Source organism: Homalodisca vitripennis, chromosome 3, assembly GCF_021130785.1.
Source record: "Homalodisca vitripennis isolate AUS2020 chromosome 3, UT_GWSS_2.1, whole genome shotgun sequence".
Classification (NCBI taxonomy): domain Eukaryota; kingdom Metazoa; phylum Arthropoda; class Insecta; order Hemiptera; family Cicadellidae; genus Homalodisca; species Homalodisca vitripennis.
Genome location: NC_060209.1, coordinates 50,144,596 through 51,298,028, shown reverse-complemented (window position 1 = coordinate 51,298,028; position 1,153,433 = coordinate 50,144,596). Strand labels below are relative to the sequence as shown.

At 30.8% G+C, this 1,153,433-nt stretch overlaps 3 protein-coding genes across 3 annotated transcripts; 2 read left to right on the top strand and 1 right to left on the bottom strand.

The window, feature by feature from the left end:
* Nucleotides 1–278,351: 278,351 nt before the first annotated feature.
* LOC124358195 (extensin-like) lies at nt 278,352–282,684 on the top strand. The gene is made up of 2 exons (XM_046810487.1): nt 278,352–278,611; nt 282,468–282,684. Exons 1-2 carry the CDS (start codon nt 278,352–278,354, stop codon nt 282,682–282,684), a joined length of 477 nt encoding a protein of 158 aa, XP_046666443.1.
* Nucleotides 282,685–365,116: 82,432 nt separating this feature from the next.
* On the top strand, nt 365,117–366,680 carry LOC124358194 (jerky protein homolog). Its single transcript, XM_046810486.1, has 3 exons — nt 365,117–365,514; nt 365,758–366,241; nt 366,357–366,680. Exons 1-3 carry the CDS (start codon nt 365,117–365,119, stop codon nt 366,678–366,680), a joined length of 1,206 nt encoding a protein of 401 aa, XP_046666442.1.
* A 53,124-nt stretch (nt 366,681–419,804) lies between these two features.
* Nucleotides 419,805–420,590, bottom strand: LOC124358193 (protein GVQW3-like). Its single transcript, XM_046810484.1, has one exon. The coding sequence runs from the start codon at nt 420,588–420,590 to the stop codon at nt 419,805–419,807; it is 786 nt and encodes a 261-aa protein (XP_046666440.1).
* Between the last annotated feature and the right edge of the window lie 732,843 nt (nt 420,591–1,153,433).

Genomic DNA, 1,153,433 nt, shown 5'->3' with positions numbered 1-1,153,433 from the left:
AATTAGGCTGAGGGGTATTGAAATCAATTACTCAGCTGACTGACCTAATAATTCTTTTGTCAGCCTGGGATGCAAATTTATTTCCTGTATGAGTTGTTTGTCTGCTTATCTGTCCCCATAATATATCGATAATGAAATGAGCTACAAAGTTCAATATTTGAACGCCATGTGTTAGGCATTTTAGCGAAGCATGTTACGCAACTTATCTTGTATTAAAACTTTAATACTGAAAATGTTACTTTTTTATTGATTTACTTTTTAGAATACAATTTTGATTCAAATTTAACTCTATCTTGTACATGAACATAATTTATTTATTGAAATATTAACTTTAGTATATAATATAAATATAAAATTAGTTATAAATTATTATTATTTCTTAAATTGGTTACTAAATCTTGAGCTTGTTCTAATTACTCAATAATACTTAATAAATACTCAATAATCTTAATCAAAGCCTCAGGACCAATTCGCTTATTACTACAATGTAAGTTGAATGGTGTAAAATACTGTGGAGAATTACCTAGATACTAAGTATTCACAATGAAATTTTACCTCGTCTAGAGCAAGTCAGAAGAATTAGAGAGTTTCCGCTAGGAAGCAGGAGGCAGGTGATATATCAGAACGTTGCAAAGCTCTTTGCAGCAGTTTATGAAGTGGCTGACTTCCTTGACAGCCGCAATAAACTGTGTCTACAGAGGTTAGCTGACAGATTACAGTGAAAGACGTCAATTGATTCCAGTCATAATATCACAAAACTGTTAATGATCATACATTTAATTTAATACCGTCTTAAGTCAATATACAATTCAATAACAACACTGAAATATAGGCTACTTATCAAGTGAATAATAGCGGAAAATAGGGTTTGGTAGTTATCATTCCACCATAATCTATTGCAATTGATATGTCGCTGTCGACAAATAGTTCGAATCTTAACAGAGATAAGACCGCTGTCCTGATTAGCTATCAGCATTCTAGCGCCACCGCAATGCGCCGTTCTATTCCAAGCTTTTATCTCTCCAATTAATTATCACTATACTTACTTGTAAATTACGTTTAGTAGGAGTTATATTGTATCCTTTCAATTTAACACAGCGTTGTTGGACTGGCATAATTAATATTATTGTTGTAGTCTTGTAAAATAATTTTTGATGAAGTTGTGCAATTGTTTTAATATAATTATTTACTAAACAAGTTGGTTTAATTTTACAATGTCACATCTGATAAACTCCTACATTAAAAATTAAAGTAGTTAAAATTATTTCCTGATTTAACCAATATAACAACTTGTACACGTGATGTTTGGAAATTATTGAAATAATATATAATGTTGGAGTACCTCTACTATCCAGCTTCAATCTGTCATACATTATCTCCATATTAACGTATGTTGTATTTCTCAGGCATCAAAGAAATCTATTAAAATAGTGCAATAAATACCTAAACCAAATTTTTATATCCAAGAACAATACATTATTCGAAATGCATCCTTTAAATTGGTATAAATGTATTTTGACACCTAAGTTATGAATTCAAAACACATTTACTTGTCGGCATGTCAAGCTGCTGAAATCTCATACACAACGGAAATTATATAAATTACTAGCTGTTACTCGTGACTTCGCACTGAGTTCTGATTGTTTTCTTGCTGTATGTTCAACCAGCAGTTGCAGAACAGATTCAGATAACAAGTGTTGTTCCAATCATGCTAAATCTATGCGTTCACACTCAAAATGTTAACAAATTGAGAATAGAGGTTAATATAAAATAGGGGTTTACTGTCATACAACAGTGTTTAAACTGAGTTTGATTAAATTTAGCAGCCTCTTTTAATTAACAATATCTGTTCTTGTTCTAATGCACTTTAGAAACTAAAATGGCGTTTTTCTCAGACTATGGGGGCGTATCCCGGAAGGATTTTTGAAATAAGAATAACCCTATACTTATAAAAGGAATCGCATTACAATCGGTTGAATAGTTTACGCTTGAAAGCGTCAAATTGTCAATAAAGTTTAAAGAAAATTTAGCCAGTTCTAAATCTACATTGAGCATCAAGTTAAATTTAATTAATATCCTTGAGCAATGACCACAAATTAACGATCTTTTCTTTGGGATTTTTTACCTGAGAATCATTATATTTAAATAATAATACAAAGGAAGTACCACTATAATTATATACCTCTGACACTTTGTATAAAGTTTTAGTGCACTTCCTTTAAACCTTAATACACCATTGAAATAGAATAAAATGGCAATTAAATAACTCAATTTAGTTAATTAATTAAAAATAATTTTAGGCAATCGCACCCCGGCAATATGACCGAGTTATCCTTACCTCCAGATTTACACGCATTTATTCGCAGTTTAAAAAATGTAGCCTATCATACGAAATCCCATCTCATTGGGACAAAAGAAATTTATAAAACGGAATAGATTTTATTTTTTATTGTTTGTATAACGAATAGTCGAAATTCATTCTTTGCATTGATTTATTTAGTGCTAATCATTTTAAGGGTTGAAAGATAAAAGATGGGAGGATCCTTTAATTCCCCTCTCGATGTAGAATATGCAGTGTAATAGTATGGCACACGCTATGAAACCTTTCCTCATAATAACATTTCAAACGTCCTCCTACAAGGGAGAGGAGACTTGTAAGGAGAGGCTGGAGTTTAAATCGTTACCTTATCTTCCTCATATCGTGGGTTTACACGCACCACTTATCGTAATGATATGATCGTATCGATTTATCCTGACAAAAGACGGGGTGAATAGGCTACTTACGTGTTTTTATCGCTTATTCCGCTCAGTTTACAGATTATAATTTACAAATTTTCTGTCCACTAAGTACTGTTGCAGACGATTTTTCCGGACATTTGCCATCGTTCAGTGAAATTAAAATAAAATGAAAAGTCTTAAGTGGTACTGCTGTATGTATTCCTTAAATATATTTTAGAATTTTTCTTTCAGGACACAAACTTGTAAAATAAGAATATCATGTTGTTAATCATGGAATATCTTATTTTTTCAAATTACTTTAAACGAACAATTCATCGAAATAAAAGTAGTTTAGTTTCACGTACAATGAAATGGTCACCTACAGGTTTTCTGCAGTATTCAACAATGAATCTATGAATCTTCTGATGTTAAGAACAGGTTTATTTTTTCATTATTTGTAATATAAACATATCGTAAGTAGAATAACTATGAATATAAATGAAACATACTTTAATTTATCATTTGGAAAAAGATGCTTCAAGTTACGTTGATTCGGCTTTTGATATTAGCAGATTAACGTTTAAGAATTATAGTTTGCTGTAATGATGCTCAATATGCATAATATATTCTTTCTGTTACTGTAGTTACACTCTTAGTATCCTTTAGAACGTTTGAATAACATATATATATGTAATGCTATTATAGAATGATTTTTACGTTAACAGGGTTGTACCAACAAGCTGCTGCTGTCGCTCAGAACCAAGAGAAATGGACTGTCGATTGCTTAGAGTGCCACTCAGTTTGAAAGGCTATGAGTGAAACATGGATATGGCAGGAAAGCTCTGTGGTGCAATATGTTTCTTGGCCCATTTCACTGTATATTATCATAAAAGAGTTAACTAATACAATAGTTTAAACAAATCTTTTGGTAACACGTTTTAAATTACAAATATTTCCATTTATATATTTCAGATAATTATTTTATTATTTGACTTGTACTTTGTAATTGAATCGGGATTTGGAATAAGACAACAAATATTTAATGAGAGATTAAGTGCACATTACAAACCATCATCATACTATATCATATGTTATATCAAGGCTGAAGACCACTCTTCAGAAAGGCGGGAACATCCTCCGCTAACTTAATAGCAATAGATGTTTATAACTGAATAATGTTAATTTTTTATTATACATTGTTTTGCATACAAAAGCGAACTGAATTTATATCTACTTGTGTACATAAGATACGGAATCTTACAATAAATTTAGCATTTTAAAATTTACATGGTCTATCTCACCAGATTCAGTAACATTCTTGGATACTGATGTATTTATTGAAAATCATAATTTGAAAACAAAAATTCATGTCAAAGACAGTAACAAAATGCAATATTTGCATTTCACCAGCTGCCATCCAGTTCACATTAAAAAATCTATCCCCAAGAGTTTTTCAATAAGAGCAAAAAATCTTTGTAGCAATCAATCTGACTTCCATAACTACAAAAACAGACTGTCCCATGTACTTTTTGAAAGGGGGTATCCAAAAAATCTTGTTGATAGACAAATCAGAGCACGTAAAAATATTTCCAGTGCTATTAATCCTAATGATCCTAAATGTATCACCCAATATTTTCCTGGCCTTCATAAAATCAACAAAATTCTAAAGGTTTCTTTTCCTATTTTGGAATCTTCCCCTGAAACTAGAAATTTATTTTCTAAGCCCCCAAAAGTAATTTTTAAAAAACCTCCAAATTTACAAAACATTCTCTCTAGATCGAAATTAAAGTATGAGGGAAATCCAAAAAGTAATAACATCAAATCTAACGTGTGCAATCCTTGCAACAAGAAAAGATGCGGCAATTGTAAGATGTTAATACATTCTAAATCGTTCAAAAGTAGCACAACTGAAAAAGAGTATCCTATTAAAGGTACCATTGATTGCACTACAAAAAACATAATTTATCAACTAACCTGTAAATTCTGTCCCAAAGACTATATTGGAAAAACCATCACTCCATTAAGAGTGAGAATGACCAATCATCGATTTGATGTTGTTCATCAAAATTATGATAGACCATTATCTGCTCATGCGATTCAACACAATCAAAATAAATTAGAAAATTGCTTCAGCCTAAAAGGAATTTACCATTTAGAGCCAAACCCCAATCAAAATACCAATCTGATAAATTTAAGAAATGTTGAAATCGCATATCAATTAATTTTAAAATCAAGGCAACCAGATGGGTTGAACCTAAGATGATTCTCTTTTCCTTTTTATAACAAATTTTTTTTTTAGTTCTATGTAAACATTTACAGATATTCTACACACAGCTGATTGGAATCTTGTTGTTTATGGTATTTATTAGTTAAAATTTTTTGGTTATGTCTTTTGTTCTTGGTTTGCGTTCTGTTTATATGTTTTAATTCAGTGTGGTTCTGATGAAGGGTTCTGTGAACCCAAAAACTAACATCAGCACTGAATTTTTTTTCTGTTTTTGTGTACACTTTAAAGTACTTAGAAGAGTATATATATACTAATGAGCTTCATTAAAGGTTTGAATAAATATAAATCCTCATATAGTAAGGGTTGTCAAAAGGATATATATATATAAAAAATATATATATATATATATATATATATATATATATATTGTGTACACATGTGTGTGTACTTTTGACAACCCTTACTATATGAGGATTTATGTTTATTCAAACCTTTAACCCTCCAACTGTTTTTCATCAAAATTTTGATGGACACAACCCATTGTGTATTGTTGTTCGTCAAAAATTTGATGAACAAACATTCCCTTGCATAATCACTCATTACAGTATATTCCGGCAACGTATCGATTCGAGTCATGCACCATTGGATTCGGGAAAAAAAGCCTAAGGAATACTATAGTTTTATTCCTCTTTGTATTGTAGTTGCAACGTAGGTACCAAGTTCGTAGTTTGGAACGTAAAAGAAGATGATGCAATTCATTGTGACCGCCATGTTGTCGATGCCGTCTGAGTTGTTGATGTGACGAGTCGTGTTTATTAGTAAGTTTTAGTAGGTTTATTTGTGTTTTAGTGTTGTGTTTAGTGTGTGGTGAATTGTTAAATATTGCAGTAGTGCAAATAAATATATTTTAGAATAAATAAATTTCTCGAACATTTTTCGCAAAAGTTTTGAGTAATGACAAAATGAAACTTTTTTCGACTCTTCAAAAAAAAGTTATGGAATTTATTTTACTACTGCTGTATAGTTTACTTCATTCTGAGTAATAAAATATGCAATATAACATGTATTGAAGTAAAACTGTATTAGTAAAACTTTTATTAGCAAACTCTTACATATACAACCTATTTTCACAATTTATGCGCATCGCTGCTTTTTGTTATATAGTGTTATTATAGTTTCATAAATTTGTATAATGCTTATGTGTTTCTGAAACTAGAATAAATTTGACACAAAATGGCAATTTCACTTTTATAGTTTTCTTACTATCACTTGGTTTGCTAGGTATGGTCCCCCCCAAATTAAAAAAAAAATGTAAATTTTGAATTTCATGGAAAAGAATGTTTAGTAAACATTTTTTAAGGCCAAATTTAAATACTAATATTATTATATGTTTAACTCTGAACACAAAAATATATACTTTTATATATATATATTACTTTTAATTTATATTTTTAATAAATTTTTTTTAAAACCCTTGCACGAGGCTCGAAAACATGCTGCTACTACAGGAAAAAATGACCGCCAGTTGGAGGGTTAATGAAGTGCATTAGTTGTGTATACTGAGGAATGATATTATTTAAAAGCTACTCTTTTTGATTCCAATTACTTCATAGCTACTTACTTTTATTAAAACTAAGATATATTGCCTGTTTGAAATATCCATAATAATAATTTTTAACAGTTATCGTTTTAATTTACAGCTTTCGTAATATTTATCGGTTTAATGATAGAAGGTAGAAGTCATGAATAAATCTTTAACATGCATACGTGAATAGTTTGATGTCTATAGAATAGTATCATTTAGTTCAGTTCGTTTTCAAGGTATCGTGTGGACAGATATAAGGATGGACAAAATGACATCTTTTCAGCTCCACGAGTGATACTCTTTGCTAAAACTCAGCAAAATGGTGTAGTAAACATAAATCTTTATTGGTAAACTGTATGTATATTACAATATTTAATTAATTAATATTACGTATAACGCTATACAAGAGATGTATCACATGCGAGACAAAGACAGCTTCATTCATGACAAAAGCGAGTTGAACGTATGCTGAGCACTTTTCCATGGAGACAGATTACACACGATGCCTTTAACCCTTCAATACATCACAGCACTCTACAGCAGTTTTCTGACGGTCCTTGAATACTTCAACGTCACAGACCATGGAGTTTTACAGCTTTATGTTAATACTTTTAACGTTATAAAATAAGTAGCAACGTATGATACAAACAGCATATTGTGGTAGTTTAAAATATTTTATTGGATTGATTGTTGTACGTGGGTCTAGAGTACTTAAGTTTTCATTTTCAATTGTTGACAAGTTAAAATTAATCTATCTATAGATTAATAAGTGAGATAACTATACTCTGGCATCGCTGAGAGGACATATTTTAAATATTGTATTAAATGATAGAATATAAGTATCATACATAAACCTTATAAACTGTGGTGACCAGAATACCAACAAGCAAATCATAAAAACAGTGTAAGTATGGCTCTTTCTGAGCATAATTTACGCTTAAACCAGGGGTCACCTTTCATTAGGGGTCCTTTTTTAAAACATGACTGTCGCCGTCCGGAAGGAAAATACCCCATATGGGCTTAACAACTGAAATAATAAACAATACTATTTGAATATGTGTAGATAAAACATCAAAGAATTAATAAAAATGGGTTATTAACATTATTTTATTAAATATGAAACAAACATGATAAACCAAATGAAGTACTGTGTCTTTTTTTAAATTGATTATAGAAATTACATTTTTACCCTTTAACTATCCGACCGAAGTTTGGATTACGTTTGTACAGTCTATTGTAATTATATGTTGAAAATGTTCGTCGTTACCGATACCCCATAAATCTGCTCAAGAATTTAGTTCTAATGAAGATCACCTTAGAAAATGCTGATTCACAAACGTATGTTGACCCAAACAAGTTGAGGAGTTTCAAGAAAATGTATTTTTAATTCTTGATATTCATTAACAAAAACACATTTTATACAGAAATCTTGTCAAGAAACTTTCTCTCTACGCTGTTTAAAATATATATTTTCTCGGAAATCTATCATTTTGATCTGAATAGCAGCTTTATTACTCTTACAAATATTTGCAACTTCATTTCTCCATTCATCAGCAGATCCGGAGAGTAAATGTTGCTGAATGTCAATGACATTCTAAATTTTTTACGTCCGTAAATTTGTTTTCAAATTCCGATTTAATCCCCATAATGGACGTTTTGTATTGGCTGATGTCAAGCCGTTGTTACTGCTGTTTTATTTTAATTAGGGAAGTCCACGCGTTCTCTTTCAAGATCGTTGAAAAGATCTAATTTGTGCAAAAAAAATATGTTTCACTCCTCTCATGAGCTCCCGTACAAACTTTTATTTGCATTGAAGTTTAAGGTTCAGATCATTGATATGTTTACAAATATCTGATAAGACGTCATTGGAAGTTATATTTTCTTTATCGCTAAGAAAAATTAAGCAGGCATTGGTCGATGTCTGATCAATGTTGAAAACATATGTCTTCAAGTCTTCTAAAATGGTGAAGAATCTTTGTAAAACGCAGCCTTTGTTTAACCACCTTAGATTAATATGCAACAACAGGTCGTCATATTGATCGTCCACTTCGTCAAGAAATATTTTCAATTCACGATGCTTAAGTGTTAATTTTGCAAGGAGAAAGTTCATTATTTTCATCACTTCTTTCATTATTCCTTTAAGATTAGGATTGAGGTTGCAGCATAACACAGTTTGATGAATGATATAGTGGTAGGAAGTCAATTTTTAATTACATTTTGCATTACTTCTTAATAGTTAAAATAGTCCTTCTGCCAAAACGTGTTTCTTGAGTGAATACTCATAGATAACGTAATCCGTTGAATAGTTTCAACATCTTTTATGTTATCAAACAAAATATTGCCTGCCTTGAGCATGCATAACTTAACCATGTCTGCATGTGAATGTTTTCATACGCTATGCTAGAGTCCAAGAAATACGTTAAGATGCCTCACCGCATTACTCCTGCTCAGCCATTAACGACTCATGATTTGAGTCAAAGGTACGAAGCTAGACAATAAACTTGTAATTTCAGATTTACGTAGATTTATGCCAATTTGAAATTGGTCGGGAAATGATTTGTGTTTGGTCTCGTAATGTTGTTTTATATTCGAGGTATTAACTAACGCAACTGTTATATAAAAAAAAGCTCAGCTGCTTGAACACGATTTGCCTGCGTGAATACGAATTGGTTCATTCTGACAAAAACTGCCTATTTTTAACTTCCATCTTTCTTTCTCGGTTCCATTGTAAAAAAAATAGGTACCTAAATTCATGTCGTAGCCAGGTCAATGTATTAAGCGCAGGCGGCGTTGCCGTACGTCACTCAACATAAAAGTAATACAATGACAGACTGATGACACGGGTGGGAGGCGTCGTGGGCGCGTATCGCCCCCGCCATCATACCATTATTGTGAGTTCAAATGCTTTTCTAATTAATGTTTTGCATGTATGACAATTTGGTTTAATGATATAAAATAAACTTTTTTTAACCACTATACTGTAAATGTCTAGCTAACCCAAAGGATTCATTTCTGGTTGTTTTATACCTTCTCCTTGAACCCACACTGGGTGGGTACAGCAAAAACCGATTGTCACTTAAATCTGGATATCCTCAAGAATATACAGAAGCGGCACACCACTAACCGCAAATGTCGAAATTCTGGGAAGCACGGGTAATTCGAGAGGCCTAGTCTACTGCGGGAGAAGACTGTTGGGTTTGATAGGGTTCGTTCGCTAAGAGTCAAAAGTTCTTGCTGGCCTAGGCATAAGGGTGCGCCACCCCCTGCCTGCTTTGATTGGAGATGCTAGTTCAAAGCTGGCTTTACCTTCTTCCGAGGGGACATGACTTGAGATTAGTGCTCTACATTTTTCTCATGAATCTCGACAGAAGGCGGCCCCTACTCCTAACATTACCCATCCAAAACATTCTGTCACTATGTAAGCAGCATAAATGTTATTCAGTCTATATGGATACTAATTTATTTAAACATTATTAGTACACACAAAAACATACACACACACACACACACACACACACACACACACACACTTTAGCATAATTACAGTTTTCTTTTTACATTGTATATTTTCCAAGACAAATCAATAATGTTATAATGTCATGGTGTGAGCGGTAGTACATCACTTTGTTGTCTAAGTTACAACTAAGTAAACTCAAATTTGATAGAGAAACATTAGCATTCAATTAGTAGGACACAATTAGCTTATCACGTATTGAGCAGAGCGGCATTTATCACATCACTAGAAATGTAAGTTGAGTGTATCCTGTACAGACTACCGTATACGTAATTCAATAATTGATATGCATCCTAACGATAAATTTATTTCTGTGATTGATCTGTTGCTATAAAGGAACTGCAATACAGTATTTAAAAATATTAACCAAGATATATTTATTCACTATTTTACTTAAGGAGAAATTAAGTTTGAATTGGAAATTTTAGCTTCTTGTATTTAGCTACATTATATTTCATAACAAATTACATTGTTACTAGAAAAAGACAATATTTAAACTCCTACGTTTAATATAAACAATTAAGTAAAAAAAAATATGGTTTGCACCATTAAAAATGGATAAGTAGTATCTATATGTGTAGAGAGACTGTTATTTCAACAAACAATACATTCGCCGCTCAGGTTATCCTTATCCCTGGACTTTTGACTCTTTTTAATTCAGGAGAAGAGAGAAGATATATGGATTACCTAAGTTAAGAAGGCGGATGAAAACAAAATTTCTAATAAAAAAATATTGGGAAATGTTTTGAGAAACCAAACAATTGCTTTATCACTGTAGTAAATGGCGTCAACAGCTTCCAAGTATTGGTAAGAAAGTATCTACTAATGGCTCTCATACTTATGTTCTCATGTAAAAAACGACGTTTATAAGCAAAAGAGCAATGTTCTCAGTGTTATGTCACGTACAGTTTGTTACATACGGGTCGTTATGTTGGAAGCAAAAGGAATAATGTCAAAACTTTAAGTTTATCCTACAAAATGTACTCAAAGAATCCCTAAGATACTTATTTCTTGAAATGTATAACTTTTTGTAAATCATACGTACTCATAAATATAAAAATTAATGTACAAAGTAGTTCCATATTTAGGGCCTACTATAAAAATTAGGTTACTGACTTAATTATTATCTGAAAATTTTACTATCATCAGAAAGCCACAGATAAATTAAATCATCTAGAAATTGTATTGGTGTCAAAAGTCGTGCAGATAGAAGTTTGGTTAATGTCACGTTAAGCTCAGTCGGTTGCACCGCAGTCACCGCAGTTCTGGCGTCAGCTGCGACTTTAATTATTCCTTTGTCATATAGCATCTACAGTTCCCAGACGATAATGAATATACCAGTCAAGTTAAGCGATAGTCGAGCAGTACAATTTAATAGTCCATTGTGATAAATGAGAGACAACTTTACTTCTTTTGTTCTCTTAGTACAAGAAGCTTATAAATTAACCCTGGTCCTAAAATGACCTTTCGCTACTTCAGGAGTGACAGGATATTCTAAAAGAGTAAGGTTGATGGTAGAGACCGTCTCCTGTCAAGAACTACGAGAAAGAATTTAGGGCATTTATCTCAATCATTTTCCTTCTGAGGAAGGGAAAGCCAGCCTTAACCTGCCTAGTTATTCAAAGAAAGTAGGTGATGGCTCGCCATTGTGCCTAGTCTAGCAAGAAACTTTGACTCTTAGGACCCCACTAATTCCAACACTCATTTCCCGCAGTAGGCTAGATATATCGGGTACCTTTACACCCCAGAATCTTAACATTTAAGATTATTAATGTGGTGCACCTACACATCCATAAGGTAGCCTTTATTTAAGTGGCATATAGGTTTCTTAAGTACCCATTGTCTATTCGATTGGAAGGTATAATCCAGCCAGAAGTTAACCCTACTGGGTGAACTTTACTGTTAGTGAGGTTTTTTAGTAGAATAAAAATACCATTTCTTTACTTCAGGAACTTTGTTCCTTAAAACGATCAGAGTATATATGAAATAATTGTTCACCTAAAAATGCGTTATTATTATTTTTACATTTGGGATATAGTTAACCACATGTCGGGTTATACACTTTTTGACCATCTTTATGGTGTAAACCGTTTAATAAAGGAAAATAACTCAATATACGACATTAACACACAAGTTTTAGGCTCTTTTGAAAATCATACCGGCATTATAACGTCCCTCATCAGTTCGAATGCAGGTCATGTGTCTCAGTCAGTCAACTGCGAGTTGTGTACGTCATTATGAATCCTAAAGCGACTATTATGCGTTTTGTGACTACTTTGCTTTGTAAGAGCAGTTTCATTTCAATACAGAAGCCGGAACGATGCTTTACATGAAGCATTGAATTCTTTTCGATATGCGTATTTTTGTAGAGAATCAGATTACTCCAGCGTAGCGTGATTTAACACAAGTTCATCTTGAGATTTAAAGAAATCCGAGTTCTAAGTATTCTAGTATTTTGCTAAGACGGTGAAATTTTTACTCAGAGTGAATATATACAAGAAAGTAGCTTGTTGAAGTGGAGCCAGATGGACCCTTATATAAGGTCCCCTAGGAAATACATTGTAAAGGTGAGTGGACCCTATTATAGTTCGTTGAGCTTTAAGAAAAAGTTTAGACGTAACCCATCCTGTGAGCATTTCTCATTCAAAATTGGACATTTACACTTTCTAGGACGTAAATATAATAATTTATATAAGTTTTGAATTGTGTGCTGTAGCCTGAATAAACAGATTTATATTTAAATAGGGAGTAGCGCCAAATTGAAGAACTGCTTCAATAGCTAAACTCCGTTTGCTGTTTTATTGCTTCAATGTTTATCTAGCGTAGGAATGATATAAGTATGTAGAAGGAGAAATAAACCTACATTTTGAAGTGTTTTTAATTGTCAAATGATTTAAAACATATAGTGGAATAGAAGCAATTCTAACCAGCCATTTTAGCACCTCAATATTACAAGAAACTAATTTAATGTCCATTACTTGAGTTTTCCGAACGGTTCTTGTCACTCAAAGTACGTTGATAGGTCTAATGTTGGTTGCCTCATAATAATTTTGATTTTTGCAGTAAACTCGTACTGCAAACCCATTGGTTAAAAAAGTAACCAAAACGTGCCAAGAAGTTTGCTTAGTACATTTTTAGCATAAGCAATCCCTGGACCCATTTGAATTCTTAACGCAGTCAAGCCTAAATGAACATGAAAGATTTTAACATTCCCTCTATGGAAGGAAAAACCATGCTTACAAAGCAGTAAATCTTTTAAAAGAGTGTGTGATGGTTGCCCCTGGGTTTTAAATATCACTTCTTATGTAGGCTACACTATATTTGAGCATGTTACGTCATTAAGAAATTTTATAACTGATCTCCTTGTATCTTTCGCTTTTTAATTGTGCATGTGTTGCTCCCATTTCATAAAATATTTTTAAGGCTTTCCCTAAGGGAGTAAAATACCTATCAGCTAATATGATCCACTCTCGTAAAAAAAAGACGAAAACAATTTATAAATACAGTACAAACCACAACAAGTACAAGTACAAGTGCTCAAACTTCCAGTAGTGTGCAGTAAAAACCAGACATCATTTACATTACAAAACTGAATGAAGTCATTAGAGGCTAAAATATTGTACGGCACTAAACCGTTATATCAATGTAGTAACACTTTGGTTACCGTAGACGAGGGAGCCTTTAGAAATGTTCTTCTGTGAAGTAGCGACTAGCCTACTTATTTGAGTCCTAACTCTGTATGGAAATCCCACATACAAATCTACTTTGAATCTTTGATTTGAACTTAAAACACTAATAGGATCAGGAAAGGATTAAAAATAGAGAGAGCTTTCAGATGATTGATGATGCATTCCTTCAGATTTTTGTATCATGCTACATTCTACTGATAGCCAAAAATAGCCATGTTCAACTTGATGGAGATGTCTTGGTATCACTAATAGTAGATAATATAACTCGTTCAAATAATTATTTTCTGTAACAGGCAACATTTACATGTATATCAAAATTTGTGTAATAGATTTTATAAAAATAAGTAAAATAAATTCGCGTTATCAGGTAAAGTTGTCGTAAATCAAATTGTCAAAGTATTTGAGTCAGTTTTCACCTATTCCGAAATTATTGCGAAGATATTTTTACCCTCAAGTCTTTTTTTGCTGTTTATCTATGATTATCTGATATATCCGAGCTGCTGTTGTTGATTTAAATGTGAAAACCTAAATACCTACTGCCTTACTTACTCGTACTTATTGTCATTACTCGTATAAATTGTAGTGTTAAATTATTGTAGTTTTCTCCATTATTGTTCTCTTACAGACGTTCACAATATGAACGTCACATTCATTTATAAGCAGCATATTCCGTACATCTCCAAATCCCAGAACTGTTTGAATGTAAACTATATTTGTAAAACTAATGTTTTTCCAATATCTAGTGATTGTAATTGTTTCCTACGACATCGCTTCATGTTTTATATTCTGTGGCTATAAATCGATAATTTTATGGAAAGACAGAAATTCATTCTAATAAAAACTGCTGATATATATAAGTCTCTAGGCTGGTTTGCTAAACTACTTCACTTAAGCTATAAATTCACATTTTCCTTTATCCAACAAATGCATTTAAAGTTATTGAAGTAGTAAATCTTACGTCAGAAATGTATTTGAATGTCAAAGTTTACAACCTGTAAAACCTTTCAAAAGACCTTCAGAGAAAGTTTATTTTAATCCTTTTGACCAAATACTAAATTTTCTGCGTTTCAAAAGAAAACAATCTTTCAAGTTTTCTGTTGACACATATCAGGTAGGTTGTCGTTCAAAATTACTTTGATTTGCAATCTAAATTTTGAGATTCCTTTATTCATACATTACATTCTAGTTAATTAAAATTCCTCTTAAGGATTTATGGAAAGACCAGGCTACTAATAAGATACCAAACAATGTAACTACGATTACTTGACCTTACCGGTTGAATGTGTAAACAAAAGAAATGTTCTAACGAATATTTTATATAGGGTTCGTCCCCAGGTGTATTAATAAATTTCAGCGAATATAAAATGATGAAGGTTTATACTATTATTTGCATTGGGGTTGTAGAAATTAATGGGGAGTGAATAAAATAATATTTTGTCTTTCCCGTACACAGAAAAATACCTTCTTAATTTTAAAGGACTATTTTATATTGGTATTTATTAAACCCTAAATATTTTACTAACGGTTTGACTCATTACCTTTTGGAACTGTGGACGTCATGTAATAGTATTACAAAAGAATAACTAGTATCGCAGCTGACGCCTGAACTGTAGTGAAAACCGACTGAGCTTAACGGGACATTAATCAAACTTTTATCGGAATGACATTTGACACCATTGTAACATTTAGGTGTTTAAATTTAACTGTAGGAATATTAAAATACAATTTTCAATTTTATAATTATGTAATCAGCCATTAGTACTTTGAAATGTAAATATTTTAATACAATATTGTATCTACACCTAAACCAAATATCATTACGATTCTTTTCTGTATATGAATATACTTATGTTCTTTTTAAATATTTACAATATTGTTGTTGAACAATAGCTTGAGGTGCGGAGGATCATTCATTTTATATTTAGATTCTTCTCGTAGTATGCTCTAAAATAGCAAAACTGAAAGCCTCTGTCGTGCAAAGGCTTTTAAAACTGGACGAGGCTGAAAAGCGATTGGGATTCCATTGACTTAATGTAGACACAGAGTGGCATACTTGAAAGCAGATAAAAGCATTGTTGACGTATAAGTACATCGTTTGTTAATATCGCTTTTTGATGCCATGTATATCTAATATTCAAATATAAATGTTTAGGTGTGATATGGTGGCACACCATTTCATACATTTTCGTGGTGGAAAAAATGTTAAAACTTAAAATGGTTGTTCATATTTTTCTAAAGCTGACATTCATAAATGTATAAGATTGGTTGATTTTTTCTCGCCCTTGATGTTACCTAAATATAATGATTCCACAAAGTAATATTAAAGTCAGATGAGTGAATATAATTTAAATTACTGATAGTCTGGAAAACATATTTAGACAAAAGAATTGTTGCTTGTATTCAAAACTACTCAACATACTTAGAGAAATACATAAATATGACAAAACGTGTATTTTTTCCCGCGTAAATAGTATTTCACGAAGGCTAAGCAAACAAGTTTAATTTTTACATAGTGCCTTTCTATATCCTGCAATATTTTAAATTGAAGTTGCTACTCAAGAAATATGTGTTTCTTTTAAAATTCATTATTGTAGGCTAAAATAAATTAACTTTAAAATGAGTTATTATAGACCATTGTATGTCGTATAATTTTTTTTAAATTACATAACGAAAACTCCGGAAATAAGTGATGCTCACTAGAACTTAGAATACCAAATAACGAAATCTCATACTTTGTAAAACATATTTAACTTCAAGTTCATATTTTTAATCGCCGATCTTTGCGCAATAACCGCAGTTTTAACCGATCAGCGGCGGTGAACACACAAAATCACTAGTTTCATGGCTTAGAATTTGTGTAGTTGTATACATAGTAAATATATCCTGTATAAAAATACATGACAATTTATAGCCAAATATTTTTTTCAGAGATGACGTGATCTGAAATTATAAAACATTTAAGTATAAAATAAATATTAGTTCAATAAAAATACACGAAAATATTCTAAAGTAAAAATATTTATTCTAAAACCTCATTTTAGAAGTCATAAGTAAAAGGTGCAGGATGTGTCTTGTAGTTTTTAAGGTAATAGGTATTTTCCCCGTAGTAAACTACTATTACATTTTTAACAAAATCCCCGGAAGGGGGTGCTGTCGTACTGCAGCTTCACTGGAAGGTAGGGAAAAGTTTTAGTGGAAAATCCCCATTTGGCCATGCTATATACGCTTATACGCCAAGCAACCATGATAACTAAATTACAAGATTTCGTTGCAAGGCATAAAATAATCAGAGCTAGCAATCACGTACATCTATCGACACAGCTTTAATAATTTTTCGTTTTCACTAGGAAATAAATATGACGAAACAGTCTACTTCAGTTAAATCTGTACCGTCATTACCTTTTCGAATGAAAATATATACAGAAAGTGTAAGGGTTTGGAGTTTGGGCTTTAACCTGCCCAGAGGCCTTTGTACAGCCACATGCGATGATTAATAAACATTATCTTAAATATAACACCTTCCAATGTGAGGATCCTTTTTTATTTGGTCTCTAATATATACATTTAACAGACAAATTTCTCCCTCATTTTTAGTTTGTAAAAGCCATTTGTTTCTATTGGAGTCTCCCGTACACAAACAAATGGTACACCTCAGTACAGTAGACGTACTAAACTCTTTACCTAATTGTCCGGTCGTTTTGAAGTAGTAATATGACTCTTCTGTACCTACTGTCTATACATGCCTTAGGTGAAAAATTTTAATGTTGTCATACCCAGTATTGGTAACACTGGCAGGTATAAACCTGCTAGAAGTGATCGCCCCTAGGGATGATATAACCTACTAGATACAACTTCAACTCGACTACGATACATTGCGCCATATATTGGATTATTGTAAATCTTAACAAATATAAAAATATAACACTCATTACTTACATTCAGGTCTCTTTGGAGGGATTTAACATGTTACGACCAACAACAAATTGAATTTTGCAAGATAATGTTACGTTGCAACTATTTATTGAACGTTGCAATATTCTATTATTTATGTCACTGTGGTGAGCTTTAATATGTTACAAAGTATTTTATCTCCATAAGAATTAAGTTGGTTACCTATTGTTTTCATGTCTCCTCACTGCATAATCTTCGGTTGTATTCATAACGGCCAGGTTAGTCATTGGATAACTGTGTTAATAACTCCTTGCTAAGAACTAAACTGTTTAAAAACAACTAAATTATAGTGTCAAGTAATTTTGCGAGTTTGTTACACTGTCACTCTTTTCTAAACGTAATAATCGTTCATACCTCCTTGGAGAGAGGCACTAATACTAACGAACATTAACTATATTATTGTCTATTTGCTGACCTGGCATCCAAACAATACTCTTTCTTATAACTACTTTTAACCTAATATAAGTGTTCATAAAGTTATAAAACATGTTTTAGTGTAAGTTTCTTGTTAGCGATAAAGATTTAGATTGTAAATGTTTCAGTAATTAATTACAATAATATCTATATTCAAGCCGTCACGTGACAAGGGATTGCCCGGTAACTGTACATGTAAATATCCGAACGGAGTGGGACATAGCTTAATTAGTTAATGCTACAACCTTTTTTAGGCTAAATATAAATAAGCCTAGCTTCAACAAAACAATCTCTAATTAAATACTTAAACGGTTGTCACACGAATTAGATTTTCATGGTAATATATATATTCAAACGGCTCTAAACTATTTTCTTTGTTGAAAAAGAGAAAGTTTTCACAGACAAGGTCCTGCTGTATAAATGCAGTGGTGTAACAAATTTGATCCGACTAACGAGAAATTTTAACAAACCTGTCTGTCAAAGAGTCAATGTTTGAATCCTGCTGCCATTCGTCACCTTGTTACGCAGGAATTTCGCTTTAATTCGCGAGTAATTGACTTGTGTTGTCCGTCAAAGAGTTTTTTTCGATTCATTTCCTTCAACAGCAGTCTATTTGAATGGTTTACGGCAGATATTTGATACCAAGGGATCTAGTAACTGATTAATAAATGATGAAAAAGTTTTGATAATGGAAAAAAAACCATTTACAGCCGAGAGTTCTATTTAATTGCACACGGGATCATGTGTCAAATTATTTTGTATTTTTTGGTGTGTATTATTATTATTATTTTTGTATTATATTATTATTATTGTTGTTCGTTGAGTATTGGAAATTTATTTGCAAACACAAGGAAACATTAACTTATCTTGAATCTCCATAATATGCCATTTATTATTTTTCGTAGGCTTTGCACTTCCATGAGGAGTTCTGGTTGGGGTGAAATATATTTCCGACGCCAATGTCGCCAAGTTTGTCTTGTTGCCACAATAGAAAATATTTTAAAATTTTTATATGTATGGACATTTAAATTTACTCCAGTCTGAGAACAACTAATATGGGTTTTATGCTGTATAAACAAATTATTTTTATTTTCTTGACAATTTCAACACATCATGCATAGGACGACTAGATGCCACTGGAATGGATTTCTGTAGTAATTTTTTAACACAGTTATGTAAAACGCATAAATGAAATACTTCATTAAAATATATCCTAATCAATCGTTTAGGGTTGGGAGATTAAAGGTCTCACATATCCCAAAAATCAAGAATTCTTTCAACATTTTGGGATATTGTATATGGTTTATTAATAATGATAGATATTCCAAATAATTAAGTAATAACAATGCGATACATCAAAATATGAGAAATATGCCATAAATTATATCACTTACGTGGACTTATTCTAATAATTGCTCAGGAATAAATACGTCATAGCAACTAAAATCAGTAACATTATATTTTACAGCCTATAATTAAAATAAATATAACATTCTTTATTTTGCCAGGAGTCGACTCAAGAACATAAAATAAACAAAAGGAACTCACGCGTAAAACAGTCCAGAGATCCGCTTCCGATACAGAAATTATGCATAACTCCGTCCCGAGTTCTTTTACGTAATATTTTCTACCACAGTTTAAGTTGTAAAGGTAAAAATATTAATTGAAATGAGAGTACTGGCTGGTAAATAATATAACTTAAAATGAAACTGCTAATTCTAAATGAATTTTATTTATTATTGTGAAAAACCTATTATTGATTACATCATATTTTATGACGTAAATATCTAGGTACGCACAAAGAAGAATATTGCTTCGCAATGCTCTTTGTTTTAACAATAGACAATGATGCAAAACTTTAGTGGAGTGCATAGCACAGTTAATGCTGTTATAAAACTTTTTTGGACAGCGAAAAATCTATGTTAAATCTTTGATTTAAGTGCCATACATTAATGTACAAAAATCGAACAGGAAATTTCTAGTTATTCTCTTGCTCAAATAAAAAATAAAAGGCTATTGATAACGTCTGTATATTTAATGTTAATGAAAAAATACTGTTAAAATAACAATATTCTACTATTGAAATGTAAAATCTGAATTGAACGGAGTTTTTTCTCCGTTAAAAATGAAAAACTCTAAAAATTGAATGAAAATTCTGTAAAAAATCAGTATAACATTTTATCAAAAGAAATGAACATTTGTCTATGGTACGAAATTAAACTTACACAATCTTCTTATTTCATTATCTTTTTTTCAAGAACATTTAAAAGTAAATTATATTTTTGGTTGATTTCTTGACATTTTCATCGTCTAATATTTCAAACTCTATAGTATTTATTACACTATATTCAGTTTTATTTTAATACATACACAATTATGTATATCTTATTTTCTTCTAATTTATGTAATTTTATATTTATTAAATCCTAATTAGCTAAACATGTAAATTATTCTAACTCCGTTAAAAAAGTTTAACAAACAAATATTATTTCAAAAAGGAGTAAATATAAATTTGCATACTTTATTTCAAGTTTTCGAATGGAAGTTTGAAAATACAGAAGTTTTTAGCATAACGTTCTTTTATTTTCTGTAGATATACTAGGAAGTCATAAATTATTTTAGGTTTCAAATTATAATAAAATGTAATATTCAAGTAATGATAAATAACAAATTACACTCTTTCTCACAATAAATATGCTTATTTACACTATCAAAATTTATTTATTCTTTTAATTAAATAGTAATAATTTCAGAGTTGTCGTAAGACATACTAAAAACGTTATTTAATCTGAATTCTGTAAGAAAATTTGTAATTTTAGGGTCCTTGTACATTTCTAATAAGATTTACTTAAATAGTTCATTTATTTAGAATTTCGTCGATTCCCCTTTTTTAATACATCATCAAATTAGAATTCATACAAACCAAATATCTTCTATTAATAATTTATATTTTGTTAGATCATTTATAACAAGGATTAATAATTAATTATGTATCCATTTGTCACATAATGAAGGCTATTTTCATAATTATGAATTTAATTTCTTTATGTCCTATTATTTTAATGATTGAATTAGTTATATTTCAATTTATTATTTTCTAAGCTTTTTATTTATATTTTCATGCATGTGTCCTAAGAATTTATATTTTCCAGAAAGAATAAGATATTTTCCTATTCTGTTTAGTAATGAATGTTTTAATAGTAGTAGTATAAGGGAATTTTATGGCAAATCGTATATATCTAAGGGTTTCACTGTTAAAAATAACTAAATTTCATGAAATTTTTTTGAAATTAAAGGCGAAGGAAATCAACCATCCCATTACCCTTTTTATTTTCCACAATTCAATTTTGTAGAGAGCATTAATTTGAATGTTTCATATAATTTGAATAATAATTTTTAATATGGTTTTTGTTTTTCCCAGTAGGATTTTCATTCAATTTGGAGACATTTCCATTGTTTGAAACATAATTATTTATATTTTAGTCAGATTTTATATTATTTTTTTCAAATTAGGTTATTTTATCAATATATGCTTCATTATCTTTCATTAGATATGCAGAAGTTTACAATAATTTTATTTTCTTATCGGGAAGAGTTTACTATTAATTTTCTTAAATTTACTCGTACTAAGACCACTATTTTGTGATTCATTTGGTATTTCCCTGATAAGATTTTCTCTTTTGTTTCTATAGATACGTTTAGGGTACTTTGTGCAAAGATTATACATTAAATTTCTGTTGTCCGTAAAACTGCATCAGGGGCACAATTTTATTATCTACTGATGCATATTATATATAACACTATTAGATCACAGAGGATCCATACAGCCGTAGTCCTTATGAACGACTGATGAGCGTCAGTGATAGAGAACAGTGTGATTTGTGTTTACCAATAACTGGAAGAGCAGTTAATCAAGCAAATGAAGCACAACTCACATAATTCATGCGCACTCATTGTTGCTGCGTTACCTTACATCATTGACATCATCGAACTTAAATAATTTATTTGCAATGTGTTTCCTTATCTACGACACGATAACGTGTATTAAATTTACTAGGATTTTTCATAAAAATCAGAATAAGTTAAAAAAATCCATATCTAATGTAGAAGTATACCATTAGGTATATTTGCCATACATAAATAAACAAAAGAACTTATATGTAAATTGTTGGACGAGTAAGTTACCTGTTCAAATTAAATATAGGTAAACGTATCTATATATTTATATTTATTCAGTGATTTAATTATATTTACACAGGTAATTTAATAGTGCATCCATTTGTGTATGGAAATTGTATGTAAGTTGTTAGATAAATTATAATGAATTAACTGTTTATAACAGTTCCAATGATATATTTATACGTTGTATTCTTATTAAAATTATGTTTTAGTTCATACATTACTAAACCAGATACACTTTTGGTATATGTGACACTTGGGCCCTGAATTGGCGAATACTTCGGCCAGAAATGATCTACTAAATTTTAACAAAAATTCAAAGCCTATAGGAATGGAACTTCCGAGGACAGCGTGGTGTAGACAGACTATTTGGTCTATGTAATCTTGGAAGAGGAGGAAACTAGCTATGTTCCAGCTACATTCCCGATTCAGATTGTGTAGTGAAACTCATGTTAGACTGCGTCTACCGCTAACAATCATCCTTTGCAGTAAACTGACCAATCATTTATTATTTTACCCCAATATCGTAACGAAGGTGATGTGCAGCTCTGGACGTTCATGTTGTTGCTCACATGCAGGTGATAAATCGACTGAAGCCGAATCCAGTTTAGATTCAACTTGAAGGTATAAGCCAGCCAGAAGTGATCACTCCTATAAACGAATGTTATCGTGGCAGCAACCTAGTTCAGTCGATTTATAAATAAATAAATAAATAAATAAAAATGCCTTTATTTCAAGCGTCTCTCAGTGTACAACTGTTTTACAGAGTAACTCAAGTCAAACTTAAAATTAAAAACTACACATTATTTTCATGGTGCACATAAATGGTAACAAAAAATATAATTAAGACGTATTCATAAAATGAGATTTTACTCTAGACTTAAATGCTAGGATGCCCATTTGTTTGAGGTCCCAAGGGAGGTCATTATAAAGAGTAGGGCCAAAATAAGAAAACCCTTTTCTACCCACCTCTAGTCTGACCTTTGGAAAATGGAGTAGCGCATCCTGCCGGGTGCTTCGCAGAGCCACCCCCCCACGAGCAACGAGTCTTTCCACCAGGTACTGAGGCTCCTGCTGTACCAAGACCCGGTGGATGAGGTTGCAAGTCTGCATCCTACACACGGCATCAGTTGGCAAAAGACCGGCAGCCTCACGATAGGCAGATATACGCTCCCGTCTACGAATGTTGTAAACGAAGCGCACTGCGGTGTTCTGCAGCCTCTGCAATCGGGACATTTCCTCCCTGGTAATGCTGTTGCCGTATGCAGGAAAACAGTAATAGAGCACTGACAAAACTAATGACTGGACCAGCTGCAGCTTAGCAGATTCTGGCAGTATTGATCGGTACCTGTACAGACCTCGCAGCCTTCCTAAAGCCAACTGGGAAACATGAGTGATGTGATCTGAGAATGTGAGGCCCCTGTCAAGCACCACTCCCAAAGTCTTGACAGTATCACTCACCATCAACATTTTGTCACCAAGTTTAACGTGCATATCTCCAAGCAGGATTTTTTGACAGACAGTTGGCGGGGCAATATGAAGAATCATGCATTTTTCAGCGTTCAACTTGAGACCATGCTTCCGTGACCAATCATCTATTCTCTCCAGATCAGAGTTTACCCCTGCGAAAACTTGGTTAATGGAATCTGACTCATAAGAAAAATGCAATTGACAGTCATCAGCATAGGCATGCACCTTGCAGTGACAAGGTGTACCTGATTTCAAGCTGTATCAGTGGTCACTGTGTGGTCATTCAGTTTTATTCGTGCCCCGTTTAGATCTCAAACTAATACTAATTAAACGATAGTAAAATATTTATAATAATTATTATACTGGTTCATCTTTAAACCAGTCGCTCGTTAAGTACGCAACCACAGACACAACGGTTATGATAATAAAATCACGGAAAACCTATATAAATGTACATCAGTTATTATATAAGAACAAAATCAAATATAAAATTTTATTATAAGGATGCCACTTATTGTCAAAAACATGTTAATGACGTTATTTCCTAACTATTTTGGTTTCCATTATTCATACTTCAAAATATATTATTATGTAAATATATAAATGTAACAATTAAATAACAGCTTTAAAACGTAAACACCCAACTGGTAAAACAAGTTTAGTATGTGGCTTTCAACAAGTTGTCAAACAAAACTAGACTATCTTATTTTTCGTAGGTTTTTTCTTTCTTCATCATTGATTTTGTACCCTGTTTACATACTAGTTTTTATAGAATTTACCTACTAATGCCAGCACGTGTAAAATATAATATATTACAAATGAGAGCCCTTAAAGTTTAGTTTTATCTATTGAACTAATTTAGAAAAAAACCTAAGACAACGGAATATATTAGCTATGTATTACAGCATTACTTCCTAGCATGTGCGATTGTACTTCAAAAGCGATCTTCTAGAATGTACAGTTTAAACTTATCTTAATTAAAAAATCAGATTGTATTTAAATAATATCTACACACATCATTTAGAAAACATAAAGTTGCAGTTGTTTAGCAAGATGAAGAATACGTTAATACTGTACCTTTACATAATACTGATTATTGCAACGGAAATATTAAAAACAGAATTAAATATAAGATGAATAATATAACATATTACATAGTTGGCAGAAACAGTAAGGAGTATTTTACTAGGAGGGGAGCCAGAGTTACCGACGTTGAAAACTGAGTGACGTCATACCAGCAGCCGACATGATTCGTCCCGCGTGTAAGCACAGCCTTGTCTCCTTATATTATGAAGTTAGCCATTGAGGACGGGCATCACAGGTTCAGCCAATGATAAAATATGCGTATCCCCTCTCTTTCCATCTTCATAAGCACGCGTGTTTACATCAGATATCTCCTAGATGATAAATATTAGATATCTATGGGGTTTGGAATAGAAGAAACCTCTGGAAGAATTTAAACATTTTTTAACTTCACGATAACCTAGTACAATTATATTTTAAGAAAATGTGTCTCATGCTCTCAACGGATAAATAAAATATTTTTCTAGAACATCGATTAACCCATAGAGGAATAAATAGAATTCAAATCCGCACATGAAGAGATTTGAATTGACTACTCGAGAGATTTGAACTCGTGTTGTGCGTCATGGAAAGCAACGTCATGCTTGTTCGCTCTGTAGCTGGTAGGAGCATGACTATCACGGCCATTTGTGTGTCAGATAGGCAATATCTCCGTTAAGAGGCTGTCTAGGCGTGATAGTAAAAGGTCACAGTTGCTCCTTGTTGAAGTGGCTACTTGTTTTGGCGGACTACGGATGTTCGTTTCGCGTCACGCAAGTTAATGTTTTCCACATGCTTTCAAAGTATAATGGCAGCTTTACAGAAACGTAAAGAAACCGTATACAAACATCTGATCTGAACTAACAAAAGTTGACGTTAATGAATATTTTTATCTCAAAGTAAAAAAAAGTAAAAGTAAAGAATGTCTTATTTTACCAGGCGAAGTTAGTGCTAAGAAGCCCTCTCTAACACTTAACCTGGGGACTAACGGCTTAAAGGAGACTTCCAAACCACCAGCAATGGCCGGGCAGGCGGGCTCGCTCAGGGGTCACCTATCCAAGCAGCGGCCACGCTCGACGTTGCTTGATCTGGTTATCTTGCGATAACCGCCGTACACGCTACACTGCGCCATTGACAAAAGTCCATTTCTTCTGAAATGTTTCAGGTTGCAATGTTGAAATATCTTCCAGTAAGAAATCACTTTTTAGAAGGGTTTCTTATGCCACTTTTAATTCCTTTTATTTCCTTATAACACCAAACATTAAGTTTAATAGTAACACTGTATTTCGTTAAACTACTCAGCAAAAGTTATTAAGTTAAAAAAGTAACTATTAATTTATAGTTATCAAGCTATCCAGTCATAGTATTAATATATAAACAACAAGCAATATGGAAGTGTTTATGTGTGTTTTATCACTTAGTATTGTTACGGGTTTTCTTTAAAAAAAATTAAATTTAATATGTAGATCTCTGTGCATGCAACTAACAATGATTATATTATGTAAACTGCAGTTTCAGAATTGCATTGTTTTAAAAGTCTTTAAATTGTTTTCAATATATTATTGAATAATACACGATAAAATATTTAAATAAATAAATGTTTTGATTGTGCAAGCTTAGTCATGTAACAAATTTGATCCGAGTAATGAGAAATTTTAACAAACACATCTGTCAAAGAGCAAGGTTGAAATCCTGCTGTTATTCGTCACACTGTTACATGGGTATTTGTGTTTTAATTCGTAAATAATTGGTTTGTGCCCCTCCTCAAAGAGATTTGTCAGCTGTACTTCCTTTGAGGGAATTTTAATGGTTTAGATTAATCCTTTGATATTATGCGACCTAACAACCTGACCATGACATGCCTGATGAAAGCGTAAATAATTTTATTTTATAATGACATGTGTACTTTGTTTTATGAAATTTATACAGATCGTTTTATATTTTCTTGAAGAATGAGTGACGTCTCCATGATTCTATACGTGCAACAGTAGTTAAAATAAATTTATATTGATATCATTTCAAATATTCTATTGAAACTGCTCGATTACAATGGAAATGATAAGGAGGAACATTACAATAACGCATATCTTAAATATACAATACAATATCACGATATCTGAACTACTCATACAATAATTGCCTCACGGTGCGCTATCATAGGGCGTCACTTCCAGTCTACAGAAACTGCTTGTGATTATAATAACGTTCCCTCTGAGACTGTTCTACAAACGACTTTCTTGATTACCCGAAGATAGAGAAGTGCTTTAGACCCCCAAGTATAACTTAACTAATCTATCCCTTAACAAAACAAGGGCACTGGAATACCTACAACAATATCTCCTAATTCACATTTGTCTGTTTATCTTATAAATATTTGCAGAAGGATTATCTGGTATACTGCTGATATAACATAAAGTATAATTTATTTACTAGTTACCAGTCTTTTCTAGATTTGTAATAAGTATTCAGTAAATCTGTTGTCGGGAATTCAGTGTCAGCCTCACTCTTATATGGTTTTGACATAACCCAGAACAAAATCGTGCCGAACTTATTTGCAGTAAAGTACAATACAGTAACAGTCGAACCCTATCTTTCTACCAGAAATAACTTAACTATTAGAAGTCATAATTTTGCTACTATAAAATTAAATCTAGGTTATTCATATGATACCTTCTACAACTTTTGAATTTTAAAGTACGGGAAAGGTCAGTGCGTGATGTTCTGGTATGTGGGTGAAGTCCTAAAATCCAATACTCCAAAGAAAGACTATAATTGCTTAAAGTTGATCTTTCTTTAGACAAAGTCGTTCCTATCTGTGAAACGGCTCAGCTTTAATAAATGGTAAATTAAGGAGTTTGAAGGTAATTGTATAGCACAAGTAAGAACAAACAAATTCGCCAAACGGAAAACATCGCCAAGAGCTCAAGCAAAGAAATTTACCAAAAGAATCAATATATACTCAGTGTTCTTATTTGTAAGCCTAGATACTCATAGCAAGATAGATCCTAGTCATTATGTATCTAAATTTTATCACACTTGAAAACGATGTCATTGTAGTCAAATATTATTAATTTAGTTTGATAGTAAAATGCCTGGTGAAATTAAGTTAGAATTATACCTTACATATAAGAATCCCATTAACTTTAGTAGAGCCTTTTAAAAATATTAGTAAGGTTAGAATTAATTAGTAAGGTAAATGAAACAAAAGAATGGATTTATAGTATTTATGACAATTAAAAAAAGGCTCAGTCTCAGGATTTAGATTTATTTTTATCTAATAGTTTAAATAAAGTGCTCACATTGTCAAAATATTAAAGAAGAAGAGTTTAGCAGCAAATTAATTAATTTTTGGTTATACTCAATACTTGATGCGAATAGGGAAGGTACCTTCCCTACTCCAACGTATCTGTTGCGACTCATCGAGGACTACCTCCGTTCTAGGCGTCTGATATACGACATTCGAGACGGAGCGCGGACGGTGGAAGTCACCTCTTGTGCCGCGCAGGGTTCAATACTCGGCCCGTATCTCTGGAATATCGCTTATGACAGCCTCCTGAGATCCGAGATGCCAGAGGAAACCGTCTTAGTTGGGTGCGCCGATGACGTTGCGGCTCTCATCGCCGCACGCAACGTTGAGCTGGCCCAGCTAAAGTTGAACCAGGTCATGCGAGTGGTCAACGCCTGGATGTCCGATCACGGTCTTTCGCTTGCTCTGAGCAAGACGGAGATCGTGATTCTCACAAAGAAGAGAATTGACACCGTCGTCCCGCTGCGAGTGGGGAAGGGAAGTGGTCCAGTCAACGCGTGCCACCAAGTACCTCGGAGTCATGGTGGACAACAAGTTAAGCTGGAGAGACCAGATCTTCCGTTCGGCGGACAAGGCTGGTAAGGTGGTCTCTTATCTTTGTAAGCTGATGGCCAATGTCGTTGGTCCTCGGTCCAGCAAAAGACGGTTATTGGTGTCCGCAGTCCAGTCCGTGCTCCTTTATGGGGCAGAGGTGTGGGCAGACGCTCTTACCAAGGAATTTTATAGGTTACGACTCGCCCGGGTTCAGCGTCAAGCTGCACTCCGGGTGTGTTCCGCCTATCGGACAGTATCCGAGCCTGCCGTCCTGGTGGTTGCCGGAGTCATCCCTGTCAAGCTCTTGGCAGGGGAGGGGAGAGGAAGGCGATTTATCAGAGACAAGGCGAGATCGGCAAGGACGCAGCAAGATCCGAAGAGCGTGTCCGAACCTTCCAGCAGTGGCAACACAGCTGGGAGCACGAAACCCGAGGACGATGGACTGCGCGACTCATCGAGCAGGTTCAACCATGGGTCGAAAGGCGGCATGGCGAAGTGGACTACTTCCTCACGCAGTTCCTTATAGGTCACGGCTATTTCAAGTCGTACCTGAACCGGATGGGCAAGACCGGTTCACCGGATTGCATCTACTGCCCGGGCGTTCCCGACGACGCGGAACACACCTTCTTCCGCTGTCCGCGTTGGGAAAGGCCCCGCCTGGAGGCCACAAGAAAACTCGGGGTTTTTTTCGGTGGATACGGTCTGCGAAAGATTATGGAGGATGAGGGGAACTGGGATTGTTTGTCACAGTTCGTCCAGGGCAACCTCCTGGAAAAGAAATCCTATCTGGACCGCGAAGTGGCCCACATCCCTTGACCGAGCGGCTGGATAAGGAGCGAGCCCCACGGGCTTAAGCCAAATTTAGGCCTAGCCTGAAGTAATGTGATAAAAAATCCCAGGTTAGAATCCTAAAGAGTAGAGGAGGTTTTTTAGTGGGTAAACCCGTTTTTAGGGGAGTCCCACACTACAGGCTGGCCACCTGCTTGCGTAATTGCATTTTTCCTGCCTCTCCCTTAAAAAAAAGTACTTAATGCGAGTTCTGTGTTGTAAGGGTGTTCAATCCAGATGAAAATTCAAGTAGACTATTTATTTTGAATACACTCTTCTAAGATACAGGTTCTTGGGTATACCCTATGATATAAGTTCTGGCACCAATTATTGTAGAATTAAAATTCCAGAGTTGTTAATTAATATTGAAATTAATTCTTTAGTTATTTATTTGACTTAATAGAACCTTACAGTTTTCTGTAAATGTCATACAGACTTGACATTTGATCAAATTACATTATCAATTTTAACCAAATACATAATTTTAGTAACAATATATTAAAATATTGAGATGGCCAAGCAAAGATCCCTGAGACACTTAGTTTTATAATTGAAATTTGACTGATTATTATATTCATTTTTTTAAATTCATCCTTCTGAATTCACCTTGCAGGTATGACATAACCATTGAAGAATGATAGCTCGAAAACCGTAACTTTTTAATGATATAAGGAGAACTTCATGATCGACTACATCAAATGCTTCACTAAGGTCACAAAAGCATAAGGTATGCTTATCAGAATCAATGACAGCTAATGGAAAAGTTATATTCGTCAAACCTAGACCCAAACTGTCGAGGTGACAAAATCGTTTTTTCCAAATATCTATGGATACTCTTTAAAATTGTTTTCTTGAAATGGTTGAAGATTAATGGTGTGATTAATTTATTTCCTTTATATTTACATAATTCTTTTGAGAAAGTAGATGTTGAAACATCATAATGTACCATTTATTCATGGGCTGGAAATGTATTAAAAATATTCACTCTATGTTGTGCTGTTCCGATCTGCCCAATCACTACTTTTGTAATTGTAATAATTAATTTAAAAGTTTTTCTTGCTCATTCTTCCTGATTTATACTATTAAAAAAAAAAAACAAAAAAAACAATATGTTCCAATAATATTGAAGAGTTAATAGTGTGATCGTGATTTCCAGTGAAAAAACAATGTTATTGCCATTCAAGACAGGTTTTGCGTCTTAAGACAGAAATTGTTGGTTAAGTTTGTGTCATAAAATTACAACTGCATGCCAACTGTAACAACTCCATAAGGCAAAGTACTATTATTACCTCAACCAGAGTTGCAGTGAAATTAATTAGTCGATTATTATCAACGAGATACAACTGTTATTGTAGGTTTTAATGGAAAAGAAATGCCATTATTATACATGAATAGCTTCACAAAGTGAATGTGCAAGTTGAAAATGTGATGATATTGGTGTTATCTTTGGGATATAGTTAGTCAAAATTGCGGGTTATACTAATTTTCCCGCCTTTATGTCGTGCCCGTTAAATACAGAAAAATCACTCATTACATGATGCACTTAACTCACAGGTGGTAGGATCTTTTCAAAAGCATGCTGGCATTATGACGTCTCTCATCAGTTTGAATGCAGGTCATATGTGCCAGTTTGTCAACTCAGCAGTGGAAAACGTTGTTGCATACGTCATTATGAATCCTAGTGTGGCTATTAAGCGTTACGTCACAGCTTCGTTTTTAAAAGCATTGTACTTTCAATACAAGAACCGGAACGTCACTCTAAATAAATTGCTGTATTTGTTCGTTGTGCGTATTATCGTAGAGAGGCATATTGTTCGAACGTAACAGGATTTAACATAATTCCATCTTGATGTCTCAATGAAAGCAAGGTCAAGGTCTTCAAGTAACATCTTGAGGAGGTGATATTTAGGGTCAGGTTGAGTGCATTCCAGGATATAGTCTGTTGAGAGGGTGCCAACTTAACCCATAGACATGGTCTACTATGAATTAGACCATAAATGAGTTCACCTTTGGTCTCTCTTGTGTTAAAAAAAGTTCGATAAACTTTGAAACAAATATTATCCGTCACTCATTCTGTCGGCATTTCAAATTAAAATATAATAGTTGCTATGCACTTCCTTAAAATATTTCTAATGATTTACACTTTTCATTGTGTACTGTAACCTGCAAATACAGAAATGTTTTTGATCCGTGATCAGCGATAAAACGCAGGACTGTTTCAATATCAAAACTCTGCTCTTTTGTAATTACGTTGTTTATATAGCGTAAAAATGTCATAATATTGATAAAAAACATATAATAATATGGATATGATTGTAATATGGATACAATCAACATACAGTGTAACGTATATTACACCTTTAAAATGTAGGGTAGCTAAGTCAACGAAAAACGACTACTTAGACACTCGATATGATAACAACAGACATCATTAAGAAACAAATTAAAAACCCCTTACCTCTGTTTTCAAATAATTTGTGCCCAATTCTCACGAACGTGAATGAATATCTTTTAAAAGGTGTTGATCCATCTAAAGCTGGCGGCCTCATCAAAATTAGGCATTTCCGTGAAAATAGTTCTGCTAACTCTTTGGTTGAAAAACGTAATGAAAAACTGCTAAGAATTTAGTTTTATACAATAATGCTTCTAAAATGTTCTGGGACTCCTTAAAATTTTTAACACCCTCATATTTAAGTGACCATGACATATGTTAACAATCCCCTATGTAGGAGCCATGAAGCATTCTAAAATAGAACGTAATAGTTGGTAAAATAAACCCCTATCCTTCAATTTCTGATTTTAAGTGGAAGGTCTCTTCATATCTTTGTTTTGTGGGTTATTGTGTAACCCCATGTCGTAACATTTTATTTACGAGTTTATTGATATTGTTACGAATTCCTGTTAAACGATGTGATCTATTACTATTCACTCTAAAACAATAACCACAAATACACAATTATACGTATTGACCGAGAATATCCCCAGACCTCTAGTATCATACAACCAAAATAAGATAATGTTTTACGTTCAAATTTAATCAATAAGTGCAGTGGAGTCAAATTTTTAAATCAAAGTCAAAAGAACAGTTTTGCACAAGGTAAAAAGAAATTTTGACACCATACACGAGGTAATTTAGATATCTCCAGCTTCTTCTAGGTACCGACATGTCAAGGACTCTATAAAAACACATACATCCATAGCTCCTGAATACATCAAGAGAGTAGTCTGGAAATGTCAAGGCATATGATGTTTTACTTTATATTTTGAATGCCTTTCTGCGCAATAACATCCACTTCGTAATTTGTATAAATATTTTTACAGACAAATCTCCTTTGTCTTTAGAATTTTTATCATAAGACATTGATGGGGTCAGGTAAGGATGAATAAGAGGAGAAGCAGAATTGGGCTTGTACAAAACCCTTCAATGGGCTTTCCTTCCATGAATTACGTGGTTGTCTGGTATAAAATAGAGCTTTTTCAAATGATTTAGGAGAGCATCTTTCAAAATTTTGTATAAACCTGAGTTACTTTGATTGCTAAAATAAGACGTATACAATATTATGGAGCTGTCTGGCCATTACTAATGTTTTATCATATAATACATGAAATAAATTGTTTATTTATTATACAATCTATTTTTCCTATATGTTATGAGTTATGTAATGCATTGTATAGAAATAACAAAAATTACATCCGGTTACCTATCATAAATCAAATTCTCAATTTATTAGAGTCTGTTTTCACATAATCCGAAATTAATACATGTTTTGCTTCAAGTTTTATGTAACTTTTTACGAATAATATACCAAATATCTGTGATAGTATCGAATTACTGTTTTACATTTGAAAAAGGAGGCTCAAACTATCTACACTTTTACCTGTATAAATAGGGTTGTAGAATTATAGTTGTTTTATACGGTATCATATTGTTACAGACATTTGATATATATGTGATATTCATGTATAATTAGGATAAACCAAACCCTTCCCTATTTTAGAACTGTTTAAATGTGCTCTCTATTAGTAAAACTATTTATGTCAGCTATTTATGTATTCAAATGCATAAAATTATAGCTTTCCAGCTCCATTCTTTGAAACTAACATTTTCTGTGGCTATACATTTATAACTTTACTAAAACTTAGTAAAATACATTGTATGTAGCAAATGTTTAAAAGATTATAGACTGGTTTGGAAAATTACTTAAGGAATAAAAAAGGGATTTCCCTTTAATTTAATAAAAATATTTGAATTTATTTAGGTAATAAATCAAGACATTTATGAAAGATGTCAAACTTTGGAATAAAGTTTTCATCAGCTAGTTTTGTAAGAAATAAGGCAACTTATGCTCCCTTTAGCATTTATATGTCCTTTTAAAACTGTTACCGTTTATGAACATTTCAAATAAAAATTTTTAGAGAACTTATATTTTTCTTTGAGTTTAATTATTCTTTGGTTTTAGCCTAAGTTGTAAATCACATTTAAATACAATTTTTTGCTACATTGCAAACAGTCTTTCTCTTATATAATAACTTCATTATTCGAAAAAGGAATATGATTTTTATACATATTTCTTAGTCGATCAACTAACACTAACAATGCGTATATTACAATATATAAAACCTGTAAAAGAACTTATGAGAAAGTTTCTCTGAATCCTTTTAATTTTATTTACCTTCTTGCCTCAATTAATGCATATTACAATTACTTCAAAAACCTAGTGGATTGTCACAAAATTAATTTCGTCTACAATCTGAATTAAAGGCTAAATTTACTAAGCTATTATTATTAATTCGTTTGAAACATCTAGAAAGCCTCCATGCAAATACTATGCCACAAATAATATAGCCAACTATACCACTGAGTTTACATGTTTATCTCGGTTTAAATTGTAAAAAATGTTTTGGTTGATTATTGCCAAGAGGGTTCGGCCCCAGGTGCATACATAAAGATTAGTGTATACTTTGTTAAGACTGGGGTTTTTCGAATCTTATTGAAAGTTAAAAGAAGAATTTGTTTTGTCGTTCAAAATTAACAGTACATATAACTTCAAAATTATAGGGCTATTATACTGCTATTAGCTTAAAACAAAATAATTTACGTAGCAGAATGATTCATTATAGCTGGAAACTGTGGACGTCATGTAAAAGAAAGGAATAACTAAAGTAGCAGCTGACGTCTGAACTGCGGTAACTGCGGTGCATGAGACTGATGTTAACTTGACATTAATCAAACTTCTCTCGACAAAACATTTGACAACATACGACTTCTAGATCGTTATAAGTTTCAATTTATTTATTGATTCGTGTTTTTGACATTACAGTATAGTAGTTCAGGTTGAATTAATCTAATCAGGCCATAAGTACTTGTTAATGAGTCCAAATTATACATACACATTTCAAGACAAAATATCTTTTGGACTTAGTGAGTGTGTGAATACTTAAAAAATATATATTTTAATTCAACCTCCACCTAAAAAAAAAAAAACACTCTCAGGTAGGGAAAAATTTTAGTACTGTCTCACTGTCAACCGTCTACAGGGTTTTCAGAAAAGTAAAGAAACTAGAGACCTAAATTTTGCATAAAATTTCATTTCTAAATAATCAATATATATTTAAATTATCATAGAAGTCCTCCATAATATGTCCCCCACTCTCTTTATAATGAATATATTACCTCTTACCTTATATAAATTATAAATTGATTTATTTAGGATAATATCTAAAAATCTTATTAAACCACTTACTTGGGGATAATAGCTATTGTGCTATCACAAAAATAATTTTTTTTATTATAAAACATTTAAATCCGTCCTATCGCGAACGTTCCATAGATATTACGTTCTATGAAGTTATTAAAGTTTTCGCCGTTAAACATATGCATATTAAACTATGATTTGTCGGAAAAGCCTTACAACATTTTCAACCCAGTGGTAAATGTATATATTAAAATAATCAATATTTAAATTCAACGTTCAATCATTCAAAGCTTTTTAAAATAAATATAATATTCATTTTATATATTAATAAGTATATTTCTGAAAGCTTAGATAGATCTTATTTTCTTAAGTATATCCATGCTGTTGTTTCCTCTAAATTAATGGTACAGAAAGCGCTCTGCCACGCAAACGCTTTCAAAACTGAATGACTATAAATACGATCGGGATTCCATTCACTTAATGTACACAGGGAATGGCATACTTGAAAGCAGATGAAAACACCATGATACTTATACCTGCGTTTAGAAACGTACATTGTTTTTTTTATTATCCCTGGTCACGTGTGAAACGTTAGTAAGCTATTGTATACATTTTTCTTTTTCAATACTATATAATAAATTACAATTGTTGTTAATTTTTTCTCATAAGTAATTTTCATAATTTAAAAAAAAAATGGTAGTTTTGTCACTCTCTTGATTTTATGCAAACATAAGGATTTAAAAAACCGTATTTTTTTATCTTCAAGAGTTGTTGATTTCGGTACGCATTCGTGTTTAACGAACGTTAGGTGAGTCAAAACCGAGTTCAAATATACCATTAAGCTCATAAATGCAGTTTTTATCCTTACAATAAATAATGTTTTATAATACGTGAAACAAAATCAAAACGCTTTGTATATATATTGTTACATATTAACTCAACACAGTATTAATGTCAAGTTCGACTGAAAAACACACTGTTAACCAACATATTTTTCTGATCTGTGTTAACCTTGGAAGCGTTGATTAACCATTTTGTGTATATTGTATAACCGCGAAAGAGTGGTCGACACTTAACGTGTTGATTCGTACTTTATCTATAAAACCATTGTTACCAGTCATTAGTTTTTAATTTATAAATTAATCTAAACATATGAGTTGTTTTAAATGTTTAGTTCTATTTTAGCTTCATAGATCCTGTGATAGTTGCTATCCGTATGATTTTTCAAGATTTAATATTGTTGTTAACTTATGTGCAGCAAAAATTATTATTTGTATAAAATTGTGTTATTTCTTTGTTCAGAAGAGTTTTAAAATTAATTGTGCTGCGTTTATCACACACTGTTCATTTTAAAATTTCGGAAGGGCGTGGTCCTTGTAAACCAAGTGATATTCATGACATTCTAATGTCGTCTGACGTTATTGACTTTTTTAAATGCAGTTTAGGCAACTTTGGATTCTAGAACGTTTCCAAGGCTAAAAGATGACGAAAAATCATTCACTGTATGGACAAACTTAAGTATCAAAACAACTCCTATTTGTGCATGATGACAACGTTATCTTAGGCATTTTACTTAGAGCGAGAGTACATATAGACATCAACGCGTATGTTGTACCCCTTTAATACTATTGATGTCCCAAGGCTAGGCAAACCACCTTATAGTGCAAGGTTTTAAATTGAAGTATCCAGTCTGTAATAATGGGTTGCTCTGTAATTATCGTATGATCAGTATAAGATTATAGGTTTTAAAATTTATTTTCTGGATCCCCACCGTCTTATAGACCACACATATTCCGAATCTCCGCTGGTGATTGGTGAGTACCAAAAAATTATGATTTCAGCATGTTTGGTGGGAACTGTTAAAATGATAATCACATCCTGTTGTCTAGCGGCTGAATAGGAGCGGAAGTCGGTATCCTCTCACTGGATACCACTGTGTGACCAGACAGTCGGTATGCTTCGTAGTGTTTTTGTATTATTGTAATACTTCCTTTCCTACAGTGGGAAGGTGGTTTTCTCTTTCGTCATAAATTTAGATTTTTTAATAATGAAATATCCCTTACAAAACCAATAAGTAAAACATCATATGTTTGTGTGTTCGTGATTTTTGAATTCTTTTATTCATAGAGTAAAAACAGTTATAGAGTAGAAAGTCAGTGTTGTAGCAATGTATGTCGACCACAATGTTTGATATCAGCGCACACCTGCATTGTACAGTACTACCTTCACACTACTATGAAAGCTACTTAATAAAAAACATTGAAATGCATTGTGTTACTAGTTTCTCATTAAATATTTCCCCTGTAGACTTTAATTTTTACTGTCAGTCTATCTATTTATCCGAAGGAAATCTCGAAAATGAAATGAGGTATAGACTTAAATGGCGCCTGCAACCTCAGCGAATCCTATTACGCGATAAGTGATGTGTTGTACTCCTACCGTGGTTTTGTAAATGCCACTGGCACTAAAGTAAATAAATAACTGTGTTATACAACGCTATTAAGGTTTTTATCGTTTTAAATACAATCATATTAAGCATCATTTATGAATACAGCCAACAAATAAATAATATAAATTTTTCTACAACTATGGTTTTTATCTTCAATTGAATGAAGTATATCATTACAAAATGTTAATATAGAGGTTTTTAAAAGTTAGAATTTGAACGAAAAACAGATTACGCAACTTCTGTTTTAGTATGTAACCCTGAATGTATTGTGAAACAAAAATATGAAAAATTAAAAGAGCTTTTAAAATTTTATCCAACAGGATTTAAAATACCAATTTTAAAGAATAAAGGGATAATTTCTATATCACTAAGGGACCTGGCTTAGAAAAAGTTCTTATTTTTCCCTTGCATGTAAATATTTTTACTTCTAATGCACAATAAGTCACAAGTAGGAATTTGAAAGTTTGCCGGAAATAGCTGTTGATGTAAACAATTCCAGAAATATTTGTTATTGGTGTTGTTTCCAAGAAAGGTTTCCTTTCCAAGTGTTGTTGAAGCCCAAATATAGCCGAAGCAATAAAGACATATACATTTACCAATTACACTGTCTACGTACCTCTGCTATTATTTTCAACTCTAATATTCCTTCCAGCATAACTCTTCATACCTTAAAAGAAGTTGTTTTTAACGTACTAGTGAACTTATATACTTATAAATGTTTGTAAAGGAAACGGGATTTTTCCAGATATGCGTATCACAACGCTCTGGTATTATTTGATCATTTTAATATAATTATGATTGTAGTATGTGTTAGGCTAGTTATTCACATGGTGAAGTGGTAAGATGTCAGAACTTAAAAGGGTTTTATTGATTTTTTATATCACTGAACGATGGGAAAGGTCCTAAAAACCCTACTTCCTTCACATTTTAATTGTATGTGGGCACATTTCCCAACTTTTAGGTCGTTACCCTGAAACATACCGATTTATCTGTATCGTCAAATAAATGTAAAACATTATAATACATCTTGGTATCTGATGTCTAAAAACTTTTAAATTTAAACATTGTATACGTAAAATCAAATTTAATAAATCATTATCCTTGTATTACTGTTTAGTTACAACTAGTAAAACGTATCATAGGGACAATTAGAAATGTTATAATATACTATGAAGAATAATCTGTCAAATAACATAATAAATGTGTTTTTCTAAGTTTTGATAAGAAAACTTTAATTAGGTTAGTTAGTCAGGAACATTGGTTAGTTTGTCAGTACATATCAAACAGGATTTTGACCGACATTTAAAAAAGCGATCATTAAATATCTATGTAACCAAAGTTACTAGCTTAAAGATATCTTAACTAACTATTGAATTTGGGCAATTGTGGTTAAAAAATGTATTACAATATTTTGAAACTGTTCTCAAGGTGAACTTTGTGGTTAAAACCTAAACTTAACTAATATATGATAAAATCAGTTCTCTACTATTCCAACTGATGCACAATGCGTTGATGCGTATATCAATAAGCTAAACCATATATGATAGGAAATCCCATAGCATTTCGTTTTTAGATCCTTTGATATTAACTAACTATCGAAACCACCTACAGCCGAAAGGTCAGTAATTGAAAATTGTATTGTTACTGTAAACGATCTAACAACCAAGGAACAAATGAAAACCAACGTAGAAGTCGTGTCAGTTATTGTTGAGGAGTGTATTGTTCCAAATACCTAGAACCTTAATGATGAAAAAAGTGTAGAAAGGATTTGCCATATATTAACTTTTTGTAAATTGAATTGTGTAAGCTTCCCAGAATAAGTGCTGATGATTTCAGAGACACTGGAGACCAGGTAAGAAAAGACTGTAATACGATGGCCATGAAGACGATCTACTCTATATTACAGTGTTATTAGGTAATGTGCTATTTTTAACTATAACTATGATAGAGACAGTAAATGTTAGTAACAACGCTTTCCATCAAGGAATAAAGGTGGGATCTTAATATAAGTAATGTCACCTGTGTATTGATACTTACGACGTCTACGAATGGCTGCCAACTGCAGTTTCGAAGTTAAGTCTTCATTCTTGATAAATAAAACAACAATAAACATATTTTGTACTAATAGTTGTTGGGTCGGGAAAAATTATAGTAGATTTTCCTTCCTGCAATGAAGTTTGAAAATGTTATTTAATACATAATGTTAAAAGTGAGGGTAAAAGTTTCTTACAGAAACTAGCGCCAGCTATAATTTCTACATCATGTAGAGCACAACCAAGCTTAGTTGTTTAGTAGTGTGGTGTTTACGCATAAATGAATAAAGTAGAATGCCTGATGTACGGTACTTAATGACTACCCAAAGTAAAATATTTATTTCAGATGTGTGTATTGGAATAAGCATTTTGTGCACTCGAACACAGATTTTTTGAAATTATGCTTTAATACCACTGTTAATACAGTATGCTTAATGCATTTGATTCTATCGCTAGTATCACCAATCTCTGTATACAATACATAGCCTAAAAATATTTCTCTACAAGGAGAAGAATGCAATTTTTGAGTACAATTTGATTCAAACGTCAATCTACATTACAAGTGCACTTATATTTGTGTACATATAATACTTATGAACTCATAACTACTCTGTGTTATTCTGCTAGCATTACAAATTATAGTATTTACTTGCACATTGTACAGTATTTTGTTTTATTTATGGAATATTAGATTTAAGTCATCTGAAAATCTACATATCCATCAATACCTATTTGAATAAAAATAAAGATTCGAAAGCCAGTGCGGTGGAGCCCTAATTCTACAAATGATGAAACATAACAATAGATACCCTCCAAGGTGATCTTTCAATAACAGTGCATCAAGCAATTTAAAATCCGTTAAGGAATTAGGGACTATACCCGTACACAATAAATCATTAGCGTATTGTTATATACTCGATGATTTATATATGGAACGATCTATTGTTACCTGTCTTGTATGAACAAGCTGTTAATCTCACTTTGAAGCAAGAAAAATGAATTGTCGATAGCTTTGAGTGCCATTCAGTTTGAAGAGAAGGGCTGCGAAAAGTGAAAAATGGATTTTAACAGGAAAGCTTTGTAGTGAAAAGTGTTTCGTGGACTTTTTCTTACCATTATTACAGACAATGATGGATCAAATTCTAAGCAAACCCCTATAAATAAGACCCACTCTTCAGTCACATTAATACAGTTATTCGGTTACAATATTAGGGACGTTTCTCTTTAGAGTCTGATCTTTGTGTAAATCACTAGAATACCTGTTAAGTATTACTCTATCTAGGAATAATGAAACTAAAACAATAATAATTAGACACTGCAAGATTTATTGAATATAAAAACTCTCGCCTTAATGTGTTTGGTTAAGCTTGTTCTAAGAATATTATAATATAATTTTCCTGTACGTGATCGTGTTTCCCGTTCGATGTAACAAATGATTTAAGCACGCAACCTGGTTATTTATTAAAACAGGTAGAGGTACTTAAATATATATATATATATAACAAATATAAAATTATATTATTTTTCTCAAATCATATTTTAATACTATTACCAAATAAAACCAACATGTAAGATATGTACATAACCATAAGATTGTTGTATTAGAACCAGCTGTAGTCAACACATACAGATGCTGAACGTGGTGACTTTCAGTGTCTTTATCAAGTTAGCTGGTGATGTTAATAACTATTATTTATGTGTTAAATGTGTGTTTATGTGTTAAATTTTCAAGATTTTCATACTAGTAAAAAAGATCTGAAAAAATATCGTTTTATATTTTTAAGCTTTTAATCTCCCCATAAAACAAGCGTAACTTACGATTGGTTTCTATGCTATTCAAATTGCTCTTAGAATAAAGAAAATGTAAATTCGTGTTCGGCTTTAGCCATATTATATTTTTTAGCACTTTACTGTGACACTAGCCATGTACCGCCTATAAAATAACCGGGATAAGAGTATTGCCCGTCCACCAAAATCAACATGTTAAACTGATACAGCTATATTAAATGATGTTAAACTGTAGTTTTAGAACTATTTAAACAAAATAGCACAACATTTAAAAAATATGCTAACTACAACAGTATGGGAAAATCTGGTTGAGTTTCTTGAACTAGACCGTGGAAAATACATCTTTTGCCACTCACATGTTAGTAGCGGAAAATGCGATGAAATTATTTAGTCAATGTATAAGAAACAAAGTCATTAGCGACTTTCCGGTAACTTATAAGATCTAAGTTTGCTGGGTCTAATGATAATTACAGATGCATAACATTCTATCACTATGTCACAAAAAGCTAGCAGCAAAGTTGTTTTATGTTTATAATACGAATATACAGTATAGTATTATCTGAATTTATATGCTATTTACGTACTAGAGTAAAACTTTTTATGTTTATAATCCGAATATACAGTATAGTATTATCTGAGTTTATATGCTATTTACGTACTAGAGTAAAACTTTTTATGTTTATAATCCGAATATACAGTATAGTATTATCTGAGTTTATATGCTATTTACGTACTAGAGTAAAACGGTTTTGTAAAGTTCTCAGGTCACTTGTAATACGTGTAATGTTTATTTAAATTTGTATTTTGAAAATCTAATAATTTTTATACTAATTATACAGTTATTACTGTTTAACACAAGCAAATTAGGTACCCATTTTGGAAAATATTAGGAAAATTATTATCATATTTTATTTAAATATTTGATTAGTCTTAAAAAAGGCACGTTCCGTAATTGAAACAAATTTATAGTGTTGTATTAAGTTTGCTTCGATTTTTTCTTATAGCACCGTAAAATAAAATATTATAATAAAATATATATTATTATTATTATGTTTCTACAAATTGATTTAGTTTTTAAGAAAAAGTCAAACGCATACAAGCATTTACGAAAGTGAGAATTATTGCAACGGAGGTGTGAATGCAAATAAAACAAATCAAGCTATTTGATTGTTTTGTGAAATTCAAGGGGGATAAACCCTAAGTCCTGCGAGTAATTAATGCAAAATCTAAAATATGCAGTGTTATACTTGTACCTGTTTTATTGTTTCATTGTCAGTTTCAGGGAATAAAACTTATTCTTTATGTTTGGGGCATTAGTTTTTGTTAATTATTTATCGAACAATGTGGTTTGATTTTGCAGTGTCCATGTTACAGTTGATGATACTCTTGCTTATACAAAGAAGATAGAAATGCACCTGATCGCTTGTCACGTAACAGGCGTCACTTAAGTTGTATATAGCATAACAAGTATATAGCTCATATTATTTTAAATGTATATCTATGAATTATAGGCTTTAATAATGCTCAGCCAACTATGTAGCATTAATTCTAATAAGTTGTTACTATCTTCCATCAGTATTTTGAAAAATACACGTCGAACTATTGAAGAATCTTTATTTTGACATATCAAGATGATAGCTAAATTTGAAATCAACCTTTCTTCTACTTAGCCGAAAACATGGCGCCACAAAAATTTTTAATCAACCTATTTGAACAAATATTATATTTTTCATATAAACAAAATATTTTAACGACCACTTATCTTATGCTAAGTCTAAGTGTAACTTTTATAAAGAAAATATATCTTTAAGGGGAGTCTGATATCTCATTTAACCTAATGTTAAATTTGTCATATTTCGGTACAATTTTCTTAAAAGCTACTACAGTAAGGTAAACCAAATTCCTTTACTTGTGGTTATGACTCTTCAACTGACTAATAAACCTAAAATAAATTTATATATGATCAGAATTTTGTAAAAAGATATTATATATATTTTGTAAAAAAATAAAACTAAAAAACTTCTAAGATTTTAAATATTTATTTGTTTGTTTGTTATTATACAGTAACGTTAGGTTTGACATTGAAAAATATTTAAGTAAATTACAATATCAAAATACTTTTATAGATGTTTTAAATTAAACAATTGCATTAAAATATATTATACATTAAAATAAATAATAACATTGTGTCATAATGTTACATGATGACGAAGTTTATAAACATTTGAAATGTTTACGAGCATATTATTATGCCAAACTTGAGAGTTATTCTTCCATCAGTCTTTTGCAAAATACACTTCGAAACTAACGAAGAATCTTTACTTTGACATATCAAGATGATAGCTAAATGTGAAATCAACCTTTCTTCTAACTTAGCCGAAAACATGGCGCCACAAAACTCTCTTGGTCAAATCCATTTTTCACTTGTAGGCTTTCAAACTGAGTGGCACTCAATGCTTTCAACAGTTCATTTCTCTTGGTTCTGAGTGAAATCAATTCCTTGCTGGTACAAGGCAGGTAATGTTTAGATATTTAATTTCATATTGTAGTATATCAGGGACACTGTGATAATACAATTTAACCATAAAAATATAAAATATATAACGTAAAATTATGGGGTACACTATAATATTATAACAACTGTAATAGTAATCCCCCTTTTGACCACTATTAACATGTGTAGACACCTCTCTCCATCGATCTAAAAAAATTGCAATAATATGTTAAAATTGATTTGATACAATTTATACCTACCTGTTCTATTAATGTACATATTGCCTGGTTATATTGAGAACATGAAACTGACAAATATCATACTTAAAGTACTAAACTCAACGTTAATCTATATAATAGTTTTTAAATTTCATTTTATGGATTACAAATTTAGATATATCATAATAATACTATAAACGCGATAGTGCCCTTGCTTGTTTGTTGCACTTGTTACAGCCGCAGTTAACTGATATAAAAGCAGAAGTTACTATCAAACTTTTACTATAAATTTAAACTATGTTGTAAAACAGGATTTACTAATTATAACAAGGGGATTGGTTAAGTTCGCATTCTGTGAGATAGCGAAAACCGGATTGTAACGTTACAGAGATTAGTCAAAGCTCCCTTGCATTACTGCTACTCTTCCCTCGAATTCTCAATTATTCAGAATTTCGGTACAATCAGGCACAAAAAAGTATTCAATCATTATTTGACGTTCTGAAAACTAATCTTATTAACTAGTTCCAAATCATTGCTCTGTCTCCACTGAACTGTTCCATCCGTGAACCGATTTCGGTACAAAGCCTGAGAACCGTTCCTGATCGTTCCAATAAAACAACGTTACAATACATGCTGATCGCAAATATTCTTTCTTATTCCAGAAGTAATCTTTTGGGCATTTACGTGATAAAAACTAAGTTGAGACTTTAAAGACTTTTTCATAGTAAAACATTCAACTTGCAGTGAAATAAGTAAAGTGGTTACCATCTATATCGAAGTATGTTAGTTCAACTGCCTCTATCGATATATTATAAAATAAAAGTAATTAGCTCAATCAAAATGCCATTGGCGTAGAAAAAACCTCTTAAAACACAATATCAGTAACGTAATAATTTAAAAAGTAAACTATAACATTATTGTATAGTGTTACTTTCAAACATAGGATATAGAAAGTAATATATTACTTTCTTCAGCGATGCAGTTTAAACAATAGCGCCAGTCAGGAGAGAGGCGAATTAAAAATATACTTTACGAAACATAAGCTCTAATGGAGAAAGGGTAAAAGACCGAACATGTAAACACAGCCCTTACACTCTCTCTTTTGTCGGATAAGAAAATTCGGTCGTGTCATTACTGTAAGATGGTGCATGTAAATTCACCTTAAGAGGGAGATAAGATAACTCCCACCTTTCCTTATAAAATTCTCACTTCCATGAAGTAAGTATTTTGAGAGTATTGGTATGAAGTATTGCTTCATCACAGTTCGCCTTTGAAATTTGACGTATCCTTGTATAATCTATATACTGGGAATTACATTAACGTTTTATGTTATAAAAATAAAATAATATATGCATAGACTACTTGAACAAATCCACAGCATATTGATAGAAAGTGTATGCAAGCCCAACGGTAACGTACAGTGCAATTGCATTTAAGACTGTTATCACCGTAAAACTTATTTATGGCAAGTAGTATTCTTTTCTAATAAATAATGCTCATTTAATAATTTTTGTTCTGTTTCAATACACAAAAATTATTTGATTTAAATGTTTGTAAAGTGAGCGCACAAATACTTTATATTAAGTGTTAGGTATGCAGAATGTGATTTGTATCACTATTTGTTGCCTCATACCTGAATATAATTAATCACTATAGGCTTTGCTTGTCTTAGGAAAGCCCATCACTCGAGGCACTGGGAAAATGTAATTTCTTTCGTATTTCGTAAACGAACTGACGTTTATACTTGTAACTTCGCGTTATGTGTCACTGAGTGACATTGATTTGACTGATTATTGGTGAAAATTAAGTGAGCAATTAATAGCCTCAAAATGTTGCATACACAGCGAAGCTTGCTACGCAACGGTTATTGTATATTATTATAGAATAATATAGGCAAGTGAAAGAAATTCTCAACAACCCGACCTTATTTTATAGCTACAAATAAGCTCATTTAATTCATGTTATATTTTTAATATAGATTACAATAAAATTGCATTTGTATTTAAGCATGATGATTTATTATATGTAATGTTAATTTTTATTTCTTACAAATTAATGGGTAATACATTATTCTAATATTTATTTGAGTCTACTACAAATAAAACGCTGTCCTATTATATAGCTGTCATCTGTAAATACGATATCACCGTCATATATTCTTATAGGCATACGGTTCTATTTAAAAATGAGCCCTTTAAAGGCCAAAAGAAATCTATGTTGTTGATTTTGAACAATTATTTGTAAGGGTGTACAATATATTTTCTGATACGAGTTGTACGGTGTTTAAATATATTTTATCAAAATAATAATTCGGTTATTCTTTACAATTGAAATCAATGGTAAACATAGTGGGCTGCAAGAATAAATACATGCTTAATAAAGTAAACGCAATAACATCCGTATGTATGAGGCTTGTCTGCATCTCAAATATTTACATTCCTCCCGACACGTTTCTACTGAGAAAGTGAGCTAGTTTAATATGTAAATAAATCTTGTATATGCTGCATACCAATGTCTTATCATTTGAGCTTTTTACTTAATTGAAGTTTTAAGTAAATAAGTTTTAAAATTATTACCGGAAAGTTTGAGAATAAAGATTTTATTTTATTAAGCACTCATCGTTAGCAGAATATCTCACACATATGTGTTTTTAGTGCTATTGTATATGTATTCACAGTGTTCAGGGTATCTGTGCATGGCTAGTCTTTGATGTTCATTCGCAGAGTCACGGAAAGTATAATTGCCTAATTTGTAACATATAATTGATAAACCTTATTTTAGAAATGCGTATTATTGAAACATGTTCGGGGTAGTAGCGGTTTTTCAATCAAATATTGAATTTCATAGCTCATAAAATTGGTAAAAAAATATATAATATATAGTTCATCTTTGTGGTGGTTATATTTATAATGTAAAATAAATTTGCTAAGAAACAAAAATTGACCGGATCAACTTTATATGACCCATAAATCCAAGGGAATAATAGGGATGATTACAATTTAAACAACTTTGTGATTGATGTGCTGATGGAAATAGTGAATCACTGTAGTTTGCAGGTTGGTAGTGCCACTCGCAACGTAATGATTGTCAGAATGCAAGTTTGTATTGTTTTGTTTTGGTACTAAATCTCTATAACAATGAGCAATATGCATGAAAAGCTTTTTTCGTATTGGAAATTATAGAGTATTACTCTAAATCTAACATATAAACGGTTCAAATATTTGTGATATTATAACAATATCTTTAAATAAACCCACTAACTGATGAATGTAAATAAATTATTTCTCTTGATGTTTTCCAACTTTTTTGGGAACAACCTGAAAACTACAAGGACAGCTTTACCTCCTGAAAATTATGTAAAATTTATTTTATTAAGTTTTTCTCATGAACCCTTCATTTACGTAGTTGGTTCTGGACATAAGAAATTTAAAAGCTGTAAAACCAGGTTTGAAGAGGTCTTTATTACGCAAAATTACGCGCTCGACTAAATATAAATAATTTCTATAAATAATGAATGTTGATCAATGTGTATCTGATGAATATAGTTTTAAAGTAAGTTTTATTTATCAGTTGTTCATTTTTTCATAGTTTTGGAATAATATTGATGAAAAACAAGTGAGCTTTATTATTCAGTCAGGGCTTTAATAATAAAAACCTTTGTCTATTTAAAAATGCATTGTGATTTTACATACAAACTATATTAGGTAATCTTTTAAAGTTTTAAGCAAATAATTATGACGAGGAGGACATAAAGAACGGTATACATTTTAAGATATATATTTATCTTAATACTTCGACTCGTTTTAAAGAAATCCGAATATTTTGCAAGTATAAATATTTTTTATTTTAATAATATCCAAATGTATATTTTGGTGTAAAGAGACAGATTTATGTTGATGTCCGTCATTCAAATTCCGTTTGAAACGGAAAAGGAATTAACCACCTGCTTTTACGTTTAGGAGTAAAAGTCTTCGTACTACACACTACAAAACTTTTGGAATCAACAGATAATACTTCTAGATGCTCACAACCCGAAGTAAATAAAATGAATTATTACAGTCAAATAAGTATAACTCTATTTAAATTTTAGACACATCATGTCTTTGTTACCTTTTGCATTAATCCTTCATCTATCCTTTGAGAAAACAAGCAATTAATGTCTGTATAATTAGGTTCCATCAGACCTTTTGATGGTGTATTGTTACTTTTGGTCTATGATCAAACTTGGAAATTACAAGCTTCAGGAATTTGAAGGTCTTGTTCTCTGAATGATACCTGAGTCTGGAAGATTCTTATCTCTAGTAACCTGAAACATCTGGGTGCTATTTAAGGGATTTAAACGCACCAAAACTGTAATCTTGTAGTTTCTATTCATTTTCGGTACGTCATAGCTCCTCATTTCTTTGAACCTACAATCTCTTAAATGTCTTTAGAAACAACTTGTTTCTTATTTAACGATTATATTACTTCTTTAAATTTTCGGCCACTGAAGTTAGTCTGCGCAAGTATTCTGTTTTTGAGGTTCGCTGCATTTGGTAATTATGCTTTTCTAATCTTGTCGATGACGGAGTTCAAATACTTACATTTTCTGCGAACCTCTCACTGTTCGTGAATATAGGCTGTGGATTCTCAGCAAATAATATTGCTGTATATTTTTAGCTACTAAAAGCTTTTGACCTATAAAATATTTCTTGAAAAGGAAAACATTTTTTTGCTAGTTTTTCAATGAGCACGGTTTCTAAATTACTAAAGTTTTGTTATTACTATACTTATATTTAGAAATTTTACAATTATATTGTACTTTTCTGAAGTTCACTCAGTTGATCAATAGTGGGCTCCAGAGTGTTCTATACTTGCAGGTTCCAATTTTGGTGCATTACTTCCATGCTCAGACCAAGAAACTATAAAAAGGAGACGAGGATCATAAAGGATATGAATAAAAATCTAAACACGTACCAGCTTCAATAAATAAAATCTAATTATACAAGTATCTTTTATATGACATCTGATTTACAAGAACCTATGATAAAAAACAAATCACAAAGCTGAGAGTGCCATTCTAAGCTACGTTAAATGTTATCAATATGAAAGTTATATACGTGTTATTCAAGAAAATAAACCTACTTAATGGTATGTTTCGCTTGAAAATTTGCACCAACTAAATTTAAAATGTGAAATAATATTCACACTAAATTTGCCAAATTAGTTTGCAAAATCTTCAGTTTCCATTATACCACATATTTTTTCCCATTAAAAACCTATAGATTCTGCCCCCCTACAACTTCAAGATATATGTGCTAGCATGGAATTCAGCAGATTTTAAAGATATTGTATTGGTTTTCATAAACACTGTTTACCTCGTCGACACCAGGGATCTAAAATACTGCCCATTATGCTAGATATATAATAATTTTAAAGTGAGACGAAAGATTTATTTTATTAGCCAGTAGTTATCTAAAGATCGATAAGATACACTGGAAAAATTTTGTGTACTAAAAGTATACCAATAAATGGATGCAATGGATCCTACAGCATATTATGTACGTTCCACTCGGTAAAAGATTTTTTCTATATAGTTTTTTTAATTTCCCAATTAATGAAATCTTAGATATTACAAAACTATTATACATAGCATTTAAGTAGATCAAATAGATCATTATAAATAGATATTTTCTCCGACTTCGTTCTTTTAATTTCTTAAATGATGTCCCTGTTGCTTAACATAAGTTTGAAGCAACTTATAAGAGCTCTACGTCTTGTATGTTGAGGGAGATACATAAATCACTGTATTAATTAGTAATAATGTGATATAAATATTAATTGCAGAATCCATCCATTATTGTATTACTGAAACAATTTCGACGAACTCAAAGTTGCAATAAATTATTTAACCTTATTCGTATAAGGTTGAATATTTAATAAAAAAGACCATAGCATGGTTTCTTGTATACTTCAACACGTGAACGCTTGAAATCTACGATTTAAAATTTTTAAATATTAAAAACTCCTTAATCAGATTTAAGGCAAGGCAGGTTGTTTGAAATGGTTGTGAGATTGCAAATACTGTGTTTATTTTAAAACAGATTAAATTTAAGAAATGGAATTCTCGTTTACAGACGCTGTTGTCAGCAAAGGGCAAGCTTTGAAGTGAATTGGACTAAAAGCTTCAGGATAGTGTAGATGGTTTTATTCAGCTTTGCATAGCCTTACTTCGTATATTTTACTCTGCATGTAATGTTATAATGCGACAGTTATTCGCATTATCATACACTCGGTTTTTTTAAATAAACGTTTGATGCTTACTGAAATGTGCTATAGTAACAACGTAATATTTTATTAAATCCTTTATAAATTAATTTATAAACGAAAGCTTACTAGTGAACAAACTCTGTAGATAGCAATTGGCATTGATATATAAAACAACTTACTCATTTATTAATAAAATGGGTGAATCAAGTTACACTATATTTGTATTTTTATAGAATGGAATGATTGTTTTATATAAATCATTATTTGGAAGACAACTGTATCTTGTATATAAACTAATGAATAATATTTATAAGTTAGCATTAGAGAACTAGAACTCGTATTTCAGAGACAATGATATAATACCCGATCAACAATTCTGTCATTGATCTCCATTTTTGTTACGTTGTGATTGAATGCACGCTTTAATTATTAAAACAAGGCAGAATGTTTTATGGCTTTTATTTGACAGAGCAATGGTCTATCGGAAAGGATAAATACGTAAACAAAAAAAACTTGGAATTTTAGGAATTGGATAGTCTAATTAGTTATTTATTCACCACCAAAATATTATTCGTTTTGTTCATTATATACACACCCATTGAAAATATGAATGTGGTAAGGAAGAAATTTAGCAGGTACCCACCATGGTCGAGCCTTGTCATTTTCTTTGTCTCTAATGGAACTCGATAACCAAATAGCATTGTGCAACCATACAACCTTATTATTTTAAAAATATATAGTGAAAAGTTCTGTAAGAAATAAATCAAACGTTAGTTATGCTAATTTTGGTGAAGGTCGAAATGTAAGTATATGAAAAATGTTGCAAATATAAGTGATACGTTTTTCACAGATCATATTTCGCTCGGATTATCACGCTTAAAACAACCTTCAGACACGTAAATAGATGTTAAAACACTGTAAACTTACTATATAAAGGTTTATTTACCTATATGTACTATATACCGTGGAGACTTTCAATCTCTTTATCTAGTTGTATAACAATTGTTTAAAAACTAATTATCTCCCATATGGTCAATGTTAGACGTACCAAGCTTGGAAAAATACAATCTGAGGAAGAAAGTATTTCTATACAATTTTCCCCTTTCGATATCCTCCATTTTGACCTGTACCAAAATTAGTGTGGTCTGGCAAATTTTATTACTTAGGAAAATTGGCATCATCGTTTCAATAAAAAGTATTCTGGGTAAATATACAGTGCAAATTAACTGTAGGCTTGTGGATTATAACAAGCGAGCTGCATAATGACGAAAGAACGCTTACCGTATTTTTTACAGGATATTAGACGTTATATTACAGAACCTTTTATCACTTAAAGTAATTCTAGAGCTATATGGTTAAATGTAAGTGTATGAAGAATTCCGTACGGTAAACCAGGATACGTGGGAGTGTCTCAGGCCTAGGTAGGTGAGGCGATAGCAATTTAGATAGAAGGAGCGACAAAAGTAGTTTCGACACATAAACAGGTTGCAAGGGGTCCGCAAGTAAAAATAATTTTTATAGGAGGAAACATAAAGAAATTCCTACAAAATAATAAAAAGTTGTAGAAATCAAGCACTTGTAAAACTATATGGACTATAACCATCGCACAACTATATATTATAACCATATACAGGGAAGAAATACCAAAGTTCACACGTACTTACTGGTGATAGTAACGCACACATCTGCCCAATTACCGACCGGATAATCCCTTTGGGGGACGGTCCACAAGGAGTCAAACAAAATTCTTAAATAGCAGCATAGGTCAAGTTTGGTATCAAATTAAAGGTCTTACTTAGCAGAGAACAATGTTGCAAACCGGACTTAAAAAGGTGGATTCATTCAGTAGTAATAGCTATTTGAATTTTAAAGCAGTTGAACAATGTAAATTATTAAGTATTACAAGTAAACACCAATTTTTAAGTACCTGTGATCAAAGTAAGTGTTCAAAATGTTCCCCTACCATCATCTGACAATGTAGTAATCGAAGCCAGGAATCAATAATTATTACCAATAACACAACTACTGTTAGAATGTGAAAGTGGCAGATTGAGTCATACACAGCATCCACAGAAACTTTACGTTTGGGCAGGTATTATAGGAAATCAAATTATGGGCCCATTATTTATCAATGATAATTTAAATGGTGACTCGTATCTAGCAATGCTCCAAAATGAAATAATTCCTACACTACATTCCTGGTGCTCTTGGTCGACAATTTCAAATAATTTATTTCCAACTAGATGGTGCGCCACCATACTTTGCTCTCCTTGTTAGAGAATACTCGGATACAATATTCCTTCACAGATGGATTGGAAGACGTGGTGCAGTAGAGTGGCCTGCTCATCCCCTGATTATCTCCGCTGGATTTTTTTTTTTTTTGGGGATACCTCAAAGATAAAGTTTATCGTACTAAGCCTCGAGATTTAGCGCACCTAAGAAATCTCATAGTCCAAGAAGCTCAAGATATTCCTCGTGTCTACCTTCAAAATGCAGTGGATGGCTTTTACAACCGCCTAGGACATTGCCAGACGATGGTAGGGGAACATTTTGAACACTTACTTTGATCACAGGTACTTAAAAATTGGTGTTTACTTGTAATACTTAATAATTTACATTGTTCAACTGCTTTAAAATTCAAATAGCTATTACTACTGAATGAATCCACCTTTTTAAGTCCGGTTTGCAACATTGTACTCTGCTAAGTAAGACCTTTAATTTGATACCAAACTTGACCTATGCTGCTATTTAAGAATTTTGTCTGATTCCTTGTGGACCGTCCCCCAAAGGGATTATCGGGTCGGTAATTGGGCAGATATGTGCGGTACTATCACCAGTAAGCACGTGTGAACTTTGGTATTTTTTTATATTGTGGTTTAAAAATTAAAAAAGAGGTTCCAGACTTAATTGACACCCTGTATATTAGACACACATTAATTTAACATAAGTTTTATGTAAATCCTACTTAAATTTTAATGGTTGGTGAAATTTAATTATTATTGGTAATGTATAAATAGTATTGAATACAAACTTGTATATATATGTGTATATACATAAAATGTATGTATAATATATATGGGTGTTAATGATCACACCCATGATGACATTGTAAAACCGGACATGTGGCTTGAAGACGTATACAGAAATGCAGAGAATGTGAATGAGGCTATATTTCAATACCTAACTTGAGTTGGGACTCGGACAATAATTCTGAGCTCCAAATCACCTACAAACTAAAACATTTCGATAAGACATTTCTTGATAGTCTTAAACAAATATTTAACTCGAATACTTTTAATACCCAACAGTACATTTTATTTGCATCTTTTAAAATATGTTATAACATAATGAATGAGGTGTGTATAGGCTGTGAAATATCTGATTTATTGTTTGACTTTATACATTGAAAGTTCAGTTAAATTGTTCCACAGTAGTCCCCGATAGTGTTGAAATTACAGCTAAAAATTAGGTGTAAATCTAATTAAATAATTGAAATATCGGGGCATAGATTAATTAAATTTAACTCAAACATAAGTATTTTAATCGTGCAACTTTCGTAAGTCCTATTTTTGAAATTTGTTTTTGACGATGGAAAGATTATGAACGAAACAGGATTTTTCGGACATTTGATATCGTTCAGTGATGCAATACAATCAGTAATACTACGTTATGAGAACGGCAATATGATTCCTTCATCAGGTGAATGCCTAAATTAATGCATGGATACAACATAGGTTAAAGTAAAAAGAATATCAGAACGTTGTGACACGCATAAGTCAGAAACAACAACCATGTTGTGTGTCTATTTCATGCACAATAACTCTAAAACACGCACGTAATAAACACTAACACTAATTATTAAATCTGAACTACAGAATACAGGTTACAATAGGTCTGCACTCACTGACCAACCAAATATAATTGTTTTCATCAGTGCCTATTTTGTAATATGTCGAAACGTATTAAATTCTGTAAAAACTGATATTTCGTTGATAAAATTTATTGAACCTCCTGTGTAGAATTGAATGTGCTGATTTGTATTTCAATCACAAGCTTGATAAACTTATCGGCGCTTCATTACCAAGATTTGCTTTATTCATCACTTATACAAGCTTCTCAAAGCGGAGCACGGATTTCAAAATTCATATTTATTTAACAAAGGTGTTGATTGCTGTTTGCATTCGTAATGAATTTGTCATTCAAATCTTTTAGAATGAGTTAAAAATAGTATAGGACAGAGATCGGGAGTGAAAACTCCCAGTCCTTACGATGTCTTAATTTATATTCACATTTAAAGACTGTACAAGCATATAAATATTATCAGTAATTGGCGTAGTTTTAATTATCTTTTTCACTAAATGATTTCCTCGTAAATTAAATTAAACAGTTTTAATTCTCATATGTTGTATATAAGTTAAAATAATATTTTATATATTAAATTTTGGCATTATTACTCTGCGCTTTACATTTTTTGCAATGTGTATATGTTAAATTTTATATGCAAAAATTATTTATCTCATTCTGGCGAATTCCATAATTTTTACACATACTATAGTTTGTTGCAAAACACATTGACTATATTATTAAATATCATATCCTCAACTACGGATTTCATCCTTAGTCCTTATCTGGACGCCAAGAATCACAGTGAATGTTGCGGTACATTGACCATAGCAAATCAGCGAAATAGCAGACATAATTCAATTGCGGTATTCCACGCCTTTAATTTTAAAATCATTGATAGGGATGTTCGAGTATTTAGCTCTCAATTGAAGGCAAAATATCCTAAAGGACTCTTGTAACGTTTAGCGGTTTTGAAGTCTTATATTTATTAATCTCTCAAATAATTTTTAGACTGCATCATGAATTCATATTTATGATGATATTTCCTATATTTTATTTTAACCTTAAAAGCTTTATATTTTAAAGATCTTATCCATTAAAATTTTGGAAACTTCCTTTATCAGATGGGTTGTTTATATTTTAATTTAAATCTAATTTACGTACTGTAAATTAAAATATTACAATATAAATGAAGTATTTTTTAAGAATTGTAAAAAACCACTACGTCTTTAATAGTTCTTGATATCACCTTTTCATTACAATATAATTACCAATTACATAAGCAGTCATCTAGAAGAATTGTTTTACTACTGAATTTAGTTATGTTTCTTATAACTACCAAGAATGTTTCTTCTTGGTAACACTTGTATCACCTATCTCTCTCAATGCGTGTTACCACCCATTGTAACATTATATAATATATAAACGCGTTGCCAGTATACATAATCCTTTTCATGTGTATATGGTGTCGAAATCATCGAGGAGATCATTACGATGTCTATAAATAAATAATTATGATATTTTCTATTATTATACACTTATGACCAATATTACGTCATTTGTAACTTATGTGTGATAAAATTATATTTTAAAAATTTTGCGAAACTGTCATACTTTTAATGTTCTTTCTTGCAGTTTTATACTGCTTCACAAATATTAATTGTTGGTTGAATAATATTACAGCTTAAATGTACGCAAAAAAACGCATTTAATATTTGAGTTTAATTTTATAATAAAATTGGGTTTTGGTTGTGGAATTGTGCTACAAATTTTTTTTAAAGGTAATAATCTATGTATATATCTCTTGTGCCCATTTGTAAACTTGTTTCATGGACGTTTTAAACTCTCCAGTATTATTATTCACAACATAAATATCGTCTTGGTATACATATTATCACAAAAAATACGGCCATACTTAAATAAATTATTACTAGTTTAAATGTAATAACTTTTAATATTTTGAGTAAGATTTGTTTAATATTCTACAGTTCAACGTATATAGTAATAAATCATTTTTAAACACAGTTAGGAATAGGACAAAATAAAATAAAAAAATATCATACTAAGAGCTTATCATGAAAGAAAACTATTTCCAGCTACAAGAACAGAAGCAACTGATAATTCCAAAACTTGACCAGTCAAACGTCCTCCCGTTAGTCACTTACTCGCTCGTCAAGTGCTGTACCCAGTCGGGACTCCTGCATTAGTCTTAACAAGCACTGTAGTCAACATTGGAGTGTTTTTCCTCTTATACAGATTGACACATCACAGTATCGAGTGAACTACGATTAACAATATCTACAATGGAAATCGCTCTATATATTACTTTTCCAGTTAACTGCAAAATTTATTTCTAAGTGTAATAATGACTGAGTAAAAAACCTCATAAAACTAACAATAAAACCTAATGTTGTCTATTTGTGTGTATAATCAGTGTTTGAGAGTGGATAACTCAATCACGTAAAAACTACCGGACTGATTGTACTGAAATTTTACAAAGACATTCTTAAGGATCTCGTTTACATACAGCCCTATTCCTATTTCGAAGATACCTTCGGGATACGTCATTCTTATCTTTAAAACTCCCTTTTGTCTTATTCAGCAGATATAAAATTTGTTTGAATCAGCTGTAAACATCAAGAATAATAAGTTTAATAATTTATAGACATGTAAACTAATGATTTGTGTTGTTATTTATCTTTCAATGTAAGTTGCACAGCACAAATGTCATGTTACAAAAAGTATTTATTCATTTTCTGAATTTTTAAAATGAGATTTCAATTAGCTACAGTGAAGTACCATACTTTATTACAGAGGTTATTTGTTAAATAAAAAGGAAAGGAGTTTGCTTCATTCTCGGTTTAGATGTAGGTTTTTTTCTCCACTTTCATACTTATGAATTTCACAATTTCTCTCTCTGACCTCAGGGCCCCATATTGAAACTTAAATCTACAATGAGTGAAGAGATTGGAATATTTTTAATTTCTATCAGGTATCTCAAAACTGTTAGGAATGCCATTTAAAACATTTTGCTAATTGTGTCCTTGTTTTTCAAAGTCAATTCTGTGTTCGATGGCGCAGGTAACTGATATTTAACTGTACAATTGCGTGTTAAATATTGAAGTAAAAATTTATTTCATGTATTGTTCGTATATAAGAACATCAAAATATCTTAAACCTTGTACATAGGACGTTGGAATTAATATCCAAAGATATAACAGTAATGGCTTGAAGTATCGCAGAGTTTGGTTTATTCATGACAAGTTCGAGATGAACGTATGCTGAGCACTTTGCCATGGAGACAGATTACCCACAATGCCTTTAACCCTCCAACATATCAACCTCTCCTTCAGCCTTTTCCACCCTCACTTTCGCACTACCTCTTAAACACTTGTGTTCAACAACCTAAATGAAACAACATTTTTGTAATTAACTAGACCTTGATTGTTTTTTTTGTTGTAATTTTATCGGCAAAACTAAATATACTGATGGAATTTTAGTTTATCAGGTAAATAGGATATTCAAATTTAATGTATAAAAATATTAATTTATAGAATATTTAAAGTAACAGAATATTGAACGAATGCTATGGTAAGTAAGCGACGATTTTATAAACTGAAATAAGATAGTATTGTGGAAAGGCAGAACCGATTGAGTTCAACAAAAACTAAATTCTGAAGCTCTACTATAAAGTAATATTGACCCAGAAATCAATTCTATATACGTACTATCGTATATACAGTAATATACAGAGGTCTATCAAATTATTCTACTAAACCTTACCATATAAAACTTCAGGTCACAAAATGCAATAAATGTCTGCAAAATACTTTATGTTAGTTTATCTAATATGGAATTGTTTACATTTTTCAAAAAGAATACTTAAAAGTAATAAATATGTAGAGTTGAACATTTTTAGAAAAGTACCATTTTAGGTTTAAAATGACGGCTATACTAGTTTTCGGATAGTAATGACTCAATAAGGAGATTTTTTTAGGTTTAAAATGACGGCTATACTAGTTTTCGGATAGTAATGACACAATAAGGAGATTTTAAGAAACATTTGTAATAATTTTTAATTAGAGTTACTTTTAAATGAACATGCGAGTATTTACATTAATAATTACAATAGCAAATAATATGATTGTTTTAATATGGCTAATATAATTTCTTATGAGTTTCTGACAGCAGGCAGCCCCTACCATTAACCTTAGTCATCGCGAATATCCCGTTACTCCGAAAATAAGCACAAAGGTCTTTTTATGTCTAAGTACAAGGAAAGGTTTGTGAGGAACCTGCGATTTAGGCAACTACTAAATGAAAACAGTTTATTTGAGAATATATTCGAAGAATAGTGTAATTATTTTCACTTAAATCCTTTGAAGGGATAGAAAGAGCAATACGAATCTTGCATTTAATTTTTAAGTGTGATTTCGTGCTCCGTGGATTTAAAAATAACTCTAGGTATACCATTAGTTTGCACATAATGTTAGGAGGGGGTGGTAATCATACTCAGAGTACTAAAAGCAATTCTCAGTCTTGGGATAATCCGTAACGGAGTCTACAGAACAGTCTCAGAGGGAACGTTAGTATAATCAGAAAACTTTACTTTAAACGTAAAGAGGTGCTCTTTGATCAGGCACCATTAAATTAATTACCAAACAAATTTTTTAATAACCGTAAACTATGTTCTAATTTTAAGATAAATAGAGCATTGTTGTTACGTTTCCCCCTATAATTTCCAAGTGCAATTTATTACATCGTAAAGCAAATTGAAACTATTAATATAAACCAAAAACATTCATTACTTTAACTTATGATATTCATAATAGGGACTAATCCTTGTACATTATTTTTTTCTGAACACTTTTTTAGTATCGTAGATTTTTATTGTGGTCTGCTCAGAAAATAAATATGAAATATTGTATTTTGTTTTCCAATATTTTTGCGTATTATAAGGCTTTTCATGGTTGGTTTATTACAAACCAAAGACTAAACATATGACCAGAAGCATTGAAATCCTGTCAAAGAAAGTAGCCTACAAGACAAATTATTAATTTTTTAAACAATAGTTATTAAATTATATCAGTTATCTGTATGACCCTTTAATGGCCCAAAATCCATAACATATCATGAAATGGGGAGCATGGGCGTCAGTAATCGCCATAAAACTCATTTAGTTAATACAAATGTAAAATCATGAATCAAAATAAATATTTAAACGATAATAAAATTCTTGCATTAAATTATAAAGTTTAAACCATACAGTTTTTACCTTTACCTTACTAGCTGTAGACGCTACGGCTTTGTAAATATCATACATTATAGGCACCATCAAAATAAAGTGTTGAAAATTCGACGACTTAAAGGCCGGTAGTATATATATTCAAAATACCAGAAAAATAATATAAAATCTATTGTTTGAAAACAAATAATACCAAGCCCTTTATGTTTGTTTAATTAAAAGATATTAGTGCGATTGCTATTATACAAAATAAACGTCCCTTAAGTAAATGGGTAATATAATGTATCAAGGTAGAAATTGTTGATACACAATATGAGAAAAAGTACTGGCGACACAGTTGAGCCAAGCTATCACGGCTAAGCTACGTTGGACACAAATCCAATATTTTCATTACGTTTCCAATATCCAATACAGCTTCCATTTCTGTACCGTACAATCTACCATTGTCTGGTTGTTTAATTTAAAGTTAAAAACATACTTTTGTTTGGTATATTTTTATACAGTACCAGTGGCTTATTATTGTCATTGCTTATGTATTTAAGTAACGTATGGTTTATAAATACTTTTATAAGATACTAACTTGACAAACTAATTTTTTTTTTAAATTTACTAATACTATGAAATATGTTAATTAAAACCAGATATATGTATCAATTAAAAACCTTATACGTTTCTAAATAATCAAATTATGTTAATCACTACATACAAATTTAATTAGCTAAGCTTTCTCGAGGGGCTGGAGTGTTTAATTTCTGTGTGTCGTCTGTCAACCCACACGATATCTCAAAAACGAATTGACCTACATAAGTGAAGTTGCATGAAACCTCATTTCTATGAGAGGAATAATGAGTTAGATGATGATGCATATTACTCTACGAGAATTGGGTGAGCGTTAGCGTCATATGTATCAAAAACAGTAAAACGTGTTTAATAAACCATTGCATGTTAAAAAAAATAATTTTCAGTAATTTTTAATCAACATTGCCGGCTACAAGATTCCTGTAGGCTTCAGGTTGGAGTTTATAGGACTGGTAATTTGGAACTTCCATCACTGAATTATCTAGTGCCTTGAAAACCACAAGAATTTACAATAAAACAAATCGGTAATGATTACTGAGAGATACGCTCTAAATTTCCTAGTCTCTACAAGATCCTGATTTCAGGCCGATATCCCTGGGACACTAGTTCCCTGGGAACAAGTGGAACTATAAGAGACACAAACGTTGCGAGCTCCAACTAACATTTCCTAGCCTCTTGCTGGTGCCGCTTTCTAATAGTTCTGGACTCAGGAAGCTCCCGTGCTCTATGATTTCCAGACCTCTGGCAATCTCGACATCTGATATCTTCAGCCAGTCCCTGTGAATTCAAGATAAATACATAATTTCACTGGAATGATTCTAGGAACATACTCAAAATTCAAGATGAAGAAACGTCAATTTAGTACTTAGAGGTTTTGAATTTATGCGTAATTTATAAAAATATTACAGTAACTAATATTATTTGGCTTCTATTGTTTTAAAAACGTTTAATATCTCTTGTACCACAGTTAAAACAAATAATGATCTTAATTGGTGCATCCCATTTAAAGTTGGATAAGGAAGATTGAACTATATATAAATATATTTCACAATTTTTTGTTGGTGCAATGTTATAATATTTGTATTTAAATTTTATTTTTTCTACAAGTATTTCAAATGATCGTGTCAGTATTAAATGAGCGTGGTATATAACGGTATTAAGAGTGAGTGCGGCAAGTAAACTCTTTATTTATAAATTCGACGTCAATAAAAAAAATCCCTACAAAAAGTAAATCCATACATAAGTATAAGTGAAAGTTCAGTTTAATTTTTACATAATAAAATCTTGTATATATATATATATATATATATATATATATATATATATATATATATATACATACAAATATAAAATTCACTTAAACTATGCATCAGACTTTACTTTACTGTTTAAAAACGATAGATAACGATAGAAATGAAGATGAAACAAAAAAAGGGTTCTGAATGTCATAAAAAGTGTGATCAGACTTAGATTTTAATAAATCCGTCTGTCAAAGAGTACTGATTGAAATCACTCTGTTACCTGAGGATTTGTGTTTTTATCCGTAAATAATTGCCTAGTGTACCCCATTAAAGAGTTTTGACAGCTTGTTTTGATAAATTTAAAATTTTCTGGTCAAATTTTAGATCTTTAGGTTGTAATAACCGAACCATAAATTGCCTAATAATACTAAAAAATAAGTATACTAAACACAAAATATAGCATCTCATATTTCTTTGGTAAGCAGAACACAATACATATCTAGATATTTAAAAGATGTATTTATAAGAAAAAAATATTGAAAATTAAAATATTTAAAAGTTTTAGTCCCTATAACAGATAATTAAAATATATATGAAAAATATTGTGGATTTAAGTTAAAATTTCACATCTTGATTTCAGAAATTATACGGATAAACATAAAAACAATGCTCTATTTATCACTAAATTAAAAAATCATTTTCGATTATTATGAAATGAGTATAATAATTAATTTAATAGAACCTGACCACAGAGAACCTCTTTATATTTTAAAGTAAAGTTTTCTGATTTTACTTACGTTCCCTTTGAGACTGTTCTGCAGACTCCGTTACGGATTATCCCAAGACTGAGAATTGCTTTTAGTACTCTGAGTATGATTACCACCCCCTCCTAACATTATATGCAAGCTAATGTTATACCTGAATGTAATTTTAAATCAATGGAGTTTAAAATCTCTTTAAATGTATGAATGCAAGATTCTCTTTGCTCTTGCTAACCCTTCAATGCATTTGAGCAACAAGAATGGTACTCATCCTCTAATATTCTTAAATAAAATTTTTTTTATTTAGACAAGCTCAGATATCTCTCCTTATATTTAGACCTAAAATATATTTGTGTTTGCTTTCGGATTGACGGGTTATGTCGAGGTGGAGCTACGTTCTGTCAAGAACCCATACGTATCATATCACCGTGGAAGCAGAGAACCAGCTCTGTTTCATGCCCTTCTGTCAAAGTAGGCAGGTCTAGACTAGCTACAGCCGATGCACCAACTCCAACAGTCTTCTTCCGCAGTAGACCTGTGCTTGACCGTTCCAAACCAGTAATTGACATTTGCATTTAGGATGTGTACTGGATTGGATTTGCTCAGATGAGACACATTGATTTTACTGTATCCAGTGTAGATTCAACAGGAAGAAGTAAATCATCCAAAAGTACACTCTTATGGAGTAGTGCACAATCTTAAAAACAATTATGCTTGTTAGGTGTATGTATCAAATGAACTATAAGTAAACCGAAACAGCTCCATAAGAAGTAGCTTTATGGATTACACCCACTAGATTTACCACATCATTAAACAATCGATTGCGTTAAATCAGGGTTAAACAGTAGAAGTGAATATATTATTTGAAACAGTTTTATTCTTATATATAGAGAGATTTGTGCATTTAGGCAACTGGAGTAAATAATAAACTGGGGTGAAATACGATGGCTGTTCTTGTCAATACGACACGTTTGGGATACAGCCAACAACGCTGACTTTTTATCCCGAATTTTGACCACCTTCATTGCGTGGAAACGTTCAATGCAGGGACACTACTCAATAAATGCCAATAACACAAAGATCATCGACTCTTGTGATAGCCAAAAAATACTATAGGACGCCTCTCACCAGTAAAATCAAAATTAATCACATACCAGAGTTAACCGAACATTGGCATATATATGGTACATACCTCATGATGATCCTCACTGGAACTCATATGCCTTCTAAGGCAACTGTCTACTTCATGTACAGGGCTGAGTATTACTTATCAAATATGGACTTCCTTTCTCAGTACTTGTTCTTGTAATGAAGCAGCTGGTTCCAAGGTATTGCATTGCATAATCTCTAACTAGGATTGCGAGAGAAGCGAGTTCTACCAGCAAGTAAGCTGTTGAGGGTAAGTAATATTGACGCTTCTTGTATTAAGAAACGCCGGTTTAACTGGAAAAAGTTTGAATTTTCGATTGGTTATCTGTTATATATAATTTTTCATCATCCTATTACGAAATTAATAGTTCAAAATTTAATTTGTAATTCGTAAGAAGGGACACTGTTAGGAAAAGTTTTGCATCGTTTACATTATTTGTGTAATTCCATACAGCACTTTTTCAAGCCAAGTTATACAAACTTTTAACTCTAATTTGATCTATTATGGAATTGAAATAAGATAGAAAAAGAAGTGATCAGACACTTCTAGCACTTAATGCTTTTCGTTATAAGAAGGTAAAGAGAACGAAAAAATGATTCTGTCCAACTTTTTGACACTAAAGATATCATTATGCATAAAATGCAAAATTAAATTCTTATTTTGCGATGAGTAAAGTATTGGAATTTCAGATTTATACTTTTATCTTTAGTTTTCCAGTTCCTAAAATACTCTTAAAGTAGGTTTGTCGCATCTGACCTCTTAACATGTTTTATTATTTCTAATATAAAGTTTATTACTTTGGAAGTGCCTTAACTTAACAGTAATACATGCAAATGTTTTTCATGATGTGTATACTTTCATACCAAATGTATAATAATAATGGAATTAGGTTGTGAACTTAACGGCACTTTATTTATTTCAATGATTGTTTATTGTTACATTTTTATAGAATTATTTCTAAAATTTCATTATATACTACTGTACATGGATAATTGTTTTTTATATTCAATCTAGTAAAGCTTCAAATGTTGTTGAAGTTCAAAAATTGCTTTGGAAATTTATCTACATTTAAAAGTTTTTCTGCCAATTCTTTTTTGTAGACTATGAGAGTCTGGACACTTATGAAACATGTCAAACTTTGAAATAAACTTTTCATCTTAAAGTTTCCCTAAGAAATGAAACATCTTCCGCTAACTTTGGTATGTCTCCGTCCTTTCTAGACTGTCGTCGTTCATGAAGTTCAAATAACTAGAGAAAATTGTCTAGAGATCTTATCTTTTACTTTCAGTTCGTGTTCTTCGTTGTGTCTCAGCTGTAAATTACATGTTTAAAACAAGTTACATTTGAATTTTCTAATTTTTATAAATGTTTACAGTATACTCTAAACATTTTTTTTCTTTTCTAAATGCTATTTGATACATTTAAAACACACACACACACACACACACACACACACACACACACACACACACACACAAACCGCAATAATTTATATATTTTACCTAGCTTTATTTTCGTCACCAAATAAAAAAATGTAAACTTGTTTTATTGATATTAATGGTAAGGCGATCAAACTTAAAACATATTTTTGAAAGGCCTTTTATCCTTAAAGTTATTTAGATGCATATCAAAATTATCTCGTAATTAGTATAACAATAAAGAAAAATGGCTTAAAACCTTTAAACTATAAATATTATTATAATTATAATTAGTTCCAATAATAGTAATACACCCTAAAGTTCGCTGTAATATGTTATATAAATAGGTGTATCCAAGTAAGATCCTCTTCCTTCTTTATACAAGAAAGATTTATCTAATATTTAATGAGCTAGATGTTAGTTGAATATTATGTAGAGCTATGTTAATAACTAAAAGTATTCTAAAACTCAAAAATGAATACAAGCTTTTACCTCACAATCAGATAAACAATGCTTTGCTTAATTCAACATTACTAGTTATTGCACTATCAGACATTTATTATCTTAATGGGTGGCATAGAATCTCTCACGTTTCTTCATTTATATATGACAATAAATAATAACCATAACTTTTCTATAGAAGTGTGAATTTCTTAATGCTAAGATTATTACTAGAGCATTCATAAAAATATAACTTAGTTATCAATGCAGTATATTTTGTATTTTATGCTTAGATCTCATAGCCACGTTCAATATATTCTTTCTCAGCTACTGGCAAAAACCTTGTCGGTGTTTTTATCTTCTTACGAAGCTTATAAAGATAGCATTTTACTCCCCATTGGTTTTGATATTATATCTCCATACAAAGCAGGTTTCCAAAATGATTAATTTTGGTGCATTCGGTCAAATATGAGTAATTGAATTTATAGTTGTTCATTTTCCATTTTAATTTTTGAAAAATATTCTTAGCTAGCACTTACCTGCGGCTAAACCCACATTTTATACGAAATATTAAAATACAAGAAGATCTACAAGCCTGTAAATGCCTGTTTTACAAAACAAGACGCCCAGTGGAAGGTTGTTTATCACTTTCGATACAGACACACAAGAACAGAAATCTAACCTCGTCAACTAGTGAAAGAGACGCAGCTAAATGCTCAGCCAATTGAACTTCGTCCTGGATATTTTATAAATACGTTTTAAGGGCACACTAGATTTAACAATAAAAACAGATGTTACAACCTTATGCATGTTATATTCACAAGCAGATACAATCAGAGTTCACATTTCAATACAAAACCAAATAATCTAGTTACAAAACATCTAATGATTTTCAAGTGTCATAGGGTATTTCTGCTGCTTCAAATGCTGGTACACACCAGAAAATATAAATTTAACCTTTGTAACACGATCAAGTAATGAGCAGTTAAGATACATCTGAGAGTTTATTGTGTCTATCTCGTCTAAATTCGTCCTGAACCGAGAAAATCTGAAACACTTAACTGAAAATCATATTTTTAATTTACTGTCGTGGTACGAAATATCCAATGCAAAATAATACGTAACGAGTAGAATTCCCAAATCCTTCCTCGTTATTAAAGACCTGATAGGACCTTCTTAAAATCCTGCTCTTTCCTGATCGTAGGATAACTTAGGATAGAAATGTTCAAAAATATATTAATATTGAATAATTCACACATAATATATGTTTTATGGTCTAGTATCTAAATTAAAGGTAAAAATAGATAAACATGGTGATAGAAATAAATCACAAAATGAATAGGATAACAAAGTTAATACTAATATGACACTTTTTCGTGTGACACGTAACGATATTGGTAAAATTGTTGGATTAGATAAGACTTTAGTTTTGTTGTTTTGGGTAATTTGCTACTCTGTTTTATTATTTTTTTAATGAGAGTAATTAAAATGAACTATTTCAACTTTTATGATATTAAATAATTATTAATAAAATGTATAGCTAAAATTATAATAACCACAACCTTATGTTACTGCTTTGTATAAATGAATACTTCTAACATAAAAAATAGCATACCTCATAAGATACTAAAATACTCTTCACCAAAACCAAAAGAACAGTAAAAATCTGGTCTGGTTGACTGACAAAAGATACAAAAATATGGAGAATGAACCCGTTGGAATCCATCCATTAATAACATCAGCTTGTCAAAACCCACTGCTAACTTGCACAAGTCTCTGCTTAAGTACTCAGTCTTGGTCCTTACTGAGTTGATAACTGCCATTTGTTACATTGTTAAACGTGACTCCATCTTTGTCAATGAACAGCTGCTGAATTTATCTGCAGTTGGTACACATATGAGTGCGTTTCGTTAGGATTTATTTCATTGGACCAATTCTAATGAAATTGAAAGTAATAATGCCTTTTTGTAAGTTAAGATACGTTAATAATATAAACCACCATGACTTTATTATTCCTTCATAAATTCCTTCAGATAATCTTTTCTCGATTTCGAAACTTTTTTATCGAAAAGTTAAGAAGTTCTCCCAGTAAAAAATATTACGAATAATGTAAACAACAACGTATTGAGTAGTTTGGTTTGAATAATTTACAGTCGCCGAAGAGTTAAATAACACATAATAACACAGGTTATAAACAAATATGTACAAAGTATTTCTAGACAAAAAAATGGCTTTTTGTCTTCTGTATTTATTTATTTATTTATTCATCAACGGTATCCACCATTTTTACAATAATAATTAATAATATTTGAATAACACAATACAATATAGACCTACTAATACTATATGAATACACAATAATATATGCATTAAATATGTGGACAACAACTAAGACAAAAAAAGTCAGGAGCTGGTGAGCAAAACAGCAAGTGTAACAAGACCAGTGTCCAGACAAGAAAAGAGGGCAACAATCAAAAATAAAATTTGAACGACTATAACAGTAAAATTTTTAAAGCAATAGCAAGAGATAAACTTGAAACAAACTATAACAATATGATAAAACTTTTAAAAATAACAAAATTAAATTTCCTAAAGAAATAACAAAAGATAAACCTAGAAAAACTTCAACAACCAAGACAATAACAAAGAAACAATGAGTTAGGCATACATAAAATAACAAAAGAGTGTAAAAACTTTACCATGAACAGAAATTGCCATAACTATGATACCGCCACAACAAAGCCCAACTAGGGTTTCTTATATGTATTAAGATTCTTCTTAAAAAATTTAATAAGGTAGTCGAGTTTATCTGTCTAAGTTATCGAATCAGACCATACTTTAGCGTAGAAAATTATTGTAACGTTTCCTAACCGCATCAGTTACGGTTTCCATTATTGAATGAAACTTTTAAATTTTTTCAAATACTACGCATAAACGAAGGATTCATTTAAAATTTAAAGATTAAATATAAAATAATTACTCCACATGTATTCAAAAATATACCAACAGTATTGAAATATTTACAACACAATTACACCTCTACAGTTTACACACTCTATGTTGTTGCATTGATTTTTTTGCACAAACTTTAATCTTTTTTGTCCATTAAATTAACATTTTTTGGAATCATTAAACTATGTTTACAGCTACTGGATTATTTAATAAAATATTTATACATATCCATAATCCTGATTTTTAATTTTTGATTTAACGTTAGATATTTTTTCTTTTGCCTTTAGTTCTATTATGTTGTAAAACTAATACTTTTTTAATATGATATGGAACGGTATATTGTTACCTGTATTGTACTAACAAGCTTTTAATTTCACTTTGACGCAAGATAAATGGACTATCGATAGATTAGAGTGCCACTCAGTATGAAGTGAGGGCCTATGAGTGAAAAATGGATGTCAAAAGGAAGTTTGTAGTGGAAATTATTTCTCTCACCCATTACTTATTATTAAGAAATGTGTTAAACAAATGAAAAACCTTTTATAAAAACAGATCAAGAGTATATTACATTGTTATATCGTTATGTTTAAACAGTTCTTTTAAGATCGTGATTAATTTTTCTATACATAAGAATAGTATGCTGCAGATTATCTAGATAATTAGTATTTATATGTAGATTCCAAATTAAATCAATATAAACTAGCTATTACAGGGTTTACGAAGCACAGTAAATACTTATCTTAATAGGTCTGGGGGGACTAGATTTTACGTTATGAAATTGAAACATATTTTACTCAAACTTTTCTAACAATCTAACTTATTTAGATCCTAATAGTGTTTCCAGACTAAAAGTTTTAATCATCACAATAGTTATTAATAGATAGCATTGATATCGTCCCTAAAACGTCGATTACCATTTAGACGCAACGCTGTTTTTGTGGATGAACTACAGCCCTAGACAGGAAATGTTTTTCGTATTCCTTGAGGTCAAGCTTAAATGTTTATATGATAACGTGACTATGCCTAAACCGTGAATCAAACTCAGGTTTGGTCAGGTTTTTGGGGTGGAAAGTTGGGACGTTTATCATTAATTACTGACCATAAACAGTAATGTTCTGTATATTAATCCACCCAGCCGCTGGGAATGGTAAGTAGATACTCCAAAACAAAGATGTTTGGAGACATATCACCTTCCTCAAAGAGTGACACCCTTCTCGAAGAATGAAGAATAATGCCTCCGAGTCTCATCCAACGAAACGGCATCGTATTTAGATTATTCGTAATGACGAATAACGTAATCATTGTGTGCCTTAGAAACCAATAGGCGAACTAAAGATCTCTGCCATAGCTATTGAAATATTTATCAAAAGAACACTTGAAAGCGGACGTATACTATTTTTTTCAATATCCACCATTTATATGACTGACGCTGTTTGTCAAGTCTACAAAGGGACATCTGAAATACTGGTCCTCCAATCATGTAACGTTTGGTTAGCATTCAAAGTTATAAAAGATGGCGCTTTATTTCAAAACTAGGTACGTAATATAATAGTTAAATTAAAAGTTAGCACTTCATATTTTACGGCTTTAAGATAAAATTTAAAAATGATTAAATAGTTGGTACTGGTAAAAAAAATCAAAACCTCTTTAAAAAATCCTTGTGGAACTAAATATTAGGTTATTATAAGCAATTATTCGTGCTTAAAGTTTAATATTCTACCTTTAATTATTTTATTGCTATATCTATGTTTTATTTTAATAAGATTATTAAAAAAAAATAATTTTATACTATTTTATTTCATTTATTTATATTATATCACCTTATAATACTATGGAAATATTAATTGTACCTCCTGTTAAACACTTTAAAAAGGAAAAGCAAAATAAAATTTAAAACAGAACATAATAGACTTACAACATTTTATTTAAATTATTTTAAAAATCATGCAGATTCTGGCATGTAGGCTACATTCAAGTCTACTCCAGTTGTAACAGGCGTTAAATCTGAGGAAATTAAGATAAATTTTAAGTACTATTTGTCCAAAATAGAATGCCAAGTCAACTTTAAACCACCATATTGTTGCACATATACAATTTTTATTTTCAATGTTACAATTAATTGTTGGAATCTTAAATGTTCGTTGTAATTAAGAATTCTATGTTTAAGTTGATTATTTGAAAGCAGTTTTGGGAAAGCAGTCCAATCTTTATAAATATCTGTTGTGTGTTTCTTCTTACTTTCGTAAAAAACCATAAAAATAAAAAGCTATGTTTTTTAAAGTACTCAATAAATTATAGCACATTAAATTACTCAAATACTTTTGAAGGAAACCAATATGCTATGTGCAGAAACAGTTAGACTGACCATAGAATAAAATACATTTTGTTTTAGACGAACAAAATCTGGTCGACCTACACTGCATACTTCTCAATACTTCACTATCCTGATTATATTTTTTCTGGTTTTTGCTTTAGGTAAGATAATAAGTACAGTTACCAAATATAGAACTACCAAATTATCTATCAGTACTGTATAGTTATAAAATTTAAAGTTAACCTTTTAATTTTTTAAAAGTGCTGTTAATGAAATATATGATATATTATGAGTATTTTAAACAGTTTAATAATACAACTTTTTTCAGACATGCGTTCAAACAGGTTATCTGTATTAGTGAATTTCCTTGTAAAAATATGCAGAGGAATTTACTGAGAAACACATTGCGTTACAAAGCTCTCCTGGCAAAATCCATTTTTCACTCATAGCCTTTCAAACTGAGTGGCACTCAGAGCAATCGACAGTCCATTTCTCTTGGTTGTGAGCGACAGCAGCAGCTTGTTGGTACAAGCAAGGTAACGCAGAAATCATTCAATCTGGCATTATATATTTAACCTTTGTTAAATATTCATACTACAGTAACAACAAATATAGCATTATGTAATAAGCATTATTATTTCTAGCAAACTATAATTCTTAACCTTCAGTAGGCTGCTATCTAAAATGTATTATCAATGTATTTTCCTTAATACTGCATCTATTGTCCAACAATAATGTATAGTATGTTTACATTCACAAGGATGATTATTACAGCTGTGATATTTTATATAAAAACAAATACCTAAAAATCCTTAAAATCATAATTCTGGTTTCAATATTGTGTATAAAGCCTCTCAAGCTTACTATTGTATTGTGTACATACATCTAGAAGCCTCTTGTTTCCTTAGTATAAAACGTTACTCCAAATTCAAAATGTAGATATTCAAAGCTTTATTTTTTTATTTTACAAGATAAATTTTATGAGGGATAATTGACATATTATTTAAGGATTACATACATTACTGTAATATCAAACTTCTAGTGAAAACTTTCAAATTGGTCCAATAATGCTTTTCCGTTCAACACTGCTAGTCAGTGTACAAAGGATAGTAAATATATAAACAAATACTGAGCTTTAGCTGAGACTGGATAAACATTAAGCATTTGGGCAACTTATCTTCTCCGTTTCAAGATAAACAGATACAATCATTTTCGAATCATTGCGATATAAGTGGTACGCGTAAACTTACCGAAAGAGGAAGAGAATATAACGGTTTAATCTCCCACCTCTTCTCAAAGTAATTTTTTTGCTGAGTAGTCTCGTGTTTATAAGTATTATTATGAAATGTATGTACACTGAATAGTCTACATCGTGAGAAAAATCAAAGTAAACTCTCATCAACCATCTCTCAATCTTTTAAATTCGGAATATAACTGTGAATATTTATTATACAACAACTAAAATACAAGCAACAAATCTATTCCAATTTATAAATATCTTTTGGCCTTAAGAACTAGGTTTTCCTACAATACTTCTGTTTAATGAGGATTATGAGTGATTTATCTTGCGGTTGATCTTTTGTGAAGAGTACTGTATTGAATTACATGGAATCCACGATTATAGCTCGGGTCCACTTTACAATTGAAAGATATAATAATTATCGTGGGCTATAAGAATTAATACATACATAATAATGTAAACGCAAGATCATCCGTATGTATGAGGCTTATTTGCGTCTCAAATATTTACATTTCCCCAACACGTTTTTACTGAGAAAGTGGACTTGTTAAATATGTAAATTGATACTGTATATATTACATACTGATAGTATGTTTAAGTTTTAAATAAAAATATTTTTCTGAATACTAACTGAAATACTAATTTCTGAATACTTCCATTATTGTATTAATCAAATAAAAGTTTGAAATTTCAAAGCTGCAAGATATTTCAATCTTATCATAATTTTTCAAAATAATAAACTATTACCTAGTCCATTTGTAAGCGCAATACGCACAATTTACGGTTAATAATATAAACCTTTAAAAAGATCTTGCTCATTTTCGAAGATAAGGTTTGGCTGTTTAATGTACTTGTATGAATGAAAAAATAGTAGTATTTTAAAGAAGTTTAAATTAAATAAATGGATGTCTCGTTTACATGTGCTGTTGCCAGCAAAGGCCATACATTAAGGTGGATAAAGGTTCAGGATAGAGTAGATGGAGTTACTGTAATGGAATTAACTAAGTATAAATCTATATAATCGTAACCAACAAACCCATTTTCATTCTACATGTCATTTTATAATGACGAAGATATTCGATAAATTCATTCGTTTTGTAAATACAAATTTTAGATGTCATTAACTCCACATTACAGGGTTATCTTTATATAAGTATAAAAAATAGTCAACTAAAACCATTTTTATTCAAATTATTTTATTGCCTTACCACACGTGTATGGCAAAAAAACTAATTTAAAAAAGGCGTTTATTTGACTGTTCATTATACTAAAATTCTAGAGCTTACTCAACGACACTATTATAAGATATCATAATTTATTACAGCCGGTATAAATAAATTGATATACTATAAGCCCTCTGGATTGTAAATACTGTGCATAACAAGTACAATTGACACAACAAACAACGCACTCACTTAAATATTTTTTAATATTTGTATTTTTTATTGTGTGGAATGAATATTAGGATATAGGTCAAAGTAATAGAAGACAACTGTATGTTATGTGTATATAAAAGCAATGAATACTATTTAATAGTCAGTGTTAACGGAATAGACCTTTTATTTCAGAGAGAATGATGTAATACCTGATCTATAATTAAATCATTGACATTACGATGTTATTGAATGCACTCATCAATGATTCTAATTAGGCATAATGTTTATGGCTGTTATTCGACAGAGCGACTGATCACAAATTATTGAACGGAATAAAGACGTAAACAATAAGATTTGGAATTTTAAAAGTTGAAGAGTCGTTCAAGAGTCTAAATAAATAAATTAAATTTAAATTTACAACTGTTACCGTACATTAATAATTACGATACTAATATCGGTCTAGCGAATTAAGCTTTGAACATTAATAAACCCCTAACACTTTGATTACATTCATTGCCAGAGGGGTCGATGAGAAAAAGAATATTAAATTCGGTAAAGGATATTTAGAATGTTTTATATTGCCTGAGTTACATACATTTTGCAGCTCATTGTCAGCGTTGTATCCAGCAGGCATCCATGTTCGCTAAATACATTTGTGTACTATTATATCCGGAGATAAGTTTATAGGAAGGATTAACGCAACAAAATTAAATTTTGAATTTCATTAAAACAATGTGTTGAATTTCATTTGTCTTTTTAATGAACATTTCGTAGACCAGGAGTATAAGTTTTCTATAAACGTTATTGATAGTAAATTATTAAATAAATTAGTTTTTTTAATTTTTTGTATATAACTCATGAAAGGGTATTATAAGATATTTTTTCCTTGGATCTCATAAACTTCCTAACTTCTGCATATTCAGCAATAGTTATTTTGAAGTCACAAAGTTCAGGTTCCGAAAGTTAATTTTGATAATATAAAAACTGTATTGCATGAAATAAATTGAACGAAAATTAATCAAACCAAAAAAAATCATTGTTGAAGGTGCAAATGGGAAGGACATAAAATGTATATTAAATTACATTCTTTCAGAGCTTCTTCTTTTTAGCTTTACACTCTTACAACCATCAGACATCAAAACAATCAGATAAGAAAATGTATGTTAAATCGGTGCCGGATAAACGATATACAAGGTTATAATAGTGGCGATAAAAGTTTATTTATCTATTTTTCTGAAAGTTATACAATGTAAGGCATAATGGTACTTTTTCATAAATAATATATTATGAGTACCGAACCTTTTGTGTTATATGTTTTTATGGCTAAATATAGCAATGTTAGAGTTAATGATTGTGAATTAATGTATCATTTTGTAACTGGGCGCACCATATTCCGTTTTAACGTATAGTCATTTTTCAGGAAAATAGTTATTTTACTATTATCATACCTACAGCTATAGTCTACAACTAAAATCTTTCCCGTTATATCTTGCCACAAAATACATAAAAATGTTATTCGTTGACATAGGTTTCATAGCAGCATCCCAGTCATAAAAGTTGCCGTGACTTTTGGAGGTTACTACAAAACAAGAGTGAATAAAATCTTGTCACCGATTTTCAACATTACATTTCCTAACGTTATTTATAGTTTTTTGTCTGGTTTTTGTAATCATGGTTGTTTAGGCTCAGCTAAATCCAATGTATAGACAAGCAACATGATCGAACTCAGCGCAGTATACATATAAATGAGCATTCATACAAACTTTAAATCTATATGTCCGTTCATTATCGGAATACTGTGCGAAGAGACATACAGTTAGAAACCCTCAAGTGATAGGCTTCGTTACCCCTCAGCTAATATGTATTGAACAACATTATTCTACATTGGCTTTACGGCTATCTCATCAAAATAGACTATATGGAAACTAAATAGTCTGGATGTATAAATAAAAACTAAAAATTATGCCTACACTTACAGTTCTACCACTGATGTTGGTACAAATTCGCTAAATAATACGTTAGAGTTAATGATTGTGAATTAATGTATCATTTTGTAACTGGGCGCACCATATTCCGTTTTAACGTATAGCCTAACATTGTCATTTCAGGAAAATAGTTATTTTACTATTATCATACCTACAGGTATAGTCTACAACTAAAATCTTTCCCGTTATATCTTGCCACAAAATACATAAAAATGTTATTCGTTGTCATAGGTTTCATAGCAGTATCCCAGTCATAAAAGTTGCCGTGACTTTTGGAGGTTACTACAAAACAAGAGTGCGATGAGTAAAATCTTATCACCGACTTTCAACATTACATTTCCTAAAGTTATTTATTGTTTTTTGTCTGCTTTTTGTAAACATGGTTGTTTAGGCTCAGCTAAATCCAATGTATAGACAAGCAACATCATCGAACTCAGCGTAGTATACATATACATGAGCATTCATACAAACTTTAAATCTATATGTCCGTTCATTATCGGAATACTGTGCGAAGAGACATACAGTTAGACATACAGAAAATTAAAATTATCCAACCCCTCAAGTGATAGGCTTCGTTACCCCTCAGCTAATATGTATTGAACAACTTTATTCTACATTGGCTTTACGGCTATCTCATCAAAATATATGGAAACTAAATAGTCTCGATGTATAAATAAAAACTAAAAATTATGAATCTAAAATAACTAAGTGATAGTACAGCCTACACTTACACTTCTACCACTGATTTTGGTACAAAATTCGCTAAATATTACTTTATTGCCTAAATATTTAGGTATTCCCAGGGAGGTCATTATTACAGTATAGGGTTATAGGTCATCAAAATGTAATTACCTAAAATAATTATTTTCGACTTTTAGTATTTGTATTTACTCTCTGAATATGTGCAAAGATACTTTTCTTTTCACTATGTGTTCACAATCTCTGAATCCTCGTCCATAAAGTTTTCACAAACGCGATGGCAGGATTAGTATCGGGATGACAAGGGTTTTAAAATGCTGCAAAGGACTACAACGCTTAATTCATATTCTATACACTGTAACTGGCCTTTGCTCTCAGGAGGTGGGTAGAATAACTAACACTTAAATGAATGAGGTTTGGCCCCAGTTAAGTGATGAGACGGATGCGCGTGAGTATAACCAACCAGAGTCTAACTTGTTCCTTTAGTCTTTGACGGTTAGTTAGTTAGTTAGTTAGCCCGTAGTTTGCTGTAGATTAAACTTAACTTAGTCAAAGTTAAAGGTTTAATACTGTCCTAAGTAGTCTGGTGCTTTCCTTTTAAAACTATCTTAGCCCACGTGATAAATATAATCATAACTGGTATTACCTAATATTTGAGTAAAAGTTATAAAGCAAACTCTATTAGTGCTTCTTTTGTAACTAACCATCTTCCCATACGTGAGACAGTCCTATAAATTTTAGTGCTACTGGAAATCTATCTAAACGAACTTATTTTACTCTTTATAAGTAATCACTTTGATATTAATTATTGCATATTAAACTAGAAAATGTGTGTCTCTCCAATGTGGTTCATAACAGTTCAATGTTACCAAAACATTGTAAAATCAAAAACGTGGTGGAGAGACGTCTACAGATATGCAGGAAATGTGAATGAGGCGATATATAAGCAGAACCAACTCTTGAGTTGGGACTCTGACAATAAATCTGAGGTCCAAATCACCTAAACACTGTCTAAACAATTCGTATTGGATCCCGTCCCAGACATTGGCCCTATAAAATTCTTTATAATACTATTTCATAACCAACAGTTAAACGTAAATAAAATATTGTATTCAAATGTATGATAAATTAATTTGGCGAGTAGAGGAATGACCTCTTTCATTCCTTGTTTGACTATACAACATTACACAAATTAGAAGAAGTACTTCCCGTAATTCCTCGAACATCCTGGAAACGAGTGTTTCATCAAGGCAAAATAACTACAGCTTTGCACCTAATTTTACATACATAACATAAAACACATACGTAAAATATCTGTTTATTGACCATGTCATACAAAATAAAATATTTTAAAGCGTTCAGCATCCATGAGAACTTAACACAGACTTGTTTATTCTTCCTCAAAGTAATTTTATACCATTAAAAATTGTAATAACTTGAATATCTAACAAAAGAATCTTTACCACTAATGAAAAAATTATCAGGCTTTCATATCACGCAAAAATATTGCACGTACTCTGAAACGATTGATTGTTATCCGATCGGGTAGTTACTCGCAGTATAAAACATTTAATTTGTTGACAATGTTTAAATTAATCGTTTCACAAACTAGTCATGCATGGAATGAACTTTTATGGTAAAATTAATTAGCTAAAAATTTCATTTAGTATGATGTATGTATTAGTTTATTCTCTAATATTTAATAATATTACTATCTGTAGAAATTTAAGCTGCTACTTAGCGGATAAAATATATTTCACCTGCTGCAGGATCCAATGTGCTGATTTGTATTTCAATCACGAGCTTGATAAACTTATTGGCGCTTCATTACCAAGATTTGCTTTATTCATCACTTATACAAGCTTCTCAAAGTGGGGCACGTATTTCAGAATTCATATTTCTTTAACAACACTGTTGATTGCTGTTTACATTCGTAATGCATTTGTAATTCAAATCTTATCAAGTAAGGTAGAAATAGTATTCACAGTTTGGGATTGGAAATTCGTAGTCGCTACGTTGTATTAATTATATTAACAATTATGGACTGGTTAGTTATACAACTTTTTTAAACTGCTACAGTTCTATTAAACTTTTTAGTTACAGATTTTAACATAAAGCATTTCTAAAAAAATTTTCTCATCTCGTAAAAGCACAAAATCTAAATATTGTGTTTCAACTTTATTATATTTATATAATATAAATGTAATGTTAAATTCTTCTTAGAACTATTAAAAACGAGATTTCGAGACGTTTGTCATTGATAAACGTAAAAAATGAATAACCAAAATATAAACAAATGTATATACAATGAAAAGTGAACTGTTAAATTAAAAATAATATAAATAGAGTAATAAAAAAGCGAAATTAGTTGTTAAACTATCCATGTATTCTTTCATTTTACCGAATACAGATCATCGCATAACTCAAATGCGTATAGTCTGTTTTACTATTAAAGACCACTGATAATAATCAACATTAAGCCCCCATCATGGACTTTACACAGGGGGTTTGTAAAATTACACTTAAGTTCGTTACTTACAAGGTCTGTATAGTTCTAATCGAACACTTTGGGTGGTATTTGTAAATAACGAAAATTTTTATTACCATGAAATGTTTTTTTGTCTGTTAGAACAAGAAGCTGAGAAACCTGAAGTTACACTTTGTCATAAAAAGACATTTGTGCTTGCTTCCGAAGTGATAGGATATTTAGTATGGGGATAGGGGCGACCTCATGTCGAGAGCAATGATCAGGGAAACAGGCACTATATCTCATTCATGTCAACTTCGAGAAAGAGGAGGCTAATCGTATACCAGCCTCTCCAGTAAAAGCTGTTAGGGGTCCTTAGCTTCCTGTAGCTTCCTTATGTCCAAGGTTAACTAACAACGCTTTAACATTTAGGGACGCCACCGACACCTAACGTCATCCTGCGCAGTTGACTAGACCTTTCAATCTACCCTTGAAACCCTAATATTTCAAATTTTCTGTTATTAATGCGCCTTGACATATATTTTGTTTTACCCAGTGTAGGCTAATTTGCATATAAAAACTAGCCAGAAGTAAGCCTTCTTAGGGTTGCTATCTAACAACCAACATGGTAAGTTGCTCTTACTATATTTATTTATTTATTTATTTATTTATTTATACACGGTTGTCACCATTTTTACAAGTAATATAATAATAGATCATGTTCCACAAGATGGCAATATATACAATGAAAACAAAACAAAACTTCATCTTAAGTGAATCATACTCATGCAACAGGAGAGAAGCCAAGAAAATTATGTAGGCTACATGCAAACAATACAATATGCCAAATACAATATGCTAAACACAATAAGCTACTAGGCATAAATAAACAACTGACAGACATGCAATACATTTGATTCATTATGACTAGTTCATACACGAGCAGTCTGTATAGATTCATATGCCATAAAACAAATTAATACAACAACCAACAACATGCAACCAGTACATGCCATTAATATCTAAAATATACAGTTTATATACAAAAATAAATATATTAAGTAATAAATAACAATAATATCTACATAGAAAAACACATTGAAAATAACTGCAATATCGGCAAGGTGCAATAACTATTTACGAAATATAGTAGGGCAATAATCAACAAATACAGTAACTAGTACAATTCAACAATAAAATACAAAAGAGCATATTACTTATATATTACTTTATTGTTGCATTCGAATCACGTTAATTAATTTTATAGCATTTAATTTTTCAGAAAAACTTGTAAAACCTGATCGGCTACCTCTCTCAATTCGTTTTATCAACCTTAATGAAGACGAAACCATTATAAGCCCTAACAGTTCCCTCATTTACACGTTATCAGTATATTTAACAGTTTTATAGTGTATATGGTGTTTGTAGTTATTTTTTGATAAGCCAATTACCATTTACTACTAAGTGATTTTTACAGTAAACGACTTAACTACCTAGTAACTTATGTTATAAGAATTTTATATCCTACTAAAACAAAAAGAATTTAACTAACTTTTACTAATATGTTATACTTTTAATTTGCTATTCTGCTACATTATAAGACTACGAGAAAGAAAAACGTGCTTTATATCAGAATTAATTTTGCTATTCAAATTAATATTTCACTATTAAGTTATTGTGCTATTAAAAGTATTCATAAATTAACTAATATGTTGTGGGAACTCTTTTGTTCGTGGCTTAATAGGTAGGTGATATTAAATTTCACGATGTCAGTATTCACAGTTTATTTATCTTCCTTGTATAAATTCCAATAAATTGTAATTATTTATAAGAGGGTGCTCAAATAATCATTATATTAAATGTAATTGTTTTAAATACATTTTATGAGGTTTTTGTTAGTTGCTCACAATGCAAAATTTATAATAATAAATTTTGTTAATTATCAATGATTACGAATAAGACAAAACAACCAAACATAAAATTAATTAATTTAACTTAATAGACTCTCGTGCCGTGTAATTACATATTTATACTGAGTAATCAACATGAAACAAGATGAAGGTATGTAGCTATACAAACAGAATATAATATGATGACAACACTTGTTCGACCAACCTCTCGTTAGTCATCAATACACTCGTCAAGCACTGGACCCAATCAAGACTCCTGCATGAAGTATGTAGTTACTAGCAATGAAGTCAACATCACAGAATCGATGATTATCCGGTCAAAATACGAGTGTACTTCAATGAAATACCTGTACTTTAGGGACATTGCAGTTAAAATTCACCACTATTAGGTCATTTTCATCAAATTAGTGAGATAATGAATTATAAAACTGGGTTTTAAAATGTAAAAACATGATTATTTTGAGTATTTTTTAAACTATAATAGCACTAAATGGTGTACAAGCGACATTGAGAATTATAACCGAAGATGACAGAGTAATGGCTTGAAGTTTCGCAGAGTTATTCATGACAAGGCTGAGATGAACGTATGCTGAGCACTTTGCCATGGAGACAGATTACCTACAATGCCTTTAACCCTCCAATATATCAACCCCTCCTTCAGCCTTCTCCACTACCACCACTTTCACACTGCCTCTTGAATACTTGAATCTTGAATCTTCGGCAATTTAATAGAAATTCATAACGTAAATATTTTTTTTAAATAATTTCACTAAAGTAGTTTAGTTATCGGTTTCGTTTAGAAAATGAGTTTCATTTATTTTCATGGCCCATGAGTCGAAGGAAAAAAACGTCACTGTAAGAATGTTTTGTTTTTCGGGTAAATCTAAAAAGGATTTTTGTATATTCAAGGTTTCAATTGTTTTTTACGGAAAATTTAGAAGACTGAAATAATATTTAGTAAGCGACAGTTGCCTTTATTGAATCCCTCACAATATAATGCCCTTGAGGAAAGACATAACTGGTAGGCTTTGCAATTAAATAAAATTTTAGGCACTATCTTATTCATTGATTAATATTAACGAAGAGATTAGTGGCATAATATATTGTATAAATTGCAATATACAGGTTGTTTATTAATCACTCAATAAAATTTTACTATTCAATTTTTCAAATAAAAGTAAACGAAAATATTTGGTTTCAGAAACAGCTTGAGAAGTATAACATCTTCTTTTGTAAAATGACGTGAAAACCAATTTCTCAAATTGAAATTACAAAAAAATTAGAGAGATATATATTACTAAACATTTTTAGCAATATTATTTTGAAATAGGATAACTTTTTGGTGAAAATGTGAACAGCAAGTTTATTTCACTGCGACATATATTAAAAGAGTAGTTAAAGCTTTAATGGGCACTACATCGCACTTAAAACACACTAAACGAGTTGTTTATGTAGTTTAATATTCAAATATTCTTGCTTTTAACAGCAAATATGACTTTATTGCACATTATTGATATTTTAATTTGTATGGGATGCGTTATAGGTCCTTTTACCAAATCGCCCTTTAAGTTTGTATTTGGTTGTTTATGTATCGTGGCAAAATATTACACAATTATTACAAATAGAACTGATTAATTTACACAATTTAATTATTTTCTTATTTTAAATGAAGTGATTAGTAAAACTGAACAAAATTTATTTAGTAATTATCACTATGAAGTGCAGTAATTATATGAAACTTTAATTATCGACAATTTAACTTATTTAATATTATTATATATCTCATGCTATTTAAAGTAAGGAAAAATAATATAATATTGTAATCTAATGACTTAGTTTAAATAAGGGGATTTATCTGTAATTCGTATAAATAGTTTTTGTTATAAATTGTCATAATAATTTTTTAAAATTAATCCTTAAATGATTTTTTAATTGCAATATCATGCATAAAATTAATAATATTTTAATTGTAGATTTACTTTAAAAACATCTCAAAATTTTTCTGCACACGTTAATTCTTTCATTTATTTATTTGTAACAATGGGTTTTTTAATCCGTGCCAGCTACAATCAGGTCAAACAATTATCATATAAATTTTTTTGTTTGGAAAATATATTTAAAAATGAAATAAGTTCCCATTATTTTTCTCCTAAAACATGACAATTATAGAGAATTATATATTAATATTATTATTAAATTATTATTTTATTTCTTTTTGAAACTAGATTTTATTTTTAAAATTAACGAGTGTAGGAGCATCAAAAAGATATTCTATAAATTTGTATGATAGTAAAAAATATGCTATTGCTTGAACATTAGGGAAGCTTTTCATTTGAGGAACTGGAAATGTTTCATTCTGGCTGCGTATTTACACAATATCTTAAGAACGAAGTGACCAATTGGCTTGAAATGTAATACAAAGTTTATATTTTGTAGAGAAAACATCGATTAAAATAATGGTGTATATCATTCTACAGATTTAGTTAGGCATGAGCAAAACATTTTTACATTCATATTAAATGTAACCATGACAGCAATGAAAAGATTGCAGAATAAATTAATTGGTATGCATGTCATATAATATTTTTATCTGACACAGAAAGATATTTAGCTTAACTAACCGATAGATTCCTCTAGAAATATGTCATCTCCAGATTGAAAATTTTGCATCAAACATCGTTTATATGTACACAGGATTGAAGTTTGTACTGATTCAAGTCCTTTCATGGCATTTGGCTTATAATATCAGTTGGCTATCTACTTCTAAAACTGCAGTTATGGTAGTTTCTTCAAACCTGTTATCGTGTCAAATCATCAAAATTCAATAATAAACTTTAAGCAACGAGTAAAATATTGCTTGAACAATTGACAAACTGTTACATTTTACATGATCTCTTCAGTCAACTATTAATCGTTTGGAGTGTTCTTGAGAGCCCTCTGTGTATCCTATTTATAATGGTAGTACACGTACATACCTCTCTCTCTCTCACAGTATAATCTTAATAAGCAGAAGATAAGAGCTATTCACAATATTAAAGTGATATATCATACTGGCTACACTATTTTTATTGTATAGGCTGTGTATATTTGTCAACAGTTTTTTATCGTTATCATTGTTACGTTATAATATTGTCTCTACTTTATGATTTTTGCGAAAGTGAAGGTAAACAAAGATATTTCAGGAAGCCATAGACAGCTGATCTTTGTGTCGGTACTAACGTTATGGAACTTTTTTGCATCTTTAAGTTCTATTTTGTTAAACTTATTGGGTTTACATAGGTTAGTTACATACATTATTCTTCAAAACATTTCCAACAACCAAAACCCGGCATATAAATATTGTGATCGTTTTAACAATACACATTCATATATTGTGAATGTATCACGGTTTTACTTGTAACTAATAAAATATAACGTTATAATATTACAGTAAAAGACATTGTACGTAACAAATTGTGACATATTAAACATAACTGATAGCATTTGTAGAAAATATCTTTAATTTATTTTAATTGTAGTGATCTATATAATTAATTGCTGAAGATCAAAAGTTTGAGGAACTACATAGCTACATAAACATAGTATTATGTAAAATAAAGGATTTGAATAGTACTAAATATGTAAATATCACAGATTATAAGCACTCGGTATAATTTCGATAAAATGACACAACGCATTGTATTTTTACTTGTTAAAAACAATTAAATTGACAATAATTATTCAGTATTTATATATAAAAGTATATAATGAAATTTTTAGAGTATGTATTAACGTAAACGTATACATTAGTATAGGTTTAACTATTTAAGAAAGACTAGGGACTATCCTTCGCCTGTTTCATTCCTTCACATAAGTTGCATTAAAGTATAATTAATAATGATATTTAATCCAGAGGCCAATACAAATACATGTATGGGACACGTGGCAGAGCAAACCATTAAACTGGTAGGCACAGAAAGGTGGTTTATGAACGCCTGCCCTCACACGTGGGTGCTCAATTTCTCAACAGACAGCCCAACTCAATCAAAGATGCTCCAACGCCAAAGGCGTTTAAGACTCGCCTAAAACGCTTCTTGGTGTCTCAAGCATTTTATAATGCAGGTGAGTGTTTGACCTTCAACTGGGAGGCCGCTCAATTAGAAGACTGATCCCGCTGTTCTAAGTGGGTTGCATTGGCGATGAATGAAACAGATGTGATTGTAAAGATTGTATGTATGTTTGTGTGATATAGTATGAATGACAGAAATTTTAGAATACCATTATTAATTGTTGTTTGCCATACGGTGTAATTATTGTCTCAGCAATAAAACAGATTTGGTTTGATTGCATTTGATTCGTGATATTCATAAGTAAAATCCAGATCTGCAATTTACCAAACGAATATCTGTAACTTAGACTTCATTTAGGATTATTTTTTTATACATAATAATCATGTAGCTGGGACGTTAGCCGGCGACTAAACTGAGTTGAATAAAACTCCACAAACTTTATATCCTGAAGCTTTTTGTTCAATCCACTTCAAAGCCTGGCCTTTGCTGACAAAGCATCTGCCAAAGAGAATTCCATTTCTTAAATTTAATCTCTTTTAAAATAACAGATTCTGTTTTAACAGTGTCTGTACTTGGAGAAAATAAATGTTTCTTAATGCTTAGGTTTGAAGGTAATTGGAATATTGATATGTGAGCGTGTTCAACTCCAAATAGTGTTTTAACAGTTTTAAATCCTTTTTAAAACCAGCTTGAGGTGGACATGTGTTTATAATAATAATAAACAACATGCATAATGATAAATAACATGCAAGTCTAAAATATAAAATTCTAGATTGTGTTTAATATCGGTATACTTCTTTATAACTCCATTTCTAACATTGAATTATTTAATGATTATAATAATTCAGAGAGAAGCTTTATATTTCTATTTAAAATAAAACAATTAAAACAATATTGAATGCCAAAAAATACACAACTGATTTCAAAATTTACCGCTGTACTGATGTAACTAATGGATAAAGAATCAATACCAGGAAAACTGGCTAGCGCAGCCAAGATATTACTGAACACCGCTTCGTTGACAACCATTTAAAAATATAACAACTAAACAACTGAACTATGCTGCTTGGAGAAACCGTGATGGATGAACTCTGATACATAATTTATTACATGTTAAACTAGGAACTAGGCCAGTGAGAATATACGTGCAAGTATAATAACTTATACTCGTATAAGTTTGCATTATCTATCTCTCTATCTTGATGGTTACATATCTCAAGGGGAAGTAATAATTCTTTTGACCTGAGAAATATTGACGACCTTCCAAAGTTTCATGTTATAATACTAGTAGTTTGAACTAACCTTGTTTTATTTCTGGTTTGATTTTTGTGTTGTAATGAAGTACATCACCCTAATAAATTAGGGGTATAAATGCATTCCGTATAATTATTTGATTACAAATATACAATTTTAGAGAGCATATACATTGTGCGTGACATGCGCTTCTAAAGACACATCTAAATCATTATGTAAAAATAACTGGCAAATTGAAGGTTTCTGAATAGTTTTTTTTTTTTTAATTTGGTTAGTTCAGAATATTTGAAGGCAATCGATATTTTGTTGTGATTTTCTTACTTTAAAATCATCTTACGATCGTGCCCACTGTAAATCACCGAATAGTAAAAGAAAATAGTGTTATTTCCTATACAATAAATTCCAAACATTTTATTTTTTTCAGGAAGTACTTTCAGGTGGTTTAGTAGCCAGTCCTAGATGAAAAAGGCTGAAGATAAAGGAGTTTTTTAAATGAGTTATAGTTCGAGAAAATGTTGCGTATGTTAAACATTTATAGATGATTTGGAAATTACCGTATTCGTAAAACAATAATTTAAGGCTATTACATAAATAATATAACAATTGAAAGGTTACTTACATAAATGATATTTTTTAGTGAATATAATCCTTTCCAATCCTTAAGCTTGAATAAAAAGCTCGTGGATTAGAACATTATGTAGCTGTTAACTTATCTTGTTATATTAGTATTTTATGGTAAAAAAACACAATTTCTTTCTGTGAGTACAAATGGCAAGCAGGCGGCAGGGATATGCAGAGAATTTGAATTAGACGATATTTCACTGCGGAAAGTGAAATTGGTATTATTTCCTTGGTGAGAATGTAGACTTGGTTTACTATTAAATTTTAAAGTTAAAAACGTATGCTTTTTAAGTTTTCAAATCTATCCTTTAATCCTCAAAACCAGAAATAGGAATTGTTGGAAACTATAGTGGGTATTAACATCATTGTAGAACAGTTTCTGTAAATAGCCTGAATTCTAATGTCCTATACAGTTTTATTCTACGAAACTTTATGGCTGCTACATCAGTTAAAATGTGGATTGAAAAACTGCTACTATTTTTTTTAAATTGAAAAACCACAATATTCAAACCTGAAATGATAATAAATGTCAAGTAAGGGTTTTTAAATCAAAACCTGTTACACTAACGGTTGCAAGTTAATTATTTACATCTAGTAAAATGTTATAATATTATTTTAAAGTAATGGAGGTGATTATAAATTTTAATACAATGTCATAATATTCAATTAAGTGATTAGTGTATACTAACAGGTCATGGAAGTTGTAGAATGAACCTACTACTACACTGAAATATGAAAATGTTCATTTTTTATAATACATGTGTAAATATTTACATGACGATTCGCTTGCGTAGAAGCATATTACTCTTCGAATACAATGCGCAGTACTCAAATTTGTTTACTAAAAAGTGGATACAATTTATATTTATAAAAAATGGACGAGTGTTTTTCAAAGATTCGAGATAAACATTGTTTTAACTACAAAGGTTGAACCAAAGAAGAGTAGCCTGCAATTTATGCTTACATATAGTGGTGTTTATTCATCTTAATATCCTATATGCTTTGTGTCTGTTGTTAGTACTGTCGCACTTTACAATTAGCCTGTCAACCCATATAAAATCACTCCCTCAGTCTCTTATACAATACTATCTATCTTTAGGTTGTATAATTTTGTAATGGATTAATAATCGTTGATTGTTACATATGTTGTGTTTGTACTGATTATTATATAGATATCTATAAACCCGTGATATATAGGGTCTAATTATTTAATAAAACTGGGTGTGAACAATTTGTAATGGTCAAGCTTATTTTGTGGTGTTAAATCAGAAACTCTTACACTACCATGTCTTGAGTTATTATAGGAATTTCAGATATCTACATTTTATCTATAATGTTTCCATCTTTCGAGTAAGGTTTAGGCTATCTAAGCTTTTTAATTTCTTTAAAATGTATTCCAGTAATTACATCCATGCTATTTTTATAAAGTAGTAATGTAATTTTTTTGTATATAATAATAAATAATAAATTTATTTCTCAAAACAACAAATATGTTACAAATCATGCTGAAACATTGTACACTGGCACAATACAATACATAACATACATAACAATAAAATTAAAACAATGCCAAGCAGATCATATAAAATTAATATATTTTAAGTACAATGCATAATATAATATAATTATGAGAAATAGACTCCTCCAAGGCACAGCCTGATTGGAGGTCTTACTGAATTTATTTTACAAATGGCTGATCTAATTTTCAAATTACATATAGAATGAAAAAATAATTTCTCCAAAACCAACAAAGTCTACTCATAAAAAAATACACTTTCAATTAATAATTTGTCTTTCTTTAAAGCCCATACAAATATTATAAACCATTAAACAAAAATATCTAGTTTTCATGAATAAACAAAACTGTTCTATGTTTTACCCTACAACAAAACAAAAAATCAACCTTAAAACTTGATTTTATGTACATAAAATATTAATATGCAACATTTATATTTTATAAGTTTAAATAATATATAAACAAAAATAACGTATATCCATATCAGAAGATTTTTCATTTTTATCTGCCATAATCTTTAAAAAACAAAAAACTTTTACTGTATTATCTCAAATAATATTTCGTCTATATTTTCAATTTCCAACAACCACTGTCTTAATTAAGAGCTGAATTTAGTTAAAGAATTGACGTAGCGAATGCGATTAGGTAATTTATTAAATATTCTTGGCGCCAAAAAATTATAGCTTTTAGTAAACAATGTGTTTGATGGCCTAGGTACACATACATCTGACGCATTTCTTAATTTTGATCTGCAATCATTTAAATCTGTACTATTCCTGCTACGACGATAAAATATTTTCAAGACTTTATAAATATACGCATGTCTTACTGGTAGTATTTTTAATTGATAAAATAAAGGAAAACTTGCTTCAGTTATAATTTCTTCGTAAAATTAGCCTAACGAAATGTTTTTGAATAATAAACAAGGATTTTAGTGTTAGTTTTATAAGTCCCTCCCCAACAAGAAATTCCATATTCCAGTCTACTATGCACCAGTGAAAAATATATCATTCTTAGTGTATCATTATCGCACATGTTTCGTAAAAAAATAAATAGTCTCAAAACATTATTTAATTTTTTCTTTAAATCTAATATGTTTTTTCCATGACAAGTCCTTATCTAAAATTATTCCTAAATATTTAATACTGTCAGTAATTTTTACTTCAATACATTTATTATTACAATATACACTCCTACTACAAATGCAATCAATACAGTGTAGAATAATCCTATTTGTTAAATGAATTACCTTCCCTTAAATTAAAATTTAAATAATTTGTTTTAGCGGTACTTAAGATCATATTATTTTTAGTGAACCACCACTGTATAGCTTGTGAAGATCTAGGTTCATATTCAACTCTACATCAGCCCATGTTTCTCCAACGTAAGAGAAAAGCAGTATCATCAGCGAAAGAAGTTACTTTTCCAACAAATCTTGCGCTACATAAATCATTAATATATATTAAAAAAAGAACTGCACCCAAAACAGAACCCTGTGGAACTCCAAACTTAACTTCACGTAAATCGCTAAGCACTCCATTCAACTTTACACGCTGTGTTCTTCTTAAAATATAACTTTTGAACCAGTTAAAAACAACTCCCCTAATTCCACACCTATATAGTTTTTTGCAGTAATATATCATGATTCACCATATCAAATGCTTTAGTTATATCTAGGAACAGGCCCGCTTATCTTTTTTCCATTATTTATCCCCTCTGAGACCTCTCCCATAAATTTTAAAAGAGCCGACTCTGTATTTAAAACCCTGCCTGAAACCAAATTGATTAGAACTAAAAAAGTTATGTTTTTCTAAAAATGTAATTAACTGTTTTCTTTATAATCTTTTCAATTATCTTAGAGAATGATGATAGAAGGGATATTGGTCTATAATTACCGCTGTTTAGTTTTGATTCTTTTTTATGAATTGGAAATTACCACAGCCTCCTTCAATTTTTCTGGGAACACACCTGAGTGAAAACCTAAATTTATAATATACGTTAGTACTTTACCTAAATTCTTTGAATGTTTCTTAATAATTTGAGAACTAATGCCATCAATCCCAGGTGCAGTTATGGTTTTTTTAAAGAGTTTATCACAGTGAGTACTTCCTGCTCTAGAACCGGACTTAAGAACATCGACTGCGTAATGTGTTGTTCACTAAAAACATTTTTTAGATGCACGTCATTTATATATATTAAATGTAGATGCTATATATTTTTAGAGTAAAGCTAAAGTGATAATTAAGTATTAAGTTCGTTACAACTATCGGTAGTGTTTAACTTTTATCTGCTAAATAAAGTATTAATACCAATCATTGCATAAAATGTAAAAATTTTTCCACGAATCAAAAAAAAATATTTCAAGCGGTTTAGGTATTTAAAATGACTTAAATCTACATAAATGACAAAGTTTTGCTCCAAATTCTTAGTCCAGTACGCTGAGAGAGTCTGGACATTTATAAAAGATGTCAAACTTGAGAATAAAGTTTTCATCTGCAAGTTTTCTACAGAAACGAAACATCTTCCGCTAACTTTGGTTCGTCTCCGCCCTTTCCAGACTGTCGACGTTCATGAAGTTCAAATAACCCTTGTCTAGAGATCTTATCCTTTACTTCAAGTTTAAGAGTTCTTCGTTGTATTTATTGTAAGTATCTGTTACAAAAAATACTTATTTGATATGGTAGATAATCGTTTTCTTTGAACAAATAAAACAAATTTAAAATCAAATAGAAGTAAAAATTTAGTTTAGCTGTACTTTATCTTCCACATACAATATTTTCAAACATTTTTATATTGATCTTATTGGTAATTATGATGGTAAAGAGAAGATTTCATTATAAATAAGTTTATACGTAAACAGAGTGCAACCTTGTGAGATTTTAACATGAGAAATGATAACACAATTAGCTTATCAACTCCAACAAATACAACACCACCCGGTGACTTGGCGTATTAACTAAATGCTATGAACAAAAACGTAAATGTATGATGTTATGAGTTATCTCAAAAATATTAACTTGTAGAATTTAAACGTTGCGTGGAACGTAGTTTCTACATACTGAGGAATGGTTTAGCTGCAACATTGGAGTTTAGCTGTATGAAATTGAATTCTGTCAATTGGACTCGATATCTATGCCTGCTACGAAAATAAAAATTTCGTCCACCTTTAGAACGTAGCCTACGTAATTCAAATATCTTCTTCTCCTCCTTTTGTAATGGAAAATAATCAAAAGTCCAGATATAAAGCCCACTTAAGCAGCGAATGTATTGTTACATTGCATAGGATTTCTATATGTATAAGCCACTTAACCACTGTTAATGGATAGGTGGCATCCATTAAAAGAGGATCCACAATAGTGGATTCCTTTGTAGTAACAACTTGATTGGTTATTATTGAATGTATAGTCACTAAAAACAAGAATCTAAAGTTTTCAATTAAAACTTACATTACTCCTTAAATAAATAAGAGAATAAATATATTTTTTTCATATTTATAAAATTTATAAATATTAGTAAATATACGTTTCCTTTGGTTATGGAAACGTTTTAAAGTTTTCTTTATTGACGTTTCGCAATAGAAGTAGACCGATTCAAAAATATGTGTCTGTATAAAACATCTCAATTATTCAATTATTACATACATAATACTAAACTTACACTTAAGTGAAACGTTGTGCCACTATGTGATTACCGAATTGTGTTCCACTAATGGAATACTAATGTTTCTCAATCAACTTTGAGTTCACTTACTTGTTACTTAGACACCTAAGTGAAATACTACAGTTCGCACCATTACGTTATAACAACATCACCGAGTTGTCTTGGGAGATTTATAATGTAAATACAAGACTGTAAGTATGCTAAAGTGTGTGTGTGTGTGTGTGTGTGTGTGTGTGTGTGTGTGTGTGTGTGTGTGTGTGTGTGTGTGTGTGTGTGTGTGTGTGTGTGTGTGTGTGTGTGTGTGTGTGTGTGTGTGTGTGTGTGTGTGTGTGTGTGTGTGTGTGTGTGTGCGCGCGCGTGTGTGTAGCAATAATGTTTCAATTAATTAGTATCTATAGAAACTGAATAATATTTAAACATAAACAATAGGTTATTTTTAGTTGGCTGAGCTTTAGTGAAGAGAGCTCGAAATGCTGTAAGATATTGATTTATCTGTCTATCCGCACGATATCTCGTAGACAAAAATTATTTACATACGACATTGTGAATAAAACTTCATTTATATATCTAATAGGATTTGGTTGAGCGTTAGTTTAAAATATTTACATTGGTCTTATGGGTAACCACAATGGAAACAAAAACGTAGCAGTACAAATAAAGGCTTAAAGGAACTGCTTACAATTCAATTTTAAATTTTACATGTGATATTTTATTCATAGAGTAAAACGAAAACACAATGGAGTGGAACATCAATGTTTATAATCGTTGAAAAATTCTGATTTCAGTTGTATTTTTTTAATATTGATAGGAACTTAAAAATTAAAAATATGTTTATTCAATGAACAAAAATTATAATGTATCATGCAGCATTAAGATGATTAAGATTAAGATACCTCGAGAAAATTTAATATTTTAACTTAAAAATTTGCATGAAGCCTACTGCATAGACAAGAAGATGATCTATGAATGTACATGTCCGGAGTACTCATATATGAAACAAAAATAATTTCAAAATTTGTATTTGTAATTTGGAATCCCGTATAATCAGATTGGACCGCAGTAATCAGATGGGTTTCACTTTTACATATGGCACATCTAATGTTGATTGGTACTAAGTATACAACATAATGATTTATATCTAAAGTAAAAAAAAAAAAAAAAAAAAAAAAACATATACATGTATTAACACCATACACGCCTCAGGGTGCAGTAGTCCCATGTACTAGTCACTATAACTCAGTATAAAGCTATAGTGAAGGTGTTAACTACTTGTATTATAGCAAGACAGTTACTGTGCAATAGTTTAAATAAAAAAGTTTATATTATATTATGGTGAAACAAATAAAGTCGAGCATACCTATTTAAAAATTACATAAAACCCCCCATTATTAGTTACATCATGAGGGTGTTAATGGATAAGCTAAGTTCGACATTTGAATTCCTCCACGCAGGCCTAATAAAATGGTTAAATTGTTGCTGAAATCTATAATTCGAGCATATACAACCATGGAATTTAGCTATGCGTTAGTAAACCATGTGTTAGTAGATTGTCACAATTTCTATTTTGTTTGCCAGTGAGGTGTACAAATATATATATATATATATATATATATATATATATATATATATATATATATATATGTACCGCAGGAAATCTTGAGATTGAAACAAGATATAGTCACGAGGTGTAGAGTACTTCTAATTTGGTTTTATTAAAATTACTTCACGATTGTCATTACCACTGATATTTAAAAATTGAATTTTAGCCGATTTAAACTTTTTTGTAGGCTGAGGTGTCTTCCGAACCACGAAAAATTTATAAAAAAGCATGCTACACGTATATGTACTTGATTAAAAGTGGACACTTAAGCTTACACTGAACACTGAAGCTTAAGTTCAACCAGAAATTTATTTTGACAATATCATAACTTAGTTCCTTCAAATAATGATTGGCTATTTTTTAAACACATCTGTCTCGTCATTAAAATTTATGATGTGCAGGCGCTATGAAAACCGTTATCTTCTATAGCGGTGCCTGGTGGCGAGTTACATTAAGGATACATCATATTATAAGCCTTCTCCGTTGAAAAATACATGCATACATCTTAATGAACGGTCGATTAGTTCCTGAGTCTATCATTGTCATATATACTAAAATCTTTTATTTTTGTATAGATCTTCCATTAAAATGGAATAATTTTAATATTAATTAATTATCAATTATTCCAATTAAATTGAAAATGATTTATTATAAATATAGCCTGAGACGCACTGAAATGTGTAACAACGGTAGATGAATACGACATCTCCCCATTAAATAAGATGGAGTCACGTTTAACAATGTAACAAATGGCAGTTATCAACTCAGTAAGGCCCAAGATTGAGTAACTTAGCAGAGACTTGTGCAAGTTAGCAGTGGGTTTTGACAAGCTGATGTTATTAATGGATGGATTCCCATGTGTTTATGCTCCACATTACCAGATCTTTTGTCAGTCCACCATGACAGATTTATAATGTCGATTAAAGAAATTTTCGCTTACGATTAGGGCTGTTTTTTTATATAACTATTCTTTATATAACGTTAGATATTGTTTCTTTTATCTTCAGTACGTTCTAAAATGTTGCATAACTAATACATTTATTGTATCAGGTGGAACAATATATTTTTACCTGGTTTTGTATCAACAAGCTGTTACTTTCACTTTGAAGCAAGAAAAATGGACCGTCAATAGCATCGAGTGCCACTCAGTTTGAAGTGAAGGCCCAATGTGAAAGTGTGTACTGAAAAGGCTATGAGTGAAAAATGGATGTCAACAGGATGCTTTGTAGTGTAAAGTATTTTTGCACCCATTTATTGACATTAAGAAGTGTATTAAAAGGAAACATTCATAAAACAGAGCAAAAATGTTACATCGTTTTATCAATATATGAAAAAAGTTTTTTCACAACTTTATTTTTTTCTCTAAATCTTCAGAATGTTTTTTCTTATGATCAGTATGTCCAAAATATGTTAAATTTTTATGGATTTTCGAATTAAAAGTTATATTAACTACAGAGGTTATCAGTTATAGTATCATATACTCATATTTGTGCGTCTTGGGACAAGACTTTATGATACAATATTGAATTTTAATTGAGTTGAAAGATATTTTATACCGTTTTTTAAGTTACCTATATTATTGAGATCCTACCGGTACTATCTAACTATTTATTTTATATATCACATCATTTAATAGCATACATGATCGTGATGTCTAATGCGACGGTTGACAATATAGCTGCAATGTACTTTTGGAGATGAATTATTATTATTAGTATTTTGGTGCCCTGGAAAGGAACTGTACTTATATTTATTGAGGTTAAACTTAGATGATTATTTTTAATGTGATTACACCAAAACCGCGACTCGAATCTAGGTCCTTGGGGGTGATAAGCTGAGACGCTCATTATTTAGTGACCAGAGACACAAACAGTTTTACGTATAAAACCACTCAGACACGAGTGACAGTATAGTTACAGATATAAAATGATTATTATTACAGAGAAAACAAACTGTTCGTTGTCTTTGGAACTACTAACCTCAAATTTATTTTAAAACATATCACCCTTGAAGTAAGCTTTTCCGATGACGATCTGTTTGGAGAACGGAAAATATCCCAGTCTCCCGCAGTGAAAAGGAATCATATTTCGACTATCGTTAATTGACACAATAATTACTTGCCTAGGAACTATTTGGTGATCTAAAAAGTTGTCTTTCATATATGAGCTGTTTCTTGGGAAACAGAACAATATTTGCTTTCATGGAAATTATGCAAATTTATAAACAATGAATTATTCATTCTCAAGATGTAATCTTCCACGTTTTTTAAAACCTTTTTTAAAATAAATATTTGTAGTAAAATCGATTTAAAACCTAATTTTTTAAATCTGAAGTGCTCGTTATTAAAGAAAATTAGATATGTAATAAAATTATTGATATTAGTTAAAAAGACCTACGTAATTCTTTGTTCTGTCTTTCTTATTACTTTCTCGTATAAGAAAATGTCAAAATATAAAAACTTCGTTTCATTAAATTATTCAGTAATGCACAGTACATTCAATTACAGTAAAGACTAAAATGATTTTGCCCATTGTCTCATCTATAACGGATCATAAAATAATAAGAAATATATAAGAATATAAGTTGACCGACCCAATTCTGCATTTTTCCTACATAATTATAATTCCTACATTAGAGCCTGATTATTGTTTGGCTGATTCTTACAACTAAATACCAAAGACAGGGTGCCGTATGCAGATCTTCAAAATAACCTATGAACACAATTCTAAACATTTAAAACTAATTTTACTAGGTTTTTAGTAGTGCTCTTTCTTAATTGAATTTAAGACTGCGCCATTATTAACGTAAACCGTATATTTATTCATCTTATATTGCTCTATAATGTGGATCATCATGTAAATTAAGTATTAACATTAAGTACAAGTTCACGTTCAATAATAAAACATGTTAATTAAGTCAAATTAAACATAATCTCTACTTTTTATTTACGAAAAATATGGAATCAAAATGTAAGATTTATATAAAAGTTTAAACAAATAATTAAAATACTACAAAGAGTTAGGTGCAGTATGTATTAAAGCAGAAGAATAAAGTTTTTAGCACTTTCTAAATTCTCTTCAGGTCAGATATGTAGCGTCATTAAAGATACGTTGAATTTGCAAACCGTGTCTTCCGAGATAACACTGAATACTTCCAATAGTACAAAATTTATAATCCGATAATGTAAACAAATCATTTGTTTACTTTGTAGCTATTCCTTCTGGTTTTAAAAATCGACTTCGTATAAATTTTTTCTTGACATAATATATGATGAGATATTTTGAGACTAAATTGTTCATTAAATTGTTGTAGTTTTATTCAAATATCGATTTTATTACAAACTAAATGTCAAGTACCATTACATAATTGCCTTAAATGTGGTAATATTTATAATTTAAAACATATTACTAAAAGAATTTGGTTAGATCGAAACACATAGGGTTGGATACCGCTGAGGTCGTATTAATGCATACACGATTTACAAAGTTTACTTATATATTTAACTGTGGGAAATAAGCATAAAAGCACCACTTCTAGATGTTAAAAATAAAATAATATATTGCCACGTTGCTACCAAATAGAGTGGTAATTAATTAAAAGATACCACGGGGACGGGCCCCGTGATTCCAATGTTCTATGGGAATCTTGCATACGAACTTAATAATTATTAAAATTTTAAAATCGACTTACTTTCACATTGATATCGAATCAAAAACGCGGGCGTCAGCATCTTGGCTCGACGTTGCAGTTTTAATAAGGAAAAGGGAAGATTAGTAGATTAGATGTTTAAAACATGAATGCTGGAAGCACTCGAAGTGGAAATAAGAGACTCTAAGTTGAACTCACCTACAATAAAACCACGACGGCATGAGCTATTTATCGAGACAACCTAAGATTCATGACAACGTGGTCTAGTTAGAAGGACACACTATTATCATTATTAATCTGACAAATAAAAAAAGTTACTTTAATATTTACAACTTGACATTATTTTATATTCAAAATTAGATGTGTCGCATGAAAGGGATAATTTATAATAATAAAATTAAAATATTACTCACGGACAAGGCGCACGAGGTGTTTCTCGGCAGCAAGATGGTTAACTACAAAGTCAGAAAAAAATAATATGCGTGCCAATTAGGTTATTAATCCGCCATGAATTTAGTTACAAGAACATCGGATGTAACTTATATTAACCAGTACCGAGTAACAGGTTTGCGAAATATGTATTATATAAAATACAACTAAAGAACGGTTCAAGCACGCGTTGAAACTTTATGAAAACATGCAGTGAAATGGGCTGAGAAACATATTACGCTACAAAGCTCTCCTGGCCAAATCCATTTTTCACTCATAGCCTTTCAAACTGAGTGGCACTCAGAGCAATCGACAGTCCTTTTCTCTTGGTTCGTAGCGAGAGCAGAAGCTGGTTGGTGTAAACCAGGTAACGTACAAGTAATTTGTATTGCATTATATTGTTTTTAGTCAAAAATTCCGATTGAAAATATGAGTGTAGCTATAGTAAAATTAAGAATATATTATTATAATCTATTAACCATCATTACAGCAAACTTTGGTTCTTAAACTTCAATGGGCTGACATCAAAAGCTGCAGGATCGATGTAATTCTATGCATCTATTCGCGTAACATTTATACAATTTACACATTCATTCTAGATTACGGCATAAAACATGAAGGTAACTTGTCCATTGAACGTAAAAGTTTACTCCTTTTACGTCGTTAATGTTTTTGTTAAAGTATTCTAAATTCGAACAATAATTAATCCACACGTGATATTTTTATATTAAAAGTCCGTTTCCAAAATAAAAAGTTACCTATATGTATTTAACGAATACATAGGATAGTATAACTTTAAATGTGAAGTGTAAAACTTTTGGGATTTTATAACAATGCAGTCGTCTGTAACACTACTGTAGTCAGTAGACAGAAGATGTGCAAATTATAATTAGTAAACTGAGTTTAAGCTGATAAGGGATAAAAAAGTATGTAAGGAGCCTGTTCACCTCATCTTTTGTCAGGATAAATCGACACTATTGTAGTATCATTACGATAAGAGGTGCGTGTAAACCCACCGAATAAGAAATTTTATGATTTAAACTCCCGCCTCTTCTTATAAATAGTAGTCTCCTCTAACATGTAGCTGGGAGTTTAAAAATATTATTAGGAAGTACGGTTTTATGACGTATACCATGTACCGTTTACACTATATCTAGGGAGAGGTTAAAGGATCATCCCTCTGTTATCTCTCAACCCTTGAAATTAAAATTAAAAAATTATTTAATGTAAAGGATATATTTGGCGTAGTCGTTATACAAACAATATGGAATTGCCAACGATCTTCCTTTTCAACTGCAGGGGAAGTGCAAAAAAATCTGCCTGTAAGGATAGCTCGGCTATATTCTATACGTTTCCTAAAATGATTTTATGATGAACTATTTTGGATAGTGGAGTTATTTCCTAGATATTTAATCTCGAATTAATATTTTATTCTGTTTCAACGGGTTTTTAAGATTTTAATAGTGGGTACTTTAAACTAAGTAACCTTATAAGGGCCTTAAAATTTGATCAAATATAAAGATTCCTAAGAAAGTATCATTAATTTACAGCTCCTTGATCAATAGAATCAATGAAACCTAATTTTATTTTGATTCAGAACTACCAAAACGTTCGTATAACTCGATCGATAAGCCCAAAAAGCTGACCCTAGCTATAATGTAATTTGAGGTCCTGACCAAAATGATCAAACAATAATTATTTAATCACTCAAGATTGACATTCATTATTACACCAGTAGTTTGGTACAGTATTAAAAAAATCACTGAATGATCTATAAATGAATTTTATTTTTTGATATCGCTATATATAAACGGCAATACCCTTACTTCATCACTTACTCATCACTAATTTCCCAACCTTCCGATATTCTAGAAAGTTTGGAAATTTTTTCAAAATATGCCTCACGATGTGAATAGAACAGCTAAAGCGTTTGCTTAAAGATAAATCATCCTTAGAGGGTTGAGATTGATTGCAACCTTTAGAAAAACTATATTTTGTTTTTTAAAATTCTCCATATTCTAAAAGATTAGATTTGACACACACGTGCCTCATTACTCATAATGTGCGACATATAATATAAGAGAATTCTCATGAATAACAATCACCCATGGGGGTTGAAATAGAAGAAACAATTTATCCAACGCTGGAACTATATTTTTTCAACTCAATTTTCCAATTTGCGTACCGAATTTATCTTTCTGAGATATAGGTAAGTTGGAAAATCAGTGACTATCCATTGACTGACCACAGTAACTATCCTTTATATCCCATTTCACTCTGTCAGTTTAGTAAATTTACTTTAATAAAAAACATGGGGAAAGTTTATATGTTTGTTTAATAGATTGACTGGGTTTTATAATAATATTAATTTTTATGTTCATGTTAAGGTTGTATTAAGTTATCAAATGTACTAAATACTTACTTTCTAATTATTAACATATTACGACTATGAAGTTTGCTACTTTTTTCATCTTCGTATTAGTAGCTTGGATACTGTTATTAGGTCCTTACTACTATATCCTTATAAAATATGTAAGGAATCTGTATTTTTGTTTGTGGAAGAAACTAAAAATGAGTTTTGCTTAGTGGTACTAACCTATTTACGATATTAATTGAATTGTTAATATTTCACTTATCTGAGAAATTACGGTTCTGGAAACAACGAAGTCTCCAGTTTCTAATAGTATAAAAAACGTCGAGATTTCTAGCTTTCAAGAGTCCATTATCATAAGAGATCTATCTTCATAATATCAGAACCATTGTCACTCAAGCCTCTAGTACCTTCTACACTCTAGATAAAGCGCCCTGATTTTAGTTCTTTTTGATGTAACTTTCGACTATTGGAACTATTATCTTATTCGAATTCCCTGTGCATATTAGTAGTATACGGTCATTACCGTCTTTTAAAAGCTTCTCAGCCACAAATATGCTTTATAATTCGCTTTATAATTCCGCCTCACACGACTCCTCTAGTTATTAGACTATGCAAATCCGCGGCCAATTAAAAGTTCCTTCCTCTATAAACGTCTTATATATGGAACTATTTTAGTATTTATAGATTTTTACAGGCTTCTAGGATGTAAATACCAGTTGTAGCTCTGACTACTTTAAGTATCCAACTTCTGAAGACTGTCAACTCCTGAAAGGTTTCTACGTCTATACAGTCTCAGTATGTCAAAATATTTGACACTACGAGAAACCTGCATCTAAAAGTACATATACTTAAATATGTAGAGGGCGTAGATTAATAATGAAATCTTAGCCTTTCCGTTACTATAATAATAATTTATTATAACAAAATGGTATATATAGATTTTTTGCCTAGGATACATTGTTGATTCACTTGTATAGCCTTATATAGAAATACATAAACCTAACCCGAACACTCCTTGCAACCGTAGTATATTGCAAACTTAAACAATAATTTATCGAATAAGTTAACCTTAAAATTACCATTAAAGTCCTTCATATCGACAGATTGGAGTACTCTACAATTTGAAATGTTTCTTTATGATGAAATTATGACCACGGAACTTGGTTCCACAGAGCGTGTTACCCATGAATTCTTGGCCACTAAATGTGTTAACTACAAATCTGCATGTGATGATCCCAAACTAAATCCCAATTTACGGGAAATGCGCATTTGCTGCATTATACTTCATTCCATTCAATACAGTGTCCATTCAAGTGCTAACTAGGATACTGATTAAAAAATACAATATTTTAAGACGATAATCCAGGAAATGACCATAATCCTGAATAATGTGTCATGAGCTTTAAGCCAACATATTAATTATTAAAATAAAAACTGAGTTTACAGAAGTATTAAGCACGTGTAGACATGAATCCAGACTTAATCATCAAGAAAAGGTAAGAACTGGATGGACTTTATGATTGACCATATAAAAGAAACAAATAATAAGCCATGATTTATTGATTTAATTAGGTATTAAAATACGCAAAAATAAATACTCACGGACACAGATCCAGGCATTTTGTCTTCGTGACTGAGAAAATCTCATTCGTCTAACGGAAATCATCACAAACACACCAAAAGTAGTTCGGTCTGATTGTTTTATCATAACTTCTATACTATAATAGGTGTAACTGAGGACTTAACATGGTCTAATTATTTGGAGATTCTGACTTACGGAATGTCGTGCCTAGGAAAGTCCTGAATAGACCTTTTTTCATATTCTTATGTATTGAAGTTTCCTATTCAATCTTCCTGCCTCAAAAAACTCATAACCTCTGGAAATGTTCTACTTTTTTAAGTTATTTCGTTCTGTAAACTACTTCCTGGCATTCAGTATGATATTTCTACGGTATTATTGGGACATAGAATTAACTATTCAGTTTTTTAAAGGTTACGTTGCAACTATAGCAAAATGCTTATAGTTAACCGGCTTGATTCCCCTCAACATTACTGGGAATTCCCCGGCTCGTTAATTCGTGACTATAGGATCGTTACTCCGCGAATGCTTCAATGGGTTCAAGAAGGCACATATGACGACAAATCTGCATAGGCCTCTCAACTAATTTACTACGTACGTCAATTGAACACTTTTTATTTTATTATTATTATTTGTTCTGCTAATAATTGTATCTTATAGGATGTTTTACTGTACGTAGAATGCTCTACTGACAATTAAGGACCTTGCTTTAATGTTACTATTATTTTTACAATGAAAATTTTGATACTATTGAGTGCAAATTGCTCCATATAATTACATAAAAACTTTTGGTTTAGTAATTACTAAATGTCTCCTAAACTTATATGTTATACGCTAATGTGTAATATTTCAAATATAATCTTAAATATGATGTTAAGATAATATTAATCAGTTAATTATTAACGATTGATATTATTCTTTATTTTTAATTAGATGTTTAAATCTAATTAACAAGAACGAAGCAGTCATATTGGCTATAGCAAAATCATTAAATTATAAAAAGTTTTAGAGTAATTGTAAGAATAAAAAATATAAAAAGACAAATTTATGAGGCTGAAAATTGATCTGTACGTACTCTTATCGATTGCCAACACGACCTCCTACAGTACCACGTTATTGGAGAACGATCATTATAATGCATTCTGTCTTGGCTTGGTGCCATTATATCAGAAGGTTTTTACTTCATTCAACTTGATTTTTCCTGGTACATTACTCCTATTACAACATAACTCACTTCGATTCGAGATCTGTTGTGTTACTAAATTTAGTCAATGATTTTCGTTACGGTTAGAAGCTGTTTTCTGTTTACCAATTTCAAGAGTAATCCCTCTCACGCAAAATAAAATTGAACTGGAAATCAGACCTGTAGTTAGGGAAACACCCGCACTCACTTATACATCTAACCTTAGTACCTTAAGAGTGTATACAGCCTTTGAAAAATGTGTAAAATCTGTCTGGAGAGGCAAACATGTAAAAATATTGACCGTAGCATCCGTTTTTTAGATTGGAAATCAAATGAAATTTTTTAATCTTTAGTCAAATCCTGCACAAAAAAACGTATCAAACAGTGTAGAAGTATCTTTGATAGCGTAGTAGCTATATAATAGTTTAGGTTTTTTACAAGAAACATTGATTGTTCCATTTGTATACAAATCTTTAATAACTCTTTGATTAAAATTAGTTATGGACGATGATTGATTTGAAAGCAAGATAGAAATTCTGACCTTTGCTATCATATGGGGATAGGAATAGGTCTAATAGTCTCTTATTAATGTTTATAAACGTATAATTCATAAGGTCAAGTATGCAACTGTAACAACATTTTAAATTTAAACAATGTAAACATTCTGGATAATGATCAGCCAAGTTCCATTGAAGAACATACACCATCATAGAACTCACTCTTGCTTACATATAAATGATGCTTTGAGCAAAATTGTAAGACTATAGGTATCCACTCAGAGAACGCACATCAATCAAAACTACACCAAACTGTATACAATACTTGTAAAGCTACCCAAAGACAGGTTCATTCATGACGAAAGTGAGCTGAACGTATGCTGAGCACTTTACCATGGAGACAGATTACACACAATGCCTTTAACCCTTCAATACATCACCGCACTCTACACACACTTCATAAATTCTCTCTCTCTCTCTTCCTTTGAATACTTCAACATCTTGGAGTATTATAGCTTTATGTTAATAATCGTTGAGGTTTACAATGAGATGGATCGCATCAAGTTAAAAATTTAATGCAGTAGTTTTAAATATTAAACGGACAGGAATAAGATATAAGAAAGTAAAGTACGTTATACAATTAATTATGTTTAGTTATTTGCCTACAATTATAGATTTGCTCGATACACGAGATTGAGAAACTAATTACATTTTAGTGTTATGTGATTGAGATCTCCTATTAAATTATTCTTGCCATCAATTTTCCTAGCCAATAACTCTTGTTCCCAACTAATAAGAAAATTAAATTGTTCCTTACACATATTGCAAAGGAAAATCATGAACAGTGTTTACTGTTATTTGATAGTCCACTCTGAAATGTCTATAAACTATTTTCTGTTTTTTACTATTTTAAACTCTGGTAGTTGTATCTAAGCAATAAAACAACGCTTAATACAGTTAATAACGGATAAGCAGTTAATATCCGTACTTGTCGACAGTGTTTAAATTAAAGTAGTTTTAAAACCAAATACCCTCTCGTGTTTTATACTCTTGGAGATTGTTCAAACTGTATTTGATGATACAGAGTATGTTTTAGGGTATCTAGCATAAACATGGTTAATATGCCTACAAGCGCACTAACGTTCGGAGAGTTTTGTAAAATACTCGTATATGTAATTTTTACTCTTATGAGTCGAAGTTAACGGTTATATTATACTGCACAATTAGTAGCTGTATTTATACTTAATTTTGCCTAAAATTTGATAGTTTTTCGTCACTTTTTAACCTTGGGGCGTCTATAAAATATTTTAAAATGTGAGCTGATTTTGCTCCCCACCCCCTTTACAGGGTCCCTTTATACCTAACTGTTATACCTAATTTATGTATTAGAACTTTAATATAATTTTCTTGTAAGGAATTAGATGTTAAAACTAACTCCTTAAGATTCAAGTAAAAATAAATTATTTTTCAGCATATATACTGCATATAGTATTTGACATGTGAAAATAAAAACAAAAGTATCCTCATCATAAATATCTTCATAATATTTAAACTGTTCCCGAATCAGAAAAAGCTAAACTATAAGAAATGTAGTTGTGAACTTATTATATAGTATCATGTATTTAAGAAAAAAGTGTTTTTGTGATATCTTGTTTTACGTTTACAGAGAGGCGTAAAGGGGAAATTGTTTTCCCATTAAGGTTGCTAAATAAAAAAAAAAAAAAATGAAATATGCTTTGACTTTCCTGCAAACTAATAAGTCTTTTTACATTTTGATGAAGTTAGCTATTGTAGAAGACGACTTATTCATCTGACTTGACAAAGTATATCACGCTCCATTGCAAGGTCACTATTATCACTTGATCAGCCATTTTTTAATTTTAAAATGAACAGTGTTTTGTAACACTATGTATAATTAGATTTAAAACTTCTGAATAAAAAATGTGTATAAATAGCAATTTCCAATAGCTAATAGTATATAATTACATCTTGGAAAATCACGGAAATTACTAAATAGACACAGGATTTATGAACCTAAAAGACAACGAAATATTAAAAAGTAAAAATTGATATACAGCCTAAAATTCTGTAACTCATAAAATGGGTTTATCATTAAACTACATATCAATAATTTCGGTATTTATCGCACTTTCGCATTACCTGATCGACTCAAAATGGGTCAATAACGCTTCCAGGGTTACCAAAGATCGGGAAAACCTGCTGGCGAGCAATTTAAGTTCTTTGCATCAGTTATGTAGTAAACTTGTCAGTATTAACGTGTTGTGTTAATGTGTAATAACACCTAAACAAAGCGTGTAAGTTTGAAGTTTGTTTCTAGTGTGATAGAATATTATTTACCATACGTTTCAAAAGTTTATTTTGTTGCTTAAACCGTCTTTTGTGACCTTACCTTCGCCACGTTGACAAAACTGTATTATTTATTTAAAATTTTGACTATCTTTTATGAGGAACAATAAATACTAGTTTTAAGGTTTTACAAAATCTCGAAAAAGAAATATTTATCTAACTGTTACCAAACATTTCACAGTCGAAACAATGAAAAGGGATAATACAAATGATGTACGTTTGTGAACGCAGGTATAAATATCAACGATCCTCTCATCTGCTTTCAAGTATGCCACTTCGTGTCTACATTAAGCAAATGGATTCCCAATCGCGTTTCAGACTCGTCCAGTTTTGAAAGCCTTTGCATGGCAGAGTGCTTTCAGTTCCGTTACTTCAGAGAACACAATAACATGGATAAGCATTAGAAAGTATGATATACCTAAGTTTAAAAAAATCATATTTATTAAATGAGTTGATAAAGGACTAGAATTTTAATTCAAAACATGTTTAAAACGACTGAAAGTTGATCCTATTAATATACAGATTATGCCGTTTAGTTGAAACTGTTGCAAAGTTTATTTAGTAAACCAAATCCGGAGGAGTAAATATGTAATAGCGGTTTAATAGTGAACAATGAAAAGATTTTTTAATGTCACATGAAATACATCAACTCTAATTTTTATAGAAGAGGGTGTAGTAGACTTCATTAACGATACAATAAGTAAATTCTTACAGAGGCCCTGCACTTGATAACCAAGATGACAACGAGAAAATAGTAGATTACATACATTTGTAAGCTAATCGAATTCAATAGTAAAACACTGTAAACTGTATTAGGCTGTATTAACACATGTAACCAAACTCCAACAATAAATAAAACATTGTCGTCATTTTGTGACTTTTTTCAAGACTTTTCAATGTTTAATGTTGGTGACAATATCTGATATCAGCGCACTTTTGAGTTGCATTACCTTTATGAGCTCACCGAATTTCTTTAATAAAAACATTACTATTCAACATAACTTAGTAAAAAAAATTCAAATGTATCACCTGGCAGGTTTCTAAAGGAAGATTTAACTTCTTGTCTATGTTGATAAGAATATTTATGAAAACATTTGATTTCTAGCTTGATTAATTTTTGGGATACTCTGTTGAGATTTAGACAGTGGGAGAGTAAAGATATTTTTCCAACTACCTGAATGATATATATATATATATATATATATATATATATATATATATATATATATATATATATATCTTTTATGAGGATATCTTTTATCCTCAGTTAGTAAGTAGTAAATACAGTTTTTAATTCAGTTTATTTTAATGAAAGGTTGAAGTGTTGTATTTTTAGTTAGTGGTTAAATGAAAAGCAATGTTTTAAGTATATACACACGCACAGAATCAAAAAGATATTTGTTATCGATGTGTGGATGTATAATATATTTTTGAAAAGTAACCATTTATAAGTACTTACGGCCTGATTCCATCAACGCAACTATTGTACTGTAATGCTAAAAACTATATAATTAGGAATCAACAGATAAATTGAAACGTCTAGAAGCTGCAATGGTGTCAAATGTCGCACCAAGAGAAGTTTGATTAATGTCACGTTAAGCTCAGTCGGTTGCACCGCAGTTACCACAGTTCAGGCGTCAGCTGCGACTTTAGTTATTCCTTTATATTATGGTTACGTAACGTCTACACTTTCCACCGATAAGGAGTCATTTTGCCAAATAAATTATTTCCTTAAGGAAATAGCAGTATAACACTCCTAATAATTAAAAAAGTGTTAATGCCTGTGTATTTTGAGCTACGAATTATATTCTTTTTATTAATTAAATACGGTTCTAAAACCAACAATCTAACAATTTATTCTCTGATATTTATGCATTCATCTGAGGACGTAACCTCTAAGAATACTTGCTCAGAACATAATCACATTCACACCAGGAAAACCGCGAAATTGCAATTATATTATTTGGTATCTTATTTATGGCAAAGTGTTTTCATAGAGTCTTTATAAAATTTCAAACGAACTAACAGCAATAGCTTAGTAAAGGAAGATTCAAGATTGTATACGAAATTAGTTGGTGAAAATTCACCTGGTTTGTATCAAATTGAAACATTGTAAGATTAATTGAGATATGTATATAAATGAGATAAGAAGGATTGAGAGAAACTTTCTTAGAAGTTCTTTTTATAGGTTTATATATTCTATCATAAGTCTTGTTGGTATTAATTGACCTAAAAGCACTTAATTTAGGTATTTCGTAGAAATTTATTGAATTCAGCTAGGAATTGTTATATAGCCTGTAGAACCATGTTTCATGAGAGAAAAATGTCTATAACGAATCAAACTGGTTTGTAGCTATGATTTACAACGTAGATAACAACAAAGAATAATTAAATTGAAAGAAAAATATAAGATCTATAGACAAGTTTTGTTTGAATTTTAGAAAAGCCGACAATCTTAAAAGGACGTAGACATGCCAAAGCTTGCAGAAGTTATTTATTTCTTTAGAAAACTTGCTGATGAAAACTTTATTCCTCAGTTTGACATCTCTCAAACATGTCCAGTCTCTCTTGACTACGAATTGTACCCAAAAATTTCTATTAATATAATTTTTGACTAAGTAGCAGTGTCTAAATAATTTTAAATGTTTTTTTCCGCCTTACAAGAAAATCTTAATAAGTTTTACATTTGCTTATGAAACTTGTCTATAGACTTCTAAGCATTATTAGTTTTAACTATATAGAATTTTTATTACGCTTTAATACAGTGATAAAACTATATCTAGAGTATATAAACCAATAACTTTCTAATTATATAACTGAAATCACAATAACGTAAAGAATTTAAAAACATATTAAATAGCCAATAGAAATAAAGGTTAAATTTAGCCTATAAATTTCCTCAATTGGAAGAGGTGTGGGTGATCTTACTTATACATTGACATGAATATTATTTTGTAAATAACTACGAAAGCAGGAAACCGTAGAAAATAACAAGAATTTTAGAAAACATTTTATATAACTACGAGAATGGTTGGAAGATCTTCCTTACTCAAACCTACCACACAAATTCTATTAGATTTGTTGTATATATGTTGTCTCTGTAGTTACTAGCAGTGAAGTCAACATCACAGAATCGATTATTATCCGGTCACAATACGAGTATACTTCAATAAAATACCTATATTGTAGTTCAAATTCACTACTATTAGGTCATTTCCATCAAATTAGTGAGATAATGAATTATAAAACTGGGTTTTAAAATGTAAAAACATGATTATTTTGAGTATTTTTTAAACTATAATAGCACTAAAAGGTGTACAAGCGACATTGAAAATTATAACCGAAGATGACAGAGTAATGGCTTGAAGTTCCCAGAGTTATTCATGACAAGGCTGAGATGAACGTATACTGAGCACTTTGCCATGGAGACAGATTACCCACAATGCCTTTAACCCTCTAACATACCAACCCCTCCTTCAGCCTTCTCCACTACCACCACTTTCACACTGCCTCTTGAATACTTGAATCTTTAATCTTTGGAGATTTAATATAAATTCATAACGTAAATATATTTTTTAATAATTTCACTAAAGTATTTTAGTTATCGGTTTCGTTTAGAAAATTAGTTTCATTTATTTTCATGGCCCATGAGTCGAAGGAAAAAAAAACGTCACTGTAAGAATGTTTTGTTTTTCGGGTAAATCCAAAAAGGGTGTTTGTATATTCAAGGTTTCAATTGTTTTTTACGGAAAATTTAGAAGACTGATATAAATGTTTTGTAAGCGACAGTTGCCTTTGTTGAATCCCTCACAATATAATGCCCTTGGGGAAAGACATAACTGGCAGAAACAGCTTGAGAAGTATAACATCTTTTTTTGTAAAATGACGTGAAAACCAATTTCTCAAATTGAAATTACAAAAAAAATTAGAGAGATATATATTTCTAAACATTTTTAGCAATATTATTTTGAAATAGGATAACTTTTTTGTGAAAATGTGAACAGCAAGTTTATTTCACTGCGACATATATTAAAAAGAGTAGTTAAAGCTTTAATGGGCACTACATCGCACTTAAAACACACTAAACGAGTTGTTTATGTAGTTTAATATTCAAATATTCTTGCTTTTAACAGCAAATATGACTTTATTGCACATTATTGATATTTTAATTTGTATAGGATGCGTTATAGGTCCTTTTAAACAAATCGCCCTTTAAGTTTGTATTTAATTGTTTATGTATTGTGGCAAAATATTACACAATTATTACAAATAGAACTGATTACTTTACACAATTTAATTATTTTCTTATTTTAAATAAATTGATTAGTAAAACTGAACAAAATTTATTTAGTAATTATCACTATGAAGTGCAGTAATTATATGAAACTTAAATTATCGACAATTTAACTTATTTAATATTATTATATATCTCATGCTATTTAAAGTAAGGAAAAATAATATAATATTGTAATCTAATGACTTGTTTAAATAAGGGGATTTATCTGTAATTCATATAAATAGTTTTTGTTATAAATTGTCATAATAATTTTTTTTAATTAATCCTTAAATGATTTTTTAATTGCAATATCATGCATAAAATTAATAATATTTTAATTGTAGATTTACTTTAAAAAACGTCTCAATATTTTTCTGCACACGTTAATTCTTTCATTTATTTATTTGTAACAATGGGTTTTTTAATCCGTGCCAGCTACAATCAGGTCAAACAATTATCATATTAATTTTTTTGTTTGGAAAATACATTTACAAATGAAATAAGTTCCCATTATTTTTCTCCTAAAACATGACAATTATAGAGAATTATATATTAATATTATTATTAAATTATTATTTTATTTCTTTTTGAAACTAGATTTTATTTTTAAAATTAACGAGTGTAGGAGCATCAAAAAGATATTCTGTAAATTTGTATGATAGTAAAAAATATGCTATTGCTTGAACATTAGGGAAGCTTTTCATTTGAGGAACTGGAAATGTTTCATTCTGGCTGCGTATTTACACAATATCTTAAGAACGAAGTGACCAATTGGCTTGAAATGTAATACAAAGTTTATATTTTGTAGAGAAAACATCGATTAAAATATTGGTGTATATCATTCTACAGATTTAGTTAGGCATGAGCAAAACATTTTTACATTCATATTTAATGTAACCATGACAGCAATGAAAAAATTGCAGAATAAATTAATTGGTATGCATGTCATATAATATTTTTATCTGACACAGAAAGATTTATCTTAACTAACCGATATATTCCTCTAAAAAGATGTCATCTCCAGATTGAAAATTTGTCATCAAACATCGTTTATATGTACACAGGATTGAAGTTTGTACTGATTCAAGTACTTTCATGGCATTTGGCTTAAAATATCAGTTGGATATCTGCTTCTAAAAACTGCAGTTATGGTAGTTTCTTCAAACCTGTTATCGTGTCAAATCATCAAAATTCAATAATAAACTTTAAGCAACGAGTAAAATATTGCTTGAACAATTGACAAACTGTTACATTTTACATGATCTCTTCAGTCAACTATTAATCGTTTGGAGTGTTCTTGAGAGCCCTCTGTGTATCCTATTTATAATGGTAGTACACGTTCATACCTCTCTCTCTCTCACAGTATAATCTTAATAAGCAGAAGATAAGAGCTATTCACAATAATTGATATATCATACTGGCTACACTATTTTTATTGTATAGGCTGTGTATATTTGTCAACAGTTTTTTATCGTTATCATTGTTACGTTATAATATTGTCTCTACTTTATGATTTTTTGCGAAAGTGAAGGTAAACAAAGATATTTCAGAAAGCCATAGACAGCTGATGTTTGTGTTGGTATTGACGTTATGGAACTTCTTTTGCATCTTTAAGTTCTATTTTGTTAAACTAGTAGGGTTTACATAGGTTAGCAACTTTATTCTTCAAAACATTTCCAACAACCAAAACCCGGCATATAAATATTGTGATCGTTTTAACAATACACATTCATATATTGTGAATGTATCACGATTTTAATTGTAACTAATAAAATATAACGTTATAATATTACAGTAAAAGACATTGTACGTAACAAATTGTGACATATTAAACATGACTGATAGTTAAACATAACTAATAGCATTTGTAGAAAATATATTTAATTTATTTTAATTGTAGTAATCTATATAATTAATTGCTTAAGATCAAAAGTTTGAGGAGCTACATAGCTACATAAACATAGTATTATGTAAAATAAAGGATTTGAATAGTACTAAATATGTAAATATCACATAATTATAAGCACTCGGTATAATTTCGATAAAATGATACAACGCATTGTATTTTTACTTGTTAAAAACAATTAAATTGACAATAATTATTCAGTATTTATATATAAAAGTATACAATGACATTTTTAGAGTATGTATTAACGTAAACGTATACATTAGTATAGGTTTAACTATTTAAGAAAGACTAGGGACTATCCTTCGCCTGTTTCATTCCTTCACATAAGTTGCATTAAAGTATAATATTAATAATGATATTTAATCCAGAGGCCAAGACAAATACATGTATGGGACACGTGGCAGAGCAAACCATTAAACTGGTAGGCACAGAAAGGTGGTTTGTGAACGCCTGCCCTCACACGTGGGTGCTCAATTTCTCAACAGACAGCCCAACTCAATCAAAGATGCTCCAACGCCAAAGGCGTTTAAGACTCGCCTAAAACGCTTCTTGGTGTCTCAAGCATTTTATAATGCAGGTGAGTGTTTGACCTTCAACTGGGAGGCCGCTCAATTAGAAGACTGATCCCGCTGTTCTAAGTGGGTTGCATTGGCGATGAATGAAACAGATGTGATTGTAAAGATTGTATGTCTGTATGTGTATTATAGTATGAATGACAGAAATTTTAGAATACCATTATTAATTGATGTTTGCCATACGGTGTAATTATTGTCTTAGCAATAAAAAATGATTTGATTTGATTGCATTTGATTCGTAATATTCATAAGTAAAATCCAGATCTGCAATTTACCAAACGAATATCTGTAACTTAGACTTTATTTAGGATTAATTTTTATACATAATAATCATGTAGCTGGGACGTTAGCCGGCAACTAAACTGAGTTGAATAAAAACTCCACAAACTTTATATCCTGAAGCTTTTTGTGCAATCCACTTCAAAGCCTGGCCTTTGCTGACAAAGCATCTGCCAAAGAGAATTCCATTTCTTAAATTTAATTTCTTTTAAAATAACAGATTCTGTTTTAACAGTGTCTGTACTTGGAGAAAATAAATGTTTCTTAATGCTTAGGTTTGAAGGTAATTGGAATATTGATATGTGAGCGTGTTCAACTCCAAATAGTGTTTTAAACAGTTTTAAATCCTTTTTTAAAACCAGCTAGAGGTGGACATGTGTTTATAATAATAATAAACAACATGCATAATGATAAATAACATGCCAGTCTAAAATATAAAATTCTAGATTGTGTTTAATATCGGTATACTTCTTTATAACTCCATTTCTAACATTGTATTATTTAATGATTATAATAATTCAGAGAGAAGCTTTATATTTCTATTTTAAAATAAAACAATAAAAAGAATATTTAATGCCAAAAAATACACAACTGATTTAAAAATTTACCGCTGTACTGATGTAACTAATGGATAAAGAATCAATACCAGGAAAACTGGCTAGCGCAGCCAAACTGAACACCGCTTCGTTGAGAACCATTTAAAAATATAACAACTAAACAAATGAACTATGCTGCTTGGAGAAACCGTGATGGATGAACTCTGATATATAATTTATTACATGTTAAACTAGGAACTAGGCCAGTGAGAATATACGTGCAAGTATAATAACTTATACTCGTATAAGTTTGCATTATCTATCTCTCTATCTTGATGGTTACATAGCTCAAGGGGAAGTAATAATTCTTTTGACCTGAGAAATATTGACGACCTTCCAAAGTTTCATGTTATAATACTAGTAGTTTGAACTAACCTTGTTTTATTTCTGGTTTGATTTTTGTGTTGTAATGAAGTACATCACCCTAATAAATTAGGGGTATAAATGCAGTCCGTATAATTATTTGATTACAAATATACAATTTTAGAGAGCATATACATTGTGCGTGCCATGCGCTTCTAAAGACACATCTAAATCATCATGTAAAAATAACTGGCAAATTGAAGGTTCTGAACCGGTCTTTTTAAATTTGGTTAGTTCAGAATTTTTGAAGGCAATCGATATTTGGTTGTGATTTTCTTACTTTAAAATCATCTTACGATCGTGCCCACTGTAAATCACAGAATAGTAAAAGAAAATAGTGTTATTTCCTATACAATAAATTCCAAACATTTTATTTTTTTCAGGAAGTACTTTCAGGTGGTTTAGTAGCCAGTCCTAGATGAAAAAGGCTGAAGATAAAGGAGTTTTTTAAATGAGTTATAGTTTCTAGAAAATGTTGCGTATGTTAAACATTTAGAGTTGATTTGGAAATTACCGTATTCGTAAAACAATAATTTAAGGCTATTACATAAATAATATAACAATTGAAAGGTTACTTACATAAATGATATTTTTTAGTGAATATAATCCTTTCCAATCCTTAAGCTTGAATAAAAAGCTCGTGGATTAGAACATTATGTAGCTGTTAACTTATCTTGTTATATTAGTATTTTATGGTAAAAAAACACAATTTCTTTCTGTGAGTACAAATGGCAAGCAGGCGGGAGGAATATGTAGAGAATTTGAATTAGACGATATTTCACTATGGAAAGTGAAATTGGTATTATTTCCTTGGTGAGAATGTAGACTTGGTTTACTATTAAATTTTAAAGTTAAAAACGTATGCTTTTTAAGTTTTCAAATCTATCCTTTAATCCTCAAAACCAGAAATAGGAATTGTTGGAAACTATAGTGGGTATTAACATCATTGTAGAACAGTTTCTGTAAATAGCCTGAATTATAATGTCCTATACAGTTTTTATTCTACGAAACTTTATGGCTGCTACATCAGTAAAAATGTGGCTGCTACTATTTTTTTTTAAATTGAAAAACCACAATATTCAAGCCTGAAATGATAATAAATGTCAAGTAAGGGTTTTTAAATCAAAACCTGTTACACTAACGGTTGCAAGTTAATTATTTACATCTAGTAAAATGTTATAATATTATTTTAAAGTAATGGAGGTGATTATAAATTTTAATACAATGTCATAATATTTAATTAAGTGATTAGTGTATACTAACAGGTCATGGAAGTTGTAGAATGAACCTACTACTACACTGAAATATGAAAATGTTCATTTTTTATAATACATGTGTAAATATTTACATGAAGATTCGCTTGCGTAGAAGCATATTACTCTTCGAATACAATGCGCAGTACTCAAATTTGTTTACTAAAAAGTGGATACAATTTATATTTATAAAAAATGGACGAGTGTTTTTCAAAGATTCGAGATAAACATTGTTTCAAATACAAAGGTTGAACCAAAGAAGAGTAGCCTGCAATTTATGCTTACATATAGTGGTGTTTATTCATCTTAATGTCCTATATGCTTTGTGTCTGTTGTTAGTACTGTCGCACTTTACAATTAGCCTGTCAACCCATATAAAATCACTCCCTCAGTCTCTTATACAATACTATCTATCTTTAGGTTGCATAATTTTGTAATGGATTAATAATCGTTGATTGTTACATATGTTGTGTTTGTACTGATTATTATATAGATATCTATAAACCCGTGATATATAGGGTCTAATTATTTAATAAAACTGGGTGTGAACAATTTGTAATGGTCAAGCTTATTTTGTTGTGTTAAATCAGAAACTCTTACACTACCATGTCTTTAGTTATTATAGGAATTTCAGATATCTACATTTTACCTATAATGTTTCCATCTTTCGAGTAAGGTTTAGGCTATCTAAGCTTTTTAATTTCTTTAAAATGTATTCCAGTAATTACATCCATGCTATTTTTATAAAGTAGTAATGTAATTTTTTTGTATATATATTAAATGTAGATGCTATATATTTTTAGAGTAAAGCTAAAGTGATAATTAAGTATTAAGTTCGTTACAACTATCGGTAGTGTTTAACTTTTATCTGCTAAATAAAGTATTAATACCAATCATTGCATAAAATGTAAAAATTTTTCCACGAATCCAAAAACAATATTTCAAGCGGTTTAGGTATTTACAATGACTTAAATCTACATAAATGACAAAGTTTTGCTCCAAATTCTTAGTCCAGTACGCTGAGAGAGTCTGGACATTTATAAAAGATGTCAAACTTGAGAATAAAGTTTTCATCTGCAAGTTTTCTACAGAAACGAAACATCTTCCGCTAACTTTGGTTCGTCTCCGCCCTTTCCAGACTGTCGACGTTCATGAAGTTCAAATAACCCTTGTCTAGAGATCTTATCCTTTACTTCAAGTTTAAGAGTTCTTCGTTGTATTTATTGTAAGTATCTGTTACAAAAATACTTATTTGATATGGTAGATAATCCTTTTCTTTGAACAAATAAAACAAATTTAAAATCAAATAGAAGTAAAAATTTAGTTTAGCTGTACTTTATCTTCCACATACAATATTTTCAAACATTTTTATATTGATCTTATTGGTAATTATGATGGTAAAGAGAATATTTCATTATAAATAAGTTTATACGTACACAGAGTGCAACCGTATGAGATTTTAACATGAGAAATGATAACACAATTAGCTTATCAACTCCAACAAATACAACACCACCCGGTGACTTGGCGTATTAACTAAATGCTATGAACAAAAACGTAAATGTATGATGTTATGAGTTATCTCAAAAATATTAACTTGTAGAATTTAAACTTTGCGTGGAACGTAGTTTCTACATACTGAGGAATGGTTTAGCTGCAACATTTGGATTTAGCTGTATGAAATTGAATTCTGTCAATTGGACTCGATATCTATGCCTGCTACGAAAATAAAAAACTTCGTCCACCTTTAGAACGTATACGTAATTCAAATATCTTCTTCTCCTCCTTTTGTAATGGAAAATAATCAAAAGTCCAGATATAAAGCCCACTTAAGCAGCGAATGTATTGTTACATTGCATAGGATTTCTATATGTATAAGCCACTTAACCACTGTTAATGGATAGGTGGCATCCATTAAAAGAGGATCCACAATAGTGGATTCCTTTGTAGTAACAACTTGATTGGTTATTATTGAATGTATAGTCACTAAAAACAAGAATCTAAAGTTTTCAATTGAAACTTACATTACTCCTTAAATAAATAAGAGAATAAATTTATTTTTTTCATATGTATAAAATTTATAAATATTAGTAAATATACGTTTCCTTTGGTTATGGAAACGTTTTAAAGTTTTCTTTATTGACGTTTCGCAATAGAAGTAGACCGATTCAAAAATATGTGTCTGTATAAAACATCTCAATTATTCAATTATTACATACATAATACTAAACTAACACTTAAGTGAAACGTTGTGCCACTATGTGATTACCGACTTGTGTTCCACTAATGGAATACTAATGTTTCTCAATCAACTTTGAGTTCACTTACTTGTTACTTAGACACCTAAGTGAAATACTACAGTTCGCACCATTACATTATAACAACATCACTGAGTTGTCTTGGGAGATTTATAATGTAAATACAAGACTGTAAGTATGCTAAAGTGTGTGTGTGTGTGTGTGTGTGTGTGTGTGTGTGTGTGTGTGTGTGTGTGTGTGTGTGTGTGTGTGTAGACAGTAGACAGTAGACAGTAGACAAATGCTTTATTTCAAGAAAGTTCACAATACTTTTAAACATTCCAAGAGCTCACAGAGCTCGTGCGGAAAATACTATTAACATTAACATACGAAACAAAATTAATTACAGCATACTTTAGTTAGTTGTCAGCCAGTCTTGTAACAATTATTAGTTCATCATTATATCAACACTATTAACTTCAAGTAACAACATGCATTTTCTATATTTAACAGAACACGCATCTGAACAGTAAATTCCGTGCCAAATTATTTAACTACCAATTTTCACACAAAAAATATCAACAATAAATAAATAAACTACTATTAAAAAATCAAAAATCAATTTTTTAAAGCTACATCTAACAAAAACATCTGCAATAAATAAACAAATACAAACCAACAATAATATACAGAAAACAACTAACAGATCAACAACAATATACAATAAATTCTAACAGAAATATCAACAATAAACCATATATAAATTAACAATTCAATAAATATATTTTTAATACGAACAAAGTTTTAAAACGATTTACTAATTATGATATTTTGTCAATACACAAAATATATAAGCTATGCTTCTGAGATGCAGACTAATACCATTACTATATAGTAATTTCGTTTTTGAGAATTGCGCTCTTAACTTTCATTTTAAAAACGAGGTTTCCCCTCATTTAAAATGTCGTTACCAAAGTGTACAATAATCTTATTGAAAATTTTCTTTTCCAAACAAAACAAAACTGTCTTCTACAAAATTCTTTTTCTGAAATTCGGCGTTGAAATAGTAATAAATTGCGAAGTTTCGTTGTAGGAGCATTAAATTGTTTCAAGCTATATTTGCCAAAAACTTATATGCAACAAACCAGTCAACAAATACAACTGATCAATTGTAAGATAATCATTTTTTCGAAAATAAATAAGACATACTCTCTGATTTTTTAATAAAATGTATAGTTCTTATTGCAAACCTTTGTACCATTACAATTGATTTTAATACTGTAGGGTAAGTCCCCCCATAATGAATATGCCATAACGAGCTGTACTTTTCGAACCAAGATCTGTAAAGGGAATTTAAATTCTCCTTCCTTAAAAAGTTCCTTATATAATATAAAGCATAATTGATTTTTTTGAGTTTTGATTCTAAGCACTCCACATGTTTATTCCACTTTAACTTACTATCAATAAAAACGCCTAAATACTTAACTGAGTCAACAAAACCAATATTTTCACATGTACATTCATATAAGCATTGATGATTGTGACAGACCAATTGAAATTCCTAACGTGAGATTATCTACATCGCATGAAGAACCAGTGAACCAAAATACATTTAGACTTTGAATTATTTATCAAAAGCCTGTTTAATATTAACCAATTTGAAATAACCTCTAGATCTCTATTTATTTTTAGCTTTAAGGGCATATCGGTTCACAGCTGAACACACAATAGCAGTGTCGTCTGCATAGGCAAATATGGACGAATTCAATGGAATAGTCAATAAATCATTGATATAGATCAAAAACATTAACGGACCTGCCACCCCACCTTGAGCAACACCGTACCTAATGTGTAATAACTCACTATATGTATTGTTTATTTTGACTGTTTGTCTTCTGTTTTTTGCAAAAAGGATTCTAGTAATTTATATGCAAGGCCACCTATTCCATACCCTTAATTTTGTCTAATAATATATCAATATCTACAACGTCAAAACGCTTTTCTTAAAATCCAAATATACAGCTAAAGTACACCTACTGCGATCAACTAGTGATGCTATTTTCACATATATGTTCTTCAATTGCCAAATCAGTACCACGATTTGGCAAAAAACCCATATTGCTGTGGTGAAAAAATGCTTTTGTTTAAAAAATATTTTAAAAGCTCCTCCTTAATAAATACCTCAAATATTTTAGCAATAGTGTTTATAAGGGAGATTGGCCGATATGAGGAGACGAGCATATCATCACCCGACTTAAAAAACAGGCACCACAACTGCGTCCTTGAAGCTTGTGGGAAAGAAAGACACCCTGTTTCAATGATTTTTCATAAATGGTTGTAAGGACTGGTGCTAATGTATCAATATTTATTCTTTATTGATAAAATATTTATACCATCGAGACCAGAAACTTTTTGTATTTTTCATACTGGAGACTATCCTAAGGCACATCGTTAATACCTATGGTGAACTTATCAAAGTAAAACAACACTATCTAAATGACTCTCAATAAACATGTCACACCCAAAAGACTCATATCTTAAATCATTCACTATATTTACAAAATAATTGTTAAAATAATTGCTAATAAGAATCTCCATTTTCATGAACAGGCAAAATTACATTGTTAACATTGACTTTTTTCATTTCATGCTTTCTTTTTTTCATTATGTCCCTTACAACAGACCAGTACTTTTTACTATAACTTTTTACTGTGTGTGTGTGTGTGTGTGTGTGTGCGTGCGTGCGTGCGTGTGTGTGTGTGTGTGTGTGTGTGTGTGTGTGTGTGTGTGTGTGTGTGTGTGTGTGTGTGTGTGTGTGTGTGTGTGTGTGTGTAGCAATAATGTTTCAATTAATTAGTATCTATAGAAACTGAATAATATTTAAACATAAACAATGGTTTATTTTTAGTTGGCTGAGCTTTAGTGAAGAGAGCTCGAAATGCTGTAAGATATTGATTTATCTGTCTATCCGCACGATATCTCGTATACAAAAATTATTTACATACGACATTGTGAATAAAACTTCATTTATATATCTAATAGGATTTGGTTGAGCGTTAGTTAAAATATTTACATTGGTCTTATGGGTAACCACAATGGAAACAAAAACGTAGCAGTACAAATAAAGGCTTAAAGGAACTGCTTACAATTCAATTTTAAATTTTACATGTGATATTTTATTCATAGAGTAAAACGAAAACACAATGGAGTGGAACATCAATGTTTATAATCGTTGCCAAAATTTGATTTCAGTTGTATATTTTTAATATTGATAGGAACTTAAAAATTAAAAATATGTTTATTCAATGAACAAAAATTATAATGTATCATGCAGACATTAAGATTAAGATTAAGATTAAGATACCTCGAGAAAATTTAATATTTTAACTTAAAATTTTGCATGAAGCCTACTGCATAGACAAGAAGATGATCTATGAATGTACATGTCCGGAGTACTCATATATGAAACAAAAATAATTTCAAAATTTGTATTTGTAATTTGGAATCCCGTATAATCAGATTGGACCGCAGTAATCAGATGGGTTTCACTTTTACATATGGCACATCTAATGTTGATTGGTACTAAGTATACAACATAATGATTTATATCTAAAGTAAAAAAAAAAAAAAAAAAAAAAAAAAAAAAAACATATACATGTATTAACACCATACACGCCTCAGGGCGCAGTAGTCCCATGTACTAGTCACTATAACTCAGTACAAAGCTATAGTGAAGGTGTTAACTACTTGTATTATAGCAAGACAGTTACTGTGCAATAATTTAAATAAAAAAGTTTATATTATATTATGGTGAAACAAATAAAGTCGAGCATACCTATTTAAAAATTACATAAAACCCCCCATTATTAGTTACATCATGAGGGTGTTAATGGATAAGCTAAGTTCGACATTTGAATTCCTCCACGCAGGCCTAATAAAATGGTTAAATTGTTGCTGAAATCTATAATCGAGCATATACAACCATGGAATTTAGCTATGCGTTATTAAACCATGTGTTAGTAGATTGTTACAATTTCTATTTTGTTTGCCAGTGAGGTGTACAAATGTATATATGTACCGCAGGAAATCTTGAGATTGAAACAATATATAGTCACGAGGTGTAGAGTACTTCTAATTTGGTTTTATTAAAATTACTTCACGATTGTCATTACCACTGATATTTAAAAATTGAATTTTAGCCGATTTAAACTTTTTTGTAGGCTGAGGTGTCTTCCGAACCACGAAAAATTTATAAAAAAGCATGCTACACGTATATGTACTTGATTAAAAGTGGACTAACACTGAAGCTTAAGTTCAACCAGAAATTTATTTTGACAATATCATAACTTAGGTCCTTCAAATAATGATTGGCTATTTGTTATACACATCTGTCTCGTCATTAAAATTTATGATGTGCAGGCGCTATGAAAACCGTTATCTTCTATAGCGGTGCCTGGTGGCGAGTTACATTAAGGATACATCATATTATAAGCCTTCTCCGTTGAAAAATACATGCATACATCTTAATGAACGGTCGATTAGTTCCTGAGTCTATCATTGTCATATATACTAAAATCTTTTATTTGTGTATAGATCTTCCATTAAAATGGAATAATTTTAATATTAATTAATTATCAATTATTCCAATTAAATTGAAAATGATTTATTATAAATATAGCCTGAGACGCACTGAAATGTGTAACAACGGTAGATGAATACGACATCTCCCCATTAAATAAGATGGAGTCACGTTTAACAATGTAACAAATGGCAGTTATCAACTCCGTAAGGCCCAAGATTGAGTACTTAGCAGAGACTTGTGCAAGTTAGCAGTGGGTTTTGACAAGCTGATGTTATTAATGGATGGATTCCCATGTGTTTATGCTCCACATTACCAGATTTTTGTCAGTCCACCATGACAGATTTTTAATGTCGATTAAAGAAATTTTCGCTTACGATTAGGGCTGTTTTTTTATATAACTATTCTTTATATAACGTTAGATATTGGTTTCTTTTATCTTCAGTACGTTTTAAAATGTTGCATAACTAATACATTTATTGTATCAGGTGGAACAATATATTTTTATCTTTTTTGTATCAACAAGCTGTTACTTTCACTTTGAAGCAAGAAAAATGGACCGTCAATAGCATCGAGTGCCACTCAGTTTGAAGTGAAGGCCCAATGTGAAAGTGTGTACTGAAAAGGCTATGAGTGAAAAATGGATGTCAACAGGATGCTTTGTAGTGTAAAGTATTTTTGCACCCATTTATTGACATTAAGAAGTGTATTAAAAGGAAACATTCATAAAACAGAGCAAAAATGTTACATCGTTTTAACAATATATGAAAAAAAATTTTCACAACTTATTTTTTTTCTCTAAATCTTCAGAATGTTTTTTCTTATGATCAGTATGTCCAAAATATTATGTTAATTTTGATGGATTTTCGAATTAAAAGTTATATAAACTACAGAGGTTATCAGTTATAGTATCAGATTTTATAAAATTTGAGATCCTACCGGTACTATCTAACTATTTATTTTATATATCACATCATTTAATAGCATACATGATCGTGATGTCTAATGCGACGGTTGACAATATAGCTGCAATGTACTTTTGGCGATGAATTATTATTATTAGTATTTCGGTGCCCTGGAAAGGAACTGTACTTATATTTATTGAGGTTAAACTTAGATGATTATTTTTAATGTGACTACACCAAAACCGCGACTCGAATCTAGGTCCTTGGGGGTGATAAGCTGAGACGCTCATTATTTAGTGACCAGAGACACAAACAGTTTTACGTATAAAACCACTCAGACACGAGTGACAGTATAGTTACAGATATAAAATGATTATTATTACAGAGAAAACAAACTGTTCGTTGTCTTTGGAACTACTAAACCTCAAATTTATTTTAAAACATATCACCCTTGAAGTAAGCTTTTCCGATGACGATCTGTTTGGAGAACGGAAAATATCCCAGCAGTGAAAAGGAATCATATTTCGACTATCGTTAATTGACACAATAATTACTTGCCTAGGAACTATTTGGTGATCTAAAAGTTGTCTTTCATATATGAGCTGTTTCTTGGGAAACAGAACAATATTTGCTTTTATGGAAATTATGCAAATTTATAAACAATGAATTATTCATTCTCAAAATGTAATCTTCCACGTTAAAACCTTTTTTAAAATAAATATTTGTAGTAAAATCGATTTAAAACCTAATTTTTTAAATCTGAAGTGTTCGTTATTAAAGAAAATTAGATATGTAATAAAATTATTGATATTAGTTAAAAAGACCTACGTAATTCTTTGTTCTGTCTTTCTTATTACTTTCTCGTATAAGAAAATGTCAAAATATAAAAACTTCGTTTCTTTAAATTATTCAGTAATGCACAGTACATTCAATTACAGTAAAGACTAAAATGAGTTTGCCCATTGTCTCATCTATAACGGATCATAAAATAATAAGAAATATATAAGAATATAAGTTGACCGACCCAATTCTGCATTTTTCCTACATAATTATAATTCCTACATTAGAGCCTGATTATTGTTTGGCTGATTCTTACAACTAAATACCAAAAAAGGTGCCGTATGCAGATCTTCAAAATAACCTATGAACGCAATTGTAAACATTTAAAACTAATTTTACTAGGTTTTTAGTAGTGCTCTTTCTTAATTGAATTTAAGACTGCGCCATTATTAACGTAAACCGTATAGTTATTCATCTTATATTGCTCTATTTTGTGGATCATCATGTAAATTAAGTATTATTTACATTAAGTTCAGTATTAAGTTCACATTCAATAATAAAACATGTTAACTAAGTCAAATTAAACATAATGTGTACTTTTTATTTACGAAAAATATGGAATCAAAATGTAAGATTTATATATAAGTTCAAACAAATAATTAAAATACTACAAAGAGTTAGGTGCAGTATGTATTAAAGCAGAAGAATAAAGTTTTTAGCACTTTCTAAATTCTCTTCAGGTCAGATATGTAGCGTCATTAAAGATACGTTGTATTTGCAAACCATGTCTTCCGAGATAACACTAAATAATTCCAATAGTACAGCATTTATAATCCGATAATGTAAACAAATCATTTGTTTACTTTGTAGCTATTTCTACAGGTCTAAAAATGGACTCCGTATAAATTTTTTCTTGACATAAAAAACTAGTATCGAATTTATTAAAACTTTAAATGTGAGGTACCATTAGATAATTATCTCAAATATGGTAATATTTAAAATATAAAACATATTACTAAAACTGTTTGGTTCGATCGAAACACATAGGGTTAGGATACCGCTGAGGTCGTATTAATGCATACACGATTTACAAAGTTTACTTATATATTTAACTGTGGGAAATAAGCATAAAAGTACCACTTCTAGATGTTAAAAATAAAATAATATATTGCCACGTTGCTACCAAATAGAGTGGTAATTAATTAAAAGATACCACGGGGATGGGCCCAGTGGTTCCAATGTTCTATGGGAATCTTGCATACGAACTTAATAATTATTAAATCTTTAAAATCGACTTACTTTCACATTGATATCGAATAAAAAACGCGGGCGTCAGCATCTTGGCTCGGCGTTGCAGTTGTAATAAGGAAAAGGGAAGATTAGTAGATTAGATGTCTAAAACATGAATGCTGGAAGCACTCGAAGTGGAAATAAGAGACTCTAAGTTAAAATAATAAAAATAATACAATAAAATCACGACGGCATGAGCTATTTATCGAGACAACCTAAGATTCATGAAAACGTGGTCTAGTTAGAAGGACATCACCACACTATTATCATTATTAATCTGACAAATAAAAAAACCTAGATAAGTTACTTTAATATTTACAACTTGACTTTATTTTACATTCAAAATTAGATGTGTCGCATGAAAGGGATAATTTATAATAATAAAATATAAATATTACTCACGGAAAAGGCGGACGAGGTGTTTCTCGGCAGCAAGATGGTTAACTACAAAGTCAGAAAAAATAATATGCGTGCCAATTAGGTTATTAATCCGCCATGAATTTAGTTACAAGAACATTGGATGTAACTTATATTAACGAGTACCGATTAACAGGTTTGCGAAATATGTATTATATAAAATACAACTAAATAACGGTTCAAGCATGCGTTGAAACTTTATGAAAATATGCAGTGAAATGGGCTGAGAAACATATTACGCTACAAAGCTCTCCTTGCCAAATCCATTTTTCACTCATAGCCTTTCAAACTGAGTGGCACTCAGAGCAATCGACAGTCCATTTCTCTTGGTTCGTAGCGAGAGCAGAAGCTGGTTGGTGTAAACCAGGTAACGTAATCTTTATTGCATTATATTGTTTTTAGTCAAAAATTCCGATAGAATAATACGAGTGTAGCTATAGTAAAATTAAGAATATATTATTATAATCTATTAAGCATCATTACAGCAAACTTTGGTTCTTACACTTCAATGGGCTGACATCAAAAGCTGCAGAATCGATGTAATTCTATGCATCTATTCACGTAACATTTATACAATTTACACATTCATTCTAGAGTACAGCATAAAACATGAAGGTAACTTGTCCATTGAACGTAAAAGTTTACTCCTTTTACGTCGTTAATGTTTTTGTTCAAGTATTCTAAATTCGAATAATAATTAATCCACACGTGATATTTTTATATTAAACCTTCGTTTCCAAAATAAAAAGTTACCTATATGTATTTAACGAATACATAGGATAGTATCACTTTAAATGTCAAGTGTATTTTTTTTGGGATTTTATAACAATGCAGTCGTCTGTAACACTACTGTAGTCAGTAGACAAAAGATGTGCAAATTTTAATTTGTAAACTGAGTTTAAGCTGATAAGGGATAAAAAAGTATGTAAGGAGCCTGTTCACCTCATCTTTTGCCAGGATAAATCGACACTATTGTAGTATCATTACGATAAGAGGTGCGTGTAAACCCACTGAATAAGAAATTGCATGATTTAAACTCCCGCCTCTTCTTATAAATAATAGTCTCCTCTCACATGTAGCTGGGGGTTTAAAAATATTATTAGGAAGTACGGTTTTATAACGTGTACCATGTACCGTTTACACTACATCTAGGGAGAGGTTAAAGGATCATCCCTCTGTTATCTCTTAAACCTTGAAATTAAAATTAAAAATTATTTAATGTAAAGGATATATTTGGCGTAGTCGTTATACAAACAATATGGAATTGTCAACGATCTTCCTTTTCAACTGCAGGGGAAGTGCAAAAAAATCTGCCTGTAAGGATAGCTCGGCTATATTCTAGACGTTTCCTAAAATAATTTTATGATGAAGTATTTATATTTAAATGGAGTTATTTTCTAGATATTTAATCTCGAATTAATATTTTATTCTGTTTCAACGGGTTTTTAAGATTTTAATAGTGGGTACTTTATAAGTAACCTTATAAGGGCCTTAAAATTTGATCAAATATAAAGATTCCTAAGAAAGGATAATTAATTTACAGCTCCTTGATCAATAGCTGTTACTTGATATGTACGAAATGGTTTACCGTTGACTCAATAAATGAAATGAAATGAAATAGAATCAATGAAACCTAATTTTATTTTTATTCAGAACTACCAAAACGTTCGTATAACTTGATCGATAAGCCCAAAAAGCTGACCCTAGCTATAATGTAATTTGAGGTCCTGACCAAAATGATCAAACAATAATTATTTAATCACTAAAGATTGACATTCATCATTACACCAGTAGTTTGGTACAGTATTAAAAATTCACTGAACGATCTATAAATGAAGTTTATTTTTTGATATCGCTATACATAAACGGCAATACCCTTACTTCATCACTTACTCATCACTAATTTCCAAACCTTCCGATATTCTAGAAAGTTGAAATTTGCTCCAAATATGCCTCACGACGTGAATAGAACAGCTCAAGCGTTTGCTAAAGATAAAACATCCTTTTGGGGGTTGAAGTTGATTGCAACATTTAGAAGAACTATATTTTGTTTTTTTAATTCTCCCAATTCTAAAAGATTAGATTTGACACACACGTGCCTCATTACTCATATTGTGCAACATATAATATAAGAGAATTCTCATGAATAACAATCACCCATGGGGGTTGAAATAGAAGAAACAATTTATCCAACGCTGGAACTATATTTATCCAACTCAATTTTTCAATTTGCGTACTGAATTTATCTTTCTGAGATATCGGTAAGTTGGAAAATCAGTGACTATCCATTGACTGACCACAGTAACTATCCTTTATATCCCATTTCACTCTGTCAGCTTAGTAAATTTACTTTCATAAAAAACATGGGGAAAGTTTATATGTTTGTTTAATAGATTTACTGGGTTAATAATAATATTAATTGTTATGTTCATGTTAAGGTTGTATTAAGTTATCAAATGTACTAAGTACTTACTTTCTAATTATTAACATATTATGACTATGAAGTTTGCTACTTTTTTCATCTTCGTATTAGTAGCTTGGATACTGTTATTAGGTCCTTACTATTATATCCTTATAAAATATGTAAGGAATCTGTATTTTTGTTTGTGTAAGAAACTAAAAATGAGTTTTGCTTAGTGGTACTAACCTATTTACGATATTAATTGAATTGTTAATACTCACTTATCTGAGAAATTACGGTTCTGGAAGCAACGAAGTCTCCAGTTTCTAATAGTATAAAAGCGTAGAGATTCCTAGCTTTTAAGAGTCCGTTATCATAAGAGATGTATCTTCATAATATCAGAACTATTGCCACTCAAAGCCTCTAGTACCTTCTACACTCTAGATAAAGCGCCCTGGTTTTAGTTCTTTTTGATGTAACTTTCGACTATTGGAACTATTATCTTATTCGAATTCCCTGTGCAAATTAGTAGTATACGGTCATTACCGTCTTTTAAAAGCTTCTCAGCCACAAATATGCAGCGCTTTATAATTCCGCCTCACACGACTCCTCTAGTTATTAGACTATGCAAATCCGCGGCCAATTAAAAGTTCCTTCCTCTATAAACGTCTTATATATGGAACTATTTTAGTATTTATAGATTTTTACAGGCTTCTAGGAGGTAAATACCAGTTGTAGCTCTGACTACTTTAAGTATCCAACTTCTGAAGACTGTCAACTCCTGAAAGGTTTCTACGTCTATACAGTCTCAGTATGTCAAAATATTTGACACTACGAGAAACCTGCATCTAAAGAACATATATATACTTAAATATGTAGAGGGCGTAGATTAATAATGAAATCTTAGCCTTTCAGTTACTATAATAATAATTTATTATAACAAAATGGTATGTCATATAGATTATTTGCCTAGGATACATTGTTGATTCACTTGTATAGCCTTATATAGAAATACATAAACCTAACCCGAACACTTATTGCAACCGTAGTATATTGCAAACTTAAACAATAATTTATCGAATAAGTTAACCTTAAAATTACCATTAAAGTCCTTCATATCGACAGATTGGAGTACTCTACAATTTGAAATGTTTCTTTATGATGAAATTATGACCACGGAACTTGGTTCCACAGAGCGTGTTACCCATGAATTCTTGGCCACTAAATGTGTTAACTACAAATCTGCATGTGATAATCCCATGCATGTGATAATCCCAATTTACGGGAAATGCGCATTTGCTGCATTATACTTCATTCCATTCAATACAGTGTCCATTCATGTGCTAACTAGGATACTGATTAAAAATACAATATTTTAAGACGATAATCCAGGAAATGACCATAATCCTGAATTACGTGTCATGCATGAGCTTTAAGCCAACATATTAATTAGTAAAATAAAAACTGAGTTTACAGAAGTATTAAGCACGTGTAGACATGAATCCAGACTTAATCATCAAGAAAAGGTAAGAACTGGATGGATTTTATGATTGACCATATAAAAGAAACAAATAATAAGCCATGATTTATTGATTTAATTAGGTATTAAAATACGCAAAAATAAATACTCACGGACACAGATCCAGGCATTTTGTCTTCGTGGCTGAGACAAGCTCATTCGTCTAACGGAAATCATCACAAATACACCAAAAGTAGTTCGGTCAGATTGTTTTATCATACCTTCTATACTATAATAGGTGTAACTGAGGACTTAACATGGTCTAATTATTTGGAGATTCTGACTTGAGGAATGTCGTGCCTAGGAAAGTCCTGAATAGACATTTTTTCATATTCTTATGTATTGAAGTTTCCTATTCAATCTTCCTGCCTCAAAAAAACTCATAACCTCTGGAAATGTCCTACTTTTTAAAGTTATTTCGTTCTGTAAACTACTTCCTGGCATTCAGTATGATATTTCTACGGTATTATTGGGACATAGAATTAACTATTCAGTTTTTTAAAGGTTACGTTGCAACTATAGCAAAATGCTTATAGTTAACCGGCTTGATTCCCCTCAACATTACTGGGAATTCCCCGGCTCGTTAATTCGTGACTATAGGATCGTTACTCCGCGAATGCTTCAATGGGTTCAAGAAGGCACATGTGACGACAAATCTGCATGGGCCTCTCAACTAATTTACTATGTACGTCAATTGAACACTTTTTATTTTATTATTATTATTTGTTCTGCTAATAATTGTATCTTATAGGATGTTTTACTGTACGTAGAATGCTCTACTGACAATTAAGGACCTTGCTTTAATGTTACTATTATTTTTACAATGAAAATTTTGATACTCTTGAGTACAAATTGCTCCATAAATTATTACATAAAAACTTTTGGTTTAGTAATTACTAAATGTCTCCTAAACTTATATGTTATACGCTAATGTGTAATATTTCAAATATAATCTTAAATATGATGTTAAGATAATATTAATCAGTTAATTATTAACGATTGATATTATTCTTTATTTTTAATTAGATGTTTAAATCTAATTAACAAGAACGAAGCAGTCATATTGGCTATAGCAAAATCATTAAATTATAAAAAGTTTTAGAGTAATTGTAAGAAATAAAAATATAAAAAGACAAATTTATGAGGCTGAAAATTGTTCTGTACGTACTCTTATCGATTGCCAACACGACCTCCTACAGTACCACGTTATTGGAGAACGATCATTATAATGCATTCTGTCTTGGCCTGGTGCCATTATATCAGAAGGTTTTTACTTCATTCAACTTGATTATTCCTGGTACATTACTCCTATTACAACATAACTCACTTCGATTCGAGATCTGTTGTGTTACTAAATTTAGTCAATGATTTTCGTTACGGTTAGAAGCTGTTTTCTGTTTACCAATTTCAAGAGTAATTCCTCTCACTCAAAATAAAATTGAACTGGAAATCAGACCTGTAGTTAGGGAACACCCGCACTCACTTATACATCTAACCTTAGTACCTTAAGAGTGTATACAGCCTTTGAAAAATGTGTAAAATCTGTCTGGAGAGGCAAACATGTAAAAATATTGACCGTAGCATCCGTTTTTTAGATTGGAAATCAAATGAAATTTTTTAATCTTTAGCCAAATCCTGCACAAAAAACGTATCAAACAGTGTAGAAGTATCTTTGATACCGTAGTAGCTATATAATAGTTTAGGTTTTTTACAAGAAACATGGGTTGTTCCATTTGTATACAAATCTTTAATAACTCTTTGATTAAAATTAGTTATGGACGATGATTGATTTGAAAGCAAGATAGAAATTCTGACCTTTGCTATCATATGGGGATAGGAATAGGTCTAATAGTCTCTTATTAATGTTTATAAATGTATAATTCATTAGGTTAAGTATGCAACTGTAACAAAATTTTAAATGTAAACAATGTAAATATTCTGGATAATGATCAGCCAAGTTCCATTGAAGAACATACATCATCATAGAACTCACTCTTGCTTACATATAAATGATGCTTTGAGCAAAATTGTAAGACTATAGGTATCCACTCAGAGAACGCACATCAATCAAAACTACACCAAACTGTATACAATAGTTGTAAAGCGACACAAAGACAGGTTCATTCATTACGAAAGTGAGCTGAACGTATGCTGAGCACTTTACCATGGAGACAGATTACACACAATGCCTTTAACTCTTCAATACATCACCGCACTCTACACACCCTTCATAAAATTCTCTCTCTGCCTTTGAATACTTCAAAATCATACATCTTGTATTGTTACAGTTTTATGTTAATACTTGTGGGTTTTACGATAACTTGGATCACGTCACATTTATCAAAATTATAATTCAGTAGTTTTAAATATTAAAAGGAAGGGGAATACGATACACAAAAGCGATGTATACATAGTTTACCATTAAGAACAATGTAAACACTCTATATAACGCTCAAACAATATCCATTGAAGAACGTACACCATCATAGAACACATTCTCAGCCTGGACCAGCACCTGACGGCCGTAAGAGGAGTCGTGCCATTATTGTTCAATTCTGCAGCAACAGGGACCGGCGGAAGGTTTTTGATTCCAAGAAACGACTTAAGGGATCTGGCGTCACAATCAGAGAAGATCTGACGGCCCGGCGGACGGAGGTGTTGCGACAGGCGACGGCGCGTTTCGGGGCCAGGAGCACTTGGACCCATGATGGACGCGTGATGTGGGTCGACCATCAGGGCGCTCGGGGTGTGGCGACGAGACTGGCGGACCTTCCTGTGGCGAAGATTGACTGGCTGCACCTACGCCTACACCTATAATACCTATCAGCTAAGAACCTCCTTTTACTTCTAAGATTCACAATTATTTGAAATTGTTTTATTTTGCTAAAATATGTTTTACTATTATTTAAAATACTTTTGTCTTACGTATAGAATAGAAGTAAACCTTTTTATTTATTTTTATTCGCCTAAGTTGTGTATATGTGTTTGGGTGTGTGTGTATGCGTGCATTGTATGTATGTATGTGAATATGTAATGTATACCCTTCAGCGAACTACATATTTTAGTTCAGAGTCTCTTACCTCAAAGTTGGAATACAGCCATACTATTAGATTACTAGCCTAATGATATTTATACTTGATTTGAAATTAACTACATTCGTAATACCTATTATTTTGTCTTAATAAGCATATGCGTGTCGTATATATGTATGTATACTATATATAGCATACTTTAATTCAAATATTTATAATTTATGAACCTACTGTATTAGAGATTATTACTATATGAAACAAAAATATTTGCTCGGACATATTAATTCATTACTAAATTAAATATTATTTATTACATATTTGTTTTATGAGCTAATCGCCTTAATTTTTAGTCCAAGTCGTTAGAACAGTTTTAAGATCCCCCCCAAATTTACTATTTATATTATTTACATTATTGGAGCTGACCAAGTGAGTAAATGAAAACTATGTCAGTACCCCACGTTTTCATTGCGTGAATGTTTAAATAATAAAAATATTATCGATTTTTACTGTCAGAATATGTCTTTTTTTTATTAAACCGTAATGAGTGTGTGTGGTTTGAGTGTGTAGCCGAGTCTTGTGCCTGTGTCGCGTGTCGCTCCGCCTCGTCGTGGTCTTGTCACGGCTAGCCGTGCGGAAGTCCTGACGCACCCGCCCGTGCTCGACGCGCTGTCGGTGCCTCTGCCTCACCTCCTCTCCACCATGCTCTTCGCCAATCACTGTCATCTTTCCGTTCTTTTCTTAAATTGGCTCACGTCAACGCTCAGTCCCTCTTCTGCCACATAGATGAATTCCGCACTATTTTCGATTCCAATTATTTGATATCATTTTAGTCTCTGAAACTTGGCTTAAATCCCATATAACTGACAATAGCGTTGAGCTTCACGGGTACAATATTTATAGAAACGATCGCACTTCGAAGGGAGGCGGTGGAGTGGCCGCTTATGTAAAATCTCATCTTCCTGTATCTGTCCTTTACTCTTCCGATAACTCCAGGTTAGGGTGTCCTGAGTACATGATTATCGATATTAGTTGTAATGGGATACACGTTCTAGTGGCTGTGTTGCTACAGGGCACCTGGCCTGGATTTTCATGTGGAATTCGAACACTCACTTATCAATTTTATGGCTCCTTGTCGACATGTCATTGTGATGGGGGACTTTAACTGCAATTTACTGGGACCCCTGATAACTACGACAAGACCAACTTGACTAACCTCTTCCTTTCTTGTAATTTAATTATTCTTCCACTAAACGCCACTCACCCACACAGCTACTGCCGACACATTGCTGGACGTTATGGCAGTTGCTGACCCCCCGGATCGCGTTGTGCATCATGGACAATACCCTGCCCCTGGCCTTTCTCGACATGACCTCATCTTCTGTGTTTACAGACTATCCATTCCTAAGGCGTGCCCCAAGTTCGTATCCTTCAGAAATTACAAATATATTGATTCAGATGCTCTTCTCAATGATGCGTGGGCTTTACCTTGGAATGAGGTAATTTCTAGCCCCTACTGTTGATCTTATGGTCAATAAATTTAGCTCTTTTGTTTCTTCACTTTGTGACCAGCACGCTCCACTGGTGACAAGGAGGGTTACTAGGCGGCCAGCTCCCTGGATCACAGATGATATACGTAATTTGCAGGCTCAAAGAGATTCTGCATTTCGTAAAGCAAAACGTACTAAGTCACCTTCTGATTGGCTAATATATAAAAGACTAAGGAACAGAGTCAAGCAACAATTTCGCAATGCCAAAATAAGATTTTACTATCTACAATTTTCTGTTCAACAATCAACAAAATCCGTTATGGAAAAAAAGTGAAAGAGCTTGGCATAGGTAAAGTTAACTCTGATAAGCCTATCTCAATTGATCTAAATATAATCAATAACTACTTTGTGGATATCCCTATTGATCTATCCGGTGCCCCATGATTATACCAATGAGTTGAGTGTTGTTCCACTTAATCGTGCTCGGCATCAGTTCTCTTTTGCTAGTGTGACTGAGACTGACGTTATGAGTGCGATCTTGAGAATTTCTAGTAACGCAGTTGGAGCCGATAAAATACCTATGAAATTGTTGAGATGTATTTCTTCCCGTAGTAGTTCCTATTATTACAAATATTTTTAACAGATCTCTTTCTTCTTCCAATATTTCCGTCTGTTTGGAAACTCGCTATTGTTCGCCCACTTCAAAAATGTTTCATGCCCTGCTGACCCCTCAGACTTCAGACCTATTAGCATTCTATCAGCTTTATCTAAATGCCTTGAGAGAGTGGTGCATCAACAAGTATGTTTCTTTCTCAAATCCAATAAACTTTTGTCCAACTTTCAATCAGGATTTCGTACTAATCACAGTACAACGAGTGCTCTTTTAAAAATCACTGAAGATATACGTTCGGCAATGGACAAAAGGCTTGTTACTATTTTAACGCTTTTTGATTTTTCTAAGGCTTTTGACTGCGTTTACCACCCATTGCTTCTTTTGAAATTGTCTAAAATCGGATTCTCTGATGGCTGTGTGGAGTGGTTTTAGGTCGTATCTGTCGGATCGTCAGCAGTGTGTTAGGGTCTAACGACAAAGACTCCTACTGGAAACCTGTGAATCGAGGGGTGCCACAGGGCTCTGTCCCTTGGCCCTCTTCTTTTTTTCAATTTACATCGACGATTTGACTGCTATGATCAAACACTCATTTTTTCACCTGTATGCCGACGATTTACAAAGTTACAACCACTTTTTCCATTTCGAACTATCTAAACATTGTTGCTGACATGAACACTGACATTGACGCTATTGCAACGTGGGGCCTTCAAACACGGACTGAAACTTAACGAAAGCAAGACTCAAACTATTCTTATTGGAACTTCCAGACTTCTGAGCGGTATCGACTTGAACAACACTCCTACACTCATTTTGAACGGTCATCCTCTTTCATACAGTGACAAGGTCAAAAATCTTGGACTGACTATTACAAAAACTCTTAGTTGGGCCAATAATGTTACTGAGACTTGTGGCAGGGTGTTTGCTGGTATTCATAGTCTTAAGCAATTTGCTATTTATTTACCTTTGAATTTGAAAGTAATGCTAGTGAAGGACCCTGATTTTCTGCCATTTCAATTACTGTAGCGAAGTTATAAATGACATGACGGTTGAGCTTTCGGACAGATTACAACGTGCTCAAAATTATTGTGTTCGCTTTATCTTCAACCTCAGACGATATGACCATATAACACCCTTCATCAATCAGTTACATCTGTTAAAGTTGAATCTACTCCGTCAGTTCCACATTCTCAGCATGTTACATTCTATTTTGTATAACGATCATTCCCCTTCCTATCTGTCTGAACGCTTTTCTTTCATTTCTGAAACAAGCAATTGGAATACTCGACGTGGAGCCTCTCTGTTATCTATTCCTGTTCATAGATCCTCTATTTACAGTAAATCATTCACAGGTCTCTGCTTGTCGACTTTGGAATAATCTCCCGGATCATATTAGAGGTATTCGTAGTCGGGAACGGTTTTCGGGGGGGTGGCTTAGGGACCATCTGTTTTTGGGGCCTCTTCGGGTTGACGATATCGTGGCATAGGGTATGGGGACGATGGCTTTGTATGAATGGTGATGGATGAATGTCTGTTTAAATTCCTTGTAAGTTTTATTCTATGTATTTATTTTTTAGTTTCATAGAAAACCTTTGTTTCATTTATTATTACCTTATATAAATAGATATTATAACTTTCGATTGTAAAATAGTAATGTAAACTGTATTGTGGCTCTTATTTTACAGTAATAGTAGAGTTTATTAATTTATGGTTAGGTGTAAAGAGAGGACTTAATAGTCCTAACCTCGCCAATTGAATATGTTTTACGTTGTATTCAATAAAGTCATTTTTCATTTCATTTCATTCTTGCTTAGATATAAATGAAGCTTTGAGTAAAATTTTAACAATATATGTATCCACTCAGAGAATGCACATCAATCAAAACTACACCAAACTGTATACAATACTTGTAAAGCTACCCAAAGACAGGTTCATTCATGACGAAAGTGAGCTGAACGTATGCTGAGCACTTTACCATGGAGACAGATTACACACAATGCCTTTAACCCTTCAATACATCACCGCACTCTACACACCCTTCATAAATTCTCTCTCTCTCTCTTCCTTTGAATACTTCAACAACATCTTGGAGTATTATAGCTTTATGTTAATAATCGTTGAGGTTTACAATGAGATGGATCGCATCAAGTTAAAAATTTAATGCTGTAGTTTTAAGTATTAAACGGAAGGGAATACGATATACGAAAGTAAAGTCCGTTATACAATTATTTTTAATTATTTGCCTACAATTATAGATTTGCTCGATACACGAGATTGAGAAATTAATTACATTTTAGTGTTATGTGATTGAGATCTCCCATTAAATTATTCTTGCCATCAATTTTCTTAGCCAATAACTCTTGTTCCCAACTAATAAGAAAATTAAATTGTTCCTTACACATATTGCAAAGGAAAATCATGAACCGTGTTTACTGTTATTTGATAGTCCACTCTGAAATGTCTATAAACTATTTTCTGTTTTTTTGCTATTTTAAACTCTGGTAGTTGTATCAAAGCAATAAAACAACGCTTAATACAGTTAATAACGGATAAGCGGTTAATATCAGTACTTGTCGACAGTGTTTAAATTAAAGTAGTTTTAAAACAAAATACCCTCTCGTGTTTTATACTCTTGGAGATTGTTCAAACTGTATTTGATGATACAGAGTATGTTTTAGGGTATCTAGCATAAACATGGTTACTATGCCTACAAGCGCACTAACGTTCGGAGAGTTTTGTAAAATACTCGTATATGTAATTTTTACTCTTATGAGTCGAAGTTAACGGTTATATTATACTGCACGAATAGTAGCTGTATTTATACTTAATTTTGCCTAAAATTTGATAGTTTTTCGTCACTTTTTAACCTTGGGGCGTCTATAAAATATTTTAAAATGTGAGCTGATTTTGCGTCCCCACCCCCTTTACAGGGTCCCTTTATAAATTTCTAACTGTTATACCTAATTTATGTATTAGATCTTTAATATAATTTTCTTGTAAGGAATTAGATGTTAAAACTAACTCCTTAAGATTCAAGTAAAAATAAATTATTTTTCAGCATATATACTGCATATAGTATTTGACACGTGAAAATAAAAACAAAGTATCCTCATCATAAATATCTTAATAATATTTAAACTGTTCCCGAATCAAAAAAAGCTAAACTATAAGAAATGTAGTTGTGAACTTATTATATAGTATCATGTATTTAAGAAAAAAGTGTTTTTGTGATATCTTGTTTTACGTTTACAGAGAGGCGTAAAGGGGCAATTGTTTTCCCATTAAGGTTGCTAAATAAAAAAATGAAATATGCTTTGACTTTCCTGCAAACTAATAAGTCTTTTTACATTTTGATGAAGTTAGCTATTGTAGAAGACGACTTATTCATCTGACTTGACAAAGTATATCACGCTCCATTACAACGTCACTATTATCACTTGATCAGCCTTTTTTTAATTTTAAAATGAACAGTGTTTTGTAACACTTTGTATAATTAGATTTAAAACTTCTGAATAAAAAATGTGTATAAATAGCAATTTCCAATAGCAAATAGTATATAATTACATCTTGGAAAATCACGGAAATTACTAAATAGACACAGGATTTATGAACCTAAAAGACAACGAAATATTACAAGTAAAAATTGATATACAGCCTAAAATTCTGTAACTCATAAAATGGGTTTATCATTAAACTAAAAATCAATAATTTCGGTATTTATCGCACTTTCGCATTACCTGATCGACACCAAATGGGTCAATAACGCTTCCAGGGTTACCAAAGATCGGGAAAACCTGCTGGCGAGCAATTTAAGTTCTTTGCATCAGTTATGTAGTAAACTTGTCAGTATTAACGTGTTGTGTTAATGTGTAATAACACCTAAACAAAGCGTGTAAGTTTGAAGTTTGTTTCTAGTGTGATACAATATTATTTACCATACGTTTCAAAAGTTTCTTTTGTTGCTTAACCGTCTTTTGTGACCTTACCTTGACCCTACGTTGACAAAACTGTATTATTTATTTAAAATTTTGACTATCTTTTATGAGGAACAATAAATACTAGTTTTAAGGTTTTACAAAATCTCGAAAAAGAAATATTTATCTAACTGTTATCAAACATTTCACAGTCGAAACAATGAAAAGGGATAATACAAATGATGTACGTTTGTGAACGCAGGTATAAGTATCAACGATCCTCTCATCTGCTTTCAAGTATGCCACTTCGTGTCTACATTAAGCAAATGGATTCCCAATCGCGTTTCAGACTCGTCCAGTTTTGAAAGCCTTTGCATGGCAGAGTGCTTTCAGTTCCGTTACTTCAGAGAACACAATAACATGGATAAGCATTAGAAAGTATGATATACCTAAGTTTAAAAAAAATCATATTTATTAAATGAGTTGATAAAGGACTAGAATTTTAATTCAAAACATGTTTAAATGACTGAAAGTTGATTCTATTAATATACAGATTATGCCGTTTAGTTGAAACTGTTGCAAAGTTTATTTAGTAAACCAAATCTGGAGGAGTAAATATGTAATAGCGGTTTAATAGTGAACAATGAAAAGATTTTTTAATGTCACATGAAATAAATCAACTCTAATTTTTATAGAAGAGGGTGTAGTAGACTTCATTAACGATACAATAAGTAAATTCTTACAGAGGCCCTGCACTTGATAACCAAGATGACAACGAGAAAATAGTAGAATACATACATTTGTAAGCTAATCGAATTCAATAGTAAAACACTGTAAACTGTATTAGGCTGTATTAACACATGTAACCAAACTCCAACAATAAATAAAACATTGTCGTCATTTTGTGACTTTTTTCAAGACTTTTCAATGTTTAATGTTGGTGAAAATATCTGATTTCAGCGCACTTTTGAGTTGCATTACCTTTATGAGCTCACCGAATTTCTTTTATAAAAACATTACTATTCAACATAACTTAGTAAAAAAAATTCAAATGTATTACCTGGCAGGTTTCTAAAGGAAGATTTAACTTCTTTTCTACCGTGTTGAAAAGAAAATTTATGAAAAAAATTTGATTTCTAGCTTGATTAATTTTTGGGATACTCTGTTGAGATTTAGACAGTGGGACAGTAAAGATATTTTTCCAACTACCTAAATGATATATATATATATATCTTTTATGAGGATATATATATATATATATATATATATATATATATATATATATATATATATAATATCTTATATATATACAGTTAGTAAGTAGTAAATACAGTTTTTAATTCAGTTTATTTTAATGAAAGGTTGAAGTGTTGTATTTTTATTTAGTGGTTAAATGAAAAGCAATGTTTTAAGTATATACACATGCACAGAATCAAAAAGATATTTGTTATCGATGTGTGTATGTATAATATATATTTGAAAAGTAACCATTTATAAGTACTTACGGCCTGATTTCATCAACGCAACTATTGTACTGTAATGCTAAAAACTATATAATTAGGAATCAACAGATAAATTGAAACGTCTAGAAGCTGCAATGGTGTCAAATGTCGCACCAAGAGAAGTTTGATTACTGTCACGTTAAGCTCAGTCGGTTGCACCGCAGTTACCGCAGTTCAGGCGTCAGCTGCGACTTTAGTTATTCCTTTATATTATTGTTACGTAACTTACACAACATAACTTAGTAAAACAAATTCAAATGTATTACCGGGCAGGTTTCTAAAGGAAGATTTAACTTCTTTTCTACCGTGTTGAAAAGAAAATTTATGAAAACATTTGATTTCTAGCTTGATTAATTTTTGGGATACTCTGTTGAGATTTAGACAGTGGGACAGTAAAGATATTTTTCCAACTACCTAAATGATATATATATATATATCTTTTATGAGGATATATATATATAATATCTTATATATATACAGTTAGTAAGTAGTAAATACAGTTTTTAATTCAGTTTATTTTAATGAAAGGTTGAAGTGTTGTATTTTTAGTTAGTGGTTAAATGAAAAGCAATGTTTTAAGTATATACACACGCACAGAATCAAAAAGATATTTGTTATCGATGTGTGTATGTATAATATATATTTGAAAAGTAACCATTTATAAGTACTTACGGCCTGATTCCATCAACGCAACTATTGTACTGTAATGCTAAAAACTATATAATTAGGAATCAACAGATAAATTGAAACGTCTAGAAGCTGCAATGGTGTCAAATGTCGCACCAAGAGAAGTTTGATTAATGTCACGTTAAGCTCAGTCGGTTGCACCGCAGTTACCGCAGTTCAGGCGTCAGCTGCGACTTTAGTTATTCCTTTATATTATTGTTACGTAACGTCTACACTTTCCACCGATAAGGAGTCATTTTGCCAAATAAATTATTTCCTTAAGGAAATAGCAGTATAACACTCCTAATAATTAAAAAAGTGTTAATGCCTGTGTATTTTGAGCTACGAATTATATTCTTTTTATTAATTAAATACGGTTCTAAAACCAACAATCTAACAATTTCTTCTCTGATATTTATGCATTCATCTGAGGACGTAACCTCTAAAAATACTTGCTCAGAACATAATCAAATTCACACCAGGAAAACCGCGAAATTGCAATTATATTATTTGGTATCTTATTTATGGCAAAGTGTTTTCATAGAGTCTTTATAACATTTCAAACGAACTAACAGCAATAGCTTAGTAAAGGAAGATTCAAGATTGTATACGAAATTAGTTGGTGAAAATTCACCTGGTTTGTATCAAATTGAAACATTGTAAGATTAATTGAGATATGTATATAAATGAGATAAAAAGGATTGAGAGAAACTTTCTTAGAAGTTATTTTTAAAGGTTTATATATTCTATCATAAGTCTTGTTGGTATTAATTGACCTAAAAGCACTTAATTTAGGTATTTCGTAGAAATTTATTGAATTCAGCTAGGAATTGTTATATAGCCTGTAGAACCATGTTTCATGAGAAAAAAATGTCTATAACGAATCAAACTGGTTTGTATCTATGATTTACAACGTAGATAACAACAAAGAATAATTAAATTCAAAGAAAAATATAAGATCTATAGACAAGTTTTGTTTGAATTTTAGGAAAGCCGACAATCTTAAAAGGACGTAGACATGCCAAAGCTTGCAGAAGTTATTTATTTCTTTAGAAAACTTGCTGATGAAAACTTTATTCCTCAGTTTGACATCTCTCAAACATGTCCAGACTCTCTTGACTACGATTTGTACCCAAAACTTGCCATTAATATAATTTTTGACTAAGTAGCAGTGTCTAAATAATTTTAAATGTTTTTCCGCCTTACAAGAAAATCTTAATAAGTTTTACATTTGCTTATGAAACTTGTCTATAGACTTCTAAGCATTATTAGTTTTAATTATATAGAATTTTTATTACGCTTTAATACAGTGATAAAACTATATCTAGAGTATATAAACCATTAAATTTCTAATTATATAACTGAAATCACAAAAAAAACGTAAAGAATTTAAAAACATATTAAATAGCCAATAGAAATAAAGGTTAAATTTAGCCTATACATTTCCTCAATTGGAAGAGGTGTGGGTGATCTTACTTATACATTGACATGAATATTATTTTGTAAATAACTACGAAAGCAGGAAACCGTAGAAAATAACAAGAATTTTAGAAAACATTTTATATAACTACGAGAATGGTTGGAAGATCTTCCTTACTCAAACCTACCACACAAATTCTATTAGATTTTTTGTATATATGTTGAATAATAACATAAAACTTAAAGCCAAAAATGTCTTTAAAAATGTGAAATGAGAATAAGTGAGGCCTCACTGAAAAAGTTTTGAGAATTTAATTAAATAGAAAGTAACCAGAAACACGTAAATTTAGTTTACTTTTATCTAGTAATCAATTATGTTACTTATGATATACCAGGTACAGGTTTTTTGTAACAGAAAGCATTAATTTCATTGTATTGTATAGTCCACTAATAATGATTGCCAGACATCTCCATAATATTATATACCTAAACACATAAATCAAGATTATTCGGTAATACAAAAGACTAAAGCAAGTTTTCCTCTGCCATGCAAACTGTCCTCTTAATATACGAAAGAAATGCTAGCTATTATATCTTTTTGAAGGATTTAGAAAAATCCCAATTCTATTTGTCATCTTATTCATCCGATCAATGTCTTGACGTATTAAAGAAGAAAAGGAGATTTGCTAGTAGATATTGTCATAAATAGTACGTATTTTGGTAATATAAGTTGTAGCTACTGCGTAGAAAGTCATTGCATGTATAAAGTAAAACGTCATATAGACATTTCTCGACTGCCCTGTTGATGTATTCAGGAACTATCGATGTATGATTTGCTATAGAGCCTATCACAGAGAGAGATTTTCTATATAGAGATACTCATCATTCAGGATGTGGAAGAAGCTGGTTATAACTCAATTACTGGGTATAACGGTTCCCTTGACCCAGCTGTGAAAAATTGGCTTCTACTGCGATTCTTGATTAAGTTAGCATATAAAATATGATCTGCTGTTTGTTGTAAGCTACTAGCGATCTGGCTATTCGTTGTAAATAAGTATAACTTTGGGTTTGTACATATTTTTTGGAAGAGTGAAAGGATCGCCTCGGTAGAGATGTATTCGTATCCCTATCGTTAGATTGTTAAATAACATTTTTCATAGTGCAACTCACACATAATCTCCAAAATTGAAATACATGAAAAGAGCTGCAATAAATGTCTTTATGGTGTTACATGGTCAAAGAATTTCCTCTTCAAATATGATATTAAAGCATTTACGTCTGTTTGTTGACCAAGCATTACGTTGTTTTTGTTTTTTATTAATATTTACTACATTGTAACTATGGTTTTTCTTTCAATAGGATACTTTAACCTTTACCTCATTTATAGCAGTAGGATAAGTGACGGTTTACTTTTTTTAAAGTTCATCGAACTTTTGTAATATAATAGAGTCCAAAGATTAACATCTTTACGGTATTTTTCCTAGTAGATCTGACTATGGGTTTAACTGGTACCGCAGCATCAATTGGTACTTTAATGTATAAATTCTCCCTGAGTCCAAGTGTCACATCCTCAAGATATTACTTGAAGGCATTCGCCTCGCTATCACTTTTTCAAATATGTTATTAGGATTGTCTATTCCAAAAAGACAAGTAGACTTAAAGTAAAATAATGGCGAGCTAATACTTCACTGGCGAGGTGTTGTGTAACAGCAGACACACAGCTGAGTGTAACAACGTTAGCGCATAAACAGATACGCTGTAGTAGCGACAAATAAACACAACTCGATGTGGATAAATAAATATTGCAGCTCATCTATCGCGCGATGAAGCAATGTTTATCTCGAAACTTCCAAAACAACTGGCCTGTTATTGTAGGAAAGTTTACAAATTCAAATTGTTTTCGTTTGTACTTTTATAGCCAAACTTCTCAGGTAACATTCTCAAATACCTGTAGTTTCATATTGTTCTACAAATGAAATAATCCCCACATCAACCCACTTTTTAAACCTATACCAGACTCAATGGTGTAATCCACACTAAAGTATTCCGATGAAATACGAAGCGTTTTTTCCATATCGCTGTAGATTACCAGAATGAAACTTTCTGCTATGATAGGCTTCGGTCACGTACTGTCTGTTAGATCCGCACGTTTTCGCAAGGACAGATAAGTGATATCTAACGAACCTGCATTTTTTTATGGAAACAACTAATAATGTTTATTTATTACAACCGAAGTAGTATTGTTCGTAAGTGAAACAGTGCAGAACCTTTAGTAGTTCGGCTGTCAAAAATTGTGTATTCAAGCAAAGTTAACAATTATTGAGTTTTGTACACAAGTGACAACAAAGTGATTTGAAAATGAAGACTTGTACAGTTTATTTTCGCAACTCTTAAGAACATAGGAGAACAATACTTGATAGAACTTTTTCATTTAATTGTAGAGTGTCAAAAAAATCTGCCTGTTAAATACCTATAGTAAACACGTCTGCTTATGGAGGTGGAAGAGGAAGGGATATGACTAAATATATGCATATATAATCTCTCTCTCTCTCTTTCTCTCATTCTCTCTCTCTCTCTCTCTCTCTCTCTCTCTCTCTCTCTCTCTCGATTCTCCGTGCTGTTTACGGCTGCTTTATAATATTTGATAGCTTTTTTATCCTGTTTTTAATATTACTGTTCTTATGAGCCGTATGCGGTGAAGTAACTTTCATAAATTATGTACTGAATCTTGCTAAGAAATTAGCTTCATGTTTCCTGAATGATGGGTGTAGAGTCTTGATCATGAAATACAATATTTATCTTATTAAATTAAATTTAAACTGTTCACCTTAGAAGAGTGCTTTTGATTGTAATCGCACATGCAGTGCAGTAATGCTATGTATTATTATTGCATGGTTATTGAATACTGATATTATAGTATTTTGTTTTCTAATTATTTCAATACATAAAATGAACTTTGAAGGGTTGTTATTTGTAAGATATATCTATACATTTTACTCAGGCTGACAGTAATATACATATTCTATAACATCTAGTTACTAACTATGTTCCTTAGCGACAGTCAAAAGGGATAAATTGAATTTTTTTTCTAACATGTTCCAATTTTAAAGTTAACTGAAAAATGTGTACTTATTTAAGTAATACTATTATTTATCACAATTATTTATTAGTAATTCATAAAAAATAAACGTATAACACGTTGTATATTGCCCGTTACCATGTCAACAAAGGTGCTGAATTTAATATTTTAAATGTAGTAAGTTAAACGTAAATAGAGGATGAAAGCAACGATGACAATACAAAATAGCCGAACAACAAACAGGGACAAGTAATATCATAGCCTAGCTATGTTTGCCAACTTGTTGAAAGCGCACACTAGTGATTGTGTTTTAAAACTGCTATTTAACTATTAGGATTATACTTTTGTTACGTAATATTTTGGATTACGAGTACTGAAAGAAAAAATAGTTACTAATAAATATCAAAAACATGTTGTTGGTACTTAGTGGTATCCTGTTATAAATATTTGAAGTTTCAATAGATGTAACTATACAGAGTTTTTATAATTATTCTCAATCATATCCGTTTTATTTGTGGTTGCGTATAAATAAATTACTTGTTTAGACGAAAAGTTTATCACAGTTATTTTGCTATCTATTACATTGTGTAATTTGAAATATAATATTTTCCTTGCAAAATCGAAACATGAGGTAAACTGGGTGGCCACACAGTGACAGCTGATACAGTTTCAAACCAACAGTTGGAGCTAAGTTGTCTCCATAGCAACATCCGTCCACAGGAGTGTTCACATCTGGTCTAGCTTATACATTCCAGTTTAAACTAAATTGGGTATAGCTAAAACCGATTTGTCGTTTGCATCTGGACAAATGGCATATATCTTGTGTGCGTATGTATGTCACTGACTCCTCCTAAACGGCTGGAACGATCTTAATGAAATTTGTTGTGTGACTTCAGGTGGATTCAGAATAGTTTAGATTTAAAATTCGGTCCAATTTAAATTATATATTTATTGAATTTTATTTATAAAAAGTTATTGATTTCACAATGCTGTGAATATACATAAGGTAATTGAATATGGTTAGCTCCTTTGACATTATGAATGGCATTTTTACTGCAGTTGAAGAAAAGGAAATAGGGATAACCCACTCTTTATAAATATTTATTAATCAGTGAAAATATCAATTACGATTAAATCAGTTAGTGATAAATATCACAAAAAGTACACCAACTACTGATGGTATTTCTGTGCTTATACAGTCTTAAAAAGTAAATATAAATGAAGACATCGTAACGACTGGAAATTTTCACTCCCGATCTCTCTATACTATTTTTACCTTACTCTACAAGATTTGAATACCAAATTTATTACAAATGCAAACAGCAATCAACAGCTTTGTTAAAGAATTATGAATTTTGAAATCCGTGCTCCGCTTTGAGAAGCTTGATTAAGTGATGAATAAAGCAAATCTTGGTAAAGAACGCCGATAAGTTTATCAAGCTCGTGATTGAAATACAAATTAGCACATTTAATTCTACATAGAAGGTTAAATGTATTTTATCAACGCAATGGCAGCTCGGATTTTTACAGAATTGAATACCTTTTAACAACAAAATAGGCACTGATAAAAACAGTTATATTTGGTTGGATGGTGAGTGCAGACCTATTGTGACCTGTATTAATAATTAGTGTTTAGTGTTTATTAAGAGCATGTTTTAGAGTTATTGTGCATAAAATTGACAAACATCATGGCTTTTGTAGTTCTTGACTTGCGAATGTGCGTGTCACAAAGCTCTGGTATGTGTTGTTTACATTTAACTAGGTTTTAGTCATGCATTACTTTAGTCATTTACCTGAAGAAGAGATCAGATTACAGATCTCGAAACGTAGTTTAGTACAATATTAGTAGTGGTACCGATTGTATTGCATCACAGAACAGTGGCAAATGACCGAAAAATCCTGTGTCCTTCACAATCCTTCCGTCGTCAAAAACAAACTCCAAACAAAGGATTTAGGACAGTTGCACGCTTTTAATATTTATTTTTTTATGTAATTTGAAACTAACCGAGGCCCAGATATTGCAATTATTTAAGTACTTTACGACTGTAATTAATATTTGTCTCACAGATTATTGTGTCCTCAACACTTTCAGGGACTTCTGTGGAACAATTTAACTAAATTGTCAATTTAATACAGTCAAACAATTATTTAGATATTTGATACTCCCACACGCCTAATTATATTATAATATATTTGAAAACAATATTTTAATACAATATACTATTGGGTATTAAATGTATTTGGGTTGAATATTCGTTAAAGACTACCAAGAAATGTCTTATCGAAATGCTTAATGTGTAGGTGATTTGGACCTCAGATTTATTGTCCGAGTCCCAACTCAAGAGTTAGTTCTGCTTTCAGCAGTGAAATATAGCCCCATTCACATTCTCTGCATATCTGTATACGTCTTCTAGCCACATTTCCGGTTTTGGAACATTAAACTGTATGAGAATACTTATATCATATTTATTATTTATATAAAATAAAACAAGTCTGTATCCAAAATAAAATATACATTCCCAATAGTATTTAAATTACACCAACTATTAAAATCTAACTAAGATTTGCTTGAAACTATAGTTAATATAAAAGGTGTGCTGTTTACGATTGCTCGTACATGTTGCTATAACAAATTTGGGCAATGATTATAATACACATAGTGTTACAAGTGCTTAATTTCTAAAAATTTTTATTGTTTTGTAGGAATTTCTTTATGCTTCCTCCAATAAAAATTAAATATCTACGCGGACAATATGCAAGCTGTTTGTATGTCGCAATAACTTACGTCATACCTTGTTCCTGAGTAGTTAGCGCCTCACCTAACGAGGACTGAGACACTCGCTCTTATCCTGAATGAGTACGTACTCTTTACAGCCTGCTTTTTTGCTCCAACGTATTCAGGTTTTTTGTACGGTATTTTTCACACACTTACATTTACCCATTTAGACCTAGAATTACTTCTAGGCCTAAATATTATATAAACATTACAGTAAGTTGTCTTTCGTCATAATACAGCTCGTTTGTTAGCATCCAGGAGTCCACAGCCAAGTTGCACTGTATAAGTACACATATTGGTTGTTATTGAAACGATAGAGCCTATTTTACTTGAAACTAAATTAATCAGCCACATTTATTTTGGTACAGATCGAAATGGGAGGATATCGAAAGAGGAAAAATATCAAGTAATATTTTCTTCCTCAGTTATACTTTTTCTAGCTTGGTAAGTCAAACAATGACCATATGAGAGATAAGTAACTGTTATACAATAGTCATACAAATAGATAAAGAGATTGAAAGTCTCCACTTTATATAGTACATATAGGTAAATAAATCTGTATATAGTAAGTTTACAGTGTTTTAACATATATTTAAGTGGCTGAAGGTTGTTTTAGCGTGATAAGCCGATTGAAATATGACGTGTGAAAATCGTATCTCTTATATTTTAAACTTTGTTCATATCCTTAAATTTCGAACTTTACCAAAATTAGGATGGTTAACGTTTGATTTATTTCTCACAGAACTTTTCACTGTATAATTAGAAAATAACAAGGTTGTATGGTTGAACAATGCTATTTGGTTATTGAGTTCCATTAGGGATAAATAATATAACACAGAATGCTTGACCATGGTGGGTACCTGCTATGTTCTTCCTTACCACATTCATATTTTCAATAGGTGGGTATATAATGAACGAAACGAATATAATTTGGTATTGACCAAATAACTAATTAGACTATTCTATTTCTAAAATTCCAAGTTTTATTGTTTACGTATTTATCCTTTCCGATAGACCATTGCTCTGTCAAATAAAGCCATAAAACATTCTGCCTTGTTTGAATAATTAAAGCATGCATTCAATCACAACGTGACAACAATGGAGATCAATGACAGAATTGTTGATCTGGCATTATATCATTCTCTCTGAAATACAAGTTCTAGTTCTCTAGTACTAACTTATAAATACTATCATTAGTTTATAAACACGATGCAGTTGTCTTCCAAACATCGACTTATATAACAACATTCATTCCTTCTAAAAAATCCAAATATAGTGTAACTTAAATTGATTCACCTATTTTATAACAAAATGAGTACGTTGCTCTTTTTCAATACTACTTGTTATCTACAGTGTCTGTTCACTAATAAGCTTTCGTTTATAAATTAATTTATAAAGGCTTTAATAAAATATTAAAATGTTACTATAGTAATTTTCAGTAAACTTCGAACCTTTACTTTAGAAACCTTGTATGTGATAATGCGAATTTCTGTTGCACTATAAAATTACATGCAAAGTAAAACTGGGATGGTGTAGGAAGTAAGGCTATGCCAAACTGAATAAAAACATCTACTCTATCCTGGAGCTTTTAGTCCAATCCACTTCAAACCTTGCCCTTTGCTGACAACAGCGTCTGTAAACGAGAATTCCATTCCTTAAATTTAAGCTGTTTTAAAATAAAACACAGTATTTGCAATCTCACAACCATTTCAAACAACCTGCCTCCCTTCCTAAAAACTGAATATTGTGCTTTTAATATTTTAAAGTTAATAAGTATAGATTGTCAGCGTACACGTGGTGAGGTCAACAAGAAACCAGGCAGAGGTATTTTATTATGTAAAATATGTATAGTATTGAATATCGTACCGCAACTTTGAGTTTATACCACTTCATTTGAGTAATGCAATAATGGATGGATTCTGGAATTAGTATTTATATCACATTATATATTGATTAATAATATAACCGATATACATCCCTCAACATGCAAGATTTAAAGCTCTCTTCAATCGCTTCAAACCTATGCTAAGCAACAGGGACATCATTTAAAAATTAGAACGAATTTGGGAAAAAATCTACTTGAATGCTATTTATAATAGCTATTTGTAATATTTCAGATTTTATTATATTATAGTGAAGTTTTAAAGACTATATAGAACATTTATAATGAATGGATGGAACAAATATCATATGCTTTAGGACCCATTGCATCCATTCGTTTATACGACATAAATACTTTTAGTATACAAAATATTGGCAGTGTATCTAACGATCCTTACATAACTAGTCTCTAATGAAAAAAATCTTCCGGCCCACTTTGAAATAACTAGACATCTAGTATAGGCAGTAGTATGGGCAGTAGAGTCATGGTGTCGGCGAGCAAAACGGTGTTTATAAAAAGAAATTAATTATCTTGAAATCCTCCTGAATTCTATGCTAGCACATAAAATAGCTTTTCATTTCTTATTTTTTATGCTACTAGAAATTTATTAAGGTTGGGGAGCGGAATCTATAGGTTTTATATAGCATCTGGGATTTGCACAATACCTGAAAAATTTTGCAAAATAATTTGGCCCATTTAGTGTGAATATTTTTTCACATTTTAAATTTAGTTGGTGGAAATATAAAACCATAAATATCATTACGTAGGTTTATTGTTTTGAATAATACGTATATAAAGTTCACATTGATAATATTTCACATAGCTTTGAATGGAACTCTTGGCTTTCTAATTTGTTTTGTGCCATAGCCATTCATTCTTGTAAATCGGATTTCATACAAAATATACTTATATAATTATGTTTTATTTATTGTAGCTGGTATGTTTTTCGATATCCATATATTCTCTGATCCCCGTCTCCTGTGTTTTTATAACTTCAGTAACCAAAAATTAAAGGGACTCATAACATATTTGAATAAGAAAGAGAATTTTCTAAGGAAGACATTTAAGAAATTCTAGGTTTCCAGAAATGAGGAGCCGTGACGTACCAAAAATGATATAAGCTACAAGATTATAGGTTGGATACGTTTAAATCCCTTAAAGAGCACTACATGCTGAATTTTTCTAGAGATAGGAATCTTCCAGACACAGGGATCGAGATTTCAGAGATCAAGACCTTCCAATTCCAGAAGCTTTTAATGTCCAGCCGTTACCATAGACCAAAAGCAACAATATAACATCAAAAGTCCTAATTGAACCAGATTATACATATATTTATTGCTCGTTTTCTCAGAAGACAGATGCAGGATTAATGCAAGAAGTCACAAAGAAATGATGTGTTTAAAATTTAAATTAAGGAATACTTGTTTCACTTTTATAATGAATTTTATTATATCCGGACTGTGACCATCTATAAGTATTGTCTGTTGATTCCAAAAGTTATGTAGTCTAGTATGATTACTTTTACTTATAAACGTAAGAGCAGGTGGTTAATTCCTTTTCCATTTGAAACGGAATTTGAATGACGGGCACAAACATAAATCCTGTTTCTTTACACCAAAATTATACATTTTGCTATGGATAGTAAAAAAAATATATATTTATATTTTCAATATATTTGATTTTCATTAAAACGATTCGCAGTTTTAAGATAAATTTATACCTTTTAATGTATACCGTTCTTTATGTCCTTCTCGTCATAATTATTTGCTTATAATTTTAAAAGTTTGCCTAATATGGTTTGTATGTAAGATGACAAAGCATTTGTAAATGGACAAGGGTTTTTATTATTAAAGCCCTGACTGGCTCTACTCACTTGTTTTTCATCGTCATTCCAAAGCTATTAAACAACGGCCAACTGGTAAATAAAACTTAATTTACAAATATATACATCTGGTACACACTGATCACCATTCGATGTGTTAATGATATTCTTATACTGTAATAATAAATAACATATAACATTTGTTGGAGTGATAATTATGTGGGTTTGGAATTGTAGATATCAATGAAAAATATGATATATTTAATCAAGCGCGTAATAGTGCGCAATAAGGACCATTTCAAACTGATTTTATAACTTTTAAATTTCTTATGTCAATAACGAAATATGTATATGAATGGCTTATGAGAAAAACTTAATAACATAAATTTGAAATAATTTTCAGAAGGTTAAAAACTAATTTTTTATCGTTGTCCTCAATTATTTTTATTGTTGTTCGGTCTGTCCGTCACTATAATTACCATAGTTAGTACTTGAATATTGTGCAGCCAAACTAGATTTATACTCGGTTTTGTTCATTATCAGTGTGACTCATCAATTCCCTGTTTGATCAACGTTATCATTTCCATCCAGTCGGATTAAAAATAGATTCTACAAACTTTAATATTCTAAAAATTTACAAAACTACGATTTTTTTACTTATAATTGAAAAATTTGTAATAATATTGATGTTGAGCTCCTGTATTCACAACCAGAGCCTACGCACAGGCACTAGGCCCATGTAGGCTCTTGCTAATTATATTACTATTATTTTATGGAATTAAATTTAATTGCTACAAGGTTTATATAATAAGAAGTAATTAACTATTTATAAGATCCGTATTGTTGCGCTCTAATTCATGGTTTCAATAATTGTATGTATGTGTATACGCGTGTTTCAATACTTGTATATGTATATGTGTTTCATTGTACTATTATTTGGGGGGAAACCATTTTAATTTACGACGATTTTGATTCATTCATTCAGTTGTCAGGTTGTTCTCAAGAGAAATAGCAAACATGAAGAAAAATAATTTATTAAAATTCACTAATTAGTGGATTTATTTCAAGATATTTTTATAACAACACAAATATATGAACTATTTAAGTGTTAGATTTAGAGTAGTGCTCTATAATTAACGATCCAAATAAGCCTTTTGTACATTTTGATAAGTTTTCTAGAGATTTGATATCATAACAAAACAATTTGCAATTCTGACAATCATTACACTGTACCAACATGAAAACTACAGTGATTCACTATTCCTATAAGTAAATTAATCACAAAGTCAATTAAACTGAAATCATCAAATTATTCCCCTAGATTTATGGCACCAATAATGTTGATACGGACAGTTGTTTTCTTAACAAATGTCCCTCATCTTGTGAATCTAATTAACATATGAATGAACTATAATTTATCTTTTCTAACAATTTTATGAGCTATCAAATTAAATATTTGGTTGAATAACTGCAATTAGCCCGAACATGTTTCAATATTACTCATTTCTAAAATATAAGCAGTTATAAGTTTAGCAATTATATGTCACAAATTAGAGGATTAAATTTTACGTGACATTCTATGAATGAACATCAAGGACTAGTCATGTACAGATACTCTAACCACTATGAATACCGACCTCTAAAAACATTCGCATGTGAGATATTTATAACCATAAGAGCTTCATGAAATAAACATATTTTTATCTAATATTCCCCTACAATAATTTTAAAACTTAAATTTTACTTAAAATTTAAATTAGGTAAGTACAAAAAGTACAAATGATAAGACATTGGTATGCAGCATATACTGATTTATTTACATATTAAACTAGCTCACTTTCTCAGTAGAAACGTGTCGGGAGAAATGTAAATATTTGAGATGCAGACAAGCCTCATACATACGGATGTTATTGCGTTTACTTTATTATGCATGTATTTATTCTTGGAACCCACGATGTTTGCTATTGATTTCAATTGTAAAGAGTAACCGAATTATTATTGGAATATAATATAATTCAAACCCGTACAATTCGTATAAGAAAATATATTTACAAGCTTAAAAAATACTTGTTTTAAAGCAACAACGTACATTCACGATATTTTTGTCCACTTGAAGGGCTCATTTTTAAAATAAGGCCTGTATGCTCATAAGAATATATGACGATGATATCGTATTTACAGATGAAAGATGCATAATAGGACAGCGTTTTCTTTGTAGTAGACTCAAAGAAATATTAGGATAACGCCTTATCTATTAGTTGATAAGAAATAAAAATTAACATATCAAATAATTTATCACCATCCTTAAATCTAACTCCAATTTTATTCTAATATATATTAAAAATATAACTTGATTTAAATGAGCTTATTTGTACCGGGAGCGTAAATATACATTTATCAAACGTGCGAATTGAGAATCTACTTCCTCAATCAACAATTAAAGTTATTCATAAGCTTTGATAGTTCGGATTCCAAATTTATCTATAAACCGGATATATTGCTGTTTATATTACTGTTTCCTGATCACGGAGCTATAAATTAATGTTGCTTTCTTGAGAATTTCTTCCACTTGTTTGTAACATTCGATAATAATACAAATTACGTGTTTTTTAACAAGCTAGGCTGAAGTTGCAAAATTTTGAGACTATTAATTGCTTACTTAATTTTCACCAATGCTCAGTCAAATCGATGTATCTCAGTGCAACATCAGTTTAAAGTATAAGGGCCAGTTCGTTTACGAAGTATGGTGTGGACGGACTGACAAAAATAAATGACATGTTCCCAGTGCCTAGAGTGATTGGCTTTCCTAAGACAAACAAAGCCCTATATTGAATAATTTATAGCCTATCTTAAACTCTTTTTTAATAATGGTTAGAAAAATTATACAACTTAGATAAGTCTATTTTGCGGCGGTAGCAGTTTTTAAATACGATTGCGCTGTACGTTACCGTTGGGCTTGCATGGATTTTCTGTCAATGTGCTGAGGATTTGTTCAAGTAGTCTATGCATACATTATTTTATTTTTATAACATAAAAACTTTGAGAGATGAGAGGTTAATATAATTCCCAGTATACAGATTATACAAGTATACGTGAAATGTCAAAGGCGAAATGTGATGAAGCAATACTTCATACCAATACTTACAAAATACTTACTTCATGGAAGTGAGAATTTTGTAAGGAAAGGTGGGAGTTATCTTATCTCCCTCATAAAGTGGATTTACATGCACCATCTTACAGTAACGACACGATCGAATCTTCTTATCCGACAAAAGAGAGAGTGTAAGGTCTGTGTTTACATGTTCGGTCTTTTACCCTTTCTCCATTAGAGCTTTATATTTTTGTTTAAGTATATTTTTTACTCCTTCTCTTCTCATTGGCGCTATTGTTAAACTGTATTGCTGAAGAAAAGAATTTATTACTTTCTATACCTGACGTTTGGGTTACTTTTAAAATTATTTCGTTATCGATATTGTGTTTTTAAGAGGGTCTTTCTACGCCAATGGCATCTTATAGAGCTAAACGTTTTTACGAGAAAATGGGCCAAACCCACTCCTTTTTTATCTCCCCGGGGATCGAACCCTTGACCTCTCAGTTTGAGAGCCGCAGCCTTGCCCCTAAGCTACGGTGAAAGTCAGAAACCTTGCCTTTAGATTTGTGTGGCAAAATCAAAGATATTGTACTCTTTATGCGGAAAACATTCTTGTTACAATTGTTTTTATACTTTCGTTTAAAGACGTTTATGATTGTAACAATAATTATGCATTTATCCTGACAGGATAAATCTGACTTTCATTTCATCACCTTTAAATCATTTTCATTTAAATCAATACATTTTTAAAATATAGTTTTTTACAACTAACTGAATTATATTGCCATGAAAGCTCTAATACATTATAACCAACATTAATTTTATTCAATGTTGAATATCGATACAACGTTTAACTGTATTGAACATCATAATGGCCAATGCATGCATTCAAATTTTCTCTCTATATGCACTCCAAACACACAATACACATTTTTGTTTTAATAACAATATAATAATAAAACTAATGCGCAAGTACGAAGTTTCCTATTAAATCACCAGGTAGCAGTACAAGATAAGTAAAAATATGAATATACAATACTCAATTAAAAATTCGAACCGGTCAAAAAACTAGTTTCACGTTGAATGCCGTGTGGTCGACCACAATAATTAGTCTAATCGATAAATGGAAGTTATTTAACGCATTAAGATCCGTAATACTGTGATCAATCTGTATAATTTTCGTTAAAGCCTCTGACCGAAAATCCCTATTATTTTATAATAAATTGACAGAGGCAATTGAACTAACATACCTTGATATAGATGGTCGGTCATCACTCCTACCTATTTCACTTTAAATTTAATGTTTTTAAGGAAACAGGATTTTCCGGACATTTGCCATCGTTCAGTGAAGCAAAAAATCAGTAACACTACATTTCGAGATCTTCAATCTGACCTTTTCTTCAGGTAAATAACTAACCTATAACATAATTACAAACTAGGCTAAAATAAACAAATCATACCAGAGGGTAGTGATACGCCTAAGTCAGGAATCACAACCACCATATCGTGTGTCACCTTCAATAGCTCTAAAACATGCACTTAATAAAATACTAAACACAACAGTTCCTGATTTAAGATTCCTGACTTAGGCATGTCACAACGCTCTGGTATGATTTGTTTATTTTAGCCTAGTTTGTAATTATATGTTAGGTTAGTTATTTACCTGAATAAGAGATCAGATTGCAGATTTCGAAAGGTAGTGTTACTGATTTTTTGTTCCAGTAAACGATGGCTAATGTCCGGAAAAAATCCTGTTTCCTCTACAATCCATCCCTTTGTCAAAAATAAACTTCAAACTAAGAATTCAATGTTTACTAAGCAAATAATAATTATTAAGATGTCAACTTATTTTTTAACACGCAAATGCCTTCAAGATTTATCTGTGGAATTAGAACGAATATATAAGGTCAGGATGTATTGTGACGATTAGGAACGGTTCTTGCTACAGAAAGTAGTTCACGCATGGAACAGTCCAGTGGAGAAAGAGCAACGACTTGGGAACACGTTACTAAGATTAGTTCTTTGAACGTCAAATAATGAGTACATACTCTTGTGTGCCTGTTAGTGCCGAGATTCGGAATAATGGAGATTCCGAGAGAAGAGTAGCAGTAATGCAAGGGAGCTTTGAATAATCCTTGTGACGTTACAATCCGGTTTCTGTTATCTCACGAACTAAACCAATCTTCTTGCTATAGTTAGTAAATCCTGTTTAATATTAACATTATATTTTAGCCATTAATAGACTTCAATATAATAATATTTAATGTACTGTAGGTAGTGATTCATATTTCCTATTATATTATTTGGTAAGAATTGTAAACAATTATTTTCACTAAAGGAGTAGGTTTTCTTATTGGAATAGACCTATTGCCATAAAAGAGATGCAAAATCCACTAGTATTTTTTAACTGGACGATTATGTCTTTAAAGCATCTTGGATGTTAAAACATCTTAAGTAATACATTAAATATTATTTAAGAATTTTTTATTTCTTTTACACTAATAGTTAAACTGTAATGTTTATAATTATTTTACATACATTAATTTGATGTTAATTTTACCATACTATTTTATTACAATTACTTTAAATTAAATATGAGAAAAATGTCTGTGTTGAAGGCATAGGTCAAAGGTCCATCCGTCGTATGTCTGTTCGTTGTTCTTACAATACTTAATACATATGTTCTACAGACTATACCCCTGTAGCATAGGTTTTCTTTGTCAAAGAAAGAACTTTGTTGATTTTAGAGTTAAAAGGTGAAATGGATGATCAAGAGTCTGCCTATTGATGTGCCTGTCTTTCCGTGAGATAATGCTTTATATCAACAGCTTTCTCGTGGCCCAATAAGGTAGTCCGCTCGTATGTCCCACAGCCTGAACGATATCTCTTTCATTAGGTTCCATCAGAACCTTTTATACTCCATTGAATTGGTTTATTTAGTGTTATTCAAATGAATCAAATTTCTTTATTCTAATTTAATACTACTTATGGTTAACGGTATTTGAGTGGAAGCAAGTTTCTTATAATGGAACTGTAACTGGAATCAATTAGTGAATATAAAGTATAAATGTAATAATGTTAAACCGATTAAATTCCACTCTGTCAGCTTAAATACCAATTAAGATTCAGCAATTAGCTTTGGTACAAGCGTTGGCACGTTAAAATCCTCTAAGCAACCAAATCCAGAATGATATGGTGTTCAGCCATCAGCATCTTATAATCAGCAAACCCGTAGTAATTGCTGAAGGTAGCAAATTAATTGCAAATTTACAAATTCTGTTTTGATCAAACAAATATTCCTTATTCCTAGTACTCAAATCTCCCTTACTGATCTGTTTATCTTTCAATGTTGTTTATTTCAAAAGATTAAGATAATGTTTTAGTAAGTTTAAAAAGTAATGAAACTATTGATTTTTGATTATTTCCACTATATTAGGAACTCGTTTTATTTATGACGATATTATTTCTAATAAATACTTGAATCATAGACATGAAAGCAAATTAAATTGTAATACAAAGCCGATTGCCCATTAAATTATGTTACGCCTTTCAAAACAACACTAAAACTTGTTAATTTGTCATAAGTTTACCACAATGTATAAGTATAAGTGTTATAGAGAAATGTAAAATGTTTAAAAAGTAATCTATGAAACATATTTTAGTAATTATGCGTATAATGTATGTCGTATAATAGCGTAATAAATATGTAAAAATTCAGTGCCAGTTGGGACTATATACATTTTTTGAATATAAGATCCTTCGGATAAGCTTCATTTCCACTCCATCTACCTCCTTAATAATAATACCTCCAATAACCTCCTTATTGTAGGAACTAGTTTAAAGCACTGGTTCACGGAACTGACGTCATACCATTTGGTCGTTTGAAAAGTAAAGAAACTATTGATTTTATCCTACTTTCTGCACTAGGATGGCAATTTAAGTCCTGTAATAATTTCTCTGAATACTATACAACTATAAAAAAGCAGAGTGAACAACGGTAAATTGGTATGACATCATCTCAAACACCTTGGGTACAGGCTGGTGTACGATAGATTTGCTTACGACCTGGAGAATTCTTTTTCATTTCAAAATCAATTTAATTGAAATTACACAACCATACATTGTTACTGCATGGGCTTGTGCTAATGAAACACGACCGTGTCGTCCCACACTGAAATAATGCAATTCTTTGATTGCCGTCTGCATATTGCCATTGTTCTTATAAAAAGATTTACTCACGAATGCGATTTGAACATCACTCAAAGTAAACATGATCACTAAATGGCAAGCTTAAAGTGCTACCATTCATATAAATCTATCGACACAACCTTCATAATTTCCGTTTCTTTCAATCATCCTTTACATGCATCTGCGTATTTCCTGCTAATGTAAGTTAAGCGATAGCGCAGGACCTCTGTTTTTATATAATTTTTACTATATTAATTACGAAATGGCAGTAAAAACTTACCTCAGAGCGTTTAAGTTACGGTTGGTCTCCGGACTTGAAGCCAGACTGTTTTAATAAAAAGTAAGACAGAAGACAGCCAATAAAATGCAAATTATCCTACTTATTCGTTTTACCCTGATTTATTGTGCATCTTCAACCTTTCGTAATGTTCCAAAAGAGCTTTCAAATACTAACAGGTTTTTATATTATGGTAATGTCTCTTAGAATGTAATTCGTTAAAGTAACTTAAAATCTTTATGACGTGAAAGTGAACCTAAAACATTAGGTAATATTTTATTTCTTTAAGAAAGGCTTTACAAATTAAATTTATATTACGTATTTATTATTTAAAATCTCAAATACGAATAATAGTAATAAACTAAATTAAATCTGAAATCTCCTAGAAATTTACCAGAAAGCAATATAATAATAATGTTGTCCCTAATGCAGAATAAAATGATATCAGTAAAAGTATAACATATTTTTCAAAGTTAATAATGTTTTTTTTGTTTTTCCAAGAAATATAACTTTACAGCAAGCAATCGATAAATCGTTTACAATTTTTATCCTTTATATTGCGATCATTTTAGTTAGTTTGTGAGATTTTTAAGGTTTTTTGGAGTAGATACATTCTGGAGCATAAAAAATCTGTAATAATAAATAATATTATTTAAACTAAAAACGTAAACTCGAGTAAATAATATGCTGTGATGCTTTAAATTTAGAATGAATTGGTCGTCTTCATTTGCATATCAACGCAATTGCGAGCTGCTGTTGCATTTTAGCTATTCATATAATAATGATACAGGAGTATAACAATTTATTTATAGTAAACATTCATAGAAAACGGCAAATTCATTACAGTTAACCTACTAAGCTTTTGTTGTATTATAAATCCATACTCATAGTAGCGATGTGATTATATTAATGCCTTCTTGGTGAACCTGAAGTAGCTTTTTAACACTTAAATACGAGGATACAATTACTTTAGGTAAATCTGTTAGGTCATTAACGTACCTTTCCGAATAAAAATATATACAGAAAGGCTCAGGGTTTAAGGTTTGGGCTGTAAACCTTTCCAGAGCCTTTCATACGGCCACTTTGATAAATAAACATTAACATTATCTTAAACATGACATTTTGTAAGATGGAGATTCCTTCTATATCTCAGCCTCTACTATTCAAATTGGATAGACGAAGTTCCCCCTAATTTTTAGCTTACAACAGCCATTTATTTTTATGGGATAGTACCGTACACAAACAAATGATTCTCATCAGTACAATGGGCATATGGATTAAATTTATCTCTTTACCTAGTGTATAGATATTACCAGATGTACTTCACTTTTCTGGACCTACTACCTGTACATGCTATAGGTAAAAACGCTAATATTGGTAGCCCAGGCAGATATAAATCAGCCTGAAATGAACGCTAGGGATAATATAGCCTGCTAAAAACACATTCTTTTGCACAACGCTTACGTTCGCCACCTTCTGATGCATTGTAGGTCTTTACATATAGTAACAATAATTTGATATATTCAGGCTTCCCTAAAGGGTGTTAATTTAAACTTTTATTAACAACACTAACTGCAAGTAGTGAATTTTGCTAAATAAATGTACGATGAAGCTATTTATTGGACCTAAAATTACTTTACTATCCATGTCTCTCTGGTATGGCATCCATGACTTATCTATTACGAAATACTTTTTCTCCTTACGGGTTTATTTGCTTACTAGTGGTTCTATTATGTCTAATATCGCAAACGTACCATCATTGAATATACTCATAACGATCAGTTTAGTCATTGGATTGTAATCTTTAACTGTATTAATAACTCCTTGGTAAGGACTAACATGTTTATCAACAACTACATAAAATGGCAATTGAGTTTACGAGTTTTTGGTAAATCGTCCTCGTTTCTGAACATAACAACACTCATGTCTCTTTGGAAATAGGCACTGATACTAAAGATCGATACTTATGTTATTGCATATTTTCTGACCTGGTATAAACATACAAATAATACACTATTCTAACCTTTTAAGTACTTTTAACCTAATATAAATGTTAATGAAATTTAAAAACTATATAATAATGTAATTTGTTGTCGACGATGAAATGTTTATGATTGTAAATGGGTCAGCAATTAATTACACTAATAACTACGTTGAAGTTGTCACGTGACATAGAATTGGCCGATAACTTGATATGTAAATAACTTTAGCTTTATAGCTTTTATTTAAGCTTTAAACATCAGCAAATGCTCCACCGTTGTTTGTTTTAATTATGAAATTGCTTTTCTATAACCTCAAAAATCTCTATTGACTATCTCAACGGTTATTATATAAAAATAAAAGTTTCATTGTTATATCATTTCAACCATCTTTAAATTATTTTCCTATTTTATCTATCAGTAAAACAAGAAACTATTGTACAGAAAAGGATCTGTTGCATAAATGCAGTGTAACAAATTTGATCCGACTAACGAGACATTTTAACAAACCTGTCTGTCAAAGAGTCAACGTTGGAATCCTGCTGTCATTCGTCACCTTGTTACGCGGGAATTTGCGTTTTAATTCTTAAATAATTGACTTGTGTTCCGTCAAAGTGTTTTGGTCCATTCATTTCATTTGACAGCAATGGTTTAAATGGCTTTTGACAAATATTTGGTACTAATGGACTAATGACCATAACAGTGTGATGCCTAATCATAAAAAAGTCTTTTATAGTAGAGAAAAAACACTATTCTTAGCCTAGTGCTTCCTTTCTTGATGTTGGAACATTTTATCAAATTGTTTTATTTGTTGTTGTATTACCCATTTAGTAACATTTATTCCATGTTCAAGCAGCACCCTATGAAGTTCAACCATTTTACGAGCAGCTGTCTATGATATTTAAAAACAATTAAGACGGGAATAAGTCGTTACAATACAGAGTAATATTAATTCAGATTGGATCCCTTTATGCTATTTAATATTTTTATGCAATAAAATTTTGCACTTTTTTTGTGTCGCCAATGTCACAATGATTTTCTTGCTGTTCAAACGTTTATTAAAGTCCAGCAGATACCCGAGGCTTCGCACGAAGCTTATAAGGATTTGTACATATATGTTCACTTATAGTTCAAGTAAATTATATTTCCTACGCTACTTTAAAGTTTACCTCGTTGTCACAATAGAAAATATTACAAAATGTGTATTTTTATGGTCATTTTAATTTAGTAAAACCTTAGCTTTTGTGCTGTAGTTGGTTTTGCCTTGTTTTCTTGATCAATAAAATATTGTTGTATACATACACAGGTTTAGAGAGCCTACTTTTGTCCAAATACAACTAAGATGAGATTTTTTACAGTCTGTAAATTTATATTAATTTAGATAGTAACTCCATGTTTTATACCTGCATTACTGCAGTTACCAAGCACTGCATACCTAATATTTCTATTTCTACCTAACTATTCTCTATAATGGTACATTAGGCAATAACGTATAATTGACACCGCATTCTTATAAAAATAATTAAAGAAAGTAACATAAGCACGATATGACCATAATCAACAAACAAACAAAATACTTTCGCTTTTGATACAGAAATTATTTATATTTCCGTCCCGAGTTCTTTACGTAATCCTTTCTTCGGCAATTCAGGTTTTAAAGATACACATTTTAATTCAAATCATGATATCGACTGGTATACAAAAAATCTTTGCATAGCTACACATAATAACACTGTTGATTGTAAATGGATTTACCTTATTACTATCGAAAAAACTATTTGATTATACCTGTATTTTACTAAAGAAATGTAATGTATCTCATTAAACACACATATATAAAAACTGTTTCGCAATGCCCTTTGTTATAACAATGGACAAAGACGAATCACTTTTAAAAATAATTTAGATTATCGATGAACCTCATTTACAAACTGAGTAGATATAGCTATGAGATTTCTATTCTAAAGACAAACATTATTATGAGTATAAAAAAATACAAATATAGGGTGGAGCGCGGTAATTTGCTTTTTTGCACTGCAGGCTGTGGCAGCACTGTCGGTCGTAGAGAGGGGAGAGTGGATGTGGCTTATAGTGGCTAACGGGAGATTTGTATTCCTCCGCCTTCCAGGTGCCATCATGCAGTGGACACGAGAGGAGAGGTCGTTTTGTGTTGAAGCGTATTTTTCAAATGCCTACTCTATCATTGCAGTGCAGCGTGCTTTTCGTTTACGATTTGCTGTTCCCCCACGCGGACGTGTTCCTGGTCGGCAATCAATTGTAAATTGTGTAACTGCATTCAGAACAGCAGGAAATGTGTCATGTGTACGACGGGGACCTCAGAGAAGGATTACAAAACCGGAAAACATCGATAGAGTTAGAGCAGCAGTACTGCAATCTCCAAAACGCTCTGCTCGGAAGCAATCACTTACTCTTGGCATTTCAAGACGTTCTCTCCATCGGATTCTTCATGATGAACTGAGATTTCACCCGTATAAAATGTGCGTGGTCCATCAATTGTCAGCACGGGACTATTTGACACGGCGTACTTCTTGTGAAGACATGCTTGCAACTATACAGCGTGACGCAATTGTGTTCTTTTATGATGAGGCACATTTTCACCTCAGTGGGTGTGTCAACAAGCAAAACATGCGCTACTGGAGTGATACAAACCCCAGAGAAGTCCAACAGAGACCTCCGCATTCGGACCGCGTCACTGTGTGGTGCGCCATATCACGAGTAGGCATCATTGGCCCTTACTTTTTTCAGGATAACCGTCGTGCCATAACTGTGAACTCCGAACGGTACTTGACTATGATACGGGATTTTTTCAGCCGGCTCTTGAGGCAATGCAATTAGAGGATACATGGTTCCAAGAGGATGGTGCCACTGCACACACAGCGAGGGTTACTATGAATTGTTTGAGACAAATGTTTCCTGGACGGCTTATCTCTTTGAGGGGTGAAGTGAACTGGCCGACACGCTCACCAGACTTAGCCGCATGCGATTTTTTCCTTTGGGATTACCTGAAGTCGAAGGTGTATATCAACCGTCCCAACACCTTGGAAGACCTAAGGAACAATATTGAGGCTGAAATTGGCAGAATTACCAGTCGACATGCTTGTTAGAGTTAATGAAAACTTCAGAAAACGTATGAAGCAGTGTGTGGATGCCGAAGGTAGACATTTGCCAGATACATTTACAACCATGTACTTTAAAAATTCCCTTACTTTTAAATATAATTAAAATAAAAAATAACTTTTTCTAAGGTTCATAATTTTTTTTATTTCATTTCCAAATCAGCAAATTACCGCGCTCCACCATGTATAATAATATTGCGATTATTTTGAATCTCTATATAAACTAACATAAGCTAATCTACAAAACTCGAACAGTTTATCTCACTCTTTCGTCTAAAACACAAAAACAATGTTGTAAACTTCTGTATATCTCATAAAAATACTTAAAAAAGGATACTGTCAAAATAACACCATTATAAAAATTTAACGTTAAATATGACCTGAATTAATAAAAAACTCTGTTTGATATGAAACTCTAGAAAATAAATGAAAATTCTCTAAAAATATATATGTAATATCTATAAAATTCCAACAAAATATTAAAGAATCTTTACTTTTAAAAATTGTTCTTTACGTATTTTTAATGGTTAATTGCAATTATCCCAATAACAATGATGTGTAAACTATATATTTTATTTACTTCATAATTAATTTTTTCGTCTAATATTAGAATTAAAAGTAATTATTACAAAAAATTGATATTTTATTTTCTAAAATAAAAATGTAATATTTCTTATTTTGTTCTAAATTACGTAATTATATAGTTTTTAAACCATAATACACCAATTATTGTAATCCTTCTTATTACAATTTAGTACGAAAAAGTAAAAAAAGAAATCTTATTTACAAAATGAATAATTCCCAATAAATAATTATTTTCCATATCACTACCAAATGTAAACTGATCTTACAAATTGATTACTTGTTTTTTGATAGTTGTTAGATGTTAAAATTCAATAGTCAGTTTCAGTGTTGCATTTTAATTACAGTAACAGCTGATTTAAATAACAGCTGTTCAAAAAGCCTTCTAAACACACACACACACACTATATATATATATATATATATATATATATATATATATATATATATATATATATATATATATATATATATATATATATATAGAATATTTAAATTATATGCCAGTTGTTGGAAACAGCAGTTCCGGAAGTGATATATGTTTATAATAATATAGTCTCGTCTATGACGTTTATACCGAGCGAGAGATTACACAGGCAGCAGTTGGCGGAAGTGGTTAAATTGTGTAATATAATAATATAGTCTCGTCTATGACGTTTATACCGAGCGAGAGATTACACAGGCAGCAGTTGGCGGAAGTGGTTAAATTGTGTAATATAATAATATAGTCTCGTCTATGACGTTTATACCGAGCGAGAGATTACACAGGCAGCAGTTGGCGGAAGTGGTTAAATTGTGTAATATAATAATATAGTCTCGTCTATGACGTTTATACCGAGCGAGAGATTACACAGGCAGCAGTTGGCGGAAGTAGTTAAATTGTGTAATATAATTTACAAGCTAATGAAGTCGTCTTATCTATTCTAATAATTTTTTTACACGAATCTGTTATTCTTATATTATAACAATTTTTTATAAAATACTTAAGTGTTGCTGTACTCTGCACCCAATTCTGCAATATTCTCTGACTAAATAATGGATTAAAATTTATTTAGTTTACTATGAATGTCTATCTCTTTCACTCTATTGACTTTTCCACTATTTTTTATTACAAAATTCAATTGGGATTACAATAGTATTAGCTATTCTTAAGCCTAGTATAGTATGATGACAGTATAGCTTGTTTTCTACTACTAACATGATGAGTGTTTAGGGCATTAGTTAAGTAGGGCATGAAGCTGAGAAACTGCCTTACAGCAAATAGTGTTAATAGGCCTTTTTCACTTGTTTCCTGAGTGAGAGAATTCATGAGGATTGGTACGAGTGAAGATACGGGCCTTCTATCGAGATCCCATGAGGAGGTATAGTGGCCTCTTATGTCTCGGTCTTACTCACTTGTTTCCTGAGTGAGAGAAATCATGAGGATTGGTACGAGTGAAGATACGGGCATTCTATCGAGATCCCATGAGGAGGTATAAGTGGCCTCTTATATCTCGGTCGTCTCGTATTAGTAGAGGAGGAAACTAGCTATGTTCCAGCCAGATCTACCGATACCGGGTAGATGCTAGTACTGGATATTTGATAGGTTTTAACACTACTGAAGCTGCACCAACTCAAATGGACATCCTCTGCATTAAACTGACCAATCGATTACACTCTACACGCACAATATCTTGACATGGGCGGTGAGAGATGTGCTACTCTGGATATCTATGGTTATGTCCAGATGCAAACGACAAATCGCGTTTAGCTGTACCCAATTTAATTTCGACTGGAATGTATAAGCTGACCAGATGTGAACACTCCTGTGGACGGATGTCGCTATGGCAACAACTTAGCTCCAACTGTTGGTTTGAAACTGTATCAGCTGTCACTGTGTGGCCACCCAGTTTGCCTCATGTTTCGTTTTTGTAAGGGGAAAAATTATATCTCCAATTACTACAGTTTAGACGATAACAAAATAACTGTTATAAACTTTTCGTTTAAACCATTTTACTTTTTGCGTAATTTGTTTCATACGCAACCACGAATAAAACTGTTATGATAAAGAATAAGAACTAAAACTCTGTATCAAGTTACATCAGTTGAAACATAAAATATTTATATAGGGATACCAATAATTGCTACCAACATGTTTCTGACATTAATTAGTAACTATTTTAACTTTCAGTACTAATCTAAAATGTATTGTTAAGTATAAAAAAATAATCCTAACAGTAAATAGCAGTTTCAAAACATAAACACTTAGAGACCAACACAACACTAGTATGCGCTTTCAACAAGTTGGCAAACATAGCTAGGCTATGATATTACCCGTCCCTGTTTGTTGTTCGGTTGTTTTGTATTGTCATTGTTGCTTTTATACTCTATTTACTTTTAACTTACTTCATTTAAAATGTTCTTTTCCGCACCTATGTTGAAATGGTAACAGCCAATATAGAACACGTCATACATTTATATTTTATAAATTATTACTAAGTAACTGTACTACCGAGTATAAATAATAGTATTACTTAAATAAATAAACATTTTTTCAGTTAACTTCAAAAGTGGAACATTTTAAAACAAATTTAATTTATGAGTTATAATTTCGCTTAACAACGTAGTTAGTATCTAGATGTTATAGAATCCGCCTACTACTGCCAGCCAGAGTGAAATATATAGATATAATCTTAAAAATAACAGCCCTTTTATTTTATCAATAAAACACAATGCAATAGTATCTGAAAACATTACCCATTCGTAGCATTACTTCGTCGCATGTGCAATAACAATTAAAAAGCTCTTTTCTAGGGTTTACAGTTCAAATTTAATATAATAAATTAATCTGATTTTATATAATGCTCAAGATTCTCTACACACATCATTCAGGAAACGTGAAGCTGCATTTCTTAGCAAGATTCAGTACATAAGCAACACATTATTAAAGTTGCTTCTCTGTGTACGGCTTATAGGAACAGTAATATTAAAAACAGGAAACAATAAAAAAGTTTAAAATATTATAAGCAGATATAAACAGCATTGAGCATTGCATTACGAAAGGAGCAAGGATATTCCTCGAGGGTATTAGCACCCTGTTGTCTACTTTCATTATGAGGTCAGATATTAAGGACGGGCATCACTGGTTTATCCAATAATAACACAGACGTATCCTTTTCTTTGTTTAAAGTTCGTTATTGACGATAGAAAGTTCGACAGGATAACAGGATTTCGGACATTTGCCATCGATATATGTTACAAAAGGTATAACACAACGTTTCGAGAATTGAAATCTATCCTCTTCGTCAGATGGGGGAGGAGAACAGAAAGAAGAAGGAAAAGAGGTTCAAAAGGGTTCAAACATATAGATTCCAAAAGCTGCTTGGAGTCTAGTCCAGACTTTGTCACTGCAGAGAATGCAAGTCCCGTGCACAAGTCACGAGTATGAGAGACACAATCATACATCACACCAGTAAGGATAATATATAGGCCCCTCCCCTTCCATCTTCATCAGCAAACGTGTTTACTATAGATATTATCAGGCAGACGTGCATCAATAACTGAGCATAGTCATGAGAAGCATCCCTGTCTTCTTGTCTTCACAAACGGACGTGTATCATTGACTCGGCCATATTCAGCTAAAATTTTATTCACTTAGGTGACACTCTAAACGTAGGCGAAAATGTTCTATCAATAATTGTTTTCCAATATTCTTAAGAGTTGCGAAAATAAACTGTGCAAGGTTTCATTTTAAAATATGTTTTTTTCACTTGTGAACAAAATTAAATTTTCATTTTTTAAGTTTCCATGAGTATACAATTGTCCAGCCTAACTACTACATGTACTGCACTTTTTCACTTATTAATAATACAACAGTGGTTGTAATAAATAAACATGATTAGTTGTTTCCATAAACAAATACAGGTACGTTAGTTATCACTTATCTGTCCTTCAGAAACATGTAGATCAAACAGGCAGTACGTCACCGAAGCCATCCATATCATAGCATAAAGTTTCATTCTGGTAATCTACAGCGATAAGACAACACCGCTTCATATTTAATCGGAATACTTTAGAGTGGATTACACCATTGAGTCTGTTATAGGATTACAATTTTAGTTTCAATGCTTGGGACGTAAATTATTTCATTTCTAAAACAATATGAAACTACAGGTATTTGAGAATCTTACCTTAGTATTGCATTTGTATAATTTAATGTTCGGCTATAAAAGTACACACGAAAACAATTTGAATTTGTAAACTTTCCTACAATAACAGGGCAGTTGTTTTGGAAGTTTCGAGATAAACATTGCTTCATCGCGCGATAGATGAGCTGCAATATTTATTTATCCACATCGAGTTGTGTTTATTTGTCGCTCCTACAGCGTATCTGTTTGTGCCCGAACGTTGTTACAATCAGCTGTGTGTCTGCTGTTACACAATACCTCGCCAGTGAATTATTAGCTCACCATTATTTTACTATCACTCTACTTGTCTCTTTTGAAAGATTCCTAAATATAAATATTAAAGTATTTGAAAAAGTGACAGCGATATTTTATTGGATTAAGAACAATATAGTTATAGATAGAGTTGTCGTACCGTCTTGGACTAGTTAAGAGATAGTCGTAAAATATAACTAATATAAAATATTCTAAACTGAGGCATGAACATCACTAATGTTCATATATTTCCATATCCACTCTTTTCTCTTGTAATAAACTGTATAAATAAATCCGTGAGAGAATATGAGCACTTTAGTTACAAATTGTAAATTAACATGGTTGAAACCCGTTACCAAAGAGTTTGTACAGATAGTGTTAGTTTTATCATAATTTGATACATGTGGTATGCTAATTAAATAACAATGATTTATCTCTTCAACCTGTCTGATTCCTTTAACAGTAATTCTAAATTACTGTTCGCCATTGTCATATACGTAACAGCTTTCCTTGTCTTCTATGAAAATACATTAGTCTGGGAAATGCAGGAAACTGTATATGGATTTGTTATTTATTATATAATGTTAGTATTACAAGACTCCATATTATAGGACAGCTCCACTCATACGAAATCACGGGTTTGATAAAGTCATACATTGGAAGTTTGCAATTTTTTTACGAACACCATAAAAACTATTTGGCATTTTTCTTACAATAACTCAACATGCCATTACAGCTTTCATTACAATTCTTTAGCAAAGAGAAGAGTCCCAGTAGTAGATTTTGTGACATATAAATGAAAACCGATAAAATATTCAAGAAACGCAGTTCAAGTTCAGTATATTTTCAATGATTCATTGCATTAAAAATATTACATTATAAGATTGATTTTTTATATTATATTTTTTTAAATATGTAATATCATCCTCTTGACATATATAATTTTTTATTGTATATGTCAAGACGCCCGTACAACTTAAAGAATTACGTAACAATTTATTTGATATTTAAATCAACAAATATAAAGAAATATAATCTGAATTCGATGTAGTTATTCATAATATATAACTACTTTCTCTACCATAGACGGATTGCAATGAACTGGTTATTAATATTCTTATTTAGTCTTCCTTTGCTTTGTCCTAAAATATTTAAGGTGTTACTAAAATTGCTTACCATTAAAATATTATGAACTACTGGAGAACGGTTTGTGTTTTACAATGTTGCTTATTGTTAACTCCACATTATATCATGTTACCCAGTGACATTATTTATAAAGCATATGAATTATGGAAGTGTGTGTGGAGTGTACGTGTGCTTGTTTTACCAATTTATGTTAGTTAAGAATGTTCAAGATTTGTTCTATTCACAAAATTAATTTGAATGGATAAGTATGTATGCATCACGCTAACGATGGTTATATCATTTGAACTGCAGTTGCAGTGCTACATAATTTAAAAGGCTTTATTTCTTTATTTTTTCCTATCAAACAATATACTTCAAATTATTTTAATAACCAAAAGTTATGTTGTGCAAACTCAGTGATGTAACAAGTTTTATAAACTAATGAGAAATGATAACAAAACACGTCTCTCAAAGAGGAAGGTTAAAATCCTGCTGTTATTCCTCATACTGTTACATGGGTATTTGTGTTTTAATTTGTAAATAATTGGTTTGTACCCCTCCTCAGAGAAATGTGTCAGCTGTACTTCCTTTCAGAGAACTTGATTGGTTTGGATTAACCCTTTTTATATTATGTGACATAACCTAAATATACATAACAATACACCTAAGTCGAATTTGGTAGCTTGTTTCATAAAATTTATACAACTCGTTTTGAAATATTTCTTTAAGAATAAGTGGAGAGGCTTCTAAACTCGGATCAGTAGTTGAAATAAAAGTGATGTTAATATAAGTTAAATCAACACACATTTTATTATACAGTATACCATCACAATTGTAGTGATAAGGAGGAAGATAACAATAAATGCATATCTTAAATCTAAAACATAATTTCAGGATATCTTAACAATTCTTCAACAATCGCCAATGTACAGTATGCTGTCAAACGGCGCCACTTCCAGTATACAGTAACTACTTGTAATTATAATAACGTTCCCTCTAAGACTGTTCTCCAAACGACATTCTTGATTATCTGAAGATGGAGAAGTACTTTAGTTCTCCAAGTATAACTTATCTAATCTATCCCATAACAAATTAGGATACTAGTTTATCTGCAACAATAACAAGTAAATACAAGAGATTGCCGTATATTTTATAAATATTTTCAGACGGATAACCTAGTATACTGTTGATTTTACATAAAGCATAATTAATTTTCTGGTTGTCAATTTATCGAAATGTTAAAAAAATATTTATTCATTGTTGAATTACCTTTAGCATCATCCTCACAATTTCACGATTTTAGCCTAGCTCAGAACTGTACGTCCTGTTATCAGTTCTGCATTACTAATGGAGTAAAGTAACATACAGTAGTAATAAAATTTGACTCTACGTATTTTCTCCAAATGCTGAAAGGCCTTATTTCGTTAAAATCCAGGTGACTAATTTTATACTTTTTACAAGTTGAGAATTTTTTAAATTAATGAAAGAATTGGTTGCGTGATAATCTGATGTGTCAGGTAGGTCCTACAACCAATTGACCAAAGGAAGACTATTGCTTGGAGTTGATCTTTCCTTGGCTAACGCGTTCCTGTCTGCAATACGGCCGAGTCTGCAAAACCTATGCCAATTAAGTTGAAGGGTACCTGAATAGCACAAGTAAGCACAAACAAATTTTTGAAACCGAAAGTGTTGCTAAAGCGGTAAATAAATATCCATTATGAGCGTCCGCCCAGTTTTAAGCAAGTTATAAATCATTGCAGGAATTGTGTTAGTAATAGTTCAGTAATTTAGTGTGCCGCCTACGGTATTATTTGTATCATACCTCTAAAAACTATTCTACGTCACATTTTCAATTAAATAATTAAAAATAAAATGTGGAAAACTTTATCAATCATTCTAGGATTAACATACATAACAATATGAGCAAAAATGTAAATGAGGTTTACCTTTTCACTCTATGTGTAAATAGTAATAGGTATAGTGATAACCTAGTTGAATATAATTGTGTGTCGATAAATTCACAATTAAATTTGTAACATTCACAAAGTAGCAGTGACTGTTAAAATTAAAGTATATTTTAAAGTAGAAATTGCAGTTCAAAATTATCTAGTTCTGCACTTCTTGTCCAATGAAATAAGATTATATCAGTCCTTAAATTCACATATAAAAAATATATGTACTTATATATTTTTTGCAGGAGAAAAAATTTCAAAAGTAAAGTTTAACGAAAGCTTTAAGTTTTATCAGAAATAAAAATCACTCAGTGTCTCTAGTTATGCTATATTCTCAGTGTCCTCCATTGTTAATCGTAGATACTTCTACGTTACGTCTCAACAGTAGGTCACTGTAGGAATTCCATCACAGTTAAAGCAATGAAATTAAAGTCAACTATTATCAATATATGTATTATGGTACAATTCCTGGTTGGATAAATTTGCAATTATATGTCAATTTATGTAGAAGAGTCCAATTTGCTTTGTTAAATCCTTTTAAAAATTATTTTGATAGAATGGAAAAGTTAAACATAATTGCTATGGATCAGGAATTAAAATTTGTATTCATCTTAGAAATTTAAACAAATATCTAGAACGCCCACAGTATCAGATGCCCACAGCAGATGGATTTAAGAGTAAATTAACAAATTTTAACTTTTACTCATTATTTGATGCAAATGTGCCTTTTTCATGCTCAAGCTAGATTATAATTCAAGTAGTAGATTATAATTTTATCCATATTATACGTTATTGTGCATACCCTATGGTATTAAAAATGTACATGAGTATTTTAATATTAAATTTACTGACTGTCTTTGTAATATTGAAGGAGTAGTATGTTACTTTGATGGTATTTGTATAAGTGGAAATAGTTATTGCTCATGAAAAGAATAATGATGAAGGACTATGAAAAATGTTATAAATTGCAAAAGAAAACGATATCAAGTTCAATACAGCCAAATATAAATACTTGTTTCTACTGTAAAATGTTCTTTAATAGATTATTCCGAATTCAAAGTTCTCCCAGATTCCTCAAATGTTGTTCCGATACACTTAAACTCCAATCTGATCGTAAACACCTGGAAAGGTTCTTGTCGTAACTAATAATTTAGATAAATGCATTCCTAACTACTCGTCTTAAACAACAGTTTCAAGACACATTTCTCGCAAGGATGTTGTCTATCGTTGGTTTCATTCTCAAGAATTCACTCTCCGAAAAATTAAATTAGTTCTACATAATTATTTAGTTTCTGTGTTATTATGTAGTATGTCATTAACTCCAAGTAAAGTAAAATTACATCCAACTTAAGAAAGAAATTCTAGCTATATAATTTGGATACACTATATCAGCTTATATCAGTTAATTTTTTGGTAATGTATTAAATATTATAATTATAATTATTTTATTTAGTAACACATGATTATGTTTACTGGCTCTGTAATGATTTAACAAAGATCGTGGGATACATCTATATTTGGGATCGTATGATGCTGTGACGTCATATGGAGTGATTTGAGTTCAATAAACCGCATTGGCTGCTTCCGTCACGCCACTGTCCTTATTCCACCACCACTGTCCACCCCTGGCCTCGGACACTTACCTCCTTACTCCCTAACTGTACACCATGCACAGTCAATGATGTGACTGAAAATAGTCTTTCATTTCAATTACCGATCCTCCGTGTCCCGTACGCAACAATTTAAAAAAAGAACATTAACTGTAAAAAAAACTACAAACTCTTTATAAGTTTGTTCCAAAAGTTTTTGTCTCAAGTCACACTAAGATCACAAACTATGTTACTAAAAAATCATTTTAATTTTGATGTAATTCACAAACAAAGTAAAGTTTTATTCTTAGCGATACATTTTCAAGGTCATCATTAGCTTTTTAAACTATTGAGAAAACTAAGCACATAAATGATGTAATATGTCAAGTAAATTTGTTCCAAAAGAAGTTTAAAAAGAAAATTGCGCCTGTTATTGTTAAGATCAAATATAAATAGTAACCAAATTAAAGTAATATTCTTTGTGAAATCTAAATCTAAATAATTTCCTAGTAATAAATATAATTTTGAAAATTGGATAAAATCTTCTTGGAAGTTAAGAGAAATCGCCAAGTAATTGAAAACTAGTAAAATGATAATTGGATAACATTTCCTTCAAGCTTTTTAAAAGGAATGAAAGCTAAACTTCATGATGGCCATGTTGGTGTATAAATGTATTTTTATAAGATACATTATATATATATATATATATATATATATATATATATATAATTCTGTATCATTTTGGATATTTATATTTTATATTTCGTTATTAAGTTAAATACATTTTATCGTTTACTGATGACATCTTATTTAGTTTCCGTTGCTACTAATATTTTTTAGGTTTTATATATTTGCTAAGTAACTTTTATTGTAATCCCTTATTATATAATTATGTAATCATATATACCCCTCTATATTTTGATGCTACCTAATTAGTTATGTAACATCAGTTCTTAAACAAAATATAAATAGAAATAGAGGTGATGTTAAGTTGTGTTTTTTATCTCCAATTCTGATAAATTTTACTAATTGTTTATTTGATGAAGGAGATGGTATTATAGCATAACGTACCATTTTTTAATTGCTCTCTATAGAAATGTGTTAATAGTTTTCTCTATATCGTGTGATTATTGCGTTCAACATAATCCCACTATTGCTGTTCTAATGGCTTCTCTCTCAAAATTTACCATGTATATTCCCACTGATTAATATTGAATTTTCACCATAAATAATCAATTGTGTCAATAAATCTAGGTGCACTATTGAAAACACCTTTTGGTATATACGCAATGAAAAATGCTCTTTGTTGTGCTTATTTCTTAGCCTTGCTTACTCCAGTGCACGAACCGGATTATGGACAGAAATGTTTGGTTAAGTTTTTTATCCAAATTACAATTAAAAGCAAATCATATCAACTTAGTAAGAATTAAAACTTATATTATCTAAACTAGAGCTAAACAATAAATTAATAGCCAATTACGTTTATTTCAACAAAAATGCCTTATTTTACACATAAGTTTAGTCGTTTGTAACCACAAGAGTATGTTTCAAGTAATTATGCGCGTCTAAAATTTACTGCTTTTAGGATTAATTAAATTTGTAATATATAAAGGATTTTAATTTCTTGCCAACTTAATGGCGTGCAAACAGTTCAGTACAGTTCTCATACAAAACATTATGAGGCGGTAGGCTCTTTTGAAAAGCATACCGGCATTATGACGTCTCTCATCAGTTTGAATGCAGACCATGTGTGTCAGTCAGTCTACTCAGGAGTGGATAACGTGTGTGCGTACGTCATTATGAATCCTAATGCGGCCATTATCTGTTATGTCACAACTTTGTTTTGTACCAGCAGTCACTTTACATATAATGTCGTTTTATTTTCATCTTACGCTTTCTTGTATAGAAGCATAATATTTGAACGTAGCAGAATTTAACATAATTATTTCTGTGGATTATGATGAAAGCAAGGCGAATATCTTGAAGTAATATCTCGAGGATGTGACATTTGGACTCAGGGAGAATTTATACTAGAAAGTACCTGTTAAGGCGGTGCCATTTGAACCCATAGTCCCATCTACTAGGAAAAATACCGTAAATACATTGACCTTTAGACTCTATTATGTTAAAATAATTCGATGATCTTTAAAAAACAAATTTAAAACATCACTAACCCTACAAGTATAAACAATATAAATATTAAATTTTCGTATAGAAAGTCAAACCATGGTTACAATGTAGTAAATATTAAGAACAACGTAACAACGTGATTGGTCATGTTAGGTTTTCATATTTAGTTATAATAATTAATCAAATTTTACGCATTAATATAGTTTTTTTACTAATAACCAGAATTGTATGTTATTTAGAACTGCTCTTTTTCAACCTTTGTTCGATACCATTTTAATTATAAGCCATCTATTTTCACTTATCTTTGCACACACACACACACACACACACACACACACACACACACACACACACACACACACACACACACACACACACACACACACACACAACACATACATACACCTGCATTCCAAATCTATAGTGGTCCGATTGTCACGTGGTATGAGGTGACTTCTGTTTACCAATCAGGCGTTCAGGACACAGACAAGAAAAGCTCCCCGAGGCATCTCTCCAGTTCTTCTAAAGACTCCGTCTCGCTAGGTTGTACGTCAACACCAGCTTTAACTAAGTTTGGGCCGTGCCCCCTTGTCTTGTCCTTTGTGAACCGTAAGCCGTTCTATGGCTATTAGCAGTCCCCTTGCCGGACATTATTTTGTTAACGAATCAACCAGTTCTTATAAAGACTCCGTCTCGCTAGGTTGTACGTCAACACTAGCTTTAAATAAGTTCGGGCCGTGCCCCCTTGTCTTGTCTTTTGTGAATCGTAAGCCGTTCTATGGCAATTAGCAGTACCCTTGCCGGACATTATTTTGTTAACGAGCCAAAAGTAACTTTGTCTCTGTGGAACATCAGCGTTCGTGAGTGAACCGAAAACCGTGTCAAGTGAATGTGGAATCTTCATCCATCAACAAGGACTCCACCAGTGCGAACGTTCCTTGGAAGCAGCCCAGGTCGAACTGCAATCAACCCAACTTCATTTGTGTCGAGGTATCAGACAATGGACGGTGCAAGGTAACAGTGTTTCATCATTCTTATCATGGTCCTTCGCACCTAAAGACAATTTTCTTCTCAACCAAGATTTAAAAATCCTCAACTAATTCGTACATTTTGGACATTTTTAATAGAAAACGAAAATCATTTTAACACCTGTATTCTTGATTTAATTGTATGCCTTTTTTCTAATACTATGTTTTGTGAGCTCATTTCGTATTTTTATTTTTCCCATTCGACTAATAGTTATTCTTAGAAAATCAACGTATGGGCTCCATCTGCTCAGCTATCGAAGTATGAGTTTAATATTAGACATTTTATTGGTCCTTCGAACATAATTGCGGTCCGCCAAGCCGGATCTTTAACATAATTTTGGTTCTTGTGAAACCGGATATTCTCCAGGTCAACAAACAGACCTACTTAGCGCTTCAATATCACATTTGAAGAAAAACATCTTTGACCACGTAACACAATGAAAGAACTTTATTACAACTCTTTTCATGTATTTCAATTTTGGGGGTTCATGTCTGAGTTGAACTATGTAAAATATTATTTAAGAATCTAATGATAGGGATACGAATATCTCTCTACCGAGGCGATCCTTTCACTCTTCAAAAAGATTTTAAGAACCCAAAGTTATACTTATTTCCACGAATAGCCAGACCGCTAGTAGCACACAACAAACAGCAGATCATCTTTTACGCGGCACATTATTCAGTAAGCGTAGTAGATGCCAATATTTCTCAGCAGGGTCAAGGGAACCGTTACTCAAGGTAGAAATAAATGTAATTACCATAGACGAGGTAATGAGATATCTCCAGCTTCTTTCAGATCCTGCATGATGAACATCTCTCCAATGAATCTCTCTCTCTCTCTCTATCTCTCTCTCTCTATGATAGGCTCTTTAGCAAATCGTACATGGATAGTTCCTGAATATCTCTATAATGTTTTAGTTTACAAATGAAATGCCTTTCTGTGCAGTAGCTACCATTTATTTGATCAAAATACGTACTATTTATGACAATATCTTCAATACAGTTAAATATATATATTGTTTCAATAACATATAACCTGTACCTTGCATTTCGTAATACGTTATCTTTAATCAAATTTTTAAAACTATGTGAGTAGGATCTCACCTATTCTCCGGAATGTTTTTAAGACATGTTTGGCGTTAAGTATTATGTTAATGTTCACAAATTATATAACTGATCACAGTAATTGTAGAGAATTCCTGTGGTAGGTTTGCATAAGGAAGAGCAACCACCCATCCTCGAAATTATATAACATGTTTTCTAGAATTATTATTCTTTTGTACGGTCTCGTACTCTCATAACTATTCATAAAATATTTTTCATGTCAATGTATAAGTAAGATCACCAACACTTCTTAGAATTTAAGAAATTAATAAACTATAACTGTATATTTACGTAGAACTGTGGTATTTAATAGTTTTTATACGTTTTAATGCATTAAATTCTCTTGATTTCAGTTATATACTTGAAAGTTAAAAGGTTTATATACTCTAGATATAATTTGATGAGTAAATTAAAACTTACTAAAATTTCAATATAATCAAAACTGATAATGCTTAGAAGTCTAGAGAAAGTTTTGAAAAACAATTTATAAATGAATTAAGATTTTCTTGTAAAGTTGAAAAAATATTTAAAGTTTTTTAGGCACTGTATTTTACGTCAAAAACTATATGAATAGCAATGTTGGGCTACAATTCGTAGTCAAGAGAGTCTGGACATGAGTGAGAGATGTTAAACTGAGGAATAAAGTTTTCATCAGTAAGTTTTCTAAAGAAATAAAATAACTTCTGCAAGCTTTGGCATCTCTCCGTCCTTTTCAGATTGTCGGCGTTCGTAAAAAGCAAACAAAATTTGTCTAGAGACCTTACATTTGTCTTTGAATTTAACTATTCTTTTTTTATCTACTTCTCAAATCATAGATAGCAACCGGTGTTTTGAAACGTTGCAAAACTTTTTTCTCATTAAATATAGTTCCACAGGTTGTATAACAACTCTGAGCCGAATTCATTAAATTTCTATGAAATACCTAAATTAAGTGCTAGTTGGTTAGCTAACACCAAAATATGATAGAATCTGTAAACGTTTAAAAATAACTTCTGAGAAATTTTCTCTCAATCCTTTTTATCTTATTTATTTAAATATCGCTATGAATCTTACAATGTGTCCGTTTGACACAAACCAGAAGGCTTGTCACTAACTTATTTCGTCTACAATCTGAATTAAGCAGCTTCCTTTACTAAGCTATTGCTGTTAGTTCGTTTGAAATTTTACAAATCCTCTATGAAAACACTATTCCATTAATAAGATACAAATAATATCGTTGCGATTACGCGGTTTTCCTGGTGTGAATTTTTTTATGTTCTGAGCAAGTACGAGGTATTTTTAGAGGTTTTTTTCCTCAGATGCATGCATAAATTTCAGCGAGTAAATTGTTATGATTTTTGTTTTTAGAACCTTATTAAATTTATTAAAAGAATTTAATTCGTAGCTCAAAATTCACAGATATTGACACTTTTTAAATTAGTAGGACTCTTATACTGATATTTCTTTATCGCAAAACAATTTATTTGGCAAAATGATTCGTTATCGCTGGAAACTGTAACAATAATATATTATGTAACAATATATTATGTAACGTTATATTATGTTACAATAATATAAAGAAATAACTAAAAGTCGCAGCTGACGTCTGAACTGCGGTAACTGCGGTGCAACCGACTGAACTTGACGTGACATTAATCAAACTTCTCTTGGTGCAACATTTGACACCATTGCAACTTCTAGACGTTTCAATTTATCTTTGATTCCTGATGATATAGTTTTAAGCCATGTAGTACAATAGTTGCGTTGATGGATTCAGGCCATAAGTAATTATAAATGGTTACTTTTAAAACCTATATTATGCATACAATTTTCAATATAAAATATCTTTTTGATTCTTATTTACTACTTACTAACTGTGTGTATCACTCAGGGACATGGCAAAATGTCTTTACTGTCCCATTAACTCTATACAGGGTATCCTGAAAATTAATCAAACAAGAGACTTAAAATTTTGCATGAAACTTCTTTTCAACATAGGCAAAGATTAGTTCATTTATGTTGCAAGTCCTCTATAAGATGTCCCTCATTGTATCCTTTATGAAGTCTACTAAACATTGTCTTATAAATATTAGGAGTTGATTTATTGCATATGACATTTAAAAACCTTTTTATTGTTCATTATTAAACCGCTATTCCATATCTACTCCTCCAGATTCGGTTTACTGGATTTTTAAGTAGTTTCTATTAGAATTGAGTAGGTCATGACCATGGTTGTAGATATTTTCGCCTTTAAAAATGTACATACTATGTACCTAAGATAAACTTTACAACAATTTAAACTAAACGGCAAAATATGTGTATTAATAGAATCAACATTTAATCAACGTTCAAACATTTACAACTTGTTTAAATAAAAATACTACTGCTTTATGATCTTATTTAATAAATATTATTTTCGAAAGCTTAAATAGATCATACTACCTAATGTTTATCGTTTTTAATGTGTTCTTTAAAGTAACGGAACTAAAAGCACTCTGCCATGTAAAGGTTTTCAAAACTCGGCGAGTCCGAACGCGATTGGAAATCCATTTGCTTAATGTAGACACGAAGTGGCATACTTGAAAGCAGATGAGAGGATCGGATCGTTGATACTTATACATGCGTTCACAAACGTACATCGTTTGTTATTACCCCTTCAATGTTTTAACTGTGAAAAACTGTGTAAACCATTGGATAATTTTTTTTGAGATTATGTAAAACTTAAAGTTAACTTTGTTAACGTTACGTTTATACTTATGTTGGCCATTGTAACAAAGCATTGTAGAAGTCTTCATACCCTGTGGTATAGTTGGTCAACTTTGTGATATCATTGAGCTTTGCCTTTTGGATAGGTACGTGTAACCAAAGAAATCAACTTGTTGGTTCTGCAAAAATAAGTCGTGACTGGCTAGCATATTTTTTAACAAATTGTATACGCTGTTGAAATTATTAGTATTAACTAATAACATTATGTTCATTATTATTGTAAAACAAAAATAACTTTATTGTTTTCTTTTCATTGTTACGAAAAAAATTGTAGGAATTTAAAAAAAATGTCTTACATGTTCTTGGGGGTAGGCAACTGCAGTTGGTAGCTCCGGTGGTTGGTCACATTTTAGGAGGGTGAATGTAGACTAACGTAAGCCATCAAAAAAACGCCCTTACTACTTCTTTACCTTGCGAATGTGAGGAGAAATTGAACTTGTCTGTAAGTGGATATTTCAAATGGTTCTTGTTCTTCTTCGGAATGGCTCTTCCTGGTGTTTCATCGGAGGCTGAAACTGTCTTTTTGTAGTATGCAGGCCACCAGCTCTTGAAGTTTAATATTTCATGGGGTTTCACTTCATGGACTGTGAATCGACCAGAATTACTAGCCCTCAGTATCAGTTCAGAGTACGTATAAATCCCGCCAGCTTTCCGTATTAGGCGCTTTATACAGCCAAAGTCCCTGTTACAGGGGCAAAAAGAATGCGCTCGCACTGGGAAGTAGTATGCAATAGTCTTAAAATGTGAATTGTCACACAGACTCATTAAGAATCTTATCATAGTGTGATTCTTATTTTGTCAGAAAGGACCACCACTAAACAGTACCAATTTCTTTATTGTATCAAGGACTTTAGTCTTCATGTAGTCAAAAAATAAAGAACACGCCTGATCTGGTGATTTATTACCTACACCCTCATGGTATACATAAAGTTTCGCCTTATTTTTCTTTAGGTTGTGGATAGAAAAGCAGTTCACCCAAAATTGCCGCATATAGAAGACTTCTTGGACAGGATTGTGCGGGAAAGGTAGATTGTGCATGAAGTCGAAACATATTGCCAGAGTTTCGTGTCACAACTGTAATCTTGTAATTTCTTGGAATACTTCTTTGCAGATTTTGTACGTATACCTACTGCTCTTGCTTCAATTAGCGATTGTAAATATGTATCTTGGCAATTTTTGGTTTCAAGGCTATAAAAATAGTCCCATATATCTGTTACTACTTCTTGATTAATGTTAGAATGACATTTAATCGGGCATTTACAAGTAACATTTTAAGGACAAACTTTGCTTCCTATTCCCTTACCTTTGTAAGTAACATAACCTTTTCCTTTGGTCCTGGATTCACGAATAACATTCCTGTTGTAAGTGTCTGGATTGGTGATACCTCTTTTCCTCTTTGGTTGAGAAGGCTCCTCACTATCTGAACTTTCACTCATGTCTTTATAACCAGTACAACAACTTATACTTAAAAACGCATTAACAACCAAGACATCAACCCAGTATAAACGGTATGTAAACAAACAGTACACCACTGACCTACCGACAGGAAGTGAAGAGCACATGGTATCAAGGAAAGACACGGCTGCCAACATCGCTCAACACAAAACATAAATTTACCCCAAGTTAGTTGCAGAAACCCCACAACTGCAGTTACTTGAGGGGTTTCTGCACTGAACGAATGATTTTATACTCAGTTTAAAGCCTTTAGGATAGTTGCAGTTGTGTGATTTCTGAACCAAACGATCTATTTCAATTTGTACACTATTAATTTACTAAAAAGTCAAACTCGAAAATAATGTTGGCTATGGGGTTTCTGCAATAAACTATTCATTTGTAATTTTCCAATAAAAACATTTTTACTAGTTACAGACTTTTAAGTTATATATTAGTTGAAAGCTTATGAGTTACTTGTACCATTTATTTGTATTCTACGTTCGTAAATCTTTTGTCTACTTGCATGTTTCCGTTATTTTCCAAGATGTGATATTGATGTTAACTTGTGCAGCGAAAATTGCTTTTTTACACAATTTTTATTCAAAAGTTTTTAATCTTATAAACATTATTGCCAAACACTGTTGATTTTAAATTTCAAATTGGCTAATCAAGTGATAATCGTGACGTTCTAAAGGAAACTGGCGTGATATACTTTGTCACGTCAGATGAATAATAGTCGTCTTAAGTTGTTTACTTTTTTATTAACTTTATAGTACCAAACGCACTTATACACCTTTATACGATAGCTGACTTTATATAAAATTTACTTATAAAATACTCATTAATTTTCATAAAATGTAATGCTTATTTCATTGTTTTCAACCCTAATGGGAAAACAATTGCTACTTTACGTTTATCTCCGTAAACATTAAACGTGTTACTATAAAATCATTTTTTCTAAAATCCATGATACTATATAATATTTTTTTACAACTCAATTTCCTATAGTTTAGCTATTTTTTATTCTGGAACAGTTTAAATATTATTATGATGAGGATAATTTTTTTCACAAGTAAAATGTTATATGCAGTATATGCTTTATTTCTAATTGAATCTTAATTAGTTGGTTTTATCCACTGAATGCTTAAAAAAATTATATTAAATACCTAATACTTAAACTAAGTATACATGTATGTTTTATAAAGGAATCCTGTAAAATTTCGCAAAATCAGTGCACATGTTATAATATCCGATAGACACTTCGTTACGTGATAACGAAAAATTATCAGATTGTAGACAAACTTAAATATAGCAGCTGCTATTTGTGTAGTAGGAGATATCCGTTATCTTAGACTTAAAAAAGTGAATATAATTTATAAATTTTACAAAATTCTCCAATCGTTATGCGCTTGTAGGCAAATTACACATCTTTTGCGATAGATACCTTAAAACATGCCTCCGGTTTGAACAATTTCCGAGAGTATATTATTAAACCCACGAGAGGATATTTTGTTTCAAAACTATTTTAATTTAAAGATTGTTGACAATTAGTACTGATATTTAATCAAAGCAAGCCTTGTGTTATTGTTTTGGTACAACTAACAGAGTTTAAAATAGAAAAAAAGGAAAATAAATCATAGACATATGAGAGTGATTTACCAAATAACAGTTAACACGATTAATGACTTTCCTTTGCGATATGTGAGAGGAACAATTTTATTTGTTAATTATTCAGGAACAGTAGTTAAGTTATTGGCTAAGGAAATTGATGGCAAACATAATTGCAAGGGAGCTTTCAATGACCCAACACTGAAATGTAATTAACTTCTCAATCTTTTGTATCTAGCAAATCTATGTTTGTAAGCAAATAACTAAGAAACTATGTATACATAACTTTTGTGTAACGTATTCCCTTCCTTTTAATATTTAAAACTACTGAATTATAATTTTGATAAATTTAACGTGATCCAAGTTATTGTAAAACCCAAAGAGTATTAACATAAAGCTGTAACAATACAAGATGTATGATGTTGAAGTATTCAAAGGCAGAGAGAGAATTTATGAAGGGTGTGTAGAGTGCGGTGATGTATTGAAGGGTTAAAGGTATTGTGTGTAATCTGTCTCCATGGTAAAGTGCTCAGCATACGTTCAGCTCACTTTCGTCATGAATGAACCTGTCTTTGTGTTGCTTTGCAACTATTGTATACAGTTTGGTGTAGTTTTGATTAATGTGCATTCTCTGAGTGGATGGATACCTATAGTCTTAAAATCTTGCTCAAAGCTTCATTTATATCTAAGCAAGAATGTGTTCTATGATGGTGTACTTTCTTCAATGGAAATTGGTTGAGCGTTATCTAGAATGTTTACATTTTTCTTAATGGTAACCGAGATGGCAACGAGAAAATAGTAGAATAAAAACATTCTTAAGCTAAGCGAATACAATCGTAGAAAACTTTAAACTGTATATTAACATATGTAACCTAACTTCACCAACACGTAAAACATCGTCTTTTTGTGACTTTGTGTGAAGACTTTTATTTTTGATTTATAGAGTGGAACGTCAATGTTTAATGTCGGTGATAACATATGATTTCAGCGCATTCTTGAGTTGCATTACCTTCTCGGGCTCACCGAATTTCTTTTATTTAAACAATACTATTCAACAGACATAGTGAAACAAATTTAAATTTATGATATGGCAAGTTTCTCAAGAGGATTTCACCTATGGACTTAAAATTTTATATGAAATTTCAATTCTAAATATAAAAAATGAGATTGAAAACCATGCAAATCCAACAATGAAATTTTGCTAAGCACAATTTGATACAATTTCTCCTTTGTCTGCTGGGCTGTATATAAATTGTTTTTCTTAATTATTGTAGAACTGTGTATTTATCCGCAGGACACCTCGAAAATAAAATATAGATTTGAACTGTTGCATGCAACCTCAGCGAAGCCTGTTACGCCATTAGTGATGTGGCGTACTCCTACCTATATTTCTTACCATTGTGGCTAAGGTAAACAAATTGTGTTCTTAATGGTTATGGAGATTTAAAGCATAAACAAAATATATTGAGCGTCATTGGCAAATACAACAAGTTAAAGAATTATTAGAAATTTTCATCTTCAAGTAAATGAAATATATAATTGAAAAATAATAGTGTGGAGTTGTTGAAAAGTTAGAATGCAAAAGGAAAAAAAATAACGGAACGTGTATTTTAGTAATTAACCTTGATTTTATTATAAGAGGAAATAAAAAGTCACAAATAACACTGCGTTAAGTTTTTAATCTAACAGGATTTCGAGCAAAGAAAACAGAACGAGTTGGTTCTATTGTGCAAAGGTTTCTGGTTGGTAAGAAAATTCTAGTTTTTACCTTGAGTGTAAAGGGTTTTTTCTTATACTCAAAAACTCTCAAAACATTACTTTTCATTGCCGAAATAAATCGATAAAAAAAATAACGGCTGACATAAAGCATTCCAGCAATATTTGTTATTGGGCTGGAGTTTCTAACAAAGATCCTGAGCCCAAACATGTACGAAAGTTACTTAAGCCTAAACAACAAAGAAATAAACATTTACAAAATTCACCGTCTCACGTCCTACTAATGTTCTCGTAAAGTCTTTATTTCCATCCAGCTTTATTTCCATTCAGAAGCTATCTGTTTTCAATACTTTGTTTGAAGTTTCTTTTTAAAATTTTCCAATAAATCAGATTTTTTCCGGACACGCGTGTAATGCAGTTCTGGTTTCATTTTTTTATTTTACCCTAGATTATACTTATGTGTTAGGTTAGTTATTCACATGAGGAAAAGAACAGATTGCAGATCTCGAATCGTAGCGTTACTTATTCTTTGTAGCAATGAATGACGGAAACAGTTGAACAAATCCTGGTTCCTTCACATTTTTAAAAATCAATTTGCATGTGGGTATATTATCAAAATTTTCGCCGAAACTCCTAATCATTCTTTTATCATCAGATATAGATCAAACTCCGAGTTTGAATAATATTAAAGATTATAATACGAAGTATTCGTATCTGGTGTTTAAAAAACTACTTGGGTTTAATAATTGTCTACGTGAAACAATTTATATTAAGTCCTTACCTTTGTATTCTGTTACAACTAGTAGAACTTAAATTAGAAATAAAAAGGAAAATTATGTATAGACATGGGAGATTGATATGTCAAATAACTATTAACACGGTTAATTAATTTCCTTTGCGAAATTTTGCTGAGATATTGAATTATTTTGGATAGTTAGTTAACCTTAGTTAGTTATCGGATTATATTCAACAGGTTTTCTACCAACATTATATCTCAAAAAGAGATAGTTGAGTTTCCATATCATGAATTTTTCAGGCCTAGAAACACCTTAAAATATATTTCACGTGGGACTTTCACATTCTGTCCTTAGCAATTTTCAAAATATTTTATAACCGTTCTCATGGTGAATTTCGTACGTAAACCCCTTGGATATTACATGATAATCAGTTCTCTCCTATTCCATTTTGAAGCACTGCGTATAGCAAAAAGGTAAAGCATGTGTGGCAAGGAATTACATAGGATTTAGTTTTTATAGCCTTTGCTAATAAACTCAAAACCACCTTCAGCGGAAATGTTAGTCGTTGTTGACAGTAGTATTTTTACTGTAAATGGGAAACATAACTACACACAACTACATAATAATCTCGTAGCTTATTAATATACAGTAGATGTTTTAGTTATATATTTTTATACCGAGTGGTGCGATCTATTGTTAGAGTGGTAATATTTTTGTCAGATCTTTTGTCACCTGTCTCGTATCAACAAGCTGTTAATCTCACTTTGAAGCAAGAAAATGGACTGTCGATAGCTTTGAGTGGCACTCAGTTTGAAGAGGAGGGCTGCGGCGAGTAAAAATGGATTTTCACAGAAAATCTTTGTAGTAAATGGTGTTTCTTGGACCTTTTCTTACCATTTTAGACAATCGGGATAGAAGTAGTGTTAACCGCAGTGAACGTTTTAAACTATGATACATCTCCAGCTATATTATTTGTTCCTTAACTATAATATTCTAACTATTTTAGCAATATTGCTCAACAGATTTAAACAGTTTTGGAAACAATAATATTTTGATGTTGTCTGGTTCTGATATTTTTTCATTTATTAATAAAAAAAATATCACTCATTCTTAGGTGTTAGAATGCGTAACTCTATAAGTACGGGAATCATCTGGCTGGTTTTCATGAACTAGACTCAAGGAAATGCTACTTTCGCTACTCACATCTATTAAAAATGTTTTGAAAACATTTACACAAAGTTTACTAACCATACTCATTAATGACCTACCGGTAACTTACAAGGTTTTTCATTTGCAGATTAATTTTTATTAGAAACATATAACAACACTTCACTTTACTCACTTACTCAATCATACCAAGCTGTGATTATGTTTATGTGTCTGATCCAAATATAACTTTTCTTATTTACTCTAAACCAGAAACCGTTGGTCACATTACTACTCTTGAGGATGATTTGTAAACATCTTACCATCGACTGAGAGTTTTCCAAGATATTCTTATCAAATAAAAAAAAACAGGACGAGCTTTCGAGTATGGATTAATTTATTAATTATTTTATTTATTATTCTGTAACCTCTTATCTGAAAAGCATTTTAATTGAAGCTCCTTGTCAGAGGTCATCATGATGAGATAACATGTCCTACAGCGTAATTTCTAATTCATAGAACGTTCAAAGCAGACGTTTCTCATTATATTCAATGTACACATCTGTCGGAAATCGTATATCAAATGCAAGTGGGGCGTTTCTTGCATACTAGACGTTTGCTATGCATGTTAACATGGTTTCGAAATAAACAATTTGACTTTGACTAAGGTTGGCTCTATAAGTGGTTGCGGGTGTTCTCAAACTACAAGCCTGATTTCTAGTTCAATTATATTGTAAGTGAAAGGAATTACTCTTGGAATATTGTTAAACAGGAAACAGCTTCTAACTGTAATGAAAATCATGGAATAAATTTAGTAACAGAAAAGATCACGAATCTAAAGAAGTTATGTTGTAGTAGAAGTAATGTACAGGGAATAACCAAGTTGAATGAAGCAAAAGCCCTTATAGATAGAATGGCACTAGGCCAAGACAGAATGCATTATAATGATCGTTCTCCAATAACGCGGATGTGTAAGAGGTCGTGTTGATAACCAATAAGTATACGCACCGAAACATTTTCAGCCTCATAAATGTAATGTCTTCATAATTTAAATGTCGTTTTAGATTTTTATTTCTTACAATTACTCTTATAATTCAGAAAATCTATAAAACACACTCAGAAACTTTTTATAGGTATGTTATTGAATAACACCGCAAAACGACAGGTGAAAAAGTATAAAAATAATAAATAAAATTAAGTACCGTAATGTTTTATAAACATTCTGAAAGTTAAAAACATTTTAAATGTATTTTAATTAATGTCGGATGTACCTGACTGCAAAGTTACAAAAATTTTTTGCTCAAACATACCTGCGCAGTAAGGAGTAATTTTGACGTGAATAACGCCGATCCAGCGAACGTACTGTGTTTTTATCATCTGACGATTATAAAATTTATACAAAATCGTGTAAATTATTTTAATATTGTATTGTAATTCAATGTATGTTTTAATGCTCAATATAATATAATTCTTCTGCATAAACTATCTTAAAGCTATTTAATCGGCTGTAATTATTAGTCATATTTCTAGTGTTATTCAGAACTAGCATAATTACTCGAGGAGCAAAATACCTTTTTGTACATAGCTATACTTATCACTTTACAAAATATACACATTCGCTACAGAATATAACAGTAAGGACCTAAGATCAGTATACAAGCAATTAATATGAAGATTCAAAACAAGTAGCAAACTTCATATTCATAGGTTAATAATGAAAAAGTAAGTAATTTATACTTCAATAACTTAATAAAACTTCCATAACATTTTATAAGGTGATGAACTAGCCAATCTATAAAACATACATATAAACGTTCTGTACATGTGTTGTGAAAGGGAATTAAATAAACTGACCGAAAAAAAGTTTAAAAATAATTAATTAATATAAAGCAATGTTTTAAAACATTATGAAAAACTAAAAGATTTTAAAATTTATTCTGTTTTATTCTCAAACACACCTAGGCTATAACGATTCAGTTTGACGAGGATAACGCCGATCCAATGTTCGTATGTTTTTATCCTGTGATGACTATAACAATTTACCGAACTACTTTCTCATTTTATTGTATGTCAAGGTAACTTTTAGCCCATAATGTTATACAATTAAAATATAATTATCCTTCGTAAACTATTTTTAAGCTATTTAAATGGCTGAAATTATGATTCCTATTTCTAATGTTATTCAAAATTAGCTTGAATACTCCAGGAGCAAAAGATCTGTTTGGACATAGCTAAACTAGACCTTGGATAAAGGAAATATTCTCGTTTCGTAATGTATAAACTATTCTTGTTTAGTACTATATTTTAAAATTTTGACAGTACATTATTTTTAAATACACTGATTTTAAAGGAAATGTTTTTTGCTTCCATAACGAAGCGCAGGAATATGCTTTAGTATCAGAACTAAAATGTACTTTTTCAAAGTACATGATTAACGATGTTAAGGTGCGTGATAAATCGCGAAAATCCACAATAAAAATATTTCATTGGTTCTCTTGGTCAAGGTGTTATCAATTAATTATCCTTTCTTAGACATCTTTACACCTGACCACATTATAAGTCCCCACTCTAACTCTATACCTCAGGAACTTAGTGTAAAGTGTTGGTGGTCTCCCATTAAAAGCTTAAACACCCGTTGGAACAGAAGAAAATAACTCCATTTAGATAGGCCATTTTAAAACAATTTTAGGCAATCGCCTAGAATATATGTTAGCTATCCTTACCGGCAAATTATCTTGCATTTCTCCAGCAGTTTAAAAGAAATCATTGGCAATTCTATCTCATAGGGAAAAAATAAATGTATAAACTAAATTTTGTTTGTATAAAGACTATGCCAAATACATTATTTACATTTATTTATTTTGTTATTTTAATTTTAAGGATCGTTTCACTCTTCCCTAGATTTAGAGTTATCATTATATTGGCATGGTAAACGTGATGAAACCATACTTCATAATAATATTTTAAAACGTACTGCTGCATGTAAGACGAGACTATTATTAGTAAGAAGAGGCGGGAGCGTAAATCGTTATCTTATCTTTCCCATACGGTTGGTTTACACGCACCACTTATCGTAATGATACGATTACATCGATTTATCGTAAGAAAAAACGGGGTGAGTAGGCTACAGGAATACTACATACTTGTTTTATCCATTATCAGCTAAATCTCAGTTTACAAATTATAATTTACAAATTTTATATCAACTAACTATAACAGTGCTGCAGACGACTTTAATTGTTAGAAAGTTTCAAAAATTGACACTTGAAGTTTAAAGAGATACTATTGTATGTATTTCTAAAAGACATTTTTGAAACTTTTTATTTTGGAAACGAGCTTATAATATAAACATATCACATGTAGAATACTTATCGTTTTAAATAAGTATAATTTAAAAAAAACATTAAATACATAAATTGAGTCTAATTTTAATTATAATGGACCAGTTACCATCATGTTTTATGCTGTATTCTAGAATGAATTTGTAAATTGTATAATGTTACGTGAAGCCTTGTTTTTTTCATTATCTGTGTTATAAAACAACCATAGGTACAATAAATATACGTAGTAATGAAACTTACTTTAATTTCTTATGTGGCAATATATTCATATAATTACATCGATCCGGCAGCTTTTGATATCAGCCCATTGTAGTGTAAATAGCAAAGTTTGCTGTAATGATGCTTAATATATACTAACATATTCTTACCGTTACTATGGTTACAGTCGTATTATTCTATCGGAATTTTTGACTAAAAACGATATAGTGCAATAAAGAATGACTTGTACGTTACCTGGTTTACACTAAATTCTGCTCTCGCTACGAACCAAGAGAAATGGACTGTCGATTGCTCTGAGTGCCACTCAGTATTGAAAGGCTATGAGTGAAAAATGGATTTAGCCAGGAGAGATTTGTAGCGTAACATGTTTCTCAGCCCATTCATTGCATATTTTCATAAAGTTTCAACGCATGCTTGAACCGTTATTTAGTTGTATTTTATATAATACATATTTCGCAAACCTGTTACTTGTTACTAGTTATTGTAAGTCACATCCGATGTTCTTGGAATTCAGCCCATTTCACTGGATATTTTTATAAAGTTTCAACGCTTGTTTGAAATTATAGATATTTCCACTTTTAAGATGATTATCTCATAATAGTTGACATGTAATTTTTATTAAAATCGAGCGACTTGAATACAACTACAAACTTTTTATGAGAAATTGTATTATGATATAAACCCTCATCATATATTATGTAAAGAAAAATATATACCAAGTCCATTTTTAGGCCAGCAGAAATAGTTAAAAAGTAAATAAAAGATTCGTTTAAATTATCGGATTATAAAGTTATAGTATTGGAATTATTCAATGTTTTCTCGGAAGATACGGTTTGTAAATGCTACATATCTATATTGACTATATCTTACCTGAAGAGAATGTAGAAACTGATAAACTTTATTCTTCTGTTTCAATGCATACTACACCACATTCTGTATAATAGTATTTTAATTATTTGTTTGAATTTTTATAGCAATCTTCTATTTTTGATTCTGTGGTCTCCAAGTTCCGTAAATAAAATATTCAGGTAATGTTTATTTTAAATTAATTAAAAACTTTTATTATTAAATATGAAATTGTAAATTATTATTTAGTTTACATGATAATCTATAAAACTGAGCACCATAATCTAAATGTAGCTATCCAGTTTACATCAATATACTGATGCAGTCTTATATTCAACTAAGAAAGAGCACCATTAAACACCTTTTAACTTTTAAACTATTAACTTTAAATTTTTATAATTGTGTTCATAGGTAATTATGGAGATGTGAATGCGGCACCTATCATAGGTATTTAGTTTTTAAATTCAGCCAAACAATAATCAGGCTCTAATAAACGAATTAAAAATATGTAGAGTTAAGTTGGTCAACTTATACTCGTTCCTATTCCTTATTGTTTTATATCCGTTTTAGATAGAGTATTGGTTAAATGCAAATTCATGTTGGTCTTAACTGTAAATTAATGTAACGCAAGTCACTGAATAATTTAAAGAAAACACTTTTTTATTTTTATGTTTTCGTATACTATAAGCTAAAAAGAACGACACACCCAAAGATTTAAACAGATATCTTTTTAATTCATTTATTTATTTTGTTTAGATATTAATTTAATTTATAAACTAAAATTTCAGATTCCAAAATTCAATTATTTTTTGATTAATTTTACTACAAATATTGATTCAAAATAGGTTTTAACATTACACCTTGAAAATTAATAATTAATTGTTTATAACGTTACTTAACTTCCATAAAAGCTAAATCTTATTTTCCCTCGGAATATTGATGGTATATGAAAGAAACTTTTTATATCAACAAATGGTTCCTGAGGCAAATAATGTTTGTGTCCGTTAAGGATAGCTGAAATATAATCCCGTTTCACTGCGTGAGACCCAGAAGATATTTTCCGTTCTCCAAGAGGATCGTCATCGGAACTTACTTCAAGGGCGAAATGTTATTAAATACCTTTGAGATTAGTGATAGCAAAGACAAGGAACAATTTATTTATTTCGGACACTAAACATTGCATATCTACAACTATGCTGTCGTTAATGTCTGAGTGATTTTATACGTAAATTGTGTCTCTGGCAACTAAATAATGAGCGTATCAGCTTGTCACGCCAAGGACCTGTGTTCGAGTCGCGGTTTTTGTACAGCCAAATTAACAAATAATAATATATATGTTTGACCTCAATAAATATAAAAAAGCCTATCTAGGGCTTTACCTCATATCCAAAAACTTCGCAGCTTCAATGTCAACCGTCGCTTTAGAGACGACATCACGATGTTGTATATAAGTAAATAACCGAAGTAAATAATCACAGGTAGGATCCCAATAATAAAAGTAACTTAAAAACATTGTATAAAATATTTTTCAAACTACTTAAAATTTAATACCATATCATAAAGTCTTGTCCAAAGACTCACAATAATGAGTATCTGATACTATAACTAATAACAATTGTAGTAGAATATAACTTTTAATTAGAAAAGTCCTATAAAATTAACATATTTTGGACATACTCGCAATAAGAAAAAAACATTCTAATGACGTAGAAAAAAATGAAATTGTGAAAATAACTTTTTAAATGTATTAATAAAACAATGCAACATATTAATTTTTGGTCCGTTTTCTAACGTTTCTTGTAATACAATTCTTAACTTCAATAAATGGGTGCGAGAAATAATTAATTTACACTACAAAGCATCCTGTTGACCATTTTTCACTTGTAGGCCTTCACTTCAAACTGAGTGGCACTCGATGCTATCGACAGTCTATTTGTCTTGCTTCAAAGTGAAAGTAACAGCTTGTTGATACAAGACAGGTAACAACATATTGTTCCATCTGATACATTAAATGTATTAGTTATACAACATATTACTACGTACCGAAGATAAAAGAAATAACATCTAACGTTACGTAAAGAATAGTATATAAAAAATAGTCCTGATCGTAAGCGAAAATGTCTGTAATCGACATTATAAATCTGTCATGGTAGACTGACAAAAGATCTGGTAATGTGGAGCATGAACACATGGGAATCCATCCATTAATAACATCAACTTGTCAAAACCCACTGCTAACTTGCACAAGTCTCTGCTAAGTACTCAGTCTTGGGCCTTACTGAGTTGATAACTGCCATTTGTTACATTGTTAAATGTGACTCCATCTTAGTCAATGGCGAGATGTTGAATTAATCTACTGTTTTTACACAAACCAGTGCGTTTCAGGCTATATTTCTAATAAATCATTTTCAGTTTAATTGGAATGAATTATAATTAATTAGTATTAAAAGTATTCCACTTTAGTGTAAGATTAATGTAAAAATAAAACATTTTTGTATATATGACAATGGTATACTCAGGTACTATTCGACCGACTATTAAGAAAATATTTATGTATTTTTTCACGGAGAATGCTTATGTGATGTGTCCTTAATGTATCTCGCCACCAGTCGCCACTGTAAAAGATAACAATTTTGAAAGCGTCTGCATATTATACATTGTAATTACGAGACAGTTGTTCTATATGTTAATTAGTCAAACATTATTTGAAGGCGCTAAGTTATGATTTATATTGGTCTTAAAATGAATTTTTAGTTGAACTTTAAAGCTTGAGTGCTAAACAATTTTTAATAAAGTACATGCACTTGTAACATGCGTTTTTTATAATTTTGTCGTGGTTTGCAAGACACCTGAGCCTACAAAATATTTTTAATCGGATGTAATTAAATTTATAAATATAAGCAGTAATGACCATCATGAAGTAATTTTAATAACACCAAAATTAGGAGTACTCTACACCTCGTGACTATATCTCATTTAAATCTCAAGATTTCCTGCGATACATATATACATTTGCAAACAAAATAGAAATTGTTACAATCTACTGACACATGCTTCAATAACGCTCAGCTAAACTCCATAGTTGAATATGCACGATCATAGAACATATTCTTGTCTAAGTAGATAAGAAGGTTTAAACGAAATGAAAACATCTACACATTAAAGATTTATCAACATATTATGCCACACTTTTATGTATCCAAAAATATTTTTCAGCTGCAGTTTTTAAATAATAATAAACGATCCGGTGTGTTAGGGATGGTAGTACCTCTTAATAGAGTGGTAAAACCAAATCTTAAAGAGAGAATTATCGTGGGAAAGTTTATTTAGTAGTTGACACTCTAAATACTCATGAGCAAGGTGAAAACCAGTGAAAATATTCAAATATTCTGATGCAGTTTAGATTTCAGTTTAAAGAGAAGTATTTTGGGGCCTTCAATTCAAAGAGTAAACGTTTTTATGAATTTCAAAAAGAATTTCAGTAAAAATTAAACAATTTTAGGCCTGAGTGGAGGAATTCAAAAGTGGACCTTAGCTTTTCCATTAACACCCGTATGATGTAACTAATAATGGGGATTCTATGTCCTTTTTAAATTGGATATGCACGACTTAGTTTTTTTTTGTTCACCGTATAACATAAACTTTGTTATTTAAAGTACTGCACGGTAACTGTCTAGTTATAATACGTGTAGTTAACACCTTCACTATGGCTTTATTCTGAGTGAGTTTGACTAGTAGTACACGAAACTACTGCGCTCTGAGGCGTCAACGCGTAGGTTTTAGTACATGTATTTGCTTTTTCTAACTTTAGATATGAAAGATTATTTTATGTACTTATTACCAATCAACATTAGACTTGCCATTGGTAGATGTGAAACCCATATTATTACAGGGTCAACAATACGGGATTCCAAATCATAAATACAAATTAGGTAATTATATTTGTTTGGTTCAGCAGAACTCCAAATCACGTATCGCGTAAAATGTTTCACTTTGGTTGTATGTAAAATTTCTAAAGATAACTCATTTCTAGAGATGCCCTGCAGACAAATGCTCAGACGGACAATCAATCGTACGAGTACAGAAGATAAATTAATTAACACAAAAATACGCTCAGCCATATTCCATAGTAAGAAATGTACAATCATAGATACGTCCTTGTCTATGGAGTATGCTTCATGCAAGATTTAAAGTTTTCTCGATATGATTAAATTTTCTTGAGGTATCTTGCTGTATGATACATTATAATTTGGTTCATTAAATAAACATATATATTTATAATGTTTACGTTCCTATCAATATTAAAAAAATATATCTGAAATAAAATTTTGTCAACGATTATAAGCATCGATTTCCACTCCTTGTTTTCGTTTTACTCTATGAATAAAATAACACATGTAAAATTTAAAATATATTTGTAAGCAGTTTCTTCAAGCCTATAATATTTATGCTACCGTGTCATTGATATGTAAATGAAGCTTTATTCAAAATATCGTCTGTAGATAACTTTCGTCTGTAGATCATTTTCGTCTGCAAGATATGGTGCGGTCAGACAGAGACATGAATATCTTACAGCATCTCGAGTTCTCTTCGCTAAATTTCAGGCAACTCAAATAAAATATTGTTTATGTTTAAATGTTATTCAGTTTCTATAGATACTAATTTATTGATTCATTATTGCTACACACAAACTTTAGCATATTAATATCTTGTATTTACACTATACATTTTCCCAAGACAACTCAGTGATGTTGTTATAACGTAATGGTGCGAACGGTAGTATTTCACTTAGGTGTCTAAGTAACAAGTAAGTGAACTCAAAGTTGATTGAGAAACATTAGTATTCCATTAGTGTAGGACACAAGTCGGTGATCACATAGTGGTAGAACGTTTCACTTAAGTGTAAGTTTAGTATTCTGTATAAACTTCCGTACACAATACTTTAATAATTGAGGTGTTTTATACCGACACGTTTTTGTAATCGGTCTACTACCGTTGAGAAACGGCAATAAAGGACAATTTCCACAATCCGAGGAAACGTTTTCATTAATAATAATAGTATTTAAAAATATTTACAAAAATACATGTATTACCTAACTTACTAAATGAGTATTTACATTTTCGATTGCCAATTTTAGATCTTGTAATTAATTACTTTACATACAGTAAAAATTTAAGTTGTTACTACTCAAGGACAATAATGACACTTCTACATTTAAAATAAACAGTTAAGACATGAAAACAAAAAATGGTTCTACTATTATGGATCCTCTTTTAATGGATTTCACCTATCCATTAAAAGTGGATAATTGGCAATTATATGTATGTATAGAGATATTACGTTAAATTTAAACAATAAATTCGCAGCGTATCTCGTCTTTATCTCTAGACATTTGATTATTTTTCGTTAAAGAGAAGCAGAAGATATTTTGACTACCTACGTTCTAAAGGTGTCGCTGTAACATATAGAATCAACAGCATCAAAGTAGTAGTATCTTTAAAGGCTTTCATATAGTATTTATTCGTATACGAGTGACTTTTATGAACGAAAAGAGCGAAAAAAACACATCTTATGTATTTTATGTCGTGTATAGCACGTTAAATACGTTTATGTTAGAGTTAAAAGAAATAATTTAAAACTTTTACTTTATCTGACAAAATAGACCTAAAGAATCCCTAAGATACTAATTTCTTGCATTTTATTGCCATCATACGTACTAATGTTTATGTACGAAATAGTTCCATAACTACGTCCCAATATTTTAATTGGAACACTGTTATTGATTATTTGAAAATTTTACTGTTATCAGAACACACACAGATAAATTAAAATGTGTAGAAGTTGCATTTGTATCAAATGTCGTGCAGAGAGAAGTTTGATTAATGTCACGTTCAGCTCAGTCAGTTGCACCGCAGTTACCACAGTTCAGACGTAAACTACAACTTTATTTTTTACTTTTCAATACTGTTAGAAAACTATACTTTTTAAACGAAAATAAATCTATGTGTCAAGTAAAGTATTTTGCATTAAAAAATTGAAGTTTAATATTACTTTTAAGCTAAGACAAATGTATGTATTAAATAATGCTCCAGAATAAAATATTTTAAAATATTATGAATCTAACACCTCCCCATCTCAATAAAATAATTATAAAGCTTCATAATGTTTCGTAGTTATTCTTTAGGTTTGCAAGAAATAAAAAAATCGAATCAACATCAACAGTAGAAGAACGTAAGAAAGTTTAGTTGAAGTATTAAATGAAGGAATAAAGATAATTATTTTTAATAGTCGAACTTATACTATAAATGTAATATCTCTTGAACTTCTTTTTGAAAGTATAAATTATGTTTGTATCTGGTAAAGGATTCTATGAATAGCCAAAAGAAGACTGAGTTTGGCATTAAATTAAATAAGCAGCACTGTAATTTATAATAGACCATTTATGTATATTAATAATTTAAAGTATTAATTGTTAAATCTGAGATTTTTAAGTTCAAATACGTGTTGAAAAATCGCATAAAATTTATTTTTCCATAGATTGCACCTTAAATTTAATGAAATGTTTGTTAAGATGCCATGTCTAATTTGAAGCTAAAGGTAATAAATGTTAATCAATCAAACGAAAAACATGAGAGTCAATATTAAATAAAGTTTAAAATTTCCAGTAAATTAGGATTCCACCACATTTAACTCCCTTCTTCATTCTTTCCATTATTTGAGTATATGGCAATAATACAGAAATATACATTTTAATTTTCCTTGGCAGACATAAATAATTTGACTCCGATTGATAGACTTAACTTTAACACAGACAAATCCCAATGTTGCACTTAACTCATCCCAGTGTATGTTGGAATTACGTTCCACACAACATTTAAAGTCTAAAGGTTAATCTTTATGTTTTTGATATAATTTACAACATGATATATTCACGATTTTTTTCATGGCAGTGAGTTAAGACGTCAAGTCATATTGTATTGTATTGAGTAGTTTGGCTAATTGTGTTATCACATCACATGTTTAAGTCTCATACGATTCCACTCAGTTTGTGTATAATTTATTTATATTTAAATGATCTCTTTGGTACCACGATTACCCAAAAGAGCAATATAAAGATGTTCTCAAATATCTTATGTGGAAGATGAATTGGAGCTGAACTCAAGATTCACATTGTTTGTTCCATTTAAAATTATTGACATTTATTTAAAATAAAATCATGTGCCATACAAATACGTAGTGTTGTCACAATAAATGCAACAAAGAACACTTAAACTCTATGTAAAAGATAAAATCTCAAGACAAGGGTTATTTGAACTTCATGAACATTGACAGTCCTCAAAGGACTGAGAGTTGCTAAAGTTAGCAGAAGATGTTTCATTTCTAAAGAAAACTTGCAGATTAAAACTTTATTTTAAATTTTTACATCTTTTATAAATTTCAGACTCTCTGGACGTTTACTAAGAATTTGAAGCATATCTTTGCCATTCATATAGATTTGTAAGTATTTCTTAATACTTATACAACGTTAAATATATTTTTTGGATTGGAGAAAAAAACATTTATTTAAAACATGATATAAAACTTTAAACAAAAACGATAATTGTAACTAATAACGATTTATTAGTTATTAGTCGCCAACTTAATACCATTATCACTATAGCTTTACTTCGAAAATATATAACATCTACGTTGTATATATATATATATATATATATATATATATATATATATATATATATATATACAAAACATTACTACTCGCACTTAAATCAGCATAGATGTGATTAATGAAATACATTTTAGAGAAAAATTAAAAAGTTTATATAGGCTAAAGGTAAAATATAGGTATCTAAAATTCCTATCATAACTCAAGGCATGGTTTTGTGAGAGATTCTGATTTAACATCACAAAATAATCTTGATCATTAGAAATTGTTCACACCTGGTTTTAGTTTGTCAAATTAAATTACAAAAGACAAAGCCATGACTCAATCATTTACTCATCACTTATTCTCAAACTTTCCTATATTCCTCAAATATAGAATTTGGCACACGGGTGCTTCATGATTTGAATAAAATAACTAAAGGATTTTTGAAATATCTGCAAGGCTTGGAATAGGGTTGCAATCCAACCTGCAAATGTACTAAAGATATGACATTTGTCACACACTGGATTATGAATGACATATAAAAACAAAATAAATTGAATAAAAATGAAACATGCATAGAATTTGAAATGGAGTTGCAACCTCTTCAAAAACATTGTTTTTCAAATCCCGGATTTCATTAAACGATGGAAGGTTTGGTACACGTGTCTTAACAAATACAAGGTGCTCTTAATATATAATTAGGTAATAGATGTTCTTAACTAACAAAAACAGATTTTCCAAGAATATAAATTTCCCATAGGAGTTAAAATGGAAAAAGAAATTTATTTAAATTTACAATTTTCTCAATGCTTTAGAAGGATGTAATTTTAAACACACGTTGCTCATCACCTTGATAGAAAAACTAACTATTCATGAAGATCAACGACCCATACGGGTTGAAGTGGGTCTTCAACCCAAGAAGACCTATATTTGTGTTCCTAGAACTCCCAATGTACTAGGAAGATGAAATTCTATAAGCATGCTCTTGCTCATCTACATACATAAATAAAAAAATTGCATGAAAATCAAACACTCAAAGATAAATGCTGTAGAAATCTGTAGAATCACAATTGTTTTGTTCTTAAACATCCAGCTGTCCCATAAAGATGATATTTAAAGCACTTGTGTATTATGCCCTCGATAGTCTACCAGTGCCGAAATACCTTTAAAAGGGAGTAGATTTTAATGACTGGCAGTAGCTGTTTTGTGATAAAATTAGGTGTTTTGGCCAAACTTATATATATTTATATATAGGCAAAACACAACTTTGGTACCGGAAATTATTCTAATGACCGAAAGTGGTAACTTTTGTATGTAGTAGTATTTTTAGACTGACATACCTTACAGTAAACGTTACTATACCAACGGAAATAGCTTTACCGTAGGATTATTATGTAATATGTAGTATTAAGTATTAATTTTTGACCTAACAAGAACATTTATAACTATGTTTATATTTTCTTGATAGGGACCACAATGCTCACGCAATTATAACACCTTACGTCAAACACCTTGACTGAAAGTAAATTAGAATGCCCACTTAGTCTTATAACACAATCTTCTTATATATTATTTTCTAAAACGGAGCAGCCAATGCAAACGCTAATTCGGCTCCGAAAACACCTTAGACTGAAAGTAGACACAACGGCTGGAAATTACCTTGTATATATATACATATATATATATATATATATATATATATATATATATATATATATATATATATATATATAAGTAGATATGAATGTGAGGGTTCTAGCTCACTTTTGGGACAGTCAGAAAATCAACGTAAAATACTGTTTAAAGGACAATAAACTAATCTGTAACTCACGAATGAAAAATTAACCGAATCTATAGCTGTTTTACTGTTCATTGTAGGCTTCTAATTTCTAAGCTGTTTTAATGAAAAAATCCAGAAATCTTCGAAATCTTTATTCCACGAAGTTAATTGTAACACAGTCTTTATCTTTAATAGTCTTCTTTCCAGTAACAACCAAGTGTAATTTTTCATTTTTGTTCAATTCTTTAATCTTTTTTTCATCCAAAACAGTCAAAAATCTGTTTGGCAAGTGTACTTTACAATCTTCCAACTCGGCAATTATTGTAAACCCGAATTTATCTTTCATTTTCTCCAAATTCACAATTTTGTATTTCTTATTTTCTTCTAATTCTATTAATTTCTTGTATTCTTTGAATGTTAAATCACCAACCTTATTCAACTCTTGTAACAGTGCCATTTACATAGAAAAAAATTAATACTTCTACACTTTTAAGGTGAAAAATCAACACTGTACTTCCAAAATACACAAAAAAACCGGGGTTTTGACCCTAAAAACGTGTTTTTAGGGTCAAAACCACAGCTCTTAAGGTGCATACTAGAGTTTTTTTGAAAAATCCTGAAAATCTACTGAATTTCTCTAATTATTGCGAATTTTTAGCTTTAAAGTTGATAATGTGAACGATATTTCTCGAAAAATCACTACAAAATTGAAATTTAAAAAATCTCTAAATAAAATTTTTTCTATATAAATAGAAGAATCAAAGGCTGTTTAACCATAAATTGTGCTGATTTTTATCAAATTTTGATAAAAATCCTTAGAAATCTACTGAATTATTGCTTTTTTTCAGCTTAATAAAAAGATATTTTACTAAAAAGTAAAACTTGGCAGATTCAAATTTTCCCTATTTAAATGGAGAGGAAAAAGATATCCTGCCCGTACTGCAAAAAAGATGTTTTCGAACATCATTTTACCCGACATTATAAGTCGAAAAATCATTTGAAGAACAAAGAAATTTATAATAAAGAACTAAATTATTTGAGGACTTGGGCTAAAGAGAATCAAATCGATGGTCACGAGAAGATGTACAATATAGAAAAATTGCGTGAACTAAAGAAAAATTTTAAGGAAAGTAAAAAAGATCTCAATCTATTTAAAGATGAAAAAATTCAATCAATCGCTGAAAAATTGTCCATTGAAACAAACGATAAAACTAAGTCTGAAATGATCGAAGAAATTGACAAAACTCTTAATGAGAAACCTGAAAATATCATTGATGTAGAAGTTTTATCCTCAATACATGGTCTATTTAAGCAATACATTTTAACAAATTTGAACGACAATTTCATGTCAATTTACAAATATCTTTCTATTTTGCGCCCAGAAATTAAAAGTTTAATCGAAAAATTTCAAGAAACTGTGAAAAATAGTAAAGGATATCTCTCTTTAGAATGCGAATACGAACGAACTTTAGTGAACGGTGAAACACAAACTTGTCCAATGTACTTTACTATAAAAGCAGACGAGATCTTTGATGTAAACGACTTTATTACTAAGCAATTTAATAAATTAACACATCGAGAACAGACAAATCATCCAAATAAGGGTTCTGGATGGACATTTAAAAGCTGCAAACAACTAGTTTTGAGCCTTAATAAACACGAAATAATGAACGCAGGATCATATATCGATTTGCCAAAGAAAATCAAAGATAAGAAAGCTTGTGTAAATATCAAAAATAAAGATGATTTCTGTTTTGTTTATTCTATCCGATGCGCTATTGAAAAACCTGAAAAGAATGCTGACAGAGCAAAGCAATACGAGAAATTTGTAAATGACGAGATATTTTCAGGTTTCGAGTATCCAATGTCCTTAAAAGATATACAATTATTTGAAAAACGAAGCAGTAATGCAAAGTATAATTATCCGAAAATGTCTGTAAATGTCTATAGTTTTGATGAAAAACTCAATATTGTTCCGTTACAAATTTCAGAAATTTATGATGCCGAGTTAGAAATCGATTTATTGTATGTTAAACAAGATGACAAATCTCATTATGTTTTGATAACAGATTTAAATAAGCTCGTTTTCTCTCAGTTATCTAAGTGTAAAAATAAAAAATTTCTATGCAGAAGATGTTTAAGCCATTTCTACAAATCTGGAGATTTAACAGACCATTTAGAAATTTGTAAAAATCACGAAGTTTGTAAGCCAATTATGCCGTTTCCAGGTCAAACAACAACATTTATTAATTATCAAAAGAAATTTTCTCATCCTTACGTTATTTATATGGATTTTGAAAGCATATTAGAGAAGATTCTCACATGCAAAAACAATCCGCAAAAGTCGACTACAACCAAGATTCAGAAGCACATTCCTTATGGTTTTACTCTATATTTAGTGTCAAATGTGACAAATCGCATGTACAAACCTATATGTTATAGAGCAAAAAATGAAGAAGATTTGCCAAATGTTCCTGCAAAATTGTTTGAAGAGCTCAATAAAATATCAAAATACATAGCTAAAAAGTATAATTCTAAGAACAACAAACCTATGAAATTGACCGAAGAAGAAGAATTAGCGTACCAAAATTCTAGTCTTTGTCATATTTGTGAATGTGAGGGTTTTGATAATCAAACAAGAAAAAAAGTACGAGATCATTGTCATTTAACAGGTAAATTTAGAGGTTCAGCTCATTTATCTTGTAACTTGAATCTCAAGTTTCCTCAAAATATTCCAGTTTTCTGCCACAATATGTCAAATTACGATACTCATTTGTACATAAAAGAATTGGCTAAACAATATGGAAATGTTGATTTGATTGCAAACACCGATGAAAAATATATAAATTATTCTGTAAATTCTGGATATGGCTATGAATTCGAAGATGATAAGCCAAGAAAATTCATCAAGTTTTCGTTTGTAGACACGTTCAGATTCATGGCATCGTCTATAGAAAAGTTAGCTAAAAACCTCAAAAAAGATGATTTCAAACATACAAATCATTTTATACAAGATGGTCTGAACGCAATTCTAGATAGACAACCAAATGACGAAGAAGAAATCTTTAAAATTCTATCTGGAAAAGGAATATTTCCCTATGAATTTATCGACAGTATTGAAAAACTTGATTACACAGAAGAATTGAGAATTCAAGATTTCTATTCACTTTTGACAGATGAGAGCATATCTGAGAAAGATTTTCAACACTACTTAAATGTTTGGAACAAATTAAAAGAGAAAAATCTAGGAAATTACTCTGATCTCTATAACATTCAAGATGTTCTATTGCTCGCTGATATCTTTGAAAATTTTAGGAATATTTGTTTGAATTGCTATAAGCTTGATCCAGCACACTATCTAACAGCTCCCAGTCTCGCATGGGACGCAATGTTAAAATTAACGAAGATAGAATTACAATTAATTAGTGATTATAATATGTATTTGATGATCGAAAAAGGTATTCGCGGAGGCATTTCTCAGTGTATTAAACGATATGTGAAAGCAAATAACAAATATTTAAAAGATTTTGATAAGACAAAGCCCGAAAACTATTTACTCTATCTCGATGCAAACAACCTTTATGGGTATGGTCTTATGCAAAAACTGCCGTTTAGTGATATCAAGTGGATGGATCCTAAAACGTATACAAAAGAAGAGTGGCAAGAAACAATTTTAGAACTCACTGGCGACGAAGATTATGGCTATATTCTCGAAGTTGATCTTGGATATCCAACGAATTTACACGAACATCACAAGGATTTACCTCTTGCTCCAGAACATTTTAAAAACAAACTTTGCACAACTCTACTGGATAAAACTGAATACGTTGTTCATTCGAGAAATTTTAAGTTCTATTTGGAACAAGGTATGATTTTGAAACATGTGAATAGAGTTATTGCATTCGATCAGAAGCCTTTTATGAAAGAATACATTGATTTTAACACAAACATGAGAACCAAAGCTACAAGCGACTTTGAAAAGGACTTTTATAAGCTGATGAACAACTCAGTTTTTGGAAAATCTATGGAAAATGTGAGAAACAGATGTGATATTAAGCTTGGAAATGAAGAATTTTCAATGAAACAAGCTAAGAAAACAAATTTCAAATGCTTTAACATCTTTGACGACAACTGTATAGCAAGTCACATGTACAAACAAAAGGTTAAATTTAACAAACCGATTTACATAGGATTTTCAGTTCTCGACCTCTCAAAATTGCTAATGTACGAGTTTTATTACAACAAATTAAAGAAGTTTGATCCAGATTTGAATCTTTGTTACATGGATACAGACAGTTATTTTCTAGAATTGAAACGAGATCCTTTTAAAATTATTAAAGAAAATATAGAGGACTTTGATACGAGCGATTATCCAAAAGATCACGAATGTTTCACTACTAAAAATAAGAAGGTAATAGGGAAATTCAAAGATGAGTTAAATAGCGAAGTTTTAGAAGAATTTTGTGGATTAAGATCGAAAATGTACTCGTACAAATATCTAGACAAAAATCCAGTAAGATGCAAAGGGATTAAGAGAAGCGTTGTAAATAAAACAATAAGTATCGAAAACTTGAAGAGATGTTTGTTCGAAGATAAAGAAGAATTTAGGGAGATGACAGTCATCAAAAGTTATAAACATGAGTTGTACACTGTTACCATAAACAAGCTGGCACTGAACGCTAAAGATGATAAGAGAATTGTCCTAGAAAATAAGATCGATACAGTACCGTATGGCTATAAAAATGAAGCAAAATCTGATATATTAGACGAATTAAATAAACTTGGAAACTTTGATATGTAAATGGAAGATGATTTAATTCACTGTCACAAGTGTAAAAAGAAAACGAAAAATATAGATTCAAAAATCGTTCAAACTCAAAATGGATTGTATAGAATTGCTGCAAAATGTTCAAAATGTAAGACAAACAAGAGTAAGTTTATAAAGAATCCAAATCCAAAACCTGTTAAGCAAGAATTGAAGACTAAAGATGAGATAGAGATTGAAGCTCGAGAAATTCATGCACCAGTACGAAAAAAGTTTAAAAAGAGAAAAATTATAACATTAGGAATTGACGATTTATGGGCAGCAGATTTAGTTATAATGTCTAACTATTCAGATCAAAATGATGGATTTAAGTATATGTTAAATGTTATTGATACTTTCTCAAAATATGCTTGGTCAAGAGCTATCAAAAGAAAAAACGGTAAAGATGTTTCAAAAGCCTTCGAAGATATAGTAAAAGACGCGATAAAGATCAATCACAAACCACCAAATCTACTTCATACAGATAAGGGTTTAGAGTTTAAAAATAAAGAATTTAACGATGTTTTGAGGAAATACAACATTAAGATTTATCATACTGAAAACGAAGAGAAATCAAGTATTGTAGAGAGATATAACAGAACTCAAAACGAAAGGATGAAAGTAATTTTTGAGATTAATAAAAACTTTAAATGGATCGATATTCTTCAAAAAATCGTAAACAATTATAACGATACAGTTCACAGCACAATCAAAATGAAGCCCAAAGTCGTAGATAAGGATGCCGAAAAGGAGTTATTAGAGACAGTTTTCGAGTATGTTCCACCTGAAATTCACACGAAAACTAAATTTAAAGTCGATGATCATGTAAGAATTGTTAGTAAAAAACAAACATTTTCGAACAAATATAAGAACAATTGGTCAAGAGAAATCTTTGTGATTTATCAAATTAATAACACAGATCCTGTAACTTATAGTATAAAAGATTTAAATAATGAAGAAATAACCGGAAAGTTTTATGAATATGAATTGAGAAAGTCAAAGATTTTTTTCTATATAAATGGAGGCTCAAAAGAAATGTTCAAGGTGCAAAGAATTTAAAGATTTTGAAGCTTTTCATAAAAATAAGAATACCAAAGATGGATTATACTATTATTGTAAGGATTGTCATAAAAAATATGCAAGAGAATTATACGATAAATTAGAAAAATTAACGTTAGAAGAGAAAAAATGTTGCGTTTGTAAAGAAATTAAGGATATTTCCAAATTTTACGATTGGCATTATAGTAAAGATAACAAGAAGGCTTTTTGTAGAGATTGTGCTAGAAGAATTAAACGAGAAAGTCAAAAGAAACCGACTCTTTGCGAGTGTGGACGAATCATTCAATGGTTACCTTATCTTCAAAAACATTTACAAACAAAATATCATAATTCGAGAGTTTAATAAAATTTATTAACATTTTCATCGTGTAATTTAGATATTCTATAAATCAGTCGAGATTCTGTCATATTTGTGGTAAAATGATTTCCGTTGTATAAGATATTCAAAGATTCTTTCATTTGGTTATACAGATTGATAGAATTTGGTTCGTCATCAATGAACAAAATCTCTAATTCAGGATAATTTATTTTTAGATGTTTTAATCGGTTTGGTATTTCTCGTTTCTGAGCTCTGATAACATAATAACGCCATTCCCACATGTGATTCTTCTTAATTAATACAAAAACATGGTGCTTTTTCTTATCAAAATTTTTACATATCATATCTCTCTTCATTAATTCCATTCGCAATTCTTGATTCTCTATTTTCAAGGATTTCATTTGACCTGAAATTTGTAACTGTTTTATTTCATCTTTTAACTGCTTATTTTCGTTTTTGAGTTTGTACTCACCATATTTTCTAATGGAAGGTAATACTTCTTTCGTAACCCAATTTTTAAACAATTTCGCTTCTGGTTTATGCGATCTCAAAATTAAAGAATAAAGTCCAGATTCATTAACGAAAACAGTGTTATTTTGGAAGTTTGAAGGTAAGCTATTTATAGCCCCCCTTATATTTAGATTAAAATAGAAGTTTTTATCATCTTCGTCAACGTTTATTCTGATCGTTTGCATAGTATTTTCATATTCTAGAATTTTTGCTACGTCTTTAGCCTTAAACCAGATCACATTGTTTTCGTCAACAATCGTAAAGATATGTTTGTTATTGAATTTTAGTTGATTATTGAGTAGGTCTACAAACTGACTCCATTTAGATAGAAATAAAATTTAACTAGTAATTTTTATTTCAGTATAAAGTCCAGATTCATTGATAAAAAACAGGGTCAGGATGAAGATTGTTAAGGGGTCTATGGCATAGACTCTTGTAATTTATACATTCAAAAGTTGTTTTCTTGAAAATTTGAAGGTAAGAACGATTCGTTCCCCCCTTGATTCATCATTCTTTCGACAATCTTAAATATATTGTTGTTTTACTCTCATTATTTAATAAATTTCCCTCAGAGTCTTGTATAGTTAGAACGATTTTTTGAATTCTTTTAATATTTTTTCTAATTGGAATATAATCGATTTCATTCGGTTTTTCACTGATTTTTGATCCATAAGCAACATTTGGGAAAAAAGTGTACAAAATTTCAGATTCTTTGTGTAAATGTTCGGTATGATTTTCAAAACTAGGTTCAACGAGATTGCAGTGCACTTCAATTACATCGAACGGTCTAAATTTTGGCGTTTTATTTCCTAAATATACCTGATTTGGCTCAATAGTTTCTTGAACAAACCCTAACAAATCTACAATAATTGCTGAAAACATTATTCTTACTGGTGATTTTATTTGAATTTTATTAGAGAGATAATTTTTTTGCATTTCAAACTTGTTTTCGTCAAAGTTTAAAGATTTATCTGATTGTTTGAATGTTTTCAGATAATTTTTAAGGGAATTTTTAATTTGATCGAAAGTATAATATCCTTTGTTTAAACCATAGTATTTTGTTATGTTCTTCTCACTAAATCCTATGCAATAAGGAGAACTTTCACTAATATTTATTACAAAATTGTCAGAATAAAAACCGCTTAAACCGATAAAATAATTTGATTCTTCCTCTAAGTGTATAGGATGTTCCAAGTTTAAAACTAATTTAGAGCTTTCTGAAGTCAACTTGAACAGCTTCATTTTCGCAAGCGTTGCTTCAAGATGAAAATCTTCTATTTAAATGGAGAAATTTTTAAAGCAAAAAGATCAGATAAAACTTCAAACGTTTGAAGAAAATAAGAAAGATCAACCAATCAGATTGTTAATTGTTGGTTCAAGTGGATGTGGAAAAACAACTTTATTATTGAATTTTATCTACAATAGGTTGATTCCTTATTCCCATTTGTATGTTTTTAGTAAATCTTTAGAACAGGACGCCTATAAAAAATTACAAGAAAGATTTGAAAACATTGAGAAGAACTTAAGTAAGAAAATATCACATTTTTATAATGCTTCTGAGGACATAGTTCCGTTAAGCGAATGTAAACCCAATTCGTTAATCGTTTTTGATGATTGTATTTTGGAAAATCAGGACGTTATTAAGGAATATTTCGTAATGTCTCGTCACAAAAACATATCTTGTATCTATCTTTCCCAATGCTTTTCAAAGGTTGATAAACAAGTTATAAGAAATAACCTGAATATGTTGTGTATTTTTAAGCAAGATGATCTCTATTCGAGAAAAATTTACAACAATTATGTGGGATCTGATATGAGTTTTAACCACTTTATTGAGTTATGTGATAAAATTTGGAAGGAAGACTACGGATTTTTAACTATTAATCTAACTTTGAAGCCTAAAAATGGTAAATATCTGAATAAATTTTCCAATATAAACGTGTGATAATATAGTTGTTTTCATGTTTTTACGTTCACGTTCCACGTTCACGTTTTACGTTTCACGTTCCACGTTTCCAAGTTTCGTGTTCACGTTTCACGTTTCGTGTTCATGTTTCACGTTCGTGTTTACGTTTCACGTTCATGTTTTACGTTCGTGTTTACGTTTCACGTTCGTGTTTCACGTTCGTGTTTCACGTTCCACGTTCACGTTTTACGTTCCACGTTCACGTTTTTACGTTCCACGTTCACGTTTTACGTTCCACGTTCGTGTTTCACGTTCGTGTTTCACGTTCGTGTTTCACGTTCCACGTTCACGTTTTACGTTCCACGTTCACGTTTTTACGTTCCACGTTTCAAAATTTTCCTAAATAAATGGCGAACGTAACTTCAGAAGAAGCAAAAAAACTTGATCAAATCGAAAAGAAATTAATCAAAGAATTTAAAGAACAGATTCGAATGGATGAAGAAGAACAAGAACTTATTCAAAAAATTAATCAACCTGTAACTTCTGCAATAAAAAATTTTGAGGGCAAAATTGAAAATGTTTTAAGCGATAATCAAAATTTGATGAATTTGGTTCCAGTTGTACGACAATTTGCTGATATTTCGATACCAGAATCTGAGTTTGAATTGCCAAAATTACCATCTTCAAACACCATTTAGACCTCGAATCATTGAAGACTCTACCATAGTTGAACCAATAAGTCCTGGAAACAACGGATATAATAATTGGTGAAATTGGTAAAAAATTTCTTCCTAGAGCAAAGGATGATAAATTTGGTTTGTATTGGGACAGAAAAAAGAAAAGTTTTATGATTGGAAATTTGCCCGTGAATTTTGAGCATAATGATATCATTATTAATGAAAAAAACATATGAAGGAACTCAGGGTTTATGGAGATTATTAACAGGCACTGATGTTCCAAAAGACGGTTTATATTCTGAAGAAGACTTGAAAAAGTATACTGAAATTTTATGGAAATCTGATTCAATTTACAAAAATAATGATCCATCAACTAAGAAACCAAAGTCAAGTAAAGGTAAAAAATATCTCAATTTGATTAAACCAATTTGGGAAAAAAGAATCGAAGGATCTGGTATAAGAAAATACAGTGATAATAAGATTGAGTACAGATATATCGACGATTTGACAAAACTCGATGGAATTATTAATTATATTTATGCTCAAGAAAAGGCTGGAAACAACAATTTTTTGAACGAAAAGAAAGCGATTAAAGATTTTATTTCGAACAAACTTGATGAAATGATTGAAAAACCTGATGGAATTAAATATTTAAAACGAGTTTTGCCGGCAATAAGTTCATCTATGATTGAGGGTAGTGGACTTTTGAATGATTTTATCAACAATTTACCTTTTGAATTACACGTACCAACTTATCAGTATCTGGGGCCTGGCACAAAACTCGAAAAAAGACTAAAAAGAGGAGATCCTGGTATAAATAAATTAGATCAAGCTGCTATGGAACACGATATTTTTTATGCAAAACATAGAGACACAAATTCCAGACATATCGCAGATAAAGTTTTGCAAGATAAGGCAATGGATAGATTTTTATCAAAAGATGCTAGTTTAGGTGAAAGATTTGTTGCGCTTCCAACAGCTGGAGCAATGTTTTTGAAGAGAAAACTAGGAATGGGAATCGAAGAGAACTTGAAATTTTAACTATATAAATGGAGGTGAACGTAAATTTCAGCAAAAATCAGAAAGAAAAAATAAAATCCGCTTTTAAGAAAAAAATACCCGTTAGTATTCAATTTAAAATAGATCAACTAAAAAATGGCGAAGATAAGATATTTTTAACAAATAGACAATACAATAAACTCGAAAAACATAAGAAAAACAATAAAGGAACCAGAATAGAATTTTCTTATAATCAGTTGAAAGAACTTAAAAATGGTGGACTTTTGAAAGATTTATTAGATTTTGGAGAAAATATTCCAGTTGTTAAAAATGTTGTTCCTTATGTTCGTAAAGCTGCTCCAATCGTTAAAAAGGATGTGATTCCTATTGTTCGAAACATTTTAAATTGGTTAGATAAAGAGTTGGAAGATGTTACAGGATCTGGATTAGATGAGAAAACTTTGAATTACGTGAAATCAAACATTGAAAAAAAATTTAAACCTTTAACATTCGGGGAATTGGAAGAAATCTGTAAAAACATTAAACATTTTAGAGGAATCTTCATGAGAGATACATTACCTGAAAAAGTTAAGAAATTTGAATGTGGAATTGTGAATTTAGACTCGATTATGGGAAGTGGAACGCATTGGATTTGTTATTATAAAAATGATAAGAATGCATGTTATTTTGATTCGTATGGAAGAATTGAGGACAAACCACCTATAGAATTGATTAAATATTTGAAAAAATCAAGCGTCTACTACAATGATTCTCAGATTCAAGACTATAAAGATCCCCCAATTTGTGGTCATTTATGTGTTTTTGTTTTGAATGAACTGAGTAATGGTAAAGATTTTAAAGAAGTTGTTAACAAATTATTGCTTAATAAATATGGATTCACAAAATATTTTTGACGTATTTGGTACACAAATTATTCAAAATGTAGATAATAGTTTGAGTTTTATCTTTTCTTATCCACTTATACATGACTAAAATTTTCGTAAAAGAATTTTGAAATTTTCTCTTATTAAATGGTGGACTACAAAAAGTATTCAGGCGATATTGAAAGGGCGGAGTTTAAAAATTTCTATCCAATTAGTAAACAACATTTGAATGAACCGAATAAAAGAACTGAGTTTAATATTGATTTTGGAGATAACTTTTGCTCGTCTAACTTCCAGTTTTATATTTCTGGAACTTTAACAAAACAAGATGGTCAAGCATATCTTGGAACTGATAATGTTAGATTAATCGATAATTTTATACCGTTTTTATTTTCTAAGATTGAAGTAAGAAAACACAATAAATTGATAGAAGAAGTCGAAAACTGTGGCCAATTAAGCACAATTAAAGGAACTATTTGTTATTCCAAAAGTGATGTATTTTCAAACAGTTTTGAATCAACTTTTAAATTTGGACAATTTGAAGCGGTCGGTGATTTAGCACATTTCGGCTTAGGATTCTTTGAAAATGTAAATTTTCCAATCTATAAAGGTGGATTTTACATTAGTTTCATAAGAGCTGAAGACGATGATGTGATTCTGAAGACTGCAACTGGAAATGTTATGCCTGTTGATGGCAAAATTACAATTAACGAGTTTTTCATTAGAGTTCCGATGATTGATTACAAAACCACGAGTAAAATTCAGTTGATTGATGAAATTATAAAATCTCAAAACATCACGTTTAATTTTCTAGATTGGCAATGTATTGAGCAAAAAGGTATTTCCGGAACAACTTATTCGTTCGATATCACAAATATTTATAGAAATATCTTCAATCCCAAGTTCGTTATCATTGGTTTTCAAACAGATAGACAGAATAATCAAGAAAAAAATCCTTCAAAGTTCGATAGTTTGAATGTGAAAAATATCAGAGTAAAATTGAATGGTTCTTATTATCCAGATGAATTACAAAATTTAAACATTTCCGGTGGTCTTTTCAGAATCATGTATCAGATGTATCAAGATTTTAAGAAAGTTTACTACAAAAATATGGAAATGTATTACAACCCCAAAGAATTTATAGCAAATAGACCCATTTATGTCATTGATACAACAAAGAGTTTGACAAATATTTCTAGTTCAAAGAACGATATAATTATCAATATGGATTTTCAAAATGCTGTTACAAACGCGATTTGTTATGTTGTTGTGGTTTCTGAGAAATTTTTAGCCTATGATGTGATTAAGAACGATATTAAAGAAATTCAGTAAAAATCGTCTTATTTTCTGTTGAGCGAATGTTAGCAAATTTCATTATTTCCGTTTATAGATTTTTCATTGAGATTTCTGGATTTTTTCATTAAAACAGCTTAGAAATTAGAAGCCTACAATGAACAGTAAAACAGCTATAGATTCGGTTAATTTTTCATTCGTGAGTTACAGATTAGTTTATTGTCCTTTAAACAGTATTTTACGTTGATTTTCTGACTGTCCCAAAAGTGAGCTAGAACCCTCACATTCATATCTACTTATATTAATATATATATAATACAAATATTTATATGTAAACTGTTTACTGGTCAAAAATGAAAACATTATTAGTGCACCGGGATTAACTTTAACCGGTTTAGACGTAAACACTTTTTGGTAGTGTATGTCATCTTTTTATCTTTTAAACTAGGAGATTTTTCTTAAGGAGTGTTGGAAATAAAATTTATCTGAGCCAGAAATATTTCTTCACACACTAAACCTAAGATAAGCCTGTGGATGTTTTTTCTTTTGAACATTGAAATAATGCGTACCATTAATATATGTATTCTGATTCAAAATTTTTAAAGTAATCCATCATATTACAACAAAATTAAATATTACATAACATTATTATTACAAAAATCCAATACTACACAAAAACCTAAATGTATCATTTGACAAGATATCCCAAGAATGCTAAACTTTAATGAATATGTTTAATTGGTCTTGGTAAAAAAACAAAATTTATTTCCGTGAGTACAAATGGCAAGCAGGCGGCAGGGATATGCAGATAATTTGAATTAGACGATATTTCACTGCGGAAGGTGAAACACATATCTCTCTGTAACAACATATCTTCAACCAAAATCATGAAATTATTATTTCTTTGGTAAAAAATGTAGACTTTGTTTGCTACATACGGTTACGTTTAACGTTAAGAACGTATGCGTTTTAAGTTTTCAAATTTATCTTTTAATCCTCAAAACCATAAATATGAACTTTTGGAAACTAAAAAGGGTATTAACATTATTGCTGACAAAATTAAAATGTTTAGAAATAATTGTATAGGGAATAACACTATATTTTTACTATTCGGTGATTTTAAGTAGACACTCTCATTAGATGATTTCAAAGTAAGAAAATCACAACCAAATATCAATTGTTTCGACGTAATCCTATTTGAACCAACCAAATTTAAAAGAGATGGTTCAGAAAATTCAATTTGCTAAATATTTTTACGTGATAATTTAGATGTGTCATTAGAAGCGCATTATAATAATAGCAATCTTCTCTCTGAATTATTATAATCTTTAAATAATTAATTATATTGTACCGTAGTCGTAATTATTTATGCTGAATCGCGGTAGGAAGTAGGCTCTTTGTTAACTAGACGCGGTGCGTGGACATTGTTTGTTGGTTCGAGACCGGTCAATCAGCTGATCGTGTTATCTACGGTGATACGTTCCGAACCTGTTGGGTGGAGAGAGGGAGCGCAGTATTGGAGTTTCCACGAGAAGTGCACACGTCCTGGTGAGAAGCGGCAGCTCTTCCTCTAACCTTATAGTTTGGGATTTAGAGTAATTCTTTGTCGGGTGTAAATTTAATTCAAGTATTTAATTTATCTTCAGTGCGTATTAAATTCCTATCAACCTCCGTAATCTTCAAAGTAGTAAGTCCCGTACCAGCGTTTAGTTAATATCTTTATTTTTATACTGTTGTAATGAAAATTTCTAAATTTTCCCATCTTACAGAGTCTGAGAATTAATTTAAATTTTTTGAAGTATTGTGAATTAAATTTTGGTCGTAAACTTAATATCAAGTTTTGTGTTATATTGATTTTTTGAATATTTTGAGAAGAGAACCTTTTATTTTATTTTGTTAATTTAAACCATTTTTGGAGAAGTATATATTTTTAGTTTCATTTTAATTTTAATTCTTTTTTGATCAGACTCTTAATTAGATTTGTTTGATTGTGTGAAGTTTTGAAGAAAATCGAATCTAAAGTTTGTAAACTTTGTCAAATTTTGAGTGAACTTTAATTTCGGAATAAATCAAGTATTTCCGAAAAGTTGTTTTGATTTACGAAGTATTAACTCCATATAAATTTAATATATGTACTATAATAACGGTACAATATTTTAGAAATGGAGTTATAAATAACTATTTAGATATTTAACACAATCTAGAATTTTATATTTTAGTGTTGCATGTTATTTATTAAACACATGTACACCTCAGGCTAGTTTAAAAAAGTACTTTGACAACGACTAATACACTATTTTGAGTTTAACACACTCACATATCAATTTTCAAATCGCCTTCAAACCTAAGCATCTAGATTTTTTTATTTTCTCCAAGTACAGACACTGTTAAAACAGAATCTGTTATTTTGAATGATATTAAATTTAAGAAATGGAATTTCCTTTGGCAGATGCTTTGTCAGAAAAGGCCAGGCTTTGAAGTGGATTGAACAAAAAGCTTCATGATATAACGTTTGTGGAGTTTTATTCAACCCAGTTTAGTCGACGTCTAACGTCCCAGCTACATGAATATTATGTATACAAAATAATATTCCTACACGAAGTACACCTGTTCATTTGGTAAATTTCAGGTCCGAATTTTACTTATAAATTTAATACTACAAACAATTATATTGTTTTAAAGTATGATCGACAACTAATATTCAATTTACAGCTCCTTAGTATGGTCTTACTTAAGATAACTAGCAGGAATAGGGAACAAAACCTTACTAGTACACATATACAATAGATCCCTTAATATCAGTTGTATGACTCTTGTATTTGTCACTTTATGGAAAATATACAAGTATGGGTCAATGTACCTATAAAAGAATGACTTATCTTATAATGGTCATATACAGGGTTGGGCAAAAGTGTGGAAACGGTTGTGTATCCCTGACACGGCATTCTCTAGAAACACCAAATTGCTTTAATGATCTCTTGGACGCCCCTTTTTTCCAAACGGGTAATGTGGGGGGAGGGGGTAACCGCAAAACTTCATATGGCACACTCCATAACCGATACCTCATTAGAAAAGTCTTGTTAAAAGAAGACAAATGGTGAAAACTAGAGTTGTCTATTTTCTCCGGTGACAAAAAGACGCTTATTTTAGTATTAAAAAAATCGAACCATATTTTTATCAGTACAAAACGAGGACAAAGTAATAAACCATACAGGGATTACCTGTTAATTAAAGTAGATGCTCAAACAGCTCTCCTTGGACTGTCTGGCAGTGTCATAGCCAGGCGTAGAAATGTGAAACAGCGAGTGCAATAGTTTCCTGGGACAACACTTTGGATCACTTGTAAAATTTTCTATCTAATTTTCTCGATATTCTGAGGTTTGGTTTTGTAGACATTTTCTTTAATGTGACCTGAAGCGAAAAAATCAAGAGGTTACAAGTTAGGGGATCCTGCGGGCTACTCGATTGGGAAACACTTTAACAATCCCTTCTAACAATCCATCGATTTTTAAATATTTAATTCAAATAAGCACGGAAATTTAATTCATAATGTGGAGGTGCTCCATCTTGCTAAAACCAAACTTGATCGAGATTGTAAAAACTTGGTGAATTTTTGTAATGGAATAACTGTAAGTGTGTCGTATTCCAATAAACATATTGAGATCATATTAATATATATAATTATATATATATTCAGTTATTTCAGTAGGCTAAGTAGGCGTTATATCTGTAAATATTACTATTTTTTATACTTTTGGGACTTTTAAAAATATATTTTGTGAGAAAAAATGGAAAAAACCTTAAACCTTAAAAAGAAAAGATAATGTATTGAACATTTGAAACATATTCTCTGTATACGTGACATTAGTAGGATTATAATTAACTCATTTGAAATTTAAAAAATAGTTATAATTGTCTCCCAGCATTATAAACTTAAGCTTAGACTTTTACTATGGACGGTTATTTTACGGTATGAAATATAACGGTATGTCGTTTGAAATTGGCAGTATAAAAGAAAACAGTGAAACCTTGAAATGTAGAGAAAGAGAACGTAGCTATGGAAGCTCTATCTACTACAATAAATCCACAGCTATGGAGCTTGTCTTTAAGAATAAGCCATTCATATTTAGTTACGTTACTGTTTTGCATAGTTAGACCAAAGGGATTTTATTAACCTAAAATAGGGTTTTCAGGGACTAAGGAAGATGAATTTTAATATTGCCTGGTATACGAATTGAGATATGACTTCAAATAATGACACATTTTTTCACGTTTTCTAACTTAATAACATGAAGAAAAGATATTTTCAACAAACTATAACATAATGGTAAGAAAATATTGTTTTACCAATATTACATTAGAAAATGACTTTTCCATCATTCATAAATCCCTTCACGTATAAGATGCATACATTTTTCAGAACTTACCTAATCAATATATGTATGTAAGCTATCACTTATAAACATATGCTTAATAGATTTTACCATCCCTATTATCATGTGGGATTTATATAATTAAAACAAAAAATTAATTTATATGAGTATAAATAACTTTTTTTTCGTTAACCGAATAAACCACATTTAGTACAATAACTTATAGCTTTTAAAATTATTGGAAATAACGCAATTAATATAGTTACACAAGAGGTCTCGAAATCTAAATGAGTTACATCGTAATAGGGTTAATGTACTGGGAATAACTAAGTTGAATGAAGCAAAAACTTCCTGATAGAATGGCACCAGGCCAAGACAGAATTCATCATGATGATCGTTCTCCAATAATGTGGTAGTGTATAAGGTCGTGTTGAGAATCGAAATGTGCAGAGTAGTTTCTACCTTAATGTTTAGTTTACTTAAGTAAATATATTTTAATTTGAATATTTCTCTTATATAAATCATTCATATGATGTGAGAATATTGATTGTTTGGTGTTTTATTCTTTTAGATTCCATGTTAATATCAACTGTATATTTATCCAACTTATATGAAGGTATCAAAAAGGCCAGGGATGTAGTCTTGCTTAAATAGTTAAACTTTTACTAATATATACTTTTACTTTAAGAGATATCCTAAGAATATCATTATATAATTGAATTTAAATTAAGTAATGAATAAATATTGACATTTTAATTATATTTAAACAAGTAAAAATCATTGTGTTGTGTCCTTTTATTAAAGTTATGTAGTGTGCTTATAATATGAGATATGTATACAGGGTGTCCAAAAAGTCCCGGGTCGGTTAAATATTTTTCCAAATATTTAAAATACAGCTACAAAACCTTACACAAAGTTACTGGACATAAAAATCTACTATATCACATATTCAGTGATCCGCTACTTCCTCAGGGGGGCGGCCCGCTAGGAGTCAGAAGAAAATCTTAAATGTAAGCATAGGTCGATATGCATATCAAATAAAAGGTCTTTATTAGTATAGTACAGAGCCGCAAACCCGACCTCAAACGGATAACCGAGTTAAAAATGACGGCCGTTCAAAGATGGCTAGAGTTTGGGTCCAAAAAGTCCCGGGTCGGTTAAATATTTTTCCAGATATTTAAAATAGAGCTCCAAAACCTTACACAAAGTTACTGGACATAAAAATCTATTTTTATCACATATTCAGTGATCCGCTACTTCCTCAGGGGGGCGGCCCGCTAGGAGTCAGAAGAAAATCTTAAATGTAAGCATAGGTCGATATGCATATCAAATACAAGTTATTTATTAGTAGAGTACAGAGCCGCAAACCCGACCTCAAACGGATAACCGAGTCAAAAATGACAGCCGTTCAAAGATGGCTAGAGTTTGGGTCCAAAAAGTCCCGGGTCGGTTAAATATTTTTCCAAATATTTAAAATAGAGCTACAAAAGCTTACACAAAGTTAATGGACATAAAAATCTATTTTTATCACATATTCAGTGATCCGCTACTTCCTCAGGGGGGCGGCCCGCTAGGAGTCAGAAGAAAATCCTAAATGTAAGCATAGGTTGATATGCATATCAAATAAAAGGTCTTTATTAGTAGAGTACAGAGCCGCAAACCCGAGCTCAAACGGATAACCGAGTCAAAAATGACAGCCGTTCAAAGATGCCTAGAGTTTGCAACTTAGTTTAGTATAAAAAATACACTGATTTGCTTTTTGATTTTAATTTTACTAACCCAAAACTGTTTACAATTGAATCAGTCATTTGAGAAACACCTCATGTCCATTTTTTACCAATAATGAGTTAGACTTGAAATTTGTAGCTGTTGGCAGCACTGTTCTTGCTAATATTATTCTAGCCTAGATCAGCTGTTAAATGTTTAATAATTAATTGTTGTTGTAGAATACTGTAATAAGTTTCATTATTTCTGAGGGGTATTCCCGCAGGCAGTAACCATTCTTGCTATAGTTAGACGTTGTTAGTGGCATTCTACTTGTTAGTAAAGACAGACCATAACAGTTTTTTACTCTTAATTTGTTTCAACTTAGTTTTATCTTGTCTTTGTTATGGCACTTAGTGAACGTGAGAGAGTTACCATATTAATGATGCGTGGTTGGGGGGAACACACGGTCTCACAGTGAAGTTCAACACCTATTCAATGACTCATTTCCAAACCGAAACCCAAAATCAACAGTTACGAGAACAATAGACCGTTTTGTAACTCATGGAACTGTCTCTGATCTTCCTAGAAGTGGTCGTCCACCAAGTGCAACCGATCAGGATTCGAGTGTGGAAGTTCTTCAGTCATTCATTGAGAATCCTCATGAAACGCTCAGATCGGCTGCAGGCAATCATGATATGTCCAAAAGCTGTATTCAAAACATTTTGCATAAAAATGGTTTCAAGCCATACAAATTGTCATTGCATCAAGAACTAAACGAAGACGATTTTGACAGGCGTTTTGAGTTTTGTGAAATTATGATGACCAAGTTAGATACAAATCGAATCCTTCTAAATGACATTGTATTTTCAGACGAGGCTACATTCATGTTAAATGGCAATGTAAACAAACACAACTGCCGTTACTGGACTGATAGTAATAAGCACTGGATGATAGAAGGTCACACGCAACACCCAAAAAAGTTGAATGTCTGGGCCGGCATATTACGTGGAACTATTGTGGGGCCGTTTTTTTATCAACGGAACTGTAGACGGAGTTTCCTACCTTGACATGCTCAGAAACCGTATAATACCAGCTCTTCGAAATATTGTTGGTGAAAACTTGGCTCAAATCTGGTTTCAACACGACGGAGCACCCGCGCGCTACAGGAATATTGTAATGGGATTACCTAAATGATATGTTCCCGCAAAGATGGATCGGAAGGAGAGGTGCCATTGAATGGCCCGCTCGTTCCCCCGACTTAACTCCTTTGAATTTCTTTTTCTGCGGTTATCTTAAAGACAGGGTGTATAAAAGAAAACCACGGGATTTGGAAGAATTGAGGAACAGGATCTTAGAAGAAAGTGGTTGTTTCGAACGTGAGGAAACAGGACTACAACACGCTGTGAAGGCCTTTTATCACCGATTAGCTCACTGTCAAACAACAGAAGGCGGCCACTTCGAGCATCTGTTGTGAAAAATCTCTCTGTAAGTAGTAATCTTCTAATGACTAAATCATTGCAAATAATGAAACTTATTATTCTACAACAACAATTATTAATAATTGTAAACAGGTTTGGGTTAGTAAAGTTAAAATCAAAAAGCTCATAAGTGTATTTTTTACATTAAACTAAGTTGGAAACTGTAGCCATCTTTGAACAGCTGTCATTTTTGACTCGGTTATCCGTTTGAGGTCGGGTTTGCGGCTCTGTACTCTACTAATAAATAACTTTTATTTGATATGCATATCGACCTATGCTTACATTTAAGATTTTCTTCTGACTCCTAGCGGGCCGCCCCCCTGAGGAAGTAGCGGATCACTGAATATGTGATAAAAATAGATTTTTATGTCCAGTAACTTAGTGTAAGGTTTTGTAGCTCTATTTTAAATATTTGGAAAAATATTTAACCGACCCGGGACTTTTTGGATACCCTGTATATTTAGTAGTATACAAACGCTTTATTTAGTATAATGCTATTTTTATGTAGCTATTTATCTACTCAAACTTTAAATATTTAGCAATTAATTTAATATTAATAGTTCACTATAGTTATAATAAATCAAAGAGATTTTCTACAAATAATAGGCTATACGTTATGTTTAATATGTCACAATTACTTTTGCAGTATTATTTTATTATTAACATGTAAAACCGTGATACATTCAAACTACATGAAAGTGAATTGTCAACACGATCACAAGCTATATACAGAGATTTGGTAGTTAGAAAAGTTTGGTATATGGTACAAGTTGGTAAACCATAGAAACTATAATAGTTTAACAAAATAGAACTTAAAGATGCAGAAAAACAGCTCCGTAACGAGTTATAAAATCTATCAAGTGATCGTATCTATGACCGTAATGTAAGCCCACAAGGTCAACCATAAATCAGGAGCAACGATGAGTTGTCTATAGTTAACCTGAAATATCTTTATTTTACCTTCACTTTGGCCAAAAATCATATGGAAGTAACAGTTATAACTATAATAAATCTGTTTAGAACATGTGAATAAAAGAATTATACCTTTTGAGAGACATACAAAGAGGGCCTATATACACTAAAAAGGTGTAACCGGTGTGATATATCGATATATTATTGTGAATAACTCTTATCTTCGGATTATTAAAAATATTTTGTTAGAAAGACATATGTACCATTACTACTATTGAGAATAGGATACACAAAGGGCCCGCAATAATATTCCAGATTATTAATAGTTCACTGAGAAGAACATGCAAAATGTAACAATTTGTCAATTATGAAAGCAATATTTTACTCTTTGCTTAAAATGTATTATTGAAATGTGATGATGATTTGACATGACAACGGGTTTAATAAATTACCATAACTGCAAATAGCCAACTTAGACCATAAGCCACATCCCACGTGAAAGTACGTAAACCAGCACAAATCTCAATTTTGAGTATATATAAATGAATTTTGATGCAAAATGTTTAATCTGGAGATGACATCTTTCTAGAGGAATATGTCGGGTATTTAAGCTAAATATTTTTTGGTGTCACATATTAAAATATCATATGACGTAGAGACAAATTAAGTTATTCTCCAATTTGTTCATTTCTATCATTGTTATAATTAATATAAATGTTAAAAATTTTTCCTTACGCTTAGCCAAATCTATAGAGTGATATTCACCATTATTGTAATCAATGTTTTCTATATAGAAATAACACTTTTTGCTAAATCTCAAGTCAATTGGTCAGTTCACTATGAAAATACCGTGTGAATACCCTGACATAATGAAATGTTTCCAGTTCCTCGAATGAAAGACTACCCTAATTTTCAAGACATAGAATATTTTGTAAATCTATCACACACATTCATAATATCTCGTTTTTATGCACTCGCACTAAATAATTTTCAATAAAAAGTCTATAGTTTTAAATATAAAATGGGAAATTTAATAATAACGTTAATACATTTGTCTGTGAAACTGAGTATTAAAAAGGAGAAGAATTATCTAAAATTATTTCATTTTCATTAAATGTATTTTCCAAACAAATATATTAATATGATTATTGGTTGACCTTTGCTTAGATCAAATAAAAACTATATTTAGAAGAAATATGTTAAAGAATTAAGGTGTCCAGGAAATATCGAGATGTTTATAAAAACCTACACTTTTTAAGACTGATAATTCTATGCATGATCTTGCAATTCTAAAATAATCATTTAAGGATTGACTTTAAACAATTAATACAATTTATGATAAAAACTACGTATACGAACTATAGCAGAAATCCACTTATGTAAACTAAGAATCATTTGTTTACAATATTATGATATTATTTATTACTTTAAATTACATGCTATATATAAAAATGTTAATTACAGTATACTTTCGATACTTAAGGTTTCATATGATTACTGCACTTTTTAGTAATAATTAATAGATAAATTTTGTTCAATTTTACTTAATCACCTCATTTAAAATAACACGCAACAATTGTAATTAAATTTTGTAAAGTAATCAATTCTATTTTTAACAATTACGTAAGATATTTCTCACGGTACATAAACAATCAAAGACAAACTCAAAGAGTGATTCGATAAAATAACCTATAACGCATCCCATACAAATTTAAATAACAATAATGAGCGATAAAGTTATTTTTGCTGTAAAAACAACAATATTTGAATATTAAATAACGTTAACCAACATCAATACCTCGTTTAGTGTGTTTTAAGTTTGATATGGTGCCCATTAAAGCCTTAACTACTTCGTTAATATTTGCCGCAGTGAAATAAAATTTTCCGTTCAAATGTTGATCAAAAAGTAATCCTATTTTCATATTCTCACAAATGTTTTATAAAATATCTCACTCATGTTTGAGTCATTACATTTTTAGAAATCGGATTCACGTTATTTTATAACCAAAGACGTTATTTTTTCAAGCAGTATCTGAGACCAAATATGTTCGTTTATTATTATCTGAAAAATTAAATGGGAAAATTTCATGGAGTGATTAATGAACACTCTGTAAATTGTTGCGATTGAGTATGGCATTAATCTCTTCGTTAATTATAATGAATGATAAAGGTAGTGCCTCAAATTGTATTGCATTGCGAAGCCTGCCATTTCTGTCTTTCCCCAAGAGCATTATATTGTGAAGTATTCAGTAAAGGCAACTCTCGCTTTCTAACATTATTCATGTATTCTAAATTTTTTATGAAAATAGAATTTGAAACATTGAATATACATCAATTCTGTTTAAAATTACCTGAAACACAAAACATTCTAAAAATGATGTTCATTTCTTGCTTCAACTCTTGGGCAATGACAATAAATTAAATAAATATGCTAAACCAGAGCAATAATTAAAATAAATTATTGTAATTTATTAAAAAATTTATTCACGATATGAGTTTCTATTAAACTGTCAAAGATTCAAGATTTAAGTATTCAAGAGGCAGTGTGAAAGTGGTGGTGGTGAAGAAAGTTGAAGGAGGGGTTGATATATTGGAGGGTTAAAGGCATTGTGGGTAATCTGTCTCCATGGCAAAGTGCTCAGCATACGTTCATCTCAGCCTTGTCATGTATAACTCTGCGAAACTTTATGCCATTAGTCTTATATAATTTCAAATTTCTCTAATACAACACCTTTTAATTCTCTTATAATTTCAAAAATAAATAAAATAATAATGTTTTCCACATTTTAAAACACAATTTAATAATTCATTATCTCATTTATATGCTGGAAATGACTTATTAGTAGTTAATTCTAACTGTAATGTCCCAATAGTACATGTATTTCATTGAGTACACTCGTATTGTGACCGGATAATCATCGATTCTGTGATGTTGACTTCATTGCTAGTGACTACAGACTTTGATAAAGAAGTCTTGATTGGGTTCAGCGTTTGACGAGTGTATTGATGACTAACGAGAGATCGTTCGAACAAGCGTTGTCATAACATTAGATTCTGTTTGTATAGCTACATACCTTCTTCTTATTACTTTATTCTTCATTAAATTTAGCATTCTGAGCAATTAACAAAAACTTTATAAAATATATTTAAAATAATTATATATAATATAATGATTATTTGAGCACCCTCTTAAATAATTACAATTTATACCAGAAAGATACTTTAATCCGTGAAAATTACCATCGTAGATTTTAATATCACCTACCTATTAAGCCATGAACAAAAGAGATGGCACAATAAATTAGCATTGTTCTTTGTTTATACAACTGCTTATACTTTGGTTATAAATTTTTTAACGTTTATCAGGGACAAACTTACGAAATCTTGTTTCATATTATTTCTATTAAGAATGGATCATAAAATTTATAACATATAAAGATGATAAAATACAGACACTATATTTCGATGTTGTGCTTTTACGAGATGAGAAAATTTTTTAGAAATTTATTATGTTAAAATCTGCTACCCACAATAGTTTAATAGAACTGTAGCATTTTGGGAAAACAATGTTCTGACTAAACAGTGTGCAATTTTAATATAAATTAAGACAACGTAGTGACTACGTATTTTCTTTACCAAACTCTCAATACTATTTTTACCTCACTTGATAAGATTTTAATAACATTATGATGGCATTACGAATGTAAACAGCAATCAAAAGCGTTGTTAAAGAAATATGAATTCTGAAATACGTACCCCACTTTGAGAAGCTTATATAAGTGATGAATAAAGTAAATCTTGGTAATGAAACACCAATAAGTTTATCAAGCTCTTGATTGAAATAAAAATAACCACATTTGATCCTGCAGCTGGTGAAATATATTTTATCCACTAAGTAGCAGCTTAGGTTATTTAATATCATTAAATATTAAAGAATAAAGAAATACACACATCATACTGAATGCAATTATTACCTAATTCATTTTGTTACATTTTACCCGCAAAATCATTCCATGCATGGCCAGTTTGTTAAATGAGTAATTTAATCATTTTCAACAAATTGAATGTTTTATACTGTGAGTAATTATTACCCGATAATTTAACAGAGTACGATAGGTTTCAGAATACGTGCAATAGTATTGCCGTGATACGAAAGCCTAATAATATTTTCGTTAGTATTAAAGATTCTTTTGTTAGATATTCAAGCTATTCCATTTAATAATGGTATTATCTTATTTTGAGGAAGAATAAACAAGTCCGTGTTAAGCTCTCACGGATGCTGCACGCTTTGGAGTATTTTATTTTTGTAAAGATTGGTAATAAACAGATATTCTATTTATTAAACTAGGTGTAAAGCTTGACCTTGAAGAAAACTCGTTTCAAGGACTTTCGAGCAATTACTTTACGTACTTTTTCTGATTTTTATAACGCAGTATAGTAAAGGAATGAAAGAGTTTATACCCTCTACTTGCTAAACTAATTTATCATACATTGGAAAACAATATTTTATTTACATTGAACTGTTAGTTATGAAATAGTATTATAAAGAATTTTATAGGGCCAATGTCTGGGACGGGATCCAATACGAATTGTTTAGTGTTTAGGTGATTTGGACCTCAGATTTATTGTCAGAGACCCAACTCAAGAGTTGGTTCTGCTTATATATCGCCTCATTCACATTTCCTGCATATCTGTCGACGTCTCTCCACCACGATTCTGGTTGCAAATATTTTAATAACATTAACCGGTTATGGACCACATTAGAGAGACACACATTTCTGCATTATAATATGCAATGGGTAATATCAAAGTCATTACTTATAAAGAGTAAAACAAGTTTGTTTAGATAGATTTGCAGTAACAAAACATTTATAGGACTGTCTCACGTATGGGAAGATGGTTAGTTACAAAATAAGCACTAATAGAGTTTGCTTTATAATTTTTACTCAAATATTAGTTAATACCAGTTGTGATTATTTTTATCACATGGGCTAAGCTAGTTTTAAAAGGAAAGCACCAGACTACTTAGGACCGTATTAAACCTTTAACTTTGACTGAGTTGAGTTTAATCTACAGCAAACTACGGGCTAACTAACTAACTAAACGTCAAAGACTAAAGGAACAAGTTACACTCTGGTTGGTTAAACTCACGCGCATCAGTCTCATCACTTAACTAAGGCCAAACCTTATTCATTTAAGTGTTAGTTATTCTACCCACCTCTTGAGAGCAAAGACCAGTCACAGTGTATAAAATATGAATCAAGCGTTGTAGACCTTTGCAGCATTTTAAAACCCTTGTCATTCCGATAGTAATCCTGCCATCACGTTTTGTAAAAACTTTATGGTCGAAGATTCAGAGATTGTGAACACGTAGTGAAAAGAAAAGTATCTTTACACATATTCAGACAGTAAATACAAGTACTAAAACTCGAAAATGACTTTTTTTTTAGAAAATTACATTTGCGATGACCTATAACCCTATACTGTAATAATGACTTCTCTGGGAATACCTAAATATCGATGCAAAGAAAAAATATTTAGCGAATTTATCTCAACATAATAGAACACATGTAAGTGTACGCTGTATTATCATTTCGTATTTTGAGATTTATACTTTTTAATTTTTATTTATACATAGATAATATTTAGTTTCCTAATATTTTGATGAGATAACCGTAATTCAAATGTAGACAAAGTTGTTCAACACGTATTGGCTGGAGGCTAACGAAGTCTATCACTTGAGGGGTTGGATAATTTAATTTTCTGTATGTTTAACTGTGTATCTCTTGGAACAATATGCCGATAACAAATTGACCTATATATTTAAGGTTTGTATGAATCCTCACTTCTATGTAGACTACGCTAAGTTCGATGATCTTGCTTGTCTATCCATGGGATTTTGCTGAGCTTAAACAAACATTTTTACACAAGTCAGGGACAAAAACAATAGATAAAGTTTAGGCAATTTAGTGTTGAAAGTCGGTGATAAGATTTTATTTCACCGAACTCTTGTTTTGTGGTAACCTGCGAAAGTCACGGCCACTTTTATTACTGGGACACTGCTGTGAAACCTACGTCAACGAATAAAATTGTTATGTATTATGTGGCAAGATATATCGGGAAAGATTTCATATGTAGACCATAGGCATGATAATAGTAAAATAAATATTTGCCCGAAATGGCAAAGTTATACATTTAAACGGAATATCATACGCTCATTTACAAAATGATACATTCATTCACAAGCATAAAATCTGACATAAAAATATTTTTCTTAAACATACACCACATTTGCTGAATATCTAGAAGTTAGTAAGTTTATGAAATCCATGTAAAATAGATCTTATAATACAGTTTTTTTAGTTATATAATACACATCGAAAAAACTAATTGATTCGAAAAATTTAATATCAATAACTTTTATAGAAAACGTACACATTTTTCCTAATGGTCTGCGAAATGTTAATTAAAAAGACAAATAAAATGTACCAAATTGTATAATTTAGGGATATTTAAAATTCAATTTTGGTGCGACAATCCTTCCTATAAAAACTTACATTTTTATTTAGATTTAATTGTAAACAACTTTATTTAGCTAACATGGCTGCCTTTACTGATACAATCCAGACAGAGAGTTGCAAAATGTATGTAACTCAGGCGATATTCAGCATTCTAAATATTTTTACCAAATTTAATATTCCTTTTCTCATCGACCCCTCTAACAATAAATGTGATCAAAGTGTTAGCAGTTTATTAATGTACAAAGCTTAACTCTTAGAGAACGTAACTAAAATCCTAGTCATTAATGTATGGTAACAGTAGTGTTAAGACTTAATTCATTTGATTTATTTAGAATCTTGAACGACAACTTTTAAAATTCCAATCCTTATTGTTTACGTGTTTATTCTCTCCAATAATTTCTGATCAGTCGCTTTGTCGAATAAAAGCCATAAACATTCTGCCCAATTTGAATCATTGATGAGTGCATTCAATAAAAACTTAATTTCAATGATAGAAATATTGATCAAGTGTTACATAATTCTCTCTGAAATGAAAGCTCTAGTTCGTTATCAATGACTACTTAAATAGTATTCATTGCTTTGATAGACGCGTAACATACAGTTGTCTTCTATTACTTTGAGCTATGACCGAAAATTCATTGCACACATTAACAAACACAAATATTAAAGTCAGTGCGTTGCTTGTTGTGTCAATTGTACTTGTTATCCACAGTTTTTACAATCAAGGGGCTTAAAGTACATCAATTTATTTATACCGGGTGTAATAAATTATGATATTGTTATAATAGTGTTTTTTGAGTAACCTCTAAAATTTTAGTATAATGAATAGTCAAATAAAAGCCTTTTTAAAATTTATTTTATTGCCATACACGTGTGGTATGGCAATAAAATAGTTTGAAAAAAACGTTTGATTTATTTAAGTATTCATTACACTTATGTAAATTATAACCCTGTAATGTGTAGTTATAACGTCTAAAATTTTATTTACAAAGAGAATGAGTAATTTATCGAATATCTACGGCATCATAAAATTACATGCAGAATAAAAATGGGTTTATGGATTACCATTTAATTCTATACTTAGTTAATTCCATAACAATAACTCTATCCTGAATCTCTATGCACCTTAAAGTGTGGTTTCAGCTGGCATAAGCGCATGTAGACGAGAAATCCATTTCTTAAATTTAAACTTTAAAATAACTGACTATGCTTTCGGTCATACAAATACATTAAACAGCCAAAGCCTTTCTTAGAAAATGAGTAAGAACTTTTTACAGTTTTAAAATTCTTAACAGTAAATTGTGCTTGTTGCTCTTACAAATAGACTAGGTAATAGTTTATTATTTTATAAAATAACGATAAGATTGAAATATCTTGCAGCTTTGATATTTTATTTTATTAATACAATAATGCAAGTATTCTGAAATTAGTATTTCAGTTAGTATTCTGAAAAACTTTTTTATTTTAAACTAATGAATTTAAGAATTATACATGTTATCAGTATGCAATATATACAGTATCAATTTAAATATTTAACAAGTCCAATTTCTCAGTAAAAACGTGTTAGGGGAAATGTAAATATTTGTAATGCAGACAAGCCTCATACATACGGATGTTCTTGCATTTATATTATTATGTACGTATTTATTCGATAATTAAGATATCTTTCAACTGTAAAAAGTAGCGAGCTATTACTGCGGATTTAATCTAATTCAAAACCATACAATTCGTTTCAAGAGTATGTTTCACTGTCATAAAATTAAGTTTGTGTGATTGCAATCACACGTTTGTAGTTACGTGAGTTTAATTTCTCATGTTTGTCAATTATTGCAAGGAAAATTGTAATCAATGCACACTATATGTAGTAAAAAATCAGTATGAGTACACTTTGATTATAAACAAACTAACTAACGTGAACATAGCATAAAAATCATGAAGGTAAGCACTTTAATTTAATATTGTAATATTTCCTGTCTTAAAAATGTATAAATCTCTCTTCTGAAAAGAAATGAGACTATTTATTTATTTGTAAGAAATCCCTTTTCTGGTAATTAATTCTCATACAAATTATAATATTTAATAATATGTAATAGTTTTTAAAAAACTAAAATTAAAACATTATCAATACACTATATATAGATCAATCGGTGATTTTACTACTATAGATTGTACAGAATTATTGTTTTAATAATGCATGCAAATCATGAGAGAATATATAAGTATGGTTTTCCTCATATTGCTCTAGAGGTTTGAAATAAATTTTAGCAACATCAAGTTAAACAATAAACTTTTATGGAAGTATAGCTGAATTAGAATCTACAATAAGCTATATGTTTCATTGATATTCTTAATTAGTTAATCAATGATTCTGTTTAGGAATCTACATTTATCGAGACCATACAATATTAATACACAATAATGCCCCACATTATCTCATACACTTAGAAGGAAGTGTTATTGCATTCCCTTCACACCTTAAAAACCCTTTGGAACAGAACAAACATGGTAACTTGAGTTTTACTAAGTATAAAAAACTTGATTTATATAATCCTTCACCAAAGATCAACCGGAGGATGCTTCACTCATAATCCGCATTTAAGAAGAAATACTATAGGAAGACCTTATTCTTAAGACCAAATGAGATTTACAAATTGAAATAATTTTTTTGCTTGTATTTGAGTTGTTGTATAAAGAATATTCATGGTTAAATTCCGAATTTAAAAGTTTAAAGATTGAGAGGTGGTTGATAAGAGTTCCGTTTAATTCCTCACACGATGTAGAATATTCAATGTACATGCATTTCATAATAATAATTAAAAACACTGCAGTACTCAGCAGAAATCCAGAATTATGATTATAAGGCTGTTTTAGTTATTTGTTGTTATACAAGATATGACACCTGTAATAGTTATCCTTAAGAATGTAAACTTACTACATATTATTGGTAGACAATAGATGTATTATTAAGAAAAATACATTGCTAATACAGATTAGATAGCAGCCTACTAAACGTTAAGAATTATAGTTTGGTAGAAATAATTATGCTTGTTACATAATGATGTATGTTTGTAACTACAGTTATACTCACAAGTATGAGTATTTATCAAAGGTCGGTATAATCCAGATTGGATGATTTCTGCATTACCTTGCTTGTACCAACAAGCTGCTGCTTTCGCTCAGAACCAAGAGAAATGGACTGTCGATTGCTCTGAGTGCCACTCAGTTTGAAAGGCTATGAGTGAAAAATGGATTTGGAGGAGAGATTTGTAACGCAATGTGTTTTTCAGTATATTTCTCTCCTCATGAAAAAAAAAATCACTAATATAGATAACCTGTTTGAACGCATGTCTCAACAAAGTTGTAATATTAAACTGTTTGAAATACTCATAAAACATCAAATATTTAACTAAGAGCACTTTTAAGCAATAATGAAGGTTAACTTTAAATGTTATAGCTGTATTAATAGGTAATTTGTTAGTTCTATATTCGGTACCTATACTTATTATCTTACTAAAACAAAAACCAGAATAACACTATAATCAGGCTAGTAAATCATTGCACTATAGGTCAACCAGATTATGTTCGTCTAAAAGTAAAAGGAATTTTATTCTATGGTTCGTCTAACTCTTTCTGCACATAGCATATTGGTTTACAGTAACTGTATTTGAACAATTCACTGCAATTTATTTTTAAATATTTAGAAAAAATAAACCTTTTTATTTTTTGGTTCTCTTACGAAAGTAAAAAGAAGCACACAACAGATATTTATTAAGATTGGACTTTTCAACTGATTTTTAACAATCGGCTGAAATATAGAATTCTAAATAACAACGAACACTTAAGAATCCAAAAATTATACCAATGAAAATAAAAACAACTTTTGTGCAACATAATTTTTCAATTTTATCTTAATATGGTAAAATATGCAATGTTAATTTGTAATTTAACCATTATTTTAGCACCCTCTTTTATAAATTTAAGTCCTAACCAAACGTTACATGCCTGACAAAAGTTAGTCCCTGCAAGTGTTGGTTACATATTCTTTAATTTAAACACCTATATATTAATACAAAATATCTAGATCATTTAGAGCTCGTCATTTTAGATGTCCCTTTGTAGACTTGACAAACAGCGTCAGGCAAATATTTCATATTGAACAAAATAATATACGTCTGCTTTGAAGGGCTCTTTTGATAAATATTTCAATAGCTATAGCAGAGATCTTTAGATCTCCCATTGGTTTCTAAGCAAATAATTATTGCGTTAATAACGAATAATCGAAAAACGATCCGCTTAGTTAAATGAGACTAGTAAGCCTTATTCTTCGTTGTCCATGAAGGGCGGCACTTTTTCTGGAATGCGATATGTCTCCAAAAGTCTTTGAGGTGGAGTAATCCACTTGAATTCCTAATGACTGAATGGAATAATATACAAAACATTATTAACCGTCGGTGGTCACTGAATGATGAGCGTCCCACTTTTTCACCCCAATGACCTGAATTCGAGTCACCGTTTGAGTATGGCCACGTTATTGAGTAAATCTGAAAATCAGTTCTTATCTAGGGCTTCAGTCTATTCACAAAAACAGTGTCGTGTCTATATAGCAGTCGACGCTTTGGAGACGATATCACAATGCTATATATTAATAAGTATTATGTTGTTTGAAATTATTAGTATAGAAGGACTAGTAGGATTTCAATCAGATTATTAGAAAAGTTTGTATAAAATATTTTTTGATGCATTTCAACTCCATAATATAAAATCCATTCCCAGATCTATAAAGATAATTATTTAATGTGCATCATAATCCCTGCAAGGGTTATTTAAATACTCTTATTTAAACATTCATATATTAATACAAAATTGTATAGATAATTTTGAGCACATTATTTTTAAGTAGAGAAAAATAAACTCGACCTTAAAAAAACTGTTTCAACCTAACGACATAACAATGTAATCTGCTCTTAACCTATGTTGTATACAAGTTTTCCGATTGTTTAATACATTTCTTAATGATAGGTAATGGGGGCGAGACTTAATTTCCAATACCTTCCTTTTGTCATCCATTTTTCACTCGTAGGCCTTTCACTTCAAACTGAGTGCCACTCAAAGTTATTGACAGTCCATTTATTTTGTTTAAAATTGAAATTAACAGCTTGTTGATACAAGACAGGTAAACAATATAACGTTCCATCTTATATTATAAATGTATTAGTTCGGTTTTTTACAACATAACAGAATTAGAGACAAAAGAGACGATATATAACGTTATATAAAAATTTAAGGATCAACATTATCGATAGCTATAAATGTTTTACTTATCAGTAGCTTTAAACATTATTTAATGATTCCAAAAACTCTGAATTCAAGGCCAAAAAAATGATTTAAAAGTTGTAAAAAAATAATAATGAAACAATATAGAGTAGCTGTGTAGTTGTGTTATAAATATTTTACGTATATATTTTGAATACTATTAAGAGTAAACTTTAGACATTTTATATTTAACCTTTAAAGTTTAAATAAACTCTTCCTTTATGCATAGTTATTTTAACAATTTAAAAGTGTTTTTCAACTAATGGAAACCGTATTTGATGCTGTTAGGAAAAGTAACAATAATTTGCTACGTAAATGTATGCTCTGATTCGATAACTTAGACCGGTAAACTAAAATAAAATGTGTCCATTGAATTTTTGAAGAAGAACCTGAAATGTGAAGAAGACAAGAGGCCATTGTTTTGGTTAGAAATACTTTCTATACATTTGTTTATAACCAAAAGCAGTCTCATAATAAACTAAGACAACAAGATGTATTATTTAACTCTTCGGCCACTGTAAATTACTTAAAACTAAATTACTCAATATGATGTTGTTTACATTATTTATACTATTTTTATACAGATTCTAAACTATATTAAGATTGTAAATGGAGAAAAGATTATCTGGATATGTTAAGAAATATTACAGTTATTGTACTTTATGTTATTGACCTATCTTATCTTATAAAAACGTATTATTACTTTAATTTCATTAGGATTAGTCCAATGAAATAAATGCTAACGAAAACGCACTGATATCTACACCAACTGCAGATACATTCTGCAACTGTTCTTTAATTACGATGGAGTCACGTTTAACAATGTAACAAATGGCAGTTATCAACTCAGTGAGGCCCAAGACTGAGTACTTAGCAGAGACTTGTGCAAGTTAGCAGTGGGTTTTGACAAGCTGATGTTATTAATGGATTCCGACGGGTTCGTGCTCCACATTTCTTGATCTTTTGTCGGTCAACCAGAACAGATATTTACTGTTTTTTGTTTTGTTTTTTTTTTTTTTTTGTTGAGGGAATTTTTTAGTATCTTTTTGTTAGTCAACCAGACTAGATTTGGTTTTGGTTAGCGCTATTTTTTTATCCTGTGGGGTGTTATTATTTCAACGTATTAATTTACACAAAGCGGTAATATAAGGCTGTGGTTATTTTGGTAGTAATTATTAAATATCATAAAAGTTGGAAAGAATTTATTGTAATTTTTCTCATTAAAAAAATAATAAAACAGAGTAATGAAGTACCTAAAAGAACTAAACTAAAGTCTTACAAACCAATCCAACAATTTGACAAATCTCATTACGTGTTTTACTATGTCACATGAAAGAGTGTCGTATAATATTATTAACTTTGCTTTCAATCTTATTAATTCTGTAATTTTCTTTCTATCACCACGTTTACCTATCTTTACCTTTCATTTAGATACTTAAAACAATAAAATAAATATAATGTGTGAGTTATTCAAAATTATTTGATTGTTGGAAATTTTCTATCTTACGTTATCCCACTGACAAGCAACAGCTAAATTTTAAGAAGGCCCTGTCAGTCTTTAATAATGAGGAAGGATTTGAGAATTTTAATCGTTACATATTATTTTTTGCATTGGATATTTCTTACCAGAACAGTATAATTTTCAGTTAAGGGTTTAGGACAGAAATTTAGAAAAGATAGACACAGTAAAATTTTAGTTATCTTTATCCTCACTGCTTCATCGTGTAGACAAGGTTAAATTTATTTTTTTAGGTGTCTATCATACATTTCAAAACAGCAGAAATACTCTCGGACGCAAGAAAATCATTGGATGTTTTGTCAGTTAGTATGGTTTTGTAGTCAAACGTGAACGCTGTTTACATCTGCTTCTGTATATAGCATGCACAAGGCTGCAACAGCTGTATTGGTTATTAAATATAGTGTTCCCCGTAAAACCTATTTAAAAATTAGCTACGACGAAGTCCAATTAGCTGAGCATTTAGTTGAGTTTCTTTCATCAGTCGATGAGGTCATATTCTTGTTCTTGTGTGTTTTTTTACCTTTCTAGTCAGGATGTTGACGCTGTGGGTAAGAAGCGAAGTCTTCTTAAGAATATTATAAATATTTACGAGGTTATACATCTATTTTCTGATAACAGATAGTTTTCTACAGTGCTTAATAAAGAATAATCATCAGCCAGTTGTACCTCTCAGGTGTACAAAAGATCCTGTAAACGTTATAGACTATTATAAGTAGAATAGTCACATTGAATCGTTTACTTGCAATTAAACCATATTTAATAATTCGTCTTATCCATGATATTATTGGGCTGCCTTTAAATGATAGCGCCATGCATTATTTTAGCAAACGATTAAACCGATTAACGATATATATATATATATATATATATATATATATATATATATATATCTCCTTAGTAGTAATATTAGAATTAAGAAATTAACACCTCTATAGCACAGTTCTATTTACTATTTATTGTAATATATAAATGCAGAGATGTGAGATATTCTATGCCACCAATTAAGATAATAAATGTCTAATAGTGCAATAACTAGTATAATTGTTGAATTAAGCAAAGCATTGTTTATATGATTGAAAAGTAAAAGCTTGTATTCATTTTTGAACTTAAGAATACATGTAGTTATTAATATAGCTCTATATAATATTCAACTAACATCAAGCTAATTAAATATTAGATAAATATTTTTTGTGTGAAAAAGGAAGAGGATGTTGCTGTACTTGGATACACCTATTTATATAACATAATAAAGCGAACTTTAGGTTATATTACTATTATTGTAACTAATTATAAATATAATAATATTTATAGTCTAAAAGTTTTAAGCCATTCGTTCTTAATGTATGCTAATTATGAGATAATTTCCTTATGATATGCATTTGAATAACTATAAGGATAAAAGAACTTCCAAAAATATGTGTGTAATTTGTACTAAAGTTTGATCGCCTTACCATTATTTTAGAAGAAGTTTACATTTTATTTACTCGTAGTATAAAAAAATTAAGCTAGGTAAAATAGTATAGCAGTTTTAAAGCTACATTGGTTTATTTGTTTTATTAAAAATTAAATTAAATTAAATTTTGGGAAAGGAATATTGGGATTTAATTTTAATAAGATTGTGAGAAGTTAGGATAAATACCAATTTATAATCCTTTGGCAAGTTAGTGCTGGTAACTTTAAAATATTAGGAAGGCAGTTCACTGCCTTGAATTGATCAGAACTTGTCTTGTGTACTGCAGTTACTTCAGATCTGAGAGGGCTATTTTTTCTCAAGTTGGATACGGCTGGGCCAATGAGAGAATCACGCGGATGTCCATCAGAAGGGGGTAGAAGGAGATCTATAAAAACTGCCAGCTTATAATTTTCGGCCTTCTTTTTGGTAATTATCGTGAATTGAGTTGATGACAGTGCGCGCCTTGTTTCTATATTTTTTTCCGCGAGGGATTTTGAGGTAAGCATCAAATTTATTGTACGTTATATTGAAATAGTCTTCCAGATCTGATATTAAACTAATTTATAGAAACCACAGAGCAATCTGCATAACTAATTCTTGATGAACAATAAAGAAAATAGAATCAAACAAGTTATATTTGGTTCAAACTAACTTGCAAGAAAAGTGAATTAAAATTGAACTTTGTTAATAACTTTTATTGAATTTTTGAAATTTAGTAATTTATTAATATTTAGTTCGAACAGTTTTATTGTGAATTATTAGTTAGAAATTAATTGATCTATAATAATGTTTTGAGAGAGTTGTAACTGAATTGCAAAGACTTGAAAGTTAAGGTACAACTAGTGGAAAGAGAAGTTTGATTTTTTTATTTTTGAATTTAGAGTGAACTTAGTTATAAGTGAAAATTTTTTTTTTAGTTATTTCCAAGTGGTATATGATTTTTATTTGAAAACTTTATTATTTTATTTCAAAAGAGAGCTCTGATTTTTTATTTTGATATATTTAACTGAAATTTTGTATTAATTGCCAAAGGACCTTTTTGTATTAATAACCGGTTTGTAAATTTTTTTCTGAAAACAGAGAGTGATGAAATTCTGGAACATTGTACTTTTTAATTTGCCAGTTTAAAATAAATCCATTATTTATATTTAGAACTGTGATTTTTATTTTAGAAAAATCTGGTAATATTTAATAGTTAAGAATTTAGTAATAAACTGTACTGAATATTCACTCGGAGCTTACTAATAAAAAAATATTTTATATCTTCTTGGATGTCTGATTGATAATTTAATTCCTAATATTGTGGAATATTAATATCTGTAATCCAAGTCGTTATAGATAGTAAATTACTGCAGTTTGTGTGTGTGTATTTTAAATGTAACAAATAGTATTTAGAAGAGAAAAAAGTGTTTACAGTACAAAAATTAGCGATTTAAAATGTAACTTGTTTTAAACATGTAATATACAGCTAAGACTTACAATGAATACAACAAAGAAAACTTGAACTAAAAGTAAAAGATAAGATCTCTAGACGAGTGTTATTTGAACTTCATGAACGCCAACAGTCTAGAAAGGACGGAGACACACCAAAGTTAGCGGAAGATGTTTCATTTCTTAGGGAAACTTGAAGATGAAAAGTTTATTTCAAAGTTTGACATCTTTCATAAATGTCCAGGCTCTCATAGTCTACAACTAAGAATTGGCAGTCAAACTTTGTTATTTATATAGAGTTCCAAATTAATTTTTGAACTCCTACAACAATAAAAGATTTAATATATTGAATAAAAAAGCAATAAGCCATGAGGTAAATAAACACATTTTCGAAATAATTATATAAACATTTAACTCAAACAATAGTTGAAATAAATAGTTTAATTAAGTTCACAAACTAATACCATTATTATTATAGATTTTGTTTGAAAGTATATACTTTATAAAAAACATTTCTTACTATTAAGTTAAAGCTACTTCCAAAGTATTAACATTAATATTAGAAATAATAAAACATTTAAAGAGGTAGATGCAACAGATTTGCCTTAAACGTATTTTAGGAACTGGAAAGCTAAATGTAGAAGTATAAATCTGAAACTTTAATACTCCACTCATCGCAAAAAGGAATTTATTTTTGCATTTTATGCAACATGATATCTTTAGTGTCAAAAAGTTGGACGGAAACATCATTTCGTTATCTTTACCTTCTGATAACGAAAGGATTTAAATGCTAGAAGTGAATTCACTTCTTTTTCCGTCTTATTTCAATTCCATAATTGATACCATTAAGGTTAAAAATGTTTTATCACTGCATCACTACCCTCGTGATCTGGTTTTGCAATGGCTTGAAAAAGTGCTCACTGGATTTCCACAAACAATAAATTCGATGCAAATCTTGTGCTTACAGTGTGCCTTTTGAAGAATTACAAACTAAATTTTGAACTTGTAATTTCGTGGCAGGATGAAAACTAATACAACCAATAACCAATCAACAATTCAAAGATTTTACATTTAAACAGCTGTTTCTTAATACAAGAAGCGTCGATATTCCTTACCCTCAACAGCTTACTTGCTTTTAGAACTCGCTTCTCTCGCAATCCTATGTAGAGATCATTAATTGCAATACCGTGGAATCAGCTGCTTCATTACAAGAATGTGTACTGAGATAGGAAGTCCACATTTGATAAGATACTCAGCCCTGAGCGTAAAGTAGCAGATGCTTCAGAAGGCATATGAGTTCAAGTGAGGATCATCATTATTGTATATAACGCATATTCCATTGTTGAGTTAACTCTGCCATATAATTAGTTTTGATTTTACTTATAAGAAGCGTCCTAATGCATTTTTGGCTAGAAAAATATTCTACAACCTTTGTGGTATTGGCATTTACTGAGAGGTGTCCCTGCATTGAATCGCTTCCACTCTAAGAAGGTGGTAAAAATTGGGGATAAAGTCAGTGTTGTTGGCTATATCCCAAGCGTTCCGTATTGACAAGAACAGCCATCGTATTTCACACCAGTTTATCCCGTGCTCCAGTTCCCTAAATGCACAAATCTCTCTATATAAAAGAATAACATAGATTTAAATAATATATTACTTCTAAACTTTTACCATGATTAACACGATCTATTGTTTAGTGACATTGCACCTCTAGTGGATCTAATGCTTAAAGCTAACCAACAGAATCGTGTTTAAGATTGTGCACTACTCCAGGAGGATTTAATTCTTTCAGTTGGATGTACACTGGATAAAGAAAAACCGATGTGTCACATCTGAGGAACTTCAGTCCAGTAGCGACACATCCTAAAGGCAAATGTCAAGTACCGGTTTTTAAGGTTCAATCCACAGATCTACAGCGGAGCATGACTGTTGGAGTTTGTGCATCAGCTGTAGCTAGTCTAGACTTAAGAGAATGCTGATTCCTGCCTACTTTTATAGGAGGGGATGAAACAGAGCTGGTTCCCTTCTTCCACGGTGACATGAAATATAGCCCGATAAGCATTCTAAAGGGTTCTTGACGGCAGGAAACCCCTACCCTTAACCTTAAACCTCAACATAACCCGTCACTCCGAAAGCAAGCAAAAAGGTCTTTTTAGATCTTAGTACAAGGAAAATATTTCTGAGCTTATCTAAATGAAAAAAGTTCACATATGTATATTAGATGATCAGTACCATTCTTGTTACTCAAATCCGTTGGAGGGATAGCAAGAGCAATAAGAATATCGTATTCAAATATTTAAAGAGATGTTGAACTATATTAATTTAAAATTTGTTTCAGGTATACCATTAGCTTGTAGATAATGTTAGGAAGGGGGGTGGTAATAAAACTCAAAGTACTAAAAGCAATTCGCAATCTTGGGATAATCTGTAACAGAGTTTGCAGGACAGTTTCAGAGGGAAAGCTAGTACAATCAATAATCTACTTAAAAAATAAAGAGGTTCTCTTTGATCAGGTACCATTAAATTAATTATTATAATAATTTTAGAATAATCGAAAATTATGTTTTAATTTCAAGAGAAATAGAGCATTGTTTTTATGTTCCTCCTTATAACTTCCCATGCGAAATTTTTTAAACCCGAACTAAAATTGTAAAATGTAAACATAAACCCATAATATTTTTCATTTTAAATTGAAATATCTGTTATCTGGACTAAAACTTGTAAATTTTTCCTTGTTATTTCATTTTTTTTTCCTTTTTCCTCATAATACAATTTTGAAATATCGTAGATATATATTGTGTTCTGCTTACCAAAGAGATGCTATATTTGTGATTTAGTATAATTATTTTTTAGTATTACCAGGCAATTTATGGTTCGGTTATTATAACCTGAAGATCTAAAATTTAATTTGACCAGAAATAATTTAAACTTATCAAAAAAAAGCTGTCAAACACTTTAAGGAGGTACACAAGGCAATTATTTACGGATTAAAACACAAATCCTCAAGTAACAGATTGATCAAAAGCAGTACTCTTCAACAGACGGATTTATTAAAATCTAGGTCGGATCACTCTTGTTATACCACTCAGAACCCTGTTTTTGTTTAATCTTCTTCGTGTCTTGTTAGATAAATGTTCCGTTTGTAAATAGTACAATAAAGTCTGATGCATAGTTTTAAGTGAAGCTTTATATATACAGGGTGGAGCGCGGTAATTTGCTGATTTGGAAATGAAATAAAAAAAATTATGAACCTTAGAAAAAATTATTTTTTATTTTAATTATATTGAACAGTAAGGGAATTTTTAAAATTACATGGTTTTAAATAATGTATCTGGCAAATGTCGACCTTCGGCATCTACACACTGCTGCATACGTTTTCTGAAGTTTTCATTAACTCTAACAAGCATGTCGACTGGTATTCTGCCAATTTCAGCCTCAATATTGTTCCTTAGGTCTTCCAAGGTGTTGGGACGGTTGGACCTTCGACTTCAGGTAACCCCAAAGGAAAAAATCGCATGGGGCTAAGTCTGGTGAGCGTGCCGGCCAGTTCACATCACCCCTCAAAGAGATAAGCCGTTCAGGCCAGTTCACATCACCCCTCAAAGAGATAAGCCGTTCACAGGAAACATTTGCCTCAAACAATTCATGGTAACCCTCGCTGTGTGTGCAGTGGCACCATCCTGTTGGAACCATGTATCCTCTAATTGCATTGCTTCAAGAGCCGGCTGAAAAAAATCTTGTATCATAGTCAAGTACCGTTCGGAGATCACAGTTATGGCACGACGGTTGTCCTGAAAAAAGTAAGGGCCTATGATGCCTACTCGTGATATGGTGCACCACATAGTGACGCGGTCCGAATGTAGAGGTCTCTGGTGGACTTCTCTGGGGTTTGTTTTCACTCCAGTAGCACATGTTTTGCTTGTTGACACACCCACTGAGGTGAAAATGTTCCTCATCAGAAAAGAACACAATTGCGTCACGCGGTATAGTTGCAAGCATGTCTTCACAAGAAGTACGCCGTGTCAAATAGTCCTGTGCTGACAATTGATGGACCACGCACATTTTTATACAGGTAAAATCTCTGTTCATCATGAAGAATCCGGTGGAGAGAACGTCTTGAAATGCCAAGAGCAAGTGATTGCTTCCGAGCAGAGCGTTTTGGAGATTGCAGTACTGCTGCTCTAACTCTATCGATGTTTTCTGGTGTTGTAATCCTTCTCTGAGGTCCCCTTCGTACACATGACACATTCCCTGCTGTTCTGAATGCAGTTACCCAATTTACAATTGATTGCCGACCAGGAACACGTCCGCGTGGGGGTAACAGCGAAATCGTAAACGAAAAGCACGCTGCACTGCAATGATCTAGTGGGCATTTGAAAAATACGCTTCAACACAAAAACAACCTTCTCCTCTCGTGTCCACTGCATGATGGCAACTGGAACGCGGAGGAATATAAAATCTCCCGTCAGCCACTACAAGCCACGCCCACTCTCCCTCTCTTCAACCAAGAGTGCCGCCACAGCCTGCAGTGCAAAAAAGCAAATTTCCGCGCTCCACCCTGTATATTCTGTATATATAATTATATATATATATATATATATATACATGATTTTATTATGTAAAAATGAAAATTAATTTTCACTTATACTTATGTATGGACTTGCTTTTTGTAGGGAATGTTTTATTGACGTCGAATTCATAAATAAAGAATTTACTTGCCACACTCATTCGTTATATTCCATGCACATTTAATAAATCGATTTGAAATACTCATATAACAAAGAAAATTGAAATACAAATATTATCACAACAATGTACGAAAAAAAAACAATATTGTGGAATATATTTATATATAGTTGAATCTTCCTTATCCAACTTTAAAAGAGATGAATCAATTAAGATCATTGTTTGTTTTATCTGTGATACAAGGCATATTAAACGTTTCTAATACAATAGAAGCCAATATTAGTTACTGTAATATTTTGATAAATTACACATAAATAAAAAACCTCAAAGTACTAAATTGACGTTTTTTCATCTTTAATTTTGAGTACGTTTCTATAAGTATTCCAGTGAAATTATGTATTTATCTTCATATATGAATTCACAGAGGGTGACTGGAGATATCAGATGTCGAGATTGCCAAAGGCCTGGAGATCATAGAAAACGAGAGCTCCATAAGCCTAGAGCTATTAGAAAGCGGCACCAGCAAGAGGCTAGGCTCTCAGCGTTGAGTCCGTAATATTTTAAATTTTTCCACGGGTCTGGTAGCTGCCATAAGACAGGACCTTCTAGAGACTGGGAACTGTGGAGCGTGAGAACTTTCAAAAATACAGAGGTGACAGAGGCCGGTAGCTCTCCGCAATCGTTACTGAATTGTTTTAATATACATTCTTGTGGTTTTCAAGGTCCTAGATAGTTCAGTGATGTAAGTACAAAATTACCAGTCCTCTGAACTCCAACAGGAAGTCTACATGAATCTTTTATCTGGCGAATTTTAATTAAAAAATACTGAAAACTATTTTTAAAATATGGAACAGTGTGTTAAACACGTTTTAATATTTATGCCACATATGATTACACATAACTCACAAGATATCGATAGTTCACTGTAGTCCTAAAGATAACTGTATTTTCCATTTAAAAGGTGTCACAGTGGTAAAAAAAATGTGTATAAGAGAAAATAATAGGGCCTTTGAGGTTAAATTAAGCAGATATGTATTTTTGATGCTTGCACATTGCCTGCATAACCTCTTAAGTCCCACAACCCAAAAATTTCAAACAACAGTTATATATCCGACAGATAGGATAATGTAGTTATTAACTGCCCATGAAGTAAGGAGCATAGCCGTCAATAATCGTCATTAGTTTCATACAGTTTATAACATGTGGAAGCGTAGTTCAATGTAAATATATACACGTAAACAAAAATTATAGCATTAAAATGATATATTTTGAACGAAATATTCATATTTTACCTTCATTTAGGCAGTTCTAGAGAGCATGGCTATGTGCCTTTCTATGTTATAGACAACATTAAAGAAGCAATTTGTGTAATAAGAAAGATAAATTCCATATAACATCCATAGCAAGGTATAAAAGAAAATAGCAATAGCAACATAAAATTTTTAAAGTGAAGTTAAACTAATTAAAGCAACTTCCTAAATATTTTGCTAAATTTATAGGTTCATTTAAAATTTTGAAAACTATGGTAACGTATAACGCTTTTGAAGTGCGGTTTTTGGCATACTACTTTGCTTGATTAACCGTTAAAAATTATGCGTTTAAATACTTTTTGTTGACTTCTCGTGAACCGTTCACATAGAAAAAACAGAAGGACACTGAATACATGTTAACGTAGATGTTTGTGTGCTTGAATTGCAATTTAGTTGTTAGTATTATAAAATTGGATTACATTCTTAATTCTGGAAATACAAAACCAAAAATAGTAATATCTATACAAATTTATTATAAAAAGCAATTAAAATTTGGATAAGTTATTTATATTTAATGTCATAAAATACAATTAAATTGTGTTATTATTAAGTATAATTATTTCACCATAGTTTAACGAAACGTAGTTGCGTCACTAAACTGTTAGCATCTTTTTTTATACAGTCTAAGGACAGTCAGTAAGCCCACGATATAAGGCATCAGATTTTGGGCCTAGAGTGACAACTTCAACGACGTCCAACCAAACTCAGTGGTTGGAGATGCGCTGTCATAAAATTCATTGTTGACTAAATCGAAATAGAATTTCATGCATAATTTAACGTCTACAGATGAAATATTTTGCAATTTTATACATTTGCAATTTTCTTTATTCAATTAGGTTTTATAGTAGCATTAAAATAATAAATGTGGTAAACCTTTTCTGTTTACACTCTGATACAAGAAATAGTTCGCAAAATATTATGTTTTACATCTAAAAGTAGTTATAAAACATGTGTAAATCTCATGCTAGTGTTCAGTTCTCTTAAACAATTTATTTATTATGCTACTTTGTTATTGCCATCATGCTTACCCATAAAACCGATGTAAACATATTCGCTAACTCTCAGCCAATTCCCTTAGAGTGACATCTGATTCACTATTCCTCTCAAAGATATGAGGTTTCAATTTCAAGTGTATGGGTTAGTTCGTTTTCGAAATATCGTGCGGGTTAAATAGATATCCGACACACAGAAAGTAAATTCTCCAGCCCCTCGTAGGATAGGCTTCAATAAAGCTTAACTAATTAAACTTATATCAAGTGCTTAACATAATTTGTGTATTTAGAAACGTGTAAAATTTTCATTTAATATCATATTATATCTGTTTCAATTATCATATTTTATAGGGTTAGTAACATTAAATATAATATTAGTTTGACAAGCTGGTACCGTATAAATGAATTTATAAAATATAAGTTACCTAAAAAGCAATTATAATTATGTCACTGGGATTCTGTTAAGTTTTATATAAAAACAAAACATATCAAACAAAAGTATGTTTTTAACTTTAAATAAACAACCAGGACAATAGCAGATGGTACGGTACAGCAATGGAAGCAGTATTGGATATTGGAAATGTAATGAAAATATTGGATTTGTGTCCAACGTAGCTTAGCCGTGATAGCTTGGCTCAACTGTGTCGCCCGTACTTTTTTCTCATATTGTGTATCAAAAAAGTTCTACCTTGATACATTACATTATACATTTAATTAAGGGGCTTTTATTTTATGTACTAGAAATCGTAACTATTGTTTTAAACTAAACCGACATAAAGTGCTAGGCTTTATTTGATTTTAAACAATAGATTTTTATATTATTTTGTCTGGTACTTTTGACATAAACACACACACACACACACACACAACACACACACACACACACACACACACACACACACACACTAGCTGTTACCCGTTATATATTGTAGGTATATACGTTTTATGTGTGTATATATATATATATAAAAATTTGTAGTCAATAATCGCAGCTATAGTGCAAATCAACCCATAGTATTTTTTATTTTAGACAGAGAAGACAAAAGTAAAACCAAATATTGTATTAATACATGTTTATTCTAATAAATATAATTGTAAATATGAGAAATGATATAAAGTTCGTTATAAGTGGAAAAAACCTAGCAATTTAGACTGGTTTTTGTGTTTTACATTCTTTGAAACAAAGGATAACATGATTTCAGACATTTGTCATAGGTGTCGTTATAGGTTATAAATGGTATAACACAGCAATTCAAGAATTGGAATCTATCTTCTTCGTCAGGTGGGGGACGTATTAATACATAAAATATAAGGGACAGAGGGAAAGAAATGGGTTCAAACATACCCAAAAGCTGCTTGGAGACTAGTCTAGGCGTTATCATACAATGCAAAGGCAGTAATATTCTGCACGGCTACTAACAATGCAATGTATCGGTATGTAGTGAATTTCTATTTTTGAAGGTGAAAACTTCTTTAGGCGCGTTGAGCGTTTTGGTAGAGGTAAAATCCTCGGTTCGCGTCACCGACATGCTAATGATACTAACCTGCATGAAAAAGTCAGTCTCGCTGTGTTTTTTAACCGTAGACTTGGCCGCGACTACTAACCTGCATGAAAAAGTCTCAGTCTCGCTGTGTTAAAAAACTGTCCGGCGGAGTATGAAAACAGACTGGCGAAAATCAGTGACCTTTACGGCTTCCTCTCGCGATTTAAAAGTGAAGCCAATGTCGTACAATTCTGTAAGATGCGTCAAATTAAAGCTCTTAATATTGGCAAACTATTGGTTACATTTTTAAATATTAAAAAAAATTTCGAAATAATTTTGATTATTGTTTACATTTTACATAGCGTCTACAATGACAAGAAAAAAGTAGTAAGCGAGGATTTTTTTTTATTTTTTGGTCATGACAAAAATTGTCAGCGAGAAAGTTGTGTGAAAATAGATGAATATTTTTTTTGTAATTTATCATTTTTTATTGGAAGTATAGTTTAGAGCCTTTAGTAGGCGTATGAAGTGATGATTGAGTGAACGTTTCTGCCGCCGGAACTGTAGTTGGCGCATTGGCTCACTGATACCGTATTAACTCAATAAATTAGTTTATTGTGCAATAAAAATACCTTTACGAAAGAACCAAGTTAATTTAACTAATTTATTAGTTTTAAAAATATTAAAACTTGGTTTAATTGTTATTGCAATTATATACTTTATCCGTAAGTTAAAGTTAAATTGACCACGTGGGAAGTTTCAAAAGTGAGTATGAAACATATTAATATTTTTTATGCAGATAAATGAAATAATGAAAACAACAAATATATTTTTAAACATTTTTTAATATTTGTACGAATATTGTATTTAAAATTTAGCATTATTCATTTTAATTATGTTTTTAATAATTTAACCTCTTCATCATGAAATGAGTATTATTACGGTATAAGATTTATCTTACTAGCGTGGTAAAATAAGGATTTCTAGTTATTTGATAATAATTTTTCGTGATTTTAAAATTGGAAATTAAAAACGCGTCACATTTACAATTACAGATGTACTGCTACTATAACGTATTGTTAATTACTCTCAACTTAATAGTTCCGTTTTTCACTTTCTATCGGCAGTCCCACGACTGCTACTGTTTTTTTTTTTATTTATTTTTTATGTGTTCACTATGATCATAGTGTAATTTTTGTTACTTAGTTTAATTATTTTTGAAAGAATTCGTTTTTACCAAGTGCAGCATATTATAGAAATGGGTCCCATTTTCAAAAGACAATATATAAATCAACTCAATTTTTAATCAATACTAACATATACAATGCTAATAATGTCTGTGTTTAAGTTAAGTATGTCTTTCACTCAATCACATAAAGGCTAATGGACCAATTGCAACACAATTTTACATGGACGTTCTTACAGTTGTAACATAATATATTAGCTTATTATAATTTTTTTTTAAAACCCCAGGGATACGACTGGTCTCTAAATTAGCGGAAAGAATGCCATTTTGGTCTCTAAAGTTTCGGTACAGAAAACAAATATCTATTAAAACTGCATGTTAAATGTAATCAACTGTTCTGTTTAAAATTGTTTTATAACAGTTAAACCTTTAAAATAATTTAACTGCTATTAGTAATTTATATTCTTGAAAGTATGGATTAATACTGATCTTAACAACACTTATATAATTATAAATATTGTTATAATTTTTGAATATAATTTTTACTATATATTTGAGGAAATATTAGGTATGCAGTGTTTAGCCAGTGCAGTAATGCAGGTATCCTAGACAGAACTACTATCTTAATAAATGTTCTATATTGGTACCATAAATGTACAGACTGTCATAAAGCTCATCTTAGTTGTATAAAAGTCGGCTCACGTAACCTATATATGTATAAATTAATAATACATTTATCAAGGAAACAAGGCAAAACCAACTACGGCACACACAAAAATATTGTATTAAATTTAAATGACAATACAAATACAAATTTTGTATTATTTTTTATTTGTAGCAACGAGGTAAACTTTAAATTGGCATCAGACAAATAATTTACTTGAACCAGAAGTGAAAATACATGTGAACATTCTCAGAAGCTGTATATGAAGCCGCGGGTATCTTCTGGTTTTTCATAAAGTTTTGGACAGCAAGAAAATCTTTGTGACTTTGATGAAACCAAACAATGTGCTACATTTTATTAGATAAAACTATTAAATAGCATATAGGGATCCAACCTAAATTATTATTACTTTGTATTGTAACGACTTATTCCCGTCTTAGTTTTCTTAAAACATCATACTAAGATGATCGTAAAAATTGTCGATCTTTATTGTATGCTGCTTATGCAAGGAGTATATGGTATTAAATGGGAAATACATCAACAAAATAAATACAATTTGACACAAGGTTCCAATATCAATAAATAAATCTGTAGGATAAGATTATTTTTGATCTCTACTATAAAGGACTTTTGTATGATTAGGCATCACGTTGTTACAGTATAATTACTAGGTCCATTAGTACCAAATATTTGCCGAAGGCCATTTAAATAGATTGCTGCGAAAGGAAATGAATGGACCAAAACACTTTGACGGAACACAAGTCAATTATTTAAGAATTAAAACGCAAATTCCCTCGTAACAAGGTGACGAATGGCAGCAGGATTTCAACATTGACTCTTTGACAGACGAGTTCGTTAAAATTTCTCTTTAGTCGGATCAAATTTGTTATACTGCATATTTACAACAGATCCTTGTCTGTGAAATACTTTCTTGTTTTTACTGCTAGATAATATAGTTTAAAGGTGGTTGTAATGATATAACAATGAAACTGTAATTTTTATATAATAATCTTTGAGATAGTCAATAGAGATTTTTGAGGTTATAGAAAGGCTATTTCATAATTAAAACAAACGTTGGAGCATTTACTGACGTATAAAGCTATATCCCACTCTGTTCGGTTATTTACATGTCACGTTATCAGCCAATTCCATGTAACGTGACAACTTCATTATAGTTATTACTGTAATTAATTGCTGACCCATTTACAATCATACAGATTTTATCTTGGGCAAGAAAATTACACTATTGTATGGATTTTGGACTTCACAAACATTTATATTATTTTAAAAGTACTATAAGAATAGTGTAATGTTTGGATGTTTATACCAGGTCAGCTAATAGGGAATAATCTAAGTATTACTCGTTAATTCTCTCTTCAGGGAGACATGAATGTTTGTAATTTTCAGAAAAGAGCAAAAAGGTATTAGAAACTTGTAAATTAAACTGTTACTTCTATGTAGTTGTTGATTAACATGTTTGTTCTTACCAACGGGTTATTAATACAGTTCAGGTTGACTAACCTGATCGTTATGAATAAAGTAAAGATTGTAAATTTGAAAGAATAGGTGCAACAGCTAGTACGCGAATAGACCGTTACGGAGACAAAGTATTTCGTAACAGATTAAAGCTTACCAGAGATATATGGGTAGTAAAATAATTTTATGTATAATAAACAGCTGCAGCATAACAAATTTTTTCTCAATTCACTACTTTTAATTGGTATTGGTAATAACAGGTTAAATCCCTTTAAGGAATCCAGAATATTATAAATGGACTGTTACTATATGTGAAGACCTATAAATCCATCAGAAGCTGGCGAACTTAAGCGTTGTGCAGATGAATTTGTTTTAGCAGGGTATATTATTCCTCGGATCGTTCTTTTCAGGCCGGTTTATACCTGCTTGGGCTACCAATACTGGGTACACTAACGTTGTTATCTATAATAACATGTACAGATTGTAGGTCCAAAAAAGTCAAGAGACCACCGGGTAATATATATTCATTGAGGTAAAGAGATAAGTTTAATCCATACGTCTATTGTACTTATGTGTATCATTTGTTTGTGTACGGGAGTAGCCCATACAAATAAATGGCTGCTTCAAGCTAAAATTTGGGGAGAACTTAGGCTGCCCAATTTGAATAGTGGAGACTAAAAAAAGAAGGAATCCCCATCTTATAAGATGTCATTTTGAAGATAATGTTAATGTTTATTTATCACTGTGGCTGTACAAAGAGCTCTGGGCACGTTGCAGCCCACATCCTAAACCCTGAGCCTTTCTGTATATATTTTTATTTGAAAAGATACCCTAATGACCTAAAAAGACTTACCTGCTTTGAATGTTTCCTCGTATTCATTTAAGTGTTAGAAAAACTACTTTGAGTTGACCAAGAAGGCATAATATAATCACTTATTATTAGGAAGTTATAATAAAACAAGTGCTTACAAGGTTAATTGTAATGTGTTTGCAGTTTTCTATGAATGGTTACTATGAATATATTGTAATAATCCTATATCATTAAGATATGAATAGAATAAAATGCAACAGCAGCTCATAATCGCGTTGATATGCAAATAAAGGCCACCAGTTCACTCTAAAGTTAAAGATAACTAACAATTTAATTTTTCATGTTTTGAATTAATTCATGTTATTTATATTTACAGATAGATTTTTATATACACTACAAATTTTAACTACTGCCAAAAAACTTAAAAATAACACAAATTAAAAAAAAATTACTCTAATATAATCATTTGAATGATAACAATTAAACGATTTATCGATTGCTAGATGTATGAGCATATTTCTGAAAAAAAGTTTTAGGAACTTCAAAAAGATTACGTTATACTTTTACTGATATCAATGTATTCTTTATTAGGGGAAAACATCATTATTATATTGCATTCTGGTAAATTTCTAGGAAATTCAAGATTTAATATAGTTTATTACTATTCCTCGTATTTGAGATTTTAAATAATGAATACATAATTTTTAATTTAATGTTCAAAACCTTCCGTGAATAAATTAAATATTAGCTAGTATTCGAGTTTCAGGTCATAAACTCGATATGATCATTCCAAACGATGATTTTACTTTACTTTAACGAAATATATTCTATATAAGAGACATGACGCCTAAAATGGAAAGGTTTAAGATGGCACAATAAATCAGGGTGACACGAATAAAGTAGGATAATTTGCATTTTATTGGCTGTCTTGTGTCTTACTTTTTATTTAAGCAGTCTGGCTTCAAATCCGGAGTTCAAACCGTAACTTAAAAGCTCGGAGGCAAGTTTATTACTGCCATTTCGTAATCAATATTGTAAGAATGATATAAAAACAGAGGTACTACTGCGCTATAGCTTGTCTTACAACAGCAGGAAATACGCACGTGCGCATAATGGATGGTTTACAGAAACGGGAAGTATGAAAGCGATAGATGTATATGATTGGTAGCACTCAAATTTTGCTATTTAGTTACAATGCTTACCTTAGTTGAGTGTTATTCAACTCGCATTTTTATTGAAACGATGGCAATGTGCAGATGGCAAGTAATAAATAAAAATTGCATTGTGTTCCTTTATAATTTTAATTAAGTTGATTTTGAAATGAAAAAGAATTCTCCAAAACATAAGCAAATCTATCGTACACCAGCCTGTACAGCCTGTTGTTCACTCTGCTTCTTTACAGTTGTATAGTTCAAGTTATCAGAGAGATTATTAGAGGATTTTAATAGCCATCTTTGTATAGAAACTGAAATCAAACTTCCAAATGGTATGAATTCAGTTCCGTAAACTAGTGCTTCAAACTAGTTCCTACAACATAAGGAGGTTATTGACAACTTGTGGATGCGAAACAAAGGCATTGCAATTTTCATGGATGGAGTTGATCAGAGCTTATCCGAAAGATCTTATAAAAAATAAGGTTCTGTATATATTCGTAATGTACAATGTAATTCGTACATTGTAATGAATTTAGAGATTTATTTACTGTGCTTTTGTACGAAATAAATTCAATAATTTCTAAAATATGTTCTATAAATATTTTATTTTTTCATTATTATACGTTTCTCTATCAAGCTTAAAGATTACGATGTATTAACAAGTTTTTAGTGTTCTTTTGAAAGGCTTAACACAATTTAATGGGCGATAGATTTTGTTTTGTGATTTATTTTGCTTTCATGTCTATGATACAAATAATTATTAGAGATTATAATTTTTCAATTCATTATAATCAACAAAAATCGTTTTGATAATATAATTAAAATAGACACAAATTAATAGTTTTTTACGTATTAAACTTACTAAAACATTACCTTAATCTTTCAAAATAAACAATATTTCCAGATAAACAGATCAGTAAGGGAGATTAGAGAATTGGGAAGAAGGAATATTTGTTTCAGCAAAACAGAATTTTGAAATTAGCAATTAATTTGCTATCTGCAGCAAATAACTACGGGATTGCTAATTATAAGATGCTGACGGTCTGAACACCATATCATTCTGGATTTGGTTGCTTAGAGGATTTTAAACGTGCAAACGCTTGTACCAAAGCTAATTGCTGAATCTTAATTGGTATTGAAGCTGACGGAGTGGAAATTAATTGGCTTAACATTAATGAATTTAGACTTTATATTCCTTAAATTGGTTCCAGTTACAGTTGCATTATACGGAACATTCTTCCACTCAAATACCGTTAACTGAAGTGTATAGGAACGTACTACCTTATTGGGCCACAAGAAATCTGTTGTCATTGAAACGTCATCTCACGTAAAAGCAGGCAGATGGACAGACAGACTGATGATCATTCATTTAAACTTTTAATTTTAAAATCAATAAAGTACTTCCTTTGACAAAGAAAACCAATACTACAGGGTTATAGTCTGTAGATCCTTTTTATTTAAGGATTGTAGAAAAAAAACGAACAGACAGAAGACACTGGACCTTTAACCTTTGCCCTCAACACCAATAGAGTTCTTCCTTGGACTCAGAGCAAGTACCAAGTTTAGTTCTCTATAGTATTTTTTACCACAATTTATCGTGCACTCAGTACGTACAGTATGTACGTTCAGGACAGATTCATGGACTAGCCATATACAGTTTGTCACCAGATTCTTTTTTGGTCATAGAGGATTCTATGTAACAATTCTACAGTCATTGGGCCTTTACCTATTATATCAATCTAGGACAATGAAAAAACAAACGCACACTAACAACAATTCTATAACACCATGTTGGGTCCATTGGAAGGATTAGCTTAAAGTTGTTTGGAACTAAATGGTTCATTGCAACCATATTAAAACAAAAGGGTATAAAACTACTTCGTAGTGGTTTTTTATTCTCTGCATAAGAAAGGAAAGATTTACACTATAAGTGTATTTCAGCCAATAAGAGTTAATCTGTAAGCGAAAAAATGAAGTTGAAGATGCAAGAATTTGTGCTGTTGTGAGTTTTTATTTAAACTCAAACACTGGAATTACAAAAGTAGAACACTTCGATAGGTGGAAGTCTTGTAAGTGGCAAAGACCGTTAACTGTTAAGCAGAACTAAACCCTACAACGACAGTTACTGCTGGGCGGATTACAACTTGGCCCTCTGGTTTGAGCCTCCTTCTTTGCCTTAGCGGCCTTTTCTTGACCGTACTTCACAATGAGTATTGTTTTAATTTTGTTATATATATATCTTTTTAATTAACCATTATTCGAACTGACATTTATATAAAATTATTTATATAAGTTACGTAATTTCTAAAATTAGAAATCATTTGTACAAAGAGTGTAAAATTTGATGCTCATTAAATGGCAGTTAACCTTAACAGTTCATTAATTCTGTATTTTGAGGAGCACTTGTAATAAAAAATATATAAATCAAATTAAAAAAAAAGGAAATCACAGATATAAGTTTATTTAAAATTTCCTATCAATAAATTTCTTTGAATACTAACACATTTTGAATAAACCACATTAGGATCATTTTAAAAATACAACCCGTAACAGGTCAAAAATGTGTATAAAAAGGAATAAACCTCAAAATTAACATTTGGATTATTCAGAAACTAAGGAAATTCTATTTCTTTATTGAAAGGAATTTTAACTGCTCTATCTTATAAAAATAAATTCAATTTTCAACTTTAATGAACAGTGTTTACATTGTTATAGGGTGATTTAAGAAGTGTCATATGATATAAAGAAAGACTATCTAACAATTGGTTAAAAATAATGATTTTAGTAGGTTGCACAACATAACCTAAGTATCTTTCAGACTACTTTTATTTTTGACTTATTGCTCATAGTGTGAATGTTCAGTTTAGTTGCAGTTCACCTTTCCCTATTTAGGCAACGTCTTAATTTTGAATCTGTCACAAACTCAACACCTGGAATCTGGAGTCATGTTCTTCTGAAAAGATTAAAAAAATGCCGATGAAGATCAAAATGAACTATTTATTATCGTTCGAGAGGCAATTAAAGACAAGTATACTACGAAATATAGCGTTAATATAGGTGAAGAGATATTGAACTTATCAGGCGCAAAAATGAGTACAATTAAAATCGAGACAAGTATACTATGGCGAAATATAGCGTAATGAATGTTGAGTTTAGATATTATTCTTCTTAGTTGACGTGTTCAGTACACACTTTTCAAAAATTAGTTCAAGGTAATCTACGATTTTTAGTAAAATTAATATGTAACCATGGTGAAGCAACCAAAAATTTTCTCATACAATGAATGAGTTTAACTCCAATGTTCACCTTCTTCTTAATACAGCTTCGGAACCTGTACGTGATTAGTCAAGACTTTTCAATAATTAGTTCAAGGTTAATCTACGAAATTTTTAGTAAATTAATAATAAATATATTTGATATTTATATAAGCCCACAGAACTCAAAATTATTGGCTCAGAGTTTATATTCATGTCAAAATATAGTTTGCGAAAATCCTAAATCATGTAATTTCTTAAAATATCTCAGATGTACGTCAAGATAATCTCCAGTGTATACATGTTTAACTATTAATAAGTACCATTTAAAATAGTCCCACAGTTACACTGTATACTGCCGATTTATAATAACCCTAGATCTAGTTTTCAGGCCTATTTTCAGATATTATAAAACATCAACTTAATTTGTTTCCCAGCTAAGTACCCAATTTTGTTTCAATGAGGGCTGTCAAAACTTAAAAAAATTATGTTCTTACTAACCGAAGAGTGTTTTAATTTTTTAGGTTCTTTGTTGCACATGCCCGAGGCCCATGTTCTGATACGTTAAATGCTTAAAAGAAGTATATAGTTTTTTTTTTTTAATTTAAAGTAATAAAATTTATTCACCAACAGGACAGGCCAGAATTTTCTAATCATAATTTGGACGACATCTTGTTCTTCAACCTAAGTTTAAAAGGTTTTAGAATTAATTGTGCTATTTTCACACTATAGTTTTTTGACTTATTAAAAATAAAGTAAAAAACAAAAATTTTTATTTTTACAACTTTGATTTAATGACTCACTCTTAAATTTTTTAAAACATTCAACTAATTTAATCAAATGTTCAAAGTAGTAGTCCTTTTTCACTTAGTTCGTATACAAAATATACACAAAATATGAACATTTTAATTTTTATAAATTAAATTAATTTTCCTTATGATAATTTCAATGCAAAACATTTTTATAGACTATGGATTTCACCTTAAAGTATGTAGAAAGACAATTTTTAGTAACATTAAAATTTCTAGGTTTAGCCTTGTTAAAAATACTATTCAGGAGGTAGAAAATCATACGTTTTTACCGTCTGTATGTATTTTTCTAGTTATGCTGAGTATTTTTCAGTATTATAAATCATCAAATTCGTTATCAAAAATATGTCCTCCAGACTACCATTATTGTAAATGAATAATCACTAATCTGACTCTAAGATTATTTAATACAAAAAAATTATATTTTGGTAAAAAAAAAAATCCAGGCATAAGCAACCGATATTTGCAATTATTAAAATCAATTGTGAGAAACGATTAACATTAGTTTTAGGGGTTTACACATACTTCAACGCGAAATATTTATCAAATGATTTGCCAACATATCACACTTACACATGTATTTGAATATTAGACATAGATGGGATCAAAAAGTGATATTAACAAAATAATGTACTTTTGTGAACATTGGTATATGTTTCAAAGAAGCTCTCATCTGCTTTCAAGTATGCCACTCCGTGTCTACCTGAAATAAATGGAATCCCGATCGCTTGAATGCACGGCCAGTTTTGAAACCCTTTGCATACTAGAGTGCTTTCAATTTTGTTTAAATTATAAACACAATAACATCAACATAAAGTATGATCTCATTAAGCTATCAGAAAAAGCATTTGATAATTTTAAATGTAGAAGAAGTATTATGATTTAGTTTACAAAGTTTTGAACGATAGAAACGTTAAAATAAAAAAAAAATCCAATCTGCAAACAGCTATTAATGTTGTTGAGTTTTGTAACGTTAAAGCTTAGGGCACTGTGACGGAATATGCGTATTAAGTATAAAATTGGTTTCAAAATAAGCAATTCCTGACGAATTTAAAAAAATTTTATAAGGGGGGGGGGGGGGGGGGGGGTGCGGGGGGGGGGGGGGGGGGTGGGGGGGGGGGGGGGGGGGGGGGGGGGGGGTGGGGGGTTATCTTCTTAAGGGGGGGGGGGGGGGGGGGGGGGGGGTAAAATTGATTCTAAGTATGGAAAAGTTATTCATATGTACGATTATTACTGGTTAGGAATGTGTCTTGGTTTGTATTGGTTTTTTTTAATTTTAATGTTCTCCTATACCCTAACAGAGTAACTTTCATCTTTCGATGAACTTAATTACATTGTATCATTTACAACATAAAATAAAATTAAATTTACATTGGTAAGTAAATATTTTAAAGGCTTTATTATTTTGAGTGAGTATAAACTTACGTTGTAAACCTAACTTTACCGAGAAAACTCTGTGGATTCCTTTATTGAAAACACAATTCGAGATTGATCACTTGTTTTAGCTAAACGGTTTCAGTTAAGGTTAAAGTTGGGCATGCATTATATTGGGTATGCGTATTATTGGGTATATGAATATATTGGGTAAAGTTTGGGTAGTTATATATGTATATATTGCTATAAAATATCTCTTAAATTGAAAACACCTAGAAGCTGCATTTGGTGTCAAAATGTCGAAAATTTGATTAATTTACGTTAAGCTCAGCCGGTTGCACAGCAGTCACCACAGTTTAGACGTCAGCTGCCACTTTTGTAATTCCTTTGTTTAAAATTGTTACATGACGGTCAACAGTTTCTCGTTATTATTTGAATCGTTCCAGTGAAATAAAATATTTTGGGTATTGATTACTAACTATCAATACAAGAAAATATATGTAGTTTTTATGTCAAGAAAGTACTGGTACGACGGAAATACAAATTTATATTTACTCTTTATTTATTTTCTAAAATTCCAGTCCTAATAGTAATACATTTTAATATTGCTCGTGTTATTTTTGCTGCATCACTTATGCATGCACCTAGGTACGAACCTTGTATAAAACGTTGTTAGATCATTTCTGTTGTTTTACATTATTTTACATGTTTAAATATTCAATTAGCAAGGTCGAGTAATCGTAGTTTCGTTTTTTGAGGTCTTATTAGAAATTTGTAATGAAATATGTAAGTAATGGATGAATAAAGGAAGCTGCAAATTCAGATTGTAGATTAAGATACTTTGAATTACCAACCAACCACCTACGGGAAAATTTTAGTATTGTTTCCTTGTTGTATTAAAAAAGAAAAATTTACTTTGAGATCAAAAAAAACTTTATCAGAAAGTCTTTAGAAAAAGACGTCGATTGTATTATACATCTGTTTGGTGCTTTTTTGTCTACTAAAAAAACTTAATATGTTTTTAGTTCGTTGAAATTGCATGAATTCGGTTAAAATTTATTATGTAAACATCCAAAAACTAAGCATGAGTACAGATTTTTTTTGTAAATATAACAAAACATAAAAAGTGTTCCTGTTGGTATGAATTATAGCTTAGACTAAAAAAATTAAAGGATGAAACTCCAATCATCGTATAAGATCTCTAAAAAAGGGTTTCTTATAACCTTATCGACCGACAGTCTGAAAATAAAACAGAGGCGGGCTAACGCTAGCGGATGTTTCAATTTATTTATAAAAACTGGTATTGAAAATTGTTATTCCTATGTTTCACATATTTCATGAATTCCCAGGCTCTCTCTTAGTCTAATTGAGCCAAACTTTTGACATACATGTACATTTCTGACGTAATATTCAATACTTCAATAATTAATATTCTTCTTATTATTACTTGTACTATATATTTTCTGGATCGGAGGAAAATCTTTGATTGATCTCTTAAGTGAAGTAGTTTTGCAAACCAGTCTATAAACGATATTAATTTGTAGGTTTAATTACAGTGCATTTTTCATTAGGTTTTTATACAAATAATCGATTTATAGTCACAGTATATAAACAAAAAGAAATTTTATAAGAATCATAACACATTCACGAGCTATTAATAGAGTTCATACTTAAACGGTTCTAGAACTGGAAGACGACGTGTTTGTAGTAAAACATTAACTGATCAATACTATTTATGCAAGTGATAAATATTAAGAGTAGGAATTTAGGTTTTTCTTGGATACATTAACAGCCAATAAATTATATTATGCTATATCATCAGAATACCGGATAATCCTACTGAAATTCTTCAGACAATATAAAAAAATTATGTGGGCTATCTTAATTGTTGAATACTAGTATTCCAGGATTGTTATAGGATACAATTTACTTAAGTTGTACTTGGAGGCCTAAAGCACTTCCCCCATTTTCGGGTGATCAAGAATGCCGCTTGGATAACAGTTTCGGACAGAACGTTATTAAATTGAGTAGACGTTACTGCAAACTGGAAATGTCGTCCTTTAAAGCGGTTACTGTAACGTAAATTATGGGTATCAAAAGATTTGTATTTCTTAAAATTACGATTATTTTAGAATTTACATATGCATTTGTTATTATCTTCATCCTTACCACTTCCATTCTGATGGTATAGTTATCTTTTTAATGCAATGTGTGTAGAGTTAATTAGCATCAAAATTACTGTTTATTTCTATTTACTGTTTTGCATAATTCTTTAGAACAAATATACACGTTGAAACGGGTTACATGCTATCGAGTATATGTGTAGTAAGGAATATGAATATTTTAAAACATGTACTGTTATACACAAAAGAAAAATTAACGACTAATAATTGAGCGGTATGATTTCCGTAAAACAAGCTATACGAATCATTATATGTTTCAAGGCTAGTAATAATTTATTAATTTACCAGGATTGTAAAGGTTTAGATTATTAAATAGCATATTTTGAAACGTTTAATCCAAACCTTTAAAATTCTCTCAAAGGGAAGTACAGCTGACAAAACTCTTTGAGGAGGGACACAAACCAATTATTTTACAGATTAAAAAACACAAATAACTATGTAAAACAGTGTGACGAATAGATAGCAGGGATCAACAATACTTTTTTGTATACGTGTTTGTTAAAATTTCTCGTTAGTGTGATCAAAAATTTGTTACATCACTGGAGTTATACAACAGTCATTTCTGTTTGCAAAATCACGAGTATAGAACTTTGTCGGATAAGAAAATGAAAGCAATTTATTAATATGTAACCCTGAAACTTAATTTTCATGAATAACTAATCACGTATGGTTGTATTCACTAGCGATACTAAAAACTAAACTTGAAAATTGTATAAACCATGAAAAATTATTTCGAAATATTGAAAAAACACACAGTCCTTATTACACTTCCTCGGGTTTTTAAAATTTAATATAATGACTACATAACTCGATATAAACGCGGAGTATTACTCAATCGTTTCTTTATTTCTTATTAATTAATATAATGGAAATTTATGATATTTAATTGTTAGTTTTTACATACTTTCTTATGGGTTAAAATTTATTGAGAGACCATTTTGCTGCAAAGATTGAGAAGCGATGTACGTATATAAGTTATCCAATATAATAATGGGATACCTTGGGATTCAATACCATTTGTTATTTCTAGATATAATGTAATTAAGCTCCTAAAGTCTTCATGGTGGGCACGTAGGTTTGAAAACAAACAGAAAAATTCATCCAATGTTTTATTTATTTAGCTTCCTTAGCTAAAATTAAGTTGATCATCAGAACACAATCCACCTGAATTAAACCTATCCCTCAGATTGCTGCAATTGAATAATCTCTGAATCCCTTCAAATAAATTTAAATATTTATTTTTCAATATCAGGTAAATCCACATGACCTGTAGGGATCTGAAACATTAAGTTTCCAAGGGGAATTTCAAGGAAATATAATGATTGATACAATTAATTGCAAGAAGTCCTCTGGTTTTCAGACCACTTTATTTATAACGGATTCCGTTACTGAATTCTGAGTAGCGTTTAGAAATTTCTTCCTTCCAGCCCCCATAGTCATCGCTTTTCATATTAATACAAGCGCTCCTCGATGTCAAGTTTTGATTCTTTTGCCGTGATTCAGGATTATGACCTTTGGTATCATAAGGTGGATTCAGTGACTTACTAATCTCTTAGAGCTATTTGGTGCACATTCTAAGGCATTGGAAAATCAATATAATAATTTTATAAAACATTAATGACCTTTACAAATGGGCAGTATAAGTTTGAAAGGAGAAATAAACATTTTTAAAAAGAACATCCTGATACCATTAGAGTCATATCAGAGGTATTTCCTTCCCCCTGTGAAACCCAGTACGGCTTAAGTTCTAACAAGAATAAAAAGTTTTCCCAGCATAACAGACGATTTCGCCTGTGAAAGGAAAGACACCTAAATCTCACCAGTTTACTAATCCAGGTCCTTGTTGGAATCCAGGTCCAGCAATGGTACATAAATGTTAAAGAGGTTTTACATATAAAGATGTAAGACACATATCCCCAATGAAAAGTTAAATAGCTAATGAATCGAAAATGATATGCACGTTTATTTTTTCAGTCGCGGGAATAAATGATTTTAGTATAATTCCCATACCAAATGTCTACAATTATTGTGTAATACCTACGTATTTTGAGGTTAACTTCTTTTATATTATTTGTTTGAATAGTATATAAAGAAACTGTAGTTACTTGTAGGTTATGTTCTTTTATTTCCTATTGAAGTTTTTCCTATGTCTAAATCTAAAATGTGACTTTCATTTATAATTTGCTATCTTTAAATTCCAGAGAGCAATATGATAGTAAAGCGCATATGAACTATAGAACCATTAATAGTTTTTTGGCTAGTTTATACCTCGTAAAAATAAGCATCCGTGAATTTCTTCTATTATTTTATAATGTTAATCAAAAAAGGGGCAGTATAACCATGCAAACTTTTGTGAAAAAAGCCGTTTATCCTTTTATCATGGATTTTTCTATTGAAATGTAAATAACTTTTAAGACGTGATTATCATTAAATATTATGTTTTATATAAGTGAAAGTGTCATATTTTAAGGGAATTCATATAATGCTCTCCTTCTATAATAAATTTGAAAAACGCACCGACAATTTACCCGCAGTTTCCAACTATTAATAAGTTCATAGAGAAACATGACACCCTTTTAAGTTTGCAATATGCCCAAAACGGCAATAGGCAATAAACTGCTAAAGGAAAATCAGAACCGAAGAGGAGAAATTCATTACAACCACTCTCAACTACCGGGGGGTCTCGTCCATTGGTAATTTAATGTGTTCATATTTGCACACTATTTTATACAGTTTAATAAGAGATATTTGAAATATATAAAATTTATGCGTATGGTTGTTTAAGATATTTGTTTTTTATTTTATAAGTCGGCCTAGGAGCTGTAATGAACAAAACATGATTGAAATGGTTATTCATCCATTTTATACACCGCTGAGACTGTTTAAAATAAAAGTATTATTATCTATTTAGAAAATTCTTCAAAGAGATTAAGTAGAGTGGTTAGTAATATAATGCGTCGAGGCAAATTGTCAAGGCACTGGAACAACTAACGGCAGGAACACAAATAATATTTGTAACTACGTTGTGGTGTAAAAAATATACGCTGTTGTGACGACAAATAAACAAAACTGGATTTGGACAAATAAAGTAAAGTTTACAGCAGCTTCATCGTTCACACGCGTTGAAGCAATGTTTATCCCGAAACTTGGAAACAACTTCCTTTATTAATGTAGGAAAAGTGTTACAAATACAAATTGTTCATGTATGTATTTTCATGGTACATAGTTTTAAAATATCCAAACGCAATAGTAAGTTAAATTCTCAATAAAGTTTTTAATATTTTGTTAGAAATTAAATTGCTCTGAATACTTAGTTATTGAACCCGAAATTTTAATTATTTAAAAAGGACATAGTCTTGTAACACACACTAAAGGACGGCTGGTGAAAATTGAGAAATCATCTCATAATGACAGGTTCCACTATGAAGATGGGTATGGTTACATTAATGGGTTTGTATTGATTAATGTACCTGTTTTCAAAAGACAAAAAAACAACAAAAAAAGGAGGAAAACGGATATTAAAATCTACTTGTATTTTTTCGGTACTAACTGGTAAAGACTCCAATATATTTATTTTATTGGGAATTGATAATGCTCATGAGAGTGATCAATATTTTTTATATGCTAAACTTGAAATATTGTTTGTGGCTGACGTGATAAGGGGGGATTAAGATGCTGCTCCCAGCCGACCATTTTATATTTTTGGTGTCTAGCTGATTCTTATGCATGCAGAATTTTCCTTTCTGTAAAAAAACATTCTCTTCATTTGGTCCTTGAAATTTATTCTAAGCTCCAATTGTAGAAATCGTATCATGTTACATAATGTTTCAGATAACATTTTCCAATAGTTTAATGAAAGCAGTTTCTTCCACTATCATTGCTCCTCACATTTTGCTTCCTATAAGACCAATAGATAATAAAATATATTTTGTATACTATTTGAAAACGGTGTAAAAAATTCCAGCATTTTACATGTTCAGTCAAGTTAACCAAAAATCTTTTTAATCAGTAATAAGGGCAACACAATTTTCAAACTGTATTGAAAACGATAACCTAGTATCATTTATTTTTTGTATTCCTTTATAGCATTGGAAACTATTAATTTAAACGATTTGTTAGCTGAATTGTAGAGAGCATGTGATACTATACCACTGAACCTGACCGAGTCAATGATGCAAGTCCGTGTTACTGAATATGAGTGGCTATGTTAACAATTGGGTCTAAGTTTAACCAAAATTTTTGCACATCCGCTGACAATGGCTGACCTCGCTAATAGGAAAATACAAAGGGTGTGTTTTACGCTGGCCGAAAACAGGTTGGCAACAGCGGGCATAACGTAACTCAGTTAGTAAAGAACCGTGACTCTATTTATATTTACCATACTCTGCATGGTATCATTTAGAGAATACTGGCCACGATATTCCCCACGACATATAACTGAAACCTTTATAATCTCGTGCCAAGTTTTATTGAGAAGCAAGCAACTCGCATCTAAAAAGAAACTGTAACACTTAAATCCAAGATTCAAAGAAAAACATGTTTTCATATATTTTATAAGTAATATTTAGACGCTTTCTAAGTAACCGGGGACCAGTTCTAAGAAAACTGAATGGTTGAATGGTTCTACCTTCTAATATTATTAAAGAAATTAGAAAAGGAACGTTATATAAGCATGGAAATTTGAAAATGTATCCGTATCAATACTTGTAAGAAAGAAGTGAAAATATTTGTAAAATATGTTAGTTTCAAATAAATATTATTCAATATTTAAATCAAATATTCAAAAATAGGGAATAATTTAGCTTCTAGATTCTCATGGACTCTGGAAAAATATCCGGCATCTGCGCGATTCTGGATTTTGAAAAGCTGCTTCAGAAGTATCTAAATGTTATGAGAAAGGGTTTTCTAAAAAACTACTGTTATCTATTGGAAACACTGAATGACTTGCACCCGGCCGTATCTAGAAGGTGACCAGTAGCAGGCTAGGCTTTTCTTTAAAGGCCACCAAAAACTTAGAGGTCTGTAAAATCCCCCCGCCACGATTTTTGCCTTAGAGGGCTCTCTTTGCATTCTTCTGCAGTTTTTCAATTACCACGTACTCCCGACGGGGGTACCAACGTATTAAAAACTTTTAAACTCCAACCAAAACGTTTCCAACAATGGCGAGGCGTAGATAGTATACACATAAGAGTTTTTATTGCCACTCGCTTTTAATAGGAAAACGTGAAACTAGCGTTATAATCACTCGTTTTGTTTGTGCTTTAAACATAATAACAGGCTTTCAAAGTCCAAGTAAATAAATGAAGTTATAAGCTATGCCGTTATTGTTGATGTGATGAACTACTAGCTTTGCATGAGAAAAACCGTTGCCTCCTTTGGATACAAAGGGGTGTAAGGAGAAAAAACCAAATATCAAATCAAATTATTATATCCTCCCAATACGGTCAAGATTTTGTATTCACAGCCTAAGTGTATCAAAACAGTACCAAGTCCACAGATCCAAAAATTATTAAATTAGAATAGTTTTTTTCAGTTCTAGTTGATTAATGTTTACTAAACTGCTGTCAATATATTATATGGGAATATTATATTTATCTATTATATTATCGCGAAAACTAAGCAGATGTTTTTGTCTCGAAACCTATTACAATATAGAAGTTTTGATTATGCCTTTGAGAGAACTACATGTGTTGATACCTTGGAGACCCCAATAACCATTTATTTCGATTAGATCGCATATAAGCAAAACCTTGGAATATTTATCTTGTTATCGTAATATACCAGATGCCCAATAGCAGATCTCCGAGCTGAAGGAATCTCTTCTGGATTCTAGTGGTAACATGTGATACAGATTTACCGTATGACTGCCAAAGTATTAACACCAGAAAAAATACTGAAATACGTTGACCTCTAGTACACCTAAACACATTTGCTAAAATGTAATTGTATGTTATTTCTATTGTCACATAGCCTGAGTATAACGATTTTGGATGAAATAAAATTAGATCCATATGATTTTTGACAGACCAATGTGATCTTAAATAAACGATTTTTTAAAATACGCAATCTCTGTCAGGGTTTATAAAGATTTATGTAAAGAGTGATTCGTAAAATAGGTTAAACATGCAAAAACATATGTTCGACACTCTCAAAAGGTTAATTCGTGTAAAATACAGGCAACAACGGGGGACCACCAAACCCGGATCCAATGGATTTATGTGTTCGTTGCGTCATTTGCATGCTTAAATTTAACTTCCCGATTATTGGTTGAACAAGAATCAATGTCCTTCATTGTCCGCTTTTACTTCATTAATCATTTATAAGGAATACTGTTCTGTGAATTATAACTCCACGTGGTATACATTACGGATCTAATCATTACATTTTTAGAGGTGGTTTTATTTTCTTACTGATACTCAAAGGGAGATAATACATGTGATTTTCCCAAATCTTATCTATTTTCCTTCCATGATAACATAGAGTCTATTTAATCTATTTTTCTATATAATATTAAAACTGGAAAATGCTATACGCAATATTTACAGTTTCCACGTAATTCTTTAAATTATATTTTTTACACAAAGCAAGGCTTTTCAATAAACATGAAACGAATTCTGTTCAAATCACCTGTTGTATCAATCAGTATTATATTTTCCCACACCCTTCAAGACTTTAGCTAGATTTCATTAGAAGTGAAGAGACCCTCGGGGGTTGAAGTTGTGGAATTTACGGGTTTTACCGCGTGATGTCCTTTTCATTATTCATGTTTCTCTATCTGGTCAAATTTTTCAAAACCAAAAAAATCATAAAAGTAGCACAGTCTCATCTGCTTTCAAACTATTTTTTGCCAGTTTGAAGGAATAATAAAGTTTTAAACTTTGGCAAAACATTTAGAAATTACTAGTTACAAATTCAAACGTGTGTCATATTACTAGATTAAAAAATAGTTTAATCTGTGTGCATACATCTTGTTACGTGTGAGACCCAATAACCCAAATTTCCCGGATATTTTTCTTTGTTGTACTTCAAATAACATTAATTACTCTTAAACTATTACCAGAAACTTACTCGTGACTTCGCACAACAATTTCTGCGGAAATATAGGGGAATCCGATATAGTCATTTTCTTTTTACATGCCGTAAAAAACCACTCCAGTGAAATATAATTAAACTGATCAGTTATCCACTGATCTACACCAGACAATAGTTGGACAAGCAGTTTGAAAAGAAAACTAAAAAAACTGTATTTTGGAGTCGTGCCATCTGGCAACAAATATATATTTTAACGAATAAGTTTTAGTACGTAATTGATTTCTATGAAAACTTTTCATATAGTTGAACCCTACATTCAAAGTCTACACAAAATATCTTTATTGCATCTTTTAAGATGTAATACCATGGAGATAATGATGTTTTAGAAAAGGAAACGCTAGGCATGTATCATGTTTACATTTGGGTTATCCTTATTTAGTACAAAAAAATTAGTAATGTTGTTCTCAATGGTGTCTTGATAATTGAAACACCCTTTTTTGGACAGTCACATGTTGTTTGATATATGACATTATATGGGTTTGTGATGATTTTGTACTCCATAGCCAAATTTTGGTCTGAGCGTTACTAAAATACTTTTTACATTGAGTCTTATGTGTTAACTGTGATGAAAAGTGAAAGTAGCGGGAATAAAACACATATCTTAAAAAACTAAGTACAATCATCTTATATTGACATGTTAGATTTTTATTTTAAATTTAGACTAATTTAAAGCAATAACAGAGTGGAAATGTGTTCTTATATAAACTGGTGAAATGATCGTAGTTAATGAGAATAATTATTGCAAAATTCATTAGTAAACTACACAAAACATTGTTCTTTGTTGTTAAAAATTGTTGTGTGTTCTTTCAAATACGTTAGTACAAATCAGTAGGAGGTTAGTGATGTTTCATTTGTTCATCTAAAATTTCAAACAGTATGATATGATTGTATAATAAACATTTATCAATTAATATCGAGCGCAATTATTACATGCAAAATCGTGTTAATACTTTGTTCTAAAATTGAAAAGAAATTTATAAAGTTGTAAATAATATTTTAAAAGCAAAGATTATTATTTATAAATACGGGAATTGCTAATTTATAATAGTTTCTTTCTGTTCTTGCATAATGTGTTTAGATATATGAGGTAATAACGCATACTGTAATATAAAAGTAATGAGTTTTATTCATATGTTATAGCAGTGTGTTATATAATAAATTAGTATTATAGATCAGGCTGTTATACGTGGTGTTTACGCATTAAATATTAAAGCTCCAGAGTTTTTAATCTAAATTCATTGTTGACAATAGGCTAATCATAGTACTATATTAATATTAATGCTATTTCATGGTTAATGTGTATACTTATATTAGCATTCTAACATTTTAGCATACGTATTTTTTTTTAAAACTTCGTGCAATAGAATGTGTAAGTTGCTACGGCACGTTTCAATTCAGTTAAAATAAATTTGTAGAATTAGCTTGATGATATATCCGCATGATATATTTTATTTGTAAGACAAAATATATCATAATCGTGCTGGGAAAGGCAAGCCTGATAGTATAACGGATAAAAGAGAATGGTTTTTTTGGGGTTATACGTGAATCAAGTAAAAACGATTTATTTTACCCTTTGCTGACATAGACAGGTTCTATAAAAATATAGAGGAGCAAAGAGCGTTGTAATCGGAAAGTAAAAGTTGGGAACTTATTATTCAGCTCACTTAATAAACCATTTTATTTTTTAAGTTAGCCAGAAACTATTATATTTATTATTATTATTATGAATATGTTCTTTTAGTTCCTTCTTTGAGCTTTTTTTTTTAAGAGTTTTTAATCATAAAAAGAGATAAAATTAATTAATATTCTTGCGTTACCATGTAAAACATCACTTAATGATCTTCAAACAACATTAATATGTAACAGTAGTACGAGACTGGTATGTTTTAAAGGCACGTAGGGAATACAAAGCAACGATACAAATTACAAAACATCAAACAGGATAGCGCAAAATAATAGGGTTTCAAACTTGGGTTACCTATTAAAACAGCATATTATTGTGTGCATTGCACGTCGAGAAGTTGGGTTATTGTTACTGTATAAATACAGTAATAATGTATATGAACATTTGAGTTCACACCCTTTATCAAGATTATTGTATAGTGTTTTATGCTTTCTGAATATCTGATGTGTCAGCTTAACAATCCTTGGCTCCAAGTCTTTGTTTCTTGGCTCTTTATACGCTAAACGGTTTACCTTTGACTTGATGTTGTGAAACAAATACCAGTTTTCAACTTTTAATCAAGTGCTATAGTTGTTTTACAGCTCGTTTACAGTGTGTTCAATTTGAGATGAAACAGATATTTCCAACTAAAACGCACGAGTAAACCTAGAGTTTAACATAGAAAACAACAGTTAAGATAAAGTTTGTTCTAATCCCAAACATTTGGAAAGTTGTGAAGTCTTGCTAGAATTCTTCTTAGACTAGGAGGTTCAAATTCAGGTGCAATTGTACTCTTTTAAATAAAATCATATACTGGTTACACGCAAAACAACCACATTCGATTCTTAAGTGTATGATAATTTACAAAAATTCATTGCAGCACATAATCACACCATTCTCCTTAGTTAACATTTGGTAAAGTTGAATAACTTAAAATACAAGTTTAATTAAAAGCTAAACTACTAATATTAACAAGGTATATTGTCTAGAAAACTGTTTTTAACAACATAGAAAACATTAAAAATATTTGTTAACGAATAAATCAATTTTAAATTATAGTTGAATGTCAGTGATCAAAAATAGTCAGGATTCCCCCAAAGGGTTGAGTAACTTTACATATAACAACGCGTAAATTATTACGAGTGATGGTTCTATGCTTAATTAATGCTCTTCCAGTTGTTAATTTAACACAAATCAAACTCTCCTCTGTCACAGGCGCTCATCAGTAATTCACTAAGGAGTATGGTTGTGTGACCTAATAAATTTAACTATATTATTCTTACTGAAATTTCTCCTGCAAAATCCATGAATCTTAGTTTAAGAATCTCCCACTTTTACATTTCACAATAAACTACTTAAAAAAGACCTTTGATTAAGGCACACTCAGAAGACAGAATTTGAACTTTCTTAGTGAAAAAACCATGATAAAATAGCTGGACTCCTATGATTATTTTTGCACGTAATTAGAATCTGTATCTGGTGGACATTTTTTATTTTTTAATGGATTAAAAAAGAAAGTAAATGGCATCAGAGTAATTCTTATTATAAAAAGGGTTTTGCGTCTCGGAGGAGTTAGTATTGGCCTGAATTATTAACTTTCATTTTCCCAAAAATCTTGCGTTTGCTCTTAGTCATACGCTACCCAAAATACATGTCTTATTATAACTACAGATATCTTATTTGAACTTATTTTTAATTAAATAAATATATATTTATTAATTTATATATATAAATATGACTTATATATATCTATATATATAGAATATATATCAAATCACAATACTAACCACTTTATAAAATAACCTACCTTATTGGTATTTATCATTCCTATAATACTCTGGCAAAGACAAAAAATACATTAGATAAAATGAGGAACATAGATAATAGGTGGGACAGATTTTAAAAATTTGCTAGTGTACGCCTGTTTTTCTAATCTATTTAAAAATTTAGTGTTAGTTTCTCTAATAATATTTGAAAACTATTTTACAGGGGTATACATATCTTCATGCTTATCCTTAGTCGTCAAACGTACGTCAATGATGTTAAATCGTTTTTGTAGAGGTTTAAAGGGCTTAAATTGAGTTAACGCATGGAAATCCGCCGGGAAGCTTCACCACACTTATTTTATCTCCCTGCTATATCATTAACAATTATTATGAGAGTTCCTTACATGGGAAAAGTTTATGCCTAGGTTGAGGGGGGCCAATCGTCTAGCTGCATTGTTTGTAGACAAATTGAATACATAAAAAAAAAAACGAGTCGATGTAAATTTGAATACAAGTGCAGTATATGATATTGATTCTGAATCCATGTTCCGCTATACTAATTTTATTCAAAGCGTTGAGTCAAGAAATTTATATCAGGGTTTTTAGGACATTATAGTCATAGAATCGTATTCTCCTTAGTCTGGGAAAAGTGAACGGCATGGACCTTGCATTGACTTTTCAGTCATTTAAACTCAATCTGCATTGATTGTTCTCGTGTATTAAAAATGTGATTTTAACCAATACTGGATGAATTACAATTGCTTTCATTTCGCAACTGCTATGTATTAAAGTTAAATACTATCCTTGTAACAATTAGTATTTAACATGTTATTACTAATGTATATATTGTATATAATATATATATATATATATACTATATAGTATACTATATATATATATAATTGTATAAATATATTTTCATGTAACAGTTATATGTGAGGTGGAATTTTCAGAAGTGTAAATATGCCTGTATTTGATCCCAACATATAATGTTATGTAAACATGGAAAACGTTTTAACCCAAAATTTGTCCTGTGTGGATGTTGTATGAAACATCCATAAATCCCGGCCATCCCAAAAACCCACAGGTTCTTCAGAAACTTTCGCGCATTTATTGTAATAATTATATATTTTTACTTTGTTTTTTATTTATATATAGAAAATTTAAAAAAAGTTTTATATTATAATGGGTCACTTTTTGCAGGCCGTGTAGGGGCATGGCAGTTTTGGTGGTGCTTTTGGTCACTCCAATGAAGATTTATATATTTTCAACTTGATTTAATTAAAACATTGTATTAAGTTAATCTCAAAATATATTTAACCCTTTTATTGTATTTTTTTTATAAAATGATTATTTCAGTATATCTAACAGTTAGAATTAAAATGAGCCCTTTACTATTCTTTTGTATAAATTGTAATTATGATCTATAATTTTGTAAGGGTATGTTTGTAGTATTGTTTTTTATTTTTTTCATACTATCTTGGGGTTCAGTGGAAGGAAAGCCTTAAACAAGCCTCAAAATTCTGCCATAAAATTACATTTTCCATTTCATAGGTCCATCTCAGTAATAGTATTAAATTATGTTGTTTTCATTAATCCTTATTATTTTTTAAAATGGGCATATTGCCCCTTTGTTCATTATTTATAAAAAGGAGTTTGAAAATTTTTTATTTCATTTAATTTATTAGATGTGAAATTTTGAATTTTCCATTTAAATTAATTAGGATATATTCATAATAATTCACTGTAAATTAATTCTAATAGGGGAAATAGCCTCTGAGAAACAAGGGGAAATCTGAATAATTTTCTTTAAGTTTTGCAGTTTGTTTAATATTTAAAGTTATTATCTATGGTGAGCGCTTGGGGTTATTTTTACCGTATCATTGTTTGATTCAAATTATTTTGTTTATCTTTACAACTTTGAATAGCCCAATAGAAAAGGATCTTTAGGGAAAAATTTAAATTCGGGGACAGAGGATGTGGAAATAAAAATTGGGTATCACTATTGGTTCTCTGGCCTGTTTTAGTCGCAAGTTCTCTTTGCCAATTTTATAGTTGTTTAGTTTAAATTGACTTAGTGGCAGAATATTTGTATTTATCTTTTGAAAATGTCGTAAATTGTACGCTTTAAAACAGACTGTGTCTTATGTTTGTAATGATTATGACAAATCTGCCCCTTATGCGTTGGGTAGAAAACATCGTTTTCTTAGTTGCGTTGGAATGATATAGGATAGTTCCCTCATTTGCTTCATAACATCCTTAAAATCTTTAGTATTTTAAAAGTATTTATTAGTTCATAAACTATATTATTTTATTTGATAAAATCAAGAACCTATCTTATTATCGTCCATATATACATTGGATTTTACATTAAGACGTTGTTAAAACTGCTATTGCCATACCCCGAATGCGTCGGTAAAATTAAATTGTTATGGACGCGATTTCCTTCTTTCTCAAGTGGTTTGTTGTGAATAGGGAGATTATCATTATTAGTACTTATCACGCTTTGAATTTATGTGCCCAATTTTAAAACGTCTATTATCATTCATTAAAACCCAACTACTTCATAAAAAAAAATTAAAGTGGAAGTTACATATTTTCATACAGTGAATACATTGTGTTTCCTACGTTAAATTACGTTACAAAATGTGCTACATTTTATTCGAAAATGGGAATTTTTTAAATTTAAATTTATGTATGATGTATTTGAAAAATAACGGATGTGTACTGAATAATTGATCCTTGTAGTTACTTTTTAAAAAATACTTTTTTATTTTTAAATCAATCAATAATTTTATTATTATGTTTTTTCATGCCTAGTTAGGATAAAAACTTATGCTTCTAGTACAATCTACTTCAATGTAAATATTTAAAAGATTCAAAATTTCCAAATTATGATGGCTCTGTTTAAAGGCAATTTTTAGGGGCACGTTTAAAAGACAGATCTCTGACGTAAAACTTTTTTTGATTTTCTTTAATGAACTTGTACATTTAATACACAATATTAACAGTTTACAACGTTTAACTTAACAGATGGCTATTGCTTTACACTTATGTGAGCATTTGGGTGCAAGGTTCCCAGTTCTAACTAATTTTTATCAAGAAAATGAGTTATTTAAAACCTGCTGATATATTTACATGTATGTATGTACTATAAGTAAAATTAACTATTATTGCCAAAAAATTTCCCGATAAAAACAGCTGATTTAATAATTTAGGACAAGAGTACTAAACTGAAGGCTAAAATGTAGTTCCGTTTAGCTTTGATAAGGTTGTAAACTGTGCTAGTTGTATTGTTACTACAGCGATTGAATAGACCAGTGAGTGTTTGTTGTTGCCCTAGTTTGTTGGTTTTGACGGGGTTCTCAGCTAGAAGCTGCTACAGTAAACAGTTGTTCTATTGAGGTTATCTTCTTTAGATAGAGGCACTTTGGATTATTACAGGTTAGTATGTATGAACACGTATATTAATATTTGATTTGGAGCTAGAAGTTATGCGCAACCCAAGTTTGACTACTTTAATTTAAATGGTAATTTAAAAATATCTTATGGATTCAGTACTCCAGTTAGTATAAATTTAATATTAAACAACTCTGTCTAGGCCTTTTTAGCGAGTTCTGCAATGTTACAGTACGTTTTAAAAACTCGGCTGCCCAAGATTAATCGAGGTTATTGAAAGTTCGCGTAAGACTTATGACCTCTGTATTAGTTAAAAAAAAAAATGGTTGTCTGGAATCAATGTATCTCAAAGTTCCAAAGTTCGACATCAACTACGGCCCTTCACATGATTAACTGATGTTGACCCAAAGTTTCTTATAAGGTGCATAAGTAAGAAGGTCCAATTACATTTTAAAATTTGGGTTTCCAGAGTAAAAAATCAAAATATAATGAAGTTAGTGTAGTATTTTAAGCAGCATAAATGTAAAAAAGAAGTCACTAAAAACCGGGTTCAGAGCAAATGATACTTGAAAGGACTTGGATATGAAAAGAAGAAACTGAGTAAATCGTGAATTGATAAATTCTCTTAGTATAAAAGAGATATTGAAACAACTACTCAAAATTCTGAAGAAATTATTAGGACACTAAGAAATCAGAGCTAATAACACTAAATTAAAGCGTATTAAAAATTTTGGGACAATTTTAGTGTAGAATTTCCTGGCTCTCAATTGATAAAAATATGTAAGTTTTACTGTTAGTGTTATTCAGCTTATAAAGGTACTCTTATATTTAAGAAGAATAAATTTTTTAATTTACGCCATTTTCAAAGTTACATCAAAAGAGCTGATGTAGCCATTGCTTATGTTTTAGAAATTACGTGTCAGTACAATAAGCAATGGTAGGAGATCTATGTCAGAATGCTCTTTGCTCTTTGGGCTAAATTCTGTGGTAAACTGATGGGTTTCCACCAATACTGATTCCTGGAATATACCAGCTACATGTGATTATTCAGAAAACATTTTTCAAGTGCAGTACTCCGTCCGTTGCGTAATTTAACAGGACATTTATTGTTTAGTTGATGGATCTCTGCTCATTCAGTCTTTTACATCCGAGATGTGGACATACTTGATTAAGTTGTACTCAAAACAAGAGTATGTCTACATCCTGAGTAAAGTTAGATTAATAATCTTATATTATATTAAAAGATACTAAGTATTTAGATTTAATTTAATAGCAATGTGCATGGGAATTGCTTCCTTGACATCCCTTTATTTGGAAATTTCGTAAGTGAAACCAAGAATTTAGTTTTCTCAATTATTAGGAGCACGGACATGTTCGAGTATTTGCTTCTGTAGTATCTAAAAAAAGTGTTTAAAAAATGTTTTTAAAAAATAGGTTTTTGTCTATCTTTAGAAAGAGATCAAACCAAAACCCAGTCCAAAGTTTTCTGCTAATCGGTGAATTACTTTCCCTTAGAGTCACTTTGTAATTCAAAGGGAATATTACCAAAATTTCAATAAAATCCATGGAATGAAGGGTATGGCAATTTAATGTTACGTGTTATAATTCCAATATTACTGTATAACTAAAATGCCGATTTTAATTAAAGCCAAGTGGGAAAGGGCCAATAAAATACATTGCGATGTATTAGAAAATTTTTTTTAATACGTAGATTTTCATTTAAGATTTTAAGCCTACGGATGTTAAGTGATGAAACTGTACCCAAATTAAACCTCATATATGTTTCGTAAAAAATCATACTCAGAGGACCTAAGCAAAATTTTCTATATTCAGTTTCCTCTGAGTTTAGTTACAGAACGTTTAGAGGGCACGTAGTTATTTAAATCACATATCTGTTACGTTTGACTGAAGTTTTGCTCTTTGATGGCGTAAACCGTGAACATCGTTATTACATCAAGATGGCTTATAAGTATTACCTTGAGATTGTTTATACTTTTCCGTTCACAAGGTACAATTTGTTTTTGTATTTCTGACATTATCAACTTACCCATTGTGATGACATAAGTGCCCTTTATTGTAATACAGTGCAATAAGAGGAATATTCTGCCCAAAGGCTAATAACAACGCATGCTAAGAAACAGAAGGAGTAAAATTTGGGATGGGTCTAAAAACAGGTGGTCGTTTTTTTACTTGGCGAAATTTTCGGAATATCCTGATTTATTTTTATTTTGTGTGGAGTTTTGTTTATTATTATTTTCCGTATTTAACTATCAAGAGGAAACCCAATTCTTTTTTAAGCAACATGAACCATTTTAAGAGTATTTTGGATGTTAGCCCAAATCTGATAAACCCACTAATTTTTAAATTAAAACAATTGCATAGCATAATTTTAAAAGTCTCGTTAACACAAACAAAAATTTGTTTTTAATCGTTTTTCATAACATCCAATTAAATTAAAAAACACCACACCAATATCTGGGGGGTTTTACGTTTAAATTTTCCAAGGTAATTTTCGTGCTACTTTGGTTATTAAATTTCTGACCCAAAATGCGAAAAACTGAAGGGGACTTTGCATACGATTATCAAATTGTGTTTTATACCAAAAATAAAAAAATTTAAACCATTACATTTTTTTTAAACCATACTATTTTAATTTTTTCACCTCAGACATTTTTAAAAATTCTATTCTGTTATTGAATATTCCATAAACGCTTTTTTGCTGTAGGCGGGAGGTTAGTTCGAGGGAAAGGATTGTTTATACACTTAGGGGTTTGGGTGTCAAATAATACAGTGTTGGCCTCCCGCATCATATTAACACAATTTTAACGTTTAATAAGTTTTTTTGTTTCAAACATCGCACTAAACACCAGTTGAAGGTAATGAAATGAAACAAAACTCTTTGACGACCCAAGTCAATTTATTCGAATTAAGCCGGAAATTTCCGTGTAGCAAGGTAGCGAATTTGCAGCGGATTTCAACGGTTGAGCCTCTTTGACAGATGCATTTGTTAAAATCTCTCGTTATTGGATCAAAATTGTTTACAACACGGGGTTTTTTAAAACGAAACTTTTGTCTTGTGAAACCCTCTCTGTTGTTTATTATGAAATAAAATAGATAGAAATAAATTTACATGCAGTAAGGGAAATGATTTACAAAGAAAACTAATTCGTTTATTTAATAAACCGTTGAGGTATTTTTACAATTTTTGATAGCAGAAGTAAATTTTCATAACTTAAAAAACAAACATATTAAGCATTATTTTATGGGAATCATAGAAGACTGTCAAATTTTTATTTTATAGACCTCAATCCCCCCCAGTGTGGCTTGAACTACTGTAGTTATTACTGTAAGTTTTAGCTAACCCAAATTTACAATACATCATTTGGATAATAAAACGCACAACAGTGTTTATTTTCTAGGAACAATTTTAAAATAGGCCAAGAATTAAAATTGGGAAGAGTATTGCAAAATTATTTTATAAACACGTTAGTTCCCTTACCAAGGGAGTTATTAATAAATTTACTCAAAATTATACTAAAACCATTGCCTAACTGGCGGTTCAATTCCCAATCCGAGATGTACAGTTAAGTGGAGAGCCACAATGTAACAGCTGCTACCCGACTTCACTCATATGAAGATAAAGTTTTATGTTAACAGATTTAAAAGTTTTAATATGACGATGACTATAATAACTTACTGTTACGTTATAGATTTTACAGCTTTTTTAATTGGGGAAAAATTCACTGTTTAAAGTATGTGTAAGTTAATACCAGCTTAACTCTTCCAACGGTGACCCTGGGAACATAACCAATGATTTTTAATACAGATGTAGATCTTACAATAAGATCAGCAGCTGGCCCATTTTTAATATTTATGCAGATGAAACTTTTATCTCGTAGGTTTTATCATTAGCGTTTGAGCGTTTATTATATTACCAATAATAACATATATCATACGTCAACCTATGTTCGTGTATGGATAGTAGGTTCTAGACAATTTATTAAATTCTTAACTGCAAATGCCCTTACCCCTCTGTAAAGAATTTATTCGAAATGGTACGATAATGACCTTAAGATTTTACCAAAGTAGAAATATTTCCTAAATTTAAAATAAATATTTAGTATTTAGTTGGTTTAATAAGAAAGCCCAATTAATTACAACATCAATATATCTTTACTATGAATGAAAGGAGTTAAACGCAATAAGAGCTCACGAAAGTTAAACCGTAATACCTGTTTGGTTATCTATAGTGAATTAGGTTTACTACTGGACTATATTGTTTTATCCTATGGTATGTACTATGAATAGCTAGCTCGACAGCAGCTCGCCATCGGATTTATAATGATAAGCAAATGTAGGTGTCCTGTTTTTATCATTCCAAAATTTAAAACACATTTACAATCTTTACACATTTTAAGTTTATTACTTTCAGTTTTAACACAATTATTTTTAAATTTACCAGATTATTATTATACTCTACAGCATTTTATTTACCAGTGAACACAAAATGCCAAAAGTCTTAACATGACAAGTCCATACCAACCTTTAAGTGTTAGGCAAAACAGCGGTACTATAACTTCTTTTAATAGTTTGATATCAAAATCAGCTGTAGTACACAGTTCTTTTACCATTATAATTATTAGTGAAGGGAACATAAATTATCCGCTAAAGGTGGGTCATCACCACCCTACTCCCTGATTCCTTTGAATTATCTATATTTGTTCTCGTATGGAAACTCTATTCTAATTTCTTTGACCACTTTTAGCAGGGTTTGCAGGTCTTTAGTGTCCCATTACGAAAGGTTTACCCCGGGCGCAACAGACAAATAGTGTGAACCGCCTAAATACTTCTACATATAAAAATCAATTCCTACAATATTAAACATAAATCAACCGCTTAATCATTTCCCGAACACGATCCCCCATTCCCATCACCTTAATCCCTAAAGAATCACAAAAATCAACCCACATATTCCCATACACTCACTCTTCTCATACATCTCCCTCTCAACCCCTCGAATATCTACCACTGTGTCCACGCTCTCCAACAACACCCCATCCCCACACCACCACTCCGCCATACCACCACTCCCGTCATCCCCCAACAACCTCCCACCCCGACTCACGCACTTCTCCTATATAGCCCCCTCCCTAGAGTCAAGCTCGTAACCTCAACTATGCATGCTCAAGACTATTCCTTAAGTAATGTGTGTGTACTCTTAGAACTCTCCCTGCCCTATCCACCTGCGCAATATTACAAGTACATAAGAGAGTCCATCAGCTAGAAAGGAAAGTGACACCGTGCACATCCGTCCCTGCGCCTACAACACCCATTTAACCAGATCAGATATCTCATTGTTCTACCCTCAGAGACGTGACTCACCTTTATACACTGACAGGCTCCCATAGTGTCTCCAGTCATGACAATCTCTACACATCTCTGACCCTAAAGATTTTGGCTGTCAATATCCTACTCAATCGTTTGTATTCTCATACTCCGACTCTACCCCCATATATACACGCGCACCCTAATGATCACACAACCATCTCTAAGCAGAATATATACACTCAAGATCTCTACAGCACATACCCAGAGACACAATCTACGACATACCTTATCAAAAAACATATATCTTATCATAATATAATAACTAACAGAAAAACTCTGTAATATATGAATTATATAGACAAATGATGAAATGTTTGGTAACAAACCCCACGCCCCCCCACCACCAACCCACCACCATCAGTCTCTATCAAACATACCTTTCCTCACTACACACCAATACTCTCCTTCACTCCCCCACCACACTCCAAAAAATTACAATGACACTCTCGCCCCTCACGATATCACACCTCTCGGCCACTCCATCGTCCCAACTCCCATATCTCACTACATTGCACCCCATCACCTTGTCAATCAAACAAAAAGTGACACTCAAACCCCCCAAATCCACCAGTACAAATCACATGTCACCTATACAATAACCTCATAAATTTTACACACCCAACATTGACCATCGACTCCCTGCCCCGATCGACCCTACCTCTCAACTGTAGTGTATAGTAATCTCCTCACCCTCCCCTCTACACAACGCTCAAACTCACCCCACACGTCACCACCTAACCTATGTCACATCGCATAATACACACCTCACCAATACTCACTCTAGTACCAAACCCCTCACAATATCATACTACCCTACACAAACACACTCCCTACAAGCAAACACCTCTCAAACACACACCCCACCTCCTTTTCTAACCAACACCACTTCCCCCTATAAATCCCTCTCACCTCTACACCCTAAAACACTGTACCCCATATCAATACTACCCACCCCCCCACCACCCCCCCCCCCCCCTCCACCACTCCCCCCATGAGTCATGACCCAATCACCCACTTAACACCTCACACCCCCCCCTCCACCACTCACGTCACTACAGTCACTCCTCTGTGTGTGTCCATCCCCCACATCTGAAATTCGTCCCCCATATCTCCACCTTGTACCCAAACTCCCTAAATGTTAACCCCACAATCTCACTATTATTTCCCCTCTAGAGTCCTCAGAAGACCACAGCTAAAACTAGATCTACACTAATACATAACCGAGAAATTATCACCACTCACCACTCTACTACCCTCACACTCGGTGCCCCATCATCCTCCACTCACGTAAAACACTTCATCACTCTAACACGCGATCCCTAATGAACACAAATCTCTCACCTCCCCAATCTTACCACCAAACAACCCTTAATATACCATAAAATAACCCACACCACCTCCCTCTCTCTCTCTTGCACTCAGCACTCCCAAAACCTCCCACATCAAAACCCCACTATCTCTCTCCACTCTACCACATAAATTAAAACAACCAACACTCCTTTAAAATAAACACACCTTCCCCATCTATAAACCCCCCATACATTCCCTAATAAACACACACTCCGAACCTCGCCCCACCCCCCCTCAACCCACCTCCCATAACCCATTTAAAAACCCCACAAGTTCTCAACCTACATTGATTTGTACTAAACTTCCCCAACTTTAACACCCCACCACCCCCCCCACCCCCACCCCACACAATGCAAACCACAAACCTCACAATGCCTCTCGCACATACACACATACCAACACCTCCACTCCACACATGCAGAACCCATGACACCACATCCACTCCCCCTACACTAGAATTACCTAAAACCCTATACACTACTAGCCTCTCCGTATGCTACACTGTCATATCATTGTCCATCCATCTCCTCACCTATTATTCCCCCCCCCAATTTTTAATTAAAACACATAATTAATAACCCCCCCATCCCATCCATTAACCCCAAATTATCATACCCCAAACCCCCACACCCCAACCACACATCCTCCAACCCCCAACCCCTAAAATTACACCCTTTTCCCCCCCACACCAACCACATGTCACTACAGAGTACACTCTCTCTCAAAACTTCATTCCACCCTGACATACCTCCCAAATAAATAGTCGTCCTAAATCTACAACTGTACATAGTCCTGTACACGATCAACTAAACCAGATCTACCCTATCACCTAACGTCTACCTCAAACTCTACCCTTCATATATAAATCCACATCACCCCCCAACAACCTCAAACCCACAGTATCAGATTTTCACTATACAAACCCCTCTAATCTTACCTATGTACCCCGCCAGACTAATCTCATCTCTCCTCCATAGAAACTCCTAACGTGACTATGTCTACTACCTAGAGGTCAACACATCCGACAACACCCACAATCACAACCCCCCCACTAATCCCCTAATCCCCCCCCTCCTCAGTCATTTTAACCTGCCCTCATCCCTTCAACTTATAGTGTGCTGTCTACCCCCAAAAAATATTCTACATCCCCTATCACTATCACCACAGACTGTCCTCCTTCTTGTCCCATGTTCTAATCACCCATCGTAGTGAAATCTCACTAATATAGATCTCAAATATCCAAATTTTTTTAAAACATACCCCATACCAACTATACCTCCCGCCCCCTCCACGCCCCCCCCATCCCACCTCCACAACCGTCTCTCCTCCAACGTATGCTCCTCCATACTCGCCATACAAATCCATATCCAGAATACTGTAAATCATAGTATATTCTCTCTCAATACCACCACAACACTCCCCTACTCACTCTTATTACACCCTAACCTCCACCCCCCCAAATTGCTCATATCCCACATTGATCACACACTCCAGCTCCGCTCCCTATACACATCGCCCACCCCTCCCAACCTACCTGTCACACCAGAATAAGTAGAATACAACACACCATCTCGCCAACCATCCGATTCTTTAATACTCCACTAACACTACAACTCTCCTTCACCCACTACACTGTCACCCCATCACCCCACCAATTCCCTCCCCTTTTAACTCGCCCCCAATCTATTCCCACATAATCATCTTCTGTATACCCCTACCCACCAACCCTACTCATGTGTATCTAGAATTTCCACCCATCCCACAACCGAACATTTTCCTCCAGACCTAACGTCACACCACCCCACTATCCCCCCTCTAATCACCTGCTTACTCCCTCCCAACTCCTAATCTCCACCGAAAAGACATACATATTTGAACCCCAAAAAATAAACCCCCCTCAGCTGTTCTCCACCATCCTCCTCCTCCAACCAGATGTATTCCAGTACAATACACACTTAGACCTCGCCCCCCCGATCTATTTTGCACTCCATCTACCCTGTCCATTGATAGATTATTTCAACCATCCTCACCATACCCCCTTCCTCTCCAAACCCACTATCATAGATATAATATAATAGATAAGAATTCATAAGTACCCCCCACAAGTTAGGTCCTCCTTCCCCCTCATGTCTCTACCCTTCCCCCCCACCATGATATCCCAAGTCCAATATCTCACCAAACCCCCATCATCTTCCCCTTCCCCCTATTCCAATATCATCTCTGTCACATACCCCACCTTTAAAATCCCAAAAGAGTCCTACATTAGCTCCCCAACACAAATCATCCCTGCAACCTCCACCCCCCCAACACCACCTACTCATCATAAAAATACAGTCTCATCCCATTACAATTTAATATACTAACACCCCCACACCTGTATGCTCACCCTTTTCCCCCATTACAAAACACTTGACTACCCTACTCTACAAACCAGCCCCACAGAACACAACACCTCCATACGAGATAACAACCCCTCCTCTCCATCAGACATCACTGACCTAAACTCACCATCACCCTACTTCAAATACTCCACCACCATCCCCCACAACACACACTCACAGTCATGAGTATGTCCACCATATCAATCCTCAAAATACGTACCATGATATACCTCGTCAATATGAACCACTCCTAGTCACACCCCCCCTTATAAAAAACCACCTCCCACTCCCCACCAACCCCTAACCACTCTCTCTCTGTCATCTAATACTCAGACCAGAAATCCTCATCCGTTTGGGCCACCCCAAAATATGACAACCATACATCCACTCCCAGAAATATACGCTTTACCTCACCACCGTGTCGTCACTCCATATACCCCCAACTAGAAATTGCTCAGACCATACGACACTAATGTCAGTCTACTCCATAAAGTCACCCCTCACTACGACTCCTACACAGCCCCTCCTACACACCCACATCACCCTCCGGGGGGAAAGGTATATGATCACACCTCACCTTCTAAAAATACACTCATACCGTCTACCTGCCGACTAATCTCGTAAAACGTCTTGGAAGACTCCCAAACACTTCGTCAGTATGGATAAGTCACTCTAAGTATTAATCCCCCACACAGAAGCTCACCACCCAAACACACCCCACACTCACACAAACACTCTCCCACACCCTCTGACACCCACTACCCAACCACCTACCCCCACCGCCACTACCACTCAACATGTGTCATCCTCCACTCACACACGATGAATATGAAGCTACCCCCACACTACCCTCCCCCAGTCTCTAAGTCCATCACCGTACATCACACCACGACTCTCCAACACCTAAAATGATTCACACTTTCCCAATAGCTGACTGCAAATTTAAAATGCCTATCCACCCTCTCACCTGTAGCCCATACCAAACCCCTTCCCTCTAATAAAATTGTTGACAAACATCCACCTCATGATAGTCTACAACGATACAGACCACCCTATATTGTCACATACCTATAAAATACTCCAGCAGATCACAATCTCCTCATCGCGATAGAGACCATGCCCCAACTTAACATCAAAATGCTTTAACCAAGTGAACGTACATCCATGCCCCACACACACTCAGACCCTAACCCCCTTGTCTAGACTAACCAGACAGTGATATGCATATCTCCCATATATATCTATTGTAGATCACCCCTCCAGCACACAAACTATCATTGTTACTCACCGCTAAGATATCGCCATATAATCTCTGAGAGTACCCCAATACATCACATCCAGAGCTGCCTCCAATCCCAGTTGTCCAAATGAACTAATCCAACAGTGCTCATCTGGCGCCTAGAACTATCGCCTCCTCTTTAATATCCACTAACACAATCCCCCTGTGCCCCCCCTTATATATACCCTACATCCTCCCCCCAAAATAAGATAGACCACATCCCTCATGTCTGTCCTACGCAACACACAACCATGTACACCAGAAGTATCACCACTACATCATCTAAGACGTCAAGTCCACACAGACCAAGCGAGGTCCTAAAACCCCAGCCCACTACAATTACCACTCTTTTTGGTGGTATTTGTTAACCTCTACGTTTGGATGTAAGTAGTGGGAATACCTGACATGCCTCACCCCCACTATAATATACTAATCGATCACCACAACCTCGTAGTACACAGCTCGCGCTCTCGCTCAGTGACTCCCACCACCCAGCGTCTTGTATATTCGTTTTACCCTTGATTAAGATGCCAGCATGTAATCTCACAATATCCACCCGCCCGACCGCCGCTAAGCACTGCCATAAAAAGGGGGAAATGATATCCCTCCCAGAACTGTACAATCATCCCCTCCCCCCCCCCCCCCGGCGCACCCACCAAGTTGTGATTTAATATCCACACCCCTGCCCCTCCCCCACTCCCCCACTCCACTCAGCACCCCCCCAACGCCCTCCCCCCCACACATTACCCGAAACAATCACAATCATACAGTCATCACACGCTCTGACTACTCGACATCATAGCATATATATCCAACTCCCCCTGATAACTGCCGTCTCTCTAGATCTACGCTCCGTCGCAAAACTCCGCCATACTCAAGAATGACAATATCACCACACCTTTGATGTGCACACTTGTAATATAACGTGTCTCTAATACTAACCTCACTCTGTATCTCGATATGTCTAAAGTAGCAAAGCGCGAAAAACCCTGCCCTAGACCTAACTGATCAGGACATAAGTCACTGAGCGCCCTAAACTCAGCATCTCTTCCTCCTGTTTTGAGAACTTCGATCTAGGGCCATATCGTACTACGATGTATCTACTCCAAACATCTAGTTTCCCCCCTCCCCCAACCCCCCCCAATCGCCCAAATCCTACCCCCCCTCCTCACATCATGCCCCCATCCCCCCCCGTCCCCCCCCGACCCCCCGCACCCCCCACTCCCCCGCCGCCATGCCTCCCTCCCCCTCCTGTCGATATATGTGTGCCACCCCCGGCGAGACTCTATCGCTCCGCCGATCACACGTAACGTCATACTATGCGCTATACTCTAACTCGTACTATCCTCCCGACTCGTAACAGATCCTCACTTTCACGTCCACACACCCCTACGATAATTCATCCCCAAAGACACCATTCATCCGCTGACTCCCCACTACCTGACGCGTGCAGCAGCTCCGTCAATAGTGACACTCAGCTCAACTCAAAATCCGAATGACTGATCGCGCTATCGACCCAATCCCGCACCACCAATTCCATCCCTCTCATCCTCGAGCCCCACCCCCCACCAGACGATACCATCTCTACAGCCCCGGGAATCTCTACCACGTCGCAGTGTCACTAGTCTACGCGCATTTCGCTTGACCCCCACGCGGTGGTACTCTTGATGCCTGCACATACCATCCTAGGACACTCTCTCACCCATGTCGACGCTGGCGATACGTAGACTCCGCGACCTACTAGAACGCCTCGTCTCTCGCGATTCCGAGATCGTGCCGGTGGTTGGGAGATTGTCGTGCCTGACCTGATACTACTGGTAGAACTCCGAGCGCTCTAAAATACCTATACAAAAGACCTATCTCGACTATGGTCAGCGGGATGCACGCGCCGCTCATCGGCGCGCAACATCATCAAGACTATGGATCATACCTGCTACTCACACCTTCCCTTCAGAGTCTGAAAATTCGAATGCAATGAAGGCCGAAGAAGCTCAGAGATTAACAAAGTAAAAGTTGTAAAAAAGTTGTTCAGAAGCCAGAGTTTTCAATGATTTAAGTTAGCTCCGTAGCTGATCCCAACTACACCACTCTTCTAATTCCACCTCCCTATACCAAATCCCAACCCCCCACACCACCCCACAACAAACCACCACCCCGCCCCCCCCCCCTCCCCCCCCCCACCCCCCCCCCCAACCAAATTATTTTGTATGTGTCAGATTAATTAATAATCTCCCTGAGACCATAAGAAATGTCAACAACCCAACCCCGTATATAAAGCTCGATTAAAGGACTTGTTAGTGTCTGAAGCGTTTTAAACTCTGTAGATGAAGTTCATGTTACGCCGCTGGGACCACTAGAATTTTTCGTAACTTAGTACCGATACTGAAGCCGTGTATGAATGAGAGAGTGGAATGTAATGTAATTTAATGTATGTTAGCGAGCAGTGAATGAATCGTAGAGTAGCAAAACTGCAGGAGTTTTAGCTTATTTATTGACGTTTTCCAAATAAAATCTAAAATTGTTTTGATAGCAATAAAAATATGATTGATTGATTGATTGACTACTGGAATCTTAGGAATCTTGTGAATGTTCACCATGAAGGAGACCGCGGATTTGATCACTACGATTCAAAATAAAGTGGATTCAAGTTCTTCGATTTGAACGACTCATTGTAATTTACCACTTACTAACCAAATGTTCAAGAATCTAAAATAGTACTTAGACAAACTTACATTTACAGCAGGTAAAGATACCGGAAAATACTGAATTATTGTAAAACAGAAATAAATAACAAACACAAGAAACACACTCAAACAGAAACCACAGGTATTTCAAACATATCTGTTTGAAATTTTGTTATTCGTCCTCGTATCGATACACACTGAGGCCTGGCACGTTTCTCATTATCATTCAATACAGGGAGAATGTCACGCTGAGACTGAACAAAGAAAAGCATGCATGCGGTGGAGGGGGAGGGAGGATAGTAATAGAGCTTGATAGTATTAAGCATGATGTATCTACCGAGATTTCTACACATAACAGAGGCATGTTGGGAACATTTTATTCAATGTGAATGATGAGTTTAGTTTCCATTTTACTTTCCCCTTAGTGCAGGGTCTGGAATATAACTATGTCACAGACTTTTTCAATAAATATTTCCAGGTAAACTATGCCATTTTTAATTGAATTATTATAAAATCAACATTTTAAATAAAACCCGCAGAACTAAAAAGTACTGACTCAGATTTTACAAAACGTTAGAATTATTTGTAGAAATATTAGTGTGTCATTCATCTAAAAGTTTAGAAATAAAATATGGAATGTAGTTAAGAGTTTCTTTTTACGTAGTTTAAAATTTTATCATCAAACTTTTACTATAGAGGCTAAGCTGGGAAGCTGAAACTGTGGAGTTACCTTTTATTTTCTTAAAGTAATACTTTTTGTTACCAAAATGTATTTTTTATTATATTAAATTCATATTCTCAGTGGTTTTTATGTTTATAAGAGATTTTAAATCGCGTATATAAATTTTGGATTTTTACTATTAAGAAATTATAATTAAGATATAAAAATAGATATAAATTTTGTATCTAAAAAAAAAGGCAGCAATGAAAGGCTCATTTACTAAAGTTAATCAGTAAAATTTAAGTTTCATGATTTAAAAAATCCTTAATCTTAGCATATCGCAGTTGTACGGTGGATATGAGTATTATGTGTACTGTAATACTATAAAATTCAAACGTGAGGTTTTTTCTGTTACGATTTCACACATAAAATTACTTTATGGATCGTATGATTAATTGTATTGAAATTTGACATGAAAATTCAAAGTTAACTTGGTTAAATTATGGGCTTATTCTTATTTAAAAACTCCTTTTGGGATACTACCGACTAATCTCTACATTTGCCAAAAAATTCCATCTTCATTTATAAAGTTGCATTAGAGCAACAAAATACTTTTAAATTAAATATACTGTTTAAATGTTAAACTGTTCTGTGTAAAATTGTTTTATGACACCTTAAAATACGAGGGTTGTTCAATAAAGACTGAGACTGTGTCTCATAAAACATTTATTATTTAATTGTGATCTTCATCAAATGAAATTTATCACCTTCAAAGTATTGTATCAGTATCACCTTCAAAGGATTCCCCATTAAGTGAAATGCACTTGTCCCAGCGCCTTTGCCATGCCTGGAATACGTTAGAGAAAGCCATCCTTTGACATGATCTTCAGGATCACCTCCAAAGCCTTTACTGCATCCTTTTTCCGAATCAAAACGACGTCCCTTTAATTCCTTTTTTGCAGTAGGAAACAAAAAAAAGTCACAGGGCGCAAGGTCAGGACTATAAGGTGGGTGGGGCACGACCTTAATGTTTCGTTTGGCCAAATATTCTGTCACACAACGTGTGCAATGTGAGGCCGCGCATTGTCGTGATGAAGTTTCCAGTTTCCCTCGAAGTTCTGGACGCTTTCTAGAAATGTGATCATTCATTAATGTAGCCAAAACTTGTTTGTAATAGTCTCCATTGATTGTCCGTCCACGTGGAACTGAATGAATGAGTGTACACCATTCCTTTATAGTCAAAAAAAAGTAATGACCATTGCTTTGTTTGCAGATTTGGTTGCCCTAGCTTTCTTCGGGCGACCTTCATTTTTTTCTACCCACTCAGTTGCTTTGGATTTTCATTGCAGGGTCATACTGATAAACCCAGGACTCATCAGCAGTGATTACACTCTTCCACCAATCCCTATCTTCTTCAACGAACCGCTTCCACTCAAGGCAAACATCGACACGGTTTTTTGTTTTTTGTTTCAGCCGTGTGAGTAAACGAGGAATCCAACGAGCACACACTCTAGACATGTTAAGATTGTCTTTTAAAATTGTGTGAGCACTACCTACCGATATTTCAAGGAGTTCAGCAATCTGTCTGACGGTCAGCGTCGGTCGGTTTTTTGAATCATTTGCCGCAGCTGTATTTATGATTTTACTCAGTGAGGGGGGGGAGCAGTAACTTGTGGCACCCATCTCCTCCCTGCAAACTCTGGGTCCTCTCTTCCCCTCCCTTAAAATCTTTGATACCAGCGAAAACAGGAAACACGGAGACATTGCGTCATCCCAAAAGCTTGCTTTATGTCTTCATAAGTGTTTAGTCGCATTTTCGTTGTTCAAAACTTAATCGCATATCGTTGTTCACGCAAACTGGACATGATAAAACGTTGGGAGGCGGCACTTACTAAGCTGATGTTCAAATGAGCACTAATGGCTTTGTGATAGAGATAAAGCAATTCAATATCTGTTGGTAAACAATAGGGTCCAAAGATATTGGAAAAACCTGGCATCATGTCTTATCAGAGCAGTATGGGGAAAATCTCGGGCCCAGTCTCAGTCTTTATTGAACAACCCTCGTATATTTATTTAAATCAACAATAAAACTATATAACTGATTTTTAATATATATTCATTTATAGTTTGAAAGAATAGAGTAACCCTTATAGTAACAAACACTTCACGTTTTACCTTATATTTAGGTAAATACAAGACCTTTAAAACTACATTGCCTATAAACAAAGATTAAGATTAGTTTTATCTTGTTAATTATTGACCAAAACGAGATATTTGTCAAATAGTTCGCGAACATACCACAATTTTTGAATGCAGGTATACCTTTACAGGTACCAATGGTGCTCTATAAATTTCCCATCGCTTTTCATACTCATCTAGTTTTGAAAGCATTTGCTTGGCAGTGTGCTCACAGTTTAATTATTTAAGAGGGACACAATAACATGGTCATCTATCTCAATGTTTATAGAAATCGTATTGAATAATTTAAATATTATAGGAGTAGTATTTTCATTTAACACAGATTTTATGCATAAATGATTGCATTTCGAATTGAAATATAACATTTTTAATACACACACTAATGATGATTTGAAAAAACTAAACAATTAATATTAAATATTAATAACAACAAAAATAGCCAGCTCATCTCAAAGTATTTCATTATTTAATAAAATATTTCTGGAGGATTTGATAAAAATTAACATTTTTAAAAGGATTCGTAGGTATATGAACATACGATCTGAATTTTAATGTGTGTTAATTTTATGTTTCGTATACACTGCGGGACACGTTTATCGTTTAAACAATGTAAAATGCATTTGATAGTTCACCGATGTTTAATATGATGTTAGTTTAAAAGTGTGAACCATAGTACGTTACTCACGTGTCTAAAAGACTAATAAATAAATTGAATTTAAAATTAAAACTATTAGTATTCTATTATTGGGAACGATTCAATAATTAAAAATTTGAGATGCATGATTCAGTTAACATACACACTGTGTATTTTCTACAAACCCCGGATACTAAAATATACTAATTGACGTGCTTAATATCGAAAAATCTAATTTTGTAATTTATATATGGCTATAAAAAAGCTCCCCTCAACTCCATGTTAGTGGGGGTATTAATCGTCCATTACAATATTTTAAAAAATTATAAAAAACTATTCCCTCCTTTTATAAACGTAGGATGTAATAGAACTCCATAAGAATAGATTGAGGATATTTTATGGAAGGATTTGAATAATAATCAATCGCGACTATTTAGAAATGATCGATCTGCGGACAAACATACATATATACAGTATAGAAAATTTTAATCCCTAGCAGAATAGTGAGAAGAAAAATAAACGGTTCAGTTCATATTCTATTATCATCAGAGTTGAAATTGTACTTGTCTATTGTTTTCTATTCTACGAATTTACACACACACACACACACACATACACACATATACCAAATAAGCGTCTTAGAAGTATTTATGTATATTCTTGTATTTAAAAAAAATGCACATATACAAGTACTAATTCATTTATAATTTCATCATCAAATAAAAATTTATTTTATTATCAGAAACTCACAGATAATTTGTAACGTCTAGAAGTTGCATTGATGTTAAATGTCGTGCAGAGAGAAGTTTGATGAATGTCACGTTTAAGCTCAATCGGTTGCACCGCAGTTCAGACGTCATCTGCGAATGAAGTCATTCCTTTTTCGATATCCACATTTCCAGCTATAATGAATTGTTCTGTCAAGTAAAATATTTTAACATTAAATAAATATCAGCATTATAATTCTTTTAAATAAGGAATGCTTCTGTCTATAGAAAGACAAAACATTCCTTTAATAACTTAAAATAAGATTCTGAAATCCCCAATTCTAATAACAAATATTGGAATTTCCTTCATGGTTTCTTCGTTGATCCTTATGCATGTATGATGATGAACCTTCTAGACGATACACGTTTACATTGTTTACATCTTCAACTGACATAGACGATTAATCGCTAGGTCATTGCTTGGTGTAAAACTGCTGGTATGGACCTTCCATTAATACTTTGAAGAGATTTATATTAATTTTTTTAATTTCATGAAATGACTGAGTAAATTTAAATGCATGTTTAAATTTTTAGATCAAAGTCTTTTTGTATGACAAGCCACCTCATTAGTTCCAAATGGTAAAATTGAAGGATTCTTGTCTTATGATATGCAGAAAATTGAATCTGATGTAAAAGATCTAAAATAAAATATTTTCTTTTAAAATGTTTAAAGATCTTTTAAAAGTTCATAAATAGTATTATATGCGCCCTTGTTGTTAGTTAGTCTGTTAATACGTACTAAGTTGTGGTTCATCGTAATTTAATTAATTCATTTGGAAGTCATTAAACGAAATAAAAAAAAGACATTTGTTATAAATATTCTCAATATAAAATTATATGCCTATTTGATTTCAAATGTTTTATTGCGGCTTCGCATGCAATTTCCTCTTGAAAAACAGTACACTATATTTACGTATTATTTTTCTATCACATTCTAAAAATTCCTGATATAATTGATAGTCGTTCCTTCATGAGCCTCAAGGTCGTATTGTATAGGTATGTACCATATTGCGTTCCTCTATCTTTCGTGATTTTTGCTAGGTGTTAATAACTTATTCAGTACAATTAATTTATATGGATGAATATCGATAGAATAAGTAGGTTATAAAGAATACAATTCAGATTGTTTAAATTAATTTTATGTCTAAGATATTTCGAGTAATATTGTGGAGCTTGTCTTGTGCTCCGAACAAGAAAATGTATCAACGAAAACCAATTTCGATTATAAAAGCGTCTTCTTCCGACTCTTTTCATTTACCTTCAAACTAACCAAATTCGATTGCCTTATGTGCAAACATTCAAGGCTTTGTATAGTAAGATGATTTTTATAAAAGCGTTTAATAGTATTTTAATTTCATTAGATTGTTTATTAACCATTAGAGCTATCAGGATTTAAAATTAGGCAATAACTCCTTCTAAGAAATCAGCATTAAACTACTGAGGAAGCATTTTACAATAATAATTGTCTACATTTTGAATGTAAACAAATGTTTCTGCCTCTTTGGCCAAATTTAGCTGAAAGTATTAACAGCTGAAAGTATCAGTTGACTTTGTATTACTTGTCGTAGTGCAGAGTGCAGTATGCCGGATCGAAGGTAAAAACTTTCTAAAATCAAACAAGAATGTATAAATAAATAAAATCTAAACCATTCTTGAATCCACTTCAATACACACAAAACATTTCGTCAAAATCGGCCTAGTGGTTAAACAGTTCACACAACACACACACACACACACACACACACACACACACACACACACACACACACACACACACACACACACACACACACACACACACACACACACACACACACACACACACACACACACACACACACACACACACACACACACACACACAGACACACACACACAGTTTTTCACTTTTTGCAATATATAGGCAATGTAAATTCAATTTTAATCAGTTTAAAATGACTTTGAGGTTATTTTAAGTAAATCCTGTAATCCTACTATTATAATAGGTGATATTAATATTTGCTTGTTGAAGGATAAGGCTCCGGGAGGGATTATATTAAACTTAATCTCGTCTTATGGCTTTGAAAGTTTAATAAGCAAACCTACTAGAATATTTAATAACTGTATATCCTGTATAGATCATATACTTGTGAGAAACTCAAAAGAAATTGAATTTGACAGTTGTGTCTTGGAGCTGAATATAACAGATCATTACGCTTTAGATTTAAGGTTGTTGGGAATTGACAAGCAAAGATCAAAAATAATATTTTGTTCTGTTTTTGGATAAGAAAATGCTCAAAAGACCAATTTGCATTTGGCTGACAGGAGTTCAATTTTTGGTAATAATGATGTAAATTTGAACTGTCTCGAACTTTTATAAAGTCTATGGCGATTGTGTCAATGCATCGAGCACTCTGAAAAAAATAAATAGCAATAATAGGAAAAGAAAAGAATGGATTACAGATTACGTTATTAAACTTAGTACATGAAAAGAACCGATTATTTGAAATTTTTAAAAAAAGACAGGGACAATTTAGAGAACAGAAATTCATATAAAAGGTATTCAAGACATGTAGCAAGGCACATAAGAAGAGCCAAGCTTACTTATTTTTCAAAATTGATTAACAACTGTAACGGTGACTCAAAAAAGTACTGGGATGTAATAAAAAAAGTTGTAAAGGGGAAAAAAAGTCTTTAAATAATATCCAAGTGGGAGATGTGGTGTTGAATGTTAATGGTAACGAAAAAATTGTAGCTAATGAGTTTAACTCATATTTTACAAGTATTATTCCGAGTCTGAGATCTGAAGCTTTTGGTTGTGATTTATTTAATGATAATATTTCAGAATGTAATGTGCACCTTGAAGGCCTTGATTGTAGCCTTGATGAAGTGGTACATGCCATTAAATCACTAAAAAATAAAGTTAGTAGTAGTGGGGTTGATGGTATAAGTAGCAGAACAGTTAAGGAAAATATGGATATTTTTTGCCCCTTTGTTGTTACATATTTTTAGAGAATCGTTAAGTTTATGAATTTTTCCTGATACTTTTAAGGTGGCTATTGTAGTACCAATTTATAAGACAGTGTTGTCTCTAGTGTTTCATCATACCGTCCGATCTCTGTAATAAACACAATAGCTAAGGTATTTGAACTAGTAATAAAAACCAAAGTTACTAGATTACTTTTTTGAGAGGTCCTTGTTCTCCAGAAATCAGTTTGGCTTTCTGAAGGAGAAAGGTACAGATATAGCCATAGAAAAACATATAAGTTGCATTACTAACTCTATAAATAAAAATAAAGTACACACTTGCAATTTACTTGGATATTCAGAAGGCATTTGATGCTTTGGATATTAATATATTAATAAATAAATTAAGATTGTATGGTATAGGAGGTAACGCACTAAAGTGGTTTGGATCCTTTTGCTATCATAGAAGACAGGTTGTCAGGGTGAACAAGGTTTTGAGTGATGCAATGTATTTTGCGCTACGGGCACACCACAAGGGGGGGTTTTGGGGCCTATAATGTTTTTAGTATACATAAACGATATGTTAAGTCTGAATTTTAATTCATCAATCTTTGCTTATGCCGATGACACAGCTTTGGTGTGCTCAGCTTACAACAGAGATTCATTAAAATACAAAATTCATAGTGATTTTGGAACAAATCTCTGCTTGGCTAATTCAAAATAAGTTACTCATTAACTCATCAAAATCTAAGTGCATAATGTTTTTTGACTGTGATATTTTCTAAGGAAACTCTATAGAAAATACCTTTGATTGGTTTGCCATAAACACCAATGTTTGTATTCTTGGTACATGTGAAAATATTGAAATAGTCGCATCTGTTAAGTATCTAGGGGCTTCATGTTGACCAATACTTAAAATGGGATCAGCACGCTAATTACCTGTCAAAAAAACTTAATAAGATTAACTACGGGCTGTACCATATGAAAAATTTTGTTGGGTGGTGACCATTTAAGAACTCTCTACTTGGCGTGGTTTGAGAGTACCCTGAGGTATGAGTTTAATTCATTATGGAGGAACCTACCCAACCATAATCAGGAACATTATAATGTGTCAGAGACATGCATTGCGCACGGTTTTTATGGGGTTAAGGCGGATGGAGAGCATGAGTTATTTGTTTTCTGAACATAAATTTATTTGAAATTTTGAACAGTTATATGTTTATAGCGCTGTAATGCATGTTTATAAATTTTTACAACAATATAAGTTTAGAGAAATTAATAGAGTTACTCGCAGTACACAATACATGTTTCTTGAAACACCATTTTTTTTGTAAAAGAAGTTTGTAGAAAACAACTATGTTATCAGGGACCTACAATGTTTAATTCAATAGTGCAGTATTATGGAAACAGCATAATATTTGAAGCTAAGCCTAAGGTGAAGATGAAGGTAATATCTTTTGTAGTAAACACAATTTAATGATATGAATATGCGTATTTTGAGGGGCAAATTTTGAGGGCAAATTTGTTTTTGTTTTTAAACTTATGTGACTTATTCTCTTTGCATGTTCGTGGTTCTAGTCAAAGTTGTTGCATTGTTCCAGGTTGTTCACTTTGGCCTTGTTATTTGTTTATGCTGTTATTTATTATAGAATATATTTATGGAGTATATAATATTAATTTTTGTGTAGGATACTTGAGGAAGTTTATTGTTGTGTTGTTATTTGTTGCACTGTTGATAAAATATATATTTGTTGTTAAACCTTATTGTTATTTGTTATCATTTATGAAGTTTATAATTGCTGTTACCATGTTATATATTTTATATCATATAATCATTATTTGTATATCTTGCTATAGCTGTTATAAAATCACGTAATGACTGTCGTAAGGACATTGTATAAATTATTAGATTATATAGTACATGTATAATAATTACTTCAATCCCACGCGCAACCTAAGAGTTGCATGGGAACAATAGAAAAAAAATGTATTGCATGTTATTCCTGAATAAAGATGATTTGAACTTGAACTTGAACTTGAACACACACACACACACACACACACACACACACACACACACACACACACACACACACACACACACACACACACACACACACACACGCACGCACGCACGCACGCACGCACGCGCGCACACACACACACACACACACACACACACACACACACACACCACACACACACACATACTAGCAGACCCGACAGGACGTTGTTCTGTACACACGTTCTCTTTAATTCGAAAATTTTAAACTTTGATTAATCTCTAACAATCTGGGCTGTTTTGATAAAAATGTCTATTAAAAAGTTATTACTATATCTAACTTCATTACATGTACATTTAATCACACTTCGACCAACCGATAGTGTGTGAGTATAACATGAGTGATGTGAAATGTAGAGGATGTTTTAAATGAAAACTTACTTAATCTGAAGGTAAAAAAGTTGAAAAAAAACTATTTTATAACAGGTCTATTTTTTCAATTTACAACTTAATTTATCGTAATGCCATTGAATGTACAAAATTTTTTGTTAATCCTTCAGGAGTATACACAAACAAATTAGATGATTTTCCAATAGAGCTGAAGTATAATAAGTGGCCTCCATCACAATCGAATTATTGATATTTCTGAATAGCCTATCTAAACTACTATCCGAATTAGATTATAGTTATGTAAAGGCTGAAGTATAATAAGCTGCCACCATCACAATCAAATTATTGATATTTCTGATTAGTCTATGTAAACTACCGAATTTTAGTATAGTTATTTAAAATTACAGTATAGTATCGGAACTGGCCAACAGAATTTAATTTATCTAAAATACTAAATAAGTATTCCGTATAGGGGATGAAGTATAATAAGTGGCCACCATCACAATCGAATTATAGATATTTCTGAATAGCCTATCTAAACTACTAAAATGACGAACCGAATTAGATTATAGTTATTTAAAGGCTGAATTTTAATAAGCGGCCAACATCGCAATCAAATTATCGATATTTCTAATTAGCCTATCTAAACTACCGAATTTCATTTTCTTTATATTTATATTTCTTGTGTGCGTGTGTATGGAGCTGAACTCCTCCTAAACGGGTGGACAATCTTGGAATGTTTTTACATTGGACCCAGCAGAATGCGCTACGATCACAGTTTTAAATGTTTTCTATTTTAATTCTAGGTTTAACTGACAGTATGTGCTGATATCAAATATGTCTGTTGTTTCGTAACATCGTGTAATTATTGTGTGAGTGCTAATTGTAATATTACATTAATAGAGATTGAAAATGTTTGAAGTACATAAAAAAATATAGTTATTTATTGAAGTTATTGAACTAATTTTGAAAATTTATTAAACGAAGTGAGTATATTGGTCACATAACCTAGTACAAATCAAAAGTTTGTGTTTCTATGTGTGAATAAGTATTGTTAACAGTTTGGTCACATAAGTTCAAATTAAGTAGCATACAAATCACATGATTAAATAACTATTGCTAATAGTGTTGGAATTGGTTTTAAATTAAATTCTGTTGGCTAATCAGAAATATCAATAATTTCATGGTGGCCGCTTATTATATTTCAGCCTTTAAATAACTATAATCTAATTCGGATTGTCATTTTAGTAGTTTAGATAAGCTATTCAGAAATATCTATAATTCGATTTTGATGGTGGCTACTTATTATACTTCAGCCCTATAGGGAATACTTATTTAGTATTTTTAGATAAATGAAATTCTGTTAGCCAGTTCCGACACTATACTGTAATTTTAAATAAGTAATTCGGTAGTTTAGAAAGACTAATCAGAAATATCAATAATGCAATTGTAATGGTGGCCGCTTATTATAATTCAGCCTTAAAATAACTATAATCTAATTCGGATCCAGTTCCGATACTATACTGTAATTTTAAATAACTATAATGAAATTCTGTAGTTTAGATAGGCTAATCAAAAATATCAATAATTCGACTGTGATGGTGGCCGCTTATTATACTTCAGCCCTATCAGAAAAACCATCTAATTTGTTTGTGTATACTCCTGAAGGATTAACAAAAAATATTGTACATTCAATGGCATTATGATAAATTAAGTTGTAAATTGAAAAAAATATACGTTATGAAATTAGTTTATTTAAAATTACAGTATAGCCTAGTATTAAAACCAATTCCTACACTATTAACAATAGTTATTCACACATGATTTGTATGCTACTTAATTTGAAACTTATGTGACCAATTTTGACTGCAGATTAAAAATTTAAATTACAACAAGTTATTTTAAATCCAATTAGTTTAAAAACTTGATTATCTAAACTTTTAACAATAGTTATTCACACATAGAAACACAACCTTTTGATTTGTATGCTACTTAGGTTATTTGAGGTTATGCGACCAATATACTCACTTCAATAAATTTGCAAAATGAGTTCAATAACTTCAATAAATAACTATAGTTTTTTATGCACTTCAAACATCGTCAATCTCTATTAAAGTATTATTACAATTAGCACTTAGCACAATAATTACACGATGTTACAAAACAACACACAAATTTGATAGCAGCACAAACTGTCGGGACAACCTGGAATTAAAATAGAAAAACATTATGGCTGTGTTGTAATATTATAACATTTACATAGAACAATTGGTGAAACTTCATCTTCGCAATTTGCATTACACTACTGATCAAGCACTTTTTACAATAACATTTTTCTAAATTTTAAATGTAAACAAATTAATTTTTCTGCCTCTTTGATGAACTTCAGCTGAAAGTATTAACAGCTGTTAAGTAACAGTTCACTTTGTATTACGTGTCGTAGCGCAGTCTGGCGGATCGAATGTAAAACACTCCAACATCAACAATTTATTATTAAAAAATTAATTAAATAAACTATTTAAATTGCACCGAATTGTGAATCTAAATCATTCTCGGATCCACCTGAAGACACACAAAAAGTTTCATTAAAATTGTTCCACCCGTTTAGGAGGAGCTCAGCACCCATACACACGCACACGATAAATATATATAAATCTACCTAAGAATTTGTTTGTTAGTCTAAAATAATCTGGTAGAGGCCTTTCTCAGTCCCTTCTCTAGAGACTGCGATAGAGCGAGGACGTACTGAAGAAATGCGGTTGACAGAGAACCTATACTTCCTCAAAGCTGGCTGCCCCGCTCTCGAAAAGTCATGCCGCGATGCAGTGATTTTCAGTATAGTTTCACTACCTTCAGAAAAGGTCCATGTACCTCTTAGTTTATTATTCAGGAATAAGTACTTTTACAAATTCAGTGAAAACCGAACGTTAAAAAGTCACAATCTAATGATGGAAAGAATGCCTGGAATGTAACAAAAGACTAGTTTTTATTGTAATTTAATACAATCTAACAAAAAAATGCGCAAACTTAAAGTCAAAGATAATATCTCTATAAAAATTTTATTTTAACTTCATTAACGCCGAAGGACCTAAAAAGGCAGAGACATGCTAAAGCTAGAGTAAGTTTTTTTATTTGTTTAAAAACTTGCTGGTGAAAACTTCGAACGAAAGTTTGACATGTTTCGTAAATCTCTCAGTTTATCTTACAAAGATTTGGTAGCAAAACTTTGTCATTAATTTTTATTTCTGTCTTAAGATTTAGTACCCAGATAATATTGTTGCTAGATCAAGGGAAAATGTTAATTTATTTTCAAAGTAGTTTTGAAAACCAGTGCAGAGAATTGTAAAGACTTGCAGTTTCAATAATTACAAAGCGTTCTTATAAGTATTTATGCAGTTATAAATATTACAGCCACGTTATGTAAAAAACATGGTAATTTCAAATTATGCATGGTAAAATATAATAACATATGTAATAGCCGATAGAAATGTATAGATAATATTGAAACAGTTATAAAATTAGACGAGTTATGCTTGATCCTACTTATATACGAAACTGTATAAAACAGCAACTACTTGAAAAAGTGATATTATTACGAGAATTAGTTGATCTTCCTTATTGAAATATACTACAGCAATTCTCCACTATTTCGGATATGTTAATCTTGGTAAACAGTAGCATAATATTCGTAACCATGACGTATTAAAGAAATCCCGAATAACGAAAACTCAGATAATAATGAGAAATACGAAAATTTTTGTCATCCAGCGGATGTTATTTAATCAGTGGTGTATAGTAACATTTCAACAAAAAATAAATAAATAAAAATAGATAACTGACTGAAATACTTTGGGAACTTGAACTAGAACTTTAACCAGAAATAGGTAAATGTCTTTGACTTATTTCTATTAAATAATTTAAATAGCTCATGATATGTAAGATATGCATTATCTGTTACGGTAAAATATTATTAAAACTGTATTATATCATAACATATTAGTGATGACCAAACATTGACATAATATTTTATATGTCTAAATGTAGCAATCAACATTGCAATGTTTCATAAAAAAGGTTGAAGGACATTTTTCTAAATAGTCTCAAAGATCTCCTTATTGTCAGAGACAAGCATGCAAACCATAAAAGGATAAGTTATTGAAGACGCATTTATAAAATAAAAACAGTACAACCCGAATTCTGCCTCCCCTCTCTTATTTATCGTTACCTAATCCAATCGATGTCTTGTGGTTAAAATCTAAGCTATAAAGGCGATGTAAGTAGAAAACACACGTAGTACTAACTCTGGTAAAATAAATTGCTGGCTACTACACAGAATAAATGACATTCTGTATTAAAAGGAACACGCCATAGAGACATTTGATTAATAATCTCTTTATGTTTTCAAGTAATAGAAGTATTATTCGATTTAGAGCTCTTAATATAGCAACACATTGCAGCAGTTAGTTATATCTCCACTACCTTGTCTGTGTCATTTAAAGTTCTTTTTTGAATAATATTTCACATAATAATAGTTTCATATAGGCCTATATGTCTAAAAAATAAAAGGCATAAATATATTTGCAATAAAGCTTCTTTAGGATATAAATTGCTTCAATAATTTCTACCTCAGATCTTATAATGAATCATAGGAACCTGTTTCATTTAAGTACCACAATAACATATCTGTTCTCTTAACAATTTAGTGAAAAGTTTTCTTGTTTATTACAATATATTATTAAATTATACTCATACCAAGGTTTAGGTAACAATATTCTACCGTCTTATGGAGCTGGTACAGGCATAAAATTTGCAGTCTTGAAACACAAAACTATCACAGAATTTCATCCTAAACTACTATAATCCGGTTAGTGCACTGAGAATGACGATCATACTAGTAATTCCATAGACAGTAAGACCAAGAATTAAGCATGATCAAGAATCTTGCATTGGATGCATATTAACAGGTTTTTCAAAAACATACTTAGAATCTGTACATAACTTCTTATTTATTTAGTAAACACATAGCCTATCAGCAAAAAGTTTTTTTTACACCAACAATGGATAAGCCTTCCGCAAATCTTCAGATAATGTACTTTGAATTCACTAGTTGTAGCAAATATACTAGTATCCTGGTTTGTTAAGAGACAGATTAATTAAGTTATAAATGTTAAGTTATGGAGGTCTAAAGCAATTTTGAATCTTCCGGTAATAGAGGATATAGTTTGTTGAACAGTCTCAGAGGGAACGTTATTATAATCACAAGTAGTTACTGTAGACTGGAACTGGCGCCCTTTGGTAGCGTACCGTGAAGTAATTATTGTATGAATGGTCGGGTATCCTAAAACTTATGTTTTAGGTTCAAAACACGCGTTTATTTATCCTCCTCCGTATCACATTATGTGATTGTTTGAATTAAATGTGCGTAGAGTATACACAATATCAACATCATTTTTCTCTTTAAATTCCTATCACATAGTTTAGAGTTCTTGCCACATCTAATCTTTAGAACAAATATACATTTCTGAATGGATTTGCAGTTAAATAGATAAATATTTTGAGAAACGTTTAAAATATGTACTAGACACAACCAAACCCACCCACACACACACACACACACACACACACACACACACACACACACACACACACACACACACACACACACACACACACACACACACACACACACACACACACACACACACACACACACACACACACACACACACACACACACACACACACACACACACACACAAAACACACAAACACACACACACACACATATATACACACACACACACAGACCGGTTTGTTAATTGAATAATATCTATTGCAAAAAAAAAAGAAAAAACAAGCTACAGGAGTAATAATATGTTTGATAGTATACAAATATTTACGCATTTACCAGGCATATCGTGGCCAGGTTATTAAATCGCATAATATCAAAGATTAATTCAAACCTTTCAAATGCTGTCAAAGGAAGCACAGCTGACAAACCTCTTTGAGGAAAGACCCGGACCAATTATTTACGAATTAAAACACAAATACCCATGTAACAGTGTGCCGAATAACAGCAGGAATCAGCCTTGCTCTTTGTGAGAGTGTTTGTTAAAATTTCTAGTTAATCGGATCAAATTTTTAACAGCGGTGAGTTTATGTAACATAACTTTTTCGTTTTAATCTCTTCTGAGATTGTTTTGGATAAGTGATTGGAAATAATTTAAAAGCTATTAAAATTATTTAAACACATTTTCCATAATTGATTCTCGTTTTCTATTCACTAGTGTTATATATCTTTATAATACTGATAACAATAATATACATATAAGTATTGAAGGTAAGTAATAAATGGCAAATTTAGGCCTAAATAAGCTGTAAAATCTAAAAGGGCACAATGTAAGGCAATAGACTTTTAATATTGAATCAAAATATTAATTTATAAATCTTGTATCGTGCAGAGAAATTTGTCTCATTACAGTTACTTTTGGGCTACACCGAATTTTTAGCACACTATAATTGCCAAATACATATTTACTTTGAAAAAATGGACGTTGTTAAGTCTAAAAGAATAAATAAATTTTTAAAGAATCTCTGATATTCTTAACTCTGTATATCTTCCCTTTTTAAGACACTACGATTCATTTAGTAACTTGGATACAACTATTACATGTATAATCGGTCATTCTATGTGTGAAAAGAAAGAGTTGTAGACACAAAGCTGATTTTAACAACTTTGGGCTGTAAACAAATACGTTGTTGCAGACAAATAAACGCAACTCGATGTGGATAAATAAATATTGCAGCTCAACATTCGCACGCGTTGAAGCAAATGTTTATCTCAAAAGTTTCAAAACAACTTTATTGTTATTGTAGGTAACTTAAAAATAAAAATATTTTACGTTTTATTTCCATAAAAAAAATTTTAAATATAATAATGTTAACATTCTCATTCATGTGTTTTTCTAATAGCTCGCATTCATTTTAGAAATAGAAATAATCAGCATGCGTAAAATATTTAACCCTATACTTTTATTTCTCTAACAGACTTTGCAATGTAACCAACACGAAGGAAGACCGATGAACTGTTAGGCGGTGTTACCTTATTGATCCTGATCACCAGAGTGAAAGTTTTCACTATGACATTGTAGTGGCCAAATGCTCTCTGTTTGATTTAAATGTTTTCTGAAAAACTGATGAATTATACAAAAATAACTTTTATTTGTTTACGGTAAAACTGCTAAGTATTATTTATTGGAAACGATATAGGGACCAATAAATATTTTGCAATAAAAACTGCAAACATTGTCCGTTGTTAGGTAAATATGGGGATTTCAGACGCACCATCCACCATCAGACTATTTGGTGCTGGCTGATATACTACATGTTATCGTCTTTCTCTGATGTATATTGTCTAACGTAATCCCATCTCTACAAACTCTTCTAGCTCCAGAATAACGGTATCTTAATAACATATTTAGGGAATATTCGAAAATCCTAAAAGTGTAATTTTTAAATAGTTAATGAAGGGAGGTTCTCCGTATTTGAGGGCCCTCTACACTTTTTCTGCATTACTAAAGTGTCTTCTAAAATTCATTTTATTCCTAGATAAATTAAACTCGTAATTTGAACATAAGTGAAGCAACAAACGTTCAATAATGCCTTAATAACATTGGTAATCAAATCAGTAAAGTAAGCTATTTTTTGCTAATTGTAGATGAGACTCCATACTTTAAGGTGAACCATACTTTAAGTCAATAACAATGATACGTGTTCTTTTATGCAGATGAGAGGAGACGGCTTGTCTATGTTACAATTCGTTCAAGTTCAATCAGTGCTGCACGTCTGCTGACCTCGTACTGTATATATACAAGGGTGTGCTCATAAGCTGACGAAAACAAGACAGCTGCTTTCGTGACGTAACCCAGCTCTCAGTCCTTATTCGTGCAATGTTTAGCACTTTTTCGTTCATATAGTGTAATACTTTTTTTGAATCTGTTTTTAGTATGCTAGTTTTTAAAATATTTGTTTACATAGTTTTAATAAACTAATGTATAATGAATTTATTTAGTAACATAGCAAAGAATTATTAAATAACGTTCTTTTTATGTACTTAATAGCATAATATGTAATATCTTATGCATTTATAAAGCATTCCACTTAGTCTTATTTTGTACAAACGCAGGTATTGACTGTTAAATGGATAGTAAATTGTAGGGTCGCTTTTATAATTGTTACGTCTTCGAAAGAATATTACACGTACTTTCTAGAAACACATAAAATTTAGCAACAAAAAAGCGTTTATAAACTATACTACAGTTACAAAAGACAGAAGCAATTGTTTCACTGATTCATTATATCGTAGTAATCATAAAGAATCCCTAGATTTCTTTTTTAAAGCCTGAAAATACCGCTGCAGAACTAAAATGCTTAGTAGATATTTTTATGAAACTAGTTTAATGTTCCCCTGTATATGAGATTATTCCAATGATAAAACTATTTTTCTTTAAAATGAATTAATAGTTTATAAACTTGAGTAATTTTATTCATTGGAGGTAAAGGGATAATAAGCACTCTTTACACTCTTCACTCTTATTACGTAAACCCTTATTTAAACCTATATTCAAATAACGAACTTTACGTCCTGAAGAGACAAAAACACGTATTGAGTTATAGTGCAGGACGATATCGTATTGACCTTTTCGTTTTTCTTCCAACCAGTGTGATGACATTGGATGCGACAGCCATTTATTCATTGCAAAGTTATATCTCATGATCGGCAGTCTTTGACAAATACTTGCACAACGAATACTTTGAATGTCCAGAACTATTACATTGGAAGTTGTTATTATCTCTAATGTTCCGTTCAAAGTTTCAAAACGCCTTATTATTATAGTTAGTCTATAATCGTTTATGACAAGAGTAATGAGAATTTATCGAAACAAGTAGGTGTTTTATTTAAATAAATAAGTCAATTTTTTATGCTTTAAAAAAGTTATTTAGCCCCTGATATTGAAATTCCTATATTTGACTGGTCATATAAACAAAGCTTAAATTTTACGTTACTTGCACCAAATCAATGGCAGTTTTTCGATGGATCTCTCCTGAATTGCAGCAGTTAACATGACGATACAGATGTTTCAAAACGGCTTATTATTATAGTTAGTCTATAATCGTTTATGACAAGAATAATGAGAATTTATCGAAACAAGTAGGTGTTTTATTTAAATAAGTCAATTTTTTATGCTTAAAAAAAGTTATTTAGTCCCTGATATTGAAATTCCTATATTTGACTGGTCACATGAACAAGCATTTGACGTTAGGGGCTACTTGTACCAAATCCATTGCAGTTTTTCGATGGATCTCTTCTGAATTGCAGCACTTAACATGACGATACAGATGTATGTAGATAACATTTGTTTACACGGGCAATCTTCAATGGTTTAAAAATTTAGCAAAATGCATAATTCTGAAATGTTTAACAGGCTAAGACTATATTCGAGAATTTAACGTTAATTAATGTAAAATACGCCAACAGCGGGGACTTCAACGAATCCATTATTTACGAACGTTGCATCATTTGTTGATTAATTACACTTCCCGTTATGGGTGAACACAAACCATAGCATTCGTTGTCACTGATACTTTATCAGTTAGTTATAAAGAAATATTCCGAGAATTTACCGCTGTAGTATATATTGCGGACTATATAAATTGTTAGCTGTTTTTTCTCATCTCATACAAGCAGATAAACATTTTATTTCAAGTAAATTATTTCCTTCCATGGGTGCTGAATAAAGTAAACTTCACGAGTTTCGACGTGCAGAATCACTTGACTCATGCTCTAGTCATCTAAAAGAGAAGATTCATTCAAGTACAATAATAAGATTTCTATTATTTTAACATTTTAGATAAAAGTTTTTCTCGTTTATTACAATAGGTTATTAAATTATTCTCATACCAAGGTTAAGGTTAACAATATTCTAACGTCTTATGGAGCTGGTATAGGCATAAAATTGCAGTCTTGAGACACAAAAAAGCATCCTAATCGACTATAATCCGGTTAGTGTATTGGGAGTAACGATCATACTAGTAGTTCATGGAGAGTAAGAATAAGAAATAAACAAAACCAAGAATCTTGCATTCAAAATGTTAATAGGGTTTTCAAAAACGCACTTAGAATCTGTACATTACTTTTTATTTATTTAGTAAACACATATAATATAAAAAAACAGTGATATACCAACAATAGATAATCGTTCTTTAAATCTTCAGAAAGTATACTTTAAGTTTACTAGTTATAGCAAATAAACTAGTATCCTAGTTTGTTAGGAGATATATTAATTAAGTTATACTTGGAAGTCTAAAGCCTTTCGTTTGTGCTACTTTATAGATGGTCGTAGCAGCACATCACTCACTACATATGGCGAGACACTGGTAGCAGCTGGTAGAGCTCCCTTGAAGGTCTAAACATGACTGAGCACTTTCCCCCTATCCGCTTTGTATGAAAGTGGCTGGAACAGAGCTAGCTTCCCCTCCTTGGGGTCGACAGGAGGTGCCTCCTTGCACCAACCCTAATTGCTTTAAAGTAAGATGGTAAGTAAGTAAGGTTAAGTGAAAGGACACAGGATTTTTTTCAAATTAATTCTATTAGGTTAGCCTGTGAGTGCAGGCCTATTGTGACCTGTAGTCTGTAGTTCAGGTTTAATAAGCAGTGTTTAGTTTTTAATAAGTGCATGTTTTACAGTTTGTGTGCATGGATATTCACACAACATAGCTGTTGTTGTTCATGACTTATACGTGTCACAATGATCTGGTATTTTTTGTTTACTTTGACCTAGATTTTAGTCATGCTTTAGTTTACTCATTTACCTGAAAAAAGAGATAATGTTACAGATCTCGAAATGTTGTGTTACTGATTTTATTGTATCACTGAAGGAAGTCCGAAAAAATCCTGTTTCTTCACAATCCTTCCATTTTCAAAAACAATCTTCAACAAAGAGTTAGTTATAATCCAGTTTAATTCTATCAAATTATTGTTCAATTTCGTAAAAAAGGCATATAATCTTGCACAACTTCTTAAAAATGACATAATTCGATAGAAAGACGAGACAGTTTAACATTGGAGAAGTGTTCTCTTGCCTAAAATGATATGCCATTCTTTTCAAAAGGGATGATAGTCTGAAAAAAAAAACCGCTTCACGCATGCATCAGGAAGAATGAGTCCTTGTGCTATAGGAAACCTCAACTGAAATAGCCTTATTGAATCCGGGCTAACCCATATGCACCGGTAATGCCTGGAAGGATTCCTTCCCTAAGGGTTTAAAATTAGGTCTAAATTCCAAAATATAATTTTTATTCTATGTATTGACCCTTCCTGCGCTTTGGCTTTACCTTAACTGAAAGAGTTGTTGTCTTAGTAATAGATCAACTAAAACACCCTTTTCATAACAATAATATGTATACATTTATGTTGTATAAAATCATTATTTTTATTCACTGCAAACCTCTCTTATGTATATACCTTAAAACATTGTTTTTAATTCGCATTATAAAAATTGTGTAAAATATAATCAATTTAAATATCCCTATGTACTGTTTAGAAAATTTTGAAATATGGTAGAAAATGTAAAACATATTGAATTAAAAAACCATTTAACATTTTTATTTCAATGATAAACAGTTACGGAACACTAAGGAGTAGAGTAATTATATATTCAAACACGTGTATTATTTACGAGCGGTACTTCATTTGCTTGATTACTGCTCTTTCAGTTATTGGTAAACACCACTCCCACACTACTGTCACTGACGTCATCAGTTATTCATAAGGAGTGTTTGTCTGGGATTGTGTATGACCTAATGAATATTATTAATTACTAGTACTTACTCGTGGCTTTGCCTGCAATTTCCATTCAGCATTCCATGTATATGATTGAATAGCTCCCTCGCTTTCAGTTCCATTTGTCGTATTTTAGAAAATGTTTAAGGAACTCCTAAGTAAATGTTTAAAGCGGTTTTTGTAACTCATGTTTTAATACTATAGAGTCCTATAACATTACTAAAACAGAATTAGTGTCATGTTTTCAGGTGTAAATGTTTAGTGTTTATGGTTAACTGAGAATTTATCTTATTGGGATATATATATATATATATATATATATATATATATATATATATATATATATATAATTTAAAGGTGAGTTAGGATTATCTACAGTAGAATTATATGGTTATAGATGTAAAACTATAGTACCAACCTTAATAATAACACATGTCAATACCTAAATTGTGACGTTTATCATCCCATAGTACGATGGCAACCTATGATTTATTTGAAATAAAATATTTACGTGTTTGTGGTTTACAGGTAAAAATATTATTTTCGTCAAATACTAACGGATAACATAATAAGCAACAACTTTGTCAACAGCTCTATGGAATATTTTTAAGTTCCGACAAATAGATAGAGTATAAAATGGAGGAATGCAAGATAATTAGTGGCCTAGACTTCAAAATTAGCTGATAAACTACTTCAATATAAATATTTAAAATTTTTTCCAATAATATTTAAAACATTTATAGTTATAAACATAGTTCACACTTTGTACTGAAAGCCCACTGTAGCCTACTTAAAAAGTGTCTAATTCTGCGTTTGTATCATCCCTCGGTTAGTGAGAAATCCTAACTTCTTGCGATATCGCTGCGTTGCGACATTTACAGTAATAAATTTATTAGCTTAATAGCTTTTTACTTATTCCGTAATTTACATTAGAAGGTAAACAAATTATCCTAACTTTACCATGCACTTGCTTCTTTAACTTTTAGTCATATTCGTTAGAGGGTTAGAGATCTTAATAAGAATGCTTTTATTTTAAGCTACAACTGTGTCCATACACTGATGACGAAATATTGATCCATTACTATTAGCACATGTAACTGTTGAAACCATTTCACAATGCAGCGGCCTCGCTGCGTTGCAACATTTACAGTAAATAATTTATTAGTTAATGGCTCTTTACCTATTCCATAATTTACATTATAAGGTAAACAAATTATCCTAACTTTACCATGCACTTGCTTCTTTAACTTTTAGTCATATTCGTAAGTAAAACCAAGATATTTAGTTGTTTAATTAATAAAGCCACACGCATGTGTAAGCAATGTGTTTTTATATATCTAAGGAGTGCACTAAATTGAAATATTTTTTATCTTCCAAATAAAATCAAACCTAACCTAGTTGTTTGATATTTTGTGACTAAATTCCTGATGCATTCCTTATCATTTAAATAATTTCCAAGAATATCACCAATATTTAACACTAAGTCAAAAGAAGGACACTACAATAATGCACGCGATATAAGTGATTGTTATTTTATACCCAAACATAACGAATCTTGCATATAGGCCATGTTAGGCCACTAATATGTTGGAGTTATTAAAACATATTTTTTGTTAATTATCAACAAAATTACCTCATCGCCATCGGCTATTAATAGTCGATTCAAATATACTATTATATCTTGGGTGTTAGTATAATCATACTCAGAGGAATAAAGCAACTTTCCAACTTCCGGTAATCCAGTATATAGTTTGCAGAACAGTCTCAGAGGTAAACTTGTTATAATCACAAGCCGTTACTCTGAACTGGTAGTGGCGCCCTTTGATGGCGTACCATTAAAACAAGTATTATATGAATGGTTTTTGGATAACTTGTGATTATTTAACTCAAAGGTCATATGTACACTTATTGTTATCGTATTCATTATCCCTGCTATTTTGATTAAACAGGTGTCTTTATTTTAATGCAGTGTAGGTAAAGAAGTCTTCTGAAAAGCTACTTAAAATGCAATGACCTGAGTGTGTATACATTTCTTTTTATTATTTTGATTTACTTATTGTCAGAGCGCAGTTTTGTTATTTTGTTGAACTATTGTAAGAATTCATATTTTTAATTTACTTCCCCAAACCTTTACTTTTTGCCCAATGTAGCACACTATAGGTAAGGTCCTGTCAAAGTAATTTACAAAACATTTACTTATACTAGTATATACAAAGCTAAATTATTTCTGTCTCCATGTTATTTATTTGTATGATTATTACACAATTACGTAGAAACTAGTGCACCAATTGTATTATAATTTTACATGGACATCCTTAAGGTTCCTAATTAATATATATATATATATATAGGTATATTATTATGTAAAAGATTATTCCGGGATACACTTAAATGGTCTCCAAAACAAACCCAAAAAGTTTTATTAATTAAAATAGCTTCTTAAATTTTATAAAATTTTCTGAGTAAGCATGATTTATGACAAACATATTTTTAAAGGAATGTAAAATCCATGCCTAATTTGCTTTGATGCTGATAGTATCAAAATTCTAATTTCACCCTTTTCAGCACCTAAGGTTGTGTTGGTGTATGGAAATATCCAAATAAAAAAATAAAATGATTAGTAAAAATATACTGTTGACTGCTAACAGTATGGTTTTTGTTATCTAAAAATTAAACAGAGTGATTTAAGCCTAATATGAACTAAATATAATGATAAAAGAAAGAATACTGATTTTACGAGGTGTAAAGAATAAGATAATGTTTAATACTCTTAACAATGTCCGTACAATGCGTTCTTAGCAGATTGCAGCCCAAATGAAAAAACCTGCTATAAAGGTTCATTAAAAACGGTTCGCTAATGGCCTTAAAGGTTTAAGCAAAATAGAATATATCCTAAAAATTATTTCTTACTGAATAAAAGTATTAATATTACTACCAAGAAAGCTATAATACAGTATAATCGCTTTTCTTTATTATGATTAAAGATTTAAATGCATCCAGATTTCACGACGTTAACCTTAACGTGTTATTAGTTTTTTATGGTAAATGAAATTTTACTATGATCAAATTGTTATGATCCTACGCTGTTAATAAACGAATAACCAAAATAGAACAGTAACTCGGAATCGCATTGATATGCAAATGAAAGGGATATTAGTTCATTCTAAATTAAAAAAAAAACTTTAACAATATAAGCATTATATGTTAATATTTTTGTTTTTTAAAACAACACAGTTTTTCATACTGTACAAGTACAAATAGTTTATTACACAGTAAATTAACTTTTCAACATAGTAAAAAATATTAGCTAATACTAATGTGTGTGAACATAAATTTCAACATGGTTATTCTGATATATCATTTAACTTTATATGTTACAAAAGGTGGAACACAACGTTTGAAGTATTGGAATCAAAAGGTTGTGTTACCAATGGCAAACGTCCGAAATCCTGCTATCCTATCAAACCCTCCATCGCCAATAACAAAACTTTTGAAACATTACTAAAGGTTCAAGATGACGCAAAAATCAGCGTGAAACGAATAAGAATGATAATTTTCATTTTATTTGGTGTCTTATGTCTTGGTTATATTAAAGCATGGCTTCTAATCTAGTGACCCAATGTAATTGAAACGTTCTGAGACAAGTTATTGCTGATATTTTTGTACTTAAGTAATTTAGAAATTTTGTAGTAACCTTTTACTTAACAAAGCAGGAAAAAGTAACGCATATACATGAGTTTTAAATGATGATTGAAAGAAACCGGAAACTTTTTAAATGTTTTGGGTAGATGCAGATAATTGTTAGGATTGATTAATGTAAGCCAATTAACGACATCTTGCCATATAGTTATCATGGTTGCTTGGAGTGGTGGGCAGCGAGCGTATTAAAGACCGTAAAAACAATGGCAATGTGCAGACGACAAGCAACGAATTGGGTATTTTTAGTTTGGGGCGACATGGTCATATTCTATTAGCATGAACACATGCTGTTAAAATGCATAGTTAATTAATGTAAAGGAAATTGATTTGGCGATGGAAAATATAACTTCCGGTCTTATACGAACCTAATGTAAACCAACCAATATCCAAGTTATTATAGACGCTGTCTTAAGAACACCTCATCTTTTATCTCCTTTATATTTGCATAGGTCAAAGGTTTTAAAGAAATGAGTACCAGCCTCAATCACCATCATTAATAGCTATATATTTTCACAAAATCTTCCATAATATCTTGTTATGAAACTTAATTTGCATTCATATTTATTATACAAATAAACTTTTGTGATTCCCTTTATATTAATAAATAGAGTTCCATGATATTATTTAAGTAAATAAAGTGTTATATATTTTTATTTATTGAAACTTTGAAATATACTAGCTTAATCTTTTTGCAATGAACAAACGTTAAATAGATACAGCTCAATAAGGTAGATTAGAGTACCGGGATAAAGGCAAATTGGGTTTAGAAAACAGAATGAAAGAAATTAACAATTAATTTGTCTTCCGCAATTACCGGGGTTTTGCTGATTACAAGATTCCGACGGCTGAGCACCATATCACTCTGGATTTGGTTGCTAAGAGGGTTTTAACGTGCAAACGCTTGTTCTAAAGCTTATTGATGAATTTTAATTGGTACTGAAGCTGACAAAGTAGTATTTAATTGGTTTTGCATTATTGCAATTACTGTACGTTCACTAATTGGTTCTAGTTACAATTCCATTATAAGAAACCCTAATCCGAATACTTTTTTCAGATTACTACGACTAAATATGAGTAAATAAACATCGAATGAGACAATTTAATGTATAAAAATAACATAAAATTAACAAATTTAACGGGGTATCAAATAATCCGACATAACCTATGAATAACTTTACCCCCAAGGCCAGGAAAACGAGCGGACCGTAGTAGATTTCTTTTACAACGAATGGTCTATGTACTGTATAGTGTTTGAATTATTTAAAACCTTGTTGTGAAGAGTTATCGCATAGCCAGACCGGCAGATGAATATACAGAAAGATTTCAATATTACCTTTTAAGTCCAAAATCAATACGGTTCTTTTAAAAGAAATTATAAATAGAGAAAGTCTACACATATACTACTCGTTATAAAGAGAGAAAAAAGGACTTCCCTTTGAAATGTATCCCAAACATTAAATAGGTATTTCTTAGTTTCAGTTCCAAATCGTATCAATTTAGTCTCAGTCTGAAATTTGCCTCCTGGAATGCAAAGAAGTTGGTGACGTAAAATATGAAAATGGTCTCTTTACATCGTTTCGTCATTAAACATATATTCTCAGGATTTGTTATGTTAATGAACGCGTATATGTAATTATTTTAAAAGTATGTGCTATAATTTATATCTAACATAAAACGGTTATATAAGGCGCATTTACTAAAGTTAATCTTAAAAATTTTAGTTTCACGATTTAAGAATCATAAATTTTAGAATATATCTATGTTGTACGGCAGGGTTGTATGTTGTATCTATTATGCATTCTATAATACTATAAATGATGAAGTGAGATTTTTGTTTGTTACGCTTTCACGCATAACTTTTTCTAAGGATTGTATGAATATATTGAATTTTACATGGATTCATTGGGTCACTTATTAAAATATGGGCTTATTAATATTTAAAAACTCCCTCTGGAATATTCCCCACTGGTATCTAAAGTTACGGATAATCGCTTCTTAGTCTCTAAAGTTGCATCAGATCAGATACATATTATATATTAAGGAGCCTGTTAAATTTAATCAAATATTTGTGTAAACATTGTTGTATGAGAGTAAAACCCAGGGACCAAAGAAGAACATGTTCTTAACCATATCTTTAATCAAATAACCAACTAAACAAATATAACTAAATTTCTATTTGTATAAATTTATAGTCAAATTTAAAATCTAGTAAAAACATAGAGAAAGTTCGTAGTAACAACACATCACGTTTTGACCGTAATAAGATACATAATCAATAGTGTTGCTGTTAAATATTATACAAAACGAAATATTTATCAAATGTTTTTCTATTATACTGCAATCAGGACATGAATTTGAATTTTAGATATACGTAGCTTCATAAAGTGATATTAACATATTATGTGTTTTTGTGAACGCAGTTATCTACGGTGCTCATCGGCTTGTAAGTATACGACTTCGTAAATGAATTCCTAATCGAGTTTTAGACTAGTCTAGTTTTAAAAGCCTTTGCTTGAAATAGTGCATACAGTTCCATTATTATATAGAACACAATTACGTGCTTACACTTTAGCTAGAAGTTTAGAAATCGTATTGATTAATTGAAATATTAGTATTTTTGTTTAGCGAAGTTTATAAACCTAGAATGATTGAAGGTTGTATTGAAATTGAGAAATTCTTAACATGAACATTTGATGATGTGTTGAAATGTCTGAAAAATTAAATTTATGCAATGTAATTTCATATGCACATTTTCAAGGAGTTATTATAATAAAAGCAGAAATAGCCAGTTCATTACAAAATAGCAAATACTTAAATATTTATTAAACAAATCTGGACTGCTGGTTATTAATTATAAATTCGGAAAATGTATATACCACATGCATATACATTTTTCGTAATGAAATATATTTCAAATTCCTTTAGTTCAAATCCTTTTTGTCTTTATTTTTGTGCTATGTAACTTTTATTGTAACCACATCTGTCATGACACTGCTTATATAACTCACTGATGTCTTTATGTCAATGAAATTATGTCACTGTAATGGTAAGAACGGCAGTACATCACTTAGGTTTCTAAGTGACAAATAAGTGAACTTACATTTTATTGCGAAACAGTAGTATTCCAATATTAGGAAACAAATCAATAATTAAACATTTATATGCATGATTCACTTAAGGTGCAAATTGTGTAATCTGTATAAACTTACGAATACTAAATTGTAATAATTTACGTGCTGTATAACGAAACATCAATCGTCGTGTTTATATAGTTCAGAACAATTCCTCCTCTCAACCCCAAGTTAGTGGTGTGCAGTATTATTCTTTAATTACAATATTTGAAAATAACATTAAAAATAAGTTTGATAGCTACTTTTATAAGGTAGGAGGTAGTAGACTTCCTTAAGAATAGAATGATGGACATTTTATGGGGGATTTGCATTATAATCAAACTCGACCTTGCCTATATAAAAAATGTTCATACAAATCTTTAGACTTCAGCTTAATTCATTCTCGAGTATCCTGTGGCCGATACATACAGGCATACAGTAGAGAACATTTGACTCCCTAGCACAATAGCGCGGAGAAAATAAAATGTTCCTTTCATATTCTTTTACTATCATTAGAGTTAAAATTAACATTGCTATTGGTTAAAAAAATGTATATTCATAGCACTCATAGAACAGATTAAGATATAATATTGTATTATAATATGCAAATTTACAAGTATTTATTTATTTATTATTTCATCAATTATTAAACTGAAAATTGTACTATCAGGAACCCGTAGATAAATTGAAAAGTTTAGAAGTTGCAATGGTGTCAAATGTCGTGCAGAGAGAAGTTTGATCTATGTCACTTTAAGCTCAACCGATTGCACCGCAGTCGCCGCAGTTCAGAAGTCAGTTGTGACTTTAGTTATTCCTTTATAATACAGTTACATGACGTCAACAGTTTCTAGATATAACGTATCATCCTGTAAAAATATATTTTAAGTTACATGAATATCAGTATAATAGTTATTAACAATTACTAATGTTTTTTTCTGTGTAAGTGAACTAAAAAACATTATTATATTAACTGTTAATAAGGATCTAAATAACCCCATTTCTAAAAATTAAAATTTCAAAACTCCATCATGGCTTCTTTCCTAACCTTTATGCATGTGTCTGGAGACGAAACCTTTTAATAATACACGTTTATACTTTCTACATTTTCAACTGACGAGTTTATTGTTTGGTGTCAAATTGTTGGAATGGACTATTGATTATGAGTAAGGTCCCTTGTAGATAGTTAAGTTAGGGTTAGAAAGAAAAATCCACCTAATTTGTGTCAAACTTTAAAATGAAAGATTATTTCCATGTGGTATGCAGAAAATTGAATTAGAGGTAAAAGAATTGAAATAAAATTTCTCAGAAAATTATAAAAACTATATAAATTGTATTGTATGCTTCGTTGGTGTTACTCGGTCTATTAACGCTTACTAATTTGCAGATCATCAAAATCTCATGAACTATTTAGGATGTGAAAATTAAAAAACTAACATTAATTATAAATTAACTTTAAATTATAGGCCTCACATATATATTACAAACACACACACACACACACACACACACACACACACACACACACACACACACACACACACACACACACACACACACACACACACACACACACACACACACACACACACACACATATAGGGATGTCTTGTGGCAAGTGACACTTTTATTTAGTTGGCCGCTAACTGCGGCAAACCTTTTTCTATTCCTGTCGAACAGCTGTTCTTTTTGTCTGCTTATGCTAAATGCCTTGCCTCGTTTTTTGGATCTTTCTTTAGATTCTACCTGTATGCTCTTGTTCTTTACCTATTCACGGTATGATGTTGTGATTTTCAATATCGGTTCCTTGCCTTCCATAACATTCAACGTACCTCTTGGTTTATTAGTTAGGGACTAGCACTTTTGCCCATTCAGTGACAAACTTTAAAAAATCGCAGTCTAATAAGGGAAAATATGTCGGGAATGGTACAAAAGACTAATTTAAATGTTAATTATCACTTAACATAAACATGACACCGGCCACTCTTAACTAGGCTTTGTGCTGTAAGATGTCTGCCACGATCAACGAGTCTAACTACAAAAATACGTAAATACAAAGTAAAAGGTAAGATCTCTAGAGACGTGTTATTTGAACTTCATGAACGCGGACATGCATTCAGAGACAGAGACGTGCTGAAGGCAGAGGAATTTGTTTTATTTCTTTAAAAACTTGCTTATTAAAACTTCCAAAATGTGACAGGTTTCATAAATGCCCCGACAATCTCAGCCTACTTCACTGACTCAATATTTTTGCTTTGATTAAAGGAACATGTTTTTTTTTATTTGCATAGTTGTTTTAAAAACCAGTCTAGAGTCTCTTTGTGACTTGCAATTTTAACTACTATATATTAGAACTGATACATCCGAACTTGAAGAACTATCACAAGAAGCATTCAGGATCCTTAAGGTTTAAGCTTATGGAAGATTGTTGTCTGCAGACGTCTCCGGAGTCCAATGAGTGTATATGCTAGGAAGGTATTTTATTTAATATGACGTACTCTGTATAACCACGCAGAACTTTAATTCCAACAATAATTTATGATGGGTAGACGTGTGAGGAAGAAGTACACACGTGTTATTAACATCGAATAAATCGAAAAGATACCGATATATCAACCGTGTTTGGATAAAATAACTAACCCTATATTTGCCAAATTAATATTCATTCATATTATGTACCAAATCTTTGTGTTTGACCACTATTTTGGCATTAGCTTTGTGCAACTTTTCATCAATGCGTTAGGCTAAACCAAACTAGATCAAATTTTATTCTATATAATATCTCAGAGGAAATTCTATCTGTAGCTAATGATGCTAAGAATATATAGAAGTGTTTACTGGAAGTTGTTATTAGCTTTAATGTTCCGTTCAAAGTTTAAAAATGACTTACGAACTATCGACAGTCAATAATATTTCATGGCTAGATTCATTAATATTTATCGATATAAGTAGGTGTTTTATCCAGGTAAGTCCATTGTGTAGATGTTTAGAAAAGTAGACTTAGTCTATAAAAATAGTCTATTTTAAAATATTTAGCCCTCAATTCATGGCTGTCTTTATAAAAATATACAACATTTTTTGGCGTGATGTTATACATTTTATATGTCCCCTGCCTTTGGAAGGTTAAATTTTTAAAAGTTACCCTATTTAAAAGTCACAACCTAGTAGACTACTTAGTGTTTAGAAATGTACGTGTCAGCAGATACTATAGCCAGGGTTAGAGATCTTAATAAGAATGCTTTTATTTTAAGCTACAACTGTGTCCGTAAACTGATGACGAAATATTGATCCATTTACTATTAGCACATGTAACTGTTGAAACCATTTCACAATGCAGCGGCCTCGCTGCGTTGCAACATTTACAGTAAATAATTTATTAGTTAATGGCTCTTTACTTATTCCATAATTTACATTAGAAGGTAAACAAATTATCCTAACTTTACCATGCACTTGCTTCTTTAACTTTTAGTCATATTCGTAAGTAAAACCAAGATATTTAGTTGTTTAATTAATAAAGCCACACGCATGTGTAAGCAATGTGTTTTTAAATATCTAAGGAGTGCACTAAATTGAAATATCTTTTATCTTCCAAATAAAATCAAACCTAACCTAGTTGTTTAATATTCTGTGACTAAATTCCTGATGCATTCCTTATCATTTAAATAATTTCCAAGAATATCACCAATATTAACACTAAGTCAAAAGAAGGACACTACAATAATGCATGCGATATAAGTGATTGTTATTTTATACCCAAACATAACGAATCTTGCATATAGGCCATGTTAGGTCACTAATATGTTGGAGTTATTAAAACATATTTTTGTTAATTATCAAGATTTACATAAGAATCTCATCGCCATTGATTTAATAGTCGATTCAAATATACTATTATATCTTGGGTGTTAGTATAATCATACTCAGAGGAATAAAGCAACTTTCCAACTTCCGGTAATCCAGAATATAGTTTGCAGAATAGTCTCAGAGGTAAACTTAATTATCTTAGAGTAACTTAATAATCACAGCCGTTACTCTGAACTGGTAGTGGCGCCCTTTCATGGCGTACCATTAAAACAAGTATTATATGAATTGTTTTGGACAACTTGTGATTATTTTACTTAAAGGTCATATGTACACTTATTGTTGTCGTATTCATTATCCCTGCTATTTTGATTAAACATGTGTCTTTATTTTAATGTAGTGTAGGTAAAGAACTCTTCTGAAAAGCTACTTAAAATGCAATGACGTGAGTTTGTATACATTTTGTATTATTTTGATTTACTTATTGTCAGAGCGCAGTTTTGTTATTTTGTTGAATTATTGTAAGAATTTCAAATTTTTAATTTACTACCCCAAACCTTTACATTTTTCCCAATGTAGCACACTATAGGTAAGGTCTTGTCCAAGTAATTTACTAAACATTTACTTATACTAGTATATACAAACCTAATGATTTATGTCTCTATGTTATTTATGTGTATGCTCCTGGGGAATAATAGGGACGACATTTGCATATCCTTTCAAATTCCTGACAAAACACACCAGCATTAGGTAGCTGAGACTGGAAAACTATTCCAATCCCCCTGATCCATACTAAAATACTGGGAAAGTTAGTGATACGAAGACTATAACAATTGAAAATATTAAATTACTTACCTGATAACATGCTTCACTTTTGTAGGTCTCCATGAAAATATTAATTATTTAAGACATACTATTATTTATGTCCATTATTCGAATGTGTTAAGAGCTAATTCATAAACCATAAAGATATAAAGTGTTCTATCCTAGCTGTTAATATAGCACTGCATGATATGCAAATAACATTTTAAGTGAAGGATGTCAAAAGTAAATAAGAATAAAAGCAACGATGAAAATACAAAACAACAAACAGACATGGTATCGTAGACTAGCTTTGTTTTCCAATTTGCTGAAAACCGCGTTCTAGGTTGTGAATTGCACGTCGAGGGTTTGTGTTATTAAACCTGCTATTTAACTGTCACGTGTATATTGTCACTCGTATAATAACTAATTTTGGATAGTGGGTAGTGAAAGACAAAGTATTTACATAATAATGACGTAAAATATTATTACCACTTTATCATGAGTAACTTTTAGTTGCGTTCTTTTATACATATCTAATGTTACAACTTATTATGCCTTGTTCCTGGTTTATTTTGTCTTGCTATTTATAAAAATAGATTTATCTATGGTCGGTTTATCTATAGTTTTAAACATGACCGCATATTATAACAAATTTAAAATCGTTTTTGAGTTGCTATTGTAACATATTACCTAATAAAATTGAAACAAGAATATAAATTTGGGTTGCCATGCAGCAAAAGCTGATATAGTTTGATACCAAGATAATGAATGTTGGTATAGAGACTTCGTATCTTTTGTTATTCCACAGGGAGGCTTTACTTTTAGCTGGCTATTACATTCCAGATAGATTCTATACTAGGTACAGCAATAACTAAATAGTTACTTAAATCTGTGCTTCATTTTGATGTTCAGAGCCACATCACTAAACGAAAATTGCAAGACAAATTGGATAATAGGTCTAGACCACTGTAAAATATGATTGTTGCATTGAGGAGAGCTCCTTGGTTGTTAAACTTCTGTAAACGTGAAAGAGCACATTCTCCCACCCGATTTGACTGTACGCACCTGGAATATAGCTTGAACTTTCCACTCTTTTCAAGATGGCATAGCAGAGATACAAAGCCCATTACCTCTCCTGAATGCGCGACTGGAGGCGCTTTCTACGTCCACAATTACCCATCCTGATTCCTATCAGTCAGGAAACAAGCAAACCGTTCCCTCTATGAGGGGTTTCCTCACCTTCTTGTTCTCCTTCTTTGTTTGAAGGTTATTTTTGACGATGGAAGGATTGTGAAGGAAACAGGATTTTTCCGGACTTCTTGTTCTCGTTAAAGAAACATTCATTTTCGACAGTGAAATTCACATATGTTAATGCAATTATGTGTAATCAAGTTGAATTAGATCAACTCTCTTAATATCGCATGGGAAGGACCTTACATAAAGCCTTTGAAAACATACAATTTTCAATCGAAATACCAGATAGTCTGTCCACCATATTCACTGTTTAAATATTTAAAGTGGCTTACATTGGAGTTGTACTTAGAAATGAGACATTACTTGAGAATATGGACGGTTGTTTGAAATAACTCATAACACACGTATCATAGAGATTCTATCAAGCCTCACATGTTCTGTAGGAACACCCACCTGTAATAGCATTTATAAACACCAGGTTACCCTGCACCGTGCTAGCCTTGATTGTAGGAAGGGTTACGAATTCCTGTGTGTTTAGAGTCAAGGCTAGACTTTTGCGCAAAGGATGATTCTTTCTCTGCGATTTAGACACATATACTACAAGAGTTGTCTTAGTAATAGTTCAACTAATACATTCTTTTAATTCAAAATGCAATTTCTAAAAATTTTATACAAATTATAAATTTTATAAATTTAATTAAACATCCATCTATACAACTAGGTTTTGTAGGAAATAATTTCTTTAATTTATTCCGAATGTAACTATAGGATATTCAATAACAAAAATTTTTCATCTCTTTCTTACTAAAATTTTTTTAAATATAGCAATAGCTTATTATATTTGAAATACAAGTTCAAATATCGCAGTTAAGGAAGCATATTGTAAATAACAACGCGTATGATGTTTGTTGATGTAATTGATGTAAAGTAACGCAGCGCCAAGGAATACGCTTCTATTATTTACGCGTGGTGATTAATTTGCTTGATTAACTGCTCTTAAATTATTGGTTAACACAAATCATACCCTCCACTATCCTGGACGCTCGTCAGTAATTCATAAGGACTATGGATGTGCATTCCCTGCGAGTTAATGAATATTAAATATTACTCGAACCAACATCTCTGCGACATTCCATTAATTTAATTAAATAGATCCTGCAAATTTACTTGCATTTTATCTAATTTAGACCAATTTAGAGGACCCCCATAATGCTTTATTAGTGAAGGCACGTATTGTGTAATAAAATGAAGTTGTATGATATTTCTAAATGGAATTATCATATATCATTGTATGAGGTACGCATTTTTACTGTGTTCATGTTTAAGAAGAAACCATATTGATAGAGGGGTGAAGAATTCTTACTTCAGGATTTTGCACTTGTTTTAGCTAATTGGCAAAAATTACTTACAAGTTCGATGCCAAATCTGGGTTTACTGTTTTACCCCAATAACATTATATACAGTGTGATTGAAAAGGAACATTTACCCTCCATTAACTTATTTGTTATTTTATATGTGTGAAATCTATTTTCGCCACTATTACTAGCTACAAAGGGCTACACTCTTTGTTTGATTGCAATCTTTTGTAATGTTTTGTTGTGTTTCAAAGTTTTATTGAAAATATGTAGTTACCCATTGATATTCTGGTTTGTCGAAGTCTTGGTTCAGGAACGACGATACGTAGTGTGTACACTTCTAGTAATGGAGTTTCTCGTGTAATTAAGTCATGTTTTTTTCAATAGAAGAACGTATAGGTCTTGTCCTACTATATGGTCAACTAGGAACTTACAACGATGCTAAAGAAGCTTTTAATGACAGACACTCTGGCAATACTATTAGGAGGACATCAGTCACTTTATTAATTCATAAGTTTCAGCAAACTGATGATAAGTGTCACAGATGAGTCTAGAACCGGTCGACTCAATACAGCTGAACAGTTGAGTCACAACAACCAGCTAGAAGTGTTGCGTGAAAACTTAACTTAACACTTTGGTCAGTGAAAAAAGCATGGAAGGTTTATAAGTTTCACACATGTAAAATCAATTTATTGTAAAAACTGAATAAAGGTGATTTTGATAGAAGGCTAGAATTTAGTGAGATTATGACGCATAAGCTTGAATTGAGGGCAGTATCTTCTTTTTAATAACGAAGCATCATTTGAACTTAATGGAAAGGTTAACCGAAATAACTGAAGGGATTGGGAACAAGAGAACCCTCACTGGTACCAGGAAGGCCATACCTAACACCCACAGAAATTAAATATATGGGCCGGTTAGAAAACTTAATTTGAGTAATGGAAGTGATGACTTTTAATATTTTTTTTTTTATTTTAATAAGTTTTTAATGAAAGAGGCATAACAAAATAAATAAATTGAAAAAGTGGCTTCCCCAATTAGGTTCCCTCTGTGGTTACAAATTATTGTTCATGACTTGCAGCCTTTCCCTTCATATCCTAAAAATATACGCAATTGATTAAAATAATTTTTCAACATTGTAAGTTTGGGGCTGCAATTTAATGTAGAGTGACCGATTTCAATTGCTTACTTGTATTTTGTATTGAGTAACCAAGACCTTTAAAATGATATATAAAATTGTTAGTCATCCTCACCTCCTTTTACCCTTAGAGTCATAAATTAAAAAACTATAATTAATGCTGTAAAATTTTGTAGCTAGTAAAAGTGCCACAAACAGGTTTCACATATTTAAAATAATAAACAAGTTAAGTGGGAGGTGCAATTTTTCAATATTACACGTTTGGGGCTACCACTTCTTGTCCAGTGCTACGATTTAAAATTTTAAGTGTATTATTTATTATTGACCAACCTTTAAAATGATTTATTATAAGACTATTAATGTCAAATGGAGATTTTGAAGTGCCCCCACTCCCCTTCCCTAAGGGTCAACACTTTTAAAATCATCATTATTAGTGTAGACCTTTGTAGCTTAACACAAACATATGTTACATATATAAAATTAAAAAGGTTAAGGGGGTGCAACTTACTTTGTAATCACGATGTATAAATATGTAAATTTAAATGAGTTAGGATTCAAAATAGTACAATTTTTAACATTTTATAGGTAAGGATATAATATCAGCAATAATAATACTAACACATTCTAATACTTACTTCATAATATCTTAAAATACGATGGTGATCTAACATATTTTTGAAATCAAATGTTAGTGTGTTCATGCTTAAAAGTTAACAACAATAATTATGAACTAACGGATATCATTAAAAATTCATTTGATATTAAAAGTTATGAAGCGTGTTTTTCTTATCAATAAAGGCTTTCTGTTGTTAAATTAGGAAGGCAAAGACTGTCTGTTTGCATAGATTTTAAAATTATAAAAAACAATTTTTAAATGGTATTAATCTGTATTGTAACGACATATTCCGCTGCTAAAGTTTCTTTAAAATTTAATAAAAGTAGAACCTTAATGGGGTCGATTCCTACTGTGTACTGTGTACTCAATGCATGCAAGTTTTTGAGTAGATATTACACGAACAACATACGAACTAGTTTGGCACGTGATTCCGATTCTAAGAAATAAAATTATAGGCAACGAAGAGTTTTGTTCTCCAGTATAATATACTTATTAATAGTTGATTATCAGGCGATTAAGTTGAAGTTACTAGATCCATTAGTATCAAATGTTTGCCGTCAACCATTCAAATAGACTACTGTTTAAAGGAATGAATCAAACGAAACTCATAGACGTGCAAGTTAATTAAAGCGCACATTTCCGAATAACAAGGTGAGGAATAACATCAGGATTCCAACTTTCACTCTTTTACAAGCGGGTTTTTTTCAATATTTATTGTTATTCGGATACAATTCCTCATATCAATGCATTTTAAAAATGGACATTTCTTTTTGAAAATACTGTCAGTTGTAATGATACATAAAATAGAGAAGATCAGGTGGTAGAAATGATTTAAAAATAAAACTGTAGTCTGTATTTAATAAACTATTAAGCTAGAATAGAGACTGACCACAGCTCAATATCACGATTAAAAACAAACATTGGAGAATTTATTGATTCATAGAAGCTATATCCCACTCCGTCCGTATATTTACATGTCAAGTTATTATTGCTATTGTTATGATCTGCTCTATTTGCAATAAATCTTGGTGTCGTAACAAGAAACGTACAAAATTTCATAGTTTTAAAACTCCATTACAAACATTTATAACAAGTAAGATTAGTTTGGAAAAAGTGTAATTATTTAAAAACATGTCAGTTCTAACCAAGGAGTTATTAATACATTTACTCCTCATTGCTATTTTATGAGTGACCGTACCGTTATAATTACAACCAAATAGTATAAAATGAGCGAAGAGCTGCAACGTAGTAGCTGGTAAACGAACTTAACTCATATGAAGATAAAATATTTTGAAAAGATTAAATCTGTAGTTTTTTTTGGAATCAATACCTTTTAAAATGGAAATTCATAGTTTAAAGTTGGTGTTGGTAATAATAGGTAAAAAGAAGATGATAAATTACTCCAAGAAGACCTAAGTATATCCAATAACGTTTGGCTAATATATGTAGATTGCGTAAATATGTATATCTAGTAGGTTATATCACAGCTAGGAGGGATAACTTCTGGCCTGTATCAACAATACGGGTTACATCAACGTTGTCACCTATGAATAAATAATAGGTTCAGAAGAATCATATTACCACCTACAAAAGTGTAGATATTGAGGTAAAGAGATCAGATAATGAATATTTGAAGTGTACTTTTAAGAGGCGTATCGTTTGTTTATAACCTGAGACTGCCAATAAAGATAAATTGCTTTTTAAAGCTAAAAATAAGGAGAACCTCTTCCGCCCAACATGAATTGTAGATATTTATAAAAAGAAAGCATCGCGATCTTACGAGCTTTCTCGTAAAAGGTAGTATTTATTACTCATCACAGTGCCTTTCCATGGGGTTCTCGGCAGATTGCAGCCCAAACCATAAATCCTTACCCCTCCTGTAAAGGTTCATTCGAAAAGGTACGCAAACGATAACGACCTTAGTCATTAAAAATACTTTGGTTTTACCGAGAAAGCGTTAGTATAATAATTTTTATTATTATGAGTGGAGAGTTGAAATGCAGCAAGAGCTAACGAAGTTAACCGAAATCCACTTTCAGTTTTCTGTAGAAAATTAAAGCATACTATAATTGATTTGTTATAATCCAGTGTTCTTGCATATATTAACTTAATTACATTAAGACATAAAAGCAATATTTAACACTTTAATTTTTTGTGAGGCCTTTCGATAGCATGTGTCTGATGAGGACTGCCTTGAAATAAAAGTGTTACATTTATGCTTTAATGTAATTAAGTTAACAGTAACCAATATAAGCTCCATCTACAACATGTTCTTGTATATGATTAGCTAAAATGCAACAGCTGCTGGCAATCACACTGATATGTAAATGAAAGTCATTCTAAATGTATAGTTCCCAAAATATTTTATATTTAAATTCATTTTCGATAAAAAATTAAACAACTTTAAACAATAAACCTACTTACTAGATTATTTATAGAATATTGATTTTTTGAACTAAGGTGACAAAAAGCAGTATTGTAATGCATACTTCTACTACACTAACTTGAAACTCTAGAATAAATATCGTGTTTTATTAGTATAATTATTTATGATATTAAATTAATGAAGATAAATATATATTAAATTTTAATGTTAGTTATTAAGTAAATAAAATATCAGCTAATATTCAAGTTTTAGGTCTTATCTCTATGAATTTTATGATACATAATTTAACTTTAATTCAACGAACTATTTTCTAACAGAAAAACATTTTATCAGTTCAAGAACCTTGCGATACATTACGAAAGGTTAGAGATCACGCAATAAATTATGCTGGAAATAATAAGTATTGTAATTTGCATTTATTGGTTGTCTGGTGTCTTGATTTTATTCAAGCATTCTGGCTTGTAGTCTAGAGACCCACTGTGACTGAAACTCAGGTTCTCAGACAAGTTATAGCTGCTATTTTGTACTAAATACTGTAGGAATGTCGTAACAACCTATCGATTCACAGGAAGAATTACACCATGTACATGCATGTAATGGATGATTGATAGGAACCAGAAAGTTTTGAAAATTTTTATGTAGATTTATATGATTGGTAGGACTGATTAATGTAAGCCGGTCAAAGAAACAATGGAACAATGGAAATGTGCAGGCGGTAAGTAGAGAATTGGGTTGTTACAGTTTAGGAAGACACGATCGTGTTACATTAGCATAATCACTTGCATGCGAGGATATGTTATGTAGTCAAGTTAAGTTGGCAATATAAAATAAACCTGCAGGTCGTATACAAACATTATGTGCACTAATCAATATCCAATGTGTTCGAGTAGGTGTCATAAGAACAACCCATCGTTTACTCTGCTTCTTTAGTACCTTTAATACTCATCATTGCTAGTTATAAATTTCCCCAGATCATGTGAAGTGAAATTAATTAAAGTTTTTAATTTTGTTTACTTTTTGAAACCTAATGGAAAACAACTTTATAGCATGATATTTTGGCAGCGAAAAAAACGTTTACGATATACAGCTAAACGAGGGATATCAGACTATTGATATAGAGGCAAATTCGGTTAAGCAAAACAGAATTTGTCAATTAACAATTAATTTGTTTTCCCCAATTACAGCGGTTTTTGCTGATTACTAGATTCTGACAACTGAGCTCCATATCACTCTGGGTTTGGTTGATAAGAGATTTTTACAGTGCAAACGCTTACAACAAAGCTAATTGCTGATTCTTAATTGGAGTTGAAACTGACAGAGAGGAATTTAATTGGGATTTAATTAATGCATTTAGACTTTATGCTCACTAATTTGTTCTAGTTACAGTTCCTTTATAAGAAAACGTTAATACGATTATTTTCTCCAAACTAATACTTCTACTTTACCTCCTAACTCAAAAATCAATAACGGTCTTTCATTGAAAAAGAAAACCCTATACTGCAAGCAAAAGTCTGTAGAAACTTTTTTAAAGTTGGAGAAAAATCAATAGATTATTGGATGTCCCTTTGACATATATCCCCATAATCAATAATCCCCATAATCACCTTCTACTTCCTTCAGCGTCAGACTGAAATTTGAAGGTGTCACGGATTCCTGGAAATCTGGAGTCATTCTTGCTCACCTGAAGAGATGAAAACATTGTTTGCGATTAGAAGACCAAAAGGAACTCTATATAGTTTTAACATCAGATTCACCTTGACTACAAATTATTGTGTAATATATATGTTCTCATTGTCGCATCAGGTGCACAATTGGGTGTACTAATGATTTTTTTTAATACGAATCTAAGCATGGTGTATCTTCCGAGGCTTCTACATAATAGAGCTATGGTGGGAAGCTTTTATTCTATGTTAACTCTGGGTCTGGAATCTAACTATGTCAAGTACTTTTCAATAAATATTTCCAGGCAAACTAGTTAATTAAAGGCAATATTTTTACACGAGCTCACATTACTAAAATGTATTACCCTTAGATTTTATAAAATGTTCAAAATTTTTTTTGGAAATATTACTGTTTTTTCCTCCCTAAATAAAAAAAAATTTAAAACAAGATATTGTTGGTAGGTCAAGAGTTTTCTTTTACTTTGGAATATGACACAAATTTATGAGATTAATTCAAGGCATTTAAGATATGGTAAAACTGTATTATAAGCTGGGAAGTTTGAACTATGGACAAACCTTTTATCTTAATTAAGTAACATTTCTTGTCAAGAACATGTAGCTTGCAATATATTGAATATATATGCTCAATCTTTTTAATGTTTTTAAAATTTTAAAATGCTCATATAAGTTGTTCATGTACTTATTATAAAAGTACGTGATATAAATTTATTTATAAAATAAGGCATCAATGAAAGGAACATTTTAGGTAATCAGTAAAAGATATGGTTTCACGATTTTCAAATCCCAAATCTTAGCATACCACATTTTTACGTTAGAGTATTCACATTATGCATCCTCTAATACTATAAATGCAAAAGTGTGTTTTGTTTGTTAAGCTTTTATGCATTAGTTATTCTACAGATTAAAATAGTTTTAAGTTGTATCTTAAAGCGAAATTTGTACCAAATAATTTACTATCGTACTACAAATGAATTTAAATGTTAGATATAACTGGCTTCATAAATCAATATTAACAAATAATGTGCTTTTGTGAACGCAAGTATAGGTATCAAAGATGCTCTTATCTTGATTTGCTATCCTTGCCTATGTAGAAATGAAGTTTCAAACATAATCTTTAGTTTGGAGATAATTAATTCATGGGATATCTTCTGGAAGAACATACAGACATACACCATACAAAATTTGACTAACTATAGCAATAGTGAGGAGAAAATAATGTTTAATTTATTTCTTCTTTTATATTTAGTTTTGTCAGATTGATTATATATAATTTGTAGTGTCTTGAGAGTTGAAATTAAAAGTTCCTATTGTTTTTTTTTTTTCAGAATATATATATATATATATATATATATATATATATATATATATATATACATATATATAAAACACACACACACACACACACACACACACACACACAAACAAACAAACACACAAACACACAAACACACTCTCAGAGGATTCTAAATATGTTTCTCTGAAGTATTTAGGTAAATTGTTATATTGAAATGCGCACATTTAGCAGTGGTTATTTAGATTTCATCAATTCTATAATTAAAAATGTTTCTATCAGAAAGCCACAGATAAATTTAAAAAGGTCTAGAAGTTGCATTGGTGTCAAATTTCGTCCAGATAGAAGTTTGATTAATGTCACGTTAAGTTCAGTCGGTTCCACCGCAGTTACCGCAGTTCAGACGTCAGCTGCGACCTTAGTTATTCATTTATAACACAGTTAAATGACGTCTACAGTTACCAGCAATAACGTTCAATCTTGATAAGTATAATATTTTACGTAAAATAGATGTTAGTATTATATTTCTTTTTATTCCAGCATGTTTTATTTGGTCACCGGGACGACGACAAATGGTTTTATTAATTTTTAATAAGGTTCTGAAAACCCCAATTCTATTAACAAATGTTTGAAACCTCCATCATAGCTACTTCGCTGAATTGTATGCATGTAAATTGGGACGAACCCTTTAGACAGTACACGTTTAAACGTTATCCATCTTTGACTGACAGGACCGAGTAATCGCAGTGATTTTGTGTGTGTGTCAACTTAGTGTTATGGACTTTCCAGTAATCCTTTGTAAACTTTTGAAAATATTTGTAAACTTTTTTTAAATTTAATGAAGTAGCTGAGTACAGTCAGATGCAAATTTTGAATGTCGATGTAAAATTGAAATATTTTTCCTCTTGAAATGCAAGAAAACTGAACTGTAGGTAAAAAGAATTAAAATAAACATTTCTGAGAAAATAATTTAAAAGTTTAAATGTGTATTATATGCCTCTTTGATGTTATTTGGTATATTAACACATAATAGGCTTTACTTTACAGAATTTTAATGAATTCAGTTGAAAGTAATTATGTAAACATTCAAAAAGAAACTTTAGTAATAGGATGTTCGCAATATAAATTAGAAAGTTTTGTTATTTTAAATTATATATAATATATATGTTGATATTATAAATATATATATATATATATATATATAATATATATATATATATATATATATTTATATACTAGTAGTCGTTGTCCTGTACACACGTCTTTAATTCGAAAATTTTAAACTTTGATTAATCTGTAACAATCTGGGCTGTTTTGATAAAAATGTCTATTAAAAACTTATTACAATATCTAACTTCATTACATGTACATTTTAATCACACTTCGACCAACCGATAGTGTTTATGAGTATAACATGAGTGATGTGAAATGTAGAGGATGTTGTAATTGAAAACTTAAACTTACTTACTCTGAAGCTCAAAAGTTTAAACAAACGATTTTATATTTTTTCAATTTACATCCTAATTTATCGTAATGCCATTGAATGTACAATATTTTTTGTTAATCCTTCAGGAGTATACACAAACAAATTAGATGGCCAACAGAATTTGATTAGCCTATCTAAACTACCGAATTTCATTATAGTTATTTAAAATTACAGTATAGTATCGGAACTGGATCCGAATTAGATTATAGTCATTTAAAGGCTGAAGTATAATAAGCGGTCACCATCACAATTGAATTATTGATATTTCTGATTAGTCTATCTAAACTACTAAAATGAAGAACCGAATTAGATTATACTTATTTAAAGTGCTGAAGTGTAATAAGCGGCGGACCACACCATCACAATCAAATTATTGATAATTTCTAATTAGCCTAGTGTGAACCTACCGAATTTCATTATCTTTAATATTTATACTTTCTTGTTATGCGTGTGTGATGGAGCTGAAACTCCTGAATCGTGGTGGACCATCTTATGGAATAATGTTTTACATTGGATCCATCAAAATGCGCTAACGATCACAGTGTCAAATGTTTTTTCTCCAATTTTAATTAAAGATTTTACCGACAGTTTTTGTGCTTGCTATCAAATATGTGTGTTGTTTTTGGTAACATGCCGTTGTAATTATTGTGTTTTTGAGTGCTAATTGTAATATTACATTGATAGAGGTATTGAAGATGTTTGAAAAGTAACATAAAAAAACTATATGTTTTTTATTTATTGAAGTTATTAGAACTAATTTTGAAAGATTTATTGAACGAAGTGAGTATATTGGTCGCATAACCTAAGTAGCATACAAATCAAAAGGTTGTGTTTCTATGTGTGAAAAAAACTAATGTTAAACAGTTTGGACACATAATTCAAATTAAGTAGCATACAAATCGCATGACTGATTTAACTAATTGTTAAGAGTGGTAGGAATTTGGTATTTTAAATTAAATTCTGTTAGCTAATTTAGAAATTATCCAATAATTTGAATTTGTGATGGGCCGCTGTCATTATAACTTCAAGCCTTTAAATAACTACATGATCTAAGTTTTCGGATTGTCATTTTAGTAGTTTAAATAGGCTATTCAGTAAATATCTATGAATTCAGATTGGTGAGTGGTGGCCACTTATAAATAAAAATATCTTCACAGGCCCTATAGGGAAATACTACTTTAGTATTTTAGATAAATTAAAAATTCTGTTAAGCCAGTTCCGAACACTAATACTGTAATTTTAAATAACAGTTATAATGTAATTTCGGTAGTTTAGGTAAGACTAATCAGAAATATCAATAATATCAATTGGTGATGGTGACCGCCTTATTATTACTTCAGTCTTTAAATGACTATAATCTAATTCGGATCCAGTTCCGATACTATATTGTAATTTTTAAATAACTATAATGAAATTCGGTATGTTTTAGATAGGCCTAAAATCAAAAATATCAATAATTCGACTGTGATGGTGGGGCCGCTTATTTAAACTTCAGCCAGCCTTTAACATAACTATAATCTAATTTCGGATAGTAGTTTAGATAGGCTATTCAGAAATATCAATAATTTGGTGGGGGGGGGGGGGGGTGGGGGGGGGGGGGGGTGGGGGGGGGGGGGGGTGGGGGGGGGGGGGGGTGGGGGGGGGGGGGGGTGGGGGGGGGGGGGGGTGTAAGGATCGTTTCACTTCTTCCCTAGATTTATAGTTAACATTATATTGGCATGGTAAACGTGATGAAACCATACTTCATAATAATATTTTTAAAACGTACTGCTGCATGTAAGACGAGACTATTATTAGTAAGAAGAGGCGGGAGCGTAAATCGTTATCTTATCTTTCCCATACGGTTGGTTTACACGCTCACCACTTATCGTAATGATTACGATTACATTGATTTATCGTAAGAAAAAACGGGGTGAGCTAGGCTACAGGAATATACTACATACTTGTTTTATCCCTTATCAGCTAAATCTCAGTTTTACAAATTATAATTTACAAAAATTTTATATCAACTAACTATAACAGTGCTGCAGACGACTTTAATTGTTAGAAAGTTTCAAAAATTGACACTTGAAGTTTAAAGAGATACTATTGTATGTATTCCTAAAAGACATTTTTGAAACTTTTTATTTTGGAAACGAGCTTATAATATAAACATATCACATGTAGAATACTTATCGTTTTTCATCTTTAAAATTTGGATAATTTTTTAAAAACATTAAATGTATAAAATAAATTGAGTCTAATTTTAATTATAATGGACCAGTTACCATCATGTTTTATGCTGTATTCTAGAATGAATTTGTAAATTGTATAATGTTACGTGAAGCCTTGTTTTTTCATTATCTGTGTTATAAAACAACCATAGGTACAATAAATATACGTAGTAATGAAACTTACTTGAATTTTCTTATGTGGCAATATATTCATATAATTACATCGATCCGGCAGCTTTTGATATCAGCCCATTGTAGTGTAAATAGCAGTTTGCTGTAATGATGCTTAATATATACTAACATATTCTTACCGTTACTATGGTTACAGTCGTATTATTCTATCGGAAATTTTTGACTAAAAACGATATAGTGCAATAAAGAATGACTTGTACGTTACCTGGTTTACACCAAATTCTGCTCTCGCTACGAACCAAGAGAAATGGACTGTCGATTGCTCTGAGTGCCACTCAGTTTGAAAGGCTATGAGTGAAAAATGGATTTAGCCAGGAGAGATTTGTAGCGTAACATGTTTCTCAGCCCATTCATTGCATATTTTCATAAAGTTTCAACGCATGCTTGAAACCGTTATTTAGTTGTATTTTATATAATACATATTTCGCAAACCTGTTACTTGTTACTAGTTATTGTAAGTCACATCCGATGTTTCTTGGAATTCAGCCCATTTCACTGGATATTTTTATAAAGTTTCAACGCTTGTTTGAAAATTATAGATATTTCCACTTTTAAGATGATTATCTCATAATAGTTGACATGTAATTTTTTATTAAAATCGAGCGACTTGAATACAACTACAAACTTTTTATGAGAAATTGTATTATGATATAAACCCTCATCATATATTATCCTAAAGAAAAATATATACCAAGTCCATTTTTAGGCCAGCAGAAATAGTTAAAAAGTAAATAAAAGATTCGTTTAAATTATCTGGATTATAAAGTTTATAGTATTGGAATTATTCAATGTTTTCTCGGAAGATACGGTTTGTAAATGCTACATATCTATATTGACTATATCTTACCTGAAGAGAATGTAGAAACTGATAAACTTTATTCTTCTGTTTCAATGCATACTACACCACATTCTGTATAGTATTTTAATTATTTGTTTGAATTTTTTATAGCAATCTTCTATTTTTGATTCTGTGGTCTCCAAGTTCCGTAAATAAAATATTCAGGTAATGTTTATTTTAAATTAATTAAAAACTTTTATTATTAAATATGAAATTGTAAATTATTATTTAGTTTACATGATAATCTATAAAATGGAGCACCATAATCTAAATGTAGCTATCCAGTTTACATCAATATACTGATGCAGTCTTATATTCAACTAAGAAAGAGCACCATTAAACACCTTTTAACTTGTTAAACTATTAACTTTAAATTTTTATAATTGTGTTCATAGGTAATTATGGAGATGTGAATGCGGCACCTATCATAGGTATTTAGTTTTTAAATTCATCCAAACAATAATCAGGCTCTAATAAACGAATTAAAAATATGTAGAGTTAAGTTGGTCAACTTTATACTCGTTCCTATTCCTTATTGTTTTATATCCGTTATAGATAGGAGTATTGGTTAAATGCAAATTCATGTTGGTCTTAACTGTAAATTAATGTAACGCAAGTCACTGAATAATTTAAAGAAAACACTTTTTTATTTTTATGTTTTCGTATACTATAAGCTAAAAAGAACGACACACCAAAGATTTTAACAGAACATCTTTTTAATTCATTTATTTATTTTGTTTAGATATTTAATTTATAAACTAAAATTTCAGATTCCAAAATTCAATTATTTTTTGATTAATTTTTCTACAAATATTGATTCAAAATAGGTTTTAACATTACACCTTGAAAATTAATAATTAATTGTTTATAACGTTACTTAACTTCCATAAAAGCTAAATCTTATTTTCCCTCGGAATATTGATGGTATATGAAAGAAACTTTTTATATCAACAAATGGTTCCTGAGGCAAATAATGTTTGTGTCCGTTAAGGATAGCTGAAATATAATCCCGTTTCACTGCGTGAGACCCAGAAGATATTTTTCCGTTCTCCAAGAGGATCGTCATCGGAACTTACTTCAAGGGCGAAATATTATTAAATACCTTTGAGGTTAGTGATAGCAAAGACAAGGAACAATTTATTTATTTCTGACACTAAACATTGCATATCTACAACTATGCTGTCGTTAATGTCTGAGTGATTTTATACGTAAATTGTGTCTCTGGCAACTAAATAATGAGCGTATCAGCTTGTCACGCCAAGGACCTGTGTTCGAGTCGCGGTTTTTGTACAGCCAAATTAACAAATAATAATATATGTTTGACCTCAATAAATATAAAAAAGCCTATCTAGGGCTTTACCTCATATACAAAAACTTCGCAGCTTCAATGTCAACCGTCGCTTTAGAGACGACATCACGATGTTTGTATATAAGTAAATAACCGAAGTAAATAATCACAGGTAGGATCCCAATAATAAAGGTAACTTAAAAACATTGTATAAAATATTTTTCAAACTACTTAAAATTTAATACCATATCATAAAGTCTTGTTCCCAAGACTCACAATAATGAGTATCTGATACTATAACTGATAACAATTGTAGTAGAATATAACTTTTAATTAGAAAAGTCCTATAACATTAACATATTTTGGACATACGCGCAATAAGAAAAAAACATTCTAATGGGGACGTAGAAAAAAAATGAAGTTGTGAAAAAAACTTTTTAAATGTATTAATAAAAACAATGCAACATATTAATTTTTGGTCCGTTTTCTAACGTTTCTTGTAATACAATTCTTAACTTCAATAAATGGGTGCGAGAAATAATTAATTTACACTACAAAGCATCCTGTTGACCATTTTTCACTTGTAGGCCTTCACTTCAAACTGAGTGGCACTCGATGCTATCGACAGTCTATTTGTCTTGCTTCATAGTGAAAGTAACAGCTTGTTGATACAAGACAGGTAACAACATATTGTTCCATCTGATACATTAAATGTATTAGTTATACAACATATTACTACGTACCGAATATAAAAGAAATAACATCTAACGTTACGTAAAGAATAGTATATAAAAAATAGTCCTGATCGTAAGCGAAAATGTCTGTAATCGACATTATAAATCTGTCATGGTAGACTGACAAAAAGATCTGGTAATGTGGAGCATAAACACATGGGAATCCATCCATTAATAACATCAACTTGTCAAAACCCACTGCTAACTTGCACAAGTCTCTGCTAAGTACTCAGTCTTGGGCCTTACTGAGTTGATAACTGCCATTTGTTACATTGTTAAATGTGACTCCATCTTAGTCAATGGCGAGATGTTGAATTAATCTACTGTTTTTACACAAACCAGTGCGTTTCAGGCTATATTTCTAATAAATCATTTTCAGTTTAATTGGAATGCATTGTAATTCATTAGTATTAAAAGTATTCCACTTTAGTGTAAGATTAATGTAAAAATAAAACATTTTTGTATATATGACAATGGTATACTCAGGTAACTATTCGACCGATCATTAAGAAAATATTTATGTATTTTTTCACGGAGAATTCTTATGTGATGTGACCTTAATGTATCTCGCCACCAGTCCCCACTGTAAAAGATAACAATTTTGAAAGCGTCTGCATATTATACATTGTAATTACGAGACAGTTGTTCTATATGTTAATTAGTCAAACATTATTTGAAGGCGCTAAGTTATGATTTATATTGGTCTTAAAATGAATTTTTAGTTGAACTTAAAGCTTGAGTGCTAAAACCATTTTTAATAAAGTACATGCACTTGTAACATGCGTTTTTTATAATTTTGTCGTGGTTTGCAAGACACCTGAGCCTACAAAAATATTTTTAATCGGATGTAATTAAATTTATAAATATAAGCAGTAATGACCATCATGAAGTAATTTTAATAACACCAAATTAGGAGTACTCTACACCTCGTGACTATATCTCATTTAAATCTCAAAGATTTCCTGCGATACATATATACATTTGCAAACAAAATAGAAATTGTTACAATCTACTGACACATGCTTCAATAACGCTCAGCTAAACTCCATAGTTGAAAATGCACGATCATAGAACATATTCTTGTCTAAGTAGATAGGAAGGTTTAAACGAAATGAAAACATCTACACTTTAAAGATTTATCAACATATTATGCCAGACTTTATTATCCAAAAATATTTTTAGCTGCAGTGTTTTAAATAATAATAAACGATCCGGTGTGTTAGGGATGGTAGTACTTCTTAATAGAGTGGTAAAACCAAATCTTAAAGAGAGAAGTAATCGTGGGAAAATTCCTTTTAGTTGACACTCTAAATACTCATGAGTAAGGTGGAAAACCAGTGAAAATATTCAAATATTCTGATACAGTTTAGATTTAAGTTTTAAAGAGGTTTTTTGGGGACTTTAATTCGAAGAGTGAACGTTTTATAAGTGCAAATTTCATGGCAAAAGAATTCAGGAGCAATTAAATAATTTTAGGCCTGCGTGGATTAATTCAAAAGTCGAACTTAGCTTTTCCATTAACACCTTTTTGATGTAACGATTAATATGTGGTTGTATGTCATTTTGAAATGGATATGCACGAATTTATTTTGTTTCACCATATTATATAAACTTTGTTTTTTATACTACTGCACAGTAACTGCCTAGCTATAATACTTGTAGCTATAACACCTTCACTACAGCTTTATACTGAGTTGTCCTTACTAGTACACGAGACTACTGCGCCCTGAGGCGTCCACGCAGAGGTGTTAATACATGTATTTGTTTTTTCCAACTTTAGATATAAAATAATATTTTATATACTTTCTTAGTACCAATCGACATTAGACTTGCCATTGGTAGATGTGAAACCCAACTGATTACAGGGGTCAGAGATACGGGATTCCAAATTACAAATACATATTTTGAAGTTATTCTAGTTTGGTTCAGCAGAACTCCAAATCACGTATCGCGTAACAGGTTTAGCTTTAGATGTATGTAAAATGTCTAAAGATAACTCAGTTCAAAAGGTACCCTGCGGACAGATACAGACTGACAATCAATCATACGAGTACAGAAGATAAATTAATTAACACAAAAATACGCCCAGTCATATTCCATAGTAAGACATGTACAATCATAGATCATGTTCTTGTCTATGGAGTAGGCTTCATGGAACATTTAAAGTTTTCTCGATATGATTAAATTTTTTCGAGGTATCTTGCAGAATGTACATTATAATTTTGGTTCATTAAATAAACATATATTTATAATGTTTACGTTCCTATCAATATTAAAAAAATATATCTGAAATAAAATTTTGTCAACGATTATAAGCATCGATTTCCACTCCTTGTTTTCGTTTTACTCTATGAATAAAATAACACATGTAAAATTTAAAATATATTTGTAAGCAGTTTCTTCAAGCCTATAATATTTATGCTACCGTGTCATTGATATGTAAATGAAGCTTTATTCAAAATATCGTCTGTAGATAACTTTGTCTGTAGATCATTTTCGTCTGCAAGATATGGTGCGGTCAGACAGAGACATGAATATCTTACAGCATCTCGAGTTCTCTTCGCTAAATTTCAGGCAACTCAAATAAAATATTGTTTATGTTTAAATGTTATTCAGTTTCTATAGATACTAATTTATTGATTCATTATTGCTACACACAAACTTTAGCATATTAATATCTTGTATTTACACTATACATTTTCCCAAGACAACTCAGTGATGTTGTTATAACGTAATGGTGCGAACGGTAGTATTTCACTTAGGTGTCTAAGTAACAAGTAAGTGAACTCAAAGTTGATTGAGAAACATTAGTATTCCATTAGTGTAGGACACAAGTCGGTGATCACATAGTGGTAGAACGTTTCACTTAAGTGTAAGTTTAGTATTCTGTATAAACTTCCGTACACAATACTTTAATAATTGAGGTGTTTTATACCGACACGACACGTTTTTGTAATCGGTCTACTACCGTTGAGAAACGGCAATAAAGGACAATTTCCACAATCCGAGGAAACGTTTTCATTAATAAGAATAGTATTTAAAAATATTTACAAAAATACATGAATTACCTAACTTACTAAATGAGTATTTACATTTTCGATTGACAATTTTAGATCTTGTAATTAATTACTTTACATAAAGTAACAATTTAAGTTGTTACTACTCAAGGACAATAATGACACTTCTACATTTAAAATAAACAGTTAAGACATGAAAACAAAAAATGGTTCTACTATTATGGATCCTCTTTTAATGGATGTCACCTATCATTAAAAGTGGATAATTGGCAATTATATGTATAGAGATATTACGTTAAATTTAACAATAAATTCGCAGCGTATCTCGTCTTTATCTCTAGACATTTGATTATTTTTCGTTAAAGAGAAGAAGAAGATATTTTGACTACCTACGTTCTAAAGGTGTCGCTGTAACATATAGAATCAACAGCATCAAAGTAGTAGTATCTTTAAAGGCTTTCATATAGTATTTATTCGTATACGAGTGACTTTTATGAACGAAAAGAGCGAAAAAAAACACATCTTATGTATTTTATGTCGTGTATAGCACGTTAAATACGTTTATGTTAGAGTTAAAAGAAATAATTTAAAACTTTTACTTTATCTGACAAAATAGACCTAAAGAATCCCTAAGATACTAATTTCTTGCATTGTATTTCCATCATACGTACTAATGTTTATGTACGAAGTAGTTCCATAATTACGTCCCAATATATTAATTGGAACACTGTTATTGATTATTGGAAAATGTTACTGTTATCAGTAACCCACAGATAAATTAAAATGTGTAGAAGTTGCATTTGTATCAAATGTCGTGCAGAGAGAAGTTTGATTAATGTCACGTTCAGCTCAGTCAGTTGCACCGCAGTCACCACAGTTCAGACGTAAACTACAACTTTAGTTTTTACTTTACAATACTGTTAGAAAACTATACTTTTTAAAACGAAAATGAATCTATGTGTCAAGTAAAGTATTTTGCATTAAAAAATAGAAGTTTAATATTACTTTTAAGCTAAGACAAATGTATGTATTAAATAATGCTCCAGAATAAAATATTTAAAAATATTATGAATCTAACACCTCCCCATCTCAATAAAATAATTATAAAGCTTCATAATGTTTCGTAGTTATTCTTTAGGTTTGCAAGAAATAAACAAAATCGAATCAACATCAACAGTAGAAGAACGTAAGAAAGTTTAGTTGAAGTATTAAATGAAGGAATAAAGATAATTATTTTTAATAGTCGAACTTATACTATAAATGTAATATCTCTTGAACTTCTTTTTGAAAGTATAAATTATGTTTGTATCTGGTAAAGGATTCTATGAATAGCCAAAATAAGACTGAGTTTGGCATTAAATTAAATAAGCAGCACTGTAATTTATAATAGACCATTTATGTATATTAATAATTTAAAGTATAAATTGTTAAATCTGAGATTTTTAAGTTCAAATACGTGTTGAAAAATCGCATAAAATTTATTTTTTCCGTAGATTGCACCTTAAATTTAATGAAATGTTTGTTAAGATGCCATGTCTAATTTGAAGCTAAAGGTAATAAATGTTAATCAATCAAACGAAAAACATGAGAGTCAATATTAAATAAAGTTTAAAATTTCCAGTAAATTAGGATTCCACCACATTTAACGCCCTTCTTCATTCTTTCCATTATTTGAGTATATGGCAATAATACAGAAATATACATTTTAATTTTCCTTGGCAGACATAAATAATTTGACTCCGATTGATAGACTTAAATTTAACACAGACAAATCCCAATGTTGCACTTAACTCATCCCTGTGTATGTTGGAATTACGTTCCACACAACATTTAAAGTCTAAAGGTTAATCTTTATGTTTTTGATATAATTTACAACATGATATATTCACGATTTTTTTCATGGCAGTGAGTTAAGACGCCAAGTCACATTGTATTGTATTGAGTAGTTTGGCTAATTGTGTTATCACATCACATGTTGTAGTCTCATACGATTCCACTCAGTTTGTGTATAAATTTATTTATATTTAAATGATCTCTTTGGTACCACGATTACCCAAAAGAGCAATATAAAGATGTTCTCAAATATCTTATGTGGAAGATGAATTGGAGCTGAACTCAAGATTCACATTGTCTGTTCCATTTAAAATTATTGAAATTTATTTAAAATAAAATCATGTGCCATACAAATACGTAGTGTTGTCACAATAAATGCAACAAAGAACACTTAAACTCTAAGTAAAAGATAAAATCTCAAGACAAGGGTTATTTGAACTTCATGAACATTGACAGTCCTGAAAGGACTGAGAGTTGCTAAAGTTAGCAGAAGATGTTTCATTTGTAAAGAAAACTTGCAGATGAAAACTTTATTTTAAATTTTTACATCTTTTATAAATTTCAGACTCTCTGGACGTTTACTAAGAATTTGAAGCATATCTTTGCCATTCATATAGATTTGTAAGTATTTCTTAATACTTATACAACGTTAAATATATTTTTTGGATTGGAGAAAAAAACATTTATTTAAAACATGATATAAAACTTTAAACAAAAACGATAATTGTAACTAATAACGATTTATTAGTTATTAGTCCCCAACTTAATACCATTATCACTATAGCTTTACTTCGAAAATATATAACATCTACGTTGTATATATATATATATATATATATATATATATATATATATATATATATATATACACACAAAACATTACTACTCGCACTTAAATCAGCATAGATGTGATTAATGAAATACATTTTAGAGAAAAAATTAAAAAGCTTATATAGGCTAAAGGTAAAATATAGGTATCTAAAATTCCTATCATAACTCAAGGCATGGTTTTGTGAGAGATTCTGATTTAACATCACAAAATAATCTTGATCATTAGAAATTGTTCACACCTGGTTTTAGTTTGTCAAATTAAATTACAAAAGACAAAGCCATGACTCAATCATTTACTCATCACTTATTCTCAAACTTTCCTATATTCCTCAAATATAGAATTTGGCACACGGGTGCTTCATGATTTGAATAAAATAACTAAAGGATTTTTGAAATATCTGCAAGGCTTGGAATAGGGTTGCAATCCAACCTGCAAATGTACTAAAGATATGACATTTGTCACACACTGGATTATGAATGACATATAAAAACAAAATAAATTGAATAAAAATGAAACATGCATAGAATTTGAAATGGAGTTGCAACCTCTTCAAAAACATTGTTTTTCAAATCCCGGTTTTCCTTATATGATGGAAGGTTTGGTACACGTGTCTTAACAAATACAAGGTGCTCTTAATATATAATTAGGTAATAGATGTTCTTAACTAACAAAAACAGATTTTCCAAGAATATCAATTTCCCATAGGGGTTAAAATGGAAAAAGAAATTTATTTAAATTTACAATTTTCTCAATGCTTTAGAAGGATGTAATAAATTTTAAACACACGTTGCTCATCACCCTTGATAGAAAAACTAACTATTCATGAAGATCAACGACCCATACGGGTTGAAGTGGGTCTTCAACCCAAGAAGACCTATATTTGTGTTCCTAGAACTCCCAATGTACTAGGAAGATGAAATTCTATAAGCATGCTCTTGCTCATCTACATACATAAATAAAAAAAAAATTGCATGAAAATCAAACACTCAAAGATAAATGCTGTAGAAATCTGTAGAAACACAATTGTTTTGTTCTTAAACATCCAGCTGTCCCATAAAGATGATATTTAAAGCACTTGTGTATTAGGCCCTCGATAGTCTACCAGTACCGAAATACCTTTAACAAGGAGTAGATTTTAATGACTGGCAGTAGCTGTTTTGTGATCAAAGTAGGTGTTTTAGGCTAAACTTATATATATTTATATATAGGCAAAACACAACTTTGGTACCGGAAATTATTCTACTGACCGAAAGTGGTAACTTTTGTCTGTAGTAGCATTTTTAGACTGACATACCTTACAGTAAACGTTACTATACCAACGGAAATAGCTTTACCGTAGGATTATTATGTAATATGTAGTATTAAGTATTAATTTTTGACCTAACAAGAACATTTATAACTATGTTTATATTTTCTTGATAGGGACCACAATGCTCACGCAATTATAACACCTTACGTCAAACACCTTGACTGAAAGTAAATTAGAATGCCCACTTAGTCTTATAACACAATCTTCTTATATATTATTTTCTAAAACGGAGCAGCCAATGCAAACGCTAATTCGGCTCCGAAAACACCTTAGACTGAAAGTAGACACAACGGCTGGAAGTTACCTTGTATATATATACAAGGTATATATATATTTATTAATAATAATAAATTTATTAATAATAATATATTTATTATAAATATATTAATAAATTAATATAATATATATTTTATATTAATAAATATATATATTAATATAATAATATATGTTATATATTTATATATATATATATATATATATATTTTCCGATTCAATTATTTGTATTTGGCCGTATCTGTCACATATGCGTTTAAATAAGCAAACTAACATATGATCGGAAGACCAAATAACTGTCAAATGACTTTTATTTACGTTAAACATTATAAATGGCAATAGCCTTATTTAATTTCAATAAACAATGGTAGCACATTCACCCGGCAAGTGAGAGATCCGGGTTCGACTCCCGGCGGAGCAAGTACTTTTTGCGATTCAATGTTTATTGAAATTAAATAAGGCTATTGCCATTTATAATGTTTAACGTATATATATATATATAAAACAAATATTTATATGTAAACTGTTTACGGGTCAAAAATGAAAACATTATTAGTGCACCGGGATTAACTTGAACCGGTTTAGACGTAAACACTTTTTGGTAGTGTATGTAATCTTTTTATCTTTTAAAACTAGGAGATTTTTCTTAAGGAGTGTTGGAAATAAAATTTATCTGAGCCAGAAATATTTCTTCACACACTAAACCTAAGATAAGCCTGTGGATGTTTTTTCTTTTGAACATTGAAATAATGCGTACCATTAATATATGTATTCTGATTCAAAATTTTTAAAGTAATCCATCATATTACAACAATATTAAATATTACATAAAATTATTATTACAAAAATCCAATACTACACAAAAACCTAAATGTATCATTTGACAAGATATCCCAAGAATGCTAAACTTTAATGAATATCTTTAATTGGTCTTATAGGGAACTAAGAGCTTAACGAGAAACACAAAATAAATACATTTGTAAATATATAGAATATACTATAGCATTTTCTCGGGATATCTAGTCAATAGATACATTTGAAATTAAGTTCTCATGAACTAGGATTGGTACTAGAACTCTACAGGTTCTAAAGTGTATGAATCATTATAAATTTCATACAGTTTATAATAAGTTAGAGTGGGTAAACGTAAATATGTATACGTTAATGAAATTAATTCATTAAAGTATAATTTTCGAGAGCACTTCGACTTCAATTTTATATAAGTAGCTCTAGAGAGCACGGCTTTTGTGGATATCTATAATATAGTAAAAACCAAAACAGCGAATGTACCAAGCAACGAGTATTAATCCATTAGAACATTCTACAACCTAAAGATAGGTAGTATTGTATAAGAGACTAAGGGAGTGATTGTTAATGGGTTGACAGGGTAATTGTAAATTGCGACAGCACTAACAAAAGACAAAAAGATGATTGTTATAACGTTAGTGTACAAACATATAGAATGTTGTTGAGATGAATAAACCCCAGCTGATGTGTAAGGATAAATATTGCAGGCTAATCTTCTTTGACACAAGTTACAAAAATGATTATCTCGAATGTTTGAAAACTATTCGTCCATTTTTTTAAGTTTATAAATATAACTATTTAGTCGACCTTTTTTACAAAAATGTGAGCAATGCACATTGCATTCAAAGATTAATAGGCTTCAATGCAAGCGAATTGTCATGTAAATATTTACACGCATTTTACAGGATGGACATTTTCATATTTCTGTGTAGAGGTAGTTAAGTACTACAACTCCCTTCATCTTTGAGTATACGCTAATGACTTTAGAATAATATTATAACATTTTAATATATACAAATAATTAACATGTATCATGTATTCAATCCACACATTTTAATCTAATGAGTTATTGGTTCTTAGTGTAACATGTTTTGCTTTAAAACCCTTACTTAACATTTCTTAACAGTCAGCTGTTAATATTGAAGTCATTAATTTTTTGAAATATAAATAGACGCTGATTTACCACCTATTAAGCATTGTAGAATAAACCTGTATAGGACATTAGAATTCTCAGGTCATTTAAAATACCTGTTCTTCCTACAATAATGTTAATACCCTTTTTAGTTTCCAACAGTTCATATTCATGGTTTTGAGGATTAAAAGATAAATTTGAAAACTTAAAACGCATACGTTCTTAACGTTAAACGTAACCGTATGTAGCAAACCAAGTCTAGATTTTTTACCAAAGAAATAATAATTTCATCATTTTGGTTGAAGATATGTTGTTACAGAGAGATATGTGTTTCACCTTCCGCAGTGAAATATCGTCTAATTCAAATTCTCTGCATATCCCTGCCGCCTGCTTGCCATTTGTACTCACGGAAATAAATTTAGTTTTTTACCATAAAATACTATATAACAAGTTAAGTTAAAAGCTACATAATGTTCTCATCCACGACCTTTTTTTACTTTAAGCTTCGGGATTAGAAAGGATTATATTCACCAAACAATATAATTTCTCTCAGAAACATTTTTATTATTTTATAAATTATGTCACTGCCTTAAATTTTTGTTTTACAAATACGGGTATTTCCAAATCAACTATAAATGTTTAACATACGCAACATTTTATAGAACTATAACTTATTTAAAAACCTAAACATGTACACCTTTTTCATCTAGGCTGGCTACTAAAGCACCTGAAAGTACTTGCTGACAAAATTAAAATGTTTAGAAATAATTGTATAGGGAATAACACTATATTTTTACTATTCGGTGATTTTAAGTAGACACTCTCATTAGATGATTTCAAAGTAAGAACATCACAACCAAATATCGATTGTTTCGACGTAATCCTATTTGAACCAACCAAATTTAAAAGAGCTGGTTCAGAAAATTCAATTTGCTAAATATTTTTACGTGATAATTTAGATGTGTCATTAGAAGCGCATTATAATAATAGCAATCTTCTCTCTGAATTATTATAATCTTTAAATAATTATATTGTACCGTAGTCGTAATTATTTATGCTGAATCGCGGTAGGAAGTAGGCTCTTTGTTAACTAGACGCGGTGCGTGGACATTGTTTATTGGTTCGAGACCGGTCAATCAGCTGATCGTGTTATCTACGGTGATACGTTCCGAACCTGTTGGGTGGAGAGAGGGAGCGCAGTCTTGGAGTTTCCACGAGAAGGTGCACACGTCCTGGTGAGAAGCGGCAGCTCTTCCTCTAACCTTATAGTTTGGGATTTAGAGTAATTCTTTTGTCGGGTGTAAATTTAATTCAAGTATTTAATTTTTTTTCAGTGCGTATTAAATTCCTATCAACCTCCGTAATCTTCAAAGTAGTAAGTCCCGTACCAGCGTTTAGTTAATATCTTTATTTTTATACTGTTGTAATTAAAATTTCTAAAGTTTCCCATCTTACAGAGTCTGAGAATTAATTTAAATTTTTTGAAGTATTGTGAATTAAATTTTGGTCGTAAACTTAATATCAAGTTTTGTGTTATATTGATTTTTTGAATATTTTGAGAAGAGAACCTTTTATTTTATTTTGTTAATTTAAACCATTTTTGGAGAAGTATACATTTTTAGTTTCATTTTAATTTTAATTCTTTTTTGATCAGACTCATAATTAGATTTGTTTGATTGTGTGAAGTTTTGAAGAAAATCGAATCTAAAGTTTGTAAACTTTGTCAAATTTTGAGTGAACTTTAATTTCGGAATAAATCAAGTATTTCCGAAAAGTTGTTTTTATTTACGAAGTATTAGCTCCATATAAATTTAATATATGTACTATATTAACGGTACAATATTTTAGAAATGGAGTTATAAATAACTATTTAGATATTTAACACAATCTAGAATTTTATATTTTAGTGTTGCATGTTATTTATTAAACACATGTACACCTCAGGCTAGTTTAAAAAAGTACTTTGACAACGGCTAATACACTATTTTGAGTTTAACACACTCACATATCAATTTTCAAATCACCTTCAAACCTAAGCATCTAGAATTTTTTATTTTCTCCAAGTACAGACACTGTTAAAACAGAATCTGTTATTTTAAATGATATTAAATTTAAGAAATGGAATTTCCTTTGGCAGATGCTTTGTCAGAAAAGGCCAGGCTTTGAAGTGGATTGAACAAAAAGCTTCATGATATAAAGTTTGTGGAGTTTTATTCAACTCAGTTTAGTCGACGTCTAACGTCCCAGCTACATGAATATTATGTATACAAAATAATATTCCTACACGAAGTACACCTGTTCATTTGGTAAATTTAAGGTCCGAATTTTACTTATAAATTTAATACTACAAACAATTATATTGTTTTAAAGTATGATCGACAACTAATATTCAATTTACAGCTCCTTAGTATGGTCTTACTTTAGATAACTAGCAGGAATAGGGAACAAAACCTTACTAGTACACATATACAATAGATCCCTTAATATCAGTTGTATGACTCTTGTATTTGTCACTTTATGGAAAATATACAAGTATGGGTCAATGTACCTATAAAAGAATGACTTATCTTATATTGGTCATATACAGGGTTGGGCAAAAGTGTGGAAACGGCTGTATATCCCTGACACGGCATTCTCTAGAAACACCAAATTTAGCTCAAAATGAAAAAAAAAACAAAACAAAATTGCTTTAATGATCTTTTGGACGCCCCTTTTTTCCAAACGGGTGATGTGGGGGGAGGGGGTAACCGCAAAACTTCATATGGCACACTCCATCACCGATACCTCATTAGAAAAGTCTTGTTAAAAGAAGACAAATGGTGAAAACTAGAGTTGTCTATTTTCTCCTATGACAAAAAGACGCTTATTTTAGTATTACAAAATCGAACCATATTTTTATCAGTACAAAACGAGGACAAAGTAATAAACCATACAGGGATTACCTGATAATTAAAGTGGATGCTCAAACAGCTCTCCTTGGACTGTCCTGGCAGTGTCCTAGCCAGGCGTAGAAATGTGAAACAGCGAGTGCAATAGTTTCCTGGGAAACACTTTGGATCACTTGTAAAATGTTCTATCTAATTTTCTCGATATTCTGAGGTTTGGTTTTGTAGACATTTTCTTTAATGTGACCTGAAGCGAAAAAATCAAGAGGTTACAAGTTAGGGGATCCTGCGGGCTACTCGATTGGGAAACACTTTAACAATCCCTTCTAACAACCCTTCTAACAATCCATCGATTTTTAAATATTTAATTCAAATAATCACGGAAATTTAATTCATAATGTGGAGGTGCTCCATCTTGCTAAAACCAAACTTGATCGAGATTGTAAAAACTTGGTGAATTTTTGTAATGGAATAACTGTAAGTGTGTCCTATTCCAATAACCATATTGAGATCATATTAATATATATATATATATATAATTATATATATTCAGTTATTTAAGTAGGCTAAGTAGGCGTTATATCTGTAAATATTACTATTTTTTATACTTTTGGGACTTTTAAAAATATATTTTGTGAGAAAAAATGGAAAAACCTTAAACCTTAGAAAGAAAAGATAATGTATTGAACATTTTAAACATATTCTCTGTATACGTGACATTAGTAGGATTATAATTAACTCATTTGAAATTTAAAAAATAGTTATAATTGTCTCCCAGCATTATGAACTTAAGCATAGACTTTTACTATGGACGGTTAATTTACGGTATGAAATATAACGGTATGTCGTTTGAAATTGGCAGTATAAAAGAAAACAGTGAAACCTTGAAATGTAGAGAAAGAGAACGTAGCTATGGAAGCTCTATCTACTACAATAAATCCACAGCTATGGAGCTTGTCTTTAAGAATAAGCCATTCATATTTAGTTACGTTACTGTTTTGCATAGTTAAAACACCAAAGGGATTTTATTAACCTGAAATAGGGTTTTCAGGGACTAAGGAAGATGAATTTTAATATTGCCTGGTATACGAATTGAGATATGACTTCAAATAATGACACATTTTTCACGTTTTCTAACTTAATAACATGAAGAAAAGATATTTTTAACAAACTATAACATAATGGTAGGAAAATATTGTTTTAACCAATATTACATTAGAAAATGACTTTTCCATCATTCATAATTCCCTTCACGTATAAGATGCATACATTTTTCAGAACTTACCTAATCAATATATGTATGTAAGCTATCACTTATAAACATATGCTTAATAGATTTAACCATCCCTATTATCATGTGGGATTTATATAATGAAAACAAAAAATTAATTTATATGAGTAAAAATAACATTTTTCCAACTTTTTTTGGTTAACCGAATAAACCACATTTAGTACAATAACTTATAGCTTTTAAAATTATTGGAAATAACGCAATTAATATAGTTACACAAGAGGTCTCGAAATCTAAATGAGTTACATCGTAATAGGGTTAATGTACTGGGAATAACTAAGTTGAATGAAGCAAAAACTTCCTGATAGAATGGCACCAGGCCAAGACAGAATGCATCATGATGATCGTTCTCCAATAATGTGGTAGTGTATAAGGTCGTGTTGAGAATCGAAATGTGCAGAGTAGTTTCTACCTTAATGTTTAGTTTACTTAAGTAAATACATTTTAATTTGAATATTTCTCTTATATAAATCATTCATATGATGTGACAATATTGATTGTTTGGTGTTTTATTCTTTTAGATTCCATGTTAATATCAATTTTATTTTTATCCAACTTATATGAAGGTATCAAAAAGGCCAGGGATATAGTCTTGCTTAAATAGTTAAACTTTTACTAATATATACTTTTACTTTAAGAGATATCCTAAGAATATCATTATATAATTGAATATAAATTAAGTTAATGAATAAATATTGACATTTTAATTATATTTAAACAAGTAAAAATCATTGTGTTGTGTCCTTTTATTAAAGTTATGTAGTGTGCTTATAATATGAGATATGTATATATTTAGTAGTATACAAACGCTTTATTTAGTATAATGCTATTTTTATGTAGCTATTTATCTACTCAAACTTTAAATATTTAGCAATTAATTTAATATTAAGAGTTCACTATAGTTATAATAAATCAAAGAGATTTTCTACAAATAATATACGTTATGTTTAATATGTCACAATTACTTTTGCAGTATTATTTTATTATTAACATGTAAAACCCTGATACATTCAAACTACATGAAAGTGTATTGTCAACACGATCACAAGCTATATACAGAGATTTGGTAGTTAGAAAAGTTTGGTATATGGTACAAGTTGGTAAACCATAGAAACTATAATAGTTAAACAAAATAGAACTTAAAGATGCAGAAAAACAGCTCCGTAACGAGTTATAAAATCTATCAAGTGATCGTATCTATGACCGTGATGTAAGCCCACAAGGTCAACCATAAATCAGGAGCAACGATGAGTTGTCTATAGTTAACCTGAAATATCTTTATTTTACCTTCACTTTGGCAAAAAATCATATGGAAGTAACAATATTGTAAAGTAACAGTTATAACTATAATAAAACTGTTTAGAACATGTGAATAAAAGAATTATACCTTTTGAGAGACATACACAGAGGGCCTATATACACTAAAAAGGTGTAACCGGTGTGATATATCGATATATTATTGTGAATAACTCTTATCTTCGGCTTATTAAAAATATTTTGTTAGAAAGACATATGTACCATTACTACTATTGAGAATAGGATACACAAAGGGCCCGCAATAATATTCCAGATTATTAATAGTTCACTGAGAAGAACATGCAAAATGTAACAATTTGTCAATTATGAAAGCAATATTTTACTCTTTGCTTAAAATGTATTATTGAAATGTGATGATGATTTGACATGACAACGGGTTTAATAAATTACCATAACTGCAGATAGCCAACTTAGACCATAAGCCACATCCCACGTGAAAGTACGTAAACCAGCACAAATCTCAATCTTGAGTATATATAAATGAATTTTGATGCAAAATGTTTAATCTGGAGATGACATCTTTCTAGAGGAATATGTCGGGTAGTTAAGCTAAATATTTTTTGGTGTCACATATTAAAATATCATATGACGTAGAGACAAATTAAGTTATTCTCCAATTTGTTCATTTCTATCATTGTTATAATTAATATAAATGTTAAAAATTTTTCCTTACGCTTAGCCAAATCTATAGAGTGATATTCACCATTATTGTAATCAATGTTTTCTATATAGAAATAACACTTTTTGCTAAATCTCAAGTCAATTGGTCAGTTCACTCTGAAAATACCGTGTGAATACCCAGACAGAATGAAATTTTTCCAGTTCCTCGAATGAAAGACTACCCTAATGTTCAAGACATAGAATAGTATTTTGTAAATCTATCACACACATTCATAATATCTCGTTTTTATGCACTCGCACTAAATAATTTTCAATAAAAAGTCTATAGTTTTAAATAAAAATGGGAAATTTAATAATAACGTTAATACATTTATCTGTGAAACTGAGTTTTAAAAAGGAGAAAAATTATCTAAAATTATTTCATTTTCATTAAATGTATTTTCCAAACAAATATATTAATATGATTATTGGTTGACCTTTGCGTAGATCAAATAAAAACTATATTTAGAAGAAATATGTTAAAGAATTAAGGTGTCCAGGAAATATCGAGATGTTTATAAAAACCTACACTTTTAAGACTGATAATTCTATGCATGATCTTGCAATTCTAAAATAATCATTTAAGGATTGACTTTAAACAATTAATACAATTAATGATAAAAACTACGTATACGAACTATAGCAGAAATCCACTTATTTGAACTAAGAATCATTTGTTTACAATATTATGATATTATTTCTTACTTTAAATGACATGCTATATATAAAAATGTTAATTACAGTATACTTTCGATACTTAAGGTTTCATATGATTACTGCACTTTTTAGTAATAATTAATAGATAAATTGTGTTCAATTTTACTTAATCACCTCATTTAAAATAACACGCAACAATTGTAATTAAATTTTGTAAAGTAATCAATTCTATTTTTAACAATTACGTAAGATATTTCTCACGGTACATAAACAACCAAAGACAAACTCAAAGAGTGATTCGATAAAATAACCTATAACGCATCCCATACAAATTTAAATAACAATAATGAGCGATAAAGTTATTTTTGCTGTAAAAACAACAATATTTGAATATTAAATTAATAACGTTAACCAACATCAATACCTCGTTTAGTGTGTTTTAAGTTTGATATGGTGCCCATTAAAGCCTTAACTACTTCGTTAATATTTGTCGCAGTGAAATAAAATTTCCGTTCAAATGTTGATCAAAAAGTAATCCTATTTCAATATTCTCACAAATGTTTTATAAAATATCTCACTCATGTTTGAGTCATTACATTTTTAGAAATCGGATTCACGTTATTTTACAACCAAAGACGTTATTTTTTCCAAGCAGTATCTGAGACCAAATATGTTCGTTTATTATTATCTGAAAAATTAAATGGGAAAATTTCATGGAGTGATTAATGAACACTCTGTAAATTGTTGCGATTGAGTATGGCATTAATCTCTTCGTTAATTATAATGAATGATAAAGGTAGTGCCTCAAATTGTATTGCATTGCGAAGCCTGCCATTTCTGTCTTTCCCCAAGAGCATTATATTGTGAAGTATTCAGTAAAGGCAACTCTCGCTTTCTAAAATTATTCATGTATTCTAAATTTTTTATGAAAATAGAATTTGAAACATTGAATATACATCAATTCTGTTTACAATTACCTGAAACACAAAACATTCTAAAAATGATGTTCATTTCTTGCTTCAACTCTTGGGCAATGACAATAAATTAAATAAATATGCTAAACCAGAGCAATAACTAAAATAAATTATTGTAATTTATTAAAAAATTTATTCACGATATGAGTTTCTATTAAATTGTCAAAGATTCAAGATTTAAGTATTCAAGAGGCAGTGTGAAAGTGGTGGTGGTGAAGAAAGTTGAAGGAGGGGTTGATATATTGGAGGGTTTAAAGGCATTGTGGGTAATCTGTCTCCATGGCAAAGTGCTCAGCATACGTTCATCTCAGCCTTGTCATGTATAACTCTGCGAAACTTTATGCCATTAGTCTTATATAATTTCAAATTTCTCTAATACAACACCTTTTAATTCTCTTATAATTTCAAAAATAAATAAAATAATAATGTTTTTCACATTTTAAAACACAATTTAATAATTCATTATCTCATTTATATGCTGGAAATGACTTAATAGTAGTTAATTCTAACTGTAATGTCCCAATAGTACATGTATTTCATTGAGTACACTCGTATTGTGACCGGATAATCATCGATTCTGTGATGTTGACTTCATTGCTAGTGACTACAGACTTTGATAAAGAAGTCTTGATTGGGTTCAGCGTTTGACGAGTGTATTGATGACTAACGAGAGATCGTTCGAACAAGCGTTGTCATAACATTAGATTCTGTTTGTATAGCTACATACCTTCATCTTATTACTTTATTCTTCATTAAATTTAGCATTCTGAGCAATTAACAAAAACTTTATAAAATATATTTAAAATAATTACATATAATATAATGATTATTTGAGCACCCTCTTAAATAATTACAATTTATACCAGAAAGATACTTTAATCCGTGAAAATTACCATCGTAGATTTTAATATCACCTACCTATTAAGCCATGAACAAAAGAGATGGCCACAACAAATTAGCACCTTTATGAATACGTTTAATAGCATAATAAATTAATAGTGAATTATATTTGAATAGCAAAATTAATACTGATATAAAGGGAACTTTTTCTCGTATCCTTATATTGTAGCAGTATAGCAAGTTAAAAGTATAATATATTTGTAAAATTGGTTAAATTCTATTTATTTTAGTAGGATATAAAAATCCTTATGACATAAGCTGCTAGGATCTTAAATTGTTTAATGTAAAACTCAATTAATAGTAAATGGTAATTGCCTTTTCAAAGAGAACTAAGATCAGCATATACACTTAAAAAAACGGTTAAATATACTGGTAACGGGTAAGTGATTGAAGTGGTATGGCTTAAAAGATTTCATTAAAGTTCATAACACGAATTGAGAGAGGTAGCCGATCAGGTTTTACAAGTTTTACTGAGAAAATAAATGGTTTAAAACTAATTAACGTGATACGAATGCAACAATAAAATAATATATTAAAAGCAACTTATTATGTTGGTTATTAGACAGTGACCCTAAGAAGGCTTTCTTTTGGCTAGTTAGTATATACGAATTGAACGTACACTAGTTAAACCAAAATCGATGTCACGATAAATTAATAACAGGAAATGTCGAAATATTAGGGTGCAAGGGTAGATTGAAAATATCAGTCTACTGCGAGGGATGACGTTTGGTGTTGGTGGGGTCCCTAAATGTTAAAGCGTTGCTGCTAATCAGGACAAAAGGAAGTGCTACCCCTAAAAAATTTGACTGTAGAGGCTGATAGAGAATTGGCCTCTTTCTCGAAGTTGACATGACTGAGATATAGTGCCTGTTTCCCTGCTCATTGCTCTCGACAGGAGGTCGCCCCTATCCCCATACTAAATATCCTGTCATTTAAGAAGCTAGCTCAAAGTTCTTTTTATGACAAAGTGTAAATTGAGTTTTCTCAGCTTCTTGATCTAATAGACAAAAAACATTTCATGGTAATAAAAATGTTCGTTATTTACAAAAAAATCCAAAGTTTTCAATTTGAATTTTACAAACCCTGTAAGTAATGAACTTAAGTGTAATTTTACAAATCTCCTGTGTGATTCCATGATGGGGGCTTTAATTTGTAATATTTTTAGTGATCTTTACAGTTAAAACAGACTATTTAAGCATCTGAGTTATACCATGATCTATATTCGGTAAAATGAAAGAATACAAGGATAGTTTAACAGCTAATTTAGTTTTGTTTATTACTCTAGTTATAATGTTGTAATTAACAGCTAACTGTTCTTTGTTTATACAACTGCTTATACTTTGGTTATAAATTTTTTAACGTTTATCAGGGACAAACTTACGAAATCTTGTTTAATATTATTTCTATGAAGAATGGATCATAAAATTTATAACATATAAAGATGATAAAATATAGACACTATATTTCGATGTTGTGCTTTTACGAGATGAGAAAATTTTTTAGAAATTTATTATGTTAAAATCTGCTACCCACAATAGTTTAATAGAACTGTAGCATTTTGGGAAAAAAATTTCTATGACTAAACAGTGTGCAATTTTAATATAAATTAAGACAACGTAGCGACTACGTATTTTCTTTCCCAAACTCTCAATACTATTTTTACCTCACTTGATAAGATTTGAATTACAAATGCATTACGAATGTAAACAGCAATCAACAGCGTTGTTCAAGAAATATGAATTCTGAAATACGTGCCCCACTTTGAGAAGCTTATATAAGTGATGAATAAAGTAAATCTTGGTAATGAAGCGCCAATAAGTTTATCAAGCTCGTGATTGAAATACAAATCGGCACATTGGACCCTGCAGCAGGTGAAATATATTTTTATCCACTCAGTAGTAGCTTAGGTTATAACAGAATTTAATATCATTAAATATTAAAGAATAAACAAATACACACATCATACTGAATGCAATTTTTACCTAATTCATTTTGTTACATTTTACCGCAAAATCATTCCATATATGGCCAGTTTGTTAAATGAGTAATTTAATCATTTTCAACAAATTGAATGTTTTATACTGTGAGTAATTAATTACCCGATCATTTAACAGAGTACGATTGGTTTCAGAGTACGTGCAATATTGTTGTCGTGATATGAAAACCTAATAAATTTTTCGTTAGTGGTAAAGATTCTTTTGTTAGATATTCTAGTTATTACATTTAATAATGGTATTAACTTATTTTGAGGAAGAATAAACAAGTCCGTGTTAAGCTTTTATGGATGATGCACGCTTTAAAATATTTTATTTTTGTAAAGATTGGTAATAAACAGGTATTCTATTTATTTAAATAAAGTAGGTGCAAAGATTTACCTTGTAGAAAAATCGTTTCAAGGACTTTCGAGGAATTAATTTACGTACTTTTTCTCATTTTTATAACGCAGTATAGTAAAGGAATGAAAGAGTTTATATCCTCTACTTGCTAAACTAATTTATCATACATTGGAAAAACAATATTTTATTTACATTGAACTGTTAGTTATGAAATAGTATTATAAAGAATTTTATAGGGCCAATGTCTGGGACGGGATCCAATACGAATTGTTTAGTGTTTAGGTGATTTGGACCTGAGATTTATTGTCAGAGACCCAACTCAAGAGTTGGTTCTGCTTATATATCACCTCATTCACATTTCCTGCATATCTGTCGACGTCTCTCCGTCATGTTTCTGGTTGTAAAATGTTTTGATAACATTAACCGGTTATGGACCACATTGGAGAGACACACATTTCTGTATTATAATATGCAATGGGTAATATCAAAGTCATTACTTATAAAGAGTAAAACAAGTTTGTTTAGATAGATTTCCAGTAACAAAAAAATTATAGGACTGTCTCACGTATGGGAAGATGGTTAGTTACAAAATAAGCACTAATAGAGTTTGCTTTATAATTTTTACTCAAATATTAGTTAATACCAGTTGTGATTATTTTTATCACATGGGCTAAGCTAGTTTTAAAAGGAAAGCACCAGACTACTTAGGACCGTATTAAACCTTTAACTTTGACTGAGTTGAGTTTAATCTACAGCAAACTACGGGCTAACTAACTAACTAACTAAACGTCAAAGACTAAAGGAACAAGTTACACTCTGGTTGGTTAAACTCACGCGCATCAGTCTCATCACTTAACTGAGGCCAAACCTTATTCATTTAAGTGTTAGTTATTCTACCCACCTCTTGAGAGCAAAGACCAGTCACAGTGTATAAAATATGAATCAAGCGTTGTAGACCTTTGCAGCATTTTAAAACCCTTGTCATTCCGATAGTAATCCTGCCATCACGTTTGTAAAAACTTTATGGTCGAAGATTCAGAGATTGTGAACACGTAGTGAAAAGAAAAGTATCTTTACACATATTCAGACAGTAAATACAAGTACTAAAACTCGAAAATGACTTTTTTTAGAAAATTACATTTGCGATGACCTATAACCCTATACTGTAATAATGACTTCTCTGGGAATACCTAAATATCGATGCAAAGAAATAATATTTAGCGAATTTATCTCAACATAATAGAACACATGTAAGTGTACGCTGTATTATCATTTCGTATTTTTAGATTTAAACTTTTTAATTTTTATTTATACATAGATAATATTTAGTTTCCTAATATTTTGATGAGATAACCGTAATTCAAATGTAGACAAAGTTGTTCAACACGTATTGGCTGGAGGCTAACGAAGTCTATCACTTGAGGGGTTGGATAATTTAATTTTCTGTATGTCTAACTGTATATCTCTTGGAACAATATGCCGATAACAAATTGACCTATATATTTAAGGTTTGTATGAATCCTCACTTCTATGTAGACTACGCTAAGTTCGATGATCTTGCTTGTCTATCCATGGGATTTTGCTGAGCTTAAACAAACATTTTTACACAAGTCAGGGACAAAAACAATAGATAAAGTTAGGCAATTTAGTGTTGAAAGTCGGTGATAAGATTTTATTTCACCGAACTCTTGTTTTGTGGTAACCTGCGAAAGTCACGGCCACTTTTATTACTGGGACACTGCTATGAAACCTACGTCAACGAATAAAATTGTTATGTATTATGTGGCAAGATATATCGGGAAAGATTTCATATGTAGACTATAGGCATGATAATAGTAAAATAAATATTTGCCCGAAATGGCAACGTTATACATTTAAACGGAATATCATACGCTCATTTACAAAATGATACATTCATTCACAAGCATAAAATCTGACATCAAAATATTTTTCTTAAACATACACCACATCTGCTGAATATCTAGAAGTTAGTAAGTTTATGAAATCCATGTAAAATAGATCTTATAATACCGTTTTATGAGTTATATAATACACATCGAAAAAACTAATTGATTCGAAAATTTAATATCAATAACTTTTATAGAAAACGTACACATTTTTCCTAATGGTCTGCGAAATGTTAATTAAAAAGACAAATAAAATGTACCAAATTGTATAATTTAGGGATATTTAAAATTCAATTTTGGTGCGACAATCCTTCCTATAAAAACTTACATTTTTATTTAGATTTAATTGTAAACAACTTTATTTAGCTAACATAAGTGCCTTTACTGATACAATCCAGACAGAGAGTTGCAAAATGTATGTAACTCAGGCGATATTCAGCATTCTAAATATTTTTACCAAATTTAATATTCCTTTTCTCATCGACCCCTCTAACAATAAATGTGATCAAAGTGTTAGCAGTTTATTAATGTACAAAGCTTAAATCTTAGAGAACGTAACTAAAATCCTAGTCATTAATGTATGGTAATAGTAGTGTTAAGACTTAATTCATTTGATTTATTCAGACTCTTGAACGACAACTTTTAAAATTCCAATCCTCATCGTTTACGTGTTTATTCTCTCCAATAATTTCTGATCAGTCGCTTTGTCGAATAAAAGCCAAAAACATTCTGCCCAATTTGAATCATTGATGAGTGCATTCAATAAAAACTTAATTTCAATGATAGAAATATTGATCAAGTGTTACATAATTCTCTCTGAAATGAGAGCTCTAGTTCGTTATCAATGAATATTAAATAGTATTCATTGCTTTGATAGACGCGTAACATACAGTTGTCTTCTATTACTTTGAGCTATGACCGAAAATTCATTGCACACAATAACAAACACAAATATTAAAGTCAGTGCGTTGCTTGTTGTGTCAATTGTACTTGTTATCCACAGTTTTTACAATCCAGGGGCTTAAAGTATATCAATTTATTTATACCGGGTGTACTAAATTATGATATTGTTATAATAGTGTTCTTTGAGTAACCTCTAAAATTTTAGTATAATGAATAGTCAAATAAAAGTCTTTTTATAATTTATTTTATTGCCATACACGTGTGGTATGGCAATAAAATAGTTTGAAAAAAAACGTTTGATTTATTTAAGTATTCATTACACTTATGTAAATATAACCCTGTAATGTGTAGTTATAACGTCTAAAAATTTTATTTACAAAACGAATGAGTAATTTATCGAATATCTACGGCATCATAAAATTACATGCAGAATAAAAATGGGTTTATGGATTACCATTTAATTCTATACTTAGTTAATTCCATAACAATAACTCTATCCTGAATCTCTATGCACCTTAAAGTGTGGTTTCAGCTGACATAAGCGCATGTAGACGAGAAATCCATTTCTTAAATTTAAACTTTAAAATAACTTACTATGCTTTCGGTCATACAAATACATTAAACAGCCAAAGCCTTTCTTAGAAAATGAGTAAGAACTTTTTACAGTTTTAAAATTCTTAACAGTAAATTGTGCTTGTTGCGCTTACAAATAGACTAGGTAATAGTTTATTATTTTATAAAATAACGATAAGATTGAAATATCTTGCAGCTTTGATATTTTATTTTATTAATACAATAATGCAAGTATTCTGAAATTAGTATTTCAGTTAGTATTCTGAAAAAACTTTTTATTTTAAACTAATGAATTTAAGAATTATACATGTTATCAGTATGCAATATATACAGTATCAATTTAAATATTTAACAAGTCCAATTTCTCAGTAAAAACGTGTTAGGGAAATGTAAATATGTGTAACGCAGACAAGCCTCATACATACGGATGTTCTTGCATTTATATTATTATGTACGTATTTATTCGATAATTAAGATATCTTTCAACTGTAAAAAGTAGCGAGCTATTACTGCGGATTTAATCTAATTCAAAACCATACAATTCGTTTCAAGAGTATGTTTCACTGTCATAAAATTAAGTTTGTGTGATTGCAATCACACGTTTGTAGTGACGTGAGTTTAATTTCTCATGTTTGTCAATTATTGCAAGGAAAATTGTAATCAATACACACTATATTATGTAGTAAAAAATCAGTATGAGTACACTTTGTTTATAAATAAACTAACTAACGTGAACATAGCATAAAAATCATGAAGGTAAGCACTTTCATTTAATATTGTATTATTTCCTGTCTTAAAAATGTATAAATCTCTCTTCTGAAAAGAAATGAGACTATTTATTTATTTGTTACAAATCCCTTTTCTGGTAATTAATTCTCATACAAATTATAATATTTAATAATATGTAATAGTTTTTAAAAAACTAAAATTAAAACATTATCAATACACTATATATAGATCAATCGGCGATTTTACTATTATAGATTGTACAGAATTATTGTTTTAATAATGCATGCAAATCATGAGAGAATATATAAGTATGGTTTCCTCATATTGCTCTAGAGGTTTGAAATAAATTTTAGCAACATCAAGTTAAACAATAAACTTTTATGGAAGTATAGCTGAATTAGAATCCACGATAAGCTATATGTTTCATTGATATTATTAATTAGTTAATCAATGATTCTGTTTAGGAATCTACATTTATCGAGACCATACAATATTAATACACAATAATGCCCCACATTATCTCATACACTTAGAAGGAAGTGTTGTTGCATTCCCTTCACACCTTAAAAACCCTTTGGAACAGAACAAACATGGTAACTGAAGTTTTACTAAGTATAAAAAACTTGATTTATATAATCCTTCACCAAAGATCAACCGGAGGATGCTTCACTCATAATCCGCATTTAAGCAGAAATACTATAGGAAGACCTAATTCTTAAGACCAAATGAGATTTATAAATTGAAATAAATTTTTTTGCTTGTATTTTAGTTGTTGTATAAAGAATATTCATAGTTAAATTCCGAATTTAAATTTTAAAGATTGAGAGATGGTTGATAAGAGTTTCGTTTAATTCCTCACACGATGTAGAATATTAAATGTACATGCATTTCATAATAATAATTAAAAACACCGTAGTACTCAGCAGAAATCCAGAATTATGATTTTAAGGCCTTTTTAGTTATTTGTTGTTATACAAGATATGACAACTGTAATAGTTATCCTTAAGGATGTAAACTTACTACATATTATTGGTAGACAATAGATGTATTATTAAAAAAAAATACATTGCTAATACAGATTAGATAGCAGCCTACTAAACGTTAAGAATTATAGTTTGGTAGAAATAATTATGCTTGTTACATGATGATGTATGTTTGTAACTACAGTTATACTCACAAGTATGAGTATTTATCAAAGGTAGGTATAATTCCAGATTGGATGATTTCTGCGTTACCTTGCTTGTACCAACAAGCTGCTGCTTTCGCTCAGAACCAAGAGAAATGGACTGTCGATTGCTCTGAGTGCTACTCAGTTTGAAAGGCTACGAGTGAAAAATGGATTTGGAAGAGAGATTTGTAACGCAATGTGTTTATCAGTATATTTATCTCCATATTAAAATAAAATTCACTAGTATAGATAACCCGTTTGAATGCATGTCTCAGCAAAGTTGTAATATTAAACTGTTTGAAATAATCATAAAACATCAAATATTTAACGAAGAGCACTTTTAAGCAATAATTAAGGTTAACTTTAAATTTTATAAATGTGTTAATAGGTAATTTGTTAGTTCTATATTCGGTACCTATATACTAAAACAAAAACCAGAATAACTATAATCAGGCTAGTAAATCATTGCACTATAGGTCAACCAGCTTATGTTCGTCTAAAAGAAAATGTATTTTATTCTATGGTTCGTCTAACTCTTTCTGCACATAGCATATTGGTTTACAGTAACTGTATTTGAACAATTCACTGCAATTTATTTTTAAATAATTAGAAAAAATAAACCTTTTTATTTTTTGGTTCTCCTACGAAAGTAAAAAGAAACACACAACAGATATTTATTAAGATTGGACTTTTCAACTGCTTTTTAAAAATCGGCTGAAATATAGAATTCTCAATAACAACGAACACTTAAGAATCCAAAAATTATACCAATGAAAATAAAAACAACTTTTGTGCAACATAATTTTTCAATTTTATCTTAATATGGTAAAATATGCAATGCTAATTTGTAATTTAACCATTATTTTAGCACCCTCTTTTATAAATTTAAGTCCTAACCAAACGTTACATGCTTGCCTGACAAAAGTTAGTCCCTGCAAGTGTTGGTTAAATATTCTTTAATTTAAACACCTATATATTAATATAAAATATCTAGATCATTTAGAGCTCGTCATTTTAGATGTCCCTTTGTAGACTTGACAAACAGCGTCAGGCAAATATTTGATATTGAACAAAATAGTATACGTCTGCTTTGAAGGGCTCTTTTGATAAATATTTCAATGGCTATAGCAGAGATCTTTAGATCTCCCATTGGTTTCTAAGCAAATAATTATTGCGTTAATAACGAATAATCGAAATACGATCCGCTTAGTTAAATGAGACTAGAAGCCTTATTCTTCGTTGCCCATGAAGGGCGGCACTTTTTCTGGAATGCGATATGTCTCCAAAAATCTTTGAGGTGGAGTAATCCACTTGAATTTATAATAGCTGAATGGAATAATATACAAAACATTATTAACCGTCGGTGGTCACTGAATGATGAGCGTCCCACTTTTTCACCCCAATGACCTGAATTCGAGTCACCTGAGTTTGAGTATGGCCACGTTATTGAGTAATCTGAAAATCAGTTCTTATCTAGGGTTTCAGTCTATTCACAAAAACAGCGTCGTGTCTATATAGCAGTCGACGCTTTAGAGACGATATCACAATGCTATATATTAATAAGTATTATGTTGTTTGAAATTAGTAGTATAGAAGGACTAGTAGGATTTCAATCAGATTATTAGAAAAGTTTGTATAAAATATTTTTGGATGCATTTCAACTCCATAACATAAAATCTATTCCCCAGATCTATAAAGATAATTATTTAATGTGCATCATAATCCCTGCAAGGGTTAGTTAAATACTCTTATTTAAACATTCATATATTAATACAAAATTATCTAGATAATTTTGAGCACATTATTTTTAAGTAGAGAAAAATAAAACTCGACCTTAAAAACTGTTTCAACTTAACGACATAACAATTTGATCTGCTCTTAACCTATGTTGCATAAATGTTTTTCGATTGTTTAATACATTTCAATGATAAGTAATGGGGGCGAGAAATAATTTCCAATACAAAGCTTCCTTTTGTCATCCAGTTTTCACTCGTAGGCCTTCACTTCAAACTGAGTGCCACTCAAAATTATCGACAGTCCATTTATCTTGTTTAAAATTGAAATTAACAGCTTGTTGATACAAGACAGGTTACAATATAACGTTCCATCTTATATTATAAATGTATTAGATTCGGTTTTACAACATAATAGAATTAGAGACAAAAGAGACGATATATAACGTTATATAAAAATTTAAGGATCAACATTATCGATAGCTATAAATTTTTTACTTATCAGTAGCTTTAAACATGATTTAATGATTACAAAAACTCTGAATTCAAGGCCGAAAATAATAAAAAAGTTGTGAAAAAACAATAATGAAACAATATAGAGTAGCTGTGTAGTTGTTATCAATATTTTACGTATATATTTTGAATACTATTAAGAGTAAACTTTAGACATTTTATATTTAACCTTTAAAGTTTAAATAAACTCTCCCTTTATGCATAGTTATTTGAACAATTTAAAAGTGTTTTTCAACTAATGGAAACCGTATTTGATGCTGTTAGGAAGTAACAATAATTTGCTACGTAAAAGTATGCTCTGATTCGATAACTTAGACCGGTAAACTAAAATAAAATGTGTCCATTGAATTTTTGAAGAAGAACCTGAAATATGAAGAAAACAAGAGGCCATTGTTTTGGCTAGAAATACTTTCTATACATTTGTTTATAACCAAAAGCAGTCGCATAATAAACTAAGACAACAAGATGTATTATTTAACTCTTCGGCCACTGTAAATTACTTAAACTAAATTACTCAATATGATGTTGTTTACATTATTTATACTATTTTTATACAGATTCTAAACTATATTAAGATTGTAAATGGAGAAAAGATTATCTGGTTATGTTAAGAAATATTACAGTTATTGTACTTTATGTTATTGACCTATCTTATCTTATAAAAAACGTATTATTACTTTAATTTCATTAGGATTAGTCCAATGAAATAAATGCTAACGAAACGCACTGATATCTACACCAACTGCAGATACATTCTGCAACTGTTCTTTAACTACGATGGAGTCACGTTTAACAATGTAACAAATGGCAGTTATCAACTCAGTGAGGCCCAAGACTGAGTACTTAGCAGAGACTTGTGCAAGTTAGCAGTGGGTTTTGACAAGCTGATGTTATTAATGGATTCCGACGGGTTCGTGCTCCACATTTCTTGATCTCTGTCAACCAGAACAGATTTTTACTGTTTTTTTTTTTTGTTTTGTTGAGAGAAATTTTTAGTATCTTTTTGTTAGTCAACCAGACTAGATTTGATTTTGGTTAGCGCTATTTTTTTATCCTATGGGGTGTTATTATTTCAACGTATTAATTTACACTAAGCGGTAATATAAGGCTGTGGTTATTTTGGTAGTAATTATTAAATATCATAAAAATTGGAAAGGGTTTATTGTAATTTTTCTCATTAAAAAAATAATAAAACAGAATAACGAAGTACCTAAAAGAACTAAACTAAAGTCTTACAAACCAATCCAACAATTTGACAAATCTCATTACGTGTTTTACTATGTCACATGAAAGAGTGTCGTATAATATTATTAACTTTGCTTTAAATCTTATTAATTCTGTAATTCTGTAGAGATATACACAGTACAATTTTAGTTATCTCTATCCTCACTGCTTCATCGTGTAGACAAGGTTAAATTTAATTTTCTTTAGGTGTCTATCAAACATTTCAAACAGCAGAAATACTCTCGGACGCAAGAAAATCATTGGATGTTTGTTAGTTAGTATGGTTTTGTAGTCAAATGTGAACGCTGTTTACATCGGCTTCTGTATATAGCATGCACAAGGCTGCAACAGCTGTATTGGTTATTAAATATAGTGTTCCCCGTAAAACATATTTAAAAATTAGCTACGACGAAGTTCAATTAGCTGAGCATTTAGTTGAGTTTCATTCATCAGTCGATGAGGTCATATTCTTTTTCTTGTGTGTTTTTTTACCTTTCTAGTCAGGATGTTGACGCTGTGGGTAAGAAGCGAAGTCTTCTTAAGAATATTATAAATATTTACGAGGTTATACATCTATTTTCTGAAAACAGATAGTTTTCTACAGTGCTTAATAAAGAATAATCATCAGCCAGTTGTACCTCTCAGGTGTACAAAAGATCCTGTAAACGTTATAGACTATTATAACTAGAATAGTCACATTGAATCGTTTACCTGCAATTAAACCATATTTAATAATTCGTTTTATCCATGATATTATTGGGCTGCCTTTAAATGATAGCGCCATGGATTACAGTACAATCACGATTATCCGAAGCCCGATTAACCGAGCCTCTGGATTAACCGAGGTAGTAAAGTATTTGAACAGAAAAAAAATAATTTAGTAAGCATGAAGAGCGCGATGAAGTGAAAGAGGTGGTACGAGAATAGATGAGTCACCAGTGAGTGTCATTGTTCTAGGCGGGATGTCTCTCTCTACTGGCTGCTGTTAGATCGAGCCGGCCCCGGCCGGCCGGCGTTCGTCTCCATGTCACACGTCCGTCAGTTCAGTTCAGTTTGAGTCATCACTGCAACCTGTTCGTTTCGTCCCTCTTCTCGTTTCGTTATTGTGCCGTTGCTTAGTGTTGTTTTTACGATAAGTGCATCATGAGTTTAAAACGTAAACGGGTAGTGGTTAGTTTAGAAACAAAGTTAAGTGCAATAAAACGTTTAGATAAGGGTGAGTCGTTAAAGAAGGTTGCCGCTGACCTAGGTGTTGCAGAAGTGACTGTTGGAGATTGGAGACGTAAGCGGAAAGATATTGAACAGTGGGTTAATAAAAGTGTAAGTGATGGAAGCGATTTGTTGCGGAAAACTATGAAGAAATGGGAGTACGAACAGACTTCTGAAGAGTTGTTTTTGTGGTTTTCTAATCTTCGAGGGTTGGGAAGTCCAATAAGTGGTCCCATGCTTCAAGCTAAAGCTGTTGAGTTTAACAAACGGTTTAAGGACGGTGAGGCTAATTTTAGTGCATGTGATGGTTGGCTTGACAGGTGGAAGAAGAGGTATGGCATCCGACAATTTTCTGGTGAAAAACTTTCTGCTGATTCGTCTGAAATTGAGTCGTTTAGCTTAAGAATGAAAGAACTTATTTTAGATCATGGGCTCACATCAGATCAAATATTTAATTGCGACGAAACCGGTCTCAATTTTAGAATGCTTCCTAACAAAACATTGGCAGCCCAAAGTGAAAAAACTGCGTCTGGGTACAAAAAGAGCAAATAACGAGTAACTATTTTGATGTGTAGCAACTCTTCTGGATCCTTAAAATTGAGACCTCTCCTTATTGGAAAATCAAAGAACCCAAGGGCTTTTAAAAATATCCAAGTTAACTGCCTACCCACCATGTACAGCCATCAACGAAGTGCATGGATGGATGGCCAAACTTTTAAAGAGTGGTTTTTTCACGAGTTCGTTCGTGTTGTTGAGGCCTACTTGAAAAAGAAGAACCTACTAAGAAAAGCTATTCTTCTTATGGACAACGCGCCATCTCATCCAGATGCAAGTGAATTGGTTAGTGGTGACATAAAAGCTGCTTTCTTGCCACCAAATGTCACATCTCTTATTCAACCTCTGGACCAAGGCGTTTTAGAGGCTATGAAACGGCACTATCGACGAAGGCTTCTCCAAGTGTTATTGACATGGTTGGACGAGAGAATTACGGTAACTGCAGCACTTAAAAAGATCACCGTTAAGGACGTCTCATACTGGATAGCTTCAGCGTGGGATGATGTGAGAGTGTCAACTTTGCAAAAGTCATGGCGAAAACTTTTCCCAAATTCAAACAAGAAGCAATGAAAATGATAACAACAACTGTGTCACTAAAATAGTAAACCTCGCCAATCAGTTACCAACGGAACTGCTGATAAATGATGAAGACGTCAACGAGTGGTTCATGCAAGACCAGCAAATGGAACTTACTGATGATGCGATTGCCGATATGGTCACCAACCCTCACAACGTCGCAGATTATGACACCGACGAGATAGTGGAAAAAATATCTCATTCCGATGGATTGAAGGCGCTCGAAGCTGCTCTCGCCTACATTGAGCAACAGGAGGAGTCAACCCCTGCCGATGTCCTTCATCTTCAGCGTTGGTGCAACAGCGCAGCGTCAAAACGACAACAGAAGTTGACGCAGAAATCAATAAGAGACTTTTTCAAAAAATGAAAATCATTCAGTATGTACATATTTTTTTATTTAAACTATGCTGCATATATGTTTACTAACTTTGTACATAATAAATAATTTACGTCATACTTTACGATTTTTCCGTTCATTTTAGGTTAATACCCGATCTCCGCGTTATACGAGTTTTGCGGTATCCGAGGTATGCGCGGTCCCAATTAGCTCGGATAATCGCGAGTCTACTGTATTTTAGCAAACGATTAAACCGATTAACGATATATATATATATATATATATATTTATATATATCTCTGCATTTATATATTACAATAAATAGTAAATAGAACTGTGCTATAGAGGTGTTAATTTCTTAATTCTAATATTATTACTAAGGATTTTTTGTATATATATATATATATATATATATTATATATATATATATATATATATAGCTCCTTAGTAATAATATTACATGAAATTAACCTCTATAACACAGTTCTATTTACTATTTTTGTAATATATAAATGCAAAGATGTGAGATATTCTATGCCACCAATTAAGATAATAAATGTCTGATAGTGCAATAACTAGTATAATTGTTGAATTAAGTAAAGCATTGTTTATATGATTGAAAAGTAAAAGCTTGTATTCATTTTTGAACTTAAGAATACATGTAGTTATTAATATAGCTCTATATAATATTCAACTAACATCAAGCTCATTAAATATTAGATAAATATTTTTTGTATGAAAAAGAAAGAGGATGTTGCTGTACTTGGATACACCTATTTATATAACATATTAAAGCGAACTTTAGGTTATATTACTATTATTGTAACTAATTATAAATATAATAATATTTATAGTCTAAAAGTTTTAAGCCATTCGTTCTTAATGTATGCTAATTATGAGATAATTTCCTTATGATATGCATTTGAATAACTATAAGGATAAAAGGACTTCCAAAAATATGTGTGTAATTTGTACTAAAGTTTCATCGCCTTACCATTATTTTAGAAGAAGTTTACATTTTATTTACTCGTAGTAAAAAAAATTAAGCTAGGTAAAATAGTATAGCGGTTTTAAAGCTACATTGGTTTATTTGTTTTATTAAAAATTAAATTAAATTACATTTTTGGGAAAGGAATATTGGGATATAATTTTAATTAGATTGTGAGAAGTTAGGATAAATACGAATATATAATCCTTTGGCAAGTTAGTGCTGGTAACTTTAAATTATTAGGAAGGCAGTTCACTGCCTTCAATTGATCAGAACTTGTCTTGTGTACTGCAGTTACTTCAGATCTGAGAGGGCTATTGTTCTCAAGTTAGATAAGGCTGGGCCAATGAAAGAATCACGTGGATGTCCATCAGAAGGGAGTGGAAGGAGAACTATAAAAACTGCCAGCTCATAATTTTAGGCCTTCTTTTTGGTAATTATCGTGAATTAAGTTGATGACAGTGCGCGCCGTGTTTCTAACTTTTTTTCCGCGAGGGATTTTGAGGTAAGCACCAAATTTATTGTACGTTATATTGAAATAGTCTTTCAGATCTGATATTAAACTAATTTATAGAAACCACAGAGCAATCTGTATAACAAATTCTTGATGAACAATAAAGCAAATAGAATCAAACAAGTTACATTTGGTTCAAACTTGCAAGAAAAGTGAATTAAAATTGAACTTTGTTAATAACTTTTATTAAATTTAGTAATTTAAAAATATTTAGTTCGAACTGTTTTATTGTGAATTATTAGTTAGAAATTAATTGATCTCTAACAATTGTTTGAGAGAGTTGTATCTGAATTGCAAAGACTTGAAAGTTAAGGTACAACTAGTGGAAAGAGAAGTTTGATTTTTTTATTTTTGAATTTTGAGTGAACTTAGTTTGAAGTGAAAATTTATTTTTTTAGTTATTTCCAAGTGGAATTTGATTTTTATTTGAAAACATTATTATTTTATTTCAAAAAGAGCTCTGATTTTTTATTTTGATATATTTAACTGAAATTTTGTATTAATTTCCAAAGGACCTTTTTGTATTATTAACCGGTTTGTAAATTTTTTGCTGAAAATAGAGAGTGATGAAATTCTGGAACATTGTACTTTTTAATTTGCCAGTTTAAAATTAATCCATTATTGATATTTAGAACTGTGATTTTTATTTTAGAAAAATCTGGTAATATTTAATAGTTAAAAATGTAGTAATAAACTGTACTGAATATTCACTCGCAGCTTACTAATCAAAAAATATTTTATATCGTCTTGGATGTCTGATTGATAATTTAATTCCTAATATTGTGTAATATTAATATCTGTAATCCAAGTCGTTATAGATAGTAAATTACTGCAGTTTGTGTGTGTGTTTTAAATGTAACAAATAGTATTTAGAACAGAAAAAAGTGTTTACAGTACAATAATTAGCGATTTAAAATGTAACTTGTTTTAAACATGTAATATACAGCTAAGACTTACAATGAATACAACAAAGAAAAGTTTAACTAAAAGTAAAAGATAAGATCTCTAGACGAGTGTTATTTGAACTTCATGAACGCCAACAGTCTAGAAAGGACGGAGACACACCAAAGTTAGCGGAAGATGTTTCATTTCTTAGGGAAACTTGAAGATGAAAAGTTTATTTCAAAGTTTGACGTCTTTCATAAATGTCCAGACTCTCATAGTCTACAACTAAGAATTGGCAGTCAAACTTTGTCATTTATATAGAGTTCTAAATTAATTTTTGAACTCCTAAAACAATAAAAGATTTAATATATTGAATAAAATGCAATAAGCCATGAGGTAAATAAAGACATTTTCGAAATAATTATATAAACATTTAACTCAAACAATAATTGAAATAAATAGTTTAATTAAGTTCACAAACTAATACCATTATTATTATAGATTTTGTTTCAAAGTATATACTTTATGAAAATATTTATTACTATTAAGTTAAAGCTACTTCAAAAGTATTAACATTAATATTAGAATTATTAAAACATTTAAAGAGGTAGATGCAACAGATTTGCCTTAAACGTATTTTAGGAACTGGAAAGCTAAATATAGAAGTATAAATCTGAAACTTTAATACTCCACTCATCGCAAAAAGGAATTTATTTTTGCATTTTATGCAACATGATATATTTATTGTCAAAAAGTTGGACGGAAACATCATTTCGTTATCTTTACCTTCTGATAACGAAAGGATTTAAATGCTAGAAGTGAATTCACTTCTTTTTCCGTCTTATTTCAATTCCATAATTGATAAAATTAAGGTTAAAAATGTTTTATTACTGCATCACTACCCTCGTGATCTGGTTTTGCGATGTCTTGAAAAAGTGCTCACTGGATTTCCACGAACAATAAATTTGATGCAAAACTTGTGCTTACAGTGTGCCTTTTGAAGAATTACAAACTAAATTTTGAACTTGTAATTTCGTGGCAGGATGAAAACTATACAACCAATAACCAATCAACAATTCAAAGATTTTACATTTAAACGGCCGTTTCTTAATACAAGAAGCGTCGATATTCCTTACCCTCAACAGCTTACTTGCTTTTAGAACTCACTTCTCTCGCAATCCTATGTAGAGATCATTAATTGCAATACCGTGGAATCAGCTGCTCCATTACAAGAATATGTACTGAGATAGGAAGTCCACATTTGATAAGATACTCAGCCCTGAGCATAAAGTAGCAGATGCTTCAGAAGGCATATGAGTTCAAGTGAGGATCATCATTATTGTATATAACGCATATCCCAATGTTGAGTTAACTCTGCCATATAATTAGTTTTGATTGTACTTATAAGATTTTTAATCCATTTTTGGCTAGAACAATATTCTACAACCTTTGTGGTATTGGCATTTACTGAGTGGTGTCCCTGCATTGAATCGCTTCCACTCTATGAAGGTGGTAAAAATTGGGGATAAAGTCAGTGTTGTTGGCTATATCCCAAACGTTCCGTATTGACAAGAACAGCCATCGTATTTCACACCAGTTTATCCCGTGCTCCAGTTCCCTAAATGCACAAATCTCTCTATATAAAAGAATTACATTGATTTAAATAATATAATACTTCTACACTTTTACCATGATTAACACGATCGATTGTTTAGTGACATTGCACCTCTAGTGGATCTAATGCTTAAAGCTAACCAACAGAATCGTTTTTAAGATTGTGCACTACTCCAGGAGGACTTAATTCTTTCAGTTGGATGTACACTGGATACAGAAAAATCGATGTGTCACATCTGAGTAACTTCAAACCAGTAGCGACACATCCTAAAGGCAAATGTCAAGTACCGGTTTTAAAGGTTCAATTCACAGATCTACAGCGGAGCATGACTGTTGGAGTTGGTGCATCAGCTGTAGCTAGTCTAGACTTAAGAGAATGCTGATTCCTGCCTACTTTTATAGGAGGGGATGAAACAGAGCTGGTTCCCTTCTTCCACGGTGACATGAAATATAGCCCGATAAGCATTCTAAAGGGTTCTTGACGGCAGGAAACCCCTACCCTTAACCTTAAACCTCGACATAACCCGTCACTCCGAAAGCAAGCACAAAGGTCTTTTTAGATCTTAGTACAAGGAAATGTTTCTGAGCTTATCTAAATGAAAAAAGTTCACATATGTATATAAGATGATCAGTACCATTCGTGTTACTCAATTCCGTTGGAGGGATAGCAAGAGCAATAAGAATATCGTATTCAAATATTTAAAGAGATGTTAAACTATATTAATTTAAAATTTGTTTCAGGTATACCATTAGCTTGTAGATAATGTTAGGAAGGGGGTGGTAATAATACTCAAAGTACTAAAAGCAATTCGCAATGTTGGGATAATCTGTAACAGAGTTTGCAGGACAGTTTCAGAGGGAAAGCTAGTACAATAAATAATTTACATAAAAAATAAAGAGGTTCTCTTTGATCAGGTACCATTAAATTAATTATTATAATAATTTTAGAATAATCGAAAATTATGTTTTAATTTCAAGACAAATAGAGCATTGCTTTTATGTTCATCCTTATAACTTCCCATGCGAAATTTTTTAAATCCGAACTCAAATTGTAAAATTTAAACTTAAACCCATAATATTTTTCATTTTAAATTCAAATATCTGTTATCTGGACTAAAACTTGTAAATTTTTCCTTGTTATTTAACTTTATTTTACTTTTTCCTCATAATAATTTTGAAATATCGTAGATATATATTGTGTTCTGCTTACCAAAGAGATGCTATATTTTTGATTTAGTATAATTATTTTTGAGTATTACCAGGCAATTTATGGTTCGGTTATTACAACCTGAAGATCTAAAATTTGACCAGAAATAATTTAAACTTGTCAAAAAAACTGTCAAACACTTTAAGGGGGTACACAAGGCAATTATTTACGGATTAAAACACAAATCCTCAAGTAACAGACTGATCAAAAGCAGTACTCTTCAACAGACGGATTTATTAAAATCTAGGTCGGATCACTCTTGTTATACCACTCAGAACCCTGTTTTTGTTTAATCTTCTTCGTGTCTTGTTATATAAATGTTCCGTTTGTAAATAGTACAAGTCTGATGCATAGTTTTAAGTGAAGCTTTATATGTATATATATATATATATATATATATATATATATATATATATATATATACATGATTTTATTATGTAGAAATGAAAATTAATTTTCACTTACACTTATGTATGGACTTGCTTTTTGTAGGTATTGTTTTATTGACGTCGAATTCATAAATAAAGAATTTACTTGCCACACTCATCAAGAGGCTAGGCTCTCAGCGTTGAGTCCGTAATATTTCAAATTTTTCCAGGGGTCTGGTAGCTGGCATAAGTCAGGACCTTCTAGAGACTGGGAACTATGGAGCGTGAGAACTTTCAAAAATACAGAGGTGACAGAGGCCGGTAGCTCTCCGCAATCGTTACTGAATTGTTTTAATGCACATTCTTGTGGTTTTCAAGGTCCTAGATAGTTCAGTGATGTAAGTTCAAAATTACCAATCCTCTGAACTCCAACAGGGTCTACATGAATCTTTTATCTGGCGAATTTTAATTCAAATTTACTGAAAACTATTTTTTAAATATGGAACAGTGTGTTAAACACGTTTTAATATTTATGCCACATATGATTACACATCACTCAGAATATATCGATAGTTGACTGTAGTCCTAAAGATAACTTTATCTTCCATTTAAAAGGAGTCACAGTGGTAAAAAAAATGTGTATAAGAGAAAAGAATAGGGCCTTTGAGGTTAAATTAAGCAGATATGTATATTTGATGCTTGCATATTGCCTGCATAACCTTTTAAGTCCCACAACCCATAAAATATCAAACAGTTATATATCCGACAGATAGGATAATGTAGTTATTAACTGCCCATGAAGTAAGGAGCATAGCCGTCAATAATCGTCATTAGTTTCATACAGTTTACAACATGTGGAAGCGTAGTTCAGTGTAAATATATACACGTAAGCAAAAATTATAACATTAAAATTATATATTTTGAACGAAATATTCATATTTTACCTTCATTTAGGCAGCTCTAGAGAGCATGGCTATGTGCCTTTCTATATTATAGACAACATTAAAAAAGCAACAGATGTAATAAGAAAGATAAATTCCATGTAACATCCATTGCAACGTATAAGAAAATAGCAATAGCAACATAAAATTTTTAAAGTGAAGTTAAACTAATTAAAGCAACTTCCTAAATGTTTTGCTAAATTTACTGGTACATTAAAAATTTTGAAAACTATGGTAACGTATAACGCTTTTGAAGTGCGGTTTTTGGCATACTACTTTGCTTGATTAACCGTTAAAAATTATGCGTTTAAATACTTTTTGTTGACTTCTCGTGAACCGTTCACATAGAAACACAGCAGGACACTGAATACATGTTAACGTGGGCGTTTGTGTGCTTGAAAATTTAGTTGTTAGTATTATAAAATTGGATAACATTCGTAATTCTGGAAATACAACACCAAAAATAGTAATAACTATACAAATTTATTATAAAAAAACAGTTAAAATTGAGATAAGTTATTTCCATTTATATTTAATGTCATAAAATACAATTTAATTGTGTTATTATTAAGTGTAATTATCATACCAGATTTTAGCGAAGCGTAGTTGCTTCACTAAACTATTAGCATCTTTTTTATACAGTCTAAGGACAGTCAGTAAGCTCACTAATTGGGGCATCAGATTTTGGGCCAGAAAAATTTGTTCTGGGAAATATTATCATTTCATATTCTTAACCTTTTTGATACCCTTCGATTACGACCTTTACTAAAACTAGAGCAGCAGATGATATATTATATGACTATTATATGATAGAAAAAGTTTAAAACATATAACAAAAACAATTGTACGAAAACTATTTCTTTTAAATAATTCAGTATCTTACGCTAAATTATTTTGTAGGGATGAATGTTTTTGTGAAATAATATTACAATAACATTAGTTTTAATGACAGTTAACCAAATAAAACTCTCCTCGCGTAGTATGATACAAGTTAAAAACCTAGCCATACCACGTGTCGCATAAAAGGCTTCGGTGAAGTTCAATGCAAAAATTCAAGTCTATAGGTTTTTTTCATTCTCGAGATGTCTGCTAACAAATAAACATGAAGGTAATTATACAGAAACGACACTTAGACATTCCTCTGGTAGGCAAAAGTAAATTTTGTCAGCCTACTGAGTGATAACGTCAACGACGTCCAACCAAACTCAGTGGTTGGAGATGCGCTGTCAGAAAATTCATTGTTGTCCATATTGAAATAAAGTTTCATGCATAATTTAACGTCTACAGATGAAATATTTTGCAATTGTATACATTTACAATTTTCTTTATTCAATTAGGTTTAATAGTAGCATTAAAATAATAAATGTGGTAAACCTTTTCTGTTTACACTCTGATACAAGAAATAGTTCGCAAAATATTATGTTTTACATCTAGAAGTATTTATAAAACATGAGTAAATCTCATGCTAGTGTTCAGTTCTCTTAAACATTTATTTATTATGCTACTTTGTTATTGCCATCATGCTTACCTATAAAACCGATGTAAACATATTCGCTAACGCTCAGCCAATTCCCTTAGAGTGACATCTGATTTACTATTCCTCTCAAAGATATGAGGTTTCAATTTCAAGTGTATGGGTTAGTTCGTTTTCGAAATATCGTGCGGGTAAATAGATATCCTACACACAGAAAGTAAATTCTCCAGCCCCCCGTAGGATAGGCTTCAATAAAGCTTAACTAATTAAATTTATATCAAGCTTAACCTAATTTGTGTATTTAGAAACGTATAAAAATTTTCATTTCATATCATATTATATCTGTTTCAATTATCATATTTTATAGGGTTAGTAACATTAAATAATATTAGTTTGAAAAGCTAGTACCGTATCAATGAATTTATAAAATATAAGTTAACCTAAATACATAAGCAATTATAATTATGTCACTGGGATTCTGTTAAGTTTTATATAAAACAAAACATATCAAACAAAAGTATGTTTTTAACTTTAAAAAAACAACCAGACAATAGCAGATGGTACGGTACAGCAATGGAAGCAGTATTGGATATTGGAAATGTAATGAAAATATTGGATTTGTGTCCAACGTAGCTTAGCCGTGATAGCTTGGCTCAACTGTGTCGCCCGTACTTTTTTCTCATATTGTGTATCAAAAAAAGTTCTACCTTTATACATTACATTATACATTTAATTAAGGGGCTTTTATTTTATGTACTAGAAATCGTAACTATTGTTTTAACTAAACCGAAATAAAGTGCTGGGCTTTATTTGTTTTTAAACAATAGATTTTATATTATTTTGTCTGGTACTTTTGACATAAAAACACACACACACACACACACACACTAGCATTTACCCGCTATATATTATATGTATATATGTTTTTATGTTGGTATATATATATATATATATATATATATATATATATATATATATATATCTTATATATATATAAAAATCTTGAGTCACGATGTATGTTGCCAATAAACTCCAAAACGACTGAACCAATTTCAATCAAATTTCACATGTATCCGTAATTTAGTCTAACTTAGAAGATAGGATAGTTATTATCTGAATTATTCGCTTATGTCGTGAATATAAACGAATAAAATGAAGAAAAGTTTTCAAAGCGCCTGCACATTATAACCTGCAATTACGAGATAGATACGTATATTAAACAGTGAAACACTATTTGAAGGCGCTAAGTTATGATGTATAATTGTCTAAACTAAATTTTTGGTTGAACTTAAAGGTTGAGTGGTAGACCACTTTGTAATAAAATACATTATGCGTGTACAATACATTTTTGACATATTTTCTTGATCGTGACATCAAGGTAAAATCTACATCGGGGTTGGAAATATAATTTACTTCAACCAGAAATGCTCATACGCGGGCAAAACTTACGAAAAGCGTGCGAAGCCGTATATATATATATATATATATATATATATATAAATGCGAATGTTTGTTTGTATGTTCCGTTATAACTCTGGAACCAATGCACGAAACATCGTGAAATTTTGTACAGTGATTCTACACGTTCCTAGAAGTAACATAGGCATACTTTTAGAGAGGTGGCTGTTTAAATAGTTTATTTAATTAATTTTTTAATTATAAATCGTTGTTGATGTTAAAGTGTTTTATATTGGATCCGACAGACTGCGCTACGACACATAATACAAAGCGAACTGATACTTAACAGCTGTTAAACTTTAAGCTGAAGTTCATCAAAGAGGCAGAAACATTTTTTTACATTTAAAATTTAGAAAATTTGTATTGTAAAGTGCTTAATCAGTAGTGTAATGCAGGTTGCATAGAAGACGTCATTGCCTAATTTTAAATTCAGATTGCACCAATGATCAATAAACTATCTAAGGCAATGAAAATACTATTAAACCCTATTATGAAAACAACCCCACTGTAAAAATCCGTGAATGTTTGCACATAAGGTAATCGAATTTGGTTACATGGAAGGTAAATGAAAAGAGCCGAAAGAAGACACTTTATGATCGAAATTGGGTTTCTTTGATACATTTTCTTGAAGGCACACTCCTAAATAATATTGGAAAATATATTAGACAGAAAATTAATTTTAACAGACCGAATTTGATTCTTTATAACCTAATTAGTTTACCGAGATTCATCCATATACATGAATTGTTCTGAATAACTTATCAACACCTAGCAAAAACCACGAAAGATAGAGGCAGGAATATGGTACATACCTTCATAATGCGCCCAAGAGGCACACGACGGAACGACTATCAATTATCCCAGCAATGTTTAGAATGTGATAGAAAAAGAATAAGTGAATATAGTGTACTGTTTTCAACGGGAAATTGCGTGCGAAGCCGCGGGAAACTGCTAGTATATATATATATATATATATATATATATATATATATATATATATATATATATATATATAAAGATATAACTAATAATCTGTAATCAATAATCGCAGCTATAGTGCAAATCAACCCATAGTATTGTTTAGTTTAGAAAGAGAAGACAAAAGTAATCCAACTATTCTATTAATACATGTTTATTCTAATAAATATAATTGTAAATATGATAAATAATAAAAAATTCTTTATATGTGGAAAAACCTAACTATTTAGACTGGTTTTTGTGTTTTACATGCCTTGAAACAAGGGATAACATGATTTCAGACATTTCCCATAGTTACATTTTATAAATGGTATAACACAACAATTTACGAATTGGAATCTATCCTCTTCGATATGTGGGGGAGGTATTAGTACATAAAATATAAGGAACAGAGAGAAAGAAAAGGGTTCAAAAAAACCAAAAAAACCAAAAAAACTGCTTGGAGTCCAGTCTAGGCGTTAACATATCATGCACAGGCAGTAATATTCTGCATTGCTACTAACAATGTCATGTATCAGTATGTAGTGAATTTCTTTTATTTATTTATTTTGTATTTGTTGACTATGGTCATATTGTACTTTTGTTACTTCGTTTAATTATTTTTGAAATAATACGGTTTTGTCAAGTGTACCATATTATAGAAATGGGTCCCATTTTCAAAAGAAAATATATAAATCAACTCAATTTTCATCAATATTAACATATACAATGCTAATAATGTCTGTGTTTAAGTTAGGTATGTCTTTCACTCTATTACATAAAAACTAATGGACCAGTTGCAACACGATTTTACATGGACGTTCTTAGAGTTGTAACTTAATATATAGGCTTATTATTATTTTTTTTAAATCCCAGGGATACGACTGGTCTCTAAAATTGCGGAAAGAATGCTATTTTGGTCTATAAAGTTTCGTTACAGCAAACAAATATCTATTAAAGCTGCACGTTAAATGTAATCAACTGTTCTGTGTAAAATTGTTTGATAACAGTAAAACCTTATGTTTAAATAGTTTAACTGCTATTAGTAATTTATATTCTTGATAGTATAGATTAATGCTGTTTGGCCAGTGCAGTAATGCAGGTATCAAAGACAGAGTTACTATCTTAATAAATGTTCTATATAGGTTCTATAAATGTACATACTGTCATAACGCTCATCTTAGTTGTATTTTGACAAAAGTTGGTTCACGAAACCTGTATATGTATTTTTTTTTTCCTTTGGGATATTGGGGTGGATTCATAGATCCTCACACGTCAACCTGAGCTTATTGTATGCCCCTTTGATGTTAGAGGGGTAAGCCTATCTTCGTGCCCTTAATTAGGCTAAGAAGCTTTTCCCCGATACTAGCATCTAGTTCGTCGCCTGGTTTTTTATCACCGAAAAGAGCCCTTCTCCTTGCTCCCAGTCTCTCACAGTCCAGTATTATGTGTTTTGCAGTCTCTTCAGACTTATTGCAGAGTCTACACTCCGAGTCCTCATTTCGTAAACCTAGAGTGTTTAGGTGTTTCCTGAAGTGGACGTGTCCAGTGATCAATGCAATCACTTGCTTAACCCAATCCCTGCCCAGCCCCATCAGCCATCTGGTGAATCCGGAGCTAGAATCGGCAAGCAGTCTTTTTCCGAGTGCTTGTCCTTGGTGACTCTGCCACCGCAAGCGGTGTGTCTTCCTGGACCATTTGTTTATACTTTGGTAAGCGGCTGACTTGCTTATACCACAACTCGGTTCTGGACCGGTGTATGGCATGCTTGCTCCGCTTTTGGCAAGCCTGTCGGCGCATTCGTTGCCACCTATGCCTGTGTGGCCCGGTACCCAACCAAGACGCACACAGTTGCGTGATCCAAGCTTGCAGAGAGTGTTAAAGCACTCCCACACAAGCCTGGATGAAATGCTGTTGGAGTCAAGAGCTTTAAGAGCTGCCTGACTGTCTGACATTATACAGATGTTCATCCCCTGGTACCTTCTGGTGAGGCCTAGGTTGGCACAGGCTAGGATACCATAGATTTCGGCTTGAAATATGGAGCAGTTCCGACCCAAACTGCCGCTAAGGGCAGTTCTAGGGGATTGACTAAACACTCCATATCCAGTTCTACCCTTAATAAGCGAGCCATCCGTGTACCAGACAAAGCTCTTTCTTATTGTTGGGATGTTATCTTGCGATTTCCACTCATCTCTGGAGTAGAAGTCAACAGAGAATGGCTTATTGAATACGAACTCCGTTCTCATTGTGTCGGAGACCATTTCGAGAATAGCGCTTGGGTTTACAGCTTCAGTGATGGCGCCATGGCTCGCGTTAGACGCGCCATTCCTCCACAAGCCAGCAACCATCAGCCGATAAGCTGACTTACGCGCTTCAGCTTTTATATGGACATCAAGAGGTAGAAGTCCTAAAGCCACCTCGAGGGTCGCTGAGGGACTGCTCCTGAATGCTCCGGTTACAAAGATTGTGCCAAGCCTTTGTAAGCTTTCAAGCTTGGCTTTGGCAGTTACCTGACTCACCTTTGTCCACCAGACTAATGAACCATAAGTGATTTGAGGCCTTACAACTGCTTTGTAAAGCCATAGTGCTATATGGGGTTTTACGCCCCATGAGATTCCTGCAAGTCTCCTGGACGTCATGAGCGCCCACTTTGCTTTGTGCAGTATATTATTAAGATGATCATTCCACGTAAGCTTATGGTCTAGAGTCAGTCCTAAATATTTGACTGTCTTTGACCACTCCAGCTGAGTGGATGCGAGTTTCAGCCTAGAAAGAGACTCTAGGTTCTTTTTTCTAGTGAATGGTACAACTACTGTCTTAGAGGGATTTACTTTCAGTCCCTCTCCCTGACACCAGTTGTGTACATGTTGAAGGTTGGTATTCATGATATCAACAACAACATTTGTTTATTTTCCCTGTACCATAAGGACTATGTCGTCTGCATATCCTTGGACATAGATTCCGTTGTTAGTAAGGTCCTCAAGTAGACCATCTACTACTAGATTCCACAGTAGAGGTGACAGGATGCCTCCTTGAGGACATCCCCTTGTGGGTGCGATCACAGGCGATACTTCATTGAGATCGGCCCTGATCCGTCTGGAGCACAGCATGGCCCTAAGCCACCGGCACAGAGCTGGCTCGAGGCCACGTCGCTGTGCTCCACTTACCATTGCAGTGAATTTGGCATTGTCGAAAGCTCCTTCAATGTCTATGAAGGTGCACAATGCCAATTCCTTGGCGGACAGGCTATCCTCAATCCTACTGACTAGTTGGTGCAGTGCTGATTCACAGGATTTGCCTTGCTGGTATGCATGTTGGTTGCGATGAAGGGGAGTGTCTGAGAGAACTCCCTTTCTCAGGTGCCTCTCCACCAGTCTTTCTAATGTTTTCAGTAGAAACGAAGATAAACTGATGGGACGTAAAGATTTAGGGACAGAGTAGTCCGCTCTCCCTTTTTTAGGGATGAAGACCACCCTGTTGAGACGCCGGACTTGTGGTATGTACCCATAGGCTAGGCTCGCCCTGAATAGTTCACATAGAAGGGTAAGGAGATTCTCCGGCCCTTGTTGAAGCAGGGCCGGAAAGATTCCATCCCCTCCTGCAGATTTGAAAGGGGCAAATTTAGAAATTGCCCATTTGGCTTTAGAGAGAGTGACAATCCTTCTGGCAATGGCCCAGCTACCACGACAAGCTCGGCCGTGAGCCTGCCTCGTGGTTACCAGACGTTCCAGTGTCGTCATTCTCAAAGATACAATCAGGGAAGTGAGTCTCAAGGAGAAGTTTGAGGCTATCACTAGACCCGGAAGTGTGTTGACCTCCCTGGGGCCTTAAAGATCCCAAGTGACCGGTTGGACTTGAGGCTAGTAAGCGTTGCAGTCTAGCTGCCGCGCTTAACTCATTTACCTTCTGTGTAAACTGCCTCCAGGAACTTTGTTTTGCTTTTTTAATTGCTAGGCTGTATTCTGTTAGAGCTCTATGATAAGACTCCCAGATACAGCTCCTTTTGCATTGATTGTACAGCTTCCTGACATTAGCCCTTTTGCGAGCGAGGTCCGCAGTCCACCACTTAGTATTGGTTCGACTCTTCCCCCGTCGCAATGGGCAATTGTCGTGGAAGCTATTGATTATAGCATTCTGCAGGTCAGAAGCTATCTGATCTATGTCTGTGAAGCATCGCACCCTTCCGCCTACCGATCCCAACTGTGACTGAAGGTCAGACTTATATCCCAACCAGTCAGTCCTCCTGGGATTGCGATAGAGGACCTCTGCAGCCTCATCTTGCAAGTTAAAGCGGATATACCTGTGATCCGATAATAAGGCCTCTTCGCTTACGTGCCACTTATCAACCATTCCAAGTATACCTTGTGTGCAGATTGTTATGTCAATAATTTCTTGTCTAATTCGTGTTGCGAACGTAGGGCGGTTACCTTTATTACATATAAATAGGTCCCTACTTAGAAGAAATTGTAAAAGTGCCTCACCTCTGGGGTTAGTGTTGGTGCTGCCCCATCCAGCAGAGTGATGGGCGTTGGCGTCACAACCTAGAAGAAGTTGTTGACGTCTGGCTTGTGCTTCTTCCACCAGGAGCTCTAGGTCTCTTGATGGAGGGAGTTCCCTGGCATCATATGGCAAGTATACGGAGCCTACAATTGTGCTCTGCACTATGCCTCCATTCTTCCAGGTCAGTGTGCCCACAGTGAGATCTCTGGAGCAGAATTCGTTGAGGGTTAGAAAATCCAAGCCTCTCTTCAACAGGATGCAGGTTCTGACATTCCTTAGAGAGGTACAGTAAATTAACTTACCTTTGGTTTCATTTAGGCCCGCCACTCTCCCTTGGTGAAGCCATGGTTCTTGAATCAATGCCAGATCAAATCCCTCCTGGAGGAAGAACTGGCAGAAGGCTGCCGAGGCAGCCCTACTGTGCTGGAGGTTGATTTGTAGAACTCGTGGCATTGTCCTTGACTGTCGAGGAGACAATTGAGACCTGCCAGAGTCCTAAGTTGGCTCTACAGTTGGAAGCCTTCACAGCCTTGTAGCAGACCTCGTCCAGGAAGCAGACGAATCCGTAACCTTTCGGGTCTGGCTTGGATGGAAGGATTTTCCACTCGTTTACATTCAGGTTGGGGTTCTGCTTATTGAACATCTCAAGTACCTTTTCAGGTGTCTTCTTCAGAAGCTTCGGGTGAGCTCTGAAAAACACCCTAGTGGACCTCAAGATGTCCTTACGCAGACCCACTCTCAGAGAGATGTCATCTCCCAGAGGTTTTATTCTTTGAATAACTTCTTCCAGCCAACGTTTGGTGTGCTCGTTGATTCAGGAAGCAATTAAAACACCTTTCTCTAGGTAGGTGCCCGCAAACGATGGAACGGAACCATCCTCCAGGGGTTGGTTTTCTTCCATAATTGCGTCCTCGATGGCTTCTCCTTGCTCTGCACTAAGCTTCGCTTCCGGGTAGCCTTCGAGGGCTATGGCCATTTTGATCGCTGTGACCTCTCTGTAGGTAGCCTTGGGTGTGCTACCAGAGGCCTCGGGATCGTGGGCTTCGGGCTTTTGGGTTTCCCTCCTAGCCTTCTTTGCGGGTCCCTCAGCGGAGGGCGGGGTGACCAAGGTGCCTCTGGGGCGTTTGGCCGACCCCACCCCCGCCTTGGCACCCGCAGTTGGGCCCGGAGTTGAGACCTCCTGCCGTTCTGGATTCTTTTTCTTCTTCTTTTTCCCCCTCCTCCACTTGGGTCAAAAGCTTCACCCTTTTCAAGAAGTTTAGCCTTTAGTGCTTCTCTTCTTTGAGCAGTGGTGAGATTGGGCCTCTTCATTCTGAGGTTGCCGAGTTGCTCTGTGGCATCATCCAGCGTACCTGTAGACATGGGAGTGCTTAGGCTGTTGAGGAGCTGATCTTCTATATCTTGAAGGGATTTTGCTTCCTCAGCGCTTGTACTACCTTCCTCAGATAAAGCCTTGCCATGTATGGGAGCTTCAGTGTGCAATGGAACCTCCTGTGTTCCTAAGGCACTTTGTTGAGGAGAAGGTAGGGATGTTGGCATAACAACCTCTTGAGTTGTGTTGCCAGGTGGTGGTATGTGCGAGGTAGCTTCAGGAGCTACCTCAGCAGGAAGAGGTAGGTTAGAAACAGCTTCAGGAACTGTTTCAAGGGTTGGTTGGTTTTGATTTTTATTTTTGTTTCTTTTCATGTTGTTCCCACGAGAAGCTAGGGAATGGAAGGTCAACCCAGACAGAGCCTCGCATGCCTGGGTAAGCTGCTTTTAAACTGGAGGGTCGCCGGTGTCCAGAGTCCGCATAGTAAAGACTGGTTTGCCACCAGCCATTCAGCCCTGGCCTACGCTGTTCCACCGTGGCTTGGCCCCTAGTGGGAGAAATGAAAGGGAAACTAGATCAAAGAGTTGAGGAACTTTACCTCAGATAGAAGAGAGTGAAGAAGAGAGATAGGCTGACACATAGAAAAGTGTGCCAGCCATAGGCCTCCAGAACAAGAAGAGAAGGGATCTGGAGCATTAGCTAGGGTACCTCGGGGTCGCCACTACCCGTACGGCCTCGAAAGTAAGACCGCCCCTGAGGGATGTATATGTATAAATAAATACTATATTAATCAAGGAAAGAAGGAAAAACCAGCTACGGAACAAAAAAAAACAAGATTCTAGTAAATTTAAATGGCCATACAAATACACATTTTTTAATATTTTATATTGTGGCAACGAGGAAAAATTTAAATTGGCGTCAGAAAAATAATGTACTTGAACCAGAAGTGCTCATACATGTGAAAATTCTCAGAAGCTGTGTGTGAAGCCGCGGGTTATCTTCTAGTTTTTCATAAAGTTTTGGACTGCAAGAAAATCTTTGTGACTTTTATGAGACCAAATGTGCAATGTGCTACATTTTATTAGATAAAATTATTAAATAGCATACAAGGATCCAACCTAAATTAATATTAATCTTCATTGTAACAACTGATTCCCGTCTTAGCTTCTTTAAAATATCAAACTAAGATGATCGTAAAATGGTCTAACGTTATTGTATGCTGCTTGTGCAAGGACTATATGGTATTAAATAGGTAATACATCAACAAAATAAATACAATTTAAATACAAGGTTCCAATATCAATAAATAAACCTCTAGGCTAAGATTATTTTTGATCTCTACTATAAAGGACTTTTTTATGATTAGGCATCACATTGTTACAGTATAGTTACTAGATCCATTAGTACCAAATATTTGCCGAAAGCCATTTAAATAGATTGCTGCGAAAGGAAATGAATGGACCAAAACACTTTGACGGAACACAAGTCAATTATTTAAGAATTAAAACGCAAATTCCCGCGTAACAAGGTGACGAATGGCAGCAGGATTTCAACATTGACTCTTTGACAGACGAGTTCGTTAAAATTTCTCTTTAGTCGGATAAAATTTGTTATACTGCATATTTACAACAGATCCTTGTCTGTGAAATACTTTCTTGTTTTACTGCTAGATAAAATAGTTTAAAGGTGGTTGTAATGATATAACAATGAAACTGTAATTTTTATATAATAATCTTTGAGATAGTCAATATTGATTTTTGAGGTTATAGAAAGGCTATTTCATAATTAAAAACAAACGTTGGAGCATTTACTGACGTATAAAGCTATATCCCACTCTTTTCGGTTATTTACATGTCACGTTATCAGCCAATTCCATGTAACGTGACAACTACAATATATTTATTACTGCAATTAATTGCTGACCCATTTAAAATCATAAAGATTATATCTTGGGCAAGAAAATTATACTATTTTATGGATTTTGGACTTCACAAACATTTATATTATTTTAAAAGTACTATAAGAATAGTGTAATGTTTGGATTTTTATACCAGGTCAGCCAATATGGAATAATCTAAGTATTACTCGTTAGTTCTCTCTTCAGGGAGACATGAATGTTTGTAATTTTCAGAAAAGAGCAAAAAGGTATTAGAAACTTGTAAATTTAACTGACACTTCTATGTAGTTGTTGATTAACATGTTTGTTCTTACCAAGGGGTTATTAATACAGTTCTGGTTGAGTATCCATTGACTAACCTGACCGTTATGAATAAAGTAAAGATTGTAAATTTGAAAGAATAGGTGCAACAGCTAGTACGCAAATAGACCCTTACGGAGACAAAGTATTCCGTAACAGATTAAAGCTTACCAGAGAGACATGGGTAGTAAATTAGTTTTACGTCTAATAAACAGCTGCAACATAAAATAGCTTTCTCAATTCACTACTTTTATTTGGTATTGTTAATAACAGGTTAAATCCCTTTAAGGAATCTAGAATATTATAAATGACTGTTACTATCTGTGAAGACCTACAAATGCATCTCAGACGCTGGCGAACTTAAGCGTTGTGCAGATGAATTTGTTGTAGCAGAGTATATTATTCCTCGGATCGTTCTTTTCAGGCCGGTTTATACCTGCTTGGGCTACCAATACTGGGTACACTAACGTTGTTATCTATAATATGTACAGATAAAAAAGACAGATGACAGGATTGTATGTCCAAAAAAGTCAAGTTACCACCAGGTAATATCTATTTATTGAGGTAAAGAGATGAGTTTAATCCATACGTCTATTATACTTATGTGTATTATTTGTTTTTGTACGGGAGTAGCCAATAAAAATAAATGGCTGTTTCAAGCTAAAATTTGGGGAGAACTTAGGCTGCCCAATTTGAATAGTGGAGAATGAAAAAAAGAAGGAATCCCCATCTTATGAGATGTCATGTTTAAGATAATGTTAATGTTATTTATCACTGTGGCTGTACAAAGAGCTCTGGGCAGGTTGCAGCCCACATCCTAAACCCTGAGCCTTTCTGTATATATTTATATTTGAAAAGATACCCTAATGACCTAAAAGACTTACCTGCTTTGAATGTTTCCTCGTATTCATTTAAGTGTTAGAAAAACTACTTTCAGTTCACAAAGAAGGCATAATATAATCACTTATCGTTGGTATGACTAGGGAGTTATAATAAAACAAGTTCTTACAAGGTTAATTGTAATGCGTTTGCAGTTTTCTATGAATGGTTACTATGAATATATTGTAATAATCCTTTATCATTAAGATATGAATAGATAAAATGCAACAGCAGCTCATAATCGCGTTGATATGCAAATAAAGGCCACCAGTTCACTCTATAGTTAAAGGTAACTAACAATTTAATTATTCATGTTTTGAAATAATTCATGTTATTTATTTTTACAGATAGATTTTTATATACACTACAATTTTAACTACTACCAAAACACTTAAAAATAACACAAATTAAAAAAATTACTCTAATATATCATTTGAAGGATAACAATTAAACGATTTATCGATTGCAAGATGTATGAGCATATTTCTGAAAAAAAGTTTTAGGAACTTCAAAAGATTATGTTATACTTTTACTGATATCAACGTATTCTTTATTAGGGAAAACATCATTATTATATTGTATTCTGGTAAATTTCTAAAAAATTCAAGATTTAATATAGTTTATTACTATTCCTCGTATTTGAGATTTTAAATAATGAATACATAATTTTTAATTTAATGTTCAAAACCTTCCGTGAATAAATTAAATATTAGCTAGTATTCCAGTTTCAGGTCATAAACTCGATATGATCATTCCAAACGATGATTTTACTTTACTTTAACGAAATATATTCTATATAAGAGACATTACGCCTAAAATGGAAAGGTTTAAGATGGCACAATAAATCAGGGTGACACGAATAAGTAGGAAAATTTGCATTTTATTGGCTGTCTTGTGTCTTAATTTTTATTTAAGCAGTCTGGCTTCAAATCCGGAGTCCAACCGTAACTGAAAAGCTCGGAGGCCAGTTTTTACTGCCATTTCGTAACCAATATTGTAAGAATGATATAAAAACAGAGGTACTGCGCTATAGCTTGCCTTACAACAGCAGGAAATACGCACGTGCGCATAAAGGATGGTTTACAGAAACGGGAAGTATGAAAGCGATAGATGTATATGAGTGGTAGCACTCAAATTTTGCTATTTAGTTACAATGCTTACCTTAGTTTGAGTGTTATTCAACTCGCATTTTTATTGAAGCGATGGGAATGTGCAGATGGCAAGTAATAAATAAAAATTGCATTTTGTTCCTTTAGAATTTCAATTAAGTTGATTTTGAAATGAAAAAGGATTCTCCAAAACATAAGCAAATCTATCGTACACCAGCCTGTACAGAAAGCGTTAAAGATGCTGTCATACCAAATTCCCCTTGTTCACTCTGCTTCTTTACAGTTGTATAGTTCAAGTTATCAGAGAGATTATTAGAGAATTTTAATAGCCATCTTTGTATAGAAACTGAAATCAAACTTCCAAATGGTATGAATTCAGTTCCGTAAACTAGTGCTTCAAACTAGTTCCTACAACATAAGGAGGTTATTGACAACCTGTGGATGCGAAACAAAGGCATTGCAATTTTCATGGATGGAGTTGATCAGAGCTTATCCGGAAGATCTTATACAAAAAATAAGGTTCCGTATATATTCGTAATGTACAATGTAATTCGTACATTGTAATGAATTTTAAGATTTATTTACTGCGCTTTTGTAGGAAATAAATTCAATAATTTCTAAAATATGTTCTATAAATATTTTATTTTTTCATTATTACACGTTTCTCTATCAAGCTTAAAGATTACGATGTATTAACAAGTTTTAGTGTTCTTTTGAAAGGCTTAACACAATTTAATGGGCGATAGACTTTGTTTTATGATTTATTTTGCTTTCATGACTATGATGTAAATAATTATTAGAGATTATAATTTTTTTTAAACAAAAATAGTTTGATGATATAATTAAAATAGACACAAATTAATAGTTTTTTTACGTATTAAACTTACTAAAACATTACCTTAATCTTTCAAAATAAACAAAATTTCCAGATAAACAGATCAGTAAGGAAGATTAGAGAATTGGGGAGAAGGGATATTTGTTTCAGCAAAACAGAATTTTGAAATTAGCAATTAATTTACTATCTGCAACAAATAACTACGGGATTGCTAATTATAAGATGCTGACGGCTGAACACCATATCATTCTGGATTTGGTTGCTTAGAGGATTTTAACGTGCAAACGCTTGTACCAAAGCTAATTGCTGAATCTTAATTGGTATTGAAGCTGACGGAGTGGAATTTAATTGGCTTAACATTAATGAATTTAGACTTTATATTCCCTAATTGGTTCCAGTTACAGTTGCATTATAAGGAACATTCTTCCACTCAAATACCGTTAACTGAAGTGTATAGGAACGTACTACCTTATTGGGCCACAAGAAATCTGTTGTCATGAAACGTTATCTCACGGAAAAGCAGGCAGATGGACAGACAGACTGATGATCATTCATTTAAACTTTTAATTCTAAAATCAATAAAGTACTTCCTTTGACAAAGAAAACCAATACTACAGGGTTATAGTCTGTAGATCCTTTTTATTAAGGATTGTAGAAAAAAACGAACAGACAGACGACGCTGGACCTTTAACCTTTGCCCTCAACACCAATAGAGTTCTTCTTTGGACTCAGAGCAAGTACCAAGTTTAGTTCTCTATAGTATTTTTTACGACAATTTATCTTGCAGTAAGTACGTACAGTATGTACGTTCAGACAGATAGTGGAAATGGACTAGCCATATACAGTTTGTCACCAAATTCTTTTATGGTCATATAGGGTTCCATGTAACAATTCTACAGTCATTGGGCCTTTATATATTTTATCAATCTAGCACAATGAAAAACAAACGCACACTAACACAATTCTATAACACCATGTTGGGTCCATTGGAAGGATTAGCTTAAATTTGTTTGGAACTAAAGGGTTCATTGAAACCATATTAAAACAAAAGGGTATAAAACTACTTCGTAGTAGTTTTTATTCTCTGCATAAGAAAGGAAAGATTTACACTATAAGTGTATTTCAGCCAATGAGAGTTAATCTGTAAGCGAAAAATGAAGTTGAAGATGCAAGAATTTTTGCTGTTGTGAGTTTTTATTTAACTCAAACACTGGTATTACAAAAGTAGAACGCTTCGATAGGTGGAAGTCTTGTAAGTGGCTAAAACCGTAACTGTTAAGCAGAACTAAACCCTACAACGACAGTTACTGCAGGGCGGATTACAACTTGGCCCTCCGGTTTGAGCCGCCTTCTTTGCCTAAGCTGCCTTTTCTTGACCGTACTTCACAATAAGTATTGTTTTAATTTTATTATATATATTCTTTATAATTAACCATTATTCAAACTGACGTATATATAAAATTATTTATATAAGTTATGTCATTTCTAAAATTAGAAATCATTTGTACAAAGAATGTAAAATTTGATGCTCATTAAATGGCAGTTAACCTTAACAGCTCATTAATTCTGTATTTTGAGGAGCACTTGTAATAAAAAATATATAAATCAAATTAAAAAAAGAAATCACAGATATAAGTTTATTTTAAATTTCCTATCAATAAATTTCTTTGAATACTAACGCATTTTGAATAAACCACATAGTATCATTTTTAAAATACAACCGTAACAGGTCAAAATGTGTATAAAAGGAATAAACCTCAAAATTAACATTTTGGATTATTCAGAAAGTAAGGAAATTCTATTTCTTTATTTAAAGGAATTTTAACTGCTCTATCTTGTAAACAAATTCAATTTTCAACTTTAATGAACAATTTTTACATTGTTATAGTGTGATTAAGAAGTGTCACATGATATAAAGAAAGACTATCTAACAATTGGTTAAAAATAATGATTTTAGTAGGTTGCACAACATAACCTAAGTATCCTTCAGACTACTTTTCTTTTTGACTTATTGCTCATAGTGTGAATGTTCAGTTTAGTTGCAGTTCACTTTCCTATTTAGGCAACATCTTGAATTTGAATCTGTCACAAACTCAACACCTGGAATCTGGAGTCTTGTTCTTCTGAAAATATTAAAAAATGGCGTTGAAGATCAAAATGAACTATTTATATCGTTTCGAGAGGCAATTAAAGACAAGTATACTACAAAATATAGCGTAATATAGGTGAAGAGATATTCTTAATTGACTTATCAGGCGCAAAAATGAGTACACTACGATGTTTTAAAAACGATATGTAACCATGGTGAAGCAACCAGTTGTCCATACAATGAATGTTGAGTTTAATTCCAGTTCACCTTCTTCTTAATACAGCGTTCGGAACCTGGTGCTGTCACACTTTTCAATAATTAGTTCAAGGTAATCTACGAAATTGTTAGTAAATTGATATAAAATATATTTGATATTTATATGAGCCCAAAGAACTAAAAACTATTGGCTCAGAGTTTGTATCATGTCAAAATATTTTGTGAAAATCCTAATGTGTAATTTCTCTCCAAATTAAAAGTCTTCCAACAAAAGTACGTTGATTAGTCAAGACTTTAATCTTTTGCTTTGGAAATCTGTTATGCACTATTGAGTTAACTTTGGAATAATTGTTAAATGGGAAACTAGAATATATACAGATAATTCGGTAATGATATTTAGATTAAATCATGTTAATCACTAAAGAATATAGTTTGATAATATTTAAATCATTAATCTTAAATTATCTCAGATGTAGTCAAGATAATCTCTAGTGTATACATGTTTAACTATTAATAAGTACCATTTCAAATAGTCCCACAGTTACACTGTATACTGCCGATTTATAATAACCCTAGATCTAGTTTTCAGGCCTATTTTCAGATATTATAAAACATCAACTTAATTTGTTTCCCAGCTAAGTACCCAATTTTGTTTCAATATGATGGCTGTCAAAACTTAAAAAAAATTATGTTCTTACTAAGAGTTTTTAATTTTTTAGGTCTTTGTTGCACATGCGAGGCCCATGTGCTGATACGTTAAATGCTTAAAGAAGTATATAGTTTTTTTAATTTAAAGTAATAAATTTATCAACAACAGGACAGGCCAGAATTTTCTAATCATAATTTGGACCACATCTTGTTCAAAAGTTTAAAGGGTTTGAGAATTAATTGTGCTATTTCACTATAGTTTTTGACTTATTAAAAATAAAGTAAAACACAAATTTTTATTTTACAACTTTGATGCAATGACCCACTCTTAATTTTTAAACATTCAACTAATTTAATCAAATGTTTAAAGTAGTCTTTTCACTTAGTCATATATACAAAATATGAACATTTTTAATTTTATAAATTAAATTAATTTTCCTTATGATAATTTCAATGCAAAACATTTTTATAGACTATGGATTTCACCTTAAAGTATATAGAAAGACAATTTTTAGTAACATTAAATTTCTATGTTTAGCCTTGTTAAAATACTATTCAGGAGGTAAAAATCATACGTTTTTATCGTCTGTATGTATTTTTCTAGTTATGCTGAGTATTTTCAGTATTATAATCATCAAATTCGTTATCAAAATATGTCCTCCAGACTACCATTATTGTAAATGATAATCACTAATCTGACTCTAAGATTATTTAATACAAAAAAATTATATTTTGGTAAAAACAAAATCCAGACATAAGCAACCGATATTTACAATTATTAAAATAAATTGTGATAAACGATTAACATTAAATTTAGGTTTTTACATATACTTCAACTCGAAATATTTATCAAATGATTTTCCAACATATCACACTTACACGTGTATTTGAATATTAGACATAGATGGGATCAAAAAGTGATATTAACAAATAATTTACTTTTGTGAACATTGGTATATGTTTCAAAGAATCTCTCATCTGCTTTCAAGTATGCCACTCCGTGTCTACTTTAAGTAAATGGAATCCCGATCGCTTGCATGCACGGCCAGTTTTGAAACGCATACTAGAGTGCTTTCAATTTTGTTAAATTATAGACACAATAACATCAACATAAAGTACGATCTCATTAAGCTATCAGAAAAAGCATTTGATAATTTAAATGTAGAAGAAGTATTATGATTTATTTACACAGTTTTGAACGATAGAACGTTAAAATACAAAAAATTCCAATCTGCAAACAGCGATAATGTGTTGAGTTTTGTAAGCTTAGGCACTGTGACGGAATATGCTTATTAAGTATAAAATTGGTTTCAAAATAGCAATTCCTGACGATTTAAAAAAATTATATTTGGGAAAAACTTAAATATGGAAAGTTATTCATATGTACGAGTATTACTGGTACGAATGTGGTTGTATTGGTTTAATGTCTCCTATACCCTACAGAGTACTTTCATCTTTCAATGAACTTAATTACATTGTATCATTTACAAATAAAATGAAATAAAATTTACATTGGTAGTAAATATTTTAAAGGCTTTATTAATTTGGTGAGTAACTTACGTTGTAACCTAACTTACCGAGAAAACTCTGTGGATTCCTTTAATGAAACACAATTCGATGATTACATGTTTAGCTAAACGGTTCAGTTAAGGTTAAAGTTGGGTATGCATATATTGGGTATGAATATATTGGGTAAGTTGGGTATATATATGTAAATATTGCTATAAATATCTCTTAAATTGAAACAACTAGAAGCTGCATTGGTGTCAAATGTCGAAATTTGATTAATGTCACGTTAAGCTCAGCCGGTTGCACCGCAGTCACCACAGTTTAGACGTCAGCTGCCACTTTTGTAATTCCTTTGTAAAATTGTTACATGACGTCAACAGTTTCTCGTTATTATGAATCGTCCAGTGAAATAAAATATTTTGGGTTTACTAACTATCAATACAAAATATAGTACTTTTATGTCAAGAAAGTACTGGTACGACGAAATACAAATTTTTATTTACTCTTTATTATTTTCTAAAATCCCAGTCCTAATAGTAATATTTTAATATTCCTCGTGTTATTTTTGCTGATAATTATGCATGCACCTAGGGACTAACCTTGTATAAAATTCTTGTTAGAACATTTCTTTTGTTTACATTATTTTAAATGTTTAAATATTCAATTTGCAAGGTCGATTAATCGTAGTTTCGTTTTTTGAGGTCTTATTAGAAATTTGTAATGAATTGTAAGTAATGGATTAGTAAAGGAAGCTGCAAATTCAGTTTGTAGATCAAGATACTTTGAATTACCAACCACCTACGGGAAAATTTTAGTATTGTTTCCTTGTTGTATTAAAAAAATTTACTTTGAGATCAAAAGCATAAAAAAACTTTATTAGAAAGGCTTTAGAAAAGTACGTAGATTGTATTATACATCTGTTTGGTGCTTTTTGTCTACTAAAAATTTAATATGTTTTAGTTCGTTGAAATTGCATGAATTCGGTTAAAATTTATTATGTAAACATCCAAAAACTAGCATGAGTACATATTTTTGTAAATATAACAACATAAAAGTGTTCCTGTTGGTATGAATTATAGCTTCGACTAAAAAAATTAAAGGATAAACTAGAATCATCGTATAAGATCTCTAAAAAAGGGTTTCTATAACCTTAATAAACACCGACAGTCTGAATAAAACAGAGGCGGGCTAACGCTAGCGGATGTTTCATTTATTTATAAAACTGGTATTGAAAATTGTATTCCTATGTTTAACATATTTCATGAATTCCCAGGCTCTCTCTTAGTCTAATTGAGCAAACCTTTGACATACATGTACATTTCAGACGTAATATTCAATACTTCAATAATTATATTTCTTCTTATTATTACTTTGTACTATATATTTCTGGATCGGAGGAAAATCTTTGATTGATCTCTTAAGTGAAGTAGTTTTGCAAACCAGTCTATAATCGATATACATATGTAGGTTTAATTACAGTGCATTTTCATTAGGTTTTTATACAATAATCAATTTATAGTCACAGTACATAAACAAAAAGAAATTTTATAAGAATCATAACATTCACGAGCTATTAATAGAGTTCATACTTAAACGGTTCTAGAACTGGAAGACGTGTAGGAAAACATTAATTGATCAATAATATTTATGCAAGTGATAAATATAAGAGTAGGAATTTAGGTTTTCTTGGATACATTAACAGCCAATAAATATATTATGCTATATCATCAGAATACCGGATAATCCTACTGCAATTCTTCAGACAATATAAAAAAATATGTGAATATCTTAATTGTTGAATACTAGTATCCAGGATTGTTATAGGATACATTACTTAAGTTGTACTTGGAGGCCTAAACCACTTCCCCATTTTCGGGTGATCAAGAATGCCGCTTGGATAACAGTTTCGGACAGAACGTTATTAAATTGAGTAGACGTTACTGCAAACTGGAAATGTCGTCCTTTAATGCGGTACTGTAACGTAAATTATGGTATAAATGATTTGTATTTCTTAAAATTACGATTATTTTAGAATTTACATATGCATTTGTTCTTATCTTCATCCTTATCACTTCCATTCTGATGGTATAGTTATCTTTTTAATGCAATGTGTGTAGAGTTAATTAGCATCAAAATTACTGTTTATTTCTATTACTGTTGCATAATTCTTTAGAACAAATATACACGTTGAAATGGGTTACATGCTATCGAGATATGTGTAGTAAGGAATATGAATATTTTAAAACATGTAATACATACACAAAAGAAAATAACGACTAATAATTGAGCGGTATGATTTCCGTAAAACAAGCTATACGAGTCATTATAATAATAATATTATAATAAAATATTTATTAATTTACCAGGATTGTAAAGGTTAGGTTATTAAATAGCATATTTTGAAACGTTTAATCCAAACCATTAAAATTCTCTCAAAGGAAGTACAGCTGACAAAACTCTTTGAGGAGGGACGCACACCAATTATTTACAGATTAAAACACAAATAACCCATGTAACAGTGTGACGAATAGTAGCAGGGATCAACATTACTTTTTTGTATACGTGTTTGTTAAAATTTCTCGTTAGTGTGATCAAATTTGTTACATCACTGAGTTATACAACAGTCATTTCTGTTTGCAAAAATCACGTATAGAACTTTGTCGGATAAGAAAATGAAAGCAATTTATAATATGTAACCCTGAAAATTAATTTTCCATGAATAACTAATCACGTATGGTTGTATTCACTAGCGATACTAAAAGTGAACTTGAAAATTGTATAAACCATGAAAATTATTCAAAAGATTGAAAAACACACATTCTTATTACACTTCCTTCGGTTTATAATTTAATATAATGACTACATAACTCGATATAATGTGGAGTTACACAATCGTTTCTTTATTTCTTATTAATTAATTATAATGAAATTTATGATATTTAATTGTTAGTTTTCACATACTTTCTTATGGGTTAAAGTTTTATGGGAGACCTTTTTGCTGCAAAGATTGAGAGATGTACGTATATAATTATCCAATATAATAATGGATACCTTGGGATTCAATACCATTTGTTATTTCTAGATATAATTTAATTAAGCGCCTAAAGTCTTAATGGTGGGAACCGTAGGTTTGAAAAACAAACATCAATGTTTTTTATTTAAAGCTTCCTTAGCTAAATTAAGTTGATCATCAGAACACAATCCACTTGAATTAAACCTATCCTCAGATCATCAGAACACAATCCACTTGAATTAAACCTATCCTCAGATTGCTGCAATTGAAATAATCTGAATCCCTTCAAATAAATTTAAATATTTATTTTCAATATCAGGTAAATCACATGACCTGAAGGGATCTGAAACATTAAGTTTCCAAGGAATTTCAAGGAATTAGATTGATACAATTAATCGCAAGAAGTCCTCTGGTTTTCAGACCAACTTATTTATAACGGATTCCGTTACTAGATTCTGAGTAGCGTTTAGAAATTTCTTCCTTCCAGCTCCCATAGTCATCGCTTTTCATATTAATACAAGCGCTCCTCGATGTCAAGTTTTGAGTCTTTTGCCGTGATTCAGGATTATGCCTTTGGTATCATAAGGTGGATTCAGGACTTACTAATCTCTTAGAATTATTGGTGCACATTCTAAGGAATTGGATTTATAATATAGAATCAATATATAATTTTATAAAACATAATGACTTTTACAAATGGGCAGTATAAGTTTGAAAGGAGAAATAAACATTTTTAAAAGAACATATGATACCATTAGAGTCATATCAGAGGTATTTGTTCCCCTTGAAACCATTACGGCTCAAGTTCTAACAATAATAAACATTTTCCCCGCATAACAGACGATTTCGCCTGTGAAAGGAAAACACCTAAATCTCACAAGCTTAATAATTCCAGGTACTTGTGGATCCAGGTCCAGCAAAGGTACATGAAATGTTAAAGAGTTTTACGTATAAAGATGTAAGACACATATCCCCATGAAAAACTAAAGAGAATGAATCGAAAATTATATGCACGTAATATTTTTCTGTCGCGGAATAAATGTTTTAGTATAATTCCATACCAAATGTTTACATTAATTGAGTAATACATCGTACTTGATGTTAACTTCTTTATATTATTTGTTTGAATAGTATATAAAGAAACTGTAGTTACTTGTAGGTTATGTTCCTATTTATTTCCTATGAAGATTTTAGATAGTCTAAATCTAAAATGTGACTTTGATTTATAATTTGCTATCTTTAAATTCAGAGATCATATGATAGTAATGCGCATATGAACTATAGAACCATTAATATTTTTTTGCTAGTTTATAACTGAAACTAAGCATCCGTGAATTTCTTATATTTTTTATAATGTCAATCAAAAAGGGCAGTATAACCATGCAAAATTTTGTGAAAAATACGTTATCCTTTTTATGGATTTTTCTATTGAAATTATACAACTTATAAGACGTGATTTCATAAAATATATGTTTTATATAAGTGAAAGAGTCATATTTTAAGGAATCATATAATGCTCGCCTTCTATAATAAATGACAAACGCACCGACAATATACCGCAGTTTCCAACTATTAATACGTTCCTAGAGAAACACGACATCCTTTTAAGTTTGCAATAATGCCAAAACGGCAATTGGCAATAACTGCTAAAGCAATCAGAACCGAAGAGGAGACATCATTACAACCTCTTCAAGTACAGGGTCTCTTCATTGGTAATTTAATGTGTTCATATTTGCACACTATTTTATACAGTTTAATAAGAGACATTTGAATATAAATTATGCGTATGTTTAAGATATTGTATTATATTTTATAAGTCGGCCTAGACTGTACGAACAAAACATATGAATGGTTATTCATCCATTTTATACACCGCTGAGACTGTTTAAAATAAGTATATTATCTATTTAGAAAAGTCTTCAAAGAGATAAGTAGAGTGGTAGTAATATAATGGCGTCGAGCAAATTGTCAAGGCACTGGAACACTAACGGCAGACACAAATAAGATTGTAACTACGTTGTGTTGTAAAAATATACGCTGTTGTGGCGAGAAATAAACTAAACTGGATTTGGACAAATAAATAAATACAGCAACTCATCGTTCACACGCGTTGAAGCAATGTTTATCCCGAAACTTGGAAACAACTTCCTTATTAATGTAGGAAAGTTTACAAATACAAATCGTTCATGTATGTATTTTCCAGGACATAGTTTTAAATATACATACGCAATAGTAAGTTAAATTCTCAAATAAAGTTTTATATTTTGTTACAAATTAAATTGTCTGAATACTCTAGTATTGAACCCGAAATTTTAATTATTTAAAAGACATAGTCTTGTAACACACACTAAAGGAGGCTGGTGAAAATTGAGAAATCATCATAATGACAGGTTCCACTATTAAATGGGTATGGTTACATAAAGTTTGTATAATTTACCTGTTTTCAAAACAAAACAACAACAGCAAAAACAGAAAACGGATATAAAACTACTTGTATTTTTTCGGTACTAATTGGTAACAATATTTATTTATTGGAATTGATCATGAGACTGATCAATATTTTTCATATGCTAAACTTGAAATATTGTTTGTGGCTGAGTGATAAGGGGGGGTTAAGATGCACCAGCCACCATTTTATATTTTTGGTGACTGCTGCTCTTATGCATGCGAATGTCCTTTCCGATAAAAAACATGCTCTTTATTTGGTCAGAAATTATTCTAGTTCCACTGTAATCGTATCATGTTACATAATGTTCAGATAACATTTCAATTGTTTAATGAAAGTAGTTTCTTCACTATCATTGCTCCCCACATTTTGCTTCTATAAGACAATAGACAATAAAATATATTTTGTATACTATTGAAACGGTGTAAAAATTCAGCATTTTACATTCAGACAAATAACCAAAACACTTTTTAATCAGTAATAAGGCAACACAATTTTCAAACTGTATTGAAAACGATAACCTAGTATCATTTATTTTTTGTATTCCTTTATAGCATTGGAAACCTATTAATTTAAACGATTTGTTAGCTTAATTGTAGAGAGCATGTGATACAATACCACTGAACCTGACTGAGTCAATGATGCAAGTCCGTTACTGAATATGAGAGGCTATGTTACAATTGGGTTAAGTTTAACCAATGATGCACATCCGCTGACAATGGCTGACCTCGTAATAGGAAAATACAACGGTGTGTTCTTACGCTGGACGAAAACAGGTTGGCCGCGGGCATAACGTAACTCAGTTAGTAAAGAAGTATCTAATACATACTTCCTCTTATTAATACATACTTTGCATGGTATCATTTAGAGAATTCTGGCCAGATATTCCCACGACATATAATTGAAACCTTTATATCTCGTGCAAGTTTTATTGAGAAGCAGCAACTCGCATCTAAAGAATCGTAACACTAATCCGTATTCAAAGAAAAACAGTTTTCACATATTTTCTAAGTAATATTTAGACGCTTTCTAAGTACCGACCAGTTCTAAGAACTATGAATGGTTGAATGGTTCTACGTAATATTATTAAGAAATTAGAAAAAGGAACGTTATATACATGGAAATTTGAAAATTTATCTGTATCAATACTTGTAAGAAAGAAGTAAATATTTGTAAAATATGTAATTCAAAAAATCATATTCAATATTTAATTAATATTCAAAAATAGGGAATAATTTAGCTTCTAGATTCTCATGGACTCTGGAAAATATCGGCACCTGCGCGATTCTGGTATTTGAAAAGCTGCTTCAGAAGTATCTAAATGTTATGAGAAAGGTGTCTAAAAACTACTGTTATCTTTGAAACCTGAATGCTTGCCGCCACTAGAAGTGACCAGGCTCTTTAAAGCCAAAACTTAGAGGTCTGTAAAATCCGCAATTTGCCTAGGGCTGCAGTTTTTCAATACCACGTACTCCCGGTACCAATGTAAAACTTTAACTCCACCAAAACGTCAACAATGGCGAGATAGTATACACATAATGTTTTTATTGCCATCGATAATAGAACGTGAAACTAGCGTTATATCACTCGTGTTTAAACATAATAAAGCTTCAAGTCAAGTAAATAATGAATTATAAGCTATGCCGTATTGTTATGTGAGAACACTAGCTTTGCATGAAAACCGTGCCTCCTTTGGATCAAAGGGTGTAGAAAAACCAAAATCAATCAAATTTTATTCCTCAATACGTCAAGATTTTTATTCACAGCCACAAATCCAAAGAATTTTAAATTAGAATAGTTTTTAGTTCTAGTGATTAATGTTTACTAAACTTGTCAATATATTATATGAATATATTTACTATTATTTATCGAACTAAGCAGATGTTTTGTCGAAACCTATTACAATATAAAAGTTTGATTGCTGAGAAACTACATTGTTGATCCTGAGACCCAATACCATTTATTCGATTAGTCGCATAAGCGAACTTGAATATTTATTGTTATCGTAATATACCAATGCAATAGCAGATCTCTGAAGGATCTCTTCTGGATTCTAGTGGTAACATGATGATACAGATTTACCGTGACTGCCAAAAGTATAACACCAGAAAAATACTAAATCGTTGACTCTAGTACACCTAAACATTTGCTAAATGTAATTATGTTATTCTATTGTCACATAGCCCGAAAACATTTTGGATGAAAATTAGATCCATATGATTTTGACAGACACTGTACTTAAATAACGATTTTTTAAAATACAATCTCTGTCAGGTTAAAGATTTATGTAAAGGGAATTGTAAAATAGTTAACATGCAAAACATATGTTCGACAATCAAAAGGTAATTCGTGTAAAATACAGCAACAACGGGGACACCAACGGATCAATGATTTATGTTCGTTGCATCATTTGCTTGATTAATTACTTCCCGTTATTGGTGAACAAGAATCATGTCCTTCATTGTCGCTTTTACTTCATTACTCATTTATAAGGAAATGTTCTGTGAATTTTAACCACGTGGTATACATTACGGACTATATACATTTTTAGTGGTTTTATTTCTTCTGATACAAGCAGATAAACATTTTATTTCAACTTATCTATTTCCTTCCATGCTAAATAGAGTATATTTAATATATTTTTATACTATTAAAATGGAAAATGCTATACATATTTACAGTTTCACGTAATTATTAAATTATATTTTTAGCAAAGCAAGGCTTTTCATAACATGAAAAGAATTCTTCCTGTTGTATCAAAGTATTTATTTTCACACCTTAAACTGTAGTAGATATCATTAAGTGAAGAACCCCGGTTGAAGTTGTGAATTTACGGTTTTACGCGTGATGTCCTTTTCATTATTCATGTTCTCTATCCTGGTAATTAAAACAAAAAAATCATAAAAGTACACATTCCATCTGCTTTTAACATTTTTTGCCAGTTGAAGGAATATAAAGTTAAACTTTGCAAAACATTTAAGAATTACCTATTACAAATAAAACTTGTGTCATATTACTAGGTTAAAAAATGGTTTAATCTGTGTGCAATCATCTTTTACGAGTGAGACAATAACAATTCCGGATATTTTTCTTGTTGTAATAAATAACATCAATACTATTAAACTATTACCAGAACTTACTCGTGACTTCGCACACAATTTCCTGCGGAAAGATAGGAACGATATAGTCATATCCTTTTACATGCCGTAAAAAACACTCCAGTGATAATTAATTACAACTGATCAGTATCCACCTGATCTACACCAGAATAGTTGGACAAGCAGTTTGAAAAGAAAACTAAAAACTGTATTTTGGAGTCTTGCAGTCTGACAACAAATATATTTAACGAATACCATTTTAATACATAATTGAATTTCTATGAAACTTTTCATGTAGATGAACCCTACATTCAAAGTCTACAAATATCTTTATTGACATCTTTTAAGATGTAATACCATGGAGTAATATGATGTTTTAGAAAAGGAAGTAGGCATGTATTATGTACATTGGTTAATCCTTATTCAGTTACAAATAATTTAAGTACGTGTTTTCACATGGTGTCTTGATAATGAACTCACTTTTTGATAGTACATGTGTTTGTATATGTACATACATGTGTTTGATGATTCTTGTTACTCCATAGCATTTGGCTGAGCGTTATAAAATATTTTTACATTGAGTATATGTGTAACTGTGATGGAAACGTGAAAGTAGCAGAATAAACACATATCTTAACAAACTAAGTACAATCATATTATATTGGACATGTTAGATTTTTATTAATTACACTAATTAAAGAAATAACAGAGTGGAAATGTGTTCTTATAAACTGGTGATAAGATCTTAGTTAATGAATAATTATTGCAATTCATTAGTAAACTACACAACACATTCGTTCTTTGTTGTAAAGATTGTTGTGTGTTCATTTCAAATACGTTAGTACAAATCCAGTAGGAGTTAGTGATTGTTCATTAGTTTCATCTCATTTCACAAGTATGATATGATTGTATAATAACATTTCAATAATATCGAAGCGAATTATTACATGCAAAATCGTGTAATACTTTGTTCTAAAATTGAAAAGAATTTATAAAGTTGTAAATAATTTAAAAGGAAAGATTACTTATTTATAAATAAGGAGAATTACAATTATTATACGTTTCTTTCCTGTTCTTGAATAATGTGTTTAGATATATGAGGTACAATACGATACTGTAATATAAAAGTAATGATTTTATTCATATGTTATAGCAGTGTGTTATATAATATTAGTATATCAGATAAGTGTTATAGTGGTGTTTACCGCATTAAATATTAATGCTCCAGAGTTTTTAATTAAATCATTGTTACAATAGGCTAATCATGGTACTATATTAATATTAATGCTATTTATGGTTAATGTGTATACTTTCTTTTAGCATTCTACATTTTAGCATAAGTATTTTTTTAAACTTAGTGCAATAGAAATGTGTAATTGCTAAGGCATGTTTAAATACAGTTAAATATTTGTAGCAATAGCTTGATGATATATCGCATTATATATTTTATTTATAAGAAAATATATCATATATTGCTGACTGGAAGACTGATAGCTATAACGGATAAAGGTTGGGACACACATAACCGCACCGTGCCCGACACGTGTGAGTCGGCCGATTGTCGGTGCGGGCTCGGCTCGGTTACCGTGAGGCACACATGTCCGTATGCAGTCCGAGCGCAACAATCTCACTCTGTTTGTGTACTAGAGCATGTTTCTTTTGAATTTGAAGTGACAGATACTTAAAAAATATTCGGAAGATTAAGTATATGCTTGATAAAAATTTTTAATTTCATTGTTGTTATTTTTTATTAATCGCTGTGGTGATATGAGACATTGTAATGCTACAGTAACGCTTTCTACAATCAGCTAGTAGTATGTAAAATTTGTAAATATCATTATCTTGGTTATATTTTTTATCCCTATAATTCTTGTTCATTGAGTTTTCATTGCAGTGAATTTCGGTCAAATACACTATAACAGTATATTTTAGTGTTTTTGTATTACACCCAAGAGCTATAGTGTGATGCCAGAGAGTTTGCCATGTTTGTAAGCCCTTTTTATAATAATTTGTAAAACATAGTAAATTATTGTAAAATATATATACTGGAGAACATACAAAAAACATATTTACAAAATGTTTTTCTTTTATAGCTCCGAGGACAAATAATTTATTGCCAGAATTAGTCAAAAATAGTAGAAACATAAATATATTTTCTAAAAAAATTAGAGTATGGTTGATCGGTCAAAATGATATTGAGTATATATTTAAGATAATACATTAGTGTATGGTTAGTCTTGTCCGCTAAGTTATAATAATTATTTAAATAGACACGTTAGAGCATTATAAAATAATTATTTATAATATAATATTTAATGTTACATGTATAAAGCCTAATATTTGAATTGTAACTCATGCATAAATCCTTTTTATTTAATTAGTACACTAGTTATGCTAAAATTTAAACTTTAAAAAGTAATAGTACATTATTTACTACATAAAGCTACAATAACTCATTTTTATAATTTCATTCTTGCTCGATTCCGCTATTTTTAATTTTTTACCCTTTTTGTATATAGTATCCCCAACACAGGCACAGCCTCTTATATGGGGCACCTAAATTTTCCCTTATTTTGTAAATCTATTGGCCTAATTATTAGTTAAAAAAAAAAGAAAGAAAAATCTAGAAGGATGTAACCTACTTTTTATATTTTATTACTCTAAGTACATAAATTAGAAATACAGTATGTAGAAAACATTTTTTTTGTATTTGTTATTTTACCGTTATTGTAAATACGTTATGTCATAGTATTATTTATTATTAAGCACTGGCAATAAATATTTTTTGTAATATTCAGTTTGTTATTATGGGGAAAATTAACGATTTATTATTATTATTTATTTTTAACATGGGGTTTTTTCTTGCTTGAAAATTGAAAATCTTATTGTAAATAAAATATTTTTATTTTTACTTTATTTGAAGTGAAAAGAATAAAAGAATAAAAATGTCATAGAAACATTCTAAAATATGACCCTTACAAAATACCGGAATCAATTTATCAAGTAACTTCAATACATCAAAGAAAAATAGATTTTTTGCGCAAAATAATTACATGCTAGTTATTTTTTGTAAATTAATGAAAAATGTTTATAGATTTTTCATAATTTCGAATTTAGTTGTTTAAAAATCACTTAATATACAACATGGTTTTCAAATTTGCTGCAATAAGAAAATATGATAGTTTACTCTAAGGTAAGAAAATGTAATACTTTTATCAATAAATATGATTTTGTACGCGAACACAGGATGTAGAGTTAGTAGGCTATACTAAATAATTAAATTAAAATAGAACGTGTTAAACTACTTAAATAGTTTTAAAACAGAAGAACGCAACAGTAAACAACATATGATGCCGCTCGTAGACCGCACCGTGCCAGTCAAAATTCAAACTAAACATATCGGTGACGGTGCGGTGCGGGCACGGTGCGGCCACGACGGTCTGGGTGTCGGTGCGGACATGTGGTGGACTTGCAGGTTGAAAACTGCGCCTGCAATCTTTCACCGTATGACGGGCAGCACACGGCCGACTGACGTTGTCGGTCGGCACGGTGCGGTTATGTGTGTCCCAACCTTTAAAGAGAATGGTTTTTGGGTTATACGTGTATAAAGTAAACGATTTATTTTACATTTGCTGACACTAGACAGGTTCTATAACATATAGAGAGCAAAGAGCGTTGCTAATCGAAAGTAAAAGTTGAACTTATTATTAGCTCACTTAATATTATTCTTTACTTTTTTAAGTTAGCCAGAAAATATATATTTATTTTTATTATTACTTAATACTGTTATTTATGTCCATTATTTGAGCTTTTTAAGAGTTATTCATAAAAAAAGAGATAAATTATTTTATATTAGCCGTTACCATGTAAAAAATCACTTAATAATATTCAAACAACATTTAAGATGATGTATGTTAAAGCAAGTAGGGAATAAAAGCAACGATAAAATTACAAAACATCAAACAGGATAGAGCAATATAATAGTTTAACTATGTTAACTATTAAAACAGCATATTATTGTGTGCATTGCACGTCGAGAGTTGCGTTATTGTTTTTATACAGTAATAATGTCATGAACATGCTGTTCACACTTTATCAAGATTATTTTATAGTGTTATGCTTTATGAATATCTGATGTGTCAGCTTAACATTCCTTGGTACAAGTTTTTGTTTCTTGTCCTTTATACTAAACGGTTTACCTTTGATTGATGTGTGAAACAAACTACAGTTTTAAACTTAATCAAGTGCTATAGTTGTTTTACAGTCGTTTAAAGTGTGTTAATTTGAGATAATATATATTTCCAACTCAAAAGCACGAGTAAACCTGAGTTGTAACATAGAAACAGTTAGTACATTTTAATCCCAACATTTGGAAAGTTGGAAAGTCTTGCTAGCATTTTTCTTAGACTAGGAGGGTTCAATTTAGGCTGAATTGTACCTTTTACATAAATCATATACTGGTTACAGCAACAACCAATTCGATTCTTATGTGTATGATAATTTACAGAAATTCATAGCAGCACATAACTCACCACATACTCCTTATTAACATTTGGTAAAGTTGAATAACTTAAAATACAAGCTAATTAAAAACTAAAAATACTATATACAAGCGTATATTGTCTAGAAAATGTATAACAACATAGAAAATTAAAAATATCGTAAAGAATAAATCATTTAATTATAGTTGATGTCAGTGATAAAAAGTCACGGATCCCCAAGGAGTTGAGTAACTAAATATAAAAACGCGTAAATTATTTACGAGTGATGGTACTATTGCTTAATTAACTGCTCTTCCAGTTGTTAATTAACACAAATCACACTCTCCTCTGTCACTGGCGCTCATCAGTAATTCATAAGGAGTATGGTTGTGTGACCTAATAAATTTAATATATTACTTCCACTGAAATTTCTCTGCAAAATCCCATGTATCTAGTTGAAGAACTCCCACTTTTACATTCACATATAACTACTTTAAAAAAATTTGAAAGGAACTCAGAAGACAGAATTTGAACCTTTCTTAGTGAAAACACATGATAAAATACGATGGAATCCTATGATATTTTTGAAACGTAATTAGAATCATGTATCAGGTGGACATTTTTTATTTTTTATGGTTAACAAGAAAGTAAACTGATTCAGAGTAATTCTGATTAAAAGGTTTTGCGCTCGTAGGAGTACGTATGGCCTGAATTATTTAAATTTCCATTTCCAAATTTGAGTTTGCTCTCTTCATACGATACAAAATACATGTCTTATTGTAATACAGATATCTTATTGGAAATATATTTTAATATAAATATATATTTATTTATTATTTATATATATATATATATATATATATATATATATATATATATATCAAAATCAACAATACTAACACATTTAAATACCTACATTATGGTATTTATCATCCTATAATACGATGGCAACAAAAATACATTATATAAAGGAGGAACATAGATAATAGGTGGACTAGATTTTAAATTAGCTAGTGTACGATTTTTATATAAATCTATAAAAATTAGTGTTAGTTTCTATAATAATATTTGAAACTATTTACAGGTATACATATTCATTGATCATCCTTTGCGTCAACGTACGTCGTTGATGTTAAATCGTTTTTGTAGAGGTTACAAGGCTATTGAGTTAACGCATGGAAAATCCTCCGTGGACTTCCACACAATTATTTAAATACCCTGATATATCATTAACAATTATTATGATTGCCTAACAGAAAGTTTATGCCTAGTTGGGGGGCCAATCGTCTAGCTGCATTGTTTGTACAAATTGAATACATTAAAAAAAAAACGAGTATATGTAAATTGAATACAGTGCAGTATATTATATTGATTCTGAATCCATGTTCGCTATATAATTATATTTCATCGGTTGAGTCAAGAATTTATATCAGTTTTTAGACATATAATCATGATCGTATCCCTTAGTACTGAAAAGTGAACGGAATGACTTTCCATTACTTTTCTGTCATAAACAACTGCATTGATTGTCTCGTGTATTAAATTGTGATTTTAACCAATACTCGGATGAATTACAATTGCTTTAATTTCGCAACTGCTATGTATTAAAAGTTAAATACTACTTCTTGTAATAATTAGTATAACATGTTATTATATTGTATATATTGTAATAATAATATATATATATATATATATATATATATATATATATATATTGTAATAATATATTTTATATAAAGTATATGTGAGTGGAATTTCAGAGTGTAAATATGCCTGTATTTGATCCACATATAAATGTAATGTACATGAAAAAGTTTAACAAATCTGTCCTCTGTGTGATTGTGTATGAAACATCCATAAATCCGGACATCCAAAACCCACACGTCTTCAGAAACTTTCGCATTTATTGTAATAATATATATTTATTACTTTGTTTTTATTTATATTAGAATTTAAAAAGTTATATATTATAATGGGTCACTTTTTGCAGACCGTGTAGGGATGGCAGTTGGTGGTGCTTGTCAGTGGGTCATGTAATTGGTTAAATGAATGAAGATTTATATTATTTCAACTTGATTTAATTAAACATTGTATTAGTTAATCAAAATATATTTAAACCTTTTATTGTATTGTTTTTTTTTATAAATATTATTTCAGTATATATACAGCTTAGAATAAAATGAGCCTTTACTATTGTTTTGTATAATTGTAAGTATGTTCTATAATTGTAAGGGTATGTTAGTAGTATTGTTTATATTTTTTCATACTATCTTGGGGTTCAGTGGAAGGAAAGCCTTACACAGCCTCAATTCTGCCTAAAATTACATTTTCCATTTCATATGTCACTACAGTAAATAGTATTAAATTATGTTGTTTCATAATCCTTATTATTTAAAGGGCATATTGCACCTTTGTCCATTATTTAAAAAAGGGAGTTGTGAAATTTTTATTTCCATTTAATTAATTAGATGTCAAATTTTTATTTCCATTTAATAAATTAGATGTGAAATTTTTATTTCCATTTAATTAATTATATATAAACATAATATACACTGTAATTACAGATATATGGAAATAGCCTCTGAGAAACAAGGAAATCAGAAAATTTCATTTACGTTTTGCAGTTTAATCTTAAACTTATTATATATGGTTGAGCGCTGGGTTATTTTACAGTATCCATTGTTTCTGATTCTAATTATTTTGTTTATCTTTACAACTTGAATAGCAATAGAAAGGATTTTAGAAAAATAATTCGGGACAGAGATGGAAATAATTGTATCACTATTGGTTCTCTGGCCTGTTTTAGTCGCAAGTTCCTTTGCCAATTTTAAGTTGTTTAGTTGACTTAGTGGCAGAATAAAGTATTTATATTTTGAAATGTCGTAAATTTTACGCTTTAAAACAGACTGTGTCTTATTTTGTAACTGATATGACAAATCCTGCCATATGCAGTTGGTAGAAACACGTTTTCTTAAGTGGCGTGGATGATATAGGATTTCTCTCATTTGCTTCATAACATCCTTAATATTTAGTATTTAAACGTATATTATAGTTCATAAACTATATATTTTATTGATAAAATTCAAGAACCTATCTATTACGTTCGATTCTAATACGTACGTAACCATCTAATACATTGGATTTATACATTAATACGTTTGTAAACTGCTATGCCATACCCCTATGCAGTCGGTAAAATTAAGTGTTAGACGCAATCCTTCTCTCAAGTGGTGTGAATGGTGAGATTTATATTATTTTACTTATCACGCTTTTAATATGTAGCAATTAAAACGTCTATTATCATTCATAAACCAACTACGTTATAAAAAAAAAATTAAAGAAGTTACATATTTTCATACAGTAATACATTGTGTTTCTACGTTAATACGTTACAAAATGAGCTACATTCGAATGGCATTTAATTAATTTATGTATGATGTATTGAAAATAACGGAAGTGTCTGAATAATTGATCCATGTAGTACTTTTAAAAATACTTTTTATTTTAAATCAATCAATAATTTATTATTATGTTTTTCATCCTAGTTAGATAACTTATGCTACCTAAATCATACTTCAAATAAATATTTAAAAGATTAATTTCCATTTATGATGCCTGTTGAAAGGCAATTTTATAGGGGCACGTAAAAGACAGATCTCTGACGTAACTTTTTTTGATTTTCTTTAATGAACTTGTACATTAATACACAATATTAACAGTCTTACAAAGTTTAACTTAACAATGCTATTTCTTTACATATCGTGGCATTGGTTTGACAAGGTTCTAACTAAAATTTTTATCAAAAATGAGTTATTAACTGTATATATTTACTGTATGTAAGTACTATATAGTAAATTAACTATTATTGCCAAATTCCGAAAAACAGCTGATTTACTAATTTGACAAGGTACTAACTGAAGGCAAAAATGTATTCTGTTTAGTTTGACAAGGTTGTAACTGTGCTAGTATTGTTACTACAGCTGATTGAATTAGCCAGTGAGTGTTGTTGCCCTAGTTTGTTGTGTTTAGACGGCATCTCAGCTAGAAAGCTGCTACAGTAACAGTGTTCTATTGAGGTTATCTTCTTTGGATAGAGCACTTTGGATTATTACAGGTTTGTATGTATGAACACGTATATAATACTTTGATTTGGAAGCTAGAAGTTTTGCGCACAATTTGACTACTTAATAAATGTAATTTAAAATATCTTACTGGATTCATTACTACAGTAGTATAAATTTATATAAACAACTCCAGTCTAGGCCTTTTTAGCGAGTTCTGCAATGTTACAGTACGTTAAAAACTCGGCTGCAAGATTAATCGATGGTTATTGAAAGTTAGCGTAAGACTTATGACCTCTGTATTAGTTAATGGTAGTCTGGAATCATGTATATCAAAGTCCAAGTTGACATCAACTACGGCCTTCACAAGATTACTGATGTTGACAAAGTTTCTTATAAGTGCCAAGTAAGAAGTCCAATACATATAAATGGTTTCAAGTAAAAATCAAAATATAATGAAGTTTTGTATATTTTAAGCAGCAAAATGTAAAAAAGAACACTAAAACTGTTCAGAGCAAATAGATACTTGAATGGATTGGATATGAAAGTAAGTAACTGAGTAAACGTGAATTGATAAATCTCTTAGTATAAAAGAGATATGAAACAACTACTCAAATTCTGAAGAATTATTGGACACTAAGAAATCAGAGCTAATAAAATATAATTAAAGCGTTAAATTTTGACAATTTTAGTCGTTAGTTAATTCATGGCTATAATTGTAAAAATATGTACAGCTTTTACTGTTAGTGTTATTCAGCTTATAGGTACCTTATATTTAAGAAGAATAAATTTTTTACACTTACCATTTTCAAAAGTTACATCTAAAGAGCCTGATGTAGCCCATTGCTTATGTTTAGAAATCTACATGTCAGTACAATAGCAATGGTTGGAGATCTATGTCAGAATGCTTTTGCTTTGGGCTACAATTCTGTGTGTAAACTGATGCCACACAATACTGATTCCTGACTATACCAGTACATGTGATTATTCAGAAAACATTTCTCAATGCAGTACTCCAGTCCCGTTGCGTAATTTACAGACATTTATTGTTTAGTTGATGGATCTCTGCTCATTCAGTCATTTACATCAGGATGTGGACATACTTATTAAGTATGTACTTAACAAGTATGTCTACATCCTGATGTAAAGTTAGATAATATCATAGATTATATAATAGATAATAATATTTAGATAATAATAGCAAGTGCATGGTAATTGCTTCCTTAACATCCTTTATTTGGACACATTCGTAAGTGAAACCAAGAAGTTTAGTTTCTCAATTACTAGAGCTACGGACATGTTCGAGTATTGCTTTTGTAAGTATCTAAAAAAGTGTTAAAAAAATGTTAAAACAGTTTTTCTATCTTTGAAAGAGAATCAAACCAAACCAAACGGTTTCTGCTATTCGGTGACTACATTCTTAGATCACTTTAGTAATTCAAGGAATATTACCAAAATTATCAATATAATCCATGAATGAAGGGTATGGCAATAATGTACGTGTTATAATTCAATATTACTGTATACACAAACATGAAGCATTTTCATTAAGCCTAGTGAAGGCCAATAATACGTTGCTGTATTAGAAACTTTTTTTTAATACGTAGATTTTCATAAGATTTTAAGCCCTACGGATGTAAGTGATGAAAATATACAATTACCTCATATATGTTCGTAAAATCATACTCAGAGGACTAAAGCAATTTTCTATATTCAGTTAACTCAGAGTTTAGTTACAGAACGTCTTAGAGGGCACGTAGTTATAATCACAATCTGTTACGTTTGACTGAAAGTTGTGCTCTTTGATGGCGTACCGTTAACACAGTTATTACATCAATGGCATAAGATACCTTGAGATTGTTTTACTTTCAGTTCACAGGTACAATTTGTTGTTGTATTTCTCATTATCACTTCCATTGTGATGACATAAGTTCCTTTATTGTAATACAGTGCAATAAAGAGGAATATTCTGCAAGGCTAATAACAACGCAATGCCTAAGAAACAGAAGGAGTAAAATGGATGTCTAAAAACAGTGGTCGTTTTTATAATGCCGAAATTTTCGGAATATCCTGATTTATTTTATTTGTTGGAGTTTTGTTTATTATTATTCCGATATACTACTCAAGAGAAACCAACTTCATTTTTATAAGCAACATGACCACTTTTAAGAGTATTTTGGATGTTAACCCCAATCTTGATAAACCCACAATTTTTAAATAAAAACATGCATAGCATAATTTTTAAGTCTCGTTAACACAAACAAAGTTAGTATTTAATCGTTTTTCATACATCCAATAATAAAAAAAAAACACAAATATCTGTTTTACGTAATTCTTCCAAGGAATTTTAGTGATACTTTGGTTATTAAATTCTGACAAAAATGCGAAAAACTGAAGGGACTGAATACGATTATAAATTGTATTTTATACAAAAAAGAAAAATTAACATTACATTTTTTTAAACCATACCTATTTTAATTTCACCTCAGACATTAAAATTCATATTCTGTTATTAAATATTCCATAAAGCTTTTTTTGCTGTAGACGGGAGGTTAGTTTGAGAAAGGATTGTTTATAAACTTAGGTTGAGTGGCACAATCATATACAGTGTTGGCCTCCGCATCATATAAACACAATTTAATCGTTTAATATTTTTTATTTCAAACCATTCGAATAAACCACAGTTGAAGGAAATGAATGAAACAAAACTCTTTGACGCACAAGTCAATTATTCACGAATTAAAGCGGAAATTCCCGTGTAACAAGGTAGCGAATTGCAGCAGGATTTCAACGTTGACTCTTTGACAGATGCATTTGTTAAAATCTCTCGTTATTCGGATCAAAATTGTTACAACACGGCGTTTTAAAACGAAACTTCGTCTGTGAAAACTCTCCTGTTGTATTATGAAATAAAATAGAGAAAATAATTTACATGCGGTAGGAATGATTTAACAATGAAACTAATTTGTATATAATAACCGTTGAGGTATTTATTACATTTTGATAGCAAGTAAATTTCATACTAATAAAAACAAACATTTAAGCATTATTTTACTGAATCATAGAAGCTATATCGCACTCCGTTCGTATATTTACATGTCAAATATAGACCAATCCCACCCCAAGTGTGGCTTGAACATACTGTAGTTATTACTGTAAGTTTTAGCTAACCCATTTACAATACATCATGGATAATAAACGCACACAGTGTTATATTTTCTTGAACATTAAAATTAGGCCAAATTAATTGAAGAGTATTGCAATTATTTATAAACACGTTAGTTCTTACCAAGGAGTTATTAATACATTTACTCATTATTACTAACCATTGACTAACTGGGCCGTTACAATTACAATCCGAGATGTACAGTTAAGTGAAGAGCCACAATGTAACAGCTGCTACCCGACTTAACTCATATGAAGATAAAGTTTTATGTAACAGATTAAAGCTTAATATAGACGCATGAATATAATAACTTACTGTTACGTTATAGATTTTACCAGCTTTTAACTTGGAAAATTCACTGTTTAAAGTATGTGTAAGTAATACCAGCTTAACTCCTTCCAAGGAGACCTGAACATAACCAATGATTTTTAATACAGATGTAGATCTACAATAGATCAGCAGCTGGCCCATTTAATTATTATGCAGATGAAATTTTATCTAGTAGGTTTTATCATTAGTTGGAGCGTTTACTTATATTACCAATACTAAATATATCAACGTCACACCTATGTCATGTATGGATAGTAGGTCTAGAAAATTTATATTATTAACTGCAAATGCCCTTACCCCTCCCGTAAAGATTTATTCGAAATGGTACGATAATGACCTTACAGATTTTAGCAAAGTAGAATATTTCCTACTTAATAAAAATATTTAGTATTTAGTGGTTTACTAAGAAAGCAATAATACAATCATAATATATCTTTACTATGAATGAAGAGTTAAACGCAATAAGAGCTCACGAAGTTAACCGTAATACATGTTTGGTTTTCTATAGTGAATTAGGTTTACTCTGACTATATTGTTTTCATCCTATGGTATTAATATGAATAGCTAGAATGCGACAGCAGCTCGCAATCGGATTTATATTGATATGCAAATGTAGGTGACCTGTTCATTCCAAATTAAAACACATTTACAATTTAAGCATTTTAAGTTTATACTTTCAGTTTTAATACAATTATTTAATTTACCAATTATGTATTATACTCTACAGATTTATTTACCAGCGAACACAAATGCCAAAAGGAATTTAAAATGACATGTATCACCAACATTTAAGTGTTAGGCAAAACAGCGGTACTATATTTCTTTTAATAAGCTGATATAAAAATCAAGATGTATTACAGTCTTTTAAAATTATAATTATTTGTGAAGAAATAAATTATCAGCTAAAGGTGGTCATAAACATCAACATGATTACTCTGATATATATATTTGTACGTTATGAACTCTATTCTAACATATATTAGTCCAACTTTTTAGCAGTTGAAGGACTTTGTGAAACATTACGAAAGGTTTAACACGGCGCAACAAATCAGGGTGAAACGAATAAGTGGGATAATTTGCATTTTATTGGACGTCTTGTGTCTTTATTTTATCTAAGCAGTCTGGCTGCACGTCTAGTGACCCACTGTAACTGAAACGTTTAAAAGCTATTGCTGCTATTTTTTACTTAAATACTGTAGAAATGTTATAAAAAACCTATCGCTTTATTTAAAGGAGTAGGAAATTAAATCATATAAATGCATGTATAGGATGATTAAAAGAAACCAGAAAGTTTTGAAGCTTTGAGAGTACAAGAGCATGATTGATAGGACTGATTATTGTAAGCCTGTTAAAGAAATCTTGGTCATCATGTAGCTTGGAGTGGTGCGCAGCTTTCTATAAGAAAGAACAATGGGAATGTGCAGACGATAATAAGAGATTTGGGTCATTTCAGTTTTGGACGCTACGATTGCGTTCATTATCACGAACAAATGCTGTTAAAATTGGATGCATAACAAACACAACAACAAATTACGAATTCCTTCAAATGACATATTATGCAATTTAAATTTGTAATAGAAAATTAACCTCTAATAGGTATACGAACTTAAATGGACACTATGCAATGTCCAAGGTTTTCGAGATGATGTCATAAGATCACGCAATATTTACTCTGGTTTTCTAAAGCTGCATACGTCAAGTGTTCAAAAATATTAGTACTAGACTTAAAGCTCTATAATTGCCAGTTAAAGATCATCTTAGATATTGAAATCAACCGATCATGTGATGTGGTCTCATTTCTATGAATAATGCTTTAAATTATAAACTAAGACAAGGAGTCTACATTTACAGGCCTCAGTGTTTACATAGATAAAACAAAATTTAATTACCATATTATCTTGTTTTGACATTTCATTTTACCATACAATTATATATTTATGTCATCATTTGTAAAAATAATCAGTTCCACAACATTGTTTAAATAACTTCAGTTATATATTTTATTTACTTATTAAACTCCTCATAAAAAATTTGGTTTAACATTTTGCAATGGTCAAATGTTAAAGAGATACAGCCAATTGAGGGAGATTAAAGTATTGGGATGTAGGAAAATTTGGTTAAGTGAAGCAATTTGTCAATTAACAATTAATTTGTTACCTTCCGCAATTATCGCGGGTTTGTTGATTATAAGATTCTCACGACTGAGCACCACCACACTCTGGGTATGGTTACTAAGAGGTTTTAACATGCAAACGCTTGTAACAAAGCTAATTTCTGAATCTTAATTCGTATTGAAACTGCAATAAATAAATTTATTTGGTTTAATAATCATACATTTAGGCTTTATTTTAAGTAGTTATTTCTATTTCCTTTATAATAATACTTTTGTAATACTTTTACAAAATAATACGATTAAATATAGGTAAGTATTCATTCCAATAAGGCAGTGTAAAATGTTAGATTAACATAAAATAAATCAATTAAAATATCCAACTTAACCTACGAATCAGTTAACGTTCAGGGTGGGAGAAATACTAGTGGACTATAACATATTCTATCCTCGACGACGAGAAATCAATTCCTCCAGGTTTTACCTCTTTTGAACTTTGTTATAAAAAGTTATCGCTCAGCAAGACAGACAGATGAAATGTGGACGTTTAAAGTTCCATTTTACTTTTAACTCCAAAAACAGTAAAGGTTATTCATATACCAAGAAAACACATACTACAAGCTAAAAGTCTCGAGACATTTTAATAGAGACCTTTGGTCTTTATCCCCAACATTAATGGTTATTCCTTAAATTCAGTTCACCTTCTTCTTCATTCAGAGTCAGTCCCAAATTTGAAGATGTCACAAACTTAACTACTGGAATCTGGAATCATGCTTATCTGAAGAGATATAAAAACGTTGGCAACGTAGAAGACCAAAATGAATTCTTTTCATCCTTCATTTTTCAGAGATCACAAATACTTAGACCACAATATATACTAGCATAGGTGCACAAATGAGTGCTCTGTGATGTTGTAAACACAATATTTAACACTTACACTGAAACCCTGACTGAAAACGTTTCAAACCTCCGGTTTGTGAGACTTCTCTCTGAATCAAAATTTATGCTAATAATATAAGTAAATTTGCTCTAATGGTATTTAAAACGAAACCACAATACTTTTATAGTATCTTAAGTATTTAATGATTGTATAAAATAGTAATAAACTTTAAAAGAATAAATATAACCCTATGTTTAAAACTCTTAAATGTATGTAAAAGAAATTGTAAATATACAAATATTTATACATGTTCTTTGGAACAACTTACACACACTTTTTACTGCACTCAAGGCATCGTCTTGTTTTACTTAATGCTCTTTTAGGCAGTTTTCCGTATTTTGCAGAAGGTCATATAAAACGTCTTTCTCTTTTAAAGGCGGTCACTGGGGCCGGTGTAGCTAGTGTCTTCTGAAGGTGTAGAACAATCAGTCTGTATCCTAGTGTGCCTCTGTAGCTTATACACAAAATTATGCTATTGACAGTGCCAGTATTTAGCATTCTGTAGAAGATCGCCATGGGTCATCACCTGGTATTTCTATCTGTGGTGAGTATAGTACATTCCACTGGAATAAATGTTTCAAGTATTTGAGAAATATGAGCTGTCGCATCTGTTATTTTTCTCTGATGACTTGTAATTGCATCATTAAATCTGAGGCACATTAAGAGGATTTCACGCTGTTTTCCCGACATGATGGCACTGTAGAACCGCTGAAAATATCTTTAGTGAACAATAAAGGCATTTGTTCCTCATTGCATCTGAGAATGGAAGAAAATATTTTGCAGACCTAAAAAGGCATTTATTTCTTCAGCATCCGTATCCCTATTCTTGGTTTGTTTTGTCTAGTGAGGCAACTTTGACCTCACATTTAATAGCTTTTTGGTGGTATTTGTTACTACTGTGTGCATAATAGTACCATCAAATAAAATATTCCATACCTGTTCCTTTGTAGGCTGATTAACCAGAGTCCTTGTTCGTCGTTTATACCTGGAAATGTTTGAATTATATTTCTAGGAAGAGTTCTGACATTTCTTGGATGGTCTATTCTATGCATTCGGAGCACTAAGTTGGGTTTTAATTGAACTGTATAAATAGTATGTATCCTGTTCACCGTTAACTTATAACATATTCCGCACTACAACTAGCCCGTTCCCAAGAGCTTCTAGTAGATAATTATCCTGCTCCTATTCTCTTGAACCTTATTCTTCTATTACATAACGTTTCAGTATCAGAGAGAGCAACATCTGGGTCGGCATCAGTTATACTACTGACCGATCATGTTGAGCATGTATGTGCAAGGGTTGCTTCAGGCGTTTTTGCCCAGAGGAATTTGGCACAGCTTTGCTCTTTTGACGTTCTAAAGATGGCCTATTTTGGCCTTTTATATCTCCATTTGACCTACGGCATACGCCTTTGGGGTGGATGTGCCAGGATCAGATTCAACAGAGTTTTCAGGTTTCAGAAAAAAATCATCAGTATCATGTGCAAATTGAATCCTAGAGAGTCGTACCGCGATGCTTTCAGGGAGCATGGTTTTCTGACTTTACCCTGCCTCTATATCTTGGATGTAGCTCTGTATTGCCGATTCCGATGTGAGTTAGTGCGTGGCAGGGACGTCCACAGGTATAATACTAGAGGTGGGGACAGCTACAGGATGCAACATCATAGAACTCTGGCATCTGAACAACTTCCTTCACAAGCTGGTGTCAGATTAATTAATAATCTCCCTGAGACCATAAGAAATGTCAACAACCCAACCCCGTATAAAGCTCGATTAAAGGACTTGTTAGTGTCTGAAGCGTTTTACTCTGTAGATGAGTTCATGTTACGCCGCTGGGACCACTAAATTTTCGTAACTTAGTACCGATACTGAAGCCGTGTATGAATGAGAGAGTGAATGTAATTTAATGTATGTATGCGAGCAGTGAATGAATCGTAGAGTAGCAAACTGCAGGAGTTTTAGCTTATTTATTGACGTTTCCAAATAAAATCTAAAATTGTTTGATAGCAATAAAAATATGATTGATTGATTGATTGACTACTGGAATCTTAGGAATCTTGTGAATGTTCACCATGAAGGAGACCGCGGATTTGATCACTACAATTCAAATCAAGTGGATTCAAGTCTTCGATTTGAACGACTCATTGTAATTTACCACTTACTAACCAAATGTTCAAGAATCTAAAAAAGTACTTAGACAAACTTACATTTACAGCAGGTAAATACCGGAACTGAATTATTGTAAAACAGAAATAAATAACAAACACAAGAAACACACTCAAACAGAAACCACAGGTATTTCAAACATATCTGTTTGAAATTTTGTTATTCGACCTCGTATCGATACACACTGAGGCTGGCACGTTTCTCATTATCATTCAATAGAGGGAGAATGTCACGCTGAGACTGAACAAAGAAAAGCATGCATGCGGTGGAGGGGGAGGGAGGATAGTAATAGAGGCTTGATAGTATTAAGCATGATGTAGCTACCGAGATTTCTACACATAACAGAGGCATGTTGGGAACATTTTATTCAATGTGAATGATGAGTTTAGTTCCATTTTACCTTCCCCTTAGTGCAGGGTCTGGAATATAACTATGTCACAGACTTTTCAATAAATATTTCCAGGTAAACTATGCCATTTTTAATTGAATTATTATAAAATCAACATTTTAAATAAACCCGCAGAACTAAAAAGTACTGACTCAGATTTTACAAAACGTAGAATTATTTGTAGAAATATTAGTGTGTCATTCATCTAAAAGTTTAGAAATAAAATATGGAATGTAGTTAAGAGTTTCTTTTTACGTAGTTTAAAATTTTATCATCAAACTTTTACTATAGGCTAAGCTGGGAAGCTGAAACTATGGAGTTACCTTTTATTTTCTTAAAGTAATACTTTTTGTTACCAAAATGTATTTTTTATTATATTAAATTCATATTCTCAGTGGTTTTTATGTTTATAAGATTTTAAATCGCGTATATAAATTTTGGATTTTACTATTAAGAAATTATAATTAAGATATAAAAATAGATATAAATTTGTATCTAAAAAAAGGCAGCAATGAAAGGCTCATTTACTAAAGTTAATCAGTAAAATTTAAGTTTCATGATTTAAAAATCCTTAATCTTAGCATATCGCAGTTGTACGGTGGATATGCGTATTATGTGTACTGTAATACTATAAATTCAAACGTGAGGTTTTTTCTGTTACGATTTCACACATAAATTACTTTATGGATCGTATGATTGTATTGAAATTTGACATGAAAATTCAAAGTTAACTTGGTTAAATTATGGGCTTATTCTTATTTAAAAACTCCTTTTGGGATACTACCGACTAATCTCTACATTTGCCAAAAATTCCATCTTCATTTATAAAGTTGCATTAGAGCAACAAAATACTTTTAAATTAAATATACTGTTAAATGTAAACTGTTCTGTGTAAAATTGTTTTATGACACCTTAAAATACGAGGGTTGTTCAATAAAGACTGAGACTGTGTCTATAAAACATTTATTATTTAATTGTGATCTTCATCAAATGTTTCACCTTCAAAGGATTCCCCATTAAGTGAAATGCACTTGTCCCAGCGCCTTTGCCATGCCTGGAATACGTTAGAGAAGCCATCCTTTGACATGATCTTCAGGATCACCTCCAAAGCCTTTACTGCATTCTGTTCCGAATCAAAACGACGTCCCTTTAATTCCTTTTTTGCAGTAGGAAACAAAAAAAGTCACAGGGCGCAAGGTCAGGACTATAAGGTGGGTGGGGCACGACCTTAATGTTTCGTTTGGCCAAATATTCTGTCACAACGTGTGCAATGTGAGGCCGCGCATTGTCGTGATGAAGTTTCCAGTTTCCTCGAAGTCTGGACGCTTTCGAGAAATGTGATCATTCATTAATGTAGCCAAAACTTGTTTGTAATAGTCTCCATTGATTGTCTGTCCACGTGGAACTGAATGAGTGTACACCATTCCTTTATAGTCAAAAAAAGTAATGACCATTGCTTTGTTTGCAGATTTGGTTGCCCTAGCTTTCTTCGGGCGACCTTCATTTTTTTCTACCCACTCAGTGCTTTGGATTTTCATTGCAGGGTCATACTGATAAACCCAGGACTCATCAGCAGTGATTACACTCTTCCACCAATCCCTATCTTCTTCAACGAACCGCTTCCACTCAAGGCAAACATCGACACGGTTTTGTTTTTGTTCAGGTGTGAGTAAACGAGGAATCCAACGAGCACACACTCTAGACATGTTAAGATTGTCTTTTAAAATTGTGTGAGCACTACCTACCGATATGTCAAGGAGTTCAGCAATCTGTCTGACGGTCAGACGTCGGTCGGTTTTGATCATTGCCGCTGCTGTATTGATGATTTCCTCAGTGAGAGCAGTAACTGGGGCACCATCTCCTCCCTGCAACTCTGGGTCCTCTCTTCCCTCCTTAAAATCTTTGAACCAGCGAAAACAGGAAGCACGAGACATTGCGTCATCCCCAAAAGCTTGCTTTATGTCTTCATAAGTGTTAGTCGCAGTTTTGTTGAGTCTAACACAAAACTTAATCGCATATCGTTGTTCACGCAAACTGGACATGATAAAACGTTGGAGGCGGCACTTACCAAGCTGATGTTCAAATGAGCACTGATGGCTTTGTGATAGAGATAAAGCAATTCAATGTCTGTTGGTAAACAATAGGGTCCAAAGATATTGGAAAAACCTGGCATCATGTCTTATCAGAGCAGTATGGGGAAATCCCGGGCCCAGTCTCAGTCTTTATTGAACAACCCTCGTATATTTATTTAAATCAACAATAAAACTATATAACTGATTTTTAATATATATTCATTTATAGTTTGAAAGAATAGAGTAACCCTTATAGTAACAACACTTCACGTTTACCTTATATTTAGGTAAATACAAGACCTTTAAAACTACATTGCCTATAAACAAAGATTAAGATTAGTTTTATCTTGTTAATTATTGACCAAAACGAGATATTTGTCAAATAGTTCGCTAACATACCACAATTTTTGAATGCAGGTATACCTTTACAGGTACCAATGGTGCTCTATAAATTTCCCATCGCTTTTCATACTCATCTAGTTTTGAAAGCATTTGTTTGGCAGTGTGCTCACAGTTTAATTATTTAAGAGGACACAATAACATGGTCATCTATCTCAATGTTTATAGAAATCGTATTGAATAATTTAAATATTATAGGAGTAGTATTTTCATTTAACACAGATTTTATGCATAAATGATTGCATTTCGAATTGAAATATAACATTTTTAATACACACACTAATGATGATTTGAAAAAAACTAAACATTAATATTAAATATTAATAACAACAAAAATAGCCAGCTCATCTCAAAGTATTTCATTATTTAATAAAATATTTCTGGAGGATTTGATAAAAATTAACATTTTTAAAAGGATTCGTATGTATATGAACATACGATCTGAATTTTAATGTGTTAATTTTATGTTTCGTATACACTGCGGGACACGTTTATCGTTTAACAATGTAAAATGCATTTGATAGTTCACCGATGTTTAATATGATGTTAGTTTAAAAGTGTGAACCATAGTACGTTACTCACGTGTCTAAAAGACTAATAAATAAATTGAATTTAAATTAAAACTATTAGTATTCTATTATTGGGAACGATTCAATAATTAAAAATTTGAGATGCATGATTCAGTTAACATACACACTGTGTATTTTCTACAAACCCCGGATACTAAAATATACTAATTGACGTGCTTAATATCGAAAAATCTAATTTTGTAATTTATATATGGCTATAAAAAGCTCCCCTCAACTCCATGTTAGTGGGGTATTAATCGTCCATTACAATATTTTAAAAAATTATAAAAACTATTCCCTCCTTTTATAACGTAGGATGTAATAGAATTCCTTAAGAATAGATTGAGGGATATTTTATGGAAGGATTTGAATAATAATCAATCGCGACTATTTAGAAATGATCGATCTGCGGACAAACATACATATATACAGTATAGAAAATTTGAATCCCTAGCAGAATAGTGAGAAGAAAATAAACGGTTCAGTTCATATTCTATTATCATCAGAGTTGAAATTGTAATTGTCTATTGTTTTCTATTCTACGAATTTACACACACACACACACACACACACACACACACACACACACACACACACACACACACACACACACACATATATACCAAATAAGCGTCTTAGAAGTATTTATGTATATTCTTGTATTTAAAAAAATGCACATATACAAGTACTAATTCATTTATAATTTCATCAAATAAAAATTTTTTTATTATCAGAAACCCACAGATAATTTGTAACGTCTAGAAGTTGCATTGATGTTAAATGTCGTGCAGAGAGAAGTTTGATGAATGTCACGTTAAGCTCAGTCGGTTGCACCGCAGTTCAGACGTCATCTGCGAATTAAGTCATTCCTTTTTCGATATCCACATTTCCAGCTATAATGAATTGTTCTGTCAAGTAAAATATTTTAACATTAAATAAATATCAGCATTATAATTCTTTTAAATAAGGAATGCTTCTGTCTATAGAAAGACAAAACATTCCTTTAATAACTTACAATAAGATTCTGAAAACCCCAATTCTAATAACAAATATTGGAATTTCCTTCATGGTTTCTTCGTTGATCCTTATGCATGTATGATGATGAACCTTCTAGACGATACACGTTTACATTGTTTACATCTTCAACTGACATAGACGATTAATCGCTAGGTCATTGCTTGGTGTAAAACTGCTGGTATGGACCTTCCATTAATACTTTGAAGAGATTTATATTAATTTTTTTAATTTCATGAAATGACTGAGTAAATTTAAATGCATGTTTAAATTTTAGATCAAAGTCTTTTTGTATGACAAGCCACCTCATTAGTTTCAAATGGTAAAATTGAAGGATTCTTGTCTTATGATATGCAGAAAATTGAATCTGATGTAAAAGATCTAAAATAAAATATTTTCTTTTAAAATGTTTAAAGATCTTTTAAAAGTTCATAAATAGTATTATATGCGCCCTTGTTGTTAGTTAGTCTGTTAATACGTACTAAGTTGTGGTTCATTGTAATTTAATTAATTCATTTGGAAGTCATTAAACGAAATAAAAAAAACATTTGTTATAAATATTCTCAATATAAATTATATGCCTATTTGATTTCAAATGTTTTATTGCGGCTTCGCATGCAATTTCCTCTTGAAAAACAGTACACTATATTTACGTATTATTTTTCTATCACATTCTAAACATTCCTGATATAATTGATAGTCGTTCCTTCATGAGCCTCAAGGTCGTATTGTGTAGGTATGTACCATATTGCGTGCCTCTATCTTTCGTGATTTTTGCTAGGTGTTAATAACTTATTCAGTACAATTAATTTATATGGATGAATATCGATAGAATAAGTAGGTTATAAAGAATACAATTCAGATTGTTTAAATTAATTTTATGTCTAAGATATTTCGAGTAATATTGTGGAGCTTGTCTTGTGCTCCGAACAAGAAAATGTATCAACGAAAACCAATTTCGATTATAAAGCGTCTTCTTCCGACTCTTTTCATTTACCTTCAAACTAACCAAATTCGATTGCCTTATGTGCAAACATTCAAGGCTTTGTATAGTAAGATGATTTTTATAAAAGCGTTTAATAGTATTTTAATTTCATTAGATTGTTTATTAACCATTAGAGCTATCAGGATTTAAAATTAGGCAATAACTCCTTCTAAGAAATCAGCATTAAACTACTGAGGAAGCATTTTACAATAATAATTGTCTACATTTTGAATGTAAACAAATGTTTCTGCCTCTTTGACCAAATTTAGCTGAAAGTATTAACAGCTGAAAGTATCAGTTGACTTTGTATTACTTGTCGTAGTGCAGAGTGCAGTATGCCGGATCGAAGGTAAAACTTTCTAAAATCAACAAGAATGTATAAATAAATAAAATCTAAACCATTCTTGAATCCACTTCAATACACACAAAACATTTCGTCAAAATCGTCCTAGTGGTTAAGGAGGAGTTCACACACACACACACACACACACACACACACACACACACACACACACACACACACACACACACACACACACACACACATATATATATATATATATATATATATATATATATATATATACTAGCAGACCCGACAGACGTTGTTCTGTACACACGTCTTTAATTCGAAAATTTTAAACTTTGATTAATCTGTAACAATCTGGGCTGTTTTGATAAAAATGTCTATTAAAAAGTTATTACTATATCTAATTTCATTACATGTACATTTAATCACACTTCGACCAACCGATAGTGTGTGAGTATAACATGAGTGATGTGAAATGTAGAGGATGTTTTAAATGAAAACTTACTTAATCTGAAGGTAAAAAAGTTGAAAAAAACTATTTTATAACAGGTCTATTTTTTCAATTTACAACTTAATTTATCGTAATGCCATTGAATGTACAAAATTTTTTGTTAATCCTTCAGGAGTATACACAAACAAATTAGATGATTTTCCAATAGAGCTGAAGTATAATAAGTGGCCTCCATCACAATCGAATTATTGATATTTCTGAATAGCCTATCTAAACTACTATCCGAATTAGATTATAGTTATGTAAAGGCTGAAGTATAATAAGCGGCCACCATCACAATCAAATTATTGATATTTCTGATTAGTCTATGTAAACTACCGAATTTTATTATAGTTATTTAAAATTACAGTATAGTATCGGAACTGGCCAACAAAAATTTAATTTATCTAAAATACTAAATAAATATTCCGTATATTAAATTCTGTTGGCTAATCAGAAATATCAATAATTTCATGGTGGCCGCTTATTATATTTCAGCCTTTAAATAACTATAATAAGTGGCCACCATCACAATCGAATTATAGATATTTCTGAATAGCGTATCTAAACTACTAAAATGACGAACAGAATTAGATTATAGTTATTTAAAGGCTGACTTATAATAAGCGGCCAACATCGCAATCAAATTATCGATATTTCTAATTAGCCTATCTAAACTACCGAATTTCATTTTCTTTATATTTATATTTCTTGTGTGCGTATGTATTTAGCTGAACTCCTCCTAAACGGGTGGACCATCTTGGAATGTTTTACATTGGACCCAGCAGAATGCGCTACGATCACAGTTTTAAATGTTTTCTATTTTAATTCTAGGTTTAACTGACAGTTTGTGCTGATATCAAATATGTGTGTTGTTTCGTAACATCGTGTAATTATTGTGTGAGTGCTAATTGTAATATTACATTAATAGAGATTGAAGATGTTTGAAGTACATAAAAAACTATAGTTATTTATTGAAGTTATTGAACTAATTTTGAAAATTTATTAAACGAAGTGAGTATATTGGTCACATAACCTAGTACAAATCAAAAGTTTGTGTTTCTATGTGTGAATAAGTATTGTTAACAGTTTGGTCACATAAGTTCAAATTAAGTAGCATACAAATCACATGATTGAATAACTATTGCTAATAGTGTTGGAATTGGTTTTAAATTAAATTCTGTTGGCTAATCAGAAATATCAATAATTTCATGGTGGCCGCTTATTATATTTCAGCCTTTAAATAACTATAATCTAATTCGGATTGTCATTTTAGTAGTTTAGATAAGCTATTCAGAAATATCTATAATTCGATTTTGATGGTGGCTACTTATTATACTTCAGCCCTATAGGGAATACTTATTTAGTATTTTAGATAAATGAAATTCTGTTAGCCAGTTCCGACACTATACTGTAATTTTAAATAAGTATTATGTAATTCGGTAGTTTAGAAAGACTAATCAGAAATATCAATAATTCAATTGTAATGGTGGCCGCTTATTATAATTCAGCCTTAAAATAACTATAATCTAATTCGGATCCAGTTCCGATACTATACTGTAATTTTAAATAACTATAATGAAATTCGGTAGTTTAGATAGGCTAATCAAAAATATCAATAATTCGACTGTGATGGTGGCCGCTTATTATACTTCAGCCCTATCAGAAAACCATCTAATTTGTTTGTGTATACTCCTGAAGGATTAACAAAAAATATTGTACATTCAATGGCATTATGATAAATTAAGTTGTAAATTGAAAAAATATACGTTATGAAATTAGTTATTTAAAATTACAGTATAGCCTAGTATTAAAACCAATTCCTACACTATTAACAATAGTTATTCACACATGATTTGTATGCTACTTAATTTGAACTTATGTGACCAATTTTAACTGCAGATTAAAAATTTAAATTACAACAAGTTATTTTAAATCCAATTAGTTTAAAACTTGATTATCTAAACTTTTAACAATAGTTATTCACACATAGAAACACAACCTTTTGATTTGTATGCTACTTAGGTTATTTGAGGTTATGCGACCAATATACTCACTTCAATAAATTTGCAAAATGAGTTCAATAACTTCAATAAATAACTATAGTTTTTTATGCACTTCAAACATCTTCAATCTCTATTAATGTATTATTACAATTAGCACTTAGCACAATAATTACACGATGTTACAAAACAACACACAAATTTGATAGCAGCACAAACTGTCGGGACAACCTGGAATTAAAATAGAAAAACATTATGGCTGTGTTGTAATATTATAACATTTACATAGAACAATTGGTGAAACTTCATCTTTGCAATTTGCATTACACTACTGATCAAGCACTTTACAATAACATTTTTCTAAATTTTAAATGTAAACAATTAATTTTTCTGCCTCTTTGATGAACTTCAGCTGAAAGTATTAACAGCTGTTAAGTAACAGTTCACTTTGTATTACGTGTCGTAGCGCAGTCTGGCGGATCGAATGTAAAACACTCCATCATCAACAATTTATTATTAAAAAATTAATTAAATAAACTATTTAAATTGCACCGAATTGTGAATCTAAACCATTCTCGGATCCACCTGAAGACACACAAAAAGTTTCATTAAAATTGGTCCACCCGTTTAGGAGGAGTTCAGCCCCATACACACGCACACAATAAATATATATAAAGATATATAAATCTACCTAAGAATTTGTTTGTTAGTCTAAAATAATCTGGTATAGGCCTTTCTCAGTCCCTTCTCTAGAGACTGCGATAGAGCGAGGACGTACTGAAGAAATGCGGTTGACAGAGAACCTATACTTCCTCAAAGCTGGCTGCCCCGCTCTCGAAAAGTCATGCCGCGATGCAGTGATTTTCAGTATAGTTTCACTACCTTCAGAAAAGGTCCATGTACCTCTTAGTTTATTATTCAGGAATAAGTACTTTTACAAATTCAGTGAAAACCGAACGTTAAAAAGTCACAATCTAATGATGGAAAGAATGCCTGGAATGTAACAAAAGACTAGTTTTTATTGTAATTTAATACAATCTAACAAAAAGAATGCGCAAACTTAAAGTCAAAGATAATATCTCTATAAAAATTTTATTTTAACTTCATTAACGCCGAAGGACCTAAAAAGGCAGAGACATGCTAAAGCTAGAGTAAGTTGTTTTATTTGTTTAAAAACTTGCTGGTGAAAACTTCGAACGAAAGTTTGACATGTTTCGTAAATCTCTCAGTTTATCTTACAAAGATTTGGTAGCAAAACTTTGTCATTAATTTTTATTTCTGTCTTAAGATTTAGTACCCAGATAATATTGTTGCTAGATCAAAGGAAAATGTTAATTTATTTTCAAAGTAGTTTTGAAAACCAGTGCAGAGAATTGTAAAGACTTGCAGTTTCAATTACAAAGCGTTCTTATAAGTATTTATGCAGTTATAAATATTACAGCCACGTTATGTAAAACATGGTAATTTCAAATTATGCATGATACAATATAATAACATATGTAATAGCCGATAGAAATGTATAGATAATATTGAAACAGTTATAAAATTAGACGAGTTATGCTTGATCCTACTTATATACGAAACTGTATAAAACAGCAACTACTTGAAAAAGTGATATTATTACGAGAATTAGTTGATCTTCCTTATTGAAATATACTACAGCAATTCTCCACTATTTCGGATATGTTAATCTTGGTAAACAGTAGCATAATATTCGGAAACCATGACGTATTAAAGAAATCCCGAATAACGAAAACTCAGATAATAATGAGAAATACGAAGATTTTTGTCATCCAGCGGATGTTATTTAATCAGTGGTGTATAGTAACATTTCAACAAAAAATAAATAAATAAAAATAGATAACTGACTGAAATACTTTGGGAACTTGAACTAGAACTTTAACCAGAAATAGGTAAATGTCATTGACTTATTTCTATTAAATAATTTAAATAGCTCAAGATATGTAAGATATGCATTATCTGTTACGGTAAAATATTATTAAAACTGTATTGTATCATATTATATTAGTGATGACCAAACATTGACATAATATTTTATATGTCTAAATGTAGCAATCAACATTGCAATGTTTGATAAAAAAGGTTGAAGGACATTTTTCTAAATAGTCTCAAAGATCTCCTTATTGTCAGAGACAAGCATGCAAACCATAAAAAGGATAAGTTATTGGAGACGCATTTATAAAATAAAAAAACAGTACAACCCGAATTCTGCCTCCCCTCTCTTATTTATCGTTACCTAATCCAATCGATGTCTTGTGGTTAAAATCTAAGCTATAAAGGCGATGTAAGTAGAAAACACACGTAGTACTAACTCTGGTAAAATAATTGCTGGCTACTACACAGAATAAATGCCATTCTGTATTAAAAGGAACACGCCATAGAGACATTTGATTAATAATCTCTTTATGTTTTCAAGTAATAGAAGTATTATTCGATTTAGAGCTCTTAATATAGCAACACATAGCAGCAGTTAGTTATATCTCCACTACCTTGTCTGTGGCATTTAAAGTTCTTTTTTGAATAATATTTCACATAATAATAGTTTCATATAGATGTCTAAAAAATAAAAGGCATAAATATATTTGCAATAAAGCTTCTTTAGGATATAAATTGCTTCAATAATTTCTACCTCAGATCTTATAATGAATCATAGGAACCTGTTTCATTTAAGTACCACAATAACATATCTGTTCTCTTAACAATTTAGTGAAAAGTTTTCTTGTTTACTACAATATATTATTAAATTATACTCATACCAAGGTTTAGGTAACAATATTCTAACGTCTTATGGAGGTGGTACAGGCATACAATTGCAGTCTTGAAACCAAAACTATCACAGAATTTCATCCTAAACGACCATAATCCGGTTAGTGCACTGAGAATGACGATCATAATAGAAATCCATAGAAAGTAAGACCAAGAGATAAGCATGACCAAGAATCTTGCATTGGATGCATATTAACAGGTTTTTCAAAAACATACTTAGAATCTGTACATAACTTCATATGTATTTAGTAAACACATAGCCTATCAGCAAAAACATTTTTACACCAACAATAGATAATCCTTCAGCAAGTCTTCAGAAAATGTACTTTGAATTTACTAGTTGTAGCAAATATACTAGTATCCTGGTTTGTTAAGAGACAGATTAATTAAGTTATACATATTAAGTTATGGAGGTCTAAAGCAATTTTCAATCTTCCGGTAATAGAGGATATAGTTTGTTGAACAGTCTCAGAGGGAACATTATTATAATCAAAAGTAGTTACTGTAGACTGGAACTGGCGCCGTTTGGTAGCGTACCGTGAAGTAATTATTGTATGAATGGTCGGGTATCCTAAAACTTATGTTTTAGGTTCAAAATCGCGTTTATTTATCTTCCTCCGTATCACATTATGTGATTGTTTGAATTAAATGTGCGTAGAGTATAAACAATATCAACATCACTTTCTCTTTCAATTCCTATCACATAGTTTAGAGTTCTTGCCACATCTAATCTTTAGAACAAATATACATTTCTGAATAGATTTGCAGTTAAATAGATAAATATTTTGAGAGACGTTTAAAGTATGTACTAGACACAACCAAACCCACACACACACACACACACACACACACACACACACACACACACACACACACACACACACACACACACACACACACACACACACACACACACACACACACACACACACACACACACACACACACACACACACACACACACACACACACACACACACACACACACACAAAACACACAAACACACGCACACACATATATACACACACACACACACAGACCGGTTTGTTAATTGAATAATATCTATTGCAAAAAAAAACAAGCTACAGGAGTAGTAATATGTTTGATAGTATACAAATATGTACGCATTTACCAGGAATATCATGGCCAGGTTATTGCATAATATCAAAGATTAATTCAAACCTTTCAAATGCTGTCAAAGGAAGCACAGCTGACAAACCTCTTTGAGGAGGGACCCGGACCAATTATTTACGAATTAAAACACAAATACCCATGTAACAGTGTGCCGAATAACAGCAGGATTCAGCCTTGCTCTTTGTGAGAGTGTTTGTTAAAATTTCTATTTAATCGGATCAAATATTTTAACAGCTGTGAGTTTATGTAACATAACTTTTTCGTTTTAATCTCTTCTGAATTTGTTTGGATAAGTGATTGGAAATAATTTAAAAGCTATTAAAATTATTTAAACACATTTTCCATAATTGATTCTCGTTTACTATTCACTAGTTTTATATATCTTTCAATACTGATAACAATAATATACATATAAGTATTGAAGGTAAGTAATAAATGACTAATTTAGGCCTAACTAAGCTGTAAAATCTAAAAGGGCACAATGTAAGGCATTAGACTTTTAATATTAAATCAAAATATTAATTTATAAATCTTGTATCGTGCAGAGAACTTTGTCTCATTACAATTACTTTGGTGCTACACCGAATTTTTAGCACACTATAATTGCCAAATACATATTTACTTTGAAAAAAATGGACATTGTTATGTCTAAAAGAATAAATAAATTTTTTTAATATTCTTAACTATGTATATCTTGCCTTTTTAAGACACTACGGTTCATTTAGTAACTTGGATACAACTATTACATGTATAATCGGTCATTCTATGTGTAAAAAAAGAGTTGTAGACACAAAGCTGATTGTAACAACTTTGGGCTGTAAACAAATACGTTGTTGTAGACAAATAAACGCAACTCGATGTGGATAAATAAATATTGCAGCTCAAAATTCGCACGCGTTGAAGCAATGTTTATCTCAAAACTTTCTAAACAACTTTATTGTTATTGTAGGTAACTTAAAAATAAAAATTGTTTACGTTTTATTTTCATAAGCAAAATTTTAAATATAATAATGTTAACATTCTCATTCATGTGTTTTTCTAATAGCTCGCATAATTTTAAAATAGAAATAATCAGCATGCATAAAATATTTAACCCTATATTTTATTTCTCTAACAGACTTTGCAATGTAACCAACACGAAGGAAGACCGATGAACTGTTAGGCGGTGTTACCTTATTGATCCTGATCACCAGAGTGAAAGTTTTCAATATGACATTGTAGTGGCCAAATGCTCTCTGTTTGATTTAATTGTTTTCTGAAAAACTGATGAATTATACAAAAATACCCTTATTTGTTTACGGTAAAAACTGCTAAGTATTATTTATTGGAAACGATATAGGGACCAATAAATATTTTGCAATAAAATTGTAAACATTGTCCGTTGTTAGGTAAATATGGGGATTTCAGACGCACCATCCACCATCAGACTATTTGGTGCTGGCTGATATACTACATGTTATCGTCTTTCTCTGGTGTATATTGTCTACGTAATCCCATCTCTACAAACTCTTCTAGATCCAGAATAACGGTATCTTAATAACATATTTAGGAAATATTCGAAAATCCTAAAAGTGTAATTTTTAAATAGTTAATGAAGGGAGGTTCTCCGTATTTGAGGGCCCTCTACACTTTTTCTGCATTACTCAAGTGTCTTCTAAAATTCATTTTATTCCTAGATAAATTAAACTCGTAATGCAGATGAGAGGAGACGGCTTGTCTATGTTACAATTCGTTCAAGTTCAACCAGTGCTGCACGTCTGCTGACCTCGTACTGTAAATATACAAGGGTGTGCTCATAAGCTGACGAAAACAAGACAGCTGCTTGAGTGACGTAACCAGCTCTCAGTCCTTTATTCATGCAATGTTTAGCACTTTTTCGTGCATATAGTGTAATACTTTTTTGAATCTGTTTTTAGTATGCTAGTTTTTAAAATATTTGTTTACATATTTTTAATAAACTAATGTATAATGAATTTATTTAGTAACACAGCAAAGAATTATTAAAATAACGTTATTTTTTGTTCTTAATAGCATAATATGTAATATCTTATGCATTTATAAAGCATTCCACTTAGTCTTATTTTGTACAAACGCAGGTATTGACTGTTAAATGGATAGTAAATTGTAGGGTCGCTTTTATAATTGTTACGTCTTCGAAAGAATATTAAACGTACTTTCTAGAAACACATAAAATTTAACAAAAAAAAGCGTTTATAAACTATACTACAGTTACAAAAGACAGAAGCAATTGTTTCACTGATTCATTATATCGTAGTATCATAAACAATCCCTAGATTTCTTTTTTAAAGCCTGAAAAAACCGCTGCAGAACTAAAATGCTTAGTAGATATTTTTATGAAACTAGTTTAATGTTCCCCTGTATATGAGATTATTTCAATGATAAAACTATTTTTCTTTAAAATGAATTAATAGTTTATAAACTTTAGTAATTTTATTCATTGGAGGTAAAGGGGTAATAAGCACTCTTTACACTCTTCACTCTTATTACGTAAACCCTTATTTAAACCTATATTCAAATAACGAAATTTACGTCCTGAAGAAACAAAAACACGTATTGAGTCATAGTGCAGGACGATATCGTATTGACCTTTTCGTTTTTCTTCCAACCAGTGTGATGACATTGGATGCGACAGCCATTTATTCATTGCAAAGTTATATCTCATGATCGGCAGTCTTTGACAAATACTTGCACAACGAATACTATGAATGTCCAGAACTATTACATTGGAAGTTATTATTATCTCTAATGTTCCGTTCAAAGTTTGAAAACGCCTTATTATTATAGTTAGTCTATAATCGTCTATGACAAGAGTAATGAGAATTTATCGAAACAAGTAGGTGTTTTATTTAAATAAGTAAATTTTTTATGCTTTAAAAAAGTTATTTAGCCCCTGATATTGAAATTCCTATATTTAACTGGTCATATAAACAAGCTTAAATTTTACGTTTCTTGCACCAAATCAATGGCAATTTTTTGATGGATCTCTCCTGAATTGCGGCAGTTAACATGCCGATACAGATGTTTCAAAACGGCTTATTATTATAGTTAGTCTATAATCGTTTATTACAAGAGTAATGAGAATTTATCGAAACAAGTAGGTGTTTTATTTAAATAAGTCAATTTTTTATGCTTAAAAAAAGTTATTTAGCCCTTGATATTGAAATTCCTATATTTGACTGGTCACATGAACAAGCATTTGACGTTAGGGGCTACTTGTACCAAATCCATGGCAGTTTTTCGATGGATCTCTTCTGAATTGCAACACTTAACATGACGATACAGATGTATTAGATAACATTTGTTTACACGGGCAATCTTCAATGGTTGAAAAATTTAGCAAAATGCGTAATTCTGAAATGTTTAACAGGCTAAGACTATATTCGAGAATTTAACGTTAATTAATGTAAAATAAGCCAATAGCGGGGACTTCAATGAATCCATTATTTACGAACGTTGCATCATTTGTTGATTAATTACACTTCCCGTTATGGGTGAACACAAACCATAGCATTCGTTGTCACTGATATTTTATCAGTTAGTTATAAAGAAATATTCCGAGAATTTTACCGATGTAGTATATATTACGGACTATATAAATTGTTAGCTGTTTTTTCTCATCTCATACAAGCAGATAAACATTTTATTTCAAGTAAATTATTTCTTTCCATGGGTGCTGAATAAAGTAAACTTCACGGGTTTCGACGTGCACAATCACTTGACTCATGCTCTAGTCATCTAAAAGAGAAGATTCATTCAAGTACAATAATAAGATTTCTATTATTTTAACATTTTAGCTAAAAGTCTTTTCTCGTTTATTACAATAGATTATTAAATTATACTCATACCAAGGTTAAGGTAACAATATTCTAACGTCTTATGGAGCTGGTATAGGCATAAAATTGCAGTCTTGAGACACAAAAATGCATCCTAATCGACCATAATCCGGTTAGTGTATTGGGAGTAACGATCATACTAGTAGTTCATGGAGAGTAAGAATAAGAAATAAACAAAACCAAGAATCTTGCATTCAAAATGTTAATAGGGTTTTCAAAAACGCACTTAGAATCTGTACATAACTTTTTATTTATTTAGTAAACACATATAATATTAAAAAAAACTGTGATATACCAACAATAGATAATTGTTCTTTAAATCTTTAGAAAGTATACTTTAAGTTTACTAGTTATAACAAATAAACTAGTATCCAAGTTTGTTAGGGGATATATTAATTAAGTTATACTTGGAAGTCTACAGTTTTACGTTTGTGCTACTTTATAGATGTTCGTAGCAGCACATCACTCACTACTTATGGCGAGACACTGGTAGCAGCTGGTAGAGCTCCCTTGAAGGTCTAAACATGACTGAGCACTTTCCCCCTATCCGCTTTGTATGAAAGTGGCTGGAACAGAGCTAGCTTCCCCTCCTTGGGGTCGACAGGAGGTGCCTCCTTGCACCAACCCTAATTGGTTTAAAGTAAGTTGGTAAGTAAGTAAGGTTAAGTGAAAGGACACAGGATTTTTTTCAAATTAATTCTATTAGGTTAGCCTGTGAGTGCAGACCTATTGTGACCTGTAGTCTGTAGTTCAGTTTAATAAGCAGTGTTTAGTTTTTAATAAGTGCATGTTTTTCAGTTTGTGCGCATGGATAGACACACAAAATAGCTGTTGTTGTTCATGACTTATACGTGTCACAATGCTCTGGTATTTTTTGTTTACTTTGACCTAAATTTTAGTCATGCTTTAGTTTAGTCATTTACCTGAAAAAAAAGATAATGTTACAGATCTTGCAATGTTGTGTTACTGATTTTATTGTATCACTGAAGGAAGTCCGGAAAAATCCTGTTTCTTCACAATCCTTCCTTTTTCAAAAACAATCTTCAACAAAGAGTTAGTTATAATCCAGTTTAATTCTATCAAAATATTGTTCAATTTCGTACGAAAGTCATACTATCTTGCACAACTCCTTATAAATGACATAATTCGATAGAAAGACAAGACAGTTTAACATTAGAGAAGTGTTCTCTTGCCTAAAATGATATGCCATTCTTTTCAAAAGGGATGATAGTCTGAAAAAAAAAACCGCTTCACGCATGCATCAGGAAGAATGAGTCCTTGTGCTATAGGAAACCTCAACTGAAATAGCCTTATTGAATCCGGGCTAACCCATATGCACCGGTAATGCCTGGAAGGATTCCTTCCCTAAGGGTTTAAAATTAGGTCTAAATTCCAAAATATAATTTTTATTCTATGTATTGACCCTTCCTGCGCTTTGGCTTTACCTTAACTGAAAGAGTTGTTGTCTTAGTAATAGATCAACTAAAACACCCTTTTCATAACAATAAAATGTATACATTTATGTTGTATGAAATCATGATTTTTATTCACTGCAAACCTCTCTTATGTATATACCTTAAAACATTGTTTTTAATTCGCATTATTAAAATTGTGTAAAATATAATCAATTTAAATATCCCTATGTACTGTTTAGAAAATTTTGAAATGTGGTAGAAAATGTAAAACATATTGTATTAAAAAACCATTTAACATTTTTTATTTCAATGATAAACAGTTACGGAACACTAAGGAGTAGAGTAATTATATATTCAAACACGTGTATTATTTACGAGCGGTACTTCATTTGCTTGATTACTGCTCTTTCAGTTATTGGTAAACACCACTCCCACTCTACTGTCACTGACGTCATCAGTTATTCATAAGGAGTGTTTGTCTGGATTGTGTATGACCTAATGAATATTATTAATTACTAGTACTTACTCGTGGCTTTGCCTGCAATTTCCATTCAGCATTCAATGTGTATGATTGAATAGCTCCCTCGCTTTCAGTTCCATTTGTCGTATTTTAGAAAATGTTTAAGGAACTCCTAAGTAAATGTTTAAAGCGTTTTTTGTAACTCATGTTTTAATACCATAGAGTCCTATATCATTACTAAAACAGAATTAGTGTCATGTTTCAGGTGTAAATTTTTAGTGTTTATGGTTAACTTAGAATTTATCTTATTGGGATATATATATATATATATATATATATATATATATATATATATATATATATATAATTTAAAGGTGAGTTAGGATTAACTTCAGTAGAATTATATGGATATAGATGTAAAACTATAGTACCAAAATTAATAATAACACATGTCAATACATAAATTGTGACGTTTATCATCCTATAGTACGATGGCAACCTATGATTTATTTGAAATAAAATATTTACGAGTTTGTGGTTTACAGGTAAAAATATTATTTTCGTCAAATACTAACGGATAACATAATAAGCAACAACTTTGTCAACAGCTCTATGGAATATTTTTAAGTTCCGACAAAGAGATAGAGTATAAAATGGAGGAATGCGAGATGATTAGTGGCCTAGACTTCAAAATTAGCTGATAAACTACTTAAATATAAATATTTAAAATTTTTTCCAATAATATTTTAAACATTTACAGTTATAAACATAGGTCACACTTTGTACTGAAAGCCCACTGTAGCCTACTTAAAAAGTGTCTAATTCTGCGTTTGTATCATCCCTCGGTTAGTGAGAAATCCTAACTTCTTGCGGTATTGCTGCGTTTCGACATTTACAGTAATACATTTATTAGTTAATAGCTTTTTACTTATTCCGTAATTTACATTAGAAGGTAAACAAACTATCCTAACTTTACCACGTACTTGCTTCTTTAATTTTCAATCATATTCGTAAGTAAAACCAAGATATTTAGTTGTTTAATTAATAGAGCCACACGCATGTGTAAGCAATGTGTTTTTAAATATCTAAGGAGTGCACTAAATTGAAATATTTTTTATCTTCCAAATAAAATCAATCCTAACCTAGTTGTTTCTGATATTTTGTGACTAAATTCCTGATGCATTCCTGATCATTTAAGTAATTTCGACGAATATCACCAATTTTTAACACTAAGTCAAAAGAAGGACACTACAATAATGCACGCGATATAAGTGATTGTTATTTTATACCCAAACATAACGAATCTTGCATATAGGCCATGTTAGGCCACTAATATGTTGGAGTTATTAAAACATATTTTTTGTTAATTATCAACAAACTTACCTCATCGCCATTGATTTAATAGTCGATTCAAATATACTATTATATCTTGGGTGTTAGTATAATCATACTCAGAGGAATAAAGCAACTTTCCAACTTCCGGTAATCCAGTATATAGTTTGCAGAACAGTCTCAGAGGTAAACTTGTTATAATCACAAGCCGTTACTCTGAACTGGTAGTGGCGCCCTTTGATGGCGTACCATTAAAACAAGTATTATATGAATGGTTTTGGATAACTTGTGATTATTTAACTCAAAGGTCATATGTACACTTATTGTTGTCGTATTCATTATCCCTGCTATTTTGATTAAACAGGTGTCTTTATTTTAATGCAGTGTAGGTAAAGAAGTCTTCTGAAAAGCTACTTAAAATGCAATGATCTGAGTGTGTATACATTTTTTTTATTATTTTGATTTACTTATTGTCAGAGCGCAGTTTGGTTATTTTGTTGAACTATTGTAAGAATTCATATTTTTAATTTACTTCCCCAAACCTTTACTTTTTGCCCAATGTAGCACACTATAGGTAAGTTCCTGTCAAAGTAATTTACAAAACATTTACTTATACTAGTATATACAAAGCTAATTATTTCTGTCCCCATGTTATTTATTTGTATGATTATTACACAATTACGTAGAAACTAGTGCACCAATTGTATTATAATTTTACATGGACATCCTTAAGGTTCCTAATTAATATATATATATATATATATATATATATATATATATATATATATATGTTGATGAAATATGTGTTTTGTCAAAAGGTCTCACTTTTTGTCCTACACCGAAATTTGATCAAATTAGTTTAGTCCAGGACACTTAAAATTTTGCGCGTAATGTACGCATTAAACATTATTTTTCAACTCACGAATCTGAACCTTCAAATCTACCTGAGTGCTTGGAAAAATTTAAAGAGCAAAGCGACTGGGAGCCTCCACCTTTATCACCTGATCATCCCGTTGAGCAATTTATTAATGTTATCCTCTCAAATTTGTCAAGCTCATCTTTCCAAAATTCGCTAAAATATAAGAATAACTTAACAAAAAATGAAATTAAAGCTAATAAATCGCTCAAAAACAATAACGATATTATTATTCTACCAGCAGACAAGGGTAAAAAAAATTGTAATTCAAAACATTAATGATTAATATAACGAAGTACAGAGACAACTGGCTGATGATGAAACTTATCAACTGCTGCAGACAGATCCAACCAAAGAATTTAACGAAACCATAAAAACGTTTTTGGAACAACGAGGAAAAGACGAAGATTTATCACAGAGAACTATAAGCATACTAACACCAAAATTCCCCAGAACACCAACATTTTATACACTTCCGAAAATTCATAAGGATGTCAGACCACCACCAGGACGTCCAATTGTTGCCAGTTATGGAAGCCCGACTGAGAGAATATCAGGTTACATTGACGACCAACTGCAGCCTTTTGTAAAACTACTTCCATCTTATGTTAATAATACTAATGATTTTATTGCTAAACTCTCCCAAATTTACCCAACCTTTACCAAATAATTTAATCCTAGCCACAATTGATGTCACATCACTATACACCAACATCCCACATGATGAAGGCATAAACGCAACTAAACATTTCCTTGATACCAGATCAGTACATTCAAAGCCCTCTACTTCTTTCCTTTTAACACTAATAGAGTTTATCCTAACAATGAACTGTTTTAAATTCAAAGATGACTTCTATTTACAAATAAAAGGTACAGCCATGGGAACACGAATGGCACCCTCTTATGCAAATCTTTTTATGGGCTTCTTTGAACAAAATTTCTTAAATACCCAAAATAAACTACCTCTGATCTGGTATCGTTACATGGATGATATTTTCTTGATATGGCAACATGGTGAAGACCTCCTTTTTTTTTTTTTTTTTTTTTTTTTTTCTTCCTTGGGGCGGCCTACTGCCATGCACTTAAGCCTCAAGGGCCTTTTGCGCACCCCGAAAACACCATGAGGACTACCAGTCTACAACTTCAGCAGTTCAACAAACCGCCGAAAACAACCTATCAAGTCCTCCTGGGAAAAAACTCGCCACCCCTGTTCAAGCTACCAAAGATGGCATACCGCTCTCTTGCTATTGCTGGGCAATCAAACAGCAGGTGCTCAGCAGTCTCCTCCTGCTCATTACACCTTCCACAGAGCGGATCCTCCTGAAGGATACCAACTCTGTGTAGATGCTTCTTCAGGTGACCATGCCCCGTAATGAGACCAATGACCTTGGAAGACATTGATCTGTTTAATGAGAGAAGGTCCGAGGCCACCTTGGAGGAAGGTGACTGTAATACCATTCTACTCACTCTCAAACCCGGATGCAACCTCCACCTTCTCCCATGCTCCGCGCGAATCCATTTCGAGACAACCCTAGAGGATTCACACCTTGGAACACCGCAGAATGGTTGAGGGCCCGTCATAATTGTTGCTGAGCCCTGGTTGGCCAGGGCATCAGCTCTTTCGTTCCCAGAAATCCCCTCATGACCAGGAACCCAACAAACGGTTACATTGTTGATTCTGGCAAGGGAGGAAACGGTCTGATAGCAATCCCAAACCAGTTTGGATTTGATTGCGCAAGAATCCAGCGCCATCAGCGCTGCCTGACTGTCCGTGAAAATGTTAATCGTCTTGCCCCTATATCGCAGACGAAGATTCTCACGAGCACATTCCATAATGGCTGCGACCTCCGCTTGAAAGACTGTCGGATACGGACCCATCAAATCAAATCAAATCAAATCAATTTTTATTGCCAGGACATAATCACATGTATAGCAATAGTCAAGATATTCTAAAATTAATATCTAAAATTTAAAACTTTCACATCGCCTCAAACCACATTCAAACGTACAAATTTTCAGCCAACTCCACATTCATCCAGCCAATATTCCCATTTCCAGCGCCGGTAGTCAGTTTGCTAATTGTGCGGTCACCCAGTCGAATGCCATAAACTCGTCAGCACTGTAAAATGCTTGCGACACTAAAAAGCGTCTTAAACGAGTTTTTAACACCTTAGGCGTTGGGGCATTTCTTAACTGATCTGGCAACTTGTTGATGAACCGAATACCTGCCTGGGAGGGCAAGTGTTCGTAAACCCCCGTCCTGTGTCTTCCAGTTCGGTAGGCATCTCTGCCTCTTGTCTCATACTCGTGTATGTCACGGCCCCGGGTGAACCCATTCCACGGCCCATAGGAACCACCAGCTCCCTACATGGTCTCACTCCCAGAATTCCAGCACCTGTGCCGCTTTTTGTTTTAGAGCCGTCTGTGTACCATTCGAGCTCCGCTGGTGGAAGAGGTTGCTTCCCCTCTGACCAATCATCCCTTGAGGGCAAAATAATCCTAAAGGGTTTGTCAAAGGAAAACTTTTGTGGCATCTGATCAGAGATCATATGCAAAACATCCTCCTGTATCAGAGTGCTAATTCTGCAGTGCCCACCGCTGCAGCCCGACCAGAATCCCGTCTGCTGAAGACAGTAGGCACTCTTCCTGGCCATAGCTCGAATGACAATGTCCAGGGGGGCGCGAGATTAAGACAACAGTCCAGAGCCGCGCCTGGCGCACTAGGAAAGGCCCCTGTGATAGCGAGGCAGGCCATCCTTTGGATACCTGCCAGACGTGCTACCACCGTTTTGGCTTCCATTTTTGGCCACCATACGACAGCTCTGTACATTAGTGCAGGTCTGACCACGGAAACATAAAGCCAGTACAAGAGCCTCGGCTTCAGTCCCCAGGGCCCACCTATCACACGTCTGCATTGCATTAGAGACCACTTACCCCTGGCAATGACCCTTTCTAGATGAGGTCCCCAGTTTAGAACCCTATCTAGGATCACGCCCAGGTACTTGACCTCAGGCTTCAGCTCAACGGGTGAGCCTTTAAATAGAAAAGGACCAATGCCCTCCATCTGTCGCCTCCTGGTAAAGGCAACCACGGCAGCCTTGGTGGGGTTGACGGTGAGGCCAACCTTATCACACCAGTTTCCCACCATGTTCAGAGCAGCATTGGTCAATTCCGTGATTGTTGTGTTGAACTTGCCACTCACAAGAATCACAATATCATCTCCGTACCCTTGTGCAAAGACACCGCTGCTATTCAAAGAATTCAGCAGGTCATCCACAACCAGGTTCCACAGAAGAGGAGAGAGAACGCCGCCCTGCGGACAGCCCCTCGTAGCCTTTGCACTAACACTTGCTCCCATGAGGGTTGAAACAACAACCCTGTCCGTGAGCAAGGCCCCTATCCAGTCACACAACTGACCATCAACGCCACGTCCCGAGACCGCATTGATAATCGCCTGAGTGGCTGTATTATCAAAGGCACCTTCAATGTCTAAAAAGACTCCTATGGCTACCTCTTTTGCCGCCAGCGTCTTCTCAATCCTGCATACCAATTGATGCAGGGCCGAGTCGCATGACTTTCCTGGAGTGTAGGCATGCTGGTTAGGATGCAAAGGTCGCTCCAGAAGAGCTCCCTCCCAAACAAACCTGGCAACCATTTTCTCCATGGTTTTGAGAAGGAAGGAGGACAGGCATATCGGCCTGAAAGACTTCGGCCGATCCATGCCCGCCCTCCCCTGCTTCGGTATGAACACCACTCTGGACACTCTCCAGGGTAGTGGGATGTACCTGAGAGCCACGGAGGCTCTGAACAGTCTGCACAGCTGTGGAAGGAGAATGTCCAATCCCCCGCTGCAAGCAAACCGGTCTCACCCCGTCGCCCCCAGGAGCCTTGTAAGGACTGAATGAGTTAATAGCCCACTCAATCCTACTGAAGGTAACAATACGGTGCGCCAGACTCCTCTGCGAATGAGTGGCGCGACCCGCATGTCTCCCCTCACTTTCGGGTGGTTGTTCACCCTCATGAACAATACAGTCCGGGAAGTGTGTTCCCATCATGACTTTCAGAACTCCTTCCGGCTCAGTAATGTAAACAACACCTTGATCGTCCTTGAGACTACCAAGCGGCGAGATGGGATTCTTGCCAATAGCTTTTGCAGCCTTGCACTGCCCTGCACACTGTCAATATCGGTGCAGAGCTTCTTCCAGGCTAACCTCTTAGCCGTACGAACCTTGCGGTTGTACAGTGCAAGAGCCTCGTGGTAGGTGTTCCCAAGTACCCCAAGTTTTGGCTCTCCTGAATAGAGCCATGACCCTCTTCCTCAAAGAGGCCAATTCAGAGCTCCACCAGGCTACCTTAGATCTGTTTTTGTTTATAATCGGGCAGCTGAGATCGAAGGGGCCGACAATCGCAGAAGTTAGACCGTCAGCAGATTCGTCAAGCTGCGCCGCGCTGTGAATCCGTTTCCCATTAGTGGAATCAGAATCCAGCCGTGCCCTGAGGTTTTCCTTGTAGGATACCCAGTTTGTGTTCCTCGGATTCCTATACTGAACTTTTTCCAGCATCTGTTCACCGATCTTAAAACCGATGTGAGCATGATCAGAGAGGGAAGGCTCGTCAGACACATGCCAGCCATGCATCCGACCAGCCATACCCTCCGACATCATGGTCACATCTAGCACCTCCCTTCTTGTCCTCGTGCGAAACGTGGGCACACTTCCCACATTTGCGATCATTAGACTACGGGACATTATGTATTCTAGAAGTAACTTACCTCTGTTATTAGTGTTGGTGCTGCCCCACGCCTCGTTGTGCGAGTTGGCGTCGCATCCCACCACCAGTTCCGCTCCACTCCTCCCAACATGGTCCACCAAGGCAGCCAGTTCCCCTGGAGGGCGTGGACTCCGCATCATCATACGGTAGATATGATGATGCAACTAGCAGGGCTCGTCCAGTACCAGCCACCATCAACCTGACTGTGGCGAGATCCCTGCAACAAAATTCCAGAACAGAAATGCTGTCCACCTTGTTGCTTACAACAATACATGTCCTGGCATTTTCAACCTGGGCACTAAATATTTTCACCCCTGTCATTGAAAGCCCTGATATTTTTCCCTTGCTGATCCAAGGTTTCCTGTATCAGAGCCACGTGAAAATCTTCCGACAGGAAGCGTCTGCAGAATACAGCCGAGGCAGCCTTATTGTGCTGCAGGTTGATCTGAAGAACCTTGATCCCCATGATCAACCGCCCCACCCCGCGCCCTCAGCTGGACCTGCTCCACACCAATGAAACACCCTCCAGCCCCTCCCCTTAAGAGTGGTTGAAGACTGTTCATCTATTAAAATTACAAGAGTTCTGGAATCTCCCGTGTGGACATCTCCAACAACCCTCCAGTCCGACACAGAGATCCCAGCATTCTGTTTGTTAATGGCCTTGAGAATGGTCGCAGAGTCCTTCCCGGCCATGGGACCATCGACCCTTAGGAAGACCTTGGTAGATCTTATGAGGTCTTTGTAGTCCCCCACAGATCACCCCTATTCCCCCAGGGCCACCGATCCCCAGCCCCGGAGCCAGACCCCGCAGCCAATCCCTGGTCTCGTCATTGCCACAGAGCATGACGAGAGCCCCCCTTTCGGGGAAACACCTTTTTGAACTGCAGGCACACACCCTCTGCTGAGAGTACCTCGTCGAGAATGCGCCCCCGAAGTTCCATAGCCTCCTCCTCTGAGAGGCGCCTCTCAGGAAAGTTAGCAGGGACCAAGACTAGCTTATGTCCCGTCAGAACTTCCCTGAATGTTTCTCCCAACCCCTCCTCCGTTGAGGGATTGGTACTCGTCGCATGCGCTGCTTGCTCAGGAGGTGCGGTCGGGCGCCTCTTCGGCAGGGGTTTTTCCGCCGAAGAACCGCCCGAGCGCCCTCTCTTCCCAATAGGAGTAGAGACAGCACCTGCAGTTGCCTCCGGTGCTGCCTCCCTCTGTCTTTTCATCTTTCTTCTTTCATTGGCCGACCTCTTGCCCGTTTGCCTCCTCCATTGACTGTCCGGAAGCCAGGTGCCGTCGGCCTTTTTCTGCTCCATCGCCCAACGCTTGCGCAGTTTAAAGGGGAGCTTAAGGTTGTAGTCCATTACACATGCTCCAGTGTCTGTGTCCATGGACTCAAACCCTTCCGCTAGCATCATCGAGTACTACATCGTCGTCGATGGTGGTAGCGCTAGAAGAACAGGCAGATACATCCAAGGCCTGGGTGCCGGATGCAACTGCCCGTTGCAGTTCTTCCAGATCTAAATCTGTTGGTGTTTTTTGGTTATTATTAAAAGACTCCATAAAAGGTCCCAACGAGTACCGAGGAAATAACGGTCCACCCAGCCAGAGCCCCGCATGACCAGGTAAGGCTATTTACGCTTGGGGGGGCGCCGAACCCCCAAGGGCTCCGTTTACGACGCACAACCCCTGCGCCATGCATCCCTTAGGCACGGGTCGCTTCACACCGTGGGATTGGGGTGCCCTCAGTCAAAAACAAGTTTTTGTGTGTGGTGCGATTCCAGGCGGACCCGGACTGGCACCACTACTGCGCGGCGCCGAGGGCCGTCACCGCGCAGAGTGCACACTCGAGACACTACCCTAGATCCTGGGGTTTTGTTGACAGCAGGGCCACCTCAAGCAGGACGCTAAGTAGCGTTTATCCGGGCCCAACAATTGGTTAGATGGTTGGATTCGGATCCCCCTTCGGTCTTGAGCGACACCTTGGCGGTGCCGCCCCTGGAGAGGTACTTTCCCAGATCATTTGGGATTCACCCGAACTAAGGTCAGCCCGTCTCCTAGACCCCCTTAAAGATTTTTTATATTCCCTAAACAAATTTTCAACATTAAATTTCACTTGGAAATATTCCCACACAATCATTACCTTCCTAGATGTTGATGTGTTTTTAGAAGAAGGCTTTCTTAAAACAAAAATTGACGTTAAAGATACTAACACTATGAATTACTTAAATTATACTAGTTGCCATCCTACACATGTAAAAAAAAGTATTCCAAAAAGTTTAGCCATTCGAGCAAAGAATTTATGTAGCAAAGAGTCTGATTTTACAAATTATATTAACAAATTAACAAACACATTCAAAAATTTAAATTATCCCGACAAACTTGTAAAAAATCAAATTAGTAGGTCAAAAAATTTCTTTTTTTTTAACAAATCTTTTCCCCTAGATGAACCTAAATTTACTACCAAATTCTACCCCGGACTTAACAAAATAAACCCTATAATTAAAACTGCATTCCATATTCTACAGTCATCATCGGAAACTAAAGATATATTTTCAAAACCACCTAGGGTCATCTTTAGAAGGCCGTTAAATCTTAAAAATATGCTAGTCCAAACCAATCTTAAACACAAAAATCGAGAGAAAATTTTTAACGGTTGTAAACCCTGTCAAAAACCACGTTGCGGTACGTGCAAAATTATGTCCTCTAGTCAAAATTTCAGTAGTAACATAACGAATAAAACGTATCAAATTAAAGGAACAATTGATTGTAATTCAAATAATATAATACATCAGCTAAATTTTAATTTTTGTAATAAACAATATAATTGGCCAAAACCTCTAACCCTCTTCGTATCAGAATGACAGGTCACCGTTACAGTATTGTTCATGGAGATGACAAGCCCCTCGCTGTACATTCCAGAGAACATAATCAGGACAAAATTGAAAAATGTTACAAATTAAAAGGCATCAATAATGTTCCATTGCATGCAAACGAAAATGTAAAAAGGTTTAATTTGAGAAGGAGCGAAACTGCTCATCAACTTGTTTTAAGGTCAAAATTTCCTTTCGGTTTTTGAACATTCGTTAATTTCTTAAATTTTTTACTGTTTGGTATTTGTGATGAAACATCAGCTGTGAGGTATTTTTCGCCTGTTTATTATTCTATTGCAGTTCATTTTCTTGTTTGTATTTAGTTAGTTTCATTATTTAATTTTGTAAATATTTATACACTGTTATCTGAAGAAGTATGCTGACATACGAAAATTTATAAAAAGAGTTTACCAATATTTGGTTTTTTATTTCTACATGAAGAGAATACATATTGATATATATATATATATATAATATATATATATTATATATATATATATATATATATATATATATATATAGGCATATTATTATGTAAAAAGATTATTCCGGGATAACATTTAAATGGTCCTCCAAAACAAACAAGTTTTATTAATTAAAATAGCTTCTTAAATTTTATAAACTTTTCTGAGTAAGCAAACATATTTTTAAAGGAATGTAAAATCCATGCTTAATGTGCTTTGATGCTGATAGTATCAAAATTCTAATTTCACCCTTTTCAGCACCTAAGGTTGTGTTGGTGTATGGAAATATCCAAATAAAAAAATAATATGATTAGTCAAAATATACTGTTGACTGCTAACAGTATGGTTTTTGTTATCTAAAAAATTAAACAGAGTGACTTAAGCCTAATATGAACTAAGGATAATGATAAAATATAGAATACCGATTTTACGAGGTGTAAAGAATAAGATAATGTTTAATACTCTTAACAATGTCCGTACAATGCGTTCTTAGCAGATTGCAGCCCAAATGAAAAAAAACCTGCTATAAAGGTTCATTAAAAACGGTTCGCTAATGGCCTTAAAGGTTTAAGCAAAATAGAATATATCATAAAAATTATTTCTTACTGAATAAAAGTATTAATATTACTACCAAGAAAGCTATAATATAATCACTTTTCTTTATTTTGATTAAAGATTTAAATGCATCCAGATTTCACGACGTTAACCTTAATATGTTATTAGTTTTTTTTTATGGTAAATTAAATTTTTCTATGATCAAATTGTTATGATCCTACGCTGTTAATAAATGAATAACCAAAATAGAACAGTAACTCGGAATCGCATTGATATGCAAATGAAAGGGATATTAGTTCATTCTAAATATAAAAAAAAATTTAACAATATAAGCATTATATGTTAATATTTTTGTTTTTTAAAACAACACAGTTTTTCATACTGTACTAATACAAATAGTTTATTACACAGTAAATTAAATTTTCAACATAGTAAACAAATATTAGCTAATACTAATGTGTGTGATCATAAATTTCAACATGGTTATTCTGATGTATAACTTAACTTTATATGTTAAAAAAGGTGGAACGCAACGTTTGAAGTATTGGAATCAAAAGGTTGTGTTACCAATGGCAAACGTCCGAAATCCTGCTATCCTATCAAACTTTCCATCGCCAATAACAAAACTTTTGAAACATTACTAAAGGTTCAAGATGACGCAAAAAAATCAGCGTGAAACGAATAAGTATGATAATTTTCATTTTATTTGGTGTCTCATGTCTTGGTTATATTAAAGCATGGCTTCTAATCTAGTGACCCAATGTAATTGAAACGTTCTGAGACAAGTTATTGCTGATATTTTGTACTTAAGTAATTTAGAAATTTTGTAGTAGCCTTTTTTTACTTAACATAGCAGGAAAAAGTAACGCATATATATGAATTTAAATGATGATTGAAAGAAACCGGAAACTTTTTAAATGTTTTGGGTAGATGCACATAATTGTTAGGATTGATTAATGTAAGCCAATTAAGGCTGCGCTCTACCACTCTGGTGAACGCTGATGCAAGGGTTTTGAATCTGCCTCATTTTAGGCTCATTTATTGAGCTATTACAAACATATTGATGTTATTTAAGTAACTAAATATTTGTATACGTGCATTAGTTTTTGAAATTTCAATTTCGATTCAACTTAAGCTGCACATCAGGTGGAAAGTTTTTAAAAGAAGGGTATTTTCAACGTTTCATAAAATAAAAACGCGAATTTTTATTAAAGAATAAAATACAGACATTCGTAGATTGGAATGTAGTAAGAGTAAAACTGCAAACGGTTTATTAAAAAGTTCTGAAGTTAAGGTACAATAAGGCAGACATGAAAGGTCTGCAAGCGCTATTCAACGCTCTGTCAGGTGGCGCGCGTGGTGACTACAGCCGGAAACTGTAGGCAACTCTCCCACCACTACCTGCTGGTTATTTCTCCTCACCCGCTTTCGCTAGGTTATAACGTGTGGCCTTTCAGTGTTGGTGTTCCTTCAATTTGTTGATTTATAATATCTACCCCGCGCGGCGCCGGGTCTTTCCAACGGCCATGGACGAAACACTACTTACGCGCCACCGTTGCGCGCCCATGCTATGAATGATCGTGTCGTGTGGAAGCTCTCGTATACATCTTCATATCACCGAAATAGTGTTGGCGAACTCTTTCCGTAACAATAAATTCGTAACGTTTAACAACTACCTCTACCTCCTGGAGAACAATAAATTATTGAATAATGTAAATATTCTCAAAATATGAGTGACATACCTCATTATGAGGTATTTTGTTTAGTGCAATATTATAGTCTAACTATAATAGGTTTTATTTGACTTAATGTATGATTGCTTCATTTGATTGTTAAACAAATCTCATTTCATGAGCAGCTATTAGCCATTACAAATAAAGGAATTAACATTTTAAAATTTTAATTAAAATTCCACTTTTTACTTTTTACTACAAATGCATAATGCCAGAACTAGTTAACCCAAGATACCCTCGAGGGCTTCCTGTTAGAGACAGACTAGATGTTTTATAACTGCAATTTTATGTTAGTATAATGCAATAGACGTGGCAAGAGCAGCCAGTAGCGTAGCCAGAAATTTCGTTCGGGGGGGGGTCCGAAACCGGGAGATCCGGGGGACGTTTTGTGTGTTATTTGCCAGTGAGTTCACTGGCAAAAGGTAAATACCAAAAATATGGAGCTTTAGTAACTACGCCGTATAGAAAGTGGAAAGATGTAATAAGCAAATTCAACTCTCACAGCAACTCTCGTACCACAAATTTTCTTGTATACCTACAGAAACTTTACGAAGTTCGATTCTGGCCGAGTAGAAGCCACCAAAGTGATGTTGGATTCACTGGATAAGAAGGAAAAAGAACAAAACAGAGCTTCACTCAAGCGACACAACTAATTGACACAACTATATTCTGTGGAGAAAATGAAATACCCCTTCGGGGATATTGGGCTACTGACGGCCAAAACCCTTTAGAAAAAGGAGGGCAATTTTCGAGCGTTTGCTCGGGTACACATCAAACTAACGGTCGGAAAATGCACCGGAAAAAACTCTACTGATTAGAAGTTCGGCTCCTTTGGATTTCACTAATTGAGGTATTTATGAATGAGTTATAATGACGATTTTATGTATCATTACACTGTAGACGAGTATATAATTATCGGAAAAAATAAAAAAAATCACTTTCGGTCGGATATAAAATGCACCTTAAAAACTCAAATGATTAGAACTTCAACTATTTCGGACTTCATTTATTGAGGTAAACGTGGTATTTTTGATTGAGTTAGGACGACGATTTTTTGTTATCATTAAACTGTACTCGACTACCTATATAATAATCGAGAAAAAAATCACATCCGGTCGGTAAATACCGAAGAAACGCTCTCTAAAGATTCAAGTTTTGACGATTTTGGATTTCACTGGTTGAGGTAAAAGTGGTACTTATAATTTTGTTAGGACATTAATTTTATGTAATACGCCGACTAATAAATATATAATTATCGAGTAAAAAACAAATATAATCACTTCCGAACGGAATATACTAAGGAAAATGAAATAATACCTCAGTCAATGAAATCCAAAGTAGTCGGAACTTCTTATCACTAGAGTTTTCCGGTGTATTATCCGACCGGAAGTGATTTTTTTCAATTTTTCTTCGATAATTATATAGGTATCAGTCGGCGTTCAATTGATATCCAAAATCAATGTTCTATCATAATTCTAAGTACCACTTTTACCTCAACGACTCAACCAGTGAAATCCAATATCGTCAAAATCTGAATCAGTAGAGCTTTTCCTCGGTATTTTCCAACCGGAAGTGATTTTAATATTTTTTTCTCGATAATTGTATATGTATTAGTCGGCGTAGAATTAATACATACAATCAACGTCCTAACATAATTCTAAGTACCACTTTTATTTACCTCAACCACTCAACTATTGAAATCCAAAATCTTCAAAACTTTAATCTATAGAGAGCTTTTCTTCGGTATTTTACCGACAGAAAGTGATTTTTTTCTCGATAATTATATAGGTACAGTGTACAGTTTAATGATAACAAAAATCGTCGTCCTAACTCAATTGTACCTCAAACACTGAAGTCCAAATTAGTTGAAGTTCTAATCAGTAGAGTTTTTCAAGTGTATTTTACGACCGGAAGTGATTATCTATATTTTTTCGATAATTATATACACGTCTACAGTTTAATGACACCTAAAATCAACGTCGTAACTTAATTCTAAGCTGTTATTTTACGTCCCCAAGACGAATTTGAACGAAGTGGTCGCTAATTTAAACTGTTCGCCGTGTTTACGGTTCAGGTTACTTTGCGATTTATACTTTTACTCGTTTGATACTTTATGATTTAAAACGAAATGACAATTATATTTTTAACAGCGGTCAATTTAATCAATTAAATCAATCAATTTAATCTTTGTAGACAAGAGTAATGATAACTATCCTTTTTTCTCCTGCTCTATGCTTTATTTTTTAATATGTATTAAAATTTCGGGGGGGGGGTCCGGACCCCCTAGACCCCCCTCCCGCTACGACACTGAGAGCAACTGTTATAATAATTCATTTAATTCACATGTATACCTATATTATCCCTTACAGTCATGGAGACTAGTGGTAAAAAACAAACTACACAATTAAATATAACAGATAGTTCCGTACGTGTTATTAGTTTCAATGCAACATTAGACTAATATTTTTGCGTAATGAAGGTAATAGAAATTGTATTTTTATAACTAAAATGAGTTGTTTCCAAAATTTGAAGAAAGATGTTAGAGACATTTAATTAATTTTGTATCTAATCCAGTATACAGGGTGAGTGGCTCTTGGTGTGACAACATTTTTTGGGTTATAATGCAGTGTAAATGTGATACAATGGTGGTTATAAAAAAGTCTAACTCCAAAAATTAGGTCTGAAATGAATTATTTTCAGTTTTTCTAAAAAAAACCCGCGTTTTTGTATGTGATAATTCTAAAAACATGAAAGAATGATTGCATTTACAAGGAAATGTGTGGGTTTACATTATGTATCAAAGAATTAATAAAATTATATTAGGTTTGTTGATAACATTACAATTATTTAAATTTTCTATGGTTTTCATAACAATTCCTGCCTTGCCCAGTTTTTCCACGTATTCCAGATCGGTAGACACTCTGATCTGACAATATCACTGGAACGATTACGTTTCTGTTCGATTTCAAATATTTCAGTAGACCGAATTTAAATTAACAAAAATTAAATACATTTTACTAAAACGTTTTATTGCATAATAATAAAAGTATGTTGTACCAACGAGTAATGGTAGGAAAAGTACCGGTTACAGTTTCATACTGATTTAGCCGATCTCCACACTACGTGGCGCGAGTGCGTTTGTTACGAGCCGAACGCATTTTCTTTCGGCAAATAGCATAACAGATGCTTCGTAGTCCCGATACTCGGGTCCCTCGCTCGGCAAATGTCGGAGGCGCTCGGTAAGTTTCGATCCCTTCCACAGCAAGTACTCATTGCCCTCCCTACAACCGATTTTGCCAGCGCTCCAAGCGGATTTTTGAAACATCGTACTGCGATTTCTGGCCTGTGGTAGAGCGCACCCTTAACGACATCTTGCCATATAGTTATCATGGTTGCTTGGAGCGGTGGGCAGCGAGCGTATTAAAGACCGTAAAACAATGGCAATGTGCAGACGACAAGCAACGAATTGGGTATTTTTAGTTTGGGGCGACATGGTCATATTCTATTAGCATGAACACATGCTGTTAAAAATGCATAGTTAATTAATGTAAAGGAAATTGATTTGGCGATGGAAAATATAACTTCCGGTCTTATACGAACCTAATGTAAACCAACCAATATCCAAGTTATTACGGACGCTGTCTTAAGAACACCTCATCTTTTATCTCCTTTATATTTGCATAGGTCAAAGGTTTTTTAAGAAATGAGTACCAGCCTCAATCACCATCATTAATAGCTATATATTTTCACAAAATCTTCCATAATATCTTGTTATTAAACTTAATTTGCATTCATATTTATTATACAAATAAACTTTTGTGATTCCCTTTATATTAATAAATAGAGTTCCATGATATTATTTAAGTAAATAAAGTGTTATATATTTTTATTTATTGAAACTTTGAAATATACTAGCTTAATCTTTTTGCAATGAACAAACGTTAAATAGATACAGCTCAATGAGGTAGATTAGAGTACCGGGATAAAGGCAAATTAGGTTTAGAAAACAGAATGAAACAAATTAACAATTAATTTGTCTTCCACAATTACCGGGGTTTTGCTGATTACAAGATTCCGACGGCTGAGCACCATATCACTCTGGATTTGGTTGCTAAGAGGGTTTTAACGTGCAAACGCTTGTTCTAAAGCTTATTGATGAATTTTAATTGGTACTGAAGCTGACAAAGTAGTATTTAATTGGTTTTGCATTATTGCAATTACTGTACGTTCACTAATTGGTTCTAGTTACAATTCCATTATAAGAAACCCTAATTCGAATACTTTTTTCAGATTACTACGACTGAATATGAGTAAATAAACATCGAATGAGACAATTTAATGTATAAAAATAACATAAAATTAACAAATGTAACGGGGTATCATATAATCCGACATAACCTATGAATAACTTTACCCCCAAGGCCAGGAAAACGAGCGGACCGTAGTAGATTTCTTTTACAACGGATGGTCTATGTACTGTATAGTGTTTGAATGATTTAAAACCTGTGTTGTGAAGAGTTATCGCATAGCCCAGACAGGCAGATGAATATACAGAAAGATTTCAATATTACCTTATAAGTCCAAAATCAATACGGTTCTTCTTTTAAAAGAAATTATAAATAAACAAAGTCTAAACATATACTACTCGTTATAAAGAGAGAAAAAAAGACTTCCCTTTGAACTGTATCCCAAACATAAATAGGTATTTCTTAGTTTCAGTTCCAAATCGTATTAATTTAGTCTCAGTCTGAAATTTGTCTCCTGGAATGCAAAAAGAAGTTGGTGACGTAAAATATGAAAAATGGTCTCTTTACATCGTTTCGTCATTAAAAATATATTCTCAGGATTTGTTATGTTAATGAAAACGCGTATATGTAATTATTTTAAGAGTATGTGCTATAATTTATATCTAACATAAAACGGTTATATAAGGCGCATTTACTAAAGTTAATCTTAAAAATTTTAGTTTCAAGATTTTAGAATCATAAATTTTAGAATATATCTATGTTGTACGGCAGGGTTTGTATGTTGTATCTATTATGCATTCTATAATACTATAAATGATGAAGTGAGATTTTTGTTTGTTACGCTTTCACGCATAAATGTTTCCTAAGGATTTTATGAATATATTGAATTTTACATGGATTCATTGGGTCACTTATTAAAATATGGGCTTATTAATATTTAAAAACTCCCTCTGGAATATTCCCCACTGGTATCTAAAGTTACGGATAATCGCTTCTCAGTCTCTAAAGTTGCATCAGATCAGATACATATTACATATTAAGGAGCCTGTTAAATTTAATCAAATATTTGTGTAAACATTGTTGTATGAGAGTATGAGTATAACCCAGCGACCAAAGAAGAACATGTTCTTCTTTGGTCGCTGGTATAACCATATCTTTAATTAAATAACCAACTAAACAAATATAACTAAATTTCTATTTGTATACAATTATAGTCAAATTTAAAAGGCTAGTAAAAACATAAAGTAAGTTCGTAGTTACAACACATCACATTTTGACCGTAATAAGATACATAATCAATAGTGTTGCTGTTAAATATTATACAAAACGAAATATTTATAAAATGTTTTCTATTATACTGCAATCAGGACATGAATTTGAATTTTAGATATACGTAGCTTCATGAAGTGATATTAACATATTGTGTGTGTTTTTGTGAACGCAGTTATCTACGGTGCTCATCGGCTTGTAAGTATACGACTTCGTAAATGAATTCCTAATCGAGTTTTAGACTAGTCTAGTTTTAAAAGCCTTTGCTTGAAATAGTGCATACAGTTCCATTATTATATAGAACACAATTACGTGCTTACACTTTAGCTAGAAGTTTAGAAATCGTATTGATTAATTGAAATATTAGTATTTTTGGTTAGCGAAGTTTATAAACCTAGAATTATTGAAGGTTGTATTGAAATTGAGAAATTCTTAACATGAACATTTGATGATGTGTTGAAATGTCTGAAAAATTAAATTTATGCAATGTAATTTCATATGAACATTTTTCAAGGAGTTATTATAATAAAAGCAGAAATAGCCAGTACATTACAAAATACCAAATACTTAAATATTTATTAAACAAATCTGGACTGCTAGTTATTAATTATAAATTCGCAAAATGTATATACCACATGCATATACATTTTTCGTGATGAAATATATTTCAAATTCCTTTAGTTCAAATCCTTTTTGTCTTTATTTTTGTGGTGCTATGTAACTTTTATTGTAACCACATCTGTCATGACACTGCTTATAAAACTCACTGATGTCTTTATGTCAATGAAATTATGTCACTGTAATGGTAAGAACGGCAGTACATCACTTAGGTTTCTAAGTGACAAATAAGTGAACTTACATTTTATTGCGCAACAGTAGTATTCCAATATTAGGAAACAAATCAATAATTAAACAATTATATGCATGATTCACTTAAGGTGCAAATTGTGTAATCTGTATAAACTTACGAATACTAAATTGTTAATAATTGACGTGCTGTGTAACGAAACGTCAATCGTCGTGTTTATACAGTTCAGAACAATTCCTCCTCTCAACCCCAAGTTAGTGGTGTGCAGTAATATTCTTTAATTACAGTATTTGAAAATAGCATTAAAAATAAGTTAGGTAGCTACTTTTTATAAGGTAGGAGGTAGTAGACTTCCTTAAGAATAGAATGATGGACATTTTATGGGGGGATTTGCATTATAATCGAACTCGACCTTGCTTATATAGAACATTTTCATACAAATCTTTAGATTTCAGCTTAATCCATTCTCGGGTATCCTGTGGCCGAACATACAGGCATACCGTAGAGAACATTTGACTCCCTAGCTCAATAGCGCGGAGAGAGAAAATAAAATGTTCTTTCATATTCTTTTACAATCATTAGAGTTAAAATTAACATTGCTATTGGTTTAAAAAATGTATATTTATAGCACTCATAGAACAGATTAAGATATAATATTGTATTATAATATGCAAATTTACAAGTATTTATTTATTTTTATTATTTCATCAATTATTAAACTGAAAATTGTACTATCAGGAACCAGTAGATAAATTGAAAAGTTTAGAAGTTGCAATGGTGTCAAATGTCGTGCAGAGAGAAGTTTGATCTATGTCACTTTAAGCTCAACCGATTGCAGCACCGCAGTCGCCGCAGTTCAGAAGTCAGTTGTGACTAGTTATTCCTTTATAATACAGTTACATGACGTCCAACAGTTTCTAGATATAACGTATCATCCTGTAAAAATATATTTTAAGTTACATGAATATCAGTATAATAGTTATTAACAATTAGTAATGTTTTTTCTGTGTACGTGAACTAAAAAATATTATTATATTAACTGTTAATAACGATCTAAACAACCCCATTTCTAAAATTAAAATTTCAAAACTCCATCATGGCTTCTTTCCTAACCTTTATGCATGCGTCTGGAGACGAAATCTTTTAATAATACACGTTTATTATACTTTTTACATTTTCAACTGACGAGTTTATTGTTTGGTGTCAAATTGTTGGAATGGACTATTGATTATGAGTATGGTCCCTTGTAGATAGTTAAGTTGGGGTTCGAAAGAAAAATCCACATAATTTGTGTCAAACTTTAAAATTGAAAGATTATTTCCATGTGGTATGCATAAAATTGAATTAGAGGTAAAAGAATTAGAATAAAATTTCTCAGAAAATTATAAAAAACTATATAAATTGTATTGTATGCTTCGTTGGTGTTACTCGGTCTATTAACGCTTATTAATTTGCAGATCATCAAAATCTCATGAACTATTTAGGATGTGAAAATTAAAAAAACTAACATTAATTATAAATTACCTTTAAATTATAGGCCTCACATATATATTACACACACACACACATATAGGGATGTCTGTGGCAAGTGACACGTTTATTTAGTTGGCCGCTAACTGCGGCAAACCTTTTTCTATTCCTGTCGACAGCTGTTCTTTTTGTCTGCTTATGCTAAATGCATTGCCTCGTTTTTTGGATCTTTCTTTAGATTCTATCTGTATGCTCTTGTTCTTTACCTATTCACGGTATGATGTTGTGATTTTCAATATCGGTTCCTTGCCTTCCATAACAGTCTACGTACCTCTTGGTTTATTAGTTAGGGACTAGCACTTTTGCCCATTCAGTGACAAACTTTAAAGAATCGCAGTCTAATAAGGGAAAATATGTCGGGAATGGTACACAAGAACTAATTTAAAATGTTAATTATCACTTAACATAAACATGATACCGGCTACTCTTAACTAGGCTTTGTGCTGTAAGATGTCTGCCACGATCAACGAGTCTAACTACAAAAATACGTAAATACAAAGTAAAAGGTAAGACCTCTAGAGACGTGTTATTTGAACTTCATGAACGCGGACATACATTAAGTGACAGAGACATGCTGAAGGCAGAGTAATTTGTTTTATTTCTTTAAAAACTTACTTATTAAAACTTCCAAAATGTGACAGGTTTCATAAATCTCAGCCTACTTCACTGACTCAATATATTTGCTTGATTAAAGGAACATGTTTTTTTATTTGGCATAGTTGTTTCAAAAAACCATTCTAGAGTCTCTTTGAGACTTGCAATTTTAACTACAATGCGTTTTTATTAAGCTTGTGTATGGTACACCGTAATAAGATATATATTAAAAACTGATACATCCGAACGTTAAGAACTGTCACAAGAAGCATTCAGGATCCTTAAGATCTAAGCCTATGGAAGATTGTTGTCTGCAGACGTCTCCGGAGTCCAATGAGTGTATATGCTAGGAAGGTATTTTACTTAATATCACGTACTCTGAATAACCACGCAGAACTTTAATTCCAACAATAATTTATGATGGGTAGACGTGTGAGGAAGAAGTACACACGTTGTTATTAACATCGAATAAATCGGAAAGATACCGATATATCAACCGTTTTTGGATAAAATAACTAACCCTATATTTGCCAAATTAATATTCATTCATATTATGTACTAAATCTTTGTGTTTGACCACTATTTTGGCATTAGATTTGTGCAACTTTTCATCAATGATGCGTTAGGCTAAACCAAACTAGATAAAATTTTATTCTATATATAATATCTCAGAGGAAATTCTATCTGTAGCTAATGATGCTAAGAATATATAGAAGTGTTTACTGGAAGTTGTTATTAGCTTTAATGTTCCGTTCAAAGTTTAAAAATGACTTACGAACTATCGACAGTCAATAATATTTCATGACTAGATTCCTTAATATTTATCGATATAAGTAGGTGTTTTATCCAGGTTAGTCCATTGTGTAGATGTTTAGAAAAAGTAGGTTTATTTCTCTATTGTATTGCTTGCATAAACATGTACCGTTATTATAGTACATATATTAATTGACTTTGGAGCTAATATTCTATAAATCAGAACAACTTTTCGGAAATATTTAATTTGTTCCGATTTAAAAGTTCACCCAAAAATTTTACAAAGTTTACAAACTTTAGATTTGATTTTCTTCAAAAACTTCTCACAATCAGTCAAATCTAATAAAGAGTCTGATCTATATTAAAATTAAACTAAAAATGTATACTTAATGATATAACAAAGTTTATTCCACAGTAATTCAAATTTACAAGACATGGCAATAATAGAATAATACTAACCACTGTTACCAGTAATTGTGGCTAGTTAACAAATTTTCAATACATAATAAATATAACATATTTGAGTTCAGTTCAGTATACTGTATAATTAAGGTTGACGTGCAGCTTTGCAGTGTTTGTGGCGTGTCTTGATGTGGGGGAGGCGAACAGTAGATAATACAAGATAAGATAAGACAGTTACATTTTTTTACAATGAACATAGACTTAGCTTTTTAGCTTGTTTGCAATGGATACACCGTTTAAAACTACAATTACAAAGTTATTTGATTTCATATATAAAAGTACACAGTTTAATATTTATTACAAATACAAAGGCAAACAGATACAATACTTTAATAATACTACAATACTTAATTAACCATACATATAATTTTAAAACAAATTTTTTCCTGTAAGTAAGTTCTTTTTGATCTAAAAGCCATATTTTCAGTTTTTTACAAAAAAAAGTTTATATTTTCTATTTCTTTAATTTCAGTAGGCAACTTGTTAAAATACTTCGGTCCCAGATATAAGAATGACTGTTTTATTATAAACTTGTTTACTTTTGGTAACATGAATAGTCTGAGTTCATTACTACGCATATTATAGTGGCTCCTTGAAAACCCTCTGTTGCCACTTCTGCAATAAAAAAGTCGTAATGTTTTAAAAGTGAACAAATGTTGTATAGGGAGGATGTTAAGGTTTTGGTACAGAGGAAATGAAGATTCTAATGTGGACTTTTTTAGAATAATGCGTAGTAACATATTCTGTGTTCTTCTCAAGTTGTCAATAACTGTCTTTGACCCACCTGCCCAACAGACAATGCCATACTGCAGTCTAGAGTGTATTAGTCCATAATACAAACTACGCAGCAAGACTACGTCACAAAAGTTTCTTAAAAATAAAACTTAAGTCAGTTATATTTTATTTCTTAACTTCTCAAAAATGGTTTAAATTAACAAAATAAAATAAAAAGTTCACTTCTCAAAATATTCAAAATCAAAATAACACAAAACTTGATATTAACTTTACGACCAAAATCTAATTTACAATACTTCAAAATTGAATTAATTCTCAGACTCTGTAATATGGGAAACTTTAGAAATTTAATCACAACAGTAAATAATGAAAGATATTAACTAAACCCTGGTACGGGACTTATTAATTTGAAGATTATGGAGGCTGAAAGGAAACTATTACGCACTTAAAGAAAATTTAAAAACTTGATTTAAATTACACCCGGTAAAAATTATTCTATATCCCAAAGTATAGGATTAAAGGAAGAACTACTGCTTCTAAACTCGACGTCTGTACGCTGTGATCGACACTCCAATACTGCCCCCCTCTCTCTCAAGCCAACCGGCTCGGGAACGTATCACCGATGACATCTCGATCAGCTGATTTCCTGGTCTAACCAACAAACAATGTCCTCGCACCGCGTCCAGTTAACAATGGAGCCTACTTCCTACCGCGATTTAGCTTAATGATTATAACTATAGTACATATTTTCCCTACCCTGAAGCTGAAATCATGGTAGGAACATAAACCATTAAAACACACATCCCAGACTAAATACAATAATTTCCCTCCACATTAACACTTTTAAATAACAATCTTTTGTACTTATCACTACGTGGAGGCCGTGGTCTTTGGTCCAAGGGATGATGTGGTAGGGTTGCCCGATGTCCAGTAGGGGTCCAGATGTAGCCATCGCGGAGGGATGTGATAGGCGAGGAGTCGAGCCGCAGCTTCCCTAATGACCAGGCGGCCGGTGAAGTGCGGCGGCCTCGTTGATCTTGTGGTTGGCTGGCTCTGATTCACTAATAGAACTGCTACCTGCTCCTCCCATCTAATAACAATTTCAGCCCGCGAGGCATTTAGCTCTTGGAGGACATTCTTTTTTACAAAATATTCCCTCCGTATAATTGTATGGCTGTCAGTCTTTCACGGTGTTCTTAATTATACGCCTGCGCCAGTGTCACGAATGTAAACCATTACCAGATGTGGTTAATTACAATACAATCAATTTACAGGGATTACAATGGCACGATAAATAATTATTTACACATAATAAACTTCTTATAGCGATTAAAATCAATATTACCCTGTCCTTTGACATTTGAAGGAACAGGGAAGAAATATCACTATAAATACATCTCATTGTATACCAAAATATTACCAAAATTACCCTGTCCTTCTTTATTTGAAGGAACAGGGAAAAAATATCACAATATATCAGTGTATTAAGTTCATACACCATTTATGCCATTCATTGTCCCTGAAAATTACATGGTTTCCAACACCCCTATCACACACTTACACTGGCATTTTATATCATGACTTCTCATTGTTTAGCCATACAATTTGCTGTAATAAAAACGTCGTCACATCACCCTTTTTATATTCCATTATTTATTTTTACTATTATAATAAAATACTTGACACTCATAATTAACTTGTTTTGTGTTTCGGGCCAAATTAATACATAAATATATAATCAAAACTCTTGAGGTTAATTTAGAAATGAATTATATTGTCAATTTATTGTTTTAGAACCATCTTCTATTCCTTTTCGACAATATAATTTTCCTGAAAATAAAACATACTGACCTGTGCGGCGGGCTAATGTTTTTAGAGTTCTCAAATTTCACATTTCGTATTTTAATTTTACTTTGGAAATATGCACCTTCTAAGAAAAACATGCTATCTTTATTTTTAAAAACACATTTAACCAGGATCGATATTTCCTTATTATCTCCGATAAACATTTAATATCTATATATTCAAACATACTGGCCAGTCCTTTCTTTACTATCGAGTCATAAATACTTTTCACTTATCATGTTCACTTCGCTTTCACTTATCAGGTTCACTTGTAATAATAGTTTATGATATGTACTCTTACAAACAAACACTTTTACAACGGGCAGGGTTATTGCGGCTTGGGCACATCCGGACCTTTTTACATTTACACAGGAAGCTCTCACAATATTCCTATCTCCTGCCCTTATTGTTCTTGAACCTTTTCTATAACTATAATTATTTTATACCCCCTTTCAGACTACTAGCATTGTCCCTAATATTTAATGTCAAAAGGGACCTAGACATTTTTCTAAGTTTCGGCACAGTGTCACTTTCAGAAGCATTTCCGCCCCTAAGATTTATTTCAAATATTAATTCCTTTTTGAGCAACAGATCCACATGCGCTAGCTCCATTTTATTTTTAAAATAATTTTACTTAAAATAAATCAAATATTCTAAAATCACAATACTGTTCTAAGTCCTACGTCTTACACACTACACAAGATTATGCAGGTTTATACACAATTTTCAAGTTTATACAAGTCTTACACAAGTCTTATACAAGTTAAACACTCTTGCAGGTATCCCACAAGTTTGTGCAAGTTTACAATTTCTTTCCTGTAAATTGTAACATTTTTTTTGTGAACCTTAAATTTTGTAACAGAGAGTAAGAGTTAGATTTTATTAACTTTGGCAGACAGGCCTGATCAACCTGGAAAATCCATATCAGCTGGCTATTAAACAGCTGCAGCTCCAGCTGGCCAAACAACAATTGACTCCTACTTCCTGTTGGACTTTGTGACTTACTGACAGGCTTCACGAGGCTTAACCTCTCTCTCACATGGCGATAGTTTGAAGATTGTTCAGTTGGAAATTGAGTCTCCACGAGGTTATCTATAATGTCTTTGCCTACATTGCTCCCTTCCTGGCCCATTACTGGATTGTTGCCAAGGTGAGGTATTTTAATATTCTTTTTAGTCAAATAATGTTTGCTACAAAGAAATTATAAATACTTTTGAATCCAGATACTTGGAATTAATTTTTCTTTTCTCAACCAACCAGAGTAAATATATTAGTGAAATTAAGAAGCAGAAATTACTTGAGCCTTTATTAATTTGTAAGTTGTACTCATAAATATAAATCCTTTCAGATTGTAAATATTAACATAGTGTTTTTAATGGTTCATATTTTCTTAGATCCAAACATATGTTGTTACAATGGTTAGAACTTTTATTTTAAATAATGCATTTGAAATTACAAAAAATGAACTTTAGGTAATAAATAGTGTTGTGTGGCCTATAAGTTAAAAATTATCTGTTAGTCTGTTTTATTTTTGTTGTTGTTTGTAAATTCAGGATAATAAATGTTGGTAATTTATGCTACGTGCTTTGTCAAAATGTAAGTAAGAAAAGGCATTTGTAGAATAGGAAACAAATATGAAAAGATGTTTTTCAAGTGAATTCGTTTTAAAGCTTATTTTAGTTAATAATTTATTGTTGGAATTTAATTAACTATATCTCATTCTATTGACTACTGTAGATTGAGTAATTGATTAATAGTTAATAGTTGCTTAAATTTACATTACAAACCGATTATATATCTCTCAAAATACTAAGATTATTTCACGGAATATTTAGGTTTCATTGTTATTTTTGTTAACATAAAATGTTACGTGCTATTCTGAAACAACTATTATACATCTTTTAGTGTCAAATATTTTTTGTCAAATATCTATTGTGTGAATTGTGCTCAAGGATTTGTTCGGGAGCGGTTTGTGTGCCTCCACATAGGTCTGCGTACCACTACCCACCCAGTGCCCGTGCCGTACCTGCTACTGTGCCTTCCTCCCTGACCGTGAGCCCTTACGGAGGCGTATGGTTGTGATCTACGTACTGATAAGTAGAACTTTAATTGTTATACCGACCAATTGACGGATTACCTCAAAATAATAAGGATTAAACTGGTACCAGTAATTTATAGGCCTAGGCTAACTAACTTGCCTCCAGTGAAATTGACTTTACCTCGGACTTGGTGAAATTTATGAAATATTTTCACTATTCAAAGGACATTGCCTGTGCTCTACATCACTGCAGTTACCTACAAGAACTTTAGCGCATCGCGTAGTTGAATAATTACTTATAAATATATTGTTGTATTGGGTAAATACTGATGTTTAATGTGCTTTGTGTAAATATATGTCTAGTTTATGTAAGTATTGTTTGATTGATATCTATGGGTAAAATACCAGAAGTACTAGTGGCCGGCCAAGGTAATGTTGTTTAGTGTATAATTACTGGTGTTTAGGGTATATTGTGTTGATAAATCTAAGGGTTACCTGTACCCTCAGACTGTTGAGATCCAAATACAGAAATGTTAATCATACCTTTTTCCATGATATGAAATGTAAAATTACATAATTTTAATAAATATTTCATTTGATAAATGTTTCTTGTGCAATAAAAAAAGGCTCTTTTCAACTCGTTTGGGTTTTCATTATCAGCCTGTATAACTTGTCATATCTGGCAAAATGATTATTAAGTGATTAGATTTAAGCCAAACAACAGGCTCTTAGAATTTTTCTAAACTTAATGATTTCATTGAATGAGTTTAGCTTTCTTACATGTATTTCCTTTTCTTAGATTTACCTTGTATTTAACTCACTCTTATTTTGGTTGGTTACAAGGTCATTAATTTTACAACATCATCCAGTAACGGGTCTTTTCCTTGTTCTGACTCCGTTCTCCTACCACACTACTACTAGAAACAAGGTGGCGCCCTCGGATAGTACCGTTAACAGTTAACTCTACTACGCCGTTAACTTGTGAAAACCACACCTCCTCTTCCCACCCCCCTAGACTGAGCAAACTGGGACCGCTACAAAATAACCTGTTGTACAAGTTTTTATGCTCAAAAAGAAATAGCAGATTCGCGCAAATTATGTACCGTTATTATAGTACATATATTAATTGACATTGGAGCTAATATTCTATAAATCAGAACAACTTTTCGGAAATATTTAATTTATTCCAAATTAAAGTTCACCCAAAAATTTAACAAAGTTTACAAACTTTAGATTTGATTTTCTTCAAAAACTTCTCACAATCGGTCAAATCTAATTAAGAGTCTGATCTAAATTAAAATGAAACTAAAAATGTATACTTCTCCAAAATGGTTTAAATTAACAAAATAAAATAAAAAGTTCTCTTCTCAAAATATTCAAAATCGAAATAACACAAAACTTGATATTAACTTTACGACCAAAATCTAATTTACAATACTTCAAAATTGAATTAATTCTCATACCCTGTAATATGGGATACTTTAGAAATTTAATCACAACAGTAAAAAATAAAATATATTAAATAAAACCCTGGTACGGGACTTACTACTTTGAAGACTAAGGAGGCTGAAAGGAAACTATTACGCACTTAAAGAAAATTTAAAAACTTGATTTAAATTACACCCGGTAAAAATTATTCTATATCCCAAAACTATAGGATTAAAGGAAGAACTACTGCTTCTAAACTCGACGTCTGTACGCTGTGATCGGACACTCCAAATACTGCCCCCCTCTCTCAAGCCCACCGGCTCGGGAACGTATCACCGATGACATCTCGATCAGCTGATTTCCTGGTCTAACCAACAATGTCCTCGCACCGCGTCCAGTTAACAATGGAGCCTACTTCATACCGCGATTCAGCATAATGATTATAACTATGGTACAAACAAGTTTAAATTTGTCTTAATTTGTAATAAAAAATGATGGTTTTTTTGGAAGATCACTTCTGAATTTCAGCAGTCTACATGATGGTACAGCTATACGTATATACAATATGAGAATCTCTGTCGCCGTACAATTTCTACCGAAAAGTTTAATTTTAAAATAGTTAACATGTCAAAAAATATTTTCGAAAAAGCAGTAGTAACAATTATTTAATACAGTGACGACCGGCACTCTAACTAATCTATTATTTACGAATGATACATTATTTTCTTCAATAGTTAATTTTTCTTTTATTGGTGATCAAGAAACATATCTACATTTCACTGATATTACATTAGTTATTTATGAAATACCACTTTACAGACGTAGTAAATATTGTAAAGTATACTAATTTTTATAGATAAGATTTTACACAGATTTGTCCTTTATCACAAACAACCAGTTATACATTATATACCTTTGATTTCCTTCTCTGAGTTTAAAAGAATAGAGTATATTTAACGCATTTTAATAACAGGGGAAATAAACAAGAATCTCATTTACCCCTTCCTAATGTCAATGTTAAATATAAGAGTAACAAGGAAAATGCTATACATATTAACAGTTTTATGCAGTAAAAAAACTAAATTTTTTATAGAGCAAGGTAATTTATATCATAAGGGGCAATATTTTTGTTTTATAAAAATATTTATTATCACACCTTATATTGCAGACAAGAGAATTATGTAAAGACCAAGCTCCGGGTTATGAATGAATGATACCTCTGGCGGAACCGACCCCTAGACGATCTTATGCTTGGTTTGCTTTAAATTATTTTAATTTGTTTATGTAATGTTAGTAATTTTAAAACAGAAAAAAATCAGAAATACGATAAACCACCAAAATACACTTTTGCATGGTGTGATAAACAAGAGTTTTTTTTTATCTTCTGGAAAACAAAATTGCGAAGTTACTGGCATTATTGCTTGCAGAACACATGCCATTTCCTGGTGAATAATAGGGACGACATTTGCATACCCTTTCAAATACCTTAAAAAACACCCCAGCATTAGGTAGTGGAGACTGGAAGCTATTCCAATTCCCCTGATCCATACGAAAATACTGGGAAAGTTAGTGGGACGAAGACTATAACAATTGAAAATATTAAATTACTTACCTGATAACATGCTTCACTTTTGTAGGTCATCATGACAATATTTATTATTTAAGACATACTATTATTTATGTCCATTATTCGAATGTGTTAAGAGCTATTTCATAAAACATAAAGATATAAAGTATTCTATACTAGCTGTTACTATAGCGCTGCATGATAAGCAAATCGCATTTTAAATGAAGTATGTCAAAAATAAATAGGAATAAAAGCAACGATGAAAATACAAAACAACAAACAGACATGGGTAATATCGTAGACTAGCTTTGTTTTCCAATTTGCTGAAAACCGCGTTCTAGTGGGTGTATTGCACGTCGAGGGTTTGTGTTATTAAACCTGCTATTTAACTGTTACGTGTATATTGTCACTCGTATAATAACTCATTTTGGATAGTGGGTTGTGAAAGACAAAGTATTTACATAATAATGACGTAAAATTATTATTACCACTTTATCATGAGTAACTTTTAGTTGCGTTCTTTTATACATATCTAATGTTACAACTTATTATGCCTTGTTCCTGGTTTATTTTGTCTTGCTATTTATAAAAATAGATTTATCTATGGTCGGTTTATCTATAGTTTTTAAACATGACCGCATATTATAACAAATTTAAAATCGTTTTTGAGTTGCTATTGTAACATATTACCTAATAAAATTGAAACAAGAATATAAATTTTGGGTTGCCATGCAGCAAAAGCTTATATAGTTTGATACCAAGATAATGAATGTTGGTATAGAGACTTCGTATCTTTTGTTATTCCACAAGGAGGCTTTACTTTTAGCTGGCTATTACATTCCAGATAGATTCTATACTAGGTACAGCAATAACTAAATAGTTACTTAAATCTGTGCTTCATTTTGATGTTCAGAGCCACATCACTAAACGAAAATTGCAAGACAAATTGGATAATAGGTCTAGACCACTGTAAAATATGATTGTTGCATTGAGGAGAGCTCCTTGGTTGTTAAACTTCTGTAAAACGTGAGTGAGCACATTCTCCCACCCGATTTGACTGTACGCACCTGGAATATAGCTTGAACTTTCCACTCTTTTCAAGATGGCATAGCAGAGATACAAAGCCCATTACCTCTCCTGAATGCGCGACTGGAGGCGCTTTCTACGTCCACAATTACCCATCCTGATTCCTATCAGTCAGGAAACAAGCAAACCGTTCCCTCTATGAGGGGTTTCCTCACCTTCTTGTTCTCCTTCTTTGTTTGAAGGTTATTTTTGACGATGGAAGGATTGTGAAGGAAACAGGATTTTTCCGGACTTCTTGTTCTCGTTAAAGAAACATTAATTTTCGACAGTGAAATTCACATATGTTAATGCAATTATGTGTAATCAAGTTGAATTAGATCAACTCTCTTAATATCGCATGGGAAGGACCTTACATAAAGCCTTTGAAAACATACAATTTCAATCGAAATACCAGATAGTCTGTCCACCATATTCACTGTTTAAATATTTAAAGTGGCTTACATTGGAGTTGTACTTAGAAATGAGACATTACTTGAGAATATGGACGGTTGTTTGAAATAACTCATAACACACGTATCATAGAGATTCTATCCAGCCTCACATGTTCTGTAGGAACACCCACCTGTAATAGCATTTATAACACCAGGTTACCCTGCACCGTGCTAGCCTTGATTGTAGGAAGGGTTACGAATTCCTGTGTGTTTAGAGTCAAGGCTAGACTTTTGCGCAAAAGATGATTCTTTCTGCGATTTAGACTTCACATATACTACAAGAGTTGTCTTAGTAATAGTTCAACTAATACATTCTTTTAATTCAAAATGCAATTTCTAAAACTGTTATACAAATTATAAATTTTATAAATTTAATTAAACATCCATCTATACAACTAGGTTTTGTAGGAAATAATTTCTTTAATTTATTCCGAATGTAACTATAGGATATTCAATAACAGAAATTTTTCATCTCTTTCTTACTAAAATTTTGTAAAATATAGCAATAGCTTATTATATTTGAAATACAAGTTCAAATATCGCAGTTAAGGAAGCATATTGTAAATAACAACGCGTATGATGTTTGTTGATGTAATTGATGTAAAGTAACGCAGCGCCAAGGAATACGCTTCTATTATTTACGCGTGGTGATTAATTTGCTTGATTAACTGCTCTTAAATTATTGGTTAACACAAATCATACCCTCCACTATCCTGGACGCTCGTCAGTAATTCATAAGGACTATGGATGTGTATTCCCTGCGAGTTAATGAATATTAAATATTACTCGAACCAACATCTCTGCGACATTCCATTAATTTAATTAAATAGATCCTGCAATTTTACTTGCATTTTATCTAATTTAGATCAATTTAGAGGACCCCTATAATGCTTTATTAGTGAAGGCACGTATTGTGTAATAAAATGAAGTTGTATGATATTTTGTAAATGGAATTATCATATATCATTGTATGAGGTACGCATTTTTACTGTGTTCATGTTTAAGAAGAAACCATATTGATAGAGGGGTGAAGAATTCTTACTTCAGGATTTTGCACTTGTTTTAGCAAATTGGCAAAAATTACTTACAAGTTCGATGCCAAATCTGGGTTTACTGTTTTACCCCAATAACATTATATACAGTGTGATTGAAAAGGAAGATTCACCCTCCATTAACTTATTTGTTATTTTATATGTGTGAAATCTATTTTCGCCACTATTACTAGCTACAAAGGGCTACACTCTTTGTTCGATTGCAATCTTTTGTAATGTTTTGTTGTGTTTCAAAGTTTTATTGAAAATATGTAGTTACCCATTGATATTCTGGTTTGTCGAAGTCTTGGTTCAGGAACGACGATACGTAGTGTGTACACTTCTAGTAATGGAGTTTCTCGTGTAATTAAGTCATGTTTTTTTCAATAGAAGAACGTATAGGTCTTGTCCTACTATATGGTCAACTAGGAACTTACAACGATGCTAAAGAAGCTTTTAATGACAGACACTCTGGCAATACTATTAGGAGGACATCAGTCACTTTATTAATTCATAAGTTTCAGCAAACTGATGATAAGTGTCACAGATGAGTCTAGAACCGGTCGACTCAATACAGCTGAACAGTTGAGTCACAACAACCAGCTAGAAGTGTTGCGTGAAAACTTAACTTAACACTTTGGTCAGTGAAAAAAGCATGGAAGGTTTATAAGTTTCACACATGTAAAATCAATTTATTGTAAAAACTGAATAAAGGTGATTTTGATAGAAGGCTAGAATTTAGTGAGATTATGACGCATAAGCTTGAATTGAGGGCAGTATCTTCTTTTTAATAACGAAGCATCATTTGAACTTAATGGAAAGGTTAACCGAAATAACTGAAGGGATTGGGAACAAGAGAACCCTCACTGGTACCAGGAAGGCCATACCCAACACCCACAGAAATTAAATATATGGGCCGGTTAGAAAACTTAATTTGAGTAATGGAAGTGATGACTTTTAAATATTTTTTTTTTAAAATTTTAATAAGTTTTTAATGAAAGAGGCATAACAAAATAAATAAATTGAAAAAGTTGCTTCCCCAATTAGGTTCCCTCTGTGGTTACAAATTTATGTTCATGACTTGCAGCCTTTCCCTTCATATCCTAAAAATATACGCAATTGATTAAAATACTTTTTCAACATTGTAAGTTTGGGGCTGCAATTTAATGTAGAGTGACCGATTTCAATTGCTTACTTGTATTTTGTATTGAGTAACCAAGACCTTTAAAATGATATATAAAATTGTTAGTTATCCTCACCTCCTTTTACCCTTAGAGTCATAAATTAAAAAACTATAATTAATGCTGTAAAATTTTGTAGCTAGTAAAAGTGCCACAAACAGGTTTCACATATTTAAAATAATAAACAAGTTAAGTGGGAGGTGCAATTTTTCAATATTACACGTTTGGGGCTACCACTTCTTGTCCAGTGCTACGATTTAAAATTTTAAGTGTATTATTTATTATTGACCAACCTTTAAAATGATTTATTATAAGACTATTAATGTCAAATGGAGATTTTGAAGTGCCCCCACTCCCCTTCCCTAAGGGTCAACACTTTTAAAATCATCATTATTAGTGTAGACCTTTGTAGCTTAACACAAACATATGTTACATATATAAAATTAAAAAGGTTAAGGGGTGTGCAACTTACTTTGTAATCACGATGTATAAATATGTAAATTTAAGTGAGTTAGGATTCAAAATAGTACAATTTTTAACATTTTATAGGTAAGGATATATAATATCAGCAATAATAATACTAACACATTCTAATACTTACTTCATAATATCTTAAAATACGATGGTGATCTAACATATTTTTGAAATCAAATGTTAGTGTGTTCATGCTTAAGAGTTAACAACAATAATTATGAACTAACGGATATCATTAAAAATTCATTTGATATTAAAAGTTATGAAGCGTGTTTTTCTTATCAATAAAGGCTTTCTGTTGTTAAATTAGGAAGGCAAAGACTGTCTGTTTGCATAGATTTTAAAATTATAAAAAAACAATTTTTAAATGGTGTTAATCTGTATTGTAACGACATATTCCGCTGCTAAAGTTTCTTTAAAATTTAATAAAAGTAGAACCTTAATGGGGTCGATTCCTACTGTGTACTGTGTACTCAATGCATGCAAGTTTTTGAGTAGATATTACACGAACAACATACGAACTAGTTTGGCACGTGATTCCGATTCTAAGAAATAAAATTATAGGCAACGAAGAGTTTTGTTCTCCAGTATTATATATACTTATTAATAGTTGATTATCAGGCGATTAAGTTGAAGTTACTAGATCCATTAGTATCAAATGTTTGCCGTCAACCATTCAAATAGACTACTGTTTAAAGGAATGAATCAAACGAAACTCATAGACGTGCAAGTTAATTAAAGCGCACATTTCCGAATAACAAGGTGAGGAATAACATCAGGATTCCAACTTTCACTCTTTTACAAGCGGGTTTTTTTCAATATTTATTGTTATTCGGATACAATTCCTCATATCAATGCATTTTAAAAATGGAAATTTCTTTTTGAAAATACTGTCAGTTGTAATGATACATAAAATAGAGAAGATCAGGTGGTAGAAATGATTTAAAAATAAAACTGTAGTCTGTATTTAATAACTATTAAGCTAGAATATAGAGACTGACAACAGCTCAATATCACGATTAAAAACAAACATTGGAGCATTTATTGATTCATAGAAGCTATATCCCACTCCGTTCGTATATTTACATGTCAAGTTATTATTGCTATTGTTATGATCTGCTCTATTTGCAATAAATCTTGGTGTCGTAACAAGAAACGTACAAAATTTCATAGTTTTAAAACTCCATTACAAACATTTATAACAGGTAAGATTAGTTTAGAAAAAGTGTAATTATTTAAAAACATGTCAGTTCTAACCAAGGAGTTATTAATACATTTACTCCTCATTGCTATTTTATGAGTGACCGGACCGTTATAATTACAACCAAATAGTATAAAATGAGCGAAGAGCTGCAACGTAGTAGCTGGTAAACGAACTTAACTCATATGAAGATCAAATATTTTGAAAAGATTAAATCTGTAGTTTTTTTGGAATCAATAGCTTTTAAAATGGAAATTCACAGTTTAAAGTTGGTGTTGGTAATAATAGGTAAAAAGAAGATGTTAAATTCCTCCAAGAAAACCTAAGTATATCCATTAGTGTTTGGCTAATATATGTAGATTGCGTAACTAAGCACTGTGCAGATAAAGTGGTATTTAGTAGGTTGTATCACAGTATCAGGAGGGATAACTTCTGGCCTATGTAAAAAATACGGGTTACATCAACGTTTTCACCTATGAATAAATAATATGCCCAGAAGAATCATATTACCACCTAAAAAAGTGTAGATATTGAGGTAAAGAGATCAGATTCATTAATATTTGAAGTGTACTTTTAAGAGGCGTATCGTTTGTTTATAACCTGAGACTGCCAATAAAGATAAATTGCTTTATAAAGCTAAAAATAAGGAGAACCTCTTCCGCCCAACATAAATTGTAGATATTTATAAAAAGAAAGCATCGCGATCTTACGAGGTGTCGCGTAAAAGGTAGTATTTATTACTCATCACAGTGCCTTTCCATGGGGTCCTCGGCAGATTGCAGCCCAAAACATAAATCCTTACCCCTCCTGTAAAGGTTCATTCGAAAAGGTACGCAAACGATAACGACCTTAGTCATTAAAAATACTTTGTTTTTACCGAGAAAGCATTAGTATAATAATTTTTATTATTATAAGTGGAGAGTTGAAATGCAGCAAGAGCTAACGAAGTTAACCGAAATCCACTTTCAGTTTTCTGTTGAAAATTAAAGCTTTCTATAATTGAATTGTTATAATCCAGTGTTCTTGCATATATTAACTTAATTACATTAAGACATAAAAGCAATATTTAACACTTTAATTTTTTGTGAGGCCTTTCGATAGCATGTGTCTGATGAGGACTGCCTTGAAATAAAAGTGTTACATTTATGCTTTAATGTAATTAAGTTAACAGTAACCAATATAAGCTCCATCTACAACATGTTCTTGTATATGATTAGCTAAAATGCAACAGCTGCTGGCAATCACACTGATATGCAAATGAAAGTCATTCTAAATGTATAGTTCCCAAAATATTTTATATTTAAATTAATTTTCGAAAAAAAATTAAACAACTTTTAAATTAAATAATAAACCTACTTACTAGATTTATAGAATATTGATTTTTTGAACTAAGGTGACAAAAAAGCAGTATTTTAATGCATACTTCTACTACTAACTTGAAACTCTAGAATAAATATCGCCTTTTAATATTATAATTATGTATAATATTAAAATAAAAACGATAAATATATATTACGTTTTAATGTTAGTTATTAAGTAAATAAAATATCAGCTAATATTCAAGTTTTAGGTCTTATCTCTATGAATTTTATAATACATATTTTAACTTTACTTTAACGAACTATTTTCTAACAGAAACAACATTTTATCAGTTCAAGAACCATGTTAAACATTACGAAAGGTTAAAGATCACGCAATAAATTATGCTGGAAATAATAAGTATTGTAATTTGCATTTACTGGCTGTCTTGTGTCTTGATTTTATTCAAGCATTCTGGCTTGTAGTCTAGTGACCCACTGTGACTGAAACTCAGGTTCTCAGACAAGTTATTGCTGCTATTTTGTACTAAATACTGTAGGAATGGTGTTACAACCTATCGATTCACAGGAAGAAATACACCATGTACATGCATGTAATGGATGATTGATAGGAACGAGAAAGTTTTGAAGCTTTTTATGTAGATTTACATGATTGGTAGGACTGATTAATGTAAGCCGGTCAAAGAAACAATGGAACAATGGAAATGTGCAGGCGGTAAGTAGAGAATTGGGTCGTTACAGTTTAAGAAGACACGATCGTGTTACATTAGCATAATCACTTGCATGCGTGGATATGTCATATAGAGGAAGTTAAGTTGGCAATATAAAATAAACCTGCAGGTCGTATACAAAGATTATGTGCACTAATCAATATCCAATGTATTCGAGTTGGTGTCATAAGAATAACCCATCGTTCACTCTGCTTCTTTAGTACCTTTATTAATACTCATCATTGCTAGTTATAAATTTCCCCAGATCATGTAAAGTGAAATTAATTAAAGTTTTTAATTTTCTTTACTTTTTGAAACCTAATGGAAAACAACTTTATAGCATGATATTTTGGCAGCGAAAAAACGTTTACGATATACAGCTAAACGAGGGATATTAGACTATTGATATAGAGGCAAATTCGGTTAAGCAAAACAGAATTTGTCAATTAACAATTAATTTGTTTTCCCCAATTACAGCGGTTTTGCTGATTACAAGATTCTGACAACTGAGCTCCATATCACTCTGGGTTTGGTTGATAAGAGATTTTTACAGTGCAAAACGCTTACAACAAAGCTAATTGCTGATTCTTAATTGGAGTTGAAACTGACAGAGAGGAATTTAATTGGGGTTTAATTAATGCATTTAGACTTTATGCTCACTAATTTGTTCTAGTTACAGTTCCTTTATAAGAAAACGTTAATACGATTATTTTCTCCAAACTAATACTTCTACTTTACCTCCTAACTCAAAAATCAATAAAGGTCTTTCATTGAACAAGAAAACCCTATACTGCAAGCAAAAGTCTGTAGAAACTTTTTTAAAGTTGGAGAAAAATCGAATAGATTATTGGATGTCCCTTTGACATATATCCCCATAATCAATAATCCCCATAATCACCTTCTACTTCCTTCAGCGTCAGACTGAAATTCGAAGGTGTCACGGATTCCTGGAAATCTGGAGTCATTCTTGCTCACCTGAAGAGATGAAAACATTGTTTGCGATTAGAAGACCAAAACGAACTCTATATAGTTTCAACATCAGATTCACCTTGACTACAAATTATTGTGTAATATATATGTTCTCATTGTCGCATCAGGTGCACAATTGGGTGTACTATGATTTTTTTTTAAATACGAATCTAAGCATGGTGTATCTTCCGAGGCTTCTACATAATAGAGCTATGGTGGGAAGCTTTGATTCTATGTTAACTCTGGGTCTGGAATCTAACTATGTCAAGTACTTTTCAATAAATATTTCCAGGCAAACTAGTTAATTAAAGGCAATATTTTACACGAGCTCACATTACTAAAATGTATTACCCTTAGATTTTATAAAATGTTCAACATTTTTTTTGGAAATATTACTGTTTTTCCTCCCTAAATAAAAAAATTTTAAAACAAGATATTGTTGGTAGGTCAAGAGTTTTCTTTTACTTTGGAATATGACACAAATTTATGAGATTAATTCAAGGCGTTTAAGATATGGTAAAACTTTATTATAAGCTGGGAAGTTTGAACTATGGACAAACCTTTTATCTTAATTAAGTAACATTTCTTGTCAAGAACATGTAGCTTGCAATATATTGAATATATATGCTCAATCGTTTTAATGTTTTTAAAATTTTAAAATGCTCATATAAGTTGTTCATGTAATTATTATAAAAGTACGTGACATAAATTTATTTATAAAATAAGGCATCAATGAAAGGAACGTTTTAGGTAATCAGTAAAAGATATGGTTTCACGACTTTCAAATCCCAAATCTTAGCATATCACATTTTTACGTTAGAGTATTCACATTATGCATCCTCTAATACTATAAATGCAAAAGTGTGTTTTGTTTGTTAAGCTTTTATGCATTAGTTATTCTACAGATTAAAATAGTTTTAAGTTGTATCTTAAAGTGAAATTTGTACCAAATAATTTACTATCGTACTACAAATGAATTTGAATGTTAGATATAAATGGCTTCATAAATCAATATTAACAAATAATGTGCTTTTGTGAACGCAGGTATAGGTATCAAAGATGCTCTTATCTTGATTTGCTATCCTTGCCTATGTAGAAATGAAGTTTCAAACATAATCTTTAGTTTGGAGATAATTAATTCATGGGATATCCTCTGGAAGAACATACAGACATACACCATACAAAATTTGACTAACTATAGCAATAGTGAGGAGAAAATAATGTTTAATTTATTTCTTCTTTTATATTTAGTTTTGTCAGATTGATTATATATAATTTGTAGTGTCTTGAGAGTTGAAATTAAAAGTTCCTATTGTTTTTTTTTTCAGAATATATATATATATATATATATATATATATATATATATATATATATACATATATATAAAACACACACACACACACACGCACACACACACACACACACACACACACACACACACACACACTCTCATAGGATTCTAAATATGTTTCTCTGAAGTATTTAGGTAAATTGTTATATTGAAATGCGCACATTTAGCAGTGGTTATTTAGATTTCATCAATTCTATAATTAAAAATGTTTCTATCAGAAAGCCACAGATAAATTTAAAAAGGTCTAGAAGTTGCATTGGTGTCAAATTTCGTGAAGATAGAAGTTTGATTAATGTCACGTTAAGTTCAGTCGGTTGCACCGCAGTTACCGCAGTTCAGACGTCAGCTGCGACCTTAGTTATTCATTTATAACACAGTTACATTACGTCTACAGTTACCAGCAATAACGTTCAATCTTGACAAGTATAATATTTTACGTAAAATAGATGTTAGTATTATATTTCTTTTTATTCCAGCATGTTTTATTTGGTCACAGGGACGACGAAAAATGGTTTCATTAATTTTTAATAAGGTTCTGAAAACCCCAATTCTATTAACAAATGTTGAAACCTCCATCATAGCTACTTCGCTGAATTGTATGCATGTAAATTGGGACGAACCCTTTAGACAGTACACGTTTACACGTTATCCATCTTTGACTGACAGGACCGAGTAATCGCAGTGATTTTGTGTGTGTGTGTCAACTTAGTGTTATGGACTTTCCAGTAATCCTTTGTAAACTTTTGAAAATATTTGTAAACTTTTTTTAAATTTAATGAAGTAGCTGAGTACAGTCAGATGCAAATTTTGAATGTCGATGTAAAATTGAAATATTTTTCCTCGTGAAATGCAGAAAACTGAACTGTAGGTAAAAAGAATTAAAATAACATTTCTGAGAAAATCATTTAAAAGTTTAAATGTGTATTATATGCCTCTTTGGTGTTATTTGGTATATTAACACATAATAGGCTTTACTTTACAGAATTTTAATGAATTCAGTTGAAAGTAATTATGTAAACATTCAAAAAGAAAACTTTAGTAATAGATGTTCGCAAAATAAATTAGAAAGTTTGTTATTTTAAATTATATATTATATATATGTTGATATTATAAATATAAATGTATATATATATATATATATATATATATATATATATTATATATATATATATATATATATATACTAGCAGACCCGACAGACGTTGTCCTGTACACACGTCTTTAATTCGAAAATTTTAAACTTTGATTAATCTGTAACAATCTGGGCTGTTTTGATAAAAATGTCTATTAAAAACTTATTACAATATCTAACTTCATTACATGTACATTTAATCACACTTCGACCAACCGATAGTTTATGAGTATAACATGAGTGATGTGAAATGTAGAGGATGTTGTAATTGAAAACTTAAACTTACTTAATCTGAAGCTAAAAAGTTTAAACCAAACGATTTTATATATTTTCAATTTACAACCTAATTTATCGTAATGCCATTGAATGTACAATATTTTTTGTTAATCCTTCAGGAGTATACACAAACAAATTAGATAGTTTTCCGATAGGGCTGAAGTATAATAAGCGGCCACCATCACAATCGAATTAATGATATTTCTGATTAGTCTATCTAAACTACCGAATTTCATTATAGTTATTTAAAATTACAGTATAGTATCGGAACTGGCCAACAGAATTTAATTTACGTAAAATACTAAATAAGTATTTCCTATAGGGCTGAAGTATAATAAGTGGCCACCATCACAATCGAATTATAGATATTTCTGAATAGCCTATCTAAACTACTAAAATGACGAACCGAATTAGATTATAGTTATTTAAAGGCTGAAGTGTAATAAGCGGCCACCATCACAATCTAATTATTGATATTTCTAATTAGCCTATCTAAATTACCGAATTTCATTATCTTTATATTTATATTTCTTGTTTGCGTGAGTATGGAGCTGAACTCCTCCTAAACGGGTGGACCATCTTGGAATGTTTTACATTGGATCCAGCAGAATGCGCTACGATCACAGTTTCAAATGTTTTCCATTTTAATTCCAGGTTTTACCAACAGTTTGTGCTGCTATCAAATTTGTGCATTGTTTTGTAACATCGTGTAATTATTGTGTGAGTGCTAATTGTAATATTACAATGATAGAGATTGAAGATGTTTGAAGTACATAAAAAAAACTATAGTTATTTATTGAAGTTATTGAACTAATTTTGAAAATTTATTGAACGAAGTGAGTATTTTGGTCGCATAACCTAAGTAGCATACAAATCAAAAGGTTGTGTTTCTATGTGTGAATAACTATTGTTAACAGTTTTGGACACATAAGTTCAAATTAAGTAGCATACAAATCGCATGACTGATTAACTAATGTTAAGAGTGTAGGAATTGGTTTTTAAATTAAGTTCTGTTAGCTAATTAGAAATATCAATAATTTGATTGTGATGGCCGCTTATTATACTTCAGCCTTTTAAATAACTAAAATCTAATTCGGATTGTAATTTTAGTAGTTTAAATAGGCTATTCAGAAATATCAATAATTCGATCGTGATGGTGGCCACTTATTATACTTCAGCCCTATAGGGAATAGTAATTTAGTATTTTAGATAAATAAAAATTCTGTTAGCCAGTTCCAACACTATACTGTAATTTTAAATAAGTATAATGTAATTCGGTAGTTTAGATAGACTAATCAGAAATATCAATAATTCAATTGTGATGGTGACCGCTTATTATAATTCAGCCTTTAAATAACTATAATCTGTAATTCGGATCCAGTTCCGATACTATACTGTAATTTTAAATAACTATAATGAAATTCGGTAGTTTAGATAGGCTAATCAAAAATATCAATAATTCGACTGTGATGGTGGGCGCTTATTAAACTTCAGCCTTTACATAACTATAATCTAATTCGGATAGTAGTTTGGATAGGCTATTCAGAAATATCAATAATTCGATTGTGATGGAGGCCACTTATTATACTTCAGCCCTATCGGAAAACCATCTAATTTGTTTGTGTATACTCCTGAAGCATTAACAAAAAATATTGCACATTCAATAGCATTCTGATAAATTAAGTTGTGAATTGAAAAAAATACGTTATAAAATTAGTTATTTAAAATTACAGTATAGCCTAGGAACGGAACTGGCCAACATAATTTAATTTAAAACCAATTCCTACACTATTAACATTAACTCTTAATCAGTCATGCGATTTGTATGCTACTTAATTTGAACTTATCTGACCTATTTTGACTGCAGATTAAAAATTTAAATTACAACAAATTATTTTAAATCCAATTAGTTTAAAACTTGATTATTTAAACTGTTAACAATAGTTATTCACACATAGAAACACAACCTTTTGATTTGTATGGTACCTATGGTATGGTATTTGAGGTTATGCGACCAATATACTCACTTCGTTCAATAAATTTGCAAAATGAGTTCAATAACTTCAATAAATAACTACAGTTTTTTATGTACTTCAAACATCTTCAATCTCTATCAATGTATTATTACAATTACCACTTAGCACAATAATTACACGATGTTACAAAACAATACACAAATTTGATAGCAGCACAAACTGTCGGGACAACCTGGAATTAAAATAGAAAAACATTATGGCTGTGTTGTAATATTATAATGTTTACATAGAACAATTTGCTGAAACTTCATCTTTGCAATCTGCATTACACTACTGATCAATAACACTTTTCAATAACAATTTTCTAAATTTTAAATGTAAACAAATGTTTCTGCCTCTTTGATGAACTTCAGCTGAAAGTATTAACAGCTGTTAAGTAACAGTTCACTTTGTATTACGTGTCGTAGCGCAGTCTGGCGGATCCAATGTAAAACACTCCAACATCAACAACAAATTTATTATTAAAAAATTAATTAAATAAACTATTTAAGTTGGACCGAATTGTGAATCTAAACCATTCTCGGATCCACCTGAAGGCACACAAAAAGTTTCATTAAAATCGGTCCACCCGTTTAGGAGGAGTTCAGCCCCATACACACGCACACAAGAAATATATATATATATATATATATATATAAAGATATATATATATATATATATATATATATATATATATATATATATATATATAAACTATGTCTTGTAGCGTCTTTCATTTTTATTTTGTTGGCCAGTAGCTGATCTCAACATTTTTATGTTCTTAGCACAGATGGTCTTCTCGTCTTCAAAGCTGTGACTTGGTTTGTTTTATAGATCCGTTTGTAAATTCTACCTATGTGATATTTTTATTAGTCTATGTTAATCTTGGGTCGGACTTTCTCGCTCTCTTCTCTGGGGACTACGATAGAGTTAGGACGTGCTGAAAAAATACGGAGGATAGAGAACTTATACTTCTTCAAAGCTGGCTGCTCCGCCCAGTCATGGTAAAAGTCATGTACCGTGCAATGGATTTCAGTATAGATTCCCTGCCTTTCAAAAAGTTCCATTTATCTCTTAATTTATTTTTTAGGCTCCAGTACCTTTCCAGATTTAGTGGTAACCAAAGATTTATCAGTTAAAGAATTTCTGGAATATAACACTTGTATTTAATGTAATTACCACTTAAACTAACAGTAAGAATACCTAAACTCAAAGAAAAAGATTAGATCACTAGAGACATATTATTTAAACTTCATGAAGGCCGACAAGCTAAGGCTAGCCAAAGATGTTTTATCTCTTTACAAATTGCTGATAAAAACTTCCAAATTTTGACATGTTTCATAAATACCTTGACTCTCTCTGTTTACTTGACAAAGATTTGGTAGCCAAACTTTGCCATTAACGTATATTTCCGTTGAAATACTCAGTACCCAAATAGCATATTTTTCCAGATTAAAGTAAAACGTTAATTTACTTACAATGTTGTTTGGAAAAACTAGGTTATAAATTTTAAACACATACAATTTTAATTAAAATGCGTTTTTTTATTACGTTTGTATACAATATTCAGTATAGCCAAAGTTTTTAAAACAAGTTTTTTTTTATTATGTAGCTGAATCCAATAGATTTTATTGTATTAGCCAATCCACTTATAGTTTTATATATACAGTTTAAATATATCACTTCCGAAATTGAAAGATATGTGCTTGATCCTACTTACATTTGAACATGACAAACATTTGGTGAATTTCTGTGAGAGTACAAAACTGTAGAAAAAATCTAAAACACGATTTATATAAGTACGAGAGTCGTTATTTCAGCTTCCTTAATTATTTATACTACAGTAACTCTCTAATATTTCGGATATTTTATAAACATTGGTAAACAGCAATATAATATTTGAAATCAAACATGTCTAAAACAATCCAGAATAATAAGAACTGACTCTAAATACCTTAGGAATACTTTGAAACGTTTAATTTATTACACCGCGACCAGAAAGACGTAACTATAATTAACGTATTTCTATTAAACCAATTTATAACTCATGATATGTAAGGTATGCATTGTCCGTTACAGTAAACATATATATTAATACTGTATATATATCATACACTGTTAGCGATGGCCAGACATCTCTATAATATCATATATATGTGTGCTTTTATTAATCAATACTATGAATAGGTGAAGGAAGTTTTTGTCAATAGTTTGAAAAGATCTCTTTTTTGGCCGACAAACACGTAATACATGAAAGAAAATCTTATTGGAGATGCCTTTTCATGCAATTTTGAAAACCCAAATTCTGCTTCCCCTCCCCCCATATTCATCCTTACTTAATCCAAACGGTGTCTTGTGATTCAGATCTAAGAGGTAGAAGAAGTTTGTAAGTAGAAATTAATGTAATGAGAACGGAAACTGGCAAAATAAGTGGTACTACTGCACTGACAGGCCTTCTATTTCTGAAGCAACACGTCGTAGCGAAAGTTTTTTTCTCTTCATGTATTCAGGTTAAATCGAATTATGATGCAGTTTAATAGCTCTTGATATGGCAGCACCTAACAACAGCTTGGTCTCCGCTATCGCATCTGTCGTATTTTAAGTACTTTTCGAAATAATATTTTATGTAAAAGTCACACTAAGGTCAAAAAATGAAAAGCAGGAAGAGATTTGCAATAAGGTCTTTCTGGTGTTGCATGCTCCAAGATTTTCCACTTCAAAAGAGATATTGAAGCATATCAATATGTTTATTGACTATGCACCAAGTTCTGTTTCAGATTCATTACCTTGTAAGCATATTTTATATTTCCATAGGGGACTATTAGAATCTTTCATGTTCACCTGCCCTTGTCAGGGTTAATAATCTAAATAAGATCTTAGGATTTGCTGAAACTTTGATTCTATAAAAAAACACTGTTGGCAGTTTTTCGATATTTTATTAGTCATTGGGTTAGCAGATCAAAGTATAATTGAGAAAAGCCTAGATGTGATGAGGCAAGCGGCTTTGGATGGATAAAATTTAACTTAAGTTTAAACTTAAGCTAGTTGCTGATATTTGGGCACAAATCATTGGGAAAACTGAAATAATGGATTACAAATATTGTTGTATAAAAGTAACCTAAGAGGCTGTTTGAATTTTGCTTCCGGTACCATAATTTGTTTAAAGAATTTTGCGGTATAAGGCACATCATGCTTTTCATTTTATTTCTCCATATTCAAACATTACCATTCTATATTACAAAAAATTTTAAAATAGCAAAGACATTTTAGCTGTTGAACAACCATTTGTTTTGGCACTGGTTTCTACTCGTAGATATCTTTGTATTGGATAATATTGTGAGTGTGCAGAAATTGTAATCTTTCATTTCAACTATCCACAGTATGACTAAATCTTTAGTCTTTTTAAATCCAATGAACGTTTTGAACGTAATTATTGTAATAGTCAACGCCTCTATGGTCTACTTCATAGTAGATGACTAGGGCTTAAGCTAGCATCGCCTTAACAGGCTACTTACTGATATACACTCACCTTGAGTCCAAAATTTCACCACCTCGAGATAGTAACTGAAGACCTTAACCTAGCTTTGATCGAAAACTCAAGATTGAATTATGTTAAATTCCGTTACAATCGAATAATATGCTTCTGTACCATAATACGTACAAAGTAAAGAAAACGACACCTTATCTAAAGCAAAGTTTTGGTTACTCTATTGGTATGCTATTACAAAACAATATTATTACGTAATGCATAATAGCCGCATTATGGTTCATAATCACGTACACAACAAGTTTCTCCCTGATGAGTTGTCTGACTGTGACACATGATGTACATCCAAGCTGATGAGGGACGTCATAATGACAGTATGCTTTGCAAAGGAGCCTTACACATGTGTGTTAAAGTGAGGTATTGAGTAATTTCCAGGTAATGAACTGTTTGCAGGCCATAATAGTGGTCAAAATCAACACATATTTCGTCATTTTAATTAATTCTATCACAACGTTAATATTATTAGCATCAATTTTTAATAAATTACTTCTTTTTCAATAATAACATTTATATTTTATTAAAACTGTCGCTAAAAGTTTTTCTCTCGTTTATTAAAATGGACTATTAATTAATTTTACTCATGCTTGAGGTGAAGAATCGTCTCATGGAGTTAAAAACCTAACAACAAATTTCATCATAAACAACTATATTCCGGTTAGTGAATTTGTAGTGATAATAATAATAAAATTGAATAATATTAGTGTAACATAGTCTTGACATTCTTATCTATTAAGAGAGAGAGAGAGAGACTCAGACCAAGAAATAAACATAGTAAAATCTTGTATTGATCGTATATGTGTTTTTTATAATACACTTTGGACTTGTACATAACATCTTATTTACTTATAAAACAATTATTAGCCAATAAATAAATAATGCCATATGATCAATAGTATATGATTCTTCAAATCTCCAGAAATGATACAACAATCTATGGGTTTACTAGTTGTTAAATGTATTAGTATTCTGGTTTGATAAGGGGGTGGGTTAGTACAGTTATACTTGAAAGTCTAAAGTTCTTCTCCATCTTCAGATAATCAAGAATTTCGTTTGCTAAACAGTCTCAGAGGGAACGTTTTTATAATCACAAGCAGTTACTGTAGACTCTAAGTGGCGCCCTTTGATGACGTACCGTGACGTTATTATTGTTGAATGGTTCTGATGTACTACAATTATATTTTGGGTGTGACACATGCATTTATTTATCTTCCTCCGTATCACTAGCATTGAGACAATGTGATTTTATGGAAAGAAAATATTTGTAAAGTTTAGCATATCAAAATCTCTCATTATTTCAATTCCTGTCGTATCATTTAGAATGCTTGCCTTGTCATCTAATTTTTAGAAGAAAAAAAACTTCAAAACGGATTAAAAACTAAATCACTATATTGAGAAAATTATAAAGGTAGACTATACATAAAAAACGGGCAATAATATATTAACTGAAGATTATCTATTTTAATCAAGCTTCGAGGGCCATTATTTTTTTGCAGTATAAAAATATGTACGCATTTACAAGACACCTAATGGTTAGAATATTAAATAGCATAATATGAAAGGATTAATTTAAAGCATTAAATTACTGTCAAAGAAATCACATCTGATAAACCTCTTTGAGGAGACAAAAAAACCAATTATTTGCGAACTAAAACACAAATACCCATGTAACAGTGTGACAAAAGATAGCAGGATCCAAACTTACTCTTTGACAAACGTGTTTTTTAAAATTTCTCGTTAGCGCAATCAAATTTTTTACATCACCGACTTTATGCAATAGACCTTTTGTAAGTTAAAATAACTTTTAGAGTTGATTTGAATAAGAGATTATAGAAATGTTGATACTTATAACATTATTTTACGTATATATTATATATTAGACATATATTACAAATATTGTGCTGTGTGAAGAAGTTTGGCTTATTACACCAACTTCGGGCTACACCGGTTTTCACCACAATTTACTGGTAAAATGCATATTATTTTACTGTCTTTGAAAAAGTGGCCCTATAAGCTTAAAAGAAGATATAAAAAATTTTGCAAAAGAACCTCTGATACTCTTAACTGTGTATTTCTTACCCTTCAAAGCACTATGACTCAGGGTTTTACTACAATAAAACTCTTTCCTGTATAAGACGTCAAGTTATTAAGTCCTCTGCAACTAAAATAACCCAGGAAATACTTTTTCATTAGATCTAAAATTATTTATAAAACCATGCTCCTAATGAGTCCGGGTCAGCGATGACATAAACATAATGATTCATTATTTAACACTTCAAATCCTTACAGAAAGCTAGGATGATTAGCAGAACAAAGGTTTAAACTATAAACACAGATAAATTGTATTCTTGGAATAATTATGTTAATATTGTAGCATACATTTAAAGGTCCTTTTTATTATTTCAGTAATACCTCGTATTTGTCCTCCAATTGTATATACTTTTATTTTGAATACTATATGACGAGCATGTAATTCTTAAGGTGTTTCGTTCTACTTGATAGACCATAAAAGTTTTGTGTTTCACCGAATATAAAAAATTAATGTTAAAAACAGGGATTTATAACTGTTGTTTTAAAATACAGAGAGTGGGAAAAAACATAGTTAAACTGAAATTTTGTTTTCTTCAATATTTTTATTGAAGTGATGTCAATATCTAAAACTACACTCATGCAACATTTGTTGTAGTTATATAATGTTAGTGAAACATTCCTCTCAAGTTCAGGTATTTTAGACAGAGGGGGGTTATGATTTTATGGTATTTTTTTATATATATCTTTCAATATATGAGTTTAGAGTTTATCAAATGGTAAAAGTAAAGCTATTATATCTTACGAAATATTTGAATTGATAATAACTGCTAAAGAAAACCGGAATGGTTGAAGAGGATAAAATCATTGTTGTATATAGACCACACGGCTATGTCTGTATAATGATAATACTAACACTATCTGTTCAGACTATTTGGTTACAGGGCCTCAATAATGGTAATTGGCAATGTTTTACAAATGTTTTTATATTAAAAGAACTTTCTATGTAATTTATTTATATTACTAAACTGTTTTATACAGTTTACCTAATGGTTTACCTAAGAAGGGATCTGGATAAAATGTTTGAACATTTATGACACTTATGCATCAGTGTAGAATATTGTCTATTATATTTACCAATATCTCTTAACTACGCCTTTACGTGACAACAAACATGTTATTAGGTTATAGTGACAACAACGACTTCAATCGCATCGTCCGCTTCGCTTTGACTTATTCAAATACGTTGATAGGCTTTATTTTTAGGAATGGTTTCAACGAGTCTTGTAAAGTGATAAGTAAACATATTTTAAGTTAATATATAACTGTTAGGGAATTGTAAAACACTGACGGCAGACACAAAGCAGATTTTATCAACGTTAGGTAACGTTTTATAAACAGATTACATTGTAGTAGAGAAAAATATAATCTCAACTAAATGTGGATAAATAAATATTGCAGCTCATTACTGTAATTTACACGCTTTGGCGCAATATTTATCTCAAAACCTTTAATCGGCTTGTCTGTTATTCTAGGTAAGTTTGTAAATTTGGATGGTTTATGTATATTGTATTTTTAAGGAATAAATATTGAATATACTAATAAAGACATTATCAAACAACGTATCGTAATAAAGAAATGAAATAATCAATATGCTTCAAGTATTAAAAACCACATTTTAGTCCACTAATAGACTTGGTAGTGTAACCTGCACGAAAGTAGTCCAATTATATTTGAGGCAGTGTTGCCATATCAGCGCTGATAACCAGAATGACAGTCTCCGGTGTAACATGGCATTGGTCAAATACTGTCTGTTATTTAAATTTTGTCCAGAAAATGGATAAATAATATAAAAAACCTGTATTTGTTTCCGGCAAACATCTGCTAATTTTTATTTATTACAACTGATGTTGAGAGCGATTATTATTTTGTAATACAACGTAAACCCGGCAACATAAAGGTGTTTGCTTAACAGTTAAGAGAAAGAATTCGTGACAAGATCTTCATCTAATCAATAGTGTCAATAGGTAAATTCTCTGCTCTAAATTCAAATTCAAATGACTTCATCTGTATTATATAAACATACAAATGTGTGAATTTAGGGCCATAAGGCTCTGTCTTACAATTAACCCTAATACAATAATATGTAAGTCAAATAAAACTACTGCATTTAAAATAAAACCAAATTATACTAAAAAGGTCTCTTTGAGAATTTAGTACACATACATTCATATAATACATCCATACACACATTCATTAGTACCCTATCCGTCCTCCAAGACCCTCCCGAGCTAACCCACCGCTGACATAGTTTTCTAGAAGTTGAGCTTTCAGTAAGGCTACAAACCGGTTTTGAACTCCTACTACCTTAATATGGTTAAAAAGGGAATTCCATGCTCGGCAAGCAGTAACGGCAAATTATTTATTATAAGTGGAGGTTCAGTGGTGAGGGGTAAGAAGCATTGATGAGGCCATTCTTGTCTCTCTTGCGCTTGTTTCATAAATCAATTTGAATTTGTCAGCCAGATATATAGACTCTACAGAATTAAGATTAGAATACACCAAATTAAGAGTTTTTTAATAATCCCATTAGCAAATTTTTGAATATAATTTTGAATGTAAATATGCGTTATATGGTTGTCACGTCTTAGATCAAATACAACACGTAAACAGTAGTTTTGGCATCGCTGTAATTTGTTAGCCGTATCCACAGTCATATCATTGATTACAGAGTTACAATATGAAAAGTGAGGATAAATCAGTGCTTTTAGCAGTAATATTTACGTTATTTTTTAGAAAAAAATTCTTATCTTATTAAATATTTATAGAGTAATCTAAAATGGTCGAGTTTTATGTTTTAAATAGTTTAATAAAGTAAGTTTCCCCGGAATCACCTGCAGTTCACAATTTATCTCCATTGCTAAAGAATATTCTAAAATATATCATTTTCGTAAGTGAAAAATTGAAGTACCTGCTGTAGTTATTTTTATTTAGACAAATTCATTAAGTATTATATGAACACAAATTATGCAACAAAAGTTTGACTTTATAACATTGTAAAAAAATGTAATAAATTAAAATATTTTATCGAACTGTAGATACCCACGTTAGATATTATACTAAAAGAAACTGGCCGAGAAAATACAATGATGCATTTCCGTTTATAAAGACGAGAGGAGAGGGTATGTCCATGTTAAAATAGGGTTAAGATCAACCACGTCCGCTGACAATGGTTGACCTCGTAATGTAAAGATGCAAGGATGTACTCATACGCTGGACGAAACATGAAGACCGCGTCCTTGACGTAACTAAGTTAGCAGCGAAGCTTTGACTCCCTTATTAATTCATTGTTTTCCACCGATTTTTGCAACTGTTTTTAATTATAAGGTTTTCATAAAGATTCGTTGATATAATTTCAACAAATTTTGTGTTAACAAATAATAAAGTGGTGTTTAAATTTATTTAGTAGGAGAACGCGGAATACCTAAAACTACATAATATTTCTGTTCTTAATAGTGTATTCAGTAATTGCCTATAACTTAAAAAAAGACTATTAGAATTAGTCCTGTTTTGTACAAAAGCAGCCATTACATATTGATTGTTAATTTAATAATAAATTGTTATGTCGTTTTTGTAAATGATACGCCTTTAAAAGAATATTACACCAGCATTATGAAAAAACAAGTTATGTACATGTTTACTACATGAAAATTCGTATATTTTGCAATAAACCAGCGTTTAAAAACTAAAAAATTGTTTCAAAACAGTGTAAAAATTGTAATACTGGTTCAATAAACGGCGTTGATTTCATTGATGTACAATGCGTCAAAAACTTGTTGTTAGATTAGGTTTACATTCAAATTACCATTAACAACACATACATGGTTTTTTTCCAGGAGAAAGCACATTACTAGAAGTATCATGTAATTTTGCTTCAGAAGGCTTTTGCTTCATGTCATGAGAATTATGTATAAAATCAAACTATTATACCTGAAAACGAAGTTAGCCGTAACTTGAAGTATTCAGGCTCTTTAAGGTCTAAGCATGTGGAAGGTGTGGACTGAAGAATCCCTTAAAGTCCACTGTGTGTATATTTAAGGATATTTTTTTACTTAATATCAGTACTCTGATATTGGAGTATATACGGATATTGATCCATGCCAAACTTTTACGTCACTAAAAACAAACGTTGAGGAAGTACTACAGAATGAAACATTTTACTAATATCGAGTTGAATGTGAAGATACCACGTGGTCGGTCGTGTTTGAACAAAATAATGCTCCCTATAATTTTCAAATTAATATTGATTTATATTATATGCCAAATGTATGTGTGAACACTATTTTTAGAGTTTTAGAGACTTGAGAATCTATTCTGGATTGCAGCAGTTAACATCTGACAATATTCGTTGGCTTATGAATTTGCCTAAAGGCGTAATTCTAAAATATTTAAAATGGAAAAATAAATTTGAGAATCTAACGGTAATTAATTTAAAATGCAGTGACAACAGGGGCACCAACTGATCCATTATTTACGAGCGCTTTATCATTTGTTTGATTAATTACTCTTCCCGTTATTGGTGAACAAAATCATTGTTCACTGATACTTCATCAGTCAGATACGAAGAAATCTTCTGTGAATTTTACTTACACGGTAAATACAGCGAACTATGTGGGTTTTCATAGATTGATTGGTAGAAATGTGTTCTTGTCATCACGTCCAAGCAGTAATATATTATATGTCAATTAAATTATTTCCTTATATGATTCTTAGAGAGTACAGTACAATTTACGCCTTTAATAGTAGGTGAACTACACAAGAATCTCAGTTACTACTTCATTCATAATATATCAAGAAAGAAATGATTCCATATTAGCTATTGCTATAGCGATGCATGATATGCAGATAAACTTTTGGATGAGATGTGTGAAAAGTAAATAGGGAATAAAAGCAACGATAAAATACAAAGTAACAAACAAATAGGGTTAATATCACAGACTATCTTTGCAATCAACTTTCTGAAAGACGCATAACTACGCGTGTATTGCACATCGAGAGTTTGTTATTTTAAATGTGAAATGTAATTGTTACGTGTTCATTTTCACTTAGATGATAAAACTTTTCGATTGAGGGTAGTGAAAAACAAAGGAGTTACGTCATAATTTTATGATAATGTTGCTAACACATTATCATTAGTAAATTATATTGGTATCAATTTATAAAAATCTAATTTTACAACGTAATGTTCCTTATTACTGGTTTATAATGTATTTTTCATATTCCTAATCGATTTATCTGTGGTTCGTGTACCAAACGCACTATAGTTTTAAACTTGAACACATATTATACCTATTTAACAATAGTTTTTGTAATGTATATTACTTAACAAAAGGGACACCAGAGTAAAACTGGGTGGCCATACAGCCACATCTAATACAGTTTGTTATCACTATATGGAACATCATTATTTTGGTAACATTTATTATTCCATAAGGAGGGGTTTTCCCTTGGTTGGCTTTTACCTTTTAGGTAGAACCTATACTGGGGACACTAATAACAGATTGGTTACTTACGTCTGTGTATCGTTAAAGATGTCTGGTGACTCACAGCACTACCCGAAGATGGCGAGACACAATGGTTAATGGATCTAGTGTACGGTAGAGGACTTTTAGATTGGCCAGAGCTTTCTTGCTTTTAAACGATATCTAAACGTGAGTGAGCATCTTCTCCTACCTGATTTGACTGGAAGTAACTGGAATAGAATTAACTTCTTCCCCTCCTTCCAAAATGACGTAGCAAAGATATAATGTCCACCTACTTTTTACACCTTCTTATTCTTGATTTGAAGTGTTTTCTACCTCCACCAATTCCCACACTGAATCCTATAAGTTGGAAAGCAAGTAAAAATTTTCATCTATGACTAAGTGAAATTATAGGTTTCCTCAGCTTTTTGTTCTAGATAAAAACCTTCATTATGTTAGCAGTATAAAAATGCTATACTCATTATATTATGCTTAAATCATTAATACATTTTCAATACCAATTAAAATTTGTAATAAAAAAGATTGGAGAGTTTTATATAGCTTGATATGTACAGATGTACCAAAATCCGACAGCAAAAATGACAACCTTTAAACTTAAAAATATAAAATGTTTGTAAAATTCACACACATTAAAGCAATTATGTGTAATCAAGTTGAATTAGATGAACTCGTTCAATAATATCGCGTTGCATGGTCCTTACATAAAGCCTTTGAAAACGTCCTATTTCGATAAAAAGACCCAATTGTCTGTCAACCACATCACCGCTTAAATATTTAAAGTGGCTTGCATTGGAGTTTCATTTAGAGATAAGGCATTCCTTGAGAATTTCGATGGTTTTTTGAAATAACTCTTCACACTCGCATCACAGAGATTAAATCCAGCCCATTATGTGCTTTAGGAACCCACCTGCAATAGCATTTTCGACATACCGTGTTACCGTACACCGTGTTTTGTCTCGTTACCCGGAAGGGTTAGGATTCCCTGTGTGTTTAGAGTTAAGGCTAGAAATTTTGCTCTAAGAATTGACTCTTTCTGTGATCTAGACTCCTCACCTCTACTACAAAAGTTATAGTCTCAGTAACAGATCAACTAAAACAATCTTTTAATGCAAAATGCAATTTCAAAAAATATTACACAAATTGTAAATTAACTGAAACTACCATCGATTTACAACTAGGTTTTATCGGAAATATTTAATTTCAATTATTCCCAATGTATGTAATGGATATTCAATAACACCACAAATTGTTTTTTTCTTTCTTATAAAAATTAGGTAGAATATAACAATTAAAAATAGCCCAGTATATTTTGAAATACTAATTCAAATATAGAATATAGTTCAAATATAGTAGAAAAGGAAACATATTGTAAATAACAAAGCTTATGATGTTTGTTGTTATCAGTGATGTAAAGTAACGCACCGCCAAGGAATACGCTTGTATTATTTACGCGTAGTGATTAATTATCTTAATTAACTGCTCCTAAATTATTGGCGAACACAAATCACACTCTCAACTATCACTGACGCTCACCAGTAATTCATAAAGACTATTGATGTGTGTATCCCCTACGACCTAATGAATATTTTATATTACTAGCACCTGTCTGCGGCTTCATCTACATTATATATGTACCATCGCATGTATTTAATTAAATAGCTTCTACAATGTCAGTTACATTTAATCATTTTTATACCAATGTGGAAGGGACCCCAAAACGCTTCATTAGTGAAAGCAATTATTATGTAACAAAGTGTAGTCCTGTGATATTTTAAAACAGATTTAGTCATTTTTCATTAATCAGGTACGCAATTTTTTGTGTTAATGATGAGAAGCAGTAAATGACTAGGAATAGAGCCCTGCAAAACTCCATACCTTAGTATTTCCTGTTTTTATTGAACGTCTGAAATTCCTACAAGTTGATTATTAAGAAACGATTCGAGCCACTTGAGGGGGGTTCCTCGTATCATGTAAGGCTTTAATTTTGAAATGAGGATACGGTGGTCAATAAAGACGAAAGCCTTAGAAAGATCCAAAAATTCACTTAGAGTATCTCTTTGACCTTCGGCTCCCTCTACTATCCAATCCACGAGACGCACTACTGAGTATATTGTTGATTTTCAAGTTTGAAAACCAATTGGTTTACTGAGAGTAAATTATGGCTTTCTAAAAGATTTACACATCGTGTGAGGAAGAACTTTTGAACTATTTTGACTGGCATCATTGACATAAGACGGTAATTTTGGGTTAAGGAGGGATCACCCTTCTTGAAAAGTTGTGTGACCTTAGAAATTTTAAGAGAGGAATGGAAAGATTCAGAGAGAAAATAGAAGTTAATTAAATACTCTAGTCGTCCAAGCAAATGCTTTGAGCATTGCTTGATTAGCCATGCTGAAACGAGTTCCTGGGCGGAGACCTTGATTAGTTCATAATGAGACAAAAATGTGTTGAACTCATTTGCGACCCTAGAAGGATCATTGATAAGTTCGTTGTTGACGTTGAGTTCCATAAATAAGAAAAGTCGCATAATATTGTTTGAATTACTAAAGTTTAACAGTTTCTTTACTCTTTTATACGTAGTAAAACATTACTTAATTTTACGTAATGATCAAAAGGTAAAGAAATAAAACCTACTAAGCGATATTAGAGTATTGGGAAGAAGGAAGGCTTGTTTAAGCAAATACAAATTTGTCAATTTATAATTTAATTACTACACTCCGCAATTACCGCGTGTTTGCATATTACAAGACGCGGACGGCTGCACACCATATCACTCTGGGTTTGGTTGCTAAGAGGTTTTTACCGTACAAACGCTTGTACCAAAGCTAATTGCTGATTCTTAATCGGGATTAAAGCTAACTGAGGAATTTAATCGGTTTTAAATTAATAAATTAGAATTTATGTCCAATAATTAGTTGTAGTTACTGCTCCGTAATAAAAACATTTTAATACGTATTATTACTGTGCTAAGTACGTCGTATTGTTAACTTATCTCTCAAGATAACTCACTGATATCTTTATAATGTAATAATGTACACAGTGTTACATAACTTAGGTGTTTAAATGGCAAGTAATTGAACGAAGATTGAATTGAGAAACATTTTTATTTAGTTATTGGGCAAGGATTTGACAACTAATAATCGAGATTCACGATCAGGTAAGGTGCATATTGTTTCTTCTGTATAAACCTCAGTATAATAAATAAAATAACTGACGTGCTTTGTATTGAAACACATTTTTTGTGACTTATATATTTCTAGAAATAAGCTCTTCTTAACCCAAAGTTAGTAGTGTGTTATTCTACAATCATAATTTATTATCTTTAAATATCACTGAAAATAATGTTGTTCCCCACTTTAATAAGGTAGCAGGTCGTCCATAAGAATACAATTAGTGACATTTTATGGAGTGATTTTCACTAAAATTGAATTCGAACTTTCATACGAAGAAATTAAGTTTCATCCATGATCTTAAGTTTGTAGCTTAATTCATTCTCGGAATATCCTGTGGACGAACATATAGACATACATTATAGAAAATTTGCCTATCTATCAATAGCGAGAAAAAAATTAAATATTTGGTTCATCTAGTTTTTATTCGGTTTTAATATTTGAATTATCATAAGAAATGAAACAAAAATACTATACAGTTTTTTACTATACAGATATATATAAGAATATTTATACGCAGTGATAGAATCCTGAATATATTTGCTTGACGTATTTAGGTAAATCATTGTTTTAAAATATTCATATTTACAAGTTCTTACCAACTTATTTTATCACCGATAAAATTTGAAAAATAAACAATTGAAAATTGTACCATCAGAAACCCACAGATAAATAGAAACGTAGAAGTTGAATTTGGTGTCAAATGTCGTGCAGAGGTAAGTTTGATTAATGTCACTTTAAGCTCAGTTAGTTGCACCGCAGTCACCGCAATTCAGACGTTAACTACGACTTTAGTTATTTCTTATAATAAAGTTTCATGACGTCTACAGTTTCCATCTATAACGAATCATCCCGTCAAGAAAAATATTGTACGTTAAATAAATATCAGTATAATAATCCTTCATAAATAATAATGTTTTTTTCTGTGAGCGTGAGCGACAAAACAATATTATATTAACTGCCAATAAAGTAAAAACAAAAACACATTAATACAAGATTTTGAAAAATTTAACATGGCTTCTTCGCTGATCCTTATGCACGTATCTGTGGACGAACCATTTAGTTGATACACATTTACATAAATTAACACCTATAATTGACAGGTTCGAGTATTTTCAGTGTCATAGTTTGATGTCAAATTGGTGGGCTGTGCTTTATATTACTTACTAAGTATTTACTAAGAAAGGAATTCTAGTGTTATTTTTTTAAATATTAATAATATGGCTGAGAAGAGTAAGATGCAAAATAATATTAATTGTCTATCTAGGTAATTTTAAATTAGAAACCAACTTACTTGTGTTAAATGCAAAACAATTAAAGATTTTTTCCTTTTGATATGCATACACTTGAAGTAAAGTTAAAAGAATTCAAATAAAGATTTTCAGAATACATTTTAAAACTTTATGAATTGGATTATATGCCTCGTTGGTGTTAGTTGGTCTAATAAAACGTAATAAATTGTTATTCTTTGAAATTTAAATAATAAAAAAAAAAACATTCAAAAGTTAACATTATTTATACATTTAGTAAATATAAATTATAGGTCAGTTTGATTTTAATTTACACACACACACACACACACACACACACACACACACACACACACACACACACACACACACACACACACACACACACACACACACACACACACACACACACACACACACACACACACACACACACACACACACACACACACACACACACACACACACACACACACACACACACACACACACACACACACACACACACACACACACACACACACACACACACACACATATATATATATATATATATATATATATATATATATATATATATATATATATATATATATATATATATATATATATATATAGAAGTATGTCTACTGAGATATTTAATGTCTGGAATGAAACAAAAGACTAGTTTTTAAATGAATTTAACAACTTCAAAGAATACGTTAAAATACTTAAAGTAATACATTTTATGTCTAGAGGAGTGTTATTTGAACTTAGCGGATGCAGGCAGACCTAAAAAGACAGAGGGATGCAAAAGCTAGAGGAAGTTGTCTTATTTCTTTAAAAAACATGCTGATGAAAACTTCCAACGTTTGACATGTTCCACAAATGCCCTGACTCATCTCAGTCTACTGTACTTGACAAAGATTTGGTAGCCAAACTTTTTCATTAATTCATATTTACTTGTCGTCAGTTTCAGTACCCAAATAACTTTATATTTTTGCTATATAAAATGAAAATAATTATTTATTTCAAAAGCCGATTTTAAAACTAGTCTAGTGACTTATAAACATTTGCAGTTTTAATTGTGATTCGTTTTTATAAAATGTTTATATATTTATCAATTTATAGCCACAGTATATAAAAGATTTTACTTTGAAAGTTTTTCAGCAGACATCATGAGATTTAACGTATTTTAGCATATACTAACATATGAAATAGCCGATACACATACAGTTTTGTAAATAAATTTCATATTTAAACAGTTCTCAAATTGGAAGTGGTGTTATTGATCGTACTTATATAAACATGACAAACATGTTGTGTAGAGTACAAAACCGTAAGAAACAACAACGATTATTATTATTAGACAAATTATTATATAATTCGACTTAGAGCTCTTCATAATAATACTTTAAATACTGTGAAACTTATATGACCTAAAAAAAATAGCAGAAATAAATTTCAAAAGTAATACTTTAAGTAAGAAATCTCTTTGTTGACCAAGGATCACTTTCTTTTCCAGATTTATCTACTTTAAAGCATAGTTATTTCAATTGGGAAAAGTTTAGACCTTTCATGTTCACCTGTCCTTGTAAACAATTCAAAGGAGTTCCTGGATTTTGTAAAACTATTATTGTATCAAACAAAATTCTTGGCAGTTATTTGCTACTTTTCTTTAGTATTGGGTTAGCAGATCGAGTTTAGAGGAGAAAACCCTAATTCTGATGAGGCAAGGGACGGACTTTGGATGGATCAACATTGATTGAAGTGTTAGTCACTCTTGTTTATGAGATTCAGGCACAAATAATTGTGAAATCTGACGTAATGGACTTGACATTTGTTTTATTAACAGTTTCTATTCTTATAAAATCTGGAGTGTCAGTAGATGGGGTTGCTTCCGCTACTATAATTTTTGCTAAATTATTTGAGTGTAGGACTCGTCATGCTGTTCAATTTCCTTTCTCATACTAAGTCATTTCCATATTAAGAGTTTAGTTATTGATTGTTCAATTCGTTTTGGTGCTGGGCCTTACTCAAAGTTATGCCTGTTCTTGTACAATACAAAATGTTAACATTACCTATATATTTAATTGTAACCTATATTGCGAATGGGTAGAAAGTTTATTCTTTTATTTTAAAATACCCGCATAATGAATTATGTTTCAAAGATTTTTAACATCAAGAACTGTATGGTCTACTTCCTAGTATAAATATTCTATATGCTATGTAAAAAATAGATCATCATTCTTCATTTCTTCAGAAGAATCTTAGGATTTGTCATCATGGTTTGTTAGGTGTTAGATTAGTTAACATTTACTATAGAGCAATTCCCCATCTTTAGATAATCATGACTGTCGTTTGTAGAACAGTCTCAGAGGGAACGTTATTATAATCACAAGTAGTTACTGTAGACTGGAAGTGGCGCCTTTTGCTAGCGTGCCGTAACGTAATTATGGTATGAATGGTTTCTGATGTCCTATAATTTTTTTTAGGTGTAACACATCACTTTATTATCATCCAACGTATTGAGTGTAATGTGACGATGAGATTTTCTAAACAAATATGTAAGTAAAATTAAGTTATATCAACATTACTTTTTACTTCAAATTCCTGTCGCATCATCTAGAAATCTTGCTAAGACATTAAATTGGTATAATAAATATAAATTTCAAATCCGCTAATCATCCAAATAAAACACTATATTTATCAAATTTTAAAATGTGTAATACACTCACTAATCGTGGTACGGCCTCTTAATTTAACGATATCAATTTTAATTAAGCTTCGGTTGAATAGTTCAGATGTTCTAAAATTAAGTTTTAGTTTCAACATATGCGTTTCATTACCTTCCTCATTAGTTATGTTGAGTTGATTTATATCAAAATAACTTAAATCTCAATTCTTATCACATCGCTTAGAATATTTTTCTAATATTTAAAACAAATATAAATTTCAAATCGGGTTGAAACCTAAATAGTTCAATATATTGATAAAACATCTTACACAAAAAAACGGGGTATAGGTTCTTAATTGCACTGTAGCTATTGCAAAAAACAATCAACAAATAAAAATGACTTTAAAAAATTATAAAATAACACACATGAATCATTAAGAAATGTTAAAAGATATTTTGCTATGTTTTAACAAAATTTAGTGTACGTAAAAAATTACGCGATAGGCTATCGGTATTTCGCAATATATATTATAATCATAAGGCTATATATTATGTACTGCATAAGGTGATAGGAAGAATGATACCTGCAACCAATAAAAGCGATTAGTATATGGGATGTTCGTTTGTAGACTCACACACACACACACACACACACACACATACACACACACACACACACACACACACACACACACACACACACACACACACACACACACGCACGCACGCGCGCGCACGCACGCACGCACGCATATATATATATATATATATATATATATATAAATATATATATATATATATAAATATATATATATATATATATATATATATATAATATGTTATTATGTGGGCAAACTGCTATATTGAATTTTTATTTTCTTAGATTCGCTGTTTGCTATTCAGATGTTACAGAACCTATGTTTATATATATATATATATATATATTACTCGCACTGACAGTAGACAGGTTCTATAACATCTGGATAGCAAACAGCGAAGCGAAGAAAATAACAATTCAATATAGTAGTTGCAAACATAATAACAACCTTAATTTTCGTAAGTCAACTGGAAAATATGTATTTATTATTTGCAATACTAATATTTATGTATATTATTGGATTTGGTTAAGATTGAATTCATTAATATGTCATAAACGAAATAAAAAAGAGATGCATTATTATTTATTACCTGTTGTAGTGTCTACAATAATCACAAAATAATTTGCAGATAACACATTAGATAATGAATGTTAGAAGTAAATAGGCTATATTAGCAGCATGAAAATACAAAACAACAACCAGACCTGGTTAATAACATAGACTTACCTTTCTTTGAAAACTTGTTGAAAACAGCATAGTGCCGTGTGTATTTAACGTCGAGAGTTTGTGTTTTTAAAGCTGCTATTTAACTGTCACGTGTATATTTTCATTTGCATAGTAATACATTCTAGATTATGGGTGGTGAAAGGCACAACAGTTACGTAGTAATGCCATGAAGAAGTTGTTACCACTTTATCAGGATTAAATTACAGTGGTATTCTTTTATAAATATCTAATGATGTAAATTATTTACCTTGCTGCTAGTTTTCATTTACCTTAATTTGCATATCTGTGACTGTTGTTTTATACGATTTCAATTTTTGTATGTTAACTCATATTAGTATTATTTTTCTATAGTTGAATGTACATTGGTGCGAGTTATTATATTTAAAACAGCTTGTAAAGTTTGAAAACACAATTTGGAACGTTTTGGAACGCATTTGGTTTTTCTTCGGGTGGGTCCACTATTGGCTGGCTCCAGATAAAACCTATATTATTACTATTAAATTTTACGATATTTGCATAATATATTAAAGCATATATTATAATCATGTTTAATTAAATCAGCTCGTTTATTTATTTCGTACAGCAAGGCCCTTGCACAATGCTGTAAAAATCCTATTTAAAAAGAAGGAACAGATTCTGTTTAAAATTTTAAAGTCACTTTTATTATACTTTGGCACGGGGCATTAATTGTGAATGTGTAATGTTGGCTGAAAATCGCTTCACACACGAGTTCCATTTAGCCCAAATGGTGTTTTAAAAACATTCAATCACAACAGCAATTTTGACAGGGATTTTGACAGCACCACGTGTTCCTTAGGCTATATCCTCTATGATTTTAGTATGAGGTCTAAAATCTTTTCCCAAGTAATGACACTTTTGCACCTCAGACCACACCTAGACTAAAATGTTGCTGCCTTCTTGCTAAGGAATCAACTAAAACCCCTTTCCATAAAATACTATGTCAACTAAACAATACATATAAAATACAGCCAACTAAAATGCCCACCTAGAAAAAAAGTTTAGAAAAAAGTGTTATTTACAAAATCGATAATTTAATTTATTGAAAATATACGTAACAGATATGGATTAAAAACATAAATTGTTCATTTATTAAAAGTGTGTAAAATATAATAACTATAATAGCCTGGACTATTTTTAATACTATTTAAAATGAATTATAAAAGGAAACATATTGTAATTAATAAATTATATCATATTTTTGTTGTCGTCAGTGGTGTAAAGTAACGCAGTATCAAGGAGAAACGTAATCAATTACTAAAACGCCTGTATTATTTACGAGTGGTGCTTCATTTGCTTGATTACCTGCTCTTTCAGTTATTGGTAAACACAAATCACACTTTCCATTGTCAGTGATGCCATCAGTAATTCATAAGGAGTGTACTTGTTTGGATCTCCAATGAACTAACTACTAATATATATGTTCTACTGTATGTACTACTATATATCTTCAGCTTCTCCCGAAATTTATCTGCAACATTCCATGCATATTATAGGATAGCTCTCGCGATTTCACAACAGATATACAAACATCTTCAAAAACTTTTGTATTTATTAGTTGGGATACGCATATTCATATACCTAATACTATGTTTTGACTCATCTTAGGATCCTAACAACTACATATTTAATGTTAGGAGAGTTGTTGCGAACCGTGAAGGAGTGGTGGTTTGTGGTGCTTGTAGATGAGTCGTGTGAATGGTTGAGGGAATGATTGTTTTCACTATTACAGCTTCATGTGGTTAACAATGTTATCACTTAATCATTACATATTAAAGATCTTATTGAAATGTGTTTTCTATTAATATTATTTCAATATTATTATTATTTCAATTTCGCTTGTTATATATAGCTTAGATTAAAATCATTTTACATATGTTTAGTATAAACTTAAGTGAACTTTATTACTATTGTTATTAATTTTTCATAGTATCTTGAGGTTAAGTACAATATAGGGCTAAAACAGTTTCAATTCCGTCTCAAACAGGCATATTTTATTTTCGTACTCTACTACAGTTGGTAAATAATGTTATTTTATAATCTTCTTTATTAAAAACGAATGTTGCAAATTTGTCCATTCTTGTGAACAAAGTTTATATTTCTCTATAATTACTTAGATATTCAAATTTATATCGTATTTAACAATATACGCAAAAGGGTTTTTACGAAATCAATGAGGAAATTACGTTTTGTAGATTAATATTAAACGTTATTATTTACAGCTGTGCATGACGATTCTACAGCAGCCGCTATTCTGGTTTTAATTAAAATGTTTATCTTTACAACTTGAACTGCGGGAGAAAGGATTATGTAAAGAACTCGGGACGGAGATATAAATATTTCTTCTATCGGAAGCGGATCTCTGTACTAATTACGCGCGAGTTTCTTTTTGCCATTTCAAATGCTTTTAGTTGACTCGTGGCAAAATAAAACACTTCTAATTTAAAATGTTGTTAATTATAGGCTGTAAAGCAGAATGTGCCTTATTTGTTAACTGATATGATATAACCCTTACTGTGCAGTTACTTGGAACAAGTCTTATTGAGTAATATGGCGTGGCATTTCTCTTATTTGCCATATCGCATTATTAAGCTTTAATATTGTGAATGTCTATCATCATTAATAAACTATAAAAATTTATCAAACAAACATGAAAAATTAATATATTTTATTACATAATATATTGTGTTTATACGTTACAAAATGAATTCATTCTAATGGAATTGAATTATATTAAAAGTTGATAATGACAGGAGTGACTGAATTATTTATTTTTGCAGTACTCTTAGTAACACGTACAATTAATTATTATTATTGAACTTTTTATCCAAATAATAAAATTGTTTCTACTTCAACACATTCACTACAACCTGTTACATCATACTCGTGCTGAAAATTATTTATAAAATAAATCTTACCTTTCTGCTGTAATTAGACGTATGAGATGGATAAAAGCACCTGCCAATGTTGTATTTCGACTTTTGGGACAGTTCAAAGTGGGGGCACTCGGGAGTGCCCCTAGCACCGTGCACCTTTCACCATGTGTTGGCACTGCGGAGTGCCTCACGCACACCTTCATCCACCTGCTGAAAATGTCTTGTCCCCGATGTAGAAGGGTCGTTTGCTGCCATTATTATAGTCACTTATTATCAATAAACGTAGGTAATAACACCACAGTACGTTGACAACCACGCGAATACAATATTGTGTATTGAGGCCTAACAGTACTGTACAAGCTTGCGGCGCGGGCATTCATAAGTGCCGCCAGCAGTAAATGTGTTAAGAATACTTTATAGTACTTTTATTTTACAGGATTAATTTAAATTTTAATGGCCGTCTTCAGTCAATTATGATACTTTCATTCTTGGCGTATGGTGCATAAATTTAAAATGGATCGAAAAATCACTGACATAAGTTTAAGAAATGTAAATTATTAATAGTATAAAGTATTATTAACCTTTCCTGTGCATTTGGTAGAAGCACGATGATGGTATTTTCTCATTTAGCTTATTATTAGGCTTTACTTTTAATTATTAACTATTTACAAAGTCAGTCATCATTATTTAACGATATACTTACTTTAGGAAAGAAGTTAAATATTATCATGCAGTAATAAGTCATATTTTTAATGGTAGTACGTAAAATAAAAGCTCGATTCCAATAAAATTTATGTGTCTTATGTATAATTTGATTGATAAATTAATTAAAAGCTCTGAAGTACGATTAGGCAATTTATGAGTTTGTTACATGAATTTGTTATTTAATATAATATATTATGAATCATGTATGGGTAAACTTTACGATGCTCTTTTGATACATTTTATAGGTTATATATATATATATATATATATATATATATATATATATATATATATATATATATATAATAATAATATATATATACATATATATATATATAATATATAATAATATATATATACATGTATATATATATATAAATATATATATATATATATATATATATATATATATATATATATATATTATATATATAATATATATATATATATATATTTATTAAATTCACCCGGCAAGTGAGAGATCCGGGTTCGAGTCCCGGCGGAGCAAGTACTTTTTGTGATTCAATGTTTATTGAAATTATATATATATATATATATATATATATATATATATATATATAAAGGCAATAATAAAATAAAATGTATTGCTGCTAGAAGTATTGCCCACAAGTTTATTATTTGATTAATGTAACTTAACATATTTTATTGCTTCAATTGGTATAGGTATGCCAATTTCCATCAACTACTCAAGTGTAGTGTTTTTCAGATATTTCTACAAAATAAAAGTAAACTAGAGATTCAGTTTCAAAATTAATCGATTGTTGTAGTAAGGCTACTGATGGTCTCTGTATTAATGGCACATAATTGTCTGCTGTCGTAATAGCTAAGTCGACGTTCCCGTCAACTGTATATTTTTTCAATATTACTGAGGTTGACCAATATTAAGTTCCTTATAATTAGCAATACCCGTAAAATTAAATTGATTTTCTGTATTTTACAAGTTTTAAATCAGGATTATTGACTAACTGATTAATTGTCTATGTATATAAAAATGAATGTTTGTGTGTATGTCATTTATAGACTCAGAAACTATTGGACCGATTTTGATGAAATGTTTTGTGTGTTTTCAGTGGAATTCGAGAATGGTTTAGATTCAAAATTTGGTCTAATGTAAATAGTTTATTTAATTAATTTTTTAATTATAAATTGTTGTTGATGTTGGAGTGTTATATATTGGATCCGACAGACTGCGAACCGATACTTTCAGCTGAAGTTCATCAAAGAGGCAGAAACATTTGTTTACATTTAAAGTTTTGAAAATTTTTATTGTAAAGTGCTTGATCAGTAGTGTAATGCAGGTTGCATAGAAGACGTCATCGCCCAATTTTAAATTCAGATTACACCAATGATCTATTGCAATGAAAACACTATGTCAACCTCATTGTACAAATCCGTGAATGTTTGCACTTAAGGTAATCGAATTTGGTTACATCGAAGGTAAATGAAAATAGCCGAAAGAACACACTTTATGATCAAAATTGGGTTTCTTTGATACATTTTCTTGAAGGCACACTCCTAAATAATACTGTAAATGTAGACGGAAAATTAATTTTAACAGAGCGAATTTGATTCTTTATAACCTAATTAGTTTACCGAGATTCATCCATATACATTATTGTTCTTAATAACTTATCAACACCTAGCAAAAACCACGAAAGATAGAGGCAGGAATATGGTACATACCTTCATAATGCGCCCAACAGGCTCACGAAGGAACGACTATCAATTATCTCAGCAATGTTTAGAATGTGATAGAAAAAGAATAAGAGAATATAGTCTACTGTTTTCAACGGGAAATTGCGTGCAAAACCGCGGGCAACTGCTAGTTTGATGATAAAAACCTTATAAAAGTTTCACCTGTGAAGTTCTATATTTTTTTAAATAGTACAGCAAAAGCAAGAAAACAATATGTATAATATTAATAAATACGATATAGTTAGCAAGTAAGTTTTTAACTTTCGTATTTAAAAAGCCCTCGATTCATGGATATTACTATAAAAACAATACAATATTTATGATCGTAATGCCATAGTGCTTATAAGACCCTTACTTTTTAATGACTTCATTTATAACAGAAACCCTACTCTAAGTTTACTATTAAGGACCCCATTACTATTGTGACTAGATACCTTAAGTACAGAAAACTACTTGTTAGCAAATACCAAATCCGTGATTGGAGATCACTGTCACAATTCCCTTTTGAGTCATAATTCAAGCCTTTAAATTGATCCCACAATTTTGATCCATATTGATTTCAGAACAAGTCATTCAGAAATAATTACTCAATGCAGCACCTTATCACGTTGTGTTATTTACATTCATAGATATTTCATTTTTAGTTCATAAATTTAAATTTGGAGGTGGATATATTACCTTAAGTTTACCGTGTATTGATTATTTAACATGCTATTTATTCACATTCGTAAGTGAAATTTATAAATAAAATTCCTCAATGACTCTACATTTATGATGCATTTAACATAAACAATGAAATACGATATAATTTTGGAAATATTAACAATAATATTATTGTAGTACATTGAATAAAGGGCGTTATACAATTGTATACGGGATATAGGTCGATGTAATTGTTTTCCTCTAACATACATAATCTTGAATTTAGGCCTAGTTAAGGCCCCTAATATGCTGGAAGTCTCATAAATTTCTCAGAATAACACTTTAAATAATTAGATTTTGAACCTCACTGATTTAATAGTTAATGCAGATACATTTTATCTCTGGGTGTTATTATAATCATACCCGGAGGACTAAATAATTTTTTTTCCTTCAGGTAATCCAGAATGTAGTTTGCCGAGCAGTCTCAGAGGGAACATTGTTATAATCACAAGCCGTTACTGTGAACTGGTAGTGGCGCCCTTTGATGACATACCATTAAGGTAATTATTATATGAATGGGTTATTATAACTTAAGATGGTTCAGTTCAGGACACAAGCAGGTATCTTACAATATTATTCAAGATTTATATCATTATTATTTCCTATTTCATGATATAATTTTCCTTCTAGTAAAAGTGTACTGCCTGAATATGCTTTATTAATTTTAGTATTTTTGTGTTTGTTTTGAAATTTTCAGAACCTAGTTTTGTTATTTTATTATTTATTTTTGTAGGAATGCATGTTTTGAATTGCACTGTTTTGGCCACTGTAGTACAGTATAGTAAATAGATTCTTGTCTGAAACTAAAGCAGTTTAAATGCAATTTAATTTACAAATTGTTTACTAATACAAAGTTTTTGGGCTACTGTCAAATTTTGTTCACTTAGATAAACCTAACAATGTGAAATATTATAATAAATAAAATTAATAACCAGAATATATAAAATATGAACCGAAATTAATATTACTAAGTAATTTATTGACTAATTCACATTATTATTATTATTATTTATAATTAATTTTCTATAAATATAACAATAAGTTAAAATATAAAAACCGTCGATATTTACTGAGTGTTGCTTACACAAGGAATACAAGATTTTATAGGTAGTAAAGACACACACAAAATACAGTCTAATTTGTAACTAATTCAGATTGCGAGTAATAAAACTCCAGGCTAAGAAGGCTGTTTGCTGTATAAAACAATATTAATTTTCAAGCTATTATGATCAAGTCAGAAACTCATCAATATGAAATATAGTATGCCATGAACCATTCAAGTAGACTACTGCCTAAAAAATACATCAACAAAACTCTTTGACGGACAACGCAAGACAATTACTCTCATTAAAACGCAAATATCCGCGTAACAAGGTGACGAATGGCAGCAGGATTTCAACCCTCACTCTTTGACAGACAGTTTTGTTAAAATTTCTCGTTAGTCGGATAAATCTATTACATCACACGATTTTGTAACAAAAAATTGTTTGTGAAAATGTTTCCTGTTGGTCTATTAGATAAGAAACCAAAAATAATATATAGGCGATTAATATGATGTTATAATGAAACTATATTTTCAACATAATATCGGATGAGGTATTTAATGGCGATTTGTGTGTGCTTATAGGTTCTCATATATTAAAAGCTAACAGTTGACCTATATATTTATTGATTCATATATCCTAAATCTTACTCTATTATTTCCATTTAATATGGCAGCATGTTCATATTTTTACATTATTCAATTGCTAATTCTTTACAATATAAGTTTATAAGGTGAAATATCTAAATTATTTTTGGCTAATATGTTTTTGAACTTGCATAATTTGACTTATTTGGATATAGTAACGTTTTGGCTATCATAAGTTGAATGCTTGCATTGTCTCATTAACACATCACTTTTTAATTATAATGTTTGGTGCTGCCATTTGTTGTATAACGCCAGTGTAGTACTACTTTTGCTTTTTCATGGTGAATAAATGTGCTTTCTCTTGCTCGTTCTCCAACATAAGATTTTTATTCCTAGAATTAATTACTAGGTTATCTTAGTTAGTGGTAGTAGCATATCTGTTTTAAAAATGTTTATAAACCTCTCACTACATATTTTAGTTAGCAAACGTACATTTAGCAACCTTTAAGACAGTTAGGTTTATTATCCTCATCCTAAAATTAATTTCTCTCTGCTCCGGAAAGGTTATGAGCGGAAATAGACTACTCTAGTTAGTTATAGTAGCATATTTATTAGATATAGTTTCAGAAATAATTGTGTAAAATATCTTCTGGATAAAATAGGAGGAGAAATAAGGAAATCTATTAGATATAGGTTAAACAGATTTTTCATTATTCACACTAGTTTGCATGGGTTTTTTTGCTCCCTAAATTCCGTATAAGTTTTATTTCTCATTTCTCAAAACTAAAATTTAGAATTTAACATTACGTTATAAGCAACAAGAAGGTCTTTGGACTGGTTAAGTGCAATATATATATATATATATATATATATATATATATATATATATATATATATATATAATACGATCATCCTATGAAGAGTACGGCAGAGATATAATAATTATATTTCAGTAGAGTTAGAATACTTGTAACCAATCACTTAAATTTGATTTAGAAAGACCTAGCTGTTTCGTGAAGAGAGAAAATAATTCAAGGCTCTCCCTAGACCATTTGTTCCCATTTTTAACTCAACAGCAACGTTAGTAATGTTACTATAAATAAGTAATTTTTGTCAAATGTTTCATTTCTGTATTTTATTAAGTTAAAAGAAAACCTCAGTTTATGACAAAACAATAACCTACACTACAAAACTCGCAGACTATCAGTGCCTGTTTGCGTCGACGGCGTTAGAATAGAACAGACCACACCTACAGGTTTGGTTTCTCACGGCAAACTAATTACTGTGGAACTCTTCCTGATATTATATTTTTAATTCCATCGCATTTTATCGATAATTATAAATCATAGCTAACTCATCCAGGAAGCGAGGTACTGACAGCGTACTTCTCTGAGAATCGACAGTGATTTTGAATTTAGAATCCTTCTCTAAGAATTCTCAGAATAACTCTCCAAAAGCCATGTACGACGGCATTGTAAAGTAAACTGCCTGTATCGTGTTGTTTTAACTCTATAAATAAACCACCAGTCAGACATGCGCAGATAGGTGTTTTCGAAAGTCAACGATGTACTCACTACTAGGTGCTGCCCTTAAGCTGCATCCTGTGTATTCCGGTAGCATGCAGCTGCGAGTTAAATGTGTATCGTATTTAAAAGGCCGTATTTTATATATTGCATAAGAATGAGAACTACAACTGCTAAGTGACTTTGGTTTATGAGGTGTGCATTTGTATATAATATCGATGTATTTTACTAGTGGTGACACTAAACACGTTCTAAAACCTCTAAATTAGCAAACAGCGTTACTAACTCAAAAAGGATTAAAAATATTAAATATATAAAATGTTAGGATTGAATATTATTTTTGCTCACCTAATGACATTTTTACTTTTGTTGGACAACTGGAAAATATGTATGTATTTAAGTAATGCTATTATATATCCCCATTGTTGGAATTGACTAAGAGCAAGTACATAAAATATCAATATATAAAGTATTCTATCATAGCTGTTACAATAGTTCTGTATGATTTGTAGCTAAAATTTTAGTAAGTTTATGTTAAAATTAAGATATAAAGGATACAACAGGTTAGTTTATGGTTTGTGCATCTGAAAGTTATATCGATATATTTTAATCCTGCCAACAATATAACATTAATCTAGCAAACAATTTATAAAAATAGTGATTTAAAATATTAATTTACTTACGTAATAACAGAATTCAATTTTGTAGATAAACTGGAAAATATTTATTATTTAATTATTACTATTCTTTATGCCCATTAATGGAATTTTTAAGAGCTGATTCATAAAATATTAAGATATCTATTATTCTATATCAGCTGTTACAATAGAGCTAAATGATACGCAGATAACATTTTAGATGATGTATGTTAAAAGTAAATAAGGAATAAAACCAACGATGAAAATACAAAACAACTACAAACAGACACTGGTAATATAGTAGTCAAGCTTTGTTTGAAAACTTGTTGAAAACAGAATATTAGCGTGTGTAGTGCACGCTGAGAATTTGTCCTTTCAAAGCTGCTATTTAACTCTAACGTGAATGTTTTCATTGTCATAATAACGCAGTTTATATTGTGGGTAGTTAAAGTCAAAGTAGTTACGTAATAGTGTCATGCACATGTTTTTAACACGTTAACAGTATTAAATCATAGTGATATTCTTTATAAATACAACATGTTATTACTTAATATTTCTTGTTACATGTTTTTTTGTTCTCTTTATCTTAATCAATTTACGAGTGGTTAGTGTATCAAGTGAACAACAGTTTTAAACGGAAACGCATATTTTAGTTCTTTTAAATTAGTTTAATTTGAGATATTAATATCTCAAACTATATATTCATTAAGCAAAAACTAAGCACGGTCAAACATTTGTGGCCACACAGCTACAGGTGATACAGTTTAAAACTATAAATTGGAATTTTGTTATCGAGGTAGCACTCGTTATTGTCCCAGGAGGGTTCAATATTGCATAGCTTGCAGTTCCAGATAAAATCAATGCTAAGTGCACCAAAGACCGATTGTCACCTATTGTCACTTACGTCTGGACTACTTTACAGATGTTCAGAGCAGCACATCACTCACAAGATACTACGGTAGTAGGTTGGATGGTAGATCTAGCGTACTACATAGGATGGCTGTTGCAGTAGGTAAAGCAGGGATAAATTCTGGCTGGTTTATACCTTTCAGTTGGGCCTACAACTGGGCACAACAAAAACCGATGTGTCACTTCTGAGCAAACTTATGCATTTCCAGGAACAGCACATCACTAACAGCAAATGTTTACTTTCTGGGGTGCAAGGGTAATTCGATAGGTCTAGCCTACTGTGGAATATGACTTTTTGAGTTTGTGGGATTCGTTCGCTACGTATCAGAGGTACTTGCTAGCCTCAACAGGGAGTGCTATCCCTGCCTACTTTGACTTTAGAGCCTAGTTTACAGCTGGTATCCCCTTCTTCCGGGGGGGGGGGGCTTTGAGAGTAGTACCCTAACTCTTCCTCAAGGATCTCGATAGGAGGCAGGAACTATCCCCTAACCTTACCCATACTGAATATCCTGTGACTCCCCGAAGCAGAACTAAGGTTCTTACAGGACAAATGCAATTTGTAAGCTTCTTTTTCTTAAGAGAACAGAAAATTGTAGTGAGATATTTCCTCAGCTACTTACCTCAGATAAAAATTACATTCATCTTGTTAATAGTTTAATAAATGATATGCTCATTATATTATTCTTACATCTATAATAAAAATTTATCGCTAATTCGAATTTGTAACAGATAAAATTAGATACTTTATTAGAGTAAAATGGGTAGTAATCACACATGTATCACTGTCCAACTGAAATAAAATTAAAACCACAATTATTAAATTTTTATTGACTTTAAAATATTTTGCATGGCTGATAATCAAGTTTACTAGATCAACTCATTCATTCAATACGTATGTATGGCCTTTTAATACGGTCTTTAAAAACATCTTATTTTGATATAAAATGTTTTTTGGTCTGTCTAACTGCAATCACTGTTAACAAATTTCAAGTCGCTTAAATCAGTGTCGTATTTTGATTTAGAGCATTCTTGAAAATGTAGAAGTTTGTCTGTAAAAACTCTTCACACACGCATCGGTGAGATTAAATTCAGCCCAACTTGTACTTTAAAAACACCCACCTGTAATAGCATTTTTAAACAGAGTTATCCTACACCACGCATGCCTAATGGCGGTATCATCTTTATGGGTTTGATATTAAGCCTGCATACAAACATTGAATATTTTCCCAAAGTTTTGAAAATTTTTGCAGCACAGACCTTATCTATACTAAACGAGTTGCTGTCTTAGCATAGATCAACTAATACACCAATGGAGCAAATACTTATTGCGAGTCATTATTTATTGATTTAAATTTAGTTTATTAAAACTCCCACAGTTAAATATAAAGTTATCGTAAGGCAGATAAAACACTCAACCACTAATCACTTTGAAACTTACAATACGAAATCATAAAACAAGTTATTACAAGAATCAAGAAACATCAACAACCATGGGTAGCATGGCATTTATTTGGTATTATTTTGTGTAACCGAATCCCATTAGAATGTTTTTGGAAACCAATAGCTGTTTTTGTAGTGTTATCTTTTATTGCTTACCAGTTATTGTGCGAGACACATTAAGTCCAATTTTGTCTCAGTAACAAGAGTCCCTTGTCAGGGATTCTTATTGAAAAATGTACCTTACCCAAAAACAACCCATTTTGAGTGACTCTTATGCCACTCGGTAAAAATAAACAACTTAACACAATGAAACTTAATAGCCCACCTACTTTAAAATGTCTTATAAGGAAATTATTATTGTATTTATTTGCAAGCTTACCTAATGGAAGTATATCAGCAATAGAAACTTTTAATTTTTGCATTATTATGATTATGTAAACTATAAAAAAATTGCGTGATATATTTTAAATACTAGTTGTAATCTTGAAAATAGAATTGTATCATTTCATGATTGTTGATGTCAGTGATGTAAAGTAACGCATTACAAAGGAATAAGCGTGTATTATTCAGCAGTGGGCCTTCATTTGCTTGATTAACTGCTGTGGCAGTTATTGGTAAACACAAATCACACTTTTCACTGTCAGTCACGTCAACAGTAATTTATAAAGAGTATGGTTTTGTGGATTCTCTGTGACGTACTGAATATTATATATTACTAGCATTTACCAGCAACTTCACCCGCAATTTATGTGGAATATCCTATGTATTTTATTGACCAACTCTTGCGATTTTAGGAATATTTGAACTATTATAGACCAAAGTGGAAGGAACCCAAATTCATCAAATAAGATGGAGACCTATATTTTAGACATGAAATTATTGACACGTCATGTATCAGGTACACATAGTTCTTTCTTTAATACTACGTAGAAATAAAATTTATTGACGTTAGTCCTAATTCCACGTTTATGAGCTTTTGTTTGTGTATTTGAAGCACTTCTGGTTTGTTTACTTATATCTATGATGTCAAGTTTGAGTTTTCATTGTTACTTCATAAAAAAATAAATATAGGCTTATATAAACTATATAATGTATTCACCAAACGTGTAAGAAAGTATTTATTTTCGTGCAGTAATACAATGTGATTACACATCTGTTAATATGATATAAAATTAGTTCCATTCCAATATAATTTAGCTATCCAAGCATTAAAAGTTGAAAATGGTAGGGATGAATGAATAATTCGTTTACTACTACTTCCAAGGTATTATTATTACTGAACTTTTTATCCAAATAAGAAAACTGATTCTACTTGAAGCATACTTTTATATATATATATATATCTTTTTTAAGGTTTCTGATTCTATTTCAATTTCTATACCCGTTAGCAGGAACTTTCATTCTTAACCTTACAGAGAAACGTAAATAAATAAATAAACGCTCAAATATTTCAGAAATTTATAGTATTATGTAAATTGTATAAATTTTTAAATTAATATACATTATTATTAGTCCTAAAAAGTTAGGGGCAATCCTGATCCTTTACATTAAATAAAGGTCTTTGCAAAAAGACATGTAACGACACGACTACGAACAAACTTAATTCTTAAATAATGTACATTAAATATTTTACTTATTCCATTGTTATAGGTATAATCATTTAAATTAACAACTATAGAGTGTTTGTTCACCAATTACCGCAATGTTCGTGAAATGATTGGCATTTCATTCTTTATTTTTTGTCAAAATACAAACATGAAATTTCATCAATAACCCCTTTTTATGTTTATGCCTCGAATCATGGTTATTATTATAAATAAGTATTTATACTTATTTACATTTAGGCTTAATGTTATACAGCTTATGGGCTCCTCACTTTTATAAGGCCTCCACTTTTTAACAATTACCCTATTTTAAAAGTACCAACTTAGGATAAAAAATGTGGTTTACTACTTAATGTTTAAAAATCAACATGTCATCAGATAATACATCTTTGATTGGAGAGCTATGTTACAATGAGCTTACTTTGTTCCACAATTCTTTTAGTAAACTTATGGGAACATTAAAAAATTAATGACCATCAATCAATACATGTGATTTAGAAAGCACTTATCGCTGCAGTGCCGATGTCCCGTACTATCATTTACAGACATCGATTTTATTTTTGTTCATTGTTTCTACTTTTTTTTTTTCCGTCTTTTAGATATGGAGTTGGACATTTTATCTTAAATTTATCATGTACTTGCTTCTTGAACATGTTATTATTATGTGCATTCGTAACTGCAACCTAAATTGTTTTTTCACTGTGTACAGATACTCTAAATTCCACCAAAGTTTTCGACATATTTTTTGTGTTTTCCATTGAGAATCAAACCTAACTAAGAATTTTCTGATATTAGAATAAATTCCTGTTGCAGATAGCATAATCGAAGAATTGCGATAAAATTTTAGAAATATTGGAGAGTATTACTAATCTTGTCACTGTAATCCGTTTAAGTAAATGTATTAACAATTATGTACGACGGGGTATGAGTAAATTCTATTGCATATCTAAACATAAAGAATGTTGCATTTAGAACTAGGTAAGGCCAGTAATTCGTTGGGGGTCTCAGAACTTTAAGTAATATGATGTTTTATATAAGATCTTGAACCCTTTTAATTTAGAGATTGGTGCAGATAAACGATTACCTCCTGGGTGTTAGCATAATCATACATAGAGGAAGAAAGCAATTCTATATCTTCCTGTAATCTAGAATGTAGTTTGCGGAACAGTCTCGGAGGGAACATTGCTATAATCACAAGCCGTTAATCAAGAATAGTAGTGGCGCTCTTTGATGACGTATCGTTAAGGTAATTATTGTATGAATCGTTTGAGATAATTTGAGATTGGTTCAGTTTCAGGACACAGGCAGGTCTTATATAACGATACATTTATTAGTTTATACAACGTACGTCCCACACTGGTCATTCTATTTTATGTGGTAGTATGTAGATAATAATCTATTTAAATTACTAAAACTTTAATTACTAATTATGATTATTTATAGTTTGCTGCTTACTTTTTTACTTTATAGGCGTCTCATGCCCATAAGAAACTACCATAGTAAGAGGAGAAAAAACTACACAATCTTAGGAAGGAATTTCTGTCGGTTGTCCGTTTGTATTCAACTCAGGCACTGGTCTTACAAAAGTAGAGCGCTTAGATATGTGGAAGTCTTGTAAGTGGCTAAGACTGTCACTGTTAAGCAGAACTAAACCCTACAACGACAGTTACTGCAGGGCGGATTACAACTTGGCCCTCATGTGTAAACCTCCTTCTCGGCCTGCGCCTCCTTTATTTGACAGTTCTTCTCAATGAGGAGCAATAATTTCTTTCCTTAAAAAACTCATTTGATAGCCATACGTATTTTGTATAAAATTGACATATGTTCTCTATTGGAGTGTGTAGCCCCTGGGTAATTCTTTTGGTTAGTTCACAGAAATTACCAACAAATAAGACTATTGGAAATTATAAAATTAGAAACTGGTTTAAGCGGTGTTTTCAAAGTAATAAGTTTTATGAACGTTATAGACAGATTTATTTCTGATATTTGGAGCAGTAATAAAATTTCATTAAAAATCATGTTGGTAATTTTGTCTCATTAATGTACAATTAGAATTTTCAAAGCTTGTTCGTCCTTTGCTTTGTTATCAGTTATCATCGTAAAAACGGTTGATTCCAAGACGAGATTGTAAGGAACAGACATTAACATATTTCTCGCTGGAAACAATTTCTATGTTAATGTGACAGTGAAGCATGGAATCTACTGTTCGATTGGCCGAGATTCTTTTTCAGTTCTGAAACTTATTCCCAATGTGAAATACAGAGGAATATATCACAACTTGCTCTTTATAAAGTATGGAATATTACTCTGAAATATAAATTTAAAATTGTTTTTACTTTTAGAACAATTTTTATAATTATACGCTATTTAGAAACATGTATGTTAATTTTAGGTAGAGATTACTAGTTACTAAATACATTTTACACCTAAACCATGTGTAAATATGTCAAACAATGTTTAATCCTGAAGATCTAAAACAAGCAGGGTCTCAGTTTTTTTATATTTTTAAATAGTTCAATAAAAAAATTTTACAATGTTTTAAATTTCTGCATACGCTTTGCACCCGACCGTCCAAAATGCACGATCCATTTGAGTTTTGCAAATCTATATACTTGATAAATTTTTTTTATAAGTTACGTTTTTTCTGTTTTAATCGATAAAAAAGATTTACAGCTTTTTTTATTCGCAAGGTTTCTACTTATTACCACGGCAAAATGTCTCTGTGTTTTTTCATTCTAAAATATGAAAGCATAGCATAAGTTGTGTTTAAGTATATATTTTCACCTAAACAGAAATGTTATGCCCAACCAATTATATTCTATTAGACGAATAACCCAATATTTAGCTTCGTTCTATTCTAACGGCTGTTACATATCCAGTAGACTATGGTTATTTATTTAAAAGCTTCTGTCTTATCGTGTTATAAGGAATTTGCCCTTAAATTAATTTTAGCTTCCACGATTTTTTTCACCATGAAAACTGTTTAATGCTATGAGTAGTACCAGGAATTTTCTTTCAACTGTATAACATTTCGTAACGAAGTATAACGAAAGCTGGAGTAAATTTGGATTTGCTAATAAAGTTAAGAAACAGTCATTAAAACAGGAACCATCCATTCGACATCCACCTATCAATCTTTCAACCGAACCTCTAAATTACTAGTACTTCAAGATAGGGAGGAGTACGACACATCAGGTGTCACGTAACAGGCTTCGCTCAAGGCCATAAACCATTTCATTCTTGAGATGACCTGCAGACAGATTATTTTACAGTCTTTAGGCAGCAAGAAGAGAAAATCTGTCAACATATCGAGTGATAGACTTTAATGACGCTCATTCATATCCCATGCACCTTCAAAAAAATCTGTGTTCCTTATAAAGAAATTGCGCTTTATTTAACATTTTCGAGTCTTGACTTGACTTCTTTCTCGAGATATCATGTGGTTGGGCACCCAAATAATTTCAGATATCTGTATAAAATACCTGTAATAAAATTGGAACTTTTACATTTTAGTACATTATAAAATGAAATTCAGTAAGTAAAAAACTGTGTACAATAATTTGGAACCTTCCAAAAACATTCTCAATCTATTTTCTAATGAATTACCAAAATTATAACTTAACAAATAAGATCTTCGAGTTAAGGAGTATGTGTTTTATATTAACAGATCGAAGAACTTGGATTGAGAAAAAGGTTTGAGATTTTTCAAAACATTAAAAAAATCCGCTTGTAGGGTTTAAATTATACCGATGTATGTGCCAGTGTGCAATCAGTGTTTTTACATATATATATATATATATATATATATATATATATATATAATATATGTATATATATATACAATTTATCGTTAACATAAAGAAACAGATAATTTATGTCAGCGCAAAAATAAACTCTTTCTACTTATGGATTTCATAAATACTTATATGTTTCTTTTCATAAAGTACAACTACTGATTAACTACAGTTGTAAACTGAAATCATAATATCGTGTTCCATCAATTTCAAAATAAAAATGAACAGTTCAGTTTGTAACTCCCAGTAGTGTCGGCAAAGTTGTAGTCTCAATTTATAGTATTCATTTAATAATTAATTTAAGATGTATTTTGAGTTAACGAGATGGTACAACATTTTTTACTAATAAGGTTATTATTACAATAGATATTTATAAGCATATAACTGATAAAAAAAAATCTGTGGACTTGGTACACTTGTAATCAACAGAAATAACAGTTGCATAAGTTTACAACTTGTACTGCTTCATTAGAAGTATAAAAACCCAAAATATTTGCAATCGTAAAATATTAATTTTACGATTGCAAATATTTTGGGTTTTAGCCATATGAACAACTTGTAGTATACTAAAATCTTTGAGAACATATACTTTTATGTAAGTAAATGAAGAATAAAAACACAAACGTTTTTACTTAGCCAAATATAATTAAAAAAGTAATATTGGCACAAAGAATACTACGAAGTATAATACCCATTCAATTTCGAACCATATAAGGGTCAATTATTTATACATTAACAGATAAATACGTCGAGCCTAAAAATTTATTAATTTAAGTTTTTTTTATTTCTGGCTATGTTGCAGGCATTAACTCTAAAAAATATGCTTTTTAAGTGCTGCCAGCTGGAAAATGATTGTTGGTACTTGCAAATGAATTTATTTATCCTTACATGAAGTAGTTGTAAGCTCCTCAGTACATCCAAACTAGTTTACTGTGAATGAAATACAACTACGGTCGTAATAATGGTCACTTATATTACCGTTTCAATATTGCATAATTGATATAAGTTCTTATTCTATCTCAAGGCAATTAGTGACATTCTATGTGTTCTCTTTGATTATCCAGCAGATAAAGAATATAAAAAGTATTCAATCTGTACTAGAAAACATTTATCACGCCACAAAACCTATATAGGACAATTAAGCAAATGAAAGCATGTAAAAAAAAATCAAACCCCACTTCTGAAACAGAAATCATTTATAATTTATTACTATTTATTTACATAAACATTTTTATTTTGAAAATATAAAATGATTTTAAAAAATAACTTCGCTTACTGTTTTATGACATGCTGTTCTATGCTCAAAATAATATAATTTATCAGATGAAAAGATAAAGTTTAACGGTAGTTTTTGTACTGTCGGAGTAGCCGACATGGGTACGAAGTAAAACTGTTTGGCTATAATTCTTATTAAGAAAATTCCAAAGAACTTCGCTTATTGATAACAATAATTTAAAAAACATTATTAAACTATTAAATACAGTTACCTTATATACAATATTCATCGAATAGGAAAATGATGCAACCACATTCCTTATAAATTACTGATGAACATAAGAGGTAGATGGGAAACGTAAGTGGTATTTACCAACCACTGGAAGAGCAGTTAATCAAGCAAATGAAGCACAACTCGTAAATAATACACGCAGTGGAATAATGATGTTCTCGATGTTTCATTACTTTACCTAGCCTACTTCATTTAGATAGAAAACCTCAAAAAAGTTTCAGTGTAGAATTTAAAGTAGTTAAGTTTTTAAAAGAGTTGTAAATTTAAAATTTTTTCAAGTAGATCTTGATAACGAATAATCCTTTTGAATTTTCTTCATAATCGTACGTACTGTAAATATTTAATTGATTCCACAGAAATTGACCCTTGAGTAAAAAACAATCATCTGTTCCAAAGTGTGTCCAAACAAGATTAAATTTCATAAAAGAATTATGTAATAGATATTGCGGATACGTTCATTGCTCATCTTTGTTTGCTATTTCGTTACTATATTGTGGCTGTTAAAATATAAATTGACAACTCAGGTTGTTTATGTATCTAGGGAAAAAGTTCTTAAATAATTTTAACCTTGGTTGAGACCATTGGTCAGCTTAATACACGACGTTGATCCAATACGTTGGCCTTTCAAATTTTGAAACTTTACACCTTTTTCAATTTGAATCAAGGTAAATTAATAAAAGGTATTTGGAATGGATATTGAATTTTCTAAACTACTTGTTGTTATACAACTATTAAAAAATTAATGACATGTATATTATGTACATGTCGATCTCTTGATGCCAAACCTTTTTTATAAGGTCACAGTAAAGTGTTATATCCATATGTGAAGGAACACAGCCTGTTTCGAGTATCGTATGTCAAACATTCACAGCGTTGTCATTAAGATGGGATTCATAACAGTAATTACGAGTATATTCCTTTAAAAATTTATTCAATAGAATTTCTCACTGACTCTAACTGTAGTATTAATTAGAAACTAACCCTGTAGTATTACACTGCAGATGAAGCACTCTATATTTTTAATATTTTCTAAACTTAAAATGTAACAAAATCAGCCCCTTTTAATAATATTAAAGTGTAATCATCTGTTTAATGTCAATACTATTTTCTTTGTTTGAAGGTTATTTTTGACGTTGGAAGGATTGTGAAGGAAACAGGATTTTTCCGGACATTTGCCATCGTTCAGTGAAACAAGAAATCAGTAACACTACGTTTCGAGATTTGCAATCTGAGCTCTTCTTCAGGTAAAGAATCAACCCAATACACAGTTACAAACTAGGTTAAAATAAACAAATACTATTTTGTTTACGATTAGCAAAAAAAACAATATTAACCAAATTAATAATTCCTCATAACCATTCCCAAGTACCTAAAAAAACATTCCTCGGAATTAAAAAAGTACATTAATTTTGTAATATTTGACCATATTAGCACTTATCAAGCCTATTCAAGATTTATTTTTATCAAATGACATGCAAGACTAAATTGAAACCGGTAGAGGTTTTTACTGTTCTGGGGATGAAACAAATGACAAATGTTGCCATGGCAACAAGTTGAGTTTCAACTACTGCCAGTTTGAAACTTTACCAGCTGTCGCTCTGTGGCTACCTAGTTTTACACGTGGCTCGTTTTCTGTTTTCAATTCTTATCTTCAATCACCATAAATCTTTAACAGCATAGATATCTTAATAGTTTTCAGTAGTAATGTAGTCTTACAGCAACTGAAGATGAATTGGTTCAGATCGTCAAAATAAATTACGTCATGTCTTTCTGCATGCATTAAAATGTAACTGCAGACGATCGACTGTAATAATTATATTGATAAATTGTGAAAAAGTATAGAATATCTCCTGAACATTGTAGCCAGCAATTTTATTACCATATATTACTAGCATTTACCTAGGGTTTTTACAAGCAATATCGTAGGTTTTGCATTTGTATAAGCACTTTTTTGTTTTTAATGAATTATATTTACAACGCCAATGTTGTTGAGTTCATCTTTTGCCACAGTCAATAACATATGTCAAAATTTACATTCATGGATGTTGAAGTGTACTATGTTCTTAGTTCTTAGTATTGTTTGTCGCATAGTTGGTTTTGCCTAATTTCTCTTCAAGAAAATGTACACACATATATATATATATATATATATATATATATATATATATATCAGGATCAGAGAAGACCACTTTTGCCAAAAAAAAACAACTGAGATGGATTTAATAATAATCTTTAAATGTATAGTAACAGTCAACTAGTATCATTGTTTTGGATATTAAATTTCTAATATATGCTAAAAAAGTCAGTTCAAAGTTCTTTAACAATTATATTATATACGTTTTTTTTCTGTATAAATTGAAAATATTTTTAATATTTTAGAACATATAAACTGGAAAAGGAACATAGTTTTTGATTATTCCTTCAAAGGTTTTACTTATGTAGATGTGTACTCACCTAATCTCTGACATATAAAAACGGCGTATAAATAAACAGTTACCTCACACACATTACTTACTCACACACTATGAACTGAAAGTAGTGGTTAAATTAAATAAACAATTTATTATGCTGTATAAATAATCTTTTTACATAAAATTCGATTACATTGGACAAGCTGTTTGAATGAATATGTCCTAATTTCAGAGACCAAAATGAAATTTTTCCCAATATCCAATAGACCATTGTGGCATAGTCCTCACTGAGAGAGTTTTCGAAATAAGATTCTGCCTATAACCAAGGCCCGTAAGAAAGTCCATGTACGATTTCAGTACACAATAGTTTAAACATTAAAGCAAATCAAACAAAATGCGCATTCGTATTTATAATATTATTACCATGTAATAGAAAATTGGCTTATAACAGGCGTTTCTAGTTGTATAAACAAACACTTTCGACTTGCAATATACACGCGAGAATGCGGCTTTCAACAAGTTGGTAAACAAAGCTAGACTCTGGCATTATTCATGTCTGCTTGTTTTTCGGTTGTTTTAAATTTTCATCGTTCCTTGTAGGTCGTATTTACTTTTAACATGCTTCAACTTACTAAAACGTTTTCGCAAAAACATGTAGCGTTCTTTTTCGAAAGCTAACGACCTAATCCAACACTTTATCAAAGTTACGAAACGACTTGGATTTCAAATATTTCTGAAATAGTTAAATACATACATACATTAAACATTAAACAAAATACATTAAACAATACACATAAATTTACATTACGTCAGAAATAGTAAAGGGAAGGATTTGCCATTGTAGCACTGCAGCAAGTTATTTAAAGTTCGTATGATATTGATGAACCGAATAATAGTGCAAGAAGTTTCACGAAAGCAACTCATGTTTGCTCATAAACTGGTATAGTTGCTGAGAATCGACGTTGGTCTCCGATTTTAGGATGCCATCCAACTATGAATTAACGATCCAATGGACGCTACTACGTTTAATATATGCTATTAGGATTTGAAAACATATTAAAAATACCCTTTGCGTGTAATTCATTACTAAAACTTATTTAAGTTCTCAGAAATGTTACGTTAAAGTTGGGGAAAGAGTACTAGGATGGGTTTTTTTTATTGCATTGGATTGAGGGGAAAGAAATACAACATATGCTTAGGGGTCTGCTGTGCTTTCCTACCTTACTACTTTGTATGGGAAATCATAGTAGTCCCAGCTCTAGAAGGCTTTATTCTTTAAGGAATATAGTCACTTGTATATGGGTAATAAAATTTACATGTGGTTCAACTAGATTTCCATCTGGAATTTTCCCATTTCACCTGTTAATGACAGTTTTATTATTTTACTGTGGCAGTATTATTTTAAGATTCTATCTTCTGATGTTAAAATTGAAATGAGCTCTTTCCCTGAGATCGTTGTAAGAAACGGAAACTTATTTTTAATAGGACTCAGGTTTAGGTGATAATAGATATGTAAAAGCCCTTTTTCTACCTGGATACTTGATTTAGTTTCCTTATTCCTTTCGGGCCCTGCGTGCCCTGACACAGAGAAAAAGGATATTTTATTGTTTGTTTGACTTTATAGACGCATTATAGATTACAGTTCCACTCTATATTTCTGATATAAAGGCGCATTAAAATGGCTAGAAGTATGCATTGTATTAGGTTTTGCATGTATATTACTGTGATAAAAATTTTTAAGCTTGTGAACACTCCTGTTATGTAAATAGGTATCTCATTTACGGAAATACGTAGGAAGACACCTCTTAGCCCACTTATTCTCAAAAGATTAATTATTTTTAGGCTGAAAACGTGAGATTTGCAGAATAGTCCTAAATTATTGAAAACATACGTTATTGAAAAATATCTCAGAGGCTTCGAGGTAATATATTTCGGAGGTAAATATCGAAGAAAAGTGGTTAATAATAATTAATGGGAGTAAAACGTTGTTGTATTAGTGAACGTATAGGGAAAAGTTAAGACAAAAGGTCAAAATATTAATATTGAAGTACTGTATTATATATTTAGAATAAAAATTCTTTAGGTACAATTGTACAAAATTAAACACATATCATACCCAAAAACATAAAATACAAAACAAATAAATAATTAAAGACTATATAAAAAAACTTTAAACTTATATTCAAATTTTGGCTGTAAAGATCTGATGAATGTTCATATGAGCTAAATTAATTTCCTAAGATTCAATTAATAAAGAAACTTTGGTTTTTTAAAAATTTAAAATGCATGTTCTAAATTTATGAACGTTGCTGTGTTTAAATTAATAATTATTGGTCGTCATATTACTCTATAAAAATTTTCAAAATATAAGTTGTGTATTTTACCATAAATGACTAAATGTTTTGATTCATTAGTATGCTTGTAATCCTTTCGGTGACCTTCAATTCTTATACTTAGATTATTTTATGTCGAGGCAAAGTTGTATTTTGGGTATTTTTCCATTACATTTGATACACTACGTCTTTCGTATAATATCTCAAAAAGCAAACATTGTACTTATATATATTTAAGAAAGATAGAGGCACTGCGCGCAGAAGTTTCTTGAATGCTACAGAGTTAAAAATTAATTTTTACTTTCCATTTTACTCATATAAATACACCGATGAAAGATGATCATCAGAAATTAAGAGCAAATAAAAAATTAAAGAAATAAAAAACAGTTTCTTAACACAATTGCCAGGCTTACTTGTTTTTAATATAGTCACAAGCAATACAATACTGTCCTATCAATAAATTGTGTTACAACGCATAGTCTCTGTTCAATAGTTCTCAAACTGGTTAAATGATAATGTACTAGTTTTACTTTCATAGTTAGAAGCCACATTGAGATAATGACTTGTCAATGAGGGAATAAGTTACAGTTGGTCTCTTGACTTAGAGCCAAACCGCTTGAATATAAAGCCAGACACAAGAAAGCCAATCAAATGCAAATATCTAACTTGTTCGTTTCAAACCGATTTATTTCGTCTTCTTTAACCCTTCGTAACTCTTCACAAGAACCTCTTGCCGTCAACGTTTTTGTATTGGAGGAAAATGTCTAAAAATAACATTTTGTCAAAGAAGCAAACTCGAATTTCCGAGTTTTAAATAAATTTGAGTTTAACTAGGATTTTATTATTTCAAAAAGATTTTGTTATTTTTATATAATCACAAAATTAAATATTCATAATAAATTTTAATGCAATAACTTATTATTTATAATTTTTATTTTAAACGTAATCGGAATCGTATGCCTCGTAAGTGAAAAACGGAATGTCCCTTTGACGTTTATTTGTCAAACAAATTTTAATATAGTGTTTGCCGTATTGATTTTTTCTATGGTTCGCTAGAACCGCTTGCTTTCTAAAATTATAGTCACGGAGTGAATGATGCATTTAATAATGTTCATGATTATATTTTTCCTTTTGGTAGGGTAAATCTGCCGTTCCACAAAGTCTAAGAAAATCAATTGTTAGAACCTTATATGTAAAATTTTTCAATTTAGAATTAAGTGAAATCCTAAATAAACTAACTGGATTGAAATTTCATTGCTCCAATATATAATAAAAGTAAGATAATTCTATTTAATATTATTGTATGCATTACGAAACGACAAATGATATTCATTCAATGCAATTACGATGTAATGGAAACTCGAATGCCTATATAGGACGTTTTTAAGGTGTGTTTTGACTACATAATAGATTCAAATCTCCTCAAAAAAAAAATACAATATTTTACGTTGCTTACCAAGATGTACGATTTTACAGTTATCATTGAATTTAAATTTTTGTTATTAGTATCAACCATGTGAACGATTTACGCTCATGGATTGAATGTAATTGTAATGTAAAACGTAATGATTTCGATTGGATGACTCTTTAAAGGATGTCAATGTATCTAGAATGTTATATTTTGGATATAAAAAAAGTTTTTAAATGTAACCACGGATATTACACCAGAATAATTACCTCATGTTCGCTTAAAAATTTACACGAGTAACATATTTTACAAATATACCTTTCAATATAAAAGTATCCTTTTATTACTTTACGCTTACGAGTTTGAGATTATGTGGTAAAATTAATTAAACAAATACCAAATTTAACATTAAGTCATCTAATAGATACTTAAATATGGATATTTCAATAAAATATATATTGAGAAAATTCAACTAATAATCTAATGTTGTTTTAATGTAAGACTAATTAACTGGCAGACTCTAGTTTTCTTGGAAATCCCAGCAAGACTTAAGTCTTACCTTACTGGACGTCAGCAATGTGTGAATGAGGGTAATAAAATTTCATACTGGAAACCCGTAACACTGGGGGTCCCAAAGGGCTCTGTACTTGGGCCCTTTTATTTTTACTTTATATAAATAACGTCGTTTAAACATTCTAATTTTCATCTTTATGCCGACGATTTGCAAATATGCGTTCACTGTTTACTAAATGAATTAGCCAAGTTTGTGTCACTACTCAACTTGGATATAAAAGCCATTAACTTTTGGGCATTTGGGCAACACAACAAGGGCTGAAACTAAATTAAAAAAAACTCATGCAATGATAATTGGTAACTCAAGAGTGATAAACCAAATTAATCTTGACACCACACCAAAACTCAAATTAATAGTTGTGAATTAAAGTACTAAAAAAAACTGATAAAACTGATAATATATAAATTAGGCTATTGCCATTTATACAAATTTGATTTTTATATAGTTGGAAAATAATACAATTGGTAACACTTGGTATTGCAATTGCAGTGATAACTATGAACCTTTATCAGAACACTTTCAGAACGTCTCTTAAATGTGAAGGGTCAATAAAGTGGGACGATTTATCCAAAAAGACTGCAATTCCCTGAGGGATCCTCTGAGACTAGTGGGGTGAATGGTAAACAGTGTCGGTCTCCGTAGTGCCCGTTAGGCTTACACCTGACCTTCCCCAACAAGACGGGTGCTAAATCCATTTTCTTATTTATACTTTTAAATTATTTATAACACATCAATTGACAGTTGTAGTTTAATTCGTTTCAAAACAAATGTTAGTAGCCCAAAAACCAACAGATTAATATTAAAAAAAAATTAAACCTTATAATTACAAATCAAAATATAAGATTGAATGGATACTGTGAAAATTGTTATAGTTAAGGAATTCCAGGATAATCAGTAATTACACTTTATCAGTTTATTGACTTTTGTAAAAATGTTTTACAAGATAGTTTACAATTGTATTGAAGTATCCCAAAATAACAGTAACGTCTTATAGTTCTATTACATAAAAGTAATCCATTTATATATTACTATAATAAAGTATAAAAGCGTTAAAAAATATAAAACTTACTTTTTTAAGAGAGCACAGGTTAAAAACTATCATTACGATTTCAAATGTTGTGGAATGGAAAATCGTTATTCAGTATACCACGAGGTTCTCTTTCAATTGTGTTTACATGAAAAATAAATCTCTCATTAATAAAAACATTATATAAATTTCGCTTATGTTGTATTTTTTTGAAATGGAATGTCCTCTAAAGGAATGCTATAAGATCTTTGGAGAGGCAAGTATTCATAGATGTGTTCAATTGTTATGAATAAAATGTATAGTTATTTTAGTTATAATACAATCTTGACTCCATGTAAATCATCTTTTAATATGTAAAAGTAAGTAAATTCCTAAAATTTTCCGTCTTGAAGTAGTAAAAATAACAAGTGTCTTGTTATTTATTTAATCAATTGATACTGAATTTGTTACTAATCGGTACTGCAGTATTTATTTTTGAATAGTTTACGTCATGAACCAAATAATAGCTCTGCATCATTTACTCACGCGTTTGTTGCAGACATGCAAAGATGCAAAAGATAAGAGCTAAGAATTTACTACAGACAATTGATTGGCATAATGTTACCATATAATTTCTGAGATTAACTATTTATTTGGTAGTATTTAGTGAATTTATGACAATAGAGTGACTAGTAAAGTTAGGATAATGATTATAAGTATATACTTGCTCTGTAAGTGATTGAATGACTAATTAAATGTATTAAAGTATTATATGAAAAAAATTATGCGTTATAAATAAAGTTTTCACATAGTTATTTGTATTATACATTTTCACCATTTAAATAATTGTTACCTAATGTATGATATTTTGTTAAAAATTGAAAACCACAGATAGTTTCAAACAAATAATTCTGGAAATGTTGAAAGTATATAAAGGACATGTTAATAAGATTATTCACCATGTCTAACTACAAAAATATACGTAGCATGAATAAATGTCACAGCATTTTATATAATTAATCACAGCTGAATAAGTAACTATTACATTGTTTAACTGTGTGTTTACGAGTAAATGCTCCAGGCAACTAACCTCAATAGACATAACTACCATAAATATAAATAGTTGAACAATTTCTGTTAAAGATATAATTTTGAGTCAGAAGTGGCTGTGAAGACATATTTCTGTACATTTCTGCTGTGATATCAAGAGATATTCAAATATATTAAAAAAACATTCTTTTACACCTTTTTAAACACTAATTCGTACGGATTTGGTTTGTTTGCTAGCATCTGAGGTATTATTTAACCCGATGCCATGCAATTTCAATAAGTAAATCATTATCGTATACTTTTTCACTAAGAAACGATTTTATGATCCAAATAAATGCCTCCAGCCCACTAGACATACTGAGTTTAATAAAACACGAAATCTCAGGAACTTGCCTACATTTAAATTAGTATTTTACATTAGAAATTTGTAAGTAATAATTTTTTTTACCAGAATCAGATTTTCATTTTACTGAGTTTAAACGATTGGGAATGAAACTAATGAAATTGCAAGAAGTAAAGTATTAAACAAGTGCAATGGAATGTTGCAGTAAAATTCATAATAGTACTTAGTTAATATCTACACGATTTCATCCGTTAAGGAAGTTTATTGGAAACCGTTAAATGGCATTAATGACTCAAACGAATGGTTTTAAGTAAGCACAATATATCATAAGTCATATAAATTTGCTCATATTTCAAAGTTCTCATTCTTAGACTTTTTTGTTGTAACTTACTAATATTTCAGATACAAATGCAGAATAGATGGATTCGGACGCTAATATAAAGATTGAAGTATATTCCTGCATACACATGTAATACCTAGAGAGTGTTGAATGTGATTTTTAAATGAGTAGTTTAACGAGCCTTAGGTATATACTAAGAAGGAGTACTCCATATCTTCAGGTAACTCTGTCATATCCATTTTACTCCATTTAATACAACGTCTAAAGAATTAATATAATAATCACAGTACACACACACACACACACACACACACACACATGCCATAGACAATTATTTCAACGATCAAAACCAAAAAAATATAGTGTGCTAAATTTATAATACAGTTTAAATTTTGTAATCATAAAAAGACAATTGTTATACCATCATGAAGTTTAGACATGAAGACTAAAGCTCTTAACATAAATCCACAGTTGAAGCCATCTTCTTATATAGTAGAAAGATGACACCTCACAGTTTCATGTAACGACCCTGTTAATGACGTCAATAATTAAGATAACGACCGCCTAGAGAACCCTTCATTCTACCAAAGCTTGTATCATAGCTTTGTTAAGTGTGTACAGTTGAACATGAATAAAGACACAACATTCATCTAGATAGTGTGGTCTGTACTTGGAGTCTCGTGTTATGGAAGTTTATTCCTATTCACTTGAATTTCTGCAAGAAATTGCTTAAAAAGCTGTCTTAATTAGGAGAAATTACTAAATATAATAAAAATTTGGTGTACTTTTCATCTCGTCCAATATATTTTATAGCGAGACATGATTACACATTTAATAACAAAATAGAAACTGGTTCATAATTTTTGACACATAATTTAGTGTAAATTATTATATAGTTACATATACTTCTAAGGAAACTGTTTACCCTATACTAGCATTCTAACAATGGTACTTTAACTCAACTCAAATGTACTAACTGGTGTTAGAGAAACATTGTAACTTTGTAAGTAGATTACAAAACTTTAATTGCTACTTAATTATAGTAAAATATTTTCTAGGTATACTCCCGATATTAAGTTTAAAAGTCCAAGCGTAATGGTCATAAAGCTTTAATTGAAAAGAATATTGTAAATTTTGAACTTTTACTACCAAAGTGTCTTTAAAAAACTGAATAAGACGAAATAGTTAATCCGGGATGTTATACATTTTCATTTTAGATCCAAATAATAACCAATCAATATTTACAACGTCAGCCATTGTAAATTTAAAAATCAAAGAACTAAACAATAAAAATATCATGATAAAGTAATTAAAATATTAGATTATGATGTATCTCTGAATATCCTCCCAGTCTTCTTTGCCATTAAACTTGGCGAACTTTTGTTATAATCGAGTGCTAAGAGATGCAGGACTTTAAAAACAACGTGCAAAATACAAAAATGTATCCTACTATATTCCAAACAGAGTTGACTTTTGTTTTAATATAATCACTTGTTTCTTATAAAAGAATTAATAGCGTGTTGCACATTCTGAGTAACAAAAAGAAATAAAAGTTAGTTTTGTATACTTTTTTAAATATTCTAAATAAAAAACTGTGGCTCCATTTCTATCTTAAAAATCTCAAAAATAGTTGTGGAGTGTAGAGATTTTACTCCATATATATTTATTAGTTTAATATTTATTATATATATATATATATATATATATATATATATATATTATATATTGTTATATTTATATATATACTTTTATATATATATATATATATCTCCAGATTTTACTTCATATGAAGTGCGTCATTCAGTCAGGTCACTCCAAACCAAAGAGCTGTTTTCGACACCCTAACCACCCGTATTTGCATTTGATTGGTGACCGAACTTCGATATATATTCAGACAACTCTCCGTCACAGTTCTAAAAATATATCAGGGACATCCTTTGAATATCACATCGTTCCATCTTTATTTTCACGTCAGAAATACTATGTCACTAACACTATTTTAGCTTAGTATGGTATTCATTTATGTGTAATAGTCCTTTCAGATTAGTCTGAAGAAGTAACTAAATTCTATGACTGTTAAAAGGCCAAATGATTTATTTCTCATGGGATTGTAGTTGCCTTATAATCATCCTTCCTGAGAGTGATCACAAATGTCAGATTTCTACGAATTCTGTCTCACTAAAAACTCTAAGTATTCATTTATCTTTTAATTAGCAATACTAACATTGTATTACTAAGAGGGATTCCAATTCATTTAAGGTAATAAGCAATATGCATCATTATCACACAACAGTTATCCATAGCTTTGCACATTTCCTCTCGAACAATAGGAATACCTTGGTCAAATTCTTTTAAATTTAAATTACCTTCCAAATACTCCTAGTATAAGTGATAGGCACTACAGTATATTCCATTTGCCTAATGAATTTTATTTACGATTAAGTAACAGTGTTGTCTTACTGACAACTGAGAATTAAACAGTTTTTTATGTAGTACCCTTTTCATGAATTCCATAAAAAATTCCATATTACTTTATTGAAGAGACCCAATGTTAACAATGTAACTATTTTAGGACAGTAAAACATAATTTCAAAGGCCTTAGCTGTCCGCAAAGAAATGAAATGGCTTTACGTAGTTTAGAAAAGGAAGTAGGCATATTTTATGTACATTTAGTATAATGTAAGTGTCTATGCTATATAGATTCAGATGTTAAGCGAAACTGCTAATTAAAGATTTAAGACATTGCCACGTGTATAAGCAATTGTGCTTTGAATGATTTTATTACGCCAAGATTGAGGTTTGCCTTACTACTCTGATTAATAAAATATGTCAAAAAGTGTATGTTTAAGGCCATTGTAAAATACTCCCGTCCAACAAATTTCTGGTGTCATAGTTAAAATTTGCCTTGTTTCCTCGTTCAAGAACATGTTTTCCTACACAGATCTGAAAATCTTACTTCGGTCATAACGCGTCTACTTTCGGCCATTATAACCTACTCTCGGCATAATATATTTGAGTGCATATTTAAGTTAGCTTTTGTTACTATGAGAAAAACTAATATACATACGTCGGCCTGATAAACCTACTTCAGACATAAAACAAATAAGGTGGGGCTTATAACGGTCTTTAAATATGCAGCATAAGTTAAATAGTAAATACCTTGGTTTTGATATCTGTATTACTCTACTGATCAATACATATACAATATTTGCAAAAATATGTTTTCGAAGTGTATTTAAAAATTTTAGTTAGTTAACTTTTAATTTCAATACCTGAACAACCTCTGTGTTCAATAGTGATTACCAAAAAAGTTTATATAAGAAGTGTGGTTACTTTAAAGGTTAATCTATGTTTTTTAGACTGCATGTGTAAAGAAATTTATAATGGTTTTTCACATAAACATGTTTACAAATAAATTTTACAGTCTATTTTATTTCATAACATTATAGGAATTATCTTATAGGAAATTTCGCAATTTTAGAAGCCTGTGGCGCGGAGCCCTGAGATAAGAAAGAAAAAAGCTTCCTAAGTATGTCTCTAGCTTTATTGGCTTTTGCTATGCGTTGATGAGTTCGTCATTTATTTAGCATATTTCCGTATCTATATATAGATTGCGTAATCTTGTCTATATAATATAAATCTAATTTAATTCATTTATACTCTTGAAAAAGTAATACACTGAACTAATGAGCTTTCCTCAGCGATTAGTAAAAAAATCAAATATAGTAAATATTAGTAAAGTAAAGCATTTAGTATTACAATTTATGAAAAATACTCTTAAATTGAGCAATGAGAGCGTCTGCAAGAAAAATATTTCTGTTAACCCTAGAACACTACCGTGTTTTGATGTACCTTTGTTACTACCGATACGTAAATTTTACGTAGCAAGTTTATTTTAGTTTTTTTAGGTTATGTAAAGATTTATTTTCATGCCTGTGTATTGTGTTTGTGTATTTTCTTCCCTATGTGCTTACTTAAGGTGATGATGCGTGTGTTTAAGCGTGTGTGCGGGTCTGTAGTGCGTGCATGTGTGATACATGGTGTTTTCCTAACCTTATCTTCACATCTACAATGCCATAGAAACCTTTCCAATAAGCCTACAAATTGTCTACTAACTCCAAGACTTTTATTTACCAAAAAACAACGTAAAATAGGTTTAGTTACTTATTTTATTATTCACACTTATACGTAAAATATACGTATTTTTTATCAAGCAATACTACCGCTACGAAAAAATTGACGCACGGCCTAAATAAAAATCAATATTGAGATAAGAAAAAGAACTACACACACCCTTACACTTCGGAGGACGAAAGACCATTGATCAGTAGAAGCACTGCCCAAAGCTTAAACCGGAAGGTTGGGGGGTGTAGGTGTACCGTTATTATAGCACATATATTTTAAATTTATATGGAGCAAATACTTTATAAATTAAACAACTTTTCGGAAATACTTGCTTTATTCCGAAATTTAAGTTCACCCAAAAGTTTACAAAGTTTACAAACTTTTGATTCAATTTTCTTCAAATGTCACTCAATCGAACAAATCTAATTAAGAGTCTGATTAAAAGGTATTAAAATTAAAATTAAACTAAAAATGTATACTTCTCCAAAAATGGTTTAAATTAATAAAACAAAATAAAACTTTCTCTTCTCAAAATACTCAAAAATTAATATAACACAAAACTTGATATTTACTTTATGACCAAAAATTTAATTCACAATACTTCAAAAATTGAATTAAATTTTTCAGACTCTGAACTGAAAAATGGGAAACTTTAGAAATTTTAATTACAGTATTATAAAATAAAAGATATTAACTATACGCTGGTACGGGACTTACTACTTTGAAGATTACGGAGGCAGATCGGAAATTAAAACGCACTAAAACTTTAAATACTTGAAATTGAATTTACCCGCGATAAATAATTACTCTAAATCCCAACTATTGGGTTAGAGAAAGAAATTCAGCATCTAACTCGACCGGTACACCTTCTCTTCGAATCGCCAAGACTGGACTGACTGCTTCTCTCTCTCTCTCCAGGCTTGCCGGGTCGGAACGTAGACCGATCAGCTGATTACCGGTCCAACTAAACAAACAATGTCCACGCACCGTGTCTAGTTAACAGGAGCCTACTTCCTACCGCGATTCAGCATAAAGAATTAGAACTATGGTACATAGGTATGACTATAAACATGACGCATATACGTAAAACTTACGCACGGTAGCGTTATAGGGTAAAAATTTCCCACATCATAGTTACAAAGTTCTAATACGCTAAAAATGCTATTATCATGTATACATTTCAAGTATGGTTATTTTTGTACACCAGATTTCAGAAAAATTTTTGCATTGTCGCATGGAATTATTGTATAATTTTACTTTCCAAATTCCAAGTTTTCAATTAAATGTTTATTTAAACCTCAACTTTAAGGGAAATGTTTCTGTTCCGTATAAAGATATATACTACAGCTTTTGTATTTAGTACTAATTATAAAGTAGAAATGATCTCAATAGCACAAATAGTTGTTCAGGAATAAAATAAATATTTTCAAACGGGGTTCTCCTTAATATTCATGAAAATAAATAATTAGTGTAATTCTTAATCGCAACCCAACATAATTATACTTTGTTTACCCCTAGAGTTAAACAAAACCAACATTGGTTCTTATCTTTATTACGCTACGCACATTAGTGCAGCTGGTCACAACAATGGTTGGTTCCACTACTCACAGAGTTAATCAACACACAATGGTACCTAAGTAATTAGTTACCACCTGTGTGAAACTGTTTCTCAATGTCTCAAGGTGTAGATGACACTGCTAAAACGGTGAATACATTGTAGAAGCTCCTTTCATACAGGAATTCTTAATTAATTTTAAAACAAACACTCCAACAATACAATTTGTATTTTTGGTGACGCCTTTCGATTTAAAAGAAACACATCATCAAACACATGAGATAATTAAATTGGTAACAATAATAATATAAATATATTTGTTCTTAATAAATACATATGCTATTAAAAATACAAGTATACAATACCTTGACATGAAAGTATGAGTACAATATTTATATAATGCAACAGTTTTACTTCGCTAAAACTCTATTTTTAAATTTCTTACACTGATTCCAACTATCCTAAGATTGTACTGCCTTCCAAAAATACATAAACCATCACGTAGCGTCAACGTAAATAATAACATACATAACTTCTTAAGATAAATGACTTTTGTCAAGGTAAATACATACAACGCAAATCAATTCTTGTGCGTATCAGGATCTTGCGTGGTTGCTTTTAATTAAATACTGTTCAACCCAGCGTTTCATCACGAATTTCTCAGTCTAGAAAAACATCTTTGGTATAGCTAAATATTTTTGTTGAGTTAAAAATCTGTTTCATTAAGTTATTTAGTTGTCCCATGGCGCCTATTCATTAATCACAATCCAACTTGTGATATCCAGTGTTCGAAAGCTACCGTTCTGTATTGTTTGACTCCGTATTCTTGCGTCTAGATCCGTATTGGTGGACATCCCTGCCCCATACCGACTCGCATTTACGTCGGCAGCACAGTATATATATATATATTACAACAGTTTTACTTCGCACATCCCTGCCCCATACCGACTCGCATTTATGTCGGCAGCACATGGTAACCTCGAGAATGTACAGGCAGAATATGGTCAGCAATCCAACCTTCCTAAAGACATCTTAGCACTACTCTCTAGGGTTCATTTAGAAGAATTTTTCTGATTATGTTGAGATCTGAAAACACTTTAAAATCTGTATTTGGAACTGCTTCCCGATAATGTAAAACGGTATGCCAACCGTATGGTCTGCGGTTGTATCAGACCAAAATAGGCCGTTTTAATAAATACACCGAACAAAATTATGCAAGAGTTTGTAGACTCCGTTTCCAAAAACAACATTGGAACAAATGTTTTCAATGTGATCGTCCCATGTTAAATGAGAAAAAGGCAGACAAGTTTTATGGTTACATTATAAATATGATTTCGTATTGATCTTGTTTTTGAATTATAAACAATACAAGGAATTTCGACAGATGTGTTGAATCCCGTGGGCAGACAGACCCCCAAGTTATTGCTCACCACCGACCCCTCAGACGCCTGCTCACGCGTACATTCGCGTTTACCCTTCTCCCTATAACTATTAAGCTCTGCTTCCAAAACTTCAGTCGTAGTCTTGAGCCTAGCCCAAAGGTCCTTGGCCTCCTCACAACACTGATCTCTGCAGTTAATAGGGAGGTTAAACTGCATGGCTCAGTCAGTCGCGGAAGCGCGCACGGGTGCTTCAATCAACGATGTGGCCGCCACAAACACCTGGTTGATATACTGCATGAGATGAGTATCCGACTTAATATAGCTGGAAAGAATGTGCTTTTATTTTTCTTAAAGCTACAGTATATGAAGTTTAAATTTTTATTTTTAGCAATCAGGTCGACCTCCTCCGTTGCCGACAGATACCGCGCAGATTGAGGGGAGACAACCGATTTAAAATAAATTATGAAGTTAAAAAAGAGAGTCGATGAACACAAAGTGTGTCTAGTTATATGTATCTGCAAAACATGCGCTTCAAACTAAATACTGTTTTTATATTCAAAGTTTTTAAAAGAATTTCAAAATAAAAAATAATCAATACAAATTAAAACAATATTTTCAAATCTTACTGTTACTTTTTAGTCTAATTAAATATTATCTTTATTTTTACAAATGCATAGACATATACTTTCTGCATACCATTTGTCTCCTCGTATTTACCTACTTGTATCTTTTAATAACATGTGTTTAATTTTAGTACAAATTTATTTATATTATTATTATAACCATTTTATTTCAGTTGTGGAATTGAAGACGTTTTATTTGATAGTGAAATGCCTCACAAAAAAACCAAAATTTTATTATTAGACTGTTAGTTTTAAATTAATTACAACGGTGAAGTTTGCTAAACGTGGTTCAGGTCGCGTCACACAACGCCAGTTAACGCTGCGGCGCGGCGTAGCGCCTGAGCAATTTTAAGAATTATGATACAGATAGATATAAATCGTTCTAATTTCGCTAAATTCATAATGAAATAAAATGAGAAACTAATGATTTTGATCTTATTTTTATCGTTATTAATAGGAAAATAATGATATATAAAGTAATTTATTAAATTTTGATCTCTTACAATTGCATACATTTAAAAATTACTTTTTCCATTATTTGTGTAAATGAAGATCTCAATAAATGCCTGAAAAAATATTAACTCAAGAAACCTCTGTATTAAAGTGTAGTGTTGTTAATTTATAATGAGCCTAATCTTCAACTTTAATAAAGTTTATTTGCGTTTAAGACTTAACAGGTTGAGGCTATATATAGGATCTTGGCGCTAAAATGTTTAATCTACGCACATCAGTGCAGCTGGTCACAACAATGGTTGGTTCAACTACTCACAGTTATTCAACACACAATAGGAGCTAAGTAATTAATTACCTCTGGTGTGAAACGGTTTCTTAATGACTTGGGCTTTACACGGTCCTGTTACAACAGTGAATTCACCCAAACCACCCCCAGTGTCTTAAATTAAAAATATTCTTTTTATAAAATGAATATTATTTTATACAAACACAATATTATAAAATCAGAAAAATAGCAATCATTAATACTGATTTCACTCCACTAATTATAAACTAATTGAACATGGACTCACTCCATGTGGATTCGATAAGATGGCACAAACGAACACGATATTCAGAAAAGTCATACAATACGGAACGTTAATATTTACAGGACATACATTTTCAAATTTATAAAGCTTAAACTCTTGTACTCCTTATATTCTTTAAAACACTGGATTACATTTTCAGACAACTAGCTCCTAATTACTTCCAACTTTCAAGCTATGAAACTCCCCTCCTCCCCCGCCTTTTCTAATGATGCCACGTGCTGATGAGTCCGGAGAATGTTTTAAAGCATGTTGCTTCTAGTAAATACAAATAAGAAATAACAAGAGACTTTCATTACCGAAGATATAATATTAAAAGTATGTAAATCATTCTTATTACCCTAACACTAGTAATCTGAGATTCCTGTGACTGTAAAAATTGTTATGACAAGGAAAGTTAATCTAAATGTATTATAAAGATTTAATAAGATAAAACATAATTAGAACAACTATAAGGAAGAATATATACTATTTAGTTTTAAATTAAGGATTTGTTTCTATGTTCAGGTAACGAATACAAATACTATATATTAATTCTTTTTTCTTCCCAAGAATTCAACTTTGGATCTTTTTAAACAGGGTTATTATAAAAGAATAAGGCGATTTTAAACATGGTTTAAAGAAAAACCTAATTAATTGCAGTTAGTTTTGTTAATTCATCTAATTTGTCATCGTAAACAAATTTAAATATGTGCACCCTTAGTCGCTCGACAAATGTCCAAACAATACGAAATTTCTCTCCACTCCAAATAGTTTCTAACATTTATTCGATTATGGTAGTCATTGCTTCATTAATTCTGTGTTTAAATCTTGTGCGAGTCCCATATTTGAGAATTGTGTCTGTTTACATATCCAATTACATGGAAAGTAGCTTCGTCTGTAAAAATTATATCATCTAAAAATGATTCGTTTTCACCTATTCTGTCCAAAATTTCAACAGCGAAATTGTAGTGGTTTACACCATCATTGGGTTTTAATTCCTGCAGTATCTGTATTTTATAAGCCTGTAATTTTAGTTTTTTAACTTTGTGAACTGTTGTTTTTGGAATACCGAGTTCAACGCTTCGATGATGGATGGACTTCAAAGGACTTCTAATTGCTGATTGTTTAATTTGTTCAACAGTTTTATTTTTTGTACACCTGGTATTTCGGATGAATTCTATTTCTTACCTGATCCCGTTTCTTCGAATTGTTTAATCCAACGTGTTATGTTTTTGTGTGTGGTCAATCTCTTAATAATTGACGTCGGATCGCATGTTAAACTAAAATTACGGATTTTAATTCAGCCCACAATAAAAAAACGCTTTGCTTCATCTGTATCCGAGAACATAGTAGTAACTCACTAAACTAACCGCATCAAAAATAAAAGTACTGATTTTGAGGTTAAAACAGCTTATAAACAAAATTGGTATTTGGGTTGTAGGGTTTCAGAGATACCAATAGAACATCTAGAAATGTCCTTACTATCTTCCTACAAATTACTAAAACCGCCCCATTCTTTTAAGATAACCCTTGTATTTATTCAGTCTATTTTATTATATTCAGTCAGATGTGAAAGAATGTTACTTATGCACGATACTAGCGTTACCAGTGGATTTACACGACATTTTCAGGTTCGAAGTCCTTAAAATACTTAGTAAAAGCACTTATGATATATTATTAAGGAGGGATATGAAATATTTTAAATGTAAGTAGGTATACATCTGGTACATGTTATGTCAGTGTTCATGCTTAAGACAAAAATATCTTAGCCTAACTCTTATGTATTGTGTTCGAGCACGTGTAGGACCATATCTGGCTCGAATTATTTATGTTTCCACCGTCACAGCTGAGTCTTCCTTGTTACACTAATAAAACATACAAATACTTAGGTCTCGGAAACATATTTCGTTCAAAAGCGTTTATTTTTATCCTGGTTATGTACTTCCAATTTAAGATATTTCTAATTCTATATACAAAATGTTACCTTGTCCCGACGATAAAATAAGTACCTGTATCGTTCTGAGAAGTATATTTCGGTTAAAAGGTATCTATTTACATAAGAAGTGTTACTTATATTTACAACAGTTGAGATTGCTTTGTGGCCGGATCAAAAAATACGTAACGTAGCAATACTTTGGTCAAAAAGCATCTACTTCTGGCCCTTGATCTATTTTCGATATACAGTATTTCCAGTGCCATAGTTGCGTTTTGCTTGTTATGCTGATGATGGAAACCTACATACATACGTAGGACTGGTAAGCTTATTGTGGTCTAGGAATAAATCTTACCTACTTTCTGTTTAATGCCAGTATAAGGGAGAAGTTCTTGTACAGTTCATGTAACTTTCCAAAATAATCGTTAAAAAGATTTTGCGACTGTAGTCTGAGAAAGAATGGATCTTGGAGGCATGATGTTGTATATCACTCTGTTTTTTTAGACACTATTACAATTCTATTGTACAATCTAAAAAATGTTTACAAATCTGGTACATTGCTCATGAAAACATTTAGAGCTTTGTTCATTAAGGTTTGATTTTAAAATAGTTACTAAGTAACATTTAGAGTTCAAGAGGTGTTTAACAAATAAATTCATTGGTGCTATCTGGAATAAACGTTACACAGTTATTAACTTGTATCTGCAGTACATTACTTATAAAGAACTTTACAATATTTTATTATTTCAATGAAAACAAACGTTTCAGCCAATTAGCTGAACTTCATCTGAGATCATACATAGTTGTATAGTTAAGTTTTGATTGTGACCAATAAATACTAAAATCTTTTCATCATTCTAATATATTTAAAGAATAAATTTTAACCTTTCTTTTCTTATAAACCTTATTTGAATTTTGACGAGTATTTTAAAATAGCCGAATTCAGCTGTTCTTGAGTTTAGCAATTAATAACACATTTAGAAATTCTCTTTTTATTTAAAGAAGAAATGCTAATGAATGATGCATGAATCGTGACGTGCCAAAATGCTTAAGAGCTCGCTGATATAATTGATTAGTATTGTATTGTCAAATATTTCCATCAAAGCAAATACCTTTGTTTGACTTCTGAAGCCCCATAAGTACCTAGTCTCAAACCAGTTTATCGGTCCTATCATTATACTTAGACAGAGCTCGCCATTCACTAGTTGGTACTTTTGACGTATATATACTAATATTCTTAGTATATTATTTTTAACCAGTGATCTCTGGTGTACCACTGGCAACTTCTGTTTGTCAGGTATAGATTAAGTGTATATTGAAGCTGCCGTGAGAAAAAAGCAAATATTTGAAATTTTGAAACTCACACACTATTTAGAGCTGTTATAAAACTAAAACGTGTAAATAACACACAATAATTGCAGAAGAGTGCATAAATGCATAGAGTGAAAGGAAAGTAAAAATTTATTAACAATTGGATCCGACTGTACCCAGAGCTGTGCGTGTAACTGCAGTTAGGTTGTTCATGCAAGTACCGCTATGTATCAGTGATTGCTTAGCATTAATCTTATTTCCTAAAGAGATTCTTAACGGGTAAGTTCTCAGCTGATGAGCCTTTAGTATGCTGCACACTCTTTTCAACTTTTCCTATTTGCCTGGAACATATTCCGGCCGTTTCCTTGAAAACTCAACACTTCTTTCTTCAAGTTCTCTTTACATACAGGGTGTCCAAAGAGTAACCTGATAAACTTCTTAGGTTGTTTTCTCTCATCAAAATAATAAAACAAGTTAATTTAAACATATTTCCGGAAAGACTTAGCTACCGAAATACGGATTGCGAAAGATTTATCCTTCGCAATCATTATCTTGTAGCAAATAATAGAAATAAAGCAAAACTGATGTTTTTATGACTTAAAGATAGTTGATAAATTAATTGGATATAATGTAGAATGAACTTAAAAATTGAATAAAATACGTCCCAGTTCTGTAAGAACACTAATTTCCAGATATAAGATAAAATATAAAAATTCGGTCCCGAAAAACATACTTTGTTTAGATTTAAAGTATATCAACTTCCATGAATGTGTGCTGAACACGAAAACTTTATAGATAATGTAATTCTGAAGAGTATGATGTAAAATGGCCCAATAATAAACAAACACAAAGTACAAAAAATTCATTTTTTATTAAATCAATAAATTAAGAAGAAAAATTATAAAATGCAATATCTGTTTATTAAATAAACGTTGTTAGTGGACACAAAACATTTAAATGGTATGTTAAACATTTTAGTCATGTTGATAGTAACAAAGCATTTACAGTTTGAAACATTGTAGGTTAAGAAAGAAAATATTAAAAATATAGCATCAATTGAAATGTTTTTACTTTATTGAACATCGAGAGTTGACATCACTGCTACAGCAATACTTGAATACAAGTCATTATTAGTTCAATGCCTTTAAACAATTCAGATCTTGCAGTAAATCGTCTATCATCTTTGGTTTGTGCAATAAATGTGTATTATTGTATAATTTGTAATTTACTCATGGTTTTTAACAACAAGATGCCATTTATATTTTAAAATCAGGAGTACGCAGATATTGTTTTCGTCCTATCGTTTTGTAAACGGAAATAGTCGTGCAGTTATACATGAATATGAAAGCTAATTTAGAAGATCACTGACTCAGTTAATGTTTTCATCGGTTTTCAATAGCTTACGAACAAACGAATCTTTTTTAACCGTAAATTGTTCGAGAAAACATCCTGTAATACAGCCTGTATATGAAGATAATATCATTGTCAGGATACAACGCAATCCTCTACTTAGCACTCGCCGGCTTTAATTAATTATTCCACAATTTTAAAGAGTTTGGTTTGTTAAGTTACTTGGTGTTAGGGAATAAATCAATTAGGAACTAACCAAAGCTGCTCCACAATACTTGACTTGGCCTAATCAAACTACTTAGAGGACAAGAGGATGCGATCTCTCAGCCCACATTTACATAGAGATTAGCCACCAGCACACTCCGACAACCGCAGGAGTCCTACCCTGACCTGCCTCAAGTCTAGCCTGCCAGATTTAAATATTAAGTATCATTCATTAAAGATACCTTCTAATCTTAGCCAAGTTTAGGCAATTAAAAAATATAAAATCCCTTTTTATTTTACATTCTTGTTAAAGAAAAAAAATTATATAAAATTCAAATCCTATGTATATTAGTTCATCCGAAATTACTATTTTGTTGCATAACACAATATTCATTCATAGAATATGTTGCGTTACATATTTTGAAATGAAATAAAATCCTTCTTTATCTTCTACTATGTACAGTAGAAGATAAAAACTAAAATATAAATGAAGAACGTTGTGGCGTGTTCAGTAGGGAGTTAAAATCGTAGTTATACATTTCCCATTCCCTTAGATATAGTGAAAAGAAAAGTAAACTTAAATATATGTACAGTTGAATAAAAGAGGAATAAAAAAATCAAATGTGTCTTGTAATAGTGTTTGGCTTGGTTGAAGTAAGATTTTTATATATTACTATTACATAAACGTCGCTCTTACTAGCCACGTTTTTGTAGGGAAAGTTAAAATCTATTTACGTAGTGCCAAAAACTAAAGTATTTTTAGGTTATGTCAAATAATCTATATGATACCGGTAATGTGTAAAATCAATGTATTCTTTGCATTGCGAGTGGACTCAAGAAAAGTATGAAATAAAACAGTGTGTTAAGAGTTATAAAATATTTTCCTAGGCGTTGTTTATAAAGACTAGGTAATATATAAAATGCCAAATCTCTCGCAAGTAATATTTAAAATAAGCAGAATTGTCAGAAGATTATTTATTTCAAATAAACATGAAATTTACATTTTACTGAAATTTAATTTCAATCTAATATATTATTTGAATTTAATATTTTTTTACGGCAAATATGAAAACTATGATACTTTGCGATTTCTGTTTAACACAATACCTTTGTTTAGTTTGACAACTAGTTTTGCAAGTGCAATTTCACAAAGCTTTTGCCACAAATTTCTAACATTCCAACACCAAACAAAAGCGTGACAATGACAAAATTGTAAATGATGAGTTTTCCTCCTGTTTTTCTTCCTCTTAGTGCAGCGTCTGAAAACTGACGCTGTCACAGACTTGTCTCATAAACTGCAAATAAAGTAAAAACCTAAACACAAAGAGCAACCTTATAGACTTGGCTTTATTGGTAGATAAGTTGATAGAGAGCAGGTATCCAATTTCTATAAAGAGTTTCATCCTTAAAATTAACCAATCATAATTTGAATACCAATCTCTATATCACCCTTGCAGTAAATTGGTCATATATTTCAATCTCCGAGTAAGTATATGATTACAGGTTTATGGTAAAATTTTTCAACTCTCATGTGTTTCTTGAAAATGAACTAAATACGGCTTTAGAGAAATAAATAAATTGCTACTCTGTGATACCACGATCTTGGCGAGAATATATATGGAAACCCCTTGGGAAATGTGCAGTCACCGCACCGTGCCGGTTTAACATGACGAAAAACATGACACTTTCATATAAAATAAGTAATCTGTTGATGGATTGGATAAACAATGATATGGCTGTTTCCCTGTTACAGTAAGATCATTTACTGTAGCAGTGAACATGTTTACTTTTATTGTGATTAACAAAAAGAAACACAAGGTGTATCAAGCATGAAGAGACTGAAACGATAAGCTTGATGAAAAATTGTTAGAGGTGTCCTGATGAGAGATTTGTAGGAATAAGGAAACTTATCCTTCATATAGGAATCGAATTATAACTGTAGAAAACAAACATTTTACTGTTCTTAATCCTAAATGGTGCGATAGAATGTCACTATAATTAGTTGGATCTTCTTCATAACTAAAAGTATAAGAAATTACTTTCTCATTAACACTTGAATCTCGAATTGTATAATATGAAAAGGTATTCCAGATCTAAATTTATGAAAAACAGAGTCCAAGTTTAAAGTTAAAACTAGATCCAATCATCATAATATGCTAGGAAAATTTCGAGTCAAAAATCCCGAAATATTTTGACTAACATTCAAATTATTTCAAGCATCGTGACGACTGAATTCAAACATGTTCACTTTAATATGGGGTTGACATAGGCTAAGACAGACAAAATTTCGGAAAACCAAGCAATTTAAGGTTATGGCTCAGATTCGGGCCACTATGTTTTTCACATTTATAATTAATTATGCGTTGAATGTTCTAGCAGGGGAAAACCCATCGAGCTTGGGTTCGCTAAAGACGAACATGCAAAAACATATGGTACACTCAATTGCTATTAAAAGTCAATATGGATTTTCCTCCTTACATTTTATACTGGAATAGAAATATAGAATAATTTTAGCTTTAAACATATAAAAAAGTAAGGTAATAGCATTAGGTTATGCTAATGAAATATATTAAACTTATAAAAATAATATTTACAGGTTTTAATTTTATTGGCGGTCTAAAAGCTCTCGATTCTAAGCAACTAAGCTAAGTAAAGCTCTAAAGCTTTTCAATGAGTTTAATAAACCCAGGAGAGGAGTGATCTGTTTGAGATATTTAGAGTGATTCAGGGTTGGCCGTATCCGGAACTGAGCAACGTGATGGGGGATAGTGTGGAGACAGCATTCATAGATTTTTGTGGTTCTCACAGTGTGGGGTGATCAGGGACTTGGACCCCCACGAAAGTACTTGGAAAAACGCAACTTCCCTTGTTGGTTTTCATTAGAGCTGAAGGCACTAGTCATTTTTGAAAAAGAAGCTGCACGTCAAGTTCAAAAAGTCATTAAAAGACTCTGACTACTTGGAATTTCGTAGTGTTCGTGCAAGGTGTAGGGACTCTATCCGCCTCCTGTTACAGGGACTATATACTTCGTATTGAAAACTCCATACCAAGCAATGTGAAGGTCTTCTGGGACACATCAGGAATATGAAACGCAAGTCTTCAGCACTTTCCAACCTGTACCTTGACAACGTGACAGCGGACACCCCTAAAGGCATATGTGACTTGTTTGCTTCTTACTTCTCTTTTGTATACAGGGCTCCCACAAAACACTTCCAGTTCCTTTGGAGCTGGAAACCTCATTCCATCTGTCAGGTTTTTTCACATCTCATGTGAAGAAGTGGAGGAGACATTAGCTGGGCTGGATGAAAGGAAGGGCGCGGGGTCAGATGGGATTTCCCCCAGTAGTATTGAAGTTTTGTAGTGGTATCTTGGCTCCACATGTCACCCAATATTTCTATGCTCTTTCTAACTCTGGGCATTTTCCCTAAGAACCTGAAGTCGAGCTTTATTGCACCTAACCTGAAAAGTGGTGATCCCAGTAAATGCCAAGAACTAACAGACCTGTTGCAATTCAGCCTGCCCTAGCCAAAGTTTTTTGAGTCCTTGGTCTTACGTAGACTTTCATTTGAAGCCAAGAACATCATCTCTCCCAGCTCAACACGGTTTTATGAAGGGAAGGTCGGCAACAACCAATCTCGTGACTTTGCAGAATGACATTACATCCTCCTTCAGATTGGGCCACCAGGTCGATTGCGTTTATCTTGATTTGTCAAAGGCTTTCGACAGGATAAGCCACATTCATCTCCTAGCAAAACTTAGGACTTGGGGAGTGAGTGACTGGATCTCTCTTGATGTGGTTCGAGAGTTACCTGGCGAATCGTCTCCTCGTCGTGCGTCATGCCGGTGAGACGTCTTTTTGCATTTGAGGCGGTGTCTGGGTGCCTCAGGGTTCTCTGCTGGGACCTGCCCTTTTTTTCTATCTTCATTAATGACCTTCAGAATGTCGTCACATCGTCTAGCCTGTTAATGTTCGCGGATGACGCCAAAGGTATATAGGGAGATATCCACACTTCAAGACTGCGCCTCTCTGCAATCTGACTTGGAAAGTGTCGTCTCCTGGTGTATGCGGGATGGCATGGATATAAATTTCGCAAAGTGCTCTGTGGTCTCATTTCATCGCTCAGCTAGGGTCATAGTCTTCAACTACGAGATGGAGGGAACCATACTGAATCGCTCAAGTACAGTTAAGGATTTGGGAGTTATCTTGTCCTCGTCACTGAGCCCTGAACAGCATCTGTCTGCAATTACTAGGAAAGCCACTATTGCCCTCGGTCTTATATTTAGGACTTCTCGAGATGGGTTTTCACCATGGACACTTCGGGCCCTGTACGTCCAGTTGGTTCGACCAATATTGGAATACTGTTCGCCTGTATGGTCTCCCTACCTGTTGGGTCAGGTTGAACTCGTTGAAAGAATTCAGATAAGATTCATCAGGCTGATTGGGTTGAGACTTGGATTTGCCTACGACGGGGTTCCTGTTGAAGATCTGCAAACGCCACTTTGGGCTCCTACCCTTGAGCACCAGACGCCAAATTTGCTGACCTGATGTTCTTGAAGAAGATTTTGTCGTCGTCTTGTGATTCCCCGAGACTTTTAGAGAGGATCAATATTTCGTTGTCCTCGACCATCTTCAAGATCTGTGCAGCTTTTCGAGAGGGAATTCCTCGCTACGAACTATGCGTACAGCAGTACAATACCGAGAATTCACAGGTTGGGAAAATGGTCTTCCTGCGCATATTGATTTGTTCAGCATGTCCGACACATCATTCAAGAGGGAGGTCACTAAAATATCCCTCTGGCCACACGTGAAACTCTGACACTGAAACGTTATATTTTGCTTGCTGTTTTTTTGTTTTTGTTTTTTTTGTTAACACTTTTGTTTATATTTAATGGCATCAAACCCTGCATGTATTGTCGCATATTGTATATTTCACTAAATAGAGATGGTTTCTTGTGAATGTTATATATTGCTTGCTATTTTTCTTAACACTTTTGTTCATATATTATTATAATAGCATCAAAAATTTGCATGTATTGTAGCATGTTTTTATATTTTGCTAAATGGAAAATGGTTTCTTGTGATTTTTTGATATATATCAATGAACATAGGCTACGCTAATCTTTATTTTTTCTTTCCGTAATTGTATTTGTTCATATGCATATGTATGTCTCAGTAGTATATAAGTAACTCTATATTTTATACGCTACCGGTACTTTAATTAAGTCTTTTTTACGGTTCCACCTTCATGTATGCACTTGTTTATACACTATATTGCTGTTGTAATTTTTCTTTTTATTCACGATGTTGATGTTATTTGGCACTTGTTTTTGCTTATTTTTTTGCTTCTGTTTGCTTTAGCATGTATGCATGTAAACTATTTATGTAAGTTTTTTATATCAAAGCCTCTTGTATTTTCACAACATACCTATAACAAATGTGAAATGGGTGTATACCGTATGTAAATAAATAAACCCGCTATGACAAATCTAATTATAGTATCAAGTTAAACCACGATTCAGTAATTTATAGGCAGAGTTGAGGATTAATTGTTATTATAACTGTTATCACTTACACCTCAATTCCCACACCAGGGTTAATTCTCAGGTATAATTTGGTAACATTTAACATTCGGCATATCAACATTCATTATAGAATATGATTTATTTACATTTTGTTTTTAATGAGAAAATTGCTAAAATATAAATAAATTCATCATAAATATCAAATTTACCTTATAGAAACACAGCAATAAAAGACGAAATACTTTTTTATTCTCCAATGACTCAATTCAGGAAAGATGTGTAAAAAATTGTTTGATGCAAGATTGGTAATATTATAAATCTCTTTGTTTGAAGGTTATTTTTGGCGATGGAAGGATTGTGAAGGAAACAGGATTTTTCCGGACATTTGCCATCGTTCAGTGAAACAAGAAATCAGTACCACTACGTTTCGAGATATGCAATCTGATCTCTTCTTCAGGTAATAACTAACCTAATACATAATTACAAACTATGTTAAAATAAACAAATCATAACAAAGCGTTGTGGAACGCCTAAGTCAGGAATCACAACCACCGTGTTGTTTGTCAATTTCACTAACTCTAAAAACAAGCAGTAAATAAAAAACTATACACAACACTAATCATTAAAACTGAATTACAGAATACAGGTCACAATACATCTGCATTCGTCTACCAACAACCTACGACTGACCAGAGGACGCTAGCCAATGGCAATCGTCATGGCAGACAAAAACAAGATGGCGGAAATAAAAAGGAAGAGGGACAGGAATGGACCGTTTTTTGTTATTATTGGTTCATGCTAGATGAACTTTTTAAAACCATATTGTGACTTCGCATTGGTTTATTACAGATATCCGATCCGTTTGATACTTTTGGTTTTCTTTTTAGTTCATTTTTTAGAATTGGCAACCAAAGCGGCCTAATCTCCACTGATGGCTGACTGATTGGTTGGTCTGCCAATTTAATGTATGTTCCCTCAATTAATTTCCTTTTGAAGAAATAAGGTTCCCGATGTATTATGTTGGCTTCATCCCAATTCATATAATGGTCTTCGGACCAACAATGGTGTGCAATTTTTGACTTTACTGTTAAACCCTTTCTTGTGTTTTCTTTATGCTCTTTTATCCTTCTGCTTAGTGGTCTTTTTGTCTCTCCTATGTAACCCTATTGCAACTACATTTTATACTGTAAACACAGTTTTTAGAATCCTGTGTGCCATTTTTGGTTTTGTTTTTACGAGACTTTGTCTAAGAGTATTGGGTGTTTTAAACGCGGTTCTAATGTTGTACTTTCTACCTACTCTTCTAATGTTCTCCTGTAATCCCGACACGTAAGGGATTGACATAAACGCAAATTTATCACTATTCTGTTTTTCTGACTCAGGAATAATTCTTCTGGTTCGTTTGCACTTATTTATTACTAATTGAGGGTATCCATTGCTTCTGAGATCCGATTCAACTTTCTTAAATTCCTCTTTTAATCCATCTTTATCTGAGCAAAAGCTCTTTGCTCTATCAAAAAACGAGTAGGCTACCCCTTCTTTGACAGATTTTTGATGGTTGGATTGATACTTTAAATATTTTCCTGTGTGTGTTTTCTTTCGAAAACAAAGTTGGCTTAAGGACATCCCTATCTCCTTAATACACACACATCCTAAAAAGGAAGCTTGTTTTGGACTTCCACTTCCATTGTGAGGCGGATGGAAGGAGAAATACTAATAATGTGATTCAAAAAACTTATTTCATTCAATGTCTCCATGAGAAAAAATAACAAAGGTGTCATCCACATACCTCCACTAAATCTTCGGTTCGAACTGAGCTGAAGCAAAAGCTTTTCGCTCAAATTCCTCCATAAAGATATTGGCAAAAATAGGAAAAAGTGGAGAACCCATTTCCATCCCCTCATATTGACGATAAACTTTACCCTCTAACACAAAATAATTGCATTGAGTGCATAGTTCTAATAGTTCCATAATTACTGGCACGGGAAGTTTAGTTCAATCCTTAATGTTTGGTATTCTTTGAGACTATTGTGATTTAATAATGCCTAGAGTTTCTGGAACTGGTACATTGGTAAATATACTTTCAACGTCAGAACTTACTAGTTTGTCAGTTTCAGTCAACTTCAGGGATTTTGACCTTTCTTCAAAATCCCTGGAATTTTTGATAAAAGAGTGAGTTTTTCCTACTAATGGTGTTAAGATGTCCAAGAGGACTTTAGACCATTCTCTTCAGGGTGAATAACGAGAACTCATGATGGGCGGGAGAGGGATGGTAGGTTTGTGGATTTTAGGCAGGCCATATATATGGGGGATTTTGGAATGGTAAGGACTTAATTAAGATCTAAATTTATGTGGAAAAAATTCTTTGTGTTTGCAACTTTGCGTTCTAATGAATCAGTCGGGTCTTTATTTAACACTGTACAGTATATTTGCCAGTATTTAAAGTTTCCGCAATCTTTTCTTTATACGCTACTGAGTCAAGTACAACAGTAGCGTTGCCTTTATCGGCTGGTAAGATTTTGACCGTGTCGTCTTTCCCAAGGATCGGTAAGGCCTTTTTCTCCTCAATTGCCAAATAGGTGTTTTGTGGGAGAAATTTTCCTGAGTAAAAGACTGGCCTCACAACGAAACCGGTCACCCTGTTCCTCAGATAACTGCGAAACAGCCGACTAAATTCCAGTTACGAAATCTAGTGCCTTTACCAATGTTTGTGCCAGAGAAAAGTTTAAACCCTTAGATAAAACTGATAATTCCGCTTCATTGAGAGGTTGATTACATTTTTATTATTTGCATCCGTATTTACCTTGCCATATTTAGGCAAATCACTATGTTTGGGCCTAATTTTTTCAAGTTTGGAGATTTTCTTTTTCTTGTCTGTTTCAGAAACTTTTTTACATCTATTTTTGATGCTTTCTAGAAAATTTTTGAATTCTGTACCGATCAGTGTTTTTAATTCAGTTTTCTTACACTCAATACTATTTTGGAGGAGGCATCTTTCACGATGATGATATGCAATTATTCTTTCTTTAAGTAAAGATTTAGAAGCAGAAGACAAAATTTACTGGATTTCCTACTATGAAAAGGAGTTTTTAGAGTTAACCCTATAGGCATAAGGTTATGAACCTCACATTTATGCAAAAAAGTTAAATTATTAATGCGTTTAGTTAACTTAAGATGCAAGCTCTCAAGGTCTTTGATTTGTTTACTGGTTCCGGGTCCGTACCGAGAATCAATTCTTTGTTTGAAGGATTTTTCCGGACATTTACCATCGTTCAGTAAAACAAGAAATAAGTAACACTACGTTTCGAGATCTGCAATCTGATCTCTTCTTCAGGTAATAACTAACCTAATACATAATTGTCTAATAATAAATAATACCCTTGCATTATTAATACATTTATTTATACTACTATTCTATACACTATTGCTTTGGGATTCATGCAATTATCTATTGACTAACCATAGAAAAGCCTTTCGCTCAGGGAGCTGGATTATTTGTCTCATGCATGTCTACTTCTCCGTACGATATGTCAGGATTCGAGATTTAGGTAAGCGTTAGCAAAGCCTGTAATATATATATAGTAATTCTAGAATGGAATGAGCTACAAGCTTGAAACTTCAAACGTTCTGTTTGAATACTGATAAAGTTCTTTTGTTAGTATTCTGAGGAATATCTCTAAAACAAGTACGTACCAATATAGGTACTAGGAACCTACCATATTACTTCTTATATACGAAACCAAAAGTATTGATAGTGTTCAACAAGTATATGTAGAACAAGACAAGTATATGTATGTTCTAATATAGGTTTCAACTGAATGTTAGCGGAGCTTTACAGTTAACATGATGAAACCTCATGCATTATTTCATCTACAGACTGAGTTCACTATTGGTGGCCTGTAATATTTGGTTCAGTTAAACTGAAGCTCAGGTGTTAGATAAAATTCTTTCTTATTGGACAGTCCGGGTATTTAAAAAAAAATATCTTAAGAAGGAAAGAAATAATAGCATTAAAATTTACGATGCGATGTAATTGAAATTATATTTCACATGCTGCTTAATACGTTTCAAATAACATCCTGAAATTAGCAATGTACCAAATTCAATTTTAGAAATCAGGTACAGTAAAAACCTAAACTATCGTAAGAATTTGCATCAGCATGTTTGTAATATTAATCTGTAAGCAATTACTTTTAAATTATTTCAGTTCTTTAAATTAGTCAATATCAATATTTAAATTTGTCACAAAACTAAATGATGAGTAAAGAAATAATTTATTTCTATAAGCACAAAATTAAAATATATATAATAAGGCACTGCTTTTTAGTTATATAAGATTATTCATATTTTACGTTTAGAATATATTTAAATTTATGGAGTAGAGAACTAATTATTTAAATTATACACGGTAATACATTCATTCTTTGTTAGTGTTAAATAAGTTCATTGTTAATATTATATTACAGTTGTACCAATTTTGTGATCACAGAAAACCCCAAATTTTACTTTACAGCATAAATTGAAATAGATTATTTCGAGCATAAGTTTAAACAATCCCGTAAAGAGACCAAACACATTTTGTATGATATTATAGGGATTGAATAAGTTTGGGATATTAACAAATCACTAAATCGTGCCTAAAATAATTGACATGTTATTTATTCTGAACACAGTACCCTTGATTTTCTTGATAAAAGTTTTAAGTATTCTAGAGGCTTTGGTGAGATTAGGTCTAATTCCTTATCTCCTGTTCCTCAGTGGACTTGGAAATGGACAAAGAAGGATTAACCGAGATTGTTAACCCTCGCTTAGGCATCAAGTGAAAATACCATTTAGAGACTAAGCAAATTACGTTAGTCCATTATTTTAAACTATTGGTCCTTAAACAAACTTAACATTTGATCATATTATAATACTGTTTATCTTAGTAGGGCTTATCTAATTTATACTCCAATTAAATCCATGTGATATAAATTATCATTTTTAAAGTTATACAAAAAGGTAGCGTATGTCTTATTCTTTAGCTCAATTATTTTGAAAAAGTAAATTTAGGTTTATTTTCAGTTTTATAGATCATAGATTACTACTACTGGCGTATTAACTTGCCTATTTCAAGTTTAAGTTTGATTAACACTCTATTATGAATATTTAGTTGTGTTATTAATACGTCTTTCTTCCATAAAAAAACAAGTGTATGATTAATGCCAAATTAAAATTCCAACCCGTTTTATATTTTGTTGCTGTTTATTTATCAGTATCTTAGTTTTGTGAATTTCATTTAAAAATTCCTTGTCTCAAAGAGTATAAGATGTAATTTATCTATGTAACACTGGAGTAACAGGAAAATTTGAATTTGAAAATCTATCTTGAGAGTAGTTTCATTTGTTATAAATTTCAGATATAATGACAGTAGTTTTAACAACTTCTTTAAATGGTTAAATCTGAATACAAACATCGTTTTAAAGGTAAATTTACATATACATAAATATATTACATATATTTACTGACAAATCCTTTGGTACTGATTTTTATACATGTACAGGATGGCAGCTGTTAACATGGTTTATCTACATTTTAAAAGTTAGGGCCAAAAAACTATCTACTAATAGTGCGGATTTTCAAAAATATCTAGAAAAACTTGGATAAGCATTTGTCAAAAGAAAGTATCCTTCAAAATTCATAAATAACCAAATTAAACACTATAATATTCTTAAACCAAAAGAATTATGATGTAAAATTTATAACAATATATATCCCTGGTTTTTATATTAAAAAAATTATATTCTAAGAACGGCACGCATAATTCTTGGATCTTCCCCAATAGCTAAAAACTTATTTTCAAAACCAAGCAGGCTAGTGTTTAGTACAAATACTAACCTGAAAAATCTTCTAGTAGCGCCCAAATTGCCACTTACTGACATTCAAAATTCAGAAAAGAATAAAAATTACAAGTATCAACCTTGTAATGATAAACGATGTAATACATGAAAAAAATATAAAATCGCCCAATTTATTTTACTTGTAAAAATAAAAAAAGTAATGTATCAGTTAACATGTAAAAATTTAGATTAAAAATGAATGATTATCGTTGTTCGCCTAAAAAACAGGATGTAAAATTGGATTCTCAACACGCATTAGGCCACCAACAAAGTCTTGTACAATGTTATTCACTGAAAGGTATTTGCAAAATACCTGAAGATGGAAAGAAATGTACTTAGAAAATCTAGAACAGGCACTTCAGTTAATATTAAAATCAAAACTACCCTTTGGTCTGAATAAAAGATGAATTAATAAATTGTTATCATTATGCATTATTTTTTTCCTAAATTCTTTCTCTGTTCATGATATTTCTCTTAGCTTTTAATCACATGTTCAATAATTTCTGTTTATCTACTTATTTATGTAAATTTTATAGTTACTTATATTAATTTTGTTTGTTTGCTGTGTACTTTTGATTATACCTTTTTGAAAACGGCAAATGACAAAATATTAAAGGAAATTTTATACCGAGAAGTCTAATTATTGTTTTATATATATATATATATATATATATATATATATATATATATATATATATATATTACTTAGAAATATTGCAAACAAAATATATTTCCAACTATAAATGCATAACTTACTCGAATAAATGTACCGCTGTTACAGATATTATGCTGCAAACGCATTATGTATAAAAGAATCTGTGTATGTATGTAACAAATCCTTAAACTTTTAATATTATTCGTGTTCTTTCATAGATTGTCTATAAGGAGCTGGGGCTCTACAAACTCATATGGGGTTTAATAAAAAGCTTGTAAGAACTAATTAAATTGACTTTAGCAGTGTTCAGTAACAACGTCACAATTAAATAGTGTAAACAACCGAAAATGAGCTTGAGGATAAAGGTGTATCTATTAGAGTAGAAGTTGGCCACACATTTATTGATATTGCAAGGCGTTAAAATTATGATAATACATTTATATATAAAAAAAATGTAATATATCCATACAAAAATGCAATATCAATAAATGCGTGGACAACTTCCACACGAATATATACTTTTATCTTGAGTATATATGAATTTATCTTCGACGTATCCTCATCGACCATGCTATTGATATGTTTTTAAAGAATGTCTTAAACATGTAAATACCATTAATTAATAAAATTTCTTTATTTTACACACACACACACACACACACACACACACACACACACACACACACACACACATCAACACAAATGTGTGTGTGTGTGTGTGTGTGTGTGTGTCTTGATTGTTAAATTAATAAAACATTGTTTGGTTAGTACTTTTACAAACAATATCCATTGTAATGTTGTTTCAATCTCATGAGTTTTATAGTAAAAAATGCAAACTAATCCCAAGCTCAAACTTCAACGATTAAGTAACCACCTACAATGACTATTTATCGCAATGAGTTTCCAAATAACTGTGTTGGAAGTTCATGAATGTATAAAACATCAAAAATATTATTGTCAAGAAATTTCGATTTATAAAGTAATAGTGTCCTTCAGAAACTTTAAATGTATTTTTATTTAAGTATAGAAATTCTGATGATGAAGTTTGATAATATAAATGACTCTGTGCATGAAATGATAGCGGTAAATATTTTCTAAATACGTATTAGTAGCCCTATATATTTTTTTATTATTAGGTTATTAACTGTTTTAAAGTCAAATAAAAAAATATTCTTTAAAAAAATTCTAGTGGAATTCAAGGTCCAATGTGTCCCAGAAATCACTATTAAATTAGAAAAATTAACTCAAAACTAAAAATTACCATCAAGTAATATGTGTGAATTTAGAAAATATCACTGGTTTTATAAGGTGTTTACAAAATAATGAGCTTTATATTGGTTCTTTATCCCCCTTTTTTCTCTCTTTCTAGAAAACACATGTAACTAAATTATGTCATGCAAAAATTAATGATTTAATTTTGTCAAATTAATATATATTCAAATAGGAATTTTTAAAGCTTGTTTATTGCTTGTGTACAGTTACGACGTTATCTAGTATTACTCTAAAAACATTTGATTCCAAAACGAGATGCTAAAGAATGGACATTAATATATTTCTCGCTGGAAACAATTTCTATGTTAATGTGACAGTGAAGCATAGAATGTACTGTTCGATTGGCCGATATTCCAATTCAGGTCTGAACTTATCCTCAGTATGAAATACATTGGAATATATAATAGCTTATTCTTCATAAAATATGGAATATTGCTTGGAAATATGCATTTGATATTATTTTTCCTTTGACACTATCGTTTAGTTAAAAGTATATCTCGCAACGAAAATTGTAGTGTTAAACTATATTTCAAAATAACATTTCATCCCTAAGGTCAAAAATATTATGGAGCAATGGTATCTTCGATTTCATAGTTCTTCAATGACCGTTAACAGCATTTAAAATTTCTGAATACGCTTTACAAGTGATCTCCAAAATTTACTACGCCTTTCGGAATTAAAAATTTCACCATATTCCTATTTAAGCATATTTCTTCCTTTAATAAATAAATCCAATCTACAGATTTTATATATATATATATATATATATATATATATATATATATATATACAGGGTGACAATTAAGTCTGGAACCCCCTTTTTAATTTTTAAACCACAATAGAAAGAAATACCAAAGTTCAAACGTGCTTACTGGTGATAGTAACGCACACATCTGCCCAATTACCGACCAGATATTCCCTTTGGGGGACGGTCCACAAGGAGTCAGACAAAATTCTTAAATAGCAGCATAGGTCAAGTTTGGTATCAAATTAAAGGTCTTACTTAGCAGATTACAATGCCGCAAACCGGACTTCAAAAGGTGGATTCATTCAGTATTTATAGCTATTTTAATTTTATAACAATTTAACAATGTAAATTATTAAGTATTACAAGTAAACACCAATTTTTAAGTACCTGTGATCAAAGTAAGTGTTCAAAATGTTCCCCTCCCATCATCTAACAATGTAGTAATCAAAGCCAGGAATCAATAATTATTACCAATAAACACAATTACTGTTAGAATGTGAAAGTGGCAGATTGAGTCATACACAGCATCCACAGAAACTTAACGTTTGGGCAGGTATTATAGGAAATCTAATTATGGCTCCAATATTTATCAATGGTAATTTAAATGGTGACTCGTATCTAGCAATGCTCCAAAATGAGATAATTCCTGCACTACAAGCTGCTCTTGGTCGACAATTTCAAAGAATTTATTTCCAACAAGATGGCGCGCCACCACACTTTGCTCTCCTTGTTAGAGAATACTTGGATACAATATTCCATCACAGATGGATTGGAAGACGTGGTGCAGTAGAGTGGCCTGCTCGTTCCCCTGCTTTATCTCCGCTGGATTTTTTTTTCTTTGGGGATACCTCAAAGATAAAGTTTATCGTACTAAGCCTCGAGATTTGGCGCACCTAAGAAATCTCATAGTCCAAGAAGCTCAAGATATTCCTCGTGACTACCTTCAAATGCAGTGGATGGTTTTAAAACCGCCTTAGGACATTGCCAGACGATGGGAGGGGAACATTCTGAACACTTACTTTGATCACAGGTACTTAAAAATTGGTGTTTACTTGTAATACTTAATAATTTACATTGTTAAATTGTTATAAAATTCAAATAGCTATAACTACTGAATGAATCCACCTTTTGAAGTCCGGTTTGCGGCATTGTACTCTGCTAAGTGAGACCTTTAATTTGATACCAAACTTGACCTATGCTGCTATTTAAGAATTTTGTCTGACTCCTTGTGGACCGTCCCCCAAAGGAAATATCTGGTCGGTAATTGGGCAGATGTGTGCCTTACTATCATCAGTAAGCACGTTTGAACTTTGGTATTTCTTTCTGTTGTGGTTCAAAAATTAAAAAGGGGGTTCCAGACTTAATTGTCACCCCTGTATATATATATATATATATATATATATATATATATATATATATATATATATATCCCTGTGGCTTCTAGTTGTATAATAATCCACTGCAATTTCTTTGGGTCGCATCATATTGAAATCTGATATAAAAACGTTTGTTAAAGTTTTTGTATTTATATGCGCCTATTCAGTTTTTACACAACAAATTAAATTTGTTTATTTATTTCATTTTTAACTATATTATTTTGACTCATACTTGTTATATCCACTGTACCTCTTTATTTCGTAGCTTGTTTTTGTCACATTATAAGCAATTTCCAGTCAGTGTGCGCTTGAATCTTTTTATAGCTTCAGGATCGAGAAGTGCAAATAAAGCATATCCCTTCGACTGTATATTTTATCCCAAAGTATAGTGAAAGTTGGCGTAACCTTGGACTTTGCTATAAACGTTCACAAACAGTCATTAATGCAGGAACCATCAGTGGCTGCCATCCATTACACACTCACCTATTAATCTTTTAACTGAACCTCTAAATTACTCGTACCACAAAATAGGGAATAGTGCGCCACACCACGTGTTATGTAACAAACTTCTCCCAAGTCCGTAACTTATTTCACTATTGAGATGTCCTGCTGACGGCCAGAAATTAGACATATAAGATATATGTACAGCTTTCTGGGAGAAATAATAGAAAATCTAACAGCCTATCGAGTGACAGACTTCAACAACTCTCAGTCAAATTCCTTTAATATATATATATATATATATATATATATATATATATATATATATATATATATACGCTGCAACTAATTCTCGTTAATATAGATTTAAAATATCACGCTGTATTTTAAGTCCACATATGAAATCGTTATTGAGATATTATTGAGATAGGAAGGTTATTTAATATATCGGCCACAAAATCATCATAAAATTCAATGATGCTTATGAAGAAATTACGTTACACGCAAAACTTCTGACAGGGAAAAATATTTGTCAGAAACTTTATTGAAAGTTATAAAAAATATACAAAAGGTTTTTAGCTTAGTTCACTTTATAGATAACACCCTGGGTATGGATTGTGTTAACGCTTAATCAAATTCCATGGAGGGTTATGTATACCATCATTGAATAGTATGTCTAGACACAAATAGACTGACAAAATGGACTATCGAAGGACTTGATGGGATTAAAAAAGTAGCAAAAAATGAATCAAGTTTCACTTGTTCAAATGCAATATAATTGTGTTTAGTCTACATAAATAGTTGTTGTATTCAATGCTTCTCTCGTTGCCATCTTGATACCCCAAGATAATTGTAAAAATCATTAAAATCATAATCATCCTCCTCATTAAAATCCTACGGAGTGACAAGCAACATCATAAAATCATGTGTTCCCTATATGGAAATTACGCTTTGTATAAAATTTTATCTACAGATTAGTTCTTTCTCGATATATCATACGGATACATAACCAGTAATTTAATAAATCTCTATACAAATGCTTGCAATTATTTTGTAACACAAAATTTTAGTAACGTGATTAATACATCTCTAAACTGTAATAAGTGACATTTAGCAGTTAGAAAATCTGTGTGCAATAATATTAAAATTTTAAAAATCCCAAATTTTTGTAAACCATTTTTAATATTTTTTATAAACTATTGTCAAAATTATATATTAAAAAATAACGCTCTAGATTTAAGGATTGTTTATTTTATGCAAGCAGAGCATATCATTATAAATAAAAATTAGTAATCGGTTTTATTTTTATTTCTAGTAATCTGTACACATAATTTCAATTATATCGATGTCTGTACATTCAGTATACATAAATTAATAATAACATACAGTAATAGATAAGTTATTTCAATACAGAAACAAATTCTTTCTCCGTATGAGTTCGAACATTATATATAGGTTTACTTCTTTTACTAATGTAAATCTACCAAAAACATACAATTTCAAATTAAAATCGTAATATCACGTCGTGTCAATTTTAAAATGAAAACTACCCGTTCCGTTTATTTCTCCCTTTACTGTGGTCAAAGAGGCAGACTCAATTCAGTGTATTTATTAAAATCGTGAATGATAACTTGCAATAGATAGTTATAAGCATATAAGTTTTTTCCAAGATAAGTGCACTTGGTATGGTTGCAATCATTTTAAATTATCATCTTAAACGTTTCAGTTGTACTGTTTTAATTACCATACTATTGTAAATATTTTGGGTAGTGTTCATATGATAACCTTGTAGCGCACTAAAAGATTTTCAAACACAAACTACGCGAGCAACATGCAAAATTATAAAAAAAACTTGTAACTTAACAAAAAAACACTAAAGAAAGTAATCACTGAACAAATAATAAAATATAGTATAATAACTTATAATTTTCGAACCAAAGAAAGGTCAACGTATATCAATATGTTGACCTTTCTTTGGATACCTTAAGAGATAAAACTTGTGTAATTATATACATTGAATACATTTTAAAACTCATTTAACCTTTCTGGTTATCTTTTCGGCGGTGTCCATTTTCAACAAATGTACTCGAAAAGTGCTACCAACTTCAAAAATTTTGGAAGTTTGTTCTTGCAAACAACTTTATTTATCCCTAAAATAAGATAGGTGTCAGCTTTACAGTATATCCAAATTAGTATACTTCGAAATAAATAAAATTACATTAATAATAGTGGTCACTCATATTACCGTTGTACATTATTTTTATTGTTTTATTCTTGCATGTTCTGTTTAACTATCCCACAGATAAAAAGTTAAAAAGGATTTAATACGAGCTAGAATACATTTAGCACACCATTAACCTGCAGAATAGCAATTTAAGCAAATTAGCATGTGTTCAAATAAACTAAATCACACTTCTGAAAGAGAAATTTTTTTCCAAGCCCTTTAAATAAACATTTCCATAGTTATGAGATATATTAATTTAAATAATTATATTAAAACATAATTGCGCCTAGGGTGCACGAAATGTTTTTTGATGATGTAAATAATATAATTATTAATATTACATACACTAATTATAACAAACATAAAGTGTACGGGTGGTATTATTGTCGCAGTAGCCTCTAGCGTCGATACGAAGTAAAACGGTTTGGTAATAATTTTTGTTAAGAAAATTTTGAGCAAACTTCGATTATTGATAAAAATAATGTATCAAACATAATCAAACTTGAAATCTTTGTAGTTTTTTTAATTCTAATTCTATTTCTAATTGGTTTGAACACATTTACCTACTATATAGTATTCATATCAAGAGGATTGACGCAACCATGTTCCTTATAAATTACTGATGAACACGAATGACGGTGGGGTACGTATTCGTATACCAACTGGAAGAGCAGTTAATCAAGTAAATGAAGCACCACTCGTAAATAATACACGCAGTAGAATAATGGTATTCTCGGTGTTTACGGTATGGTATTACATTACCTAGCTTACGTCACTTAGATATAGAACCTCAATAACGTTTCAGTGTTCCATTTCAAGTAGATAAGTTTTAAATTAGCAGTACATTTTTTAAATTACATTTTGTTAACCTAATTCTTTTGTGTTGAATTAGCCTATTTTAGTTTTCGTCGTAGTCAAGTGTACCGTAAATATCTGTATGATTCCACCGAACATGACCTCGAACACAGCACAATTCTCTGTTCCAAAGTTTAAACATGTGTGTATCCAAACAAGTTTAAACTTAAAAAATATGTATCTCATAAATATGATGGATTAATTCATTGCCTATCACGAAAAAAAATCACAACTTGGTTATTTGTGGATCCAGGTAAAGATCAAATGCTGTAACAAAATCAAAATTGGCAAAGAAATTATTCTTACAAGTATCTTGGCTAAGACATTCTCTATCTTAATACATCATTTCATCTAATAGGTTGGCTTTAAAATTTTAAAGAATTTATCACTCCTTTATTACAGGCAAATTAGTAAAGGATGATTTTATTTCTGAGAGTCGCAGTAAAATTTGTATCTCAATGTCATGGAACCCCCTCTGTTTCAAGTATCGTACGTGTCAAAATTCATAGATTAGTCTAGGTGAGTTTCATAATAGTATTCATATTGTATTAACTGAGATTTACAACGGTTTCAACACAACAGTGGTTCAATTTATAATACAAAATAGAAATTAACTATGTTTTAGCAATCTGAATTACAATATAGATCAAGCACTATACAGGGTGTCAATTAAGTCTGGAACCTCTTTTTTAATTTTTAAACCACAATATAAAAAAATACTTTTGAAGTCCGGTTTGCGGCATTGTACTCTGCTAAGTAAGACCATTAATTTGATACCAAACTTGATCTATGCTGCTATTTAAGAATTTTGTCTGACTCCTTGTGGACCGTCCCCCAAAGGGATTATCCGGTCGGTAATTGGACAGATGTGTGCGTTACTATCACCCGTAATCACGTGTGAACTTTGGTATTTCTTTCTATTATGGTTCAAAAATTAAAAAAGAGGTTCCAGACTTAATTGACACCCTGTATATTATTAATATTTAAAAAATATTAATGAAAAAAATTCAGCCTGATTCTCTTAGCTAAAACCTTAAATACGAGTATCTGTTTACTGTCAATTAAATTTGGATTCCATTTTATAAATACTATCATTATTAGCCAAATTAAAAATATCTAGAGTTATTATGAGTAAACAAAAAACCTTTCTAGGAATTCAAAAAATACATGAAGCAATGATTGACAATATTGGTCCAGTCGTTCTCGAGATTAGCAATTATGAGCTTATTATAGATACTTTTTTTCATACGACAAAATTAATTTAGAAGTGATATAGCATATTGCTGTCACAGGGATGAGACATGTGACAAATGTTGCCATGGCAACAAGTTGAGTTTCAACTACTGCCAGTTTGAAACTTTGCCAGCTGTCGCTCTGCGGCTACCCAGTTTTAGTCGTTCCTCGTTTTGTGTTTCAATTCTTAACTTCAATCACCATACTTTTTTAACAACAAAATTAAATATACTCATGGTTTAAAGCAAAAGCGAACTTAATAAAGTACCTAATAATGTATTTTTTAGACCGTTAAAGTAAAATCATGTAGTATATTTCGGGATTCAAGAAGCTTTGATTATAAAAATATAAACATAAATTTTAAATAAGCATAGAATATCTCTACTGTTTTGTTACCACATTTTATTATAATATATAATTTAAATTAAATAAGAAAATAACAGACATATTACAGCTCTACAACTATTTCAACATGCAGTTGTACAAACATTTTCGACATGCAATATACACGTTTGTATGCGGCTCTCAACAAGTTGGCAAACAAAGCTAGACTCTGGCATTACCCGTGTCTGTTTGTTGTTCGGATGTTTTATATTTTCATCGTCCTTTTTACCCTCTTTACATTTAAGATTCTTCAACAAAAAACTATAACGTTATTTTAATCCACTGTAAAACATTGTCTTCCTGTTTTAACCAACCACATTTATGAGCACAAGATACGAGTATCTTTATTTTGAATATAAATGTTTAATAAATATTGTGTAAAAATCAAATATAGTGAATTTATAATAAAGTTCAGAAAACTTAAACATAATTAAATTTCATTCTTTTTACTTAATAGTCTTATGTTTTTGTCATTACAAACCGTGAATGTTTGGTTCCTTTACCCCTAATCAGTGAGTTGTATATGACGTATAAAGTGAAAAGCGAATGAAATAATTATATTCCTAACAAGTTTAAAAGTAAATTTAAGCTTTCATTCATTTTACAATAAAATTTGAAAATAGTTTAATACTTTAAGTATTGGATGTGAAGTACCACCTTAAATGCTAAGTGTACTTCGTTATAGGTGTGAATCTTATACAATAATACTGTAAATACTACGATGTGATGTCTTTTTTCGGTTTGAATGAAAATTCAAATATTGGCTTAAAATGTTTTAATTTCTCTAAAATGCTAAACCTTGGCCAGAGATAATGTAATTTATTTATGATACCATATAAAATGTCTTAAACACAAATAAAGGTGAAATACATAAATTTAAGATAATTCTTATTTACAAAGAAAAATCCTAATAATATAAATATCAGGTTGCGAAACGTAATAATGTACTGACTGACAGGTTAGTAAATACAAACTTTATTAAACCGAATTTCCAAAAATTATAAATGCGCTGATATTACTGATGATTATCACAATAACTTAATGAAATTTAATCTACGTTATGAAATGCCTGGAATCCCAAATATTTACGGAAAACATTACTTTTTTACGATCACGAAAGTGATAAAACGTAGGATTTTCCATACGACGATGTAGCCCTGTCCCACGTTATTTAAATTTCCAAACGAAATTGATGATCCAAATTATGGGACAAGAAGTTCCACACAGCAAATCTTGTTGTCTCTTAAACTTGTATATTTGCTGACATGATTTTCGTCTACCGTTTTAGGACGCCATCCTACTAAAAATTAAATTTCCAGTAAATTATACTACGTTTCCGACAAGCTATTAAGGTTCCTAAATAAATCGGTACCGATGAAGTAATTTATTTTAATTTAAAGTCCATCTGGAGTATTACCTCTTCTAATTGTTATACATCACAGTCTACCTATAAATGATACAATAGAGATCGACCCTTTCTCTGAGGTTTTCATTGGAAACGCAAACTTAACTTTAATAAGAATCTGGTTTAGGTCCTACTAAATGTGTGAAAGCACCTTTTCTACCTGATTATTCGACCAGTTTCTTCATATACTTTTGAGGCCAGCGTGCCCCAGAACCTTGAAAAAGGAAAGTTTATTGTTGGTTTTACATTATTGACGTACTGCTTACAGTTCCACATTACATGGGTAATATTAAGGGGCATAAAAAGGGAATAGCTAGAAGTGTGCTTTGTGTTAGGTTAGGTATGTGTATTTGTGTTATTAAAATATTGAATTACAAGGAATTTTCTTATATAAACAGTCTATCTTAGTTATAGCAACATGTAAACTTTAATTATATTCATGCAAATAATGGTAACAGTTACAAAGCCAATTTAATAATAAGATATGCATTATGTATGAAATTAAAAATTAATTTAAGATTATTATGTTATTAATGTACGCAATTTTTTAAATATTCTTAATACATTTGGGATATTAAAAAATAAAAATACTTATCTGCACTAAAATGTATTTATAAGGACTTACAGAGCTAAACTATTATCCTACAATCTCTTATTGCTTAAATATGATATTTAGTTCAAAATTAATGCAGCCAAATGTCAGGCAACACATTAATATGGTTGGTAAAAAGTTTTATTATTAATATTATGTTTTGTTATAGAACAATAAACTTGCTATATGTTTGTAGTTTGAATTTAGAGGGATAAACTCTAATATATATTTTTCTGAATAATACTTGTAATGTACCAAAAACTTTTTTTAACAGTTAGAAATATCTTTTTGTAAACATTTGTACCGGTACAATATGCTTAGAACGTGTAACATACTCTAAAAAAAAAACAGTATAAAATACAATAACTTTTGAATTTTGTTGTGCTTACGAATGTGGTTCGGAGGGAGAATAAATTATGGGAAAAATGGCTCGCCTTTCTATAGATAATTTCGTTTAACAAGATACAAATTTTAACGTAATTGACATTACTTTTACTATAATGCAGACTATGGCTTTAGGAAGGAATATAAAAAATTGTTAGTCATTGCTCCTAATACTCATAAATACGTCTAATAGTATGAAATATATTCTGCTGAGTTTATCTTATTGGTGGACATTATTTACCAAAAATAAAATGGTACAACTAATGGACTTGAATGAAAGTAAAATTCTGTAACAAGTCTCCTTATAAAAAAAACACCCAGTCAGCAATATTCATTACGTAAATTGAAATTACAGAGCACTTGCTTTTAAACGACTGATGAGGTACTTGTGGCAGTGGAGGACTTGATTCGTGTTCATGAATAACTGGAGGAGCAATTAATCAAGCAAATGAATACACTTGTGAAGAAAGGACACGTCTTCGGTGTTGTCGCAGTTTATATTATCTTTAGATTAAAGTCATGTATGGAACTGTGAGTGTTATTGCTATAGATGTCAAGCTAGTTGATGAGAGTTAACGTTAGTTGTGTCAGAATGATAATAAATATATATTCTTTTCCATAATTTTTAATACATTGATACATTAAAGAAGTTCCTAAAGGAGCCTTCACACGACGATTCAATCTCTCAGAGATGACATTCGAATGAAACATACATGTAAATAATTCTCAGAAAAGTAATAAATAAATAATAAGGCTGCAAAGACGCCGATCATGACCTGAAACGTTATACCATTGAATACAGCTTTTATTATGGCTGTGGTCATAATGGTCGTTATCTTGTCGAGTTTGATCGATATTGCGTTAGCTTGACGTTACTTATGTTACTGGATTAAATGTCACTATAATAATTGGCATTAAGAGATAATTTTTTATAACACAATTCCTGTTGAATTGTTGCATGAATTTTAAGAGTAAATAATTACTCTTTGACTTTACTTGGTGATATAGTCACACAGTTTGAAGCGCTTAATTGTGTTTATTATATAAGCTTCTTTTTAACTTCCTCTTACTGCAGCGTATGAAATATGACAATGTTACAGATCGCCTCCTGGAGTTTGGAGTCTACGTCTGCCTTAGGAGATCCATAAAAATTCGTCAATGAAGACGTTCAAAGCGTTTCGACATCATAGACACCTATGCTACATAGGAGCTCAGTCTGGTCACATAGTAGCTTCACAATTTTGTCTAGATGAAGAAGTATTCTCATTGTCTCAATAGGTGCATCCTTATTTGTACCAAATTATTTTGTAACTAAAACACTAGTATTACCATTATAAAACTAATCTACATATTTCCAGCAAGATGATATATGCATCCACACCACACTTTATTCTGTACTAATACTTAATCACTAAAAGCTAATTTAGTCACTTGCCCCATTTATTGAGATTTTACTTAGGTAAATAGGAAAGTTATGCATATTACTGTAGCTAATTATTTAATTGCACTACTTTCGCTTTCTAGACAGCTTAGTAGTAGCCATTATTACAATTTTAATATCAAAATTTGTTGAATTCATAGCATAAAGTAATACTATCCAGCACGATTTTAACAGCTTATACTATAGAAATTTACTATGTATTTGTTTTGTTTACGACAAAAATTGCAAAATTTTCGCTATAAGGAGAAGCTAAAAACTTGAATTCGAAAAGTTTAAATGACTATTCATATTGAATAAATGATACAGTAATTATATATTATATTTGTTTTTTTACAGTTATGAAACATTAGCGATCACAATGTTTTAGATTTTCATCTCATTGAAAGCAATAATATATGTTCGATACTTACATTTTAACCTAGCAGGGGATATACCTAGTGTATGACGTGTCGTGCGTCTGTAATTACATCTCCTGCTGTTATTTACATATAATTTATTGCACACATATGTTTTTACTTTTTGCTCAGTGTACGATTCATTACTTGAGAATTACAATAAAGTTTAGCTTTTGTGCTAAGAGCCGACATTACAAGAGATTCCCCAGACTTAAGAGCTTTTTCCTAAAGGACAAAACTCCCAAAGATTAAGAATACATGAAGTTATAATCTTAAATGTAGTATAAACGTAATTGCCATGTTGTTAGAAAAGCACGGTATACTTTAGTTGATTTATTAATATAATTATTCTCCCACCTACCGTTTCTAAATAATAGCTAAATACCATATTCTATTTATAATTATAAGCTAAATTAACTCTCCACTTACATTTTATGGGGTCCTTGATCAATCTAATTAGTTTCATTCTATAAAACTAAATGTATGCCCTGCGTGCTACCCGGCTGGCTTTGTTTATACCCTTGGTAAACTACTTTAAAAGGTACAAATATATCTTAGCCTGGTAATGCTCATTATTGCCTTTTGATTTCAAATTCCCGTTCGTTATACTACCGTATTTATTATTTTGGTATAAAAATGATATCAATATTGTTACCTAATCAGTATCTTAAACCTTATAGGTGAACAACAGAATGCCCCCTTGACTCTTTGTCATAAAAATATAGATATAATTTATAGTTTATTGCTTTGTGGTTTCATTTGCTATAAGTTTTAAAAGTTATGGTAAGTACATATACATGTTCGCTGCACTCGCTTGCTTCCTAAAAGTGTAGCCACGGATTGAATAATTCGTTGAATCATGTTCATGTTTCTATTTTTCCTTCATGTAGGATAAATCTTTTGTCCCACAATATCTAAGGAAACCTATTTTTAGTACCATATACGTACAGATTGTAAATGTTTTTCAATAATGTAAAAAAAGAAATTTTTTGTTTGAATTTGTCATTGCTCCACTATACAATAAAAATTTGATAATACTATTTACCATTATTTTATGCGTTACAAAACTAAAACTAATACTTATTTAATGCAGTTATAAAATAATATATCATAAATATTACTTATCTATAGAGTAAATATATTGTTATTAATTTTTTTTTATTTTAGAATAAGTATAATTATATATTAGTATATATTTGATTCCTGTATATCCCTTATGAAGTATGAAAAATCCAAACAGTTTTACCAACTTTCGTATTGATAATATATAAGCCATGAAGTATTTACATCATAGATATGTTATTGAAAGGAAGATGAGTATGTATAATAACAATAAGAGAGTTGTCATAAGGTTTACATCATCATGTAAGACCGATCTCTTTAGACCTTAAAAATACAGTGTAAAAGTTGAATTGTACCTAATATATATATATATATATATATATATATATATATATATATATATATATATAAAATGGATTATATTATATTTCTATACAGTTTAATTTACCTAGTCCTTAACAGTGGTACTTTAGGTGGTTACTTTAATACTGCAGTATTTTTATTGTTTTAGTATCCTATAAAAATCCTTTCCTTATAAGAGTTATCATAAGTAAAAGGGAAGACACTAAACATACTAAATGTAGACCAATTTGGAATAAATAGTGCATTACTTCACAAAAAAGTTTTTTATAAATTATACAAACAGACACGAAACTTCAAAGTACGACCATAAATACACTAAATTTATATTTGCGGCGGCGCGACTAAGATTCTTACATGTGCGATATTTCACTCATGATTGAAGGGATTGACAATTTGACTATGAGTTATACCCGTCAACAGTTCGTAGTTTTTGTTTCCTCTCCATGTTCACTATACTCATAGCTGAGCCGTATAAATTTTGTCTGTGGTAAATCGACAGATCATTAACGATTTTCCAAAGGTGTGTTTTGACTGCCTGTTAGATTCCAATCTCCTCAATACAATACATAATTTACCTTACAAACCGAGCTGAGGAATTCAGTGTTAACATTTAATTAGAATTTATTTTATTATTATCAACCATGTGAACGGTTTATACGCATTTTAAGAGTTTATATTCAGTTTTTATGTGTTCCATTATAAAATATTTACATTCGTAAATGTTTCTCGATCGTTTTGTTTTGGACAGCCAACAAGATAAATAAAATGTATAAGAAAAAAGCCGAAATTTATAATTACGTTTTGCTTATAAAATCATTATATTTTGGTAACATATTTTGCAACTATAAATTTCAACATAAAAGTATTATTTTATTACTTTAAGCTGAAGAGATTGTGTTTAGGTCCTAAAATTATTGAATAAAAATTAAAACAAATCTCATTTACATATTAGTAACTGGTGTACTAAATACGTAAATATTAATATTTTATTTTCAAACACATATAAGTTAAAAATATTCAACTAATAATAAAATTTTGCTATAAATTTAAATCTAACTGATTGACAGACTATAAGCTCCGTTGAAAGCCCTGCTAGGTTTAAAATAGGTTAGAGATTCAATGTAAAATATTAATGTTTTGTTTAAGTTAACTATCTTAAAAGTTAGTTTTTCCTCTCCCGCTTTCTTGATTGATTGGAAACTCTCTCACCTTTTGTTAAAAGAAAAACAGTATTTTCGTTAGGTATTAAATAAAGATAACAGTTCTGGGAAGTATTGTATCGCTAATTTCTCAAGTGCTGAATAAAATTAGTTAAGTCAAAAAATTAATCTTCTTATATTAAAAGTACCAATACACCATACTGTAGTTTATTTCCATCTTCATCTACTGAGTAGGTTAAACCATGCAGAAATAATTTGCAATTCTAACTTTATAAATTTGTCTATCTTTAATATTTTACCTTATGCTTTCGTAATCGCTTTATGCATTTTTAATATTATTTCATTTACATTAACATCTATTAACTCTAATTTATAATAGAAAAACATTTACATTATTTAAGAAAAAATTACTGTATAATTTAACTTACAATTATCAATTGAATATGATGAGTCGGGTCTCACCAAAACTAGACTGGTCATCACAAGTTTGTCTTCAATTAATCATAAAACACAATATTTAAAGCCCGTTGAATATAGGCTTCCATGTAGCTCTGTTTTAAGGTATGCTGCTTTCATTAAATTTATTTATCTAAAGGTAACATAGAATATTAATTTTTTTTTTACGTATAAGCAAAAGGCAATAGGAGAAAAATCTGGATTACATTTTGAAAAGATGGGAGCAAGGTTTTGGATCAAGTCGATCGATTTTAATCTACCTTTATGATAATGGTTTATTGAGTAAAGTATCTCTGGATTTTAACTTTGATTGATATGATTAGATAATCTATTTATGTTCACCAACTCGAAGTAAGATTTTTACACAACTTTATATTGAATTTATGAGACGTGTCAAAGCTTCTATTCAATTTACCTAAACGATATATATTTTTTGTATGGCAGGTTTTCAGACATTTGATGGCATGGGTTTTAGTGCACAAAAGTCATTTAAGATCAGTGATAGGAAATGTCCAAAAAAATTAATTATAACGAATAAGTTTTAACGAATCTTGAAACTCCACACTCATTTGTTTGTGTGTATGTGTTTTTCATTAACAAATTGTTTCTAACTATTTTATTTCAAATAATTTTATCTGCACTTCAGTTACTAACGTAAGTAGTTAATTCACAATTCGTATTTATTCTAAGCTATTGATATGATATATTTCAACATATATATATATATATATATATATATATATATATATATATATATATATATATAATAAATTTACATAATATTCTTGGATTTAATTACCTAAATATAAAAGATAAGATTACTACCTCGGTAATGCAGTTACAGTCATATGTGTGAAATTACACCCGAACAATTTATAAACGTCTATTAGACGGGAAGGGTCAGTAAAAGTGAGACGATTTATCCCAAAAGCCTGCAATTCTCTGAGGATCCTTTGAGACTAGTGGGGTGAATGGTAATCACTGTCGGTCTCCGCAGTGCCCGTTAGGCTTACACCTGACTTTCCCAAACAAGATGGGCGCTAAGCTTTAATTCTCTTTACTTATTTATACTTTGTATAATTTAAAACACAAATTATATTGATGGCTATCATGTAAAACGTTTAAGGTATACTCAAATTTTTATTGAAGTACGTCAATGAGAGAAATCCAGAAACCAAAATATAAAAATAGTCACAAATAAACTTTGCCTGATAAAAACTGAACATTGTATTTTAATTGCTAAACAATATAATACTACTTCAATTAGTTTAGTAATTACATTTCACTAGATTTTTTAACTCGTAAACACATGTTTTATGAGATATTTAACAATCTTCATTGTTGTAAAAATAACGAGTTTGCATTCACTACTCACTGGTTAGTTAATGTGTTATTATTTGTTACTGCAGTGAAGATATGTTAGCAATACACTATCAATTGAATAACAGCTGTGTATCACTTACCGAAAAGTTAGCTTCATACATGAACTTCGAAGTACAAGAGCTAAGAATTGGCTACGTACAAATTGTATGGCATGATGTGACCAAATATTTTCTGAAATTAACTTTTTATTTGGTGGTATATAGTGAGTTTGTTTGTTAATAACGTGGGTAGTAAAGGTAGAGTGATTAATATAAGAGTATAATTGATCTTTAAAGTGACAAATGGCTCCTATTGAATACTTGAGATGCATGCAAAAAGTATGTCTCATCAGACATTTATGTTCGGAGATATCTGTTAAAAATTGGGTTCAAGAGAGATCTTGAGGACGGCTTACTATGGGGGTCTTATCTCCTTCTCTGTCCTATGGTATTACATTTAGGAGGCAGTTGTAGAAATGAAGCTTTTCTGAGACTTTTCAGACTACAGAAAGTAGCGGTCAGTGCAATTCTGTAATTGAAAACTAGGAAATCTTGCAGGAATAAATTTAGGTAACTGGAGTTTTTGTCACTGCCCTGCTTATAAATAATTGATAAAACAATTTAATGCCGTTTAAAATGTGTGTGCTGACGCATGGCAAATACGTTCATAATGCAATATTAGAAGTATAATAATAAGTTTTAGATGATAGATGATAGCTTTTCATTAGTTGAGTAAGTTTTGTCATGAGTAGGTATGATATTTTGTTATTTTTAAAGAGAGAGAGAGAGAGAGAGAGAGAGAGAGAGAGTGAGAGAGAGAGAGAGAGAGAGAGAGAGAGAGAGAGAGAGAGGAGAGAGAGAGAGAGAGAGAGAGAGAGAGAGAGAGAGAGAGAGAGAGAGAGAGAGAGAGAGAGAGAGAGAGAGGAGAGAGAGAGAGAGAGAGAGAGAGAGAGAGAGAGAGAGAGAGAGAGAGAGAGAGAGAGAGAGAGAGAGAGAGAGAGAGAGAGAGAGAGAGAGAGAGAGAGAGAGAGAGAGAGAGAGAGAGAGAGAGAGAGAGAGAGAGAGAGAGAGAGAGAGAGAGAGAGAGAGAGAGAGAGAGAGAGAGAGAGAGAGAGAGAGAGAGAGAGAGAGAGAGAGAGAGAGAGAGAGAGAGAGAGAGAGAGAGAGAGAGAGAGAGAGAGAGAGAGTGAGAGAGAGAGAGAGAGAGAGAGAGAGAGAGAGAGAGAGAGAGAGAGAGAGAGAGAGAGAGAGAGAGAGAGAGAGAGAGAGAGAGAGAGAGAGAGAGAGAGAGAGAGAGAGAGAGAGAGAGAGAGAGAGAGAGAGAGAGAGAGAGAGAGAGAGAGAGAGAGAGAGAGAGAGAGAGAGAGAGTGAGAGAGAGAGAGAGAGAGAATAAATCAAAGTCAATATTACTAGCCTAAATAAGTTTTCACTCAATATATCTACATAAATCCTACATCTTTTTTTTATTATTTAGTAGAATACACACTGAAATATTAAACCCATGTGTGGGGGAGCTTTTACAATGAAGTCATGGGTCATTTCTATTGTGCACATGTAAGTAACATGAAATCCTGTTCTAAAACTGTACTGTACTTACTTAAGTAATTTTAACATTGGCGAAAAGTCAAGTAGAGGTCTGAAATCAGGTTGTATTTTATATGAGTTATGAGTATGGTATCTTTTGACAACCATTGCTCAATTTAGTGTTTTGTGGTTCATTGCTTTTTAATATTCTAATCAAATTCCAACCTCATTGTATATAGTTATACATATGGTTATTAATTTTAACCATTTATATTGAAGTTTAGATTTACATACTTATCTATACGGTAATCATGTGATATAGATCTTGATCACAGTGAATGAGTGAGATATTTCCTAATTGAGATACTTGTTGCATGATAAAATATTCTAGGAGCAGATGAGCCGTGGCCTGCTTGGCAAAGATGATTCAGCTCGTCGGCTCAGTAGCCCAAGGCTCAAGTAAACCGAAACGAATCTATGTACCGCACTGATTTTAAATAACAGCTGCAGGGTACAGTAACTGAATGAAACAGCAATACTACTGTACTTTACTGAGTATTTTATGTTCGCGCTGATAATTTTAGCTCTGCTTGATCGAACTGATAACTAAATTTTTAATTGCAAATGCTCGTTTTTTACATATATGCAGAGAGTGGCATTGGAAATTATCAATGGTGGCCTGACTCATAATCAATTGAAAGCTCATTCAAAACAAAATATAAAGTTCAAGACTCGAATAGAATGTATCACGTCATTGTAAATCAAACTCTATTATAGCGAATTATTTAATTTTAAAATTTAATGAACTGTTACCGACTTATATTAAGATTTGTATTAAATAAGGAGTCTTCTAAAAGAGACCTTTTCAATTAATAAGTATACATTGCTTACCTAACGTCCAAAACTAATCAAATGAAAGAAAGTTTATTTCCGTTACAATTACAATACTATTACAATTAGTATTAATATCTAATTTGAGAATTAATATGTGTACAATAAATAACTAAAAGTATTATACATATCGTTTGGAAATTAGCCTATATGGACAAGCAACAAATGCGTAGGCTACAGTCAAGTCAAATATCATTAAAGTGAAGTATGTCTGTAAGGAATAACGGACACATGAACTTAGTCCCTTAGCTTGACATATAGTTATGTTCTAAAACTATTACTCGGTGCTTTAACCATTTAAGATTTAGAAAGTTTGTGAATATTTCGTGACGAGTCCAACGAGGTTTGCGTTTAGTTGTCCCTCTGGGATCGACCGTGTCCAACCGTCCTCATCTAACTTGAACAGACTCACTTCCACCTGACTGCCTTGTCTTACTTTGATTGGCGTTACATTCGTCTCACAATAATATTAATGGATGGTCCGCTGTCTAGCGGACTAAACTAGATACATTTTTCTCTTTAAGTCACCCAGCACACGACACACTTACCCCAGAAAACTTTGCAGTCAGAAACTGTTGCGTATTGACAGGACAGATTAATTAGCTGATGTCTTTCTTTTAACCCAGATATTTGAAGCTTCATTTTCATGACGTATTATTGTTATTTCTTCTTGAATTTTCTTAGATAAAACCGCTAGGTTACTTGTAAAGTGAATACACGATTAATAACCTTATGACATGCGAAGGAAGCAGAGATGTTCTTTAATTCTTCCTAAGCAACAAAGAAGAAAACCCATAAAAACGTAGATTGATTAAAGAGGTTGGGACATAAAAGTAGCCAAACGGCAGGGACGTAATGTTTTAACCAAACTATTTTAATGTCATACTGTAAAAGTATCTGTTGTTTTTGTTTTTCGAGTGTTCATGAAGTAATTGCTTTCTGTTTTCTTGTAACAGGTATCTGAAAAGTCAACGAGCGCACAATGGAGTTTGTTCAGTTCTCTAACGTCAAACTTGTATAATGTCTTAGTAACAAGTAAATAAGCTTTTTTCATAATTAAAACCGATAGTTTGATTAAAATTATTTATTACGTGATACAAATATATTGTCAAAGTTTTAATTTTATGTTTTGTGTAATAAAACGTATGCCCATCACACGATAAACCCTTTAGCTAGGCTATGTTCACAACAAATTTTAACCTCTAGAGTAAAATAGGCTAATTCTACAGTTAATTCTAAAGTTACAAGAAAAGAAACAAGTCCAAAGAAATAAAAAATTGCGGGTGAAGGTGACTGCAACTGTCCTCGTTGTAACAAAAATATTTTAAACGATGCAAATGCCTCGAATGTGAGCGTTTTTCCAAGAAATGGTTTTATAGAGAATGTGTGGACATTAAAACTGTATACTATGGTAAATACAGTGTAGTATAAGATAGTTTTTGTACTATCGTACATCTATTTCAAACTAGGCTCAACGTCACTTACGAAATACATAGGCGCAACGAATATCACCGTTGAATTTTTTTTTTCATGCAATACTGCATATGTAGCAGCTGTTTTTAGTTTTAAGTTCGTTCATAATCTTATTGTGCGTCATTACTTTATTACAGAGATCTGAAAAATTAGTTAAGGACGGAAATGAAGTTTTTCTAGTGCTTCAAACTTACTAATTGTTAGATTTTTACTGATATTATGAAAAGTAAACCTGTTTATATGTAAACTTGACAGTATTAATCGAGTGAGTTTTATTTTTGTTTGCCGAGTAATATAAACCTCACGCACCTTGTTTCTAAAACACAATAGCGCATCTAAGACAATAACGTTTGCTTGCAGAGGTAAAAACTACTATTTAGTGTGTCATTTTTTTACAAGTAGATTTCGTCAAAATTTACGTGACATAACTTAACCTTGACCCTAATTTGTTACATAATTAAGGATAAACATATTTTAACTTAGCCTTTTTATTTAGGCACCTATGAGCATTATGACAGCAAAATACGTCATACGTGGTACAATTTTGTTGATTGTTTTGTCAAAAACGTTGGTAAGACTATACCAACTATATTATAACATGAAAAATCTGACCTAGAACTCTGTAAGTCATTCATTTCAGACTGGGTATTAATTTAATCGAATAAACTCAGAATTCAAGCTACGTCTGCTAGTCTGCAAAACCTAATTAAACATATTAAAATACATATCGAAATATTACAACTGATAAATAAAGTTTTAGCATAGTTATTTGTGTTATTAATGGTGTCAATTTACATTATTAATTCGTAATATATGTGATTTTAAATAAACTAAAACCATTATAAATTACAGTTAGTTTCAAATAATTAGTGTTGAAAATTTTTTAGTGTTAAAATATTTAAAGAACACTCAAGTACTTATTATTCTAACTGATTAATTCTGAAATATAAGTAGCATAACTAAATTTGATTGCATTTTGCATAGTCATTTGTAGCTGCTGAATAAATAACCAATACACCGTATTAAATCTGTGGCTACGTGTACGTGCTCTAGGATACGTAATTTTCAGTAGAAATAACTATTGCAAATATATATTGTTCAAAAATACCTGTTCAAACTTATGATTAGTCCGCAGTGGCTGTATAGACATATTCTGTACATTTCTGCTGTGATACGAAGAGGTATTGAAATATATTTCATACAATTTCACTTACTCCTTTGTGAACACATACTTCCTACGGATATATTTAGTTTAACGTCAGACATATTATCCGAGATATTATTAAAACTGATGCTATAAAATTTTAAGAAGTAATTCTTTATTGTATACCAGTTCACTAAGGAAGGAATATATGTTTCAAATAAGGGCTTCAGCCCTCTGTTCACAACGATATGAGTATAAGTACCATAGGAAGTTTCTGGAAATCGAGTTCATTAAAATTTGTTTTACACAATAGGAGATGATTACTCATTAGATGATTACTCATCTCCTATTGTTTACACAATAGATTTACGATATGAATCAGAGATTTACTCCAATACGTTTAAAAGGTTCGGAATGACATAATGGAATCGACAGAGGTAAAGCAATCTGCAACTGAATGTTTCAATAACTTCCATAAATTACTACATTATATGATGTCTACACGATTTCTTGTATCAAACAATTTCATTAGGAACAAATAAAAAAATGCCTTTTATTACGCACAATACGTCATTTGACTGAATATGTTAAATATTCATTTATCTTAAAGATATAATTCTTGATAAATATGTACCATTCAAGTTTATAAAACGATTAGGACTATAATAAATACATATATATATATATATATATATATATATATATATATAGCGTGTAGACTGTATAATACATTTAAAACTTTTCCAATCGCAAAAATCAAATTATAATGCAATCGTGAAGTTTCCACGTAAAGACTGATAATCTTGAATTAAATCAACAGTTGCAGCCTTTTCTTATATACTAGAAGGATGACACCTCACAATTTTATGTAAATACCCTATAATCAATAATTAAGATAACGACAACCTAGAGAACCCTTAACTCTACCAAAGTTTGTAACATAGCTTAGTTAAGTGTGTTAAGTTAAACACAAACTACAAACACGACATTCACCTAGATAGAGTACACTGTGTTGGTATTAGTTATTTTAATACTTGGAGCCTCGTATTATGTAACTTTATTCTTATTCCTTTGATGTAACGTAGGAATTCCTTGCATATCCATCGTGAATAGGAGAAATTATAAAAGATAATTAAAAAAAAAAATACAACGAAACATAACTGTACAGTTAGTAACAAAATATAATCTGTATTGTAATGTTTGAAACATACTTAAGTGTAGCGTGCTATATAGATACATATCCTTTTAAGATACCAGTTTAGCATATTTTGTCACAAACAATAGTCCTGTAACGAACCTAAAACTCACATATAATCACTGGTGTTAAAGAATCGCCGTAAGTTTGTAACGTAGATTACTAAACTTTCATGGTTACTTGAGTATAACATTCTTTAGGCATACTCTTGATGCTTAATTTTAAAGATCTCAGCGTATTACCAATACCACTTCTATTGAGAGAGATACTACGAATTAAAAATGTTTACTATTAGAGAGTCGTTAGAAAACGGAATAATAAGAAATAGCAAATGCGAGCCATAATACACTGTACTCGTAGACCGTAATTATTAGAGAAATTCAAAATTTAAAACGTCAGCTTGGGTAAATTTTACAATTAAATTAAGTATAAAATACAAAAATTTAAAAATAATATATTTGAAATATCTGATTTGAATAAATCTCCGTATTGCCTTCTCGTCTTAATTCCATAAAACTTAGCCAATTTATGATAACAACGCGTGCCAAGAGATAAAGGACCTTAAATATTGTGCAAACTATTTGTAATTGTACTCACTTCTTTAATATACGATTAATGTATAAACACAACGAATATTACATGACGTGTCAAATAACGTTTAATGTATTAAATAAATAAGTACAATAACGTGTCGTCTCATTCTGGGTTACAAAACGACACGATAATTAGTTTTCTTTACCTTTATAAATTTAAATAACAGGGTTGTTAAATTCCTGTCCAAAATTCCCTCAAGAATGGTAGAAGTGAAGAGAGCTGACACTGCAAACCCAAGGGCTGTTTTCGACATCCTAATCACCCGTATTTGCATTTGATTGGCGTCCCGACTTCGATATATATTCAGACAACTCTGTCCCAGTCCTAAAAATATATAAGGGTCTTCTCTTGTAATATCAGATCGTTCCATCTTTATTTCAACGCCAGGAATGCGATGTCACTAACACTATTTCAGTTGATCATGATATTATTTATTTATGTTTAATAGTCCTTTCAGTTTAGTCTATAGTAACTAAATTTTACGACAATTGTAAGTCCAATTGTACTTCTCATGGGATTCACATGTAATTGAAATAATGAATACCATTTGAGATACAAAAAACTGTTTATCGTAGAATGTTTGGTAAATATTGCAATAGTTCCCATACACTTTTTAATGTTAATTAATGTTAGTAAGTAAGTTATTCATTTTTATTATCAACCCATTAATGATTATAGATGTATGTAAATTGAAAATTAAATAAATTGATATATAATGTTATCAAAAAGTATTACAACAATATATTGATTAATTCTACGAAGATTATTTTATTAAAGGTACGTCTAAAAACACACCAAATATACATCAACATGGCTATGGCCAGACAATTTGCAACATTAATATTGATATAATGAGTGGAATAATCCATTTCTGGATAGTCGGAAGAAATATAGAATCCATATGTAACCGTCATCTTTAATGTTTCACATTAGAAATATTCTTATGTGTAGTTAATTACTTGTATTTTATATAATACATATTCAAGTATTCAAATCGAGTATTCATTTCTCTCGGTGCTATCCAACCCTATGTGTTTCGTCCATTCGGTACAATTATTGGTAATGAATACTTTATCTTTTAATTTATAAAACTAAGATTTTATTACTAAATGGTATTTTAATGTGTATAAGACGATAAATACCCTACAGCATGTATCCTTCTCATATTTTCAGTTGAAAAACAGGGACACCACGTTATAATTATTTTGAAATGACATTCTAAAAAATAGTTATATTAGTTATTTTCACTAAAATATTCAAACATGTTTTAATAAATATTAGATTTAAGATGAAATAATATTGCTTTTTGTACCTTAACTCGGAGCAGTGAGGGCAGTGAGGAGGAATCCTAATTTTAAAGCCCTTAGCTTTTCGTAATTAAATCAAACGGCTTTAACTAGTTTACAAGAAGGATTACGCATATATTAGGCACGTATAGTATTGTGTAAGTTTTCATATTAAACAGATTCAGATGTAGCTACATGTATTTTAAGATTTTAGGCATTCATGTGTATAAGCAATTCTTGTATAAATAATTCACATTTATGATACCAAGATTGAATTTTACCTTGCTGCCCTTATCAATAAAATATGTCAGAAACTGTTCATTTAAAGCCGTTATACTTGAATGCGTTCCAAATCATTATTGGTTCAATTTTTGGTTTGCCTTTTTTCCCCGTGAGAAAATCCTTCCTTAGTGCACCTCTAGAGCCTCTGTTCTCAAACAAATGGTTGAAATAAGAAGAGATGTTACTTAAAAAGTTAATCTATGCTTTTCTTCTTGAGCAAACTAAACTATATGTTACGATATATCTTATTTAATAAACAGTTTACTAACGGCTAAGTTTTCATCTGATAAGCCTTAAGTATACAACACACCCTCTTCAACTTTGCCCATTTGCCTGAAACAAATTGTGAAGGTTCCATATAAAATGCATTCATTCTTGCTTCAAGTTCTCGTTTCGTAGCGATTATTATAAGCAATATTAGGAAAGGTTATCACCATTTCTTATAGCATACCACTTCGATTCTTTTATTAAATAATATTTGATGTTTTCCAAGTTTTAAATCGATGTTTAAATTTCTAACTTTAAACATCACTGTTTGGAAGAAAGATACTCGTATATTTGACTTTATATAATTGGGTGTTATCTCCAATTATAAAACTGAAGATGCGTTGTTAGTTTAGATGTTTGATTCACACAAGACTGATAGGAAAATAATTGTAAATTTTGGCAAATTAATATAATCATCACTTTAAAAAGAAAAAATTTCATAATATTGGAACCTTACTTAATTATTTTAAAGCATAAACATTAATTTATAAAAGCGTGGACTTTTTAACATAGTAATTTGTAATGGTGAATCATATTCTATGACTTAAAACATTCACTGTTTTGAAACCTGAAAATTTATAGAAAAATAAGTAGCATAAACATCGTATAAAAGTTGAAATTTGTATGAAAAATTTCAATTTTGATTTGTTTTGTGAAATAATCGAGATTGGCCTAGTGCGAATTGCCGTCATATGAACCTGTTCATTGGTCAAGAGTTGCTAACGAACTCATCTGAGCTGTATGTATGTGTATATGTATATACACATATATACATATACACATTGCGTGTATATATATATATATATATATATATATTATATATATATATATATTTATAATATATTTAATCTAAGTACCAAGTAAGGCCTGAATCTAAAACGAACTGCAGTAATTATTTTGTTAACAATTATCCCTACAATGCGTATCCTAGTTGAAAGTTTGTATAACCGCTTTTGCCGTTTAGAGACGGCTAAAAAGACATTTTGTAATTTATGAGAGCTATTTAAATATTTAAAGAAAACGTTAAGTTTCTGAAGGAATGAATCACCGTTTTATGTTAAATGAATTGCGACATTTATACTTAAATATGGTAGAAGGCAAAAACTCTTTCAACAACTTTAATTTCCACAGGACAATAACAGTAACTATGCAATGAAGCAGGGGAAACCAACAAGTTAAGTATCATGTGATACATTAGTTGTACTGGCGGGGGGCGGCGCGGCAGTAGCGGGTAACCGACTAAGCTTGACATGAAATTAATCAAAGTACTGCAGAACTCAGATCTGACTTAATCCCAACTGCCGTTCGTGACTTTGTTTTCTTTCACGTAGGAATTGAAACAACTATTTGCGCTTAACTCAGGCAGTCAATTTCTCTACCAAATCTCATAACAGAAGTAAGAGTTAAAATAGTGATGAATAAATTATATGAAACTCATGCCAATAAATAATAAAGTTTTTTATGTGTCGAAGCAAGGGTTTCTATTTGATATCTAATTACTTATGCTACATATATCCAAATAAGTATTATATGATATACATACTTGTATCACTGTATGTTTTTTACCCTTAATGAAGTCTTATTATAGTGGTGTAAAACAGTTCCGATGAGAGAGTTGAAATTGTATTTGTATACTGTTAGTTTTAAAGTATAACAACACCTAATATAATCCTTCAAGATTTTTTAGGAATAGCGAACTGTTCCTGCTATATGTTTCCAACATACAAAAATCTGTGATTGTTGCTCCTATCAGTTATTTCTGATTAATGCGTATCTATTAAATCACTGAATAGTTCACGGAATTGGTTTCTTCACACTGCTGTATTCTTTCTCATGCTATGCCAATTATCCTTTCATGATAATTTCATGAGAACATACAAAATTATATTTTACTACAGCCACAATAATAAAATTATAACTTGCCCTTATGTACAACTTTAAATTTACGTTTAGGAAACTTAGGATACATTAAAACATGGAAGCGATATTATTAGCATAAATTTTTAATATAATTTTACTTCCATGCATCTTTTTAATTAGTTCGTCAGCTGAAATGTAAACTGTTTACTGCTGTTAAGTGCCCATAATATTTTAGCGAGTACAATCAACTCACATTGTATTCATAAAATCAGTTTTAGTTATTGAGGATTTAATTACCAAATTATTAGATTCAAAGTGTGGTTTGTTAAGTAGCTTGGTTGAAGGGAATAAATCAATTAGGAACTAATCAAATGTTGCTCCACCCTACTTGACTCGGCCTAATCAAACTACTTAGAGGACAAGAGGATGCGATCCCTCAGCCCACATTTACATAGAGATTAGCCACCAGCACACACCGACAACCTCAGCAGCCCTGGCCTGACCTGCCTCAAGTATGCCAGATTTAAATATTGAGTATCATTCATTAAAGATACCTACTGATCTCAGCGTAGTAAAATTATAAAAGAAACTATACTATAATTTGTTATTATTGTTAGGTTTTATATATATATATATATATATATATATATATATATATATATATATATATATATATATATATACAAAAAAATACCATTCATATCCATGTATTATTTTTGTTCAAGAATAAGATTTTGTTGTATAACAATATTTTTCGTCGAGAATTTTGTGTTATATATTTTTATACTAAATCTGTCCCATCTTTAAATTAGAGTGTGTATGGCTAATATATAAGTGAAGAACGTTATTGGATGTTCACAAGTATGTTTTTAAACTGTGGCAGAATAATTTGGGGGATTTTTACAAATAAATAAAAGAAAAAAAAATCAAAATCTGAAGGTTCTTGTTTAGTCTTTGGTTTATTCCTCATGAAAAAAATCTTTGCACTTTATTTATATTTTAAATTTCGTACGAGCCACATTTATGTATAAAAAGTTAAACAAGTATTTGCGTATTTATCTATAATAAAATGTTAGTTTAGTCAAATAATGTAGAGTTCCCCGGAAATGTTTTAAATACAGGCTTTATATAAATTATCTAGTAAATCCAGGCAAAAAACGAATTAGATAGTTTCTTAAGAATTTTTAAAACTTTGCTTAGGCATTGTGTATAATGCCTAGATATTATATAAAATATAAGATCCCTCGCAAGTAGTGTATAAGATAAGGAGCATTGCTCCTTAAATGTTTTTTTTTTAATACACATGAAATTGATTAAAAATAGGAACTGAGAGTCCTCAACTTTTACTGGAATAAAATTGTAAAGTGTCATATTTTTTTGGAATATATTTCTTTTTCCATAAAAAATTAAATCTATGAAACTGTGAGTTGCATGTTGTTTTATTTTTAACACAAGCCAATTTTTGATATTTATTGGTAGTTTTTTGCAAGGCCAGTTTCCCAAAGCCTTGGTTACATCCTGACGACTGAGTTAATGCAATGGTACGATCTCCTGTTTCTTAATCATGTAGTTTCTTCAACTCCGAGGTTTTCTTGCAAACAGTAACTGCGATCTTGCATAAAGTTACTGTAAAATTATGTTCGCAGTTTCTACTGTGTTCAAACCATGTTCCGTCATATCCTTGACCTATGCTAAAACATGTCTAAACTCACCTCTTCTTTGGTCAACGTCAGAAAATGTAAACATGGAACATGAACAGTGACTCCTTTGGCGAAGGGGAAAAGGCTATATTTGTACCATATACTTTTAGTTTCTTTTCAAGGCTAGCTTTTGAATCTTCATCTCCTAATTAATGTTTCATGTTTAAATAAAACAAAAAACACAACATTTTTATATTAACATACTGCAGAAGTCAATGGCCACATAACGTACAAATGTAGGTTAAACACGTTGAACAGTTTCATTTCTTATTAGTATTCTGAAAAAAAAAACAAACATTACACATCTATGGAAGACAATCTTTCTAGATTTAGGATCAAAGGTCATATTTGGTTTTAGAATGAATATTCCAGATTTGATCTTGTTGCATTTCTGTTGTGTTCATGTTATAAGGCAATTGCTACAAATTGTATTAGTGTTAATTGAATCCAAATTTTCTTTGGCAGTAAAAATGTCGAAAGACCGACTATACTTTACAGCCTGAAAGAGACTAATAAGACGTTCCTGATTCCTAATATATAAGTAAAGACCGTTGTTGGATCTTCACAAGGAAGTTTTTAAACTGTGTCAGAATAATTTGGGAGATTTTGTACAGATAAATAAAAGAACGATAAAATAAAAATCCGAAGGTTCATGATTAGTCTGTTCTACTTTACTGAACAGTGATCGAAACTCAATCCTTCACTCCAACGGTTTGTTTTTCGTCTTGCATCAAAGTTAAATCATGTTTTCAATATATGGATTTCCACGTTAAACAGTACATTGACTTTGAGAATACTGAGGTTTTCCACGAAACGTTATTGACGTAGCCCAATATTCTTAGAAATTTTAAACTATTTTGTCTGATCAATCTTCTCTATTATCCAACTGCAATGTCCTTAGTGCCCCAATTTGAATAAAAATGTCAACTGCGTGATATGCTTGTTTTTCAACGGTATTGATTTTGACACAATACCTAAGCGTGGTGAAGCAACCGATCTTTCTTCACGTAATGTTGGATCAATGGGAATGTTGAGTTTCTTGATCTAGACTTGAGTTCAGCCTATGGTATCTGAAACTCTCACAGACTTCACTAATAAGCTAAATTAATAGATTAAAATCCAAGGGTAAACAAATAACTGTCACGGTTTTACATTTGGATCAAAAGTATCACGACTTGGCTTTATTCTTACGTTAGTTTGTAGATAACAGAACTTCTATGCATCATCCAAGCATCATCCCTGATACCAACCACTTGTGATTTTAACACCAAGCTTCATGGAATCCTGGCGATAAATAAATAATACATTTTAGAGCCTATATTCATGTATCTACAGGATTAAAGGTTCATGTCACCATTTTCATACATTTGTCACGGCATTAAAGTAACGTTCAAGAGTAATTAATTGCTGTGATATCACGATCTTGGGAGCATTCCAGGCAAAATTGAACGAAAACCGCTTGGGAAATGAGCAAAAGGCGCGTCAGACCATAACAACCATCATGACTGTAACATATAGATTGACTAATCTGTTGATGGCTTGGATCCACAATACCATATCAGAGTTATTATTTTGCAATTAACTAAAACATTGACTGTGGTGGATATTTATATGCGTCATACACTATTTAAGCTATGAATGTTTAAATCACTCAACATTGAAAAATTCTTGTCCTATCTGGCATGAATAAACTAAAACAATTATATGTACGTTAAGAAATTGTTATAAATGTCCTGATGAGATTTCTCGTGCCAATTGAATTCAAATGCATTCGATATCCATCAGGATTGGCATTCGCAATGACTTTCAATATGTCCTGAAGCAAAACAATGTCTGTTTGTAGCCTTAGATTGGGGACACATTCTAACAATCTAACATGGTCTAAACACTTAAAACCATACATATGTTCTCGCGAGGACAGTCCATCGAGCTTAATTGGGTTTTCTAATAACGGTAACATATGGTACACTCAATTTCTATTAGAAAATAATATTTATTTATTTCAATAAGTTTTTATATTTTAGTATAAAAATATATATATATATTAATTTTATTTGAAATTTTTATATAGAAAACATTGAATATGACAGTTATGCTAATGGAATTCACTGAACTGAGAAAATGAATTGTTAGATGTTTTATTGTTATTGGCGGTCATCGTCTAAAGCTCTCCATTCTCATTTCTGTCATATTGCCAGGTCACCTCTTAAATCAAGCTAAGTAAAGCTCTAAATATATTAAATGACTTTTAATTAAAACCAGATATGACACATTTAATTATAGCTCCCAGTTAAACCACGGTTCAGTTAATTTATAGGGAGAGTCGAGGATTAATTTTATTAAGAACTGTTATCACTTACACCTCAATTCACCCACATAGTTAATTGTCACCTAAAGGTGTGATTGGAACATGTAAAATTTAGCATATCTGTATAGACATTTATTATTTTCATATTGTATATTAATCAGAAAAAATACTAAAATGTAAAGAAATGTATCATACTTACTTTCCAAAACACAACAGTAATAAACAAAGACCAATTACTTTTCTAACCTTATAAAGAAGCAATTTTAGAACAATCTTGATAATAATTTTTAAGGTTAGATTGGTATTATTATCAATCTACTGGTATACTTTCTGTGTAAGCTATTATACTCTTTGAGTTGGTGTAAAATTAAGCATTATAAAAAATATCATAAGTTTAGGTTTCCTATTTACTTCAAATACAGTTAAAAATTAGGGGCATGCGATTATGATAAACCCATGCACATTAATAGCAAAAAATTCTCCCATAATTTAGTAGCAATCGTAAGAATGCTGCCTCTCAGAGATTAATAAATTTTCTTGCAAAGACTATTTGCTCGATTATAATCTTTAGCACTTACATGTAAAGGGAAATTTAGACTTAAACATCTTGACACATAAGGAAAATGTTTAATATATAACTCTTTTCTTTATTCATTTTAAAAGAATATATTTTTTGTAATGTGATCATGAATAACAAAAAGAAATAGGAGTAAATGGCTCATTATCCTTCAGCTATGAGATAATAGCAAATATAGTTATAAATTAATTCTTATTATTAAATCTTTTATTTCGAAAATGTATGAAACTTCGAACGAAAAACTATGACCGGGTATTAAAATAAAAAGATTTTGCACAAATGCAAGGACTATCATTAATAGCAGGATGGGATGGGCTCGAGAAGAGGATAGGGGTCCAATTAGACGTAAATGTTATTCACTTTTCACTTTTAACTACAGAAAGATAAACATAACATTAAAATCCTAAATACAATTCAATTATAATTAAATTAATTTATAACACAAACTATCCTATAAATTCGTTGCTCATGAATTAAAGTTATCATATATCGACTAAGCATTAGGAAAGCCTTTTACTCAACTATAAAAAGTTGTCTAATGTATGTCCACTTCTCAGCGTGATATAAATGATTTGTGAATAATTGGCTGAGCGGTAGAGAACTTCTTTATTTAGGTGGTATTTATAGAGGACTGAGCTATAAACATAAAACTTTGTAGGTTTTGTTAGAAGACTGACAATTTTCTTATGTCAGTTTTTCATGGGATATATCTAAAATATATTTCCTCTTTATGAGACTTTATTTTTATTCTTTACTTACAAAAGACTGACTTCAATGTTGGTGAGGAACTGTGATATTTAGTTCAAACTAATGCCGGTCACTCGAGTGTTGGACAAAAATTCTTCCTTATTTCATTGTCCGGTTATTTAAAATAATATCTCAAGCAATAAAAAAAACATAGCATTCAAATTATTATGCAACTTAATTTAAGTTATATACCGCATGTTGTTTACGTTTCAAGTAATATTATTTCATTATCAATGTACAAAAGTAAATTTCATAAGTCAGGTACAGTAAAACTGTACTATACCATCAATGTATTTGTAGCAATATGTTTGTAATAAAAATTTGGAAGACATTGCTATTAGATAACTTTACTTTTTTATAAAAGTCTGTATGGTAATTTAAATCTCTCACTAAACCATGTAAAAAATAAAGAAAACAATGTTGTTAAAACTACAAAATAAAAAAAATAGTAAGCGCCACTGTTTATGAGCGTACATAAGTTTTCCATATTTTACATTTTGAATATATGAATGTACTTAAATTTAGAGAATAAAAAGATAAACCATAAAATTTATATGTGTAAATACATTAATTCTTACCTACTATTAAGTATGATCGTTATTATTATATTAAAGATGCTTTCATTTTGAACTCACAGAAAATGAGATATTTGACTAAAAACTCATGTTATTTCTGTTACATATAAAGCAGCATAATTTGATATGTAATATTTTGATTATGAAATTTTAACACGTCCTTAAATAAAAAAACTTATTTAAATAATATTATAGGAATTGAATAGGTTTGGAATAGTAAAATATAACAAATAATATACAATAAATGACATGTTTTTTTTATTTAGAAATACAGGATCCATCTTTTTCATAAAAGCTTCAAATGTCTTCTAGAAGCTTAGGTGAAATTAGGTCTAATTCCTTATCTGCTGTTCCTCAGAAGACTTAGGAATACACAAAGAAGGATTATCTGAGATTGCTAACCCTCGCTTAGTCTACAAGTGAAACTAAAGTAGGTTCAAGTCAGCTGTAGATGGGAGAGCCAAACCATTTATAGATTATGTAAATTACGTTAATCCATAACTTTACACTATTGGGCCTTGAACAAACTTCAATTTAGATTATATTATAACAGAGTTTACTAGGGCTTCTCCATTTTATAGTCCGATTAAATCTATAATAATAATATGTATAAAAGTAAGCTATGCAAAAAAGTTAACATATCGTTTATTCTTCAGCCTACCTGTTTTGCAAATGCCTATTTAGCTATTTTAAATATTATGTTTTATAACCCAATGATGCCAATAAGAAATGGCGAATTGTTTTAAACGCAATTCTCCCCCCAAAAAAATCAATCAAGTACATGATAAGTTCTTAAGGCCAACATAAATTCTAACCCTTTTTATTTAGGGTTGTATTTCGTTTATCTGTGTCTTAGTTTGATGTGTTCCACTTTAAAATTAATTTCCCTAGAGAGCATAAAAGGTACCTTATGTATGTGTATGTTTTTGTGTGTGCGCGTGTGTGTGTTCAAATACAACTACTACAAAGATTTAATTTCGAAGACATATGATTTTTCTAATTGGTATAAATTAAGAAAACATCATAAAAATATTTTAAAGTAAACATAACCTTGTGATTACATTGGTGATTTAAACAAAATAAAAAAATATCTACCAAACATTTGCTCAGAATTGGCATCAAATATTCCAGATTTAAATTATGAAAAACTGAAAACTAATCAGAATTAAATATACATATTATATATCATATTGCTAAACAATTAATTGAATTCAAAAGAAAAACTTTGAAGAATCATAAAACATGTAGATCAGATAAAATTAAAATCAAATTAATGAAAAACTGTGTGTGTGTATATTAAGCAATCATTTAGTAAATATTTTTAATTTATGTATTTTAATTGGAGTTTCCCGATGAAAGAAAAATAGCAACAATCTGTCCAATTTACAAAAATGAAGTATTTTAGATCCGTCTAGTTTTCATCCAATCAGTTCACTACAACTTATTAGAAAGATATTTAAAAAACTTTTATATGAGAGTTTATATAGTTTATTAGAAAAATAAACTCTGTTATCTGAAAAGCAATTTAATGTTAGAATTATAGAATCCAAAAAGTTTAGAGCACTAGCATAGTTTTAGAAGTAGGTTTATTTGTTAAAAATAAGAATAAAAACACACTAGTTACATTCCTTCATCTTAAGAAAGCCATTTATACTGTTTATTATAAGATATACTCGTACTATACAAACCAGAAAACCTAGGAATCAGAGGTAAAATATTAGACTTATATCCTGCTATCTTGATAACTGGTTTTGTAATTCAATAATTGGCAACAAAATCAGAAACATAGAAAAAGCACCTGTGGTGTTCCTTATGGAAGTGATTTTGAACCTCTCCTATTTTGATGTATATTAAAAAATCACAAATCTAAATTTAAATTTTTGGGGGAATTCGTTGTTTTCGCAAATGACACAGCATAATTAGTTAAAGACAGACAAATATATGAAAAAACAAACGAGGATCCTGTACAAATTCAGATACGGTTACAATAAAATTAATTAACAATAAACACACACACATAGATTTTTCATAAAACAAATGGTCAATTGTTAATAAAAATATGAATAATATAGTAAAATGTAATCTATTAATTATGATTGGCATGATACAGCAACGTCCGCAGTTAACAGAATTGCATTATTTACTCAACGTAATAAAATATTCCCCAATCTGTTTGCGAAATAAAGACGTTTAAAGATATAGCCAAAGAAATGAGATGAACGTATTGAAAAGAGACACGAATTTGTTTAAGCAAAATAGAATTTGTCTCTCAGCAATTCATTTGCTACCTTCAGTAATTACCGCGGATTTCTGATTACAAGATGCTGACGGCTGAGCACCACATCACTCCAGGTTTGGTTACTAAGAGGTTTTTAATGTGCAAACGTTTCTACCAAAGGTAATTACTGATTTCTAATTGATATTAAAGCTGACATGAAAGGCGTTTAATTAACTTTACATTAATACGTTCTGACTTCATGCTCACTGATTCTTTCCCGTTACGCTTCTATAATGAAGCATATTATTAGCTTTAATACAAATAATCTTAAAAAAAGAATATATATTAGAATTAAATATTTTTAAATCATAGGTGAAAACATATAACTAATTATGACATTTCTTACGAAAGGTAACAGGCATATAACGTTATATTTACATTTATAACTCACATGAATGTAATCTAAAAGTTTTGACACGCTTTACAAAATATCAATTGATTTTTCCTCATTAATTCTCGGACACGTCAAACGAATTATTCCATTATATATATTTCTGGTTCCATTACAAATGATCTTCGATAAAAACTTAATGAAAACGCGTTTAAAACCTGATATTTAAAAGTGCAAAATAAAAATTGTATATATTAATTTAGAACATTTTCAGAATTTTTGGGGTTTTATTTAGTTAAAGTTGGTTTTAAATTTGAATGCAAAAAATCCTAAGTTTCCTTTCATAATAGAATATTTACCAAACTATTTTTGTCATAATTTTATTGTGACTTAACAATTTTAACAAAAACACAGAAGGTCCAAATAGTAATAAAATAAAAGGTAGGACTTAAATATATACGTTCAATCAAATCTTTAAAAAATTAAACGTTTACGAATGAAAAATTTCCAATACCCTTAGTTCAAGTTATGAAAACAACTGCTATGGAATGTACCCTAATGAGTAATAATTTTAATAAAACTAATAATAAAAATCAGTATTACCTGCCAAACAATTATTAGTTAGAATAACATGTATTTACGACAGTTAAAAACAATTAAGCTGAAAGTAATAGATGAAGAAAATACGAGCGTTCGAAAACTGCGCGCATGATTTCGCTAAAACTGCTTTATTGCTATAATACCTCCAACTCTACTCCTACGGTCATGTCTCGGTGGAGATTTTACTCTGTATACCAGACCATATCATATAATTATCTAAACATATAGTTATCTGATTAGGTCTGGAGATCAAGCCTGGTATAACACTTTTGCTACTTTGTTAATTTCCAGGAATCCAATACAATATATAATGCAATAAACATGTAAGGCATTTTTCAATATCTTAAAATAACCACATAATTTTATCGTTTTCAAGGGTATATGACATATTCTAGTATGGACAAGGCAAGTATTTTGAAAAGGTTGAGTATTTCTTGAGATAACAAAACTCCATAATAATGTTACCTGCGATAATATGAACACCTCATTCTCCGATGAAATATTTTATAATCCGCAAACTTCCGATGACGTTTTTCAATTAAATAGAGTGACTTCCACATTACGGCGGAATATGGATTCATCCCACTATAGTGGTGAAAAAAAAACTTTGAAGGCTGTTATTTAAACAAGACTTCCAGAAAGGCATCTAAAAAACCTTACCATAGGCAATAACTATCCTTTGTAGTTCCTATGAAAGAGGCATCAATGAATAATTCATCTTATCAGACTCTAGTATTAACCAAATAGGCTTTCGAAATATTTATAAGGGATATTAGAACATGAACCTTACGAATTTTCTTAACTCGTTTTGTGGTATCTTTGCAATTACAACAATTTGCTTGCAGAATGATAATTACTCCTAATTAACCTGTGAACAATTACTTGTTTTATGATTTGTCGTATTGGTTACCCGTGATAGACAAAGTGTTTTGCGTACATATGGGCAGTATCAGTAAAGCTCTAAAAATATTTTTTTATGACCATTAAGCATTTGATAGAACTAAAAACTATGTGTTTCTTCACTAAAATTAAAGGATATCACAATTAATTATTAATAATACATTATACTAATTTAAACATAAAACATACACTTTTATAAAACCATTCCCTAAAATCTTTTGAAAATATAGGAATAATTATATTTATATTATAGTATAATATTATGGCAAATGAGGAGAATTTAATCAAGGGAATTAATTATGTTTTCAGGCCAATTAATTTTCAGGCAACTGAGTAATTAGGAGGGTGCCGCTATAAACCTTGTGTTTCTGACACTTATCTTCTGGAATATTTAGAAATGTTTATTATTTTTTGCCTGGAAATTCTTAACTACTCATAACGTAATATTATTATTATTAGAAATTTAATCAAAAAGAGTATTAAATATATTATAAATGTATCAAATTATTACACAACATTCTTCAGGCAATAATGATTTTAAGTAACTCTCATTATTTAAATCTATAATTATTATAACACTTAGATATTACTAAAAAACTAATATTTAAGTAAAAATATTTTTAAAAGTTTCTATTTTAAAATATATTATTAGGCTTAAAGTATATAAAGAATACTACCCTAATTTATTAAAAAATGTTTTAGAATATCGTGTACTTGATATGTTTTTTTTTTTTAATTTTAGATTGTATATGAACTAAGAATATTTTAAACATGATATTAGGTTGATAGGTTGTCACTTAATTTAAGTAAATAATTTTTAATGTAATTTTATTTCATAGTATAACGTAGATGAATGTTTTCAGGCCATGGCAATCAAATTATATTCTGAAAGACAATGTTAAGTTGGAATATGTGCCGGCTCTGTGCTTGTAATTAACTCAGACAATAGTCTGACAGCGGTATAACGCTTGGATAGGTGGAAGTCTTGTAAGTGGCTAAGACCCTAACAGTTAAGCAGAACTAAACCCTACAACGACAGTTACTGCAGGGCGGATTACAACTTGGCCCTCAGGTGTAAGCCTCTTTCTCGGCCTGAGTCGCCATCACGTGACTGTACATCTCAATGAGAAGCATTATTCTGGTTTCAAAGAAAATATTGTTCATGTAAGGACTCGTATTATATTGTCGCAATAATAAGGAAACTTTATTAAATTTAAAATTTACTAGTTTTAAGATTTTAAGACAACATATTAAAATAACTTAAAAGTACTGAAAGCAAACGAAATGTTTGGATTAGAATATACTCTATCCTTAATAATGTACTAATATTTATAAAAATATTTGCGAATACCAGACAGTTTTAGAACGTAAAAAGCACAAATGAAAATTAAAATTCGAAAGATGAATAGTGTTTTATATCAGAGGAAACATCCAAAGTACAATTAAATAAAAATTTAACCAAATAAAAAGAGCGTAGTGAAAATTAAATTTGTATGTTCTTAAAATATAATAATATGAAAAACTAATAAATTTTCCGACTTATTTAGTTATTTGAAACATATATATTATATATTCAAAAAGAATCTTAAATTGCAATAAGTTTCGCTATGCAACAGTTAAACAATTTAAAATGCACACATTTTCCGAATTTTACTAGATTGATTTCCTATTTAGGTATAGAGATACAGGAAAATCAATGTAAAAGAAATTTTACATATAATAATATCATATCTTCTGACTTGTAATTCTTTGGGTGGAAGAAAGATAAGCTAGTGTTGGATATTCGTCGTTTCCATTTAGACCTAAACCTAGGTATAAAGTGTAAGTATTTTCAAATCATAAATTCCCTTTTTGTAATAACATTTCTAAACTAGCACTGCACCTTCAGTCACATATCAAGGTGATAGCTCCATATTAAATGCAGATTTTTTCCAATTGTGACGGAAGATATACTCAAATGACGAATTAAGTTGGCATTTTGGAAACTTTCAAAACGTTTCATATCCTATTAAAGTACTACTTCTAAGTCTATTCTAATTTTGTTTGCAAATATTATTTTCTTATATTTTAATATGATTATTAACACATTCTTAGTCATAAAAACACAAAATAAATACATATTATATCCCACATGAATAAACTTTTGCAGGAATGTAATAGTTCTGTATTTATTTTGCAACTGAGAAATTGCAATCATAGCATTTATAAATGAATAAAACTGAAAAGTGCTTTTCAGACGTATATTTACTACTTTTATGAACTATGGTTTAGTTTAGACTAGTTTAAGAACAAACAGTTACTCTAATTTTATTATAAATAATTTGTATTTTTTCTGATATACAAACATTTATAATACTGAATCGACTCTTTCATATATGTTAATAAATATGTTATTAAATATTTTAAATATAAATAAATATTTTATTTGTAATAAAATTCCTAAATAATTTACACTAGCTACATAACATATTGAAACTAACGAAAATTTTGATAAAATCTTAAATTTAGAAATAAAACATATTCGATAACAAATTTATTAATGTTGCGTAAGTTTTATGAAAATTAAACTATAGTAATGCTTTGATAATTTACATAAACACATTAAAATTATCAGGTCAATTATAGAAAATAATACAAAATATGTGAAACTTGCTAAGGTATCATTTTTCTCAGTGAGTAAAATTTAAAAAGCGAAAAAAACTAAATCTATATAGTTGGCCAAGAAATTATTCTCTTAAAAATCTGTTCGATAACCGGTACAGATTTATAAGTTTAGTTTCCAGCTGTTTATTATGTCCGTAAAAGTTTTACTATGAGTTAGAATGTTGACTCAAAAAAATAACAGTTTAAATGTTTTTAAAACATACTGTTATAAATAATATGTAGAATTTATAACATTTATGGAATGCTTCAAAACTTGCATTTATTAAGCAAGTTTATTTCAAATTTAAATAATTATTTTTTATTGATGTATCATTAAATAAAATTATTCTTCAGTAATTTAAATCCCGGTATACTTTCCCTGTAAAACATATTCGCACATTAGCACATTGAGTTGAGCCCGTTTAGTAAACTAGTTATATAATACTAATGTTGTAAAATTGACTTAATTACACAAACCTGCAAATAAAAAAGACAAAACTAGTGGTTTCTTTGGATTTTCTCATTTTTTTTGAACTTTGCAATCTGTATTATATCACTATCTGTATTGGATTATTTAGAGTCACTCCAAAAGATTTCAGAATGAATGTGACGGACTAAACATTACTGACCGGTTGATTTGTGCATCCATTATTCGTTTTTAATATTGGCCATAATCTTTGTAGATGCTGCAGTTAAACAACAAAAAAAAATTCAAAAGGTTGAGTACATAGCGTTGCAATTTCTTTTGTTTTGTTTGTTTTGACGATGGGGGTATTGTGAAGGACACAGGATTTTTCCGGACACTCTATATCATTCAGCGCTACAAATAATCAGTAATACTGCCATCGTTCATTTAAAAAGTATATTAACACTGGTCAGTGTTACTGATTTTTGTATAACTAAACAATGGAAAATGTCCGAAAAAAATTTATATTTCCTTCACATTTAATTTGCTTTTATTTCAAAGAGCTTATGGTTATAATGGGACGCCCGTTAATATGCCATAACTTTAGATTATGATTGATTGGTCACTCTAAAGTTGCGTCGAATGGAATTTGTATTTGTTTAATCCGTGGCATATGGGAAAGAACATCCCATAAATTGCTTACGTGCCCGCAACACATTGTAGCCTAGCAGGTTGGCCTATATACGTTCTGGTTACGGCCTACAAGCGAGAGGGATTGATACCTTTATTTGATCATACTACCAAGTAACGTAAAGAGCATTCATTGGCACATATGATTTTTTATGAATCTAGTAAATAATAATTGCGAGCTGTGCCAGCGTTATATCTACATGTTCATTGGATCTGGTTTCATTACCATTAATAATATACTTACTAGAAATGTATTAAATTTTAAAACACCAAAAAGATACATTGACCACGATCTAGTTTTACTTATACTTTCATAGATTCGAAGTAAACTCAAATTGAAATGGAATTAACTTCTCCTACCATAGCTACGTTATTTTTAGTAAAACATGGTTGGTCCACTGTGCTTAGAGATCGTATCTATCTTACCGTAGTGCACTCAATTGTGAACCTATGACAATGAAAGAACCACTTCACCTATTTATAGGTGTCTTTGATGCTGAAACGACGTAGAAGTTTCGTTTTGGGCTTCTTCATCGTCGTGTTTTTCGGATTTATTTAGACGAACATATCCCAGATTCAATGAGTCAAGTATGATATAGAGTCAAAATACCAGAGGCTGCAATAAAAGAAAGGTAAAACTGGAGCTAAACACAAAATTCAATTGAATCGACCCTTTCTAATTTAGGCATGTTATGTGTATATAGCGCTGTTCGTACTTGAAATACATTGAAGAAAGTTAAGCTCATCTTAATTCCTCTCCGTACTTGATACTCCACATAAAGAAAATTACCATTATGTTAAATTAAGTCTATACAGACAGACAGAAAATAAAGCTGACTTGTTAACAACCTAAGTGAAAAGTTTTGATATTGATAAACCGTAGGTAAGTTTATTCACTTTAAATACTTAAATGGATAAATTAGATATTTATCAGAAAACAGTATATACTGAATTTATAAATCAGGTAGATTCATAAATAACCTCTTCGATTTGGATTTTCAGTAAGAAAACGATGCATGAGACAAATGCTTTTGGGAATATTACACGTCATAGTGCATACTTGCGATGATTGTTTGTTGGAATTGTTGGATTGTTTTGGAATGGCAGATAAAGAATTAAATATTATAATGCAAAGATTCAATTTATCTGGGAGGTACAGACTTGAAAGGAAATATTTATGTATTCTGGAAGCTTTTAAGCACAAATTTTCTTGTGTAATATTGTATTACGTTTGTGTTGTAGTAACTATGAAAAGTGCTCTCAAAACATGTAAATATGTTGTCCTAATAAAATAATTTGTGTGTATACCTAATTATAGTTTTATTTTAATCTTAACATAACACTCAGTTATTAAAGTAATTATCATGACTTCTTAATTTTAAGCCATTTAAACTTTAAATTTCAATTAGATAAATTGTTAATGTAACAATGCAGAATAATTAAAAGATCCATACTGGCGGAGGCTTAACGATTAAAAACATACATTCTTAAAACGTGATCTAACAACAAAGTGATCTAAACTAACCGTTGTCTCAGCAGTTCCCCACACTAGCGCTGAGAACGGGAGTCGGTACCGTAGGTCCCCTGGTGACTCTAACGTTAATTACCGTTGTCGTTACTGAACATTGCTAGAGACATTGCATTTAGTTCTTATAATTGTGTAAACAACGGAAAAAAGAAATATCTGAGTTTTTATATTCACAACATGTCAAAACGTTGCTTATGAACAGGTTTATATAATATATTATTCCATTACTAATGCTTATATACTATTGACTTTTTCCCTAATGGACAAACAATCTATATTATTAGTATATTATGCAATAGTACAGGTTCAAAAATACATGAATTTAACCTCTCTGTATATATATATATATATATATTATATATACATATATGTAGAAAAAGGCCAACATATTAATGTTAATTAACTATTTCGCATTACGCTTCTTCAGGTCAAAAAAAAACATAACAAAACACATAAAATAATTAAAAACATACATGTAAACAGATAAATAAATTAATAAGCATAATATTCTTGAAATAATAAACATATGTTCAAACTGTGGGTGTAAAGATGTGTGATGAGTGTTCAGATGATTTAAATTTATCGAAGATTGAATCCATAGGGAAATTTTGATTTTTGTGACAATTTGACATGCTTGTTCTAAATTTCTTAATTTTGATGCATTTGAATTATTTTTATTGATCGTATTGGTTTTACTGTATATAAATTTTCAAAGGATTCTTTGTGTATTTACTATGTACTAATGGTTTTGATTCATCATTATGCTTAAAATCATAACGATGTCATTCTTATTCTTAAAGTTGAAATGTAGTCTTTAGGACATTTTTACTATGAATTTGATATACTACATTTTTTGTATCACATGTCAAATCAATAATTTTGTATACTTTTTTAGTTGAACTACTTTCGAATTTTGAACGGTATTTGATTGCACACCATGCATCTTGATTTATTACATGGATTTGCTCTAAATTATTTTCCAGTTGAAGAGCGTTTCGATGTAATGTCTTTAGATAGGACATCTTTTAAAAACTGAATTTGATGGATTTTACTACATTTTTAGAAATGAGTCTGTCAAATTTCCAATAATTTTGTATACTTTTTTAGTTGAACTACTTTCGAATTTTGATGACTCTTGTATTTGATTGCACACCATGCATCTTGATTTATTACATGGATTTGCTCCTTTAAATTTATTTTCCACATCAGAATCAGCTGGTAATTTTGGTTTCGATATAATGTCCTTTAAGATAGGAGGTCTTTTAAAAACAATACGTGGAATACTTTTTAGAAATGAGTCTGTCAGTGGAGAATTTTGAAGAATTTTGTAAGCTACTTTAAAAATGTTCTTAATTTTGTACAGACCAGGATGATATTGTGTTATTAATTTAGGCTCATCATAATATTTCTTTTTGACATAATTATTATTAAGATTACTTTCATTGAGCTGTAGCTTTTCATTCAATAGCTTCTCAGGATATCCTCGTTTTAAAAATATATATATATATATATATATATATAAAAAAAAATAAAAAAAACTCTCCGTGGGCTTCAGTTTTATACTCGGATTCTTCCTCAGAGTAGTTGCTTCAGTATCTAATATTTATATTATAATTAGTCAAATTTTTTTGTAAGTAATTAAGAAATTTTGGTTATTTCTAAAATATTCAGATTTTATTTAAATACAGGTAAATAACTTTAGTATTGACTGAGCAAAACCTGGTTTAGGCTATATATAGGATTTTGAAGATTTAAAAATTAATATACCTTATTTATTATTATCTATTATATGTACATATATATATATATATATATATATATATATATATATATATATATATATATGCATTATAAGCATATAAATAAAAAATTATAATTTTCACAATTTATGTAAATACATTTTAAAAAGTTGAATGCAGTTAAAAGTCACAGATTTATGTCTATTTACATATGTATATTCAAGATCATAGGCGTTTTTACTTTTCTTTTCCATGGGTTCGAAATTTTGGAATTGTATTTTAAAGACTAATTTCCTTTATTTTACTTCGAATAAATGAGCAAAATAACGACACGTGAATATAAACTTCAGTAGTTAAGTTAATATCTAATACAAAAATGTTAATATTAAATTAGTGAGAATCTAACCTAACATTCTGTCCATTTCCTTAACCTGAACTGATTATTTTACGAACCAATTACTTATCAATTAAAACATGAACTGAGGGACTTTGACTATTGCCACTAGACTACTTCACCTTAGGACGTCTGTCGTTAAAGCAGGAGCACATTAATTCATTTCTTACTAAATTTTACCTTTAACCCATGTTCTATTATTAGACACATTATGATTTAGCTTAACTGCAGTTTTTTCAACAAGTACTGTAAAGTTATAGCGCACTAGATACTCTATTACAAGATTAATCGATAGTTGTAGGAAAGCAGCCAGCGACTGACGGTCCCTGTATTAATGGCAGTCTGCGGTCGTTAATACTAAAGCCCAGGTTCACTTCAACTGTAACTTTCCCCATAGTATAAGGTTTAGCTAGTTCTACAGTTAAGAGAATGATATTGTTAAGTTGTCATAGAATGTCCGGTTGTGGTAGTGACCTGACTAATAAAGGAGAAAACGTGATATTTACAGAATTTTCCCTTTGTTCAGTTATACAAAAAACAGTAAACACTAAAGTCCGTTAAATAATAAACAATATATAAATAATATTAATTGGAATGAACACACTTTTGACAGAGAATACTAATGGAACTGTTTCGGTTACTGATTGATGTTACCAGGTTAAAATTAAAGGAAACATTCTTGCTCCTAGGAAGACAGAAATATATACGGTGTATAGATGATATATTTCACTAATAAGTGCAAGATACATAATTAACATACAGACAGATGAGAGAGAACAGAGAACGATTTCATATTCGTGCTTCAAGTGAAGAATACAAATATTTACAGTATAACCCGTTTAAGAGAGAGCAATTCCTGTGATGATAAATAATCTTGCAATATGTAGTCCACTGATAAGTGGAATGTTTCAAATTGCAACACTTGGCTATAAAAGACATTACAAATATTAGCTCTTGATTGCGGCAAGGAGTTGATTACTTATTATAATCTTGGTCAACTATGATCTCGATACTAAAGCAATTCTCCATCTTGGAATAGTCCGGAATGTTTTGCGGTTTCAGAACAGTTTGCAAAACAGTGTGAGGGAAATGTTATTATAATTATTCGTCGTAACTTTTGTGAGGAAGTGATGCTTTTTAATGACTTACCGTTAACATAATTACTATATCAATAGTTACAATTATATAAGATCATGCATTAACATTTGGGTAAGAACAAGTTATTTAATATTCCTCCGTACCACTTTCAATTTACACACATATTTTCTTAATCATAATGAGTAATTAATTCTTCAATTAAAATAAAGTCCACTTTTTTATATACTTTTATATATAATTCATAGGGTATCGATCAAGGCATTTTATATGTGTTTAAAAAATAAAAAGTTAAATATCGGCCGAGTTTGTATTGAGTAAGGATTTTTCAAAATACTGTATACAGGTATTAAAATAGGGGATATTATACACACAAAAAAAAACGTTAATTATAATGAATGGTTGAAATGTAATAAATAAAGAAATTAACAGTAAATCTGTAAATTGTTCCAGTACAAACATTTACACATTCAGGTTATTAGATATAATCCAACTTTTACCTTGGACCATCCAAATTGTATCAAATAAATATGATAACACTCTGAGAGAAATCGTAAGCTAATTACTCTGAAATGAATATACTACTACCCACATAAAATTGTGACTAATAATAGAAGGATTTTAGCCTTCCTGTTTAACCTACATGTTTGATGAAATTTTCCATAGTTGGAAGAAAAGGTTTATTTACTATGTTTATAAAAGCCCCTGTGTTGAAATCCTTTCTTGTGTGTCACCTATGATTAGAAAAAAGTTTTGTCGAGTATAAAACTAATAAAGCGAATTCGATGCTTTCCTTGACTTTTATTTAATATGCATTGCAATTTTTGCCTTTAATAAAAACAAAAATTATTAGTAAATTTAAATTATAATTGTCATATAGTGTCTTCGTTTATACAAGAGTATTCCATCCTAAAACATAAATGTTATTGTAACCTGAAAATGAGTATATTTATAAAAACCACTTAAAAACTTTAAAGTTCGTAAGAAGGGTTATGAGATAATAGACTAGACACAGAGCAATACAAAGAAAATGTAAAGAATTTTCTTTGTTCAATTCCAAACACTTTCTTTCAAAACAAGTTTTATTTTATTTTATGATTTCTATAAGGACAATCGTTGATCAAAACATAAATCCTTTATGACTCCCATTTAATGTAAACAACTGGATTTATTATAATGATGTTTCTATATAAACATTCTTAGAGTCTGCAATTAATACACAGGCATATTCCTTAAACACAACTCCATTAAAACCCCAATATCCATTAAAGTTATGGTCTTAGCTCAGTCAGCGGATATTAAACATGGTTTAGCTACATATTAAAGTCAATTAATAATGGGCATAATAATAATAATAATATTATTATTATGTACATTTAAAAAGATGTTGTTTTAAGTGTGTTAAAAATAGATTTACTAGCAGAAGCTTTTATTGTTAAGCCTTTTTTACTTTAAGTTTCAACAAATATAGTTAAATTTTATCCTTTACGATATCATGCGTTTCTTCACTTAAAACTAAGAAATTTACACTTATGGATTCACCAAAATGACGTAAAATATTTAAATTGTTACTTACATCCTTACAGCTATTCACTTAAATATGATGATAACACTGGGGAGATATTCGAGATTTTTCAGAGATAGTTTACAAAACAGGTTCACACTTAGACTTCAAAGCCAAACCCAAAAACTTAAATCTAAAATGAATCAAGAAATTTGAATAATTCAGTGATTATTAAATCCCTAAGGATTGTTTAGAATTTCATTTTAAAAGAATATATGCTCATGCTGTCTCTGTATTAATTTTTTAAAACTTAAATTGAAAGTGAAGCCACGAGTAACTGCCAGTAGACAATATTAAATATGTAACAAGTGCCTATGCTGTTTGCCTAAATATGTTCAAGATCATAGGCGTTTTTACTTTTCTTTTCCATGGGTCGAAATTTTGGAATTGTATTTTAAAGACTAATTTCCTTTATTTTACTTCGAATAAATGAGCAAAATAACGACACGTGAATATAAACTTCAATAGTTAAGTTAATATCTAATTACAAAAATGTTAATATTAAATTAGTGAGAATCTAACCTAACATTCTGTCCATTTTTTTTTTTCTCATTCTTATATAGGAAAATAAATTTAAGGATTTTAGATGTTAAAATTCAACCAGAATATATTTATTTAATGTAAACGTTCCTATTCCAAGCATAGAATTTTAAAAAGTCTTTGTGTTGTTTTTCAGTATTCAATTTGTACATGATTAGTTTAGTATTTGTATATATTTCATTTATTATCAAAAATCTGAACCGTTAGCATATTTTGGAAAAGGAAGGAAGCCGACAATACTATTTTGGGACCAAACAACACATTATTTTTCAGAAGCATCCAATACCCTAATAACAGGGTGAAGAATTTTGCAGGATTTTAAACTTCTCTTTAACAGATATGTTTTTAAACATTTATCGTTAGCTGTTTTAATTAGTTATGGGTCACTGCGTTTTTTCAGAAGTGGTTCTACCTTATCTTTAGATTCTGTATTAGTGTACATAAATTTGACAAGACACAAGAATTGGCATACTTTAACTGTAGAAGTGCATTTTACGCATAAACATCTATTAAAAAAACATTCCTGATTTACCAATAAAAGAAAACCTTTGAAAATGTATTTGTATTAGAGGCAAAAAATCTACTATCTATTTCAGTAGTTAAACAAAAATGTAATGTAATGTTAAGATTAAACATATTCATCATATAACTTTATAATTTTAAATCTAAGTATAAATTGATTATTAGTATTAATTTTCTTTCTAATAACATAGAATTACGTTTTAATAAATATCAGGTTAGTAAAAAAGTAAAAAAGGAATAATGTTTTGTAATCATATAATTTTACAGCTGTGCTTCTAATTTATACCAATACACAAACAACTTTTCAATACCTATTAGAATTCACAGCAGTCATTGAAACGAAATAGTTCGTAACATATGTTAAATACCTCTTTTGCTCATTCCCACCACAAAAATCCAACAAAGTTGCCACCATCACCCCAGGGACAGTTCATCTACCACTAATGTACTTCTGCTCTTTGGAACGTTCGGCTTTTATAATGTGTTTAAAACAGCTCATTATAGCCCGAGATACTAATAGTTAGTATTTATAAAATATTTAAATGCATGGATGCATAGGTTCTTTCTCTTCAATATTACTGTATAATTCTGCATGGACTCCAGATATTTGCCTATTCATTGATGAATATTTGTTATTGCCGATGGAAGGTTTAAAAGTATAACAGGATCATAACTTTGCCATCGTTATTAAGTAAAAAATATGTATAAACACACTTGGTAGGATTGGAATGATTTCCTCATTCTGCAGGTGGGGAAATTTATATTATCATTAAAAATTGAAGAAAAAAACAGAAGATTGGATGGAAACAGAAAAAAGGGGCTTCATCAATCTCAAAAGCTGTTTGGAGTATTAGGCCTTCACTGCAACAGTCAGCCTACGAGAATAACTATCATACCAGCACAAGATACAGTGGGTATACTAATGGAACAGTAACTTAGGTTCCAATTAATGGTAGTAACTTCAAGATTCCTAGGTTTAATATAATCTTAAATTAAACTTAATAATTCATTATTTATTTTTATACTTCAATACATTATAAACAGTTTTTTGTGTTATTGATTACTGCATATGTATTGTTGACCACCTTCATTCCCACCACCGAGAGCATTGACGCAACTAGCCCAGCCGTGTTAACAAACAATGAAAAGACTCGTAACCATGCGATAGACGGTGGCCACACTGGCCAATGAAAGTGATGGCCCGAATATGTAGGTCCGTGCTTTTCTAATTGCTGTAGATTGCCACTGAGATTAGGTATTATGTTATTAGTTGCTATGACGAATCGACTTATTAGTCACATCTGCATTTTTAGATTAGTGAATGAATACGTATTTAGGTGCTGGTAAATTAGGCATCAATGAACCCTCCTCTTGAAATAGTTTTATTTTTTTAATATATGTCAATGTCTTCTTTACAATATATAGCATATCTCGAGAATACGTGTCTTTTCAATGGTATATGACTGTTTATGTAGGCTATGTAGTCATGAGATTAATAATGTCAGCTAATAATTTTTTTATTATAGTTAACTAAATTTTAAAAAATAACAAAAACATTCAAACACGAAGTATATATTAGATTTCTTCTATCAAGACAAGAAAGGATGAAACAACATATCATTATTTCTCCAAAGCACCAAATTACACCATCTCAGAATATTTCATAGTAAACGTATATTTAGAAAAATGTTTATTAAACACAATTATAATTAATTTCAAGCCAGTGTTTCTTTGGATAGCTCAGTGTTATTAGTCACTCAAAATGTTATTGTAATATTTTTCATCCAGATAAAGAATTATTTAGGTAACGTATTCATTGGTTCAAATGACTTAATACTATGTGACATAAAATTATTAGTTATAATCTCAATTTTTATAGGTCTACGTTTTAATTCATGGTAAAAAATTATAAATGAAACTACTGTTATGGTATATTACCGAACAAACTCACCGATTAATTATGGTTGTCTAAAGCTATTAGGCACTCCTGACAAGTTGAACTTTGCCATTAAAAGTTCGTTCTCATCGAAACTACCTTCGTCACTGTCAGTTACGCTCAACACTACGAGGAAACTTGGTTAATGTATTGTTTGTTTTTTTTTTTTTTTTTACTCGGATGATGTTGTATCAAAGTTAACTTTATGATTTGTATTAGTGTTGTGCGTATGTCACTGTTGCGTACTACCCGCATTGAAATTGGAGGACATTTGGTATTGAACACTTCATTAAAATATTAAAAAAAGGTAATATAAAAAATATATGGTCCCTTTCAGCGTTGTTTATAAGTCCAGTATCTTACGCAAGGTTCGATCTCTGGTTAATATATGTCTATAGGCAAATATGTCTAAATGCTATGTGTTGGTTGTTGTGCCCTTACACAACGGTAAAACACAGTTTTAAATATTTAATGAATATTTAAATTTTCATTTAAATAACTGCTCGTCCTACTAAAACAGTTCAAAAATCGTTTCCAAAAGAGATATCATAAATACTTGGATTACAATAAGGCTTCCTTATTTCAAGGAAAAACTTAAGTTTTTTCAGTAATCCAATAAAACCATAACGAACGAACAATCGGAGTTACATAAGACCTTATAGGAACGTTATCATTGCTGCTAACAGAATATGATGTTTTCTAAATTATTTCTTTCTTCCAAAATTATTTTGAAAACAGTTGGGACATTATAAATAACATAAAAAAAATCGACGAAAATTATCAAATAAAATTATCAATTTATGTGATAGACTTGTGAGTGATGCTTCAGAGGTCGCTAACGAATTTAATCAGGATGTTTTGCATCTGTTGATGGTGGGCGAGATCCTCATTTATCGACTTCCACATCGAATTCCAGGCGTAGACAGAGCCAGCAATAACATGAAAGCACTTTTGCCAATTTTAGGAGAGAGGGAAACACTCCTGTTTGAAAAGATACATTCACTAATTTAGTCAGTGGTTTCACTATATGCTTTGAGCATTTTTTTATGAGCCACATTGACATCAAATTAATGTCATTAGATCTTTTTTTTTGGCAGTTGTTGAATTATTTGATTCATCTCTTCCTCACATACAGGAGCCAACGCGTATGAGGTTGCTGGGCTCTGTCTACGCCTGGGATTTCGTTGTGGAAGTGATAAACGAGGATCTCGCCCACCAGCAACAGATGCAAAACATCTATTAAATTCGTTAGCGACCTCTGAAGCATCACTCACAAGTCTATCACATATTTGTAATTTTATTTGATTATTTTCGCGATTTTTGTTATTTATAATGTCCCAGACTGTTTTCAAAATATTTTTGGAAGAAAGAAATAATTTAGAAACATCATATTCTGTCGCAGCAATGATAACGTTCCTATAAGGTCTTTTGTAAACTCGATTGTTCGTTCGTTATGGTTTTATTGATTTCTGAAAAAACTTAAGTTTTTCCCTTGAAATAAGGATGCCTTTTGTAATCCAAGTATTTTGTATCTCTTTTGGAACAATTTGAACTGTTTTAGTAGGACAGCAGTTATTTAAATGGAAATTTAAATATTCATTAAATATTTAAAACTGTTGTTTTACCGGTTGTGTAAGGGCACAACAACCAGCACATAGCATTTAGACATATTTGCCTATTAGACATATATTAACCAGAGATCGACCTTGCGTAAGATACTGACTTATAAGACAACGCTGAAAGGGACCATATTATTTTTTATATTACCTTTTAATATTTTAATGAAGTGTTCAATACCAAATGTCTCCAAATTCAATGCGGGTAGTACGCAACAGTGAGCATACGCACAACACTAATACTAATATAAAGTGTAACTTTGATACAACATCATCGAGCAATACATTACCATGTGCCTCGTAGTGTTGAGCGTAACTGACAGGTGACGAAGGTAGTTTCGATGAGAACGGAACGTTAATGGCAAAGTTCAACTTGTCAGGAGGTGCATAATATCTTTAGACAACCATAATTTTCGGTGAGTTGTTCGTAATATACATATAACAGTAGTTTCATTTATAATTTTTTACCATGAATTAAAACGTAGACCTATAAAAATTGAGAGTATAAACTAATAGATTTTATGTCACATAGTATTAAGTCTTTTTGAACCAATGAATACGTTACCTAAATATTTATTTATCTGGATGAAAAATATTACAATAACATTTTGAGTGACTATAACACTGAGCTATCCAAAGAAACACTGGCTTGAAATTTATTTTAATTGTGTTTAATAAACATTTTGTCTAAATATACGTTTTGCTATGAACTATTCTGAGATGGTGTAATTTGGTGCTTTGGAGAAATAATGATATGTTGTTTCTTCTTTCTTGTCTTGATAGTGGAACCTAAATATATACTTCGTGTTTGAATGTTTTTGTTATTAAATTTAGTTAACAATATAAAAAAATTATTAGCTGACATTTATTAATCTCAGGACTACATAGGCCTACATAACAGTCATATACCATTGAAAGACACGTATATCTCGAGATATGCTAATATATTGTATAGAAGACATGACTTATATTAAAAAAATAAAACTTTTCAAGTGGAGGGGTTTCATTGATCCTAATTTACCAGCACCTAAATACGTATTCATTCACATAATCTAAAAATCAGATGTCTAATAAGGTCGATTCTCATAGCAACTAATATCATAATACCTAATCTCACAGCATCTACAGCAATTAGAATAGCACGGTACCTACATATTCGGGCCAGACTTTTATAGCACCTAATATAACAACAGCACATAAAAGCAAGGAATGTGGCTTTTTGGAGGGGTAGGCCATCACTTTCAGTGGCCAGTGTGCCACCGTCTATCGCATGGTTACGAGATCTTTTAATTGTTTGTTAACACGTGCTGGGCTAGTTGCGTCAATGCTCTCGTTGGTGGAATGAAGGTGGTCAACAATACATATGCAGTATCAATAACACTAAAAAACTGTTTATAATGTTTGAAGTATAAAAATAAATAATGAATTATTAAGTTAATTTAAAGATATATTAAACTAGGAATCTTGAAGTACTACCAATTTTTGGAACCTAAGTTACTGTTCCATTAGTATACCACTGTAGCCTGTGCTGGTATGATTGTGATTCTCGTAGGCTTGAACTGTTGCAGTGAAGGACTATACTCCAAACAGCTTTTGAGAGTGATGAAGCCCTTTTCTGTTCCTTCCTATCTTCTGTTTTTTCTTCAATTTTTAATGTATAAATAACTTCCCCACCTGGTGAAGAGGAAATCATTCCAATCCTAGAAGTGTGTTATACATTTTGTAACTTATAACGATGGCAAATGTCCGAGATCCTGTTATACTTTTAAACCTTCCATCGGCAATAACAAATATTCATCAATGAATAGGCAAATATCTGCAGTCCATGCAGAATTATACGGTATATTGAAGAGAAAGAACCTATGCTCCATGCATTTAAATATTTTATAAATACTACTATTATGCCTCGGGGCAATAATGTGCTGTTTTAAACACATTAAAAAGCCGGAACGTTCCAAAGAGCAGAAGTACATTAGTGGTAGATGAACTGTCCCTGGGGTGGATGGTGCACTTTGGTTGGATTTTGTGGTGGGGAATGAGCAAAAGAGGTATTTAACATTGTTAACGTAACTATTTCGTTCTATGACTGCTGTGGAATTCTAATAGGTATTGAAAGTTGTTTGTGTATTGGTATAAATTAGAAGCACTAGCTGTAAAATTATATGATTACAAAACTATTATTCCTTTTTACTTTTTACTAACCTGATATTATTATAACGTAATTCTATGTTATTAGAAAGAAAATTAATACTATTATCATTTTATACTTAGATTTATAATTATAAAGTTATATGATGATTATGTTTAATCATAACATTACATTACATTTTGTTTAAACTACTGAAATGATAGTAGTTTTTGCCTCTAATAACAAATACATTTTCAAAGGTTTTCTTTTATTGTAAATCAGGAATGGTTTTTTTAATAGTTGTTATATGCGTAAAATGCACTTCTACAGTTAAAGTATGCCAATTCTTTTTCTTGCAAATTTATGTACACTAAAACAGAATCTAAAGATAAGGTAAACACTTCTATAAAACGCAGTGACATAACTAATTTAATACAGCTAACGATAAATGTTAACAAACATATCTGTTAAAGAGGAAGTTTAAAATCCTGCAGAAATTCTTCACCCTGTTATTAGGGTATTGGATTGCTTCTGAAAATAAATGTGTTGTTTGGTCCCAAAATAGTATTGTCGGCTTACTTCCTTTTACAAAATATGCTAACGGTTCAGATTATTTTGATAATAAATGAAATACCATACAAATACTAAACTAATCATGTACAAATTTTATACTGAAAAACAACACAAAGACTTTTAAAATTCTATGCTTGGAATAGGAACGTTACATTAAATAAAATATATTCTGGTTTGAATTTAACATCTAAATTCCTTAAATTATTTTCCTATGATAAGAAGGAGAAAAGACAAAAGATGTCTAACTTATATTTAGAGTTAGGGTAAATGCAAAATAGCCTATAATAATTAAAATCTTAAACGATATTAAAATAATCATGTTATATAAAAAATTGCAATATGTAAGAATAATGATAAAACTAGCGTGGGGATATTATGATACCGGAACCTAATCTCACATTATTCAAAATATTCATTTAACATAAATTAGTTAATGGCACCAAATTAAAGGTCGCCTCTTCCAGTTCAGAGTAACGAATATTAATAATATAAAGTGTAACGTAATACTAATAATATATAGTGTTGAGCGCATATTATAACAGCGTTCCCTCTGAGACTGCTAAAGCAATCATCTTCACAGCTAACGCCCACGATACAATTTTTATATATCGCAAGAAGTTGGCATAAATATTCCGATTGTTGAATTAGCTATCTTGCATTTATTTCTTATTAATAGATATTCATTATCGAGATTCCTAATGTTAACTCGATACTGACTTAAATGTTTGCGATGGAATCCTAAAATATTGTTCAAGGAAAACTAGTTCCGTTCTTTTGACTTAACGTTCCGAAATATCGATTCAGTCTATGTGGCGTCTCTCACACTAATCCAAAAGGACAGAAGTATTATTTTTCGTGTTAATCTATTGAATAAATCTAAAATCAACACAGAGTCGTAAATGAAGAGAAAAGCTAAAAAATTATATGATAGTCTACATCCACCACCAATGCAATAAAGGATTAGCCAAAAATAGAAATTTATATGACTCTGTATCACCAAAATATATCTTATTCTCCTATACAATACCTAGAGAAAAATCCATATTACAGTATAAAACGAATATTTGAAACGATATTTCATGTTTCTACAAAATATCTGATTTTAATGAGATAGCTATGATTAAAAGCATTAGAGTATACATATTTTCTGGCCAGCACGCTTTATAAATAACATATTGGACAGCGTTTCTTAATATATTTTAGCCATGAAAATGGCAGTAAACTTAAATCAATTTTGGTTTTCTAATACAATATTGAATATACGAGATAAATATCGATCTTATCATGCTAATATAAGATTATGGGTTTATTAGTTTGAATCATAAAAACACAGTTCATTCAAAGAAGAGATATTAAGTTTTGTATATTTCTAAATTTCTTGCTGAAAAAATGTATAGATCGATGGTTTACTTAAGCATGAAATCTAATTTTGGTTAACCTGAATTGTTATTCAGTTTTAAACTTGTTCTCAGTGTGGAGAAGATGGCTTATTATTGTGATTTAATTTTAATTTACAGTTAAATTGATTTAATTTTTTACAATATACTGTATACTATTTATTTACCCTAAAACTAATACAGTCTCTTCAGACCTGTGTTACTGATATTTTGCTCAAAAATGCATCGAAATAATTAAAAAATCTAAATTCACGAACATGTGTTTCCGGCTTATGCGATACCTGGTATCCAATTGCCCTCCATTGGGATATAATAAACGTTCTTGTATTTCTTTAGCTGGAAAATTTCGAATCCAGTCTGTATTACCTAATACTGTTTGTCCAGATCTTACCTGAGTATATTTTATTTCATAAGAGAATCAATCTGATTTGTAGCAGCCTCCATTCTCTGCTGCACTACAACAAATCCTGCACGAATATTTTGCTTGTGTCGTATCTATTTGAAAACTTGCATTTTAGTTCACTACCTTTGTTGCTTCGCCTTGCTTTAAAATCGTACAAAAACATTGTAGAGCACTTAATTGTGCACCTGATGAGACGAGATTTTGTAACCTACCCGTCTCTGATATTTAATCTCTGGAAGAAGTTAGTTTTGAGCTTCATTGTCACCAAATCATTGTTATATCTTCCGACAAACATTGATTCCAGATTTCAGGAAAAAGATCTGTAACAGTGTTAGATTTCAGACGCTGAACAGAGCAGAGCTAAACTTAACATGCAGATTTCACAATTATTTTCTTTATTTTATTTTACCTTGCACAATTCAACCTGTTAAAATACTTTTGAATGTTTTATTTTTTTCTTTATTCCCTCAAGAATTAGTGTGGTCATAAACCTAATTTATAGATTTTAATGTAGGTACAAAACTGTGTAATACTGTGACGGGTGCCACAACAAAACTGCTATATCCCAAGTAACTTTGTAAGAGTTTTAACAAATAGGAACTTGGATTTGGCTACTAATGGCCGAAGACTGTCATTAATACAGGGACCATCAGTCTTTGGCTAACTTCCCACAAGCACCGATTAATCTTGCACGCTAACCTCTTAATTGTTGTACCTTTGTAAGACTTTAAACTTTTTTTAACAAAAGTTGTGTCTGTTAGTTTAAGAGACAATTTTCCTACATTTCATTTCTTTTTAAAATATTTTGGCCACAATGCAAATCGTTGTCCTCAACTGAACTGGTGTTAAGCCAAATTTTTATTATAAATATATCTAAATCTATCGCATAAACACATATTTGAGTTTAAAAACTCTTAAAGCTGTGTACAATTTGTAACTCGTAAAATAGTGTTTTTATAAATACTCCTTAAAATATTTTTCATTCATTACTGGAATAAAATAGTATTGTAAAAATTACTCATACATCATACTAAAATCAATGCCATAAATTATTTTGAAATAGTTCATACACTTAGACATCATTTTGAAAATTTTCAAAAATATTGGTGTCTCTAGTAGGTATATTTTGTTAGTAGAGTTCTTACAAAAATAATTTTAATTTTGTCTAAATATTTAAAACGTATAAGGGCAATTAATAGAAGAGAAAACATCAATAATTTTCTTTCACAAGAGTTAATAGTTACGAACTCTTTTAACAATAGGAAAAGGTTAGTTAATAGGTTATAAAATGGTCATTATATAAAATTTGTTTTACTTTAGCTCTCTTTCCTAAACTAACGTAAATTTGGCTTCAAAATATTAAAACTACAACTAATCACGCGTCTCTTGAATGCTGAAGAATCACCATTTCAAAATTGGGTGGTAAATTTCACAAGTGCCCTGAAATGAAGCAACGATAATACAGTTAAATGTCCACTTCCGATAGAGAAATGATTTCACCTTCATCCAAGGTTCGTTTTGTAACATTCGTTTTATTTTATGTAAATACACACACACAAACACACACACACACACACACAAACACGCGCGAGCGCGCGTGTGTGTTTGTATATTGATTGCAACTGTTTAGTATAGCCCTCATTATAAAATATTCAGTGGTGCATAATAAGGATCATAACGCTTATTATTTCAGATTCAAACTATCAAAAAATATTCAAACTATCAAATTAATATATAATTCACACAAATGTGTTCAATCAATAGCAGGGACAGTAGGGAATATAATTCGTGTTTATTAATAACTGGAATATCAGTTAACCATTTAACACTAATAAAGTTGTAAACAATTAAATGCGTAGTGTAATGAATTTCTTGTTGGTGTACAACTTTTTTAAACGTCGATAAAAAAATTGTTGTGATCGACTTTTAATCTATTCTAGTGCTTACATATTTTATATTGTACATTTAGTTAAGTTTAAGGTCAGCTCTAAGTAAATATAAATTGAACGTTCTTTTTTTTAATGACACGATTATTTATTTAAAAAAATATTTGTGCTATCATACTCTACAAATGACAGCTGAATCGAAACTTAAGTAGGTCAATAAAGTTTTTTGTTACTGTATAACAGACATCTGAAACATCAGCTAGCATATATCAAGTTTTTCAGTGTGCTAATCTTGAACTTTGTTATTGCTTCAGTAAATGAAAAAGATGAAAAGCAGTTGTGATGTGTAATCTTGACAGGAATACTATTCGACTAATAGGTTAACCTCCATTTTACCTTCACCATAGCGCAGAGTCTGGAATCTCACATTAGAACAGATTGACATGGGGAGTTTTACTGTGTTGAGTTATTGTCTAATAACAATAGAATAAAACGCGTAAGTTTGAAGTTTTTCATATGTTTACCGCACGGATAAAAATGTCTAGTCGATTAATCGTAATATTAAATCGCCTTCAATTCGCTCGTAATAATGGATAGCATAGCGAAAACAACGATTTTCCTTGTAGTGATGAAAATTTATATATATATAGTAACTATATATATATATATATATATATATATATATATATATATATATATATATATATATATATATATATATATATAGTTATTTTCAATAACTGTATAAAAGTAATATAATTAGAGTAACATCAGTTAGTAGAAATAATCTCTGCTAGGTCGAAAAACTAAAAATTATAATTTATATTTACGACTAAATGGTGAAGTCATACATCTAAACACAAAGTGATATTTGGTAAAATGTTCTTTGGAGTATTCATTCATAATATTATAAGCAGTAAAGTTGAATTTGAACATGTTAATTAATTATTTAAGTATGAAAATAAATATTCACACTTATAAATAAATAAATACAACAATTATTTCAATTTTATTTAAAATAATTTAAATTGTATGCAAGTTACGTAGCCAGATATGAATGTAAATAATAATACTTGTGTAATTTACTCTGCAAATTTCTTGTTTCTTAACAATATGCACTAACCGTAGGTACGTCTGATATTGTGTTTTTTTACTGATTGCTGTTATAAAGACGAAACATATGACGAATGTTAATGACAACAACTCGAGTACAGCCGAGTCAGTTTGAAACTGCAGCAGCTGTCGCTGTGTGACCGCCCAGTTTTACTTGGACCTCGTATTGTTTCTTCAGTAGGAAATGAACACATTCAAAGCCTAAATTGAGCTGGGTTTAAACAGCAAACCTTGTAATACAAAAATCACACACACACACACACACACACACACACATTAAGAGATTCATATAATTAAGAAATTTTTTGAATTAAGAGATTATTACTACTAATTTTCTCGTAAATATTTCTTTAATTAAGTAAATTAATTAAGTACACATTTGCTATTTGTATAACTAGACAGCTAAATCTGCAATTAAATACTTTACAAGAAACGAACCTGTTTATATATATATATATATATATATATATATATATATATATATATATATATATATATATATACTCCAAGTAGTTTAACATTTAAGCAAAAACTTAAAATCTAGTATTCATGTTTTCATTTTCGAGTTCTCAGAAACTTTCATCACAATCACACTGAATTTATAAAACATATTTACAGAACACAAACCAAGAATTAAAAACATAACAAAAAGAGAATTGAAACAAATAAATACCATAGACAACAAGATTCCAATCAGCTGTATGTATAATATTTGTAAATATTGACGTATAACTAAATATTTATATAAGAAAGAAAATAGAATCATATTGCCATCTGGTTGCCTTGATTTTAAAATTAATTGATGTGCGATTCCAATATTTATTAAATTTATCAGACTTATTAAATGCATACATTATTTTGAATATAATCTCAAATTATTAACCATATAATAATAAAAAAAGTCAAGACAATACTTGACTTTTATATTAATTTATATAATCTGCTATATTATCGTTGTCATAACCGTTAACCAGTAGACCTATGTAAAACTATTAGCTAATGAAGAGCATTATTCCATTAAAATTCCATAAGTATTATCTATATAGAAATGGATGTTTTCTTCGGACAAACCAGAAAATATTTTGCAGACAGTCACATAAACTGACAGACAAACAGACACTCTAGATACTCAGAAATAAAATATTTCCATCTCCTCTACTGATGAGCTTTGCTAACGCTCAGAAAATTATAATCCGTATAGGATAATTATATAATTTCCATTTTAGGAATATGGTAACCTACTAGTGCTAGGGAATATGTTCCTGAGATTTGTTGATACTAATGGCTCAAGTGTTGTACAGTATTAAAGACAATGGGGAATACTTCCTTGGTCAAGTAGACAGAATAGTTTGTGGCGATTGGAATTTCTCAATTTACAATGTAATATTAGATTAGCTGAGAAGTTTCCCCGGTTACAGCAGTGTTCCAAAAGACGCGGTTTTGAGAGATTGGTTTCATAATATCAACCAAATGACGTGGAAAATAGTCTCAAATTGTAAAATGTAACTGTATTTTTAGAACAAATGTATTAGAATAAATTTCTTCCTATCATGTGGAAATGAATATTTTTATAATATTCTGCAAGAATAATTGTATGTACCAATAATTTTTAGGACAAATATTAAAATTATAGGATTATCTATTCGGAGCATTTACTTGTAACAACTCGATAATAAATTAACAAAATAAATTAATCTACAGGTAAAATAGTCCAGAGATTCGCTTCCGATACGTTAATGATTTACATCTCCGTCCCGGGCTCTTTACATAATCATTTCTACCGCAATTCAAGTTGTAAAGATAAACATTTAATTAAAACCAGAATAGCGCCTACCGTGTTATGAAACTCCTCGTTTTTGTTTTGTTCAGCAACACGAATGGAAAACATAATTGTATTTTATTAATAACAAAAGTTTTATATTGATAGAAAAAGAAATATTCTAATAAATTTGACCATAATCTACTCTGTAATATTTATTGTAAGCCCCGTTATTGCTTATAATGGTTTTTATTACAAATGAATTAAGAGGTATCACTTTTAACGTAAAATATATTGGTCAACTACCAACACTGTATGCCACTTGATGGAAAAATATGAACAAAAATCGGAATTTACGTTATATTAAATACATTTTTAAGAATAACAGATAATTCTAGAGTTATGGAGAATTTAGTTATACAGCTTCCAATTAAAAGCCTACCACAGACGTTTAAGAATATAAACAAATTGGAATAAACTGATATTTACGAATTTAATAACATTTTAGAAATCATTATCTATTATTGAATTCGTTTTGATTAAAGACAAGAACTGCAGCTTAAGTAAAGTTTTAATGAAAACCGTATATTGGTACATAAAGCAAAGCTATATTATAAATACGGATTCGAGTTTTGTTTCTAGCTCTTTTTCGCGTAACTTAAATTAAAAATAAAATTTTTAATGGACAATCTTAGAGTTCTCCTATTTCAAAAGTTGAAAAGTTTTAATCAACATATACTTTTAACTGTAAACATTTTAGGTAATATTATGTATGCAGTGTAGGAATATATTTGCGTCGGAAATATAATTTACTTAAACCAGAATACAGTGCAAAACCTACAAAGCAATACACCAGACAATACATGAAATTCTTCAACATCTTAAATCCTCTAAGAAAGCTAAGAACTTCGACTTAAGGTTTCTTCACAAAACGACAATAATTTTGTAATTATGATACTACAAATTGACAGATTTACCCTCATACTCATCCATCTTTTTTGGTCTATGTGCCTGTTCTTCTAGTTGGGATATCCAAACTGCTTGAGACGTTTTTCTGCATGGGTCTTTATCGTCGAAGAGTGCATGGATATTTAGAGATACCGCACTTCATACTTCAATTGTTTCCGGAATCATCAGGTCTTTTTCGACCATACAATGTCTAGTAGAGATTAAATTATCAGTAGGAAGCAGTAGAAATGTATTGGGATTATCTAATTTTACCAAGAAAATGGTTTGTAAAAATCCGTATAATTGCTAAAAAAATTTAAAATATGACAACTTTATTTTGATCTTAATAACCATTGATTTTGTAACTGATATAATATTTATACGTTATTTATATTCGAAGAATTCATAAAGCCTATCTAAAAAGATAGTACGTTACAGTTTGTAGCTGGGCTTAAAGCCAGACTATGACCTATCGGCATCTATGTAATCGTTTGGTTTTGAAAGTGTTATGGTTTATTTTATTAAATACATGGATTGGAAAGTGATGAGATTACTTGCATTATTTTTATCGATTCTTTGTGTCACTAAACAACAAATATTGCCAGAAAAAAATCATATTAGCTTTCAAAAACATTCCTGTTGGTTTTATATAATATTGTACTACAGTGAAAATTGGAATTAATAAAGCAACAACGTAACAAAGTAATTCTGTTATTTGCAACGCTATTTTATTTTCGATAGCGTTTTGAAAACTTCAACTATACTATTATTGAAATAATCAAATTCCTTTATCCATTCCTGTTATTTTTAAATTATTTTTTTACAAGCTCCTATAACTAATAGCAATGCACGTTATAGTGAATCATACACCATCTAACAAACATATAACATTTTAAGTCAGAATACAAAAATCTGAATCTTCAGAGATTTTAACATCAGTTTGAAATGTCAATATTTGTTAGGGTAGCAGCTGCGTTTATTTAATACAACAGAGATAATATCAGGCTTATTCTCACACAAGTCCAGCTGCACAACAGTCAAGATCAACTTATATTTCATCGATAAAAGAGGTTAGTGATGAAATAAATCTCCTCTCGATGAGCTATACCCTGTTATAGTAGTCAAAACCACAGTGGCAGGGGTTAAGTTCTTAAGCATATACTCCTTTGTAGCCCTTTATCCATTAAGAGTATCAGTTATTATATTAATCCCTTCAAGGTGAGTTTATCTGTTGTAGTTGTAACTACAGGTACAAAACCCTGCAGGGCAATAAAAGATATTCTATAAATATCTAATAAATTTTCATAAATTATGCAATTTTAAAGATAAAGTTCAAACTATATAAACTATGCTTCATTAAAACTGCTTATTCACCATGTTTTTGCAATGGCCAAAATTTTCTACTAGTTAACAATTTTAAACTATTTTTTAAATATCTATTTAATCTTCATATAAACTAAGTGCCGTACAATAAGTGTAAATACATATAAAACGCATTACTCGACTAAAAAAAAAAAAACAACTGTTATATTATGTTGAAAATTACTTTGAATGGAATTTTATCATAAAACCCTAGAAAAGTTATAAATGGCACAAAATAAAGCATACAAACACTTTTTGTAACGTTTTCTACAATAAGAAAAAGCCTGTTATTGCAAGTTTATTATAGCATTAAAATCGGGGTTAAATATTTGACATATAACTGCCTACTAATTATTAAAAGTAATTAAGATTAATCTGTAACCGAATGAAAGCTTGGGTTTGGTGTTTAGTTAGTTTATTAAGGCAATGAAACTGGATGGTTTTCATATAGTTTTATATTTAGATCTTTACCATTAGTTTTTAATTTTATTTTAACTGCTTGATAACATGTTTTTCTGTAATTTACAGATGTGTTTTTGTTTAAATTAACTAATGATGCCCTAAAACTGATGAAAGCGCTTTTAAAATCAAATGTTTTGGAACAACTAAAAATTTCCTTTATATTGTATGTTTTACTGTCAAGTGATATAAATTTAGTATTAAATAGTAAATTTTTGTATTTTATGGTGATTTGTGCACAATTATTTACTTGTAGATATTGAACCTCATAATATAGGTGAAAATACGAATGCAATAAGAGACTTTCATAAAGGCTATGCAATTTTTAATGTTTTAGGTTACCCAACTACTTATAAAAAAATGTTATACACACCATTTCTAATTGTAAAATGTAAACAGTAATTACCTACCTGTTTTGTATAATTATAAATAAACATTGTTCGAAAGCATGCATGCTGTATTTATTTGTCAACACACAGCGAGGGCTGTTTATTCATCTCTACAATATGTGTCTATCTGTATCACAATGAAAATATTTGTGCCTACTTTTAGTGTTACTCAATCCTTTTAAATTATCACGTTAACCGCTTTTTGAATCCATTTATAGCGTTGAAAACATTTACGTAATTGTATAGTTACATTTATTCCAGAGCCTCAGAATTGTTGAAAATTGGATTATAACAGCATAGGCACTTGTTACATATTTAATATTGTCTACTGGCAGTTACTCGTGGCTTCACTTGCAATTTAAGTTTAAAAAAATTAATACAGAGACAGCATGAGCATATATTCTTTTAAAATGAAATTCTAAACAATCCTTAGGGATTTAATAATCACTGAATTATTCAAATTTCTTGATTCATTTTAGATTTAAGTTTTTGGGTTTGGCTTTGAAGTCTAAGTGTGAACCTGTTTTGTAAACTATCTCTGAAAAATCTCGAATATCTCCCCAGTGTTATCATCATATTTAAGTGAATAGCTGTAAGGATGTAAGTAACAATTTAAATATTTTACGTCATTTTGGTGAATCCATAAGTGTAAATTTCTTAGTTTTAAGTGAAGAAACGCATGATATCGTAAAGGATAAAATTTCTCTATATTTGTTGAAACTTAAAGTAAAAAAGGCTTAACAATAAAAGCTTCTGCTAGTAAATCTATTTTTAACACACTTAAAACAACATCTTTTTAAATGTACATAATAATATTATTATTATTATTATGCCCATTATTAATTGACTTTAATATGTAGCTAAACCATGTTTAATATCCGCTGACTGAGCTAAGACCATAACTTTAATGGATATTGGGGTTTTAATGGAGTTGTGTTTAAGGAATATGCCTGTGTATTAATTGCAGACTCTAAGAATGTTTATATAGAAACATCATTATAATAAATCCAGTTGTTTACATTAAATGGGAGTCATAAAGGATTTATGTTTTGATCAACGATTGTCCTTATAGAAATCATAAAATAAAATAAAACTTGTTTTGAAAGAAAGTGTTTGGAATTGAACAAAGAAAATTCTTTACATTTTCTTTGTATTGCTCTGTGTCTAGTCTATTATCTCATAACCCTTCTTACGAACTTTAAAGTTTTTAAGTGGTTTTTATAAATATACTCATTTTCAGGTTACAATAACATTTATGTTTTAGGATGGAATACTCTTGTATAAACGAAGACACTATATGACAATTATAATTTAATTTACTAATAATTTTTGTTTTATTAAAGGCAAAAATTGCAATGCATATTAAATAAAAGTCAAGGAAAGCATCGAATTCGCTTTATTAGTTTATACTCGACAAAACTTTTTCTAATCATAGGTGACACACAAGAAAGGATTTCAACACAGGGGCTTTTATAAACATAGTAAATAAACCTTTTCTTCCAACTATGGAAAATTTCATCAAACATGTAGGTTAAACAGGAAGGCTAAAATCCTTCTATTATTAGTCACAATTTTATGTGGGTAGTAGTATATTCATTTCAGAGTAATTAGCTTACGATTTCTCTCAGAGTGTTATCATATTTATTTGATACAATTTGGATGGTCCAAGGTAAAAGTTGGATTATATCTAATAACCTGAATGTGTAAATGTTGTACTGGAACAATTTACAGATTTACTGTTAATTTCTTTATTTATTACATTTCAACCATTCATTATAATTAACGTTTTTTTGTGTGTATAATATCCCCTATTTTAATACCTGTATACAGTATTTTGAAAAATCCTTACTCAATACAACTCGGCCGATATTTAACTTTTTATTTTTTAAACACATATAAAATGCCTTGATCGATACCCTATGAATTATATATAAAAGTATATAAAAAAGTGGACTTTATTTTAATTGAAGAATTAATTACTTATTATGATTAAGAAAATATGTGTGTAAATTGAAAGTGGTACGGAGGAATATTAAATAACTTGTTCTTACCCAAATGTTAATGCATGATCTTATATAATTGTAACTATTGATATAGTAATTATGTTAACGGTAAGTCATTAAAAAGCATCACTTCCTCACAAAAGTTACGACGAATAATTATAATAACATTTCCCTCACACTGTTTTGCAAACTGTTCTGAAACCGCAAACATTCCGGACTATTCCAAGATGGAGAATTGCTTTAGTATCGAGATCATAGTTGACCAAGATTATAATAGTAATCAACTCCTTGCCGCAATCAAGACCTAATATTTGTAATGTCTTTTATAGCCAAGTGTTGCAATTTGAAACATTCCACTTATCAGTGGACTACATATTGCAAGATTATTTATCATCACAGGAATTGCTCTCTCTTAAACGGGTTATACTGTAAATATTTGTATTCTTCACTTGAAGCACGAATATGAAATCTTTCTCTGTTCTCTCTCATCTGTCTGTATGTTAATTATGTATCTTGCACTTATTAGTGAAATATATCATCTATACACCGTATATATTTCTGTCTTCCTAGGAGCAAGAATGTTTCCTTTAATTTTAACCTGGTAACATCAATCAGTAACCGAAACAGTTCCATTAGTATTCTCTTTTAAAAGTGTGTCCATTCCAATAATATATATATATATATATATATATATATATATATTGTTTATTATTTAACGGACTTTAGTGTTACTGTTTTTTGTATAACTGAACAAAGGGAAAATTCTGTAAATATCACGTTTTCTCCTTTATTAGTCAGGTCACTACCACAACCGGACATTCTATGACAACTTAACAATATCATTCTCTTAACTGTAGAACTAGCTAAACCTTATACTATGGGGAAAGTTACAGTTGAAGTGAACCTGGGCTTTAGTATTAACGACCGCAGACTGCCATTAATACAGGGACCGTCAGTCGCTGGCTGCTTTCCTACAACTATCGATTAATTTTGTAATAGAGTATCTAGTGCGCTATAACTTTACAGTAATTGTTGAAAAAACTACAGTTAAGCTAAATCATAATGTGTCTAATAATAGAACATCTGTTAAAGGTAAAATTTAGTAAGAAATGAATTAATGTGCTCCTGCTTTAACGACAGACGTCCTAAGGTGAAGTAGTCTAGTGGCAATAGTCAAAGTCCCTCAGTTCATGTTTTAATTGATAAGTAATTGGTTCGTAAAATAGTTAGTTCAGGTTAAGGAAATGGACAGAATGTTAGGTTAGATTCTCACTAATTTAATATTAACATTTTGTTTATTAGATACTAACTTAACTACTGAAGTTTATATTCACGTGTCGTTATTTTGCTCATTTATTCGAAGTAAAATAAAGGAAAGTAGTCTTTAAAATACAATTCAAAAATTTCGACCCATGGAATATAAGTAAAAACGCCTATGATCTTGAATATAGATATGTTAATATACATAAATCTGTGACTTTTAACTGCATTCAACTTTTTAAATGTATTTACATAAATTGTGAAAATTAAAATTTTTTATTTATATGCTTATAATGCATGTATATATATATATATATGTATATATATATATATATATATGTATATATATATATATATATATATATATATATATATATATATATATATGTACATATAATTGGATAATAAATATGGTATATTAATTTTTAAATCTTCAAAGTCCTATATATAGCCTAAACCAGGTTTTGCTCAGTCAATACTAAAGTTATTTACCTGTATGTAAATAACATCAGAATATTTAGAAATAACCAAAATTTCTTAATTACTTACAAAAAAATTTGACTAATTATAATATAAATATTAGATATTGAAGCAACTACTCTGAGGAAGAATCCGAGTATAAAACTGAAGCCCACGGAGAGTTTTTTTTATATTTATATATATATATATATATGTATATATATTTTTAAAACGAGGATATCCTGAGAAGCTATTGAATGAAAAGCTACAGCTCAATGAAAGTAATCTTAATAATAATTATGTCAAAAAGAAATATTATGATGAGCCTAAATTAATAACACAATATCATCCTGGTCTCTACAAAATTAACAACATTTTTAAAGTAGCTTACAAAATTCTTCAAAATTCTCCACTGACAGACTCATTTCTAAAAAGTATTCCACGTATTGTTTTTAAAAGACCTCCTATCTTAAAGGACATTATATCGAAACCAAAATTACCAGCTGATTCTGATGTGGAAAATAAATTTAAAGGAGCAAATCCATGTAATAAATCAAGATGCATGGTGTGCAATCAAATACAAGAGTCATCAAAATTCGAAAGTAGTTCAACTAAAAAAGTATACAAAATTATTGGAAATTTGACATGTGATACAAAAAATGTAGTATATCAAATTCAGTGTAAAAATGTCCTAAAGACTACATTGGCTCTTCAACAAATAATTTAAGAATAAGAATGACAGGTCACCGTTATGATTTTAAGCATAATGATGAATCAAAACCATTAGTCATTCATAGTAAAATACACAAAGAATCCTTTGAAAATTTATATACAGTAAAACCAATACGATCAATAAAAAATAATTCAAATGCATCAAAATTAAGAAATTTAGAACAAGCATGTCAAATTGTCACAAAATCAAAATTTCCCTATGGATTCAATCTTCGATAAATTTAAATCATCTGAACACTCATCACATCTTTACACCCACAGTTTGAACATATGTTTATTATTTCAAGAATATTATGCTTATTAATTTATTTATCTGTTTACATGTATGTTTTTAATTATTTTATGTGTTTTGTTATGTTTTTTTGACCTGAAGAAGCGTAATGCGAAATAGTTAATTAACATTAATATGTTGGCCTTTTTCTACATATATGTATATATATATATATATATATGTATATATTATATATATATATATATATATATAGAGAGAGAGAGAGAGAGAGAGAGTTAAAATCATGTATTTTTGATCCTGTACTATTGCATAATATACTAATAATATTGATTGTTTGTCCATTAGGGAAAAAATCAATAGTATATAAGCATTAGTAATGGAATATATATATTATATAAACCTGTTCATAAGCAACGTTTTGACGTGTTGTTAATATAAAAACTCAGATATTTCTTTTTTCCGTTGTTTACACAATTATAAGAACTAAATGCAATGTCTCTAGCAATGTTCAGTAACGACAACGGTAATTAACGTTAGAGTCACCAGGGGACCTACGGTACCGTCTCCCGTTCTCAGCGCTAGTGTGGGGAACTGCTGAGACAACGGTTAGTTACTTTGTTGTTAGATCACGTTTTAAGAATGTATGTTTTTAATCGTTAAGCCTCCGCCAGTATGGATCTTTTAATTATTCTGCATTGTTACATTAACAATTTAACTAATTAAAATTTAAAGTTAAATAACTTAAAATTAAGAAGTCTTGATAATTACTTTAATAACTGAGTGTTATATTAAGACTACAATAAAACTATAATTAGGTATACACACAAATTATTTTACTAGAACAACAGATTTACACGTTTTGAGAGCACTTTCCATAGTTACTACAACACAAACGTAATACAATACTACACAAGAAAATTTGCGCTTAAAGCTTCCAGAATACATAAATATTTCCTTTCAAGTCTGTAATTCCCAGATAAATTGAATCTTTACATTATAAAATTTAATTCTTTATCTGCCATTAAAAAACAAACCAACAATTCCAACAAACAATCATCGCAAGTATGCACTATGACGTGTAATATTCCCAAAAGCATTTGTCTCATGCATCGTTTCTTACTGAAAATCCAAATCGAAGAGGTTATTATGAATCTACCTGATTTATAAATTCAGTATATACTGTATTCTGATAAATATCTGATTTATCCATTTAAGTATTTAAAGTGAATAAACTTACCTACGGTTTATCAATATCAAAACTTTTCACTTAGGTTGTTAACAAGTCAGCTTTATTTTCTGTCTGTCTGTATAGACTTAATTTAACATAATGGTAATTTCTTTATGTGGAGTATCAAGTACGGAGAGGAATTAAGATGAGCTTAACTTTCTTCAATGTATTTCAAGTACGAACAGCGCTATATACACATAACATGCCTAAATTAGAAAGGGTCGATTCAATTGAATTTTGGGTTTAGCTCCAGTTTACCTTTCTTTTATTGCAGCCTCTGGTATTTGACTCTATATCATACTTGACTCATTGAATCTGGGATTATGTTCGTCTAAAGAAATCCGAAAAACACGACGACGAAGAAGCCCAAAACGAAACTTCTACGTCGTTTCAGCATCAAAGACACCTATAAATAGGTGAAGTGGTTCTTTCATTGTCATTAGGTTCACAATTGAGTGCACTACGGTAAGATAGATACGATCTCTAAGCACAGTGGACCAACCAGGTTTACTAAAAATAACGTAGCTATGGTAGGAGAAGTTAATTCCATTTCAATTTTGAGTTTACTTCGAATCTATGAAAGTATAAGTAAACTAGATCGTGGTCAATGTATCTTTTGGTGTTTTAAATTTAATACATTTCTAGTAAGATATTATTAATGGTAATGAAACCAGATCCAATGAACATGTAGATATAACGCTGGCACAGCTCGCAATTATTATTTACTAGATTCATAAAAATCATATGTGCCAATGATGCTCTTTACGTTACTTGGTAGTATGATCAAATAAAGGTATCAATCCCTCTCGCTTGTAGGCCGGTAACCAGAACGTATATAGGCAACCTGCTAGGCTACAATGTGTGCGGGCACGTAAGCATTTATGGGATGTTTTTCCATATGCCACGGATTAAACAAATACAAATTCCATTCGACGCAACTTTAGAGTGACCAATCATAATCTAAAGTTATGGCATATTAACGGGCGTCCCATTATAACCATAAGCTCTTTGAAATAAAGCAAATTAAATGTGAAGGAAATATGAATTTTTTTCGGACATTTTCCATTGTTTAGTTATACAAAAATCAGTAACACTGACCAGTGTTATATACTTTTTAAATGAACGATGGCAGTATTACTGATTATTTGTATCGCTGAATGATATAGAGTGTCCGGAAAAATCCTGTGTCCTTCACAATACCCCCATCGTCAAAACAAACAAAACAAAGAAATTGCACGCTATGTACTCAACCTTTTGAATTTTTTTGTTGGTTAACTGCAGCATCTACAAAGATTATGGCCAATATTAAAAACGAATAATGGATGCACAAATCAACCGGTCAGTAATGTTTAGTCCGTCACATTCTTTCTGAAATCTTTTTGGAGTGACTCTAAATAATCCAATACAGATAGTGATATAATACAGATTGCAAAGTTCCAAAAAATGAGAAAATCCAAAGAAACCACTAGTTTTGTCTTTTTTATTTGCAGGTTTGTGTAATTAAGTCAATTTTACAACATTATTATTATATAACTAGTTTACTAAACGGGCTCTACTCAATGTGCTAATGTGCAATATGTTTTACAGGGAAAGTATACCGGGATTTTAAATTACTGAAGAATAATTTATTTAATGATACATCAATAAAAAATAATTATTTAAATTTGATATAAACTTGCTTAATAAATGCAAGTTTTGAAGCATTCCATAAATGTTATAAATTCTACATATTATTTATAACAGTATGTTTTAAAAACATTTAAACTGTTATTTTTTTGAGTCAACATTTTAACTCATAGTAAAACTTTTACGACATAATAAACAGCTGGAACTAAACTTATAAATCTGTACCGGGTTATCGAACAGATTTTTAAGAGAATAATTTCTTGGCCAACTATATAGGATTTAGTTTTTTTCGCTTTTTAAATTTTACTCACTGAGAAAAATGATACCTTAGCAAGTTTCACATATTTTGTATTATTTTCTATAATTGATAATTTTATGTGTTTATGTAAATTATCAAAGCATTACTATAGTTTAATTTTCATAAAACTTACGCAACATTAATAAATTTGTTATCGTATATGTTTTATTTCTAATTTAAGATTTTATCAAAATTTTCGTTAGTTTCAATATGTTATGTAGCTAGTGTAAATTATTTAGGAATTTTATTACAAATAAAATATTTATTTATATTTAAAATATTTAATAACATATTTATTAATATATATGAAAGAGTCGATTCAGTATTATAAATGTTTGTATATCAGAAAAAATACAAATTATTTATAATAAAATTACAGTAACTGTTTGTTCTTAAACTAGTCTAAACTAAACCATAGTTCATAAAAGTAGTAAATATACGTCTGAAAAGCACTTTTCAGTTTTATTCATTTATAAATGCAATGATGCAATTTCTCAGTTGCAAAATAAATACAGAACTATTACATTCCTGCAAAAGTTTATTCATGTGGGATATAATATGTATTTATTTTGTGTTTTATGACTAAGAATGTGTTAATAATCATATTAAAATATAAGATAATAATATTTGCAAACGAAATTAGAATAGACTTAGAAGTAGTACTTTAATAGGATATGAAAAGTTTTGAAAGTTTCCAAAATGCCAACTTAATTCGTCATTTGAGTATATCTTCCGTCACAATTGGAAAAAATCTGCATTTAATATGGAGCTATCATCTTGAAATGTGACTGAAGGTGCAGTGCTAGTTTAGAAATGTTATTACAAAAAGGGAATTTATGATTTGAAAATACTTACACTTTGTACCTAGGTTTAGGTCTAAATGGAAACGACGAATATCCAACACTAGCTTATCTTTCTTCCACCCAAAGAATGACAAGTCAGTAGATATGATATTATTATATGTTAAATTTCTTTTACATTGATTTTCCTGTATCTCTATACCTAAATAGGAAATCAATCTAGTAAAATTCGGAAAATGTGTGCATTTTAAATTGTTTAACTGTTGCATAGCGAAACTTATTGCAATTTAAGATTCTTTTTGAATATATAATATATATGTTTCAAATAACTAAATAAGTCGGAAAATTTATTAGTTTTTCATATTATTATATTTTAAGAACATACAAATTTAATTTTCACTACGCTCTTTTTATTTGGTTTAAATTTTTATTTAATTGTACTTTGGATGTTTCCTCTGATATAAAACACTATTCATCTTTCGAATTTTAATTTTCATTTGTGCTTTTACGTTCTAAAACTGTCTGGTATTCGCAAATATTTTTATAAATATTAGTACATTATTAAGGATAGAGTATATTCTAATCCAAACATTTCGTTTGCTTTCAGTACTTTTAAGTATTTTAATATGTTGTCTTAAAATTTTAAAACTAGTAAATTTTAAATTTAATAAAGTTTCCTTATTATTGCGACAATATAATACGAGTCCTTACATGAACAATATTTTCTTTGAAACCAGAATAATGCTTCTCATTGAGATGTACAGTCACGTGATGGCGACTCAGGCCGAGAAAGAGGCTTACACCTGAGGGCCAAGTTGTAATCCGCCCGGCAGTAACTGTCGTTGTAGGGTTTAGTTCTGCTTAATAGTTAGGGTCTTAGCCACTTACAAGACTTCCACCTATCCAAGCGTTATACCGCTGTCAGACTATTGTCTGAGTTAATTACAAGCACAGAGCCGGCACATATTCCAACTTAACATTGTCTTTCAGAATATAATTTAATTGCCATGGCCTGAAAACATTCATCTACGTTATACTATGAAATAAAATTACATTAAAAATTATTTACTTAAATTAAGTGACAACCTATCAACCTAATATCATGTTTAAAATATTCTTAGTTCATATACAATCTAAAATTAAAAAAAAAAACATATCAAGTACACGATATTCTAAAACATTTTTTAATAAATTAGGGTAGTATTCTTTATATACTTTAAGCCTAATAATATATTTTAAAATAGAAACTTTTAAAAATAATTTTACTTAAATATTAGTTTTTAGTAATATCTAAGTGTTATAATAATTATAGATTTAAATAATGAGAGTTACTTAAAATCATTATTGCCTGAAGAATGTTGTGTAATAATTTGATACATTTATAATATATTTAATACTCTTTTTGATTAAATTTCTAATAATAATAATATTACGTTATGAGTAGTTAAGAATTTCCAGGCAAAAAATAATAAACATTTCTAAATATTCCAGAAGATAAGTGTCAGAAACACAAGGTTTATAGCGGCACCCTCCTAATTACTCAGTTGCCTGAAAATTAATTGGCCTGAAAACATAATTAATTCCCTTGATTAAATTCTCCTCATTTGCCATAATATTATACTATAATATAAATATAATTATTCCTATATTTTCAAAAGATTTTAGGGAATGGTTTTATAAAAGTGTATGTTTTATGTTTAAATTAGTATAATGTATTATTAATAATTAATTGTGATATCCTTTAATTTTAGTGAAGAAACACATAGTTTTTAGTTCTATCAAATGCTTAATGGTCATAAAAAAATATTTTTAGAGCTTTACTGATACTGCCCATATGTACGCAAAACACTTTGTCTATCACGGGTAACCAATACGACAAATCATAAAACAAGTAATTGTTCACAGGTTAATTAGGAGTAATTATCATTCTGCAAGCAAATTGTTGTAATTGCAAAGATACCACAAAACGAGTTAAGAAAATTCGTAAGGTTCATGTTCTAATATCCCTTATAAATATTTCGAAAGCCTATTTGGTTAATACTAGAGTCTGATAAGATGAATTATTCATTGATGCCTCTTTCATAGGAACTACAAAGGATAGTTATTGCCTATGGTAAGGTTTTTTAGATGCCTTTCTGGAAGTCTTGTTTAAATAACAGCCTTCAAAGTTTTTTTTCACCACTATAGTGGGATGAATCCATATTCCGCCGTAATGTGGAAGTCACTCTATTTAATTGAAAAACGTCATCGGAAGTTTGCGGATTATAAAATATTTCATCGGAGAATGAGGTGTTCGTATTATCGCAGGTAACATTATTATGGAGTTTTGTTATCTCAAGAAATACTCAACCTTTTCAAAATACTTGCCTTGTCCATACTAGAATATGTCATATACCCTTGAAAACGATAAAATTATGTGGTTATTTTAAGATATTGAAAAATGCCTTACATGTTTATTGCATTATATATTGTATTGGATTCCTGGAAATTAACAAAGTAGCAAAAGTGTTATACCAGGCTTGATCTCCAGACCTAATCAGATAACTATATGTTTAGATAATTATATGATATGGTCTGGTATACAGAGTAAAATCTCCACCGAGACATGACCGTAGGAGTAGAGTTGGAGGTATTATAGCAATAAAGCAGTTTTAGCGAAATCATGCGCGCAGTTTTCGAACGCTCGTATTTTCTTCATCTATTACTTTCAGCTTAATTGTTTTTAACTGTCGTAAAATACATGTTATTCTAACTAATAATTGTTTGGCAGGTAATACTGATTTTTATTATTAGTTTTATTAAAATTATTACTCATTAGGGTACATTCCATAGCAGTTGTTTTCATAACTTGAACTAAGGGTATTGGAAATTTTTCATTCGTAAACGTTTAATTTTTTAAAGATTTGATTGAACGTATATATTTTAAGTCCTACCTTTTATTTTATTACTATTTGGACCTTCTGTGTTTTTGTTAAAATTGTTAAGTCACAATAAAATTATGACAAAAATAGTTTGGTAAATATTCTATTATGAAAGGAAACTTAGGATTTTTTGCATTCAAATTTAAAACCAACTTTAACTAAATAAAACCCCAAAAATTCTGAAAATGTTCTAAATTAATATATACAATTTTTATTTTGCACTTTTAAATATCAGGTTTTAACGCGTTTCATTAAGTTTTTATCGAAGATCATTTGTAATGGAACCAGAAATATATATAATGGAATAATTCGTTTGACGTGTCCGAGAATTAATGAGGAATAATCAATTGATATTTTGTAAAGCGTGTCAAAACTTTTAGATTACATTCATGTGAGTTATAAATGTAAATATAACGTTATATGCCTGTTACCTTTCGTAAGAAATGTCATAATTAGTTATATGTTTTCACCTATGATTTAAAAATATTTAATTCTAATATATATTCTTTTTTTAAGATTATTTGTATTAAAGCTAATAATATGCTTCATTATAGAAGCGTAACGGGAAAGAATCAGTGAGCATGAAGTCAGAACGTATTAATGTAAAGTTAATTAAACGCCTTTCATGTCAGCTTTAGTATCAATTAGAAATCAGTAATTACCTTTGGTAGAAACGTTTGCACATTAAAAACCTCTTAGTAACCAAACCTGGAGTGATGTGGTGCTCAGCCGTCAGCATCTTGTAATCAGAAATCCGCGGTAATTACTGAAGGTAGCAAATGAATTGCTGAGAGACAAATTCTATTTTGCTTAAACAAATTCGTGTCTCTTTTCAATACGTTCATCTCATTTCTTTGGCTATATCTTTAAACGTCTTTATTTCGCAAACAGATTGGGGAATATTTTATTACGTTGAGTAAATAATGCAATTCTGTTAACTGCGGACGTTGCTGTATCATGCCAATCATAATTAATAGATTACATTTTACTATATTATTCATATTTTTATTAACAATTGACCATTTGTTTTATGAAAAATCTATGTGTGTGTGTTTATTGTTAATTAATTTTATTGTAACCGTATCTGAATTTGTACAGGATCCTCGATTGTTTTTTCATATATTTGTCTGTCTTTAACTAATTATGCTGTGTCATTTGCGAAAACAACGAATTCCCCCAAAAATTTAAATTTAGATTTGTGATTTTTTAATATACATCAAAATAGGAGAGGTTCAAAATCACTTCCATAAGGAACACCACAGGTGCTTTTTCTATGTTTCTGATTTTGTTGCCAATTATTGAATTACAAAACCAGTTATCAAGATAGCAGGATATAAGTCTAATATTTTACCTCTGATTCCTAGGTTTTCTGGTTTGTATAGTACGAGTATATCTTATAATAAACAGTATAAATGGCTTTCTTAAGATGAAGGAATGTAACTAGTGTGTTTTTATTCTTATTTTTAACAAATAAACCTACTTCTAAAACTATGCTAGTGCTCTAAACTTTTTGGATTCTATAATTCTAACATTAAATTGCTTTTCAGATAACAGAGTTTATTTTTCTAATAAACTATATAAACTCTCATATAAAAGTTTTTTAAATATCTTTCTAATAAGTTGTAGTGAACTGATTGGATGAAAACTAGACGGATCTAAAATACTTCATTTTTGTAAATTGGACAGATTGTTGCTATTTTTCTTTCATCGGGAAACTCCAATTAAAATACATAAATTAAAAATATTTACTAAATGATTGCTTAATATACACACACACAGTTTTTCATTAATTTGATTTTAATTTTATCTGATCTACATGTTTTATGATTCTTCAAAGTTTTTCTTTTGAATTCAATTAATTGTTTAGCAATATGATATATAATATGTATATTTAATTCTGATTAGTTTTCAGTTTTTCATAATTTAAATCTGGAATATTTGATGCCAATTCTGAGCAAATGTTTGGTAGATATTTTTTTATTTTGTTTAAATCACCAATGTAATCACAAGGTTATGTTTACTTTAAAATATTTTTATGATGTTTTCTTAATTTATACCAATTAGAAAAATCATATGTCTTCGAAATTAAATCTTTGTAGTAGTTGTATTTGAACACACACACGCGCACACACAAAAACATACACATACATAAGGTACCTTTTATGCTCTCTAGGGAAATTAATTTTAAAGTGGAAACACATCAAAACTAAGACACAGATAAACGAAATACAACCCTAAATAAAAAGGGTTAGAATTTATGTTGGCCTTAAGAACTTATCATGTACTTGATTGATTTTTTTGGGGGGGAGAATTGCGTTTAAAACAATTCGCCATTTCTTATTGGCATCATTGGGTTATAAAACATAATATTTAAAATAGCTAAATAGGCATTTGCAAAACAGGTAGGCTGAAGAATAAACGATATGTTAACTTTTTTGCATAGCTTACTTTTATACATATTATTATTATAGATTTAATCGGACTATAAAATGGAGAAGCCCTAGTAAGCTCTGTTTATAATATAATCTAAATTGAAGTTTGTTCAAGGCCCAATAGTGTAAAGTTATGGATTAACGTAATTTACATAATCTATAAATGGTTTGGCTCTCCCATCTACAGCTGACTTGAACCTACTTTAGTTTCACTTGTAGACTAAGCGAGGGTTAGCAATCTCAGATAATCCTTCTTTGTGTATTCCTAAGTCTTCTGAGGAACAGCAGATAAGGAATTAGACCTAATTTCACCTAAGCTTCTAGAAGACATTTGAAGCTTTTATGAAAAAGATGGATCCTGTATTTCTAAATAAAAAAAAACATGTCATTTATTGTATATTATTTGTTATATTTTACTATTCCAAACCTATTCAATTCCTATAATATTATTTAAATAAGTTTTTTATTTAAGGACGTGTTAAAATTTCATAATCAAAATATTACATATCAAATTATGCTGCTTTATATTTAACAGAAATAACATGAGTTTTTAGTCAAATATCTCATTTTCTGTGAGTTCAAAATGAAAGCATCTTTAATATAATAATAACGATCATACTTAATAGTAGGTAAGAATTAATGTATTTACACATATAAATTTTATGGTTTATCTTTTTATTCTCTAAATTTAAGTACATTCATATATTCAAAATGTAAAATATGGAAAACTTATGTACGCTCATAAACAGTGGCGCTTACTATTTTTTTTATTTTGTAGTTTTAACAACATTGTTTTCTTTATTTTTTACATGGTTTAGTGAGAGATTTAAATTACCATACAGACTTTTATAAAAAAGTAAAAGTTATCTAATAGCAATGTCTTCCAAATTTTTATTACAAACATATTGCTACAAATACATTGATGGTATAGTACAGTTTTACTGTACCTGACTTATGAAATTTACTTTTGTACATTGATAATGAAATAATATTACTTGAAACGTAAACAACATGCGGTATATAACTTAAATTAAGTTGCATAATAATTTGAATGCTATGTTTTTTTATTGCTTGAGATATTATTTTAAATAACCGGACAATGAAATAAGGAAGAATTTTTGTCCAACACTCGAGTGACCGGCATTAGTTTGAACTAAACACAGTTCCTCACCAACATTGAAGTCAGTCTTTTGTAAGTAAAGAATAAAAATAAAGTCTCATAAAGAGAAAATATATTTTAGATATATCCCATGAAAAAACTGACATAAGAAAATTGTCAGTCTTCTAACAAAACCTACAAAGTTTTATGTTTATAGCTCAGTCCTCTATAAATACCACCTAAATAAAGAAGTTCTCTACCGCTCAGCCAATTATTCACAAATCATTTATATCACGCTGAGAAGTAGACATACATTAGACAACTTTTTATAGTTGAGTAAAAGGCTTTCCTAATGCTTAGTCGATATATGATAACTTTAATTCATGAGCAACGAATTTATAGGATAGTTTGTGTTATAAATTAATTTAATTATAATTGAATTGTATTTAGGATTTTAATGTTATGTTTATCTTTCTGTAGTTAAAAAGTGAAAAGTGAATAACATTTACGTCTAATTGGACCCCTATCCTCTTCTCGAGCCCATCCCATCCTGCTGTTAATGATAGTCCTTGCATTTGTGCAAAATCTTTTTATTTTAATACCCGGTCATAGTTTTTCGTTCGAAGTTTCATACATTTTCGAAATAAAAGATTTAATAATAAGAATTAATTTATAACTATATTTGCTATTATCTCATAGCTGAAGGATAATGAGCCATTTACTCCTATTTCTTTTTGTTATTCATGATCACATTACAAAAAATATATTCTTTTAAAATGAATAAAGAAAAGAGTTTATATATTAAACATTTTCCTTATGTGTCAAGATGTTTAAGTCTAAATTTCCCTTTACATGTAAGTGCTAAAGATTATAATCGAGCAAATAGTCTTTGCAAGAAAATTTATTAATCTCTGAGAGGCAGCATTCTTACGATTGCTACTAAATTATGGGAGAATTTTTTGCTATTAATGTGCATGGGTTTATCATAATCGCATGCCCCTAATTTTTAACTGTATTTGAAGTAAATAGGAAACCTAAACTTATGATATTTTTTATAATGCTTAATTTTACACCAACTCAAAGAGTATAATAGCTTACACAGAAAGTATACCAGTAGATTGATAAATAATACCAATCTAACCTTAAAAATTATTATCAAGATTGTTCTAAAATTGCTTCTTTATAAGGTTGGAAAAGTAGTTGGTCTTTGTTTATTACTGTTGTGTTTTGGAAAGTAAGTATGATACATTTCTTTACATTTTAGTATTTTTTGATGATTAATATACAATATGAAAATAATAAATGTCTATACAGATATGCTAAATTTTACATGTTCCAATCACACCTTTAGGTGACAATTAACTATGTGGGTGAATTGAGGTGTAAGTGATAACATTTCTTAATAAAATTAATCCTCGACTCTCCCTATAAATTAACTGAACCGTGGTTTAACTGGGAGCTATAATTAAATGTGTCATATCTGGTTTTAATTAAAAGTCATTTAATATATTTAGAGCTTTACTTAGCTTGATTTAAGAGGTGACCTGGCAATATGACAGAAATGAGAATGGAGAGCTTTAGACGATGACCGCCAATAACAATAAAACATCTAACAATTCATTTTCTCAGTTCAGTGAATTCCATTAGCATAACTGTCATATTCAATGTTTTCTATATAAAAATTTCAAATAAAATTAATATATATATATTTTTATACAAAAATATAAAAACTTATTGAAATAAATAAATATTATTTTCTAATAGAAATTGAGTGTACCATATGTTACCGTTATTAGAAAACCCAATTAAGCTCGATGGACTGTCCTCGCGAGAACATATGTATGGTTTTAAGTGTTTAGACCATGTTAGATTGTTAGAATGTGTCCCCAATCTAAGGCTACAAACAGACATTGTTTTGCTTCAGGACATATTGAAAGTCATTGCGAATGCCAATCCTGATGGATATCGAATGCATTTGAATTCAATTGGCACGAGAAATCTCATCAGGACATTTATAACAATTTCTTAACGTACATATAATTGTTTTAGTTTATTCATGCCAGATAGGACAAGAATTTTTCAATGTTGAGTGATTTAAACATTCATAGCTTAAATAGTGTATGACGCATATAAATATCCACCACAGTCAATGTTTTAGTTAATTGCAAAATAATAACTCTGATATGGTATTGTGGATCCAAGCCATCAACAGATTAGTCAATCTATATGTTACAGTCATGATGGTTGTTATGGTCTGACACGCCTTTTGCTCATTTCCCAAGCGGTTTTCGTTCAATTTTGCCTGGAATGCTCCAAGATCGTGATATCACAGCAATTAATTACTCTTGAACGTTACTTTAATGCCGTGACAAATGTATGAAAATGGTGACATGAACCTTTAATCCTGTAGATACATGAATATAGGCTCTAAAATGTATTATTTATTTATCGCCAGGATTCCATGAAGCTTGGTGTTAAAATCACAAGTGGTTGGTATCAGGGATGATGCTTGGATGATGCATAGAAGTTCTGTTATCTACAAACTAACGTAAGAATAAAGCCAAGTCGTGATACTTTTGATCCAAATGTAAAACCGTGACAGTTATTTGTTTACCCTTGGATTTTAATCTATTAATTTAGCTTATTAGTGAAGTCTGTGAGAGTTTCAGATACCATAGGCTGAACTCAAGTCTAGATCAAGAAACTCAACATTCCCATTGATCCAACATTACGTGAAGAAAAGATCGGTTGCTTCACCACGCTTAGGTATTGTGTCAAAATCAATACCGTTGAAAAACAAGCCCAGTTGACATTTTTATTCAAATTTGGGGCACTAAGGACATTGCAGTTGGATAATAGAGAAGATTGTTCAGACAAAATAGTTTAAAATTTCTAAGAATATTGGGCTACGTCAATAACGTTTCGTGGAAAACCTCAGTATTCTCAAAGTCAATGTACTGTTTAACGTGGAAATCCATATATTGAAAACATGATTTAACTTTGATGCAAGACGAAAAACAAACCGTTGGAGTGAAGGATTGAGTTTCGATCACTGTTCAGTAAAGTAGAACAGACTAATCATGAACCTTCGGATTTTTATTTTATCGTTCTTTTATTTATCTGTACAAAATCTCCCAAATTATTCTGACACAGTTTAAAAACTTCCTTGTGAAGATCCAACAACGGTCTTTACTTATATATTAGGAATCAGGAACGTCTTATTAGTCTCTTTCAGGCTGTAAAGTATAGTCGGTCTTTCGACATTTTTACTGCCAAAGAAAATTTGGATTCAATTAACACTAATACAATTTGTAGCAATTGCCTTATAACATGAACACAACAGAAATGCAACAAGATCAAATCTGGAATATTCATTCTAAAACCAAAATATGACCTTTGATCCTAAATCTAGAAAGATTGTCTTCCATAGATGTGTAATGTTTGTTTTTTTTTTCAGAATACTAATAAGAAATGAAACTGTTCAACGTGTTTAAACCTACATTTGTACGTTATGTGGCCATTGACTTCTGCAGTATGTTAATATAAAAAATGTTGTGTTTTTTGTTTTATTTAAACATGAAACATTAATTAGGAGATGAAGATTCAAAAGCTAGCCTTGAAAAGAAACTAAAAGTATATGGTACAAATATAGCCTTTTCCCCTTCGCCAAAGGAGTCACTGTTCATGTTCCATGTTTACATTTTCTGACGTTGACCAAAGAAGAGGTGAGTTTAGACATGTTTTAGCATAGGTCAAGGATATGACGGAACATGGTTTGAACACAGTAGAAACTGCGAACATAATTTTACAGTAACTTTATGCAAGATCGCAGTTACTGTTTGCAAGAAAACCTCGGAGTTGAAGAAACTACATGATTAAGAAACAGGAGATCGTACCATTGCATTAACTCAGTCGTCAGGATGTAACCAAGGCTTTGGGAAACTGGCCTGGGGGGGGGTGGGGGGGGGGGGGGGTGGGGGGGGGGGGGGGTGGGGGGGGGGGGGGGTGGGGGGGGGGGGGGGTGGGGGGGGGGGGGGGTGGGGGGGGGGTTAGATTTCAAAGTACCATGATTTTTGCAAGTACACTCATGAAGAATTTGTTGGAATTTTTTTATTTTCTCAAATTTTGTCACCCCAGAACCGTAAGCCATTATAATGTTAATATTGATATGATATGTTTTTATTGAGTTACCGTTGTTGTGTAGCTTGGTATGAGAGGGCAGTGAAATGAGAAGACATCTAGGATTAGCATTATATCGCTAAGATACCTTTTATTAGTATATAAAATAATATTTCAGGACAAGTTCGCTACCAAATGTCAGCTTGGTTAACCTGGTTAACTGACACTGAGAAGGGTTATAACTCGATTACAAGAAGCTTCCCCCGGGTGTTCGGCTCTTCAAAAGTTAGGTTAGGAAAGTAAATGATTGTCTTATAGGTAATTTCTTAATCAGTTTTTTCAATATTGGTGTTTGTGTGCTTAACGTAATATTTACAGTAGATATTTATATAGCTTTCAAATGTTTCAAAATAATTCTTTAACTCGCTATTTGTTAACTATTTTAAGATATAACGTATATTTATCTAACTAACTAGGATTTACGTACTTAATGTCTTTATAATAGATGTGTTCATATCGTTAATAAAGTGTTTCGATTTATTTTCATTCTTAACTGAAATAAGGATAATATACTTAAACACCACTGAGTGATTACGCCCTAAATCGATTAAATGGTAACAACACTCAGGGCATCACGTGTTGATCGTAGTTTTTAACTGTAATATAATGCAGTACTTTACATTTTGTTATTGATGATGAAATATTGTAAATGATTACAGGATTTTGGATATTCGTCATCGTTATATGTTACAACAGGTATAAAACAATGTTTCGAAAATTGGAATCTATCATCTTTGTTTGGCGGAAGGAGTACTAATAGATACAAAAAAGACCAGAATAAAGAAATAAAGAGATAGAAAAGAGTTTAAACACAAAAGAATCGGAGTCTCCTCTAGGCGGTGTTACTGCACAGGATGCAAGTCTTGAGCACAAGGCAAGAGTACGAGAATCCCGTACATAGTAACACGTGACACCAGCACGGTTTAAATTCGGATACTAACAAGAAAAGCTTACAAACAACTATAAACTTACAAACAAGTTAAAAATCTAAGTTATTGAATGTAACTAGCTTATAGTGTGTAGGTAAGAAAGGTATACAAAAATTCGTTAAATTGACCTTAACACTGTACTCTAAGGGGTTTCTCCAGAGAAGTAATGCCTTGCGAGAATAAAAGTCACCTCAATAAATGGGAAGGGAACTGTGGTGGCCAGGAGGAGCAAATTGTAAAGGCAAGCCGCTTTTGGCCGTATGTTTTAGTCCTATACCCTAGTGTCATAGTGTGTGTATGCATTTCTTTGGTTGTGGTTTATTTAATTGGTATACCCAATAATATAATATTAGTACACAAACTGGCCTGACCTCGACCAAACTTACACTTATCTGTTTGTCTGCTAACTTTTGTGAAAAACTTTATTACTGCTCGCGGTGTATTTTTCTGTATATTGGCTTAATCCCATCTCATGTGATGATTTTTAATGTAGCAATGTTAAGCAATTTTAGACTTTACACAAGTCTTTTTTGTGATTTTTGCTTGTTCTTTTATTCTCCCATTAATTGCTTTTTTTAATCCTGATAATTGTAAAATATAACGATAGATAATGCAATACCTAAATCCAATTATACGATCCACTAGATGATAGAAATATATATATGGATGATGTAAATTGTCAATGTAATATAAATAATTATTTTTAAATACTTGATTTGAACTTAGTTAGAAAGTCGTCCAATCAAAATTCTGTAATTGTCTACTATTTTAAAATCATCAAAAATTTGTCCATTGTTTTGGGTATAGAGAATTTTTCTAAAATCGTTATAACTAAATCTATAAAAATCCATTTATTTCTATCAATTGCAGAGTATTAAAATACTAAGAAGCTAAAACAAAGTATACAACCTGAACACATAAGTTTAAAACTAAGTCATTGAATGTAACTAGCTTATACGTGTGTAGTTTATAAAGGTATACAAACATTCGTTAAATTGACCTTAACAATGTACTTTAAGGTATTTCTCCAGAGAAATAAAAGTGCCTTGCTGTGGAATTGTTGTAGTTTACGCAGTATAGTATCTATAATGTGATAGAATAATGTACAAGGAAATTTTTAATCAAATAAAATAGAATAAAAATAGAATTAGATATATTTGTAAACCAGCAAGAAAATTAGAACCAGTTTCGGAAAAAATCTAAATCTAGAAAAATCTTTTCAATGTATGTAAAACAGTGCGTACCTTAATAAAATAGTAACATCCATTATTTTGGTCTTACCATAAAATGATGACACGATATTAATGCAAGGGGTCTAGATGTCTATCGTTTAGAAAATCTATAACAGATTTCGTTACAGTTCCTGAATATTGATTTACATAAATATACTTAATAACAATTACTTCAATAGTTAAATGGTCACATTTTCAGTCAGTTCATAAATTAGAAACATTAAAATATATGATAATAATAAGGCATTCCGTTATTCACACGTAAGGTAAATTTATATATTAAGTATTTAATTATTTACTTAAGTTCTTCTCTATTTAATATAATTTTCGGGTATTACAAAAGAATAAACTCTAAATGCAATTCTGTAAAAAGGAGATTGAACCAATTGAACCTTTTTGGACTTAATTTACACTAATTATGTCATAAGAAAAAATAATTAATGTTTTGTAATTATATGCTATGTATTATTCAGTAGCAAGATAAAAAATTGCTTAAAATTAATTTTAGATATTTTTTTAAATATATAAATCTATATAGAAATTTTGATAAAATCGCTTATGATATGAAAGATGTCATCAAATCATTGAAACATTAAATATGGAATTTTATAGTACAGTTTTATTTATTTTAGTACAAAACCATAGTCTATGTTAAAATCAAGAATTGTACTAAGCATATCTGTTTGAATAAAAAAACCATAGTCCACTATCAGTTACTAATTCTTATAAAAGCTTTGAATTAAAAAATTATTTTTCAATTTTTTTAATTTGACAGCTGTGCATATAATTCCCTTAAAATATTGCTAAACTTGTTTTCCAATATTGTACTAGTACAAAAAAACAAAATTGAAAACTTGAGACAAAAATTACTTTTTTTAATTTGTAGTGATAACAAAATAGTTATATGACCCTTAAAGTATTGAATTGGGTCCTTAATGTGAGTAAATTTGTGAGAATGCAATGAAAAATATCAACAACCACCAACATGCCTATGTTTAGAAGTGGCCACATTCAGAAATGGTGGTTTAAAAAAATTATAAACAACAATGCAATTTATTATAAATTTAATCTTATCTTTTAAACATTTTATTCCATAAAAATTATAATTGTGTTCCATTAATGTTACAGGAATAATACGATTATATATACTTTCAGGAAAATATAAAAGAAAGTTTTACTGTTAACGTATGTCGGTAAATTCAACAAGAGAGTAACTCAAGTAATTTAAGAGCGACAAGATAGGTTCTGTCACGATGACACATGGGCGCTCTCTGCCCGACAGACAGCGTATCATACAACTGTTATACATTCTCACTTCTCAATGGGGTTTTTTCCCCTTAGAGAAGAAATCATGCAATTTATCAAAAACACATTTAGATTTTCCCAATAAACTCACATCAGATTCATCTTTGTAAGTGTTTTTTACGGCGTAATTATAGTAACTGCATAGTTACAATTAATTTCTAAATTATAACACTTATGAGAAAATTCCATCTTTTTAGACTGAATTTATTAAAATTTCCACCCGCCCCACCTAGATGTTACCTAAATTTAACTTAAACATGCTTAGCTAATCACGGTCTTTGTCAAGCTATATGCATATTTCCTTAAGAATTTAGAAATAATTGTGATCAAGCAATGATATTTTATGCTCTTCACTAACTTTTTTGGTAATTTGATTGAATTAATCTAAATATAAATGTAAGAGTATTGTTTTATATATTTATGTGGTATTCTCTAGCAATGTAAAAAGATGAGATTACTGTTTCGTTTACGAAATGGTTAAATTGCTCAGATAGATTTTGCAAGACTGTATGTAGGTCACAAAGCTTGGCAGTGAGACGTTTATTAATCTTTTTAAACTGTGTGTGGCGTGCCATGAGGTAGTTTTTTTGACGTAATATTATGTTTTAAATACAAATAAGACTTTAGTTTCTGTTTATATAATATACTGGTCTTTTTTATGTAGATTTCGTTTTCTTACTTCTCTGAAAGCGATTAATTGGTGACATAATCAACATCAAATCTGGTGTTTTACCATGATGCGAAGTGGTCTGTCAACAGTAGAGATTTAGATTTAAATTGAAAACTTTAGCGAATATTCTCACACTTACTCTACCAAACATGAATGGTACTTTATAACATTTCTTTAACATAATTGAGTGATAATGAAATAAATGATATCATTTGGGTGGGCCTAATGGTTCTAATGTTCCATGGGAATTTTGCATGCAAACTTAATAATTAATAAACCTTTTAAATTTACTTCTCTTTACGTGAGTGTCGAGTAATAAGTGCGGGCGTCAGCAACTTAGCTCGACATTGCAGCTTTATTCGGAAAAATTAAAGATTAGTGGATTACAAATGTAAAATGTGAATTATATATTTAATTTATATATATGTGTGTGTGTACAAGATATCTCTCAAAATAAAGTTTCTAAATCAAACTCCAACTAATTTGTAAAAGCCATTATGGTATAATATGAAGGGTCCTATGACGCTTTAAAACCCAATAGAGTAATCTAAGCAACTATTCAGCTTATTTTTAGATAAATAGTTGGTACGTGTACGACTTAGCACGCAAGTTTTAAAATCGAAGTCATTATACTACTTAGTAAATGCCCTTATAATGTAATATGATGGAGTCCTATCAGAATTTGAAACACGATAGAGTAATCTAAATATAAATTTGGATTTTATAAGGTAATTAACATTGAAGAATCCGTTACTCCCACATATTCAACATATTAATTTACAAATTAAAATAAATTATAGGTATACGTAGGCAAACATATTTAAATTGAAGCATTTTTATTATAAGTAGGGTATCTTATAATAATTTGCTATTAAAAATTTACATTTAATTATTTATTGAAGTAGTGACTAAGCTCGGTAAACAGTTGGCTGCAATTAAATAACAAAATACAGTATTTGGATTACGTCGTATGGACAAGAAACCCTAGATCAGCCTATAAAGTTAAATTTAAAAGAAAAATTAAAGCCAGACTTTGAAACGTATTCTATACATGCCAAATTATAATTGATAGGTTTAACACTTACATATTATAAATAATAGTGTTACTTTAACAAAAGTAATTTACAGTTGAGTTAATTGGCTTTAACAGATAAAGTAAAGCCCCTTGACTTACAACAATTCTGTTTTGCTGCGGTCGTCAGTCGGCAGGGAAGTGTTATTAGATTACATTAATGACGGTGTCGCCGCCAGGCAGCTCCCCTGCTCCGTCGCCATTTTGCAATAATTAAAGTCTGACAATATCGCAGCTCCTGGCTGCCACTGACCGTTTTATACATCTTCCTTCTATCTTAGGACGAAAACAATATTTCAAATTCTACGAATTTAATTTATATGTTTTAATAGTGACTTACTTTATAAACACGCCTTATGATACCAAGGCTATAACTGATTTGAAGAACTTGAATGCTAGGATTTTTGAAAAGTATTTGTGATATTCAGTTAGAGGCGTTAAACTGATATTGACGCTATTTTGCAGTGTTATAGTGTCTGACAATAAAGAATTTCTGATTTCTGAGGCCAATGTAAAGATTAAATATTTTTGGATTAAACAACCTGAAGATGTGGTAATACAACAAAGCGTCAATGATGAAATTTTTGGGGTATTAAGATGCAGCTTTGTGTATGAGTTCATAATCGATATGACTTCATCTTCTAATCACTTTCTACGATGTTATTGTTTGTATAAATAATTGGAAAGGAAATAAATTATATATATATATATATATATATATATATATATATATATATATATATATATATATATAAATTGGTTCTTTGTTTAAAGGATTGGTTACTTTTGACAATGGAAGGATTGTGAAGCAAACAGGATTTTTCCGGACATTTTCAATCGTTGAGTGAAGCGAGAAATCAGTAATACTACGTTTCGAGATCTGCAATCTGATCAAATATTTGTTATAAACCAATGCGGAGTTACATTATGGTTTTAAGAAGTTCATCTAGCATGAACCAATAATAACTTTTTACCAATAATAATCTCTTTTTTTTTGCTTTGCAAGATGGCTGACCTGTCTATTCTAGCATTTGCTTTGTTGGTACATTTAAGTCTATACCTGTGCTGAAAATTGTCGATCTGCTTCCTTTGCCTGATCTGGACTGTTCTCTGAGATACTGTGAGTTACGACGAATATGTGCGAAACTGTGTCACTAACTGTCTACATTCTGTAACCCACGATTCTTGAACTGCTACTGCCGATCCTGACATCCTTGGTTCGGCTCATTTTCCATCATTCCATAGTCAATGTCATGGTTCAACATTCAATGTTCCTGTGTCGGTCGTCTGCTGTCCCATCACCATCGTGAACTGCTGTGAGGAGTAAACTGCATGACCTGAAATTCCACGGCCTTCTAGATTTCACCTCGGACTATATAATACCACAAATTGTTGTTCATGTTAATTTGCATTTGTTTGTGATATTTATTATTGTTTGATGTTTATATATATATTTATGTTATATTTATATTTTATATTATATTATATATATTTATGTTTGTTGTTGATATTTATTATTGTTGTTTATTATGTATGTATGATAACTGTTATTTCATTGATTGTATTAGTCACATTTCAACACCGCCAATACATCTAAACTAGCCCAATCTCTACTTTTATCCTTTTCATTTCCAAATTATGAATACCATATGCTTGGAAATATGTCCCCGTCTGTGTCAAGAAGGTTAAGGACGACGAGGAGGGCTTACAATGTGACGACCCATGTAATTGATGGTTCCATAGGCAATGCGCAAAAACGTCCCAAAAACTGAATACACTAAAATTGCAAGCAGCAACAGCACCATCAAGTGGTACTGCACTAGGGCTGATTGCGTTCCCCAAAACACTCAAGCATCGCCCGATATTTCGACTGTTTTGAGCACTCTAATTGGTAAAGTCGATAGCCTGGCCACTATGGTAAATAAATTAAGTGATGTCCCTGTTGACACTAAAATTATTAAAACTGAAATTCAGTCCATACAAGAAAAGCTTAATACTATTGAGCCAAGCTTGAAGAGCTAGATAGGAGGTTGAACTACCCTTGAGCAAAGCGATGGTTTCTGGCAGTGGTTTCAAGTATCAATAGCGTAATTGAGGAGTTGCATGAGCGCAATCTTAGGAAGAAAAAAAACTTGATTGTTTTTTCAATGCCCCCTGAGTCAACTAATAATTCTACCCACATGATATCAAAGCTCATGATACTAGTCTTCTAACTTCCATAATTCATAGTTCGATTTCCAGACTTTGATGTATCTCGCATAAAGTTCTTCAGGTTGGGCTCCGTGGTGGCTGGAAAACCTAGACCAATCAAACTAATCTTACCCTCTGAGGGTGATATGAATCAGGTTTTGAGTAGCTTCTCAACTGAACAAATTTCCTCCTTAAACCCATCCCTTAAAGACGTGAAAACTATCAAGGGATCGAACCCCTTTGGAGCTTTCTTCACTGAGGAATCTTCGTCGGGAACTTGAATCGCGCTTGACAGCTGGAGAAAAGGACCTGACAATCAAGTACAGGAGTGGCTTCCCAAGGATCGTCAAAACAAATGCACCTAAAAAAAAAACTAAAGGGTTACTCAGAACATCATCCAACGGCAATGCATGTAAATTAAAGGGTTACTATCAGAACATAAATGGAATTAGAAACAAAATTAACCGAACTATCTTTAAATGCAAACCTTAGCTCTTACGAATTAATTGCACTCACTGAAACCACAATCTCGATCTGGTGTTCATGATGCTGAGCTAGGTCTCCCACAGTTTCAGGTCTACCGATGCGATAGATCACTCATGACTAGTAACAAGCGAAGTGGAGGGGGTGTCCTCTTGGCTATGCACAGGAACTTAAACTCCTTCATCTGTGCAATTTCCCTCAGGCGATAATATTGAAGCTGTTGGCGTTCTTTGAACACACCTCAGTATATACTATCACCAAATCTCCAATTTCAAATGTGATATCAATCAATTGAGAGCCGATGTCAACATTTCTCAATTCTACTATTGAACACTCATCCCTGATAGTGAGGAAAAATTCAATAAATACATCACTACCCTTTAGTGGTCTGATTAAGAAGAATACACCACTTAAAAAGGATCGGAAGATCACCATTCCCTCGCTGGTTTACCTCCGACTTAAAGTCCAAGATTATCAACAAGAAAATTTACTACATAGAATCTATAAAACTACAGGTCGTGAGAGCGACTACTTGGCCTTTCTCCAGAGCCAGAAACTACTTGCAGAGTTCTTGCAACTGAATTGCTATAAGGGGGGAAACTCTTATATCGAACATGTGGATAGGGACGATTTCTACTAACCCAAAAGTCTTCTGGAGCCACGTCAAGAATCTTCGACGCACAGATTCTTTTCCCTCAAAATTACCCTTGGGGATGATGAATCTTCTGTTCCTGATGAAATGTGCAACTTGTTTGCTCCCCACTTCTCAAGTGTCTTTTCTGAGTCAACCTCATATCTCCCCAGCATTGATTCCGAGAGATTGTAACATATATCTTTCTCAGATAAGATGCAGCCCTGAGGAAGTGAAACAAAAGCTAGATTCCTTGGACATCTCAAAGGGTGTGGGACCCGACTGCATTCCTCCAGTTGTACTTCGTTATTGCAGGCGACTTGATTTGCACCCCAACTCTCGCGTTTTAATCAACTCAAGTTTACAGGAGGGATTCTTCCCATCGTCTTTAAAAACAAGCTTTGTTGTCCCCAATCTATAAGGATGGAAAGAAGAGACTCAGCTACATGCTATAGGCCCATCACTATACAGTCCCCTATCACGAAGATGTTGGAGGCCTATTGTCCTTGAAAGTCTAAAGCCCCTCATATCCACTATTTTGATACCAAGGCAGCACGGATTTACTAGGCGGCCGGTCAACCGTCACAAACCTTGTCCAATATGAAGAAATTCATTTTATCAGCCTTCTCAAGTTTCGGATCAAGTCGATGCAATCTACCTGGACTGCAGTAAGGCATTTGACAAGGTTTGTCACACTCTTTTGGTCTCCAAACTTGATTCATATGGCATATCTGAACTCTTTTATCCTGGTTTTAAGAGTTACTTGACCGGAAGATTGTCTATAGTCAAGTTTGGTGGTGGTTGTTCTAATCCTTATTATAGTCAAGTCTGGAGTGCCTCAGGGTTCTCTACTGGGACCTTATCTTTTCAACATATTTATAAATGACATTGGGGAAGTCATCGAAAGCAATTTTCTTATGTTTGCTGACGATATCAAGCTGTTTAGTGTTTTGAATTCAATTGAGGATAGTGCTAGTCTCCAGAGATCCCTTGATGGGGGTCTCTAGATGGTGTGATGAAAACCTCATGCAGCTGAATGCTAAGAAAAAGCATGGTGATGTCTTTTCACAGGGGTGAAGAATTTGTACATGCCAATTATTACATTCAGGGCGTGGGATTGCAGCGGGTAGCAGGTTGTAAAGGATCTTGGCGTGCATCTCAATCACGCACTCTCACCTGATCATCACATTGACATCATATGTGCCAAAGCTAATCGTTTGTTGGGGTCTTCTGTCACGTACAGCTAGAAGTGGCCTATCTACACACTCCATCTCAATCTTATATAAGTCTCTTCTGCGTCCGATCTTAGAATATGCTTCAGTTGTTTGGAACCCCTACTACCAACATCACATTATCAGGCTTGAAAGGATTCAAGGGAGATTTGTTGGACTCGTTGGAACTACATTGGGCTTTCTTTTCCATGAGGTCCCTGTCGATGACGTCATGAAACAGTTCAACCTCTGCCCGCTGGAAGTTCGCCGTGAGCTTGCTGATCTAGCTTTTCTCTCAAGGCTTTATCAATGGATCCCTTGATGTCCTGATCTTCTTGCCATGATAAACTTTCGAATTCCACGCACTACCAGGTCAACTGAACTCTTTGTTCGCAAATATTATCGGACAAACTACCTGAAGAACGGACCCATGGCCAGACTAACATAGCGTTGGAAACCTGCGTTCCTGCCGAGCTAGACCTGTTCTGCACGAATCTGAAAACACTGAAAAAGAAATGGGTGTCCTTATATGTGGATTGAGGGGAATGTGGTTAACCAAGCTGTCTAAACTCTTTGCTACACTATCCACCACCTTCTGCAGCTCAACATAACTCTTCCCCATCCACTGACCAAACTTCCTTTGCCTTTACTTTGACCCTTCCTGCCATTTTTTCTCTCTCTGACCTACATAACTCAGTTTCATGCTCTTTGTTACTTATAAATACTGTGCTTAACTTGCACTTCAGTTGTCGTAGTTTATACTTTTGTGATCTAATTAATGGATTTGTTTGTAACGTTCATATTATTATTGTTGTGTATATATTGTTGGTTTATTATATTTTTTACTTATATATTGCAATTTATTACATTGATATAGCAAATTGTATTATTATGTTATTACATACCCGTATTTATTATTATCATTATTACATATTCTATAATTATGTTATTTTACAGGTTTATATAATTGTTTGTAGTTATCTTAAGCATGCAATTTTGTTTCTTCTTTGTATCCATGTATGTTTGTACCAATTATTCGCATGTCACATCAATTCATTGTATTGTTAAAATGGCATTGCCGTTGGAATGTATAAATAAATAAATAAATAAATAAATAACAAAAGAGCCCATTCCTGCCCCCTTCCTTTTTATTTCCGCCATCTTGTTTTTGTCTGCCGTGGCGATTGCCATTGGTCCCCTCTGGTCAGTCGTAGCTGGTTAGTAGACGAATGCAGACGTATTGTGACCTGTATTATGTAGTTCAGTTTAATTGATTAGTGTTGTGTATAGTTTTTTTATTAAGTGCCTGTCTTTAGAGTTAGTGAAGTTGACAAACAACATGGTGTTATGCTTTGTATTCTTGATGGAAGTGAGTAGGATTTTTCTATTAAAACAACACGGTGGTTGTGATTCCTGACCTAGGCGTGCCACAAAGCTTTGGTATGATTTGCTTATTTTTGTATAAGCAAAATCTGGACTGTTCAAATTACAGGCCGATTTCTGTAGTTTCAACCTTCTCTAAAGTTATAGAGAAAATAGTATTAAAAAGGCTTTGGAGTTTCCTACAGCACAACAAGCTGATGTTTCAACATAAATATGGGTTCACCCAAGGGAAAAGTACTGTTGACGCAATGTTCTGTGTCGTGCAGAACATTGTTGATACTATTGACTCGGGTAACCGGTCTAGAGGCTTATTTTTTGATTTAACTAAAGCCTTTGATTTAGTTGATCACGTTCTTCTTCTAAATAAATTGTCTATCATGGGGATTAGAGGTGTCGCACTTCAGTGGTTTCAATCATATCTGGTCAAAAGGGCACAGTTTGTTAAGGTTAGTTCTATTGATGCGTCAAATAACATCTGCAATAGTTTTTCCACGAAGGGAACTATCAGCAAGGGCGTGCCCCAAGGTTCAATTTTGGGCCCTGTCCTTTTTTTAGTCTTTATCAACGATCTTTGTAAGGGCTTAACTGTGCCAAACTTGTGCCTATATGCAGATGACACGTCACTAACGTTTTCTAATTCCTCCAGAGATCACCTGGAACTCGACACATTCTTAGAAGGGAATGCACTTGTTAATTGGCTTGAGCAAAATAGTCTTCAAGTAAATGTCTCAAAAACTACACTCATTGAATTTTAAATTAACAGCCATTCAAGCAAAAGTTTGCTCGGTATTCATTTGGGTGATGAAGCTGTTTTCTCAGAATGCTCCGTAAAATTTCTTGGCCTTATTATTGACTGCAATTTGTCTTTCCATCTCCATATAGAGCATGTATGTAGGAAGCTGAGTCAGGGTATTTTTGTGCTCAGAAATCTGGCTCGTTACGCATCAACTGAAATTCTTTCTGCTACTTATTATGGCATCATCTATCCATTCATATCTTACGTGGTTTCCATTTGGGGTTCTGAAAGCACCAAAACTAAGTCTGTGTTTAGGCTTCAAAAGAAAGCTTTAAGAATAATTTGTCATGTCAGATCCAGAACCTCATGTGCTAACCTTTTTTCCTCCAACAAACTTTTAACTTTTCCTTCCATTTATATTCTGGAAACCTTATCATTTCTTCATAAAAACTTTCACCTTTTTAATAGATTTTTTCCGACTCACATTTATGAAACAAGAAGTAAACCCAGATGCATTATGAATATCCCGCCACACTCCACCTCATTTTTTGAAAATCATTTAAAATATTCAGCAGTAATTCTTTTTAACAGTCTTCCATTAAGCTTAAGATTAGTCCAAGATTACACAGTTTTTAGAAAAAAATTGAAATGGTTGTTGATCGAGAAGGCTTACTATTCTGTTAAGGACTTTTTAGCTGATAAGATAGTGTAAACTTGAAAAAGTAAAATTATTTTATTGAGAGACATTATTATATTTTGTTATGATTTGTTGACTTGGCATATACATTGTTAACTCTGTCTACATGCTGAATAAAGAATTTGAATTTGAATTTTAACCTAGTTTGTAAATATGTTTTAGTTTAGTTCTTTATCTGAAGAAGATATCAGATTGCAGATCTCGAAACGTAGTGTTACTGATTTTTTTGTTTCACTGAACGATGGCAAATGTCCGGAAAGTCCTGTCTCCTTCATATACTGGTATTATTTATTCGTGTATGTTATATTTTGTAATGTCGTTTTCTCTAATGAAATTTTAAATTAATAAAACGGCAATATGCAAAAATAGTGTTTATTTTTTTAATATTATAACTTTAATGTATGATACTCAAATTGGGATTGGTTTTACAAGCCAATAAAATTCAGCTACACATAAAGCGATGCTACTAAATGTAGGTTTTAACTTTTTAACTATAAAATATTTAATAATAATAATAAGATAAGTTTTAGTTATATGCTTTGGAAACTAAAAGATTATTAGCTAATGAATACTACAAATAATTTTGTACACTTAGCTGTCATTTACCTGTATCCAACAAAAATACAAGTTTGAATAATAAGTAGAATAATAATAATAATAATAACATTCCTGCATTGAATTGGGTTTGCGAAACTGCTTTTGTTATTTCCCTCTTATAAAAACCTTTACATTTTCTTATAGTAAATTCGTTAAAATAGTGTGTAATTTATTGTAATCATAATTACATGATAAATTACAAATTTTCGTAAGTTTTTATTGAAAATTAATAATACAAATTACTATTTTTATTTTAAAAATAACTCTGATACTTATACAAAACTAACAATTACATGTATAAACATTTTTCGGTTAGAAGTATTTTATTAAAACCGTGTATTGCATATTTCTTCGATATTTATTGACCTAGTTCACTTTGTTAACTGCGTGGGTTTGTATAAATATTGCATTACTCTGCTTAAGAGAAACTTATGGATTCTAAAATATACATACATATATCAAGTATGAGGAAAGGTTAGGAACGTGACGATTTGTGAAAAAAACCTTGCTCAAAGAGAGAATTTGACACTGGGACATGAATTGTAAACAGTGTCGATTTCCGCAGGGAAAGCCAGCACTAGCAATCTTTCCTTGTACTATTACACATAAAGTATGTTTTATATCTTAAGGTGTTATTGATTCTAAATAATGAAATTCATAAATAATATTACTTTATAATGGTTCTTTTTATTTAAAAGTATATTATTTTTGGTGAATTTAACGACACACTATTAGAATAATGTTAATTTTATACTAAATCAAACAGTTATAAATATTTCTATCTTAACCTATGGTGGGAAATAGGCGTAATAAGTAGTCCATACGGTATAATATTAAATAGACTATTTTACAGTAGTTTATGACGTAACCCGTAATGAAAACGGCGGCGCTACATTTAACTTATTTGGATGTTTTAAATTATTCATCACTATTTCAATGATCGAGGGTTTTAATTCCATGTTTTTCACTAGATTTTGCACTAAAAATATGTATTTATTTTGTGTAGAATTGCTTTATTTAGTAATCCATTTAAAATAAACATATTTTCTATAGATTTCACTCTAACTGACTATTATTAGCGTATAGGTTAGAAAGTACTCTCAAAGACAGTAACAAATAATGCAGTGGATTTTCCATGACATTTTCAACAGACTTTATAAATTGATAATGCGCTGAAAAAATCGGTGTACCTAGTATAATTAATCCTTTCCACATCATAATAAGCAAATAACTCAGTGTATCTAATTACATGGAAAAATAAAAACTGAACACTGCATATAATTATATACAATATAGGAGTACGTCATACTACGTATCGCGTAGAAGGCTTCGCTGAGCTTCAATGAAAAATTGTTAACCTATATATAATTTCATTATTTTCAGATGTAAGGAGAGACATTAGTATCGAAAATAAATTAACACATCCCTGGCATGCAAAAGGAAATTTACGTCCGACTATTAAATGCAGGTTTCAAAGCCAACACGTACCATAATAGAATTTGAATATGTAGAAATTAGTTTCATAAAACAGTCTACAGATGAAGTCTTTATCGAGATATCTTTTTTCATATCATGTTTCATATTAGCGCCTAAATAGTAAAACACTACCATGAAGTTACCATAAATAGATATATGCGTTTGAATACTTAGGCTACATGTGTGAATATAGAATAATATGTTTAAATGTTTTATGAATAAACTTAATTTGTTTATAAATTTATTTAGACATTTTCTCGTCGCCATCATGGTTTTTCATACGATTACGAAAAATTATTTGTTAACGCTCAGTCAAATGCCAAGGAGTGACATGCAACATCATGTACATCATATTGATTTATACAAACTTTCTGGTCCACAGGCCACTCTCGAGATACCATATGGCCAAATCGAAAGGTAAACATACAGCCAGAAATGAGTTCCACCTGTAACAGTCTTCGCTAACACCAATAATACATAGGAATAATCAATATCAGTATGAAATTGTTAAAGACTTAAAACTAGTATATGAGGTATGTTTTTAAAACTATTGTTAATTTATGAGTGAAGCATAAATAACAATATACACTACTGCTGGTTGGTAATTTAGCTTGGTCGGTTTAAATTTTACAATAATGCATGGTTCTATGGTTTTCAATGGTTCATTGAATGACATACGACATTGCTATGAAAGTTAGCTGAAATTCACCTAATGTCGGAGAGTGTCGTAAATAAATATAAAAATCGAAATTCCTATATTGAATAATATTATCAACGTTTACTGTTAAAATAAGTGAAAAATTATGTGTTTTTTAAACATATGATAAGAAATTAATACCATCCTGTATTATTCAACAGCGTAGCATCTCGATAAACTAACGGGAAATTTGGGAGGTGTTAAGATTCTAAGTGTTTCTTATTCATAGATATAACCAATATTGAGGGCATGATTGTTATTGCTTTTTCGTCTACGATAAATTTAGTTATATATTCTAAAATTACTTTCAAAGTTAATGGTTCTGGTTATGGCATAAAATTTTATGGTAAAAATAAGGTTCAAATTGTCAATATTCTGGAAATATTTCCTGAGCGTGATTTTTTTGGGATCGTTAAAAGTATAAATATGATATCTCTTCTTAAAGCCCCTATAATTTAAGCTTGTAACGATAAAATTACGAGAAAATATTAGTATTGTGTAACAACAAACCATACAACTTATTGTTTATTGCTCTATTATTAACATCTAAACATGCTAATTTTACCCATACGACTGTTATTAACAAACAAATAAATTAATAAATAGGTTTTCTATAAAACTTATTTTACTAAAGTATTTTCCTGATACAACATATAAGTTAATAACCAAGTATGTTTAGGGAGACTTTACCGAATAGAAAAAATTACTTTAGAATGGTAAAACTATTTTCGTTAAACTAGATTTCTTTATATATTTATTGATATTATATATATATATATATATATATATTATATATATATATATATTATATATATATAGAAGAATATATACATCAGTAATCAAACCAGAAGTGCTCAAAAAATGCAAAAAAACTAGCGCAAAAACTGGAATATGAATTATCCTGAATAAATTTGATATATATATATATATATATATATATATATATATATATTATGCCAAATGTTGGTTTTATTTGTTGCCTTGTAAAAAATAAATAATAGTCTTATATAAACTATATAATTTGTTCAAAAAACTTGTAAGAAATTATATATTCTCATGCAGAAATACAATGTGATTACACGGTAATATGATACAAATAGGATAATTATACCAAAGTTTTGGGCGTAATTTTAATACAGCTTATAGGCTCCTCACATATATAAAGCCTCCACTTTTTAACTATTGCCCTATTTTAAAGTTAAAACTTACGATACAAAAATGTGGTTTCTTACTGTATGTAAATCAACATGTCATCAGATAATACATCTTTGATTGGAGATCTCTGTTACAATGAGCTTCCTTTGTTCCACAATTCTTTCAGTAAACTGATGGAAACATTAACAATTAATGACCATCAATCAATACTTGTGATTCAGAAATCACTTATCGCTGCAGTGCCGATGTCGCGTAGTATAATATACAGACATTTATTTTGTTTTTGTTTATTGCTCTCTACTTTTTCCGTATTTTAGTTTTGGAGTTAATATTTTACCTTAAATTTAGCATGTACTTGCTTCTTGAACATGTTATTATTATGTGCATTCGTAACTTCAACCTAAATTGTTTCTCACTGTGTACATATATTCTAAATTCCACCAAAGTTTTTGACATATTTTTTGTATTTTCCATTGAGAATCAAACCTAAACAAGAATTTTCTGATATAGAAAACTAAATTCCTGTTGTAGATAGCATAATCGAAGGATTGCGATCAAATTTTAGAAATGTTGGAGTGTATTACCAATCTGGTCACTGTAATTCGTATACTTAAAGGTATTAACAATTATGTACGGGATATGAGTAAATTCTATTGCCTCTCCAATCAAAAAAATGTTGCATTTAGGCCTAGTTAAGGCCAATAACACGTTTGAGGTCTCAGAACTTTAATTAATATAATGTTATATATGAGATCTAGAACCCTATGAGTTGGGGATTGATTTAGATAAAAGATTACCTTCGGGGTGTTAGCATAATCATACATAGAGGAAAAAAGCAATTCTACATCTTCTGGTAATCTAGAACAGAACAGTCTCGGAGGGAACATTGTTATAATCACAAGCCGTTACTCTAGAATGGTAGTGGCGCTTTTTGATGACGTATCATTAAGGTAATTATTATATGAATTGTTTGAGATAATTTGAGATTGGTTCAGATTCAGGACACAGGAAGGTAGTTATATAACGACACATTTATTAGTTCATATAACGTACATCCCACACAGGTCATTCTATTTTATGTGGTAGTATGTAGAGAATAATCTATTTATATTACTAAAACTTTAATTAACCCTCCATCAGGCGCTTAAAATTAGAAACACCATCAGGCGCTCACGGAGGTTTCCTCCAGGTTAGCGAATAATGGATATCATAGTCGTTTAAACTGTTTTTATTTGTTTAAATATTCATACGGATTTAATTACAATGTAATATATTCATTTTTAGAAGTTAAATAAAAATTACTCTCTTATGTAATGAATTTTCTAAATAAGAAATTCAAAATCTTAAAAAATGTTATTGTATAGTAACAACAATTTATATTAAGGAATAATGCAATTAATTGTAAAAACGTTTAACATACTGTAATAATATATGAAAATTAACTTAGTTTTTAACTTCTTACAAAAACAACTTACTTCAATTCTTGAGTTATTATACAATGTAATGTCAATTATTACTCTGAAATAAAAATGTATTCTTTACTAAAAAACTTTTTTTAATACTACACAAAGTTTCAAAACCTTTCCTTCTGGTTATTATAACGACAATGTTCACTCCATAAACAGTACTGAAATGTTCCCTAGCACACGGGTACTGTACTGACAAGTCTCTCGTCTTCATTCTCCATTTCACAAAATTCAAATAAAATATATTGTAAAACTTAAAAAGAAACCATCACAGGTCACACATTTAGGCGCACACGGATTATTTACTCCATAAAAACTAAACACAATAAGGCGCTCACAGAGATTTCGTCCAAGCACTACAAACAAAACATCGGGCGCTCACGGAGGAATCGTCTAGTCTCGCACGGAAGTAGACCTCATACTGACAGATTTTGACAAAGATAAGCGGGAGGCTATTGTTTCACTTCCCCGAAAGATGCTCGTAAAGTACACTGCGGGAAACGACTGCTAACATCAGAAAAGTAGTACTATTTTTAATAATAAAAAATACACGGAGGAAAACTCCGTTTAGCGCCCGATGTAGGGTTAAAAATTAAGATTATTTATAGTGTGCTGTTTACTTTTTTACTTTATTGAAGTCTCTTGCCCATAAGAAACTACCATAATAAAATGGGAAAAAACTACACAATTTTAGGAAGGAATTTCTGTCGGTTGTACGTTGGTATTCAACTCAGGCACTGGTCTTACAAAAGTAGAGCGCTTAGATATGTGGAAGTCTTGTAAGTGGCTAAGACTGTCACTGTTAAGCAGAACTAAACCCTACAACGACAGTTACTGCAGGGCGGATTACAACTTGGCCCTCATGTGTAAGACTCCTTCTCGGCCTGCGCCTCCTTTATTATTTTGACAGTTCTTCTCAATGAGGAGCAATAATTTCTTTCCTTAAAAAACTCATTTGATAGCCATAAATATTTTGTATAAAATTGACACATGTTCTCTAGTGGAGTGTGTAGCCCCTGTGTAATTCTTTTGGTAGTTCACAGAAATTACCAACAAATAAGACTATTGGAAATTATAAAATTAGAAACTGGTTTAAGTGGTGTTTTCAAAGTAATAAGTTTTATGAACGTTATAGACAGATTTATTTCTGATATTTGGAGCATTAAAAAATTTCATTAAAAATCATGTTGGTAATTTTGTCCCATTAATATACAATTAGAATTTTCAAAGCTTGTTCTTCGTTTGCGTACAATAGCTTTGTTATCAGTTATCATCGTAAAAACGGTTGATTCCAAGACGAGATTGTAAGGAACAGACATTAACATATTTCTTGCTGGAAACAATTTCTATGTTAATGTGACAGTGAAGCATGGAATCTACTGTTCGATTGGCTGAGATTCTTTTTCAGTTCTGAACTTGTTCCCAGTGTGAAATACAGAGGCATATATCACAACTTTCTCTGTATAATGTATGGAATATTGCCCGGAAATATACATTTAAAAATGTTTTTACTTTTAGAACCATTGATATTATTAATACGCTATTTACAGACATTTATGTTCATTTTATGTAGAGATTACTTGTTAAAAAATACATTTTACACCTAAACCATGTGTAAATATGTCAAACAATGTTTAATCCTGAAGATCTAAAACAAGCAGGGTCTCAGTTTTTTATATTTTTAAATAGTTCGATAAAAATCTTTAACAACGTTTTAAATTTCTGCATACGGTTTACACCCGATCGTCATTTGCACGATTCATTTTAGTTTTACAAATCTATAAACTTAACATATTTTTTTCTAAGTTTTATTTCTTATTTTTAATCGATAAAAAAGATTTACACCTTTTTTTTTATTCACAAGGTTTCTACTTGTAAAAATAACCACGGCAAAAATGTCACTGTGTTTCATCATTCTAAAATATAGCATAGCAAAATTTGTGTTTAAGTATATATTTTCTCCTAAACAGAAGTTTTATGTTTTATGTCCAACCAATTATATTCTTTTAGACGAATAGCCCAATATTTAGCTTCGTTCTATTCTAACGGCTGTTACATATCCAGTAGACTATGGTTATTTATTTGGAAGCTTCTGTCTTATCGTGTTATAAGGAATTTGCCCTTAAATTAATTTTATTTTCCACGATTTTTTTCACCATAAAAACTGTTTAATGCTATGAGTAAGTACCAGGAATGTTCTTTCAACTGTATAACATTTCGCAACGAAGTGTAACGAAAGCTGGAGTGAATTTGTATTTGCTAATAAAGTTAAGAAACAGTCATTAAAACAGGAATCATCCATTCGACATCCACCTATCAATCTTTCAACCGAACCTCTAAATTAATAGTACTTCAAGATAGGGAGGAGTACGACACATCAGGTGTCACGTAACAGGCTTCGCTCAAGGCCATAACCCATTTCATTCTTGAGATGACCTGCAGACAGATTATTTTACAGTCTTTAGGCAGCAAGAAGAGAAAATTTGTCAACATATCGAGTGATAGACTTCAATGACGCTCATTCATATCCCATGCACCATCAAAAAATCTGTGTTCCTTATAAAGAAATTGTGCTTCATTTAACATTTTCGAGTCTTGACATGACTTCTTTTTTGAGATATCATGTGGTTTGACACCCAAATAATTTCAGAAATCTGTATAAAATACATGTAATCAAATTGGAACTTTTACATTTTAGTACATTATAAAGTGAAATTCAGTAAGTAAAAAACTGTGTACAATAATTTGGAACCTTCCAAAAAAATTCTCAATCTATTTTCTAATGAATTAACAAAATTATAACTTAACAAATAAGATCTTCGAGTTAAGGAGTATGTTTTTTAGTAACAAATCAAAGAACTTGGATTGAGAAAAAGGTTTGAGATTTTTCAAAACATTAAAAAAATCCGTTTGTGGGGTTTAAATTATACCGATGTATGTGCCAGTGTGCAATCAGTGTTTTTACATATCAGTATATATATATATATACAGTTTATCGTTAACATAAAGAAACAGATAATTTATGTCAGCGCAAAAAATAAACTCTTTCTTCTTATGACTTTCATAAATACTTATGTTTCTTTTCATAAAGTACAACTACGTTTTATCTACAGTTGTAAACTGAAATCATAATATCGTATTCCATCAATTTCAAAATAAAAATGAACAGTTCGGTTTTTAACTCCCAGTAGTGTCGGCAAAGTTGTAGTCTCAATTTATAGTATTCATTTAATAATTAATTTAAGATGTATGAGATGGTTCAAAATTTCTTTCTAATAAGGTTATTATTACGATAGATATTTATAAGCATATAACTGATAAAAAAATCTGTGGACTTGGTACACTTGTAACCAACAGAAATAACAGTTGTAAACGTTTACAACTTGTACTGCTTCATTAGAAGTATAAAAAACCCAAAATATTTGCAATCGTAAAATATTAATTTTACGATTGCAAATATTTTGGGTTGTAGTCATATGAAAAACTTTTAGTATACTAAAACCTTTGAAAACATATACTTTTATGTAAGTAAATGAAGAATAAAAACACAAATCTTTTTACTTAGCCAAATATCATTAAAAACGTAATAATGGCACAAAGAATACTACGAAGTATAATACCCATTCAATTTCGAACCATGTTAGGGTCTATTACTTATACCTTAAGAGATAAATACGTCAAGTATAAAAATTTATTACATTTAAGTTTTTTATTTCTGGCTATGTTGCATGCATTAACTGTAAAAAATATGCTTTGTAAGTGCTGCCAGCTTGAAAATGATTGTTGGTACTTTCAAATGAATTTATTTAACCTTACATGAAGTAGGTGTAAGCTCCTCAGAACATCAAAACTAGTTTATTGTGAGTGAAATACAATTACGGTCGTAATAATGGTCAATTATATTACCGTTTCAGTATTGAATAATTGATATAAAATCTGATTCTATCTCAAGGCAATTAGTGACATTCTATATGTTCTGTTTGATTATCCAGTAGATAATGAATTTAAAAAGTATTCAATCTTTACTAGAAAACATTCGCCACAAAACCTATATAGGACAATTAAGCAAATTAAAGCATGCAGGTTCGAAAAGAAATCAAACCCCACTTCTGAAAAAGAAATCATTTATAATTTTATTACTATTTATTTACATAAACATTTTTATTTTGAAAATACACAATGTTTTTAAAAAATAACTACACCTGCTGTTTTATTAAATGCTGTTCTATGCTCTAAATAATATAATTTATTAGATGAAAGATAAAGTTTAAGAGTAGTTTTTGTACTGTCGGAGTAGCCGACATGGGTACGAAGTAAAAGTGTTTGGCTGTAATTCTTATTACGAAAATTCTAAAGAACTTCGCTTATTGATAAAAATAATTTAAAAAACCTAATTAAACTATTAAACACAGTTACCTTATACACCATATTCATGTAATAGGAAAATAATGCAACCACATTCCTTATAAATTACTGATGAACATAAGAGGCAGATGGGAAACGTAAGTGGTATTTACCAACTACTGGAAGAGCAGTTAATCAAGCAAATGAAGCACAACTCGTAAATAATACACGCAGTGGAATAATGATGTTCTCGATGTTTCATTACTTTACCTAGCCTACTTCATTTAGATAGAAAACCTCAAAAAAGTATCAGTGTTGATTTTAAAGTAGTTAAGTTTTTAAAAGAGTTGTAAATTTATTTATTTTTTCAAGTAGATTTTGATAACGAATAATCCTATAGGAATTTTCTTCATAATCGTACGTACTGTAAATATCTGATTGATTCCACTGAAATTGAGCCTTGAGTAAAAAACAATCATCTGTTCCAAAGTGTGTCCTAACAAGATTAAACTTCATAAAAGAATGATCTTATAGATATGGTGGCTAAGCTCATTGCTCATCTTTGTTTCCTATTTCGTACCTGTATTGTGGCCGTTAAAATATAAATTGATAATTTGGTTGTTTATGTATCTATGGAAAAATATTTAAATAATTTTAACCTTGGTATAAGATTAATGTTATAATTATCTTATAGTTAAGACCATTGGTCGGCTTAAAACACCACGTTGATCCAATACGTTGGCCTTTCAAATTTTGAAACTTTACACCTTTTTCAAATTGAATCAAGGTAAATTAATAAAAGGTGTTTTGGAATGGATACGGAATTTTCTAAACTACTTGTTGTTATACGAGTACAACTATTTAAAAAAATAATGCCATGTATATTAAGTACATGTCGATCTCTTGATGCCGAACCTTTTTCTTTTTTAAGGTCGCAGTAAAGATGTTATATCTATATGTAAAGGAACACAGCCTGTTTCGAGTATCGTATGTCGAACATTCACAGCGTTGTCATTAAGATGGGATTCATAACAGAAATTACATTCCTTTTAAAATGCATTCAATAGTTAGAATTTTTCACTGACTCAAACTGTAGTATTAATTAGAAACTAACACTGTCTTATCAATTAGTATTACACTACAGATAAAGCACTCTATATTTTTAATATTTTCTAAACTTAAAATGTAACAAAATCAGCCCCTTTTAATAATATTAAAGTGTAATCATCTGTTTAATGTCAATACTATTTTCTTTGTTTGAAGGTTTATTTTTGACGTTGGAAGGATTGTGAAGGAAACAGGATTTTTCCGGACATTTGCCATCGTTCAGTGAAACAAGAAATCAGTAACACTACGTTTCGAGATCTGCAATCTGAGCTCTTCTTCAGGTAAAGAACCAACCCAATACACAATTACAAACTAGGTTAAAATAAACAAATACTATTTTGTTTACGATTAGCAAAAAAACAAAAAAACACAATATTGGCAAATTATAAATTCTTTATGACCATTTCATTTCCAAGTACACAAAAAAACATTCCTCGGAATTAAAAAAGTACATTAATTTTGTAATATTTGACCATATTAGCAATTATCAAGCCTATTTAAGATTAATTTTTATCAAATTAAATGCAAGAATAAATTGAAACCGGTAGAGGTTTTTACTGTTCTGGGGATGAAACATATGACAAATGTTGCCATGGCAACAAGTTGAGTTTCAACTACTGCCAGTTTGAAACTTTACCAGCTGTCGCTCTGTGGCTACCTAGTTTTACACGTGGTTCGTTTTATGTTTTCAATTCTTATCTTCAATCACCATAAATCTTTAACAGCATAGATATCCTAATAGTTTTTAGTATAAATGTACTCTTACAGCAACTGAAGATGAATTGGTTCAGATCGTCAAAATAAATTACGTCATGTCTTTCTGCATTCATTAAAATGTAACTACAGATGTTCGACAATAATAATATATTGATAAATTGTGAAAAAGTATAGAATATCTCGTGAATATTGTAGCCAGCAATTTTATTACCATATATTACTAGCATTTACCTAGGGTTGTACAAGCAATATCGTAGGTTTTGCATTTGTATATGCACTTTTTGTTTTCAATGAATTATATTTACAACGCCAATGTTGAGTTCATCTTTTTGCCACAGTCAATAAAATTATGTCAAAATTTACATTCATGGATATTGAAGTTTACTATGTTCTTAGGTCTTAGTATTGTTTGTTGCATAGTTGGTTTTGCCTAATTTTTGATCAAGAAAATGTACATATGTATATATCAGGATCAGAGAAGACCACTTTTGCCAAAATAACAACTGAGATGGATTTAATAATAATCTTTAAATGTATAGTAACAGTCAACTAGTAACATTGTTTTGGATATTAAATTTCTAATATATGTTAAAAAAGGTCAGTTCAAAGTTCTTTAACAATTATATTATATACGTTATTTTTCTTTATAAATTGAAAATATTTTTAATATTTTAGAACATATAAACTGGAAAAGGAACATAGTTCTTGATTAATCCTTCAAAGGTTTTACTTATGTAGATGTGTACTCACCTAATCTCTGACATAAAAAAACGGCGTAGAAATAAACCTCACACATATTACTTGCTCACACACTATGAACTGAAAGTAGTGGTTAAATTAAATAAACAATTTATTATGCTGCATAAATAATCTTTTGACATAAAATTCGATTACATTGGACAAGCTCTTTGAATGAATATGTCCCAATTTCAGAGACCAAAATGAGATTTTCCCAATATCCAATAGACCAGTGAGAGTGTTTTCGAAATAAGATTCTGCCTATAACCAAGGCCCGTAAGAAAGTCTATGTACGATTTCAGTACACAATAGTTTACGCATGAAAGCAAATCAAACAAAATGCGCATTCGCATTTATAATATTATTACCATGTAGTAGAAAATTGGCTTATAACAGGCGTTTCCAGTTGTATAAACAAAAACTTTCGACTTGCAATATACACGCGAGTTTGCGGCTTTCAACAAGTTGGTAAACAAAGCTAGACTCTGGCATTATTCATGTCTGCTTGTTTTTCGGCTGTTTTAAATTTTCATCGTTCCTTTTAGGTCGTATTTACTTTTAACATGCTTCAACTTACTAAAACGTATTCGCAAAAACATGTAGCGTTCTTTTTCGAAAGATAACGACCTAATCCAACACTTTATCAAAGTTACGAAACGACTTGGATTTCAAATATTTCTGAAATAGTTAGACAATACACATAAATTTTTACATTACGTCAGAAATAATAAAGGGAAGGATTTGCCATTGTAGCACTGCAGCATGTTATTTAAAGTTCGTATGATATTGATGAACCGAATAATCGTGCAAGAAGTTTCACAAAGCAACTCATGTTTGCTCATAAACTGGTATAGTTGCTGAGAACCGACGTTGGTCTCCGATTTTAGGATGCCATCCAACTATGAATTAACGATCCAATGGACTGTACTACGTTTAATACATGCTATTAGGATTTGAAAACACATTAAAAATACCCTTTTCGTGTAATTCATTACTAAAACTTATTTGTGTTCTCAGAAATGTTACGTTAAAGTTAGAGAAAGAGTACTAGGATGGGATTTTTTATTGCATTGGATTGAGGGGAAAGAAATACAACATATGCTTAGGGGTCTGCTGCGCTTTCCTACCTTACTACTTTCTATGGAAAATCATAGTTGAAACAGCTCTATTAACCACTTGTATATGGTTAATAAAATTTACATGTGGTTTAACTAGATTTCCATCTGGAATTTTCCCATTTCACCTGTGTTTTATTATTTTATTATGGCAGTATTATTTTAACATTCTATTTTCTGCTGTTAAAATTGAAATTAACTTTCCCTGAGATCCTCATAAGAAACGTAAACTTATTTTTAATTGGACTAAGGTTTAGGTATTAATAGTTATGTAAAAAAACCCTTTTTCTACTTGGCTACTTGATTTAGTTTCCTTATTCCTTTCTGGCCCTGCGTGCCCTGGCACAGAGAAAAAGGATAGTTTATTGTTTGTTTTGACATTATATACGCATTAGAGATTACAGTTCTACTCTATATTGCTGATATAAAGGCGCATTAAAATGGCTAGAAGTATGCATTCTATTGGGTTTTGTATGTATATTACTGTGATAAAAATATTGAAGCCTGTGAACACCCCTGTTATAAAAATATGTATCTCATTTATTGAAGTATGTAAGAAGGCACCTCTTAGCCCACTTATTCTCAAAAGGTAATTGTTTTTACATGAAGGCGTGAGATTTGTAGAATGGTAATACATTATTGAAAACATACGTTATTGAAAAATATCTCAGAGGCTTCGAGGTAATATATTTCGGAGGTAAATAGCGAAGAAAAGTGGTTATTAATTCATGGGAGTAAAACGTGGTCGAATTAGTGAACGTATACGGAAAAGTTAAGACAAAAGGTCAAAATATTAATATTGAAGTACTGTACTATATATTTAGAATTAAAATTCTTTAGGTACAATTGTACAAAATGAAACAAATATTATACCCAAAAACATAAAGTACAAAACAAATAAATAATTAAAGACTATATAAAAAAACTTTAAACATATGTTCAAATTTTGGTTGTAAAGATGTAATGAGTGTTCATATGAACTAAATTAATTTCCTAAGATTCAATTCATAAAGAAACTTTGGTTTTGTTAAAATCTTAAATGCTTGTTCTAAATTTCTGAATGTTGTGTTTGAATTAATAATTATTGGTCGTGATGTTTCTCTATACAAATTTTCTAAATATTAATTGCGTATTTTACCATGAATGACTAAAGGTTTATATTCATTAGTATGATTATAATCCTGTCGGAGACCTTCAATTCTTATACTTAGATTATGTTTATGTCGAGGCAAAGTTGTATTTTGGGTATTTTTACATTACATTTGATACACTACGTCTTCCGTATTACATCTCAAAAAAAAAATTGTATTTATATATATTTAAGAAAGATAGTGTCACTGCGCGCAGAAGTTTCTTGGATGCTACAGAGTTAAAAATTATTTTTTTAATTGCCATGTTACTCATATAAATACACAGATGAAAGATGATCATCTGAAATCAAGAGCAAATAAAATATTTTTAAAATAATAAACAGTTTCTTAACACAATTGTTAGGCTTACACGTTTGTCATACAGTCACAGGCAATACAACACTGCCCTATTAATAAATTGTGTTACAACGCACAATCTCTGTTCAATAGTTCTAAAACTGGTTAAATGATAATTCTTATAACTAGTATAATTTAACTTTCATAGTTAGAAGCCAAATTGAGATAATGACTTGTCAATGATGGAATAAGCTAAATTTGGTTTCTTGACGTAGAGCCAAACTGCTTGAATATAAAGCCAGACACAAGAAAGCCAATCAAATGCAAATATCTAACTTGTTCGTTTCAACCCGATTTATTTCGTCTTCTTCAACCCTTTATAACTCTTTACAAGAACCTCTTACCGTCGACGTTTTTGTATTGGAGGAAAATGTATAAGAATAAAATGTTGTCAAAGAAGGAAACCCGAATTTCCGAGCTTTAAATAAATTTGAGTTTATCTAGGATTTTATTAGTTCAAACAGATTTTTTTATTTTTATATAATCACAAAATTCAATATTCATATTAAATTTTAATGCAATAACATATTATTATTAATTTTTTATTTCAAACTTAATAGAATGCGTCTAATTATTATTATTACTCCCGGAATAAATTGGAGTGTTGGTAGGAAAGCTTGGTATAATGTATTTAATTTATTTATTAACATAATGTTTCTCCCACACATCGTTTAAACCAATAACTCGTTTAAAATTATTTAAATATTAAACAAACTGTAATTTGGTTTAATTCTACACCTACTGATTCGGACAACGGGGTCCTTGAACAATCCAATAAGTTTAATTCTATAAAACTAAATGTTTGCCCATTTTGCGGGCCACCCGGCTCCCTTTGTTTCATACTCTCGGTATGAATAATATCTCTAAGCCTGAAAAGTTCAGTATAGACTCTTGATTCGTAACCTGTGTTCGATACGCTATCTTATTTAGTTGCTAATTCTAGGAAATATATCAATACTTATATAGCTACTCCGAATCGTATGGCTCGTAAGTGAAAAACGGAATGTCCCTTTGACGTTTATTTGTCAAACAAATTTTAATATAGTGTTTTGGCATATTGCTTTTTTCTATGGTTCGCTAGAACCGCTTGCTTTCTAAAATTATAGTCACGGAGTGAATGATGCATTTAATAAGGTTCATGATTATTTGTTTCCTTTTGGTAGGGTAAATCTGCCGTTCCACCAAGTCTAAGAAAATCAATTGTTAGTACTGTATATGTAAATATTTTTAATTTCGTTCAATTAGTAAAATCCTGAATAAACTAACTTTATTGAAATTTAATTGCTCCAATATATAATAAAAGTAAGATAATACTATTGGAATAGTTATATTGGAATAGGAAATATATATATATATATATATATATGTGTGAAGGGTTTTCCTAGACTTCAATATGATAGAGATAGAATAATACTTTCTTCAATAGTAAAATGACAATGTGTTTTCGACTTATTCTTTTGACAAATTCTCCAATTTCTGTAAATTTATATCTAACTTACAGCCTCTGAACACGTGTATTATACATCGTAATTAATATCTTAAACATATGTTGTAACGTAGTAATTAAATACTTATATTCCTCACAAATATATGTATTTCTGAAGAAGGTATTATTACGTTATTATTAATTATTACGTTAATTGAACGTAATATGTTTTACAAACTTCAAATACATTTCCCTCTAAATCGGCTTTAAACCCCTAAAAGATATTTATTGAGCTCAACATTCAATCAAGCCTTACTCTATTTATAAAGGACAACTTGAAAATTGCCAAACCGAGTCTTACATTGAGCCTTTTACTGATGGAATTCAATTTCCAAACCATTTACATTTCTCGCTCGCGTCTGTCGCCGGCAGCTTCTCAGTCCGACTGATTGGTTTCTTTCGTGTAAATACACAGTTCAAAGTAACCTACTTCAAACAAGTTGTCATAGACAGTTCCCTTTTATCAGTAAGATATACGCTGCTAAATGTTGTAAGGTAGAGTATACCTAATGGATAAAAAGACAGATATAAATTATATTTAGAGTTTTAGGACTGATTTGATATTTAAATAATCAATGGAGTGAAATATTAGTTACATATTTGACTACTTAAAACAGGAAATTCATAACAGTATGTTTTTAATTATGTGTACAATCTAATAACACCATTTTTTTGTCCTCATGTTCAAAATTCATTTGCCATTTATACACATTTTTTTTTTTTATTTTTCATAATTTCAAAAGCAAGCCTTACCAAATTACAGTTTCTATGTGCATGAATTTCATCCAGAATTTCGCCAATATACGAAAAGATGTATTATAACTATCAACCAGTTCGTAACAATGTAACTTCGCAGTTAACTGTAACAACATGAGTTGGAATCTCACTACTCCATGCACCACCAAACGACCGCCAATAATCCCAGCGAGAACTATGCGGCAGTTACAAAGGACGGTGCAGCAGAAATGTAACTATGACGTCACAAGTTTGTGAATTCCACTTGTTATTGGACATTCAAATGAATGCAGTTGAAATGTAGTTTAAAAATTACGCTAGAGTTACACTTTAATACATGAATTAGTCATTACAAATAGTGAAATTATCATTTAAAATCTCAAAAAACAATAATTATTGTTTCAAATTTGCGTCAGTATAAAAATGAATCAGTTTAAATTAGAGGTAGAAAACCATCTAAAAATGAGTAAAAGTCATACATTAAAAAATCTTGTGGATTGAAAAACGCAGAGGCTCAAAATTTCAAAACTAATTTTAAACAGTAATTTTTAGAAATTACAATTTTTTTTGTAAAGTAATATACATTTTAGTAAATGATCGTTTTCCTGAAGTTTGAAGAACATTTCATGTAATAAATAACTCTAATTTAATAAATTTATGACATTGAATAAGTATGGAATAATTTACTCAAAAGACTTCAATTCAACTGCATTATGTTTTATATAATAATTTAATATACTGGATACAAGTATGAATGGAAGATCATAGCATTAAATATACCGTTCTGGCTTTCACTACTAGATCTGTCACTATGGTGAAAGTTTCTTTTAATATTTAAAATTATTATTATATTATATTATTTAGAATTCTCCCAATGGTACTTCCTTAATATTCAAGCATACATGAAAACTTACAAAATATCAAATGGCTTAAGACAAATATAAAGAACAACAAGTACTTTTACTCGTATTTTGAACTCGAAAGATTAGCTGAGCTTGCGGGATGTAACCATTGCCTTTCCGGTGTATTACGTATGTTGAGGTTAATGAGTGTTGTTCTTGTTTCCGACAAACAGAGTGTTCCTTAAGAAAAGATTTTTGTTTACCTATATATACCAATGTGGAGATGCTATATATTTTTAAATGTCTTTTTGTGACATAGGTAAACTTTCCTAAGGCATGTAGAATAAACGCCTTGCAGTTTATTCAAATCTTTATTTATAACTACAGGTTTGTTTATTTATTTTTTTCTATTTTTAAAACACGAGTATTTTGAATGTCGTACACAAGTTTTATCATATTAAAGATGATGATATATTCAAATATTGAATAACACCAAGAAGTACGATGAGTGTAAATATGTTTAAAGAAAATAATTTTATATTAACCAGTTATTACTGATGTGAGTAGTACATTTATTTTCCGTTTTGTTGACTAAACTGATTGTAATCAGGAAAAACTACTATAATTATACTAAAATATTATTTATACCTGTTGGAAAGATTTTAAAAGTTTCAAGCACAAGTAAATCACAGTATTTCAGTTACATGAAAGTAGTAATTTATTAACAATGAGACTTATCCGTACCCAGAGCTGTGCGTGCAACTGCAGTTACGTAGATTGGTCATGCAAGAACCGCTATTTGTCAGTGATGGTGTAGCTATTCACTGTAGTGTTCATTACGATTTGCTTTTATAGTCTTAATAATAATAGTATATATTTTAATACTACTTTAACACGTGACATATTAATCACTTCAATTATATCGTTATTATTAACAAATATTGAATTTATCATGTTTATATTATATAAAGAATATAAATCTACAAGTAAGCGTCATCTTAAATTAAACTTCCGTACAGTAAGCTAATAATAGGGAACTTTTGACAAGACTGTAAATTGAAATTCACGTTATAAGGATAGAAAATTATGAAGTCAGTAGCTTTGTGCATGTATAATCTTCCAAAAATGTTGTACACCAATGTGCATTTTATAAGTTCTATATTTTTTTTTATTATTTTCAGTTTACTAGCTGTTACACTCGGATTAACACGCAATTTTAAAAATCTATGTGGTTAAAACTTCTTAGTAAAGGCTCTTATGGTGTTAAATGATACAGACGTATGACACTTTCATAACGTAAGTAATCATATATCACTTACATATTATTAAAATGTTTTGGGGTTTACAGGATCAGAGTTTAATCCGACTCTCATATAATACTCCACATGTATAAACATTTATAGTTCAAACTAACTATATGTAAATTCGACGCCATAGGTAGGTTTTGACTAGATGCCCTGACCAAGACAATACAAACAGATATGTTTTAGGTACCTACTTCGGTTAACTTATAGCTCTTGTCATATCCTTCTGGTTTAATGGTGCCATATTTTAGTTTTTTTTTTATGTGTGTGTGTGTGTGTGTGTGTGTGTAGCGGAAAGCTTAACACAGTCTAAATGTCTATTTTCGGCCATTTAGATTCATTTACGGAGCCAAAGTGGAGCGTGCACTATTGCTTCGATCTAAGAGCTATATACGTATGTAGCTGTCTGAAATCTACTTAGGTCAAAAAGCATTCACTTCCTACTTTTTTATTTTACTTTCGTTATAAGGTATTTTCAGTGTCATAGTAAGTTTTCCTTGTTGTTAAATTAAGAAAAATTACATACATATGGACGACTGAGAAAAGCCTATTATGGTCTAAGAGAAACCCCTACCTAATTCCGGTAAGATGGAATGAATCCTTATTAAGGACATTTTCTAAAGTATGTTTATAGGGTTTTGCGTTGTAGAATACTTGTTTTTTATACGGACTGTAGTCTGAGAACGAATACAACGTTAAGGAAGGTTAGTGTTAATTTATCTGTTTCTAAAGCCACTGTTAAATTACTACGTCATAATAAAAGGTAAGCCCACCAATTTTAAGGGCCTTAAGTGAAAACATTCAGTTTTCTAATAAAGATTAGTTTTATAGCAGTGTTTAAAATTATGTACCGCGTTCTAGAGTTTAAATTCTACAAAAATCTTTCCGCCTCTTTGACAAACATCATCTGACGGTGTCACCATCTGTTTATTGTCTCAGCCTTTCTGGAGAAGCTTCTGGCAACATATTTTGCAGTTTATTTTAAGATTTATGTTACTATAATTTTTTTTAATACGTTTTAATTACCCCTAATTAAAAACTTAAGTGTATGGTGTAGTTTAATTTTACCACTTAAAAGACTTTCCTTAATTTACCTCTCAATAATACTAAATCCATTTGATTACTTGCATTAAAGCAGTTGTCGTCCATATGTAAGGATGATACATAAAATAGTAAAGAACATGTTTTTCTTTCCCAATTCATATATACATCCATATAAGTTACAAAATTGCACAGTTTAGAATCCAATATCATTATAAAACTTGATAGATTTAAATATATTGTTTGTTGGAGCAAATTGGCAAATTACAATTTTGAGTTAGAAATATAATTAATTTGAACTAATCACTAATCATGAGCATTTAAAAATGTGTACATGATTATATATAACTAATTAAAACTCTAAATTAAATAGAACACTCTCAAATTAAATCTCAAGTGATTTCACTAAGAAAGCTATGAACCTCGACTTTGAAGTAATCTAGATTGGTCTAAAATAGTTCTCAAGTGTAACTGAAATCGTAGGAGATATTAAAATCTTTGTTTGAAGGTTATTTTTGACGATGGAAGGATTGTGAAGGAAACAGGATTTTTCCGGACATTTACCATCGTTCAGTGAAACAAGAAATCAGTAACACTACGTATTCTTTACCTGAAGAAGAGATCAGATTGCAGATCTCGAACCGTAGTGTTACTGATTTCTTGTTTCACTGAACGATGGTAAATGTCCGGAAAAAATCCTGTTTCCTTCAGATATTCAAATATAAGGAAGGTTGTGTATACATTGGATGCGAATCCACGGGTATTGTTAGGACAGTCTGAAACAGCTTAATTTAATTTGAAACATTTAGATTTTGCATTTATGCAAATTTGAAATAAAAAAGTGTAAAATTTGTCTTCAGTAAAATTACCAATATTACCTCAATTCTTATGAAAATTAAATAAACTAAAGAACATGATAATATTACGGCATTTGCCGTTTAAAAAAATTTATAATAAAAGGTTTCCTGTGTTATCTTTTATCATACCTCTTTGAAAAAGGCAGATGCCGAAATATTAAATGAAAATTATTCCTAGTAGTCTAATAATTGTTTTATGTATATATATATATATATATATATATATATGTGTGTGTGTGTGTGTGTGTGTGTGTGTGTGTGTGTGTGTGTGTGTGTGTGTGTTGTGTGTGTGTGTGTGTGTGTGTGTGTGTGTGTGTGTGTGTGTGTGTGTGTGTGTGTGTGTGTGTGTGTGTGTGGTGTGTGTGTGTGTGTGTGTGTGGAAAAATATATATGTGTGTGTGTGTGTTTTGAGCATTTGCAAAGTCTTAGTTCTTAGGCTTTATGTCCTTGGACAGGTATTTGGCCTTCCCATCAGACAGTATAAAACTTGGTATCTACCGGTACTAGAACACTATCTACTTTACCATTGTCACACGTTTTTTCCATAACGTGTGACAATGGTTATTCTTCCATTTAACATAAAATATGTGTTAAACTATATCAGTAAAACGTACGGAAATGCACTCAAAAAACAACAGAAATAAGAAAAGAAAACATAAGAATAAAGTTCTTAAGAATAAACTTACCTTTTCCCACACGTGATATAAGGAAAAGAATGTGTAAACATTAAGATGCTCGGGCGGAAATCTACACAATTTCGAAAAAACATTTGTTACATTTAAAACACAAACGTAACAAAATGCACCAACAAACAAGAAAATTGAGAATAGCCATGCACAATAGTTATGTAGCATAAATACTCTGACCGTGTAATATTCTCGAAATATTTTATCACAGTTTTCTTCTATACTTTAAATATAGCAGGACATTGAGAGTTTAATTAATCTATACAAATAATAGATCCTTTATTATGATGAAATGATTATTTAAGGTCTAAAATTTTAAACATAATTACGGTTTTTGTTTGGCCGAGCGTTAGCGAAACCATGTCATTCAGTTTGTTGACAAATTGTCTCTTTTACCTATCAGTCTGCCTGCTTGCTATCTCAAGACGAAATCGACCTTTGGACTTAAATTTAATATTATGTCAATTTATAAGTATAGATTATCAAGTACGTTGAGTTTCATGTAATATGCACGAGCTTAACTTTCAGCAATACACATCAAGAACGAATAGAGCTATACAGTGGATTTGTATATTTTTCTGTTACCACTCCTCTGTATATATATTTCTTTGAAAATTTCTATTTGATGGACACTCTGTAATTAATTTACTGTTAACTTAAAAATACACTATCTTATTTCCAACTATGAAATATGGACATACGATTTCGATTAAAAATACAACTATAACTTGTAAACCGAGCTATTTTCACTATTTTTTAGTCGAAATTAATATTAATAGTATGTAGACACATACGTCTCAGAAAGTTTAAAAAACCCACTAACGATTCATTAAATATTTACTGAATGAAAGTAAATTCTTTTTTGACAGTTTGAAAATATATATAAGGTGGAATGTAACGTAAAACCATTGCCATTGTAATCTAATATAGTTTAAGATAATCAAGTAAGTAAACCGGGGAGTTCTAAGGAATAAATAAAATTCAATACCTTAAACATAAAGTAAAATAGCTGATAATTGTTCTTAAATTAATATCAGCGTTATTGTTAGATATTTTGTCTAGTAGCTGTATTCCTCGGAATTTGTAATTGAAAAATAATTATAACCACTTTCAAACAATCGCGGCCGGTAATTTTTATTTAAATTCAGTTTTCAAGCGTATTTTACTTTTACTAAGAGTTAACCATCAAAAGTAGTTCTTCAATATAATTTAAAGTCATGTTTAAAAGCAATGAATACAAACACACACATCGAGTCTCATGATGGATTTAATGATGAAATACATATATTTCATAAGGGTTATGTATAAGTAACTTTTTCTGCTCTTTAAGGAAATGAATATTTAAGCGGAAAACGTTAGTTTCATTGAAAAAAAAAACATAAAATATGGTAAACTTTATTATGACCACTTTTTTATTAAGTGCTTATGATTTACTTACTTTCCAATAAAAGAGTTTCGTTTAAACAAAACTAGTGTGCAACTAATAGAAAAAAGACGATAAAAAGTTATAATGGGCAAATTAGTAAGGCATTTTCATTGAGATCTTTGGTTTATCAAATTGAAATATAACTAAATGTAATTTATGAAACTCCGAAGCTTAAGAATAAATATAAGCTACCTTAGGTTATATCAGATAGGATTAGATGAAATGTTTTCAAAGTTGTAGGTATACTGTAGTAAGCACTATTATAATAGTAGTATATTTGTTTTTTTTTTAAGGATCAATAGAATAAATTAGTGAAATAAAATTATTTGCATAATCTCTAAATGGTTTAAGCTCGCTCCGCTATACCTTACTTTGAACCCAATTTAGTTTCACTTGTAGACTATGTAAGGGTTAACAATCTCAGATAATCCTTCTTTGTCCATTCCCAAGTCCTCTGAGGAACAGGAGATAAGGTATTAGACCTAAGCTTCTAGAAAACATTTGAAAGCTGTATCAATGAGATCACGAATTACTGGAGTTCTGATAAATAAAACATGCCCATTATTGTAGATATGGTTTAATAATTTGCTTATTACTGTATACACATTAAATCCGTGTAATATTATTATTTTTCCTTTAAGGACGTGTGAAAATACCACAGTCAAAATTTAAAACAATAAAATAATAAGTATGTATGTAAGTTATTCTTCTAAGTATGTAATATATATCATTTATAATGTATAACATATATATATATATATATATATATATATATATATATATATATATATATATATATATAATGTATACATATATAAAATATTTATACTTAATATAAGGATAATAATAACCTTAAAACACTACTAACTTTACAAGTACATTACACTGGTTATTAATTTTCGGGAAACGAGTTGAAAATTTGAAATTCCAATATTTCTGCAGCAAAATGAAGAAAACTCATGGATTGTAATTGTACACTGCATTATCAAATTTTACATTACAATCAAGTAAAAACGGTTAACTATGTAAATAAGTATGATAAGAAATAATATGGAAATAATTTGTCTTTTCTAATGTCCTAAAGCTTTAGACTTGCACTTATAAAAGCCTCTATAATTTGAAAAAAACTCTACGTATGTGTATTGTATGTGTACATATTCCTCCATTAATGGAAAAGACGAATAAATATAGTTTACACAGATAATGGGATCTCTACCAGACTGGGAGATACAGGATGATGGCTGCTAAACGTTTCCCTTCACAGACGTATTTTTCACTTTTTGATCAGTTATAAATAGCACCTGAAAAAATGCTTTTACGCCTAATGGTTAAAATTTAAACGTTGTTTAGTGTTAGTGGTAGAAGAAATGTTGAGCGTAGGATAAGAAACTTTAAAAAAAAAGAGTAATTCCTTAATTTAAGTGGACAAAATGGAACAGAGAATAATCCAGTGTATATCTAAATTGGTGTACAATTTAGTATGAATACCAAAATAAAATTTCCATCTTTACATTTTTTATATTAAAATAACTTGTCTTCATAGCAAATACTTGACTACAGGCTGAAAAACTCTATGAAATACATATACACTTATAGTAGAATATTTTGCTTACCAATGATATCAAGTTATATTTAACCATCACATCAGCAGTTCATCCTAGACATGATAATACTATAAACCATTCATGAATGACGACTAAAGCACGGGGACAAGTACTCAGGTAATCACACATCTAGATTCCATTAGGGTAATGTACGACACTTGCGGAGGTAAAGCGTGACATCTATTGAGGTAATGGATTACTAATGGACCCTAGAGAGGATTGAGAACGTTCTTCTCAAGATTTACTACCGTTTGTGCGATAAAGTATCGTGTTTTTATGTAACACTAAAATGCTTTCAAATAGCTTGTCATTTAACTAGCCATGAAAGATTAAGGTAATTTTGTATAAATCAAGTAATATTACAATTCTGCTTCATGAATTTCATCTTATAAATAAAAATGAATCACAAAATGTGTTTGTAAGCGCAAATCTCAAGAACAGCTGGACCAATTCGGTTAATTTTTTTTTAATGTCCATTGAAATCCGAGGAAGGTTTTTATGAAGAAAAGGTTAAGAAAAATTTACCATGAATATGTTGGAATTCCAAAAAAATATAGTTTTTTTACGTTTCATAATTCAAATTAAACTGGCACTAAACAGCTGTTGAGAGCTATAGTTCGAAAAACTTTCTGAAACATCTGTTTTACATTTAAATTTTATCAATAATAAGTAAACAGTGCTTGATCGGTGGTTTAATGCAGATAGTAAGTAACAAATACATTAATATATAGATTTTACTCCAGATTGCGCCAGTGACGAATTAAAATCACCTAATACATTAAATACTGTTATAAAACTAACTTTAATGAACAAAGGTATGAATTTTTTTTACTAAGTTACTTTAAAACTGGTGGGTTTCCTTGACATTATGATATTTCGTTTTAACAATGGCTTATGGAAAAACAGAGAAATGAATACTAACATGCGTCAACGATTCATTCTTTCCCTGGCTACAGTCCAAAAACAAGTGTAACACAAAACTTTAATAACGATTATTTTGGAATTTTGCATAACCTTAATAAGGATTTTCCTCATAGCTAAAGTACATAAGAAGTAAATAGGACTTCCCCCTAGGTCGTAACAGGCTCTTATATGTGTATTTTCTTCATCAGGACAAGGCAAACTCAACTTTGTTAACAGGGATTTTGACCAAAATAGATTTTGGGGGTGGGGGGGGGGGGGGGTGGGGGGGGGGGGGGGTGGGGGGGGGGGGGGGTGGGGGGGGGGGGGGGTGGGGGGGGGGGGGGGTGGGGGGGGGGGGGGTTCTAAATAGATAATAATGAGTTCGAATCGAGCGGTCCAGGTTTCCATCGACTCAGTTTTGGCTGAATCCATTGAAGCCTACGAGATATAATATTATATATATTTAGTAAAATCAATATAAAATTTTTAATATGACCTTGCCAGTTCAACGAGGTTACATAATGTGAATATAAAAAAAATAAAAACCTTTACTTATTCCTTTTTCCAAAAGGATTTTCTTACGTTTAACATTTAAAGATAATTGTATTTTATAGTCAATATTAATTCACCATTCTAACAGAATAAATATAATTTTTTATGCTTTTCAATTAAAAATTTGTCTAGCTTTTTGAACCTTGTTTTATTTATATTGTTAATCTTAATAACCTTTTTGCTTGGTTTATGAGTATATTATTTGCACTGTGATTACTATATTCAAGGCCATTGTTTACTTTCAAAAAACTATAATATTTAATATTAGTTTCATTTGAATATTTTCCTAGTTTGCCAATAGTTATCCTACTGCTATTTCTAATTTTCGTATATTATGCTTCTACTAACCGTAATATACGATGTTTGCCGTTTTTGTGATAGCTTAATAAGCCTATCAGCAAAGATTAACAATGTAAACCTTTTATGTTCTTAAACTTAATATGATGTTCATACATTTAGAGTAGTTAATTACGGGTAGATAAAAAAGTTTTGCTCACGTTATAAGTTATGAAGTTTAACATCAGCAGAAAGTGAGCAAATGCTAAACCTAACAAATATTTCGTAAATTTAAAATAAAAGTAATGAAAATAACTAAGTATTAAAAAAGAAGTATTAAATCTTACATGACATTTTTCGTCTAAATGTTTGTTATTGAAAACAGTCCCAAACTACATAGCTGGATTATCCTGTTGCAAGGTCCTTTGCAGGAAGTTGTAACTCGTCTTTCACAAACGTTTTTCTGGCTTCTAGTTTGTTTCCTTTGACAGGCAACAAGAGACTCAATAGCAATGGTAAACATATCGTTTTCTTGATTGCTTTAGCCCAGGCCATATCATCTTAACTAATTCGTGTTTTTTGAGTAGGTAAATCGTCTTGCTGAAAACAGCACATTTAAAAAATGTTGAAAATATGGGTTAAAGTCAAATGTTCAAGAAACTTATAAATTAAAATTGTTTGTCTACAGACATTTTGAGGCCTAATTATACGGTGCAAAACTATTTGTTTCATGTTTCCCTAAAACAATACCGATTCAGATTAATATTATTTAAAATGAAATTACACTAGTTAGTAAATAATATTACTTGAGAATCGGAAGGTGTTGATGAGTTGGGTTAGAAGCAGTGAATTACAGTTACTCGTTTGTCCTCTTACCAAGCTTTCTTGCCAAAACAGATCCGAGAATTTTAAGCATATCCCCCATTTTACCCTTTCCTTTTCCCCATCAACACTGTTGAATACCACAAAGGCGTTCACAACACATGTACCCAGCAAATAACTCATAAGTGCAACCCTCTTAGTAACCATTTAGACCGTTTTTTTCTCAATGTGCTATAATTACGGAACTCATTTTGTGTCTAATACGTCCTTACTACTCCCTTTTTTGGGCATCATTGTAAGCTAAAAACCACAGCTAGGTTTTCATGATTGGTTCGTTATTTTACTATTTGGTTTTTTTTACTGGAGACAGACTAATGTTGTCCCCATGTCCTCGAGGTCGAGTACTTATACCAAGTTTTACTCGCCTCCTTTGTCCGACTCCTCTGATTAACTTTTACACCATTTTGTTTGTTTCTCATTGCGCATGACACCTTCAACACCCTTTTTCAATTTCTTGCTTATTACAGTCTTCGGATTTGGACTTCAAATCCTTTTCTCAAAGTACCCACAAAGGTAAGTTTTTCTTTTAAGCAAGGGCCTCAGCTAACCCTCGACGGCTGTTTGTAATAATTATGCAGCGTACAGCAAACGGCCGGTCTTGTAGCCTAAGAAATCAATGAATAAGATGCAGCATTATTATTTTGTTTGTGGCCTTTTTCCCAGATGTAAATGTCAACCATTTAACCTAACGTAATGATTTTGAACTTGCTGCAGGTATTAGTCCATCAGGAGAACAAAGCTTTGTATAGTTTTTGAACACCATATTTGTGCGATTTGTCCGGCCAAAAGTAAACTGCCGGAAATTAAGAAGCCCGCTTCGGGCCTTCTCCACGGGACCATGGATTTAACTAACAGATTTCACCCTGGAATCCTGAACAGCTTTGAAATCCTATATCATTTTAACATGACCTGCAGTTTTTGGAGCTTTATTCATCCTATGGTTTCTTCTCCGCCTACTGCTTCTTCATTATTATGAAAATGAAGACATCGGGAAGAAGCATTTTCAAACCTGCTCTCTCTTCGCAATAGCCTGTTTTTAATGAAGTTCATTTTTAAACGATGGTGTCATTTTGACCAGTAAAACTTATTGTGAGGCAAGGGCACATCCCCTCCATCACAATCAAAATCCCTAGAAATTGTTTTTATTTCTTTCTCCACATAGTACAGTTCAATCCAAAACCCTTGCCTCATAAAAAGAACCTCTGGTTTTTGGGGATATTGGTTTTGAAATATCTTGCCGGGGCCAATATGCGGATTTTGTTTTCCTTCTTACGATGAGGTTAATAATATCGTCTGAGGTAAAAAACTGCGCTCTACATACTGTTACAGGATATTGATTATGCTTCAAAATCATAACACTAACCCTTCATTGTTCAGTATAGGGAAATTGTCTGACAGTACTCTTTATGTCATCCCACTAATTACCATCGTCATCATTACCGGTACTTGTTTCAGTTTCACCATTCCCATCATCAGTTTCGGGCACATCGCCATTGGCGGTTTCATTATTTTGCTGATAAGGTTCTTCTAATTCTGATCTTGTATTATTTTCATAAATATTAACACCTAATTCATCACCTAAAGCTTATATTTTGTGAGAAATAAAGAACTGCATTCTGAAGGCTTACGTCATCTGAAGTAACAATTACATTTTCTTCGATATTTAATGCATGACTTACTTAATTTGCATCAAGTTCCTCATCATTACCGTCTGCATTTAAATCCTCACTATCTGCTTCAGATGGTAAGTATTCACTCCCCGATACAGAAAAATCAGTAAGTTCACAATCACTGTGGCCTTCAAGAGCATCATCGATCTCTTGTTCGTCCATTTTATTACAATTTCACTACGAAACACCAACAAAATAACTTTCAATTCAACATAAACCCAGTCACTAGCAGTGTTAACCTACAAATTAACGAACCAGACTGACAGAAGAAAAACAAAAGCGCGCCAAACGATGCTCGCTAAATGTCTAGCTAGACGTAGGTTAGAAGCAACACATGTACCACGTGTGGTACACGACGCGGTGGATTACTGTCTCATTAGTTCAGCGCGTCGTGTACCACACGTGGTACACGCACATATATGTATAAAAGTTCATCAAAAAATTGTTTAATTTACGTTTTGATAGTTTTGCCACATATTTTATAACTGCTGTCTAGTGATTTAAGCAAAAAAAACAACATACGCATTTCTGACAGATTTTACCGATATTCAACACGCCACTTAATTACGAAGGTAGTTATCACCTACGTCTTGAATGTGTTAACCGCTTATTATAATCTCAAAAATAGATCCTCGCCAACATGTAAATTTTCTAGAACGTAATAAATGCTTACAAGAAACTTTGTGTAGCATTTCTTATTATAAAAATTCTAGATGTATGTGCACATTTATTTACTTAGTTCTAATTGCACAGACAAAATACATTTGGTAATGAAAGTCCCTAGTTGTTCTTTTCATTTATCTAAAAGAAACATTATGTATTAAAACACTCCCACGCGGCATCTAGCCTCATCAGCACGTGGCATCATTAGACAAAGCGGGAGGAGTTTCATTGCCGGGAAGTTGGTAGTAATTAGGAGCTCGCTTTCTTGAGAATGTAATCTAGTGATATAAACAGAGTATAAGAGTTAATGCTTTATAAATATGTACAGTTATTTATTGTAAATACTGTTTTACGTACTGCATGAATCGTCTTCTTATAATTTTTCACCGTCTATCTTACAGGTATATCATGCCCATGATATAGCCAATTTACATCCCTTTTGCTTACATTATACTAATTATGTTCCGCACGAGCTTTTGGCATATTAAGGAAGTTATTAACTTATATCAATCTTCTATCATTCATTCATAGTTCGAGTACGTTAACATTTAAAACTACCAATTAATAAACAACTATGCGACAAAGCTACAAGTGCATTAGATAATAAATAATTAAAAGTAAGTAAAATTGCAACACTGCAAACATACAATTTATTTTATGTTATTGCTTATCGGTATGCAACTTTTAATTTATTCCAAATTTATAACCGTTAGAATATTGAAAATGTCAATTACTCGTATCATGTTATTGTAAACAGTATTTTCCTTGTTTAACATTCCATGTGCAGCTATTTATAATTATAAGTAATTATTGTTTTAGAAATCAGTATGTTATCGATAATAAACGTTTCAAATATAAAATATTTATTTATAACATCATGTATCAAGAATATAAAGATCTCATTCACGTAATTATTGTATATAATAAGTAAATAAAACAAAATAATTTACTCAAATTCTGCATATTTAATAATTCTGTTTAAAAATATAACATTTTTACACTAACAAAATAATAAAATAGTCGTTTCAAAATATAAATATTTTAAAATATTTATACATTTGAATTGTAATAAAATTCAGTCATCTGATTAATTTATTTTATTGAAACTATCCGTTTTAAAACTCTAATTAACTATGTAACTACTTATTTTTAATCCAAAGCTAAAATAAAAAATGCTAATCATTTTAGCCGTATAAGTAGAAAACAAGTGGATATAGTGTGGATAACTCTGCCTTAAGTATATTGAAAGTATCTTTATTTTAAACACCAAAACTATTAATACTAAAAAATTTGTATATTTCTATTTACCTTATTAATTTCTAAACAGATTACTTGTAAAATCTACAAATTATACGTTTTAAATAAGGACACAGTTATTATAAGAGGAATGAACTATTTTGTAATTTATTTTCAATAACTAATTTTAAATTATAAACGTTTTAAAAGAATATAAATCAGATATAATTGGTTTATAATAAACGAACTATAGTTTGTAAATGACTATCGTAAATTAAGATAATATTTTAAATCTATTTTTCTGACATTAATATTTTTTATATAAATGTTTAAGCAATCACAGTTCTTATAAAAATTTGAATATAAAAATTTAAATAGTAATAAATTTTATCTTTTACAATTTTGCTGTATAATTTTAAATAAAACCACAGACAAGAATTTGAATACAAAGCTCACAGGAGTATAATTTGTTGAATTAAATGACTATAATCGTGTTAACTTTCAAACACAATAAAAAAATAAAACTAATACTTATATACATAAATTAAAGTTGTTTGTTCAAGCGGTATATTACCTTGCAATCCTAAGTAAACGTAATTTATTGCCAAACAGTTTTCAAAGACGTCTCAAAAGAAAAGGCCATATTTATTTAGAATATTTCAGTAACATAGTGCAAATATTTTCAGTGTGAGGGGGTGGTTTTGGTTGAAATAGTACCATATAAACCTGGAGTCATTATGAAACAGTTTCACACCGGAGGTAATTAATTACTTAGTTACCATTGTTTGTTGATTAACTCCGTGAGTAGCGGAACCAACCATTGTTGTGACCAGCTGCACTAATGTGGATAGTTAATTGAAGATATGAACCACTGTTAGGTAAGCTTTACAGTTGTAATAGTAATATATACAGCTCGAGGCATTGAGAAACAGTTTCACACCGGAAGGTAATTAATTACTTAGGTACCATTGTTTGTTGATTAACTCCGTGAGTAGTGGAACCAACCATTGTTGTGACCAGCTGCACTAATGTGGATAGTTAATTGAAGATATGAACCACTGTTAGGTAAGCTTCACAGTTGTAATAGTAACATGCACAGCTCGAGGCATTGAGAAACAGTTTCACACCGGAGGTAATTAATTACTTAGGTACCATAGTTTGTTGATTAACTCCGTGAGTAGTGGAACCAACCATTGTTGTGACCAGCTGCACTAATGTGGATAGTTAATTGAAGATATGAACCACTGTTAGGTAAGCTTCACAGTTGTAATAGTAACATGTACAGCTCGAGGCATTGAGAATCAGTTTCACACCTGAAGTAATTAATTACTTAAGTACCATAGTTTGTTGATTAACTCCTTGAGTAGTGGAAACCAACCTTTTTTGTGACCAGCTGCACTAATGTGGATAGTTAATTGAAGATATGAACCACTGTTAGGTAAGCTTCACAGTTGTAATAGTAACATGCACAGCTCGAGGCGTTGAGAAACAGATTCACACACCGGAGGTAGAGTAATTACTTAGTTACCATTGTTTGTTGATTAACTCCGTGAGTAGCGGAACCAACCATTGTTGTGACCAGCTGCACTAATGTAGATAGTTAATTGAAGATATGAACCACTGTTAGGTAAGCTTCACAGTTGTAATAGTAACATATACAGCTCGAGGCATTGAGAAACAGTTTCACACCGGAGGTAATTAATTACTTAGGTACCATTGTTTGTTGATTAACTCCGTGAGTAGTGGAACCAACCATTTTTGTGACCAGCTGCACTAATGTGGATAGTTAATTGAAGATATGAACCACTGTTAGGTAAGCTTCACAGTTATAATAGTAACATATACAGCTCGAGGCATTGAGAAACAGATTCACACCGAAGGTAATTACGAGTAATTACTTAGTTACCATTGTTTGTTGATTAACTCCGTGAGTAGTGGAACCAACCATTGTTGTGACCAGCTGCACTAATGTGGATAATTAATTGAAGATATGAACCACTGTTAGGTAAGCTTCACAGTTGTAATAGTAACATATATAGCTCGAGGCATTGAGAAACAGTTTCACACCGGAGGTAATTAATTACTTAGGTACCATTGTTTGTTGATTAACTCCGTGAGTAGTGGAACCAACCATTTTTGTGACAAGCTGCACTAAACCACTGTTAGGTAAGCAATAGTAACATATATCAATTACCATTGTTTGTTGATTAACTCCGTGAGCACTAATGTGGATATGAACCACTGTTTGGTAAGCTTCACAGTTGTAATAGTAACATACACAGCTCGAGGCATTAAGAAACAGTTTCACACTGGTGATAATTAATTGCCTAGGAACCATTCTGTGTTGATTAACTCCGTGAGTAGTGTAAACCAACCATTGTTGTAACCAGCTGCACTAATGTGCTAAATTAATAATTGTCATTAAAATTAAGGTACGACTCCGTGTTAAACTTTAATGGTAAGCATAATACTATGGTAACGTTTATAACCTGTTATCACTGGTTAATCATATCGATTATTAACATAAATTTTGCTTCAATTGTTTTAATTAAATAAACAAACTTCTTTATAAATCCCAAAACATATATTATACAAATTTTAATGTGATTTAAAGTATTTTTTAAACGTTTTGAAACAGAAGAGTGTACAGTAAACAATTTAATATAAAAATAAATGTATATACAATATTCTATATACCCTTATTGGTTTATAATTTAAATTACTTTTCCATTTATTTTTAGATAGTAAACATGCCTATATAGTAATCTGTGATATATAATTAGTTTTAATAAAATTAAAATGCATTGAATAGTAATAAATTTCTGTGAAAATATTTTACAGTTAAATGTATCATCATTTGGGATCGGAACTAATGAGTTAAGCTTTACTATTTCCATAAACTTAACGCAATTGGCTCAATATATTACACTGAATGTGTATTTGAATCTCCAAGCACATTTTTATACAAAGAAACTAAGAAAAGAATTTTGAAACTTAGTAAACAAAAATATCTTATATCTCAGCTGGGTTGGCCTGCTTGTTGTGCCTTTTCGTTCAAATATGCCTTCGCATATGTGTTATGAATAATTCACAACTCTACTATTTACGGACCTACATAAAAAAATATAAACGGAACTAAAATACTTGAATAATTCAATTCTATTGCATCTCACACGATATTTGATGTATCGATTACAAGTAAATCCCTTACAAAACGAATTTTATTAATATTTCGGTTGCAGCAAAATCTAACTGAGCTGGCATGACTACTAAGATAAAGTTACACGATGATCAGGTAAAATAGTGTTAGTAACATAGTATTTCCAACGAAATAAAGATGGAACGATATGATATTCCAACAGAAGTCCCTGATATATTTTTGGACTGGGACGGAGTTGTCTGAATAAATATCGAAGTTGGGCCGCCAATCAAATGCAAATAGAATTGGTTAGGATGTCGAAAACAGCTCTTGGGTTTACTGAGTCAGCTCTCTTTACTTTCCAACCATTCTAGAATTTTAGGAAGATAATTTGAATATCGTGTTCCACAAAATTAAATAAAAAAAATAGTATAGACAGGTTATTTTCCATAGACTATTCACTATCCATATGAATGATGTCTTCGCTTGAGTTTAGCAGAACATATTTAAAGAAGCAATAAAACTTTGGTTGAGTAAAGGATTCTCTATGTTGTCTTTACGTTAACTATTACATAGTTACAGAGTCATTACATGAAATTGTGAGGTCTCATCTTTCCACTATGTAAGCAGATTGCTTCAACGGTGGAATTATGTAAGAACTTTGTCTTTACGTGTCAACGTAATTATAGTAACATAATTAGCTTTTTTACGATTACAAATATTTTAACAATTTATTATAAAATGAGTACGCTCTAATTTTAAAAGCCATGATCTTTTGTATACTAGAAAGGTGAATTTCTAAAGGGTAAAGATGGTATTAAATAAAATAAATTACTTTATCATGATATGAAATAGTGTTAAAATAGGTTTGAACCAAATATCCTCACGCTAAACACTCATTTTCAATAGTAAATGAGTAGAATTCTGATTATATGTACGCAGTGTAGTGTGAACAAATAAAACTTATGTATGTAAGACTTCTCTGAACTAATAAGGAATAGATCAAGTACTCAATGTAAAATTTACATCTTTTTAATATTTAAAACTCTGTATCATTAGTACACTATATTATTTTCATGTTTGTTTGTTTTATATTTGTATTCTCTATCGAATACTTGATGAGCTGGCTCTTCTGCACAGTATATGCAATGCCGTAGAATCATGTGATTGACTCTCATTGGCCGAAACAATGTAATATACCTCTCTGATAGGTCACCTGACGTATATCACGAGACAGGGCCTGAACGATCGGCATCGCGTCACTTGTTCACGGCCTGGGTCAGTGGTCTGTTCCAAAATTTTATTTAGTATGGTGCGGCTCCCCTTCGTTTTCTTTTCCGAGCAAATGTCTTGTAAAGTTAGTTCTTTTAATTTGCGATGTAATTGCATAAATTAAAAACATTAGGTGCAATTGAATTTCGAGTTCAGCTCCAGTTCACCTTCCTTTTATTGCAGCGTCTGTTACCTGACGCTGTCTCAGACTAGACTCCTGGAATCTTTAGTCATGTTTGTCTGAAGATATCCAAAGTAAGTCAACAACGAAGAAGCTCAAAACGAAAGATTTATATCGCTTTGATAACAGAGATACCTATAAATAGGTGAAGTAGTAGTCTCATTGTCCCATCAGGTACACAACTGAGTGCACTACGATGTGATAGACACGATCTATAGCACGGTGGAGCAACCGAAGTTTCTACAAATAACTTAGTTATGGTAGGAAGGGTTGATTGAATTACATTTCCAATAGGGAGTTCATGGCAAATTTTATTGAACAGTATGTTCAGACGATTTGGTTTCAATATACGAGATAGTTTATTTAGAAAACCTTTACGAATGCTAAGAGGTTTATAAAGAAAGCTTATCAGACGAAAACAGTTGTAACAGCTAATACGAATATATTATGACTTCTTTAAGCAACGCATTCTTGATAACACTTGTATTTATTTATTCACGGTAAACCCATTACATACAAAAATTGCACAAATTGGTAGAAAAAGCTGAATAGAATAATCAAAGTAAGAAGTTCAAAATAATTATAATTATAGTACAATAGTAATAATACCATAGTAATAATAATTTAAATGCAGACAACGTAATAATATTAACATATCAACAACGTATTAAAATAAATAATATATAACAACAATATAATAATAAATAATATATAACAACAATATAATAATAAATAATATAATAACAACGATATAAAATAAATAATATAAATAGCAATAACAGCAGTAAATAATTAGAAAATTTTTAACTTAATAATAAATAATTTGATAACAATAACATAACACTAGTTTAAAAATGAAGCAATAGAAATGAACGAATGTAATGTATGAATGAATGCATGTAGTTGAATGATGTAGATATATAAATTTGTATATACAATACTGGTTAGTAAAATATTTATATAAATATAACTACGACCACAACCACATTGTTTTTCCCTATAAACATATATAATTAGGCATTAACAACCATTACTGAATAATAATAATAAATTGGCCAGTGGAGAGGACTGAAAAGTCACATTTTATTTGCAATATTTTGACAGCAGAGCTGCCTGGAAGCGACAATGTCAAAAATAATTTTTCAGACATTTGACAAACCAATAGAAAAACAATGTTTTCATAACTTTTCCCTAAGGCAAAAAGTAATATTTTCATTTTAATCTATAATATCACTATTTGAACCTTTACATTTTTAAGTTCGTTTGGATACAGAGGATTTACGTATTTTAAATTAGATAGTAAGAAGTTATGTTTATTTTATTACGAACTTTAACATTTGGACAGCAAATAATAGGTGAAAACGTTTAATGAAACTTATCTTGATAGAAACTAAAAGCTTTTGATCCCATGCATTACAACTCTAGTAATACAAATAATTTCAAATAACTTATTGCCGTAAATTGGACATCAGTTGTTAAAGACATCTTCACTTATTTAATTACAGGTTATATTTCTTTATGGATGCTTTGGTCTGGGAGCAGATATACAGTTTCCATTTATAATAAACCTAAAATTAATTTGTAATCAAATAACAATTGGTAGTGCAATTTCACACAAGAGAGAAACCTGTGGTTTATTAAGGACAGTAACTTGTATCTTCACATAACTATACATGATGTCGAAATGGAAATGTACAAAAAGTATCAATAAATATTTAAATAAAAAACTTTTTATTTAAAAATAAATAGTTTCATCGGTCATATTCTTTAGCCTTACACACTTTTAACGCACCCTTCTAGTTAGTAACACTTTGAAGTGGAAGGGTATTGGCTGGGTTAAAAATATAAAATAGAATAATTCCGCATTTGCCAAATATATAAACTAAATATACATTACTTGTTCATTACACTTTTTCATGATTTTAATTGTTTTTCCCCATAATTAACTTTTTAATTTAAGCATAGAAATTAAAAAGTAACCCAATAGTGGCCAGCATATGTAGGGTTATCTGGGTTCTCTGTATAAGTTTATCCTCCACTCATCTCTTAGCAAAGAAACCAGTGTTTTTATATATTCTTAAGGTTCTTCTCCGCCTTTTTGCTGCAAATTTCATATATAACCCTCATAAAATTTGAAACAGTTATTTTCTGAAGATACTCTTAATTTATCTAAGATTTCACACTTAACAATATTACCATTCTTAAATAATGGATATGGACTCATATACTCCAAGTTGTTTTCAACACAAATGTCGACTTAAGTGTCCTCGACCAAATTATACTGTTCACTGACTCGCACGGATTTTGAGTAACTATGCAAGCACCGGCGAAGGAGGTCTGGACATAACAGGTCTTTGTAAATAAGCTTTATCACAGTCATTACAGCCTCAGGTAAGTGGAAGTGTTTATTGTGGTCATAAGGCTCCTTATTAATGGTCAATTTTCGATATTTACACCAGCTGATTGTAACACTGAGATATCATGTCACAATCTCAAAAAACATTGTATTTAACTATTCAAAAGATAGCACAGAGAAATTGTTATTGTAAACAAAATATTACAGCTGCTGAAAGCAAAAAGCAAATGACAGTGTTATTAACATTTGTGCTGGCAACAGTAATTAATCAATATTTTTATACCATCACTATAAAAATAAGAAAAAATGGCAATTTTTGCTTTGTTGCCAGGCCCACGTATCTAACTTTTGTTGCACATTCATGATAGAAATGCCTTTTACTGTAGTTACGGTTAAGAATTAATAATTTGGGTATACAGAAATAATAATTCAGAGTGACCCCAGACTCATCTTAACATACTATAAATTTGAAAAATGGTTTAACCTACAAATTACTAATTATATTAATATCAAAATTATTTAACTTTATAATTTTTGGTTATAATATTCACACGGGAGGTTTTTAACTATTTTTTTATAAATTCGTATAAAATTCACAAAGCTTTTCATGACAATTCCACTTTCAGGTCAGGAATATGTTTATTTTTTAACCTGAATCTTATTAGATAAGATAATAATTAAACAGCAATCCACCTACATTTATTTATTTTACAGTTTCAAGCGTGTCTACAGTTTCCTTGCCACAATAAAAGATAAGGACTTCAACCATGGCAATGTTACTCTTCAGTGCGAAAAGGCTAAAAGTGCGAGCCACTTCACTCCAGATGTGTCTTAAGACCCACTCCCAATTCACTTATTCGGTCAAATGTCCTCCAGATCCAAATAATTAAAAAAATTTCGTCTCTTGTTATCCTATAGGGTGTGGTTTTAAGTTATGTCCAAAGACAGGTATTTAACAGACTCTGGTCAAAACGTTTCATGAATTTTACTGAAAAATAATTTGAAGTATATCTAGGATTTTTATTTAAATGTAACGAGTATCAATGAAAAATAATCTTCAAATCTTTTTATTTTTATTTAAAAAATATTTGGATAACTACTCACAAGATATTAGGATAAATTGTAAATTGTATTTTTTTTATTGCTGAAGATGACTACTGGAGTAGGGTTTCCCTTAGGGTTAATATTTTTTCTTATAGTTTATACAAGAGAGGTTACCTTTTTTTGCTGTTTTTGACTAGAAGGGGGTTTTTGATGCAGGGTTACTCCTTCTCCCTTAACAGAAATATCCTTGGAAGGTGAGGTGACTATAATGCAGGCCATTATAGTGAGCTCTAAGATTTAATAAACTTAATTTGTGACTCCTTAAATTGATTCACTTTAATTCCAAATTCGTATAACCCAAGAAGGCTGTACTTGGCCCTGTTTTAGATTCGCAGCCTTCTGGTTCTGGAAACCATAATTTGTTTTAAAGGTTAAATGCAAATTGTTAGTAAAATTTTATTTAATCATGAACTTCGTAGTATTTTTCGGCATAATAGGTATGCGTAAAGTAATAAGCTGAAAGAACTATGTTTTTTCAAACAATGCATAAGTAAATAATCTATAATTTTACAATTATTATATAAGAACTTTTTTCATTAAATACCCATATTATTCCATTTACTTCCTAGAATTCTTATGACATACACATTATCTGTATACGTAATGACTGAAGTGGAGCCTTCTGTACAAGTTTTTACATCTTAAGCTATACGTATGTAATATATATTACAATATATGTGTATTTTAAAGGAAATAAACGTTGGTGAACTTTAAAAAAATCTATAATGAGTAGTGATTTATTTTTAAAAGTATTATTTTAAAAAAATGTAACTCAATGTTAACAATGCGGAGTTCTTATTTGTTCGATCTTGCGATCGTCTCAGTCAGTGACTGTATGAAGTTGTAAGGAATTAGGAAGTAATGCTAAATTATAGGCATTCCACTTCTAACCATACTTGAAGTTGCTGAGACCATTAATTCTACTTCAGTTCCAATTTATAACTGACACTTCTAGGAAGGGGAACATTACTGCTGATAATTGATGAAGAAACTTATTGAAGTTAACTAAGTAGCAGGACGGAAAGTTTTCATTGGAGACTTCTAGTGTGACTTACATATACATAAACGATTTATATCCATACAAAATCATTAAGTAATTACGGGTAATGCAGAATTTTCAGGGAAGAGTAAAAACTAATGGAAGTGATTCTTGGCCAGAATTCTAACTGACTATTACGACAATATTTCTGTTGAATACTAAATTCAAAATTGCAATTTTCTTTTTTAGTTAAGACTTTAATTATTCCTCCTCGTTGATACTTATTTCCCATTAAATATTTTTTCTGTGAATAAATTTAATCTATTAGTGACTGTAAAAAATATTGTATTCTGAAAACATTGACGAAATTTAAACAATGTTTTTAGGAGCGCCTGCACACTAAATATAAACTATTAAAATGAGTTTAAACACGGTCAATTATAATTATAAATATTGCAATTTTTATGATTAACTTGGACGTCCTACATCTTAGAAGGTTATATTTGATTGTATTGAGGAGGTTGGAATCTAACAAGCAGTCAAAACAGAGGTTTAAAATATCCTTGATGAGCAGTCGACTTTCCAGTGGAACATTATTGAGTACTCAGCTATGAATAAAGTTAATAGTGAGACAAAATAACTGGCAGAAACTGATAACTGGTATAATTCAAGGTCTAGTTCTCCATTCCTCAACTCATGGTGAACACTTGGGCAGTGTAGGATATCCAATACGCTAATATTTATGTGTTTGACCAATTTATTTATATCTATTTATGTGCGTTTAATGCAGCGTTTATTTTAAAATGTTCTATATTTTTTACTTGCATTAATTATGAGTTATAATACGATCTAGGAGGGAAGTATTCATATCTTATGATAAGACTAAAATATTCAACAAATCAGTAGTAGTAAATTAAGGTAAGTTATGCTTTTATGAAATCTCATGCGATTGTTATTTATATTAAGTACTGTACTACTTTTTTACATTCATCAGAACTGTTTAAATAAGTGGCACTCAATGACGATGTAAATTTTTATTTTAACTCTCTAGAGTTTATGTTAAATACTCATGTTCCTTTCAGTACCACATACAAATGGTATTTAAAAACTCACAAGTAAAAGCCAAATAAAATAATTGGACCGTACAAATTAAGGGTTGCTTGGTGTAGTGGTAACGCACACATCATGCAAGTTCTTTTGTGATGATTCAATGTTTATGTAAGAAAATGGTTTTAAGGTAGTTAGTGACTCTTTATATCTTGAGCTATGCATACTTAAGTTTTGTTGTGGAACTCTTTATAGACCATCCTGAAGTGGAGTGTACACTGAAGGATCACCAAACTACCTTAAAAATTATTTCTCAAGTCTAGTACTCATTTGCTAAGTTTCACAACTTTAGCCGAAACAAGAATAAATATCCATCTACAACGGCACTAAAATTGTAAATATTTCAAACTTTAACCCAGCGTACTTTTGTAAATAATGAATCTTTTGAGGTCTTAATTGCGGTATTCTAATATACGTAATAAAAACCATTAATAAGGTGTTTTAATCGATCTATGGCCTCATTTTAGATTTTCTTCTGACAAGTTGAGGACCATCACTCTGAGCTGGCAAAGATTAGTAGTAACTTACAAAAGTAGACTTATAGGTGCAGTTATCGTGTACAAAGTGTTATAGCTTTACCTGCATTCATTCTGGAATTGATAAGGCTGTGTGCGACCGGTTTAATAATCTGTATATAAAGCTTCTTTATGTGTTAACTTCATTGCACATTTTGCAACATTTAAATTCTTATTAAATATGTAATTTAACAAATTTGATAATTAAAATATAGTAAAGCAACCAAGAATAACATATACACTGCTCAAAGTATCACATTTAATAAGTGAAATTCCTGTGAATGTCATTACGTATAAATATAGCTCAAGCAGTCCGCTTTGAAGTGTATTCTGTCACCTCATTACACACTGTGCGATGGTATTCACACTCTCTTTATAGATCCTGAATATTCTGCACGTGTCGCTTCCCCCCCCTCTCTCTCTCTCTCTCTCACTCTCCTCTCTCTCCACCTCCAAAGTTTTGTTTTGTACAAAATGTGCTATGTTACTTTTGTTTCGATCAAAATTGACATTGTTTAATACGAGATTTAGCGTAGAATATCACTCGAGAGGTTGGAAACATGCCATTACACTTTTTATATCTTTCTCTCTCTCTCTGCATGATACTCCAAATACAGAACGACTTAAAGACTCTAAATGTTTTTGATGCTTTATATTTATATAAGCAACACTGAATTTGAATGTCACTAAATGGCAATTAAATTATAATTTTCGAATAATCTTACTTAGTTTGTAATTATGTATTAGGTTAGTTCTTTGCCTGAAGAAGAGATCAGATTGCAGATCTCGAAACGTAGTGTTACTGATTTCTTGTTTCACTGAACGATGGCAAATGTCCGGAAAAATCCTGTTTCCTTCACAATCTTACTTAGGCTTAATGGGTGAACACGATGCTAAAGAGAGCACAGCAGAATATACTTTATAAACAGCTTATATTTATTAAATAAATAACTACGGTCATAGAAGATTTTAAATTATATAATACAGTGGAAAGTCGATTTTAAAAGTCCTTGAATATCTAGTACCGTCTTTAACTCCCTGCAACTTTTATTAAAATTTAATTAACGCCATGAATTCTAACGCAGTGAGAAAAAATGTGGATACTAAAACATTTCCACATTGGCTGGTTTTGCATTTAGGAAAATATCTCTAAAAATATTGCCGGTAATGAAGAAAGCAAATAAATCTAACACTATCAAATATCTACCAAAGCTAAAATAATACGTCAATGAACCAAGCCACAACAAACTGCACATCCGATCACAAACAAATAGGACTGATGAAAAACTTCTATAAAATAGTAATAACTTGCAATAGTAACTTCTTTATCGCAATTATACAATTTCAATTGTGCTGTATGCATCATCGTCTTATCTTTTAAACTTAATCATCCAATACTTAAACACATCCAGACATACATTTTCATTCAACTATTCACACTCGTAACACCAGACTATCGGGGTGAGGGTTAACTTATTATTCCAGTGGCATTGGAAACACTCATGAACTGAGTAAAAAATGCACTTTACACAAAAAATATGTTTTAGACGAATTTTGGAAATGTTTTAGTTTAGTTTTTATGTAATCAGGGATGTAAATGATAACTTTGAAAACGACTTGTAAAGTGTTAGCGTAGGAAGGTTCATTTCTGGCTGGTTTATACCTTCCAGTTAAACTTACAATTGGCACACCAAAACCAATTAAGTATGGGCAACCTTATGGATGTCCAGGAGCGGCACTAACTGAAAATTTCAAGAAGAGTTAAGGGTAGTTCGATAGGTCTAGTCTACTGCGGGAGACGACTGTGGGGATTGGTGAGGTTCTCTAAGAGTCAATGGTTCTGGGTGGCCTAAACATAAGAGTGTACCATTTCCTGCCTGTTTTGACTAGAGAGGCGGATTCAGAGCTGGCTTTTCCTTCTCCCGAGGAGATATGGGTTTAGACTAATTCCCAAGACTTTTTATCATGGATCTAGTTAGCAAACGGCCGCTACCTCCAATCTTAGCCACTGAGTATTCCTCTACCTCTGCAAACAGCGAAAACGTCCTGTAGGAGTAAATGAAATTTCTACATTTCCTGTCATAAAAGCCAAAATCTTGTGAAGGTAGTCGTTTGATGGCTGCAGTCGTTCAACTACTTATTTTTCCTTTAAAAAAATATTCCCGGCGTCAACGCACTTTATCACTTTACCATGCTGGATGGATGAGGTTATGCCGTTGAGATCGATGTAAAATACGTCAAACTAAGTCAATAGGTGGCAAAGCCACTGCACTAGGAGATGGGTGTGTTCTACTCCTTTAATGTTGAAATTCCCTACAGTAAAATAATTTGATTCAGTTTTATTTATAATATTATTAATACAATTATAATATATATGTGTGTGTGTGTGTGTGTGTTTGTGTGTGTGTGTGTGTGTGTGTGTGTGTGTGTGTGTGTGTGTGGTGTGTGTGTGTGTGTGTGTGTGTGTGTGTGTGTGTGTGTGTGTGTGTTTGTGGTAATACAGGGTGTCCCATCAAGAAACGGAGAAACTGTCAGGACTTGTTCTTACGGTGAAAATAATGAAAAAGTTTCATATACACATAGGTCCAGAAACGCTTAGTTAGCGAGCTATACAGGGTGAAAGATTTCGCCCAGATTTCAGTGCCACCGTTAAAAGGGAGCCCTATTAAATTATTTTGGGCGTTACCCAGGGCGCAAAATTTTAATGTATATTATGCAAATTGAACTGAAAAATTGAATACAATTGGTACCAGACTTCTAGCTGCAGTAATTTTTAAGATATATGAAGAAATACGCAAAATTCGGTGTCCAAAAATTAGTTTCATTTTGGTTTCAAGTAGATTAACTTTGTTAAATGTGTAACAAAACACGTAAAATTCTTTAACAAAACTTGTAAATAATTAATTTCTTAAGATAATGATGTAAAATAAGCCAATAAAAATTATACGTAAACTTTAAGAAAATCAATTTTTAATTAAATAAATAACGTACTAAGAATAGACAAAATTGGTTACACTTTTTTTCTTACTGAATGTACATCCTAATATTTGGAGGAAACATGTTAATTATTGAAACGAGCAGCTTCCGCATTTCAATTAGCATTTCCGTAACAGAACATTATGTCGGCATATTCTTCATTAGAAAATTGAAACGGCATATTAACTTTTATACTATATCAATATTTACACTTAACTTATCTGTATGACACTTCAATGTAAAATATTCAAGAAAAGTTCGTAAATGTGATTGTTTAACAGCTGTTAGTACTGCCAACCTATGAAAATAATATTTTTGTTACAAAAGTTGTAGAATAACGTAAATTAATTCGCAATTATTGTTAAGTTTCAGATTTTTAGGACACTAATGTTTTTTTACTAGTATGTAATTCATTAGAAAAAATAGAAGAATGTTTCTATAAATAAAATCTATATATAATTATTTTCAATAATATTTTCAATAATTAACATGTTTTCTCCAAATATTAGGATATACATTCAGTGAGAAAAAAAGTGTAACCAATTTTGTCTATTCTTCGTACGTTATTTATTTAATTAAAATTGATTTTCTTAAAGTTTACGTATAATTTTTATCGGCTTATTTTAGATCATTATCTTAAGAAATTAATTCATTACAAGTTTTGTTAAAGAATTTTACGTGTTTGTTACACATTTAACAAAGTTAATCTACTTGAAACCTAAATGAAACTTGTTTTTGGACACCGAATTTTGCGCATTTCTTCATATATCTTAAACATTACTGCAGCTAGAGGTCTGGTACCAATTTTATTCAATTTTTCAGTTCAATTTGCATAATATACATTAAATTTTACGTCCTGGGTAACGCCCAAAATAATTTAATAGGGCTCCCTTTTAACGGTGGCACTGAAAATCTGGGCGAAATCTTTCACCCTGTATAGCTCGCTAACTAAGCGTTTCTGGACCTATGTGTATTTGAATTTTTTTCATTATTTTCACCGTAAGAACAAGTCCTGACAGTTTCTCCGTTTCTTCATGGGACACCCTGTATAAAAGGTATTAAAAAAAACGAACAAAACAACCATTGAGTGATCGGTTAAACCCAAAAATCTTGATTTCCCGAGCTCATTAAAGTATATTTTTGTACCCCCCCCCCCCCCTACTTCTAAGGTATGAAAAATCATATATAAGAGAATCCTAATAAAAAACAATGTCTCGCCCTCTCGAGTTCGTTGTAAAACCATAGTTTCTCGGGACCAAAACACGGGCAACATCCCTCCTTCCTCCCCTCGTCGCGTTATGTTGTGATGGTAACACCGCTTACTTTAAATAATATTTGAGAATAAAGTACAAGTCCAACATTATATTATATTAAGTACATCTATAATACCTTTAATAGTTACAATTTCGTTTACTCTGCGAGGATAACAACTCAGAATAACCGAACATAAAGGTACGAAATTCAAAAGGGAGTTCAGGAAGGCTGCAATGTATTACGTAAGACCAGTTTTTTGTGTGTCCGACAAGAGAGTGTTCCTCAAATAGACACGATATCTATCTAACTATCGTCTGTCTTCAGTCACTATTAAATAGATACATTTTTTGCATAATGTACATGTTTTTTTTAAATAATAGAGTTCATATAAATTTATACAAATAAGTTTATGTATGTGTATGTGTTTAAATTTTTCAAGACAAAGAAACGCATGTGTTAAGCGTCATTACGGTTAGCATATGAACTTTATTTAATTTTGCGTAAATCCTTTATTTAAATTAGGATAATAATAATTTATATTTCATGTTGTCATGATACTCACACTTAAGCTTAACTTGTATGTTTTAGTTATTTTATGAATTAAAAATGTCAATGTCGAAATGTTGAACCAAAAACCATGTTACTAATATAAATTATACTATTAGTAAATACAATATAATTAGGTGGTAAATTAAGGAAATGGTAAGCTTTGATTTTGGCTAGAAATATTATATAACTAACATAATTGAATACTGGTATCTATCGGTGTTAGTTAGATTTCGTCGCTTTCCAAAAAAGAATAATAATCATAACATTAAAATATCGCACGTTTGTCACTAATCATAGGTAAGGCAATCTTAACTTTGTATCTATCGTACACTGTTATTAAGTTATGGTAATTTTATCAACAAAAACCTAATAGTTATTTACTTATAGAACAGAAAATCCTTTTGGTATATATGGACAAAACAAAGTATCATGTATATACATCATTTTAAGAAGTAATTTATAATCGATTTGTACTTAGGTATTGCTGCTATTACATTTCAATTGTTTACAAGGTAATATACATAAAAAAAAAATTACCATTTATGTAATTTCATTGTTGTTTTCCTTTTTTCACACTTCTGAATTATCTCTTTTAATTAATTAATACTGACAACCGGAAACCATATTTCCTTGCCATATATGTTAACAGTATCAATTTACCACCTAATGCTCATTTCCAAAAGGCTATCTCAAATCTATTTCATTACTACTACGCATAGGACCCATTCTAGGTGTACTCTAATTTAGCTTCCTATACTAGTCTTCATCACAGATCATACTATAATGTTCAAGGTGTTTCTCAACCGGCTATTATAACTTACTTGTGGTATCATATAAGGCCGTTTTAACACAACCTCTATTAGTTTAATATTTTGATTATTACTATTTTTTCAATGTAAATTTTGTTAACTATATTCTAAATATAAAAATACCAGGTTAAATTAATTTATTTATACAGGAATTAATATAATCAGGTGAAAACGTTTTTATAAAAAAGGCTTCTTACGTCAAAAAACCATCTCTAAGATTAATAATAGATTTATTAATCTATTATTAGTCTTAGATCTTAGATAAAAAAACACTATACTAAATTATTAATACTAAATATATTTTTGAAACTCTCGTAGTAAGTAGCATTGTAATGATGTATAGATTTTTATGAAATCACCATGACACTGTTACACACTAGTCGAGTAACGTGATATTGGAAGACATTTGGTGTTACATAAAACACGCCACTTTATCGTATAAACGGGAGTAAATCCTGTGAAGAACATTCTCAATCCTCTCTAGGGTCCATTAGTAATCCATTACCTCAATAGATGTCATGCTTTACCTCCGCTAGTGTCGTACATTACCCTAATGGAATCTAGATGTGTGATTACCTGAGTACTTGTCCCCGTGCTTTAGTCGTCATTCATGCATGGTTATAGTATAATCATGTCTAGGATGCAATGCTAATGTAAATTGTTTAATATGACCTGGTATGACCGATAAGCACATTCATGCTGTATAATTAATGTAAATGTAACCATATATTTTATACTGTTCTTTATTCTATTGTCAAGTCTTTATTGCAGAGATAATATATTAATATATATCTTCTTTAAAGATATTAAAATTATTTAAGGAATCATATCACATCAAAACCGACTCAGTTTTTCTATATTTCGTATGTTTTTTTCTATATTTCGTTTTGTAAGTTTTTCCCGCTTCAGTTCAAAAGTAACTGTTTCGGCACAATTTCCCGGCCCGACGCAAAAAAGTTCTTTACACCGTAAAATGCGTTGACGGTGAACACGGTTTTAATTTACATACTTTAGTGTAGAGGCAACATATTTCAGGCACTGACGATAAAGTAGGAAACTGCCTGAGAAGACAAGCGTTCATGAGCTACCGTCGTGTATCTCCCAGTCTGGTAGCGATCCCCATATCTAATTTATTGCAGTTATCCATATTGCCCTTTTATGGAGCCATAGTCACACATGCAATATAAACTTATTTTCAAGGTATTAAGGCAATTTTGGTTTGCAAGTCTTAAGCTTTAAAACATGAAAAAAAATATTAGTTTCATATTAGTTATACTTATTTATATAGTACATAGTAATCCTTAATCATAAAAATATGAATTTTAACTTAAAGAATTTCATGAAATTGTTATTACCTTTTTCTTCATTTTATAGAACGAATAAGATAATATAATTAATAACTCTTATTATTGTCCAAGATGATATAAAAATCAGAAACTGCACACAAACACACAAACTATGCCAAGACATATTATTTACTTCCAATTTTTACCATGCTATTTTGAAATAGTTTTATTTTAGTTTTTATTTTTTTTTCTCTAACCTTAGACCATAAGAATCACATGCTTCATTTCATAAATATTCTTGATTTTATTTATGATATATATTTTATTTTTATATTTAAACGTTACAGTTTTAGGTGAAACCATTCTTTGAAAATGAATTTGTGTATTTACAGAGTCCGCAGGGTGGAGAACGAATAGTTCTTTATATTTAAGTAGCAGTTACCCATCCATGGCTTCGCACGCAATTTTCTGATAAAAAACTGGACAATATAACTATGTATTCTTTTTCTATGACATAATAAATAGTCTAGAGATAAATCGATAGTCACTCAAAGCTATTCCAATATCCTGATCCAATTTAGATTTAAGTTTAAAGAACAGAGGTTTGGGATCCTGAAGTCGTAAAGTGAAATAGTTTTTATAAGGATTAGTATTTCCCTTCTACATTCCATGATAATTTATTGAAGTTATTCGATGGCTTCAGTAACAATAAGAGTTAGCATTTTTATCCCAATGACGAAAGTGTATCGTACAACAAAAAGGTTGCTGCGGTCAATATGGGTCTGTTCTGGTCGTTTAAATTCACCCCCGGTGTTTAGGCATAATTGACGCCCGCCATTATCTTTTTATTTTCATTATCAATGTAAACATATGTTTTAGAAAGCTTGTGGAAATATTAGCTGTCAACAACTGTTTAGTGCCAGTTTAATTTGAATTATGAAATGTTATTACGTTTTCGTTCTCATCGTAACATTCGAATGTAAACAAACTAATTTTTCAATTGCAATTCAACTTTATTTGGTGAAATGAATGTGTTATGGGTGGTAAAAAGCACTCTAAATGTTAATTCAGACCAAAAGCTAAAATTTCAGACCTGTTCCAAATTTCAGCACAATCCGTATAGCAGTTACAGCGTGATTCGATGACAAATCTCCAAATATCCAAACATTCAAATATCCAAACATTCAAACTTACACATTTATAATATTAGTGGGATTCATAGATAATCTTCCATGAAATTTTATGTTACGCGATACTGGAATGGCCAGCTACCTTGCATTATAAATTGAAGTTAGCATGTATTGATAATTGTCTTTCAAACATTCAATGAGTACTGAACCGATTAAGTAAACCTTTCTTTAAACTTATGTTTAACATTGAAAATAAATGAGATGAAATAAAAGAAAGCAAGGTATATTGCGAATTATTAAGAGGTGTAAGTTTTTATATAGTATAATAGCACAATTGACACCAAACAACATTACATTGAAATTATCAATAAACTCATTTGAAGCACTAAAATAACATAAATATATTTAAATTAGTCTCATATATGAAATAAAAAGGCCAGAATGATAGGTCTCCAGACTTAGACATCAGTACACTACCCAGTTAACATAATCAAGTCAATAACTCTTCAAATATTTTAGAAATTATTCCAGCCAACATTTTTGTTGCTTATAAACCTTAAACTAAAGACCTTAAATTTGTTGTGTTATAATTACAAGTTTACATTAACCATATTATTTCTATAGCCCACTTTAATTCTCAAATACTCTATTTTATAAATTGTCAAACAATAAAGGTTATTTTTTTGTGGAAAATTTAAAATTGTGATACTATTATAAAGAAACCATTGTTTTCAAACATTTACGTTTTAAATTTTGTAATACAATATGTATGTATTTCTATAACCTGAAATAAATTATATATAGACAGAAATATCAAAGAAGGATGTACACCATCTCTAGATAGAAAAGAAATCCCATTCTTGTGTATTTATAAATGAGTTTCCGTAAACAAAATCATATGTAAACAGATAATGTATTTTTCGATATGTCCTTTGCCGTATAACTAGTTAGACTAGATGTGTCGTTATATCACATGTTAAATATTATATGGTTATATTCTGTTTATTTGCAATATTATGTATTCTATGATTTTATCGATGCCATTAGGGATGATCATAAGACCCATATAAAAACATTTGCTATCGCCCAGCCAAATCTCATAATGGCACGCTAACACGACTGACTGTATAACAATGAAGCTTTACACAAAGTCTCCCGTCTAAATAGTTCGGGTCATTTCCGAGATATCATACGAACAAATATACATATAATCTGATAAATATCCTGGCACACGTACAGAAACACAAAGTCCAGTCTTTTCTAATGCTCAGATAATCCGTACAGTTCACATTTTTGTAGCAAGCTACATTTTTATACATCCTGACTATAGATATTGAATAAGTATATTATGAAATACGCAGTTGTAAACAACCAGTGGTGAATTGTAACTATTAAGTGTTCAACAACATTGGTTCGTGATAGTATTTTAATATAATATCAAAATGTTTTGAAAATATGGAAAAGTGGTTGATAAACTTGCCTTACATATACCCGTAGGCTACAGTAAAAAAAAAAACAATTCTGTATTTCAAAGACGGTTAGAATCTATCTATGATACAATATTAGATTTGGTAAACAAGGTGAACGACAAATTTTAGATCAATTTGTGAAAATTTATTATACGCTAAAATTGGAATTAGTTTCCCTGTTTTGTTCATGATAGTCTTTCACCATAACTTTACTAAACTTTGAGGTCTTTATTCTTTAGAGTGCTTTGAAATATCTCCAAACTAGATAAAACTGCCAAATGATTCAATTCAATTATAGAAACTAGTAAAGTTTGAAAATAATAACTTGTATCCTAAAATATGTTTTCCACGTTCATATTATACCTATACACGTATACCATACATAAATATATACAAAATCATATGTATATATAATTTCATATACGTATACATACATATTATATGTAAAATACGTAAACAATGGACAAATTTAATGTATGCTTTAAAGCAGCCTTGCTTAATTAATTTTGACGAATTTTATTTACTATTAAAGTTGAGTTATTAAATATTTTCAGTTTTAATACGTGGTATAGTATAAGTGTAAGTGATAATTCTATAAAAGATTAAAGATTATAGAGTACGCTATACAATTCTTCCTAAAACTATTAAGCAACAGTTATTTACCTCGCCTAAAGTAATATAAAAACAAACTTTTTACATCGTCATATATACTTTTCTAATAAAAAGGATTTGCTGATATTTTCTAGTAATACAAGTTGTTTGCGAAAGGTATGCAAAAGCTGAGCTGTCATTTACAAAAGCCTTGAGTAATTAAACCTGAACAATTAAGCTCTGGTTGTGAAGCCTTAGGCGCAGTTTAATGAGGCGCGACAGCTGTGATTGTAACGATTGTCTCGGATTTTCTTTTTTCTTTGTCTCAAAATTATCTTTTATTATACAACTCAATAATACGCATATTTTGAAATACGATATACATGAAAAAATTGCTTAGTTTAACGTATATATACATATCGTATTTCAAACTTTCTTTACTAACTACTGGTACTTAAAGTATACAAAGTTAAGCATTTATCATATTTGTTTGTGGAAAGTTAAATTATTACTTAATATGAGTTTATATGGTATGCGTTTGGTAAAGCCTACATGAACAGTCATCCAAGTTTCGAACCGAACTGGGGAAGAGACTTCTCAGTTATAAGTGTAAAGGTTTTATTTAAATTGTGCAGATTGTTTTTATAACACATGTTTACCCAGTCAGTAAGTCTAAACTAACCTTAACTCTCTGTCAGTAAAAATAATAATCTCCTTATTTTATTTTTGCAATAAATGTTATTGAGTCGCAAACGTCTACATATGTGTATTTAGCAATAATCTACACATTCCCTCACATTCCTGCTTACATTCCAAACAAATAATATTTACCCGCACTCTTTGGTAACGGTTTTATTTAAATACCACAGCGGCTTATCATGAACTTCCCTACAGTATAATACGTTTTACAAACCAAAAGCATTTTAACATCGTTTTGAATATATATACGGAATTTGGATTCTTTAAATCTTTAGGGTACTTATTTATTATTAAGACGCTGATTTTTAAGTGTCATGAGAGCGTCGTTGGGTTCCAAAATTGTCCTTGCCTCTACTACTAACTCCATTACGTACATAGATGGTTAAGGAGAGGCATCTTTAGCCTCAAACGCTAAGAAGCAAAATTAGCATCTTTTTTATCACTTTCACTCGGCTGACACACTACAGACGAGTCTCTTTCGGACTTCCTCCGAGAGTCCTCTTCAACGCCAATCACGAAGACATCACAGGAGTATAATTTTTACCTGGCTAATCTCATTCTCTTATTCAATAATAGAATCACCTATCTAGGATATTTATTAAAATATTCTTTTGTTAAAAAATACATTTTCTTAAATCTTGTAGACTAGACAACATTTTCATGTAGTGGTCAGACTGTGTTATATCGGACATTTATCCACAATAAGTTGTCACAATGAGAGTAAAAAATATAATAACTCTACGAGGTAATAAATAAATGTAATGAAAATATATTACATGTCATCTTACGCGTTTGTAACTGAAAACCTCGATATATTGTAAGTGCACAGCCTTAATATAAAGTCTTACTTCAGTACAACGAAATCTAGCAATACATAGTTTACTGTCTTTTACTGTTACATACAACTGACAGAAACTAGATCAGTATCGAAGAGAACGGAACGTGAATGGTAAGAACTTTCTTAATGGTAGTATATACAGCATTAGTTTATTTGATTGCTGAACCTCTTAGCTAAGAATAATAAAATAGTACGTATCTTTAATATGTTTAATTCTGATTCCGAATTGTCTGTAGTATAAAACAGCTTCTTTATATTACATCATAATTGCTTTTACTACGATTACTAAGGCCATCGTATTTGTCCATATAGTTTGCTGGCCTATAGTGTTATACAATTTTGAAATCTACATAGAGAGTTAGGCTACTATGTCACGGGCTAAAATGTCATATTACTGCCTTCAGTTTGTTCTTATGTTGTTCATGAACGCTTATCAACATCTAACAAAAACATAATAACACATATGAAGCTAATAATATAATCTACTTTATGTGTGCCATGTTTGGTGTTAGGGTGTGCGTTTTTTTAGGTTGGTTTTGAGAATTATTGTATGTTAATATATATTTTAATAAGAAACCTCATGTAAAATTAATTTAATAAACATTCCTTATTATGTAGGTAAGCATATAATTGAAATATAATTATTACAAATTTACACAAACTTCGATTATATCCTGACAGAATTCAGATCTATATATACACAACAACAGCCTTATTATAATCTTATGGTGGAATGGCAGCTCCAGGCTGTAAGGAGATGAGATGATTTGTTATAATGAGAATGTCAACAAGGAATCCCGAGGCGAGGCAGAATATATTGAGACTACAGCTCTGATATGTGTTACAACACTGCTTGTACAAAATTGTACTTGTAATGTTGAGACGAGGCTGAAACAATTTCACTAGATTATGAATAATTTTATAATTTCTGTATTAAGGTTGAATATAAGTACTATCGCTTTGTATGTTAGCAGAACTTACGCTCGTTAGTAATTAGGCTAAGACTATTACCTTTTACAATACTATTATTATTATTATCTTACTATACAATAAGATTATTTTCTTCAAATGTTGATTACTTTGACTTTACACAACCATAAACCCATTCGTTTTATACTGTTAAATACGGTATTTATGATTTATCGTAGGTACCTGGTTAAACGCGTTATTTATGGACTGAAATCATTTCTTAATATTATGAATTAGTATTATTAAAATACGCAAGTAACTTGTATATGAGTATACACATAAATTTATGAACATTCAAATAGCAGGAAATATTAATTATATTGTATGAGGACGTATACTCGTATTATAAGATGAGGTACACTAACCGTGCACTATCCGTTTTATATTTTCACGTTTTTTTTTTTTTTACTTTGTCTGAATCGACGTAATGGAATCCGATAAAATTATTTTCAGCTTTGTTTTATATTTAAAATGCCACAGATAAAGCTCAATGTGGTTTGCAAGTTTGCTTTAAAAAGTTTTTTTCTCAAAATCGGTGTTAGAGTAAATAATTAATTTAATTAGTGGTCTCTTCATACTTAAGGAATTTTGCGCTTAAAAAGGTTATTACCTTTAATATTAATATTTAAGGATTAGTTAAACACATTTTTAAATAGGCCATTAAATATTATTAATGTAATACCTAATTATATACACTATGTAATAAAGCAAGTTTAGCCTGTCTCAATCTGAGTAGTAAAAAAATTTTAATTTGTTATCTCATAATACTCTCCATTTTGCAATATTTTATGTTACATCCAAGGATTCTTAATACTTGTATAGAGTAGGCTAATAACAAGGTAGGATTAAAATATAAAATAATGATAACATGTATCGCGTTACAGGCTTCGCTGCAGTTGTATGGAAAATTACCATCATCGAATTATGTATGTCTTGAAGCTTTTACATAAACTTGTGAAGTCTGAAAGTAAATCCTTTTTTGCGATATTAAGTGAACAGGCCGAAAAATAACTCAGACATAAATGTAAGTAAAATTTATGTGTGCCATATCACTTAACCTATGGATCTTGTCGTAAAGTACTAAGGGTAGATAACGCTCAGCCAATAAAAGAATATTATAAAATGTTATAAAAGCCAATTTGGTGATATTTTCAAGGTTTCTCACAAGCATTTGATAACATTTGCTACGTTTTGTGGCAAGCACAGTAAAATATATTGTAAATTAGGAAAAATATTATTAAGTATTTTTCATAATTTTTTACCTGCTGAACAACGAGGAACAATTTATCTAATGATTGAGAGAAACCCTGAAAATAGCAGTCTCTAAAGCATCAATTACTTGTGTTGCGAGACGATGTTTCCTTCGGCTCTAATGACTGGGTTAACAACCACAATCTGCCGTGACCACGACTTTGAGCAATCAGCGGTCTCCTAAAACGTAACAAATTGACCATCATGATTACAGTGTTAACAAGTTATTAAAGCTTTATCATAATTGTATCTGCTACTCAATACAAAATGTACTGTTTTTAGGGTAAATAATACTGTTAAAAACTAAATATGTGCATTGTGTTGTGTTTTTATTAAAATAACGAATTCCAAAACCGAAAACTTTATAATGCACGTACACATAATTTCAAACAAACCAATATGACTTACGTTCATATTTAATCATGAACCAGTAAGAATAACTTTATTACTAAACGAGTAAGTCCTTAAAAATGAATTAAAACAATTAATTATATGAAAATGTAGTATGTATACACAAATATACATATAAAACAAGATAAAAAATTTTAAGTTTTATTAACGTAGGTTTTGGTTTTAAGTATCGGTCAGTTCGCAATTTTATGAAGTGATTACGGACATTGGTTATAAAATATGACATTTCAAATTTTGTTCATTCATATTGTGGCTACCACATTATTTTCATAGATGACAATTGTTCTCTATTATGATTAATAACTATGTAGTATAAGAAGAACTGGTTATAATAAATCCAAAAAAACAACGATCAAGAATTTCAGAGACGGTTATATAAATTCCAGACTTTTATCAATAAAAAATCAAATATATTATATTGAGTCACAAAAGATTACACTATATACTTGAGTACATCACAGGGGTGAAAAAGGTAATATAATAATGTTACTAGCATATTTAAGAATTGTTCAAAATGCTATTCTACTATTCTGTATGAAATGAATGAAGCAACTAATATGCAGTAAAGAGTAACCCATATTCAACATAAAACAGTTCAGAGTTAAACATAGCACGCCAAGAAACACAGTTACACCAATTTTGCTACTCGTATTAGAACAGTAATTTAATGGTAGGGTTAAATATGACCAAACTTTGAAAGGTAACACTCTTTACCTAACAACCCTCGAAAAAACCCTCGAAAATACAAAACTATGAATCTTAAAAAAAACCTTGATTTTGTGATTCCTGACCTAGGCGTACTCTTGACCTTAGTTAGGAAACGTATATTCTAAGATGTATTGTAGTTATATGTTATGTTAATTACATATATTATTAAGAGGAACACTTTATATTACTGATATTGAACTTAATTTTACCGAATTTGTAATTTTTGAACTATTAAGAATGTGTGACAAATCTTGTAAGATTAACTAAAGTATTACGATCATTGCAATCAATGATTCACTAAAGTAAAGGAATCTAACAAATCTGGGGCATAAGAATACGGTAACTTTAAGTAATAATGAGATAGGTAATCCAATGTATTTGAAATGCATTGATGTTGGTTGTAACCTTTGAGTTCTTTGGAAAAAAGTAATATAATAAATTATGACTGATAGTTCGTTATTTACTTTATTATAAGAGCGGTGGGCTATACTAAATGAAGTAAAGAATTAACAAGGTTACACTCGCACGCTATATGTAACACTCGATATTAATGACTCCGGGATCATGTGAGTAAGTATCGAGGGCGTGAACAGTTGTTATCAGTAATATCCAGTCGCTCCAGCACGAGGTTAATGCCTCATTACACAGACACATGATTTAGTGACCCAATTTTACGTGACCTTAATCAAGTAATACTTCGTAACTTTTTATAGCAGTATGTATGATTATTAATTTATTTATTGAAGGCATATACCATGACAAGAATTGTAGGTTGTACACACTCACACACACACACACACACACACCACTCAACACATATATCATTTGATAGGTACTTGGTCATCCGATCATATGTTAGATAAACCCCATATTTGACAAAAGCGAACTATATATAAAGTAAATATAAACACTGGATCACAAAAAGTACTTGGTCCGCCAAGTGCTTGGTTTGATATATATATATTATATATATATATATATTATATATATATATATATATATATATATATAAATTATATATTTTATATAGTTTTTTATAACGGTTCCTCAATCGTTAAAGAATATAATAATTCACTGATATTGCGATACAATTTAGAATTGTGAAAATACAATGCAATACTGATTTACTTTTACTAAATAGCAGAATTTTTAAATTTACCTCGTATTTTGCAAAATTGAATTACTTTTCTTAACATATCAATTTATTACTCTACGAAAACCGTGTACATACTTTTACATAAATGTTATTTTATAGTCCATTCAAAGTATTCCAACCTACGGTAATAATCGGTAGCAACGTATCTGTCGGTATATTTTGCTAACCTTCGTCAATGATGCATTGAGTATCTCTTGTAGATTGTGTATTAACAGGTTTCAATCATAAACCACTAGGTTTAAATAAATCCACAATAAGAAATATAGGAGGACGTATCCTACAATTTTACTTATTATTCCATTGTTTTTTATAATTTAGTATTAATATTTAAAATTATCTACCGGTGGTTACAGACTTACCAATATGATAAATATACTAATAAATCCAGATCTATATTTCATTTCAGTTACAAGGGATGTATTTTAGACTGTTGCCACCCCTTGAGAGGGCGCAGAAGATTGAAGGGAAGGAGAAGATAGAGACCGGATTTCCGTTATTGCTGACGGTGAAAGGCGGATTTCCGCGTTATCTTGGAGTAGATTATGGCCGTACACGAGCATCAGTACATCTGTTATGTCGTTCCAATACCTTAGCCTGTTGTAGTATGTGTAATGCCATTACTACTTTTTAATTCTCAAATCTTATTTTATTAGTCGTCTTGTTTGTAATCATACATAACTTATATAATCGTGTTAATAATGCTTGAAATACCATTCTTATAAGCACTTTGGTTACACAGTTTGGAACTAATTATCTTCATGTGTCTAATTTTTAATGTACTTGAATTTAATGCACTTGAAAAATAGATGACGCTACAGTAACAATTCGTTTGTGAATACGATTTTAAATACTATTGAAATTATTTTAGTGGTCATATATTAAAATATTACAGCTGATTAAACAGTTGTATTTGATAAACCTGTTTTGAAGTGTAAGCCGAAATTGAAATATTTTATAACCATATTTATATAACATTATATTTTATTTATTTGTTATGTGTTTTAGTATGTGAAATATTGACAAGTGTATTCCTGTTCGCCTCACACAATGACTTCACTGTTCAGTAAATGACCCTCTCATCCCAAAGTACTAGTCTTCGTCTGTTTTGAAGAGAGTACAATGTATTTTTACTGACCAGTCAGTAAAATTGTTAATAGATAATTTTATCCAACAATAAAAATTTTGAGCATGTAAAATTTGTGTGCAGTGAAATCAAAAAGCAAGTAAACTTACACTACCATAACCACTTTAATTATAAACAAATACAAACTATGAATTAAATATGAGCAACACAGTGTATCTCATAAATTAGTTGTTGACCTTCTTCCATTCAGTTAAAGTACAATAAAACATTTCGGATAAGTACATACATTTTTCTACGAAATACAAGTTTAGAAGTGTTTTCTTTCTTGCAAAATGTATGATATACAGTACAAATTCGTATGTTCTTTTCAATCAACGTTTTAAATGGATCAATTTTATATCCACCTTCGAAAAAAATCTTAAAAGCCGCTGTATTTTCTAGAGTTGGCTATGTTTAGTTTTCATTATATCATAGTGCTTGTCTTGCTTAGACATTTAAAATGACGTAAGATACACAAATGAAGAACAAAAATTACATTTTAAAGTACATTCTATTAGTTAACTGAATTCACTACCTATATTCCATACCAATAATAGGGTTTAGTTCATTTTCATAACGAACTACTAAGTTAAAAGGTACGCAAGCGATGCCTATGATTATTATTATATATATATATATATATATATATATATATATATATATATATACATTCATTAAATTTGTATAAATGGCAATAGCCGAATTTAATTTTTATTTTAATAAACATTGAATCGCAAAACGTACTTGCTCCGCCGGGACTCGAACCCGGATCTTCTCACTTGCCGGGTGAATGTGCTACCATTACACCACAGAGCGCTTACTTTTTTACGATTTCAATTATTTTGTATTTGGGCCGTTTCTTTCACATATGTGTTTAAATAACCAAACTAACAATATGATTGGAAGACCAAATACGTGTCAAATGACTTCTATTTACATTCATTAAATTTGTATAAATGGCAATAGCCGAATTTAATTTTTATTTTAATAAACATTGAATCGCAAAAAGTACTTGCTCCGCCGGACTCGAACCCGGATCTCTCACTTGCCGGGTGAATGTGCTACCATTACACCACAGAGCGCTTACTTTTTACGATTCAATTATTTTGTATTTGGCCGTTTCTTTCACATATGTGTTTAAATAACCAAAACTAACATATGATTGGAAGACCAAATACGTGTCAAATGACTTCTATTTTACATTCATTAAATTTTGTATAAATGGCAATAGCCCGAATTTAATTTTTATTTTAATAAAACATTGAATCGCAAAAAGTACTTGCTCCGCCGGGACTCGAAACCCGATCTCTCTCACTTGCCGGGTGAATGTGCTACCATTTACACCACAGAGCGCTTACTGTGGTGTATATATATAATATATATATATTTATTATATATAAATATATATAATAAATATTATATATATATTAAATATAAATACACCACAGTAAGGCGCTCTGTGGTGTAATGTAGCACATTCACCCGGCAAGTGAGAGATCCGGGTTTCGAGTCCCGGCGGAGCAAGTAATTTTTTGCGATTCAATGTTTTATTTAAATAAAAATTAATTCGCTATTGCCATTTATACAAATTTTAATGAATGTAAATAGAAGTCATTTTGACACGTATGTTGGTCTTCCAAACAGTATGTTAGTTTTGGGATTATTTAAACACATATGTGAAAGAAACGGCCAAATACAAAATAAGTGAATCCGTAAAAAGTAAGCGCTCTGTGGTTAATGGTAGCACATTCACCCGGCAATTGAGAGACCGGTTCGAGTCCCGGCGAGCAAGTACTTTTTTTGCGATTCAATGTTTTATTAATAATAAAAATTAAAATTCGCTATTGCCATTTATACAAAATTAATGAATGTACATAGAAGTCATATGACACGATTTGGTCTTCCAATCAATATGTTAGTTGGTATTTAAACACATATGTGAAAGAAACGGCCAAATAACAAAATAATTGAATCGTAAAAATTAGCGCTCAGTGTTTAATGTTACACATTCACCCGGCAAGTGAGAGATCCCGGTCGAGTCCCGGCGGAGCAAGTACGTTTTGCGATTCAATTGTTTAATAAAATCAAAATATAAATTCGGCTATTGCCATTTTATACAAATTTCATGAATGTATATTTATATATAAATAAATATATATATAATATCATAGGCATCCGTTTTGGCGTACTTTTAAACTTAGTAGTTCGTTATGAAATGAACTAAACCTTATTAAGTGTAAGAATAATAGTTTAGTTGAATTCATTACTAGTAATAAAATGTAACTAAAAATGTAATATTTTGTTCTTCCATTTGTGATATCTGACGTCCATTTTAAAGTTCCTAAGCCAAGACAAGCCCTATGATATGATGAAAGCTAAACATAGCCAACTCTAGAAAATACAGCGGCTTTTTAAGATTTATTTTTTTCGAAGGTAGGATATAAATTGAGCCATTTAAACGTATGATTGAAAGAACATAAACAATTTGGTACTGTATTATCCATACATATTGTAAAGAAAGAAGCACTTCTAAACTTGTATTCGTAGAAAAAAATTTATGGAACTTATCGAAAATGTTTTATTTTACTTTCACTGAATGGAAGAAGGTCAACCAACTAATTTATGAGATACCACTGTGTTGCTCATTTATTAATGTAATAGTTCTGTATTTGTTTTTTATAATTAAAGTGGTATAATGGTAGTGTAAGTTTACTTGCTGTTTTTGTATTCACTGACAACACAAATTTTTACATGCTCCAAAATTTTTGATTTTTGGAATAAAATTATGTATTAACACTTTTTACTGACTGGTCCCAATAAAAATAGATTGTAACTCTCTTCAAAACCAGAACGAAGACAAGTACTGTTGGGATGAGATGGGTCATATTACTGATCAGTGATGTCATTGTGTTAAGAAGGCGAACAAGTATTCACTTGTCAATAATTTCATATACAAAAAAACACATAACAATCAAAAAATATAATGTTTATACAATTAAATGGTTTTATAAAATATTTTAATTTCGGCCTTACATTTCAAAACAGTTTATCAAATACAACTGTTTAATCAGATCCTGTAATTTTTAAGATACGACCACGTAAAATAATTTCAATAGTAATTCTAAAATCATATTTACAAAACGAAGTTTGTTACTGTACCGTCTTCTATTTTTCAAGTGCAAATAAATTCAAGTACATTAAAAATTAGACACATGAAGATAATTTTAGTTCCAAGCTGTGTAACCAAAGTGTTTATAAGAATGGTATTTCAAAGCAATATTAACACGATTATATAAATTAGTTATGATTACAAACAAACGACTAATCAAAATAAGAATTTAGAATTAAAAAGTAGTAATGGCAATACACCACACATAATACAACAGGCTTAAGGTATTTGAGAACGACCATAACAGATGGTACTGATGCTCGTGTACGGCCATAATCTACTCCAAGATAACGCGGAAATCCGCCTTTTCAACCGTCAAGCAATAACGGAAATCCCGGTCTCTATCTTCATCCTTCCCTTCAATCTTCTGCGCCCTCTCAGGGGTGGCAACAGTCTAAAATACATCCCTTGTAACTGAAATGAAATATAGATCTGGATTTATTAATAATATTTATCATTTTGGTAAGTCTGTTAACCACCGGTAGATAATTTTAAATTATTATTACTAAATTATAAAAAAACAATGGATATATAAATAAAATTGTAGGATATATACTTCCCTCCTATATTTCTTATTGTGGATTTATTTAAACTAGTGGTTTATGATTGAAACCTGTTAATACACAAATCTACAAGAAGATACTCAATGCATCATTGACGAAGGTTAGCAAAAATATAACCGACCATACGTTGCTAACCGATTATTACCAGTAGGTTGAATACTTGAAAGGACTATAAAAATAACATTATGTATAAATAATGTACACTGTTTTTCGTAGAGTAATAAATTGAATATGTAAAAAAAGTAATTCAATTTTGCAAAATACGAGGTAAATTTAAAATTCTGCAATTTAGTAAAAAGTAAATCAGTATTGCATTGTATTTTCAACAATTCTAAATTGATCGCAAATATCAGTGAATTAATTATATTCTTGACGATTGAAGGAACCGTTATTAAAAAGTATATAATTTATAAATTTATATATATATATAAATATCCCAAGACCAAGCACTTGGCGGACCAAGTACTTTTTTTAGTGATCCAGTGTTTTATTTTTACTTTAATATATAGTTCGCTTTTGTCAAATATTGGGTTTTTATCTAAACATATGATCGATGACCAAGTACCTATCAAACGATATATGTGTTGTGATGTTGTTTGTGTGTTTGTGTGTGAGAGCGAGAGAAGAGAGAGAGAGAGAGAGAGTTGTACAACCTACAATTCTTGTCCCATGGTATATGCCTTCAATAAATTAATTACTAATCATACATACTGCTATAAAAAATTACGAGTAGTACTTGATTAAGGGTCAAGTAAATTGGGTAATTAAATCATTTGTCTGTATAATGAGGCATTAACCTCGGGCTGGAGCGACTTGGATATTACTGATAACAACTAATTTTCACACCCTCGATACTTCCTCACATGATCCCGGAGTCCATTAATATCGAAGTGTTACATATAGCGGTGAGAGTGTAAACCTTTGTTGAACTCTTTACTTCATTTAGTTCTAAGCCCACTGCTCTGTATAATAAACGTAAATAACGAATGATCAGTACATAATATATTAATATTACTTTTTTTTCTCCAAAGAACTCAAAGTTTACAATAACATCATAATGCATTTAAAAATACATTGAAGTACCTAAAGCTTCATTTATTACTTAAAGTTTACTGTAGTTCTTATGCCCCAGATTTGTTAGATTTCTTTACTGTTAGTGAATCAATGTTAAAATAGATCGTAATACTACTCTTCGTGATTCTTAGCGAAGATTTCGTCGCATAATATTAGATTAATTACAAAGATAAAAAATCAGGAAAATTAATTCCAGTTATCAGTAAATATAAAGTCTTCCTCCCTTATATAATATGGTGCAATTAAGACCCCCAACATATAAAACTACAATACATGCTTAGAATTAGACATTTTTCATTAACTAAGGCCCAGGACTACGTACGCTTTGGTGAGGACATCACAAAAGCAAGGTTTTTGTGCCCAAATCCATAGTTTTTTTTTTTTTTATTTTTCGAGGGTTGTTAGGGTAAAGAGAGTGTTACCTTTCATAAGTTTGGTCCATATTTAAATCCCTATACCATTAAATTATTTTTTCTAATACGAGTAGCAAAATCGGCGTTAATGAGTTTCTGGCGTGCTATGTTTTGACGCGTAAACTATTTTTCAGGTTGATAGATTGGTGTTAATTTTATTGCGTATTAGTTGCTTCATTCATTTCATAACAGAATAGTATAGAATAGCCCTTTTTGAAGCAAATTCCTAAATATGCTAGTAGACATTATTATATTACCTTGTTGTCACTCCCCCACCCCCTGTGAAATTGTACTCAAGTATATAGTGTAAATCTTTTGTGGACTCCAATATAATATTTATTTGATTTTTTATTGATAAAAGTCGAATTTATATAACCGTCTCGTCGAAAATTCTTGATCCGTCTGTATTTTTTGGAAGTTTATGTATAACCCAGTTCTTCCTTATAACTACAATAGTTATTAATCATAATATAGGAACAATTGTCATCCTAGTGAGAAATAATGTGGGTAGCCACAATATGGATATGAACAAAATTTTGAAATGTCCATATTTTATAACCAATGGTTCCGTAAATCAGCTTCATAAAAATTTTGCGAACTAAGAAACACCGAATTAACTTAAAATCCAAAAACCTACCGTATAAATTAAAATAAAACTTAAAATTTTTTTTAATCTCTGTTTCATATGTGTATAATTTTGTGTAATACATACTAAGATTTTCATCTAATTATTTGTTTTAATAATTCATTTTTAAAGCAAACTTACTCCGTTTAGAAATAAAGTTATTCTTACTGTGTTCATGATTAAATATGAAACGTAAGTCATATTGGTTTGTTTTGAAATATATGTGTGCGTGCATTATAAAGTTTTTCGGTGTTTGGAATTATTTTATTTTAATAAAAAACACAACACAATGCCACAAATTTTGTTTTTTAACACTATTAATTTACTCTAATAGCACACCAGCATAACATTTTTGTATTAAGTAGCAGATAAAATTAGGATAAGCTTTAATAACTTGTTAACACTGCGATCATGATGGTCAATTTGTTAAACGTTTTTAGGAGAACCCGCTTGATCTGCTCAAAGTCGTGGTCACGGCAAGATTGTGGTTGTTAACCCCAGTCCAATTATGAGCCGAAGGAAACAAGTCGATCTACGCAACACCAAGTAATTGAATGCTATTAGAGACTGCTATTTTCAAGGGTTTCTCTTCCAATCATTAGATAAATTTGTTCCTCGTTGGTTGTTCCTGCAGGTAAAAAATTAATGAAAAATACTTAATAATATTTTTTCCTAATTTACAATAAATTTTACTGTGCTTGCTCCAAAACTAAGAAAATGTTATCAAATGCATGTGAGAAACCTTGAAAATATCACCAAATTGGCTTTTAATTATAACATTTTTAATAATATTTTTTTGATTGGGCTGAGCGTTATCTACCCTTAGGTACTCTTACGACAAAGATCCATACGGTTAAAGTGATATGGCCACACGATAAAATATCACTTACACTTATGTCACTGATTTTATTTTTCTGCAGCCTGTTCACTTAATATCTCAAACAAGGTATTTACTTTCAGACTTAAGAAAGTTTATGTAAAAGCTTTCAAGGACATACATAATTTCGATGATGGTAATTTTTCCATACAAAACTGCAAGCGAAGCCTGTAACGCACGCGATACATGTGTAATCATTATTATATATTTTATAATCCTACCTTTGAGTTATTAGCAGCTACTACTATACAAGTAATTAAGAATCCTTGGATGTAAACATAAAAATATACAATTGCAAAATGATAGAGTAATTATGAGATAAGCAAATAAAATTTTTTTGACTACTCAGATTGTACTACTCAATTGAGACAGGCTAAACTTGCTTTATTAACATTCTAGTGTACATAATTTAAGGTGTTATCATTAATAATATTTTAAATAGCGCCTATTGAAAATTTGTGTTTAACTAATACCTTTAATATTAATATATTAAAGGTAAAATAACCTTTTAAAGCGCAAAATTCCGGTAAGTATGAAGAGACCCATTAAATTAATTCCTTTAACACCGATTTTCACAAAAAAACTTTTTTACAGCAAACCCTTGCACAAACGACATTGAGCTTTATCTGTGGCAATTTTGAAATAACAAAACACAAAACTGAAAGGTAGTTTTAATCGGATTCCATTACGTCGATTATATAGACAAAGTAAAAAAAAAAAAACAAGAAAATGTAAAATGCATGAGTCGCACGGTTATGTGTAACCTCATCTTAATAATACGAGTATACGTCCCTCATACAATATAATATAATATTTCCAGCTATTTGAAATGTATCATAAATTTATGTGTATAATATATCCCTGGCTATTTGAAGTGTTCATAAATTTATGTGTATACAAACTCATATACAAGTTACTTGTCGTATATTTTAATAAAAAATTAATTCATAATATTAAGTATATGAATTTCCAGTCCCACAAATAACGCGCCTGTTCTAACCTGCTTAAACCCTACGATAAGTCATAAATACCGTATTACAGTAATAAACGATATAGGGTTATTGTAAGTGTGTAAGGTCAAATTAATCAAAAATTGGAAGGAAATAATCTTAATTGTATAGTGAAGATAATAATAATAATAAGTAATTGTAGAAAGTAATAGTCTTAGCCTAATTACTAACTATTGCGTAAGTTTTGCTAACATAAAGCGATAGGTACTTATATATCAACCTACAATACAGAGAATTATAAAAATTATTTTAATCTCAAGTGAAATTTTTTTCAGGCCCTGCGCCACAGATGCTCCGTCCCTCAAACATTTGGAAGTACAATTTTGTACAAGCAAGTGTTGTAACACATAATTCCAGCAAGCTGTAGTCTCAATATATTCAGACCTCGCCTCGGGATTCCTTGTTGACATTCTCATTATAACAAATCCATCTCATCTCCTTAGCAGCCCCTGGAGCAGGCCATTCCACCCATGTAGATTATAATAAGGCTGATTGTTGTGTATATATAGATCTGAATTCTGGTCAGGATATAATCGAAGTTGTTGTGTAAATTTGTAATTAAAAAAAAATTATATTGTCAACATTAATATGCTTACCTACATAATAAAGAGAATGTTTATTAATTAATTTTACATGAGCGTTTTCTTTCTTATTAAAATATATAATTAACATACAATAATTCTCAAAACCAACCCTAAAAAAGCACACCCTAACAACCCAAACATGCACACATAAAGTAGATTAATATTATTTTAGCATCATATGATGTTATTATGTATTTGTTAAAATGTTTAATAAGCGTTCATGAACAACATCAGAACAAACTGAAGGTGTAATATGACATTTAGCCCGTGACATAGTACCTAAACTCACTATGTAGACTTTCAAAATTTGTAATAAACACAATAGGTACCAGCCAAACAATATGGACAAATACGATTGGCCTTAGTAATCGTAGTAAAAGCAATTAATGATGTAATATAACGAAGCTGTATTATACTACAGACAATTCGGAATCAGAATTAAATCATATTAAAGATACGTAATATTTTATTATTCTTATGGCTAAGAGGATCAGCGATCAAATAAACTAATGCTGGTATATACTACCATTAAGAAAGTTCTTACCATTACACATTCCGTTCTCTTCGGATACTGATCTAGTATCTTCTGTCAGTTGTATTTATCAGTAAAAGACAGGTAAGACTATGTATTGGCATAGATTTACGTTGTACTGGAAGATAAGACTATTATATTAAAGCTGTGCAAACTTACAATATATCGAGGTTTTCCGTTTACAAACGGCTTAAGAATGACATGTAATATAGTTTTCATTACATTAATTTATTACCCTCGTAGAGTTATTAATATTTTACTCTCATTGTGACAAACTTAATTTTGGATCAATGGTCCGATATAACACAGTCTGACCACTACCGAAAATGTTGTCCCTAGTCCTACAAAGATTAAGAAAATGTATTTTTTAATAAAAGAATATTTTAATAAAATATCCTAAGATAGGTGATTCTATTATTGAATAAGGAGAATGAAGATTAGCCAGGTAAACATTCTTCTCCTGTGATGTCTTCGTTATTGGCGTTGAAGAGGAACTCTCGTGGGAAGTCCCGAAAGAGACTCGTCTGTAGTGTTTCAGCCGAGTGAAAGTGATAAAAAAGATGCTAATTTTTGCTTCTTAGCGTTTGAGGCTAAAAACTTCTACTTAACCATCTATGTACGTAATGGAGTTAGTAGTAGAGTCAAGACCAATTTTGAACCCAACGACGCGCACATGACACTTAAAAAAACATCGTCATAATAATAAATAAGTACCCCTAAAGATTAAAAGAATCCAAATTCCGTATATATATTCAAAACGATGTAAAATGCTTTTGGTTTGTAAAACGTAATTATACTGTTAGGGAAAGTTCATGATAAGCCCTGTGGAATATAAATAAAACCGTTACCAAGGGTAACTATTAATATTAACTATGTTTTGGAATGTAAGCAGGAATGTGAGGAAATGTGTAGATATTGCTAAAAACACATATGTGTAGACGTCTGCGCTCAATAACAAGTTTATTGCAAAAATTAAAATAAGGAATTATTATTTTTTACTGACGAGAGGGTTACGGTTAGTTTTAGTGACTTACTGACTGGGTAAACATGTGTTATAAAAACAATCTGGCACAATTTAAATAAAAACCTTTACACTATAACTGATAAGTCTCTTCCCCATTTTCGGTTCGAAACTTGGAAGACCTGTTTCATGTAGGCTTTACCAAACGCATACCCATAATAAACTCAAATTAGTAATAATTTTAACTTTCCCACAACAAATATGATAAATGCATTAACTTTGTATACTTATAAGTTCCCGGAAGTTAGTAAAAGAATGTTGAATTACATATGGATATATACTTAAACTAAGCAATTTTATTTCACGTATATCGTTTTCAAAATATGCGTATATTGAGTTTTGTATAATAAAAGATAATTTTGAGACAAAGAAAAAAGAAATCCGAGACAATTCGTTACAATCACAGCTGTCGCACCTCATAAATGTTGAATTTCCACAGGTTCACAACATTTTTTTTGTTTCAATTAACGGTTTTCCGTACGTCAAACCTCATTATTATGTCTCAAATGTAAAATTAAATGACTCTACCATATATAACATGACCTTTGAATATACCCACAAAATGCATATTCTATTCTTATACTTTGGCACAATTAATATAAAAACCTTACTTGTAAATCATTCTTAGATTTTACATCCAAAATCCCACTATAATAATAGTGTGTACTTAACCTAACTTAACCCTTCTGCCTAGCCAATAAAATGAATTTTTCCAATAAAATTTTGAAAGTAAATTTTAGTCAATAAAAATAAAATTACTCAGAAATAGGTTTTTGATTACACAATTCTTATGTCATTTTTGTCTTCAAAGCTATATTCAAAATATCTCACTTTCAAAATAAACCATTCTCTATTTTTAGAAACCTTGGTTTGTATAGATATATTTCATATTAATGTTCCTTATGTTATACCTAATAATAATTGATTTTAATTAAGAAACTGAAGAAAAATTTAGTGGAAGTACATATTTAGGAACATGTTATGTTCATTACTTATTTCTCGACATCAAATGGGTCAACTATATCGTATTTAAACTTAAAAAAAATCCCTTTGAATGATCAAACATAGATGAAAGGTAGCAGATAAATAACATAAGGATGCGTTATGAAGTAACATCAAGTAGTTTTGTCTTTAATATCTGCATGCTCCCTGAGCTTGCCAGCTGCATCTATTACTTTGCCAGTGTATTATGCAAGGCGAAGATTTAGTATTTCCTACAAGAGTGTGTGTTCTTTTACCGCTATATTTTTATTTCATTTAACTATTGCGTGGCTCTTTCATCAATATATAAATTACATTTGTTCTATAATACATATGCTTTTTACAATTAGTATAATCGTTTAAGTTTATAATGCTTTTAAATAGGCACGTTTTCAAAGGAGTGTATAGCTTGATTTAAATATTATTAAACAGGAGAATTAAACTTTAAATAAAATTAATAATTATTTATAAAATATTCATTGATACCATTTCAGATCATAAGGCATCAAATAGCAAAATGATATATCATACGAGAGATTGGTAATCGCTTAAAGAGTTAACCAACTGTAACGATAATACTATGGCAACTAATTAATTTGTCTTAATTAAGGTCAATAGCACTGTCCACATTGTATTTTGCAATTGATTATTAAACCTAATTTACTAATGTTTATGTTTTTTTACTACTTCAAAATTGTATTGATGTATTGTTTCAAGTCTAAAAATCCAGTAAAAACATTATTAACATTATGCTAGTAGTCCATGTAAGTAAATTAGCTGAGAACATAATTGTTAACTTTGATTTTGGCTGAAAATATGATAGTAGTAAAACATATTATAATTGAATCGATCTATGTAAACTTTAAATTTTTACGTACATTTGCCTCCAGAAAATACTGGACATGTCACTCGAAAATATTTAATGTACAGATAATACGCTTTCCACTGGAGTTGTAAGAAAATCTATCTTTCAGCCTGTAGTAGGTTTTAGTAAATTTATTTAAATACAGAATAGTAAATGCTTTAGGTATACATAGAAAAGATGTATACTACGTGTACAAACGACGTTTGTAACAAAGTACGTAACATCCTGAATATAAGTGAGAAAACCACGTTGAGTGAAACATGGAAGCATTTTCACGTTTTTTTCGATCTTATGACATAACCTTTGTTTTAAAATATACAGAGGAAACCTTTAGTGTTTGTAACTGGTTTAAAAAGATTTCGTACTAAGTTTTTAGTGTATACTAAAATATTTGACATTTTAAACTAGCCAGGTTACTTTATCCGATACGAAAAAATTTTATTTTCTGTTTTTATTTACTTACTATAAAATTTCAACATGTGGACGTTGTAACATAGAGTCTGTTATTTTTACATATTGATTATTCTGCCTTGCCCATTATTTTTTATCTGTAAGAGAAGTATTACAAAATACGAAAAAATTGTTATTGAGTGTACCAGTATTTGAGTATACATTTTGAGGTATTCGAACGCATTTTAGTGTTACATAAAAACACGCCACTTTATCGCACAAACGGGAGTAAATCTTGGGAAGAACATTCTCAATCCTCTCTAGGGTCCATTAGTAATCCATTACCTCAATAGATGTCATGCTTTACCTCCGCTAGTGTCGTACATTACCCTAATGGAATCTAGATGTGTGATTTACCTGAGTACTTGTCCCAGTGCTTTAAGTCGTCATACAAGCACGGTTATAGACATGTGTATGATAATCAGTCATGTTTGGGATGTACTGCTTAATATGACAGAATATGATCGATAAGCAAGATAGATATACTATAAATGGAACTATGAATTTCATATATCTTTTTTAATTAATTGTCAAATATTTTTTACTTAGACCAAAAAATGTTCTTATAGCAAACCTTTAAGATTCAATATTTCACTATTTTTTATTCCATATTACATCATACCACAATTCAAAACGTACGTTTTAAAAAGTTTTTCCTGCACAGTTCATCACCTGTTTTTTACTAAATTTTGGAGTCACTCTTTCATCACAGTTTACCAGTCATACGCAAGACACTTGTTACTTTACGCTTATTAGCGTATTTTATACCATTTTCAACCCCTTGGGCATAGAAGCATTTTTTGGGCACTGTTGATAAAGTGAAAACGTGCTTGTGATGAAAAATTTTGTTATATACCTATGTGTCTCGCGCTCTGGTATCTCTGACTCTAGTATCTTAAGGGTAAACTTCTAAGGCTCTTGATCAAGTTAAATTCCCACTAGCAATAAACAGTTTTTACCAGATGGATTTCCACAGATGCAATCGAATTCAACAGTGAGTCGAACTTGAATCTCTCACTTGCCGGTGAATTTGCTACCACTACACTGCAGCACACTTACTTTTTTCTATTCAATTATTTTGTATTTGGCCGTTTCTGTCACATATGTTTTTAAATTACCAAAACTAACAATATGGTCATATCACCAAATACTTGACAACCGACTTTTATTTAATGGAAGTTTTATGAATGGCAATAGCCCGAATTGAATTTCAATTAACATTTTAATAAAAAAAAGATTACTTGCTTTGCCGATACTCTAACCCGGAATTTTCAGTTTCCGGGTGAGTTTGCAATCACTACACTACAGTGCCCTTTACTTTTTACGAGTAACATTATTTTGTATTTGGCCGTTTTTGTCATACGTGTGTTTTTATAAACAAACTAGCACATGAACTCATTACAGCATTAAGCACATGTCCGCGACTAGAGATATTTAAGGTCAGGAAAATCAGTTTTATTTCAAATCTCTCGTTTCCCTTGCGTTGAATGACATTTAGAAAAATATTAGAACATAAAATCTTCTTAAACCTCCGTCTCAAATAATTTTATGTATATTCAACCCTTCTTGATATAGTGCGCAGAGTGAGGGGACCGCTTACCTGTATATACGAATAACACGATACCAGCTAGAAGAATATAATAAATAAAATGGAGTTATATAGTTAATTATTCACTTAATATACTGTTGTTATTATAACACTAAATATAAACAGTAATAAGTAAAACATAGCTAAATATAACACTATTTAACCTAAATATATTATAGTGAAATACACTTAATTTAAAAATATAATCATGTATACCAATCATAAAATATTTAAATTAAATACTTCGTTCATATTACTATGAATATTATATCCTGCAATACAAATCTCTTATACGACGTTTACTGTTTTTTAGACCGAGGACGTTGGATTAGATGTTCCATTGTTGTAACTCATTGAAATGTATCTTTCTACTCACCGTGAAGAACAAGTTTGGGATCTTTATGTATGAGCACAATAGTGATGGAGGGATATTTCACATGATGATAGGAATTGTAGGGTAGAGGTATTTCTCCTTGTAATTATTTATATTGATCATCATTCTCGTTTTTACCTAATGTATCAGAATGAAAGATTAAAGAATATCAGGTGCATATTGTATTTCTTCTTTGAAATAATAACTACACTTACAAGAATTTAAATGGATGCATATTTAAATTTACGGTTTTCAACGTAAACGTTATAAGAAACCTCAACAATTTTAACTATTCATTTCTCTTTTATTAAGGGGAATTTTTTGAAAAGTGCCAAGAATCAGATATGTCCTAAATTACTTTTGCAATAAAAAAATAAAATGCGCAAATTTCTTTGCCGTAAACATGTAAACAATAGCAACTTGGCTTTTATTACAGCGTTTAAAAGCGTATATATATATATATATAAAAGTTTTTATTTATAGACCTATTTTTAATGATTTTTTAAAATATTTGAACTTTTATAAAGTTTTATAATATTACTGATTTTTACGCTATCAAGCTTTAAAAACTTCATTCGTCTTCCAATAAAAATTGTAAAGTGTTTTTATTATCTCCTTATTGGAGACTGTAAGAAAAATAATGTGCCAGTTTTTAAAGATTATTATTATTATATACTGTTTTTTTATATACATATAAATCCAAAAGCACATACATACAGGCAGATGTTTAATATAAGCATTTATAACTATTGTACGTATACCATTTCTTGTTTCTCTTAAAATTAATAGTAAGTTCTAAATATATTTTCCTGAGATTTCGTAAACATTCATTTATATATTATTGTGACACACCACACACACACACACACACACACACACACACACACACACACACACACACACACACAATGGTCTTTGTCACTTCAAAAACTTAATTACAATATCGTAGTGGTTTTTTTAGTTTATTAAATCTAAACTTATTTATTTTACAAAATTCTCAAAATAAATTTTTTTATCCAATGTAAAACAATCACAAACATAATCTTCTTGTAACCCACAGTGAGTTTTCGAGGTTTGTGAATACCGGGCAGTCATTTACAAGAGGATTGAATAAGTAAATCTGAACAATTAAGCTCTGAAATGTGGAGCCTTAGGCACAGGTTAATGAGGCGTTTAATGAGGTTTACCCTGATTGTAACGGTTGTCTAAGATTTTCTTCTTTCATTGTCTTCAAATAATTGTTTTTTCCATTCATCTAAATTAGTGGAATGTATGAAATATTATATATATAATATATATATATATTATATATATATATAACTAAGTAATAAATAACGTCCATTTTTCTTCCTTACTTTTGTTGGAATTTAGAGCACGGAAAGCGTTTGCCATAACTGTCTGTGGACTGAGAAAATTATTATTTAAAGATAAAAAACGTATTTAAGTTTTGAAAAGTTTTTATAAATATAATTTCTAACTAACAACCGAGGAGAGAGGTCTGCCACACGTAGATCCCTCACGCTGTGAGCTACTTAGTTACATTAAGTAGCTACAAAAGCTTCAATATGCGTCCATCACAACCGAGGAGTGAGATCTGTCACATACGTGACTTCAATATGCGTTCCATCACAAGCGAGGAGTGAGATCTGTCACACGTGATCCCACACTCAGTAAGCTACCTAGTTACATAAGGTAGTTACAAAAGCTTCAATATGCGACCATCACTACCGAGGAGTGAGATCTGCCACACGTGATTACGCACAACTAAGTGAGCTACCTAGTTACATAAGGTAGTTACAAAAGCTTGTGATCCCACACCCAGTGAGACTACCTAGTTACATAAGGTAGTTACAAAAGCTTCAATATGCGCCGACATAACCGAAGAGTGAGGTCTGCAACCAAGGATTGAGGTGGATTCACAATTTGGAATGAGGGCCAGTGCAGTGAAAAGACACCGCGTCTGACGTCCGTCCGACCAGGTAATGACATTATAATGATTATAATCTAGAGTGTTATTTTTAATTGCCTTAACCAATGGGGAGCAATCATCTCATCCTATGTCGTCGTCTGTGAAGTCTACTGAGTTAAGTAAGTAGAAAAAGCATAGATTTATAAACCAAATGAATCTAACAATGATATTATATTATAAACTAGAGGAAACATAATTTCAAATATTATACAATATTTATTAATAATAAATTCTTCAAGTCATTAAAAAAGGTATTTAATTAGTTACCTTTCTAAGACATCTATACTGTACTACATTATTAAACGTTGAGTCTGAAGTAATATAAAGTCTAAGAAAGCAATTAACGTAATAAAATATTTTTACTAATTTAGTTTACTAAATTAATCGTACTAACGACCCTATTTTCAAGTTCCGTAGGCGTTTAGGCGCAAAACTGACATTCCATCTTAACAAAGTAATTATAAAATTATTTATTCAAGGTTAACTCGTGTAGCGTCTTCTCAATAATACAGGTAAATACTTTGTGCAAGGAATGTATCACATATTACGTTTCTAGTGCCAATATATGCTACCTGACTCAGAATTCCCTTGTTGACATTCTCATTATAATACATCATCTCATTCCATTACAGCCTGGAGCTTGCCGTTACACACACCAGAAGAATATAATATGGTTTTTGTAGTATATCTATGAATCTGAATTCAAGGAATATATTCTTGTACTGTAACTTTGTGCAGCTTCGAAACTTAGCAAATATATTTTAATTTCCTTTCACATGCATCAATAGACTTACATAATACTAATGTTTCTAAGTTGCCTTTACATGAAGTTTTTATATTACAGTACATAAATGAATTTATAAAAGTAGTAACTACGGTTATCCTGTTAAATATTATTGTTCTGAGCGTTATCAAACTCAATGGGGTGAGAAAATGGCATTTATGTATGTCTGACATAAGGATGAAAACTTGGTTTGAAACTTTGTGTAAAATGTTTATTTCTATATACAGTAAGGAACATCATTTTTGAAAGATAGGGCAAGTCGTCACTAATGGAGATTTGTTATAAGTAGATTTATACTTGCAAGAATACTGACTTCTAAAAGAATGAAAGTCTATGATTTGTCATTTTACGTGTAAACTTCTTTTTTATGTGACATTCTGTCTGTATATCTGACCGTAATATTACCTAAAGAATGAAATGAGTTATAGATATGAATATTTGGCATGTAACCTCAGCGAGGCCTGATACTACAAGTACTTAACGTACTTGTACCTTTTGTTCTGCAATTTCCTTAATATAATACTGGGTTAAATTAATAGCCAACAGTTATATATGGATTATTTTACAAGTTATATTTGTAATGTTTTCTACATTTAAAAACTCTCATTTTAAATTAATAGATCTAAGGTAAGGATCTAAAAAATATTACTTTCACTAAATCCTTTACATAAGTGCCTGACCACAAGCTAAACTAATCAATTAAGGGGCTAGAGAAAGTTCACGTTTTTGTTTAACTGGCTATATAATTCTCTTTGGCTGTATAAATGTCTTTAAAAAGAATTTACACATTATAAAACTAGAATAAAGTAACTTTTTGCATATGAGGAACATTGAGATCGATGATATAGCAATGGCACTTAATGGGATTGGGGTAATATTCCTCACAAAGTTTTTAACTGATTATAAAGCTAACCTATGACGGCATTGACATTTTTAGAATGTCTGTAAAAATATGTGTGTAATTTAGTTGAAATCATTAGATTTTTCGTGAAGACCTTTGTTTCATTTTTTTTATTTATTTGTTTATGGGCAGGAAAGGGTTCTTAGAGTTGTATTTACCAGTAGATATATAGCAGAAGATTATGTCCTCAGAAGAATAAAAATGAATTGTAGATTTGAAATGTTGCTTACAACTTTTAGTAGCAAGCCTGTTACCGACGCAACTTGTGGTGTGCCCTACCACCACAAGTGGCTTGTGTTATATTTAAATGTATTTCTATTGCAAAAGATCTATCACTTAACCATAAATTTGAGGTTAAACCCAGTCATTACATACATAATTTCCGTGTAAAACTGTAGTATATCGTTCATAAAATCAGCTACTTAACGTTATGAAATCATATACAGACATATTTTATTGAATACATGTATTAAATGTCTATATGAATGTGTGATATATTTTAATATAGTTAAGAGCAAATCAATACTTACATAACATAATATTTAAATAATTACACTTTCGTCTTTATGTATACATACTTTAATCAGTGGTGTTGTATGATTATTTACAACAGTCTGATAGTTTCGATAAAGCAGACGTATTGAAACGCCTACAGTGTTTAAATCACAATAAAGTATTAAAGCAAAGCAAAAGTATAATAAAGTGTAATATTGCTCCACAACGAATGAGAAATACTTGCATGGCCAATCTAACTGCACGCACAACTCTAGGTACAATCAGATTTCATTGTCAATCAACTATTGCGTTCGTGTCATTCTACTAATGCAATTTGTTTGTATTTAAAATATTTTGAATATTTATAACAGCAGTAAACAAATAATTATTTACTGAATCATTATTATTATTATTAATAGATCGTTATTTTTGTTTAGTACAATCCTGATGGAGTAGAATAACTTTAAGCTTTTGTTTTTACGATCAGCTTAATCTTAATAACACTTAATCTATAATTGGCACATAAAACACAACAGCGAGCGATGACTCTCAGCTCATTAATTGATCATTAGTTTTGGTGTAAAATATAAAATAATAGTAAATAATAATACAAAAATAATATAAACTAATTTCTTTTTTTAATTCCTTAATTCAAATAATATTTTAGAGATAATTTCTAATAAAACTATTAGTATAATTGCATGCACCCTTCTCATAATAACTGCTCCTTACAGAGTCTGAGTGGAATGGTATATCTGTTCATTTCGCCAAAACGTCATTATTTGTAATTCTGATTTGGAATCGTTTAAACGGTTATTATAATCTCAAAAATAGATCCTCGCCAACATGTACATTTTCTAGAAACGTAATAAATGCTTACAAGAAACTTTGTGTAGCATTTCTTATTACAAAAATTCTAGATGTATGTGCACATTTATTTTACTTAGTTTCTAATTGCACAGACAAAATACATTTGGTAATGAAAGTCCCTAGTTGTTCTTTTCATTTATCTAAAAGAAACATTATGTATTAAAACACTCCCACGCGGCATCCTAGCCTCATCAAGCACGTGGCATCATTTAGACAAAGCGGGAGGAGTTTCATTGCCGGGAAAGTTGGTAGTAATTAAGGAGCCTCGCTTTCTTGAGAATGTAATCCAGTGATATAAACATAGTATAAGAGTTAATGCTTTATAAAATATGTACAGTTATTTTATTGTAAATACTGTTTTACGTAAACTGCATGAATCGTCCTTCATATAATTTTTTTCACCGTCTATCTTATCAGGTTATATCATTGCCCATTGATATAGCCAATTTACATCCCTTTTGTTTATACATTAAAATACTAAATTATGTTTCCGCACGAGCTTTTGGCAATATTAAGGAAGTTATTAAACTTATATCAATCTTCTATCATTCATTCATAGTTCGAGTACGTTTAACATTTAAAACTACCAATTAATAAACAACTATAGCGACAAAAGCTACAAGTGCATTAGATAATAAAATAATTAAAAGTTAGTAAAATTGCAACACTAACAAACATACAATTTATTTTATGTTATTGGCTTATTGGTATGCAACTTTTAATTTATTCCAAATTTATAACCGTTAGAATATTGAAAATGTCAATTACTCGTATCATGTTATTGTAAACAGTATTTTCCTTGTTTTAACACATTCCATGTGCAGCTATTTATAATTATAAGTAATTATTGTTTTTTAGAAATCAGTATGTTATCGATAATAAAAACGTTTCAAGTAAGATCATGTATCAAGAATATAAAGATTTCATTCACGTAATTTATTGTATATAATAAGTAAATAAAACAAAATAATTTACCTTCAGCAAATTCTGCATAATTTATTAATTCTGTTTAAAAAATATAAATATTTTTAAAAATATTTATACATTTGAATTGTAATAAAATTCAGTCATCTGATTAATTTATTTTATTGAAAACTATCTGTTTTTTAAACTCTAATTAACTATGTTAACTACTTATTTTTAATCCAAAGCTTAAAATAAAAATGCTTAATCATTTTTAGCCGTATAAGTAGAAAACAAATGGATATAGTGTGGATAACTCTGCCATTAAAGTATAATTGAAAGTATCTTTATTTGTAAACACCAAAACTAATAAAATACTAAAAAATTTTGTATATTTTCTATTTACCTTTAATTAATTTCCTAAATAGATTTACTTTGTAAAATCTACAAATTATTAACTTTTTAAATAAGGACAACAGGTTTATTATAAAGAAAGGAAAAGTGAACTATTTATGTAAATTTTATTTTCAATAACTAATATTTGAAATTATAAAACGTTTATAAAAAGAATATAAATCAGATATAAAATTTTATGTGGTTTATAATAAAACGAACTATAGTATTTTGTAAATGACATATCGTAAATTAAGTAATAATAAATTTAAATGTTATTTATTTCCTGACATTAATATTTTATATTAAAAAAAAAAAATTAAATGTTTAAGCAATCAACAGTTCTTATAAAAAAAATTTTTAAATATAAAAATTTAAATAACTAATAAATTTTATCTTTAATAACAAATTTTGCTGTATAAATTTGAAATAAAAACCACAGACCAAGAAGTTTGAATAACAAAGCTCATCAAGGAGTTATAATTTGTTGAATTAAAATAACTTATAAATCCGTGTTTAACTACTTTCAAACACAATAAAAAAACTAAAAATTAATACTTTATATAACAATAAATTAAAGTTGTTTATGTTCAAGCGGTAATATTAACCCTTTGCAATCTCTAAATAACGTAAATTTATTTGCCAAACATTTTCAAAGACGTTTTTTATCCTCAAAAGAAAAGGCCAATATTTTATTTATGAATAATTCAGTAACATAGTGGCAAAATAATTTTTCAGTGTGAGTGGTGTTTATGTTGAAATAGTAACCATACAAACCTGGAGTCATTTATGAAACCGTTTTCAACACCGGAGGTAATTAAAATTACTTAGTTTACCATTGTTTTGTTGATTAACCCCCAGTGGGAGTATACGGAACCAACCATTGTTTGTGACCAGCTGCACTAATGTGGATAGTCTTAATTGAATATATGAGAACCACTGTTTAGGTAAGAAGCTTTACAGTTGTAATAGTAATATATACAGCTCGAGGCTTTGAAGAAAACAGTTTCACCACTCCGGAGGAAATTAATTTAACTTTATGTACCATTGTTTGTTGGATTGAACTCCTTGAGTTTACTATTTACAATTTTACTTTATATTTAAAAAAAAATTAGGTGTATCACACAAAAGGGCTAATTTATAATAAGATAATATGCATTTTACTTACGGACATGGCGCGCAAGATGTTGCTCGTCAGTGAAATGGACAGCTACAAAGCTTTCGAGAGAAAACATTAATACGCGTGCAAGTGAGGTTACTTTGTACCGCCATGAATTTAGTTCCAAGAACATCGGATGTAACTTACACTCACAAATAACGAGTAACAGGCTTACGAAAATATGTATAATATAAAATACAAGTAAATAACGGTACAAAATGTGTTGTTGTAGACAGGGTGCCACATTACTGTATTTGACGCGTAATACTACACTGCCTAGTAAGAAGGAAAATTATAACGCAGACGACATATAGTAATAGACTAAATGTATTTGTTATATTTAATTTAAATGGAATAAAACTGGAATTAAATCCTGCATAGTCAAACAATGGCTGAGAAATTTAAGATAACTTTAATAAAATGATTAGTTGTTTTACATTGATAGAAATATAGTATTACTTTATGGAACATATTATTGAACGACTTTGCCGTACCTATTATTTACGTCACACCTAATTTTATAAATCTTAAAGTTCAACTTACATTTGAGAAAAATAGCAAAGTTAATAAATCAGGAGGTGTTATTATCTGCTTGAGTTAACGTAGGAGATTTACAAGTGAGTTTTCAGTACAGCATGGGGGGTGGGGGGGGGGGGGGGTGGGGGGGGGGGGGGGTGGGGGGGGGGGGGGGTGGGGGGGGGGGGGGGTGGGGGGGGGGGGGGGTGGGGGGGGGGGGAAAAATTTGAAAAATAAGACAGATATAATGGGCAGTACCATTAATGTTCTTATCTGTTTCTAGCCATCAATTAGTCTAGTTAAGTTTTAGCAAGAACAAATTGATAAGTTATTAATGGTTTACGGTTGTTAAAAACATTGCGAATAAATTTAATGAGCGACAAAACCAATTAAGGTTTCCCAATAAATTTAGATACTTCGTTATAAGCTTTAGCATGTTAAAAGCCTCTTAGCAGCGAAACCCGAAAGTGATATGTGCGCTCAGCACTCAGCGTCTTGTAATCAGCAAAACTCGCCGTAATTGCTGACTGTAGCGAGAATTGCTGAGCGATAGATTCGGTGCTGCTTAAACAAAACCAGAGGCTTTCACAAATATTTTTATTTAGTTGTAAAAGTAATTTGATTGTATATAAAATATTTAAAATTTATATGGGATTGGAATAAAATATTGTATGTGAACAGGAATATACATTGTAAAAAAAGCTTTTTTGATTATTTGAATAGATTTTTCTGGAATACCTATTTAATACACATTATTCGTTATTAAATTAAAAATACCATACATTATTAAACATAGGAACTAAACTAATAATATATTTGCTCTACATTTTATGTAGGGATAGCAAATTATATATATATATATATATATATATATATAATTTACATATATATTAAATGTATATAAATTACATTATCACGTAAAATGACAGCTATTAAAATTATATTTAAGTTATTAATTATATTAAGTTTATTAATAATATATTTGCTCTACATTTTATGTAAGGATAGCAAATTATATATATATATATATAATATATATATATATATATATATACAGGGTGATTCATGAAGTTCTCCCCCCACTTCTACAGCACATTTTACAAGTAAAAATAATGAAAAAATTATATATAAACACAGGTCCGAAAACGCTTCGTTAGCGAGTTACAGCTAGCGAAAGATTTTGCCTGAATTCCTGGGTAAAGAGTAAAATAAAGCCATACTGAACTTTTGGAAAGGTTAATTAAGTAAGAAATATCGTGGATTCTTATGCATTTTTACCTGATAAAGCTAATAAAATAGGTTTCAGAACTGTACCTATAGTAGTTTTTGAGGGATTCAGGGTTAGGTGCAAAAAGTTGGGGCAGGAAACAATGTTTTTTTAAGTTTGATGTACAATAACTTTGTTAAATTGGTAATAAATACTTAAAATCAACAAACATTAACTGTAGAGAATTTTATTCTGAGAAAATTAATCTAATCAAAGTCTAAAATAAAACAGAAATAAGTACCAAAAAATCGATTTTATTCAGTATAATACATTACTAGCTGTAAAGAAATACCGTACGGTATTTAGTTAAAATAAAACAAAAACAAAATGTTTGTTCCTTAATGATGAGATACATTGAGAAAACAAGATTAACTGTTAAATAAATTTGTTTGTAAATAAAAATATCATGTTTTATTACGTTGTATTTTTTTAAAATAAAAATTTACATCAAATGTTCGAAAATAAATGAAGCAATCATTTTCCCATTACTGTTTACTAATAATCGAAATGCAGTTTTTTGTTTTATTAATTTCTAAGTTGGTAACGCACGAATAACAGCTGATCAACAATGGTATTCTGTACTGTTACGTTAGAACTGTGTATTAGTGGTGTTTTGCAAGCTACAGCAGGAGATCGGTTTCTGTGAATCATGTTATTAAATGCAATTTTTCTGTGAGTTATAATTCGATTGTTTATTCAGCGAAAAAATGCCCTACTTATTTACATCAGAGGAATACGCTGATATGGTTTTTATTTTGGGTTACTGTAATGGTAATGCTAGAGGTGCTGTAGAAAAAAAAACGAACTACGTTACCCTAATAGGAGGATTCCAGATACCAAAACAATTTCAGGAACTTTTCGTACTCTTCGGGAAACAGGATCACTACCAAGTACTAGAACCAATTATGAACGAGCTGTCCAAATTGATGATGATATTGTTATTAATGCTGTTCATCGCAGTCCAGGTGTAAGTACACGACGTATTTCTAGGCGGACAGGAGTTTCGCAGTCAACGGTGTGGAGGTCACTTAATCGAAACACATTTTATCCGTTTCATAAACAAAAGGTTCAACATCTACAGCTAGGGGATGGTCCGCTTCGCTTGGAGTTTTGCAACTTTTTGAATATTAATAATCAACTCTACAAGCGTATTTTGTTTACGGATGAGGCACAATTCACACGGGATGGTGTCAATAACTTGCACAATGAACACTCATGGGCAGAAGAAAATCCACATGAGGTAGTGGAACAGAACTTTCAACACCGATTTAGCGTCAATGTCTGGTGTGGCCTTTTGCACAATCGGCTGATTGGACCTTTCATATTACCTGGTCGCCTAAATGCTGAGTTCTATTTGCATTTCCTTCAAGAAGAGTTGCCGCAGCTGTTAGAGAATGTTCCTTTACATCTCAGACAAAATTTGTACTTCCAGCATGACGGAGCACCTCCCCACTTTTCACGTGCCGTTTTCTGCTTACTTAAATCATCAATTTCCTGGACACTGGATTGGTCGTGGAGGGCCTCACCCTTGGCCACCAAGATCACCAGATCTATCTCCATTGGATTATTGCATCTGGGGATGGATGAAAGACATTGTATACAAGACAAAAGTGAATTCTCGTGATGAATTAATTGCCCGTATTATGGATTCGGCTGTGCAGATACAGGGAAGTCCTGAAAAATTTAGAAACGCAACAAAAGCAATACACAAACGTGCTGCAAAATGTATTGATAATGATGGCCTTCATTTTCAACATCTATTATAAAAAGGTGCGTACGATTGGCCCAACCTGATCAATTTTGCTTAAAACTAGTAATGTATTATACTAAATAAAATCGATTTTTTGGTACTTATTTCTGTTTTATTTTAGACTTTGATTATTCCTTTGTTTAAAGGTTATTTTTGACGATGGAAGGATTGTGAAGGAAACAGGATTTTTCCGGACATTTGCCATCGTTCAGTGAAACAAGAAAACAGTAACACTACGTTTCGAGATCTGCAATCTGATCTCTTCTTCAGGTAAAGAAACTAACCTAATACATTTACTTTACCTGAAGAAGAGATCAGATTGCAGATCTCGAAACGTAGTGTTACTGTTTTCTTGTTTCACTGAACGATGGCAAATGTCCGGAAAAATCCTGTTTCCTTCACTTTGATTATATCAATTTTCTCAGAATTAAATTCTCTACAATTAATGTTTGTTGATTTTATGTATTTATTACCAATTTAACAAAGTTATATATATATATAATTTACATTATCACGTAAAATGACAGCTATTAAAATTATATTTAAGTTATGTAGAATGAATAACTGGCTTTTGGACATCGAAAAGCTACTTTACAAAAAAGTAATCTGTCAACATTTTCTGGAGTCATAAAACATGATAATTGGATTAAAACACAAAACATTGTGTGGTGATGAACGTTATAATGTGGACGTGTATATAATATTAATTTGAGTTGTACTTGAGGTACATAGCAGTGTGAAGAATCACAAACCATCAAATATCAGAATACAAGCAGGCTACACCAAACATTCCCTTCACAATAGAGAATATGAGAAACTGCAAAATATCAGTATCGGAACAGTCCATAAAATGATCTATGGTTGAGAATATAACTCATGAGGTCGTTTTTTTTCTCTATCATTAACCAATAATCAATGGTTTCCTGGCATAATCATACTACCTCACCACAAATAGTACCAGTTTAAACATATATTTTAATAAAACGACTTATTTGGAATTATATGCAACAATACCTGCACTGAGCAAAATCGTCGTTTACTTAAAGTATACTTGTGTTATATGCAGATAAATTATTATTTTATTCATTTATTTAGTTATTTTATATATTTAATTTATTTATTTTAACACTTTTGTCATGACGATGTATTAAAGCAAATATCACACTACTGAACTGTATAAAATATGAGTTTTGCAGAGGCAGTACATGTTCATCAAATTTTTAAGATAATTTCAACAGTAAAAAAAGTACTAATAAGAATTATATTTCCAAAATAAACATAGATGTAAAAATGCTTTTAAATACTTTATTAAGTAAAAAATAACTTCCACTACTGCTTTTACTTGTAATAAGCTTTCAATAAGTTGTTATCCAAGAGTTTTTCGAAAGGAATATATAAAGCATATTACCATACACATATCTATTGTCAGACCAACAAGAGTCAATAACTCTCTATTATAGACGTTTTTGTATATATCTTGGATGAAAGTTTAAATGTATATATCAACAATTCACCACAATGAGAATCCTTAAATCCATATAAAGAATCTTCTCTTTATCCATGACATTGTTATATATTATTAAATTAGAACAGGTTTTACTGAGTTAACTAGTTACAAATTACCTTTTTCTTAAAAAAATAACAAATAAATAAGAAAATGTGTTCTGATAAAGAATATCTAAATTCATATGTTATGTATAATCTATTTGAAAACAAATTATAAAGCAAATTTACTTTAAAATATTTTTATCTTAAAAGTAGCTAAGAGGGAGACAGAGTAGGCGTGAGGGAGACGGTTCAAGGTGGTTAGAGATGCCACATGTAATATATGATGGTATACAGGGTGTTTAAAAAAGTATGGGTACGGCTTAATATTTTAAAAAACATAGGAGATAACATCTATAAACTTTGCACCAGTGTCGTATGGCTATGTAAACTATTTTCCCTTGCTATTACCATGACATGCCAACCCATGGGGGGACGGCCCACAGAGGAAAACATGGAAATCTTAAATTGAAGCATGGGTCGAGTGATACCTCATTTGAAAGAGCTCACTTAGTAGAGTTGAATTCCGCAAACCGCATCTCAAAAGGTTTATCCAATCAGAAATGGCGGGTTTTAGGTACACATTGTGAAGTACATTATGCGCTGCCATTTCTGACTGGATCGTCGTATTCTGATGCGGTAGGCGGCGTTTCACTCTACTAACCAATGTGTTTTCACTGACTTTTTTAATTAGCAAATTATTATGTCATAAATTTATAACACAATAAATAAAAACACAATAAATACCGATGTTTTTTAGTTTTAGGGCATGTCATGGTAATAGCAAGGGAAAATAGTTTACATAGCCATACGACACTGTGCAAAGTTTATAAATGTTATCTCCTATGGTTTTTAAAATATTAAGCCGTACCCATACTTTTCAAACACCCTGTATATGCGTTTATATTGGATATTCGGTTGTGAACTTTAATGGGTGTATAAAACGAGTCTGAGTGTGTAGACACACGCAGGTGGTGTTGTTCGTTTACGTATGTGTTGTGCGTACATTAATATTTATGTGGTCAGGTTAACAAAGGCCGACATCAAAATCAAAATAACAAATTATATTTATAATAAGGAACATTATATGCACATAAAATATCATAATATATACGTAAAATAAGAATACCACACTTTAAAAAATTTTAAATGACACAGTAGAAGTATTTTTGCTTCAAAAACAGTGTGAAAGCTCATACATATCTATTTTTACGAAATATTGTTTTCATATGTTTTTTTTTATTTATTGAAATTTTCTTCAAATACGATGGAAATATGGTGCATTAGAATGACAAAACATATACTTACACAATATACTTATTTTTATTCATATATGGTAATAGAAATTTTTTCTTATTATTATTTTCTTTTAAATACTAAAAGGTATGTTCTTTTTGTTTTGAATAGTTTATTAGGTACGTTCAAAAGAAGGTTTTCAAAAATGTATAATGTATGATTTCATATACATATAATATATATATATATATATATATAAAATATTGCATCAATATTGTATATGTGTTGTAATTCAATTATTGTAAAGAGAGAATGCAATTTTATATTTCAAAAGTATGTTGCCAACCTTTTTTTTATTCTGTAAGGTGATCTTAATGAATCCGCGGGTTCATACTCAAATAGCCTTAGATTATTACATTACGCTCATTTCTAAGAATTTTTATGAATGCGGAGGAGCATACACTGAATGAAAGCTTTTGGCTTTCAATGAAACCATTGTGTCATATTGTTATGCGGACCTTTATCTTTATCTTTCCATGTATTACCTTTATGTTTTAATATTCAACAATTAACAATGATAACAATACAGAATATTGCGTGTTATACTGTTCTTTTAAAATTGTATTAAATATACAATAAGGTATATAATTTGAGAAAGAATGAGTTTGATGGATTCAATTTGCATGAACGACTTTATAACCTGTTTTAAGAGTACACATTTTATAGTAATCGACACTAATTTAATCAAATTTAATGAATCCCATACAAAAATCCACTTACTCACCGAGCAATAGCAAAGACTATTAGTAGAGGGACTGAAAATTTTCAATTTAGTCAGTCTGTTCGCACGATATTTTAAGAATAACTTAGACCTTTGAGCAAGAATTTACGCTGCTGCTGAGCAAGTTACAACTTAAATGCTAGTGCGAGTCTGGGAAGAAATCGATTACCGATGGGATGTCTGCAGAATTACCAACGGAAGCCATATAGAACATATTTAGTTTAAAGTAAAAAAAAACTTGAAGATTTTTCTTTTAAAATAACACCAAACCCAGCTCTATTCCTTGTTTAATAAAATCTATATAAATTTTCAAAGTTGTAATGTCCTTTTTTAAATGCTCTGTATATTTGTAATGAAAGAACTGTTTTATTTTATTATTATTGTAATTTCACAAACATATTTTCCCTTTGACATAAAATTATTGTTTTCATATTAAGCTTCAATAATTGGATGACTAGTATATTTGTCGGTTACGTACCCTAATAAAATATAAATATGCATTTAGTATACTATGAGATGTAATACAGTAAATCAGTTATTTGATAATGTAAAATTGCTCCAATGTCACTCATACATTAAATGAGGACGAAAGAATAAAACTAATCACACAAATGAGACATTTCAATAATTGAATTAGTTGATTCACTAATTGTAGGAAATGCCGAGCAGGGAATCGCTTCTGCTTTGGTTCTCATGGTAACCAATAGAAGTTGGATTTCACGGAGAACAGTTATTTTTAAACTACATGACAGTTCATTTAGTATTATAGTGACATTTAAACAATTAATTAATTATTAGACGTCAAAAAATGTGGACACCGTATGTAAATCAGTAAAAGGGATGGTAACGGTCAATATGAGAAAAATTAATTTTGAAAAAGTTTTCAAAATTAGTCAATGTATTGACAATAAATCGATTAAGGTCACAATGACCTCGTAGTATACACATGGATGTAGCATATGTTGACTTGAACTGTAGTTAGTTTAAAGTTCTTGACTAAGATTAGAACCTACATGCCTTTGCAGTATTCAGATGAGTGAAGCTCAGGTCGACAGGGATTGCAAGAAACCACTCATCAGATAGTACAAAGTTGTTGTGTAAAGATAAGAAACTGTGACGGAAACAAAAGAGCTTTGGGCGGTTAGTTGTGACTATGGCGTGTTAGAACTAAGTTTCCAGGGTCTTATCAGATCTCAGGGGGACAATTAATTCTACCTTACAGCTCTGTTTCACTGCAATACACATACAAGCGAATGTACGCACAGACTTCTCATTGCATGCACTTCCGTAAAATCACTTTACCTTGCACTTAGTACAGTTTTAATAAACCAGAAAGTTTATAAACTGTGTTGTATAATTTCTTAAAGATTTTGTATCATATTTATGTTTCAATGCGTAATTTTTTGTAAAATTCTGAACCAGGAAAGTTTTAAAACACTGTTATCAAGTGTGTTTTCTTACACAAGAAGCAAGACGCATTGTATACGTATTAAAGTGAGCATTAACGAGAATGGAGATACTGAAATCAGCAGTCCTAATATCTTTCTACTTGTACGTGAGTAGTGATTGGACTGACCGATATAATAAGAAGTACATAGGTCTACTGTTGTAGAATTTGTAAACAGTAATATGTGATACCCATTTTTATTTAACATTCATTACTCTCAGACGGACCAATCTCGTTTCATACTCTCAGACATTAAAAAATGACTTCCAGGTCAAGATTTATGTATAGTGACTTATGGCCTATGAAATTGTCAGCATTTTGAAACTTCCTGTCAAGTAGAACATTTAAACATTCGCTGTTTTATTTTCAGATTTTTTTTATTTGAGAGTTACTCTTATTACTAAATCAATGACATAATGTAGACTATATGTATAAAATCCCAAAAGGTTTAAACTACAAACATCATATATTCATGGTGAAAGCGCGTTAATTTCGTTTATTAGTTTATTTCTGTCAAATGTATATGACATTTTACCATGTTTACAAGTATCACATACAGCGTATCCACCCAAAAGATATTTCGGAAAATATTCAATAAGTAGACTTTAAATGTTAAATGGACTGAATTAGTGTCATGTGGTCCTGAATGGTGTTATACATGTATGTCCATTCATGAGATCTGTTTCAAACTTCACTGTCACTCATTAAGCGGGCAGAGGATAATGTATCCTACTATTGTTTGCCGGATATGTGTTATTGTGTGTTTGTCTGTCTCTAGGACATCTCAAGAATGAAATGTACATCTCAACCTACGTACAGATATAACGATACCTGTGATTTGGTGTAGCGTAGCCTACTCGTTTTGATGGCCTTGATAGGAGTCAAATATTTTCATAATTTAACGTATTTAATAAAAGAGTATCTATTTATATTTATCATCAACGTTACGTTTCAGAATGTACAAAAAAATAGAATAATGTTTAATATTAAGTGTAAGTACTCCATTATTGTATAAGAAAATGCATAATCAGTGATTAAATCCTTTTTTATACAAGAAACAAATTGATTCAGGAATAATAACTAACGACAAATATTAGTATCATGAGAATTGTCTCTATACCGAAGGAATATAACAAAACTGTCATATCCATACAACACACGGTGTACCACACAAGCCACATAACGGAAAGGTAGCCGATATATCGGATATTGACATTTAAATGGAGCTTAAAGCTTTATCTTATCCACAATGATTTATATTGCTGAATTTCCCTTTGTCACTGTTCTGCAACAGGTCATGCCTCTGATGTATTTTGTTCAAGTTGTACTTAAATAACTCAGGGCATTAAACGCTATCAACTATTACTTGCAAATTTAACATGATATATAATCATAGTGTTACATTTTAGGAATGTGTCCAAATATCCATTAATTTGGAGTGTTTGTGTAAATGTACGATTGTATTAAAGAAATTACTCACTCAATACTCAATTATATGTCCATATCTTTGAGTAGTAGAAAGTTTATTGTGCATTTTAGTCACATTTCGTGTATTTATTGATTATTTTGATTATAATTATTCTAAAATAATTTCATCTGGGGCAAATGACGGTTATGTATCTAACTAATGTACTTAATTTCTATGATGCAAATAAGTCTAAATATAGTATTTATTGTAAGATATATAATGGTGCTTTATTGTAATGATCAACTATTTTAACTGACACTTTACAATTTTTTAACGTAATATATTAAAGTCAATATGTATAACAGAAAATTAATTTAAAACTAATTATTTCATAATTATTGTTACGAATTTTAAAATGTTTACCTATAATACAATAGTCTGAAATATTCATAAAACTCCTTATAATTAATCTAACTATCTAATCTAAAACTAATCTAAATCTATATTACTAAATAAGTCAAAATATTGTATCTATTATAAGATATGTATGTTGACTTAATGTAATGATCAACTCTTTTAACTATTACTTTACGTGTTTTAAACGTAATACGATTACACATGTATAGTAAACCAGTAATATAAAATTACTTGTTTCGTAATTATTATTACTAATTTTCAAATGTTTTCCTATCACACAATAGTCTGAAACATTAAGAAAATGTCTTAAATAATTAAATAATAATGTCTTCAAAACAAGGCAGTGTTAACTATCGTAACGAAGTAATGTGCTATATAGGTTAAATTCGTTTGTATTCCATCTTGTTGAAGGTCACATGCATCTTATTGTGAAATGAAGTTCATAAAGGAAATAGGGGATTCTCTCAATGATACACAATTATGTCAGCATACTAGGAAATAGTCATGATAATCTCTCACAGTACAGGAATACTTTCCTATTAGGTAGGATGAATTAGACTGTTGTTTTCAAGGTTTTGAATCGAATTTGTTTGGAGGCCATTAAAAATTGGTCTTAGATTTAGTTATCAAGCTATATTTTGAATACGAAGTTTTGAATATCCCTGGACGATACTACAATAGTTATATTTGTGTCTGTTCCTCACCATACAAGATGTTTCAAAGCCTAATTGACCAATAATCTTAAAATTTTGCATGAAGCTTCTCTTTTAAATATGCGACACCCATAGTGAACACATTTATATAAGAACTTGTGGCTATACTTTTTTAAGAAACATATGGTGACGAGATTATGCACAATATATCCATTTGTAAATAAACTGAGTACAGGGATACATCGTTTTATTATGTAACATAGTAAGCCGTGTACCTAAAAGCTTCAAATTTTGCATGCTACCTCAACGTGGAGTGGCATACTGATATTTTGTTATATAAAATAACATTAAGTAATGATATACTTTGTTTTCTTTGTGAGAGAAGATACGACTTCATAATAAGTAATTATTTCAACTTAACGTTCAATTTATAATTTCTACTTTACTAATGAGAGGGAGACTTCGATTTGGGGAGAGCGACGCGTGCACAATATTCAGGATCTATAAAGAGAGTGTGAATACCATCGCACAGTGTGTAATGAGGTGACAGAATACACTTCAAAGCGGACTGCTCGAGCTATATTTATATGTAATGATATTCACAGGGATTTCACATATGAAATGTGATCCTTTTGATTGATACGGTTTATATGTTTTGTGTGAGATTTTATTGCTAAATTAAAAATAAATTATTAATATAGGTTAAAAATATTTAGCTTAGACTGCGTGTATTTTAATAACCAAGATTTCCATCAATTAGCTCGTAGTTACATATTAACTAATATAAATAACATAACCTCCTCGTTAAAGCCTGTAAAATAACATTAACTAGAATATACTTTAAAGCATGTCTTTACAATTCAATTGAATAAAATAAAGGCACAATGAATCTGGGTTGGCCTAGGCTGTTAAAGTATAAATAATTAATGCATTATTTTTACTTTACAGAAAAAAAATACAAAGGTATTTGGAAAGATCAACAGTGGAGCTTTATACTAAATGGTTTATATCGATGATCGCATTCATTATGCGAGGTCTCTCTTTCAGGTAAGGCGCACTGCAATAGGTGTACGGGCTTGAAGGCGGAGTCCCAGATAACAGTAGAGGTGTATATCACAAAAATAGTTACTAGCATCGGGAGAAAGGGACAAGTATTAACAAGGTATTCCACATATGTCAAACACAAAATGAACTCTACAAAATCTAACTGGTGTAAAAGGAGGTTTACGAGATCCCGCTCATCTTGAATTTAACGTATTTAATTACGTATTATAAAGAAAGAGATCCACGAGAGAGACAGAGATGCAATCAACAGACGGAGTAACTTTATAAAAAATAATTAAAACATAGAGAGAGAGAGAGAGAGAGAGAGAAAGAGAGAGAGAGAGAGAGAGATGGCTCACGGCCTTACATTTTTACTGCTTCTGGAGTGATGAAAGATTAATACTAATATATTAATTTATCATCATAAATCATATGATTTTTAGTATATTTTATTCTACATTTATGTATATATTATACCATATAGTTTACCCTTGTCAGAAAAGTTATTTACAGCTACAGAAATTGCCATTAAAGAGCAAAGAAAAGCCCCTTTACATGTTACACTTTGTTTTGCTGCGGTCCTCAGTCAGCAGGGAAGTGTTATTATATTACAGTAACGACGGTGTCGCCGCCAGGCAGCTCCACTGCTCCGTCGCCATATAGCAATAATTAAAGTCTGAATATATCAGCTCCTGCCTGCCACTGACCATTATTTATCCCCCCTTCTATCTTAGGACTATAACAGACTTCCCCATTCTGAATTAAATTTATTAATGATTATTTACTGTACATGTATATATTCTTTTTGATACTAAGAAATTTAACTCAAGCAACTTGTTTTCTAGCATTTTGGTCATTATATTAAGTGCTCTTCATTTTACGTTATAAAACAATATATCGTTTAAATATTTTGGGAGTAAGCAACCTGAAGACACAATAAGTTAATCTAAAAAGTTTAAATTTTAACTTAAAATTAAACTTAAAGTTTAAAAGTATAATTTCGGGAATAGGTTGCGGCTTGGTTTTTGTATAAGTATGCGGTGTTATTGAAGTCTTTTAATAAATTTACGATGTTATTTTTGAAGTAATTCATTGTAATTTATATTATTTGTGTTTATTCCTGTATTTTAAATTTTCAAACGTCGTTTTCTGTTACGATAAATTGATAACCAGTTATAAGAAATAAGACAACGTTTTATATAAATATTTTATAGTTGAAATGTAGAATATTCAAATACGATACGGTTTCTTAAATTTTGTAATGTTTTGCTACAAATAAAATAAAATTAATGCTAACACTATAAATGTTTAATAATTTTAAAAGCGATAAATACATTTTTCGAACGATAAAAGATTTTATTCTAGAATTATGCCATGTAAGCTGGAATATTGCTATGTCGGGATTTTTTTAAAACAGAATAAGGAGAAGAGTTAATAAAGTTTGAGAACAAGATCAACGATACTGATATAAAAAGTCCCCGGTTACAGACAGAATGTTATCCTGTCCTTTGCTAACTTCGATAAATATGAATACTGCAAGTAATATTGCACAGTTAGTCTTTAATTTCCAATATTTACGCAAACATACAATACAATATTCGATTTACATGCCTGGATCGAATTGAGACTTCAAAACTACTTTCTCTTTCCACTGATTAAAAAATCCAATCTGTTTTAAATTACACCCCTTATTTTAGTATTTAGTTTAGTTCAATAATAGGTACAGGAAACATTACATATTGTCTTATGTGTTTTATGTTATAAATAAAATAATTTGCAAAATGTATTGCTCAGTGCTATTTCTGAAAATGACTTGACGAATCTGGCTACTTCTTTTTGTACCATATTAGTTCAATTCCGAGGGAAAATATATTATAAAGCGGATTGTGCATCATGAAGGAGATTTTTAATACAAGATTTCTTACTTTTTAAATTTTGTATTTACCACATTAACAGTGAAAGAAATACCTATTTAGTTATATTTATTTTTGGCTTTGGTGCAGTACAAATAAACATGCATATTTATCTTAAACTGTGTATTACGTGATTCTTAGACCTTCTTTTACTAATTTACTTTGTACGCAACTCCGTGTGCTCTAAGTTAGGTAATATTTAGTTTATATGCTTATGGTAAATATAGAATGTCAGATATCCATGCAAATATTAAATATGAGGAAAGGTCAGGAACGTAAGACGATTTGTGACAAAAAATGCTCAAAGGGAGTATTTGACACTAGCAGGGTGAATTGTAAACAGTGTCGATTTCCACAGGGAAAGCCGGCGCCACAGGCTATCTTTATTTTATCACACTTAGAGTTATTTGATATTAAATTTTTATAGAATTTATACACCTTTTAGCTTTAGTAATTATGGAAATTATATTAATTGAACACAAACTTAAACACTACTATGATATTATTGTACCTGGCGAATATATTTGCAGAACATAGAACCATTGGTTTTAGTTATATGATCAAATAAATGAGATACTTTTTGCTGTATAGACTACGCGCACCTAATCGAAACTTACAATTTCTTCCAAACGTAATGTTTTAGAGTTAATTTGAACAAGAGAACGAAGCAAAGATGTTTTGACCGAAAATACATCTTTTTAGAGAACACATATTGTGTTTAGTTTTATATAACTATACTCTGTTTATTTACTTTTGTTTGTACTGTTTTTCTTCTATATTTTTATATTTTATACAATTTATGCACCTGAAGACGGTTTTTACCTAAATATAGTGCCAATTAAAAAAAACATTTTATTTGTATAGTAATTTATTAAAAATAAATATATTTATATATATATATATATATATATATATATATATATATATATATATATATATAAATTATTAGCCAATTATTTCCAATAGTGTTTTATTGAAAATAATGCATTGCACACAAAAATAATTTTTACAGACAAAGCAACATTTACACATAATTAGTAACACAAGAATCGATCATATTTGGAATGATCCTAATCCTCACTTCACATTCGAAACTAACTAACAGCGTGTAATTAATTTTCAAAACATGTCTGCTGTAGTGGGAAATATTCTAATCGTTGACTGTCTGGTAAAACCTTTCTAAAGTTTCTTCACAATGAAATATAAAAATAAAAAGACATTTTTTATCAAGATTAAAAAGGAGGATAATTTTACAGGTTGTCCCTCTGATAATACGAAGACGCATGTATTTGAAACATGACGGAATTCCAGCTCGTTTTATTGCCATTTAACACAGTATCTTAATGGAACATTCCCAAATAGGTGAACTGGTCGAGCACGCCCAAACTCGTGGCCATAGGCATCCTCCAAACTGAAACTCTTAAATATCTTTGTGTGGGGACTCGTGAAGTCATGAGTGTATGCTAAAAAGTCATATAACGATTATGAACTTTTAAAAAGAATCATAATTGCTAGCCAGAGAAGTAAAAAATTATCCAATAATTTTAGACAATGCATTTCCCTCTTTAAATCACCGGACTGAAATATGAATTTCAGTGAACCATTGGTGGAAATTTTGAGCAGCTCTTGTAATAATATAATACATTTGAGTTCATTAAGTAATTTTATGACTAATACTGTAGATTATTAAAAAAAGTTTTACATTAGTAGTAAAATTATTTTGAGAAAAATTAACTTACTATAAATCTATGAATAAATTCCATTTGGCAGTTTGTGATTTAAAAATTCTTTAGTTTAGATTTTTTTTGCTAAAACTTAATTTAAAAGAAAACCATTTAATTTTATTACTGTATTTATACAATCTTTTCAGAATAAAATTCTCTACAATTTGTATTTAACATTAATTTTGCTTATAAGGAATTTAACGGAGAGTGTTTTTGAGCTTAAGCTTTATTATTTAACACCTATTTTCTCATAATATAGGTACTTAGACATGTTTCATAAGATTTTTCAGCTCATTTTACATATAAATTGTTTAATTAATAAAATAAATGAAAACCCTAACAATATAAGTGTAGATTAGTTTCACTCAGGAAGCTGAAATTCATATATAAACTGTTTTCATTATTTTGATGAGAGGAGTAAGCTTATGCAGATTCATCTAACACATTCTGAATAAAAGCAGTACTGCGTTTGATTATAAGACATAACCCTACATGGGATTTGACTGGGCGTTACCATATATGATTACATTCGTTGTATGTGGAAACGTGATGGTACCAAGACAAAGGCCGAATGGATAAATTAATATACAAGCTGAATATAAGCATAGGAGATTTTATAATGTAGCATATACTCGTCTAAACATTCTAACCACATTTAACATCAACTTTTGTTGACTGGTTAGTAAACGTATCTAGATATATCCAATAGTTACTATTACTAACTACTACTGTTAAGTGACGTTTTTTGGGCCTATGAATTAATTTTTCTATGAAGCCATTACTGTAAATTTGTTTAAAACATGGGTTATTCACATTATTTAAATAGCACGTAGACAACTAGAAAACGTTTTCCTTAACAGTCAATATGTCTAATACAATGCTAACTTTACGTTATCTCAATATTGGGATCTCTATAAATGAATGATGAAGCGTGGTGTTGTGACAATAAAGGACGTGAATCGTGATTACCAATAACTGGAAGAGCAGTTAATCAAGCAAATGAACCATCGCTCATTAATATTGAAATCGTTGATTTCCCTGACGTGATGCTGTACTATATTATATTTCATTCTCTTCTGTAACATACCCATGATTTTACCTTATCCTCAAGAATCGCTCGAGGATAATTTTCAAACATTTTAAGCAACCAAAATGATTTTATTTTCATATTTTTTTTAATAACTTTAAAACATTATTATGATGAAAAAATTTATTGCTTACTCACTAGGTCAGTGACGATGAAGGAAACAACAGTTGTATCTCTACACAGGAGACCAGATTACTTGAATATAAGCAAGAGACAAACAACCAATAAAATGCAAATACGCAAGTTGTAGGTTCCAGTCCTGATTTATCTCTTCTCCTTCTACTTTTCACGACATTTGTTGGACTGCCTTACTGCCAAAATAGACAAAATTGTAATGCTCAAATGCATTGAAATAGCTTTTTGAAGTTTAATATTTTATACTACTTAAACATTTTTCTGTAAGAGGCATCACTTCACATTTGCATTTTTAGCAGTTATGTAATTTATAGTATTTATCTATAAATTATTTATAGATAAACTGTGAGGAATGCTATTATGAATTATGTCCTAAATTTAATTAAATATGCAATTTTATATGTAATTTGTCCATTATTAGATAATTTTTTCGGACATTTGCCATCCTTCAATGAAACAAGAAATCAGGAAATTTATAGTTGTGTATAGTTTTCTATTAAGTGCATGTATTTATAGTTAGTGAATTTGACAAAGAACATGGTGGTTGTGATTCTTGACTTAGGCGTGTCGCAACGCTTTGGTATGATTTGTTTATTTTAACCTAGTTGAACCTAACTAAATTTATTACATTAGTTATTTACCTGAAGAAGAGATCAGATTGCAAATCTCGAAACGTAGTGTTACTGATTTCTTGTTTCACTGAACGATGGCAAATGTCCGTAAAAATCCTGTTTCCTTCACAATCCTTCCAACAAATATAACCTTCAAACAAAGAAGCATAAATAGATGTTAATTTTTATTACTATAATATTTAAAGTGTATTTCAGTCGCAAGAAACATATTTTAATAACATTGGAAACTTTTTACTGGCTATTTATAGTATTGTATGAGTTGCAATTAATATAATATTATTAAATATATTCAAACTAACAAACTAGTTTATTTATTTCTACTTCTATAGTACGAGTAGATGGTAAGGCGTAAGACGCGGTTAACGTGTTAAATTATGCAGTAAATTGTCCACAAGAAAACTTTAGTTAATTGTTAAAAGGTTAATGTCTTTTATTGCTTTGGTACCAAGATAATATACTTAGTTAAAATGGAATGATAAGTGAATAGTTTATTACTAAATGATTCCTTTGTTCGAGGCCTGCCAAACTCGCGTATTTCTCGCTGCTGTCATTTACTGGATCTGAATTGCCTCCGGCCTGTCCTTTTTCAGTTTGTACTAAGATTAGCAAGTGTCTATGTAATTGACAAGTCTCCCAGTAGATTGCGTGGGCACTCCTTTTGCTTGGATCTCTAAATTATGTTTTCACATCTGCACGTTGTATTAGTAACTACCAGTTATCCGGCGTTTTACACAATATGTATTCCTATTGCATAACCAGCAAGTTTTATACATATTCTTTTTAAATGGCATGATAAAAATATGATAAAATAAGTAATAGTCACTTCAAGATATTCATATATCCTCATATAAGTTTAGGGAGCAATGTTTTGATGCCCTGAATTGGAGAGTAAATCAGAAGATAATATAATTCTTCTAGGGGTTCAACCTATCTCTGGAAATTCCAATTTTTACAATTCTTCCATCATAAACAGCAAAATTCAAACAAGGAAAACGCTTTTGTTTTCTATTTAAGTAGAGAGTAAACCTCCAGAAAATGTACTGAAAAGTGAACAAAATTTCTTTTTTTTATAGATTCGTGAAAGTTTGGATAAATCTCAAATTTTTATGAAACATTTATAATAAACTGAATTTACACCTTTAAAGAATGAAATATATTATAAATATAATCAATTTTCTTACATATTTTGCAGAGCTTTCTTCTTAGAATAGTTATGCCGTGTAAATACAAGTGTAATTGCATTTTCAGTCACAGCCTCTAACAACCAGCCCATAAAAAATAAATATAAATAGTTGATTTATAATTGTGTTTTGTTACCAATTGTCGTCGGAGTATTCAATAATATATTTATGTGTTGAAAAATGGGCATAGAATTTCTTTAAAATAACAATAAAGTTTTATTCTATGCATAAAACCAAAACATTTTCGCAGAGGCAGTTTTAGTGATTAGTATTTATTAGTCATTTATGTTTTTCAAGCATGTACTAGTGAAACATATGATTAGTTGATTTTTCTTTCTCATGCGCAGCACCTTAAGTCTCTATCAGTTTGTTCTTATTTTATTCTTTTGTAAGGCCTAAAATAATAAAAACAGTAAATCCATATACACATAAATAGTGCGATATATATTTATGATTCAAAACATTTAGGCTACTAGTTTTATATCAAATAGTGTGCTAGTACAGAGTAGTTACAGAAATTGATAATGATTAATACATTTTTATTTTGAATATACATATTTTTATGATAGAAAAACGTTTAAAGTAATGTAAAATTTTTACTTCGTTAATGTGTGAGTAAAATTAATTTGAGAGAGTTTTAATGTACCTTTTAGTTTAGTTCTGGAAATTAGTTTTTTATCTATAGTGATGGTGCAATACCTTTGCGCACTGAAATAATTGTAATATTACCTTTTTTTTATTTTGATAATTTATAGGCAATAATAGTAATTTGCATTGAGAAAGGCTAAACATAAAAATTTACTATATAAATATTTAAATTAAGATTAGTACCTCTGATTGTATTATTGAAAACTTGCCTTCTGAAGTTATAAATACAATTTTCTCTGTTTGGAATTAAAATGTAAGCTATCTGCAATCGACACTACTGTACATTAAGGTTATAACATCCGGTATATTTTTCAATATTTTATAGTTAGCAACCATGTTCACGCTCTGACCCAATATTTTAAATACATTCCCAGTAAACGATACAACAGTTCCAGTAGTCCACCTGCCTGTGTCAGCTGCTGGTTATTGAAATGGATTGCTCTGTTTCATTTTAAATCACCACTACCGTTTTAACTGGTTTATAAGTATTCATGTTAGAGTTTTGACTATATCAGTGTTTTATAAATATATATTTTTAAAATTAAATTACCTTACATGTGAATTGGTGTAAATATTGTACAAACTACATGTTATAAACAATAACAAATAAAGTAAAATTACTTTTATAAAAACAATACAGTAATTAGTTACAGTAAAGTAAATATTTTAGAATACTCTCGAAAGAGGAGTGATTTGATGATTTCAAATAAATAAACCAGTGTGTCCTATATCTGTATACGTTGCTAAACGACTTTCAAACAGAAGGCTTACAAGAAATTCGTTTTTTAATAATTAAAACGTGAATACAAAAACATTGTTTAAGTAACTTACTTAAATTTATTATACTTATTTACTTTTTCGTAAAGTTGACTTTAAATAAATAAATAACTTAAAATGGCGCTTAATTATTGTCAAAAGAGTTAGTAGCGCTGGAAATTGTTATATTTAAAAAATAGAATAAGAATTTTACTAAATATATATCAACACTAGACTGATTCTATTGTCTTATTTGTACATAGTGACACTACTGTTTTTTACAATTTATCTTAGACACATTGTTTCATTGAGTGATTTTTCCTTAGTGATTTTTTTTAACTGTCATTGATTCAAAAGTTAGCTGAACCCATTGTGCATTCAGTTAAATCACAGTATTTAAAATCATCGTTCCTGGTGAACAATTATCTAATATGTCACGATTGATTTTGTTTTGAAAATATGAATAAATTCTGAAAAGGACGCTTTGTTGTTTTAACGGTTTAGTGCTAAATAATGCTGTTACCTGAGCTGTCCGGCATGTTTATTTATCCACATCAAGCGTTGTTTATTCATCTCTACAACAGCGTGTCTGTTTGTGCGCTAACGTTGTTACAATCAGCTCTGTGTCTGCTGTTAGTGTTACACACTGCATCCACCGTAGGTATTGAATTAATAAATTGAGTTTATTTTGGTTTATTCACAGTTTTGTTTTGGTATAACGCCAACGGGAAACGCGTTGCATTGAAGAAGTTTTTTGAGAGAGAAATATCCAATTAGTTACTGATATAAAAAGGAAATGCAAAAAAAATCATTCTATGTATATTGGATACATGCATATTTATATTGTATTAAAATGTTATTAAAATTTATTACAGTCATATTATATACATAGAAACTTAATAGGGTAGGGTGCAGGAACGTGGAGTCATTATCTTAATAACTAGAAAATTAATAACATTTAAATATAGTTGTAAACACACAGGCGCGCGCGCGATTACTAAAGTACATGCAATGTAGGCATGATGATAGATTTATATTTAATTTAAAAGTGTACGTATATTTTCTTGTAGTATATTTACCTAAAGTTCACCTTAAGATATTTAAAATTAGACTGAATAGTACTACATAAAACTTATTACGAGTACGGATAACAGGTAGTTTACAAATACGGACATTTTTGCATCCTGCAATTGATGAATGCAAAAATCAGGATTTGTAGAAAATAATAAGCGTTTTCAACCTAAGTGCTAACACTTGGTTATTTTTTAAATACCTCATTTCATATCCATTTATTATCCATTATGTATGAACTCCTTAATATTGTTTTGAACATGGTTTAAGCGTAATTTACATTCACCTTTTAGTTAGTTTCCTTTGAATTATATTATTAAAAATGACTAAAAAATTAATTTCTTATTTTGAATGAATAAACTTTCTGAGGTTCTGATTTAATAATTGTAAAACGTTATATTAATCTGAAGCAGGTTGTTTGTGCTCAAATGTACCTCAATTAAAATAATCCTCACTACCTTTTTAAAACTTCCTTTTGTGAAAGGTATTATATATAATCCATTACTATTTAGTTGTTTCCCAAACCAAGTGTATTTTTCTCTTTTTACATATAAGCACTTTCTATGCTGGTGCACACAGATTGAGACTGTTATAATGTGTTAAAATCTATTGCCCTACTTTTTTGACATATTATGTGTAATGCTTGTTTAAAGAGTCGATGTCCAGATGTATATACTTTGTCAAAGTTTGTTTTCGTGAATGAAAATAATTGTGAAAGAAACGAATTAGGCCTGACATTTGCCATTTTCAGTGATACAAAGAATCATGAACTATACGTTATAAGATCTGCAATTAAGAATGTATTGTTATTAAATGCATAGAATTGACACATGCAGTTGACTTATACTTGTCTCTAATTTTATTCCTTTATTTTAGTGTATATTATACTTATGAATTAGCTTAGCTATCCAACTGTGGAGGAAATCAGTCAGCAGATCAAATAGATTATTGTTACTGATTTCTTATAACCAGATGGCGAAACGCAGGCAAAGATTATGTTTTCTTCACAGTTCTACATAGTTATAATTTTACACAGCAGTTCTCATTACCATTAATATTGTTTTAGTAAATACCGCCACCTTTCTTTACTTTTATTATCTTACAACTTAAACATCACAACTTGTCACTCTAAGTGATAATGGCACTGTTGTTACAAAGACAATAATATTTCAATGTTGTGTAATCGGCCTGTTCACTGGAGACTAATGGGACACTCCGTGTTGATGTTAATGGCCGGACTTCCCGATTAAATGGACCTCCAATAATCTTGTCTTAATCTGTTCAAAGTAAATAGCTTTAATCGATGATACAATAATGTGTCTTTTAGTTTTTTATCAATGCAGGTACGTGTTTGACAGTTTTTATATTGTCTGATAAACTTCAGCCACTGTGAACCTTAGTTTAGTGTGAAATATCTCTAATATCCCTATAATCTTCTTAATGTTACATTTCTATTTGTAAGGTTAACCTAAATTATAATTCATGAGAAAATTCTAATGAATGCAATATTTACAGTTTTTACATTTACACACAGTTTATGAAATAAAATATATTACCAAAAGATCTCTTCCGTGCAGATTGATTTTTAGTAATTCTGCAGCACTACTTTTGTCTACAGGATATTAATTTAGTATTAAAATCTTTTGGCTTGGACAGACTTTCAGTTTTGCCCAAAATTCTTTATACTCTTTCTCTTTGTGTTATTTAAAAAGTCCAAAGAATTTACTAAATATTCATACAAAACCCGTATATTCATACAAATGAATATGTATGTAAATGAATTAACAAATTCAAAATAAGCACAGAGCTGGAATAATAAAGTATTTTATGTCAAATATATTTTTGAACCGTAATAAAAAGTAAAAATAGTAATGAAATCGTTAAGAGTAAAAATTAAATATTTACATAATAATACGTTTAAAATTGTTACATCAACATGTGTAGAATAACTAAACAGAAAATATCTGTTTAAATTATGATAATAATAATAATGACCGCTGGAAATATGTTCCCAATACTTTACTGCATATCGTTTTTATGAAAGTTTTCTGTATTTTTCTTATACTTTATATTATGTTTGTTACATACTGTTTTATTGGAAGTTATTTTGCCTAATATTTAAATTTAACCAATACATTTATCCCATCATTTGTCCACCGCCAATATCTGAAACAAAACTGCCCTTTGTATCTAATATTTACCTAAATATTTAGATAAAACATACCATCGTTACAAAATTTAATGTAACCCTCCATGTAATGCAAAATTATCTGTTAACACGATTTTCATATCATTACAACTGGGACTATGGTATATTTGATTATATATCGGTATTCTCACAAAACATACATTTTTATATGATGACACTTTTAGTAATGGGCCTACTGCTAGGTAAAGTGGAAAATGAGATAAAACAAAAAAACTAATACGATTATATGACTACCCAGGCGTAACAAATGTGAAATGTTGACGTATTAAACTCAACATTAAATAAGTCAAATAAGTTAGATAAATATAATAACTTATAATTTGTTTAAGCAATTTATTTCTTTAAACTTACATACAACTTGAATAGATACATACAAATTGTTGGGGTTTCTTATTCCCAAATATGATTTAATACAATATTTACGGAAAAAATATAAAAATTTCCAAACGGTCAAAATCAATGGTGAAAATGGAAAACACTTGGAACACTAGGTATGGTTATTTTTTTTTAATATCTCCTGAGGCCAAAATACAACACAAATATTACCTTTTGCTGCATCAAAATTATTTATAGCTAAATGACAAACCTAAATGTTATCCTTTGTCAACCTAATAGTACGACAACACCTGAAAAGGTCGAAACATAAAATGAACACAATTCTAGACAACTTATAACTTAATAGTGAAGCATGCAAGTTGATTTGTCTGTTAAATAAATAAATATATATATATATATATATATATATATATATATATATATATATATACATATATATATATATATATATATATAAAGCATTTTAATGCAATATTTATGTGCAAAATAAAGAAGGATCAGTCTACGTTTTGAAGAGTGTACACTGTTAATTCCACAGATTTAAAGATTCCACTTGCACACTGTCGTAATTTTAAAACGAACGTCGTTATATGAATCATTTACTGCGAAGAACAGTAATAAATCATTTGTAGGCAATTTAAAGTATATTTATTGGAATCTATTTTAAATGAATAATGTATCTATATATTTTCCAGATACAATTAGCACAAGATAACGTTGATATCTTGTGATTGTCATAGTGATTATTTTAACGTTGCACTATCAGAGGACGACAGTTCTCCTTAACAGTAACGACAAGTGATTATGACAACGACCGCTCGGAAAGCGTTTAACCTGACATCAACCTGCATAATCGCAAGGTAAGAGAGCACTTCAATTCTCGGACTTGCCACATTGGAAAATGGTAATTGGATTTACACATTACTTCCTTTAACATGTAAATATTACCAAAGATTTTTGACAACTCGATACACTAAAAAAAGTATTAAAAAGTAAAAGGTTCATAAAAGTAGGCAAATAATATTATTTAAGAGTAATGATACTATAAATCTTCTTTTTATTTTAAAACAACACCAGTGACTTGTGCAGTAAAATATTTCAACGCATTCATATTAAAAAAACCATTATAACTCTTTAAAATACTTTTGTCTCCTCCAGAACCTAAACTCTCTAAGAGTTTTACTTGAAACAGAATAAAAATTCAAAGATAAGGATTATATACCAACCTTGAATTTCCGGCAAAGTATGATATTTGTGAGCATTATTAGGTTATGAAAAAAAGATACTATGTGTTGCTTTGAAAGTTTTAATGAAAATGTTATTAAAGTATATACATGTAATAATACTTATATATATATAATATATTATATATATATATATATATATATATATATATATATATATATATATATAATATATATATATATATATATAAGTTATATTACATTTATGTACTTTAATAACATTTTAAATTAATTATTTCATATATATACATGTAGGCATTTTTACTCTAATCATTGAAATATTGTTTATAAAATTAATAAAACTTATTTTGGAAAGCTTATAAAACTTTGTGATTATCTAATAAATTAAGAATATTGTTTCATGCAATGCAGAGAATAATATGTAATAACGTTATGTCTTGTTTTATTTCAATCATGCGCCAATAATAAAAAAGTATTAATTATAGTTTACGCAAAAGTTGCCACAGATTTGATGTATAATGGATGTATGATTAATATACTCATTAATTAAATTTATATAAATGGCGATACCCGAATATAATTTCAATAAACAAATAATCGCATAATGTTCTTGCACCGCCGGGTCTCGAACCCGGATCTTTCACTTCCCGGGTGAAAGTGCTACCATTACACGACAGAGACCTCACTTTTTAAGATTTAATTAATGGTAGCACATTATATGTTTATTGCTATCTAAATTAAATTGTATATTATAAAAAAACATTATTCATAATACTGTATCTTTCTTGCAAAATGTGTAAATCAGCCACTAGTTCTGATTATATCCAGTGATAAATGACCTATAAAATAAATAGAAGTAATAATTGTTGTAATCTCTAGAATTATCTAATATTTATAATAAATTATTTTCGTAAGTTTACGACAGTTTGAATTGGTAGGGGATACTATTTTTCTTTATTTATAAAATATAAATGAGCTATAACATTTATTTCAGCAGGAATAAAGATAAATGAGGTCATTTGAAACCAACAGTATTCTAACTAGAGGCTTTGAAAGGTTGTCCAATTATTTCTCTGTTCAAAGGAATAATCAGTTCCCTGTGGCTATATAGTTACTCAGACAGAAAATGAAAGAGAAAGAGAGAGCTAACGATCTACCACAGTCACTGTACAGTACAAGAGTATTCGACACATTGTTTGTCAACACATCTTGCTACGCTATTTAATTTCTTATATATATTTAGACAAGTCTGAGTAAGTGTAGCATTTACAGAAGCTATTTTACTAATGAATAACTACACAATAAAAATATTGTAATGAGTTATATTAGAGGTAATCGGCTGTGAAAAGTGATCCCAAACAATAAAAGTACTTATGTTTTTTTCAATTATACAGTTTATAAAAAAAGACTTTGAGTGTACACAGTTGCGTAAAAAGTTGTAAACGTACAACTTAATAATAACAGCTACTATGAAAAAAAAAACGTCCTAATTACGCGCGCACACACTCACACACACACACACAATATATATACTTAAATAACGCAATAATAATATATATATATACACAACAAAACCGTTCTAAATCCTGTTATCAAACAGTCGTAGATTGTTAAATTATTATTTTTTTGTCATAAAAAGTGTTCAATATAAAAATATGTAAATATTTATTTAAATATATTCTTTACCCATGGATATTGCTTATCTAAGAGTGTATTTCTTAATTTATTTGTGTCTAGTATAGTATTTTTATATAGAGAAAAATAAGTTTTTAAAGGCTTCCAAAATTACGTGAGATAACACAAGGTGAGCTTAATTGTAATAACGTGTGACAGGGCAGTTCATCGGATAAGAGAAAACTTTTTATGAGACGCCTCAGCCACAAAACTAGCCGTAACCATAGCCGAGTGTTCTTTACTTTTATTAGCTTTATATTGCCTATTTAAAACAGTGAAGTGGGAATTTGCTCCTTGATAAGAGACGTCAAACTCTTAGTATACTGTATGATTTTCTCCATTTCCTCAAAATGTTTTAATATTTATAGATGCAAAAATGAAAACTGAGTGATGTTTTATAAAAATTCTGATGACATTTAATTGGTTTAAAAAGAAGCTATATAATTAAAAATTTTTTATATGTGTTTTTAATTTTAGTCCGTCTATTTCCTTAACAATAATATTGGTCAAGTAAATTATCAGTTTATGATATAAAACTTCACACATCTAAATCGCTAATGAAAAGTTACCAAAACTAAATGAAAAAAAGAATCTGTCAAAATAAGCCCGAATACTGGCAGGTCACAGTGTATTTTTTTTATAAACTCTGTTCTGTAGGGAAAAAGGAAATCCGTTCTAGAGCTATGGGACAGATTGGAAAGCAGACTAGATTTATCCAAATAACTACCTCAGACATAATGTGGAAAATTTTCCCATTTATATGCAGATGATGCACCTTCAAAGGACTATAAGGTTAATATTATAAAAATAATTTCATGTTGTAAAATATATGGTGAATATTAATTAAGGACATGAAGAGTCACAGGAAGTACATTTACAGACCTTTGTATTATTAAAAATTTAATTTATATCCAAAATAATTTCCTCCTAATAGAATTGTGAGGTTTTTCACAAAATATTTGATTCAGTTTTAGCTAAGACAAATAGTTTTCCTTCTAAAAATTTGAAAATAAGACAGATATAATGGGCAGTACCATTAATGTTCTTATCTGTTTCTAGCCATCAATTAGTCTAGTTAAGTTTAGCAAGAACAAATTGATAAGTTATTAATGGTTTACGGTTAAAACATTGCGAATAATTTAATGAGCGACAAAACCAATTAAGGTTTCCCAATAAATTTAGATACTTCGTTATAAGCTTTAGCATGTTAAAAGCCTCTTAGCAGCGAAACCCGAAGTGATATGTGCGCTCAGCACTCAGCGTCTTGTAATCAGCAAACTCGCCGTAATTGCTGACTGTAGCGAGAATTGCTGAGCGATAGATTCGGTGCTGCTTAAACAAACCAGAGGCTTTCACAAATATTTTTATTTAGTTGTAAAAGTAATTTGATTGTATATAAATATTTAAAATTTATATGGGATTGGAATAAAATATTGTATGCGAATAGGAATATACATTGTAAAAAAGTTTTTTTGATTATTTGAATAGATTTTTCTGGAATACCTATTTAATACACATTATTCGTTATTAAATTAAAAATACCATACATTATTAAACATAGGAACTAAACTAATAATATATTTGGTCTACATTTTATGTAGGGATAGCAAATTATATATATATATATATACAGTGTGATTCATGAAGTTCTCCCCCCACTTCTACAGCACATTTTACAAGTAAAAATAATGAAAAAAAATGATATATAAACATAGGTCCGAAAACGCTTCGTTAGCGAGTTACAGCTAGCGAAAGATTTTGCCTGAATTCCTGGGTAAACAGTAAAATAAAGCCATACTGAACTTTTGGAAAGGTTAATTAAGTAAGAAATATCGTGGATTCTTATGCATTTTTACCTGATAAAGCTAATAAAATAGGTTTAAGAACTGTACCTGTAGTAGTTTTTGAGGGATTCAGGGTTAGGTGCAAAAAATTGGGGCAGGAAACAATGTTTTTTTTAAGTTTGATGTACAATAACTTTGTTAAATTGGTAATAAATACTTAAAATCAACAAACATTACCTGTAGAGAATTTAATTCTGAGAAAATTAATATAATCAAAGTCTAAAATAAAACAGAAATAAGTACCAAAAAATCGATTTTATTCAGTATAATACATTACTAGCTGTAAAGAAATACCGTACGGTATTTAGTTAAAATAAAACAAAAACAAAATGTTTGTTCCTTAATGATGAGATACATTGAGAAAACAAGATTAACTGTTAAATAAATTTGTTTGTAAATAAAAATATCATGTTTTATTACGTTGTATTTTTTTTAAATAAAAATTTACATCAAATGTTCGACAATAAATGAAGCAATCATTTTCCCATTATTGTTTACTAATAATCGAAATGCAGTTTTTTGTTTTATTAATTTCTAAGTTGGTAACGCACGAATAACAGCTGATCAACAATGGTATTCTGTACTGTTACGTTTAGAACTGTGTATTAGTGGTGTTTTTGCAAGCTACAGCAGGAGATCGGTTTCTGTGAATCGTGTTATTAAATGCAATTTTTCTGTGAGTTATAATTCGATTGTTTATTCAGCGAAAAAATGCCCTACTTATTTACATCAGAGGAATACGCTGATATGGTTTTTATTTTGGGTTACTGTAATGGTAATGCTAGAGCTGCTGTAGAAAAAAAACGAACTACGTTACCCTGATAGGAGGATTCCAGATACCAAAACAATTTCAGGAACTTTTCGTACTCTTCGGGAAACAGGATCACTACCAAGTACTAGAACCAATTATGAACGAGCTGTCCAAATTGATGATGATATTGTTATTAATGCTGTTCATCGCAGTCCAGGTGTAAGTACACGACGTATTTCTAGGCGGATAGGAGTTTCGCAGTCAACGGTGTGGAGGTCACTTAATCGAAACAAATTTTTATCCGTTTCATAAACAAAAGGTTCAACATATACAGCTAGGGGATGGTCCGCTTCGCTTGGAGTTTTGCAACTTTTTGAATATTAATAATCAACTCTAAGCGTATTTTGTTTACGGATGAGGCACAATTCACACGGGATGGTGTCAATAACTTGCACAATGAACACTCATGGGCAGAAGAAAATCCACATGAGGTAGTGGAACAGAACTTTCAACACCGATTTAGCGTCAATGTCTGGTGTGGCCTTTTGCACAATCGGCTGATTGGACCTTTCATATTACCTGGACGCCTAAATGCTGAGTTCTATTTGCATTTCCTTCAAGAAGAGTTGCCGCAGCTGTTAGAGAATGTTCCTTTACATCTCAGACAAAATTTGTACTTCCAGCATGACGGAGCACCTCCCCACTTTTCACGTGCCGTTTCTGCTTACTTAAATCATCAATTTCCTGGACACTGGATTGGTCGTGGAGGGCCTCACCCTTGGCCACCAAGATCACCAGATCTATCTCCATTGGATTATTGCATCTGGGGATGGATGAAAGACATTGTATACAAGACAAAAGTGAATTCTCGTGATGAATTAATTGCCCGTATTATGGATTCGGCTGTGCAGATACAGGGAAGTCCTGAAAAATTTAGAAACGCAACAAAAGCAATACACAAACGTGCTGCAAAATGTATTGATAATGATGGCCTCATTTTCAACATCTATTATAAAAAGGTGCGTACGATTGGCCCAACCTGATCAATTTTGCTTGAAACTAGTAATGTATTATACTAAATAAAATCGATTTTTTGGTACTTATTTCTGTTTTATTTTAGACTTTGATTATATCAATTTTCTCAGAATTAAATTCTCTACAATTAATGTTTGTTGATTTTATGTATTTATTACCAATTTAACAAAGTTATATATATATAATTTACATTATCACGTAAAATGACAGCTATTAAAATTATATTTAAGTTATGTAGAATGAATAACTGGCTTTTGGACATCGAAAAGCTACTTTACAAAAAAGTAATCTGTCAACATTTTCTGGAGTCATAAAACATGATATTTGGATTAAAACACAAAACATTGTGTGGTGATGAACGTTATAATGTGGACGTGTATATAATATTAATTTGAGTTGTACTTGAGGTACATAGCAGTGTGAAGAATCACAAACCATCAAATATCAGAATACAAGCAGGCTACACCAAACATTCCCTTCACAATAGAGAATATGAGAAACTGCAAAATATCAGTATCGGAACAGTCCATAAAATGATCTATGGTTGAGAATATAACTCATGAGGTCGTTTTTCTCTATCATTAACCAATAATCAATGGTTTCCTGGCATAATCATACTACCTCACCACAAATAGTACCAGTTCAAACATATATTTTAATAAAACGACTTATTTGGAATTATATGCAACAATACCTGCACTGAGCAAAATCGTCGTTTACTTAAAGTATACTTGTGTTATATGCAGATAAATTATTATTTTATTCATTTATTTAGTTATTTTATATATTTAATTTATTTATTTTAACACTTTTGTCATGACGATGTATTAAAGCAAATATCACACTACCGAACTGTATAAAATATGAGTTTTGCAGAGGCAGTACATGTTCATCAAATTTTTAAGATAATTTCAACAGTAAAAAAAGTACTAATAAGAATTATATTTCCAAAATAAACATAGATGTAAAAATGCTTTTAAATACTTTATTAAGTAAAAAATAACTTCCACTACTGCTTTTACTTGTAATAAGCTTTCAATAAGTTGTTATCCAAGAGTTTATCGAAAGGAATATATAAAGCATATTACCATACACATATCTATTGTCAGACCAACAAGAGTCAATAACTCTCTATTATAGACGTTTTGTATATATCTTGGATGAAAGTTTAAATGTATATATCAACAATTCACCACAATGAGAATCCTTAAATCCATATAAAGAATCTTCTCTTTATCCATGACATTGTTATATATTATTAAATTAGAACAGGTTTTACTGAGTTAACTAGTTACAAATTACCTTTGTACCATAGTTCAAATTCATTTATGCTGAATCGCGGTAGGAAGTAGGCTCTTATTAACTAGACGCGGTGCGGGGACTTTGTTTGTTCAGTTGGACCGGCAATCAGCTGATCGGTCAGTGACGTATCGGGTGATGCGTTCCTCCCGGCTCGCTGGAGGATTCAGTTCGAGTCTTGAAGCCACGACGACAAGGTCCTGTTGAGAATCGCAGCTCTTCCTCTAACCCTATAGTGTGGGATTTAGAGTAATTCCATTTTTTATCGCGTGTAAATTAAATTCAAGTTTTTTAATTTTTCTTCAGTGCGTATTAAATCTCTATCAGCCTCCGTAATCTTCAAAGTAGTAAGTCCCGTACCAGCGTTTAGTTAATATCTTTGATTTTTTATACTGTTTTAATTAAAATTTCTAAAGTTTCCATCTTTCAGAGTCTGAGAATTAATTACTTTTTTGAAGTATTATAATTAAATTTTGGTCATAAAGTTAATACCAAGTTTTGTGTTATATTGATTTTGAGCATTTTGAGAAGAGAACTTTTATTTTATTTTGTTAATTTAAACCATTTTTTGAGAAGTATAAATTTTTAGTTTCATTTTAATTTTAATTCATTTTTAATCAGACTCTTAATTAGATTTGTTCGATTGTGTGAAGTTTTGAAGAAAATCGAATCAAAAGTTTGTAAACTTTGTTAATCTTTTTGGTAAACTTGAATTTCGGAATAAAGCAAGTATTTCCGAAAAGTTGTTTAATTTATAAAGTATTTGCTCCATATAAATTTTAAAATATATGTGCTATAATAACGGTACATACTTTGCGCCAATCTGCTTTTTCTTTTTGAGCATAAACTTGTACAACAGGTTATTTACAGGAAAGAACTTGTAAACTTGCATAAACTTGTCTGATACCTGTAAGTGTGTGTAACTTGTATAAGACTTGTATAAGACTTGTATGAACTTGAACATTGTGTATAAACCTGCATAATTTTGTGTAGTGTGTAAGACTGAGGACTTAGAATAATATTGTGAGTTTGGAATATTTGATTTATTTTAAGAAAATTATTTTAAAATAAAAATGGAGCTAGCGCATGTAGATCTGTTGCTCAAAAAGGAATTAATATTTGAAATAAATTTTAGGGGCGGAAATGCTTCTGAAAGCGACACCGTCCAGAATCTTAGAAAAATGTTAAGGTCCCTTTTGAAATTAAATATCAGGGCCAACGCTGGTAATCTGAAGGGGCGTATAGAACCTAGCACTGCATTAAAGGAAATAAAAGTTGATTTGGAGGCATTATCTGTCAAGATAGGAAACATGTCCGAGGAAAAATCGACAGGCGAGTATTTGAGACTAGTGTGTAGGCACAAACATCTCACTGTGAGAGTTGATGTATTATGTGAGTTGTATAAGTGGGAAGGAGCGTCTGAAACCTTAATTTCAAAACTTAAGGATGGTTTGATTGAAATTAAGGCAAAACTAGGAAAACTTGGCGTAAGCGAGGAGGAAATAGTTAATTTTGAAACCAGTCTTTTAAATACAAGCCTGGAAGAGGAAGAATTCGAAGAGATGAGCAAGCCCGTATCTCAAACGAGAAATGAGGATATTTTAGGTTTGAGTCTTCCCCAGGGGAAACATGTAGAAGGGAATTTTGCAAAATTACCAAATCCCCTAGAGCGATTTTTGAAAATGTTTAAACCCACAGACGGACTAAATGTTTCAGAATTGTTGAATTATATCGAAATAATGTTAAAAATTAAGGGTGAAACTAGCTTAAGTGATAGTGAGATCATAAATATGAGTGTAGGTTATGCCACTGGTCCACTTTACAATAAAATGCTTCAATTTAAGGTAAATGCTAGTAATTTTAGTAAAGTACACAAAGGACTATTAGATTATTTTGTTCCATTTGGTCATAGAGAAGCCTTGAAGAGGGACTTAGTAACTAGATCACAAAAACCTGATGAAAAACTGAGCAGTTATATTTTAAACGTTAAGCAAAATGCAAAATTGCTATTGTGTGATTATTCTGAGACCGAACTGACAGAATTGATAAAATTAGGTATCTCATCTCAAGTAAGGGCCAGACTGGTATTTTGTACAAATCCGAAAGATTTTGCCGACCTTGACAACTTATGTATATATGAGCAGAACGTAGCTTATGAAGAAGTGAAGGTATGTGAGGAACGTAGAGTATGCAAATCGGACTTTGTTCAGAAAAGTAATGTAAACTCAACTGCAAACTCGTATGTAAACAATCCCATGATGGTAAAGAAAGCAATAATAAAATGTTTTATTTGTAATAAACCGGGACATATAGCTAGGGATTGTCTTAAAAATATTCAGAGAGCACAGATACCGAGATTCGAAAAATCTGCGGTCCCAAAAAACTTATAAATAGGGGAGAATTCCAAGAAGGTAGTGCGAGAGTGGAATCTCCCCGGTCACGTCCCACTAACATTAAAAATAGTTATAATTATGGAAGAGGTCGAGAACAAATGAGGGCAAGGGGTAAGAATAATGTGGGAAATTCCTGTATGAATGTAAAAAGGGCCGGACGTAGCCAAGGTTCAATGACCCTGCCCGTTGTAAAAGTGTTTGTTGGTAAGGGTACATATAATGTATTATTGGACACGCGAAGCGGAGTGAACCTGATAAGCGAAAGCATTTACGACTCATTGTTAAAGAAAGGACTGGCTAGTATTCTTGAACATACTGATATTAAATGTTTGTTGGCAGATAACAACGAATTATCAATCCTGGGTAAATGTATTGTAAAAATAAAGATAGAATGTTTTTCTTGGAAAGTTCAGTTTTTAGTTTCGAAAAATTTGTCTTGGCCAATAATTCTGGGTTCAAATTTTATAAAAGAAACTGGCATGGTGGTGGATTTAAAACAGGATATGTGTTGGTTTAAGTTTAAACCAGAAGTCACAATCGAGTTATTTCAGAATAATACAATCCTTATAAATAATGTGAACCAGAGTATTGTGGTAGGGTGCAATAAGGCAAAGGAGGGTATTTTAAAAATTATTAACGAATTCCCTCAAGTTTTTACCGATAAAATAGGGCAAGCTATTGACTTCGAAATTGACCTAGAAGTCAGCGACCCCGAGCCAGTGAGATTGAAGCCGTATCCGCTATCCCCCCCCCCCCCCAAGCTGCAAGAATTAAGAAAAATTTTAGATGAACTGTTGGCACAGAATATAATTAGACCCAGTGTGTCAAATTATGCTAGCCCCGCATTTTTAGTAACCAAACCGGGAAGTGATAAATCTAGAATGGTGATTAATTACTCAAAATTAAATAGTAAGTTGAAGAGAGTGGAACATCCAATTGGAGACGTATACGAATCATACCACTACTTACAAGGGTGTACTTATTTTTCAAACTTGGATTTGAGTAATTCATTTTACCAATTAAAACTTACGGAAAAAAGCAAACATTTAACTGGTTTTGTTACGCCGTTTGAATCATATGAATTCAATCGTGTACCATATGGGTTACACTTGGGAAGCGGAACAATGAGCCGCTTATTAAATAAAGTGTTGCAAGGTGTAAAATTTCAGTATGCTTTAAATTATGTAGATGACATAATAATATTTAGTAAAAGTTTACCAGAGCATATAGAACATGTCAGAGATGTTGTGGAGAGGCTGGCCAAACATGGACTTACAGTTAACCCGAATAAGGTGAGCTTTGCATGTAAAGAGATCAAGTTTTTAGGTCACCTAATCTCTAAGGACCAGATAAGAGTCGACCCGGATAGAACTTCTGCCATTAGAGATGCGAGAGAGCCAAAGGACGCAAAAGGCGTAAGTAGATTTATCGGAGCGGTGAGCTATTTCGCAAAGTTCATCCCAAACTATGCAGACAAGGCAGCATGTCTAAATGAACTGAGAAAAAAGAATAGGAAATTTGAGTGGACTCAGGAGTGCCAGGAGAGCTTCAACAGCTTAAAGGAAAGCGTAAGTACACCACCGGTATTAATAATACCAGATTATAATAAGCCATTTATCCTATGTACGGATGCGAGTGACAAGGCAGCAGGAAGCTGTTTAATGCAGGAAATAGAAGGTGAGAATAAACCAGTGGCTTATTATTCAAAAAAATTCAATGAATCCGAACAAAGAAACTTGACTGTGTACCAAAAGGAAGCACTTGCAGTGGTATGCGCGATAAACAAATTTCGCAGCTACCTAGAAGTAAGGCCTTTTACGCTAATAACGGACAATAGTGCACTAGCGTGGGTACTAGGCAATTTTAGGAAATTAGGAAAATTAGGTAGGTGGGCAGCTACAATTTTGAGCCTACCATTTCAAATTAAACACGTAAAATCAAAAGACAATGCGGTGGCAGACTATTTATCTAGACTATTTGAATGTAGAGATAAGATGCAAAGTGTGGAGGAAATTGAAGAATACCAGTACGGTATAGAAAATGATAGTGTAACGGACAATAGCATAAGAGTAGCAATTAAGGAAGAAAATGTAAATAGTGTATTTGTAAATAGCGTAGGTAATTTTCCACTAGCTTATACGGACTTTAAGGTTCACCAAACCCAGGACAATATAATACGAAAAATATATAATAGTATAAAAGGTGGTACTAACTCTGAAAAATATTTCTTGTGTAAGGGAGTTGTGATGTATAGAAGTAAGCCTACTAGTAAGCCAAAGATATGTCTCCCAGAACATTTAGTAGATATGGTGTTTAAGTATTACCATGAGTCGGAAATCGGGGGCCACTATGGAATATTAAAAACTACCAGAAAGATATGCGATTTATTTTACCATGCGGATCTTGCCGGGCTGATAAAAGACAAGGTAAAAATGTGCGAAGCTTGTGCGTTAGCGAAAACCGGTAAGGTTTATCATGGCAAACTGATTTCTGGTGTATCAGCTAGGCCCATGGATAAATTGTACATAGACATTTTTGGCCCTTTAACCAGGTCTAGTAGTGGAAATAATAATATCCTGATTGTACTTGACGACCATTCAAAAATGGTATTTTTAAGTGCGATAAAAGACGCGAAAAGTAAATCAATAATAAAAGTATTAGAAAGTGAAATTTTTAAAAATTTTGCATATTGCAAAAATATAGTGTCGGACAATGCACAGTGTTTTAGAAGTGTCGAACTAAAGAACTATTTATTCGCCCGGGGAATCAATCATCAATTTGTAACTCCATTTGTACCACAGGGAAACAAAAGTGAACGTCAGTTGAGGACAGTAAAACAGATGTTAAAAATTTACTTTAATTCGGATCAAACTAAGTGGGACACCAAATTAACTGAATTACAATTAGCAATAAATTGTGCGACCTCGGAAGCTACTAAAAATTCACCATACGAAATTATGTTCGGAAATAGGCCTAACTTGGAATTGACCAACAGATGGAATATTAATGATTTATTGGACTGTGATGTGTCAAAGCCGGATAATTTGGATAGGTTTCAAAGAACTGTGTTAAACTTAAAAAAGTCCATTTCGGCTAACAGGAAGAGGGCAGGCTATAGTGATAAGGAATGTGAACACCCATTCAAAGTTGGAAGCCTTGTATACGTGAAGACACACTGGCTGAGTAACAAAGCGGAAAAATTTCAGGCAAAAATGGCAAACCGGTTTTGTGGACCCTACAGGATTATATATAAATTAACAGAAGTGACCTTTATAGTTCAGGATATAAAGGATGAAAGATCAGTGAAGAAAGTACATGTTTCACAATTAAAGTTAAAGTACTAAAAGTGAAAGTTGAGAACTCAATAAACATTAGCTCGGGGCAAAGGTCAGTATGTTTTATTTTCAGGACAATTATATTGTCGAAAAGGAATTGAAGATGGGTCTAAAAACAATAAATTGGCAATATAATTTATTTCTAAATTAACTTCAAGAATTGATTATATATTTATGTATTAATTTGGCCCAAAACACAAAACAAGTTAAGTATGAGAGTCCAGTAGTTTATTATAATAGTAAAAATAAATAATGGAATATAAAAGGGTGATGTGGCGACGTTTTTATTTCAGCACATTGTATGGCTAAGATGAGAAGTCATAATATAAAATGCCAGTGTAAGTGTGTAATAGAAGTGTTGTTGTAAACCATGTAATTTTCAGGGACAATGAATGGCATTAATGGTGTATAAAGTAAATACACAGATGTATTCTGATGTATTGTGATATATCATGAGATATATTTCTTCCCTGTTCCTTCAAATGTAGAAGGACAGGGTAATTTTGGTAATGTTGTGGTATTGTTGTCCCCTGTTCCTTCCAATAGAGAAGGACAGGGTAATATTTTTTGGTATACAATGAGTTGTATTGATAGTGATATTTCTTCCCTGTTCCTTCAAATGTAGAAGGACAGGGTAATATTGTTTTCTTTATCACTATATGAGGTTTATTGTGTGTAAACAATTGATTATTGTGCCATTGTAATCCCTGTAAATTGATTGTATTGTAATTAACAACTTCTGGTAATGGTTTACATTCGTGACACTGGCGCAGGCGTACAATAAGAACACCGTGAAAGACTGACAGCCATACAATTATACGGAGGGAATATTTTGTAAAAGGAATGTCCTCCAAGAGCTCAATGCCTCGCTGGCTGAAATTGTTATTAGATTGGAGGAGCAGGTAGCAGTGCTATTAGCGAACCAGAGCCAGCCAACCACGAGATCAACGAGGCCGCCGCACTGCACCGGCCGTACAATCATTGGAGAAGCTACCTGCCTCTACTCCTCACCTACCACATCCCTCTGCGATGGCTACCTGGGGACCCACACTGGACGTCGGACACCTTCTACCACATCACCCCTCGGACTACACATCACAGCCTCCACGTAGTGATAAGTACAAAAGAATTGTTATTTAAAAGTGTGCGTGTGGAGGGATATTATTGTACTTAGTCCGGGATGAGTGTTTAAAGGTTTAGGTTCCTACCGTGATTGCAGCTTCGGGCTAGGGAAAATATGTACCATAGTTCAAATTCATTTATGCTGAATCGCGGTAGGAAGTAGGCTCTTATTAACTAGACGCGGTGCGGGGACTTTGTTTGTTCAGTTGGACCGGCAATCAGCTGATCGGTCAGTGACGTATCGGGTGATGCGTTCCTCCCGGCTCGCTGGAGGATTCAGTTCGAGTCTTGAAGCCACGACGACAAGGTCCTGTTGAGAATCGCAGCTCTTCCTCTAACCCTATAGTGTGGGATTTAGAGTAATTCCATTTTTTATCGCGTGTAAATTAAATTCAAGTTTTTTAATTTTTCTTCAGTGCGTATTAAATCTCTATCAGCCTCCGTAATCTTCAAAGTAGTAAGTTCCGTACCAGCGTTTAGTTAATATCTTTGATTTTTTATACTGTTGTAATTAAAATTTCTAAAGTTTCCATCTTTCAGAGTCTGAGAATTAATTACTTTTTTGAAGTATTATAATTAAATTTTGGTCATAAAGTTAATACCAAGTTTTGTGTTATATTGATTTTGAGCATTTTGAGAAGAGAACTTTTATTTTATTTTGTTAATTTAAACCATTTTTTGAGAAGTATAAATTTTTAGTTTCATTTTAATTTTAATTCATTTTTAATCAGAGTCTTAATTAGATTTGTTCGATTGTGTGAAGTTTTGAAGAAAATCAAATCAAAAGTTTGTAAACTTTGTTAATCTTTTTGGTAAACTTGAATTTCGGAATAAAGCAAGTATTTCCGAAAAGTTGTTTAATTTATAAAGTATTTGCTCCATATAAATTTTAAAATATATGTGCTATAATAACAGTACACCTTTTTCTTAAAAAAATTTACAAATAAATAAGAAAATGTGTTCTGATAAAGAATATCTAAATTCATATGTTATGTATAATCTATTTGAAAACAAATTATAAAGCAAATTTACTTTAAAATATTTTTATCTTAAAAGTAGCTAAGAGGGAGACAGAGTAGGCGTGAGGGAGACGGTTCAAGGTGGTTAGAGATGCCACATGTAATATATGATGGTATACAGGGTGTTTGAAAAGTATGGGTACGGCTTAATATTTTAAAAAACATAGGAGATAACATCTATAAACTTTGCACAGTGTCGTATGGCTATGTAAACTATTTTCTCTTGCTATTACCATGACATGCCAACCATGGGGGGACGGCCCACAGAGGAAAACATGGAAATCTTAAATTGAAGCATGGGTCGAGTGATACCTCATTTGAAAGAGCTCACTTAGTAGAGTTGAATTCCGCAAACCGCATCTCAAAAGGTTTATCCAATCAGAAATGGCGGGTTGTTTTAGGTACACATTGTGAAGTACATTATGCGCTGCCATTTCTGACTGGATCGTCGTATTCTGATGCGGTAGGCGGCGTTTCACTCTACTAACCAATGTGTTTTCACTGACTTTTTTAATTAGCAAATTATGTCATAAATTTATATTGTGTTAAATAAAACACAATAAATACCGATGTTTTTTAGTTTTAGGGCATGTCATGGTAATAGCAAGGGAAAATAGTTTACATAGCCATACGAAACTGTGCAAAGTTTATAAATGTTATCTCCTATGGTTTTTAAAATATTAAGCCGTACCCATACTTTTCAAACACCCTGTATATGCGTTTATATTGGATATTCGGTTGTGAACTTTAATGGGTGTATAAACGAGTCTGAGTGTGTAGACATGCGCAGATGGTGTTGTTCGTTTACGTATGTGTTGTGCGTACATTAATATTTATGTGGTCAGGTTAACAAAGGCCGACATCAAAATCAAAATAACAAATTATATTTATAATAAGGAACATTATATGCACATAACATATCATAATATATACGTAAAATAAGAATACCACACTTTAAAAAATTTTAAATGACACAGTAGAAGTATTTTTGCTTCAAAAACAGTGTAAAAGCTCATACACATCTATTTTTACGAAATATGTTCTCATATGTTTTTTTTTATTTATTGAAATTTTCTTCAAATACAATGGAAATATGGTGCATTAGAATGACAAAACATATACTTACACAATATACTTATTTTTATTCATATATGGTAATAGAAATTTTTTCTTATTATTATTTTCTTTTAAATACTAAAAGGTATGTTCTTTTTGTTTTGAATAGTTTATTAGGTACCTTCAAAAGAAGGTTTTCAAAAATGTATAATGTATGATTTCATATACATATAATATATATATATATATATATATATATATATAAAATAATGCATAAATATTGTATATGTGTTGTAATTCAATTATTGTAAAGAGAGAATGCAATTTTATATTTCAAAAGTATGTTGCCAACCTTTTTTTTATTCTGTAAGGTGATCTTAATGAATCCGCGGGTTTATACTCAAATTGCCTTAGATTATTACATTACGCTCATTTCTAAGAATTGTTATGAATGCGGAGGAGCATACACTGAATTGGCTTTATTTATACGCATTAAACACACCAAAACGGAAATTAAAACTTTCAATGAACCATTGTGTCATATTGTTATGCGGACCTTTATCTTTATCTTTCCATGTATTACCTTTATGTTTTAATATTCAACAATTAACAATGATAACAATACAGAATATTGCGTGTTATACTGTTCTTTTAAAATTGTATTAAATATACAATAAGGTATATAATTTGAGAAAGAATGAGTTTGATGGATTCAATTTGCATGAACGACTTTATAACCTGTTTTAAGAGTACACATTTTATAGTAATCGACACTAATTTAATCAAATTTAATGAATCCCATAAAAAAATCCACTTACTCACCGAGCAATAGCAAAGACTATTAGTAGAGGGACTGAAAATTTTCAATTTAGTCAGTCTGTTCGCACGATATTTAAAGAATAACTTAGACCTTTGAGCAAGAATTTACGCTGCTGCTGAGCAAGTTACACCTTAAATGCTAGTGCGAGTCTGGGAAGAAATCGATTACCGATGGGATGTCTGCAGAAGTACCAACGGAAGCCATATAGAACATATTTAGTTTAAAGTAAAAAAAAAAACTTGAATATTTTTCTTTTAAAATAATACCAAACCCAGCTCTATTCCTTGTTTAATAAAATCTATATAAATTTTCAAAGTTTTAAAGTCCTTTTTTAAATGCTCTGTATATTTGTAATGAAAGAACTGTTTTATTTTATTATTATTGTAATTTCACAAACATATTTTCCCTTTGACATAAAATTATTGTTTTCATATTAAGCTTCAATAATTGGATGACTAGTATATTTGTCGGTTACGTACCCTAATAAAATATAAATATGCATTTAGTATACTATGAGATGTAATACAGTAAATCAGTTATTTGATAATGTAAAATTGCTCCAATGTCACTCATACATTAAATGAGGACGAAAGAATAAAACTAATCACACAAATGAGACATTTCAATAATTGAATTAGTTGATTCACTAATTGTAGGAAATGCCGAGCAGGGAATCGCTTCTGCTTTGGTTCTCATGGTAACCAATGGAGGTTGGATTTCACGGAGAACAGTTATTTTTAAACTACGTGACAGTTAATTTAGTATTATAGTGACATTTAAACAATTAATTACTTATTAGACGTCAAAAAATGTGGACACCGTATGTAAATCAGTAAAAGGGATGGTAACGGTCAATATGAAAAAATAAATTTTGAAAAAGTTTTCAAAATTAATCAATCTATTGACAATACATTGATTAAGGTCACAGTGACCTCGTAGTATACAGATGGATGTAGCATATGTTGACTGAATGAATTTTGAAAAAGTTTTCAAAATTAATCAATGTATTGACAATACATTGATTAAGGTCACAGTGACCTCGTAGTATACAGATGGATGTAGCATATGTTGACTTGAACTGCAGTTAGTTTAAAGTTCTTGACTAAGATTAGAACCTACATGCCTTTGCAGTATGCAGATGAGTGAAGCTCAGGTCGACAGGGATTGCAAGAAACCACTCATCAGATAGTACAAAGTTGTTTTGTAAAGATAAGAAACTGTGACGGAAACAAAAGAGCTTTGGCCGGTTAGTTGTGACTATGGCGTGTTAGAACTAAGTTTCCAGGGTCTTATCAGATCTCAGGGGGACAATTAATTCTACCTTACAGCTCTGTTCACTGCAATACACATAGAAGCAAATGTATGCACAGACTTCTCCTTGCATGCACTTCCGTAAAATCACTTTACCTTGCACTTAGTACAGTTTTAATAAACCAGAAAGTTTATAAACTGTATTGTATAATTTCTGAAAGATTTTGTATAATATTTATGTTTCGATGCGTAATTTTTTGTAAAATTCTTAACCAGGAAAGTTTAAAAATACTGTTATAAAGTGTGTTTTCTTACACAAGAAGCGAGACGCATGGTATACGTATTAAAGTGAGCATTAACGAGAATGGAGATACTGAAATCAGCAGTCCTAATATCTTTCTACTTGTACGTGAGTAGTGATTGGACTGACCGATATAATAAAAAGTTCTACTGTTGTAGAATTTGTAAACAGTAATATGTGATACCCATTTTTATTTAACATTCATTACTCTCAGACGGACCAAACTCGTTTCATACTCTCAGACACTTGAAAATGACTTCCAGGTCAAGATATATGTATAGTGACTTATGGCCTAGGAAATTGTCAGCATTTTGAAACTTCCTGTCAATTAGAACATTTAAACATTCGCTGTTTTATTTTCAGAATTTTTTTTTTATTTGAAAGTTACTCTTATTACTAAATCAATGATATAATGTAGACTATATGTAGAAAATCCCAAAAGGTTTAAACTCTAATATTCAAAAATCTTTACTTATACATTTTATAATAAAAAAATAAATATTCATCTGAATTAAATCCAACTCCAAGTTAAAAATAAGAAAATTAACAATATAATATGTTGACATATACAAACAGTATGTTGTGTATGTGGAACTATCCGCGTGTACTAGTAAATAGGTTTTTATATGAAATGTGATGTAAAATGCTGGATTTATTTACATTTACATACATTTGAGACTTTAAAGGAGCATGCCTTTTAAAAACAATTATATGACAAAAAAACATTCGGAAAGACTATTTTTATATTATTACTGAATATGGCTCCAAAACGTGCATATTATAAAGATTTATAATATATGTGTTGCCGTCGTTGTGTAGCTTGACAGGTTGTGGCATAAGGAATCTAATAGGTTCAAATACTCAAGCCTGAGTAATATTCGGTAATATATCTAAATTATGGTTTGCGGTAATTTATCAAATAGGGTTGTGTTTGGCAAAGATGATTGAGTGATAGGTCCATTGGTATGGTGGTAATAGTTCTTTCTCTAGAGATTTGACACTTTTGCCACCCTTGTTTATATGAATCTTAATCGTATTCAACCTCTTTCCACCTTGTTTAAGATTCGCACGAATACATTAGTAGCAACTAAGTATTTCGTGTAAAATGTATTGTTTATGGGGATACAATATTTCAAAGAAAGTTATCTTTCATGTTTTATCTACACGAGTTTTACACATATTATTGAACGATGGAAGTTATAATATAAGTAATATAAAGGATAAGTTTGCTGCCAAATGTCAGTTCGGCTAACCTGGTTAACTGACGCTGAGAAGAGTTACCTCGCTTACAAGAAGCTATTCTGGGGTTTGGCTCCTCAAAATAAGTTAGGGGAGTAGAGTAGGTGAATCTTCTAGAGTTAATTTGTTAAGTAGCTTTTTTGATCTTTATAATTGTAGTATGAATGTATAATTTTAAGTAGTTATTAATGTAAGTATCAAAAATGTCCCAAAATGTTTTCTTCAATCTCGAAAAAATACAAGAGATTTATTATTAAACGTTATACATTCTTTTACTGGCCAGAATAACGTACTAAATGTAATTATAAATAATTTAGATGTACCATACAAAGTGCAAATATTTTCAAACCGTTCATACAGTTTTCAGTTTCATTTATTTGTTGACTGAATGAGGAAAAATACGTAATCGCCACTATTGCAGAACTCATTGCAAGCACTGCATTTTACAACAACGTTAACGTTATAGTAGTGCACGATGCATTGTAACTGCAGCTAATGACCGTCTATGGTAAATTACCAATAGCGAGACGCAGTGGTAACGTCTTTAACTCACAAGTGGTAACTACACTCAGGGCATCACGTGTTGATCTTAGTTGTTAACTATAACGTAGTGAAATAACTAGACTTATCATATGGTTTTCCCGATAATCCAATTAATTAATATAAAATTAGTATCTTTGTTTTAAAAATTTTCTCTCTACATAGTTAGAAAATCATCCATTATGGCATCTGTAAATATCGATTAGTAGTTGTATATTGACGAAAATGTTTCCATTTTCATGTATTGAGAGAAGGCTTTAATCGCTGTTACTAAATATATAATAACAAAATGTGTTATGGTAATTAAATTATACAATAACTAAGCAATATTATCACATAAAATCAATTTATTTTATTTTAAAGCGCAAAAAATGTAATTTCTTCAAATTCTTTGTCGGATTTGAGTTTCATAAATGTTAACAAGTGTGTTACGATTCATTTAGTATGAGGAAGACTCGAAGGAAAAAGTTGTCAGCAAATTCAACAAGAGAGTTATTCAAGTAATTTAGGAGTGTCAAGATGGGTTCTATCAAAATGACACATGGGCGCTATCGGTCCGACAGGCAGCAAATCATACAACTGTTATACCTTCACACTTTTTATTGTGGTTTTGTTTCCTCTCTTAGAGAACAGATCAAATAATACAGTGTAAAAATTTATATGTTCCCAATAAATCTATCTCAGGCACTTACTTGCTTAAGTGCCATTTTGGCTTTACGCTGACATGATTACATAGTTAGTTAGATACATTATAATCATTAAATATTCCTTCGAATAATCCATATTATTTTGACTAAAATCCATTTATATTATTGCCTTATACAATTATATATTATTAACTTAAGCGTGGGGAGTCATCTTATACTTAGAAATAAAAAAATAATTTTGGACTCTTTATAAAGTTATGATTACCAGTGTTATCAAGTTAAGGCCTATATCAACTTTGCCTAAAGAATTAAAAAATAATTAAAAGACGTAATTGTTTACAAAAATTGAAATGAGTATATTTGAGAATTTATACCACATATTGATACCCTTCAACAAATTATATAGTAGTTTAATGTACCTATCTAAATGTAAAGGAAAGACCATTTTTTGATATTTTTACGATACTGTTTAGCCTTCCATTCACCATGATATTCTATAAGCGAAATAACTAATTTGTTTAGAGAAAAGGAACATTTTTCACGGCACCTGCAACAATGAATGGAAGTCACAAGGCTCGGCAGTTAGATATTTAAGATTTCTTAACTATATGTGATGTATGGAAATTGGCCTATCATTATTCAATTAATACAGTTATTACTTATCTATGTATATAGTTTCACTAGCTATTTGTAACTATATTGCAATTTTCATACTGATGATAAGTAACTAGATGAGTTCTAGAAATCACAATTATGTCACGTGGTTGTCAATAAAGATGCTTCATGTAAACGTAAGAAAATAATGAGTCTCACACTTTCTTTTATGGATCTGGGTGGGAGCATTAAAAATTTTTTTCAAATATCCCAACCCCCCACAACCTAGCCTAAATTAAATAGTGTTTTATTATGCATTTAATTAATTCACTACTAGTCTTAGAGCAATCTGAAATACAACTTGTAGAGTAAATTTGACTCTTTCATCTGAATGCCACTACTTATTAATCATTTTACATTTAATATTATTTAAAATTAAAATGTTCAGAAATGTACCATTGCCTTTGACGAACTTTTGCTGAAACATCTGAAAAGACTAGAATGTGCCAAGAGCCGTTTAATGTCAGTACAGTTTGATAAACATAAATATTACCATTATTTCTATAGTGTTCCGAAAAAAGTTTCTGATCTTCCTTTTTAGTATTTAGGGTGCGAATCTAATATAATAATTCTATAATTTATGAATTCTAACATATCTAATTTTTGGTATGTAATTTTTTAATTGCGTAGTTACGTGTCACATATAAATTGCGTACTATGTCTGCTATGAAACAACCACCTTTGTCTACTCATGTTAAAAGCGCACTAATTTCGTTTATTGGTTTTTTTCTGTAAATCGTGTGAAATTGTAACACACATGACAAGTAATGAGTACACATACAGCGTATCCACCGTAAGATGTTTCGGGAAATATTTAATAAGTAGACTTTAAATGTTACATGGACTGAATTAGTGTTATGTGGTGCATGTCCATCAATAGGATCTGGCCGTGTATCACTAAGTCACTCATTAAGCGGGCAGAGGATAATGTATCCTTATGTATCCTATTGTTTGCCGAGTATGTGTTATTGTGTGTCTGCCTGACTCTAGGACATCTCAAGAATGAAATAAGCTACGTACAGACATAACGATACCTGTGATTTGGCAGCGTACTCGTTTTGATGGCCTTGATAGGAGCCAAATATTTTCATAATTTAACGTATTCAATAAAAGAGTTTCTATTAATATTAATCATCATCGGTACATTTCATAATCTACATTAATATAGAATAATGTACTATACTCAGTGTAAGTACTCCACTATCATACAAATAAATTTAATAATCAGTGCTTACATCTGTTTTTTAAACAAAAAATATGTCTCTATACCGAAGTAATAGAACGAAAACTGTCATATCCATACAACAGACGGTGTACCACACAAGCCACATAACGGAAAGGTAGCCGATATATCGGATATTGACATTTAAATGGAGCTTAAAGCTTTATCTTGTCCACAATGATTTATATTGCTGAATTCCCCTTTGTCACTGTTCTGCAACAGGTCATGCCTCTGCTGTATTTCGTTCAAATTGTACTTTAAAGTAAACTCAGGCCATTAAACGCTATCAAATATTACTTAAATACTTATTGTGATATATAATGATAGTTTTAAATTTTGAGAAATGCATCAAAATATCCATTAATTTGGGGTTGTTGTATAAATGTACGGTTTTACTAAAGATTTATGCACTGAACCTTTATGTCTATATCAGTGAGGAGTAGAAAGTTTATTGTGCATTTTAGTCACATTTAATTTTATTTATAGATTTTGTTGAATTGACTTATCTTAAAATAGATAAAATAATATAAGTAAGTGTAAATGACAGTTATGTATCTAAGTAAATAATTCCAAATATTGTATTTATTATAAGATATGTATGTTGAATTAATGAAAAGATCAACTATTTTAACTGTTACTCTACATGTTTTAAACGTAATACATTAAAGTAAACAGTAAAAAATAAGTAAGTAACTGTAATAATATTAAAAGTGTAATATAAAATTACTTGTTTCGCAATTATTATTACTCATTTAAAAATATTTTCGTATCACACAATAGTCTCAAACATTAATAAAATGTCTTATAATTAAATAATAATGCCTTCAATAGAAGGCAGTGTTCACTATCGTAACGAAGTAATGTACTAAATAGGTTAAATTCGTTTGTATTCCATCTTGTTGAAGGTGACGTGAATTTTATTAAAAAAAGAGTTTATAAGGAAAATAGGAGGGGATTCCCTCAATGATACAAAAATATGTCATCGTACTAGGAGATAGCTTGTAATGAGTTTCCGTTATATAAATAAATAAATAATAATCCTTCACAGTACAAGAATATATTCGTATTATGTAGGGTAAATTCGAATGTTGTTTACAAGGTTCTAAATCGAATTTGTTTGGAGGCCATTCAAAATTAGTCTTAGATCTAGTTATCACGCTACATTTTGAATATTTCTGGATGGATAGGATAAATTTTTATCTTTTTGTCTGTCCCAAAAACTAATTTACCAATAATCATGAAGCTTCTCTTCTAAATATGAAAAACCCACAGTGAACACATTTATATGGAACTTATGGGTATACATCTTTATGTAACATATAGAGACTAGATTTTGCAAAATATATACATTTTTAAATAAACTGAGTACAGCGATATATCATTTTACTTGTATAACATACTAACACATGTACCTATAAGCTTCAAATTTTGCGTGCTGCCTCTACATAGAGTGGCGTACTGCAATTTTTTATATACAATAACATTAAGTAATTATATACTTTTTTCTTTGTTAGAGAAGAGACGGCTTCATAATACCTAAGTATTTCAACTTAACGCTCAACTTATAATTTGTAACTTACTAATGAGAGGGAGACTTCAGTGTGGGGAGAGAGCGACACGTGCGCAATATTCAGAATATCTATAAAGAGAGTGTGAATACCATCGCACAGTGTGTAATGAGGTGACAGAATACACTTCAAAGCGGACTGCTCGAGCTATATTTATACGTAATGACACACAGGAATTTCACATACGTTAAAAGTGATCCTGTTGATGTATATGGTTTATATGTTTTGTGTTAGTTTTGATTGCTAAATAAAAAATAAATTATTAATATACCTTTAAAGATATTAATATAACACTGCGTACATTTATAATAACCAGTATTTCTACCAATTTGATCGTAGTTAAAGATGAACTAATATAAGTATTCTAACCTGCTTGTTAAAGCATGTGAAATTTACAAGGAAAAACTGTATAGCCGGGATTTAAAATTTAATTTATATTAAATAAGAAAAATTAAGCTTCTGGTTGATAGGTTCAACTCTCAATTATTATAAATATTAGTCGAGTCGTGTGCTACTAAGAACTATCAATAAAATAAAGAAACAATGATTCTGATTTTTGTCCTAGGCTAAAAAATCTTAATTTTCATAATAAAGCACTACACAAATAAGTAAAAGTCTCATAGAAATAAAAATAATAGCTGTATTTGTTGTCATGTACACAGTATGAAGAATATCGCAAACAAAAAAAAGGTAAAATCATTAAAAAATATTTAGTCTACTGTATGGAAATATTTTTAAAACAAAATGCACGGTCTGCTCGACTCAAATTCAGAAAGTGCAACAATATGTTTGCTTGGACTATTGTGTTTTTCCTGTTAAGAATTTAATAGAGAACAACAATACCCAATACAACATATAGTAGCATTTGCCATTTAATGTATATAGCCATCGAAAGCAAGACAAACTTAGTTATTTATCTTAAACCGTGTATTATGGCATTCCTCGACCTTCATTTACTAATTTACATTGTATGCTACTCCATGTGCTGTAAGTGAGGTAATATTTACTTCGTCAGCTTAAGGTAAATATAGAATGTCAAATATTCATGCAAATATAAAATTTGAGGAAAGGTCAGGAACGTAAGACGATTTGTGACAAAAAATGCTCAAAGGGAGTATTTGACACTAGCAGGGTGAATTGTAAACAGTGTCGATTTCCACAGGGAAAGCCGGCGCCACAGGCAATCTTTATTTTTTTTATCACACTTAGAGTTATTTGATCCAAAAATTGTATTAACTTTATTCATATTTTACCTTAAATAATTATGAGAATTATAATTATTATGTGAATTGAACACGTACTTAAACCCAACTACGCTAATTAATTTACCTGTGATATAGTCGCCGAATACGTTTACAGAACATATAACCGCCGGTTTTTGTTCTGTCTAAACTACGCTACGTGCACATAATCGACACCAATATAGTTCAAATAAAATGTTTGGAATAAATTTACGGCACTGCTAGTCTTTACCAATCAAAACTCTAAGTGAAATAAAGTTATTTTATTCACACAAATAGAATTAGCTGTTTCCTTATCGAGAATTTTGAATGACCATAAAGTGTAATTATGAAGTATTGTTTGATGAATAAATGTAAAAGTTATGAGATTAAGCTTTGACATGAGAAAATATGAATATTATTGCCACTCAAATTGCAGTGACGGAAAATTTAAAACTATATGAATATTACTGAAACTCGTTATGGATCTAATTCAATTTTGATGCGGAGGAAATAGCTTTGATAGGCATTGTATAGATATACTACTGATTGTATTTATTTATTTCTGTTTGATAAAATCAATTAGTTTAATCATTCAAGTAGGAATCATATTACCAAATAATTTACTCATATTAGCTTATTGATAGCTTTTTATAGAAGTAACTTATAATTTTAATTGATCTCTTACAATATTTGGAGCACATTATTATTAAACTCGACACAGCTTAGAGGTGAACTGAAGGTAGACTGTTGATGCCGTTCTTTTACATTTGGTCATGGCGTCAGCATTTTCAGCCAAATGCAATAAGATAACAGTAGTACAGATCTTAATCGTGATTACGTCCTAACCTCACGATTTGCACGTTAATCTTTGCATATAAAGTGTGTTTTAGATCAGGACGTATTTTTAGAGTGTCCTCTCATATTATTAAGTGCAAAAATTTAAATAAATTTGGCCATATAACGCACACTATGAATATGAAGGCTTTTGAACACTGTAAAACAACAGAATAAAAACAATATATATAATATATACTAAAATTATGTTTACTGCATTACTGTAACCAATACCTTACACGTACAAATAGTTAATGAATTTTAAATAAATGTTTGATAACATTTATCTTCTTCCAAATAAACTTACTTCTACAATCAGAAACAACAATATAGTGTAACTACTTAAATTGAACGAATCGTTTATTTTTTGTTTTAAAAAGTTCTTTATAGTTCTAACATACTCGCATATATTAAGTACATATTATTTTTATTAAAAATTACTTTACAAATAAAAATTTTTTTTTTTAATTGGCAATAATATATTTCGGTAAAACCGTCTTCAGGTGCATAAATTGCATAAAATTTAAAAGAAAACAGTACAAACAAAAGTAAATAAACAGTGAATAAATAATAGTACTAATAAAAAGTGCAGATGACATGAACTAAATAAAGGTTCCATATGTTGATTTCAAGTTTCGGCTGTTATCTGATGTTGAGTCCATGTGGAATTTTGCTCTTTTAAACCAATTGGTGTGCTTGTTCTAATGTTCTGAGGAAAATTGGGTTTGAATTTTTATGTACTTGCCAAATAGGTTTGACTGAATATGTATTTTCAAAAGTTTTATTGTGATTTACACCATGAGTACGAAAGTTTTCTTTAAATCTTGGTGTGTATAATCAAATCGGTATCCTGGAATTCTTGTCCTCAACGTATTTGTTGTTGAGCCAATATAATCTGCCGGACATTTGTTACATTGAATTTGGTAAATAACATTTTTAGATTCACAATACAAGTTGCCAATGATAGGGTATGCCTTGCTTGTTTTGCTAGTAGTAAATTTTGAAGAATTTGGTAACATTTTACAAATCAAACATCCTGTTTTATTACATGGATGTAATCCTTTTTGTTTTTGTATTACTTTTTCATTGGTGTTTGTCATTTGTAATTTAGCTTTGACCAATAAATCCTTAAGAATAGGAGGTCTTTTAAAGGTTACTCTAGGAGTTGTTTCAAAAATATCATTAGTTAAAAGAGAATTTTTAAGGTATAAATGCTATTTTAAGAATATTACTAATTTTGCGAAACCCAGGATGGTATTGAACTATTAATTTTGGATCACTGTTTTCAAATTTGGAATGTAGTGTTTTCTTCTTCTTTACATTACCTTTATCTTTGAGTAATTTGCTTGGATAACTTCTTCTTAAGAATGCATTCATTATATCTTCAATGTATTTTGCTATGATATTTGTGTTAGTACATAATTTTTAGCTCTACAAGCTAAACTTTTTGGTATATTCCTCTTGATATGGACTGGATGACAGCTCTCGTAGTTTCAAATACTACATATTATTCATTTGTTTTACGTTTATTTTGCTTTTTAAATGTCCATTTCCAATCAATACTTCCATATCTAAAAATTTGACAGATGTTGAAGACGTTTTAAATGTGAATTTTATTTTGCTGAAATTGTTTAAATGTTCTAAGAAGTTTGATAAATTATGCTTCCCATGTGTCGAAATAAAAAAAAATTTCATCAATAAAACGTTTCCAAAATATAGGCTTGTAACTGACTGTTGAGAAAATCTGTTTGTAGTTTTCCCATCAAAATATTGGCATATGACGGAGCCTTACTTATTATAAAATAATAATAATAATAAAATATTATAAATATTTTATTATATAAGTACATATTAAAATGACTTGCATAATCTTTTATAAAATCTGTAATGTATAGTTATTTCATGGTCTATAATGTTTTGTTATTATTTTTTACCTTACTAACTATTTATTTTCTCTTTGAAATTTCATCATCATAGAAACAAGGATTAATAATAAACTGAAACGGTACTCGTTTGGAAACCTTTCATATAATGTTAATAATTTTTTTAAGCAATGTCTGATAAGACAATTTTGTTAGTTACATAATATAATCTAATCCAGGTTACTAGCTAGAATCACACGAATCCTACTCCTGGCAGACTTAATAGCTGGAGAGTATATTTCTCAGTAAGTATTGCGCTTTATAGTACATTGAAATAAGGAACTGTTTTGTCCTCTTTCAGTGAAATATAAAAAAGATATTAAAACATAAATTTAGTAATAATAAAAACTCTCAATAAAGTTTAAATTATTTATTTTCTAATTTACAGACTAAAAATCAACATTATTTTCAAACGGTATTATAAATATTGGATTTATAATTTTATATTTGAAACTGTTAAATTTAATATTTTTGTGCTTATACTAGTAAATGAGAACAATAACGTTATTCTTGAAATGAATATAAAAATATGCTTATGTATTATTGAAAATACATTGTAAAACTATATCAATTTAAATCATAAATATTCTATGTATTTTACTGTTATTATTGTTATTATTAATATACTTGTAATAATAGTTGTATATAGTTAAAATTTAGTTTTATTTCTTTATTAATACAAAACGAAAATGCTATTTCAGTATAACACGGATTTGTTTTATTAGTAATAATTATGTTTGAAGTATATATTTAAAAGTAATTATCTAATTTCTGAGTAATTCCATCTAATTGTGTAAAGTAGGAAAGACTTATATTAACAGAAGCCATAGCAATATTTCAAATTTACACATAAGTTTTGAAAATGGTAAATCTTTTTTAGTAGAATATTAACTAGTAGTAATGAGATTAGGTTTTAGTTCTAGCATGGATTACTATAATAATGCTATAACACTGTTTATAACTATACACAATGTATGAGTACGTGAGTATGTATGTGTAATAGGCTTCCCTAAAGTTCAATTCATTATTCCAAATCTATAACTAGTTTTATTTTTTTTCATATAAAACGAGAGTAAATCGTACGGAAAAGGAATTATAGCATGCCCAGGATACAAAATGAAAATAGTTTAAAGCTGCTGAGAGAGAAGCTTCAAGAAAGCTCAGCTAAATTCAATGTTTAAACACTCGTTTATGACGGAATTTATTTTGGACCATGTAGAAATGAAGTTTTGTAAAACAGTCTGGAAATAAATTTTTTAACGAAATTACCTTACCAACATATAAATTCACATATTTTCTATTTAGTTGGGTTTCAATCATTGTTTAAGTAATAATTAAAGTGTACACACAAAGTCACCATTATAAGATGTATGTGTAAAGATACGTAGATACATCACATGTTAAAACCTGTTATAAGTACATGAGATTGGCTTAAAATGTATTTATGTAGATACTAGTCGTTGTCATCATGGTTACTTATAGTAAAACGTAGAACTATTTGTCAGCTTTCACAACCAAATTTCACGCAGAGTCATGCACCATCGTCTAGCTCAATGTTCCTCACATAGAAATGAAGCTTTGTGCAAAATTACAAATCTGTAGATAAGTGTTCATTTCCGAGATATGATGTGAACCAACAGACAGACGGTTGGACAGAATGCATGGCTCGATTGATAAGCGTAATATTGAATTGTATATATATATATATATATATATATATATATATATATATATACATTAAATTGTATAAATGGCAATTGCCTTATTTAATTTCAATAAGCATTGAATCGCAAAAAGTACTTGCTCCGCTGGGAGTCGAACCCGGATCTCTCACTTGCCGGGTGAATGTGCTACCATTACACCACAGAGCGCTTACTTTTTCCGATTCAATTATTTTGTATTTGGCCGTATCTGTCACATATGCGTTTAAATAAGCAAACTAACATATGATCGGAAGATCAAATACCTGTCAAACGACTTTTATTTACATTAAATTGTATAAATGGCAATTGCCTTATCTAATTTCAAAAAACGTTGAATCGAAAAAAGTACTTGCTCCACCGGGAGTCGAACCCGGATCTCTCACTTGCCGGGTGAATGTGCTACCATTACACCAAAGAGCGCTTACTTTTTTCGATTCAATTATTTTGTATTTGGCCGTATCTGTCACATATATGTACTGTATATGCTGTTCTGGCTGCAATCGGAATCTGTCAATGGTATAAACTTTCTCTGTGAGTGTTTTAAACGTAATTAAGCTATATTTAATTTTATTAATTAATACTCGTAATACCTACTAATATAAATTATATTGAAGTTATATAATAAAAATTCTGTACAATTAGCCCCAAGGTAGCTCCTTGATAATAAAACGGAAATGGAAACTTGGGAAAAGTGCAGGCGTTCATGGCTTAAGAAAGAACCAAAAATAACTTATCTTAAAGTCAAAAGAGTCGTAGAGATTATCGGTGCAACCATTGACTTTTTAGTGTATTACGTACGTTGATAGGTGTGTCTTTTTGTTTTTCGAATGTATTTGCCATTGCTGAATGTATTTTTATGATATATACGTACCTAAACTATAATTAATCATATAAATTGCAAAGTTTTCTAATCTATTTTTCCCCTATATTCTAAATATTACTTTAAAGTTATCTTCTATGCTACTTACAATATTAGGTTTTAGAAGATACCTTCTCAAAATATTAGTAGATCTGGGGCATTTCAAACTCATACAACATCAAGGATTAAGATGAGCTGCAATGTATGATTACGTAAATCATTTCAAGATAAATAACTATTACTGATTTAGGTGGTTAAAATTATTAAGTGTTATGTTGACTAAACTGATAGTACACGGGATAAGTTTTGTAATTATTCTTCAATATTATTTAAACCTGTTTTAAAGGTTGTAAATATTTCAAGCACAAATAAATCACAGTGTTTGAGACATGAAAGTAGTAATTTATTAACAACGAGACCTGACTGTACCCAGAGCTGTGCGTGCAACTGCAGTTAGATTGGACATGCAAGTACCGCTATTTGTCAGTGATTGTAGAGCTATTCACTGCAGCGTTCATTACATTCTTCAATTAACTGTAATTCTTTATTGTGACATCAAGTTTACAAAAAAATTAATTTACATTAAACAAAATATTTGTATGGTATTTTTATAGTGAAAGAATTTTATGCAAGCGCATAAATATAAATTATACATGTAACGTATATATATATATAAAATTCAATAATGGATTGTCTATTCAGGATAACAGATCTATTAATTCCTGTATTAAAAGTTCCTAAAACATTTTCCGGAACCACGAAAAAACTAATAAATCATTTACAGGAAAATATTCAGAATTCCATCAAAACCTGAAAATTCTTCTTTAGTTTTTCTTTAATTTCATCGTGTCTTGATATAAATAAAGTATAATCGCAAAATTTAATGCTCGGAGCTTATTTTAAGAACAAGTGGACCACATCGAATAATTCTGTTTGGAAATTTCATTGAAATCCGAGGAAAGTTTATATGAAGAGAATGATTATGAAATTTTATTTAAAATATTTTGGAAATCAGAAAATATATTATTGTTATTTATTTTTCATAATGCAAATTTAATTCACATTGACCTGCTATTTCAAATTTAGGTAAACATTTAAACAAATGGCCTGAAACATTTTTTAACATTTACATTTTATAAATTATGAAGTACACAATGGTTGATCAATAGAGTAATGCAGACGGCAAATAAAAATTTGATATCCAAATTAATTTTTCCAGTCTACGTCACTGACGAGCGAAAATCATCTACTGCATTGTAAATACTATAAAAAACACTGTTATAAATCCAACATTGAACTTTACACTGTATAGTATGTAAGTAAGAGTAAATAAGAATAGAAAGAAATAAATCATATCTGAAAGTTAGTCTCTCTTTTCCAGTTACATGTTTAAAGCTTATGATCATTTTTTTATTTTTAACTGGAGCAGAAAACTACTGAAATATAACTACAGAAAATATGGTATATGAAACAGATTCCCATCCTTACACCGAATCCCATTTCTGTGTTTCAGAAAGCGTTTCAGCCATTAGCTACCGAGGTTATACTTTCATTGTGAAATACTATGTAAAATGCAAAAACTTAGTCTGTATGCTTCTAAAAAGATTTATATTGGATTAAAAACTGAGGCCTACTAAAATACTTGAAAAGCCTGATATCTCTCCCAGATTCATTGGAAAAAGGATAGTAAATTGCCAAAAAAATTTATATCAATATCCAGTTTCGTACAAATTACGAATATTAAGAAATCGTTTAATGAGAACCTCATGAACACGTAACAGGAATAGTTTACTAGCATTTTAAAGTAATATATGGTTTGTCTATCGTAGACCTAGTATCAAAAACCTTTCCTCCTATCTACCTGGTAAAGATCTTTTTTGGTTCTCGAAAATGGTTTATAGTGAAATATGCTCTACTGTATAGAAAGACATTATATATGAGACAAATTTCGTTCTCACCCCAATTAAGTTTTTATCACTTAACCAGATTACAATATAGAACTATATAATTTCTGTTGCGAAGTTTTTCTTGTGGTTTTTGTTTCTATTACTGGAACTTTGTAGGAAAGCAACAATAACGGACAAGAATATTTTTACTTGTATTACGGGTGGAGCAAAAATACCATTCTTCTACAACCTCCTATGTCATTGAATACCATATATTACATCTTAAAAATCTTTTTATTCTATATACACAATTTGAAGACGTTATCTTTGTTAATCTAATTAATACATGAAAATTTTAAAGTAAAATAAAATAAAATACAAGGTATATATATATATATTTTTAATTTAATTCTTTTGCAAACCTTCTAAAAGTTGTAACATATTTTAGCCTGTTTATTAAATACTATCAACATTTAAATTGGAGGTTCCGTTACAATACCAACTTTTACTAATACAGATTTTGTTACTTAAACTAGAATTTAACTATAAAAAGGAGGCAGACAAACCATATTAAAATGTACGTAGTACTTGAATATTTGAACAATAATCCCAATAATAATTAGAACATGAACCTTTTGTGTACTACGGTGGTATATTTTTGTGGAAGAACCTGGTTAGTAATTAATCTGGTAATTATTTTAACTGGCATAGTATATGTATTTGGAATTATTTTAAGTAAACAAAGATATATTTGTATAAAAATTATTACTAATGAACATATGAGAAAAGATTTTCGATTACCGTGCGTAACATAAAAAAAACCTTTTGTACAAATAAAAAAACTGAGCAATATAGTAAAACAAATTTACAGCCATGTTTTAAAATATACCCTGAATTAAATATAGGTACATTGTTAACTCAAGGGTATGGCAGTTACAAATAATAGAGTTGTTGCAACAATACATGATACAGAGCTAAACTAATTTACTGGACAAAGTAAAGCCTTGAGGCTTATAATAATTCTGTTTTGTTGCGTTCTACAGCCGTCAGTGGAAGTGTTATTAGATTACAGCAACTACGGTGCCACCAGGTAGCTCCACCACTGCACCATCCCGTCTCCATATGCAATAATATAAGTCAGACAATATATTAGCCCTTCCTTGCAGCAAAAAAGTTTAATCATAAATATCTAATTGGTTTTTGAATACCAAACATTCATTTAAATATCTTTTATTTATTTTAAGAGCACAATAGTTCCAAAATTCAATAACATTGAAAATATTTAAACAATTATTAATGAGTTACAACGGGAATGTTATATACTACCAATTGGGAACATAAGCACGCCTAGTAACTGAGCTTTAATTAATTTTTATATTTAAGTTACTTATAAATGAAACGGATTATATATTGCTTACAACATGAAACATGTTTTTATATCTACATCGAAAATACAAAATTGAGTGTAGATAGGGATCAATGAGGGTTTTACCTAGAGTTTTCAATCTCTAATATCTCTGATTCAATTTGATAACAGATGCGTAATGGATTACTTAAATTTGTGGTCTATTTACTAGCATTCTGTTTAGCCCATTCATTACGCCTATTTCCCAGCGCAAGCTGGTTAAAAAATAAGGTTATTGGAATCTTACTATCTATTTTTAAATTTCAAAATAAGAAAGATACGAATTTATTTTGTAAAAATAAATTAGAAAACATGAATTTAATATATAATTACCCAATATTTTCTCTATTATCCTATTCAAGACGTAAGCAATACAACACTTGCCATTAAATAAATTAGCATTTAATATGATGTTTTGATCACTGAGTAGTACTACAAACATATTAAATAATATGAATATTTTTTAAAAATTACATTTTAAAGAAATATGTACATGAAATACATTAATGACACACTTTTAGATTAGATTTGTACTAAATGTCTGGAAATATTTCTGAGTCAAGTATAACATTTTATTAAATAATATTTTGAAAAAAGATGTCAACCTCAAGTATGTATTACTCAGTATTTTCTTTAACATAACTATCTATTATACGAGTATATCAATGAGTTTTTAATATAACGAAAAGATTCATATTGTAAAATAGATATGAGTATATTATACGGTTCCTCATATTTGTAAAAGTGAATATCTGTTTACTCATTTTACTTTTTTTTGATAGAAGGACGTATGCATGGACGTCAACTTGAATCACACGTATCTTATAACAATCAGGCGTAGTGTAGGCCTAATGTTTGTTTCCTTGCACATATACTGCAATAGTAAACCACAGCTTTAGATTTCATTTTATATTAGTACCTCTACTTTATCTGTATTTATATTTTTGAAATAATTTAAAAACAGCATAGTTTCCGTATTAAAAAAGCCCACCCAATATATAAAAGACATGATACATCGTTTATGAAGAAATTTTAACTCAATGGACAAAAAGAGTGTGTTTTTATGAACTCCTGGCACATACTAGTTCCCGTATTTGGGAGCATTCTGAAGCTGGTAATTGCTAACGCCATTTCATTCCAATAGCCGAAAAGAACTCACAGATTCGGAACTTCTATTTTAAGGACTCTTCTTTCCATACATCAGAAAACTTATAGAGGTCAGACGCTGTGGAAGTGCACACTAAGTGAATGGCTCGTGGACTTGCCTGTCCTACCTCTATAAGTATTTGGCATCTGGCAGATGTTTCTGGTATAAATTGACGTAAGATATATATTGATTTAATAATAGCCTCCATATTGTACTGTCGTTCCTTCAATGTAATAATATCTTATACGTTTCGGAATTCCTTATTTTGAAATTGATCTAAATATTGCACCGTCCGATATTTATAATACGATAGAAGTTCGAGCTAAATATTGACAGCTCTAATAAATCTTTAATAGTTCTCGAAAAGAGACACACTTTGAATCGAACACTATATATTTAATCGTATTCAAAAATATTTCCATTTCACTAGGATCGGTAATTTACTTCTTACATGTATTTATTGACAGAAACATTCAATCCAACCTTACTTTATTTAAAAGGATAACTTGAAGATTGCCACGTTAAGTCTTACATTGAGACTTTCACTGATAGAATTCAATTTTCAAACCATTTACATTTCTCACTCTAGTCTGTCGTCGACAGCTTTTCAGTTCGACTGATTGATTTCTTTCGTGTAAAGACACAGTTCAAACAACCTTATTCAAATAAGTTACCATGTAATGTTCACTTATATTGGTAAAATAAATTTCGCATAAGATATCATCATCACATGGTAAATACTTATGTAAATAATTTAGCAATTGCGTTTTAATTATTTCAATTTTTTTAATTGAATGATATTCCATCTGTTCTTGTATTTTGATCTAATGGCCTAAAAATAACAATCTCTAGAAACTTTTAAAACTGTAGTGTCTTACAGTAAAAAGTGAAATCTACAATTAAAACATGATTTTCCATTTTATCATATATATTTGTAGTTCGATGCTTTATTTTTAAAACTAGCAATATAATTTTTATATAAGGGCAATCTAACAAAAATACTATAATATACTTTAAATTGTAATTTCATAAATAATTACAATAAAGGTAATTTGAGAATTAACCATAACAAAATTAATTGATAACTGACTATAACTAAAACCACCAAACATCCATCGGCAATAATTCCAGGGGAGAAACCATTCGGAAGTGAAAAAGTGTTGCTGTAGATGGGAGTCAACATGAATATTTATTTTAACACATGAATAGATGTGATTTTAACATTTGCAGCTTCATGTATAGGTGGATGGGAAGAGACCATGCCAAGTGATACTGGATTATGATGCGTTTAAATGTTTGGCAAAAATATGTAAGAAAGTAAAAAATCGAATCATAAAGAAATGTATTTATCAATAACTAACTAATATGCAGTGTTTTGTCCGTAAAACTGTTGTGAATACAAAAAAAAGTAATATATCTAAAGCTTTTTATTTGTGTTTATTGCTGCTTAGATTTGCCCACATCTCTGTCTCTAAAAGCTTTAACGTACAGTGAAGATATGTGACACGAATCTAGGTCTATTTAAGAGTACTGCAAAGTCAGTAGTCAGGATTTTTCTCTCTTCTCCTTTTTTCCGAAAGTTGAAATATAAGCGCAAGAAGTAGACGCGCTTTTATTAAAAAACGCATGTACACCTGCAAAATCCCCCTTGGCTTGCAATGGAGAGTTGGTTAAGCTCGTGATAATCTAAAGTCGTAGGTACTAAGCTTAATTCTCAAATGAAGATTGGCTGTGAGTTATAAAGACTTTAAGGTAGCGTATATTAACGTTGAGAGAATATAGGTTGATTAGAGGATTTATTAAACAAGGAGATAATCTGAGTATTTACAGAAGGTTTCAAGAGAAGATGGTTATTTTCTTCAGCGAGCTGTGTCTGTTTTGTGAATAATTACAAAAAGGGAATAGTTATAAAGAATGGGCTTACTCATCAATGGGTTGGGTGTTTACCTTAACCATGATTTTAAACCTCTATTTTTATTAGCATCAAAAGTTGATTAGATGGTACAATTAACTCAAGAGATTTTCTGGGCATAATAGTGAGGTTTCAGTTAATGCTAACGGGTGTGTTAAAAGAACTGGGACATCCTTTCTGCAGGTTGATGTATTTGTAATGAAAGTAAATGGACTAGTTAGGAAAAGCAACACGGAAAAACTTGCTCGTAAATAGTTGTTCAACTCATCAGGAAGTCAAAACCATTGCCAAAGGAACAAAATTCTGAGAGACCATCAAGGTGGTTTGTTTATGGCACGTAAGTGTCCATAAGGAAATATGTTAATCTATTCATATGTATTTGGAAAGTGTAGGTTGTACTTCATACATTTTTTAATAGTTCCGCGAACCTTTGTACGAGTAAGGTATCGTCTAAAGACTCTTTCAATAGAAATATCAAAATCTATAACGTAAAACCAAGTTTTTAGATGACTTAATAATCACTTGAGGAGTCCCTTGAAAAAGCGGGGTCAATCACAGAAATGAGGCATTTTAAATATTTTAGGTCATTGCACAAAATTATAAATACTCCTGTGTTTTCACATCAATGCTGACGAAATAATAGGTTATTCCGTTAAAATATTTTAAAAATTTAACTTTTATTAGGTTTTTCTGTCTTTCTTATAAAAAATAGAAACTGCTAAAAGTTATACAACACCGTTAATACTTGCCTATATAACTAAATACTTTTAGGATCTGTTAAAAAAATCTTGTTCCAATGGAAATATTTTCTCATAAGGCAGGAATTACAAAATATGTTTGCAGAACTACTATTAAAATTAAGTTTACTAAACTTGTTAAAGAGCATAACCAAGGGTTGATTTATTGCAGTGTTTTGTAACAAGATAAAATAAAATGATGTCTATGCGTGAGAAGCTCGTAGCTCACAGCTGGGTCAGGTCACGTGATCTGGTTGTTATAAGACGCCATGTTGTGAGCACGTGAACGGTCGACCTCTCAGATTTCAAGAATAACTTATCACTTATATGATTACCTTAGTGTCTAGTGCATAATGACATTTGTATATAAACCAATAAAAAAGTATTTTAACAAGATGATAGGCAGATTCGTAAAACATCCAAAGCTCGTTGTTGCTCGATAAAGACATCAAACTGCTAGAAATGTGATCTAGGAAAAGTTCATTTTTACTGCATTTTCAAATGTAAAGAAGCCACCAGACAATATCTCTAGTATTTGTCTTTTATCTGAATGATAAATAGTGAAAAGTTAAGGGAATTTTATTTCTCAGCTGTAGTTTTGGCAACTTAATATTAAAAACGATTACAATGTTTGTATTACATTAAATTATTGAATTAGTGCTCCATTTGTGTTTAATAAGAACGACTTAATCTTTTAGGTCCTATAGACAGTTAGGTTTCGAAACTACCAGGAACTGGCATTATCATAATTATTCAAAATAACAATAATATTTATAAATATTTATTTATTTATTTAGTTTTGGTAAGAAACTTAATTCATAAAGAAGCCTTCTTAAAAACTTAAAAAGAAGAAGTAAGAACTTAAAAAACTAAAATAATAATGTAAAAGCGTTAAAACTAGTGTAGAATACTAAAATTTGCTACTCTCATAAAGCAAGTTAAAATGTTAAGGAAAATAAACAAGAGCAATAAAAAAAGTGCATAATACTCATTATGTTTCTTGCACATATTAGCCTTAGAAATCTACAAATAATTAAATCCAAACGGCAATGATTGTCTCATATTATTTCAATAAACCATGAATTGTTTATTGCAATTTCCATAAAACTCGTATTGCTATTAGGCATATGTAACCTTTAGTATACATCAAGTTAACCTTCCAAGTTATTACATTTTAAATATAGTAATCTACAATCCCCAACTGGTTATATATTTGTTGTCACGAAACTGTGTCATCTTCTTAAAATGATTCGTTATCTACACTTACGGACACTTGTCATGTTTTTGAAACGGTTTTACTGAAGGGTAAGTTTTGGCTCACGAGCCTTTAGTTTGCAGCATACTTTCCTCAACTTTTCCCATTTGCCTAGAACACATTCCAGATATTTCATAGAAAATGCATCATTTCTTGCTTTAAGTTATCGTTATACTGTAGAAAAAATAAGCACTATTCACAACTACAATGCATAATTCTTGGAAAATAGTTTAGCATAGATGACGGAAAATATTTTGATCATAAAATTGTTTAATTGTATAACAGTAATTGGCTTTTGTAGCACGCGCGTGTGTAGAAATTATTACAATTAGGCTATTTTAGTTAGTAAATCTAATTAAAAATCTATTATTATAACGCACTGTAAAGTTTTGCTCTTCAAAATCAGATTTTATTTAAATTTATTCATATTATTAAATTTTTGACGTTATATTTTCTCACCAAGATATGGACAGCTTATTGCGCGTGTATAAAATATTTGGTGATTATTTTCTCTAAAATAAACAATCTATTTTTTAATAATTTCTCCTTCATTGAAATATACCATGATGTTTATACAAATTAAACAAGGCATTAAAATATATATTAAATTAGGAAATATAAATTATTAAGATAATATACATAGGTTAAAATAATACATGAGGATATTTAATCTGGGAATTTTCAGTCATTATAGCTATAAATAACCTTATCAATCTAATTTCCTAACTAGTTGATTCCTGAACCATTCTTTAAGTTCTCTGAAACCTTTCCTTGGAATAGATTATCAAATATTCTAAAACAACTGCTCAGAGGTATCTTAACAAGGAAGGGTTATAACACATATTAAACATGTAGTGGAAATATATGCAGCCTCAAGGTTCTATGTTCCTTATTGAATGAACTATATGAATGAATTTGTTATTATACTTATTATAACAAATCATCTCATATCCTACAGTTTGCCAATGTTTCAACATAATTTAAACAGGGATTGTGTAGTATTTTTTAATCTTTTTGAACTGTGTACTATACAATTTCCAATTTTTATCTGCGTTCTAAGTATATTAGTTTAAAGATCCTACTTAGAGAAACTATTTCATCTTAAACTAATTGTAAAAATCTTATAAATATTTACTCACATGATAGGCATATTCAATATGTGTGTTATACTTGGGAATCTTATGCTGTTGTTAGTGTTAAAGTGCTGTTGACTATACGTAATATCTAAAAATAAAGAACTCGTTGTTTTTTTCGGTGTGTTTAAAACAGGACAAGATATGTACGCAACATTATTCTTATTGATTAGAATATTTTAATAAAATAATGCAATATATACACGATTTAGGGCCCTATAAAGATGTATAAGTGTATACCACATAAACAAGAGCAGTAACAGTAAAGATTCCTGTTAAACCACAATGTATCTGTAGACTTCCAGGCAACAAAGCCAACAATGTCTCGGGAATTTAGTTGGTTGTGAGCCACAAGATAAGACTAGTTTTCTGAACACTATCTTTTTTGTTTATGATTATTAAACCTTAGCATGCCTGTATATAAAATATGTGAACACTTACAAAGTAACCAGTCACTTAGCTGCCACTGTGTTGCTTGCGTTGTTTGATGTGCCTATTGTATGTTATATCAGAAGCTCAAATTGTCTGCGAAAATTTACTTTCTTATTCTTTTAATTTATTTATTTGGTATCATTATGTTATGGGCGTGTTATCCATCATGAATCGGGAAATATTTATTAAATAAATTTAAAACAGTAGTAGGCCTTCTATCTTCTTCAAATTTGTGAATTTCATTAGTAGCTTACTTAAGGAAAATGTTTCACTCTCCGCATCAGGGGCTCAAAATATTGCTCACTAAACTCATTTGAGAATATATTATTATCTTTCAGTGACTACCACTTATTTTCACACATATTTATCATACCTTTTAAAAAGGATAAGTTTTGCGTCAAAAAAAGAATATCTTTAAAACTTTTATGCAATAGTAATACGTGTGTAAAACGCTGGGTAAATGTAGTTACTAATACAACATGCTGATTTGAAAACATAATTTAGAGATCCAAGCAAAAGGAGCGCCAGCGAAATCTACCGTGAAACTTGTTAACTACGTAGACACTTGCTAATAATAGTACAAACTGAAATAAGACGGGCCGGCGTCAAAATTGCTCCAGTGTAAATGACAGCTGTGAGGAATTCCCGAGGTTGGCAGGCCCTGAACAAAGTAATCATTTAGTGATAAACTATTTATTAGTATTCCCATTTTAACTAAGTATATTATTGGGTACCAAAGCAATAAAAAGGATTAACCTGATAATAATCCAGTACAGTTTTCTTGTGGACAGTTTATTGTATAATTGAACACGATTACACTGCGGCATACGCCTTATTATCTTTTAGTCAAGTAGAAATAAATAAACCATTTTTTTAAGTTTTAATATATATTTAATAATATTATACTAATTTCAACTCATACAATAATATAAAAAACAGCCAGTAATAAAGTTTTCAATGTCATTAAAATATGTTTCATGGTCAAATTACACGCAAAATTGCACTTTTTGACATATGGACATAATTCATAATAGCATTCCTCACTATTTATATATAAATACTTATGAAACTGACAAAAAATGCAAATATGAAGTAATGCCTCTTACAGAAAACATATTAAGTAGTATAAAATATTGAACTTCAAAAATCTATTTCAATGCATTGAGCATTACAGTTTTTTCTGGGTTGGCAATAAGACAATCCAGCAAATGTCGTGAAAAGTAGAAGAAAAAGAGATAGATCGGGACTGGAACCTACAACTTGGGTATTAGCATTTTATTGGCTGTTTGTCTCTTGTTTATATTCAAGCAATCTGGTCTCATGTGTAGAGATACAACTGTTTTTTACTTTATCGTAACTGACCTAGTGTCTCAGTAAGAATTGTTTCTTTATAATAATGTTTTAAAGTTGTTGCAAAATGCGAAAATAAAATCATTTTGTTTGCTCAAAATGTTTTAAAAATTACCCTCGGGCGATTCTTGAGTATAACACAAAAATCAAGGGTAACTTTCAGTAGAGAATCCAATATAATAGAGTGCAGCATGACGTCAGAGAAATCAAACGATTTCAATATAATGAGCGATGGTTCATTTCCTAATTAACTGCTCTGCCAAGTTATTGGTAATCACGATTCACGTCATTTATTGTCACGACACCACGCTTCATCATTCATTTTATAGAGATATCAATGTTGAGATACCGTAAAGGTAGCATTGTACTAAACATATCTGCTTCGGACAAATTTTCCTAGTAGCATACATGCAATATAATAATGTGAATAACCCATGTTCTAGAAAATTTTCAGTAATGGCTCCATAAAAAAAATTTATGCATAGGCCCAAAAAACGTCACTTAAACGTAGTGGTAATAGTAGCTTTAGGATAGATCCAGATGAGTTTACTCACCATTCAACAAAAAATTTATTTTACTCATCCAGATTTTTTATTGTTGTTATTATCTTTACACATACAACAAATGTAATCTTATAAGGTAACACCCAGCCAAATCCCGTGAAGGGTTATCTACAATAATCGAACGCAGTGCTGCCTATATACAAGGTATTTCAGGAGAAATATGCCATATCGCATAACCTTATTCCTCTAATCAAAATAATAAAAAAATTATGTAAGCATTACTTCGGAAATGTTTTGTTGGCGAGTTATACGGGGTGAAAGATCGCGTGAAATTTAGCTCCCTTGGTGAAATTTACTAACACTGATATTGTTACGGCTATAGTTTAGATTCTTAGTTAGACAATGTATACGTAAAATGAGCTGAAAATTAAACTATGATATTCCTAAGCATGGTTATTTTTTTACCTGATTTATGTCTACTTAGGTAAAAAAATATATTATTTATGTATAAGTATTTTTCTTAAGTAGAATATGAAGCCGGTAACGGTGGTTTGTTAAGAAGAGTAGTTTATAATTAAGATTCAAAATAATATATTTTCTTATAGGAAAATCTATACTAAGAATCGTACTGAGAAACTGGCAGTGTAATATTAAATACGGTAGCATTTCAAGCAATAAAATGTACTACTGTTCCCACCATATTTTTTTTCTAATTGAAACCAAACCAACTAATGATCGTATTTAAATATTAAACATACGCTGATCATTTAAGACTTCAAAGAAATTATTTAAGACACATTGTTCTTTATTCTTCCCAATATGTCTACAATTCAGGAACTATGTAAATTAAAATCTGTATATGTTTACCGATTTTGGGATTGATCAAGACAGTAGAAGGATAAAATTAAGAACTATTAAGTTATTTCTCAAGACCTGAAATGAGATGAATGTTTTAAACATAAATCATTTTTAATCTTTATTACACATACAAAGATGACGGTACGAGTATTATAAAAAACATATCTTTAAAGTCCTTGAATGTGTAGGTGAAATATAAAAAGGTATTTCAAAAGCATATTCTAATCTCCTTTAAAAGCACTTTCTATAAGTGTTTATTAATAAATGCCTCAATGATCTTAAACTATATACTTGAAATATGACATGGAAAGTTTAAAAATTTTTAGTGACATTAGAACTTTTATTTCTATATCTAATAAAGGCTCTTATACATAATCTGAAATAAGAAAAGCTTTTTATTAAAATAATCTATTTTCACACTAGAGTATCTTTATAGCGATTTTAAAGTTAGAGTTTTATTAGTAAAAATTTAATATTATTGGAGAACGCACGATGATCAAAAAATACATAATGCTCTTAGTAGTAACAAAAACTTAATTTACATGTGTATCTACTGTGCTCTGCAAGAATAACGAAGTAGCAATAAAATGAAGGGCTAAGTGATGCCATTAATTCACAGAGTAAATGGAGGCCATCATGTACTGAATGTGTGCTAAGCTTTTGTGCCTTGTACTTCCTGTTTTCACTTTAGCTTCTATTATGTGATTCGTACCAGACAACAACGTGTTTACTATTTGTCTCTCTACCAACGGTAAGTTTTATACAGACGTATCGAGTTTTGATTTTAGTTCGAATAAAGTTGTAAATGATAAGATGGCAAAAAGGAACACTTCTATAGAGCTTCAGAATGAACTCACTTGTTGCGTTTGAAAGCACGAAAAATATAACTAAGCAATAATAAACTGCGTGCGTGTTTGGGAATGAATGTAACATGTGTGCATGTCTCATAAAATCATTATTCCTATATCTGTAATAAAGGGTTTGAAAGATGAGTGTTTTTATTCTTTCAACACAAATAAAAATCTTTAAAATGTTTATATTAAATGTAAATTTGTTTACCCGTTCCCTACAACATACTAAGCCCAATAATCACCAACTGATTATTGCGCGTGGTGGTGATTGTTGGTGATTTTTATTAAACTTTGGCTTCACTAGTGTTACGTGATAACCAAAGGGCGTTCTAGACAAAGGGTTACTGTTTAGGTACTTCCTTTATTAAGTGAAATTTTTCTTTGTTTTTAGATACATTTCGCTGCTTTAAACATCTCAACTGAAGGTGATGAAATGAATAGAAAATTTATGAATTTTATCTTTTCAATCAAATGAGCATTGACAAATTATTTTTTGTATGATGTAATTTGTACAGTTACCCCTTTATTTAGACAACACACAGACACATATTATGTACTTAAAATATATATTTCACTAGAAAAACTTGGAATATGTGTCACTGTAAGTATCTTAATCTCTTTCCATATAAAAAAAAGAAATAGTACATAACAAGTACTATAATTTTGAAAAACGTCAAATTGGACACATCTAGGTTCTTAAATAGATTATGAAATGAAATATTTGTCTTGTTTTAGAGAATTAGTCAAGCTATTAAACTGTTGTTATTTCTTTAATATTAAGGCTATTATTTTAATTTACATTTTTTAATCAGATCTAACTCTCAAATTGTTACATAAAAAGAATTATCACTTAAGGTTACATGAGTTTTTTAACATTTATGTAAGCAAAATATTTAATAATATGTTCTATAAAATATAGGTTTTTAACAATCTTATTTTTTAATCAAATCGTTTTAACATATAATAAATCAAATTAGCAGTGTTGATTATATAGTAATTTGAATCATATCACCATAGCCACGTAAGAGGGAAAAATCCTTATAAAACTAGCAGTTTCAGGACGTCCTATAAATAAATTCTCCACTTAAAAGATATATTACGTTTATGAAAACTGTAAGTAAAAACAACTGATGACATTAGCAGGAAAATCTTTTTCGAAATAATAACATGGTAGTTAAAATTTAATCTTAATTACTGTAGACTCTTCTACTAGTGCGTTTATAGTCGTGTTAGTTTACACTATTTATAAGTTAAGAACGGCTGATCCGATTTGGCTGAAAATTGGTAGGGAGGTTAGCTAAGAACTGGGAGTAGGACATAGGATACTTTTGATTCAGGATTCCGCCCCACTGGAAAGTTACAGAAATATCCGTAAGAAATGCATTGCCAGCAAACATTAATGTTATTAAGTAAAAGAGCCATTTTCAAATTTTATCAGCTGTTCTTTGTAAACATTAATAATGCGACAAAAGAAATATATGTTTTATATCATTTAGTTACTATTTTATATTTCTTTACACTTATTAGTTTGAAAAGCATAGAGTAAGCTTAAGAGAAACAGCAAATTTTGTTTCAAACTGTTTTTCTGCAATCACTGTTAATCATAGACTTTACTATTCAGATAATACAATTCAAATTTGACGTATAAATTCACCTTTAACTGCAATATTTATCTAATACAAACCATGCTCGTTAAAATGAAAACCATACGCAATTTCGCTTAACATCTGAAACTCCATAATCATTATGTACCTAAAATATGCCTATTTTTCGTTTCAAAATTACATTGAGCGCCTTCAATGTGCGCTAATGAATTCCGACTTTTTGACTAAAATCATGGAATATTGAGAGAAAAATTCCAGTTATTTCACAGGTGCATATTGGAGACTGTTTTTAAAAAATTTAAATCTTAAATAGATCATGAGCTTTGGAGTATCTTTTCAGTGATTATCAATTTATCTCAGAAGGGTAAATAACGACGTTCAAAAGAAATATGCCTCCTATGTCCCAAATTTTTCTGTAGGAAATCGTGTGTATTTGGTTGTAATTGGTATTTTATTGAAAATGAAGAGTTTTCGTTTATAAAATACTACGAATTTTTTGACGAACTAGCTGTTACCCGCAGCCAACTAAGTAATATAAGATTTGCGTGCGAAGCCGTGGGTAACAGCTAGTTGATTTATAAATCTAAAGCAATATCTCAATGTTGATTTGCATTTTGAAGTAATAAAACACACTAGTTTATGCTTTGATCTGATGCTTATTTCTAATGGATTCTCTCTTTTGCTCAGCTAATAATTTCAGTTATGGACTGTTATTCAAGTGTAGTTAACGAAGTTTATATTTTAGAGTCTACTGAAAATAAAAGTGCAAGCGGAGTTTGTAATTATAACTATCCTAACACCTACTTAAGCATTGCTGTAATTATAAAAATATTTCTTCATAATTATAAGATTTATCAATCTAGAACTCTTTCAATGCCACTGCAGTTCTTTACGTGGTTATTCCGTTCAAATTTACAATTATGTATATAATTTTAATCAGGAGGCCTGCAATAAAATGACAATTAAAAAAAGAAAACTATAACTAGTTTTTCATTTTAAACTAAAATTTTTTGTTAATGCCTACCAAAAAGTATTTAAAAAGCTGTGAATAGAGGATAGAAGCTTTTGTAAGAGCCCAACACGTTTACCCTAAGCTAGTGTTTTGACTATAAAAATGTATAACAGTTTTAACAACCCTTAAACTAGCTTCAAAACCATACGTATTGATGCCTGATAACCTTTTTTAAAAGCAGGCAATATTACCATAGTGTTTCCCTGACGAAACTAAATTTTTTTCATTATCCTGGCCCTTGTATCTTGACAAAGAAGAGTTTTTTACTAACTGTACTTTGTATTATAACAAAAAACACATTTAAGTGCAGTTCATTGTTATCATTCTAGGTAATATTTTAAAGTGTGCCTTGGATTTTAATACTTAGATATTATGATTATTGTTATTTATAAGCGACTTTGATGTCAACGCTTCTAAGCCTTAGCAAAACTGTGGTTATTATTTATACTCCACTTATATCCATCTTATAGGATCTATAATTCAAAAATAAAAAGTATGTGTTGTAAGGCCGGACGTACTTTGAACGTTTCTAAACATGTGAACGTGTGTATGTGTCCAAAACTAGAAGAAGCATTGATCATATATACCACCTTAAATTCTTTACAGATCCTTCATCAAAAGCTACTTTTAGTAAGAGTGTGCTACAGATGTCTACCAAACTAACAATGCAATCTCCGTGATATTTCTGACTTGTTTGTCATTGGTATTATTGGATCTTTAATCAAAGTCTATAAAAAAGGAAACAATCTTGTTTCTGTTTATAAATAAAAAATATATATTCAACATTGAAAACCAAAAGAACATGTACTATACGATAAAATATTTAAAAACATTAAGTTTATTTTTAAGAAACACAGTTAAGTAAGAAAGTTTTCACCCGTAAATTTAATACACTTAATTACGAACTTTACACGACTTACTTGAATCTTAGTTGGCAAAAGTTAAATGAATGAGAGTAAATCACGGAAAAGGAATAATTCCTACCATTTCCTTCATGGAAATATATGAGTTTTTGTAGATATATATTAAGGTATTATCATACAATTTCATTCCATTTGTTACAATTTGAAATAGCTATTGGCAACAACACGTTACAATATTTAAATAAAGCAATAGATTTGTGTAAAATATAATTAATTCTATACCATATACATTCCATGCACTTAACATAAGTGTATTCTGACTCCTCAATGCGTTGTCCATAAGCACAAATTGTAATAAAATAATAATGTGAACGAGCAAGATTAAATAATCTAACTCATTTAAAGTTGCGTATTATATGGATCTACGGACAATAAATATTATATATCAATTCGGAGCTCTACTACAGGTGTAAAATAAATGGCAAAAGCATCGAAGAAGAAGCAATCCAAAGCATGGTGCGCTAACCTACAAAGTCTTTAAAGAGTAAGAATAGTTGTGTTTGTTATAAAATTTGTTTATTCAGTAGGTGGAAATTAATGGGTCTTATGCATGCATTTATTTTAATTTTAACATGGCTAGTTTCATTATTGTGTGTGTGTTTTTTTTATTCTGAAAGGAAACACCAGTCGTATGACTATATTGGACATACGTTTTAGTTTTTATTTTGTTCAATATAAAACTAACCATAGGGTGATTCAAATGAGTCATACATTTCTATTTAAAAGTCGTTAAAAACGGACAGCAGATACCTGATAATTGACGTGGTATTTGGGATTATAACGTCCTATTTATTAAAGTTGAAACAATATCCCCAGACCTTTCAAAGCGAACGCTCCCGCTTAAACGAAACATTTTAGCAACTGGGCTGAAACAAGCTCCTGTGATTACCCATTTTGATTCGGAAATAGCCAAAATGTGCTGAAAGTTCGTGTTGGCTGAATCTCCTTCCGTAATCGTATTTTCGTGTGTTATGCATAGTTTACCGTAGACCTCGCTATCTCATTTGCATTCAAATACTTTTTAATGCAAATATTGTTGATTTGATTATATTATTTTATAGAAATGCTATGTACACGAAGTTATAATGCAAAACATTTGTTTGGTAGCTGTGTGCACTCACGTGCGTGTATATATGTACGCGCGCGATTGTGTCTAACGAAGTAATATTTTAAAATTATAAATTTATGTGCATGATCTGTATATATGTAATCAACTAATATAATCAAACCAATTACATTTACTGTATATACATGAAAGACACTCATATATACATAGAGATATACGAAAAAGAAATATTTTAAGAGCTCAAGTCGGAGAGCTTTAATATTTCATAATATTTGAATATATAATAATTAATAAATTCAAATTCAAATCTTTATTTTACAAAACGTTACATACTATAGCAATACTATAGTAACAGGTGATATTGTCTACTATTATAAAACTGTGTTAATCATACAAGTAGTATTCGTCGATATAAATATTATTAAATTTAAGTGCTAGTATAAAAAGTACATTATTATAGTGATACTGAATAAATTAATAAATGAATATGCAACGGATAAAAGTAATGGGATATTATGGAATTAAATAATAAATATAAAATTCACATAAACTTATCAAACTTACCAATAATTAATAATTTTAACAATTAAATTTAACAAATTATACATATTTGCCTGCAACAGATAAAAGTAGTGGAATATTACAGTATTAAATAATAAATATAAAATTCTGATAAAGTTAACAATAATAATTAATTTAAACAAATTGTACATATTTGCCAAATTTGTACAAACTTCAGATATGGAATTTGATGTACAGGAAAGCCCCACCAGCGTCATCGAATAAATTCGTCTACTGAGTAGAACATGCCATCCATGAGGAGCTCACGGACCTCTTTCTGAAGATTGTTATTGATGGTTCGTTTTTAAGGAATATTGGGAGTTTCTTGAAAAGTTTCCTTCCCATATAGCCAGGTGTTTTTACGTAAGAAGATGTATTATGAAGTGGAAGGATCATATTATTTCTATAGTCTTGGAAGGTAGGATGATTGAGTGTAAATGCTTTGGGGAAACTGAGAGGGTTCTGTTGTACAAATAATAGTGTTGGATAGATATATATGCATTGGAGCGGAAGTATGTTTAATTTTGAAAAAAAGAGGTTCGCATGATGATTTGTTAGTGGCATTAACAATTACACGAATTTATTTTTTTGAATTTTAAAAAATTGTTTGACTATGGTGTGACGAAGATCCCCAAAAAATAATACTATAGAAAAGATGGGAATATACATAGGCATGATAAACCATCAAAATTACGTCCAGGTCTACGATCTTTGATAATGTTAGAATGGCATAGTGGGGTCTGTTTGAAGTGTTTGAAAGTCTTCTCACGTGAGCTCTCCAGGTGACACTGCCCTGGATCTGGAGGCCTAGAAACTTTCCTATCGGAGTAGTGTTGAGCAGTGGCTGGAGGAAGGAATCATCCGCCATGGCACTTTTTTGATGGTTAGTTGGAATGAAAATTTATTTGTCTCTTCTGTATTTAGAAGCAGGCCATTTTTGCTGAACCACTCTTTGATTTTTGTAATTTCTGATGCAAGATGATGAAGTAGTTGCATCCTATTTGAATTCTTAATAAAGACGGTGGTGTCATCAGCGTGTGAAATAAGAGTACAAATTTATAGACATTTTGGAAGGTCATTTACTTAGATCAGAACTAAATTTTGCCCTAATATATACCCTTATGGAACTCCGTGTAGGACATAGATTTTTGATAAGATATGTTGAAGAAATGGGTTTGACCTCCAATGACCACCTTTTGTTGGCGATTTTCTAGATAAGAGGAGATCCATTCTTTTACTTTGCCCTGCACACCATAAAAAGATAACTTGTTTATAAGAAGAGAATGGTTTACACAATCGAAAGCCTGAAACAGGTCACAGAGTATTCCAACGGCGCTTTGTGATTCATCCAAAGCAGTGGTGACCTGATTGAGAAAGGTGTACAAGGCGGAATGTATGTTTTTATTTTTTCCGGAATCCAAAGTCAAAGTCATGAAGGAGTGTATTACTTTCGAAGAAATCAGTTAAAGAATCTATAACAAATTTTTCACATACTGTAGAGAATGCAGGAAGAATGGATACATGTCTATAGCTTTCCACGGACTTAAAATCGCCTTTTTTGAACATTAGAGTGATGTTGGAGTGAAATTTTTAGTTCGTAGGGAAACAGTCCAGTTTAAAGGGACATATTTACGGAGTGGGTTAGGGGTAGAGCAATAATTGAGGCACATTCTTTTAGAAGAATAGAAGGAATACCGTCCCAGTCAGCTGCCCGAGAGGACTTTATTTCCGATATATAATTTTCATTACATCGTCTACAAGAATGGGTTCAAAGTTTGATATGATATACTGATTTTTTCCTCTCATTAAATACTTTCAAAGCTTTTTGGGCGTTTGGGCATACATTTAATTTGTTGCAAACATTACTGAAATATTTGTTAAAACTATATGAAACAGCGTAAGGTTTAGTTATGGACAATTCTGAGCTTCCAGAGTAATGACTGGTTTGATTGACTCTTTTTTTCAGCTCTCTCTTGATTATATTCTAAGCGGTTTTCTGTTTTATTAGCTGATTTTCGCAATAAACCTTTTTATACAATCTTTTTGCTGCATTAATACATTTCAAATCTTCCTTTACTCTTTTACGTAGGCAATGAAATTCGGATCGTTTGAACGTTTTGACTGCTGGTGAAGCTCTCGCTTTCGGACAATCGATATTTTTATCCCACGAGTGACCCAGCTCCTCCCAACAGTCCCAAATTTTCTCATTTTAACGAGAGGAAGGCCAAGTCAAAATAACTACAAAACATATTTAAAAATCGATAAAAGTCGCATTTGTATCATTATCATAATTTTATTATTTTTACTGGATAATTCAAATACTGAAATCCAGGATTCATTTCTTATATTATATATAAATCTAGTTACGTTATTTCTACAAAATTTTCTCTTTTTAGAAACGGAAGGACAATGATTAGCTCTTATATTCTTTATGGAGATTGTACCTATAGCCATAAACTGCGCTAGATGATCGGAAAGATCACATTCAAAGACAACTGTTTTACAATGTGAAGAATCTATATTCGATATTATAATGTCTATGCAAGTACAATATTGTTTACATATGCTTGTCGGTTCAAAAATGTGTGGGTGTAAATTCTATGATTTCAATAAATCTATGAACTGTGTTTTATCACTGTTATTTCCAAATAGATTAATATTAAAATCTCCAGAAATTAAAACTGTGCTCTTAGGATATTTTAATGTCATGTGTTTTAACACTGCGTTTAGCGTTTCTAAAAAACTATATAAATGCCTCTTAATTTAATTAGGTGACCTGTAAATGCCTAAAACTATTAAACTTTGCGGCAACTCCACTTTCACAGCACAACACTCGAAATCTGAGGGCACACTAAAACCAGAGACACTTTCAAGTGTGCAATAATCTATTGCAAAGGTGCAGTACATTTTTAACTTAATGAAATATATATCTGGACTGATTCTTATATCAATCATATCCTTAAGATTTTAACCGTCGGTGGGTTCTTCTAAGTTATAAAAATGGTATAAATCTGAAATAAACAGCAAATAATATTTATAACTTCTCTTACACTGTTGTTTAACAGAATGTAAAAATTAAGGGCTCCTTTTCGTTGTGCTGTTTCGTTAGTACCCAATATATCAGAATACTCTGCTGTACAAGTATAAACGCTGCTATACAGATAGTTGCGCAATAGTCTTACAACATGTGGGAGTAATACAGAGCCTTCTAGACTTCATTTTATGATTTTACTTAATATTAGTAGTTTATGGAACAAACCTGTCAATAAACAAGAGCTAACTCAATTCATCACTAAAATTCTTTAAAAAATAGAACCTAATATGTTAGTACCAATTGGTTACCATAGGTTTGTATACTTCACAAAACGCGCTTCCTTTTGTACGTACAAAATGTCAGTACAGTGTTTAATTATTAATTGATAAAATATTCTGTCTTTAAACTTTCTGATTTCAGTATGGTGTTAAATTTTGTTTGTGTTTAAATGCATAACGAAGACAAAAATTGTAAATATACTAGTATTAAACCACTAATAACTAGATACATAAAATGGGTCACTAAACCATTTTGTCTGCATAATGAGGCAATAACCCCGTGCTGGAGCGACTGGATATTACTGATAACTGTTCACGCTCTCAATACTTCCACATAATATCCCGGAGTCATTAATATCGGGTGTTACATATAGCGTGCCTCTGTAACCTTGTTAACTGCTTACTTCATTGAATCTAGCCCACCGCTTTTCCACTTAACATTATTGCAAGTATGTGAATAAATCAACATATATCAATTACAATTAAAATGGAACAATGCTATTTTTACAAATTATTCAGAGTGAACAATCAAATTAAAGTGTTTCAAAATACATTGATACAACTAGCTCGTTAGTTGTAGTTTATATCATAAACCTGTTATATTTTAACTATGCAATGTAAAGCTTTCACTTAAGATTGTTTTAAATTGATAATATAATGTTTGCTATATAACATTATAAACTTACAAATATGTGTGGAAGGAGCATAAAATTTAAAGAGAAATTAAAATCAAATTTGTAATCCACAAAGAAGTGAGATGATAACTGAATAAGTTTTAATATCAAAGAAAAGCTTCTTGTCCTTTTAGGCTGACTAAAAATTATAGACAGATAATCAAATGTCACTTCAAGTATATGTTGTGTTCATGGTTCTTTAATGTTTAATACAGTAGTATATTCAAAAAATTTTGAAACAAACCCCATTTTTACTGAATAACGAGAAAATTACATTTTGAAAATTATTGAATTATCCATATAAATAAGGACAGAAAACATTAAGTTATAGTTAAACACGCTAAGACATTACATACCATTGTAGCGATGCAAAGACTGTCCTCTTCTAAATATTCTACATTCCTATATTTTCATCAATATAATAAAATAATAAACATTTATAACGCTTTTGTAAAACTTTTCAGAGGTAAAGGTGTGTTCTACAGTTTTTATTTTTACATTCTTTTACGTACACTTCTATACTGTTATATTTTGCCTTTGAAGAGGTTAATCATCATCTTTTTCATTAAATTCTTGTCCTATTTTGAATAGCTACACTTTTGAGGAAATATACGACACCTGAAGAAGCGGTTAGAAGGCAATTGACGTCTTTCCTCTTAAAATCTTTTCAACTTTCTAGAATCTTTTATTTTGTGTTATTTGGTTAATAGCGTCTATTAAATAAAGAAAGTTTTATTTTCAATAACCAACATTCCATATGCTTACAAACGTCTTTACTATTCGTACTCTCCAAACATTTTGCAGTTTTAATCAATAGAGAATACCTGTTTATTAGGCAGTAACCTAGTAATCTCATAAAGGAGGAATTTAAAAGATGACATTTTGCAACAAACCTTTTTCATAAATAGGCGACAATGAAACATAATTATATATTTATTACATCGCCAACTAAATAATTTCACAGGTCAGTGACAGTAAATATACAATTAAAGCAGAGAGAACAGATAAGTTAAGTATCATGTGATACAATGGGTTATACTGGAGGAGGGCGGCGCGGCAGTAGCGGCTAACCGACTAAGCTTAACATGAAATTAATCAAAGTACTGCAGAACTCAGATCTGACTAAATCCCAACTGCCGTTCGTGACTTTGTTTTCTTTGACTTTGCATTTGGACCAAATGTTGACTTAATTACATGACAGTCACTTTCTTCACCTAATCTCATTACAGCAGTCCTCGATAAAACATGGTAATAAGAAAACGAAATACATACAGTACCTATAAAAAGTAACAAATTTCTTTTAAATGTTTTTTGCAAAAAAATTTCTTTGAACTTTTAATAAGTAGAATTAATCGATTACATATTCCTTTTGAATGTATCCCAATACGTTTGATAGGATTTAGATTCTTGAATTAGCATGTTTGTGAAGTTTAATTGTCAATACTGTTTGTAATAGTGGAAACATCTTTTTAAAACTTGAAGATTTTGGGATAAAGATGCTCTCTCTCTCTCTCTCTCTCTCTCTCTCTCTCTCTCTATATATATATATATATATATATATATATATATATATATTTTTTTACAAAAGTACAACTAACTCTGATTTTTGCTCTTTTCAATATTTACTGGTCCATTAAGTCACTGGATATTGCACGAAATCAGTTTCCTGACTAACCTGTATGTTTATTTATGTTATTTTACTTTGCCATTTCATAATATGTTTCTGAAAATCTAAATCATGTTATTATATTGTAGCGGCTAAAAACGTTTTTTTAAAAGTACTTTCGTACAAATAGAAATGAAAGTGGAGGAAACATGAGAATTCAATACCCAGAGAAGTTAAATGTAAATCTAATTTCAATATAGGTTTTTTCTCTGCACCTATTTAATTTATATAAGTAGGTACGCTTACTGTTATTTGTTTCCATCTTTTAATTTCATTTTCAGTTAATACTATAACCTAGAAGTTTACACTACACATCGGTTTTGCTCATTGAGTAACTAATTGCCGAAACAAAAGATTCAAAGATTGTGGTTTGTTAAGTTACTTGGTGTTAGGGAATAAATCAATTAGGAACTAACCAAATGTTGCTCCACCCTACTTGACTCGGCCTAATCAAACTACTTAGAGGACAAAAGGATGCTATCTCTCAGCCCACATTTACATAGAGATTAGCCACCAGCACATTGCGACAACCGCAGCAGTCCTGCCCTGACCTGCCTCAGGTGTTCCAGATTTAAATATTGAGTTTCATTAATTAAAGATACCTACTGATCTCAGCCTAATTGAAATAATTAATGTAATCTAAACTGCAATTTAATTTTGGTAATGTCATAATACAACACAAATATATTCTGTGTACATCCTTGTATTTCCCTCATACAAAAATAAAATTTTTTGTACAACCCAATATTTATTCATAGCACATTTTGCTTTATAAATTTTTACTTTTTTTAAAGTTTTCTTTCATCTTATACTGTGCTGTGCACGATAAATAAGCTTTACATGAAGAAAATTATGGCGCGTTCATTAAAAATTATAAATTACTGACTGTAATTTTTTCATTGTGTCAGAATGTTTATTGATGTACGTTTAAACAAAAAAGCAAATACAAAGTTTCTTGTAAAATTTGTTGTAATTAGTCGTAATAAAAAGATTAATAGACACAGCTTCTTGTATATATTGTATTGAATACCTTTTTACCTATTATAATCCACGTTTATGTAAGGAAAGTTAAAATGTTTTTGAGTAGTTATACGAAATAAAGATTCGTAAGATGTAAATAACAAATGGATATACATTTTAAATCATATTCTTTGTGATTATAAGCAGCTGGATAAAGTGTATTTTCGGTATTTTTAAATTTAAAAACTTTTAAAAGTTAAGTTAAGATTTTTTCTTGAACTACTTGAATTAATAATGTCCGATTTATCAGTAGGAATAAAGTAAATTTGAAGTGTGGCGGTAATATCTAAACTAAGAGATATCGGTTTTTTATTAGTTTAGATGTTTGAGTAACGTAACACTTATGAAATTATAACTCTTATGTTGGCATTGAAATATAATCGTGATTTTTTCAAATATCACGAAATATAATAATCTTAAAACTTTCAAGAAAAACAATTTTCAAGCATAATAATAATTTAGTTATAATACCGCAGTCTTAATTTATTTACAATCAAACCTAAATTTTTAAAATTGTGTTATAAAAACATAATAATTAAAATCTGAACTTCTATAGTTTTAACGGCCACTATCTAGTAACCGTAGAATAAAAATAATAAGAATAAATGTTGCTTAAAATTGATTGAATGTTTTATTAACAGTGTCAGTTGTGATTTATTTCATAATAAACCCGAGATTACAATTTTGCCCGAATGTGAGTGACAGTCCTTCTTAACTGTTTTATCGGTTAACACAAACTCACCCAACATATGTTTAATGCTTTCTCTAGTACCACGATTTTTTAACTCTAAATTCGATTATACCCTAAATCTATTAATAACTCTAGTTGTATTATACAAACTACTTTGTTCGCCCATTTTAATTACCTAAGAAATCTCACACATTCTGAATATGTATGACTTTAAAGCTTAAAAGATATAGAAAATTTAGAAAGGACAAGAGTGTTTTCTGTAATTAATTAATAAATTATATTAATTAGCGTTTAGGATTTACGTTGGGAATTACAGAAGTTAAAAGTTTTGCTCGAATTAAATAGCGGCTGCCTTTGAACTTTGTGTTGGCTAAGGCCGGCTAACATCTCATCCAGACTATCTATAAATACTGGCTTCAGAACCCGTTTAATCTGAATGATATAAAAATTACGGCAGTCATCTTTACAAACCCGCTTCACATACAGTATACATAGCCTATATATTAATATAAAACTTGGGAACTATAGTAATTTTGGATCATAATGAGAGAAAATGCAAAAAAAAAACTCTCGAATAGTCCGTCATGAGTGGAATGCAATAGATGGATTTCTATAAAATGCACCTCGTAATAATTTTAATTAATAACCAATAGCAGAAACAAAACCAATTGTAAAATTTATGTCTTAAACCATATTGGTCAGCTAGGCCTGCTAAATGTGCTGTAAAGCTAGTGGATTTGCCATCCCGGTCAACATGATCGTCTTCTCCAATCAGTATACTGTTGTTTAATATATCTTATTTTCCTACCTAACATATAAATTACTTTTAATTTCTTACAAGCATGTCCCTAGTTATTCCTCAAACGCATTTTGGTTTTTATTTTACGAATTCCATTATTAGAATTTTTAATTACAAAAACACTTTCCGGATTTAAATAATTCTTAAAAACCCGATCCACTTAGTCTAAAACATGTAAATTACGGCGAATCCGAAGACAGAACTGATTAAATCTGAGAAATCACACAATATTTTTTTGTTATAAAAAATTATTTCAATTATTCAGCTATGTAATTTGTGTTATTTTACTGCCATTTTCCGTAATAATATATCGCCTAATATCAATTAAAAACACGAAACCAAGATTTTGTTCATGTAAAATGCAAGCAAAATTTTTATTTCCAGTAAATACATATTGTATAAATAGTTGGAAAAATTTAAATTTATTTTGGGAATGGTTCTTTTACCGTAAGTCGGTGGTTTATATATAACATATTTTAGATTGAAACCCCGGACCTCCAGTTTTGTCAAACTGTGTTCCTTAGATTATATGAATACATTGTAAATATATTCTCGGTGAGTGATTTAGTGATCAGCAATGTGTTTGTTTGTTATTGCGGTAATCAGTCTAATAATATACGTAAAACACTCTATCTGCCCCGCTCAATAACATGTATCAGGCATTGCTACTTATGTTATTCAGAGGTACGTAAGATTAGCATTAAGACGACTTATGCTACGAATTATTAAAATTTAGATTGTGATGCAATACATCATTACTAGTTGTAATGTTTGAACTTTTTAACTGCTACTAATAAGAAAATTCTCAGCCTAATAAATCCATTACTCAACAAACAGTATTTTAGTGAAATATATAATCTGTACTATGTTTTAAATATGAGGGCATAAAGTACAGTATTAGGTGTCAGTGAGTGCTTCAATATTTAAATAAGCAATTCATTTAAATAACAAAAACTTCTGCAATTCTCATGCTTTATTGACCTATATTCTCTAATAAATGAAGTCAGGTTACTCATCCAATAATAATGTTTAACTGTCTATTGTCCTTAATATAAACTTCGATATTATAGATGTAGTAACCTTATTATCTAAAAATTGCATTTTAACTACATATCACGGTAATAAAACATTTTAATAATCATTTATAGGTATATTTATTTACTGATATCCTAGTTAATCTTCCTACAAAAAAGGAAAAAATCTATTTCATACATCTGATTTGATAATAGAATATTGTACTGAAGGAGCTCTAGGTTAGAGATTTCAACACCCTGATGTATGAATAGATTTCAGAATAACTAAGAATGATGTATAAAAGGAGAAACAAAAGAATACGTAGCCGTCAGTAATCTTGCGATCCTGTATATATTGGAAAACTATGTTTAACAAGTAATGAAAAACGTAATACTAGAGAACTTTACAGGTTGGAATTCTTCTGACTTACTAAAGCATTTGGATGTATATGTAAACCCAATATTGTGAGTCTACGCGAGACCATCGTAAACTATAGAAATAAGAAAATCCAGTGCTTGGTATTGTACAGTTATAATAAATATAAAATAATCAATCTGTAATACACAAACAATTACTTGTACTATTGTTTTGATAATTTATTATTTTTATAGTTTGTATATGTTATTCAAGAATATTTTTAACAGGTACTCGGTCATAAGTATAGAGAAGCATGAAGTTCGTTTAATTTATGGCAATGAAGGCGAAGAAGAAGCTCAAAATAAACCCTCTATATCGTTTGTACATTAGAGATTTCCAGAGAATAAAATTTAGTAAAATCTAGGCGATTCTATAATTGAGTCCAAAACTGTGTTTTAGACACGATTTCTATGAACGATGGAATAACAGAGTTTTCTGCAAACAACGTTGATATAGTAAATCAATGGGAATGTTGAATTTAACTCCTTTTCACCTTCATATAAATGTAGCGTCTGAAATCTCATGCTGTAACAGACTAGACTCCTAAAATACAGCTAATGGAACAACCTAAAGGCCAAACGCAAACCGTTTGAACTTCGAATCAAAAGTACATCGCCTTGGCTTTATTAGAAAATTGGTTGGTATACAGCACACATACGGTTCCTAATACCAAGTGTCGACCCTGACCAACTATTCATGATTTGAACACCAACCTCCACGTCATCCTGGAGATACATTAATCATAAAATTCTATCTCCATATAGCTACAGGATTATAGATCCATGGCTTCGTATCTCGTCTGTTACGTGTCTACTCCGTGATACCTCAATCTTGAAGTCAATCAAGGGGGGAATGGAAGAAAACCCGCTGAGAACTACGGCACCTCTCCTTTCGACATGAGGCGAAGGAATCCTGAGTGTAAAATATGCAATAGAGAATCTATAAATAACTTGGATCAGCAGTGCCATATCGTAGTGATGGAATTTGACTAAAATTTTGAGTGTGGTAGACACGTTTGTGACCGTTTACCGTTATGCCTGTTCAATATCACTCAAAATAGACTAGCAGTGAATATTTACCTCGATTTAAAATTACAATAAATACAAGAAGAATCAGGCATGAAGACTGAAACTACAGTATTTATGTTATGATGATGTTACAAGTGTTCTGACGTTTGAAATTTAAAAATTCGGAAAAATATTTCATATGAGGAAAATAAACAGCGCTAAACAAAGAAGTTAATTTTCTAAAACCTAAAAAGTGTTATGAAATGTAATTTTTTGTAATTTGGATCTTCATCAGAAGTGAAATGACTTTTACTTGGATGCCTGAATTTCGTAGAGTATAATATGGAAAGGTATTCTAATCATAAATGTACCATCGAGGTAAATACCTATGAATAATCAACATAAATCGCTAGGCAAATTCGGAAGTGAAGATTCTGAGGATTGCTGCCATTAAATTCATTGTTTCCCACAGACGTAACACAATTAAATTCAAATGCGTTCAATTTCCATCAGATTGGGATTGGCAATGACAATAATTAAGTCATTTAGATTTGGGTCACCATGTTTATTAGGCGTAAAATTATGCGTGGGATGTTCTTTCCTGAGGAAACTATCGAGTCTAATTGTGTTGGTTAGTTACAAACCTGCAAAGCATATCGTAATCTCTATTATTCTTTGAAATTATTATTGATTTGCTTTATTACATTTTTCTACATTACAATTACAAATATATTACTATTTTATATAAAATGTAAGATATAAAAAAATATGAAAATTAAAAAAATAAAAATGAAACACATTGGACAGACATAACTAATAGTTTAAATTTTTAATTTTTATTGGCGGACATCGTCTACAGTGCTCCATTTTTCTTTCTGTTAGAGCAACGATTGTCAGCAAGTAACTGTAGCTAAGTAAAGCTCTTAAGCTATTATATGAGTTTCATAATTGAAATCAGCTATGACACATATAATTATTGCTTCAAGTTAAACCACGGTTCAGTTAATTTATAGGGAGAGTTGAGGATTAATTGTATTAGAACTGTTATCACTTACACCTCAATTCCCCCGCCAGAGGTAATTCTCAGGTACAACTTTGCTTTTGTAACATTCTACAGTTTGCATATCCACACCCGACTAGAACAGGAATTATTGCATATCAAATGTGTACGTATTAACATACTGTTCTTGGATCAGAAACAAACAATAAAATCTTACTTAATTTATCATTATTGCTATATAAACATTATATAGACAAAACAAGTGAAAGATTTGAAAAAGAATGCTTTTGATTATTCAATAAAGCGATTTAGGAAAATCTGTAAAAGTGATTTTTACAAAGAAATGTAGTTTTGATTTTATTAAAACTGATTTTCTGTTAAAATTGTGTGACTATAACATTAAACAGTTTATATTAATAATTACATAATAAATTATTATGCACTTTGAGTTGGAGAAAAATTATAGATGAGAAAAGCAAATATTATTAGTTTTCTTTTATACTTATTAAGTATAGTTTATTAGAAAGAAATCAATGCAGGTAAGTGAGAACCAATGCATATTATTATCAGCAAAATGCTTTAATAAATAATTTGTTCACAATCGAAATAATGTTGCCTGTCAGAAATTCTTAACTTTGTCTTAATAACTCTGTCGAATTATAATTTGTAGAACAGTTTGAATCTAACTGCTTGTTAGATTCAAACCTCCATAATACAATCAAATAATGAACCCTGCATACTAAGATATAGAACCAAGTTATCATATAAATTGGAATATTTATTATTATTATTATCATCCATATAAATGATTTATCCTCCTTTTAAGACCTTTGGTTTAGTTTGTAGGTGCTCCTTGAAATACTTTTAAAAGATGTGGATATTTCTAGAATGTAATATTTTAGTCTGTCACTAAAACATCCCATGTGGTGAAAAGGAAAAAAACACCAATATGCATGATTGTGTTTTGCGTAAATATTTTAAGCTAAAGATATTGAGTTTCAGTTGTAAATTTATAAAAATATATTAAATAACCAGTATGTAACATTGAATTATCAACTCATTAGTTAAATATTAACTTTTGAAATAACATAAACGTGAATAACAATTTACTCATAAATTTATTATTTGTTTAAATTTAATTAAAATTAACTGATATTTGCATGTTTCGTGGAAAACACTAAAAGGCTTTAAATAGGTTGGCATTTTAAAGGAAAGTGTAATAAGGTATTGTTTAAATTAACTTATTCAAAAGTTATATTTTGTCTATAACGCTTCCGTAATTAATTGGAAAACTTCTTAACCGTTGATTAGTAAATTACAGTATTAAATAGTAATAATAAGTCTTGGAAGTATTGTATTGCCCTAAGTAATTTTTAAAATTAAATAAGTCAGCCAATCCATCGTCTCATTACAAAATATCGTAATATTATAGTTACATTATATCTACATTAAGTGAGTAGGATAATGAAATCAGATGAAGATACTGACTTCAAGGATACTATCGCACGGTTGAAGGATGGCTCGCGCTTAAGGCGCAGGTGCTCGTTTGGTACATAATGTTAATTTTAGTTTACCTTAATGATTATGGTTTTTAAGTGATATAGATCTAAATGTCAGATTTAGTAAGAATGTTGGAGGTAGGTTTTCGTCTCCTTATACGGATGTATTTGTTTTCCAAGTTAGTGTGAGTTCAGCAGACACTTCAATATTGAATGGATGAGATGAGTCAAGGGCTTTTCTTTAATCGGTAATCTGCACTACTAAATGGAAGCACATTGACTGTATATGAAGTCGATGGAAATATTCAATAAAATACCTTGAACGATAGCTGCAATACGATATTAAGGAAAGGCGAGCGAAGTAGGGTTTAAGTGATGAAATAATGAAGAGAAACTGGAGTTATCTTACGGTACTCAAAAAAATTATTATCTCTGAATTTATGGCCCAAAAATACTCAATCTGAAATAGATTTGAATGTTGGAATGTTTTTCAGTGGTAATCACTTAAGTGGCAGTATTTAAAAAGTTAATCAAAAGGAATATCAAAAGAAAACTCTATGTAAAACGGCGAATAGCTGTTAATAATATGGATATGTTATTTATTGATAAAATATTTAATGAATTCATACTTATTATCTAAAATATTAAAATAAAGAATACGTAAACATAAAAAACTAACCATAAAAATAAAAATGTTGTGCACTTAATAAAGCTTACTGAGGGTTGATATAAAATGTATTGTTACTTTTATCATACTCTATGGCTTCGAGCTATACACATAAGGAAAGCAAAATTGTTATTTATAATAAATAAAGGCACTTTTGTTTCCTAACAAAGCCAAAAAAGATTAAAATACAATTAATTTAACACACACAACCTCGCAGACAGACCGTTAGATTTGTAAATAATATTATAGATTATGGATTTTTAATACAATGTTATATTAGATATCACATTTTATTACTTATAATAATTTGTAATATTTGGAAATGGAGATTACTGAAAACTATATAGAAGTAACAAGTGAAAATATTATTTTTTTTTTTATTCCCTATTAGTAAAGTGATACAACATTGATGATGGATTGCAGTCATATCTGTGAACTTTCATCCGAATACTATCCGAATATCTATTAGATGGGAAGGGTCAGTAAAATGAGATGATTTATCCCAAAAGCCTGAAATTCTCCAAGGGATCCTTTGAGACTAGTGGGGTGAATGGTAAACAGTGTCGGTCTCCGCAGTGCCCGTTAGGCTTACTGACGACCTTACTATATAAAACAAGCAAAAAACTTTAAACCACTTTCCTTACTTATACATTTTTATGATTTTATAATAATATTAAATGTTTAAATCATAAAACATTTTTGAGACACTAAAATTCAATGAACTTATTAATAAAGATAAATATAAAGTATAAAATATAAAGATGCTTTTAATGTGATTCCTACAGTATGCAGAAATGCTGGAAAATTACTATATTATAATTACATTTATTTTATCAACTACATGATCAACAGGAAAATGTATAAACTCATGAAAAAGTTAAACCGTTTAAATTGACTTATTATCTGTTTTTACACGAGTAGAAAATTATTATAACAATAAATACGTAATGAATAACACTATCTGTGATAGTTATTTTAAAGTTTATATAAAATAAACATAATCTATGTATAGATAAAATTGTTTTTCAATAGATATCAGTTATAAGAAATAGAATATAATTTTTCAAGTAGTTACCTGCATAGTCTGAGCTACATACAGAGAAAAAGTACTCTAGAGTAGCAGGTACTGCTGTTTGAATTTTTATTAATCCCTTTATAAAATGTTTCTAAAGAAAATCCAATTGTATTTATTTTAATTTCCTATAGTATAACAATATGCTAACTCGAATATTAGGAAATGGAAATTTGATAAAATGCTTCTAATATTGATTCTAATACATGGAACCATTCATGCTGAATTGTGTGACAGGCTATGAGTTATCGGGTTCGGAGGATTAGTAACTAAATTAGTTTTATTATTTCATAGATTGGTTAGAAAGGAAATGGGTGTTAGACAGAAAAGTGGTAAATAAAACAAAACTCTCGACCAAGTTGTCTTTATAGGTCACACACACCGCACAGCACAACTGAGTCGTCGCATCACCCTGAAGAGCTCTCACAGGGTCGACAAACTTTCAGTAGGCACGCGGGCTGGTGAAATCAAAGATGAGAGTACAAACACAGTTCGAAACAATAGTCTCTGACATCGTGGAAGGGGAGGACAAGTGGTTATAAGGGAATCCACATCTGTCCTAGGCAAAATACAAGCTCTACAAAATCCAACGGGAGGTTCAAGGGTGTTCTTGAGATAATACCCGCACCTAATGTTTTTACATTATGCAATTACTTCGCGATTAACAAGAACTAATCAACCAATTTCCCGGGAAAAGAAACGAATAGAGAGGAAGCTACTCCACATTGAATCACATTTTAGAGAGACTTCTGGCCCGGACAGCGCACAAGCGACGCTATGCAGACCGTTCGGGGCCTGTAACGTGATGTATGCCAGGTGATGTATCAGAGCGATACATCAGATTTTCTCGGCCAATGAGGATTAAATACCTAATTCTGTTTTATTACATATACTTTGGAATAGAGCCAGCTGATTGAGTATTAGATAGGAAACAAAAATATATACAAAATAAATCTAAACAATGAGAATATTTTATACTAATAAAATAGTTGTAAATAATACACTGATGTAAATTTTACTGTTAATACTTAATATATTCCCTATTAGTTTGGGGGGTTTACAATGTATTTTAATTGTTTGCAATACACAGCGTGCCTGGAATCAGAATTCAATTACTTTACTGCTGATTAAATAGTGTTTAATGTAAAAATATTTAAGAAAAATAAGCGTTCCTAATACATGCATTTAAAACTATTATATATCATAATAAAATATAATATCCTATTTATCAAAACGATCTTTTAAAACTCAGAGGGCGTTAAAATTCTTATTAAGATGTTAAACCTTTCTAATCGTAAAAATACATGTTATGTTACTATCATTAGGTTGACACGTAAAAGACTAAGTTCTTTAATCCTTAAATACACCGTTTGAATTCATTTGCCTATATAGTAAAAAGATGACACCTCTCAAAGTTTATGTAACGACCCTTAAGTGATGTATTTAATTAAAGTAAATACAACGTAGAGAACTTTTAAATCTACAAAAGCTGTTTTTTTTAGCTTTTAAATATATGTTCAGTTGTACGCAAATTAAAGAAACAACATCTATCATCTAGATAGTGAATAGTGTTCTGATAATAATTTGTTTTACTTAGAGTCCATTTTTATAGAAAATTTTACTCATATTCCAATAAAGTTCTGTAAGACTTTTCTTAAGAAGCCATTGTGGATACGAGAAATACCATTGTGATAAAGTTGTAGATATAATATATTTATTAATTTACATAATACTATATTTAGTAGCAAAATATGAAAAGTTATAATTATATTAGTATAATTTTTCTGTGTTTTAGTGCCTTTAAAACGGTTCGCTTAAGTAACGCGGTGAAAGCTAATATTCCCAAACAAAGTTGACTGTAATCTTAATATAAAATACTTTTCAAATCCTCAACAAACAAACAATATATAAAAACAACTATTATTGAATAACATGTTACTCATCATGATCTACAACACTACACGATAGTCAGAGTTATTAACTTTCACAAATTGTATAGACTGCGATGTACGGTGCTTAAATCCTTTTCCTAAAAGTTTAAAAATAGTGGGGGAGTGATGAGAGCTGAATACAAGCAAACCCAATAGCTGTTTTCAAACCCTAACCGCCCGTATTTGCATTTTTATTGTTGACCCAACTTCGAGATATAATATATATACATACTTCACACGACTCCTTCCCAATCCTAAAAATATATCAGGGAAATCTCTCGAAATATCATATTACTCGGTTACTAGCACTATTTAAGCTGATTATCCTGTTACTTTATGTCAGTGGTCTTTGCGGCTTAGTTATTTTTTTTACATTCTAAATATTAAAAATTCAATTTTTCAATTGTAGTTTACTTGTAATAAATATATAAAATACCCTTTAAGATGCAATACTATTTTTCACAATTTTAATTTAGTTCTAGAAACAGGTTTTTTATATTTAGATACGGTGGTGAATTATACCTTCTGAGTAAATAAATAGAGTTGTGTTTTTTCATGTAAAAACAAAATTCATATTGGAAGGTTTTTAAAACGTAAAAGCAGTCCAATCCAACAGATTATGCTTATATGATAAATTTTTACTAAGATATAACGTTCATATTTGTACACAAATCTGCCTAAAATTACAAAAAATATTTAGTGTAATATATTGACCCAATTAAAAACATGTCTGAAAATAGCAAATGCTTAACTAATTAGTTCTGATCGTATAGTATGATGCTTTTATCTGGAAAATTTTTCAAGCAAAATGTATTACTATTCAATTTCTTATATTTTTGGTTAAATTAAACAAATAGAAAAGGAAGTTAAACGTAATTTAATGAGGTGAGTAACTAAACATACCAATATATAAAATAATTCATTAACAAATTATTGCAACAATATTATGTACACATTAAACAGATACTTTTTAAAAAGAAACCACTTTTTTTAATTATAGGGTCGAAGTACATCAATTTTTAACCAACATACTACGGATGGTAAATTTTAGACAATGTTATTAATTTAAAAAATAATAAATAAAACCATTTTCTGAATATAAAATTTGTACTTAGCATCTTTATAATTTTTTATATTTTAATGTAAAAAATGTTGCTATTCGTCATTTTTATTACGCTAAAAATGTACATTTTATTTTTATAATAGCTAATATTTTAATTATTAATACTTATATAACATTATTAGGTGGGCTTTTATTAACAAAAATATAGCATTTGCTATTAAGTATCGTAAAAATATTTACCATTATATCTAATTAGAGAGTAAGATTCAATTTTAATATTTAAAATAATTTTGTTGGAATTTATATACTTCATCCAAAAACCAATAATATGGGTTGAATTGTACTTGACGATAAATCAGGTGAACCCCATTAGCCGATCGGTCAGCATAGTGTCTAGGACCCTCCCCAGGCAGTGTGTGTTTTGGAGTTATCCATTATATAGGGAGTGGGTTCCTAAACCCAATCTTTTACTTAGTAGCAGTTGGCCGGATACCAAGAATTTAAATTCATGAGCGGTATATCTAGAGTTTGTTTAGTACTACAGTATTAAACTTTAAAAAATAGAATAGTAAAAATACAGTAGTACGAGAGTATGTTTAGACAGAGAGCAATCTTTGCCACGATTTATCCCAAAGTTGTTAGATTTGTGGTGGAATTTCATGTAGTTCAAACAAGTGAATTCCTTTGTACCACTTATTCTCGCAAAATTTCAGTGAAACTTATGTGATAACGGCGTCGCCAACTGCTCAGCCAACCACGGACACCGAATCGGACTCCATAGGTGCTTGACGGAAAATGGAATGCCGTGGTTTTAAGAGGATAAAAACTATATCGGTGAGTTGGTATCAGTTTTTAAGCCCATTCTGTAATTCATATTCTTTATGATTTGTCTCCTTTAAATGTTTCAGTTTTAATTAGCGAGTATCAAAATCATAATCCCATATATTGTTTACGTGAACAATAACCAATTTTAATGTCGCCAGAACTCCTACAAAAAATCATATACAAATCTAATGAGCTTTTCTCCATGTTTTTTTCAACTAAATATGAAAAACATTATTGAAGAGCATGTGACTAGTAATGCAATGTAAAAAACTTTAAACTATTTCGGAGAGTTCTTTTATAACTACAGAATGAATGGAAGACATCCTAAAGTACGATAAAAATGTTCCCGTTAAGACGAGAAAAAACTTTGCAATGAAGACCAAATTACGGTAGTCTCTATTTAAATATGTATGGCGAGTGAGGAAAACGCATATGGTATAAAATAATAGTCTAGCAAATATTCTATACGTTCTAAAAAGGTAACATTGACAATGGGCTTAATATATTATACCGAGAGATCGGTATAAAACGAATTACGTGTTGGACTTTTACTTGCTAAAAGAAAGAAAACGAATATTTTTCTGGAAATAAACGGTTTTTATTATAACTAAAATTTTAAACACTTCCAAGTTTTTTAATGATCAAAATAAAAAATTAAAATTAAAAGACCTTTTCAAAAGTGATTTATTAACTTCAAATAAACTACAATATATATATAATATATATATATATATAATATATATATATCCTTTCACTCAAATTTAGATACTTCTAATAAATTTCTGCTCTCCTCACTTACTTGTCTGGTGCTTCGATATATTTATATATTACCATATATCGATTCGTTCTCACTTTACTTTATCGGGTATATTTTAACTATGGACGGTTTTAAAGCTAGTTCATATCAAATAACCGGAGCACCTAGAAAATTCAAAAGGGGTGAGACTCAACGTACAAAATTAATTATAGTATGCAACGGTTTATTTACTCGGTAAGAGTGTAGTCGTATAGGGCACAAGGTCTTCGGTTCGTAGGTTAACTCTGAACTCTTTGCTAGTAACAGTCTACTCTCTTACCGAGCAAGCAGAAACCCGACAAACAGGTTACGTATGTAGTAAACTTTGATTAACTGACAAAATTAAGACGTCACCCCCCCGGTCTCCCCTCAAGCCACGCGCCGCGGTCACGTGATTCGAGAGTACGGATGGTGAGCGAATAAAAAGTAATAATTTTTTACATTATCTCACGGAGCCTGTTTTCCATGGGCAATTGCAGTAAAAAAATAACAAAATATGCCCCCACTAGTAACGCTACTGTTATACATCATACAGGGCAGAACGGAACAACTTTGAAATAATTAAGAATTAAGAATGTGTCTTGAGACCAAAGCTTACGTAAACACGATAATATAGTTTACTTAAAATTAGATGTTTTAGGATCTCATTAAAATTGCCTACAAATCCATATTATTAAATTTATTATAATATTAAAGTTAGGGTATATTTATTAAAATATACTAAAGATTAGATTTATATGGTAAATCAGTACTGCTTGTTGTTAAAAAATATGTAATGATAAATCTTTTTGATTAAGCAATAGTTATATTGTTATGAAACTTAAAAACAACAATAACATTGAGAAACATTCACTTCAGATTTTTTCCTACTATTCTCAATAAACTAAAATGATCTAACTAATCTTAATGGTTAAAACTATTGCAAAAATGTCTCAGACCTGATACTAAACATGCAATATCATTATTGTATAAATATTGTTTGTGGTTATTTTAGTACACCATTGTGTATAATACATTACTTCTGTTGCGTGTAAAACATTGCAGGAAATACTTTAACATTTAAGATTTTAAGAAATATATAACAATTGTCGTATTTTATTGAAATTATCAAGCAGTATTGATCTAAACAATTGAAGTAATTATATATGTCATTGATTAAAACCTTCACCATGGTATTATGGTAAACATAGGACTTTAAAACGGTATTTTAGCTCAGTTTAAATGATACTGAATAATTTTGCGTAGGCGTTAATCGTAGTCGCACGTAATTAATAATTCTGACTACAGTTCGAGTACACCCAAAAGTTACACAAAAGCAAACAGCGGTTCATATCTTCTTTAAACTATGCACATTAGTGTGGTTGGTAACAACTCAGGTTGATTAGACTACTTACGGAGTCAATCAACACACAATGGTACCTAATTGAAGGGCTAAGTTGATGAAGGAGGTACGTAACAAAAACAAGTTTAGAAGATATGAGCTCTCAAAAGATTTTTACCTTACTACTTTTTTTTGTATGAAATTATTCCATTTTACTTTGATGTAAGTATACTAATAAGGGTATTTTGGGTCTTTTCTATTAAAACTGTGTTAATCTGACTATATTTAGTATTAAAAAAATAATTTTTTTTGTACATACCTCGTTCTTCCATTAACAATGGAATTATTCTTAGATATTTTCAAATGATGTTTAGAGGTATTAAAATTGAAACTACTGATAAAATTTAATACAACATTTATTAAAAATTACAAATTTGTGTACAAAATCTTTGTTCTTAAGAGTTTTTATTGCAATATAATTTAGAATTTCAATGTACCACCACGGTGATGCTCAGGGATAAATTTGGGAGCTGCTCCCTCAGGTTTTCAAGTTTGGCTTCCTTGATCGAGCCTGTTTTTCTTTGCAGCCTACGAATAGAAACTTCTTCTTCTTCCAGTTTAGGCACACTTTTCAAGGAATGAAAAAATGTTTACTTTTCTGAATGGAGTAAATTCATCATAACAAGTCTTGAACTGGTAATAGCCGTACTCATCAACATGGAGCCACTTTATATTATGGTCTCTGAAATGTACTTGGCTGTTCCCCATATCTTTTTTTCTGTTGTATAGTTTCATATTGGTCATCAAGGTATTAGTAATATCTAAAATTATGTCTTGTCAATGACCTTTTATTTTTTCCTACTGGATTTTACAATAATTTCCCTGTACTCCTCAGGAGAGTATATGTTCTGATGTTTTCTTAAATTTTTCTCAATACGGCCGAAAATCTCTGTCAGAATCTAGGTATGTATGACCTACCTCTGGGAATTTGTGGTCAATTGTTTTAAATTGACGCTTGTGTACTAGATATTGGTAAAGGACAAATTAAGAGGAAATTCTTGTTTTGACCTGAACAAGAATCTGACCATATAACCAGGTGGTCTTTGTTTCTTAGAGACTCTTCGACTTCCAGAGCTGTTAGTAGACAGCTTAGTATCTCACTGCTGCCTCTTGATGCTTGGTCTTCTGTCCATGTACAGAAGAGGGCTTTGTCAACCTCTTTGGGTTACTATATGTAGGCCAAAGTTGTACAGCCACATTTGTCGCAAATAAAACGCCTTAGATGTACTGAGTCGGGGAAGCGGCATGGTCCTCTTGCAAGTATAATGGTGAGAAATGCTATATTTCTCCAAGTTTTTAGCCTTTTCTCTATCAGATCTCAATGCATCAAATGCAGCATGATATTAAATAAACATGCTCTTCATCTGCTGAATTAGCATCACAGGTACTACACTATCACTCTTAGGGTGACCAAAAGAGAGATTGTATTCTGTTTCAAACACTTTATGGTAAGTACATTCCTTAACGCGGAAAGCATCATCCAAGTCCTTCTTCAGAGCACTGTTCAAGATAAAGTTTATGCATCTTTGAAACTGAAAGTAGTGGAGAGAGATATTTCTTATAGATGTTTGATGTTCGTGAATAATGCGATTCTTCAGCAGGGAACTTTTCAATATGCTGCTTAATGTATTCCTTAACTGTATCAGGTGTCTTGTTAGGTCTGTTATTGTGCTGACCTCTTCTGTCTGGATTGGGAGCACAGTTGTCGTCTTTAATGGACTTTTAAACAAGATCAATATTTCTTTTTGCTCGCACAAAACAGCGAAGCAAATGCATTTTTGCAAATAACAGTTTGCTTACCTTCAATAGTAGATAACATATTTAAATGATGCTGCTTTGTATTTATCTGCACCTTTTCTTTTCCTCTTAGTAGGAGTCATTTTTAGGCAATTGAACAATAATGCATTTTTGCAGTCATTTTGCATACTTGCAGTCTCATTTTTAATTACAGTTTTAGGCCCTAGGGCTAAATTCACTAACTCTCTCCCTCTAGAAGTCATAGCACTATTATAATAATCATAAACCAAATCATATAATGGAGCTTACATTACGAATAAACCAAAGATTCTTTCACCTGGGCACAAAAATAACGATTCAGCTGTTTTAGTGTATGAAGGAGGTATGTTACAGACTTGTTCAAACATTGTAATGGAAGGGATGGAGGTATGTGCATATGAGTGTTTCATACCTCTTTCTTCCTTGGTAATGTTTCATTAGGTTTTTAAATGGATGAAGGAGCTATGTTCCAAGACATAGAGGGGTACTACAATGGAAGAAGGAAGTATGTGAACAAAATTGTTTCATACCTCTTTCTTCCTCCAAGCTTGTATTAATTTTGTAACATAAATTCTTCTTCCATTATACTTCAGAGTTCAGTGTGTAACATACCTCCTTCATCAAGTGTTTATTTACTTTGCAAAGCGTCTAGGAGCGCTAGTGTCAGTGCCATATGTTAGTTTAACACATAACACCTTCATCCATGATGAAACTCAAATCTTTAAAAAATGTTACATACCTCCTTCTTCCACTTAGCCCTTCAATTATGTAACTACCACCAATATGAAACTGTTTCTTATTGAATCCAGCCTCACATGGTACTAAAACAACGGTTTTTTTTACCAAACAGTGGTTCATATCTTCACTAAGCTATGCACATTAGTACAGCTGGTCAAAACCAAGGTTGGTTTAACTACTAACGGAATTATTTAACACACAATGGTAACTAAGTAATTAATTAACCCCAGTGTGAAAATGTTTTTAATGACTCTACCTGTACGCGGAACTATTACAACCAATCATCCAAATCTAGAAAATTTTATAATTGCTATTTTAAAGATATTTGTTATTCATAATATTCATTTATGATAATCGGAACTACGCGTACTTTAATTAGAATATTTCTATATATTTATATACCCTTAAATGTTTAAAAATAAAAATTCCATTATACTTTTTACAATTTAGAAGTAGTTTTTGAAAACAATTTAAAATGTCTACAAAGGTGGACATTTTGCATAAAATTGAAACTAGTTAATTCCTCTTATGATAATTGTTTCCTAATTTGAAATGTATAGTTTGTGGTTTTACAACTAAGCTGTCTTTAAAAATAACACTGTTTCCATTATACTGAAGGTAAAGTTATCCATCCTGCATCCAATTGTTGACAAAGTATGGGGATTAGCCTTTCCAAATTTAGCTTTGGATACCCAACAAAATTTGAGAAATTGTTTAGAGTTTCCAATGGAATATAACAACAACATGTACCATTTAAAAGAACGAGTTTTTATTATCATTCAGGACGTGTAAGTATGTTTAATTTGGGAATATCAAAAGTTTACGTCTCTAAACATCTAATATATCCCAACGGTATTATAAAACACGCAGAGTTTGATTTTAATCCTGTTTCGTTTGTTTAATAATGATATGAAATCATGACATAAATAAGTATGTAGTATGTGAAGAATACATGTGATGATATATTCATATATTTTATATTTGGAATATTCATTATGGATATCATACGAATTTAAATAAAATTAACTCTAATATTTATAAATAGCTCTAAATGAAATTTTAAACAAGGAACATACTGTATACGATAACGTGATCGTGGATATTTTACATACACAGACGGTTGCATATTTCGAATTAATTAAAAGTTGCATATCGATAAGGAAAACATGAAATGAATTAAGTGGTGAATAGTTGTAATTACTCTGAATCTAATTCACGTATAGCTTTGTACGTGGGTGCTTCTTAATCGATTGTTTTACATTTTTACATAATCGTACAACGATTGAATGATTTAAGAATTTTACAAGTTATTTACTGTCATGATCTCGATATGGCAAATATTCACTTGGAAAGAGAACGAGAATATCAATGGAGGTAAATGGTCTATATCATGGGAATACTTTACGTAAAACAATATTTACAGTAAATAGCTGTACATATTTATGAAGAGGAAACTCATTCTCTGTTTATAACACGGGATTTCATTCACAGTAAAGCGAGCTCCTAATTACTACTAACTTTCTGGCTATGAAACTCCCTCCCCTGCTTTGTCTAATAATACCACGTGCTAATGAGTCTGAAGAAGGTATCTTGTAAATAAATGGGAGTAATAACAAGATACTTTCATTACCGTATACATTGTGTTCATGTGATTAAATATTCACTTACATATTGCTACCCAAGCGTCCTGTGAATAAAAGATTTTACAATAAGATATACTAAAAAACATTCATTCAAGCATTCATTGCAGACATTTAAAACAAAACCTGACGTATGTTTGCATTTGAATGTTTTGAGATTTGTTTTTAGAACATTGTATTTCTGCAGATTTAATATTATTTTGAACAAAATCTTTAAGATTGTTTTACTTGGTAATATTTTGAAACTAAATACGTTATAAATTTTATATGGGATGTCTGAACACCCTGTGAAGTATGGATATATCTGTTATTATACTAACAAACGTATTAACGTAATTAAAGAAATATTTGAACATGTATTTGGCACACGATAAACAGGTTAAAGATAACTAACCTTTTTTGCGTCAAAATATTCAGTTTAAACATGACTTTAAATTTATGTATCACATCAATAACTTTTTACATTTAAAAATGCATCAAAAGCACCCATCACCACTAAATTGGGGCCTTGTACCACCTCGCACTGTAAATGTGTAGTGTAATGGCCTATAAATAACCTATAACACCCCCTCCCCGGTTAGCGTGTTCCTGGCTGTATAAAATTTTAATATATCGCCTATAAAGTGTTCTATTCTTGCATATCATTATAATAATATTTAAATGTTGTAAAACTAATTAATAAAAGTGGAGAGTAAAATCAAGCTTGCAGGAGCAATCAATAATGAAGAAGTTTTTTCAAACCAAGACAAATGTGGATAGGAAAGGAAAGTGTATATAATGAGAGAAAGGGTTGAATAGAGATATGATACCACTCTCCGAAGTCGACTTTACCTGTTACAAGCACTGCACGGAGCAGCTGAAATGTCTCATCCTTTCAAGGCTCCCACAGGGTCGACACCCCTTCTATAGGCACATTTGCAGGTGAGATCAGAGTTAAAACTGAACACAGTTCACACTAAGAGTTATTGGGATCGCGGGAGTCAAGTAGTGACACGGCAGAACCTCATCTGTCAAAAAGCACAGAATATGAACTCCAAAAATCTAAAGCGTGTAAAGGGAGTTCTGGGAAACAACCGTATACTGTGTTAACGTGCTACTTCAGTTACAAATAGCAAATAGCATCAAGAGATGTACCTGGTACAACCGCGAAACGAGGTCTACCACACGCGGATCTACAATTTGGATTGAAGTCCAATGAAGCGACACGACGAGACGCTGGGCTGTGACAGGTCAAAGAGGGTTATTTAAAATTGCTTTGGCCAGTGAGGACAATCACCCGATTTTACGCCATCGTCTATACAGTCAGTGCAGTGGAGCCAAGTGAATATTAAAGGCAGGAATACAAATATAAACCAAGTTTATTAAAAAATGAAATTGCATACCATACACAAATAACATAGTTGTAAGTACGATACAATGCATAAAATTAAATTATTCTTCAAGTAAGTAAACAAGGTAGGTATTTATTTAAGAACCTTTATTAACACATAAATACTGTATTACAGTTTTAAGCGATATAAGTTAAAGTAATATAAAATCTAGGTAAGCTATTCGTGTGACAAAATAATTTGCTCGAAACTGACATCAAACGCCTTTTGTTGAGTAAAGCATTTTATTCCATAGATTCATTTTATATCATAGTTCGTAATGATTCGCTGGGACGCTTTTACATAAATCAGGTTCCAAAGGGTGTGAGTAGAGAAGTCTGCACGAAATGTATGTAAATGCGTACAGAATATCCATGTGTTGACGTTTGTTACTCAGTACAATATATTTTTGAAAAAAAAACATGCTGAGATTAATATTATAATTAATATTAGCTCAGAGTTACGTTTACTTTGAACTTATTAACTGTTTAAACAAGCGATATAAAATAACCGCACAGATTGGTTAAGAACTTTACACTTATAACTTAAGCGTAAATGCCCTTTTCTGTAGATTAGTTGGAAAGTATAATTAAATAATAGTTTAGTAAGACTGTTATAAAACTTAAATATATTATAAGACCTCATCTTTTACCAAAATCTAACAATCTACAGACAGGTACCGCAAATGTTTTGAATGATCTAAATTCCAATAGTAAGGAAGCAAAGTGAAGTTACATATTAGTTTATTATAAATATATTATTCCATAAATTGCATCTCATTTGGATAAATGGAAAAAAGTATTTTATGACAAAGAGAAATGCAAACCCAAGACAATCGTTATAATCTGGGCTGTCGCGCCTCATTAACCTGTGCCTAAGGCTTCACATTCAGAGCTTAATTGTTTCGAATTAATTACTGAAGACTCTTGTAAATGACTGCTTGATTTTTTTACAAACCTTTCAAAATTGTTGAGGGCTACAAGAAGATATTATGTTTGCATTGGAAAATATATTTTTAGGAAATGTAAATGTTTTAATATTTAATGTTTAGATATGACAAAAATCCATCAAAAAATGGTGATAACTTTTTAGTCTACACATATCGTTAAAATATTTTACTATTATTGCTTTAGTATACTGTCTAAAACATATTTTTTTATATAGGCGGAATAAAAATACAAATAGTGTTTACGAAATCTTGTAATATAGCAAAACAATTATTCATTTTAAGACACAAATAACGTTTTACATACAAGGGTTAAAAATGCTTAGTTTGTATATACAATTTGTCTGTACAGTATATAGGAGTTTTAAGGTTTTATATAAAAAAAACTGTATACATAATAAACTCAAACTTGACATATTATTTTTTCTTATCGCTAATCAAGATAAAACTATCGCATTAGAACAATAAATGAAGTTTTTAAGCTTGATAACCTACAAATCGAGAACTTTATAACACTTTTTAAGGCTATAACATTGTACAAAAATGTTTACATTAAAAATAATTAAATAGGTCGTTAAATATTGTAGATTTAAGCTTTTAGGTGCTTTAATTAAAGATAAAGGTACTATAAAGTAAATACATATGAAGGCAATACGTGTATACGGCATAAAGAGCAGTGAATTAATTTTCCTATCGAATAAGTAATTTAACACAATTGTATTCTTGGAACCTTTTGATCATCCCTTAATAATTAAAAAATTAAATATAAAGGTTTTATGATACCTTATAGAGTTCAAAATTGAGAAAACACATTTATAATTGGTCGCTGTTTTAATATTCTCTCTAAACTTTTAAATTTAACATCTGACATATAGACTTTTTCTCGTGTTTTAGAAATATTTATAAAGGTGTCAAAGTAATACGAGTCTTACTTTTATTGAGCGTGTTTCCTTTCTGTAAAGTGTCTAAATTTAAAATGACGTTTTGTTTAATTAAATCTTCTTATCTACCTTAAAACTCTAGTTACTTAATATTTGTTATTGGAAACTTTAACAGTAACAATAATTTATTAGTATACACTGAAACAGTTGACACTTGCATTGTTTTATGGTAATACACATTTTAACTTATAGTTTAATAACTTATTGGATTGTTCTAGAACAATTCGCTTGCATTTTTATAGAAATAAAATATAACCTATTTTCACTAATTTACTTTTAATTTCTTCAAAATATAAAACATAAACATTCTACAAAAATTAAAGAGACTAAGCAGTATAAAAAATTAAATTTTCCAGACAATGGTGTTAATTTAAATAGTATTTTCTTTTACTATGGTTAACATTTGTAATTATCCACCAATAAAGGGTTTTATTGTTACAAATATTTATAGGAGGATTATAGAGAATTAGAGTGGGGTATAGCAAAGATATTACTTTTAAGAAATTGCTATTCTAGTCGGAAACATTTTAACTGTTGTTATACGGTACCAGAAATTTTGTTTGGATGCATTTTAAGAGTTTAGCAGTATTAGTGAATGATGTAGTATAATAAAAATTCATTACTTAATTACCTATAAATAAGTTATATACAATATGTTGCTCAAATAGTTTCATGCAACTGATGAACAGTGGGTAATACACAAAATCGTTTCTAATTAGTTTTAAACCTAAAAATATAACGATAAAATCTCCTACGAAGAGTAGATCCTAAAAACTCTCTCAAAATTATAAAGAAAGCGTATGATTGATAAATTTCAAGTTAGAAAACTTTAAAATTAGGAATCTTGTGATGAAAACTGCAGAATATATGTTAAAAACACATGTCTGAATTGAATTTTGACGTGATATGAATTTTAAAATATTGAATTTTTTAGTCAGATATGTTAACATATTTTATCTTAGAAACAAACGTTTCAAAATAAACTAAAGAACTATGTATTCATAGTATTACTTATAGTTTAATATTTTGCTTACCCATCATATAAAGTCAAAGTATGTGGTACATCTTAAACATGGTTATACTATGTATAACCGCGCTTGTATGACAACTGAAGCACGGGGACAAGTACTCAGGTAATCACACATCTAGATTCCATTAGGGTAATGTACGACACTTGCGGAGGGTAAAGCGTGACATCTATTGAGGTAATGGATTACTAATGGACCCTAGAGAGGATTGAGAATGTTCTTCACAAGATTTACTCCCGTTTGTGCGATAAAGTGGCGTGTTTTATGTAACACCAAACGTCTTCTAATATCTTGTTGCTTGGATAGTGAGATAAAGTTTTAGGTTAATTCGTACAAATCCAACCATTATTAAAATTATGGTATGAAAGTTCCGTGTAACATCTACAAAAATAAGTTTGTAATTTAATATTTGGCTTACATACATAACAAGGCGGAAATAATCTATATGCAAAAATAACAATACAAATATTAAAACGTCTTCATGTAGCATTTCTCAGTAAGTAAGAAACACATACAACTACATTGTTGCATGTAATCTACTCGTTAGTTAAAATCTAAAACATATTAGTATACCTTAAAATACGGTACTATAGTTTCAAAGCAGTTACAAACGCTGTAGGCTTCCACTGCATGTTTTAGAAAAAAGGTTCCATCATCAGATCGTTAAAAAACGTGAAAATGCTCCACATGCTTCCATTGTTTCACTCATCGTGGTTTGCCCACCCACGTTCAGGATGTAACGTACTCTGTTACAGATGAAATCTACACATAAATTAGAAGCTTTTCAATATATAACGAAAGAATTTTCCATTCTTTATCTAAATACATTTGCAAAATTTCTACAGGTTCAAATACAAGGCTACCTTACACGCCCATTTGTAAAGTGTGATAAATGTCAGTTAATATCTTTACTATACCATTAATATTATCTATACCATGTCTAGTATTTTTTTGAGAAAGAGGACGTGAAAGATTGAAGATTACATCGATATATCAAATTATAACATTTTGCGCTTCTATAATATTTTAAACCAAAATCAAATTCAATCATTTTATATTTCTAACTATTTGCCGTAATTTTGCTACCAGCATAATGTTTATCTTAATTTAACAAATTTGATTCTTAGGTAGAGCAAGACAAAAATAATATCTAATTATTAAAATACATAGACATTAATAAATTAACTTTAATCAATGATAAAATAAAAATATTTTTAAATATATTACTCTTGATTTAATCTGGATGGTAAATTTTGTGTAAATTAAATTAAACAGTTCAAAATGAATAAATAAAAATTATCTTTTGGTGCTTTAACTCGTAAGATCGTAATAATAATAATAATACTCTCCATACGTAAGTATTAAGCGAAATATTGCCATTATTGCTTCATCTAATGATCCAGATACAACGTTTATATAACTAACAGTTGTGAACAGTGGTATTGACCTATATAAGACAAACAGCATTAATTACCATGGTAATATTGTCACAGCTGATTAACTCCGTAAGCGATTACAATCTCTTGTACAATAACAACTACAGTGGAAATATCTTGCTATTTGATGACTTATCATTTGGGTATGAATTGTATCAAGAATATTTGTAAGTAATTAATAATAATATTGAGAATTTACTATTATGACGGTATTATTATGCTTGACTTACATGGACATTGTCAATATAAATAAACATCATTATTGTAAAAGCGTATGCACTATGCCACAATGGTATCTATATATTGGTGTAAGAATCAACCAATATTCAGATTGATTTTATCTTTAGTAGAGGAACACTCTCTTGTCGGAACCACAAAATAAACACAAAACCCTCAATTTGCGTAATACACTGACATAGCATTGGTTGCAGCCGGCAAACTCCTAGATCATCCTTACCTCAAGACATAACTACCTTTTACTAATAAGGCGCGCTAGTGTTAATCTCGTATACCTTTCGTCTATGTTTGATAATTCAACGTGTTATTCCCAAAGTTTAAATGATATAGTCGCCCGTTAATGTCGATAAAAACGTAATTAATATAACATACTGCTAAACACGTACTTCATTCTTCAACTATTTTCAGGTTATTATCTTTGATCCCTCTACACTACAACGTAAATACATAACTAATCACAATATGTATATAACAAAGGGGTTTTTGATATAGAAAATGATTTTTCTGAAAGTATACATTTCACTCAATCTTTTAGTCGACCTACAATTATGAACTTTTAAATAATTATGATTGTATCTTGTCATTTTGAAGAAGGTTTTAAAATATGAATAATACCTAATGTTGTATGAAATTATTATTATTATTAACGCGAGATATACACGATGTTCAGAAAGGGTGTCACAAACTTATGTAGCTTATAGTACTCATAATTTAAAACAAATAAATTCATATATTCGTGATGGAAAAATATCTTGTTTGGCAGCTAGCCGTTTTTTATTTTTTATAAAAAAATATTTTAAATTTTTTTATTTGACATTAGCAAAATAGCTTCTAAAAAGGTTTAGAGTCAAATACCCAAAATAACCAGTAACTCAAACAATTTTCCTAGACACCATCTATCCGGAAAACTTTACGATAATTCCGAAGGTACTTGTTTGAATGAAATCCGTAAAATTATAGGCGAGCACAACCACTTTAAAGATACGCTTGCAGTTGAAACAAATGCCGTTGGATTGTAATGAAATGATATAAAACTTGGTGTCGTGTAAATTTTCATTAACTAGTTTTGTATTTTATTTTTAAAAGTTTCAACGGAACGCTATTTTATTATTAAAAAAATAACACAAATACTGTTCTCTTATATTTTCGAACCCTATGTGCCAAGTTTAGTTTTATTAGCTTAGCTCGTATTTTAGATGTAATATTTTCCTTATAAAACATAACGGCTAGAGGCTAAATGAAAGTTTTCTCCGCCATTGTGGCTACAGGATTCAAATTTTATGACACTCGACTAGCTGCTCCTATGATTTTGTACTTAATCATCTAAGGATGAAACATTGTATAACAATAAATAGCATTTCAGTTCATTTAAAAAAAAACTACTTTAAGAAGTAGACCTTAATACATAAATATCTTCACTGCACTCTCAACCTACGCAGATTAGATTAGCTTTTCTTCTGCTATTATATGTCATTTGAATTTAGCTTATAATATTTTTATAAGAATTCCAATGAATAAAGTACTTATTAATGAATCCTTTATGAGATATTTAAATTGTAATACGTAAATTTTCAATGATAATTATGCGCATTTTAATTTCTATTATGGGTCTCTACTCCAATATCAGCTAAACAGGGTTGCTTTTCACGCATTCCCATGTGCATGGACAAGTGGAATCTCACTCCATATTAAGTGCTATGTTGAATACTATCACCATAATTCCTCTGTGATTCACACATATTTCCTCCATGAAAGTACTGGCTGTTCAATTGTGCAAGGCGTGGTTATATGTCATGTAACTTATATGTATGTACTTCTACCATAAAATGATGAAGAAAACAAAATTTTAATTATATTTACAATATTATAATAAATTATTAACTGTATGCATAAACACAGTTAGATTTGCTTGGTAATCCTTGTATGTAAAGATAGAGATAGGTTTTTAGTATACAAACTTATTTATTTAATTTGGATTTACTTACCTAGTTTTTAATATTTTTTCATGTTATACGATGGATCCAGACTACATCCGGTACAAGGACAGTATTTAAAGTGGCTTGAACGTGTTCGTTAGCCAGTAAAACCAATTAATATTTTAAAGATAGCAGAAATCAGTATTTGTTCAAATATGTATCTTAACTCATTACTAATATAGGTTAAAAGTAAAAATATATTTAAAATATCTTTTTTATGAAGGAGGAGGAGCTCTTCTTATTGGAATATAAATTTTCTATTATTTCACAAAAGAAAACTCACAATTATCCAATAATTTGTGTATTTTTCACGAGGCCTTTTCGACATCGAAGATGCCATCATCAGGTGTGAATCAACAATTTAAAAACAAATATCAGCTGAGTAAAACTAACAAGATTTATAAGGTTAAAATTAAAATAAAATGATATAAATATTAGTATATGTATAAAAGTTTGGGTCAAAAAAATTTTTTTTAGTTATATTTTAAAGGAATGGTGAATTTTGAATCGGTCCAAAATCATTGTTTAAAATTTTATCTTTGTGTTTTGTTATGTATAATGTTTCATATGCGTCGAGTTCTTCTTGTTTGTGGACTTGTTTTAATAATGTAATATATCTTTTTTATATTTATCCTTTTATATTCAAAGAAATGGAGGATTAAGATTTAGAGAAAGCAAGGATTCGTCTCACATTGATTATGAATCGTAGTGCAAAACATTTAGAATTCTCTCCTCTTTACACCTCTTCTTACGTGTTTATTCTTTTATTAGACATCAATTAAATTGTAATGAGAAAGTATGTTTACAAGCAATTTAAGATTGATTTAAGCTAAATAAAGTCCACATTAAAAAAATGCAATATGATTATAAAGACTTCAGTCTTAAAAGATTATAATTTGGTGAAACTTCTAAATATTTCAAAGGGTTAACAGTATATTAAAAGGTAAATATTATAGACGAGTTATAGACCCAAAACCTTTAGAGTATTTAAACAATAACGTGAAAAACGTTTTCTTTTCTTCCGTTTAAAGCAAGTAATATGTAAAATCTTCTTAAATCTCACCAATGGTTTTTTATAAAAATATAATATGGCATTTTGAACAAATTCATCCGCTATCTACAATAAAATTTACCAAAAGACGAGTCAGCAATAGCCATCCTAATGGTAAAAGAAAACTGTACAAGACAACTTGTATGAAGTAGGTTAACTTTGAAGTGTGTCGTTACACGAAAGAAACCAATCAGTCGGACTGAGAAGCTGCCAGCGACAGACGCAAGCGAGAAATGTAAATGGTTTGGAAATTGAATTCCATCAGTGAAAGGCTCAATGTTATACTCGGTTTGGCAATTTTCAAGTTGTCCTTTTTAAATAAAGTAAGGCCTGATTGAGCGTATTTATCAATAAACATACAAGACAAATTTCGAGGGAAATAGAAATATTTAAGAACATTATTGAATATATTGCATTTAAATGAAAGTGTGAGCCTTTTAGAAAACTATGCAGATTATATTAATTTATGATATTTCAAAGAAACTAAATGGTGTTCACATTTTCCAAATACAGTTGTAAAGGTCGTAGATCATAAATAGTCTTACTGAGACTTGGAGAGACCATTCGGCAAACTCATTAAAAGTAGCCTACATTCTTTATTTAAACAATGTAATTTGTACTTTGGTTTTGATTTTAATGAATTTTTAAGGTATTAGATCATGTTGTTTATACCAAAACCTATTTATAATATTGCGTAATATTATGATATTTATAAAGACCGGGAAAAATTTAATGACATCCAATATTTAAATATCAATGTCTGCATGCATAAATATTAAACTACACTGAAAAATGAAAGTGAAAAAAACTATTTCTCCGATTTAGTTTAAATTTTGCCCTTAACATTTTAAGTCACTCTTCAACGAAACCACCATCGATTATTAACAATTTGTTTATATTTTTTAAATAAAGAGTACACTTTTTTGTTTGTTTGTTTCACCATTTATTAAGATATTTAGTATTAGATATGTAATATACTATCTCAACTGTTTAGACTTAGTAATATTGAATGTTATCGTCAAATAGTAGAAAGTCACTTCTGATAATTATTAATAAATCGAGGTGAAGATCTGAGTAAAAGTAATCTAAACATTTTTGTACAAGACACTCTCCACAAGTACAATGTTACAGAGTACAATGTTTTCTTTGTTGTAAAAAGCATTGTGCTTTCAATAACTATTGATATGTAGACAACAAAATATTATATGTGATTATTGATTTTATTCCAATTCATACATGAGCGTTTTAAGAAAGCAAAGTCGTTAATTCATAGATAATCTATACACTCTACGAAAGGGGTGAATTTTGTTTAATTAGCTGTGATTTAAACATTTTTATTCCTAATTTCAATTACAGTTACGGTTTGTTGTTCGTTGTATTCCTTATCATCTACTTAAATTATTTAAAATAAAAATACCGGAAATAGAATTTTTATGACTAAAGAGGTATGTCCGACTAATTAATTCATATGTTTTCTGTCTGGAGAAATAAGCAAACTCAAGAGCATTACTGGAAAACGGAAATAATCTTATAATTTTCCAAGCACTGATCCCTTGACGTTGCACAATCCTACTATGGAAAGCAGTAAGCGTTCTATTATTTTATCAATAAACTAGATAAAAAGTAATTACAAATGCAAATCGTAAACGACTAAACAGTATAAGCTTGAAGAATTTCTAACGTTCTATTATGCTTTATGTCGGTAACATTATTATCTGTAATAAATATAAGTAACTACGAACGTCTGTAAATTTAATTTGTGTTTAATATACCATATAGCTTATTATTAATACACTTCTAAAACGATAAAATAATAATAAATGGCCTAATACACGAAAAATATATATAATGATTTATCGTTTCAACGTGTGTGATTTTGATATGGTCTGCAGATATCATAATAAATTACACAACTGTATAAAAGTGTAGGAGAATACACTGTATGCAGCACAGTAATGAAATGTTTGGCAGTCAAGGGGTAAAATTTTGATACATCACATTTAATTTTAAAATATTTTTAACCTTTCAGAGCACATCACTTAACTTATTGGTGCCTTAAGAATTAAATCTTGAATCGATTATTCAGGGTGACGGAAAAAAGGGAGATATACAGGGTGTTTGAAAAATATGGGTACGGCTTAATATTTTAAAAAACCATAGGAGATAACATCTATAAACTTTGCACAGTGTCGTATGGCTATGTAAACTATTTTCCCTTGCTATTACCATGACATGCCAACCATGGGGGGACGGCCCACAGAGGAAAACATGGAAATCTTAAATTGAAGCATGGGTCGAGTGATACCTCAATTTGAAAGAGCTCACTTAGTAGAGTTGAATTCCGCAAACCGCATCTCAAAAGGTTTTATCCAATCAGAAATGGCGGGTTGTTTTAGGTACACATTGTGAAGTACATTAAGCGCTGCCATTTCTGACTGGATCGTCGTATTCTGATGCGGTAGGCGGCGTTTCATTCTACTAACCAATGTGTTTTCACTGAATTTTTTTAATTAGCAAATTATGTCATAAATTTATAACACAATAAATACAACACAATAAACACCGATGTTTTTTAGTTTTATTTATTGTGTTATAATTGTATGACATAATTTGCTAATTAAAAGTCAGTGAAAACACATTGGTTAGTAGAGTGAAACGCCGCCTACCGCATCAGAATACGACGATCCAGTCTACAATTATAACACAATAAATAAAACTAAAAAAATCGGTATTTATTGTGTTATAAATTTATGACATAATTTGCTAATTTAAAAAAGTCAGTGAAAACACATTGGTTAGTAGAGTGAAACGCCGCCTACCGCATCAGAATACGACGATCCAGCCAGAAATGGCAGCGCTTAATGTACTTCACAATGTGTACCTAAAACAACCCGCCATTTCTGATTGGATAAACCTTTTGAGATGCGGTTTGCGGAATTCAACTCTACTAAGTGAGCTCTTTCAAATGAGGTATCACTCGACCCATGCTTCAATTTAAGATTTCCATGTTTTCCTCTGTGGGCCGTCCCCCCATGGTTGGCATGTCATGGTAATAGCAAGGGAGAATATTTTACATAGCCATACTACACTGTGCAAAGTTTATAGATGTTATATCCTATGGTTTTTAAAATATTAAGCCGTACCCATATTTTTCAAACACCCTGTATATATATATTTTTAGTCTTTATGTCTGCATGTGTATTTTATAAAACTAATTAACTGCTTAAAAACTAATAAGTTAAATCCCACTAAATTTGACGGATTAAAGTAACAAGGGTAGCTACGAGAAAACAATTACGATATTACTTTTAATAATTTCAAAGTAGCTGTTATTATGTCTGTCTGGTGTTGCACGTATTAATAAACTAATATTTTATCAAAGAAATACAAGAATAATATTTGATAGTTAATTGTATAAAAAATCAAAGGACCAGACGTTATTTAAATTGAATAGTAAACAACTAAACTAGAACAGATTTACTATTACAAGACACGGTCTACACTGAAGCTTTTCAAATTTAATTCACAACAGCTCTTTGACATAAAAACACCGTAAACATTTGACCTATATAAAGTAGAATTTATCTGATTCGGTTTTAAGGAATTAATATATTTATAAAAACACATACACCAGGGTGGAAAATTAACCACTGGTTCCTAAGTTGAAAGTTATTTGTAAATCCGAGCAAAAATGTGATGTATCTTTGTATAGAGAGGTTCTAGACATCCTGCACATGACGTACTATATATACACAAATTACAATGTTTTTAATATGTTCAACGAGGTTTGTGGAAACGACAACAATACATAAAAAACCAAATAAATTTTAAATTGATATTGTTACGAACACTGATATTAACAATACCGGGTAGTTATGTTTGCCTCCTTGGTAAATCATTGTGTTCAAATAAAATAAAACTATTGCTAGCTTTTAACATAAAAATAATAAATTACAAATTATTTATTTGGTAAATAACATTAGAAATGTATATAAAATTTCCCAATTTTTTTAAGTTTCTTCTCATTCTATCTGTAAGATATCGATTAATTTTAAATTTTATGATTTGTTTGATCTTCAAAAACTGGCGAAATATATAGAAAAAGTTGAAACTTGTTTACAAAATTGTATTTATAAATGTATCGTTTAGGTACATAAGCCAGCTTGATAGGCTATTTCCTAGCTCCGTATTTACATGGTTACGAACAATCTGTTTTATGTAAAGTTAGTAGGAAATATATATTTCTAAAAAAATAGTAGTTTTTGTTGATATACAATCTACCTAATCCTTCCAAACTATCCGTGTTTGTTCTCAACCCACAACTAACATGCAGTAAAGTATTAAATAGGGTACTTACATCACACCTACGTTAGCTAGTTCACACCCACACCATCACACCTTGCTTATACGAAATACAATATTATTAAGTATTACTTTAACACGCAATATCACGTTGAGGAATGATGGTTTTATTCATTATTCTTAATTGTTTAAAATCAAGATGGACACCAGGAAGGTCAGCACATAACTTGGCATAGGCCAACTCATTCAATATATAGTTACAAATTACAGATGTGCATCTTATCTCAGTAGCCTTTCTACCTCCTCTACTCCTGGTGTTACTAGTTGGCTGAAAAGCTCTATTGATTTTCATCATAATCGCAACGTAAGTTAGGTTAGTATGCATATAACTTTAAACGATGGTTGTTTAGGGAAACAATAATTTAATAAATATAATGGTATGACCTTAGTTATAGATGTATTTATTTTTTGATAATTTTAAGTATTTAGCATATTAAATGTAAACATTTTGTACATGTTTATTGAAAGATACAGTTTTACTACATAAAAAGATCATAAGCTGGCATCAGGTCTATATAACAATAATAAACTAATGAACGGTTCATTATTTTCAAGATAGGCAAGCACATTTTATGGACGACTTTGACTTTATAACAACCAATCAAATTTTCTAGGACGGTGAGAAAAATAAAACAATACCAACTAGTCTAAATTATTTAGTCCTTTTCGTAAAAAATAATCACAGATCTTTAAATTTGTGATCGTTTAAAGTTTAGATAAAATTGTTGTAGTGTCAGGTTTGTGATATAAAATACCGAAACTAGGAGTGAAAATACGTGAACGTGCTTGAATTAGTCAGTATAGTTTCGGATTGCATGCGGTCGTGTGGGATTGAAATGGTATTTATGATTCTCTTTGAGTTACCGGAGTACACACACTTTTTTCTCACCATCTTTGCAAATAAACAATATTTTAGTTGGATAATGCTTCCCATGTTTACGTTAATACACTCTTTACACTCTTATGTCGGTTTATACTTATAACTTTAAATTCACATAAAATAGTTTCAGAATTTTTTAAGAAATAAAAGAGAAGTCCTTAACTTTTTCATAAAACATTGGTTTTTATCTAAAGAAGCCCAAAAGTTGTTTCTTTTAGTTTGCTTGATATATAAATCACACATGCTATTAGTTTTTAATACTAACATTTATTTATTAGTTATTTCTGTCATTAAATCAAAATCAAACTAAGTTTGAACCATGACGAAAACAGCGGCCATGACATAGTGATAATTTATAAAGAAATAAAAAAATGAAAAATTGTTAATTGGCCCTGATTTATAAGAATTCTCGTATTTTACATACATATATGCAAAGATTAAATAATAGTAAACGACAAATACAGTGTTCAGAAAAAATCCTTATCTTCTGCATCAAAAATAACAATATAACAATCCTGAAATATAAGGATATATATTTTCCTCTTCTGCCTGGAAGTTTACAGATACATTGTGGTTCCACAGGAGAACTTACGGTTTCTGTTCTTGTTTATGTGGCATGAAACTATACATCTTTATAGAAGATAAATTTGAATATATTGCTTACAATCATTAAAATAGTCTAGTAAATGACAATAATGTTGCTGTCATATTTTCTACTGTCTTAATAGACAGCAAAAAATTATTAATTCCTTATTTATTACATATTACGTATATACAGAGCACTTTAAGACTAAAACACAGCACAAGATTCCAATGTATTACTTAAATATATAATATACTTGTTACGTTAGTAAGATTTTGTAAAGCTGTTATATTAATTACAAATAAAAACGATTCTCTATGCAGTTCATAAAAATAACGTAATTGATATGCTTATAAAAGTTGTACAATACACAGCTTTATTTATATACATTTATTTATATTTCTATAGGAAATTTCAGATAAATGGCAATACCTATTTTGTCTTGTGGCTTATTTATTTTAGAAGATAATTTAACAATGTACTTTTCCTACATCACGTTTTTAGCAGTTTTATGTCTTTCTGGAACAACAAGGTGCTTTAGATTTTTCATGAATTTGTATATCAACATGTTATTATAAGTTTATATGACACATTTTACTATAAAATGTTCTTTTTAAAAGGTAATCATGTAAGTAATGAGTTATTCTAGAAACCAGGGAGGTCGTCTGTTCACGTGCTCACAACATGACGTCTTATAACAACCAGATCACGTGACCTGACCCAGCTGTGAGGTACGAGCTTCTCACGCAAAGACATTATATATTTTTGTTACAAACACTGCAATAAATCAAGCCTTCTTTTTAACAAGTTTAGTAAACGTAATTTTAATAGTAGTTCTAAAAGCATATTTTATAACATATACCTCGTGAGAATATAATTCCATTTGAAAAATCTTTTGTCCAACGAGTTTCTAAAATTAATTAATAAAAGGGTTATCATATACGACATATTCGTATTGTACACAATTTACATTATGCTGTATATTTGGCAGTTATCTGGAACTTCACACTAATTTTCGCAGGTTTCCAACTTATATGAACACTTCTATTTCGAGTAAATTGTGTTTCCGAAGGCCAATGATAAATGTAATTTCTTTTCACGGTAAAATATTATGTTAAAAAGTGTACATTTATGGTAATTGTAATTTACTTCATTTTTGTATTATTATAGATATACCTAAATGTATATCTTTTGCGAAAAAAATGTACATACACATATGTGAGAAGCTTAATATTGCCTAAACAAAACTAATTTAGGTTCCATTAGTCTTAAAATGATGAATAAAAATTAGACAGTATTGTCCCTTTTATCTGTACTAACAGTTATCCGCTTTTTGCATGTACCTGTTTGTTCAAGTGAATTATATTTTCGACCTTAATTTTAAGTTTGCCTTGTTGCAACAACCGATAAATACGTCAAAATGTTTTTTTCCTTTATAATTAGAGTTTTTCTGATTTTCCTTTTCCAATACTTGACTTAGCCTTTATTTTTCTATGAAGAAATGTACGTATTGGATGACATAAAATGTACAAAGGAACCATTAAGAATGTAGATAGAGATTAGTTAGGGTTTACCCAGAGTTCAGCATCTCTGATATTTGATAAATAAAATTTAATAATAATAATAATAATATATATATATATATATATATATATATATATATATATATATATATATATATATATATATATATATATATATATATATATATATTGAATTGAATTGCATTTATTCAAGAAATTATACATTTCTGAGGCCCCGCTAAATACAATACTTGTCAGCGGGAACCTATATAACTATATTTTACAACAGTTGAGATACATAATTACATTCAATTATCTTTCAGGTCCTTAACGTAGTATATTTAATTTAATTGTGGTGAACATAGGTATATAATATACATACAACAGTGAAATTGTTAGTTTTGAGTGATCAAAAAATATTGTCTGATTATTACTATAAGTTAATACAATACTTCATTCCCATAACACTATTAAATATTTAGAACATTCTGTTGATTAAGTTTTTAGATAACCTGAAAAGTTGAAGAAAAGTAAATAAATTGGGTGAATAGGTCGATGGTATTGACCGTGGCGAATAGTCAAAAGACACGGTCAACTAAGTAACTCATTAGTCTTATCAGTTATTACCCATTCCTATCCATTTGTTTAATAACCATTAAAGATGTTGGGTTATCGGAAGAGGTAGACAAACATTACGTACAGTTCAAACAAGTTTTAAAAAACGATTAATTTCCGTGCATTGGGCAACAACCAACAGTCATGTTTTGTACATACAGACAATTGATATTATATATCGAGGTGAATTGATATTATATAAATGTGGTTATTACACTTGTTACAGCTATTCTAATTTATTTAATTTCTAGAAATTATGTATATCAAATTTAGTCATTCTTACTTAATAAATTTTCTTCACATACACGTATTTGAACATATGCTGGCGTACTGTGTGTCGGTTACGTCTTTGTTAAATGTTGTGTAAAGTGTGATTGACAGTATTCAACTTTGTAAGTGGAAATTTGGATATTCAATTTTCCAGGTAAATAACATTATCTTGATAACTATGGTATTGCCCCTAATAACTTACATCTAATGCTAAATATAATATCAATTATGTTGTTATATTTTAAAGCTACACTCTTAGTTATATTTACATTCAGTGTATAGAATAAAACAAAAATTCAAACAATTCTCAATCTGGCAGTTCTTAGCAATTTTTCTATATTAGTCGTTTATAACAACAGATAGTAACCGAGTACATAAATTCATTTCTAATATAAGCTCAAATAATTAAACACAACCAGTAATTGTTATATCCTTTAGTAGACATAGTGTACCAGAAACACTACATACATCACAATGGAGATTACTTCATGAACCAGTAAAATATGCATTCCTTATTAAATTGGTAAGCACCGGTTGAGTACTTATGCTTTACTTGATGTATTATCAATGAGTTATACTGTACAGTATTAATGGAACACCAGTAACAAATAGCAATCATCGGTTTTACGTAAAGTTCAGATTATCTTATACCTAGTCAATTACTCAATATGTGCATTAAAGTGTGAAATAAGCAAAAATATATCATTTAAGTTTTAAATAGAACAAAAAATAATAATAAAAATCCATCACTGAGGATAACAGAAGTCTAGAGAGATATACTTGATTTAATTAGTAAATAAATAAAGATATCTTAGTATACTGTACACATAACAATAAAAGAACGCAAAATAATTCTCTGACAGATATATACACAAACTCTTGTAGATAGGTCTCGTCTTTTGTAGATATTATTTGTAATGAGTAAAATTATATATAAATAATACTTAGTAAACATGACAATAATAAATAACAACAATGATCTAAACTAATGAACATAGAAAAACATCAATACAACTACAGGAATTCATCTTTGGCATTAACAGTTCTTACAATAATAAAATAAAACAATATTATAGTGAAACAAAACAACAACAAGGTCCATAAATTATCAGGAAATGTTTAGCTTTACTATTAATATGTGTGAACTAACCAATTATATACAGATTTTTTTTTTATTTTGTAAAATTATTTTCATTGTAAATGTGGTTAGGGAAGTTATTGTAAAGAGTAGGCACAATAAATTCCACCAGTCTCTTCCCAAAATCCGTTCTTATGTAAGGAGGAATTAGTTTTTTATGTTTCTTAAATCTGCAGATGCAGTATTGGAGTGTTCCATCATGTACTCTTCATTGCCAAAGTATCTCACGTATATCGTATATTTATAAAAATCTTGAGGGGTTAATGTATTCGCCCTTCGTAGGTTGCTAATATTTATATCATCTGTGCTGCGTGTAAACATCAGCTGTAGACTCCTGTTTTGAAGATGGCAAATCTTATTGAAATGGCAATTCGCTGCTGACCCATACAGTTGTATTCCATATCTAATAATAGATTCAATTAATGCTTTATATATGGATATTTTACATTCTAAATTAATGGTATTTTTCAATCTGTAAAACGCAGCCATACATGAGAACATTTTCTTTTGAATTTTTTCAGTATGTTTTTTTCCAAGTAAGACCACTGTCAATTATTATTCCTAAATAACTGCAAAGCTCTACCAGTTCTATTTCTTTGCAAGTGCACACTATTAATATTCCATTTGTTGAATTTTTTAAATTTGGACAGGAGCACTTGTGATATTTTATTACTGGATTTCTTGCTACATTTTTACTCCTCAAGTGAATGTGCATCATAACCGTCTTATCCGTGTTCACGATGAGTTCCATGTCATGAATTATTCACAAACCCGGCCAAAGTCGGCCTGCAACATGCTTTGAGCTGTCGGCAAGCAATGATGACTTGCTACTAGTATCAAATCATCAGCATAGGCCCATAATTTTACATGTTTTACAGTTTCAAACACTTTATTGAGGTAAATATTAAAAATTACTGGCCCAAGATTGCTACCTTGAGGCACCCCACAAGTATTTGTTTTGTAAGTGCTAAATATGTTGGAAATTTTAACTGTAAACATCCGATTTTTCAAATAGGACTGGAACCATTGCAGCTGCAGACCAACCACCCCAATGCTTTTCAGTGCCTCAGCCATTTTGCAATAATCAATTGTGTCAAATGCCTTTGACAAGTCAACAAATAGGCACAGTACGTGACATCCTTTATATAATTGTTTATTAATTTATGTACCAAATACATGCAAGAGATCTTCCGCTCCTTTGCCCTTTTGAAATGCAAATTAGTTTTCAATACTTAAACTACATTCATTAAGATATTTATTTAATTTTCCACCAATAAACATCTCAGTTATTTTTTCTATGCTTGAAACCAGGGCAATCGGACGGTTATTAATATAGGCCTCTCTGGGCCCCTTTTTGTGTATTGGTCTAACTATGGAAGTTTTTAAATTTTCTGGAAATACCCCCGTCGAAATCGATATATTTATAGCTTTGGCCAGAGCAGGAGCCAAGGATGCAGATATACTTTTCAGATCTTTATACCTAATCCCGTCTATTCCTGGAGCTTTGTGCTCATTACAGTTATCCATAATACGTTTAATCTCTGTTGCGGTTGCCTTAGGTATATAGAAACTATGTTTTGCATTGTTACACGTACCAGTAAATTCTTTATTAGCACAGTGATGTTTAATTTCCATCACCTCTGTATCAAACTGGTTGGCAAATCCATTAGTTATATTTTGTACAGAGTCTGATATGGAACCTATTATTTGGTTATCGGAATTTTTATCTTTCAATCTGCTCAATAGTTTATTTACTCCATTCCATAGTTTCCTAGGGTCACTTTTAGTGTTCTGAAAATAATGTTTATAGTACTCATTTTTAATTTTTGTAATTTCACTATTTACTCTATTTCGAAAGCAAGTGTATTTCCTCCTATAAACTAGATTTGTAGGATTCGCCTTCGATTTTCTAAATAGCCTATCTCTTTCCTTTGTCAGGCCCCTCAGATCTTTAGTCATCCACTCTTTACTTTTTCTTGTCCTATTTTTAATTTTGTTCTTACTTTGTGGTTTATTTATAACGTTACATTTATCGTATAATGCTTTCAGATTGTGGAGTATATAGTTATAGGCCATATCTGAGTTCTCTATAGGCATAAATCAATGTTATCTAATACTAATTTCAACCTAGTTTCATTTATATTATCTATTTTGGGGAGAGATGGACTACAGATTGTGATGGATTGCACAAATTTGAGTTTTACTCCAACAGGATAGTGATCCAAAATTTTAGACCTAATAACGCCTCCAACAATTTTCTCGAAAGTAGAAACTTCTCTAATAAATATATGGTCAATGCAAGATGAACATAATATTTCACCTCTAAATTCTTCCCTAGTATCGTCGTAAATTACTCTATCCAGTGCCTTCGACAACAGCATCGTTAAATAATATAAAGCAGAATTCTCCAGGTCACCAATAATATTAATGTTTGTGTCCCCAATCATTATTATATTCCCATTATGATAAATTTTATCCAACTTAATTGATAATTCATTCACAAAATAACCTACGCTAAAACCTGTGCTCTGAGTTGGAGGCCTATAAAGAGCTAGAATCTGCAAATTGCAACTAAAATTATTTCCGTAAGTATGTAATTACCCAGCAATGTTTTCAAATGATTCTGTATGAATGTTAAATTCGGTAAATTTAAGTTTTAAGGTACTATAAAATAAGGCTAAACCTCCTCCTTTTTTACCCACCCTACATGAATTAATTTTGCAGAAGTTATCAATGTTAAATTTTTCTTGCTCAATTTCGTCACAAAATATCTCTGATAGAATCAGCACATCGAATCTATCAGAAAAGATGTTTAATTCTAACATGAGTAAATCCCAGTTTTTTTATGGATCTTATGTTAATGTGTGCAATTGAAATTCCCGTAAAATCACTATTGCTACTATTGCAACCAGAAAACTACTCACCAAAAATATTATAGTTTGCAAAGCTTATATTACTATCTAAATATATTTCTAAACATTGTGCCATTTGTACAAGATAGCCTAAACATATTTATTGGAGAATATATTCGTACCTTTTTACACTCTTATCTTATTAAGATCATCTAGGCTTTTAATAACCACTATGTTTTTGTCGTTTTCATGTCTTTTAATTAGGATTTTCCCGTTCTGAAACCACACGAATTTGAAGTTGTGAACTTTAGCTCAAGCTTTAGTCTCTCTTAACAGGCCCTTGTAGAAATAACTCAAATTCTCGTTAAATTTTCCGAAAGACGAGCCCTTTTCCCTTTCTTCAGTCATATGTCGCGATCAACATTTGACACAAATTGTACAATGATAGTGAGTGGTCTACCATCTAACCTTTTCTGAAGTCTATGTAGCTTATGTATTTGTTGTGAAACAAAATGGACACCAATTTCACTCGCCAAGTCTTTTACTACTTGAGTAGTATCTTATTTTTCTAATACTTCCTCTCTTACGGGCACTCCCTGTATTTCGAGGTTAACACGGCGACCGTATTGTTCGAGATCATTAACCCTATCAGTGAGAGCTGTAATAGAGCCTTCACTTATATTTATCCTTTTCTTAACCTCAACTACTTCATACCTGATACCTGATGTCTTCTTCATAGGCCAGCGTTGCTAGATTGAAAGCGTCACAAAAAATTAAATAACTAACTAAATTTTACTATTTACACTAATTACAAATACAAGTGGCGGCAAGGCTAGGCTATGTTGCTCGCGTTCTCGAAAAAATCCTTGATTAAGTAGAGAGGGTTGGCCAGGGACCACTTCCTAAGCCTGCATTCAAAGTCCCTGCTCTCAAGAGCTTTAAGATGTTGAGGGAGGGAGTTGTACATTCTTACTGCTAATGCGGGGAAACAATCTCTTGTCTTGTGTTCATCCCTTAGTTTCTTATTTTCTTTTCTTAACTGCCTGATTTCTTCCAGCAAGGTATCGTACTTACTTGACATAAACCATAAGGAGTTCTTGATCTGCTCAACGGATGGAATGATGTCCATAAGACTATCAAGTTTACTAGTAATATCTTATGTCACTAACTCATCTTCCTGAGATTGGCTAGTCTTCTCCTTCCTTCTGCAAGAAGAGCACGCCCATTTTCCTTGACCAACCTTACCCAAACCCTTCCAAGACTGAGATTTCATGCTACACTCTTCAAAATGATAACCTAGGTGACATAACCTACAAATGGCATGGTCATTGGTGACCATCAGTTGGAAGGCTATTTTTGCACTTACCGCATTTTGGGTTAGCACCATCGTTAGGCATTGTAGAATATGTTAGTTATAAAAAAAATGAGTAATTAAAAACTATATATCGCACAAAAAGCTCATTAAGTTTCCACAAAATGCGGGAGCACAGATCCAGACAATCACCAGACAACCAATGTCACCTATATATATATATATATATATATAATATATATATATATATATATATATATATATATATATATATATATATATATATTTCCATTTGGTCCGGGATTTAATCATTCTCACTCTCTCTCTCTCTCTCTCTCTCTCTCTCTCTCTCTCTCTCTCTCTCTCTCTCTCTCTCCCTGAAAATTATACTTTTCAAGCTTATTTAAGAATATACATACAGATAAATTAGACGCCAATGTAGTAACACAAAATTGCATACAATGAAGTGGTTTACCATTGCAGTGTGTGATCAAGAAAACCCCCCCCCCCCAAAGTAGTATGTTCACATTATCGCCCCCAGATACCTATAATTCATGTTGACGCCCATGGATATACTCTTATATCAATTGACTGAAATGAATAGCACATATTTGCTTTTTCATATATTTATAATATACTCATATCTTTGTCACAATATCGAGAGGTTTTTAGTTTTATTACAAATCCATTGATATACAATTAAACAGTTACGCTGTTAGTAAAAATTCGTTATAAGTACTTAAGGTGGACACCTTAAAAACAATTTAATGATACATCATATTTACCTCAGCAGTATTTCCAGATAGTTACGTATTTTTAACACAAATAAATGTATTTCATATGACTATCTCCTTAAAATGTAATTTATTTTGTTACAACCCTATTACTTAATTTAAAGTTCGTAGGAGTACTCAGTATTTAAAACAATATTAAATATTAGTTTACTTTAATGGTAAGTCTTGCTTTGCCAATGTCTAAAGTTAGATAATAGAGAAAATATAAGGTTTATTCTGAGAATCGTATTTTCTCACATTTGATTACGGTGAATTGCATCTTTCTTATTTTGAAATTTAAACATATACATAATAATTCCAACAGCCTTCTTTCTTATCCAGCTTGCATTGGAAAATAGACATAATTATTGAGCTAAACCGAGTGGTAGTGAATAGACCATTAATTACAATAATCCATAACGTAACCTGTGATTTATAGGGCGGTGCTACATTGGCGTGTTAGCTTTTGAGGTCGCTAGCTTTCCTGTCATAACGAGGGCGCCAATAACTCTTTATTTTTCCAATTATTACACAAACTCGTTGTTCATTTTTTCTGTACTAAATCTAAAAATAATTTTAACCAATAAATACTGTGCGATAAGTATTAACTGAATTAGTAATAATAAAAACTTGTTTGAAAATTTTCTTAACCAATATAATACGAGGTGTGATTTTTAGCATGTGTATTTTACCTATTTAATCTCATTGGTGAAGCGTGTTTTCTATATAACTTCTCAAACCGAAAAAGAAATTTATAAGTCTCTGTAGGTCCGTAAATGTATAAAATATCTAATTTATAAGGACAACATACGAAATTAATATTAAATATTGTATATTGGTGAATAAACGTAGGTATTTAGGCATAATATTAAAGGAATGTTGTTTTAAAGTTTTCAAAATGCCTACATTTGTGTTAGAGGTGAATTTTAGATAAAATATTTTCTAAGTAATAGTACCATATATAAGACAAAAAATAATTGTCATTAGCTGTTGAAAATAGTACTGTTATACGAGTTGGAATAAATTTTTAGTTCAATATAGTAACTATTAAAATGTAGTTAATAAGTTTATTTGCAACTGTATTATTATTTACTCGAATTCTCGCGTATCTTTTTACGTTTGTGTTTATTTGTTCCACTTATGTGGAACAGGATATAATACATTGAACACGCTAACTATTAACATAAAACTATATTATTCCTCTTTGGAAAGGGTTTTAATTTTAAAATTACCCAAGTTATACGCATGTCACAAGACAGTCCAGCAGTGACCATTGATTCACATTTTTCACGTGAATCATGCCAACACTTTAATTCGTAGATTGTATTTTGAAACAATAGATGAATTCCTTTAATTAATAAATTAATGTGTGAACCGAATCGGAACGCAACTACTTAAACTTGTTAACGTTCATATTACTACTCATTAACATTAGTTGAAATATTTACAATATAATGGTACTTAAACCTTGCAGAAGTTGAGTCAGTTATCTTCCAGGATGACAGGAATCTTTAAAAGTGTCAAGAACCTTGGCAAATTTCTAGCACTTAACAGATAATATTTCAGAACTATTGGGAATAAAAAATAACAAAAACATATCTTAATGAATGTTCAGTACTCAAAACCAATAGATTATTTGGAATTAAATTCAAAGTTTCTTCTGTACAGTTAAGGGAAAGATTTAAAATTATCACTAGTAAGGAAGGGCTAATATATTGTCTGACTTATATTATTGCATATGGAGACGGAGTGGTGCTGTGGTGGAGCTGCCTGGTAGCACCGTCGTTGCTGTAATCTAATAACACTTCTACTGCCAGCTGTAGACCGCAACAAAACAGAATTATTATAAGCCACGAGGCTTTACTTTTTCCAGTAAATTGGTTTAGCTCTATATTATGTATTGCTTCAATAACAGTATTGTATGTAACTGCCAGCACCTGGAAGTTTACAACGTATCTGTAAATTTAGATTATATTTTAAAACAAGGATTTTTATTTTTTACATCATTACCCATTTCTTATTTGTGCAAAGAGTTGTTTTACTATGCATAGAAATAGAAATCCTTCGTCATATCTTCTTTATTATTATTTTTAAGAAAATAATATTTGTTTTCTTTAAATAATTTCAAATACCATTATATATTTTGCAATTGAATTTAAATACCAGATTAAATAGTAAACAGCCTCTTTCATAAAAATTAACCGACCTTACTGGGTCAAACAATAAGGTATTTTTGTTATAGTCAATATACTGCAGTTGCAATATAAAAATCCTATTGGTTTGTGTTCCTCTTTTATCAAGAAAAAGTAACAGAATCTATATTTGTTGTTTGGAAATTCAATTGTGTTTCAGTTTTTTTATAGACTTTTGTTTATATTTTTTCTTTAAATTTTATTTCAAATCCGTTATTTATTTTTTAGTTTGGAAAAAAAGTATGCTTGTCAAGTACGTATCCATTGTTAAAACATTAAGCTGTATTATAGTCGTATTCGCTAACAACAAGAGATTTTTGAAGAGCGGATTTATTCCTTCACTCACATATTCCATGCTTGCTTTCCAACGACGGCTAAGTAGAAGCCGTAAGTAATTCAATTAGAATTTTTAACACGGGATATTTTGCGGATATTGCGATTTGTTCAAGGCAATATAAATAGTGGTTATTTAATACCTTAACATAGAGTAGAGTATATTTAACTACATCATTTTTATTTAGATGCGTAAAAATTATATTTTTTTAGAAGATTGAACAAATTGAGATAGTTTATTTTTTACAATTGGTAGTCCTGTTAGTTATTTATGATATTCTCTCTACACCATTTGAATTCCTTTAAGAATGGATATTTATCTAAAAATGTTTGGTAGTTTATTATCGCTTACTCAGTGAGGCTAGTAGAGATATTACGTTTCACTAGTATTTTGGCTGTTCCCTGTTTGCATCCAATTCGAATCTATTTTGAAGCAGCAAGACTAATATTTTGTGTGTTTTACAGGCTATTTGAGAGTGGAAGTATGAGGGTATGCTGCTAAATGAAATATATTACGAATTACGGAAAAGCGATATGGTGAGACGATTGGCATCTATATCTATATAATATTTTCTTTAATTATATATCAGTACTTTTAAGTACCAATAAAAAAATAAAAGAATGAATACACGTCTTAAAACTTGATGTGGAAGAGGGAGAAAGTTAAAGTCTCTACGCTAGAAATGACTAGTCATTTATGGCGAGGAAAACTTTCTATTTCCTTATTAGGTTCTATTGACAACTATGCTTCTATGCTTAATATGGTTCCATGCCTACATCAGAAGCCACGTAAAAGCCTAGTGCAAACATTTGAATTGTATTAGTGAAAATTACACTTTTTTAGGCTTGGAGACGTGTTTAAGGTTAGGATATAGTGATATTCCACTTTTAGGGCTATGCGAATTTTACTATTCGACGAAATATAATTACCATAGATTAAAAGTTGTCTCCACGATCACGATCTATGTTAGTGGATTGTTAGAATTAAAGATTTTATCTATTAAATTACATGTAATCTGTTCTATTTTGAATAGCATTCAATTAATATCTAAAGTTTAACTAAAATATCATTGCTTTACCATTTACCCAATGGTATTCAGAAAAGCTGTCCAAAAGTGTATAAATTTATCTTTACGTCGTTTATTATCTATTTGTGGTTACTAAATCTGATTTAAGTGTACTCCTTGCACACATAAAGTAAAATAAACATTAAAATAAAAGAAGTAAATGTATAATAATATTTTGTATTACGATAATGATACTAAGTAAAAAATTATGGAACTTTCTTGGCAACAAGTGATATTGAGAACTGTTAACCTCATAGAATGTTATGCAGTGATAACTAAACATAATTTCACTTTTTATTAGAACAATTTAAAATTATATATGAAGTTAACCATAGCTTTCAAAAGTGTTAATATTTAATTTAACTGTAAACATATTTTCACAAATATTGCAAGAAACACACGCTTTCATTCAATATGCATTTGAATACTCCAAACCCACGCTCCAAATCCGCCAACCGATATTCCCCGTAAACATCTACATCAAGGCCGTGACCTTCAACACATAACGAGTGCGCTTATCGATCGATGGCATGATGTTTACTGGAAGAGCATGCAACAATTTACAGGCAAACTCTGTAAACGATTTACTAAAAGTAGCTGTGCGGTGGATTTGAATAGATAATAAGGAAATACCCCTACTTGTACTTCGTTTAGTTATATCAGATATAAATTTAAAATTTGTTTTAAAATAATTGGGACACTTAGTTTGAATTGTAATAGTGTGCCCCATCATTTTGTAATGAAGTGACAGAATAAACTTAAAAGCAGACTGATATAGTCATATTCATATGTAATGACATTCACAGGACATTCAAATGTGAAACATGACCCTTTACTTATAGTGAGAATATTTTAGTTTTAACCTTGGGTGCATTTAAAATAAAATTGAAATTAACTGTTTCATAATACACATACCTATATTTCTATTATAACTAAATATACATACATATAATATACTACACGTATAAATACATGTAAATATATAATATATTACATGACTGTCTACTCATCTTAGAAAAGACCATCAATATCCCATTAATACCTTCTGAATATTTTAACGTATTTTCTAATAAAGTTATTTAATATACTAGTACTGTATATAACAAAGTTAAATAAATTTTACAATATACAACAGAGGAATGACCTGTTGATGGCCATTGACTAAAATAATTTAGCAATATAAATCAATGCGGGCAAGATAAAGCTTGAAGCTCTATTTATATGACAATATTCGGTATAGGTTGCCTTTCCGTTATTTGGATTGTGGGGTACACTGTTGTATGGAGAGCACGGTTTTCTGAATATTTCGTAAGTATAGACACAATCCATGTGAAAGGATACTCGTATTTTTACTCAGTTGATTTAATAGGCATTTAACATCACGTTTTAAAGAGTATATTATGTTTTTTATTGTTGTCCATGCACTAATGGAACTATCAGTGCATAATAAAAAAATTATCAACAAGATTTTCTTGGATGGGAAATATAAGATGATCAGAAAAACATTTTTACTATTTTTTACTATTACAAAATTTTTGTAAGATAATATAAAATATACTGTAATAGAATTATGTAAAGTTTTTTATATTAAATAAATCTAAATTTTCCCCCTCTGTGTGGTATAATAATTAACAAAGAACACAAAAATATACTTAGGAGAACATTATGAACGCTATTAAATTTGATTTTTAATAATAAATAATGAAACATTACAATATTTTATAAGCAATACAAATTATAGATAAAATTATAAATTTATAAAATGTGTGAAATATCTTTCCGGCAGTTTTTTAAAGACTATTTCTTCTCTTTCTTTTTGCTCTGGATTTATGTTGACTTAATTTCTTAGTAACAATTAATAAACTACCATGTAGATAAAGAAGCCAAGAGAGTGGCTTAGAATCATTGTTTTTACCCTTTTAATCAATTATGTCTGGATAATTTCAAGGTTAAATTGTGGTCCTGCTTTCTTTTATAAGTAAAAAATGTCAGTTTTATTTAATAAGTATGTTAAAGTTCTTGCACAGTTATATTGTTCCCTTAGTCCTATATTATCTGAGAGCTCAGGTGGTAAAGCTTTTTACTCTGTGACAGTGAAATGATTCTTGCCTTTTGGTATACGACACATTATTCCAGCCTATCAATTATACAGATCGAGATCCCTACAAGGCACCTAAATTGTAAAAAGTGAAGTAGTAAAAAATCAAGCTCCACTCTTGCTAAAGTATAGGATAAAGTTTCTTTTTGCCACGAAGTGATAAAGTACGAATAATTAACTACATGTCTAGATTGGACCTTTTTTGTTCTTAAGTCATTTTCATGACGTATAATAATTGACTATTCTTAGCATCTATATTGCTATTAAATGCTATGTAATGGAAAATATTATTATAGTCCGTGAGAATATTTGAAAAGTGAGAAAATTCAGTCCTGAGTTGGATATTACACGCTAAAGATTATAATATAAATTTTAGAACCACCTACTATTACATGGATTTTAACAGAAAAGTACTTCCTTACTTAAACTTTAATGTTATTTAAAACTTCTAGCTCAAATAACAGTTAAAACAACTACCGATTTTAAATGCTTGAGAAGTATTTTATAAAAAAAGGAAGATTCAGATATTTTTATCAAAATCACAACCAAAATATAACATGAAGGTTATTTATGGTATTGTTTTATGAATGAGAATATAATTATTATGATATAAATTACTATTGTAATGGATCATATAAATCAAGGTTGTCCGTTGTATAATGTTTGTGCCTGATACTGACCTATAAGTGAAAATATGTGACTATTTTGGAATTAGTGATTACAGTTTATAGGTGCAGGCTTGCGTGCAGTAGTATTGGCGTGAATGTATTCGCGTGATTGCATTGGTATTTAGCACTGATGTTTGTCAGTAATTGACCCCATAATCTGACTATATTTCTTCTTAGCTAATAAACTATATTCTGGGGGAACTTTTATATCCGTTATATGGAGTGATGCTTTTGGTTCATGGTAAATTGTTAAATAATATCATTCCAAATACTGAACTATTGAGTGACTAGTCGTATTTAACTAGATTTCACTAATAGTTTGATTTATTTGACCTAAAAACACATAATTTTCTGGTCGTGATGGAACAGATGACATGTAATGTTTTTATTTAGATAAGGGAATCATAAATTAATGTCTATTTCAAACACTACTGCTAGAAAACTAGGACTATTGTTAATATGTTTCATTCAAAGAAAGGTTACTTTATCAAAACATTTGGTTTGAACAAAAAAGTAGATGAATTCCACTACCGTTACCTTATGTAACAAAAAGTTATTAAAGTTTTCAAGTTCTTAAGGGGACTAAGCCGCTTGCATTATTCCTATCTCTGCAATGTATGTACTTTAGTTCTGTAATTATGATTTTAAATTTTTATAATGTTAAAAAAGCTTAAGAAATTCATTGAAAATGTTTGTTTGAAAGCCATATTTTCACAAACCTCTGATATAAAGTTGTGTTATAATAGCCTAAAGATGAGTAAGAATTGCATGTCCATTAACGGTTACTGAGATAAATGTGCATACGTACAAAAAATTGGACAGCTGTGGATGGCAAATAATATGTGGAAAAAGTAACACTTAAAAAGTTTTAATAAACAACTAAATAAACTATGCTGCCTTAAGTTTCTTTATTACTTATTTATTCATTGTTCCTATCTTTTGTTGTTTTATTTTGCTAAGGTACCTCTTTTAAAGCTCCTCTAAGGCTTTTTCCACTCGTTGTATAATGCAAAATAAAAAAAGAAAAGAATACACATTAAAGGATGTTTTTTTTCAATATCTCTGATCCATGAATTTATTAAAATGGTCTGAATATGTAGGTTTTTCATTTTAAATGTGTAATATTAAGGTTGCTAACATAAAGCTTAGGCTATGTAAATAAATAAATGAATGTATCTGAAAATAAATCTGTAAATATGGAAAAATACAGCTAGTAAATTTAGCACACAAGAGTCGTTTTGCTCAATACTTCTAAATCGTGATCATGTGGCTTTAACAATGAATTAGTATTTTAAAAAGAAATACTAGCATTTAAGAGAAATGCACGCTCGGTTGCGTCGCGCTGAGTTCTATGTTGTGAAGGCTGAAGTATGCGTACCCTCATAAAATATTGTTTTAGGCTAACTTACCATAATAAAACATAAATGCTATATATCACTGCATAGAGGAAATTTCATGCTATTTAAAAATCGCAAAAACGATAAAAACCAAAAATTTAGTCTCAATTGGTTTGCTTTCCTTAAGATAATCAGTTTTCCAATTCAATGGTTTGCATTCTAAAGAAAAATATGTTACGAAACCTACATGTTTGTTTAAAAACATGCTCATCTTGTGAGGATTTCAAAATGGAATATATTATTATTTGCCAGTTTATAAATTAGTGTTTTCAATTTAATAATAATGTAGTTCATTTTATTAATATCATTAATGAGAGGTATTCTATTTTAATTCATTGAAGTATTTTATTCAACTATTATTGACCAGAGATATGATATTATGTGATATTTAAATAAATATTATATTCCAGACAATAGTCTGACGGACTCCGGTCAGAACCTGTTGCTTATCTAGTCTGACCATTTGACTCTGTTATTATACTCTTTAATGTTGATCTGTGTATGTAAACTTGCCTTCCTGGTAAACATTTATTAGCTTTTTACAGTTATTGACTATACGTAGTCAGTATTCTGTTCGTGAATATGCAAACATGCATTTAATTTATGAGGAAATGCCTTGGCAATTGCAATGCGGCTGCTATAGTGTATCAGAAAGTATCCAAATGCAGTGTGATTCCCCTGAAACACTTATATGTCTTAATGAAATTTTATAACCGCGAATGAACAGTCTCAAAATATAAAATTTAAATATTCTTCATGGATATAATCCACTCATAGAGGTTTAAATGTGGTTGTTATATTTTAGTTCTCCTTGCATATTCTCAATATCATAGGAAAATCAAATATGACACATATGTGCTTCGTGGCTCACATAGAAAATCTAACAGAATTCGTTAAATATTAAACATATTTGAATTTGTATTGCAACCACTATAACAACAATGTTTTGTCTTATATCTCCCTTAAACTTTATATACATATACTCGTATGTTTGTATGTATATATATAAGTTGATCATCGACTTAAATTGTTCGTATGAATCCTTTTTTTAAATATGTATATATATATATATATATATATATATATATATATATATATATATATGATTTTATATCAATAGTTACAATTGTATTAATTAAATAGTTAATATAATTAAAATACCCGTTATAAATTGCTCTATATAGTTTTTTAACAAAATATTCACACAAAAAACTCTTAAAGCAAAGCGAATAACGTAATGAACGCTGCAGTGTATTCCTCCACAATCACTCACAAATAGCGGTACTTGCATGTCCAATCTAACTGCAGTTGCACGCACAGCGCCGGGTACTATGAGCTCGATTTGTTATTACATCATTGCTTTCATGTCACTCAAATACTATAATTTACTTGTGCTTCAAACATTTACAATATTCTAACAGGTACGAATAATATTAAAGTTTTATCATACTCGTACAAACCTTTATATTTACGATCAATTTAATAAATATAACACTTGATAAATGTACCACTTAAACTAGCAACACCTAGTTAACTTTAAACTATTCACGTAACCATATATTACAGCTCACCTTAGTCCTCGATGCTATAAGAGATTGAAAATTCCAGATTTCATAATTTTGTGAAGGAGTAGGCCTATACGTTCAAAAACCTAAAGTGTGGCCATAGTATAGACTTTCGAAGTAATAATTGAATTAAGATACGTGTGCAAAAGTATATTTGCAAAGAAATGTTAGACGTAATAGCAATTTGTATGACTAATTATAATTTAGATACCTATATCATTAAAATACATTCAGAAATGGCATGTAAACATATGTAAATAGAGATAGACGAAAGACTGTTTTTGAGGAGCACTACCTTTGCCGGAAACAAGAAAAAAACTTAAATCCCTCGACGTGTGTAATTTACCTTAAAAGCAATAGTTGCATCCGGTAAGGTCAGAAAGCCTATTGACTTCAATATAAAATTACTTGTTCTTGAATAAGCCATCTACGTCTGCACTTTTCCTAATGTTCCATTTAGGTTTCATTATCACGGAAGTATTGTTAGGCGGATTGTAAAGAATGTATTATTATATAACATATAATAGCATTAAATGTTGAAAAATAATGCAATTATTTTTAATAAAACTACATGTAACTTAATCTACGTAATGTAACACTTAAATGAAAAGTTCACACCATTCAGAGATCAGATATACTTATTGCAGCCCAGATAATCTTATTTATATATATTAACTTAACTCATTTCTCATTCTATTTTATAAAAATTCAAGTTAACTCATAAGTTGGTACTTCTCTGGTTCACGCCTTTTTTACTAAAATGCATATTAATTAATCAAAAAAGTTTTTTTTAAAGTTGGGTTTCTAAGTCTTCATACCAAAAGAATTCAAATTTACGGCTTTGTTTTAAGTTTTATTGGATATAGTCCTGCAGTTTTTATTTTTTTAAATTTATGCTGACAGATTTTGTCTAAAATATTATGGTTTTTCGAGGTTTTATATAATGACTAAGCTTAAGAATGATGTCTTTAATATATTTAGTAAACTCTAGTAAGAATGTTTAACACTCCTATTACTCCAGGGCTAACTTGCCATAATACATATCCGCATGTGCAATGGCAAATGGATTTCAAAAAAGTATGATGCCATGTTAAATTATAGTACTACTATCCATTTTTTACTTCCGCATTATTATCTCTAGGATTGTTCCGGTGTTATGGTTATTTGAATAGTAAAATATCAAGTCATGGTGGGTGTAACTGCTCCTAAATATATTACACAATTATAAACTAGTTACGACAGTTAATTTATCAAATATATAGGCAATATTCTGGTTGAAAATTAGTGCACATAAAAAATTGTTAGTTTGCGGTGAGCCTTGCAATTAAAACTTCATGAAAAAGATATATAAAAAATTTGTTTAATAGGAAAACAATGTTTGTTTTATTTAATAAAGCATGTATTTCAAATAAATATTTACCATACTAGTATTGTATTTTTATAATAGAGGACCAAATCCACGATTGTAGTTTTTATATACATGGTTGTAAAATACCGGTAGGGCTCTGTTGATTTAAATTATCAATAGGTTCCATTATAATTTTAATTCATTAAGTATTTTAGTAAAATTCCGTCTTAAAATAAGGAGTAACGTTTTAACTATTCCCGATATACCTTACACAACCATTTACACAACACATATACTCACATCCATCTTATTGATATAAAGGAAACTGATCATGAAAATTGTTTGAAGTAGGTTACTTTGAACTGTCTTTACACGAAAGAAACCAATCAGTAGGACTGAGAATCTGCCTGTGACTGACGTAAGCGAGAAATGTAAATGGTTTGGAAATAGAATTCTATCAATGAAAGATTCAATGTAAAGACTCAGTTTGGCAAGTTTCAAGCTGTCCTTTATTTAAATAAAGTAAGCCTTGTTTGAAGGTTGAGAATACATACTTTTATACATATAAATCTGACTAAATTGAAAATATTACTTTCTAGAAAGATTTGTGCCAGTTTTAGTGCTACGAAAATCCGTGAAACATTTACGTACCGTATTTAATTACGAAGCTTACAGCGGATGTTCATGATATTTAAGCTTTGTTCAAAGGCCAAGGCCGTAGATTAGAAGTAAATTTGACTGACAAACAAATAGACAAAGGCACATTCTTATTTTACTTTGAGGGAATTTGTATTATATTTCTATTAACATTGGCTTTTTTAAATAAACAGTACACCTGTAATATTAATAAACCTACCGACAAACTTAGTGGAAAATTTAATATAATTATGATATTTCTAAATAATTGCATATATAGTCCATTATAACAATTATAAATATGTACGATTAGTGAGTCGCATCGGAAAAAATGTGTTAGTATTTAAATTTCACAAAATACAAAACTTTCCTTTACTTTAATAGAATTAAGCGTTGTTAAAATTGGCAACCCATATAGAAATGAAAATACGTAAAGAATTAAAATGTATGTAGCTTTCAGTAAATAGTAGTAAATTATTTTTGTAATTTTAGCATCGCTAGCTTAAGTCATACAGGATGACTTAAAAGAATCAATATGAAATTTAAAATATTTGAATGGTTGCATCTCAGAAAGCCCATACTTAGGATATATTTCCAAGTCAATACTCTAAAAATATATCCTGACAGACGGAATCATTTTGTTGTTATCTAATTTGACATAATCGCCAGAATCACTAATATTTAAAGTATTTTTGGAACTTGTAAATAAATTCAACATTACTAATCGGTTTACGAAACAAAAAAATAATGTCAAGAGTAGGAAATAACAACTATGACTTTATTATTGGATTAGCCATCAAGGTACAATATTATTTACAAAAAAAAAAAAAAAAACGTGGTCTTAATACCTGAGAGAATTGAATTTCCTATATTTCACGCAATACAAAATACAAGACGATAATCATTTCTAATCATTGATATTTACCAATACATATTACTTTAATGTTTTTCATAATGAACCTTCAATACTAGTTTTCAGTATGGATATTTAAACTAGTTTAGTTATCCATACAGACCCTAGAAGACTGTGGAAAGACATGTTTGGTAATTCGGAACTCTACCTATTGTTCCACTGTGTACTATAGCAGCGTCTTAACTACTTATACAGGGCGTTTTAAAGAGTACTTCACAACTTTGAAAATTCATATAAAATTTATTAAACAAGGTACAGAGCTGGTTTTGGTGTTTTTTTTTAAAGGGAAAACAGTTCAAGTTTTGACTCGCGGAGTCCGCTAGTGCCTAATCACGTCGCACAACCACTAGTGACAGTTACGTTAAACATGGCTGCCTTCACTGGACTGGAGCGTGCTAGTTGTATGTTTTGGTTTGAAGAATCGAAGTCTGCGACAACAGTTCAGCGTAATTTTCGTACCAAGTACGCTAAAGATCCTCCTAGTGGGCCTACAATTTATGAGTGGCATAGCTGTTTTGTAGAAACAGGGTGCTTAGTGAAACATATAAAAAATCCTCAGGTCGTCCAAGTACATCTGACAAAGTCGTTGAGCAAGTGAGACAATGTTTTGTAAATAGCCCTACGAAATCGACCCGGCGTGCATCTCGTGAGCCGCAAGTACCACATACGACGGTTTGGCGTGTGTTAAGAAAACGTTTGCACTTGAAACCATACCGATATTCGCTTTTACAATCAATAAAAGACACTGATAAGATATTACGTAGATTATTCTGTGTGGATATGTTAAATCGAGTGGATGATGATAAACATTTCTTGGACAACATAATCTTTTCTGACGAGTACACTTTTCACTTAAGTGGCAAGGTAAACACACATAACTGTAGGATTTGGGGCAGCGAAAATCCACATGAAACATTACAACATGTTCGTGATAGCCCTAAAGTGAAAGTTTTTTGTGCATTGAGCAAGAGGAAAGTGTACGGCCTTTTTTCCAAGAGATAACCATCAATGGGATATTGTACCTTGATATGTTGCAACAATTTTTAATACCACAGATCGATGAGGATGACCGAGAACGAAATGTTTTCTTTATGCAAGATGGCGCACCACCACACAATCTGACTGACGTCCGGGATTTTTATTAAATGACCGCTTCCCAGGTCAATGGATTGGCCGTGATGCGCCAATTGCATGCTTCCCCCCCGGTCGCCAGACCTGACACCGCTAGATTTTTTCTTCTGGGGTCTCATAAAGATATGGTGTACGTACCTCCTTTGCCGACCACTCTACCTGAACTTAGAGCAAGAATTTACGCTGCTGCTGAGCAAGTTACAGCTGAAATTCTAGTGAGAGTCTGGGAAGAAATCGACTACCGATGGGATGTCTGCAGAATAACCAACGGAAGCCACATAGAACATCTTTAGTTTAAGGTAAAAAAATGAAATAACACCAAAACCAGCACTGTACCTTGTTTAATAAAATTTATATAAATTTTCAAAGTTGTAAAGTCCTTTTTGAAACGCCATGTATAAATATGTCATATTGCATTGAGTAGCTCATAGAACATTGTGTCGAAAAGCAACTCAACTTAGTTTCCAATCTAGCTACCTACACTCAGCCATTTATGACAGTTTTAAATATATATCCTGTATAATAAGGCATTGATGGTAATTAAATTAACTATGGGATGAGTGTTAGCAACGCGTATCACTCGTGCAATGCATTTCTCTCTATGTGCCCAATATTAAGTACAACTGACACAAAATACACCAGACACATGACCTGTTGCAGGCCGGTGACAAAGGGGAATTCAGCAACATAAATCATAGCGGGCAAGATAAAGCTCCAAGCTCCATTTAAATGTCAATATCCGATATATCGGCTACCTTTCCGTTATGTGGCTTGTGTGGTAGACGGTCTGCTGTACGAAGAGCACTGTTTTGTTATATTCCATTAGTATAGAAACATGCCTTATGTTACTTACTTTTATTAAAAAATAAATTCCTTTCATGTTAAAGAACAGTTGTAAATACTGAATATAAAATTAGTTTATACTCTATTGGAATTTTTAAACTAAAGCAATACATCATTTAATAATAATGTAGATTCTCAAGTTTTACTTTGATGATAAATATTAATATATACATTTTTATTGATCACTTTAAGTTACAAATATTTGGCTTCTATGTTATTCAATAAATGAGGAGGCCCTACCACGTAACAGGTCCTATTGTTTATGTATGTAGTTTTGTTTTATTCTAGAAATAAAATGAAAACCCTAGAAACGGACAGACTGAAAATCATAAAACCTGAGAGGGAAATTTTACATTACTCTGACAAACATAAAATGGATACATCATCACCTGCTAGCTTACTGGGTGATTTTAATGAGGCTTTAAGAAATTACAAGGATGGTCATGAACTATATAATTACTCTAATTAACTCCATGTAGAAATGAAGTCTGATGTAATATTTAAAGTTTACTTATGGAGATACCTTGTGGATTGTTAAGGTTTATTTGCTACTTGTCACGTAACAAGATCTCATATGACTGAGGGAAATGAACTAGTAAAACTGTGAGCTTTAACCTTAAATAGTGTGATTATTTTAGTCCAAAAATATAGAATTCATAAAGAATCCATACCAGTTTATTAAAGAAAATATATTATCCTTTTAGTATTATAAAACAATATTTTCAAGTTGTAGCTTACAGTAAATTCGGGGCTAAAATAAAGTAAAGTAGTCTTATTTTACCAGGCGCAGTTAGGGCTAATAAGCCCTCTCTAACACTTGTCCTGGGGACCAACGGCTTAAAGGTGACTCCCGAACCACCTATAATGGCCGGGCAGTCGGGCTGCTTGCAAGGACTGGATCGCTAAGCGGTCACCAATCCAAGCAGCAGCCACGCTCGACGTTGCTTGATCCGGTTATCTCGCGATAACCGTTGTACCCGCTACACTACGTCATTAGCACTGCTGGGGCTCCACCCAGCAGGGATCACTTTTGGCTGGTTTATACCTTCCAGTTGAACCCACCACTGGGCACAGCTAAAGCCGATACGTAATCTGCTTCAATCTGGTCCACCTTATGTATGTCCAGGAGCGGCACATCACTAACCGTAAATGTCGAGATTCTAGGGTTCATGGGCAATTCGATAGGTCTAGTCTACTGTGGGAGATGACTATTGGAGTTGGTGGGGTTTGTTCCCTAACCTCAGAGGTTCTTGCTAGCCTCAAAAAGGGGGTGCTACTTTGGCTGGAGAGGCTGGTTCAGAGCTGGCCTCCCCTTCTTTCGGGAAGATATGACTTTGAGATGTAGTGCCCTAATTCGACATCATGGATCCCGATAGGAGGCGGCCCCTACTCCCTACCCCTACCTATTCTGAATATCCTGTCTTTCCGGAAGCAGCGCAAAGGTTCTTACAGGACTAAGTGTAATTTATAACCTTCTTGTCTTAAGAGAACAAAAACAAAACAAAATATCGGGATCTGTTCAAAACATCACACTAATATATTTGACTTTCCAAAAAATTGGAATATATATATGAGTGCCTATATAAAAATCACAAGAAATCGATTATATAATAAATTTTATAGCCACACATCATACTTAATTTAAAACTAGCTACAGCAACCGTACTTCTTGTAGAGCACACGTACTGTGCTACTTAAACTACCGTTATAGTACTAAATAATTAAGTAGTTATTATAAAAATAAGGAATATAAATAAATCCGATACAAAGAAGCATTGAACAACCTGATAACCCTTAACGCAAGTTACTTCATCCAACACATGCTCTTATGTGACATGATAATAAGTCGTATGATTTTACTAGTTTTGTTTAAACATGTTATTATTTTTAAATTTCTTCGTTGGTGTAATAGCTTCCAACGTAACAGACCAATATAACGTGCCACGCACTTAAATGTAGTTTTAAATCTAGTATGTTTTAATGGAATCAGGTTTACATTTCAAAACAAAATATTTTATACAGTAATTCCTTAAATTTTTGTACAAATAAATGTTAATCGCGTTTGCCACTATCTAAGAAAATGTTGCAGTAATTAACGTTAAAAAGTTAATAATGATTTTGTTATATTTATACAAGGCAATTAATTTACGTAAATTATCTTTTGTACCATTGCTGTGGAATAATTGTATACATATATTTTTAAACAAGTTTTACAATAACAGTTAAAGAACTTTTATTATTAAAGCAATAGATTAAGCAACGTTTTTAATTCTAAGGCTATTCTTCATTCCTTGAATTTACACCTAGTTTACACCTAATAGCACCTACATATGACAATGGAAACAGGAATATGTTTCATACCGTATACCCGCATTTATCACCAACTCAATAGTCAATACTGTGGCTGGAGCAAAACTGCTCCATTCACCAATATCTGGTCTGCGGGGACAGCCGAGCTTGTAAACGTCTAGTTTATGGAGATGGGCTGCACCTCCGCCTGCCTTTAAATAATATAATGGTTTTTAACCTAATATCAGTGTCAAAGCGTAAAAATTTAGCAATATTTTCTCGTTACCAAGCTTATATATCATACGAAGATGTAACAGGTCACATGAGATGTATGATACGTAGGCTATGATGTGTAATGCAATTAATGAAGTATAAGAACTTTCACATTTTAAAGACTGCATATATTCGCATCTTTTTTAACATTTTTGGAGATGTTATTTCTTTAGAATAAAATATTTAACTATTCCTTTATCTCTCTTTTTTTAACTGTCGGTGTTAAAAATATTTTTTTTATTACTTTAAGTATCTTATAATGATTCTCCATGTTTTCTTCTTAAAATATTTTAAGTATCCAGTATGCATTCCAGAGTTTGTAAAGGAAACAGCTTATCGACTTCTGAACGGTCCAATGTATGAGTGTGGAACTATTTATTTCTGTTATTTAAAAAAAAAATATTATTAAAATATGTAAAACATCGTAATGTTTCTGTAAGAGAAATAAAGTACAGGTTTATCCACGTTCCCTCAACTGTAAATGTGTGAAATTTATGATAAACTTTTTTAATTTTTAAACAGTCTGTATTACAGTAGGATATATGGACATAACATACTGATTTTTATATTTCAGAAGTAAAGATCAAATTTGCATTGTACAAGCATTTAAACTAGTTTTTATTTAAATCGTTAAAGCATATCCCTTAAGAAAGAACTCGATCATCGGTCGTAATGTAAAATTGAAGCATACTGATAAATAATAATTTATGTTTGCTTACGATTACTTCCCAAACTCAGACCTCCCTAATTTATTCCATAAAAACTTGATAAAGTAAATATATTGATAAATATTCTTTTTAAATTTACTTTTTAAGTATCACTTCGTCAAATGTTGTGATAGCAAAGAGATTTCTCAAACTTTTTTTTTCATGAATCACATCTTTGAAGCTGCCAGTACTGAAATAAAATACGACCTGCTTATGTAATATTGGTATTTTCGTGTTTATAACAAAATATATATCATTTCTCAGTTGCTGGAATCAGTCACGAGACATGAATTAACGAGAAGTTTTATTCCATCTGTAAGACAATATTTGTATGGATATCTCATAATTACGAAATTATAGATTTTTTATGCTTAGTGTCGCACCTAAGATAATTGAAGGGTTTCTTCCTCAATTTCATTATAAGAGTCAAAATTATTTCTTTGCTTCCGCAATAATTCAAGATACGAAATCTATATAAAACCATTCTGTCACAATATTTATTAATAGTTGGTGTGATGTTTGAGAAGTAATGTAATGATTCTTAAAAAATTTACAAGTTCATCATGGTCAATTAGTCAAAGTTTTTTTGTTTATTAGTCATTTTTAACTTGAAGAGGAAATATATTATTTTTATTATACTACTTGTTATTTTTTTCGTAATAATTAGTTTCTTTCAGGGTATAAATTTGGATCTTCTTTATCCCATTATTTATTGAAAATATAATAGTTTTGAAAGCTTTATCGACCTTCTATAGTGGTAATTTCAGTTTTTAGTATTACAATTATCAAGAAAAACTTGCTGAATTTGGCTAGTTGTATTTTTGAAATATTATTTGATGTACAATTATGAGTTGTAAGACGAGAAAGATATAAAAAGTTTATGGTAATAAAAATCGTTAAATTTTTGTTTTACAATACAAGTTTAACTCACTTCAAAAAGCTGTTGAGACATTTACATGTTCTTTGATGTTACAGCTGAAGTTCGTCAAGAGACTGAAATATGTTAAAACATTTTAATTTGTAAAATATTAAGTGCAAAATATTGTGCAGATGTGTTAATTACTATCAATGAAGTTTTTTTAATATAATGCAGATACAACTCTCTCCTATGAAAATGCCTTCAACTAAACTCATTGGATAGAATACCTATGTGTTCTAACTGTTAAATTTCTTAAACCTCTCCAGCGGGTTTAAATTTTCGTGTGCACTGTACCCTATATGTAGATATTTAATGTCTTTTAACTATCAGATTTCATCCGTATGACAAAACTCCCAAAGTTTTTAATGGAAGATTAAAATATAGAGAACTAATTCCAAGTTAAATTTAATATATACTGTGTTAGAAACAGGATTTTTCCGGACATGTGCCATCGTGCAGTGATACAAGAAATCAGTAACACTACGTTTCGAGATCTGCAATCTGATCTCTTCTTCAGGTAAATAAATAACCTAAGAAATAAGTACAATCTATGTTAGGATAAAAATAATCGTACCAGAGCGTTGTGACACGCTTCAGGAATTACAATCACCATGTTGCGTGTCAATACAATCACTATATGTGTCAAATTCACTTACTCTAGAACGTGTAATTAATACAAACTAAATACAACACCAATTATTAAAACTGAACTACAGAATACAGGTCATAATTGTTCTGCATTCATTGACCAACCACCTACGACGCTAATTCACATTCCCTCACAATCGTTCTATCGTTAAAAACAAACTTTAAACAAAGAATACTGTGTTACTATAGAGCACCTTGAATTTATATTAAATTAATTTTATACTGCTATAATGACGTTGAATCAAAATTAGGCTTTAAAGACGCAATTGACAATAACATAAACATTACGTCATATTTCACGTTTAGTTTTGTTTATGAGAAGTTCAAAGTTTATAAAACTATGAAGTAAGATTCAGCGGCTGATAATACGATATATGACCGTACATACCACATCGTTCCTTTATGGGAGCTATCAATTGCTACTGAAACATAGTAATGGCAGTAATTTGCCTCATCTCACGTGTCTTGCTTATTTGGATTTTCTTATAATTTGATAAAATAAACAATTATCACATTTGCCAAATTTTTACATGAATTCTCTCTAGGTTTCTGTTAACTGACATAATAAGAAACGTATCTAATATAATATGAAATAATAACTACATAAAGCATCATTGAATTTGTTAATACTTACTCATTTGAATGTTTTCACAGTGACATTGTAATTATATTTTTAATACCATAAATAATGAATATTTGTTGTATAAATATCTTGCATATGTTTCTGGTTTACATATAATTTTATATAAATCACTAACAATGAATAGACAAACAGTAATGTTTATTTTAGCAAAGTAAATAAATGGAATCTTTTTGGTAGTTATTTTGTCTTATCACAGTGAGAACATGAATTATAAACACTAATAATTAATTAATTAATTGAATTAGAATTAATTAATTTGAATTAATAAGAACGTTTTTTGAGTAATGTATATTTAAATATTTTGGAATATTAAATACTGTTCATATAATGATCAACGATTTTAAAATTGCATTAATACGCGTACCTATACATTTAAATACTACTTATACAAACATATATTATTACTTAAATAGAGGTATGATGTAATAAATGGTTTATATCGCATGCATTTTTATTTAACCTAATAAATATTAAAGCAACTATGCAAGACTAGGGATATAAACCGTGACTGATTTTGGAGTTAATTAACGCGGTACTGTACAATATATAAGTGATACTTGCAAGTGAAAGTTACTATGCTTTTAAACATATTATTGTAGCTAAGGGCGTTTAGTAACAAATATATTTAATTATAACATTGTACAATAAACTTAACTATAACTATTAAACTAGATTTTGTACGGCCGGGCCTCATTTAAAAATACATTACCAAATTTAACTTGAAGATTAAAAATGCACACCCGTATGCACGGTGCGTATTGTACAAAACAATATTTAAATAGGTCTTGGGGCTCAATTTTATAAGGCTCTAGGTTAGATTTAGTGGAGAAGAATGGGAAACCAAATTTTATTCGTGAAGTTGACACTCCTTTGTTGACAGACCACATCACATCATAGTAAAGGTCAAAATTAGTCTTTTTTTATGACCATTATTTCTTATCAGTAACGTAAGAGAAATGCAATATACATACTTATTACCAATACAACAATATACACACAATATGAAAAAGTATGATTTGCATTTATTGAGTAACATTAGGCCAAGTATGGACCTACATTAATAGCTGCAGGTACTGTAAGCAATATTATATTTCTATAACGAAATCAGTAATAATTCGTCTATCCTTATAGCATATAACATTTAATAGAGATCTGAATAATTAGTTTTAAAATATCAAAAACCTGTTCTTGTTTTTACATTTTAATTAAATACTTTAAATAAGTAAACAAGGTTTTGACGGTTATGGTCATGTAGTACGATTTCTCAAAATATCATAAAAGTAATTTTTGGTTGACGAAAGATGTAGAGTTATATTATCATTGCGTTTCCACTATTTTTATACATTTTAAGGCAATACCGATATAGGCATTTATTCTATAACACTGTTAATCATACTTTGTTAAAGAATGCAAAATGCAATTGTTTTATTTCTACGCACGTGATAAGCTAATGTTAAATTTTGATAATATCTAAGGATAATAATTTAAATACATTTTAGTTAGCATAATAGAAGTTTTTCTCAAGACGTAATGTATTAATTGGTTTCAGTGTAACTATATAATCATTACGCCGTAAAGGCGCTAAAAAGTGTCTGAAGTTTATTGGGAACATCTAAATCTGTATTTTGTTTTATTTCATCTCTCCTCTCTTCTCTAAGAGATGAAATAAAACCCCACTGAGAAGTGTGAAGGTATAACAGTTGTATGATTTGCTGTCTGTCCGACAGAGAGCGCCCATGTATCATCTTGACAGAACCCATCTTGACGCTCCTAAATTACTTTAGTTACTCTCTTGTTGAATTTTCCGACATACGTTAACAGTAAAACTTTTCCCTTCAAGTTTTCCTGAAATTACACACACTGATAACACATGATATTTATATAACTCAAAGTCGGCAATTAATTTCAAAAAAAAAGTTTCAAAGTTTGATTTGTTAACAAGTTTTATCATCTTCGTAAACTTCTATTACACTATAATGAAAGATTTTATTTTTATTTTAATAGTCTCAGCGATTTATGACGCTTCCCTCAAGAAAAGAAATTGGAATAATTTTTGTCAATTCACAATTATTACTGATAAATATTTCTAGAATTCATAGTGGATATATTTTTAACTATAGCAATAAAATATATTTAAAGATACTACCTATACATTTTATATTATTAAGTCGATTATGTAGCACATAATATGTTAAGTCTAGGAATTGTATTATGTTAGAGTTAAAAACTAAGATCAACGCATGATGCCATGAGTGTAGTTGCCACTCAGTCTATCCACTCACAACCACTTGGTCACCTCATTGACCGTCATTAGTTGGAGATGGAATACATCATGTACAACTCTAAATTCGTTGTATAACGCAGTGCTTGCTCTAAAGTTCTGTATTTCGATTAAGAAACAAACCGAATGTTAAACTCTTTACTAAGGATTTAAAAACATCTATACTTTTTATGATCCATCCATATTATTTATAATAAAATTTAGTACGTACATCCCAGCCAGTGAATTTAAATTATGTTGCATTCTAAAATCTTTAACCTTGTTCTGAATTTATAGAAATCGTGTTACAAAATTTTAAAGTTAGATATGTAATTACTGTAAACAATAAGTTAAGCCCGAAAACATCGAGAATGAAAAATTAACTCTAGAAGATTCACTTACTTTCCCCCTCTAATTTATTTGGAAGAGACGAACCCACGGGGAAGCTTCTTGCAATCGAGTTATAACCCTTCTCATCGGCGGTTAACCAGGTTAGCATGATTGACATTCGACAGCTAACTTGTCCTGACATATTATGTTTTATTAAACTTGAAAGTATAAGCATTATCCATTTACATTAATGTAAAGTTTTCATAACTTCCATGTTTCTGTAATATATGTAAAAACCTTGTCGTGGGAATAAGAAAGAAAACATTTTTTAAAATATTGTTTTAATATAAACAATATAATTTATAATAAATCACAAGTTCTACATTTGATCCTAATGTGCATGTTTTAATCTTAACACAAAGTGGATAGAAGTTGAATGTAGTTAAAATTCATAACAACAACTAAGGATGGCAAAGTGGCAACTCTACTATTACGGGTGTTTGGATAGACGTAACACTCAATCTCCTTAAACAAACCCAACCCTACTTGATGAGTTATAGAGAACAATAATTTAGATACATTATGGAAAGTTACTCATGCTTTTAAACTTGAGTATGAGACAGGATTTTTTCCTTCTTAAATGATTGTTAAATAATTTTCTGTTTCATATCTTTGACATTTTTAAACCGTTTCACTGTTTAAAAATGGGACAAACACCAGAGCTATGTACTTTTTGCTTTATTGGTCCGTCCAATTATTCCTCTCGTAGAAGTAGTAAGAAAGCAGGACTGACATTGTAGCAGTCTTCATTCATATTAATGTTCACTTTCCTATGTATAGCATGCGTGTTGCTGGTAGTGTTCTGAAGCACAATTGGCAACAGTGCAGTACAATTTTCTGGAAAAAGTATTTTTCAAAAAATTAAACATAAAAAATTTAAAATTTAAACTTTCAGTACGTATACAACATAGTGTATACAGTTTCAGGTTTATCACAAATGTACTAAGTCAAAGGTAAATAGGTTTAACGGAAGTGCATGCAAAGAGAAGTCTGTGTATGCATTCAGCTGTATGTGTGTTTCAGTCAGCAAGGTTGTAAGGTAGAATTAATTGTCCCCCTGAGATCAGATAAGACCCGGGAAACTTAGTTCTAACACGCCATAGTTACAACTAACCGCCCACAGCTCTTTGTTTCCGTCACAGTTTCTTATCTTTACACAACAGCTTTGTACTAACTAAAGGGTGGGTTCTTGGAATCCCGGTCGTTCTAAGCTTCAGTCATCTCCGTGCTGAGAAATTATGTATGTTCTATCTTCAGACAATAACTTTGTACTAACTAATGAATTATTTCTTTCAATACCCATCGATTTGAGCTTCATTCATCTGCATATTGCGGAGACTTATATTTATTCTTAGAATAAAACTTTATACTAACAAATGGGAAGTTTCTTCCAATTCCCGTTGACCTGAGTTTCAGTCATGTACATACCACTATGGCATGTAGATTCGAAATTTTAGCCAAGATCTTTGAACTAACTGCAGTCACGGCCTACGTGTGATCCTTTTATCTGTATACTAATGAACTCCTTGTGACCGTAAACAATCTATTAACAAGATCTTTAAAAACTTGAAAAAACTATGTTGTTTTAATAATGCTTCATTATTTACCTCTTTACTAACTTACATCTTGTCACATCTCACTTTCCATCAGCTACACTAATTAACTATTTATTTATGCCACTATCATATTAACTGAATTGTCAAGCAGCTTAAATATAAATGTTCCCCGTGAAACCCGACCATATTCATTACCATTGGAACCAAAGCAGCAACACACACCCTCCTCGGCATATGCCCACAAATAATGAATCAGTAACCCCTGCTGGACTCCAATTATTGATGTGTCTCATTGTCATGATTTTCCTTGTGATGTGTTTTTATCTTTAGTTCTCTTTCAATTAACAAGTTAAATTGAAGCAATTTTCAATAAAGAAACATTGATTTATTGTGTTAAATTTCATAGGTTAACTGCTCCCATATTTATAATTTATAAGGTTAAATAATAGAGAGTAATACTAGTTTACAATTATAAAGCCTACAATATTGAAGCTTTCAATTCCAGAAGAACAGAATATGTGCTCAGTTTATAATGATGATTAAATAAATAACAATTATATATATATATATATATATAAAAAAGGTAATTTTTTTAAATATATATATAATTTTTTTAAATATATATATACGAGGTAATTTGCCTACTTGTGCCACTAATATACTTACACAAAATTTAACGTTTAAGTACTTTATATTAAATTTACAAATTTTACTTTTCCTGTTATAGATATATACTTATATTACTTATATAACCCATTTAAAGTTGAGAATTATCACGATGAGAAATGATAATTAATATAAATCAAACATAAAATTAGGGATGTAATCGAACACGGACATGTTTTACATCAGCTGCATGATCTGCGATAATCTTTAAGCAATGATAGAACGAAGTATCAAAGGACTTGATAGAACGAAAAAAAAACAGTTACGGAAAATATGAACAGACAAACGAACTTATTACCCAAAATAATGATAGTTATTCCTGGGAAAAAGATACGTCTATGTACGTAAAAATAAAATCTGGAAATAATATACCACATAGACTTAAACTTTTAAGAGGTCTACCAAAGTTTGATAAGAAATCACTTTTTTGTAATTTCACTTTCTATCTTTATTTCATATTTTTAATCAAATCACTTCAGGTTTCTAGAACATATCTCCTACAAGTGCTTGCAGAGACGGCTCGACATACCGACATAGATATTGACATTTAGACCCTTTGCAGACATAGAACAATTGTATATTTTGCCCCCAAAATATATAGAGTATTTCCTAGGTTCCTTGAGGTGCCTAGGCACCATGTTTCAAGTCTATAGAACATTTCTTTAATGAGTTATCACATTAACGGAACAAAGATGGATAGTGACACGATTTAAGGAAACTTTGACCAATCTTCTTAAATTAACTTGCCATTTTAAAATGCTGCAATACAGGGATTTCTTATCAAACTTTGGTAGACCTCTTAAATTTTAACTCTATGTAGTATATTATTTTCCAGATTTTATTTTTAAATTTCACCTCATCCAATAAGTTGTACAACTTCTCATTAAATCTCTTACAAACAACAAACAAACAAACTGATGTTTATCATTGAAATAAAGTAGATCTATATTTTACTACCTTCTGTATTTAAAGTTAACAAACTTCCTGTACATTTACGTTTTAAGTTTTAACGTTCATTAATCTTGCAAAAGTTGCCTTAAAAAAGTTTTAATATTGCGAAATATTAGTACGTATAACTTCGAGATAACCTATTGTGGCTATAAATATGTTATACTATTACGCTATACTATTCCAATGTGTTATGAAAACAATTAAATGAATTTTCTTGTTATAAACGATTTCTTTCTTAACCATCCCAGTGTTCTGTATTAAAACTTAGAAAAACACTTTTATATTACTACATTTCAGTTTTAAAATGATGCACCACCTCAATATAATCAACTGCTAGACTGCTCCATAGTTAAATATTTATTCAACACTGATGACGTTTGTCATTATGCATAGTTATTAATATTATCAAAAAACAGTTTACTATTACAGTGGAATGGTATTGAGATTTACATTATCTACTTAGTGAATTACGATTTACCTGTAATGTGTCCAAATGCATTAGAGTGTTTCTTTACAGTGATTTGATAAGCATCAAAGGTTAATATAAAAATCGGTTTTGTTACTCTAAGTATGTATGTATTTTTCATTTAATTATGAAACACATTACAAAAGTATTTCTATTTAACAATAAAAAATGTATACAATAATAATATTATATATGTATGCAGTTAAACGTATACAAATACTCATTGGTTCAGATTTTTACCTATGAACTGTAAATATGGTGATTCAGTTATCATAAAATTAAGATATGGGCTTAAATATTGTTTAACGATTATAAGAGGTTCACCATCAGTTGCCTGAGTTGTACAAAAGCTGGGAGATTGAAATACTAAAAGTTTTAAAAAGTGGGGAAACCTTGACTACAAAAGCAACATCAATCCTAAGGTTAGGGTTAAGGACATTATTATATTTATTGACTCAAAATATTATAGTGTCTGAAGTCTTAATACTGCAGACATTAAAGGGTTAAGATTTGAGTTTATTTGTATAGATTAATTTCAATATGTGGAAACCTCAGGGACTTAAGGGTTACTAAAAAGTTGGTTTGAACTTGATGTCAATTAATAGCAATACATATAAAACTGGAAAAGGATTCCTCATTCCCAGAATAGTAAATATCCTAGTAAGTGGTGTATCGCCTGACATGGCTAATTGAATACATTGGTACACAGGTGGGGGGGGATTCTGAAACTATTGACAATTAACTATCTAGATGCTGCAAGCCAAAGGTTGCTCTAGGGAAGGTTTCCCATACTAAAATGTGTTCCTCACTAGTTACATTATTAGATTTATTGTTCACTAGAAGGTAAATTAGTAAATAAATTGGTTTGATAATAATTCATTTATATATAATGGGTTAACTAAGTTATTCAAATTGCTGTTTGTAACTGTTTATTACACTAGGACTCTCCTAGATTTTAATTACTCACATTTTTAAAATAAAATAAACAACGATGTATCTCATTGAACAAACTCAGTAACTGAGTGCATCAAACTTAGCCTCTTTCAATTTCGTCAAACTGCACACCAATCTTCCAGTTGAGAATACTCTTAAAATAAAATAAAATATTAAAATTTGCTTCCACATGCTAAGTGTGAGTAAATAAATGTACTAAAATAGGTTCTAATCCTATAATATTTGTAATTAAACAGGATGGTATGATTTTACCATGGATTGGTGTTGTGTGCACCACCATGATCCGGTGTCTTATGTGATATTTATTTAAATCAAATCGAAACAAATTATGATTATCAAATATCAAAATATGTAGGATTATATAGATACTTTATATAGGAGTAAAGTATGTGACACCATAGATATATTTAACGGTTATTACAAAGGATTTTACTCTTCAACAACATTAATGTCATCGCACAAAAATAAATTGGCATTAGAAACAAAATAAACTTATTAGATTTAACCATCATGAAATTGAACAATATTTCTTAATTTAGTGTATATATAAATCCTACAGCATCTGTCCAGAACAATAACGGTACATCTCACCAGTACAGTCAACCTTATTTAAACCCCAATATTTAAAGAATGCCTCCAGAAGACCTTAGCAAATTAATAAATAATGTAACACATTTTAATATTTCTATAAAATATTGTTGGGTAATCTGTTAAAATATAAAAACAAAATAAAGGGAAAATTCCAGAATAATGTAAATTACAAAATACAGCAACGAAATAGAATATGGTCTTTAAATCAACTAAACAAAAATTGGCTTGAATTAATATTTAAATCCTCGAGACTTCTTCGGATCTAAACAAGAAAGAAAAGCTTGAAAACAAACAGGAGACTATACGTTTATATGTCCCAACTGCCCTAACGATTTCGATCAAACAGGGCGTAGTTTTTAAACACGTTACTGTGAAAATAAGCTGATTGAATCAAAGAGAAATAAAAATTTAAGATTCCGCTCAACATTTCGTAGACTGTCATACCTCAATGAGCAATATTAATTACGGACTCGATTTATTACACGGATGTTCAAAGGGTAGCAAACTATCCACGTTGGATGATTTTAGATATACTGGATATTCAAAAGTAAGGAAAGACAAAAATACGAGCTAAATGAGGAGTTAAACTTCAAGTCAAGCTCTATATTAGAATGCATAATACAATGGAAGAAAGACCGCTCTTTCGATCATTGACCCTTGCCCAGCTGATAACGATAATAATAATAACGGCCGTGATGAAGTTACCTAATACTACTGTTAAAGTTTCGTACCTGTGAACAGTCGAGCTATACCAATGTGCCTAAAAAAACTTTTTTGGGGTGTTAATAAATATTTATCGAACAGTCATAAACAGATTGCAATATTATTTCAAAATGGAATCTGCTTAAAACTTAAAAATTAAATGAGTATCAAAAGGTATAAATTTTAAACATCATTGACCCAATTTAACATTCTTATTCGTAATATTTTAATTTTCTATGTATACCGATGGAATTAAAGATAATAAAAATAATAATATTGTATAACTTATATTTATACTTACTATATAATACAGTATAATTTGTAATACTGAATGACACGCAAAACTTCAACTTGTCAGTTATCATTTTCTCGAGTTATAAATTATTTGGGAAACTATTAGAATTCTAGATAGATGGTAAAATGAACAGCCTAGGGCATTAGCTTTATTTCATTCTATATTTTTACTAATCGATTACGTTTTTAATATTCCTGAAGGGCAGATGACATACGGTACACGGCGTTGAACTTTGGATCTGAGATAGAGTGAGCGCAGGTTTCAATCCTGTGTTTGAATGTATTTTTTATCAGTACTGTCAACTTTGTACTGTAACGGCTCTCCATTGTGTATGCACTGAATAAGGATAATTCAGAAATTGGCCTCTCCTTACTGTACTAAATTTAATACTACTATAAAGAAAATAAATGTTTCAGAAAATAACTCCGTTTTAGATTTTTAAATCTTTTCAAAAACCAATTATAGTAACTTGCCTCCAAAGAATACTTATATAAGTTACAATCAGGTGAGAAATTGCGTACCATGTCATATTAAACTCTTAACGGAAGGAAGCAATCCGTAAAGCAAGCGACCTTAAATTTATTGCAGTTAATTACAAAGTTACATGATTATGATTCTAACTTGAATCTGAGTTGGCAAAAGTTTCCTTAACTCTCCTAATTTATTACTTCAATTTCATAGAAATTCGAAAAACTGTAATGATGATAAACCTTACTTAGTTTTCTTACTTGAAATAAATTATTCCATTGAAACAAGCTTAAAAGCAAATTCGGTAAACAATTATTTAAAAACATATTTACGAACTATAGATAATATCCCTTTCACTTTCAGGTATGAGTACATTAGGAAGAAAGATGGAATTTATTCCTTTCGACTGTAAATTTCTATATGTCACTTTAAATATTTTAAGGTTGGCATAGCATTTTTTATTTCAAAAATCATGGAATAAAATATTGTTGGAGATTACATTCCATAAACACTATATTTTTAGACAGAGATATAGTTTTGATATATTATTATCTTTTGTATACGTGATTGGTCCATAATTAGTTTTACCATTTTAACTCCACAAATAAGTATTGACTATTATAAATACCCGAGAAAATATGTCCATATATAAATTAGGCTATTCAGTGATCCATAAATTGTGCGCAGCGGCGCCCAGGGGAGCTTCAAAATCTTGCAAGGGGCGACGCGTTTAGGTTATAGGGAATAATAAAAAATCGTATTGTGTAAAAAAGTTTAAAATACATATTTATTTCTTTACGCCTTCACGCTAAGCTAGATTATAATGTTGTTTAGAATTATATTATCATCGTTTATATACATACAGCTTCATACATTAATTAAAATTACCTTCATATTATTACCCCATATTACAAATATTTTACCGATGTGAATGATTTATTATATGAATTATAAAGTCACAACACTTTATTGTTATTCTTGGGGGATGGGGTGCCACGTAAAATAGTACAAACCTAAAGGTAGCCTTGAGTCCAAAAAGTTGGGGAGACATTGGGCTATATTATGAAGGACATTTTACTAAATAACATTTTAAAATATACATAATACATATGTCTTAGCCTCTCGATCCTAGACAATATGATAAATATTATTAATACTTAATTTTTTTTTGTAAAATAGGTTATGACATCTTTTGTTTATATGTAACAACCTGCGTTTTCGAAATCTCTAATTGTATCTTTTCCTCATGTGTGCAATCATTTATAAATATAATATACGTAAGTATACATGAATATATTATATAATTATACATAAGAACAGTCTAGAATACAACAAAATAATCATACTAAAACATCGTGACATATAAAACTTATAAATCACAACAAACAAGATTTGTGGCAGCGCCGCGTTGCTCACACTATATCTAAAACACGCAATTAATATAAAAAAAATCCTAATTATTAAACCAAATAAAGAACACATATCAAAATAGGTCTGCGCTTCTGAAATGTATTATATTTAGATATGATTTGTGTCGCAATGTAGACTTCTACCACAGCACCTGTGTGGGGAATGAAGGTGGGTGAAAATATCTCTTAATATGCAAATTAAAAAATTTACACACAGGGGATTATATTATAAATTTGAAGACTACTAGAGTTTCATTAATCTTCCCCTCAGGTTTGATAGTCATGTAAGTTTTGTTCTATGTGTTAAAACTACTCTGTAATTAATTATAGCAAGGAAGACAGATACCGAATATAATTATACTAACGTAACAGTAAAGTTTATTGTTTATTAATAAAACTATATTTTTACCTTAAGATTATTTACAACTTGCTTATCTACAGTAGCGTAAATCTTTAATTGTTTATGTTATACTCAAAGCAATGGAAACAGAGGACGGTATGCGAGTAATCACCAATTTACCACCCACGATAATGGTATCATGACTTATTAAAATCATTACTGTATTTGTGATATTTTTCCCAATTTAAATTAGTATAATACTTCGCATTATGTAAAGGAACGTTATGTATTGTCAAAACTAGTAACATGTAGTACTAAATTCCTACTGCAAGTGTCCGAAACATACACTTTCAGTAGAGCGTCTATTGCAAGCCCAATATGAAATAAGCCCTATAACGTAGGCGTTATACACTTTTGAAATACAAATTAAAACCCATCATAATTCAATATTATTTATTACAGAAGTGGAATGGATGAATAAAATTATGACTGCTATTTAAATAAAACAAATATTGATATTGCAAAAATAGTCACCAAATATGAAGAAAACAACTCAGGCCACATTGAAACAGAGACAGACGTTAACAGAGATAGAGACCAGTTTTTATGTAGAGATAAGAAGATCCGTTGAACTGGTTCCTGATTAATACAACCTAAAAGTGTGCTGAAACCATATATTTTAAGCAAATTTAACTTTACCATTCGTTCTGTTATTTTTCCTACTTTTACTGTATGAATAATCTACATATGATATTTTGTGACATGTTAAAATATTATCGGATGATTCTCAGCGTCTTTCCAAATTTATTAATTCTGTAATTTTCTCATTGCGATAATGGTTACATATAGACTAAATAAACATATTTAATAGTACCCAGCCAAATCTCGAGTATGGAGAACTCGGCTTATCCAATATTTAACTGAAGCTGAAATTTACCTGATCCCAAGGGTTTGTTAGCGCACATACAATAATGTTACTCAGTGTATGGAGTTAAATTACATTTTTAAATCAGTTTAGGATATCATGAAAACTTGTACTCCTAACACAGTTTGTAAGTGGGTCTATGTATACTGAATTTATAAAATTGAGCCATTCTCAAATTGTGTACTGTATTATATTTAATAAAGAGATAAGTTTAACACGCAATATTCTATACTGTTGGCATTGTTATGTATTAATAAAGAAACTAATGCATGGCAAGATTAGAATAAGGGTCCATATCACAATAAGACACAATGTTTCATTCAAACCTTTGTATTCACAATTTGGTGTGTTCTATGTATACACAATAGCCATCCGGTGTATACGCCATTGTCTTCATAAATATTCTTAGAAATGAAGTTAAAGTTATAATTTTAAACAATGTATTTTAAACCTGTGTATCCATCAGTATAACAGAAAATTGGGCAAAATGCTAACAAATTTAATACTTGCAGGCATTAGATATAATTCAAGTATAGTGTATAAACTGTGGTGGATGCTAAACCAGTAATTTTCTCAATAGGCAAAACTTTTCGGTATATGCTTTCCTTTATAAAAAGTGTGCTGCTGTAACACTGCAAGTATAAAATTTGTTAGCATCATGTTGAAAGTTACGATTATGAATATAAATATAACATTAAGAACCTTGCGGAAATATCAGACATATTTCACAATAATTTTAAGGTTGAAAGTATTTAAATTTCACACGCAAAAACAAAACTGTTAAAACGTACCTGATGTTGTGAAAAACTAAACGTATAGATAATTGCAGCTTGATTAAAGCTACTTACTTTGAACAGAATATTATTATAGATCCATCCAATCCGGATGTCCGGCCATTACTATCAACACGGAAGTGTCCCATTAGCCTTTAGTGAACGGCGCGATTACCCAATATTGAAATATTATTGTCTTTGTAACATTAGTGCCATTAGCACCTTGAGTGGCAAGTTGTAATGTGTAAGTTGTAAGATAATAACAGTTAAGAAAAGTGGTGGTGTTCACTAAAACATGTTATAATATTAATGAGAACTGTTAAGTAAAATAATATTTACACTGAATACTTGATGTTCTTTCCTTTTATATTAGGTATTTTTATTCTATTATATTTATAAAAGTAAGTTAAGGTTTGAATTTTTTAATAATATACAACATGCTTCGTAAATAAAATTCATAAGCAAATATACTTTACAGAATCATCTGCTACGGAACTGCTATTTCAAACCAAAATATTCCTTCTGATAACTTAAATATATAGAACTGTGAAGAAAATATGATTTTTCTGGTCGTTTACTATCATATCACAAGAAATCAGTAGCGTTAATTTTCGACATATGCATACTGATCAAAGAAAAAAAAAATTCGTTCAAAACACATGTTATAAGTAATAAACAGTTCATAAATACAACAGTTAGATCAAAACAATGCTTGTTAAAATAAAAACCAGTACAAAAACATAATTATGTTATAAAAAGTGATAGTTAAATTTACTACAAAAAGGTCCTTAATCCTATAAGGCATTATTTCCACTACAAATAATTTTATTAATTAGTTTAAACCCAGGCTCTAAATATTCATCCGCCGACAAACGCGTTGTAAGTGGAAGTACTAACTGTGTGACTTGCACACTTAGACGCGTAATGTACAAGTAATTATTTAAGGAAGTATCCTTAGGGAGAATAACTAAGTCGAAGTTCACATGTGATCCACTATTAAAACCAGAGTGTATATAAGACGTTTTGGTGCATTTGAAGGATAACAATTGTTCATTACAAGTAAATCAATTGTAGCACTCCTCGACACTCAATTTTGCGGACTGGATGACTGAAGAGTACGCTGAAGAGACTGGTATTCCTGAGACGTGCAGGCAGGCACCAGTGTACATGATCATTTGACACGGTTTAATATGTAGATGCAGATCGTTCATGCAGATAAAAAGTAATAAAGTCAAAACATACTCCAATGAAAACCATTCAACGAAGTAATGATAGGTTTGATTAATAAAAACATTGCGTTAGAGATGAATTTAGATTTTATGAAACCGTGTTGCTGAAATTTTAAAGAATTATTTCTCCAAACAAAATAAACCAACTTTTCACACATTATTCTCTCTAAAACTCTAGAAAAGACAGACAATAGTGAGACAGGCCTAAAGTTTTTAATTTTTTACATTGAGCCTGATTTAAATACGACAAATCTTTCTGTTTTTATAAACTCTGCAAGAAAACAAGACGTTGTATAAATTCGTCAGGTCAAATTAAACACATATTTTAAATATAGAATATTGAATGTCATCCAGTCCAGGGGAACTGACCTCCCCTTAGTCGACTTACCACTCCCCAGAACTCGGCCACAGAAACTACAGAAAAGTAAATGCTATAAAGACTGGAGGATATGGATGCTGTCTTAGTCATTTGTACTTAGACACAATGCCTTAATTTAAATTTCAGAAATACAGTTTCATTTACATTAATATTTCTGATGATCTCTTTATTATTTGGATATCTATGCTAACAAATAATTCTGATAGACACTACAATAAACGATTGGAAACAGAGCTTTGTGACCCGTATAAGACAACAGCATGTGTCATCCCATATTAATATAACAATTGACATGAGATTGCAGACATCATAACCTATAGTTCATTATTCTTTGTGTTCCTTTTCTTTCACAATTCTTCCATCAACAAAAATAACCCTTGACAAACTATATAAATCTGTACTTACTTTCTGTACTTCTTTCACAATTCTTCCATCAACGAAAACAACCCGTGAAAAAGTATATAAATCTGGATATCGATTCTCTAAATTACATTATACCGTACATTATATGTATTGAAAGTAGGGTCATCGATTTTAACACAGTAAGGGTCTCTCTTAATGTACACTAGCAAAGAAAGTGCTTATACCTAAGAATAGGAAAATACACTTTATCATTTGGAAAAAATAATGTATTATAACTGAGTATTGTTAAATAGAAAAGCAATTAAGAAAGCTGAGCATAGTTGTAGTAGTAGTAGTGCGCAATCAACTAACACTTACTATTTTTTGAAGTGAAAACTTCTTTAGGCGCGTTGAGCGTTTTTGTAGAGGGTAAAATCCTCGGTTCGCGTCACCGACATGCTAATGATACTAACCTACATGAAAAAGTCAGTCTCGCTGTGTTTTTTAACCGTAGACTTGGCCGCGGACTACTAACCTGCATGAAAAAGTCAGTCTCGCTGTGTTAAAACTGTCCCGGCGGAGTATGAAAACAGACTGCAAAAATCAGTGACCTTTACGGCTTCCTCTTGCGATTTAAAAGTGAAGCCAATGTCGTACAATTCTGTAAGATGCGTCAAATTAAAGCTCTTAATATTGGCAATCTATTGGTTACATTTTTAAATATTAAAAAAATTTCTAAATAATTTTGATTATTGTTTACATTTTACATAGCTTTTACAATGACAAGAAAAAAGTAGTAAGCGAGGATTTTTTATATTTTTTGGTCAGACAAAATTTGTCAGCGAGAAAGTTGTGTGAAAATAGATGAATATTTTTTTTTATTTATCATTTTTTTATTGGAAGTTTAGTTTAGCCTGTAGTAGCGTATGAAGTGATGAGTGAACGTTTCTGCCGGAACTATAGTTGGCGCATTGGCTCACTGATACCGTATTAACTCAATAAATTAGTTTATTGTGCAATAAAAATACCTTTACGAAAGAACCAAGTTAATTTCACTAATTTATTAGTTTTAAAAATATTGTGGGTTTAATTGTTATTGCAATTATATACTTTATCCGTAAGTAAAGTTAAATTGACCACGTGGGAAGTTCAAAAGTGAGTATGAAACATATTAATATTTTTATACAGATAAATGAATAATGAAAACAACGAATATATTTTTAAACCTTTTTAACATTTGTACGAATATTTGTATTTAAAATTTAGCATTACTCATTTTAATTATGTTTTTAATATTTAACCTCTTCATCATGAAATGTGTATTATTACGGTATAAGACTTATCTTACTAGCGTGGTAAAATAGATTTCTAGTTATTTGATAATATTTTTTCGTGGATTTTAAAATGGGAAAAATTAAAAACGCGTCACATTTACAATTACAGATGTACTGCTACTATAACGTATTGTTAATTACTCTCAACTTAATAGTTCCGTTTTCACTTCTATCGGCAGTCCCACGACTGCTACTGTTTTTTTTTATTTATAAATCGTGACTACAAAAAGTATATTCATTGTAAAAAAAGATTGTAAAATAATTGATTATGAAAAGAAACGTCATTATTATTGGTGTAATTCGAAGAAAACTAACAAAACTTTAGGGGAAATTACGCTAAAACAAAACTCAGCCCAATACTAAGGTGAGCATACAACATGGATAATCACTCAGATAAGAAATTAGTTATCTAACAGAAAACCAAGTGATACTACATGTGTTGTAAAATAAGACAAAACAACACTTTTATACAAAACCATGTTTTTACCTTAATTGCAGGATGTATCGATGTCCGTACTCGTGAATTAACTGTTGAAACGTAATATACTCGTACTGATTTTCATGTAGTAATATAAAGTATGCATGTGAGTATCTTGAAGTAAACTTTAGTTAAATATGCTTAAAGTAAATATAAATATTGAAGATAAATGTAAATGTATTTATGAACCACCACAGTATTTCTATCCGTATATGTATGTTTTTATAATTTTTGATTCTTAACATTTTAACAATGTAATACGTACTGTGCTAACAGGATCATAAGCAGTTATGATTATGATCCTGTTAGCACAGTACGTATTACTAATACAATTAAATAAATAATAATAATATATGAAAGTGCTTATAACCAATATACATGGTGTTGTAGATTTTTTATTTATTTCATTTTTATACAGTTAACTAATTGGTACATTCTGTTTCAAAACAACTTAATCATTATAACGCGTTTCCCGTTAATTTTATTGCAGAATAACACTGTAAATAATCTTATGGTATTAATTAAAAAATGCCACGGCAGCGGTAGTTTGTAACACTAACAGCAGACACAAAGCTGATTGTAACAACGTTAACGCACAAACAGACACGCTGTTGTAGAGATGAATAAACAACGCTTGATGTGGATAAATAAACATGCCGGACAGCTCAGGTAACAGTATTATTTAGCAGTAACTTTTTAACACAACCAAAGCGTATTTTTAACGATTTATTCATGTATTCCAAACAGAATATTCCTAACGCATAATATTATATTTAAAAAATAAATAACGTTACAGTATTAAAATAAAATGTATTAAACATGAAATATTGAATTATTTTTTTAGGATGTTTTAAATAAACTGGTTTATCTAAATGCACAATGTGTTCAGTTAACTTTTAATATCAATGAAAATTATAAGTTTAATTTGGTAATTGTTACCTAGTACAAATAAAACAATAAAATCAGCCAAATGCTGAGGTATTCTTAAACAAATTCTTATTATTTTTAAAAATTTTACAATTTCCTTACATTCGTTAACTTTGCCATACATTTAGGTAAGGTTAATAAACTCAGATATCTAAAATATAGATTTTTTGAATTACAATTTAAATAATAAAAACAAAATTCATCCAAATTCTACCATTTGCAATTCACATAGCGACGCAGACACATATACGACACACTATTTTGTAATGTATAATCAACGAGACTGATTCCTCTATCTTGAGAGTATACAGAAAATGTTTGCTTAACAAAAAAAATTGTAAAATATTTTCAACTGAACCAATATTTTTAACTGAATTATTCTTATTCACGATATCTAGTTTGTAAAATATTCACACCAGCTCAAACGTAGGGTACATTAATTTTAAAACGTGTATTCATAAAATAACTTTTATATAGTCTTTTAGCATTAAAAACTGACTTTCAACTCTAAAAGATTCCGGTTATATATTAATCAGTTAACACGGTGGTAGTAATTTCAAAAGGAAAAAGGTCCTCCGTCCTGTGCAATAAACAGCAGCTGACACAGGCAGGTGGGCTACTTGCCTTTTGTATCGAATATTAGGAAAGTATTGTAAAATATTATATCCTTGCGTGAACCTGCTTTGAAAATTATCAAATATTGCAAATTATACAGGATTACATCAATTACTAATGTACAGTAGTTTCGATTGCAGTATTTTACATTTAATTACCAAACAGAAAAATATTTATTTAACTTTAGCAGCCTAGTGTTTGAATAATAAAAAAAAGGTACTATTTCAGTTAGTGTAATTACTAATCGTATATATTTGTATGAAAATAAAATAAAAGGAATAATTAAATTATTTCAGTGCACAGAGGAATTGAATCACCTCTAAAGGTTACACACTGTGTCAAGATAATTTTACACACACGTTTTTTAAATTGAAATTCGTCTAGTTTTTTGTCGTTTTTCCGCAATAAAATATGTATATTCAAAATAGAAATCTATGCATATTAATAGTTTATTTACCCATTCCGTACTATAATATTATTTAGCGTGCAACTGGTAAGCTGGATATATTGAATCTTAAATAGAAATTACACAATTCGTATGAGAATCCATTCGCTTTTTATATTAATTTGGTCCTTTACATAACAATTCTATAATACCAAAATGCTAGAGATTAAGCTTCTGTGGCTGGAAAAGAGAGAAACACTCATCTTGTAATTTATTGGTACAAATTTGAGTAACATGAATGACTGCCAAATACTAATAATTGCAACTACCTCTGGTAAAAAGACTGGATTATAGATTGGAAAAAAACTATTGCCATTTATAAAAACAGGATTACCTCTAACTAAAATTAGCAAAAAAGAATAGAAGTAATAATAATTTTATTAAAAATAAGAGTTTGCTAAAGTTCCTGCCCCATTAAGAATCTATTTCTAAAAACATATGTTTAGCATTTCCGAGAAGCTTTGCTAAACCAATGTTCGAAAACATAAATACTGCGTGCCAATATCAATAATTCTGTATAAATAAATACAAAGCCCATAGTCACTAAATCATCACTAATTCTCAAACTTAAATCTAGCACACGTCAGCCTCATTAATAAATATAAAAGATAAAACATTTTCGTAAAGATAAAAACATAAAGGAGTTGAAATAATATTTGAATCCTTAGTAAAACTACATCTTTGTGATCAACTTGTTATTGTCTTAGAAAGATTAAATTTTACGTACTCTTATATTCTCAACAGAAGAAGAAAGAGTTATGAACAAAAATCAATTACCGATATGGATTGAATGCAATTGGAATTCTTATAAGAGTTATATGTAGTTTTACTTTACGATGTCCTAAAACGGTTAAATTGATCTCATAAAAAATTATATTAAATGCATATTAACAACCTTTACGAGTTGAAATGGGTAAGAAATCCATAGAAAAAGTAATATTTTGTTTTACAACTTGAAGATGGCCAGGAAGGGTTAGATTTTAAAAAAAAATATGCCTTATGCTCTTGAGAGACAAAGTAAATACTAAAAGTAAATATTATGCTCTTGAGAGACAAGTAAATATTATTCGTGATCAAGTCTTAAAAAGGGTGCAAGACAACTCCTATAAGCACTTATATTTATTGTATTCCTGCTCTCATATTCTCATAATATTTAATTTCACCAAAGCGTATCCCATTACATGAATAAAAAAAGCGTTTTCTTGTTTAAAGTTTGTTTTTGATGAACGAAGGATTGTCAAGGAAACGTGGAATTTTCCATCTCTATAAAGCCACCACCCACACGGGTTTTAATCAAGTTTTTTCTTCGTTAATTTTGTGTATTTCATTGTTAGCCTACTGAGGTAAACTGTTTCACTTTCCGCTTCAGAGCCACAAAAGATTGCTCACTAAACTTAAAGTTAGATTATTCATACGTGGGTAGGGATATTAGAATACCTTGGAGTCGCCGTAACTTGTTTTCAGGAATGCTTATCATGTCACTTAAAAAGGAAATGTTTATAACTTCCTAGTTATTCAATAGAAAGTTCCGTACAAAGTGGTGGGTACTCGCTAAATAAAATAAACATGGACATGTGAAAGCATCCTTTATATATACCAGGAAAAGGAGTTTCCACGCGATCTAACTTGTACAAAACCGAAAAAGAACGGGCTGATGAAACAACTCCTGTAAATGACATCAACGGGAAATTCACGACGTTGGCAGGGTCTTGAATAAAGGATTCATTTACTGATAAACTATTCAACAACTTTCCATTTTAACACAGTGTATTTTCTTATACCAAGACAATAAATGACATTAACCAGTTAAAAATAATTAAGGTTTTCTTAAAAAAAAATTTAATGTATAATTTAAAACGTTGACTGCAGCTGACGCAATACGACAGAGTAGAACAGCACAGTATAGAACAGCAGTGAAGGATCTCAAAAGTTTTGCATATTTTCTTTTCTTTCGGATTGTTTTTGGTCGGTGTTGAATAATTTTTCGCAGTTGTAAACTGTGCTTAAGGGTTCAATACAGTTAGCCGCAATCATTTAGCAATGCATAATACAATATTTTACTGTGACCTGAAATAAAGACCAAATTCACACTATGCCCTATGAAGTGATGTTCAAAATAGTTCTAAGTTATTAAAAAAATATTTTTCTAAGAAATAACGGTTTTATTCATGTTTTTAAATTTATAAAATAGTTCGATATTTTCAAATAATTTTACAAAACCTTGTGCTAAATAAAATATATAATAAATACACGAGTAAATATTATTTGTATTCTTGTTCCTGGGTTCTCATAGTACAATTTGAACTATTTTAATTATTTGTTATGACAACTAATCATAAAATACTCCACTTTATTTTAAAATGTTCTTATTTATATGGACATTTTTTTAACTAACACTATGATTCTAGTTCAAATTTCAGCTACTTGTCCTGAGTAACTCATAATAATTTGAAAAGTTTTCTATCAATAGTCTTTGAATTACTAAGGAAATGTCAAGTATTATTATTTATTATGATAATATATAATTATTACATAATTATATTATATTATAATATATATTATTTAAAATAAAATCAATCTTATACTAAAACAGTAAAATATTATTTTCATTTCCTCCAAAATATTTTCTTTTTAATGACTAGAGCCTGAATTGAACATAACTTTAAAGTTTCATTGAATTTAGTATTTATTTGCGGTTATAGTAAAATATTTTACTATGTATTTGCAAAATGATTGCGACTAATTCTATCGGCCGTCTTTTTCGTCTATATAGGTACCAATATTTTGAGTTGTATTTTAACGGTTAAAGATATCGCTCTACTCGAATAAATTCGCATTTAAATCTCTGTTGGCAAGTAGACTATACAGTTGCATATTTTAAAAGACAAGTGTAATGCAATATGTCTGAATATTATATAAAGTAAAAGAAATAAAAAATAGGGCGTTTTAATTTATAAAAAAGGTTAATAGTTATTGTCTAACTAAATAACCCAGTTTGGAGGTTATAAATTAATTTAAACTCACAAAATATTATAAACTAGCCAATAACAAATTTTAAATCTTATAAAATATGTGTTTTGCTTCAAAAAAGTGTAACATTATCTTAGTAACAACATAAACATCAATTTATATAAAAATCTTATAAAAAATTACATTTTACACTCATCTAGTACTGAATTCTAAATAGCATTCTTACTGACTAGTAAGGATACATACAAATTACACTACTAGAAATGCACATATGAAGTAATGCCTCTTTCAGAAAGTTTTAGTAAGTATTATAACATATTTGAACTTCACCAATATATTTCCAAACATCTTGGCATTACCTATTTTACTAGCTTGGCAGTAAGGCAATCCAGCGAAAGTCGTGAAAAGCTCAAGGAGACGAAATAAACCGGGACTGGAACCTACAGCTTGGATATTTGCATTTTATTGGCTGTTTGTCTCTTGCTTATATTCGAGCAATCTGGTCTCCTGTGTACAGATACAACTATTGTTTCCTTCATCGACATTAACCTAGGTTGGGAAAATTTGTTTCATAATAACAATGTTTTAATGTAATGCAAAATAATTACGGTTGCTCAAAATCGTTGAAGATGATTTAATCGTGCGATTATTGAGCATAATAAAATACCTAGGGATAATTGCAGAGTGAATGCAATGTAATAGAGTGCAACGTCATATTATACAAATCAACAATTTCAATATCTATGCCTAATGTTTCAATTGCTTGATTTGTTAGGCTCATGTCTGTTGTAGGATATACTCTGAAATTTTAAACTATAACTCTTCACGCAAATATGTTCCCTAGCAGTAAAAGTAATAAAAAGAAATAAAGTGAATATCTCAGGTTCTAAACTTAAAAATTTAAGTTTATAGGTATTATTTCCAGCCATATTCCAAATAATAAAAATAAATTATAGTTTCTTAGTAATAAGTGGGTGAAAAATATAAATACAAAAGCAAGTTCTTTTTCTATTTACTCTGGAAACAAACATGTATATACAAAAAACCACTATAGTTTTAAAAAACTGACTAGAATCCAACTATTGGAACTATTTTATTAAAATTCCAACAGTGCTGTTTTATGAAATTTGTCACTGCATAAGCGAGCAACACAACTTTTAAGGTAGGCTTGTACAAGCCGGGAGCAACAAACAACTTAAACCACTCAACTGTGACATGCGCTTATGCTTGCTTATGCGTGGACGGATTGCGTTGGAAAAAGTACCGTTGGAATTGTTATAAAAGTTTACAATAGATATAATTTTGTAAAAAGTTTATAACTTATGTAAAACAGCTGATGCCTATCAAAAGACAAATTGTTTGTTGCTCTCAGCTTTTGCAAGCGTACCTTTAAAGCGATCGTCCTTTAACCTGCATTGACGGATTTCGTTGAAACAAGCGCCCTTGGAGTCGTCATACAACTCTTCAAAAGGTAGCGTCTAGTAAATTTTTTGCAGCTTTACTGTTTTTTGTTTTTGTTTTTTTTTATAATTTAGATTTTGAATATTTTCAATAGACCCTACTTTATTCATTTAAAAAAAAAGAACACAAGTATTTTGGTTATTTTTCTCATATACATTTAAATATATATGTTAAATATGGTTTCATTAGCTTGACTAGTTTTAAAGATAATAATTTTTTTGTAACAACTACAAAATTGCAGTTAGTGGCTAAACGAGACATTTCTCGACCTATGTTTATATAAAATTTTCGGTTTGAAATTATGAATATTATCACCAACAGAAGCTTGAGACACCTATTTTTGAACATTCTAGGCCTATATGTAATCTAGATTTTATATGCCACCATGCACTGGAATTTATCTCATACAGTGTAAGCAGGAATGAACTTTGTGAAATAATTTAAAGAAACCGTTTATTCAATTATTTTGACTGCATTTTCAGTCTAAAACTTTCGCCTCAACACATTCTTATTGATTATTCCAATGCTGAAACTTTATATTTTAAACTAATTAAACAGACACGCTCCAGGAAACATACAAAAAATAAATATTAGATACACATAATGAACACTTACATGAATTTTCCATTGCTGTATGGTGTTATTGGATTGGGGTAAGGTATCAATAAATTATAGCGTTGGCCGAAGGATTAATCGGTGGCAGCACGATTTCGGTGGTTGTGATAAGCGCCGAGGGATGAACCTCACATTACTGGTGGTCTGTGGCTTGTTAATGGATGAGTCCTAGTAAATGTCCAAGTTTACTTTAGCAACTTCACTAGAACTAAAACTACGTGCAGTTTTATATAACTACTTCTGAAGATTCTTGGGTGGTTTTAGATCAGAAGAGAATTTAGTACTTACTCAAATTGAATTAAAAACCTAATGGTAAAGACTGAAAACTAAAAACTTCATTAATTATTAGTGTATATATATATAAATTTTACATTCCAATGAAATTTCCCTCACCCCCTCAACCTTCACCTCCTTTTCCCTCCTTTACCTTTTGTAAAAGAAGAAATAAAAAACATAATTCACAACCTAAAGTTTAGAATTTTATAAAAATTACTTTACTATTTGTATTTTTCATCCACATTTCCTTTGTTTAGATTGCTTAAGTAGTAATGCCCTATAAACTGGTTAATTTATAGTATAATATTATTACATTATAATACCTTACAACTTTAGTTGAGAACAAATACAGCGAGTTTTTTTCATATAAAAAACTTAACAAGGGAATTTGTTCATTTATTTTGTAATCTTTATCAATGTATATAGTTGAACTTATGTATATATATATATATATATATATATATATATATATATATACATATATATGTACATATATATATATATATATATGTATATGTACACACAGTATATATACAAAACGTGATATAAACATGGCAATTTGTTCATTTATGTTGTAATCTATTTAATGTATATAGTTGAACTTATGTATATATATAAAACGCGAGTCAAAAATCTTTCCCTCTATTAGACTGTGAGTACTTACTTCTCGGCTTGCTTTTGAGTTAATGTATATAATAAACGAAAGCTATTTTCATGAGATATGGTTCAATTTTCATTATAAACGTTTCGAGTATTTTTTTAACACACGCTGTCAAATAACGGACACAAGGAAACCAATATCTTTAAAATCTTAATTGGGTTTCCTTGAAAAAACTACATCATCTTCAAGATTATTGAATAGTGGGGATCTCAATCCCTCATATGTATGTATATTGTCTTCATTAGATCATTAAGGCAAACTCAACCAGGGCACTGGAAATATTTTATACCGAAAGTCGATTACAAGAGCCGAAATCAGACTCATTCTGCCCGAAGTAAATATTCCAGAGCCAAATACGTTTATTGTAGTGTTTTCATCGGAAAAAACCTAACTGTATCGTAGTAAGTGAATTTCGTAGGTATATATTTTATCTTCATCGCGTCAACAAGGCAATTCTACTATAGTACTGGAAATACCATAGACTAGAATTAAATTACAAAAGTTAGAAGTTAACGCTTTTAAGTAAATTTCCGATACATATATATTTGTATTTGTTTGAAGGCAGAATCAGCAGAAACAATAGAATTATAACTAATTTAAACTAGAAATGCTAATATAATACCAGAACACAATATTAGTGAGGTTACCCAACTCTGATACTCTTAACCATGAAAATTTAAATAATATATACGTGATGTATACCTACTTAAGTTTGTAAATATTATTGAAACATAAGTACTTTTCCAAAATAATAGAAGTGAGTGCGAGAAACGTAGCAGGTAGTTTCTTAAGAATAATGGTTTATAATTGGAGAACACAAGACGTCCAAAATATCTAATACTTTATGTAGAAACAAACTTAAGTTATATATTTATCTACTGTGAACTGTAATAATAACGAAGTAGGAGTTAATGAGGGAATAAGTGATGCCATTAATTCACAGAGTAAATGGAGGTCATCATGTACTGAATGTGTGTAAAGCTTTTGTGCCTGCTCTCCTGTTTCACTTTAGCGTTTATTATGTGATTTGCACCAGAGAACAACGTGTTTCCTCTGCTCTCTTTTGACCAACGGTATGTTTAATCTAGAATTATTGAGTTTTCATTTCAAATAAAAAACTGTTACGAATGAACACATTCTGGACTCATTTGTTGTGTTTGCAAACTACAAAGTTGACGAAACATTTTTACTGGTAAATAGTAAGTCTTTAACCTGGTGATATTAGTAAGCAAAATCCATTGTGTCGCTATAACACAATACATGAAATTAAATTTAAATTACTTTAGATTATTTTAATAGTTTTATTAGTATAGTTTTATGTACTTAAAGCTATATCTCAATGTTGGTTTGAATTTCAAAATCAATAAAAACACATTAGTATGATTTTATATATTGCTTATAATGGGAGAGTTATATGTTGCTCGCAGGTAAAAGATTCGAATAGAATTCCCATCTAAGTGCTGTTATTTAAGTTTAGATATTAGAGTCTAATAAACATTGTTAAAGACTAAATATACGTGGAACGTAAAATTTTTTAAGTATCTGAACATCTACTTCAGCTATTTTTTATGTAATAACACAGCTAAAATTTTCCTTTAATTTTAAAATAAACAATATTTATCCATTTATTATAACATTTATCAAACTGGAACCTTTATAATTCTACTACATAGTTTGCTTGGTCATTTAGTTGAAGTATACAGCTCTTTTAAAAAAATCGGAAAGACTGCAATAAAATGAAAATGAAAAAGAGGATAGTATAATTTTTGTATTACCAAAGTTTTTGTGAATACTCCAAAACATATTCATAAAAGCGTTTACAAATGGGTCCACCACGTATCACTCCATGATAGTGTTGGACTGCCATAAATGTATACAAGTTTTATCACACCCTCAACCAGTAGTCCAGGCCAGGTTCAAACCATATATTATTAATATCCGATAGGATTTTACAAGCTACCTTACCATATATTGCTGAGGAAATATTATTTTGCGATTGTCCTTCCTCTAGATCTTTAACAAATATAATATTTTGCTCAAATATCCCTGTTGAAAATATATTTTTGGGAAAAAAAATTTAGAGTACGGGTCATTTTTTAATAGTTTTTACTAAAGTGTAAGTTTAAGTTGATACTCTAATACTTGACATTATATTTGATGTAGTTTATATATAAAGCTGATATCAAAGCTTTTGAGCATTAACAAATTTGCGGAAATTACTTCTACTTCATTTTGAAAAATCTCGTCGTATCTCTAATGTAAATATAAAAGGTATGATTTGTACAGACAGACGTACGTCAACTTTTTCTGAAAATTGAACTAGTGTATGTGTCCAAAAATAGTATAAAATTTGATCATACGAGATATACTACTTTATTTATTATTATAAAGATTCTTATTATCCCATACAAGTTTTTCGTCTGGAAATATTTTTAGTATCACATGCCATCTTTTTATGACACCTCTGTAATATTTATGAGTTACCTATTTCTCCTATTATATAATCCGTAATCGAAATTTTGGGGAATGAAATCATCGTTGTTACTTTTATAACATAAATTTATATTTAAATATTTAAATTTATCTTTTTTCTAAACAAAACATTTACTGTACGAAAAAGTTGTACAGTACACTAAGTTTAATTTCATGAAACTCAGTTGTCAGACATTTAACACACTTAATTAAGAAGTTTACACGACTTGCTTCAATCTTAGTTGGCAAAAGTTAAATGAAACAGCGTAACTGATGGTTTTAAAATAATTTCTGGCGATTCATGGAAATAAATATAATTTATAAATTTGAAAAAGCATTATTAACAAGTTTTTACTGAATATACTTCAAATAGCTATTGGCAACAATATTCCAAATTTGCCTTAAGAATTAAATTTATAAGTCAATACCATTTACACTTAACTTAAACACTACACATTATACATAATATTATGGCTTTGATATGTACTTTACACACATTTATTCTGACTTTACAAGTTATCACTCTTCATCTAACTGCGTTTGTCCAAAGGCATAAACACTCCAATGAAATAATAAATTAAATGAGGAAGATTACATAGGTCCACTCGTTGAAATGCATATTACGTGAATATACTGTCAATAAACATTTTTTATTAATTTGCGTGCGCGTATGCATACGTGCGTGTGTTTGTAAGTATGTAAAAACGTTCATAAACTAAATAAAAATTATATTAAATTTGATTTCAGGTTTAGAGTGGGAAGAAGTACATTTCATTTACACGCCATAGTATAGTAATAATTGTTGATACGGTAAAAATACAACACTTATTCCAACTTCCAATACTACATTTAAGTAAAAAATAGTCTTCTTTAGCCATCTATAATTTTAAAATTTAAGTTATAAAAATAAATTTATTGTAAAAAAGTAGGAAAACTAAAAGAGTAGTAAACTCAAAAAAACATACAGATTAACAGACCTAGAGGATCTTCTTCAGTACAAAGCGTCCAATTCCAGGCATTGTAACGTACTTGTTGTCTGGGTTATATGCAGTATCGAGTACCTTGTTGCCCTATTAAGAAAGTATGTACATATGTTTTTCTGGAAATGACTACTTCGAAATGTTATTTACACAGCACATTAAGTGACTACCTTTGGCTTTTTAAGTTTTATTCCGGACTAATGTATTTTAGTGTAGTTGTTTTAAGTGGATAATACACGTCATGTATTAGTATTGTATCCTCGTGTATTTTATGGGGATAATATCACCTCTCAAGGACAGTAGTCGTTGGAAAACTAAAGGATTCCGTCTAGGCTGTGAAACCTCAAGTCAGCCTCTACAGTTGGGTTTCTTATTAGAAAACTTAATTTTGTCTATTGACATCATAAATAACGTATATTTCAAATTTAATTGTTCGATGCCATCAGGATTTGTTTCACTTCCAGTTAAAAGTATTTCCGGAGCATAACACACATTTAAACCTCGATAAACATCTTCGGTGTTATTTTTATATCTTTTTGCTGGCCATGTGTGTTAAATTTCCTCTTCCAACGGGAAATTGAAAAATTAAAATTTGGCTCTTTTAGTAGTTAGAAGCCTTAATAAACCTCTACAGATGGTTAAAAAAAATATATATTTTTTCTATTGAGAATATAAGGGAGGTGTGTATAAAAACCTCGACACCGAAAACTTAAAAAAACATCTGATATCTTCTATGGATTACGAATCTATGACAAACCCCTGCATGATTTATCCTTATGAAAATTCTTAAGTTTTTTATGTTGTTAATTTGAAATTCTAAATTTTCTGTAATATCAGAAAGTTGGAATATTGATAATGAGTTATTAGGTGAGTTAGAAATTAGCCTTTATATTTAATATATACATCTATAGATAAAGATATGATAATAGTGTTACAAGGCAAAATAAGACAAACGTATATAAGAGACAGAATGCCTTTTAAACCAAACCTCAATATTTTTTTTTTTTACTTTTAAATGCATGTTATTTCCATAATCTCATTACATAAGCACTGAATAAACTATTTTATTCTTTGAAGTAGATTATATAATTAGTAAAATAATCACGCAAAATATTGTCGTACTTTAAGTTATATTTTAAATATACTAAATTCAAATAAATAAATAATAATATGGGGTTAATTATATAGCCTGCAATATTTAAAATGGTTAAGCGCGAGGAGATCAAACTAAAAAGCTGATTACAAGTCGAGTTACTCAGCATTGGCAGGCCCTGCTCTGGCTTATATTCAGTCCCTAATAATTAAGCTCAACATTAAAACGTTAAAAATTTTTATTACATTACTCTACACGTATCATTCTACTTTAATAGTATCTTAAAATTTAATAAAAAATATTCCAGGTTTTGCTCACAATAATAAACATGATATTCAGCATCGGCTATCCTATTATCAGGATTACATCATCCAGACAATTTCAAGCTCAAAAATTTTGAAATTTAAATTAAATGCTGACATAGGCGTCACGCTGGGAGGTAATGAGGTGGCACGTGCCCCACCTCAAAGTTGTAAAATAAATATAATTACCAATTGGTTTTTTGGTGAAAAACTGGAAGAAATAAGCGATTGGTACTTAACATAAGTCTTTGTTGTTAATAAATTAAATACATAAACCTATTCTACAAATACAAAAGAAATTTTAATCGTCAGAATGAAGTGGCTGGCCCGCTTTTTAATTGTCTTACTTGGTGAAGGTTGGTCATTGTGTAAACTCTACTGCCAATGTGAACGTGACCTTAACAATAGAGCCGTGTTGCAGGACAAACTAACCCTTCTCCACCCACCCACCCAGCACAACAGTCAGTTCAGTTTGTTGCCACACGTCATGCGCTCATGCCGATGCTATTAATATCTAGCATGTGCTAACGTGATGAAGTTATACGTGATGAACGTATAAATTAATGAAGTTTAAGTCATCGAATTTAGCTGCACTTTAATCCTATCATGTTTAACATATTACGAAGTAACCCTGGTGACTCTGTTTTCGATGAATCGGCATTTGCTCACACAAATAGCCTGATATTCAATTCGAGGGGGTGAGTGGAGATCCCTATTTAGGTGTACAGACTAAAGATATTTCGAAAGGTCCATTTCAATCCGATGCTTGCTTTAGGGTAAAAAAAGGTAAATTGAAATCGAGTCAATTCAAGGGTGCAAGGAATCTTTCCTGGGTTGAATATAGCCCTATTGCAGATCCTAAATTGTGTTATCTATGCAGATGGTTTTTCCATCATAAAACTGGGCGAGGGAAGGAAATATTTTTCCAATTTAGAAAATTTAAAAAAGGAACTTGAAAAATTAAGAAAACATAAAAACATTAAAATGCACATTAAGGCAAATCACTTTCAAAATAAATACAGAAAAACAAGAATGACTGTAGCAGATTTGCTATCCTCAGCTTATAACAAAAAGGTTCAGACGAATAGAAAGTACTTATAATTGAAACAATCCTATTCATTTGAAAACAGAATCTTTCTTTCAGAGTACACATAAGAAAACAGTATTTTTCGGATATTTGCATCGTTTAGTGAAATAAAAAAACAGTAACTCTACCTTTCAAGGTCTGCCGTTTGATCTATTCTTCAGGTAAATAACTAACCTAACACATAATTACAAACTAGTTTAATTTTTTTTTTTTTTTTTTAATTATACCAGAGCGTTGTGACACGCTAAGTCAACAATCACAACCACCATGTTGTGAGTCACCTTCTCTAACTCTAAAACGTGCACTTAGTAAAAATCTAAGCACAACACTAATCATTAAAACAGAACTACAGAATAAAGGTCACAATACGTCTGCATTTGTCAACCAAATAGCTACGACTGACCAGAGGCCAATAGCAAATGGCGATCGTCACAACAAGACGGCGGCAATAAAAAGGAAGTAGGACAGCAATCATTATTGGCCCTTTTTCATTATGTGAAATCAGTAGTTCATTCATAAAATAGTTCTTAGGTACAAAAGGATTTAGTCTACTCAATAATTTGCAATTAAACCACAGACGTTTTATTTCGGAAACAACTAAGCCTTTGTATACGGTATATGGGTTAAGCAGACGGGAAAATGTAAATGACAGAAAGGTTATCGGGCTTTGTTGATGTAACTGATACTACTGGTAAAAACTTGCATCATACGATTAAAACCTATCTGCAGCAGTTGTACATAGCCATAAAACAAAATGCATGGCCAGACATATGACGGCGCTAATAATATGAACGGGAAATTTAAAGGTGTAGCTAAGTGCTAGGTTTCAAAAAGAAGAGCCTAAAGCTTTGTACTTTCACTGCTATGCCCATCTGCTCGATCTAGCTGATATGAGATTTTGTGAAAAAGTAAGACAGTTTCGGAATCGCTTATCCACTGTAAATAATCTGTACAACGTAATTAAAATCACCCAGCATATTTTCTATTTTTGAAGCAATATGTAAGCATAGCGGATAAACAAAATTGAAAAGACTAATGAGCTTGTCTTAAACTAGATAAAATGTTCGGCAAGGGCATTAATGCTAATTTGGATCAACTTATGGAAGAGTACAAAACTTTCGCAGTTATTGAAAATGGCACAACAAATATTAAAATTGTAGCAGATTCAAATTGTCCAGCCAAACAAATCAGCACCTATAAATTTGTTTTCAGTCTAACTATTGCACAATGTTTTGAGACAGACCGATATCGTCTCCAAAGAGCTGCAGAGTGAATCTCTGGATATTTCTAAGGTTTTTTCAGAAGTTCAATCAGCAATTTTGACTGTTTAAAACTGGATAGAAATGACGATGGATATAGTCGGACGTAGAATGAAGCAGAAGAGCTGAGCAACATAAATGGCATGAAAGGGTTGTCTTCACACACACACACACACACACACACACACACACACACACACACACACACACACACACACACACACACACACACACACACACACACACACACACACACACACACACACACACACACACACACACACACACACACACACACACACACACACACACACACACACACACACACACACACACACACACACACACATTGAAAAGAAAAGAGTTAAAGAACAATATACAATGAAAACTTAAATTTGTAGAAAATTGTAAGAGATTCTGGCATTTCACTGCGAATATTATTCTCTCTCATTAGTAACTTGAACTGCATTCAAAGAGATTTTAATTTTCATCTACAGTAATGAACGTGATAATCAGCACCAGCAGGCCCTGGATCAACTTGTCATCAGCCAGCCCGTCAGTGATTATGCTCTACAATTAACAGATAACGCTGATTGTAAGAGAGACTGACATTTTACTGCAGATGTAATGCGCTCTCATTAGTAACCTGAACTTTAACCAAGGAGATATTAAGTATCATCTACAGTAATGGACGAGGTATTCAGCACTGTTAGGCCCTAGAGCAGCTTGTAATCAGCCCACTCACATTAAGCTCAACGATAATCGCAGAACACTGACTGTAAGAGATGCTTAAATTGTACTGCACATGTCATTCTCTCTCATTAGTAACTTACACTTTAACAAAAATGTTCCAAGTTTCTTTGATAGTAATTAACGAGATGTTTTTTCCGGGTTTCACGCAAATGTGGCATATAACTATCCATTTTTATACGTTCCCATATAACTGATGCAATGTTTAGTTCAGTTGTACATTAGATTAAAATAAAATTACTTCATAATGTTAGGTTATAGAAGAAAGGAGATCCGTACTCAACATAAAAATAGAGGACCGTTGCTAAAACTGGTTATAAAAAATCTCTAGAACAGAGAGGAGTATTACATAAATAATATTTATTTGCTTAAATTAAACACTCGGCGAGTATTGAATCCAATACAAATTTATATATCTTACAAATAAGACTACATATAATATCTACACACTTTAGATTAGCTTGTAATAAACTTGTTTACAAAACTCACTAACTGCCACTAATTTAAAATGTTACAATGCAACATAACATTAATTGTGTATTTAGTTAAACATGAGTATATTGAACACTGTTACAGTAAATAATTAATAACACAAATCCAGCTGTCACGTGTATTATTATTAGTTCTGTCTCTTCACAAGTTTACTTCTGGAACTATTTCATGTGTGGAACATCAAATCCTGTGGGATGGTCCTGAAAACGACGATACGCCTGAGATTCAATTGTAAAATATTTATAAAATAACCTGTATTTTTATGTTATTTCTTCATAACGAGAGTAAAAACCTCAAATTTCAATAATGTGTCGACTTTTTTAAAAGAAAAATGGAGTTAAAAGAATGCATGGAGCTAAGAACATGCATGGATCGTGTACGTAGAGATCTGGCTGTCAAGGAAACCACTACAAACGGCAGAGACTGGATGACTACTATAATATTACTATATTAAGAGAGTCAAGCACATCCGAGAATACCGAGACGAATGGAGACTTGAACGCTGGGTTAGCGCAGATCGCGCGCTAGCTCTATCACAGAGGATCTATAAAAGAATTTATTAACCCTCCATCAGGCGCTTAAAATTAGAAACACCATCAGGCGCTCACGGAGGTTTCCTCCAGGTTAGCGAATAATGGATATCATAGTCGTTTAAACTGTTTTTATTTGTTTAAATATTCTTACGGATTTAATTACAATGTAATATATTCATTTTTAGAAGTTAAATAAAAATTACTCTCTTATGTAATGAATTTTCCAAATAAGAAATTAAAAATCTTAAAAAATGTTATTGTATAGTAACAACATGATTTATTTTTAAGGAATAATGCAATTAATTGTAAAAATGTTTAACCTACTGTAATAATATATGGAAATTAACTTAATTTTTAACTTCTTAAAAAAACAACTTACTTCAATTCTTGAGTTATTATACAATGTAATGTCAATTATTACTCAAAAATTTATTCTTTACTAAACATTTTTTTTAATACTACACAAAGTTTCAAAACATTTTCCTTCTGGTTATTATAATGACAATTTTCACTCCATAAACAGTACTGAAATGTTCTCATAGCACACGGGTACTGTACTGACAAGTCTCTCGTCTTCATTCTCCATTTCACAAAATTCAAATAAAATATATTGTAAAATTTAAAAAGAAACCATCACAGGTCACATATTTAGGCGCACACGGATTAGTACTCCATAAAAACTAAACACAATAAGGCGCTCACGGAGATTTCGTCCAAGCACTACAAACACAACATCGGGCGCTCACGGAGGAATCGTCCAGTCTCGTACGGAAGTAGATGTCATACTGACAGATTTTGACAAAGATAAGCGGGAGGCTATTGTTTCGCTTCCCCGAAAGATGCTCGTGAAGTACACTGCGGGAAACGACTGCCAACATCAGAAAAGTAGTACTATTTTTAATAATAAAAAATACACGGAGTAAAACTCCGTTTAGCGCCCGATGAAGGGTTAATCCTGGCGGTCCTTATAAGGATAATGGAAAACTATGATCAAATTATTGCATTGTCATCGGTCCTTGATACGTATGCAAAGTTTCAAATTAATCAGACTTCTGGAAATTGGTGAAAATTATGCTCAAAGATTCCGTTACATGCATAGATACAACCGAAGCTTATAAAAGCGTGTTAAAAAAAATGGAGTTAAAAGTGAAAGGTATCTCCAGTTTTAAGACACAGTTTTAGTAACTTGCGGAAAGTTTGAAACCATTAATGCAATATATAGTTTTCTTAGTAAATTGTAACATATATGCATGAAGTAGTGATCCATTACGAATATTATCTTCTTAAGAACATACGATTCTGTTTAGTGTATGGGCAATAATTTGTTACGTGGTTTCTCTGGTTTTCATGATTGAGGCATACAGTAAAGGAGGAGGACCCATACATGTATTTCACACCCAGAAACACGTAAACGTTAATACCACTCAAATAACGATATATTAGATCAAAGCTAAATTAATTATTCAATAATAAAACTTTAAATTTATCTCATCGAAACCTGAATGACACCAAAAGTTTTAATTTAGTCTACAAAATTACTATTTATTTTAATATACATAAAATGTCATTAAACAAAAATTTAGTATGGGACAAAAATTGTTTTAATTCCATTAAAGTATTAAATTTATTAATAAACGAAAACCCGTGGCTTCTGAAACTAATATAAGATACTAACAATAAGGAATATAATAATTTACTAAAAAAAATTTCACAAAATGTGATATAAAAATTCCAGTTGCTCAATTACTTTATGCTCCTCCAAAAAAATGGAAGGCAAGCGAGGGGCCTGTCATTAAAGGATTATTGAGACTGGTACCGCTAGAGGCTTTTAGTCTCAATTTGGTAAGAATATAATTAATTCTGTAATTAATTCCATATTAACACATTAAGAAGAGAAACGATGCGAAAGAATATTTAATCCTAAAAACTCTACATTGTTCATTCATAATTGATATCAAATAAAATTTCTAATTATTTGAATGTTAAAGTTATGGTATTTTTAAACATAACGACTATCGTACGGTTAAGTACTTTGGGTGATCAAGATGGCGGCCTTAAATGGACTGAACAATGTCGTGTTAATGGCGGGCTGTGGTCAACTTAGCCCAGGCTAACTTAAATTGCAGTTAACTGTTCTCCCAACTCGGCCAATTTTACAGGTTCAAAACTCAAGATTTGCGAAATAATTTTGTAATTGACCTGAATCCCCACACGATTAATGTATTTTTATCAGATGTAAGGTAATTATATGTATATGTGTGATACAGGATTAAACTTATTATTGTGTCAAAACTAAGAGAAATATACCTATTAATTTGATAAGATACGGCTATATAATACTATCAGTTTCGGCTTACGTAAGGAAAGATTCTTCAACTTTAACCATTTAACTAGAAATAGTTTTTAATACTTGGCCTGTAAAAGAATGTCAATATTTTATATCAAACAAAGATTTAATATTTTTTTTTTTAGGGAGAGGAAGGAAAATGCATTTACGCACACAGGTAGCCAGCCTGTAGTGTGGGACTCTCACAAGGTGGTAAACTACCCACTAAAAACCTCCTCTATACTTCAGGATCCCAACCCGGAAACTGTTTGTCACATTACTTCAGGTTAGGTCTGAATTTTACTTAAGCCCTCAGGGCTCGCGCCTATCCAGCCATCAGAAAGTCAAAGGTCTAAACCGCATTTAGGTCTAGATTTATCTTTTTAGCGCGGAGAATACCCTGGACAAAATGAGACACACAGTTCCAGTTGTCCTGACCCTCCAGCATCACTTGGCAGACAGAGTCCACCGAAAACACACCCAGAGTGCGTGTTGCCTCAAGGCGGGGCCTTTCCAAATGTGGGCAGCGGAAGAATGTATGCTCCGCATCATCGGGAACACCCGGGCAATAAATGCAGTCCGGTGAACCGGTCTTTCGCATCAAGAAAAGGTAGGACTGAAAATATCCATGACCGGTGAGAAATTGGGTGAGGTAATAGTCCACCTCACCATGCCGCCGTTTCACCCAAAGCTGGACCATCGGTATCAGCCGTGCTGTCCAACGTCCTCGGGTCTCTTGATCCCACAACTCCTGCCATTGCCGGTAGGTGCGGGTGCGCTCTTCTGATGTGGCACGTTCCTTGCCGACCTCGCCTTTTCGCTGGTATATTGCTTTCCTCTCCTCAGCCAGAAGTTTGACCGGGATGACTCCAGCAATCACCAGGACGGCAGGCTCAGAAACTGTACGATATGCTGATGCGACTCTGAGAGCTGCTTGTCGCTGCACCCGAGCAAGAGTAACCCGGAACTCGACGAGAGTACCGACTATGACTCTCAGCCATCTGAACTGCTCTCCGGAGCTCTTCAATTGCGTCAATGGTTGACCGCCCCTTCCTGAAGCCGTACTGGTGGGGGCACAAATCCCCGACAGCTTCCACGGCTAATGTCAGTCGGGAGCGGATCAACTTCTCAAAAAGTTTCCCTGCTGTGTCCAACATACACAAAGGCCTGTAGGACGAAGGCAGGTCAGGGTCACCTTTCCCCTTGCTAATTAGTACAAGCCTGGCTCTTTTCCACCGGGACGGGAACACCCCTTCAGAAAGGCAGGCATTATACATGTTTAATAGAATCCCTGGGTTGACTTGGAAAACTTGTTTAAGAGCTTCACTCGGAATCCCATCTGGACCAGGAGCCTTGTTGTTCTTCAGGGAGAGGACAGCTGTCTCCAGCTCCTCATTACTGAAAAGCGGGATGTCCTCCACCCTTTCGAATATGACTTCTTGCCTCGGCGGATGGGTTGGAAACAGGGACTGGACGACCTTCTCCATGGTGGCGCCGTCCATGACGGATGGAGGTGATCGTGCGCCAATCTTTCGGGTTACAATCTTGTACCCCAGACCCCATGGATCGGAATCGACGTCCTCCTTGAGTTTCCGCCAGCAGTCATGCTTGCTCCGGTTGATAGCCCGGCGGAGAGTCTTTCTTACAGCCTTATAGGCCTCCGTCTTACGACCTCGGTCTGCGGGATTTCTAGCTCTCATGGCAACTCTTCTGGTTCTTAAACAGGCTCTGAGGAGATCCGCAATCTCGTCTGTCCACCAATAAACGGGTTGCTTGTTGCACCTTATTCTCCTGCGCGGCATGGACTTATCGCAGGCCGAGGTTATTAGTCCCATCACTGACGAAACCAATGTCTCGGTGCAAGCCCCACCGTGCACCGCAGGTTCCTGCGTTGTTGCCCGTAAGATGACATCGGTGAACTTTCCCGCGTCCAGCTTCTTAGTATTCCACTGGAGCGGTACTTCTCGAGGTGCAGAGGTTCTTCGCAGGCCGTCCGTTACATCAAACAAGATATACTGATGATCACTGGCAGTGTAATCATCAAGCACCATCCAGTGTGAGATCCGCGGAAAGAGTGACTCAGACGCAAGGGTTATGTCGGGGATCGTGCCTCTTTGCCCGGGGCGCTGGAAAATAGGCGTATTGCCCTCGTTGATAACGAGTCCAGCCCTGGCAGCAAAGTCCAGGATGTACTTCCCCCGGGAATTGGTGAGAGACATTCCCCACTCGACAGCCCTTGCGTTGAAGTCCCCGCCAACGATGACATGTCCACTGGTGCCAATCACGCTCTCTTCCAGGCAGTCGATCTTATCGCGGAAGTCCTGGATGGCCTCGTTGGGGGTGAGGTAGCAACTAAAAATTGTAACGTCCCTACACCTTGCCCAGACGAATCCTCGGCCTTGTCCATGGCTCCGCATCAAAACTTCTTGTGGATTCCGCACCCAGAAAGCAGCAGTATGGAGTGTGTCGGGAAACCACACCGAAGGGTCCCTAACTCGATACTGCTCACTCACTAAGAGCGCGTCGGCACCATGTTCTTGGGCCAGCTGGTCAAGCAGACTATCAGCTGTCCTGGATCTCTCTAGATTGCACTGGAGGAGCCGAATTACTGAGCTTTCCCCTTTGCCCGTTCAAGTGCGGCCTTAAACACACCGCACCGTCCTCAGCCCGGTATGTGTTCCAGGGTGTTACCCTTACTGCCAGCTTCTTTACAAATGAAACAGGAGTTCTGGTTACAATCCTGCCTCTTATGTCCGATCTGACCACACTGAAAACAGTGATTGGTGCGGTCAGGCCAAAGATTTAATATTGCAGAATCATCACGTGCAAGAATTATTTTTCCATTATTACATTATAGTTATCCATGAATACGGCAAAAAAAGATACTAAAATAGGAATTTATTGAGGAAGAGTTATGAAGTAGTTATGACATTACATATAATACAACAGGCTAAGGTATTGGAACGACATAACAGATGTACTGATGCTCGTGTACGGCCATAATCTACTCCAAGATAACGCGGAAATCCGCCTTTCACTGTCAGCAATAACGGAAATCCTGTCCCTATCTTCTCCTTCCCTTCAATCTTGTGCACCCTCTCAAGGGGTGGCAACAGTCTAAAACAAATCATTTGTAACCCAATAAAATATAGATCTGAGTTGATTTGTACATTAATCAAATTGGTAAGTATTTAACCACTGGATATTAATATATTATAAAATAAACAACATACAATATTTGAAATTTCACTGACACTCTATTCCTCGCAATTAGGAATTGGGGGCTCCTGGGAATAATTTTCGTTGGTACCGTATATTATCAACTCATTGGGCTGTACAAGTATAAACACTGCTAGACTGAGTTTGCAATAATTGATAAGAAGTGGTGGCAATGGACGGCATCCTAGATTTATTTTTGTTCAGATATGTAAATTTGGCGATTTATGAAACAAATTTGTCAGTTGTTAAAAGCATTACTAAAGAAGTTCTATAAATAGCGAATATTTGTTGTATATTTAGTACACATTTGTTATATTGTTACCGACATTTATTTAGGTATACCGAAAGTTCATGATACTCCAACAGACCCAAAAAGATTAAGTTTGGCATATGTTTGTACAAAATATCAGTACAGTGTTTCAGATATAAGTTGCTAAAAGTAATACTACTTTGCGAACATAAGAAACATTTTTTATTGCCGCCATTTAAATAGGCTTAACATTCTTAGATTAGGTCTGTGGAAAAACGTTTAACTAATTAAGATAGAAAACACACTAGGTGTTTTGATATTTAAAATGAATTTGTATTCCCTTAACCGTTGAGGAACGAGTTTTGTAAACAGTATAAATGTAGAACATTCAAATAACACACTGATTTGATTATTTTATTTTACTACATGTATAAAATTGTATTTGGGTATTGTGTGTGTGTGTGTTTGTGTGTGTGTGTTTTTTTAGGGTATTCTCGTATTGCATTAAATTTGAATGAATTAGTTAATGTACACACTGTATAAAAAGTAATTCTAAGATTAAGTATAATTTAATCAAATAATCTCTCATTAAACTTTCTAATATAAGTATGATTGTCATTTGAGGATTCATAAAGTAAAACAACACTGTAAATAGAGCAGTTTTAAAGGACTAATAACTAGATACATAAAATGGGTCACTAAATCATTTGTCTGTATAATGAGGCAATAACCTCGTTCCAGAGCAACTAGAAATTACTGATAATAACTGTTCACACCCTCGATATTTCCACATAATATCCTGGAGTCATTAATATCGGGTGTTACATATAGCGTGCCACTGTAACCTTGTTAACTGCTTACTTCATTGAGTCTAGCCCACCACTTCTTCTTTTTTAACGATTGGAAATAAATGAATATATTTCTATTTATCAGTCATAATTTACAATCGTTATTTCATTTTTCTATATTATTCATAGATGAAAATAAACTCAATTTACTATATATATTGAAATACCTACCTCATTGTACTTTCATTTTTATTTTACCTTCGGCCCAGTTTAGTTAGTCTGCTTTGTTTTACAGCAGTCTGAGAATATTGATTTTACAATGATCATAATCCGTTCGTGAACATAGCAAGGGTTTCCATAAATTTACAGCAGATTATAGGTAAAAACTGTCAGAAATATCTTCAACATCTACAATGTGAAATCTTTCAGAGCTTAATACTTAACATAACACATAATTAAAATCTAAGTTAAAATAAATACCTACGTAAGTGTTGTGATACGCCCAAGTAAGTAATTACAAAAAAACTCGATTTGCGACTAATCCATGCTTACTATATATAATACATGTAGTTAGTTGAACAAAATCGATTATCGTCACCTAAACTAATGAATATAGGTCACATCAGATTTCGTGTAAAAATCAACCTCTGAAAATTACCAGTGACCCATAGAATATAATTGTGCATGAAGGTCACTTAGTGTAAAAGGCAGTTTCTGGCTTAACAGGACTGAAAACCTTGCGATTTGGCAATCTTTACTGGAGAATATTCTTGGCGGGAAGTTTAGTAAGGGAGATAGGTAGTGTTACTTGGAACTTTATGAACACTGAATTTCATTAAACCTGTAGTCTAAGTATTTACAACTTCAAAGATGTTTCTTGCTCTGCCTACCAATTAATGTTTCTAGTTGTATGGAATACATATTTAATGTTGAAAATTAGTTTTGATAATAAGCAAATAGACTAAATAAGTAATAAGGATTAACATATTAACTATAATACAATAACACTTGTATCCCCAAGACGGTTCACTTCTGGTTGGCTTATACCTTCCAATTGAATATATACTGGGTACAGCAAAACAGATGTGATCTCATCAGGGCATAGTCTTCGATCTCATTGAGAGGAATGTCACTGTTATAAATATTACAATATATTAATATAAAATGGTGAACGATAGGGTCTTGTCCCCTTAAAGTATGACTGTTGGAGTGTGTAAAGCTTCTTTAGTGTTTGAAAGCTATTGATAGCCTAATCGTAAGGGAGTACCTTTACCTAACCACTTTTACTTGAAGACCAAAGCAAGCTTCTTCTTTTTTCAAGGTGATATGAACCTTCCTCAAGAGATTATAAAGCAGGTGGTTTTTACCCCCTTACCGTTTCTGAAAATACTATAGCTCTGGAAGAAAGCCTAATGTCCTTTTATGGTTAGGTCAAATGGAAGGTTACCCATCCAGTAAAAAAGATTAATTGAAATTTATAGGTAATTTTGCTTTGAAATTTGATTATTGGCAACACGTCAAATCAAGGGTTTATAGAGCTGCACGCGTTTGCAGCTCTGATTATTGCCAATTGCAGCTTGTATTGACTATTGTCAATAAAATGCATTAATTAAAAAAAGTAAATTAACATAGTATATGCTTATTAGTTTCGATTGTGCCTAAATTATAGATAGGAAATATTTTAACAAAAACGTTTATACTGTTAATTTTGCCTTTGATAAGTTCATTTCCGTTTCTTCATTTCATTTGCGTGCTATTTGGGATAGCTACCCTTTTGTTAAAAAAAATATATAACAAACGAAGAAGAGGTTAGAAGTAAGTTCTCGATACATCGTGTTTTTCTTCGGAAACATAATATAGTTTTTGGAAACTATCCTTATATGTTATACGGCCAATAACCGTGATTAAACAAAAAAAGAATCTAAGATATGTTATTTTGAAACTTAATTTTTATAAAATACTCAATAATTATACATATAGCCTATTATGGTTTAAGATAAAAACTAAAGCTAACCGTTGCGTAACCAACAAACGTATTTATTACTCGTACTCAGTAAAACTTTTTTAATCAACACAGAATATGTTTTTGTTACTCAGTAATCTTATAAAGACAAATTTACGAGACAAGATATTGAAATATATTTATTGTATAAATAACTACGTATTTACTATATCAGCAACCAAGTATGTCCAAAATCGTTAACAGTCCTTAACAGTTAACAGTCGTTAACAGTTAACATTATATAATTAAAGCAGAGGAAATAAACATTTTAAGTATTATGTGATAACTGATGTATCCAATTATTATTGTACTGGTTGGGGAGAACGCGGTAATAGTGGCTAACCAACTAAGCTTAACATGAAATTAATCAAAGTACTACAGAACTCAGATCTGATTTAATCCCAACTGCCGTTCATGAATTTGCTTTCTGTCACTTATTAGTAGAAACAACTACTTGGTCAACTATATAACGGCCACTTTCACAACCTAATCATACAATAGCAGTCAAAGTTAAAAACATACGATAACAATGATACAAAATATATACCTATAAGAAATATTATAGACTTATAATATTCAAAGTATGGTTTGGAATTGGTTATATGAGTAAAATTTTTCGATTTCATACTCCTGCTGAATATATTATAATACGTATTATAGGTTTTAGGTCCTTGTATTACTGTTTTTGTTTAATATATAAGCATAATGAAGTATTATTATTAATATTATTATTATTACGTAGTATAACAGTTTCGGAGGGAGGGACGAGATTCTGTTTGTATGCTTATCATTGTTAATACTGTTTGCCTTTATGCGAGGTCCCTTTGCGTTGCATAATATTTTCACCAATATATATATATATATTTAAATAAATATATATTTTGTATAGCCACAGTAAATAACTTTGCGTTTCTGTAAATGGAGGAAACTTATCAGAAATCCCAAATAGTAATCGAAACAGAATTGTAACATAATTTTGGTTCCATGCAGCTAATTAAATATATAAGTGGGAAGCAGTTGAATGCCAACATTGTTTTTTTAAATAAAATAAAATCTAATTGTTTAAAAAAACTTAGTTTTAAGGTATTTGTTACCAAAAGGAACAGATTCAAATTGTGGATTGCTAAGTAGCTTGGTGTTGGGGAATAAATCAATTAGGAACTAACCAAATGTTGCTCCACCCTACTTGACTCGGCCTAATCAAACTACTTAGTGGACAAGAGGATGCGATCCCTCAGCCCACATTTACATAGAGATTAGCCACCAGCACACACCGGCAACCTCAGCAGCCCTGCCCTGACCTGCCTCAGGTATTCCAGATTTAAATATTGAGATTCATTATTTAAGGGTATCTACTGATCTGAGCCGCGTTAAAATATTTTAACATAATCATTTAAAGTGCACTTTAATTTGTTACTGTAGTAATGCAACATAAATAAAATTCCATTCAATTCAATGTATTTCATGAACCAAAAATAAGTTTTTGTTGTATAACACAATATAATTTTGTCTATAGAAAATCTACCTTTAAAAGTTAAAAACAATCAAATAAAATCCTTTTTTATCTTATATTAGGAATGGCATTGATAACGATGTAGGGTGTTCATTAGGTATTGGAAATTAGAGTTTGTAAATTTTCTTTCGGAAAAACAAAATTTGATTTGTGCTAGATTAAATAAAATTGCAATCAATAAAAATAAAATAAAAAGGTTCTTCTAAATGTAAGTCCCGGCGGAGCAAGTACTTTTTGTGATTCAATGTTTATCGAAAAAAAATTTGCTATTGGCACTTATACAATTTTAATGGTAAATAAAAGTCAGTTGACAGGTATTTGGTCTTCCGATCATATGTTAGTTTGGTTATTTAAACACATATGTGAAAGAAACGGCCAAATACAAAATAATTGAATCGTAAAAAGTGAGGGCTCTGTGGTGTAATGGTAGCACATTCATCCGGCAAGTGAGAGATCCGGGTTCGAGTCCCGGCGGAGCAAGTACTTTTTGTAATTCAATGTTTATTGAAATTAAATTAGGCTATTGCCACTTATACAAATTTAATTGGAACTTACAATAAACTAAAAATGGATGGTTGCCTGTAAAGTCGGTTTTTACCGGCGAAGATTTTACGTGACAACGTCTTTTTCTCGGTAGAGTATTTATTGATATGAATATTATTAAATTGCACAATAGGAACAAGGAATTGAATGAAAATAAGAATTGCACAAATTTTAACTATAGAAATATATTTTGTTTACTAAAACATTGTACATAATTTGAAATTAATTAAAATTTGTTATTGTAAATGGTAAAGTTGAATAAAACATTTACTAAAATTGGAATTTGAAATTCTTGCTAAACACAAACTCCGCGCGTGGTGATTGGTCGGTTTAGTTCGTTTTGTTTGGTCGCACTGTTATGACAGGTTAGAGGTTATAATTTGTTATTTTAAATGTTTGACTAGCAATACGCGCTGTTTCTTCTCAATCGACTGAATTACGATTGATTGCAGAGTGATTTAAACTAATAATTTACTTAACACTATCAACATTTGTCAATAGTATGACATAACCTAATTCAGTTTCTCAACTTTTGTGTCAATCTAACAATTAATCAATCAATCATAGTTTACGATAATGAAATATCAGTGTACAATTATTTACCTTTATTGTTGTAGTTGTTGTAAATGACGAATCTAAGCACTCCACATTTTCACGAATAAACATAGTTATCTGCTTTATCCCGTGCGGCGGACCCACAGTTATCTGCTTTATCTCGTGCGGATCCCGTGCGGCGGACCCACTGGACGGGCATCGTAACGTTACCGGGCGTTACACTTTTTCATGAGTGACTCCGAGCCGCAACCTAATTTAAGACGTTGTCACGTCAAAAATGTATTGGGTATAATTAAACTAAAACGCTATTATTTATTTTTAGAAGTTGATAAAAGTTCCCTGAAAAGAAATATTTAAGAATAGGGAAAAATATATGAATGTTCTGACACCTTAATGTTGCAATTGAGAGTAACTACAGTAATTTTTATCTTATTCAGAACTGCAAGTCTAATAAATGTTTTTCTCATGAACTCCTGAATATTAAGGTGTATAATATTAAAATGCAGTCCAAACGTAAATGTAACAAATATTGTAATAACTAAGTCTAATCAAGATTATTCACTAGACAAAACCCAAAGCAAAGTTAAATGTTGCCATGAATTCTAAGGATTTCTACAGACGTACCAATTGTATTGAAACGCGTTTAATTTCCTATTAGATTGACATTTGTAATGACAAAAAGCGCCAAACAATGTCCGTCTGTGGCTCAGATTTGGGCTACCGTAACTTTCACACGGACATTTGTACGTGGATTATTCTATCGTAAGCAAACAATCGAGTTTATTAATATTAGCTAAAGACAGAAGTACCAAGCACATCGTACACACAAATGCTCTTCGAAATTATCATAATGTTTTTATTGAGCATTTTTACTTCACGATAGTACATATATAACTTTATCACTTCATACTTAAGACATCGAACAATAGATTCACCTGTAATTTAATGCAAGATATTGAAGTGACGAAATGAACAGTGAATGGTTATTTTTACCTGTGTTCTAAAGCACTCTATTTTTCTTTCTGTCGTATGACAGAATAACGTTTGCGGAGTCAGCTAGTAACTTTAGCTAAGGAAAGGTCTAAATCTATTATATGGGTTTCATAATTGAAACTAGCTATGACACATATAACTATAGCTTCAAATTAAACCACGTTTCAGTTAATTTGTAGGTAGAGTTGAGGATTAATTGCATTACAACTGTTATCATTTCCACCTCAATTCACTTGTCAGAGTTATTTCTCAGGTATAGCTTTGCTGGGTAACATTCAACCGTTTGCTTATCCATATTTGACCTAGAATAGGATGTGCGCTAAGTACATAATACGCTTTGGAATACTGTACTTTTGATAAAAAATAATACTAAAATGAAAGGAAATTTACCGAAAATGCTAAGTGTACCTTATAAAAAACGCAATAAGAGGAAGAAATTAAAACCCTTTTTTAGATCTTCAATCAATCAGTTCATGTGAATGTGTAACAATGCTTTTTAATAAAGATTGGTAGTAATGATGCTACTAATATTGTTTTATTGATAAAATTGTGCGAATTAAACACTGAATGGTTTCTATAAATATATACTTTTGGTGTAGATTATAATACACTTTAGGATAGTTAAAAATACGTATTATTAGAAAACCATACATGCTCAATTCTTTTCATATATTTAAGTGCAGTTTATCAGTAAGGGTTCACGATTATCGTACATTGCAACTACTTTATATTATTAGCAGCCAACTTTAATTAAACAAGACTCAGTTTGATTTTGGTCCCCATATGTGATATTTGACCCATTTTAATTAAAGCAGACCACTCTTGCGATGGAAAATATCATTCCTATTTCATTTTCTGGCTATATTTCTCAAAATAGATCAATGAATAACCGATATAATTTAAATATAAAGTGCAACTTTATAATGTAAATTGATGTCGTAAAATAACAGTACCTAAGTGGTAGTAGTAGCGTGTCACTTGTAATACCGTACTTCTACCGTGTTTATAATAGTCTTATGATTGCAACCTGTTTTATCTCTTTATACTAAAAACGTCACATGCTACACATGGGCAAATGATGTTGATAACGTGTTGAGTAACATGACTTTAATACCAATGCTAATTTCAAAATATTAGATATTTTAATTAGAGTGTAAGATAGAGAATAGTTGTATTGTTTGGTTCTCTACACGCCCTTTGATCTTAATACCATTGTTTAGTTTAAAATATATGCAATAAACTACTATGGTGTAGGTCACTTTAAAATTAATTAACGAACAGAACCAAAATAAAATAACTATGATTCATTACAGTTCATTAAAACTTTAATAGGTATCTCCAAATTCAGAAAGGTCCAACTCTAAATCTAGAATTCTGAGTATTATGCTGAATACTTCAAATTATTCAATATTTGAAATTTTTGAAACTTTGTGCAGAACGATGTTTTATTTAATTTACAAACATGTTTTGTAATGTTTGCAACATTTTCACATATATAAATGCATAATTTACTTAACTAATCGTCGTAGAATTTTGGACCCCTTATTACAGATATGGAATCAATGTATTAAGTACCAGAGAGCCAGCATCATTAACAATTCCTTAAATGTTTACAAATATATATTATTAGTGTTCTGTCGCTATTTGTCTGTACCGAGCAAAGGCTCTGCCCACAGAAATATTCAATTATTACGAAGTAATCATTGATGATGAGTTCTCCAATCAAGTAATCTAAATGCAATTTTTTCTAGAGATTTAAATAATATGTAAATAGAGTTGGATATGAAACCCCTTGTTTCTCTGCAGGAAAATGTAGCCTATAGTGTTTTAAAATTCGATGCGATTAAGGAAGTACTTTTGATTTGCAGTTAGATTTCTTAACAAGCTTTTGTTAAAGTATTATTGAAATCGTTCCGTTAGCAATTGCTTAGTATTTTATTTTATATTGTTAAATTAAGCAAATAGTGTAATTGCTTCATTTATTTTAAAAGAAACAAACAAAAATTACAAAATCTGAAAATACCAAATTTGCTTCACTTATTTAAAAAATTAAAATTAGATTTCTTAAAAAATAGACATAGCAGGGATAGCAATACGTGCAATATTACCAGCTGTTAAAGAAAAGTATAAGTATAAATAGTGTAAACAACTGCATAATATTGAGTTTTGGGATACTTAAATTTCTATTAGATGAAGCATTGTGCGTTATTTTAAACTTGCTTTTGCCTATTTATTTTATAATTGGTTTTATATTTATTTTAATTGAGTAACAGATATTCGTTAAAAATTTACAAAAACAATGTATTGATCAATCAAACTAAGACACCGTCACTACAAAAGATGAGCTTACCTGGATTATTTCGAGTAAACTGATACTATGCAGTATGGAATTGACGAATACTATATAACGAAAGTAAAACAAACAAGCAAAGTACCATCATTACACTATAAAATGGCATAGCCAATGATAATGTAAGTGTAAACTGAGAAACAAAGTGAAGTATGTGAAATTTGTTCTGTATATACTTGTGTATTTAACTCAGACATTTGTCTTACAGAAGTAGAACGCTTGGATAGGTGGAAGTCTTGTAAGTGGCTAAGACCGTAACTGTTAAGCAGAACTAAACCCTACAACGACAGTTACTGCAGGGCGGATTACAACTTGGCCCTCAGGTGTAAGCCTGCTTCTCGGCCTGAGCCGTCTTCACTTGACAGTTCTTCACAATAAGGACAATTATTCTGTTTTTAAAGTAAAATATACTATAGGTAAATAATAACATTATGATAAAAAAGACGATTTATTCTAACAAAAAATTAATCAGTTAACTTTAGGGCAGCATTTAGGAAATTCTTAAAAGTACTCAAAGCAAATACAATTTCTGAGTTTATATAACATTTTATGAACACATATAATCTGCCTAATTCATCAGTTGAAAGAGCACGCAAAATTCAAAAGTTTGTTTCAATTAGTGACAACATCCTCAAACATTTTTAATTAAAATATAAAATACAAGTCAAAACATTGTAACTAATATAAATATAAAGTCCGACGCTAAAAAAATACATTGGATTTTAAATATTTTAATACTAAAAACCAAGTTATTTGCTTATTTATTATTTGCTTATATATTCGAAACAGTACACAGATGAAAACATAGAAACACTCGCCGTGTGTATTTAATACAATATTACATCTCAGGAACAGTATTTGATATTATTATACTAACTCTGACTATTAATTTAGTTTTTTATTAAATAACAAACAACACCAAAATTATTTTTAAAGTTTTGATTCAAAACCTATTTTTTATTAGGTTTGGATACAAATCGAAACTACTAACGTCCATCACTGGCCTATCATTTTTACATCCAAGGAACAAAAATTGAGGAGAATAAAATATTTGTATACGTAATACACTTGATTCTTTTTTAAGTGTATACATAAATAGGAATATAATTTAAAAAGAAAATTAGAATTGGATTTATAGATACTATGTATACCTACATAATGTGATTGTTTACTCTTATTGGGTCTAATCTAAAACACTTAATATCCTACATAGATTAACGGTAATGTTATTTGGTTTTTAAATGTTGATGATGCATCTAATAATCTTATAACTAATGTATACACGCTAGTTCCTACAGGGAAACTAACAATAGTTGTGTGAAAAACGTAAACTAGGAGTACAAATAAATGAATAAATAAACAATTATATCGATGATAAGTTTTTTATGTAACATAAAACTATGCTATTAGCTTAATGTATAATATAAAACCTTACAGTTATTACGTCCTGGAAAATTAAAAAAATTTTGGTTTTTTTAGTGAAGGAAATGTTTAACTATAATTTTTTTTGTTGATGAAAATTACACGATTCATTTTGGAACTAAATCTTACTCAGAAGGTCAAGAAATTATTCTCTGTAAAGTCTTTTAGGAAACCCGGTACAGATTTACGAGTTTAATTCCAGGCGTTTATGATGTCGTAAAACTTTTACCATGAGTTAGAGTTTTTTCTTCTATGAAACAACAGTTAAATGGTTTTGTGATAATTTTCCACTAATGTGTAGAGTTATAATGTTGTGAAATGGTTTAAATTTGCATTTACTAAACAAATTTATTAAAAGCTTATACTAATCGTATTTTTCATTACATTGAAAGATAATTTAAAATCCATCAATATTCTACTGATAACATGTACAGTACAGAGGCATAGGAAATAGAGCCCAATCTGTGTATTTTTAATATAATAATAATTTATGAAATTTGCTTTAATTCTAATAACTAACTAAGATAATACTACAAAACTAGTGATTTATTTAGATTTTCTCATTTGCATGGACTTGACTTCTCCAATATGTCATATAACCTACTATTTGGTGTCAGTCTAAACAAATGTAAGAAAAAAATTTATTTAAAGTTTTCTCCTACACTCACTATTGACAAGTAGATTTTTGTCATAAATTACTAGTGCTTAATGTTAGACATAAACTTTCCAGATGCTTTAATTGACCATCAAAAAAGGGTGAGTAAAAACGTGCAATTTACTTTATTCCATGGATCCTAATGGGATGCATGTTACTATGACATCTGTTTCGATCATGATGGTTCACTTTAAGGTTGCGATAAAGAGAATTTATTAACCGTTAATATATATAGAAATCGTTGCATAACTGCTTACGTGCCCGGAAACATTACAGCCTAGAATAAAAGTCTGAAAATATGTGCAAAAAGAGCACATCTCATGGATAAACCCCTGAGTGTACATTCGTACATGAGCGTGGTGCTGAACAGAAAGAGCTCTTGTCTGTTTGGTTTATATCTCCCAGTTAAACCTACACTCTGTATACAAAAAAAACTAATGGCTTCGCTTTCATCTGGCCAACAATGACATTTCCAGGTGCGACTCATCAGTAACAGCAAATTTGGAGATTGGTAAAGATAATTAAAGGTCTATTTTCATACCCAGTATGAGTGGTCGAGCTCTATTAATGTTAAATTCTGTTCCTAACCTAAACATGAGCTAGTATCTTTCACTATCCGCTTTGAATGCAAAAGGCTGGAACATTGTCTCCCATTCTTCCAATGTGACATGACTGAGATATACATCCCGCATTCCCTACTCATTGAATCTTGACAAGAGGCGGCCTCCAACATCAACCTCACCCTCCATGAATATCGTGCCATTTCGGAATCAATGCCTAAATTTCTTTCAGGAATAATTTCAATGAGAGTTTTCCTAAGAATATATTCTTTATTTAATCAAACTTTCTGTGGTATAAGACAAGATACTCATGTTGGACGTAGTTACCAGTTAGCATGTTTCATGAAAATTTTCACCGGATTAGATAATATTCTTGCAAATATGACTAAATCTGATTATTTATCACTAAATTAACTACCCGAACAAATTTAAATTTGATAAATGAGCACTGATTTACCGCAGAAACTAATAACTCAAAAGATTTTATGGACGCAGCTACAGTTATATTTTATAGAATGGAAATAAATAGTGCTTCAATAATGACAAAATTTGTATTGTGTATTGCTTTTGCTTATCAACAACACTGCGTGAGTGCGTGCGTATTGTACGCGAGGAATTATTGAAATCAGTGCTTGGTGTTTGCCATAATTATTGAAAATTTTTTAATTTATAACTGCAGAAATGTGTAATGAAAATATTAAACTTGAAGAAAGTAGAATTTATATGTATCTCTTTTCACGAACTTTGTTATTTAGTTTTAGTTTATATGGAGCAATAATTATTTTTATTAGTGGAATAAAACATTTTCTGTTTAATGTTTTGTAGATAAATATATATTTATACGATTCCTTTTAAACTTCAATCAAGTAATAATTTTAATTTACAACTATAAAACTTAAATAGAAAGAATAATTGGCACAAGAATTGAGTATTGTAAATTAAAAACCACCAATTATTACTGATTTTCCATCATATAGGGATTTGCAAGAATCATATAGACAGACGGAAATTCCCCTGTATGTTTGTATATTACGTTTCAGTTGCGGTATCTAAGACAAATATTCTCTGTAATCGTGTATATCTCTACTCGAGCTTGAAAAAATTAATAATGGTGACCCACTTAGTCATTTATTTCATAATATATATATATATATATATATATATATATATATATATATATATATATATATATATATATATACTATATATATATATATATATATATATATATATATATATATATATATATATATATATATAGTGGCTCTATCGTTAATTACTATTGTTGTTAGTGAAAATTATTACAGCCCTTGTTGCCTGTTAGTTCTTATAATTGTGTAAATACCAGAAAAGGTCATCTGAGTTGTCGTGTTCACAACATGTCAAAACATTGCTTACGCAGAGATTTAAATAACATATTTTTGAACAAGTACTACTGTATGGTACACTACTGTTTCTGTTCTTAATTGGCATACATCACGCTAAATATTTGCTTAAAATGCAAAGAATATGAAAACCTTGTGAGAATGCTAAAGTAGATAGTGTTCTAGTACCGGTAGACGCTGTGTGTACATAGGATATCCGTGTGTTTACACTACGGCAATGTTTACACTCTCTGATTGGAAGACCAAATATCTGTCAAAAATAATTTTATACGAATACATTTTTATAATGAAAATACCCTGCTAGGTTAATTTTAATAAAGTTTGATTAAAAAACATAATATATGCTCCTCCAACATTTATGATTTTCTAACAATCATATATATTATTAGACCATTTGAAATGTTCTGAGTCTTACGCGGACAGTTTTATAATTAACACCGATGTGACCTGAGAGAATTAGATATATCTTTCTGTGTGTTTCAATTTTATATTTATATACTTCCTTCGTGTAATTGTCTGACAAATATTTTGATTGTAAATAAAGAACTCATAAAATTTGAGTAATTTATTTTTTTTAGTTTACTTTGCTTTCAGAAGGATTTAAGACTGTATTTATTTACAGCCTACCTAATCCTTACCATTAGAAGTAAAATATAAATTTTAATGGCACAATTTCTAAGCAGGTATGCATCGGATGTTAAACTGCGACATTTTAATACTATAAAGGAATTGCTAAGATAATAGACGTTTTATTATTGCACTAACGCTGATCAGCAGTGTTGGTATTGTAAATTTTCTGCTATTAAAATTTGTCTAGTTTGTTTTATAATACAGTCATATTTACAGAGCCTATTAAAGTAGTAAAGAGATGGTATTAACATAAATTAATATCCTTTGTTTGAAGGTTATTTTTGACGATGGAAGGATTGTGAAGGAAACAGGATTTTTCCGGACATTTTGCCATCGTTAAGTGAAACAAGAAAACAGTAACACTACGTTTCGAGATCTGCAATCTGATCTCTTCTTCAGGTAAAGAAACTAACCTAATACATAATTACAAACTAGGTTAACTTAACGATGGCAAATGTCCGGAAAAATCCTGTTTCCTTCACAATCCTTCCATCGTCAAAAATAACCTTCAAACAAAGAATTGATTCTCGGTACGGACCCGGAACCAGTAAACAAATCAAAGACCTTGAGAGCTTGCATCTTAAATTAACTAAACACATTAATCATTTAACTTTCTTGCATAAATGTAAGGTTGAAGACCTTATGCCTATAGGGTTAACTCTAAAAACTCCTTTTCATAGTAGGAAAGCCAGTAAAATTTTGTCTTCTGCTTCTAAATCTTTACTTAAAGAAAGAATTGCATATCATCATCGTGAAAAATACCTCCTCCAAAATAGTATTGAGTGTAAAAAAACTGAATTAAAAAAACTGATCGGTACAGAATTCAACAACATTCTCGAAAGCATCCAAAATAGATGTATAAAAGTTTCTGAAAACAGATAAGAAAAAGAAAATCTCCAAACTGGAAAAAATTAGGCCTAAAAAAATGTGATTTGCCTAAGGATGGCAACGTGAATACGGATGCAAATAATAAAAACGTAATCAATCTCTCTTCGAAAATCCTGAATGAAGCGGAAATATCAGTATTATCCAAGGGTTTAAACTTTTCTGTGGCACAAAAATCGGTAAAGGCACTGGATTTCGTAGCTGGAGTTGAGTCGGCTGTTTCACAGTTACCTGAGGAACAGGGTGACCGCTTCCGCTGCGAGGCCAGTCTTTTTACTCAGAAAAATTCCTCCCACAAAACCCAATTTAACAATAGAGGAGGAAAAAGGCCAGGTCGATTCCTTGGGAAAGATGACACGGTCAAAAATCTTACCTGCCGACAAAGGCAACGCTACTGTGGTACTTGACTCAGTAGCGTATAAAGAAAAGATTGCGGAAACTTTAAATACTGGCAAATATACAGTTTTAAATAAAGACCCGACTGATTCATTTGAACGCAAAGTAGCAAACACCTTAAGAAAACATAAAGAATTTTTTTCAGATAAATTTAGATCTAAATTAACTCCTCACCACTCCAAAATCCCCCATATGTATGGCCTTCCCAAAATCCACAAACCTACCATCCCTCTCCGGCCCATCATTAGTTCTCGTGATTCACCTTGCAGGGAATTGTCTAAAGTCCTCTTGGACATCTTAACACCATTGGTAGGAAAAAACTGACTCTTTCATCAAAAATTCCAGGGATTTCGTAGAGAAGTCAAAATCCCTAAAGTTGACTGAAAACTGACAAACTGGTAAGTTTTGATGTCGAAAGTCTATTTACAAATGTACCAGTTCCAGAAAAAACTCTCGGAATTATTAAATCACGTCTCAAAGAAGACCAAACATTAAAGGATAGAACTAAACTTCCCGTGCCAGTAATTATGGAACTGTTAGAACTATGCACTCAATGCAATTATTTTGAGTTAGAGGTAAAATTTACCGTCAAGATGAGGGGATGGCAATGGGTTCTCCACTGTCTCCTATTTTCGCCAATATCTTTATGGAGGAATTCGAGCGAAAAGCTTTGGCTTCAGCTCAGTTCAAACCGAAGATTTGGTGGAGGTATGTGGATGATACCTTTGTTATTTTTTTCTCATGGAGACATTGAATTTAAATAATTTTTTTGAATCACATTAATAGTATTTCTCCTTCCATCCGCCTCACAATGGAAGTGGAAGTCCAAAACAAGCTTCCCTTTTTGGATGTGTGTGTATTAAGAGATAGGGATGTCCTTAAGACAACTGTTTTTCGAAAGATAACACACACAGGAAAATATTTAAATTATCAATCAACCATCAAAAATCTGTCAAAGAAGGAGTAGCCTACTCGTTGTTTGATAGAGCAAAGAGCTTGTGCTCAGATAAAGATGGACTAAAAGAAGAATTTAAGAAAATTGAATCGGATCTCAGAAGCAATGGATACCCTCAATTAGTAATTAATAAGTGCAACGAACCAGAAGAATCATTCCTGAGTCAGAAAAACAGAATTGTGATAAATTTGCGTTTATGTCAATCCCTTATGTGCCGGGATTATCGGAGAAAATTAGAAGAGTAGGTAGAAAGTACAACATTAGAACCGCGTTTAAAAAACACACAACACTCTTAGACAAAGTCTCGTAAAAACAAAACCAAAAAATGGCACACAGGATTCCAAAAAACTGTGTTTACAGTATAAAATGTAGCTGCAATAGGGAATACATAGGCGAGACAAAAAGACCACTAAACATAAGGATAAAAGAACACAAAGAAAACACGAGAAAGGGTTTCACAGAAAAGTCAAAAATTGGCACACCATTGTTGGTCCGAAGACCATCATATGAATTGGGATGAAGCCCACATAATACATCGGGAACCACATTTCTTCAAAAGGAAATTAATTGAGGCAACATACATTAAATTGGCAGACCAACCAATCAGTCAACCATCAGTCGAGATTAGGCCGCTTTGGTTGCCAATTCTAAAAAATGAACTAAAGAGAATACCAAAAAGTATCAAACGGATCGGATATTTGCAATAAACCAATGCGGAGTCACAATATGGTTTTAAGAAGTTCATCTCGCATGAACCAATAATAACGAAAGGGGCCCATTCCTGTTCCCCTTCCCTTGTATTTCCGCCATCTTGTTTTAGCCGGGCCCGTCACGATTACCATTGGCTACCCCCTCTGGTCAGTCGTAAATGGTTAGTAGACGAGTGAAGACATATTGTGACCTGTATTCCGTAGTTTAGTTTAATGATTGGTGTTTTGTATAGTTTTTTTATTAAGTGCATGTCTTTAGTGTTAGTGAAGTTGACATACAACATGTAGGTTGTGATTCCTGACTCAGGCGTGCCACAACGCTTTAGTAAGATTTGTTTATTTTTAACCTAGTTTGTAATTATGTATTAGGTTAGTTCTTTACCTGAAGAAGAGATCAGATTGCAGATCTCGAAAACGTAGTGTTACTGTTTTCTTGTTTCACTTAACGATGGCAAAATGTCCGGAAAAATCCTGTTTCCTTCATAAATTAATATGTTTTAGATCTAACCTCCGAACCAGCAACTTTACTTATAAAAATTTAGAATGTATAAATATTTGTTTAGGTCCAATATAACAAGTATGATTGCATTCATTGGAGAGACTAAACTATGTGCTTAAATATGTAAAGTTACAGTTATGGTTATAATATTTTACCTGAGTTCGTCAACATCACTACATCGATCCCTGAGATTTTTATTCTGAGAGACATTATTACCTCCAATAAGAAAACGTTTAACACTAAGAGAATCTCGTGAAACGTTGCGAAGGGTTGAATAAGACGAAATAAATCGGGTTGAAACGAACAACTTAGATATTTGCATTTTATTGGCTGTCTTGTGCCTGGCTTTATATTCAAGCAGTCTGGCTTTAAGTCAAGAGACCAACTGTAACTTAGGACCTTCTTAGCAAGTCAGTATATACGTTTGGTATATAAATAAAGTAAGAATATTATATATGTTACGAAATCAACGATTATTGAATTTAAAGTAGATTTAAGTCATGCTATGTAATTTATTTTAGCAAATAATATGTATTTTAATATCCACTATTTTGGTAGAATGAATAAATTCCTAATAAATTTCCTAGTAAAGTGATTATTTAGTAAATTACAATTGCAACGACGAGAAATTAATGTTATATAATATTTAGAACAGAATTTTGGCAAAGAATCTTGATATCTATACTAGACATTCTATATTTAAAACGTATTTAGTAACTTCGAAAACCGTTCGAGAATGAAGTGTGGCATCTGTAATATTTTTCAAATCTTGAGATTCAAATATGACGCTATACCAAGACGTACATTGAACACACAACATTAAAGTGAAAATAAAAACTAAAAAACATCTTATATTCCTTTGTCGGAAATACAGATATGCGCTTATCTATTCGTTTTACCACATATCCATGCGCTCGTCGACGTTAAAAAACCAGGCTGAGAAACAGCCTCAAATATATCATACAATCAATTTCTAAGAACTGTGGGAACATGAATCAAAAACATGATCTGAGTGAGTATCAGAGTTGCAGTCCAATTATAGTATCAGAATTACAGAATTACAGTATTTTCATTCGCAAAACGTCCAACTGATAAACCATTATGAAGTCTAAAGAAGCTAAACCCCCTAGCAAATTTGTTAAACTTTCTGCGACAGCGTATGTTGCCACGAGTCATAATGATTAAATATTTAGTTTTCAAAACCCAATATCTAATAGGTAAACATATACTCATGTACAGTTAAGGCTTATTGCCACAATGGTTGCATAAATAGAAACTCTCTGGTAGTCTTACTAAAACTGACGGCCGAAATCGACATTTTCGCCTTTAATATGTTTATATATCTGGAACGTCGTACTAAATTGAATATTCCAGTAGCTATATGAATATTTAAATACCTACTTCTATATGTACATGGTCTCTGATCACATTCTGCATCAAGAAAACTCTACTGGAATTCGGTAGATAGTAGCTGTTTTTCATTCTTGGCCTTTGAAAATTCTTCTCCTGTGTTCGATTTGGAAAATGTTAGCTACTGCATTTGCTATTGTTATTTTTAAACGTAACTTGAAACTCTTATGGTGCTTTTATTTTTATTAAAACGTAAGAACTGATAAATTGTATCATACTGTCATTCACCAAGAAAAATTCAACGTAGGGTCAAGAGTTATGAAGATCGCGTTTCGAGCAATTTAGATCGTAATGAATTTTGGAACGATTTCAAAACATGAAAAGGTATGTACTTTTGAAAGCCGAAGTTATTCTCTTAATTTGGGGTGCCTTCCGAATACGTATAGCCAAAATTTTTATATATCCTTCATGGCTACTACCATAAAACTAGAAGAAATAAAAAGTCAACTTGATGAATATACCCTACCAATTGTTAGTGAAATCCATGCAAAACACAAAGATTAAAATTATGTCATGGAACGTGTCTTATCTTATCTTACACATCCCCTCTCTACACTAGTCTTCTTGGTAAACATTTACGTGACATAATATTTTTAATTACATGCACTCATCCATGGGTTCGCCCGAAATTCCTCTTCATTGAATTGCATTTGATTGAATAGTTCCAACAGTTTCAGTGTCACTGGAACAATTTTACACTAATTCGAAGAAACCCCAAAGTCGAAGTTCTTACCTTTCTTAGGAGATAGGATTTACGATGGAGTGGACAAGATTGATTTAATGTTGGGCGTGTTCCATTGCGGCATTGCATGCAATTTTGTAGGCTTTGCACTGAATTCTGGTTCAAGTTAATTATATTTCCAACGCCAGATGTTGAATTTGCCTTGTTACTACGATCAATAAAATCTACCAAATTGTGTATAACTATGCATATTGTAATTTACACCGGTCTTAGTTTTTTGTTAATTACATCATTGATTTGGCCTTGTCTTCCGTTAAAAAAATTTAATGTTTATACGTTCACAGGTCTAAGAAACCTAAGATTGTTGATATTCGCTATAATTTACTGTTCAAAATGCATATATTATTGCTACAACTATTGGGTTTTTGAAATGAAATTTGCCTATATTTTACCTGGAGCCCTAAGATTGTCAAGTTAAAATTTCAGTAGTGTTTGGTTTATGCGTATAAGAGTAACATACAACAAATACACTATCACATTTATAATGTATATAAATTACTAGATTTATTATGCACAATATATTCAAAATGTTCAATTCCACACATTAGGGAGTAGTCAATAATATTAATTTGTATTAGTCATTTAAGTTTACAATTACAAACTCTCAATTACGTCAATTAGTTGCTATTATTAAACACAACTTTCGAAACCGCGTCAGTTGGACACATGGTGTAAACTGGGAAGCCTCGCAGTAACTCTAAGGTGAATTATTGTGATTTGGGAGATTTAAATCGCTACAAACTATCTTGTCTTCTTGATCATGGGAGTATCTGCACATTGTCTTCAATATACACATCACTTGAGGCATTTTTATAAATAATAATATGTTCCCAAGCATTTGAATACATCATTTAACAAGATTACTCATGAGATATTTCATTTCCTACATATTCTGAGTTAAAGTATGGATACACTCAGTATATTTTTTTCTTAAGAAACCAAAGAATAAATAAATCATTTAAAAACAGGGTTACATACACCTGCACTTCAAACTACTAAATACTTGTGCAATGCAAATGATGAGTTACGGTAATTTCACATTCTGCTTTGCTTAGTGCCTGAAATCAGATCATGTGAGAGACTTGGCTCCTTGAATCTGGAATCAATGTTCATCTAAACAGATAAAAATAATTCAGTGACGTTAAAATATTAGAGACTGGAAAGTGACAATATCAGATGTAATTTAGATGAAACCGTCTCTCAGGTGCACAATTAGGTGAACTACGATAGCGATAAACAGAGATAGAAAACTGAAATGCCAGTTTTCACATAAATACGACACAAGCATAAAATAAGTTATGTTTTGCTGTATATCAGCATAGAATGGAAGCTGCTACAAATCGGAATAGTCCTCTAAAAAAATAAAATATACTCAGGCGAGATCTGAATTAACGACAAGAGGTAATAGAGATTTTCTTCTCACCTTTCCACCAGATTATTTACAAGAAGGTTATCTTATCTCATTGTAGGGAAAATTTTAACCAAGGAGAATAGAAGCCGGAAATAAATGTTCGTAAGTTTTGACCAATTAATTATTTAGATGCATTTAAGACCGAAATGTCAGTATCACAGATCTGAAGAGACTATATTAGTTTTAATGTAAACAAATAAATAGGAAAAAACTTTAAATCGGTTTAACAATAAAAACAAAATAATTCACTATAATAACCCATTTTCCCTACATCACTCCAAACGTCTGTGAACAAGTTAAAAATTATAAAAAGGATTCAGGTGTTCAAAATTAGATTTTATGCTTCGGTAACGCATTATTCTTGATATTTTTCAGCAAGAAACGTGCAAAGATAAAATCCTTAACATCTCGTCTGGGAATGAACTACTGTTTATCATTATTAGTTCACAACAATAAATTATTATTATTGTATGTTATACATATTATTTATTATTAAGTGCAATTACCAACAGTGATCTTTTAATCCTGATATATATATATATATATATATATATATATATATATATATATATACATACACATATATGTATGTATGTGTGTGTGTTATATATGTACATACTATTGTTTTATTGCAAGATTTCGAAATTATTTAAGTTGATACAATATATTATTCCAACCTTTAAATTATTTGTACCGCCATTAAAAAATAAAACTTAATTAACGCCGTAGTAAATAGTGCGGCATAAATGTCACTTTTGATGACAAATAAATATGACATCTAACTCTCTTTCGAATGAACGGAAGGAAAGTTCGAAGCAGTTTCTTTTTACATATATTCGCAAATATATTTTTAAACCACCTTGTGTCATACTCGCTCCGGTTATAGATTGCCTTATTTTTAGAGTTAACATGGACTAGTTAACTCATACTCATAAAACCGAAGCAAATCTCAAGCTCCCCGTAATCCAGGATGTAGTTTGTAGAACTGTCTCAGAGGGGAGGTTGTTATAGTCACGAGACTTTACTCTGAACTGGAAGTGGTGTCTTGATGGTGTACCATTAACGTAATTATTATTACATGGATATTTTTAATAACTTCAGATTACGTTTTAGTATTATAATTTGCCCAAGCTTGTTTTATCATCCTCCTTAAAATTTGCAAGTTGCTGACATAATAATTTTATTGTAGTAACATATTGAGTCGCCTGTAATTATTATTTGGTTATTTAGCATTTATGTTTAATTAAAAATATATTTATTTAATTATATATTTATATGTGTATTAATTCATTCTTAAATCTTCAATAGTTCTTAGAGCAAAGAAAGTTTTGTAGATTTTCTACTTTTAAGTTTTTGTTTTATCTTAAAATATAATGTAAGTATTTTGGATTCACAATTTATTTGATTTACCATACCGTTTCTATTCATAGTAATGCATTTTTTGTGTGGGTACGTTGTTTTGCAGCACATTTTGTAAGTAATTGTCATGCTAATTTTGTTTATGGTTTTCGATATAGATATATCATCAGAAATCTAAACCATTAGTTAAAGGAAGAAAAACAAACAAAAGTATTTGAGGAATAAAACAATCCAATTATTTTCCAATTAAAACACACAATTAACCGGGTAACAGGGCAATGAATTGCTGCCGGATTTTAACCTTTGTCTTTGGCACGCACACTTGTTTGTTAAAATTTCTCGTTAGTCAGATCAAGTTTATTAATCACTTCGATTTACAAATTTTCTACTTTTTAGTTAGAGTTTATTTTAGGGTACAATACGAAAGAAAATGTACTAAAAAGAATCGGCCTATTTTTACTACGGTACTGCGTTATAAAACTATAATAACTATTAGTAAGTTTGAATTATATTCGTGATTTTATTTAAAATGAAACCTATTTAAACATATTGGTTTTTGTAAACATAATTATAATATAACTTGATAATTAGAACGCAAATATTTAAATATAGTAAAAGAATTGCCAATAATATAAAATTACGAAATATAAATATAAGGCTGGGCCTACCTTGAAAATATTAATACATTTTTATCTTGTTTGGCTCGTGATTAAACTTTTGTTATATTTATCCAAACACATTTTAAGAGCCAATAGAACTCTTCTGTAATTATAGAACTGAACGGTTATATTCACAATTTTTAAAACACCTCTCCCTCACATTTACCACCACAAAGTGCACTATCAGGGACAGTTTTCCTACTACTAATGTGCCTGTGCTGTTTAGGACGGCCCGGCCCATCTCTTTAATGGGTTAAAAATAACTCTTTATAGTCTTAATTAGAACAGTAATATGTATGCAATTATTCAATTCATGCAATTATTCATCATGAACACCATTTACTTCAATGCATCGTAAGCTTATGCATGGACTACAACTCTCCGCCTATATCCATCCAGGACACGGTATATAATCGTGCGTGTAAGACGAAATAATAGTATGAGAAATACACAAGATGGGTTAAAACCAAGTATTTGTTTGTATTATAATATATTATTATAAAACCAAGTTATAAGCCACGCTAAAAATATTATTATTGTAATGGGCTGATCACTAGCGAAGTCACTAGAAATATTTCCTTTATATCATGCATTTTCAGAAATAACTTTCCTATGGACTAGAATTTTTCATGATGCTTCATTTCCATAAAAACACGACCGAGTTTGATAATGGTGCGAGGTATTCAAGTGCATTTAGCTTGTCATTAGGAAGCATTTAATTTACTATAAGGCTAAGAATTATGGCAACGAGAAAATCGCAGAATAAAAAAAATTGTGACAAAATATAGTACAATCATAAAAAAGAAACTTTTTACAAAGATGTACGTAGTAGAATTACTGTCAGCGTGATGAAGCGAAAAATATTTCACGTGTAAATTTTAAATAAAACATTATTCTGCATTGACATTTGATTTTGTATAATGGTACATTTTTTCTTGTCAGATGCAAGACTTAAATATTTAGTTCATTTACAATTTGAACAATTGTTCGTTTGATGGCCAGCAGGACTTTTTAGAATACAATGAGCTATATACTTTAAATTTTGCATTCAGAGGCGTACTCTTGTATTGTTCTAAATGCTCTGTTGATTTGTTAATTTAAGGTTTTAATGGGCACAGTTAGCCATAAGGGGCAGCCTTGATTTCTGTATGTATCATTTTGTACTCTATTCGAGGCTGCTGTATGATTCCACTCTCTGGCTTACCTTGAACACTAAAACTACTAAATGTTAAAGTATGGACGGTTCCAATTAAACTCAAATAAATCAATATATTTAGTTTTTCAGAATATAAATGCTATATTTTACTACTCACTATCAGCATTTGAGAGTTTTTATTATCTTACAGTAACAAGTACAGCCAGTTCTATGATCTACATAATTTCTAAAACCATGTTACGCAGTCGTGTTACCCATTAGGTTTCCTATGCTATGTGATCTATAATTGCTTTGTTTTCCATAAATTCTAAAACAGAATTATATCAGTATTTTATATAATATTGTATATTATCACAACGTACCCTCTGAAACATATGTTTTTAATAGAGTGCTATAAATTACATAGCAGGATTCAAATTTAAATATCCAAATAGTTTCTCTTTTTTCTAAACATTCTTAAATGTAGAGTATGTGCTAAATTTTGAAATTAGGAATTTTAAGTAGTCATCATAATTATATTATTTGTTTTAAATTATAAATATTTATTTGTTAATACGTAACATTGCATCAAATGCAGAGGTCATATTTATTAAGATTTATTGCACACAATGGTATTTTACAAAGACTAAAAATATGTATATATCTCTATAGTTATAAATTTTAAACATATGTAGCGTCTGTACCAGTCGCAATATTTGACAGCCACTAAAGGTTCTCTTTATCGTTATATATTATGACTTTGTGGAACTTATATATGACAAATAAAGAAAATCAAAGTCAACAATTAAAAGTATTACGTGGACACTTATACAGAATAAGAATGCATTGGATTGATTTTTTTGAGATGATTTCAAATAGAACATTAAAATAGAATGTGTATAAATTAACTGAATTGTATAATTTTAAAGTATCACGGTAGTGGATAACACTAACTGTAGACACAAAACAGATTGTAAAAATGTTATGGTATAAACAGAAACACTGTTTTAGAGATGAATAAAAACCACTCAATGTTTATAAATAAATAGTGCAGAGGCTCATCTTTGACACTTATTGAAACAATATTTACTTTAAATCCCTGAACAAAACTTCAGCGTTACTGTTTTGAGTTTACAAATATAATGCAAACTTTTACGTATTTACAATAATTAAAAACGTAACTATGGTATTCTTTTTTAATTGAAATACCAAACCTTCTCGATATAGATAACATAGGTTTTTTGTAGCTTTAAGGCAGTATATTAGTAAATTATGTTTTAAACACGAAAAACACGAAGGCTACAACACTTTACCAAGATCTGTTTTCTTTTTAGAATATATATATTATTAATGAAAGCAATTAATTTCTTTCACAAATATAAAACTATATATAACTTAGCATATTTAAACAAAATATAAAATGAATCTCAAAATTTCAAAAACTTTTACTGGTATAATACAAAACTAAATGCATACGCCTGTATTACAGGGTCTCCGCTAATAAGTATGCCGATCTTCTTCATGAATATATCTATTTGCCGATATTTTATTTAAAATAGATTTTATCTTTTTGGATGGAAGGTCTCAAGTCATTGTGGGATCCTTAGCAATATATCTAAAAATTCTGAGTTAATTTACAATAAAAACCCAAATTAAAATAAAGTTTTTCTATTCTAAAGGAAATTTTAACTAGATACTTCAAGTTCTTTTCATTTTCCAATTTACCAGATTTTAGTGCTTGAAGGAGTATATTAGTCAGGATTTGCGTTGTATTGTGTAGTTTCATATCACTTAAACATTCTCAAATGTAATATTTCATCTTAGTTGGGTCTATAAGCGTATTTAAAAAATATTTAAAAAAATATTTTTTGGTTTGAAAATACCATATAATCTCTACAAAATAAAATACAAATGTTTAGCTGTATGAGCTATACCTGCACATTTATGTGTGCGTTGTGCCACTTGACGCTTAATATGAAATAATTAATGATATATAAGTTCATATAAAAGGTTGTATTCACATTTTAAATTCTCATATTATTTAATATATGGTTATATTTAGCCATACAAAGATATCAATGTCTTACAATTGTATACTGTATAATTATCACTTGTATAATATGTCTTCTTTAAATAAATATAATTATACCTATTGTATTGTTTTTTCGTGTATTATAAAAACACTTTCAGTAACTACATCTCTTTTAAGTGAGAGTTACTTACTGCAAGTGTCGTAAGACGTTATATTCTGAATTTCTTAAATATTTTACATCAATAATAACTATCTTATTTTAAAAGTTTACTAACAGGTTTCTTAATCACATACTTTTATTTCTTGGCATCACTATACTGAAACTCTGACTACATGAATACAAATTTTGTCTGAAAGTCATTTTTACTTAAAACGGCATCTTATTTTTAATACTCAACTTATTTGCTTTCAAAATTGCTTAAGCATTTTCCTACCACCTTTAAGAAACAATGCACTACCACGTTAGTAGCTGTAAATGAAGCTTTTAACTTACAATTTGTAATATTTTACACCCTAAGAAGCAGAAAAAATATGAATTATTATACTGCAATTACTTACCTTATTTACCTAATCTTACACGTTATACACCATGTCACGCCCACAGGAAACTCTTTTATTTAGTGTCTCGTTAGTGAAGCCTAAGACTCGGTGTGCCTAATTTAAATTCCGAGTGTCTTTACACACGATGCCTATAAAATTGACCTGTAGACTTGAAAATTTGAATAAAGTTTAATTTTTACTTACGTAACATCTATTTTAATGATGGTTCATGTCACTTCTGGAATTTTCAAAGTAATCTTTATTTTTCTTTGATCTTATTGGTAAATATGAGTTACAAGGAAATAGATCACCAAACCTTTACGTGGACTTAATCATTTATGACTCGCATTGAGAGTGCTCTTGCAATGTACATCAGTTTCCCTAAATAAAAGCTGCAGTTATATTATCTACCGTTATGAAAGGTCCGTCAATATCATATAGAGACGCCTTTTAGGTTACTTTGTTTGATGAAGGACACAACAATAATCCGACATGTAAAAAAATTAGGGACAGGTCCAAGACTATTGTTATCTAAAATGAGCTACAAGATTCCTAGGCATAACTGATTAACTGTAATTTTGAGAATATCATCTAGCAATTAATTAAAAGAATTAAACGAGTTAACGCATACTAAAAGCATTGAAGTAGACATTGCAAAATATAATTGTATATTGAACTATAATAATCTTACTGACCTTGATGATTACTGAGCAACGAATTGATGAAATGTTATACTTTAATTGGTTACTATATTTATCTAATCTAAAGAAATTACTCATTTATGACATGTATACAGGAAACTCCTATTATTTAATATCTCTCATTATAACTAACTACTATTTAAAATACAGTTTATTAAACTTGAAAAAGGGTTTTATCTTGGGTTAATTAATGCAGTAACATTGGAATATAATATATCATGCATATTTGTGAGAAGCTCGAAACTCACAGCTGGGTTACGTAATCTGGTTGCTATAATAAGTCATGTGAGCATGTGAACCTCGCTGGTTTCAGGAATAACTGATCAGCAAAAACATTACTTATATGTTTAACTATTTATACAACAACATGTATAATGAAATGCTTCGTCTACATCAATAACACCAATAGAAAATGTTGATATGTAGATTCATGAAAGATTTACCCACGTTCTTGTATAAGAAAGCATTAAAAAAAATAAGTCCAAAACGTAAATTATTATAATTTTTTCACAACTAATGAAAGTACATTCTACTGTTGTAATAATAACTGTAGAACTTAATCGTATAAGGGCTATATTTAGAATAGAATAATGGAATAGAAACATTTTTTATTTCCAAAAACATATACACATAGATATTAGATTTATTTACATTTTATAAATAGTAAATTACCCTTTTACTATACTTACTAAGTGGCGATAAAATAAAACAATTTAATTTTAAGTTTAGTAGTTGGATAAATATTATTTATTTAATTTAAGTAAACTATTTATTACATATTAACATATATTCTAAAATTGAAATTAGCCTACATGGGCAAGCAGCCTGTGCGTAGGCTAGAGTCGTACTAAAAAGTGTATGTTATCTAGATGTCGAAAAAAGTGTTACTGTTACGTGTCGGTGTGTTTTAAGGCATAAAATGCAGAAATGTGGTTGTGTGATGAAGGAGATAAGTTTTATATATTATATTGTATGTTTTTCGGGAATCCAAATTCTAATGATTTTTACGCTAAACTTTCGGACATTCAAATTGTTGCATAATTTGAGAAGTGTAAAAGTTATTTTTCATTTTTAAGTTTAGTTTCAACTTACCGTTACCTAACTACAAGAAATTCTGTTTTACTTTAAAATGCTGTAAATAATATGTTTGAAAATTCTATTTTACTTAGCTAAATTTATTTTAATGTAATTTACTTTGTTAATGTAGGGTATTTAACTAATACGCACAAATCATACAATATTGCCGCGGTCTGAAACCCCGTATGCTAATTGTGTCGCTGATTTATTGTAACAATAATCTTTTCGTAAGATAAACTCCAAGTATAAATAAGTTCAAATCTTGTTTATAAATTTAAATGTTATGAAGATAAATCCAGTTCTTACTTTTTACATTATTGAGTAACGATGGCCACATTTTTATTGTGAGATTTTCTTGTCTTCTTAAGAGTATCAGTAATCTACACTGATTTATATTTTCATAACAATTTACTGACAGATAAGTTTCTGACTGATGAGCCTTTAGTATGCTACACACTCTCCTCAACTTTGTCCATTTGCCTGAAACACATTCTGATGGTTTCAAAGAAGATGCAACATTGCTCGTTTCAAGATATCGTTAATCTTTTTGGAATAGAAAAATATATTCTCAAAAATATTTTGTAATAAATCAATTCCAACTCCTTTATTAAGAAACGTGTGGGTTATTTTGCAATAGGTCAGTTGATATCTATGAAAGAACTATTTGAAATAGAATGACTTAATTTTGTAACTAAAAGATATTCAAGCAGAACAATCTTACGAACTAAATATTTGAATATTTAAAAATGTAATGATAACTCTCAGACAAAACTGTTTTAGAGATTGTTGATTGATTTGCTTTGAAATAATTGACTTTACATATAATAAGAACTTTTTAAAATAGTAAGAAATCCAATGAATAGGTTATTGTATTAATTCACAAAAATCTTTACGTAGCAAACTTTGAGTGAACTGAAAGTAGGCGTACCAGTTTGGTTGGTGCTGAGTGTTAGATATAGTTTAGTTTAGCACAAACAACGGGAAATATGTTTGTGCATTAAATTGTGTAATTTCTTTCACCTTAAGGCACACAACTCATTAGTGTTATCGTGTATTTAGTGTTTGGTCTCGTTTACAGATGTTGTTATTTCTTCAGTACATGATAAAAGGAATGGTATTTTTACATGAATATACAAAATCAAAACACAAATATAGGCTATAGGAAGATTTTTAATCACAATATTAGGATCATGAAGGTAAGTGTATTTAATATGTTGCTGCATTGTACTTATATTAGTTACTATATTTTAGCAATACTGAAAGTAAAACGTAAACACATCCACTACCATATACTTATTGTATATAAGTCAGTGCGTGCTGTACAGAAAAAGTATATTTACGTCACGCATTATAAGTTTCGTGCACTAATCATTATTTATTTATTATTTAAATGAATTTCTTCACTTTAACCTACCATGTATAAGTAAGGAAATTCATTATAAACATGTATAAAGTCTAAATAAGTTAAACAGGAAATTACATTAAGTGATCGTTTTATTACAAAAACTAAATGGTTGCTCATAAAAAGGTATACATAAATATTTTTACCCAGAAAATTGTGTAGATGATTTCCCTAAATTTAATTTAATTACTCCTTATATATATATATAAAATTTGTATTACTCTTGAACCGTATCAATAAGTAATACTAAACATATTTACTCAATGAGGATAAATTATTAACTGTTAAGAAATGCGCAGAGGTTCCTTAATAAGGAATGTTAAGACACATTTCAGACATGTAATTGCATGTATGCTGCCTTAGGATTTCTTGTTGACATGCTCATTATATCAAATAATTTCATATCCTTACAGCCCGAAGCTTGCAGGCTGAACCTCCTCTATCTCTTCTCTGAGATTTTAATAGAGTTCAAGTACTATTATCTATTCTGACTTCTGCAACTGCGTTTGACATAATTCTAGCCTCCACTTTTTATATGTGTTTAAAGCATCTCAGTTTATTAAACTACTATTGCGGTATTTAAAACACCATACTAATGACGGGTTACATTAAGGAAAACATTCTTATATTTAACCTATTATAATAGATACTATATATCTAAACCTATATCTAAACTGTCTACTAAAATTTTGGAATTTTATGTCCTACTGTTATTAGTATTGTTTTGTTTGATATTGAATTCATTAGCTTTTAAATAAGATAATTGGCATACACGGTCTATGTGTTTTCAAAATATTCTTGTAATGTAAATTTAGTTTTATACACTATTTTAATAAAAATTTGAACAAAATATGTAGTTTATAATTTTTATAGAGGTTTGTGCCACATAAAAAAACAGTAACAGTAAATTTTCTCTGGGGAAACTCAGTGTATCTAAGAATTTCCCAGATCATATATAATAATGTCTCGAAAATAAAAGATAATGTGAACTTCGAGTTTAGTTCAATTTCACCTTCCTCTAAGTGCAGTGTATGGAATCTGACGTCAAATATTTAACTCCAGGAATTTAGTGTTATGTTCGTATGTAGAGATTCAAAATAAAATTAAAATAGAGATGAACTCAAAATCCACATGAAAAACCGTCATATCTGTCCTTGTCTTACTCTACTAGTATTACGTCTGTGGGTCAAAATATTCGCTAAAATTAAAAATTTATTTTAGAATTTTATTCATTAATACTGTGGATTAATGATAATGATTTTCTACACTAAACTTACTACATAAACTTTCTCGGTTTATTCTGGTCCTCTAGCAAGCTGCTTTTATTATTGAGATGAGTATTGCAGGATGGCTATAAAAGAAAACGTTGGGTCTTTTAATAAAAAAAGTGACGTCTGAAATTGACGATAGTTAAAACACCAATATTTAGACAGTAAATATAGAGACCAGATTCAAGGAAGATTTTTCTGTTAAAATCAGATTTATAGGTTATTTTACAGAAAAAATGGCTGAAACACTTATATCAAGCTATTTTCTAAAAAGTAAAGTTTGATTAATAAATATTCTAAAGTAGTATGAAGAAACTGTAGGCGTTCTGTGTATTTCTTTTTGGTGGCATTAACTAAGATTGCTCCTTTGAGTTAATAGGTACCGTAAATGGATGACATATTCTCTGTAGTAATAATGTTTTTATTATTATTATTAAATAATGTTATTCCTCTTCGTATGAAAATATGCAGAATGTACGATATGTAAATTATTTATAATTTTTGTTTAATGCATAGAAATATAAATACCATTATAATGTATAAGAAAATAATCAACACGACTCAGGTGTACTTTATCAGTATTACTAATTAATTTTGTAATATTCTAAATCATGTAGTTTAAGTTTAATATAAATTAGTTATAACAGCATATATTAATATTGTGTATTCATGATGATGACTAAAGTTATTATAAGTCATACATATTGTAGTTCGTAAAAAATATAGGAAAATCGAACGAAATATAATTAGAAATCTGCAAAACTTCGGATAAGCCACAACATTGGAATATTAAGTACGGTTGACCTAAAATATTGTTCATTTACAAAGATGAAGAGAAAAAAGTTTGTATTTATGTCCAGTATTTTTGATTCAAACAGAATTGCTAAATACCATTGCAATTACCCGCGAACACACTCACACGCAAACATGGCCAAATGAAACACGAAACTGTACAAGGCTTACTCAAGCACGCTCAAGTATTATCACACGCAATTTGGTATCGTTTGCAATAAACACATTACAAATCTTTGATTTCTATGTTATTTGTAAACAATAATTATATGATTCTTGCTACTTTCCAGCGAAAACGAGTGAGTAAATGGTAATGCACATGTAACAAATTCAATAACGGCTCAGTCCATTCACATAATTTCATTTCATTTGTTCTCCTGGTTATCAAAGTTATCAATACAATATACTAACATATCTTGACAGTCACGAATCTTTCAATAGTTTATTACTGGTATTGTATGGACTTTGGTTTCTTGACATTTATGTCAGTAAATAATCTTTTCATATAGTAAAACTAAATTTTACCATACAAAATCCATAAACGTTTAGTATATAATTCGGGTGATTACTAACATTATCACTTTTTTGTTTTTCCCAAATCAAACATCTATAATATACAAATCAGCATAACTTACATTATTAAATTACTACAACTATGCGATTCAATACAGTTTACTACTTTAAATTGATGTTTTAATTAAAGGTCGGTACACTATTGTGACATGGGCGATGACTTTCAGAAGTTTTGCTGTCTTTCACTTACACCAGGAATATGAGATAGTAGATAGTCTACTGTGATAATGTCCAAATCCTTATTTTCAAAATATATATATTGAAGCCTACACCGAGCTATTACACCTTACGAATAGTAAATAAATACAAGTTTTTCGAGTTTTTTTAACGTTTGTTTGAAAGATACTTTATCAATTTAATGTTGTATAAGCTGCATTGAACGAAGGAGTGAACTGACTAACTTATATGTAATTTATGTGTTTAGTACTTTACTTCGTGTCTGTTGTAGGTTGAGAGCAAATAAAACTCTCTCTGAAAGAATAGGTAGAGTTAAAAAAAGAAATATTAATATAGTTCATTTGGGAATATAAGGTTCCAACTAACTTTGTAAAAACTCGGAAGAGTCCGTTTAGTCATAAATGGAAGGGGTAATATTTTAACGCTTGCATTATTGAAATGAATTGGCCTACTAAGCTACCTAAAGAATCTAGCCGAGATCTTTATAATATACATGTTTGTACTAACTTTGAACTTGTGTCAGCATCTATTTTACAAGTTTTAAAAAATATAGAATCTTACGGAATTACACTAATATCTAAATCTAAACAACTCGACGAAAAACATTAATAACAACCAAATGTTTAGGAAATGTTATAGGCACTCCAAAACACTTTAAACCTTTTTCCAGGTCAATAAATAACGGAATATTGAAATAATATTCATATCGAAAAGTTAATTTTTAAATTAGTAATATTTTTAGGAAATTAATTTTCTTACTTAAATTATATAGCGTATTTTATACTTTGGCTTTAATGTCATTATATCTATTCCATAATACCACCACTATTGCCAACACAAAAATTTTAAATCTTAACAGTAGTAAATTTGTACTGTTTTTAAGCTGTATAAAGGATATACCTTTGAATGAATTACATATAATTATTAAGGTTTGAACCTATTGAACTGTATATAGAATAATTTTGAATATAACGTTTACAAAAAGACGTCTAAGTGTTATACACCACTAAAACATACAATTAAAAACGATTCAGAACTCATTGGTGTCCTAGCAGGTTTATTGTACAGTACGTTACTCAAATTGATATCTAACTACTTCTGATGAGGGAATTCAATATTTTGTCTTAAGAGATATAAAGTGGCGATAAAATGTAATCTAATAAATTTTACTTTCAATTCCTTTAGGTTTACTTTTTTTATTGAAAGAACAAAGTTTAAAGAGAAACTTTGTGTGTACTTACATTTAGAAGGACCCACAGAAACGTACGGTTGTCTAATTATTTGATGCACTTCTTGACAAGTTAAACTTTGCCATTAACGTTACGTTTTCTTCGAAACTGATTTCGTCACCTGTCAGTTATGCTCGAAACTACTAGACAGATGCTAATGTGTTACGTGATGTTGTTGTATCAAAGTTACACTTTGTATTAGTGCTAATACTGTACATATATTCGCTCTTGCTTACAAACTGTATGGAAAGTTTAAAGACATTACGTGTTTAACATGTCATTAAAATATTAAAAATTAATATTAATATCATATGGTTCCTTTCAGTGTTGTATTTATAGGTCAGTATCTAAAGCAAATCCGTTCCCTAGGGATAAGAAATACTCAGTAAATACTTCCATTCCAATGGAAATGCAATAAGGTCAATCAATAGGAAATATTATAAATAATACAATTTTAAGTCCATTAATATTTGTTTATCGCACCAGAGATTTTATTGCACATTCATACATTAATAGAGTACACTTTTGTTTTACTTATTGTTTCTGTAGGTTTTTAATGTTTCTATGATGGCGAAAATGATTTTGCTTGGTAATGTACAACATTGTACGATATAATTTAGCGTATAAGGAGATATTGTTATGTACATTTCTGATTACTGATATCGAGACAGATGTATTATTATCTGAATATATAACAACTATTATAAACACGTTATTAAGGGTGCATATACATATACATGCAATATAACGCCACTGATATATTGGAGCTAAATATAATATTTATAGTTTAAATTAATAGGAAAACTGTCAAGCAGGTTTTCTCAATGTTATTCAATATATTTAAACAGCAGGGTTCTTCAAACCTTGCGCTATGTCAAAAAGGCCGCTAGGACAAAATATTGCTGCAAAGGAACCGCTAATTTCAAAACTGTTTTTATTCTACGACACCCTAAAACCAACAGGATGTAAAACCTTATGTTCAGAATGATTACACTCTTCCTATCTAAAACTTTTGAAAACAACAGTATTAATTTCTGTATAGTCGTAATGAATATTTTATTAATAAATATAAATACACATAAATGTACTTAAACTCTGATATTTATGGTGTACTTCAAAATTTCTTCAACGTGCCCCTTCCTGAGTTAATCAAATGAATCTATTGAAGGTTTCTACACTATAACTTCTTACCAATGTTGACAAATGAACTTAAGCGTGTCACCACTACGAACATATTTTAGTTGTTTTTTAAAGAAAAAAAATAATTTAGTTGTCGATAAAACGTATTAATGTTTTGAAAAAATAGGTCAAAATATTATTAAATGTAATGCACTTTACATTAAACAAGCGTTTAAATATTTGTAAGTTATGTCTTTTGGTAGTTAATTGCAAATATTATAATTGTTATTAAGGTACTTTGTCAGATAAACATTGGACTAAAGGGGAAAAAGTAATTAATTGAGTGTAATATTAGAGGAATTCTGATATAAAATTAACAATAAAATACTTACTTTAACATCACTGTTCTTTCAGCTATTGACTTTATATTGCTTTGAGCAAAGACTTATATTTAAATTTAGTGAGAAAGTAAGTGAGAAAAAACAATTTGCATATTTTAAGAGCGCTATAAACGAAAAAAGATGAGGTTTTTTTTAATGACGCAATCTGTATGATATTGGTCTTATATGTAAATTTTAATGTATAAGATAAATTAATAATGTGAATGCTCTTAAACAAATGTTTTTTGTTTCAATATTATTACTATATAACTAACGATTTAAAGTTTTTCCAATCATTAAAAAGTTATGTTACGTTTATCATAAACTTAGAAAGATAAATTTTTTCAAGTTCTGAATATTTAAATCTTGAATGACTCCAGGGAACGAATATTTTATAACAATTAAGTAATGTCTAGAGTTTCCTAAATGAATATCTATATTTGGACGAATGCCCCTATACTAACAGGTTATATACAAAACTGTCCTGTCCATACAAAACACTGTGTATCAGACAAACCACATAACAGAAAGGTAGCTGATATATCGGATATTGACATTTAAATGTAGCTTCAAGCTTTATCCTACCCTCAATGATTTATATTGCTGAATTCTCCTTTGTCACAGCCTTGCAACATGTGTCTGTTGTATTTTGAACAAGGTAGACGTGTTTCCCTTTATTATTAGTATTAGAAATATAACAAAAAACGTAGCAGAAATCGTTTAAAAGACCTTCAACGTTCTTTAAATGTTTGTAACATATATCGTATGGTTATCATGTGAGCTGAAGAAAATAAACTACACCATATAGCTTCAACTTTAAAAAAATATACCTACACATGCTATCATTAATCGTCAAAAAACTATACCGTACCGACCTAAATTAGGTTAGCAGTGAACAGTTTTGCCAGATAGATCCATTGATTTTAGTGGGATCATAGGATCCACCACTCATTTATTGTTATATGCTACAAGCTTATCCTACTCGTAAGTCCAGCAGTGACTGGACGAAACATTTTGTACAGTAAATATTGTGCTGAATTAAGAGGTGGTTAGGGAGACCTCATTCTGTGTCTGAAGTAGGGGGAATTATGTGATGGGGAATTGGGTGTAAATATCATTGTCTTTATATTTGTGCCTTTCGTATTATTTCATGTGGTATATTACACAGTTCAGGGAATCAAAGTAGTGGTGTTGGCTTTAGAGAAGCAGAAATTGTTCTCGAAATAGGTAAATAAATTGATATATGCTCTTATTTACGATTTTACTCTGACTCGTTGTGGTACTTCTCCAGTATTATAGAAAATTATAGTTTGAATAAATAAGTAGATATTTAGGTACATACAATGTGTATAATATGTTGTTTCTTTACCTTTAATACATAAGACAATATATCGTTCCCGGACTAAATATATATCTCCCTTTTTAAGTAAATATATAGATTTTCATTATTGTACTCGGAACGGTCCACGAGGAGTTAGAATAAAACTGTAAATAAAAGCATATGTTAAGTTACATAGTACATTATAAGGCTATATTAGAACACAATGCCGCCAACCTAACCCTGAAATGTTTTGCCTAACCAAAATGGCGGCGGTTTAAATTTATAATCTTGAGTTTATTAGACAAACCTTAGTTGCCATTCATTGTGCCAACTTAAATAAACCCCAAATACTTCACAGCATAGAAAAAAAAATTTCCTAATTGTGAATGACTTAACGACACATTCGGAGACAGTCTAGGAGGAGGCCTTTGGAAATTCTCGTCATATCACCAAGCATTAAAACATTCAGTAATGTTAGATAGTGATATTTTAAACATCTTCCTACTGTTTAAATATCAAAATAAATGAGCAAGTAACAGTTTTTAGTAGTAAAACATTTTAAATATATTATACATCTTTATTTTAGTGACATACTTGTTTTTTATGGGTCTTGTCATTTTGGTGTTCGACCTTTTTTTTACATTTTGATTTGTCTTGTAGCTTATACTCGTATTTTAATTTACAATATTTAAGAACATTGTGTCTGATATAGAGAAACTAGTCTTATTCTTAGAGCTGTAGTTTTCACATGTTCTTTCACGTTCTGGAATTGCCAGTTACTCTAAATATATTTGTCAATATGGCTAGAATCTTTTGATATCCCGAACATTTTACTGAAACTGATCATTTTATTAGCTTTCAGTATTTTTAAGTATTCTTGAAATTTTGTTTTTATCTTGGAAACTTTTGGTAAGGTATCTTTTTAAAATTTGAAGTTAAGACTTGTAATTTACCTGCAAAATACTTTTTTCTTTACAGAATAATCCTCCTCATTGAGAAGTACTGTCAAGTGAAGGCGGCTAAGGCTAAGAAGGACGCTTAGACCTGAGGGCTAAGTTTGTAATCCGCCCAACAGTAACTGTCGTTGTAGGGTTTAGTCCTGCTTAACAATTACGGCCCTAGCCACTTACAAGACTTCCACCTATCTAAGCGTTATAGTCCTGTAATCCAAATTTGTGAGTTGAGTGTTTGAGTAAACGGCAGTACTTTCAATAATTAAACTTTATTTTTCAGTATGTACGTTAATTATTATGAGCTGAAATATAATTAAAAAAAATTAATTTATGTCATTATATCATATAAAATCTGAATAAAATACATTTCCTTAAACATTTCAGTATCCATTGAGTGTAAGCATCCTACTACCGTGTTTGAAATATTCTTCTTTTTACATTTCTATTTGAAAACGAAAATAATATTGAACACTCTACATTCACAAAATAAAAAAAATATATATATATATATATATATATATATATATATATATATATATATATAGCAGTATTTCTCATCAATTTTATACGTGTGAATTACCTTCCAAAAAGAAATTATCAATATATTTGAACTCAGATAGGAATATAAAGATTAATCAAAGTATTAAAATATTTCAAATTTGCAATAAAGATAAGAGCTGAAATTCATTATTGGTTTATGAATTACCGAGTTATAATGTGATATATATCTAAAATTTTTATAAGTAAGAAATTAAATAAAATAAGAATTTCGGCAAATAATTAATACATATTGCTAAATGTAAAGTTGTGGAATGTAGGAATCGGGAACCCAAGGTATACCCTCCTTTTTACTCATTTACGTCGCCTGGAAATTATTCTACCTCAAGAATATCTCTTAATCTTTGTTATTTTTAATATTCTTATTCTACACATTTGCAAAATATGTTAGTAAATGGTTTTATATTAGTAGATATGTTATGCTTAAACCAGTGTAGGCCTTGTGATATAATAGTTATAAATGCAAAGTCACTACAAAATCAGTTATAAATTAGTTAAGCCTGAGACCTGTTTAGGGAATACTAGTATGAGATAAAATGTACTCTTTACCAGGAAACTAGAAATGATAACTATTGCCTCTGGTTAATTTTTATCAATGTCTTATTGGAAGGTCTCTTTAAAATAACAATAGGGTGGAAGAGTTCTACCGTAATGAGGAATTCAAACGTTGTATTAGGTACTTCAACAATACAGGTAATAAAGGAATAATACACAAGTGTTTCCTAAGACTTTTAATTTAGGAATCACCAGCCGTATCACTTTACTGGAACTGAATGTATTCTATCCTTGAAAATAATAAACGTTATGTGGTTAATTTAAGATAGTGACACACCAGTACATTTTCTTTCCACATTCTACCACCAAGACTGATCAATATATTGCATACCTGCAAATTAAAGACGTAGCAAATTTGTTATATCCTGCTTGATCTTTAGACTTAATCAGATTACCTTCTTTTTGGATGATAACAACTTCCCTAGAAAGTAAAATCTTTTACGAGTTATTATGTAATGATAACGATGGGGTTAATAAATGGTTATTATAGTAGTATTATTATTGTAATAATAGAAAACTTGCTTGCACAGTAATAGTGACTAAAATTTGCTTGCTTTTTGAAGACGTTGTATTTACTGTATTTATGTTATTTTTTAACTTAACTTGTTATAACTACCACAAACAGGTGATATATTAAACAATGGATTATTTGATATATAATGCTAATTTTATTTAAAGTTTAATTACAATAATTGCTCAATAAGGCACAGGATTATAAATACCAGTTTATTTATAGGTAAAACTAAGTTTATTAAAATTTTAATTTTTATAAGAACGTTGTTATCACAAAGAAACAAAATTCCATCTTTTCATTTTTGTTACTTGGATTTTCGTTGTTTTTAAGTTACAAAACTTAAAAGCAAGGGGAAATTTATGACAAATGGTTTACTTGTCTCATTGCTTGTTGTAATAGGACATTTAGGGTTTCTCCAATTCATATAATAAAATTCTGGTATAAGAAGATAATAATATAATATAAAAGTAAAATAATTGTATAGCATTTCTAAATTTAGGTCTAGAACTCAGATTCTTATGTTAGTTTTGTGAGAATTATGAGTCTAACTCGTGACCTTTAATTTTGATTACAAATAATTTTAAAATGGACAAGAATTATGTAACATGTATATTTGTTCATTAGTTTTTACATAAATTAATATATAATCATTTAGTAATATATAATTTGTCCAAAATAATTTATTAATATTAATGTGAGTGAACACTGTAAAATTAACGAATATCACTTACTATTTTTTATCAATATTAATAATTCATCAGTTATATTTTTTCTCAAAATATTTAAAGATATTTTATTCTCATACAAGGTTTATTAAATCAACGGTCATTTATATTAAGGTTAATCATATTATTCATAAAGAAACTGTAACACAAATAAATTATTGGGCACGAAGTTAGAATTTATCAATTTAAAACTAATAAAATATCTCTTCGTTAGCTTAAATACCAATTAAAATCAGTAATTACCTTTGGTAGAAGCGTTTGTACGTTAAAAACCTCTTAGTAACCAAACCTGGAGTGATGTGGTGCTCAGCCGTCAGCATCTTGTAATCAGCAAACACGCGGTAATTGCTGGAGGTAGCAAATGAATTGCTGAGTGACGAATTCTGTTTTACTTAAACAAATCCGCCTCTCTTTTCAATACACTCATCTAATTTCTTTTGCTATATCTTTTAATTTATTTACATAGCAACAGATTAAGGTAATTTTTACGTTGAGTAAATAATGCATTTCTGTTAACTGTGAACCTTTTTTATTTAATGATTACAGTAATTTATTAAATAACTTTAAAGAGTATTTAATTCTAGGAACAGAAAAATATAGCTAAAAGTTTTTGGGAATTCCCATACCTTTAACGGTCAAGGAAACAACTATGGCTAATGCTAATTAATAAAATAAAAAATGCCAAGACTTTATTTCCCATAAAATCATTAATCTTTGAGCACGATTGTAACAATCACATTAGTTTTATACATGTATACGTTGGTTGGTAGAATTTTGTTTCATTTTCCTCCCCTTTGATATTTGGTTTTATCTGATTACTTTCAAAATAATTTGTATTAGTTTATGTTTTTTTATTAATGATGTCGTACTGTGCTTGATAAAAATATGTGTTTTAAAATGTTAACGTGTTTACTAAAAAAGACCTCAAATCAAAATTTTTAGTAAATATTGAAAAGTATTTATAATTTTATTTATAAATAACACATGGTCATTTTAATTACTAGCCTCCATGATACATTTTTAATTATCATTAGATAAATAATATATATTGTTTTATTAAGTAAGAGAAATAGCAAATTTTTAGGTATTTTAAGATGTTGCGTTATCATAGCACTTAAACCGAATGAATCAATATAATTGTGACGTAAACTTCCAACTATATATGCTTATATATGGTTCTAAAGCATCGCCAAAGGTAAAAGTATGTATAAGATTTCAACGAAAGCTTATTAAAATGTTTAGATTGCAGTTCAAACATACTTAAATACTTGCATTGAGTGTCAAATCACCACTCGCTTTTCCTGCAGGGAAACAAAGCTGTTCCATAGCCAATTCTGTTTCGATAATATATAAAAACTCTTAAAATATAATTGTTTGATTAATTCATTGAAAATCTCATCACCACCTAATTCATAATTCTAAAATATATAAGAGGGCAGAGTCCTCGCTCTTCAGAGACTATAATATAATATAATATAAATAGAATATAAATATAATTTTAAATTTAGAAGGAATTGTTAAAGATGCGGATTCCTAAGTGTGTAATGCGTTGATACCGTAGTAGTAGTAGTAGTAGTAGAGGTATGGAATTCTGTGCCATATAGTTAATTAATTTATACATGTCTACCTTAATATACTGAAAAATTTTACTTCTTTTCATTACTCAAATTGAATACTTACTTTCTACAAAACTGTATACAAATACCATGTAATGTGTAAAATATACATCAGTTTATTAATTTTATCCTTACAACTAATGTTTTTAAGGCATTACTAACCATAATAATAAAAATGCAAGCTTAGTCTCGAAACTTTCAGAAATTTCAGAAACATATCAAAGTTTCATAAAATCCTAAATTCATCTAATTGAATTATTTTCTGTTTAATACTAAAATTTATGGTTAAGAATGACCTAACCTATAATAGTTGTAATTGTATACATTGCTTGTTAAATAAGTATATTTCACACAAAAATCATAGGGCGTGGAAATTACTAAACGATAAAACAAAATACATTCCGCTAGAATTAATACAGCTATTAATTTTATTTCTATTAAAGTAAGTTAAGCAGTTTTGAGAAAAAGTGTGTCCAAAAACTATCCTGTTTGAATTGAAAGATAAAGTCAAGCCCTTTCACTTTAATAAAACAAATTTAATAAGCGAAATTGTTTTTTTATGGTTTTAACTATCTCAAGTAGTTCTCCAAAATAATTACAATACATACTAGACGTTTGAAAAAAAAAAAAACAAATACAAAATAACACACACACACACACACACACACACACACACACACACACACACACACACGTTGATTGTCCATGATATATGTTTGTAATGTATGCGGGTCGACACTGTACTCTCTATGGGTCGGGAAGAATAATTAAACTACACATTTAGAGTAACATTGCTCTAGGACCGCTCGTAAAGGAACGGACGGGACGCGGAGGTTACATGACGGTGTCTGGTGGTGGACTCCGGGTGGACTGCTGGCTGGCCAGCTTGGACCGTTGGTTGTAGGGTAGTGGCGTGATGTGACGTCACAGGAGAGCAGCCTATGAGCATTCTTTATTCTTTTAGACCACATCGTATGTTACATCGCCTGACAATACATACTGCCAACATCACTGGTGCAGACATTAAATATCACTATGGATACCTACCAACTTAGTACTTCTCACACTAAATACACTACAATCCTCCCCCTTAAATACATTAAGTCCCCTACAAATTTTTAGAAATTTATCAATTACAATTTGTTTTACAATTCTCCAATTTTAAATCAATTACAATGAATAAGAAAATTGACATTATACTCTTTTATTTTTGTAAGTATAGATTATAGAGAACAAAATACAAACTCAATATAATCATTTAACACAAATCACAAACACTTCAATCAAAACCAATAAATCAGAATATAGCAATTAATAACACATTGAATGAACACAATTAACAAAATCGATAATAATAATGCTTAACAATATTAATTATATACAAGTCACAATTGGGTTGTATTTACAAGTCCATTTTGACTAAAGGTTTACGATCCCTTAGTGGGTATCGTCTAACAGGTGTCATTTGTTTGGGTGAAACGCTGGAACTGGTTTATTGTTTACATTTGTACGTGGGCTGGGGCTTTGCCCCTGAGCGTTTCTGTTATTGTTATGGTTTTGCGGAGAGGGGGGCAAGGTCGTTGCTAAAAGTACTGGCGACCTTGCGCTCGCTCTGTCCCGCGACTGTATATCGATCGTTTCCTGCGTGTGCTCTGTTGCCACGCTTGCGTCCTGGGAGTCTAGGCATTGTTGTCAACTCAGACATTTCCGGACTACACTGTAAAAACCTACCAACTGGTCGATATGTCGTTTCCACCTCATGCCCGTATTCAGTTCAACTAAATACGTGACTGGTCCTAATCGTGAAACTACCACACCTGGTATCCACTTATTTCTACCTCTGTAATCTCTGGCTATGATTGGTTGTCCAATAGCTAACTGTCTAGTTTTACTACCCCTATAGTACAATCGTTGTTTTTTCTTGATTATCTGACATTATTGCCTTAACATTTGGGCGAATTAAATCTAACCTAGACTTTAGCGATCTGCCCCAACATTAATTGAGCTGGCGATAGATTGGTAGTAGAATGCACTTGTATTTCTATAAGTGAACAGGAAGTTACTCAAAGCTAATTCTAAATCCTTGGAATTATGAAGAGCTGTTTTCAATTTATTTTTAATAGTTCTGACTGACCGTTCTGCAAACCATTGGTTTCTGGGTGGTAAGGTGGTGAAAAACGTGTGTTTGATACCATTTGACATCAAAAATTCTTAAACTCTTGACTGGTAAAAGGTGGTTCCGTTGTCGGACACTATGTGGTCTACAATACCAATACCTACTAAATAATTCCCTTAATTTCACAATCGTGTGAACAGCTGCCGTTGAAGCAACGGGCAACACCTCTGGCCACTTAGAGTACGCATCTTTTACCACCAAAAATAACTTGGACTGATAAGGTCCAAAAAAATCAATATGAATTCGAGACCAAACTCGTTCCGGAACATTCCAATGATGCAGGAAAGCCTTGGGCGGTTTTGCTCGTTCCTCCAAACAGGCTGCACAGCTGTTAGCTAGTTGTTCTATGTCCCGGTCGATATTAGGCCACCATAACATATGCACGGGCTAATGCCTTCATGCGAACAATACCTATGTGTGAAGTATGCAATTCGTTTCAGAATGTTTATTCTGAACCTTTTAGGTATTACCACCCTGTACCCCCACATTAGGATTCCTTGCTCCAAGGTTAATTCCGACTGTCTAATTTCAAATGGCTTTAGATCTGGTTCAGTTACAATAGGCCAACCTAATTCTACATAGGATATTACCTTTTTGATTTCACTATCTACCATTGATTCTCTTTTTATGTCTACATAGCTTAATGGTATGTCATTTTCAGCTAAACACTGCAAATAGGTACCTATGACATTAATATTAAGGTCATCATCCGAGATTTCATCTTTAATCTCACTATTTACAGGTAATCTAGATAAACCATCGGCATTGCCATGGTTTTGGGACTTAACATACACAATCTCATATTGGAAACCACTTAAAAAACAAAGCGTATCGTTGTAACCTACTGGCTGCGAAAGCAGGTAACCCTTCTTTGGTCCAAAAATAGCCACTAAAGGCTTATGATCAGTCTTTATACAAAAACTGTGTACCATATAAATATTGACTAAATTTCTTAACACCAAATACAATGCTTAATGCTTCCTTATCTATTTGTGAATAGTTTTTCTCAGCGCTATTTAACACTCTACTTGCGAATGATATAGGTCTTTCTGTACCGTCGTATTGAATCTGACTCAAAACTGATGCAATGCCATATGGACTAGCATCACTGGCTACCACTAGTGGTAATGCAGGATCATAATGCGCTAAAACTTCAGCAGAGATTAACTTTTGCTTAATCTCTTGTAGTGCCTTCTTACATGCTAAATTAAATACAAAATCGGTATCCTTTCTTAACAACTGATACATTGGGGTTAAAATAGTGGATATCCTAGGAATGAAACGTGAATAGTAATTAACAAGACCAAGGAAGGCTTTAAGCTGTGTCACATTTTGAGGTTCAGGTGCCTTGACAATTGCTTCAACCTTACTAGGTGCGGTATGCAACCCTTGTTTACTGATAACAAAACCTAAATATTCTAAACTGTCACAGAAAAATTTACATTTGTTCTTGCTCACTGTGAACCCATTGTCTTCAAGTCTTTGACACACTAGTCTAAGTCTATGCATGTGTTTCCTCATTGTTTTTACCTGTTACTAGAATGTCATCTAAAAATACAGTTACCCCCGGGATAACCTTGTAATGTTTGTTCTATTATTCTCTGGAATATTCCCGGTGCTGAACTGATACCAAAACATAGGCGATTTGGTAAGCATACAATCCTTTGTGTGTGCTTATTGTACAATACGTTTTGACTATCTACATCTAGTTTAAGCTGCTGATAAGCTGAAGATAAATCTATTTTAGAGAATTTTTCTCCGTTTTTGTAGGCTGGCAAATATTTCTTCAATTTTCGGTAACGGGTGTCGGTCTACCTCCAAGAAAGGATTTTACAGTTATTTTATAATCCCCACAAATTCTTATTTTCCCATTAGCCTTAATAATTGGTACAATGGGAGTCCCCCATTCACTGGTATCTACTGGTGAAATAACGTTCTCTTGTTCTAGTCTAGTCAGCTCGGCTTCTACTTTTTCTTTAAGTGTAAAAGGTAACGTCCTAGGTTTAAAGTATTTTGGTACTACATTTTCTTTTTAACTTTAATTTAACTGGTGCACCCTTGAAACATCCCAACTTATCCGTAAATACATTTGGAAACTCATTGTACAGTAATTCTACTTGTTTGTTGTTGTTGACAACAGACGGATTGACAGATGTTTGTTTGTTTACCTCTACAGGTGTGTTGTGGCTTCCACTGACAGGCGTGCATGCGTCTGCCGCGCTGCCGCCTGCAGTTGGCACAACCCCCACCATGCTCGTGCGATCAGCTGACTGTACATTGTTTACATTACTAGGCACTCTAACTGTTTAAATCTAATGCTTGCATCCAATCACGCCCCTAACAAGGAATTAGCCCCATTAGCTACGATGTTATAAAGCTAATTGTTTCTCTTTACCTTTATGTTGTACATTGACCATAACCTTACCTAAAGGCCTGAATCTTTTCATGTGTATATGAACTTAAGACTAAGCTAGTTGGATACATGTTTATATTTCCTAACTTAGTCTTACAATCTTTTTCTGACATAACTGAAACACAAGCTCCACTATCGACTTCAAATACAATTTCCTTACTTTCCACTAATAACTGTACCGTTATTGGCTCAATTTTATTAATCTTAGTTTCTATTTCTTTAACCGTAAATAGATTGGAAATGTCATACACATCGTCATTGTCTTTATGTTTCCAGTGATTATCTGAACCGGACTCTGCTGATTCTTTACTTTCCTCTACATAGTGCTGCCTACCTTTATAAACATATTGCTTTTTTATTGCTGTAAAACTGTTTCCCTTTAGCTGAAGGCTCCTTAGACCTATTTGTAAAAACATTTGGTTTGTTTCTCATTAGGTTTGTTAACATAATTTTTCGATCTACAAACTCTTTTCAAGGTGTCCCTTCTTTTTACAATGATTACACGTGTACTCACGAAACCGACATTGCGATGCTGTGTGTGATCCTCGCTTGCCGCAACAATAGCAGGTGATGTCTCCCAGCGCCTTCCCGCCGTCCGATGACCGTCTCGCTGCGATGCTCGCCGCCTGTGTCCTTTTCGGTATCGACCCGCTGCTCTGCATCCGGTGAATACGTCCTCCTGCAGTTGTCATCTGGGCCGCCCCCTTCTCAGCAAATTCCATTGCAGTAGCTAGTTGCACGGCTTTTTCATAAGTGAAGGTTTCTCCTCCCCGAGAAGTCTTTTTCTGTATCTGTTGGTCTCGCAGACCCGCGACTAATCTGTCCCTTAAGTAGTCTGGCAATTTATCACCAAATTCACAATACTTAGATAACTGTTTTTAAATGCACAATATAATCGCTAACCGTTTCATGATCCAATTGATTCCGCCTACTAAATTTAAATCTTTCCGTGATAAAAGAAGGCTTGGGATGCAGATGATTCGCTATAGTGTCCACAATTTCCTTGTACGACTTGTCAGACGGTTTGTCTGGTGTAATTAAGTCTTTCAGTAACGTATAGGTCCTTACACCCATAACTGTCAACAAAGTGCTTAGTTTCTTTGAATTATCGATATCATTACAATCAATAAAAAACTCAAATCTCTCTATATAAGACTGCCACGATTCTTCCGCACTATCAAAAATAACCCATAGACCCGATAGTTGCCATTTTGTTTTCTTGTACACTCCGTAATAACTGTTTAAAAATGTCCCCGGTAAAAATAATCGTCTAACGGCATTAATTGCAACGATTAAAATCAGCTTGTTGCGCTGCTTACACCAAGCATAGTTTTATATCGATCGGCGTACCTTACTACTCCCGACCGTTGGAATGTCCGGAATGTCCTTGCAACATTCGCGGTTATTTGCACGTGTTTCATTACGATAGTTGCCCTTCCGCACTATATCACTGTAATTCACTGTTTCAATGTCCCGAATGTCCCTGCACATTCGTTGTTATTTGCACGTGTTCATTACGCTTGTTGCCCTTCCCGCACTAAATCACTGTAATTCACTGTTGCAGTTGTTTTTCCTCGTCGCCACTGTAAGCGACGTTCCACTGTTGCAGTTGTTTTCCTCGTCGCCACTGTAATGTATGCGGGTCGACACTGTACTCTCTATGGGTCGGGAAGAATAATTTAAACTACACATTTAGAGTAACATTGCTCTAGGACCGCTCGAAAAATGAACGGACGGGACTCGGAGGTTACATGACGGTGTCTGGTGGTGGACTCCGGGTGGACTGCTGGCTGGCCAGCTTGGACCGTTGGTTGTAGGGTAGTGGCGTGATGTGACGTCACAGGAGAGCAGCCTATGAGCATTCTTTATTCTTTTAGACCACATCGTATGTTACATCGCCTGACAATACATACTGCCAACATCACTGGTGCAGACATTAAATATCACTATGGATACCTACCAACTTAGTACTACTTCTCACACTAAATACACTACAATGTTCTTGTTGAAAAAACATATAGTACTAAGGTGCTATGTATAAAGTTACTTCTCATACTTTTTGTGAAACATTTCTTTGTACTGGAGCACATAAAACTAAGATAAAGTTTAAATCAATTAGAAACAAAAGTAATGCCAATAATGCCAACAAGTCTGGTCATTGATAAATAGTTTTCAATAGATAACAGAGTAAATAAAAAGTAAAATTATAATGGGAAAGTAAATCGGCATTTATTATTGATATTTATGGTTTATATTGAAAATTTATTATTACACATAACTTTATAAAACTTTAAACCTTATTGGGTAAGATATGATTTTAAAATTCTATAAAGTGTATTTAATTGGAATATGCAATGGAGAAGTCCTAGTAAGCAGTATTGTAACATAATCCAATATTATGTTTCTTTAGGGGCTATAGAGTAAAGTAGTTGACTAACATAATTTGCATAATCTCTAAATGGTTTGGCTCACTCATCTATAGCTGACTTGAACCTACTTTAGTTCCACTTGTAGACTAAGCTAGGGTTAACAATCTCAGTTAATCCTTCTTTGTCCATTTCCAAGTCCTCTGAGGAACAGGAGATAAGGTATTAGACCTAATCTCAACTAAGCTTCTAGAATACATTTCAACGACATATTAATAAAATCATAGTTTACTGCAGTTCTCATTAAAAATGTGTCAGTTATCGTGTATGATTTAGTACATAATTTATTATTCTACATTTATAAAATTCTAGTAATTACGATTTTTAACTTCAGAAAGCCTCAAAAGTCAAATTGTACATATTCTCTTTCGATTGATGCTGCTTTACCTTTTACTCTACTAATATAATATATATATATATATATATATATATATATATATATTGATTTTTGGAATTTCTATTGCACTGTGAGCATATAGTGTTAGCAATAATGATGATATCTAACAATAATAAAGAATTTTATTATATCTTTATCATTTAAAGAGTTCATTCTTAAAGTTCAAGTATGTGTGTGTGTCTGTGTTAAAAATAAGCTGTGTAAAACCGATTTAAAATAGCCATAAGGTAGTGCCGCTTTACTTATTTTGCAGTTGTACAAATAAAGGTTCTTGTAGTTCATCATTTGTTTGTGAAAAATGTTAATGTTCATAAAGAATTTTTTAAGAAGGGAATTGAAAAGTTTAACAGACTAATTTTACAAACATGTTTGTAAAGTACTTACAGTGTTAAATTTTTTAATGCACCTAATTTATAAAGTTTACCTAGGTATATTGAGAATGAAGTCATGTTAATCGAAACGTCACTTACACCATGTTGTGTTACAATACACAGTTATAACAGGTTACACTTATACACGTATATACGTGTAACAAGGTGTACAAGCTAGACTTACGCCGTTCCAATTGTTACGTGACTATCACTACATAATTTATTATTATGTAACTTCATATAAGTTGCATAATAAATTTCAATTCTATTGGTTATTTGCTTATTGAGAAACTTTTTTAAATACATCCAGACAAGCATATAGCAAAGAATTGATACGGGCACCTAAAGGATCGGTTTTAATCAAACTGAGCCAAATATCACATATGACCGCTCAGTCTTGTGTAAGTAAGAATCAAATCTTATAAAGCTGAAATTGTTCATGATATATACCCCATTAATGGGGAAGCAACTAACATTCGTATGAATCTTATATAAGAAGCTATATTCATCCCCGTAAAACTGTTACCTTTGTAAATTTAAAGTAACATAAAGAATTACAAGTACATAGCTCTTGTCGTTTTAGCAATATTACTGGGAAAACATACGGAAGAAGATTAATGCTAGTCTTCGAGCAAACCACACAGAATTTTCAAGTTTAGTGCTCATTTTATTCTAGAAATAAACTGAGTTATGGGCTTTGCTAACGCTCAGCATATTTGCATGGGAAGACATGTACCAACATAAAAGTCAATGCTATTTACATAGAAATAAAGTTTCATATAAAATATTAATTCCATATAGCAATTTGTTCTCACATATTCTTTTAGAAACATAGAGAAAGACACACATGGACTACTGACAAAATATGAATGACTCGAGGCTCTTAGTCAGGCCAAAGTATAAGAACTGCAATTCTTGACTTAACTCGTTCTCGAAATAAAATGCTGAAAGTTAGTCTACTTAACGCTGCATTACCAAACTCGATGCTAGCCTACAGGCCTCAAATTAGGTCTCGACGTATCGAGTGAAGAGGCAGACATAACAAAAGACTTTTTCCTAATGAATGAGATAAGATCTTTGTTAATATTTGGCCTTTTAATATTGACGTGACACTAAGATCAACGAATGTGTAGACTAAATTGTTTATTAAAATTAATGTATTAACTAATATTTTAAATGCTTGAGTTCCTATGATATTGGGCGTATGTTGATTTAGTTACAACTAAAAGATATGTTAATTTTAAGTCTAAATGAGAAGTGCTATACTCTGACTCATTTAATTTCGCTGTGCTTTCTTGTTCTTGCTTTGGGCACACATTTTTACTTAAAGACTAGGAGATAGCTTTTCCTTTGAAGTTTCCTAAATAGTTGAATACTATAATTATTCATAAGTATATTTTCAATTATAGCGAAAGATCTGATGTACTCGTATGCTCAATGCTATCCATCCAACATTACCCTAATATCGCCTTAATAAAATAAAGTAAAAATGTACTTTTAAAGAATTTCCTGTCTGATGTGTCATGGAATTTAAGAGTTAGTGATATCCTAAATAGGTTTAAAGGACTTTTCTCTTACTGTTTTACATAATTTTTCAAGTCAGTAAGTCATACAGATTATAATCGGACGATAGCCTTTGCAGACAAAATATGAGTATCTGACAGGTTACGTTCTTTCGATTGTTAATAAAGTATTTATAAAAGAATTTTGCTGCTAACAACATGAATTGGTTGTGACTTACTTTAATCGATACCCTTCATAATAAATTACACATAAAGTATACTATAAGAAAACTGAACGTGTATGATTTTCTGATGTTGAATTTTCCACCAACTCAAAGTATATAGTGTGATATAATTGATATAAAATCTGTAAGTATTGATATACACTTTTCAGTGTTTTAGTAATACAATTTTAACACTAAAATTTTTTAAATAAAATCAGAACTTATCGATGTTGGCTAAAAAGCATGTTTTCAGATTTTCCTAAATAACTTTATTCAAAAATATTTTTGATGTATCAGTCTTGTTGTGTTTATAACAGACAATTCTAATAAATTTTCTAATATTTTAGTGTTCTCTTCTGATCAAAGTAAAGTTTGTCAAAGCGTTCACGTATGATATACAAGAAATATCAATCTAGGTCTAGTGTGGATATGCAAACTGTTCAATGTTACCAGGCAAAGCTATACCTGAGAATTAACTCTGGCGGGGGAATTGAGGTGTAAGTGATAACAGTTCTAATACAATTAACCCTCAACTCTGCCTATAAATTAAATGAATCGTGGTTTAACTTGAAGCTATAATTAGATGTGTCATTGCTGGTTTCAATTATTAAACTCATTTAATATCTTAAGAGCTTTATTTGCCTAAAAAGACTAGCTGACCCAGGAAACGTTGTTTCACCACACGACAGAATAAAAATAAAAACCTTCAAACGTTAGTTTTCTCAGGTCAATGTATTTTATTACCTTAATGCAATATTTATTGTTTGATAATTGAAATGTTCAGTAAAAAATTAATATAATGTTTTATCGTGATGTAAAATAATTAAATAAAGCAAATCAATATTAATTTCAAAGAGCAATTGAGTGTGAAATAGCATATGCATTTTCGACCAGCTAACACAAAAAGCTCGATGATTTGATCACAAGAGAGAATGTCACATACAATGTGTTAAACACATGGTGACCCAAATCCAAGCTACAAATGGTAATATTTTAACGCTCCAACTTTTTCATTTGCAATGCAAATTATAATCTACCACTTTTGAATTCAATTCTTACATCTGTAGGTACCATTGGAATACGTGGCAACAATTCTCAGAATTATCGCTTTGGAATTTGCCTAGAATTATGTTTATTAGTCCTAGTTATTTAGCTCGTTGATAAATTAAGGCTTGGAACGCCTTTTTATGTACAAAATGTACAAAAGTCAAACGTTCATGAAAAAGGCATTTCGTAAACTTATAGTTTTGATGAAGATCCAAATTACAAAAGTTACATTTTATTGCACCATTCGAGTAAAAGAGAATTAAAATCTTTGTTTTCCTTTGCTCTTTTTATAATCTGTTCCCTTTATGAAGTATAATTTTCTTAACTTTAAATACTTAACGTTGTCACTTTTACTATGTTATTATATTAAGCTTTATAGTACTTGTTACAATTAAACTATAGTTTCCGGACATATGCAGGACCGCAAGATTACTGAGGGCTATATATCCTTTTGGTTTCTCCTCTATTATATGTTTCTTAGTTATTCTTAAATCTCTTATTATTAAATCTCGAATCTTAGAGCTACTTCAGTGCAATATTCAAATATTAAATCAATTTTACGAAACACTTTTGTTCCTTATATCTAGGACTGATCCCTATGGTATCAATAAATATACAAATTAGTGGTTATTATTATTTTTTATTATCGTGGTCATTAATTTAAAGGAAAGATTTAGATAATAATAGGTACAATATCAATAATCACGTATTTTATATTAGGGATAATAAGTACAGTACGTACGCTTATTTATTGAGAAGTGACCTAATTTCATGTCATTGAATTGCATACGGTTTTATTAGTAAATACAGGCCAATAAAGCATTACAATTATAGAAGTAATTGACTACGGTATTAGACTAAGTTACTTATCGAAATATTGCAGGGCTTACTGAAACCTAATATTGTATTTCATGCATTTGTATTTAGAGCACAGTAGGTTTTTGTATGTCAATACAATACTGTAGGTTGAATAGGGGATTGGTTGGGCTGAGAATTTCCTTATTTATAGCACTTAGGAACATTTAAACTTACATACTAATATTAAGTATTGCTTCAAAATCTAAATTTTAATAATTGGTTTGCAAAAGTCGTCGTATTTTCTAAACTTAGATATCTCTGTAAACAAAAACAGCAATTTCTGATGCATGTTGTAGAGCGAGTCAGCTAAACCATGCTAGACATATATTAGGAGAACGATTAGCGCTATAACAAAGCAACACAATGCCAATAACTAAATCATTCACCAGGAATAGGCCAATATTTACAATGTTTTCATAACATCTAAGGAACATAGTGGAACAAAACTGGAGATCCTGGGATTGAACCTCAACATTTTCAAATGTAAAACAAAGACATATATCAAAAGCGTCACCCTAACCTGAAAATAACTGAATTTTCACTAAATTATATGCATGTACTTAAATTTACCTAAAAAAATACATCATTACTATGCGATAAACCAGTATTAAAATAATACGACTTACATATTTAAACATTTAAAATTGCATTCGTATAATTAAGAAATATGTGGAGGTTATCGATGTAATCTGCCTTCGAAGTCACCGTAGTTTACATGTTTGAATTAGTGTGAGAATGTGGTTTTTTAAAAACGACACTGTTATTGTGATTAAAAAACCAAGAAGAGTATTTTTTTAACATAGTTGCCTAATCCAGTGCACCTTAATTGGCACATAATTATTAGAAAAAGTAATTTAAAAAGTTTTTTAACCTATTGTGTTAAAAATCAAATGCATAACAGTGAACTTGTAGTGAACGAAGGGAATATAAAGTGCAACATGCTGCTTAGGATCATGTCTAATTTTTAAATCTTTAAACAATCTAATTTTACGAGACGGGATGGTAATAATTCAGTACATTTGAAGAGGAGATAGTAATATGAAGAATCCTTATATAAATACGTAGAAATGAAACATGCTATGATTTTATTCAATATCAAGATTCACAAAAATAGTAGATAGTTTAGGGTATATACAGACAGAGACAAGCTTGCAAGAAATTAAAAGTATAGTAATATTTTTTTTCATAGGACAAAAAGATATTAAACAACAGTAGACTGATTAATAGGAACGACAGTATTTACTGGGATGACGCAAAGCCACACAAAATCAAACCATGCGTTTAGCAGGCCTAGGTGTACAATACGAATCAAGACATAAAGTTTACAAGTTGACATCAGTTTCTGCTGATATTGCTTATTTAATGCAATTATTATTAGTTGAATTTCATACAAATATATCTATTGAATCACCTGTATAACGGAACATCTGGGAGATATTTAGAGTTTTCTCCGATAATGATCCTCAGAATTTAAAATTCTTCTAAGCAAAAGTTTTATAATTAGATGTAGAATATGCATAAGAAAGAAAGAAATGAAATAAGGATGCATTTACATTTCTTTTTGTAACACATATTCTAAACAAAATATAACTTTAGACATAAAGTTTACAAGTATTTGTTTCCAATGTTACATTTATATAAAAAAACTGTTTATTAACAAAATATTTAACCGTAAAAATCGGATTATTAATAAGGTAAATTATTCCAGCTTCTATACATTGATGGACAATAACTCTCTGTGACGTTGGATTACTTACAAAATAGTAACTTAAAACCTGAGTTGTAGTTTACTTATAATTCCGAATTTAAAATAATTGCTGGATTTTATCCACATTAGAAATATAAAACAAAAAAATCATCATAAAAACAATCAGAAATATACTGTCATCAAGTGTACCATATTTAAATTTGGGAAATATTCATCAAATTTATATCTGATTGAGGGAATAGCCAACTTTTCACATGTAAGTAAATGTGTGCAGGTTTCTACAATCCTTCACGTCATGTGGCAGCAATTAATTAACATACTACTTAGGTTCAATGTAGTTGGAAGAATGTTTAAAAAATACTTTTGGAGATGAAATTTTTTATCTGATCCAATTTTCGTACCATGTAACAGATTTGAAGAGTCACTCTGACGAAACATATTCTTAAAAATTTATAAAATAAAAAGGTGTGAATATAAAATATTGTTAATGTGTATTATAATAGAAAGGAACTATCATTAGATTTTTTATAAGTATTTATTCTAGTTAGGTGAAGGTGAGATTTTCCTTATTTTCAAAATCTTAGTCTTTCAAGCACATGTCAACATTGTATTGTTGTCTGAAGTCTTGCCAAATAAATAGTGTTTAAAGTTAATTCATTGAAAAATTTTCTTAAAGAGTAAAATTTCCTTTTTATTAAGTAAAACACTATCAAAAGTTACAAAGTATTTTCCCAACTTAACCGTTCGTCCAATACAACTCTCTGGTACTTGACATATTGTACCTTTTCTATAGTTTGACCATTTAAGTGATTTGAATAAATTTATCTGCATAATATACATTCTCAGAAGAAAAATAAAAATGTTTATGACTGAAATTTACAAATTTAGTTTTGCTGACATTACCTTCCATTCTGTTTTAAAAACAGCAACCATTAAAATATTTTAGGTCTACTGTAATTCACTGCCAGGCGTTACCAGTATATGTGAATGAATAAAATAAAATAACTTATTGTAATCAGTAAACACACATATTTGTCCATGATATACCTCAAACGCAACGTTAAGAGGTCATTTATAAAAACCAAAAATAGAATTGAGAAGGCCACCGAACCAAGCGTGACTAAAATTGTCAGAAATCTTGACTTGTTGGATTTTATTTATCAGAAAGATTCTAAACCAAGTAAGGGCATTTCCTCTTATTCCTGAAAGTAATAATAATAAATTTGTTAGTAAAATTTGGTCTACAAATTCCAAAGCTTTTTTAAGATCAATAAATAAACTTAATGATTTTTGATTTTTATTTAAAGTGCAATGGATTTCTTTCAGAAATTTCTAATGATACTTCTTGAGTTGATTTCCTTTTCTAAACCCAAACTCATAAAGGCTAACATTGTTTTGCAGCATAAAAGCTTTTTAATTGAGGTTTCATAATTTTTTTCCATTATTTTATAAAACATTTATAACAAGCTTATAGGTCTTATATCGGCTAATGCTTATGACGACTCTCTTTTTAATATTGGAATAATAGTACTTAGTTTGTTAAGTTTTTCCAGGAAAATTATTTTTTCAAAACTTATTTATATATGTTAAAACAGAGGATGTTTCATTGTAATTTATTTAACACAATCTACAGAATGTTTTATTAACACTACATGATTTTTGTACCATTTCAATACTCTTTGTAGACTTTATAAAGATAGTGCAAGGACTACGCTGGGAATCAGTTTGTTGGGGTGTGTGAGTGGGATTGACTTTGGGTCGCGGTAAGATAAGAACTAATAACCCCCGCTAGTTATCTTGCATCGGACACTTATCTTTCATAATTTTTTCCACTATCCAACTGTATCCTGTCTACAGTCCTGCATGTATCCCAACCCACTCAGGTTGTTTATAATTTTCCAATACTTTGCGGAGTCACCCATGCAATTATTCAATTTTGTATTATAATAATATCGTTTAGTTAAATTAACACCATTTCTCAATTTAATGTCAAGTAAATGTTTTGTACTACCGTTTAAAAGTCCATTCGTAGAGACGTTTCTTATATAATGTGCATAAGTTTCTTCTTCTGTTTAATCGATTTGATAAATTCCAATTTGTCCAAAGTATACTAATTTGCTTTTCTTAATTTAGAAAATATGTTACAGGTCTTACACGATTCAATATTTAACGATAATCTCTCGTCAAACATTATGTTGCATAATCAAATAACCTCATACAATGTATAACACTGCATCCAAGCAGTTTTCCGGCTTTTATCTCTAATAATATTGTGAATTACTTAAAGATTTAATGCTCGACGGTTTTTCAACTGACGTGATACATCAATTCTGCCTTTTGTTTTGTTTTCTTTGTTACATTCAATTCTCAAGACACAATGGGCTTAAGACCAAATATCAAAAAAGCTGATTTAAACAGTCGAGATTTACATTCCGAATAAAAAATATTATCTAGTAACGATTTGTATATATTTGTTATTGTAGTAGGATTACTAACACGTGACACTAAACTATGATTACTTAAGAAACTAAATGTAATTTCTGGTTAGTTAAGTTGAATCCTAATATATTTATATTGCCTTGGTAAATATTGTTTTTTGGCAAATCTAAAGCTGTATTTCAAGCTCTTTGATTAATAAAATCATGTTCTGAACTAAAATTTAATCTTTATATTTAAAAATAATTAAGAATATGTATTCTTTATCGTTTTATTTAGAAGTAACAGTCAACCATATTCATACCAACATCCGTTGGGGTGGCACATATATATGTCTTAGGTATATATACCATATGACACAAATTGCCCTATAGTTTTTATTACAGTTAAGTAAATAAAGTTCATCTTTCTTAATCCAAGTTTTTGGAGAATCTGGATGACAAAATCTAGATAGCGACCTTTCCATTCAAAAAAAAATTAACTTCACTAAAGCCCAATGTAATTCCCAATATGATAGTTTAAGGAATATATTAGTTAATTTAAATACAATCTTATTCTTTTAGTTTCTTTACATCTCTTCAAGATAAATATTCAAAGATTTCTATAATTCTTGGGTCATTAGAAATAATCCATTTTATTAATTTGTTTTATATATTATAACATGTTTAAATAGTGAACGAAAAAAAGTTTTAGTAGTATTCAACATTGGGGCAAGAATGTTAACACAAAGCAAGCTGTAGTTCTAAATAGATTTAGACTAAACATGGTGCGGAGACAACAATTTATTACACAATGCTTCGTTGAATTTGTTAGAAACCCCTATCCGATAAAAAGGTTTAAGATGGCGGTCATTGGCATTTGGGCCAAATTTTAATCAATTTCAAGAAATATGTATTGTTATTTATTTACGATATCTTTTAAGGATTCTATATGGTAGCCGTTTAAAACTATAGAAGTGTACAATTGAACCATTTTAAGTGAACTTAATAGATTAATTAACCATGTAATAGATTAATTGTAGTTGAATAAATTCTACGTTTTTACAAATAAATTATTAAACTTGAAATGGGTTTTCTTTGAACGTTTCAAGATTATTAAGTTACAAAATAAATAATAATCTTACGATTACATGTCAATGCCAACATTGAGGGTTATTATTTAATAAGTGTTGTGTAACTCAAACATCTAAACTAATAAAACATTTTCAGTTTGTCGTTTAGAGTTTACGGCCAAATGTGAAATCTACTTCCTTCCGATTGAGCCCGATGGCGTAATATTTACTATTTTTTTCAATAGAGACCCTTTGATATTTAAAGTAATTAATTCTTTTTTATTCCAAAAGTATAATATATTCCGCTGCTTATAATCATAAATATCATAAATAATTTAAAATATAAATAAACTTCATTGATTAAATCTTACGATATTTCAGTTTGTATAATTAGGTAAATATATTTTAACTTTCTATACATAAATGTGGATTATACGAGATTTAAAATAGTCAACTGAAAATACAGAAATACCGTGGCTATTATTTTTTATTAGGATAAAAAACACGTTCAGGACAACCTTTAGATTTTCGTTTTGTTGTTCTTTTATTTAATCGCTCAGAAATTAAAGTATACTTATCTCTTAATTAATTCTGATAGTAAATAATTTACTATCCTTAATGAACACGCCACAGCGTTCTTCATTTAGGTTAATACTATACACAGAATAAGGTAAGGAAGGATTTTAATTGATTTGTAAAATTTATAAGTAAAAATTTTCTATTAATTAAATACTTTGTTATAAATAATTACTTATTTTTGAGTGAATAAAGTACTGATATACGGAGTCATAAAATATATTCTATAAAATATACGGAATTATATTTTTGTTGTATATGCAATTTAGATTATATTAAATTGTTTGAGTACAGCAAAAAACAGTAGGTATCTTTAATATTAATGATACTCAATATTTAAATCTGGAATACCTGAGGCAGGTCAGGGCAGGGCTGCTGCGGTTGTCGGAATGTGCTGGTGGCTAATCTCTACGTAAATGTTTATTTATTGGGGGGGTCTGAGTGATCGCATCCTCTAGTCCTCTAAATAGTTTGATTAGGCCGAGTCAAGTAGGGTGGAGCAACATTTGGTCAGTTCCTAATTGATTTATTCATTAACACCAAGTCACTTAACAAACCACAATCTTTGAATCTTTTGATTTTGTTTTTAGTTTCTCAATTACTAAAACTGATGTTAAAAATCCAATTTGAGTTAATATTAATCACTGAAATATTGTTGTATATTAACAGTTACAAATCAATTACATCAATACTACCTACATATATTACTTAAATACCTGCATATAAACATATTTATATTAATATTTTATTTCCATTTATAATTTATTAATTCTAATAACTTTTCTCCATTTTAATTTGTATGTGTATGGTAGCGCCAATTACATTTATTGCGACAACAATAAAATAGCATAATTTATGTTTCAGTGAAAACATGAAAAAACGGAAAGACGAAGTATCTATTATCACACAGTATGCACAAATGATGAGAAAATGAAAAGAGATTCCCTATTTCAATATGTTCCGTGTGAAAAGCTGTTGAAAATATTGCTTTGCAACATTTACGTGCTCAGGTTCAATCAGTATTTTTTTACAAATAAGGATGAAGTACATGTTTTCAAGTAACAATTTACTATTTGGTGTTCGCAGTTGAATAAATAATGCTTTTAATGGATAACTAATTCAATTAGAACTGAAAGACTCTCCTAAGAATAGTACAATTAATATTTTGTGTACTGGCATAAAACCTAATTTGCATTTGATTTCCCGAAGTAATACCTGTTTTTTTATAACAGTGCAGGTGACCTAATGTATAAAATATTTAATTTATGATACATCTAATATAATTATACGTTATTTGTACATCAAACCATTTTGGTGACTGTATCAGAAAAAAATAAAGCTAAATTAGTGCGCATTGTAATAAATTCCCAGGCAAACCTATTCATTGATATTTTCCACGGTTTAGTATTCATTTTATTGTTTATAACTATGGGATTATAGGAAGTCAGCTAAAAACGCCAAAAGCATTTCTGGGATTAGTAATTGTTACTGGAATATATCTCCTTCTCCTTAGATAGAATCATCAGTATATTATGCTCTGTATTACTGTCCCGTTTTTCTTTATTGAAATTTCCTTCAGTTTTATAAATAGAAAGTTTAGAAGATACATTTTATCTGTCATTTATAACTATCATTTTAACACTTGCATACAAAAATAACATACAAAATTTGAATATTAAATATAAATTTAGTAGCTATAAAACCTGAAAATGAAAATAACACTATTACGTAGTCTAATTGGGTTTATTTTTATATATATTTAAAGGGACTTCACATAAATACAGGTGCATGAGTTTTAAACAAACACTTGTTTCTTTATATTACATAAATGTTACAATATATAGTAATGTGTTAATATATAATACTTTTCAGATTATATAACTATCGTTTAATATTATAAACGTTATTTTAAATATGATTAGATCATTATTATTGAGTAAGTGGTACACGATATAAGAAGTAATTTATTTGCCCCATTAAAATAGATATATTTGCAGTTTCAGAGGCATTATACATTTAGGATTATACAAATAAAGATACAAAACTAAGTTATGTTTTAATTTGTATAATACCTCACTTACAAACAAAACATATCAATTAGATATGAAACCAATAATGCCAAATAAAGTAAATAAGTTAATGTTTGAAACGTGAATGTTGGACTGGATCCATTTGCATTTTACTTCTTCATTGATAATTGATAGATAACCTCTACGAAAGTAACAATTTCTGTAATATTTTTAATAATCTTAAGTAATTCATCAGCTTAGTTTTTTATCGGAGTAGTGGAATTGTTTGGAAAAAACTTTCATCCTTATTTGAATAAAAAATAAATAAAATGAATAAAAATTATTTTGCTGATAAATTAATTCCAGCAGAGATAAAAGTAAATGAGGTCATTTAAAACTACCAGTAATCTTACTGGAGGCTTTGAAAGGTTGTCCAATTATTTCTCTGTTCACAGAAATAATCAGTTCCCTGTGGCTATACAGTTACCCAGAGAGAGCTAACGATCTACTAAAGCCACTATACATCTATATTCGTCACATTGTTTGTTAACACTACTTGTAACCTTGCTATATTTCTACATATATTTCTAGGTATTTCAGAGTACCAGTAAAATCTACGGAAACTATTTTTCCAATGATTAATTACTTAATAATACTTGTCATCATATTACAAGCCTACTTTCCAACCAAACCTAAAATTGCCATACCTTCTAACTATTAAATTACATTATGATATTAAAGTCGTTGTGCTGTAAAAAGCGACACCAAACGATAACAGCAGTTATGTTTTTTGCATTGCACTGATATTTTTATTAATCATCCTTTAATATAGAAGAAATTTATTATACTTTAAGACAGGTTTGAGTTGTAAAAAGTCAGTTAAAGGAATAAAACAAAAAATGGACAGAAAAATTGTATAATGGAAATTCCTTATCAAACTGTTTGTGTGCACCAAAGCAGTAATAGTGATTTGTATTCAATACCAAACACTTCAGTAGTATACTAAAAATATCGGTATTACTTGCATTTATTACACTAACTGTTGGGTAGAACAACAGGTTCTACCTCTTTTACACTGAATCGGAAGCAATTGCATTAAATGGTGATAAAAATAATAAATTTTGTTGATTTACCTCTAAACTTCAAACGATATTGCTAATTCATCAACTGTGTTATTTATTTGGATGTCCGCGAGTAAAAGAACCTTAGGTTACCTGGGAACATGGTAGTTCATTTATCTGATAAATACTAAGATATCACGTAACTGACCTAAGCAAGGTATCCTCGGCTACGCTTAGATTATATGCACAATTCCATGCCTATTATTAATTTCTTTCTCAAAATAGTCTACGTCAAACAGGGAGAGAGTTATCATACAAAGAATACATTTAGAATCATCCTGGAAAACAAAGGAAAACTTCCTCAACCTACTATCTGATACGGATTAATAATGCTCAGCCGAATTCCCTGGTTTGACATGCACTTTCATAGAAATTATTCTATGTGCTAAGGAATTTCATAATACTTCGTAAGTCTGTAGATTATATTTATCCAAATACATAATACAGGGTGGCGCAGAGAAACGGGAAAATTTTGAAATAATCATAATAAACCAATGAATTGTACAAATAGCTTTTTAATGCTTAAGACTTTTTAAGCAAGAGTGGAAATTACATGAGAAATGTGGAAAATAACAATAAATCTAAAGTCACTGCTGTCCATTTCGCCTAACACATTCATTCAATCGATTTCGAAAACTTATCATTGTGCGAAGCAATGTGTTTTGTGGGATGTAGGTGACGTGTTCTTCAATCTGAGCCTTGAGCTCAAGAAGATTTCTTGGCCTAGTCTGGTTTTCAACGCTCTTTAGATGTCCCCATAGAAATAAGTTGCATACTGAGAGGTCTGGAGACCATGGATGCCAAGTGACGTTAACGTTCTTTGAAATTATGCGCTCCCCAAACAAACGCCTCAGTGCTGCCATTGACAGATTGGCAGGGTATGAGGTGGCTCCATCCTGTTGAAACCAGGTTTGCTGAATGTTAATATCTGGAAAAGCATGAAGCCGTTGAGCAAAACATGTCTTCAGCATATGAATGTAACGTTCAGATGTGACAGTTACAGTGGAACCATTACCATCCTCAAAGAATTAATTATCCCTCGACAAGACACTGCACACCATAGTACCTTTAAGGCTGTGTAACGGACGTTGATTAAGTTCACCGGGATTTCTGCGAGCCCAGTAACGCATGTTCTGCTTATTGACTTTCCCATTTAAATGAAAGTGTGTCTCATCAGACATCCAAAGATTTTTAAACGAAATTTGCGTCTCATTTATTTTAGTCAGTAGTTGTTCACAAAATTGTAAGCGTAATTCACCGTCATTTGGTTTTAGAGCTTGAACAATCTGAAGCTTGTAAGGATGAAACTGCAGGCCGTGCAATATACTTTGCACACTCCGGTGCTCAAGTCGCAATGATAAGGCGATTTTTTGTACAGAAAAACGCGGACTCCTTTCCACTGTGACTCGCACTGCATCAACATTTTTTTGGGGTTCGAACGTTCACTATACACCCAGTAGGTTTTTTCTTTAAGGCCGAACCAGTCTCTTAAAAATTCCGAACCCATGATGATATGGCATGTGAAGAAGGAACTCAACCGCGGGGAGGAATATCATAATGGTGTCGGAACACTCGTTGTGCAGCTGTTACACTATCGCCATTTTTATAATACGCTCTCACGGCAACAGCACGCTCCGCACCACTTCACTGCTCCATCTCAACTAAATGACAGTTACTACTTGGCATCATGACTTCCGTCCCCAACTCCTACGAGTTACAGGGGTACCAACATCAACTTTAAAATTTCCCGTTTATCTGCGCCACCCTGTATATTCACATTTATTTTCATTAAATTACGATTTATAGGAGTGTTTATATAGTTTAGGTTCCTTTAGGGAGGTTGCTAGAACAGCAAGAGTGCACTGATATATGTTCTTGTCACGTACTTTTAACATTGAATTTCCACTCAATATTTGTTTATTTTTACTGTATGGATAATTAAAATGTAATAAAGCGTCACATGTTAAAACCTCACATGCTTGCATACATATTGTTTAAATATTTATCTATTCTGATATTTTCTCGTTGCCATCATGGTTATCCATAACACCAATGTAAAAATATTTACTGACGCTCAGTCAAAATCCGTGCAGTGATATGCACCATCATTGAACTCACCATTTCTACTATATAAATGAAGCTTCATGCGCTACCAGGCATTCGTAACTGTTATAAAAGCCATCTTTGAGACATAGAGACAAACGCTGCGTAATATAACTTCTTAGACTCAACCTCACCTAGTACAGGAAACACATACTGTAATCTGTGAAAAGTTATTAACATCCAACATATTAATAACAATCACTATGCTATTTAAAAAGAAAATGTTATAGGGCTCGTTATACGTACGGCAAAAACAGGTATATCACAAAACTATTTTCAAGCTCACAGTATAATAGTTGTTCAATTTAAATTATGTTTTAAGTCATAAAACGTGTTTAATATTAAAAATATAAAAAATTAGAAAAAAATTTTTATCAAAGTCATGGATACGGGTTATGTAATGCGGTATTTGTTAAAGGATTAGTGTGTAGTATATAATTATGTTTTTAATGTAAGAGAGCCTAACATAATTTTTAAAGACACCCCAAAGTACGTGAGATAGCGCAAGGTCAGCTACATTGTAATGACGTGCTCCAGGGCAGTTCATCAGATAAGGGACATGAAACTTATACGGCACGCCACTGCCACAATACTAGCCATAACCGCACTCAAGTGTTCTTTACTTTTATGAGCTTTCTATTGTCTTTTTTTTAAAACTGTGAATATGGAATTTTCTCCATAATTTAGATATCTAACTCCTCAAAACTGTATGAACGTAATTCTTTTTTAATTTACAAAAAAAGTGTTTAATAATATGCATCTAAAAATTAAACCTAAAAATTATTCCATTAAAATTTTGATAACATTTTACTCGGTTTAAAAAGAAGAATCAATACTATTAAAAATGTTTTATATCAATTTATAGTCTATATCTATATATTTTGTTAACACTATGATTTGACATTATCGTTTTAGAAATAAACGAAGATCACTCCATGCTCTATTTCTTTAAGATTGGTGTAAATCATTATATAATATAATCTTCCCAAACCAAATTTGTACCTGTTGTACCTAACAAGTACACCTGATGGTTTCATTGAATTAGAAATGTAATTGTACAAAATAAAATCTATCAAAATTGTTAAAAAGTGTATTATTGTATACTAGAAATAAAAGAGTTTTGACCTGTAAACTCAACATACATTTAACCAAATGGTGGTAGGAAATATTTTAATTTCTTGTATAGTCTCTCTTCTGTGAAGGAATGCGAAGTCTGTTGTATATCAATGACACAGAATAGAAAGCAGAGTTTAGAGTTATCCAGATAACTTTTAACTCAGAGGTACTGTGGGAAATTGTCCTTTTAATATGCATATCATTCAATTTAAAGGGATCTTTCAAGACACAGATTCAGAGATGAAGTAAGAGGCCAAAATGTACATTAATTCCGGAGACCTCCGTTTATCTCACGAATGTCAAGAAACATTTAGATAATTTTAATATTGTTCCGAATGGAATTCCTAATGTGTAATGACGTAGAGAAGGGTGAAAGCAAACAGCACATAGAACAAAAATTTCTAAACATAGATTTCATCTTATACAAGGAATTTACCTGTTTATGTAAGTGTTCCATATGACACTCCTCTTGAAGTCCATTTAAACAATACTTAGAGAAATTGAAGATACATAATTATTATTACAGACCTCACTGAAAGTCGGGAATATTAGAATATTATACTGTGACTCCTGATGTCGTTCCTCTTAAATTAAATATGTAATATAATACAGAGCAGTTAAAGAAATAGTCTGGAGATTAAAGCCTCACTAAACTTACCTAGCAAACATAGGTTGTGAAAGAGATAGTAGCCTATGGTAAATCTTTACAGATTTCTTTTGTTACATATGACACATCTCTTAGAGTACTTTGAAACATAACTAATTTATTCGTAATGGGATAAACCCAATATAAAATGTTTGTGCAATTATTGTCACTTCCTCAGGAATGCTATTGTTTTACTACTATTATGTTCAGGTTACTATAGAGAAGATTCGAAATAACACAGCATTAGTAACAGGTATTTGGAATGAAACAGGGTGGTTTGTTAAATTTAGAATGATTGAAATTACCATAATTTACATCAGTGATATTTATTTTAGGGTTCCTTCGAGGAGTAATCATGACATTTTCAGATCGCACTGTGTTCCAAACAACCATTTTTGGATAGTTCATACCTTCCAAAACAATGAAAGTTGAACATTCAATGGGTACAGAAAGATTAAATATGTCAATTTCATATGAGCTAGAGTATGGGTGTGCAGGAACCCCGTTACTACTGTAAATGTCGAGATATTGGGGTGGAAGGATGGATCGATAGGTTTAGTCTACTGTGGAGTTTGGCTGTTGGAGTGTGTGTTGTTCACTTTGTGCTAGAGGCTTTTGATAGTATGAACATGAGGGTGAGATTTACCCTTTCTCCTTTGACTGGAGAGGCTGGCCTTCCCCTCATTCAGTGTACCATGGAGTTTGCTAGCGGAATGCTAAGTAATGTGTATCTGATCATACAATCATTTCAAATTCACTATTGGAGATAGTTTGGAACGTATCTTGTAATATCGACAAATTATAGAGTTTAGAGATTGTGATTAATACTATTAAAACAAATATAAAACTATCATTAGCACACAATAATTGCCTGACTTTCTAACAGAGTCTGAAAAATCAGGACGCAGTCATTAAATTTACACAACGCTTTCGAAAGTTTCTCAGCCAGTCTCAAATAATAAAAGTTTCAATTATAGAGGATTTTAAAAGATATGGAACACTTTTAAATAAAATCATATTTTATACTTATATGTTCTTTCTTCTCTTAAAGATTCAAAACAGATTGATTTGAAAACTATAGAAATGGAATCTCATTTATTACGCATGTTACAGCAAAAATAAAATGATTTTTGTAATATGAAGTCATTTTAGATCTTAATGTTTCGTGGCTCATATTGCGTCAATTATTGTTTACATAATTGCATTTGTTTATGTTTCGACCTCACCCTATACAGTCGCCATCAGTCAAAATATTTTACACTGAATCTTATACTATATGTAGGCCTAACGTAAAGAATTTAGGTCTGTATTTATTTTTTTCCAAAATATTAGATATTTGTTAATCTCAAATCATTCAAAACAACATTTTCTGATACATCATTTAATATTTTCTGTAAGGTAACATAATAGCACATGTACACTGTTTATAAGTAAATTAGGTTATTAATATAGCGAATGTAAGGGGTCAATTTAGCTCTACTATGCTATGAAAAATACTCTACTAACTAAAATATTGGCGTTCATTTTATAATCTGTTTTAAAGACCAATGATGCGACGACGACAGGATAAATATTATTGTTTAAGTTGATTTAATTTGGTTACTTGTTATTTTTACAATATAAAGTATATTATTTAAATGTAGCTAAATGTAATTATAATATTTTACGTTTACCTGGACTTTCCCTACTTGATCTGTGTGTGTGTGTATAAGTATATGTATAGTAAGTAAAAGTTTATATATATATATATATATATATATATATATATATATATATATATATATACATATATAAGAATACATATTTAATTTACATTAATAACATTTGTATAAATGGCAATAGCCGAATTTAATTTCCATTAACATTCAATAACATAAATTACTTGCTCCGCGGGATTCAAACCCGGATATCTTACTTTTGAGTGAGTGTTCCACTACAACATAAAACCTTTTCTTTCTACAGTTAATACAGTACATAGCTTGTTACGATGCCCTATCGTACAATACTGTGATTATCTCGGAATTGTCTGTAGTTTTTGTCCTTTATAGTAATGTCTGCCTTCTTACTCTTAATAATGTAAAGTACAGTAGAGGGTTCGTATTACAGTAGTAGACTTCTTATATCCTTATCATTATTCCAGAGAAATAAAATCCACGTAGAGAATACTTGCTGAAGCACTGGAAAGTCTGTACAGATCGTAGTACGTTGCAGATGGAGTAACAGGGAACTGTGCAGTGTATAGGGGTGAGATACAGTAAAGGCGTGAACGCCAAGGTCACACGATTACGTGACAATACTTGCACTCTGTGATGTCAGCCTCTGTTTACCTCTGTCTATGTAATTCCAATGTGTGTAAGTTGTCTTATTTGCTTTACGTAAGTATATTTTGTAATAAAATTAAAACTTATATTTCGTATTACCTACAAATTAAAATTTTATATTCATCCACTCGACTTCTGTAATTATTATAGAAAATAACGGTAATTAGCCCTTAATAATGGCTAATTTTAAATTTTCATATTAAAGATACTCTACTCTAAGTGTAATCCTTGGTGTCAATACAGACACTTGCAATATGAGTTAAGTACTATATCTCATTAGTTTTGACAATACATTATGTTCCTTTTCAGCAAGCGAAGTATTACATTAATGTACATTAATAAGTGGGTTGAATATCTAAAATACCATAATGATTTGAATAAAGTAATTAAACCCTAACCATATGTGTTAATTTTTGATTACTCCTACACTGTCCTCTGTTGCTTCTGTTGCTATAATTATGCCATAGAATGTTAAGGCTTTACGCTAATGCAACAATTACGTGTAACCCTTCAAGAAAACAATGTGCCAATTTTCTCTAATTTCTGTAAATCCTACCAGACACCGGTGATTGCGTATAGATCTAAAGTAAATATTTATTTAAAATATCAGAGATGAAAATTAATACAACAAATATGATTTTTTTGTACATCTTACTCTTTTGAATAATTGGGAGGCTTATATAAAATATAATACTTAAATGGATTTGGTACTACTCGTATGTAGAAGAAGAATAATAGTGCATATTATCATTGAAATGTTTCCAGAACTATTGAGCTTAGCTAGTTTACTTCCTAATAATTGTGAGTAGACATTTTCGATATGTTTATATCGAAGATACCTTAGTAAAGCTTTTCTTGTACTAAAGTTAATATTTGATTTTAAGTTTATCTACAATTGTTTTGTTTATTACTATTCTAACATTTCTACACAAACAAGTAATAATCATTTATTTGAGTTGTGTAACTTCTATATAGATTTAATTATGATATATTAATTGTTATTATAATATTCTCTCTAGGAGATGGATAAATGTAATCTTTTTAAGCTTAGTTGTTCTATATATGGTCCGAAAATTAATATGGCAAGTAAAGTTTACACCAAATAATGACAATGTAATTTAATAAGCTAGATATGAGTTAAATTTGTAAAATTATTTAAGGATTTGGAGATCATATTGTATTTTAAAGTGTAATTGTTTGAGAAAGTGAGTGTAAACAGGATTTGATAAGTAGTATTACAATTTTATCAGCAGAAAAGCGCTATCAGTCATTTAATGTAACGAAAATTCATACACAACCATAGAATCCTATAAATACATCCATCCGTATATAATATATTATAAGTTATTTAATAAAATTAAAATATTTGTAGTGATTATCATATTGTGAAAAAATTAAAATCAAAACAGTATTAATTATATTTAATACTTAAGTTTTTCTTTCTACTTAGTATAGAAAAATGTTATTTACGTACATATATTATTTGCTAATTACATTAGGAAGTATTAACTACATAATTAAATAGTGAACAGTTGCCCCTAAAATATATTTCAGTTTATTTTTTTATCTTTTTTGGACAAAAAATTGTAAAAATAGTAAAAATGTATAAGAACTACTTCTATGTCTATATATACATACAGTATGTAATGTTACCTAGAATGATATTTTATTGTACGATTTGTTTTAAGAAAACTATATCATTCGAAGCATAACATACTTGCAAAATTAACACTAATGTACAAGGTATAATGAAAACCATCAATTCATCTTTAATCTGAAACTTCAAGTCGAAAGGTAAATTCCAACTTTCTTACTAATTTATACCTCAAAGAGAAAATGATGGGATTTATAATTTATAAAGAATTTTTTATTGATTTTGCTTGTAAATTAGATCAATAGTATAATTTGAATGAGGTAAAAATAGTCAGATTTCCATGCATTACTGTTATTAAAATAAAAGAAGTTTTGACAAATTGAAGTAATAAATTAGGACAGTTAAGGAAACTTTTGCGGGCTGAGATTCAAGTTGGAATCATAATCATGTAACTTTGTAATTAACTGCAATAAATTCATGAACGCTTGCTTTACGCATTGCTTCCTTCCGTTAAGAGTTTGAAATATATATAATACGCAAGTTTGTCACCTGATTGTAACTTATATAAGTATTTTTGGAAAATGTTATTATGATTTATAAAGGTTTCCAAATTGCAATGGAATTATTTTCCGACATATTTATTTTACTTATAGTGGTAATAAATTTAGTATAGTAGAGAGTGGTAAATTCCTTAATTAACCTTATCCTGCCCACACAAAGGGGGGAGTAGTTACAGTACAAAGTTGACAGTACTGATAAAAAATGCAACAGGTATAGACAGAATCTAAACCTGTGCTCTCTCTTATTCAGATCGAAGTTTTAACGGCTTAGACCAATCGGTCACCGCTCCTCTAGGTAAATGTACACCGTGGTTGATTGCATAAAATAAAGAATATTTTTACTAAGCAGGAAATCAATAAAATGTCCTATGATAGTTACTTTACAATTTACCTACCATTTAAATAGTTTAAAAAAATATTTATAACTCTAGAAATTGTTAACTAATGAGTGAAAGTTTTGCGTGTCGCTTAACGTTAAAGTAATACTGTGGTATGAAATCAAATATACATAAACAGTTCACAAGGATAATATTTTTCTTTTTTTATTTTCTAACCTTTGGTATACCTTTAAAGTTATAATATTACTAAACAAAACTGTTTAACTTTTTCTACGTTTAATTGATCTATTTTTAAGTTTATATTTTTTTACATACAACTGTTCAAAATTTAAAGTGGTAACAATTTAGAAAATATCAGTCCATTGGTTACTCTTCTGTATATACTTAAAAAAAACTGTCAAAAAATCGTGGTAAACCAACCTGGTCCATACATATATACATACATATATCAATCCCATCGTATTCAATATAAAATAAAGAGGTTTCTTACCGTAAGGGCAAATGTGACGGAATTCTCAGTAAAGTGCATTATCCATGAAAGCCTTGTCTCTCTCCCCCAGGTGCTGTCTCGCCTTATTTGCGTTTACCGGCACAGACACCGTCGGGCAAGTATTTTAACAAAGAACATAGCAATACTTGTACATTCAATTTAAATTGTCCAATTGCTGGAGATACATTTAACGTTATTTTTATTATTACATAACGCAACTCTACTACGAAGTATCTTCAATTTAAAATCGCTTGTAGCGGTTACTTATTTGACTAAATTCATACACGTCCTACATGAATTTGTAATTAATATGTAGTATGTGTTGTTTGTACTTAATTACATAATTTTATATATATACTAGCAGACCCGACAGACGTTGTCCTGTTACACACGTCTTTAATCCGAAAATTTTTAAACTTTTGAATAATCTGTAACAATCTGGGCTGTTTTGATAAACATGTCTATTAAAAAGTTATTACAATATCTAACTTCATTACATGTAAATTTAATCAAACTTTAAACCAACCGATAGTGTGTGAGTATAACATGAGTGATTGTGAAATGTAGAGGATGTTTTAATGAAAACTTACTTAATCTGAACTATTTTATAACAGGTATATTTTTTCAATTTACAACTTAATTTATCGTAATGCCATTGAATGTACAATATGTTTTGTTAATCCTTCAGGAGTATTACACAAACAAATTAGATGATTTTCCGATAGGGCTGAAGTATAATAAGTGGCCTCCATCAAAATCGAATTATTGCTATTTCTGAATAGCCTATCTAAACTACTATCCGAATTAGATTATAATTATGTAAAGGCTGAAGTATAATAAGCAGCCACCATCACAATCAAATTATCGATATTTCTAATTAGCCTATGTAAACTGCCGAATTTTATTATCTTTATGTTTATATTTCTTGTGTGCGTGTGTATGGAGCTGAACTCCTCCTAAACGGGTGGACTATCTTGGAATGTTTTTACATTGGATCCAGCAGAATGCGCTAACGATCACAGTTTTTCAAATGTTTTCTATTTTAATTCCAGGTTTTACTGACAGTTTGTGCTGCTATAAAATATGTGTGTTGTTTTGTAACATCGTGTAATTATTGTGTGAGTGCTAATTGTAATATTACATTAATAGAGATTGAAGATGTTTGAAGTACATAAAAAAACTATAGTTATTTATTATGAAGTTATTGAACTAATTTTGAAAATTTATTGAACGAAGTGAGTATATTGGTCACATAACCTAAGTAGCATAAAAATCAAAAGGTTGTGTTTCTATGTGTGAATAACTATTGTTAACAGTTTGGTCACATAAGTTCAAATTAAGTAGCATACAAATCACATGATTGAATAACTATTGTTAATAGTGTAGGAATTGGTTTGAAATTAAAATTCTGTTGGCTAATCAGAAATATCAATAATTTCAATCGTAATGGTGGCCGCTTATTATACTTCAGCCTTTAAATAACTATAATCTAATTCGGATCTAGTTCCGATACTATACTGTAATTTTAAATAACTATAATGAAATATTCGGTAGTTTAGATAGGCTAATCAAAAATATCAATGATTCAACTGTGATGGTGGCCGCTTATTATACTTCAGCCTTTACATAACTATAATATAATTTGGATATTAGTTTAGATTGGCTATTCAGAAATATCAATAATTCTATTGTGATGGAGGCCACTTATAATACTTCAGCCCTATCGGAAAACCATCTAATTTGTTTGTGTATACTCCTGAAAGATTAATAAAAAATATTGTACATTCAATGGCATTATGATAAATTAAGTTGTAAATTGAAAAAATATACGTTATAAAATTAGTTATTTAAAATTACAGTATAGCCTAGTATCGGAACTGGCCAATAGAATTTAATTTAAAACCAATTCCTAAACTATTAACAATAGTTATTCACACATGTGATTTTTTATACTACTTAATTTGAATTTATGTGACCAATTTTGACTGCAGATTAAAAATTTAAATTACAACAAATTATTTTAAATCCAATTAGTTTAAAACTTGATTATCTAAAACTTTTAACAATAGTTATTCACACATAGAAACACAACCTTTTGATTTGTATGCTATTTAGGTTATTTGAGGTTATGCGACCAACTCACTTCATTAAATTTGCAAAATGAGTTCAATAACTTCAATAAATAACTATAGTTTTTTATGCACTTCAAACATCTTCAATCTCTAATTAATGTATTATTACAATTTAGCACTTAGCACAATAATTACAACGATGTTTACAAAACAACACACAAATTTGATAGCAGCACAAAACTTTCGGTACAACCTGGAATTAAAATAGAAAAACATTATGGCTGTGTTGTAATATTATAATATTTACATAGAACAATTGGTGAAACTTCATCTTTGCAATTTGCATTACACTACTGATCAAGCACTTTACAATAACATTTTTCTAAATTTTGAATGTAAACAAAATTAATGTTTCTGCCTCTTCGATGAACTTCAGCTGAAAGTATTAACAGCTGTTAAGTAACAGTTCACTTTGTATTACGTGTCGTAGCACAGTCTGGTGGATCCAATGTAAAACAATCCAACATCAACAATTTATTATTAAACAATAAATTAAATAAACTATTTAAATTGGACCGAATTGTGAATCTAACCATGCTCGGATCAACCTGAAGACACACAAAAAGTTTCATTAAAATCGGTCCACCCGTTTAGGAGTTCAGCCCCATACACACGCACACAAGAAATATATATATATATATATATATATATATATATATATATATATATATATATATATAAAGATATACACCCACAAAAAATATTTTTTCGTCAATCATACAAAAATTCGGACCCGCTTATTGAACTTGTGTATACATTTCTTATTGCCTTTTCCAATAAAGTAATCTAAATTATCGCCTCACTACTTTTGAATAATAGCGGCGTTATTCTGCAGTTCTAATTATTTTTCTTACACTTTTACCATAATTATAATATTATGATATGAGGATCATCTCAGGGTAAAACGTATGTTGTGTTCATGGGCAGGGGTGAATTTCTGTTTTACTCCCCCCCCCCTCATCAAAGATCGCTCTCTGGACAAAAGATGAGTTACTTAGCTTCGACTTGAGAGATTCTACGAGTTACTGTGGTTACACAATAATGTAAGTCCAGGATCGATGCCCTACCTAAGGTTATTACATCATGAAAGTCACCAGGATCTTAAAAGAGTCCTAGAACTTGGTAAATAAACGTATCTATTGGTGGGTATTATAAAGAGCCAAACACAAGAATATTGCATTGTTTTTACCTTTTCTCGAAAGGCCGCTACACTTGGCTATAACCCTCACTTCCGTGTTCAGATAAGAATGTAGTATAAAATATAACAATATTTTTATGAAATATGTCATAATTACTACATTAGGAAATATAGAATAATTTAACGTACAAAATTGCAAAATATATATATATATATATATATATATATATATATATATATATATATATATATATATATATATATATATATATTGTAAAGATATTTATTTAGGGAATAACGATATTTGGGGGAGAAATACATAGAAGTTAAAACATACTACGGTGTGTGGTTTTGTTGTATATAATAAATTTCTTTTTGATGAGGAGGATGCATAATCAAAACCTAAAGTATTTTAGAGATTTATTTTTTAGAGATGGTGTAAGGAAAAAATAACCATCAAATAACAAAAATTGTTACATGAAATAATATTTTTCTCAGCGTCATTTATATAAAGGAAAACCAAAATGTCACTGTTTATAGACGACAAATACATGTTATACAATTTCACGTTGAACACATTCAAGGGCCTGATTTTAACAAAAGACAGACGAAAACTAGTACTCATTAAATATACGTCACAAAAACTTTACATCACGCTAAGGCCACAAATGTTAGTAGCATACACAGGCGTTCTTTACTTTATAAGCTTTTCTTGCCTGCCTTTGTAAGGAAACTCAATGCCTTTTGTTTCATTGTAGGAAAAAGGAAATCTGACATGTTCTTCAAAACATTGTGTAGTAATTCTAGAACAATACAGGTACTGTGCATAAGTGAAATTGTTTGACATTGTGACTTTTATCTCGTTATAGTTGGGTTCCGTGTACTTTATTCAGAACGTTATACCTGAAGTCTGTCTTTTATAGGTGTAGCTTATTTTCTATTTGTTCGAAGTCCACATTGCTTGATTAAAAATGACAATGTGCGTGTTAAGTAACGTGTTATTATTATTAAAATTAACAAATATGCAATTAAACAAACAAATATGTTTTCTACTATTTTTCAATAGGTACAATAGTTCATTAATATTAACGCTGAATAATTGTTCTACTGTTTTAAAGTGCACGGTCGCATAAATTAAACTTTATCTGCTGGTTTTTAGAGTAGTAAGTCTATGTTTCAATTAAAATAGCCAAACTTAAAATAAGATTTGTCCCTTTAAATAATGAACGTTTTATTTACGCACACATAAACAGAAAACCTCAAGCGAGCGCGTGTGTGCGCGCTAGATAATAATATTATTAAACGACTATAAATAAGATAATCTCAAATAATACTTTTTAGAATAAACTACGTTTATTTAGAAATCCCAATCAATACACACTACCCTGTCTTGTTCCCCACGATTAATAATGAAACAAAATTAAAATATTATCCTTGAAAATTTTTTATGTAAAATTTATTTTCTATCTTTATCACAATATTATTTTGTGGTGTTGAATGACACGCAAAACTTTACCTCATTATTTAATATTTTCTAGAGCTATAAATATTTTATTGAACTATTTAGCCTCTAACAGTGTACTAATCCATCCATATTCATGGAAACTAAATAAAGCGATCGTTAAATAAGTGATTATCTTAAAAAGAAAAATAATATTTCGTCGAATTATAGAATACTTGTTGTCGGTATCAAATTTCAAAGTTCACCTACGGGAGCATCATCTGAAACTGTTACCAATCCCCATAACTCAAAAGATTCTTTTTCCTCTATCTACGTTTCTACCCACACGATATACCTACAAAGAACTTGCCTATAAAGAAAAACTATGGATGAAGTGTCATTTATATATAAACAACATCGAGTTGTATGAAGTGAAAGAAGTATAAAGTGCAAGACTTCCATGGGATTTGTCTAAGCTTTAGTGACAATTTTAATTTCGTTCATAGGTCACCATTATGGCTAAGAGAATATCACCTACAAAACTGAGAAAAGGAGTAAAGGAAATTAGTGTAATTGTATTATATTTTAACATTAGACAGGGTATACTATATAGCCTATCTACCAGCCAGAGAGCAGTAGATTGGTTGTACAAGTAAAGGTGATGAGGAAGTACTGTTATTTATCTGATCATCATAGTAAACTTATCAAGTATATTCCATACTTCATGATTTAAATGTTTTAATTTTAAACCTTTAATTATTATATAGCTAGTATCAATTTCGGTTACTGAAGCCTTATAAATAGAAATATACGAGTATTATAACTATGAGATGTAACAGAATAAATCAATTATTGCTAATTGCAAATTGCTTCATTTTCACTCATAAATTGAATGAAGACTGAAGATTAAAAGACCATTAATACAAATGAGACACTTCAATAATTGGAGTTCCGCAGGGACCGCTGATTCACTATTTGTGGGGAAATGCCGACCAGGGAGGGTCCTGCTGTTTGGTTCCCACGGTAACGAATGTGGTCGAGTTACGCGGTAAACAGTTATTTTTACATTACGTGGAATTTCATGTTATATGGCAACATAATTAAATCAATTATTTAATATAGTGTAGCTCTATGAAAATGAGATGTCATACGATGTAAATTAGTGATGTTAATCATCAAAATTTTATGAACATAAATTCACAGTATGCATATGATTAAAGTTCAGGTCGACGAAGATGGCAATAATCCATCCATCATTTAGTACAAAGTTATTGTCTAAGAATAAGAACATATGACTTCGCAGTAGGTATATGAATGTAGCTCAGATTTACGGGATTGCTGGATACCACCCATCAGTTTGTACAACGTTCTTCTGTAAATATAAGAAACTTTGACGGAAACAACAGAGCTGTGGGCGGTGACTTGTAACTATGGTGTGTTACAACTAAGTTTCTTGGGTCTTATCTCGTCTCAGGTGTACAATTGATTTTATCTTAGAGCCCTTCTGACTAAAACACATATACGAGTACATGCGAAAGTACACTCAAACTTCCCTTTGCACGTACTTCCGTAAAATCAAATGAAAGTAAACATTAATACGGAGGAAACATTTTGAAATTTACAATCCTCGTTTCTTTCTATTTCTAGCTATTTCTTCTATTTATATTTCTATAAATGATTAGATGGACCGATAAAGTAAAAGTATATAGCTCTGGTTTTCTATAATTCTTAGTCAGAAAGATACGAACCAACCATTATTTAACACTCATCGCTCTAAAACAGACAAATCCAATTCCATACTCTCACACTACTTAAAATGTCCTGCTCATGAGACCTTTCATTCACCCACATACTGTGACTTATGTGAAATTCGCTGATAGTGTCGACACTCTAAAACTACGTGATATTTAGAACATGTTAGCCCTAAAAAAGTTCAGTATTTATTTCAATATTTTTATATTTATATCTTCATGTTTTTTAATTACTTTTATTTATTGAACTATAAAAATAGACAATATGTATAAAATCCCAACAAATTTAAGATGCCATATTATAAAATATGTATAATTAATATTAACAACAACAAATGAGACAAATATGTGTATGTTTGTAAATTCAATTACAAATTTAACAATAAGAAATTTAAGAACATAATATAGTAAAAAATCAAAAAATCGTTTAATGTGTTTATATGCTCATACATTTGTGAAATATAATATAGATTTAGAGGAATCTGTTAAGTACAAAGCCGGATTTAGTTAATTTAGGTAGATTTTAGATAAAATAGTAACATGCTTTTGGTTTTTAACGACAAATTATTTTAGATTTTATAGATTATCTCCAAATATAGCTCATTTAACACAAAACCATATTAGTACAGTATTTTATATAGTATACTTCAACCGTGTTGCCGTCGTTGTAAATTTTTTCACGAGAAGGTAAAAAGTGTGAGATGTAATAGGTTCAAGTTTACAAGCCAAGGTAACTTTTCATAATATACGTGTATCGAAACGTCCGTAATGGTTTGTTTGAGAGTGGCCACTTTTGCTACCCTTGGTTTTTTATATTAATTTTAAACCATATTCAGCTTCTTTCCATTTTGTTATAAGATTTACACACAGACATAAGGAGTAAATATAGAGGTTTGTTTAGTGTAAACATTATTGTTTGTATGAAAACAATATTTTAAAGGAAGGTATATTTCTTGTTCTCCACTAAACATTTTTAAACATACTATAGAAACATGCATGTAATCGATATAAAGGGATATCTCTAACATTTACTAACATATAATATTAGAGGACAAGTTCGCTGACAAATGTCAGCTCACCTAACCTGGTTAACTGACGCTGAGAAGGGTTATAACAATTACAAGAAGCTTCTCCGGGGGTTCGGCTCTTCAAAATAAGTGAAGGGAGGAAAGTAAGTGAATCACTTGGGGTTAATTTCTTAAGCTTACTATCTAGGAAAATATGTATGTTTTAGTACTTAGGAACCTTTCCAATGTCATTTATTTCTTAGTGAAATGTAGAACTCAACGTAAGTACTGCGTTATAAAACAGCTTTTGGTAGTCCACGATGTATTGTATCTCCCGCTAATGAAGGTCTGTGGTAAATGGTCAACATCGTGACTGAGTGGTTACGGCCTGGGTTAGATTAAGTGGTAACTACACTCAGGTCATCATGTGTCCATCGTAGTTTTTAAATGTGACATAATGCAATGACTAGACTTACCACATGAGTGCCAGATTATCAACTGAATGATGTAAAAGATATCATTATCTTCAAATATGCTTTCTTGATTTAGTTAGAAAGTCATCCACTAGGACTGTACATTTCGATTAGTAATTGTGAATTGTGAAAATGTTGTCTTAAGGTTAGGTTCATATTTAGAATTGCTGTGACTAAATAAATTGGTTTACATTGATTTTATTATACAATAAATATATATATATATAAATATACTATGAAAATGATAATACGTATGATTAATTCACACCAAAATAAACATTTCGCTTTTTAAGTCTACTTTTAAAGCCTTAAAAATCTTTAATTCTTTAAATTCAATGTCGAATTAGAATTTTATAAATGTTACAAGAGTGTTACGAATATAGGCACTTTCAGAAAAACTGGAACGGAAAAGTTTTACTGTTAACGTATGTCGGCAAATTCAGTAACTCTAGTAATTTAAGAGCATCAAGACGGGTTCTGTCTAGATGACACATGGACAGACAGCAAATCATACATTTGTTACCCATCTATACTTCTCAGTTGGGTTTTCATACTTCTCTTAGAGAATAGAAAAATAATAAACAATAGAGATTTAGATTATCCCAATAAACTTACTTCAGACACGTCTATGCGATTTTTTGTGGCGAAATGATAATAGTCAGATGGTTACAATTACTACAATAAATACAATACTTATTAGACAAATGTTGATTGGAATGCATTTATAAAATGCGTAATTTTCTAAGATATTGTCTAAATTTAACTTAAGCGTAGAGAGTCAATCACGTACCTATAAATAAAATATATATTAGGGTATGATTAGTAGTGGTATAAATAAGTCTTACATGATAGAAGAATTTAAAACTTTCCATATGTTTATTATGTTACATTAAAGAGGATTTTTACATAGATTGCTTGGCTCCAAAAGTGTTTTAACAATTGTTTTTTGAAGTGAAAACTTCTTTAGGCGCGTTGAGCGTTTTTGGTAGAGGGTAAAATCCTCGGTTCGCGTCCACCGACATGCTAATGATACTGACCTGCATGAAAAAGTCAGTCTCGCTGTGTTTTTAACCGTAGACTTTGGCCGCGGACTACTAACCTGCATGAAAAAGTCAGTCTCGCTGTGTTAAAACTGTCCCGGCGGAGTATGAAAACAGACTGCGAAAATCAGTGACCTTTACGGCTTCCTCTCGCGATTTAAAAGTGAAGCCAATGTCGTACAATTATGTAAGATGCGTCAAATTAAAGCTCTTAATATTGGCAATCTACTGGTTTACATTTTTAAATATTAAAAAAATTTTGAAATAATTTTGATTATTGTTTACATTTTACATAGCGTTTACAATGACAAGAAAAAAGTAGTAAGCGAGGATTTTTTTTATTTTTTGGTCAGACAAAAATTTGTCAGCGAAAAAGTTGTGTGAAAATAGATGAATATTTTTTTTGTAATTTATCATTTTTTTATTGGAAGTTTAGTTTACCCTGTAGTAGCGTATGAAGTGATGAGTGAACGTTTCTGCCGGAAACTGTAGTTGGCGCATTGGCTCACTAATACCGTATTAACTCAATAAATTAGTTTATTGTGCAATAAAAATACCTTTACGAAAGAAACCAAGTTAATTTAACTAATTTATTAGTTTTAAAAATATTGTGGGTTTAATTGTTATTGCAATTATATACTTTATCCGTAGCAATAACTGTATTATTTACAACGGTGTTAACTCACTTGTATTCTATGTTTAACTAACTATTAATATTGAGCAATTACAACATATGTTTATACAGATAAATGAATAATGAAAACAACGAATATATTTTTAAACATTTTTAATATTTGTACGAATATTTGTATTTAAAATTTAGCATTATTCATTTTAATTATGTTTTTAATATTTAACCTCTTCACCATGAAATGAGTAGGTATAAGATTGATCTTACTAGCGTGGTAAAATAGATTTCTAGTTATTTGATAATATTTTTTCGTGGATTTTAAAATTGGAAAATTAAAAACGCGTCACATTTACAATTACAGATGTACTGCTACTATAACGTATTGTTAATTACTCTCAACTTAATAGTTCCGTTTTCACTTCTATCGGCAGTCCCACGACTGCTACTGTTTTTTTTTTTTTTTTTTTTTAAAGAAATTCCTTATATATTTTAATAAAATTTTTAGGCCATTTTATTTAAGACATTTTAAATGTTCCATATTCTCTATTTATGGTGCATTATAGAAACATATTTCACTGATTGGTTGGCTCCAAAAATGGTCTAGTAATCTTGTTCTCTTATCTTATTAAGGTATATAACCTATAAAGTTTTAATTCTTTAAATATTTTCATTCCAATACAGGTTGGCAGTTTTAACAACGCGTAAATCTAATATGTTAAAGAAAAGTTTATATTCTACAAAAATTAAAAACTACTACTAATCAAAAATAAATTTTGTCGATGCAACTTATAATAACTTGGAGGAAGCCATAAACTAAATTATTTTTAAATGCCACATTTATGTTGCTTGAAAAGAAACAAAATTATGATAAAGGGATTCCTCATGGTTGAAGTAATAGAAATATAATACGAATTCCTTCAAAAGTAAAATGAATATATATATATATATATATATATATATATATATATATATATATATATACACACACAAAAATAAACCTCTTTAACACTTTTTATGCATTTTTATTTCGTACAATGTACATTTCAAATTCTAAGAACTTCTTCTTCAGAATCTTCAGGTAAATTTAGGTTAAAGTACTTTTAGTAAAATGAACATGTCCTTTGGACTTATTTATTTCATAACTTCTCCATCGTAGAACAACTACTTCTAATCTACGACCTTATCCTGTAAACACTTTAAATATGAAGAACATCTGCTGTGAAGTAGTAATTAAATAAGTATATTTCTTTCTTATTACTCAAACATACATACAGTTTTTATTGAATGTAATATACTCCATTTACTTCAAATATATTTCTCTATAAATGATTTGTATCCCCCAAAAAATCTTTATAGAGCTCAACTTTTAATCAAGCCTTACTTTATTTAAAAAGTACAACTTGAAAATTACCAAACCGAGTATTACATTGAGCCTTTCACTGATGGAATTCAATTTCCAAACCATTTACATTTCTCGCTTGCGTCTGTCGCTGGCAGCTTCTCAGTCCGACTGATTGGTTTCTTTCGTGTAAAGACTTACTTCAAAGTAACCTACATCGAACAAGATGTCATGTACAGCTCCCTTTTATCTTTAATAACTATGTGAGTAAATCTTGTAAAGGGTTATCTAAGGTAAAGAGGGGTTTTATTTATTTGTCTATGGTATAAAAGGCTATTTTTACTTTAAAGATTAAAGTTTTCATTATGTAACTCAAGGAAAGTTATGATAATTTAAAACAGCAGTATCATAATAGAATTTTTATAACCTTATACATAAAACTATCATGGTTTTGTGCTCCTGTAGTATACAAATTTAACAGTAGTACCGTAAACGTATAACTGAAGTAGGTGTTTCATTATATAAAAAACTTGTTTGCCTAGTACACAAATATTGTGTACCTTTTTCATAAAGGTCAAATGCGATGCTTACTCTAAAAATTACCTACATGTTTACGTACACAATTTTCAACCAGAACGTTGACAATGTACGACACTTTCAGTGTGATAACTGGTTCATAATAATGTAAAATAACTTGCAACTGTACCACTACGACTGCAAACCTCAGTATTCCAATCACAATCAAACAATCATCATTAATCTCAGCAAAAATATTGCGGAAGTTACAAATAAATGGTAAGTTAGGAATTTAACATACACATTATACATTTTACAAGTCGCCTTGCCATTACACATGCTGATGGCATGCAAACTTCTTTATCGAGTTGTTATTGGAGTAATAGTAATGGAAAAAAGTGTGAATGATTTAATTCAAGAACATATGAAATACAATGCAGATAAATGTTTTCATTAAATATAACGTCACAAAATGTTTGTGTGTCAGCATTTCAATAAGTATGAAATTTAATTAATGAAACTAGAAAACTAAACCAAGACAACTGAAATCTGAAATTGGAAATCCTTTTTTTTTGGAAGATTTTTAGAGCTAAATATTATTAATTACTTTAAAAAGGTACTGTTATTAATTAATATGCCTTTTATTACAAATATACGTTAAATAGGGAAGTACCAATTTATGAAATAACATAATTTTTCAGCAAAATTAAACAAAATGAAACAAAATTTTATTCAATACTTTGATAGAATTTAATAAGCAATGGGTTAAGTTACTGTACAAATTACAGCATTTTCTGTCGAATTCTAAACTACTGAATTATAAATTGCAGTCTTCTATTTGAATAGAAGACTGCAATTTATATGCTGTTCCGGCTGCAATCAGGGTCTATAACTGGTGTAAAATGTTCTTATAAATGTTTTAAATTACATAAATTAACCTGTATTCTATTTTATATAATGTGTTTACCTACATTTAATTATATTAAAGTTACATAATAATAAGTTCTTTAAAATTCTCCCAATGGTATTACTTTGATTATCAAACCGAAATGGAAACTTTTGAAAAGTGCAAGACGTAGATGAACAAGTAAAGAACAGGTAGTTTCATCATGAAGTCAAAAGAATCACTGAGCTTGCCGGTTGGAACCATTGCTTTTTATTACATGAATCGATCGTTTTCTGTTTTGTTTTTGTTTCCCACAAGGACAGTGTTCCTCAACAACAGTCTTCAGTCTGTCTGTTTTTACCAATGTGGAGATGCCGGTGCTGATTGTATTTCTATGATATAAGTACACTATTATTAGTCATCCAATAAAGTGTTCTGCAGTTATGTATAATATTTATTTGCCAAATGCCATCTATGTATCTTATTTGAAACAATACAAACACAGGTATTTTCTTTGTTACATACAATTTTAGATTTTAGAGTATTTTTTCTCAGCCTAAAGCCTGAATCTTTTTGTTTACCTCTTCAAAAAAGATCAAAATAGGTGCATTTAAACTTCTTACAATACCAAGGACTAATATGAGCTGCAATATACAATTATTGTGAATAATTTCTAATAACTAAGTATTGCTAGTTTAAGTTTACGTTTATAAAGTGTTGAATAAACTGATTGTAAACAAGAAAATTATTTCTAATTATAGTTAAATATTATTTAAACCAATAAAATTGGAAAGATTGTAAATGATTGAAGCACAAGAAAATTACAGTTTCTAAGTGACATGAAAGTTATAATTTATTAACAACTAGAGTTCATAGTACCCAGAGGCTGTGCGTGCAACTGCTGTTATTTGGACATGCAAGTACCGCTATTTGTCAGTGATTGTGGAGCAATTCACTGAAGCGTTCATTACAGCCTTCGTTTTGCTTTACTACTGCCTAGTGAAGTCAAGGCTAACATAAACTATGTTTATTATAACACTAAACAAAATATGTTTTTGTTAGAGTGATATAAAGGGATTCAAAAGTATAAATATCAAGACGTTGTATTTATACGAATATTTTGTTTATACATTTATACATAATAATTACTCTAATTATGTAAACCTATGAGGCTAGAAGGCAAAATCTATTATGATACAGGGAATATCATAGACCTAAATGATAAGTGCTATAAGCAATCTCTCTTTAATCGCAATATGTTTAATATATCTGCTTTTTCTTGATCAGGCTAACAAGGCAGGCACAGCTATGGTGATGGAAATATACATATTTTGAAATACAAATGCTGCATCACTTGTAACATATGATATACGATTAGAATATTTGGAATCTTTAAATAAAAAAACATATAGTTTTTATAAGGGTCCAAACCCTATTTGAACCCTTATAAGTCGTTTGTCTTCGTAAAGAATATTTCATTTGTCTTGTGATTGCATGAGATATTGTGTTTCATCAAATTTCATAATTCTACAACATCGATTACATAAGAAATTACATATAGTATTTACCGGGTTTTCAAGACCCCTATATATGTTTTTATTTTCTGATTAACAGTTTTTATTATGCTCTTTTTTATTTAATTCATAAAACATGTTTGCGTAAAATATAAATTCAGAGCTAAAGGAAAGAGAAGAAATAGCATTTAGAAAAATATCTGAAAGCTATGTTATTCATCTATTTCTCTAGGTTTACACCTCGTTCAATGTTTTTAGAAAAGTGTAGTAAAATCTATCCGTACAAAAATCTTTGTTGCTGAAAAAATATCATAAGGTTTTATTTACTATTTAGCTTGTTTGTAGTATTTACTATGAACTTTGTTTTATTATTAAAACGTTAAATTTAAAAAGCAACAAACATTTTATTTACATATATTTAATGTTTTCCTAAATATATTTTTGTCTTCTTTTCTAATTATTATACTAATCAACGGGGATAAATGTACATATAAAACTATAAAAATATACAATTAATCCATTTAAAAATAACATTAATTTATTGTAATATTTTTATATTTACTTCTTATTGGAACTGAAGTAGTTCCATAACAAACGTGATAACAACATATTTAATATTAGGATTTTGCCTCAGTTTATGTATGAAATGTTGACACTGTATTCTAAAAATATAAAATTTGTGTCCTATAACTTTACGACATTACATTTCCCATCTGAGACAAAGGTCCATCGTAAACATCAAGAGTTACAATCTTGATGGTTATTTTATATATGCCTTGATAAATCCATTTGTGTATGGGCTAAAATAAAACATAATAAAATATACACATACCTCTCAAAAAAAAAAAACATGTGCCTGTACCCAAACAAAATATTATGATAACAATGCTCTACATAGCACAAACTTTGTACCACACAAGCCACATAACGGAAGGTAGCCGATATATCGGATATTGACATTTAAATGGAGCTAAAGCTTTATCTTGCCCGCAGTGATTTATATTGCTGAATTCCCCCTTTTGTCACTGGCAGGTAACAGTTCATGCCTCTGTTGTATGTTGTAAAATATATTTACCTATATATAACACAGGTGACACTTTTCTAGTATTATAAATAACCTTAGTACAAAAATACTTTTAGATATTTAGAAATTATTTAAGGGAAATTTATTTACTTTTCAAAGATGAGTAGAATTAGGTTTTTATTTTTACAAATATTTATAATTTAGTTTTTTTATACGTTTGAACAGTTAATTTGAATAATAAATGATACGTATGTGTACTATGAAACGTTTAATTGAACAGTTTTTTTTTCGAAATAACTAATACTCAAATTAAAACATTACCACTATTTTATAGGAACACGTTTGTATCTATAAAGATCATAGCCATCGAAAAGCGTACTCGCATATTGCATATTGAACGAAAGTGAATATGTCTTGTAATAAAGTCTATTACACACACACACACACACACGCGCGCGTGTGTGTGCTTATGTGTGTATGAAAGTAAAAATAATAATTGATGTGTTTTATTTATGCTGGGGTTCATTTCATAAATAATTTTAAAATTATTTAAATTTCGAATAAATTTTTTTAAGTTTTTTTATCAATGTACCAATAGATTTTTCACTTCAGTTTGTAATGGTACTCACACTACTTTTATGGATTCTGATTACTGCATAAGTGTCGCTCTACCCACACAACTTTCCCTACCATAAGGCTGTGAGTAGGAGGGGTGCTTGATATGACTTACTGCCAAAAAACATCAATTGTTATTTCTTATCATTTTCTTAGTTCAACATATTATTCATTTTTGTCTGATGATATTATATAAATTTACATTTGGTTTATGTAAAGAGTACACTAATAACAAGTCGAGTAAACACAAATGGCCTATAAATAACGAAATGATAAATGTATAAACTTTTCAACTGTTTTTCTTAAGTAGTTAATACAGCAAAGATCACTGTGATTTTAATTTAATACTTCTGCCATTACTGTATATACTACATAGATACTTTTAAAAATGGAACAAATTATATATAAATAGATAAATAACACCTTTAAGTCTAATAATATACTAACATAAACCGTGGTCATGAAGAAAAAGTCTAATTTTTGGTAGGCATATTTCCATAGATAATATAATTATTAACCTAGCCCCAAAAGAGGAATTGCTATATCCTAACCTTCAAATCGTCCTCAACTACATAATAATTTTCATTCTTATTCATACAAATAAAGTGTACGCTTTCGTTGTTTTAGAATTGAACACAGAGCTTTCTATAATATCTATAAATCACAGTCATTTATAGAACTTAAACTGTCTCTCTCTTTCAGAAAAATGTTCAAGCTGCATTATCATTCTTTTAATTGTAATTAGAACAGAAAAATACTGAAATATAATTAAAGAAAATATGATATAAAAAGAAATTCCAAAACTCTCACCTTATCTCATTCCTGCGCTTCAGAAACATGCGTTTCAGTCAGCAGCTATCAAGGGTATATTTTCACTATGAAATAGGCTGAAAAACACACAAACATAGTTTTACTACTTCAAAATAGGTTCGGATTTCATCCAAATTGGGACCTACCAAAAATACTTGGAAAACGTGATATATTTCCCAACCTCACTGAGTGAGTAATAGTAATTTGCTAAACAGTTTTAGACAAATATACATTTTCATGGAAATTCATATGGTTTAAAGAGAAACTTAGGAATCTCTGACAGGATTAACAATTGTTTCCAAAGCTCTCTTCTTAGTAAAGATAATTGTCATGATTCTTTAAAAAGTATATATTAAAATATATTCTACTGGATGTAATTAAATACTTTGTACAAGTGAGATATCTGGAGTCTACACCAGTAACGTTTTGATCCCTTAACCAGAATACGATAAAGAACTACAACATGACCAATATAATGTATTAAATTATAACTATGGATAGTGTCCTCAAGAATTCGCAATATTCGTAAAAGTTCCTGATTTACCCTTTCTAATCGGATTACTAACAGCTCCTACTATAACATCGTTGGAAATAAAAAAACTGACAAGAATATTTTTACTTCTATCACGGTTGGAGGCAGAAATCCCGCTCTTATAAAATCCCTTACTACTAGCAAATACATCACACTATCATTATCATACTATTAGTATTACATCTTAATTTTTGACCCTATATATTAAGTAGGAATGGATATTGTTCTTCAGCAGAAAAATAAGTGATAAATTGGAAATACAATTTATCGTAAAACCAAAGAAATCACAAGGTCTCTATATTGGCCACTTAATTTATTTCGGAAATAATATAACTATATATATTGATGCAGTTTCTGTTAAAAATAAGTAAATAACAGACTATGTTAAATAATCTTTACTTTACAAACCGTATATCAATTTAGATACGACTTGTATATTTTAACTACGATTCCTACATGAACTGTCACAAGGTGGACGTTAAGTTCTGGGATGGTTAATTTTTATAATAGAAACTGTTTACTAAATAATCTGGAAGTTATTTTAAATCGAATAATATAATATTATGAATTTGGGATTATTGTAAAAACACAAAGACTACTACTTGATTTCTTTATTAAGTTCACAATGAGCAGCATATGACGTAATATTTTTGAAAACATTTTCACAAATAAGAAATGAGTGATAAATGGTAAAATTTTAGGTGATGGCTGGTATTTATAATTGCGACACATAATAGTGTTATTGCAACAATACTTGCTATAGAGCTAAATTAATTTACCGGACAGAGTAAAGCCTCGTGGCTTATAACAATTCTGTTTTGTTGCGGTGTACAGCCGGCAGTGGAAGTGTTATTAGATTACAGCAACGACGGTGCCACCAGGCAGCTCCACCACTCCGTCTCCATATGCAATAATATAAGTCAGGCAATACATTAGCCCTTCCTTACTACAAAGTATCTTAAATCCCTGCTTTACATCACCTTGTACGGCAAATACCATACGTTTTTTACTAATTAACTTTCATTTAGATATTCTTAATTTATTTTAACATCCTAAGATTTCTAACAAAATTTAAGCTAGATTTAATCATGTGCAAGACTTGCCAAGATTTTGGAAAATTCTAGGTAATCTTAACATCCTTGCAGAAAACTTACTCTATTTCTATAAGGTTTAAATACCATTACATTAAAATATTTTAACGATCAGCAATCAAGTTACAAAAGGAATGTTAAAGGGTTTAGTAGTTATTTTTGGATACGGTTCACATAAAACCAATTAAATTAATTAACTTTTACGAATGTTGCGAATTCTTGAGGACACTATCCATAGTTATAATTTAATGTCAAGTGCTTGAACATGTAAATTTACCTGAGAAACTTGTTGATGAATTACGTTGGATATATAAGTTGTACTGAAATGAAACGGATTACGTATTGCTTATAGCATGCCTAAAGTCTCATATCTACACTGAAAGTTAATGATTGAGTGTTAAGGGATTACCCAGCCTTCCATCTCTAATAATTTATTTAATTGTGATGTTATATATATAAAACAGTAACTATAATTTTTTAACAGTACACTGGCACTGGCTTTGCAGTTATATATATATATATATATATTATATAATATATTATATATATATATATATTATATATATATATATATTCTATAATTGCAGAAGTACATAATATACAGTATTTTGCATTTATACACACACCTCTAAACACTTAAAACTATTTCGTTTTCCGTGTTAAGAAATAAAACGAAAATTATGCTTAACCAACGAGTTTTATTTGGTAAAATATACCCGCTAAAATCACAATTAATATTACATTCGTTATGAACATTTTAAAAGAAAACTTCCATTGTTACTAGTTCAATCAATATCTTGAAAATTATTTTTAAATTCCATATAGTAGCAAAAAAGTTACGAGTTAGTTTAGTTGCAAAAATAAAGAGCTATGGTAGACCTCGTTATGACAGGAAAGCAAGCGAACTCAAAAGCTAACACGCCAATGTAGCAGCGCCCAATAAATTATAGGTTACGTTATGGATTACTGTAATTCATGGTCTATTCACTACCACTCGGTTTGGCTCAGTCATTACGTCTATTTTCCCATACAAGCTGGTTAAGAAAGAAGGCTATTTTAATCATCCTGTCCATATTTAAATTTCAAACCAAGAAAAATACATTTTACTTCTGCAATAAAAATACGAGAAAACATGATTTACGGAATAAAGACTTAATATTTACTTTATTATCCAACTCTAGAAGTAGGCAATGCAAGACTTACCATTGAATAGATTACTATTTATTATTACGTTTTGATCGCTAAATAAGTAAGTAATACGTACGTATTAAATAATAGTTTCTAAACAAAATAAATTACATTTTGAAGAGATGGGTACATACAATTCATTAGATTTTATTTTTTTTTTAAAGGGGTTGACCTTAAATATGTATAATTTAGTATTACTAATAACACAACTTTTGAATTTTATATTAATTTTTTATAATAAAAACGAGAATATTGTTTCATATTGTGAAAAAAATATGAGTATACCTGTATTATAGGTTTTCTAATATATGTGAAAGAAAATATTAGTTTAATCATTTCAAGTTCATTGATAGAAACCTATTCATGGACGTAAACATGAATCATACGTATCAGGAAGCAATACTGTGAATTTGTTTCCTTTTTATTATTCCAATAATGTAATAATAAACCACATCTCTAGATTCCGTTCTATATTACTACATTGGTGTATAACTTATCTTTATTTATATTATGAAATAAGTTAGAAATATTATTGTTCCGTATTATAAAAGTTCTGTACAAAATGTTAAAGAGGTGATAAATTTTAGGAATTTTAACTTAATGGCCAAACATTTTACGTTATTAGTAAGTTCTGGCATATATTAGCTCCTGGATTTGGTAGCATTAAGAAGTAGGGAATTGTGAATGAATTTTTATCAAAATGCCTGACAGAACTCAGAGTGCGGAACTTATATTTTTTAGGACACGGCTTTCCAGACAAGAAAACTTACAGAGGCCAGACGCTGTGAAAGTCTACTCTAAGTGACTATACTCGTGGACTTGACTGTCATACCTCCAAAATTATTTAGACTCTGGTAGGGTATTCTGGTTTCAATTGCCGTAAGATATTGTGGTTTCTTACTAGCCAACATATTTTATCAGTAGTTCCTTCAATGTAATACGATAGGCTAATTTTTAATATCCTTATTTTGAATTTGATTTAAATGTTGCACCTACTGACACTTAATGTTACACATTTGTGGTAAAATATTGTCACCTCTAATAAACTCATTAATAGTTCTTGAAACACAATTTAAATTAAACGGAATCACGTAAAAAATATTTCTGTTTCACTCGAAATCGTTTATTATAAACTCCAAAAAATATTTATTCAGAGTAACATTTAATCAAACTTTACATTATTTAAAAGGGCAACTTGAAGATTGCCAAGTCTTACATTGAGACTTTCACTGATAGAAATCAATTTTCAAGCCATTTACATTTCTCACTCGAGTCTCTCGCCGGCAGCTTTTCAGTTCGAGTGATTGCTTTCTTTCGTGTTTAAACAACCTTATTCAAATAAGTTACCATGTAAAGTTTTCTTTTATTGGTAAAACATATGTAGCTTAACATATCACCATGATGTATAAATATGTAAATGATATAAGGATAGTGCATTAATTATTTAAACATGTCTTTTGCTTGATTTTTTCAGTATGTTCTTGTATTTTGATCCAATTTCCTAAAGATAATAACCTATATGAGTTTATAAAATTGTTTTAATGTCTTACAGTAGAGTTTAAATATTGCAATGAAAACATAATCTTCCACTTTAATATATATATATATATATATATATATATATATATATATATATATATATATATATATATATATATATATATATAATTTCAATAAACATTGAATCACAAAAAGTACTTGCTCCGCCGGGAGTCGAACCCGGATCTCTCACTTGCCGGGTGAATGTGCTACCATTACACCACAGAGCGCTCACTTTTTTCCGATTCAATTATTTTGTATTTGGCCGTATCTGTCACATATACGTTTAAAATAAGCAAACTAACATATGATCGGAAGACCAAATACCTGTCAAACGACTTTTATTTACATTAAATTGTATAAATGGCAATAGCCTTATTTAATTTCAATAAACATTGAATCACAAAAAGTACTTGCTCCGCTAGGAGTCGAACCCGATCTCTCACTTGCCGGGTGAATATGCTACCATTGCACCACAGAGCGCTCACTTTTTCCGATTCAATTATTTTGTATTTAGCCGTATCTGTCACATATGCGTTTAAAAATAAGCAAACTAACATATGATCGGAAGACCAAATACCTGTCAAACGACTTTTTATTTACATTAAATTTTATAAATGGCAATAGCCTTATTTAATTTCAATAAACATTGAATCACAAAAAGTACTTGCTCCGCCGGGAGTCGAACCCGGATCTCTCACTTGCCGGGTGAATGTGCTATCATTACACCACAGAGCGCTCACTTTTTTCCGATTCAATTATTTTTGTATTTGGCCGTATCTGTCACATATGCGTTTAAAATAAGCAAACTAACATATGATCGGAAGACCAAATACCTGTCAAACGACTTTTATTTACATTAAATTGTATAAAATGGCAATAGCCTTATTTAATTTTCAATAAAATATACGTATTATGGTTCGAGGATTCATTTATCAAACTACTGATCAAAGGAGTTTTATTTATAAGAAAACTAATAAAAATATTTTAAAACGTAAATTAAAATCTTTTTCCATAAAACTATTGCAATAAAGGGACTGTGGAAAATTCACCATAACGAAAATCATTGAAACCTGACATAAAATCCACAAAAACTAATTCCAGGGGAGAACCTTGCGGAACTCTAAAGTGGTGCTGTACATCATCGCTGATTAAGTTATAGTAATTATACTGATAAAATAATTAAGGCATTTTTATTTCTTTCATATAAAAAATAAAATTGCACCGAAATTTAATATTTTTGCCATGATGACTTAATACATTTAAGAACTGTTGGGAAATAACATTTGTTGAAATAGAATTATTTTCTCATAACGGAGAAGTTATAGAATATGCTTTTAGAACTAGTATTAAAATTACGTTAACTAAACATGTTAAAGAGTGTAACCAAGGGTTGATTTATTGCAAGTCTTTTGTAACAAAATATATTTTGTCTATGCGTGAGAAGCTCGTAGCTCACAACTGGGTTGGGTCACGTGATCTGGTTGTTATAAGACGTCATGTTGTGAGCACGTGAACAGACGATGTCTCTGGTTTCAAAAATAACTCATCACTTATATGATAGCACAGTGTATAGTGAAATTTCAATATAAACCCGTAAAAATATTAGATGATGTTGTTATGCAGATTTGTGAAAATATAAAGTACGTTACTGCATGAAAAAGCCATAAAAGTGCTTGAAACCTGTGGAAAGTAAAATGTTTTAATATTAAAAGAAATAACGAAGCCGCAAGACAGTATTTGTCATTTTATTATCAGTATTTTATCATTTATCAGGAACATTTAAAAAATATACGATGAAATTGAAGTACTTTATTTTATGTTTTCCTAAATATAGATTTTAATGGGCTGTATGGCACTAAATACTCGTACAAGAAACTTGTTGTGTTTCTGTATGTTAAAATATTTCAGAAACTTAATTGCCAATTTTCTTTCCCAGCTTTAATTTCAACCTACCATTCTCAAATTTCCAGAATGTCTTTATTACATTAAACTAATGGAACTGAATTTCCATTACTTATTATCTTATATAAAATAACAAGTTAGTAACTTGTGTTTTGTAGACTGTAAGGTTAAGAAACTGCAAGGTTCTGTTATTATTAACTGCGAGGTTAAGTGGTAGAGAGGACTTTATAGTCCTAACTTCGCCTCTAATAAAGACATTTTTCATTTCATTTCATTATAATAATCATAAATACGTTAACGATACGTCTGATTGATTTCGGTCAGTATTAAAACCCTATTCATAGTTTTTTCTAAGTTATTGTAAACTTAGTCATGTACCCATTTGTAAATGAGAATGCTAAAAGATTTATTTAAAAATGTTAAATTAGAATAAAATACTAAATATACAACTCCCTCAAATAGTTTGAGAAAGTTAAAGAAAAGAAATGAGAGAAAATAAATAAATAGTATACCTCTCTTTATGTTTCTAGTACATAACAACAATAGAAATAGTCAAGCTATAAGACCATGATAGTTAGATTAAAAAAAGATGAGTCGTGTATTTCAATTTCCAAAACTTTTGTTTATGTAGCATATCTAGACAAATTATACATTTTATAAAATAAGTACTTATACTTTAAAAAATAAAAAATGGAGATATTGTACAGGTTGGCTCATATGTACCAGAAAGATAAATTTAAAGGCTCTGAAGCTTAATTGAATAAAACATTTTAAGGCAAAACAACATATGAAATTACTTACATATTACCATGCAATGTTATAGAAGTTGTTCGAAATGTCCACCTTGATTTTGTATACACTTCATACAATAATTGAGAACAGAATCACAAACTTTTAGCAATAAAGGTTAATCGTTTATGAACAAGTTGAAATGCATTTCTAAGTAGGATTTTTTGAGTTCGTCAAGATTATGCGGTTTTTGAAGCATACAGAGTCTCCTTTATAATAGGCCACAGTTAGCAAATCGCATGAGGTCAGGTCTGACGAGCGGGCGGCCAATTATCGATTGTACCACGGCAACCAATCCATTCATTAAATGTGTTATTTAAAAAATCTCGAACTTGGATACCGAAATGTACTGGCCCACCATTTTGTTGCCACATGAGCAAATGGATACTAAAAAACAGATTTGTTTTCCGAAACATACTAATTCTTAAAGCAACCGTAAGGAACTTTCTGAGTTAACATTAAAGAAAGAAGAACCAATCAATGAAGTACTCGAAATACCTCCCCATACCTTAACACCAGGCACATTGAGTTCTGCTTTGGGGTTAAGTTATGAGGATTTACATCCGACCAGAACAAGTAGTTATGAAGATTAATGCGTCCATTTAGTTTGAAACATTCGTCATCACACCACAAAAATTGATAGCAAGAAATCTGGATGAGCCTCTGAGAGGATAAGGTGGATTTATATGGAAAAATCACCTGAGAAAAATCAAATAAAACCACTCTATAAGGTTGTAGTGTGAGTTAAAAAAGTAAGAACAAAAACGTTTCAGAATCACTTAATTTCACCAGGTGAAACTGAAAACAAAGCACAAATCTTTCGCCAGCCATTACTCGCTAATGGAGCGTATCCAGGCCTAACCTTTTATAACTTTTTTTTCTTATTTTTTAACTCTACAATCAACGTCTTAAAATATTTTACGATTTTTCTGACTCACTCTGTATATATTTTGCATACATATTATATATATATAAATATATTACCCCAAGAAAAATTAAGAAAAGAAGAACAAAGTTAATTTTTAATTTTTATTGTATAAATATATATATATATATATATATATATATATATTATATATATATATATATATATATATTAATATATATATATATATATAAGAAAACTGAGAAAAAGAATACACTTTCAATCATTCTAACATACAAACTGACCACATGAGCACAAGAAGCAGGACCATTCGTCACCCTTAAAGACCACCAGCAGTAAAGCCCCCCTAACCCCCGCCCCGAAGCGAGCACGGTCCTACATACATTTAATATCATCGGGAGAGAGCGTTCCAAAGACTACAAGCTTCAACAGTAAAAAGATCTATTAAAAATGTATGATTGATGAATTGAAATTGATTGTAATGTGGCTCTCCTTCTCCTAAGTCGTTTCACTAATGTTAGAGATAAAGTTGAAATGATTCGGACAGATCAAAAAGGACATTTAGTTTGGTATAACTCAATGTAGAATAGAAAGTATGTGGAATTTACGAAGATGACGAATTTTCATAAGTGACAATTGCTGAAAATATTGAGTATCATTTTCATTACGTCTGGGATTAAAAATAAATCAAATACAGACAACAAGCACGCCGGAGTCTATCCGATTGTACCAGCAAGACTCTTCTGCCCGTTATCGTAACATTGGTCAGTCTATTTGAGATTGTTTTTTTTTGTGATTGGGGGGTGGGGGGGGGGGGGGGTGGGGGGGGGGGGGGGTGGGGGGGGGGGGGGGTGGGGGGGGGGGGGGGTGGGGGGGGGGGGGGGTGGGGGGGGGGGGGGAATAGGTTGCCTGGGAATTTATTACAATGCGCACTAATTTAGCTTTATTTTTTTCTGATACAGTCACCAAAATGGTTTGATGTACAAATAACGTTATAATTATATTAGATGTATCATAAATTAAATATTTTATACATTAGGTCACCTGCACTGTTATAAAAAAAACAGGTATTACTTCGGGAAATCAAATGCAAATTAGGGTTTTATGCCAGTACACAAAATATTAATTGTACTATTCTTAGGAGAGTCTTTCAGTTCTAATTGAATTAGTTATCCATTAAAATGCATTATTTATTCAACTGCGAACACCAAATAGTAAATTGTTACTTGGAAAACATGTACTTCATCCTTATTTTGTAAAAAAATACTGATTGAACCTGAGCACGTAAATGTTTGCAAAGCAATATTTTCAACAGCTTTTCACACGGAACATATTGAAATAGGGAATCTCTTTTCATTTTCTCATCATTTGTGCATACTGTGTGATAATAGATACTTCGTCTTTCGACTTATCGTTATAACTTTGAATTTTAGACATATTTGGTCTAGGAAGACCTGGATTTACATACGGATAATTGTATGACTATATACGAGGGTGGAATGTTTATAGTGACGGCAAATTGTTCAGAATAAAAGTTTAAGAAATAATTAATGATATAACCACAAATATTGAGTTAAAAAATTTTTTTTTTTATACAACGAATATAAGGTCGCCAAAACAAGGTTCGCTCAGGTAGCATTACAGAATTCACACTTTTAGAAATGATGATTTAGGCAAGATTTTGTATGTGAAATCGTTTTAGTCATACCTTGACTTTTTAAGATGACACATTAAGATTTTTGTTCATTAAACTTGGTTTAATATAGGTGTTTAATTAATAAAATTATGGACAAGTAATCACTATAAAATGATAAAGTTCGTGTTTTAATAGCTTGTGTGTGTGCGTGCGTGCGTGCTGTGTGTGTGTGTGTGTGTGTGTGTGTGTTGTGTGTGTGTGTGTGTGGTGTGTGTGTGTGTGTGTGTGTGTGTGTGTGTGTGTGTGTGTGTGTGTGTGTGTGTGTGTGTGTGTGTGTGTGTGTGTGTGTGTGTGGTGTGTGTGTGTGTGTGTGTGTGTGTGTGTGTGTGTGTGAATATATTAAGAAGGGAGATGTCCTGATTGTCTCAGTGTTACTTAAATAAAATTCTATGTAGTTTAGACAAGGTTAAATAATATAAATTGCTTATTATTTAGAATGTTCATTTCTAACACATATTCTAAGGCCTGTAAGCAAAGACATCCGTAATATTCAGTAAAACTTCCTGATAAAGGAAGTAGTTCAGTAAAACCAATTACCATTTCCTGAAGTGGCAAATCCTTGAACTGAAGTGCTCTCTTACCTTGCGATTATCCAGGTTGATGTCAGGTTAACGCCTTCTGAGCGGTCGTTGTCATAATCACTTGTCGTTACTGTTAAGGAGAACCGTCGACGTCTGATAGTGCACCGTTAAAATAATCACTATGATAATCACAAGAATCAAAGTTCTGTTGAACTTGTTAAACCTAAAAATTACATAGATTCAGTATTCGTTTAAAAATATTCCTATCAATAAGATTTACTTTAATAGCATACAAGGTACGATTAAAGTTAAAATCACTAAATTATTTTTTTAAAGGTATCTATCTTAAAATTACAGTAGTGTGTAACTATTATTTAAAAATCTGAGAAATCAACACTACATTCCGCACAACGTAAAATTATACTTTCTTGGTTTTGCACATAAATATTGCATTCAAACTGTTTTAGATTACAATAATATTCATACAGACAAATAGACTTTTATGATTTACTGACTTACTTATAACTTGTCCCTATTGAATTGAAGAGCTTAATATATGTTACAATCTTTTTCGGTGTGATATGACTCTAAAGTTGACATGGGATCGCATTTGGGGCTGACGTTTAGCTATTAATAAAGTTAATGCAACAGAAGATTGTATTAATTTGTAATGTATTATTTAGAAGATATTTAATAAAACACAAATACCTGGTTTTCTATTACCAACGATAGATTTTGTCCGGCTGTCAATTTTCTTATTAAGCATCCTATAACATCATTTTTGTGATGGGATAATTTTGTTTACAGTAATAAAAAAAGGTATACCTAATTTAAAAAAAGGCCGTGGTAACAAATAGAGTAATAAGTTAATCTCACAAAGATGGTGGGATGGTGGGGCTAAGTTTTTGGACACCATACTCAGTTTTTGTTTGTGATATTAAATCGAAATGGCAAATTTATCATAATCCTATTTGCAGTAATCTGAAAATTGTTGTAAAATATTTTATAAAGGGGTAAATTAAATATTTTTCTATATTTCAAACCACTATATAATGTTGGTTATCCACATGTGTAGATGAACCAGCTTGGGTTGACGAATGAAATATTGTTGTTATTTTAAGTATTAATATGTTTGAGGAATTTTCATTATTTTAATGTAGAAAACTATTATTAATATTGTTATGTTTTGAATTAATATACAATATTGTGTTTGATCTAAAAAACTTTATTGTTGCAGATTTATTTCCTTTTTGATCGTTAGAATATAATTGCCTAGTATAATATATCGACAATGCTTTAGACTGAAGCTTATTTTTAATTTGATCCTTGTCAATAGGTAATTCAGGTTTGAAACCAAACATTTTGTAGGTTTCTTGGCTATTCACGTATAAGTATATCACGAATTTTGTACATGCGAAAATTAAGTGTTTACTACTGCATTAATAGTGTGTAGAGAAGAGTAGTACTGCTGAATTATTAAAAAATCCATCCATACGGAAGCGCTGTATGCGGCTTTTAATCTTTTTAACTAGATTTAAAATAAAAGTTTTTTGATATCTTTGTTAATAAAAAAAGGAAATATATTTTCTTCTTATGTAATTTAAAAACCATGGCAAAACGCTATGCAAATAATTTCCTTGAAAGCAAAGTCTTTTTGGAATACATTTTCATTCATAAATTGTGTGAAGCTGTACTAATGGAAGTTTTTTAGCATTTATTATGACTTTTGAGTTAAAGTTACAAATAGAAAAGTAACATACAACCCTCATGGAGATATTTCACAATAGGTATAAGGTTGAAGAAGCAGAAATTCTTACGCGAGAACAATAACTGTTCAAAACGTACCAGAATTTATGAAAAAGAAAACGATAGTAATTCGTAGCATCGATTAAAACTATTTCATTTGAACGAAAGATTATTGCCGATCAATTTAAACCGGATATCCGGTCATTACCAGCAACACGGAAGTGTACCATTGCTGTAGTCTCCGGTGGACGGCGTGATGACTCCACACTGATATATTATTGTGTTTATAATATCAGTGCCATTAGCGCTTAGAGTAGCACGTCTTGACGGGTCTATTGTGAGATAATAAGTTAAGAAAGGTGGAGGTATTGACTATAATGATGTTGTTTAGTAATTAGAAGTGCTGAGTTAAAATATACACAATTAATTCTTGCTTTTCTCTAATTTGATTCCAGATATTATTTTTATATTTATATTTGACAAGCTAAGTGAATGAAGTAAGGTTTAATCGATTTAATATCTACGAAATTCTTGGTAAATATTTTTGACTTAATCATACGTTATGGAATAGCTAATTTTAAAAAATACTTATAATAACGTAACTGTATAAAACTAAGTATAAACATAACTTTTTCCCGGCTGTTCGTGTTATGCAAGTAATCAATAACGTTCACATCCGGAAAAATGTGGTGCAATAGTTCTAACATGTCAATTACTACAGACGCCTTACAGCGCAAAACTACGTTAAGAGAAGCCAGTCTCACTTAGTGTACTCTTAGTGGTACTAATTGAATTGGGTTATACGTAAAAGAAACCCACTTCGTTTTGGAAGACGAACAAATTGTAATTGAATATCAGTTAAATAAAAAACATTTAAGAGCTGAGGATAGTGATAATGTGGTTCTGTAGAGGACAATTAATCTGTTTACCATTATTATAGTGTTTTTTTACGTTTGTATTTATGTTTGAATTCCATTTTTAATAGTTATTAATGTTATAGTTAACGTTGATGCACTCCACCGTACTAAGGCCTAGGCATATAATGAGATTGCAATACATTTAATTAGAATAATAATAGCGTTTGAAAATACAGGTACCTAATATGCATAGTTTTGTGCATCTGTTTACGTTTTATACCGATAACTAATTGGTCAATTGTATTAAGAAATTCTTGTTAAATATAACGGGTTTCCCATGAATGTTATACAAATGTAAAACTTACTAGAATAGACCTATACAAACTCAATGTATTAATTCAAAAGTGCCATGGCAGGGGTAGTTTGTAACAATAACGGCAGACACAAAGCTATTGTAACAACGTTAATGCACAAACAGACACGCTGTTGTAGAGATGAATAAACAACGCTTGATATGGAAAAATAAACATGCCGGACAGCTCAGGTAACAGCATTATTTAGCATTAACCCTTTAACGTAACAAAGCGTGCTTTGAAGGATTCACTCATGTTTTTCAAACGAAATATTTACTATGCATATTATTATGGTTAAAAAAGAAATGAGCATTACAGTATTAAAATTAATTTGATCGTGATGTATCGGATAATTTTTTGCCTTTTTGGATATTTAAAATACAGTGGTTAAACTAAATTTACAATGTTTTCCGTTAGTATAATGACAATTAATTATAAGTTTTATCATAAAAGAGTATCGCCATACTTAATTAACAAAATGTATCTAAGATAGATAGTAAAACCTAAAATGTTACATAGTACAAATAAAGCAATAAATTCAGTCTAATGGTGGAGTTTACTTTTTCAATTCTTAATGTGTTTTATAAAAATAATAACTATAAGCTCTGACAATGTCTAATACTCCTAAATCTATTGACAATAATTCTGGGTAATATTATAATCATTTCTTAAAAATAGACATAATGAAATAAAGGGAAGTAGGTATAACAAATTCAAATACATTAAAATATAGATTAAAAAAATTATGTTTTCATTATTATAAAACGCATACAGGTATCGCTCACAACCTTTGTAATGCATAATTAAATATGCTTACTCCTCTGTTTCGAGGGTATAGAAACATTTTAAATTCACAAATCCAAATTTTTATTAATTTTATAACAATACTTAAACGTGAATTGGTATTGTTTGCAATATGTGGTTTGTAAAATAATTCAATTAGCTTAGATGTATGGTACTATAATTTAAAAATATTTATTCATAATACAACAGTGATATATCCATTTTAATAATGAAAAAACTTACAACTCTAAAAGAATCTAGCCTGAATATTTATAAATCGGTTAATAAGGTGGTGGTGATATAAAACGAAAATCAATGCAGTCCAGTGTAATAAACAGCAGCTGGCACAGGACTGGTTGACTACTGGAACTGTTGTATCGTGTATTGGGAATGTTGAAAATATTGGGTCAGAGCGTGACCTGCTTTGCCATCTAACAAATATTACAAAATAAACCGGGCTATATCAACCATCAATATATGGTAGTGTAGATTATATTATGTAATATTTTACATTTTAATGCCAAACAGAGAAATTTATATTTCACTTCAATAGGCAAATTTTATATAATACAATAAAAGGTTCTTTTTCAAATAATTAATTTAATGTAATTGCTGATCTTAATTTAAACATATATATGCCTCCTGTATGCAAATACTATATACTATTCTTGTCTATAAACCAAATCAAAGCAAAGTCAAAGTACTATGTAAGTTATGTCTGTACAAAAAGTACAATCACTCCAAAGGTTTAAACCTGTCTCAAGGTAATTTTACTAAAACGTTCTTTTTTAACAATTTTAAATATTTTTAATTTTTTTACCATAAAAATATGTATATTAAAGATTAAATGTTTTTATTATTATTGAATTTCTTAACTACTGTGCACATTGTTTGATATATTGGTAGCCTCAATATTTAGAAATCTAAATAGAAATTACATTATTTATATGCATTTACTATTTATATTGTTTTGGCCCTTTGCAAAAGAGAATAAAAATAATAACAAAATGCTACAGGCAAGATTCTGTGGCTGAGAGAGAAAAATCTAATCATCTTTTAATATATCTCATGTAAAATCTACTACTAACACAGATACATCACGTGATCTCTGCATAACAATTAACGATTGAATGCATTCCAACCACCTATACCAGTTGAAATAAGTTAGCTATCTGTAGAAGAGTTATTATTTAGTTCTACAACTTCTCGGTGCGCAAACATGGTTATATTTCAAATGAATGTGCCTTATGCTCATGAAGTACAAAGTAATTATTTTTTATTAACAAATACATAAAGATGGTAAAAGAAAAAAATCTATAAAAAATACAAAACTAATAAAAGTAATTTATTTTCTTTAAAAAAGTTTGTTTTTGACGAGGGAAGGATTATGAAAAAATCAGGTTTTCTAGACATTCACCACAGTCTTATAGCAACTATCCCCACGGGTTTCAATCATTAGGGATTGCAACCCAAAGAATAAATAAATTTTCTTCATAAAATTTGTGTATAGGGCCTCAAAACAATGGTTACAAAATTTAAAGTCCAAGTATTCTTATATGGACTAGGATATTTTAATATCTTTCAGTGACCATCACTTACTTTCACAAATGATAATCATGCCATATAAAAGGGAATTTTGCACTCAATACTACGTCGCGTGCAACGCGGGGGGTAACTGCTACTTACAAATAAAAACATGCTGATGTAAAAGTATAATTTTAAATATTCCAGGAAAAGTAGTTTAGACGTTATCTTCCGGGGAACTTTTCAGTTACTTTGATAGGCACTTGATAATAATATTAAAATTTTAATTAGGACGTGCAGGTAAAACTGTTCCAGTAAATAACAGCAGCGGGAAATTTGCGAGGTTAGCAGGCCTTCGAATGAAAGATTCATTTAGTGATAAACTATTCACAAACTTTCCATTTAACAAAGTATTTTATCTTAATACCAAGGCAATAGTTGATATTAACCAGATAACAATAATCGGGAAGTTTTCTTAAGAATAAAATGAATAATTTTACCCGCTGACTATGGGAGACGCTTTACGGCATACTCAGTATAGAAAAGCAGTGAAGTTGTTAAGCGCTGAAAAATGTTATGTATTTGTTTGTCTTTGATTGATCTTGTTCTATGTAGAAATATATTTTAGGTGTGTCTTGGCATATGTTTCACTTATTCCTCAAAATATCACTTTTCTGAGTTGGATTTTGTCGTTAAAAATTTGGCAATCGGAGAAATTTCTTTAAAATTTAGATTTTTAAATGATACGTCGGCAAGTGGTCCATACGGTTGCATTATTTTAAAACACATTTTAAATGTTAATGACATAAGCAAGAAAATGATTGAAAGTAAAAGTTTAAAACCTTTGGTATTTTATATTAAATGTTAATAGTTATTATCCGACTAAATAAAAATATTTTCTAGTTTTAATGTACCAAATAAATCTTAAATTAATTTCAACTGAAAAAATATTATAAAATAGCCGTAACCATAGTTTCAAATGCAATTCCAATAGGTTTCTTGCTACTGAAACAAACTTAAAAAATTATCTTACTGAAAAATAAACATTCAGTGTATGCAAAAATCTCATAAAAAATTGTTTTTTTTAAACTAATATAGTACTGATTTAATAATATCATCCCTCTTAGTGTATCTATAAGTACCTGTGAACCAGCTATAAAGATAGATTTGAAGTAATGCCTCTTTTATAATGTTTTATTAGTAGTAAGGAATATGGCCCAAACACCGCTCAGGTTCCTAATAATGCCCAGTGTGATCTAAGCGTGGATAGTGATGCTACAAACATATAAAATATGTTGTCCACCTTCATGGAAGTTCACTGTATTAATTTGGTGGAATTCATAAATGCAGCAAATTTTTGCTTTAGAATCTAGGTAAGTTATGAAACTACTTTATTCTGTATCAACTTATTAGCTTTAAAAAATAAATGTCATTACAATCATGCTGGTATTTTGAAATATTAAAAAAAAAACATACTTCTTTTTGATATCCATAAGTCCTTATTAAGAATATCCGGCCAGTTTGTATCGTCCAATATATTGTTATTTCAGTGATTGCAAAATACCGCCCAGAATGTTGTTCCAAAGGTGCCTACTATGAGACGTTTTGAACCTAATTTTATAAACCATGTTTTTAATTGTAGATGTACAGCACAAGACATGGGAATAAGAAAAAATGAAAGAAGTTGTAGCTGTAAAAAACCAAGAATTCGAACTTTTGAAGTCTCGAAAACATTATATGATCGTAATTTTTAATAATGATCGTATCTTGTATTATTAATAATTTGCGTCACAAAAATGTTTTTATCGTAGTAATGTCTTCAAGCCATCACAAAATTTAAATGAAATCATTTGACTGCTCTAAATGTTTAAAAATTAATAGTAGTAATAAAGCGATTCTTGAGCATAACATAAACTCAAGAGTATATTGCAAATGAGGATGGAATATAATAGTGTGAAGCGTCACATCAGGGAAATCATCGATTTCAATATCAATGAGTGGTAGTTAATATGCTTGATTAACTGATCTTCCAGTTATTGATAATCACGAATCACGTCCTCAATTGTCACAACGCGACGTCCCATCAGTGATTTGTAGTGATCTCAATGTTGCTATAGCGTAAAGTATTTTGCTAGACAGATTGACTTTTTACGAGCATATTGTTATAATCAGACTATTCAAGTAGTTTTTAAACTTGAAGTATTTATTGTTTAGTAATTCGTTTGGAAAACCTTTCATTTTTTATAATGATAATGACAGGGTAGTTTGAGTTTTCGAAAGTATTTATAAATATACTGTTGCACTTTTTAACCTTAAACAACGGGAGCACAAACTTCTATCACTTACAAGAGACTATCATATGTACGTGGTTAGAATATGACACTATGTAATAGTGATGTAAACCAATTATTTTGATGGTAGTCTAACATAGGCTATTCTCTCAAATTTTAAACATTATTGTTTAACATGCAAAAATTTCACTGGCAATACAAACTTTATATCAATAAAGTTAATAACACATGTTCTAGCATCATTAAAATAATAGATTAATAAAAAATTACTTCATACGCAGTCCCCACCTAATAACTTAATATTACTTACTTATAACTTATAACCCACATATAACTTAATAATGGTGATTAATAATAATAACTTGAGGATATAATCTTTATACACTATACCCCATCGGTCCTGTAACATTAAAGTTAACGTGTATAGTTAAAATACAAACAGTAATTTAAAGTTTATTCCAGTAATAAGTATAATGCATAGCCAAGCTGTTTTCATTAGTACTCCAGAAACAAATACTTATGTATCATAACAGTTTGAAAATAAAACTCAATAGAATATAATTAACAAGATAATACAGCTAAATGGTATTATGAGAATGCATAACTTAACAATATTGTGAGTCCATACACAAAATTATAGCAAGGTTAGGTCTTTAAAAGTAACAAACAAATATTAAGAACTAAACAATATATAATGGGTTAAGTAGAACCAAAAATCTAGATTATATGAATGCATTTTCTGTGTACTGTAAAAATAACAAAGTAGCAATAAACGAGGGCTAAGTGATGCCATTAATTCACAGAGCAAATGATGGCCTTCATGTACTGAATATGTGCGAAGCTTTTGTGCCTGTACTCCTGTTTCAATTTAGCTTCTATTATGGGATTTGTACCATAGAACAACGTGTTTCCTCTTCCGTGACTTAACCAACGGTTTTTTAATCAAGACGTATTGTATTTTATTTCGAATTGTAAAGCGTACTAAATTAATTAGGCTTTGAGTATAACACTTATATTTAGCTTCAGAATAGACTTATTTATTTTGTTTATAAACCATAAAAAAACTGTTTTACTTAAAAATAATGACTACAATACATGTTCTTTAGTGAATTGACGTATCCACAATATTATCCTTCCATCTGTAATCATGAGTCTGTCAGAGAAGCGTTTTTTTTTGTTCTGAAACATCTTAAGGGTTCCTTACCTAATGCACATTACAGATCCTTCGTCAAAAAGTAATTTCAGTAAGGGAATGCCCCAAAAGTCCAAAAAAAACTAAAAAAATACAAAGTTTTATTTGATGAAGCACATCAGTTTTTATGAGTTGTCTATTTTTCCCATGATTTAATCCATACTCGAAGTAAAAGGAGATAGAGCATCCTTGGTAGCGTTTATGATATAAATGTATATTAACAACTTGCTGTATTCAAAAGAAATGTCTGTAAAAAAAAAGTTATAAAACAGTTTTCTTTAAATAAAAAAAAAACAGTTAAGTCAGAAGGTTATTACAGTTGATTTAATAGACCTAATACAATGATTACATAGCTTACTTGAATCTTATTTAGCAAAATTTAAATGATTAAGCGTAATTGATGGCTTTAGAATAATTTCCACCACTTGCTTCATTGAACTAAATATGATTTATAAATTAAATACATTTTTTAAAGATTTATTTTAAACATAAAAACTTCAAATAGCTGTTAGCAACAAAAAGTAAAAATTTATCTTATTATTAGAATTAGAATTTGTTACGCGAGCCTTTAAAGTCTTTTAGAGTAAAATAAGTAGCGTTTGCCGTAGAATTAATTTATAAGTTGGTGAAAGTTAGTAGGTCTAAGACATTTATTTAATTGTAATAAGTCTAATTTTGTAATTAAAGTTTTTAAATATAAAAATGAACATAGACATGTGACTCATGCAGGTTATAATTACGTCAATGTATGTTGTTATTATGTTAAATAAAAGATTAAATGAGAAAATACATTTATATTGAAAATTGATCCTTGAAAACGGGCCACAGATTCCAAATACTTCATACAGTATTTGAGAATATATCGTACTCTTTATAAAAGATGCAACTATACCCCAGAGCCTTTACAACGAGCGCTCCGCTTAAAAGGAATATTTCAGCAACTGTTTCATCCCAAGCTCCTGTGATTACCATTTTGATTCGGAATAGCCAAAATGTACGGAAAGATTATGTTGGATCACTCTCCTTAATTAATTTTATTTTTGTGTGCTCTACTTAAATTAACCAACGTAATATAATTTAGAACAAAATACTTATAAATATCAAATATTGTTGATATGGTTATATTATTTTACAACATACAGAAATTTGATCCAAATTCATTTATAATGTTAAATATTCACACACACAAAACACACATACACACACAAACGGTGTAAAAAAGTCTTGAACGGGCTTGATAAAGGGGGATGACCTGTAAATAGTTAGAAGAACATTTTAAATCATAGCATAGGTCAAGTAGTACATAAACATTAAAGGTACAATATTAGAGTGCAATGTCTCAAATCCCACATGTAAAGGTTCACTCGTTGAAACATTTGAAAGCCAAATAATGAAAAGAAAAAAAAAAAACAGGTGAAGTTAAAAATATTTAAAAGTTATCAATAAATTTGTAATTATTATAACAATTCCAACTGTACTGTTTCCAACGAAATCCGTCAACGCATAAACAAGCACGACCACATTAAAGAAACGATTGCATAAGCCAGGAGCAACAAACCACTGATACCTCTCAATTGTGAGTTGTTTAGCGCTCCCAGCTTGTGCAAGCGTATCTTGAAAAAGGTCGTGCTCGCATATCCGTTGACGAATTTCGTAGCAAAAAGTACCGTTAGAATTACTAAAAAATTTAAAAGCATTTTTGAGCTATTAAAATTATTCAAACAAATGTCAATAGCTGATGCTTAACAAAAAACAAAATGTTTGTTTGCTCACGGATTGTGTGTGTTTGTGTTTACATGTGTATATATAGCGTTCATATAACCGTATATATATATATATATATATATATATATATATATATATATAATTTAGAAGTTTAATATATCTTCACACACAGTTTGAGGCTCTGCACAGGCAATCAAGCAGAACTCAATGTACCTGGTGTTATGGTATGGGGAGGTATTTCAAGTAATGCACTGATTAATCCTTATTTTCTTCAAGGAAATGTTAACTCAGAGAGTTAGTTACGGTTGCTGCAAGAAGTAATATCTCCTGAGTTAAGATACAATCCTGTTTTCAATATTCATTAGCTCATCTGACAATAAGAATTTGCCTCAGCACATTTCGGTATCCAGGTTAGAGATATTTTAAATAACACATTTAATGAACGGTTACATATAGTTATGTTTATATTATATGTGTAGCGCAAAAATCATCATTTGTCATTATATAACTACCCCCCATAGGATATTGGTTTGTTTAATTCCGTTCAAGAGTTAGAAGGGGGCGTGTGACTTTTGGTACACCCGATATATATGTACCCGGGTACCGGGTGTGTATATATATACAGGGTGGAGCATATGTCAGTTTCCCCATAAATTGGGATATTTTGTTTCGATAGGTTGGTAGCAATGTTAAGTTGGCAGCAACATGGGGTAAGTTCATTGTTGCTCTTCCAGTGGCTAGCGTAAAGTGACACTATTTGCATCTGTTTTTTTGTGTGTGTTTTTTTAAATTTTACAACCCAAAAACGAGTTTACATTCCTCAGTTGTAGTGGAAGCATCGTAGAAATACTGCTATCATAATTAAGGAATTTAGTATTAAATATCCAGGTGTCACGATACCTACTCGACATTATATGCGGAAGGTAAATAAGAAATTTGAAAACACAGGAAGCGTTTTAAATGCCTCGAAGTGTGGTCGTCTAAGTTCAATTTGCAACTAGAAAAACCTGCAGACGGTTGATAAAGCTTTTCTAGCCAGTCCCGGTAAATCGACTGGTAAGGCGTCTGCTGAACTAGAAATATCAAGAAGGGTGCAAAGAATGTTAAAGCAATTTGAATTGAAGCGGCATGTCCATCTTTACTTTAAACGCTTCACAAGGTTAATTCCGATATGCGATTGGCAATAATTATCAGCTCAGTGGCTTATAAATATATCTAGCGATCAATTTAGTGGTGTGATGAGGCATGTTTCAAACTAAATGGACGCGTTAATTGGCATGACTGAGAGTACTGGTCAGATGAAAATCCTCATAACGTAATCCAAGCAGAACTCAATGTGCCTGGTGTTATGGTATGGGGAGGTATTTCAAGTAATGCATTGCTTGGTCCATATTTTTCTTCAAGGAAATGTTAACTCAGAAGGTTAATTACGGTTGCTGCAAGAAATATTAGCTCCTGAGTTAAGATACAGTCCTGTTTTCAATATTCATTAGCTCATCTGGCAACAAGATTGTGCCTCAGCGCATTTCGGTATCCATGTTTGAGATTTTTTAAATAGCACATGAATGGATTGTTTGTCGTGGTACTATCTATTGGTCTGCGCGGTCGGCAGACCTGACCCCATGTTTTTTTTCTATGTGGGGTGTTATAAAGGAGTTTGTATATGATTCAAAACCGCAATATATATAATAGATACATCAATTAAAAATTTTGGATGATAATATTAAAAGGCAAACTAAGACGTTGTATGCTAGTTGCAGATTATTAACTAAAACTAACAAGTTTGTAACCATTTAAGTAAATGTACTTTCCATAACCTCACCAGATAGGAACAGAATAAATTATTTAATTCCTTCAAGTAGGTAATCATGATAGTCACATAATCAGGCTACACATTGTTACATAGATTATATTATAAACATTCAACATTTAATAAAATCAATTATGATATGGGCTAAAGCTATATAGACAGGAACATAAAACAATCTTAAAATAAAAAATGATTGCCGGTCGATATATGCTGCAAGCCCAACAATGAACCATTAACAGAGTTCATGACACTGCTCTGACATATTATTCCCCTAAAATCGTATCCTAGACTTTAAATCACAGAGATTCTAACTTTTATCTAAAATTATAAACTTGATATAGGCTTAAACTTTTTTACCAAAGAGATTTTAAGTTTCATCTACAGTAATGAACAAAGTATTCAGCGCTGTCTAACTCTGGATCAGCTTGTCAGCAGCCCGTCAGTCATTAAGCTTAACAATTAACAGAGAACGTTGATTGTAAGAGATGCTGATATTGCAATGCACACATTATTCAGTCTCATTAGTAACTTTCATTTTAATCAAAGAGATTTTAAGTTTGTTTATAGTCATGAAGGTTTTATTCAACATCTGTAGGTCCTTGTACAGCTTGTCACCAGATCGTCACTCTTTGAGCTTAGTGACTTACGGAGAAAGCTGATTGTAAGAGATGCTGACATTGCACTTCGTATACCTATTTTTCTCATAAGTACCTTAAACGTTAACTCTAAATAAATTTCAATCGTCGGCTAACCCAGGACCAGCTTGTCATTAGCCTGTCAGTCATTAAGTTCAAACAGTTAACAGAGACCGCTGCTGGTAAGACATGCAGGCGTTTCACTTCACATATTATTCTCTATCATTAATAACTTTAATGTTAACCAAAGTGATGTTAAGTTTCATCTTTAGTAATGAAAGGGATATTTAGCACCGGCGACCCCAGGTCCAGCTTGGCATCAGCCCATCAGTCATTAAGCTCAACAATTAACAGAGAACGCTGATTGTAAGTGAAATTAAAGGACATTGAAGTGCACACATCTTTCTGTCTCATTACAAACTTAAATTTCAACCAAAGTATTTTTTAAATTCATTTAAATTAATTAAGGACATAATCAGCACCGACAGTTCGTGATTTAGCTTGACATCGGACTGTCAGTCATAAAACTCAACAATTGCCAGATGACACAAAATTGCAAGAGATGCCTACGTTTCACTGCACATATCGTTCTCTCTCATTAGTAACTTAACATTTTTTGAAATAAATTGTAAGTTTCGTTGACAGTAACGAACTAGATATTTTTTGGGGTATAATACAAGCTTAACATACATATTTCTCTTTATTTACGATTTCATTCGTTGCTGTGATATTTTTTACTCGTGTAAACTAAATGGGAAGAACCTTAGTTGGTAATGTAGACTTATAGGTAAGGATAGATGTCTGCTAAAAAACAGAGAACCTTTTTTTCAAATTGTATATGTAGAATCTGTATAACAGAGATGTGAATTACTCTAATACATTTAAAAAAATTATCGACACAATAACTACATTGTCAGACCGTAGTTTGATTAAAAAAATAAAATAGTGCATCTAATCACAATGTTGATTAGCTAAAGTACAAAGTAATAAGACTGGTCCTTTTGGTTTTCCTTACTGGTAAAAAAGTAAAATAGTTGTAGATACAAAGATTAAAGCAACTTAAATAAGTTAGGTATTACAATAACAAAAATTAATGTAATTAAAAATTTGAAGAATCATAGAAATATCTCCAAACTTAAAATAAAATGTCGCCTTGTTGTCAAAATCTAATATGTACCATATTTGTTTCTGACGAAGGAAGAATTGTGAAAGAAAGGGATATTGCGGACTTAGAATAATTATGGACCTAAGGGACGCTTATATTGGAGATCTAAAACATAATGGTACTGATTTATTTGATCACTGAACGATGACAAATGCCCCAAAAGCCGTGTTTGAACGGATGTGTACGTATAATTTAGTTTTTCTAAATAGTTTGTGCATAGATATAATTTTCCATTTTTTATTAATTTATTCCCTGTGGTAATATTTAGGATTGTTCTAGCGGGATTAATATAATTTACGAACAAAATGACACAATATTTTCTATTTATAGATGCTCTTAAGGCTTTTATTGCTAGATTTCGTATGTAAAAACATAATTACTACTAATTTGAAAGTACTATTGAGTTCACGGTTCGTTTAAAATGTTAAATCTATCGTTACTCACGCATAAAGATTGTAAAAGATAGAGGTAAGGCTCACGATTATGTCTTGCCTTTTATTTAATCGAGATATTATTTCACTTTTTGCATTATGTTTATCGGATTTTTATTATTTTTGTGCTTTAAATAATTAAATAATATAGGAATAATACTAAATGACTGTGACGATGTCATAGTGGTTTAAATAACTAAATAATATAGGACTAATATCCGGTCCTCTAAGAATATCCTTAACTTATGTGTTAATGGAAAAACAGTGTAAGAAATTCACAAGTGTCTCAGTTTACCATACCAGCATTGTTAATGGTTTCATAATCATCAAGTAATTCATGGTCTAATTCACCTCCACTAAATGACTGTGACTATAGCATAGTGGTTTAAATAACTAAATAATATAGGACTGTTATCCGGTCCTCTAAGAATATCCTTACAGGGGTTAAACACTCATAGTTCCCATAGCGTATGGATTAATATAATCGTAATTTAGACATAGGCATAAAGTGTTGCTAAAAGTCGCCAAGGCTTATATGGAGAACTTCAAAGTGTATGGGATCACCCTGGAAACAAGGATACGCCTGAGATTTGGTTCAATAGGTATTTCGAATATTGCATTACAAAGGCAACACAAGTCTGAGAACATGGAAAAAGGATCTGTATTTTTGAATGTCTGGTTCTGATAATCGCTCTTCAAATCGTGTGTGAGAAACTTCAAATTTTTGTATTGTTTTATAAATTGTTTAACGCCTTCTGAAAAAGAAGGACCGAGTTAAAAGTGAAGGTGTCCCCAGTTTAAAGACAGAGTTTTAGAAATTGGTGGAAAAGGTTAAAACCATTTGAGATAAAATGTAGTTTTCCGAGTACATTTTAATAGATATTACTTTTCTACTCCATTAACGCTCATATCTTTATAATCACATAATATTTTGCTACAAGGCTTCTCTGGTCTTAACGTGTAAGGCATTCAGAAAAGGAGGAAACCCTTTACATGTATTGAATACCCACACACACGGAAAAAAGAAATATTAGATTAAATCTAAACTATTTCAAATTAAAGAAAAAAAAAACTTTCAATTTTCATCGAAACACATGAAACCCACCCACAGGTTTTTTTCGTATCTACTAAATCGAAAATACTTGAGATCATAATAAGGAAATCTTAAAAATAGTTTAGTATGAGATTAAAATTAAATTAATTAAAGTTTAGACGCTTCAATAGTTTATAAGTAAAACACTAGCTTCTGAAGCTACAGTTTGGATACTATGAATACGGAATACAATGTACTCATAAACGCACTAGAATGAGACGTTGGAACAAGAATTCCAGTTGCTCAAATTTCCCTATGCTGCTCCCAATAAAATGGAAAGACAAACTAGGGGCCCTGGATTTAAAGGGCTAGTGTTGGCAGACGTTTAATCTTAATTTGGTATGAATATACTACTAAATTGTTTAGTTCTTTCCTTATAACAAATAAGAAAAAAAAACTATGGCAAGATAAACTTAATCGTAAGTACTGATGAATTATAAATTCATCACTGATATCCAATAAACCTTCGAACTTTTTAAGTTATCGTACTTTTTCGGATAACTATTACCACACGATCAAATACCGTTTATGACGAAGATGGTGGCCCTAAATGGACTGAACAATGTCGTGTTAATGGTTGGCTGCGGTCAACTTAGCCCAGGCTAACGTAAATTGCGTTAACTGTTCCCCAACTCGGCCAATTCCGCAGGTTAAAAACCCACAATGTCCAAAGTCCTTTGATAATTTACCTAAGTCCGTACACGAATTATGTATTTTATTTCAACTGAAGGCTAATTTTTGTGTATAGGTGGTATATTATTTTCGATTCATATATTAATTCATTTAATTATCGTTAAACGAAAATGTCGGTGTGAACTTTCTTAGGCATTGTTTACATTGCTTAAAGTTTTGTAATTCGTTATCAAACGAATTGATCATATAATGGTTATGCAATATATTTAGTACATCACCCAATAAAAGTCTTACATTTATATTTATCGCAGTGATATTCTGTATTCTTGTTTCGTAGGTAACTTAAAGCTCTAAGCAAACAAAAAGAACAGTAATATGATGGAAATTATACATAAGCAAATCACAAAATATAGCCATATCTTGTTACTATTAAAATGTTGATTAACTAGCCATATAAAATCAGAACTCATAATAACTTTATTTGAAACAGAAGATGCATATGCCTAATTGTGTCATACTGTATATATTAAAATAGTTTTACTATCTAAAAATAATCACAATAAAAATCTTTGTAAAAGAATTAAACAAGCAACATGCATTTCTCCCCTATTTCAAACCTCTCTGTGTCTGAATTGATAGATTCAGGCAGTACATTGGAGAGTAGAATTCCCCTATAACTGAGGTAGTTTAAAAAAATCCAGTTTTATTATCTGAGAACTCAATAATATTTGTCCTCCGAATCCTGTATTTGCTTATTACTTATAGGTATGACTTATAAATGAGGATTTGGTTTTTAAAAGAGACAAAATTTAGTATATACAAGGAATTATTAGGATTTTGTTTTGCTTTAACGATACCCGATAGATTGATAAAAAAACCTTCAAGCTTTTTTGAAGCTTACGTAAAACATATAGACAAATCAGCAGATATCTTAGGCAAATCATTTATGAAAAGGAGAAATATGTGAATTTTAATATTATAATAGTTTACAGCCAACAATGAAAGGAATTCCAATAAAAACATTTTTTTTACTCTCATTTTGTACTAAAATTGTGATGTGACTATACCTATTAAATAGTTTTATTACAATTTTCAACAAAATGAAAGGTGGTTGAATACCAATTATAGAAGTACACTATTTATCCAGTTTTCAGTTGATCATTTTACGTGTTCTATAGTTTTAATAATTCTTATAGTGCAGGTTTACTTTCAGTCGGTTGTTAGTTGACAAAAATTGATTCTAGGAATTTTTAATTTGGTGGTAAAACTGTTTATTCACAATGTTACTTACTGTTTAGTGAAAAAGGTACTTCATATTCGAAATTGAGACGATTACCAGCTGTTGTAGGATGAGAGGGCTATTGACTGTACACTGAAGTCGGCGTCTGAGGCGAACAGGGTTGCGTTAACTGTTCCGTATCTTGGGTTATAATTATTAATGTGTCACAATTTAATACAAACAAGCCTAATTACGAATATTTAATGCAATATGGCTATAACATACTATCAGTTTAGGCTTACTTTTAAAATAAGTTATATTAAAAAAACTAAAACTATTAATCTAGCATTATTATTATAATATTTGGGCTATAAAAGAATTACAATATTATATAATGTTAGAATTACAATGTTACTATCGTAAATTTATCTTACTCAACTTAAATTAAATTACATTTTATTTAAATATTAACAAATATATATATATATATATATATATATATATATATATATATATATATATATATAGTTGTTTTGTATATATATAAAATTTGAATATAATTAATTAGAAACTACGTAGCCTAGACATTCAAAGAATTGTTTTTCTACTATTATTACCACCATTAAATAAAAGATATCCATAAATATGGCAAGAAAGTCATTAAAACACAATTTTATTGAAGAATTTAGAATGATTAAGTTGTAATGACATAACAGATAATACACTAGGTTAAAATATTGGAGCGACATAACAGATGTACTGATGCTCGTGTTCGGCTATAATTTACTCCAAAATAACCCGGAAATCCGCCTTTCACCGTCAGCAATAACGGAAATCCGGTCTATATCTTCTTCTTCAATCTCGTGCTTCCTCTCGAGGGGGATGGGGAAAGAGTCTAAAATAAATAATTTGTAACTCAATGAAATATAGATGTGGATTGAATGGTGGTATATTAATTATATCGTTAAGTCTTTATATGATTTGATGAGATAATATTATTGATATTTTAATTATTAATAATATATTATAAAAAAATTTTATTTTTTATTTCCCTGTCAATTCATTCGTCGTATTTAAAAATTAAGAGCTCCAGAGAAAAAAAAAAAATTATCATGCCTTTTCGATAATACCACTGCTAGTCAAAGAGTTTCGCAAACATTTGATAGGATTTTTGTGGAAGATTGAGTGGTGTGTATATTTTAAAATTCTTGTTATTATATACGGCTATGAATGATTTAGTTAATATCCATACTACAATCGAGATTAGTTATGTGATAAAGTATTAATTGTGTTTTATTAATTGACATGTCTTTAAACATTCTGAGATCAGTAAGATTGTAAATAAAGCAGGTGTTTCGTAACGTAGGACATAATTGTAATTAGAACATGTTAAAAACACCAAATACTAGACACATAGAATTCGTCACTAAATAATATTTCAGTATAATAAGGCAATAAACCCGTGCCGGAGTGATGAGAATTACTGATAATAACTGTTCACACTCTTTAATTCTACGTAATATCCCGGACTCACTAATATCGGGTGTAACCATTTTAACGGTTACTTTATTGATTCCATCCCACCACTGCTTTTGTGATGAAATCAACATTTATTATTAATAATGAATTATAATAAAGTTATTTTTTCAACCTATTCAAAGTGGACAATAAAATCAATGTATTTGTTAGTATTAATGCATGTAAATAAACTAGTTTATTGTACTTCCACCTTTGGCCACATATTAATTAGTATTCTTTATTAATGAATACTAATTAATACGTGGTGAATTATATGTCCGTTCATATATAGCATTTTGTTTGTATGTATTTAACTAAGGTAACGAAGGAAAATTTATTTATATACAACAATACATGTAAATCAAAAGAAAATAAATAGATTATATAACTATTCATGAATTTTTAACCCCTTTTCTAAGCAGTCTAAGACGTTGGACTTTAGATCTGAGTTGTATACCTTATTAGTTTTTATTAACACCATTCTTATAATGTATGAAATATCCCTACTATTCAGTTTATTAAGATCCTTATTTTATGACGACGGCAAAATAATATGTAACAGCGAATTGGACTCTCATTTTGAAATAAGTAATTAAAATAATGAAACAAAAAACAAATAATAATTTTTTTCATATATATAAAAGGGTTTTTTTAGTTACTTTCATTACATTAATATATATAGATAACCCTATAAGTGGAGTTAATAACAAAATATATATATAATTTTAAAATTTCAATAATTTTAATAAAATTTTTAATAATTTTTTTTTTAATTTCTCCTCCCTTAATTGTATCAAATTCTTTAAACTTCACATGTAACAACTTCAAAAATTATAACAGTAACACCAAAAGTATTAATTTTGTATTCAGTAATATTTAAACCAATGCAAACTTGTCCTGTCAGTATATATATATATATATATATATAATATATATATATATATATACTGACAGGACAAGTTTATATATATATATATATATATATATATATATATATATATATATTCAAGTTCGTATAAATGGCAATAGCCTTATTTTATTTTTTATCAATAAACATTGAATCGCAAAAAGTACTTGCTCCGCCCGGGACTCGAACCCGGATCTCTCACTTGCCGGGTGAATGTGCTACCATTACACCACAGAGCCCTCACTTTTTACGATTCAATTATTTTGTATTTGGCCGTATCTGTCACATAATGGTAGCACATTCACCCGGCAAGTGAGAGATCCGGGTTCGAGTCCCGGCGGAGCAAGTACTTTTTGCGATTCAATGTTTATTGATAAAAAAATATATATATATATATATATATATATATATATATATATATATATATAAAACAAAAGCACAATGTTTTATAGAAAAACTTTAATTAGTTTATGAATTGCAGTTAAAAAAAGTCTTCAGTAGGCACAACATTTTAAAAATTAATTATTTTATTAATTACTCAACAGTTACTTGTAAATATAATAAATCTGTAGATTCATGTTACATACTTCAGAGAACCTCACATATAGCCTATCCACTTGATATACATACGTTTTATGATATATCGAATGATTTTGATGAGCAAAATGACAAGTGCAATATAATTGCGTGTCGATAAATGTCAAATGAAGATGAAATGCCAATTACGTTGTGTTTTGACCACCATTTGGTTTTAAATTTTACAGCAGGTATATTGAAATTAAAGTAAATCTGACAGGACAAGTTTGCATTGGTTTAAATATTACTGAATACAAATGAATACTTTTGGTGTTACTGTTATAATTTTTGAAGTTGTTACATGTGAAGTTTAAAGAATTTGATACAATTAAGGGAGGAAAAATTTTAAAGCAAATTTGTAATAGAACTTGTTTTTTATAATATTTGTATCAAAATTTATAATCGTTTTTAATTGTTTATCTGATATCAGTCAAAAATACAACATAGGTACTATGTAATTAGAATAAATTCGAAGTAAAACTGTTATATTTTACATATGTATTATACAGCAATCTCAAAAAATCATGTAAAAATTTTAAAATTTGTATTTTAATTTAAATTGCTGTAACTTTAGAGACGTAATAAAAATACGTGTGGAAGTAGGTCATAATTTAAAAAGAAATATAAACACAATTCGAAATCGTAAAAGAACTAAGATGATCTTTAATAAATAATTATTATTAAAATAAAGTTGCTTGTTCTTTAGGCTGAGCTTTGAAAACTAAATTATATAAAGATGTGTAACTCTCACATCAAATATTTCTTGTATACATGTTACTTTAACCAGTTATATATTAGTAAAATTAACATTTTTATACAGTCATTCTTTTTAACTCAATAACGAATAAAATAATTTAAAAAATGATTCAATCTATATAAATATGAGTGTTCCTTATTTAGTTGTGGTTGAGTTCCTTACATTTATGGAAATGTAAGTTATTAGGTACTGCTGTATCGTTGCAAAGATAGTTTGAACGATACTTACTAAATAGTTTGAACTATATTATTTTATCAATAAAATAAAAAAATAAAACCCAAGATATCCATTTGTAAAACTATTCTGTTTTAAGTTAAGGTGTGTCCTTCAGGTGAAAAGTTAAAATCTTTTTAATAAATTCTATACAGTAATCTTTTCCTTTATTTGTGTTCCTCGCTATCTTCTGCGTTTAACTGTTGTGCTATTTTGCATGGCTATACTTTCGTTGTAAGTAAGGACATCTAAAAAAGAGTTTCGATGTCACTTGCAGAATTTACGTTTTTTCTTTTAAAAATTTTAAACTTTCTGGAATATCCTGTTATGTTTTGTTATAGCCAACATAAGTTATTAAAAAAAATCAATTTTACAAATCAACACATTTCATTTTTGTAAAAAAACTCTAATCCTTGTACTCGGTTAATTTTCGCAGTTTTAAACAACAAATAATATTATTTCAGGCTGTTTCCCATTAGGCTCGTAATAAAGAACGAATGTAAAAGACATAATATGGTAACATAATCTTTCTTAAACAGACTATATTTATACATAGCTATATATTTAAAATTATCAAAAACTAATCATTTCTACAAGTCAGTAAAAGTAACTATGTAACTAAAACAGAAGAAATACACTTGTTATGTATCTTGTGTTACAAATAATATTACTGTAGATGAGGGGATGGGGCGCTGTAGCGGCTAACCGACTAAGCCTAACATGAAATTAATCAAAGTACTCAGAACTCAGATCTGACTTTATCCCAACTGCCGTTCGAGATTTTGTTTCTTTCACTTAGCAGTTGGAACAACTGTTTGCTTAACTATATGACAACCACTTTAGCCAACTAATCTCACAACAAAAGTCTAATTTTAACTTAATGGTAACAAAGGATAATAAATAGGTACCTATTAAATGATTACGTATTAAAAGTAAATGAGTTTAGTATTTTTGTACAAGTAGAATTACTAGGTTTTATATTCCTTCTAAATGTATCCCAATGTTATAGGTCCTTCTAATTAAATTTATTACCGTTCTTAGTTTGAAGTTTGTTTTTTGACGATGGATTAATTGCAAAGAAAACAGGAAATTTTCCGGAAATTTGTCAATGTGCAGTCATACAGATCAGTAACCCTACTTTTCGAGATCTGCAATCTAATCTCTTCTTCACCTGAATATCTAACCTAACACCTAATTAAGCACAAAAAACTAATTATATATTACTGTGTTTGTTTATTTTTAAATCCATAAAGTTGTTCAGGATATTTATCGCGACCTTACTATATTTTACGAAACTAAAATCATCTCTGATTGCTGCTCTCATCAGTGATTTCTAATTCATTCGAATCCATTAAATCGCTAAATAATGCAAGAAATCAGTTTTCTCACTCTCCGGTACTTTTATTTATGCTATTTGACTTTTCCGTTTTTTCATGTTTTCACTGAAACATAAATATTATGCTATTTTATTGTTGTCGCAATAAATGTAATTGGCGCTACCATACACATACAAATTAAAGTAGAGAAAAGTTATTAGAATTAATAAATTATAAGTGGATATAAAATATAAATATAAATATGTTTATATGCAGGTATCTAAGTAATATATGTAGGTAGTATTGATGTAATTGATTTGTAACTGTTAATATACAACAATATTTCAGTGATTAATATTAACTCAAATTGGATTTTTAACATCAGTTTTAGTAATTGAGAAACTAAAAACAAAATCAAAAGATTCAAAGATTGTGGTTTGTTAAGTGACTTGGTGTTAGGGAATAAATCAATTAGGAACTAACCAAATGTTGCTCCACCCTACTTGACTCGGCCTAATCAAACTATTTAGAGGACTAGAGGATGCGATCACTCAGCCCACATTTACGTTGAGATTAGCCCACCAGCACATTCCAACAACCGCAGCAGCCCTGCCCTGACCTGCCTCAGGTATTCCAGATTTAAGTATTGAGTATCATTAATTAAAGATACCTACTGTTTTTGCTGTACTCAAACAATTTAATATAATCTAAATTGCATATACAACAAAAATATAATTCCGTATATTTTATAGAATATATTTTATGACTCCGTATATCAGTACTTTATTCACTCAAAAATAAGTAATTATTTATAACAAAGTATTTAATTAATAGAAAATTTTTACTTATAAATTTTACAAATCAATTAAAATCCTTCCTTACCTTATTCTGTGTATAGTATTAACCTAAATGAAGAACGTTGTGGCGTGTTCATTAAGGATAGTAAATTATTTACTATCAGAATTAATTAAGAGATAAGTATACTTTAATTTCTGAGCGATTAAATAAAAGAACAACAAAACGAAAATCTAAAGGTTGTCCTGAACGTGTTTTTTATCCTAATAAAAAATAACAGCCACGGTATTTCTGTATTTTAAGTTGACTATTTTAAATCTCGTATAATCCACATTTATGTATAGAAAGTTAAAATATATTTACCTAATTATACAAACTGAAATATCGTAAGATTTAATCAATGAAGTTATTTATATTTTAAACTAGCTTTGGGGGGGGGGGGGGGTGGGGGGGGGGGGGGGTGGGGGGGGGGGGGGGTGGGGGGGGGGGGGGGTGGGGGGGGGGGGGGGTGGGGGGGGGGGGGGGTGGAATTTTATCTATACATAGATTATGTTTATTTTTATAATAAACTTTAAAATAACTATCACAGATAGTGTTATTAATTACGTATTTTTTGTTATAATAATTTTCTACTCGTTGTAAGAACAGATAATAAGTCAATTTAAACGGTTTAACTTTTTCATGAGTTTATACATTTTCCTGTTGATCATGTAGTTGATAAAATAAATGTAATTATAATATAGTAATTTTCCAGCATTTCTGCATACTGTAGGAATCACATTAAAAGCATCTTTATATTTTTCTATTAATAAGTTCATTGAATGTTTAGTGTCTCAAAAAATGTTTTATGATTTAAACATTTAATATTATTAAAAATCATAAAAATGTATAAGTAAGGAAAGTGGTTTAAAGTTTTTTTACTTGTTTTATATAGTAAGGTCTTCAGTAAGCCTAACGGGCACTGCGGAGACCGACACTGTTTACCATTCACCCCCCCACTAGTCTCAAAGGATCCCTTGGAGGAATTTCAGGCTTTTGGGATAAATCATCTCATTTTTACTGACCCTTCCCATCTAATAGATATTCGGATAGTATTCGGATGAAAGTTCACAGATATGACTGCAATCCATCATCAATGTTGTATCACTTTACTAATAGGGAATAAAAAAATAAATAATATTTTCACTTGTTACTTCTATATAGTTTTCAGTAATCTCCATTTCCAAATATTACAAATTATTATAAGTAATAAAATGTGATATCTAATATAAAATTGTATTAAAAATCCATAATCTATAATATTATTTACAAATCTAACGGTCTGTCTGCGAGGTTGTGTGTGTTAAATTAATTGTATTTTAATCTTTTTTGGCTTTGTTAGGAAACAAAAGTGCCTTTATTTATTATAAATAACAATTTTGCTTTCCTTATGTGTATAGCTCGAAGCCATAGAGTATGATAAAAGTAACAATACATTTTATATCAACCCTCAGTAAGCTTTATTAAGTGCACAACATTTTTATTTTTATGGTTAGTTTTTTATGTTTACGTATTCTTTATTTTAATATTTTAGATAATAAGTATGAATTCATTAAATATTTTATCAATAAATAACATATCCATATTATTAACAGCTATTCGCCGTTTTACATAGAGTTTGCTTTTGATATTCCTTTTGATTAACTTTTTAAATACTCTGCCACTTAAGTGATTACCACTGAAAAACATTCCAACATTCAAATCTATTTCAGATTGAGTATTTTTGGGCCATAAATTCAGAGATAATAATTTTTTTGAGTACCGTAAGATAACTCCAGTTTCTCTTCATTATTTCATCACTTAAACCCTACTTCGCTCGCCTTTCCTTAATATCGTATTGCAGCTATCGTTCAAGGTATTTTATTGAATATTTCCATCGGACTTCATATACAGTCAATGTGCTTCCATTTAGTATAGTGCAGATTACCGATTAAAGAAAAGCCCTTGACTCATCTCATCCATTCAATATTGAAGTGTCTGCTGAACTCACACTAACTTGGAAAACAAATACATCCGTATTAAGGAGACGAAAAACCTACCTCCAACATTCTTACTAAATCTGACATTTAGATCTATATCACTTAAAAACCATAATCATTAAGGTAAACTAAAATTAACATTATGTACCAAACGAGCACCTGCGCCTTAAGCGCGAGCCATCCTTCAACCGTGCGATAGTATCCTTGAAGTCAGTATCTTCATCTGATTTCATTATCCTACTCACTTAATGTAGATATAATGTAACTATAACATTACGATATTTTGTAATGAGACGATGGATTGGCTGACTTATTTAATTTTAAAAATTACTTAGGGCAATACAATACTTCCAAGACTTATTATTACTATTTAATACTGTAATTTACTAAATCAACGGTTAAGAAGTTTTCCAATTAATTACGGAAGCGTTATAGACAAAATATAACTTTTGAATAAGTTAATTTAAACAATACCTTATTACACTTTCCTTTTAAAATGCCAACCTATTTAAAGCCTTTTAGTGTTTTCCACGAAACATGCAAATATCAGTTAATTTTAATTAAATTTAAACAAATAATAAATTTTATGAGTAAATTGTTATTCACGTTTATGTTATTTCAAAAGTTAATATTTAACTAATGAGTTGATAATTCAATGTTACATACTGGTTATTTAATATATTTTTATAAATTTACAACTGAAACTCAATATCTTTAGCTTAAAATATTTACGCAAAACACAATCATGCATATTGGTGTTTTTTTTCCTTTTCACCACATGGGATGTTTTAGTGACAGACTAAAATATTACATTCTAGAAATATCCACATCTTTTAAAAGTATTTCAAGGGAGCACCTACAAACTAAACCAAAGGTCTTAAAAGGAGGATAAATCATTTATATGGATGATAATAATAATAATAAATATTCCAATTTATATGATAACTTGGTTCTATATCTTAGTATGCAGGGTTCATTATTTGATTGTATTATGGAGGTTTGAATCTAACAAGCAGTTAGATTCAAACTGTTCTACAAATTATAATTCGACAGAGTTATTAAGACAAAGTTAAGAATTTCTGACAGGCAACATTATTTCGATTGTGAACAAATTATTTATTAAAGCATTTTGCTGATAATAATATGCATTGGTTCTCACTTACCTGCATTGATTTCTTTCTAATAAACTATACTTAATAAGTATAAAAGAAAACTAATAAATATTTGCTTTTCTCATCTATAATTTTTCTCCAACTCAAAGTGCATAATAATTTATTATGTAATTATTAATATAAAACTGTTTAATGTTATAGTCACACAATTTTAACAGAAAATCAGTTTTAATAAAATCAAAACTACATTTCTTTGTAAAAATCACTTTTACAGATTTTCCTAAATCGCTTTATTGAATAATCAAAAGCATTCTTTTTCAAATCTTTCACTTGTTTTGTCTATATAAGGTTTATATAGCAATAATGGATAAATTAAGTAAGATTTTATTGTTTGTTTCTGATCCAAGAACAGTATGTTAATACGTACACATTTGATATGCAATAATTCCTGTTTCTAGTCGGGTGTGGATATGCAAACTGTAGAATGTTACAAAAGCAAAGTTGTACCTGAGAATTACCTCTGGCGGGGGAATTGAGGTGTAAGTGATAAACAGTTCTAATACAATTAATCCTCAACTCTCCCTATAAATTAACTGAACCGTGGTTTAACTTGAAGCAATAATTATATGTGTCATAGCTGATTTCAATTATGAAACTCATATAATAGCTTAAGAGCTTTACTTAGCTACAGTTACTTGCTGACAATCGTTGCTCTAACAGAAAGAAAAATGGAGCACTGTAGACGATGTCCGCCAATAAAAATTAAAAATTTAAACTATTAGTTATGTCTGTCCAATGTGTTTCATTTTTATTTTTTAATTTTCATATTTTTTTATATCTTACATTTTATATAAAATAGTAATATATTTGTAATTGTAATGTAGAAAAATGTAATAAAGCAAATCAATAATAATTTCAAAGAATAATAGAGATTACGATATGCTTTGCAGGTTTGTAACTAACCAACACAATTAGACTCGATAGTTTCCTCAGGAAATAACATCCCACGCATAATTTTACGCCTAATAAACATGGTGACCCAAATCTAAATGACTTAATTATTGTCATTGCCAATCCCAATCTGATGGAAATTGAACGCATTTGAATTTAATTGTGTTACGTCTGTGGGAAACAATGAATTTAATGGCAGCAATCCTCAGAATCTTCACTTCCGAATTTGCCTAGCGATTTATGTTGATTATTCATAGGTATTTACCTCGATGGTACATTTATGATTAGAATACCTTTCCATATTATACTCTACGAAATTCAGGCATCCAAGTAAAAGTCATTTCACTTCTGATGAAGATCCAAATTACAAAAAATTACATTTCATACCACTTTTTAGGTTTTAGAAAATTAACTTCTTTGTTTAGCGCTGTTTATTTTCCTCATATGAAATATTTTTTTTCCCGAATTTTTAAATTTCAAACGTCAGAACACTTGTAACATCATCATAACATAAATACTGTAGTTTCAGTCTTCATGCCTGATTCTTCTTGTATTTATTGTAATTTTAAATCGAGGTAAATATTCAATGCTAGTCTATTTTGAGTGATATTGAACAGGCATAACGGTAAACGGTCACAAACGTGTCTACCACACTCAAAATTTTAGTCAAATTCCATCACTACGATATGGCACTGCTGATCCAAGTTATTTATAGATTCTCTATTGCATATTTTACACTCAGGATTCCTTCGCCTCATGTCGAAAGGAGAGGTGCCGTAGTTCTCAGCGGGTTTTCTTCCATTCCCCCCTTGATTGACTTCAAGATTGAGGTATCACGGAGTAGACACGTAACAGACGAGATACGAAGCCATGGATCTATAATCCTGTAGCTATATGGAGATAGAATTTTATGATTAATGTATCTCCAGGATGACGTGGAGGTTGGTGTTCAAATCATGAATAGTTGGTCAGGGTCGACACTTGGTATTAGGAACCGTATGTGTGCTGTATACCAACCAATTTTCTAATAAAGCCAAGGCGATGTACTTTTGATTCGAAGTTCAAACGGTTTGCGTTTGGCCTTTAGGTTGTTCCATTAGCTGTATTTTAGGAGTCTAGTCTGTTACAGCATCAGATTTCAGACGCTACATTTATATGAAGGTGAAAAGGAGTTAAATTCAACATTCCCATTGATTTAATATATCAACGTTGTTTGCAGAAAAACTCTGTTATTCCATCGTTCTTAGAAATCGTGTCTAAAACACAGTTCTGGACTCAATTATAGAATCGCCCAGATTTTACTAAATTTTATTCTCTGGAAATCTCTAATGTACAAACGATATAGAGGGTTTATTTTGAGCTTCTTCTTCGCCTTCATTGCCATAAATTAAACGAACTTCATGCTTCTCTATACTTATGACCGAGTACCTGTTAAAAATATTCTTGAATAACATATACAAACTATAAAAAATAATAAATTATCAAAACAATAGTACAAGTAATTGTTTGTGTATTACAGATTGATTATTTTATATTTATTATAACTGTACAATACCAAGCACTGGATTTTCTTATTTCTATAGTTTACGATGGTCTCGCGTAGACTCACAATATTGGGTTTACATATACATCCAAATGCTTTTAGTAAGTCAGAAGAATTCCAACCTGTAAAGTTCTCTAGTATTACGTTTTTCATTACTTGTTAAACATAGTTTTCCAATATATACAGGATCGCAAGATTACTGACGGCTACGTATTCTTTTGTTTCTCCTTTTATACATCATTCTTAGTTATTCTGAAATCTATTCATACATCAGGGTGTTGAAATCTCTAACCTAGAGCTCCTTCAGTACAATATTCTATTATCAAATCAGATGTATGAAATAGATTTTTTCCTTTTTTGTAGGAATGTTAACTAGGATATCAGTAAATAAATATACCTATAAATGATTATTAAAATGTTTTATTACCGTGATATGTAGTTAAAATGCAATTTTTAGATAATAAGGTTACTACATCTATAATATCGAAGTTTATATTAAGGACAATAGACAGTTAAACATTATTATTGTATGAGTAACCTGACTTCATTTATTAGAGAATATAGGTCAATAAAGCATGAGAATTGCAGAAGTTATTTGTTATTTAAATGAATTGCTTATTTAAATATTGAAAGCACTCACTGACACCTAATACTGTACTTTATGCCCTCATATTTAAAACATAGTACAGATTATATATTTCACTAAAATACTGTTTGTTGAGTAATGGATTTATTAGGCTGAGAATTTTCTTATTAGTAGCAGTTAAAAAGTTCAAACATTACAACTAGTAATGATGTATTGCATCACAATCTAAATTTTAATAATTCGTAGCATAAGTCGTCTTAATGCTAATCTTACGTACCTCTGAATAACATAAGTAGCAATGCCTGATACATGTTATTGAGCGGGGCAGATAGAGTGTTTTACGTATATTATTAGACTGATTACCGCAATAACAAACAAACACATTGCTGATCACTAAATCACTCACCGAGAATATATTTACAATGTATTCATATAATCTAAGGAACACAGTTTGACAAAACTGGAGGTCCGGGGTTTCAATCTAAAATATGTTATATATATAAACCAACCGACTTACGGTAAAAAGAACCATTCCCAAAATAAATTTAAATTTTGCCAACTATTTATACAATATGTATTTACTGGAAATAAAAAATTTGCTTGCATTTTTACATGAACAAAATCTTGGTTTCGTGTTTTTAATTGATATTAGGCGATATATTATTACGGAAAAAAATGGCAGTAAAATAAACACAAATTACATAGCTGAATAATTGAAATAATTTTTTATAACAAAAAAATATTGTGTGATTTCTCAGATTTAATCAGTTCTGTCTTCGGATTCGCCGTAATTTACATGTTTTAGACTAAGTGGATCGGGTTTTTAAGAATTATTTAAATCCGGAAAGTGTTTTTGTAATTAAAAATTCTAATAATGGAATTCGTAAAATAAAAACCAAAATGCGTTTGAGGAATAACTAGGGACATGCTTGTAAGAAATTAAAAGTAATTTATATGTTAGGTAGGAAAATAAGATATATTAAACAACAGTATACTGATTGGAGAAGACGATCATGTTGACCGGGATGGCAAATCCACTAGCTTTTACAGCACATTTAGCAGGCCTAGCTGACCAATATGGTTTAAGACATAAATTTTACAATTGGTTTTGTTTCTGCTATTGGTTATTAATTAAAATTATTACGAGGTGCATTTTATAGAAATCCATCTATTGCATTCCACTCATGACGGACTATTTAAGAGTGTTTTTTTTTTTTTTTTTTGCATTTTCTCTCATTATGATCCAAAATTACTATAGTTCCTAAGTTTTATATTAATATATAGGCTATGTATACTGTATGTGAAGCGGGTTTGTAAAGATGACTGCCGTAATTTTTATATCATTCAGATTAAACGGGTTCTGAAGCCAGTATTTATAGATAGTCTGGATGAGATGTTAGCCGGCCTTAGCCAACACAAAGTTCAAAGGCAGCCGCTATTTAATTCGAGCAAAACTTTTAACTTCTGTAATTCCTAACGTAAATCCTAAACGCTAATTAATATAATTTATTAATTAATTACAGAAAACACTCTTGTCCTTTCTAAATTTTCTATATCTTTTAAGCTTTAAAGTCATACATATTCAGAATGTGTGAGATTTCTTAGGTAATTAAAATGGGCGAACAAAGTAGTTTGTATAATACAACTAGAGTTATTAATAGATTTAGGGTATAATCGAATTTAGAGTTAAAAATCGTGGTACTAGAGAAAGCATTAAACATATGTTGGGTGAGTTTGTGTTAACCGATAAAACAGTTAAGAAGGACTGTCACTCACATTCGGGCAAAATTGTAATCTCGGGTTTATTATGAAATAAATCACAACTGACACTGTTAATAAAACATTCAATCAATTTTAAGCAACATTTATTCTTATTATTTTTATTCTACGGTTACTAGATAGTGGCCGTTAAAACTATAGAAGTTCAGATTTTAATTATTATGTTTTTATAACACAATTTTAAAAATTTAGGTTTGATTGTAAATAAATTAAGACTGCGGTATTATAACTAAATTATTATTATGCTTGAAAATTGTTTTTCTTGAAAGTTTTAAGATTATTATATTTCGTGATATTTGAAAAAATCACGATTATATTTCAATGCCAACATAAGAGTTATAATTTCATAAGTGTTACGTTACTCAAACATCTAAACTAATAAAAAACCGATATCTCTTAGTTTAGATATTACCGCCACACTTCAAATTTACTTTATTCCTACTGATAAATCGGACATTATTAATTCAAGTAGTTCAAGAAAAAATCTTAACTTAACTTTTAAAAGTTTTAAATTAAAAAATACCGAAAATACACTTTATCCAGCTGCTTATAATCACAAAGAATATGATTTAAAATGTATATCCATTTGTTATTTACATCTTACGAATCTTTATTTCGTATAACTACTCAAAAACATTTTAACTTTCCTTACATAAACGTGGATTATAATAGGTAAAAAGGTATTCAATACAATATATACAAGAAGCTGTGTCTATTAATCTTTTTATTACGACTAATTACAACAAATTTTACAAGAAACTTTGTATTTGCTTTTTTTTTAAACGTACATCAATAAACATTCTGACACAATGAAAAATTACAGTCAGTAATTTATAATTTCTAATGAACGCGCCATAATTTTCTTCATGTAAAGCTTATTTATCGTGCACAGCACAGTATAAGATGAAAGAAAACTTTAAAAAAGTAAAAATTTATAAAGCAAAATGTGCTATGAATAAATATTGGGTTGTACAAAAAATTTTATTTTTGTACGAGGGAAATACAAGGATGTACACAGAATATATTTGTGTTGTATTATGACATTACCAAATTAAATTGCAGTTTAGATTACATTAATTATTTCAATTAGGCTGAGATCAGTAGGTATCTTTAATTAATGAAACTCAATATTTAAATCTGGAACACCTGAGGCAGGTCAGGGCAGGACTGCTGCGGTTGTCGCAATGTGCTGGTGGCTAATCTCTATGTAAATGTGGGCTGAGAAGATAGCATCCTTTTGTCCTCTAAGTAGTTTGATTAGGCCGAGTCAAGTAAGGTGGAGCAACATTTGGTTAGTTCCTAATTGATTTATTCCCTAACACCAAGTAACTTAACAAACCACAATCTTTGAATCTTTTGTTTCGGCAATTAGTTACTCAATGAGCAAAACCGATGTGTAGTGTAAACTTCTAGGTTATAGTATTAACTGAAAATGAAATTAAAAGATGGAAACAAATAACAGTAAGCGTACCTACTTATATAAATTAAATAGGTGCAGAGAAAAAACCTATATTGAAATTAGATTTACATTTAACTTCTCTGGGTATTGAATTCTCATGTTTCCTCCACTTTCATTTCTATTTGTACGAAAGTACTTTTAAACGTTTTAGCCGCTACAATATAATAACATGATTTAGATTTTCAGAAACATATTATGAAATGGCAAAGTAAAATAAACATAAATAAACATACAGGTTAGTCAGGAAACTGATTTCGTGCAATATCCAGTGACTTAATGGACCAGTAAATATTGAAAAGAGCAAAAATCAGAGTTAGTTGTAATTTTGTAAATATATATATATATATATATATATATATATATATATATAGAGAGATAGAGAGAGAGAGAGAGAGAGAGAGAGAGAGCATCTTTATCCCAAAATCTTCAAGTTTTAAAAAGATGTTTCCACTATTACAAACAGTATTGACAATTAAACTTCACAAACATGCTAATTCAAGAATCTAAATCCTATCAAACGTATTGGGATACATTCAAAAGGAATATGTAATCGATTAATTCTACTTATTAAAAGTTCAAAGAATTTTTTTGCAAAAAAACATTTAAAAGAAATTTGTTACTTTTTATAGGTACTGTATGTATTTCGTTTTCTTATTACCATGTTTTATCGAGGACTGCTGTAATGAGATTAGGTGAAGAAAGTGACTGTCATGTAATTAAGTCAACATTTGGTCCAAATGCAAAGTCAAAGAAAACAAAGTCACGAACGGCAGTTGGGATTTAGTCAGATCTGAGTTCTGCAGTACTTTGATTAATTTCATGTTAAGCTTAGTCGGTTAGCCGCTACTGCCGCGCCGCCCTCCTCCAGTATAACCCATTGTATCACATGATACTTAACTTATCTGTTCTCTCTGCTTTAATTGTATATTTACTGTCACTGACCTGTGAAATTATTTAGTTGGCGATGTAATAAATATATAATTATGTTTCATTGTCGCCTATTTATGAAAAAGGTTTGTTGCAAAATGTCATCTTTTAAATTCCTCATTTATTTTTTTTATTTTATTTTATTTTATTTTATTTACATGCTATAAAACAGGATTTACCCTAATAACATTATAGCAGTTCAAGAAAAATTACAAAACAGACATCAGTGGTTTGAGTTATAGCTCAGTCCATAGCACAATTCTTCACGTTTGGCTTTACTTTACTTTTCTTACAGTAACTAGTGTAATATCATAAATATACTATAATAACAATGTAATAAATATAATATAATAACAGTGCAATAAATATAATATAATAACAATGTAATAAATTATAATGTAATAACAATGCAAATAAATATAATATAATAACAATGCAATAAATATAATATAAATAGTAATAAATAAATAACTAAACACCAACCCACATAGAGAACAAAACAGCCCGGGGAGAAACCTATGGAGAACGTTGACCTACGGATCTCATGACAACAATGGCTTAATCTTTTTTTTGAAAACATTCAAGCTGTCATGGTGAATGTCAATGTCGGACCCACCCAAGAGTATTGTATTATAAGACCTCATCATCCTCAACAGAGGAAAGAATGCACGCGTCGCAGTGCGTGAATAGGGCAAATGAAACAAACATTTGTTCCTGCTGTTGAAGTTTGGCACTCGATAACTGAAGACTCCCAAACAGTTCGCGTCGTCCACCCGATCCCGGACCAGGCCCAGAGATACACCTGCGCCAGGACCCGTCTCCTCCGACTCAGACTCTCCAGCCCAAACATTTCTAATAACTCAATGTATGGCACTAAATATGTATATATATTAAAGCATTTATAATATAAATATCTCAAAAATCTTTTTTGAAACTTGTTCAATCATTTCTTCGTGAATTAAATGCATTGGATTCCATACAATGACGGCGTTCTCAAGTCTTGACCTGACTAAAGATGTGTACAATGTGATAAAAAGACCCGATGTTTTTAAAATTGACCCCCTGTCTTATTATAAACCCCAACATACGACTAGCTGAATTGACACAATTTTCTATGTGACTGGAAAATGATAAATCACTACTAATTACAACACCTAAATCTTTTATTGAATCACCTCTTGCAATTACTTCGCCATTTAAGTTATAATTTTTTATTATACAGTTTTTTGACCTGGTAAATGACATCACATGACATTTAGAGACATTAAATCTCAATTTATTAAGAACGCTCCAGTTATTAACATTATCTAGGTCAGATTGTAATATTTCCGTATTTATGAGATTACTAGGTTACTGCCTAATAAACAGGTATTCTCTATTGATTAAAACTGCAAAATGTTTGGAGAGTACGAATAGTAAAGACGTTTTGTAAGCATATGGAATGTTGGTTATTGAAAATAAAACTTTCTTTATTTAATAGACGTTATTAACCAAATAACACAAAATAAAAGATTCTAGAAAGTTGAAAAGATTTTAAGAGGAAAGACGTCAATTGCCTTCTAACCGCTTCTTCAGGTGTCGTATATTTCCTCAAAAGTGTAGCTATTCAAAATAGGACAAGAATTTAATGAAAAAGATGATGATTAACCTCTTCAAAGGCAAAATATAACAGTATAGAAGTGTACGTAAAAGAATGTAAAAATAAAACTGTAGAACACACCTTTACCTCTGAAAAGTTTTACAAAAGCGTTATAAATGTTTATTATTTTATTATATTGATGAAAATATAGGAATGTAGAATATTTAGAAGAGGACAGTCTTTTCATCGCTACAATGGTATGTAATGTCTTAGCGTGTTTAACTATAACTTAATGTTTTCTGTCCTTATTTATATGGATAATTCAATAATTTTCAAAATGTAATTTTCTCGTTATTCAGTAAAAATGGGGTTTGTTTCAAAATTTTTGAATATACTACTGTATTAAACATTAAAGAACCATGAACACAACATATACTTGAAGTGACATTTGATAACCTGTCTATAAATTTTTAGTCAGCCTAAAAGGACAAGAAGCTTTTCTTTGATATTAAAACTTATTCAGTTATCATCTCACTTCTTTGTGGATTACAAATTTGATTTTAATTTCTCTTTAAATTTTATGCTCCTTCCACACATATTTGTAAGTTTATAATGTTATATATAGCAAACATTATATTATCAATTTAAAACAATCTTAAGTGAAAGCTTTACATTGCATAGTTAAAATATAACAGGTTTATGATATAAACTACAACTAACGAGCTAGTTGTATCAATGTATTTTGAAACACTTTAATTTGATTGTTCACTCTGAATAATTTGTAAAAATAGCATTGTTCCATTTTAATTGTAATTGATATATGTTGATTTATTCACATACTTGCAATAATGTTAAGTGGAAAAGCGGTGGGCTAGATTCAATGAAGTAAGCAGTTAACAAGGTTACAGAGGCACGCTATATGTAACACCCGATATTAATGACTCCGGGATATTATGTGGAAGTATTGAGAGCGTGAACAGTTATCAGTAATATCCAGTCGCTCCAGCACGGGGTTATTGCCTCATTATGCAGACAAAATGGTTTAGTGACCCATTTTATGTATCTAGTTATTAGTGGTTTAATACTAGTATATTTACAATTTTTGTCTTCGTTATGCATTTAAACACAAACAAAATTTAACACCATACTGAAATCAGAAAGTTTAAAGACAGAATATTTTATCAATTAATAATTAAACACTGTACTGACATTTTGTACGTACAAAAGGAAGCGCGTTTTGTGAAGTATACAAACCTATGGTAACCAATTGGTACTAACATATTAGGTTCTATTTTTTAAAGAATTTTAGTGATGAATTGAGTTAGCTCTTGTTTATTGACAGGTTTGTTCCATAAACTACTAATATTAAGTAAAATCATAAAATGAAGTCTAGAAGGCTCTGTATTACTCCCACATGTTGTAAGACTATTGCGCAACTATCTGTATAGCAGCGTTTATACTTGTACAGCAGAGTATTCTGATATATTGGGTACTAACGAAACAGCACAACGAAAAGGAGCCCTTAATTTTTACATTCTGTTAAACAACAGTGTAAGAGAAGTTATAAATATTATTTGCTGTTTATTTCAGATTTATACCATTTTTATAACTTAGAAGAACCCACCGACGCGACGGTTAAAATCTTAAGGATATGATTGATATAAGAATCAGTCCAGATATATATTTCATTAAGTTAAAAATGTACTGCACCTTTGCAATAGATTATTGCACACTTGAAAGTGTCCTCTGGTTTTAGTGTGCCCTCAGTTTTCGAGTGTTGTGCTGTGAAAGTGGAGTTGCCGCAAAGTTTAATAGTTTTAGGCATTTACAGGTCACCTAATCAAATTAAGAGGCATTTATATAGTTTTTTTAGAAACGCTAAACGCAGTGTTAAAACACATGACATTAAAATATCCTAAGAGCACAGTTTTAATTTCTGGAGATTTTAATATTAATCTATTTGGAAATAACAGTGATAAAACACAGTTCATAGATTTATTGAAATCATAGAATTTACACCCACACATTTTTGAACCGACAAGCATATGTAAACAATATTGTACTTGCATAGACATTATAATATCGAATATAGATTCTTCACATTGTAAAACAGTTGTCTTTGAATGTGATCTTTCCGATCATCTAGCGCAGTTTATGGCTATAGGTACAATCTCCATAAAGAATATAAGAGCTAATCATTGTCCTTCCGTTTCTAAAAAGAGAAAATTTTGTAGAAATAACGTAACTAGATTTATATATAATATAAGAAATGAATCCTGGATTTCAGTATTTGAATTATCCAGTAAAAGCAATAAAATTATGATAATGATACAAATGCGACTTTTATCGATTTTTTAAATATGTTTTGTAGTTATTTTGACTTGGCCTTCCTCTCGTTAAAATGAGAAAATTTGGGACTGTTGGGAGGAGCTGGGTCACTCGTGGGATAAAAATATCGATTGTCCGAAAGCGAGAGCTTCACCAGCAGTCAAAACGTTCAAACGATCCGAATTTCATTGCCTACGTAAAAGAGTAAAGGAAGATTTGAAATGTATTAATGCAGCAAAAAGATTGTATAAAAAAGGTTTATTGCGAAAATCAGCTAATAAACAGAAAACCGCTTAGAATATAATCAAGAGAGAGCTGAAAAAAAGAGTCAATCAAACCAGTCATTACTCTGGAAGCTCAGAACTTGTCCATAACTAAACCTTACGCTGTTTCATATAGTTTTAACAAATATTTCAGTAATGTTTGCAACAAATTAAATGTATGCCCAAACGCCCAAAAAGCTTTGAAAGTATTTAATGAGAGGAAAAATCAGTATATCATATCAAACTTTGAACCCATTCTTGTAAACGATGTAATGAAAATTATATATCGGAAATAAAGTCCTCTCGGGCAGCTGACTGGGACGGTATTCCTTCTATTCTTCTAAAAGAATGTGCCTCAATTATTGCTCTACCCCTAACCCACTCCGTAAATATGTCCCTTTAAACTGGACTGTTTCCCGACGAACTAAAAATTTCACTCCAACATCACTCTAATGTTCAAAAAAGGCGATTTTAAGTCCGTGGAAAGCTATAGACATGTATCCATTCTTCCTGCATTCTCTACAGTATGTGAAAAATTTGTTATAGATTCTTTAACTGATTTCTTCGAAAGTAATACACTCCTTCATGACTTTGACTTTGGATTCCGGAAAAATAAAAACATACATTCCGCCTTGTACACCTTTCTCAATGAGGTCACCACTGCTTTGGATGAGTCACAAAGCGCCGTTGGAATACTCTGTGACCTGTTTCAGGCTTTCGATTGTGTAAACCATTCTCTTCTTATAAACAAGTTATCTTTTTATGGTGTGCAGGGCAAAGTAAAAGAATGGATCTCCTCTTATCTAGAAAATCGCCAACAAAAGGTGGTCATTGGAGGTCAACCCATTTCTTCAACATATCTTATCAAAAATCTATGTCGTACACGGAGTTCCACAAGGGTATATATTAGGGCAAAATTTATTTTCTAATCTAAGTAAATGACCTTCCAAAATGTCTATAAATTTGTACTCTTATTTCATACGCTGATAACACCACCGTCTTTATTAAGAATTCAAATAGGATGCAACTACTTCATCATCTTGCATCAGAAATTACAAAAATCAAAGAGTGGTTCAGCAAACAATGGCCTGCTTCTTGAATACAGAAGAGACATTCGCAATAAACTTTCATTCCCAACTATCAAAGATAGTGCTAGGGCGGATGATTCCTACCTCCAGTCACTGCTCAACACTACTCCGATAGGAAAGTTTCTAGACCTCCAGATCGAGAGCAGTGTCACCTGGAGAGCTCACGTGAGAAGACTTTCAAACACCTTCAAACAGAGCCCACTATGCCATTCTCAACATTATCAAAGATCGCATACCTGGACGTAATTTTGATGGTTTATCATGCCTATGTATATTCCCATCTTTTCTATAGTATTATATTTTGGGGATCTTCGCACCATAGTCAAACAATTTTTAAAATTCAAAAAGAGAATAAATTCGTGTAATTGTTAATGCCACAAACAAATCATCATGCAAACCTCTTTTTTTCAAAATTAAACATACTTCCGCTCCAATGCATATATATCTATCCAACACTATTATTTGTACAACAGAACCCTCTCAGTTTTCTCCCAAAGCATTTACACTCAATCATCCTACCTTCCAAGACATAGAAATAATATGATCCTTCCACTTCATAATACATCTTCTTACGAAAAAACACCTGGCTATATGGGAAGGAAACTTTTCAAGAAACTCCCAATATTCCTTAAAAACGAACCATCAATAACAATCTTCAGAAAGAGGCTCCGTGAGCTCCTAATGGATGGCATGTTCTACTCAGTAGACGAATTTATTCGATGACGCTGGTGGGGCTTTCCGTTACATCAAATTCCATACCTGAAGTTTGTACAAATTTGGCAAATATGTACAATTTGTTAAATTAATTATTATTGTTAACTTTATCAGAATTTTATATTTAGTATTTAATACCGTAATATTCCACTACTTTTATCTGTTGCAGGCAAATATGTATAATTTGTTAAATTTATTGTTAAATTATTAATTATTGGTAAGTTTGATAAGTTTATGTGAATTTTATATTTATTATTTAATTCCATAATATCCCATTACTTTTATCCGTTGCATATTCATTTATTAATTTATTCAGTATCACTATAATAATGTACTTTTTTATACTAGCACAAATTTAATAATATTTATATCGACGAATACTACTTGTATGATTAACACAGTTTATAATAGTAGACAATATCACCTGTTACTATAGTATTGCTATAGTATGTAACGTTTTGTAAAATAAAGATTTGAATTTGAATTTATTAATTATTATATATTCAAATATTATGAAATATTAAAGCTCTCCGACTTGAGCTCTTAAAATATATTTCTTTTCGTATATCTCTATGTATAGGGGAGAGTGGGGTAATTCTGCGCAGTGGGTAATAGTGCGCATCACTGTTTGAGACAAACGGACATAGTAATCCGATGTCTGATAAGTGCTGCACCTAGCGGTTGCTATGCGAACTACTAGACAACAACACCCGGCGCGCCACTGGCAGTTGTTAATGAGTGAGAGTGAAAAGAAGTGTTTATCGTGATTTTCTTATAATTTTCTCTCATCAGGAAATAAGAAAGGTAAGCCTACATCATTTCTCCAATCTAAATAATCTGTACATAGTCTTAAACTACGTTAATTTACGCGTGTTTCGGTATATGATTGGTCTTTAGATTAGTTCAGTTGCATATTTTAGGTTAGGTTTATTCGCACATGGTCGCAGTCGGGTAAATGGTTACGCGTTTGCGCGCATGATTCCCCCTCACACGCTTATATACAAAGGTTTGCCTAATCTTTGTTTTTCGTGGTTTTGTTTCTCAGATGCCGAGAAATTACATTCGAAAGGGGTGATCGCCTAAAGTACTCGCCAGATGACCTAAAAAATGCTTTGCGGGCTGTCAAAGAAGAGAAAAGGAAAATCAGAGAAGTCGGAAGAAGTTTTCAACATTCCAGAGGCGACCTTACGAAAATACCTTGCCGTTCAGGAACCAATAGGCCTAAGAGACGTCAATCTTCGATTAGGTCGGAAAACTATTTTCCCGGCAGAGACGGAAGCTGAACTTAGTGAATTTGTTTTGCTGCTAAGTAGTCTTTTTTATGGTTTAACACCCAAAGAGCTTCGCCGAATTGCCTACAGATTTGCTGAAGACAATGGTCTTAAGCACTCTTTCAACAAAGAAACTTGTTTCTGGCAGGCAAAGGACTGGTTATATAGCTACTTGAAAACGCAACACAAACCTGAAGTTACGCCAGCCTGAAAACACAAGTCTTAACAGAATTTCAGCGTTCAATGAGCAAGAGGTTAAGATTTTTTTTGATAACTTGAAAGCAGTGATACATATAAATTTGAAATAGACCCCCACCGTACGTACAATCAGGACGAAACCGGTATAACAACCGTCCAAAAGAAGTGCCCAAAAGTGTTGGCACTAAAGGGTGCTAAAAGAGTAGGTGGGGCTACTTCAGGGGAAAGGGGAAGAACAATCACAGCAGTTTTTTTGTGTAAGTGCTGGTGGCACTACATCCCACCAATGCTGATATATCCACGCAAAAGAATGACCCCCAACCTTCAAGTGAATGGACCACATGGTGCACTTTACTGCCTCTCTAACAACGGCTGGACAAACTCGGAGCTGTTTTTGGAGTGGCTAGCTCACTTTAAAAAACACTCACACCCTACCACCCGAGGATCCTGTTCTTCTAATCCTGGACAATCACAACAGTCATATATCCATTACCGGCCTACAAGTTTTGCAAAAGACAGCAACATTCATATGATATCTTTGCCCCCTCACACGTCCCATCGGCTTCAGCCACTGGACCTGACTTTTTTTCGGTCCATTGAAAAAACGCCTTGTATAGAGAATATGATCTTCATCTAATGCGATCCGGTCATGAGAAGATAACCGAGTTATGGATGTTGCCGGACTCCTTAATCAAGCTTTTATAAAGGTAGCTACCATGTCTAATGCTGCGTCAGGCTTCCGTTCTGCTGGGATTTTCCCTTTCAACCCTGTTAAGTTTTTTGACAACGGAATGGCTGAAATGCGCGACTTGCCTATCCCTCCAGTAGAAGGAGTTCCAGAGCATGAAATGCCTACACCAACTAGGATCACTGTTTGTCCAGAAAAAACACTCCCTTCCACAAGTCAAGTGTCAACACCATCAACTTTCGGAAGTCCTCAGTCAACTGCAATTGCACCAAGTCTTTTTGATGATCCGTTACCGTGCACATCGACCAAAGCTTCCAACTCCTTTCTGGCATACGCTCCTTTCTTGAGTTCAAATAAGAAGGTTTATAAGCCTGCAAATCAGAAAAAAACCCAGGGAAAAACAACATTCAGAAATTCTAACTAGCACTCAGTTAAAATAAAACTAGAAGCTAATGCAGAAAAGAAAGAAAAAACTAAAAGAAGAACTGAAAAAAAAAGAGGACTGACCAAAAAAAAAACCAGAAAGTTGTTCAAAGTTTAGCTTTGTCTCCTAAACTTAATAAAAGCAATGGCCTACTGCCAGTAAGGTAAAAAAGACCAAAGTTAGGCCTTATCACAAACTAGAGAAAAGCGTTTTGGGACACATCAGATGAATCAGACATAGACCCTTCAGCCATCTGCAATGATGACGAGTTTGACGATGTAGACAGAAGTGTAATCGATCTAGACGCAGTTGAGGGGGGCGCCCAATGAGTTGTGTGGTTTTTGTGGAGATCATGGAAAAGACAGGGAACTGTGGTACAGATGTATATTGTGCGGAAAGTGGAATATCACGCAGCATGCACAATGAAAGAATCAGCTAAAGACTTTATTTGCGAATTCTGTAAATACTAAAATAATTTTTATCCTCTTAGTTTAAAAAATTATCTCTTTCATATTAAAAATATCTCTTTGTAACCAAAAACATTTTATATAACCATTTTATACTTTATTCACTATAATGTTTTACTTACAACACTGTATAATAAAGTGTTTACTATAAATGGTGACTTTTATTCCACATTCCGATATGTGCTCAAAAACGCGCACCATTACCCAACCCACTGCGTACCATTACCCTACGTTCGGGCAATTGTGCGCTCTTGCATACTCTTAGAAAAATAAATGTACATAGTTTGCCTTAGGGTATTTTTATTTTCAAAAAAAACACCAGTGTTATAGTATGATAACCACTTCAACTTTTGGTGTAACGGATGACACAAAATAAGCCATTAAAAAAAATATGAAAAATATTTTCCCTTAGGTGCGCACAATTCCCCCACTCTCCCCTATATGAGTGTCTTTCATGTATATACTGTAAATGTAATTGGTTTGATTATATTAGTTGATTACATATATACAGATCATGCACATAAATTTATAATTTAAAATATTACTTCGTGAGACACAATCGCGCGCGTACATACAGGGTGTATATTATGTCTGGAAACACCCAAATATATCCTTTAATAATTTAAATATAAATTTGAAACCTCTTACAATCGTGATAGAGATTGGAGCGGGCATCTACTTTTTGGAACAATGTTTTTGTTATGTCACACCAACGGGGGGACGTCCTGCCGAGGGTATCGTGAATATTCTTAATGGAAGCCTATACCTTGTGATACATAATTTTTAAAGGTAATAGCTTACTGAATTGAATGCCACAAACCGCATCTCAAGGGAATTATTCTATCAGAAAATAGAGCATTTTTTAGTATTGAAAATTTACTGATGTTCAACAATGTAATTTTAACATGGTTCTTGCCACAAAATGTGTTACACTAATTTTTTAGCATTTTTTAAATGTTCAATTAAAATAAAATAAACAATTTATTTTTAAGCTGGGTTTCATTAGTACAAATTTACCAGTTTTTATTACAATGAATAAAACTTATGAGTCACTTTCTCTGATTACTTATGAATCTGTACTTGGTGTTTTCCAGTCAGCAGGAAGGTTTAAATAGACAAAGGTCACTAGCCTATGAGAAACATTATTGTGTTATTAATCATCTGGTCTACAGGTTTCAGTTTGTTGAGCATGGAGCTTTCACTAGACAGGTCCAAGCTTGGGAATTACAAATGGACAAAGGTCATATCATTCCTGTCGAGTTAATCAGTGTCTCTGAAGCATTGCTGTCAACAAGTTATCTAATTACAGTAGTTCAGTTTTTATTTGGCATTTTAATGGAATTGTTTGAAAGAGAAACGAATTACTCTGTTTGATGATGCGAGGATATGGCGATCGTCAAAGATCTTATCGGGAAGTTTGTAATTTGTTTAATGACACTTTCCCAGAAAGGAATCCCATAAGTGTTTCAACAATATCAAAAACTATTGAGCCGTTTTGAAATGACAGGGAGTGTACGTAATCGGCCAAAGTCGGGTAGGATACAATCTGCAACAGATGAAGAACATGCACTAGATGTTTTGCAAACATTTATTGAAGACCCACATACATCGCTCAGAAAAGCTGCACAGCAACATGATATGCACCCTATGTCTGTGAGTAAGATTTTGAAAATTAATAAATACAAACCATTTTAAAGTTCATTTAGTCCAACAGTAAGTGGAGGATGATTACGACAGAAGAGTTGAGTTTTGTGAACTTGTGATGCGCAAATGTGATGACAATAGAGATTTTCTGACCAACATACTATTTTCTGATGAGGCAACTTTTTTCCTAAATGGCAATGTTTAACAGGCACAATTGCCGTTACTCTGGGCTAGTGAAAACCCACATTGGATTACTGAGCCCCATTCACAGCAACCACAAAAACTGAACGTATGGGTGTGGAATTTTAGGTAACAAAAATTGTTGGACCCTTTTTCATCAATGGAAATTTAAATGCCGAACTTTACTACAATATGCTCCAAAATGAAATAATCCCAGCTATTCAAATTGCATCAGGAGAATACTTTGATAATGTATGGTTTTCAGCAGGATGGTGCTCCACCCCATTATGGGAGACAGGTAGGAGAGTATTTTGATTTAAGGTTTCCTCATAAATGGATTGGCCGAAGAGGAGAAATCGAATGGCCTCCAAGAATCTCCGGATTTGTCACCAATCGATTATTTCCTATGGGGTCATTTAAAAATCCAATGTTTATAGAAGAAAGCCTCATAATTTGGAAGACCTAAGAAACAGGAATTATAGAGGAGATTGCTTTGATAACTGAAGAAATGTTAGGCAACTCTGTCGAATCATTTTTACACAAGATTGGCTCGTTGTCAAACCGTAGAAGGAACACAGTTCGAACAATTGCTTTTGACACCAAATTGCAGGTAAAACGTTTTGTTGTAAGACTTTTCTAACAGCATACATTATTTTTTATTTGTAATAAGAAATCAATAACATAAGTATTTCCATAATTGTACTGTAATAAAAACTGGCAAATTTGTGCTAATAGAACCAGCTTAAAATGAAATTTTTGTTTTATTTAATTGAACATTTAAAAAATGCTAAAAAATTAGTGTAACACACATTTGTGGCAAGAACCATGTTAAAATTACATTGTTGAACATCAGTAAATTTTCAATACTAAAAATGCTCTATTTTCTGATAGAATAATTCCCTTGAGATGCGTTTGTGGCATTCAATTCAGTAAGCTATTACCTTTAAAATTATGTATCACAAGGTATAGGCTTCCATTAAGAATATTCACGATACCCTCGGCAGGACGTCCCCCGTTGGTGTGACATAACAAAACATTGTTCCAAAAAGTAGATGCCCAATCTCTATCACGATTGTAAGAGGTTTCAAATTTATATTTAAATTATTAAAGGATATATTTGGGTGTTTCCAGACATAATATACACCCTTACACGCACGTGAGTGCACACAGCTACCAAACAAATGTTTTGCATTATAACTTCGTGTACATAGCATTTCTATAAAATAATATAATCAAATCAACAATATTTGCATTAAAAAGTATTTGAACGCAAATGAGATAGCGAGTCTACGGTAAACTATGCATAACACACACGAAAATACGATTACGGAAGGAGATTCAGCCAACACGAACTTTCAGCACATTTTGGCTATTCCGAATCAAAATGGTAATCACAGGAGCTTGTTTCAGCCCAGTTTCTAAAATGTTTCGTTTAAGCGGAGCGTTCGCTTTGAAAGGTCTGGGGATATTGTTTCAACTTTAATAAATAGGACGTTATAATCCCAAATACCACGTCAATTATCAGGTATCTGCTGTCCGTTTTTAACGACTTTTAAATAGAAATGTATGACTCATTGAACCACCCTATGGTTAGTTTTATATTGAACAAAATAAAAACTAAAACGTATGTCCAATATAGTCATACGACTGGTGTTTCCTTTCAGAATAAAAAAACACACACACAATAATGAAACTAGCCATGTTAAAATTAAAATAAATGCATAAGACCCATTAATTTCCACCTACTGAATAAACAAATTTTATAACAAACACAACTATTCTTACTCTTTAAAGACTTTGTAGGTTAGCGCACCAGCTTTGGATTGCTTCTTCTTCGATGCTTTTGCCATTTATTTTACACCTGTAGTAGAGCTCCGAATTGATATATAATATTTATTGTCCGTAGATCCATATAATACGCACTTTAATGAGTTAGATTATTTAATCTTGCTCGTTCACATTATTATTTTATTACAATTTGTGCTTATGGACAACGCATTGAGGAGTCAGAATACACTTATGTTAAGTGCATGGAATGTATATGGTATAGAATTAATTATATATTACACAAATCTATTGCTTTATTAAATATTGTACGTGTTGTTGCCAATAGCTATTTCAAATTGTAACAAATGGAATGAATTGTATGATAATACCTTAATATATTTACAAAACTCATATATTTCCATGAAGGAAATGGTAGGAATTATTCCTTTTCCGTGATTTACTCTCATTCATTTAACTTTTGCCAACTAAGATTCAAGTAAGTCGTGTAAAGTTCGTAATTAAGTGTATTAAATTTACGGGTGAAAACTTTCTTACTTAACTGTGTTTCTTAAAAATAAACTTAAGGTTTTAAATATTTTATCGTATAGTACATGTTCTTTTGGTTTTCAATGTTGAATATATATTTTTATTTATAAACAGAAACAAGATTGTTTCCTTTTTTATAGACTTTGATTAAAGATCCAATAATACCAATGACAAACAAGTCAGAAATATCACGGAGATTGCATTGTTAGTTTGGTAGACATCTGTAGCACACTCTTACTAAAAGTAGTTTTGGATGAAGGATCTGTAAAGAATTTAAGGTGGTATATATGATCAATGCTTCTTCTAGTTTTGGACACATACACACGTTCACATGTTTAGAAACGTTCAAAGTACGTCCGGCCTTAAAACACATACTTTTTATGTTTGAATTATAGATCCAATAAGATGGATATGTTTGGAGTATAAATAATAACCACAGTTTTGCTAAGGCTTAGAAGCGTTGACATCAAAGTCGCTTATAAATAACAATAATCATAATATCTAAGTATTAAAATCCAAGGCACACTTTAAATATTACCTAGAATGATAACAATGAACTGCACTTTAAATGTGTTTTGTTATAATACAAAGTACAGTTAGTAAAAAACTCTTCTTTGTCAAGATACAAGGCCCAGGATAATGAAAAAATTTAGTTTCGTCAGAAAACGATGGTAATACTGCTTTTAAAAGGTTATCAGGCATCAATACGTATGGTTTGAAGCTAGTTGAAGGGTTGTTAAAACTGTTATACATTTTTTATAGTCAAACACTAGCTTAGGGTAAACGTGTTGGGCTCTTACAAACGCTTCTATCCTCTATTCACAACTCTTTTAAATATTTTAGGTAGTATTAACAAAAAATTTTAGTTTAAAATGAAAACTAGTTATAGTTTTTTTTTAGATTGTCATTTTATTGCAGGCCTCCTGATTAAAATTATATACATAATTGTAAATTTGAAACGGAATAACCACGTAAGAACTGCAGTGGCATTGAAAGAGTTCTAGATTGATAAATCTTATAATTATGAAGAAATATTTTTATAATTATTACAGCAATGCTTAAGTAGGTGTTAGGATAGTTATAATTACAAACTCCGCTTGCACTTTTTATTTTCAGTAGACTGTAAAATATAAACTTCGTTAACTACACTTGAATAACAGGTCCATAACTGAAATTATTAGCTGAGCAAAAGAGAGAATCCATTAGAAATAAGCATCATATCAAAGCATAACTAGTGTGTTTTATTACTTCAAAATGCAAATCAACATTGAGATATTGCTTCAGATTTATAAATCAACTAGCTGTTACCCACGGCTTCGCACGCAAATCTTAAGAACCGAAGTCCCTATATTACTTAGTAAAGGCAATTATGCGCAATTGGCTGCGGGTAACAGCTAGTTCGTCAAAAAATTCGTAGTATTTTATAACGAAAACTCTTCATTTTCAATAAAATACCAATTACAACCAAATACCCACGGCTTCACACACGATTTCCTACAGAAAAATTGGGACATAGGAGGCATATTTCTTTTGAACGTCGTTATTACCCTTCTGAGATAAATGATAATCACTGAAAGATACTCCAAGCTCATGATCTATTTAAGATTTAAATTTTAAAACAGTCTCAATATGCACCTGTGAAATAACTGGAATTTTTCTCCAATATTCCATGATTTTAGTATACATATTTTAGTATATTTTAGTATACGTGGACAGGAGTCAAAAAGTCGGAATTCATTAGCGCACATACAATTTAATAAATGAAGGCGCTCAATGTAATTTTGAAACGAAAATAGGCATATTTTAGGTACATATTATTACAGTCTAATGATTATGAGTTTCAGATGTTAAGCGAAATTGCGTATGGTTTTCATTTTAGCACGAGCATGGTTTGTATTAGATAAATATTGCAGTTAAAGGTGAATTTTTACGTCAAATTTGAATTGTATTATCTGAATAGTAAAGTCTATGATTAACAGTGATTGCAGAAACAGTTGAAACAAAATTTGCTGTTTCTCTTAAGCTTACTCTATGCTTTCAAACTATAAGTGTAAAGAAATATAAAATAGTAACTAAATGATATAAACATATATTTCTTTTGTCGCATTATTAATGTTTACAAAGAACAGCTGATAAAAATTTGAAAAGGCTCTTTTACTTAATAACATATGTTTGCTGCAATGCATTTCTTACGGATATTTCTGTAACTTTTAGAGACCAGTGGGGCGGAATCCTGAATCGGGAACGGGATAAAAAGTATCCTATGTCCTACTCCCAGTTCTTAGCTACCTCCCTACCAATTTTCAGCCAAATCGGATCAGCCGTTCTTAACTTATAAATAGTGTAACTAACACGACTTTCTTTTATATATATATATATATATATATATATATATATATATATATATATATATATAAACGCACTAATAGAAGAGTCTACAGTAATTAAGGTTAAATTTTAACTACCATGTTATAATTTCGAAAAAGATTTTGCTGCTAATGTCATCAGTTTTTTACTTACAGTTTTCATAAACGTAACTTATCTTTCAGTGGAGAATTTATTTATAGGACTTGCTGAAACTGCTAGTTTTATAAGGATTTTTCCCTCTTACGTGGCTATAGTGATATGATCAAATTACTATTAAATCAACACTGCTAATTTGATTTATTATATGTTAAAACGATTTGATTAAAAAATAAGATTGTTAAAAAACCTATATTTTTTAGAACATATTATTAAACATTTTGCTTACATAAATGTAAAAACTCATGTAACCTTAAGTGATAATTCTTCCTCCTGTAACGATTTGAGAGTTAGACCTGATTAAAAAAGATTAAATAAAATAATAGCCTTAATATTAAAGAAATAACATCAGTTTATAGCTTGACTAATACTCTAAAACAAGACAAATATTTCATTTCATAATCTATTTAAGAACCTAGATGTGTCCAATTTGACGTTTTTCAAAATTATAGTACTTGTTATGTACTATTTCTTTTTTTTATGGAAAGAGATTAAGATAATTACAGTGACACATATTCCAAGTTTTCTAGTGAAATATATTTTTAAGTACATAATAAGTGTCTGTGTGTGTCTAAATAAAGGGTAATTGTACAAATTACATCATACAAAAAATAATTTGTCAATGCTCATTTCGTTGAAAAGATAACATTCATACATTTTCTATTCATTTCATCACCTTCAGTTGAGATGTTTAAAGCAGCGAAATGTATCTAAAAACAAAGAAATATTTCACTTAATAAAGGAAGTACCTAAACAGTAACCCTTTGTCTAGAACGCCCTTTGGTTATCACGTAACACTAGTGAAGCCAAAGTTTAATAATAATCACCAACAATCACCACCACGCGCAATAATCAGTTGGTGATTATTGGGCTTAGTATGTTGTAGGGAACGGGTAAACAAATTTACATTTAATATAAACATTTTAAGATTTTTATTTGTGTTGAAAGAATAAAAACACTCATCTTTCAAACCCTTTATTACAGATATAGGAATAATGATTTTATGAGAAATGTACACATGTTCATTCATTCCCAAACACGTACGCAGTTATTATTGTTTAGTTATGTTTTTCGTGCTTTCAAACGCAACAAGTGAGTTCATTCTGAAGCTCTATAGAAGTGTTCTTTTTGCCATCCTATCATTCACAACACTATTCGAACTAAAATCAAAACTCGATACGTCTGGATAAAACATACCGTTGGTAAAGAGACAAATAGTAAACACGTTGTTCTCTGGTACGAATCACATTATAGAAGCTAAAGTGAAACAGGAGAGCAGGCACAAAAGCTTAGCACACATTCAGTACATGATGGCCTCCATTTACTCTGTGAATTAATGGCATCACTTAGCCCTTCATTTATTGCTACTTCGTTATTCTTACAGAGCACAGTAGATACTCATGTAAATTAAGTTTTTGTTACTACTAAGAGCATTATGTATTTTGATGATCGTGCATTCTCCAATAATATTAAATTTTTACTAATAAAACTCTAACTTTAAAATCGCTATAAAGATACTCTAGTGTAAAATTAGATTATTTTAATAACAGTCTTTTGTTATTTCAGATTATGTATAAGAGCCTTTATTAGATATACAAATAAAAGTTCTAATGTAACTAAAAATTTGTAAACTTTTCATGTCATATTTCAAGTATATATTTTAAAATTATTTGAGACATTTATTAATAAAACACTTATAGAAAGTGCTTTTAAAGGAGATTAGAATATGCTTTTGAAATACCTTTTTATATTTCACCTACATATTCAAGGACTTTAAAGACATGTTTTTATAATACTCGTACCGTCATCTTTGTATGTGTAATAAAGATTAAAAATGATTTATGTTTAAAACATTCATCTCATTTCAGGTCTTGAGAAATAACTTAATAGTTTTTAATTTTATCCTTCTACTGTCTTAATCAATCCCAAAATCGGTAAACATTTACAGATTTTAAATTACATAGTTACTGAATTGTGGATACATTGGGAAGAATAAAGAACAATGTGTCTTAAATAATTTCTTTGAACTCTTAAATGATCAGCGTATGTTTAATATTTAAATACGATCATTAGTTGGTTGGTTTCAATTAGAAAAAAAATGTGGTGGGAACAGTAGTAAATTTTATTGCTTAAATGCTACCGTATTTAATGTTATACTGCCAGTTTCTCAGTACGATTCTTAGTATAGATTTTCCTATAAGAAAATATATTATTTTGAATCTTAATTATAAACTACTCTTCTTAACAAACCACCGTTACCGGCTTCATATTTCTACTTAAGAAAAATACTTATACATAAATAATATATTTTTTTACCTAAGTAGACATAAATCAGGTAGACATTATTTAAATAACCATGCTTAGGAGTATCATAGTTTAATTTTCAGCTCATTTTACATATACATTGTCTAACTAAGAATCTAAACTATAGCCGTAACAATATCAGTGTTAGTAAATTTCACCAAGGGAGCTAAATTTCATGCGATCTTTCACCCCGTATAACTCGCCAACAAAACATTTCCGAAGTAATGCTTACATAATTTTTTTATTATTTTGATTAGAGGAATAAAGGTTATGCGATATGGCATATTTCTCCTGAAACACCTTGTATATAGGCAGCACTGCGTTCGATTATTGTAGATAACCCTTCACGGGATTTGGCTGGGCGTTACCTTATAAGATTACATTTGTTGTATGTGTAAAGATAATAACAACAATAAAAAATCAGGATGAGTAACATAAATTTTTGTTGACTGGTGAGTAAACTCATCTGGATCTATCCTAAAGCTACTATTACCACTACGTTTAAGTGACGTTTGTTGGGCCTATGCATAAATTTTTTTATGGAGCCATTACTGAAAATTTTCTAGAACATGGGTTATTCACATTATTATATTGCATGTATGCTACTAGGAAAATTTGTCCGAAGCAGATATTTTTAGTACAATGCTACCTTTACGGTATCTCAACATTGATATCTCTATAAATGAATGATGAAGCGTGGTGTCGTGACAATAAATGACGTGAATCGTGATTACCAATAACTGGCAGAGCAGTTAATTAAGCAAATGAACCATCGCTCATTATATTGAAATCGTTGATTTCTCTGACGTCATGCTGCACTCTATTATATTGGATTCTCTACTGAAAGTTACCCTTGATTTTATGTTATACTCAAGAATCGCCCGAGGGTAATTTTTAAAACATTTTGAGCAAACAAAATGATTTTATTTTCGCATTTTGCAACAACTTTAAAACATTATTATAAAGAAACAATTCTTACTGAGACACTAGGTCAGTTACGATAAAGTAAAAAACAGTTGTATCTCTACACAGGAGACCACATTGCTTGAATATAAGCAAGAGACAAACAGCCAATAAAATGCTAATACCCAAGTTGTAGGTTCCAGTCCCGATTTATCTCTTTTTCTTCTACTTTTCACGACATTTGCTGGATTGTCTTATTGCCAACCCAGAAAAAACTGTAATGCTCAATGCATTGAAATAGATTTTTGAAGTTCAATATTTTATACTACTTAATATGTTTTCTGTAAGAGGCATTACTTCATATTTGCATTTTTTGTCAGTTTCATAAGTATTTATATATAAACCGTGAGGAATGCTATTATGAATTATGTCCATATGTCAAAAAGTGGAATTTTGCGTGTAATTTGACCATGAAACATATTTTAATGACATTGGAAACTTTTTTACTGGCTATTTTATATTATTGTATGAGTTGCACTTAGTATAATATTATTAAATATATATTAAACTTAAAAAATGGTTTATTTATTTCTACTTGACTAAGAGATAATAAGGCGTATGCCGAAGTGTAATCGTGTTCAATCATACAATAAACTGTCCACAAGAAAACTGTACTGGATTATTATCAGGTTAATCCTTTTTATTGCTTTGGTACCCAATAATATACTTAGTTAAAATGGAATACTAATAAATAGTTTATCACTAAATGATTACTTTGTTCAGGGCCTGCCAACCTCGGGAATTCCTCACAGCTGTCATTTACACTGAAGCAATTTTGACGCCGGCCCGTCCTATTTCAGTTTGTACTATTATTAGCAAGTGTCTACGTAGTTAACAAGTTTCACGGTAGATTTCGCTGGCGCTCCTTTTGCTTGGATCTCTAAATTATGTTTTCAAATCAGCATGTTGTATTAGTAACTAGCATTTACCCAGCGTTTTACACACGTATTACTTATTGCATAACCAGTTTTATACATATTCTTTTTTTGACGCAAAACATATCCTTTTTAAAAGGCATGATAAATATGTGTGAAAATAAGTGGTAGTCACTGAAAGATAATAATCTATTCTCAAATACGTTTAGTGAGCAATATTTTGAGGCCCTGAAGCGGAGAGTGAAACATTTTCCTTAAGTAAGCTACTAATGAAATACACAAATTTGAAGAAGATAGAAGGCCTACTACTGTTTTAAATTTATTTAATAAATATTTCCCGATTCATGATGGATAACACGCCCATAACATAATGATACCAAATAAATAAATAAAAGAATAAGAAAGTAAATTTTCGCAGACAATTTGAGCTTCTGATATAACATACAATAGGCACACAAACAACGCAAGCAACAGGCAGCTAAGTGACTGGTTACTTTGTAAGTGTTCACATATTTTATATACAGGCATGCTAAGGTTTAATAATCATAAACAAAAAAGATAGTGTTCAGAAAACTAGTCTTATCTTTTGGCTCACAACCAACTAAATTCCCGAGACATTGTTGCCTTTGTTGCCTGGAAGTCTACAGATACATTGTGGTTTAACAGGAATCTTTACTGTTACTGCTCTTGTTTATGTGGTATACACTTATACATCTTTATAGGGCCCTAAATCGTGTATATATTGAATTATTTTATTAAAATATTCTAATCAATAAGAATAATGTTGCGTACATATCTTGTCCTGTTTTAACACACAGAAAAAACAACGAGTTCTTTATTTTTAGATATTACGTATAGTCAACAGCACTTTAACACTAACAACAGCATAAGATTCCCAAGTATAACACACATATTGAATATGCCTATCATGTGAGTAAATATTTATAAGATTGTTACAATTAGTTTAAGATGAAATAGTTTCTCTAAGTAGATCTTTAAACTAATATACTTAGAACGCAGATAAAAATTGGAAATTGTATAGTACACAGTTCAAAAAGATTAAAAAATACTACTCAATCCCTGTTTAAATTATGTTGAACATTGGCAAACTGTAGGATATGAGATGATTTGTTATAATAAGAATAATAACAAATTCATTCATATAATTCATTCAATAAGGAACATAGAACCTTGAGGCTGCATATATTTCCACTACATGTTTAATATGTGTTATAACCTTCCTTGTTAAGATACCTCTGAGCAGTTTTAAAATATTTGATAGTCTATTCCAAGAAAAGGTTTCAGAGAACTTAAAGAATGGTTCAGGAATAACTATTTAGGAAATTAGATTGATAGGGTTATTTATAGCTATAATGACTGAAAAATCCCAGATTAAATATCCTCGTGTATTATTTTAACTATGTATATTATCTTAATAATTTATATTTCCTAATTTAATAAATATTTTAATGCCTTGTTTAAATTTGTATAAACATCATCGTATATTTTAATGAAGGAGAAATTATTAAAAAATAGAGTGTTTATTTTAGAGAAAATAATCACCAAATATTTTATACACGCGCAATAAGCTGTCCATATCTTGGTGGGAAATATAACGTCAAAAATTTAATAATATGAATAAATTTAAATAAAAGCTGATTTTGAAGAGCAAAACTTTACAGTGCGTTAGAATAATAGATTTTTAATGATTTACTAACTAAAATAGCCTAACTGTAATAACTTCTACACACGCGCGTGCTACAAAAGCCAATTACTGTTATACAATTAAACAATTTTATGATCAAAATATTTTCCGTCATCTATGCTAAACTAACTTCCAAGAATTATGCATTGTAGTTGTGAATAGTGCTTATTTTTTTCTACAGTATAACGATAACTTAAAGCAAGAAATGATGCATTTGCTATGAAATATCCGGAATGTGTTCTAGGCAAATGGGAAAAGTTGAGGAAAGTATGCTGCATACTAAAGGCTCGTGAGCCAAAACTTACCCTTCAGTAAACCGTTTCAAAAACATGACAAGTGTCGATAAGTGTAGATAACGAATCATTTTAATAAGATGACACAGTTTCATGGCAACACATAATATATAACCAGTTGGGTATTGTAGATTACTGTATTTAAAATGTAATAACTTGTAAGGTTAACTTGATGTATACTAAAGGTTACATATGCCTAATAGCAATACGAGTTTTATGGAAATTGCAATAAACAATTCATGGTTTATTGAAATAATATGAAACAATCATTGCCGTTTGGATTTAATTATTTGTAGATTTCTAAGGCTAATATGTGCAAGAAACATAATGAGTATTATGTACTTTTTTTATTGCTCTTGTTTATTTTCCTTAACATTTTAACTTGCTTTATGAGAGTAGCAATTTTAGTATTCTACACTAGTTTAAACGCTTTTACATTATTATTTTAGTTTTTTAAGTTCTTACTTCTTCTTTTTAAGTTTTTAAGAAGGCTTCTTTATGATTAGTTCTTACCAAAACTAAATAAATAAATAATATTTATAAATATTATTGTTATTTTGAATAATTATGATAATGCCAGTTCCTGGTAGTTTCGAAACCTAACTGTCTACAGGACCTAAAAGATTAAGTCGTTCTTATTAAACACTAATGGAGCACTAATTCAATAATTTAATGTAATACAAACATTGTAATCGTTTTTAATATTAAGTTGCCAACTACAGCTGAGAAATAAAATTTCCCTTAACTTTTCACATTTATCATTCTGATAAAAGACAATACTAAATATTGTCTGGTGGCTTCTTTACATTTGAAAATGCAGTAAAAATGAACTTTTCCTAGATCACATTTCTAGCAGTTTGATGTCTTTATCAAGCAACAACGAGCTTTGGATGTTTTACGAATCTGCCTATCATCTTGTTAAAATACTTTTTTATTGGTTTATATACAAATGTCATTATACACTAGACACTAAGGTAATCATATAAGTGATAAGTTATTCTTGAAATCTGAGAGGTCGACCGTTCACGTGCTCACAACATGGCGTCTTATAACAACCAGATCACGTGACCTGACCCAGCTGTGAGCTACGAGCTTCTCACGCATAGACATCATTTTATTTTATCTTGTTACAAAACACTGCAATAAATCAACCCTTGGTTATGCTCTTTAACAAGTTTAGTAAACTTAATTTTAATAGTAGTTCTGCAAACATATTTTGTAATTCCTGCCTTATGAGAAAATATTTCCATTGGAACAAGATTTTTTTAACAGATCCTAAAAGTATTCAGTTATATAGGCAGTATTAACGGTGTTGTATAACTTTTAGCAGTTTCTCTTTTTTATAAGAAAGACAGAAAAACCTAATAAACGTTAAATTTTAAAATATTTTAACGGAATAACCTATTATTTCGTCAGCATTGATGTGAAAACACAGGAGTATTTATAATTTTGTGCAATGACCTAAAATATTTAAAATGCCTCATTTCTGTGATTGACCCCGCTTTTTCAAAGAACTCTCAAGTGATTATTAAGTCATCTAAAAACTTGGTTTTACGTTATAGATTTTGATATTTATATTAAAAGAGTCTTTAGACGATACCTTACTCGTACAAAGGTTCGCGGAACTATTAAAAGATGTATGAAGTACAACCTACACTTTCCAGATACATATGAATAGATTAACATATTTCCTTATGGACACTTACGTGCCATAAACAAACCACCTTGATGGTCTCTCAGAATTTTGTTCCTTTGGCAATGGTTTTGACTTCCTGATGAGTTGAACAACTATTTACGAGCAAGTTTTTCCGTGTTGCTTTTCCTAACTAGTCCATTTACTTTCATTACAAATACATCACCCTGCAGAAAGGATGTCCCAGTTCTTTTAACACCCGTTAGCATTAACGGAAACCTCACTATTATGCCCCGAAAATCTCCTGAGTTAATTGTACCATCTAATCAACGTTTGATGCTAATAAAAATAGAGGTTTAAAATCATGGTTAAGGTAAACCCAACCCATTGATGAGTAAGCCCATTCTTTATAACTATTCCCTTTTTGTAATTATTCACAAAACAGACACAGCTCGCTGAAGAAAATAACCATCTTCTCTTGAAACCTTCTGTAAATACTCAGATTATCTCCTTGTTTAATAAATCCTCTAATCAACCTATATTCTCTCAACGTTAATATACGCTACCTTAAAGTCTTTATAACTCACAGCCAATCTTCATTTGACAATTAAGCTTAGTACCTACGACTTTAGATTATCACGAGCTTAACCAACTCTCCATTGCGAGCCAAGGGGGATTTTGCAGGTGTGCATGCGTTTTTTAATAAAAGCGCGTCTACTTCTTGCGCTTATATTCAACTTTGGAAAAAAGGAGAAGAGAGAAAAATCCTGACTACTGACTTTGCAGTACTCTTAAATAGATCTAGATTAGTGTCACATATCTCACTGTACGTTAAAGCTTTTAGAGACAGAGATGTGGGCAAATCTAAGCAGCAATAAACACAAATAAAAAGCTTTAGATATATTACTTTTTTTTGTATTCACAACAGTTTTACGGACAAAACACTGCATATTAGTTAGTTATTGATAAATATATTTTGTATGATTCGATTTTTACTTTCTTACATATTTTTGCCAAACATTTAAACACATCATAATCCAGTATCAGTTGGCATGGTCTCTTCCCATCCACCTATACATGAAGCTGCAAATGGTAAATCACATCCCTATGATGATATTCATGTTGACTCCCATCTACAGCAACACTTTTTCACTTCCGAATGGTTTCTCCCCTGGAATTATTGCCGATGGATGTTTGGTGGTTTTAGTTATAGTCAGTTATCAATTAATTTTGTTATGGTTAATTCTCAAATTACCTTTATTGTAATTATTTATGAAATTACAATTTAAAGTATATTATAGTATTTTTGTTAGATTGCCCTTATATAAAATTATATTGCTAGTTTTAAAAATAAAGCATCGAACTACAAATATATATGATAAAATGGAAAATCATGTTTTAATTGTAGATTTCACTTTTTACTGTAAGACACTACAGTTTTAAAAGTTTCTAGAGATTGTTATTTTTAGGCCATTAGATCAAAATACAAGAACAGATGGATATCATTCAATTAAAAAAAATTGAAATAATTAAAACGCAATTGCTAAATTATTTACATAAGTATTTACCATGTGATGATGATATGTTAAGCGAAATTTATTTTACCAATATAAGTGAACATTACATGGTAACTTATTTGAATAAGGTTGTTTGAACTGTGTCTTTACACGAAAGAAATCAATCAGTCGAACTGAAAAGCTGTCGGCGACAGACTAGAGTGAGAAATGTAAATGGTTTGAAAATTGAATTCTATCAGTGAAAGTCTCAATGTAAGACTTAACGTGGCAATCTTCAAGTTATCCTTTTAAATAAAGTAAGGTTGGATTGAATGTTTCTGTCAATAAATACATGTAAGAAGTAAATTACCGATCCTAGTGAAATGGAAATATTTTTGAATACGATTAAATATATAGTGTTCGATTCAAAGTGTGTCTCTTTTCGAGAACTATTAAAGATTTATTAGAGCTGTCAATATTTAGCTCGAACTTCTATCGTATTATAAATATCGGACGGTGCAGTATTTAGATCAATTTCAAAATAAGGAATTCCGAAACGTATAAGATATTATTACATTGAAGGAACGACAGTACAATATGGAGGCTATTATTAAATCAATATATATCTTACGTCAATTTATACCAGAAACATCTGCCAGATGCCAAATACTTATAGAGGTAGGACAGGCAAGTCCACGAGCCATTCACTTAGTGTACACTTCCACAGCGTCTGACCTCTATAAGTTTTCTGATGTATGGAAAGAAGAGTCCTTAAAATAGAAGTTCCGAATCTGTGAGTTCTTTTCGGCTATTGGAATGAAATGGCGTTAGCAATTACCAGCTTCAGAATGCTCCCAAATACGGGAACTAGTATGTGCCAGGAGTTCATAAAAACACACTCTTTTTGTCCATTGAGTTAAAATTTCTTCATAAACGATGTATCATGTCTTTTATATATTGTGTGGGCTTTTTTAATACGGAACTATACTGTTTTTAAATTATTTCAAAATATAAATACAGATAAAGTAGAGGTACTAATATAAAATGAAATCTAAAGCTGTGGTTTACTATTGCAGTATATGTGCAAGGAAACAAACATTAGGCCTACACTACGCCTGAAGATACGTATGATTCAAGTTGACGTCCATGCATACGTCCTTCTATCAAAAAACTAAAATGAGTAAACAGATATTCACTTTTACAAATATAAGGAACCGTATAATATACTCATATCTATTTTACAGTATGAATCTTTTCGTTATATTAAAAACTCATTGATATACTCGTATAATAGACAGTTATGTTAAAGAAAATACTGAGTAATACATACTTGAGGTTGACATCTTTTTTCAAAATATTATTTAATAAAATGTTATACTTGACTCAGAAATATTTCCAGACATTTAGTACAAATCTAAAAGTGTGTCATTAATGTATTTCATGTACATATTTCTTTAAAATGTAATTTTTTTTAAATAATCCTATTATTTAATATGTTTGTAGTACTACTCAGTGATCAAAACATCATATTAAATGCTAATTTATTTAATGGCAAGTGTTGTATTGCTTACGACTTGAATAGGATAATAGAGAAAATATTGGGTAATTATATATTAAATTCATGTTTTCTAATTTTTTTACGAAATAAATCGTATCTTTCTTATTTTGAAATTTAAAAATAGATAAATATTGTGATCCAACACAATATTTATGTGTGTAGTTATGATGTAGGATTCCAATAACCTTATTTTTTAACCAGCTTGCGCTGGGAAATAGGCGTAATGAATGGGCTAAACAGAATGCTAGTAAATAGACCACAAATTTAAGTAATCCATTACGCATCTGTTATCAAATTGAATCAGAGATATTAGAGATTGAAAACTCTAGGTAAACCCTCATTGATCCCTATCTACACTCAATTTTGTATTTTCGATGTAGATACAAAACATGTTTCATGTTGTAAGCAATATATAATCCGTTTCATTTGTAAGTAACTTAAATATAAAAATTAATTAAAGCTCAGTTACTAGGCGTGCTTATGTTCCCAATTGGTAGTATATAACATTCCCGTTGTAACTCATTAATAAATGTTTAAATATTTTCAATGTTACTGAATTTTGGAACTATTGTGCTCTTAAAATAAATAAAAGATATTTAAATGAATGTTTGGTATTCAAAAACCAATTAAATATTTATGATTAAAGTTTTTTGCTGCAAGGAAGGGCTAATATATTGTCTGACTTATATTATTGCATATGGAGACGGGATGGTGCAGTGGTGGAGCTACCTGGTGGCACCGACGTTGCTGTAATCTAATAACACTTCCACTGCCGGCTGTAGACCGCAACAAAACAGAATTATTATAAGCCTCGAGGCTTTACTTTGTCCAGTAAATTAGTTTAGCTCTATATCATGTATTGTTGCAACAACTCTATTATTTGTAACTGCCATACCCTTGAGTTAACAATGTATTATTTAATTCAGGGTATATTTTAAAACATGGCTGTAAATTTGTTTTACTATATTGCTCAGTTTTTTTATTTGTACAAAAGGTTTTTTTTATGTTACACAGTACTCGAAAATCTTTTCTCATATGTTCATCAGTAATAATTTCATACAAATATATCTTTGTTTACTTAAAATAATTCCAAATACATATACTATGCGAGTTAAAATAATTACCAGATTAATTACTAACCAGGTTCTTCCACAAAAATATACCACCGTAGTACACAAAAGGGTTCATGTTCTAATTAATATTGGAATTATTGTTCAAATATTCAAGTACTAAGTACATTTTAATATGGTTTGTCTGCCTCTTTTTTAAAGTTAAATTCTAGTTTAAGTAACAGAATCTGTATTAGTAAAAGTTGGTATTGTAACGGAACCTCCAATTTAAATGTTGATAGTATTTAATAAACAGGCTAAAATATGTTACAACTTTTAGAAGGTTTGCAAAAGAATTAAATTAAAAATATATATATATATACCTTGTATTTTATTTTATTTTACTTTAAAATTTTCATGTATTAATTAGATTAACAAAAGATAACGTCTTCAAATTGTGTATATAGAATAAAAAGATTTTTAAGATGTAATATATGGTATTCAATGACATAGGAGGTTGTAGAAGAATGGTATTTTGCTCCACCCGTAATACAAGTAAAAAATATTCTTGTCCGTTATTGTTGCTTTCCTACAAAGTTCCAGTAGGAGAAACAAAACCACAAGAAAAACTTCGCAACAGACATTATATAGTTCTATATTGTAATCTGGTTAAGTGATAAAAATTTAATTGGGGTGGGAACGAAATTTGTCTCATATATAATGTCTTTCTATACAGTAGAGCATATTTCACTATAAACCATTTTCGAGAACCAAAAAAGATCTTTACCAGGTAGATAGGAGGAAAGGTTTTTGATACTAGGTCTACGATAGACAAACCATATCTTACTTTAAAATGCTAGTAAACTATTCCTGTTACGTGTTCATGAGGTTCTCATTAAACGATTTCTTAATATTCGTAATTTGTACGAAACTGGATATTGATATAAATTTTTTTTGGCAATTTACTATCCTTTTTCCAATGAATCTGGGAGAGATATCAGGCTTTTCAAGTATTTTAGTAGGCCTCAGTTTTAATCCAATATAAATCTTTTTAGAAGCATCCAGACTAAGTTTTTGCATTTTACATAGTATTTCACAATGAAAGTGTAACCTCGGTAGCTAATGGCTGAAACACTTTCTGAAGCACAGAAATGCGATTCGGTGTAAGGATGGGAATCTGTTTCATATACCATATTTTCTGTAGTTATATTTCAGTAGTTTTCTGCTCCAGTTAAAAATAAAAAATGATCATAAGCTTTAAACATGAACTGGAAAAGAGAGACTAACTTTCAGATATGATTTATTTCTTTCTATTCTTATTTACTCTTACTTACATACTATACAGTGTAAAGTTCAATGTTGGATTTATAACAGTGTTTATAGTATTTACAATGCAGTAGATGATTTTCGCTCGTCAGTGACGTAGTCTGGAAAAATTAATTTGGATATCAAATTTTTATTTGCCGTCTGCATTACTCTATTGATCAACCATTGTGTACTTCATAATTTATAAAATGTAAATGTTAACAAATGTTTCAGGCCATTTGTTAAATGTTTACCTAAATTTGAAAAAGCAGGTCAATGTGAATTAAATTTGCATTATGAAAAATAAATAACAATAATATATTTTCTGATTTCCAAAATATTTTAAATAAAATTTCATAATCATTCTCTTCATATAAACTTTCCTCGGATTTCAATGAAATTTCCAAACAGAATTATTCGATGTGGTCCACTTGTTCTTAAAATAAGCTCAGAGCATTAAATTTTGCGATTATACTTTATTTATATCAAGACACGCTGAAATTAAAGAAAAACTAAGAAGAATTTTCAGATTTTTATGGAATTCTGAATATTTTCCTGTAAATGATTTATTATTTTTTTCGTGGTTCTGGAAATGTTTTAGGAACTTTTAATATAGGAATTAATAGATCTGTTATCCTGAATAGACAATCCATTATTGAATTATATATATATATATACGTTACATGTATAATTGATATTTATGCGCTTGCATAAAATTCTTTCACTATAAAAATACCATACAAATATTTTGTTTAGTGTAAATTAATTTTTTTGTAAACTTGATGTCACAATAAAGAATTACAGTTAATTGAAGAATGTAATGAACGCTGCAGTGAATTGCTCCACAATCACTGACAAATAGCGGTACTTGCATGACCAATCTAACTGCAGTTGCACGCACAGCTCTGGGTACAGTCAGGTCTCGTTGTTAATAAATTACTACTTTCATGTCTCAAACACTGTGATTTACTTGTGCTTGAAATATTTACAACCTTTACAACAGGTTTAAATAATATTGAAGAATAATTACAAAACTTATCCTGTGTACTATCAGTTTAGTCAACATAACACTTAATAATTTTACCACCTAAATCAGTAATACTTATTTATCTTGAAATGATTTACGTAATCATACATTGCAGCTCATCTTAATCCTTGATGTTGTATGAGATTGAAATGCCCCAGATCTACTAATATTTTGAGAAGGTATCTTCTAAAACCTAATATTGTAAGTAGCATAGAAGATAACTTTAAAGTAATAATTAGAATACTCGTATAGGGGAAAAATAGATTAGAAAACTTTGCAATTTATATGATTAATTATAGTTTAGGTACGTATATCATAAAAATACATTCAGCAATGGCAAATACATTCGAAAACAAAAAAGACACACCTATCAACGTACGTAATACACTAAAAAGTCAATGGTTGCACCGATAAGCTCTACGACTCTTTTGACTTTAAGATAAGCTATTTTTGGTTCTTTCTTAAGCCATGAACGCCTGCACTTTTCCCAAGTTTCCATTTCCGTTTGATTATCAAGGAGCTACCTCGGGGCTAATTGTACAGAATTTTTATTATATAACTTCAATATAATTTATATTAGTAGGTATTACGAGTATTAATTAATAAAATTAAATATAGCTTAATTGACGTTATTTAAAACACTCACAGAGAAAGTTTATACCATTGACAGATTCCGATTGCAGCCAGAACAGCATATACAGTACATATATGTGACAGATACGGCCAAATACAAAATAATTGAATCGAAAAAAGTAAGCGCTCTTTGGTGTAATGGTAGCACATTCACCCGGCAAGTGAGAGATCCGGGTTCGACTCCCGGTGGAGCAAGTACTTTTTTCGATTCAACGTTTTTTGAAATTAGATAAGGCAATTGCCATTTATACAATTTAATGTAAATAAAAGTCGTTTGACAGGTATTTGATCTTCCGATCATATGTTAGTTTGCTTATTTAAACGCATATGTGACAGATACGGCCAAATACAAAATAATTGAATCGGAAAAAAGTAAGCGCTCTGTGGTGTAATGGTAGCACATTCACCCGGCAAGTGAGAGATCCGGGTTCGACTCCCAGCGGAGCAAGTACTTTTTGCGATTCAATGCTTATTGAAATTAAATAAGGCAATTGCCATTTATACAATTTAATGTTATATATATACAATTCAATATTACGCTTATCAATCGAGCCATGCATTCTGTCCAACCGTCTGTCTGTTGGTTCACATCATATCTCGGAAATGAACACTTATCTACAGATTTGTAATTTTGCACAAAGCTTCATTTCTATGTGAGGAACATTGAGCTAGACGATGGTGCATGACTCTGCGTGAAATTTGGTTGTGAAAGCTGACAAATAGTTCTACGTTTTACTATAAGTAACCATGATGACAACGACTAGTATCTACATAAATACATTTTAAGCCAATCTCATGTACTTATAACAGGTTTTAACATGTGATGTATCTACGTATCTTTACACATACATCTTATAATGGTGACTTTGTGTGTACACTTTAATTATTACTTAAACAATGATTGAAACCCAACTAAATAGAAAATATGTGAATTTATATGTTGGGTAAGGTAATTTCGTTAAAAAATTTATTTCCAGACTGTTTTACAAAACTTCATTTCTACATGGTCCAAAATAAATTCCGTCATAAACGAGTGTTTAAACATTGAATTTAGCTGAGCGTTGTTGAAGCTTCTCTCTCAGCAGCTTTAAACAATTTTCATTTTGTATGCTGGGCATGCTATAATTCCTTTTCCGTACGATTTACTCTCGTTTTATATGAAAATAATAAAACTAGTTATAGATTTGGAATAATGAATTGAACTTTAGGGACGCCTATTACATATACATACTCACGTACTCATACATTGTGTATAGTTATAAACAGTGTTATAGTATTATTATAGTAATCCATGATAGAACTAAAACCTAATCTCATTACTACTAGTTAATATTCTACTAAAAAAGATTTACCATTTTCAAAACTTATGTGTAAATTTGAAATATTGCTATGGCTTCTGTTAACACGTTCGCTGCTAAAAATTAAGTAATGTATGTTGCTAGAGGCTAATTTTTTTTTATTAGTATTCACTTACCAATTTAGTTGTTGTGACACGGGTTGGTACAGAAAGGTCATCAAACACCAAAAGAGCCGAATTTCGCCATTTTGAAAACGTGCAGTAGATCTACCGCACACGCTCCTGGGGCCAGTTCTCTCTTTCGAAGCGCGCACACCGTTTTCCTTATTGTTTTTGAAAAACAGACCACTAACGATTGTTTATAATAATACTGGGAACAAATCACTTAGTATAACTAAAAATATATTGATAAAAAAACACTAAAAACTACTATTTACAACCCAACCATCCTCCCCAAGGTACGCTTCATTAGTCATGGAATTGGTCAAAACAATGTGGGACACACAACCCAGGCTGTCCATCACATTCTAAACACTGCCACATCACGTATTTCTTTCTGCCATTTGCATAGCAAACTCTGCACCTCTTTTGTTTACTTCTCTTTCCACAAGCCACTTTTTCTGTAATCCGTGAGGGTACATACTTATACGTATTTCCTACTTTACACAATTAGATGGAATTACTCAGAAATTAGATAATTACTTTTAAATATCTACTTAAAACATAATTATTACTAATAAAACAAATCCGTGTTATACTGAAATAGCATTTTTGTTTTGTATTAATAAAGAAATAAAACTAAATTTTAACTATATACAATTATTATTACAAGTATATTAATAATAACAATAATAACAGTAAAATACATAGAATATTTATGATTTAAATTGATATAGTAGTTTTACAATGTATTTTAAATAATACATAAGCATATTTTTATATTCATTTCAAGAATAAGGTTATTGTTCTCATTTACTAGTACAAGCACAAAAATATAAAATTTAACAGTTTCAAATATAAACTTATAAATCCAATATTTATAATACCGTTTGAAAATAATGTTGATTTTTAGTCTGTAAATTAGAAAATAAATAATTTAAACTTTATTGAGAGTTTTTATTATTAGCAAATTTATGTTTGAATATCTTTTTTATATTTCACTGAAAGAGGACAAACAGTCCTTAATTTCAATGTACTATAAAGCACAATACTTACTGAGAAATATACTCTCCAGCTATTAAGTCTGCCAGGAGCAGGATTCGTGTGATCCTAGCTAGTAACCTGGATTAGCTCATATTATGTAACTAACAAAATTGTCTTATCAGACATTGCTTTAAAAAAATTATTAACATTATATGAAAGGTTTCCAAACGAGTACGGTACCGTTTCAGTTTATTATTAATCCTTGTTTCTATGATGATGAAATTTCAAAGAGAAAATAAATAGTTAGTAAGGTAAAAAAACAATAACAAAACATTATAGACCATAAAATAACTATACATTACAGATTTTATAAAAGATTATGCAAGTCATTTTAATATGTACTTACATAATAAAATATTTATAATATTTTATTATTATTATTATTTTATAATAAGTATGGCTCCGTCATATGCCAATATTTTCATGGGAAAACTAGAAACAGATTTTCTCAACAGTCAGTTACAAGCCTATATTTTGGATACGTTTTATTGATGAAATTTTTGTTTATTTCGACACATGGGAAGCATAATTTAACAAACTTCTTAGAACATTTAAACAATTTCAGCAAAATAAAATTCACATTTAAAACGTCTTCAACATCTGTCAAATTTTTAGATATGGAAGTATTTATTGGAAATGGACATTTAAAAAGCAAAATAAACGTAAAACAAATGAATAATATGTAGTATTTGAACTACGAGAGCTGTCATCCAGTCCATATCAAGAGGAATATACCAAAAAGTTTAGCTTGTAGAGCTAAAAATTATGTACTAACACAAATATCATAGCAAAATACATTGAAGATATAATGAATGCATTCTTAAGAAGAAGTTATCCAAGCAAATTACTCAAAGATAAACTTAATGTAAAGAAGAAAACACTACATTCCAAATTTGAAAACAGTGATCCAAAATTAATAGTTCAATACCATCCTGGGTTTCGCAAAATTAGTAATATTCTTAAAATAGCATTTATACCTTATAAAATTCTCTTTTAACTAATGATATTTTTGAAACAACTCCTAGAGTAACCTTTAAAAGACCTCCTATTCTTAAGGATTTATTGGTCAAAGCTAAATTACCAATGACAAACACCAATGAAAAAGTAATACAAAAACAAAAAGGATTACATCCATGTAATAAAACAGGATGTTTGATTTGTAAAATGTTACCAAATTCTTCAAAATTCACTACTAGCAAAACAAGCAAGGCATACCCTATCATTGGCAACTTGTATTGTGAATCTAAAAATGTTATTTACCAAATTCAATGTAACAAATGTCCGGCAGATTATATTGGCTCAACAACAAATACGTTGAGGACAAGAATTCCAGGATACCGATTTGATTATACACACCAAGATTTAAAGAAAACTTTCGTCACTCATGGTGTAAATCACAATAAAACTTTTGAAAATACATATTCAGTCAAACCTATTTGGCAAGTACATAAAAATTCAAACCCAATTTACCTCAGAACATTAGAACAAGCACACCAATTGGTTTAAAAGAGCAAAATTCCACATGGACTCAACATCAGATAACAGCCGAAAAAGTGGAAATTTGAAATCAACATATGGAACCTTTATTTAGTTCATGTCATCTGTACTTTTTTATTAGTAATATTATTTATTCACTGTTTATTTACTTTTGTTTGTACTGTTTTCTTTTAAATTTTATACAATTTATGCACCTGAAGACGGTTTTACCGAAATATATTATTGCCAATTAAAAAAAAACATTTTATTTGTAAAGTAATTTAATAAAAATAATATGTACTTAATATATACAAGTATGTTAGAACTATAAAGAACTGTTTAAACAAACAATAAACGATTCGTTCAATTTAAGTATTTACACTATATTGTTGTTTCTGATTGTAGAAGTAAGTTTATTTGGAAGAAGATAAATGTTATCAAACATTTATTTAAAATTCATTAACTATTTGTACGTGTAAGGTATTGGTTACAGTAATGCAGTAAACATAATTTTAGTATATATTATATATATTGTTTTTATTCTGTTGTTTTACAGTGTTCAAAAGCCTTCATATCCTTAGTGTGCGTTATATGGCCCAATTTATTTAAATTTTTGCACTTAATAATATGAGAGGACACTCTAAAAATACGTCCTGATCTAAAACACACTTTATATGCAAAGATTAACGTGCAAATCGTGAGGTTAGGACGTAATCAGGATTAAGATCTGTACTACTGTTATCTTATCGCATTTGGCTGAAAATGCTGACGCCATGACCAAATGTAAAAGAACGGCATCAACAGTCTACCTTCAGTTCACCTCTAAGCTGTGTCGAGTTTAATAATAATGTGCTCCAAATATTGTAAGAGATCAATTAAAATTATAAGTTACTTCTATAAAAAGTTATCAGCAATAAGCTAATATGAGTAAATTATTTGGTAATATGATTCCTACTTGAATGATTAAACTAATTGATTTTATCATAAAGAAATAAATAAATACAATCAGTAGTATATCTATACAATACCTATCAAAGCTATTTCCTCCGCATCAAAATTGAATTAGATCCATAACGAGTTTCAGTAATATTCATATAGTTTTAAATTTTCCGTCACTGCAATTTGAGTGGCAATAATATTCATATTTTCTCATGTCAAAGCTTAATCTCATAACTTTTACATTTATTCATCAAACAATACTTCATAATTACACTTTATGGTCATTCAAAATTCTCGATAAGGAAACAGCTAATTCTATTTCTGTGAATAAAATAACTTTATTTCACTTACAGTTTACCTGATTGGTAAAGACTAGGAGTGCCGTAAATTTATTCCAAACATTTTATTTGAACTATATTGGTGTCGATTATGTGCGCGTAGTTTAGACAGAACAAAAACCGGCGGTTATATGTTCTGTAAACGTATTCGGCGACTATACCACAGGTAAATTAATTAGCGTAGTTGGGTTTAAGTACGTGTTCAATTCACATAATAATTATAATTCTCATAATTATTTAAGGTAAAAGATGAATAAATTTAATAAAATTTTAGGATCAAATAACTCTAAGTGTGATAAAAAAATAAAGATTGCCTGTGGCGCCGGCTTTCCCTGTGGAAATCGACACTGTTTACAATTCACCCTGCTAGTGTCAAATACTCCCTTTGAGCATTTTTTGTCACAAATCGTCTTACGTTCCTGACCTTTCCTCAAATTTTATATTTGCATGAATATTTGACATTCTATATTTACCTTAAGCTGACGAAGTAAATATTACCTCACTTAAAGCACATGGAGTAGCATACAATGTAAATTAGTAAAAGAAGGTCGAGGAATGCCATAATACACGGTTTAAGATAAATAACTAAGTTTGTCTTGCTTTTGATGGTTATATACATTAAATGGCAAATGCTCCTAAATGTTGTATTGGATATTATTGTTCTCTATTAAAGTCTGAACAGGAAAAACACAATAGTCCAAGCAAACATATTGTTGCACTTTCTGAATTTGAGTCGAGCAGACCGTGCATTTTGTTTTAAAAATATTTCCATATAGTAGACTAAATATTTTTTAAATGATTTTACCTTTTGCTTTTTGTTTGCGATATCCTTCACACTGTGTACATGACAACAAATACAGCTATTCTTTTTATTTCTATGAGACTTTTACTTATTTGTGTAGTGCTTTATTATGAAAATTAAGATTTTTTAGCCTAGGCCAAAAATCGGAATCATTGTTTCTTTATTTTATTGATAGTTCTTAGTAGCACACCGACTCGACTAATATTTATATTAATTGAGAGTTGAACCTATCAACCAGAAGCTTAAGTTTACTTATTTAATATAAATTAAATTTTAAATCCCGGCTATATAGTTTTTCCTTGTAAATTTCACATGCTTTAACAAAGAGGTTAGAATACTTATGTGTTAGTTAATCTTCAACTACGATCAAATTGGTAGAAATACTGGTTATTATAAATGTACGCAGTGTTATCTTAATATCTTTAACGTATGTTAATAATTTATTTTGAATTTAGCAAATCTAACACAAAACATATAAACCATATCCATCAACAGGATCACATTTCATATGTGAAATTCCTGTGAATGTCATTACGTATAAATATAGCTCTAGCAGTCCGCTTTGAAGTGTATTCTGTCACCTCATTACACACTGTGCGATGGTATTCACACTCTCTTTGTAGATCCTGAATATTGCGATCGTGTCGCTCTCCCCACACTGAAGTCTCCCTCTCATTAGTAAGGTAGAAATTATAAGTTGAGCGTTAATTTGAAATGATTACGTATTATGAAGCCGTCTCTTCTCTCACGAAGAAAAAAGTATATAATTTTGGTACTTAATGTTATTGTATATAAAAAATTTGCAGTACGCCACTCCATGTTGAGGCAGCACGCAAAATTTGAAGCTTATAGCTGCATGCGTTATTATGTTACACACTAAAATGATGTATCGCCGTACTCAGTTTTTTTTTTAAATTTATATATTTTGCAAAATCTCGTCTCTATATGTTACATAAAGATGTATACCCATAAGTTCCATATAAATGTGTTCACTATGAGTTTTGCATATTTAGAAGAGAAGCTTCATGATTATTGGTAAATTAGTTTTTGGGACAGACAAAAAGATAAAAATTTATCCTATCCATCCAGAAATATTCAAAATGTAGCGTGATAACTAGATCTAAGACTAATTTTGAATGGCCTCCAAACAAATTCGATTTAGAACCTTGTAAACAACATTCGAATTTACCCTCCATAATACGAATATATTCTTGTACTGTGAAGGATTATTATTTATTTATTTATATAACGGAAACTCATTACAAGCTATCTCCTAGTACGATGGCGTATTTTTGTATCATTGAGAGAATCCCCTCCTATTTTCCTTATAAACTCTTTTTTTAATGAGATTCATGTCACCTTCAACAAGATCGAATACAAACGAATTTAACCTATTTAGTACATTACTTCGTTACGATAGTGAACACTGCCTTCTATTGAAGGCATTATTATTTAATTATAAGACATTTTCTTAATGTTTGAGACTAATGTGTGATACGAAAACATTTTTAAATGAGTAATAATAATTACGAAACAAGTAATTTTATATTACACTTTTAATATTATTACTGTTACTTAGTATTACTGTTATTATTACTGTTTACTTTAATGTATTACGTTTAAAACATGTAGAGTAACAGTTTAAAATAGTTGATCATTACATTAATTCAACATACATATCTTATAATAAATACAATATTTGGACTTATTTACTTAGATACATAACTGTCATTTACACTTATTTCTATTATTTTATCTATTTTAAGATAAGTATATTCAACAAAATCTGTAAATAAAATGAAATGTTACTAAAATGCACAATAAACTTTCTACTCCTCACCGATATAGACATAACGGTTGAGTGGATAAATCTTTAGTAAAACCGTACATTTATAACAAAACCCCAAATTAATGGATATTTTGATGCATTCCTAAAAATTTAAAACTATCATTATAAATCACAATAAATTTTTAAGTTATAGTTAATAGCGGTTAATGGCCTGAGTTTACTTTAAAGTACAATTTGAACAAAATACATCAGAGGCATGACCTGTTGCAGAACAGTGACAAAGGGGAATTCAGCAATATAAATCATTGTGGACAAGATAAAGCTTTAAGCTCCATTTAAATGTCAATATCCGATATATCGGCTACCTTTCCGTTATGTAGCTTGTGTGGTACACCGTTTGTTGTATGGATATGACAGTTTTCGTTCTATTACTTCGGTATAGAGACATATTTTTTTGTTTAAAAACAGATGTAAGCACTGATTATTAAATTTATTTATATGATAGTGGAGGAGTACTTACACTGAATATAGTACATTATTCTATATTAATGTAGATTATGAAATGTACCGATGATGATTAATATTAATAGATACTCTTTTATTGAATACGTTAAATTATGAAAATATTTGGCTCCTATCAATGCCATCAAAACGAGTACGCTACACCAAATCACAGGTATCGTTATGTCTGTACGTAGCTTATTTCATTCTTGAGATGTCCTAGAGTCAGGCAGACACACAATAACACATACTCGGCAAACAATAGGATACATAAGGATACATTATCCTCTGCCTGCTTAATGAGTGACTTAGTGATACACGGCCAGATCCCATTGATGGACATGCACCACATAACACTAATTCAGTCCATGTAACATTTAAAGTCTACTTATTAAATATTTCCCGAAATATCTTACGGGTGGATACGCTGTATGTGTACTCATTACTTGTCACGTGTGTTAAAATGTCACACAATTTACAGAAAAAAACGAATAAACGAAATTAGTGCGCTTTTAACATGAATAGACAAAGGTGGTTGTTTCATAGCAGACATAGTACGCAATTTATATGTGACACGTAACTATGCAATTAAAAAATTACATACCAAAAATTAGATATGTTAGAATTCTTAAATTATAGATTTATTATATTCAGATTCGCACCTTAAATACTAAAAAGGAAGATCAGAAACTTTTTTCGGAACACTATAAAAATAATGGTAATATTTATGTTTATCAAACTTTACTGACATTAAACGGCTCTTGGCACATTCTAGTCTTTTCAGATGTTTCAGGAAAAGTTCGTCAAAGGCAATGGTACATTTCTGAACATTTTAATTTTAAATAATATTAAATGTAAAATGATTAATAAGTAGTGGCATTCAGATGAAAGAGTCAAAGTTACTCTACAAGTTGTATTTCAGATTGCTCTAAGACTAGTAGTGAATTAAATGCATAATAAAACACTATATAATTTAGGCTAGGTTGTGGGGGGTTGGGATATTTGAAAAAATGTTTAATGCTCCCACCCAGATCCATAAAAGAAAGTGTGAGACTCATTATTTTTCTTACGTTTACATGAAGCATCTTTATTGACAACCACGTGACATAATTGTGATGGCTAGAACTAATCTAGTTACTTATCATCAGTATGAAAATTGCAATATAGATACAAATAGCTAGTGAAACTATATACATAGATAAGTAATAACTGTATTAATTGAATAATGATAGGCCTATTTCCATACACCACATATAGTTAAGAAATCTTAAATATCTAACTGCCGAGCCTTGTGACTTCCATTCATTGTTGCAGGTGCCGTGAAAAATGTTCCTTTTCTCTAAACAAATTAGTAACAACTCATTTCGCATATAGAATATCATGGTGAATGGAAGGATAAACAGTATCGTAAAAATATCAAAAAATGGTCTTTCCTTTACATTTAGATAGGTACATTAAACTACTATATAATTTTTTGAAGGGTATCAATATGTGGTATAAATTCTCAAATATACTCATTTTAATTTTTGTAAACAATTACGTCTTTTAATTATTTTTTAATTCTTTAGGCAAAGTCGATATAGGCCTTAACTTGATAACACTGGTAATCATAACTTTATAAAGAGTCCAAAATTATTGTTTTATTTTCTAAGTATAAGATGACTCCCCACGCTTAAGTTAATAATATATAATTGTATAAGGCAATAATATAAATGCATTTTAGTCAAAATAATATGGATTATTCGAAGGAATATTTAATGATTATAATGTATCTAACTAACTATGTAATCATGTCAGCGTAAAGCCAAAATGGCACTTAAGCAAGTAAGTGCCTGAGATAGATTTATTGGGAACATATAAATTTTTACTCTGTATAATTTGATCTGTTCTCTAAGAGAGGAAAACAAAACCACAACAAAAAGTGTGAAGGTATAACAGTTGTATGATTTGCTGCCTGTCGGACCGAGAGCGCCCATGTGTCATTTTGATAGAACCCATCTTGACACTCCTAAATTACTTGAATAACTCTCTTGTTGAATTTGCTGACAACTTTTTCCTTCGAGTCTTCCTCATACTAAATGAACCGTAACAACACACGTGTAAACATTTATGAAACTCAAATCCGACAAATAATTTTGAAGAAAATAACCATTTTTTTTTGCGCTTTAAAATAAAATGAATTGATTTTATGTGATAATATTGCTTAGTTATTGTATAATTTAATTACTATAAATACACATTTAACTATTATATATTTAGTAACAGCGATTAAAGCCTTCCCTCAATACATAAAATGTATTTCCATTTTCATGTATTGAGGGAAGGATTTAATCGCTGTTACTAAATATATAATAGTAGAATGTGTTATAGTAATTAATAATACAATAACTAAGCAATATTATCACATAAAATCAATTCATTTTATTTTGAAGCGCAAAAAATGTATTTCTTCAAATTTTTTTGTCGGAATTGAGTTTCATAAATGTTAACACGTGTGTCTAACGGTTTCCATTATAGTAAGAGGAAGACTCGAAGGAAAAAGTTGTCAGCAAATTCAACAGAGAGTTATTCAAGTAATTTAGGAGTGTCAAGATGGGTTCTATCAAAATGACACATGGCGCTCTCGGTCCGAGTACAGGCAGCACATCATACAACTGTTATACCTTCACACTTTTTGTTGTGTTTTGTTTCCCTCTCTTAAGAACAAGATCAAATTAATACAGAGTACAAAATTTATATGACCCAATAAATTCTATCCTCAGGCCTTACTGCTTAAGTGCCATTTTGGCTTTTACGCTGACATGATAACATAGTTAGTTAGTTTATACATTAATATCATTAAATATTCCTTCGATAATCCATTCTTATTTTACTAAAATGCATTTATATTATTGCCTTATACATAATATAAAAAATCCTTATAACTTAAGTCGTGGGGAGTCATCTTATACTTAGAAATAAAACAATAATTTTGGACTCTTTATAAAGTTATGATTACCAGTAGTTTATCAATTAAGGCCTATATCGATTTTGCCTAAAGAATTAAAAAATAATTAAAAAGACGTAATTGTTTACATAAATTAAAATGAGTAATTTGAGAATTTATACCACATATTGATACCCCTTCAAACATTATATAGTATTTAATGTACCTATCCTAAATGTAAAGGAAAAGGGACCATTTTTTGATAATTTTACGATACTGTTTTATGCCTTATTCATTCACCATGATATCTATCTGCGAAATGATTGTTACTAATTTGTTTAGAGAAAAAGGAACATGTTTTCACGGCACCTGCCACAATGAATGGAAGTACCACAAGGCTCGGCAGTTAGACATTTAAGATTTCTTAACTATAGTGGTGTATGGAAAAAGCCTATCAGTTATTCAATTTAATACAGTTATTACGTAACCTATGTATATAGTTTTCCACTATGCTATTTGTATCTATATTGCAATTTTCATACTGATTATAAGTAACACAATTAGTTCAGCCATCACAATTATGTCACGTGGTTGTCAAAAAGATGCATATTTCATGTAAACGAAATGAAAATAATGAGTCTCAACACTTTCTTTTATGGATCTTGGGTGGGGAGCATTAATCATAATTTTCAAATAACCCAACCCCCCACAACCTAGCCTAATTATATAGTGTTTTATTATGCTTTTAATTCACTACTAGTCTTAAGCAATCTGAAATACAACTGTAGAGTAACTGACTCTTTTCTTCTGAATTCCCTTACTTATTATTCATATTTAACAATTAATAATTATATTAAAATTAAAATGTTCAGAAATGTACCATTGCCTTTGACTAACTTTTCCTGAAACATCTGAAAAGACTAGAATGTGCAACGAGCCGTTTAATGTCATACAGTTTGATAAACCATAAATATTACATTATTTTTATAGTGTTCCGAGAAAAAAGATTCTGAACTTCATTTTTTATAATTAGGTGGCGAATTGAATATAATAAATCTATAATTTAAGAATTCTAACATATGCTAATTTGTGGTATGCAATTTTTTAATTGCATAGTTACGTATTCCACATATAAATTGCTTACTATGTCTGCTATGAAACAACCACCTTTGTCTATTCATGATAAAAGCGCACTAATTTCGTTTAATCGTTTTTTCTGTAAATTGTGTGACATTTTAACACACGTGACAAGTAATGAGTACACATACAGCGTATCCACCCGTAAATATTTCCGGGAAATATTTAATAAGTAGACTTTAAATGTTAGACATGGACTGAATTAGTTGTTATGTGGTGCTTGTCCATCAATGGGATCTGGCCGTAATCACTAAGTCACTCATTAAGCGGGCAGAGGATAAATGTACCCTTATGTATCCAATTGTTTGCCGAGTATGTGTTAGTGGTGTGTCTGCCCTGACTCTAGGACATCTGCAAGAAAGAATAGCCTACGTACAGACATAACTAATACCTGTAGATATTGTGTAGTCGTACTCGTTTTGGATGGCATAGATAGGAGCCAAATATTTATCACAATTTTAACATATTCCAATAAATATTATCATCATCATCATCGGTACATTTCATAATCTACATAATAATGAATAATGTATCTATATCAGTGTAAAGTATCCACTATCAATAAATAAATTTATTAATCATTGCTTACATCTGTTTTTAAACAAAAAATATGTCTCTAACCGAAGAAACAAATAGAACGAAAACTGTCATATCCATACAACAAACGGTGTACCACACAAGTCTACATAAGGGAAAGTAGCCGATATATCGGATATTGACATTTAAATGGAGCTTAAAGCTTTATCTTGTCCACCACAATGATTTATAATTGCTGAATTCCCCTTGTCACTGTTCTGCCAACAGGTCATGCTCTGCTGTATTTCGTTCAAATTGTACTTTGAAAGTAAACTCCGCCATTAACGCTATTAACTAAACTTAAAAATTTATTAGTGATTTATAATGATAGTTTTAATTTTTTAGAATGCAACAAAATTATCCATTACTTTTGGGGTTTTGTATAAAAGGTATGGTTTTACTAAAAATTTATCCACTCAACGTTATGTTCTATATCCGTGAGGAGTAGAAAGTTTATTGTGGATTTTAGTAACATTTCATTTTATTTACAGATTTTGTTAATAACATATCTTAAAATAGATACAATAATAGAAATAAGTGTAAATGACAGTTTATGTATCTAAGTAAATAAGTCAAATATTGTATTTATTATAAGATATTGTAATGTTGAATTAATGTATGGGATACAGCTATTTTAACTGTTTACTCCTACATGTTTTAATCGTCATACATTAAAGTAAACAGTAATAATAAAAGTAATACGAAGTAACAGTAATAATATTAAAATGTAATATAAAATTACTTGTTTCGTAATTATTATTACTCATTTAAAAATGTTTTCGTATCAACACATTAGTCTCAACCATTAAAAAAATGTCTTATAATTAAATAATAATGCTTCAATGAACCGTGTTCACTATCGTTACGAAGTAATGTAACTAAATAGGTTAAATTCGTTTGTAAATTCGATCTTGTTGAAAGTGACATGACTCTCATTAAAAAAAAGAATTTATAAGGAAAATAGGAGGGTGATTCTCTCAATGATACATAAAATACGCATCGTACTAGGAGATAGCTTGTACTGAGTTTTTCCGTTATATAAATAAATAAATATAATCCTTCACAGTAGAAAAATATCGTAAATGGAGGGTAAATTCGAATGTTGTTTTAACAAGGTTTCTAAATCGAATTTTTTAGAGGCATTCAAAATTAGTTCTTAGAGCTAGTTTCACGCAAACATTTTCAATAACTCTGGATGGATAGGAAATTTTTATCTTTTTGTCTGTACCAAAAACTAATTTACGAATAATCATGAGCTTCTCTCTCAAATATTAAAAAACACATAGTGAACACAGATTATATGGAACTTATGGTTATACATTCTTATGTAACATATAGAGACGAATTTTTGCAAAATATATAAATTAAAAAAAAAAACTGAGTACGGCGATACATCATATTTAGTGTGTAACATAATAACGCATAGCAGCTATAAGCTTCAATTTTGCGTGGCTTGCCTCACTGGAGTGGCGTACTGCAATTTTTTATATACAATACCATTAGAGTACCAAAATTATATACTTTTTTCATCGTGAGAGAAGAGACGGCTTCATAATACGTAATCCTTTTCAAATTAACGCTCAACTATAATATTCTACCCTTACTAATGAGAGGGAGACTTCAGTGGTGGGGAGAGCGACACGATCGCAATATTCAGGATCTATAAGAGAGTGTGAAATCCATTCGCACAGTGAGTAATGAGGTGAACTGAAAACACTTCAAAAGCGGACTGCTAGAACTATATTTATACTAATGACATTCACAGGAATTTCCACAATATGAAATGTGATCCTGCTGAATGGATATGTTTATATGTTTTGTGTTATGATTTGCTAAATTCAAAATAAATAATTAACATACGTTAAAGATATTAAGATACCACTGCGTAATTTATAATAACCAGTATTTCTACCAATTTTGAGATCGTAGTTTTTGAAGAATTAACTAACATTCTAAGTATTAAGTATTATAAGTATTCTAACCTCTTTCTTAAAGCATGTGAAATTTACAAGGAAAAACCTAATAGCCGTGGATTTAAAGTTTAATTTATATGGAAATAAGTAAACATAAGCTTCTGGTTGATAGGTTTCAACTTTCAATTAATATAAATATTAGTCGAGAGTCGTGTGCCTACCAAGAACTATCAGTAAAATAAAGAAACAATGATTCCGATTTATGGCCTAGGCATAAAAAATCTAATTTTCATAATAAAGCCACTTACACAAATAAGTAAAAGTCTCATAAAATAAAAAGAATAGCTGTATTTGTTGTCAATACACAGTGTGAAGGATATCGCATACAAAAAAGGCAAAAGTTAAAATCATTTAAAAATATTTAGCCTACTATATGAAAAAAAAAAGGGGAAATAATTATTAAAACAAAATGCACAGTCCTGCTCGACTCAAATTCAGAAAGGGCAACAAAATTGTTAGCTTGGACTATTGTGTTTTTCCTGTTCAGACTTTAATAAGTACAATAATAACCAAAACAAAATTTAGGAGCATTTGATATTAATGAATATAACCATCACAATCAAGACAAACTTAGTATATTTATCTAAACCGTGTATTATGGCATTCCTCGACCTTCTGTATGCAACTCCATGTCTATAAGTGTGTAAATATTTACTCCGTCAGCTTAAGGTAAATATAAATGTCAAATATTCATACAAATATAAAATTTGAGGAAAGGACCAGGAACGTAAGACATTTGTGACAAAAAATGCGTCAAAGGGAAGTATTTGACACTAGACAGGGTGAATTGTAAAACAGTGTCGATTTCCATAGGAAAGCCGGCGCCACAGAAATCTTCTATTTTTTTTATTCACCTTAAGTCTTTGAATCCTAACATTTTATTGAATTTATTCATCGTTACCTTAAATAAATTATGAGAATTATAATTATTATGTGAATTGAACACGTAGTTAAACCCAAATACGCTAATTAATTTACCTGTAGTATAGTCGCCGAATACGTTTACAGAACAAATAACCGCCGGTTTTTTATTCTGTCTGAACTACGCGCACATAATTCGACACCAATATAGTTCGAATAAAATGTTGGGAATCAAATTTCGGCACTCCTAGTCTTTTACCAATCCGGTAAGCTGAAAGTGGAAATAAAAGTTATTTTATCACAGAAATAGAATTAGCTTTGTTTGCTTATCGAGAATTTTGCATGACCATAAATGTAATTATAAAGTATGGATTATAATAAATTGTAAAAGTTATGACTTAAGCTTGACATGAAAAATATGAATGTTATTGCCACTCAAATTGCAAGTGACGACAATTTAAAACAATAAGAAATAATACTGACACTCGTATATGGATATAATTCAATGTTGATGCGGAGGAAATAGCTTTGGGATAGTATTGTATAGATATACACTGATTGCATTAAATTTATTTCTTTATGATAAAATCAATTAGTTTTAGATCATTCAAGTAGGAATCATATTACCAAATAGTTTTACTCCATATTAGCTTAGCTGATAACATTTTATAGAAGTAACTTATAATTTTTAAATTGATCTCTTACAACATTTGGAGCAACATTATTATTACACTCGCACACTTAGAGAGTGAACTGAAGGTAGACTGTTGATGCGGGGGGGGGGCTTTCTTGTACAATTGGGTCATGGCGTCAGCATTTTTTAGCCAAAAACGGTAAGATAACAGTAGACAGATGTTAATCCTGATTACGACCTAACCTACAAGATTGTAGCACGTAATTTGCATATAAGTGTATTTTTAGATCAGTGACTGTAGATTTTAGAGTGTCTTCTCATATATTAAGTGCAAAAATGTAAATAAATTTGGGGCCATATAACGCACACTAAGGGGATAATGAAGGCTTTGACCACTGTACAAGCAACGGAGAAATATAACCACATATATAATATATACACTAAAATTATGTTTTACTGTAAATTACTGCAACCTTACACGTACAAATAGTTTATGAATTTTAAATTAAATGTTTGATAACATTTATCTTCTTCCAAATATACTTACATCTACAATCAGAAACAACAAATTAGTGTAAATATTTAAATTGAACGAATCGTTTTTATTGTTTGAATTAAAACAGTTCTTCATACTTCAAACATACTCGTATAAATTCAGTAAATATTAAATTTTAATTAAATTACAGGTACAAATGAAATGTTTTTTTTTTAATTGGCAATATATTACAGTAAAACCGTCTTCAGGTGGCAATAAATTGTATAAAAACTTCAAGAAAACAGTACAACAAAAGTAGATAAAACAGTGAAATAAATAATAATAATAAGGGAAAAAAGATACAGATGACCATTAACTAAATAATGGTTCTATATGTTGATTTCAAATTTCCACTTTTTCGGTCTGTTATCTGATGTTGAGTCCATGTGGACTTTTTGCATACCAATTGGTGTGCATATTTTCTTTAATGTTCTGAGGAGTAAATTGGGTTTGAAATTTTTATTGTACTTGCCAAATAGGTTTGACTCAATAATGTATATTCGAAAGTTTAATTGTGGATTGTACACCATGAGTGACGAAAGTTTTCTTTAAATCTTGTGTGTAAATAATCAAATCGGTATCCTGTAATTCTTGTCCTCAACGTATTTGTTGTTGAGGGCCCAATATAATGCTGCCGACCATTTGTTACATTGGGAAATTCGGTAAATAACATTTTTAGATTCACAATTACAAATTGCCAATGAAAGGATATGCCTGCTTGTTTTGCCAATAGTGAAATTTGAAGAATTTGGTAACATTTTTACGAAATCAAAACATTTCCCTTGGTTTATAACATGGATTTGATCCTTTTGTTTTTGTATTACTTTTATTCAATTGTGTTTGTCAATGTAATTTAGCTTTGACCAATACATCTTTAAGATAGGAGGTCTTCGAAAGGATACTCTAGGAGTTTTTTTTTCAAAATATAATTAGTTGAATAATAGAATTTTAAAGGTAATAAATACTATTTTAAGAATATTATTAATTTGCGAAGCCCTGGATGGTATTGAACTATTAATTTTGGATCATTGTTTTCAAATTTCAGAATGTATGAGTTTTCTTCTTTACCTTAAGTTTATCTTTGAGTAATTTAGTCTTGGGAGACTTCTTCTTAAGAATGCATTCATTTATATCTTCAATGGTATTTTTCATGTTATTAGTGTTTAAACCACATAATCTTTTAGTATATTTTCTACAAGCTAATGTTTTTTGGTAAACTTCCTCTTGATATGGAATGGATGACAACTGTCCGTAGTTCAAATACTACATATTATTCGTTTGTTTTAACTGTTTTATTTTGCTTATATTTTAAATGTCCATTTCCAATAAATACTCTCCATAACATAAAAATTTGACAGATGTTTGAAGACGATTTAAATGTAAATTTTTTATTTTGCTGAAATTGTTTAAATGATCTAAGTACCTTTGTTAAATTTATACTCCCATGTGTCAAAATAAAAAATTTCATCAATAAACGTTTTCCAAAATATAAGGCATATGTCGGATCCATACTTATTATAAAATCATAATAATAAAAAAAATATAATATTTTATTATGTAAGTACATATTTAAAATGACGCATAATCTTTATAAAATATGTAATTATGTTATGTTTATGGTCTATACTGTTTTTGTTATTGTTTATTATTACCATACTAACTATTATTTCATCTTTGAAATTTTCATCACATAGAAACAAGGATTGGACTAATAAAACTGAAACGGTACTCGTTTGAAACCATTCATATAATCGTTAATTATTTTTTTAAGCCCAATGTCTGATAGGAAAATTTTTAGTTCGTTACATGACTATGAGCAAATCTAGGTTACTAGCTAGGATCACACGAATCCTGCTCCTGGCAGACTTTATAGCTGAAGAGTAGTATTTTCTCGTAAGAAATTGTGCATTATAGTACATGAAATTAAGGACTGTTTGTCCTCTTTCAGTGAACATATAAAAAAATATTCAAACATAAATTATCATAATAATAAAAGCTCTCAATAAAGTTTAAATGATTTATATTCTAATTTACAGACTAAAAAATCAACATTATTTTCAAACGGTATTATACATATTGGGAAATTTATAAGTTAATATATTTGAAACGTTAAAATTATTTATATTTATTGTGCTTGACTAGTAAAGAGAACAATAACTTATTCTAGAAATGAATATAAAAATATGCCTTATGTAATATGTTAAAATACATTGTAAAACTATATCAATTTAAATGATAAATATTCCACGTAGTTTTTACGTAATTATTGTAATTATTAATATACTTTGTAATAATAATTGTAATATGTTAAAATTTAGTTTTAGCTATTTCAGTATACACGGACTTGTTTTAGTAGTAATAATTATGTTTTTAAGTAGATATTTAAATAGAAATTATCTATTTCCTCAAGTAATTCCCACCTAGTGTGTATAAAAGTAGTAAAATTATAAGTACATGTACCCTCACGGAAATTACAGAAAAAGTGGCTTGTGGAAAGAGAATAAACAAAAGAGGTGCAGAGGTTTGCTATTCAAATGTGCTGCAGGAGAATACGTAGATGTGCAGTGTTAGGAATGTGATGGACAGCCTGGGTTGTGTTCCCCCACATTATTTGACCAAAAATTCCATGACTAATGAAGCGTACCTGGGGAGGATTGGTTGGGATGTAAATAGGTAAGTTTTTAGTGTTTTTTATCAATATATTTTTAGTCTACTAATGATTTGTTCCCATTTATTATAAACAATCGGTTAGTGGACTGTTTTTCAAAAACAATAAGAAAACGGTGCGCGCTTCGAATGAGAGACTGGCCCCAGGAGCGAGAGCGGTAAGAATCTACTGCACGTTTTCAAAATGGCGAAATTCGGCTCTTTTAGGTGTTTGGGATGAACCTTTCGTACCAACCCGTGTCACAACAACTAAATTGGTAAGTGAATACTAATAAAATAAAAATTAGCCTCTACCAACATACAATACTTAATTTTTAGCAGCGAAACGTTTAACAGAAGCCATAGCCAATATTTCAAATTTACGCATAAGTTTTTTAAAAATGTAAATCTGGTTTTAGTTAGATATTAACTAGTAGTAAAGAGAATTAGGTTTTAGTTACTAGTAGGATAACTAAACAAATACTATAACACAGTTAATAACTCTACACAAAGTATGAGTAAGTGAGTAATGTATAAGACAATAGGGCCCGCCCCATCCCTAAATTTCAATTCATTATTTCAAATCTATAATTATTTAAACTAGTTTTATTATTGTACATTAAAAAACCCGAAGAGTAATCGTATGGGAAAAGGGAATAATAGCATGCCCAGCATACAAAAATGAAAATTGTTTAAGCTGCTGAGGGAGGGAAGTCTTCGAACAACGTTCAGCTAAATTCTATTGTTATAAACACTCGTTTATGACGAAAATTTATTTTGGACTATGTAGAAATAAAGTTATTGTAAAACAGTCCTCGAAATAAAGTATTTAACGAAATACCTTAGCCCAGATATAAATTCACATATTTTCTATTTATTGGGTCAATCATTTGTTTAAGTAATATTTAAAAGGTGTACACACAAAGGTCCACCATTACAGGATGTATGTGTAAAGATACGTAGATACATAACATGTTAAAAAACCTGTATAAGTACATGAGATTGGTTTCAAATTTATTTATGTAGATACATCGTTTGTCATCAAGGGTTACTTATAGACAACGTAGAACTATTAGTCAGCTTTTACAACCAAATTTCACGCAGTGGGTCATGCACCATCGACCTAGCTCAATGTCCCTTACATAGAAATGAAGCTTGTGCAAAATTTCAAGTCTGTAATAAGTGATCATTTCCGAGATATATTGTGAACAACAGACATAAACGGTTGGACAGAAATGCATGGCATGATGATAAGTGTAATATTAAATTGTGATATATATATATTGCTGTTCTGGCTGCAATAGGGAATCTGTCACTGTATATAAACTTTCTCAGTGAGTGTTTTAAAATAACTTAATTAAGCTATATTTAATTTTTATTATTTAAAACTCGTAATACATACTAATATAAAATTTATGAAGTTTATATATAAAAATTCTTACAATTAGCCTCGAGGTAGCTCCTTGATAATCAAACGGAAATGGAAACTTGGAAAAGTGCAGACTTCATGGCATAAGAAAGAACCAGAAAAATAGCTTGTCTTAAAGTCAAAGACTCGAAGAGCTTATCGGTGGCAACCATTGACTTTTTAGTGTATTACGTACGTTGAGAGGTGGTTGTCACTTTTTTAGTTTTCGAATGTATTTTGCCATTGCTGAATGTATTTTATGATATACGTAACCTCAATTATAATTAATCATAATAAATTGCAAAGTTTTCTAATCTTTTTTTTCCCCTATCGAGTATTCCTAATTATATTTACTTTAAGTTATCTTCCTATGCTACTTACAAATATTAGTTTTTTAGAAGATACCTTCCAAAATATTAGTAAGATATGTGCATTTCAATCTCATACAACATCCAAGCATTAAGATGAGCGCAATGTATGATTACTAACATCATTTCAAGATAAATAAGTATTACTGATTTAGGTGGTAAAATTATTAAGTGTTAGATGTTGACTACACTGATATGTACACAGATAAGTTTTTGTAAGTATTTATCAATATTATTTAAACCTTTTGTTAAAGGTTGTAAATATTTTAATCACAAGTAAACCACAGTGTTTGAGACATAAAAGTAGTTACTTTATTAAAACGAGTCTCTGACAGTACCAGAGCGTGCGTGCAACGCAGTTAGAACTGGTCAATTGCAAGTACCCGCTATTTGGTCAGTGATTGTGGAGCAATATCACTGGCACGTTCCATACAATTCTCAATTTAACTTTAAAATTCTTTATTGTTGACATCATGTTTACAAAAAATTAATTTACACTAAACAAAATATTTGTACGGTATTTTTATAGTGAAATAATTTTTATGCAAACGCATAATTCAACTATACATATAACGTATATATATATCGTATAATTCAATAATGGTGAATTGTCTATTCAGGATAAAAGATCCATTGTAATTCATATATTAATAGTTTCCGAAAACTTTTCCAGAACCATGGGTAAAAAAATAATAAATAATTTTGGGAGCAGAAAAATATTCAAAATTCCCTAAAAAACCAGAAAATTCATCTTAGTTTTCTTAAATTTCAGCGTGTCTTGATATAAATAAAGTATAATCGCAAAATTAATCCTCGGAGCTTATTGTTAAGAACAAGTGGACCACTCGAATAATTCTGTTGGGAAATTTCATTGAAAACGAGGAAATTTTATATTAAGACGAATGATTATGAAATTTTATTTAAAATCTTTTGGAAATCAGAAAAAATATTACTGTTATTTATTTTTTATAATTCAAAATTTTAAATTTCACATTGACTGCTTTTTCAAATTTTTAGGTAAAACATTTACAAATCCTGAAACATTTGTAAACATTTACATATTTATAATTAATGGGAAGTACACAATGTTTTGATCAATAGAGTAATGCAGACGGCAAATAAAACTTTGATATCCAAATAAATTTTTCCAGACTACGTCACTGTCGAGCTAAAATCATCTACTTCATTGGTAAAATAAAAAACCCCCCCCCCCTATAAACACTGTTATAATTCCAACATTGAACTTTACACTGATATAGTAATGTAAGTAAGATAATAAGATATAAATAAATAATCATATCTGAAAGTTAGTCTCTCTTTTACCAGTTCATGTTTAAAGCTTATGATCATTTTTTATTTTGAACTGGAAGCAGCAAACTACATGAAAAATAACTACAGAAAATATGGTATATGAAAGAATTCCCAACCTAACGCTGATTCGCATTTTCTGTGCTTCAGAAAGTGTATTCAGCCATTAGCTACCGAGGATACACTTTCATTGTAAATACTATGTAAAATGCAAAAACTAGTCTGATGCATCTATAAAGATTTATATGTTGGATTAAAACTGAGCCTACTAAAAATTACTTGAAAAGCCAGATATCTCTCCCAGATTCATTTGGGAAAAAGGATAGTAAATTTGCCAAAAAAAATTATATCAATATCCAGTTTCGCGTACAAATTACGAATATTAAGAAATCTTTATGAGAAGCTCATGACACGTAACAAGAATAGTTTACTAGCATTTTAAAAGTAAGATATGGTTTGTTCTATCGTAACCAGTATCAAAAACCTTTTCCTCCTATCTACCTGGTAAAGATCTTTTTTGGTTCTCGAAAGGTTTATAGTGAACTAGCACTACTGTATAGAAATACATTATATCATGAGACAAATTTCGTTTCCCACCCCATTAAATTTTTATCACTTAATCAGATTACAATATAGAACATATAATGACTGTTAGCAAAGTTTTCTTGTGGTTTTGTTTTCTACCTACTGGAACTCTTGTAGGAAAGGAACAATAACGACAAGAATATTTTTACTTGTATACGGTGGAGCAAATTCCATCCATTCTCTACAACCTCCCATGTCATTGAATACCATAAATTACATCATAAAAATCTTTTTATTCTCTATACACATTTGAAGTACATTATCTTTTGCACATAAAAATAATACATGATAATTTTAATAGTAAAAAAAAATAAATACAAAAGGGTATAAATATTTTTTTTAAATTTTAAATTCTTTGCGCAAACCTTCTAAAATAGTACATAATTGTAGCCTGTTTATAATCAATGAAACAATTAAATTGAGAGTTTCAGTTAACAATAAGCCCCCACCACCAACTCTTACTAATACAGATTCTGTTTACTTAAACTGGGAAATTTTAACTTTAAAAAAGAGGCAGACAAACCATATTAAAATGTACTTATACTTGTATTATAGAACAATGATTCTAAAATTAAATTAGAACAAGAACCATTTTGTGTACTACCCGGTTTGGTACAAATTTTCGTGGAGAGGAACCTGGGTTAGTAATTTAATCTGGAAATATTTTTTAACTCGCATATATATGTATTAGGAATTATTTTAAGTAAACAAAGATATATTTTGTATGAAATTATTACTGATGTACATATGAGAAAAGATTTTCGAGTACAGTGTAACATAAAAAAAACAATTCGTTGAAATGAAAAAAAATGTGCAATATAGTAAAACAAATTTACAGCCATGTTTTAAAATAATACCCAGAATTAAATAATACATTGTTAACTACAAGGGTATGGCAGTTACAAAAGAGTTTTTGCAACCATACATAATATAGAGCTAAACTAATATACTGGACAAAGTAATGCCTCGTGGCTGATAATAATACTGTTTTGTTTGCCGGGTCAACAGCCGCAGCGAAGTGTTATTAATATAGCAACGACGGTACCACCAGTAGCTCCACCTCTGCACCACCCGGTCTACCATATACAAATAATATAAGCACACAATATATTAGCCCATCCTGCAGCAAAAAACTTTAATCATAATAACTAATTGGTTTTTTGAATACCAGAATATTCATTATAAATTACTTTTATTTATTTTGTGAAAAAAATTTTTTGCCTTTAAATTTAAATACAAGTTTTTATTATTTGATTTTGAAATTTTTAAAATCACCTTTTTAAATTTTTATTTTTTTTTTTAAAAACCTTTTTGAAAATTTATTTTTAGTTTTTTTTAATTTTAATTCTTTTATCAAACCTCTTAATTAATTTATCTTTTTAAATATTTTTTTAAAAAAAAATTAAAAAGTTTGTAAACTTTTTTTTAAAAAATTTTTAACTAATTGGAATAAAAATGTAATTTTCCGAAAGTTTTTTTGATTTATAAAGATTACTCCAAAAATAAATTTTTTTAAAAACGGCCTTGTATCTTGACAAAGAAGATTTTTTAATTAACTTACAATGTTTTTATAAAAACATTTTTTAAGTGCAGTTCATTGTTTTCAGGAATATTAAAGTGTCCCGGGTTTTATTAATTAATATTATAATTTTTGTTATTTAAAGGACTTTGATGTCAAGGGTTCTAACCTTAGCAAACTGGGGTTATTATTATACTCCACATATCCATCTTATGAAACATAATTAAAAATAAAAAAATTGTTTTTTAAAGGGCCGGGCGTACTTTACGTTCTAAAACTGTTTAACGGTGAGTATTGTCCAAAACTAGAAAACATTGACTTTTAAACCCCCTAAATTCTTTACAGATCCTTTTACCAAAACTATTTATAAGAGGTCTAAAATGTCTACCAAACTAACAATAAAAACCCCCGTGAATTTCTGGCTTGTTTATTTTTGTAAATTTTGGGTCTTTAAACAAAGTCTATAAAAAAGGACAATCTTTTTTTTTTTATAAAAAAAAATAAATTTTAAAAAGTATATTTTTAAGAAAACAGTTAGTAAAAGTTCACCCGAAATTTTAAAACACTTTAAAATTTCCCAATTTACCGACTTACTTTAACTTTTTGGGGAAAAATTAAATGAATGAGAGTAAAATCAGGAAAAAGGGAAAATTCCACCATTTTTTTCATGAAAAATGAGTTTTGTAAATTATTAAGGTATTATCAAACAATTCATTTTATTGTTACAATTTTAAATAGCTATGGGAACACACTAAATATTTATAAGCTTTAAAATTTTAAAAATATTAATTCTATCCATTACATTCATGCACTTTAAAATAATGTATTCGACCCAGCTTGCCCCAAACCAATTAATAAAAAATAATGGAACGAGCAAATTTAATAATTTAACTCTTAAAGTGCATTTTAAAGGAACCCCACGGACAATAAATATTTTATATCAATTCGGGGCTCTACTCCGGTGTAAAATAAAAGCAAAACCATGAAGAAGAATTCAAACTGGGCGCTAACCACAAAGTCTTTTAAGTAAAAATAGTAGTGTTTGTTAAAATTTTTGGGGGGGGGGGGGGTGGGGGGGGGGGGGGGTGGGGGGGGGGGGGGGTGGGGGGGGGGGGGGGTGGGGGGGGGGGGGGGTGGGGGGGGGGGGGGGTGGGGGTATCGTAACAGAAAAACGACGTTTTAAATATTTAACAATATAGATTTAATTCAGAATAGGGAATTCTGTTATGGTCCTAAGATAGAACGGGAAGGGATATACTATGGTCAGTGTGGCAGGCAGAGAAGGTGTAGAAATTATTGTCAGAACCTTTAATCATTGCAGTATGGCGGACGGAGCATGTGGGAGACTGCCTATCACGGCGGAAACACCGTCGTTAACTCGTAATATAATAACACTCTCTCCGCATGCCGGACTTGTATGGACCGCAGTGCAAAAACATAGTTGTAACATGTTGAAGGGGCTTTTCTTTTGCTCTTTAAATGGCAATTATTTCCTGTAGCTGTAACTGTAAATACAACTTTTCTGACTAGGGGTAAAACTATAATGGTATTAATAGTACACATAAAATGTAGAATAAAATACTACTAAAATCAATCCATATGATTTTATGATGATAAATTAATATAATTCAGTATTTAATCTTTGATCTAAACACTTGGAGTATAGCTGGGCTTAAGTTTTACCCCAGTTGGCGGAAGAAAAGACGTAGACTTAGGTGGTTGCTACCGCTTTGACTGTAGAAATTTAAATATACACAGCTTTATAAAATATCAGGTAGACATTGGCCTGATCTGCCGAAAATCCTCCCTCCTCGAAAACAAAAATCTATCTTTTCATCACTCCAGAAGCAGTAAACAAAATGGTAAATAAATGTAAGGCCTTGAGCTCAATCATCTCTCTCTCTCTCTCTCTCCCTCTAGAATCTCTCTCTCTATATATATCTCCTCTATATATGTTTTTAATTATATATATAAATTACTGGTGTCTGTGTGTGTTTTAAATTATTCGTGATCTCTTTATTTATAATACGTAATTACATAGCGGTTAAATTCAAGACGAGCGGGGATCTCGTAAACCTCCTTGTACACCAGTTACGATTTTGTAGAGTTTCATTTTGTGTATTTGACATAATTTGGGAAGTACCTTGTGTAATACTTGTCCCTTTCTCCCGATGCAAGTAACTATTTCTGTGGATATACACCTCTTACTGTTCATTATCCTGGGGAACTTTGTCACGCCTTCAAAGCCCGTACACCCTAATTGCAGGCGCGCATTACCATGAAAGAGAGACTTCGCATAATGAAATGCGATCATCGATATAAACCTTTTAGTATAAAATGCCTGCCACTGTTGATCTTTCCAAATACCTTTGTATATTTTTTTTTCTGTAATAGTAAAAATTAAATGCATTAAAATTATTTGTACTTTAAACAGCACTAGGCCAACCCAGATTCATTGTCCTCGTTTGATTTTTAATTCAATTAAATTTTTAAAGACATTGCCTTTTAAAGGTATTTCCTAATTAATTGTTATTTTGACAGGCTTTTAACGAGGAGTGATTACTGTTATTGTTATAGTAAGTTAATATGTAACTAGGAGCTATAATTGATGGAAAATCTTGGTTATTTATAAATATTACAGCAGTCTAAGCTAAATATTTTTAAAACCTATATATTAAAATAATTTATTTACTAATTTAGTAATAAAATCTCACTCAAAACATATAAACCGTATCAATCCAAAAGGATTCACATTTTCATATGTGAAATCCCTCGTGATATGTTCCATTAACAGTATAAAATATAGCGCTCGATGCAGTGTCCGCTTTGAGAAGTGTATTCTGTCACCTCATTACACACTGTGCGATGGTATTGCCACACTACTCTTTTAATACATCCTGAATATTCGTGCACACGGTCGCTCTCCCGCACATTGAAGTCTCGCCTCTCATTAGTACCAGTAGGAAATTAGTTTAAATTGAACGTTAAGTTTGAAATAATTACTTATTTATGAAAGTACGTATCTGCTTCTCTCACAGAAGAAAAACAAAGTATAATCATTACGTTAATGTTATTTTTTATATAAAAAAAAATAGCAGTACTCCACTCCGAGTCCCACGTTAATGGTAGCATGCAATAATTTGAAGCTATTTAGGTCACAACACACAGCTTTTACTAATGTTACATAATACAACGATTGGTATCGCTGGTACTCAGTTTTTATTTACAAATTTATATATTGTGCATAATCTCGTCGTCACCAATGTGTGATTGTATGTTTCTTAAAACAAGTAATAGCACATAAGATTCTTATATTTAAAAACGTGTTTCAATATGGGTATGGTCCCCGCATATTTTAAAAAAGAGAAGCTTCATGCAAAATTTTTAAGATTATTGGTCAATTAGGCTTTTGACCCACATCGTGTTATGGTGAGGAACAGGACAAAAATATAACTAATTGTAGTCATTCGTCCAGGGAGTATTCAAAACATCGTATTCAAAATATAAGGCACTTGGATAACTCAATCTAGAGACTCAATTTTGAATAGCTTCGAAACAAATTCGATTTAAAACCTTGAAAACAACATTCTAATTCATGCTACCTAATATGAAAGTATTCCTGTACTGTGAGAGATTATCATAACTATTTCCTAGTATGCTGACGTAATTGTGTATCATAGAGAGAATCCCCTATTTCCCTTATGAACTCTTTTTCTTAATAAGATGCATGTGACCTTCAACAAGATGGAAAACAAACGAATTTAACCTATTTAGCACATTACTTCTTTACGATAGTTAACACTGCCTTGTTTTGAAGGCATTATTATTTAATTATTTAAGACATTTTTCTTAATGTTTCAGACTATTGTGTGATAGGAAAACGTTTGAAAATTAGTCATAATAATTACGAAACAAGTCATTTTATATTACTGGTTTACTATACATGTTTACTCGTATTACGTTTAAAACACGTAAAGTAATAGTTAAAATAGTTGGATCATTACATTAAGTCAACATACATATCTTACAATAGATACAATATTTTGACTTAATTTAGTTATATAGATTTAGATTAGTTTTAGATTAGTTAGTTAGATTGATTATAAGGAATTTTTATGAATATTTGAGACTATTGTATTATAGGTAAACATTTTAAAATTCGTAACAATAATTATGAAATAATTAGTTTTAAATTAATGTTTCTGTCATACATATTGACTTTAATATATTACGTTGAAAACATGTAAAGTGTCAGTTAAAATAGTTGATCATTACAATAAAGCACCATTATATATCTTATAATAAATACTATATTTAGACTTATTTGCATCATAGAAATTAAGTACATTAGTTAGATATATAACTTGTCATTTGCCCCAGATGAAATTATTTTAGGATAATTATAAATCAACATAAATCAATAAATTACACGAAATGTGACTAAAATGCACAATAAACTTTCTACTACTCAAAGATATGGACATATAATTGAGTATTGAGTGAGTAATTTCTTTAATACAATCGTACATTTACACAAACACTCCAAATTAATGGATATTTGGACACATTCCTAAAATGTAACTCTATGATTATTTATCATGTTAAATTTGCAAGTAATAGTTGATAGCGTTTTAAATGGCCTGAGTTACTTAAGTACAACTTGAACAAAATACATTCAGAGGCATAACCTGTTGCAGAACAGTGACAAAGGGGAATTCAGCAATATAAATCATTGTGGACAAGATAAAAGCTTTAAGCTCCATTTAAAATGTCAATATCCGATATATCGGCTACCTTTCCGTTTATGTGGCTTGTGTGGTACACCGTGTGTTGTATGGATATGACAGTTTTTGTTTATATTCCTTCGGTATAGAGACAATTCTCATGATACTAATGTTTTTCCTTAGTTTATTAATCCTGAATTAATTTGTTTCTTGTATAAAAAAGATTTTATCACTGATTGTAAATTTTCTTATACAATAATGGAGTACTTACACTTAATATTAAATATTATTCTATTTTTTTGTACATTCTGAAACGTAACGTTGATGATAAATATAAATAGATACTCTTTTATTAAATACGTTAAATTATGAAAATATTTGGCTCCTATCAAGGCCATCAAAACGAGTACGCTACACCAAATCACAGGTATCGTTATATCTGTACGTAGGTTATTTCATTCTTGAGATGTCCTAGAGACAGACAGACACACAATAACACATATCCGGCAAACAATAGAAGGATACATTATCCTCTGCCCGGTTAATGAGTGACTTAGTGAGGTTTGAACAGATCTCATGAATGGACATACATGTATAACACCATTCAGGACCACATGACACTAATTCAGTCCATGTAACATTTAAAGTCTACTTATTGAATATTTTCCGAAATATCTTTTGGGTGGATACGCTGTATGTGATACTTGTAAACATGGTAAAATGCCATATACATTTGACAGAAATAAACTAATAAACGAAATTAACGCGCTTTCACCATGAATATATGATGTTGATTGTTTCGTAGCAAATATAATACGGAATATATATGTGATACACAACCACCAATTTAGTATTATAAAGCTGTATTTTGACGTAAACCTCAGGTCTTTTCTTTAAACATTACACTACTTTTAGCAAAACTTTCGTAAAATATTGGAATGTGTAAGTGCCTAAAATTCCAGTAAATCAAATAATATATAAAACATTCACAAGGCTGTTATAAATAATTTAAAAGTAGCTACACCGCATGTGATTTCCTTTTGGATAGAAAGTCTTATGTTACTGTAACTATTGTTATATTTCTAAATTAATAAGAAGTTATTATAAGAATAAACAATAAACAACGAAATATTGAAGGACCCAATAAAACTCAATGCAATTAACTTCATATATCACATGCTATTATGACACATATTAATAAGTCATTTGATTTTAAATGTTATTTTATAACATTTGCTTATGTTTAGTTTTCTCATTCGTATCATAACTACTCACTTAAAGGTCTTAAGGCATCATGTCATGTACATTTAATTTGAACATTTTTACCCAAAAAAATTAGTAAATGGTATCACAGTTTTGGCTAAAGATAAACACATATACAAAATTTAAAAACTGAATCATCCTAACGAGTTATCCCACTAACATTGATGGTGAGAATCAACAATCTAGGTACTTATTTCCAGTAAGAAAAATACAATCTACATAGAACTGGCCAGTGAAACTATATAAATAGAAAAGTAATATTTGTATTTATTGAATAATATTAGGCCCCATTTGGATACAACACATATATTTAAGAAATTCATATACGTATAACTGTCGAGCCTTGCGACCTCAATTTATTGTTGCAGGTGTTGTAAACAATGTTATATTTATCTACACAAATCATTAAACAACTCATATTTCCTTATAACATAAAATGTTTAATGACAGGCTAGACAGTAGCGTAAAAATATAAAAAATGGTCTTTCCTTTACATATAGATGGGTACATTAAACTACTTTGGTATGAATTCTCGAAGCATCTTGATTAGATTTTTGTAGAGAATTACGACTTCTATTTTTTTATTCTTAAGGCAACATCAATATAGGCCTTAATTTTGATAACACTGGTAATCATAATTGTATAAACAGTGCAAAGTAATTCTTTTATTACTAGGTACAAGATTAACTCCCCACACTTATGTTTAAATTTAGGAAATGTATAAGACAATAATTTAAATCCGTTTTATTCAAAATAATATGGATTTTTCGAAGAAATATATAATGATTTCAATGTATCTAACAAATTATGTAAATCATTTAACCGTAAAGGCCATAAGGGCTCAAGTGATTGTCTGAGATAGATTTATTGGGAACATATAAATTTATATTCTGTATTATTTGGATGTCTTCTCTAAAAGAAGAAAGAAAACCCCCCTAGAAAGTGTGAAGGTATAACAGTTGTATGATTTCCTGTCTGTCGAATCGAGAGCGCCCATGTGTCATTTTGACAGAACCCGTCTTGACGCTCCTAAATTACTTGAGTTACTCTCTTGTTGACTATGCTGAAAACTTTTTCCATCGAGGTTTCCAACAAACAAAGCTCGTAACACTCTTTTAACATTCATGAAACTCGAATCCGACGACGAATTTAAAGAAATATAATTTGTTGGTGTTTAAAAAATCAAATATGTTTACTATATGAGGTAATATTGCTTAGTCCTCTAATATACTTTGATTAATAAAAAACATGTTATTATAATTAATTTAGCCACAGCTATTTAAAAACTTCCATCAAAACATGAAAATGGAAACATTTTTGTAAATTCACGACTTCAAATAGACATTTCCAGAAGGATGACTTTCCAACTAAATCCAGAGAAAAGATTTAAATATAATGATATTAATTTTATATTTCATAATAATGAATTTGTTTATCTGACACATCATATACGTACATTCTAGTTATTTCATCATGGTATAGTTAACAACTAAGATTAACACGTGATGCCCTGAGTGTAGTTACCACTTAATCGATCCAGGGCGTAACCGCTCAGTCCCGCTATTTATAATTTACTATAGACCGTTAGTAGCTGCAGACTCAATACATCCTGCACTATTATAACGTTATTGTATGACGCAGTGCTTTTAATGAATTCTGAATTAGTGGCGATTATATATTTTTTCCTAATTTTAGTCAAAAAAGAAATGAAACTGAAAAACAATACGAACGATTTGAAAATATCTATACTTTTGTTTGGTACGTCTATATTATTTCTAATAACATTAAGTACGTAAATCTGGCTAGTAAAAAATAATCAATGTTTCTTTAAAAAAATGTCACGTATTTTGTGAGATTACAGAAATGATTTTCGATCATCCCGAAATCTACATAAATAATTACTAAGAACTATTCATCAATACTACAAAGATAAAGATCTAAAAAAGAAGATTTACTTACTTTACTCCCCTAAATTATTTTGAGGAGCTAAACCCCGGAGAAGCTTCTTGTAATCGAGTTGTAACTCTTCTCAGCGTCAGTTAAACCAGGTTAGCCGAACTGACATTTGGCAGCGGACGTATCCTTTATATTGGTGTTAGTTTTACATAACTTATAAATTTTAATAATATGTGTAAAACCCGTGTGGTTAAAAACATGAAAGATAATTTTTGTGCAATATTGTATTCCAATAAACTATAAAGTTTACACGAAATAAACATCTATATTTGCTCCTAAATTATTCATGCGAGTGTTATACAAAGTGGAAAGAGGCTGAATATGGTTAAAATTCATCTGAACAACCAAGATTGGCGAAAGTGCCAATTCTTGAGAGAACGGACTATCACTTAATCCCTTTAGCCAAACCCAACCTTATTTAATGAATTACATTAAAACATAATTCAGATATAATATTATTGAAATTTACTCAGGATTGCAAACTTCATACTATTGGATTCTTCCCATCACTACCTGTCAAGCTACACATTTACGGCAACACGATATAAATATATTATATAAATTGATTTTATTATTCAGGTTTTGGGGCGATATTCAGGAATAATTCAATAATCGTTCTTAAGTTTTTTTGTAATAAAAATGTTTTTAAGGCATGTTCTTTTAAGGTCTCAAATGTACGTAAACTAACTAAATCCAGCATTTCACCTCGAATATCACATAAAAATATTTACTAGTACACGCAGACATGCCCACATATATACACCACATACTTTTTGTATATTTTACTATATTGTATTCTTAAATTTCTCATTTTTAACTTTTAGTTGGATTATTTACAGATGCATATTTGTAATATTTTTATGATAACATTTTTTATTATAGATTTTTTAATATTAGAGTCTAAATTTGTTGGGATTTTCTACTTGTAGTTTTTTATCATTTAATTATTAATATGTGTAACTCTCAAATTACAAAAAATACTGAAAATAAAACAGTGAAGACTTAAATATTCTAAATGGTAGGTAGTCTCAGAATGCTGACAGTTTTCAGAGGCCATAAGTCTATATATGTAGGCGAATAAAAGGTTCCATGAGCCGGAAGATATTTTCATGAGTCTAAGAGTATGAAACGAGATTAATTCACATGAGAGTGATAAGTGTTAAATAAGATGGGTTTCTCATATTACTGTTTAAAAATTTTATATGTAGCAGAGCTATGTATTTTTTTTTTATCGTCCGTCCAATCATAACTCACATACAAGTAGAAAGATATTAGGAATGCTAATTTCAGAATCTTCATTCTCGTTAATGCCCACTTTCCTACGCATGCCATGCGTGTTGCTGGTTGTATAAGAAAACACGCTTGATAACAGTGTTTTAAAACTTTCCTGGTTAATATTTTAGCAAAACAGTATACATTAAAACATAAAATTATACAAAAACTTTCAGAAATTATACAATACAGTTTATAAAGTTTTAGATTTATCACAACCGTACTAAGTCCAGAGTTAAATATATTTAACGGAAGTGCATGGAAAGAGTAGTCTGAGTGCGCATTGCTTGTATGTGTCTTTTAGTGAGCAGGGCTGTAAGGTAGAATTAATTGTCCCCCTGAGATCAGATAAGACCCTGGAAACTTAGTTCTAACACGCCATAGTTACAACTAACCGCCCAAAGCTCTTTTGTTTCCGTCACAGTTTCTTATCTTTACACAACAACTTTGTACTATCTGATGAGTGGATTCTTGCAATCCCTGTCGAACCTGAGCTTCACTCATCTGCATACTGCAAAGGCATGTAGGTTCTAATTTTAGTCAAGAACTTTGGACGAACTGCAGTCCCAGTCAATATGTGCTACATCCATCCGTATGCTGCCAAGTCACTGTGACCTTAATCGATTTATTGAAAATATATTTAAAAACTTTTTCAAAGTCAAATCCGTGTTTTTTGTTGTTTTTGTAATACTGCCCGTTACCCTTCACCAATTTACACACTGTGCCTTCATTTTTTTCACTTCCAATAATTAAATAATTGTTTTAATGTTGCTATAATATTGAATAAATTGTTAATTAACTTAAAAATAAATGGTCTCCGTGAAACCCAACCAAAATTAGTTACCGTGAGAACCAGAGCAGCAGCAACTCCCTGCTCGGCATTTCTCCACAAACAGTGAATCAGCTCCTGCTGGACTCCAATTATTGAAATGTCTCATTTGTATGATCAGTTTTATTTTCAGTCGTCATTCAATTTATGGGTAAAATTGGACCAATTTTCTATGATCAAATCATTGATTTACTGTGTTACATCTCATAGTTTATACTAACTGCATATTTATATTTTGTAAGGATACGTAACCAAGAGTTATACTAGTCATGCAATGATTGAAGCTTAATGTGAAAACGATCCATTTATGTCAATGAACAAAATATGTTTGTAAAGTTTACAATGATTATCATATAAAAATGTTAGTTTTACATACTTATCAATTTTAATAATATGTGTAAAACCCGTGTGGTTAAAACATGAAAGATAATTTTTGTGCAATATTGTAACTCCAATAAACTATAAAGTTTACACGAAATAAAACCTCTATATTTGCTCAAAAATTATTCTTGCGAGTGTTATACAAAGTGGAAAGTGGCTTAATATGGTTTAAAATTCATATGAACAACCAAGATTGGCGAAAGTGCCAATTCTCGAGAGAACGAACTATCACTTAATCCCTTTAGCCAAACCCAACCTTATTTAATGAATTACATTAAAACATAATTCAGATATAATATTATTGAAATTTACTCAGGATTGCAAACTTCATACTATTGGATTCTTCCCATCACTACCTGTCAAGCTACACATTTACGGCAACACGATATAAATATATTATATAAATTGATTTATTATTCAGGTTTTGGGGCGATATTCAGGAATAATTCAATAATCGTTCTTAAGTTTTTTTGTAATAAAAATGTTTTTAAGGCATGTTCTTTTAAGGTCTCAAATGTACGTAAACTAACTAAATCCAGCATTTCACCTCGAATATCACATAAAAATATTTACTAGTACACGCAGACATGCCCACATATATACACCACATACTTTTTGTATATTTTACTATATTGTATTCTTAAATTTCTCATTTTTAACTTTTAGTTGGATTATTTACAGATGCATATTTGTAATATTTTTATGATAACATTTTTTATTATAGATTTTTTAATATTAGAGTCTAAATTTGTTGGGATTTTCTACTTGTAGTTTTTTATCATTTAATTATTAATATGTGTAACTCTCAAATTACAAAAAATACTGAAAATAAAACAGTGAAGACTTAAATATTCTAAATGGTAGGTAGTCTCAGAATGCTGACAGTTTCAGAGGCCATAAGTCTATATATGTAGGCGAATAAAAGGTTCCATGAGCCGGAAGATATTTTCATGAGTCTAAGAGTATGAAACGAGATTAATTCACATGAGAGTGATAAGTGTTAAATAAAGATGGGTTTCTCATATTACTGTTTAAAAATTTATATGTAGCAGAGCTATGTATTTTTTTTTATCGTCCGTCCATCATAACTCACATACAAGTAGAAAGATATTAGGAATGCTAATTTCAGAATCTTCATTCTCGTTAATGCCCACTTTCCTACGCATGCCATGCGTGTTGCTCGTTGTATAAGAAAACACGCTTGATAACAGTGTTTTTAAAAAAATTTCCTGGTTAATATTTTAGCAAAACAGTATACATTAAAACATAAAATTATACAAAAACTTACAGAAATTATACAATACAGTTTATAAAGTTTTAGATTTATCACAACCGTACTAAGTCCAGAGTAAATATATTTAACGGAAGTGCATGGAAAGAGTAGTCTGAGTGCGCATTGCTTGTATGTGTCTTTTAGTGAGCAGGGCTGTAAGGTAGAATTAATTGTCCCCCTGAGATCAGATAAGACCCTGGAAACTTAGTTCTAACACGCCATAGTTACAACTAACCGCCCAAAGCTCTTTTGTTTCCGTCACAGTTTCTTATCTTTACACAACAACTTTGTACTATCTGATGAGTGGATTCTTGCAATCCCTGTCGACCTGAGCTTCACTCATCTGCATACTGCAAAGGCATGTAGGTTCTAATCTTAGTCAAGAACTTTGGACGAACTGCAGTCCCAGTCAATATGCGCTACATTCATCCGTATGCTGCCAAGTCACTGTGACCTTAATCGATTTATTGAAAATATATTTAAAAACTTTTTCAAAGTGAAATCCGTGTTTTTTGTTGTTGTTTGTAATACTGCACGTTACCCTTCACCAATTTACACACTGTGCCTTCATTTTTTTCAATTCCAATAATTAACTAATTGTTTTAATGTTGCTATAATATTAAATAAATTGTTAATTAATTTAAAAATAAATGGTCTCCGTGAAACCCAACCACAATTGGTTACCGTGAGAACCAGAGCAGCAGCAACTCCCTGCTCGGCATTTCTCCACAAACAGTGAATCAGCTCCTGCTGGACTCCAATTATTGAAATGTCTCATTTGTATGATCAGTTTTATTCTTCAGTCGTCATTCAATTTATGGGTAAAATTGGAGCTATTTTCTATTATAAAATCATTGATATACTGTGTTACATCTCATAGTTATACTAACTGCATATTTATATTTTATAAGGATACGTAACCAAGAGTTATACTAGTCATGCAATGATTGAAGCTTAATATGAAAACAATAAATTTATGTCAATGAACAAAATATGTTTGTAAAGTTTACGATGATTATCATATAAAAACGATTCGTTCATAACAACTATAAATGAACAATCGATGTAGTGAACTCTGGCGATTACATGGGCTACATAGTTTAAATTGTTACATGTTAAAATATCATATGATGGTAATATTTTCGTTTAAAAATCTCTTTGACTAGTGATATTATCGTCGCCATATAGGTTTATTTTATGAAGTAAATTGAAATGTTCGTTCGTGCTTAGCAAAATCCCATCGATATAATGCAACTAAATAGACCTCAGTGTTTTTTATCTATAAATGAAACTTTAACCATCTTATATTTTTTTGTTTTAGAAGTATTACACAATGTTTTCAAGAACATGTTTTTTCCTTCTTCTAAGAATGGAACAAGATGGCATTATTTTTCCTGACAAAGGCAGCCAAGTAAAGATTATACTTATATAAGCTTTACTTATAAATAACGCTTGTATTTGCTACAAGGGAAACTGTAGCATTAGCGTAATATGAAATTTCCGTGAACTATATCTAATGAATACCAGATTTTATTATTAGGCTTTAGCTGTCTATTGTTGCAATCATGATTGTAATATCACTATTCACGCGGTGAATCTTTGAAGTACGGTACATTATATTATTATACGGTGCCATAATAAATTGAAATGATTTCTAGCCCACACATTTTAATGTATATTAAGGAATTATCACTACCTAGGTACTGATATATTGTACCGATCGATATCAAACTATCGCACGGACTAAATTCTTATGATTATTATAAATTACTGCACAACAAGACTATTTCATTCGTTGCTCGTTGGATATTACATAAGATATATAACTGGACCATGTATATTTACCTGTAATTTGCGATTCATTTTCCTATATAAGTGCTTGTTATTAATTTGGGCATTATTTAAAGTTTTTATGTAACTTACGTTATAAAGCGGCCATTGTATTAAAGCAGAGAGTTACGTGGTGTAAATATATTGATATGTCTAAATTTTTAGTCAATTTATATTATCAGTACATCAATAAGTTTACAAACATTAAAAACCTATTATTTATGAATGCACCAAAGACGAGAATGTGGTAGGAGCTGCTATTACAGCTGGTAATCAACAACAAAAATATCTCTGAGCACTTCAGGAATTTCGTGCAGAGGATTTAGTATTGTGAGTATAATAATTCGAAATGAAAATCTGAATGATTATTGCAAAGGATCCAGTTAATTCTAAATATTTTTATTTAAAGTTAATCTTTGATTACCTGTAAAAATGTTAGGTGTATGAATCGTATATTAAAATTTAACATACATTTAAAAACAAAAATTAAATACAAAAAGTTAAACAACAATTAAATATGTCATCCAAAATGATCTCTTTGGATTTTTCAAAATGTACATGTATCAGAGATTGTATTTTATCATCATGCTGAAACTTATAATCGTGCGTGACGAACGCATTAGTTTATAATGGAGTGTTTCAACTTAATGTACTATCTCAAAAACATTAATTTATTGAGGGCAAAAATAGTTCTTTAAAATGTAAATAAAAATTGTTGTTATATAAAGTATGTTTTTTGTAGGCTGTAGGAACATTTTTGAGAGGTTTAGGACAAAGCTGGTCAATCTATCTTATCTTGTAGAAGTTGCAGTTTAATGTAAATTAAAAACCATCAATGTCCAAAAGACTTAAAAATTAATGTCCGATAAGTATATGTAATGATAGAATAAATAAAATTAGTAAAGGAGGACAAGAGAGAACTAATGAGGTGTATATGAGATTAATAAGTAGTAAATACATTTTTTAATCATTTACTGAGTGTTTGAATGATCTAGACCAGTACGGAAGGAGGGTTAACTGCAGATCCAAGGTGATCTGGTTCATAGAAAACCATTTGAAGAAGACAAGACCGATGAATTTGTTAGAGACCAAGCAAGCGATATAAATCTTTCTTATCTTTCCGAGCAAATCATAAATTCCAGGGACTGCAAGAAGGAGTAACGACAGGCTATCCGCAATAATGATTCAGGTTACGACTAGTACTGCTAGGGCAATGTGGTTGCTATCTGAAAAGAAGTCACTGCTCAGACGGCCAGGTCAGAATAATCTCTTCAATTAAAAACTAAACTATGTCTACAAGGAACTTCTATATTAAACCAAAACAAGAGGAAGGACTCATAACCACAGATTGATTTGTTTTGAAAGTTGAAGAAGTATTGTTAAGAAAAATGAGAAAGATGGAACCATTATTTTTATAAGGGCATTAGATGACATTATCCAAATGGGATTGTTAATTTGATGTAAATCAATATTTCTAAATATACTTTAATATTATCTTAGTAGAAGCAGTGGTTAATATTTACATTTTAGGTGTTTCACAAATGTAAGTAGCTCACTAGGAAGTAAGGTAATCTAGTTAAACGTTAGGTTAAATTTTGCAAATAGTAGCATTTCCAAAATCTATGTGATAGGTACTGTCAGAGAATTGTTTCTGAGCATGATCTGGCCATGTATAATATTGATGGGTTTTAAACCTTTATAATTGCAGGATAGGTAAGGATGGTGGAGTCCTGGTGTTATAATAAAATATGAAATAGTTATTGTCAATGTTATTGCAAACTCAATTGAATCTATATTATATGGTATGGTTGAACCTTCACATTCTGTGTGAAGGTCGTGATCATACGTTATTGTTGTCGTTATATAGACCTCCATATATATAATCTAGCTGTTGCCCCCGATTGTTTCCTTATACTTTTATTATAGGTATAGTGTTTTGATATGAACATGATATGACAGTATAACGTATTCAGTATGAGCAAGGAAGTATTATTGCTGCTATACTCAATGTTACCCTCCACCGAAGACTCCTCCCGCCAAATTGAGTGCCTGCAGACTTGCGAGACTCTACCACATACTGTACTTACACACTAATCCATTATAACTTTGACTGTTATGACGATGAGTACTATTTATTATAAAGTTAAATTTCTAGTCTATTATTATGATTAATCTATCCAATATAATAAAATTGATTGCTTGAGTAACTAATGGTAAATGTAAATATAGTGAATTGCTCCTAGCTTTGTAACTCTCAAACTCGTAATAAAATCACTCCAAAAATTTGTGCAAGTCTTAAACAGATTGGTTTGAAGATTAACGCAAGGTTTTTTTTATACACGTTTTGGTATTATTGTTTGTAATGAGCAAATATTCCATCACTGATAGTTACCAATATAATACATAGGTCTAACACATCTCGACAAGTAACTATTGCGACTAAGGACTCACACCGGGGATCTGTATGTTGAGTGACAAAACCAGCAAGGACACTGATATGTGATAAGTCCTACGAGCATACAATCTACAGTGTAATGTACTACAATCTACAGCATACTAAAATATTACAGTGTAGGTCATATACTTGAACTTTGCGTAGATCGTCAGCAATGCCTGGAAAGGGACACTTAATACGACAAAGAATAAAAATAATTTCTTTCCAACAATTTTCACAAATAAAAAACAAAAACTTATAAGGAAATACTGCCATCTTACAAGTTATGATAGCAGCTGCAAAACAAAAATTACTATAACTACAGTTGCTTGTTAATGTCATGACAATGTGTGTGGCTCCTGTGGCGGGCATTCAAACACTCTCAATAGATACAAGAATAAACAAACACCTTATCACTGCACTTCGTTCTCTTATGTATGGACACTATGATAACGCAAAAACTAAACATTTCCCTCAACTTACGTTAACAATCCTACTTTATTACATTCTTATAATTAACAAAACAATAGCTCATCTACCTTTGCACCTTCAAAAAGTCATATATATATATATATAATATATATAATATATATATATATATATATATATCTTTATATATATATTTCTTGTGTGCATGTGTATGTTACTGAACTCCTCCTAAACGGGTGGAACGATTTTAATGAAACTTTTTGTGTGTCTTCAGTTGGATCCGAGAATGGTTTAGATTCATAATTCGGTCCAATTTTAATAGTTTATTTAATTAATTTTTTAATAATAAATTGTTGTTAATGGTGGAGTGTTTTACATTGGATCCGCCAGACTGCGCCACGACACGTAATATAAAGTGAACTGTTACTTAACAACTGTGAATATTGTCAGTTGATGTTCATCAAAGAGGCAGAAACATTTGTTCACATTTAAAATTTAGAAAGTTCATATTTTAAATTTGTAAAGTGCTTGATCAGTAGTGTAATGCAGATTGCAAAGATGAAGTTTCACCAATTGTTCTATGTAAACATTATAATATTACAACACAGCCATAATATTTTTCTATTTTAATTTCTAGGTTGTCCCGACAGTTGTGCTACTATCAAATCTGTGTGTTGTTTTTTAACATCGTGTAGCCTAATTATTGTGCTAAGTGTTAATTGTAATAATACATTAATAGAGATTGAAGATGTTTGAAGTGCATAACAAACTATAGTTATTTATTGAAGTTATTGTACTCATGTTGCAAATTTATTGAAGTGAGTATATTGGTCGCATACCTCAAATAACCTAAGTAGCATACAAATCAAAAGGTTGTGTTTCTATGTGTGAATATTGTTAAAAGTTTAGATAATCAAGTTTTAAACTAATTGGATTTAAAATAATTTGTTTTAATTTACATTTTTTAATCTGCAGTCAGAATTGGTCACATAAGTTCAAATTAAGTAGCATACAAATCACATGTGTGAATAACTAAGTTACTTATTGTTAATAATGTAGGAATTGGTTTTAAATTAAATTCTGTTGGCCAGTTCCGATGTTATACTGTAATTTTAAATTACTAATTTTATAACAGGTATATTTTTTTCAATTTACAACTTAATTTATCGTAATGCTATTGAATGTACAATATTTTTTGTTAATCCTTCAGGAGTGTACTTAAAAAAACAAATTAGATGGTTTTCCGATAGGGCTGAAGTATAATAAGTGGCCTCCATCACAATCGAATTATTGATATTTCTGAATAGCCTATCCAAACTACTATCCAAATTGGATTATAGTTATTTAATGGCTGAAGTATAATAAGCAGCCACCATCACAATCGAATTATTGATATTTCTGAATAGCCTATCCAAACTACTGAATTTCGTTATAGTTATTTATTCGGTCAAATTTAATTAAATTTTTAATTATAAATTGTTGTTGATGTTGGAGTGTTTTATATTGGATCCAACAGACTGCGCTACGACACGTAATACAAAGTGAATTGATACTTAACAGCTGTGAATATTTTCAGCTGAAGTTCACCAAAGAGGCAGAAACATTTGTTTACATTTAGATTACATTATTATAAAGTGCTTATATATATATAAGCACTAATATATATATTATCTAATGCTAACTACCATAATTTTATTTCCAATGACAATTTTTTTGTACTATTAATACTTTTAATGACGAGAGGTAACCGATTATAACACTTTGGACCAAAAAATACGAAAGATTTTTCAAAACATGCTCTGTTTACTCTGGGTGTGCGAAAAGATCCCATGTGTCTGTTTCTAGTTCCATAATGATGATCATAACGTTGTTCATTTCCGAATTGCCCCATCCTTTGAAAAAATAGTTTTAAAACCTTGAATACAAATAGATGTTTGAGTGGCAACTTTAAGCTCTCTAAACAAAGGCAGTGATGGTTCTCTTCTCTTTTTAAATAATATTATACGAATGAATTGTTTTTGAGTTTGTGCTAATTTTCCCATTACATTTTGAAAAGCCCCTCTCCAACAGTGAATTGCATATTGTAATCGTAAATGTATAAGTGCGTAATATAATGCTTTTAATAAATCACTTTCACAAAGATTCCGTAAATAGTAGAACGTTTTTACACCTTTCCTTAAACTCATATTCAATTCTGATGTATGTTTTCTTCCATGACAAATTTTCATCCAAATAAATTCCCAAATACTTGAAGTATTTTACTTTTTCTATTATTTGATTACATTTGCATACATTAATTTGACAAGAAACGTCATGATATATTATTTGCCTACCAAAATCAAATGGATTAGTATCAAAATTGACATACTTATTTTTTTGAGACATATAATACCATATTATTACAATAACACCATTCACTTAACATTTTTAAATCCTTTTTAATTGATTCAAATATAAACATTTTATCGCTATGCGAGTAAGAAAATGCAATGTCGTCGGAAAAAGCTGTTATGTTTCCCGTAAAACGATTTTCTAGGAGGTCGTTAATGAATATCAGGAAAAGCGTCGCTGACAATATTGAGCCCTGAGGAACACCCTTCAAAATGGTTTTTTAGCACTTAAAATATTTTTAAACTTACATTTATGTTCCCTAGCTACTAAATAGCTTTTAAACCACGCCAATGTACTCCCCCTGACGCCAATCCTTTCCATTTTTGCAATCAATAAATCATGGTCAACCATGTCAAAGGCTTTTTATAAATCAATAAAAACCGCAGAAGTTTTCTTTTTAGAATTAATACTGTTATAAAGTGCTTCAACAAAATTTATTAGCGCGATTTCTTATACATTGACAAATATGAGTGTTTAACTTATAACAGGATGGTATTTCGATAATTCAAGTACTATTTCAAAGAAATAGATCACCTGTGTCAACCGAGTAGATGAGCATAATCTAATAAGTTATTAACGCAAAGTCTATTCTTTTTGGTCTTGAATAGGAAAACTGCTGTAAGAATTGAATCAAAATAAATTCTACGTGTCTCTTTACCTAAAAACAAAGTATGAATACGCCACACGACGCGCTGCGTATCAAGCTTTATTATGGTTTTATATATTATTAATAGTTCATTTCATACTTAATATTCCGACAGTTGCATATTATGTACTGATGCTAAAAATCTTTAAAACTTCTGTTTATCTTCAGTTGTATTTATAGTTCAGGTGTTATAATTACTTAATACATAAAAAATTCTAGATGAAAATAAACTCATTGCAAAATATTTTGACACGCATAAGTAATGAATAAAAAGGAACAAAGTTATTAAAAGCTCCGTATACATTACCTAATACATGCACTTAATAAAAACAAAACACTATTTATTGAATACAACTAAAGAACACAAGCAACAACAGTTCTGCACTGCCAAATTTGATTTTATTTAGAAATGGTTTGTTGACAATGGCGACTACTAACACGATTACACACAGACATTATTGTACGTGTTTGGAGAATAACGGTGTATGCTAACTTCACTTGATATGCCAATTATTTAATGCACAGATAATGGAATTTATGTAAAAAATTTTGAATCTACTGCAGTTTAATACATTTTTCTATGAAGTAGTTAAAAAATTATGAAAGTCTTTTGATGAAAAATAATGTTTGTCTATTTATTTAACCTACCCTGTAATACATAACAACATGGAGGACGAATAGCAATTAATACTAACGTAAAAGCAATGTTTTTGTTTTATTCCTTAAAAACAGATTCTTGCTATAAAACTCTTAGCTGCAACTTACTCAACCACAATAGCGTAATGCTTAAAATGTCTGTGGTATAATATTATAACAATGGAAACAACAGAGGACGGCGTGGGAGTAATCACCAATTTAACACCCACAGATACAATTTCATGAATAAATTAAATCATTTCGGTATTTTGATATTCCACCCACTGTTTATTCATGTAATACTTCACACGATGAAAAGGAACGTAATTTATTGTCAACACTAATTAGATGTAATAATAAAGTCCTACTGAAAGTTTCCGCTTAGACACTGAAATCATAATTTACAGTCGAGAGTCTGTGAGATGAAAATTTCAAATACGCCAATAATACCGGGGCTATAAACTTTTGATATAAAAATAAAATCTATCATAATTCACGATTAAAATAACAAAAGTGGAGTGAATGAATAAACAAATTATATAGTCAAAATACATAAGTTCTTTTAATGATCTAAAAATACGTATTTATATTAAAGAAAACAATGCGGCCACACTGGAACACAGGAAGAGATCGAAAGGTAGGAGGCAAGTACCGTCATGTGACCATGTGAACTTGACATTCCCGCCTTCACTCCCCATCACTCCTATACACTCAATCCCCTGGACCTGTACCTGGAACGTAATACGAGCTGATCAGATTTACCAGCGCTTCAACGGATACTTTCTATGATCATTTTATTTCTCTGGAATGACTATTAGGATTTAAATTGTCCGAACTATTATCTTTACTGTAATTTACAATATTAAAAGAAACTGATCATAAATTACTAAAGGACACAATAACGGGCGAATCCGTATTATTTATTGCATTGTCTAATATGGTATTGTTATAAGTTTGCACTGTTTTAAATTGTGGTAAACTTTTTGTATATAAATAAATAACGTAGGCAAATTCACTAACAGTCTTAATGTACTTATTCTTTGCTATATAGAAATGAACCTTTACGTAAAATATAGTCTGCAGATGGTTTTAATATAGATATAGTGCCACATGATCATGCTTATTTTTTGTAATAGCGGTTTTTTAATAATAAAGTTTTCGGTGAAGTAAGAAACTTTTATATTTGAGTTTGATTGTATTCTTTCTATTTACTGAAAGAATAATATGCGTATGATAATATGTATCATGTTAAAGTTTTATATTATTGTACTCAGCGTGGTTACAAATTTATTTTTATGATATTTTTTCATTACCATCATGGACACTCATCAGACCATGTAAGCATGTTTTCTATCGCAAAGCCAAATCACGCCACTCATGCACCATCATCGAACTCAGTGTTATGTCTTACAAATGAAGCTGTCTGCGAAATTTCAAGTCCATAATTCAGTTTTTTTCTCAAAATATCGTGCGGACAGACAGACACAAGTTTAAATATTTCCAATCCCACGCTAATTAGTCTTTGCTAGTGCTCAATGAATAATGTGGCTATTTGTATGGGGTACATTAAATTTGATAAAACCACTGTGGATTATTATAAAAATGTGTACTCTTAAACAGTTTGTAAATTCGTTCATGTATCGTGTATTCTATTCGTTCATGTATATACAACTCATTCGTTCTCAAAAATGGTATACCCTAATATGTGTTTAATAGAATATTAAAAGAAAAGTATAACACGCAATATTCAGTATTGTTATCATTGTTGCATATTAAAACAGAAGGGTAATACGTGGCAAGATAAAGAGAAAAGTCCCCATGACCATACGACACAATGGTTTATTGAAACCTTTGTATTTCCGCTTCTGTGTGTGTAATAAATAGAAATAAAGCCCATCCAGTGTATGCTCCACTGTTTCTGCAAACATTCTAAGAAATGAACCTACAGTAAAATTTTGAGACAATTTTAGTGTTAACCCACGAATTAATTAGGATCACCCCAGAGTATAAAAAAAGTTGGGCAACATACGTTTGTAATTAAAAACCGTTATTCTCTCTTCACAATAACTAAATGAAAACAAAATTGCAGTTTAGAATTTACATATATATATATACACACAAAATTGCCTTGTATAATATTTAATGTGAATACTAATGTGATGTCAGCCCCTGTTAACGTGACCACAGAAATATTCATGTACGCACAACACATACGTAAACAAACAACACCATCTGCGCATGTCTACAAACTCATACTCGTTCATATACCCATTTAAGTTCACAACCGAATATCTAATATAATCGCATATGTACCATTACGTATTGCATATAACATCTCTGATCACTTTGTACTGTGTACCTTGCGCTACCTTTTTTCAACCATAATATTAGTCATGTGTCTCTCTCTTTCTTAGGCACTTACAGATAAAAAAAATTACAGTATAGGTTTCAAATATATTATCCATAACATATGAATTTAATTATTCCTTGTCAGAGCACATTTTCTTATTTATCTGCTGTTTTTAAATGGAAAAGTGCATTTTAGTCAAGTAGTTCCAGCAGTACAGTTTGCTCTAATTGAACAATATCTCAAAATATCAAAATAGAGAAAATCCTTGATATGGATATAATAGAGAGCTATTGACTCTGTGGTTTGTTTATACCTATTTATGACGTAATAAGGCCTCATATCTTGTTTGCAGATCAACTCTTGAATAACCACTAATCTTGTAAAAATTTGTGAAAATAGCAACGGCTTTAAAGACATGTAAATTCAGTAGTAGAAGTATTTTTACCTTTAACAAGTATTGAAAAGCATGGTATCGTATATTTTTCGGAAATATAATTCTGATCATTAATTAATTTAATTATTGCACTTTCATTCAAATTCGATGGAAATGTACTTCCCCAGCATAGCGAAACATAATGTATTTTATACTGTTCAATAATATGAATTTTGATTTAATAAATCGCTATGCCAAATTAAGATAATTTTCTAAGAAATACTATAAGATATTTTCTGAATGGTTTTACATGTCTTAAACAAATAATTTCATTAATTTAGAGTTCTTCACATTGTTTCTCTGAGTTAGAGTGATACAATCACACCAATTATTTAAAAAAAAGATTCATCAAAAATAAAAGTTAGAGTTGGTAAATAATGGATATATAATTATTTCTGTGCATGTAACACAAGTCCGTTGTTACTAAACCACAATAATACAGTTACTGTTGTACACATAATTCCACATACCTTCTTTTATCAAATTATGTGTTAGAACTGATACAATGTGTGGTTAGGTAGTATGAGTATGTGAGTATGCCAGGAAAACGTTGACTATAGAACAATGATAGAGGAAAACAATTTCATGAATTATATTCTCAACCGTACAGCATTTTATGGAATATTCTTATACTGATTTTTTGCAGTTTCTCATTTTCTCCGTTTTAAAGGGAGTTTTTTGGTGTAGCCTGCCTGTATTCTGCTATTTTATGCTTTGTAGTTCTTCACACAGCTATGTATCTCAGGAGCAGATCTAATTAATATTATATACACCTCCTCCCCGGGATTATCGGAGAAAATTAGAAGAGTAGGTAGAAAGTACAACATTAGAACCGCGTTTAAAACACACAACACTCTTAGACAAAGTCTCGTAAAAACAAAACCAAAAAATGGCACACAGGATTCCAAAAACTGTGTTTACAGTATAAAATGCAGCTGCAATAGGGAATACATAGGCGAGACAAAAAGACCACTAAACGTAAGGATAAAAGAACACAAAGAAAACACGAGAAAGGGTTTCACAGAAAAGTCAAAAATTGCACACCATTGTTGGTCCGAAGACCATCATATGAATTGGGATGAAGCCCACATAATACATCGGGAACCACATTTCTTCAAAAGGAAATTAATTGAGGCAACATACATTAAATTGGCAGACCAACCAATCAGTCAACCATCAGTCGAGATTAGGCCGCTTTGGTTGCCAATTCTAAAAAATGAACTAAAGAGAAAACAAAAAGTATCAAACGGATCGGATATTTGTAATAAACCAATGCGGAGTCACAATATGGTTTTAAGAAGTTCATCTCGCATGAACCAATAATAACGAAAGGGCCCATTCCTGTTCCCCTTCCCTTGTATTTCCGCCATCTTGTTTTAGCCAGCCGTCACGATTGCCATTGGCTAGTCCCTCTGGTCAGTCGCAGGTGGTCAGTAGACGAGTGAAGACGCATTGTGACCTGTATTCCGTAGTTTACTTTTAATGATTAGTGTTTTGTATAGTTTTGTATTAAGTGCATGTCTTTAGTGTTAGTGAAGTTGACAACAACATGTAGGTTGTGATTCCTGACTTAGGCGTGCCACAACGCTTTAGTAAGATTTGTTTATTTTAACTTAGTTTGTAATTATGTATTAGGTTAGTTCTTTACCTGAAGAAGAGATCGGATTGCAGATCTCGAAACGTAGTGTTACTGTTTTCTTGTTTCACTGAACGATGGCAAATGTCCGGAAAAATCCTGTTTCCTTCACAATCCTTCCATCGTCAAAAATAACCTTTAAACAAAGAATTGATTCTCGGTACGGACCCGGAACCAGTAAACAAATCAAAGACCTTGAGAGCTTGCATCTTAAATTAACTAAACACATTAATCATTTAACTTTCTTGCATAAATGTAAGGTTGAAGACCTTATGCCTATAGGGTTAACTCTAAAAACTCCTTTTCATAGTAGGAAAGCCAGTAAAATTTTGTCTTCTGCTTCTAAATCTTTACTTAAAGAAAGAATTGCATATCATCATCGTGAAAGATACCTCCTCCAAAATAGTATTGAGTGTAAAAAAACTGAATTAAAAACACTGATCGGTACAGAATTCAACAACATTCTCGAAAGCATCCAAAATAGATGTATAAAAGTTTCTGAAACAGATAAGAAAAAGAAAATCTGCAAACTGGAAAAAATTAGGCCTAAAAAATGTGATTTGCCTAAGGATGGCAACGTGAATACGGATGCAAATAATAAAAATATAATCAACCTCTCTTCAAAAATCCTGAATGAAGCGGAAATATCAGTCTTATCCAAGGGTTTAAACTTTTCTGTGGCACAAAAAATCGGTAAAGGCACTGGATTTCGTAGCTGGAATCGAGTTGGCTGTTTCACAGTTACCTGAGGAACAGGGTGACCGGTTTCGTTGTGAGGCCAGTCTTTTACTCAGAAAAATTCCTCCCACAAAACCCAATTTGACAATAGAGGAGAAAAAGGCCAGGTCGATCCTTGGGAAAGACGACACGGTCAAAATCTTACCTGCCGACAAAGGCAACGCTACTGTGGTACTTGACTCAGTAGCGTATAAAGAAAAGATTGCGGAAACTTTAAATACTGGCAAATATACAGTTTTAAATAAAGACCCGACTGATTCATTTGAACGAAAAGTAGCAAACACCTTAAGAAAACATAAAGAATTTTTTTCAGATAAATTTAGATCTAAATTAACTCCTCACCACTCAAAAATCCCCCATATGTATGGCCTTCCCAAAATCCACAAACCTACCATCCCTCTTCGGCCCATCATTAGTTCTCGTGATTCACCTTGCAGGGAATTGTCTAAAGTCCTCTTGGACATCTTAACGCCATTGGTAGGAAAAACTGACTCTTTCATCAAAAATTCCAGGGATTTCGTAGAGAAGTCAAAATCCCTAAAGTTGACTAAAACTGACAAACTGGTAAGTTTTGATGTCGAAAGTCTATTTACAAATGTACCAGTTCCAGAAACTCTCGGAATTATTAAATCACGTCTCAAAGAAGACCAAACATTAAAGGATAGAACTAAACTTCCCGTGCCAGTAATTATGGAACTGTTAGAACTATGCACTCAATGCAATTATTTTGAGTTAGAGGGTAAAATTTACCGTCAAGATGAGGGGATGGCAATGGGTTCTCCACTGTCTCCTATTTTCGCCAATATCTTTATGGAGGAATTCGAGCGAAAAGCTTTAGCTTCAGCTCAGTTCAAACCGAAGATTTGGTGGAGGTATGTGGATGATACCTTTGTTATTTTTTCTCATGGAGACATTGAATTAAATAATTTTTTGAATCACATTAATAGTATTTCTCCTTCCATCCGCCTCACAATGGAAGTGGAAGTCCAAAACAAGCTTCCCTTTTTGGATGTGTGTGTATTAAGAGATAGGGATGTCCTTAAGACAACTGTTTTTCGAAAGATAACACACACAGGAAAATATTTAAATTATCAATCCAACCATCAAAAATCTGTCAAAGAAGGAGTAGCCTACTCGTTGTTTGATAGAGCAAAGAGCTTGTGCTCAGATAAAGATGGACTAAAAGAAGAATTTAAGAAAATTGAATCTGATCTCAGAAGCAATGGATACCCTCAATTAGTAATTAATAAGTGCAAACGAACCAGAAGAATCATTCCTGAGTCAGAAAAACAGATTTGTGATAAATTTGCGTTTATGTCAATCCCTTATGTGCCGGGATTATCGGAGAAAATTAGAAGAGTAGGTAGAAAGTACAACATTAGAACCGCGTTTAAAACACACAACACTCTTAGACAAAGTCTCGTAAAAACAAAACCAAAAAATGGCACACAGGATTCCAAAAACTGTGTTTACAGTATAAAATGCAGCTGCAATAGGGAATACATAGGCGAGACAAAAAGACCACTAAACGTAAGGATAAAAGAACACAAAGAAAACACGAGAAAGGGTTTCACAGAAAAGTCAAAAATTGCACACCATTGTTGGTCCGAAGACCATCATATGAATTGGGATGAAGCCCACATAATACATCGGGAACCACATTTCTTCAAAAGGAAATTAATTGAGGCAACATACATTAAATTGGCAGACCAACCAATCAGTCAACCATCAGTCGAGATTAGGCCGCTTTGGTTGCCAATTCTAAAAAATGAACTAAAGAGAAAACAAAAAGTATCAAACGGATCGGATATTTGTAATAAACCAATGCGGAGTCACAATATGGTTTTAAGAAGTTCATCTCGCATGAACCAATAATAACGAAAGGGCCCATTCCTGTTCCCCTTCCCTTGTATTTCCGCCATCTTGTTTTAGCCAGCCGTCACGATTGCCATTGGCTAGTCCCTCTGGTCAGTCGCAGGTGGTCAGTAGACGAGTGAAGACGCATTGTGACCTGTATTCCGTAGTTTACTTTTAATGATTAGTGTTTTGTATAGTTTTGTATTAAGTGCATGTCTTTAGTGTTAGTGAAGTTGACAACAACATGTAGGTTGTGATTCCTGACTTAGGCGTGCCACAACGCTTTAGTAAGATTTGTTTATTTTAACTTAGTTTGTAATTATGTATTAGGTTAGTTCTTTACCTGAAGAAGAGATCGGATTGCAGATCTCGAAACGTAGTGTTACTGTTTTCTTGTTTCACTGAACGATGGCAAATGTCCGGAAAAATCCTGTTTCCTTCACATATACACCTCCATAATATCATAACGTTCATCGCCACACAACGTTTTGTGTTTGATAAATCCAAATATTATGTTTTTAGACTTCAGAAAATGTTGACAGATTACATCTTTGTAAAGTATATTTTTTATGTTAGTTTAGTTCCTTTGTTTAGTAATGTATGGTCTTTTTTTTTAATAAAGACTGATTTATAATAAATAGGTTTTCTAGAAAAAAATCATTCAAATAGTAAACAAATACTTTACAACATATATTCCTGTTCGCATATAATATTTTATTCCAATCCCATAAAATTTCAAATATTTATATATAATCAAATTATTTTCACGACTAAATGAAAATATTTGTGAAAGCCTTTGGTTTGTTTAAGCAGCACCGAATCCATCACTCAGCAATTCTCGCTACAGTCAGCAATTACGGTTTGCTGATTACAAGACGCTGAGTGCTGAGCGCACATATCACTTCGGGTTTCGCTGCTAAGAGGCTTTTAACATGCTAAAGCTTATAACGAAGTATCTAAATTTATTGGAAAACCTTAATTGGATTTGTCGCTCACGAAATAATTCACAATTTCTTTACCGTAAACCATTAATAACTTCTCAATTAGTTCATAGAATGCTTCACTAAACTAATTGACGGCTATAAACAGATAAGCACATTAATAATACTGCCCATTATTTCTCTCTTATTTTAAAATTTTTAGAAAGACAACTGTTTGCATTAGCTAAAAATAAATCAAATATTTTGTGAAAAACCTCACAATTCTAATAGGAGGAAATTATTGTGGATATAAATTTAATTTTTAATAATACAAAGGTCTGTAAACATACTTCCTGTGACTCTTCATGTCCTTAATTAATATTCACCATATATTTTACAACAAGAAACTATTTTTATAATATTAACCTTATATTCCTTTGAAGGTGCATCATCTGCATATAAATGGGAACATTTCCCACATTATCTCTGAGGTAGTTATTTGGATAAATCTAGTCTGCTTTCATTCTGTCCCATAGCTCTAGAACGGATTTCCTACTCCCCTACAGAACAGAGTTTATACAAGACAGTGCATGTGACTGGCCAGTATTCGGACTTATTTTGACAGATCCTCTTTCCATTTAGTTTGAGTTAATTTTCTTTCGGGATATAGATGTGTGACGTTTTATATGATCAACTGATCATTTACTAACTTGACCAATCTTCAAGAAATAGAATGGGGGTGGTGCTCTTTTTATTTAAAATAAATGAATAAAAATATTATTGTTAACGAAATTGACGGACGTAAATTAAACGCACATATAAAAACTGTTCACTTACACAGCTTCTTTTCAATTAAATTAAATTTCATCAGAATTTCCCTAAAACATATATCACGTTTAATTTTTGTATCTATAACTATTAACACATTTTGAGGAAATGGAGAAGATTCGCCGATCATTGATACAGTATACGAAGAGTTTGACATCTCTTATTAAATTCCTACTTCACAGTTTAGAATAGGCAATGTAAAGCTACTAAAAGTAAAGAACACTTGGCTATGGTTACGGCTAGTGTTGTGGCTATAGCGTCCCATAAAAGTTGTCTCTTATCCGATGAACTGCCCTGTCACAGGTTATTACAATTTAGCTGACCTTGTGTTATCTCACGTACTTTTTGAAGACTTTAAAAACTAATTTTTCTTTCTATAAAAATAATATACTACACACTAATCAATTAACTACCTTCTTAAATAAGCAATATTCATTGCTAAAACCTATACTTTATATGACAAAATATGTAATTTAACAATCTACGAACGTTTGATAATGGAATCTGGAAATTTTATGTAGTATTATATATGCTTTCTCACGTAATTAGGATTTTTTTTTCATAGTGGTTGTTAATAATAAGTTATAGGTTAGTACATTTTTATAGTCCGCAATTTGTATTTCTACTGTAACATCCAAAATGAGGTTGATAATAAAAGAATTTCCATGACGAAACGAGAGTACCTGTGCCTGAAAGATGGCGTTTTACCAACAAATCCCATGCTGAGCGCCAGTAAATATTTTTGCCCTGGTCTTACGGATAAACATGATGACAACAAAACAATAGAAGAATAGATCAAATTTAATTTAACTTAGTACAAGCACATGAGATTATAACACATTATCACATGTAAACCATTCATAAATTACGAGACGAAAATTATATATTGAAAAGACCATGTTAAAAGTTTGTAACGAGTTTTGATTACAGTGCGCTTTTTTGAAATAACCTCGCTAATCGAAAATTAATTATTTAAACACCCCTATGAAACACAAACAATTGAAGAAAACGTGAATGTATCAAGTAGCAAGATATTCCAATAAATATCTTTAAAGTTATCATTAAATTCTGTTATATATATAATATATATATATATATATATATATATATATATATATATATATAGACAAGAATAAGTTCAATGATTAATGAATGTCAAACCATGAAAATATGTAGGTAAGTGTCATGTAAGTCTTTCACCTTCACACAGTTTTGCTTTGTCTGCCAGGAGTATCGTAAATTTCTTTTCCTGATGACAACTGTCTACCTATTAGACGGTATGACATTTTTAATGAAATAAACTATAGGCTTGAATACCTTGTCTATGTCAGTTAGGTTATATCTTATATCTTATCAGATAAATTAAGTACCATGCTCTGAATTAGTTCCTTACCTTACATTCAGTTTATTACACCCAAATAATTCAAGCTGATTATGAATTAGCGGTAACAGTTGATATTTTTATCAACATTCAGTGCAAAATCGTTTATTATTCAATGTAAAATATGTCAAAAACATGAATTTCTACCCTACAGTTAGTGTAATAAACACAAGACCGATATACCTGGTTTGTAATTGTAGTGCGTACAACTCACAATTACTGTATGTATCACGCAAAAATAAATTTATGTGAGATTTAATTGTAATATTTTTCTGCATATTGCGTTTTTTAATCCTTAAATGCTCATTTTAATTCACAAAGGATTCTTAAATGGTGTTATTGCTTTTTTATCGCTTTTTATATCAAGATGACCTGTAATATAATTAAACATTTTACTGCGTAATTATTAATTATTAAAATAGCTTCTGTAAATTATACACATGCTTAGACAAATCTAAAAATATATGTAGAAATTAAAGAAGGTAACAAGAAGTGTTAACAAACAATGTTAAATACAGTTGTACAGTGACTGTGGTAGATCCCTCTTTAGCTCTCTCTTGCTCTCTCGTTTTCTCTCTTGGTAACCATATAGCCACAGGGAACTGATTATTCGTTTGAACAGAGAAATAATTGAATACACTTTCAAAGCCTTCAGTTAGAATACTCGTAGTTTCAAATGACCTCGTTTACTTTTATCCCTCCTGAAATAAATTTTACAGCTCATTCATTTTCTACAAATAAATATGATTAGTATTCCCTACCAATTAAAATAGTTTAATTAAAGTTCCAATGAATAAATTATACAACTAAGATAATTTTGCATATTACAAACAATTATTATTACTTCTATGTATTCTATCGGTCAGTTATTAATGGATAAAATTAGTAGTAGTTAATGTACACAGTTTGCAGGATAATTCAGTCTATTATAACTAACGTTTTAATATATAATTTAATGTAGACGGCAATTAACCTATAATGTACTACCATTAATTGGATCGTAAACATTGAGGTCTATGTGGTATAATGTTAGCACATTCATCCGGCAAGTGAGAAATCTGGGTTGGAGTCTTTTTCGTATTTTTCGATTCAATGTTTATTAAAATTAAATTTGGCTATTGTCATTTATACAAATTTCATAAATGTATGAATGTATATATATATATATATATATATATATATATATATATATATATATATATATACATTTTATATATATATATATATATATATATAAAAGTAAGCGCTCTGTGGTGTAATGGTAATGTTTATTGGAATTAAATAAGGCTATTGCCATTTATAAAGTTTAACGTAAATAAAAGTCATTTGACAGTTATTTGGTCTACCGATCATATGTTAGTTTGCTTATTTAAACGCATATTATGTGACAGATACGGCCAAATACAAAATAATTGAATCGGAAAAAGTAAGCGCTCTGTGGTGTAATAGTAGCACATTCACCCGGCAAGTGAGAGATCCGGGTTCGACTCCCGGCGGAGCAAGTACTTTTTGCGATTCAATGTTTATTGGAATTAAATAAGGCTATTGCCATTTATAAAAATTAACGTAAATAAAAGTCATTTGACAGTTATTTGGTCTACCGATCATATGTTAGTTTGCTTATTTAAACGCATATTATGTGACAGATACGGCCAAATACAAAATAATTGAATCGGAAAAAGTAAGCGCTCTGTGGTGTAATGGTAGCACATTCACCCGGCAAGTGAGAGATCCGGGTTCGACTCCCGGCGGAGCAAGTACTTTTTGCGATTCGATGTTTATTGGAATTATATATATATATATATATATATATATATATATATATATATATATTGATTTTTCTTGTAGGGCCAACAAGACAAACCCAACTGTAGTAATATTTACCTGAAATATCCCTATGTAGTTTTCAAATTTACATTGAGCCTTATAATTTGTTACTTCATAAATGAGTAAACTCTAAGTCTAAGAACTTTGACTTTAGGTTTCCTCTACACCGGCCTGAAATGGCTAAATTGTTACTGAAATAGTTGGAGCTGTTCAATAAAATATCATTGATTATTAAAAATATGTTATTTCACAATATTTTTTTCTAATTTCAAAAATATTATAAACACTGTTTCAATCTCTTACATTAGTGCTTCAGACCATGCTCTTAAATAAACAAATTTAAATCTTAAATGTATCAAGAGGTTTGAATATAGGTCATTAACTATCACTAATCTTAAGAGCATTAAGAATGTCATTAGAAATAAATATGGCCTTTTGATGTTCAAGTTTAATCAATTAGAAGTTTCCTGTGGGCTGCGGATAACTAAATATTGCATATATATATATATATATATATATATATATATATATATATATATATTATATAGAATTGATGAACAAATCGATCCTGGATCTGTTACTTAAGACTGATACCGTTATACATGAAGGCTGTGGTAAGTGTTACGTAAATTACAATGAATATTTTTCTATAATATTATTTAAATAAAACAAGACATAACTTTTATACCCCATATACCCCATATAATTCTCTAAATTGCATGAAACAATATTATAAATTCTTTAGAGAATCACAAGGTTATGTTGCCTTTCTAAAATAAGCTTTATTATTTTACACTGGTAGATAGAATGATTACTGTAGTAATGCTTATATAATATCTATATATTTATATTTATTTATTTATATATAAAGTATTATTACACTTATATAATTTTAATATTGTCATAGAACCACTCAATGCAACGCATATTATTTTTCTTAAAACTTAATAATATTTACAAATATCTTAATTTCCCGCACATTCAAGGTTTATATATGATCCATATGTTAAACTTGTTATTCCGTTACAAGCAAACCCCTCATAGAGTTTAGATTCCGGAGGAGACAAACACATTTTTTATGAGTTATTATAGTGTTATGTAAATTCGTTGAAATCTGTTACTGCACAAATTACTTGTGTTGTCGCAAAATAAAAAAAATATTGTGTCATTATGGTGAAATAGTACTAATTGCCTATTTGGGGAATGTCTCTTTCTTTCGTATATTTTAGTTTTAAGAGTAAAGTTATAAATAATCTTCGGTAAAACTTACATGTTAAAGGAAAAACTTACATGTAAAGGAAGTAATTGTGTAAAGCCAATTACCGTTTCCTGAAGTGGCAAGTCCCTGAACTGAAGTGCTCTCTTACCTTGCGATTATCCAGGTTGATGTCAGGTTAACGCCTTCTGAGCGGTCGTTGTCATAATCACTTGTCGTTACTGTTAAGAACAACCGTCGTCCTCAGATAGTGCACCGTTAAATTAATCACTATGACAATCACAAGATATCAAAGTTTTCTATCTACCTGGAAAAATATAGAAATAGTATTCATTTCAATACACTCCAGTAAATATACTTTAAATGACTCACGAACGATTTTTTGCTGTTGATCGCTCTGAATGATTATTCTAATGACATTTGCTCTGAAATTAATAGTGTGTAAGTAAAATTTGTAAATGTATTTTGCACAATGTGCACAACGTAATATGATTCTTTCTTGATTTTGAAAATAAATATTGAATTCAAACTGCTATGGACTATAATAATATTTAACAGTGAAATGAACACGCATGCTTCACTGTTAACTTATAAGTTGCCTCTCTAGAATTGAAGTCCTCATTTTATGTTACGATCTTTGCCGGTGCTATTGGACTAATAAGTTGACATGGGACAGCCATAGGAGCTGACATATAGCGAATAATAATGTTGGTGCAACATAAAGCTTAATTTGTACTGTATTTTGGCGTCATTAAGGAGATATTTAAAACAAATAACCATGCCGAGTGTTTCAAGTGTTTCATCTTCAACCATGGATTTTGACCGTTTAGCAATTTTTTTATTTCTTCTGTAAATATCGTATAACACCAACTTTGGGAATATGAAAATGTTTTTAACAGTAATCAAGTCAAGTTAAATGTAACTTTAAAGAAATTTTTGGTTAGACTAATTAAAACTTATTATATTTCTGTAACTTAGTTGACTTTATCTAATGTACAGTTCGATACGTCAACATTTCATATTTTCTGCAATGGTGCCCATTTTCGCAGGGTTAGTCTTGTATTAGTTTTCTTGGTTTAATGTTAATTTCCATTTAATATGAAGTAGGCCTGTTACTAAAAGGGCCATCACAATAAAACATTTCTTTTCTCGTGACAATAAATCGAATATACTATAGTCCCAGATGCAATAATATAAAAATCGTGCTAACAGATAATTGTCTATCACATGAAGGCGCACATTCAATTTTGTTTATATGTTGTGTTTTATTTCATAATAAAGGGAAATATCTTTGGATTTGTATCTTGTTTGCTACGTAAGACCAGCTTTATTTCAAATACTGGCAGTCAACAAATGATGGAAAAAGATATATTAGTCATATATATATATATATATATATATATATATATATATATATATATATATATATATATATATATTAGGACAAATTAGATCACAATAGCATAATATTAAACAAACACACAAGTTATAGGAAAAAATACAGGAAATGTTCATAAACGATACGCAGTAAATTATTAGGAATATATTTCCAGCTGTTCAAATTATTATTATTATAATCGAAACCGTTACGTTTTGTTTGGTTATTCAACACATGTTAATAAACTATCTAAAGTTGGCTTAGTTAATTAATTCAATACCTATGGCAGCTGCAGTGTGTAACACTAACAGCAGACACAGAGCTGATTGTAACAACGTTAGCGCACAAACAGACACGCTGTTGTAGAGATGAATAAACAACGCTTGATGTGGACAAATAAACATGCCGGACAGCTCAGGTAACAGAATTATTTAGCACTAAACCGTTAAAAAAAACAAAGCGTGTTTTTCAGAATTGATTTAAATTTTCCTAACAAACTTTTTACTATGCATAATATTATGGTTACAAATAAATGAACATTCCAATATTCATTTCATCATGACATATTCTACAATTTTTCTAAAGTACGGATATTTCAGATATTGTTATTTAACTGAATGCACAATGTGTTCAGTTAAATGTTTATATCAATGACAATTAAAATTTTCATTACAGAAGAATAAAACCTATACATAATGAAAAAATTTATCTAAGATAGATAGTACATACCAGTAGTGTTACCCTGAACAAATAAAACAATAAAATCAGGCTAAAGCTGAAATATATTTAGTTTTATACTATATTATTCTGTTTTTATAGTATTTGACTATATAGTTATACAGTATTTAACTATATTCTGTTTTTAAATCTGACAATTTTAAGCGCTTATAAGTGTGTTGACAATAATGATGTGCCAATTTATGTAAACTTTACGTTATAATACATTTAATTATAATATATGGAAGTAAGTTAAAAACAACATATTCCTTTTCTAATTCCGTTTTGAATATAAAAAAATAATTTCTTCTAAACTCTTCCGTTTTGAATTTTTTTAGCAACGAATACAGATATTGGACACACTCTTTTAAAATATAAAACCAACGTGACTTATTCCTCTGTTTCGACAATATACAAAAATGTGTACTTTACAAAAACCTATTCTTTTTATTATTTTCATACTTTTAGTTTATTTCGTACTGTTTGAAACATGTAATTTTTAAAATATTTACACCATTTCATATATACGGTAATTTAATTTAAAAAGTGAATATTGATAAAACTGCTGATATAGTCTAAACTGAAGTCTGAATACTTATAAACCATTTAACACGGTGGTGGCGATTTAAAATGAAAAAGAGCAATCCATTGCAATAACCAGCAGCTGGCCCAGACATGTGGACTACTGGACTGTTGTATCGTGTGTTGGGAATGTATTGAAAATATTGGGTCAAAGCGTGAACACGCTTTGCAATCTATAAACTATTGCAAAATAAACTGGATGATATAACCAAAAATGTACAGTAGTGTCAATTGCATATTGCTTACATTTTAATTCCAAACAAATAAAATTGTATTTATAACTTCAGCAGGCAAGTTTTTAAAATAATACAATGAAAGGTTCTACTCTAAATTTAAATATTTATTTAACGTATTTCGATGTTTCGCCTTCTTTATCCATCACCACAGGTTAAAGACATTTTACGGTACATTAAACTCTCTCAAGATAATTTTACTGACACGTAATGGAATAAAGTAGCTTAAATATTTTGAATCCTAAATATAAATTGCACTATTTATATGTATATACAAATACTAATTTTATATATGTATATACAAATAGTATGTATAATGTACATACTATTTTATTATATTGGGCCTTTACTAAAGAATAGAATGGTGCAGTATAATAAGCGGTAACCAAAATAATCAGATTATGATTATCGAATGATTCGAATCATATTCGATGATATTCATGACTATCCAAAATATTGAAATCAAATTGTCGAAACAAATAATGTAACAGATATTTCAAAGAACTGTATATTTTTGCTAGTTTTCAATCTTAGAAATTAAACGTATAAATAATAATATAATTTACAAATTATAATATAATACATAACAAACAAAACATAACATTTACTTACAATAAGTATTTTCAAGGATAAAGGTGACTGCTTGTGAAACAAAGAATACATGTACGTCGCTTCCTCGCCGCCGTGTGACAATAACAAAACAAATCATTTTAATTTTGAATTTATTTTTAATAAGTTTTGTAATTAAAAAGCCTTGTATTTTAAACAAACAATTATTAAAAAACTGAATTTACTCCATGGAAGTATGAAATATAATATAATTATAATACATTTTCTTACGTATTATGTTGAACTTTCTGTTTTGCGTAGTGTATGCTTCATTATTTTACGATTTTAAAATCCCAAAACATAATTCAGTTTGACAATATTATTCAAAATTAGTTCCAGTATAATCAACAATTTTTTTTTTTCAAAAAGATTGAATAACAAATAAGTGAGTTACAGCACCAAACGTAAAAACAGGTTAAATCCATGCATTGCAAGTACATACAACAATGTAGTGGATTTTTACGAATAAACTTTTTAATCGTTGAATTGGTAATAAAATACGCTAAAAAAACGTTATCCTGGTGAATTTTTGTCAAAGCAACCGTTTCAAAGCTAATACAATTTGAAAATTTTGAACGGCCGCTATTTTTGAAATGAAATGAGATATTTGTTTTATTTTTTTTTCACTGAAAAGGACCAAAACTAGGTTAACATAACTGTTAAGTTTGAATTCTGTATCTTAAGTGGTTTTTTGAGTAGTAAATATTTTCCCAAAAAACACAAACAGTCAGACAGACAGTAAACGGTACGTTTCCGGACCCATGTGCAATGGAGTTTTTTCCTTGTTTTGATGACCTGTATCAAGTCCTGAAATATTGCACACCTTTTATGAATCACCCTTTATATATATATATATATATATATATATATATATATATATAATATATATATATATATTCCAGGAACTCCTAGAATAACTATGTTTTTTTTTGTTAAATATCCTAACGTCTTACAAATATGCAATTTGAAGTACAATTCTAAACTCTCAACACAGGCAGGAAGAGTTTTACAGAAAGATTGAACGCCCATATGGATTTAAATACGAAAACAATTCATACCAGATTTAGATAATTTTTACTTCCTGATGTCCTACGATATAATTTGACGCATTTACATCTAATACTCTAAACATAAAAGAATATTTGGCATAAGTATAAACCACCCAGAGAAGTTGAAATAAGTTAGCATGACTTCCAATAATTATAACTTAATTTTATCGGATGACCAAGAACAGGTACATTTAAAATAAATGTGCCGTATCATCTAAGAGACAAAGTTAAATATTTTTCATGAAAAAATACCCACAGAGGCTGACATACAACATAAAAAACATAATGTTTTATTTCGAATTCTTGCTGTAATGTAGAAAGATTAAAAGTTTTACTAACGTACCTTGCTACTTAAATATAAAGCAAAAGCGTTTTCCTTGTTTGAATTTTGTTTTTGACAATGGAAGAATTATGAAGGTTTTCATTACCGGAGATAGGTTGTAACCCCTAGAATAAATATAGGCTACCGGCATTTTTGTATTACAAATCATGTAACTAAAGGTTAAAATAATTCAGAAATACCGTACAGTATAAATGTCTGCAGCCTCGGTTCGGCTCTAATTGTAATAAATATTTCACATATATTACTGTTCGTCAATAAATATGTTGAAAATTTAACAATGTACAATAATTAGAAAGCGACGTAAGAGTACAAAGGGCGGATTATCCTAAACATGGGACGCATTATTCACATAAAACATTGTTCATTGGCTAAGATAAAAAGAAAAATGTGTGTGTTTCTATAGGTGGTTCAAACAGAATCGTTAAATACCATTGCAATCCCACGCGAACACACGCAAACATGCGCATGCAACACGAAACAATACTGACTAATTCAATCACGTTCGCGTATTTTCACACGTAGTGTCAGTATCGTAAATGTCAACTTTACACTACAACATTTTCTTTGTAACTCAACTTAAAATTGTCACAAACTTGACGATTTTTTTATTCTCTTGAACGAAACAACTAAATAAATGTAATAGTTGTAATTCTCGTATTTTCTATTTTCTCATATCCCTATAATAATGTTGATCCGTTTTTTATATAATTAAAATTTGTGCATAAAATGCTAGCAAGACAAAAACGGGTCTTTCGATAGTTTATTAACTGTTATATATAGGCCTGTGTAATCCTAAGGTTCAATCTAGATTTTCAAGTGTTGAAACTAAATTTAATCATAGAAATATACAAAAACTTAATTTTTAATTTGGTAATCTCTTAAAATTAAGAGGATAAAATAGGTAAATATTTTACGTCGATCATATAATTATATTTTTTATATTATTGTTTCTCCAAACAACCACGTTTTAAAATGTTGAATATGGAGCTATATTGGCTACTGTTAACTAAATTACATTTAAACACTTAAACCAATATTTAATACTTTTATTTTTGTGAGGCCTAGCGATAGCCAGGCTATCTTCGTCAGACATATCACAAAAGTCTACCTACCATTAACACCATGAGTATGAGAGCTAAGAAAGTCTACTGGGATAATATCCACAACATATATTTTTAACCATACATGCCAAGTTATGAGCAGTATGTGCTGGCAGCCAAGGGAGTTTAGCTTTTTAACAATAATAAATAAATGAATTTTCCGAACATGAAGTTTCGTGTTAAAATAATACTTTATCAATTTTATTTTGTATAAGCAGATTTGATGTGGGTGTGAACTTGATAACGTAGGTGTAATGTATTTAACCCGTATTTAATAATGTACAGCATATAAGTTGTGAGTTGAGAACAAACACGGCTCGTTTTAATGACTAGATTTTGCTATGTATGTTTGCACAGAAAACATTTACATAGGCTCATAGCCTATATAATGGACATAAGAATATTTGCAATGCTCACTATAATTAAATGAAATAGCCTATTAAGCTGGCAAATGAACCTAGCCAAGTCATCTATTATAAACACTTTTCTCATTATCTACATGAGTCTCCGGTACTTAGCTTCATATCTAAATGTATTTGTATTTTATAAAAAAAAATATTACTTAAACCCTGCGAAGTTTAGGTCATACGTTTAACGAATTTTTATGTAAAATGAGCTGTAGTTTAGCAGCCTGGATGAAGGCTGTGTCCTGTAACAGTAAATATGCTCTAATTTAGTTATTTAATATTCGTTTTTATACTTTTGTAGTCCTTGATAATGATACAACACAACAAAAAATGTCTTTCTTCTTGTATTTCTTAGGTAATATTTCAGGTTTCTAAAATAACCAAAACTAAACAGTTTTAAAGGCCGCTATTTTGAACGTATAAAAATAATAAAATATTTTATTTCGTAACTGCCCTTGTTACTACGAACATAGTTTTCAAATTTAGCTGGAATTAATTGATTAGTTTTTACGCAATTAATATGTTTCATAAAATTTACATAGATACATACAGATTGAAATCTTTATGCGTGATGCCCGTGTTTAAATAAGGAAATGTATTAGCCGTGATCAGTGCAATAGAGTGATGAATCATACTCCAAATTTTTACAGGACTTCCTGCTTATATTCATATTCTTAATATTTATTTCTGTTATCTCATAATAATTCAAAGTTTTGTTTTCACACTAGTTAAGATAAGAAGATTACGAGAGCCTTTGTATTACAAAAGCCAATAAAACAGTTGAGTACATGCTACTAAGTCTTAGTATATTGAAAATAATTTTTGAATTGAAACTCGCGTATTGGTGTGCATTTAATTAATATTTAATATATTAACTAATTAATTATTTTTATTTAATATAATACTATTATACAATAACTCTATACTCGTTTATGAAACGAGACCTCACTCACTCACACATTTATTCACACACTCATGACTCTCAAACTTGGCACGCGTATGCCTAAATAGAAAAATTATAATTTGAATTTTACATTATAGAAATGGTGTTACAACTCCAAGCAAAACTACGAACGGACGCTTTGTTTCTTCAAATTTCAATGGCGTCAAAATAAAAATTTGACACGTACGTGTTTTATGCTATCAACAGCTAAATAATTATTTTTTGAATATTGACCACCCTAAAGAGTTGAAATAAGGTTGCGAAAATTATAATAACTATGTATGTTTTTTCCAAATTACAATGCCCTACAGAGAATAAATTTCAAACACAAGCTGCACATACCTAATCGAAATAAATAATAATTTTCATAAACATTAACCGACCATTGGGATTGAAGTGGGGTTGCTTCCCCTAAAATATAAAAAATATTGAATTTTAAAGCATCAAATGTCCTCGAGAGATGAACTTTAACACACACACACACGCTCCTTACTATCTAAAAGAAAAAATACTTCTATGAGTACCTAATACCCATATGGTTTGAAAAAGGTTTACAACCCTTGTAGAAATATATATTTTATTGTCTAAAATTTATATAAAGTGGTTGCAAAACCTATAAACAATGTAATTTGGTTTTTAAAATTTACTTATGTCCTAGAATAATAAGCCTTAGTCACTATAAGTTTAATACATATTTCGTTACAAAACTAAACATGATATCTCAAATTATCAGTACATAGTTCATCAGGATTTATTCAATTCCATTTTCCTTAAAAAATGCAACGAAATTCTCCCTATCTATACTAAGGTGAATCATGGTGTCAGAATATAACTCCATCCACGCAACTTATCTTGTCGTGCAACTTTATACATCTTCAACTTCTCTTCACTACCCACAGATCTAAGTAGAGCATTGAATATACTCAGGTATAAGTCAAAATACAGCAGATGATCACCTGATATCGGAGACTAAGTATCTCAGAGAAGTCATACAAATTATATTATCGATTGCCTTAAATATAGACGTAAATTGAGGGAGTTTTAACTTAATATTAATATACGATGACCAAGACCATTAAATGCTTGTCATTGTGCGGTTCTAGTGATAAGGCACACTCGCAGATCGAATTCCCATTTTAAATGCCGACTACTAATAGGAAATATGATACTAATAACAATAAAAATAGTTTTTGCTATTACCATCGATTTAGTTATTTTTTGACAAATGTAATAACGCTCACAGCGTGTCATAGTAATTTAAAGACAAGTGCTAAGGTTATACAAGAGATCGTCTTTAAATTATTTATAGACGTTACTACTATTAATGGTAAAAACAAATTATATTTAAGAATGCATGTCTTTGAATTATTATATGTATATATTAGAAAAATCTTAGCAACGACTTATTATTTATAATTCATTGAATTATTTAAAGGATTTAAAAATATTCTTGCGTTTATTACAAATTAAACTTACAAGCGGTTTATTAAATAATATTACAGATAATAGTGTTAACTCCATTGAAAGATATATAAAACAAGACGCATTTACCAGACAAAGTAAAGCCCCTTGACTTATAGCAATTCTGTTTTGTGGTCGTCAGTCGGCAGGGGAGTGTTATTAGATTACAGTAACGACGGTGTCGCCGCCAGGCAGCTCCACTGCTCCGTCGCCATACTGCAATAATTAAAGTCTGACAATATCTCAGCTCCTGACTGCCACTGTCCATTGCAAATCTCCTTTTTCTATCCCTCTTTAGAGTCGTAGAAAGCTTTAAGTCTATTGCCAATTATGAGAAAGTAATGTGCTTTGAAAGATTAACAACATCTTATACCAAATGTGTAACAACAAAATGTTACTCCTTGACTTCCAAACGTTTGATTACCGTGCCGCAGTTTGTCCTATATATTTTAAGGAAGATGTGTACATTCGTTATGTCATCTCCAGACTATATGAGTATCACACACGTTGCAATAGTAAGGTTAAGATATTTTTCGTATATTCAGAATATTTATTATTTTTTATCACTCTTTACAAACATACTTAATGAGATATTACGTTTAGAAAGTGTAGCAATAGTAATATTATGGTATACGTATTACAAATTAAAGTTAAATATGTTCGCAATTACGTATATTTATGATCAATAATAATTTTACCGAAATTAAGCATAATATAAAGCTACAAAAATCTTTGAGCGTATATTGTTATGTGGTATTTAGTTTTCCATTTTTAATGCCTTATGTTCTAGTGTAGAGATAAAACAAGGGTATGTTTGTTTTCGTAATAGCATTGTGGAAAGTTAAGAGAACAGTTCTTGGAAAACTACGTAATTATTTTTTGTTTTGTTTCATTTTAAGTATCTCAGTTTGAAATGAGCTGTTTTGCAGTACAGAATTTGAGATTACCTTTTTTCTCCGATCAGAAAATGTATGGACAAATTAGTCAGACATTCCTATTTTTATCATAAATAAGTTGTGTACGTTTTTTGTACTCTACCTCCGGCCGCACATTAATGTTTTATAGAGAAAGTTTGGAGCTAAATCTCAACAAGTCTTTAAACAGGTCTAGGGAAAACCAACATACGTCTTTTCAAGCATACATAAACACCACCCTGATTTATTAACTTAGCTATATTCAGCCAATAAATATAAAAAATAAAGATTTATAAAATTAGGTGTCATTTAAACAGTAAGTATGACACAATTTTTTTTTTATATGTTCCATAATGTAACACTATATTTATAACAGTGAAAATCAACTAATAACTACAGCTACCCTTTAACTCAGTAAAATAAGGCAAATTAAGGATGCAACCTCGGAATAGAACATAATAAGCTAAAAATTTGCATACGTCTTTATTTTGATAGTATAAAACTTACCTCAAAAGTCTCATATAATCACGTGTACGTGACTTAAAATATTTAAAGTCAAAGGTCACGAAAAACAATTTTTTGCAAATATCTCGTTTCCCTTACTCTAAATGACTTTGACGGTACTTAGAGAAATTGTAGAATGGATAATTCTCTTCAACTTTTGACTGAAGTACTTTTTTACGTTCAACCCTTTTTGAGATACAGCGCAAAGAGTAGGGGACCGTTTAACTGTATATACGATAATGCGGGGTCAGCCAGTAGAATACAATAAATAAATGAGTTATACTGTTAATTATTCACTTACTATTGTTATTATTACTTAGTACTATTATTTGTTATTATTATTATTATTATCATTATTATTAAATTTTTATTATTATTTAATATAGGTACCATATTTATAGATAATAATTCTAAATTATATATTCTCTAAAAATAATACTTATTTTATTTTTAACAAACATACAATATTAAAAGAAATATTTCAAATGAATTTTAATTATATATTTATTTATTGATCCAATAATTAATTTATTAAAATTACAAATATAAATTTTTTTTATTATTAATGATTAATATTTTTGTTTTAATTTTCTTCTTGTTCATCGTCTTCTTCCTCTGGCTGTTCAATGAGAAGATATTGATTTGCTAGTTATCTTGATAGGACGTACTCAATCACATCAACAAGAAATGTTTTCAAAATTCAGACGTATGCAAGATTTTAGCTTATTATCTTTCATTCCGAGGTTGAATCCTTATTTTATAGGACTGCTTTATATTCTATCAGTTTGTGATTATGCTAGATTTAATTCCAGTTTTAATCTAGGCAAACTACAAAACGAAAATTAAATTTATACAATTACAATTCTTCTTGTGCGTTAAAATTGTTATTCATTATTACTATTCAGTGTAGGATTCCATTTCAAATAACATGGCAGCCAAACTAAAACACAGTTTTTACACAAACAAAAGCTACTTTGATTTGTTTCTGCATTGTAGTCAATGGATTTATAAATATTTATACATTACGAATACATTTTTAGATTACATTTAACTCATACTGTGTTTAACAACTTACCAATTCACATAACGCTGTTCTTCCTCAAAATAATTATTATTGATTGATATCAGTGAGGGATTAGCAAGTTTATTATTTATCATTTTATTGCAAGTTTATTAGAAAATAATTAAAAGTTAAATAATACATAATGAAAGTAATCTCTTCAATTAATCGAAATCATGGAACACTAAAGAGTGTTAAATTTGAGTCAATAATGTTTCACTATCTTAACTTATATTTATTAGCATTCCACATATCCCTTAAAACATACACATATACATAAAAATCAGGCATAAAACTATTTTCCCAAATAATAAATGTTTGAAGGGAGTCTTCTTTAATAGCAGGGTAAATGGTAAGTTTTGTGTAGGAAAAATTTCTGTATTCATTGTATTTTAAGTAGAAATTCTTTACTTTATTGTAGATATGGCTTACACAAATATTAATTTCTTTAATGAAAGCGTTATTAATTTCTTCATCACCAAAACTATTATTTTATACTTCTTAATAAACAATGTCCACAGTCAAACAATTTAACTTATTTTACAACGAAATAAGACAGTGGAGATAATTTACCCTTATTAAAGGTTACACCACTATACCCTAATCATCGTGTGAGCTGAGAGCCATTGTTCAGGCTTCAGCGGAGTTGGGCGCATACGAAGTAATAATTAACAGGCTTTTGGATATTTCTCATCTTTAAATTTATTTCAATGTAACACTGCGTGTAGAAGACTTGGAATCTATCCTCTTTATTAGGAATAAAAACCCGTACACAAATATGTTACCACTATTATACGAAGTACAAGCACGCGTGCTTTAACAATGCCGTAGCGTGTGACGTAAGAGGGCGTTGTGAATTTTAATCATTCATATTTAATGCGGGATCTGTAGAACTAGTTCAACTCACACCACATAGTTGTTGACATATTTCAGTTTACTCTCTCTATTCTATTGTCAAGTGATGTTTTTATAGATAAAATTATTAGTTTTTGTTGAATATTCTTAATAAGAAAACAAGCATCTTTTTATAATAAATTATTCTAAATACTATTTAAAAACTTTCATCACTTTATTGATAAACTGCTAAGGATTTCTCTTCTAAACCTGGCACTACGTTTTAGAACATGCTTTTCTTAAAATAAAAACCATATTTTGTAGAGAACCATTCTATAGGATTTCTATACGCTAAGGAATTTACTTCTAAACCTGGAACTACTTTTTATAAAATGGCTTTCTTAAAATAAGGAAAACGATATTTTGTAGAGATCCATTCTATAATTTAAATAGTAAATGTTATAAAGCAACAATAGCATTTTTAACCTTCTCGTTTATTTTTTTTATATAATAGAAGTTTAATTTAGTCAATAAAACTTCTCCAAAGCTAAAAATGCTATACACGAAGATGGAGTCACTAAATCATTGTCTTTTACTAATTTATTTCTAATCTTTAAAATTAATTTTAAACCCTTTGTGTTAGGAGGCCAAAGCAACGAAATTTTAATGAAAATACAAAATTGAAATACTAATTAAACATATTTAAAGCCTCAAGTGGTATAAAAACTTGAACATCAAACGCTTTTATTTCATAATTTTTATGATCAATTTATAGAATTTTTTTAAGCGTCAATCAGTAACAAATATTGTACCAAACTTAGTGGTTTGAACAATGAAGAGTTATTGACGCCCTCATTATGACAGGAAAGCTAGCGACCTCAACAGCTAACACGCCAATGTAGCACCGCCCTATAAATCACAGGTTACGTTATGGATTACTGTAATTAATGGTCTATTTACTACCACTCGGTTTGCCCTAGTCATTAAGTCTATTTGCAGCTGTTGTTTAAGAAAGGCGTATTACGTAATTCAAATATTTTGATAGTACTTTGTATTTACATTTTATAATAAGAATTACATATACTGATTCCGTTAAAAAAATTAAGACATCTATATTTGGATATTGGACTACTAATTTTATTTCCCGTCACATAATTCTATAAATATATCTTGCAATATAGAATAATATAAAATAACGTCTCATTTTAAAAATGGACAAATAAAATTATATCGACATTATTATTGAAAATCATTTAATGATTTAACTTGTCTCTATTCAAGTGTCTTTAATGATTATTTTTCACGAAATTTAACTGTAAAAACCTAAACATTTAAGAAAAAGATGTGTAGAAATTTTAAAAGTAGTGGAGATTTAAATTTTTTTACATGAGGTAGTATAATAATTCTAACTTTATATTTTTTTCAATTTATGAAACAACATTATTTGTAGGTCTTTACTGGTAAATTAAACATGGTGTAATTATTCAATTAAAAGCACGTTTCGTTAAATTTTCTAACGAATTAATTATTAATATAGTTACATATTGATTCAATTGTACATGACTAATTCTAAAACATAGAGTTATCAAAGAACCTCACCTAAACAATGGCATGATTTTGAGGATAATGGAAGTAGCCTAAAATGGTTCATATAGAACTCTCTTATCCTAGAACGTTGATAAATGGACTACAAGCCCGTGGACTTTAACATATAACACACACATTTAAAGTTGATGTTCGTATACATTTTCTTGGATCATGCTTGTAATATACAAAAGTATATGTGTATATTCCAATAAATTATTTTCTTTTATCAGTATTTGCTTCTAACTGAATCAAGTAAAAATATTTACTTTCTTAGTAAATACAAAAAGTTTTCGTAATGACGTAAAAGAACATTGGTATGTTAATGAATTATTTGTGCCCATTGAGATACAAACCCATGCGGCTATAGCGTACAATGCACGTTTAACAACATTAGGGTTATTCCTAATTATAAACTGGAAAGCGATATTCTCTCAAGCAATCATATAATCTGTTTTAATGCTGGTTAAACATATCATTTGATATATTTTCTTACACCACTATACCGAAATAAACACCCAATGGAATTTTGAGTCCAATGAGATCTTTCATTATCATAAGAATATCCTTAATAATAGATCAATTCATTTGTGATTATAATAAACAAGAATATCCTTAACAATATATGTATTCAATAGTGGTCATGATCAAAATAATCATCTCCATATCCGATTTTTTCATAAACAAGCACCAGAGGGATGCAACCTCCAAAATAGACTTACATCAGAAAGCACTAATGTAAAGTCTAGTTAATAATCAAGCTAACGTAACTTACTTTTATTTTATAGTTTTGTAACCTTAATCGCCTTCAGTAAGTATCAGACCCATACGTTATTGCCATTTAAAAGCAGTCATTCTATAACGGTCAAACGTTTAAAGCATTTGTAGTGCTATAGAGAATGTATTATCATTCGTCTCTAAATCACATCCTGTATCTCTGCATGATCATGATGTCTAAACATCGTAATTAGGAACATTTTAAACTAGACCCTCAGTGCGATTGGTTTTCCCAAGCAAAACATAAGCTTGTTTCCTTCAACTGTCTGCTAATCAGAATACTAAATAGTGTGATTCTGCAAATGAAATATAAGGTGAACAGCTGACAGAATGCTTTGTATTCCACACCAGCTCCTACAGGTTCTGTATCTTGGCTTCCCACGTTCATGTCTGTATGCCAAACAAAATACACTTGACATACCTAAAAATATGTTTCATAATCATATCAACAATATTAAAATATGGCTTTTCTCTTATGTACTCTGCGAGATAAAGCAACGTATTTTTTTTAATTTTCAGTAAACTCCAGTATATTTTTTATATCACACTTCTCTATTTTCTTACAAAATTCTGGCCATACCAATTTAGTAAACATGACTCAAAGTATAGTATAATACTATGGTTAGGAATATAAACTTTAAACCATTTTGTAACCTACTTCTCCTTTACGTAGATTCATAATTTTATAGGATAATATAGAACAGCTAATTTACTAACGAGATTGGTTTTTTTTATTGCTTCTGTAACAATTATAGCACACATATCATGGAGAAATACTAATGGAGAATGTTTTTTAAGGAAATGTATTGAATTACTTTCAACACGACAACTGTTTACTTTGAGTTATTGATAATTTTCAATAATATATTTCGACCGTTTCAGGATGTAAGTTGATATTTTTATAAGCGTAAATCACATAGAAATTATGCTGCTGGAATTTAACAATGGACGTCATTCGGAATGAGATTATGGTAATGTTTGTAAGATGATAACTTACTGATATTATATTGGAGAAATGACACATAATATTAATTCAGTCCATTTTGTGAGTAATGCATGGAAAGATTTAAGTTAAATGTTGCCAATTCTTCATGTATTTGTACTTTATTCATTATAATTCTTATATAGTTATTATAAATTAAGTAAAATTTCAAAAGATAGCATAAGCTAATTTAATTAGCGTAATTTTTGGTGTATTTTAACATATTTCTCGAAGCACTTATTAGTTTTAAAATGAACTAAAATTCTCAGTGATGTAAACAATATTTATCCGTAAATGTTTATGTCGAAAACCACAACGGCAGCTAATCGAGTGTTGTGGAATTTTTGTCTTATGACAATACAGGCTCAGCACAGACTATTTTACTTATTTTAAAAATAAAAAATATATGTTTATCTCATGTTAAAAATAATAAGTTTATTGAACTGGAAGCAATCGTATTGAATAAAAACCTTCCCCAGTATTATAACAATGACAATAACACAATAATAAAATTAAAATTAAGATTTATTTTTTCGATTCAAAAGTTTGGGTAGAATTTAACACAACAATGAACTATGAAGACACATAACGGCGTATATGAGCAATTTAATAAAGAATACTAACATGGATTATTGATAAAGAATTGAGGAAGCATCCTCTAATGACATTTACGGAAAAATTTGAACTATAAGTGTATAATTTCTATATATACAAATTATATTATTCAAGTGTGGATGTCATCTGTAACAGAGTACGTAACATCCTGAACCGGACTGGAAATAGGACTAAGAGCCAAAAAAAAGGAAGCATGTGGAACATTTTAATGTTTTTTAACCACTGAATGCAGAATCCTTTGTTCTACAACATATAGTAGGTGCCTACAGCGTTTGAAACTAATTTTACAAGATATAGTAGGGTATACAAAACTGTTAAAGATTGTAATAACCAGTAAATTTAATACAACATTTTTATGTCCCGTGTTAATATCTTAGCATAAAATTTCATTCGGAAAATATATATACTCTGTTATATTTATATGTATTATTCCACCTTGCTCTCGTTGTAATATTTCTATCTGTAAACCAAATAATACAAATTACAGAATAATTCTTATTTATTTTATACGGAAACTCTCGTAGTAGCATTGAAATGATAGGTGGGTTTATATTAAATTATCTCAAACAGTCACGCCTAGATGTGTGACGAGCTATTCGAAAGCATTTAGTGTTACATAAATCACGCTACTTTATCGCACAAACGGGAGTAAATCTTGTGAAGAACATTTTCAATCCTCTCTAGGGTCCATTAGTAATCCATTACCTCAATAGATGTCACGCTTTACCTCCGCAAGTGTCGTACATTACCCTAATGGAATCTAGATGTGTGATTACCTGAGTACTTGTCCCGTGCTTCAGTCGTCATTCAAGCATGGTTATAGTATAATAATGTTTAGGGTGAACTGCTAGTATGATGTTTGGATATGACTAGTATTTAAATATTATACTGTAAATTAAACCATTTACTTTATATTACATTTTAGCCAAAATTCAAGTATTAATTGTAAAGACATTATTTAATATACCAAACTTTGAGATTATATTAGTGTTTGGGAATTCAGACCACATCAAACATCTATTCAGATATGCATTTTTACATTATTTCTAACCACCGTTCATAACCAGTGTTTTCCATTAAATTTTGGACTCTTTTCTCACAGTTTTCCAGTCATATGAAACTTATTACGTTATAAAATGCATTTGACCCTAAACAGTGTATTGAATAATTTCAACGCTATGGGAGTAGATGCATTTTGTTATTTTTAGTCATTGTTGATAAAGTGAAAACGTGCTATTGAAGCCAAGTATTCATGAGTAACCTTACTGTAACTACCACTATGGTAGTTGTCTCTGGCTCTAGTATCTTATGTGTAAACCAATTGATAAGGACACATTCACTCTTCCATCATACAATATTTTGCAAGCGTAGAGGCTTGAGTTAACAGCTGGAACTTTTTAAATTTTACAAAATTATAATCCCCCGATAATTCTGTTCCAAAAACATCGGATGTAACTTATTGTAACCAGTAACAGGTTTGCTAAAATATGTATAAAATAAAATAAAACGAAATAATGGCACATTTTATGTTATATGTATTTTATACGAAATTTCAACAAAATAAGTTTTATTCCTATGCTACAATTACAAGTTTCTTCAAGCAATATCACTGCATATCCTACTTTAATGATTCTATAAATATCTATTATAAAACTTTAAATCAGGTAAGTTAAAATTGTTGAAGACTTTAAATGACAAATGTAATTATGCTATAAGGAAAATACGAATGAAAAATAACGTCGACGTACTTTTAATTATATCTATATGTTCATAACATGAAAATGTTTCGATCAAGACAGGAGCATCACAGAATTCAAGTCGTTATTATTATTAACTACGATCTAGTTTGTTATTATTTGCAGAGTATCTATTTTTTTTATTTTTACCCATTTATACGTGAAATAATAAAATAGGATGATATTAAATTATGTGATTAAATCATTTAAGTTATTTAGAAAGAATTTACTAAGATACTTCAAGTTTTGGTGAAATTATGTACTACCATACAATGCTTATACTGTAAAATTTTCCAAATAATGATTAATTTGTTTAATGTTTTAGAAAACATACACTAAGATATAAGGTTTTGGTGAAATTGTATACCACCATACAATACTTCGACCGTCTAGTGTTTCAGTGTACATATAGCCTTCATAGATTATTCGCGTACATAATACATAAACGTATTGGTAGTGACAGGGTTATTTTTAAGTAAATTAAAATATAAATAATATAAAATATAAATTAAAAGAACTGACACTATACGGGGGAGTAGAAATGTATTTATTTGATACTCTAAATTTATTTCAGTAAGTCTAGACCATAAACATATCAATCAATAACAATATTTATTTTAGATATCTTAGGTAACTTTTAGGTAACTTATTTACTAACTCATAACTTATATATCATTCCTTTAAATGGTCAGATAGAACGTTATTGTCTAGAAAAGTTTTCTTTCTTGTCGTAGAATCTATAAGACATATTACTTAGTTCTAAATTATTTTAAAGTTTTTAATTTAAACGTACGATCTTATCCTGGGAAAACCTAAAATATTGCGTATTACAGGAATTAAATATGTATTTTTTTAATACTAAGTGTATGACGTGATAGTTAAAGCCCATGATACTCCTTATAACTTTTGCATTACGCAACGATAACTTGGAGCAAGAAGTGTTGCAATTTCTATGAAACCTCCAGAATGTGTTTCAGGCAAATGGGCAAAGTTGAAGGGAGTGTGCTGCATACTAAAGGCTCATCAGGCGAAAACTTAACCGTTACGAAACTGCTTAGGAAATATGACTAAACATGTAACAGATGCTCTCAATAAGACAAGAATCTTTCAAACAACATTATTGTGTGACTAATGAGGTGTCATTAATGTATGATATGTTTTTAGGATCCTTTTGGAAAAATTATAGGCACCTAGGGTTCTACCTACAACAATAAACAGGGTAGAACACCACGTATCGTCTACAAGGCTTCACTGAGTTTCATAAAAAAGTCTAAAACCTTTACAGCCACATGTGTTACTAGGTCATCTGTTAAATATCAAACAATATATACCTATATGAAGGAGGAGGAGCTCTTCTTATTGGAATATAAATTTTCTATTATTTTACAAAAGAAAACTCACAATTCTCCAATAATGTGTATATTTTTCACGAGGCCTTTCGACATCGAAGATGCCATCATCAGGTGTGAATTAACAATTTATAAACAAATTTCAGCTGAGTAAAAATATACACAAATTATTGGAGAATTGTGATTTTTCTTTTGTGAAATAATAGAAAATATATAATTAGTTTACTGAAATATTTTAATTTTCTGATTTTCTCGTTACCAAAATTATCAATGTAAAATTATGTTACCTAACATTCGACAACCTCATATTCAGTGACATGTACTGTAATGGATATTATCATTGTTTATATATAATGAAACTTCATGCATGATTTCAAGTATTTCGGTAGAGTAGATTTGTTTACTTGTCGAGTGGGTTCCCATTAGGATAAGTAGGTTCATTTTCAAAATACCGTGTGTAACTAAAAACTTATAATTTTGTAGACTACTGCAAATTGAAGCCCATTTACACAAACTGAAGTACTGTGTACTTTTTTGACGTAACACTTTTCATTTTGAGTTGCTATACTAATATAATTCTTGGGCTAGAGAGGGACACAAAATTATATGTACTTGTATATACTGTGTGGCATGTTATTTATAAATTTTGATATTATTATTTTACTTTAAAGTTTATTTTATCGCTGTCAGTCTCAAATATTCATTTACTATAATAAATATACGATCTTAAAATCACTATCATGACTTCCATAATATTATTAAGGACAATATACTTAACCATACATTATCGTATATTAGAGACTGAAATTTAATTATTACGTGTTAAAAGGAAAAGACATGGTATATGTACTATGTTATTCACATCATTTAAAAAAGTTTGCTAGCAGAATATGTCAAGGTAAAAGTGTGCACAATCCTAATGATCTATATGTTAAGATAAATAGGTAATTTTAAAAATGTATTACATTGCAATAACGTTTCGTTCAGAAATTGCAGTTAAAACCCATATTTTATTTAACGATTAGCAAATTTAAAATTACACACTTTATCAATCAACATTTACATTTGCCTTTGACAATTTCATTACAAGATTGTTCTATTTCATTACAAATATGCTTACTATATAATATTTTATGTGTTTTTAAACGGTTAGTACATTAAACTAGAGTAATTGTTTGTTTATAACAACATTTTCACAATATGGTGTCTTATAACACACAAATTACGTGACCTGACACAGCTGTGATCTACGAGCTTCTCACGCATACATATAATTGGGTAAGGTTCAGCAAAGCCTCTCACTCATGGGGCTAGAAAAAAATTCATTTACATCTCTCTGTCTGCCTGTCTGTTTGCTTGTATGATCGTACGTCTATCTCTTTTTATTTTCACATTATATATCAACAGCGAACAAACTATTATACTTGACATTATTCATAAAACTTCATTTATATATTTTTTGTAACCAGCTGCACTAATGTGCGTAGACTAATGAAGATATGATCCGCTGTTTAGTAAAATTGACCGTTTTTCTAGTATCATGTACAGCTGTAGCCATTAGGAAGCAGTTTCACAACGGTGGTAATTAATTACTTAGCTACTATTGTGTGTTGATTAACTCCATGAGTTAGTTGAGCCGACTATTGTTGTAACCAGCTGCAATAATGTGCGTAGACTAATGAAGTTATGATCCGCTGTTTAGTAAAGATCCACCGTTTTTCTAGTATAATGTACAGCTGGAGTCATTAGGAAACAGTTTCACATCGGTGATAATTAATTACTTAGCTACCATTGTGTGCTGATTAAATCCATGAGTAGTGAAGCTGACCATTGTTGTGATCAGCTGAACTAATGCGTGAAGGTTCGTTAATATATATATATATATATATATATATATATATATATATATAATATCATTAATATATATATATATATATATATATATATAATATCATTAATATATATACACCACTGATTAGTGTTGTTTAACTTTTGGGGGTACACGAACCGCAGTCAAAACAAATAATTAGGTGGACTACGATTCCTCAACATGCATTAGTGTCATTTACATTTAAGTTAAACAACATCGTACAGTTCAATGGTAACCATAATACGAAGGTGGAAGATTTAACTTGTAAAATAATTAATATAACCGGTTAATTCTTTACATTATTTAGAAAAATTATACTTTTTCATTGCAATTAAATACACAAACTGTTTTAAAATTTATAAGGCATATTCTTTAAAAGTTTAAGAGTACCATTTAAAAATGCAAATATACAAGTATCATATACAGAAGATTCATACCATAGACTGCGTGATTTTATAAAATATGGGTGTTAAAATAATTGTAGATAATATTTATTTAACACTGAAATTGTCTGCATAGTATCAGCCGTTAGAGGTTCTTGTACTACTTGTAACCGATAAGTTATTTACATCGTTGCAATCCGCTGAGAACCATAAGAACGAGTTTTACGTGCAGGTATCTCAATTTATTTTATAGGTTTTAGAGTTATAAAATCGTACTACTAGATTTTAACCAACAAGATTTATATCAAAATACATTCTTTATATAACTAGCAGTAATTATTTACTATAAAAATCGTGTCTCTTAATATTGCAATAAATTAAGCCTGATATTATTTTTACGGTTCATATTTAACCATATAAAAATGTAAGACTTTTGAAATGAGTCCCTAAACATATAATCTCAATTCAATCACATTATCATGTATGCGTAACCTTTGGTCTCGAGCTACATGTTATCTTCACATTCCCCTTCTCCAATATTTCCATTCTGCCACGCGTATTTTAAGTTCATTGATATCGTTACCCTTTTTAGAACATATCAAGAATTTTCTGTAATTTATATTACATATACATTTTTATCACTGTAAAAATCTGTAAATAGAGCCTAAACTGATTTGATCAGATTGTATAATTTTCTCACAAAGTCTAAAATTTTTGTTTGCAGCGAGGTGTATCATCAATTTCTTATTTGTTTCTGTAATTAATGCCGTGGTAATTCACATGATATGTGATATATCGATTACATGTACATTCCAAACTAAATATATCATTAATATTTCGGTTGTCACAAAGACTGACTACTTCTTTTATCAGAGCCGGTAGGACTACTCTAATATAGTGTAATATTATAATAAGCTGAAACAGTCTTATTGACTTAGATTCTCTGACGTTAAAGTAAGGTTGGATCGATCTGGTATTCCAAGAGAAGTCCCTGATATATTTTTAGAACTGGGACGGAGAGTTGTCTGAATATAGATCGAATTGGGTCGCCAATCAAATGCAAATACGGGTGGTTACAGCCTTGAAAACAGCCCTTGGGTCTGCTATGTCAGCTCTCTTCACTTTCTGACCATTGTAGAGAGTTTAAGGAGAGGAATTGAACTATAGTGGTTTTTTTTATAAAAGTAAAGAACACTAACTATTAAGAAGTGCTGTAGATCATAATGATTAGCAGCCGTTTTTTTTCATTAATCGTTGTATTTTTATATTAACTTAATGTGAAAGGAATAATAAGTATCTAATATTAAAGTTATAGTTAACGCCATTTGGGAATGTAGTGGTTTCGACCACGCGGCATTTTTGCACGTTATTTTGAAAGTCCTGGATCTCTTAGTACACATACGTAACATACATTATTTATGTTTGGGTGTGTTTGAAATGGGATGAGAAGTTTTATACATACAAATCTATAATTTTTAATATTTTCCTCTAATTTTTTTTTACAAATTTAAGTAAATAA

Coding starts and splice junctions, on each gene's coding strand:
- LOC124358193 (XM_046810484.1), bottom strand. CDS start 420,590: ATGTCCAGTTTGCGTGAACAACGATATGCGATTAAGTTTTGTGTTAGA.
- LOC124358194 (XM_046810486.1), top strand. CDS start 365,117: ATGAGTTTAAAACGTAAACGGGTAGTGGTTAGTTTAGAAACAAAGTTA. Junction 365,515..365,757: donor CTTGACAGGTGGAAGAAGAG/GTATGGCATCCG, acceptor TTTGATGTGTAG/CAACTCTTCTGGATCCTTAA. Junction 366,242..366,356: donor TAGCTTCAGCGTGGGATGAT/GTGAGAGTGTCA, acceptor CTCGCCAATCAG/TTACCAACGGAACTGCTGAT.
- LOC124358195 (XM_046810487.1), top strand. CDS start 278,352: ATGTTTGGTAACAAACCCCACGCCCCCCCACCACCAACCCACCACCAT. Junction 278,612..282,467: donor CAAACCCCCCAAATCCACCA/GTACAAATCACA, acceptor TCCCCCACACAG/AAGCTCACCACCCAAACACA.